General features: G+C 38.2%; 8 protein-coding genes, 1 long non-coding RNA gene, 1 other non-coding gene and 3 pseudogenes across 25 annotated transcripts in view; 7 read left to right on the forward strand and 6 right to left on the reverse strand.

The window, feature by feature from the left end:
• Nucleotides 1-65118: 65118 nt before the first annotated feature.
• Nucleotides 65119-66579, reverse strand: LOC131423924 (uncharacterized). Its single transcript, XM_058576855.1, has 2 exons — nucleotides 66422-66579; nucleotides 65119-66346 (listed from the first exon to the last, which is right to left on the reverse strand). The coding sequence occupies exon 2, from the start codon at nucleotides 66061-66063 to the stop codon at nucleotides 65119-65121; it is 945 nt and encodes a 314-aa protein (XP_058432838.1). The 5' UTR covers nucleotides 66064-66346; nucleotides 66422-66579.
• Nucleotides 66580-304162: 237583 nt separating this feature from the next.
• CUNH7orf25 (chromosome unknown C7orf25 homolog) lies at nucleotides 304163-306936 on the reverse strand. Of its 3 annotated transcripts, none has more exons than XM_046437812.2 (2): nucleotides 306762-306936; nucleotides 304163-305827 (listed from the first exon to the last, which is right to left on the reverse strand). In XM_046437812.2, the coding sequence occupies exon 2, from the start codon at nucleotides 305804-305806 to the stop codon at nucleotides 304538-304540; it is 1269 nt and encodes a 422-aa protein (XP_046293768.1). In that variant the 5' UTR covers nucleotides 305807-305827; nucleotides 306762-306936; the 3' UTR covers nucleotides 304163-304537. The 3 variants fall into 3 exon arrangements, with proteins under 3 accessions (XP_046293768.1, XP_046293769.1, XP_046293770.1); XM_046437813.2 differs by having other exon boundaries at nucleotides 306838-306914; XM_046437814.2 differs by having other exon boundaries at nucleotides 306852-306905.
• A 4177-nt stretch (nucleotides 306937-311113) lies between these two features.
• Nucleotides 311114-322827, reverse strand: Psma2 (proteasome 20S subunit alpha 2). The gene is made up of 8 exons (XM_046437816.2): nucleotides 322702-322827; nucleotides 318801-318877; nucleotides 317882-318014; nucleotides 315772-315894; nucleotides 314662-314743; nucleotides 313118-313191; nucleotides 311883-311940; nucleotides 311114-311800 (listed from the first exon to the last, which is right to left on the reverse strand). Exons 1-8 carry the CDS (start codon nucleotides 322773-322775, stop codon nucleotides 311684-311686), a joined length of 738 nt encoding a protein of 245 aa, XP_046293772.1. The 5' UTR covers nucleotides 322776-322827; the 3' UTR covers nucleotides 311114-311683.
• Nucleotides 322828-322944: 117 nt separating this feature from the next.
• On the forward strand, nucleotides 322945-326531 carry Mrpl32 (mitochondrial ribosomal protein L32). Its single transcript, XM_046437817.2, has 3 exons — nucleotides 322945-323109; nucleotides 325176-325348; nucleotides 325985-326531. The coding sequence occupies exons 1-3, from the start codon at nucleotides 322974-322976 to the stop codon at nucleotides 326237-326239; spliced, it is 564 nt and encodes a 187-aa protein (XP_046293773.1). The 5' UTR covers nucleotides 322945-322973; the 3' UTR covers nucleotides 326240-326531.
• Nucleotides 326532-371696: 45165 nt separating this feature from the next.
• LOC124088315 (sperm motility kinase 4A-like) lies at nucleotides 371697-373223 on the reverse strand. The gene has a single exon (XM_046437846.1). It carries the CDS (start codon nucleotides 373221-373223, stop codon nucleotides 371697-371699), a length of 1527 nt encoding a protein of 508 aa, XP_046293802.1.
• A 106825-nt stretch (nucleotides 373224-480048) lies between these two features.
• On the forward strand, nucleotides 480049-897643 carry Hecw1 (HECT, C2 and WW domain containing E3 ubiquitin protein ligase 1). Of its 7 annotated transcripts, none has more exons than XM_058576839.1 (29): nucleotides 480049-480330; nucleotides 592110-592167; nucleotides 659742-660066; nucleotides 671545-671652; nucleotides 699503-699597; nucleotides 732542-732617; nucleotides 735588-735757; nucleotides 763311-763453; nucleotides 767624-767724; nucleotides 769338-770702; nucleotides 774716-774817; nucleotides 780069-780219; nucleotides 787835-787974; nucleotides 790140-790261; nucleotides 792513-792698; nucleotides 811389-811523; nucleotides 824012-824117; nucleotides 825034-825130; nucleotides 830840-830923; nucleotides 831309-831418; nucleotides 837764-837884; nucleotides 838740-838853; nucleotides 839896-840048; nucleotides 877422-877520; nucleotides 878106-878235; nucleotides 882047-882193; nucleotides 883341-883455; nucleotides 885927-886125; nucleotides 893415-897643. In XM_058576839.1, exons 2-29 carry the CDS (start codon nucleotides 592141-592143, stop codon nucleotides 893524-893526), a joined length of 4833 nt encoding a protein of 1610 aa, XP_058432822.1. In that variant the 5' UTR covers nucleotides 480049-480330; nucleotides 592110-592140; the 3' UTR covers nucleotides 893527-897643. The 7 variants fall into 7 exon arrangements, with proteins under 7 accessions (XP_058432822.1, XP_058432820.1, XP_058432819.1 ...); XM_058576838.1 differs by lacking the exon at nucleotides 480049-480330 and adding an exon at nucleotides 481621-481759; XM_058576837.1 differs by lacking the exon at nucleotides 592110-592167.
• Nucleotides 744351-755594, forward strand: LOC124088298 (E3 ubiquitin-protein ligase Mdm2-like; annotated as a pseudogene).
• Nucleotides 833719-835667, reverse strand: LOC124088299 (prostaglandin E synthase 3-like; annotated as a pseudogene).
• A 17705-nt stretch (nucleotides 897644-915348) lies between the features above and the next one.
• On the forward strand, nucleotides 915349-963102 carry Stk17a (serine/threonine kinase 17a). 7 transcript variants are annotated; one of them, XR_009226086.1, is made up of 10 exons: nucleotides 915349-915705; nucleotides 929901-930113; nucleotides 935000-935144; nucleotides 943382-943508; nucleotides 944341-944389; nucleotides 944616-944795; nucleotides 945670-946192; nucleotides 947977-948112; nucleotides 949023-949124; nucleotides 962762-963102. XR_009226086.1 is itself a non-coding variant. In XM_046437860.2 (7 exons), exons 1-7 carry the CDS (start codon nucleotides 915503-915505, stop codon nucleotides 945992-945994), a joined length of 1242 nt encoding a protein of 413 aa, XP_046293816.1. In that variant the 5' UTR covers nucleotides 915349-915502; the 3' UTR covers nucleotides 945995-946353. The 7 variants fall into 7 exon arrangements, 1 of the variants encoding a protein (XP_046293816.1); XR_009226085.1 differs by having other exon boundaries at nucleotides 947977-949124; XR_009226087.1 differs by lacking the exon at nucleotides 949023-949124.
• Nucleotides 961333-973303, reverse strand: LOC124088320 (uncharacterized). The gene is made up of 3 exons (XR_006850331.2): nucleotides 973207-973303; nucleotides 972915-972967; nucleotides 961333-962811 (listed from the first exon to the last, which is right to left on the reverse strand). It is a non-coding gene; the product is annotated as an uncharacterized LOC124088320 (long non-coding RNA).
• Nucleotides 973304-1006596: 33293 nt separating this feature from the next.
• On the forward strand, nucleotides 1006597-1007275 carry LOC124088316 (protein mono-ADP-ribosyltransferase PARP11-like; annotated as a pseudogene).
• Nucleotides 1007276-1019222: 11947 nt separating this feature from the next.
• Nucleotides 1019223-1019297, forward strand: LOC124088356 (small nucleolar RNA SNORD28). Its single transcript, XR_006850340.1, has one exon. It is a non-coding gene; the product is annotated as a small nucleolar RNA SNORD28 (small nucleolar RNA).
• Nucleotides 1019298-1068673: 49376 nt separating this feature from the next.
• Blvra (biliverdin reductase A) overlaps nucleotides 1068674-1094513 on the forward strand; it is a 53077-nt gene continuing 27237 nt past the window's right edge. The window contains exons 1-5 of one of the 2 annotated variants that reach the window (XM_046437831.2): nucleotides 1068674-1068772; nucleotides 1075528-1075560; nucleotides 1085750-1085871; nucleotides 1089168-1089287; nucleotides 1090934-1091031. In XM_046437831.2, coding sequence (XP_046293787.1) covers nucleotides 1075549-1075560; nucleotides 1085750-1085871; nucleotides 1089168-1089287; nucleotides 1090934-1091031 — 352 coding nt within the window. In that variant the 5' untranslated portion in view covers nucleotides 1068674-1068772; nucleotides 1075528-1075548. Of the gene's footprint in view, nucleotides 1068773-1071789; nucleotides 1071900-1075527; nucleotides 1075561-1085749; nucleotides 1085872-1089167; nucleotides 1089288-1090933; nucleotides 1091032-1094513 lie in introns of those variants that run through there. The other variant, XM_046437832.2, reaches the window with a different exon arrangement.

Genomic DNA, 1094513 nt, shown 5'->3' on the forward strand with positions numbered 1-1094513 from the left:
TAACAAGTTATGTGAACTCAGCATGTTAGGAAGGGGTCCAAACTGATTTGACACTAGAAGAAGTTGGATGTAACCTAACTTTTGCTGTAAAGATATTAATGACCAACATAGAATATGGTAAAGATTATAAGATGTTCCCTAAGTAGAAGACACCTTACCAAGTAAGGTTATCTTGCTTCCCATTTCTCTGTCTTTAATTTCATTTTCTTGTCTTATGACATTAGCTAGCAACTCAGTAAGATGTTAAAAAGAAATAGTAGGAGAGGAGACCCTTGGTTATTCCTGATCTTAGTGGGAAAGTTTCAAGTTTATTATCATTAAGAATGTGGTAGGGGTGATATGGCAGCCAGTGCCCAGGTGGCAGGAGCAGCCTGCCAGTTGGAAAAATTTGCTAACACTGGGCTAGAAGTCACCCAAGCCCAAGGGTGGAAAGTGGAGAGAAGGAGCCCAGGCCCCCCGGGGGTGACTGGGCCACTGGTGGCTAGTCACTGGCACAAGCCCAGGCCAGGCCTCTGCATTTCTAGGCAGAAAGCAACAGTTGCTATGAGCCCCACCCTGCGTGGAATTCTGAGTGTTTGGGTCATAATTGACCCCCCAGCATTCCAGGAGTTTCAGAGCACAGGTGGATAGAGACGGAGGTGGTTTTCAGAGGTGGACAGAGTAGGAGGTGGTTTTCAGAGGTGGATAGAGACAGAGGTGGTTTTCAGAGGTTGATACAGACAGAGGTGTTTTTCAGAGGTGGATAGAGACAGAGGTGGTTTTCAGAGTGGGTCTGATGGCTCACTGAAATTGGGGAGATGTCATCCTGGTTTAGAGGCCTAGGCTCCAGCTTGGGCCAATCCTTGGGTCAGGTGGGGGACAGCTTGGCTTCCCTCACCAGCCATAAGTCCAAGGTCCCCAAGGATGAGGTTCTCGATGATTTCGAGGATGTAGAAGCAGGTTTACCTAGTTATTGGAGAAAGAACATTGAAGATACCAAATGGATGATCAGATATGACAATGAAAGACTTAAAAACTATTGTGCTGACCTGGAAGAAAGGTATGCAGCATCCTAGCTAAGGATCCAACATCAGTCTGCCAATTACTGAAATGAACTGGCACAGAAAGAAGTCGAAATCAGGCAACTGAAAGCAAGACAGTATGACCTAGCGGATGAGTTGTTTCAACTGAAGTCAGCTGCCCAACCACTGCATTCAGGAGCTGGTAGTGTACCATCAACCACTGCCCCGTCTTCATTCAGTCATGACATCAGTCATGGTTCAGCTTTTCCCGGTGATGACATGGACTTCAGTGACATCATTTCAGCACAACAAGAAATCAACAGACTGTCAATTGAAGTTTCAAGACTCGAATTCGAAGTTGGCCATCAGAGCACTATTGCTCAGGCACAGGCAACACATAATTCAGATCAAAGTGAAATCTGCCAACTACAAAATACTATTAAGCTGCTTGAACAAATCCGAAATCAAGACCTTGATAATCATCAAGGTGAAATTGCAGTTTTGCAGAATGTACATCAACAGAAACTGGCAGAGATGAGTCGCCGGTATCGAGAGGAACTAAATGCCTCTGAAGAAAGAATTAAAAAACTTGAAAATCAGTTACAGCAAGGTGACTCGGGAGTAACAGTGACTGATGAGTCTGAAATCTGTGACTTGCAAAACACGATTCAGGTTCTACAAACTGAAAAACTAGAGTCCGCCAGGAAGATCGAAGAACTTGAGGATCAACTAAAAGACATAAACAAACAATTATCTTTGGCACAAAATGACACAGAGGTCTTGAAGAGAGAAAAAGAGCAGCTCAGTGTGGAAAAGCAACAAATAATGGAACAGTGTGAAACCTTGAAGCTGGAATGGAGTCAATCGCAGCCTTCTGTGATGGAGCAGAAAGAGGAGGAAATTGGGAATGTGCAGAAAACCAGTGAACAAATAAAAGCCCAGTTGAAGGAAGACACACACAACACTCCAGCAGACAATTCTGATAGTTTCCAAATAACAAAAGTTAAAAGTCTTCGTATAGAAAACGGAAGTGAAAAACAGGACCTGTGTAACCATGAAACTGTACAAGCAGGGAAAGGAAACCAACAACAGGAACTTGAAATTCAACTTGTAAATGAAAAGAGTAGATTTTTAACCAACCAGATTGATCAGCTGTCTGAAGATGAAGTTGGTCAACTCACTCAAGCTATCCCACAACAAGCTCTTCAGGCTAAAACTTATTCAGGAAAACTTGATATGATTCCACCCCAGCTCTTGGCTGCGTCATCACATACCTCCCAGTCAGCAGAGGTCCAAGAGTTGAGACAGTCACTGCATGAAAAAGAGGCCACCATTAGGATGCTTCCAGGAAAATAACCACAGGTTGTCTGATGCAATTGCTGCTGCCACAGACAGAGAAAACAAAGGACATGAAGAAATGGATTCCGAAATTAAACAGCTCAAGGAAGAACAAGATGTGTTAAAAACTTTACTGAAGGAGAAAGACCTCTTCATCCAAGTCCAAAGTGATCAGTTTCTTTCTTCCAATGAAAAGCTCACTGACAAAGTGAATGAAAACGAGTTGTTGAGGCAAGCAATAACCAACCTAAAAGAGAGGATATTAATTTTAGAAATGGTCATTTCTCAACTCAAAGGGGAAAATGAAAAATGGCAGAAACATCCCAAGAAAAGGAAATGGAGTATCAAGCATTACAAGAGACCAACTTGAAGTTCTCTGTGGTCCTGCTAGAACAAGAGTACGAGTGCCAGTCCATGAAGGAGCAAGCTCTTGCCTTTGAGCAGCTGTTACTAGAAAAAGAAGATGGCAAGGCTGGGGACTTAAGTCAGCTTTTAAGAGCACTTGAATCCATGCAGGAGAAGACCATCCTATTTCAGCAGGGGAAAGACCAAGTCACCTTGTCTCTAAAGCACCAACAGATGGCCAAACGGACCTTAGAGCAAGAGGTTCAACACTTACGTGACAAAGAATTACACTTGAAGCAGGAGGTACAAAGCCTGAGGAGCCATCTTCTAGAATCAGAAGATTCTTACAGCCGGGAGATTGGGGCTGCGGAGAAGAGAGAGAGGAACCTGAGAGAGAAAGTCACACTATTGGAGGAAAAGCTGCTCTCCTCTTCTAATGCAAGTCATCAAGCCAGTGTGCAGGTAGAGTCCCTGCAGAAACAGGTGTGTTTCCTCTCCCAAGAGAGGGATGAGAACGCACTCCAGCTTTCGCTCTACCTGGAACAAGGAAAGCAGTATGCCCTGTCACTCACTAACCTGCAAAAGGTTCTAGAGCGTTCCCAACAAGAAGAAAAATCTATGCATTCCGCTGAATTACAAAAGGAAAGACAACATACATCGGAATGGAAGGAAAAGGCAGAAAATCTAGAAAGACATTGTTATTACAGGAATGCTTGGAGAAAGCCAACCATGTGTTGGATTCAGCAACCAGACCTACACAACAGTTACATCAAAAGGAAAAACAGATTGAACAAAGTGAGCTCCCAGGAGAAATATTGGACGATGCCCAAAAGGAATGGATGAACTCAGAAAATGGCACCGAAGGAAAAGTGGACAAAGCCCTAATGAGAAACCTGTTCATTGGGCATTTCCAGACACCGAAAAATCAGTGTCCCAAAGTGTTAACGTTAATGGGAAGCATCCTGGTCATTCAAAAGGAGGAAATGGAGCAGTTGTTGAGTGGAGATGATGGTGGTGTTACTAAGTGGATGACAGGATGGCTTGCAGGAGGATCCCAATGTGTCCCCAACACACCTGTGACACCAAATGAGCAACCTGGGCTGAAGAGTTCTTTTTCAGAACTTTTTGTCCAATTTCTGGAAACAGAATCTCATTCATCCATTCCATCACCAAAACTTTCTGCTCATGCCCTGAAGTGTCTAGACTCCAGAGGAAGGAGAAAGGAACGTGCAAAAATACCAAGAAGTGTGACAGACGCAGCAGAATTCAGAGCTGGTAAAAGAGAGGCTGTGGATGCATTCTTGGCACCGCATTCTGCAGCTGTGCCACTGATTAGCCTAGATGGACTTGGACCTGGTGGACCTGGGAATCTCCTTTTGAATTCCATCGCAGACATCATGCCCACCATTGCACCATTGCCAGTGTCGCCAAACAATAGCGCCAGGGTTGTACTAAAGGACCTTTGAAAGCAATTCAAAGTGATTCTCAAGCCAGAGATGAGTTAGCACTTTCAAGAAGAAATAAACATTCTGTTCTTTTTATAAAGTGGCTTTTTCAAAAACAAGCGGTGTATTTGTAGAGACAAAGTAAAAAGTTGATACATAGAAATTTCAGGTATTTTGTCTCCCCCTCCCCATTTTTCGTGTGTATTTGTTTGCTGTAGCACTGTTTTTTTTTTTTGTTTCGTTTTTTAAAATTTTTTATTGTTCGTTGTTCAAAACATTACATAGTTCTTGATCTATCATATTTCACACTTTGATTCAAGTGGGTTATGAACTCCCATTTTTACCCCATATACAGATTGCAGAATCACATCAGTTACACAACCATTGATTTACATATTGCCATACTTGTGTCTGTTGTGTTCTGCTGCCTTTCCTATCCTCTACTATCCCCCCTCCCCTCCCCTCCCCTCCCCTCTTCTCTCTCTGCCCCCTCTACTGTCATTCATTTGTCCCCCTTGTATTATTTTTCCCTTTCCCCTCACTTCCTCTTGTATGTACTTTTGTATAACCCTGAGGGTCTCCTTCCATTTCCATGCAATTTCCCTTCTCTCTCCCTTTCCCTCCCACCTCTCATCCCTGTTTAAAGTTAATCTTCTTCTCATGCTCATCGTCCCTACTCTGTTCTTAGTTACTCTCCTTATATCAAAGAAGACATTTGGCATTTGTTTTTTAGGGATTGGCTAGCTTCACTTAGCATAATCTGCTCTAATGCCATCCATTTCCCTGCAAATTCTATGATTTTGTCATTTTTTAATGCAGAGTAATACTCCATTGTGTATAAATGCCACATTTTTTTAATCCATTCGTCTATTGAAGGGCATCTGGGTTGGTTCCACAGTCTTGCAATTGTGAATTGTGCTGCTATGAACATCGATGTAGCAGTGTCCCTGTAGCATGCTCTTTTTAGGTCTTTAGGGAATAGACCAAGAAGGGGAATAGCTGGGTCAAATGGTGGCTCCATTCCCAGCTTTCCAAGAAATCTCCATACTGCTTTCCAAATTGGCTGCACCAATTTGCAGTCCCACCAGCAATGTACAAGTGTAGCCTTTTCCCCACATCCTCGCCAGCACTTGTTGTTGTTTGACTTCCTAATGGCTGCCAATCTTACTGGAGTGAGATGGTATCTTAGGGTGGTTTTGATTTGCATTTCTCTGACTGCTAGAGATGGTGAGCATTTTTTCATGTACTTGTTGATTGATTGTATGTCCTCCTCTGAGAAGTGTCTGTTCATGTCCTTGGCCCACTTGTTGATTGGGTTGTTTGTTATTTTATTGTCTAATTTTTTGAGTTCTTTGTATACTCTGGATATTAGAGCTCTATCTGAAGTGTGAGGAGTAAAGATTTGTTCCCAGGATGTAGGCTCCCTATTTACCTCTCTTATTGTTTCTTTTGCTGAGAAAAAACTTTTTAGTTTGAGTAAGTCCCATTTGTTGATTCTAGTTATTAAATTTTGTGCTATGGGTGTCCTGTTGAGGAATTTGGAGCCCAACCCCACAGTATGTAGATCGTAGCCAACTTTTTCTTCTATCAGACGGCGTGTATCTGATTTGATATCAAGCTCCCTGATCCATTTTGAATTCACTTTTGTGCATGGCGAGAGAAAGGGATTCAGTTTCATTTTGTTGCATATGGATTTCCAGTTTTCCCAGCACCATTTGTTGAAGATGCTATCCTTCCTCCATTGCATGCTTTTAGCCCCTTTATCAAATATAAGATAGTTGTAGTTTTGTGGATTGGTTTCTGTGTTCTCTATTCTGTACCATTGGTCCACCTGCCTGTTTTGGTACCAGTACCATGCTGTTTTTGTTACTATTGCTCTGTAGTATAGTTTGAAGTCTGGTATCGCTATACCGCCTGATTCACACTTCTTGCTTAGCATTGTTTTTGCTATTCTGGGTCTTTTATTTTTCCATATGAATTTCATGATTGCTTTCTCTATTTCTACAAGAAATGCCGTTGGGATTTTGATTGGCATTGCATTAAACCTATAGAGAACTTTTGGTAATATCGCCATTTTGATGAGGTTAGTTCTGCCTATCCATGAACAGGGTATATTTTTCCATCTTGTAAGATCTTCTTCTATTTCTCTCTTTAGGGTTCTGTAGTTTTCATTGTATAAGTCTTTCACCTCTTTTGTTAGGTTGATTCCCAAGTATTTTATTTTTTTGAAGATATTGTGAATGGAGTGGTTGTCCTCATTTCCATTTCAGAGGATTTGTCGCTGATATACAGGAATGCCTTTGATTTATGCGTGTTGATTTTATATCCTGCCACTTTGCTGAATTCATTTATTAGCTCTAATAGTTTCTTTGTAGAGCCTTTTGGGTCTGCTAGGTATAGAATCATGTCATCTGCAAATAGTGATAATTTCAGTTCTTCTTTTCCTATTTTGATGCCTTTAATTTCTTTCGTCAGTCTAATTGCTCTGGCCAGTGTTTCGAGAACTATGTTGAACAGAAGTGGAGAGAGAGGGCATTCCTGTCTTGTTCCAGATTTTAGAGGGAATGTCTTCAATTTTTCTCCATTCAGAATGATGCTAGCCTGAGGCTTAGCATAGATTGCTTTTACAATATTGAGGTATGTTCCTGTTATCCCTAGTTTTTCTAGAGTTTTGAACATAAAGGGATGCTGTACTTTGTCGAATGCTTTTTCCGCATCTATTGAGATGATCATATGGTTCTTATTTTTAAGTCTATTGATGTGGTGAATAACATTTATTGATTTCCGTATATTGAACCAGCCTTGCATCGCAGGGATGAATCCTACCTGATCATGGTGCACAATTTTTTTGATATGTTTTTGTATCCGATTCGCCAAAATTTTATTGAGGATTTTTGCATCTAGGTTCATTAGAGATATTGGTCTGTAGTTTTCTTTCTTTGAAGTGTCTTTGTCTGGTTTAGGTATCAGGGTGACGTTGGCCTCATAGAATGAATTTGGAAGTTCTCCCTCTTTTTCTATTTCCTGAAGTAGCTTGAAAAGGATTAGTATTAGTTCCTCTTTAAAGGTTTTGTAAAACTCTGCTGTATACCCATCGGGTCCTGGGCTTTTCTTAGTTGGTAGGCTTTTGATGGTTTCTTCTATTTCCTCAATTGATATTGGTGTGTTTAGGTTGTCTATATCTTCCTGACTCAATCTGGGCAGATCATATGACTTAAGAAATTTATCGATGCCTTCACTATCTTGTAATTTATTGGAGTATAAGGATTCAAAATAATTTTTGATTATCTTCTGTATTTCTGAAGTGTCTGTTGTGATATTGCCTTTTTTCATCCCGTATGCTAGTAATTTGAGTTCTCTCTCTTCTTCTCTTTGCTAGCATGGCTAAGGGTCTGTCGATTTTGTTTATTTTTTCAAAGAACCAACTTTTCGTTTTGTCAATTTTTTCAATTGTTTCTTTTGTTTCGATTTCATTAATTTCAGCTCTGATTTTCATTATTTCTTGCCTTCTACTTCTTTTGCTGTTGTTTTGCTCTTCTTTTTCTAGGATTTTGAGATGAAGTATGAGATCATTTATTTGTTGGTTTTTTCTTTTTTTAAGGAATAAACTCCAAGCAATGAATTTTCCTCTTAGAACTGCTTTCAATGTGTCCCATAGATTCCGATATGTTGTGTCTGTGTTTTCATTTATCTCTAAGAATTTTTTAATTTCCTCCTTGATGTCTTCTATAACCCATTGATCATTCAGTAACCTATTGTTCATTCTCCAAGTAATGTATGCTTTTTCCTTCCTTCTTTTATCGTTGATTTTCAGTTTCATTCCATTATGATCAGATAAGATGCATGGTATTATCTCTACTCCTTTATATTGTCTAAGAGTTGCCCTGTGACATAATATGTGATCTATTTTTGAGAAGGATCCATGTGCTGCTGAGAAAAAAGTGTAACTGCTTGATGTTGGGTAGTATATTCTATATATGTCAATTAAGTCTAGGTTATTAATTGTGTTATTGAGTTCTATAGTTTCCTTATTCAACTTTTGTTTGGAAGATCTGTCCAGTGGCGAGAGAGGTGTGTTGCAGTCTCCCATGATTATTGTATGGTGGTCTATTAGACAATTGAACTTGAGAAGAGTTTGTTTGATGAACATAGCTGCACCATTGTTTGGGGCATATATATTTATGATTGTTTATGTCTTGTTGGTGTATGGTTCCCTTGAGCAGTATGTAGTGTCCCTCTTTATCCCTTTTGATTAACTTTGGCTTGAAATCTATTTTATTTGTTATGAGTATGGACACACCTGCTTGTTTCCGAAGTCCATATTAGTGATATGATTTTTCCCAACCTTTCACCTTCAGCCTATATATGTCTTTTCCTATCAAATGCGTCTCCTATAGGCAGCATATTTTTGGGTCTTGTTTTGTGATCCATTCTACTAGCCTGTGTCTCTTGATTGGTGAGTTTAAGCCATTAACATTTAGGGTTATTATTGAGATATGGGTTGTTCTTCCAGCCATATTTGTTTATTTATGTTACTAAACATGGTTTGTTTTCCTCTTTGATTATTTTTCCCCCCTTTACTGTCCTACCTCCCACTGTTGGTTTTCATTGTTATTTTCCATTTCCTCCTCCTGTAATGTTTTGCCAAGGATGTTTTGAAGAGATGTTTTTCTAGCTGCAAATTCTTTTAACTTTTGTTTATCGTGGAAGGTTTTAATTTCATCTTCCATCCTGAAGCTTAATTTCACTGGATACACAATTCTTGGTTGGAACCCATTTTCTTTCAGTGTTTGAAATATGTTATTCTAGGATCTTCTAGCTTTCAGAGTCTGTGTTGAAAGATCAGCTGTTATCCTGATTGGCTTACCCCTAAATGTGATCTGCTTCCTTTCTCTTGTAGCTTTTAAAATTCTCTCCTTATTCTGTATGTTGGGCATCTTCAGTATAATGTGTCTAGGTGTGGGTCTCTTATGATTTTGCACATTCGGCATCCTGTAGGCTTCTAGGATTTGGGGTTCTGTCTCATTCTTCAAGTCTGGGAAGTTTTCTAGTATTATTTCATTGAATAGATTGCTCATTCCTTTGGTTTGAAACTCTGTCCCTTCCTGTATCCCAATGACTCTTAAATTTGGTCTCTTGATGTTATCCCATATTTCTTGGATGTTCTGCTCATGGTTTCTTAACAGTCTTGCTGAGCTGTCTATGTTCTTTTCAAGTTGAAATACTTTATCTTCATTGTCTGATGTTCTATCTTCTAAGTGTTCTACTCTGCTGGTAGTATTCTCAATTGAGTTTTTAAGTTGGTTTATTGCTTCCTGCATTTCTAGGATTTCTGTTTGTTTTTTATAACCTCTATCTCCCTGTATAGTTGATCTTTTGCTTCTTGGATTTGTTTATGTAATTCATTGTTGAAGTGATCTTTCATTGTCTGATTTTGCTGTCTGATGTCTTCCTTGAGACTCCAGATCATCTGAAGCATGTATATCCTGAATTCTTTATCTGACATTCCATCTGCTGCAGCTATTACCTCTTCTAATGTTGAGTTGACCTGCATTGCTTGTGGTCCTTTCTTTCCTTGTCTCTTCATACTGTTTGCGTTTCTTTCTGCTTGGTGAAACTGTTGTGCTATTGAGTTTTCCCTCTATATATTTATATTGGTCTTGTATAGTTGCAAAGTCTCCCTCGCAGGCACGGGCGGCGTCTCTGCCCCTCCTCCAATTGGGGCAATGTGCCTACAATGCCGGCAGGCTGGCTGGGCCTGTTCTGCCGGTAGGTAGCAGGTCCACCTACCTTGCAGGCATGGGCGGCGGCTCTGTCCCTCTGCAGGCCGCTGGGCTTGTTCTGTCGGTGGTCGCAGTTCTGCGTACTTTGCAGGCGCAGGCAGCGGCACTGCCCCTCTGCAGGCCTCTGGGGCTGTTCTGCCGGTGGGTCGCAGGTCCGCCTACCTTGCAGGCGCGGGGGGGGGGCAGCTCTACCCTTCCACAGGCCACTGGGCCTGTTCTGTCTGTCGGTTGCAGGTCTGGCCTGTTCTGTTGGTGGTCACAGTTCCGTCTACCTTGCAGGCACGGGGGGAGGGGGCAGCTCTACCTCTCAGCAGGCCGCTGCGCCTGTTCTGCTGGTGGGTCGCAGGCCGGCCTACCTTGCAGGTGTGGCTGGCAGCTCTGCCCCTCCACGGGCCACTGGGCCTTTTCCGTTGGTGGTCACAGTTCCACCTACCTGGCAGGCGCGGGGGGTGGGGGGCAGCTCTGCCCCTCAGCAGGCCGCTGGGCCTGTTCTGTGGGTGGTCACAGTTACATCTACCTTTGTAGCACTCTTTTTAAATAAATTTATTTTCTTTGTTTACCGTAGTCCTCTTTTTCATATGATATTTTGTTCTGATGCTATCAGGTAATCAACAGCAATAATAACCATCGTTCCAACTCCTTTTTTAAGGATCATATTTGTTACATTTAATTGTATTAAGATAAAAATGATACATTTATATAACAGAACAGAAGAAAAGTCCAACCCATATGAAACCCATATGAAAAAGATACATACCTGAGAATTTAGGCTAGCTGAAAACAAAATATGATGTAGCAAAAATCTGTGAATTGTTTAGTTTATAAAAGAAAACACTGAATAACTACTAAAAGAAAATTACAGTGGGAGAGGCTGTGAATGCATTCTTGGCACCGCGTTCTGCGCCTGTGCCACTGATTAGCCTAGATGGACTTGGACCTGGTGGACCTGGGAATCTCCTTTTGAATCCCATCTCAGACTTCATGCCCACCTTTACACCATTGCCAGTGTCGCCAGACAATAGCGCCACGGTTGTACTAAAGGACCGTTGAAAGCAATTCAGAGTGATTCTCAAGCCAGAAATGAGTTAGCACTTTCAAGAAGAAATAAACACTCTGTTCTTTATATTTATAAAGTGGCCGTTTCAAAAAGAGGTCCTGTATTTGTAGGGACAAAGAAAAAAGTTGACACATAGAAGTACCAGGTATTTTGTCTCCCCCCCCATTTTTAGTGTGTGTGTGTTTGCTGTAGCACTGTTTTAAAATAAATTTTTCTTTGTTTACCGCAGTCCTCGTTTTCATGTGATATTTTGCTCTGATGCTATCAGGTAATCAACAGCAATAATAACTATAGCTCCAACCCCCCCCCCCCTTTTTTAGGATTATATTTGTTACATTTAATTGAATTAAGATAACAATGATACATTTATATAACAGGCAGAATAGAAGAAAAATCCAACCCATATGAAACCCATATGAAAAAGATACATACCTCAGAATTTGGGCTAGATGAAAAGAAAATATGATGTAGTAAAAAGTTGTAAATTCTTTAGTTTATAAAAGAAAACACTGTATAACTACTAAAAGAAAATTACAGTGGGAGGGCCTGAAGATGACATTTAGAGGATAAATTCTTTAAGATTCCTTTAATCCAAATACTATGACACCTATCCATTTTACTTCCTTCTATAAAAAGGTCACTTGATGTTCATTTCGTTTTCTAGATGTTAAATATGTCCAGAAGGAAGATGACTTTTGTCAGTCAGACCCAAAATATAATCATATGCCATCCTTTTTAATTTGTAAGAATATATCATTAAATATCTGGACTGTTCAAATACTTTGCTTGGCCCCTCAGGAATGCTTATAAACACATTTTTAAAAACATTTGATCAAGAAAAAAAGTGGGGTAGAGAAATAAAACATTATAAAGTTTTGAAAGATGAAAAAATGAACAAAGGGGTAGTTAAATCCTTTCTTATTTTGGTAAATGAATGTAAAAGATAAATCAAAAGTTTCTAGCTTAAGTCAGGTGATATCAGAGAAGTGAAAAAGCAGATGATGTAGCAAATGCTTCTCTGACACCTGTAATTTCTAAAACCATTAAGAACATTTTTATTAAAATTGGTTCAAATAAAATTTAATGTAAATTAAATTATTTAAAATAAATCATTATAATTTATTATGAATTAATTGCAATAATTTAATTTAATAATTTAATTATGAATTTAATTGATTTCATTAATTTAAATCACTTTATTGATTTTATTTATTAATTTAATAAAATTAATTATTTACATTCAAAATTTTATTGAATTTTTTAAAGATTAGTCTAAAAATTCATTGTACTAAATTTTAATAGAAATCTAATTATTTAATATTCATTATATATTTTAATATGAATTCTAATAAAATTAATTTAATTTTGATAAAATATTCTCAATGTTTTTCGAAATTGCAGGTGTCAGAGAACTATTTGCTATATAATCTACTTTTTTCTCTTCTTCAATTTCACGTAACTTGAGCTGGAAACTTTTGATTCATCTTTTATCTTAATTTACAAAAACAAAAAGTGAAGACACAATACCTAGTGGCTATATAGATTAGACAAGAAAGTGGGAAGACAGTAGAGTATAAAAAACAAACACACATATATATCAAAAAATAAAAAGAAAATGTTAAAATACCAGAAATTGGTGGGAGAATAGAGAAAGAAAAACAAAAAAAGAATAAAAAGAATGTACAACACAACTCAAATATACTATTCAGACATCCCAGTCCTCAAAATCCTAATTTGTGCAATATACTAGGCTTCACACATGTCGGGGATGTGAGGACAGGAGATAGGAGAGGGAGAAGGGAAAAAAAAGGAGAAAAAAAATCTTGAATGAAGACAAAGGGCTTGTTTTGCTTGGTGATTGGTATCTTTCCTGCTTCCCTTCTCATCTGATAGGTGGTGTCCTCTGTTGTTAGATGGTATCTCCACCCTCAGGATGGTGAGGGTATTTAGAGTGTCACTGTGCCAGGTTAGTGGCTGCTGGAGAAGGGGGAGTTAGAAACTGGGTATGTGGAAGATGGTGATGAAGGTGACCCAAGATGGAGGCTCCTGCTTTCAGCAGTGGGTGTCAGGTCGGGCCAGGGGAGCCAGGAGATGGTGTTGGAAGATGAGTTCACTGACCAACTCTGTGGCTTGCAGTGTCCGCTGACTTCAGAGCCTGTGTGAAGCTCCTGGTTGCAGGCAGGCTACTGCACATAGGGGACTGTGTCCACTGCTGCAGAGTCCCAACCAAGATGGTGGTGACTGGGGGAACCCCTCGTTGGTAAATAGGGTTCACATGGGGATGGGGACCACAGTTTCTACTCATGGGAAGCTGCCAGGTGTTCTCCATGGGAGCCGCATGTGTGCTTTCTGCTCAGGTGGGTGGCCGAAAGTTCTTTGAGGGTGCTGCTGCAGCTGCCTATGGTCTCACTTGGGTACCTGGTTGCCCTGCCTGGAAGAGTAGTTGTGACCTCGAGGTTTGGAGCCCTGAACAAGTGCAGAGGGAAGGAATAAGCTTGCAGAGAAGCAGTAGTCTCACTACTTGCATCCCAGGTCACAGGGCAATGCAGAATGCTGCCTCCCTCTGGTCCACCATCTTGGATCCAGAATTAGAAACCTTTGTCTAACAAGGTGAAAACTAAACTAGTCCAAAGATGTAAAGTGGTCTGACTCCAACTAGAACGAAATTTGATTGTCAATTCTGCCGTGATTAACTGTATATTTCTAATGTATTTAGGAGATAGGAAGTTTTGATTATGTGTTAATGGTTAAAACTATTTTTCAAAAAATTAACAGGTGACACTGATTCATACAGTCTCACCTCTCTTCTTAACTTATTTATATTGCCATTCTTGCATACATTGAAAAGGAAGTTCCCATAGCAGTTCCTATGAGAAATGTTCAACTGCATCCTGAGCTCTGCCCAGTTGGCATCATAGGTGCTCCTCTACTCAACCCCACCATACACAATTTAAACAGATCAATTTCAAGCAAGGAAATAGAGGATGGATCAGTAGCCTACCAACCAAGAAAAGTCCAGGACCAGATGGATGCACTGATGAGTTATATAAAATATATAACTAAGAACTCACACCAACACTTCTCAAATTATTTCATGAAATAGAAAAAGAGGGAACACTTCCAAACACATTCTATGAGGCCAATATCACCCGGATTCCAAAACCAGACAAAGACTCATCAAAGAAAGAAAACTTCAGACCAATAACTCTAATGAACATAGATGCAAAAATTCTCAATAAAATACTGGCAAATGGAACACAAAATCATATCAAAAAGATAGTGTCCATGATCAAATATGGTTCATCCCATATATGCAAGTTGGTTCAACATACAGAAATCAATAAATGTAATTCATCCGCAACAATAGGATCAAAGACAAAAATCCTATGATCATCGCAATAGATGCAGAGAAAGCATTTTACAAAATGCATCCCTTTATGTTCAAAATACTAGAAAAACTAGAGATATCAGGAACATACCTCAACATTGTAAAGGTTAGCTATGCTAAGCCCCACAGCAACATCTTTCTAAATGGAGAAAATTTGAAAGCATTCCTTCTGAAAACTGGGACAAGACAGGGATCCCCTCTTTTACCACTTCTATTTAACAGAGTTCTTGAAATTTTAGCTAGAGCAATTAGACAGATGAAAGAAATTAAAGGGATACACATAGGAAAAGAAGAACTCAAATTATCACTGTTTGCGCACAATATGATTCTGTACCTAGAAGACCCAAAACATTCCACCAGAAATCTTCTAGAACTAATAAATGAACTCAGCCAAGAAGCTGGATATCAAATCAACACCCATAAATCAAAGGCATTTCTGTATATCAGTGACAAATCCTCAGAAAGAGAAAAATGAGGAAAACCACCCCATTTACAACAGCCTCAAAAATAAAATAAAAAATCTTGGGAATCAACTTAATGAAATATGTGAAAGACTTCTACAATGAAAACTGCAGCATGCTAAAGAAAGAAACAAGACCTTAGAAGATGGAAAGAACTCCCAGGTTCTTGGATAGTCAAAATTAATGATGTCAAAATGACCATACTACCAAAAGCACTGTACTGGTTCAATGCATTCCAATCAAAATACCAATGGCATTCCTCACTGAAATAGAAAAAGCAATCATGAAATTCATCTGGGAAAAACAAGAGACCCAGAATAGTCAAAGCGATCCTTAACAAGAAGGGTGAAACTGGTGGCATCACTATACCAGACGTTAAACTATACTACAGAGCAATAGTCACAAAAACGGCATGGTATTGGCACCAAAATAGACCTGTAGACCAATGGTACAGCATAGAAGACACAGAGACTAACCCACATAATTACAGTTATATTTGACAAAGGCACCAAAAACGTACACTGGATAAAAGATAGCCTGTTCAGCAAATGGTCCTGGGAAAATTGCAAATCCATATGCAACAAAATGGAATTTAACCCCTATCTCTCAGCATGCACAAAACTCAACTCAAAGTCAATCAAGGACCTAGGAATTAAACCAGAGACACTGTGACTATTAGAAGCAAAAGTAGGCCCAAATCTCCATGATGTCAGATTAGGCCCACTTCTTTAATAAGACTCCTATAGCGCAAGAATTAATATCAAGAATCCATAAATGAGATGGATTCATACTAAAAAGCTTTTTGTCAGCAAAAGGAACAATCAGTGAGGTGAATATAGAACCTATAAATTAGAAATAAATTCTTCTCGCACGCATGTCTGATAGAGCACTAATCTGTATGATATATAAATCACTCAAAAACCTTAACACCAAAAACACAAATAACCCAATCAATAAATGGGCCAAGGACCTGAAGAGACACTTCTCAGAAGAAGATATACAATCAATCAACAAATATATGAAAAAATTTTCAACATCTAAACAATGAGAGAAATGCAGTCAGAATGGCAGCCATTAAGAATAGAAACAAAATTAAGCATTGCTGAGGATATAGGGAAAAAGGTACACTCACACACTGCTGGTGGGACTGCAAATTGGTAGAGCCAATATGGGGAACAGTATGGAGATTTCTTGGAAAATTGGGAACGGAACCACCGTTTGACCCAGCTAACCTACTCTCCTCAGTCCTTACCCAAAGGACTTCAAAAGAGCATATTACAGGGACACAGCCACATCAATATTTATAGCAGCACAATTCACAATAGCTAAACTGTGGAACCAACCTAGATGCCCTTTAGTAGATAAATGGATTTAAAAAATGTGGCATACATACCCAATGGAATATTACTCAGCAATAAATGAGAATAAAATCATGGCATTTGCAGGTAAATGGATGGAGTTAGAGAAGATAATGCTACGTGATTTTATCCAATACCAAAAATCAAATGCTAAATGTTTTCTCTGGCATAAGGAGGCTGATTCTTAGTGGAGTAGGGAGGGGGAATATGGGAGGAATAGACAAACTCTAGATAGGGCAGAGAGTGGGGGGGGGGGGAGGGGGAGGTCCTGGGGTTAGAAATGATGGTGAAATGCGATGGACATAGTTATGCAAAGTACATGTATGAAGACATGAATTAGTGTGAACAATTTTGTACACAACCAGAGATATGAAACATTGTGTTCTGTATGTGTAAGAAGAATTATAATGCATTTTGCTATCATCTATGAATAAAAAAATTAATGAAAAAAAGAACTAAGCAGACATTTCTCAAAAGAAGAAATACAAATGGCCAACAAATATATGAAAAAATGTTCCACATCACTAACAATCGTGGAAATTTGAATCAAAATACACTGAGATTTTGCATCTCACTCTAGTTTGAATGGCAATCATCAAGAATACTCATAATGCTGGGCATGATGGAGCATGCCTGTAATCCCAGAGACTCAGAGCCGGGGACAGGAGGATGACAAGTTGAAGGCCAGCCTCAGCAATTTAGCAAGGCTCTCAGTAATTTAGCAAGACACTGTATCAAAATAAAAAGGGCAGGGGATGTGACTCAGTGGTGAAATGTCCTGGGTTTAATTACCATTACAAAATAAAGAAGAAGGAGAAAGAAGAGGAGGAAGAGGAGGAGGAGGAGAAGAATGAGGAAGAGGAGGAGGAGGAGAAGGAGGAGGAGGAGGAGGAGGAGGAGGAGGAGAGAAAAGAAAAGAAAAAGTACTAATAATAAATGTTGGTGAGGATGTGGGGGAAAAGTTACACTTATATATTATGGTGGAACTGCAAATTAGTACAACCACTTTGGAAAGTGATGTGAAAATTTCTAAAAATAAATAAACTACCAATGAAAGTAGCATACAACCCAGGTGTCCCACTGCTTGGTATCTATCCAAAGAACTAAAATCTATGTACCATATACTATAACACTAAACTATAGTTATAGAGCCATATTAATATTTATACCAAAAAATATTTATGGCTGCACAGTTCACAATAGCATGTTTTGGAACTATCCCAGGTGTCTGTCAACAGGTGAATGAACAAAGATAATGTGGTTTGTATACACAATGAAGTTTTACTGAGTCATAAGGAAGAATGAAATTATGGCATTCCCTGGTGAATGGATAGACTGGAGAACATCATATTACGTGAAGTAAGACAGATTCAGAAAGTCAGGGTCAAATGTTTTCTCTTGTATATGGAAGCAGGAGCACAATAATAAAAAAAAAAGGGGAAGGGTATCATGGAAGTAGAAGAGCTATCAGTGCAGTAGAGGAGGAGTGGGGAGGAAGGAGGGATGGGAAGAGGGAGGCACTGCAAAATGAAATTGACCAAATTATGCTGTATACATATATGAATATAGCACAGTGAAGTTCACCTTTATGTGTGTCTGTAAAGCACCAGTTAAAAATAAATAAATAAATAGAAGGAAGATCAATAAAGTAGAGGAAAGGGAATAGGAGGAGGGATGAGAAGAGAGAAAGAGGAAATACAGACACTGAAATGGAGCAAATTATATCCCATGTGTATATAATTTTGTCAAAAAAAAAGTTTAAAGAAAAATTTTTAAAAATTTAAAAAATATATATGCAATAGACCTTCAGGGACAGATGGGAATTTGACAAGCTGCCACTGAAGATGGTACAGAGCATGACATTGTAGCAGTAGGCCATGGAAAAATATGGGACAAACTGGAATGGAGCTAAGTATAAAAAAAAAAAATTAGCTGGAACGTTCTTTGGGGAAATTAATTTCATAAGCAAAAACATAGTTCAAGTAAAAGAGAGAAATTCCTTTCCTCCCATAGAACTTGATAAGCACCCATTTTCAAAGAAAACTCAAAAATAAAATAAGGTAAAATAAAATGGATAGTAAAAACAATAGAATGAACTGGAAAAAAAAGAGGAAATTGCCCTGTTAAAGAAATAAAATAGGGTACAAAACAACAATATGAAAACATACTTTGTAAACTATAATAAGCAGACTACCATGGCTGAAATTTAATTATTAAAATAAGGTTTGAAATGTAAGGCTTAGTCGCAGAAGGGAAATATAAAAAATTAAAACTTTCAGATAAGTGATGCCATATTTCATTAAATCAAATGTGCCATAAATTTTAAGACATACTGTTATTTTACGTACCACTCAAAATGGAAAAGATGTGCTGATAGTTACACTATGGACCAATGCTGTTCTTTTTTTTTTGTAACAGCATTCTGGTGTATACAAAAAGAATACTATATACACAATAAATTAGTTAAAACATTCCTGGTTCTTCACATTGTGTCCAAATGTTCTGAATCATTCTTCAATTCAGAGTCATTGATGTCTACGCCTTTCTGATTAAATATCTCAGTACTATAGCAATAAACACAGCCTCACCAAATTGGGGGCACATATTGTTTGGTAAGAAAATATCACATCTTGTAGGGCTGGGGTTATGGCTCAGCAGTACAGTGCTCGCCTAGCACATGTGAGGCCCTGGGTTTGATTCTCAGAATCACATAAAAATAAAGAAAGAGAGAAAATATCACATCTTGTCATTCCACCATTGATGTACATCTGTTTCAAAGATAATCCAATATAAGAATGACTGATGTCTCTGTAAACAATACAAAGGATGGATTTTGAAGGTATATTCAAAACTTTAAGAAACACGCATGAAATAAGATACACTCTGTTCCAGAAAAGAATATAGAATTCATGTATGGGAGATATGATATTGACATTTTGATGAAGATCTCATATTTTAAAAATTAGCTCTCTAGTATATGATTTAAGCGCATCAGGTCACAACTCACACTATCAGAGCTCAGATCACAGTCTTTCCAGTTACCACACATTTCCTCCAAGGCAATCTATGCCATCTCTCTGGGTGTCAAAATAGTGCACTCCTCATTGGATTGTCTTGAAGATTATGCCACTGTCCATAAATGTGTTCCATAACTGTGAGGTATCATGAGAACTAAAAACAGTCACTCAGAAATCTGCTATGGATGTCATGAAATAACAGGGAATCAATTTACCCACCAATCCAGAATTTACTTACCTATCTGAAACTTTAGAAAATGGACCAAACTTTGAAGGAAATGTTTTCAAGACTTATCAAGGCAATAAACCACAGGGATCTCTAAGAAACAGCAGGAAACTCCGTGAGTCCTATGACTGCCTCCATTTTTCTGTCTGGTGCCAGTGGGAGAACCCCAGACAGAGGCTGCCAGTTTCCTGGAGTTGAGTTAAGGAAAACGGGTATCTGGGGAGGCCCAGGTGTCCAGATTTCACAGGACAAAGTACTGGAGAAGACAGAGCTGCATAGCCAGCCAACTCTGAAGATGTGCATGGGGCCCCTTGGGTCTTTATCTGAGCAAGGATCATCACAGGTCCGCAAGGAAACTCTCAGAAACCAGGGAGAGAACCATACCAAAGAATCCAAGGAAATAATTTTGGGGTTTGCACAGAGCCAGAAACTATCCCTGTCCCCATACATCAAACTGGAAAACCTCATGATTCCTGAGGTACAAATGCCTCCATTGTCATTTCCAAGATCATCTCCAAACCCAGTGCTGCCCAATCTGGCCTAGCAAGGCTTAGAAACAAGATTCAAAACTTTGGATCTTTTCTAATCAAATCCTTTGCCTGTTTTTTTTTTTTTTTCAGTTGGGTTTTGTTTTCTATTACTGAGTTTTAAGAGTCCTTCAGATATTCTTAATACAAGACATAATATGTGGTTTGCAAATATTTTTCTCCAGTGTGTGCTTTGTATTTGCATTCTTTAAACCATGTCTTTCAATGGGCAAAAGTTCTTATTGTGATAAATCCCAATTTATCAATACACATATATACAAATATTCATAGCAGCTTTATTTATTTATGTTTTTTATTGGTGCATGTCAATTATATAGAACTTTGGGTTTCAGTGTGGCATATTTGTGCATCCAGAAAAACACAACTTGATCAATTTCACTCCTCGCTATCCTCTCCTCCTGCCTCTCCATAATCTCCCTTTACCCTAATGATCTTCTCCTATTTTCATAGGGACCCCTTTTCTGTTTCTCCTTCTAGCTTCCACATATGAGAGAAAACATAACAATACACTGATGCTTTTCTAAGTCTGACTTATTTTGCTCAAAATTATGATCTCTAGTTCCATTCATATTCCTGAAAATACCATAATTTTGTTCTTTTTTAGGGCTGAATAAAACTCCACTGTGTCTATATACCACATTTTCTTTATCCATTCATCTGCTGATGGACAGCTAGACTGGTTCCATAACTTGGCTATGATGAACTGTGCCGTAATAAACATGGTTATGCATGTATCTCTAAGGTATGCTGACTTTAATACTTTTAGATAAATACCAAGGAGCTGTATAATCAAAGCTTTATTTGTAATAGTCAAAAACTAACAATAACACAAATGCCATCAACAGCTGAATGGATACATAAATTTTGGTATATCTATACAATGAAAGAGTACTCAGCAATAAAAAAACAAGTGAATTATTCATATATAACAATATAAATAAATCTCAAAATAATTATGTTTAGTGAAAGAAGCCAGACTTCTCAAAAGGAAAGTGTACATTCTGTGTGATTCCATTTATGTGTAACTCTAGAAAATAAAGGTCAACATACAGTCACATGAAGCAGATTAGTGGCCTGGGGAAGGGAGTGAGGAAAAGGTGGAGAAATTACAAATGGGCAAAAGGACACCTTTGGAGGTGGTGAAGAATTTCATTATCTTTATGGTATGGCTTATTTCACAGAAGTATATAGATAGATTCATCTATCTATCTATCTATCTATCATCTCGTTTTTCTCTCTCTCACCAAATTGTACACTATAATATGTGTGGTTCATTGTCAGTAAATTATACCTCAATAAAGTTCTAAAAATTGGTCATCTAAAGATAAAAGCCAAGTACCAAGAGGGATGAAAAAAAAAAAATCATGGTAACTGCAGATTTCTCCATGACCATATCCTTTATTTTATGTGCTTAGTGATTTTATGAAGGCAATTGACAGACTTTCTCAAATTTGTAAGTATATCAACAATACAGCATTTATGAAAGTTTCTTTTTAAAAAGTAAATAATTACAAATCTTTTCCAGCATGAGGAATGCCATTGCCACAGACTGTTCCAAGATGCTCTTGAGGACCTGGTGTGTCTGAGTATCTGAAGATGGTGACCCTATGGCAAGCACATTTGTGCTAAGAAAAAAAAGAGTTTGCTGGGTAAAGAGGAGTCCGAGGAATGTTTTGGAAGAAAGAACATATGCAAAGGAATTTATCCCTTAATGGGAAGCCAAAATTTGCTTTAGAGGAACCATACCTGGGAAGCTTGACTCAAATATTCAAGGACTCCGCTAAAGTCATACTAGGAAGTGGCAAAGTATAGTCAAAACCTAAACACCTACTGAATCCTTAAAAGAAGCTAATATAATTTAGCTGCATGAACTGAAAAAGAGTCCTATTACCACTGAGAAAATACAGAAGCTACATGTAGAAATGTCCAAATATCTCTTTGCTAAAAACATTCAATGGCTTACCAACTTCCTTCTGGATGAAATTCAAATAAATTTTCATGAAATGCAAAAACTTTGCCATCTGCTCATTGCTGATTTCAACACAGACTCATCAGCCTCTTTTTCATGCTACTTCCAGTCACATGGAACAATTTCTAATTTTCATATGCATTGCTGTCTTCTGCCTTGGCTAGCACTACTCTCTAGGTCTGGGACATTAATTACCCATCATGTCTAAGAGCCCAACAACCAGGCCAAGGTGAGAAGCATCCTCCTCTCTGGAATGCTCACTGGATGGGACAATCTGCACCAGGTTCCACCCACCCCTTGGCCAGCACAAGGATGAGCCCATCTGCAAACCCTAGAAGGAATGATGACAGGCAGATCTAAAAGTTAAGCACCTTAAAATGGCTGCATTTCATGGGCTCATGGACAACACCAAAATTCCCCGGGAGAGAAAGAACATTCTGGAAAGGTTAAAATCACACGCTAAGAAGTATTTTTCCAGAAGTGGTTGTTCAGCCTTTTTTTTTTTCTTCTACATGAAACATTAGGATTCCAACTTAGAGTAGTGATTAAAATAAAGCTTTATGAGTAAAAGTTTAATTTATAATTTCACATTTGTAACAGCCATCCATTAGAACAATGAGATTGCTTTAGTAACATCAGATTTTGGTAGCTAACACATGAGTGCATGTACTTTTTAATTCTAATTTTATTAAAAGTTTAATTTTTTTTTAAACCACTCAAACATTTGCAAACCCTGAAGCAGTCCTGCACTTGGCTTGAAAATTACTGCCTTAAGTCAGGAGGAGAAGGGCTTAGACTGGAATCAATGGGCATTCAGGGAATTCAATGGTGTTGCTTGATTTAAGCCCAGGTCTTTCCAGTTCTGAAACCCCGAGCTCTTTCCATTGCATCACTGCTCCCTGGGCTTTGCAGATTCGCCCGGAGGAGTTACAGACAGGCATTTGCAAAGTCCTGAGTCTCTAATTAACAGCCCAGAAAATGCACTGGAGAAGGTGGGGAGCAGAGGTCCTGACAACTCCACAGTCTGCAAACCACTCACTCTTCTGCGAGGTATGCCAGGCCCCTCTACTGTAACCTTCCAGGAAAAAGCATTTGGCGAGGCCACAATTAACAGGGCTTGGGCCGCTTAACAGTGATATCAAGGGGAGGTATTTGACTTCATCCAATTACTTTCAGGAACAGCCAATATCAAGTGCATTTGTGAGGTTCCTTCACCTCAATAGGAGATAGCTTCTAAATGAAGTGATTGTGCACAGGCTTAGGGGAAATCTGAGCCACCGCCAAACCACAGGAGGATAATAGGCATCTCGACACAGCGACCGGAGCTGTGTAAGGCTAAGACACACAGACGCTGCGGGCTTCAGACTGGCTAAAAAGGCAGGGAGGTTGTATGGTATATTAAATTCACTGAATTTTACAGCTAACATCTGGCCTCAAGGACAGCTGTGGTCAGGTTTAGTGAAAGACTTCAGTGAAAAATGGTGAAGTCAAAATATTTGAGCCTTGCCGTTTGCACTAAAGCAATTTGTTAATCAGTCCATCTGTATTGGGACTTAATATTTACTAGTTTCATTTTACTTGAGGCAAGAGTAAACTTCTCAGAGAGAGTTAAATATCATCCCTTGGACTCAAAGGGGGTCTTATTCATAAAGTGCTTCTTTCTGTTTGAGAAGCATATATATTTTATTGTTAAGAAATTAACAACATTTCTGTTAACCCGCTTGAATTTTACTCAGGTTGGTATCATTGGCACTTGATGATGAATAGGAGGAAGGTGTAAAATGATTGGCATGTAAGCCAGCCTCCCTACAGCTTTGAGATTTTGAATAAAAGGGTATTTAGCATAAATACCAACTCCTACAAAGTAAGCATGAAAACAAAACTGAGGGGTTTATGTTCAGGGCAGAAAAGTTGCAACTCAAAATCTGTTGAGTCCACTTTGCAATCTGTTTCTAATCTCTCAGAAAACACAACATGGATTTAATGTGACCCTGAAGAATATAAGGAAAACAGGGCTTGCCCTCTGATCCCCCATTTGAAGCTTGTTGAATTCACCCAGCCACATTTAAAATGAATCAAGATGGTTAACAGCTGCCTCCCTTTATTAGAAAAATTCTCCTTTTATTTATAAATAAATACTTTGTCCGGGAAAGATTGTGAATTCCATTAGTCCGGGCGGGGGGGGGGAGGGGGCGGGTTGTATTTCCTGAGCAACTTGAGCATTATGCCAGAAGCATAAGGTACATTCTAAATCTCTCTAGAATCCATCAGTGGACACAGAGAATGAAAAATAATTAGCTAATACATTGCAGGCGTCTGCCTAGCCCCATGTGCTGTTGATTCAGCCATAGTGCAGAAGCTTGGGACACAGGACTGTTCTGATGTGCACAAAACAGCATGGCCCAAAGAAGCTTGGACCCCTGAGCAGTATTGCCCAGGAAATGTTTACACAGATGGGCTTGCCTGGCCCTGCACCCTAACTGTGCCTATCTTTGAGAACACAATACAAGTTTAGAAGCTCCTCTTCATAATTATGGACTGAAACAACTCAGATCCTCAATAACTCCAAATAGACCCTAACCCCATTTTAAACCCATCTACACGCTAAATGACATACCCCCACCCAGGCACCATGATGGTCAACAATTACTGTAAGGATGGCCAGAAAGAATCATAAAATCAGCAATAAAAGGAGGTGCCCAAACTTCTGAAAATTCTCCAACTATCCCAGGAAAAAATCATGAATATCTCTCCCCCACTTCATTAGCCTGTCCTCTCCTCTTTTTCTTTCGCCTTATATCTATGATTTCTATACCCCTAATGAGTGGAAAAGCTGACTTATGAGCAAGTCCTGCTCGTTCACTCTCTGGTCCTTGGATGAATTTGTGCTGTTGTCACCCAACCTCAGTTTCACTTTTGGACTTCATGACACCCAATGGAAAAAGATATTCCTTTTATGTGTGCGGGGCATGAGGGGTGAGGGGCTTTCTCTAAGGAGAAAGGCCAACAAATTTTTGGTAGCAGAAGCATACCTCTACTAGCATTTCCTTCTTAAGAGATCACAGAAGAGGCCACAAAGACTGTTGCCTGCTTTAGAGCCTCCTTGGTATGGGTGCTCACTAATATGGGCGGAGGTGGGGGGGAATGGAGTGAACCTAGGTAGTTCCTTTAAGGGCTAAGGGTGTTAGAAAGCAGGACCTTGGGCAGAGGTTGGGCCTTCTGTCTCACACATGTATTCCACCTTCCTTCTTCAGCTCTCTTGAATGTGCAGGGTGTGGCTTTAGCACAGCTCTTCAGTGACCACAGTGATGTCACCACACGTCATTTAATGGGTAGGGTGGTCTGTGAATTCAGAAACACACTATTGCTATAAATGTAGGGGCCAGTAAAGTTCTTTTCCTTGGAAGGACTAGATCCTCTTACACTTAACCTCCCACTAGAAGAAGACAGATTAGATTTGAACAATGGGTTATTATGGCCTGATTTGCGATATGATACTCAATGCCTTTAGACTATTTCTCTGGTTCAAAACCAATAAGAATATTCACATTTGAATACTCTTTACAAGATGAATTCATTTACATCATACAGTTAGTGCCACCAAATAATTCCTATTGATGGTATCTCAATAGAATAATGAATAGGATTTTTTAAATATCAGGAGGATACATTTAATTGATTTTTAAATTAAGGTGGATATTTGGACTTGGTAAGATGAAGAATGTTGCTAACATCTAGTCTTCTCCAAATTCCTCAGAACTGTGTTCTGGCACTAAATACAAGGTACCTAAAACTGTCACCATCCTATTCCTTCCAAGACTTGATTGAATGAAAGATATTCTGTTGTTAATCTAGGTGCCCAGAACACCCATGGAAAATAACAAAAGGAAAGCTGAATGAAAAGTTGGTCTTTTTTTTTTTTTTAAGTCATTAAAACTATTGCTCAATTGTTGGGATATAAATTCCTGGTGGGCACAATGTGTTGTCTACTTTCTACACTGTTGTGTCCCCAGCATGTAGAACAGTAGTTGATATATTAAATATTCCACAAATGTTTGTTGAATGATTAACTTGGCAAATTGGCAAAAAGATAATAAATTCTTAGGCCAAAATCTAAAGGAAAGTGAAAACTTTGGGAAGCAAGCCTAGCCTTTCATCCAGTATTTTACCTTGAGATTGTTGGCAGAATCTCACAGAGCCTGTGGGGTGCAGAGGTCAGAAAATAAAGCACAGGCCTCTTCCAAGGAGGTATGCATCATGGGAGATGTCCCCCATAGAACTGGATCACCAAAAGCCTGTATCTGAAGTATCCGTGTGTACTAGATATAAACTCTCCCCACCCTCCTACCAGAAAAGAAAAAAAAGTGGGATGAGAGAGTGAAATTGTCTGTTTTTAAATCTTGGCAATGAGTAAAAGCCAGTGAAAGACCCTGAGAAATTATATTCATAGACTAGTTTGCATCTGGATTTGCTGTCCCAATTTCATAGCACATGGATAGCCAAAAATCTTTTTAAGTAGAATTTAGCTTAAACAACCCTAGATTGGTTGTTACCTGGCAGAGGAAAGTAATAATCAATTTCAAAAATACAAATCTGTCTGAGCCCTTTTACGATTTCTGCACACAAGAAAAGTCACATAGAAAAATTGGTAGCTCACATTTTAAAAATCACTAAATAGATGAAGAAACAAGACACACCAAATCAGAGACAGCAGAAAGCCAAATAATCTTTGAAAAGACTTTTGACATAAACAAAATGACTATGTGTACAAATGTTGAAATAAATACAAGTTATATATTTTCAGATGTAGGCATAAAATAAATATTGTAAAGAAAAATCAGGCACATTTGAACTTAAAAATAAAATAAAACTTATAAAAAGGAAACATACAATGATAAAAATTTAAATATTAATGGGTATGTTTGAAAACAGATCAGAAAAAAATGATAGATTAGGTTCAAGGGTTCATCCAGAATACAGAAGAAAAAAGAAAAATAAATATAAAAGGGAATTATGAAAGATATAATTTTATTTAATTAACATACATAAAGGAGGAAAAAGAACAGTCTCTTAAAGATACTGAAGGAAGCTAAGGAGAAGAGATGACTACCTTCAAAAAGAATCAGATTGAGAGGAAGTTTCTCAAAAGCCACAATGGACATCAGAAGACATGAAATGGAATTTTCATTCTACTGAGAATAAAACCAACCAAATTAACAAAATAACCCCCCCAAACTGTCTGACCTAGACTCTGTTTGTGTTAGCCAGCTTTCCATCACTGTGACAAAATATCTGACATAAACAACTTATGAATAGAAAAGGTTTATTTTATCTCATGATTTCAAAGGTTTCCTTCCATATTCATTGTTCCTCTTGCTTTGGGCCTATGGTAGTACATCAGGGTGGGAGCATCTGGCAGAGCTCACTCACCTCATGATGGTCAGGAAGTAAAAGAGACAGAAAGGGGCAAAGTTCCCAATATCCCCTCAAGGGCACACCTCCCGTGACCAACTTCCTCCCATTAGCCCCCACCTCCTTAGGGTTCCACCACTTTCCAATAGTGCCCCAGGCTGGCCACCAAGCCTGTAAGAGCTAGACCTTGGGGAACATTCAAGATCCAAACTACAACAATGCTCAAGGAAAGTATCATTCAAGAATAAGATTAAATACTTTTAGAGAATCAAAAACTGAAAGATTTGGGGGCTTACAGACATTAAAGGAAATTCTAAAGGATGATCTACAGACCCCAAGGAAAGTAATTTCCAGGTGGGCAATTCCAACACCAGGAGGAATAAAGAGGAAAGAAAGTGATACAAGTCTGGGTCATAGTTAATAACCATTGAGTGAGGAAATCCATAACTGTACTGAGATAGAGAGAGATAATAATACACACCACAACAATATCATTCAATTTGGGAGACAGGTGACTGAAGTTAAGGTGTTCTAAGATCCTTATGTTTTGGGGAAGATGATAGATATTAATGAAATTTAATTTTGATAAGTGTGTATGTTATAATTTCTTTGGTAAACATTAAAAGAAAAAAAAACTAATTTTACTACATCCAAACTTTAGAGGAAGAAAAAGATTTTTAAAAATATTCAGTTCCAAAGTCTCCAAAGAGGGGAAAAAAATAGGCCAATTACACAGAAGACAATTACAGATGAGGAAAACAATAATAGATACTGATATAATTTCGAAGATGGTACTTGAGAGGTTGAGGCAGGAGGAGTGCCAGTTTGAGGCCAGCCTATGCAATTTAATGAGACACGGCCTCAAAATAAAAAAAGGGCTGAGGGTGTAGCTCAGTGGTAGAATGCCCCTGAGTTCAATCTCCAATGCCACAAAAACAAAACAAAACCAAAAAAAAAAATTATAGTAATAGTATTCAGATATAGATGACAGATATAAATACATTATGCAAGTATAAACAAAAGTATAAATCCAAATTAGATATTACAGCAAGTGTAAATAGACTAAGTAACCTATGAATGTCTGGTGGAGCAAAAATAAAACAAAATAATTGGATTCTACAAGACATATTTATATAAGGCTGATCTCCAACAATGAGGACACTGAAGACTAAAAGTGAAAGCACAGAAAACATCTATCAGGAAATATTAATAACAACAGAAGCTACTGTAGTTGTGTTCATATACAAAATCGATTGTAAGGGGCAAAATTATTTCCTAGACATAATTTCCAATTATTAATGATTCAGTCCACCAGTGTGATATACCATTTCCAAATGTGTATGCACCCAATATCACGGCTCTGCTTGGGAAGCCACGGAGCTCCAGTGGCCTTGTCAGGAAGGATGAGGAGGCTTAGAAATGACAGACCTCAGAACTTTCCAGGAAATATTCACTCCCAGAAAGAAAAGACCTATTCTGCTTGAAACCCACTGCAAATAAGTTTTAGTGGACAAGGATATACTTCCTGGGTGAGGCTGAGAAAGAAAGTACATAGTGTGCTCCAAGGGTCTAGAGGTAAGAAAGAAAGAGTAAACGTTTGAGAGTGAGGGCAACATCCTGAAAGACAGGGCCTCTTGTTTTGTTGCTAGAGAATCCATATAAATGCAGGGCTCCTCACAGAAGACATCTTGGTTAGGAGAGAAAGTACACCTGACCAACCAGAGAGGGCGGACTTTCCTAGGAGCTCCTTCTCTGAAGCAACAGAAGACAATCCTGTGAAGTTGTCCAAGGAATGAACATCTTAACAACGCATCCAGGGAAAGGAGTTCCTCGTTCAAAGGGATGTTTTTCTTTGAAAGGAATAAAAATCATTTTGAAAGAAACTCAAATAAAAAGACAAAAAGCATTAAAACTCCCCTATGTTGGAATCACTAGCTATCCCTAAGAAAAAGAAGAAGAAGAAGAAGAAAAAAAGGTAGCAAGCAAAAATGCACAAAATAATACAGAATGGCAAACAAAACAAAATAAAAATAAAGGCGCATGATTGTTACCCACCTCTATGGAAAGAATTTTTAAGTAGATAAAATAACTTTCTAATACAATAGAATTTACTAAAATTGCAGATAAAACAAAACATGTTTTAAAACTTTAAAATAAAAGAGTTAAAGGTATAAAAAGGTCATTGTTCATAAAAGACAAGGCTTAGATGTTTTAGTTCTATCAAACCTATATAATCCAGATAATTCTGTGCTATTTACATTAAAATATAGAATAAGGGGCTAGGGTTGTGGCTCAGTGGTAGAGCGCTTGCCTAGCATATGTGAGGCATTGGGTTCAATCCCTGGCACCACATAGAAATAAATAAAATAAAGGTATTGTGTCCATCTACAAATAATATATATATATATGTATAAAGGAAATCTAATTAGTCAAAAATGTGAAGTAATCTCCCTTGTGAGTATCATAATTTATAAGTATAAAATTTCATATAAAATGTTCATAAAGAGAATACAATAGCCTGGTAAAAATATAATCCATTAACAAAGTAAGGCTTGTTCCAGGAATGGAACAATACAGGTAAATCTATAAATATGTTATAAGAAAAAATTCTATGCTGTCTTCACAAAGATATAAAGAGAATTCAACAAAACTCAAATCTCATTTTGATAAAAATGAAAATATACTTCCTCCATAGCGGTAGGTTATAATTAGCAATACATAATTTTGGTCAAGTAATTCTACTTCCAGTATATAGTCAATTTTCCATTGCTATAACAAAATTCCTGAGGCTTAGTATTTTATAAAGTAAAGAGGTTTGCTTAGCTCATAATTTTGTAGGCTGAAAGTTCAAGATCAAGTGCTACCACATCTGCTGAGACTCTTGTGAGGGACTCCTTATCTACATAACATAGAAGATGGCATCCTGACAGCAATGCATGTAGAAGGAAAGATCACAAAGTGAGACACAAAGTCAGAAAGAGATTCTTGGGCCAGACTTGTTCTTTTATAACAGCTCATTCTCATAAGAACTTGGTCTTATTCCACAGGGCTAACACCAATCCCTTCCAAGGGCAGCAACCCCAAGGACATAATAATTTCCTACTAGGCCCTACCTCTAAAGATTTCATGACTTCTCACATTGTTTGTCTCACAAGGGGACTAACCTTCCAGCACATGAGCCCTTGCGAGACAGACTCAAATGATATCTAAACTATAGCAACACCCTAGAGAAAGAAATTCTTGGTCATGTACCCCAAGAGATGGTGTTCAAGAATGCACACATATATATGTAGAAATATGTGTGTGTATCTATATATGTTTGTGCATATATATATATATATATATATATATATATATATACATATAATACCTAAACTATAATGTGAAATACAAATATACTGTATATTTATATATTCCATACATATAAATTTTACATATATCTATATCATATATAAACTACATATGTAAACACAGATGATATAGATAACTCCAAGACTTCAATTTTGTAACAAATATTTGAAAATAAATTCATCAGTGGCCAAAAGAATTGTGGTGTATCTATGTAATGAAATATTGTGAAGTAGTACAAATGAATACACCATGGCTTTATATATCAACATAGAAGAACCACATCATAGTAAGCAAAGTTATCAAGTCAGAGACACTACAACCACATAATTTCATTTGTATGAATTTCAGAAATCACTCCTCAGTATCTGGGGAGGATGGTTCCAGGACCCCCTGCAGAGACCAAAGTCTGCGGATGGTCAAGTCCCTGACATAAAATAGCAAAGTGATTGCATAAAACCTATGCACATATATATCCTGTATAATTTAAGTAATCGCTAGACTATTTATAATAACTAATGCAACACAAATGCTTCCTAAATAACTATTGTGCTGTATTATTTAGGGAATCAGAACAAGAAAAATGTTTGTATGCGTTCAGTGCAGTCACAATTTTCAAAGCAACAGTTTTGATGTACAGTTGGTAGAATATGTGGGTACCAAACCCATCAATACAAAGTTCCACCTGTAATAATTATTATGTGGACACCTTTGAAAGTCATAAAATCCTAAAGAAAATCACAGCAGTGATTAACACAAAAGTCAGAACAGTGACTACATTTGGCAGAGAGGGTGAGCTGAAGCACAGGGGAATAACTAAGAAAATAGCAAAAATATTTCTTTACCGGGATGGTGGGTATTCAAGTATTTGCTGCATTATTATTTTAGCAAAGTTTTAATTCCCAAAAATGCACAAAAAACATGCAGTTCAATGAAAGAAGCAAAAGATTTCCCATTACGCCAGCATCAAATTCCCCTACCTCCGAATCCCAAGCTATCCTAATGGAGACAAAAAGATAGCAAGCAAAACTATAAAAATATACCAAGACTGGCAAGTCAATGGCCCCCCTCTCAAAGGTAAACACTATTTTGACCTCTAACACCAAAACCAAGTTTTGTCTGTTTTTTTGAACTTTATAAATGGAGTTGCATAGAGCATGCTCTTTGGGTCTGCCTGGTTTTCCTCATTTTGTTTATGAAATTGATCCATATTGTCGCATACAGAAACAGTCTGTTCAGTTCTTTATTACTTTTGAATTGTCTATCTATACAATATCACACATTTTTTGTGCATAGACTATAAACTTCACAATAAAATAAATGTGTACAGAACTTTTAAAATTTGGACTCAGTAGTTAGGGAGTTCTTGTTACTGTTTGCATACCCATTGAAGTTGTAAACCCTAACAATCAAAATATCTTGGACACTAAATATCTCCCGAAGGGCTAGAAAGTAAAGAATTTTCTCAAACACTTCAGTCTCTCTGCCAAGTTTGGATCAGATGCAGGGACAATAAATATGGACTCTGTCACTAATTTCACCTACAGTATTAATATGACCAAAATTCAAACAGCAAAGCTAAGAGTTTTCTGCCAGGTTCTCCCAGTGGACCTGCTCCTAGCCAAGTGATGCCACAGGTTACTTATCTCAAGCAGCTGGCTCCTACCTGTCCACCTCTGCCCTGGCTACTCGTTTGCCTCTATCATGGCCCCTTTAATTTTTAAGTCCCACCCTCATACCACACTCCACCCAGATTTCTTCATGTACTCATTTTTTAATACTTATGGGGAAAAAAAGTCTAATAAAATAACTGACAGTGAGATATGAAATGGGGTGGGGGGGGCAGCTATTCCATATTTCCTGGAGCTATGCACATTTCACAAGGGAAATGGTAAGGGCAAAGTTATCAGAAAGCACCAGCCAAATAGGAGAACTTTGGAGAGGTGTCTTGACTGGGCCTTTTATATGACTTCAGGTGGGCCCGACCCTTATTTGCTTGCAGAGGCTCTATGCTCTGGAAAACTTTGTCTATTTTGAGTAAGGGGACTCTTCACAGCAGGAAGAAGGTTTTAGTCTTATTTGGTGGCCTGCAAACCAGAAACCACAATTCAAAGATGAAAGCTAATCTTTAAGGAGGAAAAAATCCTTCTAAGCTGCTGCCACTGCAAAAAGCAAGAAGTCAAACCCAAAGAGGCTGCTGTGGAAGAATGCCCAAGGGCTGCCCACGCTTCTGACTAGGCCAAGCAGTGCCTGGAAAATGCCTGCTTCTACAGTTGTGTCTGAGGGTGGAGATTTATTGGTCCGGTGGGAAACGGCCTTGGGACAGCTGCCTAAAGCCAGACCTGGGCCTGCTCTCAACTCCATCTGAAGCTGTGCCCCTAAAGATGTTTTTACTGCACCTTCTCTGGGGATTGGTATTCATCCTTCCAAGGGGAACCATACTTTCCAATTTGCCTCAGAGTGCTGGCTTGTTCCAGCTGTACCAATATCCTTTTTGGTTTAGCATTTGTCCTGGATTTTTCTTTTTTCAATAGTGGGCATTGAACCTAGTGATACTTTACCTCTAAGCAACTTCCCCACCCCTTTTTATTTATTGTTTTATTATTATTTTAAGACAGTGTCTCACACTAAGTTGCTTAGGGTCTTGCTAAGTTGTTGAGGCTGACCTCAAACTTGGACTCCTCCTGCCTTAGCCTCCTGAGTTACTGGGGTTACAGGCTTGCATCACTCTGCCTGGCATGGATAGGACTTTTCAGTTTCTAACAAAGTATAATTAAAGGTAGTTGCATTAAAGTATGTTGAGAAAGGTCAGATACACCTTGTGTACCTCCAGTTTTTACCATGGTCTCATCTAGGTTTGACAGGTAAGCGGAGTTTTCACTTTATTGCAGAAAGACAGCCAGCAATACTCCACCCTCTTTCCTCAAGTATCCCCAGGTGAAACACCTCTTTGGGGCATACAGATATTGGCTGACAAAAGAGTCTTCTTGGACACATGTGTCTAGAGACAGCTCATTTCTTTCAGACTCCAGTGATATGGTACAAGAAGCATTCTACAGTCTACAAGACACAAGAAGCCACAGGGCCACTAGTCAGATCTCATAGCTAGACAGTGGTTGAACTTCATTGTATTTAAGTCTTTTGTTGTTGTTGTTGTTCTGGAGATTGAACCCAAGAGTGTCTAATCACTGAGCCACATCCCCAGTCCTTTTTTGTACTTTTATGTAGAGGCAGGGTCTCTCTAAGTTGCTGAAGCTGGCCTTAGACTTGTGATCCTCCTGCCTCAGCCTCCTGAATTGCTGGGATTACAGGTGTGCATCACCACACCCAACAATTCTCCTATTCTTAAGCGTACTACCAACCACTCCTCATTTTCACTGAAAACTCTAACAAAAGACCCAGCCTCCCTCTCTACTCTTTGTTTCTTTTCTTCCCAGGGGAATTCCATGTCCATGAGGTCTGCTGCATCATAAAGTTCATAGCCAACAGTTACACTTGAGAGGCTGAAAGCTGGTGGGAAAATTCCACAACTCATTCCCTGGTTGCCTTATAATATGTCTTAACAAACCCTGGTCTTTGATTCACTCACTCTCCACTCACCTAAGCAATGATATAAAACACTCACCCTTTCCTTAAGGTCTCTGTCCTATGCCTCCTCTCCTCCTCTGCAAAGGTGACTTTGCATTTTGCATTATTTGGCACATATAGAGGGACTGACTAGGATTTTCTCAACCATAAGCCATCCCACGCTCTGCCCCCGTACACCTTGCTGTTCCCTCTGTTAACCATCAACCTATTCACCTGTGCTGTGGTCCTCCCTGCTTCTGTCGCTGAAGACCTGGCTCCATCACTTATGATTTAAACTTAAATCATATCCTGAATAGTACCCTTTCACCTTTGACCTCTCTCTCTCTCTTCTTTTGTCAGTTAAACATCCTAGAAAATTGGAATATATTTCCTCTCTGCCTCTATTGACATTTTAAGGAGAACATTTATATTTTTCTGTTACTGTTCTTGATCCTCTACATAATTGGATACATTCTGATATTCCACTTCTTGAAATTTTATACACACCTCATTTCTTATAATGACTACCTCCTGATTGACTTTCCACTAATCCTACTCACTTTTTTCCTTCTTCACTCGGATGTGATATACTTTCCTCAAATCAGAGCATTTCTTCTCCATCTCCTTCATGGGAAATTTAGTGCTGTGGTCTAGATTATGAATGTTTCCTCCAACTCATGTGTGAAAGGCTTGATCACCAAATTGTGATACTATAGGGAGGTGCTAGAACCTTTAGGAGGAAGACCAATGGAAGAAAGTTAAGTCATTTCCCTTGAAGGGAATATTGTGATCCCAGCCCTTTCCTGTCTCTCTCCTGTCCCTTTCTTAGCCACCATGATGTGAACAAGCCTCTTTTGCTATGCACCCCTTCCATAAATACTATGTCACCACAGGCCCAAAACTACCAATCAAACAACCATGAAATGAAATGTTTGAAATTGTGAACCAAAATAAACCTTTCCTCCTTAAAAGTTGATTATTTCTCTGGTGTTTTGTCACAGTGGTGAAAAGATGACTAATATAATTGGAATTCCCAGGATTCCCTCCTTGGCTCACTATGTTCCTTCTTTGGTGTCCCAAGAGAATGTCACCCACACTCATGGTTCATAAACTACCTTGGGACATTGTCTGGAACTTGACTTTTACCAGCACCTCAAATGCAAATACCTACTTGCCCTCCTAGAAATCCAATATGCTTCTTTTATTTATACCTAAGTTATATTCCATATAATCCCCAATTCGATCTCATGGTTCCACCGTGCAGTAGCCACTAAACTTAGGCCAGAAATCTGGAAATCCTTTAAGATTCTCCCCTCTCCTCACTGTTCAATATCCCAAAAAGAATCAAAGTTATCCACCTTTTATCCTAAATATTTAAAAGACTGTTCCCACCTCTTATATGTGATATTTTTTAGGCACTCACTTTTTAGCTTTTCTCTCTGCAACTCATCTGAACCTTTCTTCACTGCATTCTGCCATCAGGTTAACATGAATCCATCCCTCAACATTTTTCAAACAAACTCATCCTGGGCTCCCTGTTGCCTGTAGGGTAACTCCAGCCTCCCAAGATGGCAGATGCAGGTCTCCACAGCCAGGCCTCACCATGCCTTCTACTGCCTGCTGCCTCTCTGTGGAAGACTCCAGAGGAAACACACAGAAGCACTTTTTCTCTTCTCTGCTGACATGAAATTTGAACATGCATAAACCAGCAGCAAGGTGATGTAATCCCATCCAATTTTCACAGATAATATCCAGGGTGGAAATGTTTCCAAACCACAGCTGAAAGACACATGTGGTTTTATTCGGCATGAAATTCAGCAAGTAATTAATACTCAACTCTGTCATGCTCCTGGAAGCAGGGCTACTCTTGGAGCTTTGGGGAATGAGAGCAAGACCCTCATGCTGCTCTGTGCTGACTCCCTCTGTTTTAGCAGGGAAGGCCAAAGTCTTTCTTACAAACTCTGGGTCACCACACACCTGTGCTGGCTGCTTTTTGGGGTTCACAGAGATGTGTGGGAGATTCTGGGTGATTGCATAGAATCAAGATTATTTCAGGGATCATCTGGGCCTGGTTCTGGAGCTGACTGCTCTCCAATTAGGAGCTGGACATAGGTAAAGATATTTTAGAAGAAAATATAAAATTATACTAAAGGTTAATACCCTACTAACGGTATCAAAGACTAGAAAAGCACACTGTTAAGGTCAGCTGAAGCAAAATACAGGGGCAAACTACAGGCAGTATCAGTCTTCAGCAAAATGTACAGGAGAAAACCTCAGCTGGAAACCTCACCTCAAGGGCTTCTTTGTAAACAATTGCCATAACCAATGTGGAGTTTCCCTTTCCAGTCTATCCTTTCCTTTGCTCCCTCCCTTTCTGGATATATCTTAACATACCTGGACATTACGACCTACCTTTAACCAATCTCCACTTGATAATTGACATAAGTGGTTTTTGAAATTTTTGGCTTTTAATCATATTTTGATTTTTAATTATTTTGGGGATGTCTTCAAAAACAAGACAGTTATCACTCTCCCTGCCTGCATACAACTGAAATTTGTTTATAATTCATGGAATTCGTGGACCAGTCTTTTCCAACAAAGCATATCTACAGCTCTCCTAAGGTCTAATATACCTTCTAAATGATAGCCATTAACTATCTGAAATGTTCTTTCATACACTATGTTCTTTTTCTTCTCCACCTTCAACTTGACTTATATAAGCCTTTCCTTGGTTATTATGCCTCTCCCAAAACTGAATCTGTCCACTTTCCTTTTGGAGTGATGTCCTGAACTGCATGTGGGTCTGCATTTGGCTCTGTAGGTTTACATAACAAGATGGGTCACTGTATCCTTTCTATCAACATCTATCAACAGGAAGTGCAGTCCACTAGCTGAATGGTGTCCTTCCCAGCTTCATGGGCAGACACTCAATCCTAGCTAAAATTCTGAGGACATTCCTTGATATTTTGTTGCCCAATTGTATCTTTTTTTTATTAGTATATAATTATACATAATAGTGGTGCCAAATTGCATCTTTATAAAGCTTCATTGTCAGGTCTTTAGGCACCACACAGGTAGTCCCAGTCAACTGTAATCCAAGAAAGCAGACTAAGAAAGGCCAGGACCTGTAGTCCATTTCACATGGGAATGAGGGCAGCTGTTGTGCTGGAATCCGTTGGCAGAGGGAAGTCCAGAGTAGCTGCCAGCACATGCACCCTTCGCAGAGCATCCAGGGGCACAGATGCAGAAGCTGTGGTGTAATCTCAGCCAACCAATGGAACAAAGCAGTGGAAAGCACACTCATTCACTCATTCTTTCATTCAGTGAATGAGTTTTCCCTGTGTTCCTATTAGTTCCAGGATCTGTCCTAGATACTTGGAAACAATGATTATTAAAAAAAAAAAAAAAGGCACGGTCCCTCCCTCATGGAACTTCCCAATGGGTATCACAGACATAATGCTATGACCATTATACCATGGAGGTAAGTACGGTACAGAATTTTAGACATTGTTGGATAAAGAGCACACTTTTGGGGAAGTTGAGGATAGGGCTCAGGGAAGGCTCCCTCTGGCAGGGGCATCAGAGCTGATATGTACTAGGCAAGCAGATGTTAGTCAGGTGGTGGAGGTCTGTGTATGCTCAGAGTGCAGGGGTAGGCGATGTAGACAGAGTCAGAGGAGCAGTGGAGAGGCGCAGTGGAAGAGGCTAGGAGAAGGAATGTCAATAGATGTTACTAGAGGGCTAGAAGGCAAGGAGACCCAGAACGTGCAGGGCCCCTGAGGCCTTTCTAAGAACTTTACACTTCATAGAGAAGCCATTTTTAAAAATTATTAATTTATTTCTATTTTTGCTGTGTTGGGGATTAAACCTCCCTCATGCATGCTGGGCACACTAAAGAGTTTCGAGCAGGATGAGAGTCCCAGGCAGACAACAAACATGTGGTGCATGTTCAGTTTGAAGCAACCTCTACTCCCCTCCTCCCACCCCTGCAAACACATGCATACCCCACTACATCACCACTATCACCCATCACCACCACCATTGCAAGGCTGGGTGGGGGTGGGGAGGTGGGGTGCAGAGAACCATCAAGGTTCCGCCCTGTCCTGGGAGCCACTAGCAACGAGGGAGCATACAAAATTCAAGTATGAAGATGTGAATTTGGTGTCAACATGCCTTATATACAAACAGAGATTTGATAAATTGAGGTATAAATGTGTATTAAGAATTGCAATGCAAAAAAATTATGAATGAAATGCACTCCTCTATTATGATGTAAGAAATAATAAAAAATAAATTAATTAATTAAAAAAAAAAAACAAGAGCCTCTTGTTTCTTTTACACGTTTGTCCCTCCTCCTCCAGAATGTTGATCCATAGAGCTCTTTTACCTTCCCTGCACTTTGGTGATGCCCCATTGAATTGGATGTCATAAAGAGTACCAGGAAGGAAACAAATTCATTCCTCTTTTGCCAAATCTCATGCATGTATTTGCAGAGTCCAGCCCTCTTTAGAGTTTTGAATTCACCCAGAAAGTCTGAAACTGGAAGCCATTGCTGAACATCCGGGCTCCAGGGCACCGGCAGGACACCAGACACCTTGAAACCCGCGCACAGAGCAGCAGTTCAGCCTAGTTGGAGGCAGAGGGGAGGGGTCAGAGAGGCCAGGAGGGGTCGGGAGCAGTGAGGCTCAGCCTTCCTGATTATACACACATGGGAAATGACCGAATTGTTGAATAAACTGACGTGTCCCCCGGGAGCAGAAGGAACAGGTGGGGCTTGTCTTCAAAGAACTCTTCTTAAAAACAACAAGCTTTTCAGTGTCTGTAAAGGCTGTTGGGTTCTATGTGCAGCAACCAAGAGCCATTTACACTTCTATTTGAGATCCTGGGGATGAGATATGCAGCCTGCCTGTTTCACTTCTCTGGCCCAAAGCCTCACAGGGACGCAGCTGACAACCAAATTCCTTTCCTCCTGGAAATGACCCGCTTACCTTGGCACCCAGGTAATTATCAGGCTGCGCTCCTGATGCAATTTGTTCTGAGGACATTGTCTGCTCCTGTGTGTAAGGACACAATGGGTGTTGTGCCCCCACCCCCACGCTGGGTGAGAGCCCCCTTGTCTCTGCAGTACAATGGGGTGACCTTCTGCTGACCCTGCCCTTAGGGGCAAAATCCAGCCGGGGCAAATGCCTGATAATTCCCGGTAGTAATAGGACCCTTTCTAAATGCTTATCAAAGTGCCCGCTGCTGACCATAAGTAAGCTCTGGAAATTACTTTTGCTGAGAGATCCCCAGTGCCTGCCCCTGCACTGTTTCCAGGAGCTCTGAAACCACTGGGTGTTTTACTGAGCTAGCACTCTCTTGGTCATTCTCTCTCTCTCTCTCTCTCTCTCTCTCTCTCTCTCTCTCTCTCTCTCTCTCCAGCCAGCTTGAAAGTCCTGGATGACATTTGTTAAATGGGTTTCTGAGGTCTTGTGTGCTCTCTGTTCTGGAGCCAAGCTGTAAAATTCACCCTTTCATAGGGAAGGTTCCTGCCCTCTAATGTGTGGGTGAGTGTTTGAGGGCATCCGGGATTATCTTGGCCTGAAAGCCAGAGGAACACGTTCCTCCTGCTTTGGTTTTGAAAGCACTAATGTAATGATGTAGTCCCAGGACGGGAATAAAACCCTCAAGGTTGCTGTCCTTCCCTCAAAGTCATGGTTAAAAAGAACAGGAGCCAAACTTTGCATTGAATCCAGTAATCCCTTAGCATGGCAAACCACAAAACCCCTCACTCAGGCAGCCCACCTCCCTGTTGGAAGAATTTATTCTTGTCTCATAGATCAAGGCAATTTGCAAATTTTAGTAGGTTTGTTCTGTAAATGTTCTGGGAACCTTTATACTGAGAGAGTCAGGAAATAGATAGCTCTCATGTCTTTTTAAAAACCCCGATTAAAGAGAAGAAAAACATACTCTTAAAATTAGAAAGGGGTTAAGGTTCAGGTAGGCCAACCATCCCTGAGAGCTCATTTCTCCTGAGTTATCTTCTTATTTGGCAGAATTTGAGCCCCGGGGAAGAATACTCCTAGTGATTCACTAAGCATTGGCCCTGTTTCAAGGAGCAGCTCATCATATATCCCAAACCCAGTGTCCTGTGACCCTCCTTGTACATTCTCCAGTCTTCAACCATCCCTCTGAGATGTGACCCATGGAGGAATATTTAAAGTCACTGAAACTCATTGTAGTCCTAAGCCTTCTCTCCCTCCTGTGCTTGTGAAGCTGATTCTTTAGATCTAATGCCAGCATCTCATTTTAAATCTATAATAATCATATTTTTATTTTGATTCCAATCCTTCGTTCTAGATTGAGGTCAATAAGTAGCAGCTGATGGGCTGAATCTGGCCCGCCACCTGTTTTGTTTTGACTATCATCTAAGAAATCTTTTTTACATTTTTAAGTGAATGAAAAAAAATCAGAAGAAAAAAATCAATGATTCATGAAAATTATAGGAAAATACTTATATAAGATCTTCAACTTTACCTCTTGTCCTATAAAGTATAAACTACTTACAGGGTGAATATATGGGAAAATTTGACCAAACTTTAGTCCTGATTTAATTCTGTTGTTGAATATTGCATAATAATTCATTTTTGCAAGGACTCCAATCTAATAATGATGACATATTCTATCTTTTGTAAAATCTCAAAGTGCACACAGAGAAAGACAGGATTAAGATAACAGGAGTCCTGCTATGTACCACTAGAGACATCACCCAGATAATATCAATCTAAAATCAGTATAGGGAAACCCCTCTGCTTTAGTTGTTTACAAATGTGCCTGTATTTTAGGGATATCAAGAGAATAGTGTTAATGATCTTGTTTACATCCAGATATACCAAATATCTGGTTATACCAGATATACCAAATATAATTCTGAGTGAAGAGTTATTTCAAATAAGACTCTGAGAGTTGACTGACATAAATTCTTAGATACTGATCTCCTTTTCTAAAAATACACAAGATATGGCACAGAGTTTTTCAGGGACTTGATGGTATGGTCTGAGCTTGAAAAACCCATCTGTCATGGAGAGGGTATTTCTTCCTGCTAAAATAGATAAACTGAATTCCTGCAAAGTTTGTTTCATTCTTAGAACTGTTCCATAATCTGGCTTTGGGACTTGATCACTCAAGATTCTGTCTTCTCCTAAGGCTTCAGAGAGGGAAAAGGAAGGTAGGGAAGATACACCTGCCTCATAACCTTTTATCACCTTTACTTACCTGTCATTGGTGTGAAACTGCACATGACTCTTGTACCAAAAAGGAACCCCATGCCAGCCTCTTCCCAGCCATATTCAAAACTACAGAAAGAAAATTCCAGGCACTAAAGGGCAGCTGGCCCTCTCTAACAAGATATTTCCTTTTGGAAGTTGTAGCCGTATATACAAATATCTAATGAGGCACCTTACCCCCGCCACACACACACACACACACACACACACACACACACACACACTATTTTTCCTTGAGCAATGGCAAGGCCTGTGTACTGAGGCCAGGATATACAACCTTATTATTATTAATTTTTTTAGAATTTTCTATGTTGTCCAGGCTGGCCTTGAACTCTTGAACTCCTGGGCAAAAGCAGTCTTCTTTCCTCAGCCTCCCAAGTAGCTAGGGTTACAGGTGAGCAGCATACGCAACTGGAATTACTTCATTTACTAAATGATTCTATTTCTACTTTAAAAAATTGGTTCTACCCATTTAAGTCTTAAGATCATTCTCTTTAACTGAAATCTACTTAGCAAAGACATATGGTTTCAAGTGAGTGACACCCAACTTAAATAACTTGTTTTAGTTATACAAAAACAGGGGGTACTAGGGCTACCATATAAATAAAAGACCAAAGCAACCATAACCTTGGGGGTTGAAATGGGGGATTTAATAGATCTCCTTCTTCCTCTGTCTCTTTCATCCTTACTTGTCTGTTTGACTTCATTCTTTCTTGTTGCAGACAAATACCAGCAACCCCATAGGCCAGCCTCGTGGCCAAAATGCTTCTCACTTAACTTCAGATCGAGAGATGGTGGATAAGACTACTGATTGACTTGTCTAGAAACACCTACTGGCTCTTTTTACAGAGAGCCATCACTATGTCTACAGGTATGGGAGTAAGTGAATGGGGAATGTACAGCCTTCACAGGCATCAGCCACCAGCCTGACTCTGGGTGGCAGAAGGCTAGGGTAATGACAATGCTTATTGGACAAACAATGACAATCCCATTCTACTCAGAGACAATGGAAGTCAATCAGAAAATGGGGATTCCTTTATCTACTGTTTACATGCATCTATATATGACACATGTTATTCATATCCATATCTATATACTAGCTACACATAGTCTATCTAGACCTAAAACTTTCTTGCTTTTTTTGTTTTTAATTATTGTTTGTCTTTAACATATACATATACACATGCACTCACACACCTGCACACTCTCTCACACACAGACACTTAGAACATGTTTACCAATAACCTAAAGTGAAACATATTTCATGGTATAATTGAGACATGAACAGAATGCTCTGTAAGTTTGGAGTTAAGACAGCTCCTATGTGACACTTGGATTACAACTTGAAGGATGTATAGGATTTCAACTGGCAGCAATGGGGAGACGGGGAGATGTGGGGGTTGCTCATTCTAGGCAAACTGTAGGTTCTGAGAAAATTCTGAGTGGTGATCTTTATTAGAGAGGGTGTCAGGGGGAAAGGCAATGTGGAAGAGTTCCAAGGAGGGTTTTGGGAACAAGGAGTAGCTGGGTCTGGCTGGGGCCAATGAAGGCCAGAGTATCAGGCTACATAAATTCTGGTATGTCTGTGTGAGAAACAGTCTCATTTCCTTATCGTCTCTCATTGTAGATTCTGTTTCCCTCATTAAATTCCAAGCTCCTTGAATCCCCGGGGAAAGAAACTCCTTTATAGAAAGTCCAGCTTTCTATCAGCTGCGTGCTGATGTTTTGTTAAGTCTTCATAAATCATGTGAGCCCTTTCATAAATCACGTAGTGCTGCCTTCCTTCTGCAGCTGCACTCCACAGATACTTCAGGGTATGCTTCCATTTGTTCCAGGCAGAACTAAGTATCAAGACCTGGATAGTCCCAGACCCCTTCTTTTTAGAGATGGCACCTTTTCCTGTCCCCTTCATTTGCCCAAAGGCCTCTGGCTGTCTTCACTCCCCCTTCCCTTTCCCACCCACTACACCTATGAAAACAGGAAAGACTCTGTTATCAGTCACTTTAGGCTTGATGATGGATTGATTAATTGCACTTTAACTGAAATCCAGTCACACAGGTAGAACCTGTGCTTTCAACCTTTCATTTGCATTTTAATCCTTTTATCTTCTAACATGGAGTGAAAGACTATTTCCTATGCTAAATGAAATTCCAGACTTTAACTAGTTTACAGGGACATTTTAGATGGTGGTGGTAAAGGAGGAGAAAGAAAATGAGGGAGAAATTAAGAATAAGAAAAGGAAAGGAGGCAAGTTATAAAGCAGGAGAAAACACAGAAGAGGTAAAAGAGGCATAATGAAAATTGACTAAAATAAAAAAAAGGTTTGAAACTTTTTTTTGACAAATGATGTAGAATGCATAGAAGAATGGATACTAGATTTAGAAAAATATATAGTTTTTCCCTTCACAACTAGACAAGGTGGGATATGTGATTTTTAAAATATCTTTTTAATTTTTTAATTTTTAATTGATTTTTAAAAAATAAATGACAGAGGAATGCATTACAATTCTTATTACACATATATAATACAATTTTCTATATCTCTCTTTGTATATAAAGTATGTTGACACCCAATTCATGTCTTCATACATGTACTTTGAATAATGATGTCCATCACATTCCACCATCCTTGCTAACCCCTGCCCCCTCCCCTCCCCATCCATCCCTCTGTCCTATCTAGAGTTCGTCTATTCCTCCCATACTCCCCCTCCCTACCCCTCAAACTAAAAAGTTTCTTCTCAGCAAAAAAAAAAAAAAAAATTTGTGAGGTGAATAGAGAGCCTATACCTTAGGAGCAAATTTTTACCCCTCACACATCAGATAGAGCACTAATCTCTAGGGTATATGAAGAACTCAAAAAACTAAGCACCATAAAAAACCAAATAACCCAATCAATAAATGTAATTTTTAATATATATATACACTCTGAGGCTAAGATCTAGTTACCTACTTAGTAAATAAGTAGAGACATAATAAATATATGCATATTGAGGCGCTTTATGTATATTTGGCAAACATTGCCAAACTACATTCCAGGCCTGCAGTCTGTCAATAAAGTAATTTTTTTTTTAAATCCCCAAACCTCAATGGTTTACTCAATGGTTTAAACACCTGGCTTTTCCATCATCTGGCTGTGCCACTCTATCCCACTGGTTGATCATTCTATCTCATTTCTTCTGCTGCTAACTAAGTAACTGTAGATGATGGCAAATTTCAACCCACATTTTATGGAACCCTAGATGTTTCTGGAATTGCCCCAGAAGCCATCATGCAGAAGGCAAGAACTAAGCCCAGTTTTAAAATTGGTAAACCCTCCACCTGCTTCCTGCAATGTTATGTCAAGGAAAAAAGCCTTCCTTTTACCCCTACCAGTTTCATATCTCTAGGTCAATTTTTATTTGATGAAGAGAAATGTTTAAAGATCACTCCACTTCAGGTAGATTTTCAGATTAAACTCAAAATATTTTTAACACTTTGATTTACGGTTTTTAGTACATTTTTTCCCTAGCAGTAGTAGTAATTCATTTTAGCAGCTTGTCGACTTTTCATAATTAATATCCTTAAAATTCAAAATAATATAATTTCAAAGCATTTGCCAGATGCCTTCACATAATAGTCATTAGACTGAACATATAGAATTAGACATGATCTGAAAATTACTATCAGTCTATTTTGCAGTGATTTCCAAAATACTTGCAAAATCCTTCAACTATATTCAAAGTATTTGACAAATACTAAGATTAATTTATGAAAACATCTCTTTTTTCCCTAATTAGAAAAAAGAGCTACATTTCGTGTATTCATGGGGTGTATTCATGGAAGCACTTTTCAATTAGTGATATCTCTACCATATTATAATTGAAAAATATAAAATCTCATATTAATGGAGAACACAAATAAATACTCAGTTAGTTGATAAATACAGCGTACTCCTTACCTGTCAGGGATACATTCCAAGACCCCCCCAGTGGCTATCTAAAACATCCAGTCATTCAAACTGCATATGAAAGAACTATCAAGGCTTGCCATCGGAGAAAATGCCCGTTTATTAAGGAACAGCTCTGCATATTTGTAGAGCCGGGGGTGGTTTGACAGTTATGACAGTTTAGTGGTTGAATGGTTTGACAGTTGGCTGGGGTGCTTTCTGATTGGTGGGTAAGGACATGTGAGCCAGCAGGGCTCACCATTGGATGGCAGGATCATGTGAGCCAGCAGGGCTCACCATTGGACAGCTCTTCTTGGGGGATGAGGAAGTTAGTCTTTGGAGCCAGGGCGACTCCCAACCGTGTGTGTGTGTGTGTGTGTGTGTGTGTGTATATATATATATAAGGTTTTTTTCCTTATACACATAAACCTATAATAAAGTTGAATTTATAAACTAGGAACAGCAGGAGTTTAGCAATTAATAATTAGGACAATTATAGCAATACACTATTATAAAAATATGTGAAAGTGGCCTCTCTTTCAAAATATACAAATACTGTGCTCTCACCTTGTGATGACGTGAGATGATTCAATGCCTATTTGATAAGATGAAGTAAAGTAAGTGACATAGGCATTGTGGATACCTTGACAGTCAATCTGGTCACTAAGATGGCTACTAAGTGACTAACAGGAGAGTAGTGTATAGAGTATGGTTACATTGGATGAAAGGATGATTCATATCCTGATCAGAATGGAGCAGGACAGCCTAAGATGTCATTATGCTACTCAGAATGATTGCAATTGAAAACTTATGAATTGTTACTTCCAGAATTCTTCACTTAATATTTTCAGATGGGAGTTGACCTTGTGTCGCGACCCCCTCGCCAGCAAGGAAGACACGACACAGGATTCTTCTTTCAGCGGTTTATTCAGGCCTTAATTCTAGTCTTCTCTCAAGCGCGCTCGCTTCCGTGCACCCACACACAGCCTAATAAAGCTTACTCAAGTCCAATCCAAAGCTGCCACGTGGGGTTTTCTCATAGGGTATTGAGGGACAGCGCGCCAACTCTTCCTAATAAGGAGTTGTTTACCAAGATCCACAACGGAGACCGGCGCCATCTTCTAATGGCGGCAACGGTCTACAAACATGGCTCACCACAACCTTGTGCAATTGAAACTATGAAAAGCAAAATTAAAGATAAGGGACTATTTATCTACTGCAGTGGGTTATCAGGTTTATGAAAACATAGGGATCAAAGTTACACCTATGTTCAACCACTAGCTTGATGATAACCATACTCAGTTCATGTATTTTACCTAAAATAATGTCTAGTGACAAAGAGGAAGTGGGAAGAGATGGAACAATTTGTATCACATCAACTTGCATCAATTACAAGTGATTTTAGAATTCATTGATACCTCGGGCCAAGAAGGAATAATTAAAGGCCAACTTCTAAGTAATTCATGTAAATGTACAATTATACATTTGGTCACATTTAATGTAGTTTATCAAATATTTCTGGTACATGGAAGGATTGTATTTCTGGCTTCCTTGTGACTCTTTCTGGCCAACATCTCACGTGAGTTGATTCAGGGCAGAGCATTTAATTGCTAATACAAGACCTTTCAGAGTTCTCTCTTCACCTGACTCTCAGGAAAATCTAGATGGTTACTATTTCCCCAAATCTGATGATTAGAGACCCCAAGGTGACTATCATGGAGGTGCAGTTGTGTAGCCTGAATAAAAAATAAGCCACTGTGATTTTAGCCCTAAGATTTGAGGATTAATTACACAGCTTTCGCAAATAGAATATGTAAAAGGGAAATTTGTTTCAACCAGCTCGTAAGTGGCCTTCTTCTTCTAGGAAAATTGCAAGAGACTAGACCATAGGGTAGGGTTTAGGGGATAACTGCAGCACACCCCTTCTGAAAAAGCAAAACCCTATACTTATTCCTCAAACTTTCATGGAATATTTAAATACTTCTCTGGGAGATTAAAGAAGCTATATTAATTGGAAGCATATGACTTTTATTCTTCCATCTTGAAGTTTTTACATGGCAAGTGTCATATTTATATGAAAACAAGACTCACTGAGGTTAAAATTAAAAATAATGCCCATAATGTTTTCCATTTGAAAAGACCTTTGATTTTTTTTCCATAAAGCTTTATTTTTTCAACTCTTATATTTTTTACTTTGAAAGAAATGCTAAAGAAATAAAAAATTTGGCAGAGCATGTCATTTCTCACAATTCTTGTCACTATCTTCAAATTTGTTGATGACACAACATATGCTTTTTTTTCATGTAATTTTGATGGCTTTTAATATGCTCAATTCATGGAGCTGGGCTAATGGCTGATGGAAGTGGTCAGATCACTTCTGAGAATGGTAGAGGAAAGTTTTTTTTTTCCCGTAATGAGTCACAAGGTCCACATGGCTTCTGAGTTCAATGGTTTCTGTTAGCCAGAGTTCCAGAGTTTATTCCCCCCACTCTTGTTTTTATAGCAATATTAATTACATTCCTATGAACTGAGGTTTGGATAAGTTCCTCCTTGATTTTTTAAAAACATATTAGCAATGAATCAGAATGAGTCCCCAAATAAGAAAAAAAAATTACACAAAATTCTGCATGATTCCATTCATATTAGACCATAAACTCATCCATTTTTTTACACTTTATACTTCTTTTCCATCATTTAGTCTTACTGGGAAAAAAATGACTAAAATATTCTCCTTTCTGTCCTTTATTTAACCAAGTAGTCACTGAAACTTTCCCTTGTTTGGTAAGATAAAATGAGTGAATGATTTATTTGGGGGTTAGTCCTTGGGAATTATTGAACATAAAGTTCATAGCCTTTTCTCTTCCTTGTAAATGCCAAGTACCAACTATATTTTATAGTCTCACTCAAAGAGTGAGTTAGCAAGGTATGTAATACAAACAACTACTTAATTAACTTCTATTATGATTCCATTTATCGTTTTGGAATTTAATACTTTAAACCACAGTGCTCCCAAATAGATTTGTTTTCAAGCTGAAGTGTATTGTCCATATTTAACTTTAGGGTTTTATAAGTTGATATTTTAACAATTGAGACTCACAAGGCTCCAAAATTGAAGGTTGAGGACAAGTACAGTGGCCTAATATAGTGTATTAATAGTAACTGGTGGTTGTTTTGTTTTGTTTTTTATCACTTGGTAAATTGATGGGGTTCTCTTTTTGTCTTTTTTTGGACCTGGGGGTTGAACCCAGGGCTTTGGGGATGGGAGGCAGACACTTTACCACTGGAGCTACATCCCAGTACCCTCACTTGGTAAATTCAAAAGGCCAACATCTTTCTTGGTGAGTGAGTGTAATACCCTGATATCACTTGGAAGAACTAGCTTGAAACAGTGACTTGTTCATTGGCAGCTGAGTCATTGAATAAGTCAAGGATAATTTTACTGTTATTGCTCTAAACATGTTTTTGACACTAGAACAGATGTTCTAATCTAGTTTAAAGAATAAAAAGAGAGAGAGAGAGATTGGTGACTTCAAAGTTTTAGTCCTCCACCAGGACAATATATGTGAATACATTAGCTTAGATTTCCATTTTGTAAGTTTCCCTTTGAAAACACATAGTTTGATTAAGGGTTTGTCAAATCACTGATTGGGTAACTAGAATAAAGAGCAACTGAAGAGCATTATAGGGCGTGAAGAGCCACAGTAAAGTTGCAGAAAGTCTTTTAAATGTGATGAAGCCTTTTGTGCACTGCCTTGTGCTCATCAGTATCACAGCCAACATGTCTGGATTTTGCCGTGCCGCTCAAGTACGGGGGGACATGGGGACTTAAAGCAGTAAGCAACTATAAGAATTTTTTCAAATGCACTAATTTTATGAATAAGAAAGGGTCTGGTGGGTTATCCAAAATAATATATGAGGCACAGTTGGGGAAATGTTGGAGTGGAGTTACCATGCCAGTATGCCAGATATGCTCCTGAGTATATCCCAAGTTATGTTGGGCAGTACACATACAAAACATGTTTGAGAAAAAATTGGCTGGATTTGAATTGCTAATGATTTAGTAATCAAGTGATCATCAAGCATCTATCAATATTAATGATGATGTTTATCCCTTTTTATTAAACATTTTGCATGTATGCTATGCTCTTAAATTTTGAGTTGACTATTATTATCCTCATTCAGTAAAAGAACAAACATTAACTAAATGTTGACAAACTGTGAAGCTGAGATTATAAACTGCATCTATCTGAATCCAAATGGTTGTTTGAAAATAGATGTTTGGATGAGTTAACTGTTGCTTGTTTCTTTTTTTTTAAAATATTCTCCTTATTTTAACATTCTTTGGGGTGGGGTTGAGTAAGCAAATCCTGGGAAAAGATAACCCAAGGATCAGGAAATGATGCTCTGCTGGTAGAAAACAAAAAACCTTATTGGGGAAAATGGAGACTAGGAAGAACCTCAAGTGAATCAAATGAAGTTCTTTTCCTTCATCCCTATTCACACCCCTTGGGAGGAGCTTGGATTCATTGACCAGGATCCACAATTAAAAAGGCAAACAGAGTGGAGCCTGAGCTAACCCCATTCATTCTCTGCGGATGATCAGTTGATGAAGCTCCTAGAGGACTGGACAGATGTGGCAGGAAGATACGTGAAGCTCTACCAACTTCTATTTGGTATAATTGCTCATGGAAAAGAATACAAAGTTGTTAGAGTCTGTAAACAAGTCTGGATGGCACCTGGCAAAATGCCAGAGGGAGTGGTTTGTGAAGTAATGCCAGCGAGCCATTAAGTGTGGAGATTCCTTATTGGTTGACTGCTGTATCTAGTTTATGTTAATTAAGACAAGCTGTGTGGAATGTACAAATACTTCTGTTGTCCTACAATAAACGGCTCCCTCTCCTGCTGTATCAATCTACACAAGTTTCTCGCCACCTGCTGCAGCCGGACTGCGGCAGATGGTGGCCCGTACAGGGAGCCCCGGGACACTCGGGGGTAAGTGACGGGAAAAAAAAGCTGCCCGTCCATAGATAGGACTGGAGCAAATCTGCTCGTCCCTAGACAGATAGGGCGAGAGGAAAAATGGCCATTTTAAGAAGATGGAGAAGATTGATACAGTATGTTTGTGTCTTGTTTTGTCTCAGTGTATTGTATTGTCTTTGTGATGAAAATATGGAAGGGGTGAGAAGTAAATTGATAAGGGAAAGAGGCACCCCAGTGGACACAATAATAGTTAGGGAATGTGTTGATGGAAGCCCAGGAACTCTAGTCAGAAAGAAAAAGAAAGTTCAGAAGAAGAAGAATTATCAGGAAAAAAGTTGCAGCAAAAGGCTACTACTAAATACTTTTTGTTACTGGAGGGTGCATGAATCAGCGCAGCTGCAGCTGCCACATGCGCTAGCCCGCCATGGCGCAGCAAGGACTTTTCAAGTGGTGGTAGCGGGCTCTTCCCCGCCCCCCACCCAGGGAGTGGAATGCCATTTCGAGAGCCCAAATCCAAACCTGACCCAGAGGCACAGTCTCGCAGGCTCTTGCTCCCTGTGCCCCGAAGCAGTTTGAGTCCGAGACACTCCCCAGGGCCATCTGGGGCTGCCCAGGACACTACAGCTGGCAGAAGACCGCCCTGTGTCCCTGAAGTTTGATCATTTCCAAGGCAAGTAACTACAATGGTTCTCCCACACCTGGAAGCTAATGAGTAATAAGCACTATTAAGGCTTATTTCAAATGTAAAAAAATAAACTTGAGATAATGTACTAAATTGTTCAGAAGGTTGTTTTCTTAGTGCCTGCTGGAATACTACAGGATTTTCTTTAGCCATCCGGAGTTCCTGCCTTCGTCCCAGTGTCAGTGAAGATGAAGGTGGAAGAATTTCCAGTGTTACTGAGAACCTGAGGAAACTTTGGCTGAGAAACGGACGAGACTTCGGATCAAGCTAGCTGCCTGCAAAACTTACCTGGACTGTGTTTTACCTGGACTGTGAATTAATCTATTGAGACACTGCTTTACCTGGACTGAGACAACAAACTGTAATCTACAACAAATTATAACTCGGTATCTTTGGTAATGGTGTCATTGCTGGTATAATTTTTCCAAGGGCTTCTTGCATGGAGCCATCAATTGGCTTGGTATTGTGGCATTTTGTATCCTCCCTTTCTGTTTGTAGCAGGTTATTTATGGTGTTTGTGTAAAAACCACTATAGTCTTTATTTAAATTAAACAAAAGGGGGAATTGTTAGAGTCTGTAAACAAGTCTGGATGGCGCCTGGCAAAATGCCAGAGGGAGTGGTTTGTGAAGTAATGCCAGGGAGCCATTAAGTGTGGAGATTCCTTATTGGTTGACTGCTGTATCTAGTTTATGTTAATTAAGATAAGCTGTGTGGAATGTACAAATACTTCTGTTGTCCTACAATAAATGGCGCCCTCTCCTGCTGTATCAATCTACACAAGTTGCTTGTCACCTGGTTATTTTGCTGCAGCCCGACTGCAGCACAAAGTCACCATATTAAACAGAATTCCACAATGACAAAGTGAGAAGGCTAGAACAAGGCTACACATGCCCTGAGCATTCCTAAAGGAGAGAGAATGGGTTTTCCTGGCCAAAGTTGCCCTGGAATTCTCTTGGTCTCTGGCTACATACATATATAAATATGTGTATACATAGAAAGAGTCCCTGACTTTTGTTAAATCCACTTAGGAGACAAGTGCAGGGGGACATAGTCATGACTTAACAATGGTGCAAAAGCATGCCCATACAAACATTCTTCTTTTTTTTTTTTTTTTGCTTCCAGTACAGTATTCAATAAATTACCTGAGCTAGTCAACACTTGATTATAAAATAGGCTTTAGGTTAGATGATTTTTCCCAGTGTAGGTTAATGTTTCTACGTGTTCTGAGCACAGTAAAGATATGCTGAAGTAAGCAGTGATGTTCAGTAGGTTAGATGTATTAAATGCATTTTCAATTTACTATACTTCCAATTTACAATAAAGTCTATACATATATCATTTTGAGTGTTTGCATTTGAATTTTCTAATTAAACTTTTTAGTATAATCTTTTGTTGAGTCCAGTCATGTAATTTAAATATTCTGTGAGTGCCTAAAGAAGGAAATATGCCATGTGGCAATATTCCATGGGACTGCTTGGAGAAATTCATGACATCCTGCCATGAGTAATGTTGCAGCTTATATGTGAAGCTCCCCGGGTGTGTACCTGTAAATGGAGGAAGCATGGAAGACATCGAGCCTAGTTGCTAGCCATCTTTTGGACTGAATTTTCCTTAAAGAACAATGGGTTTATTGATGTAGGAGAGAGGTTTTAGGTATTTTTAGACTAAAGTCCACACTACTTTTTCTCGGCAACAAATACCACTTCAGGATTATCACCTAGTATTCTCTTCCCTGCCTCTGCATCCCTGGGGCATAATAATTCTGTGCAACTCAGAGCAAGATAGAATCTTCTGGACAAGCACCACTGAACCATTCCTTGGGGGATGAGCTTTCCACTAGAGATCTAGTTACTTCTAGTGAGGTCCCTGTCTGAGTATGTTCACAGCTTCTGTGTGTCTAGTCCTCCATCACAGCAGACTAGCTGGCCCCCTGCATTCTTGGGAAAGAGCAGGAAGAGCAGAGTTAGCTGTGAACTGAATGGCTTTCCTCAGGAAAAACCTGACTTCTTCTCTTGATGTCCAAGGGGGATTATTTTTTTGTTTCTTTCCTTTAGATTTCCAACCTCCCTCTTTGGTCTCATTACTGCCAAATTGCACACACACATGCCCTTTTAAGCTAGACATTTTCTGGGCCCTCTGGCTATGTCTTGATTTCTCCTGGTTAGGGTCCCATGCCGGGCCTGGTGTTCACACAGTATTGCACGTGGGGAAATTGCCTAATAAATCATAGTGATCATAGGCTCCTTATATAAATGGAGTTTTTTTTCATATATCTTCTACTTGGTACAAAATGCATCAAGGACTGATTTTCTATGAGTAATTGTGCAATTTTATGCATTTGCAAGAACCCACGTCTTTAATAAATCAGACCTTTGGATTTCTGAGAGTGTTTTTTTTTTTTTTTTTTTTTTAATATCATGGATCTGAATATTTTGTAGGGTTTGTGGTCGTTTTTTTTTTTTTTTTTTTTAATATTCTGGCTGGTTTTCAGTTCACTTGGTGGTGTTGGCTGCCAACTTGTAATTTCTGCTAGAGTTGAATTTTCCATCCAGAGCAATTTTATAGCTCTCTTATGTTCACAGAGACCAGGACAGACACTTTGCCAATTTAACCAACTCCATTGATGGACTGAGAATCTAAAGCATGGGCCAGATAATGGATGTGATTCATATCTTACAAGAACACCCATTGATTTGCCCAGGATCCAATCATGGCCTCTTGTGAATAACATTCTCCAGCCTCTCATCAGGGTATGTTGTAATGTGCAAGGTGGTATCCCACATGACAACACAAATGTTATCCCTCATTCCTAGCACTTATTCTCTGGGTCAATAAAATCCTTTGGGAGTGATGCAGTATCCACACAGTTGTGAATACCTTTCTTTGTGATTATGTATGAAGTGAAAGTATGTTTAGGGTTCAGAGCTAATGCAGAATTATCTCTTATAGAACCAATAGACTGGTTTTATGAAGAAAAATTATGTTATAATAGTCTGTTGCATGGGAAGGCTAAAATGATTTTAGACTCCTTCATTGTGTTTCAAAAGAATGATCTCAGGAGAATGACAGATACCCCAGATGTCATTTAAGGATAGCTGACATAAGGCATTACTTGCCTAATGTCAGATTTCAAGGCAATGAACACTCAGCACTCAACTCATTGTATGTAATCTGGGTTGAGCTAAAATTAATGCTGATTATTATGCATGAGCACGTATTCTAAGTGAAGCTCAATTCCACGTAGGAAACAAATCCTTCAGAGAAGCTAGAGGAGGGGTATTAGCAATAGTTGAGCACTTGCTATATGACCCATGCCTTTCTTTTATTAAACTTAATTAAGTGTGGAAAGACCTGTGAATCCCATTTTCCAGATTAGCTATTCAAAACAGGAAAATGAAGTCACATACCCATGTTTCTCCAACCACTAATGGTATGTTCTCCCACTTCACAGTTATCTCCTTAAACTCATACTAAGTTTTGAGTCTTCAGCAAAATTTGGTAAATGCGATTCGGGAAGATGGCGGCGAGGGGAGTGCATTGCCCCCGTGTGCTGCGTCACTGTGTGGGAGTATGACAAGTCAGGACGGCTAAAGGCTATCTTGTTAGGAATTTCCAGCAATAGTGGGGTGCTCCGGAACCTGGAGGAAGGATTTCCATCGCACGAGGATCGGCTACGGGGACTCAAACGCGAGAGATTTGTCGCACGGAGGGTAACACTGCTTATTCAGCAAATCGCCCCGCGGCTAGAGTCTGCAGCGCGCGCTGGGAAACGAGGAGATAGCAATGCAGGGATACAGCGCTGCAGTTTCTGCCAGCCGTGCAAGCACCGTACTCAGGGCTGAATTCTGGGTTCGAGACGGGGGAAGGAAGCGGTCCATTTCGGTTCTCCACACCGGTCAGACCACAGAGGAGGCCAGCGGCCACCATGTTGGAAAGCTGACGTCACCATCCCTGTTTTTGACTGACTGCAGCTCATTCAGCCATAGAACAGGTAATTTCAGGCTGCCATTCGCCTGCGGCTTGCGGACAGATTGCTCGGGCTCAGTGCCTGGGTGCTTCTTAGAGCCTGCTCTTATCGGAGCGTGCACCGAGCGCAGGGCGGCCAAGTTCCGGCTCCCGGAACTGCCCTGGCCCAGGGCTGGGGAGCCCGCGGAGGCTGCTTCTTGGAGCCTGCTCTTATCAGAGCATACACCGTGCACGGAGCGGCCAAGTTCCGGCTCCTGGAACTGCCCTGGCCCAGGACTAGGAGCCCGCGGAAACTGCTTCTCAGTCCGGGTCCTGCTGAGGGCCGGTCAGGACTCACCCGTTGCTTTGGTTGCCCGGCAAGGGGAACGAAATGCTGCCATTCGCATAGGATACCAACATGGCAGAGATATGATGTCATCAGAAAGCGGCGGAGGAGAGAACTTCATCAATACCAGCGGCGACAGAAACAGTTGGTCTCCTGGTAGGGGGAGTGAGGCACAGACACCCGAGTCTCTCTCGATTTGTCGTCGAGCCAGAGGGGAGGAGATGGGCCGCCACCAGCGCCAGGAGCAGGCCCAGCGGCTCGCCGGCGTGGTGATCGCGTGACCCCAATTGGAGAGGGGGTGGAGCGGAGCCGCCACCCGCACCCGCAAGGTGGGCAGACCCTTGACAGACCGGCGGATCAGGCCCAGGAGCCTGCCGGCGTGGTACACACATCACCCCAATTGGAGTAGGGGCAGAGCAGAGTCGCCGCCCGTGCCAGGAACAGGCCCAGTGACCTGCCGGTGGGGTAGTCACGACACCCCAATTGGAGTAGGGGCAGAGCAGAGCCAGCACCCGTGCCCGAAAGGTGGGCAGACCTGCGACCGACCAGCGGGACAAGCCCAGTGGCCTGCCGGTACGACAGACACGTCACCCCATTTGGATTAGGGGCAGAGCAGAGACGCCGCCCGCACCTGCAGGGTAGGCAAACCTGCAACCGACTGGTGGATCAGGCCCGGTGGCCTGCAGGCGTGGTACACTCGTCACCCCAATTGGAGTAGGGGCAGAACAGAGCCGCCGCCAGCACCCAGAACAGGCCCAGTGACCTGCCGGCGTGGTAGTCACGACACCCCAATTGGAATAAGGAGAGAGCAGAGCCGCCGCCCGCGCCTGCAAGAAAGAAACGCAAGCAGTATGAAAAGACAAGGAAAGAAAGGACCACAAGCAATGCAGGTCAACGCAACTTTAGAAGAGGTAACAGCTGCAGCAGATGGAATGTCAGATAAAGAATTCAGGATATACATGCTTCAGATGATCTGGAGTATCAAGGAAGACATTAGACAGCAAAATCAGACAATGAAAGATCACTTCGACAATGAATTACGCAAACAAATCCAGGAAGCAAAGGATCAACTATACAGGGAGATAGAGGTTATAAAAAACAAACAAACAGAAATCCTAGAAATGCAGGAAGCAATAAAACCAACTTAAAAACTCAATGGAGAATACTACCAGCAGAGTAGAACACTTAGAAGATAGAACATCAGACAATGAAGACAAAGTATTTCAACTGGAAAGGAGCATAGACAGCTCAGCAAGACTGTTAAGAAACCATGAGCAGAACATCCAAGAACTATGGGATAACATTAAGAGACCAAACTTAAGAGTCATTGGGATACAGGAAGGTACAGAACTCCAAACCAAAGGAATGAGCAATCTATTCAATGAAATAATACGAGAAAACTTCCCAGACTTGAAGAATGAGACAGAATCCCAAATCCTAGAAGCCTACAGGACGCCGAATGTGCAAAATCATAAGAGATCCACACCTAGACACATTATAATGAAGATGCCCAACATACAGAATAAGGAGAGAATTTTAAAAGCTACAAGAGAAAGGAAGCAGATTACATTTAGGGGTAAGCCAATCAGGATAACAGCTGATCTTTCAACACAGACTCTGAAAGCTAGAAGATCCTGGAATAACATATTTCAAACACTGAAAGAAAATGGGTTCCAACCAAGAATTGTGTATCCAGTGAAATTAAGCTTCAGGATGGAAGATGAAATTAAAACCTTCCACGATAAACAAAAGTTTAAAGAATTTGCAGCTAGAAAAACATCTCTTCAAAACATCCTTGGCAAAACATTACAGGAAGAGGAAATGGAAAATAACAATGAAAACCAACAGTGGGAGGTAGGACAGTAAAGCGGTGGAAAATAATCAAAGAGGAAAACAAACCATGTTTAGTAACAGAAATAAACAAATATGGCTGGAAGAACAACCCATATCTCATAATAACCCTAAATGTTAATGGCTTAAACTCACCAATTAAGAGACACAGGCTAGTAGAATGGATCACAAAACAAGACCCAACAATATGCTGCCTACAGGAGACGCATTTGATAGGAAAAGACATACATAGGCTGAAGGTGAAAGGTTGGGAAAAATCATATCACTCATATGGACTTCGGAAACAAGCAGGAGTGTCCATACTCATATCAAATAAAATAGATTTCAAGCCAAAGTTAATCAAAAGAGGTAAAGAGGGACACTACATACTGCTTAAGGGAAACATACACCAACAAGACATAACAATCATTTATGCCCCAAACAATGGTGCAGCTATGTTCATCAAACAAACTCTTCTCAAGTTCAAGAGTCTAATAGACCACCATACAATAATCATGGGAGACTTCAACCCACCTCTCTTGCCACTAGACAGATCTTCCAAACAAAAGTTGAATAAGGAAACTATAGAACTCAATAACACAATTAATAACCTAGACTTAATTGACATATATAGAATATACCACCCAACATCAAGCAGTTACACTTTTTTCTCAGCAGCACATGGATCCTTCTCAAAAATAGATCATATATTATGTCACAGGGCAACTCTTAGACAATATAAAGGAGTAGAGATAATACCATGCATCTTATCTGATCATAATGGAATGAAACTGAAAATCAACGATAAAAGAAGGAAGGAAAAAGCATACATTACTTGGAGAATGAACAATAGGTTACTGAATGATCAATGGGTTATAGAAGACATCAAGGAGGAAATTAAAAAATTCTTAGAGATAAATGAAAACACAGACACAACATATCGGAATCTATGGGACACATTGAAAGCAGTTCTAAGAGGAAAATTCATTGCTTGGAGTTCATTCCTTAAAAAAAGAAAAAAACCAACAAATAAATGATCTCATACTTCATCTCAAAATCCTTGAAAAAGAAGAGCAAAACAACAGCAAAAGAAGTAGAAGGCAAGAAATAATGAAAATCAGAGCTGAAATTAATGAAATCGAAACAAAAGAAACAATTGAAAAAATTGACAAAACTAAAAGTTGGTTCTTTGAAAAAATAAACAAAATCGACAGACCCTTAGCCATGCTAGCAAAGAGAAGAAGAGAGAGAACTCAAATTACTAGCATACGGGATGAAAAAGGCAATATCACAACAGACACTTCAGAAATACAGAAGATAATCAAAAACTATTTTGAATCCTTATACTCCAATAAATTAGAAGATAGTGAAGGCATCGATAAATTTCTTAAGTCATATGATCTGCCCAGATTGAGTCAGGAGGATATAGACAACCTAAACACACCAATATCAATTGAGGAAATAGAAGAAACCATCAAAAGACTACCAACTAAGAAAAGCCCAGGACCGGATGGGTATACAGCAGAGTTTTACAAAACCTTTAAAGAAGAACTAATACCAATCCTTTTCAAGCTACTTCAGGAAATAGAAAAAGAGGGAGAACTTCCAAATTCATTCTATGAGGCCAACATCACCCTGATACCTAAACCAGACAAAGACACTTCAAAGAAAGAAAACTACAGACCAATATCTCTAATGAACCTAGATGCAAAAATCCTCAATAAAATTCTGGCGAATCGGATACAAAAACATATCAAAAAAATTGTGCACCATGATCAAGTAGGATTCATCCCTGGGATGCAAGGCTGGTTCAATATACGGAAATCAATAAATGTTATTCACCACATCAATAGACTTAAAAATAAGAACCATATGATCATCTCGATAGATGCGGAAAAAGCATTCGACAAAGTACAGCATCCCTTTATGTTCAAAACTCTAGAAAAACTAGGGATAACAGGAACATACCTCAATATTGTAAAAGCAATCTATGCTAAGCCTCAGGCTAGCATCATTCTGAATGGAGAAAAACTGAAGGCATTCCCTCTAAAATCTGGAACAAGACAGGGATGCCCTCTCTCTCCACTTCTGTTCAACATAGTTCTCGAAACACTGGCCAGAGCAATTAGACAGACGAAAGAAATTAAAGGCATAAAAATAGGAAAAGAAGAACTTAAATTATCACTATTTACAGGTGACATGATTCTATACCTAGCAGACCCAAAATGGTCTACAAAGAAACTATTAGAGCTAATAAATGAATTCAGCAAAGTGGCAGGATATACAATCAACACGCATAAATCAAAGGCATTCCTGTATATCAGCGACAAATCCTCTGAAATGGAAATGAGGACAACCACTCCATTCATAATATCTTCAAAAAAAAAATAAAATACTTGGGAATCAACCTAACAAAAGAGGTGAAAGTCTTATACAATGAAAACTACAGAACCCTAAAGAGAGAAATAGAAGAAGATCTTAGAAGATGGAAAAATATACCCTGTTCATGGATAGGCAGAACTAACATCATCAAAATGGCGATATTACCAAAAGTTCTCTATAGGTTTAATGCAATGCCAATCAAAATCCCAATGGCATTTCTTGTAGAAATAGAGAAAGCAATCATGAAATTCATATGGAAAAATAAAAGTCCCAGAATAGCAAAAACAATGCTAAGCAGGAAGTGTGAATCAGGCGGTATAGCGATACCAGACTTCAAACTATACTACAGAGCAATAGTAACAAAAACAGCATGGTACTGGTACCAAAACAGGCGGGTGGACCAATGGTACAGAATAGAGGACACAGAAACCAATCCACAAAACTACAACTATCTTATATTTGATAAAGGGGCTAAAAGCATGCAATGGAGGAAGGATAGCATCTTCAACAAATGGTGCTGGGAAAACTGGAAATCCATATGCAACAAAATGAAACTGAATCCCTTTCTCTCGCCATGCACAAAAGTTAATTCAAAATGGATCAAGGAGCTTGATATCAAATCAGAGACACGCCGTCTGATAGAAGAAAAAGTTGGCTACGATCTACATTCGGTGGGGTCGGGCTCCAAATTCCTCAATAGGACACCCATAGCACAAAAGTTGATAACTAGAATCAACAAATGGGACTTACTCAAACTAAAAAGTTTTTTCTCAGCAAAAGAAACAATAAGAGAGGTAAATAGGGAGCCTACACCCTGGGAACAAATCTTTACTCCTCACACTTCAGATAGAGCCCTAATATCCAGAGTATACAAAGAACTCAAAAAATTAGACAATAAGAGAACAAACAACCCAATCAACAAATGGGCCAAGGACCTGAACAGACACTTCTCAGAGGAGGACATACAGTCAATCAACAAGTACATGAAAAAATGCTCACCATCTCTAGCTGTCAGAGAAATGCAAATCAAAACCACCCTAAGATACCATCTCACTCCAGTAAGATTGGCAGCCATTATGAAGTCAGACAACAACAAGTGTTGGCGAGGTTGTGGGGAAAAGGGTACACTTTTACATTGCTGGTGGGACTGCAAATTGGTGCAGCCAATTTGGAAAGCAGTATGGAGATTTCTTGGAAAGCTGGGAATGGAGCCACCATTTGACCCAGCTATTCCCCTTCTTGGTCTATTCCCTAAAGACCTAAAAAGAGCATGCTACAGGGACACTGCTACATCGATGTTCATAGCAGCACAATTCACAATAGCAAGACTGTGGAACCAACCTAGATGCCCTTCAATAGACGAATGGATAAAAAAAATGTGGCATTTATACACAAGGGAGTATTACTCTGCATTAAAAAATGACAAAATCATAGAATTTGCAGGGAAATGGATGGCATTAGAGCAGATTATGCTAAGTGAAGCTAGCCAATCCCTAAAAAACAAATGCCAAATGTCTTCTTTGATATAAGGAGAGTAACTAAGAACAGAGTAGGGACGAAGAGCATGAGAAGAAGATTAACATTAAACAGGGATGAGAGGTGGGAGGGAAAGGGAGAGAGAAGGGAAATTGCATGGAAATGGAAGGAGACCCTCAGGGTTATACAGTAGAGGGGGTAGAGAGAGAGGAGGGGAGGGGAGGGGAGAGAGGGGAGGGGGGATGGTGGAGGATGGGAAAGGCAGCGGAGCACAACACACACTAGTATGGCAATATGTAAATCAATGGTTGTGTAACTGATGTGATTCTGCAATCTGTGTATGGGGTGAAGGTGGGAGTTCATAACCCACTTGAATCAAAGTGTGGAATATGATATGTCAAGAAATTTGTAATCTTTTGAACAACCAACATTAAAAAATTTTAAAAAAAATTTGGTAAATGCCATCTGAGATTATTATCACTCCCAACTTTCCTCTCCTCACCTCAGAGGGGATTGTTACTTAGATATGCTCCCTCATGAGAGTTTGTGCAGTGCCTAGAACCCAGCATTGCACTAGGGACTAAGGAATATATGCGTGGAATACAAGATCATGCCTGTCTTCTAAAAGCTTGTAATCTAGGTGAAAAGGCCTGGGTTAACATCATATAATAACTTAATAAAAAATAGTATTTATCACCCCCTCCATCCATTTATTCATTCATTCACAGCCATTGAAAGCCATTTTTTCTAAAGCATAATATATTTTTTGCATGAATTTTAAAAAGTATTATTGTGGTAATACATTCATAGCACGAAATTATCATTTTACCTATTTAGATAGACATTTTTTTGGTATCATATTCACGCTGTTAGGAAAACATCATATTATCATTCATCTCCAGAGATTTCTCATCTTCCTCACCTGACATATGCACATAGTTAACACTAACTCTCCAACCTCCCTCCAGCCCTGGCTACCACTACCTCTTTCTCTGTGAATCTGACTATTTTAGACATAAATGTAATCATGCAACATTTTTCCTTTCATAAAGTAAATATTATTATTTATATTTAAACTATTTAACATAATATAAAATGCATATATAGCCAACTAGTTACATTAGTGAAAGATGTATGCATCATCTCCATAGATATCCATCGCCCCACATTCAAGAGCAGCTATAATCTTCTCATTTAGTAAAGATTTGGAATACAATATGCCATTATTAACTATAAATCTCCTGTTTACATGAGATCTTTTTACTTTTTCATCTTCCATACATGCTTATTTGCATCTTTGACCTGTAGCACTCTATTTCCTCCTCCAACTCAACTCTCTTAACCAGGTTTATTCTCTATCTACACACAGAAATACACACATGCAATCGTGCAATCATGCAGTGTTTTCCTTCTGTGCTCTTTTTTACTTAGCACACTGTGCTCTAAGTCCATCATGTTGTGGCAAATGGCAAGACCTCTTGTTTCAGACTAAATTATAATGATTTCATTTACTCTGAGTATATGCCCAGAAGAGGGATTGTTGGGTCATATGGAAATTCTATTTTTAATTTCTTTGGAAACCCCACATTGTTTTCTGTAATGGCTGTTCCAATCTACATTCCCAGCCACAGTAAACAAGGGCTGTCTTCTCCACACCCTCTGAACCAATGCACCTCTCTTTTTGACAATAGCTATCTTGTCAGATGTGAGGTCTTGATTTGCATTTCCCTGATGATTAGTGATGTTGAGTACTTTATCATATATTTGTTGGCCATGTCTGTGACTTATTTGGAGAAATATCTAATTGGGTCTTTTGTCAATCTTTAAATCAGAATATGTTTGTTGTTGTTGTTGTTGAATTGAATCAGTTCTTTATAAATTTGAATACTAACTTCTTTTCAGATACATGGTTTGCAAATACATTTTCTCCCAATCTGTTTGTTACTTTTTCATTTTGGTAATTATTTCCTTTGCTATGCAGAAACTTTTTGGTTTGATATAATCCCATTTATTTATTTTTGCTTTTGTGACCTGAGCTTTTGGTATGCTACCCAAAAAAACATTGACAAGGCCAATATTAAGGAGATTCCAGGGAGTTTTATGGTTTTAGGTCTTAATGTTTACATCTTTTATGCATTTTGAATTGATTTTTATATATAATAAAATTTCATTCTTTTTATGTAGGAATACAGTTTCCCAAGAACTATTTATTAAAGAGACTCTCCTTTCCCTGTCGTGACCCCTTGCCCGCAAGGAAGACGCAACTCAGGAATCTTCTTTCAGCAGTTTATTCAGGCCCTTGATATTTTTTCTTCTCTCTCTCGGATGCCCCTCCCAGCCTTAATAAAGCATCCCAAGCCCCAATGCGAAGCTGCCACGTGGAGCTTTCTCATAGGGTGGTGAAAAACCATGTGCCAACTCTCCCAAATAAGGAGTTGTTTGTCACAGACCACAGCGGAGCCAGCGCCATCTTGTAATGGCGACCATAGTCTGCAGAAACGGCAGAAGCGGCTCACCACAGTTCCCCCTTTCTGTTTTCTTAAAACAATACAGGCGAGAGTAGAGGTCCTATCCCACTGTGCAGAAGTGGCTGCATAGTATGGCTCAGTCCTAAGGAGGGCCCTTCCCCAGATCTGAGGCCATATCAGCCGACGCCTTTTTTCGTGGGGCGGGGCGTGGACGCGTCTAACCCGCATGCAATAGGACATGCTCTCCTTGAGGTCCACGTCAAGGATCACTCAAGTGCAGTGCCTTGCCTCGCATCCTGTATCGTGACGATGGTGGACGAAGGGGGATAGCTGAGGCTGAACTGTGGCTGTTTATAATGACAAACAAGTTGACAGCACCCTGAAAGAAAGGCACGGACTTTAAGGCGATAGAAAAGCACTAGTGTGGAAACCCATCTGCGTGCAATGGCAGTAAGACCGGCAGAGTGCAAGGGCTTTCCAACACTAAGAGAATAACAAGGAAAGTCATGTCGATCCCAGTGCAATGTTATGATAACTTGGGGTGTAACGACCATGTCAAAGGTTTACTGTTTAAGATGCGCAAGCCAGACTTGAGGTGAGTTGCCATTTTTTAAAGCTGCAAGAGCTTGTATGATCATAGCCTTATCGTGAGCACTGCGGGCCTTAAGGCGACAGAGAAACCACAAACAGAGGAACATACCGAAGCAACACATTGTACCAAAAATGCCTACCCCCACCCACTCTTTGAAGAAGGAAAAAGCAGAAGATATCCAATCGGTGAACTGACCCAAAGTTACGGGATCGACACGGGTACTGTTCAAAACAGCAATCTGAGTTAGTTGAGACTGGATCAAGTTTTCTGTTTCCATGGACCAGGTTTCGGATAGATACTCCCCGATGATGCGGGAGGCATTTCTGGAATCATAAAATCTGACAGAGGTTATACATAAATGTGCACGTTGATCAATACAACCCAAATGTTCTAGGTCAGACAATTCTTCAACTTGAGCTTGAAGCAGATCTATCCTTTGATTAGCAGCTAGAATCCCAGATAAAATGTGTTGATTAATTTTACTTTGAGACTCAAGTATGGTGGATGTTTGTTGAATAACCTGATTAATAGTGGCAGCAGTTTGTACCTGGCTGGCCATGGCTACTCCAGCTATAACTGCTGCAGCAGCAGATACCGCCACAGCTGTCACTATGGCTGCCGTAATTCCAAAATCTCTGCGGACTCTAAGTAGCTCAACAATGGGGAATTTATCTGGGTCCGCAATGACTGGGATTGGGACAAAAGTTGGAATCTTCATAACCACTGCTACAGTCCAAGAACCATTCCAACACTCAGACAAATAACAGGTAATATTAGAACAATTAAGCATCCCCTGTAATGTAACATTAGCCAAAAGAAACAGGAACGGAGATTGGAGACGGACTGCTGCGGAGGGTAATGTAGCATTAGATAATTGTGAATTATTTGCAGAAATTTTAAGCCTCCTACCTCGCTCCGAGTCTTGGGTACTGCCAGAAACATTAAACAGCCAACTTTGGACTCCTAATATTTCCCTGGGGAAACACAAGCGCGGACTAGACTAGCCCAATCTGAGGGAGTCATGCAAAATCTAGTAAGTCCCTCCACCTGAGTGAGAGTGAAAGCGGCATCTATGCCATAAGTGCGGACAGATTCTGCCAAGGTTTTAATTATCTTAAAGTCTAAAGGCTCATGATATCTTCCCCTGTTATTGTCCTGAAATACAGGGTATGCAAGTCCCATATCTGTATTAACTGTCCTCCAAACTTGTGCATGAAAAGATCTCCCGGAACCTTGGCTCCCCCCCACATACGGAGGTGGGGCAATCGGCACCATATCTTCTTCTAGATATTCTACCTCCTCCTCCTCAGAGTTTTGTTGACCGATGTTAACTCCCTTCCCCTTCTTACAGTAGGCCTGCGTGCCCTGTGTCTCCTTTTTCTTCTTTTTCATTTTTATCTTATGTAGTTGTTGTAACAATATATCAAGGTCCTCAGAACTCTCTGAGTCGCTTGTGTTCTCAGGCGTTTTTAATTCGGTCAAGTCTGGGTAGAGCCTTCTCCTATTTTTATCTTCAGGCTCTTTTGCCTTCTCACTACTGTTACTTTTAATACTCTCTGCCACTTCACTACATGATCCTTCAGATTTTTCCTCATGCAGCTGCTCAAGAATAGCTTGACCCTCACTTACAGCTTCCTGGCATTTACCATCTGTTATACATCCTCTAACTAACTTCCAAAGTGGTATAATGCCACCCTGCAAGGTACCTTGTTCATGAGCGAAATCTAGATCTTTCTCTAATTTGTCCCAGCTGGGAACCATAAGACTCCCTGAAAAAGCAAACCAAGGAGCCGCTGTATCAGCTTCTCTTAAAAACATCTGCAAAGTACTCTGCTTTATCTTAAGTCCTTTTGAATGTAACAACCCATCTAGGGCCAACAAAATTGGGCTTGAAGAAGCAACGCCCATAATGTTTTTAGAGCTATAAAGAAAGTGAAAGTACAAAAGTCCCCGCTCTCTTCCTTTTACAGGGGAGCGTTCCGTTCTATGAATTCCCCGCTCTCTTCCTTTTACAGGGAAGCGTCCCTGTCGTCACAACAACAAAAGAAGCACAAAAAACAAAAGCGAAATGACACAACAAAAGAAACACAGAAAACAAAAGCGAAAGTACACAGTGCAGCTGCAATAAAATGTAATGCTCTCTCTTTCTTTACAGAGGAGCTGCCCCGCTTTGGTCGCGGATCCCACTTACCTGGGACTAACCCCGCTTTGATCGCGGATCCCACTTATTGGGACTAACCCCGCTTTGGTCGCGGATCCCACTTACCTGGGACTAACCGGTGCACCACCCCTGACTGCTGAAAGTTCTGGTTCCCGGGTTTCGGCACCACTTGTCGCGACCCCTTGCCCGCAAGGAAGACGCAACTCAGGAATCTTCTTTCAGCAGTTTATTCAGGCCCTTGATATTTTTTCTTCTCTCTCTCGGATGCCCCTCCCAGCCTTAATAAAGCATCCCAAGCCCCAATGCGAAGCTGCCACGTGGAGCTTTCTCATAGGGTGGTGAAAAACCATGTGCCAACTCTCCCAAATAAGGAGTTGTTTGTCACAGACCACAGCGGAGCCAGCGCCATCTTGTAATGGCGACCATAGTCTGCAGAAACGGCAGAAGCGGCTCACCACATTTCCCCATTATGTCTTCTTGGTATCCTTCTTAGGAATTAGTCGACAATATATTTTCGCATTTATTTCTGGGCTTTCTGTCCTGTGCCACAGGTCTGAGTCTGTTTTTATGATAGTGCAATACTGTTTTGATTACTACAGCTTTGTAAGACAATTTAATTCAAGAAATGGTATGCCTCCAACTTTGTTTTCCTTTCTCACAATTGTTTTGGCTACTTGGAATATTTATAGCTTTACACAAATTTTAGAATTACTATTTTTATTTCTGTGAAAGGTGTCAGTGGAGTTTGATAAAAAATTAAGATGTATCTGTATGTTTCCTTGTGTAGAATGGACATTTTAACAGTACTTCTAATATGTGAACATGGAGTATCTTTCCATTTATCTATGTCCTCTTCAATTTATTTCATCAATATTTTATAAACTTCAGTTTATATAGGTTTTTCATATCCTTGATATTTTATACTATCATATAGAATCATTTTATTTCTATTTTTGTAGGTCATTATTTGGTATAAAAATGTTATAGATTTTTGTATGTTAATTTTATCTCCTGCAACTTTCTTGAATTTATGGTACCTAACAGGTTTTTAGGTTGAGTCCTTGGGGTTTTCTGTGTTGATGACTGTGTCATCTGCAAATCAAGATAATTTTACTTCCTCCTTGCTGATTGAAATACTTCTTACTTATTTTCCTTTTCCAATTTCTCTTGATAGTGGTTCCAGGGCTATCTTGAATAGAAGTGGTAGGAGTATGCATCCCTGCCTTATACAAGGTCTTAGAAGAAAAGTTTTCAATTTCCTTCCTGTGGGGTTTTCATAAATGACCTTTATTATAATGAGGATCTTTCCTTCTATACTTAAACTCTTGAGAATATCAAGAAAGGGTATTGAATTTTGCCAAATGCTTTTTTTGAGTCAATTGAAATACTCATGTGGTTTTTGTTTTATGTCTGTTCATGTAATGAATCATATGGACAAATCTGCATATGTTAAAACAGTCTTGTACATAAGGGATGAATCCCACTTCATCGTGATATAATCTTTTTGATATGCTGTTGAATTTAATTTGCTAATATTTTATTGAGGTTGTTTGCACTGATGTTCATCTAAGATATTGGCCTGTAGTTTTCTTTTTCTCTGATGTCCTTGACTTATTTATTGTGGTGATGATGGTTTTGTTAAATGTGTTAGGAAGTAAGGTATTCCCTCTGGCTCTATTTTTTGGAAGAGTTAAAAAAGTATGGATATTAATTCTTTGAAAATTCAGTAGAATTCAGCTATAAAGCCATCTGGCTGTAAGCCTTTTTTGGTGGGAGGTTTTTAATTATTATTTCATTTTAACCATTTAAAAAAATCTTTAGTTGTAGATGGACACAATACCTTTATTTTATTTACTTATTTTTTATGTGGTGCTGAGAATCGAACCCAATGCCCCACTGTGGTAGGCAAGTGCTCTACCACTGAGCTACAACCCCAGCCCTCATTTTAATAATTTTTAATAATTAAATTAGATTAATTAAATTATTATTTAATTTTTAGTCATTTTTTTGTTATGACCTATTCAGAATTTTTTTTCAATTTTGGTAGGTTCTATTTTACTAGGAATTTATCTATTTGATTTAGGTTACCAAATTTATTCACATAATTATTCATAACAATCCTTTAAAATCATATTTATTTTTGAGGTGTCTGTTGTAATGTCTCTGTTGCATTTCTGATTTTATATAGAGTCTTCTCTCTTTTTTCTTAGTGTAGCTAAAGGTTTATTGATTTTACTTATTTTTTTAAAAAACACTCTTACTTTTATTGATTTTTTTAGGGTTTTTTTCTGTTCTCTATTTGATTTATTTCTGTTCTGATGTTTGTATTTCCATCCCTCTGCTAACTTTGTGTTTAGTTTGAGCTTTTTTTTTTCTAGTTCCTCAAGGCACAGTGTTTGCCTATTTATTTGGAAACTTTATTCTTTAATGTAGGCATTTATTGCTATAAACTTCCCACTTGCAATAACTTTTGCTGCATCCCATAAAGTTTGGATATTTTGTTCTTTCCATTGTCATTTTCTCTCAGAATATACTTTTATTTCTTCTTTGACCAATTAGTTGTTCAGGACCATGTTGTTTAACTTCCACATATTTTTTTAATTTTCCAAAATTCATTTTGTTATTGATTTCTGAATTCATACCCTTATAGTCAGAAATGACACTTGATATGATTTTGATCTTCATAAATTTACTAAGACTTGCTCTGTGGCCTAACATGTGGTCTATGCTAATGAATGTTCCATGTATACTAGAGAAGAAGGTGGTTTTTGTTGCTATTGAATGGAAAGTTCTGGACACACCTGTTAGGTACATTTTGTCTAAAGTTTAGTTCCAGTTTTTCCTTGTGGATTTTCTGTATGGTTGACCTGTCCATTGTTCAAAGAAGTATTGAAGTCCCTTAGTAATACTGTTTTATCTATTTTCCCCTTCGTATCCAATATTTTCATTACATAATTAGATGCTCCAGCATTAGGTGTATTGCAGGAACAAAACAGACATCAATGTTAGGGGGATAACTTGCAAAGTTCCATTTTTTTCCGTTCCATTTAGAACAGACCTGAGTAATATAGTGGTTGAGATTTCTGGAGGAAACATCCAAAGGATGTTATGTAGTTCCCCTTAAAATGTCAATAAAGTTGAGATACCAATAAATCATTATGAGACTTTCTTAATATCTGTAGCCGAGGGATGACTCCAGCAGAAATCACTGAAAGCTGCAGTGTGTCCTTCCCAATGTCTGATACAGTAGCCTCCATTTGGCTTTGATACCTTACATTTCCATATGGATTCTGTTGGACATTGATCATCATACAGTGATGATCACCCATTTTTCCCACTTTTTAAATCATAGCAAAAACTCAAAATAAATCCTGGCAAAAAGGAGAGGCAGCCAAATGAGTTAAAACTGATTTGAGCTAGTTGGATGGAAGGGGTCCACACCTTCCATCTGTCAAGGTACTTACATCCCGGTACAGATGTAAGGCAAGGGAGAACTGATGATTAACTAGAGAGAATATAAGTCCAATGCTGTTGAAAGTTTTGGCTAGATCCTGATTTTTTACGCTAATGCGGTGACTTATTAAAAAAAAAGGAATATTTGAGCTTTCATTTAAAATAAAAGTCATATAGGTACCACACATCTCTGAGCCAGGTCCTGAGACTCTCCAGGCTTAGGAGAAATTTAAGGCCATCATCTCAAGATTAAAGATCTGGAAGTTGATATTCCATAAAGGAGGAAGAATAGAAGGAAATACATCAATTTCCTTGACAAAGAGATTTCATAAACATTAAATGAAAAGCTAAATGAAATCATAGATCCTAACAGAAATGTCAGTTTAAAATCTAATTCTACAAAACTCAGTACAAAAGTTTAATTCCCTTTAAAGTATGGCTTTTTTCTTATCTTAGCTAGAATATTGTAAGATGAACCACAGCAAATATTGACCAGTTTTGATCTACAAAACACAATTTCATCTAGTTTGGTAAGATACATTTAAATATGCCCATTTAAACTATTTAGTTATTTCAAAAAGCACAAACAAAAACTAATAAAAACAAACTAAAACTGGGCCCAGGATCAGTGATATGGAACCCAAGTTCAAGCCTATTTTTCTCATACATACATTCTGCAGAATCAAAGGAAGTGTTTTATACATTTTCTAGCCCAGTTCCTTAATTTCTGTTTGAAAATCAAGCCCTAAAAAGGCTGATCCTTATGTAAGACCATATAGTTAAGTAATGTTAATGGATGTGAAATGAAACAAGGGGTTGTCTTCAGGAAACAAGGATTTTCCTTCACATTTGTCCAAAAGATGATCTTTATGAGACTATATATAGTCTGCCTATGCGAAAGTCTTATCAGCTATGTGCTTCTCACTGGAGCTTAGCAGAACCTCCTGAAATGTTAGAGAAAAGAAATGTTTGTTTCTCACCTGAAGTCCTACATGCTTGATAGTAAAAATAAGAGTGGGAATGAGGTGTTGATCCAATTATCTGAGGATGAAGAAGGTTATCATTCTTCTCTATGTTTTTAACCAGTGCCAGTCTTCATGGTCAAAGCCTTCTTGACATCACCATAGGACCACAATGTTGCACGTATTATGAAGGAGGGAGAAGTTTCTGTTACTGTTTATGGCATTAAATCTTCTACATAAAGAGAAGTTAAAACTTTTAGGAAGAGGCTTAAAGGGGCTCTATTGAATGCTTGGAGCCCAGTTAACAGATAACTTGGAGAAATAGCATTCATGTTAGATAACAGATTTAAAAGTAATGATGCCAGCTATCTTTGCTTGGGGAGTTTAAAGTACTTGGGTTTTTTTTTTACATTTTGATGAACTTAATACAGGATGATTCCTCAGAAATAAACAAGCATGCCAAGCATGGTGACACATGCCTGCAATCCCACTGACTCAGGAGGTTGAGATAGAAGGATCCCAAGTTTGAGGCTACCTTCCAGCAACTTATCAAGACCCTCAGCTACTTAAATGAGACCCTGTCTAAAAATTAAAAATAAATAAAAAGGAATGGGGCAGTAGCTCAGTGGTAAAGTGCCCCTGAATTCAATCCCCAGTAACAAAGGGGAAATGGAAGAAGGGAAGGAAGGAAGGAAGGAAGGAAGGAAGGAAGGAAGGAAGGAAGGTAAGGAGGGTCAGATATGACCTGGTTATCTATGGTTAAGGAGAGAGAAGAGGAAGGGAAAAGAGCCAGGTTTTCAAGTAGTTGTATCTAAAAGGCACAATGTCTCATCTGACCAAACAACAAAAAACAAAAAATGACTAGAGATTCACTCAAAAGATTCCTAAACTGGCAGTGGGAGCTGGAAAGAGATAACTGAGGTTGGAAGCAAAGTATTCCAGCAGCCACATCCTCATATTAACATTTTAAAAAGAGAAGCGCAATGTAAGAGTACACCAAACAGGACTCAGAATGCCAAGTATTCCAAGGAGGGCGGTGACTAACCATTGGCCGTTCTGCAAGACTGTAAAACTCGGCACATTCAAAACTGAACACCTAAGTCATAAATTGGGGGATATCCAAGGTGGTTTATATCTCTAAATGTCAGTTATATATTCTTCTTAAGACTTACTAATGTAGCCTAGAAACAGAAAGGATCAGGCACTTCATCTATTCCACCATGAAGGAAGTCTATTATTGCTAAGTACTGACTGCTCTCCACCTAGCTGGCATTTCCTAAATTCAATGATTTACAGAGAAATATTACTTGATCCTCAAAATTAAAGACCACATCATGGAACTTGGGTTTTGACTGTCATAATAAAAATATATTTGTACTGCATTTGATAATTCATATATACATGTGCACGTATATTAACTACACTTCATGAGTCTTCAAGAATCCTGTGAAGTGAATGTCACGGGCCATTTCTGTTTCACTGATACTAACTTCTTTTTCTTCATCTTTGTCTTCATGAGTTTCCATAGGTGAATCAACCTGTAGTGGCTACTCCAGTGGTTTTCCAAGTGTGGCCCCTGGACCAACAGAATCAGCATCACTCAGGTACTCAGGCAAATTCTCAGGGTCTACCCCAAACCTAGTAAACCAGAAACTCAGGGGTCAGGGGCAGGAATCTGTCTTTTAACAAGCCTTCCAAGCAATTGAGAAGCAGGATAAAGTCTGGTAGCCAACACACCATTCTCTACTCTGCTCTAATTCCTAGGCAAATCCTCACTGCTGTTCAGATACAGATTATATAGCTCAAGTCTCTATTTGAGGTAATTTAGAAAATGCATCTCACCAACTCCAGAATTTTGGTGCCTGTTTTAGACAGCTTTTTTGCTGCTCTGGCTAAAGGATCTGACTAGAACAACTATAGAGGAGGACAAGTTTATTTGAGGGCTCACGATTTTAGAGGACTTAGTCCATAGAAGGCTGGCTCCATTTCTTGAAGCTCAAGATGAGGCTGAATATCATGGTGGAGTGTGTGGCAGAGGGAAGCAGCTCACATCATGGTGATCAAGAAGCAGAGAGAGACAGCGACTCCACTCTCCAGATACAAATATATATATACCAAATCCACACCCTAATTCCCAGCTCCTGCAGCCATACCCTACCACTTCAGTTAAGACTCAGTTCATCCCTTTCAGGGAAGTAAATTATTGATTGGGTTTAGACTCTTACCCAATCATTTCTCCTCTGAATCTTCTTGCATTGTCTCACACATGACCTTTTGGGGGACACCTCATATCCAATTTATAACAGTACCCCAGAGCCAAGTTTTAGCTAAGCCAACCCCACTTGTTATTATTCTCTACTCAACTGGACTTAATGCAGAGCCTTTGAAAGACAAAATACACCCTTAAAACTGAATAAATGACTTTGTGGGAGAATATCCACTCATGAGAACTATAGGAGAAATAAAAACACATCTTTCCTTTCCACCTTAGGTTCATGACTGAAGACCTTACAAGAAAGATTAACAAGAGAAAAAAAAAGCATATAAATGTATTCAGTATAAGGTTTAATGTGAGCAGGTGCTTTTATGAAGAAATGCAGACCCCAAGAAACAGTAAACTTGTATATTTTTTTGTAGGTATGAGAAAGAATGGACAGTCGTGGACAAAAATGCAAAAATGATTGGACAAAGCAGGTATGAGCTAAAGATAATAGACTGGGGAAAACTTAGGAAAGCCTGTTCATTCTCATTTTTCTCTGCATCTCTGTGTCACTGGCTTCCTAGGTATAAGGGAAGGCCCTCTTGAATAACAATCTTATCTGCTTAGAGAAGGGAGACTTTCCTGCTTCTGCTGTTTTCTCAAATGCCACAGAGGTATATTTGGGGGTAATGTGTCCTAAACCTCATCACAACCAAATCTCATAGAAAAGGAAAGAGTTCCATAGAGGCAGAAACACAGGGAGTCATAGTTTTAAAGGAAGATTTGAGATGGGTCTTATTTCAGAATATAGAAAGGAGGCTAGTCCTTGGGCTTTAGAACACAAAACACTAGAGGATTTCTCACCTGTCTGCTTTTTGAGAGTACAGAGTTCAGATGAAGTTCAAGGTTGTCAGTTTCCATGTAGCCCACAGCTTGGACCTTCCCCTTCTCACACAAACGCCTTTATTGCCCATATCCTTGAGGCCTTCTTCTTCTGCCTTGACTCAATTCTCCTGAGTTCTGATGGTTACTTCATACGGTCCACCTGTCTTCTGATGATCATTGAGTCATAACTTACCTTAACACTCCAAGTCTCCCTCCTTGACACAAGAGCCATGTCCCTGAATCCCTAGCGCAGTGGCTGAGGCTGGTTGTCCATGCAAGTCTTTCAGACTTCCTACCTGAGGAGCAGATTCCAAGATTTCCCTTCCCCATGAGCTGCCCAAGCATCAAAATCTTTACCTCACACTCTCCTGCTGTCTACCCTTTCTGAAGCTGAGGCATGTGGACATTATCCCTGACTCATTCGGGGCACACCCACCATCTGCCTCCATGGACGGATCAGTTTTCCCAGACTCATTCAGTTTGAAGGTCCAGATATTCAGCAGGATCCTGGCTGCCTCCACCTCATTGACTAAACCATGATCTATCCGTAAAGTCTCATATCTGAATTATGAATCATAATAAATGGCTCAATATCCTAGAAGAAGAAAGGACCAGTTTTTCAACTGTATACCTCAAGCCAATAGATGACTTCAGGAAGTGCCTCATGGTTTGGGCTTTACTGTATATAATATATAGAAGAATGTTTGGCATCAAGTATGTGATCAATTAATGTTTATTGAAAAAAAGATGAAGGGAAAAAAAGAAAGGAGGAAGAAAGGAAGAAAAGGAGGAGGCATATGTATGCCCTTTCTGACAGAGTTATTGGTGAAATAAATGACGGATTATATGCAGAATGCTTTCAGCTCTTTGGAAATTCACTGCTTAGGTCTTAAGTTATTTTATCGCCATCATTGATAATCCAGATGGATCTACAGGGCCCTGATGCTTTTTTAGCGATGTCAAGTTCACAGCTGGTGCTGATTGTTATCTATTAAGAGATTTATACACCCAAAAGAAAAGGAAAAAGAAAAGCAACAAATCCAACAAGAAGGCAGCTAGCTGAGCGCGGGCAGGAAAAGGCTGTAGGAGAAAGGAAGAGTAACAGTGATCCAGGGACACTCCAAAGTCTCTTTGCAGGAGATCCAGGCCACTTCAGGAAGGGCTTCCGCAGCCAGCTGGTTTGTTAATCACGCAGTCCTGGGTGAGAGATAAGAGGGCGTGTTTGTTCCTCTCTTGGAGGCTGGGGCAGACCGGGACACTGGGGGGGGGGGGGGCAGTAGGAACCATCAGCAGCCCCCGAGGTCTGGGTCTTGAGATCCCCCACAACCTCAGAAGGAGCTCGCAGCTGGAACTTCCCCATGAGATTCCAGCCCCTCTGACTGCTCAACGAGGACTGCCCATCCAGAAGCCCTCCTGCCCATCAAACTTGAGACATTTTTTCCCTTATACCCTGGTATTGAGATTGAATGCATTGAACATCTTTCCATGTGCTGCTTTAAAAAACAAAAAATTGTTTGGTGCTAAGGATGGAACCATGCTGAGCACGCCCTCTACCACTGAGTTACACACCCCAGCCTGTCCAGTGCATTTTCAGAATCCTAATATTCCCTTTGGTGTTTTGTTTCCTTGTGTCACTAGCCGACTTATGAATGCAGTTATTCGTTTTCTTATTGTTGAGTTAGGACAGTGTTCTTTCTATATTCTGTATACAAAGCCCTTAGCAGATATCTGATTTGCACATGTTTTTATCCTAGAATGTAGCTAATGTTTTCATTCTCTTAGCAGTATCTTTAAAAACGATAGGGGGCTTTAATTTTAATGAGATCCAGTTTATCAATATTTTCTTTCATGAATACTATTTTGTTTTTTCATATTAAAGAATGCTAAAAGCCAGACAAAAAGTCACACGAATTTTTCCTCTTTTCTTCTAAAAGTTTATTAGTTTCATCTATAACTCCTTTGGAGTTAATTTTCTTTTTCAGAGTTAATTTTATTTTTCTATTTATTTTTTATTATTTTGGTACCAGGAATTGAACTTGGGAGTACTTAATCACTGAGCCACATCCCCAGCTTTTTTTATTTTTATTTTTTTCCTTTGAATTTTATTTAGAAACAGTGTCTCACTGAGTTGCTTAGGGCTTCACTAAATTGCTGAAGCTGACTTTGAACTCACCATCCTCCCGCCTCAGTCTCTGAGAAGCTGAGATCACAGTCATGTGAAGTTAATTTTTATATGAAGCACAAAGTTTAGGTTAATTTTTTTTTTTTTTGGCAAATGGATGTTCGAATAATCCAGCTTTGAACTACTTTTTGCACCTGTGTCAGAAATCAACCAGCCTTATGTGTGTGTGTGGATCTGTCTCTGGACTCTGTTCTGTTCCATTCATCTACCTGTCTTTTTTTTTTTTTCTAATATCAGAGCATTTTAATCATAGTACATCTTTAAATCTCATATGATTCCTCCCACTTTAAGTTCTTTTTCAAAATTGTTTTAGCTCTTTCAAGTGCCTTTAAATTCTAATATTAGTTTTTCTGTATTTACAAAAAAGTATTTTGCTGGGGTTTTGATTTGGAAAAAAATGTCTTTTTTTTTTTTACTTTACTGTCTTGCATCTTCCAATTTAGAAATATGATGTGTAATCTCAATATTAAGTTCCTTCTTAATTTATCTAGTTGGAGTTTTGTGTTTTCTGATTATTATTATTATTTACTCTATATATTTTGTTAGATTTAAGTATTTCATTTTATACCTATTATAAATCACACATATTTTTAAAAATTTTCCATTTGTACATTGCTAGTGTATAGAAACATGTATTTCTATCTATTTCAATATACTGATATTTTTGTGTTAAATTTGTATACTGCGACCTTGATTATCTTACTTACAATTTCTAGAAGTTTGTTTTTGATAATGACTTCTTAGAACTGTCTACATAAACATTAATGGGGTCTATGGATATGAATAATTTTATTTTTCTCTCTTTTTCAGTTATATTTATTTTATATATTTTCCCTTCTTTGCCTCATTACTCTGGCTAATTCTTCTAATACAAAGTTTTTCACAGAAATATATTTATTTTTGTGTGTATTATACATACTATATTGATTTTATTTTTGCATGTTATATATATGTATATATATATATATATATATATGTATATATATGCTATTTACATTGATAATTTGTTACTGCAAGATTCAAATGAGTATGTATGCTCCATTTATTGGTCCATTATAAATTATACATAATAGTGGGATTCTTGATGCCATATTTGCATGTGCATAACATAATTTAATTAGTATCATTATCCAGTCTTATATAATAGTAAGTAGGATTTTAAGGGTGGACATTCTTGCTTTATTCTCAGTCTCAGAGGTAAAACATTCAGTCTTTCATGATTAAGTATAATGTTAGTTATAGGCTTTTTACAAATGCCCTTTATTTCAGGAGAGTTTCTTCTGTTGCAGATTTTTTGAGAGTTGTTAACATGAATTAATGTTGTATTTTGTCAAATGCTTGTCATTCAATAAGATAGGTGGATTTTCTTCTTTAGACTGTCAACAGGGTGAATAGCATAGATTGGTTTTCAAAATACTGAATCAGTATTACATTCCCAGGATGAGCCCCACTTGATCAGGATGTGTTCTCCTTACCATATGCTAACATATTTTTTGAGGACATTTTTGTCTATGTCCATGAGAAATACTGATCTATGGCTATTTTGGGAACTGAATTATTTTAGTATCAGGGTAATTAATGCTGGCTTAGTAAAATTAGTTGAAAAGCAATCCTTCCTATTCTGTTTGCTGGAAGAAACTGGGTAAAATTCTGTAAATGATTAGTAAACTTGGCAAGTAAAAGTATTTGGGTTAGAGAATTACTTTTGGAGCGTTTGACATGAATTTGTTTTCTTTATAGTGATAAGACTATTCGAATTACCTATTTCATCATCTCATATGTGTTGTGATAAGTTTTTGAGAAATAAGACCTTTCATTGAAGTTACTGAATTTAAATGTATACAGTTGTTATTACCCTTTCTGATGAGCTGTAGAGAGAAGTGGAATTTAAGTTAAGGGTTGGAGTTGAGTAGGAAGTTCCTGAGTGAAGAAAGGAAGCAAGGAGCTTTCCTGGCAGATGACTCACAGTTGAAACTTTAAGACAGAAAGGAGCTTTCCTCTAGGAAAGAAGTGGGGGTGGGAGGAGCATGGAGTTGTGTTGGTGGAATATGCATACTATATTTGATTTTTTTTTGCATGTTTTATATATATACTATTTACATTGATAATTTTTTACTGCAAGATTCAAATGAGTGTCTGTGCCTCATTTATTGGTGCATTATAATTATACATAATAGTGAGACTCTGTAAGGCATGATCCCTGCCTGATACACACAAGCAGTGTGGTTTTCCACATGGCCATCATAATTGCTTTGGGGTCCCTTTTTGAGAGGAAACAGGCTCAGGAAAATATGTCCTAGTACTGACTTCTCAAGACTAAGCAGGAGGGTTTGGGAAGACTGAGAAGATCCATTAAGTGTTTCCTAGACAACTTCTCATGAATCTACAACCGCAAAGTCTCTGGTGAAGGGAGGGAAGGAGGGAGGAAGGAAGACACATCTGTAATCATTCTCTTTCCTCATGTCATTGGATTCTACTCTTGCGTATAAAATAAACTCCAGAATTTGAGAAGTTTTCTTGCAACTTTTCTGGTACAGTACCCTCAGTATTAAGGTGTGCGATGAAAAAATATGAGGTCCAGAGGAAATACAGGATGAGGCTAAGATAACTATGCAAATGTATAGCAACAGAAATAGGCCAAAGCCAGACTTTTCTCCTATTTTCCCTAAGAGAGCAGAAATGTGGACCTTGACCTCTTCTAGACCAGGCTGCTTTCCACTTCCCTAACTCAGCTCTCACTGGCTATGAAACAGGGAGCCCTCTGTTCTCATCATCATTCTGCATGCAGCCAAAAAAATCTGGTATTTCTTTAAAACCACTGCCCTCGTATAGATTTCCTTCAACTTTTTTGACTTCCTCAGAATCAAAAGGGAAGGACTACATTAGTCCTAGAATATTTGTGGGACTCACCACTTGTATTTGAATAAGGCCATATTTACCTGAGGAACTCTTTAAAGAGTACTGCTCTCACATTTTTATGCAAAATCTCCTCATTTTCCCCTCTATGAGTCTTTTCCTAGGCACACTGATAAAGGAAATTTTGGGTTACCTTTTTCATAAAATAAAACAGCATTAGGAAGCTCAGTTTTAGAGTCAACTTGACATATATAAATTAACTCACTCAAGTGCCAATTGGATAGTGGACATTATCAGCAGCAGGGATTTTGTGGTTTGGATCTCTCCTAATCCCAGTTTAGGAGTCCCCAAGAGACTTTTGGGCACTAGTTATGACTTTTCCATCCCTAGAAAAGAGAGGCATTTTCTTGACTTGCTGCAACTATATCTGGTGGGTAATAGAAGCATTCATAACCAGAGCTAAAAACAAAGTCCAGCACAGCTAGATATTTATTGGCTGACATTTAGCCTGGTGGAGGACTTACAGTATGTTTATTTTAACAGTCAGTCACAGTAAGGGTTAAGAAAGCAAAGGTGAGATTTTAGGAACACAAATGCCTATCTCCTGGTCAGTGCTTCTCACCCAATGTCCCAAGTATACTAGAAATTCATTCAGTTAGATACACCAATACTCAATTGTCGCTTTTCCATACATGCCTGACATTTGTGGTTTAACAAGCAAATATGTAAGAAGAAGAAATGATCCTCAATAAAAAGTTAACTACTAAGGACCAGGCAGATGTTTGAAAGTAGATCTTGCTCTGAAAACCTAGGCAAGAGGAAGAGGTTCATGACCTGGGAACTATGAAGCAAAAGGCAGAAAAGGTTGAGTGAATCCAGACTCTTGGCCAAAGAAAAAGCAAATGTGCCACCCCTAGGAGGAAAAGTCAGAAGACCTACTCAACCATTCTGTGGGACATTGCTCCCCTCTAACCCTGTCTCCTCTTCTACTCCAGAACTGCTAATCGAACATATGCCAAAGCATTGTGAAGTTTGATTTTGCTAACAGTTTCATTGGACAATGCCATCCAGGAGAACCATGTCAAAACCAAACTGGAGAGAATGTTCTAGCAAATGTGGAGATATCTGAGCCCTTCAGTAAACTGAACATAGAGACAAAGGAATTGAAGACAGACAACATGAGTGCCTACCAATATTTTAAAGACCACTAGGAGGAATTGGGCTTGCACAGCTCCAGAATGCAGAATTTTCTGAGGCTGTGTATTAGTTTCTCATTGTTGTAAACAAAATACATGACAAGAACAATTTAGAGGAGGAAAAGATTAATATGGGTTCACAGATCAAGAGCTGCAATCCATGGATGGTCAACTCCATTGCTTGGGCCTGAGGTGAGGCAGCACATACTGATGTTACAGCTCTCATAGCCTCATAATTTCATCTCTGAACATTCCTGCACTGGATACCATATTTCTCACATGTCAGCTTTTGGGGGACATTACATCTCTAAATCATTAGGGGCTGAATTTAAACAGCTATTTTGCCATTTACCCTCAGTAAAAACAGTTTCCAGGTCAAGAAAGTCTGAATTTGCCAACATTGATTTTCCAAGCAACCTGGGAGTAAGATATAAGCTAAGGTAGGTGATCACTTTATCAAGATGATTCATTTTTTCCTTTTCATTTGTTTATTTTTCCATTTATGAAAATAATATAGTATCATTGCTAATATAATCATTGTGATTATTAACTTAAAAATAGCTTTTCTTCATATTTGTGATCTTAAGGCCTCCTATAATATTAATTATTATTTCATTACACCAAGTTTCTACAGAACTTTCCAGGAAAATATAACTTCATCTCTAAGGGAAAATGAACTCAAACACAAGAAATTCCATTTCAGGGTAGTGTTGGAATGCTATGTTCAAGTAGATAAAGGAAACCTTAAATTTCTCCACTCTTATATTCACATTTTCAGACTTCAATTTCCTTTGGTTTTCCATACCAGAATTTCTTTTTCCCAGATGAAGACATGAATGGAAATAGTCAATAGTTTTATTTTTTTGCTTTCAGTAACAGTAAAAATTGTTTTTCAAATTAAACATTAGAATTAATAGTGTGCAAAAAAGGTGAAACTAGTTATAAATCTACCTTTCCTTTCTGTACCTTGACTTTTAACTACTAGAAGCTAAAGACAAAGAGATCAGAAAGCCAACCAGAACCCTATATTGTAATTCTCACTGTGAAGTTCTTATTTCCTCTCATAGTTTGAGTGTTTGAAATATGAGCTAACATTTAGCAGCTCAAAATTTTGCGCACAGTAGGGGAAGGAGAATTTCAAAAGCACTTCATCCTTGTCCTTGTTCCTGAAACTCAAAGTCCAGGCATATCCTAGTTACCTTCTCCCCTACAAGAGAAAAACAAATCAGCCCCAAAATTTAGCCCAGCAGATGGTTTCCAGAGGAAATATAAATGGTCCACCTGTGACATAAAGTTGGATATATTTGCAGAGTGACTCACGGTGATGACTTCTTTGTGGTTGTCAATGTGCAGTTTTCTCATCCTCCTCTAATTGCTGGGTGGACAGCCCAGCAGATGACGTAGCTTCCCTGTTCCTCAGCAAGACCACAGGGATCTGTCTCTGCTCTAACCCTTGAGCTCCTTTGTGGCAAGGTTCTGGCCTCATTTTACTTCTAGCCACAGTGTTTAGCCCACTTCCTTCCTGCAGCAGGCATTTGCGAATGATTGTTGAAAAGAATATGAATCCAAGGCAATGGAGGAGGAGGCTTGTCTCTTCAGTTGTCTTTCAGGACACACATAAGCAGGTTTATTTAGGATTAGTCTATTTGCAGAGTATCACTGGAAAAAAAAATCCATACTAAAGTGAATATTTCTACACTAAGTGACTTCACCTAGATTCATATTCATAGAACCTCAGATTTAAAGGAACTCTTAGAGGTCACCTGGCCATACAGATTCTCCATTTACATTTGTGCTTCTCCTACACAGGAGTGGTTTCCTGATTCTTCCAAAAGGGACATATCTTTTAGTCATCATCTTCCAAGAAACCTACCTTAACCAAATAAAATTTACATTCAAGTTTCCAACTCAATGCTAATTAATGGATGATTTTTAAAACAATTCTCTTTCCTTTCTTTCAAGGGTAAAACTGTGCAGGTAATGTAGCTATTAAGTATTATACATTGATCTTCAATTGCATTATTTTTAAAGGTAGAAAATATTTTGCTTAACCTCTTTTTAAATTAAATCATTTAAAGAAGCCCAAATCCATATAGTATGGCATTCTGTATATATGTACATATATGCATATGATGCTATATCAATAAGCAACATTACTGTGTGCCGTGACCCCCTTTTTTACAGAAAAGAAATATTTGGGACATAAATGAAAAGAGAGCACCCATGAACATGCACTGGCAAAGCCAGTTCAGGGGCTGAAGGAGAAAAAGAGCAAGCCAGAAGGAACAAAGAGGAGAAACAGAAACAGAAAGAAGCAAAGGTAAGGCAGCCAGCCAAAGAAGAGTCTGGGAGATGTACAAAGATAAAGAAATAGGGAGCCAGGAAGCAAAGGAAGATGAAGGGCAGAGGAGAGGAGAAACAACGTTAGAAAAGCTTAATATCAAGAGACTGCCTAGAACAAAGGTTAGACAAATGGGCTTTGGAGTCCAGTTGTTGAAACACCAGCTCTATTGTTAGTAACTCTGTGACCTTGGATAAGTTATTTTATCCATACCTTCTTTTCAGAACCACTGTAAATTGACAGAACATTGTGAGCATCAAATGAAAGTGTCTTTTCTTGTTATGTGGTAATCCATTCCCAAATCTGGCACCCTGGTAAATGCCAGTTATTTCATTCACAGTCAAAATAAAATCATTAACATTTAGCAACTATTTCTTATTGGTTATTCAAGCCCTGAATATAAAAGACTTTCTGCTATTACCATTTTTTTTTTTGAAATTCAGATAACTTGTCTGTTCAAAGTATAATTATGGTGACTAGATTTCTGGAATAGTTAGGACTTCAAATACCCTTTCCTACTATCACGATAAATAAACCATGTCAGACTATATGTTTCTACTTCCTCAAATATACAAAAGGTACCATTGTCTTTCAGTATGTATGAAGGATTGGTTCCAGGACTTCCAAAGATACCAAAATCTGTGGGTGCTCAAGTTTCTTATTTCAAATGGTGTAACATTTGCATATAGCCTATGCACATCCTCCCAGATACTTGAAATCGTCTCTAGATTATTTCTGATAACTCATAAAATGTAAATGCTATGTAAATAGTTGTTACACTATATTATTTATGGAAGAAAGACAAGGGGTGAAAATAGTCTATACACTCTTAGTACTGATGCAGTTTTTCCCTGAATATCTTTGATCCACAGTTGCTTAACTCCATGGATATGGAATGCTTAGATACAGAGGACCAATTATATATTATTGTTCCAGCATCCAGAGTAGAGAAATTGCCCAAGCAATGACCTCAGGAGGGCTTACTTATGTGGTTGTGAGTGGCAATGTGTACTTGAGAAAATCATCTAAACAAAACCTATCCTTGGGTGACTATCTCTCTACTGTGAGCTCCAGAACTCGGGATGAAATCAATTTAAGGAATTCTTATTTTTCATCTCTAGTCCCCACACTTCTGCCTCCTATTCCCTCCTATCCACTTAGTACACCTGGTTCTAGCATTTAATATCAACCTTTGAAATACCAATTTAGATGCATGATGCCCTGGAGTGAATTGCTCATTCATGTAATGGCTGTGTGAAAGTCCCTAAAAATCAAGATAGGTTTACAGTCTGGGCAAACTTGATGTTTGTCTTGGACAGTTCAGCCTTTCTGAATTCATTCACTCATAAAACATAGAGAACAAATATAATGGTCTGACCTTGTCAAATTTCTCCACTGCTGTGAGAAGTACATAATCTACACCTACTAGGGGAAAAAATGATGTTTTTATCTTTATTATTTTCAAAATTGTATCTTTGGTGGAACTGACTCAGGGTGAAGTAAAAAAAAAATAACAAATTAACTAAAATCCAAATACACAAAGCACAGAATAGTTGTAGTAATTAAAACAACTTCACTTCCCCTCAGAGCAATTCAACATAAAACTTCAGAGGAAGTTCACTCAGGCCTTCACATAGCAATGTTAGCTCCCCATTGTCTCCCAGCTTCAACAACATTCTCAGCAAATTGCAAAATGTGCCAAATAAATATTAGTTTTTCAAAATGGGTACTTAAGGATGGAATCAGACTCCATGTCACCCCTCATATGGTACAGGCAATTGACCAAAGACAGTATGATTTTATCCACTGCTGCCTCCCTGACTCCCCTTTACTTGTTAGGCTGCTTTGGAACTAAGGATCCCATGTAGAGATGGAGACCTTGGAAAGAAAAAGATCTGGGGCTAATGTGAAACATTGAAATGTTGAAAGAAATAGAAAGATTGGCTGCGGAGCATTGGGCTTGGGATAAAGATGTGGGAAAGAACAATTACAAACCAGGGCCTGTACCTGGTTTTCTGTGGCATGATTCTTCAACTGTACTTTCTTAATTGCAATGTACTGTAAATGCACTGTGTATTCGTGTATACGTATGTGCATATAGTGTACAAATATGTTATACATGTATATGCACACACACACACACACATACAAACACACACATTACAAATATACCCAGCTAAAATATTATAATGTGAAAATTCACTAAAGGCCTCTGTCTTTCTCTTTGGTCTCTAATATCATTCTCCCCCCGTGCACAGATGACACTATGACTGGGTGTTCAGATACGTCCCCACATATATGGTATAGAGAGCATTGTTTTGTATGTTTGTGTATTTATTGAAACTACTGTGTAGAATTCCATGAGCACTTTTAAAAATTCAAGTCCAGCTTCTATTGTTTACTCATGATTGTACAAAATAATCATTTCTGCCATCAAATGTTTAGGCATTTTTGGATATGAAATGGTTTAATGTGGAGGTAAGAAAACAAAAGAAAAGCATATCAACTATCAGCAATTCAAAGCTCCCTGAGGCCAGGAAGGGGGCTACTTTACAAGTTTATATTGTATTTTCTGTACCTGGGGCTATCACATGGCATGTAATTGTTGTTTGATGATTATTGTCAGGTGAACAGAGAAACAGTGAAGACAGGAAGAGAGAACCCATGCTGTTACCACTACTTGGTGTGTCCTTGCCACTGTCTCCTCTAGTGGTAAAGTTCCAGTTCTTTCATTCCACATCATATTACAGCAAGGAATGATTTCAGTTGAAGAAGTCTGCAGTGCATTTGGGGGTTATAACCAGAGCAGCAATGCCTATTACAATTCTCTAAATGCTAATAAAATGTATGCAGGCAGGGCCTCAATCAATAACCCTGGAGTTGAAGAGAAAAGAAGGAATTGTTGGCCAAGAAGCTAAATTATCTTGTTTCAATGATTTGATTTCCTCAAAATACAAGGTCACATATGGCCAATTTAATTCTTTCTATTCCTAAAGAAGTCCAGATCAAAACAACCAAATTGAACCCAAATTTCACAACTTTTCCCTGGAGGCCTGACTCAAGCTCAGAGACATCAATGACCGATGATTTTCCTGACAAGCTCCAGTCTCGGCATAACGGGGTCCCTCAGTTACTTTTAAGACCTTTTCATTTGTGATATAACAGCTCTGTTGTTGGCAGCATTCAATGACATCACAGTCATAAAACTCAGCAACAGCAAGTAGATTGTTTTGGTGTTGAAGTGGGAATTTTGCCGGAGCCAGCCCTGTGTGTCATTCTGTGTTCTTTGTTCAGGCTCAATGTTCAGGCTGAGTGGGCCCTACCCAGCTATGGGCTCTCACTAACATGCAGGGCTGCTCATTTCTCATTGCTACTTCAGGCTTAAAAAAAAAAAAAGAAAGAAAGAAAGAAAAGAAAAACACAGTTTGTCTCAACATTTTGCCTGCAGCATTCGCCTTTAGGGTCAATAACTCAGGAGGTCACATCTGTATCTTTGATGAGTGTCTGAGGAGTGAGAGCATGAAACTTCGGTACCCAAAATGTGTCCCTTTAGATAGCCAGGACATTTCTAGCTTCGTTAGATAACTTTAAAGTCTAAATATTCCAAGAAAAGTTCCATTAGCTCTGTAGGAGAATGGAGCAAATAAACGTGATGGTATCACACAGCCCCGTTCCTTCTCTAGGAACTGCCCATGTCCCCACCCCACCAACCCCAACCCAACCTTGGGCCAAGGGCACGTGGCCCATGCCCCTCAGGTACTCGACAATTTAGGCCACAAACCAGCATGGCAGGTCCGGCAAGAATCTAGCTGAGGCACATTCATGGACCTCAGCCATGTCCCAACTGAGCTTGAGGAAGAAAAGAAAATTGTTCATCACACTTCATTAGCCTTCAATGTTATTAAAAATAATCAAGAGAAGAAATAAATGTCACATAACTGAGCCATTGTAGAGAGAGAATGTCACTATAAAGGTCTGCAGAATCTAAACTAAAATACCAGTCTCCCTAGGTAAGAAGCAGACATGAAAATGGCTTTAGCAGGAGGTAAATGTATAAAGTCACAGCCTTGGGAAGTAGCAGCACCACTCCATTCTACAGGAAGGACAAGCTTTACAGACAGATGCTTTGTGCCTCTCCTGGCCATAAGACAAATGCTGGCATTTTCTAGAAGTGCAAAACAACATCCAAACAGGATCTAGGAATTTTATTGTCTCAGAGAAATGGAAAGTGTTCCTTGAGGGCCCCTGGACGGAGAGCCATTTCTATCCCTGAACTTGCTTTTTCAGATATTAGCAGAGCAGTGGAGGAGTTCAATTTCCCTGTCTTCAGGGAAGGATTTCCTCCTTATTAAATAGTTAGGACTCCTGAGTGCTATCCTCAAAACCTGCTGTTCATTCTCCACTGAATTCAGGTCAGTCATTCTCCATTTCCTCAATTAAAGTGAGCCAAGAACTTTTCTTCTCTTTTCTCACAGAGGTACTGGGACTTTTAATTGTTCTTCCAAGTGTCCCTGAAGCCCCCGTAGAGCCACCCCCACAAGCATGTGTCTACAGTGCTGCCGGGCTGCATGGACCAAAGCAGACTGTGGCAGACAGAAGGGCCCTAGGGCTTCCTTCCAGAACATCCCAGGGTGAATTGATCTCACCAGCCTTCTTGAAAAGTCTTAATGACAACCTCTCTGCACTAGTTCCACAGGAACAATCCTCCTACTCCCTCTGACTAGCACTTAATTACTACCTGTGCCTCTGCTCCGAGTCCCTGAGAGAAAGACTTATATTCAGGCTTGTTCAGCAAGCATTTCTCCGAGGAGGTCTGCAGAACACTCATTCTGAGGAATATTAATGGGTGTTGCCTGCCACACACACACCCTTCAGGAGCCTACACATATACATGTGCACGTACACACACACACACACACACACACCATGGATCTATACACATAGTATATAGTACATATGCACACATGCACACCATATGCACATACATCCATACAGCAGTTATACACTCTGTATACAGAAAATACATATGTATACACATACACATATACCCTACAGTGCCTACACACACACACACACACACACACACACCATATACCTGTATACAATGCATATAGTACATATGCCCATATGCACACTATATGCACATACACCCTGTAGCTATATACACTGTATATTATACACACACACACACACACACACACACACACACACACCATGCATGCCACATACATAATGGTCAAAAAAGTAGAGAAAAAGCAAGCAGAAAAGATTATTCTTCATGAGCTCTCAGTCTTTAATATACCCATAATATCCATTATAAATTTTTTAAAGTAGAATTTTAGTATGCAATATTTCCTGACCTATGTGAACACAGGGCTCTTTCTTTATGGTGAGCTTCTACAGTGGATGGGTATGCTTTGGAATACTGTCTGCTAAATAGTCTATCAGAACAATTGGAAAAAAAGTGCTTACACATCTAAAACTATAATCATCATGTCAATTATTTTTAATAATACTAAGTTTTTCTCCCAAGAGCATTGATGTTAGGTGAGGGATTGGCACACTATGGCCTATCAGCCAAATCTGGGTCTCAAGAACATTAAAGAGCTGTGAAAACATATCAAGCAAACAAAAAGTATATGTGACAGAGACCATATGTGGTCCACAAAACCCTTTATAGAAAAAGATTGTATAGCTATTAGCCACATGTGTTTAAATTTAAATTAATTGAAAATTAAGAAAATTTAAAAATTTAGCTCCTTGGTCACATTAGCCATATTATGACTGAACTCAGCTACATGTGGCTAATAGCTACCATATTGGCAAATGCAGATACAGATACTCCCAACACTGCAGAATTTTGCTAGTCTAGATAAAACTTTCCATTGATGTCAGGGTAGCACTGTTGTGGCAGTTTTGTGTTGCTACATTTAAGAACATTGATTAAAGTGGTGTAGACAATATTAGCCTTTCAAAAAAGAGTCCTGACTGGTTTCTGATGGATTTCCAGCTGAGGCATCTGCTTCTGAAGCTCTCACTTGTACATTGGGCCACTGTGGCACTCAGAAACTAAATGTATGGCTGACCTTACTTGTCATCTGACAAGCACAGAAGCCTGTGGCAAGCTGTAGCAGACAGGAAGAGTCTTGTTGGCGACTGCCTTCACAGTGTCCTTTCTGTCTCCTTCAAGTTTCCGCCAGCACCTCTGTCATTTAGTATCTCAAGTTTTTCTTCCATCTGCCTTCTCTGCCTAAATGCAATTTCCTTCACTTTTTTTATTTAGAAAAATTTTATTCCTAACTATCTTTCTTAGCTTTGGGTCTATATTTACGTATTTAAAAACTCATAAATATATTGTGTCAAACAATGTGAGAACTAATAAGTTACCATTTAGCAATGTAGAAGAATTAGAAAAAAAAACTGAAATTTTCTTTCTGTTTTCCCACCAATATCTGTAACTGAAGGGAATAATATCAAAAGCTACATATCTACATAGACCATATGTGGTCCACAAAATTTTTTATGGAAAGTTTGCAAAGATATTAGTCATATGTGTTATATAAATGTCAATTAATTGAAAACTATGACAAATTCAGTTCCTTGGTCAGTCATATTTTAATTTATCAGAACTAACATGACAAATAGCTACCCCACCCACCTCTGTTTGTAGTTTCCTTCATCGATGGGGTAGATGCAGAGATGGAGACTTTTAATTTAAATTGCATTTCCTCTTTGCTTCACTAGATCATAAGTAAAAACAAGAAAAGCATTAGAAGAATGAAGGAGATCAGCATCATCAAGTGTTTCAGAGATAAAGGATGAAGATTATACCAGACCATTTTATGGAGGTTTTGAGAATTTCTTTAATAAGTTATTTTTGCATAAGGGTAGTAGTTGAGAAATAAGTAGGAGTGCATTTAAATCACAATTTTAAGGCATTTAAGGATGAAATAAAAGAAAAGGACAGAATGTTTAAATAAATGTTATAGTTTTAAAATAGAACCAATTACAGTACGTAGACCCCAATGGAGAAACCAGGTATCAGAGGGAGAAAAACAGTATCATGGAAAGTCAAAAAAATTTTCAGGGGCTAGGATGCAACTCAGCGGCAAAGTCTTTGCCTCACATTCGCAGAGTCCTGGGTTAGATCTCCAGTTCCAAAAAAATAAAAGACAAAAAAACAGCTTTCAGGATGAGCAGGTACACAGTCAGAATCTATACCAGCTCTATGATGTGATAAACACTAGTCAGGGCATTAAAATAAAATATCACCCCAGAATCAAGAAACACCTGGCAAGCTGGGTGCAGTGGCACATGCCTGTAATCCCAGTTGCTCGGAAAGCTGAGGCAGGAGGACCTCGAGTTCAAAGCCAGCCTCAGTAAAAGCGAGGCGCTTTGCAACTCAGTGACACCCTGTCTCTAAATAAAATACAAAATAGGGCTAGGGATGTGACTCAGTGGTCGAGTGCCCCTGATTTCAATCCCCAATGTCCCCCTCCGAAAAAAGAAACACCTGACAGTTCTGCAGAAGCAAATACAAAATTATTTTATAAGGTTATAGCTATAACTCAGGGTCCATAGGCCATAAATCCTGCAGGTAACAGAGCAAAATTAAACAAATATAAAACACAGACTGACAGAATAAAATACAAATAAAATCACATGAGGGAGAAAATTACAAGAATGACTTAGTAAACATAATAAAAGGGAGACTTGCTGCTCTACAAATTAGACACTATGAAAATCTTTTCACTATTAATGATAGGTCTTCTTTAAATGAATCATATAAAAGATATTAGATGCAGCCATATGTGGTGGCTCATGCCTGTAATTCCAGTGACTTGGGAGGCTGAGACAGGAGGATATGCAAGTTCAAGGCCACCCTCAACAACTTAGTAAGGCCCTAAGCAACTTAGTGACACTCTGTCTCAAAAATTTTAAAAAGTGGGGATGGGATGTGGTTCTGTGATAAAGTGCCCCTGGGTTAAATCCCCAGTATCAAAGGGTAAAAAAAACGTATAAGAAATAAACCATAAGAAATAATAAAGGATCGCTAAAACTATAATATATATATGTATACACACACACACACACACACACACACACATATATATATATATATATATATATTTCACTAAAGAGATTAAATAAATTAGACACAACTCAGAACAAAGAATTTGAAAACAGAAGATAAATTTGAAAAATATACAAAAATGAAAAAAATGACAAATATATGAAAAATAAAATGAGAAGATTATGGAAAATATAAAAAAGAGGTTAGAAAACATGCAAATGACTTCTGCTTCCAGCCAAAATGAATAAATAGGAACCATATTTATTTTACCATCTGAAACAATTTTTTTTTAAAGACAAAAATGTAGGGAATACAGAGTACATGAAACAACAGATTTTGCACTTGGCGTCAGGCAATGAAGAACAGTGAGTCCTTGAAGAAAACAAATTGCATGAGCTCTGCCTTTGGTTCAACTGAAGACCTTGAGGGAATTCCCAAGACAGGGAGGAGAGCATAGGTAGAAACCAGTGGGAGCCTCATCAGGTGGGGAAAGAGGCAGCTGGAATACCCAGGGCAGAGTACTGAGAAAAGAGAAGTTCAGGTATGAAGACACAAATTGGTGTGAATATACTGCGTATACAACCAGAGATATGAAAAATTGTGCTCTATATGTGTAATAAGAATTGTGATGTATTCTGTCACATACAAATAATTGTGACGTATGCTGTCATATATAAATAAAAAATTATTATACAATAAACAAATAAAAGAGAGCGGGGCACGGAGAGAGTTCTGGAGTTGTGCAAAGGGAATCCTTCAAGTGTTCATTTAAAGGCTGATCACCTCAGGCATTTAAAGAAAATACCCACGAATGGGAAAAGAACCTAAAAGAAACAGAGGTAATAGTGCCCTGACCAGGAATGATGCTTATTCTAGCCAGTCTGAATAATAACTTCATCATGATGATATATCGAGTGGAACACCTAAGGGATCTTGTAGCACCAGTGAGACAAGAGTATATCTGGATGAAGACTACCTAACAAATCTTCAAAGCAATACCCAGAAGAATAAAACAGTTTGCCTGTGAGTCGTTTCCCAGAGGAGGAGAAAAATTTTTAAAACTCCAGAAGATTGTAGGAATACAAAGATAACCTGAACTCAACAAGATAAAATTCACAACTAGAATTTAATTTAAAAAGTTTTCAGATATGCAAAAGAATAGGAAGATATAATATTTATTTATTATAACAAAATGATATCCACAAAATGTTTTTTTTATTACTTCTATTTTTAACATACTTTGTGCACTTCTAAACATCTAGAAAGACTAGATGTTTCAAATAAGGACTTAAGTTTGTCCTCTATGTACATAGTACTGCTGAAAAACTATACTCCTGTAATGTTACCATCAGATATAATGAATATTATATCTGAAAGTGTCTTCTAAGTAGGATCATTCTGATATAGAATCCTTCATTTCTTCTACTTCTTTCTCCTATTTTACATGTGATAGAGGCACATGTGTCACTCGGATGTGATGTTACAATTTCACTTCCAAAAGTCCTTTTCAGAAGACTGCTTTTCTATGAATTTTAACACAAATTCATGAAAGTGAATTTCTATGAATGTGTTACAAAACACATACAAAATGTGTTAGTTTACTAACTCTAGTTTTGTCATCCACTGACAACCTCTCTTAACATCTAGAAACTAGATATTATAAAATTAGGACTCCTTCATCCAGTATATACACAACATATACAGTACAGCAAAATTAAATGAAATGCACATTACAGAGCAATGGGTAAGCTGAAATATTCTAGCACACTCTAACAAATACCTTTTATAACTTCTTCCCTCCCACCTCCCTCAACCCAATGAACAGATACAGAGAGTATTCTGCTCAGAGATGGTTTAATAATTCCAAACACAGTCTTTCCCATCAGTTTTTAAAAGTTGTTTACTAAAAGTTTTGTTTTACTTTGTCTACTTTTAAGTTTACTAAGCCACTTTTAAATATCTAGAAGGACTAGATATTCTACATAAGAACCTGTCCACTATGCACACAGCACTGGTAAATAAAATTGCTCATGTAGCAATGGTTATAAGCTGAAGTATGGAAGACACACTATTTAATAAGGAGATAAATTGATCAATTGAAACAGAACTGATGCAGGTATTAGAAGAGAAGGACATTAACTGTGATCATATACTCAGAGTTACATGGTAGACATAAAAGATAGAAAAAAACTGAATCTATTTATAGAGATGAAAGCAACAGTAAAATGAAAAATTCATGGATAAGATTCATGGCAACTAGACCCTGCAGGGAAAACAAATCAGCAAACTTAAAGATATGGCAATAAAACTATTCAAGTTTAAATAGAGTGAGAAAGACAGTTTAAAAAATAAACAGAAATTGAATGAGCAGGGGAAGTGGAAAATTTTCAAACATGTAATTTGATTTCTGGTAAGAGAAGAGGAAAATGTGGGGAAAGAAAAACACTTGGCTAAAAAGTTTTTAAACTGTTGAAAACTATACACCCACAGATCCTAGAATCATAACAAACCCCAAGCTCAATCCAAAGAGGGAAAAAAAACTCACCAAGACACAGCATACTTAAATTGGTCAAAAAGGAATGATAAAGGAGCAAGAGAAAAAAGGTATTCAAGGGACAAAGAATGGTGACAGCTGATTCCTTAGCAGAAAAATGCAAGCAAGTACATAGTAAAGCTACATCTTTAAAGTACTGAAAGAAATAAGCTGTCAGCTGAGAATTCTAGCCTTCAAAAAATGAAGGTTAAATAAATAAGGTATTGGAAAAATTAACTACCAGCAGACTGAAAGTTAGCAAATAGAAATCTGGATATATAGAGTTGGTAAAAATGGTAACCAAATGCCAAAAAATAGGAATTTTCTTATTTTGATCTCTTTAAGATGTGACTGAATATTCAATAAAATAATAGCAATTGAATGAGGGTTTTATAATTTATGGAAAAAATAAAATATTGGACAATAATTGCAAACAGTTTGGGAAGAATGAAATTAACATACACTTCTATTAGAGTCTTACATATGAAGGGCATGATATCATGTGGAGGGAGACTTTGATACCTTAACATTACATACTATAAATTCAAAGCAACCATTAAAGTAACAAAGCAAGAATTTCTACCTCATGATTCAACAAAGAAGATAAAATAAAATTATTAAAAAATACTCAGTTCATTAAAAGCAAGGTATAAATGGAAGAAAATGTAGTAAAGAAACCATGGGAATAGGAAAGACAGTAGAATGAATCAGACATAACTTTCCAACATCATGTATTTATATAGTGAAACTCCACATCATGTACATCCACAAGAATGGGATCCTAATTAGAATAAATTATATTCCATGAATGTGTAATATGTCAAAATACACTCTACTGTCATGATGTATATAAAAAGAACAAATAAAAAATGAAAAAAAAAGAAAAAGAAACCATGGGACAAATAGAAAAAAAATACCAAGATGATAGCTTTTTGGAGATTTCATAGTATTTGCTGCATAGATGACTATGTCCACTACAAATAAAAGTTGTCTAATTTTTTGCTTTTTATTCTGAATGAGGTTTTTGATCAGACTTATAGCATTTTAAAAGACCTAAATGGACCTTTCATAATCAGAGACATTTGGGGTTCAGAAAAGTCAATATTGTTAAGATGTCAATAGATAAGGAAAAGTGTAGAACTTAGAATATCAAAAACACTTCTGAAGAAGAAAGTTGGAATAATAACATGCCTTAAGACTTATAAAATTACACTAACAAAGTCATTGTGGTGTATCAATATCAAAAAAATAGATCAATGGAACAAATAGTTTAAAAATAGAACCACACAGGGATGAACCACACAGTTTTTACAAAGGTGAGAACAAAATTTAGGTGCTTAAACAATTGGATGTCTGATTACCCCCCCAACCACCAAAAAAAGACAACTTCAATTAATTCTTCACAACAAATAAAAAGTTAAAACATCTCAAAGTGATCATTTTTACCTAAATACAAACTTAAAACTATAAAACCAGTAAAAGAAAGCACTGTAGAAAACATTTGTGACCTTAAGTTAGAGAAAAAAATTTTAGATAAGACACCAAGAACATGACTTTTAAAGGAAAAAATTGGTAAATTTTACATTATTAAAGTTTAAAACTTTTGTTTTCAAAAGGCAATTAAGACATTAAGAGTGCAAGTCACATACTGCACAAAGCATTCATTGCATATCTGATAGAGGACTTGTATCCAAAATACATAATGACCTCTTTAAAAATCAACAATAAGAAAACAACCCATTTCTTACATGTGCATAAGAGCAGATGCTTCAACAAAGAAAGCGTATGTACAGCAAATGAACACATAAAAAGATGCTCAGCATCATTCATCATAATGGAAATTCAAATGAATATCTCAACAGTTAAACATACATCTACTCTATGATCCAGCTATTCTCCCCCTAGTATTTACCAAAGAGAAATAAAAGCACATGTACATACAAAGACATGTATACACTTTTTATAGTAGCTTCTTTAATAAAACACAAAAATACTAGAAACAATATAAATATGCATCAATAGGTAAATGAATAACCTATGGTATATCCATACAACGGGATACTAGTCAAATAAACAGGAATCAACTATCGATATATGTTACAATGTGAATGAATATCAAAATAATTATGCTAAATAAAAGAAAATAGAACAAAAGGTACATGCTACATGATTCTATTTATATAAAACTTTTTAAAATGCAAACTAATCTAAAGTGACAGAAAGTTGTTCAGTGGTTATAAAGACAAAAAAGGAAGAAGTAAAATCATGAGGAAATTGGGACATATTAATTATGTTAGTTGTGGGTATGACAAAACTTATCAAAGTGATTATTGTTATTTTCATTGTAGCTATAATAATAATAAATTATAATAATAATTGCATGCCTATTAACCTCAGTAAAGCTTCCTTTATTAAAAAAAGGGAAAAGAAAGAAACAGCATAGAAGCAGGTCTGTCCTATGTTAAATATGAATTTTAGAAAGAATAAGTGGAATGGGTAAAAGGCACTATTTGCAGACAAAATGGAGAAATATTTTCCAGAATTGGGCAAAAATAAAATCTTCAAATTTAGAATGCATGTTTAGTTCCAAGTAGAGTAATAGTAGCAAAAATAATCATGAAGGCATAAGTAAAACAGCAGAAAATCAATGCTGAAGATGAAATCTTTAAAAAATTAAGGCAAGGTTGACAAATAGATGTACTTCTAAATTTGAATGTTACCATCTGCAACTATCAAACCCAGGGGACAGTGCTATAATTATCTCCATGATTCCAGAAACAGTCCTGAAGATAGTGTGGCGGACATGAAAGCTTTGAAGGAGCAGAGTGATACGATCAGATTTACGGCTTTGAAAGATCACTCCCATAAAGCCCAGAACAGGAAGACTTAAGCTTTTGCAGTAATTTAAGAAAAAATAAAAAATAAATAAATAAAAATAAGAGATTGTACCAATAGAGTGTGGGAATGGAAAAACTAATGGAAATTAAAAGGATTTGATAATTTAATGTTTTAGTGAAATAAAGAGAGGAATCAAAGATGGCTCCTGAGTTTCTGGCATAGGCAGCTGGACAATACAGAAGGAACTGATTTAAGAGGGGAGTAAATGATGACTTCACTGTCCTTACAGAGAAAATTTGCCTTAGATTATCCTGTTGGAACTGTCCAAATAAATCTGTTTTATTTTGAATATGTGTCAGTCTGGAGAAAAAGGCTTGGAAGCTGTCCATCATCCTCAGAGTTGGACAGTGGATTCATCCACCATGCGTGTGCAGGGTGGGAAGGGAATTCATCATACAACAGTGTCATCAAAGGAAGTTTTACTTTTTATATTTATATTGAAAATACTTATTCAAAAAAACAAGTAAATATTAGCTTAAATCCAATTGCCTACAAATAATAGTCTATTAACACATACCATTATATACATAATAAAATGAAATTACATGTAATAAAATTGTATGTATTATATATAATTTAGAAGAAGGATAGGATACACAGATAGTTAACTTATTAAAAATGGCATATTATATATATATATATATATATATATATATATATATATATATATATATATATATAAAACATTACTCTAAAAGCATTTAATCACATTTCATTTTAATCAAATTTTACAAAAGATAAAAACACCAAAAAGAGGCTAAAGGGATCACTGAACTTAAAATAAATATTTCTTCAACCTCAATAAATGTTATCATAGAAAAGAATCCTGAAAGATCTTTTATTATAACTAAGGAATAATTTTTGATGCATGCATTTACAATACAGGAAATCCCAACAGCTCCTTATTAACCTCCAAACTAATCTCCAAATGTTTGGTGTGTATACAAGTCCTTCCCTAGTCTTCTCCCCAACTGTCCCATCCAAACTCATGTCCCACCCCCAGGCCCATACACTTTACTCAGCCAGCAACTCACCAGAAGCATACTGCAATCCATGCAGGCATTCAGGTCCACCAGGACAGTGCTCCTGCATCCACTCAGAACACAGAGTTTCCCTGCACACGTCTGGGTCTTCAAACATACTGTGTCTCCACCTCCAAGGGTCCTGCCACTTGGATTAATCAAGTTAACAAACATTTATTGGTGGTTAAATTTTCTTTGATTCTTGGTAGTTACAATGGCTGCCTACAAAGAGAAAGGCTTTAGAGGCTTGTAAAAATCAGCCTGCAACCCCAGCCTGAAGAAAGGCTGGCTCAGAACACTTTCACTCTGTCTTAACTTCAAGGGAGGAAAATTAAATTCACTGTTTGTAAAAGCGAAGGGTTGACATCCTGGAAGTCTTGGTTCATAAGCTTTTCCCTGGTGAAGATGGATGGCATCTCCCATCTACCACACCCTCACCACAGTGTTTATCTATCCTGGCCAGGACCACAAGTGATCTAGTATCTACCTTCTTCAAAGAACATGGCTATTTGGTAATATAAGAGTAATCTGACACCTTGGTCATTGAATGCTAATCTATCTACTCATTTTCATTAAATAGCTCAATTTGATTCCTCACTGAAGATTCTGTTGATACAGAAATTCATGGGTTCAAATCTCTGCTCCACAATTGACTCCCTGGGTGACCCTGGGCAACTTGCTTAACTCCACTTTATTTTCATTTCATCATCTGAAAAATGGGAATATTTATAATACCTGCCACTCAACTTTTTAGGGAATATTAAATGATCTAATCTAAGCAAAATACTTGGACAAATAGAAAACTGCTTATCATATATTAAGTACTCAATAAATATTTTAACATCAGTAATAAGAACACTGTAAAAATGGTTGGTGGTCAATGACTAACCTAAATTATAAGAGAATAAAAAAGGAGGCAGGAAGAAATAGAAGAGGAAGAATTATCTAAAGAAGGAATAAGAGGAGAAACTATAATTCATATGGGATAGAATAGGAGCAGCTGCCATCAAGGCAAGAGTTGTGAGTGACACAGGGTTTGCATTGGGGCAGAAGGCAGGTGGAGGGCTATATGAACCTCAAGAGAGTCCGGAGCTTACCCAAAGAAAGGCTTGTGTCAGATTCTGCTGTATGCTGTTTTGAACCAGCAGAGCAAGATTATCAGAATCAAGGAAAATGTAAATATTGGCCTTTCAATATTACATTTATTTGTTACAAATAGGTCCTTGATTCATTGACTGATTTCTCATCATGCAATTCCAAAAGAGTTTTCTACAAATTGCATGTGTAGACATGTTATTCTAGCTCCTCATTAAGTCTTGAGCATGACTGCATTATTCTACTCATAAGATGTATGGAAGCATAATTCTACATGCTGCACACATAGGTCTAAGTGAGTGCCAATAGCTCTAACATTATACCATCAATAACCACAGACTAGTTTCAGAGTCTCCATTAACTTCTTACTAAGTTAAAGTCCTATTTTGATCTCAGATGCTTTTGTTGTTTGACAGTTGGAAAAGTTTTCTATAAACTAAACTGCAGCCCTGTGATCTAATTTTCTAATCAACAATATAGTGTTCTGCTCTTATAATAAGGAACTAGCCAAGGATCACTGGACAGAAGATCTCAAGATCTCACGCACGAGAGTACAGAGTAGGAGCAAATAAAATCAACTTGGATAAAACAGACTATGCAGGGAAATGAAGTCTTAAAAATGTATTGTTATTTTCAGAGGAATTCTTATGGCATTAGGAAAAAATCATAAAAAATTGGAACAAGCTCTTGGAAAATAAAATAATGTTAGCAAAAAAGAAAGATTCAACACATGAGTTCCAAGATAAGCAGAGGAAGTCTCCCAGGAAATAGAACAAAAGGACAACATGGAAAACAATCAGTAAAACAATAAAAAGAAAAAACAAAATTTCAGAGATAATTCAGATTTTTTCCAGAATTAAAGAATGTAATTTTCCAATTGAAAATTATCATTTGGTGCCCAACAAAATGGATGAAACAGAATAAGCAATAGATCACATTATGAAATTTCTCAACACTGAGGACTAAGAAGAGTTCCAAAGAATGCATTTGTTAAAAATAAAGTTGAAACCTAACAGATAATGAATCCTTCAAAATTTCAAAAGAAAATTACTTATAACAGAATTATATAGGTATCAATCTACAATTCTATGTTATGGTATATCTTAATCCATTTCTGTTGCTATAACAAAATGCTGGAGACCAGGTAATTTATAAAGAATAGAAGCTTGTTTGACTCATAGTTGTGAAGAGTGGAAGTCCAGCACACTTTCCCAAACTGATACTAAAAATGACGAAAAAACGGAAGAAATTAGACCAAGGAAGAGTTTCCAATTCACAAAAGATGAAAAGAAAATTTCCAAGATGATGATGACAGTAGATTCTAAAATTTTCACAAGAGTAATAGATCTAAAGAGCAATTAGCATATCCTGGATGAAGTCAGAGGTCTCCAAGAAAATGAAAATGATATGACAATGTATGAGAAATATTTACAGGTACCTTAGTTTAAAAAGGGAGAGTTTGTGCTGAGAGCCATAGCCGAGTTGGAATGACGCATGGCATTTTTGCCAGAACGGGATGGCTCTCAGCAAGTTGGGATATATGTTAATGATATATTAGATTAAACAATTGGGAAATAAAGAACATTGTTGACTTCAGGAAAAATACTTATTTGTAAAATAATATAGAAAAGTCATGGCTTACTACATGATTACATGTAAAAGGATTGAAAAGTTTCATATAAAACAAAAATTTTCAGATAGGACTATTAGATATCATAAGAATTGATACAAATGAAAAAATTATTACTAGAAATTGTATCACATAATATCTCAAATATATAAATAAAATTATCTGTTTTAAATATATTTATATATCTCAAATATATAAATAAAATTATTTGAAAAATGAAAAGAGAAACTGATAAATACATCATCATTGTGGAAAAACATTAACATCTGTTGATAAGCCAAACTGATCCTCCAATAGTAAAAACATAGGAAATTTGAACAATAAAATGTACACACTTGAATTAGATAAATAAATAGGTAAAGGTTTAGAAAACCAGATATCTGGAAAAAAAAACACATTTTCTATATACAAAATGCACAGTCTATATATTCTATGCCCATTATTATTAAAATGTATATCTAACCTCTTAAGAAAATGCATTTATATGGAAATTGTAAGCCATCTAAGTAATACACATTTAAAGTAGAAATCATATTAGAAAATACAGACTAAAACATTTTCAAACTTAAAAAGAGTAAAGCTAACGGGGTGCAACGGCTTATGCCTGTACTTCCAGGGACTCAGAAGGCTGAGGCAAGAAGATTGAGTGTTCAAAGCCAGCCTCAGCAACTTAGTGAGGCCCCAAGCAACTTAGAGAGATCCTGTCTCTAAAAGAAAAAAAAAAAGGACGAGGGAAGAGATGTGTGTGGGTCAGTGGTTAAGAATCCCTGGTACCAAGAGAAAAAAAAAAAAAGATAAAGCTAAAATATTCCTTAGAAGACATTTGTAGTCTTAAATGTTTAATTAGAAATATAAGAGAAATAAAATTAATGAGCCAAGCATCCAGCTAAAGATGATGCAAAAAGAATCACAAAATAAACTCCTAACGTAGAGAATAAATACCATATTATGTACCAATGAAACATGAAATAAAGATAAGTTAGTGATGAACAAATCTTAAAGTTGGTAATTTGAAAAAAACACGAGACAAAGTTCAAATGAGATGACCAAATGAAGGACAAAGGGGAAGCATAAATGAGCATTAGTGAAGAAAATGCTTTAAAATATCCACCTTAACCAATATATTTTAAAACTTAGAAATGGACACATTTTTGCAAAGTATAACTTATGGAAATTAATGCAGAGGAATGGAGTGCCAGAATAATCTCACAACAGTAAGAATTTGAATCAAGAGGTTAAAATCAACCCAGAAAGGAAACAGCAAGCCCAGAATATTTCATTGGAAAATTCCACCAAAAATGACAAATCATTGGAATGTTATACAAAGTCTTCCAGAGAGTATAAATAGAGGAACACTAGGATTACTGTGACAAAATAACCAGAGAAAAACAGTATGCACAAGGAAATTAGAGGCCAACATCACTCTTAAGTAATATATGCAAAAATCCTAAACAAAATTTGACACTGCAAATCCATTAGTGCTAAAAAGATAATAATATGACATGGCTAAATTGAGCTTATCCAAGAAATGTAAGAATGATTTAAAGTTGGGTAATCTGCAGATGTTGAAAATGGTGGGCCAGTTCCTCAGACTAAACTTCCTGCTAAGAAGAATTAAAAATGCTGGGTAAAAAATCTTTTTTTTTTCCTCCCAATCTCTTGAAATAGTGCAAAGAAGTTAATAAGTAAACATCTAGAAAAGTGGGACAGTATAAGGGTTCTTGAAAGACTGAGATGATTATTATATTATCAATACCACATATAGAAGTGTCGTGGGCAGATCAATTGAGACAGGACTCAATTAACAGTGTTTAACTAATGGCTTGATCTCACAGAAAAAACTAATGAAATAAGATCCTTTCACCCTACACCAAACTGGAAAATTAATTCCAGATAAATTAAAGACTTTAAAAACACTTGGGGTTTTTTCCTTATTTTAATGCTTCTTTTTAGTTATACATGAAAATAGAGTTCATTTTGATACAATCATGGAACATATTATCTAATTAGGACACCAGTCCTGAGAATGCACACATTGGTGGGATTCACCATGGTATAGTCATGTATGTACGTAGGAAAACTATGTCCTATGTACATATATGAAATAAATAAAGATACAGATATTTGGTTGAGATTCTCTACAATGTTTACAATTTAGATATATTTATGGGGAAAAAAAGAGAAAAAGAAGTATATAACTTTAGAAGAGAATATTGCCTCCAGGTAAGAAAAGATTCAGTAAACAAGATACAAAAAACAAAAATCAAAAGAGAATAAATTTTACTATTTATATATTATAAATGTCTGTTTATGAAAGAATTATCAGTAAATGAAAAGACAAGTCACAAATTGGGCAAAGATATTTTCAATGCTTAAAACCAAAAATAATCATTATCTACTATCTACAAAGAACTTGTAAGTCAATAAGAAAAATACAACCTACTATGAAAATAGGCAAAAAAATATAACTAAACATTTTGTAGAAAAAGAAGAGTGACAACAAATTAATAAATGATACAATGACAAATTTTATTAGTAATGAGCCAAGGAACATTCAAATCATGAAATATAATTTTATATCTTGCCAAAATGACAAATTTCTTTTTTTTTTTTTTGACAAATTTCTTAAAGCTGGAAAACATTTTGCAATGAGAAGCATGCAGAAAAATGGGTATTCATACTCTGTTGTTGATAGTGTAAATTGGATCAAACATTTTGGAAAATAATTTGGCATTTTCTCTTAAATGTGAAGATATGCAAAATGAATGGCTCAGCAAGTTTCTATTATTTATGTCTCAAACTCTTGCAAGTCAGCCAATATAACGTGCAAAATGTCCACAGTACCATTATTTGTTATAACAAAAACTGGGAACACCAAGTATTCATTGGTATGGCCATACCATGGAATAGCTTACAGAGTGAAATTAAACTACTATAACACATCTGCATGGACGAATCTGAAAAATGAAAAGTTGAGAAAACAAAACAGTTGCCAAAGAACACAGGAAGAATTGTTTCATTTATATAAAAGTCAAAAATAAATGAAGCAGAATGGAACAATGTCATTATTTGGAAAATCATTCTTATGAGAGAAAGTCACACCAAAAGTAAATGAATCATCAAAATAAACGTCCTACAAGTGAGACTAAGCTAGGAAGTGATTGGAATCACAATGAGAGGCACAGAATGACATTGGACACTGTTGGTATTGCTCTTGTATGTACTTAAGCTTGGTTGTTTGTTTCATTAATTCAGTTGATAAAAAAAATAAAAACCTCATTCTAATTAAAAGCATTTTCAAAATTCTTTCTGCAACCTGTGGGATTTATTCTGCTTGGCCCCTCTCTGTTTTCTTATTTGCTATCTAATATTTATCACTTCCCAAACACAGTGACCTTGCATTAGTTCCTCTAATGCTTCAAATATTTCCCCGATTTTCTGCTATTGCTTCTCCGAAGAAGATACCTTAGTAATAATGACTAAGAAAAAAGGTGTCCCTGGAAATGTAAAAAGACCCCTTGGAGCAAGGTCATGTTCGGGCAGAGGAAACACTGCCCGTTAATGGTTGATCTTCACGTTCCATCCAATTTAAGGAGTTTGAGAGCCATGACAAGTTATGGGCATTCGGTCAAGTGCAAACCAGAGCAAAGTGACCAGTGGAGTCTCATACCCTGTTGCTAGGAGATCACTGTGAGCCTGAGAACAACAAGGCTTGATACAAAAAAGCAAATTCCAACAGGTCAAGGAAATCCGACACTTGGCCCCTCTGCATATTTGTTTCCTGATTAGCTCCAAAGCTCAAGGTGCAGATTTTACCCAAAGTCATGAGGGTGGCTGAACTTCTGCTGCGAGGATGTTGATCCAGGCTGCACAGAAGCCAGAATCATGACTAGGCCAGGATCTGCCTGGAAGAAGCATTACAAGAATTAGAATGGAAAAGTTAAAAAAAAAAAAAAAAAAACTGTGAACAGTGTTAGCTCTTGGGGAACTTAACTATATATATGGCCATGAGTAAGTGAGAACAGGAATTTATAAGAGAGTTTAGTATGCACCCCAAGCCACTCCATCCTAAATGCTTTCCATGACACTAATTAGTCATCCAAATAAAAACTTAAAATAGTGTTTGGCTGCATTCCCCCCCCCCCAATGAGATGACTTAATCATAGGTATGAAGCAGCTTTGCAGAGGTCAGGAAGTAGCAGGACTAGAATGTGAACAGAGTCATCCCTGGACTCCAGCAAGCTGTCTCCCATGATCTCTGAACTTCAATCTCCACAGCCATGAAAACAAACAAACACTCAAACAATCCCCAAGAAACGATGGCAGGATCAAAACAAAAGACACCTTCCTTGTCTTTCATATTTACAGTCCTAGAGATGACAGTGCTGGGATTGACTCTGTATTCCTCAGCCTTTTCCACATGATAGGAAGACTCCTGTAGACATTCACCCTATCCCGATCTTGCAGATTTTCTTTTGGACCTTCAGACTGTTGCTGCTTACAGGAATGTGAGGTATAATGACTTCTTCCAAAATTGGAGTGGAATCCATAACAGTTGTGTGACTCCTTCAACCATTTAGAAGGCCTTATCTTGGTGGTGTCTAATGTTGAATGAAGTTTGGGTGCTTTGTGCTGAAATAAGCAACGAGAAGATGTTGAGGCCAGATGTATTCCTTTTCTGCTGCAGTGTGACATATTACCACAAAATTAGCAACTTAACAGACATTTATCTTACAGTTTCTATGAGTCAAGATTCTGGAGATAGCTTAGCTGGGTTTTCTGCTTGTGTGATCATACAAGGCTGTAATCAAGGGATTGCCTGGGCTCTGTTTTCATCTGGAGGGACAGAATCTGCTTCCAAATTCACTCATGCAGTTGGCAGAATCATTCCCTTGTAGTTCTGAACTGAAGGTCCTGGCTTCTTGCTGCCTCTTAGTCGAGTGTCACCCTCAGATCCTCTAGGCTTAGTACCACTCAGACCTTCCTACCATGGCCTATTACTCTATCAGGGCTGCAATAGCAGTCTCCAGACTTTCCTTTCTCTTTCCTTCTATTGAATGAGCACCTGTTTTTGCCCAACACCAGGTTATGATATGCAGTCCTTCCTCACAAGAGCTGATGTGGAAGACTTCATGCATAAAGACCTAAACTTTAAATGCCAAGTTAATAATGGATATGTTTTGGAATTAGGTAGTGGGTGAGGTTGCACAACTTTTTGAACCTAATAAAAAAATAAATGGAGTAAAGTTGAATATTATACTTTAAAAGGATGAATTTTATGGTATGTCAGTTTTATTAAACAATAACAAAATGCTGACTATTCATTAGATGTACATGCAAATTAAAATATTCATATATGTAGGAGTTTAAGAAATGGACCATTCTGAAGAAACTCCTAAAGAATGTGCCTTGGGGGAACAAAGGATTCAAAAAAAAAAAGGAAAACATAAAATCTGGGGAACCATGAAGATAGAAGACAGGTTGCAAGACAAGAGCTGTGTAGCAGGCTCTGCTACAAGAATGCAATTACCAAGGCTGCCAAAATTCCCCAAAAGGATGGTTTGAACACAAGAGAGACACTCAGCCATAAATTTGTAGCAGCAGCACAATATGGCATTTCTCCCATCGTAGAACTAGCCAGGACCAACCCCACTTAGCTTTGGAGATCAGACAAGATCAGGCATGTTTAGGGTAGCATAGTTATAGACCACATATGGTACTTAATGCTCAGATCTTTCCTGGCAGAGAAAATACTACTGAAAAGGACTGACTTATTTAGAAAACTTCAGAAAGCTAAGTTGGGAAATAAAACACAGAAATTTGGCCTTCTGCCTATAGCTTTGAATCACTTGGAGATTCTAGTAAAAAGATCCAAAACTTGACTCAGTTATTAACATGGTAGTTTGGTAAATTAGTTTTTATAACTCTCCTTTTAACTTCAGAAAATAAGGCATATTTGATTTTCAAACAGAGTAAAAGAGATGCTGCCTATAATTTATGATAAAGAAATAATTGTTTAAATGTTATTGTAGCCAGGTGTGGTGGCACACACCTGCAATCCCAATGACTCAAGAGGTTGAGGTAGTAGTATAGCAAATTCAAGGCCAGCCTGGGCTACTTATTAAGACCTTATCTCAAAGTAAAGCACAAAAATGGCTGGGAATGTAGCTCAGTGGTAGACCATTCCTGAGTTCAACTCAGAGAACCACAAAAAGAAAAAAAAAGGAAGTTATTATAGGTTCCTAGAATAACAAATAATTACAGAGTTATAATTGAAACCATTACATAGTTATTTGGGTTGAAGAAGGGGATATCAAGTGAGCTTCATGCCTGCACTATAGCAGGAAATAAATGATAATGTCTACAAGTGATAAATGAAAACCACTATTTTTTGAAACAAATATTGTAGTTAAGTGAAAGCAACTAAAAACAAATTTGTAAAACAGAATCAGTTATATAACAAAGCAAATATACATAATGCCACACTTAACCAGGTACTTAAAAATGGGTCAGATGGTTAAATCTTATGTGTGTTTTACAATTGAATTTTTTTAAAAAAATGTAATTGGTTAGTGATGGCTAGAGTTCAGGGCTGCTGTGTTTTATTGAAAACCCTTCCATATTATGTAGGTTTATTAGCCATGTGCATACAAAATTTTTATAAATATAAAACAAGTTTTTTTTACCTGATACAATGCAGTCATGTATTACTTAACAACAGCTATATTGTGAGCAATGTTTTGTTAGGCCACGCTGTCATCCTGTGAACATCACAGACTGTACTTATTCTAAGTGTACCACCACTTGACATGGGCTCTTGATACAATCAAGAGATCAGGTAAACATGAGACAAATGAGGCTGCTGCCTGCCTGAATAGCAAGATATACTATTGCACAGTAAGCTTTGTAAATATATTAACATAAGTAACGCACTCTAAAATAAAGATTAAAATATAGTAAATGCATAAACCAGTGACATAGCAGTTTAATAACAAGTATTATATATTGAGCATAATTGTAGGTACTATTCTATTACATGACTGGCAGCACAGTAGGTTTGTATAACAATAGGAATTTTCCAGCTCCATTAAGATCTTAGGGGACCACCATCATCTATGTGGTCCTTCATAGAAACATCACTATGTGGTGCGTGATTGTACTTTCAGCTGCAAGTAAGAGAATTCCCAGCTAAAAGTGGTATGAAAATTTTATGATCACATATAAAGAACAGTCTGAAAGCAGAGCTGCTTTAGGCTTGGATTGGCAGGCAGGCCCCCTATGCTGTCTTGGTGAAAGTGTCTGGCCATTTATTCATTGTGCTCACCTGCCACCATTCTCAGTTCACTGCTTCCCTGCTTCAAATTTGCTCTTCTTTGCTCTGCTTCCTATGCTGCCTTTGGACTTGGTAAGCATTTCTTCTTTGCTAGTGGGCACAATGTGAAGTCTTTTCAATAGAGGGGACTTGAGGACACTGCAGGAGCAAAGAGATTCTTTTCCACATTCTGGTGAGCTCTTCCTGCTTGCTCTGACAGCGCACGGTGGTTGGCAGGGTATGAGGCACCGAGTGGTGCCTACTCCACTCCAAAGAATGCATTCCCAGTGACTTCTGCCAATGGCCCAGCCAGCCTCCCGATGGATGTCAGGTGCTACAACCGGCTCATGTTCAATATGCTTCAGAGGTATCCCAGAGAGCAGCTTTCCAGTGAGTTCCCCTTGCACCAGCTTCTTAACAAGTTTCAGCATTGCCCTTATAGCAACTTCCCTGCATTTCTTAGGAGGTCCTGAGGGTGCTTTCAGTCTAGCCAACATCCCAATGGTCAGTTTCCTTTTTGCCAGCCCTGTCCTGGGGTGCCTCAGCCAACTTCTTTACTGTTCAGAGGGCCTCAGTCATGCCCTGCAATGAGCTTTGAATCTCAGTCTTGGGGTATAGGGTTTTCTTGTGGATTTGTTCTTTCCTTCTGTACTCTATGTCGGCTCTATAAGCCTGGCTATACCATAATCTATGTTCTGTATGCTTTAGAGTTTTCATTTCCCCTTTGTAGTGACTCCCTGTTAGTTAATAATCCTTTATATGAAACTTTCTCAAATTGCTGTCTCTTGGCTGGCCCCTAAATGATGGATGAATAATCTTAATATGTGGACAATGTCTTTCCTTAAAATTATAAGATGACTGCTATGTGACAAACACTACATATGGACAAAATAATTTCTGGAGAAGGACATAGAGGGACATTTTTTCTTGTGTCTGAGAAGATATATCCCTGTGCTTCATTACCCAGGACTGAGTCACATATTTGTGACTAGTAAAAGGAAAGCTATAAAACCATGCTCCTGACCCTTCAAGGTGGGGAGTTGCTATTGATAGGCAGCAACAGTGTCCGTAACAAGCTTGCAGTAAAATTTCAGTCAAGAGATAACAATGATAGTGTGTGATCAAGCACTAATGAGAAGTACAAATATCTCAAACTTGAAGGATGGGTCATGATTAGGGGAGGGATCCAGGATTTGAACTGAAATGCAAAGATAAGTAGCATTTAATAAGTAAAGAATAGGAGGCATGATATTTTACATAGAATACTTTGTATTAGTCAGTTCTGGATGCTACAAAAATATCATAAATGGTGTGGCTTTATAAACTATAGAAATTTATTCCTTACAGTTCTATAGGTTGATAAAGTCACAATCAAGGTGCCAGCAGATTCAGTGTCTGATGAGGACCTGCTTCCTGGTTCATAGATGGCTATCTGGTTTTCTTCTCACCAAATCTTCACAGAGCAGAAGGGACAGAGGAGCTCCTAGGCCTCTAAGCCCATGATATAATCACCTCCTAGTGCCTCACTTCCTCATATCATCACCTTGGGGGCTAGAATTTCAACATACAAATTTGGGGGACGACACAAATGTAAAAACCATAGCACAAGTCAGAGTAAAATGAGGACAAAGAGAATCCAAAGTTTTGTCCTGCAGAAAACCAGAGAAGTCAGTTTTGAAGAGGTAGTTATGAATAAAATGGATGACCAAGTCTCTGGAGGTAAGAATACTATTTAGATACTCTTTCCCATATATGTATTAATATATGCTACTTTAGAGCACACTCCTATGGAATAGTAAATAATCACTAAATGTCTGTTAAATGAAAATATAAATTATGCTTGAGTTATTTGTTTTCTTGAAAATCTTCTTTATATGAATTCCTAAAGAAAAAACGATTAATTATTTATTCCTGTATCACAAATGCCATACATCTTGCTAGGATACAATAGATCTATGAAGTGCTTATCTAGTTAATTTATTAAAATAATAAAACTTTTAGGTATTTGTGTGAGTGTGTGTGTGTGTGTGTGTAAAAAAAAACTATTGTAGTCTAAACTCAATGAAGTAAAAACAAGAAACTGTTTTATTTTGTTCCTCCAGTGCCTTAATGTGCTGTACCAGCCCTCCCTTCCTTCAACACCTTGGCCAGATTCCACAGCTGCTCTCAGGCAATGAGAAAGGGATGCAGAAGATATTAGCTTGTGTTACTCCACTCTTCCTGCTGATGTAGCTCTCCAGCCAACACAGCCTGGCCTGGGGCTCTAATTTTCATGGGGTGCACGTGCAGCTTCTCAAGTGGCCCTGTGCAGACTGAGATAGATGCTATTCTATCTAACTCTCCTCTGTGACCTTCCCAAACCCCTGACCCCAAGAGTACACTCCAGAAAGACTCTCAGGGCTGGAGTTGGCTCCAAAGCTAACAATTTCCACAGGGGGCTTCTTTAAGACATCTTGAATCTGGTCCTGTTCTTCAAGCTCCCTGCACCTTGAGAAACTTGAGCATCCTTACCACATTGCTGACCTTTGTCTTCATCCAGCAAAGGTAGCAGCTTAATCCAGTCACATCATATAAGAAGTGTCCATCATGTTCATAAACAGTGCATCCTCTTAGAGATACATAAAGTAATCCAGAGGACTCTCCTATAAAATTTCCCTCTGCTAGGCTGGCAGCTGTGAGGCAGGCCTGCAGACACCAGAGCAGAGCAAACATCTTACTGTGGATAGGAATTCAGGTTTCCTTTCTTTCAGGGATCCCCAATTTTTCATACATGATTTTCCTAGCACCCTTATGATTTGGCTTGAGAGCAGAAAAAAAAAATCTGAGCACTCCACTTGGCCTACAGTGCAGAGCTGAATCTACACAAACCTCCCCAATGTATTCCACTCCGTCAAATGTCTAGCTTGCTCCTCCTATGAATACATGGGATTTGGGAGACAGGCTTATAGCCCCATTTTGACCACTCTTAATAATCCCTGGAGGAGATACTTAACCCTGGTCCTCTACTTGGGACCTTTGACAAAAGTGTTAGATGACAGAAAAAGTACAAGTGACATCTTATCACATATAATGCATGTATGTCTCCCCGCACATATACCCTGACTCATTTTTAAAAGGTGTGTGAAGATGCAAAAATGCAACAGAACACAGGTAAGATGCAGGAAAAAAAATCCCTCAGATACTACAAAGATATGGCAAATCTTTTGAAGATTTTTGAGCACAGGAGTGACATGATGAAATATGTATTTTAGAAACATTAAACTGAGTGTGGGATCAAGAATGGATGAGAATATGAACAATCTGGAGACAGGCAGACCCAGTAAGGTCTGCCACAGGAATCTAAGTACAGAGTAGGGTAGTCACAAGTATGCAGGTGGCGTGGTGGCAGGAGGCCATATGGGACAGGCAAGGGGCATTTCTAAGAACTAGAAATGCTTACAGGATATAGAAGGGCTTTGCTCTCCTGTTGAACTAAGCACTTGTGTTCAAAAGCACATACTTAAGAGCCACTCCTCTCTTCCAATGACAGGTCTCCAATCTTATTGCCTGGGCAATTGACTCCAAAATGGTGCTCCACAGAGTCAGTAGAAATGAACACCTGAGAATCACTGGGGAAATTAAATGAGAGCTGCCCAAAATCTAAGTGTTTACTGTGTACTTTTTTTAAAAAAAAGAGGGAGAAAGAGAGAGAAAGAACAAATGAATCAGCACTAACAGAATCCCATCCCAACCCTACCCGAATGGCATTCCTTGCCCGATAGCCAAAACTATATTAAATTTTGGAAAAGAGCACAGCTGTGCCAGCTTCCTCAATAAATCATCCATTCAGTTTCTCAGAGCTGAACAAACACCTTGTTGCTTCTGCCATGAGAGATGCTCACTCTCTCTCCTGTTCCTGAGTCACCCTGGACCACCTCCAAATTTGGATTCAGAGGCAGTTAGAAGATACTCAAATCAAGCATTGCACCAGGCTGACATATTTCTGGGGAGTCCAAGCTGGGCTTTCCAACTGCCCTTCATCACACTCTGGAGAGTTCTCTGTGGTTCCCAGTCTGGCTGCTTTCAAATGGTACCAGGCAAATCCTCTGGAACTTTTTGCAGCTTTTCTCTACAGCTGTGGAGACAGCTCCTTGGGTGAAATCCAGCCTGCTGAATCATTCATTTCCTGTTCTTGATCTCAGAAATTTCTGTTTGATGTTGCCTTCTCAAAAAGCCATGCTTTCTGGAGGAAACAATATTTTACATAATGCTGCTTTATGGGCTTAAGCACCAAAAACAGATCTTTTTTGATGAAATTTTACCATCATAGTCATTTTCCTAGGAAAAATTCTGGGTGCTGAGAATAACTCTACAAGGTGCCTCCCATGACGTCAGGCTGTTGATGTCGCAGGCAGGATTCCCGTTTCTGTTTACACCATGGAGTTGAAGACATTGCTCAACTTGTCAGTAACACAAGTCAGGAGGCACTGCCATTTGTAAAAATGTCAGCTGTGTTTGCAAGTACAACCCAAGAATCGGCTGTGTGGGTGTTTCCAAGTCTTCCATCTTGTGACCACCCTTTTCTTTAATGTGGAAATACAAGTGAATTTATTCCTCATCCCACATTTAGCTGACTCCCTGCATTTCTCAGGAATCTCGGGGACTTTCCGTTTCTCATAGTTACTCCCTCTCATCACATCCTTCTTCAGTTTAATTATCTTTTTTCTCAGGTTCTCGCCTCTAGGGTCCTCTGCCTCTCCACTCCTCATCAAAACAAATGTGCATTCATGGATGAGGCTCCCCCATGATTTTTCTAAGGCATCACCCACAGGAGATGGTACTGTAACCAAAATTTACCAAAGGATCCTAAGAAAAGGAGCTCAGTGCTTCTGGAAATCTCCTGGCCACTTCTTGGAAGAAGCATCTCCATGACTGATCCCTGCCTGCTCCCACTCTCCATGCAGCTAGCTCTACTTCCTGTTCATGCAGAAGTTCTAGCTCCCTTTTTCCCTCTTAAGTTACCTTGAAATCTTTTAAATTCTCCTTACTGTATTGGAAAGACCAATTTAATTTTCTTGATCTTACTCTTCCTTCTGTCTGGGATCTGTTTCTCACCAAAATTTTAACACCCATCAATCACACTGCCAGCCAAAGTTTTTTCACAACTTCCATCAACTACATGAGTTTTTAAATCTTTATATTAGAAAAGTTAGCATAGTTGGATATTGTAGTGCATGTAATCTCATTAGAAATTAGAAACAGAACACAGAAGGAGCCCATTTCAATTTGTATTAGTCTCATATTTATTTAAAAATTTCTATCAAATTGACTTGGAAAAAAAATTTATACTCAACAATGATTAAACCAAAAAATTTTTGGTTCCTTGTTGGAGTTCAAAGGATCCTTTATCTGTGGACACATGTATAGGCAGTGGTGCTTTTTCAGACAAAAGAGGAGTGCCTGATGAAAACCAACCCATTCCCCTTCTTTGAGGAAGAGGAGACTGCAAAATTGTCCCCACATTCCTGACACATTAGTGAAAGGCACACATACTGCAATACAGCACATGCTTTGTTAAAATATGTACACTATACAGACACTGCAAAATTAGCAGTGATGGGATCTTTCTGTGGAGTTTCCTAATATACAAGAGTGTTAATAAAATTGTACAAAAATATAAAATCGTTTTATATGTATGGAGTGTTCTCTAAAAGAGTAAGCCCAAAATGCTTATGCCATACTGCAGTATAGTTTTAACCAGTTTAAGACAAAAATGAGAAAAGTAATGATAATATCTAGTTTTCAAAGACATCCTGGTGAAACTTCCAACTCCTGTGGTAGAGACTGTAGTGTGGTGTAAGATGAATGTCTCTCTCTCCATTTTCAGTATTCTAATGTTGTTTTAAATGAAATGCTTATTATTTTAGATAGTGGTTGTGTGTGTTAAAGAAATTGTACTAAAGCAAAGTACATCCTTAATTAAAAAAATAAAATTCACCAACATCTGGGAACAAGTTTTCTGAAAACATATTTAAGGGATTACAAAAAGAAACAAAATGAAACATGAACATAAACTTCTCAGTGCCCCAGAACTTCAAGTACAATCACATAGAGATTTTTGAAAATCAGAAACCAGAAGAGCTATAGAAGAAGTTGATGGACAGAACCTCTTTCTCAAGAAAGAAAAACAAAAAACTCAATTCATCATCCTTTCTGGTCTCTACCCACCCTCTCACTCCATACTGCCAACACCAGAAGAGACTATGAAACATTTTAGGTGCCTAGAGAAAAGAAGATGTTGCGATACAAGCAGATTTTAACACTTCTTAGGGAGGGGGAGGCTATACTAATTGCAGATCAGATTCCCTGTAGGCTACGCAGTAGGTGAGATCAATTTCTGTGGAATTTAGAATGCCCTCATATAGTCCCTACTCAGCTGCCTGTTTCATGGATGTGATTTTTGAGAGTGGATTGGCTCCTGAGACAAGTAATTTTTCTAACAAATTCTTTCCCTTTCTTTTAATTTACCTGACATTTAAGGACACACACATTTTATAACAGGCAAATCCAAAATACACATAAAATTAAAAGTTAGGTAAGTGCTTTCTCAGTTTTTGGTCTTATGTCTTCAAGATGAACAAAGGTAATAGTGAATTTCAGCTTTGAAGAGATATCGAAGCTGGGCGCGGTGGCACATGTCTGTAATCCCAGCGGCTTGAGAGGCTGAGGTTGGGGGATGGTGAGTTCAAAGCCAGCCTCAGCAAAAGTGAAGCACTAAGCAATTCAGTGAGACCCTGTCTCTAAATAAAATGCAAAATAGGGCTGGGAATGTGGCTCAGTGGTTTAGTGCCCCTGAGTTCAATCCCTGGTACCCCCCCCCCCAAAAAAAAGAGATATTGGAGATTTCATTACAGATGATAAACTGTGACACTTACATGTCACATAATACACCAGGGTGTCCAGATCACCACATGAGCACTCTTTGCCTACAGGGCTCCTTCAAGCAAAACACTTATTTAACAAGTTTGTATCTTTCCAAAACATAGATTTATATACTCTTGTGCTTTTATGACCATAGTAACAGGCAAGTGTTTATGTTCAGAAATGTCCCACCTTATAGAGCTAGGAAATAAAAAAAGTAATAAATGATATCTTTCTATCATGTCTTTATTTCTAATTGCTGATTTTCAATTTTCTTTTTCTTCCTTCATTCAAACCATTGTTCCTCTCCATGCTCCCACCTCTACCAACAGGCACATCACATTCACATTTCATGAGCCCAACCCATGACTAGTTTTATGTACCTGTAGATAATGATTATAACAGCATTCAAAGGAAAACAGCATTTTTTTAAAAGTGCAAATATCTCATTTTCCATCCTTCTTCATTTTGGGAGTGGGTAGCTCAAAGACCTGCACCTGGTCAGATCAGGTTCCAGGATTTTGACACAATCTACTTGAAAGTACTGTGCTTAGAATGAAAGCATGAACTCTTAAAAAAAAAGTGTCCTGAAGAAAAACACGGAGAGAACAGTGACAAAGTGTCTGGAAGTGTGCCAATGATGCAAACTGATAATGATGCAAACTGATGAAGAAGAGGATAAAGAATTCACAAGATGCAAGCTAAGGGGGCTGGGGTGACACTGGAGGGATTCTGGAGCTGTTTGGGGCATTTGTCCCTGCAGACATTGCATCCATCCAACTTGCCAGATCCATTAACGAGTCCAAGGCAAAGTGAACATCGAACAGTATAATGTGGCCAAATGCCAATAGGAAGGAGAAGAAGGGGTAGGAGGAGGAGATTTGATCATTAGCAGAGGTGTCAAAGAAGTCTGTCCTTAAACAGCAGAGGACCTGTCACTTTATGGACTTATGCAGGCAAAGGGATTGATGTAGTTGCACCCAAATTTGAAAATGGAAGAGCAATGGGTGGTGAAGTCACTCACATCCCTTCCCTTTCAATCTCTTGATGCAATAAGAGGCTAGGTCACCTGCATAGCGTTGGTGAAAGTTGGGTGGGGGAGAGAGGAGCATTGTAGTCTTTTTTTTTTAATGAGTCATTTTACATAACCCATTTGCTTCTCAGTTTGTAGCAAAAAAAAAATGATTTTTACCTTTAGTCTATTGTAAATCTAAAATAATTTATTTTTATTTAATTGTAAAGTCTTATTGCCACAGATTATTTGCTAGAACAGAAGATACTTCATACTGAATTGTGATCTCAGCTGCCATTGTGGACCATCAATGAGCCATGACAGTCATCTGTACAGCTGTGGGAGGTTCTTCAATGAAGCTCAGATAGAGGTATAGAGATGTAGTATTTTTTTATTGATCTAAAGTTGGGAATTTTCAGGGCAGAGTTTCTAGAGAGATGAGGGTCTGGTGGCAGAGTACAGGGCTCTAGTTTAAAGTGGAAGAAAGATGGGGCTGGAAGTGCTGTGTGTTTGAGGGATGGTTGCAATACAATGAATGTGAGATGGAAATGTGGAAGCTGTTTTGGAGGTACAGTGAATCCAGGAGTGACTATAGTCTTGGTGGGTGGGAGGCTGTAAGAACAGTGCTTAGCATGAACTAGCTTCCTGAACATTGAAATCTCCCAGATAATAGAGGAGACTGAGTTAAAGAAGATTAAGCTGGGTACCAACATCTTCGAAGGATGTACAGGGGAGCAGAGGGGAGTTAATGAAATCAAATATGAGCTCTAAAGGAAAAGAGCTTTTTTATTTAAAATAAGAAAAAAGCAAAAGGGATACAATTATGGTAACAGGGAGCTGAAGTAGGATGGAGAAAGTTGGATGGAGAAAGCGTTTTGTGACCAATATAAGCTCAGAGGAAATATAGCCTATGGAACACAAGCTCTGTTCTCAACCAGCCCACTGACGGACACAGTGAGGCAAAGTTCCTTGACAATGAAAATGAGGGCTTAAACAAATGGGGTTAGGATTTCTTACAACAAACCAACCCACCCCTAAAATGAAGTCTCTTAGCAGCAAATCAGTTGCATATGCATGTGGCTTCTTTCCATATAAACTGTTGGTTTCTGAAGATTTCATTTGATTTATTCAGCAACCATCTATTCATTCAATTTCTGGGTTTTTAGTACCTTTTCTGTGACAAGCATTGCATTAGGGGCTCGAAAATGTGTTAAACAAAAATAGAGGGGACACCTGCCCCCATGGCTCTTCCAGTCTTGTGGGAGTAATGTGCTGAACCAAAGGGTCACCCTGAAATGAACAATTACCCTGTAGTGAAGGCAACAAAAGAGAGGTGCAGGTGCACAGAAAACTTATGGTGTGGGGCCTGACCTTCCAAGGGGAGCCAGGACCATCTGCTCCAGGACATGGGTATTTGAGCTGAGATCTGAGAAACTCCTGGGAGCTAATCCCAGAGAGCAGAGGGGGATCACAGCAGCCCAGAAAAGGTTGTAGCATGGGCAGTGGCCCTGAGTGGGGGTAGTGTGAGCACGTGGCTAATGGAAAAAAGAGGACAGATCTCTGTGGCCCCATGGGGATGGGGGTGGGGGCACAGTTCCAGCTGTGGCGGAAGTGCCCTGAGACCACAGCACCCTGGAGGCCAAATAAAAAATTCTGCACATTTTCCTGAGAGAATGGGGAGTGATTGAAAGGTTGGAAACAAGGGAATGACAAAATTAGATTTGCTTTGAAAAGATCATTTCAACTACTCTGTGGAGAATGGATTGGGGGGAGAGGGGCGGAGAAGGTAAGATTAGATATGGAAGATTAGATACGTTCCGGAAAAGATCGAATGATAGGAGTCACAGAAGGAACTGAGAACAGCACATGGAGTGTACTGAACACTCAACAAATGTTAGCAATCAGAACTATTTAGATTTCAAAAGAAGGGGAACCCCAGGATGGTGAGATAACTTGAGATCATTTAAGTTACATATTCATTATTTCTTTATTTGTGTGTTTTACCTATTTTCCATTAGGTTTTAAAGTCATCCTATAGAAGTCTCTCTAGTCAAAGCTTAGGATTTTTGTTGTTGTTGTTTTATTTTAATAATGGAGCTGAAGCAAAGGAAGGTACAACATGAAAATGTGTTTAATTCACCACTTGCTTCTCCTCTGATCTTTTTGAAACTTAAATTTGGTCCATCATCCCCTGGTCTTGCTCCTAAATGGATGCATGTCCCCCTGTCCACCTCCTTCAGATCCCTAAGCTCCTGCCTGTGTTTCAGGATTCCACAGCCTTCTTTACCTCCGCCCCCCTCCGCTTCTCCCCATGAAGCCTTCTTTAATGCTGATGAGTTTCATTTCAATTACTATCCCTTTCATCTCAAACACCAGTGAGGCAGAAGCAATGTATAAAGTCAAATTGTTTCTTTGAAAACCAGAATTTATTGTGTCCCAGTGTCACTTTTATTAATTGTTTAGCGTTTAATGGTATCCAGACCTACAGATTCTTGTATAAACATTTAACTTTTGTTTTTCATCAAAGGGAAACCTCTCTTACATTCTATATACGGTGATATGCCTTCTGTTATAGACTAGTTATACAACGTAGATTTATTTACACCAGGGTACCTAGGAATTTGACCCTTGAATAACATCACTAAGGAAAAAATATATTCAGATCAGAACAGAGCTGAACTAACCATACAGGTAAATGGGAGTCTTAAATTCTTCACTGGGAAGATTTCCACATGCCTGTCCCTTTTACCCAGTCTCAACTTTCCTTGGCCATAACAGACTCTTAGGAAGAAAGGATCCTCTGTACAGATTCTGAGTCAAGACCCCTTGGAAAGAGGCACAGAAAATTAACCTTTAGATAACAGGAGGACGAGAAAAGAAAGATGCCTTTTGCTTTAGTTTTGTCCTATACTACTTAAAGGAAAAGTCAGGGGGCGATATCAAAGGAATCCTAACTTCTATGTTGAGAATATTTTAGCAACATACAACACCCTGGGGAAAAAGAAGTGCTTTTGGAGGCATAATTTCTCCCCAGGGTAGGCAGAGTCCTTGCAATCATTGTCCCCAAGGGGATCTTGTACCTTGTAGTTTGAGAATAAATTGAGAACAAGCATAGTAGTTAGGATGGATGCCAAAACTCACACCAGTTTCCCCTGACTTTTTAGGAGGATCATGTGGATTTCTTGCACATGTAATACCCTGATCAATTGCTTGCCTGTGTGTATCTCTACAGAGAAATGTTTAGTTTTTCATTATGGATGTAGCATTGTCCATTGAGCTCTGATCTCAAAATTGGACTATGAACAAAATAGCAATGCTGCTTGAACTTATCTATACAAACTTCATAAAAGCCATTTCACTAAGTGAGCTGGAGTCATACTCTATACCTGATGTGTTGCACATGGCAAGCAGCATGATTTATATCCTGGTAAGCAGTCTGCCATAGGCAGGCACTTCAATGCTGTGCCGATTATTTAGATGTATTCAGAATCTCGCCCTTTCTTGCCAATGGATAGGAAGCTTGCTCCAAGAGCTCTATGTATGTGTCAAGATATTCTTTCCCTCAGAGAGATGCCAAAACCAGATTTATCCTGTTCCCCCAAGGTTAAAGAAACGAAGGAGATGTCCTTTGCTTTTCTCCACTTCTTACTCCCAGAAAAATAATTCATCTACATCCACACAGTGACAGCTCTTGGCATGAACAAAGGTGTCCCAAGAAAAGCCAATAGGCATCCATGTAATTGTTCATGATTGTATCTTTTGTCTATTTAGCATATTTGCAGGTATTGAGCTTTCAACACTAGTCTCACCCAAAGTAAGACACAGCAAAACAAAAGTTGTAAATATTCTGTTGTTTTTTAATCTTACTTTATAGCAGAACTTGCAAAACAACAACAAAGTCCACCAGGAGAAGAAATCTAAGATCAGAGATTTCCAAAGAAAGTTACAAATCAGCTTTCCAATTGGGTTTCTCTCATTTTCCTTCTTGACTCTAAGGTGATTTGTATATAAAAACCTATCTTCAATAACATAAGCAAAATAAGCAGAGCCTTTTGTTGGGGTGGTTTGGGTGTGTATTATGACTTGTCTTTTCTTTTGCTATATATGTAGCAAATGGTTCTATGCTGACACTGATTTCAGCACACAACCAAGCATGCCAAGACTATAAGTAAAGAGAAGCAGGAAGGAGAGAGTGAGCAATGTATGGAAGCTATTCCAGTGCAAATAATCGTTCTGGAATTTTTATATTTTCTTCTCTCTTGTTTTATTTCTTTAAAAAGAAAATCATTTCGAGATCAGTAATGATCTCATTATGTACCAGCATCTCATTAGATAACTCTCAAAGTGAGTTGTCCTATTTAATCTATGATATTTTTAGGCACAATAGACATCATTTGCATTTATATACAGAGAAAGAAGAGATATGGGTACTAATATCTTAAACAGATCCATTAGGCTGAAGCAATTTGGAACATATCAAGCTCATATTATTTCTACATTAGACAATAAATAGACATTGAAACAAAAACATCATCTACAACACCAAAGAACAGGAAAGACTTAAGCATACACTTACCAAAACAGGTACAAGATGTGTAAACTGAAATATACAAAAAATAAGACTGAAAGAAACTCAAGAAGATCTAAATACATGGTAATTCATATTGTGTTCATGTATCTGGAGAGTTAATAATGTTAAGGTCAATTCTTCCCAAATTTATCCATAGCATAATCCTAATCAAAATTACAGTATATTATTTGTAGAAATTAAATTAACTTTATAATTTATATGCAAATGCAAATGATCTGGAATAGCCAAGACAATTTAGGGGAAAAAAAAGGAAAAAGAAGTACAAAGTTGAAGGAATTACTCTGATTTCAAGACTTACTACAAAATAAGTAAAAAAAAAATAGACATTCTAAAATTCTAGATTTTTATGATCTGAATGTTTGTGTCCCCACAAACATATGTTAAGATCTAATTTACAATATGATGGAATTTAGAAGTGGGGTGTCTTTTGGAATTGATAGGTCATAAAAAAGAGCTCTCACGAGTAGGCTAAGTACCTTCTAAAAGAGGACTTTCTTCCCTCCACCATGCAAAGACACAGCAAAGAGGTGCCATGTATAAACCAGGAAATGGTGCTTACCAGACATCAAATCTGCTGGCCCTTGATCTTGAACTTCCCAGTCTCCAGAACTCTGAGAAATAAATGTCTATTGTTTTTTAGCCACTTAGTCTATGGTATTTTAACAGCCCAGACTAAGACATGATTGATGGAAAAAATCAAGAAACCACAAGTTAATGCACGTGGACATGTTCAACTGATCTTTACAAAGGCACTGAGTTATTTCATTGGAGAAATGATAGGTTTTTTTATTAAGTGATGTGGCAACAAGTAAATAGCCAGATTTTTAAAAAGAATTTCAATCCTTATTTCATGCCATAACAAAATTTAATTCTAAATGGATTATAAACCCCAATACAAAAGCTAATGTATAAAACTGCTTGCAAAGAATACAGGACAAAATCATTATCTTGGCATGATCAAGTATTTCTTATGTAGGACAACAAAAACAAACTATTAAGGATAAAATATACTTCCTGAAAATTGAAAACTTTTGCTCTTTGAACATACTGCTAAGAAAACTCAGATAAAATCCAGAATATATTTCCAAAAACTTCTAACAAATAAGACAAATTACTTCGTAAAAAGTGAGGAAAATATTTGAGCAGACACCACACAAAGAAGATCTTCAAATGACTAATCAGCATATGATGAGATGCTGAGCATCAGTAGTCACAAGGAGAGATCACACCATGCTCTATGGAATGGCCAAATAAAAAGACTCAGCACTGAGCACTGGAGAAAATGTGGAGCAACTGGAACTTTTACATATCACCAGTCAGAATGTAAAATGGTGCAGCTAATCGAAAAACAGGTTACTGTTAAACACAAACTTTACTATACAACCAGCAATTCTATGTCTAATTATTTACCTAAGAGAAATCGAAATATTAGTTTATGCAAAGATTTGTACAATAGTAAGAAACTGGGAGTAACACCATGTCCATCAACTTGTGAACAGATAGTGACTCATCCACCTATGGAATATAGAAAGTCTCTGACTTATGATGGTTCCACTTAATATTCCTCAACATAACTGTGGTATGAAAGCAATATACATTCAGGAGAAACCATACTTTAACTTTTGAAATCCTATCTTTTCCTGGGCTTGTGCTACTCAATGGATAGTCTCTAACCATACTAGGCAGAGGTAGCAAACCACAGCTGCCAGTCAGCCAGGCAATCAAGAGGGCAAAAGACCAATACTCTGTAGTGAAATGGGTTGTTGGTGTGTCTTGGATATTGATTTGTAACTCATCAGATGTCCAAAACACCCAACTGTGTCTCTTGAATCCATATAACTATTCTGTTTTTCACTTTCAGTACACTATTTAATAAATTGTGTGAGATATTCAACACTTTATTATAAAATAGGCTTTGTGTTAGATGATTTTGCTAATGTAATGTTCTGAGCATATTTTAGGTAGGCCAGACAAGGTTATAATGCTCAGTAGGTGAGGTATATTAAATACATTTTCAACATATGATGTTTTCAATTTGCAATGGATTTTTGAGGACATAGCACTTTTGTACGTCTAGAAGAATAGGTACTAGCTAAGAATAAAAAGGAATGAACTACTGATATACAACAACATAGAGCATGCTGAATGACAGAAAGTAGTTATATACTACATAATACAAAAGGGCACATAATATATAATTCCATTGATAAGAAACTCTAGGCAAGACAAAATAATCTGTAGTGATAGAAACAGATCAGCAGTTGTCTAGGCTGGGAATTAGGAGGACTGATTGAGAAGGGGCACAGGGGAACTTTGGGGACAAACTGAAATGTTCTATGTGTTGTTCATGATGGTTGTTACACATATGTATAATTTTGTCAAAGTCCTTGGAAAGTACACATAAAACAGTTTGGGTGTGTTTTTGGTTTATTTTTGTCTTGGTTTGGCTTTTGCTTGTTTTTGTGGACAGGCTGCAGAATAAGTATTTTCCTGTCCATCATGGTGTGGGGTACTGCCACCATTCTCTACTAGAGGATGCCTGGGGCATCCCCCAGCTTGCTGGGGCTAGGAAAGTGAGCTTGCAGGTTCACCAGCCTCCCCACAACTAAGAAGAGAGAGGTCAGGTTCCTTATCCAGTTGCAGTCAAGGAGGCCAGTGCTGGAGGGGAGATTGTGTCCTGCCGAGACCAGCTGGTGTTAATTCTCTACTCCATTTTCAACTCTGCGCCTCACAATGCTAGGGAGCTGCACCAGAACTGTACTGAGAGTCAGTTATATTTGGATGAACATCTATTGTTTTATTGTTTCCAATTCCTAGTTTTCAGTCTCCAAGTCACCCTGAGGAGCTTTATATTCCATCCCCTGGCAGGGTCAGCCTGGCTGCCCTCAATTTGTCTGCAGAAAATGCCTGTTCTCATCAGGGGTGGCTGCTGTCTGCTGCAGAAATAGAAGGAACCCCTGTCCTCCCAGCCTTGTTCCCCCAGCCTCCTGTGGGTGAGAGGAAGTCCTGGGGCTCACCAGCTCCCATATCCCTCATCTTGAAGGCACCAAACTCCAAGTCCAGAGAGGAATCTGCTTTTCAATCTGAGGAATGTCACTAGACAGAGGCAATTATGGCCACTGCAACTGGAATTAGGGAATGTGGGACTGTTTTCTGATCTTTTGTGCTGCCTTTCCCATGCCCTCCCCTTTACAATAGGGTGTGATCACCCTCTAGGGGTCAGACTCCTCTTCGCATCCACACAAACATTCAGAAATCTTTGGGCCAAGGGCAATATGAAGATGTAGAAGATGCTAACTAGCCGCTCTGTTGTCTCACAGAGGGCCATGTGGGAGGGGCAGAGCAATGTGGTGGAGAGTGGCTAGAAATATTTTTTCTGATCAAAAAGAGGCAACATAGTGATGCAGGAGTAAGCCAGGATCCCCTTCCTTTCCCCAGTCTGTCCTCATCATCCAGTGTCACTTTCAATGCACCTTGGGAAATGGGCTTTGTCACCCCCACCCCCACCCCCTGTAGCCATGTGCCCTACCCCTCTCAGCCTCTAGGTTTGAGGGCCTCCACCCTACCATTCTTGTCCACTCTTTGTTCCTGAGAAAGCTCAATTCTAGAGAAATGGATTGTAAAGTTTAGCGGTAGCTAAAAGGGGTATCAAAGAAGAAATAATTCTAAGTTCGATTTTCAGCATCCCTGTCTGGAAAGCCCGTGGACCATTTAGATCCTTGGGGAGCTCCTTATTGGCCCATCCATCCTTCCCGTCCCCCAGGCTTTTTTCCCTGCCGGAGCTTCTCCCCCATTCTACAGTGCCTCAGTCCTAACATTCACTTTCCTATCTAAGCTACCCCAAGGTCCTTACCTTTTTTCTTAATTAGCTTAAAGATATTTTCCTTATTAAAAGGTAATTTTGCCAGGTGGAGTACGCCTGTAATTTCAGCAGCTCAGGAGGCTGAGTCAAGGGGATCACAAATTCAAAGCCAGCCTCACCAACTTAGGCCTAGGTAACATAGAGAGACCCTGTCCTAAAATAAAAAAATAAAAAAGACTGTGGATGTGGCTCAGTGGGTAAGGCCCTCTGGGTATTAGATCCCTGGTACCAAATAAACAAACAAACAAAGAAAAGTAATTTTGCCTACTTTATAAGAAAGTACATTCTAAGTACTTCCAGATGTTGGCAATTCTCCCCACATCCTGCCCTTTGTGTGCGTGTGTGTGTGTGTGTGTGTGTGTGTGTGTGTAAGGAAAGGGAAGGAATATGTAGGTGTATTGTAGGTAGCACTAGATGCACGTATTTGTAAATGTGTATGTTTAGATTAGTGTAAATGTTATGGGTGTGCATCTGTGTGTAAGTATGTGTATACATATTTTGCTATACATGTATATGTGTGTTGGATGTGTATGTGTGTAGTGCATGTTATGTGTATGTATTTATGTGTACATTCTAGTCATTCAAACATTCTTTATTTTTGCTTTGGAAAGGAAGAAAAATAATTCTTTTTGTTGTTGTTATTTGATGCTGGGAATTGAACCCAGGGCCTTGCACATGCTAAGCACATGCTCTACCACTGAGTGAAATCTCCAGCCCTAGGAAGGAAAATAATTCTAATTAAATGAGTCTCAATAACTATTTTTAAAATTATTCAACTTTTTCAGTAACAAAAACAATTCTTGTTCAATGTGTACACAATCTTTGCGTTGGCAAGGAACTTTGCAATTTTGCTTATTCCTACTTACCACAACCCTTGAAAAAAAAAATATTTCCCAGTAAGTGTTTTATTTTTCCCCAATTTCCCCCTTTTAATCAGAGACATAAAGGCCTTCTGTGAGCATCTCTGAAGGCAGCTAGAAACATGGTTCTCAGAGATATGGATGATCTGATGGCTTCTTGGGACACCCTCCCTCAACCACCGTCCTGTGCTCTGTGGACAGATGGATCCATTCCCCACTGACAGAGGCTCAGAGGGTCTGCCCTCTTGGTAGCTTTGCAGCCTCCTCACTCCACTCTCTTGTACTCAGGAAGCAGCCGCAGTAGCTCCATGTCTTTGTTCCCTCCAGAAGCCAATTAACCCTTTGGGTGAGAAATGAATTTTCTGACCTAGCTGCAGTTTTTTATTTCCTAGTCTCCCCTTCAACACCAGACGTAGGAAGCAGGAAGGCTTAGCATCAATGTGGAAAATATGACTCAAACTCAACACTTGCTCATTCCAGACGGCAACATGTTACCTGAATGTTAAGCAAACTGTAACAGGAAACCTGGTTTTCATTACAAGAGAGGAGTCTGTGTGTAGCTAAAAAGAATCTGACCAGAAAGGAATCAGTCAGTAATTCTACAGGCTCAAGAACCAAATGATTCCATAGCAGAGAAGAGATATGAATCAGAGAGAGAACTAAGCCTTGGCAGTAATGTTTGAGAACTCTTCCATAGTTCTGAAGTCTCAGAACATTTATTATCTTCCTATGTCGGCGCTCTTTCCTGGTGCCTGCACTCTTTGCCCCATTTGCTCCCCCCACACACCTGGAAAGCAGGTGTGTTTGATCCTGGGCCCTTTCTTAACTCCCTTTTTAGTCTCTTCCTCTTTCTCAGCCTCTCCTCCCAAGAAACCATGATGCCCCAATGGACTCCAGCAAGCTATATATTTTTCCACTACCTGGCTCTATATCTGGGATGCAATCATTATCAAGTATTTGCGAGATGCTAGAATGAATGATTCTCCTTTCTTGTCTGATTCTCAAGGAGCTACTTGACTGCCTGTAACCACTTAGCTCATTTCTTATGAGGAGTAACCCCCATAAACAAATCTTCAGATCTTCATCAGAAAATTCTGGCTTAGCATTACCGAAACCAAGGATATCAGAGAGACAATGCCTCACTCAAAAGAGAAATTTTTCATCATGACAGCAAGAACCCAGTGACTCAAGTATCACCAAGTTGCCAGAAGTAAAAGTGTATCAGGATCATTCTTTCCTATTCCTCATTAGGAATAGTCCTGATGTGTCCTATAGCACACACCCCACTTTAAATATTAATAAATAACACATACTTTGAAAAAAATTCTGAAAGAAACACATAACCCAACGGGACACTTGACTTTTTTCTCTAAATGATGAGCTGGGTGGATTTATTTTATTTTTATGTCTGACTCCATCCTGACTTCCATTCTCCCAGGGATCTTTTGTTTATCTACAATGGTTTGGAGTCGGTCTGCCCTTTCTCCCCTTTGTGCTACCTGGAATCTCCCTGAGACTCCAAATTAGGCTCTCAGCTTTCTTCCCACTCCACAGAGATGCACTGGGGAGGAGGCTGACCAGGGATGGCACTCATTCAATATTGATGAGCCCGTTTGGCTCCAGGCCACAGGTTATGTTCATTCTTCAGATACCAATGTGTAGCGTTGAAGGAGTCATATCCAGGTACTTCAGACTCCAGATATGATTTGGAGGAATCTTGTAAAGCTGTTTTTAATTGAGCTCCCAGTTTTGATCATGACTCTGCCCAACTTAGAATGTCCTTGTTTCTTTGTCCCGGGACTAACTTCTATTCATCCTCCACTCTCCAGTTGATCCCCTGGATTAGGATCCTCATGGTGACCTGCTCCAGTGTCTGGTAAATTCCTTTTTATACCTCAACTATAACAAATTTCTTAGATCCTGTGTTCACCATGACATTATATGGCCACAGGGATCCCACTCTGCCTCAGGCTTTGGTAAAATATTTGCAAAGATCTATTGAATTAGTGACAGAATTCACCCAATCACCACACCCGGAGTTAAAGATGGATGTTTGAAACATAGAGATTCCATTAAACTTGAATAGAAAAACTGTAGCTTGGAGAAATGACCAAAGAAGAGGGAAAAGATCATGTTGCAATACCCCCAAGGAATAGTATAAATATGGTACGAACATAATCTATGAAAACACATCGTGTGGTTCAAGATCCATTCTTGCCTAATACCAGCTACATGATTCTAGAAACATCATGTATGTTCTTTATGCTGCATTTTCTTCAGTTATAAAATGGGGACAAGATTGCTACCAGACTAATAGGGCCATGAATAAAATAGAGCTATTGTGAAGAATGTATGGAGTCACACATGCATAATTAAGAAATATTATATTGCTATCAATACTCAAAAGCAGGGCCACTACCTTAATCAAGGACACTGCTTTGACAATGGGGCCACATTCCTATCCTTGCCACAGTGGGCCACTGACCTGACCCCTCCCGTCATCATTCATAGGCTGGGAGCAAGACCAATCCCTATGGGTCACCATATTATGAAGTGTCATGAGGTGACATCATACTTGGCCATGAATACAAAGAGAAAAAAAAAATCAGTAATGGGTAAACACAAACCAGAACTGGACTCACTGGTTTTCTTTGCCAGGCTTCTCCACAGTGAAGACACCTGTGACAAACCGTAGAGGTGGGCAGCAAATTCCTGAGAACAGCAGACTTCAGACTTGCTACCCAGACCCAGTCTAATGCTGCAAGCAGCATCAGGATGTTCCCTAGGATAATTTAGGGCCCCAAAGTTCTGCCTCTGTCAGCTGAATAGAAAAGAAAGTTCTAGGACAGAATGAGCTGTCTTGAACCTAAGCAGCCATTGGCTTTTGGCACTGGAGCTGGAAACAGAAGTTGGCTCTAAGTCAAAGCTATAAAAGGGGTTGTGTGTGGAATAATGTGTAGCTAAGCAGCTGCTGACATTGCAGAGTTCTACATAAAAATCTCCAGGTCAGTTTCAGACATTACAACTAGGAGATCTCTTTATAGCATTCACTGGCAATTTCAGTCAGGTTTCCTGAGGGAATAGAAAGTGCCAGGGTGAAACAGCTAAGTGTTCCAAGACTCCAAGTCCTCCTGCCCTTCCTTCCATATTTCATCAAGTAGAGGAGTGTGAGTGTGACAGAGCACACAGAGAGAAGCAGAAGAAAGACATCCCCAAGGTGGCTTAGTTAGGGGAGAGGACTGAAGGTTGGAAAGAAGACAATGGAATGGGATGCAATGGTAACTGTCATGGTGGGAAGCTAACGAATTATTTGGACGAAGTATTTGTTATTTTAAAACATTAGAAGAAGCATAGTAATAGTCCAGCTCAACTGTCTGATCTAAAGAGGTGGAGCTATAATGAACCTGAGAAATCTTTTTCAAATGACAGTTTCAACCTCTCCCATTATGAATCTTCTGAATGCTGCTAGTTACGACTGCATCTGCTGTCTTCCTGCCTGAGATCTTATGAGGAGTAAGAATGACTAAAGGGCATGGAAGGAAGAGGAGGCGAAGGGAGGAGGAGGTGGAGGAGGAACTAAGGCCCAAGATAATCTTTAAATTGTATAATCAGGTTCCAGAAATTTGACTTCATCTGAGTTAAGAGGTTTTCTAAAAAATAAATCTTATAATCAAAGAATGTTAGAGTTGGAAGAGACCTTTAAAAAGATCCTTAGAACCTTATCTATTAAAGGGTATAGATAAGGCCACATTTATCCTGGAATAAGGGACTTGATAAGGATGTTTTGGAAAATAAATTTCAGTTGGATAGTAATTCATACACCTGACAAGATACACAGCATGTTTGAACAAGGGATGGAAAGGCATTAGGTTGCAGAAAGATGGAATCATTTTTTAAAAGAAATTCTGAAAGCCATGCAGGAATGAGTATACAGAATGCTCAGAGTGGTTCTTCATCACTAGAAGAAAATTAACATTTATGGAAGACCTACTACATGTCATGTGTTGTCATACATTCTATCTTCTTTCATCCCTGTTATGAAGGACACCTGACCAGACTGTACAGAGGGAGAGGGAGAGAGAGAGAGAGAACTTTCTGGAATAAGCAGGCATGTGCTGACTCTTGAATGAGGAGCAGTGGTCAGCCATGTGGCAGGGAGAAGAAAGGGGATGCGCTCCTGAGGGCAGGCCAGGAGCAAGAGCAAAGATTTCCAAAACAAGACAGGGGGGCGCTTCAGAAGCTTCCAGATAGAGGAATTGAAAGAAAGAAGCAGGAGCTAGATTGCAAAGAGTCATATAGGCCAGGCACAGCTGTGTGACCTTTGTCTTGGAGGACCTGAGGAACCGCTGAAATAGTTTGAGAAGGAAGAATGAGAATAGAAATGGCCACTTTTGTCTTTAGAAAAATTATTCTTGCTCTAGTTTAGATGGCTATAATATGGGAGGCAGGGAGATTAGAGAAGAGCTTTTCAGGAAAGAAATGATAAAAGAAGTAAAGAATTTATTTTCCCCCTTTCAATCTGTCTAGAACATTTCCAAAGTGTGGGTGAAGTTAGGTTCTGTGAGAATAGGAAAGAGGTTAAAGAAGGTGAATGTTAAAAAATAAACAGCATACATGAGAAGTTGGAGAAAGATTACAGGGTTTGTAGAAGAAAAAAAAATAAGAATTTCTAAAAGAGATTTAGACTTTAAGTTGGGCCTCCTAGGAACAATCTCTACTTCATTGTACAGTTGCTGCTCCCAAGAGGCATAAACAAAGAATCACAGGACAATGTTCTGAAGGGTCAATATTTTATTTTCTCTTTTACCCCAGCCAATTCTTATCTACAGGACTATTGTATAGACAGTTATCTGAGCTTTTTTTAGTAGTTAGAAAATTTTCTCAGAAAAGTGGAGACAGATTTAGTTCCCCAGGACTCATACTGGATGACCCAGAAACTCAACTGTGATATGATAATATACTAGGTATTTAATCAACACTTTGGTACAGAACAGGAAACTGAGACTTAGAGAGGATAAGTAACATGACTGAGGTCATATACATCGGGATTCAAACCCACAAAAAATTTCATTTTGAAGCCTGTTCTCTTTAACTACTATACCACAAGAGAGCCTGTTGATAAAACTCCTGTGATAATCTAGATTCTTTAGACAAATATTTCAAAAGCATTTGTAAGAAGACACAATAAATGTTGAAGGACCAGGTCTATGGTGTTTTTTTTACCACATAGATGGTTCTAATGTGTGTTTCCTGCATAATTATAATTATTGAGAGATAAACAATAGATCCACAATAACAATGAAAATAGCATTTCTCTATTTTTTTTTTAGCTCCTTACACTCTACTATTGAAAGAGTTTGGATGTCAAATGGACCCAAAGGGTTGGTTTGCAGTTGATGGTGCTGTTGGGAAGCAGTGGAGGCTTTGTAAGCTTAGTTGGAGGAAGGATACTAGGAATGTGCCGTTGAAGGATATAATGGGACCCTGGCCCCATCTCGTCTCTCTCTTTTTCTTCCCAGCCACCATGAGGTGAGCAGCACTGATCTAGCATGTGTTCCCTGTCATGATCCTTGGCCTCGCCATGAACACAAAGCAATGGGGCAGAATGACCAGACTGAAATTCTGAGCGAAAGTAAATCTTTGCTCCTTAAAAGTTGCTTATCTCATAGGTATTTTGTCACAAAGACACGAAGCTGACCAACACAGCTTTGGATTTTCAGCCACTTAATAAAGCAGCACCTTCAGTTTTAATTGCAATCTTCTCTTCCTACTTGGCAGAACTTACATAAGTGATAAGTACCACATGAGTCTCAGGTGTGTCTCCCCTCTAACACTGAAAACTTGTCCTTGGACCAGCTTAAGGGCATGTAGTCTTTCCTGTGAATCTTGTTTTCTTGATGGTTCTCTATTTCAGTGCCAACAGAACCATGGCAGGTCCAGTCTCTCCAGAGCTGCCTCAATTGTGTGACACTCAATTGTGTGACCTCTGTGGTATAGGTTAACATGCATTTACAGGCAAGAATCAAAAGAGTCAACTGCTATATGTCCTTGGTTGGTTTTAGTAGACCTATTGATAATCTCTAAATAGATCCAACTTTAGGAATATTAGCGATGATAATAATATTTTTTTCTTTGAAAGTAGGTTTGATTATCATAAAATAGCAAGCATAATTTTCCCACATGACTCAAACTGACGCAAAGAGAAATTTCAGAGAAGTCGAGGAATGCATGTGGTCACTGGAATGTGAGAATAACCATTCAAGTCAATTTCCCTGATAGGCTACATATATCTAGATGTTCAGTTTTAATATTAGTCTCTTTATCATTTGTCAGAGCTCAGGCATCACTCTACTTGAAATGTATGGCAGGATGAGGGAACTAAATTTGATGAGTTTAATCAAGTCCCAACGACTCTTCATATTCACACCAGCTGTTGGCATATGCTGAGTTTTACATTATCTCCTTCTCCTGGGAGTCGTTCATTAATAGGGGTAAAGAATCATTTTAAACATTTTTTGGCAATTTTACATTTCAATGGGCAACTGCTAAACACTAAAGCATTATGTTTGCAGTTGGCCTATGCCAAACTATGCCAAAGTGTATGTTTTTTTTTCCCAGTAAAATTCTACTTTAAGCCTACTTTTGTCCTAATCCATGGAAGAAGAAAACTAAAGCAAAGAAAGAAAAAATTGGATCATTGCCACATCTCTCTGCAACTATGGGCTGGATATAAAATAATTTTAAAAATGCAATAAAAGTCTGTAATTGAAGCATATAGGTTAGTGAAAATGTGCTCATTTTGCCAAGAAGCTGCACGCAAAGGAAAAATGTATTTCTAGGCACCAATTCATTGATTGCTACAAGACCTCTGTTTATTTCATTCATTACAGAGCCTGTTTTTTATTTGTAGCTTTCTGGCAAAATAGTTGGTAGCATCTGCAAAGACCAGGCAAAAGTCTTAAGACTGATCCTTTGCTCCCCACATTTATATCTGCAATCAGTGAGGGGGAGAAAGTGGATGAAGCAGTGAAATATAGACCTGCCAAGTGATTGCAAAAATTAGGAAACTCTTCTTGAAAGAAAGTAGTGGGTGATATATGGATGTTCCAGCCCTTAACGTGTTGGATGTACCCCAGGAGTTATATATCTCTGTTGTCAGCAGCCACAAGGAAGTAGATAAGGGGAGAGATTCCAGTCTCTCAGCTTTCTGAGTATCATTTCCATGTACAAATATCTGTGTCAGAAGTTCTGTAGGGAGAAAAAGCACATGGACGGGAAGAGAGGACAGGGCAACTGGGTCCTAGTAGATAAGGTTGTCACCTTTTTAAGATTGACCTCCACCATTCAGGAAGCCCAGGAAACAAGGGGACGCTATGCATTCCAGTAGAGAGAGCCTGATTGGGTATTTTCAGCATCCAGAAATACCAGCCTCTGGTATTTCCATAAACAAGAAAGGCTGTGGTGACAGGGGTAAGCAGCTGCAGCCCATACTGCCTGTGCCACACAGCACCCAGGACCTGCAGACCGAGGCCTGGCAGAGTTGGTGGTAAAGGCAGCCAGGGATGTCTAACGAGATAGAGGAAGTGGCTGACACCTTACACTGAGAACCTCACATTAATACATTTTTAAAAAAACCCTCTATGCTTAATTTATGATAAAGTGGTAATGGTATGGCCATGGTTTTCTTTGGCTAGTGCTACTTAAAAAAAGCATCTGTTTTTAGCTTCTTTGTGTTTTTCCAGATTTTCTAAGATGACTGTCATTTTCTTAGTCTCTATACAGTTCATGTTTAGATTGCATTTATTAATCAGTACTCTCAAAATTGTGCCATGTTTCTGTGTGCTGAGGTTTGGTTAAGCCTTAGTTATAAATAAAGAATTTACTCAGAGTCAGAAAAGAAATGAATAAAATCAAGTTTGTGAGTTGAAACTCGAGGGACATCTAAACAAATTAACATAATCATTGCATTGAAGATAATTTAACACCACCTGGGAAAGATCAGTTTCTGAAAGGGAAAAGCTGGGAGCCAGGTTAATAAAGCAGGAGGGGAGCTCTTTCTGGCCAGGAAAAACATAATGGTGGGTTCAAGTGCACTATGAAGTGTCACATTTTAAAATTTCTTTCTTGGCATCTATAGTTAGCAAAATTATGTCTTTCTCTGCTCCTAACACAGTGGTAGTGATGTGGCTCTACCATTTAGGAAATCTCCAGAAATCAAATGCTTCGTCTCTACTTCTCAAGGAAGCCTAAAGTCATTGAAAGTAGCAGACAAAATTATGTAAGTGTCATCACAGTTTATTTAGAGTTACAATTTTTATCGTATGCCTATGGTGCACCAGGCATGGTGCTAGAGGATCTAAAGTCATGTGGACATGGCAGGACTTTGGACTTCTATCACTAAGTTTTGGAGTAATTTAAAAGTCTCCAGCTTGGAGGAACTCCAAAGATTAACCCTGGTGAAACTCCAAAGTTAAATTAAGCAATAATTGATAAGAATTGGAGACCCATTTCTGCCTTGGAGCACACAACTCACTCAACCTGGAATGCTCTTCCCCACTATTTCTCTATCCCACTCCTGGCCTGGGTAACACTGATTTCCCCTTCCCTGCTACTTTTGAGTAGCACCATCCTGCACAGAATAAGGGCTGGGCAGTCCAATCTGTGGATCCATAGGAAATGAAAATCCTCAGAGGATTCTTGGCTTCCAAACCTACATACCTAGCTGCCAGGTCCCATTCTTCCACCTTCTGTCTATGTGACTTTATTAGTCAGCATTTTCCAGAGAAAATGGGACCTCCCCACCCCAACCCTACCCGACCACTTTCCTCCTTATCTACACATCTAAAGAGTTTTTTATTTGGAATTGGCTCATGCAATTATGAAGTTTGAGAAGTCCCACAATCTATAGTTGTCAAGGAGAAAACCTACAGAGCTGATGGTCCAACTTTAAAGGCAGAAGAAAATAGAAAGAGATAATTTTCCTTTCCTTGGTCTTTTTCTTCTATTCAGGCCCCTTACATATTAGACAAGGCCCACATACATTAGGAAAGGTGATCTGCTTTACTCAGCTTACTGATTCAAATATTAATCTCATCCGAAGATACTTTGATAGACACAATCAGAATCATGTTTAACCAACTATCTGGGCACCTTGTAGCCTAGACAAGTTGACACATTTTTATGTAATTTTGGGTAAATTATTTAATCTTAGAGCACCTCAACTATGTCTTTTGTGGAATTGGAGCTAATTCCTCACTGGACTATTAGGTTTAAACTATAAAAAAAATCTTTGGCACACTGTCCATTCAGTGGGAAGGGTTCAATAAACAGCAGACATCAATCATACCTATGAGATTTATCATAATCCAGTATTCTGTAAGTGTCAAGTTCTACAATAGTAGTACTTTACTCATGTTATCTCACCTAATCCTTACATCAATTCTATGAACTATTTTTCACCCTTATTTTATGGTTGAGTAAACTGAGTCATACCTTGTCCCCTACCCACTCAGACATTAGACCATAGAGCTAATAATATTTAAACCAGATGTTTTGACTTGAATGAGCTCTTAGCTCTCATAATATACTGGATTTCCTCAAGCTATAGGCCACACAAAATACATAAAAGTTAATTAGCCCACTATTATTACTTAATTTCTAGCATTACAATGGCATTATTCTCTACTATTTTATTATAAACACAAAATATTTCAGCTATGTTATGCATTAAGTAGTTTTTATGAGGTAGCCTGGAAACCTAACTGCCATTTATAATACTATTTCTAAAATGTGGTCTGAATTTTTAAACAACCAAATGAAAAATGAGTTGTGAATGGTAGTGTTTCCAAGTTGGGGACTGTCTGATGAAATTAGTAATTTGGGGTAATGTCAGTTCTGAAACAAAGAAGATATTTTTTTCAAACATTTTTGAAGACATTTATGTGAAAAGCTATGCCAAGTTCTCTCCTAATAATCCACATCATTAAAAAGGCCAGCCTCAAGAAACAAAGTCAAAAGTATTCACCTTCACTACTCACCCAAGTCAGGAGACAACTCTAATTGTAGGAAATTAAGGGGAAAACAACTAAGTAGAAAAAAAACAAAACACAGATTTGCAAATGCTGTGCTTAGAAATGTAAAGTAGTTTTAACCACCACCTGCTCCACACACACATATTCACAGGCACCCTTCTTTGGGAATTCTCCTCTTCTTTGCAAAGGCTCTGCTGTAGTTTGGATCTTGAATGACCCCCAAAGACCCATGTATTAAAAGCTTGATCCCCAAGGTGGAGCTAATGTGAGATGATGGAGCCTCTAAGAGGTGGGGCCTAATGAGAGGTCTTTAGATCATTGGAGTCAAGTCTTCAACAGGAATTGTGGGACCTTGGCTCCTTCCTTCTTCTCTTTTTTGCTTTCTGGCCATGGGATGAACATTTTTGCTCCACCATGTACTCCCACTATGATGGGCTACTTTGTCATGGGCACGAAGCCACAAGGTCAATAGGTCATGGACTGAAACCTCCAAAACCAAGAACCAAAATAAATCTTTTCCCCTTATAAATTAATTATCTCAGTCATTTGTTATAGTGACATAAAGCTGACTAACAGGCTCCCACTTGCCCTGCCTCCTCAGAGCAACAGCACATGCACTCAGACTCTGGAAACAGAAGGGCCTCAATTTGGCTCCGAGCTGGTGATTTACTAGCTACGCAAACTTGACCTTCTAAAATTTAACATCTCTAAGTCTCATATTTCTTCACCTGTGAAATAAATCTAAAGCAGCTATTTGTGGAATTTCACTGGGATTAAATTATGCATTTTATTTATAATTTCTGGTAACAAGTACATGTTCGGTATATGCCCATTATTAATAATTTTCTTCTATTTTTCATGATAATTTCTGAGCAAGTTAAAGATAGAGATAACAGTGATTTTTGTAAAAGCCCTCAGCATAAAAAGATAAAGAAGAGGTGGATGAAAGCAAGGAGACTGGGAAATTCCCATATATTTGCTAACAAAAGTATCGAACAAAACACCACCAAAATTCCCATCAGTGAGTCTTTCTAAGTTCAAGTTTCATTTTACATCTCAGCTCTGAGGATATGCTGATAGGAAACAGAATTACCCTGTGTCTACCTGGATTTCAGAAAGCGTGTTCTTAGCTGCAGCAAGTAGTGGGATCTTCTATGAGCAAAGGATCCCCAGGCCCAGTTGGGGAGCCAGACAGTTCAGCAGTGCCACTCCCATCTCTCCCCTTCCTACTCTGTGTCAACCTTGAAGAAAACCTATCAGTGCTGAAAAGTATCCTAAACTCACCTTCTGACAAATTAATTCAATCCTATTAGGTAATAATGTCTTTACTCCAAGGAGAAAATGCTTCCAAATTATACCAGTATTTAAGAATACGACATTAAAAAACACAGAGTATTAACACAACTGTAGTGTCCATAAATTAGGAAAGAGTCATACCCTTATGCAAATAAAATTCTGGCCTATAAGAGGCTCCAATCTGTTCAGGAATCCTTTTGGCCCCTGGGTTTTGCATATCCTCAGTATGCACAATTATATGATTTGACAAAATAGAAATAAAAGTAATGGAGATCTTTTAGTGACCAATTAATCATTCTGCCTACTGCAAACAAAGATGTAGCCTATAGTAATTCAAAGTCAACAAAACTTTTTGTTGTACTTTGTTCATTCAGTATATGTTTAGGTCATATTTATACACTTTCTTTAATTCTCATGAATGATATCATGTTCTTGGAGATAATTTTTAAAAATAAATAATATGGTGTAATAAAAAATTTCAGGTCTATAATTTTATGTTCATTTTTTAACCTACTATATCTCCGGTATTTGGCTTGGAATATCTCCCTTTGAAAAACATGTTATATCACATTTCTATAACATGACTGTGCTAATAATATTGAAAAACTTTGAAACGAAGCTTATTAGTCTCAGGCTAAATAACAAAATGGTCCCCATTTCTTGAGCGACAGTCAGAATTCCACCTCAAGTTCTTTGACACCAAGAATCATAGTATTGTCAGAATATTTCTAACGTGTAGACATGGAAAAAAGTATGAGATCAGCTTTCCAAGCTGTTGTTTATGAGACAATAATCTTAGTAAGTCTAAAATTTACTGAGGATTATTATATTACTCATAATTACTTTCAAGTTGATTGAGGAACAAAACAGGATGTCTGGAAAGAGACTCTTGGTACAGTGAATGACACCCAGCTCAGGGGACAACCTAGGGTTCTTTCCTCAATAGAAATATTTCTGCACAAATTGAAATCATTCCCCCTTCAAAAGAAAATAATACTAAAGCTACTTTAGTATATGGGTATGATGACTTCAAATCAGTACCATTGGTTCCTTATTTGAGGATCATTAAGACTCCAGTAAGCAATTTTTTGACATAAACATCTTAACAAGGAAGGATAGGTATTTTATTCAGCTTTTTCATTGCTGTTACCAAAAGACATGTCAAAAATAATTTTAAGGAGGAAAAGTTTATTTGGGGGCTCACAGTTTCATTAGTCTTAGTCCATAGACAGCTGACTCCATTCTTTGGGGCCTGAGAAAAGGCAGGACATCATGGTGGAAGGGTTTGGTGGAGGAAAGTAGCGGGGAATATGGCACCAGGAAACAGAGAGAGACTCCTCTCACCAAGGACAAAATATATATACCAAAGGCATGCCCAATGTCCCACCTCCTCCAGCCATACACTACCTGCCTACAGTTACCACCCAATTAATCCCTATCAGGGAATTAATGCACTGATTAGGTTAGGACACTCAGAACCCAATAATTTCACCTCTAGTCTTTCTTGCATTTTCTCATGTGTGAAATTTTGGGTGATACCTCATACCTAACAGTAGGCTTGTGCCAAATAGGTCAGTTTTAGTGACTGCCTCAGTCCCTTCTAAAAAACGTCCAAGCCACTGTCTGTATTACATAAAGAGCCCCAGATTGTCCTGTGAGCTGGGTACCATCCATTGTACCATAATGCTCTGACTTCCCCCAACATCCTACCTCCATGGCCCATCTCCATTGCTCAACAGCAAAGTGACCTTCCAACTGTGAGATGGCTTGACAAAACTTGCACAAGTGACATTGCCTTTTTAGGGACTTTGAAAATGAGATTCAGTTATTCATTTTTAGTATGAGTTGAAGATAAATTAATAAGGAGAAGGAAAGTAGTTGGGACCACCAAATAAGTTCAAGTTCTAAGCAAACTCAAGAGTTCATTGGTGGAAACTTCAAGGCAACAACAGCAATAACAATAATAAAAAGTAATAATGTATAGTGTTTTTACAATGCCAGCCTCTATTTTAATGTCTTTATTAACACATGTAATCTTAGCAATAGGCCCATGGAGAAGGAGAGTAACCCAGAAATTTCTCAACGATGAGGTAGGTGACTCATGGAGTCAATGTGGCAGCAATCCACAGAAAGCAATAGGAAAGTAAAGGGTTAACCTGGGCCCTCCAGCCTCCTGGCCTCCACAAGGAGCATCTAGATCCCTTCTGTGCATTTCCTGGCTCTAATACATCTTCCCCTGAGATTTCATCTCTCCTAGTATCACCTGTATCCCCATAGAATCCCACTACTTGAGGTAGTATAACTAGGTTTCTGTTCCATGCAGCTCAAAATTTTGAATGGACATAAAGCCCATGTTCAGCTGTGTTGAGCACAGTCAGGAAAAAAACCAAACAAACAAATAGAAAAATAGATCCACAGACCTCTGCTCTGGGGTCAGCAAGGCAAGAGAACACTTCTGAGGTCCCCAGAAGGAGGATGAAAGAGTTTTCAATCTGAATCACCCTTTGGACTAAATGAAGACACCGATGTGCAGTCTATGCACATGAGCATGTTAGCCTTTTGCATTAAAACTAACTCTGTTGTCTGGAACAATGCTCAGTACTTAATACTTCAGTGAATGTTGGAAGAATGTTATCGGATGAGTGACGGGGTTCTTGCATATGTACACAAAAAATGTGTAATTTTTTAGAATCATCTGCTCATGATACCAAGAATGCTGTCAACATACATGCTGTTTACAGATATTCAAGAAATAACAACAAGCAAAACAAAAAGATTATAAGCTGGGATGCTGCCTAAGTCCTCCAGCTTTCTCCTGCCTTCTATCTTTTAGGGCAAAATCTTTCCTCATGATGGTCTTGAAAAGTTTGCTTGGATCATTTGTTACCCTTTACTGTCCTACTTGTTTTTTAGATTCAGCTTGTCAATTTTGATGGGATCTTTAGATTTTAAATAAAATTATAGAGAGTTGCATGGATATGTCTTTTACTAATGTCATTTCAGGCTTGGTCTTATTTTTTTCTACTTTATTTTCTCTTAACCTTAATTTAAATATGTTCTAAATATTTCTCATTATACATTTTATTATAAACTACTATAAATTCTTTTTGGAACTAGGCAGGGCATATTGAACAAAATAGGTAAATAAAGGCTTCTCTATGTTTCTTTTGGGTAGTCAAACAATCATAGAGACATAATATTTTGGAAGATTTAGGATCTTCTACATCTCAGAATATCAATCCTATAGTGTAATAAAATAAATACACTATATCCTCCAGATATCAGTTTTAAAAGTGTGCAGAAAGGTAGACTAAAACCACACTGATCCCAAAAGAGGAAAAGATTTGTTTGTGTTGAAATGAGGAAGTAATAAACCAAGTCACCAATATTTCCCTGTATACTCGAATATTGAAAATGTAGAGGCATTTTGATTTCTCATTAACTAAATATGTGTTATTGTCAGTACACCCTCATATGGAGCACAGACATGGAGTTCTGCAGCCCACTGGTAGAATTATTTCACTTCCTCTGTCTTCGTCACTCTAACTTCAAGCTAAATTTTATATAACAGGTACCGTATGAACATGGTTCAAAATAGTATCTCTTTCCTTTAAATTAAATGGGCCTCACCTCCCCCACAGTACTGATAGTGGTCATTACCTCTAAGAGTGGTACTCAGAACTGAGATAATGCTACACTGTCTAGTGATTTCCAAGCATCTTTCACCTCATTTTCACTGTGCCTCTCAGAAATGTAAGTGTAGGTCCCATTTTATAGATGGTGAAGTTTAGGTATCAAAAATCAAAAGACTTATTTCACTTCCCCCATTAGGGCCTTATGGAGTTCAAAGGAAGTACAGATTTGGCAGTCATCTGGTAAAATGTAATCTGTGTAGACAGCCTCACCAGGTAATACACCCTGTAATACACACCCGAAGGACTCAGGATGATGCAGGAGGGCTGTTGGTGGATTAAATTTCCCACATGATTGGGAAGTTTTGCTTTATTTGTGTGCCTTGTATGTAGCTGAGACAAGTATATAGTGGCTTAGGGACCACTGCACTTCTGGGTCCAGGCTTCCACCTGTAAGATATTCATTTCCCAGTCTTTCCCAAAGATAATGTTGGAGAATACAGGTTTAAGATATGTTGATAGATAATATACCTAAATGAATGCTTTGGTCAAGTGTGTTTGAAAACATTAAGTCATGACAAGTTTGTCTATTGCAGAATTTATAAGGGACCTTATTTTGCCATTGTCAATCTCCAAAAAGATACAGAAGAGGCGCTGGGGTTGTGGTTCAGTGGTAGAGTGCTTGCCTAGAAATTGCCTGTGAGGCACTGGGCTCCATTCTCAGCACCGCATAAAATAAATGAATAAAATAAAGGTCCATCAACATCTGAAAAAAGGTTAATCCAAGATTAAAAAGAAAGATAGAGAATATACCGTATCCTCAAATTTTTTGGATAATAGCATTCTTTTTATTATACAACAGAAGTCACAGATTCAGTTTAATTGAAAACTATGGGTACCACCACTCAGTGAATTTTAAAAAAATATGTAATTTGAGATTCATTTTTTCCTAAATGATACAGGACTGCTACCAATGGCTTGCTTAAATGGTATAATATTTAAACAAACACTATGTACATTTTACTTGATATTGAACTACCCAGGTTAGAAATAGCAGGTCCTTTCCACCTGATTGGGCATATGTGAGAATATTGGAACTTTCTCAAATCTCAGTCATCCCAGTACAGAAGGCCAGGATGGAGAGAATCAGCCGGTCACTCATAAGATAATGAGAAATTTAAATCGGTGTGCCAAAAAGAATGTTAAAATCTTCTCACCTCCCAGACCCCTTCAGGACACCTCCCAGCTCCTTGTTTTTATCAGCTTAAGGGTACTGGCAAAGCACAGACTCCCTCATGCCCTCATAGCTGACCCTGTCAGACTTTCCTTCATGAGCAGGTACTCTGCCCAGGGTAGGGATGGGAGCAAGATGGCAGCATACCCAACTAGTCATCCTGTTCAACCACAGCTGCCTCTTATGGGAACCTAAATTGATAGATACCCAAGAAGGACCATCCTGCCCCAGGACCATCGAATCCTCCATAATAAAACTTCAGCTGTACTGGGAAATAGAATATGTGATAATATTTTAGGCCAACAATCTTCATTCCAGTTAGTCATTCACTATTTTCCACCTGATAGAATTATTTCTGGGAATCCCTAGAAAGTTCCAAGCCAAAATCACCATCTCAGAGACTTCAAAATGGCCGAGAGTGCAAAGGCTGTTGTGCCTAGGGGAGTATCTGAGTTTGAATAGAGACTCCTGGAGTAGTTAGCTGAACATTTCTTCAGCCATGTGGGTAGTGCTGTGAAATTAGCAGAAGCTTGCAAACAAACAAGATGCAAATTCTACCATCTACCTCTCACTAGCCATGCAGACTTTGACAAGTTACTTCAAGTCCCTGTGACTTAGTTATCTTAAACGTGAATAATTCTCTTATATTGGGTTGTTGAACATATTAAGTGAGGTGGCATATTAAAGCATCTATAGTGGCTGGCTCCAAGTTGGGGCGCAGTCAGTTACATCTGGGTAAAAAGTTCAGTACCTCTTTATCCTTAATAAATATTTTCTGACTATATTCCTTTAATTAAAAAAATAGTTTTGGTAGTCCATCAGAACTTCAACTAAGTGAGGAAAAGTGAAGATTATATAAAGCATAAAAAATCATCAAAAAAAGCTTAAAAATCACAAAATTGTTAGCCTCAACCTAAAGTCAAAGCAGGGTTGCTTTTTAACAAAGATGTAAGTGAACCTATTGAATCTTATTTTCTCTCTTTGCCTCACATGAGAGATGCCGGGGAACAGCAAAAGGCTTCAAAGTCATATGAAAAAGGAAGGAAGCAGATGCTCACAGGGAACAGACTGGCCCTAGATAAAAGTAAGACAGCAGTCCTCTAAAAACATTGGGTTTATCAATCAGAGCATCATTCATTGTCAAGCTATAGGTAGGTATACACACTCCAGTGATAGATGTCATCAAATTCCATACAGATTGAAGATGGGCAGGCCTGTTGGAAACCTGACTGGTGCCAAAGGTTGGCCCTGAGTGGTGGAGTTTGCAGGAAATAAGCTTCTGGGTAGGCCCTTTTAGCTCCTATCTCGCTGTGACTGATGTCCTTGCTGGACAGGTCAGAGCATAATTCTTTTGAGCAATTTGTAGTCTTCTAGGAACTGGATGGCTGAGTGGAAATTATGGTGTTCAGAGGTGCTATGATATATCTGTCATCATCTGAAAAAGGAGCTGCTTACATGGAGACCGTATTAGTTGCCCATTGCTGCTGAAAAAAAATTACCACAAACTTAGTGATTTAAAGCAGTACAAACATTATCATACAGTTCTGGAGACCAGAAGTCCAGAATGAGTCTTATGGGCCTAAAATCAATATGATGGCAGGGCTGGTTATTTCTGGAGGCTCTCGGGAGAATCTATTTCATGTCTCTTCCAGTTTGGGGTGGCTGTGGCATGCCTTGTCTTGTGATCACATCATTCCAATCTCTGCTTCCATGTTCTCATTACCTTCTCCTCTTGTTTGTTCAAAATTCTCTTTGCCTCTATCTTATAAAGATGCTGGTGGTTATAGATGCTCTTTTTTTTTTTAGGTGTAGATGGACACAACACAATGCCTTTATTTATTTTTTATTTTTTTGTGGTCCTGAGGATTGAACCTGGGTCCCGCAAAGTTCATTTTTTTGTTTGGCCATATAAAAAAAAGTTCACTGGCTCAAGGATTAGGATAGAGATATTTGAGGACCATTCTTCAGCCTACTACAGAGATAGAGAATGGATTTCTTTTTTTTTTTTTTTGTATTTTTTTAATTGGTTGTTCAAAACATTACATAGCTCTTGACATATCATATTTCATACTTTAGATTCAAGTGGGTTATGAACTCCCATTTTTACCCCATATAAAGATTGCAGAATCACATCGGTTACACTGTGTACCATCTTCAAAGACAGAGACTTGTCCAGCATAATGCCACTGTTGATAATATATCAATGGACCTGTCATTGAACTCCATGTGGCACTTGAAAGTGGACTATTGGGTCCAGAAATGGACATCTATGGCTGATGTTTTTCTGAAATCAGAAAAAGAATTGTGGGTCTAAGTGGCCATGGTTGTAGATCAAGGGGTTTGATTGTCTATGTACTCAGATCTCTGTAGTAACCAGAAAAGTTAAATCTGATGCAAATATCTGACCAGTGTTGAGATGAATCAAGTCTTCTCTTGGGGTCAGCTTCTCAAAACAGTGCATTGAGATGGTACCCTAGGACATTTTCAGGAGTCGGAATACATGTTTAAATTTTGGGGAGTCCAGAGCCATTGTTGAATTATGGATTAGTATTCATTCATTCATTCAATAGATATTTATTGATCACCTACTGTGTTTTAGGCCTTGGGATAGATCAGTTTACAAACAGACCTCTACCCTTCCATGGTTCATGAGGAAATCAGAATTGGCAGTTGCCATTTCTGAAGTAGGATTCATAGCACTTCCATGGACCATTTCAAGAAACTTGGAATGTGCAAGTATTAAAGCAGAGACACAGCCCTTGCATGCATACTTCCCCTTCTGGGAAATAGAACTGTCTGTTCTGGACATCCAGTGCTCTGTGTCCTCTGCCACTGGATGGATCTCAGCCCTGAGCTGTTGTGAGTAAACCCTTGTCTGTCCCAATCCCTAAATTATTGCTATCTGCTGCTTCACAGTCTCAGAAGGCTGAAAAAGCTTCTCAAATCAGAGGGTTTATTAGTGTTCTGGGTTTCCATCTGGTGTTCTGACTCATCATGAATTTTCTGATCAATGTCTTGGGATGCTAAATGATTGATAATATCAAAATCAAACTATTTGGAAGATATGGCCAACCACACCTGGCAATAGCTGAACTTCAGGTATCACTAATAGGATCATAATGTCACAATATACTACACCATTTAAGGCAGTACCTCTAAGCCATCAAGAGAGGATAACTCCCACATATCAAATAATCTGTCCTCCTAATAAAACCATGAGTTCTTTTCCAAACAGCCTAATGAAAGTCTACATTCCAAGGGTAAGAATGGAAGGTCTTCCGTATATGGCCATGCAATACATGCCCAATCTAGCTCTCAGGGATGCCTTTTGCATCATATTATAAAAAGCATTCTTCAAAAGTATATAGCACACAACTAAACATGGAATGTCTGAAAGACAGAGCTCTAAAACACACTTCTTGACTGAGGCACAGACTATGGCCACTGGGATGTCAGAGGCTCTTGTGAAACCTTCCAGGGGCTAGAACTTGGCCCATGGTTTCTCTGGAATGTATTATGATGATGTGGACCGACAGGTAGACATCTGTTAGTGGTAAGCTGAGGCCTATGTGTGATAGGTATGGGGTACAGAACCCGCCTGGGTGCCCCTCCATGGACACAGGGGTTTTCTGGTGGTAGGGTATCTAAGTTCTCTCTAGAAAATAAAAAGGATCCAATTTCTGGAGTTTTGGAGGGATCCTTGTACTGGAAAAATAAGCACAGGCAAGAATAAAGTGATGAGACAAGGTCCAAAGTGTCAAAGTAGAGACTCAAATATGACCAAAGTATCAAAATTGGGACCATGAGACCAAGAATCTTAAAGTCAAGAAGTTGAAAACAAGAACCATGAGATGTGCTGTTATATCCCCTAGCTTTCTAACTGGAACCCTCATTAAAAATATCAGACTTGGGGCTGGGGTTGTGGCTCAGTGGTAGAATACTTTCCTAGCATGAGTGAGTCCCTGAATTTGATCCTCAGCACCCCATAATTAATTGATTAAAGGTTAAATTTAAATATATATATCTTGGTCACCAGCTCCACTTTCTAGATGGAAAAACAAGTTGAAGTACCAAAAGACTTGCCAAATAATGGCAGAAACAGATCATGTCATGGGCTCCTGAAGACTCCCTATGGATGACTCCTTTCTCTTATGTTCATGAAACAGAGGAGTCTTATGCTTCCTGGAGAAATGGACTTTGCAGCCCTAAAAGCAGCATCTTTAGACAGAACAGATTGTGTCCATCAAGTCCCTTGACTCTTTTTCAAACTATGGGATCTTTCATTTCTCTCAGTAACTGGCTGACAGGCCATCCAAGCCTCTGGTGAATATCGGATTAATCTAAAGATATTTTAGTCTACATCCCAAATAGTTTTTTTTTCCCTGAAGATTTTTATCACTCTTAGGTAAGCCTGAAAGTTTGCTAAGCTTGCAAAGTTCTTTTACTTTTCCAAAAGTGAGCAGGCAATTGAACAACAGGTATCTATTTCACTTCAGACCTTTATGCATGTGATGGAGTCATACAAGGCTTCCAGTCTGGGGTCACTCATGGGAAATATAGATAGCAAGTGGGACAAAAGGCAAGATACAGCTCATAGATGTTCCTGGGAAAAATGAGGGACAAGAGGAAATGCAGACTCATAATGCTTTTAAGTAGCATGGTGCATTTTATGATCCTGAATTTCATGGGCTTATTAACACAATATCTAAGATGAGTGATGACTGCCCTCAAGCTGTGATGAGAACACCAAGGAGAACAAACTGGCTTTTATTTGCACAAACATTCCTCAGATGGAGAAATGATGTGGGTGTTTGGACTACAAAGTTCTTAGCACATTGGTTGCTGGCAATGACTTCAAGAGGTAGTTCTGACTATGTTTTTCCATGTTTCCATTCAACATTTTAGTTTCTGGGCTTTGAGAATCCCTAGCCCTTAATCAAACCTAATGGCTTTCTGGGCTTATAAGTCTCCCTATGGATACCTTCTCAGTTAGGCAGAAAGATGATGTTTTAGTGACTGAGAAAGACTGGGCATAAGAAACATGGCAGCTGTCTATATGAGAGTCACCACTCAGAGAGGGTGCTTCAGAAGGCACCTGTGAGAGACACAATGACTTTTCAGATATTAACCTCAAAGTCAGGATCTGCACTCCTCTGATTTTGTCAAATCCCTGCCACACAACTTGCTCTCCATTCTTATAAGGGCCCTCTAGTTTTGAGGCTGATCCTTCTCTGGCTCCACCTCTGCTGGGTCCCATTAAATATCAACTACCCCTATTGTATGATCATCAAGACATGAAACCTAATCTTCCTTTCCAGTGTGTGCTGTGATATCATGCCAAGGGCACCAATGGTCAGGATGATAGCCATCTGAAACCTGATCCTCATTTCTACTGGCTTCAGTTACCTACTCCAGGGACCCCACCATCACCCAGAATAACTCTGCCTCTGAAAACATGAACTCCAATATCCAGTTCTCTGACCCAAACCCTCCTACTTCTTGACACCTCACATAATCAGCAGCCTCCTGGTCACACTTTCTTAGCTGTTCGGTCCATACCCCTGGGTTAATCCCCTAAATTCTCACCAGTTCCTCAGTACCTTTGCTTCCTTGCACTTCCACTACACCCAACCAGCTGAAACGTTGCCCTAGATCTTTCCATAATCTACTCTTTTTTTTTCCGCACTGAACTACTGAGCAGATCAAAACATGCCTTCCATCTTCCACTGAATGCTGAGGTCCATCACAGGTTCTTGGACTTGGCCTTGTCTATTCACTTTTCTTCTGCCCTTCTCTTCAGTCCTCACTACTTCTCTCATCCATCTCTCAAAACATCAGCTCTCATCTCATTTTCCCAGGATAATTAGGGTTACTAGGAAATGATGGCCCTGCATGTCTTTCTCTCACATATAAACCCATATGCCAAGCTTGATTTACTTCAAAATATGGGTATCTCTTTTCTTCCTCCTCCTTAATTATTTTCCTTTCTTTTCTTGTTCTTAGTCCCATTTAATCCCACTTTGTGAAGAATCTTGACATGATTTCTCTCTCTCTCTCTCTCTCTCTCTCTCTCTCTCTCTCTCTTTCTCCATACCCTACAATTATCTCCCCTCTAGCACAAAATCAAAACTGAAATGAATTTTTACATCTTTTCACTTGAGAAATATTTACTGGGAGCTTGCTGATTATGGATAACAGGCATAAAAAATTACAGGCAAACCAAGCAAATGTGTTCCACACCTTCATGGAACTTAGGGTTCAATGGAGAGAGACAATATGTAAAGCATACAAAATAAGTATATCACCAGAAATATTTAAAAACTATCAAAGATAAGCACAATCTTCTATGAAAGAGTACAGTAAAGAATACCTCTTGGGGCTGGGGTTAGGTAAGTTTTTCTGGGGAGTGCATGTTTGGGTGGACAAGAACCACTCACTGGGTAGTCACTGACTACTAGTGGCACATTTGTTAATCTTAACCTCTACCTTTCCCCACTCTGAGCAACCTACACATAGTCTGCTTCTGCCTCTGTGGCTTTCTTGTTCTCTTCAATCTACTTCTATTTCTGCTCTGATTTCAGATCTGTTCCTACCAGGGTCTTCACTGGCTTCCTGGTTTAGATTTCAAAGGATACTTCCCTGTCAGAGTTAAAATAGAAATTCATTAATAGTGTCCAAAACAAGAACCTTGTCCATATTATCTTCCACAACTCATTGCTGGGGCATATGGACATAACACCTCTTATCTCATGGAACTGAAATATTTAGACCAAAGTTTTATTTAGACTGAGTTTTTAGACCAAAAGAGAATAATATGTCAAACATTGAATACCTAATTTAGGAATATCAATGGAATAAATTAATATCTAGAAAAATACAAATCACTAAAGTTGACTCAAAAGGAAATAAAAACATGGAATAAAGAACGACTTTGTGGTTTTGCATAAGATATTTTTTTAAAACAAATGTCGAGAGATATATACTTCCTGTGCTATAGGTGACAGGTGACAGAGCCTACATCAGTGCTGTCTAATAGTGTAACCACCAGCTCCATGTGGTTATTGAGGAGTTGAAATGTGGCTTGACTGAATTGAGATGTTCTATACATGGAAATCTATACGTATTCAAAAGATTTAGGACGAAAAACAGGTAAAATATCTCATTAATAATTTTATATTGATTACATGTTAAAATGGCAGCCTTTTTATTTGAGGGGTTCAAATTTACTATGAAAGTTAATTTTGCCTGTTTATTCTCACCCCCCAGCCCCCTAGTACCCAAGATTGAACCCAGGGAAACTTAACCATTAGCCACATCCCCAGCCCTTTTATTTATTTATTTTTAAATTTTGAGACAGGATCTTCGTAAGTTGCTTAGGACCTCACTAAGTTCTAAGGATGGCCTAGAACTTGTGATCCTCTTGCCTCAGACTCCTGAGCTGCTGGGATTATAGGTATGCACTACCGCATCAGGCTCTTCTTACCTTTTAATGTGGCTTAGTAAAGAACTTCAAATTATACATGTGTCTTGCATCACATTTTTATTAGACAGAGCTGATCTAGGGAAAGAGGGATAAAAGACAAACCCCTTGGATACAAACAAAAGTAAGAGCAATATCAGAAACGATATGAGTGACAAAATGAACTTTTACTGCAATTTTACTATGTACCAGAACTATGCTAACTGTGTGACATAAATCATCCCATTTCTGGTCTCAGAACAACCCCATGTGACAGATATCCCCCACATTTTTCAACAGCATTACTGTGACCTCACCCAGGTCACACAGCCAATGAATGGCAGGTTTGCTGGAGACTGAAGCATGTGCTGTCATCCACCTGGACATCCTCCTCACCTCCAGAGGCTAGAAAAAGTTAACATGGCTCTCTTTAAAACATGAGATTTATTTCTTAACTGCTTCGGCTGCTCAACTTCCAGTTTGCTCGTGTTCTGGGGTCAGTTTCTGGTCATGATAAAGGAAGAGGCTGGGTACCGCATCGCCAACTGGACTATTAGGACTGTAACCCATGACAGATGTCTGGCAGGCTGAAGAGGATGCAGAAAGGCCCCCAGGGCCAGGCAGACCACAGTCAGCCGCTGGTGGTTTGACCATTTGGATTCTATTTGCATTCCCTCTGTGTTCCTCCACAGGAACAGGCTCTTTCAAATGGGCTTAGCTCTCCAAATCCACTCAAAATGTCACAAAATTAAATGAATGGTTTCTTAGACACCACAGGGAGTAGAAACCCAATAGCAAAACACTAATGGTTTCCTTTGCAGGAAGCCCCTTTGAGGATAAAAGAATTCATCTAAGAGTCAGATCCCTTCCTGGCCTGAGCGTCCATCCGTCTACCACATGACAAGCAGTGTGGAAGTCAATAGCACCCTCGCCCCACTCCACCTGTGATCCTGGAGAACAAGAGGAAGAAAATCCTGATCCTGTGATTTCAATTACAGGGAGGTGAAAAATTATTTGATATCTGAGCTTGCTAAAGGCGCCCACTCCTTCTTCTCCAAAGATCATTCCTGCTACACTGAACAAAAGAGAGAAAGAAGTTGAGATGCATATGGAGGGGAAGGGAGACTGGGGAAGAAAGCCATCACAGCAGGCGGAAAGGTGATGACAATGCACACAAAAGGAAGAACTTCTTAAGATTCTTTCTAAGAAATGGAATTTGCACACGGCGCTGGCTCCTTTATTAGGACATCTCTCACCTTGCTCTGTATCTCTCACACCAAGATTTAGATTCAGAGTTTAGAATCTGTGTTGATGGCACAGATTCAGTTTCTCCAAAGACGATGCCACTTCAGCCTCTGGGTCTGCAAAGTGAGAGAGCAAACGCTGTAGCAGCCCGGCCAGCGTCCCTGCTCAGCCTCTGGCAGGTTTCCAACTTTGTTTTTCTGGGAACAAAAATTCTGACAGAGCTTTTGCTTTTTCAACTAAATAAAGACACAGGGCTATATTAATTGTAGCCATTGCTGATAGAACTTCTCACTAGGAAAAAGCATGTATGATGATGACCTTGGAGTTCCACAGATCAGCATTTAGACCTGCCTTGACTTCTGAGTAAACCATGTTGGGCAAATTATCTAAACTCCCTGAGCCACAGTTTCCTCATCTGAAAAGCAAAGGTAAATGAAATTTACCCAGTAAGGTTGTATGAGGCCAAAAGAAAATACTGATCTCACCTTAGTACTCTGTCTCTAGAAATCAGTTCCCCTCTATGTAAAGAAAGGATCATCATAATTTTTTTCAAAGGGAGAAAAACCCCTGTTCTATACCAGCTCAAATTGTATTATGCAATAATGGTGAAGTCAATTTGCCTCCATGTCCTGCTACTGGTTTATGAGCACTTTAGCTTTGTCTTCAAGCTCTCAGTAGATTCCATAAAAGGTTGCATTACTGCCCAGTGATCAAGGAAGATAATCTCAGGTTAAACAGTGGCTGAGAAAAATCATTTTATTTTCACATTTTTGCTGTCCAACTTAGTTATCTTAAACAATGCAGTGTAAATTTGTGTAGCTATAATATAAATATTACATAATTTGAAGTGATAATATTTAATATAAGAGGGACAGAAGTCATTAGCTATATAAAAATTCTGCCATGTTTATTTTAAAAATTCAGTCATGCTACCTTAGAGTTGCACATTATAAATGTGAACACTTCAAGCAAATGTGCCAAAAAGCCAGAATTAATAATCCACATCCACATTTCCTTAAGCATCCTTAAGCTATCCTCTGTATAGCAAAGAAGTTGTCTAATTAACATTTATCACTCTACTAATTGATTGATTGATTAATTAAAAAGCAACAAGTCTTCCTCTTGAGGCCACAAGAGACTGAAGTAAAGGCTGTCCAGTTCTTAGTTTTTGGAGACCACACCCTTGGACTTAAGACCATGAGCACCATCTTTATCTAACAGTCCTGCCAGAAGAGGTACATTAGAAACAGGGGGCTGGAAACTGTCTGCCACAGTCTGAAACTCTTGGAAGTTCAGCCTCATCTCCCTGCCTTTCTTGTCCACCAATGTGTCAAGAAACTTCCATACAGTTCAAACCCCCACTAACGGCATGTAGACTAAGAAACAATAAATCCTGGCTGTAACCTTTCATACCGGACCATGGTAGTTAGTAAAAAATCTTGTTGGAGGTACAGATACATCAAGAAGGTTCCATAAGGAGCTATGATGACTGGGGAGTCCAAGCAGGTTAGGGTATCAGAAATATGGTTTTGGTTGAGGAGCACCCCTAGTGGTATGTTGAAGGAGCTACCTGTCTTAGAAAACTAATCTCAGTTGAATCAGTTGAACGAAGAGTAGGTGTGGGCTTCATAAACTGGCTAACATAGTACACACACACACACACACACACACACACACCATGGGGTATATACATAGAAAGCCAGTGGCAGGCCCATTTCTCAGTGCCTAACCTTCCCCAGCCACTGATCTGAGAGTGCCTGAAGTGAGTGACAGGATGGGTATAGGTAGTGTGAAAGGGAGAGCTCAGAGTGGAAGACCCTGCGCATGTCCCTTCTCTATATCCCCACCTGAGCACACCAACCTGAATTCCAATTGCTGCCATCTGCCCATGAGTTCCTGTAGCTGCCAGTGCCCTATTGGGCCCCGCAAGAAGTAGGCCAAAAATGCCAGAGTTCAACCTCCCCTCACTCAGCAGCTCCCCAGCAATGGTGTGACTCTCCCCGTCCAATGCAGTCATTCTGAGTCACATGATTTACACTAGCTCCCACACTTCCTGTATAGGATTAAGCACTAGTGTTTCTTGGAGTCAAATAAACTACTTATATTCAAGTCATTAATGCAGGTCTACTTGTAGCTCAAGGCTGAGTATGCCTTGGTAGTTGATAAAAGTTGCAAAGGGTAGCTACATGGAACATGGACATGAAGAGGTGAAGGTCTTGGTTCTGGAGACAGAGCCTCCAAGATGCCCATTTAAGAATGATCAGAGCCTGCCAGTGATAAGTACACAAGGAAGAGTGCCCAGCCTTCGTTCCCTCTTCCAATGGGCAGCAGGCCTGAGGACATAACCCAATTACCTTGTGGAAGATGGCAGGCCAGGAAAGTCCTCCCAAAGTTCACATAGGTCTTAGGTCTTACATGCTCAGTTTTATACTGCTTCTGGTTTCTTACCAAGATAAGGAGAACCTCATGGAAACCTATATTTCTGGCAGAGATGTACAAAGAAAGATCATAATCAGCAGAGCTGCCATAAGAAATGTTCTGGCCATGGCTGACTCCAAATTGGCAGAGTGGTGAGATGCCAACAGACCAAGGCAGTCATACAGCTGGAAAAAGACAGTGAGATCCAAATCAAGTTGCACAGAGAGAACAGAGCACAGCCTCACATGCAGCAGCAGGTCCATGGATCTTAGACAGGTGGTTTGGGTGAGAGTGGGTGGTCAGCTTTCTGGTTTCCAGGGAGCTATCACCAGCCTGGCACCAAGAGAACTTCCTGTGAGGGCAGGAGACCAGAGGCCTCTGGAGTTGGTAGAACAACCAAGGGCAAAACCCTTCCCGAAGTTAGAAGTAACTCTAAGCTCCAGAGGTGACCTAAAATGAAATGAACTCTCCAGGGGATATTTTTCATGTCCAGTTGTCACTTTTTGGTGCTTAACTTATATGATTTTTCAACAGGTCTAATTGTTTCACTCACTTCTTTAAAACACTGATTACTTTTGTAATTCTTCTTTTTTGCCTCTCCAGACAAGACTTCATCAATCTCCATGTTGTTATTTTGTCTTGGGGAGGCGAGCAAGGGAACTATATGTTACCCAACTTCTTAAATGTATCAGACTTTTCTTTATGAGGAAAATCTGTGATTAACATACTTGATAATTTTTTACAGGTTTATAGGTTTCCAAACTAAAAACTAAAGCCATAGTATATTCTGATTAACTAATTTATATACTTCTTTTTTTCATGAAGTCATAAATTAAGTAATTCCTCCAGACATTCTTATATATCAACACCCACCACCACCACCATTGAGCAGCTCCTGCCCGGTTACTGGGTCCAAGATTTGGTTGCCTGAGCTGGCCAGATCTGGTAATCAGCTCCCCAGGAAGAAGAACTTTATGTGGTACATTATTTTTTTTTCCTAATACAAATTATTTCCTCCCAAAGAAAATTCCATTTTGTTACTTTGCTTATACAGAATTAGAACTTTCATACCTATTAGAGGAAAAACACAAAATGGATGCAGACGTTAATACCCACTTCTGAAAAAGAGCAACTGTGACAGAGAATTTTCTGGAATGGTTGGCAAGTGCTGAGCAATGCAAGAGAGGAGGGGTGCAAAAGGCAGGAACGGCACCAGCCGACCCGGCTTTGGATGAGTCTCCAGATCATGCAGAGGGAAAGAGTTTCAAAGAGCAGGCCAATCCGTTGATGTCCCCTGGAGATCTTTTATCATTTTTTCTATCTCATTGGCTCTCACAACCAATGAATACTTCTTTCTGAACTTAGGACGCTGGGTATCCATCTGTCTTCCAGCGTGAAGGTTTAAACTGGAGTTGTGTCTGTTGAAAACTCACACTGACAAGCCTTAATTCATTTCTTTAAGTCCAACTGAAAGAGAAGTTCTCTATTACCTCAAAGATATTAAGTCCCTGGTTTATTTCAGTGTGACTTCGACAGATGTATGACAGGTCAGTGCCCATGACTGAGAGATGTGTCAGAAGCCCCTTTATCCTCATTCATTTCATCATTTTAGAACCCAAATCAGGAGTGTGTAAGGCTGTGTCTGATTTCTTTTTCCATTACTCAAAATGAACCCGAGGAGTATTTTTAGGGGAATGTTGGGGGATGTGATACAAGCTTATCTCCTGAGACAGTGATTTTGTTCCCTGACTGCTTCTGACTTGGAGGGAAATGTGTGACATTCCAACACTGCATGGAGATGATCCACAAGCTGACAAAGCAGGCAAGCCTGAGCAGCACAGGGCCTTGGAGTTCTATTTTTTTCATTTGCTCAAACTCTGGAAAATAAATAAATTGGCACCCTAATTTTAAAATTACTACATTTCTAAAATAGAGGTAAATTACATAATTATGGAATAGGCAGCATGATGTTCCCATTGCCTAACTGGTTAAAGAAGGAAGCAAGCTCTCTTCTCAAATTATTTAGAGAAAAAAATTTCTATGGCATCTACAACCTCTAGTGAAACTTAGAATAACATTCTGATTTTTCATCCAAAACCATTTGAAAGCTCTTTTCCATTTCCCAATAGCTTATGGCAGACCAATTAGAACAGAAATTCTGTGTACACAGCCACTTTAAAACGTGACTTTATAGCCAATATTGACAGCTTTTACCTGGATCAAGGTGGTATATAATTCTACTTTCTATGCAAAATGTGTAAATTAAAAGCCATATATTTTCTGGTGTTTACATCTGTACATATGTGGCAGACACCTTGGTGATGATATAAGTATTAACTCTGTGCCTTCAATCCTCTATAAAATCCCTTAAGAATTTGTTGACTCTCCTCTCATCTTTGAAAGTTATAGAGGTACTGGCTGAAAAATGGGATTAATATTCCTTTATTACCATATTCAAAAGGTGACTCCAGGGTTTTGATGCAGATGACATCACCACCAACAAAACCCTCCAAAGATATTGTAGCAATTTAAAAACAAGGTTTACAAAAACAAAAACTAAACTATTGACCATCTCTTGATAGTGGGAATTTCTTAAGAATAAATACGATAGAACTAATCTTGATGTGCATTTAGAAATAAAGCTAAGAAAAGGAAGACAGAGAGTGACCTTATCACCTTTGAAAAACTAGAAAAAGGTCAATGGTGTCATCAACATTAGGAAAATAAAATTGAAAATATTCCAGTCATGATTACGTGGACCGAAACTACAGAATTCAAGAGGAAAAAGAGTACTATGAATCTCTCAAAAAATGTAACTCCAAACAGCAATTATCAGTAATCTAGGTAAGAAAAAAAATATGGAAAAAAATGTATTAACTACATCAGGAAATCTCTCCTAAGCTCAGATGTTTAGACAATATGTTGTAAAGATGGGTTGATGTCATAGAAAATATCCAAACACCCATCGAATGTTCTTTGAGGTCTGGAACTGAGATTCTATGATTTTGCTATTATATACTTTCCTAATTGTAGTTTCTAGTTGAAACAATGCCTGCTGTTTCAAAGACACTCTTGTCTTAAATGGTAATCCTGACCAAATTCCCAAGTCTTGCAGCTTGTCCCCAAGCTACTCACAGACTCCTCATTCAATCCACACTGGATAAAAACTCAGCTCACATAAAATCAACAACTTGGAAACCATGCTGACTTGTCAGCCATCCAAGCTCAGGTTAAAATTTTGAGCTTTAAAAAATAGAGAAATGGAAAATGTTTCCACAATTCTTCCATGATGGGAAAATAAGGCAGAGTAATGACTCTGGCATGACCTCTGTGGCAGGAAACTCCACTCACGGGTAGTTCCACATGTTTTATTTACTATGATGAATATCACCAGGACCTTTTGGCACATTCCATGACTACAGATTTCCAATGGCTACCTTTTATAGAAAACAAACCTTTAAAAAAATATATCAGATTGATCCTCAGCTCCCAATTCCTCTCTATTCTCCTACATTGGTGATGAGACTAGGATCCTGTATAAGATTTGAGAGATCCTTTTGCCAGAACATCAAGTAGTTTGGAGCTTCTGCTTAGACATTTTCCCTTTGCTTTGTCGTCAGAGCATGGCCTTCAAGGTTGATAAGAAAAAGGCATGAGAAGCTAAATTCAAGAGAAAATGCTTCTTCCTATATCATAGAACTGAGCAGGCCTGTGTTTTTCACTCCATTTCCCTTGAACCCATCACCCCAAATTCTCCTTGAGTTGAGGGACAGAAGGCCAAGGTAGGGGTACTACAGCTTTAGAAGAGAGAAGAACCAGCCTTCTCATTATAATAGTCCTATAAATGGGGAAATAGGGAATCAATTTAAAGAAGGAATGTGGTCCAAAAAACCCATCAAAACATGATTATCAAAAGAGGCTTCTGGAGGTCTACAAATTCACTCTCAGATGTCTGGAAATTTTTTACAAGAATTGTTTGCTTAAAATATTGTATACATGCACAATGGAATATTACTTAGCTTTAAAGAAGAATGAAATTATGGCATTTGCAGGTAAGTGAATGAAACTAGAGAGTACCATGCTAAGCAAAATAAGCCAATCCCAAAAACACAAAGGCCAAATGTTTTCTCTCATCTATGGATGCTAAATCACAATGGGGGTGGTTAAGGAAGAATAGAGTTACTTTGGATTAGGTAGAGGGGAGTGATGAGAGAGGAAGGTTATGGGGATAGGAAGGATAGTAGAATAAATCTGACATTATTACCCTAGTACATAAATGACCTCATGACCAGTATGATTCTACATCATGTACAATCAGAAGAATGAGAAGTTATACTCCATTTAATGTATGATGTGTCAAAGTGCATTCTGCGGTCATGTATAACTAATTAGAACAAATAAAAAAAAGAGTTGTTTGCTTAATTTTATTTCTATTCCAACTATGAAACAAACTAATATAAACATATTTTAGATTTTCTTGCTAACAATTTTGTGATTAATATTTCAGCCTCTACATTTCTGCTTTCAGCACAAAGTTATCACTTAAGTGGTGTCATTTCATAGGTTATGCAGTTGTTCTCAAACCATATTTTACCAAACCTCCCATGACCAAGGCAGGGCCCAACCTTTCCAGCATGAGAAACACCATAAAAAAGCAGGTTCCTTAGTCCAATTCTATTTATAATCTCACTATTCCTGCTCTACAAAATGTACTCCCTCTACCTTGTGACCTTATTGTGACCTTGGAACCCAGGTTGTCCTTGACTAAGATGATAGGCCCTAATTCTTGATAAAGTTGGGCAGAAATGAGAGTGAGATGGGGAGAGGAATAAAGGAAGTCAGGTTCCTGCTACAGTTTAGAATGTCTAACCACATTGCTTCATGGGTTAGACATATTGTTTAATTCAAGATGTCAACATATAAACCAACATTATTTGAGAGTTTATTTATACTGCTCCATTTGAATCTAATGGCACCTGAAACTGCTTTCTCAGTATTAGGCTTTCTTTTTCTTTCTTTTTATTTGGTTCTATTTGGTTATACCCAACATTAGGATTCATTTTGACATAATTATAAAAGTGTGGAATGGAATTTGTTCTAATTTAGTCCCCAGTACTTCCTTTTTCCTTCCCTACTCCTTCCCTCTGTTCTCTTCTCTTTATTCTACTGATCTTTTCAGCTATTATATTATACTTTTTTAAAATTGGTATCTTTTCTACAACACATAAACTAAATATGTTTTTTTCCTGTCCATCTTACTGAAAGTGAAAAAACAAAAACAATACATCATTTTATTAACTGACTAGTAGTGATCAGCAGGGTAAAGGAAGTTTAAGCTTTGTTTCTAAAGTCCCTTTAGTATTCTGCAAATTAAAAATGCAACTGCTGACATCACTATATTATATGTAATGACACAATGAATTTGCTACATCATCAACATATTCACATCAAAATATATACCGAAGAATTGCAAAGGAAAACAAAATTAATCTATTAGTTTATCAACTATAAGAAAATGACTACGATGTGAAACCGAAGTCTTCCTCGTACAAAAATGCAAACATGTGAAAGTTTCATATTAATGATACTCCAATTGTGGGACCAATGGCATCTGCAACACCTGGGAACTACTTAATAATGCAAATTCTTAGAGCCCACCCGAGACCTCCTGAATGGAAATGGAGCAAGCTTCCCAAGTTAATATTCTACATGGATGACAACTGATGCTCACCAGCATCTGGATAGAATTTGCATATATAGATATAGACATAGATTCATAATGCCAGTGGACATTAAGTCACATAGTCATAACTAAAAAAAAAAAAATGTTGAAACAAGGGGTCTAACTATGTTGCTCAGGTTGTGCTAGAACTTTGTTTTCCAGTGTCAGCCTCCTGAGTAGCTTGGATTACAGGTGTGCACCACATGCCTGGCTTAGCTCAAAATTTTAACTCAATGCATCAAGCAATCTGGAGAGGTTCTTAATCCTTCTTTGCTATTCCCTCTGTGCTCCCTATTTGCCTTTAGTAGAGCATTTTACAATGGCTTTTCTCTCCCAGTTTGGTTTGTCATAGAAGTGAAGTAGAGTGCTAAATTGGAACAATGTCTGTATTTCTTAAGAGTGCTTGGCAGTCAATGAAATTAACCAAATTATGTTACACACATCTACAAATATATCACAATGAATCCCACTATTCTATATAATTATAATGTATGCATTTTTTAAATGAAAACTGAGACAAGAACATAAAAAAATAAAGTAACAAGAAGGGTACTTGACACATGGTTAGATTGTTGGTGAATATTGCTTCTGTGAATCAAAATCTCTCTCTGTAAATGGAGAAATGGCAGGCCTACTACATGATAAGCCATTTGGGGAAAGGTAAATCTGGGCAATGTTGATTCTAAATGAAACTTGTAAGTCATCATCTTCTAAATGCTATTGGACTCTGAACTTCAAAATAAACAAGTGGGAAATCTCAAAAATGAGTCTACCTCTCTAAACTGTTCACTTCAGGCTGCATAAACATTGTCAAAAGCATCTTTAGTTTTCTTTCCCAATACCATTGATTGTATCAAAATGGCTAATAAATCAAGTTGGAGTTCAGACAATCCTGTTCAGGTGAACTGCTGGTCAGCCAAGTCTCCAGATCCAACCAGCTAGAGAAATAAAAGCTGAAAATAATTTGAATAGTACATTGTACTTCAGATGGGCCTTTGTCATCAAGGCCTTTCTTTCACACTGTTGTTACTTTTTCTTTTTTTTTTTTTTTAATAAATAAATCCCTCCATTATGTGATTTTTTTTTTAAAGAGAGGGAGAGAGAATTTTAATATTTTTATTTTTTTTTTAGTTTTCGGCAGACACAACATCTTTGTTTGTATGTGGTGCTGAGGATCGAACCCGGGCCGCATGCATACCAGGCGAGCGCGCTACCGCTTGAGCCACATCCCCAGCCCTGTTGTTACTTTTTCTAAAAACATAAAATTGTTCATGTTCTATGATATTACTGCTGGTATTTCACTTTAACTATAAATCTTCCATGAAATGGGCAATGCTCCCAGAATTCACAGATCTGTTGACTTTGGACAATCAACTAGAAATTTGAAATGTCTTTTTTTGCACTATATTGTAAATGTTAGGAACTGTAATGGATTTCTTTTATGGCATGAATGTAATTTGGAATTTTAAAAAATTTATGATTAATCCTAATGAATATGTGGGGGAGATTGGTAACTAAGGAAATATTATACCAAGTCTTCCTGTTTCTTCATCTTTAGAATGCTTTCTTCAAATTAATCAAAATCATAAATACATGCAACTTAAAGTCAATAATAATTCATTTTAACACTGAAATAAGTAGTAGCCAAGAAAATATTAAGCCAATAAAAATTAAATAAAATCACATTTCTTCATCAAGTCAATAAAATGTCTATAGTCTTGACATATAATTAATAATCAGGTGTTATTTTCAAATAGAAGGTAGGTCATTGTAACAAATGTTTTTGTTATCTTTATCAAAGATTAAAGTTTTTCCAGGTGTGGTGGTGTATGCCTATACTCCCAGCAGTTATAGGGAGGCTGAGGCAGGAGGATCCACCAGTCTAAGGCCAGCCTCAGCAACTTATTGAGGCCCTAAGCAACTTAGTGAGAACTGTATTAAAAAGCAAAAGTTATCTTAGAGTAGTTTTGATGTGCATTTCTCTAATTGCTAGAGATGATGAACATATTTTCATTTATTTGTTGATTGATTGAATATCTGTGGGAGGCCCTCACGTCATGTGACCATCTTTTTCACTCTCCTGATCAGTTGAGGCACTGTCGGTCACTCCCCGTGATCTGGCCATTTTTAAGTAGCTGAAGACAGTACCCCCAATCTTGAGAGTAGTAAAAATGCAACAAATGTGTGCTCATGTGAAGGTGTGCCTTCCTGCAGCCCCACACTCACCTTTTCCTTTGTGATATTACCCCTTTGCCCTGTTTGGGATAGAATGTTCCATGGAAATGCCCTTTGTGTGTCCCCTTCTCTTACTCTGCCCTTGGGTGTGACCTTCATGGACGTCAGTCAACCTGCTGACAGCAGACATTGTGAAGCTAGACTCAGCCCCTTGAAACATGACTCCTTGCCTCATTTGAGTGGCTTCTCCTCAATAAAAGGGGTCAGCATGTGTAGATTCTCTCTCTCTCTTTTTGCAGACCCTTAAGGTCAGAGGAGCATTCACAGCACCCCCAAAGAAAAAGGTATCTCTGTCTCTTGTGTGGTTATTTTGCACAGCCCAGTTCCCCTGGAGTAACCCTGAGTGTTTTAGTTGTGAGCAAAGCGACAAATATCCTCTTCTGAGAAGTGTCTGTTCATGTACTTGGCCCATCTACTGACTGGGTTATCTGAGTTTTTTGGTGTTTAGCTTTTTTAGTTCTTTATATGCCCTAGAGATTACTGCTCTATCTATTGTGGGAGTGGTAAAAATTTGCTCCCAAGATGTAGGCTCTCGATTCACCTCACAGATTGTTTCTTTTGCTTTTTATTTGAGTCCATCATATTTATTGATACTTGGCTTTAATTCTTGTGCTATAGGAGTCTTATTAAGGAGGTTGGGGCATACTCACACATGATGAAGATTAGGGCCTACTTTTTCTTCTATTGCATGCAGAGTCTCTGGTTTAATTCCTAGGTCCTTGATCCATTTTCTGATGAGTATAGTACATGGTGAGAGGCAGGGGTTTAGTTTCATTTTGTTGCATGTAGACTTCTAGTTATCCCAGCACCATTGTTGAATATTACTCAGCAATAAAAGAGAATAATACCATGGCATTTGCAGGTAAATGGATGCAGTTGGAGAGATAATGATGAGTGAAGTTAGCCAATCCAAAAAAAACCAAAAAACAAAAAACAAATGCCAATAGTTCTCTGATATTAGGAAACTGACCCATAATGGGACAGGGAGGGGGAGCATGGGGGGAATACAGGGGAGCAGAGTGGTGACAGGTGAAGGGAGGGGTCAGGGGGGTAAGAATGATGGTGTAACATGATAGACATCCTTATCAAAAGTACATCTATGAAGACATGAATTGGTATGACCATATGTTATATATAAACAGAGATATAAAAAATTGTGCTCCATATATTTAATAAGAATTGTAATGCATTCCACTGTCATGTATTTTAAAAAAATAAATCAATAATAAAAATCATCATATTTGGTGTTGGGGAATAAACCAAGGAATGCATACCTAGTAGGCAAGTGCTCTAACACTGATATACTCACAACCCATTAAAAAAAAAAGTTTGAGGTTGGGGGTGGGGCTCTGTTGTATAGTGCTCACCTAGTATAAAAGCACTGCGTTCAATCTTCAGCAATGAATAAAAAAATAAATACAGGTATTGTGTCCATCTAAAACTATATATATATATATATATATATATATATATATATATATATATGAATATATTTATATATACATGAATATATATATATATATATATATATATATATATATATATATATATATATATATGTCAGTTTTGACACATACATATCAAGTTATGGAAGCTCAACATGTTAGGAAGGGGTCAAAACTGATTTGACACTTGAAGAAGTTGAATGTAAATTTCCTTTTGCTGTAAAGATATTAATTACCAACCCAGAATAAGTTAAAAATTATAAGATGGTCCCTAAGTAGAAGACACCTTAAGCATGTTTATCTTTCTTCCCATTCCTCTATGTCTTTAATTTCATTTTCTTGACTTAGGACATTAGCTAGGAACTCAGCAAGATGTTAAAAAGAATAGTAGGAGAGGGTACCCTTGATTGTTCCTGTTCTTAATGGGAAAGTTTCAAGTTTATTATCATTAAGAATGAGGTAGGGGTGATATGGCAGCCAGTGTAAAGGCGGCAGGGGCAGCCCGCCAGCTGGGGAAAGTTGATAACACTGGGCTAGAAGTCACCCAAGTCCGAGGGTGGAAAGTGGAGAGAAGGAGCCCAAGCACCACAGGCATAACTGGGCCACTGGTGGCAAGTCCCTGGTGCAAGCCCAGGCCAGGCCTCTGCATTTCTAGGCAGATAGCAATGGTTGGCAAGAGCCCCACAGCCCTTCCCTTCGTGGAATTCTGAGAGCTTGGGTCATAATTGACCCCCCAGCATTCCAGGAGTTTCAGAGCAGAGGTGGATAGAGATGGAGGTGGTTTTCAGAGGTGGATAGAGACAGAGGTGGTTTTTCAGAGGTGGATAGAGACAGAGGTGGTTTTTCAGAGGTGGATAGAGACAGAGGTGGTTTTCAGAGGTGGATACAGACAGAGGTGGTTTTCAGAGTGGGTCTGATGGCTCACTGAAATAGGGGAGATGTCATCCTGGTTTAGAGGCCCAGGCTCCAGCTTGGGCCACTCCTTGGGTCAGGTGGGGGACAGCTTGGCTTCCCTCACCAGCCATAAATCCAAGGTCTCCGATGACGAGGTTCTTGATGAATTCGAGGACGTAGAAGCAGATTTACCTAGTTATTGGAGAAAGAACATTGAAGATACCAAATGGATGATCAGATATGACAATGAAAGACTTAAAAACTATTGTGCTGACCTGGAAGAAAGGTATGCAGCATCTGAGCTACGCATCCAACATCAATCTGCAAATTACCGAAATGAAGTGGCACAGAGAGAAGTCGAAATCAGGCAACTGAAAGCAAGACAGTTTGTACTAGAGGATGAGTTGTTGCAACTGAAGTCAGCTGCCCAACCACTGCATTCAGGAGCTGGTGGTGTACCATCAACCACTGCCCCGTCTTCATTCGGTCATGACATCAGTCAGGGTTCAGCTTTTCCCGGTGATGACATGGACTTCAGTGACATCATTTCAGCACAACAAGAAATCAACAGACTGTCAATTAAAGTTTTGAGACTTGAATCCGAAGTCGACCGTTGGAGCGCTATTGCTCAGGCACAGCAAACACATAATTCAGATCAAAGTGAAATCTGCCAACTACAAAATACTATTAAGCTACTTGAACAAAACCAAAATCAAGACCTTGATAATCACCAAGGTGAAATTGCAGTTTTGCAGAATGTACATCAACAGAAACTGGCAGAGATGAGTCACCGGTATCGAAGGGAACTAAATGACTCTGAAGAAAGAATTAAAAAACTTGAAAATCAGTTACAGCAAGGTGACTCAGGAATAACAGTAACTGATGAGTCTAAAATCTGTGACTTGCAAAACACTATTCAGGTTCTACAAAATGAAAAACAAGAGTCTGCCAGGAAGATTGAAGAACTTCAGGATCAACTAAAAGACATAAATGAACAATTATCTTTGGCACAAAATGACACAGAGGTCTTGAAGAGAGAAAAAGAGCAGCTCAGTGTGGAAAAGCAACAAATAATGGAACAGTGTGAAACCTTGAAGCTGGAATGGAGTCAATTGCAGCCTTCTGTGATGGAGCAGAAACAGGAGGAAATTGGGAATGTTCAGAAAACCAGTGAACAAATAAAAGCCCAGTTGCAGGAAGACACACACAACACTCCAGCAGACAATTCTGATAGTTTCCAAATAACAAAAGTTAAAAGTCTTCGTATAGAAAACGGAAGTGAAAAACACGACCTGTGTAACCATGAAACTGTAAAAGGAGAGAAAGGAATCCAACAACAGGAACTTGAAATTCAACTTGTAAATGAAAAGACTAGGATTTTAACCAATCAGATTGATCAGCTGTCTGAAGATGAAGTTGGTCAACTCACTCAAACTATCCCGCAAAAAGCTCTTCAGGCTAAAACTTATTCAGGAAAACTTGATATGATTCCACCCCAGCTCTTGGCTGCGTCATCACGTACCTCCCAGTCAGCAGAGGTCCAAGAGCTGAGACAGTCACTGCATGAAAAAGAGGTCACCATTAGGATGCTCCAGGAAAATAACCACAGGTTGTCTGATGCAATTGCTGCTTCCACAGCCAGAGAAAACAAAGGACATGAAGAAATGGATTCCGAAATTAAACAGCTCAAGGAAGAACAAGATGTGTTAAAAACTTTACTGGAGGAAAAAGACCTCTTCATCCAAGTCCAAAGTGATCAGTTTCTTTCTTCCAATGAAAAGCTCACTGACAAAGTGAATGAAAACGAGTTGTTGAGGCAAGCAATAACCAACCTAAAAGAGAGGATATTAATTTTAGAAATGGTCATTTCTCAACTCAAAGGGGAAAATGAAAAAATGACGGAAACATCCCAAGAAAAGGAAATGGAGTATCAAGCATTACAAGAGACCAACTTGAAGTTCTCTGTGGTCCTGCTAGAACAAGAGTACAAGTGCCAGTCCATGAAGGAGCAAGCTCTTGCCTTTAAGCAGCTGTTACTAGAAAAAGAAGATGGCAAGGCTGGGGACTTCAGTCAGCTTTTAAGAGCACTTGAATCCATGCAGGAGAAGACCATCCTATTTCAGCAGGAGAGAGACCAAGTCACCTTGTCTCTAAAGCACCAACAGATGGCCAAACGGACCTTAGAGCAAGAGGTTCAACACTTATGTGACAAAGAATTACACTTGAAGCAGGAGGTACAAAGCCTGAGGAGCCATCTTCTAGAATCAGAAGATTCTTACAGCCGGGAGATTGGGGCTGCGGAGAAGAGAGAGAGGAACCTGAGAGAGAAAGTCACACTATTGGAGGAAAAGCTGCTCTCCTCTTCTAATGCAAGTCATCAAGCCAGTGTGCAGGTAGAGTCCCTGCAGAAACAGGTGCGTTTCCTCTCCCAAGAGAGGGATGAGAACGCACTGCAGCTTTCGCTCTACCAGGAACAAGGAAAGCAGTATGCCATGTCACTCACTAACCTGCAAAAGGTTCTAGAGCATTCCCAACAAGAAGAAAAGGCTATGTATTCCGCTGAATTACAAAAGGAAAGACAACATACATCGGAATGGAAGGAAAAGGCAGAAAATCTAGAAAGAGAGGCATTGTTATTACAGGAACGCTTGGAGAAAGCCAACCGTGTGTTGGATTCAGCAACCAGACCTACACAACAGTTACATCAAAAGGAAAAACAGATTGAACAAAGTGAGCTCCCAGGAGAAATATTGGACGATGCCCAAAAGGAATGGATGAACTCAGAAAATGGCACCGAAGGAAAAGTGGACAAAGCCCTAATGAGAAACCTGTTCATCGGGCATTTCCAGACACTGAAAAATCAGCGTCCCAAAGTGTTAAGGTTAATGGGAAGCATCCTGGGCATTCAAAAGGAGGAAATGGATCAGTTGTTGAGTGGAGATGATGGTGGTGTTACTAAGTGGATGACGGGATGGCTTGCAGGAGGATCCCAATGTGTCCCCAACACACCTGTGACACCAAATGAGCAACCTGGGCTGAAGAGTTCTTTTTCAGAACTTTTTGTCCAATTTCTGGAAACCGAATCTCATTCATGCATTCCATCACCAAAACTTTCTGCTCGTGCCATGAAGTCTCTAGACTCCAGAGGAAGGAGAAAGGAACGTGCAAAAATACCAAGAAGTGTGACAGACGCAGCAGAATTCAGAGCTGGTAAAAGAGAGGCTGTGAATGCATTCTTGGCACCGCGTTCTGCAGCTGTGCCACTGATTAGCCTAGATGGACTTGGACCTGGTGGACCTGGGAATCTCCTTTTGAATCCCATCGCAGACTTCATGCCCACGTTTACACCATTGCCAGTGTTGCCGAACAATAGTGCCAGGGTTGTACTAAAGGACCTTTGAAAGAAATTCAAAGTGATTCTCAAGCCAGAAATGAGTTAGCACTTTCAAGAAGAAATAAACATTTTGTTCTTTTTATAAAGTGGCTTTTTCAAAAAGAAGCGGTGTATTTGTAGAGACAAAGAAAAAAGTTGATACATAGAAGTTTCAGGTATTTTGTCTCCCCCTCCCCATTTTTCGTGTGTGTTTGTTTGCTGTAGCACTGTTTTAAAATAAATTTTCTTTGTTTACCGTAGTCCTCTTTTTCATATGATATTTTGTTCTGATGCTATCAGGTAATCAACAGCAATAATAACCATCGTTCCAACTCCTTTTTTAAGGATCATATTTGTTACATTTAATTGTATTAAGATAAAAATGATACATTTATATGACAGAACAGAAGAAAAGTCCAACCCATATGAAACCCATATGAAAAAGATACATACCTGAGAATTTAGGCTAGCTGAAAACAAAATATGATGTAGCAAAAATTTGTGAATTGTTTAGTTTATAAAAGAAAACACTGAATAACTACTAAAAGAAAATTACAGTGGGAGGGCCTGAACATGAAGTTTAGTGGATAAATTCTAAGATTCTTTTAATGCAAATACTATGACACCTATCCATTTTACTTCATTCTATAAAAAAGTCACTTGACTTTAACATTTCGTTTTCTAGATGTTATATTTGTCCAGAAGGAAGATGACTTTTGTCAGTCAGACCCAAAGTATAATCACATGCCATCCTTTTTAACTTGTAAGAATGTATCATTAAATATCTGGACTGTTTACATACTTTGCTCTGGGCCCTTCAGTAATGCTTATAAACAAAGAGATTTTTAAAAACATTTGATCAAGAAAAAAAATGGGGTAGAGAAATAAGACAATACAAAATTTTGAAAGATGAAAAAGTTAACAAAGGAGTAATTTATTTATTTATTTATTTATTTATTTATTTTAAATTTTAAAATTTGATTTTTATTTTTATTTTTTTTTTATTTTATTTTTTTTATTGTTGGTTGTTCAAAACATTACATAGTTCTTGATATATCATCTTTCACACTTTGCTTCAAGTGAGTTATGAACTCCCATTTTTAGCCCATATACAGATTGCAGAATCACATCAATTACACATCCATTGATTTACATATTGCCATACTTGTGACTGTCATGTTCTGCTACCTTTCCTATCCTCTACTATCCCCCCTCCCCTCCCCTCCCCACCCTTCTTCTCTCTCTACCCCCCCTATTGACCTTCATTTCTCCCCCTTGTATTATTTTTCCCTTTCCCCTCATTTCCTCTTGTATGTTCTTTTGTATAACCCTGAGGGTCTCCTTCCATTTCCATGCAATTTCCCTTTTCTCTCCCTTTCCCTCCCACCTCTCATCTCTGTTTAATGTTAATCTTCTTCTCATGCTCTTCGTCCCTACTCTGTTCTTAGTTACTCTCCTTATATCAAAGGAGACATTTGGCATTTGCTTTTTAGGGATTGGCTAGCTTCACTTAGCATAATCTGCTCTAGTGCCATCCATTTCCCTGCAAATTCTATGATTTTGTCATTTTTTAATGCAGAGTAATACTCCATTGTGTATAAATGCCACATTTTTTTGGGCTAAGGATGTGGCTCAAGCGGTAACGCGCTTGCCTGGCATGTGCGGGGCGCTAGGTTCGATCCTCAGCACCACATAAAAATAAAACAAAGGAGTAATTTAGTCCTTTCTTATTTTGGTAAGTTAAGGTAAAAAATAAATCAAAAATTTCTAGCTTAAGTCAGGTGATATCACAGAAGTGAGAAAGCAGATTATGTAGCAAATGCTTCTCTGACACCTGAAATTTCTAAAACCATTAAGAACATTTTTATTAAAATGGATTCAAATAAAATTCAATATAAATTAAATTATTTAAAGTAAATCATATTACAATTTTTATGAATTAATTTCACTAATTTATTTTATTAATTAATTTAATTATGAATTTAATTAATTTCATTAATTTAATTCATTTTATTAATTGATTTTATTTATTAATTTAATAAAACTAATGATTTATATTTGAAATTTTATTGAATTTAGCTTAACAATTAATTTCAATAAATTTAATAGAAATCAAATTATTTAATATTCATTATATAATTTAATATGAATTTTAGTAAAATTAATTTTGACAAAATGTTCTCAGTGGTTTTAGAACTTGCAAGTGTCAGAGAACTATTTGCTATATAATCCACTTTTTTCTATTCTTTGATTTCACATAACTTGAGCTGGAAATTTTTGATTCATTTTTATCTTAATTTACAAAAATAAGAAGTGAAGACAAAATACCTAGTGGCTATATAGAGCAGACAATAAAGTGGGAAGACAGTAGAGTATATAAAACAAACACATATATATCAAGAAAAATTTAAAAAAAATGTTAAAATAGCAGAAATTGGTGGGAGAAAAGAGAAAGAAAAAAGTTAAAAATAAAAAAAAGAATAAAAAGAATGTACAACACAACTCAAAATATACTATTCAGATATCCCAGTCCTCAAAATCTTAATTCATGCAATGTACTTGGCTTGACACATGTTGGGGATGTGAGGGCAGGAGACAGGAGAGGGAGAAGGGAAAAAAAAAATAGTGACCAACTCTGTGGCTTGCAGTGTCAGCTGACTTAGGAGCCTGTGTGAAGTTCCTGGTTGCAGGCAGGCTACTGCACATAGGGGACTGTGTCCACTGCTGCAGAGTCCCAAGATGGTGGTGATTGGCAGAACCCCACATTGGTAGATGGGGTTCACATGGGGATGGTGACCACAGTTTCCACTCATGGGAAGCTGCCAGGTGTTCTCCATGGGAGCGGCATGTGTGCTTTCTGCTTGGGTAGGTGGCCAAAAGTTCTTTGAGGGTGCTGCTGCAGCTGCCTATGGTCCCACTTGGGTACCTGGTTGCCCTGCCTGGGTGAGTAGTTGTGACCCTGAGGTTTGGAGCCCTGAACAAGTGCAGAGGGCAGGAATAAGCTTGCAGAGAAGCAGTAGTCTCACTACTTGCATCCCAGGTCACAGGGCAATGCAGAATGCTGCCTCCCTCTGGTCCACCATCTTGGATCCAGAATTAGAAACCTTTGTCTAACAAGGTGAAAACTAAACTAGTCCAAAGATGTAAAGAGGTCCGACTCCAACTAGAACAAAATTTGATTGTCAATTTTTCTATGATAAACTGTATATTTCTAATGTATTTAGGAGACAGGAAGTTTTGATTATGTGTTAGTGGATAAAACTTGTTTTCCAAAAACTTAACAGGTGACACTGATTCACACAGTGTCACCTCTCTTCTTAACTAACTTATTTATATTGCCATTCTTCCCTACATTGAAGAGGAAGTTCCTACAGCAGTTCATATGAGAAATGTTAGGCTGCCTCCTGAGCTCTGACCTGTTGGCATGATAGATACTCCTGTACTTAACCTCAACATACACCAATTTAAAAAGATCAATTTCAAGCAAGGAAATAAAGGATGTCATCTGTAGCCTACCAATCCCCCAAAAGCCCAGAATCAGATGGATGCACAGCTGAGTCCTACAAGCTCTGTAAGTCAGAACTCACACCAATACTTCTCAAACTATTTCATGAAATAGAAAAATAGGGAACACTTCCAAACACATTCTATGAGGCCAATATCACCCTGATTCCAAAACCAGACAAAGAAACATCAAAGAAAGAAAACTTCAGACCAATATCTCTAATGAATATAGATGCAAACATTCTCAATAAAATTCTGGAAAATGGAATACAAAAATATATCAAAAAGATAGTGTACCATGATCAAGTAGGTTTCATCCCAGGGATGTAAGTTTGGTTCAACATACGGAAATCAATAAATGTAATTCATCACATCAATTGAATCAAAGACAACAATCCTATGATCATCTCAATAGATGCAGAGAAAGCATTTGACAAAATGCACCCCTTTATGTTCAAAATGCTAGAATAACTAGAGATATCAGGAACATACCTCAACATTGTACAGGTTATCTATGCTAAGCCCCAGGCCAACATCTTTCTAAATGGAGAAAAATTGAAAGCATTCCTTCTGAAAAATGGGACAAGACAGGATACCCTCTTTCACTACTTCTATTTAACTTAGTTCTTATAATTTTAGCCAGAGCAAGCAGACAGATGAAGAAATTAAAGGGATACACATAGGAGAAAAAGAACTCAAATTATCACTATTTGCAGATGCTATGATTCTATCCCTAGAAGACCCAAAACATTCCACCAGAAATAATCTAGAACTAATAAATGAACTCAGCAAAGTAGCTGGATATAAAATGAACACCCACAAATCAAAAGCATTTCTGTATATCAGTGACAAATCCTCAGAAAGAGAAACTAGTAAAACACCCCATTTACAATAGCCTCAAAAAAATAAAATATTTCGGAATCAACTTAATGAGAGAGGTGAAAGGCTTCTACAATGAAAACTACAGCACACTAAAAAAAGAAAGAAGACCTAAGAAGATGGAAAGAACTCCCATGTTCTTGGATAGGCACAATTAATATTATCAAAATGACCATACTACCAATAGCACTGTACATTTTCAATGCATTCCAATCAAAATCCCAATAGTATTCCTCATAGAAATAGAAAAAGCAATCATGAAATTCATCTGGAAAAATAAGTGACCCAGAATAACCAAAGCAATTCTTAGCAAGAAGGGGGAAGCTGGTGGCATCACTATTCCAGACCTTAAACTACACACTACAGAGAAATAGTAACAAAAACAGCATGGTATTGGCACCAAAATAGACCTGTAGACCAATGGTACAGCATAGAAGACACAGAAACTAACCCACATAATTACAATTATCTTATATTTGACAAAGGCATCAAAAACGTACATTTTATAAAAGAGCCTATTCATCAAATGGACCTGGGAAAACTGGAAATCCATATGCAACAAAATGAAATTTAACCCCTGTCTCTCACCATGCACAATACTCAAGGGCCTAGGAAGTAAACCAGAGACACTGCAACTATTAGAAGAAAAAGTAGGCCCAAATATCCATAATGTCAGATTAGGCCTCAACTTCTTAGTAAGACTCCTATAGCACAAGAATTAATATCAAGAATCCATAAATGGGATGGATTCAAACTAAAAAGATTCTTCTCAGCAAAATAAACAATCAGTGAGGTAAATATAGAACCTATTAATTAGAACCTATAAATTCTTCCCACACGCATGTCAGATAAAGCACTAATCTGTAGGATACATAAATCACTCAAAAACCTTAACACCAAAAACACAGATAACCCAATCAATAAATGGGCCAAGGACCTGAAGAGACACTTCTCAGAAGAAGATATACAGTCAATCAACAAATATATAAAAAAATATTCAACATCTAAAGCAATGAGAGAGATGCAAATCAAAACTACTCTAAGATTTCATCTCACTTCTGTAGAATGTCAGCTATTAAGAATACAAACAACAATAAGTGTTGGTGAGGATATGGGGAAAAGGCACACTCATACATTGCTGGTGGGACTGCAAATTTGTGCAGCCAATTTGGAAAGCAGTATGGAGATTTATTGGAAAACTTGGATTGGAACCACCATTTGACCCAGCTATCCCAGTCCTCAACCTATTCCCAAAGGTCTTAAAAACAGCTTACTGCAGGGACATAGCCACATCAATGTTTATAGCTGCACAACTCACAATAGCTAAACTGGGCAACCAAACTAAATACCCTTCAGTATATGAATGTATTTAAAAAATGTGGCATATATACACAATGGAATATTACTCAGCAATAAAAGAGAATAAAATCATTGCATTTGCAGGTAAATGGATGCAGTTGGATAAGATAATGCTAAGTGAAGTTAGCCAATCCCAGAAAAACAAATGATGAATGTTTTCTCTGATATAAGATGACTGACTCATAGTGGGGTAGGAAGTGGAAGCATAGGAGGAATAGATGAATTCTAGATAGGGCAGAACAGTGGGAGGGGAAGGGAGGAGGCAGAGGGTTAGCAATGATGGAGGAATGTGATGGACATCATTATCCAAAGCACATGTATGAAGACATGAATTGATGTGAACGTACTTCATATAGAAACAGAGATATGAAAAATTGTGTTTTATATGTGTAATAAGATTTGTGATGCACTCCGTTGTCATGTATTTAAAAAATAAAAGTAATTAATAAAAAGGAGGTGTGCGGTGCTGGGGATGTGGCTCAGTGGTAAAGACCCCATGGGTTAATTTCCCAGTGCAAAAAAAAAAAAAAAAAGGCTGAAGTTTTAAGCTCATACAATACTTGCAGTATTCTATGGACATTCTTTAAGTAATCAAGAAACTCATGAACTGTTGTGATACTGTAGAAAATTATCCAACATCTTCACATCCCAACAGGATTGAAAAGGAGAAGCTTTCATTTGTATAGTACGTACTCTATACCAGATAACTTCACATACCCTATTTCATTAACTAAATCCTCATATAACTTTAGAAGAGAGCTCTCACCAGTTTCATTTGAACTGATATTCAAAAAGAGTCCAAGATGACATTGGTGACCTATGGTCACTCTATTCCATGGGTGAAATCCAAATCCTAATATATTTGACAGTAAATGTCTCTTTAACTCATGAAAATCCTACAACTCATGTACAGTTTTTATCTTAACTTTAGGTTTGAAAAAGCAAGGCACACAGGACCTAATATGGAACCACCAGGAAATGACAGCCAGAATTTGAACTCAGACTGCTTGTAGAGTTCATGGCATCAACCATGATATCATCCTACCTGGGCAGGCCATCAAGATAGTGCACTAAGCACAGCGACAGCCTTCAGTTTATCCTACAGTCCATTAAAATGACTGTGCTCATGATAAGTCTTTAATTGTTTGGCTATGGTAACTATTATTTTGATAAAATCTTAGAAATAAATAGTAGTATATATAACTGAAAGTCAGGCAGCACCAAAAGAAGAAAATCAGAAATTATTGAAAGCTTTGGTCTCTGGAGAGTCAGACGTGTGTGTAGCAGCACAGAAAGGTGAAATTTACACTTTAATTTATATCGTGTGAACTTTTTTAATGTATGCATTTTTAATCTCTAAATTGTTTTATTTGGAGAAAAATTTAAAGAAAAACAAACAAGAAAATGGGATGAAAGAAGATATAAACATAAATGAAATTCTGAAAAACATAATATTATACAGTGGTCCAAAAGAAGGGAATAATTTATTATCCTGCTATGAAAATGTATTTAGGAAATGCTTTGTTAAAAATAATCATGGTGAAAAAAAATCATATATATATATATATATATATATATATATATATATATTCTTTATGGCTGAATTTGGCTTCTTTTGATTAACATAATAGCCTCAAATGGGAGAGGGTTAATTTAATTATTTCATACAAAATTGTATATATTGGTATATTCTTAGAAAAATATGGGAAAATATGTATACGGAGCCCAAATGTCCTATGAGACATAGAACTGGAGCTGGGGATAACCACAGACAAGAGTTACACTTACCACTTATTAGATCATAGAGACGGGACTAGTGGGAACATGAGAATGGAAGAAGTCTACAAACTGAGTCCTCTGTGCTGACCCCCACATGCCTTCTTTTTTTTTCCTTTTTCCACATTTTTATTAGTGCATTATAGTTTCACATAAGGTTGGGATTTGCTCTTCCATATTCATCCATACGTACAATATGTCAATATAATGTGACCAGTGTCACTCTCCAGCACTTCCCATGTCTCTCCCCTCCTCCCATCCCCCTGATCACTTTCCTCTATTGATCTTTTAATTTTCATAAAATTCCTTTCTCCCCTATTCTTTTCCCTTTTTCTATCTTCCACAAATGAGAGAGAACATATAACTCTTGACCTTCTGAATTTGGCTTACTTTGATTAACATAATGGCCTCAAATTCCATCCATTTTCCTGAAAATGACGTAACTACATTTTTCTTTATGGCTGAATAAAACACAATTACGTATATGGACCACATTTTCTTTATCCATTCATCCATTGATAGACACATAGTATGGCTCCATAGTTTGGTTATTGTGAATTGTGCTGCTATAAACGTGGGTATGCATGTATCATGATAGTATGATGACTTTAATTCTTTGGGATAAATACTGAAAAATGGTATAGTTGGATCACATGGTGGTTCCATGCCTAGTTTTTTGAGTAACTCCATATTGATTTCCACAGTGGTCGTACTAATTTACAATCCCACCAACAGTGTAACAGTGTTCCTTTTTTCTTCACACTCTCTCCAGCATTTATGATTGTTTATATTCTTGATGACTGCCCTTCTGACTGGTGTGAGATGAAATCTCAGAGTCTTATCCATTTGATTTGTGTTTCCCCAGTTGCTAATGATGTTGAAGATCTTTACATATATTTGTTGGCCATTTGCATTTCTTTTTTTAAGTATCTGTTTAATTCATTTTTCCATTTATTGATTTTATTATTTGATTTTTTTGGTGAGAAGTTTTTTGAGTTCTTTATGTATTGTAGGTATTAATCCTCTGTCAGAAGAAGAGCTAGCAAAGATTTTCTCCCATTCTGTGGGTTCTCTCTTCACATTCCTAATTGTTTCCTTTGCTTTTCAGAAGCTTTGTAATTTGATGCTGTCCCATTTATTAACTCTTGGCATTGTTTCCTGAGCTTTAGGGGTTCAATTGAGAAAGTCATTGCCTGTGACTAAAAGTTGGAGTGTTAACCCTACATTTTTTTCTAGGAGTTGCATAGTTTCTGGTCTAATTCCAAGGTCTTTAATCCATTTTGAGTCGATTTTTTATGTATGTGTGTGTGCAGTGAGAGAGATAAGGGCCTAGTTTCATTTTTCTACATATGGATAACCAGTTTTCCCAGCACTAATTGTTTAAAATCACTATTTGTCTTTTCTTCGTTGTATGTTTTTAAAAAAGCAATTTACCTGCAGCCCTGCTTGGCTTAGGATATATTTTACATTTCTCTGCAAACAACTTGTTATATGCAGGAGAAATCCAGGCCCAAAATGCCATAAGAAAACACAAATTTCCCTGAAAAGGGGAACTTTTGTGACCCTTACAGAGACCAGATCCCAGAACTCAGGAAGATAAGGATAATCTCTCCTAACCATAAAATCTGTAAGAACATGTTCCAATTAGAACTGATCAGCAGAGCCAGAGTGATCTAAAGTTGTCATGGCAGGAGGGACTTGAAAGTCTGATGCCATCCTATCAGTCAAGCTAAGAGGTGACATAGGTGAGACACTCTGGAAACTTTCCTTGGGTCCCCAATAAAACCAGAGGGAAGGAGGGGTGTTACCCTTCTCCTCTCTTGAAAGGACCCATTTTCTCCTTTGAGAGTGACCCCTTTTCTCTTTTCCTATCCCTCCTAATAAATTCACGCCTGCTGCTCTAAGTGAAGAGGTGCCTCTGCAGCTGCCTCTGCTTACTGGCAGGTCCGAGCCCTATAACACCTACTATTTATCTATCCATACTCTCTACTTGTACACTGTTTTTTACAATATGTTTAATTTATGCATAATTTTAAAAAAAACTTAGAGGTGAATAAAGACATTGTCAGTTAGGGCCCCCAGGAAGCAGACACTGAGTAAGGTTTGTTGGAGGACAAGTCAGTGCAAGAGAAAAAAGGAGGAGGGAGTGAAATTGGACAAGGGAAGTGCTGAGGCAATAATGTGAATGAAAACCTTATCATCCTGAAATAATGTGAACACTCTAAACTGCTACCATTCACTTGATGCAGGAAAATAGCATTTCACATCTGCATTATAGATCCTTTATATAATGGGATTTGGACAGTGGTTGCTTCCCAAATGTGATGCAGTGACTGAATTATTCCCTTGGGGGTACAAGAAAAGAAAGAAAGAAAGAAAGCATTCCCCGAGGAAACAACCTTTGGTCATTCAACAAATATTTATTGGGTCCTTACTATTTGCCAGGAAATATTCTAAGAACTGAGGATAAAGCAATGAATAAAACAGATGAGAAATTCTACCCTCATACCAAAAGCACCAGAAAAAATTGAATGAAGTTGAACTTCATTATAATGAAAAAACGTGTACTCTGTGAAAGACACTGTTTAGAAAATAAAAAAAGAACAAGCCATAGACTAGAAGAAAATCTTTGCAAAACACATATGGTTTTTAAAAGACCAGCATCCAAAATGCACAAAGAATTCTTAAAACATAATAATGAGAAAACAAACAACCCAGTCTATAAAATGGATCATAGACTGCTGGGAGCCATTAGCCAAGTAGGTATGACAATTTCCTTGCCAGCGTACCCCATGTTGCAGTGACATTGAATGTAGGTGACCTTGCTCAAGGACCAAGGCGGATTAGGGCGTTCCCAGTTTAGGTTCCAGGTTTAAGGTTTAAGATTATTCCTGCTGGGAATAGGGCGTATCCTGCTGCCTGAGTTCCCCTTGAGTTCTCACGGGATTCAGACAGTATATTTTTTGGAGATAGAAGCCCAGTGGAGGTGGATTTGGGCAGAGAACGTGGATTTCCCCAGAACGTGATTGTAGACAGCTGGTGTGAGTTCGGGAATAAAGAGTTGCTGTTTGAATCTACAAGCTGTGTGGTGGCTCGTGATTGTGTGCCCAGCCAGACTGCGGCATTTGTGCCCAGCCAGACTGCGGCAATAGACCTTAACAGAAACCTTACCAAAGAAGATCCACAGATGGCAAATGAGCACCTGAAAGATGCTCAATAGCACATGCCATTAGGGAATTGTAAATTAAAACATAATGAGAGACCATTTCATATTACAATGGATAAAATCCAGAGTACTAACAACATTAAATAATGGTGAGAATGTGAAGCAACAGGAATTCTCATTTATTGCTGATTAAAATGCAAAATGGTCACCTACTTTGGAATATAGTTTGGCAGTTTCTTACAAACCTTATCATACTCTTACCATTCAACCCAGAAATCATTCACTTTATTATTTCCTCAAATAAATTTGAAAATATATGTCTACACAAAAACCTGCATATAAATATTTATAGCAGCATTATTCAAATTTGTGAAAGTTTAGAGCAACATAGATGCCCTTCAGTAGGTGAATGGATAAGTAAACTGTGGTATAGCCAGACAAGCGAATATTATTCAGTGCTAAAATGAAATGATCCAAGTCACAAAAAGACATGAAAGAAACTTAAATAAATATTGCTAATTTTTTTTTTTTGTGTGTGTGTGTTGTATTTATTTGTTTTTGAAAGCCAATTTGAAAATGGTGTATGACTTCAACTATCCAACATGCTACAAAAAGCAAAACTATGGAAACAGTAAAAGATCAACATTTAGCAGTTCAGTTGGGAGGAGGAGGGACAGAGGAAAGGATGAATCAATGGGGCAATAGAGATTTTCAGGACAGTGGAACTACTCCCTCTGATATTGTAATGGTTGATATGTATCATTATACATTTGTGAAAACCCATGGAATGTACAATACACAAAAACCAACTCTAAACTTTAGGAAAGAATATTGTATAAATATTGGCTTATCCATTGTAACAAAGGTACCACATGATGTTAAAATAGGAGAAGATGTTGGGAGGAGTTGAGATAGCACATACTTGCTTCTCAATCTTTGTTTAGAACCTAAAACTACTTTAGAAAATAAATCTACTAATTTAAAAGATCATACTTGCATGCAGGTTCATAATCCAGTATACTAGTCAGGGTTCTGCCGAGGAAGAGAGCCAACAGAATATGTTATAAGAGGGTGTTTACTAGATTAGCTTATATAACCAGAGGCTGAATTGTCTCACAGTAGCCATCTTCAGACTGGAGAGGAAGAGAAACCAGTAACTGCTCAATCCAAGAAACTGGAAGACTAAGCACAAGAGGGACCAAATGCAGCTCCAGTCTGAGCCTGAGGGCCTGGAAGGCCTCTGGAGTCACTGGTACAAATCCACACTCAAATGCTGAAGGAAGGATCTAGGTTTTGATGTCCATCTGTGATGGCAGCAGCAGGAAAATGCTCCTGCTCAAGAAGAGTCAAGCACACATGCTTTCCTGAGCCTTTCCCCTTTCTTCCACTTTTTGTTCCCTCTGGGGTCCCCAGCCTATTGGATGGTGCTACCCAAATTCAGAGCAGGTTATTCCATTCAGTTTGCTGACCTGTGGTGCCAATTGTTTCCAGAAACACCCTCACAGACTTACTCAGATGGGTGCTTTACTAGTTATCTCTCAATCAAGTTGACAACCAAGATTAACCATCATATCCAGTGAGGGGAGGCAGACAGCATTCAGGGAATCGGTGGGAAAACAAAACAATGTAAATGAAGGATTCACTGTGGTAGGATGTGATGAGTGCTTTGAGGGAAAATAAAACATGGAAGAAATAAAGTGTGCGCCCATGGGAAAGGGGCTGTTATGGTTTGAATGTAAGGTGTCCCCTAAAAGCTCACGTGTGAGACAAGGCAAGAAGGTTTGGAGGAGAACTGATTGGGTTAAAGCCTGAACCTAATCAGTGAATTCATTAATCCCTGATGGGACTGAGTGGTAACAGGAGGCAGGTGAGGTGTGGTTGGAGGGAGTGGTTTATTGGAGGCGTGGCTATGGGGTATATATTTTGTATCTGGAGAATGGAGTCTCTTTCTCTCTGCTTTCTGATCATGATATGAGCTGCTTCCCTCTGCCACACTCTTCCATCATGATGTTCTGCCTCACTTCAAGCCCCAAGAAATGGAGTAAGCTTTCTATGGACTAAGACCTCTGAAACAGTGAGTCCTCAAATAAGCTTTTCCTCCTTTAAAATTGTTCTGGTCAGATCTTTTAGTCACAGCAATGAAAAAGTTGACTAAAACAGGAGCATTGTGTAGTGTGAAATGGGGAGATGGAGGAAGGGCTCACGCAGAGGACATCTGTGAAACACATGAAAGTGGGAGAGTGTGCACTAGAGAAAGTTAAGTCAGAGAAGGAGAAAGGGAAGTGGGAGTCAGGGCTTTCCAAGCTTGGAATACCCTCAAAATAGGATTTTGAATAGTCAGAATATTTCAGAGTGAAGGAGCAGCATATTTTGACAGGACCATGTAGAGAACAGACAGAAGGTGGTGGTGAAGCAGGGTTCCCGGCTAGGAGGCTTTACAGTGATTCAGGCAAGAGGTGATTATGGCTTGAACTAGGTTAAGGTGATGGGGGTACTCATAGTCCACATGTATGAAGATCCCTCAGGATTGCAGCACAGATGAGTCCCAAAGGAGATAGGAAGAATCCCAGGGAGGGCAGAGGAGCCGCCCCAGTAGACCCAAACTCTCTCCTAAGGGTCACCTATCCCATGCAGCCAAGAGATCCTGGGTCATGAAAGGAACTCAGTCTGTGAATCAGACAGACCTGTCCTGGATGCTGCTTCCTTTGCTAACCAGCTCTATTGTCTTGATTAATTTCCTCTCAAATTTATTTTTTCTTTTCATATCAAAAACCTGTAATGATATATCTGCCTCATAGTAATATTGTGAGGATGAAATAAATGATATACAGAATATACTCCAACAAAGGTAACTTTTCTCCGACAGGAAGATTCCTATTGCCAGCACCAACGCCTGCCCCCAGGCATGAGCTACAGCCCAGAGAGGTTATGGAGAGAAGGCCTTTCTTCAAGGTTGTCAAGGTTGATCCAGTCACCAACACTGTAGAAGGTTCACATGACACTAGCAGGGGATAATCTAGCCCTCGGCATGCTGTCAATGTAGTTCTTGAGAGCCTCTTCTGCCAAGAGTGATTTCTGCTTAGTATTCACATGGAATACAAATGTCCTCATACTTTGTCCCCATTTCAAAATGTGCATCCACAGGGCTGGGGATGTGGCTGAAGGGATAGCATGCTTACCTAGCATGCGTGAGGCACTGGGTTCGATTCTCAGCACCACGTAAAAATATAATAAAGATATTGTGTCCACCTAAAAAAAACTAAAAAATAAATATTAAAAAAAAATGTGCATCCACATGCCTCTTCAAAACATTAACCACTCAGATACATACTGCCGCAGTCCGGCTGCAGCAAAATAACCGGGGGGTGACGAACAACTTGTGTACATTGATACAGCAGGAGTGGAAGCCGTTTATTGTAGGACAACAGAGGTATTTATACATTCCACACAGCTTATCTTAATTAACATAAACTAGATACAGCAGTCAACCAATAAGGAATCTCCACACTTAATGGCTCCCTGGCATTACTTCACAAACCACTCCCCCTGGCAAAATGCCAGGCGCCATCTTGACTTGTTTACAGACTCTAACACGTACGTCTATGGCCATCTAACCATCCAGGCAAAAAAAACAACAGAACATGTTGCTCAAACTTCTGCCCCCTGAAGACATTTCCTTTCCACGATATCTTTTGGGATATTTATTCATACTTAGTACTATTATACTGTAACTATCCTACTACTAGATGATGCCCAACGTACTGTGAGGAACCATCTATAATACAGGGCACACTTTTTCTTTCTGGGCCAACTGGTCAATGGAGTTGAAGCAGTGAAACAGGGCAGAGGCCCTTTTATCATGGCTTTTTCCCGCTTCCAGGTGTGAGCTCTGTCCTCAGGTTTCCTGTTAACATACAGAGCTGCAGCAGTTTACTTTTCTTTCTTTTTCCATAATTTTACTTAACTTCTCTTTCTTTTCTCGTATATTTCACTCGTGCATTATAGCTGTACATAATGGTGGTATTTCTGTTACGTATTTGTACATGCACAGGATACAACAGTAGAATTTGGCCAATATAATTCCCCAGTATTTCCCCTTTCCCTCCCCTTGATCCCTTTACTGATCTCTCTCTGATTTTCATGAGACCTCTCCCAACTTTCTTTTCCTTTTTTTTTTGTTCCTTTTTGCTCTCTAGTTTCCACGTATGAGAGAAACGTGCCAGCCATGACCTTTTGAGTTTGGCTTATTATATTTCACTAAATATAAAAAGATCTCTTCTTATTGGGGGCAGGGGGGATTGAGCTCAGGGGCACTTGACCACTGAGCCACATCCCCAGTCCTATTTAGTATTTTATTTAGAAACAGGGTCTCCCTGAGTTGCTTAGTACCTCAGTTTTGTTGAGGGTGGCTTTGAACTCACAATCCTCCTGCCTCAGCCTCCCAAGCCACTGGGATTACAAGTGTGCACCACCATGCTCAGCCAGAACATCTCTTCTTACAACCAACAGTCACACTTGCTGGCCTTTGTTCTATTTGGTTCTAATCCATTCACTTTCCCACTCTTGAAACACTTCACTTTGACCATGAGAAAGTCAATCGCTGCTTGCTATCTCAGTTATATAAGAATCTCTGCTAACTGGAGTCATTGTGATGAAATTACACTATATGGGTAAGGACTGTGCAGATTCAAACAGGAGAACTAATTGGCAGAGAAAATCCTACCACAAATGGTGGTTACAGAACAACCAAAGAAATGGTGCCTTCTGGAAAGGGGAAGAGTTAAGGGAGCAATAGAGGAATAACAAACAAAAATCCACCACTGCCATCAATATTATTTCCAATAGACAAAAAGAGAAAAGAGGGGGTCATAGAAGGAACCAAAAGATCAGGGGAAAGAGAAAAAGGAGAAAAGAATTGTGAAGATCAAAAGAGACACTTCTAATCTACATTTAACCACTCAAAAGCAAAGGAAATGAAGTAGATAATGGAATGAGAAATGAAGAACTACAACCTTGTATTTTCAATTCTTCCCCCAAAATGAAGATGATATGAATATGTTTATGCAAACTTAAGAGAGGGCTCAAAAATATTTTAAGAATGCTAGCTTTATAAACACTTAGAAACACTGGAATGCTATTTATTCTCCACTCCTCTATGAAACATTCCAGGTATGTTTCCTGTTTCTTTACTACAATTATTAGTACTATGTTGGCTTGAAGATTTGATTTTATTCAATATCTATCTGGTTAGTTACATCCCAGCAAGTCCTGGGATCAAGTAATTTCTTGACCTCAAGTGTTATCTCTCTAAGCCAATTATTCTTGATAGGGCAACTTAATTAGTAAATGCTTTTATTCCTTCAAATAAAACAAAACATTCTTATTGAATATTTTCTTACTTCCAGACACTATACCAAAAAGTAAGAAGTACATAAGAAACACTGAATCTATAAATCCTGACTAGAGAAAAAAAAGACGCATAAAGAAGAGGTAGCAGTACTCTATAGTAACTTGAAAAGTTATTTCCAAGAAACAACCCCTTATGCAAGGATTTGAATGCAAGTAATTTATTTTGGATGTAATTCCAAAAAAATAGAGGCTGGAATTAGCTTTCCATCACTAACAGATTATCACAACATACAATTTTGTTTTAGTCTATTCATGCTACTATTACAAATATTTGAGACCAGATAATTTATGAACAGAAAATTATTTCTCACAATTCTGAGCCCTGGAAATCCAAATTCAAAGTTTCAATAGTTTCTGGTCAGGGTTGGGTTATTTGCTTCCAAGATTTTGTCTTCAGTACAACAACCTCACATCCTCATATGACAGAAGGGATGCAAGACCAAAAGGGGCACTTAATAGGTCCCTCTAGCCATGTTATGAGGCCACTTATTCATTCATGAAGTCTCCTTTCTTATAACTTAATTAAACCCTAAAGTTTCCACCTCTTAACACTATTTCATTGATGATTACATTTTCATCACATGAATTTTGGGGGACATTCAAACAGAGCACCTCTATTATTTTATAGTTCTCTGTGTCAGAAGCCCAACACAGATATCACTGAGCTAAAATGAAGACACTGGCACCTCTTGCCTTTTCCAGCTTTTAGAGGCCACCTGCATCCCTTGGCTTATGGCACTCTTTCTCCATCTTCAAAGCCACCAACACTGTATTTCTCTGAGCTCCTGCTAGTACATCTGTCTCTTACTGCAACAGGAAAATGTTCTCAGCTTTGAAAGAACCATGTTATTAGATTAATCCCCATTTAGATAATCTAGGATAATTTCCACATCTCAAGTTCTTTAGCTTTAATCACATCTTTTACTATGTAGGGTGCCATATTCACAAGTCCTTGGAATTAAAGTGTAGACATTGTTGGGACAGCCATTATTCTGCCTAACACAGGAGTATGGAAGTGAGACAAAAGAGAGAGAGAGAGAGAGAGAGAAAAGGAAGCCCAAAGATTGTGCATAAATAAAATGGTCACTTATCATAACCACCACCTGGGACTTAATCCCCTGGAGACTCTGGAAGACAATGCACAATTCACCCCAGAGTTGTCCCATTTTAAAGGATAACCTATCAGTCCATTATTGGTTGAGGGATCCTCCTGGAGTTTTCTCCTGAAAGCCCTTAGGCTAAGCCTCACAGGTACTTCCAGGAAGAGATTGGCCACACAGCACCTGGGAACAGTGAGTGGTGAAGAATTGTGGGCCAGGTGTCAGCAGCACCTTCTCTTCACAGGAACAATTTCCTGGTAAATTCTCAGAGTCAATGTAAAGCAACAGATGTGTCCTGTATATCTCTCCATCTCTTTCAATTAGAATGGTTTAGTGTAATGATAAAACCTGGGTTCATGTCCTTTATCTGTCACACAGCATTGAATTGTTGGTTCAAAAACTTGTCAGAGCCTACATTTTCAATCTGAGAAGTTGAACCAAGTCCTAGAATCCCTTCCAGTTCAGACATGCTACGTGCTTTGAGTTTTCAGGGCACTTACCCTGGTGGTGGCTAAGACAGACGTATAGATAATGTACACAACACACTGTAATTTTTTTTAAAAAATGTAAGTCTTTTCGTCTCTTTAAGGTTGATGAAACATTTTTCCAAAAATATCTGCTTTCCAAAATATCTGCTGCTTCCATGTTTACTGAATTTGAAGAACACATAAGGATATTTCACAAAAGAAATCCACAATAGAGAGAAACAGCAAATGTGCACTTTTTTCCAAACTTAATTTTAAAAGTCAATGCAAAGTTCATACAAAGAAATAGCAGGAAACAAATAATAATTATTTAATAGGAGATTATAATTATATTGAATGCTGTCTGTAATTGTCTTGGGATGCTAACTAGGGAAAACCAACAACTGACTAAATCAGACCTTAGTAATCACAGGGAAGTTAGAAAATTGACCAAGTATGCCAGATTGTAAATATTTTTGACCTTGAGAATGATCTTGTGACCTTGGGTAAACTCATAAGTCAATGCAAAATTCCCTGGCAATCTTCAAGCCAGATTTGAAGACATTCACAGACACAATAATTTGAATTTGCAAATTATTGTGGTTCTACATAAAAAGTTACCATAGGAAATCAGAACTTTTTTGAAACACCATGACAAGAAATAAATAACATGGGTATAAGACAGAATCAGAAGTATCTTGTGAAGTTACTAGGCTTTGCTTTCAGTGTATGTGTTGCTAAACAATCAAATTCCATCTATCATTCATATGCATTTTCTCTTTGTATTCCCATGTTCCTTTCTATTATTTGTATTATGCCTCTATAATTATTCACCTGGACATAGAACACAACACCATGTTTCTTTTACTCTGCTAATTATGTCTTTTTTGTTTATAGAAGATATTGTAGGATTTAGGAATATTCTCAGTTTGTACAGGTGACAGTTTAGTGTTTGCCTCTAACAAATTAAGTAGATATTTTGCATTCAACGATTTGTCTTTTTCTGTAGTTTTTACCTTTATGGGCAGTCTCAATCCAATGTTGAACAAGTGTTATGAAAAGAATATATTATATATATATTCTAGTGGTTATATATATATATATATATATATATATATATATATATATATATATATTCTAGATATATATTCTAGTGGTTTGTTTTAAAATTTGATGGCACTGAAGTTAATGTGAACAAACATAGTATGTTAGTTTTAATAATTCTGAACTAAGGACATTGTTTTTCAAGTATCACATCTTCATATTTTTGAGTAAGACTTTGGATTCTTCCTATATTGTTTTTATGCATTAAAATTAGACAGTTATTAATTTTTTTAAAGAGAGAGAGAATTTTTTAATATATATATATATATATATTTTTTTTAGTTTTCGGCGGACATAACATCTTTATTTGTATATGGTGCTGAGGATCGAACCCAGCGCTGCACGCATGCCAGGCGAGCGCGCTACCGCTTGAGCCACATCCCCAGCCCTAGACAGTTATTAATTTAAAATAATTTTAAATTATTCAATAGTTGCTTAAAATAACCGAAAGTGAAAATCAATTTGTTGCTGGAGTTGAACACATCCAAACTATTTATAGTTGGTTCTATTCTGTTCAACCTTTCAAAATAATAAATTTGAATTAGAAATTGAAAATAATAAAATTGGATATGTTTATCCTTCTGAATAAATAGCACTTGATAATTTATTAAGATCCTAATAATGCTTTTAGGTAGGAGATAATTTATTAAGATCCTAATAATGCTTTAGATAAGGCAAGACTGATACTCAGAGAAGCTAAGTCACTTGCCCAGGGCTATTCAATTAGCATTCCGAGTTCTAGTTCTGGCCCTATTCCCATCCCATCCTTATGAGGGGAAGGACTATGTTCTGCTGGCAGCACTAGCCCTACTGGACATGGTGAATTGGGCAGAATAGTTTTGTGTCTCCTTTTCCCATTGACTTGTGAGTGTCCAAAAACTCTCACACTAATTTCTCTACAAAACCTATGCTCAAGGAGGGTTTAAAATCAGTTAACATCAGTATGCAGTCTAGTGTTTTCTATAAGAATTTTGTTTAATAGAGTTCTGGAGCTTATGCTGTAGAGTCAACTTTTCAGGGAGCCTTCAGTTTAAAAGCTTGGAGAGAGTGTCAGGGTTTTATGAAAGGAGTTGGAAGATGGGGAAATGAAGAATACAGCTTTACACACTACTTCTGGAAGCCTTTGGTGATTATACCAGGTTTTTCTCTTCCTTTATTTTAAGTCTTCTTTAATCATGCTACCCTCAGTATCCCTTATAATTTAAAACGATTTCTTTGAGGAGTTTTGTTGTGAAATGGAAAATTGAGGCTTTATTCCAACATGGTTTCTCAAAACTTGTTCTCTTAGAAACCAAGTGGTTTGTGTGGTTTATATTTTCATCACTGGCTGAAGCATATTTTCCAATGGAGAGAGCCACACATGCCCACTGGGGCCCTGCTGGCTTTGGCAGCCTGTGAAAGCATTTTTTTTTTCTTTTTGGTGACTTTGGTCATCTAACACTTAGTTAACCTCACAGACATAACATAATTATTCACAGAACTGTGCCTATAGATATTTTTTAAAGTAATCATGAAGTTGAAAAATTGCAGTGTTTTTTTTATTGTTTCTTTGATTGTTATTGAAATAGTTTTGATTTGGCTCCTAAAAGTTTCCATTCTGCTTATTTCCACACTTGCACAGATAGAAAAATAACAACAAAAATGCCAAAGGTAAAATTTAAAGTGTCAGAGAACATCTCATGGGGCAGAGATAGGGTAAATTCTCTTTTATGACTACTTATTACAGGAAGAAAAAAATATTAAAAGCAAAGAGACTTTGATATGCTTATATGAATGAGGGAGGGAGACAATGGTCACCATCAGAGGAAGGAGAATAGAAGAAGAAAAGACAAAATAATGACTCTCTAATCAGAAACATAGAATTAAGACTGGACACAGCCACCAGCAAGCTGCCCAACTCCAGACAAGTCATTTAACTCCTGTGAGTCTCTATTTTCTCAGCTGTAAAATAAGGGGTTGGACAACAGTGTTGTGAGAAACCGTCCAATTTGCTATGATTCCATGAAATCCAGTCTACCAGCCACAGGGAGCAGGAAAAACAGTAAGAAACTCCTGAAATTTCCACCCTAGAGTCTTGGCAAGAAGCCAGCCCTCAGCTGCATCTCTGTGGATGGATGAATTCAATGGCTGGACCATTGACTTTTTAATCTATTAGGGTCCAGAGAGGAAAAGTAGTAGAAGTTTTCCAATAATATACACACTTCTGTGGGAATTTTAAAACTAACAATTATTAGACATCTTTCTCAAGCTAATCAATAAACATCATTACTTAAGGTTAATCGATTTATTTTGAATTGCTGCATGTGATATGGGCATTAAGTAAATTTTAGACTTCATTCCCAGAAATGAGTCAGAAAGAAAAAATATCCAATTACACTTTCCTTCACTTTAGTTGAGTATATGTTACTGCTTGTACCACAATTCACAAACCAAACCCAGTGGGGCTCATAGTATGAAACCAATCCACTTTAGGATTTGACTTCATTGAGTACAAGTGTTCACGGGTGTCTGTAATAAGACTAGTTTCTCCAAGGCCCTAGCAGAAAAAGATAGCCAAGAATCCCAGCAAGGAAGAAAAACTAATAAATTCACAAATTACAGTTCCACAGATAGTCTAATATTTGTACTAAACCCAAGGTCTTGCTTAGAGTTGTTGGCATAAAAAACTGCTGCTGCAAACTGCTTACCATTTATTCTTATTTGTTTCAGAGTTAAATTAATTTATGAAAATTCAGTCACATTTTTATTTACTGATTGTCACTAAAGTCCTTACCCAAGCAAAGTAGTCTTTATCTGCTACAATAGAATCATTAAGATAATCACAATTTATTTTTTAGCTTCTTGTTACTACAACAAAATACCTGAGACAACTAACTTCATAAAGAGAAAAGGTTTATTTAGTTCAGTTTGGTTGTCCAAAGTTCACATACTGTAGAGTAGGCAGACATCATGAGAGCTGTCCTTTGACTTCATCACCTCATAGCATATGGAAAATGCCAGTAGTGGAAATAAATGTATGTTGGGAGCAAGCAAGTGTACATGTCAATCCAGAAGCAAATAGAAAGACAGGAAGAGAAAGGGGACTATAATACCCTAGTGGAGGCACATGTTATCATAGGTTAAAAGCCCTCAAATACATTCCTAATATGATAGAATGGTTTTTAATTATGAACAGGTAAACTAGAAGCTCAGAGGTAGCATGAAGAAATCTTTGAGAACACCAGTTCTTAGTAGGCAAGAGGTTACTTGTTCTGAGCTAGAAGGCTACTTAAACAAAATGTATATGGGTACTGTCCAGGGGAAGCAGTAGATTGATAGTCCAAGCAGTTTCTTCAGTCTAGTACCAAGAAATAAAAATATACTGTACTTTTTAGGAATAAATGATAGCAATTTTGGATTTAGGGACTAGAGATAGGATTAGATTAGGGATAGCATTAGAAAGAGCTAAGAACAAATCTCACATGGGGATTTATAGCTAGGGGTAAATGGATTATTTTAATGATAAAGTGTGAAATATCAAAGTAGTCATGGGCTTCAGCCACGGAGCCAGCTATGCTTAAACAAAAAATGAGTTTGTGGGTTTAAGGCCAACCCCATGCCAGAGTCTCTACACTTTAGTTAATATAGATGATGGGTTTTGTTTTAAAAATATATGGGGAAAAAGTTTATATATATATATGAAGAAAAGGCTTATCATGGGCACCAGGGAGATAGGTGGGAAATAGAAGGATTGATTGTTAACAGTGACATAATACCTTTATTACTATGGACCATTTTGGACCATTTTGATTTTCAAGAACAACATGAGCACATTCAAACTGAGCAAATGAGAAATAACTGGTTATGGTTCTGAAGAGAAGCCAAGTTACATTGCACTTGAATGAAGGGCTAAAATCAAGAAAATTCAATTGTCGGTGTTAAAAATGAGCTCGGACACCAAAAGTTGCTGAGGCCCAGCCCAGGTCTATATCTGCTTCCTCTCTTGCTCTCTCCTTTGTAACTGCATGTTACACTACTGAAACATACAACTTTCAGCCAGATTCTACTCTATGTCTATGACCTACTGCCCTCAGCAGGACCAGGTAACCCTAGCCATGAGGCAATGGCCCAACTCCTGCAATTCTCTCGGATGGCTGAGAGCTCTAACCTCTGCTCTGCTAACTCCCAGCAGTCTTTCCAGGTCACACTCAATGTTTTCAGCTCTTTATCTGGACAATTGCTAAATATATATGCTACAAGACCATTTGCAACTTTTGACTAGGATTTCGTGGCAAAAAACTGATTTTGCAATATAACTCTCCTTCATAAAGGGATTTCATATGTGGTAAAGACTTGAAAAACTTCACTTTACCTGCAACCCTTCACTATCGTTATCTTTCTCCTAAGCAATTTTATTGCACTTAATTTTGTAAATGTTATTTCAGCTGCTGCAGTCAAAAGTAATTAGATATATATGAGATTTCTGCCTTTATCGTCCAGCTGCCACCAACAATTATGTCAGTTACTTGTGCTTATGATGTCATGGTTTGTTGCTGCGGTAACAAATATTCAGTCACAAGTACCTTATTACCATTTCATTAGAGCGATGACATATTTATGATATTGCAGAACAGAATGTCACTCCTATAGATAATGTGCTCCTATGTCACACACAAATACCCTATTTCCTGCAGCTATATTTTCCCCTGGGCTTTGCATCATTTGCTACATATATTGCACACTGTTTGCTTGTTTCATATGGAGGAAAATTAAAAGGAAGCTTGTTTAAAAGAAATAAGGTAGTAAAAAGATATTAAAGTAGATCTTAAGAGCGAAAAACATAAGAAATTCAAAATATTGTTTAACTACTACAAAAATTAAGCTGTTGAAAGCTTCATGAATAGCAAGTTTTTCAAAAATACTAACTTTAAAAATGAGAATCAATGAAATTATCTGAAATTACCTTTTCCTGTGTTAGAGCATTATTAATTACACATTCATAAAGTCACTTGAAGTTTTGGCACTCTCATGACGTAAAACAAGCATAAATTTCTATTCATTAAGATGTGAAGACTGATAAACAATATCAGGTCACACATTTCAGATGTTCAATGAATATGGCTCTTTATTCTTGCCACCACCATCCCCCTGCCTTTTCATGAATCCTATTCAGAAGTAAAGCATTTATTCAGTTCAGGGAGATTCTCTCTGGAGGGGAAATAATTTTATCAGTAAGACTCCCTGGTGATCAGGCTGACTTGGAACTGCTGTTAATCAGCCTTTTTGACATGGGAGCTTGAATAGCATTTCCCATGATGCTTTGTGATTCCACCTCAACACTTTCCTTTTGAACTCACCATGACTCATAAGTGCCTTTTTCTCCCTTTGTGTGTCTGAAGTTATTCACTATTAACTTTAATTGGAAAGGTGCCTTTTGTTCCCCTAGTGTAGTCATACACTAACCACTGAACTCCTCAGGCTGAAATTTCAGGGGTAGTAAAAACTTAACTTTTTTAAATGCCTAAGGGGGATAAATAATGACAACTCTGATAAGTTTATAGTAGTAGTTGATAGGAAGTTAACTGAAAAGCAGGGATGAGAAAATTATATAAATTTGACTTTTTAAGATGTTTTGGTTCAGCCCTGTCAGCAAAAACAGAATGAGTATTGCATTTGAATTTCTGGAAGATTTTGGAATTATCAAAAGGCTTTGCTTTGGAGCCTTGTTGCACAAAGTTCTGGGAGATGGACAGAGCCACTCTGGGCTTTTTATGCTCTTTGGAGTTCCTAGTAGCTCATTTAGGCAGACTGATACCAGTGCCCTGGAGAGCAAGCATCAGTCACCAAAATTGGGACATAACACAACATCATCATGAGCAGAGATACCTTTGTCTAACATTCAAAATCTAGTGGGAGTCCCGGGTGGATGGATGCTGCTTCATAGGGATTAGAAAGCCTAACAGTAGATGACAGAAAAGCAAAGGAAATGGTGGCTTCCATGGGGTGGTTGAGAAGTTGTGTTTATGGGTACATCAAAGATATTTTCAAAACTATAAGGAGTGAATTGGGAAAAGTGTTAACAAGAGGCATGTTAAATCCTACAACGTTTAACAGCAGATGGAGGCAAGATCCACAGCAATACCCTACTCTATGTGTCATTTATGACCACCTACTTGACTATAGAGTCTGGTGGGATCTAGAAAAGTACTGATCACTATATTGCAGGCAAACAGTTTGAGTAGCACACAAATCACCATGAATCAAAAGAATTCTTCGTGTGTTTCAATTTGCTGTCATCGTTGTCCTTGCAATCACATGTTTCATTATAAAGTGAACAAATCAGTCATATTGACATTTTCAACTTGAAGAAAGAAAATATTTACTTTCATTTTTGTCAAAAGTACTTCTTGTCTTATTTCAGGAACTGGATAATGTTATAACATACAAAGAAGGATCAAGTCACTCTCAGGCAAAAGGGAAGATTGTTCATCCAAAGAAGAGAATAAAATAGATCCATCAAATTTTAGAAAAACTAATTTTTTGGCTAAAAAAGATGATAGATACTCTCATTGATGGTATCAGTCTGTTTATCTCTTTTTTGTAAAAGCCCTTTTTAAAATTTGTTCAAATTAGTTATACATGACTATAGAATGTATTGTGACACATCATACATAAATGGAGTATAACTTCTCATTCTTTTGGTTATACATGATGCAGGTTCACACTAGTTATGTAGTCATATATGCACATAGGTTAATAATGTCAGATTCATTCTACTATTCTTCCTACTCCCATGCCCACTCCCCTTTCTTCACTCCCCCCCAACTAATCTAAAGTACCTCTATTCTTCCCTAGCCCCCCACCATATTGTGAATCGGCATCCACATAACAGAGAAAACATTCACCCTTTGGTTTTTTGAGACTGGCTTATCTCACTTAGCATGATATCCTGCAGCTTCACTCATTTACCTATAAATGCCATTAAAAGCCCTTTCTGAGAGACTGGAACATCTAGATTCTAGCTTCGGTTTTACCAGGTCTTGTAAACTTTAGGTAAGTCACTTAATTTCTCTAAAATTGAGTTTCTCTATATTTATACTTATCTTAATAACATTCATTTCACCTTCTCCTGAGATGTATCAATAGGGATGATTTATGGGACAATGCTTGGTAAGTATAAAGCTTATAGCAGAGATAAGACAGTGTAGCTACAATTTCTAGTTCCATCTGGTTTCAAGCTAGACATGGCTTCCAATAACTTTTTGTTGCTGCACCTTTGATATGGTCTTCAGAGGAATGATTGCTCATTCAAGGCATATGTGATGAGGCAATCTAGGAGTTTACAGACTTTAAATAGGCTTGGTTTAATATGTGACCACATCAACAAATAATGTACCAGCAACTCCACCCTTTGTGCAGAATCCCTTATTGTGGCATAAATAAGAAGTTAAGATGAAGAAAAGGGTAATTACCGCCTAATTAATTTTATCTGTGTTGCTCTCTTTAGAACTCTTGCTCCTTTTCATCCCCTTCCTTTTTCTTCCTTGCAAGAACTGTCTCCCTAATTTTCATTCTGAATTTCTTTCTTAAGGTCTCTAAGGAAGCCTCGTATAAGTGAAAGAAGGTATAGTTAAAGGCCAGAGTGACCTAGGCTCAAACTCTGGCTCTACCATTTATTATTAGCTATGTGACCAAAAGGAAATTGGTCACCCTTTTTTTAACCTTGATTTCTTCTCTACAAAGCAGTGATAACGATGTCTGCCATATGGAATCAGATATTATAGGCTATGTTTCATCAATATTTAATGAATGTCCATTATAGCCTAGGCCCAACTCAAAATATTTGGGAATGTGATAACAAATGGCAGACATGGTAGTTGCTCAATAAAGGCATTTATTACTCCATGTCTTATCTTATTTCTTAAAAAGACTGTCGACCCAAGGCTACCTTGGACTGCCAGTTTCCTCAGAACTAATGAAGGCTCCCTAAAGCCGAGCATCATAACACCACAAAACCGTGGAAATCAGAAAGGAGGTAAATAAAATTACTTACTCCTCTGGCATACAATATGATGAATACTATAATTTGATTTTAATTAAAACGGAGAAATGAACATACCAGACCACATCAGATAGCTTCTGCTTAGAGAGGCAGGCAGGGCTGGCTGGGTTAAAAAGAGGAGGAGGAGATAAAGGTGTGTCAGTGCAGACTGTAAATACAGTCATCCCCAAGAGCCCACCTTGAATGAAGCAATACTAAAAACAGATCTGGTCACTGGTAAAAGAGAGTCACGTATGCTACAGACCTTATAAAGGTGGGGGTTGAAAGTACGAAGAGCCAGAGACATTGCTGGAAAATCACAAGTTCTAGAAGACAAAAGAGCTTAGAAAGGGGTGGCAGCCCTTAGGAGCATGATTGTGAAAGACAAGAAGGACGTCATATCTAGAAAAGAAAAATTCAAGTAAAAATAAGGAAATCCTCCAATGTCCCCTCACCCACCCAAAATACATTTTCTGTGAAAGAAATATTCATTTCACTGTACTGACAGACGTTCAGACTAAGGAACGACATTAGTCATGTTTCCCACAGAAACTAAAGGAAGATAATGCACACACGTACACATACACACATATGTGATCATCTCACACACACATGATCATTACACACACAGACACACAATAAAATTTATTTTAAGGTATTGGCTCATGAGATTATGATGGCTGCCCCCTAATCTTCTATCTGCAAGCTGGAGACCCAGGGAAGTCTGTAATAGTTGACAGGTAGAAAGCCAGTGGTGTAGATCCCAGTCTGAAGGCTTAAGAACCAGAAGCACCAATAGAAAAGATCAATGTCCCAGCTCAAACAGTAAGCAGACAGCAAATCCCTCCTTCCTCCATTTTTTTGTTCTATTCAAGCCCCTGATAGATTGGATGATACCCATCCACTTTCGGGCAGTCTGTCTGTTTTATTCAGTTTACCAATTCCAAAGTTATTCTCTTCTGGAAACCTTTCACAGGTCCACCCAGAAATAATGTTCAACCAGTTATCTGGGCCCCTGATGGACCAAACAATTTGGAACATAAAGTTAATCATAAAAATCTAGCAAACCACCCATCACTTTTCCCCTACCTACTAAAAACACATAATCAATGCTAAATTGGGAAGATATAGGAAATTTAACACAGCGTTCCAATGTAAGTTAAATGTTATTATATTATAATATTTGTTTGATGACTTGTTTAATGAAGGAGTAAAGGTACTCCTTTGAAATCAAATATTCAAAACTCAGTGAAGGAATGAATAGAAAGCACAGAGATGTGAAACGGTTAATCAAACTCAGGAAAGGAACAGAATGAAAAATGAAATGAAGAAAAGCAATTCAGAAACGAAGACCATTTAGAAAGTACCCAAAGGAATAGAGAGGTGGATGAAAACCATTGAAGAGGAGAATAGCCAAAGCACATAAAGAGATCAAAGGGATATGAGAAAAAAAATGCATAGATAATCCAACATGTATTTTATTTGAGCACACTTAAGACTGCAATCCAAGACAACTGTCTAAAAATTTAAGATATTTGAATCTATGTATTGAAAATGGTTACAATATACATTGCTGTCAACACAAAACATTTCAGCAAAACTTTTAAGACTTTAAAAAGAAAGGAAAAAATCTTCAGGCAGAAAAGGCCATGCCATTTAAAATGGAAGGAAAATCAGGCTAGGCTCAGACTTCTTGATAGTAACATGCATGCGAGACACACTGTGGCAACATTTTTTAAAAATTCTATGTAAGAAAACATATGCTCAGTGATCTGATATCTACTCAAGCTTCCCTTCAGCTATCAAGATTGTAAAAAACACACTTAAACCTGCAAGAACTCAGAAAATGCTGTATTCCTGGACTCCTTCTGACAGATCTATGAAGAATGAGTTTTTCAACCAAGTGATGATTACAGAAGCTGGCAAAAAAAAAAAAATCTAAAGATGAGAACAGATTATATTTCATAGTTCTGAGATTAAAACAAAGATAAAGGAAAAGAGTGGAAAATTTTTATGTAAATGTTAGATTTTGACAAAGTAAAAATCATTCAACTGAAAAATGGGAGAAGTAGGAAATCAGAACAGGAGAAGTTCATTGACTGCAGTAAATAATAAGTGAGAATCAAAGAACTTAAAGGGAGTTTTCCTAAATGCCTCTGGATGACCCCACATGCCAAGATAAGACTATCTTTGGATAAGTAATTAACATTTATCACTACTGTGCAATATTTTATTGTTTTATTCTAATATCAAGTAATATTAGTTTTTTTCACTTTTCCATTTGCGTTTCATTTTATAATTTTTTAAAATTCCTCCACTGCCTAAAACTGAGCCCCTTTTAAGGCTATGCAGATTATGTGCTATTCATTTTACCCAGGAGTTTAACTGATCTGACTCTGGTATCTTATCCTGGCATGTCGCAGACTCCACCTTCATTCTAATCAGACTCAAAAGTAGACCACCCTTTTCTAAATTTGGAGACTCACCTACTCTAAGATAGAAAGGGAGAAATCAAAATAAAGGAGTTCTTTGAATGATTCTTTTGCAAAGTTCTATAAAATCCCCTGGAGCTCTACTCAGAAAGCTTACAAGTGCAAGGAAGGAGATCATGTTGGAGAGGGGTGGGGGAGGCGATGCAAATGAGCAGCCACAAAAATTACACCATCCAAATAATGTGGGACAGGGAGCCCAAGTGTGGCAGAAATTAAATGGCAGCATCTAAGGGGGGGACTATAATGCACCAATAAAAAAGGTGGACACAAAAATAAATAAATAAATAAATAGTAGCTTCTGGAAGGCAAAGAAATAGTTGTGTTCCTCGGTAACCTACAATCCCCACAACTTTAGTAGTCAGACTGTCTTTGAACAACAATGGAGAATATTATCCAGAGAGATGATTATGCACAGAAAGAGTTTAGATAACAGCAAATACAAATGTTTTTAAACAGCCTGTTTCTTTCAAGTGTTTTCCCATCCTGTTACTCCCAACGCCATTTATGTAATCATTTCACTCTTCTCCACTGAATTCTGCTGAAGAAACTGAAAATTCTTCAACAAGAAAAGGAAGATTTTTTTTCTCATGGAGAAATCATATGACCTTATGACAAACCAAGATGCTAACATATCTAGAAGACATTTTGCCCCATTTTCTTATACCACGGGTTAGATTAACTCGCAAGCCAAGAATGAGACTGAGATAACCCCTGATCCTTGTCCATTTTGAGAATCACAGAAAGACTAACTTAATTCCAGTCAAAAATTGGTCTCTTTTGCCAGTATGGCTAATAAATATTACCAGGTGATTTTTTTATCTCTATTATAACTGATGATTGATGATGACTATTTATATAAACTTAGTGGCATCAAACCAGATATCCCCTTGAGTTTATAAGATTGCACCTCTAAGAACATGCTTGTTATATCAGCCAGTGCTAATGGAGTAAGTACATAATGGCACTCTAATCTTATATGTGAGTAAGCAATGTTAGAGCTCAAAAGGGAATTCTCCATACTCAAAGCCATACTCAAAGAACCCAGATAGACATATCAGGTTTGTCTTGAACTTTAGGGGTTAAGCAAATAATGAGGACTAGGGAGAGTGTCCATGGTTACACATGGAAATGAGGAAGACAGAAAGCTCATCTAGAAATAACTAGGACTCAGAAAACTCCACCACAAACATGCAGCTGGGCCACATAAGAAATGAAACAGAGTTCAGAACTAAAAATAAGACAAAACAAAACAACACAACCTTAATATCCAACTATCATCTACCCCCCACCCAATCACCTGGGTTAGAATTTATCTTATGCAAGTTATCTTAGCAATAGGACAATTTGATATCAAAGACTCCTTGGGGAAGATCTTCTCATTAATACTTCCAGCTTTTGGCATATAAAAATGACAATACAACAATAGCTATAATTTTTTAATTATCATTATTGCCTGTGAATCAGTTAATATATTAAGTATTAGCTCTCTTTTATGGAAAATGAAACTGAGACATACATCTAGTAAAATAACTACCTTCGTGATTTGATCCTGAAGCTCATTCTACAATGCTATACCATTTGGAGATGTGACTTTTCCTTGGACCAACTGGCACTCAGCAGTGCCCACCTGAGCTATGGGATTATCTGAAACCCTATACTTAAAGATTCATCCACTTGTACAGGTGACTATAAGGAAGGCAAAACCAGAACCAAACCCTACAGTTTGCCTTTATTTCTTGGGGTAACCAAGATTTTTGATCAGAGGATACTGTTACCTTCCTTCCTGCCAGATCTGAAGCCCAATATGCAACTTGTTCTCAATATTGATCCTACACTGACTTCCTGCAACTTCCACATTTAGAAAAAGTTCTACCTCAAAAAGTCTAAGCTCTTTAGATCAATGTTAAATTATATAACCTTAGATAATTATAAAATATCTTTATTCTTTTGGCTTCAACATTTCTTGTTTTGGACACAATCAGAAAGTAGAACACCAGATTATTGGTATCAAAGTCTGTTTCTCCATGTTAGTCTTAAACAACTGAACCAGGTATATGGCTATATTATACATGCATATATACTTTCTTATCATTAGTTTGTGTTCTAATCTAGCCTGAAGCAGCCTACAGATTTAAACTATATTAGTAAGGATAACGTTAAGCTACACAGATTATACTACATTGCAACAAAGTCCTTGAAACCCTAGCAATTAGACAAAAGAAAGAAATTAAATTAAAGGGATACAAATAGGAAACGAAGAGCTCAAATTATCCTTATTTGCCAATGACATGATTCTATATTTAGAAGACCCCAAAACTCCACAGAAACTTCTCAAATCTATAAATGAATTCAACAAAGTAGAAGGATATAAAATTTACACCAAGAAATCGGTTGTGTTCCTATACACTTATGGCAAATCAACTTAAAGAGAAATCAGGAAAACTATCCCATTCACAATAGCCTCAAAAAATAAAATATTTGGGAATCAATCTAACAAAAAAGGTGAAATACCTCCACAATGAAAACTACAGAACACTAAAGAAAGAAATCAAAGAGGACCTTAGAAGATGGAAAGACCTAACATATTCTTAGATTGGTAGAATTAATATTGTCAAAATCATCATACTACCAAAAACACTACATAGATTTAATGCAATTCCTGTTAAAATTACAATGACATTCTTCATAGAAATAGAAGAAGCAGTGATGAAATTCATTTGGAAAATTAAGAGGCCCAGGATTGCCAAAGCACTTCTTAGCAAGAAAAATGATACAGGAGACATCAAAATACAAGAACTTAAATTATACTACAGAGCTATAATAGCAAAAATAGCATGGTATTGGCACAAAAACAGACATGAAAACTAATGGAACAGAATAGAAGACACAGAGTCATACTAACATAAATACAGTTATCTCATACTAGACAAAAATGTCATAAACATACATTGGAGTTAAGATAGCCTCTTCAACAGATGGTGCTGGAGAAACTGGAATCCAAATACAGTAGCAGGAAATTGAACTTCTATCTCTCATACTGTACAAAACTCAACTCAAAATTGAACAAGGCACTAGGCATTAGACCATAGATGCTGCGCCTACTAGAAGAAAAAATAGACCCAACTCTCCACCCAGTCAGCTTAGGAAAGAACTTCCTCAATAAGACTCCTAAAGCTCAAGAAGTAATACCAAGAATCAACAAATGGGATAGTATCAAACAAAAACCTTTTTTACCACAAAGGAAACAATTAAGAATATGAACAGAGAGCCTACAAGATGGAAGAAAATTTTTACCACCAGTGCCTCAGACAGAGCATTAATCTCCAGGATATAAAAAAGAACTCAAAACAACACTAAAAATAAAGAAATAAATAAAAAATTTAAAAAGCAATCAATAAATGGTATGAATGATCAGCAAATATATATTTTAAAAAATGTTCAACATCTCTAGCAATTAGAGAAATGCAAAAGAAAACTACACTGAGAATCCATCTCATCCCAGTCAGAATGGCAATTATCAAGAATACAAGTAACAGTAAATATTGGGCAAGGATGTGGCAAAAAAGTTTCACTTATATGTTACTGGTGGGGCTGCAAATTGGTGCAACCACTCTGGAAAGTATTATGTAGATTCCTCAGAAAACTTGGAATGGAACCACCATTTGACCCATTTATCCCACTCCTCAGTTTATACCCAAAGGATTTAAAATAGCATACTGCAGTGACTCAGCCACTTCAATGTTTATAGCAGCTCAATTCACAATAGCCAAACTATGGAACCAATCTAGGTGCTCTACAACAGATGAATGGATAAAATTTGGTATATATACACAATGGAATATGACTCAGCTATAATTTGAAGATGTTTAAAGCAAGAATATGAGGTTCAAACTTATCAATATATGAAGAGACTTGATACAATCCATTAGATACCAGTGTTGGTGATATTTGCTAAATAAACATTTCAGAGACTTCTCTTGGCTTTTACATCTGTACAAATTTTCTTCTATGTGTAGACCCACACCAACCAAAGAAATGGGGCATGCTAAGGAAGTGAGCATTCTCCCACTCACACAGGCTACCCATGAGTGAGCCCTGGACACCCTCTCTAGCAACACACTCACTCGCCTACCACTCTAGTAAATGAGCCTCCTCTTTATTAGGAAGAAATTCTGAGAAACAGACCACAGGGTGTAGAGACCATTTCTCTCTTCTTTCCCAAGAGGCTGGGATGCTAGTGTCTGGACACAAGCTGAGCATTGCAGTCATTGTTTCAAATAAAAAGCCCCTTTGATCTGTTTTAAAAACATAAACAAAAGGGCCTTTACCCAATCTGAATTTGACATGTGTCCTTTGATTCTGTAAATAATCAAATTTGAACATACTGTGTCTTATAACCACAACTGCAAGGCATGGAATGAGACAAGTTTTTGTTATAAGACAATTTGCTTTTATTAAGCAATATTTTCCAACAGTACATTCATGTTTCTGAGATTCTTAGCATGTTTCTTCATCAGTATAAGTACTAATTATTTCTTTTTCTTACCCATCCCCATAATTCTCAACAATAAAGAGAAATCTATTTAAAAGAGCTTATTTACCACAAAGAGATGGAGAGAAGAAAAAAAAGTGTTTTCAAAGAAACCCAAACCAAAGCTATTTAGATCTGTTTAATCTGCGTCTTCTGGATGGCTTGATTTTTCAGGGTAGTGTAATTAGTTAAAACACTTCACCATGGAGTCCAGAGGTTAGCATTGCCTGGATATCATCAAGTATGTGAAACACTAGGCCCAGAAAATGAGAAGACGCTAGAGGAAGCAGGAAAACATTTGCTTTCAACCTTTTCAGTTTGGGAAACACAAACCAGCTAGCCTACTTTCTTGGGTCTTTTTGGCCTCTGGACTTCTAAACCCCAGGGCCCAAGAGAGGTTATAACCTTGAGCCCAAGCTTCCCAGAGCACCAAAGTCATTTCAGAACTTACAGGGTGAAATGTATTTAAAGCCCTTTCCCAAAGGGAGTTGCAAAAGTTGGAGGTTGTTTCACTGTCAGGGTCAATTTGTATTCGAAAGAGTGCAGGATGGGGTCTTTGCCCATGGGACTGCCTAGGAAAAACAGAATTGACCTATTTTTAAGGAGAATAAATTCCAGAACTCTGTCTTTGTGACCCACTCCCCACCCATATCTGTTCTCAGTTCTTACAGTGGAGAGAGAATTTTCTGCAAATCACTCTGCTAATAACAGTTGTCACCCTGACAAAGAACTGCCAGTATCCCTGGATCCCTAGCCCATGCCGTTAAACTTAAACGGGCAGAGACTGTCACTGCACTCCAACACCAAGAGTTGAATTCTCAAATGTCATTATGCACAGGGCTTGGGTGGACTAACATTGAATGTTAGCTCCTATTATTCCTATTCTCATAATATTAACTTTTAAACTGTTTTTTTTTAATTTTCCTATCATTATTATTACTACAGAATAATCACATGACATAATTAGATGAGAACATTGCAGCTTTTTTGTTTGTATGTTTCCAGAAGATCTGAAAAGGCTTTTCTATAAAGGCTGCCTAGAAAGTCCAGAAAAGAGAGAACTAAGACTTTACACATATACCCACTTAAACAACCAGATCACAATTACAGAAAATATTATTCTAAACAACGTAAGAAGTGGCCACAGATCAGAGAAACAAATGAGAACTATATTGACCTGCTACAAATTTATTCATGCAGATTTTATAAAGAAGTAGATGTCTCAATTCTAAACACCATTCTTTTTTAATAAAGAACTCATCTTAATACCTTCAGTATGTGTTTCTATTTCATATTCCAAACAAGATAGCGGGTAAGAATACTTCCCAAAGACCTACACAAATAAAAGTTATATGAAAAACATTTACCAAAATTTGAAACTGAAGGATTTACCTCATCTTGAAATGCAGATATCACTATGAGAAATTGTCATTTATTTTCCTTAGAATGAATGAGTTCATTGGATAATTTTCTAAGAGAATCCTTGAAGAAGCAAAAAGCAAGAGAGCATTTCCTGGGTACTAGAAAAATCCCACAGGGGAGAGTATGAAATATAAACTAGAGTGACCTGGAACAAACTTGGCCTCTCTCTCTGTGGTTTTGCCTAAGGTTGGTTTGAATCATAGGGAAAAATCAAAATCTCCACTGTTTCTTTTTTCTCAACTAAATTATCCTGTCAGTTCATAAATACAGCAGGGATGTGAATATCCAGCTTCTGGCTCAAACACTAGTTGACCCTAGGTTAAGGGCTGCATGAGATTCTTAGCAAAATAATTTCTTACCTAATTAGCTGGCACACATGAACTAATTAGGGCCTTACCCCCTGCCAGTAGGAAATTTGAGAAGTTTGGTCTAAACATGGAAAATCTGATTTCACTTGCAAGAGTTGAGACACCTGCAATGAATGAGGGGAAGAGAGGGATTTATTCAACTCAGAAGAGAAGGCTAGTGTGCCCTGCTTCCATTACATCACTCATTAAGAGGGCTGTGCTACGGACTTCGTGAGTCACGTCCACTGCATGATGGAATGGAAGAAGTGATCAGTGAATTAATTGGTGCACGTGTGATTGGCTATAGTTCTAAATGTTTATGGAGTGTTTAGAAACATCAGGGTAGAAGCAAATGATTGCAGTCACATGAATAAACCATAGAACAGCTGAAGTGTTTAGCAGACCTGCTGTCTTAGATCAAGAACTTTTGGGTGTGGACAGGCTCTGAGCTTTTCAGGTGCAAGAATTATGGACAGGACATCAAGCTACTTAATATAGGCACTAGAGTTCAGATATTTGTTCATAAAAAATCCAGGTCTAACTGGGCACAATGGCACAGGCCTGTAATCCCAGCAGCTGGGGAGATTGAGGCAGGAGGATCGCAAGTTCAAAGACAATCTCAGCAACTTAGCAAGGCCCTAAGCAACTTAGTTAGAGATATGGCTCAGTACTTAAGCTCCCCCTGGGTTAAATTCACACTACCCCCCCCCAAAAAAATCTGGCCTGCCTTCAAACTTTGCCAGTTTCTACCGATGTAAACTTGGGCAAGTTAACTTATTTAATGTCAATTTATCTGGTTCCCCTGAGGCTCCATTGAGACAATCAATGACAACATGTCCATTTTTTTGGACATGTTGTAAAAAAATATATATATCCAAATGTAAAACATTTGGATATTCAAATGTAAAATATTTGGTCACAAAATATTGTCTATTTTCCTATTGGTTTGTTGGTATTTATATCTATGACTTTACAAGAGATACAGATGCATTATTATTTTATTTTTAAAAATGCTGCTTTTACCTATATTTCAAACAATATAGATAACTTCTAAAAGAAAGTGACAAATTACCCAAATTCCCATCATACAGAAATATTCTGTGTTAAAATTTAGTAAACATCTTTCTAGATCTCTCCCAAGGATGGATGCATGGCCATATCATGTGCTATTATGAGTAGAGGACAGTTAATTTAACATTCTCAAATTTAACAAATAAGAGAAAGTAAAATGATACTAAAGAAACTGCTGAACCTTAGATAAGTTTTTGAAAATTAAACTATACATTTAAAAGAATTATATGGATATTCACCTAATGCCAAAAAGTTAAGAAATTAAAAACTCCTATATCACATTCTCCTAACCTTCATTGCTTTTGCAATAATCATTTCCTTGCTTTAGTTTGATTACAACATCTTATAAAAATATTTGTTTAGGTTTACCTGATTCACATATACATACAAGGAATCACACAGTTTTCATTAGTTTGTATCTGGCTTCTTTTGCTCAGTATTACATATCTAATATTCATCTATGATTATAGAAATAGGTTTAGTACGATCATTTTTGTTGTTGGATATCATTCTACTTTATGAAAATATGCCAATTTACTTATCCATTCTTCTGTTGATGTTCATTTGGATTTCCAATTTTTGGTTGACATATTCATGCTTTCCCAGACATTTTGGTGCATATGTGCAAGACTGCCTGGGATCTATACTGTAGGGTTGAATTGCTGGGTTGTTGCTGTATATACATTCTACTTTTCTAGGTGATATCAACTTATTTTCCAAAATGGTTACAACAATTCTTACTCCTGCTTGCAATGGACAAGAAGATCCATCATTTCCTTCATCTTTCAAATTTGTTATTACCAATATGGGTATAATTGTGTTTCTCTCTATGGTGTTAATTTGTACTTGCCTTACTACTAATGACATTGAGGTTCATGTCATATCCTTATTGGTTATACATTTCCTCTTTTTTTAAGAGCTTATTCAAATATAAAATATTTGGTCACAAAATATTGTCTATTTTTCTATTGGTTTGTTGGTATTTATATCTATGGCTTTACAAGAGATACAGATAGATGATAGATGTCTAGATATATATTTTACATGTTAATTTTGCCAGTTATTATCATTTTTTTTGTACTGTGGATTGAATCCAGGGGCTCTTAACAAGTTCTTACTTAGTTGCTTAGGGCCTTGCTTAGTTGTTAAGGCTGGCCTTAAACTTGGGATCCTCCTGAGTCACTGAGATTAGTCTATTTTTCTATACTTGGTGATTCTAGAGGCATGTATTAGTTAGCTACTACTGTGTAAAAAATTACCCCCAAACTAAGCAGCTTAAAACAACAGGCAGGCATTTTCTCCCAGTCTATGGACCAAGAATCTAGACATGACTAGGTATCCCCTGATTCACAGCTTCTTACAAAGCTGCAATCAATGTATCAGCTCAGGGTCTGTAGACTCATCTTAAGGCTCAAACTGGGAAAGAATCACTTCAAAACTCACTCAGTGGTGTTTGACCATGGATCCTCACTGGATGGAATGCACGCTCTATTACCTGACACGGCTTGTTCCCATGACAGCTTCTTTCATCATAGCATGAAAGCCAAGAATACAATAGAGTATACCTGCAAGATGAAAATCTTAAACACAGAAATGATATCTTATGAATTTTTTCTGTATTCTAGCAAGTCTAATAACCTAAACACAGAAATGATCTAAATTTTTCCATACTCTAGCAAGTCTCTAGGTCAAGGTCACATACAGAAGAGGGGATAATACAAGGGTATGAATACCAGGAAACCAGGATGATTGAGATCCTGGGAATTCACCCTTCTCCATTGTCAGTGAGATCCTGTTAAAGTCCATCAATATGGAGCCCTAGAGGTCTCAGGAAGGCATGAGGATGAAGAACAATATTGTGTCTTTATCCTTCCCTCTGTTCCTATTACTATCATTGTAGCAATTGCCCTTAATCTTAGAAGCAGTAGTATATCCAGTAGCAGTTGTTTACAGTCTCCACATTATTTTACACTCCCAGAACCAGTTTCATCATACCTCCTCAGAGCTCCCAACACCAATTGTGTCTTCTCAATGAGGCTTGAGGGAGCCCCTTCTCTGAGCACCAGCCAGAGGACCTCCCTCAGAGGTCAGAGTTCCAGCTCCACCATGTTCTTTGGTCAGCTCCTAGCTTCTGATAATTTTCTTTCTCCCCTGAGATCTCCACCCCTGCCATAAGTGTGGTAGCTGCTTCTTGAAGTGATGACCTCTATCTTGATACCCCTTTTTTCACTATTCTGACCTCCCATCCTAGATTAACCAATTCCCTACATTGATTCAAGGTTTCTGACTGGTACACTGATATCTTGCCCCAGTTTCAGGGATTTGAAATAGACTTAAAAGTACTCTTTCCTTCAAAGACTTAGTGGGAAAGTAATACAAAAGCACAAATGCCTATAATACAGGCAGGGATTGATTGGTGCCATATAAAACTACAAATAAATGTATTTAGGAGTTTAGAGTGCTCCTGGCTAGGAGAATCAGAGACTCTTCATAGAGGAGGATTTTAGCTAGATCTCAAAGGGTAATTAGTTCTTTAAACGAAGAGCATTCTTAGAGGAGGAAGCAGTAAGAAAAAAAGCACAGGAGAAACCGTTACAGGATATAAGGTTAGAATGTAAAGTATACAGGGAAAAGCAGTTTGGTCTCTACACCATTGATTTCTTATAGAAATGTGCTGTGAGTCAAAAATGAAAGTAGTTTCAAAATATCTAGTAGCCGAATTTAAAACAAAACTTGAGGGAAGAAATAGATAATGTGAATTATAATTTCTTACTCAATTCAATGTATCCAAAATATCATTTCAATAAATAATCAACTAATGAAATATTTTTGCATTCTTTTTCTTACACTATGTTATCAAAGGCTGGTGTGTTTTTTACACTTACAGCACATCTCAGTTTAGACATGATACATTTCAAGTGCTCAGTAACCACAAGTGCCCCATGGCTGCTATCTTGGACTACATAGCTATAGGCAATAGGGAACCATAGAAGATTTCTGAGCAATATACAAATATAATCAAAGGAGGACTTTGGAAATTTTAATATGAAAAAAAAATTGTTTATTTAGTGGACAGGTATTTATTGAGCACCTGATATCTAACAATAACAGTAAGAGAGTTTGTATTTACTGCATGAAAAACAGCTTGAAAAATCAACAAAGACCTTTGAAGTATATTTTTAGCCAGAGAAATCATATGCTCTAGTCTAACAATGTGTCTTCAGTTATTTTTTTAAACATTAGTTGAATTTTATAAATGCAGTGAGAAGCTTATAACATTTCTCAAAATAATTAAATATAAAATTGGGGGTTTTCTAAAAACTATTCTCCTTAGAAAATCCAAGGATATAAAGCTCCATTTTGTATTTATGCTTCCTGAATATTTTAGGATCTGCCCTATCCTCCTACTAATCCTCTCCCCTAGAGACCTTTAATATGGGTAATTACTGACATTCCTACTAAAATGATAAAAATACAGGAAATGTCATTTTAATGATTGTGGGTTTCAGCCTTTCCAAGTTATAAGATTTAAATGAAAATTATTTACAAGTGGAGTGTGCTCTCCCCTAGGAATTCTTTTGGTTCACCTGGATTTATGGGCTTTGTCTGTTTTCCATTCCATTCTATAAATGTTAAAGCTAGCTATTAAGATAGGAAACACATATTGGTAATGTATGGAGTGGGAGAACCATGCTGTTTCCATAACCAACAAGGCTAATAGTACTGATTTTATTTTGATCTTGGGGAATCAGGCAGGAGAATCTGTCTCATCTTTTAATACTTACTTTAAATATTTATTTATTTTCTCCTACAGAAGGAATAGTTCCATGATTTTTATCAAGTCCCTTTTGTCCTCAGGACAAATATAAACAATCTTCAAACTGTTATAAAAACTAATAGCACTGCTCCCTATTTTCAGTCTGTTTTAGTGGATTCAGTAAGCGTGTTTCTTCCTTGTTTAGGATCAGGTCACATTGGGTCCTAATGAAACAATGGAATCTGGAATACGACTTCACTAACACAGGCTAAGTTATTCTGGACCTGGTCATGGTTGACAATACCATAGAAGAGGGAGCTGAGGAAGAGGGAATTGAAAATAATCTCTAAATTCCAGAGTGTTTATATATGAGAGATATCAGTTATTATCAGATCTCTCTTTTTAAGCACATTGTCATCCTTTTGGTTGGTAAGTTATGTGTATATAAGGAATGAGTAAGACTTCAGGAAGGAAATCTATCTGGGAGGGAAACATTACTGATAAGGGCTTGAAGTAATACCTATGAAAGAAGAAAGGAGCCAGACTGAAGAGAGTTACCCTGGGTGCAAATTCAGCAATTGGTATGATGTAACAGAGAACTTGACTTCAGAATGCCTTCTCTCTAGGTTTTCTGACTGTCACAGCTTGTGCCTGATCGTACCATTCTTCAAGAAAGAATGACAGGGCTGGGGCTGGGGCTCAATGGTAGAGTATTTGCCTCACCCATAAATGAGGCACTGGGTTCGATCCTCAGTACCACATAAAATAAATAAGTAAAATGAAGGTATTGTGTCCATCTACAACTAAAAATATTTTAAAAGAAAAAAATGAAGGAAGGAAGGAAGGAAGGAAGAATGAAACATAGAGCAGAAGTGACTTTGGAGTCTGGGGGTGGAAAAAGGATAGTCTATAGACATGATGGATTCAATGTTGCATAAATTACAAAGCTCATGGGACCCACAAGAGCATATTTTCACAGTCAACTCAGGAGACAAATCTGGGCAGGAAATATCTATTTTGGAATCAAGGTAATTAAAGGATAAAAGTGGATAAGTACCCCTGGGAGGTAAGTGTGGAGAGAAAGGAAAATGGAACAAGGAGCACTGGGGAAACCAATAGTTAAGGGATAGGAAAAGAAAAAAAAATAGCTTACAAAGGATTCTGAGCCTGTTGATGCCCACCCTTTTCCCCCTGCCTCTGTCCACATCTAACTTGTTCATTAGCAGTTATGCTGGAGAGTTCCTGATGACAGTGGAAAGTAGTGTAGAGATACTGAGTGAGATAAGGATGGAAAATATTTCTCTCACTGTAGCAGCTGGAAGATGACTTTGATGGGAAGATTTTCAGTAAAATGGTGGGAACAGAAGATAAATTCTAGGCACTATTAACTGGTTCTAAGTTGAAAAAGAGGAGGTAGTAATAAAGGAAGGAGAAATGGTGGGAGAAGTTGCATTAACTTGTTTAATACAGTCTAGATAGAATGTGGCCAAGAAGAAAAAGGGAGTAGAAATGGCCCCAGTAGAGGAACATGGGCAATTAATAATAAAAAAGACCCTTTAAGTAAGAGCAAAAAGAAGGAATCCAACAAAAAGAACATCTATCCTGGATGTGTCTTGCCCACAAAAACTAGAACAAATGATAAATGTACAATGGTAAACTTGATGGTGAGTAGGTGTTAGGGGTAAACATGAATCAGTTTCTAGGAAAGCTTGTGGTAAAGATAAGAAGGACTCTAAGGAATGTGATAATGAAGGAAATGGAGAGGGAAAGCAGGCCACTTCCCTTATCTCCAGTCTTTAGGTGAGACTCAAAACAGAGTGAGGGTGGTTGTAAATTAAAAGATGTACTCATAAAATACCCAAAGAACTCCACCTGTACAGTGGGCACACAGCCTATCCTACATATATTCCCCCTTCTTTGGGCATGGTACAGCTCTTCATTGTATCCCAGCCTGCCACCATAGAGGAACACATGAGTAACCAAATGTCCAAAACCTCTCTGTTGAGTGCTCCAAGTTCTTCCTTTAGAATTGGTAAACAGTATGCAGGGGCTGGGGAGTTGGCAGCCCTGGGGCTGAACAGTAGGAAATCAAGTTCCTAAGTTGGCTTGTATTTCCCCTGCAAAGAAGGACACTAGTTACCAGTGGATTTCTATAGCAGAGATGAATGTGAAGGGGGTTTTGGACAGTGATTAGGTTTGAAAAAGCAGTGTGGGAACTTAAAGCTGCACAATATACAGTTGTTCAGAAAGACACTGGGGAAGTACTGAGATCCCTGCAGGATGGAAGGATGTGGTTTTGTCCTGGTCTCAATCCTGTAGGTCAGGTTCAGCAATGGTAAGAGGGAAGCCTTGAATCCTGAAGGATATATTTATTTAACTTTGAGATAAGTGTATATGGTTGTATTAGAGTCTTCAGCGAAATAAAACCAATAGCATGTGGAGGGATGGAGAGAATGAGGGAGGAAGACAGAGAAAGAGAGAGACAGAGACAGAAGACTCATGTTGTATGTTAAGGAATCAGCTTGTACAATTGTGAGGGCTGACACATGCAAATTCTATAGGGCAGGCCATCAGACCAGAAACACAGAAAAGAGTTGATGTTGCAGCAGAAGTCCAAAGGCATTCTCTGAAGGCAGAATTTCTTCTCCCCACAGGTACCTCTGTCTTTTTTCTTCTGTGGCCTTTAACTGATTGGATGAGGCCCACCCACATTATGAAAGATCAGCTGCTCTACTGGAAGCCCACTCATTTAAGTTTTAATCTTATCTTTAAAAAATGCCTTCACAGCAATATTTAGATTAGTATTTAACCAAATGTCTAGGCACTAGAGCCTAGACAAGTTGACACATAAAATTAGCTGTCACAATGATAATAGTAGGAAAGTGATTTATATTACAGATAAAAGCCTCTACTGCTCGTAAGAGAAGTGCAGAAGGAGAAGCCTAACACCCTGAGTTAAGACAAAGGCTTCAAGCAGAGTCTCTCAAAGAGTTGTCTGAGGGACAAGTGCCAAAATCATGCAGCATGTATATAAAATGCATATGTCTAGGCAATGCCCGCAACTAGACAACAGAATCCAAGGAGAAGGTTTTCGGAGTCTGCATTTTTGCTCAATCCTAGGGTGATTATTATGTTACTTAAAATTTGAGAACCACAGGATTAAGGGGAATTGCTGATGAAATTGCCGAGAAGGTGTTGGGGCAAGTAAAAGAGTAAGAAAAAAAATTTAAATGAGATACTGTGTCTGAACTGTTGGATATTAATATTAAAAACTTATGTGCTATCTTGGTGCAAGATGATACCATGGTTATGGATGGCTGAAATGAAAGCCAAGGTCAATATGGCCTCTTCATTCAAGGAACTCCGATGCTAGGTTGCTTGCCTACATCATTCACTGACCATCACAGTCACCCTGGTTAAGGGCAAGGATGGGGTTGGGTGGTGTATGACCAACTCATTAGTAAAGAGAGAAAAAGAACCAAATAAGATACATTAAAATGACAAAGCAGAAGATGAGGTGTAAGGTTTAGAAAACCATTTCTCTCCTGTCCTACTACATTAGGTGTGGAAAAGAGAGTCCTCTTGTGAAGTAGCAGGAGAAGAAATGTCCTTGTTGATTATACTGAGGACAAGAGTTTGCATTCTATGAAGAGTCATTAGACAGCAGAGGGATTGGTTTTCTCTTGGAGCAGAGTTGACAGAGGGCACCATGGAAAGTTTGGAGCAAAGAGGATCTGAAGCATGAAAGGAGATTAAATGACCTGTGATGCTTTGATGCCAGTATTTGGATCTGAAAGATTAGCTGGAGTCCGAGTTCCAAATGCAACTCAGTACTAAGAAAAGTCAGTGCCCCTAAGGCCTTGGGTTGTCTTGTGAAAGGATGGTTATAGCTGACTGGCCTTTGTGATAGGTTCCAACTAGAAGTTATTTTTACCCATGGGAAAATCCTGTCCCAGATGTGTAAGTAGAGATATTTGTTAATTCCCCAGGACTTCACGGAGATGACATCAAAATAGTTCTAGAAAGAAGAATAAAAAGAGAATTTCAGGTGTATGAACAGCAGGAACAAAAGGAAGGAGAGGAAGAACGGAGCATGCTGGGACTGTATGCTTGACATTAAATCACTGTTGGGATGAGGTCCTGCCATGCTTTGCCTTCATGAAACCCTCATTTTTCTTTGAAATCACCAAAGTCCAGCATGGGTTAGGCAAGTTCCTCAGAGCTGTCTGTGTGCACAGAGCTGCTCGGGGCTGTCCTTAGTGTCCTAGAAAGCAGAGGATAAAAGGGCGACCCCTTCCTTCGCTGGTTTCACCTCCCAAAACTGATGGGCCCAGAGAGGCTGAGTGGGATTCACCGGAGGCCCTGCTGCCTGCAGGGGACACGGCTACATCCCCAGCAGTGATTCCTAATGGCTTTACCAAATGTCTTGGCTTTTTCTCAAAGCATGAGAACACCAGTGTGAGCTAATTCAAACCTGGCTGAAGGGAATGATGTGGTGAAGAGCTTAGGAAAGTTTTCTCTTTCCATCTACCCCAGAGGCAGCAAGGCCGGCATCATCAACTATGAATAAGGAGGGATTCACTTGGGAATTATTGTTATTTACATTTATTTCAACCAAAACTAAGGAGGAAAACTTCACATCATTTCCATGTTGAGTACAAAAGACTTGCATACAAATAGTGTTTAAGGAATTTTAATATATTCCTCCTAGTTTCTTGAATAATAAATTGATTTTCTTGTAAGAGAAAATATAAGGCACTGAGTTTTAGTTCATTACATATCATCCTTCAACCAGGTTCACTAGGGACCTACGAAAACATTTTTAGAAGTTTTCCTGTAGAGTGAAACTTGTATTATAGACACTTACACAATTTGCCTAAGTAACTCAAGACTCTGTGTGTGTGTCTGTATCTGTGTGTGTTAACAATTAGAGAAAAATACATCTGAACAATTGTTACCATATAATCTAATGATGAATTTCTTTCTGGGGACCTAAATCAGATAACTAATGAAACAGGAATGTCACAATGCATTTGTGGCCCCTGGCTGGATTTCTGCTCTTAATGAGGACCGATTATGCTGACAATAGTGATTTATGTATCATTAGAGGTTTGTTAAACCAGATCATATGTAGGAAAGCAAGGTAATAAATAAAGAATGTGTGATTAAATGGAAGCAAAGTCAAGTAAAGATTTGAGACAACTATCTACGTAATTCTTTCCTTAAAGACTCCTTTTTGGTGAAAAGGGAATTTGTGAAATCATGTACACTAATCAGATTATTCCAAATAAAATTGCTCAGGCACTTCTAAGTGCTCCTTAGTAAAAACCCAACCTCACGAATATAAAAGTAGCACCATATTTTGATTTAAAAGGAGAATATGTGGACAAAGAAGCAGAGCTGTGCATTACTGTTAGCCAGGGGCCATGCGTATGGCCTTGTTTGCTCCCATCTATAAAAAGGGAAAGATGATACCCACTTGGTGTCCATGCTGAGTTAGTGTTCTTATGAAATAAATGCAAACATTTTTGAATTCTTAAGCACTCTGCAAATGTAAGGGATTGTTATTATTCAATTGTTCTTTGGAGTTGCATTTTTGTCTTAACATTACCAGAAAGGGGTGCTACATATGAATTGAAAGCTAAAATTGCAGCTCTCCTAAGTATGCAAGTTGTTCTCTGCTTGGCTACTTTTTGCCACTTCTCCAGCTAAATGGAGAAGAATAGACTCCAATGCAGGAGGTGGAGGCAAATTATTAAGCTCCTTTTCCAACTTCATCAAGATTCTTGGCTTTCTTCTTCATACCAATAGCTTGAATTATTAGGTAGCAGACATGCTGTCAAAAGACTGGATAATTATCTGTCATTTTCCATGTCTGAAGGCAGCCTTCCACCTCTGCAGCTAGATGGATAATCTGTGCTTGCATTCCGAAATTTATTATATTTGGATTTTATGTGGGTGTGCATGATCCCTTGAGGGAGAAACCTCAAGCAACCTTTCTTTTCCTTGCCACCTCCATCCCAACCCACACCTCTCATGCACACAGACACACACACATGCACACACTTATGCACACATACATACACAGCCCCACATTTACCACACACACAGCCTCACATATACATGTATACACATACACTCCACAGTAGGGCTCTGACCCAAAGACTTTTTAATATGTGTTTTAATATTTTAACTATACACATGTTTGTTATATTCTCATTTTCACATCATTGCCCAGTCCAATCAACATTTGGTCATCTGCAGTCAAGTGGAAAAAACAAAACCCCACATGCTGCTGGACTTTTCACCTAAACTACAATCACACTTTGCAAAAGTTTACTTTATTGCATAGACAATATGATGGGTAATAGCTTTTGAGCTGAAAACGTCCTTTAAAAACCCATTCACTAAAGGTAAAATTCCAAATGTCGATTCAGTTGCAAATATGGTTTTTGTTGCTCATCTGCATATAGAAAGGGCTCTTCAATAATTGATCTCTCTCTCTAGCCCAATTCTCTTTCAGACCATGAGCATGTATTTTTAAGTCATCATGGATGGTTAAAAGAAAAAATGAGTACCCTCATTCGTTCTTAAATTCTATCAAACAATAATAATCATACAGTCAAGAAAAATAATCATGTATTTACATAGACTGAATAATTTATTTCTCAGTGGATTTTATTGAATGGTCATAGTATGGTAGACCCTGGGAAAATACAGATGAAAGTCAGAGAACATCTACTGTCAGAGAAGCAAACAAGCAGACGGTGACCATGATGAGTGCTAAGATGCCACAGAGCATAGAAGATTCCTGCTTCAGGGAGAGATAAAGGGATTGTCAAAGGAAACCTTCAAGGAAGAAAAAGAAATTTTCTTGCAGATATGAGAACTGCACTTCTTGCATGAAGACAAGAACATGGGAATTTGAAGGTGTGTGGGGGGAGAATTCCAAATTACTTGAGTTTGGGTTCCAGCATCAGGAGATAGACAGGGTCTGGGTCACAGGGGCAGTGCATGCTTGGAGCTTCACCCTTTGGGTCAGTGATTCTCAAAGGTGGTTCTCATACCAGCAGCAGCTGCATCACTGAAGTCTCATTAGTAATGTAAACTCTAGTTTGTAAGCCACCATAGGCTTACAAAATCAGAAACTCTAGGCAGGGTCCAGCAATCTGTGTTTCACCAACCTCTCCAGGTAATTCTGCTACAATAAATTTGAGGACCACTAAGTTCTCAACCCTGGCTACATATTACAGCCACCCATAAAGAGTTTTTTAAAAAAAATTCACGTTCCTAATTTCACCTTCAACCAATTAGTAAATAAGTAAGTGAGGCTGGAAGAGAGTTTACTTATGGGTGTCCAGCCTGTGCAGTTGCATTGGGTCCAGGCTTGGCAGGATCCCACATTTGAGTATTGGATTAATGTTCTGCTATCATAATTTTGAAGTTCCTAATAATTTTTGAACAAGGAACCCACATTTTCATTTTGTACTGGTCTTCATAAATTATGTAACTAGTACTGGGCTAGCTAGGCCTTCAGATTATTTTCAAGGTTTCCCAGGTGATTCTAATGGTGGTCAGTGAGGGGAATTGCCCGCTGAAGGAATGTGGTAGAAAAGAAAGCAATTCAACTTCAACAAGGGATTTAACAAAATCTCAAGATGGCCTCAGAGTCAAGATGGACAAATGTTGAGTGGATCAAGTTACAACTATGCTTAGAATAAAAACTTTAGGCAAATTAAATATAGCAGAACTTCACTGAGCTACGACCAATTCTCTAAGAGGGCAGCCATTGAAACCAGAAGTTCAGAGAACTCCACTCCCCAATATGGACAGGCAGCACACATGAAGAGAAAACAGAAGTGAGGTACAGATGGCTTGACTGACTGCAGTTTGGCATTTACCTCATTTGAACATGGTCTGATCAGTGGGTTGCATGTGATTGACTGAAGCTTGACTGCTGAGATGGGCTGAGTTCATTACGTAAGGATTGATGCATGGAGGCATCCTCAGGCCAAATTGTGTTCAATCAGCAATTATATTTATTAAAAACTGATAAAAAAATTAAAATTGGCTGAAAAAGAGCAGTAACAACCCAAGGGAGACCTCCTAGCCAACTTCAATCTCTTTTCTGTTTGACAGAAATGTTCATTGTGATTTGGATAAAGATATTAAAATAATGACACTATCTAACACTTCAGTAGACAGAACTGAAATATAACCAGCATCAGTTTGCCAGCTCACAAAAGCAGGTCATGTGCATCTCATACCCATGGGAATTAGGATGCAAAATCAGTCATGATAAGAGTGTCTACATCACAGAAGTTAACAAACATTTCACAGAGCTAGTTAACCATTTATGAGCATACTGCTTACTATCACCACTATTTATTGATCGAGTACTTGATTCACATCATATTATTAAATGTGTTGCATTTTGTAGAGAAGAAAACCAAAGGTAATAAAGGCTGAGCAGCCTTCCTGCAGTCTATAAGAGATCAAATATCAATATAAATACTGTCTGTCTCCAAACTTTTGATCTTTCCACAGTATCCTATCAGTGAAGAAATTAAGATATGAGATGCTTTTAACAGACTTGAACATAGTCCAAATTCAACAAGATAAACACAAAAAGGCTCTGGATTTGAAAAGTTAAAAAATAGATGCTCAACACAGAATGGGAAAGTTGGCTTAAATATATACAGACTTATAAAAGAAAATTAGGGGTATTAATTGAGAATATCCTCTGAATTGATCAACAGCATGATGTCCATCTCTTATGTGGCCTCAAATATGGCTGATTCACTAACAAGTTCATCAGGTTCTAGGGACTATTACAGCACCCAGCCACCAACGTGGTTTATTTCTGGGTAATCACCTCTCCTTACCCCTTTACTCTTGGCCAGCATGTCCTTGTTCTGCGTCCTCCTTGACATGCATCCCTTTGGCTTTTAGTCTCTTTTAAGTAAATATACAGTCAGTTCAAAGCTTAGACTCATATCAAGCATGATTTCCATACAATAGTATACACAAGGACAAGACTCCACTCCCTTGCTGCTTGGAGGACGTTTGGAAGGGGAAAGTATCCCTTGGACACCCACTAGTGCTCACCAAGGCCTCCCTGATTCTCCATGTCTTCTTTAACTGATGCCCACTTGGTCTGGTCTATGGGTCCTTCCATGATCTTCAGGAATGCAGTTCCCTGGCTCTATCTCCTCACTCTGGCCCTTCTAGTCCATAGTTCTGTGTGCACCTACATGCTCCTCCTGCCCAAGCAGGACACACTAAACTTCTGCATCTCTAACATTCTACACTCTGGCTGTGGGTAACAAGAAAATTGTCACATCATTAGTCATTAGGGAAATGAAAATTAAAATCTCAGTGTGATACCACTGCACATCTATTAGAATAGCTAAAATTAAAAAGACACCATACTAAGTGTTGGTGGGTATGTAAATTAACCGAAACTCTTTTACACTGCTGGTGGTAATGTAAAATAATCACTCCTAAATATGACCCTGCCTTTCCTCTACTAGGTACTTAAAGAAGAGAAATGAAAACAAAGAATCCATACAAAGAATTGAACAGAAAAGTGATATCTCCTCAAAATTGCCCGAGGCCCAAATATCAGATGTGACATCCAGAGAAGGACAGCAGTTTGGAATCATTTTTAATGGGATCCATTTCAAAGGGACTCCTGTCACAAGGTGAGATGACAAAAGAGAATCCAGGTGGAAGATCACAGGAATATAGTCAGAAGGTCCCAGCAGGAGACCCTCTAAAGACCAGGAAACTGCTCCTAAAGAAAACCATGTTTTCAGCAGTAGCCAGGAGACAAATGCATGAGGAGCATTCACCTTCACTCTGCAGATGGCAGCTGCTTGCCCACAACCACCTGGCAGAAAAGAAAATTAAACTCGAAATCAAGTTCAGGGATTTGCAAATACACACAAATCTGAGAATTCTAATTATCAGAGGAAATCCCAAGGACCTTCTATTACTTGGGAGATGATAGAGAAGTCATGGATCCTGCCCTGACGAGGAAAAACCTTGGCATTCAGAAATTAACACACCCTTTGATTATGTCCTCAGAATAGCACTTGTTTAATGAAATTTCTATCTTAAAAATGCCTTCGAATATAGAAAATGCTTGAATAAATTCTGGTGCATCCGTGTGAGGGACTAGAAAGAAGGAAATTAAGTAAGATCTTTAACTCATTTTGAAAACTGTGGAGTAGTATAAAAAATAATCTTGCACTATATGAAAAATAAAGGACTCAACACTATGATCCAACACTCGAAATTTTCTAATTGTATATATCAATCAACCTCTGATGTTTTTCTTTGGATAGTGGGATTTCTGATTACATTTAATTCCTTCACCACACTTTTCCTCAATCTGAACCTTTTCTACAGCTCACCTTGCCAATGTTTCTGAGGAGTGATGTAAGAGCTTGGTTTGGGTTAATGAAAGTTACCTGGAGTCCACCAGCCCCACCCCTTAAGGAAGGTGTTTAAAGGGGTTCACGAACATACTGCCTGCTTGGCTACAGAGCATCAGTGAAGCCGTGTGAGATCACCAGCAACCACATGGCCTCCTAGGTTGTGGGGTCAACAGGAAAGAGTGGGATTTGGAAAATTCATGTCGTTCAGCACTAGGGTCAAAGAAGCAAGAAATATTTTGGAAGCATCTTCTATGTTTATCTAAAGTGCAAGGGTCAGCAATTTTCCCGGGAGGCCTGAGGATAGGAATTCCTGAGAGGAATAGACTTGGAACACTTAGTAAGTGAGGCACAGTGAAACATCTTTCCCTGTGGAAAAAATACACAATTTTTCTGGGAAATCTGTAAGACCATGGTAATTTTATTTTATTTTTAAAATATTTGTATTATTAGTGCTTTATGTCACACATAGCATTGGGTGCATTTTGACATAATCATACATGTTTGGAATATAATTTTCTCCACTTCAGTCCCCAGTACTAATTCTAAAATCCATCAACATATGCTTCATAGTTCTTGCAGAAAGCGAGATTAAAAGAAAAATGAGTGAAAAAATAATAATGTATTTATATTTAGATAACATTTCACAAGTTTAAGAAATATTTTTCACTATGCAATCCTCAAAGCAGTTAGAGCTGGGAAAACTGGGATTCAGAGAAGGTAAGTGACTTGTCCAAGGCACCCAGCTAGCGAGGAAGGACAGCGTTAGCCTGGTTTGCTAAGAAATACAAGATTTTTGAAGCAACAAATATGTTTTAAGATCTAAGGAAGTATTACCAAAAGGTAACCGTTCTTTCCATTATATTAATCTCCAATGTAGAGAAGAACTTTGGCTTAAAAAATAAAATTATTTCCCCCATAGATTACCATTCCCTAGATCACCACATTTAGAGATATAAGATTGTCATATAAAATACTCAACACTTCATTAAATTGGAATTTGAGATTCACAATGGATAATTTTTAGAATGCATGTCCCATGTAGTATTTGAAATCCTATATTTTCATATAAAAAAAATCTGGTAATTGCACCTAGACACTGAATTTCAGCCAGGTAGTTTAATGGGGTATTAAACTTGGTTAGCATTCAAATTATTTCTATCGCTGCTTTTGTCACCTCATTTAGAGGCAAGATTTTAATCCCTGTGTTGTAGCCCGCTACCATATTTCCTATTGGAGTCTCTCCCAGAAGAGCCCAGTTTTCTCCAGCAAGCTTTTTTGGATATTGTGCCAGATGACCTTCAAAACCTCTTGACTGGGACAATCCATAGACAGTAAAAAAATGTTAAAAATAAATTTAAAACCACACATTAACAAAGTGCTGCATAGAAACAGTCAGAGCAAGACAGCCAGAATGAGAAAAATCAATAAAAAAAATAATTGCCTTCTGGTTGTTATTGATGGAGTCTCCAAACTGGTTTCAAGGTTTTCACCCAATGTTTTTTCTTCCCTGAGCCTGAAAGGGACTTTAATATTCTCTAGTGGCTTCTGATCATCTCAGTAAAATGAACACTCTTCATCAACACCCTCCGACACGGTATGTGATAGGTTCCTGCCCCATCCTCTGACCATTTAACCAGTTCCCTAACCCTTGGCCTTTACACCTTCTGTGTCTTCCACAGGCTCCTCTTTGCCTGGGCTCCTTCTCTCACTCCTGCAGGGTCACGTGTTCAAAGGCTACCAATCAGAGAAGCTCTCCCCTGCTGTCACCATGTTGTTGTATTCTTCTCCTCCAATTACTGTATTTTATTCATCTCTCTTGTCACCACTTGCCATAGAGCTTACTGATGTCATCATCTGCTGATCCTCTTTAGAGAGTGAGAAGGAACACCCCTTAGTTTATTCCTGGCTGTGTGGATGCCCAGTGCCTGGAGCCTGGTACTTGGCAGGCTCTTTCTAAATTTTTGGTGAAAGGGATGACTCCCCATGAGAGAACCCAAGTGAGGAGAGCGTGATGGGGGAGACAGTCTGGCAGGTATTCACAGGACTCAGAGGAAGCAGGTTCTGAGGGTGGGGGGCTGTTGATCCTCCTCGGCCCCCTCCTGTAGTGTGAGTCCTGCCTCTAGCACAGAGTTGACAGTGTTCTCCTGACTGGGACAGTCCCCCTTGATGACTGCCTCCCAGGATGTCTGCCTGCACTCCTGCCCCCTGTGCCCACACCATGAGTGACTCCACCCCAACTCTCCTGCTGCCTATGAAATGCATAAAAAGCCTTCCCCAACTTCCCAGAGCCAGAGACAAAGGACACTTTGAGTGATGGTCTTAATCCCTCTCCTTTCTCGCTTTTCCTGCCCAAGTCCCTTTGTGCCCCCACCTCTTTCCTTCTTATTTTTGGAAGGGAGGGGGTACCAGGGATTGAACTCAAGGGCACTCAAACACTGATCCACATCCCCAGCCCCATTTTGGTATTTTATTTACAGACAGGGTCTCACTGAGTTGCTTAGTGCCTCACTTTTGCTGAGGCTGGCTTTGAACTCGCGATCCTCCTGCCTCAGCCTCCAGAGCCACTGGGATTACAGGCCTGCGCCACAGTGCGTGGTACCTCCTTCTTTCTTTATTAATCAGTCCTCTGCCTTTTACTCTTCTCTGTGATATGCACTGTATTATGGCCTCAGAGAAAACCCTCCCACGGGCTCTGCTCCCTTCACCTACCCTCCTCCCTTCTTCACAGATTCACCCTCAGCCTCCTCACCCTGGACTGTGCTTCAGTCCCCTGAGTTAGGGCTTTTGTTCCTGCCACTGCATGGAAAACTCTCCCCCTAAGGTCACCAAAGAGTTCCTCTCAAGCAAACTCTTGGGATCTGAGCTTTCAGACATAGTCTATTGGGCTCCCTCCTGGAGAAATACTCTGCTCCTGTGGCTTCTGTGTCACATTCTTTCCTTGTTCCTCTCCTATCCACAGTATTATTCATCCTTGACCTTCTATAAATATTCTTCTCCTTACCTGGGTTGCCATTTACAGCCACACAAGTTGTATAGTATGCAACTTCAGGAGTTGCCCTCCATCTGGACTGTGAAATGACCAGTTCTTGGAAATGTGCACTGTTCAACCTGTACAGGGCAGCTCTGAATTCACTCTACATGAAAACCTTCTCCACTATTCCATTCTATGCACTGAACTACTCCTCATGCTCACCAGGCAAATTCATCTGATTCAATAATTTTAAATACTACATATATGATGATAACTCCCCAAAACAAATATTCAGTTCATGCTTCTGTTCTTGTGTAACTGACATGTCATCTTATTGGCCTTCTGGATATTTCTCTCTGGATATCCCACAGGTACCTCAAGTTCAACATTTCCAAATTAGCTCAGTGTCCTTATCACCCATCACACCAGATGATCTCCCAGATACATACATCTTCTGACCCCAGTCAGAAATCCAAGAGTCAACTTTTTTAATGTTCTCTGTCCCTCACTCACCAAATCTGATTTATCACCAGGACCTGCCAAATAACTCTATCTCCACTTCTTCTCCTCCCACCCATCTTCCCGAAATGCCCTCTTCATCCCATGTAAGCTGTTGCAGAAGATTCCAAGTTCATCTCTCCATCTGCAATTCATCTTCCATGTCAGACCCAAAATTGTCTTAATAAAACACAAATCTGATCTTGTTAGTCTCTTGCTTTATATTCCTTATCATCTTGGAAAGTATATCTCATCTTTGACAAGCAGTGCTCTCTCTCTGATGTGGCCTCTGGTTTCATATAATGCAAAACTCTGGTTTCATATCACCTATACATCCTGTACCAGTTGTGCCAGGCATTGCTGCCACAGAGCAAACCAAGCTTCTGACACAGTTCTGTGCTTTTTTCACATGCCAGTCTTATGATTGAACAGGTCTCCAAGGCCACCTGGAACATGGTCAAAATCAAATCCTTTGTCAGTGCACCATTCAATGCAGACCAGGTTAGCCCCTCCCTTCTCTCTGCCACCCTGGAAATATGTATACAACTCTATACTCATCTTTATCCCACCGCATTGCAAATTCTTTTTTGTTTACATGATGGTCTAAGTGTGTGATTGCTTTAGGGCCAAGATCATGTCTTTTTCAAACTCACATCCTCTGTGCCTGGCCTAGTGCCTGACATAGAATATGCACTCTATAAATACATGCTGATGAGTGATGAAAGTTAAATGAGTCACCATCTAAATAAGACAAGAAATGGAACACATTTTATATGTTTGGAATTAGTGATTCGAAGTTTCCCCCCAGGGAACGTCTAATTCACATGCATGGAAAGGAGAGGATCTTTCACCAAATCTCTTCCAACATTTTCCCTTTTGCCCATATTTCAGCTTGTGTGAACAAAGAACAAACCAACTGCAGCCAGCAAATGTCTCTTATAATACTTCTAGGTCTTAAGCATGTGATGATGGGGAGCCCAGGTATGAAAGCAAGCTGCCAGCCTGGGGTTAATGAGTGGGCACATGGAAGTAAGTACAAGATACAGGTGAGTTAGAACCACTCAAGGTAATTACATGGCACTTAAGGGAGGGAGTCGAGGTTCATGGAGGACAGAAGCTATAACTCAGAAACACAGTCAAAGAGTTCTGCTTATGGGTCAACCAGAGGTCCAAGAAAATATTGCTGAGGCTACCCTGGTGGAGCAACTGCCCTCCAAAATCAAAGATAGAGGTCAGGCCAAGTCTCCTGAATTTTTTTTTATTCTAATAAAATGATAAGGGAAAGGAGGAGGAGGAACTAACATTTACACACTACTCACCACATGACATACACTGCTCTAAGTTGTCTTACGTGTGTTTGCACTCATTAGCATCATGGCACCCCTATGAGTTATTTCACAAAATTATACAGATTAGGGAAACTGAGGCCCAATGGAATGGAGTAGCCTTTCCAAGGTTACACAGTTCAAAATTGTGGAAACCAGAATTTCAAGGAAGGAATTCGGGAATTAGGCTCTCTCAATACTACGCTGCTTAATAGAAGTGAAATTTCTTGGTCAAATTGTGTCATATTTTTAACAATCTTTGAATATGTTGCCTAATATCCTGTATACAAATGTGTTTTTTTTTTCCAGAACCTATGTGCGAAGCTAAACATTTCCTTGCCAACCATGAACATTATCATCAGTTTTACTTTTGCCAATTAAATTTTTTTTTAAAAAAGTGGTCTCTAATTCTCAACATTCAATTATTAGTGGAATAATCAATTTTAATTTTTTTATTTTTATTTGTATTGTTTGTGGATTTCTTAGTAATATTTATTTTTTTCTACTAGCATCTACTTTTTACTATGATTTTAAAGCAACTATGCCTTTTAAGTTTACTATTTGATTGAATGTTATAAATCATTATACAACTAGGTTTCTTAATTATGTTTATAGTGGTTTTATAAAACATAACTTATTGCTTCATGATCAAATAAGCTTCTAACTATGAAACTCTGTTATTTTATACTCTTCTCCATTACTGTTAGTTACTTCATTACTATTCCTCATTGTAAGACATTACTGTATTTTTATCATGAAATATGTTGTATATGTAGAAAATCACAGGCTGTAATTCTGCATGCATGCAATCTCTTTAGCTTTTTACAATTACAACACTTAGTTGCGTGCATTTTCAGATCATTTTAAAAATATCATATTTAACTTTTCTCATTGTTTTCCTCTTCAGCCTAAAAATTAAAGCATTTTAGCATTTACAGTTAAGTCTATGATTCCTTATGAGTTAATTTTTGTGTATAGCATAAAATAAGGGTCCAGATTATTTTTTTCCAAACAGATATCCAATTTTCCAAGCAAAATTTATTGAAAAGAAGTTATTTTCCCCATGAAAATCCATTTGGCACCTGTATGGAAAAATCAATTAAACACATAAGTCTGGGTCAAGTTCTTAACTCTCTGTTATGTTACATGGATCATTATATCTAGCTTTATACCCTACCACTCTAACTTAATTACTATAGTTTTATAGCAGATCTTGAAATCAGGTAGTGTACATTCTTCAACCTTATTTCTCTTTTTTTTTAAAAAAAATTGTTTTGGTTATTCCATGTCTTCTGCTTATCTATATAAGATTTAAATCAACATTATTCATTGACAAATTGTTGCTCATATTCTGAGAGTCACTGTATATATAGATTAAATGGGTGGAATTGATATCAGCAATATTGAGTCTTCAAATTGATCATTCATCAATTACTTTTGGTATATTTTGAACATCATTTTAAAAATGTACTCCTAACTTAATGCTTTGTAAGTGGTATGTTCTATCTCATTTCTGGTTTATTGCTAGTATATAGAAATGTTTATTGTGTTTTATATATTGATCTTATAAATCCTGCAACTTGATTAAATTCATTAGTTCTACTAGGTTTCTTCTTTCTTACTTACTTTTAGATTTCTCAAGTTCATGTTATCTGCAAATAATAACATTTTTCTTTTCCTTTTCTAGTCTCTATGCCTTTTATTTAAATACTTTTTCTTGTTTTACTGCACTGGCTAGGATCTCCAGTATAGCATAAGTATTCAGGATAGGTATACAGTATATAGTATACAGTATACATGAAAGTTATACAGTACAGGATAGGTAGAAGTGATGAATCAGAAATACTTAATTTATTTTTGATCTTAAGTAAAAAACATTGAACTTTGAATTTTGTCACTGAACTTCATTACTGAATTTAATGTTTGCAGTAGTTTCTTTGAAAATTGTCATTATTGGTTGAGAAATTTTAATTCTGCAACCCCTCATTCATAGTAATCTTTTTTAAATTGTGAATGAATATTGAATTTTTCAAATGTTTTTCTGTGGTTTTTTGAAATGATTTTATGTTTCCTTCTCCTTGAAGCTATTAGTATGATGAATTGGATTAATTAACTTTCACTTATTAAAGTCATCTTGCTTTTCTAGGATGAAATCTCTTCCTCTATGGTAATGTTTAACCTTCATATAAATACTGTTAGGTTTGATTTGCTAATTTTTTAGAAGATCTTTGTGCATATTTTCATGAGGAATACTGGTCTGTAGTTCTCTCTATTCAGAGGTAGATTTCAGTTACTGGTATTACCAGGTTATCAGTGTTTTCTAGGGAAGATATATACTATGCCCATGACACCTCTACAGCCTGAATTCTTAGTGACACTCAGGCCCAAGGCTGAATCAATTCTCAGAGTATTGTCTTTCTCCAATGTCCTTTTTTATTTCTGTAATACTGAGGAACTTTCTGGACTAGAATTGTTGTTCTACTTCCAACATGAGTAAACACTCAATATTATGGCACATTCAGAGAACAGCATTCTCCTAAAAAATCTGAAAAATCTATTTCAACTGATTATATTGAATAGTACATAATTTTGCTTCAAGGATGCAGGAAGCCCTTGAGTTGAGTTTGCCTAAGCAAATTACAAGCAACAGTTTAGAAATACCAAAAACCTGAACGTTCTAAAAATTTAGCTGAGCAATATTAGCACCAAAACAGACATGAAGACCAATGGAACAGAACAAAAAAACTCAGAGATAAATTCACATAAATACAGTTATCTCATACTAGACAAAGAAACTATAAATATATATTGGAGAAAAGACAGCCTCTTCAAAAATGGTGCTGGTAAAACTGGAAATCCATATGCAGCAGAAAAAAATTGAACCCCTATCTCTCACCTATCTCATTAGACCAGAGACACTGAGCCTGCTAGAAGAAAATGTAGGCCCAACTCTCTATCATGTCAACCTAGAATCAACTTCCTCAATAAGACTCCTAAAGCACAAGAAGTACAATCAATAATCAATAAAGGGATGGTATCAAACTAAAAAGCTTCTTTACAGCAAAGGGAACAATCAAGAACCTAAAGAGAGATCCTACAAAATTAGAGAAAATATTTGCCACCTGCACTTAAGTTAGAGCAGTTATCTCAAGAATATATAAAGAATTAAAAAAAAAAAACTTAACACCAAAAAAAAAAAAACACTAAATAACCCAATCAATAAATAGGCAAAGGAACTGAACAGGCACTTCAGAGAAGAAGAAATATGAATGGTCAAAAAATATATGAAAAAATGTTCAACAATCTAGCAATTAGAGAAATGTAAATTAAAACTACACTGAGATTTCATCTCACTTCAGTCAGAATGGCAATTATCAAGAATACAAACAACAAAAAATGTTGGCAAGGATGTGGGGAGAAAAGTACATTCATACATTGCTAGTGGGACTGCAAACTGGTGCAACCACTCTGGAAAGCAGTATGGAGATTCTTCATAAAACTTGGAATGGAACCACCATTTGACCCAATTATCCCACTTCTCAGTATATACCAAAGGATTCAAAATCAGCATACTATAGTGATGCTAGTCACATAAATCTTTATAGCAGATGAGTTCACAATAGCTAAGCTATGAGGTGCCCTTCAACAAATGAATGGATTAAGAAAATGTGGCATAAATATACAATGGAACATAACTCACCATAAAAAAGAATGAAATTATGAAATTTGCTGATAAATGGAACTGGAGACCATCATGCTAAGTGAAATAAGCCAATCCCCAAAAAAACCTTAAGGCCAAATGTTCTCTATGATATGTGATTGCTGACATACAATAAGGTGGAAAAGGAAAAAATTGAAGTGCACTGAACTAGACAAAGGGGAATGAAGGGAAAGGAGGGAGATGGGAATAGGAAAGACAGTAGAATAAATTGGACATAACTTCCCTCAGTCCATTTGTGAATACACTACCAGTGAAACTCTACATCATGTACAACCAAAAGAATGGGATCCTAATTAGAATAAGTTATGCTCCATGTATAAATAATATGTCAAAATACACTCTAATTTCATGTATACTTAAAAATAACAAATAAAAATAAATAAATAAATAAAATTTACCCAAGCAAGTATACATTGGAATATAACCATTAGGTAATTGTAATATTTATTGCTATTTCCTAAACTTTTCTGGGCCTAATTCTTCTCTTGGGTAAAATTTAAGACAAGTTCCATGAATCTTGGAGTAATTTTCCATCATAAAAAGTTTTGTTTCAGTAAGGAAAATGTCTAGTTCTGTGTAATAGAAGTGTCTTTATTCTAGAGGGTTAAATCTTCAATCCCTCCACACACTGGAGATGAAGTCCTGGAGTCTAGAAAGTCAGTGTTGGAATACTCCTTCTTTTTATTTATTTTCTATTTCTATATATTCTTGCCCTAACTCTCTAGCTTTGGAGTGCAGGAAAGGAGTAGCAGAAAATTTTTACAGTCCCTACTTCATTTCATGCTCTCTGATCTTTGCAAGTCTCTCTTGGGGTATTTCCATCGTCTGGGAGATGCCACCTCCTTTGTCTCCACAAGTCTTTAATCTACAATTTCTATGGTGAAAGTAATACATTCTCCCTACTTGATCATTTATATCTCCTTTCTTATCCATTGGGAAGCTAGCTAAAAGGGAAATTTCTTCATGTTAAGATTTCCTCTCTCTAGTTGCTCCTCATGAAAATAAGAGGAAAGCCCCACACTGACTCTCCATGTCAAATTCCCATCATTAGGAAACATTTATTGAGTCTGAGACCATTCAAACACTTTCACTGTCAACTTCCCTAAGAAACCACTGTTTCACAAGTGAGAGACAACATTTGCCATTTGACTTTCTGTGTCTGGCTTATTTTTCAGTTAGCATGTTATTCTCCAGTTCTATCCATTTGCCAGTAAGTGGCATAATTTCATTCTTCTTTATGGCTGAGCTCTATTGTGTATTCTTTAGGTGCTGATGGACACCTAGGCTGGTACTATAACTTGTCTATTGTGGATTGTGCACTATAATATTAAATATAATATAAATATTTGTATGCATGTATGATTATAGCATGCTCTGAAAGTCAAGGGTTCAATCTTTTCTCTCATTTGAAGAAGGTAAGGAGAAAAAAGAAAAAAGAAATTTTAAAAAAACTCATGAAAATAGAATGGAGACTAATAGAGTAGAGGAAAGGTATTATGAGGAAAGGAGGAAAAAAGGAACTGGGGAATGAAATCTACCAAATTATGTTATGTTCATGTACAAATATACCACAATGAATACAGTTTTTATATATAATTGTAATGAACTAATTAAAATAATAAAAAATAGAAGGGAATTCAAAAGAGTAGAATAAGGCAATGGGAAGGTGAGGAGGGGAGGGAAAGGGAAAGTACAGGGAAATGAGATTGACCAAATTATGTTATGTGCATGCATAAATATGGCATAATGAATCTCATTATTATGTATAATTAAAATGCACCAATAAAAATTAAAAGTAAACCACTGCTCTTTCACTCTTCCATTAAACTGATTTTGGACTCATATCTCAACATGTACATTTTTAGCAGACTTTTAGCAACAATCCACTATATTCCTTAAACTGTAATGAACACTTTTGGCACTCTGTACCAGTTTCTGTTGCAGGCTCACTGCCTTGATTTGAGAAGGTGCAGGTGGTGGGGGATAATCCAAGACTAATATTTCTTTCCAAATTACCACCATAATCTCTTATTTTTAGTTGTTTTCTGCCCTTGGTGTAGGTTAGAGATATGAGACACAAAATCTAATTCTGATTGCTTATCTAGTAAATCCCCCATCAGTGGTAGATGGTAGACCTGGAGATGTGGCAGTCATATCCCCCTTTTAAAAAGATTGTATTGCCCCAATTGCTAAGAGTGCTTTTAGTGCATAGTCTTCTACTAGCAGTCCCTCTAAGAATTAAATCAGGCATAGAACTCTGTCTCAACCAAGATCACACCCTTCCAGGAGCAGTCATTAAAGTGATTCATTAAAGCAGAAGTATCAAGGATATGTCATTCTGTACAATATGGAACAACTTGAACAGATCATTGTAGGCCCAGAGTTACCCCATGGAGTTGGCTGAGACTGTGGACCTAGACCACAGCTCAGCTTCTTACTCTGCCCAATTCGCCTTCATCATTCTACCTTTCAGAGATTTGATGCCAACAGCACTACTTAATAAACATTTTAAACACTAGCCTCTAGTTCAGAGTCCATGTCCAAAAAATAAAAAGAGAGAGAAAGAGGAAGAAAACTGTGGCTGTAGTGTCACACATCAATGAGAAAATGTGGCATTTATTGATCTTGTTAACCCAGCCAAAATGTCTACATTTAATCTTAAAACACCATTTAAAGCAAAAAGAACAAATACTGATTTTAATTAATTTCCTAAAGGTGAGAAGGAATATGGATGGATATAAGAAAAATACTTTAATCTTGATATAATTTTTGTATGAAATGTTAAACACCATATTTTGGAGATTTTAAAGCTTAAAAAGTTAAATTTGTCTGAATTGCTCCTTCCTTTTTCTTTTGTGCTATACACATATAACAATCTGTTGCAATTATCTTAAGTACCAGACTGTGGTTTATCAAAGACAAGGACTATCTCTTATTCATATTTGTACTCTCAGCACCTAGATATAAAAAAGCATCATGAATCAAAATTAGAAATACTTAGAAACTAAGATGGAACTCAAGAAATAAAAAAGCATCCCAGATGAAGACTGAACTAGGAAGATCAAGAACAAGCAAACATACAAATCATTTTTTAAGAAAAGCAGAAGTTAGAGGAGAAAAAAATCCAAAGTAAATATTAAAAGAGAAAAAAAGGATTTGTTAATGACAAACATTGAAGATAGGCAAAGAAGAGTCACCATATATAGATAATGAGTCCCTGAAGATGAAAAATAAATCAAGGGGAAAAATAAATACCAAAAAGTATAAATCAAGAAAATTCTCCCAAATTTTCCCCTGTGAGAACTCTATCAAGGATAAGTCTCAGAAAAAAACAAATGACTAAAGAAACATGAACATAAGGATTAATGGTAAACTGGAAATATGTGGTTACTTATAGTACTAATTCTAAATTTGTCTTTGATGTACACTCACTGAGAAGAAACATATTTCTAGCTCTATCCACCAAAGAAACATAGATATAACAACCAACCAAGAAACAGAGATTCTCCCTAACAATCAAACTTTGTATTTTAAAACCACTAAAATAAACCAGAACTTCTGAGCCAATTCAAGGTTTGGAGTAGAAAATGTGCAATATGAATCTTAAACATCTTGTAATAGTAGGCAGTGAGGTCATGTCAAAAGGACTCAGGCCAACTCAAACAGCCTCCTCTGGACAGAACATGGAACAATTTGGGCTTGGAAATGGATAACAATTGTGATTGAGGGAAACACTACACATTTAAATCCATGAGTTTATAATCATATTGAAATAGTTTAATTAATTTTCTTAGAAAATAGATAATAAAGTCATTATTTTGCAAAATGGCAAATAAAGGGGGGGAAATCAAGCATTTATCCTTTTTTAGAATTTTACAAGAATTGTAATAGAGTAACCAAATAGTACATGAGATATAGCACCTCGTTACAGAAATATTCTAACTATTGAATAAAAACTGGTCATAAAATTGGAATAGAACTATTTTTTAATGTCCAGTGAGTTAATAGATTTAGGTATTTAGCACCAAAAGATACTAACATCACAAAAAGAAAGACAGCTACATATTGAATTTCTCTTGATATGATTCCAATAGGATCAAACATGAATATGATCAAGTCTCTGAATTCAACCATCAATTTATAAAAAATGGAGACTAAAGGAACCTTGTAACCTGCATCAAGAGAATGCAATCAACAAAATTTAGACTGTAACTCTTCCATCAAATATGCCAGCTTATTCAAAAGATCTATTGCAAGGAAAATAAAGGATAGACCAATAACTTACACATTAAAAGAAACTCTTAAGCTATCTGTTTTTAATGTGGTAATTTTGAGATGCACATAAGGATGATAAAACTATAAACAAAAGTAAAGATGTGATTAATATAAAGTCAAGATAACAGTTACTTCTTGGAAGAGGGAGATTGTGGTTTCCAGGCACACACAAGGGGACTTCTGAAATGACTAACAGGTTTTTACCGAGTAGTTATAAGACTGTTTCCTTTATTACTTATTAAGCTATAGATTTGTTTTATGTAGTTTTATATGTCTTTAGTCTACAATAAAAAGTTTTTATAAAATGTAACTGAAAGAAAATTTTTCAGAGAATTAAGGAAGTTGTTATAGGTATTGGAGTTTCAATCCTTTGTATTTTGATATTTAAGAATCCACAGGATAATTTCAATACAATTCCTATCAGAATCTCAGATGAGTTCTTTGTTGAAATTGAAAAGCTGCTGTAAAAATTCATATGAACTTGCAAAGGATCTAGTATGGCCAAAATAATCTTGTAAAAGAACAGAATAGGAAGACTCACATATCCTCATTTCAAAATTTGCTGCAAAACCATGATAATCAAAACAGTGTGCTGTTGACACAAGGATAGACAGGTATATCATTAGAATAACAGATGAAGTGCAGAAATCATGTATCCATGGTTAAGTGATTTTAAATAAGGATGCCAAACTATTCAATGGGAGAAGAATAGTCTTTTTCAATAAATAGTGCTAAGGCAAGTAGATAGTCAAAAAAACAGTGAATATGTATACAAAAATTAACTCAAGCCAGACTCGGTGGTGCATGCCTGTAATCCCAGCAGCTCAGAAGGCTGAGGCAGGAAGATCAAAAGTTCAAAGCCAGCCTCAGCAAAGGCAAGGCACTAAGCAACTCAGTCAACTTCAAGTCCCTGTCTCTCTACATAAAATACAAAATAGTTCTGAGGATGTGGCTCAGTGGTCAAGTGCCCCTGAAAAACATTAAAAAAAAAATTAACTCAAAATGGAAGAAAGACATGAGTTCCAGAGCCAAATGTAAAATTCATCAAAGAAAATATAAGGATAAATCTTCAGGGCCTTGGATTTACAAAATATTCTTAGATATTATACTGAAAGCATGATAATGAAAGTAAAAAATACATAATTTAGACTTTGTAAAATTAAAAAAAAACTTTGTGCGCCAATGAAGACCATTAAAAAGTGAAAAATACAACACAAATAATGGAATAAAATCACCTGCAAATAATGTTTCTGATAAGAGAATGACACTCAAAATATACAAAGAATTCTTACAATTCAATAATAAAAAGAAATAACCTAATTTTTTAAATGGATAAAAGATATGAATAGATATTTTTCCAAAGAAAATACACAAATGGCCAATAAATACATGAGGTATTTCACATCATTAATCATTAGAGAAATCCAAACCAAAGCACAATGAGATATTGCCTCAATCTATTAGTATGACTAGAAGAAAATACAAGATAATAACAAGTATTAGGAAGTATATGGGGGAAATGGAATCCTTATACCCTGATGGTAGGAATGTAAAATGGTGTAGCTGTTTTGGAAAATAGTCTGGAAAATCCTCAAGCAATTAGATATAGAGTTACATTTGACTCAGAAATTCCACACCTAAGATATACCCAAAAGAAATGAAAATATATGTCCACCCAAAAATTTATATATAAATGTTTATTATAGTATTATTCATAATATCCAAAGGTGGAAGCAATCCAAATGTTCATCCACTGACCTAAGGATAAATAGAATGTAGTATATCTATGCCAGAGAAGATTATTCAGCCATTAAAAGGAAAGAAGTACAGTTGTCCCTTGGCATCCATGAGGAATTGGTTCCAGGACTCCCACCCTATGATAATAAAATCTGTAAATCTTCAAGTCCCTTTATATAAAGGCATAGTATTTGCATAGAATCTGTGCAAGTATATTCTTTATATATTTTAAATCAACTCTAGATTACTTATAATACCTATAATAGATTACTTATAATACCTATCATAATGTAAATGCTATGTAATGTAAATAGTCATTACACTGTATGTATATATATATATACCTATATACATTAATGTAATGTATATATATATACCTATATACATTAATAGGTATTATAAGTATATATACCTATTATTATATATATTTATATAGGTATATAGGTATATATATGTATTATTATATATACCTATATAGGTATATATACCTATTATATAGGTATTTATATAAGTATTATAATACCTATATATACCTATATAATAGGCATATATATATATATATACACCTATTTAATATACCTATATTAAATAGGTATATATATATACCTATTTAATAGGTATATATAATTATACCTATGTATAATAGGTGTATAGGTATATAGGAATACATAATTATACGTATTATTATATATAGGTATATACCTATATAGGTATACATAATAATAGGTATATATACTTACAATACCTATTACAATGTAAATGCTATGTAAATAGTCATTACACTGTATGTTTAGGAAATAAAGACAAGTTAAAATTCTGTATGTGTGAAGCACAGATGCAATTTTTTTTTTCTTTTGAGACTGAGTCTCACTATGTTGCCTTGATGAGTCTGGAACTCCAGGCCTCAAGTGATCATTCCTCCTCAGCTTTCTAAGTAAATGAGTACTAGACTACAGACACATGTCACTGTGCTCAGCTAGATGCAATCATTATTTTTCCAAATATTTTCCACTCACAGTGGGTGGAATTTGTTGATACAGAACCACAAATATTGAAAGACCAATGGTACTAATACAGTCTTTACCATGAATGAATCCTGAAAAATATTAAGTGAAAGAAGTTATCCACAGAAGACCACATATATATTACTTCATATGAAATGTGCATAGAGAAATCTACAGAGGCAGAAGCAGTACAGTTGTTTCCTAGAGCCAGAGGAGATAGGAAGTAGAAGGGTGGTGACAAAAAGGAATGGGGTTTCTTTCAGAGGTGATGAAAATGTTCTAAAATCGATAATGGTGATGGTAGCACAGACCTGTGAATATATTAAAAGCCATTCAACTGTGCCCTTTATGTGGTTGGACTGCCATTTCTTTTTAAAAAGAAGCCATCAGAATAGGTAGACACTGTTCCCAAGCAATGAATATTTATTGGAACAAATAGCCAAAAATGTCACAGATATATTCGAGGAACATCATGATAAATATTTCAAACTGACATAATTAATATTCTTAGAAAACTTTGAGACTATATTCATTTATGAATCAAGTACAGTATTTTGTGAAGCAGAAACAACTTAAGGGAAGAGGTGGAAGGTGAACTAAAGTAAGTCAACCAAAATCACAGAAATAGAAAGAGGAGAGTAGAACAAATGACATAAAGGAGAAAGGCTACAGGTCCAGTCTCCTCCTGGTAGATTCAGAAGGAGCATTAAGAAAAGGGAAGAAAGAGAACTATAAAATAACAATGAAGATAATTTTCCAGAACTAAAGATCTTCAGAGAGTAAAACCTCAACAAATGTTCATGACAATGAATAAATAAACCTCCTTATCTAGAAGTATGGAATGAAATTTCAGAATACTAAATAAAAGTAAAAGGCCTATGAATTCCCATAAGTTAAAAATACATAAAAAGCCTCAAGCACAAGGGGACAAACACCATGCTTCTCAGTAACTGGATGTTCTAAGATGAAGGCATAATACCTTTCCCAATCATGACCAATCATTCTCAGCCTTCACATCCAATCATATAGCCGTTACGAAATTTGTCAAGTCTGAGCTGTCCAGCACCCAATTTCTTTCCTAGTAGAAGATAAATGTGCTTATGAATGTTTACCTCTCTCTCATTAGACATAATCTTACTGGAAGGAAATTCCTGGCTCCTATCTCCCACATCCCACTCACCATTGCTCAAGCTGAGAATATAATTCTTCCATTTTCTACCATTTGATATATGCCACAGTATGGGCCCATGGTCTAATTCAAGAAAAATGACTCTTCTCTGGTGAACTATGAAATTCAAACAAACTCTTGGAACTGCTCTTCACCTTGATTTCGGGAACTGGAGAGCACTGATGTCAGTAGCAACCTCTGTAAGATATTCCTTCAAAGGAGACTGTGGCCATGTTTCCTGATGCCTGTTCTTTGTTCCTCCTATTTCTAATCTAGTCTCTTGGATGTATACCAACTCCTGAGAGCCCAATATTGTTCATATGAAATGTGCGTAGTTATTCTTTTTCTCTTAAGAGAAAGCTTCTCTTGCTTGCAAAAAAAAAAAAAAAGGATTCTTAAGTGATATCAAGGTCTCAATAAGTTCCTCTTCTTATGAATTGAATGCAAGATGCATACAGAGAAAACCAAAAAGAAAAAGGAAAAAAAAAGAGATAAATCTTCAAAAAAAGAATATGTTTAACCTATAATATAAATCTCATGGGAAATAATAGCTGAGATTGGAAAGGGGGAAACTGTAAAATTCAGAACTTAGAAAAATTCTGAAATAGGTAAAGGAAATTAAGGATGGACAAAGAGGACATACTTAAGATTTAAACCTCAGAAGGAGGAATGTTCTTCTTTGAAGGATGCAGTGATTATAATACTTAATCCACAAAGGATGAAACTTAACCCTAGTATATTACTAGATTCAGAGTAAAGAACATTTTATGTAGTCATAATGATGAGAAAATATTTTATCGATTTTAAATCTTAATATCAACCTACAGAGAAATCACATAGCTCCAATCATGTTAACAAAATGATATTATTAATCTTTTCAATGAAAAAGAAATGTATTGCTGAGAGAGACAAGGAAGTGAAAAGGAGTAAGGAGACAGAAGATTGGCTACGTTCGGGATACTTTTTATGGAATCATTAATGTGTTCCTCTTAAAAAATAGGATTCAAAATGATTGTACATTTTATGGAACAAAAAAATGCAGGTTTAAGCTTTTTAAAATTGCATAGTTTATAAATAGAGTTCAGAGCAGTGACATGAAATACATTGAAAGGATTTTTGTTCCAGGAAGATGAAGTCAAGGTAAAGTTTCCAGTTTTTCCAGCTAAGTTCAACTAAAAACTCTTGGCATTATGTATCAGACAAACATAGAAGAATGAAATGTTAAGGGAAGAAAACAGACTGACGAAGCTCATGGGACTGGAGGGAAGAAAGGGTGGTAACATCTCTAGGTTTTCTTGTTGCTCTATATATTTCAATGTTAGAGAAGTAAAGGCCAGGAACCCAAGAGTGCCAACTGGAGCAGACAAAAGTCTCTGTCAATCTAGCAACAAAAATAACTTTTAGACAATTGCCATTCTACTCCAACCAAACACCACAGGAAATCTTAGGCCCCAGCCCATCATATTAGCAGAAGCAGAGTGGGGATTGTTATCCATTCTTATATGTTTGTAACAAGTGTGCTACAACTCCTGCCATGTTGGCATCAGGGAAGGACAATGAGCCAATACTTCCATTCTGTCAACTGCCTATAGTCCCTATCCCCACCCCAGTCATATTCTCAGTGGAGACCATTAGGGAGCCTAGATTTTCCCCACCTGGAAATAATGAAGTACTTTTTTCACCCATAAATATTAAGGTGCCAGAGAACCTAGTGGAGAGTCAGATCTTTTACCATCACTCAGAAAAAAAAAGGGGGGGGGTGACAATAGTGCTACAGTGTTGATGGAAGATAGGTGAAAGCCAAAACTCTTGCCCCTGGTCAGCTGTCAAAAAAAGAAAAGCATCTCCTTCTAGAGTACCAGGGAAATACAAGAGGAGAACTGGAGTTCTACCTACACCTGGAAATAAAAGGTTACACCAGAGCCACTTTTTCTCTGACGAATTGAAAAGATTCTTCCTTACCTCTTCTCTGCCTCTGGTGGTTGTTGACAATCTTTGACATCACTCCAGTCTTTACTTTCTCTACTCTCATTGTCATGTGGTATTTTTTCCATGTTTCTTCAACTTACCTTTCTTCTATGTGTGTCTATGAGTCCAAATTTCTTCCTTCTTACAGAGAAACTAGTCATCAGATTAGGGCCAATCCTCATTGTAACTTGATTACATCTGTAATGACCCTATTTCTAAATAAGGTCACTTTTTAAGGTTCTGGATGGGCATGAAGTATTGGGGGACCCACTATTCCCCCCAGTATATCCAGGTAAAACAGAATGTTTAAATAAAATCCTGAGTCTCATAACATATTATATTAATTTCCATGTTTCAATTAAAAACCATCTTTGCACCAAGAATGAAGAATTTCTCTAATTAAATGACAAAAGACATTCAATAGACATCAACACAAAGTAACATAAATTTTAGAATTATGTGACACACATTTTAAGTAGCCATGACAAAAATGTCTTAATAAGCAATTAGAAATAGGAAACTTCACAAATAAATAGAAAGTTTCATAAATGACATAGAACATATGAAGAAGAACCAGATGAAAATGTTAGATATGAAAAGTAGGATAACTGAAATAAAAGCTCTATAAATGGGATCAACAACAGAATAAGGGAAAAAAGGAGAGACTCAATTAACTGGAATATAGAGAAATAAAAATTATCTAATCTGAATGATTAAAAAGTGAACTATAAAAAAGAGTCTCAAGAATTTTGAGGAACATTAAAGTTTAGTATTAATGTATCAAAGTTAAAAAGGATAGGAGAAAAAAAGGTGGAGGCTAAAAAGTATTAGTAAAATTAATTGCTGAAAACTTCTATAATTTGGCAAGACAAACCCACAAAAGTTGAGAGAAACTCAAACCGGATTAAAAAATAGAAAAGAAAATTCCACCTCTGAAAACTAAAGACAAAGACAAAAAAAAATCTTAAAAGAAGTTCAGAAAACAAACGACATCTTACCTATAGGAGAAAAAAAAAATCAATGAACTGACAGCAAATTTTACATCAGACATCCTGCAGAGCAGAAGAAAATGGTGTGATATTTTCCACTTGCTTAAAGAACAGAACTATCAACCCAGAATCCTGTATTTACCAAAGATAACCTTTAGAAATGGTATGTTGGGGGGGGGGGGGTGTCAAAATGTTCTACATTGAATGGAAACTAAGAATTTATCACCAGCAGATCTACTCTTTAAAAAAATGGTGGCAGGGATGAAATAATAAAATAAAGAATGTAGGAATGGATTCAGCTTGACCTGACAGAAGCCATCTTGTGTTATAGCCATCAGGGTCTTGTGTACCCCTGCTCTGTTTTCCTGCATGATTTCCCAATATACTATAAACAAAACCATTAGAGTGATATTTGCAGCTTTACAACTGTATCCTGGTATCATCAGTGCCAGGAATGTGCCTGCTGTCTTTGAGATAAGCCAGGTCCATTCCAGCTTGATGAAATCACTTTTGTCCTGATCACTATATGAACCCCTTTCCTCTGATCCAAACTGTGAAAATCTGTTGGTCTTTCTTCTGCCCTTGACCATGCTTCTGCAACATAATTCCCCCAATAAATTATATTCTGCATAATACTGGATCTATCTGCCTCTTTCTTCAGACTTACAGCACCTTACAAGCTAGTTCTTATGAAGCCAGATTCAAAGATAGGTAGTTAGTGTAGTTAGGTAAATCAGGTCTAATATCGAGTAAAATAAAGAAAATGGAGGCCATTATAGAGAATGGAGTCCAGGAAAGCAGAGCAGCACTTGGGGAAATTGAATTTAATGTCCCCAAGGCCCAGAACCCATCCTAAGGAACTGTTAATGAAACAGCTCCCAGCAAACAAGGAAGTGCTAATCCAAAACCGCCCCAGGCCCTTCCTGCCCAAATTACTCCTTCATCCCACCTATCTCCCACTTTTTGAGCATTCCCACCTGCATTCTATCACTGAAAGGTAAAGGGAAACAAAGAATAGGAGTGTGGGAAAGCTGAAAGAAGACCTTAGCTATAAAAAAGGGAAGACCTACCCCTTCCATGAAGTCTGCCTTTTGGGTCCCCTTCTTCCTCCAGGGATAAGTCTTTTCTGCTGTCCTTTAATAAAGCCTTCCACTTTCCACTCTAAACTTGCCTCGGCATGCTTCTCTGGTGTTATACTTCAGCATTCGGGGAAGCAAGGACTCCTCACCGGTAAACAGTGGTAACACCCATACTCTAGAACCAGGTTTTTCTAGGACAAATGGGCTTTGGAACATCAGGAAGAAAGAAAACATTAAGCAAAACTATAGAGAAATAATATATGCTTTTCTTCTCAGTTTTCTAATTTATGAATGACAGTTGAAACAAAGCCATAACACTGTTCAATACAGTTTAGGCAGTTATAAACAGGGAAAATAAGGGGATGTAAAGTAAGAGTTCTATACCTTAATTAAACTAATAAAATGAGGTTAGGAGTATATTGTTAGATAATGTAATATGTATAATCCTAAATAAATTACATAATGCGTTACCTAAAACACCAAAACTGGCATAGAAAGAAATGCACTCAAAAATGCTACAGATAAATCACAATAAAATTCTAAAAAAAAAAAAAAAAAAAAAGCCTGTAGGAAGCCAGGAAAAAGAAAACAGAGGGGGTAAAGACAGACAATGAAAAATTAAATTACATACTTAAATCTAATATATTGGTAGTTATATAAAAAGTAAATGGTTTAAACACACAAATTAAAAGACAGAGATTATAAGAGTGAGTTTAAAAACATGACACCCTGCCATACACGGTCTATAAGAAATTCTGTTCAGCCATCAGTAAAACATGTAGGTCAGGGTATGAGACAAGAGAAAAGAAAAAGAAGGTACTGTGGAATGAGAGTGTTCAAATTATGTTATGTACATGTATGGATATGGCATAATGTGACAATACAAATAAAAGAAATTCCCTTCAAATATAAACATTTAGGCACACTGAAATTATAATAATGTAAAAAGATCATACACATACTAATCCTAAGTAAACAGGATAAAGTAGACTGCACAACAACAACAAAAAAAATTTACCAGAAACAAGAGGGACATTACACAATGATAAGAATAAATACAACAATAAGACATAATAACTCGGGGGGAAGGAAGATGGCGGCGAGGGGAGTGCATTACCCCCGTGTGCTGCTTCACTGTGTGGGAGTATGACAAGTCAGGACGGCTAAAGGATATCTTGTTAGGAATTTCCAGCAATAGTGGGGTGCGCCGGAACCTGGAGGAAGGATTTCCATCGCACGAGGATCGGCTACGGGGACTCAAACGCGAGAGGTTTGTCGCACGGAGGGTAAAACTGCTTATTCAGCAAATCGCCCCGCGGCTAGAGTCTGCAACGCGCGCTGGGATAGAGACGCAGGGTTACAGTGCTGCAGTTTCTGCCAGCCGCGCAAGCACCGCACTCGGCTGAATTCTGGGTTCGAGACGGGGGAAGGAAGCGGTCCATCTCGGTTCTCCACACCGGTCAGACCACAGAGGAGGCCAGCAGCCACCATGTTGGTAAACTGACGTCACCATACCTGTTTTTGACTGACCGCAGCTCATTCAGCCATAGAACAGGTAATTTCAGGCTGCAATTCGCCTGCGGCTTGCAGACAGATTGCTAGGGTTCAGCGCCTGGGTGCTTCTTAAAATCTGATCTTATCGGAGTGAACACCGAGCGCGGGGCGGCCGAGTTCCGGCTCCCGGAACCGTCCCGGAACCGCCCTGGCTCAGGGCTGCGGAGCCTGCGGAGGCTGCTTCTTGGACCCTGCTACTATCAGAGCAAACACCAAGCACTAAGAAGCCGAATTCCGGCTCCCGGAACTGAGCCCGCAGGGACTGCTTCTTGGAGCTTACACTTATAGGAGCTTACACCGAGCACGGAGCGGCCGAGTTCCGGCTCCCGGAACTTCCCTGGACCGGGGCTAGGAGCCCGCGGAAACTGCGTCTCGGTCCGGGTCCTGCTGAGGGCCGGTCAGGACTCACCCGTTGCTTGGGTTGCCCGGCAAGGGGAACGAAATGCTGCCATTCGCATAGGATACCAACATGGCAGAGATCTGATGTCAGCAGAAAGCGGTGGAGGAGAGATCTTCATCAATACCAGCGGTGACATAAGCAGTTGGTCTCCTGGTAAGGGGGGTGAGGCTCAGTCACCCGAGTCTCCTCAATTTGTCCTCGAGCCAGAGGGAAGGAGCCGGGCCGCCGCCAGCCCCCGGAGCAGGCCCAGCGGCTCCCCAGCGTGGTGACCGCGTGACCCCAATTGGAGAGGGGGCGGAGCGGAGCCGCCACCCACACCCGCCAGGTGGGCAGACCCACGACCCAGTAGTACATGGGCGTGGTAGGAGGGGCAGGGCAGAGCCGCCGTTCGCGCTTGCAAGGTAAACAGACCTGTGACAGCCTGGCGGGTCAGGCCCAGTGGCCTGCCAGTGTGGTACACACGTCACCCCAACTCGAGTAGGGGCAGAGCAGATCCTTATCCCACGCCCGGATCAGGCCCTGCCGGTGTGGTGGTCACGTGACCCCAATTGGAGTGGGGGCGGAGCGGAACCGCCACCCGTGCCCGCAGGGTGAGCAGACCAGTGATCAACCTGCAGATCAGGCCCAGGGGTCCGCAGGCGTGGTAGGAGGGGCAGGGCAGATCCGCCGCCCGCGCCTTCAAGGTAGGCAGACCTACAACAGACCTGCGGATCAGGCCCAGGAGCCTGCCGGCGTGGTACAAACACCACCCTAATTGGAGTAGTGACAGAGCAGAGTCGCCTCCCTTGCCAGGAACAGGCCCAGCGTCCTGCAGGCGGGGTAGTCACGACACCCCAATTGGAGTAGGGGCAGAGCAGAGCCTCCACCCGTGCCCGAAAGGTGGGCAGATCTGCGACCGACCAGCGGGACAGGCCCAGTGGCCTGCTGGTACGACAGACACGTCACCCCATTTGGAGTAGGGGCAGAGTAGAGCTGCCGCCCACGCCTGCAGGGTAGGCAAACCTGCAACCGACCGGCGGATCAGGCCCGGTGGCCTGCCGGCGTGGTACACTCGTCACCCCAATTGGAGTAGGGGCAGAACAGAGCCGCCACCAGCTCCCAGAACAGGCCCAGTGACCTGCTGGCGTGGTAGCCACGACACCCCAATTGGAATAAGGAGAGAGCAGAGCCGCCGCCCACACCTGCAGGAAAGATACGCAAGCAGTATGAAAAGACAAGGAAAGAAAGGACCACAAGCAATGCAGGTCAACGCAACTTTAGAAGAGGTAACAGCTGCAGCAGATGGAATGTCAGATAAAGAATTCAGGATATACATGCTTCAGATGATCTGGAGTATCAAGGAAGACATTAAACAGCAAAATCAGACAATGAAAGATCACTTCGACAACGAATTACGCAAACAAATCCAGGAAGCAAAGGATCAACTATACAGGGAGATAGAGGTTATAAAAAACAAGCAATCAGAAATCCTAGAAATGCAGGAAGCAATAAACCAACTTAAAAACTCAATGGAGAATACTACCAACAGAGTAGAACACTTAGAAGATAGAACATCAGACAATGAAGACAAAGTATTTCAACTGGAAAAGAACATAGACAGCTCAGCAAGACTGTTAAGAAACCATGAGCAGAACATCCAAGAACTATGGGATAACATTAAGAGACCAAACTTAAGAGTCATTGGGATACAGGAAGGTACAGAGCTCCAAACCAAAGGAATGAGCAGTCTATTCAATGAAATAATACAAGAAAACTTCCCAGACTTGAAGAATGAGACAGAATCCCAAATCCTAGAAGCCTACAGGACGCCGAATGTGCAAAATCATAAGAGATCCACACCTAGACACATTATAATGAAGATGCCCAACATACAGAATAAGGAGAGAATTTTAAAAGCTACAAGAGAAAGGAAGCAGATTACATTTAGGGGTAAGCCAATCAGGATAACAGCTGATCTTTCAACACAGACTCTGAAAGCTAGAAGATCCTGGAATAACATATTTCAAACACTGAAAGAAAATGGGTTCCAACCAAGAATTGTGTATCCAGCGAAATTAAGCTTCAGGATGGAGAATGAAATTAAAACCTTCCACGATAAACAAAAGTTTAAAGAATTCGCAGCTAGAAAACCATCTCTTCAAAACATCCTCGCCAAAGCATTACAGGAAGAGGAAATGGAAAATAACAATGAAAACCAACAGTGGGAGGTAGGACAGTAAAGGGGGGGTGGGGAAATAATCAAAGAGGAAAACAAACAATGTTTAGTAACAGAAATAAACAAATATGGCTGGAAGAACAACCCATATCTCAATAATAACCCTAAATGTTAATGGCTTAAACTCACCAATTAAGAGACACAGGCTAGTAGAATGGATCACAAAACAAGACCCAACAATATGCTACCTACAGGAGACGCATTTGATAGGAAAAGACATACATAGGCTGAAGGTGAAAGGTTGGGAAAAATCATATCACTCATATGGACTTCGGAAACAAGCAGGCGTGTCCATACTCATATCAAATAAAATAGATTTCAAGCCAAAGTTAATCAAAAGAGATAAAGAGGGACACTAAATACTGCTTAAGGGAACCATACACCAACAAGACATAACAATCATAAATATTTATGCCCCAAACAATGGTGCAGCTATGTTCGTCAAACTCTTCTCAAGTTCAAGAGTCTAATAGACCACCACACCATAATCATGGGAGACTTCAACACACCTCTCTCGCCACTGGACAGATCTTCCAAACAAAAGTTGAATAAGGAAACTATAGAACTCAATAACACTATTAATAACCTAGACCTAATTGACATATATAGAGTATACCACCCAACATCAAGCAGTTACACTTTTTTCTCAGCAGCACATGGATCCTTCTCAAAAATAGATCATATATTATGTCACAGGGCAACTCTTAGACAATATAAAGGAGTAGAGATAATACCATGCATCTTATCTGATCATAATGGAATGAAACTGAAAATCAACGATAAAAGAAGGAAGGAAAAAGCATACATCAATTGGAGAATGAACAATAGGTTACTGAATGATCAATGGGTTATAGAAGACATCAAGGAGGAAATTAAAAAATTCTTAGAGATAAATGAAAACACAGACACAACATATCGGAATCTATGGGACACATTGAAAGCAGTTCTAAGAGGAAAATTCATTGCTTGGAGTTCATTCCTTAAAAAAAGAAAAAACCAACAAATAAATGATCTCATACTTCATCTCAAAATCCTTGAAAAAGAAGAGCAAAACAACAGCAAAAGAAGTAGAAGGCAAGAAATAATTAAAATCAGAGCTGAAATTAATGAAATCGAAACAAAAGAAACAATTGAAAAAATTGACAAAACTAAAAGTTGGTTCTTTGAAAAAATAAACAAATCGACAGACGCTTAGCGATGCTAGTGAAGAGAAGAAGAGAGAGAACTCAAATTACTAGCATACGGGATGAAAAAGGCAATATCACAACAGACAATGCAGAAATACAGAAGATAATCAAAAACTATTTTGAATCCTTATACTCCAATAAATTAGAAGATAGTGAAGGCATAAATAAATTTCTTAAGTCATATGATCTGCCAAGATTGAGTCAGGAGGATATAGAAAACCTAAACAGACCAATATCAATTGAGGAAATAGAAGAAACCATAAAAAGACTACCAACTAAGAAAAGCCCAGGTCCGGATGGGTATACAGCAGAATTTCACAAAACCTTTAAAGAAGAACTAATACCAATACTTTTCAAGCTACTTCAGGAAATAGAAAAGGAGGGAGAACTTCCAAATTCATTCTATGAGGCCAACATCACCCTGATACCTAAACCAGACAAAGACACTTCAAAGAAAGAAAACTACAGACGAATATCTCTAATGAACCTAGATGCAAAAATCCTCAATAAAATTCTGGCGAATCGGATACAAAAACATATCAAAAAAATTGTACACCATGATCAAGTAGGATTCATCCCTGGGATGCAAGGATGGTTCAATATACGGAAATCAATAAATGTTATTCACCACATCAATAGACTTAAAAATAAGAACCATATGATCATCTCGATAGATGCGGAAAAAGCATTCGACAAAGTACAGCATCCCTTTATGTTCAAAACTCTAGAAAAACTAGGGATAACAGGAACATACCTCAATATTGTAAAAGCAATCTATGCTAAGCGTCAGGCTAGCATCATTCTGAATGGAGAAAAATTGAAGGCATTCCCTCTAAAATCTGGAACAAGACAGGGATGCCCTCTCTCTCCACTTCTCTTCAACATAGTTCTCGAAACACTGGCCAGAGCAATTAGACAGACGAAAGAAATTAAAGGCATAAAAATAGGAAAAGAAGAAATTAAATTATCACTATTTGCAGATGATATGATTCTATATCTAGCAGACCCAAAAGGCTCTACAAAGAAACTATTAGAGCTAATAAATGAATTCAGCAAAGTGGCAGGATTTAAAATCAACACGCATAAATCAAAGGCATTCCTGTATATCAGCGACAAATCCTCTGAAATGGAAATGAGGACAACCACTCCATTCAAAATATCTTCAAAAAAAATAAAATACTTGGGAATCAACCTAATAAAAGAGGTGAAAGACTTATACAATGAAAACTACAGAACCCTAAAGAGAGAAATAGAAGAAGATCTTAGAAGATGGAAAAATATACCCTGTTCATGGATAGGCAGAACTAACATCATCAAAATGGCGATATTACCAAAAGTTCTCTATAGGTTTAATGCAATGCCAATCAAAATCCCAATGGCATTTCTTGTAGAAATAGAGAAAGCAATCATGAAATTCATATGGAAAAATAAAAGACCCAGAATAGCAAAAACAATGCTAAGCAAGAAGTGTGAATCAGGCGGTATAGCGATACCAGACTTCAAACTATACTACAGAGCAATAGTAACAAAAACAGCATGGTACTGGTACCAAAACAGGCGGGTGGACCAATGGTACAGAATAGAGGACACAGAAACCAATCCACAAAACTACAACTATCTTATATTTGATAAAGGGGCTAAAAGCATGCAATGGAGGAAGGATAGCATCTTCAACAAATGGTGCTGGGAAAACTGGAAATCCATATGCAACAAAATGAAACTGAATCCCTTTCTCTCGCCATGCACAAAAGTGAATTCAAAATGGATCAAGGAGCTTGATATCAAATCAGAGACGCGCCATCTGATAGAAGAAAAAGTTGGCTACGATCTACAGTCGGTGGGGTCGGGCTCCAAATTCCTCAATAGGACACCCATAGCACAAAAGTTAATAACTAGAATCAACAAATGGGACTTACTCAAACTAAAAAGTTTTTTCTCAGCAAAAGAAACAATAAGAGAGGTAAATAGGGAGCCTACATCCTGGGAACAAATCTTTACTCCTCACACTTCAGATAGAGCCCTAATATCCAGAGTATACAAAGAACTCAAAAAATTAGACAATAAGAGAACAAACAACCCAATCAACAAATGGGCCAAGGACCTGAACAGACACTTCTCAGAGGAGGACATACAGTCAATCAACAAGTACATGAAAAAATGCTCAACATCTCTAGCTGTCAGAGAAATGCAAATCAAAACCACCCTAAGATACCATCTCACTCCAGTAAGATTGGCAGCCATTAGGAAGTCAAACAACAACAAGTGCTGGCGAGGATGTGGGGAAAAGGGTACACTTGTACATTGCTGGTGGGACTGCAGATTGGTGCAGCCAATTTGGAAAGCAGTATGGAGATTTCTTGGAAAGCTGGGAATGGAGCCACCATTTGACCCAGCTATTCCCCTTCTTGGTCTATTCCCTAAAGACCTAAAAAGAGCATGCTACAGGGACACTGCTACATCGATGTTCATAGCAGCACAGTTCACAATAGCAAGACTGTGGAACCAACCTAGATGCCCTTCAATAGACGAATGGATAAAAAAAATGTGGCATTTATACACAATGGAGTATTACTCTGCATTAAAAAATGACAAAATCATAGAATTTACAGGGAAATGGATGGCATTAGAGCAGATTATGCTAAGTGAAGCTAGCCAATCCCTAAAAAACAAATGCCAAATGTCTTCTTTGATATAAGGAAAGTAACTAAGAACAGAGTAGGGACGAAGAACAGGAGAAGAAGATTAACATTTAACAGGGATGAGAGGTGGGAGGGAAAGGGAGAGAGAAGGGAAATTGCACGGTAATGGAAGGAGACCCTCAGGGTTATACAGTGGAGGGGGTAGAGAGAGAGGAGGGGAGGGGAGGGGAGAGGTGGGGAGGGGGGAGGGTGGATGATGGGAAAGGCAGCGGAGCACAACAGACACTAGTATGGCAATTTGTAAATCAATGGATGTGTAACTGATGTGAATCTGCAATCTGTGTATGGGGTGAAGGTGGGAGTTCATAACCCACTTGAATCAAAGTGTGGAATATGATATGTCAAGAAATTTGTAATGTTTTGAACAACCCACAATATAAAATTAAAAAAAAAAAAGACATAATAACTCTTAATTATATATACACCAAATAGCAGAACAACGATATACATGAAACAAACCTGAAAGAACTGAAGGGAGAAATAGATAAATAAATAAATAAATAAATAAAATAGATAAAACTGAAAGGAGAAATAGAGAAATAGTTTTTAAAAATTCAATACTTTTTATCAAAAATTGGTAGAAAATTAAAGAAAAATTAAAAAGGATACAGAATAACTTGACACCATCATCTATTTAATTGACATTTATAAACACTCTACTCCAAAACAGCAGAATACACATTCAAGTGCCCGGGGATTATGCACCAAGATCAACCGTATTCTAGGCCATGCACATACCTCAACAAATTAAAAAGAACTAAGATAATGGAGAATATGTTTTTAACACAGTGCAACCTAACAGAAGGATTACAAGGGATTTGTATAATCTACTTTTCCATATGTGAGCACCATAGAAATCACCACTCCATCATAACAGCAAACAAAAAACTAAACAAACTGAAAAATCAACAATTCTTAGATTCATAAGAGATGTGAAATAACAAAGCAAGACGCTACCTCCAACAATAGAGACAGACAGGCAAGTACAGAGAATTGCAACTTACTGGAGCTGAAATTCATGAGTAGAAACCTCAGCAAAAAACAGAGCCAGGGAAGATAAGAGTGAATTATAACTGACAAATGTATGGAGGCTCAGCATGGACACATTTAAACACAAAAAACTCTAGGGGCATTCCGTCATGGAGAGACCCCCATAGTTTCGTAAACTTTACTTGCTGGAACTCTGCCACGTTCCAGAAATGAATACTACAGGAAAACTTTTGTGCTTCCACAAGGGAAGGGGAAAGAAACTCTTTTTAAATATTCTAGAGCATTCTGTTCTCAACAAGGTCTGCTCTCAGAAGAAACTATTTAGCCAGGGTCTAAGTTGCTGGGGTTTGAATAGAGCCTGTCTTGAGAGGAAGTGAAAAAAAAAACTCAAATTCAGCTTTTCTAGCTTTCATCATAGAAGAAAGAAAGTGCCCCATTCCAGCTCTCTTTAGTTTTCCACATGAGAAAAGAGAAATATTCAACTCTATCCATCCATCTTGTCTCACCTAAGGAGGGGAGAAGGGGACTAAGAAGCACTTATGAAGTTCAGGGTCCAAAGGCACATGTTGGCTACAAGACCAAGACCTAATCATAGGACTATGAAATGCTTCCCCTGTCCCCACATCTTAGCATCATATTAACTAAAGACCTATTTACAAACAGATATTCCTTTATCATCTTGTTAGGCATCATGTCTGGCTATCAAGAGAAAATTGTAGGCATAGAAAAAGGCAAAACACACAGTTTGAATAGACAGAACCAGACTCGGACATGGAAGAAATGTTGAATTTATCAGACCAGAAGTTAAAAACGGCTATGCAAGGGCTCTTAATATGCTAAGCACTCTAGTGGATAAAGCAGGCAGTCTGCAAGAACAGATGGGCAATGTAAACAGAGAAATGGAAATTCTCACAAAGAACCAAAAGGCAATGCTAGACATCAAAACCACTGTAACAAAAATGAAGATTGCATTTTGTAGGCTTTCTAGTAGACTGGAAACAGCTGAGGAAAGAATCTCTGAACTTGAGGATATCTCAGTAAGAACCTCCAAAACTGAAAAGAGGAAAACTTTGGAAAAAAGAAAACAGAATAGAGTATCTGGGAATTGTAAGACAACTATGAAAAGCATAACATATCCATAGTGAGGATTCCATAAGGAGAAAGGAACAGGAGAAATATTTGGAACAATAATGACTGAGAATTTCCCAAAAGTTAATGTCATACACCAAACCTCATATTCTGGAAGCTCAGAGAGCACCAAGCAGAATAAATGCCCACTACACCTAGGCATATCATTTTCAAACTTCAGAAAATCAAAGACAGACATCCTGAGAGAAGCTAAAAGGGGTAGGGAATCTTGTATAAGAACATAAGAAATATCCATCTTCTCAAAAACAACTCAAGCAGAAAGTGGGATGAAATACTTTAAATGATAGGAGAAAAAAAATTAACTTCAAATTCCAGACCCTGTGAAATCACTTTCAAAAATGAGGGAAAAATAGACATTTCCTGACAAAAATTGAGGTGATTTGTTGCCAGTAAGCCTGTCTCACAAGAAATACTAAAAGAAGTTCTTCATAGAGATGGAAAATTATTGAGTTCATAAAGTCATATCTACATATGGAAGGAAGAAAATCAGAGAAGGAATAAGTGAAGGTGAAATAATAACTTGCTTTTTATATTGTTTTTAATTATTTTTATTTATTCTAATTAATTATGCATAATAGTAGAATGAATTTTGATACATCATACACACACACACATACATATATATATATATATATATATATATATATATATATCTTCTCATTCTTCTGGTTGTACATGATACAGAATTACATTGGTCGTGTAATCATATATGCACATAGTAGTGTCCAATTCATTCTACTGTCTTTCCTATTCCAAATCCCCCTGGCTTCCCCTCATTCCACTTTATCTAATTCAAAGTACTTCTATTCATCCCTTGATCTAACAGGAAAAACTCTTGTTCAAAATCATAATAAAGTAATGATATATTCACACACACACATATATTCATACATGCACATACACATGAGACCAGTCTTCTCCATCTGTGAGTTCTACATCCAGAGATTCAATCAATAGCAGACTGAAATTATTCAGGGAAAAAAAAATTTGTGTCTGTACTAAAGACGTTCAGACTTTTTCTTGTCATTATTCCCTAAACAATATAGTATAACAACTATTTATATAGCACTTATATCGCATTAGGTAAGATAAATAATGTGGTATGGTTTCATGAATTGGGAGCATGTGCATAGGTTATATGCAAATACTACACCATTTTATGTACAATTGTTCAGAATCCATGGATTTTTTATCCACAGGGGATTCTGGAACAAATTTCCACCAATACTGAAGGACAACTTTTTATGTTTATGCATAAGGGACATGAATGACAGCAATAACACAAAAGACAGGAGGTAGTAATTAATATTATTTTGCTATTAAAGTTACTTTTGCCACCTGTGATGTGGCATATTGTTATTTGAAAGTAGACTTGCATTAGTTGTATATGTATATTTCAAACTCTAAGGCAGCCACCAAAAAATGTAAAAAAGAGAAGCAGAACTGAAATGCTAAGAAGGGAGAAAAATAATCATACAAAATGCTCAATTAAAACTACAAAAGGCAGAAAAGAATACAATACAAAAATAGGAACAAAGAATGAAGGCAACAAATAGGAAATAGTAATAAATATAATAGATATCAATCCAACTATATAAAAATCACTTTGAACTTCAATAGTTGGAATTAGCCAATTAAAAGAGAGAAATTGTCAGAGTGAATCTAAAATAAGACCCAAATATATATTATCTATAATAAATCCACTTTATATATAAAGACATGTATAGATTAGAGTAAATAAAGATATACCAAGTTAACACTAACCAAAAGAAAGCAAGAATAATGCTATTAAGTTCTGACAGGGAGGACTTCAGAACAAGGAAATTATCAGGGATAGAGATATTACATAATGATAAAGGAATCATTTCTCAGGAACACATAACAGTGCGCAATGTTTATGTGACTAAAAACAACAAAGCATGAAAACGCTGGAGCAAAAACTGACAGCTGCAAGGAGAAATAAATGAATCCACTATTCTAGTTGGAGAATTGAACTTATGCCTATCAGAAATGGACAGACCCAGAGGCAGTGTAATTCAAGGGACATGATTCATGCAAATCTTCCATTTGTATAACAGCTTTCCCTATGGGTTGGCGTTATGGTTCAGTTGTAGAGCGCTTGCATAGCATGCGTAAGGCACTGGGTTTGATCCCCAGCACCACATAAAGATAAACAAATAAAGATATTGTGTCCATCTACAACTAAAAAAAAAAATAAGAAAGAAAGAAAATGCCAAGTCCAGATGCATTTATAGTCAAGTTCTAACAAACATTTAAGGAAGAAAGTATGCCAAGTCTCTACAATCTCTTTCAAAAGAGAGAAGCAGAGGTAAAACTTTTTAACCCATTCTGTGATGCCAGCATTACCTTAACACCAAAGTCAGATAAAGGCATTTCAAGAAAATAAAACTAAAATCAATGCTTCCCATGAGTATTAATGAAAAATTTCTCAATAAAGCAAACAAAATCCAACAATGTATTAAAAGATTTATACATCACACACAAGCAGGACCTATCCCAGGTATGTAAGATTAATTCAACATTTAAAAACTCATCACACTGACAAGTTTAAGGAGAAAAATTAGATGATCCTATCAATAAATGTAACTATACTTATTTAGTGACAAATTCAATTTTTACTGTGAAACTTTCTCTAGAGGCAAAAGCATTCATTATATAAAATAAAAAGGTCAATGCAAAAGGAAGATATAACAATTATAATATTAGTGCCCAGAAACACCTAAAGCAAATATTGTCAGATCTGAAGACAGAAATTAACAGCAGTACAACAGCATATACATAACTTTTCATCCAAAAGCAAAAGAATGCACATTCTTCTCAAGCACACATGAAACACTCTCCAGGACAGATCACATATTACACCACCAAAAATATCTTAGCAAATTTTTAAAAATTGAACTAATTTCAATTATCTTTTCTGACCACAATAAACAGCAAGAAAATTGAAAATTTCATAGACACATGAAAACTAAACAACACTCCCTTGAACAACCCGAATCAAGGAAGTCAAAAGGGAAGTTTAAAAGTATATAGAAACAAACTGAAAATAAACCAGAATATACCAAAATCTATGGGATACACTAAAGGCAGTTCTACAAGACAATTTTATACCAATAAATGTCTACATTAAAAAAGATAAGCAGCTTGGGAGGCTGAGACAAGAGGATGGCAAGTTCAAAGCCAGCCTCAGCAAAAGCGAGGAGCTAAGCAACTCAGTGAGACCCTGTCTCTAAATAAAATACAAAATAGGGCTCGGGATGTGGCTCAGTGATTGAATGCCCCTGAGTTCAATCCCTGGTACCACCACCACCAACACCCCTGAAAAAAAAAAAAAGATGAAAGATCTCAAATAAGCAACCTCACTCTACATTCTTGAAATAACAAAAGAACAGAAATGGAGATTAGGAAGTGGTTGCCAGGGTTAAGGAAGACCCAAGGTGAGAAGGAAGTAGTGTGACTACCTGAGGGACCCTCCTAATGATGGAAATATTTTCTTCTATTCTGTTGACACAATGACTATCAATGTCAATAGGCTGGGTATGATATAGGACTACACCTTTGCAAAATGCTATCACTGGGGGACACTGAATAAAGAATGCATGAAATATCTCTGCATTATTTCTTGCATATAAAGCTATAGTTACATCAAAATAAAAATTTTAAAGAAAGAAAAATATATGATGAAAAACAAAAATATAGGTTTGAGGAAGCTAAAAAATCCCATCTATCACCCAGGTAACTGAGCAGTAATATATATACTAAAAGTCAATAAGATAAGAAATATCAGTATAAACTCATGCTATCAATATCTTTATTAGAATAAAATCATTATTCAGATATATGATCACTTAATAATGTTCAAAAGTATCTGTCTTTGAAGAAAAGACCTTAAGATAGAGGAAGGTGGGGAGGAAGGCAGGTACCTTTATCAAAATCTCCTCTCTTCAGTTCTATTAACAATCTATGTACATCCCCTTAATTAATTATTTAAATTATGCTAGTTCTGGACTTCCTCTGAAGCATACCATTATTATGCATGCGAATGTCTTGATGTTACCACTGATCTTTATCATCAAATAGCTGAATTCAAGGAGGGCCTTAGAGTACATTTTCTCTTGCCCACTCCTTATCATGGAACAGCTGTTTTGCCCGATCAAACAGAGACACCAAGGGAAAAGTTCAGATTCCTTTCTTCATCACATATCGTTAACTTCTGTTCAACTCACTTGCGATTTTTATTCCCCTGAGTGTTCACAGGAGTGCACCTTACTCCTTGCCTCTACCCCATTTGTTCCTTATGAGTAAGAATAAAACCCACATTCATTGTTAGTTCAAGCTTTAATCTCTTCTTCCTTTTCCAGTAGAGATCTCTCATGAAAAGTCTAAGAGATCTCATTCTGAACATTTTAGAACACAACTTAAAATCAACATATCAGTTTATAAATCAAATTATACTATGGCTTCTTCATGATAGCCCTCTTTCTAATACCCAAACATTTACTTACTACAATTGAGCTTTAAAGCCAAAGGAGACAGTTTATAAGACCTTGATGAGATGCCAGATCTAAGGTGTAGTTACAGTTCTGGAGGAGGGAAAGAGGGCGGGAGCTACCCTGAATCCCACCATCAATGGGATTTTTAACCTATCAAGAAAAGAAATTAAACTGAAAATTATAAATGCAGAAAGAAAAAAAACAGAAGGATTGTGGGGTTGTATTCATGGGTGTTATTCTAGAACAGGTAAAGTTGTTGTGCCAAAAGTTTTACAGTTCAAGTGAAAAAGAATTGCACTGAGGCCTCAGAGTTTTTCTCTGGAATAATGCAGAGAACAGTTCCTAAGACTCTGTATGACAGTGTCCTTAAAATGTTTTTCACCCCAACCCAAAGCTTAATAAGTAATCCTCTGAAAATAAAGTCAGTCCCTTGGGTACATTCATTTCAGGAAGGAAATAAGGACTCTATGGGGAAAGCTGTTATACAAATGGGAGATTTGCATGAATAATGTCCCTTGAATTACACTGCCTCTGGCTCAAATGATGAGTACGTAGCCTGCACCATGAGGACCCTACAAAACCTACACCTGTCCAGACATTGCATCTCTAGGGCTATGATAGATAGTTCTACTTTTTGTGTCCCATTAAAACACATGTGCTGGAATGATTTCCTCATTTTGGGGAGATTGGGACATTAACCTCAAGATGATGCATTGTGTGGGCTGGGTTAGTCCAATTTAATTCATTATCAAATGTGTGACTTTTGGATCCACCGCACAACCATCTCTTTATAACTCATTCGGTTACGGTTGGAGGTTCTACATCGAGTTTGGTCCAACTTCAGCTCATTTGATTTTTCATCATTCAAAGATCACATCTGTGCGTTTGAAATCCCCCGCCAAATGCCACTACAGGCTCTGGTTCCTGCTGGATGTAGTGCTCCTCCTAATCAGAGCTGATGCCTTAATGGTGAGAAATCAGGCATCACGTAGTCAACAAATCTATTCTTTGGCATCTCTTTTAGCTTTTATTAAGATTAATGTGAATAAGGGTGATGGGAAGCCTAATAAACACAGAGGACAGGGAAGGCTGGTGTTGGATGATAGCCAGGCCTGCTTGGCCCATAATAGGCCATTAATTGCTTGTTTATTGATGACACTGTGTTTGTCACAGCAGCTCAACTTGCCAAAAAGATAGCATTATGAGTCTAGTCTTGTAAAAAAGAAGAAAAATTCAAGAAGTAATACACAAAGTAAAGATACTTTCTTCAAAATATTTGCAAATTGAATGTACTGTTTTTCTCAATCTTGCAAATAAACATTTTAAACTCTCTGGTATGAACTTAGCCTACAAGTTAAATGTCTGTATGTGGAAACATTCGTGTGAGTATGTGCTTTAATATATACATGCATTTGTAAAATCTAAATTTTTCCTTTGATCATTTTCTGTTCTGGTCATATTTTTCACCCATTTCTTCCTCCCACAGATCTCCATGTAAGAGGAATGCCCATTGACTTAAGGGGGAAATTTTAGAGCATTAAATTTAATTACCATTGATGATTAAGATATCCATAGACACGTTCTTGCTCATCCAGCTTTAAGAAATCAGAGATATTCAAATTTGGGAACTATTAAAAAGAAGATAAATTTCTACTTATAAAGAAATGTTCTCTTCCATAGTAAATATTTAGAACTTAATGTTCATGAATTTGTTATTTATTTGATAGTTTCTAACTTATTGGAAGAATTCTGTGCAAAACATATAGGGATATTTTGATATATCATTTGTTTAATACAATGACACAGACATATTCTCAACAGGAATGTATTTTATTTCCTCCTAAAGGAACAAAGAAAAGAGGGAGAGTGAACTAGTCTTTGCTCCAGACCCAAAGGCATGGACTATAGAGGTATACTTTAAAAATATATGTGGGCTCTTTCTTTCTTTGTTTCTTTCTTTTTTTTGATACACATTTGGTTTTAATTTGCTTGAAATAGTTTTTTAGCCCAATAAAAAAGAAAGAACCTACATTTTTATATAAGGAAGTTTAATGGCTGTGGTTGGAGGGTTTTCCATTTTTATTCAGTTATTTTAAGGGCATTATCAGAGTAACATTCAACACTCCATTAGAATGATGGCAGCAACATTGACTTGATTCACAATTTTTTATTATTTATTGTCTAAAATACCAAATGCCAACACTCACGGTTGGCCTCATGGTCTACAGATACACACAAAAAAAATCATTTTCTAGAAGCAATAGTTCTTCCATAGTATTATGTGCCCAAGTTGCCATCACTCCTCAAACAAACCCACATAAAGAAAAACTGAATGGTTAGCATTGTTTCCATGCATAAATCCACCTTGAACTTTAACCAGGTGGATGGCTACTGGCTTAAGGATTTAAATTTTAGGGCATCTTTCATATGGAACAATTCAATCTGCATTCTTGAGTAAGGGCACTCCAAAGATTAAGCAGAATTCCGTACAGATGAACATTAACAAGTTCACAATTTTCAGGTTAAATCAGGCCTCAGGAGTTCCCAAACTAGATCTAAATACTTATACTAGATGGTTAGTTCTCTAAAATATCAACTAACAAACACACTAGAAATATTGCTAAATTCATGGGTTCCAAATATAACTTAAAACCTAACATTCAGTATCCCTCTGATCTGGGTATTTAAAGGCTCGCCTTATCTATACTCAATCGGACATCTATTCTTACAGATGTTTCTTTATTTGGAACATAAAAATTGATGTTTGATAGAAAGCAGATATCTCAAAAATTAACTAGAGTCATCTAACAACAAAGAGATCATGTTCTGTAAACCAAATGTGCATCTTTCTTATTTGGGGAAATAGGAATTACAGGAAATGAGTTCCTTTCCTCCCAGCCTCTTCAGGAGGGCTGAGCAGGAAAGGAGAGAGAGATTTTAACCATGTGGAGAAAAACTTTCCTACCTTCATCAAACAGTGGCTGCCTGTGAGTACTTTCCATATGATCATGGAACCTTCCCATTGCCTCTTCACAGTAAGAGAGTTACTATTTCCATCTTAGAGAAATAAATTGAAGCTTACAGAGACTAAGTGACTTGTCCCAGGCAGAGGGTTCTGCTAGAAGATGATGATAAATTGTTATTGCTATGGGTGGTTTGATTTTTCCCTGATATGCCTGGGGGAGGGGGATTAAGGAAGAGGACCATTCACCTTTTCAATAGATGGTTCCTCATTCCCTCTATGACCATCTTTTTTTTTTCCTTCCTTTCTTTCTTCCCCGCCCCCTAACTCACCCCCCCCACCCCCCCCACCCCACCCCACCCCCGCCCACCAACTTCTGACTCTATGATGTAACAAAAGAATAAACTGTCGATTGAGCTGAGGGAGAGCGGGAGCTGGAGCTGGGGGAAGTAAACAAAAAAGAATTCAATGTGGCTGATTTGGGAGTCATAGGGATTCCTTCATCTGACAAGCAGTCTTGAAACAACATCAGTGGTCCCTAATAAACTGACACACTCCAGACCTTCTCTATTCTTTTATGTTTCCTTCTAGCATTTTCAGATAAATGATAGTTCAGGGTTTCTGATGTTGTCATCTGTAAGTCTCCTGCATAGCCCTCTGAAATGTCAAGATTTGTTAGGAGTAATCCTATCAATGGCAAAGCCCACTGGGTTATGTGCCTTTGTTTTTATTTCCTGTGTGTTTGTCTTCCCTATTGAGTGTGATCACACCTCTTCTTCTCTACTGAAAGATAACAAGCTCAATGAAGGGACAGATTGCTGACCTATGTTCACAGATGAATCCCCAGAACTGTGCCTAGCACACAGGAGACATGCAATAGCTATTTGTTGTATTAAAGAATAGATAAATTAATAAACACTGATTATCAGCTTAAATAAAATAGGAACCCAACTGTCATGTTCTATAAGGGAAATCAATTGAAATAGGCTATAGAAAACTACATGTAGGAAACTCCAGGGGTTTATTTCTCATTTATTGGCACATGACCCTTTTGATTCAACAGGAGAATCTGCTCATTTTAGTCACCTAGAGAACCAGACTGAGGAGCAGTCTCCATCCCTGGAATTAATGCTGTCACCTAGCATACATCACATTACACTCACAGATCACTAACTAGAACTGGTGACATGGTCCTCTTCCAACCCATAGGGCCAGAAAATGCCCTCCCGACCACCTGCAAGGCAGAGAACTGGGAATATTAAGTGAATTCTATATATGGCACCAATGAAAATAATAAAACAGTAACTCTGAAATAGCAAAGTGCAGGGTGAAGATGCAGAACTATAGATCCATGGAAATGCAGGGAGGTGAACACATAAGGTCAAACTAGCAGTCAAACTAGCTGCATTCAGCCCAGCATTCCTTGCACTGTGTTGCAAAGGCAATATTTGCCTTGTGGCTCTACAGCCGCACTGTGTAGCACAGTAAGTGACACATGAGAAAAACTCAAGAAGTATTTGCTGAATGAAGGATCGAATAAGCTATGAATTCTCCAGATGGAATAGAAATAGAATAAGGTTGGTCATTGCCACTTCTCTATGAAGTGGTATTGTTTCATAGAAAGATGTGAGGTTCATGCATGAACCACAAAAAAACAGTTCATTTTTTTTATGTCCCTTAAGTTAAAAAATGTGGTTCCTCAGAGTCACATAAATAAGGCAGAAGAAACCCAATATATTGAACAACAATAGGCTGAGATACTATATCCTGGGATTTCTGCCACATGAAAACCTGACCCCCACCCTGGAATGGTTCCTACCTTCTCAGATGGGGGCCTGGATCAAGTGCACCCCTACTCACATCTCCTTCTAGCTTCGAGATGCTTTTGTTCTCTGATCCTAGGTTAGCTTTAGCTCTGAGTTGTATTATATTGCTGAGGTCATTGTTTACTCTACTACATGGTTGTAGCAGCCTCCTTTTATCAATGAAGGAACAAAGAATAGGAAAGTTCATGGAGAGTCCAGTCAGGAAACAGAGTTAGAAAGTTAACCTGAAATCAACAGGTAGGAAATCAGGCACCAAGACACACATCTATAATCCCAGTGACTCAGGAGACCAAAGCAGAAGGATGTCAAGTTCAAGACCAGCCTCAGCAGTTTAGCAATACCCTATCTCAAAATAAAAAGGCCTGGGATGTAGCTCAATAGTAAGGCACCCCTGAGTTCAATTTCCACATCCACAAGGAAGGAAGGGCAGACCATAAACATGGAGGAAAGGTATGTGTTTCTCCCTCCGTGGCATACTAATTCACGCAAGGTTCTCATGAGCAACATTGCAAACGTACCTTAGACATGGAATTACACATGTCCATCTTATGTGCAGAGTTGGACTGCCTGGAAATTTCTTCTAAAGATTAAAAGGAAAGAATATGAATCTGTGCCTCAAGTTTGAAGGCAGTTCCAATTTGGACAGAAAGCTCCCTCTGCTGGCTCCAGAGCTCCCTTGGTTTAGCATTAATCAGCCTACATTTCCACCTGACAGCTCCCAGGTTAAGGGTAAGGATCATGGCACATATATGCTCAATTAGCAATACCTGGAATGATAAGTGATGGTTCAGAAGGGAGAGCCAAAGGACAAAGGAGCACGTGGCCTTTGGCCAGGGAAGGAAATGTTACTGACGTACTTGAGCCAGTTTCTCCAAAAAAGGTCTAAAAAGACATGAGATACAGCATTTGCACAGAGTTAATATTCAAATTATCTCTTCCATCCTTTAACACATTCTAATGGAGGCATTTTGAACATATATTATGTTCTCAAATAGTTTTCTTAGGAACTTATAGTAAATAGAAATCCAAACTAAGGTTCAACTCAGGAATCCGTCAGCTTTACAGACATTGTTTATTTGGAAAGAATTCCCTCTCCATGGTGGAGATAATGATCCTGGCTCAGAACTCCAGCAATGTCTGAGGATTTGGAGGAAAACAATCTGTTTTATGACTGAACAGGAGGTTTCCATAACCTGAATGGCTGTTCCAGCAGAGGTCAGACACATCACACACAGTGTCACACACACCGCAAGAACACACCACACACAGTCACACATAGGCACCTATAGCACACAGTCATGCGCAAACAAACCACACACAATATTCAAACCCAGAGACACACATGCACAGAAGTCACAAACCACACAGCCACAAATGCACTTATACACACATACGATGCACACACCACCCACAATCTCACACATGCATCCACACCATACACACATGCACACACACTGTGCACATGGTTGTATACACTGTATACATAAACTACACCATAGTCACACACATGTACCACATGTGCATTTTACATGTATGCATACTCCATACACACATCACACACATGCACACTCACCATTCATGCAACATATGCACATACATGCATTCACACATCACATATCATACATATTCATATTCATCCTTACTACTCACACACACAGTCACACATGTTTGCACACACATGAACACACCAAACATACAAAATCAAACACCTTTTTTATTTTCCAAAGACTTAAAATTAAGCAAGTTCAAATTTAAAAAAAAGAACTTAGGGGGCTGGGATCCAGCTCAGTGGTAGTGGTCTTGTTTAGCATGTGCAAGGCCCAGCTGCAAAAAAAAAAAAAAAAAAAAGGTTTAATAATTGCTCTATATCCCATCCATGCCCAAAGATTTTTGAATTATGCCTTCTGACAGATTTGACATTCCTGAACAACTCACTTCTTAAGAGGTCACTGTAACCTCTGAAACAGCTTATGCAGGGAGGAGGGTGCCAGAAATCACTTGGCCTAGTGAGGCCAGTTTTACAAGTAGGTGGAGAAGGTGAACAACAATTTGGTTATAATTTGCAGAATTTGGACAAGTGTTTCTAACCTCCAAATAGCTCTCCTACTTTCTCCCTAATGCCTGAATTGCAAAATTTAAACTCTATTTTTTAACTAAAGCCATGTAGCCCTTTGAAGTATATTTTATATGTAAAGTTATAGACACATTCATACCTAGAAAATGAAATCTCAAAGATTGGATTACTAAGAATCATCCAAAGAGTTTACTAAAAACAAGAGCCTGGTTTCAATGACCAGAATTAGCTGAGGCTGATGGATCTAATTTTATTTTTTGTTCTGAGCATTGAACCCAGAAGCACTTTACCACTGAACGAAATCCCTAGCCCTTTTTATTTTGTTTATTTTGAGATAGACTGTTGCTAAATATCTTAGGGTGTTTCTAAGTTGTTAAAGCTGTCCTCAAACTTGTGATCCTCCTGCCTCAGCCTCCTGAGTTGCTGGGCTTCTAGGTATGTGGCACCACACCCAGCTGGGATCTGAAATGTTTAAGCACCTTGGGTGGTTTGGATATAGGCAATCTGTGGATCATAGTTCAGGAAACAAAGACTTTTAATAGTCAAATTAATCAAAGAAGAGAATAGAATAGTGGTTGTCCGGGTCTGAGCAGTGGGGGAAATGTTAGCCAAGGGGTATGAAGTTTTAGTCGTGCAAGATGAAAAAATTCACAACATGATGACTACAGTTAATACTGTATGGCATACTTGAAATTTGCTCAAAAGGATAGATTTTCAGTGTTCTCAACACACATACACACACACACACACACACACAGAGTAATATGTGAGGTGACTGATTTTCAAATTCACTTGATTTTAGTGAACATTTCACAAGTTATACACCTTAAATATAGACAATTTTTGTCAATTATACCCCAGTAGATGTGGAAAATAAATAAAAATTAAAAAAAAAAAAAACGATGGCTTAAACCAAGAAACTATTGAGCTTCTCTCATAAGAACAGGTTTTCCTGGAAGGTAGGTGATCAAAGGAAGGAATAGGCCCTAAAGCTGTTGGGCACACAATCTAAAAACTAGTTGAAGAAAGGATGACAACACCAAGTGGGAGATGATTTCTAGGAAAAAGAAAAAAAAAATCTTGAAATTGCTGAGAGACTGCGGTCACCTTAATTACAGTCTTGCTATGTAAAGGACCCAGATTTTTGTCAATCATGAGTGGTGGCTGTGTCAGGAGTTCCCATGACTGAGTCCCTCACAATCCTATGAGGAAGGTATGAATCCCTCCATTTTACAGGTAGAAAATTAAGATTTGGTATCTTAATCAAGACTATGGTGCTTTGCTCTGAGGAAAAGTCTATGTCACTCACTGTCCTAATGAGAGCTGCTCAAATGGCCATAAATGAAGTTACAATTTTCTATTGTTTTTACACAGGGGCTAAATCTGAATAATACACCCCAGAATAATGCCCTCTGAGTGCCAGGACATTTTTCCAATGCTACCTTTAATCTCTTCTCTTTAGAGATGCAATTCTGAAGGTCAAAAGGGGCCAGAGACATGCAGCAGATTACTTACCTGATGTGTAACCTGCCCCTACCTCTAATTACGGCAGGACCAAAAGCTAGTCCAGATTCTAGGGAAAAAAAAAAAAACAACAGAAACATACATGCAAATAAACATGAACTTTTACAATTTCAATAAGGGAATAGGTATGTAATATATATTATGTAATATATATAATATATATATATAATATGTATATATATATATATATATAATTCAATAACTACATCAAGGTTTATAACTGAAGAAATACTCCTATGTCAATATTTTAATTATATTATATAGTTGTCCATTGAATATATTTGTTTATTTCTCTAATAAACAACATCTACTTCAACAGTTAGAAGTTTCCAGAATCCAACAAATAGATATGAATCCATTATAATAAAATAGCAATTACATTCTAATCCGAAAGGGTAAGTCTCATTCTGAATTTTTCATGAGCACTGTATTGATTTAGCCCTGTCCTCAAGATTGAAGTTTTCAAAGTTGAAGGCCTTCCTTTGCATAAGTCAATTAGGAAATGTGCTGAAAAGCATTTAAGACAAGCACTGGAGTCTGTTGTGAAAAACATTGACTTCATAATTGCTATTAAGCTGTTTTGATCTTTGAGTGGGAAATTCATCCATATGTTTCCAAAGAAAAAGCAGAGAATGAAGTGAAAGTGTTGAAACTCATTATTGATCAATATTCCATTTCATTGTTTTTCTCTCTTATTGGAAAATTTGGACTTCTATAGAAAAGGCATGGGTTGTTGTCTCCATCCCTTAGTAAATTAATCAGCCTTCCTGTTTTTGTCCGGAGAGCCTTTTGCTATTTCTTCAAAATTTTGCAGGTGTGGGTGGGTGGGGGCAGACTTTTGTTTTTAATGTCTTCAAGGAGAGTGCCTAAACACAGAAAAGCTGACCCAGAGGTTTACTTTAATATTTAAAAGGCTGTATTCTATTTATAAAAGTTGAAATTTAGAGATGGGGAAGGCTATGGATGTAGCTCAGTGGTAGAATGCTTGTCTACCATGTGTGAGGACATAGGTTCAATTCCCAGTATCACAAGGAGAAAACTGCAAAACACTTAGTTCTTCCTTAATTTTTTGTTTAATCTGTACATCTTACACTAATATGCAAGTCTAAAGAGTTTTGACAAACACTTTAAAAAGGACTGTGTTTTATGTTTAATTCCATTTACAAACTTAATTTTTAAACTTCCAATAGGTAAAATGGCATTTATAAGTGTCAGATAATTGACCTCCTTCTAAATAATACAATTGTTTGATTAAAATAACCTTTTCCTGAATATGTAAATATTATGCTATGTATTTAATAAATTAAACTTACAAATAAAAATTTGAACTTTCTTAGATGATCTAATATTGTTTACAACCTTAGGGTAATTTCCATTTAGAAATGATGAATTGTTCTCTCTGCTTCCCAATTGCCATGACCTGAGCTGCTTTCCTCCCCTATACCCTGCTGCCAATGTGTTCTGCCTCCCCCCAGGCCCAGATCAGTGAAGTCAACCATCTGTGAACTGAGACCTCGGAAACCATATTGATGATGTTAGGAAGTTCAAACCAAATTACCAGGAAGCTACTCTTAATTGGTTGAGATTTTATAACGTGCCAGATAGAAAAAATAAAACAAGTTTGTTTTTAATAAAGAATTCAAAAACAAGGCTTTTGCTCTTGAAGTTATTAAAATCTGCTCATAAATGTTAGAAAGCACTGCTTTTGAAGAGTGTGAGAGAGGGGCCATAAACTATACAAATATGCAGGTAGGAAATAGCCTTCTCCATTGCACTCAGGAGGAAGCAAGATCATTAGTTGAATCGGTCTTAACATCGTCACCAAATAAAGAAAGTCACATAGAAGAGCAAATATGGCACTTCCTTGGCAAGTGATTAGAACATTTGAAGTTCCGCCATCAAGATTTCAACTTCTAAGGGCCACAAGACTCCTTTTCTCTTAGTGCTAGAGATGGCAGGTCTATGAACATTTGCTGACTTTCTGTTGAATTGTCATTGTTTTCAATTTTTTTGAGATATGCAAAGTATAAAAAAACTGCTATTTTTGAAAAAATAAAATGACAAATTTAATCAATTACTCAGTCACACATTTGAGACAAGTATGACTGTTTTTCTAATAGGCCAAATCTCAGATGTCCTGAAACTATTACCATTATGTTTTAATTCCATCATCTAAATCTTTTGGGGGTTAAAAGATACCAACTCAGATACAATTACATCATCCTCAAAAATTTAGGAGATACCTTCTTAACAGCTAGAATTATAAGGCAGGATGATAACTGAATTCTAGCCAATGACACTAATAGGCCACCATGAGCCTTCATAGCTAACGAAGAGGCTGGTATTGCATAGCACCTATGACTCTTAAAAGCAAGCTATACCTAATTGAATTCTTCTCAGAAAATCTGCTACCTCTGTTGTGCTGTTAACATCACCTACTAGATCTTTCCTTTTCTTTCCTTCATATAATATTTAAATCTCTTTTCACAAGCTGTTAACAATCTCAAACTTGACTTTTTTTTTTTTACACTTGCCCTGTCTCCTGGGACCACATCATCCTTATAAATAATAAGATAATGTCTAATTGAATACTAGTTATAGCACAGATATAATAAAAAAGACTTTGTAAGCAGATTTCCATGGATAGGAATTCCAGCCCTACCATTTCCTTAGATGGGAAAGATTCTTAACCATCTCAGGGTCTCAGTTTTCTCATTTGTAAAAACTATTAGAGTATTTTGGGATTTGTTGTGAGGTTCAAATAAGCTAACATAAATAAAGCCCTTAAAATGGTCCCTGGCGCTTATCATAGATCAGCAATGATCCTTGATCTTGCACAAGGTCACAATTTTGAGGAACATTCTCTTGAGAGGGTGTGTGCTCGTTATGTAATCAACAATCAGCCATAAGATGGGCCTGGTGAAAGTTGTTTAGCTTAGGCCTTTCATATTTGTCTATTAATTTATTTTTTGCAGAGAAGAAAAATATGATCACTTTAAAGCTTTTTAGGAGAACTGCCCATAGTTTATAAACAGCCTTAATGGGCTTTTTGCTTAGCCAAAGACAGTTTCTCTAGGCTTAGTTGCTACTGGCAAGTCTGAGGCTTGGGAGAAGGGCAGGCCCTTGGACTGGCTCCCTCAGCATTCATTCCAGGCTCCTCTGTTGGACCCTCCCACTTACCCTCCCCTACTGTGGAGGTTAAGAAGCTTATTCCTGGACTCTTTTGTGACTCGGATTCAGAAGGTAATTGGGTTCCACACAGAAGATGCCCCCATACACGCTTTGGAAAGAGTCAGTGAAGGTCAAAAAGTCAGTAGCCCTTCTGGGGCTTCTCCTCTTTCTCTTACAATCTCAGACTGAGGGGCATCAGAGGTTTCTGCAGTGACTGAAGCAGATATTCCAATGCCTGTCAAGTTTAGGGGGTGGGAAAAGTAGCTTTCTTCCTTTCTCAACTCAAATGTTTCTTCTGTTTGTTCCCCAGGCCAGGCACAGTCCAGAGCTCAGTTCTCAACCCACAGCAATTCCTAGGACATTTATCAATATCTGAAGACATTTCATTTGTCACAAATGGGCCTCAAGAGATGCATGTTTACCTCATGGTGAAGGAGGGGAATCTGGTAGTGTCTACTGTGAAGAGGTCAAGGATGTTGCTAAACACCCTTCAAGACCCAGGACAGCCTACACAGCAAAGAAGTATCCGGGCCAAAATGTCAATAATGTCAAGGTTGAGAAACCCCAGAACGACACAAGGAGCTCAATATCTGCTCACAAACCAGCTCTTTGAATCTGGGAGGGTGCCTGTATTTAATTCCATGAGATGGCAAAAAAATAAAATAAAGTAAAAGAGTGGGACTTGGGAGAGAGTATAAGAACCTGAGAACTTCCAGGGATGAACTTGGTTAGTACATTGATAACCTAGTAGGTCAGTTATGTTCATGTGAGTGAGTGATTCTAATTTTTGAATACGATTCTCTGTACAGGAAGAGTGGTTCTAATTTGTTCTAAAAAGAAATTGGAGGGAATTCTGATTTTCTTATGCATTTGTTGAAAGAGTCTCTGGATGCTAACTACCCAAAGACCGTTCTGAAACCAACACCATTGGCACCATTTGAAATGTTGGTAGAAATGAAGACACTGCAGCCCCACCCCAGAACTTTTTAACCAGAATCCACATTGTTAAGAAGACTAGCATAGCAAGAGACTATTATGCACATAGAAAATGCACTGCATGGGCAATATCTGCAGGTGTGTATGAGCTGAAGAGAGAACTTTTAATTGGCAAGTGTCTGTATGCTGAATTACATGGTTTCATCCTGTTAGCTCCCTGACTAGTTAAATGTAAAATTTCAAAATCAGCCACATAGCTGTGCAACTTCAGATCCACTTTGTTTTTCTATCTGATTGCCACTTAAACACCAGTGGGCTGGAACACATCAATTATTTCTTTCTCCCTCTATTAAGTATTTAATGATCCACAAACAAGCTCCCAAGAAGATGCTTCTTAAAGAGACCCTGTGGTCCTGTTGTAATGTGAATCATTTCACCCCTTATTGTTGCACTTTGTAAGAAAGATGCTTAGATGCCAACATTAGTTGTAAGAATATGAAAGGGTGTTCTGTTAGAGAAACGACATGTAAATCTCCTCCACAGAGATATTCTTGGCACACTACCAACGCACACATGCAGACAACCACTCCTTGCCTACCTGCCTAAAGGGATTCTGTGGATGGCACTTCTTGACAGCCCTAATTTAGTTCATTCCCAGATCATACAGAGAGTGTGATCCACACCACTAAATTTCCTCTACAGGAATTCAGCCACGACATCTACCAAGAGAGAATAAGATCAGACCAGAAACATATGGGTGGGTCACAAACTCTGTTTCACAGAGCTCTTAGTGTCCCACAAAGCAGCCTCATAGGTTGAGGAAGTTGAGAAGTTGGGGGCCTCCATGACCACTTCAACAAGAGCAAAAATTGTATTTGTTTCTGTTTTAGATATTGGGGTAGGCAGAATTTTATTTGCACAATGCAAACTTACTGTTTATAAGGAAAAAAAATGAAGGACACCGTAACAGATGAATGCTAAGATCTAGTCAAGATCCATTATTATTATATAACCTAAAGTAATCAAACACAAAATGATGAATCAAACTTAAGAACTAATTGCTAATCATGAAAAATACTTACTCTTATCAGTAATCAAATTCAATTATATTTTTCCATTATGTTATTATGAAAAGAACTTTTAAAAGCACCCATAGCTCACATATGAGGCCAGCTGTGGGCTATTGGCTGCTGATTATCAAAGTTAAGATTCTGTTCTATGGAGTCTTGAAGAGATCTCATTCTTTTGATCACTGCATCCTTAGGAGTGGCTCCCAGGTTTTTGAAAGATGCTTTTGAATTGCAAGCGATGCATGTTTACAGTTATAAGATATTTTTGGTAGGTGCCCAGCAGAAGATTTTAACCTATCCAACAGGGCTTGGTTTCAATAAGAACAAACATGGCACGATTTTTATTTACAATGGTAAATCAAAGAGCCCTGGACATGGGCTTTCTAGCTTAATGCTTTTAAAATGTACTCTTGGTCTAAATTCATAAACTGAATGATTATTATGTTTGCCACTAACTAGTTGGGAGATTAGGGATAGGAAGATACTTGCCTTAACAAGTTTATCTAAGGATAGAACTTGTTCAACCTTAATAAAGAGTTAACACCAGACCAGCTAATAGCTCACCCATTCCATTGCCCAGACTTCTTTCTCACATCGGTTTTACACTGGCATAATATTTGGTTCAATTAGGGGTAGACTAGCTAATTTATAACTAGGATTAAAATCTCCAATTTATTATTTTGGAATATAAAATAATAACCTATACTAACTATTCATATATTTACTGTTTTGGGTACTATGCTGGGATTTTAGCAGGTGAAATTCATTAAGCTAGAAAAGCTCATGTAGATCAAGACCCATTTAAAAACACCTGAGGCAGGTGTTAGTAATTCTAATTTACAAATTAGAAGACTGGGGCTCAAAGAGCTTAAATAATCTGGCTGTGGCACACAGCTAGTAAATATCCAGTTATGAACATGATATAGGTTTTTTCCATTGTATTGCTCTTGTCTTTCCATTATGTCAAGCAACCAACCACTGTCAAGTTGGATTCCAAGTGGTGCCCAACGTCCTGGACAGAGCTGGTCAACTGTACTGTCTCAGCAGCATCACTGGGCTGTCAAAGAGGCACAAGGATAGTCTACTGCACAAGGCAGAATGCTGCTCGATTTTGAGGCAACCAGCCAGTTTTACATATTGAGTAAAAAGACAAAATTGAACCTATGCTGACCTCACAGGGATGCTTTAAGCCTTTTCTATTTGGTCAAATTGCCTCACATTTGGTGTGATAGTGTTATGAGTATCTTACATTTTAGAAGCACATAATGAAGTACAGTCAGTCCATGAGTTCTATATCTGGGGACTCAACCAAATGTGGATTGAAAATATTAGAGAAAATATTTCGTTTATATTGAACATGTACAGACATTTTTCTTGTGATGACTCCTAAAAAATATAGCATAACAATTATTTACACATTTACATTGTGTTAGGTATTATAATGAATCAAGAGAGAAGTTAAAATACACTACGGGAGGATGTTGTATATTATACGCAAATACTATGCCCATAAGGGATCCAAGCATCCAGATTTTAGTACCTGGAGGGGGTCCTGGAATCAATCCCCCACAGATCCCAAGGAATGTCTGGGATTTGGTTCAAAATAACACTGAAGAGGGTATAATTAAAACAAGATTGCCTAGATATTAGTAGTTACAATTGTGTATGGTATGTATGAATAAGTAATACTATATCCGTTCACCATATTTTCATGGCATAGAACAGTATATTATGGTATAGTTATAATGTATACTACATACATTTGACATTTTAAATAATTTTAAAAAATTGAAGAGCTTAAGAATCTTATAAAATAACACCTTTTGCATTCCAAACTTGAGGACAAATTACATTTATCAACACTGTAAGAATATATGCAGTCTAGGACTTATTTGCAAATTTAATTCTTTCTTAGGCTGCAAATCCGATGTTATATACAAGTCATTTTTGCAAGAATATCCTCTTATTTTAAACTGATACTGATTTTTACTGATAAAGACCACCTCAGAAGACCAGATTTGGTGGTACTGTCAGAAAGGGGCAGTCCTTTGACTAAAACATGATCCTGGTTGTGCCATTGATACATACTAGGAGAGAGGTCACTTGACTATACAGAAAAGGCTTAAAGCACCCCCATGTGGTCAGTGTGTGTTAAAACAAGCTGTCTCTTTATTCAATATGCAAAAGTGCCTGATTGTCTCCTTATCCCTTCAAATCCAAATGCCATCTGCAGAGATTTTTTTATCTCTTTGTATTCACTTTGCCAGGTGCGATGCCCTCTTAAATGTTAATCCAAACCTACATCCTAATGGTAAAGATAAGTAAATTTTCCAAGTAATTATTTCCTTATAGAAGAGAAGAACCACTAAAAAATCTTCAATATATTTCTAAAATGCTTGCATAGTTTATATATGGGTATAGTCCAGTGGGTTAACTATTCCAAGTAACAGAGCAGAGTTTACAAAGATATACACAGACCTAGTGACATACAACAAGCCCACTAGAGGTGATGAGGTGGAAGTGAGGGAAATGCAGGTGAGGGTGGAGCAAAAAAAAAAGAAAATAAATTATTTAAAATAAAACAAGAAAAAGAGGCTTAGAATGTATCTTGGTGGCATAACATTTACTAGCATGAGCAAGACCCTGGTTTTTACTTCCAGCATTGCAAAAAGATTAAAAAAAGGGGGGTGGGGGTGCTGGCATAGACCAATAGAAGAATAGATCAATGAATGCAGGAATATGATTAACACAAACTTCTGTGTTTTATCTACCAAGGAAAAGAAGAGAGCCATGTGAGAAACAAAAGTAAAATACTGGACCCCTAGTATCTGACCTCCATGCAAAAGGACTTTTTTTTCACTGATCTTGTTTGTCCAGCAAAAAGTAGAAGAGTGTCACCCCATATATTGTTGAGGTATCCAGTGGCAATCTCTGAAAAGCATCAGGAACATTGTAGAATTGTCACATCAGTTCCCTTTTCTCTTCCTGAGATAAGTCTGCCACCTTACACTCCTGGTTCCTGGGTCCCCAGCTGGCCAATCTCTCCAGCATGAGCCAGGCTGAGCTCCTTGAGGTGCTGTCGAAGGCAAGGGTGTGGGTAGAATTCAGTACACACAAATGACAGCTTTGGCCACTGAGATGGAGTGACCTCTACAAGATATTCCTTGGCCCCAAGGTCTTTGGATGACACTTTAGAGAAGAATATAATACTGGTGCCTTCTTGGGGGCATGGAATTCGGTATCTGAGGTGCTCTTTCAAAGCAGAAGTGTAGGTGTGAAGCAAGGAAATATACAGGCTTGGCCAACACTCCAGATAATTTTGATGCACAATACAGTTTGGAAACCAATGTTATAGGGTAGGAATAAGAGAAACAAACTAGAATCACAAAATATTTGTATTTTTATGCAATATTTGAAAATATTAATTTTATAGCTAATTATAAGAAATATGTCAAAAAATAAAATATTACATAAAAGCCACACTTTACTCTGCACTTCTCAGAACTAGAGAATAATCATTATCATGTGGGGCCAGAGCATTGGTTTGTGAGTCACCACCTGACCCCTGTACCCAGTTCTGTCTCTATCCTCATAAAAGATAAATTTTCATCATTGTTTTTTTTTTCACTCTGTGAAATAAAGGAATATACTCATCAGTGATAGTACTCCTTATTGTCAATACTCAGGATTGGAAATTAGATTCTCCCATCCCCTGATCTGAGATTAAACAAGTAGAATCCATACATACCTACTAGAATGTGCTATCTGCCTTTCAAAAAGTATGATACCTCTTAAGAAGAATCGGGAGAAACGAAGCTAAAAATAAGAAACAAAGCAGAACAGACGATATTCTCTAGTTGATCACAAGAAACTAAAGAACTAGAGGAATGAAAAGAAATGTTAGAAAGTCAGCTTAGACTTTCAGGATGGTCACTGATTTTTTGTGCTTCTCAGAAGACTGGCATGGCCATTATAAGCACCCAGTGAACCCATGTGCTCGTGATTGTAGGCAACTTCTGAGGACATTTGGAATTCCTGGGTGTTTTGGCCTTCTTGATATTGCATTGTTGTTTGGGATCCAGTTTGTGAGATTCCCACAAAAGTTCCTGTGGTAAAATCTAGGCCTCTAACGTCACAATGTTGAAAGGTAGTGGGACCTTTAAAGATTGGGGTCTAGGAGAAGGTGAGTAGGTTATGGGAACAACACTACTAGAAAGAATTAAAATCATTTCACAGGATTGGATGAGCTATCATGAGAGTGGGTTGTTATAAAGTAAGTCCACCCATGTGCTTGGGCCTTTCTGCACACATCTATCTTCCTTTTTACTTCTCTAACATGTTGTGATACACTCAGGAAGCAGATCTCCTGCTGTTTGCACTTCCCAGTCACCAGAATCGTGAGCCCTCTTTTCTTCATATATTATCCACCATCAAGTATTTCATTATAGCAATACAAAATCAACTAACGAGAACATTCTGGCAGGCATGGTAGTACTAGTCTCTGGTAAAGATTAATATATGAGCATCTCCATTTGTATTGTTTACTTATGAATTTTGTTCATGGTGAGTCTGCCCATGCTCTGGCTGATGACATGGCTGAAACTGAAATTAAAGACTTATGGAGTTGGGGGCTTTGGCATCTTTCCTGTTGACCAAGTTGCCTCTTCTATTTGAATCAACCCATCTTTGTGCAGTCTCTCAGGCCTTCTCAAGGTCTTACTATTTCAATATATTATTTACCCACTTCAGTTTTCCAGCCAAGAACAAAATTTGGTTGCCTCAGAATTGAGACTCCAGGACTGGGGTTATGGCTCAGTAGAAGAGTGCTTGCCTAGCATGTGTGAGGCCCTGGATTTGATCCTCAGCACCACATAAAAATAAATAAAGATACTGTGTGTATATACATCTAAAAATAAAGAAAGAAAGAATTGAGACTCCATAAAGGTGCCAGAGCTTTTTATTTTTCTTCCTCCTCCTCCTCCTCTTCCTCCCTCCCTCCTCTACCCACTCCTCTGCTGCTCTCCTCCTCCTCCTCCTCCTCCTCCTCCTCCTCCTCCTCCTCCTCCTCCTCCTTCTTCTTCTTCTTCTTCTTCTTCTTCTTCTTCCTCCTCCTCCAAGAAATAAATCAAATTATTTAGAAAGATTTACATGGAACAATTTCTTCACACTTTATATCATATCATAGAAGAATCTTTGGTATAACATTAAACATATTCTAGGCACTTAATAAAGAATTACTGGTTTAAAAAAATGCCATTAAGAAAAAGAAAAGATATCAAACAATATGATTTCACACTTTAAAGAACTATAAAATGATGAACAAAACTAAGTCCACAGTCAGCAGAAAGAAGGAAATTAAAAAGATAAAAGATACAAGAAATAGAAACTAGAAAAACAATAGGAAAAATGGATTTAAAGATTGTGTTTTTTTAAAGAAATCAAAAAAGTTGACAAATCTTTAGTTAAACTAAGAAAGGAGGACTCAATTTTTTAAAAATCAGAAATAAAGGGGAGATACTATAACTGATAACTTAGAAATACAGAAGATCCTATGAGATGACTGAACACACCAACAAACTAGATAGCTTAGAAAAAAATGGAACAATTAATAGAAATGTACAACCTACCAAGATTGAGTCATAAGGAAATAGGAAATCTAAACAAACCAATATCAAGGAAATTTAATCAAAATTAAAAACCTCCAAACAAAGGAAAGTTCAAGATCAGACATTCTACATTCACCTGTAAAAATTCTTTTCAGGTGAATTTTTCTAAACATTTGAAATATTCATTCCAATTCATTTCAAACTCTGCCAAAAAATATTGTAGAGAAAGAAACACCTCCAAATTCATATGATAAGTCAGCCTTATCAAATGAAAGACAGATAGGGACACTATAAGAAAGAAATCTATAGACCAATATCCCTGATGAACATAAAAGCAAAAACCTTCAACAAAATACTAGCAAAGGGAATTTAACATCACATTAAAATGCTCAAACAGCATGATCAAGTGGGATTTATCCCTGGGATGGTTCAATATATGCAAGTCAGCAAATGTGATATACCACATTAACAGAATGAGTAGTAAAAGTCATGTGATCATTTCAATTATACAAGAACAGAATTTGACAAAATTCAGCATTCATTCATGATTAAAATTCTCACTAAATGAGATACAAACAAATATTCTTCAACACAATAAAGGTCATTTATGACAAATCTCAGCTAAAATCATACAGTCTTGAAAAACTGAAAGTTTAGCATAGATGAAGGTGCTAATTTTTACCTCCCCTATTCAACATAGTACCAGAAGTCTTGGACAGAGCAATTTGGCAAGGAAAATAAATGAAAAGCATCCAAGTTAGAAGGGAAGAAATTAAGTTCTCTGCTTGCAGATGGCAATATCTTGTATAGAGAAAACTTCAAATAGTCTACCAAAAACCTGTTAGAATTAATAAATGAGTTCAGTACAATTGCAAGATACAAAATCAACAAACAGGGCTGGGGATGTGGCTCAAGCGGTAGCCCGCTCACCTGGCATGCTTGCGGCCCGGGTTCGATCCTCAGCACCACATACAAACAAAGATGTTGTGTCCGCCGAAAACTAAAAAATAAATATATAAAAAAAAAATTCTCTCTCTCTCTGTCTGTCTCTCACTCTCTCTTTTAAAAAAAAATCAACAAACAAAATGCAGTTGCATTTTGATACACTAACAACCAACTATCCAAATGAAATTAAGGAAAAGGACCATTCGAATGTTTTCTCTGATATGAGATAGCTGATCTAAAATGGGGGGGGGGGTAAGGAGAAAGAAAGAGAGAAAGAAAAAAAAAAACAAGAGAGATTTCATCAAAATAAAGGAAAGATCAGTAGACAAAGGGGAAGGAGGGGGAAGAGGAAGGATAGGAAAAGGGAAGAGCAGTGGAATGAACCTGATCCAACTTTCCTACATGAACATACCACAGTGAAGCTCAACAGCAAGTAGATCTATAAGACACATTAAAAAAAAAAAACTATAAATAAACTGCAGAAAGATCAATAGAGTAGAGGGAGGAGAAGAGGGGCAGGGATCAGAGGAAGGGAGAGGTGCTAGGGACTGGATTAGAGCAAATGATATTCCATGATTTTATAATTATGTCAAAATGTATCCTAATGTTATATTTAACTAACAAGAATTAATAAGAGAGAGAGAGAAAGAGAGAGAGAGAGAGAGAGAGAGAGAGAGAGAGAGAGAGAAAAGGACCCATTTGAAAGAACAAAGTACCTAGAAATACATTTAACAGGAGATAAAAGATAGTTACCCTGAAAACATATGACATTGATGAAAAAATTTGAAGGACAAAGCTTAATAATGTTAAAACATTCATGCTACCTGAAGCAATTTAATAATTACATATAGTTCCCATCCAAATTCCAGTGTAATTTTTTTTACAGAAAAAGAAAAAAATTATAAAATTCCTTTGGAGCCACAAAGGATCCCAAATAGCCTAACTAATTTGGAGAAAGAAGAACAAAGCTGGAGTCATCACATTCTCTAATTTCAAAGCACATTACAAAGCTATAGTAATTAAAAGAGTATGGTGCTGGCATAAAACCAGATAGGCCAATGAAATAGAATGGAAAGTCCAGAATAAACCCACACACAATTGATAACTAATCTTTGGAAAGAGTAAAGTGTCGCAGTCTGGCTGGGCACAATCAGGAGCCACTTGTCAAAAGAAACTAACTTTATTTTTAGAACCACACACGACAAACAAAATAGCCTCTCAGGAAAAACCCTCAGAGCCTCAACTGCCACCACCGGCTTTCCCCAAGCCTCTCTCTCCCACACAAGCTTCACTCCCCCTCCCACAATCCTCCTGCTCTTGAGGCCGATTGGCTGGGTCACGTGGGCGGAGCCAAAAAAGTCCCCCAATGAGCAGCTCCGTGGTCTGAAAGGGCAGGGAAACAGTCCAATGAGCATCACCGCAGAGGAGCCAATCAGCTAGATGTTGCTGGGGCCGAGGAGCCAATCAGCTAGATGTTGCTGGGGCCGCTGTGAGCCAATCATCAGCCAGCAGCTGGAAGTTTGCTGGCAGCTGGAAGTTTGCTGGGGCCCCTTTGGCTGTGGCTCTCAACATCTCCCCCTCTCTGTTTAAACAACAAGCATGTGGCTTAGGGACCGTGCCTGTTAGGCAGTCCAATTCAACATATGGTCCTTACCCGTCATCGGATGAACTGACCTCTAGGCGTCAGCCTCCTGTCTTAGGTTGGTACCACTGCAATTGGATCATACCCGTCACTGACTACCGGTCCAGCATACAGCCATACTTGTGGATAGGCCTTTGCACCTGTGGGGGGGTGAGGTTCTTTGCCTCACCTCTGTTGGCCCCCAAATTTTAGACCATCACTAGTAGAGGAGGATGCAAAATGCCATGACATTAAGCCAATTGAGGGCTCCTAAATTGTACCACCGGTGACACCATCAGCAAAAATACTCCAGCACTACCACAATTCGCTGTACCAACAGATAGTTCACAATGCATACAGGTGAGCTCACAATGTGTCCAGGCAAGTTCTGCAAGCAGTTGAGTGATGGCTATTGTAGAAGCTGTAGATTGGTTTTATCTTTCACTTCACCAGCACTGGGATGAAGATAGGAATTCTGGCAATAATGGCTAAAGAAAAAATTATGTAACATTCCAGAAGGCACTAAAAGAAAACAATTTTCTTAACAATTTACATTATCTTTAAGAGAATTATTAAATATAATGAAAAGGAAAGGTAAAAGTAAACAAACAGATCTGTTAACCTTCTTTTTTGTTTACATATTAAAACAATCCTCAACAGTTGTTTACCCAATTTAAATTAAACCATATAAATCACGTTAAAAAAAAATATTTGGATCCATTTTATCATGAGCGCTCATCATATATGATATATGGACATACGTACATTCAAATATATAACACAAAACACAAGTGTGCACACATAATATAATACATACAACACATAACATTATAGTAAAGGCCTTATAACTTTTTACAGGTGAAATCTCCATTGCAATGCTTAAAAACTCTATAGTCAAAAAATAGAACTGATCAGCAAAACATTAACCTAGGTCTGTATGAGCTCAAAAAACAAAATAGAACTTCATGATATGGCAAAGGGCAATAATAAAATAGATATTGAAAAAAGCATCCTGGTTCTGTTGCAGATGTAAGAATAGCCAAAATGGAGTTTTGGATATCAGTTGTTATGGATTTGAGCCAAATCATCTTCTTTTTGGTCTGTAGAAATCGCTTTAGTTAATCTTTCTGGAATCCAAATCGGCTGCTGTTCTCCCTGTGGAAACACATAAACAGACCCCCGACTCCAGACAATCACTGGGTCAGGACCTTGGTTAATCTCTCTGGAATCCAAATCGGCTGCTGTTCTCCCTGTGGAAACACACAAACAGACCCCCGACTCCAGACAATTACTGGGTCAGGACCTTTCCATTGTCCTGTTAGAATATCCTTCCAAAGTACCTTGGGCTTATGTACATTTTTTGGACACATATGCCTTTCCACAGCACTAAGTCCTGATGAATCCAAATTTAAAAAGTTTAGAGTAAAAAGAGTTATTTTAAGTTTATCTTTGGGGAATATATACCCCTTCCCAATTCCTTCTTTTTGCTTTAATAAGTACATTTTAATAGTTTGATGAGCTCTTTCAACTATGCCTTGTCCCTGTGGATTGTATGGGATTCCTGTTATATGAGTAATGCCAAATGTTGAGCAAAATTGTTTAAAAGAGGTAGAAGTATAACCAGGGGCATTATCTGTTTTTAACTGTTTTGGAACACCCACAGTGGCAAAATTTTGTAAGCAATGAGCTATAACATCTTTAGTTTTTTCTCCGGCATGAAGGGAGCCCATCAAAAATCCAGAAGAAGTATCAACTGTAACATGCAAATATTTTAATTTTCCAAATTCTGGCAAGTGTGTGACGTCCATCTGCCAAATATGGTTAGGTATCAATCCTCTAGGATTGACTCCAAGATTAACTTGTGGTAAAAAGGTCACACAATTTTGACATTGTTTTATTATTTGTCTAGCTTGTTCCTTAGTTATTTTAAAACACTTTTGTAAAGTATTAGCATTGACATGGAACTTTTTATGAAAATTTATAGCTTCTTCTAGTGTAGAGAAAATATGTATGTCATGTGTAGTTTTATCTGCTAAATCATTGCCCAAACTAAGGGCTCCAGGCAATCCTGTATGTGCCCTGATATGTCCTATAAAGAATGGATCTTTTCTGTCCCAGATTAGACTTTGTATAGTGGAAAGCAAAGAGAAAACAGTAGAAGAAGGGGAAATCCTACCAGCATCTTCAAGAGATACTATAGCATTAACTACATACTGACTATCAGAAAATAAATTAAATACAGAATCTTTAAACATCACAAAAGCTTGTAAAACTGCATTAAGCTCTACCTTTTGAGCTGATTGTTTGGGTACTAAAAATGTAAAAGTTTGATCAGGGGTAACTACTGCTGCTGTACCATTATTTGACCCATCAGTGAATATATTTGGAGCATTCATGATAGGTGTTTTTCTTGTCATTTTTGGAAAAATTACAGGATGCAATGACCAAAAAGACAATAAAGGATTAGATGGTAAGTGGTTATCAAATGAAACATTAGATTTGCACATGATTATTGCCCAAGTATTTAACTCATTAGCTAACTCATCAATTTGATTCATAGTATATGGAGTAATAATTTTATTGGGAGAAATTCCAAACACTCCCTTTGCTGCTTTTATTCCTTTGAGTATTAATTGTCCTACAGCCTCAGGATACCTAGTAAGAATAGTGTTAGGAGAATAAGATAAATGTATCCATAATAATGGACCTTCTTGCCAAAATACTCCTGTAGGAATATTTTTTGTTGGTAGTACAATAAATAATAAAGGCAAACTTATATCAATTCTATCCAAATGCATATTTTCCATATATGTTTCAATGATTTTTAATGCCTTTCTTGCTTCAGGCGTTAACATTCGGGGTGAATTTGGATCTGATGGACCTTTTAGGATATCAAATAAAGGTCCCAACTCTCCTGTTGGTATACCTAAATAAGGCCTTATCCAATTTATGTCTCCTAATAACTTTTGAAAGTCATTAAGTGATTTGAGTTGATCTACTCGTATTTGAATTTTTGGTGGACGGACCATGGTTGAGGATAATAGAACTCCTAAATAATTAATTGGAAAATTTAATTGTACTTTATCTATTGCTATCTCTAGATTATAATTTTTTAATAAGTTTGTAAGTGTGGCATAACATTCTAGCAATGTGTTTTTATCTTTGTGTGCTAATAATACATCATCCATATAGTGAAATATTTGTAGTTCAGGATTTTGATTTCTAAGTGGCTGGATTACTTTGTTAACATAAATTTGACACATAGTTGGGCTGTTAGCCATCCCTTGAGGGAGTACTTTCCATTCATATCTCTGATCAGGACCTTCATGATTCAGTGCAGGGATAGTAAATGCAAAACGTGGACTATCCTCAGGATGAATTGGAATTGAAAAAAAACAATCTTTAATATCTATAACTAAAACATACCAGGTTTTTGGCAAAGCAGACAACTGAGGAATCCCTGATTGAGCAGGTCCCATAATAACCATCTCATTATTAATGGCTCTTAAATCTTGCAATAATCTCCATTTACCAGATTTCTTTTTGATGACAAAAATGGGAGTATTATGGGGAGATACAGAAGGTTGTATATGTCCTTCTGCTAATTGTTGTTTGACCAGGTCATGGGCTGCTTGTATCTTTTCTTTAGTCAGGGGCCACTGAGGAACCCATACTGGTCTTTCTGATTTCCAAGTAATTTTTATTGTCTCAGTGGCCCTTTCTGAAAATCCAACCCATGTCTATCTGTTCCTTGATCTATTTGTATTGGTGCTGCTATACCTTGTTCTTGTTTTTCTAATCTTTTTCCTTTCCTAAAACCTTGTCTAGTCATAATAGTGGGTGCATTTTGGTTGATGTTATTTGTTAATGTCAAACCTAATTGATCTAGGACATCTCGTCCCCATAAATTTACGGGAAGATGATCCAATACATATGGCTGTATAGTTCCTTCACATCCTTCAGGATCCTTCCAATCTAATACCATTGCACTTCCATGGGGATTAGTCGCCACTCCTAGGCCTCGAAGCATTTGAGTGGCTTGTTGTAATGGCCAATGTTTTGGCCATTCTTGACGAGAGATGATGCTAAGGTCTGCACCTGTATCCAGTAGCCCATTAAATTCATGTCCTTGAATATTTAGTTTTAGCATGGGGCGAGAATCTAAATTTAGAGAAAGCATAGCCCAATCTACACCTGTGGAGCCTAATCCCTTGGAACCTCTTTCTACAGTACGACTGGAAAATTTATCATGTAGGCTGGGTATTATTAGTAACTGTGCTATTCTATCTCCTGGTGAAATTACTGATATACCCTTTGGAGAACTGGCTATAATTTTTATTTCACCTTCATAATCGGGATCAATTACCCCAGGACTTATCATAAGTCCTTTTAGAGTAGAAGAGCTGCGTCCCAATAATAAGCCTACTGTTCCTTTGGGAAGAGGTCCTTTCACCCCTGTGGGAATGATTTGAACTCCCATCTCTGGAGTTAGTACTGCTCTGGCGGAGGCGCAGATGTCCAACCCTGCGCTCCCTCTGGTTTGTCTGATGAGGGATCTGATGGACAATGTGTCCTGGGCACTACCCTGATGGGGTTGCTGGGTTCCTCCAGTGCTCCGTATATTTGTGGTTTGGGGCCCCGGAGCATTGGGCCCCCCTGTCCATTTTTTGGCAATGGAGCCCGATGCCTTTCTCCACGATATCGTGGATAAACACCTGGTCCTTGTTCGTTTTTTGATAATGGAGTACCCTCTATGGTGGTTTGAGAACGGCATTCATTAGCCCAATGTCTCCCTCTACGGCATCGTGGGCAAATACCTGGTATTCTACTCCTTTGATACCTAGTTTTGTTAAACCCTCCTCCAATGGGGCAATTCCTTTTAAAATGTCCTGTTTGTTCACAATTGTAGCATGTTCTTGGCCTGGCATCTAAAGCCTGTTTTACTGCAGCTGCCACAATTTGCCCTTGTTCATTAATGTCTCTGGCATCTAAAGCCTGTTTTACTGCAGCTGCCACGACTTGCTCTTGTTCATTAATGTCTCTACATAATTTAATATATGTGTTTAAATCTTCATGTTTCCATGGTCTAATGATATCTCTGCACCAACGATTCGCTTGCTCATAAGCCAGGTGTTTTAGTAATGGCATTGCTTGTTCTGTATTCCCAAAAACTCTGGTAGCTGTTTGAATAAGCCTATCTACAAATTCAGCATAAGGTTCATTAGCTCCTTGTATTACCTTAGATAATTGACCTTGTAAACCTCCATGTCCTTGTAAAGTCTTCCATGCCTTAATTGCATCTGCAGCAATTTGTGCGTATACGCCAGGATCATATGCAATTTGTTGCTGCTGATCCTCATAAGGTCCCTTTCCTAACAACATATCTAGATTTCTCTGAGGATAACCAGCTGCTGCATTTCGCCTAGCCGTCTCCTTGCAAAATTCCTCATTGGCAACCTTCCATAACAGGTATTGTCCTCCATTTAGCACAGCTTTACACATATTAGCCCAATCTGCTGGCGTCATGTTCAAGTTGTTAATGGATTCGACCATGCTTACAGTGAAGGGTGCTTGAGGACCATAGGTTGTTACAGCCTCTTTTAGCTGCTTCACTGTTTTGAAATTTAAAACTTGGTAAAATCGCTGCCCTCCTGCCTCAAATACAGGGCATGTTAATATTTGAGACCTTGTCTCAGGATCCCAACTATCAACTGCGGGGGTTGGGGGCCTCCCAGCATATGGAGGTGGCGCTGTTGGTTGGACACTTACGCCCTCTGGTGATAGAAAGGTGTTAGTAGCAGTCTCCTGTAGAGGTGGTGCTGTTGGTTGGACACTTACACCCTCTGGTGATAGAAAGGTGTTAGTAGCAGTCTCCTGTTGTAACTTTCCCCCTGATGGCTTTTTCTGTTTTACACTTTCTTTCTCTGTCTGACTAACTTGAGAGACCTTCTCTTTTACTTGAATCTTTTCCTCTGTCTGACTAACTTGAGAGACCTTCTCTTTTACTTGAATCATTATGTCTTCTCCTTCCTCTACCATTGTCTGAACTGAAGGCTTTGGACTAAGCAAACAAGATACGAATGTCCACAATGGCAATGTGCCAACTGGCAGAGTCCCTGGGCTTTTCTTTTCTATTCTTTTTAAATCTTCACCATGATGGTTCCATTGTGATATATTTAACAACTCCTCCTTAAAAAGCCATGGGCTACATTTTTGTATTGTATCAACGTATGCCCTGATTGTTCTTGATTTTACTGAGATGCCTCCTTCCTCTAACAATTTACTTAACACTCTTTCAGTTTGTTTTTTACTAATTTCTGATCCCATATTTCTACTATAATACAACCCAACAAGATGACGCCAAACAAAACCGAGACAGAATGAAATAAAAAGGGAACAACAAAAAGTCATTATAGCCTTTCTATCCTCCTGACATGTGCATCCGTCCTTTCTCCCTATCTGTTCCTCAGACGTAAATAGTTTTTCCTCAGATGTGAGCGGTTTTTCTTCCGTCTCACTCATCTCCAGGGACAGGCAACTTAAAACAAAAGTGAAGCAAAATAAAAGAGGAATCTTAAAATGGCTACCCATCCTCTCACCCTGCCCTCAGGGGCGAGCAGTTTCACTTACCCTCAGTCGCTCCCCGTGCGAGCCACCAAATGTCGCAGTCTGGCTGGGCACAATCAGGAGCCACTTGTCAAAAGAAACTAACTTTATTTTTAGAACCACACACGACAAACAAAATAGCCTCTCAGGAAAAACCCTCAGAGCCTCAACTGCCACCACTGGCTTTCCCCAAGCCTCTCTCTCCCACACAAGCTTCACTCCCCCTCCCACAATCCTCCTGCTCTTGAGGCCGATTGGCTGGGTCACGTGGGCGGAGCCAAAAAAGTCCCCCAATGAGCAGCTCCGTGGTCTGAAAGGGCAGGGAAACAGTCCAATGAGCATCACCGCAGAGGAGCCAATCAGCTAGATGTTGCTGGGGCCGAGGAGCCAATCAGCTAGATGTTGCTGGGGCCGCTGTGAGCCAATCATCAGCCAGCAGCTGGAAGTTTGCTGGCAGCTGGAAGTTTGCTGGGGCCCCTTTGGCTGTGGCTCTCAACAGTAAAGAATATACAATGAGGAAAGAAAAGTCTCTTCGGTAATAGTAATAGGGAAATTAGAAAACCACATGTCAAAGAATGAAATCCCTTATCTCACACCATATATAAGAATCAATTCAAAATGGATTAAAGACCTAAATGTAAGACCTGAAACCACAGAACTTCTAGAAAGGGAAATTCTCATCTGGGCAGTAATTTATTTATATATATATATATATATATATATATTTAACACTAAAAGCACAGGGAACAATAGGCAAACAGGACTGTTTCAAACCAAGATCTGTGTGATCATACATATGTAAAATGTATAAATAGGAAGTTACATATATTAAATGTTAAAGTATATATAAATGTAATTGTACAAGTCGTAGAATAAAATAGATTAGAAGAAAGTACTAAAATGTTTACAATGAGAATAGAATTAAAGTTCTTTCTATATTTCTATGTTTTCCAACTTTCTTGTTACAACACACATTACTTGTACTTTTATAATTGGAAAAATAAACATAATGACATATTTTAATATATTAATACCTGCTAACTATGAAATCCTGGATAACACAAGTAAAATAATGACACTTTTAGAATGTGCCAAATTTGGTTTTTCAAAGAGATTATGTTACAATACTTTCAAATACAATAGCAATTTGGAAATTGTTAGAGTAGTAGAAACCTATAATTAAGAGCAAAAAAAAAAAATCTTTCCACGGGTTATCTGTGATAGGAAAAAATATCAGCTAATTTTCAGAAAAATAAATGCTTGTCTAGACACATATCTCAAAGAATAGAAAGTATCACCTGGGAAGTCTTCCATCTGTGGTGAATTTCTTGAGTAAAAGACACATGCACAGTTGTGTTACTTCTGAAGGAAATGCAGCTAAAATTTCCCTGTAACAAATGTTCCCATCAGAGGTATATTTGTTGCAATGAAAGAGGCAGTGAGCCAAACAGGGAAGTCTGGTCTCTAGCCCAGCACCACGAATAAGGACCCTGTCACCTGGGGATTGGCACTTCCCCATGCAGAGACAGGTCTTCTTCACTGAACATGGAACAGGACAGGACAGATTCCCTCACCTCACCAAAACAAGGGTCCCATGAGATCATTCCTATTAAAGGACATCATTTGAATGAGTCACCCCTGTGGTGTTGTGGGATTCTCTAACCCTTTCACTGAAAAAAATCAATCATTTCTAGGGAGACACACAAGGCCCTGGGCAGCAAAGCTCACCAAGTTTTTGAAAGATGCTCCACAGTCAGAAAGAACCATAGAGACTAACAACATCAACTGAGAGGAGAGACTTTCCTGGATGCAAAGGGGCAATAGGAGAGAGAGAAAATGCCCTTGAAGGAGCATTTGCTCAACTTCTTTCCCAAAGCAATGGAGACCTACCTGCAGGAATAAAGTAACAGCACTTCACAGAATGCTGAAGAAGAACAATGGTGTTTCAGACAACTGAGAACAGTAGTTTGGAAGAGGTTCTTTAAGGGGTCTGCTCAGAACTCCTGGCCCCAGTTCTTCCTCCCTTCTGTGTCTTGAGATACTCCCAGGGCCGGTGGGATGTGATAAAGAGTCTCTGGCTCATCTGTAAGAGAAGACCTGAAGCTTCTGTGTTCCATTCCTCCAATGCCTTACAAAAATATTATGATAAAAAAGCTCCAGTAGGGAGCGCCGGGGTGTACTGTCTGTGTATTTTCCCAGGTGCAGGCTAGGATTGGAGGAAAGAGATATGCAAACTCTTTCAACAGAGCATACCAGTTTGGTCATAGCTGAGACATCTGCCACCAAGGGCTGAAAAGGCTGCTGTTAAGTCCGTGGAGCAAGACAACCTCTGAGCATCTGAGGAATCAGATGCACATGAGGGACTGTACATATAGTCTTTCAAAGGAAAAATAAAGTGCTTGTAAACCAAACTCCCTCACTTCCATTTCCTGATTATCTAATTCAGATGGCTGACCGATGAGCCATCTCCCAATGCTGTCTTCATGCTCTTCTGACTTTCCTTTTGTTTATTTAAAGGTGTCTTGGATAATCCCTGTAAGGAAGGTGTTCCTTTGACAGAACCCACGTAATCAGTAACAATCTCACAGGCAAAGTGACAGAAAGATTGGACCAAATAGAGAATACGGGAGTGTTCAAAAACTTGAAGGAGGAAAACAAAAGTTGAAATAGAATGATTCTTTTCCCAATTTACAATTCTCATGGATTTCTTTATGTGTATGTGACAAAGAACTCGGGAATTTTAGCATCTTGTCTAACAAAGTGAAAGATATTTAATGATCACACAAATGTTACCAGGCAACACTAATATTACCTGGGGGGTGGGGGGAAGTTTAGGCTACAGGATTGCTGCCTGCTTCAGAAACATCCAGAATCAAATTGGCAGAAAAACAGTGTTGAGAGCCATAGCTGAAGCGGCCCCAGCAAACTTCCAGCTGCCAGCAAACTTCCAGCTGCCAGCTGATGACTGGCTCACAGCGGCCCCAGCAACTTCTAGCTGCCAGCTGATTGGCTCCTCTGTGGTGATGCTCATTGGGCTGTTTCCCTGCCCTTTCAGACCATGGAGCTGCTCATTGGGGGACTTTTCTTGGCTCCACCCACATGACCCAGCCAATCGGCCTCAAGAGCAGGAGGAGTGGGGGAGGTGGAGAGGCTTATGGGAAAGCCGGTGGGGCAATTGGGCTCTGAAAGTTTTTCCTGAGGAGCTGTTTTGTTTGGCATGTGTGGTTCTAAAAATAAAGTTCGTTTCTTTTGACAAGTGGCTCCTGAATTGTGCCCAGCCAGACTGCAGCGAAACAGGTTCTATTCAAAGCCAACTTTGAAGGAAGGTAGAAGAAACATCATCTCAAAAGTTCAGTCTTTGAAATCTCTGAAGCTGAGCAAAGCTTTTAAAGGAGAAGCTGCAGGAAGTGAGACAAAAGGCAGGAAATGTACATATCTAGATTTAGTTAGCCTAAGCTACACAGACCTGGAGAGACAAAATTTCCATTCTCAAGTTCCTTAGGCCATGGGGTGGACAGCCCTTTAGCTACTTTTCTTGGCATAAGGAAATTCTTTTTAATTAAGGATTTGGGCCCCAAATTCCATCTGTGTCAATATTATAAATTTTTATGTAAACTATATCACTACTTTCAGACTTGACTACAATATTTCTAAATCCTGAATGGTATTCTAAAATTTCAAGGCAAAAAAATGTAACAGAACTTTCAGAAATGCATGTCCAATGGCTCTAAGGATGATGGTAGGGATTTATTTTGGGGATAAACTTTTGCTTTATTTTTATGTACTCTGTTTTAGAGATTAAGGGTGGATATTTGTGTCTTCAGTTAGCACCACATCATAGTGCATTCCTTTACAAACTATTCTATTTTCATAATGCAAAAATATGCTTCAAAAAGAAAATAGTACATTCGTACAAAAAATAATAATAACCAAGATTTTTTTCATGTGAAGAAGTTGCCTGTTTGCCCTGGAATACCTGCAGACAGGATTTTGGAATCAACATAATTAATCCAAGATATAAGCATTTTAATTGAGGGCAAAAAATAAGAACATTTATAAACATATCTAGAGTATTTTCCTCTTTTATAAAGTAGCATACATACTAAAGATATCTGGAGGAATTCATAGCCAAATGGTTGACAAAGAATCTCTCTTGAGATTCTTTGAGGGACATTTTATGGTGTTATTATATGTATTTCTGAGAAGCTTTCATCTTTAAGCTTTTAAAATTAGAAAAAAATAACAGGATAAAGATTATTAAATTGACTATTACTTTGAGGCACCTATACTCTGGATATTGGAAAGGAACTGAGTTTAATAGTCACATCTCAAAATATAGAGATTTGCCTGCACAGAAACTAGTGGTAGATGCCTCTCAATAGCCATTTATGCTAGGAAAGGTCCTGCCTGAAGGTAAAGGACATGGAAGCTCAGGGTGAGGTTAGTATGTGGAGGGCTCTCTACCCAGTATCTTTGCTCCAGCCTGGCCTTGAACAAACCTTTACCTGGGGTGACATGGAGACAGCACCTATGGGCGGTGGTCAAGGGGAGCTGACCTAGGAAAGGGACTTCATTAATAAAACTCAGTAAACTGGGAAAGTTTGCAGACAACCCAACTTGCCTTACTAAGAGAATCAGTCTCTGCTCCCTATTCAATTCGTGAATCTCCCCTGCAACACCAGTTCCCGAGGATCAGCATGAAGAGGAACAGCACTTGGAGAAAAGAAAAGGTGAAGTACAAGGAACAAGAAAAGGGTTGGGTGAAAGCGATATGGAGAAGGGTGGAAGACAGGAGGTATAGATGGGCTTGGAGAATCAAAGAAGAGAGGGTCCAGGCAAGAGACAGAAAGAATTGGGAACAGTAATAGAGGTATTCAAATGCTTCCTGGGTTGACAAACTGAATATCCCCCTAATGTCCTCTCTTGATTTTTGCCCATTGGCTTGTGCTTGTTTAAATGCAGCTCACCTTGAGCCTGGTCATTGGGCCACTGGGTTACATATGCTTCAGGATCTAACAGGACCCAGGAAGGGACTTCTGGCTTCATCTGAGAGAGGAGAATGCAGGGGTCACACAGAATACTAAGGAGAACCCCCCAATTGCTATCTGAGAATCACTGGGAATGGTCAAGAGAGGACACATGACCTTGGAATGGGGCTGAGGCAAGAGAAATCATTAACTAAAATGCCAGAAGAAGTACTCGATTTCTGGAAGACGTGACAGTGGAAGTCTGGAAGAAATGCCATGATACATGGTAAGAAGATCACCCCTCTGCTGTAGCCAAACCATGACCGAACTTAATGCTCAGGAATGAATAGAATCTATTAGCATCTCCCATCTGATTTTCTTCCTTTGGGGTTGCAAGCTTGTCCTGCAGTCAAATATTTTCTTTGACATTTATGTTCTGTATTCTAAAACCCATGAAAGAAGAGTATGATCTACTCCCTCAGTTTAACACACCTTGTGCAAAACAGAAAGAGAAAGGGACACAGCAAAGAATACACAAAGCAGCTTATTAAGCTGAAATAAATTTATTTTCTGGTCCAAATCACATATTCCCCATTTCTTTTTCTTTTATAGATCAAGATCACAAGAATCTTCAACAGAAGAAATGCCACAAGGGCTAGAATCCTACAGATGGTGGTATTAATAATGAAGCAAACCAGACTGATGACAAAGACATCAAGTCTGAAAATGACACAGAATATAAATATTGGGAGATGACTCCTCCCCCCTTGAAATTCTTTGCAGATATTTTTCATCTTCTTTTCATCATTCAGGGTAAAATAGGGAAAATGGGATCGGGACTCACAGTTCAAAACACTCTGCTCGTAACATTGTATGATTCCTGCTTTTATCAGACATATCTTTAATAAATTGGCGGATATTAAATTCACAAAATATTTAATGAGAGCTTATTTTATTTATATAACCAAGTTGATCCCCCCCAAAAAGGCTTTAATATGGTATATAAGGAAAGAGGGTAAAGGATAAATAGAAGCAAGAACATTAGTATAAGAACTGAATTAATCTTTAAGAAGCAACACAAGCTTCCTCTGGGTGATGTCTAGTGCCCGTGGCAGAGGAGGAATGGTATCACCTTCACTACCTCTCCCTGTCGATAGGGTTCAGGTATAGCTGGACAGAGGCAAAACTCAGAATTAGCTGAACAAGTGGCAAACAGTAAATGCATAGATGAATAGTCTTGAGTATGGGGACCAAGATTTATTTGTTCATTTAAATTGTCTTTGAGTTATTTACCATCTGCACTAAAGCTTCTCCCACATACAATATACAGCCCACAGAAGTCCCATCTTTCTCCCTACATGGCACCCCTCTCCTACTTTCAAATATACATGGAAGAGAGAGACTCCAAATCAGTGTGCTCAGTGGAGACTGAAAACGCCCTCATAACAAGTTGTTAGGACACTCTTGTCTGGGAGATGTTTGGTCATGAAGTGCCATCCTGGAGACTCACAGCATTATCTACTTACCACACCTGAAGTACTGCCAGAATTATCACCAGGAAAGAGGAGAAAATTGTTCTTAGAATTCAAGCAAAAACACCAGAAAGAAGTGAGATTCTTAAAATAAAAAGTAGTTGAGAAGAAAAATGATAGAGATGGGGGGGAGAATATGCACATGTGTAACACATACATAACATAAATGTAAAATTATTCAAAAATAAATAATTAGAAGAACATTAAAAAGCAATTGTTTTTAAGAGGGGTAAATGTGGTAACTACAAGAACTGAAAGCTACTGACCTTTATTTTTGTGCCAGATTCTGCTTTAAATACTTTACAGTATCTTATTTCACTTTATTCCTCATAAAAGCTTTATAAAACAGATATTATTCTTATTTTACAGACAAGAACACTAAGCTTGGTGAGATTCAGTCACCCAGATAGTAACAAAACTAAAAATCAAATACAGGTTGGAAAATGGGTATGAAAATATGATTAGATGGGAGAAATTAATTCTGATGTTCTAGATCACAGTAGAGTAGCTATAGTCTACAACAACTTGTGGCATGTTTCAAAATAATTTGATAGGACTGAAGGTTTCCAGTACATAGAAATGATAAATGTTTGAGGAGACAGAAATGCTAATTACTCTGATTTGATCATCACATATAGTATATACATATTGAATTATCACACTGCACCACATAACTTTGTACAAACGTGTCAATTTCCAAAAAATGAAAAATAAAAGTAAAAATTAAAAAAAAAAAAAAAATCAACCTACCTAACTCCAAAGGTCAGAATCTGATTTTTGCGTATGCCGCCTCCTGGTGGAAGTGGTTGGTAATTTACAAACCTGAATTTTGACTGTTCATTTCTATACAGCAGTCTTCACCTACAAGGTAGGATTGAATGCGCAAAGATGGTCTCCATGGTGCATTTTACTTCCAGCATTCTTAAGTGTACCAGAGCTATGCCTGCATATCAAATTAATTCTTAAGTATCTTGACCTAATGTATCGCCCAAGTCCGCAGCAGGAGATGAAATCGAGATCACTCTCATTGGTTTGGCTGGGGACAAAAAGATCACACTGACACCGAAGTACTTTTTTCACTAAGTGGGGGTCAGGGATGGCTCTGCGATCTCAGGGGTCCTCTTTCAGGCTGGAAGGCAAGAGAGAAAGTGCACCTGGAACCCCTCTATTTATTAGGGGAAAGATATTTGATAGAATATTCCACCCCCAAAAAAAGCAGGGGATAAAATTTCAGAAGGGGGGTTGCCCTATCCCATTGGGTAATGCTCAAGCCCAGAGCTGAAGCACTGGTAAGGCCCACTGGCTTCACACAGCCTGGGGAGTGAGATGCCAATTCAACACCCCCATTACTGAAGGCTGAGGTGGGGTGCTTTGCTCTTATGCAGGGCAACCCCCCCACACTTATGACTAAATTGAGAGCAAATTACTTATTCTGATTAATTCATGTATCTCCCATCCTAGTCGTGAAGAGTATAACTATTGGGAGACATAAAGCTCCACAAGGACCAGAATCAAGGCAACTCCGGTCACCTTTGTTTCCTGGCAGCAAGAATAATGTCTTTCTCACTAGACATACTCACAAATGACTAGTGTATGGCAAGGGATTAGCATAAAATCAGTAAACTATGTTTATGCTTCCCTCTTTTGGAAAAATAAAATAATCAGAAACAAGGGGGCTTCAGAGCTAGAACCAAAGTTACAGGTTATTTATTCAATATACAACTGTTGTGTAAGTGATTAAATTGGGCCCATGCTAACCACTATTACTCTATTAGTCTTTTTGTTGTTCTTATCATTGTCTTCATCTTCTACAGTACTTCTCCTGGCCGAAAATTCTCCCTTTTTCATCCACTGTGAAATATTCCAGAAGCAGCAGCCTTCCAAACACTTCACCTTTTTCTTCTGAGCTACAGATTTAGAAACAACAGTCCTCTGCCCACCACTGCCCATCTTTTTCTTTCCACTTTTCTCTCAATCAAGAACTCAAACCAATCAATCAATATAAAATGACTCAATCAAGAATTCTACCTGTAATCCTTAAGTCATGGGCAATTATTTGCCTTAGCGGAGATATTTTAGAAGAGAGCTACTTATAATTCTTTTAATTCAAAGAAAGAATATTTTATGGATAAGTGTAAGTGCCTATGTCTAGGTCATTTATGTGTGTTGTGCTCACTGGTACAAACAGTTGTCATTCAAAAAAATGACAATTGAAATTGATTTTAATATATATTTGTAGTCTAGGCATCTGTGACTACATATTCTAAGATGAGAAAAAAATATCAAATGAAATATTCTGCATTAGAAGTGTTTATATCTTGGACTGATTCTACTGCCTAAACCAGAAGACTTTCGCTGATGTGTGAATTGCACTCTCCTTAGAACCAAAGAATCAGTCAAAGCATTAGAAATTCTTTTCAAAAACAATGATATGAGAATATAAAATCTCTAAAAACTGAGTGGAATTAAGCAAAGAATAAAATAGGAACATAACACAGGTAAGCCTGGTGGAAATGCTTTTTATGGAACTTTGACAGTCTTTCAGAATACAAACCTTCAATATCTGTGAGAAGAACTCATTTATATTGGTTAGTCTTTAAAATTATGTTGATATACAACTGAAATGATATTTTATAATATATAAATCCAAAAGAGAATTCTGTTCACTAAGCAATAATGAAAATAACAAAAAATACTCTTCTTATTTTAGAAAATATTTCATAGGTTCTGACTTCATATTATACCCCAAAGTGAATTTTATGATATGTAAACATGTTTGTGTGTGTATGTGTACGTGTACATCAAACATGTGTACAAGCGAAATAAAATTAAATAAACACTAGAAAAAAAGTGTAGATGAATCTTTGAAAAGTAAATTTGGGTGGTAAAGACCTTCTAGGAATGACATAAAATCCAGAAGCCATAATGAAAATAATTCTAACATATTTTATTACATAAAATTGTGTAAGTTCTATGTAATAACAAACAAAGTTGAAATACCAAAGACAATCAGGGGGAAAATCTGCAATGTATATAACAGGAAGATGTTTACATCCTTATGAAGGATTAAAGATTGCTGAAGCTGGGTGTGGTGATGCATGCCTGTAATCCCAGAAGCTCGGCAGGCTGAGGCAGGAGGATAGCAAGTTTAAAGTCAGCCTCAGCAATTAATGAGGCCCTAAGCAACTTAGTGAGACCCTGTCTCAAAATAAAAAATAAAAAGAGCTGGGGATGTGGGCTCACGGATGTAGTCCCCTAGGTTTAATCCCCAGTACAAAAAAAAAAAAATCATTGTAAAATCTGTGACACTCTCCCATTACCTGATGGGCCCTAAGTCCCCCCCCCCCCGCCCCTGTATAATCTGGGTTTACCTGAGGCTGCTTTAACCATGAAAATATGGCAGCTCTTGTGCTGGTTTGGGGGCTCAGTTGGATCTTAAGAGACAAGGCTTTTACTTTCTGTTTCTAGGAGTACTATCTCTGGGAGGCCTGAGCTACCATGTACGAGTTCCAATTATCCTGCTGGAAAGTCCACAGGAAGATTCCTGAGCCACATGTGCTCAGCTAAGCATAGCCTTCCAGTGATCTCTGCCATGGTGGTAGCCATGTGAGTGGAGCCATCTTGGAACCTCCAAACCACACCAGCTTCCAGCTAAGTACCATATAGTGGCCCCAATCAATGCCACTTGGAGTAGAAGCAACATACAGACACACCCTATTTGAATTCCTAACCTACAAAATCATGAGATATAATAAAATGGTGGTTATTGTAAGATACTATATTTTGGGATTGTTTATTATGTAACAATAGATAACGGGAATAATCCCTAATTTATATAAACTGATTTTAAATATCAATAGGAAAAAGTAAAACATCTTAGATAAGAGGAAAAAAATAGCAAAAGGAAATTGTCTTAGTTTTTTCTAATCCCTATAATAAAATACCTTAATCTGTGTAGCTTATAAACAACAGAAATTTATTCTCACAGTTCTGAAGCTGTGAAGTCCAAAATCAAAGCACTGTCACTTGTGAGATCTGGTAAGGATCTGCTTTCTGTAATAGAAGGGATCATGAAGCTCTCTGGGATTTCTTTTTCTATTGCCTTCTTTCTTTCTTTTGTGAATTTCAATTATATAGAATAATGAATTTCATTGTGGTATATTGTACATGTGAATAACATAGTTGATCCCCCCTTTTTTGTGTGTGTGTGTATATATATGTGTATATGTGTGTGTGTACATCAAACATGTGTACATAGAAATAAAACTAAATAAACACTAGAAAAAAATTGTTTTTTGTTTTTTGTTTTTTTAGTTTTCTAGTTTTTTATTCCCTTCCCCCTCCCCGACATCCTTCCTCTTCTGTAATGGTGTTCCTTCTTTCATGTGAGTACTAGATGTGTTCTTGAGCTCCACCCACATGAAGTAAAGCAGTATGTTTTCTTTACTCAGTCTATTCTTTCAAATGTAATCTTGTCCAGAAACACCTTTTCAGATACAACCCAAAATAAAGTTGAACCAAATATCTGGGTACTCCGTCGAATTGACACACAAAACTAACCATCACAGATGAAAATATGGAAAATTTCAATATAAATCTATGTGTGTCTATGTATCCATTCATAGGCATATAAATTACTGATAGGATATTTACCACATCCTAGGCTCACATAACAAGTTTCAACAAATTTCAAATTGATTTAGCTCATACACTATATGTTCTTATACAACTATGGAATTAAATGAGTACTAAATAACCAACAGATAAATACAAAAGCAATATACTTCAAATTACCTAATTACCTGTGAATTGAGCTGGGTATAGTGGTACACACCTGTAATCCCAGCACCTGGGGAGACCAAGGCAAGAGGATCTCAATTTTAAGACTACTTTCAGCAATTTAGTGAGGCCTTCAGCAATTTAGTGAGACACTGACTCAAAATAAAAAGTGCTGGGAATTAAGTTCGGCAGTAAAGTGCCCCTGGGTTCACTCTCAGGTACAACAAAAACAAAATTATCTATGAATCAAGGAAACAAATCACAAAGGAAAGTAGAAAATACTTGAGCCAAAACATGAAGAAGAAAACACAATAAGCCAAACTTATACAGTTTTGAAGAATATCAATAACTTTAAATGCATGTATAAGACAAGAAAAAAATTTATAATCACAGATCTAAGCCTCTAATTCAGAAAAACAAATTGAACCCAAATATAAAAGACAAAAATAACAGAAATAAATGGAATATAATAAAGATAGTCAGCAAAGTCAAAATTGCTTCCTTACAATTGATAAACACCTAGCTAAACTAGTATGTGAAATGGAAAAGGGAGAAAAAAATATAAATTATCAGTATAAGGCATAAAAAAGGAGAAGTCACACAGATTTCAGAGGTATGAAAAACTTCATGTTTGTGTCAAAAATTTAGATCACATGGAGGAAAAAAACCTTGAACTCTCAACAGACCATAATTGGCACCAAATGAAATAGAAAATGTGAATGATATTGAATCTGTGATAAGAATTGATTTAAAAAAAATACAAAAACCTTCCCATGAAGAAAACTTTAGGCCACGTGGCTTCATTAGTGAATTCTTCCTAACATGTAAGAAAAAACTAAAACTTAATGAGGGTGACAATGTAAAGTCGGATTAAATATATTCCAGCTCATTTTATGTGGCCATTGGAATGTTGAATTCCAGGGTTGGGAGTGTAGAACAGGAGACTTTGGGTTCAATTCCTAGTGTTCTCTCCCACTCCTCTCCAAAAAACAAAAAAAAAATACTGATTTCCAAACCTAGAATTACATTACTAATCGGGAAAACCATAGGTCAATATATTTCATGAACACACACAACTTAAGTATATCAGATGTAGGTAAGTATAGAAAGGGTAATACATCCTGACCAAGGGGAATTTATTCCAGCAATAAAAGGTAGGTTTAATATTTGAAAGTCAACATAATTAATCATATTAACAAAATAAATGGTAAAAACCAAATTGTAAAATTCAAATAAACTTTCAAATTATTAATAATGATAAATGAATTTATCAAGAACACTATACAATAATCAACTGTGTTTTCACATGACAGCAACAAACACGTAGAAAATAAAATTTTAAATTAGCATTTACCGGAACATCAAAACATAAAACACCTATAAATATATCTAATGAGATGTATAGGACTTCTATACTGAATACTGCAAAACATTAATGAGAAATTTTTGGAAATACTTTAGTAAATAGCATGTATACTCTTCATTGGAAAACTCAGTGTTTATTAAGATGCCAATTCTCTCAAAGTTGATCTATAGATCCAATATAATCCAAATAAAAATACCATTGCTTTTTGGCAGGGGAGAGGGGTGGAAAGCTGAGTCTAAGAATTATATGAAAGTTTTGACCAAGGTATTAGACGAGATGAAACGTGTATTAAGGATGACCAAAAAAAGCACACTTTATAATAGAGGATGCAATTCACAATGAGATTTTTATATTACACATTTTTATACATCAAGTTAATAAACAGCAGCTTTCACAAAACAAACTACTGAATTTTCAAGGAAAATTTACTAAACCTTTCTTAATCTAAGAGACATTCAATGGAAAAAAAAATAAGAGAAGATAGAAGACATCGACAACATAATCAAAAGGATAAACCTTTATGGAACCATGAAGAGTTCACAAAAACAACTTTAAAAGAAAAATGGAAATGGCCCTAAAACCAATGAAAAGATTCTAAAGCTCATTCCTAAAAGGGAAATGCATATAAATATGTAAACCAACCAACCAACAGTGCAATGACAACATTGCACCATGGGCTGTGGGAAGGCATTTCCTGTCAGTCATTACTGCTGAGAAGGCAGACTGTGACCCAATCACCAACTATGTTTAAAGTATCCATGGCAGCTCAGTCTGTGAAAGCAAAGTATTAGACACAACCCAATCACACATTTGGGCGGGAGTAGTTGGCTCAACTGTGGCAACTCCACACTATGGTGTACTGCACCCCTTCCATAAGCATGAAAGAACCCCTTCGTGTGAGTGATCTCTCTTTTTTTGGTACCAGGGATTGAACCCAGCAGCACTTTACCACTGAGCCACATCCCTAGTCCTTTTATATATTTTATCTAGAGACAGGGTCTGTTAGTTGCATAGGGTCTCACTAACTTGTTTAGGCTAGCTTTGAACTCTGGATCCTCCTGCCTCAGACTCCTGAGCCACTGGGGTTTTAGGCGTGCACCACTACAACCAGCGAATGATCTCTTATTTATTTACTTACTTACTTACTTACTTATTTATTTGCAGTGTCAGGCATTTAACCAGGGTCTAATGCATGCTAGGTGAGTGCTCTACCACTCACCTAGATCCTATATTTTTAAATTAAAAAAGAAAAGAAAACTGCAAACATTTTAGATGTTATCATGAAGAAAAGAAATGGAAAAGACTATTTGTTCATATATTCTTAATTGAAAATAAAAAGGAAGAAAGGAAAGGGAGGAAGAAAGAGAGGAAAGAAAGGAGGAAAGGCAGGAAATTATGTGGAAAGAGAAAGAAACAATACATTGGTGATGATAATTTTTATATAGGTTTTACTTTTGAACCACATATATTTTGTATATTTATTAAGAAATAAAATTAAATAAAAAAGTAAACTCTAAAATTGAAACAAGTAAAACCTATATATCCAATTAGTAACAGCCCCACGGGGGAAGATAAAACATATTAATATGACTTTAAAGCAGTGTTTTAGCCATATATCCTTGGTGGGCTATAAGGACAAAAAGAACTAAACAGAAATATCCACATTTATTTAGTGACTTAATTATAAGCAGATATAATCATACTTTTGAAACTTTTCACATATATCACAGAATAAAACAAATTAAGTAATTACGTGAAGAGAGATTTGCAGTGTAAGAGACACAATATTTAAACTTAATAATATTAACTTGAATTGAAGATATAAAACACTTCTTCCCTCCATCTTTACTTTTTTTTTTTTTTTTGGTGGTGGTGGTGCTGGAACCAAACCCAGAGTCTCACAGTTTAGGCAAGTGCTCTATTACTGAACTACATCCCCAGCTCCCAACATTTCTATTTCCATGCATCCCAAGGACTCAGGAACAATGACAACTGAGTAGCACAAGTTCCTGGAACCCTGGGACTTTTATTCTACAGCGCCATTGGTTAATAAAGTCTCCTTGAAAATAGCGGGTTCTAGGTCTCTGGCAGGAAACTACTGGTAATTCTGAGATATCTTGTTCTAGCAGAAAGCAAGAAAACAAAAACAATGGGATTATGTCAAAGGGACAAAATGATCTTGAAGGGGTCTATATTAACCAAGGTTTGGGTAGTTAAAACATCAAAAGAATAATAAATAAAAAGCAAGATGAGAGATCCTGCAGTGATATAAATGCTCTGTGTCTTGACATAATCCATGGTGATATTCTTGTGATACTGAACGATAGTTTTTAAAATGTTACCACTGGGGAAACTGGGTAAAGGATATCTGGCTCTTTCTGTATTACTTATTTTAACTACATGGGAATCCACAATATTTATCGTGAAATAAGAACTTTAAAAAAAATAAGTGTATTGTTTAGGGCAGAGTAAATACATAACAACTCATGAGTCCAGTGTGGTACTCATAAAATAGAATTTCTCTGCTTAACAAGTTAATTTGATGTTATTGGAGATAACTGTCACACCAAATTCTTATAGAGAAAAAATTAAGGATGCATACTGCCATTGTAGAAGGGCAATCAAATAGCTCTAGTTCTAAGGGAAAGCTCTTACTTATGTAAGAATGATGACTAATAATCAGAAAGAAAATGATAGAACTGGGGAAATTGCCGCAGTCTGGCTGGGCACAAAATCACGAGCCACCACACAGCTTGTAGATTCAAACAGCAACTCTTTATTCCTGAACTCACACCAGCCATCTACAATCACGTTCTGGGGAAATCCACGTTCTCTGCCCGAATCCACCCCCACTGGGCTTCTGTCTCCCAAAAAATACTGTCTGAATCCCGTGAGAACTCAAGGGGAACTCAGGCAGCAGGATACGCCCTATTCCCAGCAGGAATAACCTTAAACCTGGAACGCGCTGGCAAGGAAATTGTCATACCTACTTGGCTAATGGCTCCCAGCATCTCCCCCCTTCTGATTAATTAAACAACAAGCAATGTGGCTTAAGGACCGTGCCTGGTAGGTTGTCCAATTCAACATATGGTTCTTACCCGTCATCGGAAAACTGACCTTTAGGCGTCAGCCTCCTGTCTTAGGTTGATACCGCTGCAATTGGATCATACCTGTCACTGACTACCGGTCCAGCATATAGCCATTGGCCCCCAAATTTTAGACCATCACTAGCAGAAGGGAGGAGGATACAGAAATGCCACGACACCAAGCCAATTGATGGCTCCTTGGGAAAAATTGCATCATTGGTGACACCATCAGCAAAGATATGCCAGCACTACCACAATTAACATGGGGTGCGCTGGCAAGGAAATAAAAATTGCATCACTGGTTAATCACTGTCGCAGATGTAAGAATGGCCAAGCTGGAGTTCTGGATATTAGCTGTTATGGATTTGAGTCAAATCATCTTCTTTTCCATCTGTAGAAACTGTTTTAGTTAATCTCTCTGGAATCCAAATCGGCAGCTGTTCTCCCTGTGGAAACACACAAACAAAACCCCCGACTCCAGACAATCACTGGGTCAGGACCTTTCCATTGTCCTGTTAGAATATCTTTCCAAAGTACTTAAGACTTATGTACATTTTTTGGATACCTATACCTTTCCGCAGCACTAAGTCCTTATGAATCCAAATTTAAAAAGTTTAGAGTAAAAAGGGTTATTTTAAGTTTATCTTTGGGGGATATATACCCCTTTCCAATTCCCTCTTTTTGCTTTAATAAGTACATGTCTGTATCTAATAGTTGTCTTAGCCTTTTGCATTTTCTATCTGAAACACCTTACTTGACATTTTCAACCATTTTTTATCTTATTTCTATCTTCTAGTTTTTTTTTTTTTCCTAAGGTTTGTACATTCACCCTTAGTTGCTTTTTTTTCCTCTTAGTTTTCTTGTTTCCTATTTTGTGGGTTTAAAATTATTGTCTTCCTACATCTTTTCTATCTTTCTACATCCTCTTTATCTTTTTTCTTTTTAACTTTCTATACTTCTGTCTTTAAAGTTTTCCAGTTCAAATTTTTAATCTTCTTTATCTAAATATCTTTTATCCTATTATCTTCCCATTTTTTTTTTTAAGTAATGCCTTTACGATTAACTAGGCTTCGAATGACGAAATCTTTCCTCTGTCATGAAGGCATTTTAACCACCTTCAATTTAACCTTTTAAAGCCTTTTGCAACTTACTTAGACATTTTACAACTTTTTACTTTACCACACAAAGATTATCTCATCTAGAAACATTTCTTTTTCCTTTAACCTTTTATATTAAAACATATTTCCACATCTTGAATCTTTTTATATCTCTTTTTTAACCGTTAACCCTTTTTATAAATTCACATTTTGAAACAACTCTTATAAAATTTCTGATTTAGACAAATTACTCCACTTTAATAAGATGAAAGACTTTCATGTTTTTTATGATACTATAATACTATAATTGAAACCCAACTGAAAGTTTTTCTACTCTTTGTATATAAATTACACATGATAGAATCTTAACACTTAGTAACCTTGTTTTAGCAAAGACACAGACACAAAGCAATATTAAACATTTTTCCATTTACCAATTTATGAAAACACACATAATGTTTAAATATATTACCTTATGGAACTTAATAAGTAAAGAGTACTTGATTTCATATTTAGTGGTTGATATTTTAACACTTTAGCTTTGTAAATTAATCAGATGTCTGTAAAAACCAAGATCTTAGACAAATGTAGTAAACAGAACTAGCCATCTTTTTCTTGAAGAAAAATCCTTCTACAGGATACCATGATGGTCTCATTGATATACTTAATAACTCGTCTTTAAAAAGCCATGGGCTACATTTTTGTATTGTATCAACATATGTCCTAATTGTTCTTGGTCTCACTGGGGTGCCTCTTTCCTCTAACAATTTCTCTTCCTCGGAGGCGAACAACTTCAAACCTTGAGTCAACCATTTTCCCCAGTTTGCCTGAGAAAGTTCTAAGGATAGGCAGCTTGAAACAAAAACAAAATAAATCAAAACAATAACACATTGTTTTTTGAATTGGTCACCCATTCTTTCGCTCTTCCTCAGGGGTGAGCAATTTCACTTACCTCCAAGCTTTAGACGTCCCAGTAGGCCGCCAAATGCCGCAGTCTGGCTGGGCACAAAATCACGAGCCACCACACAGCTTGTAGATTCAAACAGCAACTCTTTATTCCTGAACTCACACCAGCCATCTACAATCACGTTCTGGGGAAATCCACGTTCTCTGCCCAAATCCACCTCCACTGGGCTTCTGTCTCCCCCAAAATACTGTCTGAATCCCGTGAGAACTCAAGGGGAACTCAGGCAGCAGGATACGCCCTATTCCCAGCAGGAATAACCTTAAACCTGGAACGCCCTAAACCGGGAACGCCCTAAACCCAGATCCGCCCTGGTCCTTGAGCAACATGCAATGTCACTGCAAAATGTCCTATTTCCACGAGTCCTTCCACTAAGCAACATGGGGTACGCTGGCAAGGAAATTGTCATACCTACTTGGCTAATGGCTCCCAGCAGGAAATCACCATTTTGTCACTGCTGTGGAATAATTGATTTGGGATATAATCACCAATGCATGCTGAAATCAATAAGTAAAAGTGTTACGGGTTTGGGGCCCTCTAGGAAACTGAGGCAGCAGGGACCCTGATTCTTGCAATCAAGTCAGAAAAATTTCAGACATGTTTCCCGAATAACAGGCATGACTTTATTAGGAGTAGGAAAAGGAAAGGGAACTCTCTCACATGGGAGAGATTAGGGCCTCTCCTGCCCTCCAGTTTTATTGGAGGTCCCAGAGAAGTTTCCAGAAAGCCCTGTCTAGGTCCACCTCTTGACTTTTGGCTGACAGCAGACATCAGACTTTCAAGTCCCAGCTGCCATGACCACTCTAGGTCACTTTGGCCCATGCTGACCAGTTCTAATTAGAACCTGTTCTTACAAACTTTATTGTTAAGGGGAATTATCTTTATCTCCATGAGTTCCAGAATCTGCTCTATGAAAAGATCACAAAAGTGCTCCCCTATCCCCAAGGTAACTTGTGTTCTTATCACCAGCATTTTAGCATTTGCAACCTGAAGTTCTCTTGCCAATAACAGGTAGTTTACTGAGGAATGTGACATATCCTATCCACTTAAGCCAAGTAGGGCTGCAGGTAAGTTGCTTCTTAGAAAAAAAAGCATGTGGAGATCAGTAGAGTGTGTCCATTTTATAGAATATTCCTTTAACCTCATTTTCCTATCACTCATATCTGTCTGTTCCCTATCAAAACGATCATGGAGACTGATATTGATTGACACTGGTCCCAAAGTATTAGTTCATAGTCAACTCAGTAGTCACAAGGGGCAAATCATAACTGTATAATGGACAGCTCTTGCTTTTACTACCTTATTCAAGTCAGTATTTAACAGTGGGAAAGGCAGAGACTACTTGCTCACTGGTATAATGAAAATGAGGAACACAGAATCACCTATATTCTTGCCCCAAATAACTAACTGGAATTGAACTCAGCCTTTAGAATCTCATCTGCAGCTTTCAGGGAACACAATTTATCATTACAGAACAATCGGGCAAGTCAAGAACATAGGACATTCTCTAAAACAACTATTCTGATGTCTTCAAAAAGACATGAAAAAATGCTTCAGATTTAAATAGATAAGAAACAATAAACTCAGACGCAATGCCTGGCGCTTGATTGCATCCTGGTTACACAAATCTTCTGACATTTGAGCACAGATGAGAGGATATAAAAGGATGTGCAGAATTATGACTAATTTTGTTAGATGTGCTAATATGAAATCATGGCTTTGTAGAAAAAATGTTCTTTTTAGAGCTGAACACTGAGGGATGTATAAGTCAATGGTCATAATGTCTACAACATACTTGAGAATAATTTTACTTTCAAAAACCCTAGATAAAACAAATAAGACAAAATAACATTTTTTTAAAACGTAGGTGATAGGTACTCGGGTGCTTATATTCTATTCTGTTTTCTGTGTGTTTGAAAAATGTATTCATTGCCTCTCTTCTATTATGCTTTGTCCCTCTTTTTGGAACAAATACCCTTAAATATTAGTTAGAAACGTCTTCAACTACATGCAACCAAAAAGCTAAGCACAGTGGCTTATATAAATTGGGGAAGTATGTGTCTGTACTAAAGATGCTCTTGGCCTTTCTCTCATTACCATAACATGTTAGTGCACACGGTCATGAACCAAGGTCAAATCAGGCCTCAGTGAAGTAGTTGGCAGTATCAACGGATTTCTCCTTGTGTCTGTGTGGCAAGGAACCTGGCTATCCCTAGCTAAATGCACGACTGGGAAAACAAAGTGTCAGGGTTTGTGCCTTGATGGCACAGGCAGGCACAGGATGTCAGTCCTTACCGTATGCCAGGACCTTTGTTGACCCTCTTATTTTAACTCTGTCTTAGTCTCTCTCTTACATTTTCCATCGCTACTGAATTCCTAGAAATTTACTAAGATCTATTTCCATTTCAATTTATTTTTCAGCTTTGTCTAATCTACTTTTTTAAAAAATACTTTTTAAAAATTTTGCGGTGCTGAGGATTGAACCCAATGCCTCATATCTGCCTAATTCAGGAGTTCAGTATTGGGAAACACTAACTGCAGAAATGAACTACAGCCTCCAATTAAACAGCATGCAATAATGCTTTGTTGCAAGTGGTATTAGCTTTCATCTATCACTTTGAATACTTTTTGTTTTTTCCAGAATGTAGATAGGGACCACGTCAAAGACCTATACTCTTTATATTTGGCTATTATACAGATTTTATGAATTTGTTACATATTTTCTCTGTATTGCCTACATACATATCTTGCTTTTATGTTCCTGAAAAACTAAGGCTTCTTTTTGGTAATGTTGTGTGTACATTCTTACATTGAAATCTCTGTTAATGGTAGCCTTCCTCTCTTGCTTTTACTTCTCACTGTAAACTCATCCAATCAAAGCTTTCTCATTCTATTGTCATTTGTGAAGCATGGGTTCAGACTAACTCTATGAATGTTTCTGTCAGGTGTCTGAGGGATAGTACTTGCCTGGGTCCAATTTTTATAAAAATTTCATACCCCTAGGTCTTTCCCATGATGTTTTAATACCTGAACTCCGTTGCAGAACACAGGACAGACTTTGGTTTCTCTCAGACTTTATTTTCCCACTCAGAACCACTAGAATCAAACTTCTTTGTGCTATCACATGATAGTTTACAAGATCCTCTACTGTGGGGGCTGCAGACCATGACAGGTTCTGGTTTCATAGAGGGGCCTCAGGGTTACCTCTTTACTTCAAGCAGGCCTTTTGCCTCTGATTCTACTCCATCATGAAGGCTAATCCCCAACTAGTAGGATTAGCCCACTATTAAAGTTGGAGACTCCATTCTGCCCTATTTCCTCCTGGGAACAAAATTCCTATAGGGTGAGGTATTCTCTGCCTGGAATCCATTATATCTGCAATATATATTATCTAGATGTTGTGTGTACATTCTTACATTGAAATTTTATTCCACCTTCCATTTCATGCTATATTGTCAGGTTTTGGTATCAGTATTATGCTCATATTCTGTAAAATGAGTTTGAAAACATTTCCAATACAGTGATGCCCTGAGACAACCAGCCTATTATTAACCTAAATTAAGGTCTGCCTCACAGGTTCCAGTTCTCAAACAGAAGCAGGCCAACATTCTCATCTTGAGAAGGGGGAGGCAGAATAAACAGAACACCACATCTGATCATGCTAAATATTTTAACTCCATTTATGGTGTGTGCTCCATATTTTTAAGAGCAAGAGGATTATCTAATATTTAAAAGTAAGAAAAATCGTATGTAATGAACTTTTTGGAGGAAAATGCTTTACTAGTTTAACATTTTTTCAATCATTATTGCTTATTTTTCTATTTCAATTCTAATTCACATTTCCTATAAAAATCGTGCTCCAATGAGATCTTCAAATTTATCAAAATAGTGTAGACAGACTATTTCCCTACAATTAACTTATTCAAATTGGTTTTATGTCCGTCTTTATTTTGTAACTCTTTCATTTTATACTGGTTTTTATGCATCCTTGTGAATACTTTTTATTTTTTCCTTCATGGACTACATTTATTCTCCATTCTTACCCCCTCATTTGGAATTTACTCAGCTTGGTTTAATTTATACAACAGTTACCTTCTTGTTTAATACCCAAAAGTATGTCATTCTACTTTTTTAATGGAAAAATTTTAAAGTTATTGTTGACTTCTTTCTAAAATATTAACATGATTACTTTCCTCTACACTTCCAATTCCCAGTCATTATAATTACAGTTCATATGTCTTCACTCTTCACAATTTTTTTGACATTTGCTTTGTTTTACAACTACATAATTCCTTTAATTGACAAAAAACTAGTATTTAACTGGACATGCTCTTTATAATGTCCCTCTTTTTAATTCCATATTTTTTACCTTTATGAATTGATCCTTTTGGTCAGCTGGAGTAGGCCTCTGGGGTACAGTATAGGTCTTGGGGTACAGTATAGGTCAAGCATGTGCAGTTTCTAAAGACACTATTTCTTGCATCCCAAGATCCAGTGCCCATTACTTAATGTCCATATCTATTAATTACATTATTATATACCACTGAGCTACAGCCCTGTCTAATCTATGTTTTAAAAATATATTTTAGAAACTATATTATTATTATTATTATTATTATTATTATTATTAGAAACTGTAATAACTGAAAGCCTAGAAAAAGGTCAAGTCTTGGACAGGGCCACAGCTATGGCCACTACTGAAAAGTTTTTCCAGGGAGTGCTGTGGCTGTCTAGTTGGCAAAGATTCCAGGTTCTTAGGAATTGATTCATACTGACAGGATGAGATCTACTTTTTTGAAATCGAGTCTTTTATATGTCTAGCCCTTCCTATTGTGGCTGACACAGAACACTCAATAAATGCTTATTAAATGACATTAATAACACCTACATCATTTCTTCCTTGAACAAATTCAACATATACCAGTGATATTACATTCCATCCTTCCCACTCTGGCTATAATTCTTTTTTTTTTTTTTTTGTAGTACCAGGGATTGAACCCAGAAGCACTTAACAACTAAGCCACATTCCCAGCCCTTTGTATTTTGAGACAAGTTCTCACTAAGTTGCTCAGAACACTGCTAAGTTGCTGAGGCTGCCTTTGAACTTGCAATTCTCCTGCCTCACCCTCCTGAGTTACTAGTTACAGGCATATACCTTGTCTGGCCTGGCCATAATTATTAGTCTCATTCTTCCACAAATCCCTTTACAGGTTTTTGTTGTTTTCTTAAGAGATCTGATTTTATCACAAACCACTCTTTTTAAAAAATTACCAATAGCTCCCTAATGTCATTCTTTAGAAAATTTAAAGCTTTTCTTAGCTTCATTTCATTTTACAAACTGTCCAGTTGAGCCTAGTCCCTGAATAGTCCCTCACATTCATACTTCCATTATTTTCCAATCCTATTCCTTGTACTTTTGAGCACTTTCTTGTTTACATACTTCATAAAATCTCACACCTGAAATCCTCAAGTCACTTCCTCTCTGACTCCACAGCATGAATTATCCCCCTACTCTGTATTTTAAACATAATTTAACACATTAATCACATTTCAGTTGTTTGCCTCCTTTCAGACTAAGAATTCCTTAGAACAGGATAATTATTCATATTTGCATACCAAACAATAATGTACCAAGCACTTTAGCATTTAATGTGCTCAAAAAGTCTAAATTCAATTTCTAACAGTAGACACTATACTAAATTGGAAGCCCAATCAGTTTTTCCCTAGGAAATATGTTGACTTAGAAATAAATCTATCCCCAGAGAACTGCCCAATCTACTTAATTCTGTATTCATTTCAGTGTCCTTGTACCCCAGTAACGGAATTCCATCTCAGCACTACTGCTAGAAACTGAGTTTCTCTTCCCACAAAATAGGGAAGTTTGCACAGTATTAAGAGTTCAGGCTGGGTCTATACAAAATTAAGTTCTAACACTGGCTAGTTAATATTTAATTAATATTTAGTTAATATTTAACCTTCAAGTCTCAAAAAATGTGATATATCTACTTTGCTAATTTGTTTTGCTTTATTGCAAACTGATAAAGTACTGAGTACAATATGATCATGAGTAGTTTTAATTACAACTTGTGTCATGGAACTGGCCTTGTCTCTCTTCTGTCATTATTTTGTGAGTTAATGCAGTTGTGACTTGCCACTTGCAAACAGGACAGGAAAAGCAGTATTCATAATTCAAATACATACAGTATGGGGCTCTTTGTAATTAAAAGTAAAATCTAAATCTTAAAAATTATTTTATGCATTTTACAAATTTATTCAAATTAAATATTTTACCTTAATTGTTCTAAGTTTATTTTTATCATAGTTAAATCTGCTGGCATTCTTTTTAGAAAGATGTGTCTATAGATAATGGCACTTGTATGATCAGACTTCACTTTATTTCCATTGCTTCTCTGCTATGTACTCTTTGTAAACATACCCTCCAAGCTGTGCCTGACACATATCAAATAATTTTCCTTCTATAAATAATGGTCACTAACTTGAATCTGAAATTAATTATAAACCATTAGGTCCCAGTCTCAACCCACATCAACCGATAAACCAATACAATGAAAACCAAACATCAGAGTTTTCTCCAGATATTTAACGAATGCAAGATGCAGTGTGGCCATATTCCATGAAATGTGATTACCAGTAGGGAAGCTGCAGCCCTACTGAATTAAACAAAAGTATTACGAGACAGCTAAAAGCTTTATATAGGTGGATCTGTCTTAATTACTATAATGTAGACAGTTTGATAAATAAGGTTGTTTCTTGTGCTTTTTCTACTTTAGGCAATAATATACTTTAAATACAGATGAGACACACAAAAATTTTTTACTGGTTTGAGTTCTAAGTATTCTTTTTACTACAGACCTCCCTCCACTGCAATCTAGATGAGAAGACCCAGCCTTTGGTATAAATAACTTATTTCAATGACAATATTTAAAGGATACCATTATTGATCACTGTCAACATTTGTGTAGTTGTTTGGTAAGGGGGTGGCCAGAGCCTCTTTACTTTCAGTAAGTGCTCTAGGCTGATGGATAAACACACTAAACTTAACACCTTGGTTGTTTGCAGCTCTAACAAAACCACTGTTGGCAGTCATTGTGATGGCTTTTAGGGTGTCCCCTGTCCCAAAAATTGTTAATGAACGGCTATTAATTTTTGAACTGGCCACTAGTCTCAAGGCACGCTCAGAAGGCTGGTCTGGCACCACATTAATTCGCTTAATTAGCATAGTAGCCCTCTCTCTCTCCCCAGGTCCTCCTAAAGTATCTAGAATAGACTGAAAATCCTTGACAGCAGATTCACAAGCAAACAATTCCTTGTCCTTCATAAACGCCTCCAGCTGAGGTAGAACCTGCTCTTTCCTCTCTTGCTCTGCTTGTTCTGTGAGCACTTTTTCTTTGAAGATAAAGCGGCAGCCTCCATAGCTGAGGGCGGATACATATGTGATTAAAGTAGTAATGTCCAGATTTACTCTTTTACACACATCGACCTTAATCTCTGTTGGAAATGCAACACTTGCTAGTATATTTTCCCGGTCTACTCTGGTCACCTGCAAAAGTTCTGGGCCCTCGTCATCCGATTCACTCTCACTTAGCTGGAGCTCCTCAGGGTGATCTAACAGAGAGTTGACTGCTACTATGTCTCCTCTCACAGATATGCCCATTTCTTTCAGCTTCTCTGCCATGGGGCTGGAGACACTGTTGTAAAATGCAAAGATGATGTGAGGGTTGCTATACTGCACTGGCTGCTGATGACTGGCCTGGAGGAAGTCTTCGGCCTGTTCAATGATGCTTTTGTCCCCATACTGGCCCCTGCCCAGCCAGATATTGTGCAGTGCTTCAGCCTTTCGGCCAATGGCTTTCACCCAAGTATGACCACCATTTGCAACTACATCCACTACAAGGGTCTGCTTTTCTCCCAAGGTATCTGTGTAACCAAAGACATGGAGAACACTAACAACTTCTTCCAGGTTTTCTGCTGATTCCACAATGGCTCTCAGATGTGTTAGATTTGTGCTTTGCAAATGGGATTCTTTAATAGCTACTTTCCCAGCTTCTACTTTCTGTAAGAATTTTAATTCTGCTTTCAATTTGCTGCACAGCTTTGCACCACCTTCTATACCACCTTTTCTTGATCTAGAAAGTGATTCTGCTCTCTTAATCAGTTCCTTGGCTATGGCGATTCGTTCACAGAGCATGGAGTGTGCAGACATGCTGACAGCATTCTTCCTTTCCTATGAAAAGACAACAAACAAGGCAAATTTGAATAGTCCCCCAAAATTATAAGGATTAAAAACTTCAATCTAGCAAAGCTTTTGGAGACTGAGTCTATGAACCTGGGCTTCTGTATGTGTGTTTTGGAGTGAGTTCTTTGATAGTAACTAAGGAAAGCTATAGTTCCGAACTCTTCCTTATCTGGGTGTTGGATTCTCATACACTTTAGACTTTCATTTCCTCAGAACGTCATGGAGTTCGCAGCATATCCAACGTTAGGATTAAATGCAGGAGTCTATGTACTGTATAACATCTCCTTATCTCTTATCACCAGACTTATTGTTCTGTTGCTGAGAAATTTTCATACATGATTCAAAACGCCCAGATAAAATACTTAAAATAAAAAATCCATACAGACTACCTGGCTAACCAACTGTTCAAAGCAAGTGTTTCACTCCTAAACTGGCCAATTAGCCTCTCTCATTTTTTCCTCCTTCAGGAGTTTGTGTACTTTAACCAGCTACCTCTGAAGTCCCCCTGGGACACAGGGTACTTACGTCAAGGAATCAAGACTGCCCCACGTCTGCATTTGTTGTCAAAGCAGAATACTTTGAAAGACCTAGAGCGACCACCAATTTGCCTCCCACTCCTCAGTAAGGAAAAGCCCAAAGACAACCGAACTCCAAGAACCCGCCGGCGGCCAGGTGGGCCAAGGTCCGCAGGGCCTTCCGGGTGGGCTTTGGCCCCTGGGCCCAGCGAGTCCATCTACGCAGATAGGTCCCGCCGGGCACGGTCCAGGCTCAAACAGGCCCCTGCAAGCGCCAGGGCTTAGAGGCCAGGTATGGTGGACGCATCGTGCCCCTCTCCCAGGACGGCCCAGCCCAGCCCCCGATGGCCTCAGAAGCCGAGTCCCGTTCCCTTCCTCCCGTCCCTCCTCCCTCCCGGGCTCCTCACCAGCAGCGCCCAGGACTGCGAGCGCGAGCAGGCGGGAGCGGGCAAGCGGAGACCGGGACCCGCAGGGAAAGCTCACCCTGCAGCCCCCACCTCACTCAACGCCGAGGCCGCTCCGCCTGCGAGAGCTTCGCTGCCTCCCGCGCCTCACGCGTCACGTGGTTCCGGGCCGGGTGATGCCGAAGCCAGGATTCCCAGGCGGCAGCGCGGCCTCTCGAGCGTGGCCGACGCTAGCGCGGCAGCCATGTTTATTGAGGGCTCTGGCTTCTACCCTTAGCCCTAAGGGAAGAGGCGCCCCGACGCACTCATCAGGCCCCCAGAGGACAGCACGGAGGTGGTAATTCATTCCACTGAGTGCGTGGCACTCATCCCACTGGGATCTCAAGTGTTTTTCTGGCTCGTTTTAATAGAGAAAAACACCAGAGAGGCTTATCAAAAGACACATATCACACCATCCTGAGCTCGCCCCAGAAAGTATTATAGACATACTGGAGGGCAAATGACTGGGCGGCTTCTGAGAGGCTGGGATATTTAGACAAGTATTCAAAATCACTCAGATTATATTCGACAAAGTAAAACTAAATATTAAAGATTTCCAGTCATAACTAATCCCATGTACCCTGTTTCTTCTCCAAGCTCAATTTAACCCTTTAGGCCCCAAGTTTTCCACTGTGAGCATAATAGTCAAATATTATTTCAAAGTTATCATAAGTCATGAATTTGTTATTCAATTTTTTACAGATGTTCCACATCTGGGACGATAGGGGAAAAATGGGTTAAATGACGAAAGTAAAAGGGAATAAACCCACAAAGACAGAGAGGGAATGGCTGCAGACAAGAAATACCAATAACACATTTTTAGAAGATAGAAGCAATATGTTCTAAATATTTTACACGTATTATTTATTCAGTCATCTTACCCTAGAGATAGTTGTAGTTTTTAGATAAGTGAGCCACAAGAGGTTACCTAAATCCAGGAAGCCTCTCTGCAGATGGAGGAGGCTGCCTGCAGACCCTAATGGGCAAGTGCTTCACAAAGAACCCCAGTAGGGCTTTGGAACTTTAGGTGCCCAAAAGGTAGAGAGGAGCTGAGACTGAATTAAAAATGGAAGTGTGCTTAACTTTGCATAAGTCCTCTCTTCCAACCAGTGAGGCCCAGCCATTCCTCATTCTTCCCAGGCAGAAAGCTAGAGATGCTGAAGATAGGTTTCAGACTTAAGGCCCAACAAAAGATTGTAACAGGTGCCATTAGAAATGAAGACTGAAAGTTTTCTTACTGAATGGTGCCATTGGCTCCTTTTCTGTTCCCTCAGGAATACTGGCAACCCTTTCATAGTTACTCCACCTTTCCCTCAAAACCCTATGTCTCTGGAGAAATTAAGCAAAGCAAAGACCCAAGAAAAATCAATGAACATCTCCCAGAAGATAGATTCAGTCTTCAAACACAGCACTTTAAAAAATTGTTTTGTTTGGAATTTGAAGGAAAAAGAAAGCAGACAAAAGGGCTTTAAAAATATTTTATAATTAGCATCTTCAAATAAAAGATATTTGCTTTGAAATGAGAATAGTTATTTTTTTAAGAAGGGGAGATAGCAGAGCATAAGAAATTATTCCTCAAATGTAAAATGAATATCCCAAATTTGAAAAACACCAAAAGTGGAGGAAAAAATCTAGAAAGCAGAAAAGGAGAAACGAAAAACAGGGCAAAAAGTGAGTCCAGTATTCAAAAATGTTTTTAGAACTAAAGTGGCAACAAAGAAAAGTTTTAAAAGTTTCTTTTAAGTGATTTTCTTGGTTTTTGTTTTGTTTTTACAGTGATAGGGTCTGTTAAAATACTTAATACAGTGAATGTTAAAAAAAAAAAAAAACACTAAGGCAAATAAACCATTGTGAAATTTCAGAACACTGTAGATAAAAGAAAGAATCCTAAGAGCTGCAGAGGGAAAATGTTATAAACAAACCATCTGGCATCACGTATACAAAAACAGTAGGATTCCATCAGCAACACTGGAATTCAGAAGGGAGGACTGCTTTCAAAATGTGGAGATAATTTATTTCTAACCTAGAATCTTTAAACCCAGCCAAGTGAGAGAGAATGGTTTCAAACAAGCAACTAGCTGGCATTGGTTCCTGAGGACTGACATCTCCAAGAGAGGAGCTTCTGGGAAGTGTGTGGGAGAGAATATTACAAATTACCTTTCATCTGACCATGAGGAAAACAGTATTCAGAGGGTTTTCTAAGTTCTGCTGGGGATATACAGCAAAAACTAGATGGCTGCACAGATATCAAAGTAAACAAAGAAAAAAAATGCAGTATCCCCTTCAGAGAATTTATTTAGAAAATATAATCACAGTATACTTATATAGTCCTAAAAAGAAAAGTCTTTTCTGTTGAGTCAGGGAGTAGGGAACTGGAGGGGAACTTTTGTACAGAGGTCTATATTCTTATCTGAACTGACAGTAGTTAAATATTGGGAACCATATAAGGCTATATCATCCATTTTTTTTTGAAACAGGGAGGCAAGTACCTACAAAAGTCCTGGCTTTCAGGGGATGAAACTTGAGGTGCATGGCCTCTGATGAAGTGGGTTACCTAACTTTTTAAAAATATTCACATGCTCCGGAAATTATCACTTGGTAGCCAGATGTTACTTGTTCTATAAGCAATATAGGTGGAAGGAAGAGAACCCCTGTGAGGCAACATGACATTAGTATAAGACCATTAGACTGGTTTTCAGGAAATCAGGATCCTAATCCAAGGGACCTATTAACTATTTCATGTTCTTGGGCAATTCAGTGAATATCAGTTTGCTCTTCTTTACAATTAGGGTCTGAGAGAGCTTTCCTACAAGGTAAGGGGGCACTTGATAAAGAGATGAAGGTAACAGGCTAAACAAATAGCTCAATGATAGAGAGACTGCTTAGCATATATGAAGCCTTTGCAAAGAGGTGAGCTTAAGTACTGAAAGCGGGGAGTTTTATACTATGAAAATAATTGAGTAATAGATGAAAATTCCTTTGATGTTTCCTAAATACCTGATTCCCAATGTATTGGCATTCAATAATTATAAAGACTATAATAGTTTTTTCTTACTCCCCTTTCCTTTTCAACCCCTTCATACTACCATTTACATGAATTTTGAACATTTCAATGTTTCTCTGCTAATCACTGTTTTGCAAATTTAAATTCGTGGTTCAGTAGGAACTGGGAAAGAGGAAAGGACAGGGCAGAGTGGAGACAAACGTTTTTAAGATAGAATTGAACCAAGAGGAGGGAGGGGTTAAGAACATTTAGGAGTATTATAATGCTTAAATAGACTAAAAGAAGCTAGAATCCACAGGCTAGGCATGATTCAAAGATTTGGGAATGTTTAGGGATGTAATGGGTTGCTACATTAAAGAATTGAGCTTCCCAAGAATTGGGACAAAAAGGATCAGCTTAATTTTAAGGCCACTGAAAAAGAATAAATGCTGAACAAAGAGACTGGAGTTATGGGCAGCTTCAGTTGAAAGTGGGCTTTGAAGTGAATGGGGACAGGAGGCAGAAAATTGCCCCTCGATCGAATATAATTCAGTTAAATTTTCCTCCTTTATTCTATAGAATGCACTGTTAGCACCCAATAAGAATCTACATGCATTTTCCTTGTCTTAAATTCAGTACCATCTCTTCCCTTCTTTCATTTGTAGAACTTTGGCATTCCTCTAGTTTTTTAATACTGGACATTACAGAGGGTCTAAGCAAATTAAAAAGCACTGTATTTAACCATTAACAATGCCAGGCCTTTCACTTGCATTATCAAATTAAGTCCTTTAACGAGTGCCTGAGATAATTAACTTGTACAAGTCACTTAGCCTATAAGTGGATAAGCTGAGACCTATTTCAAGGTCCATTCTTTTCTACTACTACACATTCACTTTCTAGTGTGCTGGAGACACAATATACCAACAGCCCATAAGAAGAGATTATCAGATGAAGCTTCATTACAAACATCTTAAAACAGGAGATCAATGTGTCATCTACTATCTCTTAAAACATTTCCACTACTCATAATATATGGAGTTAAGGTGATGGCAAATAGTAGAACTGAGACTCCTGTCAAAATTGCTCCAAGGCAAGGCTAAAGCTAAACTTTTCCCCTAAACTTAGCTAAATCTTACTCAAAATCTTTTGAACTACATTTATTTGCCTATTATCTCTTCAAGTTAGTAAGACTAACAATGTTCATAAACTCTTTGCTGTGAATAAGGCAGACAACATTTTTCCTATCCAAAAGTAAAAAACAAAACACAAGCCTAATACCACCTAGGGTTCCTTCTAAATATGCTTACCTACTTGTGATAGAGAAACCAACAGGAACCAGCAAATTGTCGTTTATTTACTTGACATATCTTCCACAGGAGACCTATCTGACCCCTCTTCATAGCTCCAATACATTCACACAGGGCACTCAAGAACCTCACTGATACACACTTACTGGTGCCTAACACCTATGCTTCATATCTTGTCTCATGAGTCCATGAAAGTCTGCATATTCTCCCAGCTCTAAAAGCAGTGTTTCCCAAAATTAGCACTTTACTTTAAGAAATAGGCAGCATCCTGGGGTAAATGGGGCAACAAGATTTGACTTAACCAAAAGTACACCAAAATTGAAGAGTGATTTCATTATTCTGCTTTGCAATGTAGTTTCTAGAAATCAGCTATGATAAAAAGCAGGAAATAGCTGTGTTAAAATTTTACTAACTCCTAAAAAGCTGCAAGTTGAATTTAACAGTTTATTATGATTTATAAGTGTCATTTTTAAAAACAGCAGTCCATTAAACCATGTAGAAATAAGTATGCAAAAAGTCTGCAAAACAAAACATTCTTTAAACATGTTTAAGCAGATAGATTATCTGAAATTCTGGATTGTTCAGTCACTTCATCATTACGCTATGGCAGCCAAGTAATCCTTAACTTCAGTTGGAGTAAGCCGCCTAAATCCAGCTTCATTGCAGATTCCAACTTCAATGTTATCTTCTGTCATTTGCCCTTCAAAACTTTCCTATTGAGAAGAAGGTGAAATAATCAGTTTTCCAATTAATTATAAAATCCTCATAAATCCAGTTAGCAGATAGTAGACTAACCTTTAGGGTTAAGATGGCTGTATGAATGGCATCTTCCAGTTCCAAATCTTCATTATATCTAAAGAAAATTAAAAAAAAAAATGACTTTATGGCACTATTTATATTCTTCATATCAATTCAAATACAATGACAACAACAGCATAAGTTTTTTTTTTTTTATATACTTTTTTAGTTGTCAATGGACCTTTATTTTATTTATTGATATGTGGTACTAAGGATGGAACCCAATGCCTCACATATGCTAGGAAAGCACTCTACCACTGAGCCACAACCCCAGCCCCAAGATTTTTTTTAAAAAATCTAACACTCTTAAAAATACTAAATAATGCATTAATTCCTCTAATAACTTCATTGATAGCTGTCCCCAAATAAGAAATTTATCATCATTTGGTGCTCAATTCCCAAACATTGGAAAAAGTATAATCCTAAAAGTTTTAGGAAATTTCTTAAGTATAAATACTTTAATAAAACTTAATTACAAAATAAAGCAGAAAAATCAGACCTTTGCTAAAATTTTGTTTGTTTTTATAAACTATAACATGTTATGACATGTGAAATGTTTGGACTCAATAAGTAAAAGTTTAAGCAAAGTGCTTTAAGACTCCAAGATTAAGTTTACCATTTAAGTGAAAGTCTAATGTCTTTAATAACCCTAATATTAATATGTTAAATATGTACTAAAAAGGGTCATCTGTTCAAGTCAATTACAAAAGCTTTCTGTTCCAAAGGTCAAACATTTTTGAGGACTATAACAATGCTGAGTCTGGAATACTACTGGGAATAAGTGAAAGCAATTTGTGGTGCTCTGCAATGAGAGCAGACTTTTATACAGTGTTCCACTCCTCATCAAGAACACAAATCTACTCAACAGCAGGTGTTTGGTTATCACAATTTCTTGATTTCACAATGTTTCTGTCATCATAATACACACCTGCTATTAAATCATTTAAACATTTTTCTCCTCCTTAGCACAATTTTTTTTAATAACAGGGAAAATGAAGTAAAAAATTATTTAAGAGAAAAACATGAATGTGAAAAAGATGTCCTTAAGAAATTAATATACCACTTATTCTGAAAGCTAGGAAGATAGGATGTTGAGAAGTTTTCTGTTTCTTCTGTCTGTAACTAGGTTCAAATACAGAGTAGTACCACAAATTTATTTAGGTCCATGATAATAAAGTGTGCTGAAAACTATAAACTCAATTCGCTGCTGAATCCAGTTATTGTGAGCCTACCTTTTCTCAAGGAATGTTTTCCCATTTACATAGTTCTTTCCCATGGCTGTGGCCTTCCAGGCAAAGTAAGCTCCCTAATCATAAAGGGAAAAGAGACACATTTTTAAAAATTAATACAACTGTATTATTTTAACATTTGCTTTTAAACTCTATAACTGGTCTCAATTTCTAAGGTCATAGAATACTTATTGGAATGGAATGAAAATGTCACAAATAGATTATCTTTTAAAAAGGTCAGAGGGATAGATGATAAAGAGGCATGAAACAACTTGGAAGTTAAGGAAAAAGTTGGTATCTTGTCTGTGGTGATAATTTCCTCTGAAATGTATATATATCAAAACTCAACAAACTAATGATGAGAATTGTTGATGATGCAGTGTACTATACATAAATTCTATTAAAAAAAAAGTCAAAGAAAACTGGGGTTAACAAGTAATTAAGAGTAACAGTTTAGCTTACTGGATTGAAGGGACTTAAAATCTATCACATAACTCTGGAAATTGGTGATCAACTCATCACCCATTAGTGAATAAATTAAAGAGGTAGCTTTTCATTAAAAAAAAATTCAAAGGTTTTGATATTTTGTAATTTGAAGTGAAATGAAAGCAGCAGCAATATCATAAATAGCATGACAACATCTGTTGAAAAACATATGCACATAGTAAAAAATACCAAGAAAGATATATCAAACATATTAAAACAATTTAAACAATTGCCTTTTAGATAACAGAGCAAGAAAAATGCATACAGTTCCAGAGATGGGAGCTTCTGCTACCCACTGGAAAGTGAAGTAAAAGAAATTGTCATTTATCTTCAGAAGCCCAGGGATGAGGTAAAAACAATGCCAAAATTCCCCCAATACTTCCTTTTCTGATTTAAGTAACCATCATATATATATATATATTTTTTTTTTGCCTTTTAAGTTTATAAATAAGGTTAGCATTGAGTGAACCTGTAATTACCTACCATTAACAATGAAAATTTAGTCCCTAATCTTAAACTTTTTCTTATGACAAATGGAATGATATGGAATGGTACTTAGGAATGCTTTCTATTCTAGATACCAGTCTTCTGTTTTAGAGCAGACAACTTGCCCAAAATATTGGTTACATTCACTTTGCAAAACACTGAATTAAATTAATATTTTTGCTGGTAAGAGTGACACTCAAAAATCAGTTCCAAGATTAACCTGCTAGCAAAGATAATATTTCTCCAGATTCATATGTTTAATTGCAACATTTTCCTAAGTAACAGAATTCTATAGATTTAATGAGGTTTGATAACAACTATTTCAACAAGTTACTCAAGTATGCAATGTTAATGAACAGACAGAAAAAGAGGGAAAAGTTATAACTGGTAGCTTCCTTGGCAAAAGGCCAGGTTACCAGAATTTTAAATGTGCAAACTAATACACACCTTGTACTTTCTAAACTCCAAATAAAAAAGAGAAAATATTGCTAAATTTCAAAATCTTCATGGCTTCTTTTATTAGATATTAAAAGAGTACTTTAACAAATCCCTCAAATACATCTAATGATACTTACTGATGGATCTGACTGAAATAAATATGGTCGTCCCTCATTCCATCCACAAATAAGTAAAGAAACTCCAAATGGACGAACACCACTGCAGAAAGCAAATGAAAATTATTTGGTATGTTCATGGTGTTAAAAATCACCCTCAAGTGAAAATTTATCAATACTCTCAAGAAAAGCAAATTATCAAATAAACTGAATTAGACTTAGAAGTTCCTTAGAAAATATTTAAAGTCTTTGCAAATGAATCAATTCAAAATAATTCTCTTTATGGAAGTGAGAAGCAATAATTAAATTTAAGTTTGGATTAATGGAGTGACACCTTACCCTAGTTTGGGTAGGGTTTATTTCCAAGTTCATGTATAGAAGTTTGATTCCCAATGTAATGGAATGAGAGGTGGTGGATCTTTAAGAGGTGGAACCTAGTAGAAGGAAATTAGGTCATGGGGCGCCATCCTCAGAAAGGATTAATGCCTATTGGTTAGGTATTACAGGAATAGACTAGTTCCCACAAGAGTGGATAGTTACAATTCAGCAAGTTTAGCTCCTTCACATAGTCTTGCTTCCTCTCTCAACACATGACCTATCTTGCAAGGGCTCCCTCTGGCAGTGTAATGCTACATGCCAGAAGAACATCTTCAGAAGCTGATGCCAACAGCATGTTACTGAACCTCCAGAACTATGAACTAAATAAACTTCTTTTTTCCATTGAGTTTACATTTCAACAACTACCTATATACTCTCATTCACACCCAAACCTAAAAACATCGGGATTAAAATGAATAAAATGTATCCAACAGCTATTACTTTCATTACCATTAATAATTGTTTATCACCGGGAAGACAAATGTAGAAATACTAATCATTGCCCATAAATGTTTTAATTAGTAACCAGCCAAAGGTCTTTGGGTATCTAAAAGCTACTTTCTACTGTTGCGTTCACATTTTTCCTTAAGAAATCATTTTCAGTACAGTTAAGATCAGAAATAATCTTAGTGATTTCCTCCATTTTTAGGCAAATACAGGGAGAGCAAATCTCTATTTATATATCTCTCCTCTTTTAAAATGACTTTTTTCCTTGTAATTCATAACTCATTTTGAATAATAAAATCAACTTACCCTGACTGGGTGTATTCTTGCATCACAGAAGCTACTCTCTGTACCAGCTGAGCTGTGGGAATAGGTTCTTGGTAAACAAGATAATACTGCTGAGCAAGTTTTCGAGCTCTATGCACAAGCACTCTACAAAGAAGGAAGAAATAAGATTTAATTAAAATTAGGATGCTCTACTACTCAAAAAGACCCATTACCCTTCTCTAGGCATATACCTACAACACAGGTTTAATATGTATCTCTTTTTGTATGTATAGGGGGGCACTGGGGATTGAACCCAGGAGTGCTGTACCACTCATCCCTAGCCCCTTTTATTTTTATTTTGAAACAAGGTCTCACCTAGTTGCTGAAGCTGACCTCAAATTTGCAAACATTCTGTCTCAAGCTTCCCAAGTAGCTAGGATTATAGGTATGCTTTAATAATAGCTACCAGCTCAGAGCCGGTCTTACTTTTAAATCAGATTCCAGTTAATTTAGGAAAAAATATCAAAGCATCATAGAGGAGCCAAGCAATAGGAGACAGTCTTCAAGAATGGCCCCCTATCCTGAGAGCAGCCACCCTGTCTTTTTAGATTTCACCCCAGCCAACACACACATATGCATACATGAACATACACACACACACAATTTGGGTGAACATAGAGACACACAATTTAGAGCATTTTTTTCTTACTCTGCACCAGTCTTTTCTGCAGACTGCCTAAATCTCCCTGTCTACACTTTCAAGTAACCTTCAGAGATTAAGAAACAGTAAGAAACTATTTTAACTCAAACTATTTTAACTTAAAATATAAAAAATGTCAAGATACTAAGAATATGACATAATAATCAAATATATTAAGATAAATAGTATATTATCAAAATAATAGTACCTGCTCGTATACTACTGATCTGAAATATGTACATTACCTGTACGTATTTGTATGATGCTCATGCTCATTTAAGTTTATTCTATTGGTGGTGGCACACTGCAGTCTCCCTTCTATACAATGGTATCAAGATCCACTATAGTGAAAGCTGATTACATTTCAGTGATCTTGCTGTTTTTCCTGACTCCTTAAAGTAAAATTTTGGCTCTATTTATCTTATTCTACAAAATCATGAATAAAAAGCTTTCTATTTGTTGGTAACCTGATATAATAGCAATACTCTCTTTTCCCATGAAATACAAAGGGAATGTGTCTTTGAGCTTCTGGATCCCAGAAGGCTGTCATACTGAACAACTTTCAGTGGCCTTTAAGAATTCTGTCCCTTTGACAAGAACCATAAATATAATGAAGTTTTATGATGATGCTTTCTTTTGCCATCTGATACTTTTTAAAATATGGTTTACTATAACATATACTGTTTTAATCATTTTTAAATTGCATTAGGGAGAGGGGTAGAGCAGTGAAAGAGCACTTGCCAAAACATGTGAGGCTCCAAGTTTATCCCTAGCACCCAAAACAAAATAAACCAAAAAAAAAAAAAAAAAAAAAAAGCTACAAAGTCATTTAATTCCCCTGCTGGTGAAAGTGCTTGCAATACTTATGGTTCTAGTTCTTTTGATATATATACAAATTTAAAAAGTGCATTAGGGCCAGGCGCAATGGCACAAGCCTGTAATCCCAGCAGCTCAGGAGACTGAGATAGGAGGATTGTAGAGTTCGAACCCAGCCTCAGCAAAAAAGCAAGGTGCTAAGCAACTCAGTGAGACCCTGTCTTTAAATAAAATACAATATAGGGCTGAGGAGATGGCTCAGTGGTTGCATGACTTCAATTCTGGTATGAATAAAATAAATAAATAGTGCATTAGGGAACACTGAAGCCCTTTATGTCTAGTCCTTGGAGGACAGATGAAGGATAGGGATCAGAAGGAATCAAGGTATCCACTACACAGAGACAGAGGACTAAGTACTATGTCTATCTCCTCTTTTAAAATGGAAGGAAACTGAGTTAATCTCCTTAAAGTAATGTATATAGACAAACTAAATTAAGCTATTAATGAGGCTGAAGTTGCTAAACAAAACACAAAGAGTTGAAAGATTAAAGGAACATCCATTGACTTTTTTCCTCAATGTATAGTTTACAATCAATTCATGAGATGGTAGAGAGAACTATAAATAATATAAAGTACCTGTAATCTGGACCCATTCCACTATAGACCAAACCTATATGTTTGGTAATTGGTTCCACTTTGTGTACACTTCTTTCATCATACAGAATGGATTTCTGTTTCTTCTCAGTTGCTAATACCACACCATTTGCAGCTTTAAAAAAATAAATAAATAAATAAAGACCTATATATTTAATCATTTTAAACCTCTATTTCAATCATTTTCTAATTATTGGTGGATTAAACCCAAACTACTTTGTTATTTCCTCTAATTTATGAAACCTCTTCTTCTAGATTCCTGTTTTAAATTCTGTACTAAAGTCACCTAAAAAATGGTAAATCAATTTTTCCCTCACTGGTCATTTAAAATGCACTTGGAGGGAGGGGGAGTCCCCCAAACTAAAGGCACTACACAACACAATTTCTCTTAAAGTACCATAGGATATCTGAGAATTTACATGTTTTAAAATACACCATATTTTGGATAACTTTGTCCCTGTTCTTATAACATCAAGACTTCTTCTTTAAGAGTACTAAGATATGAAACAATCACATTATCTTTAAATTATGTTTTATAATGAACTTAGGAAATCCTAAGTTATATGACAAAAACTGCAAGAGAGCAGCAACACAATCAGTGGAAAAACAAAACAATACTCGATTTTCTGAATGGGAACAACGTTTCCCATTTTCTGAATGGGAAAGACTACATGTAGGTTATCACAACTAATAGGTAAAGGTTCTACATTTACTTTAAAAAGAAATTTTAATCACCTCATTAGTCTTTATTACTATTTTCTTTAAACTTCAAAGTATTCTAAGTTAACAAAAAGAATTTAAAAATTATACTGTCACAGCTATTTACTTATAAACTGATTACTAAACCTTCCATCAGGAAAGCTATTAACAAGCACCTAAAGTGAATAAAGCACTTAATTACCTTTAATTCCCACTGAAGGGGCTCCTCCAGCTACAGCAGCCAAAGCATATTCAATCTGGACAAGTTTACCAGATGGGCTTAAAAGGAAACACAGGTATTTGCTAAGTTCATATTATTTTCAAATGTTTTTTGTAGAAACATCTTGAGTGCAGATGTACAACTCAAATCCCATTAATCAAAACCTAAGCAACGGTTGGCCTTTGATTATCTATATGAAGCTGTTTAGTAATTTTCAAGATGATTTTGAAGATACTCATGGTGAATACAAATTCTACTTCCTTTGGTTGGTTCGTATTTGTACTTGGAATAACAGCATTACTATTGTCTCTTTTCACCACTTACCATCCTTGTGATTTTAGACAAGTTACTTAAGCTTTTTGTTTTCCCACCTGTAAAATGGAGGTTAATAGTACATAGCAGTTCTCTTTTTAAAGTGTTATTGCAATGATTAAACGAAATAATGCCTATAAAAGTTTCTGGCATGAATTAGCAATAAGCAAATTCTGAATGTTAACATAATCAAGAAAATGTATGTGTCTGTTAAAAACCAAAGAGCATGTATTTTCTATGGTTTCTTTTCTTTTCTTCTTCTTCTTCTTTTTTTTTTTAAAGAAAATAGACAGGGCTTAACATGCAAGACCTAGATAAGTATCATTCACAATGAAGTATTCTCCATATAATATAAAACTAATTCTAAGAGCCATTAGATGGTTACATTTAACAGCTCCAGTTTCATGAGTTTGGCAGGCAAATAACTAGTCCCAAACTGGCCTTTTAGGTAATACTTTATTTCAGACTAGTTGCTGAGTTACAATCAGCATCACAAACCAACCTCCTCATTTTATAGAAAAACAAGAAACAAAATCCTGAATAAAGTAATTGGTTCTGTGTCACTATTGGGTCCATATCTTTTACTATTGAAAAATATGAAGATGATCTTAAGCCCCAGAAGGCCATCTGTTTTAACTTCATACAATTAAAGGTATTGTCACTCAAATCTCAACTTTCACCATCCCACCCTGCTCCAGACACACAGGCTGCTCTTTAGATGTCAAAACTCCTCTGACAAGCTAATTCCTACACATGACTCCCATTTCTCTATTGCCTAATAAACTCCTTTCTGGTCATCCTACAGTCCTTAGTAGATATGCTATGCCCTCAAAGGATGCCACCCTGTCAGACTAATTTGAATCCCATATAATCATGCCTAAGGTGTGCTATACTTTCTCTTTGGCTAAAGTTCATCATATATGAATTATTTTTATAATATGTGTCTTCCTCAACAAAGTGTAAGCTCTGGTTATGTTTTTTAGGAAATAACCTAGTACTGGGAATCCAGAGTCATTTGACTGATAAAGTGGCAGCTTACAGACTAAATAAAATTAGCTGACTTGAGAGGAAAATATTAATAAGCAATTAAATTATAACATTTGGGTAAACTTTTTGACACTTAATGATCACTAATCATAACTTTCAGGGTTCATCTAGCTTTCAAGTATTGTTTTAATACCTCTAGGGAATATTTCAAGACTCATGCAAACTTAATTATCTTTTCTCTGCTCCCAGAGCCACCTATAAATACCTTTATCATTTCAACTTTCTGTGAAAGCTCAATAACCTGCAAGCTTGCTGAGCAACTGAACATGTTTTATAGTCAATAATACCCTCACCTCAGTGTAAAGTACCAGCACCTCTACTTGGAACAACCAAAGTAACCTTTTTACTTTACTTATACTCCCAGACAGAATTATCTCTGTAGCATGTTATCCACAACTAAATCCTATAAAAACTTCTTGGTTCCCTTAAAATAAAATGAAAACTACTCACTCTGGCCTGCAGACCCTGAATGGTTAGCCTTCAGCTATATTACCTCCTTGCTCATTATATTCCACCTTCTATCAACTATTCTCTTTACTCCTAAATTTTCAAACAGCTGGCTCCTTTTCATTTTCCAGAATAAAAAAAATCATTGAAAAATGGATCTTTCCTGATCACTTAAACTAATGCCTCTTCTCTTGTCCTTTTTAAATAAAATTCCTGGGTAACAGAAAAACATTTTTTTTTTTTTTTTCAGAATTCATTAACAGAGCCAAGTTGCTCAATTATTGTCAATATCTTCAGCTAAATGTAAGGTACAAAAACACCTTCTTCATCCCATAATCTCTAGTCAGTTCCACCAGTTTTAATTCTAATCATAACATTCTAAAAATGTTTTTTTTTTAATTACAACAGTTGGGCTGGGGATGTGGCTCAAGCTGTAAAGCACTTTCCAGGCATGCGCAGGGCGCTGGGTTCAATCCTCAGCACTACATAAAAATAAAGATGCTGTGTCCACAGAAAAATGAAAAATAAATATTAAAAAATTCTCTTTAAAAAAAAAAAAAAAAAAAATTCAGGTCCTACCAGGGCAGTGGAGCATACCTGAAATCCCAGTGGCTCCAGAGGCTGAGGCAGAAGGATAGCAACAAAGCCAGCCTCAGCAAAGGGGAAGAGCTAAGCAACAAAGTGAGATCCTGTCTCTAAATAAATGGCAAAACAGGGCTGGGGATGTGGCTTGGGGGGGAGGGGTTGAGTGCCCCTGAATTCAATTCCCAATACAAAAAAAAAAAAAAAAATTCAGTCCCTGATGAAATATGGTTGTTTTGTGCCTCAGCTCCACCAAAATTATCCTTAGAGATAAAGAATCTTGTGTGTTATATTCACATAAGTGAACAGTGGTTACCTCGCACATTTTAGTCTCTGTCAAGGTATATAACAAAACCCTTTAATTAAACTAATTTCATTCAAAGTTTGCCAAAACACTATTGCACCTTGACATACTGAAAACTGCCAAGAGGAAGGCATTTTTTTTTTAATTTTAGTAAGACAACATGCAATAAAAAGTGTATGTCCACTTAATTACTCAATAATGACCTTGGACAAGTTAATTTGTCCAAGTGTGGATAGCTCTTCAGTAACATGGTGAGATAACATTCATTTCAGGTGGTAGGTAACGCAGTGGAGGATTAAGTTGCACCAACACAGAAAGAATTCAACAAGTTAGATCCTCTGTGCCTTCAGTAGTCAGACAGGACAACTAAATGGGACATTACTGATCCTTAAGAAAATGGTCAAACTAGAATCCTTCCCTGGTCATTTTTAAAAATTCTTCAGTGATGGTTTTCTTACATTGGGTACGATGTTTCACCTCAACTGTATTTTGAGAATATTACTTTAATTCCCTGTTTTATAACAGAAAAACCAAACTCTTTACGCATTCCTCCGTACAAAACCAAAAAGACCAAAACATATATCGTAGCCTAGTTATTTTGGGGCCCACAACAACCTAACTGTTTTATAGAAACATCAGCGCTTTCATTTTTCAGTCCTTACGCTTCTAATTGGGACACGGAAGAAACCGAAAGCATAAGTTTCAAGACACTAGGGCCAAACTGTAACCAAGACTCCGGCCTAATGGTAAAGCCGAGATTCTTTAAAAAAAAAAAAAATGCAACCCCACATTTTTGGTGGAGATTCCGAGTTTCAGGCACTCCTGCATGGGGCCTACTTTGGTCAAGAAGGAAATTCTGAATTCTGAACGGGTCACCAGGAGCAAGCTAACTCCTCCTTTTCTTGTATTCAAGGCGAAAGTGAATTCCTGCCTAGCAGCTTCCCGGTTCCGCAACCTCCAGTTGTTCCCAGGTCCCCCAAATGGGCTCCTAAGGCCTGCCGGAACCATGACTTTCGAGGCTTTCCCGTTCCCCAGCCGGCCCGGCAAATGACTTTGCAAAGCTGTATTTCCAACTCCACTTCCCATTGGACCCTCCGGAAATTCTAAGGCACAGGCCACTACAAATAAAGTGGGGTCGGGTAGTCTCCTGCAACCTTTGCTACATGCAGGACCCTGGGGTCCATTCAGTACCTGAATGTAGTCAGCGAAAAGCTGTAACCGCGCTCCGCCATCTTTACCCGGAGAACCAAAGCACACTCGCGCATATGCGCACGGCGGTCGATTTCTTTCCATTTCCCCGCCCTCTTCCTTTCCTTCTCTTTCTCTGATTGGAGCAGAGTCAGAGCCACCTCAGGGGCATTCTGGGAGTTGTAGTTCTATAAGGTAGATTTGCCCGACTCTGGGTCTTTGCGCACATTCATAGGGGCAGGATCCAGCAGCCCAGTGAGTTCCGTTTTCCGGCAATGAAGATGGCGTCTGGCATGCTCCTGGTTGTGGTGCCTCCGTGGCCCGCTGCACGGGGGCTGCTCCGAAACTGCTGGGAGCTTCTGCAGCGAAAACTTCAAAAGAGCTGGCCAGGGTATCCAGCTCCTCCGTGGGGTAGGTAAAGAAAGGCTCCGTAGGAAGTGGATCAATGAGGAGACCCCGGCTGCTTGGTAGACACAGTTCCTGGTTTTTGTCCTTGGCCTTTCTCATTCCCGGAGGCGCATAGGGGGACTTGGTTCCTTACTTTAGTCTGGAAACCATAGCAGCTATTTGTGCGCATCGAGCAAATAAATAAAGTTTCTGTGCTTGTCCATTCGTATGTAGATTGTTACCCAAGTGCCTTAGCTTGTTAAGGATTAGCACAGCCGAATTTTTTTAAAATGCTGAAAGCAGATGTTTTCGAGTAATTTCTGAAGGAAGAAAGAACTGAGTTTCATTCCAATTTACAGAGGTGAAACGGGCGTTTTAAAAGGAGAATGGAGGCAAGTGAGTCGGAAGAGTAAGAGAAGTGAAATGGAGCGAGGGGTTGGTCATTGTAAGTGGGATTAGTAGAGTTCTGTTCGCACATAAGAGACTGAGAGACAGAAGCCTTCTTGATCATTGATTATATTCCAAAGGAATGGCCTTGGGTTCTTGAGAGAGACGCTTTGGAGGTGAAAGTGATATGTCTTTACAATTGTAATTCCTTTTTAGTAGATCCTGTAAGATAAGGAATTCAGGTGCCTATTCAGGTGTGTATTGGCTAGACCAAAAATAAAGTTTCCTGTCAGCGTGAAACTTTCTCAGGCTTAAACTTTAAGGAGAGCTGAGGTCATCCCAGGGACATGACCTTATGTTGCCAGAAGTGGTGCTAGAGTTCGGTTAAGTCTCATTTGTCCAGGAGTTTAGAGTTGTCCTGTGCGTATACTTACGCAGTTCTCAGTTGGCACTATGGCTGGCCACTGCGGATCCCAATTGTCTTTTCTTTCAGTTCCATTGTCCACAGGATGCAACTTGTTCTTCTCTGTGGTGTTTGAGCTCTGGCAGATTAATTCTGATTCCTTGTATTCGTTGAGGAACGAGTTTTAATTGAAAATATTTTGGATGTTAAAGCTGTTATTGCTTTGATATTTACTAAATATCCCCAAAGTGATAATACCTAGGCAATCTAAACAGATACAGACCAAGAAAATATGTACTACAATATACCAAACACTGGGCTAGGTACATTTTCACCAACCACTTCCTGGGATAAGCTTCTCGACAATCCCATAAATTTTCACCACTTTTCAACTGAAGAAATAGACTTAGAAAAATCTCAGCGTCCCACAGACAGTCCAGATTCTGCGTTATTAACCACTGGGCCATGCTTAGCGATACTTTTAGATCTATTGAAAAAGAATATCAGTTGTTAAATGTAGAGAGTTTTATGTACTTTTAAGAGTTCTTAAAAAACAAAAGTAGTATTGTAAGTCTCAAGAATAGCCAAGAAGGAGTAAAGGAATCTCTTTGATTTTTATAAGCAATTTAGAAAAACAAAAATGAGACATTGATAGTCACATAAATAAAAATATACAAAGAAATGGTGAGCTGTCTTTTCCATAGTGATCAGACAGGAGTCAAGATTAAATATTATTGAAGAACTTAGAGATTTGAGGAGCTTACCATGTGATTTGATAAATGAACTAATTTTAAGAGGCTAGTACACAGTTATCCCAGTGCAGGTCAGAAGTGCATTTAGTCAATTTTAATCAGATCTACGTGTACATCAATTAATTACTTAACTGCCCACCAAGTAAAATGTGGACATTTGAGTGATTTTGTTTCTTCTTTTTTTTTTTTTTTGAAGTTAGGCACCTGTCATTCTTTTATTCATGTTTACTACTAAATTCCTGAGTTCTATACTACATGAGATGAGAAACTCTTGATGTAATTTCTCTTAACTCACTTCAGCAGTTTTCATTAAAATAAATTTCTATTTGTGTTCTTTAAGTTATCCTTTCTTTATTAGCTTTAATTCTATATATTTTACTAGCTCAGGTTTCATGTTAAATTTCTATTGAACATTCTAAACTATCAATATGTCTACACATGTTTGTGTTGGTTAACATATCACAGTTGATTAGCAAGGATAGTGATATCTGTAAATAGTCTCTTAGGAGCTAGAAACTGATTTTGTATCTCCATGTTTTATTTTATAGGACCAGCATTAGCAGTCCAGGGTCCAGCCATATTTACAAATGATTCCAGTGGAAGTAAGGAGAATTCCAGCTTTTTGGATAACATCTTTTGGATGGCAGCTCCCAAAAACAGACGCAGCATTGAAGTGAACCGGTGTAGGAGAAGAAACCCTCACAAACTTATTAAAGTTAAGGTAATGTGTTGATTTTTTGTGGGTGTGCTTTTCCTCAAGTCTGTCCTTGAGTAGCTTCACAGTCTCAGATCTGCCTATCATTCATCCTAAGTGAAATACAATATTCTCATTATGTAAGTGTGCTGTCCTCTAGTCTAAATATTAAAGCAGTCAGGGAAGAAGTTCAGAGAATTTTACATTAAGGACTAATCAGTGCTCACATACAGAAATTCAAATCACTTAGTAATAAAGCAGAGGAAATTGGGTTATAATCTTGTCATCTTGTTTTCCACAAGATAACTGAAAGTGAATTTATCTTTCCTTAGTTTGTCTACGTAGGTCACCCCACTGTGTTGATGGACTCATTATGGGATATTTAGTATTTGAAGCTGGGGAATAGAGAACCTTTTTATATGAAGATGACTACTGTATTTAAGTAAAAATGTATCGGATGCAAAGTTTGTAAACCTGATATCCCCAAATTTTCTATTGATTCAAATTCAGTGTTGCTTGTTTTCAGTTTCCTTATTAAAGTGAGGTTGAACTAGATGGTATATGACTCATGTAGCCCAAACACTTCTCAGAAAGCTAAGATGTAAGTATCTCTAAAATATAAGTATTATATATGTTTTTGTTTATTATGTTTTTGTTTTAAAGAACAATATAGACATTTGTCCTGAATGTGGTCACCTGAAACAGAAGCATGTCCTTTGTGGCTATTGCTATGAGAAGGTGTGCAAAGAGGCTCGAGAAATCAGACAGCAGATAAGGAAGCAAGAAGGGGGGCCTTTTAAGGCTCCTACAGTGGAGACTGTTGTGCTGTACTCAGGAGAGACACCATCAGAAAATGATCAAGGCAAGAGGATCATTGAACGAGATAGGAAACGGCCATCCTGGTTCACACAGAATTGACTCCAGAGATATTAAAACGATAACTTCACAGTAAAACATTTATGCCGAAACAGAGGAAGAGTCTTGGTTTTTATGTTGTGCTTGTTATTAAATCATCAATAGAGTTTAAGTTATACTTCATAAGTAGTTGGCTTTATGTGAGTTAACTTAAAGAATATATCATGAGTAAACTCTTAAAATGTTTATGGAAAGGCTCAATGGATTAATATATCTGTTTCTATTATACTTTGGGGTTTTAAGTAAACATTAGATTTCCACACAAAAATAAAAAATTTACAATTAATAGCAAGAATTACCTGTTTTGCTTCTCATTTTATTTGCCAGTGGTTTTTCTTAGACAAGCATAAACACTAATACATGGAAATAGGGTGGTATTTGAACTCTGGGTATTATTTTTTAAAGTCATAGTTGTGTCAATAAGAAAGGTTTTGTTCTATTTTGTTTTGTTTAGATGATAGAAATAATTCCTTACATTTTACATTAAATCAGAGACATTCAAAATTCATTAGATGGCTCACAAAATTTGAATTCCATAGTTAGGGAAATGAATTTTTAGTAAAGAGATGAGCACATTTCTCATACATCAAAAGAATGTGTGAAGGATGTTGACTGCATTTTACTTCTAATATATCCTTTTATTGTGCACTTTATCATCTTTATCTCTTCATAGCAATAACTTTTTTAACTTCCTGAAATTCATTTTTTTATTTTTTTCTCCTTCTCCCACTCCTGTATCTGCCCTGTGTCTGCCCTGTGTCCCAGATTTGCTGTTTTATTTCCTGCTTTGTTTAAAATGAAAGTGAGACAGCTTATTGAAACACATGGTAATAAGAATTAAGGAAATTACAGGTAAGGGGAAAAAATCGGTAAACAGATAAAACAAAGCCCAGGGATGTATTTAAAACAAAATGAATGCCACAATAATCTGAACATTACTAGAATTAGGCAGTAAATTGACCCTGAAGTTTATTTATTTATTTGATATTGGCAATTGGAATCAAGAGGCATTTTACCACTGAGCTACATCCCCAGCCCTTTTTATTTTGAGACAGGGTCTCACTTAAGTTGCTTAGGGCCTCCCTAAATTGCTGAGGCTGGCCTTGAACTTCAGATCACTTGCCTCAACCTCCCCACCTGCTGTGATAAAAGGTATGTGCTACTGTGCCCAGCTGAACTTTATTTTCTTTGGAAAGGGAATATTGACTTAAATGGAACAGTCTCCATAAGGTACATTGCTATATTGGAACTGAAGCCTAAGGAACACTTCTGTGGAGCTTCATAGTAAAGATTGTCATGGGGTACTCCATGTTGCCAATTCTAGAGGTAAAAGGATAAATTTCATAGGATACACTATAACCCAGTGTTGAAGTACAGTTCTGAAAAAAGGAAATCTCTTAAGACTTCCAAAGTATTGAAAAGTCCTTGGTTCAATCTAAACAACAACAAAAAAATTTTGAGGATCTAGAAGAATTAGTTATATGCATATTACTAATGCGTAATTATCTGTAGGTAATTGCTTTTTACTTTGCTGAATCACAAAAGTATTACATGTCAAATTTAAGGCAAATGTCCTTGAGTACAGAATTATCTTTTAAGTTCAAGAAAGCCAATATCTACCTGAATATATTCCACTGCTGACTCAGTATTGCCAGTTAACTAGTTGACTCATACATTGCAAATTGTATTTCTAAATAACAGATTGTCTTTTGATGTGGACTGACTCTTCTCCCCAAATTCACATCATGTTCAGCACCCAGTGTGATGGTGTTAGCAAATATGGGCCTTTGGGGATGGGTGGAGCCCTCACAAATGGGATTAATGCCCTTGTTAGAAGGGGCACTAAGTTTCCCTATTATCCACCACATAAGCATATAAGAAAAAGGCCATCTGCAAACTAGGAAGCCATTCAGTCCTTATCAGAACTGAATCTGCCCCCAGAGTGTGAGAAATTGTTTTAGGCACCCAAACTGACTATGAAAGCTCTATTTTATGAAGATTATGTGGGCAGGGTCACCATTTTGTATCTCCAAATTAGGCAATAGATAGCAAAACCATATTTCTAGTTCATGTTGGACAACCATGTCATAAAAATGATTATGATTTTTTTTAGGAATGGATTGCCCCCTCAAAATTATAATGCATCTTATTGCTTCATACCTCCAGTTTTTACTCTCAGAAAAGAAGAGCATCATGAGTTATTCAGAAGAGTAGAACCAATAGAATATATATGAGGGGATTTATTATGGGCCTACATAATCAGGCTGCATGATCCTACAATGGCCTTCTGCAGCCTGGAGAGCTGGAGAAACAAGTAGCTAGGTACTCAGTCCAAGAAGCTGGAAGCCTCAGGACGAAAGGAACAAAGGATGCAGCCTTAGTCCAAGGATGACAGTCTGGATGGCTTTTGGAGAGTCACTGGTTTAAGTCCACTCAAAAGCTGAAGAATTTGGAGGTTGACGTCTACAGAATGAAAACAGCAAAAACAACACTCACTAGAATGAAGTGTGGGTATATATGTGAGCTTCTCCCTTTCACTTTTATTCCATCCAGGTGTCCAGCCTATTGGACAGTGCTGCCTCCATTCAGGGCAGGTCTTCACTCAGTTCTGTGACCCACATGCCAATCATCTCTGGAAAACACTCTCACAGACACTCAGAAGTGTGCTCTACCAATTTCCTAGGTGTTTCTCAGGTCAATTTACAACCAAGATTAACCATCACAGTAAGTTTTAATTAAGTCACTTATAACTGATTCATTCATGTGTTGAACATTAGAAATTAACACCCTTACTCCTACACCACTACATTAAGACATTTTACTGGACTATTCTGGAGAGACTTATCCTTGACCCTGATAATTCCAACTTTTCTCTTTTACTTCCAACCTGTGAGCAAATCTACTAATCCCACTGGTCCTACATTTAAAATATGCTTCGAATCTGACCACAAATTCCACCTGTACTGTTACCATCCCAATCAGAGCTTCCATTATCTTGTCTAGAATATTGAACTGACCCCTACTTGATCTCCCTGCTTCCACCTCAGTCTCCATGGTCTGTTCTCAACACAGCTGCCAGAATCTTTTCAGGACATATGTCTTCTTCTCTGTTCAAACACCTTTATTCAAAATCTTAAATGAGGACTTTTGCTTATGCAAAATTATCTTTTATAGTTGGACGTGGTGGTGCGCACCTGTAATCCCAGCATCTTGGGAGCCTGAGACAGGAGGATTGCAAATTCAAAGCCAGCCTCAGCAAAAGTGAGGTGCTAAGCAACTCAGTGAGACCCTGTCTCTAAATAAAATACAAAATAGGATTGGGGATGTGGCTCAGTGGTGGAGTGTCCCTGGGTTCAATCCCTGGTACCAAACAAACAAACAAAAAAAGAATTATGTTTCATGTTTTTGATAAACCAAAAATACTTTAGATGTACTATGAATTATCCCAATTTAAAGAAATTATTATATCTTTTAAAAATATGAATAATTTCATAGTCTGTGTGGACAGAAAACTGATCATAAGTTTGATGTGGCAAATTCAAGATTTCTTCTTTAAGGAAGTACAAAGAATAGGAGCCTTAAGACATTGGTGGTATGGAAATTGCTTTTGCCCTCTCCTCAGAGAACTATTTTCCATCTCTGCCTCACTATGCAGTTTTTATGTTTCAGGAGCAGGATTTGCCCCTCATTATTTTAAAATCCATTCTACGGAACTCTACTGTCTATGGTTGCATTTCTTTTCTTGGCATATACACAAAAATAGATACTCTGTCTTCCACTGCAACTCTTAAGGAGCACAGTATTATGTGATAACATTGTCATCTGTGCCTCCGTAACAGAATGGTGGTGTCTCTTCCAATTGATGTCCCTCACTGGTTTCAAGGCCATCTAGATCAGCAACACCTAAGGTAAATCAAGGGCATGTCCCCTGCACTCAGTGCATGCCCTTACCCACCCCTTTTAACCTTATTGAGAACATTCCCCGCAAAGCTCATGCCTTCGTGTTTTCTGCCTGTTTCTCTGTTGTCCCCACTGATTTGAACATCCATCTTCTCCACATTTGGGAAGTCACCAGTGAGGGTTAGGGATGCAATTTCGAGCAAGGATGGGAGGAAAACTAGAGGGCCAACAGGAATGCTAAGCAAGCTTGACCATTTAAGCTTTGAAAACATCAGGAACTGGCACAATTTAGCCAGGCATTACCATACAGTCTCACTAGGGGGCAGCAGGTGAATTGCACTGAGAGTCTTAAAATAATAAGGTGTCAGGTCTAGCAGTACTGTGGACATTGTCTGCTTGCACCAAAGCCATCAGCCTGTGGTTAGCAGACAGAATTACTGCGGGGTAGAAAAGTCTGCAATGCAGAGTGAAGGCTATCCTCACTTATAACCCTGTTTAGAGCTTTTCTTCCTTTGCCAGGGGATCAGTGTTGCTTTCTTTCAGGGTGCTCTCCCTGACCCTTTTTTCCGACACTATATTCTTGGGTACTACAGACTGCTTAATTATAAAATCCTTCACAAGAGCATTGTTCAGGATAAAAGCTCAGAATGCTACTGCTATGTAGCTACTTCTCCATTATTCCCCAATATTAACATTTCAGCATCTGAAAAGAAATACTGAGCTTCTCCCTAACATTATTCTGATTCAGTAATTCTCAACCAGAAGTAATTCCCTTCTCATCCCCAGGGAACAACTGACAAAGTTTAAAAACATTTTTGATTGTCATAACTTGAGAGGATGTCTAGTGCTACTGGATTCTAGAGGGTAAAAACCAGGGATGATGCTCAACAGTTTCCCCTACCAGACTCAATAAAGCAAATTCTATTTTGAATAAAAAATGTGACATGAAAAATATTTTAATGTTATAAAAGTCTCACCATGCCCTCTTGTCTTCTCCATACTTTAAAATCTCAGAGATAACTCTCTTGTCTGTGCCTCCAGATCTAATTTTCTTATAGATTTCTACACACACATGTCCAAGTAATACAAGATTCCATTTGAACATTACAAACATCTTTAACACATCATACTCTTAATAACGTTTCCAAGTTTTCCTTCTAAATTTGCTTCTCTGGTAACCTAAATTGGTTTTCTTATTATTTACTTTTTACTTATTAATTCAACAATTGTCTAATATTTTGATTCGACTATAGCACCTCCTCTGCTTAACTAATTGACATTTCAAGGTTAGCACATCAAAAATAGAACTGCTGAGGCTGGGCTTGTGGCTCAGAGGTAGCATGCTGCCTAGCATGCATAAAGCACTGGGTTCAATCCTCAGCACCACATTAAAAAATAAATAAATAAAGGTATTGTGCCCACCTACAACTAAAAAATAATTTAAAAAAATAGAACTGCTGATCACTCCTACCCATTATCCCCATTAGCCAAACCTGTACTTGACCCAAACTTTCCCACCTTGATAAAAGGCAAGTTGCTCCAGCAAACCCCTAATTTTTAAAAAATTTTATTTATTTATTTGGTACCAGAGACTAAACACAGGGGTGCTTTTAACCACAGAGCCACATCCCCAACCCTTTTTATTTATTTATTTATTATTTAAGACAAGGTCTCATTAAGTTCCTTAGGGCCTCTCTAAGTTGCTGAGGCTGATTTTGAACTTGTGGTCCTCCTGCCTCATTCTCCCAAGCCACTGGGATTACAGGTGTACACCACTATGCTTAATTAATTCTCAATTTCTCCATTTATTCTCATGTAATGTATAATTTATGAGCAACTCCTTTTGACTCTGCCCCCATAACAGGTCCTGACCCCCAAGAAGCATTTAGTTTGGAGTGATAGGAAGGGATGCTGCAAGGAGAATGTATTGAAGTGCGGCAAGAATGGATCTATAGAAACAGAATACAGGTCTCTAACAGTTATCTAGGTCAGTGATTATGTAGCACAGACAGGATATAGAGGATAGTGGCCAAGGATATAGAGAGAACTAGAGGAAAATGAGATATATTTTAGAAGTAGAATAGATAGGACTTAGTGATTACTTGGTTGTAGACATGCTACAGGGATAAAGCATGAATGATTTCCAGTTTCTAGTTTGAGTGACAAAGGGGATGTGATTAGAAAACCTGTTTAAGGTGAGCTAGGTATGGAGGAAATTCAAAATTCCCATCTTGGGGCTGGGGATGTGGCTCAGAGCCAGAGCGCACAGCTAGCATGCGCAAAGCCCTAGGTTCAATCCCCAGGGCCACAAAAAAGATTCCTATTTTCAACAGGCTGTATTTGAAATGCTTATTGAACATCCAAACTAAGATGGACAAGGAGGGCAATGTATGTGTGAGTGTATAAATTTGGAAACAGTCAGCAGATGGAGTGTATTTAAAGCCATGGAAAGCAATGAGATTATCCGGGCAAGTAGTCAAGGGAGAGAGAGAAGAAAACACTACATGGATCTCTGAAGAGGGGGAGTCAATCGAGGGGACATAAGACTGTGGTACTGAGAGGAGAGCTTTTCAGGAGGAGGTAATCACCATTCTGTCAGATGCTACTGGTAAGAGAAGTAAGATGAGGATAGAAAAGTGCCTGATGATTGTGGCAAATGGAATTCATTTGTGACATGACAAAAGCAATTTCATTTCAGTATTGGTGGCAGAAGCCAGATTGGAGTGGGCTGAAGAATAGATGTTTGCTGAGTTGGTGGAGGCAGCATTCCTAGAAAATTCTTTCCAGAAGTTTTCCTCTGCCAGAAGTAAAGAAATTAGGCAATGGTTTAAGAGGATAGGAAATTAAGTGTGTTTGTGTGTGTGTGTGTGTGTGTGTGTGTGTGTGTTACAAACTGAGAGTGCACATGCATTAATGCTGATGAAAATTATCCAGTAAAATAGGAGACCACTGATACAATGATGCAGAGAAAGAGAAACAGAGACAGTCCTCTTCAAAGTAGTGCCAAGAGGAGCCTGAGGCTTGCTTTTATTAGAAAGGGCAAGGGATCCTGGATTGTAACACCTGAAGGTTAAACCCCCTGGAAAATCTGGGCTGATGCCTTTGAAGCCGGAAGAAACCTGAGAAGCCTGAATCATTTCATCCTTTCCTGGAACACGCCTAGAGCACAGTCTCTGAATCTGCCCTCACCACAGCCCCATCTATAATTTTGCTTTTCCTTTTTCCTGCCATTAGATTCAGATGAAGCAAGTAATTCCATTCAGTCCAATATACTGATGATTTAATGGATGGTGTCATATGTCACATGTTGTTCCAAAAGCTTAATGGTTATTTTTGCTGATACTGTCTTTCAGAGTATGAAAGCTAGGAACATCAGAATGTATACTTTGAGTTAACACAGAATTTGGTTTATAGGTCATAAAAATTAGTAACCGATAAGACAAATTCCCAAAGTTTTTTTTTTAAATTACTATTTCCAGTAAATTTCTTCATTCAAAAACTAAGATATTCACTAATATCAACATAAATATTTAATATTTTAAATGTAACATTTGTTAATATCATATTTCTTATATTGAGGTCAAAATCATTTTCTTAAATAAGAAATTGAGAATGAGTTAAGCATAGTGGTGTACACCTATACACCTAACATTCATCAGGCATATTTTGTATGTCTTAAATAATTCTTAACATTGTGGGGATGATGTAAGACAGGAAACAGCTTTATTGGCTGCAGGGTCCGGAAGCACTGCTCCTAAAATTCTGTGGCCCATGAGTCTGAAAATTCATTGAACTTTATTCCGGGGTGGGGTACGGGCTTAGAGGTTTACATGGCAAATGCTTTTTGTCCCTTTTTTAAAAACTAGATAGGAGGTTTTGCAAGTTTTTTTTTTCTTTTCTGCAAACCTGGTATTTACAAAAAAAAAAAAGGAAGCTACACGCCACAGTACCCTCTGCAGACGTTTTTGCCGATATCCTGTGTAAAAAGCTTTCTGATAAGAGGAGGAACTTTTATGTTACAAATATGATGGAGGTTTCTGCTTAATTATGGTAAGGGTCTTCTGGGTGAGGGTCTCCAGTATGCTTCAGGGGTAGAAATAATCATGATCACTGTTTATTCAGTGTTTATAATATATCAGGCCCTCAGCTAAGAGTTGTATGTAGATGATTTATTACATTATTGTGTGACACATTATTGTAAAATTTTAGCTAACATTATTTTTTTCTTGTATCTTTTGGCCTTAATCTGATTCAGAGATCCTAAGAATTTTATTCATTTTCTTAAGAAGGGAAAAGCAGAGAGAGAGAGGGAGGGATGGAGGGGGACAAAAGCATTTCATTCAATATATATATCACTCACAAAACTTTTCACATTATTTATATTTACTTAAGGAATAAATATAAGCAGTAGCCTTTTATTTGATTCATAATGATCATGTCTACTTAAAAGTTATCAATGAAAATGATAATTAAATTACAAAGATAAAATTTGTTTTTGTATAAAAGTTAATTGAAGAATAAAAATCTGCCTGATAAAATATAGATCTTAAAATGTTTTGTTGGGAGAGAATGGAATTGGTAAAAAAAAGAATGGCTTCAAAAGAAACCACAGAGTGGCAGAAACTTTAATGAGTAATTCTGATAAAACAAACAAAATCAAACATTTATTCTAAAACAAATGGAAAATAATTCATTTCATGATTATCAAAAGTATTTAAGTAAAATAAAAATATTTAAGTAACTCACAATATTTTGACTCTACTCTAGAGTTGTGTTGTCAGATGTGGTGGCCACAAGACACATGTGGGTATTTAAATTTAAATAGGTAATTAATCAAAATAAAATAAACAATTGGCTTTCTCAATTACAGTTGACACATTTCAAGTCCTCAAGAGCCATGTAGGACTTGTGGTTACCACACTGAAAAAGGCAAATATTGAACATTCCCATTGTCTAAGAAAAGCCTATTAGATAGTGCTGGTCTGAAGAAAATTGATCAAGGAACTAAGTGGTCTTAATAGAATTCATTCTAAACACAACTCTATCAAGTGTCTTCAAAAAGTCCTTAGCAAATAAAAAAGAAAAGTCCTTAGTAACAAAGTATTGAGATAAAAACATCCTGAGAAACTTTCCTCTATTTTATACATCAGGTGATTTTGGTTAAAGGAACAACTGACTGACTTTATAATTCTCTAGGGTTATATGTGAAAATCCACCTCACTATGCCATCCCTAACATTAAGCACTTTGTACAGATGTGTTTCTCATTTGTGATTTTCTTCAAAAAGTATCAATTCTGTAATTATAAACTTACCCTTTTTTGTTTTTCCAATTCATTAACTTCAGACTTTTATCTTTAGTACTTGACAGATATCCATTAATTCAAAACATAATAAAGTTAGTCAAGTCCAAATATGGTTTTTTATCTGATGTCATAGACTGGGAACAGTGTTAAAGTTTGCCATGGCCATTTAGTCTCTAGGGTTTTCTCCTTGTATATTTTTAAATTTTTGTGGTATTGGGATTTAATCCAGGGAAGCTCTTTCATCAAGCCACATCCCCAGTCCTTTTTATTTTTTATTTTGAGTCGGTCTCATAAAATTGCTAAGGCTGGCCTTGAACTTACCTCAGTAGCACAAGTTGCCGGAATACAAGTGTATGTCACTATACCCGGCTCTCCTTATATTTTAAATATTTGATAATTCATTGTGATAATATGCTATTTTCACATGATAAAGGTCTTCTGGGTGAGGGTATCCATTGTGATAATATGCTATTTTCACATGAATGTCTCTGGGACTTTTGGAAAAAAATTTTCAAATACACAATAAAAGTCAAAAAAGAAAAAAAATATTATAACAAACCCTCATATGCCAATAATAAAAAATTAGCTATAGTTGTTTCACCTTTCCTTTTTTTTAATTTCCATTTTTTCTAAAGAATTTTAAAACAAATCCCAGATATTTTGTCATTTCACTTTTGCAAATATGGATATTTTAAATCATAATCATAATGATATTATCACACTTGATAAAACATAGAATTCCTTGTTATCCTTAAATAACAGTCCGAAGGAAAACTTCTCTGATTGTTTTGAGCACACCTTTTTTTATTTTTTTTTGTGGGCGGAGAGGTGGGGTGGGGGGGGTGTTAGCAGGTATTAAACTCAGGGGCATTCGCCACTGAGCCACATCCCCAGCCCTATTTTGCATTTTACTTAGAGACAGTATCTCATTAAATTGCTTAGTACCTTGCTTTTGCTGAAGCTGGCTTTGAACTTGCGATCCTTCTGCCTCAGCCTCCCAAGCCACTGGGATTACAGGCGTGACCACACCCGCACCAGGGTTTAAGCACATCTTTTTACAGTTGGTTTGTTGGAGTTAAGAAGCAAGAAAACCCAAACACTGCATTTAATCCTTAGTTCTCTTTTCTCTGTCTTCAATCTTGAGTGACCCCCCCACACACATACTCTGTCTCTTTTGAACAACTGAGTTTTCAGAGAAATTGGGTCACTTGATAAAATATTTATCAACATTTTATTGTTTTATTTTATTTTATTGTTTTCTCCTTTATGATGTCATTTAACTTATTTCTCTGTCTCCCTCCACGTAAACACGGAATTAGCCCCAAAGCTTAATTAGATACAGGTTCAAGTGTACTTGGCACAATTACTACATAGGTGATACTGTGTCTTTCTTTATACATTACAACATTTGACACATAATGTGTGGTGACCATGAAGATGCCTAGTCTGACCATTGGGTTCAAGGAGTGACATTCTTATCCTTCTAATCCTGATTGCCATTGTCAAATTTTCTGATAGTCTTTATCACAAGGTTTCATCTACTGGTGATCTTTGAAATCTTTGTTATTTCATTAGGAATTGTAAAATGATGAGTAACTAATTGTATCATTCCATCTATTTTTACTTGTTGGAATTATCCTGTAAAGGACACTTTTCCTTATCAACTTTGCTAGTTATCCTGAGATGGAGGTTATACAGGAAAAACAGGATAGAGAATTCCTTTTATTGATCAATTTTCAGAATACAGACTTGATGCCTTAGTTATCACTAGTGGTGACTGAATTTAAATCACTTTTGTGGTTTCATTATGAACACACAGGTTTTATATATATATATATATATATATATATATATATATATATATAATGTGTGCTTCAATCAATTTTTGACTCCTCTATCCTTTTTATTCAAGGTTTTGTCTTCAAAAATTTTAAATATAAAGAAAATTTTGAAAATTTGGAAGTTTCTATCATGAATATTTTAGTATACTTTGTCATATGTATTCCTCTTATATTGTCTGAATATTAAATGTCCCCCAAAGATCCATATGTGTAGTCCCCAGTCCAAGGTGCTATTGGGAGGGTAGTGGAACCTACATGAGACGGAGCCTAGTGGAAGAAAGTCGGGTCATTGGTGTCATGCCATTAGAGGGGATGTTGAGACCCTAGCCCCTTCTTCTCCCTTTGCTTCTCTGCCACCATGTGAGGAGCTTTGCTCCAATGCACACTCCATGCCGTGATGCTCTGTCTCACCACAGGGCCCACAACAAAGGAGCCAAACGATCATGGTCTGAAACCTCAGAATCCATGAACCAAAACAAACCTTTTCTCCTTTTAAATTGTTTATCTCAGGTGTTTTGTCACAGTGACAGAAATCTGACAAATACAACATGTATTAGTGTTACTAATACACCATGTATTAGTCAGATTAGTATCTATCCTTATACTGATCCATTAATCAAAAGGGATTCTTTTTCTGATAAATTTATAAGTAGGGTGCAAACACCAGGCTACTTCCCCTTAAATACTTCATTAACTGGATTACAGTATTTATCTATAGTTTTTACTCTGTCTTTTAGACATCACTTCATTAGTCTTTGAGCTTTCTTATCACAAGGTTTCATCTACTGGTGATCTTTGAAATCTTTGTTATTTCATTAGGAATTGTAAAATGATGAGTAACTAATTGTATCATTCCATCTAAGTCTGAGAGAGCTAACTCTCTCATAAACCTGTGAAAAGTTAACAGGCAGCTGGCTGGTCTAGGATGCCTTATTCATATGCAGGGTCAGGTTAGGTCATACAGGGCCTTGTATTCTAAAAGGCACCACACTTGATTAAATACTCTGCTATTGTTTTTTTGAAATTCTTATTATTTTAAAATAAGGAGCCCCACATTTTCACTTTGCACTGGCCCCACAATTTCTATAGCTGGTCCTGCTCACATAGCTGGCCTTTGGCACTCTGTTTCCCAGGGCACCAGAAGCAAACAGATCCTATTTTCCTCCCAGTAGTTTGTCTGGGCTCCTCCACACAGTAATGGTCACCGAGTTCCCAAATGCAGCAAGAGAATAATCTCCAAGGAACAAATGCTTTCAAGGCTCAGCTTACATCACATTTGCTGATTTCCTATCACCCAGAGCAAATTAGGTGGACAAGTCTAGAGTTCCGGAGAAAAGGCAACACTGAAAGTGTGAAAATGGAGAATTATTTTGATCATCATTGCAAACGGTCTATCAAAGGGTTGAACGATATTTAGAAATACTGATCTCCTTGATTCAGATGCTTATTGCTTCTAGTGCTTCCAGTTGTCATTGCCACCAAGTCTTTTAAGTTGTTGAAACTAAGAAATATGTTTTTTAAAATGACAACAATAATGAGTTTGCACTGTTACTTACACGGTTTTTACTTCTTTGATTCTGTACTTGTAGCTTTGTTGTATGCTGAAAAATTCAACATTAGCATAATTACTTATTTGTTTGATCTTACAACTTAGAAAAATTATTTCAAAATAATACCACTCTTACCAATGATGGTAAGATTACTGAATGAATTTAACATTTTTCCATCAATCCATTTACCATATATTTCAATAAAGATACCTCATCAAAATACTGGGTTCTATTGTCATTTGAAATAATTGTTCTTCATCTGGTTATGTCACTAATTTGAAATAAAATTGGATCATCTGGTTCCATTTCCTTTCAATCTGTAGGTAATGCTTTTTATGCTTCTTGATTTACTTTGATATTTAATTGAAAATTCAATGAAATAATTTAGTATTTGTATGCTGTTGTAAGAAATAATACAGAGATGCTGTGGACATGCTACTCAGTTCTCCCAATGGTAACACTTGAAAAGTTATAGTATATCATAACCATAATATCAACACTCGGACAATCCATAGATCTTATTCATAGTCCCCCAATTTTACTTGGGTAAAATTGTGTGGTGCATGTGTGCGTGCGTGTGTGTGCATGTGTGTGTGTGCGTGTGTATATTTAGTCCTAAACAATTTTATCATGTATGCCAATACCTTGGTCAAGATACTGAATAGTCTCACCTATTAGGGCCTCTCCCTTGATTTACTTTAATTTTTTGACTATGAAAAACAATGACATGATTCAAAAGTCAGAACTCTATATTGAGGCATAGTCAGACTAGTCTGGTTTCTATCCATGTCCTCTTCACATGATTTCCTCCATTTTGTTATAGATAATCTTTAAAAATAACTTTTGCTTTATTGTTTTTGAAAACATAAATAAATAAATATATATAGATATATACTTGTGCATATACATATTCCTCTTTTCCAAATGAATGAAAATATATATATATATAATATATACATATACATATATATATATATATATATATATATATATATATATATATATATATTCCTCTTTTTCCAAATAAGGAAGCAGAGGATCTGCACATACACATAAGGAAGCACATACATGAGGATCTCAGTGGCTTAAAAGGAAACAATGTCATGTCTCATCTCACAGTCTGTGTCACTTTGGGGCAGTACAGGCTCTACTGTGCCACTGCCTGTTTCTCGTGTTATGAGGCCAAGGGAGCAGTTATACCTTGTAGCAGTGAGTGGCAGAGCCCACCCTGACTTTCAACGGGACTCACTGGATCGTTATATTGATCACTGGATCAACATAATGCTGACATTGTATTGCCTAAAGAAAATATCGTAACCATGGATAACCTCAGGTGAACAGAGAAAGGTGATTTTTAGGATATGTTTAGGAAGAGAGAAAGCCAGAATGTTTGTGAACAGCCATAATAATAATCACAGTTCCCTCTTCTTGGCACTAATTATTTAGTTCAAGTTCTTTCCTACATCCTAAATACAGTCATCTCCTTTCAAGAATGCTGACCCATTTGTAGTATTAGAGGCTCTACATCAGATATATATCTCTACATTGAGTCCAGATTTGGCTTTCTTTATTTTATTTTTATTTAAAAATATTTGTTGATGTATAGTAGAACATTCACAGTGCACTAAAATATTTCGCTGAACCCCTTCCCAGCCACTATCCCCACCACAGAGATAGCTCCTATTCTAACTTATATCCCTATAGCAGCTCACCAGTTCTTGAACTTCATACAAATAGAATTGACATAGTATACACTCTTTTATGTTTGGCTCTTTTCACTCAACATTATGTCTGTGAGTTTCATTCGTGTTGTTTTGTGTAGTAAAATTTTATTTCCTTGTGTTGTTGAATATTATTCTATTGTATAAACAGCATAATTTAGTCATTCTGCTATTGAAGAACATTTGGCTTGTTTCTTATTGTAGGTTATTTTTAATTAAGCGGCTGTGAACATTTTTGTTCCTTTCTTTTGATGACTATACACACTCATTTCTCTTGGGTTTATATCTAGGAGTGAAATTGCTAGGTTGGTTACAGTCATATATTTTGCTTTCAATATATTCGTATTTATATTAGCTGCTAAACAGTTCTCTAAGGTGTTGGTATCTATTCACATTTAATACGCTTCCCTTGATTCAGAAACCTATTCAGCAACAAGACACATTTTCTATCTCTTAACACACACACAATACACAATGATGAGATGAAATAAGAATCACAGTGGACATTCCCATTGGAAAGTGGACTAATGGGAGGAATATAGCAGACTCCTTGGCATCTCTGAACCCCAATCTACCGGGCAGCTGTTGTGAGACTCCTCCACCCTGAGGGTTATTTCTTGACTGGGACTGCTCTGCTCTCTGGAAAGCTCTTCTCTTCCCCTTATTCTCTTTGATCAACTGTTACCAAATGTTCTACAACTTTATAACCCTTCTACCAGTTTCCACTCAATATTCGAGCCACCTGCTGCTGGGACTGAGCCCTCAACTTGTGGGATCAGTTGCTATCTCCAGGTAGATACTGTCACAATTGAATAAGAGCTTTTCCAGCCAGTGTCCACTGTAGAAGTGCTTGGTGTAGAAACAGCGCCCCCCCCCCCCCGCCCACACACACACACACACACAAAAACACGTCTGGTGTCAGATGTGTTGAGTTACTGAGGGTAGAAAACACTTTGGTTTCTTCATTTCCTATAGCAAAGAACTGAGCTCTTGCCATTGTCTGATGGGAAAGAATAATCTAAATGACAATTGCAGTATTGTGTCCTGGAAACAACTCCATAGCAGGGCATAGAGATCACACTATTTTGGCTAAAAGTCCAAAGAGAAGGCAGAGCTCTGTTGCACTGATGTCTCACAGTCATAAAACCCATGTCTTAATATTGAACATTGGACTGTTTGCATTCTTTCTGTACTGTTAATAATGTCACCATGAAAAACCTTGTGCATAAATCATTTTGCATTTTTGCTAGTGTATCTCTGTCTATTTTAACTTTTCTGTTAAAATATTTTTGGTTTTATTTAGTGTTTTTAGCCTAATCTATTTTTTCCTTTTTAATAGTTTTGACTCATTGACTCAGAGTTAGTCAAGTTTGATATATTTTGTTAAACTTCTATGTCTTTAATGTTTCTTGCTTTTTGTTTTTCTTTGCTGTATAATTTATTTTCTAGGTCAGATAGGCTGTTTCATTTATTTTCTCTTTTAAAGTAGTATAGTTGCCAGAAATCACGACTTACACCTATTGTTTAAAACCATCTGCTTTTCAGGGTATACAGTAAATAACTTAAATGTCAGGACAAAACCATAATGTTTGCTTATTCTTTAAATACAAATATACATTTAATTCTGTGATTCAACTTTATTCATCTCATTTGTAATTTATATATAGGTGCAGCTTATCATGGTAATATTCTCTTCTTTATATAATAATTTACCCCTGAAATTAATCATACCTACAATAGTCACATTTACAACTATTGAAGACTTTCCATAGCCTGTATCTACTCTTTCTGATTTTTCAATTCAGCTTTATCTATTCAGAGTGTATCTTATAGGGTTGTTGTTTTTCTTTCTTTTTTTTTTTTTTTTTTGGTTTGTTTCTTTGAGAGGAACAGGAAGATCACATTAAGTTACAGCTACACACTGGTTCCCACTCCCCTCTGACCCCTTGAAGTACTGTCTCCACAAGCTTCTGCCTTAGAGATTGGTGCCCTCCAGTGCTCTGTCTTTAACCCCCTTCCAGCCTCATTGTTTGGGCAATCTTTTGTTTAGCCAGGACTCCAGCTATTACCCACCTCTAAGGAGGACTTCAGTGCCCGTGTTAACCAGGCACACTCTTTCAAATACATTGTGTGTCTATTTGCCAAGGCTTTCCAGGTGTCCTGTCCAGAAATCTGAGGATAAGGCAAATCTAACATTTCATTCTTCCTTAAATCAGTTCTTGCTTTTGTTTTGCTTTCATTTATATCACCACCACCCTTTAGGTCATGCCAGCTGAAGTCCCTCAAATCCTTTAAAATCCCCTGAATCCTTCTTCATCATGTCTGATCAGTTCCTAAATCCTGTCAATTCACTCTGTGTTATCCAAAGCAAGTGCTTCCTTTCTGTTCCCACAACTGACTCCACATTGGATCTCTCTTTATCCAGCAGTAATCCATCAGTTGGGTTCCCTTTCCCCACATTTCTCTATCTAATGTTTGACATCTACAGTTCAGATTAAGACATTCATACCCAAATAATTGCCATTTTGGAACTCAAGGGCCATGACCTCATGCCCACCTGCATTTAAAACATGCATTTAAAAAGTCACCTCCTCTTCATCTATTGAAGGGCATCAAGGTTGGTTCCACAATTTGGCTACTGTGAATTGTGCTGCTATAAACATTGATGTGGCTGTGTCCCTGTAGTATGCTGTTTTAAGTCCTTTGGGTATAGACCCAGGAGTGGGATAGCTGGGTCAAATGGTGGTTCCATTCCCAATTTTTCCAAGAAATCTCCATACTGCTATCCATATTGGCTGCACCAATTTGCAGTCCCACCAGTAGTGTATGAGTGTACGTTTTTCCTCACATCCTCGCCAACACTTATTGTTCTTTGTCTTCATAATAGCTGCCATTCTGACTGGAGAGAGATGAAATCTTGGAGTAGTTTTGATTTGCATTTCTCTAATTTCTAGTGATTATGAACATTTTTTCATGTGTTTGTTGATTGATTGTACATCATCTTCTGAGAAGTGTCTCTTCAGGTCCTTGGCCCATTTACTGATTGGGTTGTTTTTTTTGGTGTCTAGCTTTTTGAGTTTTTTATATACGCTAGTGATTAGTGCTCTAAATGTGGCATCTATCCACAATGGAATATTACTCAGCAATAAAAGAGAATGAAATCATGGCATTTGCAGGGAAATGGATGGAGTTAGAGAAGGTAAAGCTAAGTGAAGTAAGCCAATCTCAAAAAAAACAAATGCCGAATGTTTTCTTTGATATAAGGATGCTGATTCATAGTGGGATAGGGAGAGGGAGCATGGGAGGAATAGACAAACTTTAGATAGGGCAGAGGGGTGGGAGGGGAAGGGAGGGGGCATGGGGTAATTAATGATGGTTGAATGTGATGATCATTATTATCCAAAGTACATGTATGAAGACACAAATTGGTGTGAATATACTATGTATACAATCAGAGATATGAAAAATTATGCTCTATATATGTAATAAGAATTGTAATTCCGCTGTTTTATATATATATATATATATATATATATATATATATATATATATATATATATATAAAATTACCTCCTCCATCAAGGCTTTCATGATGCCACTTAACCACGATGGTATTTACTATATACACACAATTGCATTATCAAAAAAATACAATTTTTAAATGTATCAGGGAAGGGAGAAAGATAAAGGAGGGAAAAGGAAGGTATTGGGGACTGAGATAGATCAAATTTTGCTGTGTGCATGTACGAATATAGCATGATGAAGCCCATTATGTATAGTTATAGTGCACTGATAAAAATTTTAAAATGCATTTTTATTTTGAATTGTTTGATTTCCAGAAAAGTTGGAAAGATTGTAGGGTTCTTATATATCCCTCACCCAGTCTCCTCTACTATTAACCACTTAATACAGTGCATTTATTACAACCAAGGCAATATTGATACATTATTAGTTAAATCTGTACCTTATTTGCATTTCCCTAGTTTTACTTAATGTTGTTTTTCTGTGCCAGGATCTGATTTAGAATACACAGTACATTTAGTTGTTATGTCTCCTTAGGTTCTGCAATGGTAATTTTATGACACCTGTGACACCCTGATTACATAATGACGTACCCCAATATTTGGTCAAACATTATTCTAGTATTTCTGTGAGGGTGCTTTTAGATGAGACTAGTATTTAAGTGGGAAAACTGATTAAAGCAGACTGCTTACCAAAATGGGTCAGTCTTCAGTTAAAAATTGAATAGCCCCAAAAGCTGACCCTTTCTCTGTCTGATGGCTTTTAAACTGAGACATCAACTCTACAGATTTCAGATATGCCAGACTTCATAATCATGTGAGCCCATTCCTTTTAATAAATCACTGATATTTACTCTCTCTCTCTCTCTCTCTCTCTCTCTCTCTCTTTCTCTCTCTCTCTCTGTTTGTGTGTGTATCTAGAGAACCCTCATACAGATTTCCCTAGATTGTGACAGTTTTTCAGACTATCCTTGTTTCTGATGAACTTTAAGGAATGATTCGTCCCTCGATCTTACTTTGTCAATGTTTTTCTCATCACTTGACTGGGTTATGTGTGTTTGTGCATTTCACATCATATTGAAGGTGCATGTTTCCAACATGTGCTATCATTAGTATTAGCCTGAGTCACCCAACTCTGGAAGTTTTTGCCCAATTTCTCCACTGTGAACTTACTTTATTCCCTGTCTTTTCACACTCTATTCTGGAAACAAGTCACTAAGCATACATATTCTCAAGGTGTGGAAAGTTAATCTCCATCTCCTTGAAGGGGAAGTACCTGCATAAATTACTTGGAATTTCTCATATGTGTGAAATTTGTCTCTTGTTACCATTTATTTATTTGTTTATTTATTCCAGCATTTATTTCTATCAGAATTGACTCTTGGATATTTGTTTTATATTTTGGATGATAATCCAATACTGTTATTTATTTTCTTCTCAATTTTTTTCTTTCTTTCTTTCTTTTAACCATGGGAGTTGGTTCAGTTTGGTTTCATTCTATTACTTTTTAAAAATTCTATGTTGCGTCTGTATCTTTTCCTTTTTAGTATGCTTGACTAAGCATCATTGTTTATCATTTATTCATTGTATTCATCTTTGTTCCTCTGTAATGTTAACTACCAAATCTTGCATTTATTCATTCATTCATTTATTCATCCATAAAATAAAAATTTCCTACCACAAGTCATACATTATAATGAGTACAGGCCCTTCAATAAAGAACAAGACACACTCTGTGTCTGGTCTCACAGAGATTATTACCTAGTGGAGAATTTAAAATACATGCCTAGAAATATTCATTGTTAGCAATTGCCACTAGCGCTATGAAAGGAAATGAACTGGATGTAATAAGAGAAAATGATGGAGGTTCTATTTTAGCTAAAGAGCTTCTCTAAAGATCTGGGATAAGCTGAGCTTTGAAGTACCAGTGAGAGTTAGGTGGGCCATATGCAAAAGAAGAAATTTTCAGGCACAGGGCAGCAATGAGTTTCCAAAGTTACAAGGAACTTGGAGTGCAATACTTAATAAATACTTCCAAACTGAACTATCCTAATGTCAGTTTTATTGTATATTGTATAAGCCACTAATTTTTTTTAAGCAATAAAGAATCTTGGTTAGGGTCTATACTGATAAGGATAATTAATAGTAGTCTCCGTTTTACAATCTAGCATGTGTCTTTGGAGAATCACTATAAAAGTTTTATTCTCATACACATGACAGGTCAGTGAGCTTAGTCTACTCGCTCTCCAGAGTGATTCTTTGGGGAGCCTGAATCCTTCTATCATGTGGGTTTAAATACTAGCATATTCATGTCCAGCATGGAGTGAGTTGAGAGAGGGTAGCATAGGAGCATCTCATGGGGGGATTTAAGGACCTGGAAGGTAGTTAAATTGCTTCTTTCCATTCTATTGGCTAGAGTGAGGAGAGTCACATGACTCATCAAGAGGGATGGAGCCAGGGAAATGTCATTTTTTTATATACTCGGAGAAAATGAGCAATGCACTGGTTAACACAGAAGCTTATCTCTGCTGAACATTTTACAGTATAACAATTTGTGGAACATCTTAAGAAACACAAGACTTTTGAAATGACTAAAGAGTCATATTTGTTTCAAATTATATTAGTCTCTCCATTAAGGATAAGAAAGAACAGTTTTCCTTTAACCCTGAACATTTCCTGTGCAACTTTCTCTGGCATTTGGAGCACCTCCAAGCCCCTCATTGTTTTTCACCAGCCAGGCTTCCTGCAGTGCTTGTTCACAGTTTTCTCAAGGTCGCAAGTCTTATAGGAACACAAGTTCAGCTATTGCTTTTAGAGGGCACAGTGAATCATCCCTGTTAGCAAATATAGAATGCCCTATGACCTTTGCAAATGGTCCCACAGTATCTGTTGCTGATCCAGAAACAGGAAGGCCTGAGAGTGTGAGTAATTTATTGCAAGCAACCATCACTTTTTATCCAAAGTCTCATGTTGAGACCTGCTAATTATGTCTGGGAAAGAGTAGTAGCTTTATTTATTCATTTATTTCATTATTATATTATTTTTATTATTTATCTTTTGCAGTGGTGGGGTTTGAACTCAGGGCCTTGTCCATGGTAGGCAAGTACTCTGTCACTGAACTACACACCAAGACCCAAAGAAGTGGCTTAAAGTTGGAAGACACAAGTTGGGCATCTGTTTCCTCCATCAGTTGAGTGACCTAAGGCAAGTTGTTGATGTTAAAAATTTATTGAGCACCTACTATGAGTCAAGTACACAAGCTTGGAGGTTGTATAAGTAAATTATATTCACTTAAGGAACTTACTGCACTTCAATATGGAGAATACTGTCCCATTTCCCCCATGCTTCTGCATTTCCTTATAATGGGAAAGGACTTCCATCCCCTCAACCTGGTAGCTACTACCAAATTCAACATCAGTATGCTTCTGCTGCTGCCTTCACCAGTCAAACTGATGCCTCACAAAGAACCTCTTTCTTTGCTATACTGACTGTCAAGGTTTCACATGAGTGATTTTAATTGGGGAAACTTGGTTATAAATCTCAAGTTTAGTTGTAAAGGAGGCCAAAATGGGAAGCAATGCAAATTTCCAAATTTTCCAGAATTGGAATGGTATTTAAAATATGCTGGATATCCGGAAAATATGGCACATAAAAAGATTTCCAAGTGGTACTGAATGACCGCATGACAGTAGAGACCATTCTTTTGTTCTGTCATGATTATAAGATCAAAAAGAGAAATGATTGGTTTCATCTTGGATTTAGAATGTTCAGGCATCATTCAGTTCTGGATGATAATCTAGTGTAGGAACTGAGGCACAGTGTAAGGAAGTTTGAAATGCCTTATCCAGCTCAGGAAAATCATGACATGAACAATTCACAAATATCTCAGATGTGGACATTCGGCAATAGCGCCACATCTACAGCTCAGAGTGGGGTCACACGAATGGAGGCTAATGAGTGGTGATTAGAATGACAAAGAGTTGAGACAAATGTTGTGGGTCTCAGATATTTATGGGCCTCAAAAACAAATACACTGATGTGTTCCAGTGATATAACAGGTATAACAGGCTTTGGCCAGAAGACCATAGTTCCTGTGCTCAAATCCTCAATGAATGATGGAGAGTGGCCAGGTGCTCTGCAGCAAGAAGACAGAATCAGGTGAGCAGCCCTTAAATGTGGAAGGGTGAAGCCTGAGGGAGAAAAGAAAGAAGCCATGTAGACCTAGACAAATGTGATGCTGCCCATGTATAGACATACAGAGAATGTTCCTTGAAGAAGATGAGGATGAATAAGGGAGCCTAGAAGATGATAGGGAAGTATAGCATGAAAGATTAAAATTAGGAAGAATCATGGGAATAATAGTAGACTCAAAGTTAGACAATAAGAGAGATTTACATGTGACCACTGGGGACCAAAGGTGATAGGGATTTTGAGCAGGTACAGGTGGAACCCTACATCTTCTTTCAGAGAATGTGATAAAGATTTTTTTTCTTCTGGGTAGATGGCATTTAAGGCTGTCGGTGGTAGTTGGGACTCAAACTTAGGGGCTTACTGTAAAACAAAGTGTGATATTGTCTAGGAGTGTGTCTGCCAAATCACACACTTCTATAGTCATGAGGCCACATTTACCACATCTGTAGTGCAGGGCACTAAGGTGGTTTTCACAGTTAGTGCCCTGCACTACAGATGGAGTACTCTCCCAGCTCTCTTTCTTCCTTTCTTGCAGCACAAACCTAGGGCAGCTTACATGTCTTTTATGAAACCAACAAGGTAACCCTTTGGTGCTCTTTTGGTGCTCTGGGTCCCACAGACCCACCTGATTCTACTGGTCACAACTACTGTACCTGTGAGTGCCCTTAGTGGCCTTACTTTGGTCCATGGACACCTGATCCTGGTTGTTCATTTGTCAAAATTCCTTTTGGTGAGGAATTAGTCTTTCTTGCACAACCATTACCTCTGGAGTCAACAAACTTTCTGTTGCCGTTATTAGGCTATAAAACAAAATAGACTTTGCTATAATTTTCTGTTCATTGGACTTACTGTGCTTATTTCAATCACCGTTTCCTTAATAACTAGACACAAGTCCCTCAGGGTCTGGCGAGGAGATACCTGAGCAGCAACCTGAGGCTCTGCACACAAACCTCTCTAGTACTTGGGGCAGAATTTTTTTTTTATGGCAAATACAAAGAGAAGTACAGCTTTCTCAGGAGAGGGAGCTCTTAGAGAAGTCTTGTCTAGACAGGTTTTATGGTATGGGGAGTCCATATCGAAGGGAAGACAGCAGCGGGCTGGTAATATCCCAGGGGCAGCACCCCATTAGAGAGTGAGGGTTACGTATTAGCCTCTCCAAAATGGGATATTCTTTCTAATGCAGAGATGCTTAGATCACTACTGATGGATGAACGATTGCTAAAACCACCAGGGCCAGGGGTAAAATCATGTATCTCTTTAGTCAGAGTACTGGAAAGTTCCCATATCTTCTCAAAATTATCTTATTTATTTATTTATGGTAATAAACCCTTTTCCCAACCCTAAACCCCTGACGACTACTGCTCATTTTCCGTCCTCACAGTTTTGCCTTGTCCAGAGTGCCATATAAATGGAGTATGTAGCCTTTGGAATCTAGGCTTCTTTCATTTTGAGTGTGCATTTAAGATTTATCCACACTGTTGAACATATCAGTAGTTCCTCCTTTTTGTTACTGAGTAATATTTCTTTGTATGAATATCCTACAGTTGTTTACACACTCTCTAGTTAAGGGGAATTGCAGTCATTTTGGTAAATAATCTCTCATGTGTTAACCAATTACTTTAATATAACAGTTTTGCATCCTTTCTTTGTACAAAAAAAAAAACCCTAAACAAATACATAAAGAGAAAAATACAACGACTCCTCCTAGAGTCTTCGCTCAGTTTCAGCAATTACCAAGAATTTTGGCTTATCTCACCCCTTTTGAGTTTCCTTGCTGAAGTAGTTAAAAGCAAATCTTTGACATGCATCATGAAGTATGTAAGGATTATTCAGTTTGCCCCTTCATAGTGGATGGCTGTTTATGGATGTTTTCCACATAGCCTCAATGCAGTGAGAAACTTCCTGAAAAGGGCCAGGTAGTAACTGCTTTTGACTCTGCATGCTCTGTGTTCTTTGCCAAAATGATTCAAGTTCTGCTGTAATAGAGAGAAAGCGGCCTTTGACAATGCATAAAGAAACAGGTACAGCTATATTCCTCTAAAACTTTATTTACTAAAATAGGCACCAGGCCATAGCTTGCTAATCCAGTCCATGATGAAATTTCCCAGATCACCTCAAAAATTTCTTTCTTATGGTTGCTTCTTTGTAGCTCAAATTGGGATCCAAACAAGATTTTGAATCCTATCTTTAAACAGCTTTGAAATTCCTAACATAAAAACTTAAGCACCCATATTTTCAAATATGTATTATTTCTGCTCTAGCCAAACATTCTTCTTGAAAATAAACTATTTTGTAAAATGAAAGAAAAAAAATATTCTCTTGGGAAAATAGAGAAAAAATACAATAAGCAAAAAAGTAAAACATAAATCCGTCATAATTCTACTACCCAGAAACAACCATGGTTAATATTTTGGTGCACATACTTCTAAATGTAGATTTCTTGATAAAAGGTTTACATATAAACATAAATACAGAGTAAAATTTCAATTAACAAGGGATCCAGCTGCATAAATTACACATCTATGTCATAACATAAACACGTATTCATATTAGTGAAGATGCCTTCACAATTTCTGCAGGCGATTCTGTGATAAATGTGCTCCATTATAAACTCACCACTTACTTACATTGTGCTCTTGATACCAGCTAGAGATATTTGGAATTCAAAGCCCTGAGTGCAGCTCTAAACTGATGCTAAAACTTATCTTACAGAGTTATGTCTCATGGCTACAAATAAAAACCTTTAAATACTGACTGTTATAGGAGCTGGGCACTCACACACATTGCTGGCAAAACAGTCATCATCAGCCATCAGGGGCTCACAGGGCTCCAACTGCCCTCTTTATCATCTTTTGCAGTTAGGTTTCTTCACATAGGCCTGGTTTCAATCAAACACAAAGCATTGCCTCGTGGTTCTCAGAGTTTCTAGTGCATGTCCTCAGCAGATGGCCCAAGGTTCTCTCAGCCAGTAAGAGGTTTAAACTGGAGTAGGTAGATTTTGCACTGCCCTAAATATTATAACACTTATTCTGATTCTCAGCCATCAATTGTGATTGTTTTATAATATGCCCAGAATTCTTTGATGTTCTCTCTCTCTCAAGAGGTGGAGCCCAATTCCTCCCTTCTTAGACTTAGAAATCTACTTCTAACAAATGGAATGTGGCATATGTAGCAGCAAGAGACCTAGAAAACTAGCCATAAAACACACTGTAACTTTCTCCTTCCTCTACTGAGTCATTCATTGGGGAGGGAACCAGATGCCTCATCATGAAGACACTCAGGTAGTTCCATTCAGAGTCTGTGAGGAACTGATGGCTCCTGCCAATAGCCATGTGGGTGAACCATTTTTGAAATAGGCACTCCAGGCCTAATCAAACCTATAGATGCCTGGCCACCATCTCAACCCCACTCAGGAAAGCCATAAAACCAGAACCTCACAGGTAACGTTTCCCAGATTCCTGACCTACTGACACCATGAGATAATAACATTTGTTGTTTTAACCTCCCAAATTCTGGTGTAATTTGTAACACAGCAATAAATAATGAAGACACCAATAAAGAAGTATTTTTCAAACCAAGTGCAATTGTGCATATCTGTAATCCCAGTGACTCAGGAGGCTCAGGCAGGAGGATTGCAAGTTCAAAGCCAGCCTCAGTAACTTAGTGAGGCCCTCAGCAACTTTGTGAGACCCTGTCTCAAAATAAAATAATAATAATTTTTTTTAAAAGGGCTGAGGATATGGCTCAGTGGTTGTACCTGAGTTCAATCCCAAGTATAAAAAAATGTATTTTTTCAGGGAACAACATAAACATAAAGAAAAAGAATAGGTCACTGATGAGACCGATTAGAGGCTAGGAAGAGAGGGACATGCAGAGGCAGCATTTCACTGGTAGAAGCTATCACGAGCACTACCATGGCTAACTTTTTTAAAATGTCTGAATCAGGGTTTCCTCTGCAACCTCTCAGTTCCTTAGACTGCATATTCTTCAGAACCCAAAGAGAAGCAGGTTCTTAGCCATTGTAGACTACAGATAATCTAGAAGATAACAATAGCTATCACTTATTACTGTTCTAAGTACATCCCTTTGAAGTAGGTTTCCCAAGTGGTGAAAATGAGAAAATTTAAGTCATTTTTCCAGATCACAGAGCTAATAGGGGTAGGTTCCAAGTTCAACGACCACATTCAACCACAGTTCTGTCAAGACTAGACTAAGAGAAGTGTGATGATGTACTAATTAGTGGTTTTGGGGAGGTGGGAACTCCACATTGGTATACCATGTCAGAAAGGAAACTCTTGGCTTTTTCTGCCTCTCTCTGATTGATGTCTCTTCCCTCTATTTCCTGCCTCAGTAAATAGCAATTTCATCCAACCAGCTATGCCTCCCCATTTCTTGGAGTTACCTTGTCTCCTCCCCCTCCTCCTCCTCCTCCTCCTCCTCCTCCTCCTCCTCCTCCTCCCTGTTCCTCTTCTCCTACCTCCCCCTCCTTCTTCCTATCCTTCTTCTTCCTCCCTCCTTCTCCTTTCTCCTCCTCCCCTCTTTCTTTCTCTCATTCTCCACATCTAATGTGTCACTGAAGCATGTTGGCTATGCCTTCAAAGTATAGCACAAATCTAATCTTGTCTCTCTCCCCTCCACTGTCATTCTGGTCCAATGATTAATGTATTGCCACCATTATTTTCCCCCCAGATTATCATAGTAACTCATGAGTGGATTCCTGGATTCTACTATTACCCCAACCATTCATTCTTCTCATAACATCTGGAATGACTTTTTAAAAATAAATCAGATTATGTCTCTTCTGCTCAAAATCTTCCAATGGAATAACAACTTTCTCAGAATGAAATGACGCTTTTATTTAGTTTTGGCTCATAAGGACTTGCATCCATCCATCTATTTGCTACTTACTCTCTACATACTTGATCTGTTGCTCCGTGGGCTCAGATTTCATACCCTTTTCGTTCCTCAAACAAGCTAACCCTCTCCATTCTCAGTCCCTTGACAGGTGTTTCTCCCTCTGCTTGGAAGGCTGTGGCATGTAGCTGTGGACCTTGTTCCTCCACTTTATCCACGTCTCTGCTCCTGCTCACCTTCTTATGGAGGCCTTCCCCGATGACTGTGACTTCAACTCCCTTTCCTGTCTTCACTAGCCCTTTCCCCAGCCTAGAACTCAGCCCTTATTTACTACAAATAGACTATTCATTGGTGTGCTATCCTTCCCCTCTGTTTTTTAGCCATAAAGGAAAGGTTTTGTCATTCATTGTTGTTCTCTGAACCTTTACTTGTGTATAGCACCTAGAAAGCACTCAATGAAACTGTTTGGAATGACTGAATGACTTCTTGAATGAATGCATGCCGTCATTCTGTACTGTGAACCATAATGAATGTGAAATGAAGCAAGAGAATGAAGTTGCACAATAGGTCAACTTAATAGCTACTCTTCTGATTGCCTGATTGATGTTGGAAAATGAAGCTTTCTGGGTAATAAATTAAAGCTACCAAAGGCCATTCATCACAATTCTTGTCATAATCAACTCAATAAATACAAGATGCACATTATACATCTAATTTAAAACAAGACATGTAATGACACAAATATATAGTACTTCCCCTTTATACTCAGGAAATATGTTTCAAGATCCCCAGTGGATGCCCAAAACCACAAATAGACTGAATTATGTACACACTACAATTTTCCTATACATATGTACCTATCATAAAATACAATTTGTAAATTAGACGTGGTAAGAGATATTAGCAATTTCATCATAGATTTTTTCTTTCTTTATTAAATCTAGAAGTTTCATCTTTTCTCTTAAAAAAACACTTTATAGGTTAGTGATGGAGCTCACTGTGCAGTGCTTGCCTAGCATGCTCAAGGCGCTGCATCCAATACTGAGTATCAAAGAAAGAAAGAAAGAAAGAAAGAAAGAAAGAAAGAAAGAAATTTATGATTTTTTTAGCATATGCAAACTGCCAGCATCCCTACTCTGTGGCTTGAGGCCATTTGTGAAGTAAAATCAGGGTTACTTGAACACAGCACTGCTTACTGCAACAGTCTATCTGAGTCTAACAGCAAATAGTATATATAGTGTGGATACACTGCAAAAATGGGTGATTCACCCAGTGTAGAGAACAACAGATGAGATATCATCATGCTATTCAGAGTGATGTGCTGCCAGCAGTCTGGCTGGGCACAATCAGGAGCCACTTGTCAAAAGAAACTAACTTTATTTTTAGAACCACACACGCCAAACAAAACAGCCTCTCAGGAAAAACCCTCAGAGCCTCAACTGCCACCACCGGCTTTTCACAAGCCTCTCTCTCCCACACAAGCTTCTCTCCACCTCCCACAATCCTCCTGCTCTTGAGGCCGATTGGCTGGGTCACGTGGGCGGAGCCAAAAAAGTCCCCCAATGAGCAGCTCCGTGGTCTGAAAGGGCAGGGAAACAGCCCAATGAGCATCACCGCAGAGGAGCCAATCAGCTAGATGTTGCTGGGGCCACTGTGAGCCAATCATCAGCCAGCAGCTGGAAGTTTGCTGGCAGCTGGAAGTTTGCTGGGGCCCCTTTGGCTGTGGCTCTCAACATCTCCCCCTCTCTGTTTAAACAACAAGCATGTGGCTTAGGGACCGTGCCTGTTAGGCAGTCCAATTCAACATATGGTCCTTACCCGTCATCGGATGAACTGACCTCTAGGCGTCAGCCTCCTGTCTTAGGTTGGTACCACTGCAATTGGATCATACCCGTCACTGACTACCGGTCCAGCATACAGCCATACTTGTGGATAGGCCTTTGCACCTGTGGGGGGGTGAGGTTCTTTGCCTCACCTCTGTTGGCCCCCAAATTTTAGACCATCACTAGTAGAGGAGGATGCAAAATGCCATGACATTAAGCCAATTGAGGGCTCCTTTGAAAAATTGTACCACCGGTGACATCATCAGCAAAAATACCCCAACACTACCACAAGTCGCTGCACCAACAGATAGTTCACAATGCATACAGGTGAGCTCACAATGTATGTGTCCAGGCAAGTTCTGCAAGCAGTTCAGTGATGGCTATTGTAGAAGCTGTAGATTGGTTTTATCTTTGACTTCACTAGCACTGGGATGAAGATAGGAATTCTGGCAATAATGGTTAAAGAAAAAATTATGTAACATTACAGAAGGCACTAAAAGAAAACAATTTTCTTAACAATTTACATTGTCTTCACCGGCACTGGGATGAAGATAGGAATTCTGGCAATAATGGCTAAAGAAAAAATTATGTAACATTACAGAAGGCACTAAAAGAAAACAATTTTCTTAACAATTTACATTATCTTTAAGAGAATTATTAAATATAATGAAAAGGAAAGGTGAAAGTAAACAAACAGATCTGTTAACCTTCTTTTTTTGTTTACATATTAAAACAATCCTCAACAGTTGTTTACCCAATTTAAATTAAACCATATAAATCACGTAAAAAAAAATATTTGGATCCATTTTATCATGAGCGCTCATCATATATGATATATGGACATACGTACATTCAAACATATAACTCAAAACACAAGTGTGCACACATAATATAATACATACAACACATAACATTATAGTAAAGGCCTTATAACTTTTTACAGGTGAAATCTCCATTGCAATGTTTAAAAACTCTATAGTCAAAAAATAGAACTGATCAGCAAAACATTAACCTAGGTCTGTATGAGCTCAAAAAACAAAATAGAACTTCATGATATGGCAAAGGGCAATAATAAAATAGATATTGAAAAAAGCATCCTGGTTCTGTTGCAGATGTAAGAATAGCCAAACTGGAGTTTTGGATATCAGTTGTTATGGATTTGAGCCAAATCATCTTCTTTTTGGTCTGTAGAAATCGCTTTAGTTAATCTTTCTGGAATCCAAATCGGCTGCTGTTCTCCCTGTGGAAACACATAAACAGACCCCCGACTCCAGACAATCACTGGGTCAGGATCTTGGTTAATCTCTCTGGAATCCAAATCGGCTGCTGTTCTCCCTGTGGAAACACACAAACAGACCCCCGACTCCAGACAATTACTGGGTCAGGACCTTTCCATTGTCCTGTTAGAATATCCTTCCAAAGTACCTTGGGCTTATGTACATTTTTTGGACACATATGCCTTTCCACAGCACTAAGTCCTGATGAATCCAAATTTAAAAAGTTTAGAGTAAAAAGGGTTATTTTAAGTTTATCTTTGGGGAATATATACCCCTTCCCAATTCCTTCTTTTTGCTTTAATAAGTACATTTTAATAGTTTGATGAGCTCTTTCAACTATGCCTTGTCCCTGTGGATTGTATGGGATTCCTGTTATATGAGTAATGCCAAATGTTGAGCAAAATTGTTTAAAAGAGGTAGAAGTATAACCAGGGGCATTATCTGTTTTTAACTGTTTTGGAACACCCACAGTGGCAAAATTTTGTAAGCAATGAGCTATAACATCTTTAGTTTTTTCTCCGGCATGAAGGGAGCCCATCAAAAATCCAGAAGAAGTATCAACTGTAACATGCAAATATTTTAATTTTCCAAATTCTGGCAAGTGTGTGACGTCCATCTGCCAAATATGGTTAGGTATCAGTCCTCTAGGATTGACTCCAAGATTAACTTGTGGTAAAAAGGTCACACAATTTTGACATTGTTTTATTATTTGTCTAGCTTGTTCCTTAGTTATTTTAAAATGCTTTTGTAAAGTATTAGCATTGACATGGAACTTTTTATGAAAATTTGTAGCTTCTTCTAGTGTAGAGAAAATATGTATGTCATGTGTAGTTTTATCTGCTAAATCATTGCCCAAACTAAGGGCTCCAGGCAATCCTGTATGTGCCCTGATATGTCCTATAAAGAATGGATCTTTTCTGTCCCAGATTAGACTTTGTATAGTGGAAAGCAAAGAGAAAACAGTAGAGGAAGGGGAAATCCTACCAGCATCTTCAAGGGACACTATAGCATTAAGTATATACTGACTATCGGAAAATAAATTAAATACAGAATCTTTAAACATCACAAAAGCTTGTAATACTGCATTAAGCTCTACCTTTTGAGCTGATTGTTTGGGTACTAAAAATGTAAAAGTTTGATCAGGGGTAACTACTGCTGCTGTACCATTATTTGACCCATCAGTGAATATATTTGGAGCATTCATGATAGGTGTTTTTCTTGTCATTTCTGGAAAAATTACAGGATGCAATGACCAAAAAGACAATAAAGGATTAGATGGTAAGTGGTTATCAAATGAAACATTAGATTTGCACATGATTATTGCCCAAGTATTTAACTCATTAGCTAACTCATCAATTGGATTCATAGTATATGGAGTAATAATTTTATTGGGAGAAATTCCAAACACTCCCTTTGCTGCTTTTATTCCTTTGAGTATTAATTGTCCTACAGCCTCAGGATACCTAGTAAGAATAGTGTTAGGAGAATAAGATAAATGTATCCATAATAATGGACCTTCTTGCCAAAATACTCCTGTAGGAATATTTTTTGTTGGTAGTACAATAAATAATAAAGGCAAACTTATATCAATTCTAGCCAAATGCATATTTTCCATATATGTTTCAATGATTTTTAATGCCTTTCTTGCTTCAGGCGTTAACATTCGGGGTGAATTTGGATCTGATGGACCTTTTAGGATATCAAATAAAGGTCCCAACTCTCCTGTTGGTATACCTAAATAAGGCCTTATCCAATTTATGTCTCCTAATAACTTTTGAAAGTCATTAAGTGATTTGAGTTGATCTACTCATATTTGAATTTTTGGTGGACGGACCATGGTTGAGGATAATAGAACTCCTAAATAATTAATTGGAAAATTTAATTGTACTTTATCTATTGCTATCTCTAGATTATAATTTTTTAATAAGTTTGTAAGTGTGGCATAACATTCTAGCAATGTGTTTTTATCTTTGTGTGCTAATAATACATCATCCATATAGTGAAATATTTGTAGTTCAGGATTTTGATTTCTAAGTGGCTGGATTCTTTGTTAACATAAATTTGACACATAGTTGGGCTGTTAGCCATCCCTTGAGGGAGTACTTTCCATTCATATCTCTGATCAGGACCTTCATGATTCAGTGCAGGGATAGTAAATGCAAAACCTGGACTATCCTCAGGATGAATTGGAATTGAAAAAAAACAATCTTTAATATCTATAACTAAAACATACCAGGTTTTTGGCAAAGCAGACAACTGAGGAATCCCTGATTGAGCAGGTCCCATAATAACCATCTCATTATTAATGGCTCTTAAATCTTGCAATAATCTCCATTTACCAGATTTCTTTTTGATGACAAAAATGGGAGTATTATGGGGAGATACAGAAGGTTGTATATGTCCTTCTGCTAATTGTTGTTTGACCAGGTCATGGGCTGCTTGTATCTTTTCTTTAGTCAGGGGCCACTGAGGAACCCATACTGGTCTTTCTGATTTCCAAGTAATTTTTTATTGTCTCAGTGGCCCTTTCTGAAAATCCAACCCATGTCTTTCTGTTCCTTGATCTATTTGTATTGGTGCTGCTATACCTTGTTCTTGTTTTTCTAATCTTTTTCCTTTCCTAAAACCTTGTCTAGTCATAATAGTGGGTGCATTTTGGTTGATGTTATTTGTTAATGTCAAACCTAATTGATCTAGGACATCTCGTCCCCATAAATTTACGGAAGATGATCCAATACATATGGCTGTATAGTTCCTTCACATCCTTCAGGATCCTTCCAATCTAATACCATTGCACTTCTATGGGGATTAGTTGCCACTCCTAGGCCTCGAAGCGTTTGAGTGGCTTGTTGTAATGGCCAATGTTTTGGCCATTCTTGACGAGAGATGATGCTAAGGTCTGCACCTGTATCCAGTAGTCCATTAAATTCATGTCCTTGAATATTTAGTTTTAGCATGGGGCGAGAATCTAAATTTAAAGAAAGCATAGCCCAATCTACACCTGTGGAGCCTAATCCCTTGGAACCTCTTTCTACAGTACGACTGGAAAATTTATCATGTAGGCTGGGTATTATTAGTAACTGTGCTATTCTATCTCCTGGTGAAATTACTGATATACCCTTTGGAGAACTGGCTATAATTTTTATTTCACCTTCATAATCGGGATCAATTACCCCAGGACTTATCATAAGTCCTTTTAGAGTAGAAGAGCTGCGTCCCAATAATAAGCCTACTGTTCCTTTGGGAAGAGGTCCTTTCACCCCTGTGGGAATGATTTGAACTCCCATCTCTGGAGTTAGTACTGCTCTGGCGGAGGCGCAGATGTCCAACCCTGCGCTCCCTCTGGTTTGTCTGATGAGGGATCTGATGGACAATGTGTCCTGGGCACTACCCTGATGGGGTTGCTGGGTTCCTCCAGTGCTCCGTATATTTGTGGTTTTGGGCCCCGGAGCATTGGGCCCCCCTGTCCATTTTTTGGCAATGGAGCCCGATGCCTTTCTCCACGATATCGTGGATAAACACCTGGTCCTTGTTCGTTTTTTGATAATGGAGTACCCTCTATGGTGGTTTGAGAACGGCATTCATTAGCCCAATGTCTCCCTCTACGGCATCGTGGGCAAATACCTGGTATTCTACTCCTTTGATACCTAGTTTTGTTAAACCCTCCTCCAATGGGGCAATTCCTTTTAAAATGTCCTGTTTGTTCACAATTGTAGCATGTTCTTGGCCTGGCATCTAAAGCCTGTTTTACTGCAGCTGCCACAATTTGCCCTTGTTCATTAATGTCTCTGGCATCTAAAGCCTGTTTTACTGCAGCTGCCACGACTTGCTCTTGTTCATTAATGTCTCTACATAATTTAATATATGTGTTTAAATCTTCATGTTTCCATGGTCTAATGATATCTCTGCACCAACGATTCGCTTGCTCATAAGCCAGGTGTTTTAGTAATGGCATTGCTTGTTCTGTATTCCCAAAAACTCTGGTAGCTGTTTGAATAAGCCTATCTACAAATTCAGCATAAGGTTCATTAGCTCCTTGTATTACCTTAGATAATTGACCTTGTAAACCTCCATGTCCTTGTAAAGTCTTCCATGCCTTAATTGCATCTGCAGCAATTTGTGCGTATACGCCAGGATCATATGCAATTTGTTGCTGCTGATCCTCATAAGGTCCCTTTCCTAACAACATATCTAGATTTCTCTGAGGATAACCAGCTGCTGCATTTCGCCTAGCCGTTTCCTTGCAAAATTCCTCATTGGCAACCTTCCATAACAGGTATTGTCCTCCATTTAGCACAGCTTTACACATATTAGCCCAATCTGCTGGCGTCATGTTCAAGTTGTTAATGGATTCGACCATGCTTACAGTGAAGGGTGCTTGAGGACCATAGGTTGTTACAGCCTCTTTTAGCTGCTTCACTGTTTTGAAATTTAAAACTTGGTAAAATCGCTGCCCTCCTGCCTCAAATACAGGGCATGTTAATATTTGAGATCTTGTCTCAGGATCCCAACTATCAACTGCGGGGGTTGGGGGCCTCCCAGCATATGGAGGTGGCGCTGTTGGTTGGACACTTACGCCCTCTGGTGATAGAAAGGTGTTAGTAGCAGTCTCCTGTAGAGGTGGTGCTGTTGGTTGGACACTTACACCCTCTGGTGATAGAAAGGTGTTAGTAGCAGTCTCCTGTTGTAACTTTCCCCCTGATGGCTTTTTCTGTTTTCCACTTTCTTTCTCTGTCTGACTAACTTGAGAGACCTTCTCTTTTACTTGAATCTTTTCCTCTGTCTGACTAACTTGAGAGACCTTCTCTTTTACTTGAATCATTATGTCTTCTCCTTCCTCTACCATTGTCTGAACTGAAGGCTTTGGACTAAGCAAACAAGATACGAATGTCCACAATGGCAATGTGCCAACTGGCAGAGTCCCTGGGCTTTTCTTTTCTATTCTTTTTAAATCTTCACCATGATGGTTCCATTGTGATATATTTAACAACTCCTCCTTAAAAAGCCATGGGCTACATTTTTGTATTGTATCAACGTATGCCCTGACTGCTCTTGATTTTACTGGGATGCCTCCTTCCTCTAACAATTTACTTAACACTCTTTCAGTTTGTTTTTTACTAATTTCTGATCCCATATTTCTACTATAATACAACCCAACAAGATGACGCCAAACAAAACCGAGACAGAATGAAATAAAAAGGGAACAACAAAAAGTCATTATAGCCTTTCTATCCTCCTGACATGGGCATCCGTCCTTTCTCCCTATCTGTTCCTCAGACATAAATAGTTTTTCCTCAGATGTGAGCGGTTTTTCTTCCGTCTCACTCATCTCCAGGGACAGGCAACTTAAAACAAAAGTGAAGCAAAATAAAAGAGGAATCTTAAAATGGCTACCCATCCTCTCGCCCTGCCCTCAGGGGCGAGCAGTTTCATTTACCCTCAGTCGCTCCCCGTGCGAGCCACCAAATGCCGCAGTCTGGCTGGGCACAATCAGGAGCCACTTGTCAAAAGAAACTAACTTTATTTTTAGAACCACACACGCCAAACAAAACAGCCTCTCAGGAAAAACCGTCAGAGTCTCAACTGCCACCACCGGCTTTTCACAAGCCTCTCTCTCCCACACAAGCTTCTCTCCACCTCCCACAATCCTCCTGCTCTTGAGGCCGATTGGCTGGGTCACGTGGGCGGAGCCAAAAAAGTCCCCCAATGAGCAGCTCCGTGGTCTGAAAGGGCAGGGAAACAGCCCAATGAGCATCACCGCAGAGGAGCCAATCAGCTAGATGTTGCTGGGGCCGCTGTGAGCCAATCATCAGCCAGCAGCTGGAAGTTTGCTGGCAGCTGGAAGTTTGCTGGGGCCCCTTTGGCTGTGGCTCTCAACAATGTGCAATTTAAAACTTATGACTTGCTTTTTCTTCTGCAGTTTTTCATTTATTTTTTCAGACTACATTGGAACATGGATAACTAAAACCACAGAAAGTAAAGCCTTGGATAAGAGAAACTACTGTTCTGTTTGTAGATCCTAGTGCAATACAGAAAAGTGCAGTACTAACTAAAGAGGAGGGGGTCATGCATTCTCTATGCTGGTAGATCTACACAATGTTACAAAGAATGAGGGAAATGAAATCAAAAGGGGGGAGAGAGAGAGAGAGAGAGAGAGAAAGTAAATGGAAAGGGCACTTTTGGTGCCATTTAAATCTATGCCTTATATTTTACCTTCTAATTGTGACCTTAGGTTAGAAATCAAGATAAAACAGATGATAAGTGCATTGCCTTAATCTTTGATACTGTAATAAAGTATCAAAAGAAAACCCCTCTGGAAAAAACTTATTACTTTTCATTTTGATTTCTGGCATCCTGCAACTTCAATGCAATTATTACTTGTCTAAGAGATTGCAAAGGAAGATGTAGCCTGGGGTCAGGTAATACCAATGGAAGCCTAGGAGAGGCCCAAAGAGTATCTTTTAGATAGAGGGTTGGAAGAGCTCTAAACAATGCTGGGAATCTTGTACTCACAACACAAATATCTGGGGCATACTCCTGGCTTTTAAAGGAAGCAACGAATATTGCTAATCACTTTGTATTTATGGGTTTTGATGGAGGGAGAAAAAAAAAATTAACCAAAGTTGGAGGGAACTAATTTCCAGTTTAGCAGATTCCTTGCTAATGTCTACCTCCTGAGGTGCTACTTCCCTAAGGGAAGACATTATAGATACTTGGTCTTTTATTAAAATGATGTAGATGTAAAACAAATTCACAGGGCATCCTCTATGATATATGACAGCAGACCTTAACTCCAGAGACCACCAGAGTGTGTCTCTTATAGTTATCTTTTATTTCCAATGAGAAATAAGAGGTAAATGTGTAATAGAGAAGACTTCTCAAACCCCTTCAAAATGGGAAATTTTAAATTTCTATGAAGTCAGAAAGTTACTCTTTGAAAGTAACTTAACCAAATAATTTCTATCTATGACTATTCTCCAGAGCTTCCAATGAAGAGTAAAAATCCACACCAGAGTTTTCCCTGCTTCCTTGGGTAAATGTCATACTACAGATCAAATAGGTTGATCCCAACTCTAGAAACAGGTCAAGGAGAAAATTAGGACCTGAATAATACACAAGCCAGATTGTTCACTTCTGAGTAACTAGGTATCAGCTGGAGCTCACGGGTCTCCTGTCTGTTTAAAGACCAACAGCAGAGAGAAATCCATAAACAAGAATCACTCTGATTCATCAGTAGCAGGCATTGAGAAGCAATATGGTGATGGTAGAAGGGACAGCTGAATTCATGTCCAGGCCCTTCACTTTTTTGTTAATTTAATAATCATGAGCATATGGATCTACTTCTTATCTGTCAAATGTGGAAAACAAAATAATGTACAAATGTACTTCAGCTGATGCCTTCTGTAAAGCAGGTACTCAGTAAAGGTCAAGTTTCTTATCTCCCTATGACCTTTATGAGATGCACAAAGAAAGATACCCTAAAATAAACAGCATGTATTCTCTTTACTGAAGAGTTGGTGAGATGAATACACCGCCATTAAATCATAAAGCACAATACTATTAGGTGCCATAAAGAAGATGTTAAAATGGAAGCTTAAAGGAGAAGACATTAGCTAGCGAAATCAGGGAACCATTGGGATAGTTAAAGGACAGTTAAAGGAAAGCACTGAGGGGGCAGGCCCCGGCAAGTTCCTAAAATATACAAGAAGGAGTCATGAGAAATGAGCCTGCCAAGTTAGGTTAAAAAAATCAGACCATGAAGGGAATGGAACATCATAAACAAGGATTTGGCTTGTTTCCCATATTTGAAAAGATATTTGTTGAAGTGACTGACCAGACAAAGTGATGTGATCAGAAAATTGCATTGGGTCACCCCTTCTCTATGCACATTATATTCCCTCCTTAAATGAAGGTCAGTCATAGACACCAACCCAAGTTTGAGGTCTTCATTAAGACAATTTTGATTGATTGTGACTTCATTATTCATTCAATTAACAAACACCTAATGAAGACCTCATATCTGCCAAGCACTTTGTAAATGGCACATGGAAATGGACTAATAGGTATGGTTACTGCCTCCAGAGGACTCAGATGTAAAAAATTATAAATGCAATAAAGTGCTAAAGTTATTATTATTTCTTTTAGAGATAAGGATAGGACATGGTGGCAAAAAAGAAAGAAAAGAAAAAAAGTAATACAATTAGTTTTACATGATGGACAGGCAATCAGGAAACCTTTATAGAAAAACCTATATCAGAGTCTTAATTGACAAATACAAGTGTATCAGATAGATCTTGAGGTGGAAGATAAGAGAAAGCAGGATTCCAGGAGAGGTGTAAGGGGATAGGTGTAGCTATGGGAAAGTGTGACTGGTGAGCACAAAGGGTATGCTGTTGGTAAGTGTTTCACCTTGTGTGAAGGAGTTTGAACTGTACCTTGTAAGATCAAAGATGAGGCATTGGATGATTATAATCATATTTCCAGTATCAGAAGTGTGGAGAATAATTTGAGATATTTAGGTTATAATGAAAGACCAGTTAACAGACTATTTGGTCTGATAGATGACAAAGGTTTGAATTAAAGTAGAAGCTTGTGGAAGGAGAAAGAAAGGAAGGGTACAAGAAATGTTATAGAAGTAGGATACACACATACACACACACACACACACACACACACGGTGATACATAGGACTACAGAAGAAGGATAAAAAGGGAATAAAAATAAACAACCTAAACAAAAGAAGGGCCTTGCATGGACCACTGATGTCAATGTGTCATGAAGGAGGAAAATGGTTTGTTTAATTCTCTGCATCTGAAATTCCAGAAACAGGGCCAAGTAGAGAAAAAGGAAGCAGAAGAGGAGGAGGGGGGGAAGAAGAAAAAGAAAGAGGGACTTGATTTTGCTTTTTAATGAATGTGGGAAATGAGGGTGTCATGACACTACCAGAAGCCCATTCCTCATTTGATTAAATCCTTCATTTTGATACCCATCTTAGGGTGGTATGAAGGCTCATTAGCTCTTCTCTGTACTACACATGGATGGAGAGTCGAAAAGGAAGCCTTTCAGTGCACAATAAGCACATGGACATTAAAGAAACATCAAGCAAAAGGTGGAAAATCAACTTTGGACCCATGGTTTCTTCTGGAAAACTGGAAGATTTTCATTAACATCATTTAAAGTCATAGAAACAATAAATTCTTTGTTTTTGTGCACCACTGCCCACGGGACTTTGCATCATGATCAACCATTCTGCTACTGACAGCCCACCTGAAAGCTGGCCCCTTCATTGGTTTGACAAGCACTATGTAAGGAAGCCATAGGATTCCTGTCAACATCATGGTTAGCGCTAAATCCTGAAGCTGGAAGGAGAGAGGAGTAAAGTTCCCTTTTTCCATCACTTACTCCCACCTGAGAACACCCAAGATGGGGCTTAGAGCAAATATCATTAAGTCTTCCTGGGGAATTTTTCTGCCTGATGGTTCAATCCTCTCCATTCCTAGTCCTTTAAAACAAGTAGATTAAATCAAGTAATAAATCTGTGGATCCATAAAAGGGAGCCTCAAGCACACTAAGGTTCCAGAAAGCAGAGCAGGGCCCACTGCCTGATTTTTCCTTTCACATTCTCTTGCCCTTCAAACCTAAACTCAAACTTCCGTTTCCATCTTTGATATCACTTCATCTCACCCCTCCAAGCATTTGCTCTCCAGTGTCCTTTATGGACTATGGATTATCCCACTGCTCTGAGTTGTCCCTTTCTATCAGGTGGAAGTTTCCTTTTCCAAGCCCCAACATAAAATAGCCAACCTCACTTTGTCTGCTTGGCTCAGCTATTGCACACCCTTCAGAGAGAGGAATCTGCTTCAATGGTTAGATACAGGAGATGAGAAATATTGGATAACAATTGGCAAATGCTTGTTTTCAGCGTTCAAATTATGATTTGCCTTTGTGTGGGTTGCTGTGGTAGATGTGGGCATAAGTCCTAAAGTGTAGTCATCATGTCAAGGATAGGAATGATTTCCATTCCCCAAACTAACACTTAAAGATGTGATTTGAAATGCCCATTGAGCCCTCCAGATTTAAAAAAAATGGGGGGGGGCATTCTAATTAGATTCTGATAGATCTGGGGTAATAGGTTCTTCCTTTGAGCAGGTGCAGAAAACGTCTTTTGGAGGAAGAAATCTCTTCATCACTCAAACTTGGAAAATGACGTTAGGTCAACCTTTCAACTATTTAAAAGAATTTTTTTAAGTGGAAAATTCTTCATTATGTTTGTTTCAGCACAATTAAAATTCTTTCTTTTTTTCAACTGTTTAAGTTTTGGAAAAAATAAAAAGAAGAGGGAGATTCTGTTCTCAAGATCTTTGGGGGGAAGATAGAGAAATAGCAAGTAACCTTGCTTTATTAAGAAATTGCAGAATAATATTGAATGTGATAGGGTAGCGGGGGAAACACTTCTTGGCTGAGACAGCAGTTAAATTATGAATTATATTGTAACAAAGAGCAAGAACATGTGAACTGTTGTACAAAGAGAGAGGGAGAAAAAGAGAGAAAATTAGGTAGTGATTAGCATTAAGTCTTTAAGGGGATCCTCCCCATCCAATATAAAAATAATTCAATTTTGTAAGTGAATCTGTATCTGAGCTTCAAATGTATATTGAATTACTGAATTAAGAGGTATGAAGAGATCAGTCTTGATACTGTTTCTTTTCTTTCCTACGTACCCCTGAATTTGAATTGATTCTAAACCCAGTCTTGAATCTCTATTTCGGTCACCACATCATCCCAACCTAGGGATCTAATCCACTATCGTGTTTTCAGCAACCCAATTTTTGCTAACCAATCTTTAGAACAATCACTCTCCTGAACTTCAGTTCAATTTTTTAAATTGCTCTTTGGATTGGGATGGCACACCAAATTCAATATTTACTACCGAGAATCTCCTACTGAAAGCACTCTGCTTCTTCCTGGATGCTGACATCTGCCTTGTTGCAGAACACCAGAATCTTGACTCCTAACGTTTTTGGTAAGGCAGCTAGTTTTAGTCTACTTAGGAGATCCTTTCATAAACCCACACATCTCTTGCTATGGCCATTTCTAGGCCATTTCCACTACTGGTGGCAGCAGGGAAAAGTTAAGGTCCAAATTCTGTGACTATTTCATGCCTGATTTTCAGTTCCCCATGTATATCTTATAGATTTCAACTTTCTAGTAGCTTTCTATTATATTCATTGATTTTCATGTCTGTTTTAGAAGCATAATTCTCATATATATATATATATATATATATATATATATATATATATATATATCTCCTTGGATACAAAAAGACAAGGGTGTTTGAGCATCTTTCTATGAGATAGTCCCAAATATAAATTTTTGGAAGGCCAAGTACTTTTCCCTAAGTGTCTTCTTTTGGGGGTTACTTTTAGTTTCTTAGGATATTTTTTTATTGAGAGACTGACTCCATCCTTTTATGGAATAATTAGTCATTAGGAGAAAAACAACTATTTAGAATTTTTCTAATTTCAAATATCATATATACTTTTCATTATTTTCCATTTATAATTTTTATTTTTTTTGTCCTGCCTGAGAACTGAACTAATGTAATATGAGAGTATATACTTACATGCTACAAGCTATGTGGTGGATAAGAGATCCCTAGCCAAATCCCTACTCCTTTTCCTTTTCTTATCTTTTTTTTTTTTTTTTTTTTGGTATCAGGGATTGAACCCAGATGCACTTTATCACGAGCCATATCCCGGCCTGTTTTATTATTATTATTTGTTATTTTGACACAGGAGTTTTCTAAGTTGCTTAGGACCTTTCTAAGTTGCTGAGGCTGGCTTTGAACTTGCGATCCTCCTGCCTCAGCCTCCTGAGCCACTAATATTATAGGTATATGCCACACTTGACTCCTTTCCCTTGTAAATGAAGTAATTTGTTTTCCCAGAGAGTGTTAACAGGAAAATTTTCTTTTTTTTAGTTAATAGCAGAGAACATGAAACACCACTTAAAAAGTAAATGTTGCTTTCCCTGTATCAAAATTAAAAGTTTGGTTTATTTGTTTCTTTGGAGGGGGGGTTGGCCTTAGAGCTATTTTGAACATGAAAGAAGAAATTCCTCATAAACTTTGCTTTTTATCAACCCACATTTCACAAGACTGGAGGTATTGAAAACAACACCATGAGAAGATGGTGAAATCAGATTTTGATCAGCTACACACTTTCACAACTTAACCAGGAATATCTATAAAATTAAATAGTAAAACACATAATTGGTATTCCTAACAATTCACTCACAAGGACAAATTTCTATCGATAAGAAACCTTCTCCCCAAAAAGAAAGTGAAATTGCTCCATAAATTATGAAGAGGCTGTTTCCATGTGCAGCTCTTTAATTGCATCTGACGGGACTGCTGCTCTGAAGCTCTCTTAATGCACTTGCTCCTGAATTAGTAATAGGTTTCCAACCTCAGTGCATTTGCCACTTGAGCCTCTTTCCCTTGGCTTTCAACCTTTTTTGGTATAGCGGGCTGAATCCAGAGATGTAACTAGCCTGGCTTGGCTTCCCTTTTCTTTATTTCTTTATTAAAAAAACATATAATCCCAAAATATAACATTAATTTATAATGATCTCGGTTGAAGCTTCTACATGCAGTGCTTCAGTATAAAGGAAACATTTCTATTCTCCCTCCAAATCTGACTCTGAATTTACTTGAATATCAACGAAACTGATAAAACACATTTCCTGAATCTCTTTATGACTGACTTCCTCCGGTACCTCAGAATGTTTTGCTCTTGAAAAACGTTCAAATGAAATTTGAGAGAGAAAATCTGATTCCTTTTATAATTTAGAGGGGGGTGGGGGGAGAACTGACTCAAAGCAAAGCAGGCTTTTTAGAGACGGAAAATCTGAAAATCGAATATGGTTATTAGGTTGTTCTCAGCTGTCCCTGGGATCAGCTACAAAAAGGGCCCCTTAATGCAAAACCATTTAGCTCTACACTCTATCATCTCTAGGGTAGAGGGAGGAAGGCTCACCACCCAGCAACCCTCTGGCCACCTGCTAACCCAGCCCCATTTTATCTGCTGAGTACTGAGGATGGCAGAAGGGAGCTGCCCAAGGCAGAGCAGGGAGGGCGCTGTAGAACTCTACCCAGAGAATCTTCAGATCCCACTTGATGATCACACTTACTAGGGGTGGCTGCTCATAAGAATCAGATGCAGAATGAAAACTTCTGGATGCTTTCACTCCACCCTCAAAGATTCTGACTCACGAGAGGAAATGTAGCTCAAGCCTCAGCACTACTTAGTTTCCTAGAGGATACAATGTCCAGCCAGGAGAGTATATCTCTAGGCTGAGGAGTCACCCACTATCACCTCTTCGTTTACTTCTACAAAACTAAGGGTTAATCTTCAAACTTGATAAATCCTCTGATGTTTCTAGGGGTTTCTGTTTCAATCCATGGTGTTATGGTTTAGATATGAGGTGTCTCCCAAAAGCTCATGTGTGACAAAATTTAAGAAAGTTTGGATAAAACAATTTTGTTATGAGAACCTTATTCCAATCAGTGAAACTAGGTAACTGTGGGCAGGTAGGGTGTGGCTTGAGGTGGTGGGTACCTAGGGGCATGCCTTTGGGATTTATATTTTGTCCTTGTTAATCAGAGCTTTATCTCTGCTTCCTGGTCATCAATTCCCTCAACCACACTCTCCACCATGATGTTCTGACTCACTTCAAGTTCTGGGAAAGAGAGCCAGCACTCAGTGGACTGAGAGCTCTAAAAATGTGAGCCCCCAAATAAACTTTCTTCCTCTAATGTTCTTGTCAAGTCTTTTAGTCACAGCAGTGAAAAAGTTGACTAAAACATAGGGCATAATTGAAACCAGTCTTGAAAATCAGTATCAAGATCCATTCTCCCAGTGTTGAACATTGAACAACACCCAGGCAAGAGCAAAAAAGAAAAAAAAATATTTACAGGATAGAAGAGGTGTCAGAGAGGGGGAGAGAGGGAGTCCTGAGGAGAGGAGGGGTTACATACCAGAGCTGGTGCCCAAAAGTGGGGGTGTCTTTCCCCTTTTATAGATTTCAGGTTTCCTTTCTTTTCACATCCCCCTCTTACTCTTACCTTGCTTTCATGATCAAAGGTGAGAAAGGAGCCTTTCAGGGGTACTTCTCCCTTTTTTCCATCTCTACCCAGAAAGGCAGGAAGGGAGCTGCCTAGGGAGGCATTCATTAACTACTCCTTGCTGGGAGGAAGAATTCCCTGGATGCAGGTGACCTTGGCAACAAGTAGGAGGAGGGGGAAGTACTCTGGAGGTATTAGCATTTTATTACCTTTTGAATCAGCACGGTCTTCCTGACTCACTCATCATCTACACTGTCTTTTTGCCCTGTTGTCAATCCCCCTCTAATTAAGAGAATTCTTGCTGCTGTAAAGGGATGTGGGCTATGATTGCTCTAGCTGATTCAGGCTGAAAGGAGGAGACTTGGGGCAAGGAGTTTGGGTTTCCCTTTTACAAGTGTTCTGGGTCAGTTGAGGGGATTGTGGTAACAGTCCCAGAGCTTCAGAGATGCCAGGGCTGCAAGATGCACAAAACCTCCTGTCCTAACATGAGGTTTTTTACTACTTTGTGTGCACTTGATTATACAAAAAAAAAAAAAAAGTTAACAGAACCCAAGGGGTAATCCACATGGGTGCAGTGCTTTCATGTAAGTAGCATCCCTGAGATTTCACACTTCTGTTCCCCAAATCCATGTGGTCACTGTCAGTGACCAGAAGGTGGGAAGGATGGCTGGCATGTGGTGAGACACCCAGCCACTGCTGTAGGCAGGCTTGCCCCTATGCACTGCCCAGCTCTTGCTTCCCTGTACATGGGATTATGGAGATGAAGCCATAGAACATTCTACAGTTTCCAATGCCTTGCCATGGGTGTCTTCAACAGCTGCAACCCACCTTCCCCACACACTTCAGGGAAGGTCTGAAGATCACAAAAAGGATTTTCTCTAGCCAAAATGACTAGCTCAAAGTGAATCTAGTCTACACAAGCTCAAGGGGAGCAAGTCCCCACCTACATTGGCTCAAGAAAAGTGAGTCTATCAACACTGGCTCAAGGTGAGCAAATATCCACACTGGTTGGAAGAGGGAGGCATAGTGGTCCATGCCTTGAGTGCTGGTCTCTGGTTTTGCCCTAAATCTTCCTTCTTAAAACACACACACACACACACACACACACACAATTGCTTTTTTTCAATCTTTGAAACATTTTTATTGAACAATTTGTGGAAAAAAAAATAAGAATAAATTTCTTATTTGGCAGTGACCAGAAACAGCAGGACAAAGAGCAGGACAGGGGGACGTAACCCAAGGCAAAGTCTCTATGAGTTATCTTCGCAGGTGGGGGCAGAGGAGACTCCTGGTGGACCCAGATGCGCTCCTGCCTGGAAACCTGTTGGCACACCTTGGTCTTCGGGCTGCTCATTGGTTCTGTTGGTCTTGGCTGGGGATTTCCACTGGAACCACTGTGCTCCTGAACAATGACTGACTGAAGCATGGGATGAAACACAGCTGTCGAAGGCAGGAGACAATACGCTTCCTCACCCTCCTCCAACCCCTGATGCAGTGGTGGGTTGGCTCTGTGGAGGTAGCTTGGGAGGAGGAGCTGTGGTCCTCTGTGATCTCCCTACTGAGGCTGGAGGGGTCGGTTGTGCTGGGTATAGGGTGGTGCTGGGAGGTTAGGCTGGGAGGGGGTGTGTCCACGTGGACAAAGCGGAGACGAATGCCAGGCACACTGGCACTGCCACCACCCTTCTGCAGAGACAGCTTGGCCTCCTCTGGCTGCTGCTGCTGCTCACAGGGCAAGCGAAGGGCAGGCTCACTGAAGCACTTCCTGGGGTCGACCCTAGGAGGATCTGCAGGGGCTGGGCGAGGCCCTACCACCCGACGCTGCACGGGCTTCTCCTGGCATGTGCAACCCACCCCCTGGGTTCTCTGGCACTTGAGCAGGAGGTAGGTAGCCATGGCATCATCGTATTTCTTATTTGACAGGGACACCCAGATGTTATAGGGGTCGTAACCCATGTCGAACATGGTTGTTATAATGGCAGGATCCGGGTGGGTGGGGAGGGCCTTGCAAGAAGGACTGGGTGAATCTTCCTTGCCCTGGCTCAGCCATGGGTGGCTCATTATCTGTTTTAGGCTGGGCCTCTGCCTGGGCTTCATCTTCAGAATCTCAAGGATGAGGCTCTGAGCTCCCTTGGAAACATGTGCAGGAATGCCATAGGCTCCCTCCATGATCAGCCTCCTCACCTCCCCAACACTGTTTGCTATAAATGGGCGGCTCCCTGTCAGCATGAAATAGAGAACCACCCCCAGGCTCCAGATGTCCGCCAGGGGGCCCTCGTATTCCTCCCTACGGACAACTTCTGGGGCAAAGTACTGGAGAGTGCCCCAGAACTTGCTCAGCTTCTGCCTGGCTGTGAATCTGGTGCTCAGGCCAAAGTCAATGAGTTTCACGGTACCACTGGCATCCAGCACGAAGTTCTCGGGCTTGAGGTCCAGGTGTGCGATGCCCTTCTCATGGCAGTACTGCACAGCACGCACCATCTGCCTGAAGAGTCTGCGGGCCTCCTCCTCAGGCATGCCACCAGGTTCCGAGATGAGGCTCCGAAGATGTCCCCCACCTGCATGCTCCATGATAATGTACATATATTTGAGGGTCTCAATGACCTGGAAGAGTCGGATCACGTTTGGGTGATCCAAGCCCGCCATTATATGGGGTTCAGACAGGAAGGGGAGGTTCCTGCCTACTTTTGCCACAACCTTCACCACAACCTCTGTCCCCGTGAGGCGATGGCGGGCAAGTTTCACCTTCCCGAAGCCCCCTTCCCCAATGTCCCGCAGAAGTTCATAATGGTCGGTGATGGCAGGCTCATAGGAGCCCCGCCCTGGTCTCTCTACACTGCTCTCACTACTCTCACTCCTGATCCTAAAACGGAACACCATCTTAGGATGCTAGCTTAAAAAAAAATAATAAACCAAAACAAATAACTAAAATAAAAAAGCCCCCAAAAGGAAAGCAAAGAAACAAAAGGAAAAAAAAATCAAATCAAAAAACCCAGAAGACCACAACCACCAACCACCAACCACCAGCCACCAACCACCACAAAACGCACTAACTATCTGGGAGTCCGACAGGTCACCACCAAGAGCTTCCTGTACATATGGACAAAAACCCAGTGGTGGCCACTCTCTTATATACCTGCTCTTTGAAATTCCCTCACAATGGCCATGCTGAACCAAGCCCACCCTTTTTACCTTATAAGGAAAAAGTCAAGCTGAACCAGGGCCGGCCCTTATCCCCTTATAAGGACAAAACACCACCCTGAACCAAGGGCCCTGCCCTCATCTCCTTATAAGGGAACAAGCCAAGCTGAACCAAGGGCCCCACCCTGATCTCATCATAAGGACACAAACCACACTGAACCAAGGGCCATGAGAAACATCAAAGTCCTGCACATGTCAAAACTTCTCTGGTATAAGCACGTCTCCTAGCCTATGAACTATCTTAAGTGAGAATAGGGGTGGATGTTATTTAATTTTAGATGCCCAGAGCCTAGTATAGAACTTAACCTCTTGGAGATTTCCCTTCATGTTGATTCATTGGGTTTTTGTTTTGGCCCACTGGGTGGACAAATAGACAGATGTGCAGATAAGGAGGTAGGTGGAGGGATGGATGGATAGATGGAAGGAAGGAAGCATGAATAGTTAGAAGTATGATTATGTGAGGATGACCTTAGGCCTGAGCCTAAACAACTCCATTTTTAAAACTCCATTTTGAAACCTGAAGTCTCCCCAGGCACATTCAACATATCCCTCCAGTATGTCCTCAAACAAGTTACTTTCCCTCACCCTGATAAAACAGAGTGAAGCCTCTGGCAGGCTGTCCTCCCCTGATAAGAAGAGAAAGGCAAAAATATCAGGGTGGAGACCACCAGACCAGATGTTTCTGACCCAAGGGTAAATGATATCATGAAGAAATCCGGTGGTAGCTGATAAGGACTGAAAGGGGGGTCAAAAGCCCTAAAATTCACTATAAATAGTAGAGCTGATGAACAGAGATTCAGCCAGCCGAAACAAGGATGCACTTGAGCTGGAGAGCCTGATGAGGACCTGGACTGACATCCCATCAGTTATCATTATTCTCATCCTCTGTAGGATCCTCACTGCTCTCAAACTCTACCACCTTGTCTGGATCTTGGTGAGAGCCGCAACTTCTCCCTAAGACCCTGACCCTCTCCTCAACCAGTTTTCCACTCCACACCAGGAAAAGCCTGCCTTGGTTCCGGACCTGTTCATTGTGATCTGAGTGAGTGTGCATCTGTTGGACTTAAAGCCTAAGGCTTAAGACTTATTTTTTTATTATTATGTAAATTATTTTTATTTATATATGACAGCAGAATGCATTACAATTCTTATTACATATATAGAGCACAATTTTTATATCTTTGGTTGTATACATAGTATATTCACACCAATTTGTGTCTTCATACATGTACTTTGGATAGTAATGATCATCACATTCTAACATCATTAATTACCCCATGCCCCCTCCCTCCCACTCCAACCCCTCTGCTCTATCTAGAGTTCATCTATTTCTCCCATGCTCCTGCTCCCTATCCCACTATGAATCAGCCTCCTTATATCAAAGAAAACATTCAGCATTTGGTTTTTTGGGATTGGCTAACTTCACTTAGCATTATCTTCTCTAACTCCATCCATTTACCATGATTTTATTCTCTTTTATTGCTGAGTAATATTCCATTGTGTATAAACCACATTTTTTAAATCTATTCATCTATTGAAGGGCATCTAGATTGGTTCTACAGTTTAGCTATTGTGAATTTTTCTGCTATAAACATTGATGTATTCCATGTGCTGTTTTTAAGTCCTTTGGGTATAGATCGATGAGAGGGATAGCTGGGTTGAATGGTGGTTCCATTCTAAGTTTTCCAAGAAATCTCCATACTACTTTCCATATTGGCTGCACCAATTTGCAGTCCCACCAGCAATGTATGAGTGTACGTTTTCCCCCACATCCTCATCAACACTGTAGTTGTTTGTGTTCATAATAGCTGCCATTCTGACTGGAATGAGATGAAATGATTTGCATTTCTCTAATTGCTAGTGATGTTGAACATTTTTTCATATATTTGTTGATTGATTGTACATCTTCTGAGAAGTGTCTCTTCAGGTCCTTGGCCCATTTATTATTTGGGTTATTTATTTATTTATTTATTTATTGGTGTTTAGCTGTTTGAGATCTTTTTATACCCTAGTGATTAGTGCTCTATCTGATGTGTGAGAGGTAAAGATTTGTTCCCAAGATGTAGGCTATCTATTCACCTCACAGATTGTTTCTTTTGCTGAGAAGAAACTTTTTAATTTGAATTCATCCCATTTATTGATTCTTGATTTTAATTCTTGTGCCAAGGAGTCTTATTTAGGAAGCTGGGGCCTAATCCCACATGATGGAGATTAGGGCCTACTTTTTCTTCTATTAGACGAAGGGTCTTTGGTTGTATTCCATTTTGAATAGAGTTTTGTGCATGGTGAGAGTTAGGGGTTTAATTTCATTTTGTTTCATATGGATTTCCAGTTTTCCCAGCACCATTTGTTGAAGAGACTATCTTTTCTCCAATGCATGCTTTTGGCACCTTTGTCTAATATAAGATAATTGTAGTTTTGTGGGTTAGTCTCTGTGTCCTCTATTCTGTACCATTGATCTATCAGTCTGTTTTGGTGCTGTTTTTATTACTGTTTTGTTACTGCTGTCTTTGTTACTGTTGCTCTGTAGTATAGTTTAAGGTCTGGTTTAGCGATGCCACCTGCTTCACTCTTCCTGCAAAGGATTGCTTTACATTTTCTGGGTCCTTATTTTTCCAGATAAATTTCATGATTGATTTTTCTATATCTATGAGGAAGGTCATTGGAATTTTGATCAGAATTGCATTAAATATGTAGAGTGCTTTTGGAAGTATGGTCATTTTGATAATATTAATTCTGCCTATCCAATAGCAAGGTAGATCGTTCCATCTTCTAGTCTTTCTTTGATTTCTTTCTTTAGGGTTCTGTATTTTTAATTGTATAGATCTTTCACCTCTTTCATTTATTCCTAAGTTTGTTTTTTTTTTTTTTTTGAGGCTATTGTAAATGGAATAGTTTTCCTCATTTCCCTTTCTGAGGATTTATTTCAGAAAGGCCTTTGATTTATGGGTGTTGATTTTATATCCTATAACTTTGCTGAATTCATTTACTAGTTCTAGGAGTTTTCTAGTGGAAATTTTAGGGTCTTCCAGGTATAGAATCATATCATCAGCAAATAGTGCCAATTTGAGTTCTTCTTTTCCTATGTGTATCCCTTTAATTTCTTTTTTTCTAATTGCTCTGGACAGTGTTTCAAGAACTGTGTTAAATAGAAGTGGTGAAAGTAGTCATCCCTGTCTTGTTCCAGTTTTTAGTGGGAATGCCTTCAATTTTTCTCCATTTAGAGTGATGCTGGCCTGGGGCTTAGCATAGATAGCCTTTATGATGTTGAGGTATGTTCCTGTTATCCATAGTTTTTCCAGTGTTTTGAACATAAAGGGGTGCTGTGTTTTGTCAAATGCTTTTTCTGCATCTATTGAGATGATCATATGATTATCTTTGAGTCTATTGATGTGATGAATTACATTTATTGATTTCCATATGTTAAAGCAACCTTACATTCCTGGGATAAATCCTACTTGATAATGGTGCACAATCTTTTAAATATGTTTTTGTATCTGATTTGCCAGAATTTTATTGAGAATTTTTGCATCTATGTTTATTAGAGATATTGGTCTGGATTTTCTTTCTTTGATGTGTCTTTGCCCGGTTTTGGAATCAGTGTGATATTGGCCTCATAAAATGAGTTTGGAAGTGCTGCCTCTTTTTCTATTTCCTGAAATAAATTGGAGAATATTGGTATTAGTTCTTCTTTAAAGGTCTTGTAGAACTTGGCTTTTCATGGTTGGTAGATTTTTATGGTATCTGCTATTTCGTCACTTGAAATTGATTTGTTTAAATTGTGTATATCATCCTGATTCAATTTGGGCAAATTATGTGAAGCTAGAAAATTTTCGATGCCTTCAATATTTTCTATTTTATTGGAGTACAGATTTTCAAAATAATTTCTAATTATCTTCTGTATTTCTGTAGTGTCTGTTGTGATATTTACTTTTTCATTACATATGCTAGTAATTTGAGTTTTCTCTCTCCTTCTCTTCATCAGCATGGCTAAGGGTCTGTCAATTTTATTTGTTTTTTCAAAGAACCAACTTTTTGTTCTGTAATTTTTTCAATTGTTTCTTTTGTTTCAGTTTCATTCATTTCCTGCCTTCTGTTGCTTTTGGTGTTTATTGTTCTTCTTTAGCTAAGGCTTTGAGATGTAGTGTTAAGTCATTTATTTGTTGACTTTTTCTTCTTTTAAGGAATGAACTCCATGCAATGAAATTTCCTCTTAGAACTGCTTTTATAGTGTCCCAGAGATTTTGATATGTTTTATGTGTGTTCTCATTCACCTCTAAAAACTTTTTAATCTCCTGTTTAATGTCTTCTGTAATCCATTGTTCATTCAGTAGCAATTATTTAGTCTCCAGGTGTTGGAGTGGCTTTTATTTCTTATTTTATTATTGATTCCTAATTTCAGTTTATTATGATCTGATAGAATACAGGGTAGTATCTCTACTTTTTTATATTTGCTAAGAGTTGCTTTGTGGCACAGTATATGGTCTATTTTAGAGAAAGATCCATCTGCTGTTGAGAAGAAAGTATATTCTCTCATTGAAGGATAGAATATTCTCTATATCTCAGTTAAGTCTAAGTTATTGATTATATTATTGAGTTCTATAGTTTCTTTGTTCAGATTTTGTTTGGAAGATTTACCTAGTGATGAAAGAGGTGTGTTGAAGTCACCCAAAATTATTCTGTTGTGGTCTATTTGACTCTTGAACTTGAGAAGAGTTTGTTTGATGAATGGAGATGCTCCATTGTTTGGGGCATATATATTTATATTTGTTAAGTCTTCTTGGTGTATGGCTCCCTTGAGTAGTATGTAGTGTCCTTATTTGTCCTTTTTGATTGACTTTAGTTTGAAGTCTACTTTATTTGATATAAGAATGGAAATGCCTGCTTGCTTCTGCAGTCCATGTTAGTGGTATGATTTTTCTCAACCCTTCACCTTCAGTCTATGAATGTCTTTTTCTATGAGATGAGTCTCTTGGAGGCAGCATATTGTTGAGTCTTTTTTAAATCCAATTTGCTAGTTGCCGCAGTCCGGCTGCAGCAAAATAACCGGGGGGTGACGAATAACTTGTGTATGTTGATACAGCAGGAGTAGGAGCCGTTTATTGCAGGACAGGAGCAGTATTTATACATTCCACAGAGCTTATCTAATTAGCATAAACTAGATACATCAGTCAACCAATCAGGAATCTCCACACTTAATGGCTTGCTTTTGTTACTTCTCAAACCACTCCCTCTGGCATTTTGCCAGGCACCATCCAGACTTGTTTACGAACTCTAACATTCCCCTGGCAAAATGCCAGGTGTTATTTTGACTTGTTTACAGACTCTAACATTACACTAGTCTTTTGATTGGTGAATTTAGGCCATCAATCAAAATGCACCCACTATTATGGCTAGACAAGGTTTTAGGAAAGGAAAAAGATTAGAAAAACAAGAACAAGGTATAGCAGCACCAATACAAATAGATCAAGGAACAGACAGACATGGGTTGGATTTTCAGAAAGGGCCACTGAGACAATAAAAATTACTTGGAAATCAGAAAGACCAGTATGGGTTCCTCAGTGGCCCCTGACTAAAGAAAAGATACAAGCAGCCCATGACCTGGTCAAACAACAGTTAGAGGAAGGACATATACAACCTTCTGTATCTCCCCATAATACTACCATTTTTGTCATCAAAAAGAAATCAGGTAAATGGAGATTATTGCAAGATTTAAGAGCCATTAATAATGAGATGGTTATTATGGGACCTGCTCAATCGGGGATTCCTCAATTGTCTACTTTGCCAAAAACCTGGTATGTTTTAGTTATAGATATTAAAGATTGTTTTTTTTTTTTCAATTCCAATTCATCCTGAGGATAGTCCACGTTTTGCATTTACTATCCCTGCACTGAATCATGAAGGTCTGATCAGAGATATGAATGGAAAGTACTCCCTCAAGGGATGGCTAACAGCCCAACTATGTGTCAAATTTATGTTAACAAAGTAATCCAGCCACTTAGAAATCAAAATCCTGAACTACAAATATTTCACTATATGGATGATGTATTGTTAGCACACAAAGATAAAAACACATTGCTAGAATGTTATGCCACTTACAAACTTATTAAAAAATTATAATCTAGAGATAGCAATAGATAAAGTACAATTAAATTTTCCAATTAATTATTTAGGAGTTCTATTACCTTCAACCATGGTCCATCCACCAAAAATTCAAATACGAGTAGATCGACTCAAATCATTTAATGACTTTCAAAAGTTATTAGGAGACATAAATTGGATAAGGCCTTATCTAGGTATACCAACAGGAGAGTTGGGACCTTTATTTGATATCCTAAAAGGTCCATCAGATCCAGATTCACCCCGAATGTTAACGCCTGAAGCAAGAAAAGCATTAAAAATCATTGAAACATATATGGAAAATATTCATTTGGATAGAATTGATATAAGTTTGCCTTTATTATTTATTGTACTACCAACAAAAAATAGTCCTACAGGAGTATTTTGGCAAGAAGGTCCATTATTATGAATACGTTTATCTTATTCTCCTAACACTATTCTTACTAGGTATCCTGAGGCTGTAGGACAATTAATACTCAAAGGAATAAAAGCAGCAAAGGGAGTGTTTGGAATTTCTCCCAATAAAATTATTACTCCATATACTATGAATCCAATTGATGAGTTAGCTAATGAGTTAAATACTTGGGCAATAATCATGTGCAAATCTAATGTTTCATTTGATAACCACTTACCATCTAATCCTTTATTGTCTTTTTGGTCATTGCATCCTGTAATTTTTCCAGAAATGACAAAAAAAAACACCTATCATGAATGCTCCAAATATATTCACTGATGGGTCAAATAATGGTACAGCAGCAGTAGTTACCCCTGATCAAACTTTTACATTTTTAGTACCCAAACAATCAGCTCAAAAGGTAGAGCTTAATGCAGTATTACAAGCTTTTGTGATGTTTAAAGATTCTGTATTTAATTTATTTTCCGATAGTCAGTATATACTTAATGCTATAGTATCCCTTGAAGATGCTGGTAGGATTTCCCCTTCCTCTACTGTTTTCTCTTTGCTTTCCACTATACAAAGTCTAATCTGGGACAGAAAAGATCCATTCTTTATAGGACATATCAGGGCACATACAGGATTGCCTGGAGCCCTTAGTTTGGGCAATGATTTAGCAGATAAAACTACACATGACATACATATTTTCTCTACACTAGAAGAAGCTACAAATTTTCATAAAAAGTTCCATGTCAATGCTAATACTTTACAAAAGCATTTTAAAATAACTAAGGAACAAGCTAGACAAATAATAAAACAATGTCAAAATTGTGTGACCTTTTTACCACAAGTTAATCTTGGAGTCAATCCTAGAGGACTGATACCTAACCATATTTGGCAGATGGACGTCACACACTTGCCAGAATTTGGAAAATTAAAATATTTGCATGTTACAGTTGATACTTCTTCTGGATTTTTGATGGGCTCCCTTCATGCCGGAGAAAAAAACTAAAGATATTATAGCTCATTGCTTACAAAATTTTGCCACTGTGGGCATTCCAAAACAGTTAAAAACAGATAATGCCCTTGATTATACTTCTACCTCTTTTAAGCAATTTTGCTCATCATTTGGCATTACTCATATAACAGGAATCCCATACAATCCACAGGGACAAGGCATAGTTGAAAGAGCTCATCAAACTATTAAAATGTACTTATTAAAGCAAAAAGAAGGAATTGGGAAGGGGTATATATTCCCCAAAGATAAACTTAAAATAACACTTTTTACTCTAAACTTTTAAAATTTGGATTCATCAGGGCTTAGTGCTGCGGAAAGGCATATGTGTCCAAAAAATGTACATAAGCCCAAGGTACTTTGGAAGGATATTCTAACAGAACAATGGAAAGGTCCTGACCCAGTAATTTTCTGGAGTCGGGGGTCTGTTTGTGTGTTTCCACAGGGAGAACAGCAGCCGATTTGGATTCCAGAGAGATTAACTAAGGTCCTGACCCCGTGATTGTCTGGAGTCGGGGGTCTGTTTATGTGTTTCCACAGGGAGAACAGCAGCCAATTTGGATTCCAGAAAGATTAACTAAAGCAATTTCTACAGACCAAAAAGAAGATGATTTGGCTCAAATCCATAACAGCTGATATCCAAAACTCCAGTTTGGCTATTCTTACATCTGCAACAGAACCAGGATGCTTTTTTCAATATCTATTTTATTATTACCCTTTTCCACATCATGAAGTTCTATTTTGTTTTTTGAGCTCATACAGACCTAGGTTAATGTTTTGCTGATCAGTTCTATTTTTTGTCTATAGAGTTTTTAAACATTGCAATGGAGATTTCACCTATAAAAAGTTATAAGACCTTTACTATTATGTTATGTGCTGTATGTATTATATTATGTGTGCACACTTGTGTTTTATGTTGTATGTTTTTATGTACATATGTCCATACATCATATATGATGAGCGCTCATGAAAAAATGGATCTAAATATTTTTTTTAATTCACGTGATTTAAATGGTTTAATTTAAATTGGGTAAACAGCTGTTGAGGATTGTTTTAATATGTGAACAAAAAAGGAGGTTAACAGATCTGTTTGTTTACTTTCACCTTTCCTTTTCATTATATTTAATAATTCTGTTCAAGATAATGTAAATTGTTCAGAAAATTGTTTTCTTTTAGTGCCTTCTGGAATGTTACATAATTTTTTCTTTAGCCATTATTGCCAGAATTCCTATCTTCATCCCAGTGCCGGTGAAGACAAAGATAAAACCAATCTACAGCTTCTGCAATAGCCATCACTGAACTGCTTGCAGAACTTGCCTGGACTATGTATCACTTGTATGCATTGTGAACTCACTTGTATGCATTGTGAACTATCTGTTGGTTCAGCGATTTGTGGTAGCGTTGGGGTATTTTTGCTGATGGTGTCATCGGTGGTACAATTTTTCCAAAAGGAGCTGTCAATTGGCTTGGTGTATCCTCCTCCCTTCTGCTTGTGATGGTTGTTCAGCTAAAATTTGGGGGCCAACAGAGGTGAGGCAAAGAACCTCACACCCCCCCCCCGCTGGTACAAAGACCTATCCACAGGTGTGGCTGTATACTAGACCGGTAGTCAATGACGGGTAAGATCCAATTGCAATGGTACCAACCTAAGACAGGAGGTTGACGCCTTGAGGTCAGCTCATCCAACAACGGGTAAGGACCATATGTAGTATTGGACAACCTAAGGCAGGAACAGTCCCTAAGCCACATGCTTGTTGTTTAAACAGAGAGGGGGAGATGTTGAGAGCCACAGCCGAAAGGGGCCCCAGCAAACTTCCAGCTGCCAGCAAACTTCCAGCTGCCAGCTGATGATTGGCTCACAGCAGCCCCAGAAAACTTCTAGCTGCCAACTGATTGGCTCCTCTGCGGTGATGCTCATTGGGCTGTTTCCCTGCCCTTTCAGACCACAGAGCTGCTCAATGGGGGACTTTTTTTGGCTCTGCCCAAGCGACCCAGCCAATCGGCCTCAAGAGCAGGAGGAGTGGGGGAGGGGCAGAGGCTTGTGGGAAGCCGGTGGTGGCAGTTGGGCTCTGAGGGTTTTTCCTGAGGAGCTGTGTGGTGTGGTGTGTGTGTTCTAAAAATAAAGTTCGTTTCTTTTGACAAGTGGCTCCTGAATTGTGCCCAGCCAGACTGCGGCACCTATTGACCATCTTGCTTCACTTAGAAGCATCAGAGATGTTTCCCTCTCTGATGACCTTCCTCTATGCAGCATGTGCACTGTTAACTTTCTGTTCTCTAGAATCTCCTTTATAACTTTATCACGAGGTCATGTGGCCCAGAATTGCAAAGCACTTAAAGAAGTTTCCTTGCTCCCTGGGTTTGAGCTGACATCAAGGGTCATGAACCAAATATTTGTCACTTTCTTCTTGGAGTTTTACTTCCTTAACTTTAGTCTCAAAGTTTTAGGTCTAAACATCTAGCAAGCCAGTTCCAATCTTAAAGTATGAGCACTCGGTTTCAACATTGATGTCTATAACTTTATAGTTATTTATCCCTTCCTTTTATTCAGGGTCAGTATTAGTACTAGAAGTCAGCCTTATATACTGTTTGTCCTATAGATGATGACTTATTATCTCAAATTATCTTTGATTGTTATATTAGAACTTGTACTTTTTGTAAGACACTAAAAGACCATTGTGATAAAATTTATAAGAAAATATAAGATAAAATTTTAACAAAAGTAAAAATATATTGAATTTGTATAATAGCTATGAACTAAGGGACATAATTTTTATAATCCCAAATCTTTACTTCAAACTTTGGTTTGAAGAACACCAGCTTGGTACAATGCTCTTCTACACCTTACATTTGAAGACTTGTATACCTGGAAGATATGAATACATCTAGTATACACAGAAGCCAGTAATAGCCAGTTACACTAATGTTCTTATATTAACCAAGTTGAGCTTTTAAGGAAAAATTCAGAATCTGTAGTGTAGAGTAATACTCTAAGAGTTGTTTAACTGTAACTGTTAGGGTTAAATTGTTAGAATGGTATAAACCCTAATTCCTTTAAGATTATAGTTTCTCTAAGGAATAAAACTTACCAGACACAAGAAATTATCTTCTGGATAAGAGCAGATTAATGTTTTAAGAACTTTTTTGTTACTTTAATATATAGATCATTAAACTTTGGTTTGTATTTTAGTATATTAATATTTGACCTTAGGAGAATCTTTGAATAACTTCAACTGATTGTACCAATTATATTCAAATTAGATACACACAAACTTTTTGAGATTGACCCTCCACAAATCTTCTGCAATTTACTTAGACATTCTACAACTTTTTACTTTATCATACAAAATACTTTCTCATCCAGAAACCTTTTTCTTCTACTTTCATACTAAAATATATTTCCATACTGTAATAGTTAATTTAAATTGTCAATTTGATTGGATTAAGAGATGCTGATGATTAAGAGGTTTACATGTACACGTGTTGATGAGGGCATGTCTAGGAATGACTGGCATGTGGGATAACCAACTAAAATGCATACCCTCCTAAGTGTGGGCAGCACTGTCCAATAGAATAATGGCTTGGGTGCAAGGAAGCAGCAGCAGATGCAAGCTTGATTCTTTTTGAATGGGTTCTTGATTGCTGCTGTGATCATCTGAGGATATTGAACTCTGCTTCTTCAGTCTTCCAAAGAGGACTCTGCCAGTGATTCTCCAGAAGCCTTTGGTCTCAAACTAGGGTAACACCATTGATCCCTTTTGTTCTGGGGATTCAGTCTCTTGGACTGCACAGCTACTGCTTCTTTCAGCTCTCCAGCCTGCGGATAGCCATTGTGGACTACCCAGCTTCTGGTCACATAAGCCAACCTGATAAATCCCAATTTTATAATTATACTTCCTGTTGATTCTGTTCCTCTAGGGAACCCTGACTAATGCACATACCTAGAATCTTCTTATATCTCTTTCCTAGCTGTTGTTCTTTTTTTCAAATTCACATTTTCAAATAAGCTTATAAAATTCCTGAATTTAGAAAAATTATTGAACTTTAATAAGATGAAATATTTAATGATCTTTATAGTACTTTAATTGAAACTCAACTGAAACCTTTTGTACCCTTTGTGTGAAGAATTATACCTGATAACATCTTAACTCTTAGTATCTTTGTTTTAGTGAGGACACAGAAACAAAGCGTTCTTAAACCTTTTTCCACTTACCAGTTTATGAAAACACATTTATTGTTTAAATATATTATCTTATAGAATTTACCAAGTCAATAGTACTTGATTTTATATTTAGCAGTTGATGTTTTGGCACTTTAACTTTGCTAATTATTCAGATGTCTCCTCTAACAAACACATTTATAATGTAATATCTAATTCACTCATTTTTAACTGTAAATCCAAGATATTAGACAACTTTAGACAACAGTATAAGCCATCTCTTCCTTGTAGAAGAAAAATTCTAGAGGCAATGGATATTACCTTCTAGACATTTTATACAAACCAACCCTTGGTTAATTGTGTGACCACCTAGACAAACTTATGAATTTGTCTTTACTCTCATCTGTTTACCTAATTTAAATTTAACCTTTGTTTTAAGTCACTTGAACTAAAATGTATTTGGATCCATTTCTCACTTAAATTTTAATTTATGCATGCTCATTTATCTTTATACTAATTTTGAAAGCTGGTACATAATATGGACACAAGCATGTATGTAGACAAAACAATACAATACACAGATGTGCACACATACATAAAACAGACAGTAAATAAAGATCTTGTAGCTTTTTGTAGGTAGATCTCCACAGGTAGGAGAAAACACTACAGATGTTTATTAAAGTCTCTATTAGATTTAACATTTTAGAAATTAAAATAGAGCATATTAGACTTGTGGGGGTTTTGTTCTTGTTGTTGCTCTTTGTTTTGGTGCTGGGGATTGAACCCAGGGCCTTGTGTATGCAAGGCAAGCAGTCTACTAACTGAGCTATATTCCCAGCCCCTAGATTTTTACATTATGACTTAAACATATGGCAGATCCGTATAGTTGTAAATGCTAGGTATAGAGTCTGAAAGCCATGGTGTACCCTGAAGTTAAAGGTTCAGGTAGCCACTTGTTCCCAATGGCTGTCAGATTTACTCCAACATCATCATGTCTATGTCCTTAGGATTTTGTGAAGGAGATTTTCCCAATGTTTAAAAGCTAACTCTTGAAAATTGGCTTCTGAACAAAGACAGAGTGTAAAAACCTCTAGAGTTAGGTAAAATAAGACTGAGGAGAAAAATACATTCATTTAGGTAGGCCAGATTAAATGGGAATTCATCATAAAATTATGAGCTCAAAAATACAGATTTTTTTTAAAAAAGGAGTTCTAAAATAATGACATTCTTGTAATTACTCTAGTAAGGAAGGTTGCAGAACATCTTTATCAGATCAGAGTTCACTTTTGGTTCAGATTAGAGTCAATTCAGATATTCAAAGTGTAAGGGTAAAAGAAATTGAAGTTAAAGCGTAAAAGTTAAAGGGTAAAAGACCGGGTGTTGTAAAGTTTCTAAGCTGCAAGGTCTGAGTTAAAATGTAAAGGAGGTATTGTTAGGTTTCTATGCTACCTGCAAAACCTGAAATTTCTGTAGCTGTTAAGACAATGCTTGGAACTGCCCAGTAAATATTTCCCCTGACTATTTGGTTGTTTAATAAGGGCTCTGTGTGGTCGCACGTAGGCATTGCAGGGCCTGGACCAATCAGTTTAAATGTAACCCCCTCCTTAGGAATGACCTATCACTCCAGCCTGACCTGTTCCTGCCAATGAATGAACTAATCATGTTTAGGAGTTGTTGTTCAATTTTCCCGCGCCTCATGATGATTTGTTCTGATGTATACAAAGCCCTCCGCCCTCCCCAAAAAGTGTACTTAAGCAGTGCTCAGCCCCTGCTCGGGGCTCTGGGCTGCTTTCCCTTCTTGAGTGGGCACGGAGCCCCAGCATGCTGGTTCAATAAATCCCCCTTCTGCCAATTGCATGAGTGGTCACTTGGTGGTCTCTTTCTCCGACGTTTCGCGGGACCCTTACAAAAGAATGTGAGAGTCCTGAAATCCTCAGGTTAAGATTCTCAAAGTAAAGAGGATTTGTTTATGATCATTCCATTTGCCCCCCCCCCCCCCGCCCGTTGTAGTGTTTAGGAAGGAACTTGTTTGTTAAGAAAGCAGGGTGGTAGAACACAAGACCAGATAAGATAACCAGCCATTTAGGTCCCACAATGGCTTGAATTTAAAAGTGTCACTTTTTTTTGCCCCCCCACCCCCCTTTTGATAAAAACTGATCCTCTGCAAGCCTTGTAAGTCTGGCAAACTTTGTAAGCATCTGCAGTTTACTTTTCAAATGTAAGCCTTGTAGAGATGGAAATCTGGAAGAAGCTAAATAAGGGAAGCTGCTGTTTTGAGTAAAACCTCATGCATAGGGCATTTTAACCATTTTTTTTTTATTTCCCCACTTGGTAGTCAGGCCAGGTTTGGATATAGAAAATTGAGATATAATCTCCCATCAATCCTTTTGAGGATGAGGCTCCCCTCTGAACAACAATAAGAATCAGATAAAAAGAGAACATAAAAAGAACAGAAAAACAAAAGAGAACAGAACCCACTGGTGCCTGCACTGAGGAATTGTCTCTGGCTGGGGAATGATTTTCTGATGCTAGAGTATAAGGAAAACAAAAAAGGAGGACACAGAGTCAAGGTGCAGAGGCAGGAAAGTGGCCCCTTGTCCAAGCAGCCAGGTTTATTTATACCAATAGGTTACATTAGGTCATTAGTACCATAACTACATTATTGTTTAGAGTATCAGTAGGGTTGATTATTTTGTAGTTACATTTTATAGTTACAATAAAGGATGTTAGGAGCTTTGTGCAGCTCTCAAGAAAGTCCATTGTATAAAGTTACTGTTATGTGGACAGATTTAGGTTCAGTGAAACATTGTAGTTTTCTAACAAGAGAGTCCCTATATTCCCAGGAGCTGTGTGTCTGAGATGAAGATCAAAGCTGATAAGACTCTTAACACAGACCTTCCTCATAAAGGACATTGCTACAGCACCCAGGCATCCTGTGTCTTTACAAAGAAGTTTCCCAGCAGCCAGGCATTCGGTGCCTTTGCACAGAAACTTCCTAGCCACCAAGAATGCCACAATCACAAAGTCTCTTTATCAGAGACCCCAATCCCAAACACAGAATGCCTACACTGGAGCCTCTGGAGATTCCTTTGGCCCACAGTGAGCATAGACTCTTTATTGCAGCCTTTACACCTAGAGTTCTTCTGCTGCCAAGCATGGTATTAATACAAACTCTCCCATAGAGAATCATGTCCATCAGAGGGAAATATAATTTTCATAATATTCTGAAGCTTACCCTGTTCTGTAAAAACCGAGGAAATAGTCTGAGGTTCCTATGTGCCAGCAGTTTCCACCCTTCCTTCCATGCACAACCTCTGGATTTAACTCCAGAGTTCTGCCGCACCAGTGTGATCATAACCCATGTGGGATTTCATGGGTGGCCATGAAAAAGATGCAACCTCTGGATTATGCACCCTTACCGTGTGATTTGTAATTCCTGAGAGAGCATGGGACCCCTTTTTGTAATGAACCTTGATCTGTCTGTGTTGAGCCTCTTTTAGTTAACAGACTATTTTGAGGGGAGGGGAATTGGGCCTCACTTGGAATGGAGGATCAGAGTTGAATGTAATTTACATTTTGGGCACTATTTGGGTTTTTAAACAAGGTCTGAGAAGTCTTTAGGCCCACACATAGGCACCGTGGGCCAAAGGAACCTCCAGAAGGCAGGAGGACATCTAGTTGTTGTTAAGCATTTAATGTCCTTTTACTAAGGAATCTAGGCCAAAGGTGAATTAAAAGGCTGTGAGTATAAGTCTCCCTTTTTGCAGTCATTGAAGCTCCTGGAGCACACAGGAGCACACAAACAATGGGAATCTTTACAGGTTTGTAAAGGCTTAATATGTGAATAAAGGGAACCCAGGCATTTTCTTAGGAACTTCTCCATGTAAAATGTCCCTCTCTCAATGGCTAGAGTCTGATCCATGAGGGGAGGGGCGAGCTCGGGAGGGGCAACCATGGGAGAGTGCGGGGTGGTTCATCTGGAGGTATATGTCACTGGGGTTTTCACTCAGCACCTTTTGATTAACCAGTTGTCACATGATACCCCATAAGGGTGGTCAGGAAAGAAACCTTTAAGATTCACCACGGAGTCCATGGTGAATCTTAAAGGTTTCTTTCCTGACCACCCTTATGGGGTATCATGTGACAACTGGTTAATCACAACAGACACTAGTATGGCAATATGTAAATCAATGGATGTGTAATTGATGTGATTCTGCAATCTGTATATGGGCTAAAAATGGGAGTTCATAACTCACTTGAAGCAAAGTGTGAAAGATGATATATCAAGAACTATGTAATGTTTTGAACAACCAACAATAAAAAAAAAAAAAAAAAAAAGATTCACCACGGAGTGGCCCTGGCCAGAATCTCATGGTTGTTCCAACCCGGTGTCATCTCCATGTATCCAAAGGCAGACCAGGATTAGAGACACTGTGTACTCATGCCAGACATGCTCTGAGTCTGGATAGGACAGTAAGAACAGCTTTGGCAGAACCCAACATGTCTGACCCACAGGACAGATGATTAGGAGCCACCGACGCCATGAATCCTGTCACTCGAGTCTCGTAGAATGGTGGATTGCCCTAATTGATTTTAATTAGGTGACCAGTGCCCATTTTTGTCCTCCAGAAAGATGCCCTTCAGAAAGGCGTGTGTGTGTGGAGGAGCTTCCCTCCTCAGTGACAGTTCCCACAGAGCCCCCATCTGAAACCAGTTTTCAAAATCAGGATCAGGTCCTGTTCCAGTGTTGAACATTGAATACCCAAGAAGACAAAGCATGAGCAAAAAGTTTTATTTAAATGATAGGACAGAGAAAATGAGAGAGAGAGAGAGAGAGAGAGAGAGAGAGAGAGAGAGAGAGAGAGAGAGAGAGAGAGAGAGAGACTCCTACGGAAAGCTGGTGCCCAAGGGAGTGGGGTGTCTTGCCCTTTTTATAGATTTCAAATTTCCTTTCTTCTCAAGTCCCCTCCTCCTCTTATCTTGCTTATATAGCCAAAGGCAGGAAAGAAGCCCTTCAGGGGTACTTCTCCCTATTTTCCATATCTGCCCAGAAAGGCAAGAAGGGAGGTGCCAAAGGGCCATTCATTAACAACTCCTTGCTGGGAGAAAGAATTCCCTGGATGCAGGTGACCTTGGCAACAAGTAGGAGGAGGGGGAAGTGCTCTGGAGGTATTATTTCCTTTAGAATCAGCCTCCATCTTCCTGACCCAACCATTCATCATCTATACTGACTATCCTTTTGCCTTGGTCTCATAATATTTAAGCAAAGTTGTGAACAAAACTAACTACCCAGGAATATGTGGGCTAGGGAGAGAATTCAGGCCAACTGAACCTGTAGGTTAAATTTGTCCGGAGGTTACTTCAATCTTGATTGCAAAGAAAGATGAAAAAGGAAAGTAATTTTTCAGGAACACTGGCTATTTTTTTAATTAAATATGTGTACCATGGGAAATGATTTGAAAAACTAAAGAAAGTCTGGAGCTCTGGGATCCTAAAATATTTCCCTTTGATTCTCAGCATAAGTTACCCAAAGGACATATTTATTTTGGACCTGCATTTCCAAATATGAATGATAGTTTGCCATGAATAGTTCATCCTACTGAGAGAACTCTATTTCCTTACCTTTATTTTGCTTTTTCTATTTCCCTATGCTAAAATGACATTCTTAGATCTTATCATGAGGACTCATAACACGATTAGAAAGTTAATAAGGACCAAAGTTGGAGTAATGTTTTGAAGCATCACTAGAAAAATACAATGTCCTCTCTCCAAAGCCCTCACTTTCTCCCTATTACCTCTAGAAGAAATCTTCACAGTGGCTTTCAATCTGTTTATGAAGTCACCCTTTTCACTCCCACTTCACTAAGTGCACATTTGTGCTCTGCAGTCACCTGCTCTGTTCCTCTACATATCAATCTTGAGGGCTCTGAACATGCACTTTTCCTCTTGGGTTTATTTCCTCTTGTGCCCATTTTTTTCAGAAATGAAAAATTACTAATAAAAATAATGCCCCCAAAGAGAGAAAAAGATTAATGGAAGTTTTTTAACAATATGGAAAATCCAGATTTGGGATTTTGTTCCAACTTTTAATTTGATGTACTCCTATGTATTTTATGTATCTTTGTAAGCTGCCTTGTATTTGCAAGATCTTTTCCAAATGTTGTATCAGCCAGCCATTATCAAAAGAGTACTATTTAATGAACCACCATAAAACTCAGTGTCATGTAACAACTGATGGCAGATCCACTCTGAAGTCTGCTGGGTTTGGCTAATCTAGCACTATGGCAAGCATTGGGTTCAAGCCTGCTTTTCTTATTTCTCATTCTTCTGGGAATAGTAGGCCACTTGGAGGTGTGTTCTTATCAGGATGAGTTGCAAGAGCAGCATGGCAAATCCAAGAATTTTAACACACTCTAAGGTTTTCCTTGTATCACATCTACTAATACCATATTGGCCAAAGTCAGCCACCTTTTCGGTATCCATGATACACTTCAATACAAATCCATTTGAAAGCTTTTGGTTTGTTGATTCCATTTATATTTACTTTCATTAAATTTTGCTGTTGCCTTTATTATTCAGTTTCTTCCACTTTGGCATATTTTGCTTTTTTTTCTAATTGATTGAAATAGATACTTATTACTTTTTAGCTAATATACTTCATTTTCATTTCAACTTAATTTTAATTTCTTATCATTTTTTTCTTTTCAATTTAGATGATTTACAGATGTTTTTCTTAAATTGAAAACATAATATGAACTATTTTTAAGTTTATTTCTTTCAATTCCTTGTGGTCAGATAAGATGCAACATGATTTTAATCTTGTCATTTGTAGATATTTGCTATTTCACTCAATATATAATCAATATTTGTAAGCGATCCATTTACTTTTGAAAATAATGCTCATTCTGCAATAATTGGATGCCATATTCTTTGTCTATCCTTCAGATCTAGTTTGCTGATTGTTATTCAAATATAAATCCTCACCTGTAATCCCATTGGCTCAGGAAGCTGAGGCAGGAGGTCTGAAAATGTAAAGCCAAAAAAAAAGCAAGGTGCTAAGCAACTCAGTGAGACCTAGTCTCTAAATAAAATATAAAATAAGGCTATGAATGTGGCTCAGTGGTTGAGTGCCCCTGAGTTCAGTCCCCAGTACCTAAATAAATAAATATAAATCCTTACTGAAATTTTACCTGTGTATAATTTATAACTCTCTATCCTTATATTTATCCAACTTTTCTTTTATATGACTATGTTACTAAAGGTATACATGTTTACAATTGTCAAATCTTCTGAGGGAATCTTTTATCACTATGTCTCTTTCTTCCTATCTAATATTTTTTTTTGCCTTAATACATCTGCCAACATTTGTTTTCTTTCTTCCTCTAGCCATCATAAGAATGTGAAGTGTTACCTAACTCTGGTTTTCATTTGCCTTCCCCTGATCGTTAGTGATGTTGAAAATATTTTCATGAGTTTATTGGCTATTTGTGTATCTTTGGCAAAAAGTCTACTCAGGTTCTTTCACATTAGAATTTTTGTTGTTGAGTTTTAGGAGTTCCTTATATATTCTGCATTATTACTTTCTTATTAGAACTGTAGTAGGCAAGCATCTTCTCCAATTTTGTCTTTATATCAATCACATGGACATTACCATTCTTTAGGAAATTTACACATAATCTTTCTGCTTCGGTATGCCCCCTCACACTTAGCTCCTACTATTTGTGTTTAATTTATTTAGAGAATACATTTCCTTTCTCATGCTCAGGTAGGAAAGGGGCAGTCATTTGGCTGTGTGTGGTGGAAGGAGATTTATGGATCCAGGTGCTACTTTTAAAAGCTCCAGACAGATCTTCCTGTACTTACCCCATACAGTCCCTGGGCCTTTCTGCTCTTCTGTGACACAATCTACCTGCTTATTGTGTCATTTTTTTATTCATTCATTCATTCATTCATTCATTTTGGCAAAGAAGATTGAACCCAGGGGAGTTTAACCACTGAGCCACACCTCAGCCCTTTTTAATATTTTACTTAGAGCCAAGGTCTTGCTAAGTTCCTTAGGGTCTTGCTAAGTTGCTGAGGCTGGCTTTGAATTCTTGATCCTCCTGCCTCAGCCTCCTGAGCCACTGGGATTGCAGGCATGCACCATCCCATGCCTGGCTGTGTCATGCATTTTTAAAAACTCTTTTACATTCTAATTTTCCTTCCAGAGTTTATATGCTTTTATATCAATGTCGCCACTTTGATGGGATTGCAAGAGGAAGTGGTAGTTATCATATGAGTTTAAGCCTCCAGGTGTAACCTCAAGTCCATTTAATTTTATTAACAATACAAAAAATATTGTGATAATTTTATATATATATATATATATATATATATATATATATATATATATATATAATTTCATGATCATTTAGAAGGTGATGAGATCTATCTAAAGCAGAAACACATGCTATCATGGCAAACCATAATGTTTACTCTTATGTTCTACCTTTTCTAATTAAACTGTGGTCATACTTACAGAAAATACATTAGTTTAATGCAGAAAAGTCTTAGGCCAAAAAAAAAAAGTTTAGTTAATTTATTTTTTTTTCTGATAAAGAAGGAAACTTATTCCAAAGTTCTTAAGTAATAATATACATCTCAGAAAGTTCTCTTTCAATTCACAAATTGCACATCTTTTCAGCATGTAAAAATTTAGTGTTCTAAATATCAATAATGGAAAGCCCATATCTACTTACTAAACTCAATATGCATCTAATTTTCAAATAGCCTCTATCTTACTTAATAACTATGGTGCAATCTCTGCCTCTCTCTTTAATGCACATTTCTTTTAGATGGTATATCATAAGGCAAAACAGTGACAAGCACTTTTATGGAATGAATGTGATTTGGAAGAAACCCCTGTAAATATTACTTGAAACCAAAGGACTAGAGGGTTGTCTGGATGCTTATCATCCATATAAACTCATTGTCAAAACTCTACCTTCCTGGTCTTAGATTACATGGGCTGGCCATTTAGTTGTTGTAATATTCATTTGGCATTTTTTATAATAGGAAAATAGCCTCTTATTCTATGCCTTTCAAGAAATAAAAGAAGAAAATATAGAGTGATGACTGATTGCATGGACTTCAGTACTTACCTGAATTTTGTTCAAATCTAGGGGACTACTATTTACATTATCTTGAAAATTATAGATCTCTAAGCATAGTTCTTTATTTAGAAAATGAGGGCAATCAGAACAATGTCTAATTCATGGAGTTTTTACAAATATTAGAAGTGGAAATGCAAGTAAAGGATTTAGCACATAATCAGAATGCAATAATGGCAAGGGCTATTACCACATAGTTGTTTCAAAGTTTCACTAGCAAAACCCCTTAGAAAGGTTAATGAAATGGAAACAATCAGACAGTGGTTATGAGAGAAAGATTTATTGAAGGGCTACTGGACATCAAGCATCACCCCCACTTACCTGGCAAAATTATTTTTACCCTACAATATCTTTAGAGCCATGTAGAGGGCCCCGCTTTCCACACAAGGAGTCATGTGGCGATGTAATTCCAGAATTCGAGTTTTGTCTGCTCCAAGGTCAATTTTTACCCTTCAAGTGTGCACATTGCCAAACCCAGGTGCTGAGATGACTGGAAGGTCGTCTGTGGACTTCTATTTCTGGTTAGTTAATGTTATGGTATTGTGTATAAGGTACAGAATTAATTCCTCCTCCTTTCTTTAATAATCCTTCAGGAGGGTTAACAATAATTGTTCTTCATTTCTCATGGGATATTAAAAATAATAATTATAAGTTATTTCAGAGGGCAAGTCCTTTGAATAAACAGAATGATCAAATTGTGGAACTGGAAGAGCCTTTAAAGATCCCCTGGGAGAACCTGCTTATTTAACAGAGGAGGAGACCCAGGCTTGGGAAGAAAATAGTTGTGTTCTGACAGTGAGTTACTGGGAGGGTGGTTTCCCTGAGAAGGAGGCTTGGGTTAAGGCAGTGTCCTTCTTCCTGGAAGGTAGAAGAAAGGACTGAGAGCAAAGGGTAAAGCTTTCTTGTGACTTTTTTACACAACCACTACTTTCATGCATCCTTCCCTCTCTGCCTGCAGTGGAAGGAGGGAAGTAGCTTGGTGTCCCCTCTAGAGTCACAGATACCTCATTAATATCAATCTTCCAATTCATTCTTGCAAACCTTCTTCAATCCCATATGTAACTAATCAAGTTAGTTTCTGATAACAAGTGGATTTATTATTAAAATTTTATTATATATAAAATGTACCTGATAGCTTTATTATTTTTATTGATTTTTCCCTCTCTCATATTTCCCCTGCCCAGCAGAGCCTAGGCAATTGGGGTTCCACAGCATCCTTGAGATTGCAAAAGAAACTTGTGCACGATCTGAAGTTTTAATGTGTTGTAGATACCTACTGAGATGTATGAGACAAAAAATGTTTTTGCTTTTGGACATCTATGCCTCTATTTTTAGTTGAAAAATAAAAATCAATAATCTACCTAATTCTTTCAACAGATGTCCATTTTCAGCTTACAGATTTGAAAAACCAGTCATTCAGCCTTACCTATGACCACAATGAAAAGGGAGTTTGATTTCTTTGGTCACTCGTGGATGAATAAGGGAATGGTAGTCCCCAATTCCCCCTCTCTAAGCAAGATATGCTGTGCACAGTGCACAGGGGAGGAATTAAGCTTCTCATTGTGCCCTTATTAGAAAGTGAACAGGTGCCAAACTGTGCCCACGTTAGCAGAACACAATAAAGCAAGTTGCTGGTTCAACCTTTTGTGCTGATTGCAGCAAAGTGAGGACCATTAAGATGGCTTCTATACTCAGACATGAGAACTACCAAGCTGTATTTGTTATATTTGGTCTTTTTAACTTTGCAAATCTGAATTTAATTTACTCGAACATAGCCCTATCATTAAACACCAGGGAAACACCTTTTAAAAATTCATCTCTCTTTAGAAGAATACTTTCAATCTAGATTGGTCTTTCTGGTGGAATTCACCGAATCATTACTGTCAACAATCAAGACATGTGACTGCCCCACATGGGAACCCCTTCCAGGGAGACATTAGAAAAATGAAGAAAGGAGTTTCATTGCTTCTGCCATTAGCCCCTTAATTTGATTGTGTTGATTGTTTTCCAAAAGCATAGAAAGAAAAGAACAAAATGGTTTGGTAGCGGGGTCCAAGACCCTGCAGATAGGAAAGTGCACCTTTTAGAGGCTGCATGAAATGTGGTAGCTGTCAAGATTAGGTTTTTTCTACCTCACAGGGGTGGCCTGCCTTCTGTTTCTTCCCACCATTTGTTAAAATTCTCTGGCAGTTAGAGGAGAAAGAAAAACTATCCTTTTTTAAAAAAAAAATCAGGCAAAAATTATTAGGGGATTAAAAAATGAACGTTGAAATTAAGAATTTTTATTTCGTGGTAATTAATGGGAAATATTCAAATTTCCCAAGATCCTTTTGTGAGTTTTCATAAGGGAAAATAGTTATTAACATGAAAGAAAGAGGAAGAAACTATCAGTTGGTGCTGTTGAGAGCAAGTGAATGTGTGTTTCATTATTTTATCCCTCAAATATATTGACTCTTAGTTTCCTAATGTAGTGACCCCACCCCCACCCACCCACCTGCAGGTCATTTTAAAGGGAAAGGTTGGACTCCTTCCTTTACCATATTTTCTTCTTGTCTTTCCAGTCTCCCACCATGGACTACCTGCCTTATTCTCTAATATTTTAAACATTTTCTCTGAAGTAAAATTTTGTGTATAGCTTTCAGGAATAAAAATATTAGAGTATGAGGAGATTCCAATGACCAATGAAACAATTCTGAGAAATAATTTACTCAGTTACTGCCTCTTAATTCCTCCAGTGACAACACCTTGAAAACCTTGATGCTCTCATCCTGTACAAAATGCAACTCAAAGGGGATCAAAGACCCAGGTATTAGATCAGAGACCCTGAACCGACTAGAAGAAAAAGTAGGCCCGACACTTCAACATGTCAGCTTAGGAATGGAATTCCTCAACAAGACTCCAAAAGCACAAGAAGTAAAATAGAGAATCAATCAATGGGATGGTATAAAACTAAAAAGCTGCTTCTCAGCAAATGAAACAATCAAGAACCTGAAGAGACAGCCTACAGAATGGGAGAAAATCTTCCCACCTGTACCTTAGATAGAGCATTAATCTCCAGGATATGTAAATAACTCAAAAAACTTAACACCCAAAAAACAAATAGGCCCAACCAATAAATGGGCAAAGGAACTGAGTAGACACTTCACAGAAGTATGATCAGTCAACAAATATATGAAAAAATGTTCAATATCTCTAGAAATTAGAGAAATGCAAATTAAAATTAGACTAAGACTTCATCTCACTGCAATGAGATGAATGGCAATTATCTAGACTACTAAAAAGTTGGCGAGAATGTGGGGAAAAAGTTACATTCACATATTGCTACTGGAACTGCAAATTGGTGCAAAGATGAAAAACTGGACTAGAAGAAAAAGTAGGCTCGACTGGAAAAGCAGTATGGAGATTCCTCAGAAAACTTGGAATGGAACCACCATTTGATCCAGTTATCCCACTCCTCAGCATATACCCAAAGGATTTAAATCACTATAGTGATACAGCCACATCAATGTTTCTAGCAGCTCAACTCACAACAGCTAAGTATGGATCCAACATAGGTGCCCTTCAACTGATTAATGGATTAAGAAAATGTGGCATATATACACAATGGAATATTATTCAGCTATAAAGAAGAATGAAACTATAGCATTTGCTGGTAAATGTAACTGGAGACTATCATGCTAAGTGAAAGAAGTCAATCCCCAAAAACTAAAGGCAAAATGATTTTTTCTGATATGTGGATACCAACACACACTGCAGGGAGGGAAAGAATAGAAGTACATTTGGATTTGACAAAGGGGAATGAAGGGAAGGGAGAGGTATGGAAATAGGAAAGATAGTAGAATGAGTCAGACATGACCTTCCTATATTCACATATGAATACACGACCAATATAACTCCACATCATGAACAACCAAAAGAATGAGAAGTTATACTCCATGTATGTATGTCAAAATATAATCTACTGTCATGTATAACTAAAAAGAACAAATAAAAATAATTTTTAAAACCCTTGATTCTCACCTAAGAGGTCTTAATCTAGCCCCATACTGAGGTAAATGCAACATAAGGATCATTGGATCCATCAAACAAGTGGCTTCACATCATCAGCCTGATGATTGGCCATGGGCTGATACTGAGACCCAGTGGTATGCACATCTGCTCTTTCTATCAGCCAGGTGTCTATTCCCACTTTGAAGAATTAACAAGACTATAATCTGCAACAAGTAAGACCAAACTTGTGGTTATGACTGCTTTGGGGGAAATCAAGGTCCTCCCTCAAAGGAGGACTGGGATGCTCCACTAAATAATTCACTGGAAAAACCCCACTTCATGTCTTCCAATCCATTAAAAACACTTTCTACCTACCCTGTTCATTCCCCACTTCCAAATCCAACTTAGCCCTAGTTCTATTATGTTACTGCCATAAGTTTCTTTATTGATGATATTTTGTTTTTCCTTGACTACCAAGAATAAATTTAACTTAATTAAGTTCTCCCTAAAAAAAACGGTGGAATCCCTAGCATTTTCATCTGACAAAAGCACCTCATATTCCCTTGGGAAAATTCCTCCATAATCTTATCCCCAGTGTTTTCATGTATTACTGACTTTGTTTCCAACTCTAGGGGTAAATATATGACTTGGGCCTAGGTAACTATTGCATCCCTCTTACAGTGAACTAGTTTTGGACATGCAAATCATGCTAGACAGAACCGTGAGTTGAGCTCTAGCACTACTGGTAAATAGACATTTTTCTTTCTATTGGAGATTTTAGGTCAATAAATTATAAATAAGGAGATTCCAAAGGCAGAAAGTGGTTCCTGGGGCTAACGCAAAAATCAGTAATTTAGTTATTACCCATTTAGTGTGGACAAAACCCTGTCTTTGATCCTATTATAGTGGCTGGGGCTCTTTCCCCCTCATTCCCTCTCTTAACCCACATTCCCTATAATATTGCTTCCAAATATTTGCTCTTTTTCTGCAATAAAATGATACACCCCCACCCTGTGTTGTGATCACCCACATCCTAAGTAAGGAGTATGTGTTCATCTGGACTTAGTCCAGCTGTGCTTTGTTCAAAGGGTCATGAATGTCCATGACATTAGCTCTATTTAACCAGAAGTTTTTCATCACAGGTGGTGATAGCCCAGAACCTCTCACATTCTTGCCCTTTTCCATGAGAAAAACTTGTCTCAGCTAGAACCTTCTCCTTCAACCTGGTGCCAGACAGATTAACAACTCATGTAAACTTAAGTGAAGAAATACGGTTGTTACTGTTATTGTTGCAACTTGCTCAGATTTCTTGGAATTGTCATTGCTGTAGAAACTGAACCTCCTTAGTTCCTTCTGGCTTGAATATTGCCTTGATTCAACAACTCAACTCTTAAACTTTTCAATGGCAAGTTTCTTGTTACCAGCTGCTTGTCTGAATCCCTTACTCCAAGAGGAATAGGGGCAAGAAGTTCCTAGGATGCAGAAATCAGAACTGAGGATCCTCCCCGAGACAGCATAAGTTCAAAGACTCTAGTGCTGGAAACCCCAGAATCAGTAGAAAAGATGTTTACAAAAGCTGGTGAAGAGGCAGAAAGAACAAGAGTGAAATCATTTTGATCAATCATGGAGCAGAGTTGAAACTACTAAGGATAGGAGAATCAAACCTGGCAGATCAAGGGAAAGAACAGCATGGGGAAAGTGAGTCCTGAATCATTTACTAAGCCCACAATAAAGGCTCTCTGTGGCATACCACCTACCTCTGTCCTTGTTGCTACATATTCCCTCCAAGTGCTGGACTGAATTTGAGGTCATTCTTGATGTGTACAAAGTTTTCCATCCCATATCCTTTCAATCCCCACTGGCTATTACAAATATGACCACAGTTCCATATTTTTTCCTCTACCCACTGCAGTATTTATTTTTCATATTGTTAGTGTGGGGTATTGGGAGAGGGTGTGGGGATTTCATTTGGGGCTCTTTGTGTAGGGGAGTGGCCTAGAGGAAGGTGAAGACATAAGGGTAGAATGAAGGTAGAATGGTGGAAATATGACACTTTTATGGTATCTCAGGGATTATATTTTCCCCAGCAGTACTGTCCCTGATTTCAGAAAGAGCAAGTTAAGTAAAATTGCCAAGAGAAAAACCAGTCAGGTCTTCAATTCAAAATGCCTCCCCTGTATCCTTTACTTGTTTGGAATGGCTTTTTTTGTTGTCCACTGGTGTCTCCGAGGGTATAATGTTGATGATCAGGGATGCTAAAAACAGTGAAAGTGTAGGCAGACCTATTATTAAGCCTGGCAGATGTGCAACAATAAAGGGGCTTCTTCAGAAAGACCCACCTCTTAGATCCACCTATGGGTGCAAAGTATTAAAGACAGAAGAATGAGGGTACATGCACTTTGAGACAAACTTCAAACAATGTTCTTCTAGACTAGAAAGTAAGCTGGGATTCAGATGCAAGATAGTCCAGGGAGGTGGAAAACTTCCCCACATGCACAGTGGCTGGGGCTAGCATGGATGGAGTTGAATGCAGCGAGGAGGTCAGATGGGAAGATAACATTGCTGATATTATTTTATTTTGGTTATTTACCTGCTATTAGAGTCTAAGCTCCTTGCATACTTTCCTAGTCATCTCTTTAGCCTCCTTAGCACCAACATTGTTCCTTATACTTCAATGCTCAATAATAATTGCTGAATAATAAAAAATAATAGCGGCCACAGTAGTTTAATTAAATGGATGGATGACATAGATCCACACAGAACTGTCAAGGTAAAAATAGCCTTAAGATCAGACTGATTTCATAAAGTAGATTTACTCATACAGTTTTTATTATTGTTAAAGATGGAACCAATTTTCATGAAAAAAATTGTTAGGTGATAGCCAACAAAATACATTTAATTGTTCATTCCAAGCATAGAGAAAGAAAATGCAGTGAGCAGAAAGACATTAAATAAGGAATATAGCTAATGGGTTTTACTACCATCCCCTGAAAGAGAAGTCATTTTCCAAAGCAGTTCACATTTTATCATTTTCAGCAGGGACTTGACACAAGGGAGCTGTGTCATCCTCTCACAAAAGCATTCAATCCACTGTCATCTAATAGCAGATTCTGTAATCCTATTGGCCTACCTTCTAATCTTATATGGCTATATAGTTAGATTGCAGAACTGGGGGGAAAAGAACTCATCATAGTTGACTAATTATCTAGGACTCCAGGGTAATTTTTTAAGAAGAGGGTGTTAATTCCCAAACACCCCTCAATAAGCCTCTGCTGATATTTTTCTTGCATCAAAGTAAAGAGTTCATGTTTCACTATGGGGTAGAGTTTCTGAAGACCTATTTTTTTCTCAAAAAAATGGCTTTGAAGAATTTAGGCTAAACACAGTCCCATTAATGGTGTATTGCACAAAGTAATTATGCACACAGAATCATTAAGTTTATAATGAAGTTTGAATATTTTTGGAATAAGGATGGTAGGTTTTCATTTTACTCTGTTTTTCCCCCTTTTATTTTGGTTTAGGTTGCTTCAGGCACTATTCTTACCATGCTAGAATTAAAGATACTCTTAGTGTGAATTTATTATTTTTTATTTTCAAAGGGTCAGTTAAAATTGGGTTAGTAAAGCAGGAATCATCCCATCTCTGTCCACCACACAAGTTTGGTTAAAACAAGACCAAAGTTAATAGTTAATATATAGAAATTCTGCTACTCAATCACCTTTGGTAACCAGGTATATGGAATTGTTTTGGTAGTACAGAACTTAAGAGGCCCTAATATATTCACATTATCTTATCAATTTTTAGCTAATGGATGATTGCATGAGAGCATAAATATTTTTGCCTCATTTAGGACAGCATTTTAATTAATCAATCACACTCAATAGATACTCATTGAAATTCCTTAAGAGATGCTGTAGGGGATCTAAATCATAAAAAAAAAAAAAATCCTGTCTTTGGAAACTCATAGTCTCCTGTTCTAACCAATAAAAAATAAATAAATACTCAGTCCTCTTCTGACTCCAGGTCAGGGCACTGGTCTTTTGAAGAATTTAACCAGAATAATGCTGGAAATGGGAAAGATGATAGGCTGGTATTAGGAGAATGGAGGAGATCAGCAGTTCAGTTCTCGAGATGTCTATTTTGAAGCGAGAGAGTGGGAACACAGCAATGGTTATACTTCAGAAGTAGCTAAAGACAGAAGATTGGAAACCACAAGTGTATCTGTGCTGCTCATGGACTCATCAGGATAGAGTGATCATAGAAAACAAGCAAGTGAACACGTTTCCTGATTAGCCAAGTCCAGAGACAGACAAATGCCCTAGAATACAGCCACAGTTCAGGGCTCTGATGAGGACACAGCAAAGAAGGGAACACACGTGGGTGGGGTTAGAAAAAAGAACAGTTGTTTCCAAGTTGAGCTCCCAATTTCCCTTGAGCTGTAAATAATCACAGAGTCCGACCACTGTCTCGAAATTTGCACAAACAGTGTTTGAGGCTTCAGAAGATCAAGGGCCAGGAAGGTATCCAATTAACGTTAATGATGAATGGTGAAACCCATGAAGGGTGGTGAAACTAAAGGACAAGCACCGTGGTTGCTAACCTTGTCATAAAAAGGTCTGCATTCCTTCCCAGACTTTGGCTGTCTCCGTGGAGCAGAGGGACTCATGCAGAACTAATGATCAGGGATTCCCTCACCAAAAGGGATATTTCTTTGCTAAGCTTTTGGCAATAAATAAATAAATTAATTAAAATTCCTGTGCCACTGGTCATGTGGGACACTACAGGACATAGAAGAGTTTAGCACAAATCCATTTCAATGGAAAAATATAAGATACATCAAAGAATCTATCTTTGCATGGTTATCTAGCATGTTTCTTTGAACTCTAATACTACCTTTTCTGAATATAGGGCAACATTTTATTATGGTATCTATAAGCTATTAATACTCTTTGTGGAATCAAAAATTATTTCTTTAAGTTCTTTCATAGCTCGTTTTTGAAGGAGTGTGCCCATTTTTCAGTCTTCTTGCCTACTTCTCTAGATCCAAACAAATTAGGTCAGTATCAGAGTAAATACTTTCTGGGGCACTGTGGTAGAATTTTGGTTGCATCAGACAAATTAAGTCACAACGACCTGCAGGAAACTGTATCAGAGGCTCATGAAAATGGAGGGAATGTGGCTAAACGCCTTCACTTTAAGTGCTTGCTGTAGTCTGGCAGGCCCTGCACTGCAAGCCTCTTCTGATTTCTATTTCTTTAATTATATTTGAAGTTGGTAGAAATTTCTGATTTCTATATGATACAGTTCTGTGCTTTACATTTGTAAGTGCCATACACTGTGTATCATACCTAAGTGCTTCAATTGCTTGTTCTTAGTCCTCACAAGTTTATTTCACTTTTCTTTTGTCCTAAAGTATGAAACACCAGGAGGAGTTTAATTATTAGAAAAGACCTTAATATAATTAGTCTGTGGTAAACTACAAGTTCACAATAGTATTTATCACTGTCAAAATAATAAGCAAAAATATTATCTTTAAAAATGCAACCCACAAATTAACATCCTCTGAAAGAGAATTCTTTAGACACTGTGTAAGTGCTCTAGGGTAGTTTTCCATGAGCTATACAACTGTTTCCAGGGCAAGTGAAGCTTCTTCAATCAAAAAAAAAAAGATGTGTTTTTCAGCTCCCTTGGCATTGTAATAAAATACCTGAAATAACTTAAAAAGAGGAAAGTTTTATTTCGTCTCATATTTTGGGAGGTTTCAGTTCATGGTCAGTTATTCTATTGCTTTTGGGCCTGTGGCAAGCCATAGCATCATGGTGGGAGTGTGTGTTAGAGAAAGCTGCTCATCTCATGAAGGCCAGAAAGTCAAAAGAGAGACAAGAAGCGACCAGGGGCCTAATATTCTCTTCTAGAGCTCAATGATCTAACTTCTTTTGTAAGACCTGCCTCTTACAAATTCTAACATCTCCCAATAGCACTGTAGGCTGGTGACCAAGTATTCAACAATTAGACATTTAGGGGACCCTTATCCAAACCTCAGCAAAGGAAAAAAAAAGAAAAAGAAAAGTACATACTGTGTACTAGATACTATAGTTGATGCTTCATGGATATAATTTTCATTTTATTCCATTTTGGGGAAGCCTTAATTATATTTGCAGTTGGCAGAAATTTCTATTTTCATCAGGGAAATAATAAAAGGAATTGAGGATAAACGGAAGGACAGGGTGGCATTGAAAAAGAAATTTTGAGCCAAGGTGCATTTGGCAGGCAGCATAGAATTGAAAAGTTTGAGAGGCACCATAGGTCAAAACATTAGCAGTCATCTCTCAGAACAAGGCTGTTTTATACGGAAGCACAATAGCAAATGTTGGTTGGCTGAATTATAATTAAGTCAGGGGAAACACAATTAAACCTGTATTAAAGAGGACAAGGAGAGTGAAAAATGAATGATGTAAACGGAAGACTGAGAAATTAAGAATATGGGCATGGCCAGCTGCTCTCCAAATGTCCACTTATATTTACCCACTGCCCCCACCCTCAGTTGAGAAAGAGAGTACCTTCCCCCAATCTTGCCATTGGTTGCATATCGTCAAACTTGAAATTATTTGCCAAACTCAAAATTAATCTAGGCTTTTAGAAGTTAGGACAATGGTTGCTTTGGGTGTAGAAAGTGATTTGACAGGAGTCCAAGAGAAAGTGGACTTCTAGGGAGTTCTGCTCCTGATCTGACTGCTGGTTCCACATGGGTGCTCAGTTTATGGAAATTCATCATGCTCTAGAGCTATGATATGCACACTCTTCTGTATATGTATTATATTTCAAATAAAAAAGTTTTAAAAAGTTTAGAAATATAAATAATCTTATTTATACTTTTAATTTGAGTTCTCCTGATTACTTCTGAGCCTGAGTGATATAGTTTGAATCTTAAATGTTCTGCAAAGGCCCATGTATTAAAGACTTGGTCCCAGCCTAAGGAAGCCTAGCAGAAGAAAGTTAGGTTGTTGGGAGTGTGCTCTGAGGGAATTAGGACCAGGGCCATTCTTCTCTTCACTCCTTGATTTCTGGTTACCAAGAGCAGCCTGTTCCACCATACCCTCCCTACTCAGGTGAAGTTCATAGTCCATAAGCACCACCTCAAACACAAGCTTCAAGCTCCCACTTGGCTTTGTTTTTCTCCTGCTCTCATTCTTGACCAAGCCACCCAAAATCCCATGTAAGCTAGGTGTCAAGCCTCAGCACAGGCCCAAAGGCAATGGGGTCAAATAATCATGGACTGAAACCATGAGCCCAAATAAACGTTTTCCCTTTCTAGCCAATCATCTTATCAGTCACAATAGCAGAAGGCTAACTAAAATGTTGAGCATCTTTTTTATTTTATTGGTCAACTGCATTGATGTTCCATGTATTGATTTTAAAAGACCTCAGGCCAGGTTGGCACACACGTAGTCCCAGCAGCATGGAAGGCTGAGGCAGGATGATCACGAGTTCAAAGCCAGCCTCAGAAACTTAGCAAAGTCCTGTGTCTAAATAAAATATATTTTAAAAGGGGGTGCGGTGGGGATGTGGCTCAGTGGTTAAATGCCCCTGTATTCAATTGCCAGTACCAAAAATAAATTAATACCTCAATCCATCATAATGAAACTATGATTTTCACAGTTAAATAAAAAAAAAAAAACAGCAAAACATATGTGTATTAGTCAGGGTTCTCGAGAGGAACAGAATCAACTGTAAGTATAATTATAAAAAGTGGATTTATTAGGTTGGCTCATGCGACCAGAAGCTGGATAGTCCATGATGGCCATCTGCAGGCTGGAGAGCTGAAAGAGACAGTCACTGCATAGTCCAAGAAGCTGGAGCCCCAGAACAAAAGAGATTAACAGTGCTACCCCAGTCCCAGACTAAAGGTTTCTGAGGAATCACTGGCAGAGTCTGCTTTGGAAGAGTGAAGAAGTGAGAGCCCCGTATCCTCAGAGGATTGCAGCAGCAATCAAGAACCCCTTGAAGAAGAATCAAGCTTGCATCTGCTTCTGTGCTTTCTTTTCTTTCAAATATTATTCCATCCATCCATTGGTCAGTGCTGCCCAAGTTTAGGAAGGGTGTCCATTTCAATTGGCTATCCCACATGCCAATCATTTCTAGACACACCCTCATTGACACACCCATAATCCTTGGCATTAACATCTGGTAATCCAAATCAGGTTGACAATTCAAATTAACCATTACAATACACATAGACATATTATATCATATATAAACAGAAAATAACTTTTACTTTGTCATAGGAAAAATTTCCCCTAAGTTATCTATAAAGGGGAAAAATACTCAGTCTTCAGACTTAACTTTTACAATATTAAATGGTATATAACAATAAAGCCACAAGAAGGCAACAGAAGGCAATCATTTCATGTTTGAAATGATTCTGAAATAAATTTCATGTTTCTTCTATAAAATTTATTAAAAGCATTTCCTGTTAATTGAGAAACTAATCAAAAGTTAAGAAAATTATGATATAAATGAATTTTAGGCTAACACTATCACTTAAATATAGAATTTAATACTAGTACATGTACATGTACCCAAAATCTTCCTTAAAGGTAAAACAGCTCTAGAAAAAATAAAGTGGAAAGAATAAAATAGAATATGGGAAACAAAATTAATGTGGGATAATTAAAAAGAGAAAACAAAACTAAGGTTACAACGTTAAGTTGTATATGCAATTTATATCAAAAAGCCTAGTCATATGGTATTAATAAAAGAAAATATGAAGGCTAAAGTTAAATAAATTAGCTTTAAAGATGGTCACCTTAATATCAAAAAGAATGAGTTTCTACCTTCTTCCTTCATCTTGGTTTGAAATAAATATTCAAATCTTTTTGAGACTGTTTTTTTTTTGTTGTTGTTTTTTGTTTTTTGGTTGTTGTTTTTTTGACAGAGCCAGGAGAAACAAAAACCTTCCACTTAATTAAGAACAAACAGGAAATGGAATGACTTGGGAAAATGCTATAGTTCAAAAGAGGAAGCAAGGTTCTGAGTATGTAATAGATTGAATACATTCATTTTACCCTTTTACAAAACCCTGCTAAAATCACATATAAAGGATATTTGTAAAGAACTACAAAAACAATTGAGAACAAAGGAAAAGATGATACAACATTTTTTCCTGGAAAATGGATGCAAGGAAACAGCTTAAGACAAGAAGGCCGTGGAAGGAGCTGAGGACCAGGACAGCTGGATGTGGTTTGTTCACTGTGAAGAGGTCCCAGGCTATGGGCTGAGCTGAAGCTGGAATCCTGACCACAATCCTCCAGCCAAGCAATGTACCCTGACATGGGGCTTTGTCTGCCCAGAAGGGGTACCTTTGCTATTTCACACAAAGCTGCCATGTCTCAGCAACTGTTGTCTTCTGAATACTCATAGAGCTTAGAGGGGGCTGTCCTGAGAGCCCAACCTGACATGCACCCAGAACCCTCAAAAGGCTTAAGCACCAACTGCACTGAATCTCTGGCTCTTGGAGTAAAGAAGGCTACTCAAGGAGGATTACATAGTAGTTTGGGAAGCACTGAACTTCTTCCCCATTCACTGGCCAACTGCCCTTGTTGCCCCTTCACCCGTTCTCCAAGATATTTGGAAATTTTTTCCCCTAGAGACTATAAAACAGGTTCTCTGGAATACAGACAATACAGAAGGCTGAATTCCAGGATACCTCCTTCTCCTCCTAGCCTCACACCTTCTCTTTGCTTTAAGAATATTGGCAATCAGACCTGAACTTTCTAGGCAAGACACTTCTCTGGGGAATGTGCTCAGAACTAAAGAACAGATGTGAGAGTATCTCAATGAACAGCCCCCAAAGCACCTTAAAATGAAGCTCAAAGACCATAAAAGCACCACCCCATGAGCACACGCATCGAGTTCCCTCTTGGCTTTGCTTTTCTCCCTGTCTCAATGCCATATATATGGAGGGCAGAGAAGGATAGAAGAGAGTTCCTAGTTAAGAGTGATATAAGAAAGAACTCTAAGGAGGTAATTTGAGATAAACTCTTGAATTAATTGAGAAAAAGATGCATACCAACTTCTGGGCCAAGAATTTTAGGCCAAGGGAAGAACAGAGCTTCTAAGATAAAACACTGTCACATTCATGAGCAACAGCTAGCTTGCTGGTGTAGTCACAGGTAGTAAACAAGAAGACAGTAGGGAGGCTGAGGTCAGTTTGGGATTAGTTATTGTATAGATTTGATCAGCTGTGACAAAGGGTTTGAAATTTTTAGTGTAATGTAAAGTCATCTGAGTTGGGTTTTAAGTTGGAAAGTGACATGGTATATGATTTGATTCAGATTCTAGAAGGATCTCTTGTCTGCTGAGTACAAAATGAACTTCAGAGTAGTCAGGAGTGGAAACACAATGACCAAATCTGGGAAGCTTTTGTGATAGTCCAGGTGGGAGATGATGTGGTTTGGACTGGAGTTCATAGTGCCTGAAGCAGTGAGCCACAGTTCTACTTAGGTTGACAATTTGATGAATGGAGGTGCCATTTCCTGAAGTGGAAAAACCTGTGGGAATAGCATGTTTCGAGACAAAAGATCAAACAGTTTCATTTTTGACAAAGTAACGTTATCAATCACAGATATCCAGTTGAAAGTATTGAATATACAATCATTTATAAGACTCCACAAGTCAGATCAAAGTTGGAGGTTGGAGCTAAAAGGTAAGACCTGTCAAAAAAAAGCCATGGAATTGTTTGAGAACATCTAGAAAAATCATTGTTGACTGAGAAAGAATAGATTGTATGACAGCCATGGGATACTCCAACATTCAGAGGTCAGCAAGATAAGAAGGACTCTGCATAACTCAAGGAAAAAGTAGTCAGTGAGGACAGAGGAAAACTAAGAGTGTGGTGTTCCTGAAGTCATTATTGTATCCACATATTTTTTTAAAAAAGCGATTGCCAAATTTCAAATGCTTATAATACATTTTCCCAAGAAGCCAGGTACAGTGGCTCATGCCTACCATCTCATGATTTAGGAGGTTAAGGCTGGAGAATCATGAGTTTGAAGTCAGCCTGGGCAATTTGAGACCCAGTCTCAAAAGATTTTTTTTTTTTAAATCTGGGGATGTAGCTCAGTGGTAGAGTACCCCTGGGTTTAATGCCCAGTACCACACACAAAAAATTGTACAATAAACATTAATATATTTTAAAGCATATAACTTTTTTAAAACATAAAGAGAAAAAGTAAAAGTCTTTATTATGCCCCAATCTTAATCTGTAGCATGAAGGTGATCTTTGTTAACAATTCATTGTACATCTATTTTTAGTCAGGTTATTCAAGTATGTGTGTGTGTGTGTGTGTTTGCACTTTTAATATAAAAAGGATCATTTGATCATATTGATATAAAATTTGCTTTTATATTTAAGAATGTGACATGGAGCTGTTCTTTCACCATGTCAGTGTGTAGAAATTCCTATTATTTTTCTTTAACTTATGCAGATTACCCTACAGTATGGAGGTACCATAATCCATTCAAGTTCATTCATGTTGAGAAGCATATATGGTTCATGTTTCCACAGTCACCAACAACGTGGAAGTGAAAATTTTTGCACACATTTTCTGTACACTTATTATTTTTTTAAATATACATGACAGTAGAATGTATTTTGACATATTATACATACATGGAGTACAACCTCCCATTCTTGTGTGTTCACTTATTCTTAAGGGAAGAGATCTACAAGTGGAATTACCAGATTCACAGTATGAATTTTTAAAACGTTGACAGATACTATCCTATTTCTTGACAACACTGAATATTATCAATTTTGTACACTGCCACTCTCTCTTGTGATAGATACATTTCCCCAATTACCTGTGAAGGTGATCATCTTTGTGATTTTAAACTATTAGTATTTCTTCTCTGAGGAACTGTCTATTCACTTTATTTAGAATTTTCTAAGGAATTGATTTTCCTTTTCTGAGATCTTATCTAACCCATGCTAATAATATGTCAGACAAATGTTTGACACGATTTTCTATGGTTCTTTTACAATTTTATATTTTAGTTTCAAAATTTTAAACTTCTTGGAATTAATTTTATATATGGTGTGAAGCCTAACTCTTGTCTTTTTCTTGTAAGTGGACTATGTGTTCTTCTAACACTTCAAATGGAATTTCAGTGTCTCTTTCTCTACTCAGGAGGCATTGCTGGGCCCTCCATATAGTTGCAGATGGCAAGAGAAGGGTCAAGAGAATCTTGACATGATTGGTTCCAATACAAGATATAATTAAAAGAATCTGTTTTGGGTTTCCTCCAGACACATCAGTGGTTTCAAACGGACTCCTTTTCTAGGGCACTTTTATGGTCATATTGGAAATTCACCTGCTGGGCACTTGTAGCTGCAACTCCCTTGGTTGTGTGGCAGTGCCCCAGTGCCTCAGGCCACTTTCATATCCACCTCATCTCTACATTCATCTAGGTCATCCAGTCACATGCAGCACTGCCCTTTAAAGAAGAAAAGTCTCACCTCAAATGCTTTATTAAACATGCCTATAATCGAATATATTATTTATAACTGCGAAACCAATTCACATAGGTGTACAAAGAATTTTTGCATGGTTTTAATGTGCTCTGAATTATCTGGAAATAAAATTTTCACATAATATTGCACTTTGTTGTGTTCAGTGCCTCCCCACAGTTGTTTCACATTCCAGAGGCTAACACCAATGACACTAAGATCCTTGACTCACTAGTGGCACATCCCCACGTCATTTTTTGTTTATAGCTGTCCCATTCTTGGTTATTCTCTGTACAAGCATCCAACTGCTTCATTATGTCTTTTTCTTTTTTTAGTTAGGTGCAAGAATTTAGACTTAAGCCCATGTTTTCCTTTGACATTTTGCTTCTTGTCAGGGCATTTCATTTTAAAATTTTTCATTATGTGTGTAGATGGGTTAGAGCAAGATGAATTCATTTCAGAGTATATTATATAAAAGACATGGCAAAATATTTGTTATGAAGGACCTGTTCTGGTAAGGGTGAGAATCACAGTTGTTCAGAATAAATTCTAAATTGCATAGTTCATTAGTTAAAGTCCTTTATTTTCAGGTGCATCTATATGATCATTCCCTTACATGCATCCTACCCATCAGGTACACAGAATAGCTTGTCATCCCCCAAACATCCCACCCTTGTAGATACCTCCAGGCTTTCACACTCACCCTGGCCAAGGCTGGGAGTGAGTGTCCTTCTCCCTTGTAAGCCGGGAAGACCCCGCATTGTCCTTCATTTCTCAACTCAATTTCTCTGCAGAGCTTCTGCATCTTGATCTTAACACCGTCCATATTGTGCTAAGCCTCTTAGAATTCTGTCTGGTGTCCTGAGATTTTTTATCCTGTGTCTGTATGGAAAATTGTAGAGGTATAGACAGTACTGATTACATTCAGTTGATTAAAACAATTCAAGAGCTAGTCATATTCTGTGGTGATATCAGTTCCCTGAGTGTAAATGAACACGTGGCATTGGGGGAAAGATGGCACATACGACAGGAGAATGAAGCATCACCCATTTTAAGAACTCTCTCCTTCATTCCTCAGTTCCCCTCTCTCACCCTTGGCCAGTTAAACTCTCATCAGAGAGCTAATGGTACCCAGAGAGTGTAGTAGGAAACGGAGTGCCCAGGGCAGGTAAATTGAGAACATGCACACCCACAGGACCCTGGCCAAAGCCTGAAAGGCTAGCTAGGAAGAAGATTTATGCTTCAGGCCCTTGCAGAATCTTGGTCATCTGGTACTGCCCTGAGTGTAGCAGTTACACAATTACAAATTAGAGGCATTAGAACATTAGAACAGATCTCACGAATCCCCAACTCTTGTGTTCTACCAGTGAGGTCATGGGTCTGGAGAAGGGAGGGGAACTTCCTAAGATCTATTCTCTGCCCAGACAACACCATGAATACGAGAGGATGCCAGGCTGCCTGGATTCTCCCTGCATTCCTAAGTCACTAACGTAGCTCAGGCATGACTATCATTGGACTTCTGTTTTCCAGACTGATGCCTGTTTTCACTTACATATACGGCTACTTTAATATGTGCATATTAATATGTAGAAATGGAGATAATGGAATAGATCTATGGTATTATAGAGGGAGTGTATATCCATAGAGAATTTTTGAAAAGATGCATGAGAAACTATAATTATCTCTGGGGACTGGGGACTGTTGGAGATGTGTTGGGAGGTTTGGCGCTGTTTTTTTTTTTCTTTTATTATTTTCCACTCTACATCTTTGTTTTTGCCATCCGAATTATTTTTATCATACATGTATAGTGATTTATGGTAAAAAAAAGAAATTAGCTGAAAAAAACCAAGCTAACTAATATAAATTGAATGCAAAGAAATGGCCTATTTAAAAGCATTTCTGATATTAATAACTGATTATACATTGGAATCTCCTTCCAAGACTTACACTCTCCCCTTTTGTGATATGCATCTCAAAATTTAGATTCCCTTCTCCAGCACTCCAGGTTGTCTTCACGCTCTGATGTCCAAAATTGTAGCACACTATTGCTTTCACTGAAAGACTTGTAAGCTTTTCTAACAATAAGTAAAGAACCACAATGCTGCTTCAATATGCAGGCTCATGACTTAAAGATGGCTGCAAGGATTTTTTTAATGTCAATTAATTTTTATCTTTTTTTCTCTCAAAACTAGTGCATGTTCATTATAGAAAATTAAGAAAATTCAGATAAGAAGCGTGCATGTTATAACTACAGAATTCTTTTCCAATTTGTGTGAAATATTTACCTCCCAAATCGTGCCATGGTTCAATTAATGTTTGCTTTTTTCTTTGAAGAGGAAAAAGAAAAGAATGTCTATGAGTGTCTCAGTATAATTGTGCAGTACTTGCATACAATTGGGATGCAATGCATAAACACCCATTTTAAAATTGCTGTACCCTATTCATTAAGTCACCGAATGATTTCTGAAAAGCAGCGTGAATGATCCATTGCTTTAATTAGACTACCGTAGGCTACTGAGAATGGTAAGCGGGAAAAAATACTATGCCTGTTAGTGGGAAATCTTGGAAGAAAATAAGACAGAGGAAGCTAAATGAAATCTCCTGGGAAGAGAAATTCTTACTATCATTTTCTTTTCCCAAGAGTATTCAGCTTTTAGGTTTGAAGAACTAGGATTACTCCATGGCAACTGACTGTCGCATTGGATTCATTTTGCTTCATTTGTTGATACCTAGTTTTGCATTTTTTTAAAGAAACATTTTCAGTGAACAAATGTAGACTCAAAACTTAGCATTGTGTACCATCAGCACAAAAATGGGAATTACTGAGTTACTTAGAGAATTGGCAAAGAATTATTCTATTATTGCAAAACTCCTTAATTATCTGAATTCAGAATTTCAGTTCCAAACTGGGGTCCCTGGGAAAAAGACGGGAGCAGAGGAATATTCTGAGAACAGAAGGGAAGAGCATAACCACAATCCTCTTAAATTATTGGAGGTCAGTGGAAAATAGATCATGAGCAGGTGTTCCCGGCTGTGGTGGCTCTCACCCAGCCTCCTGTGCTGACATCTGTTATTCTAGCAAGTCCTTTGGTGAATATGAATCAGACACCAGTTTTGTAGGCCTATGAGGGTGGGACACAGCTGCAAACTGTCACATAACTAAAAGACCAGGAGCTGTAAGGTTTCTAGATTCTGTCATGGAATCTAGGAATTCCAGGTTGATTATCTCTTGGTGGAGTGATTGGAAACCCATGTACAAAATGCGGGCAAGAAGGAAGGGGCACAATTAAGATGTTCCAGAGAAATAATCTGAAAAATGGGAGAAAGCTCAGTTTGGTAGGCAGAAGAAAGACACTTCTCAAAGTGCATTTTGGGCCAACTACATCAAATCCCTCATAAAAGGGAGTGGCTGAGGTGTACACTGAGGAGGAAGAGTCAAAAGGAGAATTTTAAGATGGTACTTGGAGCCAGCCCTTTCATCCCCACATGAATAAATGAATATACAATGATCTTTTAACATTTTTCTACTCACAATGTGACCTTAAGAGATGTGTAAAAGAATAGAGGGCTCCAGAATCAAGATTTCTGGGCCTGGGAAAGGCTCTTGTTTCATGAATGGGCTTAGGGACAGTACCAAGATTCCCAGCCAAAGAAAATGGAAACTAATTCTGTAATCAATTTTCTTTGCTGCTGGGACAATTTTAAAACTAACTACAATAAATAGAGGTACCATTTTTACTTCTTGAAGCTATTTAGAATCTTTTGGGGCTGGGAATATTGTTCAGTTGTAAAGCAATTGTCTAGCATTAGCAAGGCCCTGAGTTCCAACCAACCCCAGCACTGGGGGAAAAAGAGAGAGAGAGAGGAGAGAGAGAGAGAGAGAGAGAGAGAGAGAGAGAGAGAGAGAGAGAGAGAGAGAAGGAATTTGTATAATATTTAAGAGGCGATACTCAAGGATCATTTTTGGATTTCCTAGCTAAAAGTTTAAAACAAACAAAACCAAAAATCAACAAATGAACCAGACAAATTTTTAGATCACCTACAGTAGGAATTGTGGGTCAAAAAGCCACAGATATGTTACAGTGATGTTTCGTGAGAGGAGGGAAAGGAATGTTATAATAAAAGCGTCATAGTGAAATGGTCCTGGCCTGAGACCTCCAGGAGAAAATGAAAATTTTCTCCAGGAGAAAATTGACAGAAGATATTTCCAGAGAAGGAACATGCATTCAGGAAAAGCTCAAGAGCCCAGTTGTAGGAGGAACTGGAAAGAAGGCTGGAATAGGCTCCTCTGTGGGGTGCAGCTCAAGGGAAGAAAGAAAACCACATCACCTGAGAAGATGACTCAGTGATCTGTTTGCAGAAGGCCAACTTCAGCAGCTTAATGTCAGTTCCAAAGGAAGATATTTTATCCATGAAACAGAAGCTCAGATGCCACAGAGAAGTGAGCCTATGAAATCCACAGAATGGCCCCAGAGTGCCAGTGATGGGGATACTAAGGATCCAGAATCTGGAGAGCTCCTGAGTACATCTTAGCATCCTGGGGGGCTGAGATGATGCCAGTCTTAGGGGTGATACAAATTTGTGAGGCAGTTAAATTCACATAGCTTGCTCCCTGCTTTCTTCCCAACCTCCCTGCTTTCTTGAATGTGCTGGCAAAAAAGATTCAGATGGAATCTAAAATATCAATGAAAACCATAGTGGGGTTGAGGCTATGGAATAAGAATATTAAGAGTAAAGAAAGAGAGCAAATAGAGGTACAAACATATAATTGAAGAAATAATAGAAGAAATTCTTGGAATTTCAAATTGAAGAGGCTCTCAGTGTATCAAGGGTTCTGTTTTATTTACCTTGGAAATGAAAAGAGACTCACACATGAAATTATCTTAATGAATTTAAGTTTCAAAGATAAAAGAAAAATCCCAAAATACACAGACAGTAAAAAGCATTTCAACTTTAGGATTTGTCTCTAGTCTTCTCAACAATTTAATCATGCCAAAAGACAGTGGGGCAAGATCCACAGTTTTGAGGTGAAATGCTGGGCCCTAGGAATTCTAAACCAAGACAATGTTTATCATCATGACAATGGAAATGAGAAACATATTCTGAGACATACAAGTATTCGAACTGAATTACCCATGTCACATTAAAAACATCCAGGAAGAAGGTTAAAGAGGTTAAATAGTAGTGATGACAACAATCAAGATAAAGTTTTCCAGCACAATAATTGCTGTTTATGTGGTTATGACACATAATTAAAGTGTCAAAATGGTTTGAAAGAGAAATTACAGTGAAAATCTTACTTATAATACCCAGGTTTTGAGATCCCAGAGAATCCTAACACAATTTTGGAGGTAGAGAAAACAAATAAAAACTTAAAGCTGAATTCCTCATGTTATTTGAAGCCCTGAGGAATTGTGGGTATTGACAGGGAAATGAAAATTTTACCTGTTTTTAATAAAAGCTGTTCTGTGATAGAATATGAGCAGAATGTATATTTTCCAAAACAATAGATATAAAAAAATACAATACACTAAAATAAAATAATGGAAAAGGAAAGAACAAAACATGAAACATGGATCAACTAAGATAAATGCAAATTGGTCAAATTCCATCTTGCACAGGTAAGTTTTTTAATTGGGTCAGAAAAGCAAAACTGTTGTCAAAACACATGTAAAACAAATTGAAGCAAAAGTATTTTTTTAATATATGGAAAATGACACACTGAATGAGTACAAATAGAAAGCAGAAGAACAATATTAGTAATGCAAGACAGTTAGAATAATAGGAACAATCATTTAAACAACAGGGAGGTGTATTTTAGACACCACAATGAAGATATAATAGTTTGGAATAATTAAGGAACAAGTAAAGAACACCATCTAAAGACATGAAATCAATTCTCTTAAATGTTCCTAGGATGAGCAAAACTGAAAACACAGTGGGAGATTATCTGCTTTTAAGTGAAACAATTATATTATTTGGGGTTTTAAATTTTTAAAAATTTTGCATTAAGGTTCTCCAGAAAAACACATATACCCACACAAATACATATACATATATATATATATATATATATATATATATATATATATATTATTTAGACATTATAAGTATAGTATATGCATATTAATGTATTAATATCTATGAAATATAGATATTTTTATACATGAAGAAAATTGATTTTTTATAGAAATTGGCTTATATGATTATGGTGGCTAAGAAGTCCCACCATCTGCCATCTGCAAGCTAGAGAACCAGGAAAGCTGGTGGTGGAGCTCAGTACAAGTTCAAGGTTCTGAGAACTAGGAGCATCAATGTTTGGTGACAGAAGATGGATATGGCAGCTGAATCAGAAAGAGGAAATTCACATTTACCTTTTTGTGTATTCAGGCGCTCAATAGAGTGGTTGATGGTGAGTGCAATCTTCCTTACTCAGCCTACCAATCCAAATGCTAATCTCTTTTGGAAACACCCTTACAAACACACCCAGAAAAAAAAATGTTTTACCAGTTAACTGGGCATCCTTTAGCCCAGTCAAGTTGACATATAAAATTAATCATCATAATGTTTAATTCAAAATAGGAAATACTTCTGCATAGCAACTTTTATGCATATATGTTTTGCAAATTATTTTATTTAATGCTTAATCAAATATTATTCCTTCTTTAGTAATAACAATGTACAAAGTCAAGGATTTTCTTATAAGTATGGTTTTTACCATATCCCACTAATTTGGGGAGTAGTATCTTATCTAATATGTGCTTTGATTTTAATTTTCTTTTTCACTCAAGATTTTATTTACAAGTATCTACTTTTAAGTCTCCAGTAATTTGATTTTTAAAATTTAACCCTACTCTCTTCATACTCAAAGAATGTGATCTAAATAAGTTTTATAAACATTTAATGTAAATTGAAGAAATTCATTTGTAATACATGCCATTCTTTTTTTTTTCTTTTTTTTTTATTTTTAATTTTTTATTGTGGGTTGTTCAAAACATTACAAATTTCTTGACATATCATATTCCACACTTTGATTCAAGTGGGTTATGAACTCCCACCTTCACCCCATACACAGATTGCAGAATCACATCAGTTACACATCCATTGATTTACATATTGCCATACTAGTGTCTGTTGTGCTCCGCTGCCTTTCCCATCCTCCCCCCTCCCCCCTCCCCACCTCTCCCCTCCCCTCCCCTCCTCTCTCTCTACCCCCTCCACTGTATAACCCTGAGGGTCTCCTTCCATTACCATGCAATTTCCCTTCTCTCTCCCTTTCCCTCCCACCTCTCATCCCTGTTAAATGTTAATCTTCTTCTCCTGCTCTTTGTCCCTACTCTGATCTTAGTTACTCTCCTTATATCAAAGAATACATTTGGCATTTGTTTTTTAGGGATTGTCTAGCTTCACTTAGCATAATCTGCTCTAATGCCATCCATTTCCCTGTAAATTCTATGATTTTGTCATTTTTTAATGCAGAGTAATACTCCATTGTGTATAAATGCCACATTTTTTTTATCCATTCGTCTATTGAAGGGCATCTAAGTTGGTTCCACAGTCTTGCTATTGTGAACTGTGCTGCTATGAACATCGATGTAGCAGTGTCCCTGTAGAATGCTCTTTTTAGGTCTTTAGGGAATAGACCAAGAAGGGGAATAGCTGGGTCAAATGGTGGCTCCATTCCCAGCTTTCCAAGAAATCTCCATACTGCTTTCCAAATTGGCTGCACCAATTTGCAGTCCCACCAGCAATGAACAAGTGTACCCTTTTCCCCACATCCTCGCCAGCACTTGTTGTTGTTTGACTTCATAATGGCTGCCAATCTTACTGGAGTGAGATGGTATCTTAGGGTGGTTTTCATTTGCATTTCTCTGACAGCTAGAGATGGTGAGCATTTTTTCATGTACTTGTTGATTGACTGTATGTCCTCCTCTGAGAAGTGTCTGTTCAGGTCCTTGGCCCATTTGTTGATTGGGTTGTTTGTTCTCTTATTGTCTAATTTTTTGAGTTCTTTGTATACTCTGGATATTAGGGTTCTATCTGAAGTGTGAGGAGTAAAGATTTGTTCCCAGGGTGTAGGCTCCCTATTTACCTCTCTTATTGTTTCTTTTGCTGAGAAAAAACTTTTTAGTTTGAGTAAGTCCCATTTGTTGATTCTAGTTATTAAATTTTGTGCTATGGGTGTCCTATTGAGGAATTTGGAGCCTGACACCACCGACTGTAGATCGTAGCCAACTTTTTCTTCTATCAGATGGCGTGTCTCTGATTTGATATCAAGCTCCTTGATCCATTTTGAATTAACTTTTGTGCATGGCGAGAGAAAGGGATTCAGTTTCATTTTGTTGCATATGGATTTCCAGTTTTCCCAGCACCATTTGTTGAAGATGCTATCCTTCCTCCATTGCATGCTTTTAGCCCCTTTATCAAATATAAGATAGTTGTAGTTTTGTGGATTGGTTTCTGTGTCCTCTATTCTGTACCATTGGTCCACCCGCCTGTTTTGGTACCAGTACCATGCTGTTTTTGTTACTATTGCTCTGTAGTATAGTTTGAAGTCTGGTATCGCTATACCGCCTGATTCACACTTCCTGCTTATCATTGTTTTTGCTATTCTGGGTCTTTTATTTTTCCATATGAATTTCATGATTGCTTTCTCTATTTCTACAAGAAATGCCATTGGGATTTTGATTGGCATTGCATTAAACCTATAGAGAACTTTTGGTAATATCGCCATTTTGATGATGTTAGTTCTGCCTATCCATGAACAGGGTATATTTTTCCATCTTCTAAGATCTTCTTCTATTTCTCTCTTTAGGGTTCTGTAGTTTTCATTGTATAAGTCTTTCACCTCTTTTGTTAGGTTGATTCCCAAGTATTTTATTTTTTTTGAAGATATTTTGAATGGAGTGGTTGTCCTCACTTCCATTTCAGAGGATTTGTCGCTGATATACAGGAATGCCTTTGATTTATGCGTGTTGATTTTATATCCTGCCACTTTGCTGAATTCATTTATTAGCTCTAATAGTTTCTTTGTAGAGCCTTTTGGGTCTGCTAGGTATAGAATCATACCATCTGCAAATAGTGATAATTTAAGTTCTTCTTTTCCTATTTTTATGCCTTTAATTTCTTTCGTCTGTCTAATTGCTCTGGCCAGTGTTTCGAGAACTATGTTGAACAGAAGTGGAGAGAGAGGGCATCCCTGTCTTGTTCCAGATTTTAGAGGGAATGCCTTCAGTTTTTCTCCATTCAGAATGATGCTAGCCTGAGGCTTAGCATAGATTGCTTTTACAATATTGAGGTATGTTCCTGTTATCCCTAGTTTTTCTAGAGTTTTGAACATAAAGGGATGCTGTACTTTGTTGAATGCTTTTTCCACATCTATCGAGATGATCATATGGTTCTTATTTTTAAGTCTATTGATGTGGTGAATAACATTTATTGATTTCCGTATATTGAACCAGCCTTGCATCCCAGGGATGAATCCTACTTGATCATGGTGTACAATTTTTTTGATATGTTTTTGTATCCGATTTGCCAGAATTTTATTGAGGATTTTTGCATCTAGGTTCATTAGAGATATTGGTCTGTAGTTTTCTTTCTTTGAAGTGTCTTTGTCTGGTTTAGGTATCAGGGTGATGTTGGCCTCATAGAATGAATTTGGAAGTTCTCCCTCCTTTTCTATTTCCTGAAGTAGCTTGAAAAGTATTGGTATTAGTTCTTCTTTAAAGGTTTTGTAAAATTCTGCTGTATACCCATCCGGTCCTGGGCTTTTCTTAGTTGGTAGTCTTTTTATGGTTTCTTCTATTTCCTCAATTGATATTGGTCTGTTTAGGTTTTCTATATCCTCCTGACTCAATCTGGGCAGATCATATGACTTAAGAAATTTATCTATGCCTTCACTATCTTCTAATTTATTGGAGTATAAGGATTCAAAATAGTTTTTGATTATCTTCTGTATTTCTGAAGTGTCTGTTGTGATATTGCCTTTTTCATCCCGTATGCTAGTAGTTTGAGTTCTCTCTCTTCTTCTCTTCGCTAGCATCGCTAAGGGTCTGTTGATTTTGTTTATTTTTTCAAAGAACCAACTTTTAGTTTTGTCAATTTTTTCAATTGTTTCTTTTGTTTCGATTTCATTAATTTCAGCTCTGATTTTAATTATTTCTTGCCTTCTACTTCTTTTGCTGTTGTTTTGCTCTTCTTTTTCTAGGATTTTGAGATGAAGTATGAGATCATTTATTTGTTGGTTTTTTCTTTTTTTAAGGAATGAACTCCAAGCAATGAATTTTCCTCCTAGAACTGCTTTCAATGTGTCCCATAGATTCCGATATGTTGTGTCTGTGTTTTCATTTATCTCTAAGAATTTTTTAATTTCCTCCTTGATGTCTTCTATAACCCATTGATCATTCAGTAACCTATTGTTCATTCTCCAAGTGATGTATGCTTTTTCCTTCCTTCTTTTATCGTTGATTTTCAGTTTCATTCCATTATGATCAGATAAGATGCATGGTATTATCTCTACTCCTTTATATTGTCTAAGAGTTGCCCTGTGACATAATATATGATCTATTTTTGAGAAGGATCCATGTGCTGCTGAGAAAAAAGTGTAACTGCTTGATGTTGGGTGGTATACTCTATATATGTCAATTAGGTCTAGGTTATTAATAGTGTTATTGAGTTCTATAGTTTCCTTATTCAACTTTTGTTTGGAAGATCTGTCCAGTAGCGAGAGAGGTGTGTTGAAGTCTCCCATGATAATGGTATGGTGGTCTATTAGACTCTTGAACTTGAGAAGAGTTTGTTTGACGAACATAGCTGCACCATTGTTTGGGGCATAAATATTTATAATTGTTATGTCTTGTTGGTGTATGGTTCCCTTAAGCAGTATGTAGTGTCACTCTTTATCCCTTTTGATTAACTTTGGCTTGAAATCTATTTTATTTGATATGAGTATGGACACTCCTGCTTGTTTCCGAAGTCTTTATGAGTGATATGATTTTTCCCAACCTTTCACCTTCAGCCTATGTATGTCTTTTCCTATCAAATGCGTCTCCTGTAGGCAGCATATTGTTGGGTCTTGTTTTGTGATCCATTCTACTAGCCTGTGTCTCTTAATTGGTGAGTTTAAGCCATTAACATTTAGGGTTATTATTGAGATATGGGTTGTTCTTCCAGCCATATTTGTTTATTTCTGTTACTAAACATGGTTTGTTTTCCTCTTTGATTATTTTCCCCCGCTTTACTGTCCTACCTCCCACTGTTGGTTTTCATTGTTATTTTCCATTTCCTCTTCCTGTAATGCTTTGGCGAGGATGTTTTGAAGAGATGGTTTTCTAGCTGCGAATTCTTTAAACTTTTGTTTATCGTGGAAGGTTTTAATTTCATCTTCCATCCTGAAGCTTAATTTCGCTGGATACACAATTCTTGGTTGGAACCCATTTTCTTTCAGTGTTTGAAATATGTTATTCCAGGATCTTCTAGCTTTCAGAGTCTGTGTTGAAAGATCAGCTGTTATCCTGATTGGCTTACCCCTAAATGTAATCTGCTTCCTTTCTCTTGTAGCTTTTAAAATTCTCTCCTTATTCTGTATGTTGGGCATCTTCATTATAATGTGTCTAGGTGTGGATCTCTTATGATTTTGCACATTCGGCGTCCTGTAGGCTTCTAGGATTTGGGATTCTGTGTCATTCTTCAAGTCTGGGAAGTTTTCTCGTATTATTTCATTGAATAGACTGCTCATTCCTTTGGTTTGGAGCTCTGTACCTTCCTGTATCCCAATGACTCTTAAGTTTGGTCTCTTAATGTTATCCCATATTTCTTGGATGTTCTGCTCATGGTTTCTTAACAGTCTTGCTGAGCTGTCTATGGTCTTTTCCAGTTGAAATACTTTGTCTTCATTGTCTGATGTTCTATCTTCTAAGTGTTCTACTCTGCTGGTAGTATTCTCCATTGAGTTTTTAAGTTGGTTTATTGCTTCCTGCATTTCTAGGATTTCTGTTTGTTTGTTTTTTATAACCTCTATCTCCCTGTATAGTTGATCCTTTGCTTCCTGGATTTGTTTGCGTAATTCATTGTCGAAGTGATCTTTCATTGTCTGATTTTGCTGTTTAATGTCTTCCTTGATACTCCAGATCATCTGAAGCATGTATATCCTGAATTCTTTATCTGACATTCCATCTGCTGCAGCTGTTACCTCTTCTAAAGTTGCGTTGACCTGCATTGCTTGTGGACCTTTCTTTCCTTGTCTTTTCATACTGCTTGCGTATCTTTCCTGCAGGTGCGGGCGGCGGCTCTGCTCTCTCCTTATTCCAATTGGGGTGTCGTGGCTACCACGCCGGCAGGTCACTGGGCCTGTTCTAGGCGCTGGCGGCGGCTCTGTTCTGCCGCTACTCCAATTGGGGTGACAAGTGTACCACGCCGGCAAGCCACCGGGCCTGATCCGCCGGTCGGTTGCAGGTTTGCCTACCCTGCAGGAGCGGGCGGCGGCTCTACTCTGCCCCTACTCCAAATGGGGTGACGTGTCTGTCGTACCGGCAGGCCACTGGGCCTGTCCCGCTGGTCGGTCGCAGATCTGCCCACCTTTCGGGCACAGGTGGAGGCTCTGCTCTGCCCCTACTCCAATTGGGGTGTCGTGACTACCCCGCCTGCAGGACGCTGGGCCTGTTCCTGGCACGGGCGGCGACTCTGCTCTGTCCCTACTCCAATTAGGGTGGTGTGTGTACCACGCCGGCAGGCTCCTGGGCCTGATCCGCCGGTCTGTTGCAGGTCTGCCTACCTTGGAGGCGCGGGCGGCGGATCTGCCCTGCCCCTCCTACCACGCCTGCGGACCCCTGGGCCTGATCTGCAGGTTGGTCACAGGTCTGCTCACCCTGCGGGCACGGGTGGCGGTTCCGCTCCGCCCCCACTCCAATTGGGGTCACGTGACCACCACACCGGCAGGGCCTGATCCGGGCGTGGGAGAAGGATCTGCTCTGCCCCTACTCAAGTTGGGGTGACGTGTGTACCACACTGGCAGGCCACTGGGCCTGACCCGCCAGGCTGTCACAGGTCTGTTTACCTTGCAAGCGCGAACGGCGGCTCTGCCCTGCCCCTCCTACCACGCCCATGTACCACTGGGTCTCGGGTTTGCCCACCTTGCTGGTGCAGGTGGCGGCTCCACTCCGCCCCCTCTCCAATTGGGGTCACGCGGTCACCACGCTGGCGAGCCGCTGGGCCTGCTCCGGGCGCTGGCGGCGGCCCGGCTCCTCCCCTCTGGCTCGACGACAAATTGAGGAGACTCGGGTGTCTGTGCCTCACCCCCCCTACCAGGAGACCAACTGTTTATGTTGCCGCTGGTATTGATGGAGTTCTCTCCTCCGCCGCTTTCTGATGACATCAGATCTCTGCCAGGTTGGTATCCTATGCGAATGGCAGCATTTCGTTCCCCTTGCCGGGCAACCAAAGCAACGGGTGAGTCCTGACCGGCCCTCAGCAGGACCCGGACCGAGAAGCAGTTTCCGCGGGCTCCTAGCCCCGGGCCAGGGAAGTTCCGGGAGCCGGAACTCGGCCGCTCCGTGCTCGGTGTAAGCTCCTATAAGTGTAGGCTCCAAGAAGCAGTCCCCGCGGGCTCAGTTCCAGGAGCCGGAATTCGGCCGCTTAGTGCTTGGTGTATGCTCTGATAGTAGCAGGGTCCAAGAAGCAGCCTCCGCAGGCTCCGCAGCCCTGGGCCAGGGCGGTTCCGGGACGGTTCCGGGAGCCAGAACTCGGCCGCCCCGTGCTCGGTGTTCACTCCGATAAGATCAGGTTCTAAGAAGCACCCAGGCACTGAACCCTAGCAATCTGTCTGCAAGCCGCAGGCGAATTGCAGCCTGAAATTACCTGTTCTATGGCTGAATGAGCTGCCGTCAGTCGAAAACAGGTATGGTGATGTCAGCTTTCCAACATGGTGGCTGCTGGCCTCCTCTGTGGTCTGACCGGTGTGGAGAACCGAGATGGACCGCTTCCTTCCCCTGTCTCGAACCCAGAATTCAGCCCTGAGTACGGTGCTTGCACGGCTGGCAGAGACTGCAGCGCTGTATCCCTGCGTCGCTATCTCCTCATTTCCCAGCGCACGCTGCAGCCTCTAGCCGCGGGGCGATTTGCTGAATAAGAAGTGTTACCCTCCGTGCGACAAACCTCTCGCGTTTGAGTCCCCGTAGCCGATCCTCGTGCAATGGAAATCCTTCCTCCAGGTTCCGGAGCACCCCACTATTGCTGGAAATTCCTAACAAGATATCCTTTAGCCGTCCTGACTTGTCATACTCCCACACAGTGAAGCAGCACACGGGGGCAATGCACTCCCCTCACTGCCATCTTCCTGTGGCCACCGTGGCTCCTCTCTACATGCCATTCTTAATTTTCTAAAATGAGCATTATTGTCTTTGTTAAGAGAAAATATATTTAATATTTTTTTGCATAAACTTAACAACAAAAAATTAACAACCCTATTTAAAATGCACAAGTTACTTAAACAGGCATTCCTCCAAAGAAGATACATGAAGGCCAATAAGCCCATAAAAAGATGTTCAGCATCACTTGTCATTAGGGAAATGCAAATCAAAACCACAATGAGTTATAATTTCCCAGCCAGTCAGCCATTAGCATGACTAATGTGAATAAATAAATGAAGAAATTAATTAATTAATAACAAGTGTTGTTGAGAATGTGGAGACATTGGAACTCTTATGCATTGCTGGTGGGAATATAAAATTGTGCAGCCCTTTTGGTAAAGAATATAGTGGTTCTTCAAAAAATTAAAATAGAAGTACCAGATGATCCAGCAATTCCATTTTGGAGTATATACACAAAAGAACTGAAAGAAGTGACCCTGAATAGATATGTGTACACCATATTAATAAAACTATTATTCACAAGAGCCCAGAGGTAAAAGCAACCTGTGGATCCATCCAGGAAGGAATGGGTAAACAAAACATAGTATATATGTTTGGTAGAATATTATTCAACCTTGAAAAAGGAGGAAATTATCACATGTTGTAAAATGGGGGTTATGAGGACATTAGGCTAAGTAGAATAGTCCATTCATCAAGCATGATGGCACACACTTTGTAATCCCAGCAGATTGGGAGGCTGAGGCAGGAGGATCACAGGTTCAAGGCCAGCCTCAGCAACTTAGCAAGACAATAAGCAACCTCGTGAGACCTCGTTTCAAAATAAAAGTTAAAAAGGGCTGGGGATGTGGCTCAGTGGTTAACCACCCTTGGGTTCAATCCCTAGGATAAAAAAAAAAAGAATAAGACAATCATAAAAGAACTAATACTATACCATTCTACATATATGAGGTAACTACAGTTGTCAAATTTATAAAGAAAGTAGAATGATGGTTGCCAAGGGTTGGGGTGAGAGAGAAAAGACATTTGGTATTTAATAGGTAGAGGGTTTCAGTTTGAGATTATCTCCTGGGCAGCTACTAGAAGGGGCAGTATCTAGGAGGCCACATCCTGTGTGCAATGGCTTCACTCTGTCCAAAGCTGCTTATTCTATTAACTACATCACCTCCCCCCCGCCCCCGCCCCGCGCCTGCCTTCATTAGTTACATGTGCTAGAGATGAATGTCTATGGCCAGGGTCCACAGGGAAAGGAGGAGAGACGGGAGCACAAGTCAAATGCCCTGTGCCTGGGATCAGTCTGGAGTATCATCCATCATTTGCTTGCAGATGATGGGCACCTCTTTACCTTTTTCTCCATTTTCCTTGCCCATAGAAACTCTACAAGGGGAAGTGGTGAAGGCAAAAACTTACCACCGCCTCTCTTACTGCTTTCCAACTCACTCCCAGGTAGCCACACTGACTTCCTAGTAGTATCTTGAGCATTCCAGGGATATTTGCTAGCCAGATCTGCTCTTCCCCTCAATAGCTACTTGGTTCATACCCTCACTGCTCCCAAATGTTTCCCTCTTCTTAGCTTTTCAGGAAGGCCTATTCTGACTCTCTGTTTCATACTACAACCTGTCCAACTCCTATCCTGGCACTCCCTGAACACTGTTCTACTTTGTACTTTTTAAAGTGCATATCATTTTTAAACACACTATCAACTCTACCTGTTTTATGCCTCCCTCTATTAGAATACCAGCATTATAAAGACAGGACCTCATCTGTTTGGTTCACTGATGCATACAATTGCCCGAACCAGGCTTGGCACATGGGATGTGCTTACTAAATATTTGATGAATGAATAAGTGAGTGAGTGAGTGAACAGAATGCAGGCCAAATCATGCAGAGCTCACTGTTTCAATGAAAATGTCACCATGCTTTAAATAGAGAGCAGTGGTGGGAGATGTGAGTCCTTATGCAGTGTGTGGGAGTTGGGATTCATAGAGCTCCAAGGGCCTACACTAGTCAGCCATTCTCACTTCAAGCAGGCCATGGGAATAATGTACAGCCCCTTCTGCTCTGTACTAACTTGCAACAATTCATTAGCAGCCACTAACCAAATTATAATGGAGATTTTTTGGTTTTGATATATAATGGATTAAATGCCCATTTATTTATTGTAGATTCATAACATTACAACGCAGACTTTATCTTCAGATGAACTATTCAGCTTTACAAGTTGCTACATGACATCTCTTTAAAATAGGCATTCAAGGATTGCTTGCTTGTGGAATTTGGGTTAAATATGAGTTCTGTTTATCCTGAAATAAAAAAGTCTTGAAGTTATTAATATCACTTTGAACTTCAAACTTATCCAAACAGGCATTCTTTAAATTTTTATTCAAATTAAAGTATAGGAATGTATTAAATATAGAACTATAACCAAGTCTTTTCTTTTATTAAGTCCAACTTAGATAATTATGGTTTTACCAAAACATCATCAATTATCATATTACATTGGTATCATTAATATGATATTTTCATATTAGTACTTAATTTTAAAATGTATTTTAGTTTAAAGCCAAATTCATAAGGAATTTATACTTAGTTTCATGTTTGTCATAAAAACTGGGTTTTAACAAGATCTCCATTTTGTATCTATCAGGGTTTGGAACAAATTCCACAAGGAAAAACATAGGAATAGGTTTTACCAAAGAAAGGAAACAACAACATGGTTAGATTAATACAAGAGAGGGCCTAGGATCCTCTACAGTACCATTACCCTATGAAAGGAAAGACAGGGCCAGGGTAATTTGATGGACAGACACACAGTGGGGCTTGCAGGTCTTCCTCTTTACGGGGAGTATATGCAAATGCAGTCTTGTTAATGAGGTGATAATTCAATGGCAAGGTGTCAAAAAACAGGGTGTGGTTGCCAGGTATTTTCAGAGTGGTCTAGAAAGGAAGCCCAGACCCTACTGTCAGAAGGGAGTTGCTGGTCCAGAGAAGGGCAATCCTGTGGTCCCTACTTGCTCATCACCTACACTGCCCTGTATTCATGATGACAACTCTGCTCAGTGCATCACCATGTTTCTCATATTTTAAGTAACAATTTAAAAAATATATTTATGTTAATAATGGATGTCTTTTAATGGGTTCTATACAATATTCAAGTCTTTAAAGTGCTGCCGAATGTGTGATGGTCTCTAAAAATAACTTCATCCCCCACAGGATATTTTAGTATACTATTGGCAAATACTTTATGAAACGTGACCACTAAGTAACACCAAGTAAACCCATCACTGCGGGGAATGCATTTGGGGGATCTGGGATAGTATATCAGAGAAGTAAGACTCTAGCTACTTTTCACCTTTATGGTCATAGATTTTTGGGGACTTTGGGGTTTTCCAAAGATCAAACAAATACCAATCCAAGACCCTGTCAGATAGGAGTTGATCTACCTCCAGCTTCAAATTCAAATATAACATATCCTATGGTACAAACAGTAGAGAATCAATACTTTTCCCTTGTCACATGTCATTGACTTGAACTTAACTAAAGATCAGACTTTAATATGCCACCTGCTCACTAGACAGATAAGGACTGTGAAATAGATCAATGAAGCTGGTGTTCTGTGAATTGACCTTTATTTTTTAAAATAATTACTTTTAAAAAATTATGTCTATATATGTGGTAGATGAAAATCTGAAAGGATAATTTTATGTATTTGGTGTTCTGGTTCAACACATGAGGAGACTATTTCAGTTCCCCAAAGCCAGGAAAATTTTAAAGTTGAGAGGACGAATTGCAAGTCCCATTAGTTGAAGATGCCTCAGCCCTGGTGTTCCAAGAATTGGTGCAACTATTACATTTCCCAAGGAAACAATTATCTTCTCCACGGGGTATACTCCACTTCCTTGTTCATTATTTTGACACTGCCCATCAATGAAAATCTCATGAAATTAGCTAGAGTTCATTTGAAGTCAATATATCTTTCTCAGGAAGCTTTGTTGGAGACTGTATTTTATGATTACTTTGTACTTTGTAAGCAGAGGCTTTTTTATGAATATCTCTAAGGATTTCTTTTCACCACATCTTTACATTTAGTGTGCTTTAGAAAAACACACTACAAGTAACAGTGCAATCTAGCTGGCAGAGACTCTCTCAGAGAAGTCAATCTACCATATCCCCATCAGCCCTGTAAATGAGCATTGATCAAGGCTAGAACTTGCTTAATGGTAAAGCCCTTCAGCAGTTTATGAAGCATTATCTCCTATGATTTGGCTTTTTTCTTCCAACAACCCTGGAAAGAATTTATTGTACATTCTATTGGAAGAATGTGGTTAATGAAGACTTAGAAGTTGAAGCTGACCCAGGAAATGTTACAATTAAAATAGTCATCAATGTCTTCTAATCATGAATCCTGTGCCACTCCTACTGTGTCATGTGATCCAAGCATGAGATGGAAGGTAAAGCACACACTTTCTAACAACTTCTCTACACCCATAGGCCACAGACTGATGATGGCTCCTGTTAAAGTTTGAATCTTGAATGTCCTCTGAAGCCCCATGTATTGAAGTCTTGGTCACCAGCCTGTGGCACAATTGGGAGGTGGTGGTGTTATGGTGCGGGGGGCCTGCTGGGTTGAGCCAGGACAGCCACCCCTGTCCTCGGATGCCAGTCCTTATGACTTTGCCACAAAGAATTCCAGCAAAACACAGAGTAGTAAGTAGAAGTTTAATATCAAGAATGAAAGGAGAAGGTTACGTACAGTATAGGGATTGCATAGACCACCTTGAAGAGAGCATGGTGTGGTGCTCACAGAGTTGAAGTTTTAAGGAAACTAAGTCTTTTATTCTTGGCTTGATTCCCTATCTCCCCAAATTGTTTTATTACTCTTTGGATAACCCCCAGCCACTTTCTTTGTGAGGGCCTGGATATTGTAGTTGACAGGGTGGCTATGACATATTTGGTTACAAGAGATAATGATGGCACTTATCCGAAAACCATAGTGTCCCTTGAGGGATTATAGTTAGCCATCACTGCAGGTTTTGATGGTACCAAAGCTCACTTTTCTTATATTTATCTATTTTAGTTAGAGTCATAGGACTTTAAGTAATAATTCTCTCAAGAGATTATAGTTCTCTGCAGCTGGGAGAATGTTAGGCATTCCAGATCTTATTTCCAAATACTTGTCTCTTCAGATAAGATTCCCCACAGTTTCATTTGTATGGCTCCTGGATTCTTCTTGGTGTATAGGTATAATGTTTGACTTTCATTGTGGTTTTCCTCTACCCACCTGTTCATAGCTAACAGTGAAAACCACAGGAGGTGGGGTCTAGTGGAAGGAAGTTGGGTCATTAGGGGTATGCCCTTGAAAGGGATGTTTGGGACCTTGGTGCTCCTTTTCTGTCTTTCTTTGCTTCCTAGTTACCATGAGGTGAATAGGCCTCTTTTACCAAATGCCCCCACCATGATATATTGTGCCACCATAGGCCTGAAGCAACAGGACCAAGCAATTAGAGAATGAAACCTCTGAAACCATGAGCCAAAAGAATCCTTTTATTTAATTGATTTTCTCAGGAATTTTGTTATAGTAATATAAAACTGACCAGCAGCTATCAATGGTGAGAGACATACCTCTATGCAATAATGTCATAACCAAGATGAGTACCATTCTACTCCAAAAATATGTTGGAATGAAAAATTTTTTCATTATTTTGCCATTATTTTAAAATACCCTGAAGATTTATAGTGCTTGAAATTCTATTTTATAAAATCATTTTTTCATTATTAATTCACTATTGTACTATTTGACTTTCTACTGAAGGATTTCTGGTAGGGAAAAAAAGATTGATTTACAAAACTAAAAAATAAATCTCATGTAAATTAACATTTAATACTATCAATAAAGTTTCCCACATATGGTGACTTTGTGGCCTTTGGGATATAATCACCTTCTACCAGTAGGCAGAAGATTCAATGAGGAAAAAAAAAAGATTAAGGGAAGCAAAATGAATGGTTTTAAATCCAGTACCTCCCAACAGAGTCAGGACTATGGGCCAGTGAGTTGAGATACTAGCTGTGGATGAAAAGTTTGAGGAGGTGCTAAAAGACCCAATACTGATGAGAAATCGTATTCTAGTGCAATCTTTTGAAAAATCAAATGAATGCAAAAATTCATAATGAATCAAATAAAGAATGAAGGCAGAATCAGTATTATTGATTTTTCCTTTTGCTGTAAGACTCAATATGGCTGAATGCAGCCTTGCTACCTTTACTTACAATTTTGATAACTTGTTTATCATTGATTTTTTGTATTCATTATGAGTCTTCAAAATTTTGCATTAACATATTATTTACAAATTTTACTCCCTCAACTCTTAATAATCTCTGAAATCCAGAACTGGGGTGCAATTCTCATGGCCAAGCTTGGGGTCCACATGTGTCCAGTGAGAGGAAGGTGAAAGTACTGGGTGACTTAACAAGCTGGGTGAGCAGATTCAAGGTCAACTCATGTGTGCTGCAGCATCTCTTTCCCACAGCAACCTACAAGAAAGGAACTGTCATACCAAAACCACAGGAGAGTAAGCAAGTCCAGAAAGGTTTGTTAGTTTGTGTACAATCATATAATAAGTGTCAGAGGTGAGACCCCAATATAGTCTATTCTAGCTCAAAGACCCGTGCCCTTCCTCCATATGATACAGCCTTCAAAACTTCCATTTCAAAAGTACTTAGAACATAAACAAATATTTAAGCCTGTAAGGTCATTTGGGAATAGACAATTCTTGCAATCGAAGAGCAACAACAAAGAATCAAGCACTAAATTGGCAAAAGACCAATAAAACTCAGTGGCCTGAATTAGACTGATATCCTGAAGTAAAAGATACCAAAGAGCCTTAAAGATACCTTGAATTCACAGTGAGCCTGATTTCAACAATGGAAACAGACAATTTGATATCAATTCAAAGAATCCAACTTGAGTTGCTTAGAAGAATTAAAGGTACTGTTTGGAACATCACTGAAGCTTTCCTCCATAGTCTGTATTTTGCATGCTATTTTGTCGTGAAAGATTTTAAAGTTTGCTATTGTTTTGCAAACACATTTCATTGCCTTTAGGTTGGAATCTAATACCAAATATAAACTACAAATATACTTAAATTTTGAACTGAAGAATTAGGTATCTCAAGGATTGCACAGTAAGTTGTCTAAAATCTAATTCTACAAATAGAAAATCAACATTTTACTTATCATTTGGGCATAAATAAGATTCCATTTTTACGATCAACCAGGAAGATTAATTCATGTCTGTAATGTTTCAATAAAGAAGTGAACACAGTGGTAGGTGGCTATGAAAATGCATCTCCCAATATGACTGAGCAAAGGTCCAGTTGACGTGTTCTGAAATTCACTGCCATGTTTGAGTCAAAGCAACGTTTCCCTTGGCTGTTTCCAGCCAGCAACTAAGTGCCACAGGGATGCTGGGTTGATCTGTTTTAGGGAGACATGGGACTGCTCTGACAGCAAACAGTGCCTCAAGGACCCCCTGGAGTCTGGCTGAATAAGGATCTGAGATGTTTCCCCAACCAGTTTTTCCTCCCCTCTCTCCTTCACTCAGGCCAGAGCTCCTGTGCTTTCTGACAGCTCTCCCAACTTGTCCCAGCTGTCCCCAGCTCCCTCTCCATTTTCATATCCTAATGTCTGCTTCTCAAAGGATGTGGTGGACTAACATAGAGCTTAAACATGAGGAGAAACTGTAATTTTATTTCCTTACGTTTTGTGTCTGAAGTTTTAGAGATCAGTGCAATTCCTTTTACACAGTATGTATGTGACCAAATTTGTCAAAAGAACAAATGAATCAATGAATATTATAGTAAAAAATGTGTAAAATGTAGAACTTTTAATTGCTACTAAATTTTACATATTTCTGATCTTGTAGTGTTTTGTTCACAGAGGCTAAGCAATGTGTCTAATGGAATATTTGGCAGAAAAGCTTATGTATTTCTAATACTAACTAGAAGCCAAATAACATCTTAGGCATTAGATCTAACCACCTCTCACCACTTCAGTGAAGACAGATGGTGTATATTACTAAAAAAGAAGTAGCAAGTACTTTTGTAACCTTATCCTTCTGTCATTTGTAGTACTATCATGTCCTAAATATGTGGTCTGCAACCAAGCCTTCATTTTCCAGAACAGTATCAAAACATCACATCTATGTTGCCATGAATTCATGGCAAAAACCATGCTGCAGCCTTCACCCTCTTGGTAACAATCGTTTTATCCTTTCTAGCGATTCTAGAATACTCACCAAGAGCCAATCTTACTGTAGTTTAGCCTAAGCAGAAAATAAAAGTCCCTTGAGTGCTTACCTTATGGCTTTTAATAAAGTGCTTTCTCATTCTCATACAAGCTAGACAAAGTTAATTAGCTGGGATATGAGAAGCTGTTCCCTGTCTTCTTTCCCCTCCAAGCACTAATTAATATTAATGAGTAAAGGGCTAAAATTACTAAGCACTCCTATAATTGTACTAGTGGATCATTTCCATAGGATGATCCTGATATCCCGATAAATAGGACTAAATGTGTACTAGTATGAGAGATGCCAGAGTTTGCTATAGATTTCCCTGAAAACCCTGATAAGAGGCTATTTCCACCTTTAGGGATAGATTTAAGAGGATTATTGTCCAGCAACTGATTAATTTACAGTGATACGTTCATGTGCCCCCCCCTTTCCTTCCTTCTTATCATTGTTTTTTTATTTTTTAAACCCCTTTGTTTTTTTCCCCATTTGGCAGAGCAAAACAGTGAGATTTGAGAGACTGCTGTGTAAATTGTTTTAACTCTTTCAGATACAAAGCTTTCAGACTTTCATCCCAACCCTTCATGAGGCTAAGAAGATAAAAGAAGACGGCACATTTTGTTTTGTTTTGTTTTGTTTCCCTGAAGTGAAGCTCTTTAAGAAAGATGTCAAAAAATGTGATGAAACAGAATGCTGCTCTGGAAGCCGAGAGATGATGTCAAGATTTGCAGAAAGCAAGGCCCAGGCGCATTTGGCCAATCCTGCAAGCAGCTGAAAGTCATCTTCTGCTAATGACTCCAGCCCAGTTTGAGGGAAGAAGGTGTTTGCAGCAAGTTAATTAGGATGCTGAGTCTTGAGACAAAGGAAACCCATGGTCTCTAGAGAATTACATCACTAATTGTCTAACCACCTTAGCTCCCTACTTTGGTATCACAGGGACTAAAATCTGACCCAGAGGTTTCATATGGCTTAAACATTACTACTTTCCTGCCAAATATTTTTCAAAAGCATTTTGAGGAGGTACAGGATCTAAAAATGAGAAAAGATTTTAAGAAAATGAGGAGGTGTGGGGCATCTTTTAAAAGAAAATCTATTGGGTAAAGATAAAAATCACAATAATAATTTGTACTAAAATGTGTCCTTATAAAAGCTGCACTTGTATTTAGTAAGAAGCTTTATAAATAATAGAGAAGTCTCACATGTACATACTTGGGAGAGTTTTAAGTATTCTTGTCAGGAGGACAAATAGAAAAACTTTTATGAGTGACTGACAGAAATGGGGAAAAAATAAGTCTCAATTAGAATGCAAATAATTAAGGATGTGGCCAGAATGCATCCAAGTACCTTTTTTTTCTTTTTTCTTTTTATAAAGCAAGTCTCCACAATGTAAGTCTCCCTCACAATTGTCTTAAATTCTAGCCTCATTAGAAAAGACATATGTAGATGAGGAGACCCTAAATAGTGTGGAGACAGTTTGGGGAGGTTTTGAGGAATGGTCTTAGAGTTTTAAATAAAGCAATGTAGCGAGGCTTGGATAAGGCAGCCATTACTGCTGGGTATCCCACAGCCATGTTCACAGGCTTCTCTTGTTGGCTGCTATTGCATGGAGGAAGCCTGGTCTGCTCTCCTGGAGAGGTGGCATTAGCAAATTGCCATTGACAGCAATTTTGGGAGACTGTTACTTTGATAATCTCTTCTTGTTCTGTGTTACCTTCAGAAGGACTAAGACTAGGTGACCAGGGGAGGGAGTTAACATTTCATCTCATTTCATCTCTACCCTCTGAATTGCTGATTGGACAAAGCTAACCCATAGCTCACAAGTAAAGCCTGACCCCAACACCCTTGAAAGACAAGGAAGTAGGGAGAATAGGCTAATTGTTCAATCATTCCTCTATTGAAATATTGTTTTCTCTCTGCCCTGCTATACTAATTTGTAATAAAGCCTCTGAGTCACGGTTAAGCAAATAAGTGACCAGCAACAAAGGATAATTTCAGGGGCTCTAGATTTTTTTTTCCTCTGTCCTATTACCCTTCATTCCACATTTACAGACAAGGTTTAAAAACAAACAGACCAGGGGAATGGAGGAATGGAGGAACTGGGAAACACTGGGGAATGTTATTGGCCAAAGTACATTGTTACATTGTATGCATGCATGAATATGTAACAATGAATTCCACCAATATGTACAATTATAATGTACCAATTTAAAATTCTGGGGAAAAGCCAGGAAAATAAATTATATTTTTTGATATCACTAAAAGTATTTAACCTTAAAAATAAATACATAAATGACATCTTTTTTTTTAAAGCAATTGTTCCTGAGAGAGGGAGAATATTAAATGCATTTCAGCAAATGATATAAAACCTCTACTTTAAAAAACAAATAGATGAAAAAGCCCCTCTCATACCTCCATTCCTTTGTCCATGTGTTGAATTCCCTTCCTTCTTGTCAATCTTACTCTCAGTTTTGGACTCAATGAAATCGACACTCAGTGGATCCATTTATTTCACTGTTCAATCTATTACCCATTTGGCTTTGTCCTCAGTATTCCTATATCAGAAGTTACCAATCATGTCTCACCACCAAATCCAGCACCCTATATTCAGGTCACATTCAGCAGGAACTTGGCTACATTGGAGTTTTGGACAGCTTCTTATAAGTTATAAAATTCTGTATTCCCTTGGCTTCTGCAACACCACATTCCCCTGCTTCCTCTTTTGTCTTTGTGATAATATTTTTATATCAGAACCCCAACCCCAAGACTCAGGTTTTTAATAGAAGGAAAAAAATGAATCTAAATGGAGCATCCTCAGCCACTCTTTCATGACTGAAAGTAAAGAATGCAACGTGCACACGCGGCGTGCATGTGCTCCTATGGTGTGAATAGGAGCCTGTTGATCCCAGACCCACTATCCTATCTGTCCATTTCTAAAGTGAGGAAATCAGTGAGACTGGAAAGGAGTTGCTGTCTCTTAAGAAGGTCTATATATTGATGGTCCCTTAATTCCTACAAATCAGAACCATGATAGTTGAGTGTTGTATTATACCTCCAACACTCATCCTTCTTTCTTCACCCACTGCCCCTGTTAAAGCTGAAACAAAATTTTCAGAGCATCCAGTCCCTCCAGTAAAGTGGACTTCCAGCTCCTCATTAAGTCATATGCCTGACTCATGGTTAATCTGCCTATTTTGTAGGTTTTGTGGGAAAGAAATGCAATGGCCATATCCATGTTGATCTTTAAGCTCACCACGCAGACTGTTATGCCCTGAAGAATCCTGGAAGGTTATTTGCTTTGTTGGAATGGCCAGCATTTCATTGATACTTGTGGTTCTCTTGGGACTTAGTAAACAGCATACTTAGTCTATTCTGCAGAGAGAGTTCAATACTATGAGTCCTAAGCAGGGTTTCATTTCTTTCTTCCATTCTTAGATACAGTTAGTCATCTGAAACCCCCATTCACCTTGAGCTCATCTACAGATGGGCCATTTATAGATGCATTTATCATGCAGAAAAGTAATCCCAACCATCTTCTAATACAGACTTCTGGAAAGAGTGAAAATTCATTTCTAACTGCAAACATATACATGTTTGCCCAAGAACATAATTTATGAACATTTAGATCTTGTTCTTATGTCTATCATCAAAGGAATTTCTTAGCTTTTCTTGTGCATTTTGACTGCAGGTACCAGAGGTAGCAGGTAACAATAATCAGGGGACATCATCACGTATAGAAACTCCAAAAGAAGTCTATCTGGCTCAAATCCTACCTATACCACTCATTCACAGGGTGCCCTGTGAGTAAGTTATTTTATCTTTCTCGTCTTCTGTATGCTCATCTCAAAACTGAAAATAATAATATCTACTTCCCATATTTTTGTATTAAATAATTTAGTTAATCTAAAGTGCTTTGAACAGTGCTCATGACATAAGAGCCCATTTATTTTTATTATTATTATTGTTATTATTAGTAATAGTAGTAGTAGTGTTGTTGTTGGTAGTAGTACTACTACTATTCCAAAAATAGAAGTTTTCTGAAAAAAAGCATCCAACATGCTGGTTAGGACAAGGAAAAATCTGGCCAATAGTTTCCAAAACAAAATAAAACAAAAGCAAATTAAAACTCATATGAGGGAAGCTGAAGCAAGAAGTTTTTACTTACTAATAAACTAATTCTAGGTGAACTAGAAGGTTTGAATATTTCTATAAGCATTAAAAAACTTTCCCAATAAATCAAAAACAGGGAATTTTTCTGGACTCATTTTGATACTAATATCAAAAAATGGCATTTGAAGCAAGCAAAGTGCATAATCTGATATCATACATAAACATAAATGTAAATTTCTTAAACAACAATAGTAATCACAATCTAATAATGTGCAAAAATAGATAATGCAACATAGATAAGTGAGATAAACAAGCCCAAATATGCAAAGATGTATTAACATTAAAAACAACCTAGACATGTAATTTATTTCAAGAAGAAACTTTTAATAAGAGAATGTGATCATCTCAATATATTTTTTAAAAACATTTTATAAATCCAGACTTGTTTTGATAAAAATAGTCAAATGTGCATATAAATTTATTTTCATAGAATATTAAGTGATTTCCATAAAAATCTTTCAAGAGCTATCACTAGGGTGAAATAGTAGAAATCTTTCTTTAAAACCCAGGAATAAGGGCTGGGGATGTGGCTCAAGCGGTAGCGTGCTCGCCTGGAGTGCGTGCGGCCCGGGTTCGATCCTCAGCACCACATACAAACAAAGATGTTGTGTCCGCTGAAAACTAAAAATAAATATTAAAAAATCTCTCTCTCTCTCTCTCTCTCTCTCTCTCTTAAAAAAAAACAATTAAAAAACAATTCAGGAACAAAACAAAGCAATGTACTATGGCCACTTCTATTCCTCATTAGTTTGGAGGTCTTATCCAACAGGTAAGAAAGGAAAAAAGACAGTGTGTATTAGTTCAGGGGTTGGCTCAGTGGTAAGAATTTGCAAAGCCCTGGGTCCTATCCCTGGAAAGAAGAAACAAAATTGCCATTACTTGCATGTGATACGGTTATTTACATAGACGATCCACATACAAATTATCTACACATAAATTATAACATGGAAGTATAATTATCTTTCCATATCTGCAGAGGATTGGGTCCAGGACCTCAATGCCAAAATCCACCTCAAGTCCCTTCTATAAAATGGCAGAGCATTGGCATATGACCCGCACAACATCTCCCTTATATTTTACATTGTCTCTACATTACTTATGATACCTAGTACAATGCAAACACTGTGAAAATAATTTTTATATTGTTTAGGGAATAATGAAAAGGAAAATGTCTGTTTATATGTAATTTTCCCCTAATATTTTCAATTCTTATTTGGTTGAATGCATGGATGTGAAATCCATGGATAGAGAGGGCCAACTGTGTGGCAAGGTACCTGGATGTAAGACTTCATAGACCTAAGTCAATGGCATGTCTGTACACGAGCTGGAGGGAGCACTGTTTGGTTGGTGTTGGTGCCTCAGAAGCTTTGAAGAGGGGACCATAGAATAGAGAAAGGGGCACTATCTAGGTTATGATTATAAACCTAAAGGTACAATTTGGTTGATTCTGAAAGTGAAAAACCAAGCTGGAAACTGGACTCATTTCCCTGGAACCAAATGCTCTACCACAGTTAAGATCCATTATTAGAGTGATAGTGACAAGGACAGTAGGAGTGGAGATTGATGCTCTTGCCTTCCATTTTTCCTCTAGTCTGTCTCATTGCAGAAGCTAGAATGAAGCCATCTGGCAAAGGAGACATACAGCTTGCAGAGACTTAGCCCAGTATCACATGGCTGAGCACAGACGGGTGGGCTCCAAATGAGACACAAGAACTTAATAATCCAGCTTTTATGAATACAGATTATTTTAATTTATAGTATTTAAATATTTAACTATTAAAGGATCTTAAGAGGATTTAAACAAATGGAGAAATGTCCTATATTCTTGTATAAGATGTCACATTTCAAAAATCCATCTGTACATTCTACATAAATCAAATCAAATCCCAATAAATTTATTCTATGGAACCTGTCAAAATAAGATTTTGAAATTCATATAGAGGGGTCAAAGCTCAAGAAGAGTGAAATCATTCATGGAGAAAAATAATAATCAAATTATTAGTTTGGTAATGTTTCTAAGTATTTCAATTGTCAATTTTCAACAGTGAAATTCAGCCTTTTGAGTTGTTCTTAGTTTGGACAAATGTATATAGCTAAATAATTATCATCACAATCAGGATACAGAATACTTCTGTTACCCCCTATCTTGTGTCCATTTGCAGCCAATCCCTTCCCCCCTCCGAATCTCTGCGGTCTCTGATTGGACTTCTGTCTCTATAGTTTTGATTTTTCCAAAATTGTACTTTTAAAAACAAGTTTTCAAGGCAGAATTAAACATATTGAACAAAGCAACAAAATAAGAGCTCACAAACAGACCAGTGCATATAGGAAAACTTGATATATGACAGAGATGAAACTACCCATCAATGGGAGAAGAGTAGATTTCTAAATAAATGATGCAGAAATAATTGGTTTATCCACATGGAAAAAATACAATTGGATTTCTCTTTCATGCTATACACAAAATTTAATGGATTAGTGACAAATAGAAAAGGGACATAAAAGGCATATTTTTAAACTTTCGGAAGAAACTATGGCACTATCATCCTAACTTAATATAGGAAAATATTTCTTAAATAAACTTCCCCCCCAAAAAGAACATCAACACGAAAGATTAATAATTAAATTAGAGTTAAGATTTACTGTTCTTCAAAAGCTATCATAATGAAAATAAAAAGATAAGGAACAGTCTGGGCAAAGATACTTATAACATATACGATTGATAAAACATTAACCTCCATAAATATAAAAATATGATTTGATTATAAAAAGATAATGCAATGCGAATGGATAAAGCAAACACAGGTATTCTACACAAAAGAAAACAAAAGTGGCTGAGAGAGACAGAGAGATGGTAAATAGAGAGATAAGATGGCAGGAAGTAGGGGAGGAAAGGTACCTATGTAGTAGTTAGGGGAACACAAAGCAAGAACACAATTTGTTAAATGAATAAATTCATCAGCTCTCTAACATAGCAAGTGTTAGGATGTAAAAGAGTGGCAATGCATACCATTGATTTGAGTGTCAACTTGGCATTGCTTCTAAAAGTTGAACACTTGAGTGACTTGCAATCCAGCAATTCCATTCCCAGGTACATTTCCATGGATTGTGTTCAGAGCTGCATTTTGTGATGTTTCAAAACACTGATTAAAAAAAAAAAACTCTGATAGCCATTGACAAGAGAATGAGTAAATTTATTATCAAATATTCACATAAAATAGTATACAGTAGTGAAAATAATTATTTTGAATCTAACTGGAGAAAAATAGATAAATTTTAGAAATAATTATTTAGCTTAAAAAGTAAATAAATAAAAATCAAGTTATACAGGCCTATGTTAACAAATGTAACAAGTTGAGACTCACAAACAAGTAAAGGGGAACAACAAAACATTTGTAAATCTATGCATATGTGGAAAACTTTAAGGATTTTCAGGCCATGGCTATGTCTGGTGAAGGAAGCAGTAGAGGTTAATGGAAGCTCATGTAAGTTACTCCAATGACACTGAGGTCTTAGAAATCTGACTAATGGATTCACAGGTGTTCATTTTATTATTATGCTTAGTACTTAAGTAAATGCATAGACACTGTAACTACCACATGAATAAACCAAGCCAGAAAATGAAAAGCTTTATTTTTTAAAATGCCAAACTTTACAAAGTATTTACTAATTCTTATTTCTAATATATCTTGAAAAAAAGGTTAACCACTTGGAAATTTAAATTTCCATTGCACAAAAAACTAATTTCTTGTTTAAATAGTCAATAGTCATCTCTGAAACTGTCAGTGAGTAAGAGTGTGTAGAAGTGGTTTCTTTTTGAAATTGTATTGCAGTGTGCTCTAAGGTCTTTAGAGGACTACAAGAAGAAGGTACCTTCTTTTTGATAGAGTATTAAATTTTCTGTGTTAAAACTATGGAAAACAATCTTCCTTTATATTCTATTTTTGAAAATATTGATGCTTTGGGAACATAATTACCATTTTCCCTAGACTTTCCATTTCTTAAAATAAGATTTTTTTTTCAATAAAGATTTACCTGTTGGCCCAAATCTGTCAAAACCTAGTTAAATATTCTTTTTAAGTTCCTCAGATAAATGCCAGCATACACATTCATTTTAGTGTCATGATTACTCTATGGATCAATGAATAGAACAGATTAAGTGTGAAAGTGAAAACTGCATTATCTTTGAGGAATTTTTTAAAAGCATATTTCTACTTATTGGGCAAGAAAAGGAAAAATAATACCATGAATTAGCATAAAATGAAACATAGAATATAATTAACTCTGTTATTTATGTACTTTATTTAGACATGTTCCGCACATTTTTTTTTTCAGAATTTTTATTGAAGTCATCTGGCATCCCAGTTCTCTGCCTTATTTTCCTTTTGCCCACATTTCCTTACCTGGTTATTTTTAATGTAATTTTATCTTGTTCATTGATATTTGTGTGTATCTTCAAACCCTTTTTAAGAAGACATCAGGAACAAATAAATAAAATAACTGAGAGGCTACATTACATACCTATACATATACTGATACATACTTTTAAAATCAGAAACTAAAAGCAATCAAAGTACAAAGTCATTTTTAGGTAAGGACAGATGAGAGAGAATTTCTGGTGGGGTGGAGAAGAACAGAATGACAAGAGCACACAACCACCCCATGGAGCTCAAGGCTGACGAGTGTGTAAAATGATTGAAATACTGGTGTCCCTACATACATGAATCTGCAAAAATAATCATAGGTGATTATAAATGTATATTGTATATTTTATTTTTCTGTATGTTATGATTTGATAATTTAAAAAATACTATTTCTGACTGGAAAGAGACTGACTCTCCCAGGGCTAGTGAATTCCTATAAGTAACAAAGGGCTTGGCCAGAAGCATGCCTTTGTTGAAAGTTTATGAAACACTATGACAAAGTGTGTCTCTTCAACATGTTGAGTACTTTGAACTAAAGAAGAACCAAGGAAGGTATTCCCTTAAATTCCCTTCTCTGCCTAAAAATAGATCCTCCCAAGAGGAACTTGTCATGTACCCCCTTCCTAGGATTCTCATCAACTAGGCAAGAGTGGTTCACAGAAGAGACTGGAGGTGGACATGACACCCAGACAGACTTTGTTACAGGCTCATTCTTCTGAGGGCTGCTCTGAGATGAGATAACCTTTACTTCCCAAGAGACTTTTTATCTGCATAAAAAGATAGCTTTTGTGCACTGTATGTTTCCCCTTTTCACCCTTCCATAATTTGTAGACATATCCCCCAAGAAGCCTTAAGCCGAAACCCCTAGTCCTTATTGTAGCTCAGGATGTTATGAAAGCTTCAATCGTCTGGGCTTTTTCTGAGCCTCGTATTTTGTGGGACTCCCTTTTGTATGTATGTAATTAAAATGTTTTTTCTCCTGTTAACGTGTCCATTGTCAGTTTATTTCATAGATGCAATTATGGAACCTTCAGAGGACAGACAGGTTTCTTTCCCCTCTACTTTGAATATGCAAACAAGCCAGTCCAGAACTGTGTCAGTCAGCTTTTCATTGCTGTGTCTGAAAAAGACAACTTAAAGGCAGAAAAGTTTATTTTGGCTCACAATTTTAGAAGTTTCAGTCCATGGCTGACTGGCTCCATTGCTTTGGGCCTGAGGTGAGACAGAGGATCATGGTGGAAGGACGTGGTAGAGGAGAGAGCTCAGCTGGAACAGCTGGGAAGCAGATGAGGTGGAGAAGGGGCCAGGAATAAGATTCAGTCCCCAGGGGTACACCCTAGTGACCTAATTCCTCCAATTATGTCCCATCTGTCTACAGTTTTTACCAGCTTCCAATAGTCCATTCAGTTATTGATGGCTTAATTCACTGATGAGGTCAGAGCCCTCATGGATCCAGTTCCTTCCCCAAAGCTCCACCATTGGACAATGCATCGGAGACTAAGGCTCCAACACATGTCCTTTTGGGTGATATTCCAGATCCAAACCATAACAAGACCCTCCTCTGTCAGCTCACATGCCCCAAGGGCAATATTATCTACCCTGATCATTCTAGGGATGGATACCAAACAACCAAGAACGGTTCCTAGAGCTTAGAATCTGTTGAAATTATTCAGATTATCCAAACCTATACTATTTACCCTTTCCCACTTTTTCTTTCCTGTGTAAACCAAAATAAAGGTTCTGGACTCATCTGTCTTCTTGCTCCTGTCTCTGTCACATAACCAAAACCTAACACTTTCCCTTAACTGTGCAGGGCATGCTGTAGCCCCTGCTCTAGGACCTAGATTATAAAAACCAACCAAACAAAAATCTTTGTTTTTCTTGAGTCTTTCTTATGTTATTTCATTTTTAATTTTTTTTCCTTTTTATTTATTTTTTAAATGTTTTTTGGTTTCTTTTTTTTCAATTTTGACTTTTTAAATTTTTGCAACTGAACTTTTCATTTTTATTGGAGCATTATAATTATACATAACAGTGGGATTTGTTGTAATATATTCATATGTGCATACAATAAAACTGTAATTTTATCAATTTCATTCCCCAGTACTTCCCTTTCCCTTCCCTCCCTCCCTCTGATCCCCTTCTTCTATTCTATTGGTCTCCCTTCTATTTTTAAAAAATTTGTTCTAATTACTTATACATGAGAGTAGAATGCATTTTTGACACATTGCACACATGGAGCACAACTTCTTATTCCTCTGACTGTACATGGTGCAGAATCACACCAGTAGTGTAATCATACATGTACAGAAGGTAATAATGTCTTATTCTACTATCCTTCTCATCCACCACAGCCCCACTCCTCCCCTCACTCCCCTCTGCACAATCCAAAGTTCCTTCATTCTTTCTTACTCTACCCTCATACTATGGATCAACATCTGCTTATCAGAGAAAACATTTGGCCTTTGGATTTTTCTGATTTTCAGACACTGATGACCTTAAAATAACAGAGAACTTATAGCATACTGAAAGAAGAGAACCTGTGCACAATTGTGTGATCACTATGTGCTGGGACATATCAGTTAGCCCCTAGGTATATTACACATACAATCACTGATCTCCAAACAACCCTATAAGGTAAGTGTTATTGTCACTCTGTAACAGATAAGGAAATTGAAAACTAAAAAGGCAAAGTAATCTGTCTAAAGTTTAAAAGCAAGTTTAGCTTACAAATGTTGTACCATCATACAGGATGCAAGAAATATAATTTCTTATTTTCCAAATCAAAGGTAATTGCAGTGTTGACAGAAGATTTAGGCTTTGGCATTACTTGGACTCTGACCGGTCCAGGCTCATACAAAAATTCCAAGAGAACTATGGCATCTAAGATAGTTACAATATAGTTCCTGTGGTCTTTTATTCACACCAGTATCCAGAGATGAGCTAATACTCAAAACTTCATGATGTCTTGATGGTAGTATGTGATACTGAAAGGTAGTAGCCTGGCAACTTGGTATCCACAGAGTAGTCTCCCCAGGTCTCCACAAGCCTGTCCCTTCTGAGGCCTAAGCCACCTCCCCTCACCAGCTCCGAGATATTGCAAGAGATCCCTCAATTCCCTTGCCTTCTCCTCAATGATGCTCTTCCAATGTTCAGCACTATGAACCTGAAAATGATTCCTCAGACTCTACATACATTCAGAAATCACAGCCATCACCAAAACCACAATGTGCAAACAGTATAGCAATAGTGCAGGTTGTATGCAGGTGTATGCAGGTCCCACAAATGGAGACTATACTTAGGCAGTATTGCATGCTAGATACATATAGTTTTATGTAAAAAGTTATTCTATCATATCTTTGTCTATGGGTTTAAAGCTTAAAAGGCAGAGAGTGTTGGGGTGGAGTTAGACCTTAATTTAACTCCTCACTGGTGTTGCTCATTACTCAGGTTCTGTTGGACATCTTGGGGGAAGTGGGGAATCAACATATATCAATGTACATCAAGATTTCCAAAAGCACAGCTTTAGGGACCTGGTATTTCCCCATGGTGTGACATCGTGTTTGGCCTCTGTTTAGCCCTAGATATATACTTGCTAAATACATTCTGTAGGAAATAAAGTTTAATTGGTAGTAAATTCATAGAAACATGAAGTGATTATTCTGTTTCATTAGAATCTCTCATTGGGTAGATAGACTTGATATGGAAGATAATGGAAATGGAATACATTTCCAGAATGTATTTCAACACTTAGAGTCGGTCCTCATTATTTGCAGATTCCAAATTTTATCAATTTGATTAGTTGCTAACATATATAAACCTCAAGTCAATACATGGAGCACTTCAAGGTCATTCATGGACATGTGCAGAACAGTGATAATTTGAGTCACCAATGCAACACATTTCCCACTAAGGTCAAGCAAGAGAACCTTCTGCCTTGTTTAAATTCAGCATATGAGCTTTTGTAGAAGAGTCAGAATTCAAACCATAGAAAATAGTTTTAATTCAGTGTTCATGAACACTTCAAAAATTATAAAACTGTTGTGAATCACAGAAATAGATTGCATGGTCACTTAAATATTTCATCTGTTATTTTTATTTGAAAATCTGCCCACACCACTGAACAGTAAAAAGGATCTGAAAGCAAGTTAACACATACCAAGTCTAAAATCACTCTCTACTTGAGAATGAGTTAAAACCAGCACAGGCAAGAAACAGGGTGCTGAAAAAAAAAGGCACAAATCAGGGAGGTAGTATAAGACCAGAGAATCTTGGAGAACATATAATTGAAACTTTCACTTATTAAGACCAGGAGCATTTTTTGTTAAACTCTATCCCCAAATCAAGTTGAAAAACCTGATCATTGAAATAAATCCATAGGAAAAAAAAGTCTGATAAAATTTTAAACAGTGACAATGAGCTTGCTAACTTAAGAAAGTCATACAAAAGAATCCAGCAGCAGAAGAATGTCATGTTAAAGCACAAATAATGACAGAAAATGAAGAATAAAACTTGCTACCACAGAGTAAATGATATGAAAAACAAACCTGATTAAATTTCCAAAATACAGAAATCTCCTAGAACAAAAGGCAAAAATATAAAAGTTACAAAAACTGCAGAATCTGTAAATGCTGCAAAGAGAGGAGAGATTCAACCAAAGAATTATAGATTATTGTAAACAGAAAATGAAGACAAGTGAAACAAGCAATGAAAATTAAAAACATCATTTAAGAAAACTTCCCTTAGCTGACAAAACATCAGATTATACAGATTGAAAAGCTCCACAGTGTGCCAAGCAAAAAATCAACAAAAAAAGATTTATATTCGGCCCATCCTAACAAAAAAAATCTGAATCACAAAGAGAAAAACTCATAGGCAACAGAAGAACAAAGTGTTCAATTTGGGAAATCTTATGTTAAGATATGTATAGCAAACTGGAAAAAGGAAGCAGAATTAAGAATTCATAAAAAAGAAAGTTTTGATATAAAAGGCATAGAGAGGCTGGATGTGGTGGTGCCTACCTATAATTCCAGCAACTCAGGAGACTGAGACAGGAGGATCTTGAGTTCAAAGCCAGCCTCAGCAGCTTAGCAAGGCCCTAAGCAACTTAGCCAGACTCTGTCTCAAAATAAAACGTAAAAGGGGCTGGGCCTACTTTTTCTTCCATAAGGTATGAGGTCTATGGTTCAATTCCTAGGTCCTTGATCCACTTTGAGTTGAGTTTTGTGCATGGTGAGAGAGAGAGGTTTAATTTCATTTTGTTACATGTAGATTTCCAGTTTTCCCAGCACCATTTGTTGAAGAGGCTATCTTTTCTCCAATGTACGTTTTTGGTGCCTTTGTCTAATACAAGATAAATGTAGTTATGTGGGTTAGTCTCTAAGTCCTCTATTCTGGACCATTGGTCTTACAGGTCTAATTGCTGCCGATATCATGCTGTTTTTGTTACTATTGCTCTGTAGTATATTTTAACTACAGAATAGAGGCTACCAGCTTTACTCTTCCTTCTAAGGATTGCTTTTGCTATTATGGGTCTCTTATTTTTCAAGATGAATTTCATGATTGCTTTTTTGACTTCTATAAGGAATGTCATTGGAATTTTGATTGGGATTCCATTGAATCTGTATAGTGCTTTTGGTAGTATGGTAATTTTGACAATATTAATTCTATCTATCTAAGGACAAAATAGATCTTTCCATCTTCTAAGGTCTTCTTTAATTTCTTTCTTTAGCATGCTGTAGTTTTCATTGTAGAGGTCTTTCTCCTCTTTCATTGTTTATTCCCAACTTGTGCCTAATGGAAAAAAAGTAGGCCCAAGTCTCTATCATGCTGGATTAGGCCATAACTTTCTTAATAAGACTCCTATAGTGCAAGAATTAAAATCAAGAATCAATAAATGGGATAGATTCAAACTAAAAAGCTTCTTCTCAGCAAAATAAAAAATCAGTGAGGTGAATAGAGAGCCTACAGAATGGGAGCAAATCTTTTACCAGAAGCACATCATATAGAGCACTAATCTCTAGGATATATAAAGCACTCAAAAACTGTAACACCAAAAAACAAATAACCCAATCAATAAATGGGCCAAGGAACTGAACAGACACTTTTCAGAAGATGATATACATTCAGTCAACAAACATGAAAAAATGTTCAACATCTCTATCAATTAGAGAAATGCAAATCAAAACTACTCTAAGATTTCATCTCACTCCAGTCAGAATGGCAGCTATCAAGAATACATGTTCTGTAATCATAAGGGTTAGTGAGGATGTGGGAAAAAAGCAACTCATACATTGCTAGTGGGACTCCAAACTGGTGCAGCCAATCTGGAAAGCAGTATGGAGATTTCTTGGAAAACTTAGAATGGAACCACCATTTGACCCAGCTATTCCACTCCTTGGTTTACACCCCGAAGACTTAAAAACAGCATACTACAGGGACAGAGCCACATCAATGTTTATAGCAGCACAATTCACAATAGCTATATTGTGGAACCATCCCAAATGCTCTTCAGTATATGAATGCTTAGGGAAACTTTGGTATATATACACAATGGAACATTATTCAGCATTAAAAGAGAATAAAATCATGCCATTTGCAGGTAAATGGATGGATTTGGAGAATACAAAGCTAAGCGAAGTAAGCCAATCCCAGAAAATCAAAGGTCAAATGTTTTCTTTGATATGAGGATGCTGACTTCTAATGGCGACAAAGGGGGAGCATGGGAGGAATGGAGGAACTTTAGATAGGGAAAAGGGGAAGGAGGGGAAGGGAGGGGGCAAGGAGATAGGAATGATGGTGGAATGAGTTAGACATCATTACCCTAAGTACATGTATAAAGACACAAATGGTGTGAAAATACTTTGTGTACAATCAATAACTTGGAAAATTGTGCTCTATATGTGTAATATGAAATCAATTGAATTCTGCCACCAGGTAAAATATTTAAATATTTAATAATATTTAAATAAATAATCTAAGTATTAAATTATAATTTAATAAATAATTTAATTTTTCAAAAAAGGACTAGGGATATGGCTCAGTGGTTAACCTCTGGGTTCCATGCCCAGTACCAAAAAATAAAAAATAAAAAAAAAGGCCTAGACATAAAGAAAATGCCAACATAGCCCTGCATAACTGTGGCCACACTATACTTGGATGCCCAAACCAAAAATTATGTTTGAAAAAGAATGCATAAAAATATTGGTGTATTGGCAATAACCAGGTCTAAATTGAAACACACATATTATTTACAACCTCATATTTTAAGAATTATATTATGTAATAATATAGTTGTATTGACAAATCATTATGTTAACAAATAAAATACAAGGGAAGGAAGGAAATTTAAAGACTTCATTTTAAGTAAAACAAATAAAAGAATACAACTTTGTTCCTCGCTATGACATTAGAAAGACTTTGATTATAAAACACTTGAGATTTGAGAAGAACTATATCAGTATGAGTAATCAACTAGTTGCTATAGCAAAATCTTTATGACTGTACTAAACAGCAAAATTTAAGTGAAATGTAGAGCTTCTGGTTGGATGGTTTTCCTCAGGAATTTAGTTGTTTTCCAACATATGGTTCTACCATGTTAGGGACCCTGACTTCCAGCCATACAGAGGAAGAGAGAAGGTGCATGAGGAAGATTATGCTGGCTATTTCCTGACCTGTACTGCACATTTTACTGGGCAATCACAAGGCCATTTGGATACAAGGTGGAGAAGGGACAGTTGCTGGGAAATCTAGCTTAACTTTGAGCCAAGGAAGGAAAATAGAACTGAATATTGGTAAAGAATGATTGTCTGTGTCATAATAATTAATACATATTTACTTTCCAAAATATTAGAGAAGATAAAGCTGCAAAAAGTATGGTCTATATAGTCAAAGAGAGAATATAAAGAAAATGGTATGTTCTGTAATCATGCAAAAAAAAAAAAGCCTAATTTATCCTATTGGAGGTTATTAGGCATCAAAAGGGAACATCCTTGCAGAAAGCACGAGGTCTTCCTAAATCAAGCAGGCAGCCACGTTGCCAAGGGGCTTCAGATGCATGAGTTAGCACAGCTGATGCCATTGAGAGTCAATCCCAAATTGCCAACACATAGAATTGTGAACAAATAAATGGTTATCATATTAAGCCACAATTTAGGAGGAGGTTTAATGCTCAGCAATAGATAATTGATTCAAATAGTTATGTAAAATTTTGAGTTCAAAGCCAGTTTCTAAAGGATCTTCTGTTGTCAAGTACAATGGAATAACAGGGATCAGATTTACTTTCCTGCCCTACATATGTATGAAGCCCAACCAAATACATGGGACAAATATTTTTCAAATATCAGACAACAGGCAGCACAGGACAGCAATTCTGGAGAAAAGAAAAATAAGTAAGATGAGCCCAACAATTGTCCCAGCTTATTGCCAAGGGACAGTTTCCAGACTGCAACGAAGGGAAAAGAAATCCCCAAAGCCTGGAATTCTCCCTGAGTTGAGCAGAGAGGCTGAGAATTTGGTAGTCACAAAGGCTAGATGCACAGCGTGCATTAACAGAGTAGGGAACTGTTGAGAGAAAAGAAAGCTGCCCAGTGAGATCTGTGGACACCTGCAGCAGGTTCCCCTCAAATCTTTAGCTGTGTGTATGAGCCAACTCCCTGACACTACCAGAAGCATTGGAAGGAACAATCCTGGAACCTCACACAGGACCAAAAATAGTTTGTATTTTATCATCCAGTGTGAAGCAACGATGCTTCATATGTACAAGTAGGCAGAGGAGAGAATGAGCATGTTAAGGAGAGATGGGGGGGATTTAAAAAGACACTGAAGCTTCTGAAGGAGAAATCAATGTCTGAATTGAAAAATCCATATAATGGTATTGACAGAAAATTGGGCACGACAGAAGAAAATATTATTGAATTAAAACATATAGAGACCATATAAGAGAAATAAGATTATAAAAAATTATCAGTGACCTATGCTACCTCTTCAAGCTGCCTAATATGTATGTATTGAAGCCCCACAAAGGAGTGACAACTTATATTTAAAGAAATGATACTTTTATTTTTTTTCCAAATTCAATGAAACTATAAACTCACAGATTCAAACAACTCAATCACTCAAGCACAAGAAACGTGAAGAAAATGTCACCAAGGAACAGCATATAATCAAATTCCTCAGAAGCAGCAATAAAAAGAAAAATCTTGAAAGCACCCAGAAGAAAAAAGGATGTATAAAGGAAAAACATTAAGAGGGGAATGGAGTTCTTATTGGAAGCAATTCAAGTCATTACAAGCCAGAAGATAATGGAATGATATCTTTAAGGTACCAACAGTAAAAAACAACCTTGTCAAACTAGAATTTTATACCTATCAAATTTTTTTTTTTTCAAAAGCAGAGGTGAAATACATTTTCAGACATACAAAATCTGAAAGAACTCATCACCAGTAGACCAATACTACAAGGAATGAAGGAAACAGCTAGAGGATATAAAATCAGAAGAAATAAAACAAGAGATGAAAGAGCAAAGAGATCACTGGTTAACAATTCATGGGAATGGTTAAAACTCTACATTTAGACCGGAATGAGTTTTAGATTGTGTCTCCAAACAAATTCCAACTATTGTTTATGAGAGTTCATTATGATTTAAAAGATGTCAGTAGATTATTCCTACTACCCCTCAGCAAAGTGCCCCTATTCCTGTCTTTTAAGAGAATACTTAATGACTTTCTTCTAATAAATTGAATATGGCAGAATATTCTATAAGATAATGAGGAACACCTGAAACAAGATCATAAAAGGCACTGTGGCTTACTCCTTGCTCTTTCAGTAGAAGACAGAGGCAATGTTGTGAGGACATACCAGGAATCAACAGAGATCCTGCCAGCAACCAGCACTGCCTTGTCAAGCATGTAGAGGCGCCATCTTGGATCCTCCATCCCCAGTCCTGGCTTCACAAGATTCTGCAGCTGAAGGAGACATTTTAATTGTAATCTCATGAGAGACCCTGAGCCAGAATCACCAATTAAATCACTTAAATTCCCGACATACTAAAACTATAAAATAATAAGTGTTTATTGTTTACATCCCTACATTTTTTTAGAAACTCCATTAGGCAGCAATGATAACAAATAGTTAAAATATCAAACAAAATGATATGTTAAGCCTATCAGAATGTCTAATATCAAGGAGATGCAAACAAAAGTGTCCTTGGGAACATGATGTTATTATTAGTAGTCATAGACTTCAAGTTTTTAACTATGCACCTAAACTTCCTTTTGTATCTGAATCTGTAAAGATTTAACCACCACTAAGTGAGTAGATGTTATATTCATGATATAACTCATCATAAGCCAAGCTAGAAATATTTATATGGAGAAAAATATTGGTATTAAAATTTTCTCAGACCTAGAAAATTTGCAGACAAGATAAGAAGGGGCATGTGTATGGAGAAGGCCAGGCCAATGTGTACTACTTATTATTAATCAAGGTCCAATTGAATCATTTTTTAGTGAAAACTAAAATTCAAAATGAAGAGTTCACCAGCATGAACTCTGATGTGTCAAGTAATATTTTGAAAAAGCCTATAAAGCACAAGCTATTAGAATCACAAGAACTGAGAAAAATACAATATTAATGATAAACTTTTCCCAACAACAATTGGAAAGATCTAAAAATATATGAACTTGGATTTACTCACTGTTCCAACAATTTATTAAAGGAAACATTGCCTAGAGAATTGGCCATTGGAGAGGGCTGCCAAGTCCAAGGCCAGAACCCAGGGCTCCCAGAGGTTTCTCCTCCCTAAGGAGAGAGGCTACTTCACAGAGATAGCATTCTCAGCTCAAAGCTCCATGTCTTGGCCAAAGAGGTTTTGAAGTTCCCCCAGCTAAACACATCATGAGAGATTTGCTGCCTCAACCATTGTTCCATATAAATCTCTTTTTGGTTATTATTATTAATTGTTTTATTGTTTGTTTGTTTTTGTAGTATTGCCTTTGTTGTTGTTGTTGTTCAAACCTTCTGTTTGGATGAATTTGGCCATATCAGCCATCTCAGTCCATGTAGGAGATCTGGAAAATTAGAATATTTTCTATTCTCAATGATAAAAACCAACTGGTAAATCTAAGCTATAGGTACACAGATTATATTAGCCTTCTAGCATTGTTAATAGGTTTGAAATCTTTAAAAAATTTAAAAAGCTGGGGGGGAGGAAAACTGTATATTTTTTTAAGTTGTTTTAAAATTTTCTTTAGATCTTGATGGACCTTTATTTTATTCATTTATTTATATGTGGTGCTGAGAATCGAACCCAGTGCCTCACACATGCTAGGCAAGTGCTCTACCACTGAGCCACAACTCCAGTCCCCAGGAAAACTGTATATTTAAGAAATAATATTGATTCAAGATATGGTGTCAGTGAACAGGTGAGGGAAGGGTTGAAATGAGATTTATCTTCAATCAGTATTTGTTTAAGCTCTGTGTGGAAGAGTTCATTACATTTTCCTCTCCTAAAAATGTTAGAAGAGAAACTATTATAGACTGAGTATAATATGTTTTCAGTGAAAACAAAGATACAAAGAAACATATCTACCTAAATGTGTATGTGTGACTAAGGGCCAGGAGGCCCAGCCCACATCATGCTGTTAACACTGGTTATCTCAAGGGGATTGGTGAAGTGGTGGCAAGAAGATTAGCTTTGCCATTACACTTATATTTACAATACACTATTTGACTTACTCTACACCATCCATGAATTATTTTATAATTTCCAAAGCATAAAAAGACTTCTTAAAATGATGACATAAAGTGAAATGAATTTAAATGCCTTCAGGACTTAGGAAGAGAATATAGATGTGTGGCCAGGTCTGGGAGTTTGGAGCACTGTAGCAAATGAGAAACCAGTTCTGATCTAGTTAGTCAGTTCTTTTATTAGAGTCATAGAAGCTATAAAAGTAGTTGATAAAATTAAACATTCCTTTCTGATTTTAAGAATAAACAAATGAACTGGATTATAAATAAATCCACTCTGTCAAACCAAACACCTCCAGTTTGCAGTTCCTGGACTGATGTTTTCTTGATATACCATTTACAGCTAACTTAGTAAAACAACCATAATGAGCTGAAAGAGCTTCCCTTGTGTACCTCTACAGATAAACCATTTGTGATTCCTTCTACGTACATTCAGGACTCAGAAACCATTTTTTTTTTCCTGGAATCACATGGACTTTAACATACTTGCTTCAGTATGTTTTCTAAGACTTCCAAATAGATATAAACATAAATAGATCAATTAACATGGAAAAATGGGAATATTATCAAAAGAACTATTGTCTTAAAATGTAGTGGACCAGGCTGTGTCATTGGCCATTTGGAAGTATTCCTTTGAGAACAGCTGATGTTTCTGTTTATGTGAACTGCTCAAGGGCTTAGATAAAATTGGAAATCTTCCCAACACATCTTGGATAGCTCTGAAAATCCCAACATAGTTAACACAGAAAAGAAAACACTGGCCACTTTTTATCATAAATATAGGTAAGTATGAACAAGATGACATAGAACTAAAGGAAAAGAATATTGCCCTATGACCATGTAGAATTGTCTTTCTAAGTATGCAGCATTAGGTACTCAAATAGTATATTTTGTTTTACATTAATAGATTAAAGGACAAAATTCATTCAATAATTTCCATTAAAGTGGAAAAGTCCTTTTCTTTTTTTTGGTACTGGGGATTGAACTCAGGGGCACTCCACCACTCCACCACTTAGCCACACCCTCAATCCCATTTTATTTAGAGACAGGGTCTCACTGAGTTGCTTTGCTTAGTGCCTCGCTTTTGCTGAGGCTGGCTTTGAACTCATAATCCTCCTCTCTCAGCCACCTGAGCCACTGGGATTATAGGTGTAAGCCACCACACCCACCAATAAGTCCTCTTTTTGACTGTGTATGGCTAATTTTCCAGCATCAGAGCTCTCTTGATTTTTTTAAATTTTTAAATAATTTTTTTGTTTATACATGACAGTGGAATGCATTACAATTCTTATTACACATAGAGAGCACAACTTTTCATATCTCTGTATATATAGTATATTCATACCAATTCATGTCTTCATACGTGTACTTTGGATAAAAATGTCTATCACATTCCACCATCATTTCTAACCCCATGCCCTTTCCCTTCCCCCCCACCCTCTGCCCTATCTAGAGTTCATCTATTCCATGCTCCCGCTCCCTACCCCACTATGAATCAACCTCCTTATATCAAAGAAAATATTCGGCATTTGGTTTTTTGGGATTGGCTAACTTCACTTAGCTTTAAATTCTCCAGCTCCATCCATTTACCTGCAAATGCCATGATTTCATTCTCTTTTATTGCTGAGTAATATTCCATTTTATTTAAAAATAAAATATTTACCAGATTTTTAAAAATCTATTCATCTATTGAAGGGCATCTAGGTTGGTTCTACAGTTAAGCTATTGTGAATCATGCTGCTATAAACATTGATGTGTCCCTGTAGTATGCTGTTTTTAAGTCCTTTGGGTATAGACCAATGAGAGGGATAGCTGGGTTGACTGGTGGTTCCATTCTAAGTTTTCCAAGAAATCTCCATACTACTTTCCATATTGGCTGCACCAATTTGCAGTCCCACCAGCAATGTATGAGTGTACCTTTTCTCCCACATCCTCATCAACACTATAGTTGTTTGTGTTCATAATAACTGCCATTCTGACTGGAATGAGATGAAATCTTAGAGTGGTTTTGATTTGCATTTCTCTAATTGCTAGCAATGATGAACATTTTTCATTATTTGTTGATTGATTGTATATCATCTTCTGAGAATTGTCTGTTCAGACAATTCAGGTCCTCGGCCCATTTATTGATTGGGTATTTGTTTTTCAGGTGCTTAGCTTTTTGAGTTATCTATATTCACTAGAGATTAGTGCGGTATCTGATCTCTGAGGGGTAAAGATATGCTCTGAAGATGTAGGATCTCTATTCACTTCACAGATTGTTTCTTGATTGAAGATTGTTTCTTCTTCACAGATTGCTGAGAACAAACCTTATAGTTTGAGTCCATCCCATTTATTAACTTTTGATTTTAATTCTTGTGCCAAAGGAGTCTTATTAAGGAAATTGGGGCCTAATTCCATATGATGGAGATAAGGGCCTACTTTTTATTCTATTAGATGCTGGGTCTCTGATTTTATACCTAAGTCCTTGATCCATTTTCAGATGAGTTTTGTGCATGGTGAAAGATAGGGATTTAATTTAATTTTGTTACATATGGACTTCCAGTTTTCCCAGCACCATTTGTTGAAGAGGCTATCTTTTCTCCAATGCATGTTTTTAGCACCTTTGTCTAATATAAGATAACTGTAATTTTGTGGGTTAGTCTCTGTGCCCATTATTCTGTACCATTGGTCTACCAGTCTGTTTTGGTGCCAATACCATGCTGTTTTTGTTACTATTACTCTGTAGTATAATTTAAGTTCTGGTATAGTGATGCCACCTGCTTCACTCTTCCTGCTAAGAAATGCTTTAGCTATTCTGGGTCTCATATTTTTCCAGATGAATTTCATTATTGCTTTTTCTATGTTTGTGAGGAATGTCATTGGGATTTTGATTGGAATTGCATTAAGATTGTATAGTGCTTTTGATAGTATGGTCATTTTGATAATACTAATTCTGCCTATCCAGGATCAAGGTAGATCTTTCCATCTTCTAAGGTCTTCTTTGACTTCTTTCTTTAGGTTCTGTAATTTTCATTATAGAGATCTTTTGCCTCTTTCGTTAAATTAATTCCCAAGTACTTTTTTTTTTGAGGCTATTGAAAATGAGGTAGTTTTCCTTGTTTCCACTTCTGAGGATTTGTCACTGATATACAGAAAGGCCTTTGATTTATGGGTGTTGATTTTATACCCTGCTACTTTGCTGAATTCATTTACTAGTTTTACAAGTTTTCTGGTGGAACTTTTAGGGTCTTCTAGGTGTAGAATCATATCATCAGCAAATAGTGCCAATTTGAGTTCTTATTTTTCAATGTATATCTCTTTAATTTCTTTCATCTGTCTAATTGCTTTTGGCCAGTGTTTCAAGAACTGTTAAATAGAAGTAGTGAAAGAGGTCATCCTTGTCTTGTTCCAGTTTTTAGAAGGAATGCCTTCAATTTTTCTCCATTTAGAATGATGTTGGCCTGGGGCTTAGCATAGATAGCCTTTATGATGTTGAGATATGTTCCTGTTTTCCCTACTTTTTCTAGTGTTTTGAACATAAAGGGGTGCTGTATTTTATCAAATGCTTTTTCTGTGTCTATTGAGATGATCATATGATTCTTATCTTTAAGTCTATTGATGTAATGAATTACATTTATTGATTTCCATGTGTTGAACCAACCTTGCATCCCTGGGATGAATCCCATTTCATCATGGTGAATAACCTTTTTGATATGTTTTCATATTTAATTTGCCAGAATTTTATTGAGAATTTTTGCATCTATGTTCATTAGAGATATTGGTCTGAAGTTTTCTTTCTTTGATGTGTCTTTGCCTGGTTTTGGAATCAGGGTAATATTGGCCTCATAGAATGAGTTTGGAAGTGTTCCTTCTTTGTTTCCTGAAATACATTGAAGAGTATTGGTATTAGTTCTTCTTTAAAGGTCTTGTAGAACTCAGCTGTGTATCCATCCGGTCCTGGGCTTTTCTTGGTTTCTAGACTTTTGATGGCACCTGCTATCTTGTCAATTGAAATTGATTTGTTTAAATTGTGTATATCATCCTGATTCAATTTGGGCAAATTATATGACTCTAGAAATGTGTCAATGCCTTCAATATTTTCTACTTTATTGGAGTACAAGTTTTCAAAATTATTTCTAATTATCTTCTGTTTTTCTGTAGTGTCTGTTGTGATATTTCCTTTTTCATCACATATGTTAGTAATTTGAGTTTTCTCTCTCCTTCTCTTTGTCAGCATGGTAAAGGTCTGTCAATTTTATTTGTTTTTTCAAAGAACCAACTTTTTGTTCTGTCAATTTTTTCAATTGATTTTTTTTTTAATTTCATTGATTTCAAATCTGATTTTTTTTTTAATTTTTTTTATTGGTTGTTCAATACATTATAAAGCTCTTGACATAATGTATGTATTTCATACATTAGATTCAAGTTGGTTATGAACTCCCAATTTTACCCCAAATACAGATTGCAGAATCACATCGGTTACACATCCACATTTTTACATAATGCCCTATTAGTAACTGTTGTATTCTGCTACCTTTCCTATCCTCTACCATCCCCCCTCCCTCCCCTCCCATCTTCTCTCTCTACCCCATCCACTGTAATTCATATCTCTCCTTGTTTATTTTCCCATTCCCCTCACAACCTCTTATATGTAATTTTGTATAACAATGAGGGTCTCCCTCCATTACCATGCAATTTCCCTTTTCTCTCCCTTTCCATCCCACCTCATGTATCTGTTTAATGTTAATCTTTTCTTCCTGCTCTTCCTCCCTGCTCTGTTCTTAGTTGCTCTCATTATATCAAAGAAGACATTTGATATTTGTTTTTTAGGGATTGGCTAGCTTCACTAAGCATAATCTGCTCTAGTGCCATCCATTTCCCTGCAAATTCTATGATTTTGTCATTTTTTAGTGCTGCGTAATACTCCATGGTGTATAAATGCCACATTTTTTTTATCCATTCATCTATTGAAGGGCATCTGGGTTGGTTCCACAGTCTAGCAATTGTGAATTGTGCTGCTATGAACATCGTTGTAGCAGTATCCCTGTAGTACGCTCTTTTAAGGTCTTCAGGGAAAAGTCCAAGAAGGGCAATAGCTGGGTCAAATGGTGGTTCCATTCCCAGCTTTCCCAGGAATCTCCATACTGTTTTCCAGATTGGCCACACCAGTTTGCAGTCCCACCAGCAATGTACAAGAGTACCCTTTTCCCCACATCCTCTCCAGCACTTGTTGTTGTTTGACTTCATAATGGCTGCCAATCTTACTGGAGTGAGATGGTATCTTAGGGTGGTTTTGATTTGCATTTCTCTGACTGCTAGAGATGGTGAGCATTTTTTCATGTACTTGTTGATTGATTGTATGTCAAATCAGAGACTCTGCGTCTGATAGAAGAAAAAGTTGGCTCCGATCTGCATATTGTAGGGTCGGGCTCCAAATTCCTTAATAGGACACCCATAGCACAAAAGTTGATAACAAAAATCAACAAATGGGACTTACTTAAACTGAAAAGTTTTCTCTCAGCAAGAGAAACAATAAAAGAGGTAAATAGGGAGCCTACATCTTGGGAACAAATTTTTACTCCTCACACTTCAGATAGAGCCCTAATATCCAGAGTATACAAAGAACTCAAAAAATTAAACAATAAGAAAACAAATAACCCAATCAACAAATGGGCCAAAGACCTGAACAGACACTTCTCAGAGGAGGACATACAATCAAATCTGATTTTAATTATTTCCTGTCTTCTGCTGCTTTTGGTGCTGATTTGGTCTTCTTTTTCTAGGGTTTTGAGATGTAATGTTAAGTCATTTATTTGTTGACTTTTTCTTCTTTTAAGGGATGAACTCCATGCAATGAACTTTCCTCTTAGAACTGTTTTCATAGTATCCCAGAGATTTTGATGCGTTGTATGTGTGAAGTTCTCATTCACCTCTAAAAAATTTTTAATCTCCTCCTTGATGTCTTCTGCAACCCATTATTCATTCAGAAGCATATTATTTAGTCTCCAGGCATTGGAGTCGCTTTTATTTCTTATTTTATCATTGATTTCTAATTTCATTTCATTATGATCTGATGGAATGCAGGGTAGTATCTCTACTTTTTTATATTTGCTAAGAGTTGCTTTGTGGCACAGTATATGGTCTATTTTAGAGAAGGATCCATGTGCTGCTGAGAAGAAAGTGTATTCTCTTGTTGAAGAATGAAATATATGTCAGTAAAGTCTAAGTTATTGATAGTATGATTGAGTTTTATAGTTTCTTTGTTCAGCTTTTGTTTGGAAGATGTATCTAGTGATGAAAGAGGTGTGTTAAAGTCATCCAAAATTATTGTGTTGTGGTCTGTTTACTCTTGAACTTGAGAACATGGATGCCCTGTTGTTTGTGGCATATATATTTATAATTGTTAAGTCTTGTTGGTGTATGGTTCCCTTGAGCAGTATGTAGTGTCCTTCTTTGTCCTTTTTTACTTCAGTTTGAAGTCTATTTGATATGAGGATGGAAACCCCTGTTTGCTTCCTCAGTCCATGTGAATGGTATGATTTTTCTCCACCTTTCACCTTCAGTCTGTGGATATCTTTTCTTAATAGATGAGTCTCTTAGAAGCAGAATATTGTTGGTTCTTTTTTTTAATCCAATTTGCTAGTCTATGTCTTTTGATTGGTGAATTTAGGCCATTAACATTCAAAGTTATTATTGAGACATGATTTATTTTCCCAGCCATTTTTGTTTATTTTTGGTATTTAACATGATTTGGTTTCTCCTCTGATTAGATTTTTCTTTATGTAATCCCTCCCTCTGCTGATTGTCATCATTGTTTTTCATTTCATCTTCTTGGAATATTTTGCAGAGGTTGTTGTGTAATGCAGGCTTTCTAGTTGTAAATTATTTTAACTTTTGTTTATCATGGCAAGTTTTTATTTCATCATCAAATCTAAAGCTTAGTTTTTCTGGATATAAGATTCTTGGTTGGCACCCAGTTTCTTTCAGAGCTTGGTGTATGTTGTTCCATGATTTCCTGGCTTGAGGGTTTGGGTTGAAAAATCTGCTGAGGTATAAATTGGTCTCCCCCTATATGTGAGCTGATTCCTCTCTCTTGTGGCTTTTAAGATTCTATCCTTATTCTGTATGCTAGGCATTTTCATTATAATGTGACTTGGTGTAGATCTGTTGTACATTTGGTGTCCTGTAAGCCTCTTGTATTTGGTTTCCCAATTCGTTCTTCATGCTTGGGAAATTTTCTGATATTATCTCATTGTGCATTCCTTTGGTTTGAAATTCTGTGCCTTTCTCTATCCCAATAACTTTTAGATTTGGTCTTTTGATGCTATCCCATAATACTTGGATGTTCTGTTCATGGTTTCTTACTATCTTCACTGTGTGATCAACTTTATTTTCCAGATTGTATACTTTGTCTTCATTATCTGACGTTCTTTCTTCCAAGTGATCTAGTCTTTTGGTTATGCTTTCTATTAAGTTTTTTTATTTGATTTATTGTGTCCTTCATTTCAAGAATTTCTGACTGGTTTTTGTTCAGAGTCTCTCTCTCTCTCTCTCTCTCTCTCTCTCAGTAATCTTTTGCTAACTCTATTTGCTCTCTTATCTCTTTGCTGGAGTGATCAATTTTTGCCAATATTTGCTCATTTTGGTCATTCTTTAATTCACAGATCATTTTAATTATGAACCTTCTGATCTCCTTCTCTGGCATTTCATCAACTTTGCTGTCCATGGGATCTGTTACTGTAGTATCCTGGTTTGTTTGAGGCACTTTCCTCCCTTGTTTTTTCATGATGTCTATGTGTCTTCCTTTCTTGCAGTGTGGATCTGTGATATTACAGTTTCTACACTATATTTTTGTAGTGCCCATGCAGATTGTCTGTAGCTCATCTTAATGTTGGGCTTCCAGACCCTGCTGGTGTCCCTCAATGTATGCTACTGCACATAAAGGTGGTGGTGGCAATAGCTGAGGTAACTCGAGATAATAGTTAAGGTGCCCCAAGATGGAAGCAAAGTATTACAGAGATGGGGCTGAAAGGGTGGGCCTCACACTCCCTTGGGGATGCCTGTTCTGAGATGCCCCGTCTGCTGTCAATTATTTAGAGGCTACTATGTGGGATATGCTATGGTGATGACTTCAGTGTCCCAAGATGGAAGTGGGTTAGGCTTAGGCTGGGGGGGGGATGGCAAACTTGGACCTTCCCTTGACCTGGTCATGCAAAAGTCAATGTGGATGGATCTGGGCTGGGTCTGGGCTCCCACAGTAGTCTGCTAGTTGGAAGAGGTGGTCCTGTGCTGGAAGATGGGGTCCAGCAGGTGCTTGCAGGTGGAGGAGTGGACCCATGCCTATTATGAGCCTGGGTCCCACTCAGGCCAGTGTGGGTGGATCTGGGAGAGTCCTCTTCTTATGTCTAGAAAATTTTGCATCTTATAAGTATTAGGATGAGATAGAAAACAAAATAGTACCTATTTTTCCAGATTATCCTACATCCAGGGTATGAGCTCCTTCAAACACATTGGCACCAGAAATGAATCAAAATTAAATAGGTAAATAAAGAAGTGTGGATATGAAGTGGGAAGAGGTGGGAAGTAGGTGCAGGCTCTAGATGGCAGGGCAGCTGTGCCAGGGGAAGAATCCAGGGTCAACTGGTGTTCAGAAGGGATCTCATTGTGCAGGTTTCAAGGAATGATTTGTATGACATCAAGGCTGATGTCTCACCTTCCTGAGGAATTTGCAAGCGTGGTTCTCCATCTTCCCTGGGAATGATATGGAAATAACCTGTTTCTGGTTAATCAGCTGAAATCTTGTCTTTTACTGTAGTCAGAGAAGCTGTAGAAGTAATTTATAAAATTAAACATTCATTTCTGATTTTAAGAATAAACAAATGAAAGTAGACTTTTAGAAAACCAAAAAGAAAAAGTGCTTTGCTTAATTCAATAAATATCTACCACCTAAATTGTAACTTAGTATTGAAAGACTGAAAATATTTCTATTAAAATATAGACAAAAACCATGCCTGTTACTGCTACAGTTTTTCAATGTGTTCAAGGGGACCAGTACAATAAGAAAATGGAGAGAGAGGGAGAGAGAAAGAATTATCATTATATGCCAGTGATATAATTTTATTGGAAAGGCCAAGATATTTAGATTAGATAAAATAGATAGTTAAATATGGTAGCCCATTAAAAGGAAAATATTAAAAATCAGCATATTTTCGTATATATCAGCAGTAACCAGTTGGTGCTGAAGTGGAAAAATAATACCTAGAAATCATTTCTAGAAAATAATTTCTAGAAATAATGTTTAAAAATATTAAGATCAATAGTAAATCTATAAATATATGAATATAGAATGGAGAAATTATGTAGATAATTATTGATATTTACTTATTGAGGAATTATTGAACAAATGAAGAGATATACTATGTTCAAGGATATAAAACTTAGTAGTATAAATATGCCACTTCGTTCTAAACTGTTCCATATTCATAGTTCTCATGAGTGAAATGAGCTTTTTTTGAGAACCTGTCAAAGTTATTTTAAAGCTCCTACCATTGAACAGTACGTTCAAAAAGTATGCTGAAATTGAATGACTCAATACAATTCCAATCAAAATTCAAACTATTTGAGAGGAGACATTATTCCATAAACTAATTCCATAATATATGTGGAAATTGAAAGAACCATTAATAATCATGACAATGTGGAATAAATAAAGAGACCTACCACTACTCCTAGTAATATAGACCTATATTTGCATAAGAATTATAAACTGACAGTAATTAAGATAGTGTAAAAATGATTGAAGGATTAACCAGTGAACAGATTTTACAGAATAAGGAGCCCAAAAATAGACCCATACCTCTATGAGCATGTAGTTTATATCATATAGGACTCTGGAGAGAAGTGAAAAAAGGATATGTGTTTAATAAATGTTCCTTTGTCAGCTGGACATCCATTCAGAGGGAAGTAAAACTTGACCTTCACCTGTCTCATGCATAACTATCCACTTCTGATGGATAATATATTTAAACATGTGATTTCTATAGAAGACAAAAATAGAGAATATTTTCACTATAAAAAAATAGAAGATTGTAGCATGTTGAGTGGTGTTCCTCCAATTTTGTGTCATCTAGAAACTGTGCATATTACTACATGACTAACGGTGTGATTGAATTGAGTTCTTTGGATAGAATCTTAGGGATGGTCCCAGATCCAACAATAGATTGTCTATATATAAGACAGAAAAGGAAAGAAGCAGAGGTAGATGCATAGAGGAGACCATCATGTGAAAACAGAGGTACAGTTACTTAGGCCTTGTGGAGATGGAGTCAGAGGTTGGAGTGATGTGTCTACAAGCTGTGGAACACCAAGGAATCTCTAGAGCCATCAGAAACTAGGTGAGAGACATTGAACAGATGCCCTTTTAGAAGCTCCTTAAGGAACTTACTCTGCACACCTTGATTTTGAACCTCTGACCTCCAGAACTGTGAAAGAACAAATATCTATTGTTTTAAGTAAGCAGGTTTGTGAAAATTTGTTACAGCAGTCAAAGGAAGCTAATACAAAGATCAAAAAGCCATCACAAACTACACTAAGGCATATGTAATATGCATATACATAGTTTATTTTTCAAAATACATAAAATATCTCATAAACCAATATGGAAATGACATAAAACCAACAAAAGAAGTGGCCAAAAGAATTAAACACTCTTCACAAAAGATGATATCCAATGGCCAACAAACCTATGAAAATATCCTCAACTATATTAATTATAATCCAAAAGAAAATTAAAACTACAAAATATTCTACACATTTATAAAACTACAGGAGTTAGGTAAGCAGAAGAACTAAGATTAAAAGAACTGACAATACCAGATATTGATGAGGATATTGAACACTTGGAATTCTCATGCTTGTAGGAATGAAAATTGGTACAATCCCTTTGAAAATTGTTTGTCAATATCTACTCCAGGATGTAGCAATTCCTTTCATATATGCCGCGCGCGCGCGCACACACACACACACGGAACAGAATTTATCCATATGTACTAAAAACATGTATAAGAATGTTTTTGACAACAATTCAGCTCAAATCTGGGAATAAAATGTCCACCAATGGTACACTGGACAAATAAATTGTGGTATGTTCATACAATGAATGTTATATAACAAAAAAAATGTTAACACAATCATGTAGATGAATCTCACAAGCACAAATTTAGGTGAAAGATGGCCCATCACAAAAGAATGAATATTGAGTAGGTCCATTTACCTACAGCAGTCATCTTTGGGGAGCAACAAGAAGCCTCACAGAGGAAGGGCCTTCCAGGTGCTGGTAACTTCTCTTCCTTGAACTGGATAGTGTTTTGCTGAATATGTCCACTTCATGATAATTTGTTGAACTGAATCTTTATGATGTATGCACAGTCTCACTGTGTGTCATGCTTTAACAGAAAATGTTGATTAAAAACAATAAGGAAGTGCTGGGTGCCATGGCTCATGTCTGTTGTCCCAGCTACTTGGGAGACTGAGGCAGGAGGATCTCTTGTGTCCAGATATATGGGGCCAGTATTGGGCAGTATTGCAATACTCCATCTCCAGAAACAACAATAACAACAAAAACAAAATCCCCACAAAGAAAGAAGAAGGAGGAGGAAGAAGAGGAAAATGATTTACTAATAAATTAATTTATAAAATATGATTAAATTCCAGAAGAAAATATTAGGTTTAATACCATATAATAAAATAAATTACATGTAAAAAAATGGCAAATTTTAGTCTGTGAAAAAAATATAGGAGAACACATAAATTTTGAGTGAAAAGAAGAGGGCATGAAATTGAAGGTGATTTGACATTTGATTCTTCTTATACAATACTGATAAGCAAGAAGATTTCTAGATGTATATACAAAAATTTTAAATAACATTAAAACATTAATAGGAAACTGGGAAATTTTTATAATATGTAAGACAGTTTAAGAATTAATATACCAAATAACACATTATCTTCAAGAGAATGATCGTTTTGAAGAAGGATTTATTCTTAAGATATGCGGGTAAAAGACAATTCAGGGAATCCATTGGGAGGAGAATTTTATATAGAGTGAATTTCCTGACGCTGTTGGTGGTCTCTGTAATAAATAAGATAAATACTGTTCAAAATACATGAAATGAGACACATTAAATAGTAAAGCCATCACATTTTTGTTTTTTAACATTGTCAAAAATCTTAGCCACATCTTATTCAAAGTAAAAAGTAAACTTTGCTGTGTAAAGAAATTCCCTTTCCCATAGACCATCACGGTGATTGGAGAAGAATCAAGTCCCAGGCTGCTCTGGCCCTCTTCTAAGAATGCTCCTCCTGCAGGGTGGAGTCAAGTCTGATCAAGGAGATCTATCTACTTAGCGCCTATCTGGTTCCCGTTCAAAGCTCATTCCCTGCTTATAGGACCCTGTGAAGCCCTAGGGACCTCTTCCCAGCATCTTTCCTCCTGGGCTCATGGAAGGTATGAACCATCCTTCAGCAGGAAGAGAAGTCAAAGGTAGCTGATTAGTGGTCTGCACAGAGCTTGGATCTGTGTCCCACTTGAGTATTTGAGGGAGCCAGAGGTGGCAAGGGAGAAGCCTGAGAATGGAGCCAGGGTCAGCCCTCCAGATGCCCATCCCATTCTGGCTCAGACTATCCCAAGAATTTGAATTCCAAGTCCTTAGGAAAAGATATTTGTTCAGAAGGAGGAATAACCATATGTTATATGAAAGTTATCCTGATTTATAAATTTGAAGTGTTTATTTACATAGTTTTGGGGTCCCTATTTGAACCTTGCCCCGCCCTTTATATATTACAGGGAGAAGATTGCTACTGAACGCCCAGGTGGCAGAGTGAGCTTGGACTGAAGAACAGGTGCCTCTTCCATTGTCACAGAGAGAGTGAAGCAGTCCTGGGTGCGAGTCAGGAAATTAGGAGACACCGAAATGGAAGCTTTATCTGTGTGTGAAGAAAGGGTGTTGGTTAAGGAGTTTGAAGGGGGGTGAATGTTTGAGTTGTGTTAAGGGAGAGAGAAAGTAAATCCAGGGAGTTTTCTAACCTTCATTTTCCCTTAATGTGCTATAAATACTGCTCCATACTATACATAAATTTTCTACTTTTTATTTTCCCTTTTTACCTAATATTCCATTTAAAGTATGTACTGTATTGCATTTGACAAATCCACTAGTTTGGATTTGAGGATTGTTAATAATTTTTTTAATTATAAAAGCTAGTTTATTATCATCACCAGACATATCTAAACATCACTTAGGGACCTTTCTAGGACAAATTCTGTAAGAGCGATTTTTGATCTTAGGATGAGATTTTTAAAAGCATTGTTCGTTTGCTTTAATTTGAACCAACTCATCCTATTCTAGCCTGTAAGTTTACAAGCTCCATCACCAAAACTAAGTATTTTTCTTTTTCATTGATCAGAGTCTACTGTGCTAGACTCTAACTGCAAAGGTAATAAATTAAGTATACAATAGAGTTTGATATATTTTTAAAAAACAGGACTTGGGAGGGAAGTGCTATGGTAAGTGCTATTTCAATCTTGCTGCCTGGGGTGGGGTTTTCAAAATAGCCTCTGCACAGTCCTTTGTTAAAGTTCAGTGACATTATATACCTTACTTCATACTTTCTGGCAACTAGGAGACTCTTGGGTCTACTTTATGATAATTGAAATGAAAAAAAAGAGTGATCAAAAATCAAATTGTGCTAAATAGACACTGCTTTCATGCATTTATCAAATCCTCATAATAAACTTAAGATGATAATATTATTATTCTTCTCATTTCAAATGAGGGAAACTGAGAAAAGAAAAATGAAGCACATCCAACTATATGTGAGTCACTCCTGGTGGCAATAACTAGAAATAGAAGGAACCAGGCTGTAGGACTCCATAGGGCAATAAAGTATGGCAGAACTTGAGTCAAAATTTTCACCTTGGGATAAATAAACTTTGACTTCAGAAGAATGTTCCTGCATCTTTCTAAAAGGGTTGGCAGTGCATACTATGTGGTTGGCATCTCTGGAACCACAAGGGTACAATAGTGAGTTGAAAAATTTTAAAAGTGTAAGGAAAAAACAAATTTTGTTATTTATGTAAACATAAATAATAAAATAGCTGAAAACAAAGGTGACTTGCGTTGCTGGGCTAAAGGGTTTCTGGGAGAAAGTTTGGGAGTAGGAGTTAGGGGAAAGTTTAATTGCTCTCCATGAAAGCGAGAAGGAAAAGCTCTTCTGGTTTCCAAGGCAATCCTGGTGGGTGGAAGTAAGGAACAGAGGGAAGAGAAGGACCCGGGAGATGGAGCAAAGCTCCAGGGGCAGAATAATCAAAAGAATTCTAACAGTGGATTGTCAGACGTTAGGTCAGAGCATGTTTGCAATGTCAGCTTCCCTCCCTGCATCCTATCCCTGGACACCCAGAAATATCTCTGTGAGTAGTTTTTGTCTTCTTTTTCTTTTTTGGTATCTGAAGGAAGTATCTGTTTTATCCCCAAAGAAGTGATAAGTGACAGGTGAGTTTTCCAAGGGACTGCCCCAAACCACCCCAAGATAGGGCTGGTTGGGATTTCACAGAAGAATCACTAAACTCCAAGGTAATCAGTCCAAATAATTAAGAGAACTTATTTATAAAGGATTGTAGTTTTCTGGTATGGTCATACCTACCCAGGTATGTCCATAATTGGGGAGGGAAAAGTGATAGAGCTTACCTGAGGAATTAAAGAATTTGGCTTAGATCCAGAGCCAATTTCTACACCTTTAGCAACATGATTGATGTTTCAATGTTTTGAGCAACAACCTAAACAACTTTTTCATCTCCTGGGAATGTGCAAGGCCCTGGCTTGTGTTCAAATCTGCTGGGAAAACATGCAATAGTAAAGGTGCTCTGTGTTTCTCTCTCAGGACAAAGAAGAAATGCAGGGATAACTGGGGGACTCAACAGCATCACATCTGGGTCAACACAGTGCAGTCTGAAAATATGCAGAAGCTGTCCATGAGTGGAAGTGGCTATAAACACGAGAACTCCAGGAGTTTAAAGTGCACTCAAGCAGGCCTAGAACTTCCACAGGGTGTGTACTTCAAGAGTTTGGACCAATTGTGAAGATATCAAGAACGACAGTGTGGAAAGGTCCCAACTGACATCTAGTAGGAGTTAGGGGAGTTAGTGAAAAGCAATGAACTTTTAGTTGAAGAACTGGAACTAGAAAGGGATGCCTTTTTGAATGAATGCTTTTGGTGGTAAGTGCAAAACAAATTTATAGCCATATCTTTATAGATGCACAAAACTGACGTCCAGGCTGGGTTTTCTTAATTGCTTTGTAATCGTTTAACAAAGCCAATGACAGGCTCTGGTCAGCTAACTATTTACGTACACTATACTATGAAAGCCAAACATTTTCTATGGCATAGTTTTGGGAAATTCTTACATCTTTGAGCTGCAGGGTAGACTCTGCTGAAAATCAGGCCAAGGATCCTATTATAACATAGTGGCCGAGCTGTGAAGGAGACTGAATACCCAGATTTAACTGGTCACTACTGCCAAAGTGAGGTCCCCAGTAGGACTTGAATGGTGCCCAGTTAATGAATAAGATCTAGAAAGGGACAATTGGTTGAGTCCCCTGAAAGCCTCAGGGCAGCATAAATAGGTATTGCTCTCCTTTACCTAAAGGGAGTTTTTCTTGCCTGGAGAATTTGCAGAGGTTTTAGAGAGAGAAGAGTCTTACAAGATTAAGTCTATCTTCTGTAAAATTTGTCCTCATGTTCTGTCATCATGTACATTCTGATAAATTAGGCTCAGGTCTTAGTAAAAGGGCTGCTGGTGGTTGTCTGTCTTCTAGATAATAGGTCTCATCCTACAGAACTGTAGGATCTGGGTAATGTGTACCATTAAGACCTAAGATTTTGCAGGTAATATCTGGGAAGAAAGAACCAGTGAATACTCATCCTATAGAGGAAATGTGAGGGAATGCAAATATGTTTTGATCTAATAATATAGCATTTTATGTGAAGTATAAAATGTTTTACTTTAATGCTCTGGAGGTTGAATTTGTAATTTTGTATATAGTCCATATTTATAATGTTTCATGACTGATTCAATAAAACACATCTGTTCTATTTTAAAAACTTGATATGTCTACTGATTTCTTTCTTTCTTTCTTTAAACATGTATTTTTTAGTTGTAGGTGAACACAATACCTTTATTTTATTTTTATGTGGTGCTGAGGATCAAACCAGTGCCTCACATATGCTAGGCAAGTGTTTTTCCTCTGAGCCACAACCCCAGCCCCTGATTGAGTTTTTCAACGATATTGTTCTATTATGTACTTTAGGGTTCTCTATGTAAACTTATATTGACTGGATGGTATATACTGAATTCAACTAAAAAGGATAGGAAAAAATTTCTCTTAACATTCATTAACATTTTGCTACAAGGTTATTCTCTAAATATTGACTTTTAAAACTTCTTTATAAACAATTAATATCAATATTAAAGTATTCATTATGCATTTTGTTAGCATATTTAAGGTTTGAATTCTAACAATAGGGTTAAAATACTATTTTAAAGTATTATTTGCATATTCTGTCTGCTTTTCACTTTTAATCACTTTGTATTACTTTTAGTCTTTTAATATATGCTCATATAAAGTATATGTGTGACTTAAATTTGTTGTATTTGTTTTTAAACATACTGAAGATATTTTAATAAAGAAATTAAACTCATCTATTTTAAGTGGGGTAACTTATCTGGGTCAAATGTTCTGTTTGATCTCAATTCTGTCATTGCTTTATGCTTCCCTGTCTTTAAGAATATGGCCTGTGATTTGTGTGCTTCTGTCTGCTGGATTGGGTACCAGAAGTTTAAAATTCTATTAAGTGGTTGAAACTCTCAAATTCTACTAAAATTTATCAAAGAACACTAATCAACTATGTACCTGATTTTTTAAAAAATTAACAAAATCCAAAAGGGAAATATTGTGTTTTGTTGTCTCCTATCCAACCATAAATTTTCTTGTCCTTATTGGCCAGCCCAACTTATCATACACAATTGTTCATTTATCATGATTTTTGATGCATCTATTCTATTTCAATAAGAGAAATATATTTTTCTTTTTGCATTTGATTTGATATATTAGTAATCTTTTTGTTGCTATAACAAAATACCTGAGAAAATCAACTTGTAATAAGGAAATATTTGTTTTGGCTCATGGTTTCAGAAAGTTCAGTCCATAGTCATTCAGTCCTGTTGCCTTTGGACCTGTAGTGTGGCAGTACATCATGGTAGAGAGTATGCGACAGAGGATACTGCTCACCTCATTCCATTCAGGAGGCAAAGAGAGACAAAGAGCCTAGGGTCCCAATATCCCCTTCAAGGGCATACCCCAATGACCCAACTTCATTCCACTAGGCCCTATCTCTTAAAGGTTCCATTACCTCCCAATACCACCACAGGCTGAGGACCAAGCCTTTAACACATGGACATTTAGAGGATCTTTAATATCTAAACCATAACCCCCTACTTGCTAAAGTCTACATGAACACTACATATTTGATTGTACATATTTCTAGGTCCAGCTGTAGTCTTATAGTTCTTCATTATTATTTCTAGCTTGCTGTCTTGAATGTATTTCAGAGGAGTGATTTAGAAAGGTACATGAGTGGTATGCTTCTGTATTCCTACTTATCTTGAAATATGCTCTAGTGCTTTTACATGGGAATAACTCAATAGTATAGAGGATTTTTATTTGCAAAACACCTTGCCATAGCAAATGCCGTTTTGGTGTTTGATGTTTCAGAATAGAATCACAGTGCAGTCAATCTTTTGTTCCTTGGGTTTTACCTGTATTTTAGCCTGTTGCTTATATAATTTTTTTTCAGTTTTGGTAATAATTTAAAATTTATCTTTTTTTTGAGCACCAAGAATCTTCTAGATTTGTATATTTAAAGATTCTTTCATCTTGGGTAAGTTTGCTTCTACAAAGTCTTTTGTTTTTGTTTTGTTCCCTTTTTGGTTTAAGTCTCCCACCCCACCCCACCCCATCCCACACTCCTAACCCCCTGCCAAGGAAACCATAGAGTTTTAAGGTTGGGAATCCTTTATCTGCTGTATAAAATTTACATTTACCATTTTATCCAACTCATCACTGTTTTCTTTTAGAGTTTGATAGTTTCTCAGGGTTGTCCTTTATGCCAATAATTTATTTTCTATAGCGTCTTTTCCCCATTTCAGTGTCCTATTGGATTGATTTTCAATTTGTATTTGCATTTAGCATTTTCCTGCTTTTTTGTGTATTGTTGTCTCCTGTCCAACATCTTCTTTTTGCATTTCTGCCTTACTAATTTTTTCCCTTTATCTTTACTTGGTCAACTTCATTAACTTACCCAGAAAATAACTTCTAAATTTGAAAAATATTTTTCAGTAGAAAGTTATTTCATTTCTTTAATTTCTCAGAACAAAGTTCTCTTTCATGTAAGTGTCTTCCAGAGCTCCTGTTTTCATTTTTGGGTTGTTTGTTTTGTGAAATCTCATCTGATCAGAGTTATTCAGGTTCAGGGGCAATCAGGTGAGTGGAGCACTGCTAGCCTCCTCAGTGTGGACTTGTGTGAACTCCCACCTGTGCAAACTCCTGTACTTCTCAGTGCCTTATAGGCAAGGTGAGCCTCAAGATTGTGGTTGGGTGCATCATGCTTGGGCAGCTTAGGTCATTTAACTATGTTAGAGACTCAGTGTGCAGTGTTTTTGAACAGCATACGTCATTGCAGTCTGCACTCCTACTTCAGTATTCGCTACTCATCCTGGGCCCCACTTTAGTTCATAAAGCTTTCAGCTGGATGACTAAGCACTCCAGAGAGCAGCTCATCCCTGCCTGGTCCTTCTGTTCTCTGTCATGTCTGTTCTCTATGATATTGATCTGAGTGGATGCAGAGAAAAAACAAAAACAAACAAACAAAAAAAAACTAAAAACAAACAAAAACTGAACAGAGGAACATTTGCAAGATTTGTCTTTAGCTCAGAAGATAGATAGTATCCAGGGGAAGGATGACCTCTGGTATGTTTAGGTTAATGCCTCTGAGTCAGTCACAGATCTGGGACAAGGGAAGGGCTCAAAGTTTTGTCCTACTTATTTGAAGTCATATGATCTATGCTAGATTCTAGAGTTTGGAGCATGTGATATGTAGACAAAGAAGGCACTTCTCAGACATTTGTATCAGAAGTGTAATTGTTAGAAACCTGCCCAGATTTTAGCCAGTGTTCTTTTCTTGTCTCTCTTTATTTTTGGCATTACTGTCAATTTTTAGCCCCAATTCTCTGACCCTCTCTTTATCCATACCCTTTACACTATGAACTTGCAATTCCATCTATGGAGGAGTGGAGTTTCTTTCCGCATCCCTTGAATTGAGGCTAGTTCATCATGAGCTTTGACCAATAAAGTGAAAGTGGTGGTGTGACAATTCTGATACCAGAACTCCAAAGTCTTGTATATTTTTTGTTCTTTCTCTTTCTTTAAGAAACAAGTTTAAACTAGCTTGCTAAAGGATGAGTGGCCACATGGAATAGAGCCAAGTTGTCCCAGATGAAGTTGCCCAAGATCAGCCAGCTCTCAGGAAACCTGCCAACTGTTTACACAAATGAATCCATCGAAGCCCAGCCTAGATCTGCAACTTATAGTCAATTTATAGACTCATGAGGAAAAAAAAAAATACATGATTGTTATTTTTGTCAACTAAGTTTGGGGTGGTTTGTTATACAGCAACAACTAACTGATACATAACATTTAATCACAAGGCTGTTTAAAGATATTTGAAATATGTGACAAACTACATTTCAAATAAACAGTGAAGGACACATGCAAACCAGACCTGAACCATAACAGAGGGCAAGTAAAGTGAAAATGGTCTCAATTTAATTTGTGCTTAATTAATTCACAAGGATATTTAAGAGTTTTCAAACAATCATTGTGAATTTTAAATTATCCATCAAAATTTTTAGTATCCTTTGCCCACGTTACTTTTGTGCAAACTGGCTTTTTAAAAACTTCTTGGTGAAATCTCTCTGTATTTTCAAATCTAACTTTTCTCAAAATACTTAAAAATTTTGTTTGGTTGTGTTTCTTTTTTAAAAATTTTTTTTAGTTATATATGGACACAATATCTTTATTTTGTGTATTTATTTTCATGTGGTGCTGAGGATCGAACTCAGTGCCTCACATGTGTGAGGCAAGTGCTCTGACATTGAGCCACAACCCCAGCCCCTGTTTGGCTGTGTTTCAATGCCTAAATTATACCTTGATTAGATTTGTGAAGAATCCTTCTGTTGTGTAATAGATTGTTGATAAACATTCATAGTTCATAACTGTCTACCACTTTTCTTTGTCTTGTGTTCTTTCATCAGTATTTTGATGGGAAGGTGAGTGAGGGCAGCTTAGGTGGATGCCATCCTAATCTGACTCATCTTTTATCAATATATCATAATAATATAAAATTATTACAAATTTAAAGTCATACCATATATTTTGCTTTGCTCTATATTTAAATAGCAAGTATTGTTTCACTTACTGGCTTTAAAACTTTTCATGGTTCTCCATAATTTAGATGTAACTTTAAAAGCTGGAGCAGGGCATATCTAGCTCATCACCGTGTGTCTCAAACTTCTCCATCCAGGCTTATCTCTGAACTCACTCTCTTTGCTCCATTTAAATTGAACCTTTCACAATTTCCCAAGTACATTCTAATCCTTCAGTCTTTTGCTTTGCATGTATGGTATTCTTTATTTTCTTAGGATGTCTTTTGGCCATCAAGAAATTTCTGTTCCTGCCAGGTGGGTGGCACATGCCTGTGATCCCAGCAGCTCAGGAGGCTGAGGCAGGAGGATCGTGAGTCCAAAGACAGCCTCAGCAAAAGCGAGGCACAAAGCAACTCAATGAGACCCTGTCTCTAAATAAAATACAAAATAGGGCTGAGGATGTAGGTGGCTCGGTGGTTGAGTACCCCTGAGTTTAATCCCTGTTATCAAAAAAAAAAATTCTGTTCTTTTTTCAAAGCCCTATTAATGGCAGCTTCTCTAGCTTCCCTTCTGTTAACATGGTTGTTCCCGTCACATGGACAACACACCTCCAACTCTCAGTGTCTACACGATATTGTAATTACACTTAATTGATCACAAGATTATATGCTCTTTAAGAATAAGTGTTAATCACAGTGACACTGACTATCATAATTAGAAGCACAATAATAAATTATTTAATTAATAAACAAAATAGAAAATATGTTCAAGAAATGAAAGGATAGCAGTTAGATGAGGTTAGATAAACAAAAGGCATAGAGTTTAGAAAGCAAGAAGTAAAGATTCTCCATTCACAGGCAACATAATTTTGTATATTAAAATGAGTTAAGCAAAGCACAGGATACAAGATATAAACACACACATGTACTAATTTTTTTTTCTAGCCTAGCAATGAACAAGTCATTAATCTTATTTCTTCTTTCCCGTATTTTATGATGCTTTGACATGATGGGGCCCTTTTAGCTGTAGGGGGACACTGCCCCTCCTAGACCTAGGTAATTACTTAGAGATAACAAACAACTTGTCTATGAGCCCTGCCTTTATGTGCAAATCAAACCAGTCCCTAGTCAGACCTGCAGTCACCTCCTTTATCTAAGGCTCATGTACCAAGCCAATGTTTCTCCTGCCTAAGCCAAATGAGGTCCAAGCATGAACAACTGGAGAATATCCTATGGCCCAGAGCCACTGAAATGACTCAACTATCAAATCCTAAACTTGCTTAAATTTGCTTATCCTAACTTACCCATTTCTTCCCACAGAAAACAAAATAAAGACTCTGTGCCATGCTCTCCCCTGGTCCCTTTTGTATCCTGATGGGCCTGGCTGCCTCTCTGTGTTTCTAGGGATCTTTGAGTATGAAATTCTTCTTTGATGACAATCATTTTTGGGTCTATGTGCCTGTATGACTATACCAGATTAAAGCAAATTCCAAATGGGACACAGTGACCCACACATATAATGCCAACTGCTCATGAGACTGAGGCAGGAGGAACACAAGTTTGAGGTCAGCCTGGACAACTTAGCAAGACCCTGTCTCAAAATAAACAATAAAAAGAGCTGGGGATGAAGCTCCGTGATGGAGAACTACTGGGTTTAATCCCCAATACTGGGGAGGGGGAAATACAAGTACATTTTAATTTGAAATAAACTTCAAAGATTATATCAATGTATTTTATAATAGTCCCTTCAAAATGAAATTCTTAGGTGTGCATCTAACAAAATGTGCATAGAATCTATGCACTGAAAACTTCAACTACTCACAATGTAAAAGAAAATTTAAATAAATGCAGAGATAAACTAAGTATATTGGTTGGAAAATTTTAAGAAATTGAGAGATTGTTAAAATGTCAAGTTTTCCAAAATTGATCTATAGATTTAATATAATCTCAATCAAAATTCTAGTATAAGTGTTTGTAGATATTGACAAACATTCTAAAGTTTATATTAGGAAACTGCACATTAAAACCATACAAGAGATGAAAATAGCCAAGATTATTTTGAGAAAGAACAGATTTCAGGATGGTATAAATCTATACTATCAATACATTGTAGTATTGGCAAAAAAAGACACATAATTTAGTAGTTCAAATTAAAGAATTCAGAAACAAAACCCCACAAATATGGCCAAAAAGTTGAGAAAGCAATTTATTCATGAAAGGTTACTTTTGAATAATGGTGCTAGAATAAGTGGACATCCATATGCAAAAAATAAATAATAAAACAAATATAAAAAAAAACATGGCCCATACATCAGACCTAAAAAAATGATAATAATTCAAAATGGACCAAAGACTTAAGTGTAAAATGTGAAACTATAAAACTTATAAAACAAAACATAAGTAGAACTCTTCGTAATTTTTGTTAGTCAAAATGGTCCTTCAATAACAAAAGTGTGATCCCTAAAAGAAAAAGTTGATAATTTGAACTCCATCAAACTTAGAAACATTTGCTTGGTGAAAGAGATAACTGAAAGAATGAAGACAAGCCATAGACAGGGAGGAAATATTCAGAAATCACATATATGACAAATATTTTATATCTAGGACATACAAAGAACTCCTTCAAAATAATAATATGAAAGTAAAAAAAATCATTTAAAAATGAACAAAAGTTTTGAACAGAATCTTCACTAAAAATAATATAGATGGAAAACAAGCACAACAGTAGATCTATCATTAGTCATTAGGAAAATGCAAATTAAAACCATACTGAGCTACCACCACATACCTATGCAACTGTTTACACTTGAATCATACTGAAATTTTCTTGAAAATTTGTCTGTACCACAGACTTCTCTGCCTCTCTTCTCATCTTGCCACATTAATCTGAGTACTCTTCCTATGCTCCCTTTATCTGCCAACTCCTACTGACCCTTAAGTCTCAATTCAGGCACCAGGAAGTCTACTCTTAGACTCCCACCCTCATGCTCCCAACTTGGGTCTAGGTTGCAGACTGGGTACTGTGTGAAATCAGGTTCTCTGTCATTACAGGAAAGACTTTTTTCTCTATGTCACCTACTCATCTGACCAAAGTTGGACTCCCTGGCCTCTGAGTTGTTATTCTAAGCCTCTGGACCTAAGATATCTAAAGAATGGTCTTACAGATCCAGCTGTAATTGGTTCTGCAGGAAGAGACCATGGCAGACTTTATACCATGAGCACAACTTCAACGGCTCCATCATTTTCCTCCCTCAGTTAAAAGACTTTCACTTCTGACATTATGGTGAAGTTCTGCTCCTGAAGGTGAAGCCTCCAATCAGTTCAAGTCATAGTTTTCTCAGCAATGTAGGAGTCACTTGCAGACGGGGCTCTGCTCATTTTTCACTGCATATGGTCTGGGCATAACAGGAAGGCCAGCCCTTCATGGGTCCTGAATTACAGAAGGTGGACACACAGGTTACATCAGCATCAGGATAATACGGATATTCATATATGCTTCTTGTAATGCCTTCACCACCTATGGCATTACTTAAGATTAGTAGTATTGAGGGCATTGAAATTGTGACTTGTTGTATTCATAAAAGTTTTTTGAGTATATTAGAAGGTTTATACATATGACTACTAAATGGATGGCTTCAAAATTCAAGCAAAATCTTTCCCTTTTTTTTCCACAAAAACTCTTTAAGATTAGAGCAGTTGACATCAGTTACCTCCAGATCTGAGGTCTTCTCACAAATGAGACCTTAACAAAACTCCAGAACCATTTGTTATTTTCCTCTATGAAATACAATGATGTCTCCCAGACTGAACTGGAACTGTTAAGAGTGTGTGTATGATATATATATATATATATATTATATATAAAAATATATATATTTTTTTTTCCAATGTACCTGGCATGTAGAACGGGCTTTACAAGGAGTTATCTATGCAAAACGTTAAAAGGTGAAACTTTGTGTACTTCTAGTTTAATATCTTTTGTCTTCAGTAGGGAAAAAGAAAGAAAGAAAGAAAACTCTCCAGGGGAAAATAAAGCACACCTCAGGATTGTTACATCAATAACTTTTATGAGAGTTGTTGACTTGTCAAGTCATCTCCATGATAGATAGAATACAGAGAGAATCTCTCTGAGCCAAGTTGATGCTGCATCACTGAAAACAATGCAGTCAACAAATGTCCTGGCAATTAACTGAAGTGAAGAATGTTTCTTTATTGTGGTTTGGTGCCATTGTGCTAATTTAAAAACTATGGGTGCTAGTTTATGCAAGATTTTTTTTTCTTTCAAATGTCTGGTTGAAAATACAGTTGGTTGATGCTGCAACCTAACCAAGTCTATTCTCAGAGGAGTTTCTTCATAAAGAAATGGATATTAATTCGAGTGTAAAATCTCCTGAAGAAATGTGTGCCCAGCATTCTGTGTGGATCCTTAACTCAGGTTTGAAAAGTGATCAGCTTTGAGCTCATCGGACTGGAAGATTTAACTGTTGTCAGACAAAGGGAAGGGTCTGTCCACAAAGGACTGATCTTCTCCAATGAAATTCTGGAAAGGGACAGGACTCACTGCATGAAGGGGCACACACAGTTAGTGAGGCTGCCATCACCAAGTCCAAGGTCTCTGAGACTGGAAAGTTCCAGTTGTGAGAGTGACATCAAGGCCAAAAGGTAGGTGATGATAGAAGAAAGATTGAGAAGCCACCTATCAGGTGTGTGGGAGCTGGAAGGAGTCTTGGTTTGGAGAGGTCTGTGTTCAGGTCTTCAGTAAGGAGTCTTGGAGTCAGGGTCCACCCTTTGTTTATTCTAGAAAGAGTCTGGGTTTAGGATATGGGAAAGAAAATAACTTCTAAGGATGTGAAAAAAGGCTCACCTAGGTGATGCTGGGCAGGAGAATGGGAAAAAATAAGGAAGGACTTTGAATAATGCAATTAAAAATCACAGACTATGGGGATTATATGCTCAAAACCTCTGAATTTTATTTCAACATCGACAAGCCAAATAGTAACCGAATGCATGCAGATTTACATACACGAAGCAGACAGCAACCAACAATAACCAGCATTTCATTTATCTTTGCATCTGAATTGGTTGTATAAGGAGGGGCTTATACAGTTCTCATTGGGACACTGTGCAGTTGAATATGAAACCTGTTTTGAAAGCTAGATTTGCCAACAATAGATATTCTGGGGGTAATTTTCATCCTTTGCATTTGTAATGACAATGTTTATTTTGTGTACTTGCTGTGTAAATACAAGATGCTGTCCTGAAATGTGTCTATGAGTGTTCGTAACTGTATAAAGGTGGGTGAAGAAAGTGTGTAAAACAGAGGCCGAGAACACCTGTCACAGGGTACCTGTCTAAGGTGTCTGTACCGCATCTTTTCAGACCACACTGCACATACACAAAAGGGCTGATGAGCAGTAGTTGGTCCTGGATATGCCCAGTTCTCGAACTGGATATTGGAAGGATGGGGCTGGCAGTAACAAGAATCAATATATATTTACGGCGGGGGCGGGGAGGGGGGGTACGCGGAGGCTGCAGGGCGGGGCAGCGCTAATGAGAGCAAGCCCGGCTTGTGGTTGGTTCGAGAGTCTGGTACCCACAGAGGAACAGGCAGGGAGGGAGGGAGGATAAAGCGATGAAGTGTGCTGCGTTGCCGCGCATCAGGCGCTGTTGTTGGAACTGCAAGACCGTGCGCCTCTGACCGAGACGGCCCTCTCCTCTCGCACGCACTCACCGAGCCGCTCGCTTAGCTCCGCGGTGGCGGTGGCGGTGGCGGTGGCGGTGACAGCCGCTCGCTCCCGGCAGCCCGCAGCCAGAGCTCGGCGAGAGCTGGCGATCGTCCGCGTCCCCCAAAGCAGGTGCCTGGTGTTTGGCGCCTATGCAGGGCACGTGCGCCCCCCGGCTCTAACCTGCACCCTGACAGGAGCATGATCTGTGCCCAGTCCGGGACTGCCAAGGTAAGAGAGCGCCTTGCGGGGACTCTGCCTGCCGCCCCTGCACCCCCCCCCCCGCCCTTCTCTGGGCGTCTTCCTAGCAGCTCGCGAGGCCCCAGCAGCGCCCTCCCTCCCTGGGGCCGGGATCCACCCTCCTTCCCACCCTCTCGCTTCTCCCGCGAGGTTCAATTGTCAGCCTGGGGCGCGCAGCTGTCCGGGTACCGCTGGGATGCCCGGGTCGCTTGGGTATAGCAGGCGCACCCGGCCCTCCTGCGGGGCACGGAAAGAAACAAAGAAGCCCCCAAGCGGGTTCGCAGCGCCTCCCCCGCCCCTCGGCGCCCTCCCAGTGGCGAGGAGGTGTCAGGGGAGGGGGCGGAGAGACCTACGTAATCCCCCTTCCCAGCCCACACCCACCCCTTGTGAACCAAAGCCCAGGATTTGCGCTTCGCTTTCGAGTCGCTTTTGGACAATTGTGTCCCACGCAATGTCCGTGGTTAGCCCAGCGAGCGCCCACAGTCTCGGCATAAGCTCGTCTGTGCTTAGCTCAGGAGAAGCGTGGCCAGGTCCAGCCCTTGCTCCCCTGGGTGGTGGCAGGCGGGGAGGATGCGCGTTGTGGGTGCTGCTCCAGCGCCTCCTTGTCCCCACCGGCTGTGACTCTCAGCTGGGCCTGCCACCTGAGTTTGAGCGGGAGATGCCCGTCATGTCGCCTACCGTATTGCGACCTGCACACAAGCGGGGAGGGAGGTACCCGGAAAAACCACGTCTGGTCCTTTTTGGCTGGAGGTGCGCTTCCTACCCATACATTCCCCAGCCGTGACAATGCAGCAAAATTCGAAGGCTCCAACAAAGTGGCCCTTTCATTCCCCGCTCCAGGGCTTTCTGATTGCTCTGCTGTTTAGATGTCCCGGCCACTGGGCTGATTTTTGGAGTGTGGATGCGTGTTCTGTCTTGCACAGAGGCTGGGCACCATAACTTCTTCCCTGCCGAATTTCAGCGCGTGGGGGTAGCTGGCAGGGACACAGGCTGCAGAGATGCCTGACTTCCTGTGATTCCGGGCACAGCGCGCCTCATTCTGCATTGGGCTGACACCAGATAGCATGTGGGGATTTTCCTAGTTGCCGGATATTATTTGACGTTGCTGTAGTTTTGTGCTTACTTCTCTTGGGATCTGCAGTGGTGCAATTCTCCCCTTGTTGTTTTTCTTCTTTCTTTGAAAAGATAACAATGCTGTGTTCAGCAGAAATGGATACAGGAAGAGCAGCATAGTTCAAAAATTAAGGGAGGCATCTTCTCTCTTTTCCTGGAATTTAAACGCGATATAAGAGGGTAGATGCCCTACCTGAAAAAGCCAGCCTTTAAAGATCCCAGCAGTGTTGTGGTCCAAGGCGTCTCAAAGCAGGTGGCCAGATCCGCATTTCTCATCAGCGGACTCTCTCCGGCTGTGGCTATTACGGTAATTCATTCTAGATCGGGGATTCATTTTGAAAATGTGTGTTTTCCACTAAGAAGGGATTAGAGTCTGCCTACCCTAGTATGAATGTGTGTGCCTGTTTGGTAGAGGAATACATTGTGACAGGATTCCCTGTTGCCTGTTCCCTCTGTTTGCTACCCCCTCTGGAATGTAGCATAGGAAAATGAAGCACTATTTTAATTCCTATATCTAGAGGCAAATTGGGCTTTATAGTATGTCATTTACTAAACTATATTCCGACTAAATTCACACTAGGATCTCAAGTCTAATGTAGTTGGCTGCTTTGTAGGATGACAGTTCTCTTTTTGTGTGGGGTAGTTTTTCATGAAGGCAAATTGCCTAAGTTTGTTCAGAATGTGATATTATTGACTTGATAGGGAGGCCACATCCTGGGCTGGAACAGCCTATCAACGCATCAGTATAGAGAGACTGCAGCTGTTATTATTTGTTGACATAATGTCATTGGACTTGAGTCCTTTTAAACTTCTGGCTTTTAAAGATAGGTATGTTAAAAGATTAAGCTTTACCTCCTCTGCATCAGAGATGACTATTAATAAAGCAAATATTGAAAAGTCAGATGTGATCATGAGGAGACAAACCTCTGTCTCATTTGTTCTCTATAAAGTAAGTTGGACTATCTGATTCTCAGGTTCTTTCTAGTTGTAGCATTCTGTAAAAAATGATAGAAGGGTAAGAAAAGTTACCCAGTTCAGGAAAGGCAAATAACCATAGCCCAAACAATATAAGCAAACCTAGAATTTATTGTAGAAGGTGTGGTTTATTTTTCTACCTCAGAGTTTTAAAAATCCCTGTATCTACATTTTTCCTACAGATGAAATTAGCCAACAACTCAAACAGGTCATTCTTTGTCTACTATCACAATGATTTGGTGGGGGGCTGGGGAGCAAAGAATGTTGAATTAATTGGTTAACAGGTTTTTCTCATTTGTGGATTTAGTTATTCACTACAACCTTGTCTTGGATAATCAGGAATTAGCTTATTTCCAACGATTGATTTTTGTGTGTTTGTTTCTAATGAAAGACTTTAAATAGCCATTTCATCCTAGGCAGTAATTAGCAATAGCATCAGGCATACTTTTCTGATATAATTTGGTGTTGCTCATAAAACTTGCTAGCACTATTGCTTGTTATATATGAGTGAAGCGATAATTGTTCTAAACAGTCAAGCAAAGTGACTTCATGTGCTTATAGTAATTATTAAAATTAAGGAATGGTTGAGGTATTTGATCATTGATTCATGCTTAGCACACAAATTTCCACAGTTGTGCACTCATATTTTAAAAAGTTACAATTGAAATAACATCCTGGAATAACAGCCCCTGCCAGGTACAATTAACCACTTCCTTTCCTGTTTTTATATAGCCTATTCATTCATACAGCTAAGACTGATTACATCGCAGTTACCGGAGTTGTAAATGTGCCATAGCCTTCTTGTTTAAACATGGTCTGGGCTTTTTCAGGACAAGGATGTTGTTATATTCATCTCATCTTTTCAGCACCTAGTACTTTTCCTGGTACATGGTATGTTCTCAGAAATGTTTATTCCATGGATTTCAGGTCATAAAAATGCTTCCTAATTGTATAGGCAGGAGGTAGGTGGGAATCCTTTGCTTCGTGAGTCAGCTGGGGGAATCGAAGAGGTTATGTAAGATGCTTAAGGGAAATGGTGATCCAGGACTCAAATCCAGTTCTTCTATCAGACTGTCTCTGAGAGAGACTCCTCCCCTGCAGTAATTAAAATAAGCAAGCAAATAAACAATCAAAACCATATAGAGAGTAAGTTCAAATGTATGTTTGGGTAATGTATTTCCACTTGAATGATCTGGTTTGTCCATTTTGACAAAATTTATCTGAGCACTGCTCTGTTCTGTCTTACTTTTGAAAAGAAACTTGTTTGACCCAAGTACTCTTTCCTCATACCTGCACTGGAACAGAAGGACTGAGCACCCTGATGTCCACCTTCTCTCCAAGTCTTGATTCTACCACCCAGAACTTGCTCAGATGAGAGACAAATCTAGGGAAGGCCACTGGCTGACCCGTATGTGCTCAAATCACATTTAGCCACCATACATTGTGCTTCTGAAATTATCCAGCAGTTAGAACAGAGACAACCATCATTCCTGGGTCAGTCCAGCATTACTGTGAATCCAGACAGGCAGATTTCTTAAACAGATATGACTTACAGACAGTGACACTTCTGTTTCTTGCCCTAAAACCTGCTTCCTTTTTCACTCTAAAAAATAGGACAGGTTACTGTTATGGAACCAAGAAGTTCAATACCTACCTATCACTGTAAAGTAATCCTAGGCACATCTGATATTCGTGGACTTTCAGAATTTTTTTTTTTTTTAAAAAAAAACATGTACTGTTTTATGTGGTCTTTTCCCTTCAAGTCACTTTTCCTCTATGAGATTTAGTTTCTTCCTTAGAAGTAGAAAGTTGAACCAGGCAATTCCAAGGGTCACTTCTAACACCATGATTCTGTGATTATTTTTGCTGCTTTACTCCAGTGAGACAATTAGAGAGTGAAAACGTTAGTGGTAGTTTAAGTTTGCAATATATGTACTCTGTAATATACATGGAAATTCTTAAGGCCATGTGTGTACATCTGTGGGCTATCTAATGACCACTTTAAGCCTTCTATTAGCATTATTCTCTATAGGCATCTACAGTAATTCTTATTTGTAACACTAAGTTTACTCTATAAAAGAAAGAGGTTTTCAATATTTCATGTTTTCAATGAAGAGTGCACTGGTGGAAAAGTGTACAACTTCTAAAATGTGCAAAATGTTTAGAATTTTAGGTTTTGATAATTAAGATTTCAAGATCTATAGTAAAGCACCTTTCATTCTCACTATTGAGTGTTTCCTTGCTGCATAACCCTTGCAGCAAGTGTTCCCGTGATTCATCCAATTATGATCCTTTTCAGTTTCTCTTTGGTTTCCCGTTTGCCCTACCCTGCTTCTTTAGTTCCCTCCAATCTTCTGTAACATCCTCCACATTCATAAAACACTCCATGATTACACCCTCACCCACCCCCACCCTGCCCCACCCAGGGCAGGAGTCAGAGCCCTGAAAGTTGCAAACTTCCTATTTGTCTCAACCATGTCTACTTTCTGAGGTTTATTTGTTAGCGTTACTTTTCCAAATTAAGTATGAGCCAGACAGACCTTGTTTTCTGAGGACTGTGGAGGATATACATGTATTCTCACATACTTTCTGACCACCATATGAAACCTACATACCATGCATTTGTGTCTTAAAGCCTTGTAAATGCTTTCTTAAACAAAATAACTTATTGGTCATTTTATATATTCCATACCATTAAGTGTGGGTGTGGGGGTATTGGTAAGTAGCTGTTGTATTCTGAGATGTGAACACTATAGGAAACATGGTAAGTAGTCCATGTAGGATGGCTATAATGCCACTACTTATTGGCAAAATTTCACAAAGACAACTAGACTCTCTGATCATCTGGATTTCCATAGACATAGTGATTTTTTAAAATTATTATTTGCATCATTTGTTTAGAAACTGTATTTTTCCTGATTTATTGGCCGGAAGCTTGATGCACACAGAAGACTGAAAAATAAGGATGTATACAGACAAGCTCTTCTGTTACCAGGCATCCATCTAGTGCATGTGATATTTTGAGGAGTATTCAGAGAATGAAACTTAAGCCATTATTGGGGGTGTAGGGGAGAGCTGGAAAAGTTCGCCATCTGTGCCCATGATGACGGATGCTATCATGGAGACTTCATTCGGAGTCCCTTTTATATATTTAGTGAAGCAGATTTTTCATTTCACACTTTCTAGATATATTTGTATTGCACAGATGTCAGGGAAATATCATGTGTGTGAAAGAAAGGGGGAAAAAGGATCAAAATTCACATACATGGCCAGGGATTGTAATTCAATCACTTTGTCCTTAAATTGACACCTATTTAACCTGCATGAATGTCCGTGTTTTGACCTTTTTTTATTTTTTATTTTTTGATAGGGGGTTTCTATTTGAGAAACAGAAATCCCAATCTTACACTTCATTAAAAGTCAAAGATTCAGATTAAAGGGAGGAAAAAGAATGGACAGACTAAAATTAAACACATAAGACCTTGCTTTGGCTGACAGACCCCAGGGCTGATGGACTCCATGAGAACCCCCATCAGCATCTTCTTTCCTGTAATACACAGACCAACTAAACGACTACAGGACACAATCAATAGATGTTTATCCTTTAAAGGACTTCCTTTTTTCTTTACCTTTATCCATCAAAACTTAAAAACTAATTAAATTTATTTCCTTTATTTTGACCACAAGTTTTGTTTGTTTTTTTTTTTTTTAGAAATTAGCTTTTTGAAATTAAGGGAAAAAATTGTTTTGAGGGTTTTATGAGCATTATCTCCCTTCCTCTGCCTCCTCAGCATTGTCCTTATTGTCCCCTCTGTACATGTTAACGGGGCACAGGACCTGCATGTAAAAGGGATGATGTTAAGAAAATTATTGGCATACAAATGAACTGAAATGTATTACATTTTGCAAACTTGCTCCCTAGCTCCACATACCCCATGTAGATTTTCTGTTCCCTTTTATAGAATATGTCTTAAAAAAACATTGTCTCACTGGCTTTCTTTGCTCCCTCCATCTCAATCTCTAAAGACACATTTTATGGTGCAATATTTGGTTTATATAAATCATGCATTTAACATATATGTAAATTGTGAAATAAAATAAAAGAAGTACCCTCACTGTAGCCTGAGATGAGAATAATACCAGCTCACTTAAAGCTACATTTGCATTTCTGCCTCATTGCTCCTTTCTTGAGAGCACCATCAGGCTCTTAGACTCCTTGACAATCCCCCCACAACCCCCCCCCCACAGTCCCCACCCCTGTTCTCCTGGTGAGTGCCTGGAATACAAAGGATAATTCTCTACCCCAACCTTGCTAACATCAGTGGCCTTTCACTACATGGACCATTCTCTTTTCTGGAACCTCTGGCTTCTTCTAGGACACAGATTCCCCTGATTTCTCCTTCCTGGATCCTCTTTCTCAGCTTCTTTGAGAGGCACCTCAATTTTTATCCCCACTGACCTCTACTGGACTTTGACCTGTAAATGATGGGATTCCTTCAGGGACTGGCTCTTAGGCCTCTTCTATGTTCCTTCCCTTGGCTGAACAGGGTCTTCTCACTGAGGATCCCAGTTTTCTTCCTCAGTCCTGACTCATACCAGAGCTTCCATAAACAACAACTCAGCCTTTTCCCCCGAACGCCACGTAATCTTAAAACTAGCATGTGCAAATACAGTCCCCAATTTTCATTCTGCCCTTCCAGATGCTCAGGCCAAGGTCCTGAGCACCTTCCTGAGAACCTTATCACATAGAAAATCTGTCAACTGCCTCTCACCTGCTCCTTCCAGCATGACTTTGCCTGTTGTAATCCCCCTGATCGCCTGCATTCTTTACCCATCTGCAGTCTCCATAGAGCAACCCTCAACTGTAAATCATATCATTTATTCATCCATTCAACAAATACTAACTAAACATCTGTTGTGGGCCAGGCATGGATTTAGGTGCTATGGGGTGGCAGGAACACAACACAAAACAGTCACAAATCCTTGTCCTCCTGGAGCCTGCATTGTATCACTTCTTCATCCACAACCCTGCTATGGTTCCTTTCCATTCTGAACGAAGCCCAGATTGCCTACTTGGTCTACAGGGATCTGTGTAATTGAACTCCAGCTCCTGCCTTACCACTCTCCTCTGCTTTCTGGAGTCCAGTCCCCAGTGTCCTGGCTCTTCTTAGAATGTGCAGGTACACTCTCACTTGGGCTCTTCCCTTGATCTGGAAGGATTGTTCCCCAGCTTTCATCCCCCTGGCTTCTGCTATAAGCAATATCACCCCTTCAGAGAGACTTTTCCTGACCTGTCATTTACAACACTCTTTCACCTATCTACCTGCTTTCTTTTCCTTCATGCCAATTAGCACCACATGTTCAGTATATATTTTCTTACTTGTGTGCTTATTGCCCATCTCTCCTAACTTGTAAATTTTCTTAGAGCAGGAACCTGTTGATACACCCCATGCCTGGAGCACAGCAGATGCCTCTCTAGTTATTTGCTGAATGACTGACAGGTGTAACAGTGCTCTCCTTAACCAAAATTCAACCTTGTAATGTACTCTGTCTTATACAAAATAAAACCCATTAACATCTTCTGGAACAGGGTCTGGATGACATTTTTAGCTCTCTGGGTCCTCAGATACTATGTTTTCCTTTATATAAGCTACCACAAGGTGATGGTTCAGGGTCTTCCTTACTTCCTAGACATTTTGTAGATCCTGACTCTCTGTTATTGGCATTCTCTACCAAGTGAAGAGAGGGATTAACTCATCTATCTTGTCTTTGCCTTCGCAGCACCCAGGAAGCAGTAGTCAGTCTCAATTATTGTTGAATTGAATCTCTTACTTGTTATTCTTGCTGCTAGGACTTAATAAAAACTGCTCTTTGCCCTCAGGTTTCTGCTTCCTCTGGGCCCAATGACTTTGTCATGTTGAATGTAAGCATGTCATTCCTGTGTTTGAAATCCTGGGGAGTGGCCGACCTACACAATTAAAAGCCAACTCCCTAGGCTGGCGTTGGAGGCCTGTAGCATGTGGCCAGTCCACCCCGCTTGCCCCTTCTGTCTCCAGCAATGGCCATGTGGATTTTTTTTTAATGTGGGTCCTCCACATTTCTCTAAACATCTTTGAATTTTTATATAATTATATAATTTTTCCTTTTACTGTTTTCTAGTCTTAGGCTCTGCACCCCTCTATAAATTTATCCATTTTAAAAATGTACCTTAAATCTCACTGTCTAGAAGAAACCATCACTCAGTTTTCCAATAGGATATGATTTCTTCCCCCTCCACTCAACTCCCCAGTGACAGATATCATGAAACACTCGCCATTAACTCTCCTGACTTGCAGTCTCCCTGCTGAATGCTGCACACCTCAAGGTTAAGGCCCATGTGGCATTTACCTTAGTATTCCTGAAAATACTTGTTCTAGCATCTGCCACAGCAGGACTGCCTCTGAGTGTTAAATGAATGAGTGACCCAGGGGACAACTCAAGACCTTCCCAAGAGTTGAGAAAGTCTGCATTGTGTTGCTTCCAGAATGTTGTCTGCATGTATGCATCCAGAAAATGCATAACATAATGTCAGCTAGAAATTCAGAAGAGGTGAGGTTCACAAGAACAGGGCGTTTTCTCTGAGATCTCCTAAGTATCACGAACACTGCTCTGCACGCAATAACTACTTAAAGGATGTATGAAGTATATGGCTGGGATTGTAAATGTCCAAAACACTTGTTAAATAAATGAGCAAACCTCGGGACTGGAGACGATTTCCCAAGCCCACTCAGTGAAGAGATGGAATTGCATTTTTCTGTAGAATGAGTCTTGTCTTCTCCCTGCTTTCCAGCCCTGCCTTGAGTAGCATCAGACCTGAGTTAGGATTACCTGGTGACTTCTCCAAGGTGATGCTCTCCTATTTTGCAGTAGTTGAAAAACTTCCTTCTTTAGGCCAGGCCTGACTTTTACATCTTCTGAAAAGAAACAATGAGTAGACATTTCAGAATCTTTAAGGATTCAGACACCCAGAAATCAGAGACAGTAGTGTCATGTACCCACCCTGGTGACTCCTTCTTCTCATGTGGCGTATTCATTTTGTCTGTGCCTGAGAAGATTTGAGCCCCTTGGGTTTCAGAAGGCTGATGTTTAGGAGGTTTGCTTAAATCTGTGTTTATGTGGAAGGGTGAGGTTGTCAACAACGCCTGTTAGAACTTCCAAGGACAGAATCAATTGGTATTGAAGTCATCTGGATGTAACTTCAGCAGGGGATTTTATTGGCAATGTTTTCTTCTTATTTAATAACTTTCAATAGCAAGATAGCACAATATTTGATGGGGTCTCTTTCATAGGGATTTCACAAATATTTTTCATTGCAATAAAGTAAAATTTAACTTTCTTAGATACATATATTCTGTTCATGGTGTGACATTCTTGTGAAAAATAGTGAAATTCAAATTATTTTCATCTTTTCCTGGGAGAGAGGAAAAAATATCACTATGTATATACATATGTGTGTGTGTATATTCTGTATGTATGTGTGTATATGTTTTATATATAATATTAAGGTATATGTATAATATTAATGCTAATATTTTGTGTTTATGTATATAGATATATTAAAATATCATATATGAGGATTCAAGCTTCTAAAGAGAAATTTGACCAAAGCTCACAAACCAAAATAAGAATGCATTATATGTATGTACACACACGTGCATCTATTCACAAACACAATTTATCATATTACATATGATGTATAAACACATGCATATTTTTAAAAAATTCTGGTTAATTATTTTCAAGTAATTTCCCACTACTTATTCATTCTGAAAACATTTCATGAGCATCTATTATGTGATAAGCATTTAATGTTTTGTGGAAGAGGATTTCTTCCACCTAGATAAAAATCTGCTTGTAGTTAAATTGAAAATGTCCAAAGATAAAGCAAAATTAAATCTCTGCCAAAGAAAAACTTCGAATCTGAGAAGGCAAATTGAAAACATGTGGCCTTTAAGGGAGATTATTTTGCTTTCCACACCGTTTATGGAGCATCTATCTTGGACTGAGAACCATTGCATGAACAGTGAATATTCAGCCACGTTTCTAGTCTCCACAGAGCTGAATGAGATCCTCAAACTTCAATATTGCTTCCTGGGGAGCTACCTACAGTTTGATCATTAAACAGAACATTGATTTGTCAAGGGCTGAGAAATCATTGTGATGTTCTTTGAGTAAATGTAGTTCAAGACTGAACTTTCCTGTTATTGACCTTAGAAATCTTGGGCCAAGGTACCAGGTCCATTGCCTGAGAGCCTATGACTGTGGAAACATGCTCCCTCATGACTTGAAGCTCTACCACAAATTTTCTTTTTCTCAGTGATCCCGAGGATCTTCTGGAGCAGGGAAAGCTTTTTAATCTAAATATTCCCTAGGGACTTTGAACATCTGTGTGCAGGGAAATTCTGAAATTCAAACTTGCCTGAAAATTTCACCTTTCTATGGTTTCAGTCTGCTTAGGACCCACGGGCAAAGTGAAAGGTCTGGTTGGGTGCACAACATTAGCAGATAGACAAGACCAGGGATGGCTGAAGTTTCCAGACACTGGACACTGAACTCTAGCCTACTTGCCTGCCTGATGCTGTGGACTAGGGGTACGGCAGCCCTTCAAATGCGGTGGGCTTTGCACTGGGACTGGAGACAAGAAAGGCAGGCCCTCCTCTCCAGAACCACATATCCTACCTACTCTAGGCTAAATACCATTTTTCACCTTAATCCAGTATATTTTTAGTTTACTGGAGAGAGCATTGAATGAGCCATTTCAACTTAATGGAAAAAGTAAGGGGTTCTGGCAAGAGAAATAAAAACAAATTAAAACCCGAATCGTGTCTGTAGGTGTAGTAGTGTGGGTGGGTAGGAATTGAGAGAAAACCATTAATCTTAAGCTAGGAACTTTCATTCTGTGGTTCTGACCCCTCCCTTTATCAAGTGTTCATTTGTCTCTACTGAACAGTGCAATTGATGCAATTTTTATAGGAACATTAAACTTGGTGGTAGGAATTTTCTCTTAATTGTTAGAACTCTTGGCTTGGAAATTCAATTTTGGAGGATTAAGAGACTGAATGGTATTGTTTTTACATTTAGCTCTTCTTGGTATGGATTTATTTGCAAATGGTTTTTGAAGGATCCAGATATTTTATTGTCATACCTATTTTTTTTTTCAAAGTGCTATTAGCAGGTGGAACTCATGACTTCAGGCATTTTTCAGGCAATGAGCTCAGTGAGATTTGAAAATTAGCTAAACCATTTATAGATTCATAGAATGTTGGCTGCATAAGGAACCCAAGCCTCGTCCCATTTAACCCCCTCATTTTCCAAATGATGAAACACAGAGAATGCAGCTGTCTCCCAGGGTCACAGAACTTGCATATGTTAAACCTAGGATAGGAACCTGTCTCTGGACTGTGGCTGAACTCTCTGTAGCATTCTTTGCTATCTCAGTTTAGGGTAAGGCTAGAAACTAAATGTCCTCAGGGTCCCTGGCAGAGAGGTGTAACTGAGCAAGGCTTGAAGAATTTCAGTGCTGGTAATGGGAGAATGGGAAGCCTGAACTCATGTTGGCTGCTACTTAGATTAAAGCCAATTGTTGGCATTTGGGAATGTAATCCAGTGTCACTAGTGTTTCAGATTTTTTTTTTTCTTAAGGAAACCAAAAGACTGGATTTTTAGAAGAAAAGTTATGATTTCAAGATTTTTTCTTTTGCCCAGTTTGATGATTTTATGATACTTATTGAACCAAGCTAGACATAATTAGAAGCCTCCAATTTGTAACTTCTGCTCTAGAAAAATTGTGCTTTCAGGATGTCTTAGAGGCTGCTATAATAAAGTCCATTGGCTGGGTGGGTCATAGACAACAGAAATTTATTTCTTACAGTTCTGGAAACTGGAGTTCAAGGTTAGGAGTTCAGGTTCTCATGAGGGCTTTCCTTCAAGTTGTAGGCCTCAGGCTCTCCTAGTATCTTCACATGGTAGGAAGAGGGCTGGAGAACTCTCTGGGGTCTTTTATTTTATTTTATTTTTTCAATTTTTTGAAGTTGTCTCCTGGCCTTCTACCCTAAAATTATTCTAGTTTTTTGGACAGCATGCCTTTATTTTATTTTATTTTATTTTTATATGGTGCTAAGAATTGAATCCAGTGCCCCACACATGCCAGGCAAGCACTCTGCCGCTGAGCTACAGCCCCAGCCCTGGGGTCTCTTTTATATGAATGCAACTGCTACTCATGAGGTCTCCACTCTAATGACCTAATTCCCTCTTAAAGACCCCTCCCCCAAATACCATCACTCTGGGCATGATGAATTCAACATATGAATTTGGTGGGAGTCGGGGGCAGGGCACAAATATTCAGTCCATAATAGAGAATTTCTATGGAGAAACGGGAGCCATGATTATGGCTTCAAATAGCTAAAATCTGAAATGTGTCAGAGGGGTTCAGTATCAATTTATTCTGAGTCCAGAGCAAACACTAGTGGGTAGAAGATTTTGACTGGGTAATAAGAAATATTTTCTATTCCTCAGAGTTATTCAAGAAGTGTCATGCCTTGGCACACTCATGTGCCACTGAATGGAGGACAGTTGGCCTTCAGGGACGCTGCGGGAAACTGAGGGTGCTGATTCTTGCCAATCCTGGAGAGGTGAACTTATGCCCTCCCTGGTCCAACCTCCAGGACACCTTTTTTTTAACCTGGCTTTGCATCAACTTTCTTAAGGGAGTCTTTTTCTTGTACCTTGAGGCTTTGTCTCCCGGCTTTCTACCCTAAAATTATTCTAATTTTCCTTGTCCATAAAGCACTGATCAAGCCTTCTTCACCTTCTGTATTTCCAACCTGTCACTAGGAAAATTCCTCTCTTTTTTTGATTTTCATTATACCACTTTAGATTTTATTTTTAAAAGTAGCATGTATATATCACACTAGAGTTTGCTGGTCTTTTTTGTAAATAGAACACAATTACATGAGTCCATAGTGTCTGTGGCTGCTTTAAGTTACCCTGACAGAGCTGAGTTATAAAGATGGAAATCACAGACTTCAAAACCAGGAATGTTGATTACCTTTCCTTTAGGAAAAAGTTGACTGACTGACCCATGATTTATATGAAAATAATTATATTAAATACATAATTTCAAAACAAAACAATGTATAAAAGAGAAGATAACCACCTGTAATGCAATGGCCAAATAGAAGATGTATTATATATATATAAAATGATAATATATATTGAAATCACTGCATAAATACAATTTGTGTTCATTTGTAGCATTTTACTATGTTTCATATATAATATAAAAGTTTATATAATTCTTCTAAGTTCTTGTTGGAAATATTATTAATTCCATTTATTGATGAATCCAGTGTATGTAAATCATCGACAACACATTTTAATAATTCCACAGAAATGATTCTCCAAAGCAGAAGTGACAAATCAGAAGGTGCACTGAGGTTTCCTCAGATACACTGAAAAGTCCATTTTCAGGAAAGTCTTAGCAACATCTGTCAGATTCCAGCTATGTCTGAGAGTGCCAGGCTCCACCTTGCCATCAGGGGCTAATTTTTTTCTCTCCTTTGTCAAGGGAGGAGGGACCTCGGGTAGGCGTGGCCAGGAGGCACCCTCTGAGACCACTTCTGGCAAAATTGTTGTTTTCCTCCTAAGAAAGGACAGCCTCCCTGTCCCAAGCCTCTGCCCTTTGTCCTCTGTTTCTTCCTGCTGTCTTCTGACCCAGGACTGAATGCTTCAGGCCCAAGGTGGAGAGTAGACAGAAGGTGGCCTGGGGGGTGTTCAGTGGGGGAAATGCCCGATTTAGTGAAATCTCAGTTATCAGTGTTCCCTTAGGAAGGCAGATGCAGCCCTCGCTGCGGCAGTTTTCTCCACCTGCTGGTGAAAGAACCTCTGCTTCTTGGCTTCTGCAAATTCTCTCTACTGCTATCTCCAACCCCCACCCACTCGGGCAAGGTCCTGGTGTTTCTCTTACCAATTTTGATGTAGTTTGTATATCTTATGTCGCAGATATTAACTCTTGGTCATCTTTGATGTGGTCGAAGATTGGTCTTTTGATTTCACTTATGTTGCACTATTGATTGAGGTGCTCTTCAGATTTCCCTATCACAAGGAACAGTTTGTCTTCAAACTTGCCTAATCCCCACCAGACTTTCACTTTATTGTATTCCCATCCAGTGGCTCCTTCCCTGAATCTGTTATTACACTGGGGGTTGCCAAATGGGACTTTCCAATGATATGATTCCTTCCACGTTTATTAGCTGTCATTCTCTCCCCCCTCCCCCTCCCCCCATCCCTCCCTCCTCCTCTCCTCTGTCTGTCTCTCCCTACCCTTTTAGGGAGAGGGGAATCACTGCATTCTTACAGATATTGATTAACTCAGTGTGATACAATCAATTACAATCAATAGTCTTTTGATTCTCAAATTAACCCAATTTAGGCCAATGGGAACCTTTCATATTACCTCTAACACACTCGCACAAAATTGAGTGCTTACATATCTTTTTAATTTTCTACCCTGTTTTCCTCCTTCTGTCCACTCTCCTTCTGTTCCTCCCTTCCTTTCTTTTTCTTAGATTGGAGGTGAAAAGTGCTCACAACATTGACTCAAATGTTAAATGCAATATTAAATAATAGTGGTGAAAAGAAGTCTTCTATCTTCTCTTGTCTTTAATGAAACTAGGTTCAGTTTTTCCTCTATTAAATGATACAGACTATTTATTTTAGTTTTTAAGAAATAAGGAAATGTTGTTGTATTTCTGGGTTAGAACCATGTGCAACATTTGTAAACACTGAAGAGTATGAATGTGGAATTTGAGAGTCTTACTAAACCAGTGTGTATGTTTCAGGTGGAAGCTACCATCCTATATTCTGCCACATTACCCCCTTAATCCATCATCATTTTTCAATCCAATCCATCCACACTGCAGCTAAGAGAACTTTCTCCCAGGGATCTGCAAAATACTAATCAACACTACCAATCCCAGTGCTATGCTTTGGGGACAGTTGCAATCAGATATTTCTGACCTAACTCTCATTGAGATTTCAAGGCATTTCATCTGGGAAATTGCTTATTTTCTTGTTTTATGTGTCTAAAGCCAAATTTATGACCTCCCACAATAGTAATATTTTAATTCTCCTAACCCTTAAAACCCCATGGATAATCACCTAAACCTATATCCAAGTCAACCTGTTGGAATTACACACCCAGACTCAAGGAGCGTCACCTGAGTACTCTTGAGTTTGTCCCAGGATTCCACTTTCCACCCTAATTTTTGCTGCTCTTGTTCAGGATTCAATCACTCCAGGTCTGAATCTCCAAAGCAGCCTTTCTGCTCTCGTTCTTCATGTCTCTTCTCCCTCCCTCTCCACAGGCATTTGGATTCCAGGTTGATTTTCTTTTAAGCAGAAACTTAGTCCTGCTCCACTTAGCTGAGAAACTGCCATCTCATCCCCATGGCCTATGATATGAGATTCAGAGACGTTGATGGAACCTTCCTGGTCTTCCACAGGCATATTTCACACTCACCCATCATTCAGCATTTACTTCTCATCCCTCTCTAAAACGCACGCTGGGCTCACTAGTAGATAGAGCCCACACATTCCGCTCGTACTCATCCTCAGCACTTGGATTCTATTTATGATCTGTCTGCTTGCAACGCTATCCGTATTCTTTATCATCAATGTACATATTACCTTCTTCCAAAAATCAAGCTCAGATACACTTGCATAGTGTTCTGACACTTTTTTTTAAAGGCTCTCATCATTTTAAACCGAATAACAGACACACACATTTGGAAATTATTTCAAAGGATTTGTTTGCAACTTCTTTTACATCACTCTCATTTAAGTGTCTTGTGCTGTTCCTCTGAAGAGTGCAATAAAAAGACCTGCTTTTTTTTTTCTCTAACTATAAAACTCAGAATAATAACCCTCCAACTCTGAGAGGTAATGTAAGAAGATGTTGTTCCTTTCTGTAGTTGAAATTGCTGCTATTCAGGGTGGCATAACCCAGGAGCGCTGGGACTGTTGGAACGCTGGGTGAAGACCTGGTTTCATGCTTTATCCTTTCTTGGCATAAGAGGTGAATGGCTTAATTGGTGCTGATGAGTAAATATTGCCTTATTGAAAAAACATGAGTTTGGGGGTTTTGTTTTTGTTTCTGTTTATCTTTTTTCATTTGTTCCTTTCAGTTCCTAAAGCACAGATTGCTCCTGCACTCCCAGTGAACAAATCATGAAGCACTAGGTGGTTTTCTTCTGGGAAGCAGGAGTTAAGGGTCACTTTGGAGATCATTTATCATGTCCTCTCTTCTGCATTCCTTGTACCTGTGGTGCTATTAAGAAATGACTTAAGTTTTCTATCTAAATATGTAGAAATATAGCTTCATACTCAGTGCTTCCAGGATGCTGGGGCAGCCCCTCTTGGGTATATTTATCACCCCAGTGGAACCATCTTCTTCATCTATGTCTGCAATATTTGCTTTTAAATAAAGTACCAAGATCGGTGCCTTAGTAAAAGATTCCCTCTCTTAGACCAAGTATTCTAAAACCTCAAGCAATATTTTCAGGACTGAGTTTTCCAAAGTGTTTTTCATAAAACTGCTTTAGGATGAAAACAGAGCTTATTGAGGAAAGAAAGAAAATGGGATGAGATTTCCAGGGTCAGATAAGAAGGCTTGAACAAAGAGAAACAGGTTTGTTTGCTGCAGAAATTTTCAGGGTCTTTGACATGCCACTGTGCATGGTAGAAGTCCAGCAGGGACAGGATTCCACTGGAAGCTGGGCAGGTGCTGCTCAGGTGAGTGGCCCTCATGCAAAAAATTGCCTGCATGAAGGGTGAATTCCAAGTTGATCTTTTTTTTTTTTTTTTTTTTAAGCAGAAATTCAGGGCCCACCCCAGCATCTCTAGAAGCATTGAGTGTGAAGCTCTTTTTTTTCAAAGAAGATTCTTTGAGAACAGTGTTTCATGGGAAACATCACATCAAACCTCCACGTGGGTTGTTGCAAATTCTGTAATCAGGGTAAAATTGGAGTTTGCTAGATTTTGGCCACTGGAATGCCATAACTTTGGCTCAGAAGTGCTCAAAAGATCCCTTTCTAAGTATTGAGTGAGTCCTTTGTGCTGTGGGAGCCCATTTCTTACATAGAGACTCCCATTTTCCTATTTTATTAATGTCACCTTATCCCTTTTATAACATTTAGTATTTGAGCATTGTTTTAAGAAGGTATTTTCACATCATTGCCATTTTAATTGGTTTTCATTTTGCTTTCTTCTTTATTTTATTATGTTATCTTTTTCTTAATAAACACCACTACTTTCTTACCAACAGCTAACACATAGTATGCATACTTCATGTTTAACACATGATTGTATTTTCTTTTTTTAATTTTTTTATTCTAATTTGTTATATATGACAGAAGAATGCATTACAATTCATTCAAAAATTTCACACAATTTTATGTGGTTCTTCTTAGCTTTCTAATTTTTAAATTTACTTTCTTAATCAAAGTTTGTTTACATTTTCTATTAATTGCTTTATTTTGGTATTAATTTTTTTCTTTGGAAGAAGTATAGCATGGTGCCTAAGAGAGCCAGGTTTGGAGTCAGATTATGTGTTTTTGATGGCTCTTTCCCTGTTTCCTCCTGGGTGTCTTAGGCAGCTTTTTTAATCCTCTAAGACTCAGTTTCTGATCTGTAAAATGGACTTGGTGATGAGTTGTTGAGTCTTAAATGAGAAAATGCATGTAAAGCTCTTAGCCCAGCGCCTAGTTAAGAAGTGTCTAATAAGATATTTCTAATGTAAATTGTCATTTTAAGAGTTCTCTGAAGTCTCTTCTTATAAGGACACTAATCCTGGCAGGTCAAAGCTCCACCCATAGGATCTCATTTGCCCTTAATTACTTCCTTAAAGTCCCATGTTCTAATATAGAATTTCAACTTGTGAATTTTAAGAAGATACAAACATTACGGACATTTGGTCCATAATACCCCTTTTTCGGGATGGAGAAAGCTAAACAACCACATGACCCACCAGCCCTGGGAGGTGACACTCCTGATTGAAAGCTTGCACCCTCTGGTTCTTCCATTCTTTGTCTGAATCTACTGAATGATGTCATCAGGAGACTTTATTCAGGTGACTTACCAGGAAGCCCTAGTCACAGGGTCCTGGAATCTCACAGAAGCTGTCCATCCAGGAATTACCTGGACACAGCACCTTGACCCACTGATGTGTCAGACTGCTTAACTGCCAGCACCATCGCTCCTGGGGCTGAGCTTGCCTTCGGAGCAAGGGTTTCCTCAGAGGTGCAACGGTTTCCTCGGAGGTGTGCCATCCTTGGAATGTAGACAAGAGCATTGACGTTCCTCTTGAGTTTTAATATCATATTGAGTGAGAGATTTGGATTATGAAAACTAATTTCTCAGTTTGAAAGGAACTAAAGAAATAAAAATCTTTTATAACACTAAGAATACGTGGACCACTGGGATCATAGCAGCCCCAAAGAGACTATATTCAGACTCCCTAAATCATAACCCAGCATTTTTCCCTCCAGTCCTAACTTAGACGCTAACAATTTAGATGCAATTGACCTTGATGTTTTATTCTCCCTGATAACGTAACCTGAACATGATACGCTTGACTGAAGTCTGAATTTATTTATTATTTCCCTGTATGATAGAGGGGGAAAAAAAACCCTCTGAGGACCCGAAAACTAGTATTGACTGGAATTGAGATCTGACTAAAGAGTGGGATGACTACTTTTGTTTCTTTGGACACCTACATCCAAATCATTTGATGAATGCTAATTAAATATGTAGATTCTAAGCTCCCAGAAAAGGGCCCTGGAGTTTAGCCCTTGATATTTGTACAAGGCTGTGGGTATTGCCTAAGGTCTGCACTTTTAAACAAATTCCAGAGGTAATTATTATGCACCCTTCAGTTTTCCTCTAGGACAACTTTGTCACCCAAATACAGAATTTCTCCAAGAGAATCTAGCACACTTAATGATAGAGCCAGAGACCAACCTGGTGGACTTAGCTTCTTTTTGTGCTCAATGTCAACCACTGTTCCCATGAGCCTACCCTGCCTCACTTTGGTTCAGCTCACTCCCCTTACAAAGCCAATATACCCTCCTGGTGTCAACTCAGAGTGAAACCGGGTTCTCCATTCTTTCACATCCCTTTGCCTACTGACCTGACCTCTCTGAACATCCCATGTAACTTCCAACTTTTATTTTACGCCTGAAATTTGACAGCACAGTTTTTGAATGATTTACCATATTTAAACCTTGATTCTTTTAGGGCTCCAATTTCAGCGTTCACTTGTTAGCTTCCTGTACTTCATGCTCAGAAATAAGGTGTCCTGGCTTGTTTTTTACCCACCCTCATCTGTCAAGGATGTGAGCAGGATGAAGTACAATATGTATGATCAGCAAGGTCCTGAAGCTTAAGGCCCACTCAGGTGATGGATGCTACATAAGCTATACCTGAGCTTGGCCATGTGACTGTTCAGACTGGAGAGTGGAAGGCTGTCTTTAGATGCCAGCTCTTATTCCCTAACTTGAAGCTGTGTTGTGTTTTTCAAGTTTAACTCCAGCGCCCCTATTGTAGTTGCTGCTTCTACTGCCTGGCAAACTTGGGGGAAACTCTTCCCGGCTACCAGCTGTTTGTTCAGTCTGCAAAAAAGCACAAGGTCATTCCAGGTACACTCCCTGGGGAGGATGTTAATTGATTTATTTGATTGCTACTTTAGATTAGGTAAGGCATTGATTGGTTTATGAATTTTGGCAGCTAAGAAGTCTAGAGGGTCTGGTAGATTTTTGTATGTTTAGTTTCCTTTGGGGGATGCCCCCTTTTTTTCATACTCCAGAGCACCGCTTGTGATCTTCCTGGTCAAGATTTAACTCACTAAGTTCACATCAGCCCCTCAAATGCATCACCTACATGGTCTTCAGCCACTCTGGTGGGTTCCAGGATATGGAATTACATTTAATCATTAAGTTCGTTTTCTTAGGTTCCTATTGACTGTGACAGCTTCTCAGATTTTACTAGTTTTGATAGCCTTGACAATTTTGAGGAGTACTGGTCAGGTGTTCTTTGACCCTCCTTGGGAAGCAATTTTCTCACAATTACATAGGGGTTATATATTTTGAGGAGGAAAACTACAAAGGTAAAATGCTCTTTTCATCCCATTACATTATGGATATGATTTATCAGTGTTGATGTTGACTTTAATTGCTTAGCTGAGGTAGTGTTTGCTCAGTTTCTTCATTGTGAAGTTCCTCTTTCCATGCAATGCTCTTAGGAATAAAGCCAGTAGCTACAGCACCTTCTAAAGGAGTAGGGAATAGGCTCTGCCTCTTAAAGGGCAGACACCTTCATAATTTATTTGAAAGTCTTCTCTGTGGAAGCTTTGACTCTTCTCCCCCTTTTATTCATTTCTTCATCATTCTTTTATGTCAACTTGGACTTTTATTTATTTTTTACTTGGAGTTATAACCCAATAATACTTACTGTATTTTGTTACTCGACTTGTCCAGCTCTGGCCACTGGGAGCTCTTTCCATAGACTCCTGTGTTTTTTGACGTGTCCCATCACTGTGGGGTTTTTCGTTTGTTGAGCACTTCTACACTTTCTACCTCTACAAGATAATCCTGGCTTACCTTATATGTCCTGCTTCAGTCCTAGAATCAGCTACTTTCTCCAAGAAGCCTTTCTTTCTTTTATTGGAGAAATGAGACACCAAGATCTGGATGCTAGGATTTTTTAAACATTTTTTATTTTATTTTTTAATTTGTTCTACTTAGTTATACAAGACAGTAGAATGCATTTTGTTACACTTTACACAAATGGAGCACAACTTTTTATTTCTGTGGCTATACATGGTGTAGAGTCACACCAGTAGTGTAATAGTACATGTATATAGAGTAATAATGTCCATCTCATTCCACTGTCATTCCCATCCCCACACCCCCTCCCCTCCCCTCACTCTCCTCTGTACAATCCAAAGGTCCTTCATTCTTCCCTATCCCCCACCCATAGGATTTTTGATCTTCTGAATTTTGTGCAATTAATATTATGTAATAAAAATCAACAATCTTTTATTATCTTTTGCTTTTCCTTTACCCTTAAAGCACCTTCTCCTTCCTAAGGCCAGAATGATGGATTGGCATATGAATTTTGACATCGATAATCTGCACAAATGTCCTTTTAATTATTTCTTAGTTTTATTTTTTAACACTTGCATCTTTTACTATATGAGCTGTACATTTGGTGCATGGTATAGGTGTTTTAATTTTTTTCAAAATAAATTGCTAGTTCTCTCAACAGGGTTCATTTTACACTTTCAAAATAACTTTGCCTTGGCCTTGAGATATGGATTGATTGGATTATGGGTTAAGCTGTATGAACTCTGGCCCCTTAATACAGTTGTCAGAGTACGTGTCACTGGTAAAATCAGAATTGTTTACTCTTTCCTTATTTCTTTTATCTTAATGAACCGTTTCTGGAAGTGGCATTGTTTTCCTGCTGTAGCAGTCTAGAAAATATGTTTCTGCCCTTAATTGAAAAATCTATCTGTTCTAATTTATTGCCAAAGGAGGTAACTTCAAACCCTCTGTCATCCAAGTGTTATCCAGAGTGTGGTTGTCAGAACAGAGCATTTGAGACATTTTCTGAAAGATTTGTATCTTCTATGTTACCACCAGGATACAACAGAGCCAAACAAAGTAGAAGTTGACTTGGGTGTAGCCATTTGGGTTCTTTTGTAGAATGGCTGTTGCTAAATTTCATTGTCTTTTGCCCCTTCCTTGCAATGTGGGATGCTGTAGGAAGCAGTCACACTGAGATTACACTTGGGTTTATTATTGGGATCCTTTATGATGGAAGATGTGGTCTTTTCCCACACCCAGTATCTCCTTCATGCTGACCTTAGGAAGAATTTGTATTAGGATTGTGAACCCAAAGAAACTTCTTCAAGGTGGTTGGTGGGTTAGTTTTTACCATATGGTCACTGTGTGCCCTCTAACATAGTGTTTCCCTCTTTGGTTTGACTGATAGGAAGATCCATATCCAGCCAAATGTGCCTCTGACTGCTATTCTTTTCATTTGTGCTTTGTCTTAATTTCATTTCCCACTGAATGTTTTTGGGTTGAATTTAGAGTTTCTCCATATGATGATCAGCTTTATATCACTATAACAAATACCTGAGATAATCAACTTAGAGAAAAGGATTATTTTGGCTCTAATTTAAAAGGTTCAGTCCATGAGTTAATTGGCCCCAAGACTTTGGGCCTATGGTGGCACATCATGGAGTAAATGGAGGATCAAAACTGCTCACCTCATGGTAGCTAAGACACGCAGATGAGGAAGAGACTGGAATCCCACAGTTCCTTCAAGTTTGCATTAATAATGACCCCAAAACTCCCACTAGGCTTTAGCTCTTTAAACTCTCACCACACCTCAATAATTCCACGCTGCGCACCAAGCCTTTACCCCAAGGTAAACTAGATCCACACTAAAGCATTTCACCTCAACACTATGGACATTCTGAGCTAGATAATGCTTTCTTTTTTTTTTTTTAATTTTTATTGTTGGTTGTTCAAAACATTACATGTAGGGGGCTGCCCTGTGCTTTGTAGGATGTGGAATAGCAGTCCAGGCTTCTGTCCACTTGTAGCATCTCCTACCCTCAGTTTCAAGAATCAAAAATGTCTGCAGACATTTCCATATGTCCACTGGAAAGCAAAGTCACCTCTGGTTGATTATATGCATGTGTACCATCACTAATATATTTTGTTACAAGACATGTATATCTTTTTAAGTTAATAATAAATAATGCAATGAATAAGATTTATATAGCAAAAAAAGTCAGGAGGATACAGCATGTATATTTGAACCTAGAAATTAGAGCATTAATATATTGCCAAGGTGCCATTGTAACAGCTCTGACCCACTGCCAGTCTTCTCATCTAGTATTTCTGGAGAGGAACTTAGTCATAGATGATTTTAAAGAGAGAAGTTTTTGAAGACTTGAAACAGAAGATGGTTAATGGACATGACTTCTTTGGTATGCCCACTCCACATGCTTACAGCTGAGGAAGATAAACTGGACACACCAACTGACAGTGATAGGTGGGCATTGGTCAATCCCCATGTATATACACAGCTCATGGCCAGTGACTTCTGCTGTCCATTAATGTATGGTGTGTAATTCTGAACAGGTGGATATGTGGAAATGAAGACAGAGAACATGAGTAGGTCATAAAGATCTTCAAATTGGGACATAAGAGCTAAGTTATTTGGCACTATGGAGAGGAAAACATATTGATTCTAAAGACTATTTTCAGGCTGCATTATGTGTTAGTGTAAAACCCCTTGAGGAATTTGCCAGCCATGGGTAATGGAAATTTTTTACTTTGAAATTCTTTTGCAAAAGACTATTAAAGTTGTCTATCATCCAAGGAAACCTTTAGTAGGCTTTCAAAGCCAGAGGTAAAGAAACAGAGGATGATAATAGGTATTACCCATGCAATCATTTAATGTGCCTATTTTAGTTTTTATAATAGTAATATGGATTGAATTTAATCATGCAAGTGTGTGTGTGTATGTGCACATGCACACACACACACACTTGTATGGGTGTGTTTTAACAACACTCCAGGCTAAGAGACCTATCATCAGAGTAAATAATTGTGCATTGAGCTTTATAATATTTCAGCTTTTTGAGAAAGCAGCATAGAGTGCATTTTTGCCCTTTGCTTGAAGAAACATGATTTCACTTGGCTTTCAAGGCACATTCCTTTGCAACAGAAGCACAAGGTAGTTTTTCTTTTGTTATTGCAGAATAGCCAAAATGAAAGCATAGGAAAAGCACATAAGAAGCACTTTTCAAAGCAGTGCTCTAAAACTCATCCAACTTGATGACTTGGAGGTCCAGAAGATTCTTTTATCTGTGGACTTTTTTCTATCAAGGGTGGAAAAAATATTTTAAGGAAACAAGAAATTTCTTTAGTTTAAAATCAGATCAAATGTTTTTTGTTGCAAAAAAAAATGGATGGTGATCCACATCTCTACAAAGATTCTCTAGAGATGGTCCTTGATAGAGCTGTGTCAAGATGTATATATTTCAGGAGAGTATGAAGTGAGAAAGGATTAGCTGCTGACCGTGGAGTCCTGTTGAAATGGTGTTTTGGTTACCTGCATAATTGTGTTTATTTGCAGTCTTGCCTGCTACATAGCAAGCATTGGTTTGCTGAACTCCACATCCCTAAGCTGAGGATGTGCCAGGGGCCTAATAGGTACTTAATACTATTTGGGTCAATTTGTATGTAGGGTAGTGAACAATATTCGAACCTTATCCAAAGCATAACAATTGTATTCATAACAATTGTTTCCAATTTAATTCAGAGTTCCAAGTGAACTCTGAGATGGAGCTAAGTGTAGGGAATGCCCTTGAGTTCATCACCTGTGTTGGAAGAGGGCAGACATAGAACTGAGCAGAGGGAGAAGGGAAGCTGTCACAGAGACCTGACCAGATGACGGTCAGAAGACCTCATGGCACTGTGGAGCTGAAATAGTCCTCAGTGTTGTTCCCAGTCAGGCCCAAATGGCCAGGCCTCTATATCTCTCTCTTCAGATGTGGGTCACCTTTGAAAGAACATGACCTTGCGTGAGGCAGCTCCCCAACATTCCCGGAAGAGGAATCTACCTACAGATCCCAGTAATCTCAGACACAAGCTATTCCACCCTGTGTTTTCTACTAACTAGCACTTGTCTTTACTATGATCCTTAAAGTGAGTTAGCATTTCTCTCATTTACATATGCAGAAGCTGAGGTTCGAAGATGTTCAGTGATTTTTTTCAGGTAAATAGTGTTAACTATTTAAATTCAATTCTGAGTCTAAAGGGCTATATGCCTTGAATTTCTTTGGGAAATAGACCAACCAAGTAAGGGCATTAGAATGAATTGGAAGTCTGGAGACTGAGGTGTGCTCTGGTCGTGCCACTAACTTTAAGTATGACCTTAATTGGTCAAGTTCCTTAAAAATAAACATGGAACTAAAATGAGCTTTGATGCACAAAAGATTCTCTAGGATCTTGTCCAGATATAGATTCTGACTCAGAGAGTCTGGGGAGGGCCTGAGAGTCCTCATTTCTAACTGGCTGTCAGGTGGTGCCTCTGCGGCTGGCATCTGAAATTTCAACTCCAGCTCTGAACATCAGTGGTTTTCTAAAGGATAACTGTTCTCTACACCCGCCCAACTCCTTTCATCAAGGATAAAATATAAAATTAACACACAAATATATATATATATATATATATATATATATATATATATATATATATATACATATATATAAAATGTATAATTAAGGAGATAGTAAATCTCCATTAAAACACCACCCTGGTAATAATGTTGCAGGTAAGATTGGTGGATGGATGCTGAAGTTAGAAGATGAAAGTTTGAGGAGAAATACAATATTTACAAAGTATTAAAGTAGCTTCTCCTCCAAATGTTGATTAATTACAAAGAGAAAAATAATGAGTTGGGAGCAAAGGTCACCTTAATAAATTGACCAAAGTCAATGTCACCAGTAATGACATATTTGATATCATGCACCTCCTGATAATAAACACTGAAAGGGACACGCCACTTCTGTGTATCCTTGTCCAAAGCACACACAACCTCAATCTAACCATGAGATCATACTAGACAAATCCAAATTGAGGGATATTCCACAATATCATTGGCCAGAATTCTTTGAAAAATATGTCAAAGACATGGTAGACAAGGATAGGCTGAGGAAGTGTCATATTGAAGGGGACCAAGGAGTGATAACAAATAACAATAGGGGATCCTGCGTTGGATCCTGGAACAGAAATGAGACATTAGTGAAATGTGCAAACAAAGTCTATATAAATCGTGATATTATACTGGGATGTAATTTTGACAATTTTTTTTAGTTAGCTTTCTCTTACTGTAACCAAAAGTCCTGACAAGAACAATCAGGAGAGAAAATATTTCTTTTGGCTCACAGTTTCAGAGGTTCACTTCATAGCTCTGCACCCATGGGGAGGTAGAACCTCATGGTGGAAGAGTGTGGCAGAGGAAAGCTGTTTAGGACATGGCAGCCATGAAGGGGGAAGAGAGGAGGAGGAGGAGGAGGAGGAGGAGGAGGAGGAGGAGGAGGAGGAGGAGGAGGAGGGGGAGGAGAGAGCACCCTCCCAACTCCTTTCACCAAGGATAAAATATAAACCCCAAAGGCACATCCCCAATGACCTATTTCTTACACCTTACCTGGAGGTGACCACTGAGTAGGTCACAGCTCTCATAATCCTATCATTTTACCTCTGAATGTTCTTGCATTGTCTCACACATGAATTTTTAGGGGACAGCTCATATCTAAGCCATAACACAAATATATCATGGTGATGTAAGATCAGATGTTATCATAAAGGGACAGTTGGTAGAAGATAAAAGAAAGCTCTGTTCTGCTTTGTAACTTTTCTGTAAGTCTAAAATTATTTAAAAATCAAAAGTAAAATAGAAAAGTAAAAAATGGGATATTCTTCAAAGCTTTTTTCAGATATATTTTAAAATATAAATGTGTTCATCAATAGTTATTTAGACTTCATATATCCTGTGATTTGCAAATAATGATTTTGCTTTTCATTTTCTTTTTCTATTCATAACTATTCCCCCAGAATCTAAAACTCAAACAGTTCTTACCACTGTAATGGCCTTAGATATCCGTATAGTATTGCTGACTTTAGAGATTTCACACTTCAAAATAATAATGATAAACAACTCTTATTGCATTGACTGCAAATCAAGCACTGTTCTGAATGCTTTAAATGCCTTACCTCATTATTTTGCCCAATAACCAGGTTATTAGCATACTTTACAGATAAAGAAACATTTAGAGAAGTAAAATAGCTTCCTCAAGTTCACATAATAATTTGTAAAGTCTAAATTTGAACCAAGGATACCTAACTTCCTGACAGAGCTTTTAGTAATACTGTCTACAATGCAGCTTAATAATACTAACACTGGATTTCAGATAAATACCACCACCACCCCCTTTTTTTTTCTTTTTTAACATGGGATGATACCATCAATGAACCAACATTTTAAAGATAAGGTCATTATGACAAAGAAACTGTTCAGTGCTTTATGATCCTCCTCCCCAAACAGACAAAGCAGAAGAGCATTCAGAGAAGATGAGAATCCCTGGCTAATCCCTGCCAAATCTTCTCAGAGCAGCTGGGAATCGGAAGGGATGTGGACAGGAGAAGGACTGAGGGTGACGAGAGACTCCAGCATGTCCCCAGCACTCTTCATGCAGAACCACAGCTGCATCCTAGCCCCCAGGCTTCACTTGGCACGATAGCTTGCTAAGTAAAGTGGAGAGTGGACCATGGTTGGCTCCTACCTGGACAGGACTCAAGTTAACTCCTGGATCACACAACAAACCCAGGAAAAAAGAAAACAAATGACAAGAAAAATTGGTTCATGTGCCTTTTTCTCACCTTTTATTGGCACCTACAGCTCTCACTGAGATGGGCCCATGATCCCAAGACAGGCTAAAGGAGCAAGTGGAGTCAAAGGGCTGAAAGATCTCTGTCATTTGGACAGGATCCCTAGGCATCCAGCTACATCTTTTCACCTCCAGGTGACACCTCTGACGAATAATAACTTATATATCACATAGGATTATTTGGGAGTTTATGTGACTTAACATTTACAGTGTTTATTGCTGGGCCTAGGGCACGATTCTTATAAAAAATGAGTGATTTATACTTTCATTTTATAAATGTAGGCAGACAATGAAGAACCTTAACTGAAAACATTTGAAGAGAAACAGCAGGTCACATGGGTGTGGGAGTAGAGTGTTAGGGAAAATACATAAAATAGAATTTAAAATAGAAGAAATATTGACATACACCCCCAGTAGCAATCTCAGAGAGTTGAGAGGGCAATATTTTGCTAAAAATGTAGGCTGTTACAGAAAAGGAAATTAAAAATTTGATTGCTGAATGATCCCCATCAATATTGGCAGCAAATACCAATTAAACACTGTTAAACATTGAATGAAGGGTTTAGAAACTAACATGAGGGATTTTCACATAGAGGGAAAATATAAATAAATAGGAATTATAAAAGATAAGCGACTGAGAAGATAGAGTTAGTGTATCCAACATATGTCTAATCTTCTCATCCACTCTAATTGGAGCAGATGGAGAAGGGATAATATTTAAAGCTATGTAAAAGAAAATTTACTTGAGCTAAAGAAAGATTTGAAGTTGCTGGTGAAAAGATTTTCCCAAGTCTATGTAAGATATTGAAACACATACATAATATGTTTTGATTTTATGGGTTAAGAGGAAAATTCTATAAATCTTTAAAGACAAAATACAGAGGACATAAAGAGTGTGATCAAATACCTCACTTGTCACACTAACTGCCTGATGAGAAATGACCAAGGTTCTCCAGAATGGTGAACCTGTGTAGACAACAAAGCACTTGTACAGTCCCGGAAGAAATACACATTAAGACTTGCCATATGTAAGAAATAGTCCACCATCTTCTAGCAAAAAAAAAAAAAAATTTCAAGCAATTATACCTCTCATTAAAATCCATCAAAATGTAGAACCAACAACAAAGAAGACAGTACATACACTAGACATTTATAAGCATTAAAACCAGTCATCTCCCATATAACTCAAAATCTATTTTAGAAATACATGTTTTTGGAATTTTAACAATTTTGAACAAAAAAGTGCTAAAATAAGAGACATAAATTAACAACATTATACTAACAATCTGGAACTAAAGTTCCAACTGGTTTAAAAAATTTGTATGGTGGATGGAATAAGTTATTTAATTTTTGATAAATTGTATTACTCTTTGTTTTTTTTTTTGTTTTGTTATGTTTTTTTAGATTCCTTATATTGGTCAAGGTTCTTCAGAAAAACAGAACCAATAGAATATGAATATATACATACCCATATATACACATAAGAAGAGATTGGATTATACAATCAAAGGCTGAACAGTTCCACAAGGGCCCACTATAGACTTCAGAGCCAGGGAAACTGATAGCTTCTCAATCCAAATAGCTGGGAGCCTCATAACAAGAGGAAGGAATAATCACCCCAGCCTGAGACTGAAGGTCTGGAAGCTTCACTGGTGCAAGTTCTCATTCAAATCTGGATTCTTATATAAACAGCTGATGTGGCAGCAGTAAAAAAAAAAAAAAATACACCCCATTCAAGAGGAGTTAAACATGTGCACAGGAGCTTCTTCCTTTTTCCACTTTGTGTGTGGGGGGGATGGGGGGTGCCCAGGGTTGAACCCAGGAGTACTTAACCACTAGACCACTGAGCCACATCCCCAGCACTTTGTACTTTTTTATTTTGAGACAGGATCTCACTAAGTTGCTTAAGGCCTTGCTAAGTCACTGAGGCTGGCTTTGAACTTGCTATCCTCCCTCCTCCTGAGCTTTCTTCTGGGCCCACAGCCTATTAGGTGTGCTGCCCACAGTTGGGGTGGGTCTTCTCCTCTTTTCCACTCAGTTTGCTGCCTCAGTACCAATCATCTCAGAAAACACCCTACAGATACACCCAGAAGTGTGCCTAGTTTTCTGAGCATCTCTCAGTACAGTCAAGTTGACAACCAACACTAACCATCACACAGTTGTTCTTGATTCATGGACGAGCGCTCTCATATACAGACATAATATTACTTTTGTTGTTGTTCGTTTTCCTCTGCCCCTTGCTGCCTCTGTTTGTTCCAAGTTCTTCTTACCTGCCTGTTTAGTTATGTTAGTCTCTACATTTCCTTTAGATACTTTCTTTGAATACCTAGTGAGTCTTGGCTCTCTGGCCATACGTAAGAGTCAATTCAGTTTCCAACTGGTTGATCTCTCTTCATTGGAGAACCCTCCAATCCTGGTTGCTATAGGTGTTTCCCCTTCAGTAGGTCATTTTCTTCAGAAAAAAAAAAAAAAGCTTCTAGACTTTTTTTTTTCTGTGAATGTAAGCTTCACTGCCAGAGTTCTGGGAACTGGAGAGGGCTGGAGTCAGCATGACTCGATTCAGTAATGCACCTAACCCCTCCTGTTCTGGTGCCTCTTAGTCTGGAGCTTCTTGTAAAAAATTTCCTCTGAGAATAGACTTTCTATTTATTGCTGGGGTGAGGAAGAGGATATGAAAGCCAGCTTTCAATATGTATACCTTCTTCTATTTTGGTTCCTCTCCTCTCCAGTTCTGGAACTTTCTATGATTCTGTGATGTAAATTGGCATGTTCCCTGCCAACTTCCCCTGGGGGGGCTTGGGGGTAGTTGTTCATCTTTGCTTTTAAATAAAACAAAACAAACAAACAAAAGAAACTATCTGTGCAGTCCAACATTAACAAATGTAGGGATGTCCCTCATTTATTATCATTATCTCTTGGGTTTTCTTATCCTTGAGGATTTATGGTTTTTCAGATCTTCTATTGCCATCTCATCAACATTGGAAGAGGGAAGCAGAGATAAGTATATGTATTCATTCCCTATTTATACATATCAGTGATCTTGGAGTTAACATTTCCATGAAAAATGATCCTTCCTCCAAAAAAAAAAAAAAAGACCCATTGGGATTTTGGTTATCTTTACATTTTCTCATCTGGTAACATAGATGTCTCCATTCAGTTCAAGGTCTCTACAGCATCTTCAAAATTTCTTTGTATGTGGTGCATCTGATCAGGGAACAGGGGAAGTAGAAAGACTTTTAAGAGGCTTTGAAGAAAGACAAAGGCTCCCAACTTGCCTCTGATGATTTAATTAGTTATTCTGTTCTTTTTTTTCCTCAGGTCTAATACATCCCTTGTGGACCTATGAGTCTTAGAAAGAGTTTATTTGGGCTGGGCATGGTGGCACACACCAATAATCCCAGTGGCACGAGAGGCTGAGGTAGGAGGATCGTGAGTTCAAAGCCAGCCTCAGCAAAGGCAAGGAACTAAGCAACTCAGTGAGACCCTGTCTCTAAATAAAATACAAAATAAGGCCAGGGTTGTGGCTCAATGGTCAAGTGCCCCTGAGTTCAAACCCCGTTATCCCCCACCCCAAAAAGAGTTCATTTGAAGCATATAGAATTTGGATAACAATTATAGTTCTTACTATTTTATTAGTATAAGGTTACTCTAGGTACATGCTTGCCAGTCCATTTTCTGCTGTACAACAGATATTACAGACCCCGGTAATGTTCTTTTATTTACTTGTTTACTCTTGGTACTGGGGGTTGAACCTGGATGTGTTTTGCCCCGGAGGTACTATCCAGTCAATTTTATTGATTTACTCTTTTTGAGACAGGCCTTGCTTGCTGAGAGTCTTGCTAAGTTGCCCAAACTGGCCTCAAACTTGTGATCCTCCTGCCTCAGCCTCCCAAGTTACTGTGATTATAGTCCTGTGCCACCATGCATGACTGGGGTTAGTGATAAGAGAGAGAGAGAGAGAGAGAGAGAGAGAGAGAGAGAGAGAGAGAGAGAGAGAGAGAGAGGGAGGGAGGAAGGAAGGGCTCACAATTCTGGAGGCTGGAAAGTCCACAGTCACAGGGCAATGTCTGGTGAGGGTTTTCGTGCTTCATCCTAACATGGCAGATGGCATTGCACAGCAAGAAGGCATATAGTGGAGAGGGGGCAGGAGCAAGAGAGCAGGTACCTAAGAGAGCTTGCGAACCTCCTCCCACAATAACCAATCTGCTTCCTGGAAAACTGCCTTCATAACATTCCTAAAGGTGGACCCCCTGTGACCCCATCACCTCTTAAAGATTATACCTCCCAATTCCACCACAATGGCAATTAAATTTCAGCATGAGATTTTGTGGGAACTTTCAAACCATAAAGGTGCCTGTGTTTTGTTTTGTTTGTTGTTGAAGTAAATGGAAGGTTTACTTGCAATGTCTTATTTTTCTAGATAGCTTTTAGAAAATCAATTTTCCTCTGGAGATATATATGAATTTCTGATATGCTGCTCAATTTCCAAATCAAATCTAATAGTAAATTTAGCTAAAATCTGTATCTACCTACACATAAATTTCTTAAACTGTTTTCTAGGAAAAAAACCTCTAGGCCTTTCACTGATGATTCTTATTGTTAGAATTGACTTTTCAAGAATGGACATCAGCAGAAGCCAGACCATCTCATCTATGATGTCCCCCATGCAGAACATAATCCCCCTGAAAAGGACACGTACCCCTCTTGTCATCCTAACCAATAAGCAGCTTTCCCCCTCTCCCTTCCTATAAATTCTTCCACTACCAACTGACTGGGGAGACCAGTTTGAGCTTTGAGCTTATGGCTTCTTTGCCAGTCAGCATGCAATAAGCTTTTCCTTTTGGCAAAACTTAATGCCATAGTATTGGCTTCTGTGCACAGCAAAAGCAAGCCGTAGTATCTTTTAAGTCAATCATCATGTCTGCAGATAATGAATTATTATCTTCTTTATTTTCTTAAGTGTCCACAAATGATGTTTTGATATCCTCTTTGGCAAAATACTTGTTTAAGATAACGAAAGGCCTTGCCAGGTAGTTGTGTGTTTGTGCACATGTGTCTAAAATTTCACTAATAAATTTCTGATATTTTTGCATTGTGGTTCAGAGATGTGATTTTCCAACTATAAGGATATTGAGCATATTTCATTTATAAGGAAGATGTACTTCTGGTTTATTGGTTAAAAGTTTGATATGTAACTTTTATCCTTATGAATTAAATATCAAAACATGTCATTCACTCACTCATTCATTCATTTGCCTACTATTTTCTGTTGAAGACAGAATGAATTTCAGTAAAATCTTCCCAGTTTGGTTTCTACTCCTTCTCCTTTGTGTTTCCAAGTCAGTGGAAGCTCTTCTCATTCTTCCATGAGTTATTTTCTCACTGTAGTAGTTTTCACAAGCATTTCACGTTGTTCTTCTTTACATCTTAGACACATGTGTTAGAAGAGGTGAACAGTGAATGTCAGGAAGTGATGTATATATTTGAAATAATTTTTTTACCCATAGCATTTAAGAGAAATTTCCAAAAAAGGCCTAAATTTCAGTGTAGGAAGTAGGAATGTTTAAGCCATGCTGTGGTATCTTAATCAAGACTCAAAGGCCAGCTCAGAGAGTCATGGGGGAGGACTTTCACTACTCTTAAAGCTCTGACATCAACAGGCTCTAAGATGGATTTTTAAAGAGTTATCTTTCTTACATAGAAAAACAAGAGTAATATTTTGTGGAAATGTTAGGGGTTATCTGTTTGTCTCTTTTAAAAATTATATAACATTTGATATAAAGAGGGTCCCCAACTTTCAATGGCTTGACTTATCATTTTTCAACTTTATGATGGTACAAAATCATTCCCAAACAACCATTCTCTTTTTCACTTTCAGTAGTTAATAAATCACACAAGACTTTCAACACTTTATCATAAAATATCTCTGTGGTGTTAGATGCTTTTGCCCAACTATAGGCTAATGTAAATGTTCTCAGCCTTTTAAAAGTCAGATAGACTAAGTTAAGCCATGATATTGGTTTTGTGTTAGTCAGCTTTTTGTTACTGTAACAAAGTACCTGAAATAATCAACTTGAGAAGAGAAAAGGATTGTTTTGTATCACATTTTTGAGATTTTACTCCATAGTTAGTTGGGCTGTTACTTTTGGGCCTGTAGTAAGGAAATATATCACTGTGGAAATGTGTGACAGTGGAGGAAACTACTTACTCATGTCAACCAGGAAAGAAAGAGGGGAGGGGAAATAAAGGGGCCAGGGTCCCAGTATCCCCTTTAAGGGCATGCCCCCACTTCCTCTCACTAGCTGGCTAACTTGAAGCATCAAGTTCAAAAATAACAAACCTTAAATTTTTGATCTACCAAATGAGACAACAAATAGGAAGTTCCTATAAATTACAAAATTATGCATAAATGTAAATGTCCTTGTGGACATACTGCTATCAAATTCAATGACTTTTTAAGATATCCTCAAAGAAATAAAATTGTTAAACAATAAGCAGAGAATATACCAGGGGTACTAAGAGCTATGGCAACTGGAAGTGGGAGGAAAAAGGAAACTTTGGGGCCAAAAAAGGTTTAGAACTCTTCAAAGACATGTTTTGGATAAAACAGTGAACAGAGGAAAACAACCTGCAATGTAAGAAACTTCAGTTTATTAAATAAAATTATAATCCAGTGTTTGTGGACATTTGCATTTTACTTGAATAAATGAATCACAAATATATATATATATATATATATATATATATATATATATATATATAATTTAAATGGTTTGTCAAGTAAAATGTGAAGATCAAATTAAAACATGCTACCTGATAAATTTATTAAGTATGTGTTCCTGAAACCAGTGAGAAAGCATCATTTTCTCTCTATGATAATGTATATTGACTTCAACATAATAGAAGCTGACTAGCATTTTTCATGGAATATGATGGACACTTATTTTATGAAATTGACAAGGCAGAGACCCTTGTGCTCATAGTCTTGCTGTGCTCAGATGGGTCTTGCCAACCTCCTGTGCCCATCGCAGCCTCACAGGTGTAGCAGTTAGTGGATTTATGAATGAACATGATAGACATATGCTCAGAAAGGTCTTTTATTCATGGGTGAAGCCACTTGAACTGGCAATAAACTACATCTCCCTTGTTTCTTTCTTGTTCAAGAGTTTAAAACAATAAATCCAGAATGAATCCTCTGAAAGCCATGCAGGAAGAAAATTAGCAGCTGCAGTTAAATACTGAAGAACATTTAATTGGAGAAAATAGATTGTTCCAATCTAAACTCTGGATGAAAAAGATATATCAATCATGGAAAAGGCCTTTTAAAAAATATATTTTTTTATAAAATTAACAAAGAAACACCAGATGAAAATCTAATACATGAAAGACTACCATACAATGAAAAATTATTCCTCCTAACACTCTTTAGCATTTTGGTGCACACTAATCATCGTCATATTCCTCTTGTCCCTTGGGGACCTGGGACAAAGCCAGCCCTCAGTGGATGTTCACTGAACTGAGTGAACTGTGGGTGGATCTCAAGCCAGTCTTCCTTCTGTTAGATTTCATATTCATCCTTATCAACCAATGATTCTATCTTTTATCTAATATTTACAGAAAAAAAATGAAACTAAGAGGAGTAGAATTAATATGAATTTCAACATGCATAATGAAGTAAAATTAATAGATATGTCACCAGTAACATAACTTCAAAAATACATAAGGCTACCTATTTTTACATTAGGGTCAATTAGTTTTAAAAAATATAAACTGACACAGTAGACATTGCCAACCAGTATGCTTATTCATGAAGGCTAACTAACAACCTTATGATTATTACGTAAAAATTTTTGTGGCAGTCATCAAATATTTCTGGCTGGCCATCTTCCAGGTGCATGGTAGCATTTCTTTTCCCTGACCTTGAAATTAGGTTTAATTATATGATTTAAATTGGCCAACAGAATATGAAGGGAAGTGGGGCTGGGGTTGTGGCTCAGCAGTAGAGTGCTCGCCTAGCTCGCGCAAGGCCCTGGGTTTGATCCTCGGCACCACATAAAAAATAAATAAATAAATAAATAAACAAAGGTACTTGTACAACTAAAAAGAAATAAATATTTTTAAAAATCATATTAAAAAAAGAATATGAAGGGAAGTGATGTGTGTTATTTCTCCCTTGAGGTTTATAGGACTATTCACCCACCATATTCTGTTCCCACAACAAGGTGATCAGGAAAACATGTATCCAACTCAAGCTTCTATCAACATCTGTTCCTGATAAGCAGCCTTTACCAACTCAGATTAAATAAGTGGTATGATTAAGGGAAAATATTATTAAATTAGGCCAATGAGGTTTGAGGAGTTATTTGTTACAACAGTGTACTTTAGCCTATACTAACTGATACATTTACTCATAAAACTGGTCATTGTGCCAGGCATAGCGAAAACCAATACTACTACGATATGAATGATATGAATCTTTATTTCAAAGGAGTTTGCATTCAACAGGAAATGCAGAAGTACAAAAAAAGTACCACTCAGATTGTAAGTATAATAAATCAAACACAGGATAGATTAAAAGTTGTGAGAAGTATTACTTCAGGTATGATGTCTTGAATTAAAATCTTTAGTATAAAACTCCAGAGATTTCATACTTGAAAATGAATTCTCCTCAGTATCTTTTATTAAACACTCAAAAAATTTTATCAGCAGATTCATTCCTCTGGCTATATCATTTAAGACCATAGTAAAAAAAAATGTTTTCATATATGCTATATTAAATTTTTTTCTGAGTAGACTATTAAAATAGTAATTTTGAGTGTGACATTAAGTTATTAATATGAAATCCACCATTCTATTTTTAAAGTAATAAATTTCTGTGTGAAATTATTCACTGTATTAGGCTTTGCAGGATTTTATTTTATAAGCATAGAGTTGATATATCCTTTTCAAAATCACATTCATTCACATTCACAGAAATGGAAAGCCCAGATTTCAGCCTTAGACAATTCTGGTCTGAGTCCTTGTTCCCCACTGACAAGAAGTAAAATTGCAGTCTAGTAACTTCTATATTTTAGTTTTAATTTCCTTATCTGTGCAGTGGAAGTAATAAAGTGTCTATCTTTTAAGGTTCTTATAAACATTGACTAAGATAAGTCAGGAAATCCTTTGTGTAGAGTGTTTTATTTATAGCAGGCCCTCAGAAGCATTTTCTAAGCAATGCTAATTATTATTCATTACATTTTCTCTTCCTGTAGACACATTGTTTCCAAACATTTAAGATAAAAAATAATAAATGTTGACCAAAATGGGTGATTTGAATGCATAAACAATGAATATATGAAGATATTGGAAAACATGCTATTTTCTTAATGTTCTTTAAGATTCTCATGTTCATGATTTTGTTTAGCAAATGTCTTTAATTTTTCTGATGTGATTTTTGTAGAATGTTTAGAAAATACAGATAAGCAAAAAGAATCATGTAACAGGAACCTACCCATTGTTTCAAGATCTAGCTGCTAATATTCTGGAATCTCCTGCAAGCACTTTTTCATGCATATGTGTGGGTGTATTCAAAATATGTATAGTATATATTTTTAAATAAAAAGAGGATCATGCATCATTTATGCAAATTTGGTATTTCATAAACACCTTTCAGATGAATATTCTTCTACACAGTTCTTCTCAATGGTGATGTGCACTATCTACTTCCATTTGTCCCTCCAAAGCTATCCTCTCCCCCTTCATCCCACCCATGCCAGGCCATTGGTTCGGGCTGCATGGGTGAGCTCCTTGTCTTCCAGGTTTAGCCCACTGAGAGTACCAGCAGAAGTTCAGAGTGGGGAAGGAAAGTGAGACACAGGTGTTTATTCCATGGCTGCCTCCCTGTGGAGTCCTTGAGGCTTGCTGAGTAGCCCAGCTGAGCCCACAGCTCCATCTGGAGGCAATTCCCATCCAGATGCCTTACTCTGGGTTCCAGTTATCATTCCCGAGGGACAGTAATGCAGCCCCACTATTACTAGCCACAGGATCCTGAACTATTCATTGTAGTTTAATTATTTTAGTAAAGAATTCTTTTTAAGAATTTTTCAAACTATCCAATTTGAGTCCCATCTAGTTCTTCCTGGGACCCTGTTTTATACACTAATCAGAGGTTCTCAGACTGGAGTGAAGATCAGAATCACCCGGAAGGTTTGTTAAAACATAGATAGCTGGGCATCTCTCTCCAGAGTTTCTGATTCAGTAGGTCTGGGAAGGGCCAGAGAATTTGCATTCTAACAGTTCCCAGATGGTGCTGGAGCTGTCTTTACAAGGACCAGACTTTGAGAACCATTGCACTAAGCATTCATTCCACTGCCTGAATCTTGACAGTTTATATAACCGACCATCTCTCCTTCATACAAATAACTGTGACATTTATATCTTTTTAGCTAAATCTTTACATACAGACATAGTCATTTCCTTCAAAAAAAAATTCCTAAAAGTAGAACGGGTGTGTGTGAATCTTTAAAGTTTTTGATCTTTATTGCCAAATTGCCTGTCAGAAGTTTGTATGAATTTATAGTTCTACTTTATGTATATGAAAGTCAGGCTTTCTGTATATCTTTGCAAATACAGTATAGCATTTTATTGTTTATTAAGATCCTTGCCATTGACAAATGACTAAATCTAACTATGGTTCTCATTGAATTATTTTGGGAACTATTGTGATTAACTGTTTGGCTTGTACTTTGACTCTTCTGTACATAGTGATTGGCGGGTGGCTCCTTAGTAATTGTTGACCATTTCTCTAAGGGTCTGCTTGTCCTTTGCTTTGCAATTAGAGGGCCTTTATTTGTAAAGGACACCAACTTTTGCCTTTTATACTATATTCTGTTCTTCACTATGATTTGTTATTTGCCTTCGGGTTTTGTGTGGGATAATTTTTCACAAGAATTTTTTTTTCTCACTCTGTTGTCACATCTACTGGTCCTTCACTTTGGGATGTCAGTTTTTAATGTAATGCTTAGAAAATACAAAAGTTACCCTCACTCCCATCAGGGTGTAACCATTTCCTTTGATTTTCTGCTAGTGTTTTTATGATTTTCTTTTTACATTTTAGTGTTTATATTTCATTTTGAGGATATAGACATGCAGTAGCCTTCTATATCTAGAGACTCCACATCCAATGATTGGAAATGTTCTGAAAAAAAAGTTCATCTATACTGGTGTTTACAGACTTTTTCCCCTTATCATTATTCTCTAAACAGTACTACTTACATAGCATTCACATTATATCAGCTGTTATAAATAATCTAGAGATGATTTAAAGTATATGGGAGGATGTGCAGAAGTTATATGCAAATGCTATATCATTTTATAAAAGGAACTTGTGCATTGGAGGACTTTTAGTATCAGTGGGAGTCATGGAACTAATCCCCCCTTAAATATTGAGGGAATACTGAGGGAATTTCCTTCCATAGATATCCTAGAATCACTTGCTGAGTAATTCATCAGTTCTCATTGGTTTGGAAAAGCCACTTTTATCGAAGTTTTACATGAGTCAGGGTTTGTTTTGAGAAGTTTTCTTAGTTCCATTGATCTGTTAACCCCCTAAATCACAATGTTTATTATCATTACTTAAAATACTTTTATGGAGGTACCACAGATTGAACTCAGGGGCACTCAACCATTAAGCCACATCCCCAGCCCTATTCTGTATTTTATTTAGAGACAGGATTGCTTAGCATCTCGCTTTTTGAGGCTGGCTTTGAACTCACAATCCTCCTGCCTCAGCCTCTCAAGCCTCTGGGATTATAGGCATGGGCCACCATGCCCAGCTAAAATACTTTTTAAAAAAAATATTTAGTTGTTGATGGACCTTTATTTTTTTGTATGGTGCTGAGAATTGAACCCAATGCCTCATGCATATTAGGCATGCACGCTACCACTGAGCCACAACCCCAGCACCCCCTGCTAAAATACTTTTAATCCCCCTTAATTTTCTTTTTTATTTTCTAAAATTTCTTTGGCAATTACAGTGACTTACTACTTCCAAGTACAATGTTGTTTCATGTAACTTCCTCAGAAAAGCCAATTAAGTTGTGCTAAATTTTACCTCTAGGACAAGTTCTTTTCTGTGTGAGTTTTAGTGCTTGGACCATTCTGTCTCACAGTTCTGTCCCTTTTACCACTAATCTCATTTATCTGATTCAATTTATTTCCTTTATTTAGTTTGTATAACTTCTCTCCTCATTTCTGATAGTTTGTTTCTTTCTAAATTGTCATCTTTCTTGGAGGCTGTGGCCTCCATGTGTGTATGTCCTCAGGGCTCTGTGGGGTGGCACAGAGCTGACCACAGAGGACCTTGGAGCCTTTGAAAGTTGAGGGTCCAGATCAAGGGCATCTCTCACCAGACCTAAGGGTGTTGCTGTGTGTAGTGATTGATGTGGGGAATGAAGGGTGACAAAAAATTCTGAATTAGTATGGCTTTTTCCTAAGGGCCCTTTTTGGAAGTTGATGATTGGTTTCTATAATGTGTTTTTTTGAGATTAATGTGGATTTGTAAATGATATTGGTATAATTAGTTTTTTCAGTATTCTCTTTAATGCTACTTTATGAGTAATGTTTCAGATTAGCTTGAGAATGAGAGGAGCTGGTGGAGGCAAGCTAGGATAGACATGCTCGGGTGTATTGAGGTTCAGCAAGGGCAAGGTCAGGAGAAGTAGCCCATGCTGCTGCCTGGGCTTTTCTCTGCTTCACTCTTCCCTCATTCAGGTCCTATTTCAGTCAACCCCTTCGTGCCAGACTTTTTCAGCCTCTCCCTGTTTCCTGCTATATATTCTGTATCACTTGTCATCACCTGATGTACTCTGTATTTATCCTTTGGTTTTATTTATTGGCCATATTTTCCACAACTTATTTTATTTATTGTTTGTGTCCCCCAAAAGGGTAGAAGTTGCATGGAGCTTGGGTGTTTTGTTTATTTCCTTTTCTCAATATGCTCAGAAACTGTAACAGACTCTGGCACGTTTCAAGTAGTCTCAAAAAGGGTGGACTAAGTGAATGAAATCATGGATACCCTCCTTGCTGGAAATATCTCACATCCTCTTTAAACACATAAACTCATACACACACCCATCACCATGCTGAAATAGTGTCAGATTTCAGGACTCAGCTGATGGGTTCCTGCTTGGAGACAGCTATCCATGTCAATCCACTCCTCCACACTGGCTTCCACTCCTCAGCCATCCCATAGTAACTGTTATGATCAGTCATCTGCCTCACCCTCTAGACTGGGTCTGGTCCTCATTGCTGACTGGCTCCTGAATCTCTAGGTTCCAAGTTTAGTACAATGCTAGGCTCAGAGCACAGGCCTATCCGATGTCTATGAAATGAATGAATGCAAGAATTGTGTACTGTTCTTAAATCAGAACCTACAACTGATGGATCTCTAACATAAGGACATATATTTTCATTTGCTTCAAGAAAGATATTTCAAACAAATCTTTTAGGTAATGCAGGCTCATCAGGTAGTGAACTCCCATTCTTGGAAATATTCAAATGCAGGCTGATAATATCAGTGGATGTTTGGAAGCAATTACTGCTTCCAGTATCTTGGAGGGCAAACAAAATGTCTTCTTAGGTCCCTGTGTTACCAAGATTCATTGATTCTGTTATTCCTGGCTAATCAAGCTTATATTTAAAAATTTTCCTCTTTCTCTTTGTAAATATTCTATTTATTCATCTCTGTTAGAAGTATGTTTTTTGTAAGTACTATTTGTATGCATTTGTGATCTATGAATCAAGGATGCTGTATAATCTATTTTCTGTTCATTCCCTGGGAAATGCCAGTGTTCTTCCTCTGCTTGCTCCTTTCGCCACCCATTTGTCATTATTGAATATGCAAATGTGATGGCAGCATCTGTCACTTGCTCTGTGATCTCTTTTCTCATAACTGATGGAAAGAAAAAGAATGATCTCATGTTACTAAACACCATCAACAACTGGATGTCCATTTCAATGAACATGAAGATTTATCCATTAGTATGTTTACCACCTGACTATATAATGACTCTTTACTGCTTTACTTCTTTCATCTTGCTCTGTAAAGAATTAAAGAAATGCAAGGTATTTTTAAAAACTTGTCTATCGGTATATTAGTTTCCTAGGAATGTCATAACAAATTATCAGAATCTCGGTGGCTTAAGATGACAGAAATTTATTCTTTCAAAATTCTAGAGGCCCAGAATTACAAAAGATGAGACTTTGCTTGCTCCAAAGGCCCTGGGAAATAATCAGTTCTTTGTGTTTTCTAGCTTCAGATGGCTCCAGGCATTCCCTGGCTGGTGGCTACATCAATACACTCTCTGGACCCAAGGTCACATCGCCATCTCCTCTTCTCCCATTGTTTCTCCTCTGTGTGTCTCCCATAAAAAGGCTTGACATGGAATTTAGGGCTCACCTAGATAATTTGGAGTAACCTTCACATCTCAAGATCCTTGGCTTAATTATATGCATCTTTTTTTCCAAATAAGCTCACATTCAGTTTCCAGGGATTAAGACATGGATATGGGAAGCAATCATTCATCTCACTATAGAGAGTAAACCAAGAGATTTCATAGGGAAAAAAGAAAACTGAGAAAGATCTCACTTGGAGATCCTAGGAATGCCATTTTGATTTCAGATTACCTTAATAATATTCTAATAATAGCAGCTATGATTTATGGAATGCTTGTTGTATGTCAAATACAGTTCTAACTAACTTGGCAAGCATCATCTTAGCTAATTCAATGATTCTACAAAGAGGCTCCTGTTATTATTGTTGTTTAATAGAAGAAAAAATAAAATTAATCTCAGAGAAGTTAAAGAACTTGCCCGAAGTCACCTGAGCAGCAGGCAGAAAAGTCACTAATAACTATTGACTCTAAAGCCTGGACTGGTAAACATGACTATTAAGCTCCTTAGCAGCAACACCAGCATCTTCTGATAAAGACCAGGGTGTTGACCAGGAGCACACAACAGAAAGAAGCTGGAGAACAGTTCCAAAGTCACTCCGAGTTAAAAAAAAAAAAAAAAAAAAACTAGAAGAAAAAAACAAGACTAACCAGGTTTTCAGAATGATTTCCTCCACTGCAAACTATTGGAAGAAGAGAATGTGAACTCCATCAGATCTATTATAGTTTGAGGATAGCAAACTATTCCCACAAGAGACTGTGGTTGTGATTGTGTGCATGATTGTTGGCACAGGCATGTGTACACACATATACTCACCATAGGTATTGATAGAGTGCTTGTTTGCCAACTGTTGCCCTTGTTCTGTCTGGAGGGAGGTCCTATGAGAAATGGGATTGGAGGCAGGTTCTGCTTCTGACTAAATTCCTCAACCACCATGGCCCAGCTTCTTGACCTTCCGTTTGAAGGTCCAGACCAATTTCCAAACTATGGGCCACTTTCCAGGGAATTTACCATGGGTTACTCGGGGCCTGGACTTCTTTCCACCTGCCAGAATCCAGCAACAGTGTCCCAGTAATGCCACTGGGAAATAGGTCTTCTAGCTCTGATCCACTGAATTCCCCCAAATGGCTTCTGTTTGATTCTTACCTATCTTATTCATTCCCTTCATGCCTGCTACCATTGCCACCAGGAGCCACTGTATAGTGTGGCTAACGCTTAAGAAATAGATCATATTGCAGTCTCAACTGGATGTGGGGAAGGATTTGGATAAGCAGAGAGTCAAGGATATTGCAGGTGAAACAAATAGTTGAACACAACCTGGAGAAGAACCGTGGGTGGCGGGCTATTTTTGGGACCAGAAAAGACAGGAAGGCCCTGGTTGGCAGATTTTACACAAAAAGAAGCAGTGCAGGCAGTAAAGAGAGCAGTTGGAGGCCCAGGCTCAAGGAGAGATGGTGGGAATGAAAAAAAAAAAAAAGATATGTCAAAACAGGGGAACAGAAATGAAGGCTAAAGGACCAGGCTGGGGTTGAGGAAAGTAGAGAGAAGTCAGACTTCGCATCTCATCTGCCTGATTTGGAGACAGTAGGTGTTGAGAAAGCAAGAGGGGGAAAGGGTGTGGCCACTTCCACTCATTATTTAGCATTCATTTTTATGATTTATTTATGCTTTAATTCCTTTAAAAAATTGAACCAGCTAATTTTAAAAATATGTGAACAATAAAACACTGAAGTGCCTCTCAAAACATTGATGCACATTTCTGATTTGGACAAGTGGAACTGAAGGTGTAGATCTGGAGGCATCTGGAAATCAAGAAGGTGCTGAGTGTTCTCCAGATTGAGGCTGCCAGTGGAGCGGGCTGTGGAAAGGCCAGCCCTGTGTTCCTGCACTGCATGCCCCAAGAGCTGGCCAACAAGCATGGCCTTGCTGCCTCCTCCTTCCCCCGCCAGGGGCCAGCAGCCCTGGTGCAGGCTCTGGCAGGTGCACAGTCAAGGCTGAAGGGAACTGGGCTTGAGAACAGGCTCTTCCTTCCAGAATTAGAAAGGCGACACCGTCTAGCGGGGAGCCCCACTCACATGATGCATGACTCAGTGTTTGTCCTGCTCTCTGCAGGTCCTGACAACACCAACTCATCTGTCAGGGAATGTCTTTAAGAGTGAAGAGCCGTGGTTGCAGACAAAATGAATAAGTCTCTTCCTCCAGTGGAGGAATGTGCCTTTGTCTTTATTTGTGACGACTTGCTCACTCCAGAACCCTTGCACTTTTGGAGAAATCCCAGAATTTACTCTGGCCTGAAGTTCAGTTTCAATGGAGAGGGTTTCTCAGTCCCTAAATCATGAAAAGAAAAGGCATTTTAATTTTTTTCACTGGTATCTGTTTCAACAGTGCACTGATGAAATGTTTGTGATGTTTGGTGTATGTGTAAATTTCTTTCTTTTCTTATGTTTTCAAAGACTCATGTGTCCACAGTTGGAATTTTCAAACCATATTGGTAGCCACCAGCATGAAACTTCTAATTTCAGCATATTGTGCATGAACAATGTGTACATGTATGAAGGTGTATGTATGTGTGTATGTGTGTGTGCACATATATCATGAGGATAGAAAATTAGAAAATAATGTAAAGGTAAATAGACTTTTGAGGGGGTTATGTGTAATGACTAAAAACATGTTCTAACAACATCAAAAATTATTAGTAACAACTTAATACTTTTATATGCAAAGCTGTAAGATGCTTACTCTGTGAAATTTAGAATACTTTGAGAACATCAGAGTGTTTTATCTTTGCTCTTTGAACATTTAAAAAGGATACAGCTATCCTATATAGAGGGGTTTTTCCCCCACAGACAAGTATTATGAATTCATTCTATTTAATTTTTTTGGTAATGACTTTTCTATAAATCAATCATGTCAGCAGTTATGAAAACATGCTAGAAGCTTTCTATTCAGGCAAATAAAGTTAAGAGGCCATGTCTCCAGCAGAAATAACTTCCTTTCTATTTCTCATGTCAATCAATCATAACAGGGATATGAAACCATGCTGGGAGTCATTTACATGTGCTGAGATTCTGGATCCCGAGTCAGATTTAAAAGGGAGCTTTCCTTCTAACTCCTGGCCCATTCATTCAGTCTGTCATTCAATTATTCAACCAATGTATATGAGTACCCACACAGTTTAAGCTAGTTAGTATAGCCAGGTCACATTAATGAACAGGACATGAGAAAAAACCTTACAGACTGATGAGGGAGATTGACAAGGAATGAGATGGTTTTAATATGGGAAATGGTAAAGTAGGAGCCTACCCAGGATATAATAGGATCTGGTGTGTAGAAGCAGCTCCCAACCCAACTGCAGGGTGATGGTTGAGAGAAAGCTGACCTCCGAGCCACCTCTATTACTATTAATATATATTTTTTGAAAGATGAGTTCTACTTACATTAAAAATAAAAGCTTCCTGCTAGGGTTTGGATATGGTTTGTATGTATCCCCCCAAAGGCTCACATTTTGGAAGTTAAGTCCCCAATGTAGTGAAGTTGGGGATGATGGAACCTTTCAAAGTGAGCCTCGTGAAAGGCAGTCAGCTCATACTGGGCATCAACCTTAGAAGAGGCTAAGTAAGGTTGCTCTTCTGGGACCCAGATCTCATGTGATAGGTTTTGTGAAAAGCAACACTGTCCTCTTGCCTCCCTGCCCCCACCCTGTCTTCCTGTCTCACTGTGTGATCTCTTCCTTTCACACACACTCCCACCAAGATGCCACCCACTGTCATCATCAGAGCCAAGTCAAAGGTAGCACCATGCCCTTAAATCTCCAGAACTATAAACTAAATAAACCTCTTTTCTTTTCAAAGTGTCCAGCCTCAGGTTATTTTTTATAGTAACAAAATAAATACATTTCCCTTTACAAAACAGCTATATTTTTCTATTATATATTACACTTCGAAATAGTATACAAATATACTTATAACTTCAGGTTATATTTTGTAGATTATTAGAGATGATATCTTATGGGAAAGTATTTTAGGAATCTTCACCCATTAAAAGGCAATTAGAAATTAAGGTGAATGACTGGCAGTTGTTCTGTTCATGAGATGGGGAGGGTTCATTTGAAGTATTGATGTTAAAGATGTATGGAAGTTTTTAGCATAGGCCTAGAGCTGGGGCGAGGAAAAGCAACGCAGGTGCAGAGGTGCAGTCTGCACAGAGTGAGGACAGGTGTGCCCTGAGAGTGCTGTCAGCCAGGCCCCAGTGGCTTGCCCTTCATGCCAAAGGCCCTGCAGCCACAACATGATGCTAGGTAGGTAAGAGCTTGAGCAGAGTGGGTGGGGTATTTGGAAAAGATCCTTCCTGTGTTATTTTCTGATGGACTGGTGGATTCATTTCCCTGGCCTCTGTGACTAGTTGCTACTTGGTAGTCTAAAACAACAGGAATTTATTCTCACAAGGATCTGGAGGCCAGGAATCTCATGTGAAAGTATGGACAAGGTCATGCTCCCCACGCAGACTGTAAGATGAGAATCCTTAAATCTTTTTTTTTTTTTTAATTTGTTTTACTTAGTTACACATGACCCTACAATGATCTTGACATATCATACATTTGAATCAGGTGGGATATAATTTCTCATTTTTCTGAGTATACAGGTTGCAGAATCACATTGGTCATGCAGTCACATATATACACACAGCAATAATAATGTCTGTTTCATTCTAAGGCTAGGAGAATCCTTAAATCTTTATCCAGGTCCTGGGCTCTTGATTGACACTTCTTGGTTTGTGGTAGCACAATTCCACTTTCTGCCTCAATCTGTACATGGTCTTCTTTCTGTGGGTCTCTGGGTCCTCTCCTCTCTTTTTAGGAATACCAATTGTTGAACATAGAGCATACCCCTAAATCTGGGATGGTTACATCTTGAGATAGTATACAAATATATTTATAAAAATAAAGTAGTTAGAAATTGACAAAGAGAAGAGTACAGTTTGGGCAGTTCAAAGAAAGGAAGAGTAATTTTCGTCAGCATCTACAAAGGCCCTGTTTCCAAAGAAAATTGCATTCTGAGGTTCTGGATGGATATAAACCTGGGGGTATGCGATGTAACCCATTATAGAAGGGGAGAAGTTGAAAGAGGTTCAGAGGATGAAGTCTAGAAGGACCTGGGAGAACATCACAGAGGAGCCTACAAGAAAAGAGAGTGAGCATACTGGGTAGAGTGCTAAGGCAGGTTTCAGGCAATGTGAGTTCAGGGAACATGAGGGAAGAAGGGGTAAAAAGGATGAGGGATTGTGGAGTAAAACCCTTATCTTCATTAAACTTGTGTTTTGCTTATCTAGGAGTTTTCTGTCATTTAAGTTCAAGTTCAAATGCTAATCGCTCTCCTGTAATAGCTAACAAGGGTGTTGCTTAGATTATCTTAATTCCTTTTTTTCTTTCTTTTTAAAATTTACTTTGTTTAAAATTGGCACAATAATTGTACATATTTACAGGGACCAAGTGATGTTTTGATGCATGTATACATTGTGTAATTATAAAATCAAGGTGTTTAGTGTATCAATCAGTTCTTATATTTATCATTGCTTTGTGGTGAGAACATTCAAAATCCTGTCTTCTAACTATTTTAAAATATTCAATTTGATATTGTAAACTCTAGGCACCCTAATGTATAATAGAACAGCAGAATTATTTCTCGAACTGTAACTTTATATTCCCTGAGTAATATGTCCCTCTCCCCTTCACCATCCACTCCAGCCTCTGGTATCCACTCCCTTACCCTCTACTTCTGTAAGATCAGCTTACACATACAAGTGAGATCAAATAGTATTTGTTTTTCTGTGGCTGAATTATGTCACTTAACATAGTGCTCTCAAGGTTCCTCACCATTGTTGCAAATGACAGGATTTCATTCTTTTATATGGCTCAATCCTAATCCATTGTGTGTATATACCACCTTTTCCACACCCACTAATCTGTCAATCTTCAGAGACAGGCACTATTGTGACTGAACATGCATACATACCCTATTTTAAAATGTAATAGCTCAGGTTTAGACAGGGTAGGTGACTTACTATTCAATAAAGGTTGGATCCTGGATTGAGCCAGACAACCACACTCTAAAGCCAGCCTTGCTAAACACTGGCACATCATATGCCCCATCCCACCCCCACTAGAAAAACTACTCTTCCTTTCTATGAACCCCCATAGCATGTAGTCTTCTTTTTGTCAATTTCTAGCTACTTTATTTTTATAAATAGACTTGCATACATATCTTGAGAAGAGGGTTGGGACCTCCTTCACTTTTTCACAGTGCCACCAAAATCTTGCACCTTTCACTGTGCAGAAATCATGCTCAAGTGTTTGGTGAATAAAGGAATGTTGTCCTTAATTCATACCACAACTATGTTTCCAGCCTGTGCAAGAGGTAGACCAGGAAACACACAGCTATGGTGTACAGGGACAGAAGTGAACACACAGGGACCTTGGGGATGCATTTAAGATAGGTGCTTAGCTCAGGCTGGGACCTGGGTTGACTGCAGGGGTTCAGAGAAGGGCAGGTTTCTGGGTGTGAGGCCTAAACTGCACCTGAGAGAATGTGTCCAGGTGAACAGGGAACAGTTCAGGCAGACAGTGGGATCTCTTTGGAGCCTTGAACATGACTCAGCATAGCTGGAGAAAAGACAGGTGACCAGAGATGACCTTGGGCCACAGCAAAGCCATCAGAATCTTTTCTATTGTACTGAGAAGTTGATATTCATCCAGTAGAAACAACTAAAAGACTTTTAAAAGTTAGAGAATAAGGCTGGGTACAGTGGTGCATGCCTGTAATCCCAGTGGCTTGGGAGGCTGAGGCAGGAAGATTGCCAAGTTCAAAGCCAGCCTCAGCAAAAGTGAGGCCCTAAGCAACTCAGTAAGACCCTGTCTCAAAATAAAATACAAAATAGGATTGGGGATGTGGCTCAGTGGTGGAGTGCCTCTGAGTTCAATCCCTGGTACCTCCACTTCCTCAAAAAAAAAAAAAAGAGTTGGAGAATAAAAAAAATCCAACTCAGATTCTAGAGGTTTCCCTAGATGGCATCATGGAGGAGGTGGAGAAGTAGTGAGTGGAGAAGCAGCTGTGTATCTGAGAGGGAAAACGTGGGCCCTGGGAAGCCAGGGGTGACAGCCAGGAACAGAAGGGAGAGAAGTGATAACAATTAGAGGTGATATCAAAAGCACTTGAGTATGGCTGTGGGCAAGGGCTAGGGTAGAGTCAAAGATGACTTCCAAAATGTCTACCTCAGGAGAGCAACTTTTATAGTTTGGAATTGTGGTACAGATGTCTGCTGCATAGACAGATTTGGCATCCCAGCCTTTCTCTTCTGAACCCTCTGCATTGTAGGAACTGAAGCCTCTGTCCTGAAAGGATGGACGAATGGACTTCAGAGTTGGTAGGGAACATAGAAATCAGTTAGGAACACTTAACTAAGCAACAAAAGCAATACCTTTACGGAAAACATGCAGCAAATTTGACTCCCATATGTACTAAGAACTTCTGTTGGACAACGGGCAATGTATAAACAGAATACAAATGAGGAGAACTGGGGGAGCTACTTAACATGGAATTACTACGCATGTAATTGTCAAAATATTATGTGCTGATGAATAGAGACAAGGGGCAGATCTATAGATTATTACAAACAAGGAAAGATAGTGAATAGACAGTTGACAGAGGAAAAAATAGCCCATAAAAGCATGAAAAGATACTGAATTTCACCATGATTAACAATACGCTAGTTAAAACAATGAATTCTAATCCTACTCCCACCAGATTGGTGAAACAAAATGTTAAACCACGCAGGGAATTCATCTCTGTTCACTATAGAAATGTACACACCAAACTGATAATAAACCAAAATGATTACTGTGAGAGCTGAGGGGGTGGTTGCTAGGAGGAATTTACTTTTATCTATGACGATTAAATTGTTTTACCAGGAGAATGTGCTCATGCATTACTTGTCTGAGAATTAATATTATTTGTCTTTAATGTTAATAAAGAAAGAAATCTTATGCTCCTGTTTTACATTACTGGGTAATTACAAAGAGTTACGAACCGCTCATTGTCACTCTTGTAGCTGCGAAAGAGGACTTTAATTATCAATTCTGTCATTCCCCCCCCACCACGTTTTGATGATTAATGAGATGGGATCTGGAAGTAAAGGAAATACTAGTTTGGAGGTAAAATATGGAGCCTAGAGCAGCGTTTCTCAGGAGCAGCACTGTCACTGGGGGCTGCTCTGTGCACTGCTGGCTGCCTAGCCGCAATCCACCAGATGCCCGTGGCAATCCCCTCTCAGGTTGTAACAACCCAAAATGCCTCCAGACATTTCCAGTTTCCCTGGGAGATACACCCACCCCTTCATTGAAAACCACTGGTCTAGGGAAAGCTCAGACAGAAAAGGAAATTCAGCTTCCCAACTCTGCCAAATCCACTTCAATGAGGGCAAAAATAATGGGCTCAATTATTACATGCCAGTAATTCACTCTGGTCTAAAATAATCATTGTAATACTTTCCTGGACTAGATCACACATTGTTGCTTTTGATCTTTGTGATATACATGTGCCCTTCCTTATCATGATGCATACTCTCAATCCTAGGTAGGGGCAACTTCCTACCTGACAAGACTGCATTCATTTTTGACCCTGGAGGGTACCTCAAAGCCAGAGGAGAAGAGAGGGAAGGTGTTTTTGTTGTTCTTCTTCTTGTTATTTGTTTTCTTTTCCTTTTTTTTTCTTTCTTTCTTTTTTTTCTTTTTCTTTTTTTTTTTTTTTTTTGGTAACTATTGTCTTTATCATCAGAACTTCTGGGCAGAATTGGCTTCTTGAGTATGGCTGTGGGCAAGGGCTAGGGTAGAGTTAAAGATGTCTTTGCTTTCCAAGTACTCTGACACCTAACCTTATAAGGGTTAGGACATTTGGTACTTGGTTGTAACAGAAACCATAAGCTAGCTTAAGATAAAAGTCGGGGAGGAGTGTCGTCATGAGGCTACCACCTGTGAATTGTACCTGCCTGGAGAAAACCCAGTAGACGTCAGATTACTTGGAAAGCAAAGTGCCTGGGCTAGCAGGGCTGCATTTTCAAGGACCTTGTCAAACATTTATCATTCCTTAGTGAAGAGAACATTTAAAATCTTCTCTTTTAACTTTTTAATTTTTTAAAAGTATACAATATATTGTTGTCATCTGGTGCAATAGAACATCAGAACACAATGTATATATGTATCCAAATATCACATGGTACCCCATTAGCATATATAATTATGTGTCAATTTAAAATAAAAGGTCTTGTCAATGGTGTTAGAAAATGCACATAGTTTATCCAAAGCAGAAGGGAAGGTGTTAAAGCCACAGATCATTCAGGCCTGGAGGATGAGATGGGGAAGTAAGTGTAGGTTAAGAATGACCTATTAAGTGGACGCCAGCAGTCCATGAGAGGTGAAGGTGGCCCAGCTGTTCATGTGACAGTGGGGGCAGAACAAGTACACAGACCCCAGGAAATGAGACTGTCAGGCCAACTAAAAACAGGACTAGAGCAGCACATTGAAGTGCAGGTGTCCTTCTGTACACAGTGAGGAAAAGAAAAACATGCAAAAGGCTAGGCATCCAGGGGAAGAGCAGTGAAACCAGTGCCCTTGAACTGAGAGAAAGCCATACCATTGTTGCTTTTTTAGCTTCTCACAAAAGATCAACAGGGGCACAGTGCAGATGGCTGAAAAGGAGTGCACAAGCATGGAAAACCCATATTTTGTTTCTAATTCTTCCTTTTCTCAAATTTAATTATAAAATAAAATAAGTATGAGTTCACAAAAATAAAGTGCTTGACTTTCTTATATGGAATGAAGATTGCAACCGTACAACCAAGGAGTGGTTCCAAAACTATTTTGAATGATGGAAAGTGTCATTTCACTAAATGTTGAGCCACTCAAAGTCACTAACTAGTCAAACACCCACGTGCTTAGATGTTTAAGTTCTGGTGTGTTGTTTTTATGAAATCTCATTTTATCACAGTTGTAGTTCTCATCCCGTAAATCTGATATTTCTTTAGGCCTTGCTTAAAGTTTGAATGTTTCATACTTCCAGGAAGCCTACTGTGTGCTGCCCAGGCCACAGGCACAGGATCTTTCATGAGCTCCATGTGGGCAATCTAGTAGGAAAATACAATTTCATACAAGTAATACAGTAGGGGCTGGAGCTATAGCTCAGTAGTAAAGTGTGTGCTTAGCATGTGCAAAGCCCTGGGTTTGATCCCCAGCACCAAACTAACAATATGTAATAATCATTAATTCTTATTAAGGTATATTGACATACTATTTTAATATTAATCATAATTTAAAATTATTATTATTATATATAATAATACAATTATACAATTGGGCTGTGACAGATGTATGGGATACAATGGAAGGAAAAAGGAAGGGATTTTAGAAAGATCTAGAAATATCAGTAAGCCTGAAATTTTGAAGAATTGTCCACAAATGATAAAATATCAGACTTGAAAGTAGTTAATACAGAATCTTCCTTAAAGAATTGAGCATTCTTATTCCTCTGTTGTCAGCTGCATTGCAGAGAATCTTTTTCAGTAAGATGGCACTTGTAGATAAGAAAGGAAAATGCTTTGGGGGCATTTCATCTGACAGCTTTTGAGATTAGTTTAATGTTACTTGTGTGTGGTGAGCTTTAAGTTCTGATGAGTTGAATCTTCAAGCCGATGCGAGATTTTTACAGGTGCTAAGTGCTATTTATGTCCATTATAAGTAAAAAAACTACTCTACAACTCAATATTATCACCATTGGGCTTTAAAGGCCTCCAAATTTTTTTCTCATATATGCTTGAATTTGTCCATCTGACATATAGATAAGCTTTTACAGATGTACAGTTTTAAAGCTAAATTACATTATATTACTAATTAAACTATTACTACATGGAGCCAAATTTAACGTTACTTAATATTTAATATCATTTTTATAAACAGGCTTTAAGTTAGAAGAAAATAAGCAATCAAAAGAGGTACAAGATGATTAGGGTTCAGCCCTTTCTGCCCTATCTCCATTCCCCAGAACTCAGAATCCTCTTAATTGGCACAGATCCCTATAGGGAACAAATGCGACAATTAGAAGTCTGCCCTAATTATGAGAGGCTCACAGGAATACCCAGTGTTGGGAAATACTCTTATTTTCTGAACAGCATTGTAACCCAATCATTTCTTCCTCCAGTCCTCGGACACAGCATCATGAGGCTTTTGAGTGTAACAAAAGGGATGATTTTAATACAGATAAACAAATGAGCATCTAGAAGGACAAAACCAACTAGGCCATTTCACCTCTACTTGGGTCATTGAGTTTGCCCTTGTCAGATCCTTGACAGGGCCTTTCAGCATCCATTGATGATGCTCCCAGGCCTAGTCTCTCCAAAGCAGGGGTTTCGCACTGAAATCACAGAAGTCTCAGAGTTCAGAATCCCATCCCTCACCACGAGACGAGCTCTGATTCTCTATTTTATATATTCTGGTTCTATGTAGAATTTTGTCTGAGACTAGTGCTCTCAAAGGAGAAATAAAGACAGCAAACTCCAGCTTTCAGATGTAAGGGCCCACCAGAAGAACATTCCAGTTATACCTGGGACACCTGCGTATGGCTCTCTGGTCTGTGGCAATTTGGGCATTGAGAGGAGGCACCTTGTCTAGTGAAGAAAACAATAAATCTTGGGACTCAAGAAGTCTCACAGGACTCAATTCCCTGGGGAGGGGTGGAGCGGGCAGAGCAGAGCAAGCCTTAGGTTCTAGGATTACAGAAATACATTCTCCTCTAGTTTTCCCTGCATGAAGGAAAGACTAAAAGGGAGGTGGCAGAAAACTAAAGGGCTACTTGGCATGGCTGAGGAGGGCAGAAAGGTTTTGCTGACTGGTTTCTGGAAAAAAAATGTTGGTCAACTTAGGGCCAGTCAAATGAAAGTTTTCAAAATGTGTTGTTTGGGGAATAAGGGCGTGGCTCAGTGGCAGAGGGCAGGTAGAGTAGTATTACAAGGCCCTGGGTTGTTTCCCCACCCCCACCCTCCCAGCACCACATGTTGCTTCCAATAGACGTCCATCTCTAATCAAGTATTAGGATAACCTACTGATTAACACAGTTGTCTAGGTGGCCAATAACTCAGTGTGACCAACACCACCCATTATTTTAAATGGATCTTAATAGGTAGTACTGGGTAGATGTCATAAAGATCCTACTACATGGGGTAGGAGTTTGTCCCCTGTGCCTTACAAAACCCACTTTTCTGAAGCATCACTATTGCTGCAGGAATCCATGGAGATCCCTTCTGGATCAGCCTGCTTCCCTGGGTATTTTAGTCAGGTAGTTTTTGTTTGTTTGTTTGTTTTCCTACTGTGACTGAAAGACCCTACCAGAACAACTGTAAACGAGGAAAAGTTTATTTGGGGGCTCACTGTTTCAGAGGTCTCAATCCATAGAAAGCAGGCTCCATTCCTGGGGGCTTGAGGTGAGGCAGGACATCTTGGCCTAAGAGTGTAACAGAGGGAAGCAGCTCACATGTTGATCGGGAAGCAGAGGAGACTCCAGGAACAAAATATATACCCCAAAGCCACGCCTCCAATGAACCACTTCCTCCAGCCTCACCCCACCAGCCTCCAGTTACCACTCAGTTAATCCCACCAGGGATTAATTCACTGATTAGGTTTATGTTCTAACCCAATCATTTCTCCTCCAAATCTTCTTTCTTTGACTCACATGTGAGCTTTTGGGGGTCAACTCACATCCAAACCATAACACTGGGTCTTGCATAAAGGTCTCAGAGTCATTTTCCTTTCCCAGCCAACTCTCTAAATGTTGTTTCTTCCTTATTTTCTGCAACTATTGCACTTCTTGACCCAAACTTGTGTCTTCATTCTGCTTCCTACTGATGTGACTCAGAGATGATCCTAATTCCTTTTCTGCTTCCTTGGTTTTCTCCCAATGTCATCCAGGACCAAAAAACAACTCTCCAGCCCCATCTTGGACTAAGGTTTTTGCTTCTTGGGAGTTACAATGAGCTCAGAGGAACACACGTCCACCACCACATCACACCTTCCCAAGTCACTAGTTCTCTCATTCACACTTCATCTTGATAGTTTTTTGTTCATGAAAAAGACTTGTCCACTCACAACAACAAAAATACTTCCAGGAAATTTTATTTCCTTTTGACAGTATGCACAAAGATTTTAGTTCGACCAATTCAATGGCACACTGGAGAACATGATCATGTTTCTTCCCTCACTGTTTATGAGTAATAAGCAAAAAACAAGAACAACAAAAAGATTTAGAATAGCTGACATTTTGCCATCACCTCAAAGCAATTCAAATGGAATATACTTAATTACCTTGTGATCATCTCATTTTTGTTCTATTTAAAATTTTTATTATATAATATTCATTAAAAAGAGTAGATGATAGAGGTATCTGTAAGTGACAAGGTATATTAATAAAAGAAACCTGGGTCTGGGGTGTAGCTCAGTGATAGAATAGATACAGATTGGGTGTAAGGCCTCAGTTTGATCCCCAGCATCAAATCAATCAATAAATAAATAACTGAAACAAAACCCATCTCCCAACTTAAGAATTAGAATAGTTAAAGGCAAATTTGTGCCTCCCAATTCAACCCTGCTGGTTTTCCTGATATCATTTTTTCCATATTTTATTACAAATTTTTTCTACTTAGTCGAGGTAGAAGTTTTTTTTGTTTTGTTTTGGAGGAACTTTTTAGTGTACAATATGATGCTTTTATATATGCATACGTTATGGAATAGCTACCTTGAACTAGTTAACATATCCATTTCCTCACAAACATAATTTTCTTGTCAGAATTTTCCAAATCTACCCTGTTAGCAATTTTCAAGCTTTCAATATATTGTTATTAACTGTATTCACCATGTTGTACGATAGGTCACATCTGACCTGTTCTTTCATGTGAAAATTTTCAAACATGCAGAAAGCTCAGTGAATTTTATTATGAACATCATTTTTAAAGTAAAATCTGTCTTGTAGAATTTGTAAAGACTGATTTTCAGGAACGTCAATGCTAGTAGATTCTTATCCATGTAGGAAGTGACGAGTTTCCTTCACTATGCAGGTTGTGAATTTTCAGATGAAAGGTTCTTTGTAAACACTATAGATAACTGTCAAGAATGCAAGTGATTTCGAAGGCAAACAAAAGAAGTTTAATCTTTGCTGTCCATGGACCTGATATAAAACACTTCCGGGAAAGCATGAAGTTTTTATGTAACAAAGAAGTTATGAGGGCTCTGAGGTGACATTTAGCTCTCTTCCTTCCTGAGCCAATGCAGGTTTTCATGGCTGTTTTTTTTGATATTTGAAACATTTTTTTCTTCTTAGAGGCACACCCTATTTTAACACTATCTCAATTCTGCTGCCTCCTCAATATCTAATTATGCCTCAGGTTTTATTTTTCCCTTCCCACCAAAGCACATTTTCTCTTAATGTTCACAGTGGCTAATGGCCTGCTCACATTTAAGTAACCTTTTAGATAATTCTTCTCTGTGAGCCACATGGTATTTTCTCAGCATAATGTTTACCTATTTTGTAAGTGCTACTTGGGGAAGAAAAATGGATTACCTAATGAAGTAGATGACATTTGCAGATAAAGAATGGCAAATATGGGTGATTATTGGTAAATGATGGTGGACCTTTTGGACCCCTGAATTCAATTCTGAAGTCCATTACTATGTGTAATGTGCTTTGTGGGTGGACTTAAAAGAGGCCATGCTTGGGCTGGAGTTGTGGCTCAGAGTCAGAGTAGTTGCCTCGCACACGTGAGGCACTGGGTTCAATCCTCAGAACCACACAAAGATATGAATAAACAAAATAAAGATATTGTGTCCATCTGTAACTAAAAAAAGTATTTTAAGAAAAAAAGGCTATGCTTTTTCAGAAAACAGAAATACATAGGCTACAATGAAACTATGGTAAGGGGCCATAAAACACCCTAATGTTTGCTGTGTTTGGGGTCTAGTTTCATTAGGCACCTATAATGTTCTTGAATAAGGGTTTTTTCCTCTAGTCTGAGTTTCTAGATGTTTATCTAGAGACCACTTGCACTAGAAACATCAGTCAGTTCCTGTTCAGAAACTGATTCTTGGGCCCATCCTTCAATCTCCTGGATTACTACTTGGGATGCTTGGGTTCTAAAAGTATTTAAATTTTAACAAACATTCTGCCTATTCTTTTATATGCATTAAAGTTTCAACACTTCTCTAGAGTTTCAGCATTGGGAATTTCCTCAAATGGTAGGCAAACATTTTTTGTGATTCATGTATGAACATTTTTTTCCATGATGGTAACTATTACTCTAGAAAGCAAAACCTTGGAAGAATTAATACTTCTGTCTCACACATCTGAGATTCCAAGACTCAGATCTGAGGGAAATGGCACCCGAAGGGGCTTCATGGCCAGGAGAACTTTGCAAAACTAAGCCCCAGAGCTGTCTAAAAACCCCCCAGTGGTGGGGGCTTCTATGGTTATTCTACTATTTCATCATTATGAACATGTCATCCTTCATTCAAAAATTTCATGTGCTTCCCACCTCCCAATGACCAAAACCTTGACGTCTTAGTCTGATTCCAGGAGCATTCTGGGCTGGGTTGGTCTCTCATCAGGTTTTTAAGTATATTCCTCATGATCATCTTTCCTGTACTCCATCTTCTAGTCAAAATGATCACTTCTTAGTTTATCCTCCATGTGTTGTGGTTTAAGAAAAGGTTGTGGAGTCAGATAAACCCGAGCTCCTGACCCCTACCACTTATCAGCTGTATGTCTCTAGATAAGTGACAGAATCACTCTGAGTCCTACTTTCATTCTTAATACTGTAAAACTAAAAGCACCTGCTTCAGAGAAGTTCTGTGAGGATTAAATGAAATGGACATGAACATGGAGCTCAGTGGACTCTGAAACACAGTGAAGAGCTCACGGATGTTGAAAAGCCCCATTCCTCTTATCTCTCGGCCTTCTCCCCTTCTCTGTAAGTCCCAAACCTATCCCTCTCTTCCTTGCAATCTTCTCAGCTCTCCCTCTACTCCCCTGCAGGAGGTGCCCCATCTTCCTCTTCTGAATATTGATGATGTTTTAGTCTTACCTTTTTTTTTTCTTTTGTAAGTATTTAACAGCTCCCTACTTTATAAATCTTTCAGGCACCTGTTTTATCTCCCCTGCTCCCTTGGGCAGGATTCTTGTTTGATTATCCCCATGGATGCAGCTGAAAGGTTTCTTGCAAATAAATGGTGCTCAGCTGGAACTTCATTTTAAAACTATTCGTGGTAGCTCACGCCTGTAATCCCAGCATCTTGGAAGGCTGAGGCAGGAGGATCTCAAATCCAAAGCCAGCCTCAATAATTTAGTGAGGCCCTGTCCCAAAATAAAAAGTGATGGATGGAGATGTTGCTCAATGGTTAAGTGCCCTGGGTTCAATTTCTAATACCAAAAAAAAACAAAGAAAGAAAAGAAAAGAAAAAGAAAGAAAGAAAGAAATTCATGGTAAAGAGGAATGTAGTATAAAATGCCTTTAAAGTTGCTCAGGAATTTGCTGGATTAATAAACAAGGCACCATGAAACATGAAAGGAAGTATGAAATGATTGCCTCTCTGCAGCTTTCTGCTGTATATAACATTTGTTGAGCTAGTTGATATTTACACCCGTCACTGTGTGTCTCATTTAGTCTCCACAGTAACCCTTTGACTTGGTTTCTCTTGCTCTCTAAAGGGGAGAAAACAGAGGCTTAAGAGGTAAAGACATATGCTCAAGCTGCCACAGTTAGTGGTTGTTCAGCCAAGGGGAATTGATGCTTTGAACCACCTCCCCTCCTGTGCTGGGTGCCCCTGCCCTTGTCCATCTGACTTCCCCGGGCTTACCAAGTCCTTCCATTTTCCAGCCATTTAATTATGGATGGCTTGGTGAAATGGGGGACTCAATTGTAAGAGTAACATTTTCAGAATTCTTCCTGGCAATATTTTTCTTCTGGGGGATGGTAACCTGATTCAAACTTACAAAACCCTGAAAATAATGTTGTGAAGAGGATAAAGCCTTAGAGAATATCAACCAATTTCTTGGAAGTACCAAGTTCTTCACTAGTATCACCAAGGAAAAAAGCAAAGTATTTGCTCCAGAATTAGTCTTTTTTAAAATTTTTCCAGCAATGAGACATCATTAAAGTTGTTGATACCCAAAAAAAGACAGATTCTTGCTTTCCACAAGAAATTGTAAATGGAAAATAAGCCATACTAGGATGCTGGAGAGAGTGGCTGACAGCTGTGGCCGAAGGCTCCAGTTTGAACACAACTGTATTATTTATGCAGCAGCAAGGTGCATCTGAAACCTACCTCACTGAGAATAAAGGAGAAGGTCATAGAACATTCTTACTCCCAAGTCTAAGAACTGCAAGTGTGATAATGCCAGCCTTTATGTGAGGTAGACTGTGCTTCAACAGAAGTTTCTTGGGTTTAAGATCAAGAGTGCTAGAGGGGTGCAGTGATGCACACCTGTGATCCCAGCGGCCCAGGAGGCTGAGGCAGAAGGATCATGAGTTCAAAGCCAGCCTCAGCAAAAGTGAGGCTTGCTAGGCAACTCAGTGAGACCCTGTCTTCAAATAAAATACAAAACATAGGGCTGGGGATGTGGCTCAGTGGTTGAGTGCCCCTGAGTTCAATCCCCAGTATCCCCCACCTCAAAAAAAAATAAAAATAAAAATAAAGAGCTAGGTGTGCTATTGAATTGAAGATTTTATGTGGTTATCTTTACCCATTAAAAGGAAGACCAGCAGTTACTGGAGGAATTTTATATATGTTGTAATACTTTTGTGAGGGATCAAATATATGTGAATACAAAAATTAAACTTCCATTTCTCGAAACAAATAAATATAAAGAAGTATTTTTAAATATATCTACATTGCATGTTATCTGAAATAAACACTGCCATATTGACTAAGACTAACTTAATTTATACTTAGCAGAAGTTAAAAAAACATACAGACTTTCCCAATCAGGAGCCCATACTTCAGGGATGTATGAAAGAATCTGACCAAGAGTTCATTAGGCAGAGCTTGTCTGAGTTTTATTTATCACCATGTAAATCAGCCCTGCAAAGTACATTAATTAGCACAGGGATGCTAGAAATAATTACTCATAGATAAAATATTGAGAGGTGCATTTTGGCCAGTTTTGCAGACTTTTGTCCACCTTATCCCTCAACTTTAGAAGACGTATCGAGCAGCTTTAGATCTGACACTCTCCTGATGGCCTCCAATTGGTAAAGGAGTCTCCTAGCTGCGGTGACCAATTTTCCTAAACCTACTATCCAGAGTTATTAAGTTAGCATTAACTTTGGCAAAAGATGCTCCTTACAGTGCCTAAAAGAACAAAAGTTGGAGACATTATGTAACTGTGTTTGAGCCTGCAGGGCATGAATTTTTGGTTGGGGTCACTTTCACTACACTACTGCATGGTGGCTCCCAGGACCTCCTTGTGCAGGAGTCCATTTTCTAGTTCCCAGTCCTGTAATGGTTGGAGGTGACGTGAAGAACCTGATGATTCTGAATGCTCAGACTGATGCAGCTTCTTTGCACAAAGTATATTCTTCTTTTTTGTATATTTTCAATGACTTAAATGCAAGTTAAGCCATAAGGATTTATATAAAATGTCATGTAGAATCCACTAGTCTAAGCACGTGCCTTCCTAAGGTACCTCCTCTGCTATTTCAACAGTGCATGTATAAAACCCTCGTTGACTGTATACAGCTATAACATGAAACAGCAGCTCTCACTATAGCTTTATTTTAATGCAGGCTTTCACCTGATATATACTGACCATCTCCTAGTCCGTGGGAGCAGAGATGCATAAATTGGCCTTTTGTGCAGGTGCTCACCTGCCATTTGCACTTGACCTCACCACTTAAGTTATAAATGAGGTTACAGTAACATTAATCCTCTAAACCTTTCTTCTGTGCAAACAGCTCCTCTAGCATGCTCTGTGGATCTGGTGGGTAGGACAAAGCTGGAGAATAGATCCCTGGTTCTCCTGCCTTCTTCCAGCTTTTTTGATACTGTTCTCAAGTCAAGATGCTCCAAACATGCCTGCCTTTCCCTGATATAGACAACACGGCTCTTTATTAATGAAAGGAATTTACCTACTATACTCAGTCTTAGTGAGTATCCGTGGTGTAACACAGAGTGTGAAGTTGGGTGGGTTCTTTGTCTTGCGAATTCAAAGAGTTATATTCATGGACAGCAGCAGATGAAAGAAAAGTATAAGGATTTCTTAAAGCAAAGCTCGCATGGCTGACAGGGAACCTGAGAAGGTTGCCTCTGACTGGCTATGGTCCAGGGGTTTCTGTGAATCTATAGGTTTAAGGAATTCAGCCCTCAGCTCAATCCTGGTAAGGCATTCAGTGCCATAAGGTATTAAAGCAGCCTATAGGCCAATCAAAATATTCATCAGGCATTTTCCTTCTGGAGTTTAGGCCATGGATTCCAGGTCACATATGTCCTGAATTCCTGTGGACTGCAGGTCATAGAGGTCCAGATTTTAAAATAACCTTTTTGTAAGTTTCTCAGCAAAATCCTGCAACTGCTGTCTGTGGTCTACTACTGGGGAAGTTGCCTTGGGGTGCATTTTCCTATGTGCCTAGCTTATCTCTTCCTCCTGACCTCAGTGGTATGCTGGTAAATGTTTAAAACAGGGCCATTTTTCAGTGACTTCCTCAATAGGACTTTTATAGCTCAGGAAATAGTACCAAGAATCAATAAATGGGGTGACATCAAACTAAAAACCTTTTGCACAGCAAAGAAATAATTAACAGTGTGAAGAGAGACCCTACAGAATGGGAGAAAAATCTTTGGCAGTTATGCTTCCAACAGAGGATTAATGTCTAGAATAGAGAATTCAAAAATCTCAGCACCAAATATAATTAAATAAATAAAACACATTTAATAAATGAGCAAATAAACTAAACAAATGGTCAACAATTATATGGATAAAAGTTCAACATCTCTAGCCATGAGGGAAATGCAAATCAAAACCACACTGAGATTTTCTCACTCCAGTTAGCATTCAGTGCAGCCATCAAGAATACAAATAATAATAATAATAATAGTGATAGTGAGGAGGAACTGTTATACACTATTGTCAGGAATGCAAATTAGTACATCCACTATGGAAATCAGCATTGGGGTTCCTCAAAAGACTAGGAATGGAACCGCCATATAACCCAGATAATTCCACTCTTTGATATTTCCCCAAAAGAACTAAAGTTTGTGCACTATACTGATACATGCATACTGCTATTTATATAAGAGCAATTCACAATAGTTAAGGTATAAAACCAACCTAGTAGTCTATCAACAGATTAAAGGATAAATAAAAATTGGTATATATATATATATATATATACCCAATGGAGTTTTATTCAGCTATAAGAAGAAGATAATTATGCCATTTGCAAGAAAATGGATAAAACTGGAGAGTATCACATTAAAGAAATGAGTCAGGACTGGGAATATAGCTCAGTGTTAGAGTACTTGCCTCCCATGCATAATAAGGTCCTGGGTTCAATCCCTAGCACAAAGAATGGAAGGAAGGAAGGAAGGAAGGAAGATAGATGAGTCAGACACAAAAAGTCCAAGGTCATTTTTTTTTTCATAAGTGGAAACCAGAGAGAAAAAAGAAAAAAGACATCTTATGGAAAAAAAATAGACAAGTAGAGTAGAAGAAGGAAATCAGGTGAGGGAGGTGAGTAGGGCAAGGAAAGGGACTAAAGTATGATCGAAGTATGTTATGTACATGTATGAATATGCCATTCTTCTGTAGAGTTATTATGCACTGATAAAAAATCAATAGATGAGCTATATTAAAGAATTTGAATACTAACAAAGTATTTGATAATATTAAAGAATTATTTTTATTATGTTTAAAAAATGGTCCTTTTTGAAAAATGAAGGATACATATACATTTACTTTAAAAATTACTTATATAAAGGACAAGGAGTATATGGTTTGCAAATAATAATAAAAATATACAATTTATTTATTGTAAATTTCATAAACTCAGTTAATTTCATGATTTTTGCCAAATCTCTGCATCCACAGCCAACTTGTGGTAATAACTAACAAAGGAACATAATTCAGATTTAATGTTGTTTGATGCTTTTAGTTACCTTCTCCAGTAAGACAAAAGATAAAAACATACATTGGAGCTTTACTTATTGTTATATAATCTGAACAACTATTTTGCTGAATTGGGTAAAGTTTTGAATATTGGAAAATATTTCCTGAATATTTTGTGCTATTCACAATATAACAAGTATAAAAATAACAAATTTTTTTAGTTTAATCTGAGTTGTGAACATTTTCTCGGTCATTATTTAAAAAAAAACAAAAAAACATTTGTAGCATTTACCAATTCCCATAATGTAAGTATCCTCACCATAGTTGATTTTAAGCTACCAGCGTGATGACACTAAACATGGATTCGGGAAGGGAAGCAGACCTTTGTGTAGTGTTGATACTGTGGAATTGGTCTTCACCTAGGTTTCCAGAGATAAGCTCCTAAACCCCTCAGAATGTCTAGAATGATGAGTGGTTTTTGTATGCCAATGAGATGACTGGTGGCTGGGGACCCCTAAGTAGCTCTAGCAGTGGGGCTGGTCACCAGAAAGAACTTTAGAGGACTGGGACTTTTATCCCTATCCTGGGCTACAGGAAGGGAAGAGATATTGAAGGTTAAGTTGATCACCAGTGGTCAGTGATCTAACCATTTGTGGCTACTTAATGAAGCTTCCATAAAAATCCAAAAGGATTTGAGGCAGAGCGGGGCTTCCAGATATTGAACCACATGGAGATGCCTAGAAAGTGACATTCCTAGACAGGTCATAGAAACTTGGAGTTCCCACTTCCATACCTTGCACTGTGAATCTTTTCCCTTGAGCTGTTCATCTGTATCCTTTGAAATATCTCTTATGATAAATGAGAAAATCTAAGTGTTTCCCTAAATTCAGTTGACTGCTTTAGCAAATTAAGTGAATCTGAGGGAGGTAAGCCTAATTTATAGCCAGTTGGTCTGAAGGATTGGTGACAACCTACTACTTACAGCTGGCATCTCAAGTGGGGACAGTCCTATGGGACTGAGTCCTCAGTGCTGTCTTTGGGTGATAGAGTATATAAGAGTTAAAACTGAATTGAATCAGGGGACAGTGATTTCCACTAGCAAGTCTTTTAAGAAGTGTTCAGTAGAGGGAAATCACAACACACTTTATAGAGTTTAATTCCTACATTATAGAAAAATTCTGAGTGAATTGTTGTGTAAGGGAAGGAAAAAACACGTTGGCTGGCTCTCTTCTATATTTAATAGTTGTATTTCCATCTTATAGATTCAATACACATAGTATAACCTCAAAAGCACAGATCATTGTGAAAAGTAGTAAAAAACATCAAGTTGTTGTGCAATTTTAGAATTTATTGCTTTTTTAACTGAGATTTAATTTTATATATGTAATTAAATTTTTAATAGTAAATTCATGGTTTTATTTAACAACCAGCATGAAAAATTCCTGAAAATTTAACAGTCTTCTCTCACAAGCTAGTGTGAGCCAGCTACAGAAAGCTAAAATGAAATATGGGTCAGCCTGTATGTTGTCGAGTCCTTAGATGTCTTTGCAGCAGTAATGGACCAGCACTACTTGGTAGGTGTTGCATAAGGAATGGTTCCCAGGGTTCCCTTGCTCTAAGATCAAGAGTCAGATTATTCTCACAGAGCTTCTGGGGAATTTCATGCTTTGAGATCACCTCAATCTTAAATGGAGGGCCCCCTTAGAAAACACCTCTGACTTCTTCGTAACCTGTATATATGATTTATGTGTTATTCAGCTTTTCATTAGCATAACAAATACCTGAAATAATCAATGGAAAAGGAGAAAAGGTTTATTTTAGCTCACAGTTTCAGCCTACAATCAGTTGGCCTTGTTGCCTTTGGACCTGTGGAGAGGCAGAATATCATGGTGGGGAATGTGTGGTGGAATAAGCTGCTCACTTCATGGTGCCCAGGAAGCAAAGGCAGAACAAGAGAGAAAAGACCAGTGTCCCACAAGCCCCTTCAAGGGCGTGCTCCCAATGACCTAAAGCCTCCTATGAGGCCCAACCTCTTAATGGTTTCATTGCCTCCTAGTAGCACCATAGGCTGGAGACCAAGCCTTTAGCACATGGGCCTCTGGGGAACCTTCCAGATCTAAACTACAGCAATTTATCTGCTTTTCTATAAAAATAGGTCTAGCAGTTGTGTTCAGTATCTCTTTCTGTCTTATAAATTATCTAAAACTTAGTAGCTTGAAGTAACAAACATTTATTTTTCTCATGGTTCCTGAAGGGCAGTGTCTAAGAGTAGCTTTGCTCGAAGACTCTAGTTCAGGCCCTCATGAAGTTGAATCAGGATGTCAGCCAAGATGACAGCATCTAACAGCTCAGCTTGTTCTAAAGATCTGCCTCTAAGAGGACTGATCACATGGCTGTTCCCCTTGCTACTCAGACCTCAACTGCAACAGTGTTCCTGCCTTCCGTTTCTTAGTCTCTTATTTTTTTGTTTTGCACTTTTGTTTTTGTACTGGAGATTGAACCCAGGGGTGCTTTGCCTCTAGGCTACATCCCCCTCCCTAGCCATATATATATATATTTAAGACATGGTCTCTTTAAGTTGCTTAGGGCCTCACTAAGTTGCTGAGGCTGGCCTCAAACTTGCAATCTTCCTGTCTCAGCCTCCTGAGTTGCTGGGATGACAATCAAGCCATTTTTTGAATTTTCACATTTACTTAATATAGAGTTTAATTCCTACATTTTGTTTTATTTTACTCTGAGATTATCTTTATAGTGACAGGCAGTAACCCTGTATGTGCAAAGATCACGTTAGAAACAGCAGAAATTGAAAGACGTCTCCCTTTACCCTCTCTCTGCAGCTGCCCCCAGAATCTCTTCAATAAATTTAATATTTCCTGAAATATAGGTTGTCCCATCCCCGCCAAATTCCACCTAATTTAATCATGGAGAATTACATGTTAAAATTTTCGTAGGCTAATAAAGATTCTCTTTTTATAGAACACTCATTTGAACCATTGAAGATTTATTGTTTGCCATGGTTCACACCGTTTATCACCTAAATTCTGTAATGTAACCAAACTGCAGTGAACTATGCACTCAAGGTGATAATGCTGCCTGAGTCAGTATGAATTAGGTTCTGCTGCAATAAACCCCATAATCTTGGGGGTTTAAGATCTCAGAGTTGTTTCCTTGCCAGCTAATTAGCTGGCATTTCTGATGTCACTAGTGTTTGGGCTAAAGGGCAGAGTCTCATACTAAAAATTAATCTGGGAGTGGTGACACATGCCTATAATTCCAGCTACTCAGAGTTTGATTCTGAGTACCAAATAAATAAATAAAATAAAATTATCTGACTTTAAGTGACATGTTACTTCTGCTTACAACTCATTGGCCAGTTGAGCCTCCTGCCTGCTCTATTTTGGATATGGAATCTCTTGGGAAAGGTCTATGTGCTACAGGCCTGGTAGTCAACTTGATGCTGGTCAGAGGTTGTGGCTATTTAAGAGGTGTGACCTAATGTGAGCTCTTAGGTCACTGGAAGCGTGTTCTTGAAGGGGACTATTCGATGCTTGCCTCTTCTTTCTCTTTCCATTTCTGACTTCTATGAGGTGAGTAGCTTGCTCTGCCACATCCACCTACTCATGTACTTCCAAAAGCCATAGGGTCAATTGACTATGGTCTGAAATCTCCAAAACTATGAGCTAAAATAACCTTTTCTCTTTTTAAGTAGACTTCTCAGGTATTTTGATAGAGTAACAGAAAGTTGACTTACGCCTGATTTCAGGCCACAAGCAGGCCAAAAAGGAAAATCCTGCAAGTTTCTGAAAGGGGAAAAACTGGAGATATTTGGTTAATAGGGCAATGCCTACTTCAAATGTCCTCCTGCAATGTCAGTAGGGTTAAATACAATTCATAAGTAGTCATCAGTGAATTTTGATTACTGTCATAGGACTGGTTCTTTTAAACAGTCTACCCTAAGCTACTCATTGTATTCATAAATTCTATCTCATTCTGCTATAAGACATCTATAGTGATGCCCATCTGTGCACATCCTACCCTATACTAATCCTATGTTACATCCTACTCTACAGCTAATCATAGACTCATTTGCTCCTATTCTTATGAGGTGAATGCTTAGAGAGACAGTTGTGTGTTGTGCTAAACTAGTTACAGTTTTATATTATATTACCTAGTTAAATTGTATATAATACCATAAAACATAAAGGCAGAAAAAAAGGATGGATCTCTTTTGTTACTGAAACAGGTACTGAAATAGGCCAGATCAGTGCTGCTCAATTTTTTTTATTCTCATTTGTTATATTTGACAGCAGAATGCATTACAGTTCATATTACTCATATAGGGCACAATTTTTCATCTCTCTGGTTGTATACAAATATATTAACACCACTTGTGTCTGGAGGGGGTATGGACGTAGGAAAGACAGGGACATCATTACCCTAAGTACATGTATGAAGACACAAATAGTGCTGCTCAAATTTTGATGTGTACAGAGAACACACAGAAAGTTTGTTAGGGGTGAATTCAGTAGGTTTGGGTGGGGCCTGGATCCTGCATTTCTAATTAGCTTCCAGGTAATAGAGAAGCTTCTGGTCCATGTACAATGTAAATAACATTATCTAAGAGGTACAAAAGCCTACTGGAAAATCATTAAAATCTAAAGATATTGCTGCAGATTGCTTTATTAGTGCTGTTCTCAAAGAACTTCTTTTATTCTACTCTTAAAAGCTAGACCTAGATATCATGAAGTTGCATTCAAGAACTGACTTCTCTCATAAAAACAATGTGAACTTCAGTCATCAAAAATACTTTCAAGGGCTGGGCACAATGACCCACACCTATAATCCCAGTAGCTTGGGAGACTGAGGCAGGAGGATAGTGAGTTTAAAGCTATCCTCCACAAAAAAAAAGCAAGGTTCTAAAGCAATTCAGTAAGACCCTGTCTCTAAATAAAATACAAAATAGGGTTATAGGGCTGGGGATGTGGCGCCGTGGTCGAGTGCACCTGAGTCCAATCCCCTGTATCCCCACCCCCCCAAAAAAAAACTTTTAAAGGGTCAGGGACAGCAGCACACACCTGTAATCCTAGAGGCTTATGAGACTGAGACAGGAGGATCACAGTTCAAAGCAGCCTCAGAAATTTAGCAAGGCCCTAAACAACTAAGTGAGACCCTGTCTTAAAAAAAAAAATTTCAGAAGGATGTGACGCAGTGTTCAAGCACTGCTGGATTTAATCCCTGGTACCAAAAAAAAAAAAAAAAAAAAAAAAACCCTTTTAAATGAACATAAATCCCTTATTATGAAAAATAAGTGGAGATAAATGTAAAAGCATGTGATGTTACATTGTTTTTGAGAGATTCACTACTTTAAAAGCCTTTCCCATTAATTTACCAATCGTATTGGAGAAGAAGGATTCTACCATATTATATAAAATGCACCATCACCAATAGAAATCGGTAAGATTCTCTGGGCAATCAACCAAGCCATAAACAGATTCATTGCACAAGAAAATCAGTCAGGGGCATCTCACTGCCCAATTCCAGGAGTGCCTTTTACGTGGAATTCAGTAGCAGACTTGCAACGTATTTTGAACTTTGGGGGCTTTTTGTGTGTTGTTTTCTGATACAGGAAAGTTGATTAACTGTGGTGGGTATTCAGCAGAGTCCATCTGGACAGAGGAAGACCTGCTGAGTGGGTTCAAAGCACATAAATGCTCTTCAGTTCTGACATTCCCTTCACGTCCCTGTGGTCATGGCCAAGGATGTGTGTTTTATAGTCACAGTAGGAAAGGGGAAGAATGATGCATTTCTTCTTTGTACTACTAAATCCTGATAAGCTTGAGGGATTTTGAAAAGAATAATGACAATGAAATGCATTGGCATGGGGGAGCCATGAATCCAGAATTATTTCTCATAAAATATTCAGGTGCTCAGTGATGTGTTTACTGAATAATTCCAGCCTTCAACCTTTTAGATCCTGTTCAAGGACCAAAGAGCCCACTACTATAGGATGAACTGAGAAATGACCTCTCTTGCAGCCATCCCAGAGGGTCGGTCTTTAGGTTTCCAACAGATCCATCTGCAGATAAACTCTCTTCCCTCAATGTTTTACCCTGCGGGTTCCAAACTCCTCTCCTACCTTATTTAGGTCCTCTATGTTGAAAAATGATTATAATGCCTAAAATATTTCTTTTTTTCAATTTAGGTCTAGTCTTGATTTTGGGCTGCTATTGGTTCACTGTGTGGCTGTAAAAATCCCAGCCCATTTGGGGCTGAGAGGGTAGTTCTGTAGTAGAGCCTAGTATATATGAGGCCCTGGGTTTGATCCTCAGCACTGAAAAAAAAAAGAAAGAAAGAAAAAGAAAAAATCCTAACCTGTCTTAAGTACCATTCTGAGAAAAACAAGAACATTTCCTCTTTCTACGGGTTATATAGGGAAGAACCCTAGTGCAAGTACCTACTAAGCAAGCTATCTAAGAATTCATAAAACAGAAAGACTCACAGACCAAAGTAAGATGCTTGAATCCCACTGTATTGGTTTTCCATTGCTGTGACAAAATGCCTGAGATAACTTATAAGAAGGAAAGGTTTATTTTGACTCACAGTTTCAGAGGTTTCAGTCCATGATTGATTGGCTCTGTTGTTTGGGGGCTTCTAGTGAGGCAGGATACCAGGGAAGAGAGTACATGGTAGAGCAAGGTGCTCACTTCACTGCAACCAGGAAGTGAAGAGAGGAAGGGGCTGGGGTCTCAACATCCCCCCAGAAGTATGCCTCCGGTGACCTAACTTCCTTCCACTAAGGTCCCACCACCTAAAAGATCTACTGCCTCCCAATAGTGTGTCAGGCTAATGGTCAAGCCTGTAGCATGAGGGTCTTTAGGGGACATTTAAAATCTAAACCATAACACCTGCAGTTTACTAAATAAATTAAGATACAAATAATGGAAAGTGATGGAGTAGATTGACATACTTGTGTTAATCTTACGTTACAAGGAAGGCTCACACTACCTGACTTCCAGGCTAGTGAATTTCACACGTTCCGTCTGTCTGATGTGGCTGGCCATAGTTGGATCTGAGCAAGTGGGACCATAGACTGAAGGTGCCTGGGGCTGTTGACACACCCTTGTTTTACAGCTTCATGGCTAGCCTGTACCTATAGCTTTCCAGTTGGCTGCTAAATATCCATGGCGTCTAATTGCACTTCTTTGGAAAAATACATGTGGAGCCAGAATGGGTCATATTGGATATGACCAAGGGATAGACAATGCTAGGCGTGAGCAAGCTGTCAGCCTGTAGGTGGCAGGCTCATCTGTCCATCCCTTTCTAGCTTTAAATAATGCTTACATTTGTGCCATCATACATCCATTTTCTATTTTCAGTATCTCAAGTTTCTAATTTACTATTAGTATTTAGCGTATACTATGACTTCTGCTAGTGCCTTGCCAGCCATCTGGACTTAGCATGTACTATGAGTTTCTCCTGTGGCTCACAAACCACTTGCTAATTCACTATGCTTTACATTGCTTATGCATTACATCCACTTAACTTGCTTTCGTTGTCTTTAACAGAACTGAATATTCTCAAATAATTCAGCAAATTTACATGATGCAATAGCATAGACGAACCAATGAAAAACATAATGTTTCTACGTTTTTTGATGATTTAACCAATAATTGCTACTGCTTTAAAAAGTGGTGCATTATTGAAGGTCCTTTTAAGAATATTCTTCAATTAATTCTCCTAATTGTAATTTATAAATGCTCATTTTAGGGAATTGGAAAATACAGAAAAGTATAAAGGGGAAGAAGAAAAAAACATTATTTCTATCAGGCATGGTGGTGCACACCTATAATCCCAACAGCTCAGGAGGTTGAGGTAGGAGCATCGCAAATTCAAAGCCAGCCTCAGCAAAAGTGAGGCGATAAGCAACTCAGTGAGAACCTGTCTCTAAATAAAATACAAAATAGGGCTGGGGATGTGGCTCAGTGGCCAAATGCCCCTGAGTTTAATCCCTAGTATCCCCCCAAAAAAATTATTCCTAATGCCATCAACATTTTGTTATATTTTATTTTTAAAATCTTATTTTAGTAGACATCTTTCCCTGATTATTAAGATTGAATATTTCGATATACTAAACTTTTCCTTAAATATAATAACATGTGCTTCTTCCTGTCTTATTCTCAATAATGTTGTCACTCATAGTAAATATCCATTTAGTGGTACAAATGCCTTTTTTAGGATTTGTAATTCAACAAACCATGTCCCTCTTTGCCAATATACTGGCTGGTTTTGGTTTTCCATAATTTATTAAACACTGTATGGATCTATGCATATCACTTTTTTCTTTTTCATATTATTTACATAAGGTAATTTGGGATTGATGGTTGAAAGGAATCAAATTTTTAAGACTCTTGAGATATAGATTTCAAATTATTTTTCAATAGGGCTTATATAATACATATGCCCATGTAATAGTACCTAAAAATAGATACGTAGATTGGAAATACAGTCTAATTTCTGTACTTCGTGGGCATTTAATCATTTAATCTTAGTTTTAAAGGTAAATGCAGATCTAAAGTAAGATTTTCTCTGTCCTTATGACTCAGGGATACTCTCATTATTCTCCGATCAGATGTAGTACATAAATGTGTGAGGTAGCTTTTGGCCACTGTAACAAAATACCTGAGGGAAAAAAATCAACTTAATAAAGGAATAGTTTTATTTGGGGTAACAGTGTTAGAGGTTTCAGTCCATACTCACTTGGCCCTGTTCCTTTGGGTCTGTGACAGCACAGTATATCAAGTAGGAGTACATAACCAAGGAGACCTGTTTACCTCATGGTGACTGGGAAGTGGAAGATAAAGAGAGGAAGGGGCTGGTCCCAATAGCTCCTTTAAAGACATGGCCTCAATGCCCTAACTTTCTTACACTAGGCCCCACTTCCTGAAGGTTCCACCACCTCTCAATAGCACCACAGGCTTTGAGGGGATATTTAAGATCCAAAGCATAACAATTAAAAACTAATAACCCCAATGTGTGTGTGCTCCCGGGTCCCTCCTTGTTTCTACAAAATCTTTCTCAAATCAGAGAGAATAACTTTCTTTTCGTGGCTAGGGCATTGCAATTCCCCCCCGCCCCCGCCACACACACACACACCCCTGGACACACACACACACACACACCACCATTTGCTTATATTTCTTATGATGGGTAAACTGAATGAATACAGACTAATTCTACCACTGGAAGGGAGGAAGTATTCTCAACTTTTATCAACTTCCTTGAGCCAAAACAGTGGGCTGTGGCAATCAGCATTCAACACCCTGCCACCTTCTTGGAGAAAGATCCAATGAGGAAGTTTTCTCTGAAGGAGACATTTAAAAAGCAAGCAAACCTACTGTTTAATGAAAGGACATCTGTCACCAGAGTTTTGCAGTCATTGTGTTCTCTTGCTGCAACAGGTATAACTTATTTTCTGGATAGAGGGACTCCCAGATCCTAAGCGTAACTTAAGAACAAAAGACAAGGCACATTTTGCTAATTTCATTTATTTTCAAGAAGAAAGAATCATCAGTGGCAGCATGATGACTATTATTGGTGCCTCAGGCTTATCAAGGGGATATAGATTCTCTTCGAGTGTACCCAGACAACGTGGCTGTGCATTATGCTATGTCTCACCACATGCTGTGCCACTTCACACCACATTTCCTGAAGGAGCTGCCATCTCCCATTCACAGAGATAGGTGCCTCTTGGAGGCAGGGGCAGGGGGTGATGGCAGCTATCTCAAGAAGCTGGCACATGTCACTGAGCTGACCTGCTTGGGGACCTGAAGGTCCACAGGCTTTGGAGTTTGGGAAGAGTAGAGCCTCTTTCTCCCAGCTTTTTTTCCATTTCATGCATTATAGCTTCGGAGGCAAAACCTGTGAAGGCCATCACCTCTCTGTGGCCAACACTGTCAGTACCATAGTTGCTGGAAATCCCTCCTAATCACAAAGGGTTAACTCTTTTCCTTCTCCAACACGGTTAGGAGCTATTCTTTTGTGTTTGTTTCTTAATGTTGATGTTTCACAGAATTTTAATTTTTTGGTATTTTTTTAAAGTTTGCTATTTTGGAGGTATTTTAATTCTAAAACTACACAGGGCCTCTCTCTTTACCTGATTTTATCTTAACCTAAATGTATAATTTAGGCTATATTATGCATAATTTTTTTTCTAAGGTGAATATTTGATTTGCTACCTAGGGCCTGGATAGGAGTTATCACATTCAATTGTCTTGCTTTGCATGCAGTGAACTATACACTGAACACAAATACCCATTACTTCTGTGATGATGATCTAATCAGCATTTGCATCCAAGTAAAGTCATTTGGTTATGACTCTCAGTGGGCAATTCTAAGTGCATGGAATATCCTGCTTCATGGTATATCCTCAGAGTCAAGAGTGCCAGGGGTGCTCTCTCTGGCTGCCTCTGGGTTGGCACACACCTGGGCAGGAAATGTGGCAGGCTGGGGTGAGAAGCTCTACCAGTATGTTAGTGGTTCCTTTCCCAGTACACACTTTCTTTTTTACAAGAGTACAAAGTCATCAAGTTTAATGAATTCAAATTTTGGAATTAGATGGCATACTCATTTATTAAATTTAGCTGTTGCAGTTTAAAAACTCATGAAGAACTATTTATAGTATTTTTCCATGCATGTACATCAGAGAGTGGGAAAAATTAAACAACGTTTGAAAGAGTTTTACTTTTTCCTTCCACTTGAGTAGGTATTGTGTGTGTATGTGTGTGTGTTCCTTTCATGAAAGCATTGCTTGTGGAAAAGATCAATGGGTTATTTAGAAGACAGATTCACATCTCTCAAATTCATTTGTACCATCCAGTAAATTAAATTCTTAAAATAAAAGGAAAAAAAGATCTTTTAATTGAAACACAGAAGGCACCGCACCCCAGGTCTCAAGCACCATTCTCTAAAGTGATGTGATCAAAAGAAGAACTTTCTGAAAAATATTTATTCTGTATACACTCAAGAAAAATTAGGATTTCCCCCCACCCCCCAAAAAAAAGAAGAAAAAGAAATTCCTTTCAGAGAATGATCTTCAGGCCTTACAGCCTTACTGTGGTAGATAATCATTTAGTGTGGGAAGGAGCAGAAACAACCCCTCCAGTCTTTCTACTTAATGGCTTTCTGCAAATGAGGGGAAGGCTCTGTTTCCTCAGAACTCCTTCCCATGTCTGTGGAGAGGCAGTGATAAGCCCCCTACCAAGCAATGCCATCCCATTTGCCCAGCCACCCACCACAGCTCAGAGCACTGGCCGTGGAGAGGTCAGGAGGGGTCTCACACAGAGCAGTTGCTGCCCCTGCTCAACCTTCTCCAGCTCCTGGGGCCCTGAGCAAATCCTCCTTTTCTGAGCCGCTACATTTATATAATGTACTGCTGCATAGTGCAAAACAGGTGTGACATATTGTGAGATGATAATCAATAGGACTTAGTGACCACTGGGAAGTAATGGGGTAAGGACAACATAGCCTAAGCAGGCAGGGCAGGTGGGATACTCTCACCCTAGGAAACCTCTTCCAAGGCCAAGATGGGCTACTTAATTTGTGGGGCCCAGTGAAAAGGGACAATGTGAGGTACTGTCCCAGCCAAGAGAAAATCAACCTAGAAGAGAACAAGGATGTAATGCCTGTGCCTGCAGCTTGTTAGGATTGCAATCCAGGAGACACAAAATTCAACCAGCCTTGAAATCTGCTCTGAGGTTTTACAAGATGGTGGCTGTTTTTACAGCTTAAACCGCAGGGGGGTGGAGTGTCAATTGCATCCCCTATTTGTCAAGAGCTGTGCAGCAAAGGTCTCTTTCATAAGAAAGGGGTTGGGCGCAGTCTCAGGAAGCAAGGGGGATGGTTTCACAGACTGTTAGTAAAAGCTGGTGAATTTAGTTCAGTGAGTGACCTTTCAGCCCAGTTCACAAGGTCAGCATGTAAGGGGTGGGCATGTGCAGGCAGCTGAGGGCAAAAGTTCAGCTGTGGATGAGCCTGACAGCCCCTTTAACAAGGCCTCCTGGTTCCACGTGAAGTGCCCTGAACCACTTTGATTTTCTTCCCTGACAACATCTTGTGTGAAGACTATTAAGTATTTCACGACAGTGACAGCAGAGCATCAAACTCAGTGCCGGGTTCTGAGTGCAGGCTCTGGGTCACATGCTCACAAAGCCTCCCCGGAGCTTTTACTCCTTTCAGCTGCCACCAACCAGTTTCATCCAAGCAGTGACAGCCTAGGTCTTGTCTTTCCTCTTTCTACCCCTAGACCATCCCAATCCTCAACACACTCATGCTCTCTCTCACACACAGACACACACACTCACTGTCCTCTCAAGATCTCTTTGAGCTGGTGACCACTTTATTCTCCCCGAGAGGATAGATAAAATGGCAACTACACTTATTGAGCATTCTTGTCATTAGGCACCACCTAGATGTCTTCTCCCCTGAGGCTCTAACTATGCTTATATATTTATATTTGTTCAATAATTCTAGATTACTTTCCTTCCCAATTCCAAAGTCTTGAGTAGTTTCAGAGTCCTGACATAACATGGTCCAAACATTTCATCTTAACACTCAAGAGTTCTCCAGAAGTTCACTTTACGTTACCTCTGTCCACTGTCTTCTTTAGGCAAGCTAAGCTTCCGGTCATCAGGGAAGGACACCATGTCCTTCTGACTCCCAAAAGGTCCTATCATAATTATGGCTCACCTCCTGGCCTCCTCTTTCCCTTTGGCTCACCAATGTCTTTAGACCACACTCTAGAATCCTCTACTGCAGTGGTCTCCACACTTTCACAGGAGATCCCCTAAAAGAATCTCTTGAATTTTTTTTTTTAATTTCAAAAACTATCCTTGCACTTTTAACGTTTAGCATTTTATTACTGTGAAAATAAGAGCATTCCATCTTTATATTTATAAAAGTTATATTTATAAAAAAATTAAAGCTGTGGTATTTTCTTACTTAAAAAAACTCTTCATATGTTTAAGTTTCAAAGCATATCGTTCTTACTTAAGTATTGACATTTAACGATAAAATTCTTTATTTGTTTAAAAATAGCTACCCAATGGAATTAGATATCGCAAAATCTGATAGTCATCATCATCGCTTTGTAAAACATGCCAAGTTTTTCTTTGACAGTTGAACATTTGCATTATTCCTTCCCCCTGAAACTCATATTTCTATTTCACTGACCCCATTGAATGTCATCCTATTGTAGTGTATTTTTATGCCAGGAAATCTTATTGATCACTATGCCATATTCTTCTGCAACAAAAATACGTACATAAGTGGGAATCAAACTTTTAAAATTCTGTGCTAACAGAGCTTTTTCTATGTGTTAGAGATATCTGGGTTGGTTCATTGTTACACTTATAATTAGTGCACAATTGATTGTAACATAAATATATTATAATTTTTATCAGGAAAAATATTAAATTTTATTAGAAATAGATCTTTTACTTTTACTTTTTTTTTAAAGAGAGAGAGAGAGAGAGAGAGAGAATTTTTTAATATTTATTTTTTAGTTTTCGGTGGACACATCTTTGTTTGTATGTGGTGCTGAGGATTGAACCCGGGCCGCACGCATGCCAGGCGAGCACGTTACCACTTGAGCCACATCCCCAGCCCATACTTTTACTTTTCCAGTGTTCCTGTTTCCATGCATAAATGCTACTGCTAGAATGAAATCATTTTCAGCATCCATCTGAAAAAAAGTCATTTCTGACTTTTTCTTTCACTTCTATAAGTAAGTAGTGAGGACAATTTTCAGCTTTAATTGTTCATTCTTGGGGACATGGTTATAGTAATAATCTGTGACTAAGTACATGAAAATGAAAAATATCCATGTCACTCAATTTTTACAAACTTTTTCTGGAACTCTTGCCAAAATCACACACAAAAAAATATTTTTAAGGTTCTATCATCTTACAATTTGATTAGATTCTCCTTATTTATTTTTTGAAGTATTAGAAACCAGCTAACTTTCAAAAGAACTTGATTAGCCCAAATTAGAGTCATTTATTTCCCCAGTTTTTGGAATGTCTACCAAAAACAGATCCCCAGATGACTATTAATTATACCTGGGACTCTTTTCTTAGAGGTACCTTCCATAATTCAATCAATAGAGTTTAAAAAAAAGTAAGATCAAAATATTATTCAATGTTTTTGTCACGAACCTGAGAGAAAATCCTATCTTCTTATGTCTTAGATTCAAAAACTGTGTCTGAATACATGTTTCTGAGCTAGCCATTTCACTTCTGAATTCTCCCAAGATAATTACATAGATAAGACATGGAAGTTTGCTATGCTTTCTTGTCTGATGACATAAAGCTCTTCTGCCACCAATATTTTGGATAAGGCTCTTTGCTCTGCTCTTATAGGCATCTCCCTCATGGCCCATGTATTATTTGACATCAGTCAGGAGATAGAAGAGGCAAGGATTTAAACATGATTACCACTTTCGTCTTCCCATTCAATAAGTGTCTTGTTGTGGGACAGCAATATGGGCCAAAATGCTCATTTCTGACTGTGTTTCTATGCTTTTCCCTTAATGAAAAATAGTTATAAAACAGAACACAGGAAACCCTTTAAAGTATTGTGGTGGAAGGAAGCCACATAAAGGCACAATCACATTGGCCTTTGTTTTCCAGAAGGTTTTTATACCCTGAGTCAGGGTAAGACTCATGGTGGAAGGAGATCCTCCTGTTGTGTGTGTGTGTTTGCTTTGTTTTGCTTTTGTTTTAAATGTTAAGGACAGCAGCTGTGAAAGAAAAGATATATGCATATGCAGTTTGAAGACTAGGGACAGAAAGTAATGGTCTTACTGTGACTGGACTCAAGTCCATCACACACTGGTCCTTAGTGGTCCCTTTTATCAAATTCTCTTTGCCTGGTCTGCCTGAGTCCCTCCTACTAGCTGGGCATAAGTCAGAGGACAAACCAAATAGAACTGTCAGTCCCAATCACAGGGCTCCAGTGCAGAGAGGGGTTGACAATTAGAAATGTAGATTTCTAAATCTTTGTCCTGGAGGTGATAGGTGAGGTCATGCAAGTCCTCAAGTGGACAAACTGAGGGTGTATAGGAAGAGGCCCTCTGAGCATCCACAGACGTGATGTGTTAGACCAGGGAGGAAGGACACCTGGAAGCTGAGCTGAGAAGCCACAGTTTCTGTGATGCCCTTCTAAGGAGTTTCTACAAGCCTAAAGTGTCCTTAGGATAATTATTATAAGAAAAATAGTAATCAAACAGTCAGCATTAATTCATCTTTACATTTCCCATAGTATATATGTGACTCAAGTTATGCCAGTGGTTAAAGTTACTAATTTCTTCGCAAACACACTTTCCAAGTCTGTTTCCTGTACACAGTTAGCACAGAAATTCAGCAATTCCCCTAGACCCTAGGCTAGAGAATCTTAGAAAACTTATTTGTGAAGATGTGTGTCCAGAGAATGGTCTTACGAGGAAAGCAGTATCTATTAAATAAATAAAAAATATGCATAAAGATTTTGTTAAAATTAGAATATAAATGTCCAAATATATTGAAAGGACTAAAGTATGGTGCATATGAAGTAAGTATGACATATAACCCCCAGGGTAGAAGTAAAGTTCATCATATTTGAAAAAGCTTCAAATACATTTGAAATAAGGAGCCTTCTGTATAAAAGATAATTTGAGAATACTAAAAGTAATATTTGGCCAGCATTAAACTATTCATATTGCTCCAGATACTTTTAAAGTGCTTTCTCATTTGATTCTCATAGTGATTCTGTGAAATAAAAGAAGGAACTATCAGACCCCCATTTTACAGACAGGGAAACCAAGACACATGGAGGTGGAATAACTTGTCAAAGGATACCCAGCTAGTCAGTGCTGAAGCCAGAATTTAAGTCTGGTTCTAGAACTTGTACCATGCATACTGCTCTGGCAGGTTTAGGTCAAGATCTGTGCCCCACAAGATCATTTTCTCATTTTAAAAGTTTTGTGTGCATATTTTGAGGGTCTGGAGGCATTTAAAAACATTGCATTTATAATGATAATAATTACAGAACTAAAAGGAAAAACTTATTTTTCATATTCTTTTCCAGGCCCAGATATATACCTAATTATTATTATAAGACTACCATCAGTATTAATAAAAAGATTTTCTCCCTGCTTTTTCTACTTACCATAATCCAAATGTTTTTGTTATGTTACATTATCTTCATAATAATCGATTGTGATAGTTGTAAATGTTCCAATAGGTTGATGTTGAATGATTTGTTAGACCGTCTTCCCCAGATTTCCTTTTGTTGTGTGATATTGCAATTAACATGGCAGTGAACATCCCATATATTATTGCTTTTCCTTCTTCTGGTAATTTCTTAAGGATAAATCCTAGAGTAAGAGTGCTGAACAAAATATACGAGCAATTTTGTTTCTTGAAAAAATAAAGCCACATTACTTTTCAAGTGGGTGGTTGCGGTCATCAGTAATGTAATGTTCTATTCACTCTTTCATGATCACAAGTATTGTTATATTTTAATGTTAAAATATTTCTTCAATTGTACCTCCACTTTCTTAAGTTATGTGTATGTAATAGCTAACAATTCTACTATTACACAGTATCTTTTATTCATTATGTTTAGATGTATATTGCTGAAAAAGCACAAATTGAGTTATAAATGAATTATCTTTGCCTTGCCCAAAGGATTTATCTTGAAGTTGGAATAACAAATGAAATCCTTTGTTTCATAAGAATTCTGATTGTGGCTTTCTAGCTTGGGGTATGAATAATTCCCATAGTTCTTGACAGATAATGATTAGAAATTTTTTCCCCTTGCACAAAAATAAATATTTTTGCTTTCTTCAGCAGTAGGTATCAAAGCAGCCAGTTTGTTCCTCCATCATTGTATAAGTTTATTCTTATCATGAGGAATCTCAGAGGAGGCTTGGAACTGAAGACCATTTTGCACGACTCGTGTGTAGTTCATGGAAAAAAGAAAATAAATTGAAGACAGTGAAACCACTCCATTTTTAATTGGCAGTAGATTTTGTTTGAGAGATCCTAAGTCATTTTCTTTGTGGATTAGTTTGTCCACCACTCTGTGTTTTACAAGATGGCAGTTAAAGGAAGCAACTCATTATTGAGCAAATCAAGTAAAAGAATCTTATACTCATATACTCATTTATTTATTATACAAATATTTATTGAGCGCCTTCACTCTGATGGTGACTAATTATACAAGACAGACATGGTTCCACCCTCATGGAACTTTTGACTCAGTTGGGGACTATCAAAGCAAAGCAAAACTGAGAACACTTGTTAAGGGAAGTAGGACAAATTCTATCCAGTGCTACTTTAGTAGGTAAAAGACTCAGGGTAAGATGAGCTCACCTGCTCTGAAACAAGATGGGTGGTACCTAAAAAATAAGATAGTAAAAGAATGTAAGAGGTTTGCTGTATGTAATTAGGTCATCTAGTCGGATTTATTAGTTGATACTTAGCTGGGGGAGAAACAAACTTCTTTGTATATTTAGAACAGAGGTTTGCAAATTGGAGCAAGGTGTGTATCCACCGTTATTAGGTTCTTATCTTCCTGCAGAATCTGAAGATAGGAGAAAAAAAAACCGCAGTCTTTCTGAATGTTATACATATTGAAGAGGTGGCTCCCAGGTCTAGTGGTAGAAGATTTGAAAATTTGCATCTCAAAGTGGTAGGGAAAGTATTTATAATAACAAACTTGCTAAAGTAAATGCTCTTTTCATAGCTGTTGGTCCAGGAACTGGCTGGAACAAACAAATTCTTTTGGCAAGCTTGAGTTCTCTCAGGCAGGCATTTTAAGTAGGACAGAGTCAAGTCTATATCCTAGGAACACAGTCTTGAGCTGACAGAAACTGTGATAGTATTTCCTCAGTCTTTGAGTAATTGGGTAGACAAATTATGTTGCTCTTATCCATTTGGGGCAAAGGTTCTGATTCTGGGGGGATCTCAATGGGGTGGGTTTGGCCACCAATCCCAAAATGCCAATTGAGTGGTGGTGAAGGTAGGAAAGGAATTTTAATCAGTATGGTTATACTGAGAAGAACAGATAAAGGTCTAGTAACGTAGGCTGAGAAGAACTTGAAGGTTTTACAGAGAAGTAGAAGAAAGGCAAGAGTTAGTTAATTGGAGGGTTTGCATAGCCAGCAATGCAGATGATCTTAGTGCCACTCTAGGCACTACTCCTGGAGATCTGGAACAGGACATTGTAAAAGCTGGCAGTGACAATATATTGATTCTAATGTCCCTGTAAACCTTAAAAATACCTTGATTACTCTTACCTTGGTGCCTTCCACCTTGAAGGAGAAGGATTACCAGCTTTAGATGACCAATCACACCTGTGTTCAGAGTTGAGCAGGAATCCAACCCAGAGTTTAAGGTAATAAAGGAAACATACAAAATAAGATACAGTTTTATCCTGGTTTTAGTTATCCACTGGGCATCGGAAGGTCCAAGTGAAGAGTTGGTGCTTTTAGCAAAAGCAATGTCTAAGTCCCTGTAATACTGAAAGCTGCAGTTCTTTTATACTAAAGTCAAGACTTAGTCCAGAAAAGGGCTTGGAATCATTTAGTTTAGTCAAGGAGGCAGGTTTTTGTTTGTTTGTTTGTTTTGTTTTATTTTGTTTAATCAGGACACAGGCAATTAAAACAAGCCTCATCCTGTCAATGCTTGGAATTCTGTGCAGTTCACTGAACAGCCAAGGGGTACCATTTGTTTACGTCATTGTCTATGTGAATGACTATTCCTGACTTGTGCAGTTGCGCAGTTGGCACGGCCACATACAGAAGTTCTATGATCATATGTGCTCCAATGATAGAAGAATTTCCAGTTGGGGTTCTCCTCAGTTCCATCTTGGTCAGTGAACAAGATCCCTTCTGTCCTACCCTTGCCTAAGAGGTAAAGCACCCTTACTCTCATTGGGGAGGGGATGTTATAAATGCCCAGTACTTGAACTGGACTACCTGTGGTCCATAGTGAAAGGGATGAAGGTTTATACATAGCACACAGCTCAGCCCCAACTTCCTTCCATCCAGATCTCTGGTCCAAAAGGGAGAAGGTTTTTGCTTACTCTTCTCATGCAGGATGCCTTCACTCCTCCTGCACCATCTTTTCCGTAGAGACTATATAAGCAGACATTACCTGGAACCCAAGACTATGGTTCCTTTCAGTCTTTGTTTCCTTTAGCAGCAGATTCCAGAAGGAAAACCCATCTTTTGGAACCACAGAGCAAATTAAAGAATATGGGAAACACATGTACTAACATTTCTTGCTAAGACTCTGTCATGAGCACTTATAATGACGAGACTTTTTAAGAGTTCTGATGATTTAGCATAGGGATCTCTGGGAAGAGATAGCTCATCTACAATGGAGTCAAGGGAATCTTCCAGAAGACATTGTTATTTCCATAAATCAAGGGGTTAGGTAAGAGGAGAGGAAATGCAGAACGGAGTGCTGGGGAGTGGAGGGGGGAGGCCCACCATGCTTTTCTTGGGTCTTTCCTCTCCCTGTTCTGTTTCTTATTGAATCAACCACATTTTCTTTATAACTACCCCCTCTCCCCTTAGTCCCCCACTGAATTGGATACAATGTGTTCTATTTCAGTTCTTGTAATGGGTAACTAAATGTTTAAGAGGCATAGTTAACTTTGCAAACATGGAAGCTCATTAATCTCTGTATTTTTCTCTCCCAACACAAAGGCCTTGCAATACCCAGCTTCCTTCCTCCACCTCCCACATCTGGGACCACTTTTACTTCCTCCTTTTTGTGAACTTCCAAGTCTGGTCATTTATCATTACTTTTAGTCGGTTCATATTTAAATGAATAAAAATGTTGGCTGATTTCTTTGCTTCATATAGCTTCTTAAATCCAACTCTTTGTCTATTCAATATTCCTCGTGCTGAAATAATCTTCAAGACAGAGTGAGAAATCTCTGTCTTTGTTAAATCCAAATTAACCCTTACTCTTAAATTATACACTTGCTAAATATGTAATTCTAGGTTAGCTGTGATATTTTCCTTTGGCACTTTGAATATATTATTACATTGTCTTCTGAAGTGCTTAGCTGCTTTGTAGAAATGTACTTTTGTCTAATTGCCGTTACTTTTTAGATAATCCTTCTTTTCCTTTTGGTAATTTTTGAAGTAGTTGTCTTTTTATGTTCTGCAGGTTCACTATGCTGTATTTAGGTGTAGATTTATTTAACTAGCTCTGGTTGAAACTTCTCTTCTCCCTCTCCTCCTGGACCTCCTCCTCCTCCTTCTCCTTCTTCTTCTTTTTAATTTTCTTCCATATTATTCAAACTCATATTCTCCAGATCTTTACCTCTGAGTGCTACACTAAGTACTTTTCTCCTGTCTTTCTTCCACTAGATTAATTCTCTGACATCTACTCTTTCAACCCATCCATCAATTTTTATTTCATTGACCAGATATTTCATGTGTAAAATTCCTTTGCCTTTGCAAATTAACTTATTCTTTTTTCCACAGAGTCCTGTTATTGACTTACATTTTCTAGTTCTTTCTTTGTTTCTTTGAACACTTTAAGGAAATGTTCTTATTCTAAATATTCTCCCAGATTGCTTTTAGTTCTCAGGGTTCAGTCTCCCCTATACCCTTACCTTAAAAAAAAAAATTGACTCTCTCATAGTGGCTTTTCTTCACTGCAAGTCCCCTTTTCTGGGCCATCATTGTATTCCAAAGAAATAATTCACTTTTATTTCTGTTGGGATTCTTGGGATTTACTAGTTCAGAGCAAATTTTGATATAAATATTTTACTCAGTGGTCTTCACTCCCTAGGAGTACGAATTCTGGCTCTGTTTTTCTTGGAAGTTTGAGTCTAGGTCACATTTCACTTAGATAATTCCTATCACTCTCGACCTCTTTGGAGCCACTCTTTCTTTGGACAGGTGGCCAGCATTGTCTCTTTCCCTGTAAATTGACAAGTCAGGCTTCTAAGGCTTCTGGCTTCCAGCAGGGACCTGGAGTCTGGATCCATCCTCCTACAAGAACATTATCACAGTTCCAGAGGTGAATCCTATGTCCAGCTCTGAAATACCTGTACTTGCCTTTGGCTTCAACTTTAGCCAAGTTGCTCCAGTTTTTAGTTTATTTTTCTTTCTTTTTTTCTTGGCATCTCTTTGAATCTTAAACTTGGACATATGCATAGAGTATTATCTCGTATTTAGCACTTTTATGTATTTGAATCAGGTAGGGTGGCATTGAACATGGACAGCAGGAGGCATTTTATGTCAGCTCCGCTTGCCCCATTGTCTGAGGCCCCAGATGGTTTCATGAAGCCAGCGTAACGGTGACATCAAATTGACTGAGCCTGCCTAATTATCTTGCCTGTGATGCTGGGAGATGGATGACTTCAAGACAGCACTCAGCACATTGGCCCACTGAAGACCGATGCTTTCCTGTCACCGCTGCTGGCTCAGAAGCAGATGAGTCCCCACATGCAGGTGTCCTCACTCATGGCCTGGGGGCCTGTGACATTCTCCAGGCATGAGAGGCATCGCTCTGCTTCCTGAGCAGCTCATTTGGATTCTGGTTCTGTCTTTTTTAGGTAATGATGTTTTTCTTTCTCAGGGATGTCTCAGGGCTCCTGTCTTTTCTGTAGAGCACTAAGGGATCTTCCCTCTCCACCCACCCCCAACAGATTAAAATTAGCAAGAAGGTGACTCCTCACCCCTCTTCCTATTTTTGTCCTCTTTGAAAAACATTTGAGTTGATGGGTGAATTTGGAGCCAGGATACAACTGGATAAAACTTGAGAGAGATGTCAAGGAGGGAAGCCAGGAATATTAATGTCTTTCCACAGTCTGCTGAGAAGGGGAGAAGATAAATAGGTTATGTGAGGGGAAAAGATGTGGGAGAGGAGTGAACACTCTGCAATAAAAGTAGAGGTTGGAAGTCCCAGTAGAGGGATAATTAATGGAGTGGAGTGATGGAGAAGGGCCAGCCAATAGTTTTCTGCGCCAAGTTTTCTGATGTACATAGTCCTGCAATGTCTCCATTATATGGGATGCACTGACTATGTCTGAAGGAGAACCTTAAGGAACAGAACAATGGCTCTATACTTTGAGTTCTGCACCAAAAGAGTGTGCAGAGTTTAGAGAGATTTGAAACCAACTGCTTCTTAAGGTTTCACTTTATGGGACCAGCAGCCTCCTGATCTGCCTGGCATTGGTCACTTATAAGGTCTGTGTGTAGGGTCTTCTTCCACAAAAGATCCTTGCAGCCCGACACATTGTCTGGATTGGGAGCCCTTGGTAATCGATGAACCTTTTAACTGGAGGAGTTTCATAGAAGCTGATATGTCTTTTGTTACTGCTCCAAAAGAACTCGTGAAGATGGGTCATTGAAAATGTGGATTGTGATGGGATGAGAATAGGAAAACTTTCAGAAAAGGGTGCTTTGGGTGGTTCTGGGAGAATATTTTATATAGAGACAGTCAGGTCATCCAGGATATAAAATTTGATCATGCTATGGAAGGATAATGGAGGACTCAAGAAGGGTTCAGTAGAAGGTGGAGACAGGGAAGGTAGATTGGCTAAAATTCAGGATTAAAATTCCAGCCTTTACTCAAGCATTCCCATCTTAATCTGAAATGCCACCGTTTTCCTCTGTGACTAAATGGACTGATTCTGTAAAGATTTGTTGGTGATTGCTCTGTGCTAGGTACCATGGCAGGGGCTGGGGGTTCAGGGTTAGTTTAGATTACTCTGTCCCCCAGGCAACTAAAACTCTCATGGGACAGAGGTCCTCTCACTATGGAAAAACAAGACTTGTTTTTCTCCCTAGGGAAAAACAAGACTTTTTAGTGGGTATTCAAGCTTGGAAGTTGATGAAATGCTGTTCTCAAACCAACCTCTAGCTATTCTATTCTAAAATTTACCTGCTAGAATAAGCCTGTGTTTTTAATAACTTCACAAACAATAGGTATACTCTCATCTTCCTCAAACTTGAACCTGGAACATTACCCACAGGGTGTAATACTTCAAGGTTATCTAACAAAGAGAAACCTTTTTATTTTTTAAATAATAAATCAAGACATCATAAACCCTGGAAACTTCCCCTCTGTTCCTGTCTTATGGTGTTGAAGAGGGGATGTTCTGAATTCTGTGGCATAAGGACAGGTTTCATTTTAGGGACTTCACCTCTTCCATTCTCTGCCTGCTATGAAAGGGCTTCCTCAAGGAGACCTACTAGAGCAAAGCAGAGAGAGCATGAGTAAGAAATACTGATCTCTGGAAACTCCCTCCCCCATACATTAAAGAATTAGCAATTCTTTCTTTACCTTTACCTCTGTCCTCTGCTATCTCTTGGATGTGTACTGGTTTAAAGAATAGTTGTTCCAAAAAAACAAAGCCATATAGTTTTTTTTTTCTTTTTTTGCTACTGATTCTTATAAATGCAGTCATGATGTTTTCCAGAGCTATCAGCATTTACAAGGCTATTTAACAAAATGCGCAAATGAAACTTTTACCTGATTTCTCTTGGATTAGGAATGTGCTATTAAGGTAGTCAAAATCTAATTTATCAAAACAAATCATAAGGTCTTTTTAATAGCAGTCATCATATCATAAAACATTTAATATTTTCTTTCTACTATTAATACAAAGCAAAATAATATATTAGCTACTTGGCTGACTGTTTTTAGCAATATGTTGTTCTCACTTTTTAACATTTATTAAATTTTTGATGATTGTACCAAAGTTATTGGAGTCATTTCTGGTTTTATGCACAAGACTCATTTAATTGTCCCTTAAAACTAAATAATATGCACACAATTACAGAAGGAACACCAAGACTTTCATCATGTCTTATTCTCCTTAAGTAACTGGTAATTTTAGCTGCAAATTACACTATACCACATTAACTAAGAAGACTAATTTTTTATCTTGTTTATATAACTTACTTTAAAATGAATAAATATATTAGATCATCATTTTAATTTCACAGGAATATTTTTAGTAATTTAACTTACAAATTGCATCTTTTACTTTATTTCTAGCCATATTCATAATATTCTTTGAAATGTGCATTAACATTCTTATCTAGATTTAAAGCTGAGGTCAGACTTTTTCTAACAAAAGCATATGACTTGGCTAATTGGTTTGATAAAATGGCTCAGCTGGGCTGGGGTTATGGCTCAGTGGCAGAGCGCTTACCTAGCATGTGTAAGGCACTCGGTTCGATCCTCAGCACCACATATAAATAAATACATAAAGGTCCATCAACAACTAATAAAAATATTTTTTAAAATGGCTCTGCCATTTATTCTATATGGTACATACTTTCTATTGAAGAATGATTGAATTTGTAGTTCCAAGATTATGATAAAATATATTTAAAGCATGAGTTAATATAAAATCAGTTTATCATAATGTTGTACTGGTAAAAGTGAATGAAAACATCAATGCCAATTTCCCAACCTTTCACAAGATAGCAAAGTGCCCCTCAGTGAAAGTGTGATGGCTGATACTGTACACTGTGTACTTCCCAGAGACTGAAGCATTCTGGCACTGGGTAGCCAATCTTGTCCCACATCAAGTGTTTTCTGATTCCTCTTTTCAAAGTACAACTTAATTAATTAAATTGTGATAAATAATTTTAAATTATTTCATGATAAATGACATCTCCTTGGATTAACTATATACTACTGATAATATTGTTAACAGTAATGGTAACTGATTACCCAATGTGGAAGAATGGTTTCACATTTACAACCAGTGATCATATGAAAAAACTTAAAAGGTAAATTTATATCTATAGTTATATTTATACCCCAGAAAAATATGATATCATTAATAAACAAGTTATCATAAATATGTCTAGCATTAGGATGAAACTGTGTCGGGAAATGGAATGGGAATATGGATGCAATGAGAAAGACAGAAAGTGCAAATCATCTGTATGTTGTGGACATCGAATTAGTATGTATCTATCTTTTGCAGAAAATCAAGCTTTCATCAGGATTTGGGAATTTACTAAATTAGACCTCTGGGTAGCTTTTCTTTTAGTTCTTTAAAAGCTGCCTTTCCTACTAGGGGTTGTTATAATCTCCTTTTATATTACTAATGTTGCTTACTTGCATTTACCTCTAGCTTTTCTGTGTGTATGTATATATGCACATATATGCATTTCTTAATCTTTCTAGTTTTTAGGCTATATTTCCCTTCTTTTTCTAGTTTTTAAAAAAGCTTTACAAATATATTTTATTTGGTTTTAATTTTATATATTTATGTATGTATATATGTAAGATCAAAGGAAATAAAGCAAATAAATAAGATTATAATATGAAATTGGGATTATAATTATTGCTGATGGGGCAAATAGCTTTCAAAGAATAAAATAAAGTCATCTAAAGCACTGGAGTAATAAATATTAAAAAATAAATCACTTATTCTGTCAATAATACATTTAAATATGTTTAAATTTTTCTGAGTAATATATATGAAAACATGGAGTTTCCTATATATGTGTGGGTATGTGTGTGTATATATATATATATGTATACATACATATATCCTTGACAAAATATAATCCTTTAGTTCAGATTACAACCCCTCCCTCTCCCCCGCCCATATTTTCTTCTTCATTATTCAAAATTTGTGGTGGTGATCATTGTTAAAGTGTCCATAAACTCAAGATAGGCAATTTGAGGAGAGAATAATAGAAGCTTGGGCAATGTGTAGGAGACCACACAAGAGCCAGGGGGTGGGGAACTAGCCTTGCAGAAGGACAAGTGGTGAATCCAGAGCCCTATGGAGAGGACTGGTTCACAGCCCACAGTGAGGGGCCGGTGGGAAGAAAGAGTCTGACCTCAACTTCTGCCTCCCTCAAATCTTCTGTTGTGCTCAACCCTGGCTGAACCCAACTTTAAGACAGTGGGAGAGGAAGACCAATATTGCTCCAGCAAGTCAATCTCCTGGGATCCAGAACAGAAAGAGGTGGGTGTCTGGTGCAAGGTATCCTGAATATTTGGTGTGTTTATTCATTAGTCTTCCTGCTCTCTTTGGTTTGCTTTACTCCTATTTTCCTGATTTTAAAAAATCTAAGGATTTAATCTAAAGATACTTTATTTCCTTTTTCATTTTTAATAATGACAGCAGTTAAGCTATACAGTATTTAATTGTATGGGTACTGACCAGAGTGAACACTGCTCTTGGGACATCTGGAGAGCCCTTGCTGTGCCATCTCCATCCTGAAATGGAGCAGCTAATGCTCCTCTCTCTTCCCAAGAGAGAGGCTCAGAGTAGCTCTATTTACCCATCTACACAAAAGGATTTCCATGTTTAAACAGGCAGTGTAGTTGAACCAGAATGTTCTGGCTAGATGGAGATTCTATTTAATGGTACAGGTTCTCCTTTGGCATATAGTCCTGTTTGTATTCCTCTTATAGCATTCTCATTGTCATTAATTTCTAAATAGTCTATAATTGCAATTTGAAATTCCTTTCCAACAAAAACACTATTTTGATTCAGAGCTTTAAATTGATTAAAGTATTTTGAAGCTTTCAACTTGTATTATTAATATCTATCCTAGTTGCTTTGTGGTCAGAAAAATGTTATCTATACTCTTTATGCACTTTGTAATTTGTCACGGTTTCCTGGGTGGCCTTTGTATAATCAATTCTTATAAATGGTCCATAGATATTAGAAAGAAAAGTTTATTCTTTGATTATAATGACATTGAAAGGCATTTACTAAACTGACTTTATTTTACTCAAATCCTTGGTATGCTGTTAGCTTTTATCAACCTGACCTGGCAAATACTGAAAGATTTAGGTCAATCTCCTCTCCATGTCTGTGCTTCCCTCTATAACTTTCTTCTGGTCCTTTCTTGCTCTCCAAGGACAGATAAGGATGGTGTCTGGAGACTCAGGCAGAGGAGGGAGCAGATGAGTATGTTTCTTTACAGTATAGATGCTATCCAGTTTCTGTATGGACAGAGATACTGAGCCTCTGAGTTAAGGAGAAGACAGAATAGGAAGTCATATGGATCTGACTGTTATTTTGTGTACTCTTTTGTTTTATAATCCAGTGAAAGTTGAATCCAGTGAGATGAAGTGGGATTTGAAGGCCTTATGGATCCCTGTTATGTGTGCAGACTGTCCACCTTCGTCACCAGCACTGTTGAGTTTTTCCCCATTTGTTCCAGATCACAGAAGCCGACAATGTTGCCCTATGTGGTTTTAAAGATGTGCCAACCAATGGGCAAAAGTCTGTTTCCACTACCACATATCCTTCTTAGCAGATGCCAAAGAGAGCAATCTTCCAGCACCCTTGTCTAGATCTCAAGGAGAGTAAGGCTCCAAGTCCAGTCATAAGTGAATGAGAGTTTTAGTCATCTTTTTGTTACCATGACAAATACCTTGAATAATCAACTTGTCAAGAAAAAAAGATTTATGTGGCTCACAGTTTTAGACGTTTCAGTTCATGAACTGATTGATCTTATTGCTTTGGGCTTGTTGTGAACAATGGAGGAAGTGCATGGTGGTGCAAACCCACTCACCCCAGGAGTGGGAAGCAAAAGAGAAAGAGGAAGAGATCAGGGTCCCAAAATCCCCTGAGGGCATACCACAAGTGAACTAAAGACACACCACAAGACCCTGCCTCTTTCTTTTGTACCCTGTTCTAATCTCTGTGTTTATTTTATTTATTTTAATTAACTAATTAATTTTGTGTGGTACTAGGGATTGAACCCAAGAACAATATACCACTCATTAATGTATTATAATTGTATGTAATGATGGGGTTTGTTGTCATATATTCATACATACACATAGTATAACAATGTAAGTTGACCACTATCACTCTTCAGCACTTCTTCTCCTCCCTTCCCACCTTCCACCCTCAGATCCCTTTCCTTTACATATCTCCCTTAATTTTTAGGAGATTCACCCCTACCTTTGTTTCCCTTTTTCTTCTTTAGTTTCCACACATGAGAGAAAACAATAATCCTTGATCTTTTGAGTTTGACTTATTTTGCTTAATATGATAGTCTCTAATTCCATCCATTTCCCTGCAACTGATATAATTTCATTTTTCTTTATGGTTGAATAAACATATGAGTTTTATTTAGCCACAAAAAAAATGTGATATACATATCACACCTAGGCTAGTTTCAAAGTTTGGCTATTATGAACTGTGTTGCTATAAACATGGGTCTGCATGTATCACTATAGTATGATAATTTAAATTCTTCAGAATAAATATGAGGAGTGGTATAGTTGGGTCTAATGGTGGTTCCATGCCTATTCTTTTGAGAAACCTCTGTGCTGATTTGCATAGTGGTTATTTTAATTTACAGTACTACCAACAATGTAAAAGTGTTTCTTTTTCTTGACATCCTTTCCAGAATTTATTATTTATATTCTTGATGACTGCCATTCTGACTGGTGTAAGTTGAAATCTCAGCGTAGTTTTGATTTGTATTTCCCTAATTATTAATGATGTTGAACACTTTTTTGTATATTTGTTGGCCATTTATATTTCTTCTTTTGAGAAGTATCTGTTCAATTCATTTGCCCATTTTTTAATCGGGTTATTTGATATTTTGGTGTAAAGTTTTTTTGAGTTCTTCATATAGTCCAGATATTAATCTTCTGTCAGAAGAATAGCTAGCAAAGATTTTCTCCCATTCTGTGGGTTCTCTCTTTACATTCTAATTGTTTCCTTTGTTGTGCAGAAACTTTTTAATTTGATGCCAACCCATTTACAAATTCTTGGCCTTATTTCCTGAACTTTAGGGATCCTATTAAGAAAGTCACTCATTGCCTGTGTCTATATGCTGAAGTGTTGAGTTTATATTTTTTTCTAGGAGTTGCATAGTTTCGGGGTCTAAGGTCTTTGATCCATTTTGAGTTGATTTTTTTGTGCAAGGTGAAAAATAAGCGTCTAGTTTCTTTCTTTTTTTTTTTTTTTGTCAGGGAGGGGATACCAAGAATTGAACCCAGGGGCACTTAACCATGAGCCAACACTTTTTATTTTTATTTTTTTATTTTGAGACAGGGTCTCACTAAGTTGCTTAGGTTCTTGCTAAGTTGCTGAGGCTGGCATTGAACTTGTGATCCTCCTGCTAAGTGTGTGCCACATGCCCAGCAGGCTCTAGCTTCATTCTTCTACATGTGGATAACCAGTTTTCCCTACACCATTTGTTTAAAAGGCTATTTTTCTCCAATGTATGTTTTTGGCACCTTTGTTAAGGATCAGATGTGTATAAATGGTGGAGCAAAACCACTCACCTTGTGACCTGGAAGCAAAAGAGAAAATGAGGAAGAGACCAGGGTCCCAAAGACCCCTCTGAGGACACATCCCCAATGACTTAAAAACATCCCACAAGGCTCTACCTCTTAAAGTTTTCATCACCTCCTAATATCACCGAGCAAGAAATCAAGCCTTAAACACATGGGCATATGGGGGACACTTGAGATCCAAGACCTAACAGAGTCCTTTGTGGCATCATTCTGATCACACTTTCCTGTTCTTGTCCCACCTCTAGACCAGGCACACGTTTTAATAACAGCAGCATAGCACCAATTACCCTATCAACTTGGCCCTTTGTCTAATGAAAAGACATTAAAATATGCTACAAGGATTTTAGAGACTCACCTTTCTCATCTCTCCATATTTTGTTACAAGTTTTACTTATATTCTGATCCTGAACCCACTACAGAAATTATAATTGAGTTTCAGTTAGCTATAAAAATATACTTTTGGCTTCATTTAATGAAGTCTTTCCCTGAGAATGCAGATAAGAAATAAGAAACATGTTTCTCTCTACTTAAAATGCATGAGTTCTGTTTAATGGGGTAAATGTTGGATGATAGTTGAATGTCGATATCAAATTAATGAGAGCTATTGAAGCTTTTCTCCATTTGTAGATGAATCAGGTATCCTAGAAAGGAAGGTGTGTCTTACTCCCTCTAGAATTACTGGTTGCAAGGAAGAGAAACCTACTTGAGCCGATTTAAATTACAAAAAAAAAAAAAAAAAAAAGGAAGAAGTAGAAAAGGAGCAGTGTTGTGAAATCATACAACCAGACAGATTCACTCATAAAATTACAAGGATGTAGGCTTCTGTCTTCTCTTTCTGAATTGTCTTCCATTGTTTGTTCACATACTTGCATGGCCCTTGTCCTGAGATTTGGGTGACTTCACAGAAATAACAACCGCCCCTCACATCTTTTAGAAGCATTAGGAAAGAATTTCCTTTTGGTCATAATTGTCTCCACTTAGGTGCCATGTCATCATCCCTGGTGGTCAGCTTTGGCCTAAGACTACTGTCATCTAGTACAAACATGGCCACCAGTACCTGCTTCTTTGGAGGCTGTAGAGTGAAGAATTTCCCAGAAGAGGCAATTCTGAGCTAGTAGGATAGGAAGTGAAGCTTGTGTGGTACACAGTGGGGGCTGGGGATGGGGGACAGAGTACTTCCTCAGGAAGAGTTTTGTATTCCCCTTAGATGGAGACCTATATAAATGTCACATAAAGTCTGTGTGAAAAAGGATTGTGAAGCTTAAGAAACAGAATTTTGTGGGTGAAGACTGATAGTTTGTCTTGTATTTTTAACTTAAAAAAATCAATATCACAATGTTGGACCATTCAGTGTAAGGTATATTTAGATCATGAATTGAATTGTTCCCGAGCAGCAACTTGATCTGTAGAACAGAGAGGGGAATCAGGAGACCTCACTTCTTTCCCGTGAAGCAGCACTGTGTCACCTTGAAAATCCTGCTAATCTTTACTTCTCTGGCATTCAAGAGTGGTTTTTGAAAACAAGAGGACCAGTTGTATCACAGATCTAAAAGTGGATTTGGGATATATCACATTTTGAATAGATAGGCTCATCCTGGGAGCAGTGTTTTGGTGGAGATGGGAAAGAATAGGGTATGGTAGGGATTAAGGAATAAACCCAGCTGCTATGTGCCTGAGACGAGTACAACTCAGTGTCCCAGGCATGGCAAGCCTGGTGGTGGGCAGCATTTATGTTCAAGGACATTTTATTGGTAGGCTGTAGCTTTAGCTTTTTCACTGCTGTGACCAAAAGACCTGACAAGAACAATTAGAGAAGGAAATGTTTATTTGAGGCTCACAGTTTCAGAGGTCTCAGTCCATAAATGGCCAACACCAATTCTCTGGGTCTGAGGTAAGGCAGAATGTCATGGCAGAAGTATGTAGTGGAGGAAGGCAGCTGGGCACATGGCACCAGGAATCAGAGAAAGACTAAGCTCAGCCCACAAAACACATACCCCAAAGGCACACCCCAATGACCCACCTCCTCCAGCCACACCCTACCTGCCTACAGTCACCATTAGGCTAATCCCTATCAGGGATTAGTTTAAGGTTCTCATAACCCAATCATTCACCTCTAAACCTTCTTGCATTGTTTTACACATAAGCTTTTGGGGACACCTAATATCCAAATCATAACAAAGTTAAAAACAATGATTAACAGTAGCAAATATAGGCAAAAATATTGAAACATGGACACTGCACTGATAATGGGGAAATACCCTATTTCCTTCCTTGTGTCAATCATTATGGTGGTATCTGGCAAATGAAAAATGAGTTGATTTACTGTACCAGCAAACCATGCCTGTGCATATCCTCAGAACCTCTCATTCATGTGTATAATGGGTGTAGGTAAGAAAGTAACAGAGTTTATAATAGCAAAAGAAAAATTCATAACAAATTTGCTCATCTGTAGAAGAATAAATAAATCATGTTTGGAATACACTTCAATGAAATATTATAGAATATTAAATACTATAGTTTATCAAATATCATAGAATATTAAACTAGAAATCTAAAGCTGCATGCACCAATGTAGGTAAATATTCCAAATATAAAGTTTTATTCCTAGAGTGTTGAAGAACTTTATTTAGAATACTGTGAAATCATTCATGTACCAAAAACTTAGTTAGAAACTATGAACCTCAAAATGCCACTAAATTCCACAGTTATTATTTTATAAGACAAATAATTATCACATGTGTTATGTGAATTAAGGGAATGTTGGGTTTAAAATGAAAAAAAACTTTTGAATGAAAATTCAGAAGATATAATATGCTCCAGCATCAGGTCTCCCCTTTGTATTTCTGTAATCTTGCTTATATCACTTAAAACTCTCTGATACTTATGTTGTTTATTATTTGTTTTAAAATGAGGACAGGATACCTGTCCTGCTCCCTAACTATGTGATTGTGAGGATCAAAGTACACAACAGTTCCAAAAGGGCTTTGCAAGGTGTAAGTACACCTCAGGGCTCATTGCTATTAATTCACTATCCAAATGCTTTAAGTTTTTCATCTCATAGAAGTAATTTCAAAATATAATGTCACTCAATTGACAGGCCTGAAAGCACAATAAAATAATCCAACTTTTATATTCAGAGACCAAACCATTTAGGGCCTGGGTTATAGAAAGTCCTCTGTGAGCAGGTGCTATGATGAGATTCAACATGCAAGGGATTTACAGAGAAGAAACTCTATAAAGAGAAACAGGCAAGGGGCTAAAGGCTGGAAAGCAGTGCAAGTGACCCTCATGAAGGAAAGAAGAAGGAAGGAAGGTTGAAGGAAGCCCTTAGGCCACAGTGTGGCTCTAAAATGCTGCTTTTTAAATATAATATTATACCTCCCCAACGTGAGCCAACCTTGGCACCCTGCCATATCCAGTCATTGGGTTGGTTTTTTGGCTTTTATGTTTTTTTGTTTGTTTGGGGGTGCTTGGAATTGAACCCAGGATGACCTCATGCATGCTAACTAGGCCACCACTGAATTACCCTCCCACTCCCCAACCCATACCTAGTCACTGGTAAGAGCCACCTGTAGAGGAATATCCCATGTGTCATGGGTTCCAGGCACGATACTGGGGCCATCTCCAGCAGTTACTAACCTTAATTTTCATCTTCATGGTTGCCACCATGTCATGAAAACTACCTTTTATAATTTATATTTGATGACCATGGCTGTCATTAGTTTTAGCAAATTAACTTATTGTAGATAATATAACATGGAAATTCATGTCTATTTCACCATTAATGTTTCATTATTATCTGTCTTACTATTTAATAGCCTTATTCTGCTTTATGTCAAATATATTCCTGTCATTATCAGAAATCATATATAATAGACCATCATTTTAAGTGATTATTTAACATCAATCTTGAAGTTCTGGCTAGTGAAATGGGATATAAAGCAAAATCAATGGGATAGCTGTTGTAAAGTTGAGAACAAAAGGATGTTATCATTAAGGGTATGGTATACCTGTGAAAAGTAAGTAAAATAGAGAGTTACATGAATTAATAAGGTAGTCTACAAAGTTAACCATATCACATATAAAATTAAAACATCATTTAAAAAAGAATCTGATTCACAATGGTAGTGAAAACATAAAATATCCAAACTTTAACATTAAGTGCAGAAAGCATGTAAATAAAACGATGAAGCTTTACTAAGAAACAAAGAATTTAAATGAATCCACAGACATTCCACATTCTTTGATGAGAAAACTGAAATTGATAGTTGTAAGGTTTCATGTTAATTATAATCCATAATATAAAATTTATATTTATAAGTTAAATACCATCAATTTTTCCATCAATTGAGGTTTTTTTCATTTGTTGAAATTAATAAAATTATTTTAAAATATTCTGAAAGAAATGAATAGTACAAAAGAGGGACATTTTGAGAAGGCAAAAGAAGATATATAAAATTAGCACTATCGTGTGTGTTTGTGTTTGTGTGTGTGCATGTGTGAAGGTATATATTCATTTATATATTTTGAGATGGAGTCTCCCTACGTTGCACAGGCTGGCCTCCATTCCCTGGGGTCAAGCAATCCTCCTGTCTCAGTCTCCCAAGTAACTGGGACTATAGGCATGCACTACTACACCTGGCTTGACACTACCAGATTTTAAAGCAATAATGAAAAAAATGTAGTCCTGAATCCAGAAAAAAAAAAAACAATAGATACACAAAACTGCAAAATTAAGAGTACATTTTAGTACATTGAAATATTTGTTTGACACATGGTAAGTGGTAAGTAGGTATCAACAAGAAAGAGGTATGATTCACATGCACCCAAATAAATTACAAATGTATTACAAATTATTTTTTCAAAATAGTAGCATACTATACTACTAAAGCACAAAAATATTTCTCTATCAGAGGCAGAGAAGTGAGTAGGGCTTTCTAAGATTGACGTGTTAGAATCAGTGAAAGGAAAGTGACCACAACACTCGGAGCAACCAACAGATCTTTATTGCAGCAGTGCAACAAAGAGAAAGGAAAGAAAGAGAGAGAAAAGAGAAGAGATGAACAGGGAGAGAGCAAGAGCAAGAGAGAGACAGAGAACGCGCGTAAGAAAGATAAAGAGCAAGAGAGAGAGAGAGCAAGAGAGAAAGAGCAAGAGAGAGAGGGAGAGAGAGGGGGCCTGGCAGGAGGGAGTTTTTATAGCCCAAATCTAATGGGGCCTCTGGGTCTGCAAGCTGCCTTGTTGGCCCAAGGGGGGTTGAGTGCTCAGCCTTAAGCGGGACTTGACACAAACAGGTGATAAAGGACCAGATAGAGGGGGGTTTGAGTGCGTGGGCTATCTTGCAGTCAACATCTGTTCAGCCTGCCCTGCAGACAACACAGTTCAGCCTGCTCTGCACCCAACAATCAGAAAGAAGAGTTTTGATTGTATTAAACTGAAAATTTCCATTAATTGCCAAATATAGAAAATTAAAAGGCAAATACACTGGGGAATTATTTGCAACAAGTATGTTAGACAAAAGCTTGATATTTCAGTGTACACACAGCTTGTGTATTTAAGTTAAAAATAATTCCAAGCTCAAGTAGATAAGCACTCAAGGAAAACAGATGGGACAGTTCACAAAAGGGCAATACATGTGACTAAGAGAAGGTTGGAAAAGAGAGTCAAGAGATACAAAGAACGATAGAAACACTCAATGCTGCTGAGTTTGGATGAAAAGGATACATATGAATTGCTCCTTGGATATAAATTGGTAAGGACTTTTGATAAGGCAACTTGGCAATATGTATTCACATACAAAAGGCATGAAGTAATTTTTTGTATGTGCAAATATGTTTGCCCCATCATTATTAAATAACAGACATATAAATAACGTAAGTGCCCAAAATAAGAACAATGAATTATATTGTAAGTATATTTGTAAAATGCATCCATTAAAATATACTTAGCAAAAAAATATTGAAATTGAAAATGTCTGTATTTTTTTAAAATTGGAATACAGAATTGTATGCACAATCAGACACAAAAAAAAACAGGGAAAGATTACTTCAAGGAATCTATCAAATTGGTTAACTGTGGTAGATTTTGGATTATGAGTGTCTTTTTTCTACTTTCTGCTTTTTATAGCTTTCAGATTTTCATGGTAAGAATGAATTACTTTTATAATTAGAAAAAAAGTAAAAGCTATCCATGCTGTGTTGAACCAGATGTGAAATGACTTCAGTAACTTAAAGTCAAGAAAATTTAATTTTTATTCAATTTATTATAAATAAATAAGATGTGTTTCCAACATTGATTGTCCTCTACTGTCCCTACAATAAAGTTGCTGCAACCAACTGACACCAAGTAGAAGATGGCTCTTTGGAAAGATGCTTTACAACACAATAGCATTAGTGAGTCTCATTAAATCCATTGCCATGTAAAAATGTTACTCAAAAGATAGAATTTTATCACAATAGCAAGACTGTGGAACCAACCTAGATGCCCTTCAACAGATGAATGGATAAAAAAAATGTGGCATTTATACACAATGGAGTATTACTCTGCATTAAAAAATGACAAAATCATAGAATTTGCAGGGAAATGGATGGCATTAGAGCAGATTATGCTAAGTGAAGCTAGCCAATCCCTAAAAAACAAATGCCAAATGTCTTCTTTGATATAAGGAGAGTAACTAAGAACAGAGTAGGGACGAAGAGCATGAGAAGAAGATTAACATTTAACAGGGATGAGAGGTGGGAGGGAAAGGGAGAGAGAAGGGAAATTGCATGGAAATGGAAGGAGACCCTCAGGGTTATACAGTGGAGGGGGTAGAGAGAGAGGAGGGGAGGGGAGGGGAGAGGTGAGGAGGGGGGATGGTGGAGGATGGGAAAGGCAGTGGAGCACAACAGACACTAGTATGGCAATATGTAAATCAATGGATGTGTAACTGATGTGATTCTGCAATCTGTGTATGGGGTGAAGGTGGGAGTTCATAACCCACTTGAATCAAAGTGTGGAATATGATATGTCAAGAAATTTGTAATGTTTTGAACAACCAACAATAAAAAATTTAAAAAAAAAGATAGAATTTTAAATTCTGTTTAAAAACAAGGAGACTATGACCATCAAAATAATATCTGTTTCAGGCAAAAAAAAAAAAAAAAGGTTAATGGATGCTCAAGAAAGCAAGTGAAAACTTAACAAATAACAATATATTTTCATAATCCCCAAGGGTTTTTCCACAAGATACTTACTAATTAGAAAGGATCAAACAGTAACTATAGTGGAAAAACCTGGTAGATCCACCTTAGCCAAATACTTAAAGTTAACATCACCAGTGACCCCATGTGCCTCCTGAGATGGGACACAGCACAACTATGGTGGCATTCCCACTCAAAGTGCATGCCCTGAGTCTGATCACCAGAAAAACATCAGACAAACCCAAAGGGAGGAAGGAACATTGTACAAAGTAACTGCTCCGTCCTCTTAACAAAACCATCCATACCGTAAAATACCAAGAGACAACTGAATTGAATGTAGCATGTGGTCTTGGATCTTGGATTTTCCTTTGCCAAAAAGAGTATTATTGAGAAAATTTGCAAAAATCTCAGTAAGGTCTGTAGCCTCGATGATAGTGCTTTATTGATGTTAATCATTTCTTAATTTTTATGATTGTATTATAGTTGTGTAAGAGAATTTATTGTTTTTAAGAAATATGCACCAAAATATTGACGAATAAAAGGGCATTCTGTCTACAAATTACTCTTGAATGGTTCAAGAAAAAATTATACACATATATACATAAATATCTATAAATATATAAATTATCTAAGTCTTTCTCAGAGAGAGAGACAAAGAAAAAATAAAATATTCACATTTGGAGAATCTGTGTTAGAGAGTTCATTATAGTATCCTTGCAACTTTTCTGTAAGTCTAAAAGTAAGCAATTAAAAAAAAAATTAAAGCAGAAAGAAACCAGGTGGTTTCAGTGCATAAAGCATGAATGTGTCATAAGAGAGGCTCATCTCCTGAACTTGACACACATTTCTTGACCTCTTTCTCTTCCTGTAGGCAAGAGATGCCATATGTCTGATGCTGTTCCTATGATTTTTTTCATTTATGTTCCCACCTGAATCTGCCAAAAGCACTATGGAGTACATGTGATTGTAATCCTCCAATATAAGTAAGAAATTTGTGTTTGGAGAAGTTAAATAGATTGCTTAAAATTTCAGAGTCAGAAAGTAGCAAAATGAGATTTGAACTCCTGTTTCTCTACCTCCCTGTACTGTGCCTGTTCCATAGTGGGAATCATCTGTCTTTCCTATCACAGCCTTTGAACGTAACTTTTTTTTCTGAGTATTTATAAAACTAAAACCATCCCTGAGGTCCTTTCACAGGACATGGATTCACTGGATTGATTTGCACCAGGGTATGTTATCTCAATTGGTTCAATGTGCCACAATTAAAATCATGTTCTTCTGCCCTAACTATGTTATGTTCTTCTGCCTCAAACTATTGGATTTTAGTTAGAGAAAATAAAGTAGTGATATTTCATTAAGGGTATAATTTGAACTCCTTTAAATTCTGTGGCTTAATATGAGCAACCTTTAACATCCTCTTGGTTTCATTTTGTCATGATAAAAATGGCAAAAGGGATAAGATGATAACCTCCCATGGTAGGTCTGCCTCTTGCTCCCTTTCTAGCTTCTGTGATGTGAAACAGCTTTACTCTAAAATTTAAATGCCTCCAGGAGGACCCAGTTTAAATCCATTAATTTCCAACACCAAACTTGTGTTAGTGCTTTAATGGGGACTCACCATTTGCCAACTGAACAGGCCTGAGATAGTGGGTTCACGAAGATATTGCCCTTAGATGATGCTAGAGACTTATGCCCCTGGTTTCTGTGCTTTCAGATGAACACCTAGTGAAGACTGGAAAAAAAATTTTAATTTTTGTTATTCTAATTTGTTATATATTAGAGAAGAATACATTACAATTCATATTACACATTTAGGACACAATTTTTCATATCTCTGGTTTATACAAAGTATATTCACACCGTTCATGTCTTCATATATATACTTTGGATAATGATGTCCATGTGGGCCCTTGCCAGAAGCAAAGTTTTGCAGCTGCTGCATGGAATTCATCCTTCTTCTCCATCAGCAGGGAATCAAGTCCATGTAGGGAACATGGAGGAGGGCACACAAAATCCACTTAATGTGACAATTTCTGGAAGGGATTCAACCTGAGAGTTCACAGTAACCAAGGAAAACTGTGCAAAAAGAAAGAGCTTAGAATCTCAGTAAAAGAAGGAAGATCAGTAACTGCAAAAAGAAAACCTAGAGGACTTGGTTGATGGAGATAGTTTTAATAGGACATGGAAAAGAAGAAAATTGCCTCTGTGTGCTGCTTTGCAAGTCTATATCTGTGCCTGGACCTCTCCCCCATTCATTGAATATGAGGCCTCACCTTCAAACTAACTGGTTTAGGGAAACGTCAAGTGCAGCCTGGCATAAATGAATCAGGATATGGCACCTTGTCCTAAGCAGTGAGAGTTAATTCAGAAGAAGCTAGTTGCACAATGGTATTAGTTTGGTTTGCTGGTTCTGCTAACAAATAAACATCCAAACAATCTCAATGGCTTCCACAACAAAAGTCTTTTTCTTACTCACATCACATTTAGGTTGAGGGTCTGCTGCCGCTCTCCTGCTCTTCGTGGCTCAAATGTGGTGCATGTACATATCTCCAGCTGATAACAAGGCCCAGTCTAGAATTAGCACACACTTAAGCAAAAGGGATGGTGAAAACTTATAACACGTCTTAAAACTTTTTGCTCAGAAGTGAACATCACATTTAATTGGCTAAAGCATATGTCATATTACACAGCAGAATGTAAAGTCTGTGAGGTAGAGATATATTCTCTCTTCGCAAACAGAAGGGAGCCACAAGGCAATGGGCACCAATGTGTGGCTCTTAAGAAGCAGAGTGGCATGCTGGACAGGGCATCAGAGTGTGCTTCGTAATAGTGAATGGCACAGCATCACAGCAAACTTACCTTTTTATTAAGTTTTTACATCTACTTTTATTTATTTGTTCTAACAGAACACATGAGGTTTCTGGATCAGAGAACAGATTAATTACTGCAACAATTTTATCATCATTTCCTCATGCCCAATTCCCACAGGGTGAAGTGAAGAGAGCCAGATGTTCCCTGTGGTTTGTGCTACAGGAAAGAAACCCTGAAATTATGACTCTCAGAGCTCATATAGGAGCTGCTGGCACATCTGGCCCACCTCCCCTCTGGGATGCAAAATAATCTTCTCCGAGAAGAGGGGAAAAAAACCCCTAAAAGCTTTCATCCCTGTGGTTGGCAAACATCCCCAAAGAAGATAAGACTGTATATCCTTCCAGAAGTCTCTATCTTTAGGGTGGCTATCAATCATTCTTTAACCAGGGTACCTATGTTCAGAAATCCCTTGTGCCAAGAAACATGAACTGTTCATGGAGCAGCACTTCCTGACACTTGTGCTTTCTGTGTTATAATTGTTGTGTAGTTTTAGAGACCTATGTTTTCAGTTATGGAAATGAGTGTCCCCTGGCTCACAGTTCTTGGAAGGTTCGTATTCTTCTTTAGTTGGTATATTGAGACTAGATCCAAAACCTAACACTTGTTTCCCTCTCCCCAGCTGGTTGACATTATTTCCAAGAACCACCATTGTTGCCTTGAATATTACATCTGAAACTGTTTTCATGTACCTTCCATGTGGAAACAATAGAGTTACTAAAGAAACCACAATTTGGATGTTACAAATTTTCTTGCCTCATAAGCAAGCCCTCAATAATTTATTATTCAGTAGCACAATTTACTTAGTCCCCAGGACTTTTTAGACTTTACGATGGAAATTTCAGATAAGAGTTGACCACACACAATCACATGCATCTGGGTTAGAGCATACCTGCAGATTTTAATATCTTTAATAGATTCATTGTTCAAAGAATATTTGCTATTGTTTGTTTTTCAGTTTGTGGAACTTTTCCTCCTGACTGTAGAATCGGTAAAATACTATGCAATGGAAAGTGTGTCATTGGAAAAGATGGTTGTGAAAACCAGTCATGAGACCGGCCAATTAGTAGTAATAGATTCTACTGGATTCCTTTCCCTCTCCACAAAACAACTTCCATGAAACGAATGTTATGGAACAACTTTTTATATGATGCAAAATTATTCTGTTCTGGAACCTACAAATAGGGATTGGCATATTTGACTCCAGACGTGATTTCCAGGATAAAAGTATGATTTTTTTGTCCCTGAAGATCCAATAGGACCTCTGCCTGCTTGCACATTTCACTTGCCCTCGATAAATCCAGGTCTTCACCAACCAGCCTCCAACCTTCCATTTGCTCCCCTCTTCCTGTTTTCATTGGGCTCCCCAAGTCCCAAAAGTGCAACAGAACTGGAAGTTAGGTTTAGAGAAAGGATGGCCATAATAGAAGCTGTGATGCTCACAATAGAACCAAGAAAATTCAAAGAGAGATGTGGAAACAGATGATAATTTCTGGCATGGGAAAGATAAACTGTTTCATATCACCCAGAAATAAGCAGGTAGTCACCTGAGCAGCGAAGGAGCAGTTTCTCCTCAGTCTGTAGGAGTTGTACAGATATAAAGAATCATCCAACAAGCAAATGTTAGCTAGAGGCTTTACCAATCACGTGCAATACAGCCCTGCCAGTGGCACTGCTCTTCTAGCTGCATTTCTGACCAAATTCTCATGCCCACATTACTCCCACTCTGTCCACACCACCTTTGTGTCTGACCTGGATTCTTGCAAAATCCCACAACTTCCTTCCCTGCCTTCCCTTTGGTGTGTTCTCAAACCAGCATCCAGACCCTAGCTGTTCAATGCCAACCAGATCATGCCACTGCCTGCTCAGAGCTCTCTGGTGACTTCATACCTGGCTACATGTGAACACTAGAGTCTTCCCAACAAACTGGCTCCCCATTTCAGCTCCAGCTTTGTTTCTGGCTGTTCTCTCCACATCCTCTTCACTCTGGCCATTCTGGCCTCTTCACAGGAAGTCCAGGTGCTCTCTCACCTCAGACCTTTGTGCTTGCTCTTCCTGTTCCCAGAATGCTCTTTCCTTGAACATTCGTGTCCACTTCTTTTTCTTCATTCGGGTCTTCACTCACTCTCCTTATCTTTGATGCTCTTCCTGAAGACTCTGGGGAAATTTTCATCTCCTATCCACACCTGAACATTCATTTCTCATTTGTTGCTTCTTCTTAAACTTTTCCACTCTCTGACATGTGCATTTACTTATTAATTGTGTTTGCCATTGCTCCCTTCTCTCAAAGATGAGCTGAGCTCTGCAGCCAGGGAAGGTAGTCTGTGTTATTCACTAACATGTTGCCTCATCCATGTGCCTGGAATGGACCTGGTCTTCAACAAACATTTGTTGAATGTACAGATGAAATAAAAGCCCCTTCCATGTGAAGCCCTAGAATGAAATGCATGCCTAGCCGCTGTGATATTGTTGACTGGGATTAGGTGATACCCAATAAATTGGGCCAATCCCTTGCCTGATCAATGGTCCAGAACCAAGTTTTGGCTACACTACAGATACTTCTCACTTCAGGATTACATCCCAAATAAACCCATCCTAAGCTGAAAATATGTTTAAGTAGAAAATGCATTCGTTACACCTGACCTACCAAACATCACAACTTAGCCGCACAGTGTGCACTGTAGGATGTTGGTTGTCCACCCTTGTGACTGAGTGGCTGTCTGGGAGCCATGGCTCACTGCCCACCATCACCACAGTATCAGACTGTCCACCCCTAGTACAGAAAAAGATCAAAGTTGTAAATTTGAAGTACGGTTTCTACTGAATGTTTACTTTCCCACTATCTTGAAGCTGAAAATTGTTAGTCAAATCATTTTATGTCAGGATGTCTGTAGGTCCTTCCAGGCCTGGCCACAGCACATCTGCCATGAGAAGCCTTGGGCTATCCAGGGCCAGAAGAGTCCTCACCTGAAACTGGCAAAGCCACTTGCAAGGAAATACAGAATTTTGCCCCTGGGGACCCTGTAGGAATAGGTGGGATCATCCCCTGGGCTCCTTACCTGGGGTGCATTTTCCAGAGCCCTCCATGACTCAGAGGTATGGTTCCAGGTAAAGGGAATATGGCTCCCCCTAGAGAGGGTGCAGGTAAGACTCTGCCTCTGTGTCTGAACCCCAGTCCAGGAACCATGTTTAAAGACAATACCAGGGGATAAATATAAGACTGATAAAAAGATTCTGGAAGATAGGAGAAGGGAAAAGGGGATTATTATTTTTTTTTATATTTAAAGAATAAGAAAGGCATTGTTTTGACCCAAGCCCATGATAATTTCAGAAAACATTTTAAATTCTGTGGAAAGAAAAAGAAAATATGGGCTACATGTTTTTCACATCAGTGATACGATACCTCAATTTTCCCATCTCTAAGGTGTAGACAGAAATAGTAACGGCCTTGTGAGATTGTAACGGGTTAGCATATGTAAAGCACTTGGAATGTGCCAGCATGCGGGAGACTCCATAAATAATGGATATTAGTTTTCACCACTGTGTTTCCACTGCCTAAAGTGATGCCAGGCATGTGGGAGATTGTCAATAAACATTAGATGACTCTGAACCTGCTTTGCTAAATAATAACCTCTTGCTTCCCTAAGACTACAAGCAAACTCCATCCCTCAAAGATAACTGGTGACAGGTTTTGGAAGTAGAGGCAGAAGTGCAGTTCATCAGTCATCCCCCCCACCCCCACCACTTGAAGCATGAAAGGCCACTGGATAGGACCTTCTTGTTATCATACCCCTGATGGGAAAGGTAAATGAGATTCTGAAACCAGTAGAAACAAGCCCCCATTCGCTGAGGGCACAGTTAAGCCCATATGTTTTGCATAATTCTGCCTCATCATATTGCTTATTGTACAAGGAAAATGTTTTGATAGTCTGTCACAGAAATCTGTTTTTTAATGAAAACACCCTGGGATCAGCTATTATTCTTAGAAGACAGCTTTGTTGTGGAGTTATTCAAGTATGGAGCTCTATTATCAGTGTTTCCCCATCACAGATGTATTTTGGATGGAACATGAAGGTTACAGAAAAAAAGTAAACAGCCCTGGGCTGAGAGGCAATAAATCACAGCCTTGGGAGGCATGGAAGTAGTGCAGAGGGATTCTTACTCCTGGCTACAACACTGGCCCCAGGATGAAGGCCACCAGGGAGCTGCCTGACCAAGGCCTCTCCACCTTGGCTCAGTTTCACTCTTCATTCTGGCCTTGGTCCTCTGCTGCTCAGAATTGGAGTCTGAGGATTAAGATGCTGGGGAGGAGGAGGCTGCAGACACAGGTGGTCATATTTCTGTTGTCTGGTCATGGAGTTGGAACTGTCCCTCAAAGAACAAACTGAGCATCTTCAGAATCCGTCTTTCTTAGAGCCAGGATAGGTCCATCAAGTTGAGAAAAAAATATCAAATGGGCAGTTTAGGGAGCTTGGAAGCTTACAGTTAAGCCATCTTTGTTTTCCATCTGTGTGTCATTGTTTAGTCATAGACATGCTGAAGAAATAGATAAATAAATGAAAATTTTAAATATACAAATAAAATAAATATGTTTTAAAAGAATAACCCATAGCTATGCCTCTAAGTCAATTCCCTTTAAATAAAGCCTGGCCAATTTGTCCAAGCATTTTTTTTCTTTAAATTTAAGTGAGATAATGTACAAAATTGAAGGGGTCTGAGAATTTGGGAGGCATTATAAGTCATTATTGACAGAAAAAGATTCTATCCCAATAGCATCCTATTGGACCACGAAGAGACTATCAAAAAAATGAACTCAATGCCAATAATACCATAAAGTCATATGACAGTAAATTTGACATCTTTGAAAAAATTCAGATGGAATTAAGATGAGGGATTGAAAGAAAATAGATGGAGACAAAATCAAACCAGTCATATCCCAAGGAATGCCGGTGGGTTCCCAGTCACAAAGTTGAAAACAGAAAAAACAAGAACTTCTGATGAGAAACCACATTAGGTTTTTTCAACATGCTGTCTATACTGGCTGTCACATTATGAATACTAGCTGTGACACCAATACTTGGGAGAAGACCTAGTGAAACAGACTTGAAAATGTAAAGAGTTCTTGGAATCTCAACAACAAGAATACTTTTATGAAATAAGAAAATGTAATTTTCTCACCTCTGAGAAGAAAAATTTAATCCCTATTCAAAACACATGCAACTAAGCTTAATTTGTCCTTCCAAAGAGATCTCATAGTACATTTGGAATGACCCACATGTGGGAATGAACATACAGGTTATTCCTTCTTTCATGTACCAGGTTGGTCAGTCCATCAGCAAATATTTATCAGAGAGAGACCACCGGGCCAGGGTCTTTGCATCATAAAAAAAGGAAGTTACTATGATTCAGAAAAAGTTTCTTTAATATATTCCCTATCCATGAGTGATATTGATTTCTTCCTCAAAAGTCATCCACTTATCAGATGGAAGGTTGAACAGAAGGCCAGGGAATCTAATCAGTAAAATATATGTGTTGCATGATAAGTCACCATGTGGTCTGAAGGCTAATTTATGCTTTTTTGAAAAATATCTATTTTTTAGTTGTAGTTGGACACAATGACTTTATTTTATATATTTTTAAGTGGTGCTGAGGATCAAACCCAGCTCCCTGAACTTGCTAGATGAGCAATCTGCTGCTGAGCCACAACTCCAGCCCCTAATTTATGCTTTTTGTTATTTGTTTTCTAACTTTAGTTATTTGGGTATGCTCAGATCAATATGGCCCAGAGGAATATCTGCTTTATTCAATTTTTTAAAATCACACCTCTGCTCAGGTGACCTGGCAGTGGTGGTGGAGCACCAGGCCACAGTGGTGGTATTGCTGCCTGTCAACACTGACCACTAATGATTGAAAGGATGCTAGGAACTCCCAGGACTGAAGCAGGGATGCAGCAGCCAGAACCTACAGAGAAGCATCTTTGTGAAGGACTGAACCTTGAGAGGCTGCCCCTACTCTCCTGTCACTGCACTGCAAGGGTATTTAAAGCCATCCATTCCACTTGACTTTCCTGCTGCTCTGTACAGTGGCTCCGAAAGTGTTTCCCCCAGGGTCAGAGCTACTTAGTCTAGGAGAGAAACCAAATATAGTTGCATATAAATCACTTATGACTTCAAAAGAGCTGTCTACTCTTAATTTATTTACAAAGTAAAGCTTTGTTGATCCCTAATATTGTCACTTGTTGTTTCTTGGGGTTTCCGAATCTTTGCTGTCATTCACTGCAATCAGGCTGGCTCCCACGTGGCAGAAATGAAGAGCTGCACAAATCTGTGAAGCCTAAGGTGGGCTGAAGGCTGGGAGCACTCGAAGCACTCACCTGATCCCCATCTTGATCCCCATATGATTCTTAATTTACTTGGACTCTAGTTTATTCCTGCTAGAAGGTCCCACCTGGGTCCTACTTGGTGGGGTGGTGTGAGATTTCAGGATCTAGAGCTGGATTTTTTTTTTTTTTGAATTACTGTTTACTTTCTCCATTGTACCCTTATTTTTCTTTTCCAGGGTTGGGTTTTACAGCTAAACAATTATAAACTATGTAAAAAAAAAGCAAACTGTAAAGCAAAATACACCAGTATCCCCAGTATTAAGTGCTGAATAGATAAGATATAATTTGAATGGTCCTTTTTTTCTTCTTCTTCTTCCACTACTCTTCTAGTGTGTGGGTGTGTGTTGTTGGGGTGGGAGGCAGATAACTAAGCTCAAGACAAATTCACAAAAGGCTTCTTTTATATATTCTTTTTTTTTTAAGAGAGAGTGAGAGAGAGAGAATTTTAATATTTATTTTTTAGTTCTCGGCAGACACAGTATCTTTGTTTGAATGTGATGCTGAGGATCGAACCCGGGCCGCACGCATGCCAGGCGAGCGTGCTACCGCTTGAGCCACATCCCCAGCCCTTCTTTTATATATTCTAAAATCTGGACTATGACTTCCTCAAGATTAGATGGGTCATTTATTGTTCATCACATTCTCATGGACATAGTGAGCATGCCCTTGTACCAGGCTCTATGCTAAGTACTGAGGACGACAGCCCCAGACCCAGAAAATCCTGACTCTTTTGTGAGACAGACATTAAACAAATAGTTACATAAATAGTTCATTAAAATTAGTAACTATAGGCTACTATTCCGGGTTCTCTGTCATGGGATGGAGGCCCCAGCTGAGGCTAAGGACTAAAGATTATGGCAGAGGGAGGAGCTGCTCTCAGGTGGAGAGAGAAGCTAGTGCCTCTGGACACTGTAAGATTCCCAGAAAAGACATCATGATTGGGAAAGAGGGAAGCCACCATGAGCCTGGGGAGGAGATCCAGTTTTGCATATTTGTATAAAATAGTCTCAATTCTGCATTTGGAACTTTGGCATAAAGGAAGTAAGAAGCCATTAAAGCAAGGAAGTGCCACAACCAAGTTTTCTTTTTCTTTTTTTTTAATAAAGCATTTTGTCCATTGTAGAAAATGTATTTAGGGCAAAAATGGAGATGGAGGAACCAGTTAGAAATTATTGGAATTAAGTAGGAGACAGAGGCTTGGATCATGGTGGAGAAGGCAGAAATGGTCAGAAGCAGATGAATTCTAGGATGATTGAGAGGTAGTGGCAGGTGAACTCAGTGTTTGGTTGGACAAAAAAGATGGTATGGGGGAGAAAGAGGAGTTGAGGTGGCTTTCCTTGTTCCTGACAGAGAATTCTGAGTGGGCAGAGGAACCGTTACTACATCTTTTGGAGGAAAGGATCTGGTGTGAGTATAAAGATCCTGAGTTAGTTTGGGGTGGGTGTGAGATGTCCAGTCAGTGGGTGTTGGGTTTGGACTTCAGATGAGCACCCGAGCTGCCACAGATATTTGGGGGTTATCAGTGTCCAGATAGTAATGGAGGCCATGGCCGGAATATGGGTCTCTCGTGTGAATATTTGAAGATCTGGAGGCCCCCAACCTGGGAAAGGTGAGTGAAAAGGAGGCTTCAAATGGAGCAGGCCTGAGACCACCTAAGAAGCAGTTGCTATGATTGGGCAAGATGCTAGAGGAAGGAATGTTGTATAGTGTTCATTACTACCAAGATATCTGTAGAGCTCAGCATAGTATTGAGCACAGAACAGAGCTTTTACATAGGCACTGAATTCTCCCTCTCTCTTTCCGCTTCTGAAGTCTGCTCAGATCAGGAGTTGAGAACATAATCTGTGCACCCAGAATGCAAGCTTGCTACTTGTTTCTTACACAAACTCATTTGTCAGCAAGGCTTCAGGTTTCACAGGGGTTTTGGAATGCTGACATCATATACTGCTTTTTCTGGAATCAGGCCATATTGACTACTTTCATGGCAACTTTGTCTTCAGAAGAAGATGAAGTTATGACATGAGAATAAAGACTTATGACCCAAAATGACACATTGATGAAAAAGTCCCTTATAGATATCATCAGCCATATTCCTATGCCTGCCTGGCATATCTCTGTTCAAGTCCTTTATGCAATTTTGGGCATGGTTGCTAAAATGCCCATGGTGTGATCATGATGCCAAACTGATGGACTTTGGGGATAGCAGGGGCTCTACTGGACAATTCACGTGAGGGGATGGTATTCCCTCTTGAATCTTTCATGTCTGAGTAAGTGCCCGCGTGAATGAAGCTGCTGAGATAGGGTTAGTGATCTTTTGGCAGTTTAATTTGAGATTTGGTTCCTTTGTGGTAAGGGGGCCTCATGAGTGGACCTATCTGACGATGCTTTTATGTAGGCTTTGCAGAGGGTGTGGAACAGAATAGAACTTCCCTTCCCCCAAAGCCTCCCCCACACCCAATCCTTGTTCATTGAAAAGGAAAACAAACATTTTCTATGCCCATGATTCTTACTCCTAAAGTTAAAATTTAAAACCCAAAGCAAATTATTTATGGCATAGAATAATATTGTTTGCTATATTTTGTCAAAATGAGTATGATTCTTGGGTGACTTTTTCCTTTTATATTCCTGTGTTGCCCAAGCCAAGTGTCTTGGTGGGGGGTGGGGGGAGTAATGTTCTTTATGCGGGTAATGTCACTGATGTTCTTTGCTTGGGATACACGCTAAGTTAACCTCGTTGGACTCTTCCCCAGGAATTGATGCGCGTACACGTGGTGGGTCATTATGCTGCTGCACCTGTGTAGTGTGAAGGTCAGTGTGCTTTTCTGATTATAAGAAACCATCCATGTCATTCCATTATAAATCCACTCCACTCATAATGGAATGTGCCTCAGAACAGAGCCTATTGGGGTTGCCCAACCCAGAATTGCCTCAAGTGCAACCCAGACATTTGAAATCCATAACCCACCCCTCCTGCCACCTGCATCCCCCCAGATTTCAACTGTGCTATATTCTGAGATGATGTTCTTTGCATGTCAAGTCCCTCCTGTGTGATGTGAACGTATCATTGTCACAAGTGAATTTGTACCTAAAAATAATGCTTTATGATGATCCTTCCAAAATTACAGCTGAGAACTCCACTGGGGTATGGGTAATTACCTTACAGTTAATATGGACACGCAGAAATGCACCTCGAGACAAAAGCTGCAATTTATCCTCCTAATTCAGTGACAGTTCCTTCAGGAGGTTGCTGGATCAGTAGAATGGGCCCGTTGCCTCCTTTTTTTCTGGGTGTCTTTCCCTGAAAAATGCTTTCCCCCAGGTCCCCTCAAACTGTCCACCAAGTCCTCTCCTTCCTGTGTCTCAGTCTTACCTGTGGTGACAGCCCTGGTTTACAAGAGTCACAGCTCACATTTACCCAGCGCTGTGCATCACAGTTTGTGCTGCATGCTGTCCCTGGGAGCTGCTCTCCTGAGAGGTAGGTATGATGATTTTTCCCATTTGAGGTTTGAGGGAGTGGGCTGCCGAGGCTGGAGTTGCTGCTCCAAAGTTTCTCAATTGGTAAGTGAAGAGCAGGGATTCAACTGTGGCCCATGGGTCTGAACTGGAATCCCCATCCACTGGGCCCTCGTACTGCTCTGGTAGTATTCCCTCAGTCAATCCTTAAGTGAGGCTTTTGTTTAAAAATAAAGAAATAAAAGCCCACATTTGCTGGGTGTGGTGGAAATAGCCTCTAATCCCAGCAGCTCTGGAGGCTGAGACAGGAGGATCATGAGTTCAAAGCCAGCCTCAGCAAAAGCAAGGCACTAAGCAACTCAGTGAGACCCTGTCTCTAAATAAAATACAAAAGGAGGTGGGACAGGGGATGTGGCTCAGTGGTCAAGTGCCCTCAAGTTCAATCCCTGGTACATCCCCCCAACAAAAAAGTCCACATTTGCATAGCACTTTGCAAATTTACTAAACATATCCACATACATATTTAGCTAATCCTTGAAACAACACCGGGGGGCGGGGGGGGGGGGGCAGGAAACCCAGTGATGTTTAGCAGGGTCTTGATACTGGGCAGCTCAGGCCACACTCACACAGACCACTTCTCCTCTGCCACAGGGAACAGCTGTCAACTCACAAAGAGAGCAACTTTTTTCATCAGTAAGTTCTGACTAATGCACCTAGAGAGTGAGCATTGCATACGTCAGGTTCAAGAAGCATTAAATTAGTACCTAGACCTGTACTGCCAAATGTCCAGGGATAGGCTTAGCACAGTAACTTTAAATCCCTCTTAACCCCATTTGCTGTGCTCTCAGGAGCCACCTCCTCTGTGGCATTGTCACATGTCAGAGCTCAGCAGAGGATCTATTTTGATCAGCTCATTCAGCTCCTGCTTCACCATCTTCCCATTTGATTTTCCTAAAAGTCTCCCCCAGTGCATAGCACTTTAATCTCTTCACATTCCCCCTTGGAGTTCTACATTTTTTTCCTTTGGCTGTAAAGATCCAGCAAGAAACATTTGTTTTGAATACCAAGTAGCTCCTTCAGAGTGCCCCCCTTTTTACTTTCCAGGACTACTGTCTTAGGGAAGTTAGGGCTTCTCAGTCCTAGAGAATCTCACCATGTGCTTCTTCATGTGTAAATTTTGCCTTGAAATAAAACTCTTGGAACCCAAAAGCAAACTATTTGTACATAAAGGTTAACACAGGCAATTTTATTCAGCTCTCCAGAAAACAAAAATGATTGACATTGATGTGAGCTCTCTCCAAGTAACATGAGACAGAAGAACAATCTCAACTAATGCCCCCAAACTAAGTCCTTGTGAGGGCTTAATCTGTGAAACATGAACATAACCACAGCCCCTTAGAAACCTGAAAGATTAGGATATAGCCACCTAAATTCTAGTAGGAAAGTCAACACCCAACTCCTTGCCCCAAGCCCTACATGATAATAGAAATCTATGGCCCCATAATTTTTGTGTTTTAGCTTATATCATGAAAACTGACAATAAGCCCAGGTTTTCCTACACCTTCCTAATATATTTTCTAAGAAAATTCATCACACTCCATTGGTTTGCAACATTACTACTGGACTGATAAAAATACCTGGAAAAGATCTAGGGGTCATTCAATTGTTTGTTTAATGTATGCACACTTTTCAACCTCCTGAATGATCCTCAGCAGGATGGATGCTCATCTCTGAAAGATGTCTAAACAAGGAATAATTTCATGCTACCATCACTGGCTCTCAACCAGAGGTGCATGAGAAATAGAGCTTTGCATGCGGAGCCTGGGCATTCACACATTTAAAAGTCTCTAGGGCGATTCTCAAATGAATTCAGTTGAAAACTACTGCCTAAAAGTGATGGGAATGAAGCCTCCATGTGTCTGTGAATAAGGGAATGAAGAAGAAATTTGTGCTGTAGATTTTTTATGCCACAAAGAAAAGGATTTCGCTGCTCAAAGATGGTTTTCTGAAGCCTGTCAAAGGCCCTTTTCAGGAAAACAAAACAAAGTATTTGGGCTCATGCATCACAATGACTAGGATCTCTGTGTTGGGTCCTCTGGGAAATAGATGCTGGTTTTGCAAGAGAAAAGTAATGTCTGTGAAAGAGAAGGTGGGGAGGGAGGTTTGTGCACAGGGCTGCAGCCCCATGGGACCTCAGGAGCAAAGGCTGACTGTCCAGAAACACTGAGGTGGACCTGAAGGAATTGGCAGCTCTCAGCTGACAGCCCCCTAGGAGCTGGGCAATAAGTCTTTTCCTAAAGGGGGTCTGAGCAGCTCATCTCCATGTCTTCCCTACTCTCCAAAGACGAGAAAATCATTTTTTCTGGGATTTTCAGAATTTGGATAGAACAGCTGGGGTAGGAAGGTTAACACCAAGATTAGAATTTATTGCCTAAGTAGAGGAGTGAAGCGATAGGAATGGAAACGATAGGGAGAAAAAATGACTCATTTCATTTCTTTCTATGTTAGGGCATATGCTAGGTTGGAAAAAAAAAGGAGGGCATTAAGATTTGAGTGATGGGCTGGAGTTGTAGCTTAGTGATAGAGCTCTTGCCTAGCGAGGGTGAGACACTGGGTTCAAGCCTCAGCACCACATAAAAATAAATAAAATAAAGGTATTATGTCCACCTACAACTAAAAATATGTTTTAAAAAAAAATTGAGAGATGGTAAAAACTTCTCATGTACAAAGTGACATCCAGAGATATAATGCATCATCTAAGATCACTCAGAGGTGGTGTGGGGTTCAAGTGGAGCCCCAAGCTCCCACCACTTGACATTTGCTATGGTCACATGCTCCCTCTCCTGATGTGGGATGTTCCTTGCCAATTCATTCTCCTCGAACCCAAACCACACAATACAGGAAGTCTATGGCTGCATGATGTTTGTGTTCTTTTTAAAATCTTCCTAACTGAAGAGGATCCCATGATTTCCTCCATCTTCTCCCACCCTACCATGACCTCCATCTAGAAGGAATTAGTGGGCAGAAGTATGGATCCTTGGGCATCTGGAGGCCACAGCCACCTCCCTAAACATCTACTGTAACTTTGTCTTGCTTTTAAACTATAAAGTCATCCAAGCAAAAATTGACCAAGTCATCAGAAACCCTTACTTAGTCTAATCCCACAGTTTGTCATCCTGGACATCAATAGAAACTCAGCACCTTATTAGTTCTCCATACTTACTGATCTGGGACATCATCGGAAAATCTGACTTCTCTCCCTACCTCCTCCTGCTATTTCCCTCCTCCTCCTCCTAGTATTAAAGTTCCAGGCTCTGGACCACTGTATTGCAATAACTACTGAAGATAGGGATAAATGTCCCAGCATGGGAAGCCACAACTCTAGACCCCACTAAGGTAGGGATCACCATGCCCTCCCCTCTACTCTTCTCTATTCCCTGCCTAGAGCTCAGCTTTCCCAGATAGGGGAGATAAATAGTGTGGTCCAGCACTGCTGTGGGTGAGCTGAGTCATGCCCTTGGCAGGGTCAAGGAGCCACCCAAGGAGACCAGTAACCTTAGGTGAGTTTCTTTTGGGGGCTGCTTGCCCTCTGCCCATTGCTGTCCCCCCCCACACACACACACTCTTTACCTTCCCCAGAACTCAGATCATCTGGGGATCCTCTGCTTGATTCCCGGGGATAATTCTGCCACCAATATTTTCCCATCAGGAAGCAGCAATCTCAGCACAGAAATAAAACTGTCCTGCTGACTTGCTCACAGCCTGTCCCAGTAACAGTTCCAGAGCGTCATCCTGACGCAGCACCCCTGGAGGACCATGCCATGCAGGCTGCCAGCCTTTCTGTTAACCAGGCCCAGCAGGACCAGAGCTGCGAGCACAAATCAAGGCCATGGCCATTGAACAACTTCTGAACCCGCTCTTTAAGAAGGTGCTCTTGTTTTGAATATATAATCTGTCCTGTTCTTTCAAAGTAAGTGCTTTTATAAAGGGCCTGGACTGTCTTTTTAAACATACATACTTTTTCTCACTTAAAGGGAAATGTATTTCTGTGTGGAAACAGAGAAAGGTAGAGGAGGAGACTTTTGTGTGGAATTCAAAGCTTGCTTTAAACTGGGGCATGCACGTTGCATAGCTATCTTCTTCAGGCAGCATGTGGCAGAAAACATGTGTGTGTAGCTAAGTGTTTTAAGCTTTGTTTATTTTAAGTATTGTAGACCGAGTGATTTTGTTCAAGCAAAGGACTTTCAGCTTTATATGCAGTCACAGATGCCTCTTTTCTTGTATTGCTGGATTTAGAGCTCACATTTTTCTTTTTCAGCAAGTACTAAAAGTTCTCTTGCATTTGGGGTTGTTTTTCTTTCTTTTTTTTCCCCTTCGGGTTTTTTTTTTCATTTTGTTTTTGTTTTTCTCCTCATGCCCATTTGCATTGTGCAGAATTCTTAGAGAACACAGCATTGCTAGTGTTCTGCTGCAGTCTCAGTATAGCACTGGATGTCAGCAGATAAAGTCCCGAGTCTGTTTGCTCAGCTCTGCTTTCTTAATGCAGGTTCTTGCTTTACACGATTTCAGGCAGTAAGCCAATATTTTCATGATCACAGCTGAATATATATATATATATATATATATATATATCATGGATGGATATGTATATATTTTTCTTTTCCTCTTGCAGAATTTTTTTTAAGTACAAAGTCTTTAAAGTACAAAGTGAAGTAGATTTGGGAGTATTTTATTCTCCTTAAAATTTTTGAGTGGAGACTATCCTGGAACTCTGGCCCAAAGCTGCTTCTTAAACTACTAAGAATTAGATGTCTGACCCTGGAATCAGGGCCCTGTGACACTGCTCAGCCTGGTTTGCATATTTAGATGGAGGCATGGACTAATTTATTACCAACTCAGCAAATATTTATTGAGTATTTACTATGTGCCAAGCATGGTTGAAATGTTGGGGGCACAGCTTAGAACAAACGTGGTCTCTGTTTTCAGGGAGATTTCCTGCTAGTTGGGGGGAAGGGTGTCAGAGATGAAAAGCAGTGTAGAATGACTTTACAAACTGGGAAATGCTAAGAAGAAAGAGAAAGCATAGTTAAAAGCAAGTGGAGACAAGAGAATGCAGGGGTAGCCTGTATTTACCTGCTCTGCCTTGTAACCCCATCTCTGTGAACATGCATAAAAGCAAATCTCAGAGGTCACCAACTCCGTGCTCCCTATAGAGGGAATTTTATTTGATTCCCGGTGGGATTTTTTTTTCCAGATTTGATTTTGTTAATGACTTTACTGGAAAAAAAAAAAAAAAACAGACAATTATATGTAAAAATTCAGACTATTTTTCTTGGGAAAAAAAATCAAAAGCTCTTGCAACCCTAGGCTACATTCTGCTTGGCCACAGTTGGTGGGAGCTGAGTGAGGAGGGCCCTATTAGGTCAGAGGGACATATAATCTTTAAGTTGTCATAGTTCCTGCTTGAGGCACCTCCTGCTGGCCTCTAAGGGAACTCTTGTTTCAGCTTATTTTGATTCCATCTCCACAATCATTCATTTCATCTCCCAGGATAGTGATAATTCCAGTGCAGGGGGCCCTTCCTTATTAGAGAGGGCCTATAGATATTTTATCCTCTGGCTTCAATCATCTTATGGAGGTTTGACTTTCCTTGAACAGCAAGGACCTGTGAAGGTACCAAGTAATCACAGGCCAGGCTAAATTACAGAAGCCATCTGGTCTAAAATGAGCACTGTCCTTTTCCAGTCCCATAGTGCTTTCACATCTCATAGTTAGACCTGTGACTTCATGTGGATCCACAAAATCCGGTTTATTTTCCCTCATCACAGTCACAGGTCTGAAGAGCAAAGATGCTCTTGGAGATAGAGGTTTATTATGCTCCTGTCAAATTGAAACTCAAACCAATTCTCTGATCATTTCATAGTTTCTTCCTCAGACAATTCCACCTACAAAATCCTTCTCAGACACTCCCTTCCCTAAACAGAATTAATCAAAGAACAGGTTTTTTTGCTCCAACTACTGTTTATTTAAATTATATATGGATTTTTTAGGGTAAGTGCCATTACCTAACAGGTAGGGGTTTGACCACAGCAATCACCTGCCCAGTGTCATCTGAATCTGTGGATTCGTGCCTCACTCCACAAGAATGCCAGCATCTAGCACCATCCTCCTCCTGTCCCAGCTGTGTCAAACAATATTGACCCAGGATTCACTCCTGAAAATTTCCAAAGGTACATCACTGTCTTAATCATATCTTTACTAATCTTCTAATCCATGCTTAAGAGTACTTTTTGCTTAAACTAATCACCCTTCTCTACTCAAAAATAGACAAGAGATTCTTTTCTGTGTAATACCTTTTCTTTGTTGCATGTTTTTATTGCAGAAGTGTATTTGAGTATCCTCCACAGCTTTTTAATCAGTATCTCTGCTAGTGGGAGGCCTTTAAAACTTCATTCCCCATGGTTGGGCATATTCTTCTGAAGGTGGATTTTTTTTTTTTAAATAGTGGATCATGGTCTGTGTAGTTACCTATAGTCAATATTGACAGCTTAGCATCACATAGGATCTTGGAAACGTAGACTCTCCAGCCCATTCCAGAAGTGTTAAATCAGTGTCAGCATTTAAATAAGATTTCCAAGAAATGCATGTGGACATTGAAGTTGGAAAAGCATTGTCTTATACCACTGCCCAATCTGTGAACAGGCTTTCAGGTCTGCCTTTGGGTCTACCCCCTTCTACAGATCTCACAGCTTTTCAAGTAAAACTTCCTTCAACAATGTGTGGGTGTCCTTTGATCACTGGTAATGAGTTCCCATAGTCAAAATATACCCACGCATTTTGTAATCTTTATCATTAGTGGTTAGATTGTTCAGCTATAGGTAAATGCTACTGTGTCATTAGCAGTTGGCCAGGGTATAAAATATCTTTGGCAGCAAAGTTATTCATCATAAACACCTCAGTGGTCATTGGAGGGGAAAAACAATCTCACAGTGTAGTTTAACAGTAGATGTAGGATGTGGAAAAACCAATTAAAGTCAATAAAAGATAGTTATTGTTAAATTAAATAGACTGTGAATCACCAGTCAAATGAGACAGAAGAGTGGTTAAGAGTTGGCACAGAAGTCCAACAGCCAACCTGGGGTAGAGTTCATCTTTGCTTCTAACTGTGTGACCTTTGGGAAATTAATGAGCTCAGTCTTTCACAATGCTACCTGCCTAGAAAAATCATCTACAGATCTTGGAAATCAATTTTTAGCTGCTGGAATTTATGGATGGAAACCCTGATTCAGCAACTTTCTGTTGAGTCATTTACACTATATATATATATATAAAATACATATGTAATACATATATTATATGTATAAATTCCAGCAGCTAAAAATTAGTTATATATATATATATATAAAATATATAATGTAAATGCCTCAACAGAAAGTTACTGAACCAGGGTTTCCATCCATAAATTCCAGCAGTTAAAAATTAGTTTCCAAGATCTGTAGATGATTTTTCTAGGCAGGTAGCATTGTGAAAGACTGAGTTCATTAATTTCCCAAAGGTTATAGTTATATATATATATAATTTTGAAACACAGCTAAGTTTGAGAACCACTGACAATTTCATGAAGCTCTTAATTCCCCTTTTCTTGGATGAGGATGTTAATGATGCAGCCTCTTGAGTTTTTAAATTAAATGATGCCATGAAGGGGAAGATCCTGCCTCATGCCTGACACGACATTGCTGTATCATTATTGATGGCGATGATGATGTAGATGCTGATGACAACAGTGGAGGTGATGATGATGGTGGAGGTGATGATGCATGCTCCATTTATACACCAACTGGACAAGCTCAAATCTAAAAAAGGATTTTTTTTCTGAAATCTGAGCCTTACTTTATATATGAGTGTGCTTGGAAGCCCACCAACATAGATTGTCAGAATAAATCAGATTATTTTATTGTAGCTGCCAATAGCTTTGTACCAGGCATGAATCTGCCTTTTTAATAATTCTGTCTTATATTTGTTCAGTGCTTTCTATTTTTTAAGTGCTTTAGTAAACATCATCCACCTTCATAAAAAAATAATAAAATAAACATCATCTGCCTTGACATTCCCTCCAATCTTAAGAAATACTCAGAGCTGTCCCATGAACTTAACTTCATTTTTTTTGAGAGAGAGAGAATATTTTAATATTTATTTTTTAGTTTTCGGTGGACACAACATCTTTGTTTGTATGTGGTACTGAGGATTGAACCCGGGCTGCACACATGCCAGGCGAGCGCACTACCTCTTGAGCCACATCCCCAGCCCCAACTTAACTTCATTTTATAGATGAGGAAAGAGACTTGGAGATGTGAGGTGCTTCTCTAAGCATGTCACACTTAAAGAAGTGAAGTGCTTGGTTAAAACTGTCCACTGAATAACCTGGATTTGGGTTCAGATCTTTGGACTCTGATCTGGGCTGCCTGCTGCTTATTCTACCAAAAGCTCATATTAAGGGGAATTTTCCAGGTAGATATCCTTGATTTACTGCTAATGAATCTCCCCAGATTAAATTAACAATGGTCTGAGAAGCAACTTTGTTCCCTGAGTCTGGTTTCAATTTAGTCTTACCTCTTTTCAAATCTGAGGAAAGCAAACACAGAAGATCCTTTATTAATGGAGAATCAATGACCACTGAGGGCAAAATAACAAAGGTCTTCTTAAGTTAAAAAAAAAAAAGAAAAGAAAAAGAAGCATAATTTAAGTAATTGTTAGAATAAAATATGACATGGTCCACCAACCTTGTATAGTAGAACTTGCATCTGCAATTTTTCACAAATTCCCTTAGGTAATAAGTTTTATGGACTATTGCCAGGTGGCATGTTTCCACTTTCCCAACCCTCCTGGAAATATCTGACATAAGAGACAAAGACTCTTATGGAAAGTAATTCCAAAGGGTTTAGCAGAATGTACTAGAAAGTATACATAACCAACATTAAATCAATATATAATTTATTGACACCATACTCACAGAAATATCAACAAAACCCTTCTTACCTCCCCACCATTATTTTTCCTCAACAGAGGAGCCACTCTCTAGCTCCCCTGGAACATGATATGTGAAAGAATATGAGGAACCAAGAGTTTCCTCTCAGTTCTACCTCAGTTGAATTATCATCTCTTCTCTCCTCATTTCCAGCACTGATCTTATTGACTAAAGAGCTGACCACTCTCTACTTTTTGGAAAATCATGGAACTTTTTGTAACTCTTATCTATATAAACTTGTCTCCATAGGAAACTCACTGAGACACCTTTGGTGTCACTGAAAGAAGAGGTGTTTAATTACTTTCTCTAGAGGCCGCCATCTTGGCTCACTCCTCCTTATCATGTTTTCTATTGTTGACAAACAATCACTTGGTCATTCCTCACTGGGATGCACAATAGCCTCTCTAAACACTCAGTTCAGTAACTCACTTTTCATTTCTTTGTTGCATTGAAGTATGAACAAATACAATTACAAGTTTAGAAGAGGAAACATAACGTCCTGATTCATCAAAACAATAAATTAAAAACTAAAACCCCTTCTTTATATTATTTAGGACTGAGGGCATCTAAAACTCAACAGATGTACCAAATGTGATCCAAGGAATTAAACTGTATATGTTGATTCCTCATCTGGAATCCTATTTCCAAGCAAAGAAATTTTGAGATAAAAACAAATGTGGAGTCAAGTAATGTTTTCAGTTATTACATTACCTTATTTTGATAATTTTAGTTACCATTGCATAAAGCTAGATTTAGTCAACAAATATGTATTATTCCATATATATGACTCACCCATAAATATTTGTGGAGTGGATACTCACATTGTGTGAGTGTAGGGATAACTTGATAAGCCAAGTTAGCCTGTCTGTCCAGGATACCAGTCTAATGAAGGAGAAGAGTCACTCAAAATATAGCTAGAGAAGCACATGTGTAACTCGGAAACTGAAATGCAAGTTTTATTTTTAGGTAAGAAAGAAAGATTTATTTTCCCTATTATAAAAGTGATATCATCTGAGAAAATCTGACCTTATTATTTAATATAAGAATGTATAGAACATTAAACAAACTAATGTTTGTCATTTCTAAAACTGTCTGTCCTGTTCATTTTTTTGCCATAATCTCCTTCAATTAGATAGGTAAATTTTGACTTTTTTTCCTATGGCCAATTGCTCTTCAAGTGATAGCAAATTCCATAGTAGGCACTCCTAAATATTTTGAATGTCTTCAAGGAAAAGAATAAAGACTGATATTTGCTTTATCATTCAACCCTGAATAGTAAATGTAAAAAGTTACTATGTGAGTCAGAAATTTATAATAAGAAATCTTATTGGGCAGTCTGAAAAGGAAGAATTATAATTCAAGCCATGTAAAAACAGAAATAAAGACTAATGCCAAAGTAATTTCTCCTGATTAATAATATCATGTTGAAATACTAGAATAATTAATAAGTAGTACATTAGCCTAGTGCACACCAAGGGAGTAATCAGTTAAGTAAAAGCTATTTCAATTTTCAAAATGTTTTCAACATTTCTTAGAACAGAAACTTCTATGCCAGTGGCTTCCCTTTCCCAAGTCCAACCCCCACTAAAAAATAAAAGAAAAATTTATATAAATCATGTAATGATAATCATTTATTTTATTCAATTTATATGAATTAAGCCTTAATTTCAACATAAGGCTTAAACATTTTAGAATAATTAATACCAAAATCAGTAAACAAAGAGAAGAATTCCTGTTCTTGTCCCATTTTAGAATGAACAATTAGTGTTAAAATGATTATCATTAGATAGTCATTCATCATTTTCACCATTAATTCATTCTTGGAGGCTTACCCCATCACCATATTAAGGGCTGTGAGGCCACCCACATGAACAAGGAAAACACAGAGATTCACACAAATGCAGCATAGGTGTTAATATTCCAAGTTGAGATACTGAAAATTGTTCAGAAAAGGTTCTGTGGTCAAGTCAGTTTAAGAAACACTAGGCTGAACAAACCTGATCTCATTTCATTTTTTTTTTCAGTGAAGAACCCCTTTGAGTGTTTAATACGTAGCAAGAGGGAGATTTTAGTTAATTGCAGCATTTTCTGGGAATCACCAACTTAGGCAGTAGAACTGGATTTTTCCTTTAAGGTCAGAAGGATGATAATCAGAAAGACAATTAGGATCCATAGCAAGAGATGTAAAATTCAGATCAGATTCTGACACTGATGGTGAAGTTGTAGCAAATCAGTAGTTGAGAGAAGGTAGGCAATTCAGATGAGCCAGTCTTCTAGACCAAGAAAACTTGATGGGAATTAACTTTATTTGCATCATTAATTGTGATGATATTAATTATTAGTAATAAAAGCACTGTGTTAAGGGTCAATAAGTACCAGGAATTTTAGCACAGTGGATAAAGACCATAGGCTCTCACTTTAGATTTTTTTTAGATTTATTTACATATTTTACAAATGCTGACTTATAAAACCTGAGGCAAGTTACTTTCACCTCCTTAAACCTCAATTCATTCATATGGGAATATAAGTAGTAACAATGGTAGCAATGGTATACACAGGCAAGAATATTCTGAGGATTAGATGGGATAACATGGGTGAAGCACTTATTACATTCCTGGCACATAGCACATTTTCATTAAGTGCTCATCAATTATCAAGTATTCATTAATCCTCCTCATCTTATGAAGCAGATATTGTCTTCTCTGTTTTATAGATAACAAAACCAAAACTCATTTAATAAGATGCCAGGGTCACACACATAAACAGTAGTGGAGATAGAATTCAAACCCAGATTTGTTTAACTCCAAAACCCATGTTCTGTTTTTAAAGTACCACAATAAGGAAATTTAGGGATATATAGATAACAGATAATGAGATGAATTATATACTGCATTTACAGGTAGATCTTAATCAGAAATATATCAAAAGTGAACTTATCTAGAGTAGTTGAATGGGTGCTTATACAATGGAGAAAGACTTGGACTCTTTTTGATGTATTGGCACAGGAAAACTAGAAGCATTCCACTTGATCTAACAGGAGTTAAGTAACATTGAAAATGGCACATTTACTTGTTAATCTTTGTGTACTCAGAGTTATTGAAGACTTTAGCATAAGTGATTAGCAGAAATGCATATAGTTTTTTGTGTTGGTGTTAGCAGAAGCAATTTATGTGAGCTTGATAATGGTTAAATTGCTGAAAGTAAAGAATGCCTTCTGTAGGGTGAAAGCTAAGATAAGACTTCCCTACATCTGTCAATGGGAGGTGCAGTCCAGATAAAGACCAGCTCAGCTCTTAGTGAAAAATAAATGATCACTTCTTCACTTTAGCCTCCAGATATAAAAAAAAAGTTAGCACTCCACAGGAATGGGGACAATATATTTTAGTCTGCATTATCCTTCTGTAAACAATGTCTAATGTAAGCTTTTTTAAATTGTAAAGTGTTCAAGGAAGCAAGAAAATTGGAAAAGTCAATAAAAAATACTATCAATACAGGCAGCCCCCCAACATGAACCAGATATTGGAACTAGCAAAGAATTTTAAAACATCTATTAGAAACATGTTCAAGGTCTTTCAAAAAAAGATAACCAGAATGAATAAATAGATGAAGAATCTCAGCAGAGAAATTGAAACTATAAAAAGAAACAAATAGAAAGTCTAGTATAAAAATAAAGGATGTGGAATAAGGAATTGGATGAACTTAACAGCAGGACCAAATCTGAAAGAAAGGTTCACTGAACTTGAAGATTAGTTAATAAAAATTGCTCTAACTAAAGCACAGAGAAAATATTGGAAAAAAAACCTTACAGACCATAAGTGACATGTCAAGTGGTCTAAAATATGAGTTATTATAATCCCAGGATAAGAAGAGACAGAAGGTACCCAAAAATATATCTGAAAAAATAATAGCCAATTTTAAAGATATGATTGGAAAACATTAATCTCTAGATCCATGAATCTCAGTGAGTTTCAAATAGGAGAAATACAAATAAATTCATACATAGGTATATCACAAACAAACTTCTGAAAAGCCAAAAATAAAATATTATAAAAGCAGCCACAGAAAATAAAAGGACACATCACACATTGGGTGTGTTAGTCAGCTTTTTGTAACTGTAAGCAAAATAACTTATAAGAACAACTTAAAGTAGTGTTTTATGAAATAAATATAAGTGAAATCTAGAAAGAAAGAAAGAAAAAGAATGACTTAGAGAAGGAAAAGTTTATTTGGGGCTTATAATTTCAGAGGCTTAGTCCATGGTCAGCCAACTCCTTTGCTCTAGGCCTGAGTAAGGCAGATCATCATGGCAGAAGAGTGTGGTGGAAGAAACCTTAGCTCATGGCAATCAGGGAGCAAGGAGGGAGGAGCACCTCCCCTCACACAGTTACCACCCAGTAGTCCATTCAAATTGTTAATAAATTAAATGGATTAATTCACTGATGAGGTTACAGCTTTTGTAATTTAATCTTTTCATCTCTAAATAGTACTACATTTCCTAACACATGAGCTCTTTGAGGGACAATTTTTAGCTCCAAACAATAACACAGGGAACAATGGCCAAAAAAAAAAAAAGCCAACCTTTTATCAACACAATTAAAGTTGAAAGGCAATGAAAAGGCATATTATGAAATAATATACCATGCTCTGAAGACATGTAATAGTGAGTATGGCCCAGTCAAGGAAAGCCTCTATAAGAAAGTACCAGGTGATCTAAGATCTGAAGGGTAGATGTTAAGCAGGTACTTTGGAAGATGTTCCATGAATATGCAAAGCTCCTGTGGTAAAAGAAAACATGTTATAATGGAAAAATTGAAAGGCACCAATGTTGATGAAAGACAGGTTATCAAGAAAATCATAGGAGCCAGTTAGTATCGTAGGTCACAATGTGGTTTTTTGTTGTTGTTTTTATTCTAAGAATAATGGAATTTTTGAGAATTTTAAGCTGAAGAAATTAAACAGATTTGTGTGTTTATTGCCATTTATTTTTATTTTATTTATTTATTTTCCACATTTTTTATTGGTTCATTACAGTTGTACATTATTGTGGGATTTGTTACTACACAAGATTTGTATCTTTAAAAACTCTTAAAATACTAGTTATAGCAAAGAGAGATCAGAGTAGCTGAAGAGAGACCAGGAGGCTATAGGTTTGTTTCAGGTGAGAAATGATGGTGACTTGGACTACAATGGTATCAGTGAAGATGGAAAGAGTTGGACAGATTTGCTATTCGTCTAGTAGATACAAGTGATAAGGGGGCTTAATTTTTGATTGGCTATGGGAAATGAGAGTGACAAATATTAAGAATGACTTTCAGATTTTCATTTATCTGGGTGATTGAAAGGTGCCATTTACTGGTGAAGGGAACTTAACCAGCACTTATATCTAATCTATTATTTGCCAAATACTATTCTAAGAAAAATCATAAGCCCCTTTAACAAAAGTGAGAAACTGGTACTGTTTTTTTTTTCCAATTTTTACAGACAAGGAAATTGAGAAGTGAAGTAATTTACCCAAAGTCATAATCAGGAAATGTTGAGATAGGACTGGAAACCAGGCAGTCTGGTTCTAGGAGCTACACTGAGTTGCCTATGAAGAAATATAGTGACAGTGAGTTGCAGGAGACTAAGGTATTCAAGTGGCTATAGGTACTTGGAATAAGAAGGGATGTAGACGATGTAGATGTAAATAAAATTGCCTTTTTTTTCCTTTAAACAGAGCCTCAGATCTAGAGTACTAGCTCTGTTGCTATGCTCTGCAAAGCATCCCAATATATTCTTTGGATGAGGAAGAACTTTTTCCGTAAGGAGCGTTACATGAATGACTTTTTGTTGTCAGATTTATTCTCTTCCATATGCCTTTCCCAAAATGTTTGCTGTTCTCTTGTGGTTGTTGGAAGTTCTGCAACAAAATTTAAACTCTTGAAAGTTAAATGCATTTGACCTGGAGTAACCTGGATGCCCCTGGAAGGAATTTAGGACCAGGCAGGTCTAGACTCCTGAAACGTGGCAGGGATTCCACTGGAATTTTTACATGGCACCTTCTGTTGAACATGAGGAATAGTCACACCAGCAGGGAGATGAACCAGAAAATGTTTTGTTCTGGACCAGTGATATATTTCTTTAGCAAGTGGCTATTGACAGAATTAACATTCATATTTTAAGGGTTGCTTGAATTTTAGTTATACCCTTGCAACAGCAAGAGACCCTCACTAGAGAGTGCATTTGTATAACAAATGAGTAACTGGCAAATTTTTATTTTCCTTGTCTGGCCAAATTACTTCTGAGAAAATTGCAAACCCCAGAAACAGGTAAATACAAGAGAATCAGAAAGAAAACAAAAGCTAGCATTCATTGAATAATATCTATATGCAGATATTTTATATATTTTATCTGAGTTCACATGCACAGTGACTTGGAAAGTTTTGATGATATCATTATTTTGCATATGAAGAAAGTAACGCTGGGGGGGGGGGTGGTATTTCCCAGGACCCTTTAACTACTGAGATGAAGGCAAGATTCAGACCTCATTCTCTTGATTCCAAAAATTATGTTCCTTCTCCTATATTATAATGTCTTCAGATTAATCTGTGGTTACTTACTTAGCAGTTATCTTACAAGAACTAAGCTGTAAAATTAGTCTTACCCTCTAAAGAGTCCTCAAAACAGGAATGAGGTTGACATGCATTCTTAGGGAGAAACAAACTATTCCAAATTATAAACCATTCAGTTCAAAATGCCATTTCTTCCTTTGTTTCCTCTGAACAACTACTATAAAGAGAACAGAAATACTATATAAAGAAATGATACCAGCCCTGGACCATTATCCTTGTTCATTCATATTCCCACCTTCCCACTTCCCAGTCCCCAGCCACACAATCACTTTCAGACTCATGTGCCTTATACAACACATATGTGGTTCAATGTGAGTAAGGGGAAGTCACCTCCACTTGTCCATGAATAATTACATTAAGCTTGTTGAAAGAGAAGGTTACATATCTGTATGTAAAAACTGCATTAAGAGAATGGATCTTGAAATTACAAGAGTGGTTATATAGAATTTTGAATAATCTTTTATCATCTACATGTCCTGATATTACTGTGCAATAAAAAGAAAAGAATGCAATTAAATTTCCACATTCTAAAGAGGGGAAAATTGGTTATTTTCCTCAAAGAGGAAATATTAACTTTATTGAGGCATCTAAAAACTTCGAAGATAACTTGACCTCTTCTAAACATATAGATAAGGATTTTCATTAACTTAATAGTAAACATTAGAATGATAGATAATTATGAATATGTTTGACAGAGCACCACAGATCAAGCCATCTTTCTTAGTCCATTTTCTGTTGCTATTATGGAATCCTACAGACAGGTGTGTTGTAAAGAATAGAGGTGTATTTACCTCATGGTTATGGATCCTGGGAAGATCAAGAGCATGGAGCAGGCTTCTGGTGAGGGCCCACTTGCTGTATTGTAACATGGCAGAGGGCATTAAATAGCCAGACACAGCAAGTATGCTAGCTCAAGACTCTTCCTTCTCTTACACAGCCACAGATGTCATTGTGAGAGCCCTGCCCTCCTGACCCCATCTAATCCTGATTATCTCCCTAAATTCTACTTCCAAATACCATTAACATATGAATTTGGGATTAAGTTTCCAATAAATGAACTTTTTGGGAGATACATTCAAACCATAGCACTAATTGCTAAAATACTCTGAGCTCTGTTAATAATGATAATGATAATAATGAAACAATATGAAGAAATACTAAGTAACAAAGAAGAAGGGGGAAAGAGAGAGGAAGGTCCACAGAAAGAGGAAGGAAAGAGTTTCCAGGATTTGTTTTGCCCTTCTTAGCATTATTATTTTTTTTTAATTTAAAGCTCATATTTCTTTATTGTTTACTTTTCACTTTTCATTATTTACCATTCACACAAATCACAAAGAAATGAACAATGCATAAATCTCTACTTTAAAAGTTGTCAATTAACAAACAATAGTTGTAAACATTTATGGGATAAAATTTAGCATTTTGATATATATGTACATTATGGAGTGATTAAATGAAGATAAGGAACATATCCATCACCTTACATTCTTATTTTTTTGTGGTGAGACAATTTAGCAATTTTAAAATATACAACATATTATTATTAATCATCATCACTATGCTGTGCAATAGATCTCTAAAACATATTTCTCCTAACTGAAACCTTACCAACATCTTTCCATGCAATTAATTTTCCACATTCTAAAGAGGGGAAAATGGTAACCACCTTTCTATCTATGTCAATGATTTCCAGTTTTTTATACTCTATGTGCAAGTGAGATCTTGTAGGATCTGTCTTTCTATGCCTGGCTTATGGCATAATGTCCTCCAGGCTTATTCTTTCAAATGACAGAATTTTCTTAATTTTAAAGGCTGAATAATATTCCATTGTGTATATGTGGACCACATTTTCTGCATCCACAAATCTCCGAATTTTGCTCATATGCTTTTTAAATTATTTTTAAGTAGAGCATCTGTGTTCTGTAAGAAGTAATCACTATTGTCAAGAAATAAATATATCTACAGTCTGCTTTTCTTCCATAATATAAAAAAATAATTAACCTAAATGACTTGGTGCATTAAATTTGTTTTTCTGTTTCTTATGATTTACCATCAAATCTTGAGCTCATGGAACAAAAACATATTGTTTATTTAGTCAAGAAGTTGAGAACACAGTGGACAGAAAGTAGGTCAAAATATGCAAGGTTGTATTATGCTAACAAACAACCCCCAAATCTTAGCAGCTTAACCATGGATATGTGTTGCACTACCCTCTTAGCATCTGGGTCTATTCCTCAGCTCACTTGAACCCTGTTCCCCAGGGTGGATTATGAAAAATTCATTACACAGGTATTAATTGGATCATTTCCCGTTGATGATTGGGTCAATCTCTATGCATCTTCAATCCCCCAAGGAAAAGAGGTGGGCTGAAAGATCCAACCCTGTAGTCATATGACTGGTTCCTGTAGTGTCCAGCCCCCATCTTGAAATTATCTAGGTTAAAGACCCAGTGATCCTCAGCAAGGAGCAATTTCAGCCCCTCAGAGGCATTTGACATCTGAAAACATTTTGGCTGTCAGTTTGGGAGGCTGCCATTAGCATCTAGTGGGTGGAGGCCAGAGTTGCTGTTGCATACCCTATGGTGCCCAGGACAGTACCCACCACAGAGAATAATCTGGCCCAGAATATCAGAAATGATACATGTTTTTGATGATGAATCCCAAATATCTTTCTGTAGGGGGGCTGCTCACAGTCACAGCTATACGTCTGTCTGTCACCACACCTTTCCTCTTGACACCCACAGGCAGGCACTTCAAACTCAAAATGTGTCATCTCCTCCTGAAAGCCTGGCCCCCCCAACCCCGTATTCATTTAAAAAAATAAATAGCACCTCCACACCCAGTTCTGCTTACATCAGAACTCAGAGCTCCGTCCTTAACTCATTCTTTCCCTCCCCATTGAAACACTATTGTCAATAAAATTCTGACAATTTACCTTTTAAATCTCTCCTAAATCCGACTTCTGTCCCACTCTACTTGCTCCTCCATTCCTCTTGGCTTTCAGGCCCCCCCTCCTGTAACAAGCATATCAGTGACATTCTACATTTTACTTGCACTGAATGTAGTATAGCTGGAATGTGCCCTGCTTCTACAGGCCACAGAACCCTTGAATATTCTCTCTATCTGCAACTGTTTCAACTTGCCTGAGCTCCCTTTCCAGACATATACCTCACCAGCTGAGGTCCATGCAGGTCTCAGTGTGGATTTCATTTCCTCTGGGAAGCTTGCTGTGAAGTAAGCCACTGCTTTCCCATGGGCTTTCCCTAACATGGCAAAACACTGTTAGAGAATACCAACAAGATGCTCATGAAGCTCAAACTTGAAACAAATTTTAAGATTACTATAGTATTATAATTGAAGTGATATAGTATTAGTTCAGCAATACAATGAAAGATTAATGCAGATGTATAAGTAGAACAGCATTCATCCTAATATAAATTTTGTAATTAATAGTGATAGAATAAAAATATTTGAGTAAAGAATATATCATAGAATAGCCAGGCATGGTGACGCACGCCTATAATCCCAGCAGCTCAGGAGGCTGAGGCAGGAGGATCATGAGTTCAAAGCTAGCCTCAGCAACAGTGAGGTGCTGTCTCTAAATAAAATACAAAAAACAGGGCTGGGGGTATGGCTCAGTGGTTGAGTACCCCTGAGTTCAATCCCTGGTACCACACACACACACACACATATATATGTGTGTGTGTGTATGGTGTGTGTGTGTGTACATATATATATATTACAGAATAAATGGTATTGATACAATGTGTTAACTACTTTGAAAATAACTTAAGATATAATCCCTTTAGCCCTATCTCACTTCCTCATAGACTTGAGTAAAATATGAAACTATAAAACGTCAAGAGAAAGTATGGATGAATTTTATATTGATTTAGTGAAAAAAAAATTAAAGCATAAAAATAACTGAATGATAACAATGGAAAAGAAATCCAGATATTTGACAATATAATATATTGATCTTTTTGTAAGTTAAGAAAGCACCATAAACAAAATAAAAAGATAATCAAATACTGGGAAATTTAAAAATCTCTACAGGAAAGAGTAGATGCCTTAATATATGAAAAATTGTAAAATATGATTTTATGATACTAAGAAAAGCAGTAGAGTCTATTAAAAAATAGAAAAGGCATGAGCCATCTCTCCATTTATTATTCACTTGATACATTTTTATTGAGCACTACACTGTGCCAGCCATGTATGTGCTCGATGTGAATCACACAGGAGCATATGTCAAAGATTATTAAATCAAGGAGAAGGTATTTCCTTATACTATAAAACAAAACACAGATTAATGAAAACTGCTTTGTTACTTGCCTATCAAATTAAAAATTTTAAACTATAATACTCAAGGCTGTTGGAGTTGTGCTGAGAAAGCCACTCCGAAATAGCCCAGAGGGAAGTGTACATGAATCTCAAACATGTATTTTGGAAAGTGGCTTGGCACTAATCATCAACGGTATTACTGAGTATTTTACTCAGCTTTTTCGCTCTTGTGTGTGAACATTTCTTTTCCATGCTAGGGTTGAACCCAGGGCCTCATGCATGCCAGGCAAGCATTCTACCACTGACCCATATCCCAAGTCGTAGCTTTTATGCTGTTGTAACGAGAAGACGTGACAAGAACAAATAGAGGAGGAAAAGTTTATTTGAGGGCTCACAGTTTCCAACTCTTCTCCTTGGGCCTGAGTTATGTCAGAACATCATGGCAGAAGGGTGTGATGAAGGAAAGAGCTTAGGACATTACCACTAAGCAGAGAGAGACTAAGCTCAGCTCACAAATATACGCATTCCCCAGTGACCCACCTCCTCCAGCCACACCCTACCTGCCTATAGTCACAACTCAGTCACCTCTAAACTTTCTTGCATTATCTACACATGAGTTTTGGGGGGACACCTCATATTCACTGTAGCATTCTGAAACTGGAGTTTTAAGATGGAGCTTGATTCTCTGCTTCTGCTGGCAGGTAGGGTCTGCACAAGCTGCAGGCCTCTGCAGCGGAGAAGTGTTGCAGCTCTTACTGGTGGGCCAACTTCCCACTGTAGCAGCAGACCCTAGCAGCTCACTATCTAGCGAATTTGAAGAAGGTAATCCAGAGACCAGGATGAGTGAGTGTTAAGAGTAGGATTTATTCGTGAGTGCATAGAAACAGAACTCCTGCAGGGGACCAAAGAGTGTTTGCCCTCTGACTGTACTAGTCTAGGGGTTTGTATAGAGCTTGGATCAATACTATTAATCCCAAATTATGCTAATTAGAGTTTGCAAAAGTACCAATGCTATTGGTCCCAAATTATGCTAATGAGGGGTTGGTTGGCTCTGAATTCCATTCAGGTTTGTCTTATGTCCATTTTCTCCCTGCTTCTCAGGAAGCCAGAGGTTGAGGTCCATGAATTGCACATGCTCAGGGAGGGGATGGGTGATCTGAAGCTGCAGCGTTGCATGCAGTGAATGTCTGCATTGGGCCAGGCCAAACTGTGGTGGGATGATCTGCAGGTGCACCTTGGCTTGTCTGCAGAACTAGCCTGCAGCTCCTCAGGCCCATGCTCACTGCCTGCACTCCAGCCCACCCAGGCCATTGATCTGCAGGTCCCACTGCTTCACTCTGCTGTTCCACTGCTACTTTTCAGGACAGAGCAGTGAGCTGACTGCACAGCTTGGTTGCAAAGCCATGTCAATACCATCCCTGGCCCCCTCAAAGCTCATGCTCATCTCATAATGGAAAATATATTTCATCCATTTTAAAGAGTCCCCATAGTCTCAACAATTCCAAGATTGCCCCAAAGTTGAAGTTCAAAGTCTCCTTTGAGATTCAAGGGCTAATTTTCAGCATGAGCCCCTGTAAAACTCAAAAGAAAATTACATGCATCCATTTCTATCATGGCACAGAGTAAATGTTTCCATCCCACAAAGGACAAATAGGAATATATAAAGAAGGAATAGGGCCAAAGCAAAACTAAAATCCATCTGGGCAAACAAGTGCTGTAGCTCCACGTCTAGCATTTGGGGCACGTGGCTTTGTGATGTTTTCTCCAAAGGGCTTGTGTAGCTCCACTCCTATGGCTTTGCTGGTTATAGTCTACTTGGCCTCCCTCTTGTCTTATCTCTGCTCAATTCCTATAGCTTTCCTCAGCAAACATTCCACATTACTGGCATTTCTATATCTTGGAGGTCTCCACTGCAAATTATGCTTCCATGTCACATCTCCAAGTATCACCCTATCAGGGGCAGCCCACAGGGATCTAGCCACTGCGACACATTGCCTGGCCTCCCAGGCCTTCCTTTGAAATCTCAGTGGAAGTCTCCATGACCCCCTAACTACAGCACCCTGAATTCCTGCAGAACCAGCACCATGTGGTTGCTGCCAATATCTACCACCATCTCAAGGGGAGCAACCTGAGTGCCTGGTAGCTGTGTATTGAGAAAAAAAACTTCATAAGCTGCCCTGTGCAAGCAGGATGCCCCCATGGTCTCTTCTCAAGGCAATTTTTACTATTACACATCCTGAGGCTGAGATGGGTATGGTCATACCAATTCCCAAGATGTCCTCAAGCCATCTTTCTTATTGTCTCTAGGCAAAGTATGTATCAGTGACTCTTTAGGGGCTCTATTGTCTTTAACAACCACACCTTCCTTAGCCTTAGTTTTATTGGCCAAAATGGCCAGTAAACTGAAAGTTTACTGGACAAACTGCAAGTTTTTCAGATCTTTCTGCTCCTGAATATGACAATAAGCTTGGCTAAAAGCCACCAGCAATATCCATGCCACAGCCTGAATGCTATGCTGCCTAGAAGTTGTCTCCACCAGATTAAGAAGTCCAGGGCTGGGATTGTGGCTCAGTGGCCTCTAGAGTGCTTGCCTCACATGTGTGAGGCACTAAGTTCAATCCTCAGCAACACATAAAAATAAATAAATAAATAGCTAGATAAATAGATAAATAAATAAATAAAAGCATTTTTTTTAACAAGTCCATCACTTTTAATTCAGCCTCATAGAAAGTCTTAGGACATACACACAATGCAAACAACTTCTTAGCTAATAACACTAGTGGCCTCTAGTCCAATTTCCAATAGAGTCCTTCTTTTTCTCCAAAATCTCTTGAGTCCAGTCTTTAGTGTGCACAGTCCTATCGGAATTCTGGTTTTCTGAGCTCCCACCAGAATCACCCATCCACTTATAACAATGTAAAACTTTTCCCGTTTGCATCACTTAACTTTCCAAAATTCCAAAAAGCTCCAAAAGCTTCTAAACCACATGGTCAGGTTAGTCACAGCAATGACCCCCTTCTCAGTATCAATTTCTGTTTTAGTCAGACTTTTCACTGCTGTGACCAAAGACACGACAAGAACAACATAGTGGAGGAAGGTTTATTTGGGGGTTTATAGTTTCAGAGGTCTAAGTCCATAGACTTCCTACTGTTGGGGGCACTAGTATTGAATGGCCAACTCCATTCTTCAGGGCATGAGGTGAGCAGAACATTATGGTGGAAGAGTGTGATGGAGGAAAGCTCAGGACATTACCAGGAAGCAGAGAGAGACTACGCTCAGCTCACAAATATACCCCAAAGGCACACACTAAACTGTGTTACATTGTTTCACATATGAGCTTTTAGGGGACTCATATGTAAACCATAACACTGAGTTATCAGTACCCTCAGAGAATAAAGAACAAAATGCTCAGGAATCCATACTAGGAATAAGTTAAAGTGTTATATGTAAAATCATGTTTATAATGGTGAAAATATAGAAATATCTTACAGAATTCAACAAAAAAATTACTTAAAATACCATTTCAGGGCTGGGGATGTGGCTCAAGTGGTAGCGCGCTCCCCTGGCATGTGTGCAGCAAGGGGTTCGATCCTCAGCACCACATACAAAACGAAGATGTTGTGTCCGCCGAAAACTAAAAAAATAAATATTAAAATTCTATCTCTCTCTCTCTGTATCTCTCTCTCTCTTTAAAAAAATACCATTTCAGAGGGAAAACATTTAATAACACCACAATATGAAATAATGTACAGCCTCTATAAAATGAGTCTCCCAAGAATATTTAATAAATAAAATTGTTCACAATACAGTCTTATATAAGTAAAGCACAAAGATTAATGGTTGATGCAAAGTTGATTAATGGTTGATGCATTTTTTTGGCTGAAAAACACATATGTGTACACTGAAAATAGATTGGAAGGAACTCTGATATGTTAACAGTGCTTAGCTTGGGGTGATGGGTCTTGAGGTGAATTTATTTTTCTCTTGATGCTTTTTGTATTTTATAATATGTCTTTACTTGGCAAAAACCATTGTTTTTTAATCATAGAAACTGGGAATATGGAAGAAAGGGCATCTGGTTTTGGACAGAGAGGGAGTAGCACAGATACAGGAATCATCTGCCCAAATGTGGAACTATCTTACAACCTGGTCATGGATTCATCCACACAGTCCCCCTCCATTGCTTCCGCACCACATCATCTGTTCTTACACATGCACACCCACAAACCCCTACACACTCCTGCAACATATTCAGTCACTGTTCATTTACTAGATAGGTGGCTGTAGGTTTAATTCATTCAAATGCTTTACAGAGTTTTTGCCAATATGCTAATTGATCCACAGGCAATTTCCTCTGGTGGTTTGTGGTATTTTATGGTGTCAGCTCTTATTGAATTTTCTTACTAGATTTTTGTTGTTACAATTGTTTCATAAGTTGAGATCTATTATAGAGGCTGACATTCAATACTAGTGCTAGAAGAAGGCAGAGGCTGTGGGGAAGTCACAAGGCTTAAAAGAATTGACTGTGAAGAAGGCTTACTTGTCAAAGAGCCCATCTAGTTCCTGATGATGGAGGGATAGCAGAAAGTAGTGACTCTTACTTATTTTCTCGTCTGTGTAAGGGATGCCAGCAACCTTAGGAAATCACATTACATAAAAACCATGCAAGGGACAATTTGTTTTGGATCAATCTAACAAACCGACTTCCAGCCTACCTTGTTTTTTAGAGTCATCAAAAGGCCAGCGACATTGATTTCCACGTCAAGACTCATAAACTCCCCTCCTGTGAGGCTCCCTTGAGAATTCACCTTCTATCCCAATAAGTGACTAGAGACCTCCAGTGATACAGCTCCCAGTTTGTCATTGATTTAAAAAAAAAAAAGTGTCTCACACAGAGGTTTGTAGGACTTAAATAAAGATTAAATTTTTAAAAAAATTATAAGGTACTAGTCAAAATAAAATGTAGTTTTATTTTATAGTTTATGTGCAGAAATTCACATGATGATTACTTTTTTAAAACTATGGTAAGTATTCCTTCCCTCTCCTGTATTATGTGCAATTCCATCACATTTATGCTATTATAAATTATTACTAATTCTGATAAGATGTATGTGTTTCATTTCTTTGATGATACTGTTTATTTTTGCATGGCTAAATGCCTTAAGCTAAAGGCAGTCTTCCCTGTCCACTTGCATATTCTGTGTTTGAAAATAGAACTCAGACGGAAGCCGATTGATGTTGTATAGTATGCACAAATTTAGCTCAGCTTTGCTGTTTTCTGAGGAGCAGTTTCTCTATTCGGCACATGCTCCAACTTTTCTATTTTCTTAGTTTTGTTTTTCCAAAAGTGAAGTCAACCATCACACAGAATACCCTCTTTTGGTCATGAAGTAGAAAGAGCATTCAGCTGAATTGCAAACATCTCCTACCTACTTTGCCAGATTATATTTATACTTAGAAAGTCTTCCCTGGATTTTCTCAGTGTTGGTCAGAAGCTTCACTTGGGGGTTTCCTTTGGTTTTCAGGATATTAAGATCTCTTTCTCTTCCTGCTGCTTCTAGTCCGGTCCGGCTCTTCTATTTTCTCCATATAAAGTAAGAACAGATTTTATAATCCATGTGGAAGAGAAACCAGTCCATTAATTAATTAACATGTCATGATGAATAAAACTGCATCATCTTCCCATCCTCCTACTCAGGTGGTGAATGACCCTGCCTCATATTATGTTGAGACAATTGCAGCAATCAGAAAAGAGAATCCACAAATTCAAATAAACATATGCCACCATTCTTCTGCCTTTCTGCCTTTCATGACAGAGAGCTATCCATGCGCCTCTCTAAGCCCATTTGTGCACTAGGCCTTGCTCTCTGCCACCTGCTGGGGACATTTCTCCAGCATTCTCCTGCCCTTTGGTAGACCTTCCTTATAAGCCTAAATCAGCCATTTCTCCCATGCCCCACTGCTCTCTCCATCTACCACCCCATTTCTTTCTGCTTTATAAAAGAACTTCTTTCAAGAGACATCTGGATGGCCTCCAGTGCTTCCCTCTTGTTCTTTGCACGCCTTCTCTACAGCTGTTCTTGGCAGATGACCTCCACTTTGAAAAAGCCATTGGTCCATTTCAGCTCTCACCACACTTGGCATAGTTGACAGAACCTTCCATGAAACACAGCTCTCCCTGCTTCCAGAAAAACATTCTTTCCTGTTGACTTCCCTAATGTACTGACTGCTATTTCTCTAACTTCCCCAAACCTTTAACTATGGGCTGTCCCAAGAGCTCACTTGATCCTCTCCTTTTCATCTGTACCCTCTCCCTGATGGTCCTGTCCACTCTAATGATTTTAAATAACATCTAAAGGCTGGTGACTCTCAGTTTTATATGCCCATGTCAGACCTTTCCCCTGAACCCCAAAATTGAATTTTCAGCTCCTTCTTGAGATCTTCAGCTGGACATCCAATAAAGATCTCAAGCTCAAGTGTCCAAGCTGGCATGCTTATCTGCTTGCCAGCCTCCTCCACTCTCAATTAACTGCAATTCTTTCTTTCCTATTTCTAATACCAAACCCTATGGTGTCATCGTTGACTCATCCTTTCTCTGCACTTCATATCCAAACTCAAATTCTCAAAAAATAGATCCAGAATCCAATTGTTTCTCAAAATATCCAACAACTAACCAACTGGCCCTGGCCATCAGCACTCCCTGATGACTAGAGCAGCTTCCCACATGCTCTTCCTGGTTCCACACATCCAGCTTGTTAACACACCCACCAGCATGAGCCTTCTCACACTTATCCAGGAATAAGTACCTTCTCTGTTCAGAGGCTCTGATGCTCCCAAGGCTCATTCATTGTTCCACAAGGCCCTATGTGATCTGGTCCCCCCTTTGTTTCCCCATTCCTTTTGTCTTTCTCTCAACCCCTGCTCCAGCTACATGGACCTCCTTGCTGCTCCTCAGGCACACCACACACACCTGCTTGGGAACCTCTTGCTTGGTCTTCCTTCTGCTCCCAATACTGGTTCCATTGATGTCTTGGTTGTCACTTTCTCCCCTGGTATCACATACAATAAATCTTCCCTGACCACCTTATTAAAAATTGCACTACCCTTACTCCCTAAATCCCCTTCTTACTTGTTGTGGTTTGGATCTGGGATATCCCCCAAAGGTCCATGTGTTGAAGTCTTGGTCCCCAATATAACAATGTTCAGAGATGGGGTTTGGGGGAAGTGATTGACTCATGAGAGCTCTGACCTCATCAGAGGATTAATGCATCACTATTTGAATAGACTACTGGGAGTTGGTTAAAACTGTAGACAGTGGAGCATGGTTGGAGGAAGTAGGTCACTGAAGGGTATTTCATGTTCCTGGTCTCCTCTCTCCACCTCTCCACTTCTGGCTGCCATGAGCTGATAGCTTTCTCTTATCAAGCCCTTCCACCATGATATTCTGCCTCATCTCAGGTCCAAAGCAATGGAGTCAGCTGACCATGGACTGAGACTTCTGTAATTATGAGCCAAAATGAGTCTTTTCTAAGTTATTTTCCTTGTGTTTTCTTTTTTTTCATAGTGACAAAAAGGTTACTAACATACTGCCTCACTTTTCTCCAGAACCCTCATCCATTTCCAATAGAGTTTATAATTTGCTAAATTGTCTTATTTATGTTCTCTCCCACATTGGAATCTAAGCTCTGTAAAGTCAGATTTCCTATTTTTTGCTCTTGCATCTAGAATGCTCAGCAGAGTAAATGGCATAGAGTAGGCATGAATCAAAATATCCATTGCATGAATGAAGGAATCCAGTGGTTTTCAGTGATTAAGAATGAAAACTCAGGTGTAGATTTATAGTTTTTATTCCTTAGAATTGGCTCTAGGTTATATTTCCTACCTACTTATCTCAGATGTAACATGTAGAATGGGCCCAGGATGGAAATACATATTTGTGTCACATTTAAGGACATTTTATTTCCAACTCTAGGACTCTGTGATAATGACCTAAGTTTTATTTTCATGAATTCATTTGAACAAAAGCATACAAAGGATGGCCTTGAAGCAAAATACTCTCTATATATCATTTTTTAGGATGTGGGAGAGATTATCTCATAGTTTCAAGGAAGTGAAAAGAAACATTTTAAATAGAACATTATTTGTTCATAAACTAGAACCCATCAGACATGTCAGACACCCTCAAAGATTTCCTACTGCATGAGGGCAAGCTACACCTGCTACTAGTGGTCTGTAAGGCTCCAACTCTGTTCCTACCAGAGATGGAGATGTCCATTTCAGCTCTCACTTACCACACTTGGCATAGTTGACAGAACCTTCCATGAAACACAGCTCTCCCTGCTTCCAGAAAAACATTCTTTCCTGTTGACTTCCCTAATGTACTGACTGCTCTTTCTCTAACTTCCCCAAACCTTTAACTATGGGCTGCTCCAGGAGCTCACTTGATCCTCTCCTTTTCATCTGTACCCTCTACCTGATGGTCCTGTCCACTCTAATGATTTTAAATAACATCTAGTGACTGGTGGACTCCTCTTCTTTATTCCCTATGCTGCAGCCTCAATAATCTCATTTAGTTCCTTGAACAGTCAAAATTCCCATCTCCATATCTTTGTATACACTGTGTTTCTTCCCAGAAAAGTATACCCTCATCCACCCAGTTCATTCATAAGGTTCATAAGGTCTCAGTTGATGTGCTGCCTCAATAGAAGCTTCCTCTGCCACCTTCTCCAGAGAACATCCTGTCTTGATTCTCTTGTAATTCCTGATTTTTTCCCTTCAGGACTGATTATAGTCTGTAAATGTGTGTGTGTGTGTGTGTGTGTGTGTGTAAACCCAGAGGCTCCCTGACTATCACAATGGATGCTCATCCACTGCTTTCCTTGGACCAAAGGTCACACAGGCCACCAAGAGTTCCCTACACTGGGTTCTGAATAGCACATGCAGAATGCAGAAGGTAAGATGAGAATGGGATTGGGATACAAGGATAATAGCAAATGGTGATGTAAGTACTATGAATCTGTCCCACAGAATCCCATATGCTGATTCTGTCCCACATGCTGGGTCAGAGTAGAAATTCTCACCTCAAAGTAGAGAGTGTCTTCTCTAGGTGACACCAGTGGTGACAGATTCCTTCTTTACTTTGGGATCAATCCAGAGTCCCTGTAGAAATGACATGATAAAAGAGTGCAGAGACCCAGACAGAGTCCCAGCTCCACCACTGAGTGATCTTATAGACCCAGTTTTAGGGATGAACAGAATCCTGAGAATTTAGTCCAAACTCAAACCCAGTTTAGAAAAAGAAAATCCCAAAAGGATGGTTCCCATGTCACACAGTTAACTGCAGAATGATAACTAGAAGCTAAGTCACCTTAAGACCAGACCACTTTCATTGCCATCAAATTTTCATTTGAAGAATTAAGGCCCCTGGTAAGCAGAAATACAAGGGAACAAGTTTCACAAATTTAAACAAGTAGTACAATGGCACACTTAGGAGAAGGATGAATTACCATGATAAATCCAGCGAAATGAGAAAGCCAATGCCCCCCTCTCTGGCATCTGAAGTGGGTCATCATTTCATTCCATGAATTGAGGTCTCAATTCATTCCTTTTACAACTTTTATTGTCAGAAAGACAATGAACACACAAAGATGTCAAGACCTTGCTAAAATCTTGAAGAAGTAACTTCAGCCACCTTTTCCTCTAATGAGGAAAATAATATTCTTGGTCACTAGGCATCAACAGGCTTGAGAAACGGGGAGAAGGAAGTTAAGAGAAGTCCATTAGAGGGAGACTGGAAATCGAAGCCAACTGCTGAGGCTCTCTCCCATTGCCAATGCAGGATTCTCTTTTCTCCATTTTATTCAAGGCTCAGTTTGTCTCCTGAAAATTGGCATTTAAAATTATTGATGGTTTAGTATTCTGGCATCCCAGACTGAGAGAATGGTGAAAAGATGATTTCTAACTCTCCTTTTTTATGCTGGAAGATATTTGGCTGCTTCTTTGGTCTCTAGCCCAACCTTGACACCTATCTGCTAAGACATGTAGCAAGGAGTGAGACTGAGATCCTCTTTATAAGCCTTTAACCCGTCTGCTGCATCAATCTTGCACCTGAATAACTAGTATCATGGCATCACCATCTCAGGCTCAGCTATGACAGTGCCATCTCCTGCTCTCCACCTCCCATAACTCCTGTTCCCTATAGACAGAACCCTCTCCTGAGCTTGTTACTCAAGACTCTCCACAGCCTGCGTCCAACAATAGCTGACATTGACTGGACTCCTGCTGTGTGCCAAGATCTACACATACATCAGCCCCAATTTCCAAACAACCTTCACAGGGAAATATGATTATCCTCCATTTTCAGATGACAACCTGCTATTCAGAGATTGTACAATATCATAGCTATAATAAGTGGAGAGCTGGGATTTAAACCCAGATCTGACTGCAAACATAAGCTTTTTCAAGTTCACAGTCTCCTTTCCAACCTCACCTCTTCATTCTCTCTGTCCACTCTCCTTCAAAAGCATCCCAGCTAACCAGACTGATTGCTGAGCCTCTTCTGGCTCTGCCTCTAGGATTAGATTCTTGTCACATCCTGCATGTTCGGTGACTCAAAGTCCTGCTCTCTCCCCCACAACCTCTGTCTGTTCTTCAAGGCCCAATGTATAAGACACACCCTCCTTCATTCTCTCTGCTTCCAGCCTCTGTTAGTCAGCTTTATGTCACCGTAACTAAAATATCTGACCTAAACAACCAGAAGGAGGAAAGATCCTTTATGGCTCACAGTTAAGAGGTTAGAGTCTATGGTCCACCAATTCCATTTCTTTGGGTCTCAGATGAGGCAGGACATAATGGTGTCAGTGATGGAAGGGCAAGGCAGAGGAAAGCTGCTCAGCTTACAGAAGCCAGGAAGCAGAGAGAGAGACAGAGAGAACATACTCTTAGCTGAGTGCTTGGCTGCTCATGTCTTCTCCAAAGCGAAGGCTGCCTTGAGAGTCAGCAGTGGGACAATTACACTTCTTCCTGGCATGGGGCACTGCTGCCCTTGACTTAGGACATGGGGAGTAAAGGAGAGAAAGTGTGTCCAAAAGCCTGGGTAGGGTTAATGATAGGATCTCAAATTGCATTTGAGACAGGTGACTATAAAACCAAGCCCAATTCCATACCCTTTACACCTGTCTGTGGGCTTTCATAGTAACACGTCATCATGTAAGAAATTAGAGGACCATTTTTCCCAGATCTCAAATATTTCTTTTGTTTTCCTTAACATTTATTTTTTAGGTGACAAATAAAAAGCATATACATTTGTGGTGTATGAATGCTTTGAAATGTGTATCCATTATAAAGTGGTTAAATAGAGCTCATTAGCCTAGCCATTACCTCACAGATCATATATTTGTGGTGAGAACTTCTAAAATCTACTCTTAGCAAATTTCAAACATACGATATATTGTTATTAACTACAGTCACCATGTTATATATAGATATATATATGATATATATAGATATATCGATATATAGATATGATAATATATATATAGATATATAGATATATATATGATAATAGATCTCTTGAACTTATTCTTCCCATTTAATAGAAATTTGGAATACTCTGAGTGACATCTCCCCAAGGCCCTCCTCTGAAAACATTTTCATTCTATTCTTAATAAAATAATAACTTTATGAAGTATATTCATAAACTCTCTTTCATTTTCTTTCTACAATATACCTGAGAAGTCATAGTGTTTGCACTTTGATATTACTAATGAGGAATTTCAGAAGGTAAAAGTTCCACAGACTTGCCCACAATGGCAGATTTGGCAAGAATCAGAACCAGGACTTCCTCAGATCTTATAATTAAATTCTTGAAGTATTCTGATTTTACTTGCTTTGTGCTTCATTTGTGTGCTTTCTATATGGACTTTGTTCTTGCTTTAAGATTCTAATTTATATTTAAATTTATTAAATTAGTAACTTAGTATACCTTTGTTGTAAAATTATAAAATAGGCTGGCTTTTTGTGTATGTGTGTGTGTGTGTGTGTGTGTGTACTGGTGATGGAACCCAGGGACAACTTTACCAATCAGCCACATCCTCAGCCCTTTTAATTTTTTTTTTAATTTTGAGACAGGGTTTCACTAATTTGTTGAGGCTGACCTCAAACTTGAGATCTTCCTGCTTCAGCCTCCCAAGTTGATGGGATTACAGGTGTGTGCTACCATGCCCAGCCAGGGCAGCTTTTTTTTTTCTTAAAGCAGTTTTTACAGATAACTGAGACTTGCTGGGAGAATATTTATAGACCTAGTATAATCCTTCAAGCTTTCAGTATAAAATAACTCAAGACAAAGCAGGGTGTGGGGGAATGAAACAGGTTGCTGTGAGAGTTTCCTGGGACTATATGGGTAGACAGTCTGAGTCAGGGTCTTATTGGTGGAGCTTTAAAAACTCCAGTACTGAAGACAAGTCACACCACTGGCAAATTAAGTCAGAATTCCCAGAAGGTGAGACCCAGGCATTTGATTTGTTAAAGTACCTGCATTTGTTAAAGCTAATCCGATGTGTACCACAAGTTAATAACCACTGGACCTGGAAATCAGAAAAGAAGCTTGCAAAGGTTAACGAGGATGTCTGAAGTTCATGAGGCGTACTACTTGGACTCTAACTACTTATTAGGAGTACAATTGAGGGGCTGGGGATATAGCTCAGTTGGTAGAGTGCTTGCCTTGCATGTACATGGCTCTGGATTCAATCCCCAGCAACACACAAAACAAAAAGGAGAACAATCGAGAGTAAACTTTCCCAAAGTCATAAAAAAATGAAGAACAAGTGTAGTCAAAAGAAGGAAGGCAGGAAGGAAGAAAGAAAGGAAAGCAAAAGAAGGAAGGAAGAGGAAAAAATAACCAGAGAGCAACCTTTAATAATTTTTATCCCAGAAAACAAATGTTTAGACATGCAGAAACAGGTTTTACTGAAAGCACCAAGAATCCGAATCTGGGCAAAGGCAAGTGGTCTAAACACAGAAGCCAGCTAGGATCTAGTGGTCTGTGATCTGGATATCCACACTTAAGCTCTCCAAGTAAACAAGAGACCACAGAGCTAGACTGCATGTTTAGGAGGGAGAAGACAGTCCTAAAGACAAGCACATCATTGTCCTTGGTTGCATCAGAAGAAATCAGGACCCTGTGGGTCCTGGGACAGTGATTGGGAGGGCAGGCAGAGATAGAAAGAGAGAGGGGATGAGAAATCATCACAGTCCAAACAGACAAGTTTCCCTTGAAGAAGAAAGACTGTAACAGGCCTCAAAATCCAGCTCTTGGGAGCACAAAGCATAGAGCTTACCACAAAGACTAATGAATTCTGAAGCTTTGAGGGAGTCCTATAACACCTTTCCTTTCTTTTGAGGCTACATTGAGTCCTCAAGACTTCAGAGCCACAGCACAAGGAAGACGCTGCATTTTTGTTCCCTCTTTCTTTTTTCTTATTTTTCAATTGATCAGTGCTCAGTTTAAACCCTAAAAAAGTAAACTCCACATCAATTCTGTTATACAAGTATTTAAAGAAATATTCAGCAAAAGTACCAGGAAATAGTAAGCTCTCAAAAATGGTAGCTAGAATTTTTTCTTTGCTATTTCTATTGGCAAATGCACAACATTTCTGTTTACCACTTTTTAAATTTTTTCTTATTTCTCTTTTCCACTTTTAAAAAATTTTGTGTGTGTGTATATGTGTGCTTGCACATGTGTGCGTATTCAATAAAAGGTAAAACTGCCACCTCCTAAGAGTGCTCAGAAGAGACATCACCAACAGAGGCTTTCCTCAGAATCACTCCTTGTAACTTCTGGAAAGTCATAGTCCCCAGTCTACATGGACTTTCAAAGTCAGGGACAGAAATCAGGAAGTTCCGTGTGCAGGGTGAATGTCTGCCACAAGTATTGAAGCACCCTGTACTTCAGAGATGTTCATTTAAATGCTTAATTCATTAAGAATTAATGAATTGGGAGAGTCAATAGATTTGCTAAGGATTTGCAGGCCATGTTACCAATAATATTCACTTATTCATATATTCAAAATTTATCGACATGGAAACCTATCTCATAAAAAGAGATGACAGACAATGAACTGATGAGTTCAATGGTATTGAGTGCTATAAAAGAGAAATAAAGCAAGGGAAGGGAAAAGGGAGTGCACGTTGAAAAAAAATATGCCACTTTATGAAGAATGGCCAGGGTGAGCAGATGTGTGGGTAGATAGATGCTGGAGCAGAGGCCTGAAGAAAGAGAGGGAACCAGGTCTGTAGACATCTAGAGGAAGAGTCTTTCTGACAGAGGGAACTGTGGGTACAAAGGCCTGGGGTGTGATTATGATGGATGGGATGGAGGAATATCCAGGGAGTCAGGGTTGCTGGAGTCAAGGGAGGAGGATGCAAATGATGAAAGCTTAGACCAAGGACATGGGATCCAGAGGATACCCCCCCCCCAGAGAGCTGACAGCTGATGGAAAGGCCCGGATTGATGTCATGTGAGCAACAATTTATGGAGGGTTTAGCACAAGAGGATATTATCTAATTTGTGTTTTTTTGAAAGTTGATTTGGATACTGTGTGAAGAATAACATATATGATAAAAGTACAGAAACTCATTAGTCCAGAGGACAGATACTGGTGGCTTAGGGTAGGAAGACAGCAGTGAGACACTGAGAGGTTTGGTACACTTTGAAGCTGGCATTGCCTGGATTTAGGCATTGTTTTCATTTAAGTATTGGGTGACTTGATCTGAGGTGTGAGAGAAAGCCTTGAGGATACCTCCAGGTATTCAGTCTGAGTATCAAGAATGGAGTTACCATCTACTGAGAAAGGAAACACAAGATTTAGGTCTGGGTGACCAAAAACTTGTTTTTGAAGGTGTGCTTGAGATACATATTAGATGTGTGGCGTGATTAACAAAACAAAAAAAATCAGAGTGAAAGAAACAAATGAAAAACCACACCAGCACTAATCACAGGATTTTCTGGATGTTATAGGAGACATATTCTCCATGCATGCCTCTCTTTCCCTCTCTCCCTTCATATCTATCTATCTATCTCCATCTATCTATCTCCATATATATATAATACCTATATGCACACAGATATATAGGTCTATATATCTCTACCTATATATCTGATTATGTAACTATAGATCAGTATCTATATCTATCTATCTATATAGTTAGTATTTTAGTCAGCTTTTTCCCCACTGTGACCAAAACACCTGCCAAGAACAATTTCAGATGAGGAAATGTTTATTGGTGCTCATATTTTCAGAAGTATCAGTCCACAGATGGTTGACTTCATTGCTCTGGGCCTGATGTGAGGCAGAACATCATGGCAGAAGGATGTGGAAGAGGGAAGCAGAGAAAGAGTTCTCCTCACCAGGAACAAAATACAAATCCCCAAAGGCACACCCCCCCAGTGACTCATCTCTTCCAACCACTCCCCATCCACCTATAGTTACTACCCAATTAATCTGTATCAGTTGATTAATGCACCGATTAGGTTAAAGTTCTCGTAACCCAAATGCTTCACCTCTAAAGTTTCTTGCATTGTATTTTGGAGGACATTTCATATCTAAATTATAACATTCACCCTTCGTCCCCAAAAGTTCATGCCTATGTCATAATGAAAAATACATTTCATCCATTTTCAAGAGTTCCCATATCTTAACAGTTCTGACACTACTCAAAAGTTCAAGTCCAAATCCAAAGTCTCCTCTGAGACTCAATGCAAACTCTCAGCATGAGCCCCTATAAAAATCAAAAGGAAGTGACATGTATCTAATATATCATGGCACAGAGTAAATGTTTCCATTCCACAAAGGAGAAATAGGGGCATATTAAGAAGAGATATGACCAGAGCAAGACCAAAATCCAGCTGGGCAAATAATTTCTGTAGCTCCATGTCCAGCATCTGGGGCACATGGAATCATGATGTTCTCTCCAAGGAGCTTGTATAGCTCCATCTCCATAACCTTGCTGGTTGCAGCCCATCTGGCCTCTCTCCTAGCTTGTTTCTACTTGATTCCTGCAACTTTCCTTGGCAGACATTCCACGGTCATAGCATCTCTTAATTATCAAGGCCTCCACTGCAACTAGGCTTTTTTTTCCTCGCTTTTTCATGCATCACCCTTTCACAAGCAGTCCACAGTGATTTTGACCCTAATGCACTTTACCTGCCCTCCCAGGTCTTCCTTCAAAACCTCAGGGAAGCCTCCATGACCCCCCTCATTCCAGTATCCTGTTCCTTGCAAAACCAGTAGTGGCTGTAAATCTCATTTAACAACCACATCTTCATTAGACCCAGTTTTGCTCACACTTTTCTGGCCAAACTTCAAGCTTTTCAAATCTTTCTGACTCTGTTTTCTGCTCCTGTTTATCACAGTAAACTTGGCTAAAAGCTGCTAGAAATATCCATTCTACTGCCCAAATACTGTGCTGCCTTGAAAATTTCTCTGCCAGATTAATTAATCCAACATCTTTAAATTTAGGCTCATGGAAAGTCTCAAGGCATGGGAGAAAATGTAGACAACTTCTTTACCAGAATATAACTGAAAGACTTCTAGTCCAATTTTCAAGAGTAGTCCTCTGAAACCTCATGAACCCAGTCCTTACTGTCCATAATCCTATCAGCATTATGGTCTTCTGAACTCCTACCAGAATTATCCATTAAACTCTGCTTACAACATTCTCAAGATTTTTCAGGTTGCATTTCTAAATATCTCAAAAATCCTCCCACAAACTCCAAAAGATTTTAAGAGATTCTGAACCACATTGTCAGGTTAGTCACAGCAATGGCCTCACTTCTTGGTATCAATTTCTGTTTTAGTCAGCTTTTTCACTGCTGTGCCCAAAAGACTTAACAAGAACAATTTAAGATGAGGAAATTTTATTTGGCACTCGTAGTTTCAGAGGTGTCAATCCATAGATGGCGGATTCCATTGCTCTGGGCCTGATGTGAGGCAGAACATCATGGCGGAAGAATATGGAGGAGGAAGTCATCACAGGACATGGCAATTGGGAAGTATTTCCCATCACCAGGGACAAAATGTAAACCCCAAAGGCCTACCCCCAGGGACCCACCTCCTCCAGCCACTCCCACCTGCCTACAATTACCATTCTGTTAATATCAACGGATTAATGCACTGATTAGGTTAAAGCTCTCGTAGCCCAGTTATTTCACCTATAAAGTTTCTTGCATTATCTTACACATGAGGTTTGGGGGTACACCTTATATCTAACCATAACAGGTAGGTAGGTAGGTAGGTAGGTAGACAGATGATAGGGAGGTATATCTCAGTCTTCCACAGTTGAACATACAGTTACCACCAGGACTAATCTGTCTCAACAAGGAGGGGGAAAAGATTAGCTGGACCACTGCAGTTAAGACTGATGGTTAGCAGAGTCATGTGAGCTTTTCCAAATTAGATGCATTCAGACAGCACTGTCAGAATCTGGGAGCTGGGCAGGGGAATATAAGAGAATGTACTTAGCAAAAACAGTGCAAAGGAAATTCCAATAATGCTCCTCCCTCATTTTTCTGTGAACATTGCAATAAAACATTACAGATTATCAAACATGAATTGTGTGTGGAGAAAATGGTGTTTTTGCTGGTAAAGGGAAGTGTACAGACTAGAAGACTAGCTATCTCAAGACTGAGGTTTGATTCCCCACATCCATGCTTACCAGCTCTGTGACCTCTCAGCTAGTGTCTTCCTCTGCACCCTAGTCACTCCTTTGAATGGGAATATGATCTGTCTCCAAAGCCACAGGGAGAATTATATGACATGATGGCTAAGGAAGAAGCCTCTTAGAAGTTGGAAAATGCTGTACAGAAGGTTAGTGTTATTGATGTTTACCTACTCTCTTTATTCAGTCTTGTTTTTCTAAAATCCCAGTTTCATCCTGTTGTTTGCCAGCCCTCCTGACTAATGTACCATGGCTTGTTCTTACATGTTGGAGATAATTAATCTCAAAGACAAATTCTCTGCCTGACATTCATCACTCTCTAAACATGGCTGAGTTCCCTCCATAGCCTTATCATTGCATTCTAGTGAGGTTAATACCCAGCTATAGTACATATAGTCAAATGTGAGCTTCAAAATGAGAGGGTTTTTTTGTCTCTTTAATTCACCTATTAATTCCGTCATCTATACCAGTGCCTGGCTGGTGGCAGACATTTAATGTACATCTGTTTAGTGAAGGAAGAGCAGTCTTTCAGTACTTTCTAATGTTGTTCCTATGGGCAATGGCAACTTGGGTACCCTGTTTAGAACTGACACTTCCATGATATTCTCACTTGTCAGAATGGTAACTTGGTATTCAGGGGGTCATGAGCTAGAGTACAAGAGGAGGAACAAGGTTCTGGGGGTGGTTATTAAACAATTGTTGGGGGATCCAATATGGGAAGGGTCAATCTGGCTCACAATTGGTCCTTAGAAGGCTGATTATAAGGTCAAAATGTCCAGAGCTCAAATGACAGGCAGGAGGTAACAGTCCACCCAGTCAGAATATCCATGAAACTCAGCAATGAATACCCAATGTCCATGCCAGCAGAGGGACTCAGGGAAGCCGTGCTTTAAGATCCAGGCTGACCATGTGTTAGGTTTCTGTAACTATAAAAAAATACCAAAGATAGCTTATAAGGAGGCTGACAGCTTCAGAGGTTTCAGTCCATGTGGCTTGGCCCATTGCTTTCGGGTTTGTGGTAGCATGGTATAACATGGCAGGAAGTACATGGTGGGGCAAAGGTACTCACCTCCTGGTGCCTGAGAAGCAGAGAAATAGGAAGGGACTGGGAGGTTCCCCATATCCCCTTTAAGGGCATGTTCTTGATCACTTCCTTCCTTCCACTAGGTTCCACCTCCTAAAGTTTCCATCATCTGTCAATAGCACCAAGGTCAGGGGACCAAAACTGTAACATTGGGTCTTTGGAGAATATACAAGATCCACACTATAGCAATGGAGCTATAGATCTGACAGCTGGTGGTGGGACTAAGTTTTTAGTCTGAGGAGAATGGTGAGTAAAGACGGGTCTTTGTCTCAGAGGAGCAAGGATGAGGTTTTCATCAAGAGAAGACCATGTATAGAGAATATTCATAATAGCAACATGAACCATTGCCAAAAGCCTTCATGGGCCAGGTGCCTCTCCTCAACTGTCTTAATTATTTAAAACTGTGAGAAATAAATTTCTTCTCCACATTTCATGAGTTCTTAGCTGGAACTTCCTCTAACAAAAGACAGATTAAAAGAGAAAAACAAAGAAAAGTTTAATAATATTATACCTCTTCTATATATGGGAGAAATTCAGAGAAATGAGCAAATGTCTAGAGTAAATTTTAAAGAGGTACCTGTATGGCAGGCTTCAAAAGCATCTTCTCTGATTCAAAGGAAGGCCCAGGTAAGATAAGATAGCAAGAAAGAGTACCCAAAAAAAGAGGTAAGTTTTGTTATTTAGATTTAAGTCCGTGCTTTTTCCATTAACTGAGTCTATCTTCCAGAAAGGGAGGTATTCTTATAAGGGGAGATTTCTGTTAAAGATGTAAATTTTTCTCTTATAAAAGGGTAGTGTTTGGGTAACTTTCCTATATCTACAGATTCTCAATTAAACAGCTCAAAATAGTCTTTATGCTAAAGAGACATACTTTGGGGTGGTACTCTTTTGGACTGGTATATCCTGAGCCCCATCACAATGATTCAGGATGGTTATTCACCTGGTGAAATCGAGGCTGGAGAGGCTTTCATAAGAGCACATTGCTAGTAAGCTCTCCAACCAGTGCTTGAGCACAGGGGCTCGACGTCCAAACAGGAATTATATCCTCTGTAAGATGAGGTCCCAAAGAACCAACCACAAAACATGTATCCAAAGTGGAGTTATAGTTATAAGAATAACTGAAGGCTAGTTAATACCCAGGATCACTAAGTCAGAACAGAATAAAAGCCAATTGTATGCTACAGCACCAGAAATTCCCTCACGCTAAGTATAGGTGTGACCCGGAGCCTGAGAGGGAGCTCACGGTACAGTTGAGCAGCAAGTGGCAAGGTATGATGAAAAAGGAGGGATAGGGGGCACAGCTAGGGAGGTGGCTCTTGGTGATGTTCTTTGTCCATCTGGCACTTATCATCAGCACCCTGGGCTCTTCTCTGACATTATTATGTGCTTGAGGCAAAGTTTCCTAGGGGGTAGTGAGGGCTTTGTGCTCAGCACGGCTCCTATAATAGTACAAGGCAAAATCTGGATGTTCATATCAAATAACGCTTCATCACTCCTTTTATGCACTCTCCCTAAATCCAATTCTCAAACTTTGGCATCACATGCTTTAGGGTGCTCTCCAGATCTGAAGAGAGTCCTCTGATATGATGGTGGGGTTTTGCTTCTTTACATTAGAAGCAACTTTATTTTAGTGCATTATATAACCTTTAAGCCCATAGGGGGAAAGTCTAATGTACATTAAAGTGGAAACCTCTCAGTGCCACTGGCAAAGCTCACTGCAAGAGGCTGCTCGCTTCCTAATGGAAAAATGATGCTACATCTCCCCAGACCTCAGCTACTCTGGTACCTTCAAGGTGTCCATTTAACTCTCTTTAAAGACCACATATGCATCTCACAGGTGCCACCCCAGAAAACACCTTCAAGACAATGGCAACAGTCTACAACCAGCTATTCTCAAGGAGAGAGGGGAGAGGGTTGGATGGAAAGTGCTTCTAAGACAGCAGTTCCTTAGCAGAGAGAACAACTCAGCCTCTGAAAACCTCACAGAAGCCTTGAGGAAAATCAGCTGCCACTGTTGCTATAAAACCAGCTCTTCCCAGACCCCTGGGGAAAAAAAAAGACTTATGTAAGTTCAAGAAAAGTCAATTATTCACCTTGCTGGTAATTTGGCTCCTCAATCCCTATCTCAGTTCCAACTCCATGACAATAGTACCATTCTCAGAGGAAGTCAGGTCTTATTGAATCAGCTGAAGTTCACAGAGGTTAGTCATGGGCCAGGATCACACAGCAGGAGGAAGAGTGCTTAAGTTCAGGTCACTCTGTTTTTCAAAGGCTTTTTGCCCCTTACCCTAGCCTTCGTGTTCTGGGGAAAGATGTTTTGTTGTTCCGCCATTCTCAGTGCTGACAGCAGGTTTGAAGACTGAAAATCCCATTCGGTGGGACCTGGATGCTTCACTCACAGAGAAAGACTTTCCCTAAAATGAGGGAAAGACCAGAGGGCAGTGGGGAAGAGACCCTGCAAGGAGGGTGTTATGGTTTGCAAGGTAGGTGTCCCCAATAGCTCAAGTGTTAGACAATGGAAGAAGGTTTGGGAGAAATGATTGGGTTAGAGCCTTAACCTAATCCGTGAATTAATCCCTGATGGGATTAACTGAGTGGTGACTGGAGGCAGGTCGGGTGTGGCTGGAGAAAGTGGTTCATTGGGGGGTGTGGCTGTAGGGTATATATTTTGTATCTGGAGAGTGGAGTCTCTCTCTCTCTGCTTCCTGATCATCATGTGAGCTGCTTCCCTCTGACACACTCTTTAGCCATGATGTCCTGCTTCACCTTGAGCCCCGAAGAATAGAGCCGGCTGTCTATGGATTGAAACCTCTGAAACCATGAGCCCCCAAATAAACTTTTTCTCCTCTATAATTGTTCTGGTTGAGTCTGTTAGTCATAGCAGTGAGAAAGCTGGCTAAAACAGAGGGGGAATGTTGGTAAAGGAGGGGGCTGAGAGCAGCTAAAGAGGACATCTACATTACATATGTATTTTTCGGCCCCTTTAAAAACTTTCAAAGAAATTTTTGTCTATTAGATTATTTCTCAGTCTCATAGCTGTAACCAATAATTTCTATGTCACTTAGGTCAGGGAGAAACAAGTAATTGTAAACCTATTCGTACTTATTACCAGAAAAACAGAAAGAGATGCAATAAGCGTTTTTACAATTTCACTGGCATCTGTGGCATCTGCATTATGTTTTTAATTATTTTTGAGAACTCAAATCTATAGACAAATACTGTTTTTGACTTTAGTATTTTTACTATCCTTTTGTCACGCCAGCTTAATTAGTGTTGATTATAATGGAGAAAAAAATCAGAACCCTTAAATTTCCAAAATTAGAATCAGTGTGATAATTGTTATAAATATCCATGTATTAAAATATTTTGGTTATTGAAATAATTTTGTGATATATTTTAAAAACCTGATGAACATTCTTATTGTATAATAGTTGAGCATAAAAAGCAGTACACAAAAATACATTCTCAACTGTCTAACAAAATACATGAAAAAAAAAAGGGAAAGAAATATTTTCAAATAACCATCCTGGTAGTCTCCAAGTGGCATAGTTTGAGGGACTTGTTTCAGGGGTTGGGGATATTTGTATTTTTTTGTTTTTGTGCATATGTTTCAAACTTTCAGTATTATTTTACTCAAAAGTCTTAATTCCGGACTTCTTCCAGGTGTTGGGAATTTGTAGAGTTTGGTTCACCTTTTCCTAATAGCCATGGCAAGTCCTCCTAGTGATAAGAGCAGAGTGAGAGCCCTGGTTCACAGCAAGGCCCACACTTGTGCATTCTCAACTCAGAAGTTTGCAGGGTAGATGCTTCTGGGGCTGTCAGAGCTTCCTTGTCTTTCTTCTCTCATCCTTGGTCCCCAAAGACAATGGCTAATGCAGATTTATTCATGTGTTGAGGCTCAGAAGCAGATACCCCAAAGTAGGTGTTTTGACATGTTGAGCTGGAGAAACTGTCTTAGAGTTAAGACTTCTCTGACCTTCCCCTACCCTCTGTCTCTCTATCGTCTTTGATCCTCTTTCTCTCTCAAAGAACAAGGAAGGGCTTTCTGTGAAGTTCTTTCTCTGGCTAAGGGAAATTCCCTTCCCAGAAGGAACACAAATATTATAAAATCTCATTGACCAAGAAAGATTAACTACCAAAAAAAGAGACTGAAAGTCAAACCCTTACCTAGGACCCAGAGGAACTTTATCCCAGGCATTATCTATTCTTTGGGTTCATTTGTTTCCCCTAAAATTCATTTACTACCCCTCTAAAATCATCTAAAGATCTCCCAGTTCCTTCTCCCTTATGAACAGGGTATTTAAGCTTCAACTATCTGGCTCTTTGATTTTTCTTCTTTTGTGTGACTCCTGTGCACATATGCTGATTAATAAATTTTTATGCATTTTATCCTGTTAACCTATCTCTATTTTGTTTCATCAGACTCAATTACTAAACCTGTAAAAGAAAGTTTGAACTTCCCTACATGTCACTTTTGTTTGTCTCAGTTCAGGTTTATGGCCTCTGTGCACCATTTTAGATTGGAAAATGAGGTAAATATGAACTGATGGGGAAAAAAGTAAAGCTGATGAATCCATTAGAAATGAACTGTTTCACAGTTCTTCTTGGCATCTCTCAATAGGGCTAGCCATTCCTGGTCCTCTTTGCAGCTTCTATAGCTCTGCTTCTTGCTGGGATACCCCCGCCCCCAGTCCTATGCCTGCACAATCTGACCCATGCTTTCAATGCACTTAACGTGCACTTGTTGTTGAAATATTTCAAGGTGACCATACCTCCTCTTGGCAGCATTTTGTGACAACCACCAATTAGAGACAGTGATAGCCCATCTCTGCATGCTCACTTGCTGGTCAGAATGAGACTTAGCTGATGCTTGTTAAAAAATAGCTGTCCAGCCCCTATTCCAGTCTCCTGAATTAGAATTTCCCAGAAGGATATTTTTCCTCCTCAGTCATATTGATTTGAGAACAGAGAATGTATCCTTAACAGCTAGCCCAGAGCTTTGCAAAGAGGAGGTATCCAGTAGATATTTGCTTAACTGAATTGGATTATATATAATTAGAGAAAGGGCACATTTCAGTCCTTCAGCTGGAATCCCAGCCAAGATGCCACACTTATTTTGTTTGTTTATTTCTAACACTTTTTAATCAGCAGATGGATAGTTGTTAATCATAGAGATTGCTTTTTATCATCTTTTGGATACTTTTTGGCATCCTGCAATGCAGGGGCTACACAAAACATGTCTCCCTTGGATGAGGTATGGTCATTATTCTCTAGGGATAGTGCTCAGTGGGTACCAAGAAGAGAGATGGTTCAGACATGCTCAGAAGAAGCCATTCCCTGACATGGCTTGCCAGGATTTCCAATCACTAGCCACAGCAAAAGATCCATCATGCCTCCTCTCTCCCTATTGTTGTCATGAAAATTGCTACCCAGATTTTGATGAACATTCCAAGACTAAGAATTCTTTTCCTCTGTTATATGAGATAGTTGCATCGGTTTGGTTCTAAGGATCCTTCCTCAGCATATTTTACTACCACATTATAATTATAATTACACATACAGTGAAATCACTAGAAAACAATGTAGTGATTTTATAAAAAACCTAAATTGGGTATGACCTAAGGGTTTGGGCCATAATTCTGAAAGATACAATCCTGAATTCCATAATCTCAGATATTAAAATACCCAAAGATCAAAATTCCTAAATACTAAAATCCCTGAAGTCTAAAATCTTAGAAAATCAAAACCAGGAAAATATCATTCTGGAAAAAAAAATTTCAAAAATTATTTGAAAGGCATTTATTTACATTTACATGACTTGAGAAGCATATAAAAATTGACAAAACACATGATATGCCACTTTTTGCAATAAAATAGGGAATAATAACATATATTTTTTCAAGCATATATTCTCACATGTACCAACAACAGTTGCACTAGTGTAACAGTTATTAGCAGATGAAGCATATTCATAAAAGAGTGATTCTAAAAGCAAAATGTACAAATGCATATCACTATGGATAGTAATTATGCATACACAGCTTTATAACTGAAGTCTTATGAAATATCATGACAGACAACTGAAGTCTTTTGAAAAGATTGGTCAAAAACTAAGATAAGTCACCACTGCATATATATTCACTCAAAGAGCTAGGTTTGCCAGAAATTTTACCTTTCAGTAGATGCAGATGTACAAAAAGGACACATTTCATTTACTGGGGAAGTTTTAACATGTTTTTATATACGCATACTACTTATACAAAAAGTTAACGTGATAACGCACATGGAGTAAAAAATGAAAAAAAAAAAAACAGAACTCCCTAAAAAATCTTTACACAAGTTATACCTCCTGTATAAACTGTTCCAAGTCTGAAAACTTTGTATGAGGAGGGGAAATGGAAGCACTGTTGGAGTAAATCCTGGAGTCCTAAGGCAGGCAAACCTAAAGTTCTGATATCCAAGGCAGTAAAAGAAAATCATCCCAGCTCTAAGAGAGGCAAGTTGGTCTCCTACAAGTCTTTTCCCAGGTTCTGAGGTCCCAGCCAATTGGAAGTTACCCACCTGCAGTGGGGTGGACCTTTTCCACCTAATCCACTCGGAATCACATGCTAATCTCTAGAAACACCCTCAGAGACACAAAAAAATATGGTGCAATAAGTTTCTCAGTATTGGTTCCACCTAATATAATACAATTGTCCTCCATATAACCAAAAATGTGCTAATCCCATCCCCAGAATTCCTCTTTCTAACCCTCTTTCTTATATAGCCTTTCTTTCTTTTTTTCTTTTTTTATTTCAATGAACATCATGATTTCAGAGATTTTGGCTTTCATGATTTTAACACTCAGGATTTTAATAAGTAGAAATTGTGATTTTTAAGGATTTTAGACCAAGTATTTTGATCACTGGGGGCATGGCATTTGGGATTGTGTCTCTTGGGATAATGATTGTCATCAGGATTTAGACATTTATGTTTTGGGTGAGAGTGTATCAATCTCCACCAGGATGGTACACCTAGTTCTCTCTGTGACTTTGTTTTCTTCTAATAAGCTTACCTTGGCAATTGGATATGTAAAACTCCATAGAAATTCTTGCGCTGTTATTAATTTTTCACTGGAGCATGTCCTGACACTCCAGCAGATGACATAGTTTTTATTTCAGCTCAATTTCCAAAGCCTGGCATGTGCATTTGTTGATTGAGTGAATAAATACATGTACACTGACTGGGAAACATACCCTTAACAGTTTAAAGTCATGCTGACATGTGGTTCTAACTACCTTTGAGCAATATTAATAAAGCAGTAATATTATGCCAGCCTCCAACAGTGGATTATAATTGAGGTGCTGACACACACTTTGTCTTCTGATGACTGGTGAGGATGAGGCTCCTCCTTTGCAAAGAACAAAGTCAAGCTGTAATATGCGGGCTCTTAAGACTCATTAGCATTTACCTGTGGCTCTTGCTTCCTTAGAACTAACATTTCCTCTTCAACAGTCTTTAGAAACCCAAACTGCTTTCATTTTCTCATTTTCCTTTTAGTACCTCTATCTCTTGGGGCTTTGCAATAAAAAGCCTAATGAGCACTTTGAAGGGCAACCCAAGTACCTCATTGTGATGAGAAAGTGTCTATTGCTACCACTCCCCAAAAGGTGAGAACCCTGCCTGATACATCTCATGACTCCTTCTGCAATTAGTCTCTGGAAGTACAGGAGACTTTTATTTAGTCTGCTGTTTTCTGTATACAAGGTAAAATGGAAAATCAGAGATGTTATCTGAATAATTAACTCAAGCCTCAAATGAAAAAAAAAATTTCAAATATCCAGATCATTGAGACTTCTGAGTTTCTATTTGTCTGGATGCAGGCAGCCTGTCTTGTAACTAACTGAAATGGCAGTGAATATTCTTTTTTTTTTTTTTTTTTTTTTTAATTTTTTATTGTGGGTTGTTCAAAACATTACAAATTTCTTGACATATCATATTCCACACTTTGATTCTAGTGGGTTATGAACTCCCACCTTCACCCCATACACAGACTGCAGATTCACATCAGTTACACATCCATTGATTTACAAATTGCCATACTAGTGTCTGTTGTGCTCCCCTGCCTTTCCCATCATCCACCCTCCCCCCTCCCCACCTCTCCCCTCCCCTCCCCTCCTCTCTCTCTACCCCCTCCACTGTATAACCCTGAGGGTCTCCTTCCATTACCGTGCAATTTACCTTCTCTCTCCCTTTCCCTCCCACCTCTCATCCCTGTTAAATGTTAATCTTCTTCTCCTGTTCTTCGTCCCTACTCTGTTCTTAGTTACTTTCCTTATATCAAAGAAGACATTTGGCATTTGTTTTTTAGGGATTGGCTAGCTTCACTTAGCATAATCTGCTCTAATGCCATCCATTTCCCTGTAAATTCTATGATTTTGTCATTTTTTAATGCAGAGTAATACTCCATTGTGTATAAATGCCACATTTTTTTTATCCATTCGTCTATTGAAGGGCATCTAGGTTGGTTCCACAGTCTTGCTATTGTGAACTGTGCTGCTATGAACATCGATGTAGCAGTGTCCCTGTAGCATGCTCTTTTTAGGTCTTTAGGGAATAGACCAAGAAGGGGAATAGCTGGGTCAAATGGTGGCTCCATTCCCAGCTTTCCAAGAAATCTCCATACTGCTTTCCAAATTGGCTGCACCAATCTGCAGTCCCACCAGCAATGTACAAGTGTACCCTTTTCCCCACATCCTCGCCAGCACTTGTTGTTGTTTGACTTCCTAATGGCTGCCAATCTTACTGGAGTGAGATGGTATCTTAGGGTGGTTTTGATTTGCATTTCTCTGACAGCTAGAGATGTTGAGCATTTTTTCATGTACTTGTTGATTGACTGTATGTCCTCCTCTGTGAAGTGTCTGTTCAGGTCCTTGGCCCATTTGTTGATTGGGTTGTTTGTTCTCTTATTGTCTAATTTTTTGAGTTCTTTGTATACTCTGGATATTAAGGCTCTATCTGAAGTGTGAGGAGTAAAGATTTGTTCCCAGGATGTAGGCTCCCTATTTACCTCTCTTATTGTTTCTTTTGCTGAGAAAAAACTTCTTAGTTTGAGTAAGTCCCATTTGTTGATTCTAGTTATTAACTTTTGTGCTATGGGTGTCCTATTGAGGAATTTGGAGCCCGACCCCACCGACTGTAGATCGTAGCCAACTTTTTCTTCTATCAGACGGCGCGTCTCTGATTTGATATCAAGTTCCTTGATCCATTTTGAATTCACTTTTGTGCATGGCGAGAGAAAGGGATTCAGTTTCATTTTGTTGCATATGGATTTCCAGTTTTCCCAGCACCATTTGTTGAAGATGCTATCCTTCCTCCATTGCATGCTTTTAGCCCCTTTATCAAATATAAGATAGTTGTAGTTTTGTGGATTGGTTTCTGTGTCCTCTATTCTGTACCATTGGTCCACACGCCTGTTTTGGTACCAGTACCATGCTGTTTTTGTTACTATTGCTCTGTAGTATAGTTTGAAGTCTGGTATCGCTATACCGCCTGATTCACACTTCTTGCTTAGCATTGTTTTTGCTATTCTGGGTCTTTTATTTTTCCATATGAATTTCATGATTGCTTTCTCTATTTCTACAAGAAATGCCATTGGGATTTTGATTGGCATTGCATTAAACCTATAGAGAACTTTTGGTAATATCGCCATTTTGATGATGTTAGTTCTGCCTATCCATGAACAGGGTATATTTTTCCATCTTCTAAGATCTTCTTCTATTGCTCTCTTTAGGGTTCTGTAGTTTTCATTGTATAAGTCTTTCACCTCTTTTGTTAGGTTGATTCCCAAGTATTTTATTTTTTTTGAAGATATTTTGAATGGAGTGGTTGTCCTCATTTCCATTTCAGAGGATTTGTCGCTGATATACAGGAATGCCTTTGATTTATGCGTGTTGATTTTAAATCCTGCCACTTTGCTGAATTCATTTATTAGCTCTAATAGTTTCTTTGTAGAGCCTTTTGGGTCTGCTAGATATAGAATCATATCATCTGCAAATAGTGATAATTTAATTTCTTCTTTTCCTATTTTTATGCCTTTAATTTCTTTCGTCTGTCTAATTGCTCTGGCCAGTGTTTCGAGAACTATGTTGAAGAGAAGTGGAGAGAGAGGGCATCCCTGTCTTGTTCCAGATTTTAGAGGGAATGCCTTCAGTTTTTCTCCATTCAGAATAATGCTAGCCTGAGGCTTAGCATAGATTGCTTTTACAATATTGAGGTATGTTCCTGTTATCCCTAGTTTTTCTAGAGTTTTGAACATAAAGGGATGCTGTACTTTGTCAAATGCTTTTTCCGCATCTATCGAGATGATCATATGGTTCTTATTTTTAAGTCTATTGATGTGGTGAATAACATTTATTGATTTCCGTATATTGAACCAGCCTTGCATCCCAGTGATGAATCCTACTTGATCATGGTGTACAATTTTTTTGATATGTTTTTGTATCCGATTCGCCAGAATTTTATTGAGGATTTTTGCATCTAGGTTCATTAGAGATATTGGTCTGTAGTTTTCTTTCTTTGAAGTGTCTTTGTCTGGTTTAGGTATCAGGGTGATGTTGGCCTCATAGAATGAATTTGGAAGTTCTCCCTCCTTTTCTATTTCCTGAAGTAGCTTGAAAAGTATTGGTATTAGTTCTTCTTTAAAGGTTTTGTAAAATTCTGCTGTATACCCATCGGGACCTGGGCTTTTCTTAGTTGGTAGTCTTTTTATGGTTTCTTCTATCTCCTCAATTGATATTGGTCTGTTTAGGTTTTCTATATCCTCCTGACTCAATCTGGGCAGATCATATGACTTAAGAAATTTATCTATGCCTTCACTATCTTCTAATTTATTGGAGTATAAGGATTCAAAATAGTTTTTGATTATCTTCTGTATTTCTGAAGTGTCTGTTGTGATATTGCCTTTTTCATCCCGTATGCTAGTAATTTGAGTTCTCTCTCTTCTTCTCTTCACTAGCATCGCTAAGGGTCTGTCGATTTTGTTTATTTTTTCAAAGAACCAACTTTTAGTTTTGTCAATTTTTTCAATTGTTTCTTTTGTTTCGATTTCATTAATTTCAGCTCTGATTTTAATTATTTCTTGCCTTCTACTTCTTTTGCTGTTGTTTTGCTCTTCTTTTTCAAGGATTTTGAGATGAAGTATGAGATCATTTATTTGTTGGTTTTTTCTTTTTTTAAGGAATGAACTCCAAGCAATGAATTTTCCTCTTAGAACTGCTTTCAATGTGTCCCATAGATTCCGATATGTTGTGTCTGTGTTTTCATTTATCTCTAAGAATTTTTTAATTTCCTCCTTGATGTCTTCTATAACCCATTGATCATTCAGTAACCTATTGTTCATTCTCCAATTGATGTATGCTTTTTCCTTCCTTCTTTTATCGTTGATTTTCAGTTTCATTCCATTATGATCAGATAAGATGCATGGTAATATCTCTACTCCTTTATATTGTCTAAGAGTTGCCCTGTGACATAATATATGATCTATTTTTGAGAAGGATCCATGTGCTGCTGAGAAAAAAAGTGTAACTGCTTGATGTTGGGTGGTATACTCTATATATGTCAATTAGGTCTAGGTTATTAATAGTGTTATTGAGTTCTATAGTTTCCTTATTCAACTTTTGTTTGGAAGATCTGTCCAGTGGCGAGAGAGGTGTGTTGAAGTCTCCCATGATTATGGTGTGGTGGTCTATTAGACTCTTGAACTTGAGAAGAGTTTGTTTGAGAACATAGCTGCACCATTGTTTGGGGCATAAATATTTATGATTGTTATGTCTTGTTGGTGTATGGTTCCCTTAAGCAGTATGTAGTGTCCCTCTTTATCTCTTTTGATTAACTTTGGCTTGAAATCTATTTTATTTGATATGAGTATGGACACGCCTGCTTGTTTCCGAAGTCCATATGAGTGATATGATTTTTCCCAACCTTTCACCTTCAGCCTATGTATGTCTTTTCCTATCAAATGCGTCTCCTGTAGGCAGCATATTGTTGGGTCTTGTTTTGTGATCCATTCTACTAGCCTGTGTCTCTTAATTGGTGAGTTTAAGCCATTAACATTTAGGGTTATTATTGAGATATGGGTTGTTCTTGCAGCCATATTTGTTTATTTCTGTTACTAAACATTGTTTGTTTTCCTCTTTGATTGTTTCCCCCCCCCCTTACTGTCCTACCTCCCACTGTTGGTTTTCATTGTTATTTTCCATTTCCTCTTCCTGTAATACTTTGGCTAGGATGTTTTGAAGAGATGGTTTTCTAGCTGCGAATTCTTTAAACTTTTGTTTATCGTGGAAGGTTTTAATTTCATTCTCCATCCTGAAGCTTAATTTCGCTGGATACACAATTCTTGGTTGGAACCCATTATCTTTCAGTGTTTGAAATATGTTATTCCAGGATCTTCTAGCTTTCAGAGTCTGTGTTGAAAGATCAGCTGTTATCCTGATTGGCTTGCCCCTAAATGTAATCTGCTTCCTTTCTCTTGTAGCTTTTAAAATTCTCTCCTTATTCTGTATGTTGGGCATCTTCATTATAATGTGTCTAGGTGTGGATCTCTTATGATTTTGCACATTCGGCGTCCTGTAGGCTTCTAGGATTTGGGATTCTGTCTCATTCTTCAAGTCTGGGAAGTTTTCTTGTATTATTTCATTGAATAGACTGCTCATTCCTTTGGTTTGGAGCTCTGTACCTTCCTGTATCCCAATGACTCTTAAGTTTGGTCTCTTAATGTTATCCCATATTTCTTGGATGTTCTGTTCATGGTTTCTTAACAGTCTTGCTGAGCTGTCTATGTTCTTTTCCAGTTGAAATACTTTGTCTTCATTGTCTGATGTTCTATCTTCTAAGTGTTCTACTCTGTTGGTAGTATTCTCCATTGAGTTTTTAAGTTGGTTTATTGCTTCCTGCATTTCTAGGATTTCTGATTGCTTGTTTTTTATAACCTCTATCTCCCTGTATAGTTGATCCTTTGCTTCCTGGATTTGTTTGCGTAATTCGTTGTCGAAGTGATCTTTCATTGTCTGATTCTGCTGTTTAATGTCTTCCTTGATACTCCAGATCATCTGAAGCATGTATATCCTAAATTCTTTATCTGACATTCCATCTGCTGCAGCTGTTACCTCTTCTAAAGTTGCGTTGACCTGCATTGCTTGTGGTCCTTTCTTTCCTTGTCTTTTCATACTGCTTGCGTATCTTTCCTGCAGGTGCGGGCGGCGGCTCTGCTCTCTCCTTATTCCAATTGGGGTGTCGTGGCTACCACGCCTGCAGGTCACTGGGCCTGTTCTGGGAGCTGGTGGCGGCTCTGTTCTGCCCCTACTCCAATTGGGGTGACGTGTCTGTCGTACCAGCAGGCCACTGGGCCTGTCCCGCTGGTCGGTCGCAGATCTGCCCACCTTTCGGGCACGGGTGGAGGCTCTGCTTTGCCCCTACTCCAATTGGGGTGTCGTGACTACCCCGCCTGCAGGATGCTGGGTCTGTTCCTGGCAAGGGAGGAGACTCTGCTCTGTCACTACTCCAATTAGGGTGGTGTTTGTACCCCGCCGGCAGGCTCCTGGGCCTGATCCGCCGGTCTGTTGTAGGTCTGCCTACCTTGAAGGCGCGGGCGGCGGATCTGCCCTGCCCCTCCTACCATGCCTGCGGACCCCTGGGCCTGATCTGCAGGTTGATCACTGGTCTGCTCACCCTGCGGGCACGGGTGGCGGTTCCGCTCCACCCCCACTCCAATTGGGGTCACGTGACCACCACACCGGCAGGGCCTGATCCGGGCGTGGGATAAGGATCTGCTCTGCCCCTACTCGAGTTGGGGTGACGTGTGTACCACACTGGCAGGCCACTGGGCCTGACCCGCCAGGCTGTCACAGGTCTGTTTACCTTGCAAGCGCGAAGGGCGGCTCTGCCCTGCCCCTCCTACCACGCCCATGTACTACTGGGTCGTGGGTCTGCCCACCTGGCGGGTGTGGGTGGCGGCTCCTCTCCGCCCCCTCTCCAATTGGGGTCACGCGGTCACCACGCTGGCGAGCCGCTGGGCCTGCTCCGGGGGCTGGCGGCGGCCCGGCTCCTTCCCTCTGGCTCGAGGACAAATTGAGGAGACTCGGGTGACTGAGCCTCACCCCCCTTACCAGGAGACCAACTGCTTATGTCACCGCTGGTATTGATGAAGATCTCTCCTCCACCGCTTTCTGCTGACATCAGATCTCTGCCATGTTGGTATCCTATGCGAATGGCAGCATTTCGTTCCCCTTGCCAGGCAACCCAAGCAATGGGTGAGTCCTGACCTGCCCTCAGCAGGACCCGGACCGAGACACAGTTTCCGCGGGCTCCTAGCCCCGGTCCAGGGAAGTTCCGGGAGCCGGAACTCGGCCGCTCCGTGCTCGGTGTAAGCTCCTATAAGTGTAAGCTCCAAGAAGCAGTCCCCGCGGGCTCAGTTCCGGGAGCCGGAATTCGGCCGCTTAGTGCTTGGTGTATGCTCTGATAGTAGCAGGGTCCAAGAAGCAGCCTCCGCAGGCTCCGCAGCCCTGAGCCAGGGCGGTTCCGGGACGGTTCCGGGAGCCGGAACTCGGCCGCTCAGTGAATATTCTTGAATACATTACCATATCATCGAGACCTGCCATATCTAGGCATCAGCTTACAAGTAAAAAAAAAAATGTCTTAGTGAGATAATAATCGTCTATTTGCCTTCTGGTGATTGCCACAGAAAGTCAAGGAGATAGCACCAATTAAACTGTACGCTCATTGAATTTAATGAAAACCTATACCATGCAAGGATTTCCTTAGCTGAGAGTTGATAATAAGAAATACTGGAACTTACATATTCCCTGTGGCAGCTCCATCTTTTGTGTATGACAGACAAGCTCAAGTGGTAGTCGCAGGCATCCAAACAAGAGATGAATTACACAAACTTTCCCTCTTCTCTAGTCTGCAAAACTAAAAATATTGTCTAAAATCCCATAACAGACTATAGCTTTGACCCTGAGTTCAAAGTTTCTAAGGTGGCTCAATTGATTATTCCTCTTGTTAACTTTGAAAAAAAATCAAAAACAGTTTAGTGTGTATGAAAAATATCAGAAGAGACTTTCTCTTAGATATGCTAAAGAATTCCATCAATGCATAAGACATGCATAAGAGGTAGCAGCTCAGTGTTTCTTTTCCTTTAATGTTCTTTGGAACCAGGCAAAAATCAGGACTGAGTGGTTGGGAATATACAACCCACATTTATCCTAATCATAGTGAATTTATCCAATGCTATTAGAGCTGAATAACAAATCCCACTTTTTGTTTTCAAATCGAATTACTTCTTCCTTTTATTATTTCCATGAATAATTGATAATAAAGTAACATGGCACCCATCTAGGTCACCTGATTTTCTCGTTTTGACCATGGGGATATCTTGAGGCTATTGAAATTTTCCACAAAGAATTCTCCCACTGTTAGACACTTGCCTATTTATCTTTGGCTCACTTAAAAAGCAATTCTTTGTCTTTGCTTTATGTCATTTCTCCCTTCTGTTGATGTTAAGAGCCTGATGGAGATGCTAATGCATTGATTTTTCTCCTGATCCTTTCAACTCTCCCATTTTATCCCAAATTACTAAAGATAGGCCTACTTTTTAAAAGAAAAATTGCACCAGTTCTTTTTATTTCTTTCTTCTTCCAACAGAAATCTCTCAATTTAAACCATCTCTGCTGGCTCTCCTATTATAGCTTCGGTGCTGAGTTGGTACAGCTCTGTGTGGCTCAGAGGAGTAGCAGCTAGAATTGGAACTAAGTAACATGGGCTAGAAATATCTCAGGAGTGGGCACAGTGGAGAAAAGGAAGGAACTAGGGAGGGAATGTGTTACCTGTGACCCCTCCTCTAGGAAAGGAACTGGCTCTGTCACTCCTCAGGGAAGGGAGAGGGATGAGTATGAAACAGAAGGAGAGGGGAACGAGAAGCCCTTATATGGCTATTCGTGTTTTTCTCTTCATCATTGCTTTAACTTGCTTTCCAAAAATGGTCTCACATATTAACACTGAATGTGTATCAGAAATGTCTGTATATTTATCTGGGGCATTTTAATCACAAAGGACAATGCTGCTGGTGGTGGTAGTTCAGCCCCACTGTGTACTGATGACACACGTGAGAGCTCATGTTCCTCAATCCTGCCACACCTTTACTACTGTGGTCCAAGATGAGGCCATCCTCTGGCCTGACAGGTGATCTGAGAATGCAAGTGTAGATGTCCTGCCCTCCCATAGAAGGAAGTGAGAGCTATGCAATATCCACTTACCTGCCCAGTAACTTCCTCTGGAGCTTCAGCAGAAACTTCCACCAAGATGCTCCTAAAGGAAGATGTGCATCCACAATCAATTGTGAAGGCACAATGAAGGTGAAGCCACCACTAGATCTTTCCCTATCTTCAAAAGAAGCACCTCTCTCTTTATGGTGCAGCTTGGCTTGGCATGGTTCAGGTGAGCTCCAGACTTGATCCTGTTTCTGCTCCAGCCTCATTCTTCCCCACTGTTCCTGCCCCATGCACCCTCTTCTTGAGACAATCTGGTCTTCCTGTTCCCTCAATATGACACAGCAGTCTTTACAACGCTGCACCTTGGTGTGTTCCTTCTGCCTAAAATAAATCCTCTCTGCTTTTCCCCAAGCCTATTTCTTTCTCCATCACACAAAGTCTGTGAATATCTCTCCATTTTCTAAGTCCCTCTCAACTCATTTGTTATTCTGTATTGAAATGGTTTATTTGTGTATTATTCTCACCCAGTAGATAGTATCTACCCCAACACATCATCACTTAACATGGTATAGATCATGTGGCATGTGCTCACATGTTTTTAACCTCCATATTAATTTACTCTAGTACACTGTTGGCAACATTACTTTACTATAAAACCATGAAGAATGGACTTTGTACCACATTTCATGGCAAGATAAGATTTCAAATATAGTATTTCCCAGAAAGTCAGTCCAATTTAATCCATACTGTTTTGAGTTGAGTTTTGTAAATGAAGGATGTAAAAATTCTAAACTTTACTTTTCCTGATTAGTTCTGATGAGCAAAGTGTTCTGCAGCTCTACCCTTAAGTGATGCAAAATCCCTAAGTAATAATAAAATCAGACACAGTCCCACCTGGCTTGGAAGGTGCTGTGTGGTACCTACTCACTGACATATTATGGGTAAATGCAACAGCATGACAATCTAGAAAAACAGACTGCTTATGCTGCTATCTGTGGTGCTCTGTGATCATGCCTTTGGATTGTCCCTTTCATTCATAGTCTTTCAAGGACCCAGGCCAGACCTCGTTGCTTCCCTCTCCTTCTTTCATAGTGATACTTCACAATGGGGTTGGGAATGACAATGTGGGTCTAGACTTAGGGACCACCTGCTTGATGAAGCTCCTCTGTGCACGTGGCCCTTCAGGAGAGCAGTGGGATGTAATCCCCATCATATCAGGCTCCATGCTCCTTGCTGTTCTCCTCGTTGCCACACTGTGTTGTTTCTAGAATGGACATACTCCATCACTTCTCAGATTCAATATCTCCTTACTCTCCAATGCAAGAGATCCTATTCCTTGGTGTGGCATGGGAGACCCTCTTTCCATACGTCCAGCTGCACCTGACACTCTCTGGCAGGTGACATAGAGGAGCTCCGCTAAAAATGGGAGCCTGCATGCTTTTGGCATGCTTTTTGTAACACTGAGCCTTTACACCGGGAGTTCCTTCTGCTTTGATTGGATTGCCCTCTGCCCTTGTCCAGCAGTGACATTCCTCTTCCTTCTTCCAAGTTCAGCTTTAATGTTCCCCCACCTTGGAAGGTGTTTCTAGCATTTATTTCTCTTCCACAAGGGATCATGCTGACCACACCTATCACTGCCCTTGTTACTGTGTCATTATTGATTGCTTAAGTGCCTGCCCCCTGCACAAAACTATTGGAGGGCAAGAGCACTGTTTAATTCATCTCTGTATCCATGCTCAATTCTTAGCACTGCATCTAGTACACACTTAAAAATGCATAAACTATTGCTAAATGAGTGAGCTGAAGGGAGGAAAAAGAAAACTGAAAACAGGATTTATTAAAAATCCACCTGACTATACTGAGTTCAATCTCTCAGGAGAAATAAAAATTTTAGAGAGAATTTATACATCACCTTGAGCCTCCACAATAAATAATAACACATTTTCTAGTATTAACTTCAATATGTATGCAAACACAGAACCTCATCAGCAATCCTATTAAAGTGCAATTCTTAGATCTATCCATTGCCTGACCACATTGCTCATTAGCAAGCACATCTGAACACAACCATGAATAGCAGAAGGAAACACGCGTCGGCTCACATTCTCAAGAAACCTGATGCTGCCTCCCAGAGCAACAGCTCTGACAATAGGTGAGGCAGTTAATAAGCCCCAAGAAGGCTTAAGGTACAGTTGTGGCCCTGTCACTCATTTGCTGTGTGATCAGGACAGACAATTGCCCCTTCTCTGGAGCTTAGCTTCCTAAGGAATAAGAACAGGGCTGGACCAGGATTCTCCCACAACTCTCACTCTAGGATTATGATTCATGGTTGGTTTTTGGAGATAGAACTATGGCCAAACAGCTAGTAGTCCCCCAATTATGGGAAGAAACACAAGTCACCCTCTTTGACATAGCCCATTCTGGTGGGGCTCAAGAGTCACTGGGCACCTTACAAATGCCCTGTGTTGGATGTCCTGAGAGGATGATATGGCCTACTGGGAGCCAGTCTCTTTGCCTGTCTCTCACCAGGAGGCTCTTCTGTTGTCAACACTGTCCCTGGACTCAGACTTGGAGCTGCTCAAGTGTCACCATGGTTCTGGGAGATGAGAGCATACCCTTTTTCTTGCATGTGTCAATAGGCAAAGGAGCTTTTCCAATTTCCATCAGATCCGTGCCCTCCTGAGGAAGAAATGGTCCTGTCTAATATAGAGGAGGAAAAAACTTCCTCTTCACATCTGTACACATCCACTCATTCTGTCTCTGTCTCTTAGACACACACACACACACACACACACACACACACACACGAGTACCACTTTCCATATCGTTCCTTTCTGTGTAGATAAGAGGAGGTTCAAGGTAACAGAAAATTTCCCCTAAATAACATGGAGAGGGCCCCCTGCCTTTACCTTTCCTTTCCTGTATCCATTGCTCCCTACTCAGTGCTCTGCATGCAAACTGCCCAGATTTCAAAAACTTCACTGTTAAACACTTTTAAGCATCCGAATGATACAGAGTTGCACAAAAAAATTCCCAGACTTGACCAAAACAGCAAAAAATACATACAACATGCCTAGTGAGACCCAGTTGAGACTCCTGCTTGCTTCTCTCCCATATGAGTAAGAACAGCTCATGAGATACAAGGAGCAAAGACTTCCTCACTGCCACCATCAACAGGACAGAGAGAGGTTGGTCAACTGTCTTAAACCTATTGCTATATTTTTTTCATGGATGATAAGGCTTTATGTTTTCTTTATAAATATGTCTGACTATCATTTTAACAAGTCTCTTGCTTTAAGTCATGACTTCTGATGTGAATATTCTCTGGCTTTGATATTCTCTGAATTCCTTATTAAAATTTCCTTCACCTAATGTTCCCATGTAGCCAGTAATGTGTGGGATTTTATTTCTTTTTCAAAGAAAAGGAGCCCACACAATTTACTTTATGTAATTCTGTGATATTCTTCTACACAATGGCCAGACAAAAGAAAGCTTTTCAACAGATGGCTGAGAGGCTGGGGGCACAATTCAAGGACCAAGTTTCAGGAACAGACATCTGGGAGCTGAGGAGTTAGATGAAGATGGTGATATGTCAGTGATGTCACATTTTCTTCCTCAGAAGAATTCTAGCATCTGACAGGGTTCAAGGTCTCCTCACAGCCACCAAACCTAGTTCTGTCTACTACCTCACTCACATAGCAGTTTCCAAGCAGAGGAATAAATGTGTAGGTAGGATGCATGCTATGATTTGAATATGGTTTGTCCCCAGAGGTTCATGTGCTGGCAGCAAGGTCCTCAGAGGTACAGGGGTGGTAGAACTGTTAAGAAGTGGAGAAAGTAATGAGGTCATGGTGGTTCAATCCTCATGAGAAGATTAACTCTGGTTTTGCAGTGTAAGAATCTCAAGACAGCTGTTTGTTGTAACATGAAACCATTCCACAGGCTTACTGTCTTCTCTATACCCAACCACTCCCCTCTCCACTTCTCTGCCATCTCGTGAATCAGCCAAGGGGGCCATCACTGAGATGGCTTGAACCATGGTATTTTGACCAGCCACCAAAATTGTGAGCCAAACAAATCTCTCTCCTTATAAAGTACCCATTCTCAGATATTTTATTATAGCAATGCAAAATGAACAACTCAAATCTTAGGAAATGAGATGGAGAGGGGAACTCAAGGCAGTATTTCATCCCCAAAACTCCCTTCTTATTTGACAGGTAAAGGACAACTCCCAGAAAAGTGAGCTTCTTTCTTTTTTTGTTTTAACAAATTGTTTCCTTCACAATGGTGACTCAGAGGAAATGTGTGGGCAACATGATTTTTGTATTCTCTTGCAATTCTGCCTAGAAGGACAGGCCATCAGATTGGGTAGGAGGCTTCTCATTTTAGCCTGTCGAGATCAGCAGGCCTGAGACAGTGAGTGGAAATTTGGATAAACTGTCTTGGTCTATGTCTGAACCATGCAGCCAAAGCCATCTCCTCTTCTCCTGTACAGCCTCTGGGGGTTCTGCTGGGACTTCAGCTGGTCCTGCCATCTGGACACCTGATCCATACCAATGTAATTTAGGAAACAGGGGCTCAGGGATTCTGGGCATCAAGCCTTGTTCTTAACACTAAATAAGCTCTTAGCTATATGTCATGACTCTGAGACATGGGAGACACATGCACCCCAACTCACACATCACCCACACATACACTCATTCATTCATTCAACAAAATGTTCACATTTTTGCCAGGGAACTAGAAATGCAAACATAGAGGATCCAGGCAAGGACCCAGCTCTCTTGGTGTCTGCCCTCTAGGACACTGATAGGGAAAAAAAAAGTCAACAAGGAAGACAATTTTATACAGAACATGTTATTCAGGCTCTCCTTGTTCATCAAAGTCAGAGAGGAGGAAGATGTCATATGGAAGACAAGCCTTGAGTTGAGAGTAGGAGCTATGGGGATTAAGTATGAAATAAGACAAGTAGACATTGGAATTTGGCCAAAAGGCAATGCCGTGGCCCTCAACAAGGCAGCACAGCCGAACCCACTGGTTCAGCCCCAAATAAACTCGTACTATGACCTCAGATATTGTCAAAGACTTGTATGAGAATCTGCCACCATGTTTGTAATTTTTTTAAAGTCTCTTGAGAAGTCTCTTGAGATATTATTCAGCACATGCATGTTGTTCCCTACAGAAAGTCCAATGTGAAGTCTTTTATGAAAGACTTGAAAAGAGAAAAAAAAATTCCAGCATTCTGATCATAACAACTAAACTCCCTCTCTCTCTCTCTCTCTCTCTCTCTCTCTCTCTCTCTCTCTCTCTCTCTCTCTCTCTCTTTATCTTTTTGACTACCAAGAAGCTGAAAGAAGCATGTCTGTCCATGGTAGGAAATATAATTTCGAGAAAGAGTTTGAGAATGATAAAAGTGCCCACATACACAGGTTCCATAACTCCTTCTTCTGCTACAAGGTGTATGACCTTGAGAATTTTAATTAACTGTTCTGAGCTGATTTCCCTACCACTGCCAGACAATAGTGTTACTTAATAGGATTTTAATGAGACAATGTGCAATGTCCCCTGCCTAGAATAAATGCTCATGATCATTATTATCTTCTTTCTTATTGTTATTTCTTTACTTCTGTGGATTTTATATTTCCCTATTTTATTGTACATTTCTTTTGTTGTAAATGTTCTCAAGTTCTTTGAGAAGAGAGACAAATTCTGAATTTTTTTTTAGTTCCATTACCCCTATGATGACATAACCAGAGCTAAGAACACAGTAAAATAAAAGGCTCCAGGCATCTACTTGATCAAAATAAAATCTGCTCTTGGATTCAAAACTATTATGCTCTTTATTCCAAGTAAATAATGCCAGTTTTTATAACTGCATCTTATATTCTTTAGTAAAGTTTCCTTCAGGGCCTGTTTTTCTCTTATGATTATTATTTTTTTATTTCCTAATGTAAAGCAATTTTTAAGAATTATTTTCTCTGTTTTAGATATGTATTGGTTTGCTTTCTTTTTGTGTGAGATATGGACTCACAGCCTTATATTCCTAAACAGAAAGCTGGTAATGACTTTGTCAGACAGAAACTGACAGCACGAAACCTTTTGTCTGCCTACAATTCTTAAAAAAAAAAAAATCTACACATAATAACATGCTCTTGACCTACAAGTGATGATTTTCTGCTTTTAAAATCCTATCTTCTTGCAGAAGGTTTTGTTTTTGCTAATGTGCTCTACTGCACACAAATATCATAAACCACATTAAACACACAAAGCCTGTTCCAAGATTAAAAACAACAACAACAAACCAAACACATATCACTTAATTCAAAGCATTTCAACAATTACAATGTTTTATTTTAAGTTTGAGAGCAAAATATGTAAACAAAACATTATGAGACATGAGGTTAGGAATGACAAATTGGCTGAATATACCAAGATACTTGGCAGGTCATAGGAAAATATACCTGCTTGGCAGCCCCCATGTTGCCATGGGAACTCCACCCTGGCTGCATAGGACCCACACATTGCCATGGGAACACCCACCTTGGGCATCCATAGGACCAAGTGGAATGAGGCTGAGTGGCACCTCTTCTGGAAATCCCCGAGTGAAAGTAGATACAAGCCACTAGGTTCCTGGTTTGGGGGTGGGGGGGTGCCTTCGGCCATTCTCTCCCTTTCAGCCTGTTCTGCTTTATGAATGTACATCCACTTTCAATAAAGCTACCCTCTGGCTACTTCTCCTGTGTGTCTTGCTCAGTTCTTTGTTCCAGATGCCCTGAACCCAGACATGGACTGGACCCTCCTCTAGTAAGAGTTGGAGCCTCTGCTATAAATAGAAAAAACCCAACAGATGGAATTCTGCACCTTAAAAAGTAGGGCTCTTTGTGAAATTTGTTTAGATTGTTTTCATTGTATCCATTTTCTCAGGGTCAATTAAAATCTGTGCTTAACATAGCCCATAACTAGGGACCCTTAATTACAACCAATGATTGGAAAATTATATTGTTATAGGAACAATTGCTGATATCTTGTAATCCTTTTATCTGCATCATATTGCCTATCACCAAAAGTAAGTGATGATATGAGACACTTGAATTATTTTATGGGATGAAGAAAAACCTAGGAGCCCCATCAATTAGTGATACCCATCAATTCCTCTTCATACAGAGAATGGGGAGAGCCACCTTTCTCAGAGAGTAAAGAGGAAGGAGGTCTTCTGTCAGAGGAGGTCTGCCTTCAAGATTAGGAAGAATTGCAGGGTTGTAAAACACTGGTATCACTGTCTAGAAAGAGAGTGGTCTTTATCCAAGGCTATTTAAAAGCAGGAACAGATCTTCATCTTCATCTATCTCCCATGGTTCAGATGTGAAGGAAGAATGGTTAAACAGCCTTTTTCCAGCCCGATAAGTCTACAGTGTGTGCTGGGAACATTCATGAATGTCTGGGAAAACTGTGAGCACAAAAGAATTCATGTTTGGCCATGGATGCTATCCACCTGCTGTATTCAAAATGCAACTACTGAAATTTACTTAAATGTTCTCACCACAAAACAAAATAAGAAAAAATTTAAAAGATTGGGATGAAAGAGGTGTTAACTAACTTGATCATGAAAATCATTTCACAAAAGATATGTTTATCAAATCATTATGTCGTACACCTTAAAATCATAGTATTTTATTACCAATAAAGGTAGAAAATTAAAACAAAAAGAAGCACCTGTTGTGAGTCTTTAACAAAAACATCTATTTAGGACATAATTGATCCTAGTTTTATGTTGGCTTCCTTCCTACATAACTTTTTGACCCTATCTTCTCTCTCTCTCTCTCTCTCTCTCTCTCTCTCTCTCTCCCACTTCCTACTAAATTACCATGTTTTTATGTATTGTAAGTATCTTTACAAGCCACTTTCAGTATAAAAAAAGGATATAATTGAATAAAATAAAATCTCTTAAAGTTTGAAGGGCATTTTTAAACCAGTAGTTATGCCAATCACAGGGGATATAAGCAGGACAAAACTTGATAGGAATAAATAGAGACAGACCAACTAGCAGTAAGACAATAAGCAGCCTTTCAGGGAATGGGAGTGCTGTGGATCATGAAGCGGAAAGCCCTGTTCCTTGGGAATAAGACAGGATACAAGGGGAGGCTATAAAAGAGTTGGTTCTAGGGCATTGCCTTGAAGAAGTGCAAATTCTGCTTGCAAGTATGAATAAATGAATATTAAAAGCCAGGTTCTTATATCCGTGTGTTAATAAAACTGAAGTAGCAGCATATATTTTGCCAGGGTCAGTAAGAGAGCATGACCTTCCAGGAACAGCTTCATTTGAGGCTGCCTTTCTTATTCCAGGAAAAACACCATTATTCCAACCCAGTAATCACTGACAAACATCCCCTCCTTCACTAACGTTTCCCTCTACATCTTTGTTCTCACCATGTGGATAGCAATCATGTCTTTAACAAAAGAGAAACACTCTTCTCATCTTTTTGAAGCCCTGATTGAAATCATGTTGATAAAAATTCTTTCAGCCTCCTCAACACTAATGCAAAAATATCCTACTCAATCACAAACGTTACAGATAAAGGGATCGCGTCCTCTGGAAGTTGGTATAGAGAGCTCATTTACCATACACATCTATAATTTTAATTTTGTAAGGAAACCCCAGAGTGACATGAGCAGGAGTGACCTTTAGGGTCTGTACAGAATGAATTTAAGTGCGAGGACTCTGTGGTGATGTGAAGGGACATTTGGCCAGTGGATTAGGGTGGCTGACTTCCCACATCTTGTGTTTCAGTTGGACTTCCTTTCTAAAGTAATACCATTGCCGGAGTCCTAGGCCAGAGAGGGGGTGACTTCAGGGAATCCCAATCTATCAGGTTGTTATGGTTTAGGTATTAGGTGCCCCCCCAAAGGCTCATATGTGAGAAAATGCAAGAAAGTTTAGAGGTAAAATGATTGGATTATGAGAGTTTTAACCTGGTCAGTGCATTAATCCACTGATAGGGATTAACTGGGTGGGATCTGTAGGCAGGTTGGGTGTGGCTGGAGAAGGCGGGTCATTGGAGTTTACCTTTGGGACTTACATTTTGTTCTTGGTGAAAGGAAAAGTCTCTCTGCTTCTTAGTACCGCATCTTGAGCTGCTTTCCACCACCACACTCTTCTGCCATAATGTTCTGCCTTATCTCAGGCCCTGAGGAATGCAGTGGGCCATCTGTGGACTGAGACCTCTGAAACCATGAGCACCAAATAAACATTTCCTCCTCTAAAATTATTTTTGTCAGTTCTTTTCATTGCAGCAATGAAAAAGCTGACCAAAACACAAACTGACAAATATACAAACTAGCCCCAAATATCAAAATGAAAAAAGTAATAGTGAAATAGAAAAGGAATTTATTCAATATAGTTATATTGGGAAGACAATCAGTCTCAGTCTTGAGAGATACTGATAGGAGCACTAGATTTAAATAAAGGAAGAAATGGGGTAGAGGACAAGAGGTATGCATAATTAAGCAGTCTTGATCAAACTAAGATCCAGTTGAACATTATCTCAGGACTGGTTCTTTTAGGTCCTAAAGAAGTAGTTATTGCAATCTGGTTTCCATCATGAGCTGTGTGCTCCAGCTGAGGGGACAACCTGATCTCCCACCATGAGGTAATTGCTTCCATTAAGTGGAGACAAACTTGTCACAGGTTGATCTGCCTGTAAGACTCATTATTCTGGTCAGGTTTAGAGCAATGACTGGAGACATTTAGGTGTACCTCTGGGAGTGTAGGGCAGGATGTCATGAAAGTGTGCAGTTGAGAATCTGTTGGTTATGATATTCCTGAAAATCTTGAGAATACCTTAGTGCCTTCAGCCTTGAAAAAGGGATGAAAGAGGTTAGGTAAATTTAGGGCTTACACCCTTGTGTTACCAGTTTTTAGACAGATACTCCTTAAGTAACTAACACGTCCACATACAGATTTGTGTAGGAATCTGATCCAAAATTTAAGGTAATAAAGGAAACATACAAAATGAAGGCAGAGATGCCAAGATTTTTTCTTGCTTTTAGTTACCACTGGGCACCTGCATTTCCAAAAGCCAGTGCTTTTAGCAAAAGCAGTCTCTTAATCCTTTGTATAATACCAGTGGTACTGGTATATTTTTATTTATTAAATTCTTACTGTGCCAAGAACTTGATTTGCATGGATGTGTTAAATTCTGACAATGACCTTTTTATGGATGAAAGGCTGAAGTTCAGATAGATTTAGTCATCTACCCCATACCAGTGTGATCATGGTTTGATCTAACTCTTAATTATATATTTGACTATTTCATTTAATTCCAAGCAGTATTCAATCTCCAAAATACTACAAGATGTTATTGGTGCACTTAAATTATGTGCAAACTTGAGAAATTTTATGCTATAGCAGCAGCCTTTCTGTTTTGGAGATTTTATCGAGGCCCCTGGAGGATTGTCAATTTATTGAATCCTGTCCTGAACTATCCAGAATAGCCCTGAGATGGGTGGGTGGGTGGCTGGTTCATGCTTCCCTGGGCTTTGCCTGTGCTGATGACAGGAGAGCTAGTTGTAGTGACAAGACAAGCATTAAAAAAAATAGGGGATATGAACCTGATAGTGTGATGAGATATTTTCTGAGGCTGGTTTTTCTGCCTGTAGTAATTCTCTGGTTATCACCAGTAAAGCCAGAGGAATTCTTTACAAGAGACACAACTAATGAATAAAAAAGCCATCTAGTTGGTCATCTAGGACCAAGATTCATAATGCCACTACTGTGTTTAATCAGGTTCATGCGCTTTTCACAAGTTCCCTGGTCTTGGAAGATGGAAATAGTACAGGCCTGAATTACTGTTTAATATCTTTATATAATTTGAAGTATAATCTGGTTCTGGGGTCTTGTCCTCATGGTTGGGAAACAAAATGTCAATAACTTCCATTTGATTGATGTACATAATAAGTTCCAGTCCCTATAATCTAAATAGCATGATTCAATACTTCTTGGCTTTAATTTTCTCTTTTTGACAACAAAAATGTTATTATTTGTTGAATAGCATGTATTCTTATAGCCAGGAATCCCAAAAATGTACATTTAAAACTCAATTTTAGTATTCTTTGATGAAATCAGAATCACCCTTTCTTGTTTCAAAAATGAACCCCTTAAGTTCCATGTGATGCCCTTCCTTAGATCTTTTCTAAGTTACTGTGCTTTATCAGCTCAGCTCATTTTAAGTACTCAATGTTGCAAACATTAAAAAGAAACAAAAGTGCAGCCTTCATCAATCGCAATGTTTTCTACAATACCATTGCCTCCAAAGGAGACAGTCATCTGAGATTGAATTTTATTGAAAATTGTGATGTTCAAAGATGACTAGGATGTCTGAAATCCTTAATAGAAATGTCAGACAGCCTAGAAACATTCTGTAGAGTGAGAGAGTAGTAAATGGAGGGGAATGGCCACCTGGCCCAGCAGGGACCACCTCTAATTCTGGGCTATGTGTAGATTCTTGAATGCTGCAGGGATCACTGACACAATCAATAATGATAATCATCATTTACCCTCAAAAAGGACAAAATTGGATCCAATTGAATTGGTGTTAGAGAACTCAAGTAATGACACTGTGTTTGGGGACAGTCATATCCTCAAGGTCATGCTACATGCATTCCAATCTTTCTAGTATCAGTTGAACCAAAGGGAGCTGGGTGAAGCACAGACTCCAGCAGAGCCTGGAAATATAGGCACCTTAGTTCATTTGTATCTCTGTTCTTGTCCCTGTGTGAACCCAGAGTTGCAGGCTTTGTCATAAGGAAGATGCTATATGTTGTGTTTTAAATCTCCAGGAGGGCAGCACCCTCACAGTTCATTTCCGCACCCCCCCCACCCTTGTGCATCTTCAATTCCTGTGAAGACAATGACCTACTTGCTGGCCCATTCTGACCCTGCTCACTGTCTCTTTGTCCCCACAGAATCTGTACCAGAACAGGTTTTTAGGCCTGGCTGCCATGGCGTCTCCATCACGAAACTCACAGAGCCGACGCCGATGCAAGGAGCCACTCCGCTACAGCTACAACCCTGACCAGTTCCACAACATGGATATCAGGAATGGACCTCATGATGGTGTGACCATCCCCCGCTCCACCAGTGACACTGACCTGGTCACCTCAGACAGCCGTTCCACACTCATGGTTAGCAGCTCCTACTACTCCATAGGGCACTCACAGGATCTGGTGATCCACTGGGACATTAAGGAGGAAGTGGACGCTGGAGACTGGATTGGCATGTACCTCATTGGTGAGTAGATTATCACCTTCAGCCCAGCTTGAGGGAAACAATGACTTACCCAGGCCCACTGACAAGGTGCCACCGAAATAATGATCTTCTGTATGTGGTTTCAGTGTTCAACAGGATATTATTCATAATTTGCTTTTATATGTACTTTAATGTTTTTTAAAATCTACAATATCATTTAGACACACAACTGAGTTAAACATCAGAGTCTGCCACACTGGAGACCATCAGGGCATTGCCTTGTTTTTCTGCAGACTGTATGATAAGGCACTGTTGCCATCTCTATTCAATGAAAGAAAATCATGACATAGCTGGATGTGTCATGGTTAAAAACAAATATCATTGCCACTTGAAATTTCTCTTCAAGTTGTAAATAAATGAATATCAAAAGCCATGTGTTCATAAGACCATAGTAACACCATTACCCCACCAGTGCACACACATCTAAGTGCAGGTAATTGTACTTTTCTTCCTAACACAATCATTTCATCATGACCTTCAAAATTCCTACTGCTTTGTATTCAGAAGACATGCTGGGATTGTATACACAGTCATGGTGCTGCAGAAAGTTGACTTGATTTACCTTAGGTAAAGTTTTATACTCAAAATTGTCAATGTTCCAGAATTGAAAGTTCATGAAAAGATTTTTTTAATGTGAGTTTTCTCAAGTCTGTACAGACAAACTAAATTTTACAAATAAATTGGACATTGAAGCAACTACTTTATAAAAGTGTCACCAGTCTCATTAATTAGTTTTGAAATAAAATCTTGCAAATTTGAAATTACGAAAATAAATTACATGAAAAATGTATTTTCTTTATGAGAAAGAAAGCGGGTGTGGTAGAAATTGATATGATTATACACAAGCCAATGTGTAAATTTTTTTGAGGGGGGGACACAAGAATCAATAGATCCAACACCAGGTCAATAGAGGCCAGGCCTTCTGCATTCAGTTGGCATAGTACATCATTTACATACTCAGGTGCACAACTCCAGATATAACATCATCCAATAGCAAAGGAAGTAATGGATTGTTATGAGTAGCTTACAACCTGGGCCATTATTATGGTAAAATTAAGGGAATCTTATCTCTCAGGAAAATATATTTGGTCCTCTTAAAGTTTCTGCCATCAGCTTGGTTAGTGTATTTACAATAAACGTATTAATGTAAAGATGAAGAAACATAACTTTTGAAATTGTTACACAAATAGTAGTTAACTAGATAAATAGGACTTCCAAACAGTAAAAATATAATGTTTTTAAAAATTAGTTCTTAAATGAAAGCAGACAGATCATTCTAGGAAAGACATTGTAAACTCACAGCCCACCAAGCATATTTTGTTTAGTCTACATGGTTTTGTTTTAAATTTGATTAATTATTCACATTTAAAAATGTAGAAATTTCACCAGCTTTCTAGTGTCTTTCACAAACACCCCAATTTGGCAGACTCAGCTTGTAATATCATGGGGCTCTAATCAGCCTGGTTAAATATTGTTGCCCCCTTTAGACTGGCCTGCAAACTTTAATTTTGTCAAAGTTCCCCCTCCCACCCACCCTCATTTTAATTTGGAATGTCACTTGTTTAACAGCTGAAGCAATTAGGTTTTTGTGTGTGAGTATACACACACATACACACACACACGCAGAGTTTGAACCAACTATTTACAAAGGTACCTTCCTACAGCTGATGAGTATTGACACCATTCCTCAAGTTAGGGAACAACTGGAAAAGGATCATGTTTGGGGAGAAGGTAATGAGCTCAGTGTGGAATTTACTGTTTATGGAACAAATGAGTTTCCATCATCCACAGCGAATAAACGAATGGTTCTGCAGCTCAATCATAGATTCCTGTTACAGCTTTAGATTAGCCTGGGAGTAGATAAGCTACCTTGTGGATTGTTTGTGGAAAAAGCACTAGAAAGTCCCTGTCAGAGAAAGGGGGTAGGGAGAGGCAGAGAAGAAACTCTAAAAGAAGATGGAAGAGGGTGAAAAGGAAGGACCACTAGGAGCTCACACCACACAGGACACTCTTGTGCTGTGAGGATACTGCGAAAAGGAAAGGGCTGTCAGCCACATCAAGTATCACGAAACTCTGTGAATGAATAAGATCTGGTGTTAACATGACATTTTGACTGAGCCAAAAGTAACCACAACTCATCATCTTGGAATCTTACTCTGACAGTTTGTTATTCTCATAGTAGCTACACATACATAACTGTGAAGTTATTTAATGCAGAATGCCAACACTTTCAGTAGCAGAACACTTCAAAAATGATTTTCCCATCCAAATTATCTGTGAATCTTAAAAGTTTATAATTTGTAAGTCTTTAGCAATTTATCTTCCAGATTTGCGGTGCCTCGCCAAAGCTCAAGTCATGGGTACAGATCCAGAAATTTAGGGATGGTAATTTCATTTAATCTGTCATTTCCAAATGAGGAGCTGCCAATTGAATGGCTCCTATGGCCACACAGCTGCGTCCCTGGCAGCAGAACTTACACTAACAATGGGAGCATGTTGGCATTCTGGTGCAACATCAGGTATGGGCCATTCCACATCAGTGGGCCATCAAAATGTCCAAGTAAGGCCAAGTAATGCCTTCAGCATTTTGTGACCTCTAGTACTCTCCAAACAAACATAATTTTCTTCTGTCATAAGAGGGTAAAGATATCATGCTTAAATATGAAATAAATATACAATTAAAATTAGGAAAATATAATTGAATAGGTAAAGTAGGTATAATATGTTCATAATCTGCAAAAATACCTTTCTTATTAATCATACTTTTAATAAACACATTCATTATTATACCATGCTACCCTAATTCCATGCTATAGTTTTTTCATTAATTTAAAACATAATGAAAGTAGAATACATTTATGCATTCAAAATTCTACCTATCAAGAAATAATAAAAATTAAAATTTAAAATTCTTCAAAATTGCATCATTGAAGGTTGCTGATAGACTATGCCTGGGAATGTACACTCTCTTTCAAATCTTCTGGATTTCTCTACCTGTGTGATATTAGAGACTATAGTATTTTTCAAATTGATTCTTTGGAATTTTTTGAGGCTGCTTCTGTGACCTCTACTTTCTTGATGTATATTTGTGTGTGTGTACTCCTGTGTATGTATATGGCATTGTGTTAACTGAACCTTATGCATACTGAAACTGTGACCCCAGTTGGTACAGCTCCATAACAAATGAGGTTACAAGGGTAAGAGTTACCAAAGGACCTACAAAGGGTGTAACTCTGATGTACACAGATTTCAGTTAAAAGGAACCTGTACAAAGTAAGGATCACCTCTCTCCTTCTCAATCTCTCTCTTTCTTTCTCTCTCTGTGTGTATATAGATAGATAGATAGATAGATAGATAGATAGATAGATAGATAGATAGACAGATGTAGATAGATAGATGTAGATAGATAGATAGATAGATGTACACATTTATAATAATATTTATATATGGGTGTCTATGTTGTCTGATCTTGTTCTATTATTTTTTGGTGCTGGGGATGGAGCCCAGGGTCTTGCACAATTTTGTTTCCTTATTCTCTCATTTTTTAATGAAGTGTGTTAAAATCTAGCAAAAACTTTTAATCTTTGTCCTCTATATTAGTCTCTTTTCTATTACTAATAAAACAGTAACAGAGACTGGGTAAGTTATAAAGGAAAGAAGATTTCTTTTGGCTCATAGTTCTGGTCCAAGATCAAAGGGCCAAATCTGGTGGAGTCCTGAGGCAGCACAGGGCATCACATGGCAAGAGATAGGGAGTACTTGTGTGCACACAGACAGGTGTATGCTTGTATGTGTGAGTCAACTTTCTATTGCTGTAACAAAATACCTGAGATGACCAACTTTTAAAGAGAAGATTTATTGGGGCTCATGATTACAATCCTTTGTTTGACCCTATTGTTTTGGGGCCTATGGTGAGACAGCACACAATGATGGGGAGCATATAGTGGAACAAAACTGCTCCCTCATAGCCAGAAAGTGGAAATAAGAGAAGAGGAAGGGACTATGGGCCCGCTTTTCACTTGAAGGGCACACCCCCAGTGGCTGAATGATCGCCAACTAGGCTCCACCTCTTACAGTCCACAACCTTCCAGTAGTACCAAACTGGGGACTAAGCCTTCATTACATGGTCCATTGGGGGATATTCAAGATCCAAACTTTTGCAGTGTGTTTTCTCCAGTCTCTGTCTCTCTCTCTCTCTTCTTGTAAAAGCACCAGTATTTCATCATGGAAGTTCCCCCTCATGACCTTGACTAGCCCTAATCACCTCTAAAAGACCCTACCTCTAAAAACCATGCTCAGATTAAGTGTCTAGTTCTTAATATTTCACAATGCAGATTAAGCTCCAACATGAGTTCTGAAGGAGAAAAACCATGTTTAAACCATAGCATCTACTTTCACATCTATAAATTATATATTTTGTAGATGCTGATGCTGTTTCTTGGGTATACGAATGTTCATGATATTTAGACCTTTTTACTCTGATTTATTATAGCTTATTATTTCAACTCACTGGGCTCCCTTATAATACTCTTTGCCTTGAATTCTGTTTTCTAAATGCTGAGATTGCTAGTATCTCAGTTTTCTTCTACTTCATACTTGTTTTCTGTTTTTCCTTCCTATATTGTCAATCCTTCTCTGTCTTTAAGTGTGACTCTTTGTGTGTGTGTTTTTATTCTGATCTGTGAGTCTCAGATTTTTAATTGGTTAGGATAGTACATTTACACTTATTGTACTTACTATTATATTAGGACTTCTTTTTGCCCCCTTTCTTCATATTCTTTATTTAATGTAATTTCCTTTGGTTTCATGTACATGAGGATGTATTTCTTGCCTTTTATTGGAATGATCTGTTGATTTACAAGTTATGCCTCTCTTATTATTCTTACAGTGATTGCATTCAGTTATCAACCAGTGGTTCTCAGCTGAGGTGATTTTGCCCCTCAGGAAACACTTGGTAAAGTCTTAAGCCATTTAAGGTTGTTGGATTGTTGAAGGTGCTACTGACATCAACTGGGGGGGAGTCCAGGGATGCCACTAAATCTGGTATATAGCATAGAATAGTCTGATAATAACAAATAGTTATCTAGCCAAAGATAGCCACAGTACCCAGGTTGAGAAACTCTAAGTCAGGCTCATATTTGTTCCCCTAAAGGTATTTATCACTACCTTAGAAGTTTCTAGTCTCTGCTTAGGAATCCAAGTATATTAGCATATTCTGTGCTATAAGAAGGCACTGGAGGTGAGAAGAGTATTGGAATAAGTGCTAAGGGCCAAATCATGGTCTCCACCACAATGACGAATGTGGCTGTAGACATGACAATATCAAAGCAGTATTTTGTTATCCACTCTTCTATTACAGATTAGGATGTGGAAAGCATAGCTACTTTCAATTGATTTCTTAGCGATATCTCTTCTTGTAACAGACTAGTTTTTCTGCCGGTATGGTTCCATATTCCTTTGGTCTTCAAAACTTTCATTTTTCAGACATGGGGACTTTCCTTTATTGTCTATATTCCTTATCTTTTCCTGTACATTTTGTCTTCTGGTCTCGTGATTTTCTGAAAAGTTTTCTCAATTAGATTTAACTTCCTAGTCCATTTTCCCTAGAATTTGTACAGTACAGTGGAATAGGGGCAGTGATGGACACACAAGTAGAACTCATGGACCGTGTCTTCTACATTGGTCAGTACTCCATGGGGGGAATTCCATGGTTAAATAAAGATGGAAGTCTCTGCCCACCTTGCCCCACTTTTAGAGATTCACAATGTATAATAAAGGTTTGAGAAGCCTGGAGTAGAGTGACTCACTTTATTTTGTTTAATCCAGCATTCCCTGCATTTTCTTGAGCAAAACAACACTTTTATTTCTCACTAGATTGTTCCAGTTTGGGAAATCATACACAAGGAGTTATGAGAAATTACAAACACAGGAACTCAGCCCTTACCCATAAGAAACATTTATTGCTCAGGGCCTTAAAATATAAGAACAAAAGTTAAAATTGTCTTTCTAGCTAGGTACCTGCACATAGAGTCTTCTAGAATGTTCCTTCTCCTTCTTCTTCCTCCTCCTCCTTGTACTTCACCTCCTTCTCCTCCTTGTTTAATTTTTTTAGAATTCTTCTTCGTGGACACCAATTCTTCAAGAACTGAAGTTTCCCTTTACATCAGACACCCTATTAGGATATAGAAGAGCTGAAGCTGTATTTCTCAGTCAAGAGAGAAAATGAATATTTGTTTTAAAGAAACAATCTGTATATGGGGTAAAAATGGGAGTTCATAACCCACTTGAATCAAAGTGTGAAATATGATATATCAAGAAATTTGTAATGTTTTGAACAACCAACAATAAAAAATTTAAAAAAAAATAAAGAAAGAAACAATATAAAGGAAAAGCCTCATAAAAAGAGAAAGGGACAATGATTTGTAGGACCTGTGCTGCCATTTTAGATTCCCTTCCTAGTACATGATAACAGCACTTCTACATCATGGGCTTAGAAAGGTGAAAGGCAAGTAGATTGTCCCCATATCCCCTTACCATTTTAGTAAAGTCATAGTGGGAGAATCCTTGGAGATTTTTCCAAGATTTGATTATCAGGAGGCATGAGTTACTCTGAGAAACCAAAGCCATGTTGTGCTTCTTCTGATGGGCTTAAGAGACCTGGGGGATGGATCAAGTGTCCTTTATAATTGATTATGAGCTCACTTGCCCATTCTGCTCTTAATGGCAGCAGTGTTTTGTTGTCCACTCTTCTATTACAGATTAGGATGTGGAAAGCATAGCTACAGTTATCATTTTTAAGACACATCAAGAGAAAATATATTCCTCATTTCTTAGGTAAGCTTCATTAGAACTTTCTGGCTAAAATTTTAATAACCTACAAAGATCTTTCCCCTATTATAAACTAGATGCAGGAGGTAGGATGTTACATACCAGAATAAACATCATCCAGCAAATGTATTCTTATTTTGAGGGACTTAATACATCTTTTTTGTGTTCTGTACAAAGTGCACAATGACTAAATTTTAAATAGTACTGGTGTAAGCTATTATTAATGGCTTTGCTCATTAAGTATCATGGGGATTTGAAATAGGATGCCCTATTTTTAGCCTAGGCTCTAGATAGAAATAGTGCTTATTAGATGGCCGACACTATTCTGAGACTGCTGCCTATAATAGTTCATTTAATACAGCAAAAATGTTAAGGTGGGTGCTAAGATTATCTCCATTTTGTAGTGAAGAAGCTGAGACACAAAAATGAAATAAGATCATATAACAATGATAGATGTAACCTCCTGCCTCAAGGGTGGCTGTAAATATTGCTCCCACAAAGAGATTTCTGCCCTGATGAAGAACATAGGACAAAGAGCCTCCAGGTAGACACCCAGGAACCACATTCCTCATTGTGGTGGAGACCACGATTTGGCCCTTAGCACTTATTCCAGTTCTCTTCTCTCTTCCAATTCCTTCCTGTAGCACAGAATACGCTAATACACTTGGATTCCCTAAGCAGAGACTAGAAACTTTTCTAAGGTAATGATAAATACCTTTAGGGAAGAGGTTGACCTCTTTGCAGAGATGGCCTAATCAAGAATACAGATTGTTTTGTTTCATGTGTTAGTTTCATGTGTCATGCATTTGCCAGTGTTATTATTTGTGCCAGGAAAACAGATACTTATCAAGACAAAGTGTCAGTCCCTTAAAATGTGTTATGCATAAAAATTGTACAACAAAGTGTATCTTTTTCTCTTTAAAATGTGTTATTTGGCCATTTTATCAGTTTTTTTGCAATTCTTCCCACCTACCCCCCTTCCTTTTCTCATTTGTGCTTCTACGGATTCCTTGATACTTAACCCATTTTTATAGTTTCTATATTCCAATGAAATTACCTGTTTTCCTAAACAAATCACCAAATATATTAGAAACTCCTGGGAACAAAGATCATGTCTCATTCACCTGTGTATCACCAGGGTTTAGCAATACTGAGAATGGAAAAAAGTATGCAGTGCATATTATCTAATACATGAATGAACATTCTTCTTCTAAATGTTACTGTTTATGAAAACCTGACCATATCTACTAAGGTGAATATTCAGGTGATCAGAGTGGATAAATTTAGGAATATAGCACCTCTTGGAGAATTGCCATAATGAGGCAAATTTCTACCTGGGTGTGAAACTCATTATATCTGTACTGAAGACCCAGGGAGCTAGAAAAATATTATGCTTTTTTGCAGAAATGAGGCAATTACTGTAAAAGACATATTATGCAATCATCTTAGTAACCCAAACAGGGCTGTAAGCACACACTGTGAATATAAAGACAGGTAAATTTTGCAAACAAGTGATCCTCCAAAGGATACAAACAGTTCTTGCTGCTAATGAAGCAGAGATGGTGCTCCTCTGCCCAGTCACCTTTGCAAAAAAGGGGCAGCTCAAAATGTGCAATCAACATAGTAGATTACAGGTGCATTTGCTAGTTTCTGTCATTTACTCCTCCCTTGAAAGGCTGAAGTTTTTACTACCCACCCCTCACTTTGCAGATGAGGAACCTGAGGCTTTAGACATGACAATATTGGTAAATGGCACAAAAATCCTCAAGCTTTCCTTTTTGAACATTATCATTGCATATTTTCTCAGTCCAGCCAAATGCAGGGTATCCTAAAAGGAAAAAGGACAGCCATGACCTGTTTCTCTCTCTGCAGAGCCTTGACTCTGGTACTGTCTTCAGTCTCAGATTTGGACACTCAAAACATGGTTTTCCCAGAAATTCAGATCCAGCTAGCTCAGTTGATTACTTTCTAGTGAAGTGAAAACTACAAAAGCCCCATAGAATCAAGGTAAAATTCATATCCCTAGCTTCATGTGCACTGAGAATGTGGGGTCTGAAACCAAGGAGGTGACAGTCAACTTGGTCTTTTAGGACCTGTTCACTCCAAGAATGTGTCATTTCTCTCTGGGCAATGGGCTTTAAGACATCAGCAGGTTGCAATGTGATGAGAAAAGAAAGAGCAGTAGATGAAAACCCACAATCACTTATTAGGTGCTCCCAGTACCTCCAAGCAGTAAGTTCTTCCCTACCTCAGCCCTCCCCACACCCAGCTTTATTTTCCACCCATGCAGCTCTTCTCATCCTTCAGTGGTCTCTGACTACCCTGTTGGACTTCTTCCTTGTCACTTTGTCAAAGCACCCTGTTCTCTTTCTTCATATCTCTTATTGCAAGTTACAATACTACATTTATTTCTTTGCTTTTTGTTTAAAAGTGTCTTCTTAATTGTTTGTAAGCTTCAATTTATAACCATATTGGTTTTGCCCAATACCATGGCCCTGCACCTTCCTCAGAATCTGGTAGATAGCTGGATCTTAACTGTTGAATGAATAAACGAATGCTTGAGTTCAGGAAGGCATGGGAAAATAAGTTCATGGATGAGTCTCTATACCAGATGATTATGCTGCCCAGGTCAGAGAAGAGATGATATGGTCAATGAGAACTGGCACCGAGATACAAAGCATGATTAAACATTTTCTTTATGTCTTATCCTCAATCTCAAATGAGATTTAGCTGGTAGAATCTTTTTGAAGAAGACTTTCTTTTTTATATATTCTAATTTGTTATATATGACAGCAGAATGCATTTCAATTCATACTACACGTATAGAGAACAATTTTTCATATCTCTGGTTACACAACAGAGTCACACCATTCATGTCTTCATACATGTACTTAGAGTAATGATGCCCATCTCATTCCACCTCCTTTCCTATTCCCATGCCCCCACCCTTACCTCCCTCCCCTTTGCCCTATCTAGAGTTCATCTATTCCTCCTATGATCCCCACCCTCCAATCCCCATTATGAATCAGCATCCTTATATCAGAGAAACCATTTGGCATTTGGTTTTTTGGGATTTGGCTTACTTCATTTAGCATTATATTCTCCAACTCCATCCATTTACCTGAAAATGCCATGATTTTATTTTCTTTTAATGCTGAATAATATTCCGTTGTGTATATACCACAGTTTCTTTATCCATTCATCTACTGAAGGGCACCTAGGTTGTTTCCACAGTTTAGCTATTGTGAATTGTGCTGCTATAAACATTGATGTGGTTGCACCCCTATAGAATGCTGTTTTTAAGTCATTTGGGTATAGACCAAGGAGTGGGATAACTGGGTCATTTAACCTACCTAGTTTTCCAAAGAATCTCCATACTGCTTTCCATATTGGCTACACAAATTTGTAGTTCTACCAGCAATGTATGAGTGTGCCTTTCCCCCACATTCTCATCAATACTTATTATTGTTTGTATTCTTAATAGCTGCTATTCTGACTAGAGTGAGATGAACTCTTAGAATAATTTTGATTTGCATTTCTCTAATTGCCAGAGATGTTGAACATTTTTTCATAAATTTGTTGATTGACTGTATATCATGTTCTGAGAAAGGTCTGTCCAGTTCCTTAGCCCATTTATTGATTGGACTATTTGTTTGGGGGTTTTTGTTTGTTTGTTTGTCTATTTTGTTTTGTTTTGTTTTGGTGTTAAGATTTTTGAGTTCTTTATATATCCCAGAGATCAGTGCTCTATCTGATGTGTATGTGGTAAAAATTTGCTCCCTTTCTGTAGGCTCTCTTCACCTCACTGATTATTTCTGTTGCTGACAAGAAGCTTTTAGTTTGAATCCATGCCATTTATTGATTCTTGATTTTAATTCTTGTGCTATAGGAATCTTATTAAGGAAGTCAGGGCCTAATCTGACATGATGAAGATTTAGGCCTACTTTTTCTTCTATTAGGTACAGGGTCTCTAGTGTAATTCCTAGGTCCTTGATCCAATTTGAGTTGGGTTTTGTGCATGGTGAGAGATAGGGGTAATTTCATTTTGTTGCATATGGATTTCCAGTTTTCCCAGTACCATTTGTTGAAGAGGCTATCTTTTCTCCAATGTACATTTTTGGTGCTTTTGTCTAATATAAGATAACTGTAATTATGTGGGTTAGTCTCTGTGTTTTCTATTCTGTACCACTGGTCTATCACTCTGTTTTGGTGCCAATACCATGCTGTTTTTGTTACTATTGCTCTGTAGTATAGTGTGTAGTGATGCCACCTGCTTACTCTTGGAGGAAGACTTTCATATGTGTTTTCATACATATTCGAGCCATTCAAAGTGCAATGAACTGTGATTATTTCTCTATTTCCAGCAAAGTTGAAGAACCAGCTATGTGATCATTTCCAGGAATGTTGGGTGGGGGAAAGATTCCTGCACTAAAAAGAGGTTGGTCCTGATGGTGTCTTAGGATGCTTCTAGCTCTCTGATTCTATGATTCCAGGTGTTTTTTTCTGCTGTGAGCTGGGGATGACATTCACATCCTTTACCCTTTTTTTCTTTTTATTTTCCCCCTCTAAATAAGCTATTGACTGATTTGTGTCTCTTCTCTACTTTTTGTGTGTGTGTGTGTGTGAATATAGATGAAGTCTTGTCTGAAAACTTTCTGGACTATAAGAACCGTGGAGTCAATGGTTCTCATCGGGGCCAGATCATCTGGAAGATTGATGCCAGCTCTTACTTTGTAGAACGTGAGTACTTTTACCATTCTTGCTCAGCAGACATGGCCGATGCAAAATTCAACTGCTCTGTTCTTTGTCTTGTGGTCTCACTTCCACCTAGAAATTTGTCATGTAAAACAAAGAAGTAGATTAAATGAGATCCTTAAAAAGACTTTTCAGTAGTGAGTAATGAGTTCTAGAACAACTGGGTAACAGCCATACAAACCAACCCAGAGGGCCACTCTAATACCAAAGAAAACTGTTCTTCATATTCATCAGCCTCTAGACTCTGGACGCTTTGGCTCATATCCCCTGACTTTTACTTCAGGCTTCTCCAATTTTGATGTGTGGGAGACCATATCTTCTCAACATGTTTCCTGCCTAAGTTTTACCTTTTCCTGATCCAGTAATTCAAGGCTTCTTAACCATTGCACCACTATGCTGATAATATTCCACACTTTTTTCATAACCTTTGGCTCTTGCCACAACTCCACAGAATGGGGATCACATGTTAGTAATGCCAGACAAGTTCTTTGACTCCTAATCTACTGACATTTCTGGGTGTATAAACTTGGTGTTGTTTATACTAGCAAAATATTATGCTAAGCAAAATAAGCCAATCCCAAAAAAACAAAGGTCAGATGTCATCTCTGATATGTGCATCTGAACACACAACAAAAGAGGGGTATGGGAAGAATAGAAGTTCAGTGGATTAGACAAGGGGAATGAAGAGAAGGACAGAGGGACAGTAATAAGAAAGACAGTGGAATGAATCTGACTTAACGTTTCTATGTACATATGTGAATCTCCACATCATGCACAATCACAAGATTGGGATCCTAATTAGAATCAGATGTACTCCATGCTAAGTCAAAATATACTGTACTGTCATGTATAACTAAAAAGAACAAAAAAATAATGATGAGAATATAAAAAGGGTCCAAAATCTGTACTAAGAAGTTATAATAAAACCATCTCTTTAAAATAACCGAGTGAAAGCATATTCAAACTGGGTTAAGGAGCAATAACCTATTAAAAAACAAAACAAAACAAAAAGCAAATGGCTTAGAAAGGGCATATTCAAAATAACTGAACACTTTAGAAAAGTGACGTTTTTAAATGTTCTTGTGCAAACTTGAAAAGATTCTTGTCCTCAGTCCACCTGCTGAATTAGCAGTGTCTTGTTTGGGGAAAATGAATGAAAGGGTGGATATTTACATTTTGTATATATATCAAATGAGTGACCAATACATTAAGAAACTGTTATTCTATTCTAATAATAGAAGTTGTCAAGTTATAAAAATTGACAAATTTAATTTGTCAAAAGCAAAAATTTACCAAGACAAAGTTTAATTGAGCTTGAAAATGATTAGAATATTAACTCAGGGGCACACATATATATCAAGTAAATTAAAAAATTACAATGAATAAGGAGTCTAAGGAGTCTAAATGCATTAAAAATTATATATCACATACTGTATAAATTTATATTTTTATGTAAAATAATTTTCAAAAATGTATGCTTGAAAATGGGCCAAATTAACAAGTAGGGAGAATTAGATTTTAAAATGTTCTGAAATAGCTATCATTCATTAACACATCAAGACATCAAAGGTTCTCTTGCTGTAATAAAAATGCAGAATCCAGGCCATTTTCCAGAAAGTTACAGAAGTGTTTGTTATGATCCAAAAATAAGATTCTTTACAACCTCCTGATGGCAATAAACACATTAACCTAATTGATAAATTATACTATCTTAAAATTAAGAATGATTTTGCTAACATTGAACATTGTCCAGATTTTATATATTGAAGTATAAAAAAAGGTCACTGTTTCTACTTGGAGATTAAATTAAAATAATAAAACAAAATGATAGTTTCCTTTTATTTTTATTCTTTTTTTCTCTTTTATTATTTATTTTAATGAGAGTGGAAGTATATTGCATATGACCTGGAATCTGTAATGTTTTAATAGCATATTTCTTTGGGGGTTATGATTCAATTTAGAAGCAGGTAATTGCTATTGATTTATACAATTTTTTAAATGGTCTGACTAAATCAGATTTTGAAAGTACCACCAAATTAGAAGTATTCTAAAAACATATTTTCTGTACTCTCCAAGGAGTTACATACATGATAAAAGACAAAAGAATCATTTCCTATTCTCTGGCATGATTTTTCCTTAGAGGGCCCCTGGGATCTGTCTACAGTAATAATGATGTGATATGAGGTCTGGAGAGATGCAGCGTTTAACACGATAAAGGAAGGAACCGGTGAAATTTTAACTCTACCCATCCTGATAAAATCCTACAGTGGTGTTTTGTTATAGTAATTCAGTGTTGATTTTTTACTACATGAAGTTGGACACAGCAGGCCAGTCTCAAACTTTCAGAAGGAGTTACAATAGGCCATGTGACTGCATATTCCTATCAGAAGTCTGGATCTCAGTCCCAAATCTGCTGTGTATCCCCCTGCTCATCAAACTGTAGTAAGAAGAACCAAGCCGTGTGGCTAGAACAACTGCTCACTAACACCAGTCAGGGATGCTCCTTCCTCCACCCACTCTTGTGTTCTTATCACTGTTTAGGCACCCCCTTCTCACCTCTGTCCAGGTATAAACAAAAAACTGGAGTCAGGTGACTGCTGTGCCTTGTCTTCCTGTGCTGTCCCTGGTCAGTACCACCTGTCTACTGATCCTGTCTCAATTCTCAAATCAGTTGATAAGAAGCTGAGGGGCTTTCAGATTCAACTGCTTCCCCATCTCTACCCTTGCTTTCCAGAGTGGAAAAGTGATCTAGATTCATACCAGATTCTCTGTATTTGTCAGAAGAATATACCTCGAATACTTTTTTCAGCACATCATTTCCCAATCTTTTTCCATTACATTATCCGTCTTAGTCTATTCAGGCAACCGTAACAAAACATCTTAGAGAGGATAAGTTATCAATAATGGAAATCTATTCATGGAGGCTGGGAAGTTCAGATCAAGGTACTAGCAGATTCGGTATCTGGTGAGGACTAATTCTCTGCTTCAAAGATTACACCTTGCTGTGTCAAAGAAGGGGCCAAAGAGGATAGACAATTTCATCCCCCTTTTTTTTAAAGAGAGAGTGAGAGAGATAGTGAGAGAGAATTTTTTTTAATATTTATTTTTTAGTTTTCAGCGGGCACAACATCTTTGTTTGTATGTGGTGCTGAGGATCGAACCCGGGCCGCACGCATGCCAGGCGAGCGCGCTACCGCTTGAGCCACATCCCCAGCCCCTTCATCCCCTTTTATAAGGGATTAATTTCATTTGTCATCACCCCCCACCAAGGCCCCACCTCTTAATACTTTAATATTGTCAATTAAGTTTTAGTTTTGGAAATTTCGGGGAATACATTCAAAGGATAGCATCACTCCAAATTGAAACAAAAACAGAAAAAACAGTGGTCCCTGATTATACGTAACAGAAAATCTAAGCTATTGATCCTACTGTAAGTTTTCAATGACACCTCTCTGAACATAGCCAGGCAAGAGTTACACATGTGGGTCTGACAAAATTGGCCTCATCATCCTCAGCTTCAGCAGATGGCTTCCAAGTGAGAAGTGGTGTCTAAGGGACCACTGTGGCTCATGGTCCCTTAGACTCTAAGCTTCTGGTTTCTTTGTCTATAAAATGAAGATAATATACTTCCCCATGAGGTGATTCCATGAAAACCACCTGAGAAAGCATGGGTGATTCTCCAGGCATGCATCTGGGACAGAAAGCACTCAGTAAACACCAACTGGACTGCTGTCATTACAAGGCTTTGGACTAGGAATTGTGCGTGTTGCTCCAACACAGCTCAGGGCAGGAATGTACAGTCAGCTTTGATTTCTGCTCTGGAAATAGACATCTTGATGTCTCAGTGACAACTGTGATTTAAATGGCTATATGCTGAGAATTTTCTGTGAGGAAATCCTTTGCAGCCAAATTTGGAGACTCAAGGACATTGAAGGAAAAGCAGGGCTCCAGAAGAACTCGCTGACTTCCTTTCATTAACATTTCTGACACATAATTTCTCCTCCATGGAAAGGAAGAAAGACTAGCATTGCAGGAACCAGAGGCAGCCAGCTCCTCATGAGATACAGGGAATTTGTCAGACCACAATCCAGATGGTCAATGTGACATGTTTCTAGAACCTTTTATTTGAATTTAGGCAGGTGTTCACCAGGACTATTCTACCTTTTGAGTCAATATGACCAGGACTGTACTATGGGCTTCCATTTTCAATCATATTTTATTATTTTTAGCAAGAAGTCTCAATTTGTGGTGCAATAATCATTTGGTCCATAGACTCTAAGCCCTTCAGAAGGTTAAGTCTATTAAGCATTGACCTGTGCAACATAAAACTGTGACAAATATACTGTTTCAGAGGCTTTCTATTAGGAACACGCATGACTCCTTATAAATATTTGCAAGACAACAGCTATATGTGTGTGTGTGTGTATACATATATCTTTTTTTTCTTTTTTTATTTTTATTTTATTTTTTTTACTGGTTGTTCAAAACATTACAAAACTCTTGACATACCATATTTCATACATTAGATTCAAGTGGGTTATGAACTCCCATTTTTACCCCAAATACAGATTGCAGAATCACATCGGTTACACATCCACACTTTTACATAATGCCATATTAGTAACTGTTGTATTCTACTACCTTTCCTATCCTCTACTATCCCCCCTCTCCTCCCCTCCCATCTTCTCTCTCTACCCCATCTACTGTAATTCATTTCTCTCCTTGTTTTTTTTTTATTCCTTATAAATATTTGCAAGACAACAGCTATATGTGTGTGTGTATACATATATCTTATTTTTAATTATATAACTCTATGGAAACCATGCTAAAGTGAAATCATGGTTAAAGTTGCATTGCATAACAATCATAAAGGAATTCCAGTATTGCTTATATTCTTACTTGTGTTCCTTAAATTTTGAGAAAAGTATTCATGGTTCACAGTAATACTCTTAAATTTTCTTTTTGATCAGTGACCTTTCACCACATGATTTCCCTGGTGTCCTTCCCACCTAATCTTCTCCAGAAGTCTACCTCTGATCATAACTACACTCATGTTGTCTTTCTTCTCATTTCCTTCAAATTTTGCTTTAGAAAACATAAAAGAAATAATCTTGCTAGGGAAAAGCCTCCTGGGGTGATAGGGGAACGAATCTAAGCTATAAAATCCATAATCATTCACTCGTTAGCAGACCAGAGTGAAAAGGATAGAAATATTCATACACTAATAATTTTGTCCCTTTGATATTATTACATATCATGTGATATCATATTATACATTTTGTGTGCTAATGGAGTATACAAAGAATATAAAAGTAATTAAAATTAGAATTGCTTAGAGATAGCTTTTTGGACTAGGTCTTCACAAAAGAGAAAGATTAAAGGGCATGGCACTGATAGGCAGAGACCTAAGCAGAACTGGGCAGAGGAGACACTTCCAAACTGTGAAGGATGCAGGGAGCTGTGACCATCTGGCATTCAGCTGAGAATTATGTGAAAGATCAAGGTGCTTAGATTTAATGTGACATAGATTACCATTGTTACTTTGTTTTTGTTTTGCTTTTAGTTTTAGGATAATGTGATTAAAATGGTACTATTTGTACCATGTAACTTAAAGAAAATGTATCTGCCTTTACTAACCACAGTAATCACAGCTATAGTTTGCAGCATGTGACAGAAGGCAGGAAGAGAGCTGAGAAGGCCTCTGGTCACTAGCTGGTCATCCTTTGGCTTTGAACCTAGCCGGCCAGAGGCAAAACTAAGAGCACAGTGTTTCTAACTGATCAGGGGAAATGAGACAGTGGGGCTGTGACAATGGAGGTCAGAGGTCCAGGTGGGAAGACAGAATACAGGAATAAGGGGACATGGCAGGGTTATCCTGAAACCGTTCAATGTGAGAAGCCAAACTGTTTCAAGCAATCCCTTCTTATCATGTCAAGTACTCCAATACATCTGGGGAGCATTAAAGTCAACCTTCAGTCCATGGGAGTCTCAGTCTCTGAGATTAAATAACAAAGAGTGACTGACCATTATTACAGAAAGATATAACCAAATGATTCAATTTAGATTCACAACAATACAAAAGGTAATTCTGGCTTCTTATCAAAATATCTCAGATTCTCCCAACAAGACGAAAACTCTTAACACAAATAAGTGGTCAAGATCCTGTTCACCCATGCTTAGACTTTCCTAGATTAACCTTGAGTTGCCATGCCTCTTAATCTGATAGGGCTGGAAGCCTCCTAGGAACTGTAGGGAATCACAGTTTCAGATCAGGAAATGAGAGTTTCATTCCTGCTCACCAAGGCTCTTGAATTCCACCAGGGATATGTTAGCCAACTTTCTATCTCTGTAAAGAAAAATCTGAAGGTTGGTGTTGTGGCTCAATGGTACAGCGCTGGCCTAGCATGTGTGAGGCACTGGGTTCAATTCTCAGCACCGCATAGAAATAAATGAATAAAATAAAGGTCTATCAACCACCAAAAAATATATATATTAAAAAAAGAGAAATATCTGAGATAAGTAACTTATAAAAAGAAAAGTTGGCTAACAGTTTTGGAGGTTCTAGTCCATGATCCATTGGCCCCATTCCTTTGGGCCTGTGGTAAGGCAGCACACCATAACAGGATGGCAGTGGTGGGGAGCATGTGGTGGAGCAAAACTGTTTGCAACATGAGCCAGGAACCAAAAGGGAAGAAAGGAAGGGGCCAAGCCCCTCTTCAAGGTCATACTGTTAGTGACCTCAGGACCTCCCACAGGCACCTTCTCTTAAAGGGTTATGGAGACTCCTAATAATACCACCATGGGGACCAAGTCTTCAACACATCCTCCTGTGGAGGATATTCAAGAATCAAACTATAGCAAGGAGAGACAGGCACAACTTCTTTCTGTACTTGGCTCTGGTGCAAAGATTGATCACCATCCATGAATTTTGGGTGAATTTGACCAGTGGAAAGGAAGGACTAGCTTTGGGGGGCCAGGTAGCAATGGAAAGTACTGGAAAGGCACTGAGGTGGAGAGTAGTGATGTGGTGAGTCTGAGGTAGGTAAGAAAAAAAATACTTAAAAAAAAAAAAAGAAATAATCTCTTGAGCTGGGGTGGTAGCTCAGTGGTAGAGCACTTGCCTAGCATGTGTGAGGCACAGGTTTGATTCTCAGCACTGCATATACATAAATAAAGATCCATTGTCAACTAAAAAAATATTAAAAAGAAAGAAAGAAAGAATCTCTTTTCAGTAGTAGTTGTGAGCCTCCATCACAGCAAGAAGATTTGATCCAAAGTCAGGACAGGGAATGCAAGAGAACCAACTCTAACACCTTAAACTATGCAGCAATACAATACATGTTCTCTTAAATTATTCAGAAACAGCTACTTCATTGTGTAGGAATAATTATATAACTTTCCTGAGAATTGTATCTGTAATATATTGTAAGTAAATGTTACATGTGGTATATAAAATGTTACATGTGGTATATAAAAATCTATTAAAAATAATATAGAAGGCATCCAAGTTAGGAAAGAAAATAAAACCAAGTGCCATTTGTTTTCAATGAAGTTTCAAATCCAGTACCAAGGAACTGATGCCTTAACTTTTGAAGGAGATGGCATCCTTTATTTATTGTTGCAAAAACTTCTTTAATAAAAAGGATTTTTTAAAATTTTAAAAAAGAAAAGAAAAATTCTGGGGAAGGATCCTGTGGCCCAGAGGTTCTAGGCAGTGTAGATATGGGCCTACAGAGCACAGAAAGCTCATGAAATGTGCTCTATGAAGAAACATCCTGATTAACCTTGCATTCTAGACATTTTATCTTGGCAGCAATGTGGAAAGTGCACTGAAGTGTCCTAACCCTGTAAGCCTAAGACCAACAGGAACTATGGCATAAAAACAGGTGAGAAATAAGGAGCCCAGTAAATGAGAAAAAATGGAAGAGGATGAATTAGAAAGAGGCTTAGGTGGTATCTTAACATGGTTTGGTGAGGAGCTGGATATGTGTGTGAGGGAAGAGTAAAGTCGTAGAAGGAGCATTGGCCTGGTTATATAGCTCATGATCCTAGTCTAAAAAAGACATCTTAATTCAAATTAAGATGTCAAATTGAGGTTAAAGTGTCTCTGGGGAAGAATGCAGTAGTCAGGTAAATGGCCTTGGGTGCTCATGAGAAGGACCTGGCTTAGAAAGAGATGGGAAAGGAACAAGTGATGTTTGAACTGAAGTACTTTGTTTAGGGAGAGCATAAAGTAGTGTTTCTCAAAATGTGGCCTATTGAAAACTGCAGGGGATTCACACAAGTACTTATTGGATGTGCAGATTCTATAGGCAAGAGCCTGGGTTTAGCTATTTGTGGTTAGTAGCACCATGGAAGAACCTAGGAGGGACCTCACTGTGCTTTCAAATCCATGACCAGAGAATAACAGTCATTGTGTTAGTCAGCTTTCCATTACTAAAACAAATCCCTGAAACAGCATGATGGGTTGAGGCCCATGAAGAGTCAGAAAGGATCATGATCTAGAAAATGGCTGGGGAGTCAAGCCTTTTCCAGAAGCACTTAACCAACTAGGGAGGGGATGCCTGGAAATATGGGTGGAGCAGCTGGAAGGTGTAGGATAGAGATGAAGAGGTGGGAAGAAATGTGCTTCTGCTAACCACTCTACAGTGCCCTTTTCTTAACACGAAGGGAAATAATAAGAAATTGGAAAAACATAGGAGTGATTTTAATCTATGCAAACATGATAAACTTAGAACTCTCAAAAAAAAAAGAAAGAAAGAAATTCTCTCCATCCCTCTCAAAGCACTCTATACACAAAATAAATCTCCTTTACACAATGTTTAGCCAAGGTTGCTGAGGTCCTCCTTATCTCTGACCCATAGAAGGTTTCTACAATATAAGGAGAGAGAATTATGCCTGTTTTTATTTTTATAAGATGGGTACACATGATAGCTTCCTCTGAAGGCCTGTGGTAGGTGAGGGCAGCAAGAGGCCAAATTTGGTAGGCGTGTATGTGGGGCAGACAGAGGACACTGACCTACCTAAGATGCTGTGTCTGGACCTGCAGCCAGGTGGGTAAGGCAGTGTCTGAAGGGCATGGCAAGCTGATCACCACAGTGTCCAATTAGACAGACAGACGTAGCAGATGGGAACAAAGGTGGCTCCGGTCATTCCAGGAGGGTGACCCATGCTCATCCCTGGGAATCTGTACATAAGCCACAAGATCTGACCCTGAGCTATGGTGTAGGTTAAGGCTGTTATCCTGAGTAAAATGATAATAGTAATTCCAGCACCTAAACATCTCTGTTTTCCTGATATCTTAAGCATCACCCTAAGGACATTAAACATATTGCCCCATTTAATCTTTATAAAAATCCCAAATAGCTGATCTTTGTGGATGAGGGACCTGAGCTACAGGAAGTTAGTACAGCTGGTGCAGTAGTCACAGGTAACACACAGTTGGTAGGACAAGGGTTTGAACCTAGGCAGTTTTCCTTCAGAGCCTGTTTGTCATCCCCATTATGTCCCCATAAAACCAAGGTAGGCCAGTAAGGGCACCCACTGCTAGGATGGAGATTTGGTGCAAAACCCCAGTCTTATGGAGGGTCAGGGTGCTGCCTTATATACTGGAGATAACTTTGAAGTAGGAGTTATTCCTGGGGTTTTACCTCCCTAGTATGGTTGGAAAGGAAATTATTTGGATGTGAGATTGGGAAACCCATTCCTTACTGTGCTATCAAATCCATGACCAGAGAATACAGTCATTGTGTTAGTCAGCTTTCTGTTATTCAAACAAATCCCTGAGTTAATCAACTTATAAGTAGGAAAGATTTATTTTGGCTCACAGTTTGGGAGCTTTCTGCCCATGAAGGATTAGCCCCATTGCTTTGGGTCTGTGGTGGCATAGTGTGGTGGGAGTGTGGTGGGGAGGAAGCCTCATGGCCAGGTGTGAAAGAGACTATCCCCTTAAAGGGGCACATCCCCAGTGACCAGAAGACTTCCCACTAGGCCCCAGCTTTATTTTATCATTATTATTATTATTATTATTATTATTATTATTTAGTTGTAGATGGACAAAATACCTTTCTTTTATTTATTTATTTTTATGTGGTACAGAGGATCGACCCCAGTGCCTCATATGTGCCAGGAAAGCACTCTACCACTGAGCTACAATGCCAGCCTTTGGCCCCCAGCTCATAAAGCTTCTCTTACCTCCAATACTGCATCAAGCTTGGGTCAACACCTTTAACATATACGCCTTCGAGAGACATTTATCCAAACCATAGCAATGGTAAAGATATATTTAAAACCAACTGCTGGAAAGGAGATCTGGAAGAAAATTTGAGATATTTAATGCATAGCCTTCTTCCCAACCAGATTATTCCAAGAGCTCAGAATGCCCACCATAAAACGGTGAAGAGAAAGTCACATTAAAAGACAGGCTACCCAGGATTTTCATCACCTTCTCACACATAAATCCAGAATCTCTTTCACTTTGATGTAGTTGTTATGTATGAATTCTGTTTGCATATGCATTTATAAAACTACTTATTCCCTACAGAAAATTTGAGGAAAAGATCAAAGCAAAAACTCATCCATAATTTCAACACCTAGATACTATTTTAAAAGGGTTTTTTTTTATTAATAGCATCTATCCTTAGCGGGACTTAATAAATATTTATTCAATTAAAGAATTAATTAAGCTAGTGCTTGATATTTTGGTGTAGGAAGCATGATACTTAGACTCAAAGACAACAACCATTAAGTCTAAGTTCCCACAAATGGTTATTGAGACGAAAAAGTTGAATGTCACTGCTAGAAGAAGAAATATGGTGGAGAGAGGGGGCCAGGTAGTCTCTGGGTCAGACTTATGACAACAGAGTATGATGAGAAAAATGGAGTTAGTTGACTGCCCTAATTTCTTGTAATAAGAAGATGGCAGAGATAGCAGAGGATTCTGCTCTCTAGAAGATTTGGCCCAATCTACAAGGGGAAACCTGACCAACCAGTTTAGCAACTCCTCCTCCTTCTACTGGAGCCAGGAAGTAGATGTTGAAAGAACAGTGAAAAAGTGGGGAACTGGCATCCTTTATTCCACACCATTCCCTACTGACACTGGTCTCTTTTGGCCTGCTGAACTTCTCAGCCAGGTCAATGCTTGTGCACTTTGCAGATGTTCTTGGTGAGGACAGATATACCCAGAATATCAGTCCTAGCCACACACCACAGCTACCTTCCCAAGCACTTGTCACTGCTCCTGTGCTGTACTGGGGGACAATTCAGAGGTTATTCCCAGGATTTTTTTTTTTTTTTTATCAGCCAAGAAGGTCGCTAGTCAACTGCAAGACCATTTTCAAATTATACAGCTGCATTGTCCCCTCCAGCTTTGGACAACCAAGTAAGAGTTCAGAGCCTGAATAATGTAAAAATTAAAAAAAGAAAAAACTACCCCTAAAATCTTATTAATACAGACTTTACTGCCTGATTATCTCATTTTCCCCAAATTCCAAAGTTGATATGTATGTTAGTCAGTTTTCCATTATTATAACAAATGCCTGAGAAAATCAGCATATAAAGAGGGAAGGTTTTCTTTAGCTCACAGGTTTAGAGGTTTCAGTCCATGATCAGTCAGCCCCCATTGCTTTGGACTAAGGCAGCATATCACAGGGGAAGCACACTGTAGAAAGCTAAGGAGCACAGAGAGAGGAACAGTAAAAGGCTAGGGTCCCAGTATTCACTTTGAGGACACATCCCAGTGACCCAAAGACCTCCCATTAGGCCCCATCTCTTCAAAGTTCTTCCACCTCCCAACAGTGCCTCTCTGGGGACCAACCCTCCAATACCTAGACCTTGGGGGGCATTTGCCATCTGAAAGACAAAAGTATGGTACAAAGAATAGGGCAAAACCCATCACTACCATTCTCCAAAACACAAACAACCTCATCCATCCTAGTAGTTTGTAATCAAAGCCTATTTTCCTCTTTTCCAACAAAACCAGAGTTTGCAGAGCCTGGTCTGTATTTAGACCTACCCTGCTATTGCCAGCTGTGCTACCTGAGGGAAGCTTCAGACAAAAAGCAGAAATTAAAAAGGAGGAGAGCATGTTTGTTTCCATTTTATCAGAATGAGCACTGGTCCCTTCCAGGTTACTCAGGGACGACAAGCTTAACATTCAAACCAGGGAACTCATAAGTGAAAAATTGTGTCCTTATACCTCCCAAATCCTTGGGTGGAAATACAGTTACGGATACTGCACCCTCTACCAGAGAAGGGTATATGAAACACTCCTATTTTTATACAAAGTTCAGAAATTCAAACCTATAGACTCAGCCTTTTCTGAGTATTCCCCTCTTATATATCTCTAACCCCCAATCTCACTCTCCATTAGTGTGTAACCCCAAGAAAAGGGGCTTCTTCCAGAACATAAGTTTCTATCTCAAAACATGAATCTCTAGTGGAAATCAAACTTTAAATCCTGGCTAATATTTTGCCAATGGAAAAGAGAAGTATTAAAAGAATATGAAATATTGTTCACAGAGACAAGTAGATTATGTCAGTCCTTTATAAGCAATCAATAATAGAAGGAAAAGGAAAGAAGTATGAGAAAGTGGGAAAAATAGTAGTCAAAATAATCTATGATTAAGCCTCACCCTTTCTACTAGCTAGTCACAAATGGCTCCCAGATTGGAAATATAAATAAATTAATTAATTTATATATAAAAGTTTAGGCAATTCAGTATTTAAAATAAACAGTCATATCAGAACCAGTAAATAGAAGCCTTAGGTATGGGACATTGATGAAGTGGCCACAATGACCTTACAACCTCACTGCTGTGAATTGAATGTTTATGCCCCTCCCCCCACTGATTCAAATGATGAAACCTGTGTTAGTCAACTTTGTGTGAACAAAGTACCTGACAAGAGCAACTTAAAATAAGAAAAGTTTATTTGGGGTTACAGTTTCAAAGGTAACTGTCCAGGGTCTGCCAACTCCATTGCTCTGTGCCTGAGGCGAGGCCGAAGGGTGTTGGCAGAAGGGTGTTGTGGAAAAATCTCATGGCAGCCATGAAGCAGAGAGAGAGGAAGGTACCCAGGAGATGATAAACCCTTCTAGGGCATACTCTCAGTGACCTACTTCCTCCAGCCAGGTCTATCTCCCAGTAGTCTCTCCAGCTATCAATGCATTAATCCATCAAAAGGATTAATCCACTGATGAGGCCAAAATCTTCATAATCCAATCATTGCCTAAAAGCCCCACCTCTGAGCTTTGCTGCATTGTGGACCATGCTTTCAACACATGAGCTTTTAGGGGATATTCTAGGTTCAAACCAAAACAAAGCCCTCATCCCAAAAGTAATGGTATTTGGAGGTGAGTGGGAGATAATTAGGGATGGATTAAGATCAGGAGGGTGGGTCCTCATAATGGGATTAATGCTTCTATGAAAAGGGAAAGTAAAATATGACCCTTTTCTCTGTCCTGTGAGGACAAGAAGACAGCCACCTGCAAACCAGAAACAGAGCCTCACCTGAAACCATATATATCAGCACTTGATCTTACATTATTTCCCAGCCTCCAGAACTAGAAAATAAACATTTGTTGTTTAAGCCATCCAGTCTAGGATTTTCTATAGCAGACCAAACTGACTTAGACACCCACGAAGCAAATTCTTAAAAAAATCTGGACTCAAAAAAAAAAAAAAAAAGATCCAGCATTCTTCCTCGAGTTTTCTGAAGGGAAAACCTTTTTCTCCAACCCCAGCTCACTCCTATTCCATGGGATTTTCATCAGCTCAGTCCCTGTAGCTCCCTATCTCTGCACTGGATGACATTTGTGGGCAGCGCTCTAAGACCCAATGGGAGAATACAAAGAAGAAAGTGATCAACTGTGCTGCTGTCACTAGGGTGGGAGAAGAAGCCAAGGGATCCAAAACATGTCTAAAGGACCAGGAAAGGTACCCCAAGAAACACTTGTAGGAAATAAAATGTCTGCAGATCCAAATAGACAGGTGGGAAGATAGTGCAAATCTTACAGATAGTTCCAAACTGACAAGTGGGCAGCAAGCTAAGCAACACCAGCAATAGGGGAAGGATCTCACAAAGCCTGTGATTCCTGCTATCTACAGGAAGTAGAGGAGTAGGGACATAGTGAACATTGGGATATTTGTGTCTGCTTTAGGACTGTTCTCTAATGATCTCTTCTTACTGGAACTAAAGAACCCCTGCCAACACCTCCCACACAAGCAAGATCTTGTCACCTCTCCTACCTCTGCACTTCCACCCAGGACAGTTCTGGGTCATCTGATACACTCATCATCAAGCCTGACCAGAAAAAAAATATGTTTGGGGACACCAAGGTGAAATCTCCAAGTCAGCCAAGTGACCTGCACATGATGGACAGCATACCAGGAAAAGCATGTGCTGTTTCCCAAGGTGTACTGGATGGTTTGAGTACCTGATTCCTCACTTTTTATTCTCAAAGCCTGACACTGATCTGTGCTTCACAGCATCTGTGTCAACAGACTTTTCCTGGATGGCCTCTTCAGTACAGCCTAATAGTGAAGACACCTTCAGTTCAGAAATGCTTTTCCTAAGGGTCAACAATTCCAGCAGACTCCAAACCTACAAATATTTTTTCATGAAATTCCACACCAATGGAACCTGTGTTAGTCAGCTTTTCATTTTGCTGACCAAAATACCTGACAAGAACAACTTAGAAGAGAAAAAGTAAAGGTTCAGTCGGTGGTCAGCCAACTGCAGGTCTCTGGGCCCAAGGTGAGGCAGAGCATCATGGAAGAAAGGGGTGGTACAGGAGATCTGCTCACCTTATGGTAGCCAGAAAGGAGAAAGAGAGAGACAGAGACAGAGCCAGGAGAACAAGATATAAACCGCAAGGTCATACCCCTAGTGACCTACTTTTTCTAGCCCCACCTGCCTAACATTATGACTCAGTTAATCCACTCAAATTATTAATCCGTCAAATGAATTAATTTAATGATTAGGTTACAGGTCTCATAAACTAATCATTTCGCCTTTTAACATTCTTGCACATGAGCTTATTAGGGGACTACCTCATATTCAAACCATAACAGAACCCAATGTACTTTTTTAGAAAAGACTTGCTGCAAAGGCTGCATTTTCCATGCCAAGGTCCCCCCCACCCCCACATCCTGTTACTATATCCCAGTTCTGAATCAACTGCAACTGGGAAAACAGCTGCCAATTCAATATGCAGCATGCCAGATGGCCTGGCATTTTTATGCATGCTTTAACTTACCAATCCCTAATTACCAGGGAGCCAAAACTGGTGAGTGGGCTTTCCTGAGGCTGGAACAGCATACATGAATGTTTTTTTACCAGCAAGATTGTTTTCCCAAGAAACGATTTAGCCTCACCTGCAGCTGACCAAATTAGTCCTGACTGAGCATCAAACAGTAAAGTTTAATACTGTCTCCTAGAGTCCAAGGAAAAATTGATCGGGGGCAGAGGAGAGGCACCCTGAGATGAATTGGGGAATGGAGGGATAAAGAAGTCTCATTCACTGGAGGGGATTCCTGTTGCTCCTCTCCAGAGAAGCCCACCCCTGCATATTGTGCCTGTCTTGCATCCTGTTGGGCAGTTCAAGTAACTTACTCACAACGTTAAAGCATAGTTCTCCATAAACACCTTCAGGACACATTCCCACACACTTCTGCATGACCAGTGACCCTAACACTGTTAACACTTCAGCCTTGTTAAATAGGTCACAAGAATATTGGTGATCACAATTCAGAAATGACACCCTACTTTGAACTACCACCTGGAACCTCCAGGTGACATAACCAGATCACCCAACAGATTGCTGTAACCCCCTCAAGCTCCTGAATGGTCATGGACTTGAGCCCTGCCTTCTTCATGGGCCTATTTATCAGACTTTCTGAAGCAGCACTTTCATTCATGGTTCTCCCTTTGATACAGTTTTAGAAGGCAATACTCAAAGCCCTCTCCCTGGCAATAAGCCCTTCATTTGAAATGTCACACTGAGATTTCTTCTCTCCTACACACACACACACACACACACATACACACACCAAAAAGAAACAAAAAACAAAAACACTTCCCTAATGTATGTATACCTTTGTCCCAATTTTTTCTTGAACCTCTTTGGAGCACTAATGCAGAAAAAGTTGTTAGTTAATATCTAAGGAATGTATGTGCTTCCTAGAAAGACCCCTGGACCACCCTCCAGCAGGTCAAGACTGACTGAAGACATTCGTATTCAGCTTAGGATGTGGGGAAGGATCTCCATATGGCCCTTTTCCCTTCATGCCAATAGTGAGTGATTCTTTCTACTTTCTGGAGCCCTATAATATGATCGCTTGTCAGCCCTATAAAGCATTCTGGTTTATGTGTCTGACCTCAGTTCCATTAAACTCAGTCCTCTACCATCTGTCCATCCAAGACCTCTCCATCCACTTGGATTGACAAGCAGGGATCTACTCCAGTATTGCAGGGTTAGAGATTTTTGTGGCACTAGACTTCATGGTGGTATCATTGCCACTCCTTTTCCTGGCCTTGGGGAAATTTTTGAATCCCTACCTCCAAACTGAAAGCCCAGGGAAGGCTTAGAAGTGTCTCACCTGGCCAGGTCCAGGGTAGGGGATGGCAGTGTCATGGTTATGTGATATTCATTTTTCATTTCTTAATGTTACTTATGTCCTCTATATTCTCTCCAGGGATTTTTTATTAGTCTTTTCAAGGCCCAGCTCTTAGTTTTCTTGAAATTCTATATGTTTGTTGCTGTGTAATTCCTTTCTGCTCTTTTTGATTATTTTCTTCTTTCTGCCTTGCTTGGTTGTTCTTTTAATTTGTTGTTCTTTTTCTAATTTCTTCAGATTGCTGCTTAGCTCATTGGTTTTCACCATTCTTCTTCTCCAATGTATGCCATAAGACTATAAATTTTCCTCTAAGCAGTTTTTATTTTGCTTTATTTTGGTGAAAGTCATAGAAGCACAACACACACAGAAAAGTACACAAATTTAAATGCAGAGCTTATGAATTTTCAGAAAGGGAATTCTTCCATGTAAATAGCACCCAAATCAAGAAGCAAAACTTTACTCCAGTTTTAACCCTTTCTATTTCTCCTCATCCATCTCACACATCTGCACTCTGTCTGGGATCATTTTTCTTTGAAGAGGAAAGGGCTCCCTTTAGTGTTTGGTTGTTTGTTTTTAGTTCTTCTGTGCAGGCCTGCCAGAGATAAATCCTCTTGGTTTCTGTTTGTCTGGAAACATCACTACTTCACTTTTATTTTTGAAGAATGATTTCATGAACTATGTAGAATTAATTCTAGGTCAGCTGTTTCTTCTTCAGCCCTTAGGAATGTCATTTCTCTGTCTTCTGAAAAGTCAGTGGGAGTCTCTTTGTCATTCTTTTGAAAATAATGTGTTTTTCCCCCTCTGATGCTTTTAGGACTTTTCTGTCTTTGGATTTCAGAATTTTAACCACCGTGAGCTTAGAAGTGGCTTTGGTTTTTAACCTGATTGGTAATCTATTACCTCCTTTAACTGGTTCTCTGTAATTCCAGTTACATAGGTCATGATCCCTACGTCCCTTTTTCTCTCCTCTATATTTTCCATCCTTTCTCTCCTCTCACTTCTTTCAGTCTGGATATTTTCTGTTGACTCATCCTCCATGGACTAACTTTCTGCTCTATCTGATCTGCTACTAAACACGTATATTAAATTCTGAATTTCAGCTACTCCGTTTTTCATTTGATTCTTTTCTATTGGTTTTAATTCCTGGCAAAGTATATACTTATTTATCCATTTATGCATATATAAATCATAGTTTCTTCAAAGTCTTTGTCTGATGACTTTATCAAGATCCTGTTTCCATTTTTTCCACTTGTTTTTTAGTTTTTGCTTCTGTTTATCACTATACTTTCTACCAGATACCATACATTGGATGTAGAATATTATAGTTACTTTATGTGATGGCACCTTCCTCCAGAGAGAGAATATTAATCAGTTTTTCATAGCAAGATACCTGAGGCAGGCTAACTTTATAAAGGCTTATAGTTTGAGAGACTGAAAAGCCAAGATCATAAAGCCCCATTAGTGCAAGACAACACCATGGTGGGAGTGCATGTGGAAGTGAAAGACACATCTCAAAATAGAAAGGCAGAGAGAAACGAGAATCTGACAATCTGTTCCAAGGGTAGGCCTTTCATTGAACTAGAGAACCCTTCCTAAGCTCCACCTCTTCAAGATTTCACACTGTCTCCCAATATCACCATCCTGGGATCAAGCCTCCAACACATGAGCCTTTGTGGGACACACTCATGCCACATCCAAACCAGAGCAGAAGATTTCACATTTCTCCAGCTCAGCAATGGGGGAACTGATGGCCTTAGTCCAATAAGCAAGTGAGCCAAATGAAGAGTAGTCCAGTTTTAATAAGGCTTAGTCTCCCTCTGGCCTACCCTGTTCCTGTGGACTCCTCTCTAGGATTTTCATAGACAGCGAGAGTTTTTTACCACGGGCCCCTCCCTGGCAGATTTCAATATCAGCAGATGGGAAATTTTGCCTCTACTTGTTTGATATTTTCATGATTATATCTTTAATCTTTTACCCTCAAGGCACCAATACGTCTGAGGGAAATCTAGCTGAGAAAAGCTAGCATAAAACTCGGAAAATTCTGGTCTCACATGACAGCTACCAGGGAAAAGAGGTTTCAGGTTATCAGCTGTGGTTCACCTTCCCGAATATTTAGAACTGGTCACTCCCATTTCTTTCTTTCTTTTTTTTTTAATTTATTTATTTTTTTAAATTTTTTATTGTTGGCTGTTCAAAACATTACATAGTTCTTGATATATCATATTTCACAATTTGATTCAAGTGGGTTATGAGCTCCCATTTAAAGTACATACAAGAGGAAGTGAGGGGAAGGGGAAAAATAATATAAGGGGGACAAACGAATGTCAGTAGAGGGGGCAGAGAGAGAAGAGGGGAGGGGAGGGGAGGGGGGGGGAGGGGGGGGGGGATAGTAGAGGATAGGAAAGGCAGCAGAATACAACAGACACTAGTATGGCAATATGTAAATCAATGGATGTGTAACTGATGTGATTCTGCAATCACTCCCATTTCTTTAGAGTGCTTTTAAACATTTTGTATTGAAATTGGCTTATCTACTTAGCAGTTGAAACAGTAATATGCTACAACTACTCTATCCTAGCAGGAAGAGAAAGTCTCTAATTACCTTTTAACTCCACATGCAATGACCTCCAGATCAGAAATTCTGTCTGAGAAATGTAGAGGGGTTACAGTAATCAGCACTTGAATTGGAAACAAAATACAATCATTAGATTGTTTTTTGAGTTTGGAATTGGCCCTCTGGCACCTAAAATAAGTGTTTACTATAAATTAAAGTTCCAGTGTCATTTCACACAATAGTTTATTGTGAACAGTTTTACCATATTAAAATCATTAACATGGGATTTATTCTTCTATTCCAAATAGGAAATTAGTCAAATAATCCACAGTCCTTCATGCTAAAAAAAAAAGTCAATTATCACAATTACTTCAAAAAGAAGTTGTAATTAAGCATATTCATTCATTATCAGATAGCTCATAATGTAGCTATTAGAGAAACACAACTATCACATGCGTATTTTTGTGAGTTAGGTAAATGTGAAATACAAAGAGATGCAAAATCTCTGTTTATTCAAAATTTATGACATATTTTCAGTTATTTCCCAATGTAATTTAAAGTTAAATTAAGATGGCCAGCCCTTAACATAGCATTCTAAATCATATAAGTTTGGGAAGTGCAAATTTAAGTAAGATGATTTTTAAGCAAGTTTTGACAAATCAATATGATACCATAAGACTCAGATATTTTTTGTTTTGTTTTTGTTGTCGTTATTTTGGTACAAATTAAAATGGCTTTTAAAATTACATATTTTTTTCTTTTAAATGAGTCATTCAGTACAACCTGCTAAAATTAAATGTGTCATAAAAGATAACTCTGCTTATTTCTGGTGTGGCCCAAACCAGAGCCTGAGGCATGAGAAGCTTTAGAATTCTGCCTTATGATGATCCAACAAGCCATTTCAATTTTCAATTAAAATAAATTTTTCAATATTAAATATTTGCATTAATAGTGAAATCTTCAGTGTTAGATGTTGTGTGAGTCAATGTTCCATTACTGTAACAAATAACTTAAGATAATCATAAGAAGGAAAGATTTATTTTGGCTCACAGTGTCAGAAGTTTCAGTCCATGGATAGTTGGCCCCATTACTTTGAGACCTGGGGTGAGGCAGCACATCATAGTGGGGGCAGGTTTTTCTGCTGCCTGCTCATCTCATGGTGGTCAAAGGGAAATGAAAAAGAGGCCCAAGTCACAATATCCCCCTTGAGGGCACACCTCCAGTGGCCTACCTTTCTCCCACAAGATTCCACCACATCAAACTGGGGACCAGGCCTTTAACTCTGGCCTTTGGTGGACAGTTAAGTTCCAAACTATAGCAGAAACCTTATCAACAGACGCTAATGCATTTATTTGAAAGCCCTTCACTCTTCCTTTTATTTGGATCAAAAGTCACAGCTGTTCTCTAAGCTGCTTATTTCTTAAAAATCAATTTAATTCATATTTATTTTGTTAAAAATACAAATGAGTATAGTGCACACAGGAATAGACTGGAAAGTCTTAAGTTTTCATATCATTAATATTTTCTCAAAAGTGCTGCTCTTATTATTTCCTCTTACTGAAATCAAATATCCTTCAGGTTCAATTTCATTTATATCTTATTCTTTCCTTGCTTCTTCATCTTTTTGAGCATTTGAAATTATTATCCTTTCCATTACTCCTTCTAGATAACTATTGAGTATGCGTCTTTCACAGGGATTATAACTTCTTGAGATAAAATTGTTTTTCTTGGATTTTGAGGACATAGTTTATATTTGTCTCACGACTATTTTGCAAATGAAATATGATTAGAATTAAGAAGAATGTTACCCTGTAGATAATTTGGTTTGTCTGCATAAATAGGTGACTTCACAATGGAAGACATCTCTCCTCTGTGCTCATCGACATCTGTCTGGTGCTTCAATTCTTGGCACACTTTGGCTCATAAGATCTGGGTACTTGTGCCCTGCAGATATTGTAACATGTGCAGCTAAAAACTTGCCAGGAAGTTCAGATATTCTTGAGGCTGGCAACTTGTTGTGTTCAGGCAGCAATAGGAGACAATTGTGTTCTTCTTACAGATTATTTTTACTGGTTATAGAATTTCATGCTGACAGTTATCTTCTTTCAGCACTTTGAAGCTCTCAGTCCTTTGTCTTCCATGGTTATAAAGTCACCAGTCAGTTTAAAAGTCATCAATCAGTTTAATTGTTATTCCTTTGAAGGTTATCTAGCTTTTTTCTTCATTAACTGATGTTTTCCTTCTTCTTTTGCAAAGTTTTACTGTGATGTTGGGTTGCTTTGTTCTTTTGGATGCATAGAGATTTTTTAATCTATAGCTTGATGTCTTTCAGTACTTTTGCAGGATTTTTAGATTTGGTACCATGCCTCTCTCCATTCTCCATTCCTTTCAGTTTCCATTTATACATTTTAGATCACCTGCTCGTATTCTGTGTGTTTCCATTTTTTTTCTCAGCATGCTCTATTCTTGATTATTTTTTTTGACTTATGTTCCAGTTTCCTAAATTTTCTTCTCGTTTTTGTTTAGTCTTCTGTTAAACCAATCCATTAAGTTCACAATTTCAGAGTTTTTCAGAGTTTTTCAGGTTCTGAAGATGTTGATTCTTTTTTTAGACTTCATTCTGTGCTAATGTTTTCGGTCTTTTATTTTCTTGAATGTTGTAAGGGTGTATTCTGTAAAGCCTCCATCTGTAACTCAAATATCTGGAAGCCTCATGCATTTGCTTATATTGCCTGTTGTTGCTTTTAGTTTTGAGGTTGTTTGTTTGTTTTTACATTGCTTTTGTCTCTGCATGTGTTTGGTCAATTTTAATTGAGAATTACCCATTATAAATGAAAACTTGCATAAATAATTTGAAACTTACAATGATGTTATTTTCCTGAGATGATTTACATTTCTTTCTGACTTATGTCTAGCTTTTCAAAATAACTTCAATTGAATTCCAACACTTGAGATGATTTGGAGGGCTTGGACAAGTGTATTTGTCAACAGTTAATCTATTAAACTTCCATGGATCCAACTTGAATCATAAGGGATTGGCTAGAGACCTCCTTTAGCAGGCCCTGAAGTCAAGTTTTATGCCATTTACCCTTCAAGTCTGTCAAAAGTTCTTTTCAGCTTCCCAGTCTCTCAGAGGCTTTTTTGGGAATCAACACAGGAACCCCCGAGGGAAATAGCAACTGCAAATCCTGGGCTCATCTCTGAGTTTTATCTTCTGAATCTTGACCTCATTATTTTATTTACCACTGCCTTGCTAGGTTCCTGATATCTTCAGGCTATAGTTTCCAGATTTAGGGGAGGAAATACAGTATACTTAATTAAATTTGAATTTAAGGTAAACAACTAGTATCTTTTTGATATATTCCACGTAATACTTATGACATGCTTACACTAAAAGTTTATTTTCTGTTTATCTGAAAGTCAGTTTTAACTGTGTCCTATATTTTATCTGGCAACCCTCCTTCTAGCAGATTTGTTTTGCATTTTACAGCTTTACTAGATGTTCTCTGAATTACCTGGTGCACATTACTAGAAAGTGGAAGTTTACTTTTTCTAGCTTGTCAATCAACTGGAGTTACTAAAATTTTTTTTGAGCTTCAAATCATCATTTGAAGAGTTAACATAGTTGCTTAAATCCTAGCTCTGCCATAACCATATGTGTGACCTTGAATAAGTATCCTTACATTTTGGTTTTATTTTCCTTAGATGTAAAACAGGATTAACGGGTGACATTTCTTGAAGTCTGATTATTTGCCAAGCACTATGCTAAACACACACACACACAAAGGTTAATAATATTGCCATACTTTATAGGATTCTAGTGGGAATCAAATTATAAAATAATATAAATGGTTTTCTATGTGTTAAGTGCTAATTAATTAAGACCAATTTAATCATAACTTACAAACTTAATTGAATATTTTGCTTACTCCAGGTCTACCACCATCATTGCATACTATAGTTAAATGCGACAGCAGTTCTGCTAAATCCTCAAGAGCATATAAAAGGGGAAAAAAGCAATTTTCTTGTTTAAGTGACATAATAACAGAAGTAAGTCAACCTGTATTTTCCGAGTACATGCTCCAAAATAAAAATTAGTCACAAAAACATATGTTTATAGAGGTAGAAACTTTGGTTTTGCTCTACTTTGTGAAGAAGCTTATCACCCCTTGCTCAAACTTGATAATAACTCATGAATTAGGCAAAATAAATAAATAAATAAAAGTGAAAACCCAAAATATTATAAGAAGATCTATTTCAAAGCTACCATGAACCTATATAGGGTTAGTATGGCATCTTTTCTTCTGGAAAGTCTACAACTACACCTTTTAATGCATGGATCATGGGCTGGATACCTTCATGTAGGACATCTCTAAACAACTATCCAAGTCAGCCCTGTTGATCATCTAGAAGCTAACAAAGGTGTTAATGGCTTTATGAGTAGTACTTTACAAATAATTCCACTTGTTCTGCATAACAGCAGTATATGAAACAATATCTCTGACGTTCACCTAGCCTTGCCATTCTATATTAAGACTAAGGCTCAGAGAGCCATGGAACTCACACCAGCAATGAGAGCTGAGGCAAGAGTTGAACTCACACCCATTCCATCTCCCATCACTCCTCTTTCCTTGATCACTTTGCCTTCCTAACCTTCTGTAACTACTTATATAAGTACTCCAATAAACAATGAGACTATTGTAGCAGAGATGCCTTGTGCTCCGAAGATGTCTTGTGCTTTGAAAGGATTTTTAAAATTATTATTATTTTACCTAGAAAAGCAGAGAAAGACATGATCACAGTAGATTATCTTAAATAAGGTATCTGAAATAGTAACCAACAATCCTTTAGTATTTCTTGGTCTTTGGACCGTGATATTTTTTTTCAAAGAGCAGTAATTGTTACCCATCACAAATATTTTAATCTATATACTTGAACATTTCCCAGAGTCACATAATATTGTGTGTGTGTGTGTGTTCTCTTTTAAGAACCAGTATCCACCAGGACACTCTATCTTCTCTTGAGTTAATAAGGCAGAAAAGTCAATCAAATGAAACCAATAAAGTCAGGTATCACTTAATGGCTGGAATCTATTCTGAGAAATACATCATTAGGTGATTTTATCATGGAAAATCCATAGATTATACTTAATGTAAACTAAGATGGCTACAACATCACAAGGCTATATAGACTTATGGGATCACCATCACGTATACCACCATCCTTGATCTAAGCATCATTGTGTGTGCATGACTGTAGCTCTTGAATAATTTTTCAGTAGGTATTGATGGAAGACCCCTGCATTGCATAATACTATAAATATAAATCTCTTTTCTGAAAAAAACTGAAAGTCACGTTAAACATTTTAATGTAACTGTCACTAGAATAAGTACAAAGTAACATGGAATTCTGGGGGATGGAGTGACTTTTTTTAAAGCCATAAAATAAATAATTTGCATTTTGTATTGTTTTAACATTGATGTATGACTTCCCTTCATAAAAACACTACCAAATAAGAAGAAATTTTAATATCTCTTTCAAATTCCAATGGAAAATCATTTTAAACTACAACAGACATTTTACATTAAATCCAAAGGAACATTCATTAATAATCAAGTTGCTAAGTACTGGAACATACTATTAAATACATGTTTAAGGAAAAAGAAAAAGAAACTTTGCCAATGATTCTCAAAAGGAGAGTATTGCATTCTGAAGGTTGCCATGAATTCTTGACTCAAAATAAGAAGTAATCTGTTTACCTAGCAATTGGCTAAACTGTGGAAGCAACCTAGATGCCCTTCAATAGATAAATGGATAAAGAAACTGTGGTACACATACACAGTGGAATATTACTCAGCAATAGGATTTAACACATGATTGTACATAATTTCCCTGACTTTTCTTTTTTTTCCTCAAAGGCATTGAAACAATTTTCTGCTTTGAATGAGAAACTGTAGTATCTGTTCAGGATGCCTGTTACCTCAAAATTCCTTCCACCAACTGAATTCACATTAAAGCCATTTGGCCCCTCCATGCTGGTCTCCCAGGCATCTACAGACAGAGTAGCTCATACACTAAATAACACTGATTCATTGTGATTAGCTAGCTGTATGCTCCCAGCTTTAGTCACAGTCCCTCCATGATCCCTGACGTATAAGAAACCTGCCTCTTGTGCTGAGAGTGTATTGGAGCTGGCTGTGTAGACCTGACATGAGGACAAAGGGAGATGTCTTGGAAAATACGTACAGAAATAGGTTATTAGATTATCATCCAAGAGCTTGCAAAATAACTACAGGGAAAGAATGATGCAGGAAGGAAACTGAAAGTATTGACTTATCTATAGAATACATCCACCTAAAACAAGAGGGTTATGTTCCCAGGCATCATTTGGGCAGTGGAAAGTTTTAACAACTATAATTCAATGTATTAAAAAAAACTCAAATAGCTAGTTAAAATTTGATAGAAAAAAATATTTAATCTCACTAGTAATCAAAAAAAAAAAAGAAATGAAAATGATAATGAGATTCTATTTTAAGCTTATTTTTAATTGATAATGTTCAATGCTACCTACCAATAGTTGTCACGAGATGGTCAGAATCTGATGTTGCATATTCTGGTGGAAGCAGAAAGTGCTGTTGGAAAGCAATTTGGACACAAGAAGCAATTTGGAGAATACTTAAAATATTCATATTTTCTAACCCAAGAAAGAATATTACAATATTCATGTTTTCTACATCAAGGAATTTTCCTGTGTCAATTAGATTTAGGTTTAGCTACATGTAAGAGAAATCCCAAAACAACTATGGGAAACAACACAGATGTGATCAGGAAGAGAGGCTACAAAACATAGTGCTTAGTTGGAGATTATCATCCAAAATAAAATTGAGATTCTATTATTAAGGAGGAAAAGGAGAATGGATGTTAGGTAGGTAGCTAGCAATTGTTGTCCCATTATCTAAGGAGCAAATTTAAACTTAAAATATAGTTTGCATAAAGTCATTCCTTTTTAGGGAAAAGCCCAAATTTCCAAAAGTAGAGGAACACTTACAAATTGTAAATCTCTTCCACAGAACAAGAAATGTTATCAGCAAAGTTTTAAATAATGTTGAGCATAATTATTTAAGAAGAGCAAAATGCATCATAATTAAAGTTTATGCTCTCAAGGATGCAAACCCCATAGAATATTTTCATTTTATTTAGACTTTTCTTCATTAACCATATTTTCCATAATAAACATATCTTAAATCTATGCTCATAAAATTGTAGGTATTATTTTAAAACATTATAATTAAAGATGAATTCCCAGTTCAGAGAAATAGAATCTCAAATTGGAGATTTTTTTATATTGTTCCAAACAAAATTAATACAAAAGACCAAGCCATAGCCTGGTAAATTTTTCGAATTTTAAGAAAAATATCCTATACACAGTGAATTGGGTAAAGCAGGGCACCCTCAAATGAACTATATTCAGGTTGCCTGCAGATGTTTTCCTCTACATCACTGAATGCCAGAAGGCAATGGAGCTACATCATTGTTAATTCATCACATCATCTTCATCACTAACATTTACAGAGCACTCACTGGATTTTTATCTAAGCATTTTTATTTGCTTAATCATCATCTTATGAGATAAACTTTGTTGTTAGCTCTGTTTTCCACATGAGGAACATGAGGTTCTGAGAAGCTAAGTAATTTGCCCATTGTCTCACAGATTGTCAATAGTTCCACTGAAAGTCAAGACAGTGTGATTCCCTCAAAGCCATATTTTTTTCTGTTTACCTTCTATAGAACTTTGAAGGAAAACAAATTGTGATGTAAAGAAGTTATCACTGATATGCACAAGATTTTAAAAAACAGACCTCCCATCCATATGTTGTAGTTCAATAATGTTTTAGTCAGTTTTTCACTGCTGTGACTGAAGGATCTGACCAGCAGAACTGTAGAGGAGGAAAAATTCATTTGAAGGCCCACGGTTTCAAGGTCTTAGTCCAGGTCTTAGTCCATTCCTTAGGGGTGGAGGTGAGGCAGAACATCATGGCAGAAGAGTGTGGTAGAGTAAAGCAGCTCTCATGGTGATGATCATGAAGCAGAGAGACAGACTCCAGCTCCAGATACAAAATATATATGCCATAGCCACACCCCCAATGAACCACTTCCTCCAGCCACACCCCACCTGCTTCTAGTTACAACTCTGAATTCCATCAGGGATTAATTCACTGATTGGGTTAAGATTCTCACAATCCAATCATTCCTCTTTTGAATCTTCTTGCATTGTCTCACACATGAGCTTTGAGGGAATACCTCATATACAAACCATAACAAATAACTTCTCAAAATCTTCCTTAAAATGACCCAGCTCATCAAACTACCTAAAATCTTAGAAGTAAGGGTATAAAAGCAATAATTTTTAATGATAGGATGAATGCTGAGAAGTATAAATAATGGATTTAACTTGAAATAAAAAATGTTAAGAACAAAACAATTTTTCATGACACATTTTTAGAAAGAAGTCAGATTTGGCTATGTAGGCCATTATTGTCAGGTGTGGCCTGGCTGGCTGGTGGGGGAATTAGGCTGCAGTTCCCAGATGTATCTTCTCTGGCCACAAGTGTCTCCTCCTGGGTTACTTCCTACTTCTGAGTACCATTTTATTTTTGTCTTTCAGCTGAAACCAAGATCTGTTTCAAATACTACCATGGAGTGAGTGGAGCCCTGAGAGCTACCACCCCCAGTGTCACCGTCAAAAACTCAGCAGCTCCTGTAAGTCTTGGCTCTGCCTCTTTGTTCAGACCTAACCCTGTTGCTTCTTTCTTGTTTTTGTATGTGTGCACACACACACACTGAGATATATTGATAGCAAGAATAAGAATAGACAGACACATGTCAAAATAGGAAGAGGAATGTGGCTAAAGCCAATTTTGTTAAAGTTCATGCCACTTGTTTGATAGAAAAATGCCACACTTTGGTATTTTCCCTAGATAGTCAATGCTTGTATTCAAGATATACTTAATGGCAGTGAGTAAGTCTTTTCTTTGGAACACATTTTTTAAATTTCTTGGCTTTAAATATTTATATTTTCCCATGACTTAATTTCTTTTTAAGCTTGTAAATAAATGAATGAAATAGAATGTATTGGCTCAGATTCATCTTAGTCATGGAAGTATGAAATGAGAGACCGCAAAAAGACTAAAATCTCATCCTTTTCTTTATAGAAATGAGGACACATTGCCCAGTGAGACTTAAGTAGTATACCCCAAGTCTCACAGTTAGCCAGTTGCAGGTCCAAGAATTAAACCACATCTTCTGTTCCCTACTTTGTGGCTCTGCTCAGACCTATGGTAATATGTCATTTTTTTCCCTAAAATATAGTCTACATCTTTGTGGTGCTTCTGACTCAGATCTCAATACATCTGATTAGGACTGAAATATACCTGGAAATGGCATTTCTTTTCCTTTCAACATAAATTTAAAATGACCAACTGGAGAGTTTGAACAGAAAACAGTGAAGACTTTGTCTTGCAAGTGGAAGAAAAAAGAGTTTTTCCCCCTATTTTAAAAAGAAAATAGAGAAAGAATTTGAAATGAAACAGAATGATTCATAAAGGACATTGATCCTAAAAAAGTGCCATTTTGTCATTTCACAAATCAGTCTGGCAGTGTCCTGAAGTGTGCTAATTGAGGACTTGGTAATAGGCAGGAAGATAAGCAAACTTCAGACCTGAATCTTGGCTGACTCTATGCTGAGGGGTCCGGCAGGACTAGACCCTGGGCTAGGTTGACCATGAGAGAGAGAGAGACACACACTTCAGGAGAGACAGGGAGAAGGAAGGGCCGTGCATACTTAATGGTTACCACTTTTCCCTGTACTACCTTTGCAGATTGGAACATGATGTCCATCACTTTACTGAGTGGGACAGGAATTTAAGTGTGGAATCTAGAGAAGTATCCTCAAAGTTCCAGGCCTCTTCTTCTGTCCCATATGTACAAGCAACTCTCAAAAGGAGTACCTGGGAAAGCCAAGCAGGTCCTGATTCATTTTAGCCAACCTTTGGGTTGGAAGGCCAACTACCTAAAGGCAAAAAATAAATAATAAAATGAAACAAAATCAATCAAACCAGAGCCTGGGTGGACAGAACAGGAAGGTACTGAACACAATAGACAGAGAAGGAAGAAGATAGGAAGTGGAATAAAGCTAATTCAGGAAAAGTCTTCCTCATGCAGGTCTGGCCTTTGCCATTACATATCAAGTCACTTTGGGAGACAGTTCCTTGCCAGACACTCTGGTCCCTCAGCAGGGTGGGCCTTGCCTGTTGATGAGACTCGCCCCTGGGCTCAAGACTGGGACAGGAAAGGAGAGTTCCCCACCTTCCACCTTCGTCTGCTCACGCATGATATTATAGGAAAGTGTGGGCCAGCCTCAGAATTGAAATTGACCTTTAGTTTAAAGGCAGCTCCCTAGAGTATTTGGCTTCTCTGAACTCAACCTACTGAATACTCCAGATGTTTTCCTGTTTCTCAGACCAATGCAAAGTGTGACACACGTCATCACACTGACGTGCAATGTAAGCTTAAAATGAAGCAAGACACAACTACCCAGAAAACAGCCTTGAAATATAAAAGAGTTTTCCAAAGCTGGATAAAATATCAAAAGCAAATACTTTCTAGGAGCTGCCATCACCAGAAACAGGGATTTCCCTCTGAGAAGTGAAAACAAGTGCTTTGATCATATCATTTGACATAAAAGTTCAGGAGACGGCATCGATTCTTTCATCCTGACTTCATCTTTGTCACTCCATGTATGCTACTGTTGCTTGTACTTAACACTGAGACACTTCAAAATATTTTGTCATATTGCTTCTGTCATTACCATCTCTGTAATGATTTTCTCATATAAATCCATAGACACTTTGATGTTCATTGACACTCTAATATTTATCCCACTGGCAATTTCGTTTCTCATTTTAATCACCAAGCATGCAAGAGTCCTGTCCTAAAGCCCATGTGACATAAGGGTCAGTGAGAGTAATCCAGATTTCCAGCTGCCACAATGAAACTGAGCACATGGAGTTTCATGGCAGAAGGGAGCATGCGCTTTCCTGAAAAACTGTATTTCAATGTGCAAAGTTTCATAATAGCCAGACTACCGTTGCCTTTATTGTTTCATGGTATGGAATACTTTTCCTAGTAGTTTCTCTTACATCACTCTCATCGACTCCCAGCACATCTAAGGCAGATAAGAAGAAGATTTTGTTTAAGTCATTGCTTGGTTATTACAGTGATGGAACAAAACCAAACCTACCTTATACTTTGTAACCCGGTTCAGTTATTAGTATAATCTAGCCACCTTATGGGTTAAATAAGCCTTTGCAATCCTGTCTGGAGACTTATGCACAGTGTTTCTAAAGAGAAATGCTATTAAGTTTCACAAAGTCAGTTGACCAATAAAGTTTGAGTGTCCACTTTCAAATTGAGTATTGCTGCTGCTGCAAGAATCTCTTATTAAGAGTGGCTGTTCAGTGGCATCACATCATGCCCAAAAGGTCCTTGAGTTCATTTGTGATAATATACTAAACCTGTAATTCTTAGAAAAGGCAGAAAAAGATTTCAAATGGTCCTCTGGTATAACCAGTACTTTAATTCTCTGAGCATAGTAGGTTCTTGATATGAATTAGTTCTTTTTCTCATTTTCTCTTTATCCCTTATCTTTGTCTTCATCCTCATGGCAACTGTTGAGGTCCTTGTTATAAAAAGAGGTTGTCATTTACTCTTAGGGTTCTGGAGCTCTCATTTATTTGGTAGCCTTAATTGTAGATTAGAAACTATGATGGGTGGAAGTTGTGGAGATAAATGAAATGTAAGCCCTGTAATGGAGAACCTGGAGTTACTGTGTCATAAATTGTGATAGTACATGAAGTCCGCTGTACTGGAGCATGAAACCTCCTGTGCTGGCACATGGACAAAGGTGCCACAAGATGCCTGGGGCAGCTGTGCTGGCTTTTGAAGGAGAGGGTGTGTGGGCAAAGGTGGGCAGCCTGAATGGGACTTTGCCAGATCTGAAAGGGAAGCAAGACAAGGTTGGTGAAAGGAGCAACATGTGCAAAGACACGGGGACATGACATAGCACAGGCCTGCTGGAGAAGGAGATGTAAGTTGTGTTAGGTCTAAAGAACAGGTGACTAATTTTCTCCATATATATCTCTGTACTTCCTTTCTCATGTTTTGTATCTTGAGAGCATCTATTGTATGTTTCATATTTCCTGTAGAAAATCATTTTATAGGTAAGCTTCTCCTCTCAATATTATTACCTTTGCTATCTTTACCACGCTCCTTACAGCCTCTCTTAAGAAGCTCTAATATATTTTCCCTCTCTATTTATGTATAAAAAGAAGGAAACATATCCATACCTACAATTTGCCAAAGAAAGAGTTGGTTAAACTGTCCTCAGACCACCCCAGGGCCCATCATTGGTTCTATGTTCTGACAATACATTTTTACACCCACCTCTTCCCATTCCCTGGAACTTAGCGGGCATCATCTGCAAGGTCTTCTGGACTAGAATGAGAGCCCTTCCTCTGTCTGCTGGTTCCCTCCAGAGCTGGAGATTCAGGTATAACCTGCAGCTGTCCTTGATGCAATGCCATATAAATAAGACCTTTTAAAGTTCTTAGCACCTTGTGTCACATCCCTGCTTATAAGACTTTCCTTGAGGATCATCCACCTGACAGTGCAGCTGCATCCCCACCCATGCGGAGGCCTAGGGACCTAGCTTCTGGTTACAGTAAACAGGTAGCTGTTTGAGGCATAACTCTGGCAGGCTCAGGAGGCAGTGTCCAAACAGTGATGAGAAGACCACAAGAATGAGGGGCAGGCAGAAGACATTCTGTTCCTACCTTATATGGGGCCATTTATCCTGCAGTAGAGGGGACCTCTAGGTTTAGAGGCTGGACTATGTATACTCCAAGAATGCATCTCTTATATTGTCTTCAACATTAAATTTTGCAGAAATTCCATCAGGATTTTGGTTATGCTGGATTATTCTTATCCATACTTTAGATGACTATTGTCTATTTTTTTCAGTTTGTATCTCATGGCTCTTTCAATGAGAAATTGGAAGAGAACATATCTGAATCCTTTTGAAATATCTTTCCATAATCCTGCATTCGGGCAGTGGTCTTCCAGCCCACCAGTAAGAGGCTTAACCGGACCTCAGAATGGCAGAGTTTCCCAAGACACTATTTTTTAATTGTAGTTTTTCACTAGTTGTGCCATATAAAGAAGTGCCTCAGTAAAAGAGAGACTTTGGAAAAGTTTAGAGCCATATTCCTCAAATCAATTTAGCTATAATTCCAGCTCTCATGCTCTCACCACATTTTTGCCACTACAACCATGCTTTTAGAATTGGCCTCAGGTTCGGTCTTAAAGCTAGAAACCTGGTTTCATGAATTTTGGGGGAGGGGAAGGAGACAAGACTTTTATTTTTCTACTTGGATTTTTAACAGTAGTCATATGTGTGAGTCAGTTTTCCATTACTATGACTAAATACCTAAACAAACAACTTATAAAGAAGAAAGGTTTATTTTGGCTCACAGTTTTGGAGGTTTCAATCTATCATTAGTAGAGCCCATTACTTTTGGGCCTGTGATAAGGCAGTATACAATGGCTGAAGCATATGGTGGAGGAAGCCATTCATCTCATGCAGTTAGGAAGCAAAAAAGAGGGAAACAGAAAGGAATTGAAGTCCTAAAATTTCTTTCAATGACCTTACTTCCTTCTCATAGAACCAACCTCCTAAAGGTTCTACCACTCCCAATAGCACCACAGGTAGGAACCAAGCCTTTAATACATGGGCCTTTGGGGAAAATTCAAGATCCAAACTGTAGCATCATAGAAGTCTTTTATGAATTTATTGTTTTCCTGTTGCCTCCCTAATTTTTGCAGTATATCACCAATACTTATCTACCAGGCCCTAAAAAGAAATTTCATCAACATACCTATGATGGGACAAAATTTCAAGACTTAGACCCTAATACTTTGAAAATCAGTTTCTAAAATAAATAATCTTAATTTTGATAGCAAAGCAAGAAGCCTGAAGTAATTTCACAGTACAATATTTTAATTTTTCATTTCTTTCCATCACACATATTTCTACTAGTCTTTCCTTAGAGGACAATTTTAGAACGCATTTTGATTTGTAGATGTAAATCAAATGCTAGAAATAAAACATAATAAATGTAAACTTGAGTGTTTGAGCTAAAATTGCACAGATAATTTACATGCAAAGGATCAGTATTGCCCAGACATTTACTGGAGGGTTTCAGAATGATTTTTCTAAGGGAACACTTTACAAGAGTTTCTGCTATTGTAACTTTAAATTCCATCTCCATTCCACAAAGTCAAGGGTAGAATGGGAAAGCAGTTTCTAAGGATGATGGGGAGAAGTTGATGGTTATATGTCGATATAACATATACCTTCTGCCAGCTGAGAATCCACAGTCACTTTTTGTCTCACTCTGAATCTGGCAAGTTGTGATAATGTTCACTGCCTCTTGCCTCTAATCTTTTTTTCCCAGAACCAACTCCTACCTCCCATGCTCTCCCACCCTCAACCACCAATACATGGATAACTCTGATCCCTCAACCTTGAAAGACTTCTCAGAACTGAGTTATTCTGTGCATCTTTCTATAGCACATAGTTTCAATAATTCATTCATGCATTTATCAGTAAGCTCCTCTGGGCTAGCCACAAGGGATGTACACTGAATAAGACAAATCCCCATCCTCATGAAGCTGCTCTCTGGGATGAGGGAAGTGGGTAATGAGAGACAGACAAGAAAACAGGCAATAACAACACACTACCCTAAACATTCAGTAGGGGATGAATAGGCACTTTGGGAGGACCAGGGATAGGCAGGCCCAGAGTCTGATGGAGGGTTTTCCAGATGGAGGAAGTTGAAATATATGCACATCACAGCCATGACCAGAGTCTTTCTTGATTATACAGTAATTAAACCCAGCATATAAGGATATGTTATTCACATGTATATTTTCAGCAAAAGTCTCTAGATTTTGACAAGATTAAAGCAGGGAGACATTTGGACATTTACTTTTTGGTAAATGCATCTGATGGACTCATGCTAGAAGAAAAAGGGAAGGAAAATCTGAGTCTCATCAGGAATCCTCTCTGATGAGAACTTCCCCAGGCCTGTCCACAGTCTCTAACCTCCCTAGCAGTCATTTGGAAATTTGAATTTCATCCTGATCCAACTTGAAGGAATTTGTTCAGTTTCAGAGGAAGAGTTAACTCTGAAGAGACATTTGGGGCCTTCAGTCTGGAGATGTTATTTTCTGAAATGCTTTCTCCATCAGTCCTGGTTCAGCATCCATAGCATCAAAGTGGTTCACATTCCTTCTTTCTTAGGTCTAGAAAACAAAATGCCAATTAACATTCTGTGATCATCAAAAGTTCCAAACCTTCTCTTCCAGTTGCATTTTTCCAATGAAACCACACTAAAAAAAAAAAAATAGACATAAATCACTATTGGAAAGTAGAAATCCCTACTGGGTTTTAAATAACCATGATCTTAAATTGTTGGGATATCTATGAAGCCCTGATATTGTATGGATATGTATGTGCATGTTCCTAGGGAAGGTATCCAAGGCATTTATTAGACTCTGAGCAAAGCTCATAGTACCAAAAAGGTTATGGAACACTGTCATAGGAACACCAAATGTCGCTCTTTTCTGGCATAGTCAATTTGATAGGCTTTGCACCTGTCAAAAGACCTTATTAAAAGATAGACACCTTTGCCTCTATTGCGGAAAACACAGTAGGCTTTGGCAACACTATGAAAGCCATGAGTGTTGTTAATGAAAGGAAACAGGTAGTCAATACCTAGGTAAGAGACCCTGGGCTAGAAACCTTGAATACCTCAAGATGAATATATTCACCTGGTGAATCGCCGTGAATTTTGACATGAATATAGCCAATAAGTAAGATATAGAAGGATATGAAAATTAAATGGAGCCATTTTATTTTTATTTATTTTCATTTTATTTGTGGTAATATGGATTGAACCCAGGGGTGCTCTATCCCTGAGCTATATCCCCAATCTTTCTTGAGACAGGATCTTTCTGCGTTGCCCAGACTAGCTTTGAACCTTCAATCCTCCTGCCTCAGCCTCCTGAGTAGCTGAGATTACAAGTATGTACCACCATGCCAAACTAAAGACCTCTTAAACAAAAGGCATTTTTTTCTGCAGTGTAATCCACATTGACTTCTTATGGATTCGAGGCAAGGATCCGGCACAAAGTGTGTGTGTGTGTGTGTGTGTGTGTATGTATTTTCCCTAAAACAAAATGGATAAATTCGTAAGTTAGAGTCTTTTGAATGATTGACGTATAGATACATCTGTAACTTAAACTTCCTAGAGGAAAAATTTACAAAATAATTTCCTTAGACCCCTAACACTAAAAACAGAACTGCCAAAATTAGCATTAAAATAGAAATGTCATAGGCCATCTTATTGATAAATGTAAATATAAAATCATAAGTTAAATATCAGCAGAGAGATTGCAAAAGTGCATTAAAATAATTTGACTACATAAGTTTGTACCCAGATTGTAAAGTTGATTCAATATTCATAAAGCTGTTAATATAATTAAACTATATTAAGAGAAAACCATATCATTCTCTATAAACACAAAAAAGGCATCTGACAAGTACAAGTTCATGCTACAGTTAAATGTGAGTAACTTTCTTAACCTGACTTATATACTGATGTATATCTCAAGCCAAATACTAGTATCATTTTCTGAGGCGGCACTAGACACAGTTTCATTAATGTTAGGAATAAGACAAAGAATTCACTCTATCACTATTATTTGATATTGTTGGGAAAGTATAAGGCAGGCATTAGGTGAGAAAGAAATAAAAATTTGGTATTGGAAAGAAGATGACAAAATTAGCATCACTAATAAATAACCCAATTATAGTTTTATAAAACCCAGAATCATTGATTTAAACTATTAGAAACAGTAAATTTTCTCTGATATGTAAGAATAAATAGCTCTACTATAAACAAAAAAACCCAATTAGAAATCATAATGGAAAAAAGGTATCAACTTTAATATTAATCAAGGAAAATTAAAGAGCTTAATAAGAAATATACAGGATCAATATGATGATATCTTTAAAAGTATTGCAAGGACGAACCATGACCCTCTCTCAGAAGCTCAGTATTTAATTATATAAACTCTCCCCTAAATTAGTTTCCAAATTCAAGACAACTGCAGCTGAAATCTGGAGGTGAATAGTCCTTTCTAAGCAAAATACAAAGCCATAAAGGGAAAGAACCAATAAATTCCATTATATAACATAAGAACTTCTCAAGTGAAAAAATATCCTTGAAAATTAAAAGATCCAAGGGGAAAAAAAAAAACAAGACAGTAAACTGGTGATGAAAAAAACTCAGGCAAATGCAAACTTTCTTAATTTAACTAGAACTCATTCATCTCATTAAAGATAAAACATTTGAGAAATGGACAAAGAATCTAAAATCCATTTTTAGGGAAAAAAATGCAATGTCCAGTAAACAAATAACAACATATACTATCAAAAAAATAAGAATACAAGTGACAGACTAGGAGAAAATACTTGCAAATGACATTTCTAATAAAGGATTGTTGTCTTAAGTATACAAATAACTCTTAAAACTCAACATTAAGAACATAAATAACAAGCAAGGATGGTCATCATATACAAAATACATATATGAAGATGTGAATTTGGTGTCAACATGCCTTATATACAAACAAAGATATGATAAATTGTGGTATAAAGGTGTCTTAAGAATTGTAATGCAAAAAAAAAATTAGAGAGCTTATGTATAATGGCATAATTTGGCGTGAACATACTTTATATGCAGAATTATGAAAAATTGTGCTGTGAATGGATAATTATTAATGTAATGCATTCCACTATTGTCATGTATATAAGAAATAAATTAAAATTTAAAAAAAGAAAAGAAATAAAAAACCCAGTTTAAAAGTGTGCAACAATCTGAACAGATTCTTCACTGAAGAAGATACGCGGATGGCAAGTAAGCCTATGAAAAGATGTTCAATGTTATGTTATTAGGAAATAGACAATTAAAATGATGAGATTCCACTATACACCCATTCAAATAATCAAAATCCAAAATGCTGACAAAATGCTGGTGAGGAAGTTAAGCAATAGAGCGCTCACTCACTGCTGGTGGACAGACAGAATGGTACAACTACTTTTGAAAATAGTTAAAAAAAAAAAAAAACTAAACATATTCTGCTCAAGGGTCCAGCAATTATATCCCTTGGTAGTTACACAAAGGAGTCAAAAACCTATGTCCACACAAAAAGGTTATATACTGTACAAGGATATAAATAAGTGTATAGCCACTTATTTATAATTGCTAAAATTTGAAAGCAACAAGATGTCCTTCAACAGGGACATAAATGAATAATCTGTGGTTTATCCAGAAAATGGAATATTATTCAGCACTTAGATGAGCTCTCAAGCTATGATGCACAGTAAGTTAAGAAAAGCCAATCAGAAATGGCCATGTGTTTTAAAATTCCCATTAATATATCATTCTAGAAAAGGTACAACCATAGACAGAATAAAAAGTGGTTTCCAATGTTTAGGGGTGAAGCAGATAAATAGAATAAACACAGGAGATATTTAAGGCAGTGAAACAGTCCTGCATGATACCATAATAGTAGTTACATATCATTATATGTTTGTACAACACCAAGAATGAACACTAATATAAACTATGGACTTTAGATGATAATAATGTGTAGGTTCATCAGTTGTAACAAATGTACCACATATTGTTTATCGATTCACCCCATGAAGGACACATGCGTTGCTTGACATAAACATTTCTTAGAGGAGACTCTGTTCATAATTAGGGCTGTTGCATTTTTTACATTAAAGGTTATTATCATCACTCATTATCTATGAAGAATATTCTGTGATTCAAATGGAGAGAAATTTAAAGATTTCATAGAAGTTGACTCCTTCTGAAATTAATTCAATGCAGTAAACAAAAGGAAATTCTAAAAAATTACACGTGTTCTCAACATGATTCAAGAAAACACCTGTGTTTTAAACCTTATCAGAATGATTAATGGTAAGAAAGACAGTGAGGAGATAATGAGGCCCCTTTTGACTGTCATACCTGGATGACTTAAAGACCATAGGAACAGGAATTACTGACTTAGGAGATAAAGCTTTAAAAATTCACCCTAGTTTTAAAAACTTAAAAAAAAATCAGGCTCAACTAAAATAGGCATAGGAAATGCAGAGAGAATTCTTTTTAGAAACAGAGATCTGTCTATGGGCAATAGATGTTTCCAAAATAAAAAATATATAGAGAAAAAATAATAACCACTGAAATAAAAGATGAAAATATATATGTACATACATCTACAGTTCAGAATTAAAATTGAAAAATCCTTATATTTCAGAGATCTGGAATTTATATGAGACAATACAGCTATACATTCATGGCAGGGATTTTAGTAGACAGATGAATAAGAATAAACAATAATAATCTAGCTATAGCTAGCCTTTGAAACTACACAGTTGGGTTTTTTCCGGATGAATTTTCAAATCAACGACTCCTATAAATAAGCAGGAGAAACTATCAGGATACCTGAAAAACAGAAAAATCCAAGAAACTCAACATCCTCTCCACAGCACTAAGTGTGATGTGTAAGTAAGATAACTATTTAAAAGACAAAAATCTGGGGCTATGGATGTGGCACAGTGGTAGAGTGTTTGACAAGCGCCTGTGAGGCACTAGGTTCTATCCTCAGCACCACATAAAAAATAAATATATAAATAAATAAAGGTGTTATGTCCATCTACAACTAAAAAAATACTTTAAAAAAAGATAAATCTCAAGTTTGAGAAAATTGTGAATGACTAATAGAGAATAAGGACTAGTTAGCTAAAAAGAGATAAGGTAAAATAATTGCAAGGGTGCATTAGTTTCTACTATCTATATTTTGTATTGTTTATGGCATCGATCAAAATAGTTTTAATCAAAATTACTTTAAACAAAATAGTTTGAATCAAAAAAGCATTCTTAAAAACTCATCAAAATTTTTAAATGTATCCTATTATGTATAAGCTTCACTTATATTTTATGTCTAGGAGGATGAACTCCATACTGACTGTTTAGTGGGCTTGGGCTACAACAATAAAATACCACAAACTGCATAGCTTAAACAACAAACTTTTATTTTAACACAGTTCTGGAAGCTAGAAGTGCAAAATCTAGGTATCTACAGCTTGTTTTCTCTTGAGGCCTCTCTCCTTGGCTTGAAGGTGGCTGCCCTTTTGCGGTTTCCTCATTTGCCCTTACTTCTGTGTATGTGCATCTTTTGGTATCCCTTTCTCTTCTTATAATATGGGTAATAGCCACATTGGGTGAGGACCCTACCTATAAGACCTCATTTAACCTGAATTAACCCTTAAAGGCCAGATCTTCAAATACAGTCACATCGGGGGTTATAGCTTCAACATACAAATTTGGGAGGGACACAGTGCAGTCTATGACAAAACCTCCTGTTTCCTTGGGCTTATATAACAAAACCTATTACAACTGTCTTCTGCACAGTTTCTGTCCCAGGAAATGTCACACATGTACGCATATTTATGTAGCTATACACACACACACACATAAACACACACATTCTCTTTAGTTTTATTTACATGAGCTTGATCATTTTCACACAATTCAATAAACCAAATATAACCTCATCCATTATACTACTTAGTGATGGAACACTAGAAGTTTTTAAAATTAGAACCCAAATAAGCATATAAGATGTCTCCATTTTTAACTTTTAAAAGTACGTAAGTAGCTATATGCTCCTGGGAATACATATGGACAAAAACAAATATACCCATAATCCCACCACCTGAAAAAGGCCCAGGGACTTGCAGAAACAAAGGGCCTTTATTATCTCTGGCCCCAGAGTCAGCATTAAAATAATTTTAAGAAGACCTCCAAGAGAGGAGCCACCAAGCCATCTTCATCATGCATCTGGCACAGTGCCCCAAATATGGTCATCAAGTTAGCAAAAGCCCAGCAGAAAACATTCTGGGTTTTAAATTCTAAATAAACCCTCTATAAAAGTTCTTTTAATAAGCATATCACTAAAGGATAAAAAACATTTCAAATAAAAATACTAATTCTAGACTTGTAACTTTTAGCACCAGTGTTCAACACAGTGGTCCCTCTCTGGGTGGGGAGGGAGAAAATTGCTTCAGAGAAAATGTCTGGAAAGAACATAAATTCTTGCTTCCCAAGGCCTTGCAAAGCTGACATAAGTAAATTAAGCAGGGTGAATAAAAAAAAGAAACCAGCAGTATATGAAGCATTAGGTTAAAGATACCTGGGACTTGATTCCTCCAACCTGAGGAAATAATGATAATTACAACAACAATCACCTGTAGCCCACACACCAGCCAGAAGGGAAGACAGTTTGTCTCCCCACACCCAAGAGGACCCCTTCCCCATGCCAACTTTCAAACCTAATTAACAGTTCTAAAGATATTAAAGTCTGCTACTGGTGCTTTTTACCTTTCTTGCAATGAGGAAAGTGAAATTCAGGTTGATGAGCAAGTGGATTAATCTCTGACCGGTTAATTATATCTTTGCTTTAAAACATATAATAAGACTGACCCAAAGAACAAAGCCCTCATAAAGCACTTACTCAAAAGTTTGTCGTTCACTCTGCAAACCCACCACCTCACAATAATTAATCTTAGGTTCTGGTAAATCATTAGATCCCACTTCCTTCCTGAACTGGGCCATGAAGCTATCCCAGGATTTAAAGTTGGTGTAACTGAAACAGGACTGACACCAAGAATCTTCTCTGGTGTTATTTCATGAAAGAGTCCAAAAAATCAGAATTAAATCCTTGCATTTTAATGCATGAAGATAACTTTTTTTTTCTTCCTTTGGGGTTTATTCAATGTTACTTTAAACTAAGATGGCAGAAGCCTTTAAATTAGTGAAGTCCTGCGGCATGTGGCCAGAGTATAAAGGCCCCTTTCTGTGCTCAGCCAAAGGGAAGTCAGAATTACCAATCAGCCCTAGGATCAAAGGGAAGCCTGATCCTGGGGATTTTCTTATATCTCCCCCAGGGCTAGAGATAATTTCCCAGCCCACATTCCTGACTGCAACTATCTTTTATGATAGCCTGCTCTGTCAGAAGTTAAAGATTACTACATTTCAGAGGAATTTAGCAGAATCTTAGCACTGATGTTCAGTTTACAGATACAATGTATTTATATATTCAGTGTTATACCTTAATACATAGTCACCAAAAATAATCACTGTTATAATGTGTTATTTGAGCTTAACTGGAGTCTATTTAAATTTATTGGTCACATATAAAATATGTATATATGTGTATTACATTTTCATTTAAAAAAAAATATTCTTGCTCATTCAAAATTGTCAACATTGACCAAAGATTTGGAATCACTATTCTTTTTTATTTTTAAACCCTTCATTTCTAAAAATTTCCTAGTTCCTTAGATTTGCTTTGTGTTAAGGACTTAAAAGAGCCAATATGAGGTGATTTTCCTTCATGGTGTGCACAGTGACTATTGGGTGAGGAGAGAAGGGGACTTATGAGCAGTGGGTTCATTCAAGAGCAAGAGAATCTAACTTTTTGAAGAGCTGCTTATAACCTGGAAAATCACAGGGTTTTGGGGGGGATGGGGCTCTCTCAGGTAACCTGCCTTAGAATGATTCCACTTTGTTCCTTCAGATAACCCCAAATCAGAGTAGTTGAAACTCTTTATACTTTGAACAGAAAAAAAAAAGTAGACATCCTTTATTCTGATGTAGAACATGAGGATATCTATTGCTTATGGGGTGTGTGTGTGTGTGTATGTGTGTGTGTGTCTGCATGCGCACAAGCATCTTCACGTGCACAATGACCCTACTGGACTAATAGTAGGCAAAAGCAGAATGAAGTCATACATAACTGGACTCAAATCCCAGCTCTCCTCCTTTCTAGCTATTTATATTTGAAGGTAGTAAAGGCAACCTCTCAGGTTAACTGGATCCCTAATTTTGACAGTTATAATATAAGCAATTTTAGCCTTATCCTTCCATACACTTAGTTACCACTCCTAAATTCCTTTCTGGAATAATAAGTGGGGAAATGGAATAAAGAAAGTTATAAACCATTAGTCAGAACTTTTCTTACTTAGGTTGTGTAATTAAACTTTCCTCAGTCATTTAATATTTACAGCCAGATATTAAAGAATACACCATTGCCCCATATTTCCCAATAGTATCTAGGGCTACCAAAAACTATAACAGGATGCTATAGCTCATGACTATCAGGATTGTCTGTGTAGAGCTCATCCAAAAGTGGGAATCGAGGGTCTCAAGTTCTGTCCTATAAGTCTAATTCTGAGCACAAACAAAAGTTGGTCACCATTAGTATTAACCAGCTCTCCATTACTATAATAAATCCCAGAGATAATTAATTTATAAAGAGAAAAAGGTTATTTTTGCTCACAGTTTTGAAGGGTTCAGTCCATGATTGAGCAGATCTATTGCTTTCAGGTCCATGGTAGGAGGGCAGCATATCATGGTAGGAGCCTGTAGAACAACAAAACCATCTACCTCATGACAGCAACACAAAAAAAGAAAAGGATGAAGGGGCTGGGGTTCCAATAACCCTTCAAGAGCATGGCTGAAATACCTCCCACTAGGCTCTATTTCTCAAAGATTCTACTACCTCCCCATAGTGCCACAGACTGGAAACCAAATCTTTAACACATGGGTTTTGTGGGAGACATTTATCCAAATCATAGCACCACTGTTACTACCCAGAATTTCACAATAATACGGGGCTTAAAGAGAATTCTGCTGTGATTTTTTTTATAGCTACCAAATTCATATAAAATAGATGGACCATCATCCCCCACCTTTGTTTCTCACTTCCTAACACCCACCACCCTATCTCAGACAGTGACTCCCAAGGCTTTGATACACCAGTAACTGCATCACTTCCAGACTCTCAGTATCGAGTACATCCCTCTTGGATCATCATCTACCTTTGCACCTCACTTTTGCAACTACAGTCTTTTGATCTTAACTGCATGATCCTAATGTTTTCATCTTCTTCCTTAGCTAAGATTTTGTCATACATCACTGTAACCCATCATTTGCTTCTGTATACCTTTGTCACTCATCTGGTAAAAGTCAGCTTTCCATTCCTATAATAAAATAACGGAGAAAAACAATGTAGGGGAGGAAAGATTTTCAGAGGTTTCAGTCCATAGTCCCTTGGCCCCATTGCTATAGGTTGGTGGTGAGGCAAAATATCATGGCAGGGAATACCTGATAGAACAGAGCTGCTCACCTCATGACAGCCAGGAAACAGAAGAAGGGACCTGGAAGAAGATAAACTCTTCCAGTCATGCTCTCAGTGACCTACCTCTTCTATGGAGGTCCTACTTCCTGAAACTCCACCACCTCCCTATAATGCCACTGGACTGGAGACCAAGCCCTCAACACATGAGCCTTTGAGAGACATTCCTAATTCAAACCATAACACCTGGCAAAATTCAGTACTGGTTAAACCCAATTCTTTGTCTACTCTTTACTTGCTCCCAGGCAGCAGGAAAGTTCTCCTTTGATCTTAAGACCACAAATCTCAAGGGCCCTTTAGAACTCACTCCCAAAAGCGCTCACCTTTCCCACACTTAGAGTAGGCCACTTCGTACTTTCTTCATTTTCCTCAAACCTACAGCACGCTCTCCCCCCTGTCGCAGTTGATGACCTGCCTTTATTACTGAACAAATTGGGGCTATCAAAATATAACCAATTTGTGCTCCACCACCAAGTCCACTGGCCTGCTGCGTGTGAACTCACGTACTGTACCTCCTTTCCCATCTCAGGCCAGCCTCTCCATGTGAGGACAGGATCCTGTCCTACCTAAGAAAGTTCAATCCTGAAATAAACTCCTCTTTTCTTTTGCAGTGTCAGTTTCTAGTCTCCACTTGATCATTTCCACCACCACATAAAGATGTTGCAGAGAACTCTCTAGTGGCTTTTCTTCATTCACCAATCTTCCATAGCTTTCATATTTTGGGTGGTCTGCCCCCACCTACTATTACCTCCTTCTTTTCTACTCATTTCTGGCCTTCCTTGTCCTCTTTTTGATTCTTGAATACAAGCAGCCGGTTCTTCCTGCAGAGCTTTTGCACTTCCTGTTTCTCTGCTTGGAAACATTCCTCAAGAGATTTAAATTATTCACTTCCTTCCTCCATAGAGGTCTTTCTCTTAAATGTCACCTCCTCAAAAATGTCACCTACCCAAACTAAAGCATTCTCCACATATTTCCAGTCACTCTTTATTTTCATGCATGGTGCTTATGCTGTAATTTTTTGTGTTTGCTCCCCCTGGTAACGTCAGCCTCTGGGGTCAGGAATGTGTCTGTCTGTCCTATTCAAGGGGCTGTTTCTCAGCATCCACTAGAGCAGTACTTAGTACATGGCAGGTGTTCCATAAAACACCTGTATCCTTTGAGCACAGGTTCAAGCTCTGGTTCAGCCGCTTCACAGCCTGAAAGCCTTATGAGGTAAGTCATTTAATATTTTTACCTCAATTTCCAGGTGATTAAAAAAAATAGGACCTGCTTTATAGGACTCTTAAAAGTTTATCTGAAGATGAGATGAAATAATGTCTGCAATGACTTCAACTCCTTCCCACCACGTAGTAAACATGTAGTAAAAGTTATTTAGTATTAAAATTTATGGGAGCTGATTTCATAGCTTTTTCTCTGTGAGACTACTCAAGATTTCTGGTTGCAAAATAGATTTTAGACATCAGTATAATTTGGAGAAGCCAAATGCATAATTGGGCAATCTAGAGAAAGCTCCAAAAATGATGATTTACTGTCTCTAAGTAAGATCTTAATCCCTACATTCAAGATGTTTTCTTTAAAGGAATTCACTTACCCTAGAATTGTATCTGTGTGATAGAGTGATGGATGGATGGATGAATGGATGGATGAACAGACAGACAGAAAGATGGATGGATAAGGAGTAGTTCAAAATTATGGGTGAACTATAATTTTATACTATGAATATTTCTAAGAAAGTAACTTAATACAATTACTATCAATTACTTCTAGAGTGTAAGTAAGTCTTATTATTTAGAAACCCTATCTGAAAATCACAACTTAGACAACCAGAGTAGGAGTCGGCTCACGTCCAGCCTCTGAAAATATGAAAGGAGTGGGTATGAGGTTCTTGGATTACAATCAGCATTTAATGAAAAATCAAGAACTTTCTTGCCATAAGTGAAAGAGGGGGGAGTGTGCGTTCACTTGTCCTGTAGGCACAGGAGGCTCAACACTGACAACATGTAGAGGGACTGCACCAGCCACCGCGTGAGGTGACAATCCCAAGCCCGTTTTTGAATCTTTGTCAGTTTTTCCTAGTTTCTCTCAGGAGATGAGTATTTCTATGTCACATATCACAATGGCACGTCCTGTGCATGACACAGGACAAAAGACATTGCATTAACAAGAAAAACAATGTGTCTTTGCCTAAAATTTGAATATATTTTTACATATTTACATGGGAATACAACTTGGAAATTTTAAAGCAAGTCAGTGAGGGGGAAAGGTTTTTGTGCAAACAAAATTGTTTTATGGGAGGCATGTTTTCGGAAACATCTTTTCATTTAGTGAGGAGTAAACGTCATCACATTTTCCCCATTACACTTGAATGGATAAACCCCACACATCCTCTTTTGGATTATCCCTCAAAATTGCTCCTCCATTCATAGAGAAGGAGTGGGTGGCCAGAAAGAGCTCTGAGCACAATGTAGTTCTTTTCTTTTACCACTGTTTGACCCAGATGGAGCCACCACTGATACACATCCTATAATTTCATTTACTCAAAGGTGTTTCAGTAAATTAATTTAATAACTGCTTTTAAAGGTTGAACTAAAGCAGCATTTTTCCCCCTCCAGTCTCATAGACTTAGATGCAAAGAGCCAACTCTTGTCACTCCTACATCTTCAATCAGGCTTGGTGAAAATGTTCAAAACCCAGCTCTGGAAGGACAATAATTTTGAGGAATTTCATTATCAGTAAGAAAAAGATTCTAAATCCAAAAGGAATACAAAGAAAAGCATTCAGTCAAAGTGACTGCTCTCTGTTCCTCAAACCTTCTTCTAATTAGTCACCAAGTTATTCCTTTTATCACTGAATAGTACTGAGGTCTCCTTCCCTCTCCTACCATCTCCTGGAGCCTCATCATTATTCCCCCAGAGCTATCTCCAGATGACTCTCTCTGCCTGTCTCTTGCCTTCTATGTATTACTACCCTTTGATGTGCACTGGTGTTTTAGTTAGCTTTTTTGCCACTGTGACCAAAAACCCAACAAGAGATGGAGAAACGTTTATTTGGCATTCATGGTTTCAGAGGTCCATAGACAGCCAATTCCATAACTCTGGGCCCAAAGTGAGGCAGCATATCAGGGCAGAAGGGCATGATGGAGGGACAGCAGCTCAGGACATAGCAATCAAGAAGCAGAGAGACAGCTTCTCTTACCAGGGACAAAATATATACCCCAAAGGCCAGTGACCAAGTTCCTCCAGCCATACCCTCCTACTTATAGTTACCACCCAGTTAATTCCTATCAGTGTTTTAATACACTGATTAGGTTAAGGCTCTCATAACCCAATCATTTCACCTCTAAATTTCCTTGCATTGTCTCACATGTAAGCTTTTGGGGGACATCTTATATCTAAACCATAACAACTGCATTTATCTTGGAACTTTAGAACAGACAGATGCCAAGGTCCTGCCTTGGAGGGTCTGACTCACAGGGTCTGGGTGAGGCCTGTGGTAGCCCCTACACCACAGCAGAACAGTCCTTGAATATAAATCTAAGGATTTCACTCCCCTTCCCAAAGCATCTCAATTGTCCACAATGAGTATTACTTCTTAAAGTATACTTTATAATTTAAATAAAAACAATATTTACCAAGAAGCAAAAAACAAATCAAACCTTTAATGATTCCCTCTTGCCTATAGAGTAAAGTTCAAATTTCTCAACATACACTTTTTCGCAATAAAAATAAATAAAACAGAAACAAAACATAAATTAATTAATTTAAATGTCCTGATCATGGAGTTGGAGAATATTATCCTAAACAAAGTAAGCCAATCCCAGAAACCAAAAGCCGAATGTTCTTATAAGAGGAAGCTGAGCTATAATAGGGGTGGGGGGCACAGATGCATGGGGAGAACAGAGGAACTTTGATTGAGCAAAGGGGAAAGAGGGAAAGGGAGGGAGCATGGGGACAGGAAAGATGGTGGAATGACATGAACATCATTACCCTAGGTACAGGTATGACTGCACATGTAGTGCGACTCTACATTGTGTACAACCAGAGAAATGAAAAGTTGGGCTCCATTTGTGTACAATGAATCGAAATGCATTCTAATATCATGTATAACTAATTAGAACATATAAATAATAATTTTAAAAAATTAAATGTACCGATCATGGCAAAACAAGTTCCATTGCCTATCTTCTGCACAGGCTCCCCACACATTCTCACCATATACGCCAACCCAGGATTTGGCAGGAGAAGATGGATGTGTTTCCTCAACACCAAGCTGGGTTTCATTTCTCTGCCCTTTCTGCAGAGATTACCTTGGCCTGAACATCCTTCCTCCACTTTCTCACCTGGCTCCTTACTTCTCACCCAGAGATACCAGTTCAGGAATCCCATCCCTCTAGTAGCCTTCTATGCTCACTACCAACTTCTGCCAGCCCCACCCTGCCCTCTGTGATGTTTAACTGTAAGTGTCAACTAGACAGGGCTAAGGAATGTCCTGGTAGCTGGTAGAACACTATTTCTGGGTGTGTCTGTGACAGTGTTTCTGGAAAAGATTGCCATCGAAAGCTGTAGACTGAGTGAAGATGACCTCACCGATGCAGGTGAGCATCTGCCAATCTGTTGAGGAGTTGAATAGAACAAAAAGGAAGGGTGAGCCGGTTCTGTCTGTTTGAGCGGGGATATCCATCTTCTCCTGCCTTTGGAGACTAGCCTTCAGACAAGGACTTACACAATTGGCTTCCCTAGTTCTTGAGTCTTTGGGCTTGGATTGGAACCACACCATGGCCTTTGTGGGCCTCCAGATTTAAGACAGCAGATTGTGGGACTTCTCAGCCTCCATAATCACATAAGAAATTTCCTCTTAATGAGTCTGTCCCCCAGCTTCATTCCCCTTGGCCTATATATATCTAAGTAATCCTGTTTCTTTGAAGAACCTTTATTAATACACCCTTCCTCCTTCCAGCCCTTCCCCTTAAACTGAACTGAATACACACACACACACACACACTGCCAGCAGATCTCTGCAGCCTCCCAGGCAAACCCTGGCTAGACCTCAGACTAAATCATTTTGCAGCATCTGTTGCCCTGTCAGCTAACAGTCAGTTCCTTAAAGGAAGATGCTACATTCCCAGGGCCTCAGGAGAAATGACAGTGAGCAAGCTCCTTCTGAGATGCTCACAACCTCCCAGTGTCCCCATCTACCTGCTCTTCCCCCCCTCACACACTTTTGTGGCACTGTCCCCCAGCTTCACTCCCCTTGGCTTTTGAAGTTCATTGAAGCATGGTCTGACTTTAGTAAAAGTACCAATGCACAAGCCACTAAATTGTTGCAGTTATGAAAGGAACATGGGGACATAAAAAGATTGTCTCTTGAGAGAGGGATTAACCTTCAAGGAGACTAAAGGAATACGTTTTATACATATTTATGTTACATAAGTGACTCTACATACATGTTTTTAAAACATTGAGAAACACAGGACAAATTTCAGACAGCTACATTTTCAGATAAGGTGGTTAATATATTTTTCTTTACCATCAAAGCATCTTTCCAGATGTTTTAAACTTAAAGCAATGAATCCAATGTTTAATCATGACCTTCTATTTCTTGCTCTACAAAGTGTCTTAAAAGTCTAGAAAGACAGGAGAAATGGTGGGGGTGGTGGCGGGTGGGGGGGGGTGTTCCCTGCCTGCTCCAAAAGGATTTCAGATTGCTTACAGAATACATGAGTGCATACTTTTAGCCAACAAATAGTGAGACTCCAGGATCAGGTGCACTCCATGACCAGGGTAGGCACAGTAGAACAGGGGCTGCAGTTGAGAATTGAGCTCCATGTGTTCAGATAGCTTTTGCCAAAGGAGAAGCAAGGTCAATTACACAGTTCACAGTTCCAGGGGATGAAAACTGGCCAAAGTTACTGATGATAAGTGCAATCATTGTTGGTTCTCCAACCAGGAAGACATTTATCCCAAAGTAAAAGAATACATTGAAAAAGTGTTATGGAGAGAAAAGAAATAGATTGAAGAAGAAAGTGTTCATTTCCTATAGTTGCATAACAAATGATCACAAAGTTCCCTCACAGTTCTTCAGATCAGCAACCCAGCATAGTATGGCTACTTTTTCTGCTTGCTCAGTCTAGTGCATGGTAAATACCTGAAATAACACATCAGCCAGACTGAGATCTCATCTGGAAGTTCCTGGGAAAAGTTTGTTTCAAATTCATTTTTTGTTGGCAGAATTCAGCTCCTGCAGTTGTAGGACTGAGGGGCCTGTTTTCCTTGATGGCTCAGTCCAGGGCCACTCTCAGCAATAAGGGGCTGCCTACAATTCTTGATACATCGCCCTCTTCATCTTCAAGCCAGCAATAGTACATTCAGTCCTTCTCACTTTGAATCTCTGATTTCCTCTCTCTGTATCCACCCAGTCTCCCACATCTGGGCCCAAGATGGAAAGGGTAAAGGTTAGGTACACCTTTGTTTCCTTTGTTTGTTTTTAATACCAGGGATTGAAGCAGGGGCATTTCAATGAGCCACATCTCCAGCCCTTTTTATATTTTTTAATTTTGAAATAGGGTGTCTCTAAGTTGCTTAGGGCCTCACTAAGTTAGTGAGGCTGGCTTTGAACTTGAGTTCCTCCTGTCTCAGCCTCCTAAGCCATAGGCATGCACCACTGCACCTAGCTGTTTCCCTTTTATAAAGTTAGCTGTGACATACAAGGCAACCTAATCCCAGGAGAACTGGCATAGTCCTAGGTTTATGCAGGACATCTACACCACAGAGGCAGGAAATCTTGGGGCTCATCTAAGATTTCTGCCTTAGATGGCTCAGAGGGGTCACCCAGTCCTCCTAAGTTAGGAATTTGGGAATAAAGGAGAGATACTGAGTCTCAAAGGAAGTACCTACAAACCACTGAGATGCATAAAAGTGCCCATGAATAGTTGCAACTTCTAGGTCATCCAGCCTGTGCCCTTGACTCATGCCCTTGTCAGCAAAAGTAACATGAGAGCAATGCAGAAGCCCAGAAAAAGCTGGCCCAAAGTTGTATAACTCCACCCTGTCTCCACCTCGAGCCCAGCCACCTCTCCTATGAGCTGCCAAGTCCATTCATGTCCCAAAGTAATCAAGCAGATGCCCCTAACTTCCTCACGTTTCTCCTCTTTTTTTTTTTTTTGGTAGGGTTGGGGGACAAGTACTGGGAATTTAACCCAGAGACACTTTACCTCTGAGCTATATCCCCAGCCCTGTTTTATTTTAAGACAGAGTCTCACCAAGTTGCTAAATTTCTGAGGCTGGTCTCAACTTGCCACCCTCATGCCTCAGCCTCCTGAGTCACTGGAATTACAGGCATGAGCACTGCACCTGGCTCTCCATCATCTAATGAAACCCTTCTAGAAGTTCTGCATCACTTCCCCACACTTTTCAGCCTTGCTACCCTGAATCTCAAGCTGGGATCCCTCATACCAGGTCTGTAGGGTCAATGATCAACTCCCAAATGAGGATACTTGTCAGCTCTTACTGGGGCTGATAGGTGAGTGTGGATGCTAGCTACCCATAAGCCTCCTGCACTGTGCTTTTTAAAAAAATTTCTCTAAAGACAGGTTTTGTTGATAAATAAAATAGCATCTTGACATAGATTTCTTAAAAAGCTAGGAATAGAAAAACGTGGACAAGTCTACCAGAATATTAAATTAATTCAGATGAGGGTGGCATGCCAGACAGTACATTTGTCTTCCTGAAGTTTGTGTCTATAATAGAGCCTGGATGCACAGAAAAATTATCCAGCTATGTGAAAGGCAGAGATAGTTCCAGAACTGCCTTTGGTTCCTTCTTTTCTTCATAGCAACTTCTTGTATTTAAACCACCAGCCCTCATTCCCTCAGTCCCTCTCAATCCCTCCCCACAGCTACTTCCCCTCTCCCCACAACCAACCCCCAGCCAGACCCCTCTTCAGGCTGGCAGTGAGCACCTCAAGGTTGTGGATATCCAAGGCTCTTCCTGTCCTACCTTTTTCTAAGTCATGGAGGATAGAAGTCTTTCTCTATGGTCTTTATTCATCAAAACTACTATGGTGTTAGTGACTATCTGATTAAAGGACTCTGGGATTCCTCTCTTTTAAGGAGAAAATAGATACTTCATATAGAAAACTTTCACTCTTTCTTCTGCTTATATATTCACTCCACAATCAACTAGAATAACAGGTTGCTATAGTTTTTATCTTAAATGTTTCCCAAAGGCCTCTATGTTAACTGTTTGGTCCCCAGCTTGGCAATATTGGGAGGTGATAAATCTTTAAGAAATAGGGCCTAGTAGGAGATCTAGTTAGTAGGGATATGGCCTTAATGGAGATAATGGAACCTCAGCCCCTCCTTCTTCCTCTGTTCAACTTTCCCATCATGAGGTAAAGAGCTGTGCTTCATCATATGCTCCCCACCCTGACGTACCACCTCACCACAGGTACAAAAGCAATAGGGCCAACTGACCATGGACTGAAATCTCCAAACTATGAGCGAATATAACCTGTTCTCTTTATAAGTTGATGTGTCTGATATTTATTATAGCAACAGAAAGCTGATGAACTCACAGGGTCCTTTTTAGATGTTTTAAATATGTTTAGACATGGAGAAAATGTTTACAATAGCAAGATATTTAAGTAGGAAACTTTTTTTAAAGGATACAAATATACTATATAAATAACACAAAGGTTTAGACACAGATCAATGCTTTTTGTTGGTTTTAAGGGTATGGCCTATTTAGAACTCATCCGAGGTAGACCAAAATATCCAACAAAAGGAAATGAATTTCCCCTCCACTGTGAATTAAGGGTTCAATTTCTGGGCTCTGGCCCCTGTGTGTCTGGTACAATCAGCTAGGTGACCTCAAGCAATTTTTTTATTGGCCTGTTTATGCTTCCTGTTCCTCATCTACAAAGAAAAAAATCAACTACGAGACAATCTGCTTATGTACTTTTTTATTTTTTTTAATTTTCTATTTCACAAGCCCCTTATTAATACTGGATGGGTATTATTATTATTCATTTAAAAGATCAGAGACTAGATAACAATATAAATACACAACAATCGATGTTGATCTAATTTAGAGCATTTATTAGGTGCCAGGCTTTGTGCTAAGAGTTTATGCACATTATCTCGTTCAATTCTCAGGAGAACTCAGTGAGATGAGTTCTATTACGATCTCCATTTGATAGAAAAACAAAACAGCAGCAAAAATAAACTGAGCATTAGATCAATTGATTGTCCTGCCCTAAGCCACACAGTCTGAGGAGCTGGCAGAGAAATGGCAGCACTGGCCCCAGCTTGCCTGTCTCTCAACACCATATTGTACACCTGCCTATGCCCACTTCCACAGATTCCCCCCCCCCCCAGCATCTGTCTACTCCTGATCTGGGAAATTCAACATCCATGCCTAAATTTTCAATTTCTTTGTAAAGAACTAATATAAAATATTACTTGATTATTATGTTATATGCAATCTACTTTAGGTCAATGGCCAATATAAAATATTTCAATGAACTTCTATTGTAAGGATGGCAGATTCAAGAGCTTCCAGGGAGCCAGGCCAGTATCATCAAATCCAAGGTACCATGAATCGTAAGACCAATCATTGATTTTCTTACCACTAAGCTAGAAAAACCTTTGCAATTCAAATTGCAAGATCCACCAGTGGTCAGCCAGACTCTGATTTCAGGAGCCTTCAAATGTGAAACAATGGGTGTTTTAGAATTGATAAAACACAGTCACAGAGGCCTGGTAAGTTGTGGTGCTTCTCATGAAGACTGCTGTTTCTCAGCTTCAGCTGCTTGGTGCTGGAAAATCTGATTCTTTTTTAAGTTTGAGAAGTCTACATTTTAGTGAGGCTTTCCTGTTTAAAAACAAATACTACACTTGGAACTATTTTTTTTTTTTCAAAAAAATCAAATACTCCATGAGCCAAAGCAAAAGTGTCCGCGGAACATACAGCCTGCAGCCTTACCTGTGGCCAGTGGGGTCCTCTTAATTAATAAAGCCAGGTTAGAATGATTGACCCACAGAGAATGGGGGAAAACTGGGTAATAGTCATCCAGACAATAAAGTAAGATGAGGTGGACTAAGATGCAGTGATGGGGATGCAAAGAAGATTATTTGTCCCTTATGGATGGTGCAGTCCCAACCGTGACTGAGGGGTTTCCAGCAGAGTGGAAACAGTTTTGAGGGTTAGTTAGAGACAACTCTAAAATATCTGTTCTTCCATTACCCTTAAGTGCTTCTCGAAGCAGCAGCATCACCTGGGAACTTCTAAGAAACACCGACTCAGGGTTCCTCCCCAGACTTAAAAAGTCAGCCATTATGGGGTGGGACCTATGATCTGTGTTTTATGAAGTCCTTCAGGTGATTCTGGTTTAATTTGGAGACCCTCTACACTAGGGCAAATATAGTGATTTAACTATTTTTTAAGCAGACTGGGGATGTAGCTCAATGGTAGAGTACTTACCTAGCATCATAAGGTTTAATCCTCAGTGTGGGAAGGGAGATACCAAGAATCATTAGGAAACATCCAGTATTTGATTAATTTAGCTAGCATTCTCATTAGCACACTGCTTCTCACACATTCTCATATCTTTTCAGTCAGCCAAATGATGAGTATCTCAAACAGCACCCCTTTGCCCAAAGCAGATTTACCCTTGGTGCTAAAATCTTGCAATCCTGTGTGGCCAAAAGCAGTCAGAGTAAAGAAAATCATTCCTAACAAATTAACACATTATTTCCAACTTGCACCATAAAAACTGTAAGAGAAATACCTCATTTTTTCCCATCCATCTCTTTTTCCTAAGGAGCCCTGAATTTGGAAAGCCTGTACCTTACCTTCAGAGCAATAAAGAAAGCAGGAGCTGGGAAGACTCTGGGAGTCAGTTTAGGAATAGCAGCTTCAGAAATCAGAAGAGAGCAGGGAGAATAGGAACAAAAAAAGCAAAATATAAGCAAAGGAGAGAAGAGCTGTCAGCCTGGGTGTGACGAAATGGCCCCAAGGGGTTGGTTAATGGAGGAGGCTCCTGCAACTCTTGTACTATTTAAACCAGGTGAACCAGACATTGAGTCATCCCTGGTGAATTTTGGGAAGTCACTGAATTGTTCTGAGCTCTGCCTTCACATTTGTAAATGGGGAGATGGGGACAGAGGGTGAAAAATGCCTAATTCTCTACAATTAAAATAGTATGTATGGAAGAACTGGCTCTGTACTTGGCACATAATTAGTGCTTATCTTCTTGCTGCTTTGATGAGTCCTTGAAGTCTTTCAACTCAGGGAAGGAGATGCCTTGAATGCAGTTGATTTAGAGAGTTTTACGATTTTTTCTTTCTTTCTTTTTTTTTTTTTTTTTTTTTGGTCCCTAAATGTGACTTGATCCTTTAGTTGATAGGCCTCTCTATTGGATACCTTGAAATGAGCTGCTTTACTGCTTAACAGTCATTTTATGAGACTATAACAAGAGAAATTTATTTGAAGGCATTCTATAAACATTTGTATTGTATATTGTTCACAATTTGCTCATTTGAACATTTCAGAAATTTGGAACTATAAGCAGAACTAGGACACTGGATTGGTTTTTTTTGTTGTTGTTTTTTGTTTTGTTTTGTTTTTTTCTTTTTGGTCACAGAGCTATATTTACTTATTCCTTCTGAAACATTTATCATAATCATGAGAAGATATTAGTTGAAACCTTATCATCTGTAATCTTATATATCTGGAATGGAAAATGAAGTATTCCATCAAGTTAACATTTAATAACAATTTGTGAAAACAAATTCAACATTTTAAGTCTTAAATAGAAAATATTACAGGCAAGTAAAATTTTAATTTATAGATATATAAAATTGATGAGGGGTCTGGGGGTATAGCTCAATGGTAAAGCATTTGCCTACCATGCTTGGAGGCCCCGGATGATTGGTTTGAATTCATTTTAAACATATTTTAAATGGATGTGGACTAATTATACAGTTGTGTGGGGCAAAGTGTGATCTTTCAATATGTGTATATAATGTGTAATCATTAGATTGTGATAATTGGCATCTATTACCTTAGATACTTATCATCACTCGGTGATGGGAACATTCAAAATTCTCTCTAATAGCTATTTTGAAATATTAGTTGTTGACAAGCATAATTATTCTACTATGCTATAGAACATTAGAAGTTATTCCTGATATCCAGCTGCATCCCTGTTCCTAATGCCATCTTGTCTCCCTTTCTCCCCACACCCCTCCTCGACTCAGGCAATCACTAGTCCACTCTGCACTTCTATGAGGTCAAATTTAACTTCCACATTTAAATGAGAGCATGATATTTCTCTTTCTGTGTCTGACTTATTTCACAATGTCTTTTACTTCCATCCATGTTACCACAAATGACAGAATTTCATTCTTTTTATGACTAAATAATATAGCATTGAAGGACTTAAAGCTGTACTATCTCAAAATTTACCAAATTGGTATGTTGATTTTTTTTTCAAGCTGAAATCACTTGAGGGACAGTAACTTTGGAAAGGGCCATTTGACCTATCTTTCCCTGGCTGCAACAAGATTCTCTTGAAAGGGCTTTCCTTCACATACCAAGGCTGGAAAATAGCCTTGATCACTAAAAGCTGGTAATGGGGCTACAATAAACCTAAATAAGCAAACTTATTACCTTATCTTCCACCAGCTTCTGCATCCCCTCAGCCCCCTTTATCTTTTAGCTACATCCTTAGCATTGACTGCCCTAGCCAGAGTTCCATCTGCCCTGTCATCCTTCACAAATTTATTATTCTTTGTCTAAAAAGTATAAAAGTATACTTTACTCATTTCTTGAGACTTCACTCTTTTGTAAAGATGTATATATATGTGTGTAAATGTAATAAAACTTTTTTACTTTTCTCTTGTTAATCCGCTTTTTTTTATTGGATTCCTAGATATAGCCAAAGAGTCCACATAGGCACTAAGGAGGGTAGAGGAAATCTCTCTCACACCTACAGTGTATATATACTACATTTTCTTTATCCATTCATCCATCAGTCAGATTTTGTTTTTTAAAGGTGGTTTAGAGGCACTTCTGATTATTTAATAGATTTTTATCTTGAAGGCAAAATATGTTGAACTCATAAGGAATCTTTGATCAAAATGGAAAGATCAACTTTGATCTTATCTATTATCTTTGAACTTAATTCCCTGCTTTGGACTGCTGATATGAAACAGCTTGGATTTTTTTTATTCATAATGTAAATACTACTTTGCCCCTGATTTTTAGATTCCATTGAAGTCATGGAGACTTGTGCTTTTCATTTTTAGGTGAATCAGAATTATGTGGACCAGATAAATAGATAAAGGCTCAGTGAAGCCATGAACTTCAATTTCTGGCAACATTTTCAACTTGGTTTTCGATAACTAGAGCCTTGTAGGAGAAAGAATTCTGTAATCATTTGAGGATAATCATGGGTGTGTAAATGAAATTACCACATCAAAATCAACCATAACTTGGCCAGGGTCCTGTAGGAAGTGCCACATATATTACAAGGAGAGTCTCCAGCTTTGACCCCAAGGAGCAAACCCAGAACTCAACTATTCTGGGATGCAGTTCAGAGAGTTCTTTGAAATCTCCTCCTTTAGCTACAAAATGCATGCTCATTTTACATTTAACTTTATGTTTTTATGTCTATTTTTAAAAATAAAAAGCTTTACTTAAAATTTTGAGTAAAATTGATGCTTCAAGGCAGACACTCTTCCCCCTGGGCACATCCACCTACCTCTAGGAATGAAAGTGCCCATCTGAGAAGTCCTGGGAGGCTGGAAGGTGGAAGAAGTAGGCCATCATGCATATATGACTGAGTGATTAGACACAGTTGAGTATTTTTAGAAACAGCCTCATCTTTCATGCAGTGATACTGTGAAAAGAAAAGGTAGAATCTGAATAATGTGGTAGAGAGCAAAGGCTGAAGTAGCCTTGTCAACAGAGCTAAAAGTCTCCCTACTGTTGAAACAGAAGTCTCCCCTTCCACCTGCCACTAGAGTTGAAAGCCCTGATAGCAACTCTGCTTTCCTGAACTGCATTTTGATGTTTGTTCCAAAGCCATGCAAATTCATACTTAAAACTTTTACAAGACAGCATGAGAATGGGAGTAAGAGAGATGCATCTGATTTAACCCCAAAGGCCTTAATTCAACTCCAAGATCCTTGCCAGTTCCCTAGGGAATCATCTGCACACCACCAACAGGCTTGGTTAGGAATCTGCTAAGCCATTTGCCGAGTAGGCTTTGTTGTGGAAACATTTATGAGTGACTGCCAGAGCTGTGTCTGAGATGCAGGGGCAGCCTGACCCAGCTCCAAGTGACTGGAATAACAATCAGACCTTGGACACAAACCAAAGGGAATGTGTCAGACCTGAGCAGACAAGCAATATCCCTACATCCCTGATGTCCCCACCTCTCTACCTCAGGTCACTTCAGGGTGAAGCTATTTTGGCCGAGCCTTCATGTCACTCTCACAGTCAACAAACCATAGTAGAGTCTGTCTGAGTGCAGCAGATTTCTCAACCTCGAACGTGTCTCTGCAGCTCATCTCCAACAAGAAGTCGGAGTGTCCAGCCTTCCCAGGCCCGGGCAGACATTTTTACTTCCTGGAAAATAATTGTCACAGCTACTATTGTTTCCACTTTTATATCATCAGACTGGGGCTCAGGTGATGTTGTAAATAACATTAATGAAAAGCCAAGTTTTGATAGAATTTTAGGGAGTCTTAAATAATATGAGTTTCCCTTCTGAGCTTCTAAAAACTTTAGTACTTTTTTTCTGTTGATAGACACAATTTTTTTTAATTCTCCAACTTTTAACTGATACATAAAACAGCATGTTTATGGATTACCCTGTGATGTTTCAATACATGTGTACACTGTGTATAATGCTTAAATCAGGGTAAACACATCTATCTCCTTAGATATTTATCATTTATAGTGAGAACATGTAAAATCCTTTTTTCTAACTCTTTGAAATATACAATACATTATTATCATCTATACTCACTCTACTGGACAGGAGCACTCCAGAACTTCTTATTTCTATCTAACTGTAACTTAGTGCCCATTGATCAACCTTTCCCCACTACTTCCTCTCTCCTGCTTTAATGCAATAAAGATTAAAAAAAATAGCAACAACAACACCAAAAAACCCTCTTTGTGCATAGCCTGAATAGCCAGCAAAAGAATGCTTAAATAAAAAGAACAAAAATATGCATGCTTTTAAAAGGAAGGAATCAATATAGTGTCCTTTGTTATCATTGCACATTTTAGCAATAAGTTAATTTTAGCCTGGCATGATATAGGCAGTTTAATCCACACCTTTTAAAAATGTAAATTGAATCCATTCACTATAAACTTGTATTTTTACAAGGCTCTGTGAAAATGATGGTTTTTTGAAGTTTCCTCAAAGAACTTATATATTAAGAAGAAGACAGGTAAGTATGGCAATTTTTAAGCTAGCATTAGGAACCAAAGACTTCAACAATTCGTTCTGTCTTGGTTAGGCAAGTATAGCACTGTAAGGGAGTTCATCCTGCCTAGGTCACCTATTACCTTTGCCCAGGCAGAGTTGAAAAAGAAGAAAATTACATAACATTAAGGGATTTTGAAGCCCTGATTGTTCCCGGGAGGACTGGCCATTTAAAGAGTTAAGGATTGGCCTATCCTGAGAATGTAGTCTCATTTATTTGTTGGTCATTTCTCTGTGTCGGCCAATCAATGGGAAGAAGAAACACAAATTAGAAAGGAATGGTTAGTCAGCTTTGCATTTCTGTGACCAGAATACTTGGCAAGAACAACTTAGAGGAGGAAAGATTTATTTTGGCTCATGGTTTCAGAGGATTCTGTGGTCAGCCAGCTTCAAGCAGAAACATCATTGTGGAAGAGCATGGTGGCGGAAAGCTGCTCAGTTCATGGCAGCCTGGAAGGATAGTAGCCAAACTCATCAACCCCAGCTACGTCTTACTCTGTTTCTTTATTATCAAATGGGAGTCTAAAAGTCAGAAATCTGTTGAAGAGTTTGACAAGCTCCTATCTCGCTTGATGCCAAGCCCCACTGCATGTGCCACCCCCATTGGTTCTCTCTGCTGAGCAGCCCAGCATCACTGAGATGCACCTCACACCTGAGGCTAGCAAGATTTGCCTGCAGAGTGTAGCCAAGCTTACAGGTCTACCAGGGATGCCTATTTCAACAGGAAGAAGTAGTCTAAAAACCCCTTCTTATTCCCTTGAGCTGAAGCTGTGAGACCTAGCAATTTACAATCATTAATCTCAGGAGGTTTACAGGAACATTCAATCACACCATCAAGAACACTCAGAGAGGAGAGAAACAGAATAAACCCAAACAATCTACAAAGGGACTTTGAATAAGAGATTATTGGATTTTCCATTTTTTCCCCTTCTTCAGTACAGATTATCTTCTTAAAAATGGATACTGTGCAGATTTACTTGATACTCAGATTTTTAAAATTTGTTTTCTGTAAACAAAACATGTTCAAAGGTATCTAGGAAGAGTTAATTCTGCTTTGGAATTAATACTTAAAAATCCTTTCTGAGAAAAGTTTTCCTAGGAGAGAATGGAAACCAGGACTCAAGCAGTTTTGATTAACCAATCTATGTATATTAAACAATGTTTGCAAATACCTGCAAGACTGTAGATAATCCATGTAACAATTATGTTCTGAAATTTCCCAGGAAAGCAATTAATTAAATTAGAGAGACTTCAGAGTAACTTCTTAATGCCATGTTCCGGTTCCTCCCTAATGAACAGTTTCCTGGAAATCCCTAAATAATAATAATAAGTGGAGATACAGCAGTTTAACACTGCACTTTCCTAAATGAAAACACATTATAATTACAATAGTGAACATTTATTGACCTATCATTCTACGGCCTTAGGCCCTGCCTTAATAAATACTTTTTGCAAATTTGAATCCGAAAAGGCATTGTTTGCATAAATAGTTACAAAGGAACTATAATATCACAGTAATTATGTTTGTTGATTTCTCTGAAAAGTACCCCTCACTCCCATTCACAGATCCTCCCTTATCAGGGAAGATTAGGTTTCCAGCTTATTTTAATCAATGGTTGTCCAGTGAAATCACAATACTGCTCTCTTCCTTGTCTGTATTTGGAGAAATAACAGTGATTTAGCCTGTTTGTGTTGGATTGTGAGTCTCTGTTTCAATGCTTGTTTTTCTTGTCTCCCATTTCCCTTCTTCTTACAGATTTTTAAAAGCATTGGCTCTGATGAGACCGTCCAAGGGCAAGGAAGTCGGAGGCTGATCAGCTTTTCTCTCTCAGGTATGTGTTGTTCACCTAGAAGCCTTGTGAAAAGAATGAGAATGTCAATCAAGAGTAGGAGGCCCCTTCAATTCGACTCTAACCTACAAGTTACAAGTTACTCAACCTCTCTGTTTCTTGAATTCCCCATCTGTAAAGCTAACATAAAAAGTAATCTACTCAGTTCCCCTTGACCTAATGAAGATAATGGAGCATTCAGTAAGTAACAAATGTAAAAGCACTTTGAGGTGATGGGAATGGAAGATGCTCTTCTGCTTTTCCTCCAAGATCAAGTATCAATAATTGAGAGTTTACAAAGGGAAAATTGGGGAGAGCCAGGGGAGAAGCAGCGAACCCTTCCTTTGTCTAATAAAACTTCCAGTGGACCCCAGTTAATAAAACAGATAAAACCATTTCAAAAAGCACATTCATGGAAAAAGAAGTGGAATCCAAATAAATTCTTCTAATTTAGTTCATAGTATTTTAGCTAATAGTTGAGTAAGTTAATTGTTAGTTTTTGTGAATGGACTATGGTTCTATACTATCTTAACAGTGGGGAAAACTAGATAAAGGATGGGTAGGGCATCTGTGCATCTTCTTTGCGACTCTTCTATAAATCTGAAATCATTTCAAAATTAAAAGTTTAAAAGAAGTCCTGAGCAACTTTGTTTAAAATGATATGTGAGGCTCAAGACTTCACATACTCCATTCCAACTCAGTGGGCTCTAAGAGAACAAAATGCCATGAAGCCCAAGGACTCTGTGGAGCACAATTTGAAAACTACAACCTTAACTTGTCAAATCAACAAATGTTACAGACCATGAATGTCAGAGATCAGAGAATAGGATACTTTATGCTTGAGCCTCCTTGGGAGATGGACAGCAATCTGGGGCTTTTCAAATAAAAGTGAGCCCAGTAGAGCAAATGAGTGTCTAAAGATCCATTGACAATATTAGCATGTGTCTGTCCAGGTTGAAAAAAGTGAGGGAAAAAAAGAACTCAAAAATTTGGTTATTACTAGATTAAATCAAACAACTTGTGACTTGTCATTCTCATGTTCTTGTAAAATGGTTGAGAAACAACAATTATTAATGCCAATCTCCAAAAAAAAGTAGGAATAAGGAATCCTACACAATTGTGTACAAGAAACCAAGAGGAATTTTCCCTAACCAAAACTCCAGTGACATCCTATAGCCCAAGAGGCATGCCATGCAGGGCAGCAGAGCAGGAATAGGGAAGGGACAAAGTCTCAATTCCTTTATCCCCATTTTGCTTCTGACTTGCAGACCTGAGCTCACAGACCTTCCAGAGTAAATAAAACCCTTTCACTCCAACATGCTTCACAGACCTGATAAGATATCAATGGAGCTTATCTCCAATAGTCTCACAATATATTATTTTTCTTACACTTAATCCAAAACAGTTCCCAGCAATGAAATGTGACTGGTGACATAAAGTTGGTAGCTAAAGGAGAAAGCCTGAAATGGTAATGAAGCTCTAACACTCAGTAGGTATATATGCCTCTGTGTGTTTATTTCACTATGTTTGTTTAGGGAAAAAATGCTGCTGGAAGTATCAAAATGAATTCTATGATTCAGAGAAAGACAATATCGAAAGATCAGCTAACCTATAGCTAAGCAAAGTCTGTGAAGCATCAAAAAATTACTAGATGTACAAGTGTACCCTTTTCCCCACATCCTCGCCAGCACTTGTTGTTGTTTGACTTCATAATGGCTGCCAATCTTACTGGAGTGAGATGGTATCTTAGGGTGGTTTTGATTTGCATTTCTCTGACAGCTAGAGATGTTGAGCATTTTTTCATGTACTTGTTGATTGACTGTATGTCCTCCTCTGAGAAGTGTCTGTTCAGGTCCTTGGACTGCAGATTGGTGCAGCCAATTTGGAAAGCAGTATGGAGATTTCTTGGAAAGCTGGGAATGGAGCCACCATTTGACCCAGCTATTCCCCTTCTTGGTCTATTCCCTAAAGACCTAAAAAGAGCATGCTACAGGGACACTGCTACATCGATGTTCATAGCAGCACAGTTCACAATAGCAAGACTGTGGAACCAACCTAGATGCCCTTCAATAGACAAATGGATAAAAAAAATGTGGCATTTATACACAATGGAGTATTACTCTGCATTAAAAAATGACAAAATCATAGAATTTACAGGGAAATGGATGGCATTAGAGCAGATTATGCTAAGTGAAGCTAGCCAATCCCTAAAAAACAAATGCCAAATGTCTTCTTTGATATAAGGAGAGTAACTAAGATCAGAGTAGGGACGAAGAGCAGGAGAAGAAGATTAACATTTAACAGGGATGAGAGGTGGGAGGGAAAGGGAGAGAGAAGGGAAATTGCATGGTAATGGAAGGAGACCCTCAGGGTTATACAGTGGAGGGGGTAGAGAGAGAGGAGGGGAGGGGAGGGGAGAGGTGGGGAGGGGGGAGGGGGGAGGATGGGAAAGGCAGCGGAGCACAACAGACACTAGTATGGCAATATGTAAATCAATGGATGTGTAACTGATGTGATTCTGCAATCTGTGTATGGGGTGAAGGTGGGAGTTCATAACCCACTTGAATCAAAGTGTGGAATATGATATGTCAAGAAATTTGTAATGTTTTGAACAACCCACAATAAAAAATTAAAAATAAAAAAAAAATTACTAGATGCTGGTCATGTCTGAGTAGTTGGATTCATTTATTACAAGGACTTCTCACCAAAAAGCAATTTAGTATATACACTAGTAAATGCTCCAAATATATGGAATCAAATGTCCCATAACATATGCTAGTAAATTTTCCAAAAATAGAGGGATGTGTCTCCAGATAGACTCATCCATCCATGTTTGTAATCAGGTAAAAAATATTCCAAAATTTGAAAAGATTTTTCCACATTTTAGATGGACTTTTCTCTTTCTATAATGCCCGATATGCTATTTAACCTCATTAAAACATACTTCAATTAAAATATTGCTCTATTTTATAGATTTCCAGGCGATGGGATTGAAGAAAGGGATGTTTTTCAACCCAGACCCTTATCTGAAGATTTCTATTCAGCCTGGGAAGCACAGCATCTTCCCTGCCCTTCCTCACCATGGACAGGAGAGGAGATCCAAGATCATAGGCAACACAGTGAACCCCATCTGGCAGGCGGAGGTAAGTGCCAGAAGCCCTAAAAGGGGGTCTAAGGAACATAGCCAAGTGACTGACCCTAACCTTAAAGCTTATGTGATTTTCTCTTCTTTTATGGGGCCTTAGGTTCTGGGGGTATCCCCCTGGCTCTGAGACTTCTGGTCTTGGGAAGGAGCTGCATTCTCTGTAGATTGCTGCTCTTAGGGATCTAATCCAGGCTGTCCATTGACCTTGGATCTAATCAAGGCTGTACTTTTGACCTCTGCCTTATACTCTATCCACTGTCTTTCCTGGAGCCTCCCTGCTCCTTCATCCACACAGTTTGCTGAAGCCTGAGAGTTAGGCAGCCAAATGGGTTGTGACAGCCGCTCTCAGTAACCTCTGATTCAGAACCTGTGCCTGCAAGCAGGATACACTTTCTCTGTGCCCTTTGTGTGGGAGAAGGAAGAAAAGTGTACTCAGCTGAGACTCGCAGTTTCTCACAGCTCTTCCTATGCATGTGGTCTTCAAGCAAGAATGCCCAAAGGCGTATGTAGCACTCTAAACCAGTTGCACAGATCCTAAAATTATCAGGTTCCTGAGACCGGTAAATTAATGAGTCCTAGAGTATTCCTGATTGTGTTACATATCATATTGCTTGATTTAAACAGTTATGAAATCTAATCACTTATCCATCTTGGTGGTCTGAACAGTTCCAGGCAGATTGTTAAGAGTGGTGAACAGTTTGATTCATCTGATAAGGCGCTTCTCTACTTCTGAATGTGTCTCCTCTGCCTGCCAGGAGATATGGGATTCCTCAACAAAGTCACATGTCAGACTTGACTGTATAATGACTAAGTCCTCTCCTAGAGACATGCAGAGAGTTGTCACAACCCATTTGGCTGCCTAACTCTCAGGCTTCAGCTTGAAGTTACAACCAGCAAACTGTGTGGATGAAGGAGCAGGGAGGCTCCAGGAAAGACAGTGGATAGAGTATAAGGCAGAGGTCAAAAGTACAGTTTTTTGCCAGGCACAGTGGTACACGCCTGTAATTCTAGCGGCTCTGGAGGCTAACACAGGACAATTGCAAGTTCAAAGCCAGTGTCAGCATCTTAGCAAGGACCTAAGCAACTTAAGGAGGACCTAAACAACTTCACGAGACCCTGTCATAAAATAAAAAATAAAAAGGGTTGGGGATGTGGCTCAGTGGTTAAGTGCCTCTGGGTACCATCTCCAATACAAAAAAAAAAAAAGGTACAGCTTTTCAATCACACAGACCAAGGTTCAAATCCCAGCTTAGCCAGTTAAGTTTTGTAGATGTGAGAGACCTATGATCCTCTATTAGAGGCTTGGATTCTCCTCATCTGCCTGTGACTGATGGAGATGTGCTCCTGCTCATGGCACTTGTTTCAGACAAGATTACATCCTTTATTATTCAGAACAGACCCCCTCGGAGGTAGAACTTTCAAGCATCCTTGACAAGAAAATGTAATTAGAATTTGGGAGCGGACCTGTTTCATTGTCTCTTAAATTATACCACCTCCTTCCTCAGCTTAATGACCCCTCTCCTGGGCTTCACAGAAGAGCTCCATTAGAGCTCAGAAGTGGGCATAGGGGAAATAGAGCTGTACTTAAGCGTGCTACTAGCTTTAGTTATCAACAGATTCTAAAACAGTGTCCTCAGCATGAAATAATGAATCTTAAATCATTTTTTCCTTTAGTCCTGGTTATTCTCACCAATTACTTCTGGACTCTTCACTGCATTCCTAGGGATAATACAAGATGCTACAGGAATTAATGGCATATGAAAAAAACGAAACCTTGAGCAGTTTATTTAAGACACTTAGTCATGAAGGTGTTATAGTCAGTCTTAGATTACATTTGTAAAATCCACACCAACAGAATGTTTTTTGGCTAAAATAAGTCAACTAGAATCCACTTGAAATTCTAAAATTATTTCTGACTCTCTGGTTTTGTTCTGGCAGGATATTGACAATCACTCCCTTATTCTCAGCTTTGCATATACATTCTAGAAGAAAAACCTTTCCCAGCAGACACCTATTGCCTGCAGCATGACCACAGCAGGATGGAAAAACCTTAAGTTCCACTCTCCTGACTGTGGTAGGGAAGGCAGGGGAGAAGGTAGTCAGACACAGGTGTTGAATAAACCAGTCCAGAGTGTGGTGTTCTTCATCTTCACCCCCCACTGCCTTTCACCTCAGACCCTATGCCGAGGCCACTCTCTATGGCTGCTGTCCCAAATATCCCTCGTGCTTTCACACAGCCATATCTTTGGATGCTCTTTAACTCCTCTTGTGGTTTTCTAATCATACATCCTTAATTAACCCAACTACCAGCTTTCATGCAGCCCCAAGTCTCAGCCCACTTCCCATATGGGGCATTCTTTGACTCTCCCACCTCAGGTCTCAGGAGGACAGTGCTTCCTTGTTCAGTCCTTCCCATCACAATGGTCTTTCCCATCACAATGTCAGATTGTCTTGTGTCTTCCTCATAAGACTTTGAACTCCTCAGGAAAAGAGATTACATCTAATTCATCTTGGCATCTCTAGTTCCTGGAAACCTACTCATAATAGGTTGTTACCATGCCAAGAAATGTTCTGAAATAAAACCAGGTGGTTTGCCTTCAGAGCCTGATGTTGACCAGTTTTGTTTGTAGGTGATTGTGAATAAATCCTGGAAGAATGTCGATCACGTAAATCAGATACTCAAAGTGGTCACCACACACACATACACACACACACACACACACACACATGCACTTTCATTTAGGAAACATTGGTTGAATAGTATGTAGTAGAAATAGAAGCCACTACAAGGACACAAAGATGATTGATACAACCTGTCAGATTGTGGAAGAAGATATTATAATGAAGTAAATACCCTAATCAAAGAATGAGCAAAATGCTACAGGATACAAAGGGGAGATTGCCAAGGGCCTGAGATAGGATGTCACAGAGGATGTGCTGCTAGACTTGGTCTTGACAGAGGATGAGATGCTTTTCAGGGTGGAAAGGGGAGTTCTAGGCAGAAGGAACAGCATATAGAAGGGTACTGAGGCATCCCACAAACACCTAACGTACCATTTAAAACTGTGTGACTTGAGCTCATGGTGTGTACAGACAGGTGATAGCAGCTGGGCTGGGCTTACTGCAGTCACACACAGTCAGCATGGATCCACTATTCCTTACACATAAAAGCTAATGTTGGCTCCTGGGTCTTACACTGCAACTTAATGAATGAAACGATTCCCCGCTCCTACAGAATTACACAAGTCTTTAAATTTCTATGCAGGAGGGTAAGTGAGAACCAAACTGTCCCACTTTCTGTGTTTACTGACTAATCTACAAAGGATATTCAGTGAGAAATCATTGAAGTTGCAAAAATATCCCTTAATGTGCTGTTTGAATGCTAAATTTATTTCAACAGCTAATGTTGCATCAAACTCTTACACATGACTTTTTTGAATGTCTGTAACAAGTTTGAAACATTTATTTTTGCTGATTAAAACATGCTCAATCTTAGAAAATTTAAAGTTCCTATCAGAATTTTTAAATAAGAAGAGAAAACTAAGAGAAATACATATTAAGTGTAGATGCAAACTAAAATAAATTTAAAAAGAGACTTCCACATTGATGGATCTATCTCCTCTTCGTTATTATTACTGTAATTAGAAGCTATTTTCACCCAGGGAACACTCTTCTTGATTTTCAGGTCTGTTTACTTTCCTGGATGGATATAATGAGCACTTATAAGATTATAGTTATACAGAGAAGTTAAACAGAAACAGCAGCAAGTAAAGAGGCTAGGCTTCTATATTTGGAATACTCCTGTAGAGAGTATATTTAAACCTTCAAATAAAACAAGGAACTCCTAAACAAGAATTTTCAGAAATATCAAGTGAACTGAGTCAATATTAAACTATGGCCTGAGGCCATGGTGCTTATGAGCTTCCCCCTCACTCTCTTGGCCTCTGTCTTCAAGCCTCATGCATGTACTGTCAGCCCATGCCAATCTATCCACAGAATGAGATGAGACTGACAAGGCCTAGTTCATGGTGCTTATATTCTAATGTGAAAAAAAGACCCCCCCCCACAAAAAAAAATGAACAATAGAATTTCAGTGGTAGATAAGTAATCAGAAAGAAATAGCACACTGTTAAATGAGATTTACATGACTGAGAGAGGCTTCCTCAGATAGCAGTGGTCCCACGAGGCATTTCTGAATTGCTGTCTCCTGAACTGAGAAACCAGACTTGGAAAGAACTGGTTAATTCTGCTTTTTGGACAGAGGACACAGCTGGTGTGAAGGTCTGAGGGTTATGAGCTTGGCACGTTGAAACAAGCAGAAAGATCATCGTGGCTAGAAAACTAGGGCTGGCAGTGGGGAACAAAATGAAGTTGGAGAAGTGCAGGAAACAACCCACTGTAAGCCATGGAGAGGGCTTGGGATTTCATTCTAAGGGTAAAGAGAAGCCATTGCAGTGTTTTTAGTAGGGAAACATCATATTCTAATTAAAATTTTATAAAATCCTTCCCACTACTCTGTGTGAGGTGGATTATTAAAAAAAAAACAACAACAACAACATTGGAAGCAGTTGATTTATGCTTGTGGCTCTGAGGAAGCAGCACATGGCACATTAACTCAAAAGCAACCAGAAAAGCTGGCTAGAATGACCTTTAAAAAAAAAAAAAAAGCATTTGTGATGACATCAGACAACGCATCAAGTCCCAGAAGGAAAGGAGTTTCAAGCAAGCCCTCTGCCACTGTTCCCATTGAGAGGAATAAGAGGGTAGGCAGAAAGATGCTGACAAATGAAGAGGGTTTTTGCAGGCTCACAATGCTGAAGAGACAAAATTGGAAGTTCTAGATTCTCCAAGAGACAAGTACCCAGCAAGGCCCCAGGTTCTCAGCTGGACCCCTGGCTGACTATGGTGTAGGATCAGAGCAAATCTGTCATGGAAAACTTCAAGACAACTTACACAGCTTAGTCAGGCCCTGAATGATTAAAATTATCTGATCCCAGTGACAACAGAGATAGATCCATGCACAGCTCATTACTGGAGTGATCAGAGATAGATTTTAAATATGGTTTTATATATTTTTAATCATAAGTTAAACATAAAAAATTAAAAGATAATTTTAAAATGCCCAACTCCCTTGAAAATTAAGTTAAACAAAAATTCCTTTAAAAATCTATGGGTCTTGGAGGAACTTTGATTGGACAAAGGGGAGAGAGGGAACAGGGGGCGTGGAAAAATAGTGGAATGAGATGGACATCATTACCCTAGGTACATGTATGACTCCACATGTATTGCAACCCTACATCATGTACAACCAGAGAAATGAAAAGTTGTGCTCCATTTGTGTACAATGAATCAAAATGCATTCTGCTATCACGTATAACTAATTAGAACAAATTAAAAAAACCTATGAGTCAAAAAAGAAATCATGACAAAACTAGAAAATATTTTGAAGAAAATAATAATGAATATATTACATATCTAAATTTGTGGGTTGAAGCTAAATTAAAAAAGAAGAAAGACTTAAAATCAGTGACCTGAGTTTCCAGATGAATAAGCTATAGAATTAACAGAAAATCAAACAGAAAGAAAGGAGAGGGAAATCTATTGCAATAATAGTAAAGATAAATGCAGAAAAATCAATGAATTAGAAACATTCATAATAGTGAGAATTGACAAAGCTAAAAAATAATCTTACATATATCAAAAAGATAATAAGATAATATTATGAACATATTTATGCTAATAAATTTGAAAATCCCAATGAAATGGAAAGTCCCCAGAAAAACACATCATGCTAAACTGACACAAAAGTAGTAATGCTGAATAGTCCTGTGTTATAAAAGAAATTGAATATGTAATTTAAAAACTTTCCAAAAAGAAATCCCTAAGCCCAAATATTTTCACTGTTGAATTTTCTCAAACATTTAATGAGGAAATAAAAATAATCTTATGTAAATTCCTCCAGAGAAAGAAACTTGTTTTTGAAACCAACAAAACTTTGATACCAAAATCTGAAAACATCAAGGAAAGTAAATTGGAGTCCAAAAATCTTTCATGAAAATCAATGCAAATATTCTAAATAAAATATTAACATATTGAATTCAGCAACATAAAAAACTAATATTTCACCAAATTGTGTTTATTCTAAGAATGGAAGATTAACTGAAAAATTCAACCCATATAGCAGTCTCCAGTGTACCTGTCACTGGGTACTTGATAAACTACAGAAATGTATTGCTCAGAATTATGGAAGCTAGAATGTTTGGGATCAAACACTGGCTGTTTGCTGTCCAGTGAGAGCTATTCTCTCTGTTTCCAAGATGGTGCCTTGCTGCCCTGTTCTCAGATGGTGGAAGGCTGAAGGGCAAAAGATCTTGCATGCTGTCCAAAGTCTCTTTTATAAGGACAGTAATCCATTGCCATCATGACTTAATCACTGCCTAAAAGGCCCCACTTCTTGGTACCATTACCTTGGAGTTTATGTTCCAACTGTGAATTTTGGAGTAATGAATCTAACAAAAAAATGAGGAAGATCTACTGAGCACTATTACATTTGCTAAGAGAAATTTAAAACAGCATAAATAAAAAGATAAATGTTTAAGTCTTAGAAAACTCAATGTCATTAAGTTGTTGATTCTTCCCCAAATTGATCTGTGGATTCAGCAAAATACCAATCAATTTCCTAAGAGATTTTTGGGTTTGTTTTTGCTTTGTTTTGTAGTGCTGGGTGTTGAATCCAGGCTCTCATCATGCCAGGCAAGTGCTCTACCACTGATCTATGTGCCCTATCCCCTAGGAGGTATCTTTAATGTAACTTTAAAAGCTGCTTCTAAATTTATGTAGAAATACAAAAGGCAAAGAATGGGTAAGAAAAAAAAGCAGAAGAATTTACAACAAATAAATATAAAATTACAGGAATTAAAATGGTGTGTCATTGGCACAGAACAAATTGCTGATTAAGTAGAATCCAGAAATAAATGCACACACATCTCATCATTGTTTTATGACAATGAAGATATTATAATGTATTAAGAATGACCTGTTCAGCAGGGCACAGTGGCACACACCTGTAATCTCAGTGGCTCGGGAGACTGAGGCAGGAGGATCGCAAGTTCAACTCCAGTGTCAGTAAAATCAAGGCACTAAGCAACTCAGTGAGACCCTATCTCTAAATAAAATATAAGATAGGGCTGGGGATGTGGCTCAGTGGTTGAGTCCCCCTGAGTTCAAACCCTGATACCAAAAACAAACAAACAACAGCAAAAAAAAAAAAAAAACCTTGAAAAAAAAACTATTCTGAATCAATTATAAATCTAGATATGAAAGCATAAAAACAGAGCTTCTAATTAATAAGAAAACATATGGGTATGCCTTCATGACCTTAGGGAAACAAAAAAAAATTCTTAAATAGAACATAGAAAACATAGAAAGCATTAAGTAAAACATAAAATTTGATTAATTGGATGACAATAAAATTATGAACCTTTGTTCATCCAAACTCTACATTTAGAACAAACTCTAGAGTAGATGAAGATATTGAGATAAAAATAGAGGTCAAAGAACACACATATCACCCCCCAAAAAAAATCAAAGAGAAAAGGACAGAAACCAACAGAAAAATAGACCAAAGACTTGGCAGGCACCTCACAAAGGAGTATGTCCAAATGCCAATGACCATGTGAAAAGGGCTCAAGTGAACATTAAAAGTGCCTGGGAATACCCAAAGCATCCCCACCAAAATAGCTGAAAAGAAGAGTCACAATAACTAACACTGGTGAAGTGTTACGCACATGAGGCTCAGCTGACAGGAAGGAAGGAAGAAGAGAGGACATCGGTTGGGGGCAATTTCAGAAGCCAGGTGGGAGATCATGAACCTTGGATCAGGCTGGTAGCAGCAAATATGGAGACAAGTGCGTGTACATATAATTAGTTCCGGTACCTCCATTTTGGCTCCCAACTTATCTCCCTACAGTGCACTTAAAATAAGGCTCCAGCATATAAGAGGAACTTTGCACAGAGCGTGTAGCTCAAGGGCTGCCTCTAGTGCTTGTGCTGGCTGTGAGATGATAAAGTATTTCCCTGCAATTACCAAACCACTGCCCTGACAACCTGCAAGGTCAAATATAAGCGTAACTTCATAAGGGTAAGACTTGGCCCTAAACCTGTAGAGCATACTTCTAGAGGCCAAGCTGCTCATCAGAGTTATATACCAGTAGATTCCTTGCCAGAGTTATCACATTTAACCATCCCAACAACATCATGAGTAAATCAGGCAGGGAAATTGCCAAAATTTGATTTACAAAGCAGAACAAGCCGGTCAGGTTAGGCTGAAAGTCCCATCCCCTAGAGACAAATATAAGAACCTGGCCAAGGGTCTTGCTCTCCAGGATATTAGGAGAATTGCTAAATGATTGCTATAATCAACCAGGCCTAAAGAGTTTTAACCAAACAATGATTGATTTAAAGTAGATTGTTAACTTCAGTCCTGATGGGTTAGACATTGAGACATAATTTAATCATAAATTAGATTGCACTTTTGACCCTTGACAAAGTAAACATTGTTTATGTCTGTAACACTAATACACACAAAAATAATGCTTATGGAAGAAAAGCGTTCTCTGAAGTACACAGCTAGTATTGGCAGTAAGTGTGTAATAAACCCTAACCAATAGCACTATTTCTCTAAAATGGTAGTTTTTAAAAAATGGATTTAAGTTCCCCAACATAGATGTTTTATCAGCTTTTCCACCATTGCAACCAAAAGACCTGACAAGAACAATTTTAAGGAGAAAAAGTTTATTGGGAGGCTCACAGTCTCAGAAGTCTCAGTCCATAGACAGCTGGTTCCATTCCCTGGGGCTTGAAGTGAGGCAGAACATTATGGGGGAAGAGTGTGGTGGAGAAAAGCAGCTAGGACACAGCATTCGAAGCAGAGAGAGAGCTCCACTCTTTAGGGACAAACTGTACATCCCAAAGGCATGCCCCTAATGACTCACCTTCTCCATAGCTAAACCATAATAATAACCATACTTTAGTACAAAATCAGTTCTTTCATTGATAAAAACAGCTGCTGACTTCTTTTATAAAAAGCACCCATGAATAGAACACCAACATAACTAAGGGACATAAATTCATTTTACATGGAGTGGGAGACCCAAATTATGTGCCTCTTGTCCCACAGTGATTCCTGAGGTTCATGCACTGAACCCAGGGAACATAATTTGATGTTCACTAGCTAAATGATTTCTTGTACTTGCCTGTTAGCATCATTTTTCAACATCTAAGGAAGATAGAAGTAAAGAGTTTGAGAGCAGCAGTAAAACCCAGTGTCTAGTCAAAGAATCTATGACAACCATTCCTAATTTTTTGTGGAGGAATAGAGTGAACTAGGTGCACTCTATTGAACTTAACTCATTCATTCATAGGTCAGTGATAGGTGGCAGCCAGCTTATGTGGTTGAGAGGAGCAAGCCCTGCATATCTCTTCCCAACTCCACATTTACTGAAATCAGCCATGGTGGGAATATTGACACCGTAAAAATTGGCAAACACTACAAATCAGAGCTAGAACTGGGTGTCTAGTTTATCAATTGAAGTAAGTTCAATTAAAGCCCAGTATTAGAAGTGACATCCCTTAGGGATGATACCAAAAATCAAAGGTGGAACTAGAGTCAGGGGGGGAGCAGAACTATGTGGATTTCCAAGCATGAAGACAAAGAAAACCAGATACAAGTAGAGCCAAAGGAGGATCTAGGAACAAGGAAAGCAAGGAAGAATCAGGAATGGTGGTGCAGGTGGGAGGAAGAGAAGGCAACACCTTTCAGAAATGGTATGTTTCTGTCTTTAGCATAAAGAGCCAATGGGGACTAAATCACAGAAATAGCCAAATCCTGTGGATTCTCCTTCCTTACTCATTCAACAGAAATTCCATTTCAGCTGGGTTTAGCTCTGACTGCTTTTCCATCTTTTGGGGGGCCCTACTAGCAAGTCCTATCTCTGTCTCCATCGTATTTGTTTTGCAAGGGGAAATGACTATGTTACAGTGACAAATCTCAAGTCATGTCAGGCTTTACTCTATTTCACTTTTGCATATTTTTAATGCTATGTGTTACAAGCCTAGAAAAAAAAGTTAATAGAATATGAATAAGAACAAATAGAAATAGCAGTCCTTCCAAGGTTAAAACATTAAGAAAAATCAATAGTGCTCTTGTCATACCATAAATTACTTTTAAATTGCAATTTTGTAACAACTGAATTAGTATATTTAGGTTATTGAGTTCATGTATTACAAATTACCACTATAGTAATACCATGATTAATTAGCTAATCTCTCACATTTGGGGAAATTGGGTATTTTAAAAAATTTAATACACAGAGTGAGGGCATAAGAAGTTATTATTTATCCTATAAAAGTTTTGGCAAACTTAGAGGCGATTAATTGCACCCATCCTTGACTAGAATATTATTTTTAAAGAATGCATTAATAGGTATAACTTAGTGTATTTGTAAGTGAGAAATAACAGAAGTAATACCGTATAAGTAGTACAGTGATTTACAGAGTGATTAAAAGGGAATGTTATGCAGATAATGTGGAAGAGCAGATGGCAAATCCATAGTGATGGAGTTAACAATAAGCTTTCAAACCTAGCTAATATAACCAAGAGAATATGTGAGAAAGACAGTCGGGGCAACTGAAATCTCACTTACGCAGACCTTCTTAGAGTACTACCTGTTTCTGAATTTGAACCTCATGCTTGGCATCCCAAAATTCAGATTTTTCAGTACCAGGCATGATTAATTCTTACAAATTATGTTGTAATTAACTGAAACTAATTTATAAAGGTAATTAGAAGTACCAGAAGTTGGGAACAAAAAGACAAATATGTTATGATCTCACCATTAAGAAATCCTTAAGAAGTTTTTAAAAGTTTGATTTCATAGTGTAATTTGAGAAAAGAGGGTTACCAGATTGAACCTCTGAAACTATGAGCTAACATAAACTTTTCCTTCTTGTAGGGTCTTTTGATCACAACAACAACAACAAAAGAGCTGACTAAAAAAGATTATTGATAGATATCTGCTTAATTTTGCAGCCTCAATTCTATAGGGTAATACCATAATCAGTTTTAAGTTTTTTTCCAATAACTGCATTTAGTTAAGCTCAAAGGTCTCTGAATGATGTCTTAGACACATACCATCACCTTCTGGTCACTTTTAGTTATAAATAACCCAATCAAGTCTCATTTTATATTCAATGTAAATCTCTTTTCTGTCTGAAATTAGCTTTCCTCACTATGACCAAAGTGACCGACAAAAGCAATTTAAAGAAGGAAAAGTTTATTTTGGCTCTGAGTTTCAGAGGATTCATTCATGGCCAACTGAATCTAAGGCAGAAACATCATGGTAGAAGGGCATGATGGAGGAAAGCTGCTCAGGTCATGGCAGCCAGGAAACAGAGAAAGGGGCCAAGAAGATAAATCCTCTGGGGTATGTCCCAAGTGACCTATATTTCCAGCTAGGTCCTATCTCCCAGTAGTCCATTCAGTCATAAATGGATTAATTCACTGAAGAAGTCGGAGCCCTCCTGATCCAATCACTTCCCCAAAACCTCATTAGTGAACATTGTTATATTAGGGACACATAAGACTTTGGGGAACATTCCAGATCCAAACCATAACATCCCTACTATAGACCAGGATTATGATTTGAGACTCTTGGAGAGGCAAGAGGACATTCTCCATTTTTTTTTCTCCTTTGGGGTTGTGAAGGGAATGAGGGATCCACCTCACTTTTTCTCTGTAAGAATAATAACTGTTGCTGTTAACAACAGTTAATAACTAACTGTTATTGGGTCTGTTATTGGTTCTGTCCAATAACAGTTAGTTGAAAGAGAAAAAGTGAGTCAGAGATTTTCTCACTTAATAGGCTGCCTTATGGTACAGAGAACAGTAGGGTAGCTGGCCCTATTACTGATCTATCTGTTTAGATATGGGCCCTTTAGATATTGAGCACAATCAGGAAACAGAGAGAGCTCTACTCACAAGGGACAAAGCATAATCCCCAAAGTAACAACACCCCAACAACCTACTTCCTCTAGCCATACTTCCTACTAATTAAAAAAAAAATTTAAGTAAGATTAAGTAAAGTTTATACATAAAATAAATGTCAAACATCTTGCATACCCAATAGAAGAACTTAGGATAGATCAAGGGTCTCTTGATATCAGAAGAAGAATCAGAGAGATAGTACCCAGCCTGCAAGATATATTTTGGTATTTTTCATATGAACTCTGTTTTTGATTTGCAGCTGTTTTTTCCATTGTCTGTGTTAATGATAATTTATTTTCTTCTGGTATCTTTGTCCAGTTGATATTAAAGATATCTTAACATCAGAAAATTATTTGGGTAGCTGTCTGTTTTATAAACTTTTATTGGACAATTGATCTGTCCCAAGAAGTTTTAAGAAAATTTACATGTAAGGTAATCTGGGGATAAGGTATTTGATTATTAATTCAATATTTAATGAATCTCAATTTATTCAGGATTTTCCATCTCCTCTTGAATCTATTTAAAATATTTTATTTTTCAGAAAGTATGTATTTTCTATTTATTTTTAAATTTTTTATAATACTATACCCAAAACATATGCTATACTTCCAAATATATACCAACAACCATGCTTTTTATATTTATGATATATCTCTTTTTAATCTGATGCTTTGGTTTATGATTATAATATATAAAAAATAATTCTGAAAAAAGTCCCTGAAAGTCTGTGGATAGAAAACTCCCCACATTTTTGCATATTTGAAATATCTTGTGTGTTGGAAGGCTGATACAGGAGGATCTCAAGTTCAAAGCCAGCCACAGCAAAAGTGAGGTGCTAAGCAACTCAGTGAGACCCTGTCTCTAAATAAAATACAAAATAGAGCTGGAGATGTGGCTCAGTGGTCATGTGCCTCTGAGTTTAATCCCTGGTACACCCCACCCAAAGAAATAAAGAAAATATCTTTATTTTTAATTTACTCTTGAATGAGAGTGTAGTGGGCATAAACTGAACACACTGAAGTTTATAACTGACCACCAATATCAGTTTCCCACATTGTGATCTATATAACATTAGTCAACCACGATACCGACAAACACACACACTCACACACACACACACACACACACACACACACACACACGAGCAAAGGGGAGTGTCACCTGTCAAATATGGAAACACTGAATAATATCTCACAGATTCACTATGCATATTTGCATAATTAAAATCTTTAGTCACCTAATAGTAAAGAAATCTGATTCACCTTACTTTACTTAGCACTTATCAATGTTACAAAGAAACCAGCTTTGGAGATTCTATAATACACTGAATTAAACACTGTCAACAAACAACTGCATGTTTGTTCTAGAGGTATCTTCATTTGCTGTTTACCCTAATTTGGACTATTGTGTTAGGTTTCTATCACTACATAACAAATTACTGCAAATTTAGCACTGGCTGCCATTTATTATCTCACAGTGCTGTAGGTCAGAGTCTGAGTTCTCAGGATCTCAGGGCTGAAATCAAGGGATTGACCAACCAGTGTTTTCCTCCAGGGGCTTGTCCAGTGAAGGGATTGTTTCCGAGATCATTCACATTGCTGGCAGAATTGAGATTCTTTCTGGTTATTGGCCTGAGGCTGTTCTGTGGTCCTTGCCAGTTGGCCCTCTCAGTCATCAAAGTCAGCACAGGGTGGAAAAATCTCCCTTGCATAGACTTCCTCTCACACTCTCTCTAACTTCAGAAAGGGCTAGGTCTTTTCATAAAAGGGCTTATCTAATTAAGTCAGGCCCATCCAGATAATCTTCCTTCTGCTTGCTCAGTAACCTAATTATGGTGTGGCATTCAACACATTCACCCTTGCCTACACTCAACAAGAGGGGGTTATACCAGGTATGTACACTAGGGGCAGGAGTCTTGAGGGCTTTCTCCAAATTCTCTCACATTTATTATCCTGCAGTGCCAGCCTGTGTAGGTAGCCACACCCACACCCAAATGAAGAGCTTTTCTTTGCTTTATTTTAGAGCAGTCCATCACTATACTATAATCCTTAGCTATTTCTACTGAAATAATACCTGTTGTGTCCTGGGCACTGAGTGTACCGTGTAGAAAGCATAAAGGAGTAGATTTTAGCTCACCACAATCTTGGACTGTGTGCTACTCCTGCAGTAGCAATACTGATGTGGAACTACCTCAGCAAGGAGCCATTCCTTCATTTATCAACATGTTCAATATGCATGCAATTTTCTGTGCACAAAGAGCTTTACTAAATACAAATACCACATGTACATCTTCATGATCCCAGGAAAATCAGTATAAGGAGAACTATGCAGGGGATACTAAAGCAGTAAAAGAATAGCTGTTCCTGTCAGAAAGGGCTCCACAAAAGAAGTTTAATTTGAATGATTTTTTTGAAGGATGAATTGGGAGTTTAGAAGGGCAAAGAAGCTGAGAAAGAACAACATCTAGATAACTAGGAAGTTTGTGAAAATGTGTGAAAAAAATGAGGTCTTCAGAGAATCACTGAAATAAATAAAACCAAAAGGTAGGCAGGAACCAGACATATCATTAGGAAATACAGATTTTATTCTGTAGGTAATAAAAAATTAGAGGAAGCCATAACATCAGAGAACAGAATGATCAAATTTGTATTTCAGAGACAATTTTATCGGTGACTGTAAGAAAAAAGCTGAACACAGGGGACCAGTTAGGAAGATTCTGAGACAGTGGTGACCTAATCACAGCTTTTCATTTGCTTTTATTCACTAGGAGAAAAAGAAACATAAACTTTCCATGTATTACAATTTTGGCAGAGCAGTGTTCACCATGCAAAGTAGTAAGATTCTCTGAAGTTACAAGGTTCTTCTCTCAGCAGGATGGTTTCTGGCACTGTCTTCCCAGGAGAGAGTGAAACTACATCCTACTTAGAGGGACAGGTCTTCCCTTACATCCCGACTCCAATGGCACAGCTTCATATTATAAAACCATGTTATGTTGTTATTCAGAGAGACAAAAAATGCTCCTGATTCAATTACTAGTTGTACTAATGGAGTTGTCTGTCTATTATCCTTAACATTCAGCAGGACTATTTTTTGAGAGTCATCTTTAAATTCAATAAATAGTGCTACCTGAATTGAAAGTCAAATAGATTGTAAGGTTCTAAGGAAGGGTAGCTGCAATTTGCATGCTCCATTTGCTTCTTTCCTGCTCTATCTGCTCCTTGGAGAACACTTACACAGGAAGCTCCAAGCCCAGTCCTTTTAACTTTCATTAGTAGCAAATAATAGTGCTGGCTGAATGGTACCACACAGCCGCTCATGAACAGAAATGATGTTTTATTTTCACCTCTTATATCTGGCTTTGAGAGAGGCAAAATTAGATGCCACTCAAACTGCATTTCAAGACCTATGTCACATAACAATGTCAAGAGACACAAATTACAAGAATTTAAAGATCTTAATTGACTTTATTTTCAATTCTAGAATTGAGCAACATTTCATTCCATCAAATTGAATGTGTTCCAATGAGTCAAGCAAAAGAAGTTGGTTTTATAGACAGAGAAGGGCTGAAACGGACAGAAACAAAGAACAAAAAGCAAATGGGTCATTTAGAAGTTACATTCCATGTAAAGTGGGGACAGAGAGACAGAATACTAGAAAATTGACTAATTAACATTCAGTTACTTCAGGTTACTTTTTTTGTAAATATTTAAAGCAGAAGGAATTTGTCAAGCAAATTGAAACTGGCCTGTTTGGGAATTTTGACTGTTATCTCTTTCCTGATTTTTTTTTTTGAAAGGTCTGAAAACTTAGTTTCAGTTTGACTTCAAGGATGAGGTGACTCCACTTTTATTTTTAGCCCAGTCCATTGGGGCTCAGTGAAGGAGCTTAGTCTAAAACAATGGCCTCTTCTAATTTTTATCTAACAACTGGGACCACTTTTACTCCACACTATGAGGCATTTAATCTTGGCTTCTAATTAGTATTAGTGCCCTCAGCCTCAATCTACTCAACATTATCCAAACCAAATCAACTATTCTTATGATTTTTTAAAAAAATTCTTACCCTTTCCTAACTTTCAGAAGTTTATTCGTGGACATAAATGTATTGCTATACTTCTACTCTCTGAGACTAGAGTCATCCTTTCTCATACCCCTACCTAAGGGGCTAAAAGAATATTTTCCAAGTCATGGTTTTTTTTTGTTTTTTTTTTCCAAGTCATGTTTAACATTTGAAATTTGAAAATTTCCACAACCATCTTCTTGTTTTTGATTATGCTATCATCTTCACAATGATGTCCCTTTTGTCTTAGCTACATTGTTGGGTTCCATTCTTTACTCTGCAACAGCCAGAAAAGACCTTTCTACCTATGGCACTGTCTTCATTGTATTCCATCAAACATAGAATCAGATCAAATTAGGGAAAATTTTAAAGCACACTGTCATATAAAAGGTTCAGATTGCAATATGGGAGCTTCAATTGGCCACCAGTTCCCTTACTGCAGTTACAGCATCACTTATAAAGCAATAAAGAAGAAAATATTTTGACTTTTTTAATGATTACTGGTATGTATTTTTAATTTTGAGAGCAAACAGAGCTTTTTAAGCTGATTTGTCTAGAGACAATTGGTTTAATTTCTCTGAATCATGCTGACAAGGATATAAAGCTTTTCTTTTGTGTTTATGATCAGAGACAGCATTTCAGAGAACTCAGGAAGACCTAAGTTCTAGTTTTATGGTTATGAGCCATTGACCTTGGGGCATATCTAAACTGTGGCCTCTGTTTTTATTTTTCTTCAACAAAATTCAGGACCTACAGTTCTTCCAGATTATCAAGGTCTATATATATGACTGATAATTTCCTTTACCTCCCTGATCTCACTTACCTTCATTTCCATTCACCATCATCTGTCCATTTCAGTATTTATCCCTAGATCTCTCCCAAATGTCACAAACTTTCCAGTTCTTCCCCTACAATCTAAGCCCTGATTTCCATCACTCTGTTCCTTGCTTGCTTTGGGGCATTCATTCATTCAGTCTTCGCATCATTCTTTGCTATCAGTCCTCCAACATACCTCACCCTTAGGAATTCACACTTATAAATCTCTGACTTCTTCTTCTCCCACACAGCTTTCACTGACATTTATCCTTGTCCACAAATTTGCCACCCATTTCTCCTTGCCTACCAGGCTTTTTCCCCATTTCTCACTTGTCTTACCTGATCCACCTCCTCCAGGCCTGACCCGTCTATGAACCACCTTCTCAACACACACACACACACACAAACACACACACACACACACACACACACAGTGATGTCTCCAAAATACATATCTGACTATGTTATTTGCATGATTCAGATTCTTGAATTGTTCCCAGATGCCTTTGGTATTAGTTCACGCTCTGACCAGGAGGCTCTTCATGATCTGGAGTCTACATATCTATTCAGTTTCATCTCACAATTCGCCACTATGACCTAGACCTAGTAAACCTCCCATAGTTCCCATAGGGCCCCATGCACTGTATGTAAGCTTCTTCCCTTTTCCCATGGCACCCTTCTGCCTGGAATGTTTCCTCCACCCCTTTTTCACCCCACAGATGCTTACTCATCTGTTAAGGTTTGGAAAGTTAAGGTTCTAGAAAGTCATCCACCTGTTCATCAGACTCCTTCCCTCCACCAGTACCACCTCTCTTCTCTCTAACTAGGCCCTTCAGGTAGTTACTCTGCATTTATTTCACTAAATTCAATTTATGGAAATTCTGTAAGACCTACCTCAGATCCTTTTTAAAGCAAGATGGAATAAGATAGATCATTTTAGTCCCATATCTAGGAACAGCGGTCCTAATACCTCTCTGGGAAAACTGAAGTCTATGCAAATTAATATTTCTCAACAACAGTGATTTTTGTCCCCAGGAGGACATTAAGCAATGTCTGGAAACATTTTTGGTTGTCATATCTAGGGAGGTATTACTAACTTCCAGTGAGTAGAGATCCAGTCCCATCCATAGCCATTAATAAGAATGCAACACAGAGGGCTGGGATGTAGCTCAGTGGTAGATGACCACTTGCCTGGCATGTGACAGGCCCTAGTTTCAACCCCAGTACCACAAAAAGAAAAAAAAAAGAATGCAAAGCAACAAACTATTGTCTGCATGTACCAAATGCCCCTAATGCTCAGGCTATTTCTGGAAGGCAGTGCTCACTTCTGGACTTCAGTGAGTTCAGCTCCTGTTGCATATGTGTAGGTGTGTGTGTAACTAGAAGGAAATCAGAGCAAGAAACCAATCCCAAAAGGCAGTCCTGTTCCCTGTGACTGAGGTCCTGCCCCTTCTGATTTCAGGAGCCTCCTTCTTCCACAGACTTAGTGCTTTGGAGCTGCCAGGGGCCTGGTTCCAGTGAGTGGAATCATCATTGGCTTTCATTTACCCCATGAAGGGAACTGGGGACCCTCAAGGGGCCCCTTCCAACAGAAAAAAAAATCCCACATGATGAGGAACAGGGAAATGTGCATTACCAATGGGTGTGTCTCCTGATGGTCTGTAGTTTCCTCACAGATTCTGACCTCAGAACAAGAGACACGGATTAGACCAAAGCCATTGCCTTTGACGTTGTTAAAGTCAGTTGATACACAAAAAGACACACTTTGAAAGAGGTTATATATTGTCTTGACCAGTATATTACGAACACACAGTAACATGGGGAGAAACAAAAATATATATTGTTCAAATGATCTTATAAAAGACTCCTTTGCAATGCCAACTTTATCTGTGAGAGAACACAGGAAAATATGGTGATCTGCATCAACTTGGTAGCAGTCAATCAGCAAGAGCCATCAGATTCAGGCAGATCTGTGAAAACAAATACAATAGGGCCAATGTCACTCCTCAGCAAGTCCCCACTCCCTCCCTGCCTCCAACTCCTTAGTCCCCCTTGAAGCTGGGTGTGATCACAAATACCCTGTGCAAGAGCCAACAGAAATGAAACCATTTATATATTTGACTTCTTGAACATTTCCTCATCTAGAAAGAGAACAATTAGAAGAAGAATCAGATGAATTTACTGGAGAACAACAAAGGAAGTACTACAAATCTGATAGGATTCCCTTTCTTTTGATGAAGGTCTGGTTCTGTATGGAGAATGTTGTGAAAGAAGTAGTAACGGTGTATCAACAGAAACACCAACAAATCTGAATTTTGATTATGTTGTAAGTGAACATTCAGGTATTTGGTTGGATCAGAATTTACTTTCAGATCAATTCAGTGTAGAATTTGAAGTTTCACCTCTCAATTCAAAATATTTTATTGATGGACAGGAACTCTCAAGAAAGATGATGAGGTATACAACTCACCATGTTATGAGGCAGGAGGTTTGATGCAAATTGATTTGAAGAAGATCCTGAAACTTCTTTAGCTGACTACTGGAAATAAACTTTATGCAACCAAACAAATCCTTCCCTTCTACCATTCTGCACCAGATGTTGGGCTCTTCGTGAGAACTGGTTTCCTGAAGAGAAAAGGGACAGTAAAGGGGAAATCCCTGAGATAGCCCAATATAAGCAAAAGAAAACTCAAAACAAACAGAAGAGGGCTCTATCTTCTCGTCTAGGAAAACTAAAAAACAAAAAAACAAAACAAACAAAACAAAAAAAAAACCTATAGTGAGTAATTACAAAGAATCCTGTGTTCAGAGAAATAATGATAGGATCACATGTGCCTCCCAACCACAAGAAAGTGAAGGCTACTCTCAGCCCTCACTTCCTTCTTTTCCCCCCATTGTTTTTATTGGTGAATTATAGTTGTACATGATGATGGGATTTGTTGTTACATATTCGTACATGCACACAATATAACAATATAATATGACCAATGTCACTCCTCAGCAAGTCCCCACTCCCTCCCTGCCTCCAACCAACCCCTTAGTCCATTGATTTTCATGAGCTCTGCCCCCATCGTTTTTTTCCTTTTTCCTTTTCAGCTTTCACATATGAGAAAAAACATACAACCCTTGACCTTTCAAATTTATCTTATTTGAGTTAACATGATATTCTTTGGTTCCATCCATTTTCCTACAAATGACACAATCTTATTTTTCTTTATGGCTGAATAAAACTCCACTGTGTTTTTTATCTTAATCTCTATTCACATTCTCTTTATCCATCCATTCATTGATGGACACCTAGGCTGGTTGCATAGTTTGGCATTGTGAATTATGCTGCTATAAATGTGGTTATGTCTGTATCATTAATTCTTTAGGGTAAATACTGAGGAGTGGTATAGCTGGGTCATATGATGGTTCCATGCCTACTCTTTTGAGAAACCTCCATACTGATTTTTATAGTTGTTGCACTAATTTACAATCCCAACAACATGTAAAAGTGTTCCTTTTCCTCAACATCCTCTCGAGCATTTATTATTATTTATATTCTTGATGACTGCCATTCAGACTGGTCTGAGATGAAATCTCAGTGTGGTTTTGATTTGTATTTCTCCGATTGCTAATGATGTTGAACATTTTTCATATATTTGTTGGCTATTTGTATTTCTTCTTTTGAGAAATGTCTAATTCATTTGCCTATTTATTAATAAATAAAATTATTTTTGATGTCAAATATTTTGAGTTCTTCTGATATTCTAGGTATTAATTCTCTGTCAGAAGAGTAGGGAGCAAGAATTTTCTCCCATTCTGTAGTTCTCTCTTCATGTTCCTAATTGTTTCCTTTTCTATGCAGAAGCTTTTTAATTTGATGCAATCCCATTTATTAACTCTTGGCATCATTTTCTGAGATTTAGTGATCCTATTGAGAAAGTTGTTGCCTGTGCATTAAGTGGGAGCATTAACCCTACATTTTCTTCTAGGAGTTGTGTAGTTTCTGGTCTAATTCCTAGTCTTTGATCCATTTTAAGTTGATTTTTGTGCAGAGTGAGAGTTAAGGGTCTAGTTCCATTCTTTTGCATATGGATAACCAGTTTTTCCAGCACCATTTGTTTAAGAAAAAAAAAAAAACTGTCTTTCTCCAATGTATGTTTTTGTCACCTTTGTCAAGGGACAAATGACTATATCTGGTGAGTTTATTTCTGTGTCTCTCTTTCCATACCATTGGTCTATGTGTCTGTTTTTATGCCAATACCATGCAATTCTTGTTACTATAGCTCTGTAGTACAATTTGAAGTCAGATATTGTGATGCCACCAAAATTGCTTTTTTGGCTTAGAAATGCTTTGGCTATTCTACATCTTTTATTCTTCTAAATTCTTTTTTTTTCCTAGTTCTGTGAAGAATGTCATTGATATTCTGATGGAGATAGCACTGAAGCTGTATATAGGGTGACCCTTTTAACAGTATTAATTCACCCTATCTATCAACATAGGAGGTCTTTCCAACTTCTGAGTTCTTCCTCAATTTTTTTCTTCATTGTTCTATAGTTTTCAATCTAGAAGTCTTCCATCTCCTTGATCAGATCTATTCCTAGGTATTTTATTTTTCTTTGAGGTTACTATGAGTGGTTTGTTTTCTTAATTTCTTTCTCAGCAAATTCATTGTTGGTATATGAGAACGTTATTGATTTTGTATGTTGATTTTATAACCTGCTACTTTGCCAAATTTGTTTGTTAGTTCTAGCAGTCTTTTGGTAGAGTTTTTCGGACTTCTAAGTAAAAGATCTTATCATCTGCAAACAGTAATAATTCGACTTCTTCCTTTCCTATTTTCCTCCCTTTTATTTCCTTCTCTTGCCTAATTCCTTTGGATAGAATTCTAGCACTATATTAAATAGGAGAGGTAAGAGTGAGCATCCTTGTCCACATACCTACTTCTGCCCGGTATGTAACAGCCAATATAAATGATTGTATTAATTTATTTCAATTAGTTGATCTGTCCACAAAAATAGAAACATGGATAGATAGAGATAGAGCTATTATTATATAACTCTAAAAACTTGGAAAACATGTAATTTATTTTCTTTTGCATAATATTAAGGAAGACAATGTCTTAGTCCATATGTATTTCTTCTCTTTAACATAATTAATCTTGGGAAAGGGAATAATGAATATCTATTTTTATAAGAAAAAAATTGCTTTATATTTGGGTTTTAAAGTAATTTGAATTAGATATGTATACCTCATCATTTACCCCTATATCTCAGATCTTAGATAATTTTCCACTTCTTTTGAATGAAAAGTAGCTGACTTTTTAAAAATTTAAGCAGGACATTCACATGTAACTTGTTTGGTAAGTTTTGTGTAAAGAGAAAACATCTGTGTGAAAATTTCATTTTAAAATTTAGGTTCTCTTAAAATTTCCAATTCTTAGTTTCTATGCTTTTTCAGAGTATCTTAAAATACTCTTTCAATATTAAAAAATAAGTCAGCAGTTATATTGGTGATAAGTAAAAATATACTTATTCTCCAACCTTTTCATGTATTTAGGTAAGAGAAAGGTGGTAATGATAATGTCAATAGCTTACATTTACCCATAAGGAAAAGATCTTGAAGTCTCCTAATAAAATGTGGAATTGTTTTGGGAATCTAACCTGGTAAACCAGGCCCTTGTCAACATATGATTTTTAGAATTTAGTGGAATAATCTGTTATTTCCCCTAAATTGAAAACAATTCTAAGACATTTTGAAGTACCTTCTTGGAATTATAGATGATGTACAATGAGGACACAGGTATTTATGCAGTGACTATGCTATTACACAACATTCAATTCTATGCAAATGGAGTCTCATTCTTCATGCTATGGATACTAAAGTTGTGTTGATTGTCTAATTTGGGGGCTTAGTACACATATTTATCAATTTACAAACAACTTATTAAATGTTTTAAAAATAAACTATTAAACAGAGGTCTGAAAAATACTGTTACAGATATCAGATATTGGCTATTTAGGTCAAAGAAGAAGATTTGTATTTGCTCTAAGGAATATTTTCCTGATAATGATATTATTTGATATTAAAATGGGAAAACTGTGCTTCCCCCCCCCCCTGGTTACACAGCAAATTCACCTGGGAGGTTTTAAACACTAACCATGCTGGCTTCACCTTTAGGGTAGTCTAATTTAATTAGTCAAGAATGGGGTCCAGGAAGGTGTATTGTTGTGAAAGCTCCCCAAATGATTCTAATAAGAACCAAGACTGAGAAATGGTGGGCCAAAGCCAAAGTAAAAATCTAAACAACTTGTGCCCAAACAAAATAAATTTTGCTTTAACCAGAAGGATGCTTTACACCTTAAGAATACTGTATCTGTAGTTCCTACTCATAGTGGCCCCAACATTGGACCTCATATAGCCTTCTTTCTGTCATTGCTGCTCAGTTTTCAAAGGTCTGACAGTCACTAAAGTGGAACCAAGAGAGTTTAGAATCCAATGTTCTGATGGAGAGGTGATCTATGGAACTATGTTCTCTTACCCCGAAGTACCAAAAGTCCTTTATTTAGGGCAATTTTATGACTTATGAAGAGATAAGCCACTTATTCATTTATTCTTGCCCAAGCATGTGTTAGAGTTTCTCTAAGATGCTTCATGAGCAAGAGAGAATGAATATGGAGAATGGTCAGACTTCAGACCCTTAAATCTGTCCCAGATTTGCTCTTTCATTTCCATACCAGTTTCTTTCACAGGTACAAGGAGTTCATTAAGGTACAAGGAGTTCATTAAAGTACAAAGAGTTCATTAAGGTATAAGGATTTCATTAAGTTACAAGGAGATAAAATTCCCAAAACAGCAAAGGGCTTGGAGCTGCAATTCATCCTTCTTTAAAAAAAAATCCTTTGCAGATATAGTTCACAAATTTCTCTTTTGACCAATAAGCAGGCTATTCCCTGGATACAAAGATTAAGTGGGTTTAGTAGTGGGAAAACTAGCTTTTGTCTGGACATTGAACATTTGAAACAGGCCTATGGATTACTACAGACACCTGTATACAATCACTGATCATTAAGGGACAACTGAAATTAGTAAATTTGAAGGAAGTCCAACAATGGGAGTCAAAAAAGGAGGAGAAGGCAGAGGATGGAGTAGATAGAGTCTGTCTGAGAAGAAAGGAATGGAAAGGGAAATACCCACTTTATTTAACATGGGATAGCCTTATTTTCCCATTCTACAGGTGAGGATGCTGAGGTTTGAAGAGGCTGTGATTGATAGAGTCAGGAATTTTTATGTGCAGATCTAGGAATAAAAGCCAAGTGTATCTTACTCTGAAGGTTTTTCAGAGACTTGAAGTAAAAGCCAGATCAGCTGTTGCATCCAAGCAAAATTCATTCCCTCGCCTTAGGCTCAACTAGCTTGTCCTGAATAGACAGACTTTCACATTTTCAGGGCTGCTCTCTAGTTCTTAGCAGAGCCTGGCCTAGGTCTGAGGCATGTGAATTCCAATGACCATGCCCTGAAGATAAGGGCCTGGTGAGGAGAGATTGATGTTTGGGACAAAGAATGGACAAGGGAAGGGGGTTTAAGAAAGAAGTTGTGTGGAAAGAGGAAATAACCCAGGAGTTGCCATTGAGTTCTAGAATATATTGTGATAAGCTCACTTCAGTGTTCCATGCAGGATACCATAGGTGTATCTCATTTCAATAAAGGCTATTAAGTTTTTCATTAATAGATAATACAGAAAGCTCAGAAAATATAAAAAGGAGATGGGGGAAAATGTTCTTATTTGGTAAAACAACTGCTATTAAAATTTATTGTAACTATTTCCAGGCATTTTTCTATCAATCATATTATAAACATTATGGTAGTATGATCATGAATGATATATAACTATTTGTCCTGCTTTTGTCACATAACATTATAAAATAAGCATTTCCTATCTTATTAGCATTTAATATGTGTTAATTATATTGTAATTGTACATAATTATATAAAAATTATAATTTAAATTATGCTAACTAGAAAATGATAAACAGTTCTGTCAGATGCATATACTATAGTGTTTCTAATTTGGGGGAGGGTACCAGGGGTTGAACTTAGGGGCACTCGGCCACTGAGTTACATCCCCAGCCCTATTTTGTATTTTATTTGGAAACAGGGTCTCACTGAGTTGCTTAGCACCTCATTTTTTCTGAGGCTGGCTTTGAACTTGTGATCCTCCTGCCTCTCCCTCCTGAGCCACTGGGATTACAGTTGTGTGCCACCACATCCAGCTTGTTTCTTTTTGTCGAGCATTTAGTTCAGATGATCTATTATAATACACTCCACAATGGAGTAACTGGACTATAGAATTTTTGAGGACCTCAGACAGTTGGTGCAACTGAAATCCCACTTACGCAGAACTTCTTAGGGTAGTACCTGTTTCTAAACTTGAACCTCATGCTTGGCATCCCAAAATTCAATTTTTTCAGTACCAGGCATGATTAATTCTTATAAATTATGTTGTAATTAATTGAAGCTAATTTATAAAGGTAATTAGAAGTACCAGAAGTCAGGCACAAAAAAGACACATATGTTATGATCTCACCATTATGAAATCTTTAAAAGTTTTTAGTTATTAAGAATTTGATTTCATCATGTAATTTGAGAAAAGAGGGTTACCAGAGACTAAGGAGAATAAAGGAGGGAAAGATGGAGAAAGGTTGATAAATGGGTTCTAAATCGCAGTTAAATAGGAGAAATAAGCTCTGGTGTTCTGTTGTGCAGTAGAGTAACTACAGATAATGATAATGTGTATTTCAGAAAAGCTAGAAGAAAAGGTACTGTGTGTATTCACAATAGATGATAAATATATAAATATTTAGGCTAAATACTTAGCTCCTTATTTGAACATTATAAAATGTATACATTTAGTGAAACATCATTTGGTCTCCCATAAATATGTATAATGTTATGTATACATATAAAGATATAGATAAAGAAAGTAGAAGTACCACATGGAGAGTATGGAAGTCATTAGTACTATTTGCCAAACATTTCTGCTCTTTATAAACCTCCCAGATACACTGTAGAATTGTTCTTCCTGCTTCCTGAGGTTGAATGGGGCATGTGTCCAGTTCTGATGAGGAATTGTGTTTGGAAGTGAATGTTGATTTGCAAGAGGAAACTCTCTTGAGTTCTCTTCACCTCTCAGGGACTGGTAATGTTTGAGAGGGTGGCTGCTCCAACATCCCACAATGAACATGAGAACAGGAATCCAATGTTATCATTGTAAGTCACAAAGATTTGGAATTCGATTGTTACTACACCATGCCCCAGCCCATCCTGACTGTAACAGAGGAGATATTAACATTAGCATGCCCAACATATTTTATCTCTGTAAAGAGAAATCAACTGAAGTTAAAATATTTGCTATCAGGAATTAATCAGAATAAAAGAAACTAATTCTATTTTTCAACTGTTTCACAGCCTTTGATTAAGTGAACAGTAAGTTTTAAGGTGAATTATGACTTTCTCCTCCCAGATAAGATAGTCCAGGCTGGGCAATGTCAAAGTTCACCTTCTGAGTCTCCTTTCTGCACCTTTATTGATGATCAAGCCAACTTCTGATGGTCACAGTCTTTCTTTGATGTTTTCATTTTAAGCCACACCATATGCTAATTAACAAATGAACAATTTAGAATTGAATGAAATAAAATGGAAAAGACCAGCTTCCTCTCCTTCCTATTAGTGTGCTCCTAACAAGTTTGAAGTTCAGAGAATAACCTCCAGGCATTTTCTCTGTGGTTCTAAGTACAAATGGAATCCCACTCTTCATATTCCTCTGTGCTTTGCTTTTTTCATTTAGTCAGTGCATGGGGATCTACCTGTTTCTTTTTAATGACAGTGGAGTTCTCTGTTTCACATATTTATGATCCTTTATTTACCCAGCTTCCTAATGATACACAGTTTGGTAACTTTTTTATTGTTATTTCATTTTGGTTTTGCTTTTCCAGTCTTTTGCTATTGTTAGTAATGCTCCAATGAACAGCCTTATAAAATACATCTTTTTTGCATACTTGTGTGAATTCATGCAGAAGGAAAATCCCAGAATTTGAATTATGGGTCGAAGGGATTTGTAGTTTAAGAATACCAATAAATATCTGTAATTCCCTTCCCAAAGGTCAAATCAATTTACATCCCTGCCAACACAGAATGAAAGTTCTTATCTTTTCCTACTCTCAAGAATACGAGGTCTCATGAAACTTGTCAAAAAACCTCTGACATTTTACTCATGAAATATAATATGACTTTGTTGATTTAAAGCACATGTCCTTAATTATAGGTGGGTTTGTGCTTGTTCTTTCTTCAAATATGATAATGGCTTTGGTCAAGTAGGGTGAGATCTGGGTAGCATTCTTTCTCGTTCATTTGTGCTGATTGTATTTATTTGGATCTTAAAGAATAACCCCATTTTGAAGCCTTGAGGGAGCATCTCATTGTCACCCCTCATTTACTGAATAAGCAGAGCCCACAGCGTTTCTAAGACCTTGATATAAATATTGTAGCTGGGGCTTTTTACAATGACGTCCTCAAGGCAGATGGACTGGGAACTGGCCAGCCCTTGAACCTCTCAGTTAATTGATGCGACATATTCTTTCATTGCAGCAATTCAGTTTTGTGTCCTTGCCCACTGATGTGCTGGAAATTGAGGTGAAAGACAAGTTCGCCAAGAGCCGCCCCATCATCAAGCGCTTTTTGGGAAAGCTGTCGATGCCTGTTCAGAGACTCCTGGAGAGACACGCCATAGGGTAAACCTGTGACTGGGCTCTCATATCACTAGGCTTCAGCCAGTAGGCCATGCCCCACAATGCCTGTAAGCTGCAATAATAGAGCCTTACGGAGAGTTAAATTATATCAGTGTTATGTTTCCTTGGCCTCTCCCCTTAATTTTACTGCCTTAGCCACAACATTCAATTAAACAAATCCTTCCCTTTCCTTTATTTGTGTATGACTGGTTATATGTGCAAGACAATACAAAAGTCTAAGGTAATAACTAAAATAAACCATCAATGAAGCACTTTTCTATAAAGGTAGAAATGGAAGTTTGTTTTACTATAAAGAATATCATTTCACTTATTTAAGGATTTAATCATATGTGACATTTCCATAGCAAGGTGAAATGCAAAATTACTTGGATAGAGTTTCTCAAGAGATGCTAGTGTTTACAGAAAATGCTAGATAGATGAAATTTTGAAAGTATGCATTCTCAGCAATTATGTTTTTTGCAAAATCAAATTGTATATGAGAATGTCTCTGAGTTTTGGACCTTTTACTCTCGTGTCCACTCATGGTTCTTACTAAAGTGAACTATGGCCAAATAAACTTTGTATGTATAATATATATTTCCTTAGGTAACAGCAACTAAGTATAACTCTGGCTATAAACATATGCTTTCATACAATATAACCCTCAGAATAGTATCAAAGGATGAGAAAAATTTTGCAGAATAGTCACCTCTCTTAACTTAAAGTTCTTTTGATTTTCAGAAAGTCTTTGTCACCACTAATAATTACCAGAAGTATATTTAATTGGAACCTTCTAGCACAGTGCAGCTGTGTGCACATAGACATGCCACTGCCTCACAAACTGAAGGGATTTGACTTTACAGAGCCCGCCCAACAGTGTTTGCACTTCATGGTTGCGAGGATCATGCAAACAAAAAGTCTACGTAAAGAACCTAACACAGTCACTGGCACATAGTAGGAACTCAAAAGGGAATGGTATTCCTTGTGCTCTTCATTATTCCATTTAATCCTCAGAACACTTCTGTGACTTGGGCATTATCACTGTTCCTCCAATGTGAAGAAATGAGGCTTAGAACAGATAACTAATTACCTAAGCATATGGCTAGTGAGTGGCAGAGAGGCAGCCAGGGTCAAACACACACGTGCCTCTCTCCAAAGACCAAGTGTGCCCAGCCCCCAACAAAAGGCTCCTTGCAGGGTTCCTGGGATTGATTCAGTTTATCATTGGTCACACTTTTCATTTCTTTCCTTCTCTGGTCTACGTCTGCTCTCACCATGTTAGCACTGTGCCAGGGGCAGGCTGAAGGACAAACAGAAGAGCTGAGTAGGGGTCTTTCAACCAGAGCACTGAGCACATTGCTGTCTACCGTGTATTAGATATTCAGTTAGCACCTGTTGAACTGAACCCATCACTACAGGCGCAGAGGGAACCTATCTGCTCTTCCATGTTGAGTACTTTTCATAAGCCAGAGTGTGGTTCATTTCTTCTTGTCATGCCCCTCTCCCAGCTTCCTACAATGGAAAGGTACCAAGTGGTGAAAACAAGAAAAGGGTCTCCCCTGAACTGAGCAAAGTTAGTTCCATTTTCCTAGTGTCCTTATCAAATAGGGAAAAGGAGAAGCACAGATGCGTGTAACTGAGCTTAACCCCTCTCTAAAAGGAAGCAAGCCATGGAGGTGCTCTCTTCTCCCCAACTCTAATGGGATAACACACCATGCCCCTGGTGGCCAGGGAAAGCAGCTTTTCCTCCAAGACCTGCCACTTCCCACTGCCCCTTGAGGCCACCTCACCGTGCTGCCCATGCTGCCCATGCTGGAGATGTCCCAATGTAGGCAGGAACAGGGCATTGGAGTGATGGCCATGAAAGCAGTAGTCATTTGGCCTGGACCATGGCAGAACCCAGAGCACACACATGCAGAAGCAAATCCATCTCCCACCACAGCTCCCCTCTGCCCTCAGAAAATACTCTGCCCAAAAAGTCTCCTGAATCCATTGCTTTAGAAAATGCTTTCTCTACCTGAACTGCTGTATTTGAGCCTTTCCATTTTAGGCATGAGCATGCCACACACACACACACACACACACACACACTCATTTCCCACCCTCCCTCCTTTCCTTTACCTGCAACATGCTAGCCTTCAGCTGGCTCTTGACCGCTAATCTTGACCATCTTATCTTCATTTTAGAAGTGTCACCTTGAGCCATTTTTAGTCATGCCCCCCACACACACTGGATATAAGCTATTTTAAAACAGAGACTATCTAGTACCTTCTTTGTGTCAACTGCAGCACTTTGTACATGGCAGGGACTCAAAAAATATTTGTTGATTGAGTGTTTGAAAGTAAAAGGGAAAAAAAGCTTAGAAAATGAATGCAAAGCATAAAAAAATTTATTTCTGTGATTATCTTTAGGTCTCCTCTGATTTCAACTTGAGTTTTGGGTTGAAAATTTCTTTCTTATGGTCAAAGTCTACTTCATAATACTGACCAAGACTCTCTCTAAATAGACAAAATTTTGTAGCTTATCCTATTTTTCCTACATATAATGCTTTATTTAAATGGATTTCTGACACTAGACATTAAACCATAGCTAATTAAAGATAATATTAAGTTAGTGGATAATTGGAATATATGTTGTTTGTTTCATAATGTCAGTGTTTTTTAGAAGGAAACATTGAAACACTACCAGTCCATGATTTATCCTTTTATATGAATATCACAAATGAATAAACAGAATGAATATTGAATAACAATTGGTTTTGGAACATGTCTTTATTATCGTTGGGCACACTGCACTTGTTAATTCCTGGAATACTAAAAGCTAGTCATTATTCCTATTTCCACCAAGATGGAGGCAATTTACTCTGCTAAAGCAAAATTGTTAATGGAAATATAACAGCAAAGCTTCAGGTTGGTTCCCCTGAATAGCCTCCATTTTAGTAATTAAGAAATTGCTTTGAGTGGGTAGATAGGATGGGACCTGAGTCCAGGCTGGAGCCTCGAGTCTTTCTATGTAAGGGCCCTACAATTAGTGTAACTGGAAGTCACAAGATAGGGAACCCAGCTCTCAAGTCTTGTTCTGCTCCATCCAGTAGCATATGACTTACCATAGACTGTTCCATAACCATGATGACATCCTTTCTTATATATTACATATAACTCCAAGACATGCATGTTCTGGTACTATGCATTATTAAGGGTATATTGTAAAATGCTGAACAGGAAAAGCAAGCAAAGGACACCCATGTCTTTTTGTCTTTTCTCTCTCTCTCTCTCTCTCCCCCCCCCTCCCTCTCCCTCTCCCTCTCCCTCCTTCTCCCTCTCCCTCTCCTTCTCCCTCTCCCTCTCCTTCTCCCTCTTCCTCTCCTTTCTCTCCCCTCTACTCTAGAACACAAGTTGGAAAACTTTTCCTGCAAAGGGCCAAGTAGTAAATATTTTTAAGTTTTGCAGACCACCTAGTCTCTGTCTAAATTGCTTAACTCTTCCTCTTTAACATGAAAATAGCCACAGACAATATGTAAGCTAATAATCATGATTCTGTTCCAATAAAACTTTATTTATGGTTTTATTGGAACAGAAGTAGCACATGCCTGCCACTGTGACTCATCCCAGTGACTCAGGAGGCTGAGGCAGGAGGATTGCAAATTCAAACCCAGCCTCAGTAACTTAGCAAGGACCTAAGCAAAGTAGCCAGACCTGGTCTCAAAATAAAACATAAGAGGGCTGAGGATGTAGTCCAGTAGTTAAATATCCCTGGGTTCAATCCCTGGTATCAAAAGGGGGAAAAAGCCTTTTTTATGGACACTTAAATTTGAATTTCATATAATTTTCACATGCCACAAAATAGTAATTTTCTTTAGTTTTTTCCCCTAACCATTTAAAAATATTAAAAGTCACAGCCATACAAAAGCAGTAGGTAGACCAAATCATAGATTGTAATTTGCTAACTTCTGCTTCAGAATATTTGAGTAGAATTTCCTTGCAGTCGAGCATATGTGGGTTCCCAATTTTACTTTAGGATCTTCTCTGTATCTGGACGAATAGATCATCACCTCCTCTCATGAGGGCTTCTGTGGGCTTGCCATATCACTTGCTGGCACAGAAAGCACACCATATGGTCTAATTTAAGAAGAGAGTATTGACCAGCTCTGTGATGGTGCTTATTTCCTTCTAGGGATAGAGTGGTCAGCTACACACTTGGCCGCAGGCTTCCAACAGATCATGTGAGTGGACAGCTGCAATTCCGATTTGAGATCACTTCCTCCATCCACCCAGGTATTTTCAGCATGAACTTCATGTCTTGTCCTAGGCTAGTGTCCTAGTGTGGTTCCTTTCTCTAAAACACAATAACCATGGTTCTTTCCAGACATGTCCTAGGTTTTGTGGTTCTCTATCCTCTCCATTTGAGGCCCAGAACCCAGTGATCTCTTCTGGAAGCCAGGTTGCTGTCCCTTTGGTTGAGAGGCTCCTCTTCATTCTGGTGACCCAAAGGTAGAGGGTTACACAGTGAAATGGGGGTTAACAATGTGGCCAACATGAATATGGAGCCATTCCTTGTTATTTTACTGTCAGCACCCACATAGGACATGCTTAAGAGATGTTTAGAAATTGATATGAGTGAATGAATGAATAAAGGTAAAACATCTCTTTCTACCTAGTAACTATATATTGACTGGCCAGCAGCTGAAGTATGCTATATTATTGAAGAACTATGATTATATAACTGTCTTTCATAATATCACAGGGAAAATGAAAAATATAAACAAAAGAATTTAGAAACATCAAGTGTTTGATTTTTAAATTCCAAAATATATTTCTAAATAAGAATAGTTAGATGCCTCAGAATTTCACTTTTGCTCTTTCCTCATATCTCCCATACTATGTGTAAATTACACTAAGAAATTACTTAATCCACAATAATGAGTTGCTATTGAAGCTAATGAAGCCTGAATCTGGAGTATGTCACTATTCACTCACTAAATCAGGTTGCACTTTTCTTTTTTAATTTGTTTGAATTGCACTTTTCTATATGCCCAATATACAACTCAGATTATTAAAAAAACACCTTGACTGTTTTATCCTGTCAAATTCAGCCTTTTCGACTCTGAGAATAAAAATGACTCTTCCTTTACTGAAGCCATAAAGATAGCTTTACCTCAACAGAAAGATTGTTGTCTTTCAACTAGTGATCTGCACTAGTTCATTTGAAGTAGAAATATTCACATCTTTTAGGGACCCAATGGAGCAGCTGGGAAAGGTAGTTAAACATACAAAAACAGTAGGTAGACCAAATCATTGTAGTTGCTACTCTTGGAATGGCTGCTTGATATGGAGATCTTGTTTATTTTTCTATTGCAGTAAAAGTCAAATGATGTAATTGCTCCCATCTGTCATCCAGCCCTATTCTCTCTAGTTGCCTAAGAACTTAGCTTATCCATTCTGGCACCCCACAGGACCCATCCATAGGAAACATTAACAAACTAGTGCAGTTAACTTTGCCAGGGATCAACAAGGAACTACAAACACCACCACTATCCCCATTTCTAGAAATCACTCCAAATAGCAAACATTTTTGAGCACCTACTATGTGCCCAGAACTGGGGTAGTGTTGGGCATATTAATCAAAAATAAAATTAATTTGTTAATTAAATTCCTTGAAACAGAATTCTAAAATATATCCACAATTGCAAATTGTCATGAACATAATTAGAACTCATTCTTAACAGAATTTTTCAGCAGAGCTCTGGCCATTGAGAAACCCTCACCAACCCCTACATTCAATATCCTAATGTAGAAATCCCTTAGCATAAGACTTACATGTGTTGCAGGATATACTAACACCACAATGCTCTTTTCTGGAAAGAATGACATTTTTCTTCTTGCCACAGATGATGAGGAGATTTCCCTGAGTACTGAGCCTGAGTCAGCAGAAATTCAGGACAGCCTCATGAACAACTTGGTTGAAAGCAACTGTGCGGAGCCTCCAAATGATACTCCAGAGCCCTGTGAGAGCTTGAGGCCAGAGCCAACCAACGAGGGCACTGCAGTGGACAGTTCAGGACACCAGAGCCTGGAGCATGCCAGGCCAGTTGAGGAAGGGGCAGGTGCCACTGAGGCAGGAGATGATGGCAGGATCTCTGAGGGACCTGAAGGGGTTGGGGAGCCTCTGGCCCCGGGACAACAGGACCCCGAGCCTGCCCTGAGTGCAGAAGAACTAGCCGAGAGGCTCGACCTGGATGAACAGGTACCACCATCGCTACTTCTGGAAGATGGTGCGGCTTCAGCCAACAAGAATGAACCGGTGGAGGAGGAGGCAGCACCAGAGAGCCGGGCCAGGGGGGAGGAGGAAGAGAAAGGCCAGGGTGAAGAGGATGAGGAGGGGGATGTGCCTACCCTGGAGCACGGAGAGGGCAGACTGCAGATGCGAGCCTCAGTGAAGAGAAAAAGCAGACCATGCTCTTTGCCTGTGTCCGAGCTGGAGACGGTGATCGCGTCGGCCTGCGGGGACCCCGAGACCCCGCGGACACACTACATTCGCATCCATAACCTGCTCCACAGCATGCCATCGGCCCAGAGCGGGAGCGCGGCAGAGGAAGAGGACGGGGCGGAAGAGGAGTCAACCCTCAAGGATTCCTCCGAGAAGGATGGGTTCAGCGAGGTGGACACGGTAGCGGCGGATCCGCCGGCCCTGGAAGAGGATGGCGAAGAGTTCGAGGGTGCCACTCCGGGCATGGCACCCCCTGGCCACCTTGGGGGCCACTTCCGTAGTTTGACAAATGGCGCGGGTCCAGAAGGTGACACGCATCCCAGCACTGGGAGTGAGAGCGACTCCAGCCCCCGGCAAGGCGGGGACCACAGCTGCGAGGGCTGTGACGCGTCGTGCTGCAGCCCCTCCTGCTACAGCTCCTCGTGCTACAGCACGTCCTGCTACAGCAGCTCCTGCTACAGCGCCTCCTGCTACAGCCCCTCCTGCTACAACGGCAACAACCGGTTCGCCAGCCACACGCGCTTCTCCTCCGTGGACAGCGCCAAGATCTCCGAGAGCACCGTCTTCTCGTCGCAAGACGACGAGGAAGAGGAGAACAGCGCGTTCGAGTCGGTGCCTGACTCTGTACAGAGCCCGGAGCTGGACCCGGAGTCGACCAATGGTGCTGGGCCATGGCAGGACGAGCTGGCTGTCCCTAGTGGGAACGTGACAAGAACCGCTGAAGGTCTGGAGTCCCCCATGGCAGGTCCAAGCAATCGGAGAGAAGGTTAGACCTCAAACCTGATCAGAGTAAGAATAGGACCACCAGGGGCACAGGTCTCATCAACACGGTTTTTAAAAACAAGAGAGGAGGCACCAGTCCCAAATAGGGTTGCTGGGGCAATGTCTGTCTGTCTTGTATTTTACATGTGTGTATATGCATAGGTGTATGAGCATAAGTGCCTACGAATAGCTGACGGTCCACCATGTCTCAGATACACACCAAGAAATACAACTAGGTGAATGTGAGCGGGCACTTGTATGTGTGCTTCTGTTTTAACTAATCACCAGAACGGATTGGTGTAAGTTATCTTTCTAGTCTTGACATCAACACAAAGTGTCAAGACTAATAACAGGTGACAGTGAATAATGTCTAAAGTAAATGATGGCTTCCTAAAACACACTGCAGATTAGCAATAATGTTAATTTTAGTTGAAGAATACAGATTTTATCTCTGTTTTAGAATTTAACTAGTCCCGTGTATATGGATAACCTATATATGTTTGTCATTATTTCTGTCTGCTCAATTCTTGTCATAATTGTTGGTTTTGTTGGTTTTGTTGCTGTCATTGTTGGCTACTTTGGTTAATTGAAGGGAAAAATAATGTGAATGTGTAAATCACTTTGTCTCAAATAAGATTTTAATCCAGGAGTTGCCACTTTTAGTTTTAAAAATGTATTCTATGTTTTAACCAAAGACATTCCTTCTTACTCATGCCTGTGGCATCAAGTATTAATTTGCATTTCCTTACTCAGGACTGTGAACCATCTTCCAGTCAAGTGACAGTGGCATGGGGGTGGGGAGGAATTGAGAAGTCACATAATAATATGAAATAATTTAGTTATTTTAAAAGAGCCAAATATAGATTTTGTTATTTTGCTGTTCTGCTGTTTAAATTAGCCTGGTATTCACTCTAGATTGTAAGCTCATCGAGGGCCAGAAATGTCTTCTCTATGTTTAAATCCTCAGCATCTAAACAATGCCTGGTGCCTACAAATTTTTTGAAAAGGAACTAAAATGAGCATAAAAAATAATCTTAAGTATTCATCAGTGCCCAATTCTACATTTTAGAGAAGGAGATAGTGAGGAAACGTGCCACATATTGATAAGGAGAACAAGAAAATTGTTAGAGGGGGCAAAAAACACAGGGAGGCAAGAAAAGCCATAGGGCACACACCATATGGAAAGGTCCCCATGAGGAGAGAAAATGGGATGGAAATTTCCTTTAGGGGTCTATCCTCACTCTCCACTGGGCTTCACAGAGCTCAAAGAAAGGGCTTCAATAAAAAAAAATTATTGCTCCCATGACTTCTAAGACTGCTTGAAAACTATAGAAAGTACATTTGATTAGCAAGGTAGACTTAAGAGAACACATGCCCACATCAGTGAGTTGGTGGCAAATCAGGGAGGGACATCATTTTAGAATGCTGCTCAGTTCAATGTGAATCTAAAATGACACCTATACATACTAGTATTATTTACCTAACTTTTAGCTCTTTTTCCTCTATAAAAAAAATCTTTTCTTAAGGCTCAATTTAAAATAATTTTGAAAAGCTATCAGCAGATAAATAAAACAAGCAAGATAACATTGTGGACATGAGCTCAAGCCCTGGAGGTAGGCCTCCTGGATTTATATTCAGTCCTATCACTTCCTCACAAAGTGACCTATCTGCTCTCACTCTCTCTCTGTGCCTCATTTTCCTTGTATGTGAAACAGGTATACTTGTAGAATTCACCTCAAAGTTTATCGGAAGAATTAAATGAGGCGATACTATAAAGGGCTTTGCCTCTCATCAAGAAAGAGTTCTTCTGGGCAGATAAACAATGAGGCTAATTTTTAAAAGTCATATAATAAAATATCAAAACAATCCTTTGAACTTATATTTCTTGCAACCATGTGTTTTTAGGAAAATTCTCACATCATTAGGTGGAAATCACTTTGTTTTAAATAATAATTGGGGTGGGCAGCCCATCTTTTTTCTACAGTTTAGTCATTATTTACAAAGAAAAGAGAATTTTAAGAGACCTCATATATTGTCAACAGGGAAATAGGTTTCCTCCTCTGATGTTTGACCAAGTCTGAACACTCACTTTGTATTTGAGGCAGGGTGATTATGTTGTGCTGGGTCCTGGTACAGAACAGAACTGCTTGCTTCTTTTGTGTGCTCCATCTATCCAACCAGCTGACATGTGTCAGTCACATCATTGCATTTGCTTGGGGTTCACAAGCAGGTGGGGTCAGCTCCATTAACCTCAGGCAAGTGACAATATATTGTATTTCCACTAGCTTGGAGGAGTAATTAACCTGTTTGGTTGAATTAATTACAATTACAATGAGGTAAGTTTGTTGGGTTTTTTTTAAAAGGAATTAAATGAAAAATATAACAGCTGATGACATAACAACTGTACCATTGGGTTTTATTTTTTATTTCTGACACTAAACACATAAAAAAAACCAAACATGAGAGTAGTATCCACTTAAACACAGAACCCCTGTTTGAAACAATGAGCTGTGTGCTAGTATGAGAGGTACCTTCCTTGACTTCCTTTCGAATTTTCAAGGAACCAAAGGATTTGAGTAATATACTAGAGTTTGCAAGAGGAATAATGTTATATTTTTAACATTTAAAAGGGCCTTTTGTTCCTGAATATATCTTTATTTTTGTTTGCCAGTTACCTCTAAGAATAACACCAATTCCCTTCCTAATTAATTTATTTTTAAAAATTTTTTGATTGGCTCTGTAGAATTAGAGTGAGAAGAAATAATCGTCTCTCCACATATGGACATTCTGAGACATGTTCAACATTTGAGATCCCACAAAAATTTCTCTCAACCATCATTTTTCAGTTTCTCTCCCTTTGGATCCAACAGATCAATAGGACACTTGCTATGTGCATCAAATATGGAGGGCAGAGGAAGGAAAAGGTCTGAACTTTGTCCTCTGGTCAAAAGAGTGTGAGCATGCTGTGGAGGAAACCAGTGTAGAGTTTGATGGAGGCTGACTAGTGTCCTGATCAAGAGCAATCAGCTGATACCATGGACCTCCATCCACATGGCCACTCCACACACCTAAGGACATCCTAAAACAGGAACACCGTTCTTATACATTGTTCAGTTCATTATAAATGTGAAACTGACAACAGTATAAGCTTTGTCTATAATAATCTGAGGCATGCATTCTGTGGATGTGTTTATTTCTAAAATTTCTCTTTCTTCTTCTATCCCACTTCTGTGTTTCAAACTTTCCTGTTTCAGTCTTCCTGCTTTTTATCTATTTCCTTTTTCTCTTGTCTTTTCCTTTTTCCAGAGCACCATGACTTATCTGATTCCACCTCCAAATCATCTGGAAGAGTCATGAGTTCCCATAGAACCTTGGGCTTGCCACTTTATCCCCTATTTTCCCTACTACAGGAATTGACATTCTTGACCTATCAGCTACTTGACCCATCTTGGAAAGGCACCATCTCAGAGTCTCACCCCCCACCCCCAAAATCTTAAAAATAGCCTCTCAGCAGCCCTCTTATGAAACTGATCCATATGATAAGGTATAATTTTGCACAAGCCCACCAAGTTTTTAATGGTACTTTATAAATGCTATACTTCCCTTAAACAGGCCTGTTTCCTTTACTGGATTATCAGGCTCTGATAATTTTCTTTTGTGTTCTTTTCTGATGCCACCTTCCCATCAAGAAAATTCAACTGGTTACAAGTCAGATTCCAGTCCTATATATTGGTCTATAGATCATTAGTCATGAGGTGTTTGGACAATAAAAACTTCTTCTTCTTCTTCTTCTTCTTCTTCTTCTTCTTCTTCTTCTTCTTCTTCTTCTTCTTCTTCTTCTTCTTCTTCTTCTTCTTTTAATAATTCCCTTTATCACGAATGACTGTGAATGTATCAAACTGACAAAAAATAGATTGCCCACTCTATTTGTTGTTTCTTGTAATTTGTTTTACAGTCATTTTATGACATTACCAGAGCAATGAATGAATCTGAATGTCTTGACTATCTTGTCCATAGGTGAATGTCCTATACTCCATAATTCCCAGCCAGTAAGCCAGCTTCCTTCCTTGAGGCCTGAACATCATCACTACCCAACAATCGATGAGCCTCTTCCACCAAGTAAGCTCTAGTTTTTAAAATCTATGTCTTAACTCTTCCTATCAAGTTTGAACAGGTCAGTATGAATTTGTTTGTAAACATCAAAACTCTTCCCCAACTCCATACCTTACACTGTCATCAAAAAATAATATGGCACCTACTAAAAAACTGGTTGGGTTTTGGGGGATTTTTGTTGTTATTGTTGTTGTCTATTTATTTTTTTTTACTAGTTGTTTCAGCACATGATCTTGAAGACATAACCAAATGTTTTCAATGTCCCTCAGTTCCTGAAATGAAGAACATTTTTTTTACAAGATCTAACTAGTCTTTACAAATTGTTCATAACCCTTAAGTCCCAAATTTACTATTTTATATTTAAATTTTGCAGTTCCAAATAGAATAGTTTTACCAATGCCCATGGGATCTGTTATCCACAAGTATTTCTTTTTTTATTTGTTTTAATTAGTTACACATGACAGTACAATGACCTTGACATATCATACATTTGAATCACATGGGATCCAATATCTCATTTTTCTGAGTATACAAGTTGCAGAATCACATTGGTCATGCATTCACATATATACATACAGTAATAATAATGTCTGTTTCATCCATAAGTATTTGTATATAATAAAAAAGAAAAACTTCAAACTGTAGGGCCCATGAACTTGCATTTCTCATTCTATAACTTTCATCAATAGGTAATAGCTCCCAACTTCTTCTGTGGTTTTTAGGGGTTGCCAGATATAAAAATATCATCTTTAGGATAAATTTGAATATCATTTTATCCTAGTAACTGTAGTATGTAATTGATAAATATCTAACTAGTCATCTAAACTTAGGAAATTCACTTAATCTCTCTGATACTCAGGTTTTTATTTGTAAAATAAAGCTTTAATGTCCTCATCTGCTAAACACTAAGTTTGGACGAGGTAGTCTCTAGATATCATTTCAGCTCTAACCTTATAACACTCCATTTAATAAATTTATGAGAAGGAACTGACACCCCACACATTATAAATTCACTTATTTTTGTACATTCATGAATTCTAGAACCTATCTATTTTGGTTTAGGATTTTTTTTTCTCATGCAAAGATAACCTTTAAGATTTGATAGATTTTACAACTGCAAAATTTTTTCAGGATGCAAGATACCTAGTTTCTTTGTGTTCTTTTGCCTGTGCTTACATGAAGCAATTCCCATTTCAAAAGGAGACATACCTATTTCTTCATTCATCTGTTCTTGATAATGTGATGTATTTTGTACAAACACTACTTTCCCCCCATCAAATTGTATTTTATCAGTGAAAAAACAATGAACATCTTTGATATTTGCACTAACTTACAGAAGCACCATATTTGTTCTCCAAAGGTCAAATCAAACACTATCTCCTTTAACTTTTGATGCTTGATTTCTTCCTTTATTCAGGAACTGATTTATGAATAGTCCATAAATAAATAGGAAAAATTCAGCATTACTACAAATACTTCTATTTAGAAATTATCTGAAAAAAATATCTATAACATGCTCTCTTCAGGAGGGAAACTCCCCCCATAAAAGTAATCTACCAATGCATGGTGGATTAAACAGGCACCTGAAAACTATTCCATTGTAAAGTATTCCTTTGCAATGATAGAGCAATTAATAAGTAGTTGTATGTGCAGATATTATAAATAATTGGCTACGAATTAATTTTAAAAGTACTTAATGTAAGCCACTTTCAATAATTAAAACAAATTTTTCCAGATGAGTTTCAATTTTTTATCAATGTAACATTGGAAAATAATAGAAAATTTGTTAGTGAATCCTACCAACTAAATTTTCTTAGATAATTTCTAACAGTACATCAATTACTTCATTCCTGGTATTCATCCATTCAATAAATACTTGTAAATACTTCCTCTGTGCTAGGTACTATTTTAGGTACACAAACTGGACAAACATCTCCCCCCTCTGGCACATACAGTCTAGTTTGAGAGCTAGACAATAAACAAAAAAAATAATAAATAAGGAATTAGTGTAGCATTTTGATTGGTGGTGAATGCTAAGCAAAAAGCAAAAGTAGTGCAGAGTAAGGAACTTATGATATTTGATGGTGGCTGGTTTGCAATTTTAGATCAAGTGGTCATGGTAGACTTCATTGAGAAGACAACACAGAAGGAGATAAAGGATTTTTCCAGGTCAATGCTGGGAAGGAAGAGCTTTGCAGGCCAACATAGTACCCACTACCAAGCTGTAGATAGAGCCCCTGATGAGTTTGACTAACAGGTGACCTGTGCACCTGAGCAGGTTGAGGAAGAGAGAAAGCAGCAGACCCTGAGGTCAGGGTGACAGCAGGGCCAAGTCACATTGGGCTTCATAGAGCATATGAGGGCTTTGGCTTTTTTATCTGAACGAAGTGGGGACATTGCAGGGTTTTGAGTAAAAGAATAACATTGTCTGACTTAAGTTTTGAAAGGTTTTCCCTGGTTGCTACATAGGGAATAAATCATAAATAGGAAGGATAGAAGTATGAGAGGCAACTTGAGATTATTGCAGCGACCTAGATTAGAAATGATGGTGGCTTGGACCAGGGTGGGAGCAGTGGAGGTGGTGAGGAAGGTCAGATTCCACACATATATTTTGAAGATAGATTTAATGACAAACTGGATGTGGAAGTGAAAGAAAGATGGACTCAAAAATGACTTAAGAATTTTAGCCTCGAAGGATAGAGTTATGTACAACTGAGATGGAAAAGGAAGGCTACAGGCAGAACAGATTTGGGTACAAAAGTTCTGAAGCTTGGTTTTGATCATATTTGAGGTGTGATTTAGGTAGTGATGTCAAGAAGGCAATTGAATGTATAATTATGAGGTTCAAGAGAAAGGTCTGGACAATAAACATAGTATTTCAATTGTGGAAAAAAAATATTTAAATGCCAGATTTGACATGTTTTGTTAGCATAACTAAAGGTAATTCATGATCAAGCTAACATTGTTCTTCAACTTCATGGAAAACATATTCAGCAGGTCCTTCCATCACAAATGAACTGACCTCACCTGCACTAGTGTAACTTGCCACAGCATTGTCAAAGGAAAACCTTTACAATGAAATAATTTTCAGATGTCTATTTAAGCAAACTCATGACATTACAGTGCTGGGTTCTTTAGGTCATGCTGAAGCCTAAAGTTCCATAGGATTTTTTTTGTTATAAAATATGTGAAAGTAAATTCTTCACAAACCCACACAGAAAACACACTCATAACTTCTAACTACACTCAGCTAATTATTTTCTGAATATTTTTAATAACATATAACTAGCACTCTGAATTCCAGGTATTCAGTCTATTGACAAAAGAGCATGTCTTTCTGGCTTTCTATCCTTTTTCATGAGTGATTTGGAAATAGTGAGACGTGTAGTGAGAAAATACCATTATCACTGCTTCATTCTCTAGTCTTTTTGTTTTGCCTTAGAGAATTTGTAAGACTGAAGCTTTGTCTGTGGTGGTCCTTCCTTTACTATGGGCTCCTGGAGGGCAGGGACCTGTGTTATTCTGCTCTGTGTCCTAGGATCTGACATAGTTCCTGGTTTCTAATCACTGCTAAAAAGGAGTTTGCTCAGTTGAATTAAATAGTGCCATGAGTTTTAAAGATTAATGCTTATTCTTTGTTAGATGACAGATTGGATTCAAGAAAAAGAACTGTCCGGTTGCTTTTTAATATTAGGTTGGGAACCATTGAAATTTCAAAATGTTTGGATAGAGATTACATACTAAGTAACACAATTACGCATATACACAATTCCATCAACTAGTTAAAGAGCTAATGAATATTTACATCAGTTGACAGCTGGATTAACTAATCGCCAATTGTAGTTAACGCCTCTTAGAACATATTTTTACAATATAAATTTTCCCTTCAATTTGCCTTATAAGTCAAATTTGGTGTTTTCTGATATTTTGGTTTTCATTAGGCATCATTTGGCAATCCCCCAGGTTAGACACATGCAATAATATTTCCTAACAGATAGGACATGTACATATAAAGCCATAAATATACCAAATCTATTTTTCCATTTAAAAATTGAGAGTTGCTATGTCATTACCTGAATGATACGTTTTCAAGAATATTGTTAACATCTGACCTACTCCCAAAAGCTATGGGCTTTTCTCACTTAAGAGGCTAAATGGTTTCCCTCCCTTTGCAGTCATTTTTGCTTCTTTTTTCTTTAGCTAATACATTTTCAGCAAAATGTATCATGTTGCTGCTATTTCCACCATATTTTTATGTGTGGACTCAAAAAACTTCGCCCATTTCTGTGCATTGCTCCTGTACGTGGAGCTCAGACATGAATACATTAATTTCATCCCTTTCCCTTTTAAGGGATTTTCATGCACATCACCCCACCCCAACCCCTACATGCATTATGTAGGCTATCATGATGCTTCTGCCTTTTAATTTTGGGGTTTCCTCTGTTTTATTTGGGAAGCAAAAGAAATTTATCTTTATCTTGGACTCCCTCTACTGGTCAGGAAGGCTTTTTAGCAACAAGAGTAATTTTCCAAGTGCCTTGTTTGTCCATAGTTGTCATTGGTTTGGTTTTGGTAAAAATATGTTTGGTAACCATAGGTAGGTTGAATATACAATGTGAATTTACAACTTATCAAAAGGATGTTTTAAAACTCTAGTATCAAATCTTTCCATTCACCCTCTCAAGAGATATAGCAGTCAGTTAAACTTGTTAAGTATTAGAAGAGGCTATCTAAAGTTGCAGGTACAATATTTTAGAACTAAAGTTAAAACTAGTTTTAAAATAAAGGCCATTGCCACTTGTCACAGAAGCCAGTCCTCCTATGTTATATCTAGCAAGGAAAGGGTTCTCCAGCATCATAGTGTCAGCTGTCACTGGAGGTCATGTCTAATCTTCTTCAACTGTCACTTGGGTAACCACAAGATTTTTTAAGAAATAAATTAATTAAACAGGCTTTCTCTTTAGAAATCATTAGAATTTTAGCATAGGTCATATTCAGGGAACCACAATTACTATTTAAAATGGTCCATTTGTCTAAAATGGTCCAGCAGGGAACCTGAGTGTGTTAAGCTCTTTTCTAGAAGGCCTGATTCTGTGCCACTGCCCCATCAGTCATGGCAGGTGCTGTGGGCAGTGTCTGGCCTTCTACAACCAACCAATGGTGAGTTCTACCTCAGAAGACTGGGAAGTAGTTATCTCTTCAAGTGGGTCAGTAGTTTGTCCTTGATTTTTCTTTTTGCCTTTTTATTAAACACTAGACTGGGAAGCTCGAATTGACAGCCATGGGCGGGTCTTTTATGTGGACCATGTGAACCGTACAACCACCTGGCAGCGTCCAACAGCAGCAGCCACCCCAGACGGGATGCGGAGATCGGGGTCCATCCAGCAGATGGAGCAGCTCAACAGGCGGTTGGTGATCAGTATGCAATGAGCTCCTATAAACCTCAGTGAAAGCAGAATGGCAGCCAAATAAACTCCTCTAGCACTTTGCTCAGTATGAGGAGACTGGAAAGTGATTAAGTACCTTAAAGAACCCATTGTAACAGGTACTTGACAAGCTAGATTTAGAATTTGGTAGCAGAGACAAGTGACGCTCCAGTGTCCTTTAAAGATGGGAATTCCTTAAACTTCTTACAGACCCAGGCTGGAAAATAGGTTTTGTCATTGTTATTTGTTTTGTGTCTGTCTGTTTTGGTAATATTAGGAATTGAACCAGAGGGCTTTGTATATGCTAGGCAAGTGCTCTGTGGCACAACTCCAACCCTAAGACAGAAGTTCTTAACCAAGGGTGCCCTCTCTTCATGGTATTCACCAAGGATATTAGTATTTCATGAACCCTCCAGAAAGTGTATGCAAAATTATACACGAATGCACATTTTTCTGGCATACTGGTCCATATCCATCATAATATTCTTCCAAGATATTTGGCAGAACTCAAAACAGTTTAGAACATTCCAAGGATAGGTTCCATAAAAATACTAAAAACTGCCTGCAGGAAAAACTGTCCCATAAATCACTGTTGGCATTCCTACCCTGCTGTCATAATTGCTACATACCCACCCATAAATAATAATTCTTCAAATGCCTTCATCTTAGAAAAAGAAATGTTTAAAAAAAATGTTTTGAAGTCAGGCATGATGGTGTGCTCCTATATTCCTATAATCCCAGCTACTCTGGAGACTGAGGCAAGAGAAGTGTGAGTTTGAGGTCAGCCTGGGCAACATAGTGAGAACTTGTCTTTAAAAAATAAAAGAATTTTTGAGAATTATTTTGTTTAAAAACTAAATCCTCACTATTGATGTCATTTCGGTTTTGATGTGCAAATGAAACCCTAGACCATGTATTGCCATACCTCAGTGAGTACAGAGCATCCTCTCCAGCCTCTTCTTCTTTGAGGCCAGGCTGATGGCTTCAGGGTACTGTTAGTTGCCAGGGATGTAAGCTGCAGGCTAACTTCAGTTGTACATGGCATCCATATGCATTGTGTTTATGTGTAAGTATTAAGGTAAAGAGAAAATTGAGAATGACTGGAAAAAAATTTTAAAAGGTTGGAGGGTGGTATCTATTGACATCATATGACTTCAAAACTGTATCAGCCAGAGGGGGAATTAGACTATTTGGTGCCATTAAAAACACATGGGGGGCCCTGGGTTCAATCCTCAACACCACATAAAAATAAAAAAATAAAAATAGAGATATTGGGTCCATCTACAACTAAAAAAAAATATATTTAAAAAAAACACATGGAGGGGTTGGGGTTGTGGCTCAACCCCAGTGTTAGAGCGCTTGTGTAGCATGCGTGAGGCACTGGGTTCAATCCTCAGCACCACATAAAAATAAAAACATTGTGTCCATCCACAACTAAAAACATTTTAAAATACACACACAAACACACGGAGACCGGGCATGGTGGTACACACCTGTAATCCCAGGTTCAGAAGGCTAGAGAATTGTAAGTTCAAGGCCAGCTTCAGCAATTTAGCAAGGTATTAAGCAACTCAGCGATATTTTGTGTCTAAATAAAATAGAAAAAAAGGTTGGGGATGTGGCTCAGTGGTTGAGCACTCCTGGATTCAATCCCCAGTACAAAAAAAAAAAAGCCACATGGAGGCAAAAACTAATTGAACAACTTCTCACACTATCAGAATATTCTTTTATTGCTTGAACATTGGGAAGACATTTGCTTTCCATTTTTCCTCTTCAATAGCTGAGTGCTTAAATCATTAATGAAAAGATTTTCATTGGCAGCACATTTCTCCACAGTCATCCCCACAGAAACAAAGCATATTACAATAAATATCTTGTGATATGCTAGTTTTATTAGACACAAATGCGCCAAAAATCCATGAGATGGTCCTGTCATGGTGATTGCAACAAAACTGTTGTGACAAAATGCAGGGGACACAGAAGTTCATTCTATGCCATTTCATAAGCAAAAATTAACCTTTAGGCCTGTCTTGCCAGAACAGAGGAGCTAAGAGTGTTCAGCAAACTAAGAAGGTGTCATAGGCTGTTATCTACAAGAGGAACGGTTTGAACACTAGGCAATAATCAAATCAACAATACATCAAATGATTAAATAATACAGTGCATTCGAAGCAGAAGGAAATACCTTGACCTATGGCACAAAAATCCATGAAAGTTCATGTGTTCTGATTGTATGATATAAAAATTAGACCAGAACCATCTGGAACCCAGCCTCTTGAGAAGATCTGCGCCTTTCATGTGTCAACTCCCGTGCCCTCCGTGGAGATGATCACATAGGAAAGGCAGCCAGATTTTGTTGAATGGGGAGTTGCATTTGCAGTTCATCTGGGCAGATAGAGAAAAGGAATTTAGCAATTTGAGAAAGTGCTTATTTCTTGTGAAAAATCCTACTTAGGGAAGGTCAGATAACCTTCAGATAAGTATCCAAGCTTTTAAATACTTATCTTAACCTATGCTTTCAAGTATTTAAGGTTTTCTGTGAATTGGTGTGATAAGGGTAGCTGTGCAAAGTATACTATCAGTCTTTATCTATCTCACATATGATCACACTGAGGGGTCATTTTCTGATAACCTGAAGTCATTGGGAGAAATTTACAAGTTCACTGTCTCACCACAAAATAGAAACATTTCCAAGTTTTACAAGGAATTTCTCCTGACTCTGCACCCAAGGAAATGTACACCGAGTACAGAGTACCCAATGGCAATGTGACTGTGTTCAACCTTGGTCACTTTGTAACGACAGCACACTCTTCCAGGCCTTATGGTGTGACCACATGCTCCCTCTACAGGGGCCACACCTACCTCCAACCTGGGCCACATCTCATTCTACTGGCCTCACTCAAAAATCATGAGCCTTGTGACACCTCCACCCAGGACAGAGCTAGTGACTTCTTCCTCTGTAGCCTCTTGACTATGTGTGCCCCTGTTACCATTCTTACCTTCTTGTCTTGGTTTTCTTTGTAATCCTTCCGCCACCTAGTGAGGTGCTAAAAATTTAATATACCTCAGTACAAGATTATTTCCTGAGTTAATTCCTATGCCTTTGGAATATCCAGACTTAATTAACTCTATCTTCACACATAGGTATTGAGCAATCAGGAAATATAAGCATGAATTCTCATTTTAAATAAGCAACTAAAGTCTGATTTTTAAGTTAGTTGTATAAAATTATAATATTCCAGAGGGAGATAGAAATTTTAAATAGAAAAAAATCTACATTCCTATTACTTCATGGATTAGGCTTTTTTTTTAAAAAAAAAAAGTATCCATCTTTAATTATATACAATTCTTAAATGATTATAAGGTAACATGTAGTTAGTTTTATATTCATGATATAAATGAATATAAGCATTTCCTATTGCCACATAATATTCAGATTGACATTTAAATGCTCATATACTATCCCATCAAGTGGCTATAATTAAGTTAATTTAATTTCTTATGTTGTTGAGTATTTTGTTTATTGCTTTTATTACTATTTTTGACTTAGCCACCAAAGCCTGTTAAATGTTAAGACTATTTTTAAATATAGTATTCTTTTGAGGTTTTGTTCCCAAAAGAGCAAGTCTGGGAAGATGAACATGGTATTGGTATTTGTTATCAGTGCTTAACTATCTTCTATTGTGGTTTTATGAGTTCACTGTGCCAGTAATACCTTCACTTCCATTTCATCTTTTGGTTTGTTTTGCTGATTTAGAAGGTGCTCCTTTTATTTTGGAATCACTTATACTTTATTTCTTGGAGGATCCAATTTTTTCCAAAATCTTTTCTTTAAAAATTATATTCACTTCCATGTGACCTGTCTGTTTATGGATTTTAGGGGGTTTCTGTTTTGTTGGTTGTTTGGCTTAGCATTGTTTTGGAAAGGTTTTCCTTTGTCTTACTTGGTGTGTGTGTGTGTGTGTGTGTGTGTGTGTGTCCATTTATAAATTATATATTCCAGCTGACTTTCTTACCAATTTCCATTAGCCCTTCATATACTATAAATACTTAACCTTTTACTGCAAAACAAAACAAAAAAAGAGTGGAAGACACTGACAGATAATTCTTAATGAAGGAGAAGACAATGGGCTTTCTGACTCCCTTTCTCTTCTTTGGTGCCCTGATTCCCCCAAACTGCTCCTGAGCTTCAGCAAAGTTCAGGAGTGGATCTGGGACTTGAGGCTGTTGACTTAGTAAGGCATGAGATAACCAAGGTCCAATCGAAGACATGTGAAATAGATTGTGACATTGGTGGCATTTTCATCATCAGATAAGATCATATGTCCTCATGAAAATTCTCTGCTGTGGTCATTGTATTTGGGGAAGAAAAAGAGAGGCGACAACTTGACATTTGTCAAAGTCCCATCCCAGGTATTGATTGCTAAGTAACAGCCTACAATCTTCATTAGGATCATGATCATTGTTTCTCATGCCCTTGACTGGACCCAGAAAGGCAGTTCTCACTGGAGTATCTCTTGGCTGTGGTTAGGGTGGCTGGAGCTGGAGACTCTCATATTTGATTGATGCTAGCTGTTGGCTAGGAATGTCCACGAGGACACCTTCACAGAAATTTCCCAGGTAGCCTGGGCTTCCTGACAACATGGGTTCCATCACAAACTGTCACCTTATACTACATTAGACAAAGTAGTCACAAGATCTTCCCAGGCTCATGGGGGGGTGACAATATCAAATCTACCTCTTAGAGAGGTTCTGTGATAGCACATAGGACTAAAAAAAAAAAAAAACTGGTAACACATTTTGGGAAAATACAATCTGCTATAAAGCTTTTAGGGCATCATTCCATTAGAAGCTTCCTTAGTCTTCGAAAGGCCCTGTTCTCCCCTCAGTCAAGGTTTCAGACTTCAGAAGCTTCTCATTGGCCACTTTGCCCTCCTGCAGGGCTGTATTCTCTGAGGTGCAGGAGGAGGATTATAGAAGGCTATCCTTCTCCTTCTCCAAACCTCCCTGCCAGAGACATGTTGAGGTGTAAACAAACCCAAATATTTCTCTCTATAGTTAGGTCACTCTGTTCATTCCTCTGTCTTCCACATTTCGTTTTAAGAGGTCTTCTCAGAAAGTGTCTCTCAGTAACTGCTACAGGCAAAGGTATCTCCTGTCAGCTATCAGAGTAAGTAGTAGAATCTCTCTAGATAAAATAAAATGTTAAAAAAATCCCTTAGATCAGTGATTCCAAACCTAGATGTACATAATACTAATTGAAGAGCACCTTGGAATCTCAGGTTTCTATTTTGCTTCAGTTCTGTAATATTGACAGTCACCCAGATGAATCTCTTGCAAGTAGTCTAGTTACCACACTTAGGAAAGCTTCCTCTGTAAGCTCAAGGAAAGAATGAAGCACTGGCCTTCAGAAGCTTGTCACAATAGAGCCACATCTGTGCAATGTGGGTACCTCCTTTGTTTGATCTTGGATTGCACTTAGAGACCTGGTTATTCCTGGTTACCATACTATTCTCTTCTTCTTCCTCTTTGCCCGCCTCTCTCTACTCACTCCTCACTTTCCTAAGCACAAGACCCATATAAGCAACATCCCTTTGGATAGTGTGACTTGCATGACCTTAAGGACCTCCAAATCAGCATATCCAAATCCAACAAATATCTCCCCCAATCCGTCCATCCTTCTAACACTGACTTTCAGTGTTGCCACCTCCAGCTACCTGGTCACAATAGTCTCCTTCCTCCTCTTCAACCCCCATATCCAGTGAAGCCACAATCCTGTTGAAACTACCTACAAAATTATTAGAAATTCTGCTAAATATGTCTTGAAATGTCCCCTTCTTCCATCCCTGCCTTGAGGAGAAGTAAATATGGGTCCTGGTCATGTTACTTTAATTGACTGAGAGGCATTAAACAAAACAAAAGTAGTATGAGAAAGGAAGAAGGCTACTTGGGTTGAGGCATAGAGAGTGGAGCAGACACAAATAAATAACTGGGCATCTGCTTAAAAGATAACATGAAGCAGACACAGCAGGCTATCAAGGGCAGGGAGGTGTAGAAAATTTCTGAGTATTCTGCTGGAAGATAGAGCCTATCTTGAGATCCCTGAAGTATATGGGTGTTTCCCCTCACCTCAGCAACATGACCTACCATTCCTGCCTGAGGTGGCCTTTGGCATTTCCATCCCAGACTGTTGCAGTATCAGACTACTCTGCCTGACTTCAGGCTCCTCTCCTGCACCCATTCTCTACACCAGTGTTGGCTGATCATTCTAAGCGTACATCTGGCCCTATATCTCTTTTTCACTTTCTACTTAGGATCAAGAGCAATGGTTTTCAAAGCTAACCCATGGAACAGCAGCATCAGGACCGCCTGGGCACTAGGTGAAATGCAAATTCTTAGGCCCTACCCCAGATCTACCAAATCATAAACTCTGGGGATAAGGCCTAGAAACCTATGTTTTAACAAGTCCTACAAGGTATTCTGATGTTCCTCAGGTTAGGAGGCCTACGACCCAAACTGCTGCTGGGGCATCCTTCAGATGATCCCTGCCTTCCTCTCTGTTGGTCTCCTCTCACCAACAGGTGCCCATGCATCCTGATGCCACCCCTAAGTTTCCCAGAGCTCTCCCAGGGGACCCTGCTTTCACACATGTTGCTTTCCCTTCTGAAAATGTTTCTGCTCAATAAGCTCTTCCATAAGTTCATACTCCAGCTTTTACCTACCTTAGGATCTCCTTGTGTGTTCCCACATGTCTCTAACATGATCTGGACTGCCTTCACATTGCTAGAGTTGTGTTTTACATGCCATTCCCTGCTTTGCTGCATCTCAACTGTATGTTCCAACGACAGTCATATTCTAATCCTCTCTGATCTGAAAGCTCAGAACAGAACATGCACGTGGTGGGAGGGCTGATAAATATGTAGTACCTGAGAAAGTGACTGACTGGTCAGCCAACTGAGTCAATCCCCAACTTAGGAAGAAAAATGAGGCTTCAAATAAGCAGCAAGTATTTATTTGTCTGCCAGGATGCTTGTAAACTATAATATTATATTTTATAATATTTCTGTGACCTCTACCCAGTCATATCAAGTAGTTGTCAAATAGTAGTCCTTCACCATACCTCATGGGTTAGACATGGATCCTAGGGTAAAGAGAGCAATAGAATGGGCAAAAGACCAAGGTAAAGGAGAAAGAGGTTTGTGCAACAATTATTCCTTTTTGTAGGCCTATTAAAGTAATGTGGTGATAATTCCATACCTTAGTTGTAACATTTTAATTTATTTCCCATACCCTTATTTAAGACTTAGCCTGATTTTGTTTAATGTAGTACACAGGCTATTTTTCATGATTAGTTATTTTTGTTGTTGTTGATTATTGAAAGTCACCATATTTGAAATTCATCCTAGCTTTCAAAACAAAAACAAAATCAAATAATCTAGACATACTCCTCTTGCTGATTGTTTTGTCTGTCTTTTGGGAATTTCCTTTTCTGACTTTCAAGATAATTCTTTACAGATTCTTGTCTAATTCAGAGCATTGGCCTCCCACAAGGAGAAAAAAAAAAGTTAACTCCATCTTTCCATTTTCTAATGCAAAGGTATCAAAATATTCAGCGGACCATTGCAACAGAAAGATCTGAAGAGGATTCTGGCAGCCAAAGCTGTGAGCAAGTCCCAGCCGGAGGAGGTGGAGGTGGAGGGAGTGACTCAGAGGCTGAATCTCCCCAATCAAGCTTAGGTATTGGAAATGAGGGGTCCCCATATACTAGTGGGGGCATCCAACAGCTGTGTGACAGAAGTGTACAAGTCCTTCACCATACCTCATGGGTTAGACAGGGGTCATAGAGTTAAGAGAGCAACAGAATGGGCAAAAGACCAAGGTAGAAGAGAAAGAGGTATGGTGCAAACAGGGTAAAGCAGACAATGGAGCTTCCCCCCAGGAAACTTAAGAGATACAGATCCACAGTGAAGAGAACACCACCAACATGGCTGGTGAGATACGAAAGCACATGGATTCGGGGGATGGAGTTGAGTTTGCCACAATATTTGTGTACCAAGGTAGCTTTTATGATGGCTTAATCCTTTGTTGTTAAATAAATATATCTGTTGGTGTCCTAAGGGTTTTCCACATATAAATAAAACATGCTATAAAAATTCACACTCTATTTCAAATGAGCCATGTGACAACACTAGGAGCAATTACTTTGCATTTAGAAGAAAATTCAGTTCTCCCTGGAAAGAACTTGGGCAGAAAGAGGTTTTCCAGCAGGCTTCTGGTTATGTACACTGTGCAAGAGTATTTTTTTTTATTTACTACAGTATGCATTCAGTCGGGCCCAGTTTTCCTGATTTTTATTTCTTTGAATTGAGTTCTACTCAGACAAGGATATTCAAAAACCATGAGACTGGCTTCCACTTTTTATACCCACAACAATATAAGATTACCACAGTGGCATCTTAATAATTCACTTTCTCTTTGAAATGGGTTAAATGATGGCAATTTTCTTCACCAAAAGAAGGCTCAGAGAGAGTCTCACCAAGCAGACATTGTGATTCCCATCCTGCCAGCTCTCCACCATCAACAGCAACACGGATGTTGGACATTTTCATGTGATCTCCTAAATGCACATACAGTTTCAACAACAATTTTAATTGCTTCCATTCTATTCAATTTTCTAGACAAACTTACCAAACTGACTAGTGTGAGTTTTTCTGTTATTAATTTCATTGTTTGGCCTTCTGAGAGGGACACGGTACACTGATCCAGTAATTAGAAACATGAAGAAAAAAGAAAGAGGACATTGATTTCTGAGTTTGGCATTGGATCACTTGCATTTACTGTGTAACAAACCATCCACAGATTTAGTGGTTTACACTCACAACCACACATTCATCTAGCAGTTCTGTGGGTTGTCAATGTGAGCCAAGCTCAGCTGGGTGGGTCCTCAGGATGCTGCTGGGCTCACACGGATAAATGTCTTGGATCAAATGTTGTATTGGCTGTGGGCTGGCTGGTGTGAGATGACCTCAGATGGGTGATTTGTCTCTACTCCCCATCATTTATCTCTCAGCAGGCTAGTTCAAGTTGTTCTCTTAGTGGTAGCAGGGATATGAGACACACAGAACTTTCTGAAACTCTGACGTGTCACTTCTGCTACAATCTACTAAGTGAAGCAAGGTACAAGGCCGACACCAATTTAATAAGGATTATTGCTACAAAGTCCCATTGCAGAGGGGTATGGATACAAGGAGGGGGAAAATTGTGACCCTTTTTGCAGAATCTATCATAACTATGGTTATCAACTTGTAAAGAAAATAAGAAAAAAATCATCAGGATAAATGGGAGGAGATGTTAGAAGACTTGTGCCTACCTGAAATGATGGAGGAATGCTACTAGGAAATAATGATTCTTAACTGGCTTACAGAAAGTGATACAAGTTGAGCATCCCTAATCCCCAAATCCAAAATCTGATATGCTCCAAAAAATAAAACTTTTTGAGAACCAACATGATACCACAAATGGAAAATTCCACACCATGAAACAGATTCATGTACAAAATTATTAAAAATATTGTATAAAATTAACTTCAGGCTCAGTGTATACAGTGTGGATGAAACATAAAAGAATTTCATGTGTAGACGTGGGTCCCATCCCCAAGACATCTCATTAAGGATCTGCAAATATTCTGAATCTGGAAAAAAAAATTGAAAAACTCTGTTTCCAAGCATTTCTGTAAGGGATGCTTTACCGGTATGACACCTGGTCATGTTGCTATTCAAAACAAGTTCTGCTGTGCAGGTAGAGATCTGTGTGCTACTGCTGTGGGAAAAGAAAAAAAAAGAACCAGGTTTGAAACTACTTTTTTCTAAATGTATTCTGTCGATTTGCTTCACTTTTTCCAGATCTGAGGAGAGAAGGGTCACTTTCTCCCGTTAACTCACAAAAAATCACCTTGCTGCTGCAGTCCCCAGCCGTCAAGTTCATCACCAACCCAGAATTCTTCACTGTGCTGCATGCCAATTATGTGAGTGTTCCAAGAGCAGAGGAGGCCTGGCCTGGCTCCATCAAGACCCCAAACAAACTTTGTAAAGTCAATTGATAGATCCAAAAGGCTAGAATTTTGCACCATACAAGGAGAGGGGGAAAAAATCCAATATATTCTTTTCACTGTGAGTCTCCCAATAAGTAAAAAGCCTGGATTTGGAAATACTGTTGCTTCTTTAGTTTTTTGTTAGGCTCATGTCAGTAAAAGTACTTTGAAAACAAATACTCATTTTTATTATTGTTAAAACTTTAAAAGAACATGAAATGAATAGATCCCCTTCATTATGATCCATTTAATACAATCATTTTCACTGAAGAAATTTTAAAATAGATTTTTTTTCCTAGATGTAGAAAACATCCTTTTGATGCAGTTTTTCAAATATCAGGCTAATATTGAACTGGATGTGATTTTATTATGTACTTTTTTTCATTGCATTTTTAGAGGGTATTTTCAAAAGAACAATGACACAATATCGCTATATTTGTTAATTTCCCATTTAACAACACTGCAGATCAGGCACAGTTTAGGTGCTGGAATCACAAAGACAGATTAAGGTGACACATAAGAACTAGGTGTCTTTTCTAGGGGATGATGACATCCAAAGTAATCAGCTTAACAAAACAGGTCAGGGCCAAACTGAAAGAAGACAAAGTTCCCTGGGAGCTCAAAGAAGCAGAAGGAGACAGGTGCATTGAATCTGGAAGGTAGAAAGTGGGTAGGAAGAAGTCCAGGCAGAGGGACAATGTGTTCTCTATTAGTATGTTTGGGACAGCTATAAAGGTTCCAGAGTAGCCCAAGTGAGAGAGGCTACAGACAGGGACAGAGGGCTGGAGAATCATCAGCAGACTCCTGGTAAGCCATGCAAAGGATCCTGGATCTACTTCAGTGGGAAACAGGAACCCACAGTGCTCTTAGGCACTGGGGCTGCGTAACCACACTGTTGATGAAGCATTCTCTCTGGCAACAGAGCATAGGGAAAGACTGAGAGGCCAAGAGTAGAGGCCAATTCAACTGCTCAAGGGAGAGATGATGGAGGCCCAACCTAAGGAAGTGGCTGGGAGCATGGCAAGGAATAACTGCCTTCAGAGAGATTTCTCAGGGAATCAATTGACTTTGGGTCCCCTGTGGTTATGGGTGGGTAGAAGATGAGGAATTAAGAAAGACTGAGCCGGGTGTAGTGGCATACTCCTGTAATTCCAGCGGCTCGGGAGGCTGAGGCAAGAAGATTGCCAGTTTAAAGCCAGCCTCAGCAAAAGTGAGGTGCTAAGCAACCCTGTCTCAATAAAATACAAAATAGGGCTGGGGATGTAGCTCAGTGATTGAGTGCCACTGAGTTCAATCCCCAGTACCCCACCCCCCTGCCAAAGAGAAAAAAAAAGACTAGTTTTAAAACAGCAGTTTTCACTTTGGGTGCCTGAATTTAGATGATAATGATTCCATAAGGCAAGAGCCATAATTTGATGAGGTCATGTCAGTTCTGGCTTGGGAAAAGGGGGACCACTGGTTGGATACAGAGCAGATTCCCAGTGCTGCAGTGGAGAGTCACAAATGGAGAATAAGTATGGCAGATACTGATGCCCTGACAATCAATGCTAGGCAAAGTGGACCATGAAATCCACTGGGTCAACTTCCCTGGTTTCACAGAGTCTGTTCTTTTACTGTGCGCACACGCGCGCACACACACATACACACACACACACACACACACCAGCCCTATGTACCATAAAATTGTCATTTGGCGTATTTAGAAATTCCTAAAACATTCTTTGTTTCCTCTCATCCCCTGATCTCTACACACACAAGGTTTTACATAGGATTTGAAGGATTGAGACACTTCTGTAGTCCAGCCTGACATCCCCACAGATCCTAAATTACTACCCTGTGTTAGACAGATAAGAAGAAAGGCAGACCTGTGCAGTCAGAGAAGGGATGAAGGGATATGAGGGGATAGGAGTGAAGCCCAGAGAGGTAGAAGAAGGTGTGAGGGAGCTTTACATGACTGTCCAAGGCTGCCAAGAGTTGGGTAGAATTAGAATGATATATGTGTGTTAATAATCAATGCACGATTACTTCTTGGGCAAGATCTTTGCTTCTGAGGCCTCTATCTCAAGCTCACAATAAATTGCTGTGTAGCAATCACATTACGTCATGTTTAAATACTCAAAGTGTACTCAGTCTGTTTTTCCAAATTTCCCACTCTCGACTCCAATCCGCCCTGAACCTGTCTCAGAGTGCCTACCGAGTCTTCACCAGTAGCACCTGCTTAAAGCACATGATTCTGAAAGTCCGAAGAGATGCTCGCAATTTTGAACGCTACCAGCACAACCGGGACTTGGTGAATTTCATCAACATGTTCGCAGACACTCGGCTGGAACTGCCCCGAGGCTGGGAGATCAAAACAGACCAGCAGGGGAAGGTGAGTGTGATGAATGAGTGAGGCTTTCCTGGAATGCTCTGGTTCACCAAGAAAAGGACTGGTGAGAATGAGGAGGAGGGTTGTCGGGAAGAAGGTTTTTGTGCCTCAGAGTTACATTGGCCTTCAGGAGGAAAGGGGGTGATACCTGTCCACATCAGGGTTTCTCAAGCTCAGCACTATTTTGGAGGGTAGCTGGGCAGAGGCAACTTCCTGTGCATAATGAGATGTTAGCCAGCATCTCTAGCCTCTGCCCACTAGATACCAATGGAACACTTCCTAAGTGGTGACATTGTGGTGTGTCCCCTGGGCAGTGAAGATCATGCTTGGTTGAGAACTACTGTCTACATCTTTATAAATTTGTATTTGGGTAATGGAAAACCAGATTGTCTCCAGTGGCAGATTATTGGGTTCCCTTCTTAGACAGCTAACTCTCAGTAGATAGCATTACTGTTTAAATGGGGAATGACATTATTGCATTCCTTGTGATTTCCCTAATATATCTTCAATTCTTCTTAAAATCTCCTACCAAACAGGAATGGGGTGAACTGGGCCTGTGCCAGGTTTCTGGCCTGCATTTTGGTTCTATGTGATCTTAATCCAAATGGTCCTTCCCGGCAATGCTTTGGAAGTCTAGCTGAGTCTGCCAGAGTAAGAATATTTTCTCTTAATCATCTTGATGTATATATAGAACAGGCCAAGCAACTTACCAAAGACCTGTTCCTGCAAAAACTTTTATGAACTTCGCTAAATAAAATCCCTCCTTTGATGATCTCTGAGTGGGAAGCCGCACTGGACAGTTCCTTGCCTCCTTGTGTACCTACAAAGCCATAGTTCCCCAAAAGGAGCCTGTAGGTCATCTTTGTCCCCTTGGAGCCACAGATCCTGCTCCTACAAGCCCATAAGCATGCCTGAAAACCAGAACTCTCTACAGCATGTGGGCAAAGAATGTGCCACTAATGCAAGTCCCATCTTGTGCATTATGGGATGTTTAGCAGTATCTTTGGGCCAAATCTCTGGGCCTTTCCTAAGCCAAGGGTGAGTTGCAGGAGTGGTTAGGGATATGCCTTATATAGTAGTAAAGCCACCATAGTTAGAATGTACTGCCTGGGACCTTTTTAGTTAGTGGCTGTGGTCTCCACTGGGGAAAATGACAGGAATTTATATTATGACAGCTTGCAGATATGCCTTAGGGTGGGAAATAAAGCCTGAGCCAGAATAGAAAATAAAGGAGCATCTTATCAGAGCCATACACACCTAGTGCTCAGTAGTCTTCAGCAGCCACATTTACACATATTGCTTGACCAAGATGCCAAGAAAACACCACTATGAATCAGTGGACAAAAAGGCAGTGTTTATCATGCAAAAGCACACACTATGTAAACAACTTGCTCAGCCTCGGATTTCTATGGCTGCAGCTTTTGCACAGGGACAGGGAGGCCCCCAAATGCAATAAGGCTCTGGCTCTCCATCTTACACACAGCAGATGACACGGTCACCTCCAGGTCATCATACTGAGAGAGGGCACAGTGGCTGAGATACACACCAAAATTTTAGTCTGTTTGCATAATTTTAGCCTGAATGCATATTAAAGAGTTTCTGGCAAGAGAGTTTTCTCCTAAAATTCTGTTTTGTGAAATAAAATATCATATGCAGAAAAGAAAAAAAATCCGAATTTGAAATGAGAAGATTGTGTTTTACTTTCCATTTAATACAAACACTGTATGACTACACACACACACACACACACACGTTTTCACCAATTGTTTATTGATTTAAAACACACTCTAAGTGGCAGAAAGAATTTCCAAGGAATAACATGTACTGAATTGGAGTTTTAGTCCCATATTTGAAATGTACTATCACAGTTTATTTATGGCGGTCAGACAAGAGGATAGGGAGGAAAAATGGGTATAGTCCTGTGAAAGAGGACTGGTCCAACTCATCCCAAACAAATCACCCTAGGCAAGTCACTCCACTTTTATAAGCCTTTTTTTGTTTTGTTTTTTTGCTTTTCATAAATAGCAATAATAATGCCTCTTTGGCCTTCATGATTTTATAAACAGAGGCAAAGAATAAATAAATTAATGTGGGAATTCACCATGGCATGTGGGCAGTCCTTTGAATGCTGTAGCAAATGTCCACTGGGGGGGGGGACATAGGGGAAAGAGACCCCCTCATTGCCAAAGTCCATTAATGATGAGAATTGATTGAGAAAAACATTTTTGGAACACAGCCTACAAGCTCAACCCTCTAAGTTGGAAAGAATGTATTGTACAGGAGACTAAGAGTTAGGAACACAATTCAACAAAAAACGAAATGATATAGCTCACTGTAAAAAGAGCCATCTTCACCGCTGGCCAAACCAGGGTCCACAGTACCAAAATCACCTTCTTGTCCCTACCCTGACCAATCTGCTTCTTGCTTTATCTATATATTCAGAGATAACAACCTTCACTTTTATTATTATGCATCCTGGCGGGAAGCAGAAGGGCTGGGGAGAGCTGTTGGGAATGTTTGAATGTAGAGTCATCCCCCAAAGGGAGCTAGAAAGAGCTCCGGGCCGAGCCGAGCCGTGACACTTCAGAAGAACTGCAGCAAAGACAAAAATGCCAACTATCTCCTTTGTCATCAGGAGCAAGGAGGACACAGCCTCCTGCCCAAGTTCCATGGAGACTGCCTGTGGGCCTCACAGATGACCTCAGGTCTAAGCAGAAGGGGACAATTGCCCTCAAGGGAGGGTGTGGGGCTTTGGGCCCCATGGGGTACTGCCTTGTGGCAGACATGGGCCTGAGGTGGCCTCCACTATGAAATAAATAGATAACAGGACAAGAAGGAGCCTGTGAAGAGCTGCTTCCACCATGTGAAGGAAACAAAAAGCAGAAAACAAGATGAGAAGCAGCAGACCAAAGAAAGTGGCTAAAAAATAAACACTGTTGAATTTTAGGGAAAACCAAACTAACAGCTTGAGGGTAAAACAGAGCAGAAATGACGCTAAGGGAAAACAAGTCACTTAACAGAGCATGCGAACATGGAAACAGCACCCAAAGCAGAAGGAACCCCACCTTCCCATGTTCCTTAACCCATACACCCCACTAGATACTTTGCATTGTCCTCTTCATTGTTGATTTACTTTTTTTTCTTTTTTGGAGGGTAGGGGGAACCAGAGATTGAAATCTGGGACACCCAACCACTGAGTCACATCCCCAGCCCTATTTAGAGACAGGGTCTCACTGAGTTGCTTAGAGCCTCACTTTTGGTGAGGCTGGCATTGAACTTGTGATCCTCCTGCCTCAGCCTCCCAAGCCGCTGGGATTACAAGCGTGTGCCAACATGCCCAGCACTCACTGTCTATTTCTTCTGGCTTGATTTTAAGCTCCTCGAAGGCAAGAATCAGTTTTGCTCACTGATGAAACCCCAAGAACCTCTTACCTTAGTTTTGGATGAATGACTTACAGAGGTTCCTGAAGAAGAAATCAGAATATAATAAGTACAGCAACAGTAACTGAATAGTAAATATTAACATTGATTAAGTTTAATATGTAAATGTTAAATAAATATTTAAATAAAATTTCGAAAGACTACAATAAATTATTCAAGTGGGCAGATTAATTCATGGATTTACAGTAAAAATAGTTACATGTACTACATAAAGAGGTAAAATTACTATCTGTCAATAAAGTATTTTTCAAACAAAACAAATTAGTTAAAATAAATTCTCTATCTGTATATGCTCTGGAATGTCTTTAAATAGACGTTTCCTAAAAATCTTGTCAAAACATAGCCATCATAATATAAAAGTTACCTAGAAAAGAGTAAAACTCAGACAATTTCAAGTTTCCCATCCAAAAACTAAACTTTAGAAATCCACAGAGCAACAACTGCAAGATATTCCTAAGAAAAGGTTGCAGCCCAGTCATCCTATTATTTGGTCATTTATGTATGAAGACAACAAAAAACCAATCTCATGTATCAGAGCTGAACCTACTCTCTCACCTATCCTGATCAAATGCCAAAGCCATTCTCCAGACGGATCACTTACGAAGCAAAACAAGAAATAAAAAAAATGGGAAAATCATAATAGAAAAAGAACTCTTGGTGAGCATTCAAGTTAATCAAATACAGAAATGTAAATTATGGCTGTTACAAAGCTTTAAAATATACCAAAACCTGAGTAAAATATGGGAAAAGATGAATAATTAAATTGGAAGAGTGTATTCTAACTATCTGGAGCAACATTCCCAGACTGGAATAAAATGATGAGGAAGTGACAAGAGTGTGACAGTGAGAAAGGAAGGAAAGTTGTGCTAAACTCCAAGCAGGTACAAGGAGAGTCAAATTGGACAATTTACAAAACGAAGCCTAAATCCAGTTATTTGACAAACTTAACAGGCAACTATGTGTACCATGTAAAACAAGGTCTTTCTCTTCCAAATTCCTACAAAAGTTAAAATCAAACAAAATATAGTCTGTGTAGCAAAACACACACAAAAAAAGTGTCCACAAAGAAAATGTAAATAATAAAAATAAGATAACAAAAGTAAAGCCAAATATAGGACTTATTTTTTTTTCTTTAATTTTTATTGTTGGTTGTTCAAAACATTACATAGTTCTTGACAAATCATATTTCACACTTTGATTCAAGTGGGTTATGAACTCCCATTTTTACCCCGGATACAGATTACAGCATCACATCGGTTACACATCCACTGATTTACATATTGGTATACTAGTGTCTGTTGTATTCTGCTGCCTTTCCTATCCTCTACTATCCCCCATCCCCTCCCCTCCCATCTTCTCTCTCTACCCCATCTACTGTAATTCATTTCTCCCCCTTGTTTTTTTCCCCTTTCCCCTCACTTCCTCTTGTATGTAATTTTGTATAACCCTGAGGGTCTCCTTCCATTTCCATGCAATTTCCCTTCTCTTTCCTTTTCCCTCCCACCTCTCACCCCTGTTTAATGTTAATCTTCTTCTCATGCTCTTCCTCCCAACTCTGTTCTTAGTTACTCTCCTTATATCAAAGAAAACATTTGGCATTTGTTTTTTAGGGATTGGCTAGCTTCACTTAGCATAATCTGTTCTAATGCCATCCATTTCCCTGCAAATTCTATGATTTTGTCATTTTTTAATGCAGAGTAATACTCCATTGTGTATAACTGCCACATTTTTTTGATCCATTCGTCTATTGAAGGGCATCTAGGTTGGTTCCACAGTCTTGCTGTTGTGAATTGTGCTGCTATGAACATCGATGTAGCAGTGTCCCTGTAGCATGCTCTTTCTAGGTCTTTAGGGAATAGACCGAGAAGGGGAATAGCTGGGTCAAATGGTGGTTCCATTCCCAGCTTTCCAAGAAATCTCCATACTGCTTTCCAAATTGGCTGCACCAATTTGCAGTCCCACCAGCAATGTACAAGTGTACCCTTTTCCCCACATCCTCGCCAGCACTTGTTGTTGTTTGACTTCATAATGGCTGCCAATCTTACTGGAGTGAGATGGTATCTTAGGGTGGTTTTGATTTGCATTTCTCTGACTGCTAGAGATGGTGAGCATTTTTTCATGTACTTATTGATTGATTGTATGTCCTCCTCTGAGAAGTGTCTGTTCAGATCCTTGGCCCATTTGTTGATTGGGTTATTCGTTTTCTTATTGTTTAATTTTTTGAGTTCTTTGTATACTCTGGATATTAGGGCTGTATCTGAAGTGTGAGGAGTAAAGATTTGTTCCCAGGATGTAGGCTCCCTATTTACCTCTCTTATTGTTTCTTTTGCTGAGAAAAAACTTTTTAGTTTGAGTAAGTCCCATTTGTTTTTTGTTTTTTTTTAATTTTTTATTGTTGGTTGTTCAAAACATTACATAGTTCTTGACATATCATATTTCACACTTTGATTCAAGTGGGTTATGAACTCCCATTTTTACCCCATATACAGATTACAGAATCACATCAGTTACACATCCATTGTTGATTCTAGTTATTAACTCTTGTGCTATGGGTGTCCTATTGAGGAATTTGGAGCCCCACCCCACAGTATGTAGATCGTAGCCAAATTTTTCTTCTATCAGACGCCATGTCTCTGATTTGATATCAAGCTCCTTGATCCATTTTGAGTTAACTTTGGTGCATGGCGAGAGAAAGGGATTCAGTTTCATTTTGTTGCATATGGATTTCCAGTTTTCCCAGCACCATTTGTTGAAGATGCTATCCTTCCTCCATTTCATGCTTTTAGCCCCTTTATCAAATATAAGATAGTTGTAGTTTTGTGGATTGGTTTCTGTGTCCTCTATTCTGTACCATTGGTCCACCCGCCTGTTTTGGTACCAGTACCATGCTGTTTTTGTTACTATTGCTCTGTAGTATAGTTTGAGGTCTGGTATCGCTATACCGCCTGATTCACACTTCCTGCTTAGAGTTGTTTTTGCTATTCTGGGTCTTTTATTTTTCCATATGAATTTCATAATTGCTTTATCTATTTCTACAAGAAATGCCGTTGGGATTTTGATTGGCATTGCATTAAACCTATAGAGAACTTTTGGTACTATCGCCATTTTGATGATGTTAGTTCTGCCTATCCATGAACAGGGTATATTTTTCCATCTTCTAAGATCTTTTCTCTCTTTAGGGTTCTGTAGTTTTCATTGTATAAGTCTTTCGCCTCTTTTGTTGGTTGATTCCCAAGTATTTTATTTTTTTTTTGAGGATATTGTGAATGGAGTGGTTGTCCTCATTTCCATTTCAGAGGATTTGTCGCTGATATACAGGAATGCCTTTGATTTATGCGTGTTGATTTTATATCCTGCCACTTTGCTGAATTCATTTATTAGCTCTAATAGTTTCTTTATAGACCCTTTTGGGTCTGCTAGGTATAGAATCATGTCACCTGCAAATAGTGATAATTTAAGTTCTTCTTTTCCTATTTTTATGCCTTTAATTTCTTTCGTCTGTCTAATTGCTCTGGCCAGTGTTTCAAGAACTATGTTGAACAGAAGTGGTGAGAGAGGGCATCCCTGTCTTGTTCCAGATTTTAGAGGGAATGCCTTCAATTTTTCTCCATTCAGAATGATGCTAGCCTGAGGCTTAGCATAGATTGCTTTTACAATATTGAGGTATGTTCCTGTTATCCCTAGTTTTTCTAGAGTTTTGAACATAAAGGGATGCTGTACTTTGTCGAATGCTTTTTCCGCATCTATCGAGATGATCATATGGTTCTTATTTTTAAGTCTATTGATGTGGTGAATAACATTTATTGATTTCCGTATATTGAACCAGCCTTGCATCCCAGGGATGAATCCTACTTGATCATGGTGCACACTTTTTTTTATATGTTTTTGTATCCGATTTGCCAGAATTTTATTGAGGATTTTTGCATCTAGGTTCATTAGAGATATTGGTCTGTAGTTTTCTTTCTTTGAAGTGTCTTTGTCTGGTTTAGGAATCAGGGTGATGTTGGCCTCATAGAATGAATTTGGAAGTTCTCCCTCTTTTTCTATTTCCTGAAATAGCTTGAAAAGTATTGGTATTAGTTCCTCTTTAAAGGTTTTGTAAAACTCTGCTGTATACCCATCTGGTCCTGGGCTTTTCTTAGTTGGTAGTCTTTTTATGGTTTCTTCTATTTCCTCAATTGATATTGGTCTGTTTAGGTTGTCTATATCCTCCTGACTCAATCTGGGCAGATCATATGACTTAAGAAATTTATCGATGCCTTCACTATCTTCTATTTTATTGGAGTATAAGGATTCAAAATAATTTCTGATTATCTTCTGTATTTCTGAAGTGTCTGTTGTAATATTGCCTTTTTAATCCTGTATGCTAGTAATTTGAGTTCTCTCTCTTCTTCTCTTCGTTAGCATGGCTAAGGGTCTGTCGATTTTATTTATTTTTTCAAAGAAAACTTTTAGTTTTATCAATTTTTTCAATTGTTTCTTTTGTTTCGATTTCATTAATTTCAGCTCTGATTTTCATTATTTCTTGCCTTCTACTTCTTTTGCTGTTGTTTTGCTCTTCTTTTTCTAGGATTTTGAGATGAAGTATGAGATCATTTATTTGTTGGTTTTTTTCTTTTTTAAGGAATGAACTCCAAGCAATGAATTTTCCTCTTAGAACTGCTTTTAATGTGTCCCATAGATTCCGATATGTTGTGTCTGTGTTTTCATTTATCTCTAAGAATTTTTTAATTTCCTCCTTGATGTCTTCTATAACCCATTGATCATTCAGTAACCTATTGTTCATTCTCCAAGTGATGCATGATTTTTCCTTCCTTCTTTTATCATTGATTTTCAGTTTCATTCCATTATGATCAGAGAAGATGCATGGTATTATCGCTACTCCTTTATATTGTCTAAGAGTTGCCCTGTGACATAATATATGATCTATTTTTGAGAAGGATCCATGTGCTGCTGAGAAAAAAGTGTAACTGCTTGATGTTGGGTGGTATATTCTATGTATGTCGATTAAGTCTAGGTTATTAATTGTGTTATTCCGTTCTATAGTTTCCTTATTCAACTTTTGTTTGGAAGATCTGTCCAGTGGTGAGAGAGGTGTGTTGAAGTCTCCCATGATTATTGTATGGTGGTCTATTAGACTCTTGAACTTGAGAAGAGTTTGTTTGATGAACATAGCTGCACCATTGTTTGGGGCATATATATTTATGATTGTTATGTCTTGTTGGTGTATGGTTCCCTTGAGCAGTATGTAGTGTCCCTCTTTATCCCTTTTGATTAACTTTGGCTTGAAATCTATTTTATTTGATATGAGTATGGACACTCCTGCTTGTTTCCGAAGTCCATATGAGTGATATGATTTTTCCCAACCTTTCACCTTCAGTCTATGTATGTCTTTTCCTATCAAATGTGTCTCCTGTAGGCAGCATATTGTTGGGTCATGTTTTGTGATCCATTCTACTAGCCTGTGTCTCTTAATTGGTGAGTTTAAGCCATTAACATTTAGGGTTATTATTGAGATATGGGTTCTTCTTCCAGCCATATTTGTTTATTTATGTTACTAAACATGGTTTGTTTTCCTCTTTGATTATTTTCCCCCCTTTACTGTACTACCTTCCACTGTTGGTTTTCATTGTTATTTTCCATTTCCTCTTCCTGTAATGTTTTGCCGAGGATTTTTTGGAGAGATGGTTTTCCAGCTGCAAATTCTTTTAACTTTTGTTTATCGTGGAAGGTTTTAATTTCATCTTCCATCCTGAAGCTTAATTTCGCTGGATACACAATTCTTGGTTGGAACCCATTTTCTCTCAGTGTTTGAAATATGTTATTCCAGGATCTTCTAGCTTTCAGAGTCTGTGTTGAAAGATCAGCTGTTATCCTGATTGGTTTACCCCTAAATGTAATCTGCTTCCTTTCTCTTGTAGCTTTTAAAATTCTCTCCTTATTCTGTATGTTGGGCATCTTCATTATAATGTGTCTAGGTGTGGATCTCTTATGATTTTGCACATTCGGCGTCCTGTAGGCTTCTAGGATTTGGGATTCTGTCTCATTCTTCAAGTCTGGGAAATTTTCTCGTATTATTTCATTGAAGAGATTGCTCATTCCTTTGGTTTGGACCTCTATACCTTCCTGTATCCCAATGACTCTTAAGTTTGGTCTCTTTATGTTATCCCATATTTCTTGGATGTTCTGCTCATGATTTCTTAACAGTCTTGCTGAGCTGTCTATGTTCTTTTCAAGTTGAAATACTTTGTCTTCATTGTCTGATGTTCTATCTTCTAAGTGTTCTACTCTGCTGGTAGTATTCTCCATTGAGTTTTTAAGTTGGTTTATTGCCTCCTGCATTTCTAGGATTTCTGTTTGTTTGTTTTTTATAACCTCTATCTCCCTGTATAGTTGATCTTTTGCTTCTTGGATTTGTTTATGTAATTCATTGTTGAAGTGATCTTTCATTGTCTGATTTTGCTGTCTAATGTCTTCCTTGAGACTCCAGATCATCTGAAGCATGTATATCCTGAATTCTTTATCTGACATTCCATCTGCTGCAGATATTACCTCTTCTAACGTTGAGTTGACCTGCATTGCTTGTGGTCCTTTCTTTCCTTGTCTCTTCATACTGTTTGCGTTTCTTTCTGCTTGGTGAAATTGTTGTGTTATTGAATTTTCCCCCTATATATTTATATTGCTCTTGTATAGTTGCAAAGTCTCCCTTGCAGGCACGGGCAGTGGCTCTGCCCCTCCTCCAATTGGGGCAATGTGCCTACCACGCAGGCAGGCCGCTGGGCCTGTTCTGCCAGTCGGTAGCGGGTCCGCCTACCTTGCAGGCGCGTGGGGCAGCTCTGCCCCTCCGCGGGTTCCTGGGCCTGTTCTGCCGGTGGGTCGCAGGTCCGCCTACCTTGCCGGCGAGGTTGGCGGCTCTGCCCCTCCGTGAGCCGCTGGGCCTGTTCTGTTGGTGGTCACAGTTCCGCCTACCTTGCAAGCGCGGGGGGAGGGGGTGGCTCTGCCCCTCAGCAGGCCGCTGGGCCTGTTCTGCCGGTGGGTCACTGGTCCGCCTACCTTGCAGGCGCGTGGGGTGGCTCTCAAATATAGGACTTATGCTAATAGGTAGGTATAGGGTAAAATTCACATACCAAAAGGAAAATGCTTTCAGATTCAACTTATAAAAATGACATACCTAAGTAATGATTGAGGAAGTTTAAAAATAAAGGAATAAGTGTTAACATGAAGTGAAAACAATAACAGAAGAATAATTGGTGGTATATACATATGTTTTGTTTAGTATGAGATATGTGCATTTATGTAGATGTGTCTCTGTGTCTTCTATTCTGTACCACTGGTCTACATATCTGTTTTGGTGACAATATTATGCCATTTTTTGGTGTCAATACCATGCCATTTGGCTCTGTAGTACAATTTGAGGTATGGTATAGTGATACCTCCTGCTTCACTTTTCTTGCTAAGGATTACTTTGGCTATTCTGAGTCTCTATTTTTCCAAATGAATTTCATGATTGCTTTTTCTATTTCAATGAAGAATGTCATTGGGATTTTAATAGGAATTACATTAAATCTGTATAACGTTTTTGGTTACAATGGCCATTTTGACAATGTTAATTCTGCCTATCCAAGAATAAGGGAGATCTTTCCATCTTCTAAGGCCTTTTTCAATTTCTTTCTTTAGTATTCTATAGTTTTCTTTGTAGAGGTCTTTCACCTCTTTTATTATATTGATTCCTAAATTTTTTTTGAGGCTATTGTGAATGGGATAGTTTTCCTAATTTCTTTCTCTTTTCATTAGCAGGACTAAGGGTTTATCAATTTTATTCATTTTTTCAAAGAAAAAACTTTATGTTTTGTCAATTTTTTCAATTGTTTCTTTTGTTTCAATATCATGGATTTCAGCTGATTTTGATTATTTCCTGTCTTCTACTACTTTGGGTGTTGATTTGTTCTTTTTCTGTGGCTTTGAGATGTAATGATAGGTTATTTACTCATTGACTTTCTATTCTTTTAATGAATGAGCTCAATGCAATGAACTTTCCTCTTAGCACTGCCTTCATCGTATCCCAGAGATTTTGATATATTGTATTGGTGTTCTCATTTACCTCTAAGTATTTTTTTTATCTCTTCTCTGATTTCTTCTGCTATTCATTCATCATTCTATAGATATTGATTAGTCTTCAGGTGTTAGAGTAGCTTCTGCTTTTTATTCTATCATTGATTTCTAATTTCATTCCACTATGATCTGAATAGAATGCAGGGCATTTTCTCTATCTTTTTGTATTTGCTAAGAATTGCTTTGTGGCATAAGATATGGTCTATATATGGTCTAGATAAGGATCCTTGTGCTGCTGAGAAGAAAGTATTTTCACTCATTGATGGATGAGCAAATATTTAGTTCTATATTTATTTTTATAGTTTCTTTGTTTAGTTTTTATTTGAAAGATCTATCCAGTAGTGAAAGTGGTATGTTAAAATCACCCAGTATTATTGTGTTGTGGTCTATTTGATTCTTGAAATTGTTTGATGTATGTAGATGCTCCATTGTTTGGGGCATAAATATTTATAATTGTTATGTCTTGTTATACATCAACAAGACAGTATTAAATGTCCTTCTTTGTCCCTTCTGATTAACTTTGGCTTGAAGTTCACTTTATGTAAGGATAGAAACTTCTGCTTGTTTACATGATCCATGTGAGTGATATGTTTTTTTCCCATCCTTTCACCTTCAGTCTGTGGATGTCTTCACCTATGAGGTGAATCTCTTGGAGACAGATATTGTTGAGTCTTGTTGTTTTAGTCCAATTTGCTAGTCTATGTCTTTTGATTGTTGAGTTTAAACCATTAACATTCAAGGTTATTATTGAGATATTATTTGTATTCCATTCATTTTGGCTTACTTCTAGCTTTTAATTTGAATTTGTTTCTCCTTTGATTCACTATTCCTTTAGTGTTCTTTCTCCCTTTGCTGATTTTCACTTCTTTCTTTTTATTTCATCTTCATGGAATATTTTTTTGAGAATATTCTGTAGAGCAGGCTTTCTAATTATGAATTTTTTTAATGTTTGTTTATTAAGGAATATTTTTATTTCATTTTAAATCTGAAGCTTAATTTGTGTGTGTGTGTGTGTGTGTGTGTGTGTGTGTGTTGCTGGGGATCAAACCCAGGGCCTTACACATGCAAGACAAGCACTCTACCAACTGAGCCATATCCCCAGCCCTGAAGCTTAATTTTTATGGATATAGGATTTTGGGTTGTCATCCATTTTCTTTCAGTGCTTGGTGTATGTTATTCCAGGACCTCCTAGCTTTGAGAGTCTGGGTTGAGAAATCAGCTGAGATTCTAATTGGTTTACACTACCATATTATTATTAAATAAAGAGAAAAATAAAAAGAAATTTAAAAGATACATAGGAAAATGTGTTTGACATTTCTGTTTTAATGAAACATATCTTTTGTTAAATATAGGGCTTATGTGAATGAATAAACAAAACATGTTATATACATACAATGGAATACTATCAGCCTTCAAAAGGAGTGAAATTCTGACATGCACTACAACATGTATGAATCTTGAAAACACTATGTTAAGTGAAATAAGTCAAACACACAAGAATAACTATTATACAATTCCACTCATATCAGGTACCTAGAATAGACAAATTCATCAAGACAGAAAGTAAAAAACAGAGGTTACCATAGGGTTGGAGGAAAGAAGGAGAAATTATTGTTTAATGGATACATGTTTCAGTTTGGAAAGATAAAAAAAAAATTCTAGAAATGGATGTTGATGATGGTTGCAAAACTATGAGAATTTACATAATGCCACTGAACTGTATGTACACAATCTATACATTAAATATATAGAAATATAATCTCCACAATAAAACAATTTTTTAAAAAGAGCTTATAATTTCTTTTCAAGATCCTATGGAAAACTTATTTTTAAGAAATAACATTTTATACCTAAAATAAAATAAAAGGTGGCATTTCATAACAGTAAAGCTAAATTTTTAAAAACAAATTTAAACACAACCACAAAAATATAAAGTTGCCTACTGAGGATTCAAAACAATGCTCTAGACGACTATTGAGTTTAAGATAAAATAAAAACTTAAAAGTCATTGAGAGAAGTAGGGATTTTGCTCAGTGGTAAAGCACTTGCCTAGCATGTGCAAGGGCCCAAGTTCAAACCCCAGTACTTCAAAGAAAAAAAAGAATTTTTAGAAATCACTGACAATAAATATCAGCAATACTTAATAAAACATAAGATACAGAAAGGCTATATTCAAAGCTTTTGTTTTTACTAGCAAATAACATAAGATGTAAATTTCTAAATCAAGAACTTAAAGAAGTAACAAGAAAAGTAATTAAAGTGGAAAATTATTTCAAAAATTATTTGAAAATAATGAATTAAAATCTGGTATGAATTAGAAAATACTATAAGAAATAATGTTTGTAAAAGAAAAATCAATCTAAGAAAAATGTTAAATAAAACCAAGAAATGAAAAGTAAGATGTTACAGATTCAGGACAATTTTAAAGAATAAAATAAAAATAAATACATATATAAATGTTTGAGATCAATGTTAGAAAACCTGGAAGAAATGGATAACTTTTCAAAGATATAGTATGTAAATGATTTTTAAAAACAACTCTTGGGAAATGTAAAAAATTGAATAAATCTGTAGTGATGAAATAAGTAACAAACACATCAACAAGTTACTTCTCCAGTCTCAGATATCTTTATGATCTATTCCAGATATAGGAAAAAAGTGAAAGTTGTATGTTTCATCTCATGAAGCTATCATAATTTTGCTAATAAAACCAAACAAAAAGCAACAGCCATTGACACAACCTCAGGTACATCCCTGCCATGATCTTAAATTTAAAAAAAAAAAAAAGACTGAATGCAACAACTTGGGGAAATCTTAAGGAATGTTAAGGAATTGTGCTGGAGTGAAAAAAGCCAATCTCAGAGGATTACATATTATATGATTCCTTTTATATAATATTCTTGAAATGATAAAATCACAGAAATGAAGAACAGATTAGTAATTGGCTGGGTCAGGAGTGAGAAGGAGATGAATATAATTACAAAAGGAAAATGTGAAGGATCCGTGTATTAATGAAATTTCTGTATCTTGAATGTGGAAGTGGATACATGAATTTGCACAGGTGATAAAATTGAAAAGAACTAAATACACACAATTACACATAAAAGTAGGGAACTTGGGAATTTAAAAAAAAAAAACTATGGGCAAAACTCACTTTACTTCTAAAAAACACTTACTTAAAAATGAAATGTTTGGAATTGGTGATGTGCTCAGTGGTGAAATGAATGGTTAACACCCAAGGCCCTATATTTGATCCCTACCACTAAAAAAAGAAATGTTAAATTAGACATGTATTTAAAGAATGACCCACCACAATTAAATAGATTTTCTCCCAAAGATGTAAGGGACATTTACTATTAGTAAATCTGTGATCACTAGTATCTTTTTTTAAAAAGTATTTTTTAGTTATAGATGGACACAATACCTTTATTTTATTTATTCATTTATTTTTATGTGGTGCTGAGGCTTGAACTCTGTGCCCCACATGTGCTGACAAGCGCTCTACCACTGAGCCACAAGGCCAGCCCTGATCACTGGTATCTTAACCAATAGTTTATAAGCTATTAAAGAATTTCAATTGATAATTTTAAGAAATGTTAAAACAGTACTTAATAAAAATCAAATACATATTTATGTATTTTTTAATTAAGATTTTTTTAGTTATATATGGACACAATACATTTATTTTATTTATTTATCTTTATGTAGTGCTGAGGATGGAACCCAGTGCCTCACGTATGCCAGGCGAGCACTTTACCACTCAGCCACAATCCCAGTCCTCATATTTATATTTTAAAAATAAAAAAGCATTCAAATAAAAAGGCAATTCCAAAATATGAGATGTTCTCACCACTATTACAAGAAAAGAGTTAAAAATTTAAAAGTCCTTATGAAGGAGACAAAATTATCATTTGCAAATGAAAATCAAAGAGGATGTACTTAAAACATGGGATGTAGCAGTTTATGGGGCTTAGTAAAAAAGCCATCCCACTATGAATGTGTGTTAGCTTTGTATTACTGTGACAAAATACCTGAAATGATCAATTTATAAATAGGAAAGATTTATTTTGACTCACAGTTTCAGAAGTGTCACCCATGGTCACTTGACCCTGTTGCTTTGGGCCAGTGGCAGCACATCATGACATGAGTGCATGGAAGAGAAGGCCCATTGACCTCATGGTAACCAGAAAACAAGAAGACAGACCAGAAGAGACTGAGGTCTCAACATCCCCTTCAAGGTCATCTCCCTAATAATCTAACATTCTTCCACTAATCTCTACTTCCTAAAGGTTTACCACCACCCAACAGCACCATCAACTGGGAACCAAACCTTCAATACACAGGCCTCTGGGGAATATTTAAAAATGCAAAATTTAATAGAATGCGAATGTGTTTTCATGATCTAAAAAAGACTTTCTTAAAACAATAGACATCATCATATTTTGCAACTGGACCTTCATTGTTTTCCCGCTTCTTATTTAACATTGTTTTGGAAGTTCTCACCAACATTACAAAAAAGGAGATGAAAATTAAGAAGCCCTTGTAAAGGAGTCAGAATCATCATTATCTGCAAGTGAAAATCAAAGGGAATATACTTGAAAAGTAGCTTACTTGATAGTAGCACTTAATATTAAGCAAAGTTGACACAATGACTATATAAAAAAATGAGTTTTCACCAAAAACTTTTGGCTTTGGGAGATTCTAAACAAAATCTCAATTGAACTACTTTGGAACTTAATAAAAATTAATATAAGTTCATCTGGAAAAATTTAAATAATTAGACAGGAATACTTTTAAAATCTTGAAAAAGAGGAAGAGGAAGCTTACCCTACAGACATTGGTTGGAATAATGTGATGCCAGTGAAAAATTCACAGATCATTGGAACAGAAAAAAATATTCCTGAAACAGACAGTAGTATTAAAAAAAAAAACTTATATGTAGTAAAATAATAGGGAATAGATGATTTGGGGAAATGGGCTCTTTGAGAAAATTATAAAATTAAAATCTCACATAATACCAAATAAGTTTAAGAAAGATGAAAGATTTGATATTAACAATTAACTCAAATTTTTAAAAAGCAAGAATAATGCATTTAAACATTTACCTCTCCTCCAGAGAGCAATGACTTACATATTTTAATGCATGGGAATATAGAAATTTTTGTGTATTAGAAAACAAAGCAAATGTGAAAGCTAAGTGGAATTAAGCACACATTTAAATAAATAAGAAAACTTTAACATCCCATTACCAAGAGCAAAAAGGGAACAGACATATCAGTCAGACTTTCTCTAATGAAGATGACCAAAATATAGGTGTGAAACATTTTCTTCTATCAATTCCATGGTAAATTCTAATTCATGATTATTTACCATTTAACTTTCTTAAGAGTTCTTTCAAAATTACTCAGCAGTTGTGAGAATATTATAAAAACATGATAAATGTACTTATGGTAAGAGGATATATCTGTACTGCTATCACAAAGATAGTTTCTTAATATAGATCAATAACCTTAAATATTTTTCTAACTTTTAGCTCAATAATCAATTCAATTTTTTAGTAATTACACTAGAAAATTACCACATATTCATAAATATAAAGAAACCTCTTTAATTTATAAACTTCTATGTATTTATTTAAATAATAAAGTCTACTTTTAATAGTTATTAATTTAGCTTTTACTTGTATGTTTAAAATTTTATGTTATCTAAACATGTTGATATGTTTGGAGCTTTTTCAACTCACATTTTTTGTCTTTTTCAAATTCTTTACTTGTATTTTTGACATCATTAACATCACTTTTTTAAAAATCCCTCCAATAGTGATTTTATTAAGTTAGTTACTTTATAAAACGTTGCAGGGGTCATAATTGTTAACAGTTTTATCAAACTGGTTAACTGGTGCACTTTGCACCAGTGTTTTATATAACATTACATTTTTCCCCATATTTTTTATTGGTGCATTTAGTTGTACATAATGATGAGATTTGTTGTTACATATTCATAGATGCACACAATATAACAATATAATTTGGTCAATATTATTCCCAGTCTTTCTTAGGATAATGGTTTTTTGAAGCTTTCCAGTTAGACATGTAGCCTTCTCCAAATCTGTATGAGATGCTATCTTGGCAAATTTTATTGCAAGTTACAAATATTGATATATATATTAGAAGAGTTATTATTTACCTTTGTCCTGAGGTGGAGATTTTTTTTAATCTTCATAACAAAACAATTTCCTGGATAAGTTTTTATAGAACTCTTTAAAAGGCTATTTATAATGACAGCTAATACTTGATATTTATAACTTCATACTTGCCAGATGACTTTCTAAATTTGTGTAAAATTTCTTTGCCTACTTTTGTTAGGTGACATCCCAAAATATCTATAATTAGCATTGATTGAGGTCAGATAAGGTTCATCTGTCTTCACCAAACATTATATCTTGTTCAAAAGAGAGTAATTCAGAGATAGTCCTATAGAACAAAAGATATTTTTTAAAAAAAATTATAATAACTATCTCTTTTAAGAGAGGCAATTTTTAAAGAATAACTTTTACCATATATAGGAACATATATAGGTATCATATATACCACAAGGATTTAGGAACAAGAGTGTTGAAGCATTATTTTAAAACAGTTTTTTTAAAAAGTCAAATATCCATAAATTGAAGTTACTGAAATAAATTATTAATTGTTATACATCCATTGCACTTACTACCATAAACTCATTAAAATTTTGTGTTAGAAGGATATTTAATAATTTAGGGAAATGATCATGAAATAATAATTGAAAAAAAAAATTCTTATAACAAAATTGTGCCTTCAGTTGTGGAGAAAATATATAGAGATTTGCATATGTGCATGGGAAAGAATAGGGGGAAATCACCAAAATAATTCGGTGATTACTTTTAGGTTGTGACATTAGGGATGATTTGGGTTATCTTCATTCAGGTAATGAGCAAATGCATAATGCTCCTGTCCCATCTAGCTAGATGAGTTTGGAGTAGACTTTTTAAAAGGTGGTGGTGGGGGTGGGGGACAGAAATAAGCATGATTCCTGAGGCCTGTAACGTTTCCTTACCTTACCAACTCCAATTGACCTGCTCTCACAGTATGCTTTGCTTCACCTGTCTGTCTGCAGTCTTTTTTTGTGGACCACAACAGTCGAGCTACCACTTTCATTGACCCCCGAATCCCTCTTCAGAACGGTCGTCTTCCCAATCATCTGACTCATCGACAGCACCTCCAGAGGCTCCGAAGTTACAGCGCTGGAGAGGTAAGGATCCCCATATCACCAGCACCGCCCCAGTCCTACTGCACACCAGTCACAGTCTCTAATCTTCTAGTGAGGCCAGAACTATTTCTTAGTGACCAGGATCTATGGTTGTCTGCTCCATGGAAATGAAGTCATGTGTATACTATGCTCTAGAAAAATGAATGACCACTGTGGTGTACCCACTTATCTCTCTACATTTGTCTTCAGATTGCCTTCCTTCTGCCTTCCTATTTGTCCAAATCACCACTACTAAAAATTGATGTAGTTTAAAGGAAACTGAAAATGCAGTCCGGAGATCCCACACTTCTGCCTGGAGCTGCCCCTGCAGAGGCCTGCCAATCACCTGTGAATAGTGAGGAGACTATGGAATTGCTATGCAGTGTATGACTGGCTTTAAATGTCTACCTCCATACCTCCACTTAAGATCCTGGAGAAGACTTCAGGAAAATGTATACATTGACTAAAAATTGGGGGAAATTAGCCAGGCCCCAGGAATACTCTATTCCCATCCTACCATAGCTGTTCCCTGGTTTTATATCTTCTGTCACTAGCTATAGTTACCTTCAGCTGGACCATGAAGGGCTGTCATCTCTCTCACTTTCATTGCCTTTCTGACTTAGTCTCTATATCCCCTCTCCCTCCTTTTCCCCTGTTCTTAAGGCAAAAACTCAAAATACAGCTCTTTTGTACTTCCAATAAGTTCCTGATAGTATTATGAGCAAATCATTATTTTTTAATTCCCCCCAAATCTGGGCCCTCTTTCCACAGAAACCACCAGGATCTCAGAAGATAGGGGATCTGAGAACAATTTCCCATAAAATAGCTTGTAGAATTGGATTACAATGAAGTAGGGGAAAAGGGTGTAGGGAAGAAAGGAATATGTATTTCTTCCCCACAGAAAGTGTTTCCAGAGAGGGCCGGAGGAAAAACTGGGAAGATTGCAATCTGCCTGGCAGCCATTCCCTCCAGATAGCAAACCCAAGTCTCAAGGGAGGAAGGAGCCTGTCACTGATGTATGGAACTGATGATTTACTACTTTCTCAGGAGTATTCCTCTGTGTAGTCTGAGAGATGTAACTGTTTCCACACAAGGGCACTTATGACTTAATGCCAAAATGGGCGACAAAACGAATTTGTCTTTCATGGGTTCATCTTAGGTGCTATTGTTTTAAAATCCTGCTGAAGCATGTTATATCTTTCCTTCTGTATATACATGTGTGTGTGGCCATGCAGAGAGGAGTATTATACATCCCTGAGCATTGTGTGGGTACCAGGCCCCCCTCTAGGTGAAGATGTTATTATAGACTAGAGAAAGCAATGCCCCAATGTCCCAACTCATTATGCATAGTTCTCCTCCATGCTGGCACTTTTATAACACTTCAGAAAGAAACTGTGTTTTAGTCATCTTGTACTTCAGAAAGTACTTCTAGAAATTATACAAGAATAAATTCTAAATTCCACATCAATTCAAAATATGCTATTTTACTTTATTTTAAATGTCCAAGCTCCTTAATATCATTGAGGAAATTTCAGTATTAATATAACTATAAGTTATAAGGAAGCTACGCACCAGAGACATGTTTATTGCCAATAAAACAAAAACATCAATTACCTACTTTATAAAATTCATACACCTTTGAAGATATAGATCTCTTCCAATTATAAGAAATTCACCTGAAAATATAAATATTAAAAACTTTTCTAATAAAAAGAACAAGATTGAGACCAGGGGTACAACTTGCATACCTGTTAAATAGCCCAAATATAGTTTATTCAATATCAAAATTCACAGCAAAGTGCCATCTGTATCTGTCAAGAACTAGCTGAAAGATGATTAGGTTGTGAGAGTCTTAACCTAATCAGTGAATTAATCCCCTGATAGGGATTAACTGAGTGGAACTGAAGGTGTCTAGGGTGTGGCTGGAGGAAGTGAGCACTGGGGGAAGTGGCTCTGAGGTATATATTTTGTATCTGGAGATTAGAGTCTCTCTCTTTCTTTACTTCCTTATCATCATGTGAGTTGCTTCCCACCACCACACTCTTCTGCCTTGATGTTCTGCCTCATCTCAAGTCCCAAGGAATGAAGCTAACTGTTTATGGACTAAGGTCTCTGAAACTGTAATCCCTCAAATAAACTTTTCCTCCCCTAAAATTGTTCTGTTCAGATCTTTTAGTTACATCGGTGAAAAAGATGATTAAAACACAACCTCTCTCTGTTATTTTTTTTAGTTTCCTATGTGCCAGTTTGAAGCTACCTGAAGAAAGAGCAAGACAGAGGGTGGGATAAGGTTGAAAATTGGATGTACAGAGTCAGTACATCCAATTTTGGGAGTGGATACATTAGGAAGTACACAGATGGCTGATGCACATTAATGTTCTCTCATTGTCATGCATTAGTCTTTCAGCTTGCCTGTAATCCCAGTGGTTCAAGAGGCTGAGGCAGGAGGAGTACAAGTTCAAGGCCAGCCTCAGAAACTTAGCAAGGTTCTAAGCAACTTAGCAAGACCCAGTCTCAAAATAAAAAAGGGCTAGGGATGTGGCTCAGAGGGTAAATGCCCCTGGTAGAGGTTGGGAGAGGCTCTCCTAATAACTTCCAAATGGAATTGGACATAGATAAATACAAAGAGTATAAAGAGCTATGAATATCAGGTCTCATCTCCCCATCAGTAAAGAAATCACTGAAGGTTAACAAATTTTTCTTATTTTTACTATAATTAGCAATATCAATTAACATTAATAAGGAAGGATAAGCAGAACACATCATTTTCACTTCTTTTACTACTTTATCTTGGTTGGGTTAGAAAATCACTAGTCAGAAAATTTCTGGAAGTTATACACAGAAAAACTCAACAAAGATTGCTTAAAGAAAATTCAAGGGTCTGGAAGGAGGGAGAAACATTTAACTGTGAAACAGAAATCATCTTTAGTTATTCTTTGCCATGAGTTTCTTGGACATCAAAAGTCATTTCACTGGCTCAGCTGATATGGAGATGTCATTCAAGGTGCCTGCCTGTAGGGAAAATAATTTCTACATTACTTTCTAAAATTAGTAAATGCCCTCTTAATCCTTTATAATCTACACTTAATTATAAGTTTTCTTGGAAATTTATAAAATTCATACACCTTTGAATATAAACTTTCTTAATTATAAAAAATATGTACTGGATACAGAAAACTTTAAAGAACTTGGAAGAACATTTTAAAAATGAGCATAATTCCCCATCTGGAATCACTCCTTGGTGCACATAGAAGGAAAAGCTTTGATCATACTGTCTACGGTTCCGAATCCTACTGTACCTTTACAGTGTACCTTTTAGATAACTTCCATGTCATTAAAATTCTTCCATGAATTCTACTATGGTTCTACTATCATTTAACTCAAAATTTTGTACATTATGTTTGTTGTCACTTTTGACAGTATAGAAATACTGAACAACTCAAACGTAGATCTCTCTTTTGTTTTCTTAATTCTGAAAACTTTGTTAACAAACAAAAAAACTAAAGATGGTGCTCATTCATTATTTTGGCCTTTCCTCATTATTTTGGTTGATTTTTTTTTTAAATTTAGGTCTCCAGTGTTCTCAGAGAAGCATTAACTGATTGTTAACCCAATAAGTCTAAATTCTGTAATTTTTAATCATGACTTTTAAAAAATACCAATATACACTTGCAAATTGCAATGCTGAAGAGAAGCTTGTTTACTAGCCACTGAAAACTATTTTCTTAGGATATATCTTCTGTTTTGCCTGGGGAGTTCAATGTTTGCAGTTTTCACATTTACAACTATGATTAAAGCTGTCAACATCAAAAGAAAAAAAAATACTAAAAGTAAGCCCCAACTGCACCGAGTTTTCATTAGTCATAGAATAATCAATCATAATGTGTCTGGGGAAAGGCGGATCACCAGGGCACCTGGAGCCCTTCTCTCCTGCGCTGCTTCCTCCTCCTCCTCCTCTTCTTTCTTCTTCTCCTCTCTTTCTCGCTCTCTCTCTCTCTCTCTCTCTCTCTCTCTCACACACACACACACACACACACACACACACACATCTCAGAAACTCAGACCAAAAGGTTCAAATGCCAGGAAATTTCAAACATGTAATTTTAGTTTTAAGTGGAAAATCCAGGCTTTCATCATTTGCAAGAGTTAGAAAAGCAATGTTAGCATCAAGTTTCCAGTGAGATTCAAATCAGTCATTCAGGATGGATTGTTTGATACCACTTCAGGACTGTACAGATCCTAACACATTCTACCTCAATCTTAGAATCTCAGAATTTTCTTTTTTTTTTTTAAGAGAGAGAGAGAGAGAACTTTTTTAATATTTTATTTTTTAGTTTTTGGCAGACACAACATCTTTGCTTGTATGTGGTGCTGAGGATCGAACCCAGGCCGCACGCAATACAGGCGAGCGTGCTACTGCTTGAGCCACATCCCCAGCCTTCAGAATTTTCTTCATCCCTGCCTGAAACTGTCTTCCTCTCTGTCAATTCCATGGCCTCTGGTTGGAGAAGAATGTTTCTGTCTAATCATCTCATCTTCTGATTCTATTCTCTGAGTTTTGCAATACCAACCCTTGGCAGATGGTTCTATGGCTCAGGGAACCTACAAGTTCTATCTGCCCCCAGTGTTGTTTCTTCTAACTCTCTCATAGTTGGCTTGATGCATATTTGCCAGTTAGCCATCTGCCTTAGGGTAGCTGGATTTTATCTGGATTCTGAATTCTCCAATCTGGCTTAGTTTTGCCAGTTAGCAAGTAAACTCAGAAGTAGGTGCCATTTTTCCCATAAAATGAGAGCCTCAGCAATTCTGGAGGCTGAGGCAGGAGGATTATAAGTTTGTGTTTGAGATTAGCCTCAGCAACTTAATGAGACCTTGCCTAAAAACACAAATTAAAAAGATCTGTAGGGCCTAGCACAATGGTACATGCCTGAAATCCCAGCAGCTTGGGAGGCTGAGGCAGGAGGATCACAAGTTCAAAGACAGCCTCAGCAAAAACAAGGTGCTAAGCAGCTCAGTGAGACCCTGTCTGTAAATAAAATACAAAATAGGGCTGGAGATGTGGCTTAGTGCCCGAGTGCCCCTGAGTTCAATCCCTGGTACCAAAAAAAAAAAAAAAAAAAAACTGGGAGCATAGCTCAGTGGTAGAACACCCCTGAGTTAAACCCTCAGCACCAAAAAAATGAAGCCCTGCAACACACAAATTTCCTTTAAAGCCAGGAATAGAAGGAGCCCTCCCTGTTTCAAAGGCCATTTCATGGGCTGGGGATGTGGCTCAGTGGTGGAGTGTTTGCCTGGCATTCGTAAAACCTTAGGTTTGATCATTCACACACACACATACACACACACACACACACACACACACAATCCCAATTCTTTTTAGGGTGACCCACTAACAGTTATGCATCTTTACTTGGAGTTTAACAGCAAGGAGCTTCTGAGTTCTCAAAGCTTGATATCAGATTTAACTGTTTCCCCAATTTCTCTCTGTAGATCATCACTTAGGTAATATTCAGTTGAGTGGTCTTTGAGAACTCTGTCTTTACAGCATCAGAAATGTTTTAAACACATAAAGATGAACTCTTATAATTTCCTCCAGGGAAAAGAAACATATCATTTCAGTTCCAGAAAACATTTACAAAAAAAAATAAATGTGGAACTCTATACTGCATACTTTATTAATATCACTTTGTATTGTAACCATTTAATTGAAACTATAAAGTGCTGCTTCAGAAGTATCAGCTTCCAAGTCTCAGTTTCTGGCTACCCTAGCTGAACAGAGCTGAGTGCTAATGGCATCAAGGTGAGAAGTCCACCAAAGTGACTAGAATCTATTTCCTAGTCCCTCAATTAAGCCCTAGGCAATGAGAGAAAAGGATAAATCTGCATCCTTACCACTTCCAGAAGAGAAGAAAAGGCTGGTAGTTCAAATCTGCAGACAAAGGATGTTTTGTTGTTGTTGTTGTTGTTGTTTTGTCAGTGTGGATTGTGGAAGTAGGATCTAAAAAAAAAAAAACAGCGATTAGCATGTCTTTAATTATCCTACATTAAAATTGGCAATATCACACATGACCAGTCCTAAGTGACCATTTGGAATTGACCTGATCTTTGTAGACTAGGATCTCATCATCTCTCCTAAATTAACTGTGAATGAATTTTGTATTTTTTTCTTTTTCACATTTTTAATTGATGCTTTATAGTTGTGTATAATGATAGAATTGCTATAACATATTTGTACATGCACGCAATATATTGGCTAATATAACTTAGCCAATATCACTCCCCAGCACTTACCCCTCCTTCTGCACCTCCCACCTCCTGATTCCTTTCCCCTACTGATTTCCCTTTGTTTTCGTGAGATCCCCACCCTCCCTCCAACTTCCTTTTACTTTTCCCTCTCTAGCTTCCATATATGAGAGAAAAAACACAATACTTGACCTTCTGAGTATATCTTATTTTGCTTAACATAATGGTCTCTGGTTCCATCCATTTCCTTAAAATGACATAATTTCATTTTCAAGGCTGAATAAAACTTCATTGTGTATATATTCCACATTTTCTTTATCCATTCACCCATTGATGGACACCTAGGCTGGTTCCATAGTTTGGCTACTGTGAAATGTGCTGCTATAAACCTGGGCATGTATGTATCTTTAATTCTTTAGGATAAATACTGAGGAGTAATATAGCTGGGTCATATGGTGGTTTCATGCCTGGTCTTTTGAGAAACCTCCATATTGATTTCCATAGTGATTGTACTAATTTACAATCCCACCAACAACGTAAAAGTGTTCCTTTCTCTCCACATCCTCTCCAGCATTTAGTATGATTTGTATGCTTGATGACTGCCACTCTGACAGTGTAAAATGAAATCTCAGTGTAGTTTATTTTTTAAGTGTAGTTTTTATTAGCATTTCCCAAATTACTAATGATGTTGAATATTTTTTATATATTTGTTGGCCACTTATATTTCTTCTTTTGAGAAGATCTGTGTAATTCATTTGCCTATTTTTAATTGGGTTATTTTTTTTGGTGTAAGGTTTTTTATCTCTTTACATAGATATTAAATATCTAGATATTAAAGAGTAGAAAACAAAGATTTTTCTCCAATTTTATGGGTTCTATCTTCACATTTCTAATTGTTACCTTTTCTATGCAGAAGATTTTTAATTTGATGCTCTCTCATTTATTAACTCTTGGCATTATTTCCTGAGCTTTAGGGGTCCTTTGAGAAAGTCGTTGCCTGTGCCTATAAGCTGGAGTGTTGACTCTACATTTTCTTCTAGAAATTGCAAAACTTTTCTGGTCTAATTCCTACATCTTCGATCCATTTTGAGTTGATTTTTGTGCAGGGTGAGAGATAACAGTCTAGTTTTATTCTTCCACACATGGATAACCAGTTTTCCCAGCACCATCCCAGACTGGCTTTTCTCCAATGTAGGATTTTGGAAACTTTGTGAAGGATCAGATGACTATAGATGTGTGAGTTTGTCTCTGTTTTCTATTCTATACCATTGGTCTATATGTCTATTTTTATGCCAGTACCATGCAGTTTTTGCTATGGTAGCTCTGTAGTATAATTTGAAATCAGGTATTGTGATGCCTTCAGCATTGCTTTTTTGGCTTAAAATTGTTTTTTCCAAAAACAATTTCTGCATCTTTTGTTCTTCCAAATGAATTTTAGGACTGCTTTTTCTAGTTCTGTGAAGAATGTCATTGCTATATTTTTTATCATATTAGAGGTTATCTTTTTAATTTTATTATTAATTTGTTCTAATTAGTCATATATGACAGTAGAATGCATTTTGACATACTGATCATTGGTATTTTGATGGGGATTGTATTGAATCTGTATATTGCTCTTGGTTGAATCACCATTTTAACAATAGTAATTCAACCTATCCATGAATATGGGAGGTCTTTCCATCTACTTGTGTCTTTTTCAGTGTTCTCTAGTTTTCATTGTAAAGGTCTTTCACCTACTTGGTTAAATTTATTCCTAGGTTTGTTTGTTTATTGGCTGAGGCTATTGTGAATAGAATTGTTTCCCTGATTTCTTTCTCAGAAGATTCATTGTTGGTATATAGGAAAGCTATTGATTTTTTATGTTGATTTTAGAATCTGCTACTTAGCCAAGTTGGTTTATTAGCTCTAGAAGTTTTTTGGTGAAGTTTTTTTGAAACTTCTAGGTAAAAGATCTTATCAGCACTGATAATTAACTTCTTCCTTTCCTATTTTTATTCCTTTTTATTTACTTCTCTTTCTTAATTGCTATGGCTAGAATTTCTTGCACTATATTAAATAGGAGTGATGAGAGTGGGCATCTGTTATGGTTTGGAAGTGAAGTGTCCCCCAAAAGCTCACATGTGAGACAAGGCAAGAAAGTCTGGGGAAGAAATTATTTAGTTGTGAAAGTCTTAACAACTCAATTAGTGAATTAATCCCCCATGAGATTAACTGATTGGTAACTGTAGGAGGTGGGGGATTTGGAGGTTTGGCTTTGGGGTATATATTTATATTTGGAATTGATTTGTTCTTTTTCAAGGGCTTTGAAAAGCATCATTAGGTTGTTGGAATCTTTCTGATTTTGTCATGTAGGCACTCATAACTGTAAACTTTCCTCTTGGAACTGCCTCCATCGAGTCCCAGGGGTTTTGGTATGTTGTATCACTATTCTCATTTGAGTCTCAATTTCTTTATTTATTTCTCCCTTGATTTCTTCTATCATCCATTCATCATAATCTTCATGTGTTTATATAGTTCTGTAGGATTTTGTCATGTTGATTTCTAATTTCATTCCTTTATTATCTGATAAGATGCAAGGAATTATATCAGTTTTTATATATACGTGTTCTCTAGGATTTATATGGTTATACGTGTTCTCTAAGAGTTATATGGTTATTTTGGAGAATGTTCCATGAGTCACTGAGAAGTGTATTGAACTACTGCTAAATGAAATAGTCTATAGATTGTGATGTTCTCTCTCAAAAGCTTGTGTACCTCCACAATGGTTTATTTTGGTGCCCACATGGCCTCTTTCTTGGCTTTTCTGTGCTCATTTCCTGCAACTTTCCTCAGTAGACATTTCATAGCACTCGCATTTCTTAATCCTGGGGGGGTCTCCACTGCAGCTTCAGTTTCCTCCTCACATCTCCAAGTATCATCCTTTCAGAGGCAGCCCACAGGGACTCTGAAACTGCTGCACTTTGCCTGGCCTCCCAGGCCTTTCTTTGAGATCTTAGTGGAAACCTCCATGACTCCCTAACTACAGCATCCTACATTCCTACAGAACCAGCACTCCATAGTTGCTGCCAAGCCCTGTCACTATCTTGAGCAGTAGCCAAGTCTCTAAGCATCTGGATGACAGAGCATAGTAAAACAACTTCCTAGGACCCCCTGTGCAAGCAGAGTGCCCCACTGGTCTCTACTCAAAATAATTTTTCTTTTACACTGTTGAGGCTGAGATGGGTGTGTCTTACCAATTCTTGAGATACTCTCAAGTCATCTGTCCTATTGTTTTGGGTAAAGTAGTTAGTTCCTTTAGTGGTTATAAGTTTTTTAACAACCACACCTTCCATAGCACCAGTTTTACTCACAATTTTCTGGTCAAACAGCAATTAAATCTTTCTGCTTTGCTTTCTGCTCCTGATGATCATAGTAAACTTGGCTAAAAACTGCCTGCAATATTCATGACACTGCCTGAACACTTTACGCCTAGAAATTTCTTCTGCCAGATTAAGAAGTTCATCACCTTTAAACTCAGACTCATAGGCTCCTCAAAAGACTAGGCATGGAACCACCATATGACCTAGCTATACCACTTTCTCAGTATTTACCCTGAATAATAAAAGTCATCCAATTATAATGATACATGCATACTCATGTTTATAGCAGCACAATTCATAATAGCCAAACTATGGAACCACCCTAGATGTCCATCAGTGGATGAATAGATAAAGAAAATGTGGTATATATAAACAATGGAGTTTTACTCAGCCATTAAAAAATGAAATTATGTTATTTTAAGGAAAATAGATGGAAGTAGAGACCATCATGTTAAGCAAAATAAGTCAGTTAGAAGGTTAAGGGTTGCATGCTGTCTGTCACATGTGAAAGCTAGAGAGGAAAAAGGAAAACAAAGGTGGGGGTAGATCTCCTAAAACTCAAAGGGAGATCAGTAAAGGAAAGGGACCTAGGGGTGGGAGGCAGAAAGGGAGAAGGGGTGATATTGGGCCAATTATATTGTTACATTGTGCACATGTACAAATATGTAACAATAAATTCTGTACAACTATAAAGCACCAATAAAAAATGAAGAAAGCAAAAAACTTAATTCAGCCTCACAGAAAGTCTCAGGACATGGAGAAAAAGCAGATAACTTCTTAACCTGAACATAACATGAATGGCCTCTAGTCCAATTTCTTATAGTGTCCTTCTTTTCCTCTGAACCTCATGAGCCCAGTTTTTACTGTCCACATTCCCATCAAAATTCTAGTTTTCTGAGCTCCCACTGAAACTTCCCATAAAGGTCCACCTTCAATATTCTAAAGCTTTTCCAGTTTGCATTGTTTCCAATTTGCACAGTTTCCAAAATTCCTCCCACAAGTTCCAAAAAGCTCCAATAGCTTCTGAACCACAAGGTCATGTTAGTCACAGTAACAACCCCACTTCTTGGTACCAATTTCTATTTTAGTCAGCTTTTCGCTGCTGTAATCAAAAGACCTTACAAGAAAAATTAGAGGAAAAAACATTACTTTTGGAGCTCACATTTCAGAGGTCTAAGTTCACAGAGGGCCGAATCCATTCTCTGGGGTCCAAGATGAAACAGAACATTATGAAAGAAGAGTATGGCAAATGAAAGCAGATGGGAACATTGTACCCAGAAGCAGAGACTGATCAACAAGAGCAAAATATATACCACAAGGGCACGCCCCTAATGACCCACCTCCTCCAACCACACCTGACCTGCCTATGGGTACCACCCAGTTAATACCTATGAGGGGATTAATACGTTGATTAGGTTAAGGCTCTCATAACCCAATCATTTCACCTCTAAACTTTCTTTCATTATTTCACCCATGAGCTTTTGAGAGACACCTCATTTCTAAAACATAACAGATATATAAGGTGATGGTTATAAGGAAGGAAGAGAAAAGATAGAAAAAACAATTAAAGGAAGAGAGAGAAAAAATAAGAAAATTTGTTAGGGGGGAGAAAAAAAAGAAAGAAACAAACAAATAAAAATAAACAAACCAAAAACCTTTACCCTCAAAAGGCAAGGCAAGGAAAAATAATCACATTTTTTTAAATGCTAAAAATGAGGCGGGGGAAGAAACAAATATGTATACATATATATGCCCAAGAACCAATTAGTGCAGCAAGAACACATACACACAAACACAATGGAAAATAGATTCCTAACGAGAAATGAAGAATTGTCTCCATGGAGAGGTCAAAAGAGTTGACAAGAATAGATGGTGACTGCCTATGCCCAACTGTCCTTCTTTCCATTTCTTCTTGGGCTAATCTACTGAGGGAGAGAGAAAGAGAGCATAAGGACTGGGAGTTATTAACCTCTTCCTCTTTCAAGGTGCCAAATAGTGGCCTAAGACTGAAGCTGGTTGAAATAGCTCTCAGCTTCCTTTCTCACCTATATAAAGTAGGATAAAATGGGGGGTGGGGGGGTACTGTAGTGGAGTTTTGTCTACAAAGACCACCAGATCAATGCACTCCTGGGGTGGAGGGGAGTTTTAGCAGGTGGGGCTTAGGAATAATCAGGCCTCAGGGGCTTTGTTTGGTGGTGTCTGCTCTGGGGAGATTAGATCAGAATTTGTGAGGATACAAGATACTGTATGAAGTGAAGCCAGTACAGTGAATGAACGCACAGTAGGCGCTCAAGAAAGAATGCACTTTGAATATAGTCAACACTGTTTTAAAGACCAAGTCCTATATTGAAATGCAGTTCTCACCTTGAGAAAGAAGGGTTATGAATCAGTCTTGCTTATAATATGTATGTAGAATTTCTCTCTCTTTATCATACTTTTGATGAGAATGTTTCTTAGTCTATTCAGTATATTAATTTGATTAATATCCATGACAGTTGACACAATCACTTTCTTAAAAACATAATTCAGGCCTGGGGTTGTGGCTCAGTGGTAGAGTACTTTCCTAGCATGTGTAAGGCACAGGGTTCTACCCTCAGCACCACATAAAAAGAAATAAATAAAATAAAGGGATTGTGTCCCTCTACAACTAAAAAATATTTTTAAAAAATTTTAAAGGAAAGAAAAAACATAATATAGCATATTAACTACTCAGTCATTTTTAGAATCTTGCTTATTTTACCACCACCTGGAAGATTGTAACCTTATTATTATTTTTTTAACTTAGGTGATGTCAGTATCTTTTACCCCTTGTGTTGAAAAATTGGTATCAAAAGATCATCTGAAAATGATGACAGATTTTTCAATCTTACACTTTTATTTTAAAATTAGGCCTCAGAAGTCTCTAGAAACAGAGGAGCCTCCTTACTGGCTAGGCCAGGACACAGCCTAGTAGCTGCTATTCGAAGCCAACATCAACATGAATCATTGCCACTGGGTATGTATAATGCTTCTTTTAACCCCTGGCTACCCAATACTTAGCCCTTTTTGTTGTTGTTTTGCTGTTGCTGTTGTTGTTATCGTGAATCCTTCAATATCCAAGATTTTGTATTTTCTTTCTGCTCTTTTATGACACTCCTCCACCTTTCACTCCCATTATTCCCTCTGCCCCTTTTCACTTTATCCTTCTTTCTTCCCCTGCCTCTCTCTTCTCTACTCTCTTCCAGTCCCTCTCACCCCTTTTTTCTTTATTCCATTCAATTGTTTATCGACTCTGTCCAGAAAAACAAAGTTTAATTGAGGTGGTGGATTTTATTGTTGCTAGATGCAGCCTTTAATTTATAGCTCTCTTTCTGTGTATGAATGATGAGAGTTTGCAGTCTTCATTAGCAACCTCACTACCTCTTTCTAAAACGTGTGCCCCTTGTATCAAGGGAAATGAGATGAGAGAGTCTAGATACTGAGTATTTCCATCTTGGTTACTGGGAAATCAACACATGGCCATGGACTTAAAGATCAAGTACGCAGAAAAGGATCTCTTTGAACTCTTAAAGAGTCTTTTGCCATAATATCTGTGGCAAAAGGACCAAGAAAAGATAGAAGGAAGAGAGAACTCCTTTCATGGGAGAGCTGTTTTATTCTCCCACACCTGTTCAAGCAGAGATGAGTTAACACCCAGCCAAGAGCCTGACATATTATGGATGCTTAACTTAGATCTGGTTCACTTTGAGTTTGATCTTTAAAAAATAATAATAATGCTATTATGTCATACTTTTAAAATGAGCTTACTCTTATTTATGAGTACTTCAAATTCCTACATTAATCCTGGTATCAAGCAGGCATTTTCCTGTTATCAGAGAAATCATGCCTGGGCTACAGACTCAACCACAACTGTGATCTTTTGTCTGTTTCAGCATATAATGACAAGATCGTGGCATTTCTTCGCCAGCCAAACATTTTTGAAATGCTACAAGAGCGTCAGCCAAGCTTGGCAAGAAATCACACACTCAGGTAGGGCTCATCCCTCACCCCTAGAGCTCTAGGTCTTTCTAGATTTTCTTTTTCTTTTTCAGATGGGAAAACACTTCCATGGAGAGAGAGAGAGAGGAGAAGAAACTTCTATTGCATTTTATTCTTGCATTTAAATTGTAACCTGAATCCTCAAAATGAAAGGCCCAGTATTCTGGAAAGTAGCAGTAGCAGATAAAGTCATATTGTCAAGTTACTGAAGTGATTTCCATTGACTTGGAGACAAACACAGAAAGGAAACCAAATAGTTGTCATTGAAGACTACTTATGTGAGGCACCATATAAATCATTTTTAATTTTAAAATTTGTTTAGTAGTAAACAGAATTTTGAGTCACCATTTACAAAAGCCAACCAAGAAAAATAGTTGTCCTAACAACCTAGCATCCATTAGAGACATTTCTGAGCAAGTGTCTCTGAAATCAAATCACTTCATTTGGAAAGGACAGCCACCTGGACTAATAATAAAAAGAGAAAATATTCCCTGAACATAATCTTGCTTTCTCACCCAGAGACTCAAAATCTCTCTTCTTCAGTTCACTGTTTAACATTTCAAAAACCTGACATGCATGGGGGTTAAGGGTGTGGCCCTTTGGGGTTTGAAATCTTACTCCAGCTCAGGGTCCCTAATACAGACATATTATTCAATCCTCTTTCCCCAGTCTCATCACTGGGACGAGGTCACAATGTGGGCCTTGTTGGAAAGCTTCAGTGAGGATGCCCATAAAGAATTAGAGAAGGGAAGTGGAGTGGAAACTCAGTTCATGACTGCCTCTAATTCTTCCTTTCCCATTTGGTGGCCTCTTGAATCTGGCTGGTACCTATAATACTCTGCTTTGAGTTCCTCAGTGAATCACTAACACCTTGGAATACCCATTTGAATCCTTGCCAACTCCTCCAGATGGCTCACTCACTACTCTTTCCCCTCACTGCCCTCTCATTAACACCTCTTTTCCCTGCAGTTTTGCTCTATAAATCAGAACTCCCATTCTCTCTGCTGCCCCTGACCTCAACACCACTCCCCCGACCTTCACCTGTGAATATTAACCTCTGTGCATTCTCTCTTCCAGTCCTTTTCTCTTCTCCCTGCCAGGGCCCAAGTTTGAGTCCTCATCATTTCTCCTCTCGACTTCACAAGGGCCTCTCATAAGATATCCCCTACCACCCCATGACAACTAGAGTTACCTTCTGATAGCACAGATCAAATCATGTTCCCCCTGCCCTCCAAAAAAGCTCACAGAGCTCCCTGTGAATGAAATGAAGTCACGATTTCTAAGCACAGCATCCAGGGTCTTCAAAGTCTGGCCCTCACCTAATTCTCCCTCTGCACTAAGTTTTATCCTCCAAGGGTCTCCGCCTCCACCAAACAGGCCTCTGCCTTTGTCTTTCCTGAGTAGCCTTTCCATTAAGGGCATCTCATCCCCCTCCTTTTTTTTTTTTCTTTTTCTTTTATTGGTATCAGGGATTTCACTCAGGGTCCCATAACCACTGCCCTTTTTATTTTTTATTTTGAGACAGAGTCTCATTAAGTTGCTTAGGGCCTTGCTAAGTGCAGAGGCTGGCTATGCACCATTGCACCTGGCTACTTCAGCTCCTTTTTAAAGACTCAGATCAAATGTAAAATTTCAATGACCCAGGCAGACGTTAGTATTTTTCTTGTCTAGTTTTAATAGCTTTCTTTTTGCACCTCTGAGATACTTTTAGATCTCTTGGATTCTGTCATTTGCTTGTCTCCCTACACACTGTCAGTCCTTTGGAGAAGGGCTTTCAACTTCCTTATCTTTGTATCTGCTCCGTCCCTCAGAACCTGATCTTCTACTTAAAGATAGGAAACACTACTTTTTTTTTTTCCTTTTTTTCCTGTGCTGGGGATCAAACCTAGGTCCTCCCACATGTTCAGCTAGGGAGCAACCACTGAGCTACATCCCCAGTCCCTGTTCAACTCGTAAGAATGACCTGCCTTACTTGGTCACGTAGGGCCTTTCTGGGGGGCTGCTCTTTAACTCATAACAATTTTAGGGAATCCTCAAGGGATTCCAAGGGGTTTGTACTACCTGAAGTGATTCTGATACATGACTGCACTTGAACATTTTGTTGTTGTTGTTACTCGTTCTACCACTAAATCATGAGTTTACTGGGTACTTTTTAGAGGAATTTAAATTGACCAAAGGCACTAGAGTATCATTTTGATCTCTAGGTTTTAAAAAATATTAATCCCCTATGTAAAAGAGTGGAATATATTTCCAGAGAAAAGTGAACTGTTTTTAACCTTCCTATGTAATATCACGTTTTAACAAACTTCAAGAACCCTTAAAGGTTTTGAAGTGGTATGGAATTACACAATTTTAATTTTTCACAGCTGAGTGGACCTAAAATCAGGGCATGTTGGAATTGGAAGAACTTTGGAAATTACCTAGTATGGAAACTAATAGCCGTTTTAAGGTTATAGAATCCTTTGAGAATCTGATGAAAGCCATTTTCTATTCTCCCTCACATGTAAATGGAAATCTGTGCAGATAATTTCAAGAAATTAATGGACCCTAAGGAAATTGTGGACCCCAGTTTGAGAAAGCCAATATCTCATCAGAAACAGGAGTCCCACAGTGACTATGAGAGACCTAGAGGCCATGGCATTCAAAAGTTCGCAAAAACTTGCTCTTGGGGAAATCTAGCTCATGAGACCAAGGAAGCCAGCCACAGCTGCTTGACTGATAACAATTTTAGGGAATCCTCAAGGAATCCCAAGGGGAATCCTTCCTCCCTCTGAAAGCAATGTGAGATCCATAAATGTCCAAGAATTGAAAAGAAGACTTCCTCTCTCCAGAACCCCGAAGAAACTTTCTCTGGTCCTCAAATGGGGATCATGACCCCTGTTTTGCCATTTCTGGGGGAGCCAGGAATCTATGTCTTTGGTCCACAAAACCCGTTGCTGAGTTAGGGGGTAAAGAATGTGTTCTCAGAAAACTGTGCTCAGCAGACATAAGTGAATTTAAAAAGCTACACATGGAGGGGGAAATGGAGCCAGAAAACCCAGAGTTAATGACGTCTCTTATGTGTGAGGAGTGCCTAGCAGTCCTGATTTATTCATTCCTTCCTGCCACGAGTGCTTTTATTATGCAACTGTCCTGAATTGGGATTGTGCTAGGGTTTATATAAGCAGTAACAAGCAAACGAGACATATTCTCATAGAATCTACAGTCTACTCAGAGAGGCAGATGATGGATAAGATTTGGGTTGTTGGAGGTTTTTTATTTTTAAGCCAAATATATAAATAATGTGTTAAGTGCCGTGAAGGTCATGATCAGAATTCAGTGAGAGGGATAAAGTGCGGTTGCAGAGGAAGAGGACTTACAACCTAAACAGGGAGGACTTTTCCAAGTAAGTGGTACTTAAGCTGAAACCTGAAGGATGAGAAGGAGTTGTTCCTGAGCGGCAAGGTTGGGACACAGGGAGCGTGTACAAAGTCCCCATGGCAGGAAAAGCTTGGTGTCAGTGAGGAATGAAAGAAAGGCTTTTGGGCTCAGGGGTAGATGGGGTAGGGTGGAAAGACCATAGTGACTTTGGACAGGGAGATCTTGGTAATAACTGGAAGGAGATGGGATTTTTATTGGAAGTGCAATTTTACTGGAGAAGCAATTAAGGAGTTTCAGCAGGAAAGAAATATGATTGTATTTTTAATGACTAGTTGGGCTTCTCTATGGAGAATAGCTAAACTGGAGCAGGAAGCTATATCAGAGACAACATACACAAGACATGATGGTCATGTGGACCGTGGTAAACATAGATGGAGAGGAAGGAGCAGCGTGGGCAATATTATAGAAGCAATGATACTAGGAACTGATAACAGATTGAGCACAGTATGTCTTTGTAAGAAGCCAACAAGTTCCCCTTCCCTTTTTTTTCCGAGAGAGAGAGAGAGAGAGAGAGAGAAATTTTTAATATTTATTTTTCAGCTTTCTGTGGACACAACATCTTTATTTTATTTTTATGTGGTGCTGAGGATGGAACGCAGCGCCCCTCGCATGCCAGGCGAGCGCGCTACCGCTTGAGCCACATCCCCAGCCCTCCCCTTCCCTTCCCTTTTTAAAAAATCCCCACACCAAGTGTCAAGTCGATTATATTTCCATCTGAAAATATAAAAGTTATGGTAAAGATTTGGATTCTCAATTAATTTTCAATGAATTCTCAATTCTCAGATTCTCAATCTGACAGAGGGAAAAGTTCTACCTCCAGCTGTTTGAAAATAGATTTTTTTTAAAAAACCCATCCATTCCTGAGTTGCCACTGGGAAAAACTGAGTGAAGGGTTTATGAGATGCCTTTGTATTATTTCTTCCAATTGCACATGAACTTCAAATTATCTCAAAATAAAAATTGAAACACAAAGAAAAAAAGGTTAAATAATTTTTCTAAAAAAAAAAAATCAATCCTTAAATTTTCCCAGATTTCTGCTGTATCCTCTTTAAGAAAGGCAAAATAATCCACTCTTTTGAAGCACACACACACACACGCACACAAATGAATGATTCTTAGGCCTGGATCTGAATAATATCAGCGAAGCAAATTACAAGGTTAATTCGATCAAAATAAGTGTTACTTATCCATACACTTATTTGAAATAATCTGCAAGGTTGAAGTTGGAGATTGTGAAAAAAGGTTACAATAGATGAGCTGTAACTAAACAGATGAATTGATCCCTGGGTATTTTTTTAATTTATTCTAATTAGTTGTACATGACAGCAGAATGCATTTAGATTCATTGTACACAAATGGAGCACAACTTTCCACTGTACACAATGCAGAGTCACACCATTCGTGCAATCATACACATACATAGGATAATAATGTCCTTCTCATTCCACCATCTTTCCCGCCTCCATACCCCCTCCCCACCCCTCACTTCCCTCTGTCCAATCCAAAGTTCCTCCCTTCTTCCTTTGCCCCCCCCCCATTATGGATCAATATCCACTTATCAGAGAAAAAACTTGGTCTTTGGTTTTTTGGGATTGGCTTACTTCACTTGACATAATATTCTACAACTCTATCCATTTACCTGTAAATGCCATAATTTCACTCTTCTTTAAGGCTGACTAATATTCCATTGTGTATATATACCAAAGTTTCTTTATCCATTCATCTATTGTAGGGCATCTAGGTTGGTTCCACTGTTTAGCTATTGTAAATTGAGGTGCTAAAAACATTGATGTGGCTGCATCACTGTAGTATGCTGATTTTAAGTCCTTTGGGTATAGACAGAGGAGTGGATCACTGGGTATTGACTGACCAGGGAGACTCTCGTCGGGATCCTCTGTGCCCAGTGTGGCATTATAACTTTATCATTAACCACAAGATTTCCCAAGCAACTCTCCATTCCTTATCTTCCCATGGCTTCAAATTTACCATAAGTCCAGAGCAGTACTTCAGCAACACTTCCTGACCCAGCTCCACATTCATCTTTGCTCTCTGGGGTCCTGACTTGGCTGTATTCCTCAGATTCTGTGCCAGTGTGAGTCTGAGAAAAAGCCACCCCTTATAGAGCATCCTGTGAGCCTGCAAGATGAGTTCTGAGTACCACAAAATGCACTGGACATTAGGCCCCGGCTACTCAGTCACATTGCAAGATACAAAAAAAGGTTTATACCTTAGCTTAAGTATTGGTATATAATTCTCATTTTATTTTCCTCATTACTCTAGGGAGAAAATCCATTATATTCGGACCGAGGGTAATCATGGGCTTGAGAAGTTGTCCTGTGATGCAGATCTTGTTATTTTGCTGAGGTAAGGATCTGTACCTGAAAAAATTCTAGAAAAGCTGCACGGAGCAGTTCCACACCACAGCAGAAAAGGGCCAGAATGAAACACCTGTTCTTTATTCTAGAAGAGTCTAGTACCTGGGACTGAAGTAGTGTTCTCACACTGGTGATTGCTGTCCATCTTGTGATGGGGCACCAAGAACTACAAAGAGTTCTTGATGGAGACTTTATTATGGGATTAGTTAGGGCTTTAAAAAAGAAACACTGAGAATTTGCCAGCAAGGCGTGCCTATCTTTTATGTTACATATAAATCTAATTGCTTTTGTTGCTTGTTAAGAAATTTAACTGTTATTAGCCAATTCACTTTCTCAGGGAACAGAGAACTAACTTTTTTTTTTTTACTCTGCAGCCTCTTTGAAGAAGAGATTATGTCCTATGTACCCCTGCAGGCTGCCTTCCACCCCGGGTATAGCTTTTCTCCCCGCTGTTCACCCTGTTCCTCACCTCAGAACTCTCCAGGTAACTTGGGAATGACCTATGAGTAGTCCTGTGTGTTTCCACAAGCTGAAAAGAATTGATGGGCAACTGTATGCAAGTCTTTCCTCTTTCAGTCCTTCTTAATTGCCTGATCAAAAAATGCACTCTCTAGGCCAGGTGTATAATACCAGCAGCTTGGGAGCCCGAGGCAGGAGGATCTGGAGTTCAAAGCCAGTCTCAGCAACTTAGTGAGACTCTGTCTCTAAATAAAATATAAAAAAGAGCTGGGGATGTGACTCAGTGGTTAAATGTCCCTGGGTTCAATCCCTGGTACCACCAAAAAAAAAAAAAGCATTCCCTAAATTAGGTATTGAAAACTGCTGCCTGTTTTTATAATGCCCCCAATCAAGAATGGGGTTTATATTTTTAAATGCTTGAAAATTTTTTAAACACTCAGGACATATGAGTACAATAAGAAATTCAAATTTCAGTGCCCATAAATAAAGTTTTATTGAAACCTGGCCATGCCTGTAATTTATGTATTTTTTATGACAGCTTTCACACTACGGCAGCAGACATGAGTAACAGCAACAGAAGTCCTGTGGTTTGCAAAGCCTAAAATATTTACTATATGGCCACTTACAGAACAAGTTTGTTTTCCTGCTCTGAATCGATATTGCATTCCCAAGGCACTCTCCAAGAATTTCAAAGGGAAGGCCCTTTCTGAAACAGTCCACTTATGATTTAGAATTCTATTTGATACCAATTATGGTAACATATTTCCTGGGGACCATTGTTATGTCTCCACAAAGATTCCAAAGGATTTCCTTACACCATTGTATAATTGTTCCTCCTGTTTTCTTTGTGTATGAGAATGATATAAAAATCATTTGTGGGTTTTTTCTATTCCAAACGGGGGAATACATGTTTAGTGGGAAAAAAAGACATTTCCTGGAACCATCAAGACGACTGGCAGAGGTGAAATCCATACCTCCAAATCAGATCAGTTTTGGAGATTTCCCCATTTTAGTCAGCTGTGAACCAAATACCTGAGAAAAACAACTTAGAGATGGAAAAGTGTATTTGGGGCTCACAGTATCGGAGGTTTCAGTTAATAGACAGCTCCGTAGCTGTGGGCCCAAGGTGAGGCAGCACATCATGGGGGGAGACCGCAGCAAAGGGAAGCTGCTCAGCTCCTGGCAGTAAGGAAGCAGGGAGGCAGGACAGGGGGAGGGCCATAATGGAGATGGACCCTTCCAGGGCACAACCCAGTGACCCACCTCCACTGCCATACCTCTCCTGCCTCTAGTTACCACCCAGCCACTCAAACTAGGATGAGATGACTAGGTTACAGCTCACACAATTCAACCACTGTACCTCTGAACATCCCTACATTAACACGGGAGTTTTGTGCGGATACCTCATATCCAAATCGGAACACCCCCTTTGAATTTGATTTGCATTTTCACATTGTGGTAGCTTTCTAGAGTAACCCCAAATTTCCTTTATAACTTTATTTTTTTAAGTCTTCCAACAGTTTATTAGAAAGAATGTAGAGATTTTTTAAAAATCCCCACTGTCATGAATATAAATTGAGGTTTTTCAGCTGAATCAAAAAAAGAAATTTAAAAAAATCCAATAGTATATTAACATTTTTTTTTTCACTCATTTGTCATATTGACTGTCCAAATACAAATCTGGTCTAAATGTACAGACTCTCAAGCAACAGTGTACAGCTTTCTTCATCCTCCAAGCTAAGAGATGTAAAAGCTGAAGGGCCAAACAATACCAAATGTATAGGCTTCAAAAACCATCTAAGTTAAGGGAATTTCACTAGTTTTAGCTAAGATGCATGTGGAACACTGACAAATAATCACTCACGTACAATAATAGGCAGTAAATTTTTTTGAAAAATACACTTTAGTGGAACAATCCTATATATAGGGTACATCAGAAGAAAGGTAGGTTATCCGTTTAAGATGTCAGTCAATTTGTTTCAACCACTCTGAATCCATATTTTAAAACTTAAAATTTAATTAGACTTTCCCTAAGTGGACAGCTTCCTATCATATCAGTAATTGTGTTACGAAGTAAAGGGGACTTAGGTGAAATGTTTTTACTTATCACAACCGCTGTGTCAATTGCCTAGGATCTCAACAGCTTCATGGGAGTCTGGGAAATGTTCGTGCATAAGGATAGCACCTTAGCTGACTTAATTTGCCCTGTATAATGGTCTATTGTCAAGTCTTAGTGAAGCCTTTTAGAAAAGGAAATTAAAAAAACAGGTAGAAAAAAATGGGTGAAAGGCAGCAAATAACTGTCTTGAGAGCTATCAACTCAGGAATTTTCTCAATCATGAAATCTTATGGAGAAGTAATTTTCTTTCTCAAAATCCAGGCGATGACGATATTCCTCACTCCAGATCTGGCATTTTTTCATCATCACAGTCTTGTGAATCATCATCTGCTCCATCTACTTCTGGTAAATCTACATCCTCATCACCACCCACGCTGTTCACCCACATCTGTTTCTCAGAGAAAGGACCAAAATCACACAAGTCTTATCTGAATCATCTTTCGAGTCTTTCCAATTATTGAAGTCCACTCTCAGCCATTGATGAAGCTTTGCCCTGTCTTTTGCTAACCTAGGCCATGATGGGCCAGGCTCTCCTTTTAGTCAACAGCATAAAATTGGTCGGTTCCTTCTTTTATGCTTAGAATCATTTGGATCAATACAGTAAAAACGATCAATTTCATTTAAATATTTAAAATTATCACTTCCTCCAAGACAGCTGAAAGTAAAAAGTTTGGATTTTTCAAAATTTACATTAACATCTTTACTCTCTTCAACAAAAAATTTAATGAAAATATAGTCCCTTTGACGGTACCACCTTGCAAAAGCATACTGCTTTGTGAAAGGGGCAGGGGGACCTTCCGTTGGCTGCTGAAGAATCTGGTTCCTCCGGGATCAGGGCCTGGAATCTTCCCCTTTGGCAAGGGTGGCAATGGGCTAAATGCACTGGCAGAGAGAGCAGCTTCCTCCTCAGGAGAAGAGGAAAGTGTAGGGGAAGGAGAACAAGGACAGAGAATTTCCTTTTGTAACTTTAAAACCATAGGAACTTTCTACTCACAACCTCAGGAGTCAGGATCCAAATTTGATTTTTTAAGCCAGTGGGAAAATGCCAAAGAGAAAATTTAGCAATGGGTTCTATGTCTTGAAAGGAATGTCTCATTCAACATTACTCCTTAAGTCTCCAAAGCTGGAATGTCTTTTAGTATTACTCATCCAAGTTGTGCCATTCAGAATATCTCTTAAAGTAGTTTTGCCAACTGATAAAATCTATTTTGAAGACAGTGTCTCCTTGTTGTCACAGCCACCCAACAAGTGTACCATTGACACTGCTTATGAAATGACCAGGGCTTGCTCCCTCTGACATATAACATAACTGAAATCCTGTTGCCTGGGAGAAAGGAGAACCAGGAGCTTTGTTAGAGCCAACATGAGGACAGTCAAACATTTCCAGTGTGCACCTATTTGGGAGGAGCAGTCTTCCATTTGGGGGAGCCATCGGTCTGCATGATGACCTGTTGTTGTAGAAATATCTGCTGACATATCTACACTTTGGTCTAAAAAAAAAAAAAAAAAACCTTTGGCCACACAGCAGGATTTTAACATCATTATAGGAGAGAACTATCATATTGCAAAAAGAAAAGAGAGAGAGAATAAGGCATTGTTTGCTAAATGAAAATTATTTTGCTAAGTTTTTTTAAAGGTATCAACTTTGCCAATAAAGACATTACTGATGCCATGAATTTATGTAATCATTCAATTCTTTTTGTCAAAGTACTTAATTTTTTTATTCTCCAGCCTTGACCTTGTGGTCCCAGATTATGCAACCCAAATATTTTTGTGTTAAATTTTGCAATTTCCATTATCATAGCCCTTTTTGAAATTTACCAGAGTGCTGCAGAGATAGAGAACTCTTAGAAGTTTAGATCAAAGTATCTGGTGAAGCATAAATCTTTAGAAAAATGAGGAGTGATCACAGAGATAGTGGTAGTACCAACAGTAGTTAAAGTCATGCTATAAAATGTACTATAATCTGTTGAACAGAAATTATACTTGCACTTGTAGACTTGTGATCTGGTTCCCTCTATCCTGAAGCCTGGTCCTTCAACAAGGCTACTCCTTCAGTTTCAATATGGCAACTGTGGATTCCCTCACACCCCAGGTGTTTTGGGGTCTGGACTTCCTTGACTGCAGCAACCTGTTCCTCCTCCACCTCAATCATTTGTTCCCACAGTCATGTTTCTGACCTTGTTATCTCATAAATTGCCAATCTAAGCACCCTCTTCCTTCCAACATGCCTATTCTGCTTCTTGCCTATTACCATTCTTTGGATTCTCCACGATCACCAGTGCATGGGATTCTCTCCTTTCTATCCAGCATAGATTTTGTGGTTCATCGTTTCAGTAACATCCTTGCCAATGCCCTGAACTCCATTGGTCCTCTTCATCTTATCTGCATCCACTGGCAGAGCTCCACCTCTAGATTAGCCACCTTTCCCTCACTACTTAACATCCAATTCTTTGTCCCATAAAGACATCTCCAATCAGTCCACTCCTCAACATCTCCGCTGCACTGACACTAGCCCAGTTCAATGTGGGCTCTCTAAATCTACCCTGGTCCTCTCCACATTTTTCTCTCTACAGCAGGAAGATTGATGTTTTCATAACTCAAGTCACATCATACCAGCCCCGTGTAATGGCTTTCTGTTACAGTTAGCATAAAACAAAACTGCTTAACAAATGTACCTTACCTAATATGATGTGGCTCCTGCCCACCTCTCAAGCCTTGTTTATGCATCAGTTTGGCCCTCAAATCCTGTGCAACAAACCAAAGCACCACTTTCCATTCTGTCTCAGGACCTTTGCATCTGCTAATCTTCTTCCTGTACTGTTCTTCTCCCAGATTATTTCTTTTCTTTGTCAAAGAGAAACTTTCCTGACTCATTCAATCTAATTCAGGCCTACTTATTCTTTTTTCTTTTTTATTTATTGTAATTAGTTATATATGACAGCAGAATGCATTTCAACTCATTGTACACAAATGGAGTACAACTTCCCATTTCTGTGGCTGTACATGACGCAGAGTCACACCATTCGTGCAATCAAACATGCACATGAGGTAATAGCATCCGTCTCATTCCATCATGCTTCCCATTCCCAGACCTCCTCCCCTCCCCTCACTCCCCTCCAATCCAAAATTCCTCCATTCTTCTCTAGCCATCCCCCCACACACACACACACATTATGGATCAGAATCTACATATCAGAGAAAACATTTGGCCTTTGGCTTTGGGGGATTGGCTTATTTCACTTAGCATGATATTCTCCATCTCCATCCGTTTACCTGCAAATGCCATAATTTCATTCTTCTTTATGGCTGAGTCATATTCCACCATGTATATATACCACATTTTCTTTATCCATTCATCTGTTGAAGGGTGTCTAGGCCAATCTTAAGTTCTTCTCCAGGGAAATTTTCCTGGGCTTGGCCAGTATGTTCTGTGTTCTCAAAGAACTGTGTTCCTTTCCTTCATGGATAGCAGTCATCTCAAACTGTAATTACATACTCATTTCTGTGAGTTTACTGATATAAGTTTTCTCTAGATTATAAATTTAGTACCCTAAATATACCAAGTAACTAATACTTACTAAATGGGTGGACCATGATTTGGTCCATCTGTAAAACTTGGGATAAGAATGTTACTTTTTCCATTTCCCTTTTTATTAAAAGGTGAATAATGATAGTAAAGCATTTTCAAAGCTCTCTAATGATAAAAAAAAACTTGTCTATGTAGAATCAGTGAATTATCCTTGTTGTTGTTATAAAATTTGCCCTTGTGATGCAAGGTAACTAATATAAATTCCTAAATGCTCTGGGCCCTAGGGTAGAGGTTTTTTCCTAGCATCAATATCAATGTAGAAGCATGACAAACACACATGTTAAAGTCCTGTCCGTCATTCTAGTTTCAATCACTTCTTGCAATATTGCAACTTACAGGAAAATTTTATTCTAGCTCAATTTATGTTAATTGTTTCAGATGATCCACGTACCATGAAGCCAAGATAATGCTCACCAGGGTACTTTTAGAGAAAATTACCACTTGAAATAATTGAATAGACATAGGATATATTCCACAGCAGTCATTTTCCTCTTTTGTTTATCATGAAAGTAACTGAAGGACTGTAGGAAATGAAGGGAACTCCTTAGAAAAGAAGGCCGTGAGGACACAGGACTCTGGCGGGTCCCTCTCCACCATCGCTCTGCAGATTGCTCTTAGCTGAAGAGTCTCACCCACAGGCTGTGTGCTTCCCTCTGCAGGTTTACAGAGAGCCAGTGCAAGAGCCCCTTCACCATATCGGAGAGACTTTGAGGCCAAGCTCCGCAATTTCTATCGGAAACTAGAAGCCAAAGGATTTGGTCAGGGTCCAGGGAAAATTAAGTGAGTGCTTCAGTGCTTGGCACTGAATTTCAATGGCAGGTTTCTAACCCTTTATCTTTTATATCTTTGCATTTTTTTTTTTTTTTTTGAGATTGGATACCTTGGTGCCGTAGCAAGTATGGTGTGAATGAAGGAAGGAAGTGAGGAAGTTGGAAGGAAAGAAGAAAGGAGTTTAAGAAATTGGAGGGGAGGTAGGAAGGGAAGAGAAGAGAGAGAAGGAGAAGGAAAAGCAAAGGAGAGAGAAAAGGAACAGTAGATTTCAGACAAAGGCATATGTGATGTCAATAATCACAAAAAAAGAATCTTGACCTAATTTTAAAAAAATGTTATTTTCCTCTTACTTATTCCTGGGGGAAAATTTAACTCATTGGTCCAATTTGTGGACTCTTCATAACTTTGCAATTGAAGTCCAAGTAAAATGGTTATTTTTTCTTCCTTTTGGGTTTACTATTTTTATCTTAAAAAGCTGAGCCAAAAATTAAGAACCCAACTTAAGAGATCTCTTAATTTAAGAGGCATCCTTTTGAATTGCTTTTAAAAAAAGATCTTTTTCCCCTGGACTGGGGGTTGAGCCCAGGACTTCACACATGCTGGACAAGTGCCCTATCACTAAGTCACATCCCCAGTTCTAGAAAGAGTCTTAAAGTAGTTCAGTACGATGGCAGGTACCCAATAATAAGTGTTCATGTTTTCCTTGTCTACCTGTTTTGAGAAGTGAACTGATCTTGCCCTTTCCCCTCTCACTGGAGAGGTAGCTGTGAGTGAGACCATAAACCTGATCTTAACAACTCACAGGAAACATTGTCCCGCACCCCAGCTTCAGAGCCACCCCTCACAACCACCTCTTCTTCTCAGGCTCATTATTCGTCGGGACCACTTGTTGGAGGGAACCTTTAATCAAGTGATGGCCTATTCCCGGAAGGAGCTCCAGAGAAACAAGCTCTACGTCACCTTTGTTGGAGAAGAGGGGTGAGGAACCAGGAGTTTCATGCAGACACCTTGATATGGGCAGACCAGAGCCCCAGGCAGAGGGGGCTTTTTCTCAAGAAAGAGCAAGATGCTCTAAGCCTATGCTCTGAGGTCATTCAGATCAGGCACTGCCAGGAGGTCTTTCTTTTGATGTTGCCAAACTTTAGGTTTCATGTTCCTCAAAAACTAAGATTATTGACATGTCCTAGAGTCTGAGCTCACATCGTTGAAGTATAATAATCCATAAATACATTCCTAAGCCATTGGGTCTTTACTTTGTAGGTGGTGTACTCTTCTGAGTATCTAATCAAAAAACTCTTCCTTTTGGAGTACACAAATGCAACGACATACCAGACTTTTCATGTATTTTTGTGGAATTCACTTAAGTGTGGAGGGTAAGCCCACCTCAGAGGGAACATCCCACATCAGAATGCACTTGGAAGTTTTTCCTCATTCATCTACATACACACACACACACACACACACACACACACACACTGTGACATAAAATTCTTTCAGATCTCCCTTTTTTATAATAGGGAAGCTGTCTGTTTTATTCCTTAGGTATTAAATGATTGGAAACACAGATAAGGACCATTGCCATAAGAGTTAACTCATGAAGTAGGGCGCAGTAGTGCACGCCTGTAATCTCAGCAGCTTGGGAGGCTGATGCAGGAGGATTGCAAGTTCAAAGCCAGCCTCAGCAAAAGCAAGAAACTCAGCGAGACCCTGTTCCTAAATAAAATATAAAATAGGATGTGGGTCAGTGGTCAAGTGCCTCTGAGTTCAATCCCAATACCAAAAAAAAAAAAAACAGAGTTAACTCATGAACATCTGACTGAGAAGCACCCCCACACCAATTACTGCATCCTCATTAACTACCATAAATCAATTCTTCCACTGAGATCCACTATAAAGAATAGAGACTGGTCTCTGCTTTCTCCAGCCCTGTTCCAAAAGAACCTACTAGAATCTGGGTAAGAGACTGTCCCTCCCCTTTCAGACACAAAATGAGCTTCCTGGACCTGTTCTTCCTTTGCAGCCTGGACTACAGTGGTCCTTCTCGAGAGTTCTTCTTCCTTTTGTCTCAGGAGCTCTTCAACCCTTACTACGGACTCTTTGAGTACTCTGCAAATGATACTTACACGGTGCAGATCAGCCCCATGTCTGCGTTTGTAGAAAACCACCTTGAATGGTAAGGTCTATAATTTTCACTTTATTGTGTTTGAGCATTCTTATCTTTCTTAGTCAGAAGTCAGCAGCATTTCTCTGAGGTCACTGCATTCAGAGGCGTGGGCCAGATCTTATGAGGCGTGATGAGAGGGGTGGAGAGCAGAGCCCTAAATGCAAAAGTCTATAGTCTTTACCCAGATGACATGATAGATCACTGAGACACTGATAACATAGCAACTTCAAATTGATGCAAGATAGAATAATTGCCTACTGAGAATACACTAAATAAGAAGATACAGGTCATGAATGTTGAAAATTATACTAAAATCATAGGAGTCCCCAGTGGAGGCTTCTTGATGGTTTCATGGGTTTAAAATTCTTTGACCTTGGACCAATGGTTTTAGCATTGACTTCTGCAGTCTTACTATAAAAATAAGTCTGCTGGGTCAAATGATCTCTGAGCAGACTTATGAATTTAAAATCCAGGATCTCTTTGGTTGTTTCCTCTTGACTCATTTCATGACCAATTACTGACACATGTAAGAAGATAGGTATCAGGCAATCCTGTACAGCTTTGTGTAAAAGAGGCCTCAGATGCAGGTATTAGAAGAATCCAGAAAGCTGCATGGGACATCTGGGATGCATGCACTTTCCTGATATCTCACCACCATGCCTGTCTGAATTATCCCTGATTTCATGCCAAGATGATTTTATCAAGAGGGAAGTGAAAGACAGCTAATGTGGACTGGAGACAGCTAATGTGGATTCTTTGACATATCTTATTTATGCTGCTATTGAATGGAGTTATTATGGTATTATCTGAACTAGTGGCTTTTAGTTTTTTAATTGGTTCTTTTTAGTTACACATGACAGGAGAATCCATTTGGGCATAATTGTACAAACATGGAATATATTTTGTTCTAATTCAGACCCCAGCACTTCTCCTTCTCCTCCCCTTTCCTCACCCCCTGCTCCCTTCCCTCTATTGATCTTTCTGCCATTTACCCATAGTTATTTTTTTTAATTAATTTCTTTGGTATACACCATGGTGAGATTGCTGTGGTGATTCATATATGTACATAAGAAGGTTGTCAGATTCATTCCACTGCCTTTCCTTTTCACATCTCCCTTCCCTTCCCCTCATTCCCCTTTGTCTACTCCACAGAACTTCTAATCTTCCCCCCAACCCCTTGTTGTGGTTTAGCTTCCACATATCAGAGAAAATATTTGACCTTTGGTTTTGGGAGACTGGCTTATTTCACTAGGCATGATAGTCTCCAGATCCATCCATTTACCAGCGAATGTCATAAAGTCATTCTTTATGGCTGGCTTTAGAATCCAAGTCCCTATAGTTTTGTTACAGAGCATCAGTATAACCCACATAGAGCTTCCAGATGTTGGAACGTGCCTTCCTCTCTCACAACATACGCTCTGCTCTGAAGTTCTTGAATAAGGGTGGAGTGCGTTCACAGGACAAGTTTGGCACAAGATAAAACAAACTTGCCATTTGTCTCTTCCCATCTCTCCTTTTCCTTGCCAGTAATTAGATGATGAGGGCTGTGAGGCAGAAACACACAGGCACGGGGCAGGCAGAGCAGGCAAGCCCCAGGAAGGGATGCATGGGCCTGAGAATGGAATGCCAGCTCTCACTTTGTTCCTGTTCAGGAGGCTCCATTCTGACAGTCGAGAGCATCATAACCCATGACACACAAGAATATTATTGGGCTGAGGTTGTGGCTCAGTAGTAGAGTGTTTACCTAGCATGTGTCAGATCCGGGGTTCGATCTTCAACACCACATAAAAATAAAATATTGTGTCCACCTAAAACTAAAAATTAAATATTAAAAAAAGAATATATGCATTACATGTATCTACATGCATTATATGTAATATAACCCCTCAATTCTCTTACCAGTTGGTGAGCATAAAATTTAAGATAGTGTCTTAGAGGTCATGAATTCAAATTAGCAATCAAGAAAGAAATACTTTCACAAAATATCATGCCATTTGGGACCACATTAGGTGTTGTGGGGAATATCTTCACTAATTTAAAAATTATAAATAAAGCAAATGTATGCGTTTGGAGGGTATAAAGCTGAAATAAGATTTCTTCCCTCAAAACCAAGCAGTGGGAGGAACACATGAATAAACCAACAATTAAAGTTATAATAATCTTAAACGCTAAGTTATACCTGCATATATACATTTATGTGTTAGCCTGAGATACATATATGATGCATCTACAGATGCTCCTTAACTTAAAATGGGGTTATGTCGCAATAAATCCATCATAAATTGAACTTGTTGTAGGTCAAAAATTCATTTACTACATCTAACCTGTGCAGCATCGTTGCTTAGCAACACAACCTACTACAGGGGATTGCGTGTTTATCCTGTGAGCATGTGGCTGACTGGGAGCTATACTCGCTACTTCTGCCTAGCATGAGAGGAAGGTTCCTAGTTCATATCACCAGCTGGGGAAAAGATCCAAATTCAAAATCAAAGTACAATTTCCACTGAATACATATAAGTTTTGTACCATCATAAGGTTAAAAATTCATAAGTCAAACCATCTTAAGTTGGAGAACATCCCTATGCATTGGATTATAGTCAATCACAAGTGAAGATGGAGATAGAGATGGGAATCAAATAGTCTTATACCCTACAAAAACAGTAAACCTTGCCAGAGTGTAGAGAATAATTTTGAGGAGATAAGACTGGAAACTGTAGAGTAACTCTGAAACCATGGCTAAGCCAAGGGGTGATATAGAAGCTCAGAACTTAGGCAGAAGAGTGGTCAAAGAGACAGGGGACTGACTCGAGGGGCATCTCAGATGGAGAAGAGATTGAGCTCTGGTGTTCACTGACTGTTGAGATGAGGGAGAAAGAGGAATATGAACTAAGTTGAAGGTTTTTGGCTGCACAATTGGCTTAATGGATACTACTAACTATGATAAGAACTATATGAAGTAGAAGATATTTAGAGGAAAGATCAAGAATTCACTCTTTGACATGCAGAATTTATAGTTTCTGTGATAAATATGATATATCTCTCCTAACTAGAATGATGGTCCCAGCTATCAGGAGAACAGCTGGGCTGGGAATTGAGATTTGGGAGACACCAGGTGGGATTTGGCTCAGCTATGGGAAATGGGACGAGACCTTGGCCAACAGCAAGCAGAGCTGAGGCCCACAATGAATGTGGACAGCTCTGCTGTGTTGGGTGAGCAGAGCGAAGGAATACATAAGGGGATACTACAAGGAGGTGGCCAGAGAGCTCAGGGCCTGAGAGGATGTGATAGAAAATGAAGGGAGCCTGGAGGGGCAGGAGGTGGGCAGGAGGCAGCCAGTTGTGGTGAGGGGAGAAGACAGTCTGAAGAAATGGAGGCAGAAGAAGGGATGTGGACAACAGAACGGGGGCTTCAAGGGTCTGTGGCAAAGGATTGGGAGGTTGTCACTTAGGACATCCAGGGAATAAGAGTGTTTAAGAGGGCAGGTGATCAAGAATTTTGGATGGTGGCAGAAGGCAGCAAGGACAAGCAGCACAGCGAGATGAATGGGACTCAACATTCTGAAGGAACCGTGGAGTCAAGCATGTTTCAGTGTGGCCACAAAATAAGGCCGGATGCAAAGGCCTAATGGAAAAGCACAGAAAGCACACTGGACTTGTGTGACCTGCACATTTGATGAGACACCTACTTGAAAGCAACCTCAGTCACTTTCCATTGAGAAGGTGCCTTGCCAGCTACCCATTCCCCGACTCTCAACCTGGCTTTGAAGCCTTTCACTCATCTGTGCATTAAGAGGTTCTGAAATTATGTCCGTTATCCTTTATTGCATTGAGGAAGGAAATCGAGTGAGCCAGTGATGTTGTAAGAACTAGCCAAGTCCTCTGAATGGAAGACCCAGAAGTGCCTGCCTTCAAGGGCCAACTAACCTCTGTCTCCTTTCCTGGAGGACTTGGTCTCGCACATCAGCATTACTGACTTACATCCACTGACATTCTCACGTATGTTGAGGCTATTTGCGGGGTGTCCCACAAACAAGGTGGCTTTCTGAACCAACTAGCCATCTAAATCAAGCTCATGTCAATTGAGAGTTTCTTTCAGCCTGCACATTGGATGGTGACTTGCTATGAAGTGGTGAGAGGACCTCATTCAAGGCTCCCACTCTGAATGCATCAGTGGCTGGAGTCCTGAGCTGATGGAGGAGACTGGAATGCAGAGCAAGGCCATGCACCTCCCTGGGGAAGGCATCCAATTGCATCATGAACTTCCACATAGAACTGGGCTATTCTCTTATGGGAACCTCAGAATGGCCGAGAGGAAACAGGTTTTCTTTTCGCAGTCACAGCCACGGCTGAGTGGAATTGAGCCACTTGCACAGAGTTTTCTTTAGCTTTGAATAAGAATCTTATCAAAACCATGACTGAAGTTACTCCCTTTATTTGCCTACTAAAAGCCATTCTTGTGCTTATGCCCATTGGGTTAACAGAAAACTCATAGGTTTTGCATTTCCTGTTCCATGAGCTCTTTGTCCAGTATTTAAACAAACAAAGGACAGGTGACTAGGATAGCTGAGATCTAGATGAAGTTGTTCTGGGTCTTGCACAAGCTGACAGCAGCAAGCAAGTGCAGCAGCTTCTGCCTAAAGACCCGTTGCTGTCACTTTTGCACCCAGGATGTCCATGACACAGAGAAAACCAGAATCCTGAGTTCTCAAATCTGGTCACCCTTGACTTGCTGCCATTAGATGCCTCTTAACCTCCAGCAGAGCAGGTGTGACTGCTGCCTCCTTCCTTCCTCCCTCCACAGGAGTTCATCACAAGATTCACAAGGGACACAGGAAGATGGCAATCATCATAACCTGTATACCACTCCTTATAAAAACAGAGACACCAAAGATTATAGGGCTTATCAGGGCACCGTCCTCACTTTGCAAAGCTGGAGATTGTCTTTGACGCAGGACAAGTCAGGGCCGGATGCAGTCTGGGCAGAGGAGGGAAATGAATCTACACAATCTGCCCACCTTCTCATTATTCTGGGAAAAGAAACATGACCACAGACCAGAAATAAACATAGCAAAGATGGGTAAGCTTCAGAGGATTAAACATCACTCAGGAGTGAAACCTTACTCGGGTGTGGCTGGAGGAAGCATCTTGCACTAGTCTATTTTATCTGTTTGTGTTGTTCTGTTTCTTTTTCCTTCACTGAACTTCTGTGTCCCGTGCTCTTATTTGCTTTGTCTAACTCCCTTCCAAGAAATAAGATCTATGGGACCAAAAGACAGTTTTTTCTTAATTGACTCTAATATAATGCCTAGCATTCCAAACAACATTCAATGACGACTGGGCACATAAATAAGTATTGTTCCACAGGTTACAGCAGTCTCTCTTGTATTAGGTATATTAAAATAAAGAGTGTTCCTCCCTCCCTTGTGCAGTTAATTGCTCAAAATTCACACTTTTCATTATCATCTGTGGTTCTAAAGCCCTTGCAATGTCAGAGACAAGTATGTATTTTAGGGGCTTTGCATTCTTGGGACCCACTCTGCAGGGTGGCTTGTGCTGTTGTTATTGAGGGGAAACCTCCTCCACCTTCCACTACATGAGCTTCTGTAACAGTTGCCTTCAGACTGGGCACCAATGGAGAAGCTTCAGTCACTGCGTCCTTCCCCTGAAAGTTTCCCTGTGACTGAAGGGACTTGAAATTCTGTGGCTTCATAATTCTTATGTGTGGGCTTTGTATCCATTGGAATAGAGCCAGCTAAATCAAAAGCCCCAAACAATGGGACATAGCAGTTACACCTATTTTCCTTTCTTCCAGTCAAGTGTTCAGAGACACCAATATACAAAAATACAGTGAAAATTCTGGGTTACACACATTAAGTAAACTGAAAAAAAAATCCATTTTCCCCCTTTAGCCTAAAGGGACTTTCTGCAATTGCTGTTTCATTACCGACTTATATCACTGATGTTCCAAGCTGATAGGGATCCTGTCAAAGTTGGCAGTGGAAACACACAGGTCAACTAAGAGAGGAGACAAAGTAAGGAGAGCTCAATGGAAGCTAGAGCCTGACAGGGTCTTCCCACACGATCTGTGGTGCCAGTGGACGCTGCCCCAGCCAGGTCTGACCACTTCAGGAAGAAGCCAGGAAACAACACCCTTCATACTCTTCTCCCCTTCTCTGGTCCCATCAGCCAAATCCAGCCATAAACCAGGGAGCAAAGGATCTCCAGATATTGCAGTCCTCATGGTCCAGTCCCCAAGGTCACAAAGCAGAAAAAGGTGGGAAACTCATGGGGGGCAGAGGAGAGGAGAATTGAAATTAACCATGACAGCCCAGGCACTAGAAATCTCACGAAGTACTAAGCTATGTATCTATCATATATGTCTTTGAGGACAGGCATCTTGAACTATCCATTCTTTGATTATGATGCTGTCATTTGCATATTGATGAGGCACCCAAATGCCACTCTTTTTATTCTTTTATTCCTACCATGTGTTGATTTTATATCACTGTGTGTCATTCCATTTCTGTTTCTATAACTGAATACCACAGAGTGGGTAATGTATAGAGATTTGTTCAGCTTATGATTCTGGAAGCTGTGAAGTCCAAGAGCGTGGCATTGGCAACTGCTTGACTTCTGCTGAGGACCTTCTTGCTGCCTCATAACATGGCAGGGGCATCTCGTGATAAGACAAACCCATCAAACCAAAGAGAGCTCAGTTTTAAAACAAAGCCATTTCCAGGATAATCCACAAATCCATGCATGTATTACTTCATGAGGGCAGAGCCTTCAAGGCCCAATCACCTTCCCAAGGTCCCACCTTCACAAGCATGAACTTTTGAGGGATGCATTCCGACTATAGCTCTGGGAAAACGGAAGTTAGTAATAAAACTAAATAATAAAGCATCCATTAAGAACTTAATAAATATACCATGCACTCTTCTACACAGTTTTACGTAACAACACTAAAATCCAGATACTGAGTTATCCTACTTTACAGATGAGGAAAATGAGGCCCAAGAATAACCAAAGGCACAGAGACAGATAATCATAGGCCCAGGCATCCTGGCTTCATCAGCAGGCTCTAGTCCCTGTACAAAGGCAAAGTCAAGGATATAATTGGACAAATTACAATACAATATGGCAAATGCTATCCAAACATCTGTTATAGCAATTTGCAGTGTACTGTACTACCTTTTGGTGCAAGGACCTTTGGAAAATGAGTGAGAACAGTTGCCTGAGAACAGAAATGATATCCAGTAGAGGATGACCATTACTAGTAGGATGGAATTCAGGTTTTATCATGAAGATGACAGTGGTAGGAAGCCAAATGTGTTTTTTAAGTAGAGAAAGGTCCTGATCTGTATTTAAAATCAAAATGTCAAGTCTAGTTAAAAGTAGAAAATTAATTGGAATGGACAGTAGGGGTGTCATTTAAGGGACTACTGAAATAATTTTTGGAAGAGATAATAATAGATAATAATAAAGAACCAAAATAGTACAGAAGCAGTGGGAATGGAAAGATATTTTGAAAGGAGAATGAATTATAAACAGTGATAGATTATAAATGGTGGGAGATTGAGTATATGAAAAAATGGGAAGATTAAAATGATACTAATTCTGGGTGCAGTGGTGCACACCTGTAATCCCAGCGGCTCAGAAGGATGAGGCAGAAGAATCTGGAATTCAAAGCAAAAGTGAGGCACTAAGCAACTCAGTAAGACCCTGTCTCTAAATTAAATACAAAATAGGGCTAGGGATGTGCCTAAGTGGTCAAGTACCCCTGAGTTCAATCCCCAGTACCAAAAAAAAAAAAAAAAGATACTAGTAATCACCCAAAATTCTGCCAACATATTTATCAGTGCAAAGAAAACTTTTTTAAAAAATCAATGTACCATTTCTTCTTTTTATATCATTCATTCTTTTTTTTTTTTTTTTGGCAGTAATGGGGATTGATTGAACTCAGGGATTCTATATCCCCCAACCCTTTTTTTTTTCTTATTTTAAGACAGGGCCCCACTAAGTTTCTGAGGCTGGCCCTGAACATATGATTCTCCTGCATTAGCCTCCCAAGTGCCACTAAGCCCAGCATAGTACCTTCTATTTTAAGTGACACTTCTATATAACCTAAATTAGTCATATTATAGTGGCCACGGGCCCAGATGCTGTAAGATTTACTATGTCAACATCATTAATATTTGCTAAAACCTGTGCCATTGAAATTTTTTCACTTCCTACAAAATTACACATAAGAAAATATCAGGTAAAAATTCTTATCTATCTCATATATTCAAATGAAGCCATAAAAAACTATGCATGAAATATAAAATCTCCAGATTTATTTTTATATCAAATACAATTTATGAATGGTGCAAAGTGCCTTTATTTTCAAATTACTATGCTTAGTTAGGAAAGTTTCATATTTCAGTTCAAACATCCCTTTCTCTAACATCCTTCCCTGAACACTCAATTTAAATTAACCCGTATATTTATAACTTGCCAACTTAACATCCTACTTTATTATACTGACAGAATTTTTCACTATCTAAATAAAATATATTTTATATATTTCTATTATGTACTTATAATTCATTTTTAGTTTTTCTCCCCCTATAAGAAAAGTCTTATGGAATCAGTCTTGCTTGTACCTTTTCTAATCAGAAACTTGGCACTAGTAAATACATGCAGAAGAAAGGAAAGGAGTGAGAAGAAGGGAGGATGGATGATGGATGGATGGATGGATGCATAGGTGGTTGGACAGACACACAGACAGACAGGATACTCAATTAAAACTTCTTGGTTATGAGGGTTTCCATCTCATTTCAATTTTAGTTCAGAATGTTTGGAATTCAGAAAAGCAATGCTTATTGTTAAGTGTCATTTAGGTTCCTACCAATTGCTGTCTCTGAAATCACCACTGAAATTTCTGTTTCTCTGTCAGTCATTCCAAATGCCACTTTTTCCAGAAAAAAAAAATCTAAGATGTGTGGAAGTCTAAGCAATTAAAATAGTTAAATTTCTTCTATTTCTAGGAACTGTGCCAGAGTGTCATACATGCTCTGTTTGTTTTAGGTATTAACATGTATCATTTTAAGAAGTTACTGTGATATGACTCACTCTTGACATAATTGTCAGTGTGAGAATTATTTTCAGAAGCCAGGTTTCAGAACTGATGCTGACTGTTCTCTCAGTTTCTGAGCAGCCACCAGAAGGTTTCTGTGCTCATTTTGTGTTAGTGATAGTGACAAATCAAACCCTATCGGTGTCACAATCAGACATTTTCAGGCATCTCAAATCAAAATGTCTCAGAGGGGCCCTTTTACAATTGAAAAATAAGTACATAACCCCCTTCTGCCCTAGCCCTGACCTCTCCCCCTTTCCAAGCAGATACTACTTGGGTGGTAAAAATCTTCTGTTTTCAGGTCTTTAGCAAGAGGAGCTGGGAGGAGGAGGGAAGCTCCTTTGAGCATGTTTAGAGTTTGGCCAAGTGGGTATTAAGTGTAATTGTAGAGTTTTATGGAACTTAAAAAGTCCTGGATAACACACTTTAAATATGCCTTGCTATCTGCAGGGTCTTGAATTAGTAGAAAGAAACCACAATATTATGAGATCTGGTGGATGTCTCTTAGCCATTCAACTTTCAGGGCCCCCGACAGAAGAGCTCACTATGCATTTTTGATTTGAGTATAGTATCAGATAAACTCCTCCCAGCCCCACCTGATCGCAACAGTTCTGGGTTCTTTTCTACATCCTATTATAGCTTTTCTGGTCCCATCTGGCTGAATCTGAATAGCCTTCCTAGAAATTCCCTGATGAATCTGTGGGGCAAAAGTTAGGTGAGAAGCCAGCATGCAGTGTGCATGATCAGTGGTGACTGGGTCCCCCCTGCCCATTTCCTAGCCCAGTTTTTTTTTTTCAGAGTGTGTGGGAGACTTCCAATTGGCAAAGAATGAATTAATTTAGTTAATGATGCCAGTGCAATTGGCTATGCAACCAAAAGAAAATCATATTTCATTCTTCTCTAATGTAAACACACACAAAAAAAAATTTATTCCAAATAAATCTAAGTGATTTTATGCATATTCTAGAACATAAACATTATTGAGAACATAAAACAGACTCAAGAAACCTTGAGTGGTGGAGAACTTTTTAATCAAGATCAATACCCTAGAATCTACAAGAAAAGAAAGATATGTTTGAATATATTAAAATTAAAATACTTTTCATGGCTAAAACACCATGAACAAGTCAGAAGACAAGTTTTGGTTTGTCTTTTGTTGTTGTTGTTATTGTTATTGTTGTTGTTTTGTTTTGTTTTGTTTTTTTGGTTCGTACCTGTTTTATTATTAAGCTCTTTAATGTTCGACTGTAGTTATTGAAGGATTATAGTAAATTCAATTCTAAATGCTTCTTGTTCCCTTAAAAATTTAGTTCCCTAAAATCTGTTTTAGATGCAAAATTCCCACCCTTTCCTTGGTTTTGTTTCTTTTTTGTCACTTGTCATTTGTTTTCAAAAATGGGAAAGTACCTTAAAAATAATAGGCTGCTGTACTAGTTTAAGGTAATATTTTTATTATTTTGGTATATTTTCATATTTTATAGTTCATATTTGATTTTTTTTTGGGGGGGGGTACTCAGGATTAAACCACAGGCACTTAACCACTGAGCCATATCCTTAGTCCTTTAAAAAAAATATTTTGAGACAGGGTCTCGCTAAGTTGCTGAAGCTGGCTTTGAACTTGTGATCTTCCCGCTTCAGACTCCTAAGCCCCTGAGATTACAGGTTTGCACCACATACCTGCCTTTATTTAATATTCAAAAACAACAGAATGTGTGGTGGTGATCACTGGCTGGTGTTTAGAAGGTTTTGAAAAATAATCTTTGCAGCTCAGGAAAATCAGAGATTTAAAGTGTATAACACAGACTTTAGAGAGATCTTAACAACTTGAAAAAAACAGAGAGGAAATGACCCAAATGAGTCAACTTTCCATCACTGCAACAAAATACATAGTCAATCAACTTATGAGAAGGAAAATTTTATTTTGGTTTACATTTTCAATCATGATCATTTGGCCCTGTCATTTTGGACCTCTAATGGCACAGTATGCACGAGTACCTGGCAGGTTGTTCTGTTCATGGCAGCTGGGAAGCAAAAGAGAGAGAGGAAGAGGCCAGGGTACTAATATCCCCTTCAAGGGCACATCCCTAGTCACCTTTCTCCACTAGGCTCCACCTCCTAAAGCCTTCACCATCTCCCAGTAGCAACACAGGCTGGAAACCAAACCTTTAGCATATGGGCCTTTGGGAGACATTTAAAATCCAAACAATAGGACTGGGGAGATCGCTCAGTAGTAGAGGAATGCCTACGCGTGTATGAGGCCCTGGGTTCCATTCCTAGTACTGCCAAAAAAAAAAAAAAGGACAAATATAAATAATCAACAAACCCATAAAGAGAATTTTGATTTTCCCCATGGTCAGGGAAACACAGATTAAATGGTCTATCACTTTATATCTATCAAACTGGCAAAAATTAAAGTTGTATTACCTATTTTTAGAAGACACATAGATGTAAAGGATACTCTCATACATTTCTAGTAGACACTTGAATTTTCATAATCTTTTTGGTTCAACTCAATCCTCAATGTATACTGAAATTTTTAAAGTCCATGGACCCTTTGGCCCATGGCTCTATTCCATAGAAACAAAAGCACTACTATTGAGGACTTTCATAATACTAGATAATATTTATTGAGCCTTTATTATGGGCTAGAAATCTTTTCAAAGACTCTACACGAAGTACACATCTTATTATGACAACCTCCCACCCCACACCATTTTTAAAATAAGAAAACTGATTTCCATAGAGGTTTAAAACTTGTCTAAGGTCACTTCTAGTAAGTGGCAGAGCAAAGCATCAAATCCACATAGTCAGGCTGCAGAGCACATAAAAGCTGTGCCAGACTGCTTAGAAAACAAAGAAGGGTGTTCACTTCAGCATCATTTGTAAAGATGCAAACCTAAAAGAAGTGCATTTGTCCATCATCGGAAGAATGATTAAATTCAGTAGAGCAGACCCACACCGAACAGTCACATGAGACATAAATAGAATCTTATCAGATAAAGGAGAGGATTTCCTCAAGATAATGTTGAGATAAGAAAAAACAGAAAAGTATGAAAAATAATGGCTCCAAACCCATTTATGTATAGATGCAGATGCAAAGTATATTAGTATGTGATTCTGTGAGTCAGATGAAAAACAGGGAGGGTACACATTAGTTTATCAATATGGGTCACAGGGGATGGGGTGAGGTGAGAGGAGTCAACCAAGCCAGGAAAAGACAAAACCAATGATAACAAACAGTAATATTTTTGAATTAATATAAAAATTATATATGTATATAAAAAAAGAAGTAAATCCATAACCACTAAAATGCCATTTGGTACAAATGTTCTAGCTAAGTTATTAGAGGGAAGCAAAAGTCTTAGATATAAATTCATCCATGCACTATTGTATTCCTGAGGACTGGTACTGGTTCTACCAACTATTCTGCACATGAGTTTCTAACCTACTATGAATGCCACATGTAGTGGCACTAGTGTGCTCATCCTACCTCACTCTCTTCCTTATTCATCCCATTTTGCCATTCCTCCCTTCTGTCAGCTCAAAAGTCTTCAGTATTCCTCATTTCAGTCCAAATTCCCCAGATGCTCAGGAGAGTCCAAGTACAGAGATCGCCCAGCCTTAGACTCCACCTGCCTCTCCCATGCCAGATCCTCCTTTGTCTTTCCCTTACTTTCTTTAGGGCTTTCCTCTGCTCCTCATATGTGCTCAATTGTTTCTTCTGTTATTCTTCTCTCATTTACAAGGGCCCAAATTTCACCCACCCATAAAGCCGACTTTATATACTGTACAGTTCCTTCATGACTTCTTCCCTGAGTCTTCTCAAATTAATATTGTTTATCTTCTCTTGAGATCTTCTAGCAAAAGAGGTAACACATTCAGCTGGAACCTTATTTTCAGCAAAATTTGTATTCAACCCCAACATCTAGAACAGATGAAAGTGGACCTGGTCTCTCCAAGGAAGAGAGGCCAGATCGCTCAAATTCTTCTTCCTCCTCACCCTTTCTATACTTCTGTGCAAAACAGTTTGAAAAACTCTGCTACCATCTACTGTGTGTATCTCTCATTCCATCTCTCCTGGCTACTTCGCATTGTAAGAATTCAAGTTGACTTTGAAACTGGATCAGGACAGCAACTTATTATCTTCACCCTCCACAGCCAGCGTGGTTCCTGGCATAAAGGTGTCACCCTTCAGATCCTGAGGCAGGGTGCCACACAGCAAAACAGGTTTAAATCCCTGTTCCAATTCTCAATTGCTGTATGACCCTCGACAAGTTTCTTACTCTGAGTGTCAGTCTTTTCATCCATCAGAAGGAGATAATAGTGCCCACTGCAGTTTGAATAATATGTCTCCCAAAATGCATATATTGAAACTCAACAATGTGATAGTGTTAAGAGGTAGGACAGAGACCTCATGGATGGTATTAGGGCTTCTTACAAAAGAACTGAGAGATTTGGTTCACTCTCTTCTGCTCTTCTGACATGAGCGGATACAGCATTCATTCCCTTTTCTTTGCCCTTCTGTCCCTTTCATCATGTTGAGGACACAGCAAGAGGGCCTTCAGTATACACACAGCCTCTCAGTACCTTGGAGCTTGGACTTACCAACTTCAGGAACTATGAGAAATAAAATTCTACCGTATGTGATTCATCTCTTCTGTGGTTGTTCAGCTATAACAGCAAAAACATATTGTTTGTGGACAGGTTTATCAGTGTCACCATAGCAAAGTACCTCAGACTGGGTAGCTTAAGAAAAAAAGAAATGTTCTTTTTCAAAAGCTGAAAGTTGGAGATGAAGGTATTATCCAAGTTAGTTTCTTCTTCTAGTCCTCTCCTTGTTTGGCAGAAGGCCATGTTTCTCCCTGTGTCTTCACGTGGTCTTCCCTCTGCAGGTGTATACATATATGTATATGTCTTAATGCTCTCATCTTTTAAGGACACTAGTTATATTGGGTTACAGCCCACTCATATGACCCCCTATTTATTTAGTTACCTCTTTAAAGATCCTGTCTCCAAAAACAGTCACATTTTTAGGTACTAGGCATGAATTTAGCCTATGAATTTGGAGGGGATACAGTACCGTCCATAACAGCACCTATTCTGCATGGCTCATGCATGCAAGGATGCAGGACAAGAGGTTGGCATTCAGTAAGCATGTAACAAGTGGTAGATGTTATCATTCTTCCCTTAGGTGTATACATATACTTTTTAGGGACATCTGAAAGTGTTATAAAAAGGTAGGTTGGTTCTTTCAACCCAGGATTTTTCAATTCCGGCATTATTGTCTGTTGGAGCCAGATAACTCTTACTATAGTGGATTGTCCTGTACACTGAAGGATGTCTAGCAGCATCGGAAGCCCCTGCCCACCTGTAGTAGCACCACGACCAGTTGTGACAACCAAAAATGTTTCCAGACATTGCCAAATGTCTCCTAGGAGGCAAACCTCTCTGTTGGAAGCCATTGTTTTCACTTACCCATATAGAAAGAAGTCAGAAAAAGAAAAAGGCCCAGCTAAATTTTGCAAGATAAAGGATATTTCTGTGTATCTCTAGTTTCATTATTTATTTATTTATTCTAATTTGTTATACGTGACAGCAGAATGCATTTTAATTCATAGTACACACATACAGCACAATTTTTCATGTCTATGGTTGTACACAAAGTAGAGTCACACCATTCATGTTTTCACACATGTACTTAGGGTAAGGATGTCCATCTCACTCCACTGTCTTTCTAATCCCCATTTCCCTTCCCTTTCTCTCCCTCCCCTTCGTCCTATCTAAAATTCCTCCAATCCTCCCATATTCCTCCCATCCCCATTATGGATCAGCATCCACATATCAGAGAAAACATTCAGCATTTGGTGTTTTGGGGATTGGCTTATTTCACTTAGCATAATATTCTCTAGCTCCATCCATTTACCTGCAAATGCCATGATTTTATTCTCTAAGTTGGGCAATATTCCACTGTGTGTCGTGTGTGTGTGTGTGTGTGTGTGTGTGTATCACAATTTCTTTATCCATTCATCTACTGAAGGGCATCTAGGTTAGTTTCACAATTTAGCTATTGTGAATTGTGCTGCTATAAACATTGATGTGGCCATGTCACTGTAGTATATGCTGTTTTTAAGTCCTTTGGGTATAAACTGAGGAGTGGGATAGCTGGGTTAAATGGGGGTTCCATCCCAAGGTTTTCCAAAGAATCTCCATATTGCTTTCCATATTGTTTGCAACACTTTGCAATCCCACCAGCAATGTATATGTACCTTTTTCCCCACATCCTCACCAACACTTATTGTTTGTATTCTTAATAGCTGCCATTCTGACTGGAGTGAAATGAAATCTTAGCGTAGTTTTGATTTGCATTTCTCTAATTGCTAGAGATGTTGAACATTTTTTTCATATATTTGTTGATTGATTATATATCATTGTCTGAGAAGTGTCTGTTCAGTTCCTTGGCCCATTTATTGATTGGGTTATTTGTTTCTTTGGTGTTAAGATTTTTGAGTTCTTTATATATCCTAGAGATTATATATCCTGATGTGCGTGTGGTAAAAATTTGCTCCCGTTCTGTAGGTTTTCTATTCACCTCACTGATTGTTTCTTTTGCTGAGAAGAAACTTTTTAGTTTGCATCCATCCCATTTTTTGATTATTGATTTTATTTCTTGCACTATAGGAGTCTTATTAAGGAAGTCTGGACCTAATCCAACATGATGAAGATTTGGGCCTACTTTTTCTTCTATTAGGCTTAGGGTCTCAGGTTTAATTCCTAGGTACTTGATCCACTTTGAGTTGAGTTTTGTGCATGGTAAGAGAAAAGAGCTTAATTTCATTTTGCTGCATATGGATTTCCAGTTTTCCCAGCACCATTTGTTGAAGAGGCTGTCTTTTCTCCAATATATGTTTTTGGCGCCTTCGTCTAATATGAGATAATAGTATTTATGTGGGTTTGTCTCTGTGTCCTCTACTGTGTACCGTTGGTCTAGAAGTCTATTGGTGCCAAAGCCATGCTGTTTTTGTTACTATTGCTTTGTAGTATAGTTTAAGGTCTGGTATAGTGATGACATCTGTTTCACTCTTCTTGCTAAGGATTGCTTTGGCTATTCTGGGTCTCTTATTTTTCCAGATGAATTTCACGACTGCTTTTTCTATATCTATGAGGAATGTCATTGGGATTTTGATTGGAATTGCATTAAATTTGTATAGTGCTTTTGGTAGTATGTCATTTTGACAATATTAATTCTGCCTGTCCAAGAACAAGGGAGATCTTTCCATCTTCTAAGGTCTTCTTTAATTTCTTTCTTTAGCATTCTGTAATTTTCATTGTCTTTCACCTCTTTCGTTGATTTTTTTTTTTAGGCTTTGTAATTGAAATAGTTTTCTCAGTTTCTCTTTCAGAGAATTTATCACTGATGTACAGAAATGCCTTTGATTTATAGGTGTTGATTTTATATCCTGCTACTTTGCTGAATTCATTTATTACTTCTAGAAGTTTTCTGGTGGAATTTTTTGGCTATTCTAGGTATATAATCATATCGTCAGCAAATGGTGATTGTTTGAGTTCTTCTTTTCCTATGTGTATCCCTTTAATTTCTTTCTTCTGCCTAATTGCTCTGGCTAGAGTTTCAAAATCTCTGTTATTAAATAGAAGTGGTGAAAGTGGGCATCCCTGTCTTGTTCCAGGTTTTAGAAGGAATACTTTCAATTTTTCTCCATTTAGAATGATGTTGGCCTGGGGCTTAGCGTAGATATGAGATATGTTCCTGTTATCCCTGGTTTTTTTTAATGTTTTGAACATGAAGGGATGCAGTATTTTTTTGCATCTATGAGATTATCATATGATTCTTATCTCTAAGTCTATTGATGTAATGAATTGCATTTTTTGGTTTCCATATGTCAAACCAAACTTGCATCCCTGGGATGAACCCTACTTGATGGTTATACACGATCTTTCCGATATGTTTTTGTATTCGATTTGCCAGAATTTTATTGAGAATTTTTTTATCTATGCTCATTAGAGATATTAGTCTGAAGTTTTCTTTCTTTGATGTGTCTTTATCTGGTTTTGGAATCAGGGTGATATTGGTCTCATAGAATGAGTTTAGAAGTATTCCCTCTTTTTCTATTTCATGAAATAATTTGAGGAGTATTGGTATAAGTTCTTCTTTGAAGGTCTTATAGAACTCAACTGTGTATCCATCTAGTCCTAGGCTTTTCTTGGTTGATAGGCTTCTGATGGTATCCTCTATTTCATTGCTTGAAATTGATCTGTTTAACTTGTGTATATCCTCCTGATTCAGTTTGGGCATATCATATGCCTCTAGAAATTTTTCAATGCCTTCAATATTTTCTATTTTATTGGAGTACAAATTTTCAAAATAATTTCTAATTATCTTCTGTATTTCTATATTGTCCATTGTGATATTTCCTTTTTCATCACAGAAGTTAGTAATTTGAGTTTTCTCTCTCCTTCTCTTCATTAGTATGGCTAAAGGTTTATCAATTTTATTTGTTTTTTCAAAGAACAAACTTTTTGTTTTGTCAATTTTTTGAATTGTTTCTTTTGTTTCAATTTCATTGATTCCAACTCTGATTTTAATTATTTCCTGTCTTCTACTGCTTTTGGTGTTGATTTGTTCTTGTTTTTCTAGGACTTTTAGATGTAATATTAGGTCATTTATTTGTTGACTTTTTCTTCTTCTTGACATGAAAGAGAAATCTAAAGAAGTTGGTTGGTAGCAAGAGAAGAGAGAGAAAGTGATGTTGGGGAGCCAAGTAAGTGAGAAAACTAAATAGAGTACAAAAAAATAAACAAATATTAAGAAAATGTAAAAATAAGGGACAAAAGAATATACAACACCATTAAAATATACTTTTCAGACATACTAGTCCTCAGTAGCCTAATTCAAGAAAAGTACTTGGTTTCATAAATATTGGGGATGTGAGGGAGAAAGAAGAGAGAGAGAGAGAGAGAGAGAGAGAGAGAGAGAGAGAGAGAGAGAGAATGAATCTAGAAGGATTGTTTTTGTTGGAGATTGGTATCTTTCCTGCTTCCTTTCTCGTCCAATAGGTGGGTTGTCTGTTATTTGCTGATATCTTCACCCTCAGGATGGTGAAGGTTATTAGGGTGGAAGGGTTGGTCTTGGGGACAGAGCTCCTGGAGATATATAGCACTTGCCTGTCCCTGATGGGAGACTGCACCCCAAGGATCTCCTTTGGGGTTTGCTCATATGATGTGGGCACCTGCTCGTATCTCCTTATATTGCCTATAAACCTCACAATTCCTGGTCTCTAATTTAATCTCTAAACTGTATCTTACCCTCTCCCTTTCTATTTCCCAATCAGGACCTTTCTTTCCGGAGGTCTTATGAGCTGTGCTCTGGGGACTGTGCACCCATCTCAGAGAGCTATTTTGTATTAGGCAGTTCAAGGCCAGGTTTTGTGAGCTATGGGACTGGCCTTGTAGCCATAAGCACTGTGTCAGGTTAGTGGCTGCCAGGGAAAGAGAGGAGTTGGGGACTTTTGGTACCTTGATATTGCTTCTAAGCCTCAGCCAGTGTTCCATGCTGGGGTTTTCCCCAACTAAAGATGGTGATGAAGGTGTCCCAAGATGGAGGCAGCTACTTGAATCCTAGGTCCCAGAGCAACACAGAATGCAGCCTCCCTCTAGTCCGCCATCTTGGATGCCCCTAGTTTTCATTTTTTTAATGTAACTTTTGACTAAGTCATCACTAAGACCTGAATGTGTGTATCCCTCCAGAATTCATTAGAACTTAACCCCAAGACTGTTGGTATTAAGCACTGGGGCTTTTGGGGAAATAATTACTTTGGAAGCATTTCACCCTCATGAATAGGATTCATGTCCTTATAAAAGGTTAAAGGAAGCTTCTAGTCCCTTTTATTCTACTCCTTCTGCTATGCGAGGACACAACAAGAACAAGCCATCTTGGAAGCAGAGAGGAAGCCGTTATTTTAGACACTGAATTAGCTAGTGCCTTGATCTTAGACTTTCTAACATCCTAAAGTATGAGAAAGGAATTTCTATTATCTATAAATTACCCAGTTTGTAACATTATAGCAGCATGAATAGAATAAGGCATTCATATATTAGACATCTCTGGTTACCAGAAAAGAATAACCAAGCCTCTGAATGACCGGGCGAGATCCTCAGTGTAGTCAGTTCGTATTCTGATTTCCTTCTAGTCTATTCAGTAAAGAATTTCTCACTTGCTTTAATCATTTGCTTTCCCCTGGCTGTTGCCTCTGTCAACTGACAATAAAATCAAGATTACTGACTGAGAACAAAGAAAATGATATTTATTTGGGGATAATTGGGATTGAAATCCAGGGAAACATAGATTCAAGCAATCCTCAAGATGTGTTACAAGGTTTTACAAAATGGTGACATTATTTAAAGCTGAAAAGTGCAGGTGGGGAGTGGTTATAACATTTACTTGTCATCATTTACTTATCGGAAAGTGTGAATGGAACTAAGAATGGAACTAAGAGTTCTTTTTGTAGGAAAGGGATTTGGTGTCCTTTCAGTCTATAAGTAATTTAGGGGAAGCAGAGAGGCTTCACAAATGTTTAACAAAAGCTAGCGAACTGCCCTTTGGCCTAGGTCAAAGATCAACACCACATCAAGCAGGCAGCCCAGTTCAAAGGTTCTGCTGCAGACATGACTGGATGGGATTAACAATGGCCTCTCAATTTCATTTTAGGTGCCCCCAACCAATGCTACTCCATTTTTATTTTTTTCCTTGACACCTCCTGAACTCAGTCAGAATGCAAAGCTCAAACAGCGGATACACTCTTCAGAAAATCAGGATGTTAAAAGGATTTCCACAGAATTTCTGTGATGTTTCCATGAGGGTGGGGGCAAACTGTGACCCTGATGTGCTCATATCTGCCCAGAAGCAAGCCGCCTCACCCTGTGAGCTGGCCCGCAGCTGTGCAGGGACATTGGACACCACGCCTCAGTCCTCCCACAGACCAAGAGGGAACAATTACAGAGCAAACCACTGGCAGGAATGCCAGGGCCCACACTGAACTCACTATTAGCTGTGGAGATAGGAGACTAGCCTAGGGCCAAACTCTGAGCTCAGCCCACAAGAATGTGCACTGAGCAGAGGGAATGAAAACAATCCTGAGCGTGGTGTTGAAGCAAGGAGCAGGGAATGTGACTCCACAAGACCAAGAAGCTGCCAAGAATGAAAACTCCACTTCTTTAATGTTTATTTTAAAAAACTGTTCCATTGCAAGGACATTATCATTGTTGGCCTTTGCCCCTTGCTGTCTATAGTGTGTTCACTTTACAAAGGTAAATCTGCTTGTAATCTTTTATTCTAGCAAGAAATAGCCCTGAAAACTGCTCTTTCAGGAGCTCAGCTGTATGGGCAGCTCAAAGTATGCAAGGCTTTTGAGAAGACCATGTCAGGAGAGGGGGAAAGTCTGGTACTATAAGAAGGGCCAAAAGTTGATGAAACAAAGAGCTCAGGGGGAAGAAGATCTGTAGCCCCTTGGTGAGAGTGGTGAGATTAACTTGGGGGAAAAAGCAAGCTCCTTTTTTTTTTGACACTGAGGGAAATAAATGTAGATGACAGACTTAACTTATCAATGAATGAGGTGCAGAAAGCAAAGAATCAGAGGGAAGGGTGGTTGGTGGTACATGAAGGGGGTTAGATTAAAAGGAGCCTCCTCCTCTATTTAGTGGGTATAAGGAGATGAAGATGACTATGCTGCAGGTGAGTGGGATGAAGAAACCAAATAGAGCATCACAAACCCCCTACTTCTAGAGGAGACAGAAATCTGTGTGCTCCATCCCTCTCTCATTATCAGTGAGCAATGCAATAGGCAATGTCTGAGGCAAAAAAAAAAAATTACTTCTGACTTTCAGACTATTGTTTCCATCTTGGGGGGAAAAAAACGGATGAAGAACTTGGAGTCAGTGATTCTCAAACTTTAGTTAGGAACTGCAGAATATATCTAAATGCAGATTCTCTTTAGCCACTTCTGGAGTCTGTTTTATAGCACTTGTATCTAACAAGCACCCCCCAGGGATTCAGATGCCCATGGAAAAAGAGTCACCCCACTTTAAGAAATATGGCCTTAGATGCTGGTAGTTTCGAGAGTCCTTCAAAGAGTGTGAGAAGAAAGCTAGCTGTTGGTGCAATTTTCACACCTAGAAAGGAAATCCATCCCAGGCGGCAACAATAGATTTTCACTAGATTTTTGAATACATGAGAAATGAGAAAACATGAAAGGTGTAAAAATGAAGGCAATAACATTGGGTAAAGTGTGGAAATATACACTATGTGGGAATATCATGAAAGTTTCATGTACATAAATAATGAGTTTGAGGAAGGATAATTATTTTTAATTAATCAAAGTTATTAGGATAAGGAAAGAAGAGTATCTTTGAGATGGGTTTTTTAAAAATATAATAGAACTTAGCAATTATGAAATGCTTTTCATCTTCAAAGAACCTATTAACATTAAATTACTCTTCTTTTTAATTTTCCTGTGAACTAGGTAAGCAAATATTAACATTATTATCCCTTATTTGTAGATGGAAAGAGAGGATTGGAGAGGCTATAACATGCCCATGCAGACCTAAAATTAAAAGGATTTTTTTTAAGTTCCTAGTGTGAACTTTGTGGAAATCCCAGTTTTTAGCTACTTTTTCACCTGCAGCTGTACTATCTGCCTACTATATTAGAAAAGAAGTTCCCACCAAAATGTGTGTAAGCAACCTTTAGTGGAGGATGGAAGAAGTTTGTGTCCTGCAGAGATGGGGGATACCATTTATAAGTCTCCAAATTTCCCTGGTACATTGGGAAGTGAGGAAGGACTTCATAAGAATTCAAGTTAATTAACAGGCAGACAATTTAACCTTACTTAGTATCCTAACATATAAGATAGGGATTCGTATAATGCACCAAAAGAAAAAAAAAACTATAAGTTAAAAAAAAATACAGGTGCTATGGTTTGATTAGCTGACTCAAACTCTTTTTATGAATATAGTATTACTTGATTATATGAATGGAAATTTATGTTGCCTATCTTAAAATTTTGCTTTTCAGGCAAAGGAAAGCTCTCTAGTAGCAATATCATACTCAGGAATACATCAGAATGTGGGTTTAATATCATAGATGGGATATCCATAGGCTTGACTTTTTCTAAGTATAGAAATGATTTTCTAAGTATAGAAAATAATTAACACCTGTAATCCCAGCTAGTGGGGAGGCTGAGGCAGGAAGATTGCAAGTTTGAGGCCAGCTTGGACAACTTAATGAGACCTTGTCTCAAAATAAAAAGGGATAGGGATGTAGTTAAGGGGTATGAGCACTTGCCTAACATGAATGAGGCCCTAGGTTCCATCCCAAATACTAAAAAAAAAAAATTAACAAAGCTGAAATTATTGTTTAAGTCATTGAAAGATGTACTTTCCATGAAATTGCTCATTTTCTGATTGACAAATAGAATTAACAGCATCCACATCTTGCCTTCAAAAGACTTTTGTCTATTGAATAAGTTATATGGAAATATAAAAGTTTCATGAGAGTCATTTCAATGAGAGGAAATGGCTATTCAGAGAATACCTACCCAATTTCATGAGAGCAAGTGGGTCTTCAGAAGAGTAGGAAAGGTGAAGAGTCTGACAGCAACAAACACTAGAATGACTGGAGGGATAGAGCCAATATAGTCAACCTAGAATGGGTTCAAAAAAATACAAAGTTAAAAATGGCATTGGCAGAGGTGAACCCAGAACCAGAAGTTCAACCCCTAATGAAGTTAAGAATACAATCAAGGTATCCAAATGATCCCAGGATCTGAGAAGGGGGATGATTTATGGGAATATACAAATTTAATGATCAGGAATATCGTTGTGAAAAATAAATAGGAATACTCTAGACTTCTAAGTAGGTATGTGATAAAATCCAAGAGCTAGTTCCTCTGGCATAGGTTAAAAACAGATCAGACAGATGCCTTGGGATCATTAGGGGACAAGGGATGGGAAAGGCTACCCGTTTTCAGATGATGAATAGCAAACATAGGCTGTAAGATTAACTTTCCCTACTACCCAGACTTCTAGGGATTTTTTGTTATATACTAATATCAAAGAATATCAATGAATTCTGTTACCTAAAGAAAAATACAATGTAGATAAATCTTTAAAAACAACAAAGCTGTGAACTTAAAGAAGACTTTAAAATATTTTAAATAAGACTCTCATTTTATTTTGTTTGGCTCATGCATGTCATGTTTCCCCTCTATCAATGCAATTAATTCAGAACCAATTACTTAAATAGCTTCAAGTATTTCTGGTATCCTGATTTTATCAGTATATACACCTTTGTGTAGCATGGGAACTTGATGTTGTCAGCACCATTATTATTGTGCCAGTTGTGTAAGAATTACAGAATGCCATTTCATCTTAGACTTAGGTAGTGTTTAAATAATTCTAATGTTTTCCTGACAGGTAATGTCACTAGATTGTATGTTCTATGGGAGCTTGGGGCCTTATCTGTTGTTTTCTCTGAATATCTCAGCAACTACCAAAGTGCCTCTCATAGGGTAGTTACCTTAATATAATTTACAGATGTGAAGGAGGAAAGAATGAATGAACAAATGGAAATCCTAAAAGTTGTTGGGGCTACAGAAACATGATTTTTTAAGTGGACTTAGATGTAGTAAATCTGCACATTGATTAAGGAGTCACATGCAAGAAAGGGACACAACATTGAAAGGGTCAGGAAGGCACTGTGGGTTCTGCCAGGACCACAGTGATAATGGTCTGTGAAGCTCAGATAATTAAGACTTTCTAAACTTTCACCTTCCTCAGTTACCCAGATGGATAAGGATAGAGCAGATTTCAGAGCATTTTAGTTATGCAGGCAAGTGGCCTTATTTGTTCACATTGTTTATGTAATTAAGGAAATGGAACCAGAGGTCATGTCTCTTTCCAAAACTAGATAAATTCTATTGCATAAAATTAAATATATGAATTTAGTGGCACAACTTACAACTACACGAGAATATGCTTAGTGAGAAGTGTTCCAGACAAGTAGGGAGAAGAGACATTCTTTAATTGAGTGCTGTGTCACTATTAGCACATACTAGGTATGCCCAGTTCTGGAGGCCTGAAGTCCAAACCCAAGGCGTCCACAAGGCCAGCCATGTTCCTTCTGAAGGTTCTAAGCGAGAATCCTTCCTCATCTCTTTCAGCTTCTGGTGGTTCCAGGTGCTCCTTGGATTGTGACAACATCACTCCAATCTCTGCCTCTGTCTTCACATGACTCTCACATGTTTCTGTGTCTTCTCTCTCTTATAACAACACTTGTCATTGGATTTAGGGCCCACCCAGATTATCCAAGATTATTTTATCTTGGAATGCTTTACTTAATTATATCTTCAAAGACCCCTTCTCCAAAACAGGGTCATATTCCCAGTTTCCAGGGCTTAGGAGCTTTGGGGGGAGACAAACATTGACCCCTCTATAGATACTCATTCACACACTCTCCAGCCTAAAAACCTCCATTTTTTTTTAAAGATGGAAACAGTACCTTTATTTTATTATTTTTAAATGTTTTTTAAGTTATTGATAGACCTCTCTTTCTGTCTTTCTTTCTTTCTTTCTTTCTTTATTCATACGTGGTGCTGAGAATTGAACCCAGTGCCCCACACATGCCAGGCAAGTGCATTACTGCTGAGCCACAGCCCCAGCCCAAAACCTCCACTCTTAATAATGAGGTTTCACATTTTCCTCTGGACCTTTGGAGTGTCTATCCAAAGACTCCATCCCATTTTGACAAAGAAATCACAAGTCTCCCTCAAGACTCCCAGAAGTGAATAAGAAATCAGTAGCATTCCCCAAGGTAAACGGGGAAACAGGCAAAAAAAAAAAAAAAATTCTAAGTTTCAAACCAGAGTTCACAGGGAAAAACCCACCAAGAAGCCAACCTGAGAACTAATGATTGAGGCTCAAACAACAGTAAACTATCTAAAAAGTTAAACTGCTAAAAAGTTGAAATGAAACCTGGGTTATTTTGTCTACCAATTAACTGCTTTGATTGATCTTGTCCACCAAGTTGTCCAGTTGTTTGACTTAATTAATTAATATGCACATCATTTTAGTGATTTATAGACATAGTCTCAATCATGAGCATCCATGATATTGCAGAAGGAAATATTTAGACTCTCACAATAAAGAATAGTTGGAGATTAAAGCTAATGTAACAGCCCTCAGAAAAACCAATGAAAACATCTCTGAGCATTTAGTTTTTTTCTTTAGTTTATATAATTTATGTATTTTTCAATGCTAGGGTCTTAACCCAGGGGTGCTTTATCAATGTGCCACATCAATCTACACCAATCCCCTTTTTAGGGGATTTTTTTTTTGAGTCAGAGTCTAATTTACCAAGGGTGGCCTTGTGAGCCTCCTGCCTCAGCCTCCCAAAATCATTGGGATTACAGGCATGCATCACCATGCCCGGCTTACTTATATATTTCTATCTGTGCATTATATTTGTTCATAATGGGGGATTTATTGTTATATTCTCTCCGAGACTTTTTTTAAGGTGAATTCCCACAACATTTAGTTTTAGTTTTTTTTTGTGTTTTTTTTTTTAATCTTTATTTTAGTTTATGTGGTGCCGAGGATCGAACCCAGCGCCCCGCGCCTGCCAGGCACATTACCACTTGAGCCACATCCCCAGCCCTCTCTGAGACTTTTTAGAAATTATTTTCTGACCCAGGTCAAAGTTATAACATGCCTGAACACCATCAAAACACAGCAGAGATAAAAATGGAAGCCATATTCTATTCATGAGAATGTTTATTTGCTTAGACCTCTGTTTCTCAGCTTTCCACATTAACCTGAGCTAGTAATAATTTGTTAAATTATGATTGACACATTTGATATTAACCCAAGCTAACCAAGATAATAAGTCAAAACAATATCCACTATCCACACTTTGAAAGGATCAACTTTACCATAACTATCTTGCCAATTAAATTTTTAGAATGAAATTAACAAATTACTAAGTAAGTAATTTGCAATGTATAGAGTATATTAGAGTCTTCATTAAACTTCCAGAAGAAGCTTTCTCCAAAAAGACAAAACCCATCTTGACCCATTATGTTGAGGAAAAACAGCCCTGCTCTCACTGCCCCAACAAGGTAGATATTAATGGAGGGAAACTGTCAGCATCAGAGCTAGACATTCATTTCATTTGCTAATTAGCAATCAGAAGATAATCCTGTCGTCATCTTGTGTTGGCAGAGTCTCTTTTATGGCCAATGAAGAAAACTTCAAGTTTTCTCAGCTAATTTGCAAAACTGTTTCCACATGTAGGGAAGCCATGAAAACCAAATATAAATCATTCTTTGCATCTGAAACATCTAAACAACTTTTGCAAGGTACAGAGAAGAGGATTCTTTAAACATTCCCCAAAACATTGTCTAAATAAAGATGGATGTAAGAGAAGATGCTGAAGCTACCTAACCTCAGTGGCCTTGATCTTTATGCACTTCAGCCACCTGCTCCTGCACTCCCTCCTGATCTCATTATCACCCAGAACTGTGCCACATCAGGAACTAAAAACTCGAAAATCCCACTGTCAATCATTCTACAGCTGGTGTTCCCACCTCCTCCCCAACTGCAGCTGCAGCTGCTCACCAAGTTCATTCACACCTCAGACTCGCCTGGCATGGCACTTCCTTTCACTTCCTAACTCCTCCTTTCCCTGCACACACAGTTCCCTTCTCACCCCATGCTGCCTGCCATCTGATGGGCAACATGTTACTGTGGATCAATACCATAATTCTCTCTCCCTTATTCAATGTCAGAGCTATTTTCTGTATCTCTAGCACTGAAGACGAAATAATCTTGAGAGAGATGGAACAATTTTGACCTCTGCAGGATCTACAGCAAGGCTTACCAGTTCTCTTACTGGTATGTCTTCTATTTTACTGTCCTTAAAGCCCCTACCAACCAGTCTCTTCCATTTTGAGATGACTTCAGATACTACTGGAAGAGAAACATTAAGGTGACCACCCCAGTTTCTGGACCCCAATATAAATACTTACCCAACCTCAGCAACTTTCCTGGAGTCCTATTCTCCCATTCCACCTAGAGTCACCCGCTCAGGCTCTGGATCTACCTGTTACATCTCCTCTCTGGTCTGCTCCAGCAGGTATTCCTTCCTCACCCATCTTACACTTCACCTTCTGCCCCACTTCCAGATCCTTTTCCTTTCACATCTTCACCTGCTAAAATCTTTTTCAGCAAAAAGCAGAAGAGACCACCTAACTGACAAACCCAGTGAACTAGGACAGTTTTCTTTAATAGATATAACCTTCTACTTGAAACTCGACCTCCTTAGATACAGATCAGATATCATCCCCTCAGAAAGACTAGTGCATTTAGGAGAAATCATTCTCCCCTCACATCTTTTCTCCAAGATCCCAAATTTTTGGTCCAAGTTTAAAAGGACATTTGTTGGAATAGGCAGGTATCCTTAGAGAATAGGGAGTGATGAAAAACTGTTCAGAGAGCAGAGTGCAGCAGTCTTAGGGTTTATGACTTTCATTTCTTAGAGTGCCCAGATATCCTTCCTCGTGTTTTCAAGACAGATAAATCATGCCTGTGGGTCAGCTACAAAGGAGAATGTGATCATCTATTCAGATATCTTTCCCTACACTCTATGCTCTTGAGAGAAAATAGTTTGGGTTGTCACAACTGAGGAGTCCATGCTACCAATATCTCATAAGTGGAGGCAAAGGATGCTGTTAAGCAGCCTACAATGCATGGGACACCAAATGACAATAGTGCCAAGGTTGAGAAATCTGCTCTATTCTTTTGAGAACCTCAAAGGATCCCATAAAGGACTTTAGCCCCTGCCAGTCTTGGTTCTATTACTAGGCAAGTGGAGGCTTAACAAGATGCAGAAAGGATCAGGGTTGAAAAACATGACTGCTGCAAAAAGAATCTCTAGAATGTAGCTGACACACACTACCAGACTGTCAGTTTGCAGGAGGTAGGTAATGCAATCACCATGTCTAGGGAGCATCCAGACATAAGTGCAGTTATAACAGCCATTGGCCCAGCAAATGTTTTTGAGCACCTCGGATTTTTCCATACAGAACTGGTCTTGACAGATGTTTGAGCTCCAGAAGATGCCATCGTGTTTGAAAGAGGACTTCTAGGTCTGAAGACTGTGTGCAGGGTTTTGAGGAGACCTGGATGTCTTTCCAGGTGTTCCTGCATCTGCCTCAGCTGTTCAGCCCTTACCACAAGCAGCAAGAGTCAAGCACGCTATCACCAAATAGTCAGTCTCTTTATAGCACTCCAGTATACCATCTGATCCCCTTTCCAGGCAGGAAGGGCAGCAGAGGGAGCCATATTTGGACACTGGTGCAGGCAGTGTTGCTCATGCTGATCTGTTATACATCAAAAGATGCAGAAGCCAAAAATCAAACAGAGAGAAACTGGCAGTTTGACTTGTTGATGTAACAGGTCAAGATGAAGAGACTAAAAAGGTCATCAAAACCAGGAAATGCCTTGAGACATTTCTTAGGCTCCTGAGTTTAATGCCAGGAAATCAAACTGCCAGAAACACCACCAATGGAGCTCTTTAAGCCCTGGAATAGTGCCTGGGCACTGCAATGAGGGTTTTATTCCATTTTTATCACTTTTATATAAAAGGATTAACTAAAAGCCTATAAAAGTCTTTTGTCTCACTATTCAAAATGTCATTCCAAGGTATCATATTGTCTTTTTTTTTTTTTTTCATTTGGCAAACTATCCTGTTTCCCCTTCCATAAATCCTGGCCTGTGAATGAGAGATGCCTCTTCCAAACTTCCCAACTGCCTACTTTTTTCCCCATTATGACAACTGCTGTCATCCAAAGAATTGGTTGAAAAATATGCTGTAATTAATTATAATGTAATTCCCACTAAAGCATGTTCCCATGCACATTTTCACTGGTGAGATTGAAGAGCGAGAAAGGAAAGGAAGGAAAACCCCATTATTTTCAGCCACTCTGTGCGAAACATTAATCACATCTTTCCATACTTTGACTCATGCAATTTGGAATTTCTGTTCATCTTCTGATCAGAGATCTACTATAGATATTGGAAATTTAAGCAATTAACCTAGCCAAATAGGGTCTGTTATGGCTTGAATCTGAAATGTCTCCAAAGCAGCAATGTTCAGAGGTGGGGCTTTGGGGAAGTGATTGGATCATGAGGGCTCTGTCCTCATCAGTGGATTAGTCCACTGGTAGCTGATAGACTATGTGGAGGTGGTGGAAACTGTGTGCAGATAGGATATGATGGTAGGAAGTAGGTCACTGGAAATGTGCCCTGGAAGAGTATTCTGGTCCCTGGCCTCTTCCTCCCACTTCCTATCTCTTTCTCTGCCTCCCCCACCCTCACACCAGCTGTCGTGAGTTAAGTAGTTTTCCTCCACCCTAACTTCCACCATGACATTCTGCATCACCTTAGGCCCAAAGCAATAGAGTCAACCAACAGTGGACTGAAGCCATGAGCCCAGATAAATATCTCCTCCTCTAAGTTGCTCTTATCAGATATTTTGGTCATAGCAAAAAAAAAAAAAAAAAAAAAAAAAAAAAACCTGACTAACACAGGGTTCAAATGGTCAAATGGTACATGATATTTCAGATATTTTCGGATTTATATGGTTATTCTCTAATGGGATGAGACCAGATGTTAATTTTCAGTTTAATTCAATTCAACAAATCTTGATCAAGCCCTTACCTGACCAGGCACTATTGATTGTTGATACAGAAATGTTTGTAAACAGGGCAGAGGTTTGCAGTTCTGCAATAGCACGGAACTCTAGACTAGCCACATTTTCACCCTTAATCTGAGCTTTTATCCCTAAGGTTCTGAGCCAAGCATAAGAGACCAGGTGTACCAACCTGCAGATAGTGTCTATTAAACCCCCAGGTGGACTGACCTCCACTAGTCTTTTATTCAGAGTCTTTTGACATCTTGGCAATTGCCCTATACACTGGGTACCATTGTGATCCCTGTTTTGCAAATGAGTAAACTGAGACCCAGGGAAGCTAAACAGTTTACCAAACTCACACAGGTCAGATTCAAACCAAGGCAGACTGACATCAGACCTTGCAATGTCGTCCTTCATATCTCACTGCTTTTCTTGAGTTATTGGAAAACAAGCTAAGGAGTAGTTGAGACAACAAACAGTAATGCACTCAAGGGGCTGTTCAAGTCTTTGATGGGCCTTTAAACTGCTTGGGAAGTTGGCTAGAAATGTGTGAAACTCTATTACCTTTTGAATTCTTACTAAAATTACAAACCCCTGATGGAACTGTGATAAATCCTTGCCAATAATGCTGATTCCTTTCAGATCTCCTTCCATAATCGCCCTCCCCATCTTTATGAAAGGTCAGAGTGGCTGTAGCTGTTTCCTTCAGAGGCAGATCAAGTTCATCTCCCAGGCTTCTGATGAGATGTTCTCAAAGTTATCCAATGGTCCCAAAGTTAACTGGCTGCATATGGGCAAAGATCCAGGCCTTCTGTCTGTACAGATGAGCAGGTGGATACAGATAAAGACCCTTAGGTCTTTCTCAGAGGAGAAAGGGCTAAACCAAATGTAAAGCATTCATAAAATGAAATACTGTGCAGTTTATTGGAGGACAATGGAAACCTGTACTTGCAGGTGTGTGTGGGTGTCTGTGCTGTGCTCTGATGAGAACATGATGGCAATGTCATCAACATGAATATGCCGTGCTCTCACCAACTGAGGCTCAGGGTGAGGGTTTGCTCAGGGTTCTGTATGTTTCCTCAGGTGATAGAGTCCACTTATTTTTTTATTTGATACTTTCTATATCACTTAATGCTAAAAAAAATACTCAATTTTGTTATTTTTCTTTGGCAGGAAGGAAGGGGTTCATGGTATCAAAATAAGAACTTACAACATACCGAAACCAAGGATATGAAAATAACATATTGTACAAGGGATGTTCCCACAGACCACATGGTCAGTGGGTTAGGTTGAGAAATCTGTGACCTCTGTGTATTCTTCCTCTTAAGGAGAATAGACTGTGTCATCTTGCCAACTAGACCTATACTTGACTGACTCTCAATAGAATGTATTTTTCTACTTAATGTGCATTCATATTTTGCTATATTGCCTGTCTTTCTGCCATGTCTTAGGTACAAATGGGTTTCTGTGGAAACATATCTCTGAAAGGTAAATAAATGGAAAAGTGTTTTGTTTTAAGTCAGGAATATGTCTAATGGTGATGGTATGTCAGAATATCTTGGGACATTTCAAATTACATTCAAGACAGAGCCAGAAGGAGAGTCTCCCACCCCAACACATACACTGCCTAGAGAGGCTGCGCTTCTGTCCAATACTGGTGCCATATCCAACAGGTGACTGGAATGGGGAAAAGGTGTATACCCACCATCCATTGCTACAGAGGAGTCCCAGTGGGGTGATGTACCTTGTCTCCTCTCATCCTCAGCCACCTGCATATTGCATGCATTTGTATCTGTAATATACCTGGGGATCGAGGCCCCTCTTGTGAAAAGAGGTGGAATGGATCCCAACATTGGAATTCAGACACATGCGGGCATGTCTGATGGATGCATTTGTGATGAAAAAAAATTATGAAAGCAAATTATGGGGCTGGATATGTAGCTCAGTGTCACAACACTTGCCTAGCACACACAAGGGTTTGGTCTTCAGCCCTGGAGGGAAAAAAGGAAAGCAAATTATGAGAAGAGAATCTGGGGGCCCTTCAATACACTACAGCCCAAGAGAAGCAAAAGAATAGCAGAGTAAGGCTGAGTGGTTAAAAAAGCCTGAGGGTTAGGTGTGAATGAGTGGCAGTAGCTGCTCCCTAAGCCCACCATGACCTTGCCACCCTAGGGACTGAAAGATGGTGCAAATGCCAAAAGCAGGCCCAGTAAACTCAGTACCTTGTAACAGAGGAGTTAGTCACAAAGACAACATTACCACAGAGGAGCAAATGAAAAATAAGCACAGGGGCTGGAGTTGTGGCTTAGCGGCAAAGCACTCGCCTGGCACGTGTGGGGTCCTGGGTTCGATCCTCAGCACCACATTCAATAAATAAGGGTATTGTGTCCAACTACAACTAAAAATAAATATTTAAAAAATAAAATAAAATAATCACAGGCCACCCAGGCAGGATTGGGTGGGCAACCATGGAGCTTGAACATGTGGCACGGGGACCACCCAAGCAATGTGTGGGGACAACAGGACTGAGACAAAGAGTATTCAAGCATAACCTCAAGAATGGCACTCAAGAGCAGAGCTGGCCTGAGATATCAGAAGGGACTCTTTCTGGGACTAAGAGAGAAAGGAGAAACTGAGTCCTGCAAGTTCACACATGGTACCGCGGAAGTGGCTCCGGGACTGGATATTAAAGTAATGTACCTCCAGGGAAGGCAGAGAATTCTGCTACTTCCCTAGGGTCTCATTTTATTTAATCCTTTAGAACTCTTTTTTTTTTTTGTTCCAGGTAACCAGATCAAAACATAAATGTCTTTTGATTAAATTATCTGGATCATTTTTTTTTTAGCTCTCTTTGTTCTATGTATGTGGACACACTATCATAGATCCAGAGAGACAAAAGAAAAGCGTTTCTCTTCATCTTGTGCTTCCTATGCAATTGTAACCTGGGTTGACAACAATAATCAATTTTCTGGCAAGCAGTTTTTCAGCCTAGGTGAGATAAATAAAGAAGATAAATACAGAAGGTGCACAATTTCTAGAAGATGTTTCTTGCTTGTAGAATACAGCACAGCAATTTATCAAATGGTAAAGGCTTTACATTCCAATCTGTGCTTGTTAAGCTATTGTTTTGGATTTGAATTGTACAGTCACTACATTGTGCTTCAAACAGACACATCCCAGATCATAGTTCATCCTCCTGGAATATGTTACTGTATGTCCTGGGCTGGCTAAGAGCCATCCTGTCTGTGTTTATGTGAAGCCAGACCACATTAAGATAGCTTGCTTACATAGTTATGAAAAACTAGAACCTACTTATTGCACACATCAGCCTGTGAACCCAGTGTAATTTTGTCTTTAGAAATTCTATCTATGGGGCTAGGGTTGCAGCTCAGTGGTAGAGCACTTGCCTAGCATGTGTGAGGCACTGGGTTCCATTCTCAGCACTGCATATAAACAAATACATTAAATAAAGGTCCATCAACAACTAAAAAAAAAAGAAGAAGAAGAAGAAATTCTACCTATAGTCTTACCTCTTTCAAAGTAAATAAACAATTTTCTTCTGGTGGTCTACACTACAGTTCCCTATACAAGGAAAAACCCCATCTCCTGTACTCTATTTGCTCTCACCCCCTGGTTGAGAGCAAAAGCAACAGTGACACTAGCTGCAAAGTACTGAGCAAGACACCAGATTCATTTCCTTCCTCATCACTCAAGATTGAACCCAGTGGGCATCCAACATGAGTCAAAGCAATCAGTGAATTGTGCTGGAAATGTGGACCTCGGTCTAAAAGAGTCAAGTTGGTTTCTGTGGGAGCTTGAAATCAGAATATAAACAATGGGAGGCCTTGGCACTGAAAGAGAAGAAAGGAGCAGAGAGGAGCAAAGGGGAGAACCCAGATAAGGAGGGTAAAGTCCCTCATGTCCCTCCTGTTCCTGAGGCCCAATTACATTCTTGACATGGATTCCTCAGGACACCATCATAACCTTATAATGAAATCCATTTTTGGCTTAAACTAGTTGAGGTGACTTAAACAAAGATATTTCTAATCAGCACAGGTGTTGGTAGCCAACATAAAATAAGATAGCAATAATGGGCAAAGGTTAGAGAGTGAATGTTTTCAAAAGAGGAAACTGAGATTAGGCTGCCTTTGTACCAGGCAGCCTGGCCCCAGAGAGCAGAGTACTAACCTCCCCCACTTTTTGCTTCTCAAAATGGACACAGTGAAAAAAACCTGGTCTGGTGACAAATAGATTTGAGTCAGTTTCCTCCCTGTACCACTTGCCTGGGGCTAATTGATGATCCTTGGTTTCTTAATCTGTGAATGGAGATAGTCATAACTATAAAATAGAGCTGTGGCAAGAGTCAATGGCTAGATATTCTATAAAAGTTATTTTTAATCTCTAAGTTTTCATGAATAATTAACTGTTATGAGTAGAGCTGATAAAATATTGTAAAGGGTAGTGATAAACAGAATCCTTTTATATTTTTCCTACTAAATAGTTGTCCTTGGTATCCACAGGGGATTGTTCCAGGGAGTGCCCATGAATACTAAAATACACAGATGTCCAAGTGCCTTGCATAAAATGACACAGAATTTGCATATAACTTACATACATCTTCATGCATATTTTAAAACATTTCTAGGTTACTTATAATACCTAACTGGATGTAAATATTTATCCTACTGTATTGTTTAGGGATAAATTATTAGAAAAAAAAGGTATGTGTTCAATATAGATTAAATTTTTCCTTTCCTGAATATTTTTGGTATCCAGTTGATTGAATTCTTGGATAAGAGGATACTAAGAACTGTATAGTGCTGAGATAGATGCTATTTATTATATTAAGGGAAGAATTCTTCTGTTTCTGGGTTTATTACAAGAATTTTTTTCCTCCAGAAATTGGTGGTGGATATTATCAAGTAACTTTTCATCTTCTAACAAAAAAGAAAAAAAGCCATGTGATTTTTGTCTTCTGACCTTGTGATTAATTTTAATAATAGGGCTGGGGATGTGGCTCAAGTGGTAGCGTGCTCGCCTGGCATGCATGCGGCCCGGGGTTCGACCCTCAGCACCACATACAAACAAAGATGTTGTGTCTGCCAAAAACTAAAAAAAAATAAATAAATATTTAAAAACTTCTCTCTCTCTCTCTAAAAAAAATTAATAATAGAATTCCTAATATTAAATATCCCTTGTTTCCTAAAATTAAACATCTTTAATCATTTTGCATTGTTCTGGGAATGAATTGGTAGGTTCAATTCTATTGTGTTTTATTTAGAATTTTTGTATGTAAGAGTGCAATGTCTTTAGTTTCCTTTCTTGTTGTTATCTTTTTCAGATTATGAGTTACAGTTATAGTAGCTCATAGTGATGAAGAAGTTTTTCACCCTTTCCTGATTTCTGAAACTATTTAAATAACAGAAGGGTTTTTCCATCCCTTAAGCGTTTAGAAGAATGTGTATGTGTGTATACATATATATCCAGTCTTTTTAACATGTATATATATTTTTTTAATACATATCTACATATATATAAAAGACTGGCCATATATATACATATAAGACTGGATATATATATTTTTTCCCCACATCAATTTTGGATACAATTATTTTTCCTCAAAGTTTACTGGTTTACACTATTGTTATTGGTCTATTTATTTCTTTTTTAATAATCTTGAGTAATTTTTATTTTGCTAGAAAATTTCCTAGGCATAGTGGTGCACACCTGTAATCCCAGCTATTCTGGAACCTGAGGCAGAAGAATCACAAGTGTAAGGCCAGCCTGGGCAACTTAGCAAAACCATGTCTTAAAAATAAAAAGGGCTGGAGATGTAGCTCAGCAATACAGCATTTGTCTAGGATGTGCAAAGCCCTAGGTTCAGTCCTTGGTTCAAAAAAGAAAGAGAAGAAGGAAGAAAATAATTCATTGAGATATTCAATTTTTAACATTAAATTAAAATGGTTATCTCTTAATGTTTTTGTGGATTCCATATCTGTATATACTTCCTACCTGCCATGATTGCTATTTCTCTTTCCTGGGCCACTGGGGGCTACCTCAAAGTGAGAGGGTACTTGGCCAGGCTGTGTTGATGTTTGTTCTGATCCTGATTTGGATCAGTCATCTCCTCCTTAATGACCATGCCCCACCATCATGTTAGAAGCCCCATTTTCAATGCTTTAGAAACTGAGAAAGGTAGGTTAGCCATTATTGGCCTAAAAGTGAATGGTGTTTTTATACATAAAACTGTGTTTGCCATGTTGAACACAACTCAGTTATTGGGTGTCAGAAAAGAGAAGTGAGGGGTGAAACTCTGGTACACATTCTAAGTCTTTTTTTTTTCCTGTGAGCCTCATGTGGTTGCACAGTGTCCCCACAGTACCTTCAATGAGACTCTGTTTGGCTCTAATCTCTTCAGAGTCAATAATTTTGACATGTTATTTCATACAAAAAGAATAACTACTTCAGACATGCCAATTTGAAATGTTGTTGTTTATAATTATGCTTTTTCTATGGAATCAGAATATCTATTCATTTTAACTTTTTTACAACCTTTTGAGTCTAAAAATAGTCCCTCAAAGGCAGTGAAGATGAGTTAGTTAGAAATTCCAGCTGGGAAGATCTGAGAAATGGCACCAATAGGTCCACCATTAAATGAATACCTAGTTAGGTAGAAAAACAGAGAGCCCCTGGGTTATGCAAGTAGGTGCAGAGATGGGCATGACCTATATGGTAGGGAAGCACAGAGTATAGACCAAGCAGAAGGGAACCTGGTTTGGAAACAAGGCAAGAATGGGATCAAGCTCCAGGAAGCCTCAGCATTTTGCTAAACAGGCCACCAGATAGCTAATTGCCCCCCAAAAAGGATTTAAATCAGTAAGGCTCCTCACATCTGAAGGTGGCCAGGTCTGCATGAACAGTTCATCCCAGCAGACACTTTGTTCTTTCTTTGTGTGTGGCTGGCAATGCTAATTAGTGATGCTCCCTGGTGAATCTCATTGTGATTCCATGGAACTCTTCCCCACTGTCTGCCAGCATGACTGCCACTTGTGATTCATACCCAAGTCCTGCACCTTTCAGCATGGAGCTTCAGGTGATACTATAGAAAGCTTGAATAGGTAAGGACACACTGTCCAGAAAGCTTTCTGTCCTTGGGTTCTGTCTCCCTTGGGTTCCAGTGTGGGCACTTTTTCTCTGATTTCTCCTTTCCCCTTCCTGGGTGCTTTCCCCTTCCTGAGTCCTCATACTCCCAGATCTTTGAAGAGATTCTGGAGAAAATCTGAGAAGTAAGGGAGAGGAGGTTTCCTTTAGTATACATCAAGCACACAAGAATGTTTATGGTAAAGAAGAAGAATGGGTGCCTCCCTTATAACATCAACATCCAAATTCCTTAAGCAGCTTAATTTAAATATCATACAGAGACACGTTTTAAAAATACAAATAAACATATGTAACAGTGAAAATTCTCACTGACCCTTCCATTTCTCCACCTTCTCTGTGTTCCAGGTTCAGGTTTAGTGGTCGTATCCTAGGCCTGGCTTTGATCCATCAGTACCTTCTGGATGCTTTCTTCACAAGGCCATTCTATAAGGCACTCCTGAGGCTGTAAGTGTATTTATAGACTAGGGTTACACCCAGCCCTGTCTGCAGGACACAGTCTTTCTGTGCAGCAGCACCAGTCTTTCTGGTGCCTCTGGCCTTTTTGTCCCTGCTTTGCCCCAACCATTCCTGTTAGGTTTCTGGCAGTTTTCTGTTTTGGAGATTTACATATCACACATACCTTTTAATGCAACAAAAATGAGTTTGGAGATTTTACCTAAGCATAAGGGAAGACTCTGTTAGTCAAATATTATATCACAGATATGAATCAGCTTGTCTAAGAAATTTAATATTACAAACATTGCATTAAACTATTAAATAGAATTGATTTGTTTATAGCTTGGTTATTTTGAAATGAGAATCCACCAGTCAATAATTACTTCATGTTTATTAGTGTAAATATTTTATTAATTCCTTTTTTAAATTGTTGAGTGAACCAAAATCATTAAATAGGCTGGTTCAAAAGTATCAAATGTTAGACTGGGTTGGAGATGTTTCATCCAGAAGTGGCATAACCAGAGTTTGGAATAAGGTCTGTGCCCCCATTTGTTCAGTAATTCTGTCTGCCTTGCTCCCTTTGGATTCACTCAGGCCCTGTGATTTGAGTGACCTGGAATATTTGGATGAGGAGTTCCACCAGAGCTTGCAGTGGATGAAGGACAACAACATCACAGATATCCTCGACCTCACTTTCACTGTTAACGAAGAGGTTTTTGGACAGGTTTGTGGGATATGAGCTTGGAAAATGGATTTTTGTGTTTTATTATGGAAAATGCACATCACATAAAATTTATCATCTTTTTCAAAATTTTTTTAGTTGTAGATGGACACAATATCTTTATTTTATTTATTTATTTTGATGTGGTGCTAAGGATCAAACCCAGTGCCTCTACCACTGAGCTACAACCCCAGCCCTAAAATTTATTATCTTAACGATTTTTAAGTGTACACTTGAATAATCTTAAGTAAATTGTTAGGCATCTAATCAATCTCCAGAATTTTTTTCAACTTGCAAAACTGAAACACTACCCATTAAACTCTTCATTTCCCCCTTTCCCCAGCTCCTATAACTACTATTCAATTTTTGTTTCTATAAATTTGACCACTCCCGATACTTCAAGTAAGTGGAAACACAACACCACTCTTTTGTGACTTTTCATTTAGCATAATATCCTCAATATTCGTCCATGTGGTAATGTGTCAAAATTTTCTTCTTTTTAAAGGCTAAATAATATTTCATTTAAGTATGTGCCAACTTTGTTATCCATTCATCTGTTGATGATCACCTGAGTTTCTTCCATCCACCTCCTGGCAATTAAAAATAATGTATGTTTGAATTCCTGCTTTCAGTTCATTTGGATGAATACATACACCCAGAAATGAGATGATTACTAGATAGTATGGTAATGGGATTTTGTTTTTAAACTGCAGAAAAAGGAATTCTTTCGAATTATAATTCTTTGGTGACTACTTCCTTTAATAAATCTGCCCATGTCCTCTTCCTTCCTTTTCTTGTTATGACATGAATCTATTTAAGGCAGTTTTTGAAAATCCAATGTGATAATGAGTCAGAAAGCATTTGTGTAAAGTATATCATACACATGTAAGATCTTGTTGTTATCTGTGCAACTACAAAAATAATTCTTTCATTTCCATCCAGATAGTCCTCCAAAATATGTCTATCATAATACTATTTAACAAGAAAAAGCTCCCCATGTGTTTTCTACTAGTATTTTTTTATATAACATTAAATCTTTTGATCAAATGGATTACAATTTTATCAGAAGATAACCATAGCTTAGTAAGATTTAAGAATCAAGTTTTGAGAACATCGTTTTCGAGAGACCCCAAAAGCCCATTATATGGTAATTTATAATAGGATTGTTGTAAAATTTTAGTTAGAATACTTGATAAGTACCGTATGTGAATGTGGACAGTGTGCTGGTCAAGGAATGAGGATTACCCGCTCACTAATACAGATCACCCAGCACCCCATATCTCAGTCAAGGATTTTGGATAGGTCCTGGAAAATGTCAAAATTCTTTTATATTTCTTTTGTATAAACATACCTCTGACGAATGTTCCCACACATAATTGAGAAAAAACTACAACAAAAGTACATTTAAATATGTTTGAGAACAACAACAAGTGCTGGCGAGGATGTGGGGAAAAGGGTACACTTGTACATTGCTGGTGGGACTGCAAATTGGTGCAGCCAATTTGGAAAGCAGTATGGAGATTTCTTGGAAAGCTGGGAAGGGAGCCACCATTTGACCCAGCTATTCCCCTTCTTGGTCTATTCCCTAAAGACCTAAAAAGAGCATGCTACAGGGACACTGCTACATCGATGTTCATAGCAGCACAATTCACAATAGCTAGACTGTGGAACCAACCTAGATGCCCTTCAATGGATGAATGGATAAAAAAAATGTGGCATTTATACACAATGGAGTATTACTCTGCTTTAAAAAATGACAAAATCATAGAATTTACAGGGAAATGGATGGCATTAGAGCAGATTATGCTAAGTGAAGCTAGCCAATCCCTAAAAAACAAATGCCAAATGTCTTCTTTGATATAAGGAGAGTAACTAAGAACAGAGTAGGGTCGAAGAGCATGAGAAGAAGATTAACATTAAACAGGGATGAGAGGTGGGAGGGAAAGGGAGAGAGAAGGGAAAATGCATGGAAATGGAAGGAGACCCTCAGAGTTATACAAAAGTACATACAAGAGGAAGTGAGGGGAAGGGGAAAAATAATATAAGGGGGACAAACGAATGTCAGTAGAGGGAGCAGAGAGAGAAGAGGGGAGGGGAGGGGAGGGGAGGGGAGGGGGGATAGTAGAGGATAGGAAAGGCAGCAGAATACAACAGACACTAGTATGGCAATATGTAAATCAATGGATGTGTAACTGATGTGATTCTGCAATCTGTATATGGGGTAAAAATGGGAGCTCATAACCCACTTGAATCAAATTGTGAAATATGACATATCAAGAACTATGTAATGTTTTGAACAGCCAACAATAAAAAATTTAAAAAAAATTAAAAAAAAAATGTTTGAGAATATGCTACTCATTGAAGTGTCCTGCCACCAAATTAATTGTTCTATAGTACATTAAGAGGTAAAATATGCTGTTCCCCTTTACATGATTACTTTTAACCCATCCTTCACACATTCCCTATGGTAGAGGACAAATTAGTAAAATATACATAATTATTTACAAATTGTATTAAGACAACTGGATAACCATCTTAAAATTTTTCGAGTTAGATCCCTAACCTATCTCTTAACATTGAAATAAATTCCAATTAAATCAGAAACCTGAAAGAAGAAACAAGAGAGAATTTTTCTTTTTAATATTGCAGCAAGGAATACTGCTACAGATATAGCAGAAACTCTCAAAGTCATAAAAATTGTCCTGGTCAAATAAAATTATTTTTATAATTCTGCATGGCAAAATGCACCATAAATAAGGTGAAAGTGGCACATTAGTTAAAATACATGACCCAAAAGCTATTTCCTTCAATATTAGAAGAGAGCCCATACATAAAAAAGAAATGGTCAGCCAACAATTCAGTAGAAAAGTATCTGTACATGTGTAATACAATTTTTAAACCACTAGTTAAGTACAGTGACACATGATTTGTCTCGTAGCATTGAGCTGTGAGGTGAACTCTTAGGTGAATTTATGACTAAAGATCGCCTCCCAGGCTGGAGTCTAGCTCAGTGGGTGAGTGCTTGTCTCACATGCATGAGGCACTGGGTTTGATCCTCAGCACCACATAAAATAAATATATATATATAGTGTGTGTGTGTCCAGCTACAACTAAAAAAAATTTTAAAAAATAAAGATCGCCTCCTTCAAACGCCAACATGTTTTGATAATAATGTCTGATATGTTGCCTACCCTCTTACCCTTGAAAAGACAGTACACAGATCCTAGCTGCTGGATGCCTCATCGTACTAAGTGGCAGTGCCATTTTCTGTGCTTCTGTGTGTTACAGTTTCTCTTCTCAAGGTCAGGCTATCATTCTTCAGCCACCATTAGTCCCAGCTGTAAAAACTCTCTTCCCAATTCATTCTACTCCACTGTCACATGGACAAAACAAAACAAGCCTCTTGCCTTCTGCTATTTGTTTCTTGTCAATGTGAAGGGAAAATAAGGCAGCTGTTACTTTGCTCTAATTGGGATTTGGGAGCACTAAGGATCTGACTCTAATGTTAAGACATTCAGCTCCATCTTGAAGGACAACCTGGGGCGTTTTCCTTTTGCTTCCATTATGCCTCATGAGTTAGAGAAACATCTTTCTTTTTATGATACAAACATTATAGCTCTTCTGAGGTGCGTAAGCATCTGCTTTGAACAATCAAAGCCTTCTGCATGACTTCCACAAAAGGAAAAAGAACTGAAGAGGCACTAATGCTGAAATGTACAGAGGACTTTATATTCCGTGATCCTTCTAAAATCACAATGTCTCCCTGGGAGATCAGCTGAATTGACAAGCTTCTGATCTTCCTGTTTCCTACAAGGTAACAGAAAGGGAGTTGAAATCTGGAGGAGCCAACACCCAGGTGACGGAGAAGAACAAGAAGGAGTACATCGAGAGGATGGTCAAGTGGCGGGTAGAGCGTGGTGTGGTGCAGCAGACTGAGGCACTGGTGCGGGGCTTCTACGAGGTGAGGCCCCAGTCACAAACAAACAGGAATTAAAATGCGAAGTGAGAGAATCGGGGGATGTGGTCCACGCTTGCTAAATTGGAATGTTGTTATAATCACTTTGTGCCACAGAATCCGTGCTGAGGGGTAAATAGCAGTGACAGTTGCTAGACTTCCTGTGCTCGAAAAAAAATGATCTTACATTTTTCCAGCTTACAAATAACAAGCTATGAAGGTTTGCTTAAGTCTTGAAAGGTTTTCTTTGCCTGCCTGAGTGAAAAGAGCATCCACCACTTTTCCAACCACCACTAGTTTGGTTAAAGGAGGCACCATCACAGACTTTCGGTTGAGCCTGGCACACTGGGCATGAGATGTAAAGCCAGAGCAGGGGGCTCTAACAAACAGGTCCTTCCAGATCTTTATAAAAGGGAGGAAGGAAGTGGGGACTGTATCAAAATACAGGAATGAGTCATAATTTTATGTGAAAGGATAAGTATGTTTTAAGTGAAATGGTAATGATTTAAGTGATTTGGATTTTTTGCCTTTAAAATGCAATGCTACTTGGAAATTTAACTGTGGCTCCAGAAAGTTGAGTCAGTTTTGTTGTGACATCACTCTCATAGAGTGTCTGAAATGGTAAGAACTATGGGATCTCTTTTTTTTTTCCTGTCCCTAGTCCATGAAGGATTGTGTTCTAAATATTTAACTCAATGATTGTCTTAGTCCTTCCAAACTACTATAACAAAACACCATATACTGGATAGCTTATAAGCTACAGAAATCTATTTCTTGCAGTTTGGGAGGCTGCAAAGTCCAAGATCAAGGCACTAGAAACTTCAGCATCCTACAAGGGCTCACTTCCTTATTCACAGATGGCATCTTCTCACAAGGGCACTAACCCCATTCCTGAGGGCTCCACCCCATAACCTAATCACCTCCCAAAGCCCCCTATTCCTAATACCTTCAATTTGAAGGAGAAGATTCCAAATGATGAATGGAGAGGTAGGGCACCAGCATTCAGACCAAAGCGATGATTTTTAACTTAAAAAATGATTACATGTTGTTGCAGTCATGATCAGTTTCCCGCTTTAGCCCCTGGCAATAATAATCATGAGTTTGACCTTTCTATGGGTTTGGGCCTGTGTGCTGAAGTTAGTCTGTATTTCAGGTTGTAGACTCGAGGCTCGTCTCAGTGTTTGATGCTAGGGAGCTGGAGCTGGTGATAGCTGGCACCGCAGAGATCGACCTGAACGACTGGCGGAATAACACTGAGTATCGGGGAGGTGAGCTAGCAGCAATTGTGACAATACTGTCACAAATAAAATTCATCACTTCTTAAAAATTTTTGTTGGGCTAACATAAAACTGACCATTTTTAAATGAACAATTCAGCCAGGCACAGTGGCACACACCCGTAATCCCAGAGGCTCGGGAGGCTGAGTCAGGAGGATCGCAAGTTCAAAGCCAGCCTCAGCAACTTAATGAAGCCCTAGCAAATTAATTAGACCCTGTCTCAAAATAAAAAATAAAAAGGGCTGGGGATGTAGCTCAGTAGTTAAGTTCCCCCGAGTTTAATCCCTGGTACAAAATAAATAAATAAAATGAACAATTTGGTGTCATTTTGTACATTCACAAAGTTGTGCAACATGATCTATAGCTAGTTTTAAAATATTTTCATCACCCCAAAAAGAGACCCTATACCCACTAAGCAGTTTTCCACCCCCAAATCTCTCCTCTCCCCCACCCCTAGCAACCATCATTCTGCATTTCTGTTTCTATGGACTTACCTATTCTGGATGTGTCTTATAGATAGAATCATACAAAACACAGTCTTTTGTGTCTAGCTTCTTTGACTAGCATACTGTTTTGAGATTCATCATGTCATGGCATGTCTCAGTACCTCATACTGAGACATGCTCAGTATGGCTGAGTTAATATGTATGTAATTCTTCATTCTTGTTTTTGTTTGTGGTACTGGGGATGGAACCTAGGACCTTGCACTTGTCAGGCAAGCCATCTACCACTGAGCTACAGCCCCAGCCAATTCATCACTTTTTGAAGACTACAAACTTGGCCTGATCTCAGTACAGAGCAGGTGGTCGTCCAGCTTCCAACATGAACCTTCTTCCTTCAGGCGACCGCAATCCCTGGGCTAACCCCATATAAACGCTTATAGAGAACCCTCTATCCATGGGCAGCTCCCAAGTGTTTGCAAGCTCTCACTTCCTGTGGAATTGGATCCCTCTTCACCCCATTCCTGCTTTGCTTCAGTACAGTTTTGTGGTTTCTCTGAATCTAATTTCTAACCCCTCCTAACTATTCATCTTACACACTGCCAAGTTAGCCTTCCTGAAACATTGTTTACACCAGGCCACTTCCCTACCCACAAAACAAATTCCTTATCACCAAAGTTTTTCAAAGATGTTTTTTTTAAGCCTCAAAGCCCTCCCCTTATGTAATATATTCAAAGAAACCCCAATCAATATAACAGAGAGAAACCTAAGGGCATCAGTTCAGCCTCTGTTTCCCCACATACACTTGACAATGAAAGCCATCTGGGACCTAGTATGAAAACTACTGGCCCAAGGTGTCAAGTCAGAGTCTCTGCCCACCTGTTACGGCCTCTAATGCCCCCAGCAACTTCCCTTCCAATCTTCCTCTAATTACCCCCATGTTTCCTGCATGGTTTCCTCATTCTCTCTACTGTTTACTTCCCCTGCCAGAAATGACTTCCCCTTTTTCTCCCCTTACACAAACTCTTTGCATGATTAACTCCCACCCCACTTGCTTTAAGAAGCTCTGTTTTGTGGTTGTTGTTTGTTTGGTGGTACTGGGGATTAAACCCAGGATCACCGTATTACTGAGCTACAACCCCAGCCCTTTCGTTTTTATTTCTTATTTATTTATTTTTAAAATTTTGAGACTAAGTTTCCCAGACTGTCTTTAAATTTACAATCCTTCTATCTCAGCCTCCTGAGTAACTGGGATTAGAGCCATGCACCAAAACACCCAGCTGATTTCAGGCTGGAGAACTACTGCTACATAGGTACAGGGTTATCTTTGGGGGGGGCGGGCAATAATGGCTGTTTGGAGCCTGGAATATTCCTTTCACCAAGTTTGCTGTTTACCTTCAGTCTTTCTCAATTCCTAGACTCTCCTGTAGTATATGGTTGCCAAGATCTAAGACTTCAGAACAAAGAAAATACAATGAAATACTGTATTCATGGAGGATATGTGTTTACCAACCTTTTCTATTCCTTGTCCACAGTTACATAAGACAGGAACATTTTGGGTGGTGTCCCAATTTTTAAATAGAAAGCAAAATGCCTCTGAGGACATCTCTCAGAACATAAGGTCCTTTCATAAAATAGCTATTTTCTAAATTCGGTTTTGTTTTAAAGCTTGACCTAGTTACACAAATTACTTTAGACCCATCTTTCTTGGTTTGCATATATATATATATATATATATATATATATATATATATATGATGTTGATGGAGCTTTATTTTATTTGTTTATTTATATTTGGTGCTGAGAATCAAACCCAGTGCCTCGCACATGCTAGGCAAGCGCTCTGCCACTGAGCCACAACCCCAGCCCTTAGACCCATCTTTCTAAAGGTCATTATTAGAAAAATCAGCAGATTCAAAACCACTGTTCAGTTAACATACCCGATGTGTGTTTCATTCTCTCCCCTCTGCCCCCTTCCTCCTTTTCCCACAACCTCTATTTCCCTCCCTTTGCTCTGCTCAGGTTACCATGATGGGCATCTTGTCATCCGCTGGTTCTGGGCTGCAGTGGAGCGCTTCAACAATGAGCAGAGATTAAGATTACTTCAGTTTGTCACGGGAACATCAAGTGTGCCCTATGAAGGCTTTGCCGCCCTTCGTGGAAGCAATGGGCTTCGGCGTTTCTGCATAGAGAAATGGGGGAAAATTACTTCTCTTCCCAGGTACATAGCTCCTGTCAGCCTTCAGGAAACTTGCTGTAGAGGGCATAGTGTACTTTGCTATTTACGTCTGGGTAATCACCCTTTGAGATGGGATTCTTTTTTTTTCAATATGTTTTTTAGTTGTAGATGGACACAATACCTTTATTTTATTTATTTTGATGTGGTGCTGAGGATCGAACCCAGTGCCTCACACTTGCTAGATGAGTGCTCTACCACTGAGCCAAAACTGCAGCCTGGAGATGGGATTCTTGCTTGTCACCCAAAGTATGGTTTGAGTTACTACTGAAAGGTGTGGGTGAGGTATCTCTGAGACTTGGAATGAGACTATACTCTTAGCAAGGTTTTGATGATCAATGGTATGTTGAGCTCACTGTCTTGGCCCATGTGTAAGTCGCGGGAAGCTTTCCAACTTAATTTGAAGAGTAATGTCTAACATGCGGAAGGAGGAAAGCAGGGGAAAGATAGTGAAAGATGCTGGAGGAACCTCGCCAGCACCATGTCATTTTTCTACAGCATGTTACTTGATACTATGTAGAATAGTTATATATTCACATATGTTTCATATATTTCCTGCTGAGCTTAAAATATGTGAGTATGAGGTGATAGGTATCCCTGTGTCTTTATAGTGACTTCCATGTAATATACTATTGTGGGATAAATGCAGAAAAGGAGGAACTGGGGCTCCAGGCAATTTTACAGAATAAATTCTCTATGCCATGAGTTTCAATCCCAATACTTCCTGGATCCTTTCTATGCTACTTCAAGTAGTATAGTCCTGATCAATGAAATAAAGAACATTAAGGGATACTTCTACATAGGTATCACAGTCATAAATACTGCTTCAGCAAAACATTGATTCCCTGTTTTCTTCTTCTGGTATTTTCTAATTTTAAAGGAAGGTTTACAATTAATTCAGATATATTTCTACATGGTAATCACTGTTAGTCAACTTTCCATTACTGTAAAAAAAAAAATACCTAGGATAAATCAACTTGAAAAGAAAAGAGATTGATTGTGGCTCACAGTTTTGGAGGTTTCAGTTCATGACCAATTAACCATGTTGCTTTGGGCCTGTGGTGGCATGGAGGGAGCACATGGCAAGAGGAGACCCATTCATCTCATGGCTGGGTGAAAGAGAGAGAGAGAGAGAGAGAGAGAGAGAGAGAGGAAGAACAGGATAGACTAGAGTCCCCATATTTCCTTCATGGACATGCTTCCAATGACCTAACTTCCTCCAGTACGCTCTACACCTTCCTACCAGCTTCCAATCACATCACTCTGAGGACCAAGACTTTAACATATGGGCCTTTGGGGGACATCCCAGTTCCAAACCATAGCACCACACAAGTACCTTTCCCTATCATGGAAGGATTTACTGGACTCTAGTTCTCATCCAACTTTCCCAGACTTCCTGGTGTCCTGGGGACAATGCACCTGAGGTTGGTGAGCTTTGATGGGTATACCCAGATAGTTAACAACAGTTGAAATTTCTGGTGCAATTATCTCAAAGGATCTCATCAGCATGATTCCACCAAAGGCTGAACCTCCTGAATGAAGTCTCGCAAGAAAATAAGAACAAAAATATCAGAATTTCTACTCATGTAGTTTAATGATAGGTTTCGAGAATAAAGCCATTTTTTGAAACATTCTGCCTTTATTTTAGAGAAATGCAGTTTGAGTCATCACTCAGTGATTGCTTACCCCTATGTATAGTCTGAAGCTTGAGGAAGGAATGAGACACAACAGGGTACCTGCTTACACTCTAGGGGGAAACAACCTGATGGCAACAAATTACAACACAAGGTAGAATCAGAGAAATGCAAGGGGGTTAAAACAATTTGAGAATGTGAAACAGAGACTGAATCCTTATTAAGTTGCCCATAGAAGAGGCCCCAAAGAAACTGGCATTGAGGTAGACATTAGGAGGCAAGAATTATGGATAGAGGGAATTCTAGGCTGAGGGAGTAGCATGAGCAAGGCCTGGGGTAAGCATTGGCCATCACAGAAGATAAGATGAGATGTCCCAAGAGATATCACAGGTATGGAGTTGAGATTGTCTAGTGGGCCACCAACAAAAGACTCATCTGAGAAGTCTCTGCCTCATTCTTCAGAAAGTGAGTCATTGCTTTTGTCACCATTACACTCAAAGTTTTGAAAGCTTTGAAAGATGCATTAATACTGTTCACTCCACATAAAGGGCTCTTAAAAAGGGCATTGGGCTTTTGAACAGATTTGTCACATCTGGAACAACCCCTAAAACACTGATGATGTGTGAGCCCTGAAGAAGGTTTCTGGGGGGAAGTGGGAACTTTTTCCTGGTATAGGAGGACTCCCAAGAAGCAAATGCCCCTGAGAGGACGATGAAAATAAGCCACTGAATAGATCCCCTTGAACAGGCTGCTTTGTACAGTCTCTGAATATTCAAGAACTTTAAAAGTGTCACCTGTGTGTAGAGAGACAAACATAACCTCTGGCTTCCCAGAACCGGTTCAGGAAGTACTGGCCAGGCCACGTGGCAAGCAGCAGGAAGCCCTGAGGCCCACAGAACCCTCAAAGCAGACTCAAGGTGCCCCAAGGCTTCCCACAGGCTGTGAGCCTCAGCAGTGTTGGCCCACACCCAGGAGAGGGGGGCCTGGGGCTATTACTTCCTCAGATCTTTTCTCTACAGAAAGAAAAAGGCAGCTGGTTTCCCAGGTGAAAGTGCCAAAGAGTGTCATAGCAAAACCCCAGTGGTAATCCAGCCTAAATAAAACCTTTGCATCTGTCCAAGTCTTTGCCTTCTAAAAAGTGTATGAGGCTGAGGAAAAATGACTTCGAAGGTCGTCGTTTCTAGGAAGAAATTTAGTATTCTTTCCAGTGGAAAACCTTTGTATACCGCCATAGCTGAAGTCTACGTACGAGAGGTAAAATGGGCACTGGGGTTGAGGTCAGGGAACTCAGAGGCTGGGTGCCTAACGGGTCATCCATATGGACTTACCTGGTACAAAGTTTGGTGGAGAACTTGAAATGGAAAGGAAGATTTAAGATAAGTACCAGAGATTTTAGTGAATGCAATATCTAGAAACTCAGAGAGTCAGAAGGAGTAGAAGGTATATCTAGATCACTGACTATTTTAGACATAGCCTACAGAAAAATAATAATAATAATAATAATTCTCTACATCATAACTCAGTATGTGCATATGTGCTGGTTTGCATGTATGTATGTGTATATCTGAAATTTCCTTAAATCAAGATTTTATGCTTATTACCTGCAGTACATACTACTTTCTACTCCACCTATTTTAATAAAATAAAGTGTAAGAATCTGTAGTTTAAAAAAAAAACAGATCTAAATGGCATGAGTTTTAAAGACAGAAATTTTTTATCAAGGATTGCAAAGTAATAATCTGGAATTCACAGTGAGGAGTGAGGATGCTCATCTACATTACAGAATGTGGGACACTAGACGGTATCTCCTCATAAGGACTGGAGAAGGGACACTGGAACGTCTGGAAAGACTTTAAGGAACTTGGAGAGTTTTCTTGCTTTGATCAAGAGCTTCAGGAGGGGACATAGAAAATAGGTTAGAGCAGACATAGCCCCAGGCACAGAGGTGAGGTGACAAGGAAAGGAATTCACATTTGAGTCAGGAGCCAAGGATATCAGAGCCATGAGTCATGAGTGGATCAACGGACCTAAAAGTTGCAAAGAAAATTCTAATGTACTTTACTGTGGATGTAAACTGAACCCAGGCCCAGAACTTGTTGGTAGTAGTTAGCTTACTGTGCAGCAATGGTCCTCAAGATAGGGGTGAAGGTGATTTTGCACAGTCCATGGAACATTTGACCATGTCTGAAGACTTTGGGGGTTATGAGAATATCTTAAAATGCACAGGACAGCCTCCACTACAAAGAATTATCAAGTTCAAAATGCTAATAATGCCTAGGTGAGAAACCCTGCTCTGAGTTCTGCTAAGACTAGAAGAGAACTGACAAAGGAGTCCTGAGGAAGCCATCAAGGAGCCCAGGAGAGAAAATGGGAGCCATTGGGAAACCAAAGAGAAGCCAAGAGGAGAGAGGTGTTCAAGAGCAAGAGCTACCAAATGCTGGTGGGAGTAGAGTACAGACTTTCTGGGGATCAAGAAGTTATTGACAAAGTTGAAAAAGTGGGTTCAGCCGGACACGGTGGTGCGTGCCTGTAATCCCAGTGGCTTGGGAAACTGAGGCACAAGGATTGATTGCGAGTTCAAAGCCAGCCTCAGCAACGGTGAGGCGCTAAGCAACTCAGTGAGTCCCTGTCTCTAAATAAAATACAAAATAGGGATGGGGATGTGGCTCAATGGCCAAGTGCCCCTGGGTTCAATCCCGGGTATCCCCCACCAAAAAATGGGTTCAGCAGGGATGAGGACAATGCCCATTGTAATGAATGAGGCTATAGTTAGGCAGGGGAAGAAGATTAGCCTGAAGGAAAGACACCACTTTCACAACTGGCCTCACAACTGGCTAAGCAAGGAGCAGCAAGAACTAGTGACTGGACTGTCTGGAGTTTTGTTTGTTTTTGACCAGCGTTAAGGTCTCTACTGGATGGGACCAAGACTTTCTTTGACACTGCCCAAATTTATCCATTGAAATGTTAACATCGGAAACATTAGAGGAGACAAAGAGATCAACTATGCAGATGACACAAATTAGAAGACTAAGTGCAGCACAGTCCAAATCCAAAATCTTCCCAAAGTTTTGGAACCCTAGGTTGGCATCAACATAAATTTAAATGGAATTTAATATGGCATGATTATAAAGATCCTTGTGGAGTTTCAAAGCATGAATTATGAGATGAAGGTGACTCATTTGCAGTAGGTCATGGGTAAAACACCAGGATATTAAATCACCACAGTATGACACAGTTCCTAAAACCATTATGACAATCATAGTTACATTATTAAGAGAGTCTTATGTTTAAATAATGATTCACGGGAGATGAAAGGCATTTATGTGTGTTCTATCCTCAATTCTCCCCAAAACCCTCTACAGCCTATATTATTATCCCCATTGCACAAGTGAGAAGACTGAAGCTCAGAAAATTGAATTTTCCAAGGTCATAAAGCTGGTTAGTGGCTGACTGGGACCAGAATAGAGGTTTTTCCAAACCATTTCCCCACCCCCACCTAGCAGCACTTGGTCCAGTGCACAGGGACTTATGTAAGTGAGTGCTGGTGCTATTCGAACCACACTTGGAGGGTTGCCAGCACATGTGAATGCTGAATTGAATTGTGACTTGATTGCATCCATTCATTCTAGATGACAAACTAGAATTTATCTAAGGGAGCTAACCAAAGCTACTGATAAATACAATAACAATTAACTAGTAAAGAAACTATGGACATTCAGACTAAGTTTTGTTTGCCAGTGCTTTCTGCTTATTCCCCAGATTTATCTTAATCATGATTAATTTGATTCCAACTGATTTGTAAATATGAGATTTTTTTTTCTGTAGTATTGCTACAGAGAAAAAAAATTGGGAGGAGAATTGTCCCCAAGTGCCATTAAAATGACCAGAGGAAAACCAAGAAGATGTCTGCCTGTTCAAATCACACTCCTGGCTAATTCATCTAGTTTCAAAAGCACACTTGGGATTTTTCTGCCCCACTTGACTTGGTTAGCCCAGGGCATATTCTAGTTTCAATCTTTCTGAAGATAAATAAGAATGGTTGACCTCATTGTCCTACTTGGTTGCTGACTTCCCTTTCACTTTCAAATGCTCAAATACTCTCTTTTAGGAAAATATTTCAATAAGGAAGGAACCTAGGCCTGCGTGAATCTTAGGTGATAACCAATGAACACTGCTATTTTTGGTTTGTTCCCAGTTAAGTCCTTAAGGCCTAAGGTCAGATACTGCATTGTGCTGTGCCCATCTTCAGAGTTTGAGGAGCCTGTGGGGGAGCAGAGAAGGGGAATCAGGTGAAGGACAATTCCCCAAGGACAACAAGGGAGCTGTTACCAGAAGGACAGATGGATGCTAGGAAGACAAAATCAAACAACAAAACAACAACAGCAAAAATACCAGCATCCTTGCCAGACATGCAGGAAGATTCATCTTACCCTCTTCCTCTTCCCTCCTTCTTCATCCCCCATCCCACATAATCTCCTCATACCCTGAGTACTGCATTAGCCTGCACAATGATCTGATACTCTGATTTATATATTACAAAACAAAAGAATAAATAACAGACAATTGCCCAAAGGATCTTATAATTTTTAATGTCCCAAACAAAGTTCTAATGGAAGAAGTTTAATTTTGCTTATTTGTATGTATGTTTGTTTTATGGTTTTATTTTGTTTTATGTTATTTTGAGTACTATATTTCTCTGCTGGTTGGTGTCACAAAACAACAAGATCAACACACCACTCCTTCTAGGGAGAAAAAGATTTCAAATTAATCTTCGGGTGTGTTAGTCACCTTTCTCCCCACTTTGATACAAGACTCAAAATCAACAGAAGCTTCTACAGATAAGCAACTTCGAACAAGAAGCAGCTAGTCAGGTGATCTGAATCTCATATCAGATCACCTGACTAGGAGAAATCTTGTGTACTCCTCTCTACTCATTGCTAGAGACCCATATGGGTGTTTCCTGGCCCGTGTATTAGTAGAGTGGCAGGGAAGACATTCCTGTCTAGGGCAGATGCTGGCAAGCATAGGCCTGCAGGATGAAGCACATAACGAAGACAGCAGAATCTGGGACAGTGGTCTGAGGATGTCCCAGGCATTGAGAGAAGGCCATCTCACCAGTTCAGCTTTTCTTAGAAATGCACTTCAGCTTTAGGTGATGCATGTTCTACCAGGGCAGAGGAGTCAGACTTGTCCCCAGGGCACACCTGACTTGAATGAAGAATTGGATCTCAGATTCCAGAGCACTATGGACTCCTTCCAGTTGATACACATGATTTACAGAGGCCCCAAAATCAGGACTAGGCAAGAATACTTGGGAATATGATCCTTTAACAGAAATTCTATTTCTGCCTCTTTCACTGAAGTTCATATCTCAATTGCAAAATCAGAGTGATACCACAGAGTTGATATATGGTTTGCTTGTGTAGTCCTAGTATAGTGTAGTTCACTTACAAATACCAACCACTCATTTCTAGTTGTTCCATTCCCTTTACTGGTCTGTTTATATCTAGAAGGCTATGGTTTGTAGTTTGCAATGTTTTATGGTCCTGCTCACCTTTGATTCCATTTTGAAGTCATAGATATATCCAGAAACAGTTACATCATTGAAACACTCTCACCAATCTTTTCCCCTCCATTCAGGGCACACACCTGCTTCAACCGATTGGATCTTCCACCATATCCCTCATACTCTATGTTGTACGAAAAGCTTTTAACAGCAGTAGAAGAAACCAGCACCTTTGGACTTGAGTGAGAAAATGGCACCTCGCCTGACATTTTCCTGGCCAGTGACATCACCCAGTTCTGGGATGACCCCTTTTCCTTTTCCCTTGGTCAACTCTCCTTTGATTTTGGTATTCCATGATTTTTATTTTCAAACCAAATCAGGATTGACAAAAGCTGTGCATGAAGAACTGCCTTCTTCTAAGATCTAACCTTCAGGCTTATCTCCTCTGTTTTCAATGAACTGCTAGCCTGTATGCAATATTAAAAAACAGCTGTCTCAAGGTCTGTGTATATCTCCACATACCTCCATTATTAACAATGAAATACGAATGCAAGTTACGCTACACTTGACCAAATGGTAATAAATGTTTACTTCCATTTCTATCATTTAAGAGAAAATTTGAGCATTAAGCATTCCAAGCTTTTATACACCCATGTCTTCTAAGCAGAACCATCATTTTTTTTTATCATTTCTAACAACCAACTCCAAACCTAGAAGTTGATCAACTCTTTGTTTTCCTCCCATTCTGCTTTACTCTGTGCATATTATCCATTCAAAGGACAGCAGTGGCAAAACTGAAATTTTTATATATTCATGATTTACAGATGGCATCAGTCCCATCAGCTGGAACTAGCCTAGCCATATGGTGCATATACGACACTCCCAACAATTACCCACAGCAAGTAATACACGTCCTGCTGATGAGATGCAGTGCATCCCAAAGGTTGTGGGGATTGTGGGCTCAACTTGGGTTCAGAGAAGTCTAGAGGGGGAGCACTCTTGGTGAACACTTACCACATAAGAAGCACAAACCTGTGCCCATGTCTAAGAAGGATATTTTGATTAGTGTAGACCGAAGGAGGAGGCTCAACCCCATTGTGTTGTATAGAATGTGGGAAAGCAAACAGAAGAAAGAAAAAGACATATCACATTGAATTAAATATCTGAATTCTACACTGTTTTGTTCAGTCTAGCTACCATTCTCCTTCACAAAAAAAAAAAAATGTATAGATAATCTTGTGACTTTCATTAAAGCCAAGTTTACTTACTTGGCAAACTTTTTTTTTAACTTTGGTATTGATTTTTTCATACTTGTTTCTTCTCTTTTTTAAATTATGGTTATCAAGTTCCTTCACATCTGATTGTCCACAGGGACAATATGAAATAAGAAGCTGCAGAGAGTGATGGTGCTTGTTAGGGATCAAGGGCAATATGTACTTCTCCTTCATCCATAGCAATCCTCCAAAGGCACGTTGATTTGTGTCAAAATAAATATCCAGTTTCTTTTCGCCTTCAATAAAAAGATATCTCAGAAAACTTTGGTTTTCAGAAAAGCAGTTGCAGGCTCCAAAGACAGCCTCACCTCTTGATTACATTTGAGATAAACCCAATCATAATGGTCATTTGCTATTTTTGTAACCTTGTTATCCATGTTGTCTGAAATATGTCATAAATGAAAGTGTTTTTCTTCACTGGGAAAAGAAGAGCTAAAGAGACCCAACTATTTAAATGTCACATTGTTTTAAGTGTATTAAAACAGGGAGAAATGTAAGACAACATTGATTTCAGATCAAGCCTTGCCTTTTGGCTCCTTATACTGTGTCTGGGCAGTTCATTATTTGTGTTCCCTGCATTCTAAAATAAAACATTTTCTTAGTAGAAATTATTTACAATGTTCAGCATCCCTTCATGCTGTGTAACTATTGTCAATCAGTAGTATGTTATATGTGTTAAATTTACCCTTCCTTGTGGTCTAAAAAGAATACTTACCAAGATGAGATGGAATATGTAAGTTATATGATACAGAATTTGAAAGTAATGGATTCCATTGGAGCTGTTAATTTATTTATGAAATCAGAACATAAGAATTGCTGGATGCAGTTGCTCATGCCTGTAATCCCAGCAACTCAAGACTGAGGCAGTAGTAGGATCACAAGTCCAAAGTCAGCCTCCACAACTTAGTGAAGCCCTAAGCAACTTAGAAAGACCCTGTCAAAAAAAATGAAAAATAAAATAAAAATGGCTGGGGATATGCCTCAGTGGTTAAGCATGCCTGGGTTCAAGCCCTGGTACCAAAAAAAAAAAAACATAAGAATTACTCAAATCATTTTTACCATATGCTTAGTCTAATATTTTGAAAAGCAACTCTAATACAGAGGCATCTTTCATTTTCAAAATTTGGTGTTATACATATACAAATATTTATTAATTCAAGCATTCAACTGTTTTTTTAGTACTTATATTATTTGTTGGAAAGAAAGCTGAAAGGAAAAGATAAAGCCTACTCCTAGAGTTTTACATAAATATCTAATTAATCTATTCATTTGATTAATTAATATTTATTCTACCCTTATACAAAAGGAATAAGTTATCTTGGAAATTATATATAAATGGATAACATGGGTATAGATGGTTCCTCAATTAATATCCTTATCTACCACCTCTCCCACCAATGCCTTGGCTCTAGATGTATCCCACCTAGCATCACAGTGTTTCATAAATGTGCAAAATGCCATAAAGAGATACTGATGTCAATGTCACCTAAAAAGAATGTAAAGTTTGCTTAATGAGGCCCCAGCATTCCATTACAGCCTTGCTCTAAGGACATCACAGTGAAGATGAGCTCAGAAATCAGTCGTTGAAAGATCTTTTCTATCTCATACATGAAGCTGATTTGGAAATTATGTCTAGTTTCACCACAAATAGCTACAGAACTGAATTTTGCTATTAAATTTCACAAGATAGAGATGTGAACCACCTTGAATTATATAATTCAATGGGTGAGGAAAATCTATTTGTTACCATATATAATTTTTTTCTAGCTTGAAAGCATAAGTTTTCTCCATGGAAGCAAATTTCAGAATTAGTCACTTATAAGTCACAACTCCCCCCGCAAACAAGACTTTTTTAGATCTAGTTTTAGTAAAGGTGTAATATGTTTTATTGGGAGAGAAATAACAACAATAATTAAGAGAAAATTCATGTTACAATTTTGAAAATGCTTTTAAATGCTATAAGAGATTATAATAATAATTTCATGGATACCACAAATGTTTTCTTAAATGAATATTTTTTAATATTTTTTTTAGTTGTAGATGGACATGATGCCTTTATTTTATTTATTTGTGTGTGTGTGTGTGTGTGTGTGTGTGTGTGGTGCTGAGGATCAGACCCAGTCCCTCACATGTGCTAGACAAGCATTCTACCACTGAGCTATAATCCCAGCCCACAAATGTTTTATTCTCTAATACAAAGATGATTATCCCCGAAATAGAAGCTGACTCTGCAGGATCTGAGGGAGAAGTCTAGATGTACTGAATTCTTTGTGACTTCCTATGTATGTAAACTGTTAAAGTTGTGAAAACTGTTTTTACTACCATCGCTATTGTAGCACAAAAATTGCTGGGAGGTGGTAACAAAAGTAAGAAAGAGAGATGATTTTTTTTGGCAGGCTGCAAACATGAAAGATTTCAATCTTCTTCCTTTAAATGCGTGATCATAGGTCTTTGAACAGTGAGAATATTTGTGTGGCAAGCCAATGAGCTGAGTTTTCCAGGCAAGTTCTAATCCTGTATCAAGTGAATCACCAGTCCCTGGTCAAACCATGTGTCAATTTCTCAATTTCCACAAATGTTTTCCCAGTCAAGATGAAACACTTTCAGATGAAAGTAGTTAGAACTTTACATAACAAATGTGGTGCTTTATTATTATTATTATTATTATTATTATTATTATTATTATTATTATGTATTTCAGTGTTCATTATTAAAATTACTGCAATACTATATCATAAAAATCTGGGATGGATGTTCCAGCCATCACAAGGTCCAAAAGAGAAAGTGTTATTTTCCTGTTAGTGACATGTAGTCCCTTTGTTCTAGTAGAAAAAAGGTGCCTAGAGGTAGAATATAGAGTAAATATTGTTCCATTAGCCTACTTCCTGCAGCTTCCAATTTATCTAAGAAAATGTCTATTAACAATTTTGTTAAAAAGTCTTTGTTCTAGTCAATAGCAGGAGCAGTCCACATTACTGGGCTGATTTTGCTTATAACGACAAGAGAAATGTCACGTGATACTCAGGCCGCGCTTTCTCTTCCATCATACAACGTTCAAGGAATGTCAATAAACTCACTTTGGTATGGCACTGTGTATGCGCTTTATTGCAAAGGGAAGTCTAGGGGAACCCATAACAATTTGTATCCTGTCTGTATCCTGACTGGATGCAAGTAATAAAACAACACAGAAAGCTAACAGCTATTTTGATAAACAATCTTCAGGAAAAATAAAATCCCTTATCAAACATAGGATATGCTCACAAATCCATGAAATAAAGGAACAGCTTTTGTAACAGGTTCCTTGTGTGTGCCTATTAGAGCTATACTCAAACCACATGGGCTTCATTTGTGAGAGTTCTTTAGGCTGAACCAGGCCAACAGTTGCTTTGGTTCTGGTAAATTAGTTGCTTGGCTACCTTGTTGTGGGGGTAGAGATGTGGAATCAACACTCAGACTCCTAGAGCTGGTGAAAGAACTGGCTGGAGACCCACCTCAGGTCGTCTTCCAGTAGCTCAGTTTATTTTTGGAATGCAGACAATTGTTATAGGGGTAGAGTGGGACATGCTCATCAATCATACAAGATAGTCTCCATAAGCCTATCATCTTATGCCTAATGTAACCACACTATGAGGATGCTCTAAATATTGCTATCATCAGGAAGGGTCTTTGTCCCTAGGGGAGGGGGTTTCTAAGTTAGTAGTTCCATGCCTGAAGCTCCTAGCTATCAGTTTCCTAGCCTGGCAGCTTGGCAAAGCTAACCACAATTGCTAAGGATGTAGATTCACTAACGGCTCGCTAGAGCAGAGCATCCCATCCTGCAGGCATTCCTATCAGGCCTGAAAAAGTATAGATTCTTCAAGCCCTCCAAACTGCTCATAGCTTCTAGCTGCTAGCTGTAAACTGAAAGTTATTCCAACAAACAGTGGCTTCTATGATAACCTACCTGTTGAGATGCATCTAGGAAGACTTCATGCCTGACACCCGGTATGGTGCTGGGACAAAGGGGTTCCATGAGCAAACGTGTGCCCTATAGTACCTATCACAAATTCCCAGTATCGAAATGGTAACAACTTACCATTCAAAAGACCAACAATATGGTTCTCACTGGGTGGTCAGAACCTGACTTATTCTGTCAGGGGAATAATATTTTTTTATTAGAAAACAGTGTGAGCAGGATTGAGAAAGGAAAATCTGAGGGACTGATTATCTTGATATTACATTTTGACATGCATGCTCAGTTTGCTTTAAATTTTTTTTCTCTAACTGAAACTATTTTTTCTCTTCAGGTAGAAGAGAATGATTAGCCTAGACCATAATTTACCAAAAGGAGCAGGTTATATCATTTTGTTTTAATCCAATCATTATTCTGAAATCAAGATTAGATTTCAGAGTTCCTGATCTCTATGACTGATGCTCGCTAATTATATGCTGTGAAGGAAAAAGGCGACATATATTATTTTCAAAATGTAGTTTAAATATGTTTACAGAGGACAGCTCTCCAACAGGATAAATGGAGTGACGGAAGAGTAGACCTTTATTAGTGCTTAGGAGTTATCACATTTGTACCTGGGAATCAGTGGAGGTATTTTCCTGGCTTATCTTGGAAATGAGGAATTTGAGACAAGGAGATTTGACTTGATCGAGGCCACTGAGGCCTTTTGTGACAGGATGCTCTGTCACAAAATACCCTTTGGGGTTCTGGGCTTCTGGACCTGGCATCACCATTAGGAACTTGGCCAGAAAGGAGAGGTGGGAGAAGAGATGGAAGCCAAGAAAGTGCCATGTGGACACCAGGAATCCACAGCTGGTGTATAGTCACCAAAGAATGTGGACTGCTTGCTCTCAGAGAGCCCCTCTGGATGCCAGGATTGCAGTCACAAAGTAACTCAAAATCAATAGTTTAAACAAGTCTAGTAGTTTGTGATCAAGGCCATCAGAGGGTTAGTTCTCTTTTCATTCCTGTCTCCTAGGCACTGGTGATGGCCAGCTGACCATCTTTGGTGTTCTTTGGCTTGAAGATCTCTATCTTCATTGCCATATGAATGTGTGTGTGTATGAGTGTGTCCAAATCTCCCCTTTTTGTAAGAACACCAGTCATGGAGGATTAGGGCCCATTCTAATGACCTTTAACTTGATTAGCCCTATAAAGATTATAACTCCAGCCAAGTACAATGGCTAACACCTATAATCCCAGTGACTGCAGAGGCTGAAGGCAGGAGGATCACTAGTTCAAAGCCAGCCTCAGCAACTTAATGAGGCCCGGAGCAATTTAGTGAGACCCTGTCTGTAAATAAAACATAAAAAGGACTAGGGTTATGGCTTGGTGGTTAAGCATTGCTGGGTTCAATCCCTGATACAAAAAAAAAATTATGACTTCAAATAAGGTTACATTCAGAGGTACTAAACTAAGAGTTAGGACTCCAACTTATCTTCTTTGGGGGACATAATTCAATCCTCCTACCACCTTAAGAGCTTCCAAAAGGAATAGTTAATTAACACTTTACATGTATCACCCCATGAAATGGTTACTTTAAGATCCCCACCTTAGCCAGATGCAGTAGCACACATCTATAATCCCAATAGAACCATTCTGAGGCAGGAGGATTGCAAGTTCAAGGCCTGCCTTGGAAATTTAGTGAATTTAGGTCTGAGGATGTAGAGTACCAATGGGTTCAGTCCTCAGTACTGCAAATAAATAGATGAATAAAGCAAGAAATATTCCCCCCACTTTAAACTGGGAAAAAAATCATAAAGAAGTTAATTAACTTGCCCAGACTCACATAAATAGTCAATGCAATAGACAAGTACAAGTAGTGGTTCCAGGGCCTAGCACTCAATCACTACCACACACTATGCTCATTCAATTAACCATTTATTGAATTCTTGAAATTCTCTTGCCTCTACCTTCTGAGTAGCTTGAATTGCCACAACACCCTACTCCTAACACTTTTAAATGTAATAAAAATTGGTCATGACTTTTATCTTGTCCAGATTTTAAAGTTTCTTTATGGAAAGAATACCTTCTTTCAACCTTACTCTTTCAGTAGGAAAAATTAAATGGCTGTGGTAGATCACATAAAATGGATTAATTCTTCACCCCTCTCCCAATTTTAATTCTTTGAATTGTAATTCAGTAAGCTTTTGTATACTTTGAGTCTGTGGTATGTGCATACAAGTTAATGATAGATCTCCTTGGTGGCTTGTTTCTGTTACAAATATATAATGATCTTCTTTTGTTTGTTTGGTAGTAGGGATTGAACCCAGGGCACTTAACCACTGAGCCACATACCCAGCCCTTTCTATTTCTTATTTTGAGACAAAGTCTCGCTGAGTTGCTTAGGACCTCACTAAATTGCTGAGGCTGGCTTGGAACTAGTGATCCTCCTGCCTCAGCCTCCCAAGTCACTGGGATTACAGGCATGTGCCACTACAATGGCCTTTTTAAGCCCCAGTGATATCTAACATACTATTTCCTTGGTTATTGAGGGTTATTAAGGGTACACACCCCACCCATAAAACTTTACACTCAATAAACAAAGAATATACATTCTTTCTAAGCACATGAAACTTTTTTTTTAAATTACTACATTTAGGATACAGTGTCTCAATAAATGCCAAATTTAAAAAATCCCCCATTCTCTGAAACTGGAAGACAATAGGATAGAAATAATTTACCACAAAACAATAGCAAAAATTAGGAGTCCATAATTCATGGATACAACTAACTCATCCCTAAGAATTACATATTCAACTGTGCAATGTACATGTCTCTATTCAGGGGGCTAATAGACATACTGAACTTCAATCAACTAGAGTTTTGATCAGGAAAGGTAAGACAATTCTGAGCGATATGGAGTAAGAATTCATTCTAGGAATAAGCCTTACACCATTGCGGAAACTGGTGAATAAACATGGAAATTTTTGCCTCTGACGGTTGACCTGTTTCAGGAATAGAAGTGAAATATAAAGCTAGAAAAAACTAGGACAAATGAATCTCACAAGGATAAATTGAAACCCTTGAGAACAATCTAGAACCACTATTTCTCACTGCCTCGAATCTCAAAAATGTGGGTGACCTGCTAAAAAAGTTGGCTTTTCCTGAAGCTGCACACACACCTGACCCAGGACTCAGAGAAACTGCCCAGATTCTTATCTCAGACTTGTCTAATTTACCAGCAGTTTTTGTTGGCCTGACCTTGAAAATTTTTCCATTGCTTTTCACCAATTCTACTGTCACTTTCCTAATCCAAGCCACAATAATTTCTGACTTATTGTCACAGTCACCCATATGGCCTTCCTGCATCTAGTGTTGCCACCCTCAGTCTACCCTCCATGCTACAACCAGAGCAATCCTTACAGAAAGTGTTAAATCATGTCACTCTCCAGCCCCTCCAATTGTTTCCCATCAGCTCACAAATCCCTACCTGACCTGCACATGACTACTTCTCTTACCTCTTAGCTCTTTCTCCCAACCACATACATTTTCACATGACAGTCTGTACAATCATGACTTTCTCTGCTTGGATTGCTCTTTTCAGTATATCTATATGACTAATTATATGCTATGAAGGACTCTCCCTATGTGTCACCTTTCAGAGGGACTTTTCCTCTTCAATACATCCTCCAGTCCCTCCCTATTTTCTTTTTTGGTTTCATGATTTCTCATGTTACCTATCTCCAGTTGACCAGTTGATATCATATATATATATATATATACATACACACACACACACACACACACACATATATAACTGTTTGTTATATATCTCTTCCATAAGAATGTAAAATCCAGGAGACCACAGATATTGTTTGTTTTTATCATTACAAAAATGCCAAAGTCTAAAATAATTTCTGGCTAAGAGTAGATACTCACTGGATACTTCCTAAATAAATAAATGCATTAATTTTATACAGAGTATAAAAAAATAAATAAGTGAGAATGTAACTAACACACTTTATGAAGCTAGCATAACCATGATATCAAAACTGGAGAAGGTAGGCCTATGAAAAATATGGGTCAAATTCAATATATTTTAAAGTGATGTCAAGTTAAATTAATTTAATGCAATCCCAACCTAAGTTCAAGGAGGATTTTTGTAGAAATCAACAAGCTGATTCTAAAATTGATATAGAAATTCAAAGGGCCTAAAAAACGACTGAAAAATCTTGAAAAATAACAACATAACAACAAAGATGTAAGATTGAATGTATTTGACTTCAAGACTCCCTATGAGGCTAAAATAATCAAGACAGTGAAAAGAGATGCTAGAGATGGAGCTTGGTAGTAAAGCACTTGCCTAGCATGTGCAAGGTCCTAGGTTGGATCCCTAGCACCACAAAATTAAAAAAAAAAAAAAGACAGTGAAATGACAGATAAATAAGTGGAAATCTAGAACATCACTTTTCAATATAATTTTTCTGAGATGATGAAATGCTCTATATCTACAGTGTCTAATATGATATCTACTAATCACATATAGCTAATGAGCATTTGAAATGTGGCTATTTGATTTAATTTTAGTGAATTAAATCTAATTTAAATAGTTGCATATAGCTAGTAGCCACTATACTGAACAGTGCAGAAATAGTCCAGAAAGATACCTAAAAACATAGTGAAATGATTTCCACCAAAGTTGCCAAAAAAACTGGGTAAGTTTATTAAGAAAGAAAGAGAGAGGGAGAGAGAGAGAGAGAGAGAGAGAGAGAGAGAGAGGAGGGAGGGAGGGAGAAGAGCTTCTTAGTTCATTTTCAGTTGCTATAACTTACAAAGAATAAAGGTTTATTCAGCTATATAGTATTGGTGGCTGGGAGAATGAGACTAGTAAGGGCCTTCTTGATGGTTAGGACTTTCTGCAGTCCTGAACAGCACAGAGCATCACATGTTGAGAGGGGCACATGAAAGGGACAGAGCCAAACTGGCTTTTATATTCAACCCTTGCAATAACCTATTACCCCATTAGCTCACGAATTCATTAATCTATGGATGAGAGTTCTGCCCTCTTATAGGTCTCACCTGGTCCCATATCATAATACCTCACAATGGAGAATACAGCATGAGTTTGGGTGGGGACATACAAGCCATAGTGACAGCTATCTCATACCAAACACAAAAATTACCTTGAGATAGATGGTACACATGAACCTAAAAGCTGAACTGTAAACCACAGGATAACACAGGAGACTCTCTTATAATCATATGGTAAAGATTCCTTTGAAAGTACACAAGCAAATTTATGATGGTAGAAACCAGTACAGGAATGGATTTGAAAGGAACTGACCCCAAAGGAGAAGAAGGAGGCTTCCTGAGGTGATGGAATGTTCTATTTCCTTACAGGGTGTGGCTTCCATGGTTGTGTGCATTTTCAAAACTGAGACAGTGACTTAAAGTTATATCTCATTTTTTTTAAATTCTGTTATTGAAAACCTTAAACCAAGGGGGGAAATGAGCAAACAAATATTAATCAAAATAAATTCACTCAAGCAATGTATTCAAAAACAAAATATATCATGACTGTAGATTTTTTTTTAATATTTTATTGTTGGTTGTTCAAAACATTACATAGTTCTTGATATATCATATTTCACACTTTGATTCAAGTGGGTTATGAACTCCCATTTTTACCCCATATACAGATTGCAGAATCACATCAGTTACACATCCATTGATTTACATATTGCCATACTATGACTGTAGATTTTAACCCAGGAATATAAAGACAGTCACTACATGTTCAAATGAAAGACAAAAAAAATAGACATATTAGCTTAATACACACTAGGAGAAATAACATTTTATAATATTCAATACCTATTTGGGATTAATTTTTAAAATAATATCAATTGAAGAACAGTGTTTCCAAAACTTTAGTAAATTATCTCTCTCAAAAACTTACACAATGGAAGTTAGAAAATATTTTAAACCAAGTGCTAATGAAAATATAACATGTAAAAAAAATTTGTGGCACATAATGAAAGTCATTCATAGAAATAAACATGTAAATTAGAAAAAAAAGACTAAAAATTTACAATTTAAGCATCTTCTTCAAAAAGTAAGAAAATAAGCAGCAAGTTTAAAAGGTAGATGGAGTTCAACATAAAAACAAAAACAGAAATTAAATAGAAAATAAACATCCTAAAACAAAAGTTAGTATTTGAAAAGATTAATAAAATTTACAAGTGATTAAGAAAAATAATAAAGATAAAAGTAACCAATATCAAAAAACAAAAGATACAATAAAAGGCTATACAAGAGGCTTTATGCCAATAAATTTGATAATTAGGTAAAATGAACAAATTCCTAGAATCATTCAATTTCCAAAACTGAAATATTATGAAATAGAAAATCTATTTGTCTAATATTTATGAAAACAATTGAATTGATTATTAAATATCCACAAAGAAAATATCAGGTCTGGGTAGCTTTTTTAGGAAATGCTTTCAGAGAGTTTAAAAGCAGAAACACTTTCCAATTAGTTTTATGAGGACAACATAATCCTGAAAACCAAAACCTGGGGAAAAAAAAACATTAAAAGAGTTAACAGCCAGGTGCGGTGGTGCACACCTATAGTCTCAGCTACCCGGAGGTGAGACAGGAGGATCGCTTGACCACAGGAGTTCAACACCAGTCCCAGCAACACACTGAGACCCTGTCTCAAAACAAGACAAAAACATTCCAACTTTATTCATAAGCACAAATTCAAAAATTCCAAATGAAATATTAGTAAATCAAGCAAAAGTGATACACGAGCACAAGCGTACGCGCGCACATACATACACGTAAACAGAGCATCAAGGAATAAGTTGATGCCTAAAATGTTGGTTCTATATACTAAAAATCAATGGTTTGTGTCTGAAATGTCTCCCAAAGGCCCATGTGTCAAAGGCGTGGTCCCCAGCTGTGGTGCTAACAGGTGGTGGCGGAACCTTTGAGAGATGGAGATTAGTGAAAGGAAATTAGGTCACTGGGGGTGTTCACTTGAAAGGGATATTGGTACCTCAGCCCCTTCCCCTCTATTTTTGCTTCCAGGATGTCGTAAAGTGAATAGGCCTCCCCACCTCTCACTCTCACCATGACATACTACATCCCCAAGTGGATCAAAGCAACAGAGTCAAGCAACTGTGGACCTCTGAAACCATGAAACCATGAGCCAAAATACCTTCATCCTTTTTTCTTTTTTCTTTTTTCGGTGGTGGTGGCGATTGAACCCAGAACCTTGTGCACACTAGGCAAGTTCTCTTATCCCTGAACTACATACCCAGCCCCTGTTCAGCTTTTGTTTTTAATTTTTTTTTTTTAATTTTGAAACAGGGTCTCACTAAGTTACCCGGGCTGACCTCAAAGTTATGATCCTCCTCCCTCTGACTCCTGAGTAGCTGGGATCACAGGCGTGTGCCACCATGCCCATTTCTATCCTCCTTTTAAGTTGTTTATGAAGGTATTTTGTCACAGTGATGATGCAAAGCTGACTAACATGTTCACGGTAATAATATAACAGACAAGAATAATTTTGTGAGCATGATCATGTTAATAGAAACAATCATTTAGTAAAATTCAACATCTGTTTATAATTTTTTAAAAGAAACTTCCTTCATCTAATTAAAACAAAAGTATGTACAAGAAATGAACCACGGGGCTGGGATTGTGGCTCAGCGGTGGATTGTGGCTCAGCCTAGCATGGGCGGGACCCAGGTTTGATCCTCAGCACCACATAAAAATAAAGGTATTGTGTTGTGTCCATCTACACCTAAAAAATAAATATTAAAAAAAATTTTTAAAAAGAAATGAACCACAAATGTAAAACATAGCAATGAAATATTTAAATGCTTCTCTCTGAATTTGGGAAAAGGACAAGGATGCCTGCTATCACCACTTCTATTCAACTTTTTAATCAAGGTCTTAGCCAATGCAATAACAACCCAGAGCTTTTTAATACAACTTTATTAATTTCCATCTCTTTCTTCCACTAAAAATATTGATTCACACAAAAGATTCATTTATTTGTATTTCCTAAACTATACATGAAATACTTTCAGACCACCAATTCTAATTAAATACTGTTAAAAATTAAATTACTAAGAAAATTTCAAATTTCTTTTTCTATACTTTACCTTAAAATAAAAACCTCAGGATAGGCTCCATGGCATGCTCCCAGCAACCAGGAGACTGAGACAGGAGGATCAAGAGTTCAAGACTAGCCTCAGCAATTTAGTGAGGTCCTAAGCAACTTAGTAAGAACCTGTCTCAAAATATTTTTTTAAAGGGGCCTGGGGGGCTGAGGTTGTCCCTTAATGGTGGAGAGTTTCCTAGAACATGTGAGGCACAGGGTTTGATCATCAGCACCACATAAAAATAAATAAATAAAATAATGGCATTGTGTCCATCTATAACTAAAAATATTTTCAAAAAGAGGGGGAAGTTCTGGGGATGTGATTTAGTGGTAAAGTACCACTGAGTGAAATCTCCAGTACCAATAAAATAAAGTAAAATAAAATAAATAAAACCCTCTAGCTATGGACCATGTTCAAACTTTTACTTGAAATAATTATTTTTTCTGTGTATTTTGTCCTCTTCATATGCAGTTAGGTTACAGTTATATTGTTATATAGTTATATTGCCCTCTTCATATGCAGTTAGGACATTTGTTTCTGTTTGTATTTAATTATAACAGATCCCTTCCTCTCTTCTCCATGCTAGTTCTTTCTCTGACTTTTGAAAGCTTTTTTTCCCCCTTTCTTTTTTCTTTTTTAAGTGCTGAGGATTCAGCCCAGGGTCTTATAGGTGACAGGCAAATGTTCCACTATTGAGCTACACCCCCAGCCCTATTCTTATTGTCTTAATTTCCCTTTGTCTTACACAAAAGGTAGCACTCCATTCCATCCTGCATCTTGCTTGTTTTCTTGAACAGTATGTAACAAATTAAATTACCTTTTTAAACTGAATTTTCACTCTTATTCCCATTCCATCTTTTGCTTGAGTCAAAATAAATTTGAACTTTTCACCTTCTAAGATCTTTAAAGTTCTCAAACTGAAAGTCTACTCACACAGAACATAATATGCACCTTTATTGTCAAATGTGGGATTTACTGTGGGGTTTTGTTTTGCTTTATAATCTGGGATTATGGTTTGGATTATATTCAAGGTTTGTTTTCCTGTTTAATGAGCTGTATTCTATTGTTCAGGAAAATCTCTCATTTACAGCCTAACTCTCCAGGATCAGGAAAGATGGCTCCAGAGGTTTATTTAAGGGGGTACATCAAAGGAAGGGGTAAGGTTCAAGGGCGGAGTCTTGCTTCCTGATGTCTTGCAGTCAGCAGGTTAATTAGCATCTTAGCAGGTCATACCCATTTCAAGTGTGTGGACATGGCAGAGAGGAATAGAAATTCACAATATGTCAGGGCAGTTAATAAGAGGAAACGTCCACCGGTTATTCCCAGAAACCAGATGTTCCTGTCCACTAGGCTCGATGCCGGCTGTAGGTCTGTGTCTAGATTCAGTGTTTTGCCTGTGAATATCCAGTTGTTGTAGCACTATTTGTTGAAAACACTGTCTTTTCTTCATTGTATTGCTTTGCTTCTTTATCAAAGATCAATCACCTATATTTGTGGGGGTCTATTTCTGTACTCTTTTCTGTTCCATTGTTTTTTTAAAATATTTACTCTTAAGTTTTAGGTGAATACAATATCTTTATTTTATATTTATGTGGTGCTGAGGATCGAACCCAGTGCCTCATACATGCTAGGTGAGCGCTCTACCACTGAGCCACAACCCCAGTCCCTCCATTGTTTTCTGTTTTTTTTCATCAATACCACACTATCTTGATAACTGTAGCTCTATAGTAAGTTTTGAAGTGACAATCCTTCAAATTTATTCTCCTTCAAAATTGCATTGACTGTTCTGAGTCTTTTGCCTCTCCTTGTACACTTGAGAATTTGTTTGTTGATAGCTATGAAATAAATTGCTGGGATTTTGACAGGATTGTATTCAATCTACAGATTGACATGGTGTTATTCTGAAGCCCTCAAGAAAATACAAAAAGTATTAAAAACAATGCCTAGAACACATTAGAGATTTAATAAGTACCATTTGTTATTTCTGACTATTATTTCTTAAATAGGAAACAGAATTTAAGAATTAAAACATTCTTGTGTTAAAGCCAGTAAAATCCAGTGCAAGACCATTACTTATCCTGTCACCATAATCTTTGCAGAATATAAAAAGACTGACCTTTACTTTCCTCTCATTTCCCAAGGGAGATAATCAGAAACAATTTCCCAAGCATACCCATGAATCTTGTTTTCTAATCTGGTAGACAGACTTCAGAATCGTAAATTGTAAAAACCAACCCTGAAGTCCACTATATGGTTGATTTTTTTCCCTTTTATTTTGTAGAGTTCATGTGGGTATTTCCATAAGCATCTCTTTCTCAACTATTTAAAAAAGTTAGGAGAGAAATTCTATGCTGTTGGTACTTCATTAGAGATTTAGACTCTTTTCATGATGCCCTTGCCCTTTTATGCAAAGATTTGGCATAACAATAAATCAATACTTCAAACGTTAGTGACAATAAGATACCAATAATTGAATATTTTCATCCAATCCAAAGTCATCCACATTTTCTCTCTTTGCTCTTCTTTAACTATTTTCATTGTACAGCAAAAATTTCAGAAAATTTTATTCAATTCATGAAAATATTTCTTATACTTTTCACTTACATGATGGTTAATTTTGGTTGTCAACTTGACCAAATTGAGGAACACCTAGGAAATTAGTAAAGCACACTTCTGGAGGTGTCTGTGAGGATGTTTCCAGAGAAGATTGACATGTGTTTCAGTGAACCAAGAGTGGAAGACCCATTCCAAACTTGGGTGGCACTATCCAATAGGCTGGGGAGCTGGATGGAATGAAATATCAGGGAAGAAGGAGGAAGTCTGTCCACGGGCATGTGCAACCCTTCTTGAGCAGGTGTGTGTTTGTTTTTTTTTTTTTGCTGTGGACATCAGACTCCAGATACTTTAGCTGTTGAATGAAGACTTGCACCAGTGGCTCTCTAAGGGGCCTTCAGGCCTCTAACCTCAGATTGGGGTGCATCATTTGTACCCTTTGTTCCAAGGCTTCTGGCATCTTGGAGTAAGCAGCAACAAACTTCCCGAGCTCTCCAGACTGCAGCCAGCCATTGTGGGAGTATTCAGTCTCTATCATGTGAACCAATATTAAAAAAAAAAATCCCTCTTATATTTATGCTATTGGTTCTGCTTCTCTGGAGAACAGTGACTAATACAATATATTAAGATTTCTTTTAATCAGTAAGCATCTCACAATGTGGGAGGTTATGTGGGAGGTTTTAATTTGGGAACTGAGTCACACATTCATCAATCTTTTCAAAGCATGTAGGCTTATCATTTCCTTGGATCCCAGGACATTGACCAAGAGCTATGGTTTGACATGGCATAGCTGTTTGGCTTATTGTTCGCTCAGATCACTGTGACTTCAAATCCTGACACTCAGATGTGTCAGGGAATTTTTATTTCATTTCGGAACAACTCTCACCAGTTATTGTATATAGCTCTGATAAAAGAATTGTCATTCTTTCAAATGTCATCTTTGTTTAGAAAGGTTAAATGACAAGGGTAACAGAGAAGAGATGACCACAGTGAGCTGCTCCTTTCTAAGCTAAATGCTGAAAAACAGTCACTGAAAGATAAAAGTCCAGTCTTATATTTGACCTAAATGCTAACTTTGGCATGGGAATGTGAAGGAAAAAAATCAACTTTTTTTTTTCTCTGACAGCAGATGTTAAAAGAAATGATGTTGTTTAGTTGAACTGTTGACCTCAAAGTCATGCTTATCCTTGAAGGGCTGAGATCTGTACCTTGTACATAATTTCCCAGGAGAGTGCTCTGATGTTTTAAAACAACAGAGGTTTAGACATAAGGCAAGCTTCAACTTGAAATGATGTGGGGCAGAGAGGGTATGGCTTAAGCCCTGATTAGTAAATGGAGAAATAGCGAGTAGCTAGATTGGGTGTGAGTTGTGTTTCAAATAATCATACTCCATTCCTGGCTGTGTTTATATATAAATAAATACAGTATTTACGTGGGGGGAAAAAAGCTTTAAATTTTTTTGGTTCAATTATCCAAATATTTAAATTATTTAATTTTTTTGTTCAATTACAAAAGTAAAGTATAATCATTTAAGGACATTTGGAAAGTACAGAAAATTGCTCAACAAAAGTCAGGTCATGGGCTGTGGCTGTAGCTCAGTGGGAGAGCACTTACCTAGCCTGTGTGAGGCACTGGGTTCCATCCTCAGCACCACATAAAAATAAATAAATAAATAAAGGTATTGTGTTCATCTACAACTAAAAAAACAAAAAAGGTAACTTAAAGAGAATCACTGAGTGATATAAGTCCTTGTCATCTCTTTAAAGTGCACTTTTAAAATTATAATACAAAGTACAAATAATTTCAAATTGTTCTTTTTTATAGTTATCATTGCAGAACAAGTATTATATAGTCTAGTGTTCTTAAATACCTGTAAAAGTGTTGTATAATATTTTATCAGGTAAAATAAATCATAATTCATCTGACAATTACCTACCTAGGACACAGTTAAGAGTTGCATATTTAATCACATTTATACATCAATATTTATGAAGTGTCACTTATACACATTGAAGATACAGAAATAAGTGGCTCCTGTCGTATCTAACTGGGAAGAGTGGAACAAATATACTTAGAATGCAATTAGATAAACTCAAGTTGATAAGGAAGCAAGTGGGCCAGGTAAACTGCTAGAACCAGGTAGTGTCCTAAAGAAAGTGATATCTAATTTTTTGGAAAAGTGCAGGAAAATATAGATCAGAACAAAAGAAGGAAATAAAAAGCACTTGTGTTCTTATTCTTCCAGTATTTCCTTCCATTATCACTCAAATTAGACATTGAATCACCCTAAAAATCTTTGCAGATTTTACTGGCAAAAAATGATTAATTTATATTTCCTTATTGCTGGCATATTTCAGTATTTTATGTGGATTTATTATATTTGTCTTTTTAAAAATTGTTTTATATTTTCCTTGAATGATTTCTAATACAGTTTTGGCATACCTCTGATTATATGATCTTTATTTAGGATATAATTTTGTCTATAACGCAAAAGTAGATTTTGCAAATATTTTCCCAGTTTGTCTACTTTTTAATTTGATACATAACATTTTTTGATATGCAAGAATTTTGTATTGTTAGATAGTCAAATATGTCTCTTGGAGTTTTTTCCCACTGCTCTACCTTTTATAAATTACTGCTCTCAGAAATCAGCTAGTTGTTATTTCTTTTCAGATTTTAAGAATGTATTTTTATATTTAATAATTTTATAGGATTTGAGACCTGTTTTTTAGTTTCTTGTATATTTCAACTCTATTTCAAAACCACTTTGTTATGTTGGGCATTCTTATTTCATGATATATTTTAGTACCTATTAGTTCTCTCTTTTCAAACTTTCTTTTCCAAATTTTTCTACCTATTTTCATTTGAACATTCTTTGTGATAAACTTTGGGATAATTTTAACCAGAACTCTAATACAAAGGACTTAAAGTTGGCATACTACACTGACGCAGCCACTTCAACATTTACAGCAGTTCAATTCACAATAGGCAAGCTATGAAAACAAGGAAGGTGTCCTTCAACAAATGAATGGATAAAGAAAATGTGGTATATATACACAAAGGAATATTACTCAGCCATAAAAAGAATTAAATTGTAGTATTCTGCCAGTTAATGAATAAAACTGGAGAATATCATGCTAAGTGAAATAAGCCAGTTCCCCTTCCCCCCCAAAAAAGGCAGAATGTTCTCTCTGATATGTGGATGCTAACCCCACAAAAAGGGAGGGGAGGATTACAAGTTCACTGGACTAGACAACAGGGAATGAAGGGAAGAGAAAGGGAATGGAAAAGACAGTAGAGTGTGGCTGGGAGTGTGGCTCAGTGGTGGAGTGTTCGCCTAGCACACGTAAGACACTGGGTTTGATCCTCAGCAACACATTTTTAAAATAAAATAAAGGTATATGAATATATATATAAATATATATAAAAAACCATATATATATGTTATTTTTAAGTTCTACCTTAAAAAAAAGAGAAGACAGTAGAACAAATTGGACATATCTTTCCTATCCTTATATATGGATACTGACCAATGTAACTCCACATTGTATACAAACACAATAATGAGATTCTAATTGGAACAAGTTATACTATGTACATATAATATGTCAAAATACACTCTACTTTCATATATATCTAGGAAGAACAAATAAAATAAATAAATAAAATTATTAATTAGAAAAAAAAGAACTCCAAAAATTCTCTTGGGGGTTTATCAGAATTTTGCTAAGTTGGGGCTGGGGTTGTGGCTCAGTGGTAAAGTACTTGCCTAGCATGCGTGAGGCACTGAGTTCAATCCCCAGCACCACATAAAAATAAACAAAATAAACACATTCTGTCCACTTACAGCTAAAAAAATATATTTAAAAAAAGAATTTTGCTAAGTTTATTGACTGATTAGCAAAGAATTACAGAATCTATTTTTTTCATTCAAGAACATATCATGTATATCCATTTTTTGAAGTCTTCTCTTATGTCTCTTAGAATATTTATGTCTTTCAAAATGAAATGTAGGCTTTCTGCATTTTTTGTTAGGGTTGTTACTACATACTTCATTCAATTGAATTGTTTCATTCAATTGCAAATGGAGTAATCTCCCTATTCTCTTTCATGCCTCATATTGCTTTACATAAGAGTGCTGTTGATCTATTTTAAATTTAATTGTCTTTGTAAAATTTATTAATTTTCATCCTTTCCAGTTGACCCTTTGGATATTCTAGATGAGTACTTGAATTGCAGACATTTAACAATCTGTTCCTTCCTGACCATTTAAACTCTTCCTTTCCAATACTAATGCCACTTTAGTCTTATTACATTATTTAGGTTCTCTGCTGAACACTGAATAGAAGTGGTAAGAGCTGGTGTCTTTACTATGCCCAGATTCCAAGAGTAATTCTTCTGTAGGTTTTGAGAGAGATCTTACTAAGTTTGGGAAATATTTTTCTCTTTCTAGGTTGTTAATTTTTAAAATTAATCATGAATGGGCATCAAATAGTATACAATGTTGTTCCAATATTTTTATCATCATAGATGAGAAGCAAATTAATTAATTTTCAGCATTTGTGATTTTATAGGGCTTCTGACTGTGGTTGTTATATATCAAAATGATAGGTAACATTTTGTTTCTTGATTAATTCCACCAAAATTATAGAATAGATTTTATAGAATTTTAATCCTTTAAAATTGTTGAGATATGCTTTATGAGCCAGTATATGATCAATAAATATTCTCCTTACATCAAAAGAAAATGTATTCTGCAGTGTTGTGTATATATGTATGTGTGTATTTCAGTTATGTCAGTTTTCTTGATTGTATTGTTCAAAACTTGTATATCCTTCCTATTTTTGTCTTCTTGTTCTATCATTTACAGAGAGGGTAAGTTACCAGTACAAAAAAAAAAAAAACAAAACTAGGTTTGGAGTGTGGATTTGTATATTTCTTCTTTTAGTCCTGTATTTTGGGTTTGTATATTTCAGTGCTATACTTTTAAGATTATACAAATTTATAATTATTACAATGTTTGGGGGTTGATGCTTTCATCACAAAGAATTTTTATTTCTAATAATAATTCTTGCTTTAAAATTTACTTTGTCAGACTGGGGATGTGGCTCAGCTGTAGAGCACTCACCTAGCACGTGTGAGGCCCTGGGTTTGATCCTTAGTACCAAATAAAATAAAGGTATTGTGTCCAACTACAACTAAAAAATAAAATATTTTTTAAAAATTCACTTTGTCTTATATTTTTATAGCTATAGCAGCTTTCAATTAGGTACCATTCATATTACATAATTCTTTGCATTCTTTTTATTTCAACATTTATATTGCCTTTAAAGGTGTCTCTTAGAAGCAACATTATAGTTGAGATTATTTTTTAATGTTATGTACAAACTTTGACTTTTAATTGGGAGATACATAGATTCCATTTATATTTAATGTTATTGTAATTTTTAAAACTTTAAATTTGCCATCTGTTTATGTTAGTCAATTCCTTATCTGTTTATTTCTTGCTCCTTTGGATGAAATATTTTCATTATTTTATTTGACATCTTATTAGCTTGTTATTCATTTTTCTATTATTTTAACTCTTACTCTAGAGATTATAATTTTCATTCTTGATTATTAAAAGTAAATATTTTTCTCAATTCTCACACAATGCTAGAACATTTTAATTCCAATTACTCTTTTCTACTTTTTGTTCTATTATTGTGTATATTTTAGTTCTCTGATTTAAACCCCACATGACATTATTTTGTCCTTTCATATGTTTAATATTTATTCATATCTGGCCACGTATCAACCCTTTTTATTTTTCCTTATTCCTTTAGGTATCTCTATGATTTCATTTCTTGGATCTTTCTTTCCCTTAACCCAGAGTCAGCTTTGGAACTTCCAGATGCTCAACAGGTGCTCAACACAGCTGACACAGTCGGTCCTCCTAACCAAAGGGAGGCGCTGTGCATTGCCTTCGTGCCGCCCAGACAGCCGGTCAGGCTGCACCTTCTCTTTCTCGGCTGCAGAGGGCGCGCGTGAGGCATCGGGCGCTCAGGACCCCACGGGAGATCGTCGAGGGGCGGGGCCTGTGCGGTGGGCGAGGCCTGCGAGAGGGGCAGGGTCGGGTGCGGGGCGGAGCTGACCGGACCCTGCCGGCCGCAGTCCGAGCTCCTCATCGGCTAGAGCGTGTATCTTAAGACTCCACGGACCGCCACGAGGCAGCCGAAGGCGGGCCCGTTACCCGCCGGCTACCGGGAGCGAGCTGAGCGGCAGAAAAGGAAGAACGCCCGAGCACCATGATCCCTCTGGAGAAGCCGGGCAGCGGCGGCTCCTCCTTGGCTGCCACCTCAGGCTCGGGCCCGGCGAGTCGGAGTCAGAGCGCGCCGCGCCGGCTGCCGCCGCCCCAAACCCGCGGGCTGCTGACAGAGATCCGCGCTGCCGTGCGCACTGAGCCTTTCCAGGACGGCTACACCTTGAGCCCTGGCCGAGAGCTGGGCAGGTAAGGGCTGGAGGGGGGCCGGGGAGCGGGACGACCTCGGCCGGGCGCAGAGCCTCCAGGTACTCGCCGATAAGTACCGCGGCTGGAGGTGGCGTTAGGCACCGATAACGCGCTTGGTGACTTGGCACAAACTTAGGGGCTGGCGGCGACTAGGGCGGCAGAGTCGCTGCCCTCCGCAGAGCCGGTGTGAGCTCCGGGAGCGAGTGGTTTTGACTAGCAGCTGGCCATTGGAGCAAAGTACCAAAGAGCGAGGATTCGTTGCCTCTGGTTACCGCGAACCTTGACGCCTACCTCTGCTCACGCCTTTTCACCATCTGTAATAACTTAAATGGTAATTTAGCGAGATTAGTGTGTGAACCACACTGCAGATCTGAAATAAAAACTAGAGGCTTATGAAGTCAGCTTTGGTTTTGCCTTTAGACTTTTCCGGATTTCTCCACCGCTCTCTGTGGCCTTCATGAACTGCAGCATCAGTTGTGACAGCTTCCTTTGCACCGGTTGCTGTGTTAACTTCAGCCGCCTTCTGCTGCCTTCATCGTTTTCCTTTTCGTGGTTGGTTTTGTGCTTTTTTTTTTCTAAAATATTTCGGTAATTCAGATAAGTTTCATCTGTAGGGTCTTGGCCCTTTTATCACTCTTTCTACTTTTCTGTGAGCCGGCTCTTGCCTGCCCCGCTCTTTATGGGGGTTAGGAAGAGCTTAGATTTCTTTTTTCCTTTCCTTTTTTTTTTTTTAATTGTTAAAGCGAAGCCTGTTTGGATGCTTTACATTTTGTTTGTTTAAGAAGAGTGATATAGCGATTTCTATGGGGTTCTTGAGACTCTTCTTTTGAGAACAGTTTAGAGAAGTTGTTGGAGGTCAGACCTGAGTTCATATCCTTGCCCTTCCTCATGAGTTTGCCTTTGGGTGGATGACTTAAGACTCCTAGGCCTCACTTTTCTCATCAATAAACCGGAATAACGACAGTACTTACCTCATGGAGATGTTGTGAAGATACAGTGCCTGGAAAGTGCATACCACTGGACCTGGCACATAGCGTTCATGTTCACCTTTATTGCAAGCCTGTGAATGGTTGCAAAATACCTCCATGTTGTAATGGGAAAGGCCCTGACAGTTAGGATAGCCTTCAGCTGGGGTCTTGGAAAAGGAATTGGTCACAAATTATAAAAAAGGCACAGCTTTACAAATATTAAGATAACTTTTCAGAATATTTTTTCGCTGGGCGCGGGCCTTAACATCTTACATATTCCCAGTGTTAACAAAAGGAAAATACCTTTCAGGAACAAATTTTCTTTCACTGTGCTAGACACTAATTAACTGGTTCAGTGTACACTATAATTATGATACTAAGAGAACAGCTACTGGCTGAGCGAGGTATTTCTAATTTATTGAAATTCCATACAATCTGAAGTAACCTCAATAACATAAAAAAAAAAACTAAATTTTCCATTATTGACATGAGTTGTCTGCAAATGCTTAAGATGTCAAGCAATGTCTTGTACATTTAATAACAAATAATTTAATCTTAAAAACTGATGTGCACCCTATCAGGTGTCATGGAACTAATTCCTCCAGGAATGTTTCTTTCAATTTTTGTTTTAAGCCCTATTATAAAATCAGATTGCCTCCAAGGGTTTTTTATTTTAGGTTGTGATGACTTCTGCTTACTTTTGCTTATATAGGTGTGTATATTTCTTTTTTTCTTTTTCGTAGTTGTAGATGACCAGCATGCCTTTATTTTGTTTGTTTATATGTGGTGCTAAGGATCGAACCCAGTGCCGCACATTTGCTAGGCAAGCACTCTGCCACTGAGCTACAGCCCCAGCCCCTGTGTATTTCTTTATAAAAGGAATAAATCCTGAAGCAGCAGAAAAGTGCACTTGACATAAGAGCCTAAAACTGAAATACTTAGACATAGATACTTGACAGAAGATCTTAAAACTGAAAACTACAATTAATTTATTTTTTTCTTTTTGGTCCCCTTTTTCATCTTGAAGTTTAATGTAACAGTTAAGAATATGGGCTTTGGAGTCAGTCAGTCTGGGATGGAATCTTGGCTTTTTTATTAGTTACGTAGACTTGAGTATATTACCTAATCATTGATTGCCTCATAGAGTTGTTGAGAATTAAATAAAACACGTCTATAGCCTTAAGGCTGTGCTTAGCTTAGGGAAAACACTCAATGAATGTAATTCACTGTGTAACTCAATAAACGTTACTATTCTTAATGTAACCAACAAAAAAATAAGAAAACCTGCACAACTGCAAAATATGCCTGTGTCTGGCAAAAATAATGAACTCTTGCTACAAAGGGCATAGGAATTGTTTATAAGTCTCCGGAGGTAGAAGTTCTGCTTTGTGTTATAAGCAGTCCTTGTTTAAGGTTCATAAATTTTGTCAGTAGATTGTGGTTTTAATATGTTGAATGTGTTTATGCATGACCTTTTTCCTGACAGGATAGAAAACTTGTCTATTTTTCCAACTGTTAACTCTGGTTGCATTTCTGATATATAACTAATTGGTCTCATGCTGATATGTAACTTAAAATATCACGTTGGTTGTATTTTAATGATATAGAGGAAAAATAAAAAGTTTTATTCACTTCATACTATGGCCTTTCATTTAGTAAAATAGAAAGGGTTCAAAGAGTAAACTGTTCAAGAAAAATCAATTTCTTTTAAGTGTTGCTATTATTTTATAAGAGATATAGCGCTTTCAATACAATGACCTTTCAAAGAGAAGTTTTTAAAATGGTCAATATTGATTCCAGAGTATACAGGATGTGATATTGATCATTTTAAGAAATGTCACATTCTTCCATGTCTTAAGAGTTCATAGCAACATGAATGTGTAAATATATGATGTAAAACTTTTATTGCTTCAAGTTTGACTTGTTATTCCTATACCCATTTCTTTGAGTCGGGATTTGTGCCAATGTAAACCACATTAATGATTTCTTTACTGAGGCACAGGACATAAGACCTTGAGTTCTGAGGATTTTTTCATATTGATTTCCCTTGAGTTTATTGATAATATAGGAACAGAAAGTGGTTTTATAAATTTTATATTATACTAATTTCACATTGGATGATTTGCCTTGTATGTATTTTCATTACATAGTCCCCAATTTACCACTTTTAATATATTTATAAACCTTATATTAAAAAAAACATTTTCAACCAAAAGCACATCTTTTGTCCTTTATATTACACACTTGATTTGATTTTCCTGGGTGGGGGGATGAGTTACAAATGTAAGTTCCCTGCTGGACAGGTCCTTCATAAATGGATATGTTTTACAGTTTTATAATTGCTTTTACATGAATTTTCTCATTGGTTCTCACCACAGGCTTATTTGGAAAGCCTTATTTATTAGATGAGAAAACCAAGTCAGAGATGAGGTCTTCTGAAAGACCTCAGAGCCTCTTTGAATTCCCGACTTCGAAATCATTCCCATTGCACATAGATGTTTTTCAAAGAATAATCTATAGGGTTCAGGTTGTAGCTCAGTGGTAGAACGCTTGCCTAGCACACGTGAGGTATTGGGTTTGATCCTCAGCACCACATAAAAATAAATAAATAAAATGAAGGTATTATATCCATCTGCAACTAGAAAAAAAAATTAAAAAGAATGATCCATAGTCTATCTTGTAACTAAAGCAGTTTTCCTTAGATTTAACTAGAGGCTATATTAATGAGAGCCAAATAGGAATAAACCTTAACAGGTTTCAGTGTCAGAATCGTTCCCTCCTCACTGGGGCCTTACAGTAGATAGGCCTGTCCTATCTCATTCTCCTCAGAGCAGTTAAGAGTAATAGGACAAGAAAGGATTGTTATCAGAGAATAAGACAATGTTTAAGCTGAAAGTCAATTTAGGGATTAGTTTATTTCTAGACCTGTATGTCCTTTACTTAGATTGATGTCTGTAAGTAACAACTATAGGTTTAAACCTTTCAATTCCTTAAGCATGTGCCATAAATTTTAAGTTATAATTTGTTTAGATATAAAGACACTTGTTAAATAATATCCATGTAAAAGCTTCCTTGTTTTAGGACAAGAGTTATATAGGATTTCTTGGCAGCTAATCATTTATTTGAAGAATTATATTTATAAATAATTTGGGATAACTGATACTTCCAAACAGATAAAAGAAAATTGGCTATGTTTGTGCAACATCTGTAAATTAAGAATTATATTTTAATTTAAAATACATGAATTTAGGGGCTGGGATTGTGGCTCGGCAGTAGAGTGCTCACCTAGCAGGTGCGAGGCCCTGGGTTCGATCCTCAGCACCACATAAAAATAAAATAAAGATATTGTGTCCAACTACAACTAAAAAATAAATATTAAAAAAAAATTTAAAATACATGAATTTAAAACTTAATGAATTTCAGTCTCTTTGTAAAGCTATAAATAACAAAACTATATGAAATCTGATTATTGAACCAAATTGATTTACCTCTAAAGGTACATAAGAGCAAGGCATGGTGCGGCATACCTGTAATCCCAACAGTTTGAGAGACTAAGACAGGAGGATCACAAGTTCTAGGCCAGCCTTAGCAATTTAGTGAGGCCCTATGCAACTTAGGGAGACCCTGTCTCAAAATAAAAAGTGAAAAGAGATGGGAAATTAGCTCAGTGGTAAATTGCCCTTGGATTAAATCCTCAGTACCCCCCCAAAATTTTTTTAAATAAAGGTATATAAGAAGGGACTAGATTTATTCAGGGAATTTACACATGTAGAGTTCAAATTAAATCACCTCTATGTATTGCAGGTTGGGTATAGCTCAGTGGTAGAGCACTTGCCTAGCATGAGTGAGGCACTGGTTTACATCCCGAGTACTAGGGCCAGGGAGATGATCTAACACCTCCAAAAATTCTCAGTTTCTTGATTTTCTTTTTTTTTTGTACAAATTGTTTTCTTCAGTTATATCACAGATCATAAATTAACGCCCAAAACACTAAAAATAGCTACTGATTACTAAAAATGTGCTGAATGTTGTGTAGTTTATAAATCTCATAGTCCTTAGCCTTTACTGCTCTGTAAAGTAGGTGGTATCACCATCATTTTATAGATGAGGCATCCAAGGCTCAGGAAGATTGACTAAATTGACCAAGATTATGCAGTTTCTAACCAGAATTTAAAACCAAGTTTGACTTTCTTTTTTTTTTTTTTTTTTGGAATAGCGTGTCTCTCTGTGTTGCACAGGCTTGTCTCAAACTTGTGGGCTCAAGCCATGTTCTTGCCTCAGACTCCCAAGTAGCTGGGACTGCAGGCATGCACCACCACATCAGGCCCAAGATTGACTTTTAAAGCCCTTACCTTTTCTTAACATTCATATTTATATCTTAAGTTGAATGTATTCACTGATTTTTTTACACTTGGAGTCAAGAGATAACTTTATATTTTTGTAGTTTTCTTGGTCCTTTAAGAAGTAAGGAAAATAGAATCTATTTCTAGGTCTTTCTTGAATGGAACTTTTTTACATTTAAGATATCATCTCAATTAAATTAAGTACATGCAGTTATGGGCTGTATAAAAACATTGGATTGCCTGTATAACAATGGTCCCATAAAGTTATAATGGAGCTGAAAAATTTTTATTACCAGCAGCATTTGTGTTTTAAACTAAGTGTTATTTTAAAAGATTTCAAAAATTAAAAATCATTTAGAAGTTTATAAAGTAAAAAAGTTACAGTAAGCTTAGATTGATATATTTTTGAAGAATTTGTATATAAATTTAATTTAGTCTAAGTGTATAATACTTACAACATCTAAATTTTATCACTTATAAACTCTAGTGATATCCAGTCATTAACATTGACTCATCATTCTTGAGGTCCATTCTTGATAAATGCCCTGAACAGTGTACCCTTTAAAAAAAAATACTATACTTTAACTGTATCTTTTCAGTGTATAGTTATGTCTAAATATGCAAATGCTTACCATTGTGTTATAGTTGCCTGCTGACACATTTCTTAAAACATATCCTCTTAATCAAGTGATGCATAACTGAACTGTACTAATGTATATTAAGCACATAAAATAAGGCACTACCCTAGATTCTGAAAGTTATTCCTTAATGTAACAAATCAAGCACTGTCCTCTTTATAGGCACAATGTCAGATAAAGATCTTATGGAGGAAATTACATTTGTATGGAGTCATAAATAATGGATGGGATTTTGGGTGTGGTGATATGTTAGAATTGACGGTAAAACAAATATGGCACAGTGATAGGAAAGTTCAGTGCAGAGAGAATGGCAAATAGTCCAATGTATTAAATGTTATAAGGTTAAGTTGCCATAAAACTTTTTATTTATTTAACAAACTATTAAGAGTATGTCCATTTAGTGTGCTATCTGATGTATTTACATATCTGCCATGGGTGGGGTACAGTGGAGATGTAAAGGTAAATAATAAGTGAGATCCCTGATGCACAGTCTAGCTGGAGAGACAGTCATAGTACAGCAACTTATTTCAGATTGATATAAATGAAACAATAAAGTTATGAACAAAGTACTTTATTGTAATCTAAAATAAACAGGACTTGGACCTCACTTTATTTCGTTTCTTCTATGTACTGCTTAAATGAGCATTTACATTTTCTGGTCTTTGCCTGAACCTTATATATTCTATTATCTATACATCTTTATCTGTAACCCCCATTTGAACTTATATTTGGAATCCATCCAGTAATTAGGATGTTCTTTACCAGAAAGGCACCTCAGATTTCTGTCCAAAACCTAACACATTTTATCTTCCCCCAAAATAATTTGTTTCTGTTTTTACAATCTTTATTTCAGTTGATGGTACACATTTACACAGTGCTCATATTAAAAATCTAGAAGTCATTCTTGACTTCCACCTTTCCCTTCCTTCTATCCTCGTCTCTACCTGCAATTTAATCTGTCACTGAATGCTAATGAATCTTAACTGTGAACACCTTTTAAATGTATTCTGTCTTCTCAGTCTCCACTGCTGCTGCTCAAGTTCAGGCCCACTGCCTTGAATTATTTTATTGACTTCCCCGGTTGTAGTTATCACTTGGCAATCCATTCTTCTCAACATAATGAAAATGAATTTTAAGCAGTTATTTTAAGAATTTGAATAGATCCCCATTTTAAATCATAAGACCCATGCTCCTTAGTAAGTCATACCTGAAGATTTTCATGACACCTTCCTATATACTATGTTAGGCACTGGTCATGCCAAGAAAAATAAGACTTGATTCTTAGAGATCTTGGACTGGGGAATACAACTCAAATGTCACTTTCTCTTGTTATAGATATAAATATATCTTTCCTTTCCTTCCACTCTGAATTACATCAATCACTGAGTTGTTTACTCCAAATGTTTAATGAAAACCTGAATTCTCAGTCTTGTGCATAATAGTGAACTATAGATGTTCATGAAATGAATGAATAGTTCTGAAAATTATAACTGTGTAGATAGGAGTACATTTGGCTTTTAAGTCAATGGGGAAAGTAGATGTGCAGTAAACATTTTTTTACCCTTTGGATCTTATTGACCCTAAGTCTCTCTATATAACTATGACCCCAATGTTTGAGAAACATCATATTTAAAACATGTTTGTAGAGGCCTCAACACCTAAAGTTAAGGGTTGAAATTTAGCCACAATTTTTACCCATAGAGCCATGGTAGGGTATGCATATTAGAACCCTTTAGGGGTAGGTAATTTAGGGGAACTCTATGATGATGTAGTTCTGAGAATGTTTACTTGGAATCTGTATCTTGCATGTCTAATCTTATATTTCTTTGTACACTGTGGTTCTATGAAAAGAACAGCTTCCAGAAATCTCTTTATCTCCTCCTTCCTCTTCTTTGAGTGGTTTTAAGGTTCCTTCTCCTGTTAAACCAGTAATTTAGAGATGAAGGCAATACATGTGATCTGCTATCTGTGTCCCTTTCAGTGGTATGCAGTATCAGAACAATGGAAGAGTTTTCTTCAGCATGGGGTTGTGTTGGGGTTGGCCATCTATAGCCAATTGCCTTTGTATACCTCATGGACTAATAGTGATTTTTACATTTTTTTTTTCCCAAATAGAAAAGTAAACAATGTTTATTACCTGGGGACAATGTTGGGTTTAGAAGAAAAGGATGTTTAAGCTTTCTGAAATTTCTTTTTCACGTGGCTCAATTTTTCTAATTTTTTTGGACTTTATAGCCTGATATTCTTCTTTTTTACTTTTTTTATTGGTGCATTATAGTTGTACAAATTGATGGGATTTATTGTTACGTATTCATACATGCACACCATATAACAATATAATTTGACCAATATCAATTCCCAGCATTTCCCCCCACTCTCTCCTTGCCTATCACTCATCCTTTGCTCCCTTTCCTCTACTGATCTCCCTTTGGTTTTTAGAAGATCCACCCCTGCCTTTGTTTTCCTTTTTCCTCTCTTTCACATATGAGAGAAAACATAGGACCCTCTTCACCTTGGGAGTTTGACTTATTTCACTTAACATGATGGTCTCTAGTTCTATCCATTTTCCTGCAAGATTTTTACAATTTTTAATAATTAAAAAAATAAATTATATTTAATGCCATGAGCATCATATGAAATTCAAATTGTAGTGCCCATGATATTTTACTGGACCTGGCCACATCTATTCATTTACCTTTCATTAGTGATTGTTTTTTGCTCTATAATAGTGAACTTGTAGTTGCCATAGAAACCATCTTATCCAAAGAACCACAAATATTTGCTATTGTCTCTTTATAAGTTTACTGATCCCTGATACATATAGTACATGACATGATGGAGAGAAAAGAATAAACCTAAAACTGGGGAGAGAAGCACAAAAACAAAGGTGGTGTTGGAGTAGTCATTCGTGTGGACGGAGAGCAGTGAAACTGTATTCTGATACCTAAAGAAATGGGTGAGAACAGCTGGTCATGGTGGCACACACCTGTAAAACCAACAGTTTGGGAGGCTGAAGCAGGAGGATTGTGAGTTCAAAGCAGACTCAGCAACTTAGCAAGGCCCTAAGCAACTCAGCAAGGCCCTGTCTCTAAATAAAAAATACAAAACAAAAAGGGCTGAGGATGTGGCTTCTTGATTAAGCACCCCTGGTTTCAATCCCTAATACCAAAAAGGAAAAATAAATGGGTGAGAGCCTGATGAGGTGTCACAAGGATGTAATCCCAGCTACAGGTTGAGGCAGGAGGACCACAAATTAGAGGCCAGTCTGGGCAATTTAGCAAGACCCTGTGTCAAAGAGCTAAGAATGTAGCTCAGCATTAGATAGAGCACTTGCCTAGCCTGCTTGAGGCCCTGGGTTCCATCCCTCCTACTGTGAAAGGAGAGTGAAAAAAAGGGAGGAGTGGCTGCAGACAAAGAAGCCCTGAATTTAGCCATGACTGTTGCTATAACAGAGTTCCCAGAATTTTCAGGTTAGCAGTATGTGAATCCAATTTTCTATTGCTGAATTACTCATTTTTCCTTGTGGTCTTCAAAATATATTTTCAGGCTAATAATAAGTAATATTTTATTTGCTGCACAAAACTGAATTGCTTTGAATTTTAGGTATGGCAGTAATAAACATTTGTGCATTTGATGTAGGAGTACTTTGAGGGCCATTGACTAAGTCATTTCTAATTCACCAGGAACACAATTGCTGTTAATGATATTTTGAAGCTTCATTTCAGATCGTTTTTTGTGTGTGTTTGGTTTTTTGTTGTTGTTGTTGTTGTTTACAAATTCAGCTTTCTCTTCTTTTGCAACTACTGACCTGTAGGTATAGAAAAAAAAATTGTTTCAGTTCAAAGTGGCTTCATTTAAACTCTTATGTGACTGTTAACAATAAAGGAACTAGAATAGGCAAGTGAGACCGTTTATACAGTCTTGACAGTTGGTACTGGTTCCTGTAGGAAGTGAATAAGCCACACATGGGCACAGGGTGAGGAAATTCTCCAGCCTCAGACCTTGAGCCTTGCTCATGTAGAGGAGAACCAGGTAGTTTCAAGGCCCACCAATCTGCCTGTGGCCTTCAATGTCTCTTCAGCTCTTTATCTTCAGTCCTTGGTCCCACTATAGACAGGTTCTGAGTCCTTCCCACCTGGATCCCCTTTTAACAAAGACAACCAAGGCTAGATGCTTTGCCAAGCATCAGAGGGAAAAACAACACAACAAACTCTTCCAGAGAAAGTGAAAATAGAGAACACTTCCCAACTCAATATATGAGGCAAGTAAAACCTTTACACAAAAACTTTACAAGACAACAAAGAAACAAAAGGTCAAGTCTGTATTCCTACAAAAAATTAGAAATTATACTTAACAATGTGTGTAACAAACTATAAAAATACAAAACAATACTGAAGAATAGTACCTCATGATCAATAGTACCTCAGAAAAGCAATATTAATTTAGCCTTTAAAAAAAATCTACTTATGTAATTTACCACATTAACAGTATGTGTAAAAAAACTTATACGATCATCTCAGTGGCTACCTCAATGTTAGTGTATAAAATTAAACAAAATTAAACATCTATTCATGTGAAAAAAAAAAACTTTTAGCAAACTATTCATGTAAGGCAATTTACTTAATCTGATCTACAAATCAGTTGTACCAAATATCATATTTGATGGTGATATTTTGAAATCTTTCTCTTTGAGATTGGATACAGGTATGTGCTGTCACCAACCCACTAACACTGAGCTAGAGATTTCACCTCAACAGGAAAGCAAGAAAGAGAGAGGTAAAAGAACTAGACAGTCATTAGTTACTGATTACATAATGTCTGCATGGAAAATCCAAAGAAAGTCTATAATTAACTATTAAGATTAATATGTAGTCATTGGATACAGGATAGTATGAAAAAATCAACTGTACTTCCGAATAACAGTGATAAATGATTAGAAAATTAATGCTTACATAACATCATTTACAACTATTTTAAAAATATTAAACTTTTAAGAGTAAACCCAGTGAAATATATGCAAAAAACAAAAAAATTACCTAAATTACTCAGATATTCCATGTTCATGGACTTAGAAATCTCCATATTATAAAACATAAATTCTTCCCCAAAATAATCTAGAATCTATGCAGTTTCATTTTAAATCCCAACAAATATTTTTTGTGGAGATTGGCAAGATGATTCAAAAATTTATATGGAAATGAAAAAGGATAAAATAGCAAATATAATTTCAAAGGATAATAATGAAGATTATTTTTACTACTAGATATCAAGACACTAATTTAGACAGTATGATATGAGTAAAAGAATAAATGATCAGGCCGTGGCTCAGTGTTAGAGCGCTCACCTAGCATGTATGGGGCACTGGGTTTGATCCTCAGTACCACATAAAAATAAAATAATAAAATAAAGATATTGTGATCACCTATAACTAAAAAAATAAATATTAAGAAAAAAAAGAATAAATGATCAATAATACACATTCATGTTTAGTGAGAATACTGCCTGGGAAAACTATAGTAGAATTAGTTAAAACTGAACATATGTAGACTTTTCAACCCCACAGGTCCTCTTTCTCCTAGATAGATAATATCTGATGGACTATCATGTGGGAAAGAGTGGAGTCTATTCTGTACTGCTTGCTCTGTGGAGGACTCAGACTCCAGCCCTTCAGTTGAAGTCATGGTTAAGCTTGTTATGAAAACATTATTAAAATCATAATAGGTGGCAGTGGCAAGAGAGATTACCTCATAGTTTGAAAGAAGACATTGGCCCTTGGCATTAGGTAAAAACTGTATGATTTCCAAGTTGCTAAGGATTCAGTGGATATTTACAGGTGATTAGAATTTACCCTGTGGTGAGGACTATACTAAACAAGTGACATGCATTTTATATACATACAGTCCTCCATATCCATGGATTCAACCAACTGTGGACTGAAATGATTAAGGGAAAAAATGCATCTGTCAGGCGCAGTGGCACACACCTGTAATCTCAGTGGCTTTGAGAGGCTGTGGCAGGAGGATCACAAGTTCAAAGCTAGCCTCAGCAACTTAACAAGGCTCTAAGTAACTTAGCAATACCGTATCTCAAAATAAAAAATAAAAAGGTCTGGGAATGTGACTCAGTGGTTAAGCACCCTTAGGTTCAATTCCTGGTACCAAAAAAAAAAAAATCTGTACTGAACATGTATAGACATTTTTCCTAAAACTATAGTCACTATGTATTAGGTATTATTTGCAATGTAGAGATGATTCCAGTATCCAAGAGGATGTATATAGGTTGTATGCAAAAAAGTACACGATTTCTTTAAAATTTGTAAATTCTAATTAATTATACAAGATAGTAGAGTGCATTTTGACACATTATTAACAAATGGAACACAACTTCTCATTTCTCTGGCTATACATGGTGCAGTCACACCAGTGGTGTAATCATACATGTATATACAGCAATAATGTCTGTCATTCTACTGTCCTTCCCATCCCTGCAGCCCTCCCCTCACTCCCCTCTGCACAATCCAGAGTTCCTTCATTCTTCCCTATTCCCCCACCCCCCACTATGGATCACTGACAACTTATCAGAGAAAACATTCAGCCTTTGGTTTTTGGGGATTGGCTTATTTCACTTACCATGATATTCTCTGGTTCCATCCATTTACCTGCAAATGTCATAATTTTATTCTTTTTTAAGGCTGAGTAATATTCTATTGTGTATGTATACCACATTTTAAGGACACCATTTTATATAAGGCATCCTTAGTTTTGTTATCTGCAGAGGATCCTGGACCCAGTCTTGCATGGATATCAAGGAATGATTGTACTTTAATTATCATAACTCAAAAGCAGATTTTGCATCACTTGTACAGATAAGAAACAAGAGAGTTTAAGAGGGTAAATAAATTGCCTAAGATGTGTCAAATACCAGTTGTGGGATGCAAGTCCAGAGATTATAACCTTAATCAATATGCTATCCTTATTCCCCTGTTTGACCCGCTTATTAGTTTAAGGACAAACTGTAGAGCCATAATGTCTCTATAATGAGACTTTTCCTGCTGGTGCTATATTTAGAATTATATCATGATTGATATCATTTTGGAAGGTGATACTGTTCTTCACATTTAATTAGATAACGATGAAATTCATATTAAGGAATCTTGTGGCCAATTTCTATTAAAAAGTAAAGTGTATTTTTATTATTTATTTATTTATGGTTCGTAAATAAATAAATCAGGTATTGAACTGAGGGGCACTCAACCACTCAGCCACATCCCCAGCCCTATTTTGTATTTTATTCAAAGTCAGGGTCTTACTGAGTTGCATAGCACCTCACTTTTGTTGAGACTGGCTTTGAACTCAGATCCTCCGGCCTCAGCCTATGAGCCACTGGGATTACAGGCGTGCGCCAATGTGCCTGGCTTATATTTTTAAAGATTAAATCATTTATGCATAAATGTACAAAAATGGAGTTATTTTATGTGTAACTCTGCAAAAAATATTGACTTTAATATTTGATTATGATCTAAGCACATTTTGTGCTGCTATAACAGAATACGACAAAATGGATAGTTTATAAAGCACAGAAACATATTTGGCTCAGGATTTTGTTTTGTTTTGTTTTTATACTGTACTTGGAATTGAACCCAGCACCTTACACACACGGGTATATCCCCAGCCCTTTTTTGTTTTTATTTTGAGAAAGGGTTTTGCCAAGTTGCCCAGGTTGGCCTCAAACTTGTAAAAATGCTGTCTCAGCAGGAATTACAGTAGTGTTCCATAATTTCTGGCTTGGCTCAGAGTTCTGGAAACTGGGAATTCTAAGATTGAAGGTTCACATCTGGCAAGGGCCTTCTTGTTTCATTACATGGTGGAGAGGCAAGATCACTAACTCAAGAGAATGTAAAGGGTGCCACACTCACTCCTTTATCAGGAACCCATCCCAATGATAGTGTCATCAGTGTACTAATTACCTCTAAAGGCTCCATCTCTGAACTCTTTATTACAAGGGGTTAAATTTCCAACACATGAACCTAGGGGGACACATTCAAATCACAGTAGCTGATTTTTGCAGATTTATAAATTATATTTTATTTGATAAATCTAAATCAATATCCCAAGTGATATTGCTATTTCGTGATTGAATGAGCTAAATTTGAATATCCAATAATGGGAATTTAGAAATTTGTATTAATATATGCCATCTCTGGAAAGTTATTGGTTTTAACAATGAATGTTTGTATTTAATTCCAGGGGTAAGTTTGCAGTGGTGAGGAAATGTATAAAGAAAGATTCTGGAAAAGAATTTGCAGCCAAGTTCATGAGAAAAAGAAGAAAAGGCCAAGACTGTCGGATGGAAATTATTCATGAGATTGCTGTACTTGAACTAGCACAGGACAATCCTTGGGTCATTAATTTACACGAAGTTTATGAAACTCCATCAGAAATGATCTTGGTTCTGGAATAGTAAGTATTGTCTTCCTTCAGTTAAGTTTGTTTGATGGTCTGTACTTCCTTTATGGGATGCCACTTCTCTGTAATAATGTGCAGGGTCTGGTTCTCTGGAAAGGATTTTCCAGTTCATTTTTCAATGATGTTCTTCATAAATACCTTTACCATGCTTACTGTGTCACCTACTTCTCAGCTTTTGTGAGATCCCTGGCAATTTTGTCCCTAGATGGAGAAAATAAGGCCATTAGACACACATTCCCCTGAGCATCTCTTACTCCTCTTGAGTATCTCTGTTTTTACTGTCTCAGACTTTTTCCCATCTGTTTGAAGACAGATTCAATTACTCAATGCCAAGGCTAAAACCCCTGTCCATGTTCTTTAATTCTCATCCTTTCTTTTCTGGACGTGTGTTTTGATTTTTAATAAGTTACATAACTTCTTTCAGAGTTTCAGTCCCCCCTCCTTTGGTAGTTCTTTTCCCTCTGTTTTCTATTTTTTCATTGTCTTCTAAAATTCTCCCTCTTCCACTTAAACTATTGTGCTGGCTTTCTCTTTACTGTCATGCTTCTTAAAGAATAGTTTCAATTTATAATTTTCCTCACCTTCCCGTCAGTTACATTTATCTGTTCATATGCCAGTTCTCGTCCACTTTCATTCTAATGCTATCTGCTCTTCTAAAACTTTAATGAGGTCACCATTCCTGTTTGATAAAATCAATCTCATTTTAGTATTCCTTCTACTTCTTACTCTCTTTAAACATGTGACGTTATACATTTTTTCTTGAAATTAAACTCTTCTTGGTTCTCAACAGCTCCATTTTGTTTTGTTTTTAATTTTCTCCTCTCGGTTATACCCTAACCTATATAAATGTAAGAGTTTCCCAAAATTGCACTTTTAATTAACTTTTATATATATATATTAGTTGTAGATGACACAGTGCCTTTATTTTATTTATTTATTTTTATGTGGTGCTGAGGATCAAACTCTGTGCCTCACACATACTAGGCAAGTGCTCTAAAACTGAGACATAACCCCAGCCCCCAGTGTTGACTTTTGTCATACAATTATGTTCTGTATATTTACTCCAGATGGTAGTATTTTACATGGCTTCGGCTATTATTTATACGCTAATTATTTCCAAATCTTCCAATCTCAGCCTCACTTCTAAGCTTCAGCTGCATACTGAGTGTATATGTATCCAACCATGAATCATTGTTAATTCAGGGTCATTATTCTTGCATTGCTCTGTTAATGCCCATTTTTCTTTTATTCCCTATTTCTATTGGTATCCCCATTTATTTCATTGCTCATGCTAGAAATCTTGAAACTATCCTTCATTTATCTCCTTTAACCTCATGTGTAATGAATCTCTAAGTCTCCAGCATCCCTTCTACTACTGTTAGATAGATAATAGAAACATAAAGGTGCTGATATTATTCATTTGTTTAGAAGCTTTAGTGGCTTCTGTTGTTTCAGTGATTAGGTTTTTAGAAATAAAATTGGTATAATTTGGCCCCAAATTATTGTATTCTACTTTTAGTTTAAAGAGAAAGTTTTAGAAATATACTCTGAATACTGAGATACCAAAATTCTCAATCATATCAATAGATCGATGCCATGGAAACAGGCAGGTTATGATCACTGTATTTTTTATTCATTCCAATAGCACTGCTGTATGTACTAGATACTAATATGTGCTAATTATAATAACAGTGAAAATAATACAGCCCCCTTTCCTTCAGGTGCTAAAAATCTAGCAAAGGTGATAGAAATAAATGACACAGCAATATTGGTGTTTTACCAGAAATTCTTATTAGATGTCATGTGAACATAGAAGAAATATAGTAGCCACAGTGTATTAGGTACACATTTTATATGAGGCAAAACTTCCCAGGTGCGGTGTGGCACACCTGTAATCCCAGCGGCTCGGGAGGCTGAGGTAGAAGGATTTCGAGTTCAAAGCCAGCCTCAGCAGAAGCAAGGCACTAAGCTACTCAGTGAGACCTTGTCTCTAAATAAAATACAAAATAGGACTGGGGATGTGGCTCAATGGCCGAGTGCCCCTGAGTTTAATCCCAGGACCCCAAAAAAAAAAGAACATTTTATATGAGGCAAAACTCAAAAGAGAGCCGGGTGCACTGGTGCACACCTGTAATCCCAGTAGCCTGGGAGGCTGAGACAGGAGGATTTTGAGTTCATAGCCAGTCTCAGCAACGGTGAGGTACTAAGCAACTCAGACCCTGTCTCTAAATAAAATATGAAATAGGGCTTGGGATATGGCTCAGTGGTTGAGTGCCCCTGCGTTCCATCCCCACTACAAAAAAAAAAAAAAAAAAAAAAAAACTCAGAGAAATTATCAACCTGTAGTCATACAAGTAGCAGAGCCAGTTTGGTCCAGTACTGTGCATTACAAAGTCTTTGCTCTGCTCTTGGCCGTATGCCATGCTGCCTTACTCTCTGGGCAGTTAGGGAGAGTGCATCCTGGGGAAGGCAGCATTTAGTATGTATCAGCCATCATTGCCCTATCAGGATTTTTCAGATTATTTAGCTTTCATTCCATGCTCTGCTCTTAGTTCTCTCTCATCTTCATACCCTGCATTCTAGGCATATTCCACACCCATGGTTCCTACCCCTCACCAGGACTTTAAAGGTATAATTCCATCTTCTTTTTCCTTTTTTTATGACAAGAAGCTTGGGATATCCCTACCTTGTTTCACCTATGAATGTGCCCTTTTAGAGATGTTTTTTTCCTTTATCTTTGATTTTCAAGAATTTAAGCATCACATCCTTGTTTATTTGTGTTTATCCTGATTGGGGTTCATTGAGCTACTTGGGTATTTGTATTCTTTGATTCACATTGGATATTTCTACTGTTTTCTCCTAAAATTCACTGATTCTTCTGCAGGTCTAATCTATAAAGATGAGAGAATTTTTCATTTTAGTTGCTGTATTTTTTTTTTATCTCTAGAAATTCTATGTGTTGTTCTTTCTTTCATGTCCTCCATATCTTCTTTGTTATATCTATATTTTACTTTAAATCCTTGGACATCTTTATAATATCTTTGTAATACCTGTCCTTATCTACCACTTCCATCACCTTTGTCATTTCTAGGTCTGTTTTTATTGTATTATTGTATTGGTATGGGTTGTAATTTGTGGTAGTTTCAGATGTCTAGAAATTTGGGGTAGGATGTCATACATTTAGAATAGTAAGGGTATGGAGTAGATTTCATTCCATTAAAGAATGGTGAAGTTTGTTTTTGGCAGGCAGTTAATTTACGTGTGAGTCAGCTTAGTTAAGGCAGCTGTAAGGCTAATTTAGCCTTAATAGTACAGATGGCCCTCTTGGGAAGGCCTGTTGATGGTCCTGAGTGTTTAGGGTGATGTTTCTACTCCAAATGGACAAAATTCAGATTCTGACCTGGTCCTATGTGAACACTGGGAATTATTCAGTTTATAAATATTTTTCAGTTCTTGATTAACCTTGAAGGGTTAAATTCTGTGCATGTGTATGTAAGTAATTTGCCTAAAACTTCAAAATACTACAAAGCAGATTCTGGAGGTCTTTCTCTGTGTAGTCCCCTCCCTCCTGTTTGGTACTCTACCTGAAAATTCCAACTTCCTTGTCAAACTCACAGTCTATCTTCTCTATTTAACAAGGCTGCCATACTTTCCTTGGGTTCCTACCCCACCCTGTACCACTGTCCATAAATTGCCTCCAGGTAAGAAGCCAAGGAAATAAAAGGGCTCACCTTGCTTCCCTCCTTTCAAGGATCATGGTCCTACCATTATTTCAGTTAATGGGTAAAGAATATATTTACATAGGTAAAAAAGTTACATGATTTCATATTGTACTGAGAGGAGTGTAATTTCACTGATAACTAAGGCAGCTTTTAAAGCTTTTATAGGATTCTGCATCTGAAGTACATCCTTGAAGTTTTTCAGAAAACTATAGTTATATTAATATTGTGTTCAAGTGAACTACTTAAGTTCTTCAGAAATCAGAGAGAAGATCCTTTGCTAAAAAAGAATAAATAAGCCAGGCATGGTGGCACACAACTGTGATTCTAGCAACTGGGGAAGCTTAGGCAGGAGGATCACAAATTCAAGGCTAGCCTCTGTAACTTAGCAAGACCCTGTCTTAAAATAAAAAATAAAAAACAAAAAGTCTAAGGTTGTAGATAAACACCATACTGGAAAGAACTAATAAATTTCTCTTAGATTTATGTAATTTTGTAAATTTATTTGTTAATTTGTGTGTGTTTATGTAAATATTTATGTGAATTTAAATATATTCATGAAAATTGATCTCTAGTGAATATTATTGTGAATGGTAGTAATGAGCTGAGGACTCATGACAATAAACTGTGATTAGGAAAATTTTTTCAGACAAAATGTAATTGAAGTATAGTTCTGTGTGTTACTGGCAAATTGTGACTTGTATGTGCAAAAGGCTGTGTGGATGATACATTGCATTATGGTACATTTCCAGATGTTTGAGAGTGAGTTGACTCTGCTCATATTGTATTTTGCTTCAGGTCATCAAATCCATTTTACAAGTATATAGTATTGCCAGGTTGTGATTAATTTACTCTAAGGTTTTTGTTTATGGTTTTTTTGGTATTAGTGATTGAATTCAGGGGCACCACCAAGCCACATCCCCAGCTCTATTATTATTTTATTTTTTGTGTGTGTGTTATTTAAAGATAGGGTCTCACTGAGATGCTTAGCACCTCACTGTTGCTAAGGCTGGCTTTGAACTCATGCCTCTAGTCTCAGTCTCCCAAGCTGCTGGGATTACAGGCATGCACCACTACGCCCAGCTAATTTACTCTAACTTTGTTGTATATGTTTACCACATCCTTTCTTATGATTAATATTTTAATTTTATCTTTCTGTAGTGCTGCTGGAGGTGAAATCTTTAACCAATGTGTTGCAGACAGAGAAGAAGCTTTTAAAGAAAAAGATGTTCAAAGACTCATGAGACAGATTTTAGAAGGTGTCCACTTTTTACACACTCATGATGTAGTTCATCTAGATTTGAAGGTAAGGTCTGAATTATTTACAATTTGAGATTGATAAGAACTGGCATTCCAAATGTAAAGTATCTAGCAGGAATTTATTAAATATGTATCAAGACTGTGGGCTTTATTAGGTAACAAGGTACAGTCTCAAAAAACAGAACTTGGAATATTGCTGGAGTGGATAAAGATTTCCTGGTGGAAATAGAACTTGAGTTAGACTTTTAAAAAAAAAAAAAAAAGTTAGGATTTAGGTAATTAGAGAAGAATAGGAATTTCTGTTGTTATTAAGAGAGAGGACTTTTGAGTAGCAGTGTTTGAAAAGCAGTGTTCTGTAAAGTTAGGCAGGCAGGAGTAAATAAAATAAGTGGGGAGAATCCAAGAAAGTGGAGGCAAGTAGATCTCTCATCTAAAATTGTCAAAGAGCCAGGTGTGGTGACATCCCCCTATAATACCAGTGGCTCAGGAGGCTGAGGCAGGAGCATCACAAATTCAAGCCAGCCTTAGCAGCTTAGTGAGGTCCTGTCTCAAAGTAAAAAAAATTTAAAAGGGGCTGGGGTTGTGGCTCAGTGGTTAAGTACCCATGGGTTCAATCCCCTGTAGATGGAGGAGGAAAAAAAGAAAAAGAACAGTATATCCTGTGATCAAAATGCCACCTGAAACTGGGGTAAGCTAAAAAGGGAATTTTATTGGCAGTAAGTCTAGGAATAATTCTATCTTCAGTTACTACCATAGTCAGGGCTCAAAAAGTGTTACCAGTACTTGAGTTTTCTCTCGCATTCAGTTCACCTTTCTGAGAATGGCAATAAAATGGAATGACATAGATACTGCCTTTTGAGCCCCATCCAGAGGGGTTGGGATTAGGAAGGAGGAAGGCAGTCTAAGAAGACTGAAACCCCTAGACCCCTAAATGGCAACCTCATCTCTCTCCACATCATCTATTAATCCACCTTGATCTCTGCTATGGTCTCCCTTTTGGCAGAAGGTAGATGCTTTATTTAGTACAGTGGTTCTCCAACTCTCTTGTGCATCAGACTGGCTGGAAGAACCTGTTAAAACATATTGCCATCCACCAGTGCTAGAAATTCTGATGCAGGTCCAACCAGGTGATACTGATAGTTCAGGTCCAGGGGCCACTATAGCACACACTCCATAACTCCTTATATATACCTCATAGTGTGTAAATAACAGTGCATGAAGTAACACTCTGAGGGAAGAAATATAAGTATGTGTAATCTGCAGATTGACTTCTAAAACAACCTTGATAATGTATCATTTGAAATCAGGAGGAAGGATATTAGATATCCATTTACATACTGGTTTCCTACAGAAAAGCACCAAGGAAAGAAAACAGTTGGGAAGCTTCCTTATTATTTTATTGAAAGATGCCAACTTAAATTCATTTTTTAGTACTGTGGCAAACATGAGCAGTCACAGCACAATAGCCATATGATAGTAACTATGACCTTGTTTTGACAGCTAGTGTGGATATTTGTGTACCTATCTGTAGTGCCTGGATGTTAATGCTACAGATCCCCTAGTTAAAACCCTTTCTAGCATTAGAGGTGGAGCTAGGGTTTTGCTTTCCTCCTTTGGTGTCTCTTATGCGTAAGAACTTCAGAGATCCTTGCTACAGGAAATTCTCACCTCTGCTCCCTTCAGGAATACTGACCTGGAAGACATGACCTCTGCAGTCCCAGCTTCATAAGAAGTCTCAGTTAATATTAGCCATGAAGAAGAATTCCCAAAAGAAATGTTATATACTATAGATTTTTTTTCAGTTTGGCTTTATACTCTTAACTTTGTAAAATCATATGTTTTATTTTTATGGTGTTTTACCAACTTTATGATGTAAAAAGGTCTTCTAGGAACAGAATCCCAAATTAAATAGCATTGCACCTATAGGAAATGGTCTTTCAACTTATGACAGCTCAATCTGTGACCATTATTCAGGAACTAATTAAGTAGCAAGTCAGACAGGCTGCCAACACCATGTGTCATGGATCTTTGATGTCACTTGAAAGCAGTCAAGGTGAATATTAAGTTCTTGAATACCAGGTTCAACTGTGTATTTACACAAGGAAATTATATCCCTTTCTCCCCAATACCTTCAATATAAATCATATTCCTTTCTCCCTCATGCAGTTCAGTGTAGAAATCTTTGCCAAATTTAATAGAGGGCTTTATGATGGGCCTTTGATGTTGGGAACTAGACTATCTTTGTCTCCTACACCCAGAAGAACTAGAAGACAAGGTGGTCTGAAGCTATCAGCATTTCTTCCACCCTCACTTCACATGTGTGCAGTCAAACATGTCACTCAGTAAACTGCTGAAGGGAACATGTTTCTAAGTGAATGGCTGAGATGGAGTTGGTGTTGCAATGGAGCAGCAGTCAGGAGTGATTTCTGCCAAAAGGTCATTTCCGTTGAGTCTGGACAAAGAGTCTATTGTCCTATACCTTTAACATCTATCTGTCTGTCCAGTGAGAATTGGTACTTACAATGTTGACTCTGCATCTCTGGAAGAGCTTGAAAGACCAAGCTATTTAAAAAAAAAAGAAAAAGAAGAAAAAAAAATTCCCAGACTGCTTCAAAGCTAAATATATTTTCTTATGTTTTAATTATGTGGAAATTGATAATTCCAATATATTTTGTAACTTTGATTACAATTTAGTCTCCATTATAGTTAAAAATGAAATTTTCTGTTAGAAGAACCCTTTAAATGAGAAAAATGACATTATTTGGCTTCAGTACAAAATTATCAATTTTTCAAAACACTGATTCACTGAAGGTTTAGTCAAATACCTTAAAATCAGCTTGGGAATTTCTTTGAGAGATTTAGGAGTCTGTGAACGTGTAAGTTTGTAAGTCCATGAAAATGGAAAAGAAAAACTATGATTAAGGTAAAGCACAATTATTTAACATATAGAACATGTTGCAAGACTGACAAGTCTGAGAAGCAGTAACTCTAGCAAAGTCAGAACAACACTAACTACCATCCCAAAATAGTCTCAGTAATTTGGTGGATTACTCATTCAACACAGTGGCCTGCTTTTAGTAAATCTAGAGGACAGGGGAGGACTGGCCAAAAATAGCCCAAGAAATTCAGTTTTAAAATCTGGTGCTTTTTGTCTTTTACTAGTTTGGTCTTTTAGCAGTGTTGGTTATTAACTTTTCCACCTGTTGTGTGCATAGTTAAAAATGGACTAGATGCTGGGACTTTCCCATTTTGGATTTAAGTTTAAGCACTGATGGTTTAAGCATCAGTATACTGCTTGAAAGCAGGAGTAACATAAAAAATATGACACAAGATATGCCACATTTACTATGATTTGGATATGGTTTGTGTCATTTGGCCCAGAATGGCCTATGAAACCGTGTAATTCCCGTTTCCCTGGTTCCATTCTCATGCCCACCACTACTGCTGCTCCTTCCACTTTGTGCTTTTCTCCATCTATACAGGACTTCTTGAGATCCTGCTCCAGTAGCTTGTCCTTGCCTCAGGGCCTTTGTACTTGCTCCTCCCTCTGCCTTGATGTCCCCTACCGATTTAACCCTGAAGATTACTGCCATGACTGGTTCCTCTGACTCTCAAAAAGATAGCATGAGATGTGCACACTCCTAACATCCCCTTTCACCAATCACCCTACTTTTGAGGTCCCCATAGCACTTCAAACTACCTGAAATTATATGTTTGTATTTATTTGCCCTCATTAGAATGTAAGACTCCAGGCAAGGGCTATAGCTCAGTAGTAGAACACATGCTTAGCATGCTTGGGGTCCTAGGTTCAATCCCCAGGACTCCCTACCCTGCCACCAAAAAAAAAGTAAGGCTCCAAGAGGGGACTCGTGCCTTGTTTTCTGTTATTTTCCAAAGGCCTAGCTTAGAAAGCAGTCAATAAAAATTTGTTGAATAAATGATGAAGTCCTTTTTATCCTTCAGGGTCTGCTTACATACCTCATCTGTAATTTTCCGAGGTAGAATTAATCCCTTTTATATATTTATTTCCCAAGTACTTGGTATATTGCTGTCAGAGCCCAGCACACAGGAGATCCTGTGCATCATAGATCCTTCTTTTTCTCTTACAATTATGAACTCTTCGACAGTGGGGATTTCTTATTAGTAATATTTATACTACTAACATCCCTAAGACAAAATAGGCTATCTGCATTTTTTTTTATGTTTATGTTTCTCCTTTTCATTTACCCAGCAAATATCAGTGTATAGTAGGCGCTGACACAGTGATCAGTACTGCAGCTCCTGCCCTCATGAACCTGAACATTCTTCCCTTTCTTGGTTTCTGAATTCAGACTTTGATAAACCCATAAAAATTTTAATTATATAAAACAATAGGAGGGGTGATTGGGTAGATGAGTCTGGTTTTGATCATGCTGAATTTGAGATGCCTTTGAGATATCAGAGAAGAGAGATTAGGTAAGCAGTTGGTTAAGAAGTCTGAAAGAGATAAAAGTTTCTGAGTCATAAGCTGTAGGTGGTATTTAAGCTTTGGTTGCATTAGTCTTTGCAAGGTGAGAGTTTGGAGTGAGAAGAGAAAGGGATCTCAAGATCAAGCCATGAGAAATCCATCTTTCAGGGAACTAGATAATGGTAGATAACAGAAAACGCAGCCAGAGGTAGGAAGGAAACAGAAAAAGCATCCAGAAGTAGGAAGAAAACTAGGCACTGTTTTGTCATGGAATCCAAGAGGAAAAGAATATGTGAACAAGGAAGGAATGGGCCACAATGTGAAGTACTACTCAAAGTAGTCTTGAAGAAAGCCCTGGATTTTGTGACTTAGAATGAGAGAACAGAAGTCAAATGGAACAGTTGGATGTGAGTGGAAGAAGAAAAAGCGTGAACATTCATTTTGTACATCTAGAGAACCAGATTGATATGAAGGAGACAGAAAAATTAACATTTAAGGAAACAATGTTAAACAGAGACATGAGGTGGGGAGGGAAAGGGAGAGAAAAGGGAAATTGCATGGAAATGGAGGAGACCCTCATTGTTATACAAAATTACATATAAGAGGTTGTGAGGGGAATGGGAAAAAAAAAAACAAGGAGAGAAATGAATTACAGTAGATGGGGTAGAGAGAGAAGATGGGAGGGGAGGGGAGGGGGGATAGTAGAGGATAGGAAAGGTAGCAGAATACAACAGTTACTAATATGGCATTATGTAAAAATGTGGATGTGTAACCGATGTGATTCTGCAATCTGTATTTGGGGTAAAAATGAGAGTTCATAACCCACTTGAATCTAATGTATGAAATATGATATGTCAAGAGCTTTGTAATGTTTTGAACAACCAATAAAAAATAAATAAAAAATAAAAGGAAACAATGCAATGAGCTTGCCATGCATGAGAGGGGACAACCCTCGACTCCTGCCTGGAAGGAGGGAGAAGAAGGTAGAGAAGTGGGAGGGCTTTATGGATCCACTGTGCACAGAGTGATGAAAATGAATTTGTCAAAGAAGGAGAGGAAGTGCATGTGCAGAGGCATGAGGTGTGAGACCATGTGTCTTATTCAGGATTACAGCCAATCTGACTTGGAACATGGAGTGCCTTTGAGAAATGACAAGAGATTGATCCTGGAAAGGACTCAGGAGCCAGATCATAAACACTGATTGCTGAGCAAGTTTTATAGAATTTGTCAGTACCCGTGCTTCTCAGTTCACCTCCGGAAATGTCCTTATTGTCAAAAATCAGGAATTACAGACTTTCTGAAGTGAAAACAAAATTTTTTCAAAAATTTTTATATGACTTTATATTCTAGTCCATAATAAGTTTGCTCATCTTTTTATGTGAAATTATCTTAGTCAGTTTCCCTTGGGTAAAACATTGACCTTGACCACCACATACATCCTAACTTCCACCCTGTTTGAGAGTGTGGTGTCTGTTGGTGATAGTAGTGACCTATAGCATCATAACCAGACTTGCATTATGGGAAGAGTACAGCCTATTCTCTGTATGTAAGGGTTTCTTATTCATGGATATAGCCAACCATAGATTGAAAATATTTGGGGAAAAAATTGCATCTGCACTGAACATTTTGTGTAAGCTGGCTTTTTATCTCTATGACCAAAAGACCTGACAAGAAAACTTGGAGGAGGAAAAGTTTATTTGAGACACACAGTTTCTGAGGTCTCAGTCCATGGTCACCTGACTCCATTGCTCTGGGCCTGAAGTAAGGCAGAACATCATGGTGGAATGGTATGGCAGAGGAAATCTGCTCAGCTCATGATAGCCAGGAAGTAGAGCGAAACCAGGGATAAAATATAATCCCCAAGAACATGCCCCCAGCAACATACTTTTCTAGCCACACCCCACCTATCTACAGTTACTATCCATTCAAATTATTAATGGATTAATCCACTGAGGTTATAGCTCTCATATTCTAATGATTTCACCTCTGAACATTCTTGCATTGCCTAACGTGAGCTTTTCAGGGGACACCTAATATCCAAACCATAACACATATACAGATTTTTTTTTTCCTAGTCATTTTCTAAACAATACAATGTAACAAGTATATCTATGTAACATTTACATTGTGTTAGGCATTATAAGTCAAGTATATGGTAGAATATGCATTAGTTGTTTGTAAACACGAGATCCTTTCACACTAAGGTACTTAAGCATTTGCAGATTTCAGTGATTGCAGTATCCACAGAGGGTCCTAGAAACAATCCCCCACAGACTGAAGGACAACTGTACTGTATTGTATGATGGGGCGTGGGTTGAAGGTGGAGAAAACCACAGACAGGAGGCCATCTTAGTGATCTAGATGTGAAATAATGAGCACTAAAACTTTAAGCAATGGGTGCCGCAGTCTGGCTGGGCACAAAATCACGAGCCACTGAAGCAGGAACAAACTTTATTTTTTGAAACTGCCGCCAATGCCCCGTAAGCTCCCGGGAAGATTGAGGCACGCGGCATTCTCCCGGATCCCAAGAGGAAGTTCCTCCTCCGGAATTCCCTCCTACCGCACTTCCCCAACCAATGGGAACTCTCCAGGAGTCCTGTAGCAGGCTGAGGTGAACAGCAGGAGTCCAATATCCATATGAATGCAAATCTTAACATAATCATATCATCTCAATGGCTTGCTGGCATCACCTTTCAACCAAAAATGCCATGCATCATATTACTTGGCTGTGGCTCTTAGCAAATGGGGATATTGAGATTTAGGAAATAGAATTGGCACAACTTGTAGGTGACCTCATACAATGTGGAAAATGAAAGAGAACTTTAGAGTGATTTTTCCAGTGTTTTACTTGGGCATTGAAATTGGCAATACAGAAGAGAGAAATCTGTTTGTTGGGGCTGGGGGTTGCACTTCTGTTCCAAGATGTTTACTCAATAGAAGGCTTGTAAGGAATTGAGGATGTAACATTCAGCCACATGCTGAGATCTGATTTTAATTGGATCTGAGTCTTGAAAGAGCTTGGAGTGGAAGTTATCTGCATGTAAGTGGCCCCTGAAGCTTTGGGGACAGATGAAATGGCTCAAAAGTAGAATGCTGAGTTTTGGGACAAGATCTTGGAAAATATCAACATTTAAAAGGAGGGCAAGATGAAAAAGTTCTGAGAAAATAGTGAAGGATCTATGGAGGGACAAGAGATCCAACAGGGAGAAAACAAAAGGGAATTTCAGAAATAACCAGCAGTACCCAAAAGCAGCAGTCAATTTATGCAAATAGTGCCTGAAAGATGTGCACAGAATTTTGTGGGTCTTTGGTTATTAAAGTTATTGTGACCTCTTATGAGGGCAGATTTAGTAGAAGGCACAAAACAGATTTAGCTGGAATGAAAAGTGATAGCAAGGAGGCTGAAGGTTTAGCTCAGTGGTAGAACAATTACCTAGCATGAGCAAGGCTCTGGGTTCAATCCCCAGCACTACAAAAAAAGAAGAGTGCCAGCAAGTGCACTTGACCATGCTTTCAAGAAGCTGAGCTTTGAGGGAGTAGCAGGGAGAGTATGCTAACCAGGAAGACATTCAGGGTCATCAGGGATAGTTGTTATAAGTGGTTTTGGTTTGTATTTAACAAGCATATTTATATACTAAGGAAGAACCAGTAGAGGGAAGAGTACCAAGCTGCTGCCTTACATATAGGAAGTATGTTATTAAAGTATTTATTTCATAAATGACTTCTTACTGTTAAGTTCCTCAGTATTCAATTTTATAGGTAAAATTTGTGTTCTGTGGGCTACATGTTTTGTGTTATCATGGTTTTATTAATATTTGGGGGGATATATTTTTCAGCCTCAGAATATTCTGCTGACAAGTGACTCTCCATTGGGTGACGTTAAGATAGTTGATTTTGGCCTTTCAAGAATAATGAAGAACAGTGAAGAGCTACGAGAAATTATGGGTACTCCTGAATATGTGGGTAAGTATTTGAAAGAGTGAGATGGTTTTGTGTTTAACATCAGGCATCGCCTTCATCAGGGAACTCACATTCAAAGGGGGCCAGCCATCTGCTATATTAAAATTCCTCCATCAAAGATTCATTCCTGGACTGGGGATGTGACTCAGTGGTAGAGTGTCTGCTTAGCATGCATGAGGCCCTGAATTTGATCCCTAGGACCGCACACACACACACACACAAAAAAAAATTTAACTAATTCCTGTGGATTAAATTTAAAAATGGAACACTTTCAAAAGTAAAATACCAAATTGGTGATGTTTTTCCTATAAGACTAAAAAAGTTTGCTTTTCTTTTTTTTTTTTTTTTTTTTTTGGTGGCCTCGTGGATGCTTAAGCATATGTTCTATCCCTGAGCTATGAGAGGTGAAAGTGCTATGTACTGGATTGGAACAGAAGAGGTGTGGGTGCTCTGAGAGAGATTTCAAGGCTATTATTATAATAGACAATATGATGCCCAATTAGATGGTGTGAGAAGAGAAAGGTCTCAAAAATTGTCAGTATAAATTGCAGTATTTAGGCATTCAAATTCAAATTGCAGTATTTAGGCATTCATTTTAAATACTAGGACTCAACCACAAGGGTGGAAATATGAAAAGTTAACTACAAACATCTAGTTTAGACTTCATATTAATTCATACTAATTTGAATTATAGTGTTAATTTACTTTGTTTTAACCCAAACCTTGATGATAGTGCTTTATTAGTTTCTAAGGCTTACTTTAATTTTTTACCTCTATGAGCAAATTAGGCATTTTTTCCACAAAACTAAATATTTTCTTCTGTTTTTGATACTAGCTCCTGAAATCCTTAGTTATGATCCTATCAGCATGGCAACAGATATGTGGTAAGAGTTATTTATGAAAGAAAAATTGACAAAATTGGTTTCAAGAGGGGCTGGGGTTGTGGCTCAGTGGTAGAGCTCTCACCTAGCACAGGGTTCGATCCCTAATACCACATAAAAATAAATAAAGATTGTGTCCAACTACAACTAAAAAATAAATATTTTTTAAAAATTGGTTTCAAGAAATTAATATGATACCAAGTTTTCTTTTATTTTCTTTCTGATTTAGGAGCATTGGAGTGTTAACCTATGTCATGCTTACAGGAATATCACCTTTCTTAGGTGATAATAAACAGGAAACATTCTTGAACATCTCACAGATGAATTTAAGTTATTCTGAGGAAGAATTTGATGTTGTGTCTGAAACCGCTATTGACTTCATCAAGAGACTTTTAGTTAAGAAACCAGAGTAAGTATTAATATTCATCTTTATCTTCTTTTTTGGGTGGGAGGGAGGGAAGCTGAGAAATGAACCCATGGCCGTGGCACATGTTAATAAGCATGTCCTCTACCATCAAATTATACCCCTAGCCTGATTTTTGTCAATTTTTGAGTAGTCTTCTCTGAACAAAAGTATTCCAACAACTGAAATCCCAAAATGAAGACACAAAAATGTAGACATGAAGTTAAATTAACCAGACACTGTGGTGCAAGCCAGTAGCCATTTGGAAGGCTGAAGCAAGAGGATTGTAAATTTGTCTTGGCAATTTAGTGAGACAGTATCCCAAAATAAAAAATAAAAAGGACTGGGGATATAGCTCAGTGGTAACATGCCACTGGGTTCAGTCCCCCGATATCTAAGTAAATATTGCTGGGAATTTATCTCAGTGATAGTGTGTCTTTGAGTTTAATACCCAGTATTGTAAAACAAACAAACAGGAAAAAAGAAACTAGCCATCTAGTTTGGCCTAATATATGTGTTGAAAGGAAAACTGATAAAAATGAATAACATATTGACCTGTACTGCACACCTCATTATACTAAGATTTAAATATTAATTAGAAAAATTTTATTGCAGATGTGTCACTATTCATTAGTAGAAATTGACAGTGAAATGACAGCCAGTCCTTAGTAGATAGTTTCTGTCTGATCCTGGTCTCTCAAGAGAACTTTTTAGAGAAAATACTATTTTACTTAAAAATACTATTTTTCAACATTATGGACAATTGTACTCAAATTTTCAAAACTTCTGGTTTTATTCAGAATTCACAGTAAACCTTGTGCTCTGAATTTCAGTCGAAGTTTTTATGTTGTCCTAAGTATGAAAATTTGTCTTTATACAGAGATCGAGCCACTGCTGAAGAATGTCTAAAACACCCATGGTTGACACAGAGCAGTATTCAAGATTCTTCTTTTAGGACGAAAGAGTCATTAGAAGAAGCAAATGCCTTCCAACAAGGTGATTCTGTGCCTGAAATTAAAGCAGATACTGAGAAACCAGAAACCGAGGAATCGCTTGTGACAGAGGAGTTAATTGTAGTTGCTTCGTATACTTTAGGACAATGCAGACAGTCTGAAAAAGAGAAAATGGAGCAAAAGGCCATCTCCAAACGATTTAAATTTGAAGAACCTTTGCTACAAGAAATTCCAGGAGAATTTATTTACTGAGCAGTATTTCCCTTTAAAACTTTTAAGATTTCTACATTGAAAACATTATTATTATTTATGGACCTCTGGCCAAATGGTACATGTACTAGAAGTGGATATCACAGTATCACTGATATAAGCAAAAATAATTTTGTTAAACTTGTGGAGTTAGATCAATCAAGCCAGATTTGTAGAAGTTGCCAACCTGAAGGTTAACAGGTAAAGTTCTCTGTTTCAATGTTATTTTTAAGAAGGGAGATGTTTGCACCTTTTAATTCTACATCCTGTTTCTCTACAATGAGAATTTGTGTACAAAGATGTTTGTATTCACTTTTCTTTAAAAATCCAAGTAAAAGTGCCAAAATTACATCACTGATAAATCTCTTTTGCATTATTCATGTGTTTCTCTATTTGTATGTATATATGTTGATAACTTTACTAAAATAATTTTTTATTTTGCATAGAGGGACAAGATTTTAAATAGACATCTTCTAAATTGTTGAGACATAGAATACCATCATTATGGTATTGCAATGTCTTATTTTGTGTTTTATTACTTTATATTGACCTGATTTGGCTTCTCTCTGTTTTTGCCTAATGTTTATAACCCATCCGTGGCTTTTTTTTTTTTTTCCTCTTCAACATTACAATAAAAGAAGAGATTTTTTTTTTTACCTCTGAGATTATTCTGGTCTCCAAGATCTGGCTTGGTAAGCCAAGAATGTTAAACAAGTATCATCTCTTCAACCATTCCTTTTGTTGTCACACCATTCTCTTCTGTCCTCTCTCCCAGGCTGTGCCCCTACTACCTCCTTGCCCCTCTCCCATACTCATCACTTAATTTGGGGCACTCACAGGTATCAGTGTGATCTGATCAGCACTTTGATTTCTTTGATCAGTGACAAGATGATATTATATTGTTTTAATCCCAAAGTTAATGAAATCTTCTAGAAGAGAGAAAGGAGAGATACAAAGCATAGTCAGAATGGTCACTGAGCCTCTACGTCTGTTGAGTTTATCAGCCCTCAAACTATACCAGGAAACATAAAATGCCAAAATATTTATAATCCTTTGCTTTCATTCATTTAAAAAAAAAAAAAAAAAACTAACATTGGATATTTTGTCATTAGGGAGGTACCTTATCCCAAAGGACTTAACTTTAGGTCAGAATGTAGCTCAGCAGTGAGGCTCTGGGTTCAATCCTCAAGATCAAAAAGGGGGGGAAAAATCCATATGTGTGTGTATATATATATATATGAATACATACACAAGACACACAATAGAGTTTGAGACAGAAGGATCATGTAAGCCCAGAAGTTTGAGACCAGTCTGGGTAACAGAGCAAGACCCCACCTCAAAATAAGTAATAAAAATAATGAAAAATGGAAATATAAAAAAGTGTATACTGTATTACTTAAAGTAACTAAATATCCTCACACAAAAAAGTCTGAGTCCTTATTTATGTTTTCTTAGGCTGAGTGTTTTATATAAATTCTCATTAATACAGCTTGTCTGTCATCTGTATACTGTGTACACTGAAGCCACACCTGTGCTCCACACTAGGACTGACTCAGATGTTTCCCTTTGTAGTATGACTAGGGTGTCACACAAAGCTCTCTGCCTAGCACTTCTCAAATGTCAAAATCACAACACTGACAGTACCTAAGCTCCAGTTTTATAATAATAGTGTATTGTGCTAGACATTTATACACCATCTATAATCTCATCTAGCCCAGCTAGGCAAAACTGCCAGAGTACCTGGTATTGTTAGACACCATTGGAATGAAATTGATTGTGTAGTTCAAACAGTTGCTCTGTTTTGTCACTAAACTGGCTTAATTATATAGTTTCTTGGAAAGTAGCTTCTTTTCCCCCGCTCCAGTACAGGGGATTGAACTCAGGCTTTACCACTGAGCTACGCCCCCAGCCTTTCTTATTTTTTATTTTGAGAAAGGGTCTAAGTGTGCCAAGCTGGCTTTGAATTTGATATCCTTCTGCCTCAGCCTCCTGGGTCTCTGGGATTACAGGTGTGAACCACCATGCACAGCAGGAAACTAGCATCTCCAAACAAGCTCTAAAAGGGGAAAGAGGTAACTCTGCCATTCAGTGAAAACCCATGGTCACAAAGTTAAGACTCAGGTAAGTCTTGAAAGAAGTAAAACATAGTTTGAGGCAAATATATTTAAATATTTTTCATAGAAATAGGGGATATGTGACCCCCCCCCAAAAAAAAAATTGCTGTTGAGTGACACTTGTATGTACTTGATAGATTTCTCCAGTTGTGAAGCCAGAATCATTTGAACTTTTTCAAAACTGTTTGGTATTACATTCAGAGTGAATATATTTAATGTAATTACTCCATTTATTTTTAAAAATGTTTTTTCTTTTAGTTAGCCAGTTTGCATCCTTAGCTACTTTTGTTTTGGTACTGGGGATTGAACCCAGGGACAACTTAACCACTGAGCTACAGACTGGCCTAGATCTGCGATCCTCCCATCTCAGGCTCCAGAGCCACTGGCATTACTGGCCCTTAGCTATTTTTGTACCTTAAGTTTATGGTGCTTTTTTTAAAAGCCCTCAGAATATACTTATGAAGGTATATTGGTACTTTTTGGTTTACATGTTATAAAGAGAGCCTGAAGAGCCTTCACGTATTAGACCAAATAAAATCTTTCTCTTAATGACTTGCCAAGCAGCACTATATTCATCTAATGCTATTAATACTTATTTTTCAATGACCAAATTTATAAAGGACTAAACAGTACTGTTAGTTTATTGATACAGTTTATAAACCCAGTTTTAATTATAATTAACAACAGGATACTTCAGTGTGATGAGATCTTTATGAAAAATGTAAAATGTGTAACTTTTATTTAGAAAAAAAAAAATTGGGGGCAGGTACCAGGGATTTTTAGGGGGACTAGGGTTCATTTTAGGATTAATGCATATTTAATTTTTTTTAAGAGACTGCCCAACAGCTTTTTGGAGGGGAACTAAGGGGTACTTTACCATTGAGCCACATCCCTAACCCTATTTTGTATTTTATTAGAGACAGGGTCTGACTGAGTTGCTTAGCGCCTCACTAAATTCCTGAGGCTGGCTTTGAACTCATGATCCTCCTGCCTCCACCTCCTGAGCCCAGAGATTACAGGTATGCGCCACCGAACCCGGCCAGAAAATTATTCTTGTGTTTTGTCATCGTTTTCCCATGCAAAGTAGGAGAAAATGCTGTTCTGTAGTTGTTACAAGAGGGAAGACAGATGCTGATTGTGGATTCTCTTAAACTTTTTCAGCTGACCTCAGTTTGAAGGAAAATTTATTAGAGAGGAGGTTATAAAGATCACTTAGATTCTGTTAGACAAGAGGTGAATTACAGTTCTCAGTAGTGTGTGGGGTGTTATGTGGCTCAGTGCATAGAGGCCTCAGCTATTTAGAAGTAATATATATCCTTACTGAACACCAATATGGACAGTTTTATGTGGGGAAAAATGAGCCCGAGTATCAGCAAATACATTTTAAGTTCACATTTGAAGAAATTTGAATTAGACTGATAAAATTATATTTTTAATTATTTGACTTTCGCTTCTGCTTTTACTCAGCTTCTCTGTGAGATTCATTTGCATTGATGGTTGGTTCTTTTTTATTGCCGTGTAGTACTGTTTGAATACACCACTGTTTACGCATCTGTATTTCTATTCATGAACCCCTGAACTGTCTTAGTTTTGAGCTATTATGAATAAACTGCTATAAATGTTTTTGAACAGAGACTTTTATGAACATGCTTTTGTTACTTTCAGATTGAAAAACTAGGAATAGGATCACTAGGTCTTAGGATGAACGCATATTTAATTCTTTTTTGAGAGACCGCCCAACAGTTTTCTAAAAGGGTTGTACTATTTCCTGTTCCCACCAACACAATGTATGAGTGGCACAAAGAATTGCTGATGTTTGTTGTTATCCATCTTTTTCATCCCACCCACTCTCCTGGTTGGTTATGTGGTGTATCTCATGGTGGTTTAATTTGCATTTCCCTGATGACTAATGAGCATTTTTTTCATGTGCTTATAAATAATTCTTTTGTCCATTCCTCCCCACCTTTTTAATTGGTTAATGACTCCTTTATACATTCTGCATATAAGTTCTTTTTTTCAGTGCTAGGGATCAAACCCAGGGCCTTACAGTATAGGCAAGCACTCTACCACTGAGCTGCACCTCAGCATGCTACAAAGCTTATTCCCCCCCCCCCCAACCCCACTCTGTGGCTTGCTTATTTTCTTAACAGTCTCTTTCAGTGTGAAGGAGGCTTTAATGTTGTTGAAAAAAAGTTTATCAATTTTCAATTTAATGTTTTCTGTATAATCACCTTCCCCAAAGTTATGAAAATATTATTTTAGGAACTTTATTATTTTAGCTTTTTGGTTTAGAACCACGATCCACCTTGAATAGATTTTTTTTGACCCATAGGAAGGTAGGGGTCAAGTACCTTTGTGTATGAATGTTCATTTCCAGCATCATTTTTAAAGATAATCCTTTCCTCATTAAATAGTTTCAGTGTCTTTGACTAATTAAACCATTTGACCAAATATCTGTGAATTGACTTTTCTGTCCCATTAATTTGTTGTTCATCTTTTTGTCAAAACTTTTAAAATCTCAGGTAAAATAGGCTTTCTAATTCCTTTCTCAAGATTGTTTTGTTTATTTTAGATCCTTTGTTTTTTGATGCTTCATATTTTTCCTTCTTTTTTTTTTTTGTTTGATTGTAATATTCCAAATCTTTCAATGCCTATTTTTAGTTCTTTGAACTTAACCATTTTAAATTGTTTAGGTAGAAATTAGTTTTCTTTTGAAACTTTTGATGGAAACAGTGGGAATAAGTCAGCTGAATTGAAATTCATTTTTAGACTGGAAAGACTACCTGCCTGAAATTTTTTCAAATTTCATATGAAATAATGGAATCTCAGGGAATGTGTGATCTGCCCAAGATTTTACAGCTAGTAACTGGCAAAACAAAGGACAGAATTCTTGAAGGTTTCAAAACCTTGACTGCTAGTCAAGGGCTTTTGCCTCTATGAAGTCTTCCTTTGGCTCCATTTTAATGTCCATAACACAATATATGTTAAAATTTATTTTTATCTAATTTAACTTTGTTTTTTGTTTAATAAGTGGAGGATAAGTAAGTAACCTAAGATTAGGCTAGTGCAGCTGTGGCCCCTGTTGCCTCTTTGGTAAATGAGGTTTTATTGGAACACAGCCACGCCTCTTCATTTACATTTGTCTCTAGATACTTTCACATTAAAACTGCAGGATTGAGTAGTTGCTGACAGAGATCTTATGGCCCATGAAGCTTGAATGTTTTACCATATGGCCCTTTACAGAAAAAAGCTTGACAACACTCAGCCTTTTCTAATCTAAATATATTCGCAATAGGGGAGACATTTTCTATTTAAAACCAACATGGGCTAGGTAAAATGGTGTACACCTGTAATCCCAGAAATTTGGGATTATAAATTCAAGGTCAACCTGAGTAGCAAGACCCTGTCTCAAAAAAAGATCAGGGCTAAGGATGTGGTTTAGTGGTAAAATGCTCCTGGTTTCAATCCCCGGTACTGAGGAAAAATAAAATTAATGTAAACACAGTTCTTCGAGGTATAGCTTATTTTGCATGTCAGAATATTCTTATGACTTTGATTACATTCTTAAGTGAGAATTTTATTAGAAGCTATTTTTACCAAATATATTAACAGTAGTATTTCAGCTTTTCACATAAAAATATTCTTAGTTTCAATATATTGGGATGAATTCTGTGAAAATAAATATCTCTTTAGTTATCTGTATTATTAAAAATAACAAGTTTTCTGCTATATTGTGAGAGAAGTGTACCTAGAACATAAATCAATCTGGGCTCAGTAATCGAGAGACTTTGGAGGCTGGGAAGAGGCATGTTTAATCTTCAGAAAACTGGGAATTATTCAGGAAGGGGAGATTATTACCTCATCCCTACCTCTTTTAAAGCCACATTCTTGTCCTATCCTTGTCCTGTTTCAATTTTTAAATAATAACTGAGAGATAGATAGTACAGATGCATCTCACACAACTACCATACAATATCAAAACCAGGAAACACATTAGTGTAATGTGGGTGTATGGCATTTTATCACATGTAGCTTCCTGTACCCACCAACACAACCAAATTAGGGAACTATGTCATTGCTCTGAAGATCAGTCAATGTCAACATTTTGCCAGTTTGAGTGAAATGTAGAACTTATGTCCCTTGTCTGTCCCCCATTTATAACCTAATTGTATTAAATATATCCTCTATATGCAGTGAGATCCACGTCAAGCAATGTTAATACATTTTGCTCCCACCATCAAACAGTTTAAGAAGCTAGAGAAGGAAAATCTATTGTATTTATCATATTTTTGCTCTTTCCATGATGTTCCAAGATCTTTGAGGAGTTGGTGTTTTTGTTGTTTGATGCTAGGGATTAAACGGAGCCTCTCACATGCTAAGCTTGTGCTCTACCACTAGGCCACACCCCCAGCCAGATTGGGTCATTTCTTTTTTGTCTTTGGGTTCACTGTTATCCTCTCCTAAACTGTAGAACCATTTCATTTTATTCTTTTTCTTTCATTTGTTAAATTTCCATTTGTTTCAAGAATGTTCATAATTGCTCATCGAGACTTTTTTTTTTTAATGACTGTTCTAAAAACCTGTAATCTATGTGTCATTTTGGGATTGGCATTTGTTGTCTCTTCTTAACTCAAGTTGAGATTTGCCTTGTTCTTGGTATCAAAGTATGACTTTCCATCCTACTGGGCATTTGGGTTTTATGGTTTTGTGTTTTGTTTTTTGCCACTGTATGACTTTATTTTTGTTCAGTAAAAGTTATAGCTGTAGGTTGCCATTATCCTCTTAATGTGAATACTCCTTTGACCTCCTTTTATTCTAAACTATACAGTTAATAATGAAATGATCCCACTTTTCTTCTCCAGTCAATTAAAGTTGTTTTCAGTTTCCTTAATATTGGAGAACTGAAAAGCAAATGAGACCCACCCTTTTGCACTCTAGGATTTTGTTAATTCTGCTTCTGTTAAGTGCCAAATGTTAGCATTTCACCCTGTAATGTTCAGTTAGCATCCATGGAGGAAGTGTCTATGCCCAGCACAGGTGACATGAAGCCTAGGAGCAAAGGGACTAGTGGAATGGACACAGCAAGTGGCATCCAGCAATGCATATGGTATAATAAGAGCAATGGCAGATGCAGGCACAGGTGGCAGAGGGGCTTTCTTCCATGGGGGGGGGGGTGGTTGGGGAGGGGGGTGTTCAAAGATTCTGGATCTTATTAAACTCATTTTAGTAGATGTCCTCTAAGACCATGTCAGTGGACAAATGGAGCTATGATACCGCTTCACTGCTGCCTGACAGGAAAAGTTTGGGCTTTACTCAGCCTCTAGGCACAAAGTGTGCTTCCTTGCTGCTTCCCACTAGAGCACATTGACTCTGCTGGCAAGAGTCTGGGCTCCTCTCTGGGCCTTCTGGGATACCACTCCAGGAAGAGTCCAGGAGGCCCATTTCAGCCAGGTAAGGAAGGAAGTCTAGGCCTCCACTTGGCTTTGCTGATGTGTGTTGCTGGGGTCCTGGTTTCTTCCCATGGTGTTGGGTTACTATCTGAATATTCTTTCTAGGTTGCCCCTTCCCTGGTCCTTTGGCTAGAGAAAACTGGCTTTTGTTGTGGCTTTTATTGTCCTCTTTTTGGCATTCCTGAGCTGGTATTTCTCCAGCACCATTCTGGAAATAGGAGACAAACAAAACTCAGGGAACTCAATGCTGTATTATTATACCTTGGGTCCTGAGGTTCCTAGCCCATCAGCTTTTTCTCCATTTTCCAACATAATCTTGTGTTTATTTTTGAGGCACAAGGAAGAATTAGGAAGAAGTGTTCCCACTCCATCTTGTTCATCGTACTTTGTTTTGAACAGTGAATTTTTTGGAAATGAAGTCCTATAAAGAGGCTAACTTTGCACTTATACTTTTGTAAACATACCTTTTATATACCTTTATAAATACTATTTTTTGAGTTCAGTCAAACCACTAAGGATGTGTTTTGCAATCACTGGTTTGTGTTTCTCTCCAATTTAAAATTCAAGTCCTACATCTAAGCTGTCTTAGGGGTAGAATAATTCCATTTTTGAAACTGCTTGAGAACAACTGCTTTTAAAAAGCAAATTTCAATTTTAAACTAGGAAATACACCAGCTTTTCTTTTTTGTTTAGATGAAAAGTATTTACCTGCTGGCTATTGGAAACGTCTTATGAATATACCGGGTTTCTTGACAAGATCACAGTTTTCACATGTCAGATAGCCACTCCAAACTTTCTGCTGCTGGTATGCATTTACCAAGCCTTTTAGCACACTTCCAGAACATGAATTCTCAGTTGAGTTGCTTACCAGAAGGAAATGAGTCAAGCCCAGAAGGAGACCACTTGGAAAAGGCTAGCAAACTTTACAGCAGAGAGAAGTAGCTAGGAGACAGATATACAGAGTAGGAGGAAAATCCACCTGTAAGAAGAAAAGATGATATTTTGGTGAAGACAGTTGTTCACTTAGTGTGGTATTGGGGATCAAACTCAGGGCCTCATACCTGCTAGGCAAGGGCTCTTATTTTTATTTGAAACAGAGCCTAAGTTGCTCAGACTGACTTTGAACTTATGATCCTCCTGTTTCAGCCTCCCAAATAGCTGGGATTACAGGCATCCATACCTGGCTAGTTAAGGTCATTCCTAAGTATCATTTAAAATGTACTGTAATTCTCTTAGTCATTTTCTTTTAAAAGTATCTTTCCTGATTATGCTCTTATTTCTTATTCTCATTTTAATCATCCATCTGAAATTATAGGAGGAAAAAAAAGGCCTTGAGTTGATAATTATTATTTAAATCTTACTACTTTCTCAAGCATATTTTCTTGGTGTGTGTGGTGTGAAAGAGAGAGAGAAAGAGAGATGTTGGGGATCAAATCCAGGGTCTTGTATGTGCTAGGCAAACACTCTCACTGAGCTATAGCCCTACCTTTTCTTGAATTTTTAGGATAAATACCATATTAAAGTAAGTGCTTAAAGTAAATTCTTACCACAGTATCCTCCTGGATTTAAATAAAATTTTGGTCTATAAGAAAAATCTCAGGATAAGAAAGATGTTAGGATATTGGGAAAAGAGATGTTTTGCCTAATATGTCCTGATGCTTGTTAATTAAAATATAGGTCTATGTTGAGAATTCATGGAGGATCTTAAAGAGAGTTTTAGTAGCCTATTATTTGAGACTATCCCTAAATTAACACTGAAAAATTATCATTTTTTTAAAGAATGCTTTTATGGAAAGCTTCAGAAATTTACAAAGGTGAGAAAAGAGTAAAATAAACTCCCAATTGGCCAGCTTCAAACTTAAAATATTGCCTTCTAGATTCATGTGTGGAATACTTTAAGGCAAATTCCAAGCACTGAAAAGGAATTTACAGTGAAAAAAAAAATGTATGGTTCCCTCTGGGGGTGGAGCAGAAGCAGAGAACTGACTGGGAAGGAGCCTAAGGGAATTTTCTGGGCCAAGGGAAATGATCAATATCTTAATAGAGTATGGGTTACATGGGTGCAAGCATTTGTAAAAACACATGGAATTGTTTATACTCAAATTTGTGCATCTTGCTAGATGTAAATTTTACCTTTAAAAACATTTGAAACTTTGATCTCTAATAGTTTTTTGCTTTTACAGTTAGCAATTCTGGAACTCCCTTTTGTATATATGATACTTAAACAGACTAGGACATATACCTAGGATAATGAGAGCCAGGTTTCCCATTGTTAGAGAAGAGAGTTATCATTCGAATGTGGGAAGAAGAGGTCTCAAGTATGTGTATTTGTGAACCTATTAAGTATATTTGCTAACACAGGACAAATGAATGTAGCTGAAGGTTTCTTGGAGTTTGTGCTTATAGAATATATCCTACCAAGCATGTTGAGTCAATAGTTCCACAGTCACTTGAAATATTTCTTCTCTATATGGCTCATTTGTTTCAATTTTTCAAATACTTTAGAAATGTTCATTTTTAACTTATGTAAACACGGTCCCAATGTCAAGACCATAAGACAGTACATTTTCAGGAAGGTCTAGTTCAACATCCCTATTCCATACAACTCCCTCTGTTTTCTTCCCTAACTACTTTTGATTTTATACTTCCCTTTTTTCTTTTTGCAAGTAGAAGCCAACACACAACTCCTTTTTTTAAAAAAGAGAGAAAGTTTGCCTACTAATCACATTGCCCTTCACTTAAAAATATAGATTGATAGTCTCCAGATCCATCCATTCACTGACAAACTAAAAAGAACCAATTAAAATGTGTGTGTGTGTGTGCATGTGTGTGTACATGTATGTATTGAGCATCTCTGAGTCAAAAATCAAAAGCTTTTTGAGTGTTGATATATGTTCAAAAGTTGTATTTTGTAGCATTTTGGATTTCCAGATTAGAGATGCTCAGCCATTAAAGTCTAGACATTTATTCCAAAATCTGAAACATTTCTGATCCCAAGCATATTGGACAAGTAATCTAGAACCTATATGTCCCTAGCAGTATATTTCTAATCCCTTTTCAGAAGTATAGATTCCCCTCAATTATTTGGACGTAACAAAGTTTATTTGACCACTTCTTCACCACTGGATATTGTAAAAATAAATGTTCAGTGGTTTTTCCCCCCCAGATTTTTGCTATTACACATAATACTATATTGAATTATCTTGCACAAATGGAATTTTATATTTCGGCCTGCACATCTCTAGGAAGGAATCCTACATGTGAGATTGCTAGGTAGGTAGTGCACTTGGAAATACTTCTAGATACTGTCAAATTCCCTTCCACAGATTTACCATTTTTTTGTTACCACCAACAATTTTAGGATATCTGTTTTATCACAGTCTACCAAGAAAACAGGTTGTCAAATTTTAGATATTGCTGCCAAGTTCCAGAAGAAAACTGGTATCTCCTTTATGCAAAGTTGAGTATCTTCTTAGTATGCTGGAGTTGTGGTCATTTTTCTGTAAATTTATTCATGTCTTTTGCCCATTTTCCTTTTGGATTGCTATTTTTCTCAATTTTTGGAAGGTCTTTGCAAATTAGGAATATTTTATTTAAATTGATAATATTTCCCATAATTTATCTTTTTTTTTTTTTTTTGCTTTTGTTACTATCATACTTGCAGAAATTTTTTATTTAATCAAATTGATTAATTTTCCTTATTCTAAACATTGAATCATGGTCTGGAGTTTTTTTTCATTTCCAGATTACAAAAGAATTTATCCATACTTTCTTTTCTGCTAGTACTTATATGGTTTCATTTTAGATTTCCAGATTAGAGATGCTCAGCCATTAAAGTCTAGGTATATATTACAGTCTGGTCTCTTACAAAGCCACTGGCATTAAATTATAGGGTCCACCCTGATGACCTCATCTAATCCTAATCAATCTGCAAAACCACTAGGAGCAGCAGGGGTACAAACCTGTGTTCCTAGCTACTCTGGAGGTGGAGGTGCACATCAGCCATTAAGTCTAGGCATATAATCCATTTACATTTAGGTCTTTGATTCATTTGAAATTCTTTTAGAGTTTGCATAATGAATTCAAATCTGCCTCTGGCATAGAGATTTTTTTTTTTTTTTACCCCTGCAAGGTACTGGGGATTGAACCCAGGGGCACTTAACCACTCAGCTGTATCCCCAGCCCAGGGTCTTACTGAGTTGTCCAGACTGGCCTTGAACTTGGGATCCTCCTCCTTTAGCCTTCTAAGTAGCTGAGATTACAGATGTTCGCCATGGTGCCCAGCTCAGTATTTTGTTTTAATTTTGGTAAGATTGACTCTCTCTTTTTTTCTTTGCAGGGATTCTGTCTTCCTTTGTTTACTCATGTTTATAAAGTAAGTTCATAATTAGCTTGTCTAACTTGAAAAATTTAATATTTTTATTGATACCACATTAAATTTAACTTGGGGAGAACTGACATATACTTAAGATGAAAAATCTTACTATCTGAGAACATGATACATCTTTCCATTTGTACAGTTCTGCTTTTTTGCCTTTCAAGAGAATGTTTTTGCATTTTTATGCAAGTTTTTTATTTTTTTGGTTGAGACAGTTTCTAACTATGCTACCCAGACTGCTCTCAAACTCTTGAGCTCAAACAGTCCTCCCACCTCCACTTCTAGAGTAGCTAGGAACACAGGTTTGTACCCCTGTTGCTCCTGGCAGTTTTGCAGATTGATTAGGATTAGATGAGGTCATCAGGGTAGACCCCTATAATTTAATACATGTGGCTTTGTAAGAGATCAGACATACTCATAAGGAATTATCCATACATACTCATAAGGAATTATCATACTCATAAGGAATTATCCATTCTCCTCTGATTATTTTTAATATACTTAATTTTTATCAAATGTCTTTTAGTATCTAAAAAAAACCAGCAATTTCCCTTCTAAGCTCTATTACTCTGAAGAATTATATTAATGGATCTACTAATATTGAACTACCCTTGCATTCCTGGAATAAACAACACTTAGTCCCTGTTAACACCCAGGGTGGCCTAGATTGAGGTGTGGTAACAAATAGCCCCTAACCTTAGGAGCTTACAAGCATTTATTTCTTGTTCATGCTACATGTCATACAGTGGGTCAGCTGTTCCAGAACTCAAGGCCTTTGAGTAGCTGCCATCTGAAACATTACCTATTAAGGAAGAAGGAAAAGATGATATTATGAACCAAGGGTTCTCCCTTAACTTTTGCTTAGAAATCATGTCACTTCTACTCACAGAACAAATTACATGTCACACCTATAAGTTCAACAAGGCAGGGATGTATAATCCTCCACAGGAATGAGCAATGCAAAGAAGAAGAACCAGAATATTCTGTGAAAAACAATACAGTGTACCACTTATATGTCATTGGGCTTTAATATTTTATTTAGAATTCTTCCATCAACTTTCATAGGGGAAATCACTCTGTTTATATAGTTTCTCACTTGGTAAAAATAACTTGGACATAAAAGTAAGACTGCAAGGTAATTGACACATAGTAACTAATGTTAAGTATTTTGCCAGGCCCAGTGGCATGCCTGTAATCCCAGCAGCTCAGGAGGCTGAGGCAGGAGGACCAGCAAAAGCGAGACACTAAGCAACTCAGTGACACCCTGTCTGTAAATAAAATACAAAACAGGGCTGGGGAGGTAGTGCCCCTGACTTAAATCCCCAGTACACCCCCTCCAAAAAAAAAGTATCTTGATGGCTTATTGTTGAATAATAATAAAAGCCTTTTGATATTATACTACATCTAAATTAAAATATTTTCCTTTTAAAAAGAAAAAAAAAAAAAAAGTCCCTTTGGAAAATTTCTCCTGGAAAGAAGAGGGGAAAAAATGAAGGAATTTAGGAATGAAAAATACCTTCTCCTGAAAAGCGAAATTTCACTGACCTGCACCCAACATGTGTCTTAGGAGTATGTTTTTAATATTTGTCACTTGCCACTTTCCTACCCTGGCTGGTAAAATGTGAGTTTCTCCGCACACATTCCAGACAGTACTTTCTACTGAGCAACTGTGCTAAAGTTGGCCAAAGGACATGCCTGAACGGAGCAGCTTACTAAAGAGGCAAGAATCTTCCTGTGGGAGTAGCCTGGAGGTTTTCCTATCAGCCTCTGCCCCCTGAAATCCCCCACCCTACCAAGTCTATGAGCCTCCTGTGTAAACAGCAGCTTTTGCCTGGGCATCCAACAAGCAAACATTGCCTCACCTGTAAGGCAGGCGATTTGTTAATGTTTATTCATATTTTTCATATAGATAAACCAAACTGAAAACAAGTAGCCCAATGGCCTAAGGCCACTTCCAGAGCTGCTTGCTTCCTCAAAGTCCCCTGGAGCACTGCTGCTTGAGTATTTTCCTTACCTTTCCCATAGCAAAGGACACCATGCATCAAGTTCTGGCTGTTTCCCATATAAGTAATTTAGTTCAGCTTCATCTTTGGTATATAACTTTACCAAAATTGGGCATAATAAAACCCTGTCTTAAGGTATTATCAAGTCCCTGGGTTAGTGAATAGAGAATATTCACTAATATTCACCTAATATTTGGAGGCGAAAGCCAACTAATTCTAGAAAATGGAAACAAATGACAATGAAATTTGTGATAGTTATCTGAGTTCTACAGGTCCTGTTAGTACACATTCAGCACATTTCAGTCTCTGAAATCTTCATTAATAGTTAATATAATACTTACTCCAAAATCTCTGACAGACACAAACTACATTCAAATGTTAACACTGGCATTCACATTATGGCCAACCTACCTTCCCAGCCTTTTCTTTTACTTTATCTACAGCTAACCTAAACACTGGCCAAACTGGAAGTCTTTCTTCTGAGACATAGCTCCTGCCTGCCTCCGTGGGTGTTTTGTGTGTGTGTGTGTGTGTGTGTGTTTGTGGTTTTTTTAATATTTATTTTTTAGCTTTAGGTGGACACAATATCTTTATTTTTATGTGGTGCTGAGGATCGCATGCCAGGCAAGCATGCTACCACTTGAGCCACATCCCCAGCCCTCCTTGGGCGTTTTTGTTCTTGCTGTTTTTCCCAGCGGAAGGCACTCTCCATCATGTCTGCTTATCAAAACCTACAAGAGTTCAAGGCCAATTGGGACACTGTTCCACACATCTATAATTCTGACAGTTCTCGAAAGCTCTTTCTCCAGTCTGGGCTCTTTTTAATGGGATGTGCTAGGGGCACTTGTTCCAACTGGGCTCATGGCAAAAAGTCACCTTCTCCTCTAATGACAATATGCATTATCCAAGACATCATCCACGTAGTTAATGGGAGTCAAGACTGAGTCACAGTGATTACAGGATATACAGGAAGTATAACACACATCATTGCTATCCTTAAAGAACAGGAAAGACAATGTCTACTACAATGACCAAGTTTCAGCTTGTTCAGAATTACCCACAAAGATGCTATATACATAAATGGAAGTGAACTTGAAAAAATACCTGGTGGGGCGTGGTGGTGCACACAAGTAATTCCAGGTACTTTGGAGGCTGAGGCAGGAGGATTGAAAGTTTGAGCCAGCCTGAGCAACTCAGTGAAACACTGTCTCAAAATTTAAAATATTAAAAAGGCCAGGGTATAGCTTAGAGAGCACTTGCCTAGTATATGCAGGTCCCTGAGATCAATTCCCAGCACCAAAAAATTACCAAAAATAAAAGCCAAAGATGGTAACTCTCAAGTAGAAATAGTAGTTTTTCACTATTTCCTGTCATTTGGATTAAAAAGCCTCTTCATTGAGTCAAATTGTACACAAACAAAAACTGTCACTTGCTTTTACTTCAGGCCCACCCCATTTTACTATGCTTTGGCCGTAGCAATGAAACAAAAAACCCTAACATACACGGAAAGGAAGTAAAAGTTGTCAAAGAAGTGTCAGATCTGAAGCAATACATAATCTGACATATACACAATAGTATGTAATTGTTAAAGAATAAAGGGGCACCAAAATCTGTGTACAGTGAGCTATTATTTTAAAAGACTTTGGAGGTTGTAATACTTAGCAATGAACACACTTGCTCTCAGGGAAACAGAATGATTTTTCACTGTATAAACAAAGAACATTAAGTGTATTTTTAAGGCACAAACTCTAGAATAGAATGATTAAACATCTCATACTCTACTGGCATGTTTTTTTTTTTCCCTGACAAGTTTTTTCTCCAAAGAATATTAAGAATGCAAGAAAGATCTTATGAATATCCCTCACTGTAGACAATTACAATTATATTATGCCTCATAATACTAAGAAGGTTAAATGGGCCTTTTCAAAGCAAACATACCATAACTTCTGTTTTTGTAAATTCTGATTCTCAGAAGGAAAATCTTTTAAAGCTTCACAATATCGTTTCTTGTACAACTAATACTAGCTAAGAATACAATGCTCTAATATGTGGTTAAATGGCTTGGAAAGCAGAAGGTTAAGGACCTACTAGCTTTAAACTCACTTTTCCACAATAATTTTATACATATTTATGTACATACATAAGCTTTCAAACTTTTGGGATGTTTTGGTATTAAAGCAATTTTGCAAATCTTTAATCAGACACACAGTCGGGAACTGAAATAAAAACAAGAAGGAACAAAAAAAAAGCAAACACAAATTTCCAAAATGATTTTGAGAATGCCCACAAGCTACATAACTACTAACATGAATTCAGGGTAGAATGACCAAAACAAAAGTACCTGGTCTTTTCTCAGCAGTCTAATGCCAAAACTTTAAAAGCTTCTTTAATGCTAGTAAACCTTAGCCTTTTTATTGATGGAGCTAAAAATTAGGGGGAAGGGGTGGGGAGAGGAAAAGAAATGAGAACCAACAGAGATCAACATTTTATTATTAATACTCATTCCTTTTGTCTTATGCTTTGCTTTTATATAAATACAGACCACTTAAATAAATTACCTTATAAACTTATAATAAAAATATTTTGATTTAATTTAAAAACCACAATAGCATTTGTTTGTGGTCAAATTAGAATTATACCCACATTACCATATGCCCACACCTAGAGCCAAGAGAACTGGCTCACAGGAGTGTCTGCACGCAGATGGCTGTCATTCCTGGTGAGCACATGGTGGAGATGAGAGAGGCCAAACTTGAAGAATGCTGTCATTCTAATTACTTTTACTCCATTTTTTTACTATATCTTCTCTCTGACCACGAACACAGGAATCTTCTGCCCATCCTTGGGCTCCAAGACAACCTCCTGAAGTTGCCACCTAAAAAGCCAAAAGGATTGTCTCTTTAATCTACAAATCAGAAGCAAAATACGTGGTCCAAAAGTAATGGAGAAGTAGAGGATAGGAAAGGCAGCAGAACACAACAGACACTAGTATGGCAATATGTAAATCAATGGATGTGTAACTGATGTAATTCTGCAATCTGTATATGGGGTAAAAATGGGAGTTCATAACCCACTTGAATCAAAGTGTGAAATATGATATATCAAGAAATTTGTAATGTTTTGAACAACCAACAATAAAAAATTAAAAAAAAAAAAAGAATAATAATGTCTTGGGCTGGGATTGTGGCTCAGTGGTAGAGCACTTGCCTAGCACAGGCGAGGCCCTGGGTTCGATCCTCAGCACTACGTAAAAATAAATAAGTAAAACAGAGATATTGTGTCCAACTACAACTAAAAAAATAAAAGAACATGATTTTAAAAAGAAGAAGAATGTCAACATTTTTAAAACATAATTTTACATCAGTGCTGTGTTAACATCATGTTTTAACATTCTGCACTGGGCTCTCATTATTTAATCAAGGCAGGTTTATGGATCACTGACTGACAGGTGAATGGAAGGGGCATCAGGAAGGAGAGGGAGCAGCTTATTTCCCATTTCCTAATTCACATCAACCTTCAATTCCTGGCCTGGAATCCAGCCAGCTCCTCCACTAATCCCAGGCTCAGAGGTCAATGAGCCCAGGGTGAGGTAGGTGGGGGCTGCCTTAGGGCTGCCTGTTCCTTTTGTCCTCAGGAATTAAAATACATCCTGGCTAAACAGCAAACATCTCTGAGAGAGGCTTCCCGTGGGGGAAATGAGTGGATGTAGCTATTGGCAACCAGACAAGAAAAGCCAATTAACTGGGTGGAGGGCTTATGCTGAGAATGTGATGAATAATTTTGGATTAGGACTCCATGCCTTTATTCGCTTGTAATGACTGAGGCAGCAGAGTTAGAAGCTGGAATACAGCATCAAATTATTGTAGACTAAACCACTATAACTATCAAGTGTTTCAAATTCAGCAGCAGGAAGAGAGGACAATTCAGTAGATTGTATTGGATAAATTGTCTGGACTGAGCTAAAAGCCAAAGCACGGACTCGCTGCCCAGCCACGAAGCTTTCAGCTTCCAGCTTTGAAAACGAATTCTTATTACTGCCATCATTTAGCGACAAATGAATCAGGGTTGGTTTTTTTGTTGTGGTTTTTTTTTGTTTGTTTGTTTTTTGTTTTGTTTTCCATCAGGAGATTCTCTACTCCCCAACATCCTACCACTTTCCCATAACACCTTTGAAAGAGGGCAACTCTGGGTGATCTGGTGTAGAGATGGCCCTCTGACTTGGATCCAAAAACAGGAATTTTCAACAGTGGGTGTAAATTGTCAGAGAGGAGAAATGCAATTTGAGACATCGTTATCATCTCAAAACTATCAAAACAGGGCTTCCTAGAGCCAGGTCTATAAAATCCAATAATTAGCTGCAGAATCAAGTTGTTTTCTAACAGCCCATCTGGAGAATCCAACTGTTTTTCCAAATGTTCTGCCCTCTTTACATGTTTTGGTGAGGTCAATGGCAGACCTTTCATTTGGCAAAAAAAAAAAAAAAAAAAAAATGTTTTTATACATCAAAATAATAAGATGAATTCATAAACAAAAATACAGCTAAGTGAATAGGCTTGGGATAAACAAGTAGAGCAAAACGCTAAATGTGGACTACAAATAGCAGCTATTGGGTGTTCACAGTATAAGTTCTATCTTTTCTGAATGTTTGAAAATTTCTATACTAAAATAGGGAAGAAATAAGATAAAAAATGAAATCCACTGTTAAATAGAGAAACTATTACCAGCAAATTTTGGCCTGGACCATAAAGAACAGGCTTTAAGGAAAAAGAACTGTTGGACATCCACAGGGTCTGCATCTGGGAATTCAACCAACAGAGGATCAAAAATATTTTTAAAAATGCACAGACTTAAGCTGGAGATGTGGCTCAAGCTGTAACGTGCTCTCCTGGCATGTAGGGGGCGCTAGGTTTGATCCTCAGCACCACATAAAATAAAATAAAGATGTTGTGTTCACCGAAAACTAAAAAATAAATATTAAAAAAAATTCTCTCTCCCCCCCACCTCTAAAAAAAAAATGTACAGACTTGCAGGCTGGGATTATGGCTCAGTGGTAGAATGCTTGCCTAGCATTGGAGAGGCACTGGGTTCAATCCCCAGCACCACATAAAAATAAAAACAAATAAAATAAAGGTATTGTGTCCATCTACAACTACAAAAAAAAAATTTAAAAATGAACAGACTTGGGCTGGGGTATGACTCAGTGGTAGAGCACTTACCTAGCAAGTGTGAGGCACTGAGTTTGATCCTTACACCACATAAAAATAAATAAAGGTATTTTTTTAAATACACAGAGTTTTGTCATTATTTCCTAAACAATAAGTATGACATTTATTTACACACTGTTTACATTGTGCTAGTTATAGGTAATCTATTGACAATTTAAAGTAAATGAAAGGGTGTGCATAGTTTATATCCAAATACAGCTAATCCTTGAACAACAAATGTTTGTGCAGTGGAGGTCACTCATATTTGGGCTATTATTTTGGAGAGATCTTTGACAATTAAAACAACTTGTAGAAGCTAATAAACTCCGTAGCTTAGAAATATTTTTAAAAATTAAGAAAAACATGTCATGAGTGCATAAAATATATGTAAATAGTCTATTTTATAATTTACTACCATAAAATATACACAGCTATATTATAAAAAGTTAGAATCTATGGGCTAGGGATTTAGCTGAGTGGTAAAATGCTTACTAACATGCACATGGCCCTGGCTTGATCCCTAGCAGCACTCCCCACAAAAGTTAAAATTTATCAAAACTTATACAAACAGACCTGTACATGGTGCCATTTGCAGTTCAGAGAAATGTAAACAGTTGTAAAGACGTAGTATTAAATCAACTGCATAAAATTAACTATAGTACTAGACTACTGTAATAATTTTTGTGGCTACCGCCTCTTGCTGTTGCAGTGAGCTTCATGTTGCAAATATCCGCTTAAAATGCCCTATGATGCTAATCATCTCCATGTGAACGGTCTCTGTCCAGTAAATTGCATATTGCAGTAAAAAGTGATACCACAAGGTTTTGAGCATTTTCACCAAATATAATACATACAACATATAAAATATATGTTAAATTGACTAGGTTATTGATAAAGCTTCCAGGCAACAGCAATAAAGTTTTGGGGGGTGTCAAAAGTTATATGTGGATTTGTGACTGCATAGGGACCCTAACCTCTATGTTGTTTATTGGTCAACTATATCACACCATTTTATCTAATGAACTTTAACATCTGCAGATTTAGGTATTTTGGCAGGGTGTAGAGGGAAGTCATGGAGCCAATCCCCTGTGGATACTGAGGGATGACTTTACTTTTATCATAACACTGTAGTATGAGTTTCTTTTGTAGTTAAAACATTCCATTAAAGCTATTTCCATTAAAAACAATAAAAAACATTGCAATGGTACATGTCTGTAATCCTAACAATTTGGGAGGCTAAAGCAGGAGAATCATAAGTTTGAGGCCAGCCTGGGAAGGTTAGAGAGACCCTGTCTCAAAATAAAAAATGGGCTGTGGTGTACCTCAGTGGTAAAATGATAAAGTAAGCCTGGGTTCAATCCCCTGTACCACAAAAAACAACAATACAAATAGCTGGGGATGGTGGTGCTTGCCTGTAATCCCAGCTACTTGGAAGGTATACACAAGAGGATCACAAGTTCCAGAACAACATGCACAACTTTAGTGAGACCCTGTCTCAAATAAAAAAAGGGATGGGTATTTAGCTCAGTGGTACAGCGCTTGCCTAGCCCTGGGTAAAATCCTCAGCACCACAAAAAATAAATAAATAAATAAATAAAGTAGGTCAGATCATCTCATTCTTATCCTCAGAATACTTAACAGGTTTCTGCTGCCAAAATCAAGTGTGCACACCTTACTTGATGATGTTTCAGCTCTTCACATGCCTTCATAGCAAGGGGACACTGATACAACACACCAATGACATGCCTTCATATGCACACTGCTCCTTGTCTGACATTCTTTTTCCACTTTTCAAAACCTCCACAACAATCCCTAGGTCCTCTAACTGCTCCCACTCCGGCCCTGTATCTCAGCAGCAGTGTTTCTTTCATCCTGTCTTATTCTAGAACGTGAACCTGTGACTTCCCCAAGTGCCTTCCACATGTCTGCATGTCTGTATGTCTGCTTCTCCATGTAGGTTAAAATCATTCCTCCGATCAGAGCATGAACTCAAATGTATTTGTTAAACAGAAGAACAAATATATTTAATTTCAAGTGAGTTTTTACCAAGCTGAACTACACAAAAAAGTAAGATTTAGATCAAAAGAATGGATAAGCATTATGGAAGCAATGTAAATAAACTTTAAAGGTTAAAGAGCTGGTTACATCTGAATGAGGGCTAATATAGATATAGTTTAAATTCAAAACCAAAGTTGTGGCAAACCACTACTGATCATTCTCTACCTTCAGTCTATGATGGCACCGTTAGCACACCTGCTATATCCCTACCACATCACTTCTTCCAGAGAAGAAGAAAAAATGTAGAAAATAAATTAGTCCAAAATAAATCAAAAATATATTTTACATAAATATAATATTTAAAATAAAAACTTTTTTTAAGGTGCTAAGCCTAATGGCCATCTTACTTAGTGAACTTTGCCATGCCAGACCCTTAACTCCAACTTCCTTTATAAGCCTCTTTCCAGGTGACACAGTTCCCGCCTCTCCCTCTTCCTAACCCCGCCTCTCCCTCTTCCTAACCTGTTCATAGAGAGAGCCTATTACCCAGGCAACAGATTACACACAAAGTTGTGCTTGCTGGGGGGCTGGAGGTAGTGAACATGGAGGGGAGTGCTCAGAGAGCTTCCAGTACCTCAGGGTGACTGTGTAGCTGCTCCAACGGCATTTGATAAAATGAAGCCCTGGAAAAACCTTCTAGATAGGAAAGACAGATGTTATTTTTTTCTTTCTTAAACTTGGTCAGACAGAATATCTCTGTAGAAAGTTAAATAATACAACTGATAGAATGGAAACGGAAATGTGAAATTTGAAGATGGAAGAATAATTAGGGACCATATACTCTAAACTGTCCATTTTACATACTCAAAAGGCAATATTTACAGAGATGTGCAAGGTCATCTGAACCTTTCTATGCCTTGACTTCTTCTCTCCCTAACCTCATTCACTGCCTCATTTCCCTTCAATTAAGGGATTTGATCAGCTCTTCTTTAAGTTTCTTCTCAGTTCTCAAGTCCTATGATTCTGTAACTTGCTCAAAGTGACACAGTTCCGGAAAACAGGGTCCCAAATCTGTAATAGCTGGTTTCCAAATATTGCTGCTTCCACTAAAATGAGCTATAAAGTAGACCACAATATTCACAACAAAAACCTTGGGCCAAGATATGGCATGGAAATGCTCATTTGTCAAGTTTACAGACTTGAGCCAACATTTCAAGCAGAACTGCTCTAACACTCAGGAACCCTTCCTAGCCAGAAGGCTACTGGGAACCTTCAGAAGCATCTCCCTGAAGGGATAAAGTGCAAAGAAGGAAGAGAGCAATTGTAGGCTTCCTAAGTAGGGTGTTTGGTTTGGCAACAAGAAAGAACTTTCCTCCTATAAGTTCAACCACAGTAATGAAGGAGGCATGAGCATGGAGAGGCCAAAGATTATACCCCTGCTGCTGCTTCCCAGGAATGGAGCTTCAAGCATGACCAAGGCGCCAGCCATATTAGCAAAAGGAATAGCAGAGGCTTCATGCAGAAAACTAGTCTTTTTTTTAATATTTATTTTTTAGGTGTACTTGGACACAATACCTTTATTTTATTTATTTTTATATGGTGCTGAGGATCGAACCCAGGGCCTCGCACATGCTAGACGAGCGCTCTGCCGCTGAGCCACAACCCTGGCCCCAGACAGCTAGTCTTTACTGAGTGATTCCTATGGTGAGAAACTGTTCTCAACATTTCATATTTTCATAATCCTCTATATCTCTACTCACAGGTTCTACAACTCAATTACTTCTCACAACCATTTTATTCATACTGATATTGCTCTTCATTACACAGAGAATGTAACTAAGCCCAGGGAAGTTTCCCCTGTAAAGCTGCACAGCTAGTCAAGAGCTGGATCTGGGATTCAACCAGGGTAGCTAGGAGCCCAGACCTCACTACCCAGCTGGGCTCCATTAGCCAACTCCAGCTTCCTAAGGGGGAGAGACTGTCCCATCAGAAGGCTGAAACCTAACCAGAAAATGCACCCATTCCTGTTGAGTCCTGCCCCCATTCTTTAGGCAGAGGGGAGAGGAGGCCAAGTTATGTTACAGTCTGAATCATTCCTGGGCTCATCTCGGGCCACCTCCAGACTCAGGGACTTGACCAACTTTGCAGACAGGTAAAGAATGGGTGGAGAAGACACTGTGCCCTGTGTGCTTGTCTGCTGGTGACACACTCACGCCCTGTAAAGAAGTGAAAAGCTGCAGAGTCAGATTGAGAAGCCAAGCTGGGAGGAATAAAGCAGCATCAAAACAGTCAGTCCAGGACAAAAATGCTACTGCTTTGCCTCGAGTAGCATTGAAATGACCTTAAATGTCTTGGCTGCTGAGGATAATTGTGGCCTGTCTTTACAAATTCAAATTTGGGTGCAGTGAGGCTGGAAGCTGCATCTATCAGGATTTTGCCTCTGTTGGGATTTTGCCATCCTGTACTCTGTTTTATTTCCTGCTCCTGCCAGCATATCTTACTCAAGATCCCCTCCTCCACTCAGTCAACAGCAGAGAATGGCAGGGCCAGCAGCCTGGCCACACTGGAGAAGTAGCCACAGTTTTCCCCACCTGTGAACCATCTGGTCTTCCTCTTCTCTCTGTTCTTTCTTTATATAATCTCAGAAATCTTGATGGATGCCCTGTGTGTGCACTGAAGTGAAAGCCTATCTTACTTTGCAAGGCTTCTTATGCAAATGAATCCTAGTCCTTTTATTTGTACTGTGGCTCCTGGAAAAAGGAGGATTATAGGATAAGAAGCAAGCTTTAGCCAATGTAATGGTGGACTGGCTTCTAAAATTGTCCTCTCCTCCTTTCTCTAATCGGCCCGAAAGCATCTCAAGTATTTCCTTTGATAGAGGAGCAGGACCACCAGAACTAGGAAGCCATGCCTCAGGCAGCTCCCTGGATACTTATTTTGTATAAGGTAATAAAAAAGAGGACAGGTCCCTGCCCTCAACACACTGGTGTAAAGGAACATTTTTTCCCAGAGGCTTTGGGCATCCTGCTTCCTGGAGACTTAAAAACAAAAGATACAAATTTATTATAAGATTCTGTTCTGTGCCAAGAGCCTCTGCCTGGATTGGGCCCCACAGGAAAAGGGAGAGCTAAAAGGAGAAGCCAGCAAGGATGCAAGGTCACCCCCACACCCCCCTTGGCTTCCTTCCGAATGCCAGAGCCAGTTCTGGAGCCAAAGTTAAGTGCCCTCCCGAGGGTGCCCTCCCGAGGGTGGCCCTCATCCAGAACCCAGCCATGGGGGCGCCCTGCCATCCCCACCCAGCCAAGTACAGAGTGGGCATTCAGCCTCACCATGCTGACAGACAGAACCTGGCCTGTGTGCCAACCCCAGCACAGCCAGGAAGTACAACCACTTTGTCTCAGGCCCACTGGTAAACAGGAAGCTTATCCTTTTGTGGCACTAGCTGGTCTTGTAAGGCTTCAAATGGGCCAGAGCTGTCACTGGCTTCTTTCTTTCATTTTTTTTTTAAATGCCCCACCCCCCTGGATGAGGAAACTTTGGTTCTGACTTTTGGGCTGAGTACACAGATGGAGTGGTGCCAGCTTAGCAAATACAGACATAAGATCCACCCTGGCATTAACTCCCGTCCCCAGAAGGCCTGGGTGGGGCTGGGAACAGCACGTGGGCCTTGATGGAGCCAATTATCTTCCTTTTGGTAACCATGTAATCACTGATCACCCCAGCCTGAGCCTTGAGCCTTTTGGAAAGCTATAGGATACCTGGCATTAAAACAGAAGGAGGGCTGGGGTTGTGGCTCAGTTGTAGAGTGCTCGCCTAGCACGTGTGAGACCCTGGGTTCGATCCTCAGCACCACATAAAAATAAATAAGTAAAATAAAGGTATTGTGTCCAACTACAACTAAAAAATAAAAAATAAATAAAATTAAAAAACAGAATGAGACAATGACTATAGGGAACAGGACAGGACAATTCAAAAGCCTATAGGGTCAGACAGATCACATTCAGGAGATCAGATACTGCAAAACTGAGGCCCACCCAACCCATCCAAGAAGACAGCTTTTACCTGGCTCTACGTGACTGTGGCTACGTGGGCCAAGTCTCAATGAATCTTTACATTTTTCAAAAGGTGCCAGGAATCAGTTCTTTTATGTGAAACTGCCTGAATTCTAAATGTTGACAACCACCACCACCAACAACAACAACAACAAAGACCTAACAAAATACACTTGTGGGTCAAATCTTTCTGTGGGCTTTTGGTTTCCTTTGGCTGCCAGGGCACCCTTACCCTAGGTGAGATTTAGGGAAATCACTCTTTGTCTTGGCTGACATTTCTTCAAAAAGGAAGGTGATTTTAGATAGAGATGGAAATGCCAGCTTTAGATAAAGAAAACGATAACTCATAAGTATGTGTGCCTCCATAGGAAGATTTAATCTTAAAATTAATTGTTCTTCTTTAGGAAACAAAGTCTTTGATGTGACTTAAAGAGGTTAGAGGCACTGCAGCACAGGACTAGGTATAATGCTAGATCTGTGTCCATGCCCTCCACCCCCATTCTACTGGGGATTGAACCCAGGGGTACTCTACCACTGATCTATATCCTCAGACCCTTTTATTTTTTACTTTGAGAAAGGATCTTACTAAATTGCCCAGGTTGGCCTCAAACTTACAGTCCTGGTTCAGCCTCCTGAGTCACTGGGATTATAGGCATGCACCACTGCACCTGGCTCTGGCTAGATATGTAAAGCAGGCTGAACACATTTTCACAATTTCTTCCACCTTCCAGAATATGGAGAGTAATAACTGTCTACCTATCACTTCTGAAACCCTAAAGGTAAATGAATCCATAGACATCCTGTTGGAGAAATTCATCATGAGGATATTCTTTCTGAGAACTGATAATTAAACATGTCCTCGGATGGGGCTAGAATTGACTAGTTCTATAAAGAATCATAAATTGAACAAATTAGAGAGGATAAAGTTTTAGATCATCTTTGTATTATTTACTAGTATGCTGTTGTGTTCAACTAAGAAAAGGCTATTGAAACTCCAGACAGATATACATGCTGAACTTTGGCCGAGTGTTGTATAGTATGTAAGAATATTTACTGAAGTTGAGTATAAAGTCAATTACAGTAATGTCATCTGGGAAAGGCCATTTAGTTCTCATAATGAAAATGGTCAGAGCATCTCCAAAGAATGTATTAGTCAGACTTTGCTTAATCTGAAGAGAACTCAACTGGGTGGAGCCGCCGGATTGAGGTCCACCAAGCTTTCCACTGTGCCACAGTTTGTGAAAGCCAGCTAAGACACCAGGGAAAAATATATCTGAAACAAGGCAGAAAACCTCCACCCAACTCTCATGTGAAGTTACAGCCACAAGTGAACACTAAAGACAAGAAGAAACCCACAGCTATTCGATGAGTGACTTTTGTTTACAGTCTAACGAATAATGCCCTGGTGGGTTCTGATGGAGAACTTTGCCCCCAGAACATCCCATTACCTTTTCTTTTCTTTCTTTTTTCTTTTTTAATTTTTTTAGTTGTAAATGGACACAATATCTTTATTTTATTTATTTATTTTCATGTGGTGCTGAGGATCGAACCCAGGGCCTCCTACGTGCCAGGCGAGCACTCTACTACTGAGCCACAATCCCAGCCCGGACACAATGTCTTTTTATGTATTTATTTTTATGTGGTGCTGAGGATGGAACCCAGTGCCTCACACCTGTGAAGCTAGCATTGGACCACTGAGCTACAGCCCCAGCACACCCCATTACCTTTTGCTATTTTGTAGCACAGCTCTCTTGAAAATCCTCAAAGGAACACCGCCCTGCAATGAAAAAAGATTTTATATTAAAATCATGTTTTCAAACAAAATTCTCTATGGGTTCTAGCTTCATACAGTCAAGATTATTGGGGTTGGGGTGTAGCTCAGTAGTGTTTGCCGAGCATGAGAGAGGCCCTGGGCTCAATCCCCAGCACCACCAAAAAAAAAAAAAAAAAAGAGAGAGAGATTTATTACCAGCCCAGACTTAGAACAAGAAGTTAAATTTAAACCCTAAAACAAACCTTGCCTGTAAAGGGCCCTGGTTTGTCCCATTTCTCTTCTGCCAAATTAGGAAGAAAAGAACAAAGCCTGATGGTTTCCTGTCGGTGTACTTTGTACCTTTTATTACAGCAACCAGAAAAATCAGTGTGGGCGGCCGAGGGGTACACAGTGGCAGGTGCTTTGACCACAGCACAAATGTGGGGCCAAGCAGCAGGTGGTTGGTAGAACTGAAGAAACTAGAGGTTTGCAGTATTGGCTGCAAATTAAAAACTACCTTCTTTTAAGGAGCTGGGGGAGGGAGGCGCTCAGTGGTAAAACACTTGCCTAGCATGTGTGAAGCCTTGGGTTTGATCCCCAGCACCACAAAAAAAAAAAATCAGCTTTTTGGGGTTAAGATGAAACAATAGTAGAGTACAGTAAACCTATACATAGACTTTAACAATATTGATAGTAACAGAAAACACATTTCTTACTATGATATACCTAAACATTTTATACAAAATAATTTATTTGATTCTCACCACCACCCCATAAAGTGTAAATCATTATCACCCCCATCTTACATGAGTAAACTGAGGCATAGAATTTAAATAATAAACCTAAACACAAATAACTGAGACTTGAACTCAAGTAGTCTGGCTCCCGGGTCTCTGCTCTGAAACACCAAGGTACGTTAAGATGTCTGATTACAGAAGTATTAGAATATGGGAGAAAAGGTATTTATAATTTATCTTTGATATGAATTGTATTGCATTCTGCTGCCATTTATTTTTAAAAACTGTAATCGTATGTATAAAGCCAATTTAATGAGATGTTGGACAGAATGCTTTCACTAAAACAAAAAAAAAAGATGGTTACATTGAAAAAAAATTATCTAGATTTTTTTTTGTGTGTGTATGTGTGTGTGTGTGCATGGGATACGTGCTGGGGATCAAACCAAGGTCCTCATACATGTTAAAGAAGAACTCTACAACTGAGCTATGCCCTAAACCCCTCAAAATATTTATAGGAATATGCTTATTATTGATCATTTCAATTCAAAAATACTCCTTTCTCAGAGCTGCCAATCATGCAATCTCTTATGAGCCATTTTAACAGTAACACTGAAACTTCTGTATAGTGATACAGGAATTTCCAAAAATGAAAAAGGCTTCAGAACTTGCCAGCGAAACACAAGAAGCATGAGTAGGGTAGGAACTCACAGATAAAAATGAGAGCAGGAAACTGTATAACCTACCCTTACTGAGTATGTTCCATGATGATTCAAGGAGGGCCTGTGATAAGGGCTCAGAGATATAATTGCTTTTGTCTGGAGAATGTGTCCTTTAGGAATGGGATACATGGTACCTAACTGCCCCAAAGCCAACTAGGGTGTTTTTTTTTCATATTTTTTATTGGTGCCTTATATTTGTATATATTGGTGGGATTTGTTGTTACATACTCATACATGCAAACAATATAATATGGCCACTATCATTTCCCAAAGCCAACTGTTTTTCAACTTCTTGCCAATATAATGATGTCCAGAGGTATCAAGGAGCAAACAGGCAAGCAGACAAGCTCAATGTTTAGCTCTGCTGCCAGATATAGTGGCACACACCTGTAATTCTAGTGGCTGGGAAGGTGAGGCAGGAGGATTGAAAGTTCAAAGCTAGCCTCAACAACTTAGCAAGGCCTTGGGCAACTTAGTAGAACCCTGTGTCAGAAAAAAAAATAGCAGAATGGGGAAGTGGCTCAGTAGTTAAGCACCCCTAGATTCAATGCCTGGTATTAAAAAAAAAAAAAAAAAAAAATATATATATATATATATATATATATATATATATATATATAGAGAGAGAGAGAGAGAGAGAGAGAGAGAGAGAGAGAGAGAGAGAGAGAGTCAGAGCTGTAACACCAGCTCTTCATCCTCCATTAAAGACAGGTCTGCATCCAGAGGTTTCCCACTTGATTTTCTATGACTTGTTGGTCCCCCATCTTCTATTTTGCTGTTTTTCCTTTTCTTCAGTCCCTGCTTTTTCTTAATATCACTAACCTTGTTTTCCACACTGATGCTTCATAGCGTCTATATTCATCTGGATCTGCAAGTTTGCTCCAATCAAATCCACCATCATAATCATCATCACTCCCATCCAGAAAGGCTTCACCACCACCTTTGGCATTTATCTCTCTCTGGCTTATCTTCTAACTCCCCCCCCGCTTTTTTTCATCTTTTCTCCATTTTTCCATCATGATGTTTTGTCTTCATTTTCTTCCTGTATTCTTCTTTGTCAAATCTGTCCTCTTCCTGAAGCCTTTCTTTTGCTTTAACTAAGCTGATATCACCAGTGTCATCTTCTGCACCTGTGGCCAACTCACCTTCATCAGTAAACATAGTATTCTTCTTCATGTTAAAATTTCTCATCATTATTTTCTTCTTCTGTGAATTTTTTTCCTTTTTTTAGTTGTAGATGGACACACAATTCCTTTGTTCTATTTATTTATTTGTTTATTCATTTATATGTGGTACTTAGGATGAAACCCAGTGCCTCACACATGCTAGGCAAGCTCCTCTACCACTGGTTATAACCCCAGCCCAATTACTTTTTTTGTCGACACTGGATTTAGAAGATTCTTTCTTGATTTCAGAGTTTTTAGTCCAAGTTCACTGTAGTAAAGCATAACATCATGGCAGAGAGGGTATGGCAGAGCAAAACTGCTTAATTCTTGGTGGTTAGGAAGCAGAGTTCAAAATATATTACACCCCACCCCCACCCCGAACTGGAGGTGTTGAATCCACCCCTGGTGCTCTATCACAGAGCTACATTCTCAGTCTTTTTTATTTTTTATTTTGAGACAGGGTCTCACTAAATTGCCCAGCCTAGCCTTGAACTTGCAGTATTCCTGTCTTAGGCTCCTGAGTTTGTGGGATTACAGGCATGCACCACCATGCCCAACCTCAAAATATGAGTCACATTCCCATCCTTTGTGTGTGTGTGTGTGTGTGTGCGCGTGTGTTTTATTTAGAGACAGAATCTCACTAAGTTGCTTTGCACCTCGCCATTGCTGAAGCTGGTTTTGAACTCGTGATCCTCCTGTCTCAGCCTTCCCAGCCACTGGGATTACAGGCGTGTACCACTGCGCCTGACTTCAAAATATATTCTTAATGGCCAGTGTAAAAGGCCTTGACAGGCATGCCTTTTCTGTTATTTTTTCAGGCAAGAGTGTGGGAACATGTCTGTACCATTATTATTATTATTATTATTATTATTATTATTATTACTACTTAGCAAATGGATACTGAGGGCCTGGTCTGGTGAGGCAATAAGAATATACAATAATATCAAAAAACGAATGTTCTCCTTGATCCTAAGGGGCATAGAATCGAATATTTACAACACAGATAGGGCCATCAGGTACAACTAACAAGATGCCAGTCACACTGTAAACATCATAGATTTATCTTTATTAAGATGGTGGGTGTCTTTTTGTAATTCATATAAAGGTGCCTATGAGCTAGCAGCAGTCAGGTTCATGCAAGCAGACATGTGCACCACAAAAGGAAGTAACACCCAGGAAGTGGTTGATTTACTGGAGAGGATCAGCAAAGCTTTCACAGGGGAAGTTTGTCCTGAGCAGAGAAAGGCAAAGGGAGAGATAGACAGGCGGAAATGACAAAGGCAGAGCAGGCAGAAACAAGGGCTGAAGAAGTATGAGGAACAGGAGGGGAGCCACAGAATGGGTCTGGAAACAGTAGGTAGCAGGGAGTGTGGTTACTACTAAGACACTCTCCTCGAGCTGCTGCACTTAACTCTGCAGGTAAGAGGCTACGGAAAACTCTCTCTGGATCAGAGACATGCACAGACGAGGGGATAAGAGGCAAGGCAGCAGGACCAGCCAGGAGGTCTCAGTGACAGACAAAACCAAGAGCTAGGACCAGAGTCAAAACCATGATCAAAAGGATGATTTTTAAAAATATTTAGGATAGTTTTTATTTAATAACTTTTACAGTAGCTCATTCCCAAAAGGATAATGGAACTAACAGAGATGCATACTTTAGAAAAGAAGAAAATAATTGCATGAGGAAATAAAGATAAATGGAAAATAATTTTAAGAAAAGCTGGGGCAAATTTAATGCACTAACATAAGTACTATCAGGCATGAGACATTTCCTGAAGAGGGCTCATTTGTGACACTGAGAGTCTTATCTGCTAAGCAGAATGGGAGCCTAAGTAACTACAAAGAGTGTCGGAGTAAGGCAAACTAGAGGCTGAGGAGGAAGAGAAACAGTTCCTAACAATACATGAAGACTCATAAAAACCTCTCCCTCGAGTGCTCAGAAAGAGCAATTCTCTAAGCAGCTGGGGTGTTGAAAGCAACAATCCTGAGAACTAAAACCAAAAACGTTCCCAACTTTCTTTTTTTTTTTTTTCCATTGAATCATTTACTTATTTATTTAGCAAGCATTTCTTAATAGCAATCTTAGTCCAGGTTCTAATTTAGTTAAAATAATAACTACAATATAATATTTACTGTTGAAGATACCATATTCAATTAGTAAAAATGAACATACTAATAAATTAACGTGGTACACAGTGGCGAATTCTATGTTAGATCTGTGTAATAATATTTCTCATTATAAAATCCAGGAGTATTGGCTCTCTAGCATTAGAATAAACCAGGTATCTAGAAAATTAGATAAAGTTGCCCATCTTCTATTCATTCCCTCAGGGTGAATATGATTTTCAGAGGTATGCTAACCTGTGCTCTGTGAGGTTGATTTAGTAAACCTTTAAGTAAAATTGGAAAGAAAAAAGCAAAGAAAGATTTTTTAAAGTTGGAACCTATATTTATGAGATGAGTTAACATTTAGAATAAGAAAGCTGGACAATATGGTTTCAATTAAATGTAGATATTAATGCTTATCATATGTTGTTTTTGCAAATATTTGCTATATTATTACACGTTCCCAACTTTCAAAGGACTATTTTTTTTTAACAACATCCAATAGTGAAAGACACAATCATACTCCCAGGAAAAAAACATAAACCACATTTCACAAATGGCCCAAAGAGCAAGGAGCCTGTGTAAAGTTCTCAGTATGACCTCTGGATGGAGAGTTCCAGCGGCAATCATTGACTGGGCGCATAAGGAGTATTGGGGGGGTGGGGTGTGCAAGTATGGGCAGGAAGGGAGGCTCAGCCCTTGCTCCTTTTTAACCAGCTTCTGTTTATCTGCCCCAATAGCTATATCCTGAAGAGTAAATAGGCCCCTACTCACACATATATGCACAAAAATTAAGGCACTGTAGAGAAACAAAAATTGACTGTTTCTTTAAAAATGCTTAAATGACAAAATAAAATCATATATATTTGTGGCATGCAATGAGATGTTCTGATATATGTATACATTGTGGAATTGATTACCTCCAGGAATGCTCCATCTTAAAACTGTTTCTGATTAAGAATTGAAACCTAAACAGTGTGATATGAAATTTTCTGCAATAAATTCAATAGCCTACTAACTAGCCAAATAAGGACAGATTTCTTTGTTGTATGGTTAGACAAAAGGAAAGGACTCCATCCCTGTTAAAAATCAAGGAATCTCCTAGCCTCAGGAAGGTAGAACAAAATACAGACCAAGGTCTCCCAAAAAGTAATCCCAGCAGGATGGGATGGCCCACACCTTTAATCTCAGCTACTAAGGAGGTATGTTCAGGGTCAGTCTTGGCAACAGTCTCAAAATAAAATTTTTAAAAAGGGCTGGGGATGTAGCTCAATGCTCAGTGTCCCTGGGTTCAATCCCCAGTTGAACCCCCAAGCCTCAGAAAGAGAAAAAAGTAACCCCAGCTCTTTTCTAGTATATATCTGATTTCGGAGACAATGGTTATAATCTTTTCCCAAGAATTGAGCCCCTTTCCAAGGACAGTGTGTTAAACATGTGAACAGCTACTCAAGCTGGCACAAGATTGGAGGCTCTTCCTGCCAGCTTCCTCTTGAGCCCTGACTAGATGGAGGACATTTATAGGAAGGATCACTAGGAGGATGAACGGAGTCATAGGCAAAATGACTATGACAGAAAGAGAAGGTGGAGCAGACAGGTGGTGCAACTTCAATCTGGCTGTGCATCAGAATTCCCTAAGGATATATTCACCACCACTACCACCAAAGGAGAAAAAAAGAAAAAAAGAGTTCAGACTAATCCAAGGCCAATTACTATAGAATCCACAGGAGTGATATCAGGACATTGGTATTTTTTTTAACCTCCTGAGGTGATCCTAAACTGTAGTCAACCTTGGAAACTAGTGGTATAACAGGAACAAAGCACATAAGCAAGCCCCTGGCCTAAGTTTTGAAAGCTAGTCAGATAATTCCATAGCAGGTCCTGGAAAGTTAGAGAAGAGAAACAGGTTATTCCTCTACCCATGTCACAAACATACCCATCCCCTCCACATTTTGAAGGATATGGAGCCTATGACAATAAACAGAATAGATCCCTCTTTCCAGGGATTCTTGCACTGGATAAGAATCAGGCTATTCTAAGGAAGCTGATGATAGGAGATTTATCAGTCTCCAAGATAAAATTCCTAAATTTAATAAGTGGAAAGCTCAGGAGACCCTCCTATCACCCCAAACCCCAGCTGAGAATAAAGATACACCAAACTATGGATAGAAATCCTTGAATCTTTAAAATGCTTAAATAACAAAATAAAATCATATGCATTTGTGGCATGCAATATGATGTTTTGATATACGTATACATTGTGGAATGATTAAATCAAGCTAATTAGCATATTCATCACTTCACATACTTACAACCTTTTGTGGTGGAAACGTTTGAAATTTACCCTAAGCAATTCTGAAATATTCCTCCTTATTAACTACAGTCATACTGCTGTACAATGGATCTCAGAAACCTAGTCTTCCTGCGTCACTGAAACTGAAACTTTGTACTCTTTGACCACAACATCTTCTCATCTTTTGCCCCCAAATCCTTAATTTTTAGGAGGCATTTTCTTACATTGCAATATTTCTGAATTTGGGCTATATCTCATAAACTGAGCCTATTTACTAAAGTGAATCTTTCTCTAGATCATTACCCTCAAATTGTTAAAATCATGGTTTGGCTTCTTAGTACACTAGAAGCTGTGCTACAGACACCTAAAGTAGGAGCTGGGCCAGAAGCCTGTGGAGCATAGGCCATGTGACCTTCTCAACAGGTAACATTAACACCCCAGGGTTTGACTTTAAAGCTAGGCTATGCCAAAGCAGACTCTCCCCAGCTATGACCTATCTGCTTCACTTCTTTTCCTTCGGATAACATGTGACTAGCATGGATTGTCCCTCAATTGAGTGACTACTAAGGGCAGGTACCAGGAAGGATGTTTTATATGGATTAGTCCTATTTTTTATAATACTGATGAAAGGAAGATACTACTTTCAACTTATTTGAGCTAGAACTAAATGTTTCAAAAAAGGTTCTGAAATTTATTGATGGTCATGCAGCTACCCCATGCAAGTGGCTGACCCCAGAGGCCACAGTCTTTCCACTGAGCTACTAAACCCATGTTAAAGACCTTGGATTCCAGAACTATCAGCTTTTCATCCAGACAGTAAATGCTATCCAAAAGCCAGTCCTATCTGCAAAAGGCAAATCATGGCTCCTCTGGGAAATAGTTTTAATCAATACATTTCTAAATTATAATTTTTGAGGACAATGTGAAACAAAGAGATATAAAAATCTATTTAGAGACTACTAGGAGGAAAAAGAGAGATGGCTCTTCTCTTTGTGTTGAATGGACACTGCCCACTGCTACTATCACCCTGGGATTACATATCCTACCAGCCTTTTAAAATCAAACCATAGGGGGGTGCAGGATTTGTACTTAAGAAAATAGAGATTAGATTATTAAGGAAGTGAAAACTAAAATGAAAGTGAAAATTTAATAGGAAGCAAAACCATGAGATAAAAAATTAAAATTTAATGAAGAGTATAAATGGTAAAAATTTTTAAAAAGGCTAAATGTTTATAAAGAATGTAATGCCTTTTACTGCAGACAAGGGAAACAAGGCTAATCTCCAAAACCAAAAAGATAAAACCATGAAAGTAAACATGATAAAAGATTTTTTAAAAATTTAAAAATAAAAAGTTAAGCACATAAAAATCAAGCATAAAAATGTTAGTGCCAGCTTTCTAACCTAGTTTTGGTGCTGGAATCTTAGAATAATTTACATGCTTCCAGAGGAAAAGCTTCTAGTATCCTTTCATTCTTGGTTCAGGTTAATGATGAGGCAAGATCCCTGGAGAGGGAGGCTTCCCCCTTATTCTTAGTCAAGCAAAGCTGAGAATGCTACTAAAAGCCTGTCCAGTGAGTAACCTTTCTACCAAAAGTATCTGATAGTGAACCATGGAGACATTGATGCTGGGAAAGAAAGTTTCTGTGCCAACAGAAAGGATTAACTTTTGCTGGGTGTGGTGTCCCACACCTGTAATTCCAGCAGCTCAGGAGACTGAGGCAGGAGGATCACAAGTACAAAGCCATTCTCAGTCACTTAGTGGGGTCCTGAGTAATTTAGTGAGACCCTGTTTCAAAATAAAAAGGGCTAAATATGTGGCTCAGTAGTTAAGCACCCCTGCTTTCACACAAAAAAAGAAAAAAGAAACAACTTTTTTAAAAATTAATAAAATGTAAGATAAGGAAAGCTGACATCTAGTTTAAGAGATAACCAAGCTACCACTTCCTGATATGGCTTCACAAATTCCATTTAATACACCTATAAGGACATAACAAGAAAAGTCAGAAGGCAGTATCTCCTTTGAACAATATCCACTTGCAAAAATCTGGAAGAGATTTCCATTAACTACAGTATCAATGAAGAATGTTTCCAAAAATATTTCAAAAGAACTAAATGTTTCAAAAAAGGTTCTGAAATTTATTGATGGTCATGCACCTCTGGCCAACTGAACCCTTGCCTTTCAAGGGGGAAAGCATAGCTGATCAGGAAGTATGTGGGGAAGTGTTCAGCCCTTAACTTCTCTCCACCATCAGCTCAAAACTTCTGGGTTTGCAGTAATCAGGACACAGGCATGCCAGTCCAACACTGGGTGAGCCCTGCTTCCTGAAAAAGCCACTCTCTCTTCCCTGTCCAGAGCCCTTTTTCTCTACCCCTCAGAGACTACAATCCTGCATACTAAGTACAACCCTACAGTAAGCAGAGACAGGCCTTTTACTAACAACAATTCACTCTAAGAAACAAAATGGAGAAAAACATCAATTTGAACACTTACATGGCTGTAGAAAAATACTGCCTCTAAGAATCAGATGAAATGGGAATAAAAAGACACCGTACTATTAAGGAGAATGACTCAGATAAGGAGTGATTTCACAGAAACATGAAAAACAGAATTAGCATGTACAAAAGCTGAATTCATAATGAGGAAGTCACATTCAAGAAGTTTTCCCACAATGTAGAATGAAAAAACAAAAATATGAAATGCAGCATGAGAAAAATGACAAGTACAGATTTAGGAACTAAGATCTAACCAATAGATCTTTTTTTTTAGATTTATTTTTATTATTTATTTATTTATGTATGACAACAGAATGCATTACAATTCTTACTACACATATAGAACACAATTTTTCATATCTCTGATTGTATACAAAGTATGTTCACACCAATTTGTGTCTTCATACATGTACTTTGGATAATAATGATCATCACATTCCACCATCATTAATAACCCCATGCCCCTCCCTTCCCCTCCAACTCCTCTGCCCTATCTAGAGTTCATCTATTCCTCCCATGCTCCGGCTCCCTATCCCACTATGAATCAACCTCCTTATTCGGAGAAAACATTCGGCATTTGTTTTTTTGGGATTGGCTAACTTCACTTAACATTATCTTCTCTAACAGAACTTTTTAATTGCTATTAAAGAAATATATGAATGGAGGATAATAAAAAATAAAAATTATACTACAAAAAAACTAGACAGAGTAGAAAAAAGACAAATATGCAGACCGTGTTCCAGTTCCATTCACCAACACTTCCTGGTAAAAAATTTTACATTACCAGTTCTCCAAAAAGATATACCTGCAAGGGATTATATATTTGAATAGCCTTAAAACAATGGAATAATAACTATAAATTCCTGAGGAACAAAGGGTATGATCCAAGAACTCTATACCCAACTAAACGATGTGAAAACAAGAGGAAGATACTGAAAACTTAGCACAATTCAGATAATGTATAATCTGCACAACTTTCCTAAAAATATTGGTTGAAGACATATTACGACTAATCAAAAAATCCAAATTCCCTACAAATAAAGGTATATTATGATGACAGTATAAACTAAAACCAACTAAATTAATTAGACCTAAACAATTACTGCTTACAAAATAAATGAAAATATCTATTACTTGTGAGTGAGGTGGGGAGAAGGGGTACTAGGGATTAAACTCAGTGGTGCTCTACCATGGAGTTTCATCCTCAGCCATATTTATTTTTATTTTGAGACAGGGTCTCCCTAAGTTGCCCAGGCTAGCCTCAAGCTTACAATGTTCCTGCCTCATTCAGACTCCCAAATTGTTGGGATTACAGGTGTGCACCACCACAACCAGCTCTAGTAAAACTTAAAAAAAAAGGAAGATATACAGTAAATTTATAATACAGCTTAAAATTCTAGATATTAATAAAATACAAAAATCTAAGTTAAAAAAAGATATAAAATCATGTTGAAGGCATTATTTATTATAACTGAGGTAAAGATACCATTGTTTCCATTTTTTTGTCTTAATGTCAGTAGAGAAATTCACAGAATTAAAAGCCTGATGCAAAGTCACTAAAGGAAATAAATGCAAACAAGTCTAGGCCACAGAACAGTATCATACCAACTGAAATAATAAATGCAAAGGTTTAAACACTTAATATTGTGCTAGGCAAGCTCCAAAGGGCTTCAGTGAACCACACTTTCTGATATTATACACTCACAATGATTCTGGGCTGGCCCTATGACTCACTTCAACCAACAGCATGAGGCAGAATTAACCTTGTGGCAATTCCATGCCTCGGCCTTAAGGATGGCGGCCAATTTCCACTTTAGCATTCTTGGAAGCCCTGAGCTGCCATATAAGAAGTATGGTTGGTTATCCTGCTAGACAGACCACAGTAAGAGACCATGGAAGAGCTAAATTGGTGAGGAGTGACCTTCCAGTTGAGCCCAGTCATCCCTACCAAGGCAATAGCCATGTTAATGAGCATTCATGGACATCCTAATTTAGGTGAGCTACCAGAGAACTGTAGTACCAGCAAAATATCATGGAGCAAAAGAACCAAGACAACCTATACAATCTTTTTGTTGTTGTTGTTGTTGTTGTTTTGTACTGGAGATTGAACCCAGGGTCACCTTACCACTGAGTTATATCCCCAGCCCTTTCTAATTTTTGTTTTGAGGCAGAATCTACTAAATTGCTTAAAGCCTCACTGAGCTGCTGAGGTTGCCCTCAAACTTGTAATCATCTTTCCTCTGCCTCTCAGATCAGTGGTATTATAGGATTGTGCCACGTAATCCCACTAAATAAATCTATCATATCTAGAATCTTGAGATATGACAAAATGATTCTGGTTTTAGACCACTAAATTTTGAGATGATTGCTATGCAACAATAGAAAACATAACACCTTTTAAAAGTTCTTTTGAGTTAGGCATGGTGGCAAATGTCTGTAATTCCTGCTACTTGGGAGGATTGAGGATATAGGTCACTTGGTAGAGTGTTTACCTAGCATGCACAAGGCTCTAGGTTCAATCCCCAGCACCACCAAAACAAACAAAAAAATTATATATATTAAAAAAATTTTTTAAAGAACTTCTGAAAGAATTTTCTAAAGCCTATTTCAAATAATGTGGAGATTTTTTTTGTTGCTTAATTGCTCAAGCTGGCCTCAAACTTTCAATCCTCCTTAGCCTCCTGAGTCACTGTGATTACAGGTGCACACGACTGCACCGAGCAACCTGATATTATTTTCCACTACCTATGACAGAAAAACTTTCTGGTTACATATTAATTTTAATATTCATCCATTTTTTTTCCAATCAAGTACTATTTGTTACTCTGGAAAAGAAAGATGTCACTAATGACTTCTGAATTGGGTCTTAAAGTATGAGTGGGATTATATGTTACTTTTTTTCCGCTTTATTTATGTGTTTATTTTAATTAGGTACATATGACAGCAGAATGCATTTTGATTCATTGTATACAACTGCAGCACAACTTTTCACTTCTCTGGTTGTACATGATGTAGTGTCACAGCATATGTGCAGTCATACATGTACTAGGGTAATGATGTCATATGTTACTTTTAAGAGGATTAATTAAAATGGAAAGAAAGGCTAAAAAAAATAGAAGCTTTGGCATATTCAAACAAATGCAAAGTAAGGTAGAAGTGTTCAAAGGGTGGAACTGAAGGCAAAAGCATTTAATTGGAAAAATAAAAGTATATCACAATATGAACAATAATAGCATTACATAAACATAGACATATAGTAAAAAACTACTAAAGATACAAAAAAAATGGAGCTGGGTTGTAGCTCAGCAGTAGAGTGCATGCTTAGCATAAGCAAAGCCCTGGGTTCAATCTCAGCAATAAAGAAAAAGAGAAAACAAATCTAAAGGGAAACCAACATGTCACTTCCATCTTTAACAAATTCAGTTAATAAAAAGTAACCGAGAAATGTTTTACCTTGAAAAGTTTGTGTGTGTTGTATGTATGTATGAATACACATTTGTAGATATTGAGAACTTCCAGTGTCTAGCAGGTAGAATTCATCCCTTTGTGAGCTTTGTGAGATTGACCCAAACTTTCTCCTTTATCACTGTCCAGTCCTGTGACTATTTTCTCTAAAATAAATCTGTGCTACTCCTTGAGAGGGCAGACCAAGTGTAGAATAGCAATTATATGTCATAAACCAATTTCATCTGAACCACATGGAAATTCCTCTTACACTATTGTAAGTGGCCATTCTCCTTAATTTTGAAAATTAATATGGCAATTAAAGAAGAATGAAATTATGGCCTTTGCAGGTAAATGGATAGAGCTGGAGAATATCATGCTAAGTGACATAAGCCAAACCCAAAAAACCAAAGGCTGAATGTTTTCTCTGGTAAGCAGATACTAATCCATAATGGGGCTGGGGAGTGATGAAGAAACTTTGGATTGTGCAAAGGTGAGTGAAGGAGGGGAGAAGGTGTGGAGATGGGAAGGACAGTGGAATGAGATGGACATTATTACTTAACCTAGATATATGTATGTTTATACTACCAGTGTAACTCTGCATCACATTCAGCCAGAGGAAGAAGTTTGCTTCACTGTGTATAATGTGTCAAAATCATCCTACTCTCATGTGTAACTAATTAGAACAAATAAAAAAATTAATATGGCCAAAAAGTCTAAAATTGAGCTTTTAAATTAGAAGATGGAAGAACTCAAATTAGTTTAATATCATTTTCAATAAGAATAAAGCAAGCTAAAAATGTGAAACCTTGTTATCCATTCAATCAAAAAAATATTTGTCATTACATCCAAAAAGACAGGCACAATGCTGGACCCTAAAAATACAGCACTGAACAAAACAGGTTGTTTCGAGACCTTACACTATAAATGTGAGAGGACAAATAATAAAGTCATTTTATTTAGTGATAAATATTGTGGAAAAAATAGGGTGTTAAGACAATGATATAACAACTCCATAGACTGGAAAAAATATTTGCAAAAGACATATTTGATAAAGGACTATTATCCAAAACTACAAAGAACTCATAAAACTCAATAGTAAGATCTGGGTACAGTAGGACACAACTGTAATTCCAGTGACTTGGGCTGAGATGGGAGGATCCCAAGTTCAAGGCCAGCCTCAGCAACATGGTGAGGCCCTAAGCAACTTTAGCAAGACCCTGTCTCAAAATTAAAAAAAAAAAAAAAATTAAAGGGGAGGGAGGCTGAGATGCTCAATGCTTAAGTATCCCAGGTACAATCCCCAGTATCTACCCACCCTCCCAACAAAAAACCTCAACAATAAGGGAATAAAAAACTTGATTTAAAGTGAACTAAATAACTGAATAAGCATTTCACCAAAGAAGATATACAGATGGCAAATATGTGTATGAAAAGATAAGCAATGTTACATAACATTAGGAAATAGCAAATGTTAAAAAGATACCCTTTCAAACAACTACACACCTTTCAGAACAGCTAGAATCCAAAGCTTTACCAACATTAAAAGCTGGCTAGGATGTGCAACAACATGGACATTGCTAGTGGAAATACAAAATGGTACAGTGGCTTTAGAAAGCAGTCTCAAGGTTTCTTATAAAATGCCTTACCATATGATCTATTAGTTGCACTGCTTGGTATTTACCAAAATGAGTTGAAAATGTATAACCACACAAAAATCTGCACAAAGATGTTTACAGCAGCTTTATTCATACTTAGCAAAATTTGAAAGGGGAACAGAAATTTGAAAGGGGAACAGATAAACTGTGGTACTTCCAGACAATAGAATATTGTTCAGCTTTAAAAGAAATGAGATATGAGGGCTGAGGTTGTGGCTCAGTGGTGGAGTGCTCGCCTAGCATTCGCAAAGCACTGGGTTCAATCCTCAGCACCACATAAATGTAAAATAAATATACTGTGTCCACCTAAAACTAAAAAACAAATATTAAAAAAAAAAAGAAGAAATGAGGTCACATGTGGTGGTGCATGCCTGTAATCCTAGCAACTCAGGAGGCTGAGGAAGGAGGATTGTAAATGCAAGGCCAGTCTTAGCAATTTAGCAAGACTCTATCTCAAAATGAAAAAAAAAAAAAAAAAGACTGGGGATATAGCTTGGAGCTAAAGCACCCCTGGGTTCAATCCTTAGTACCAAAGAGGGAAAAAGAAAGAAAAAAATGAGCTATCAAGCCAAGAAAAGACGTGGAGGAACACTAAGTGCACATTACCATGTGAAAGAAGCCAACCTGAAAAGGCTACTTAGTGTGTAATTCCAACTGTATCACATTTTGGAAAAGGTAAAACTATAGACAGTAAAAAGATCAACTACATGTTTGAGGAGGAGGGATAAACAGGAAAATTACAGGATTTTAGTGCAGTGAAACTGTTCTTTCATGACATGACAGGTGGAAACATGTCTTTACACATTTGTCAAAACCCACAGAATATACAACTCAGACAATGAACCTTAATGTAAACTAGGGACTTGGTTTGATATGTCAATGTAGGTTCAATGTCTGTAACAAATATACCATTGTGGAACCTGATGTTGATAGTGGGGTAGGCTGGGTTAACTGGGGGAGACGATGTGTGTGAATTCTCTTTCTATAAACTTGAAACAACTTTTAAAGAATAATTATAATAATGAAAAATTTGGCATCAGAGTTTGGAAATGGAATTTGGGAGGTTTCCAGTTGATTCCACCATTTCCTTTTATTTTCCCTGACTCACATTTGTCTTTTACCTCTCTTGATAGACCTCTTCAGTAGCTTATTGAAATCTCTCTTCCTCTGTTCCATATTCTCCCTTACTCTATGCTGTGGGCTGAATTGTACCTTTCCAAATTCATGCACTTTTTAAGTTCTAACCTCAGTATTGCGGGCGGCCAGCACCCCGCCAGGGTAGTTTCCAGCTCAGAAGGTGATGAGCCACCTGAGCCAAAGAAAGTCTGAAATAATTAGTAAAGAAATAAGAGGCGGGCCAGGGTTGTGGCTTAGTGGTAGAGCGCTTGCCTAGCGTGCAAGAGGCACCAAGTTCGATCCCCAGAACCACATTAGAAAAATAAACAAAGTTTTATTTAAAAAAAGAAAGAAAGAAGAGACAGAGCCAGAAAATAGGTTTTAAGGGGAGCATCTGATAGGACCTTCAGTCCACATAGTAGCTGGAACTGAACAACTAGAAAATGGCTCCAGTCCTTTATTTAAGGAACAGTACATCAAAGGTAGGGATTAGGTTTCAGAGGATGGAGTCTTGCTTCATGGTGTCTAAAGGTCAACAGGTTGATTGGCATCTTGGCAAGTCACACACTACCTCTGAGAGGCTGTGTGGCTACGTGGCTCTAGCAAGTCACCCCATCTCCTGTGCAATGCGGAACCTGACAGAGCTAAGTAGGATATCACATGTATTAGGCTGTTTCAAACCATCAGGAATGCTACTGGGAGTTCCCAGGTACCAGACTTTCCTACCCAATGGCTTCCATGCCAATTAGGTTCACTCAGATTTCTTAAGTGGCTCCTGGCACCTCAGTTCCTTAGAATGCAATAATATTTGGAGAAAAAGTCTTTAAAAAGATAAATAAGTTAAAATGAGACTTTTTTTTTCTTTAAGGGTGAGTCCTAATTCAATATGACTGGTGTCCTTATAAGAAGAAAGGAGAATGCATGCACAAGGAAAAGATCATTTATAAGTAAAGAGATAAGGTATCATCTAAAAGCCAGAGAGCAAGACCTCAGAAGAAACCAAACCTCCAGAATTGTGAGAAAATAAATTTATTTTGTTAAATCCACCCAGGTTATGGTACCTAGCAAACTGAAAAACTCTACATCCCCCTTTTTACTTTCCTACACCAATTTCCACTTCAGTATGATCTTATCCAAAGGCCTGAATGAGTCTATTGTGATGATACCCAAATCTCTATTTCCATATGGGGGTGGGGGGGCATTCTGCATTTTAAACTAATTTTCTATTAAAAAATCTCTATTCCTTGGAAAGCTGGGAATGGAACCACCATTTGACCCAGCTATTCCCCTTCTCGGACTATACCCAAAAGACCTAAAAAGAGCATACTACAGGGACACAGCCACATCAATGTTTATAGCAGCACAATTCACAATAGCTAGACTGTGGAACCAACCTGGATGCCCTTCAATAGAAGAATGGATTTTAAAAATGTGGCATTTATACACAATGGAATATTACCCAGCACTAAAAAATAACAAAATCATGGCATTTGCAGAGAAATGGATGGCATTAGAGTAGATTATGCTAAGTGAAGTTAGCCAATCCCTAAAAAACAAATGCCAAATATCTTCTCTGATATAAGAGGGGTGACTCAAAATGAGATAGGGAGGAAGAGTATGAGAATAAGACTCCCACTAAATAGAGAAGAGAGGTGGGAGAGGAAAAGAGGGAGAAGGGGAGTTGCGTGGAAGATGGAAGGAGAACCTCATTGTTATACAGAATACATGTATGATGTTGTGAGGAGAAAAAGAAAAAAAAGTATATCACGTTAGATTGGATAGAGAGAAATGATGGGAGGGGAGGGGAGGAGTAGGGGGGATAGGAAGGGCAGCAGAATAGAATAGACATTATGATTACTGTATGTATATAGGTGACTCTATGACCAGTGTGATTCTGCAATCTGTACAATTAGAAAAATGAGAAATTATACCCCAATGATTCAAATGTATGAATTGCCAAGATCATTGTAATGTCATGTGTAGCTAATTAAAAAAAATAAAATTAAAAAAAAAGAAAGAAAGCGAAAAAAAAAAAATCTCTAAAGTCCCCAGGTAAGCTCCTTCTCCCTCCCTCTTCCAATCTCCCCCAGCTTGCCCCTTTCTGCATTCCCCACTGCAGTGAATAGAACCACCTCTGGTGCCTAAGTCAGACACCTGGAGTCATTATCCTAAAAAATAAAATTAGCTACTATATATTTACTAAACCCATAAGAGCTTTGCACACATCTCATCAAATCTTACAAAGTCACATAAAGCAGGAATTAATATCCCTATTTTATAGCTGAAGAAGCCAAAATTTGGATTAAGTAATTGCCTGGAATCACTCCTTTAAGAAGTTAAAGAGCTAGAATTTAAGTTCAGGTCAGTTTGACTTCAGAGCTTATGGCTCCTGACCTCAGTTATCCCTCAATCTAATCAACCCCCCTCAAACCCATTCAATCTACTTCCTAAAAATCTTTTGACTTCTTCCTCCTCCTCACACCCCAAATGCTCTTAATTTGTCTTCTCAGTAAGTTGGGTTTTGTGGGGTTTTTGTTTGTTTGTTTTTGGTGTGTGTCGGGGGGATGTTTGTGGGATTTTTGTTGTTGTTGTTGTTGTTTTGTTTTGTTACTAAGAACTGAACCCAGGGACACTTTTACCACTAAGCTAAACCCCAAGCCCTTTCACTTTTTGTTTTGAAACAAGGTCTCAGTAAGTTGTTCAGGGCCTAAGTTGCTGAGATTGCTTCAGACTCCCGAGTAGTACTTCAACAACTCTTAAAGGTACCTCTGGAGATTCCTGAGACTCTTTCAGGGAGATTGTAAGGTCAAACCTATTTTCACCAAAACAATCACTGTATATTCATGACCTTTTATTGACTGAACCATGTGATGTCTTTGCACTGCACTGACATTTGCACTGAAGTGCAAAAGCAATGGTGCCTTAATTCTAACTGTCCTTCCTGTTCCCTTCTCTGTCGCTTCCCTTCATTTCCTTTTGTCTAATAAATGCAATGGTCTTCTATTCCACCCCACTCCTTGTTTGGGTTAGTATCCACATATCAGAGAGAACAACCAGCCTTTGTTTTTTGGGGATTGGCTTATTTCACTTATCATGATATTCTCTAGTACCATCCATTTATTGGCAAATGCCATCATTTTTCATTCTCCTTTATGGCTCAGTGATATTTCATTATGTATATATACCACATTTTCTTTATCCATTCATCTGTTGAAGGACACCTAGGTTGTTTCCATAGCTTGGCTATTGTGAATTGAGCTGCTATAAACATTGATGTGGCTGTGTCACTGTAGTATGCTGATTTTAAGTCCTTTGGGTGTAGACCAAAGAGTGGGATAACTTGATCAAATGGGTTCCAATCCAAGTTTCCTAAGGAATCTCCATACTGCTTTCCATAGGGGTTGCACCAATTTGCAGTCCTACCAACAATGTATGAGAGTACCTTTCTCCCCACATCCTCACCAACATTTATGGTTACCTGTATTCTTGATAATTGCCATTCTGACAGGAGTGAAATGAAATTTCAGTGTAGTTTTAATTTGCATTTCTCTAATTGCTAGAGATGTTGAACATTTTTCATATATTTTTCAAAATATATTTGTTTATTTATTTTTATGTGGTGCTGAGGATCAAACCCAGTGCATCACACATGCAAGGCAAGTGCTCTACCACTGAGCTACAACCCCAGGCCTTCATATGTTTTTTGACCATTTGTATTTCTTCTTCTGTGAAATGTTTGTTCCGTTTCTTTGCCCATTTATTGATTTTTACAAAAAAAAAATGGCAGCATCAATTAAACTATGCATATACATATAATCATCTAGTAATTCCATTTAATATATGTTTAACAGAAAAGCATACATAAAGCTGGGTGTTGTGGCTCACACCTATAATCACAGCTACTCAGGAGGCTGAACAGGAGGATTGCTAGTTTGAGGCCAGTCTGGGAAACCTACTGAAACCCTTGTCCCCACCCCCGCCACCCCCTACACACCCCCGCCACCCCCTACACACCCCCAAAACAAAGAAGAAGCAAAGGTTGAGGATGTAGCTCAGCAGCATAGCACTTGCCTAAAATGACCAAAGCCCTGGTTCAATTGAAATAAATGGAAGGAAGGAAGGAAGGAAGGAAGGGAGGGAAAAGAAGGAAAGAAAGGGGAGGAGAGGGGAGTGCAGGGGAGAGAAGGGGAAGGGAGGGGAAGAAGGAAGGGCTGGAGGGAGGGAAGGGAAAAGAAAAGAAAGGAAAGGAAGAAAGGAGGGAGGGAGAGAAGGAAAAAAAGAAAGAATGAAAGGAAGGAAGGAAGGAAGGAAGGAAGGAAGGAAGGAAGACGGACACAAGCAAGCAAAGGAAGAAGCAAGGGGAAAGGCATGCATATATACCTCAAAAGGTATATCCATGAAGGTCCATGGCCATATTATTTAAAATAGTCCTCAAATCAAAATACCTATTAATAATAGAAAACAAAAAACAACTTTTGTGTATTTATACAATAAAATACAACAATGAAAATGAACTAGTGAGGATAACTCTTTGAAATACAATATTGGGGGCAAGAGAAGCCTGAACCCCAAATACTGCACACTGAACAGTTTCTCTGTGTATCAATATTTTTCTTATCCAAACATTTTTTTAATTGTGGCAAAATAAACACATCGACATAAACTTTGTTAACCATTCTAAGTGTACAGATAATTAGTATATTCATATTGCTGTGCAACATATCTTCAAAACCTTTTCAACTTGCAAAACTAAAACTCTATGCCCATTAAACAATTCTCCACTTCCTCCTCAACCCCATTCCTGGCAACCACGAGTCTGCATTCTGTTTCTATGAATTTGACTTCTTTAGATACCTCAAGAGAGTAGAATTACTTATTTTACTTAGCCCTCATAAAAAGACACATAATTATTTCACATAGCATAGTGTCTAACCTTAAGGTTCATTCACACTGTAGCATGTGATTGAATATCCTTCCTTTTTAAGACTAATTAAAATTCTATGCATAAATTTTTAAATAGGTAAAATTTATGGTGTTTTAAGTCAGGATAGTAGTTGCTTTGGGGAGTAACTACCATGAAGATAGTGCCTGGGCACAATATGAAAGAAACTTCTGGAATAGTATTGACTTATTTCTTAAGTCATGTGGTGATTACAAAAACATGTTCACTTTGTTATAACTTATCAAACAGTACAAAGATAATATGTGTACTTTTAAATATAACTCAACAAATTTCAAGAAAATCATATATTTGCAATGTATTTATATCAATATAAAACTCGACTACAATATCCCATATTTTAATTTTTAAGTGGTTGCTTGATGCTTCCACATTCCCAGAATCCAATACCTTGGATCTGAATATAGCAGCGTTTAATGGGTTTGTTTTTTTGTTTTGTTTTGTTTTTGTTTTTGTTTTTAAGATTAATTCAGTCCTTATTGCTTTTGTGGGGGGAAAGGAGATACAAGGGATGGAACCCAGGGCCTCATGAATGCTAGGCACCACCATGAGCGATACCCAGCCCTAATTCAGTTTTAGATTTAAGATTTGTATTCTATATTCCAGCAAAAAGAAAGTTAACTGATTAAAAATGATACTTCTGCTATAAAGAATTTAGTTCCCAGGAATGATCAAGTCCACAAGGAAATGTCTTAAAATTTGAGGCAATGAAGAAATTAGTCAATGAAAAGAGGATATGGACAAAGAGCAAGAGATTTTGCAGAAGGAAAGTCCTCCTAAGCCTCCCATAGTCACTGATATTATGAGTACTCTCAGGGAGCTAATATGTGATACCCCCTGAGGGTCAAGCATTCAGATACCCAATCTTAAAAACTAGATGGTCTAGCTTTAGAAGATGAAGCTTCATGATAGGAATCTGTATGTTTAACAAGCACCTCGGGATCCACCTATACCTTAACTAACTGGCTCTTAACCACCACACGTAAATCTCTCAGGGTGAAGTATTTTGTTCTTGAATTAAAGTGGACAAGCTTGTAAAACTATGCATATACATACAATCATCTAGCAATTCCATTTAATATATGTTTAACAGAAAAGCATACATAAAGCTGGGTGTTGTGGCTCTGAAACCATCAAGAGGATCAAAGAAGAGGAGAATTGGTACCATGAAGCATAACCTCTTGATGGTACCCTACATTCCTGCCTCCACATCAATATCACAGATGTGTTCAAGAGTCAATGCTCCTAAGAGCAAGAACCTCAGAAAGCACGCCTCTCTCATTCTCTCATGTTGAGTATCGAACCCAGTGCCTCACACATGTGAGGCAAGTGCTCTACCACTGAGCTACCCACCTCATGATCTACAGGGCCTCTTCTTAAATCTAATGAGGGATCATTTCTAGCTTTCCTATTACATTTTCTTAATTATAGCAGTTTCTCCCTCTTAAAACTAATCTGAGAAGAGTAATAAGAAGAGCAGTTGCTGTGAGAATCTCAAATGAGAGTTAAAGATAATTAAATTATATTGTCCAATAAAGAAACTCATATGCATGGCCCTGCAAATGTTCTGCAAACAGCTTGGGAAAATATCTGGAGGGTAAGATATTTAACAACTAAAGAATAACAATTATCAGTATCTTTAATTAAAGCTTGGTCCAAAGATTATTAAGCCAATAAATCAGTGATCTGTATTTAAATAAGTAAAGTGTATTTTGCTTAAAGCATACAATGTGAGAAAAAGTCCCACTTTTTTTTTTCTCTAAGTAATTTTATGGAGAATTACTGCATCTGAGTTTTCTTCATTGTGGATTTGCTACTTTGCAGAGTCTGATGTTTAGATGACAAGAGGAAAAAAACGATACCTTCCATTTGTGTTTCTGGTCTTAATTATAGTCAACCAAGGACTAGTATACAGTCTTTAAAAAATAACACAGATAGTTAAAGTTAGGGGGCAAATTTTTCTTCTGAGTTCTCACTTTCTTTCTTTCTTTCTTTTTAGTTGTAGATGGACACAATATTTTTATTTATTTATTTATCTTTATGTGGTGTTGAGTATCGAACCCAGTGCCTCACACATGTGAGGCAAGTGCTCTACCTCTGAGCTACAGCCCCAGCCCCTGTTTCTTTTAAAAGGATATATCACATGAAACAAACAGGTCTTACAAATATAAAACAGATTAATTCATTGTTAAGGCAAGAATATGTATAAGATCTTAGATTTAGGTTCATGACTTAGGATAGTTTTAAACCCCTCCTCCCTATTCTACCCTTAATAAAATCAGACTTGACACTAAATATTGTCCTAAATTTATGAACAGTTTCAAATGCCTGCTTCCATAACTGGCCATCAGCTGGGACCAGCTCTCCCTACAATATACCACAAAGCAGAACTGAGCTCCTGACAGTTTAAATCAACGGACATTTATCATTCTGCTAGCATTTTCTTCATGTTCTCAATCTTTGTTTTATTTTTACTTTCAAGAATTTCTATATTCATAAGTTTTCATGTGGCTTTTCCTTTTATGGAAGCATGTTAGAAATCTGTCAAATATGAGAACTGCTTATTTCGAAACATTCTTCTATGAGGTGACTGTGAAATTTATTGCATTTGGATACAAAATTACTCCATAATCCATTTTTATTAAGCACTCCTATCCATTGCCCTGCAACAGATATTTACATATTAATTACTTAAGTAAATCACTTCTATTTACTTTATTACCATTATTATCACTGTGAGCTACAGCATCAGTGGGATGGGGAAAAAACTGAGCCATTTCCCCAAATAGATTTTAGCTCCTAATCTACATCAGATATCTTTTTTTTTCAATATTTATTTTTTAGTTGTAGTTGGACCCAAGACATTTATTTTATTTACTTATTTTTATGTGGTGCTGAGGATCAAACTCAGGGCCTCACACATGCCAGGTGAGCACTCTATCTCTGAGCCACAACCCCAACCCTACATCAGATATCTTATGAGATCAAAAAATGTAGTAATTGATATCCTACTTTTATTGTGAGGGGAAAGGACTTATATCCTAGGGGAGGAGAAGGCAGATCTCAGCATCATTTGTTTTCTTGGATCCTTATGTTTATCTGTACTTCCAGGTCTTTTGCAATAAGCATGATAAATTATTAAAGGACAAAAACAGAAGTGAATAGAAGAATCAATGAGTTACAGTGCCTGATCCATACTATGTACTCAATAAATATCTGTCCAAATAATAAGAAAATGTAAATATCTTATTTCTTCAATATCATAAAATCACTAAATGGCTGTGCTTAGCCATTTTATCCAGAAACAGTGAACCAAAGACAAACACAGGGTTATTCTGAAGATACCACACAGTCCTTTGTAATATATTACATGGCTTGTTACATAAGTTATCTAATTCTTTCACAATTAGTTGGTATTTCAAAAAGATAATGCAGAAACACAGAAATGAGTTGAGTATCTACCCCATTCTTCATTTAGTCTATCTGGGCCTTTGTTGCCCCAGTTGGAAAATCCAAATGGTAGTATTTTAAAGAACAATGGAGATAAAACCATAAAAGCAATTTGCACTTGATAAAACACAGGAAATTTTTAAATTTTTCTTATGAACTTATGCTTTAGATACCTTGGCATAGTAAGTCATTAATGTTTGGTATCACCAGTGGTTATGAGAGTTTTTTAAAATAAGAGGGGGTTCAATAATGGCTTCCTAAACAGAATTTTAAATGTCTTCCTCCTTCCCCACCCAATAACAGTTCTACCACACTTCAGTGTCATAGAGTATAAATTTTCAACAGTTATCAGTAATTAAGATGATCTCTAACAAAACTCAAAACAGTTCTTAAAATTTACTTGGGTACTTTTGTCCTATTTCATGTATTAACTTGTCTTGGATTCAATATGATACAGTATTAGGCAAATGGTAAACATTTAATATACAAGGATTATTTCTTTCTTGCTTCAAAAGTGACGAGGGTTTAGCTGGGCGCTGTGGTGCATACCTGTGATCCCAGCAGCGTAGGAGGCTAAGACAGGAGGATCTTGAGTTCAAAGCCAGCCTCAGCAATTTAGCGAGGCTCTAAGCAACTCAGCAAGACCCTGTCTCTAAATAAAATACAAAATAGGGCTAGGATGTGGCTCAGTGGTCTAGTGCCCCTGAGTTCAATCCCTGGTATTTAAAAAAAAAAAAAAAGTGTTTTACAAAACTCAAGAGGAAGAGTTGGAAAAATCACCTTAGACATATAAAACTCCTGGTGATATTATTGTGAGCAGTGTGCTACTAAACCACTCCTTGTGCATTAAAAGAATTAACATAGCAATTTGCTTTGTACATAATTTCAGCCTGATGTAATTGTAATGTTGGAGGGTGTGATTTGTGACAAATGGGTCTGAGTCAAGGACAAGATTGCCTTGATGAATAGGCTTCACTGAGTTAGTTGCCAAAGAAGCAAATATGGAGGACTCACTATCAGGGCTTATCTTCAGGATTTCTAAGGGCAGACTTCCCAAGAACACCCTCATTCTAACCAAGTCTGTGCTCTACACAGCTGAACTATGGATGGGAATTAGGTATTTTCAAATCAGCTCTAAAACTGATAGAATTGCTTATTTGAAGGTAATTTTAAGGGCTAAAGGTCATCATCCAAGTTTATTCTCAACAGATAGGCTTTGTTTTTCTTAGAAACCCTCAACACTGGAATGGTCTTTCTTTCTTTCTTTTTTCTCCTTCATATGACAGATGACATTTATAATCACAAATATTCTGCAGATTTCAGAATAAAAAATGCATTCAGTTTAGCAATGTCTTTCTCCCCTGCTCAATGAAACAAGTTAAAACTATTACAATGTAAATCCATTTTAATTTGTACTGAGAAAGTAAATTAATTACAAACTTTAATCTATTTTTGGATGCAACAAGTTAACTGCTAAACATTTCAGAACCACTCATTCACTATTCTGAATTATAGGAGGATAATGGCACAGAGATAGATTATATCTTCAAAGGAAAAGTGCTTTTGGCACATAGTTCAAGAGAATTTACATGAAAAATCTTATCAAGGAATCCTATTTTGAAGTGCATCAAAGCTAGATGTTAATCACTGGCCCATTTGTACTATTTGAATAAAATTAATAATTCCCACATCCTTGATAGAAAATTGAATTTGTTTCTCAAACTGGTCACCTAATATAGTAAGATTTATAACCTAAGATGAAATTTAGACTACTGAATTATTTGGTTATATAAAAAATATGCTGATAAGTTATACTTTATTCTCATAAAAAAATATAAACAAACAGTACTTAAAAGCTAAGAATCCTGACTCAAAACTATTTCCCAGGCTGGGGATGTAGTTCAGTAGTTAAGCACCCCTGAGTTCAATCCCTACGAAAAAAGAAACAAACAAACAAAATAGCCTGTAATTGAAGCTACTTCCCTGCACATCTTATATGATTTAAGGCACTACTTTTGTTCTCATCAAGTTGAATTAAAACATTAATGAAATTCCTTATTACAATAATAGTGAACTAGGTTTTGGAGATCGCCTCTCTTACCAAAAACAACAATCTGTATACAGTATTTAAAATAGTTTTCAATAGTGTTGAAAAAATTATAAAATAGTAAGAAATTGCCAACTCAAAAATAAAGGAAAAATTCACCAAAGGAGGTGCTGGGCAACCTAACAACATACAAAAGAATAAAGTTGGGTCCTTATCTTACAACATGCACAAAAATTATGTGCATGTTAGATCAAAAACTGAAATGTAAGAGTTAAAACTATAAAAATATTTTTAAAAACATAAGAGGGGAAAGCTCCATGACATTGGATTCAGCAATAATTACTTGGATATAACACCAAGAACACAGGCAACAAATGAAAATAGATCAATTTGATTGCATCAAAATTAAAAACTTTTATATAAGAATATCATTGACATAGTAAAAAAGTAATCCATACAGAGCTGAGAGTTGCAGTTCAGTGTTAGATCACTTGCTATCATGAACGAAGGCCTAGGTTTGATTCCCAGCATGACAAAAATAAATAAATAAGTAAAGGCAACCCACAGAACTGGAGAAAATATTTGCAAATTACATATCTGATAGAGGATTAATATATGGAATATATCAAGAACTCCTAGAGTTAACAAAAAAAAAAGGAGGGGGGTAGACCTAAATAGACATTTCTCAAAAAAAAAAAGGGAAAGAACCTAAATAGACATTTCTCCAGAAAAAAGTTACTACTGCTGCATAACAAATTATAGCAATATGTAGTGGCTTGAAAAAGTGTTTTATAGTAATCATGAATTCTGTGGGTCAGGATTGTTAGAGAGAACACAAAGGAATATACAATGTCTCAGGCTACAAGTACTAAGACAACTCAACAACTAGGGATAACTTAATGGTTGCATTGCCTTTTCTGACCTAGCTCAGTTCTCATGCAGTACTTTTGCCACATTCCATTGTCCATAAGCTAGTCATGAGCCTGTGTAGGCTCAAGAGATAGAGATCCCTCCTCTCAGTGGAGGAGTATCAAGGTTACAGACTATAAGAAGCAGGGAATTGGAAGTGCTTTTCAAAAGTGGGACTTTTTTTTTTTTTTTTTTTTTTTTGGTTCTAGGAATTGAACCCAGGGGGTTTAACCACTGAGCAATATCCCTATCCCTTTTTAAAACAGTTGAGTAGGGCCTTGCTAATTTGCTGAGGCTGGCCTTGAACTTGCAAACCTCCTGACTCAACCTCTCCAATGGCTGGGATTATAAGTGTGCACTACCACACCCAGCTGAAAGTGGTTTTTTTTTTTTTTTTGTACCAGAGATTGAACTCAGGGGCACTCAACCACTGAGCTACACCCTAGCCCTATTTTTTGTATTTTATTTGGAGACAGAGTCTACAGTGAGTTATTTACAGCCTCGCTAAATTGCTGAGGCTGGCTTTGAATTTGCAATCCTCCTGTCTCAGCCTCCCAAGCCACTGGGATTACAGGCATGCATCACTGTGCCCAGCATTTTATTTTTGTTTTTGTTTTAAGATGTTCATTTATTTATATGCGGTGCTAAGAATTGAACCCAGTTACTCACACATGCTAGGCAAGCACTCTTCCACTGAGCCACAATCCCAGTCCCAAAGTAGCACTTTTTATAGTGCATAACAACCATGTTCTTAACTGGATCTGAAAGGTCTGAGGTAGTTTGCAATACCATTCAGAATCTGGAATGGGCAAAGGAACAAAACCTTTTTAGGCTATATTTCCTTTATTTACATTCATCTTCTGGAAACCATCAGGTAGGATTCTCCATTCTATAGATAATAGTAATAGTAATAATAATAATAATAATAACGTGTGTGGTAAATTCTCCATCATGGCTGCTGCCAATGGTGGCAAATTCCATCATAAACATCACAATGGATGGTTCTGGAAAAAAAGGAAAGGATGCTCACAGGGTATCATCCTATTCTCATGGACTTTCAGTAGTCTTCACCCCTCTTGGTTGCCTAATATTATAGACCCAACCCAAATCAGACCTTGGTTTTCTAAGGTCTTATTAAAATGTTCACAACACATGATTTACATAACTTACAAGTAAACCTACACATTTTTCACATTCAGATGGGAAAGCTGCAAGTCTAAGAACAAGTTTACAGAATTTGGGGAGAATATAACTGGGATGATGAATGTCGGGGTGCCATTCAGAACAAATATTAATTCTGTGTCATGTATACTTAATCAAACGTACTTCTAATTCTGCCAATTTCAGATGGTTTAGAGAAACTACAGTAGAACTAAGCTGGAAAAATCAGACTATGAAAAGCCTTTGCAATGTTAAACCTTTCAGAATCAGAGTCCTGAGAACAGAGACAAGTCAGAGGGATAGTCTCACTGGACTAAACACCTCAACCTATATTAGCTACCAAAAGATAATGATGTTTTAAAGTGGTACAATTATTACAGGGCCTTTGAACAAACACCTTCCCAAGAGAACACTGCTCTAAAAGCCTAAAAATTTGCCAGGGAATTTCCATTAAGTCTGGTTATCTTTTGTTAAAAATAATAAAGTCAGTACTGTATCTTTGACAAATATTTGGTTGATACAAAAAGAAAAATCAAGAATGCTTTCTCTTTGATTTATGTACTAGGTAAATGTATAAAACAGTTTTATATATTTACAGAGATGCATTTTTTATGCATTTGCAATTTATTTACAGAGAAATATTCTAGTAAAATTGGCATAAATGGTTAAATATTATTTGGAAATATTGGTGCAGTACTAATTTTAAGTACTTTATTTCAATAATTCAAGTCAAATTTTCATTTTGAATAAAATTTCAATGAACACAAACAACTTGGGCTGAAACAACCCAATAAACATTTAATGAATAATCTTCCCTGCTAACACATTGCCTAAATAAATTTTTCCAGAGGTACTATGATCTGACTAGTGAGTCAGGCTTTGTATCTTTCAATAAATTAGAGAAGGGGAAAAGGTGGGGAGGAGAAGGTGACAATTACATTTAATCCACACCAGGCTGCCATATGTCACTTTTTGTCCTTTGCTGGTTCATTGATTATTCATGAATTAACTACCTGAAAAGTGCTACATTTATCTTTACAGCCACAAAGCTATCAATTTGTTTCCAAGTATTCATAGCCTTTGCTTTCAATGAAACAGAATTTTGGAGCAAAAAGGCTCTGTTGTATATGACTCTGTCCTCTACTATAATACAAGTATAAAAAACTACATACAGTATGGTGAGTTTCCATGTTGACGCTAGCCTGTGTCTTACTGTTATTTTTTAAAGACTGTTATATCAAAGGAAAAGTGAAACAGTCTCAGCTTTTGGAACCTTTGGTTTCTCAGAATTTCCACAGAGGCCCCAAATCCTATTCCCTCCCATTTCTTGTTATCAATGGTCTTACTGTTTTCATTTCTTTTCTTCTTTTATACATGCTTGTTTCTGGAAGCCTCCTCTACTATTAACTTACCTCCTCAAAGCTACCGAGTTCTGACCATTGCTTCCCTAGGATGCATTACATCAGGTCTAGCTGGGAATCTGTCCTGGAGTTTCCTTTCCCACCCCCGGCCATCACTACGAAAGACGCCAATTTGTTTGCCAGCATCTATAGAAGACATATTTTTTTTAAAAGGCATAAAACAGTTTCATCATATCGACAAAGAAAGAAAATAAGCTTATCTAAACCATTTTAGAGTGATTCCTGGATGGTTTTGAGCTTAAAGCTACAACCACAAATTCATCAAATTCGTCCTGAGAGAAGAAAGTTTGGTGGGGAAAAATAAATTTGAAACATCCCTGCATTCTAAATATTCTTTGAATAGCTTGAAGAATTAAAAAAAAAAAGAAAGAAAAACAGTAAAATTTACATTCCAAAATTACTGACATTTCAAAGTTTTAAGAAAAAAGAAGTAAATTGAATTTAATTTTCCCTCAACAATAATTTTGTCATCCAAGTTCAAAACACATGATAAAATTCCTTTAGTGACTGAGGCTAAAGATCTACTCCAAAGAGAAAATAGCACTTCATTCCAACATATCATGTATATCTGTTTATTTTACTTCAATTTATCTTTTGAGGATACCAAAATCTAAAAATCTCCCTATAATTCAAGAATGTGGCTGAGACCTGTACCTCTATCAGCAAACAGGAAAATGAGGCAGAGACTTGATATTTCAAAACTCTACTATGATGTAAGACTAAGTCATCAAATTCCTAAAGTAATTACTGAATTAGGTCAATGTTCATACCTATGAACACAAAAGGTAATAATTCAAATACAGGCTTGAATATTTTTATGATTTTAAAAAACTTTTAATTGAAGAGGGTTTTCCATGTCGGTAGATAGTTGATTATCTACTTCCATAAGTCCCTAAGACTTTTTAAGATTATTTACTTCCATTAAGTCCCTAAAATGTTTGTTTCTTCTGTGTTCCATAACTTTTTCAAGTACATCATCACTTGTTCAGTCTTCTAGAATAAAAACCTCTTCTACCACATTGCCTTCGTTCATTAGGATTAGGTTCAACTGCACATACAACAAAAACAAAAAGATTAACAGACAAACCCAAGAGCCCACACAAACTAGAAATTGATTGTGTTCTCACAAAAATGAAGCCCAGATATAGTTAGGCCAGTTTTTAATAGCTCATAGTGAGGTTCTTTTCATTTTGATGACCTGCCATCTCAACGTGTGCCTTCCAATTTAAGACGGCTGCTTTAGCTCTTGCTAAAGGAAAGTTCAGTAAAGCAGGGCTCAAGCCTTTTAATAACACTTTCTAGAATTTAAACACAATGCTTCCACTTTCATTTTACTGGTCTGACATAGATGGCTGCTCTAGCTACAAAAGGAACCTGAAAATGTAATCTTTTTTTTTCTTTGAACAAAAATGTGCCCAGCTTAAAAAAAAATAGGATTCCATCATACAACAACAACAAAAAATAAATAAATAAAAGAAGAAGAAGAAGAAGAATGATGATGATGATGATGATGAAATTGGCATTGTCTCAATCTCCAGGTTATTTCCCTTTTACACCACACGCTTTAAGTCCTCTCAGTTCTTTATCACTATTTAGTCAAGTCAGCCCAGTCAGAAGGATTATAATTCATGTCATCATCACCTGAATGTGGACAATAGCATCCTAACTCATCACCTTGACCCAGATGTTAATTAAAGGTTTCATTGAGACATAGAAACTCCACAGTAATGCTCCTTTGCCCAAGTGTGGAAAGCAGCATCTCAGTGGGAGGCACCACGCCACAACATTCAAGCTCTTAAGTGCCCCCTAAAGGTTTCTGTGTTAAAGGGTTGATCCACAATGCAGCAGTGTTCAGAAGTGGAGCCTTTGGGAGATAATTGGATCATAGAGGCTTTGACCTCGGGAATGGATTAATCCATTTATGGATTCATAGCTTAATAGGTTGGGGAGAGGAGTTTTGTTATAAAAGCAAGTTCTCTCTTTGCTTCTCAGCTGCCATGAAGTAACCAGCTTTGCTCCACTATGTGCTCCCAACCGTGTGTTCTGCCTTGTCAGAGATCTAAAAGCAATAAAACTAGCCCACCATGGAATGAAATCTCTGAAAACATGAGCCAAAATAACCTTTTCTCCTCTTAAGTTGTTTTTCTCAAGTATTTTGTCACAGTGACAGAAAGGTTACTAACATAGTAACTTCTGAGGAGGCATATAAATGTTTGTTATTGATTTTCTATGGCTGCTTAACAATTGCCACAAATTCAGTGGCTTAAAACAAAATGTATTTGTTGGGATGGGGATGTAGCTCAGTTGGTAGAGAGCTTGCCTGGCATGCACAAGGCCTTGGGTTCAATCCCTAGAACCCCCTGCAAAAAAACAAAACAACAACAAAAAACACATGCATTTGTTATCTTAGAGTTCTGTTATTTAGAAGTCCAACGCTGATCTTGCTTTGAGATCAAAATGTCAACAGGATACATTCTTTTCTGGGGGCTCTATGGAAAACTACAGGGTTTTACCTTTTCCAGCTGTAGAGGCAGTCCACTTTCCTTAACTTCCTCTATCTTGAATGCTAGCAACAACAAACCTAGTACTTATGCAACACTCTTTCTGGTTCTTTCTCCCACTTTCCCCCCTCTGTTTTAGGAATCCTAGATTACACTGGGACCACTGGCTTTGAGAAACTAATGTGACTCCATTTTTGAGAAACCAGCCTCTATCTCAGAGCAAAGCCTGTCCAAGGAAGGGGTTGTGACCCTTGTCCTTGGAAAAACCCACAGAGCACTCCTAAGCACATACCTACCCTGCTGAGTTGTTTGTCTGTAAATAACAGGTGAGGTCTTAGGCGCCAGGTATCCTTGACTCAGTTAGGCTAGGTGAAGACCCATAGCAACCCCCTAGCAACCACCAATCAGCATGAGACAGGGAAAATATCTGGGATGCCAGATGACCCCCGAGTAGTTTATAGTGGTTGATAACATGTTGGGAAACCATGTAGTTCAGCACATACACCCTTTGTGGCCTAAACCAATCAGTTCAAACGAGTTCGCCTCTTGTACTAACCAATCACCCTTACCCAACTTGTTCCCGCCATTGAATGTGCTAATCAATGTTAAGAGTTGTTGTTTGATTTTCCCGCGGTATGGAATGATTTGCTGTGTGATGTTGTGAAGCATAGAGTGTCCCCCCAAAACCTATAAAATCTCACTGAACAAAGGACCGGGACTCACTCCCTGGGACCGCTGCGGCGGGAACGGTTGAGAGTCCAGGCTCGACCTTGCAATAAAGACTCTTGTGTGATTGCATCGGATTCGGCTCTGGAGGTCTATTGGAGTCCCATGAATCTGGCATAACATCTTGATCCTAGATTAGCTGATCAAAAGTCCCTTTTGCCAAGTACCCTAACATATTCAGAGGTTCCAGGGATTAGGATGCAAACATGTTTACCCAATCACAGGGTTCCTACCCTACAAATTTCTTCACTGGTTTGCATGGATAAAGCAGAGTTGGTTAGGAGAAAAATAGCACAAACTGGAGGAAATAAGGGTAACTACTGTTATCAAGACTATGCTTTGTAAATTTTCAAGAAGTGTAAACAAGGCTGCCATAGAGGCATCAACAGAAATATGAACTAGACTGGTTCAGAATAAAGTGGCTGGGCATCATTAGTACCAAACTATTAAAAAAAAATACAAGGAGGGGATGTGGCTTGAGTTAGATACCAGAGACTAAGGTTGAGTACCAGCTCAATGTACCAGATATTAGGTGATTCACTTAGGGGATTCTATCTTTCCTCATCAGTAAAATGAAAAGGTTGATATAAATCATCCTCAAGGCTAGCTTGTGACAGGGAAGAGGAGAAGAAAGGCCTGCGTAAACAGTGCCTGGCTCCTGGGGACCCCTAGGAAAAAACACAACACCCCAGCCCTGCAGAGTTAGCTCCTTCCCTCAGGATCTCTCTGGCTGGATTTTACCACTGCTATGTGGAAAGCAAATCCACAGCCAATCAACTTTAAAACATGAAGAAATAAAAACCAGGCAATAATCACAAAGCACTCCTTGGAGAGAGTTTCCAAACATGAGTGAAAAATCAAAACTAACAAGCCCCCTTCACTAAGCTCAGGAGATGTTTCACAAAGCAGACAAAGTCTTACCCAACACGACAAATAGTGAAATGCTTGACATGGGCACATCAGAAACCCAATAGGGCTGGTTTTACCTGGAAGAATGTGGGAAGTAGCATATGTTTCGGCCAGATACCAACATTCCATGTTCAGTTGGTAGTAAAGACATCAAAAAGAGCTTCAGAACAAATCCTTGTGGCCCCATTTCTTTTACTATTTCCAAAGTCAGCTACAAGATAGACTTTGCTGAAAGGAAGTAAATGAAACTCACCATTGGAAAACAGTGCTTAATAAAAAGGGCTCCTTTTTCTATCAGTACTTGCAGTTATATCTGTGAAAATAAGGCTATCCCTATGCCACCCGACTGGCAGAATGTGAATACTAAAGTACCAAATCAACTTATTTCTCTGCATACTCAAACACATGAATATAACGAAGTCGTCAGTCTCTTTGAGAAAACAATGGATTGTAAATGAATTAGAAGAATTCAGAGAATCCAAAATTTAGACCTATGGGAGTTCTTTTGCAGGATTTAAAGCTGTCCTTTTATTTATTTATTTATTTATTTTTGGTACAGGGATTGAACCCAGAGTCACATCCCCAGCCCTTTTTTATATTTTATTTAGAGACAGGGTCTCGCTGAGTTGCTTAGGACCTTGCTAAATTGCTGAGGCTGGCTTTGAACTCACAATCCTCCTGCCTTAGACTCCTGAGCCATTGGGGTTAAGCATGCACCACCACTCCCAGGAAAGCTGTGCATCTTGACAGAAATAGATACTACAAGTCTCAGGAACTGTTTAACTTTTCAAATTTATGTTGAATTAGAAATCTCTGGAAACATTTTCACTTTTTTAAAAATAATTGCACTATCTTGCCTATAATCATTTGCTTATTTTGATTTAAAGAACACTTTAAAACATATCTTCAAATTTCCTGCTTAGCTTAGAATTTATGCAGGTTTAAAATCTCAATTCAATACTAGATTTGGGTTAGAAATGACCTGTTAGGTTGTTCAATGTGCACTTAACCTAACGCCCATTACAGAAGACAAATAAATAAATAAATGATCCTCTAAAGTCCCTTCCAAGTCAAAATGCTATGAAGTCAACCCCAAAAAACAAAGGCTGAATGTTTTCTCTGATAAGCGATATAAATCCATAATGGGGGGATGGGGGAATGACCAAACTTTGGATTGTACAGAGGAGAGTCAGGAGAGAGGAGGGGGTGTGGGGAATGAGAAGGATGATGGAATGAGACAGACATTATTACCCTATATACATGTATGATTACACTACTAGTGTGACTCTGCACCATGTTCATCTAGAGGAAGGAGAAGTTGTGCTCCATTTGTATACAACCCATCAAAATGCATTCTACTGTCATATGTAACTAATTATAATTTTTTTTTAAAGCTAGGAAGTAATGTAACAGGAGAGAAAAGTGTAGAGGGAAGAGAGACCAGAAGTTTAGTCTTCTTAAATCTGAAACCAGGGCTTCATCTTCCCAAGGGAATGGAGAATAGAAGAATAGATGTTTCTATTTTGAAGTCAGATAAATGATACCTTGAAAACAGTAAGTACATGGAAAAATCACACTCTTCATAGCATCTGCATCACTTAACTTTTCAACTTAATCCATTTAAGTAAAAAGAAACAATAAGTCACATATTTTGATTCTAACAACATATAAAGTAACCTTATCCAGGAAAAGAAAGAAGGTTGCCCAGTCCTTGTTGTTGGAGAGAAAGGATTGGGAAAAGCGAAGGAACCAGTTCCTATGAAACAGAAAATATCACTCAAGATAATTTATGAACTATTTCTATCAAACAACAATATTGTCCATGAGATATGAATACTGATTGAAACATCATGTCACCAAGTTGTATACTTTAATTATACACAATTTTTATTTTTAAAAAAAGAAGGAAAAAAAAAGCAATGTAGATTGAGCAATTCTCCAGTATTCCATATAACCATATTCCTAGAAACAAAACCTAGATTGTTTTTCCTAGAAAAAAATTATTAACATCTTAAATGACTTTATCAGAGGAATATATTTGATATTAAAAGGCATAAAGAATCCCAGTCTACCTAAAAGTACAGGGAAACTCCATTCAATATTATAATTAAGAGGTTTCTTTTTTGGTCTCAATTAACATTTACATAAAAATTTGTAAAACTATTTTTGAGAATTCAAAAATAAATTTATCTGAGTAGTTTACTGAATAAAAGGAAGCTGCTACAGTGTTTTTTATAGACCAATATCGATAGATGAATATACAGATATCAAAATACAGAGAAAGAGAGAGGAATTCCCATTCTGAAAAGTGAATATTTAAAATACAATTATGTGGAGTCAACACTTTAAGGACATAATACCTGGATTAAGAAACAGAGTATTTACAGAAGGACCATGGAATCAAAGTATGGTGGTTTTGGTGACAATGAATTAAAAATTTGGAAACCTGAACCATACCCTCACAACCTCTAAAGTCCAGGTGTGTTCATCTGTACAATGATAATATTTCAATATTTGAGAGGATGATAACCAGTTATTTTAATATTTTTCACTGATAGCAACTATTAGGAAATAAGCATATACTGTCAAAGGAAAGATTTGGAATGAATGAAGAAATTATTTTATGTTAGAACGTATTATTAAATACTGAAACATGTCATCAAGAAAGCTTGCAAATTACTTTTCTATTCCTGTAATAGACTTTATTGTTAGAGTAGCAATACGTTCACAGCAAAACTGAACAGAAAGTACAGAGTTCTCATGAATTACCTTCCCTTACACACCCAGTCTCCCCTCCATTAACATCCTACACCAGAGTAGTACATTTATTTCAACTGATAAACCCACAATGACACATCATTATCACCCAGGGTCCACAGTTTACATCAGGGATCACTCAGTGTACCATATATCACTGCATCTGAACTATGCCACTTTTACAAGAGGCAGTACAGTTGAAGGAAACTGAAATGTGGTTGAACACACTGCATTCAAGAAACCTAATGTTTCTGACATATTTATTTATAGCATCCTAATGCTGTACTTATCTAAACTTTGAAGAATTTTAGAGAATATGGTACAATGTAACTACACTGAAAGCAATCAAACAGTATTTTCACCCTTTTCTAATGTTCTTTAATATTTGTAATGCTACTTTACATTATCTTTATTTTTCAACAGATTCTGAAGATACACCTAAAATAAACAGACCAGTATTTCCTGCTCCCAATAGCAATAAAAAGCTCATTATAATGTCTTATAAATTGTGTTTCCCAGCTTTCTTTAAGAAAAAGTAAAAAAATAAAGTTCATAGTGTTGAGTTTTTTATTTTGGGGGGGTTCTTTTTTTTAACAGCAGTTGTCAAAATACTGGAAATTGATAGTTGCCCAATGTACATTTATTCAATATATTTTAAATTTAAGAAAAATCATGGTAACCATTCCCTAAGCTCTGCCCTAACTCAAATCTGGCTGGTTGGTATTTTGCAATCCCTAACCCTAGACTCCACATCACAATCTCCAGGGTTTGGAACCAGGAAATGGGACGTGTACAAGTCCTCCAAGTAATTTTAATGTACAGTCATGTCTGGGAGCCACTCCCAGCTGAAACCTGGCCCTCTCCTTCTGACCTCTTTTTCTGTGGCTGTCTTCCCTTTTACAACTTTCTTCCCAATAGGCTAGAGACAGGATAGGTGTTCTTTCTTGTTGCCACTTTAAATTATCTCACCTGCCTCTCTAAAATTCCAGATGTGAGTTTCACATTATCAGACAGCACCGTCAATCCTCCTGTTGCAGTGGTCAACATGACATCCCCAACTTTAAACCTTAAAGACTTCAGCTCCTGGCAATGACACTCTCTGTAATACTGCTCTTGTCAAAACATATATTTTATTTTTACTATCTATCTAGATGACCTTTGACACATGCTTTCCTATAACCTATTACTCCACTTGGCTTCAGTTTTTCATTCCCACAGTCACACCATAGAGCTCATAATTGCCCTTAAGATGACTCTCTCCATAATCTCAGCTTCTAGAATCCCACTCTCTAGCCACTTCCCTATTTTTTTAATTCCCTCCACCTAATATCTTTATTCCAATATTTTAATATTCCCGGTCTACCATTGACTGACCCTACTACCTTTGCACTATCCTGCAACTAGTTTAGAATCCATGAATAATTTCAATTCTCCTATTTTAAATACACCCTCAATTATTTTGCCTCCTCTTCCTCCATCATCACCAGGCAAACTTCAATCCTAGATAAAACCTACTCTCTACGTAATCTACCCAGGTGAATTTGGCTAGAGAATAAAACAAACATAACTCTACTGGCTGACCTCACTGTATAATTATGATCTACTGACTCCAACTAGGCCCTTGGTGTGGACTTGTAACCACATACAGGTTCACTAGTCTCCTGGATGACTGGGTCACATCTTCTCCTCTTTTCCCATTTCCATAAATCCTCCCACCCCTCACACTCAGATGATCTCCCAATTCTCAGAGAAAATAAAGGCAATCAGAATCTCTCAGCTTACCTGCATTTGTGCCAAAGTACTCTTACTTCCCTCTGCCACTGTAGATGAAGGGTCTGTGCTTCTACTACAGTCAAACCCTTCACTGTGCACAAACCCATTACCTTTCTACTCAGCTTCCCTCCACAATTCTCCCCTCTTGTGTGTCATGAATTTCCTCTTCTCTATTACATCATTTATATTAGCATCAATCACATCATAATAGCTCCCATCATTTAAAAAACTCTTAATCCCACATCTTTCTCCAAAGGTCCCCTTTGGAAAAAGACTCCTAAAAATTATGTCAATTTTTTTTGTGTATGTGAGAGGGTTTACCAGGGAATGAACTCAGAGGCACTCAACCACTGAGCCACATCTCCAGCCCTTTTTTGTATTTTATTAGAGGCAGAGTCTCATTGAGTAGCTTGGCGCCTCCTCATGGTTGCTGAGGCTGGTTTTGAACTCACAACCCTCCTGCCTCAGTGTCCAGAACTGCTGGGATTACAAGCGTGCACCACCATGCCCAGCTTAAAAATGATGATGTCTATTTTTGCTGTCTCCAATTCTGGTTTTCCCACTCTCTCTTGAGGGTACATCGACCTAGCCTTAGCTCTTCACTACTCCACCAGAACCAGCTCCTGGGAAAGCCTTTAATGACATCCATATTGTTGAAACCAATGGTCAAGTCTCAATATTCATCTCACTACATTTATCAGAACATTTGACAAATTGCTGACTAGTCCTTTTTTGAAACAGTTTACGCACTAGGCTTTCTGGATACCATTCACTCTTGGTTCTCCTCTTTACTGAGGAATTTTTTTCAGTCTCTGATGTTGGTAAGCCTCATCCTCCCAACCTCTAAACACTGTAATAGCCCAGAGTTCACCTTGAACTTGTACCTCTCTATACTAATTCTTTCATCAGTCTCATAAGTGGCATTAAGCCACTCCCATATGTTGACATTAATACCTCTAATTCACACCTCTTTGTATTCCAGGCTCCTGTCATCACCTCCTCAACCTCAATGCTGAGCAAGCATTTGAAACTTCAGAATCAAACTGGCTTTTTCCCTCCACCCCAAGCCTGCTTCTGCGACAGATTACTGTAAATGAATGGCAACTCAAGTTATCCAGCTGCTGAGCCAAAAACCTACTTTTCCCTTTGCATTCCCAACAACATTTTTTGTTGGCTCTACTTTCAAAATGCATCCAGAAGCTGACCACTTTTCACTGCCTTCACTTTCTACAACCTTAGACTAAGTTACCGTCAGCTCTTGCCTGGATTATTACAGCCTTCTAACTATAACTAGTCTCCCCGCCTTCCTCCCGTAGACTCCCTTATAATCTCCCCTCAACATAGTAACTAGTATGATCCTTGTAAAACCTAAGTAAGATCATGCCATGTCCCTCTTCAAAACCCTCAATTTTCAGATGATGGTAACACTCAAGCTAAATAGCAAAGTCTTTACAATGGCCTTCAAGGCTCCCTATTAATACTCTCACTTTATCTCTTTCTTATCCCCTTACTCTATTCCAATCACACTGGACTCCTTGCAGTTCTATGAGCATGTCACACAGAAGGGTCTAGTCATTTGCTATTCCCTCTGCCTGGAATGCTCCTCCTCCAGTAAATCATATGGTACTTGCTCACTTCCCTCTCTATCCACAGTATTATTACCATATAAAATACTAGTCATTTTCTTGTTTATTGATTTCCTATTTCCCTTTCCTAGAATGGCAACATATGGAATTCTGCTTGTCACTTAGCAGTCCTCAATCCACCTGTTGAATGAATGAATGAATGATACCCACACTCATTAATTATTAGAAAAATGTAAATGAGACAATATGAGAAGTCATCATAGTATCTTCCCTTCTCCATGGGGAACATGTTCAAAGACCCCTAGTAGAAGCCCTAAAATACAGGTAGTACTAAACCCTGTATGTGCTGGGGTTTTTTTCTCCCTATATGTACCTACCTGTGTTAAAGTTTAATTTATAAGTTAAGGAAATAAGAAATTAACAACAATAACTAATAATAAAACAGAATAATTACAATATATGCTATAATGAGAGTTATTTAAAACTTAAAAGTAGTGTATTTCTAGAATTTTCTCTCTAATATTTTTTGGAACATAGGTGATCATGGGTAACTGAGACTGAGGAAAGTGAAAACACAGATAAAGGAGATCTACAGTATATATTAATCATATGCCAAGAATTTAAGTCTGCCAAAACCAAGAGGGACCAGAATGTGAAACAGGAAGTTTTACATACCACCCTTGAGAATATAAATTAATACAAACACTTTAGAGAACAACTTGGTAATGACTAGGAAAGCTGAAGATGCATACAACATTCACCCTGGCAATTGCATTTCTGTGAAAGTATCCTAGACTCTAGGGCTTACAAGAACTCTCTCACAAGTACAAACGGAGATCCCTGCAAGCATATTCACTACCAGTGGCTGGGGTAGTAGTTCAGTGGTAGAGTACTTGCCTAGCATGTGTAAGGCACTGGATTCTATCCTCAGCACCACATATAAATAAAATAAAGGTATTGTGTCCATCTACAACTAAGAATACTTTTTTAATATTTTCCAACTTCACTACCACACTGTTCATAAAAACACATCAACCAGAAACCTAGATTACCTATCATCATATAACCTAATTATAAAATACTACACAATAAATTACTACACAATAGTTAGAATGAATGACCAGTTTACAAATATCAACATGACTGTAGTCTAAAACCATAATGATAAACTAATTTTTGAAAAGTTATAGAATGATATGTATATTACGATATTTCATATTTATATATAATGTGCACATACATACATATATCCATATATTAAAATAATTGGAAACATGGAAAATAAAGCTATCTTGTATGTGGCTACATCCTTTCATAATTATATATATCAGAAGAGTGGTTACCCCTGAGCAGGAAGAAAGGGAGAAAAGGGTTCACAAAAGATTACACAATTGCTTCAGCTATATCCACTTTATTTCTTTAAAAAACAGCTGAGAAAATATCAGGATTGATAGAAGCAAATGATAGGTACATGGGTACTTATACTATTCTCTAAATTCTTCTGCATATTTAAAATATTCATAATTTTAATAAAGTATAAGTATATTCTATGGAAACTTGTTTGATTAAAATTTTATATTTTCCAAACTTCATAACTAAAATGGCCAGGTTCTTCTAATTTAAAAGTGGTGAAGCTGCCACAGCTTTTCTGAAAATTCTGGAATTCCACAGAGGGTTGGCTGTCCAAACACTCACTTTTCTTTCCACCTTAGTTTCCTTTCCAAGACCTCCAAGAGAGACATTTGTATTTAAATATTAATCATCTGTAAACATCATCATAACAAAATGCACTGCCCGAAGCAAGGTCTAAGAAATAGAAATGCAACTCAAAACAGACACAGAAGAACTCACATGAGCTTCTAAAATCACCAGTTGGTACTGACGACTAATTTAAAGGCAGACAGCTGCTCTTTCATTTAGAGACCTGGGTTTCTCAATCACAGCAAGAGAAGGATATCTCTGTGTTCTCAGACATTTTACCAAAACCAGAATGTGCTTATGTGAAGTCAAATCAGTAGAATACTCAAGATGGTTTACAAATTAGGTAATACATTAATAAATCATTATCTATAGCAAAAATGACTTTGGAAGGTAAAAGTTAGGGGATTGTATACAATATGAAAAGCAAATGTTTAGTCAATAAACAGATCAATCAGAAAGTTTAGATTAATTTCAGTGATTTCAATACAGCCAATTTGACCTCATAGACAAGATCATTTTTAAAATCTCAATGAGAACTAATAATACATGAGAACTAATAACTAATTTAAAGACCCAGAGGCATATATTGAACTAACTGGTATAAAGGACAAACTTCTTGATACCATGGTTTCCTTGTTATAACACACTATAGATATTGAATATTTGCCACATACCAATATTTACAAAGTACCTTTAAGAATCCAAGGACAATGACCAGACGCCATGGTGATCACCTGTAATCCCAGTTACTGGGAAGGCTGAAGCAAAAGGATCACAGGTTCAAGGCTAGCCTGGGCAATTTAGTGAGATTATGTCTCAAAATAAATAGGGCTGGGGATGTACTTCAGTACTAGAGTGCCCCTGGGTTCAATCCTCAGTACTGGGGGGGGGGGGGGGGGGGCGGAGATCATTAGTACAAAAGGGCAATGCAAAGCCTGTTGAACATAATCATAGTGAAGATTTCAAATTGTTGCATTAAGCAGCCATAAGCCAAAAAATGATGCCTGCCAACTAGCTCCACAACTCTATTATGCTTGTTATTTGAATAAACTGTTAGTGGCTGTGAGATGTGAATCATAAACAGCTTGCCACGTTTGCATATGATTTTGGATACTTGGTTTCCAAGGGCACTAATCTATACCAGAATGTGCTTTAAAAGGCCATCATCAGTTAGTACTGATTAAATAACTAATTTTCACAATTAGACACTGTTTGGAGGACACACCAAAGACATACTTTTCTACCACAAATGATCTGTCTGCATAAGGGTTGCTATATTCATTCTGAAAAGCATCTGCACAACTGAAAGTCACAAGCTCTCACCATTACCACCTTATATTAGCATAAACATTCTTGCAATTGTCCACAAGAAAGTTGGAATTCCCTAAGGCTTTATTTTAGCACTGAAGCAACATCTAGGTCTTGGGAAAACTCTGAACAGGGTGAGTTAGGAAAGCTACAATTATATCTTGACTGCCTTCATCAAATTACAGGAGTAGGAGGTAAAGACACTAATTGAGACACTCATAAAAGAATGCACTATTAAGGATGACACCTACTCTGATACATGAGGATCAAATACAGAAAAGTCACATGTACTCCTTACTTGGTAAATTTTCCAGAGCAGAGGAACAAGGAACGCATAGTTCATATCTCCTAGAGAGCAGATGTTCATGCATCTTTCTGACTGTAACCAATGCAGTTACTCTGATTTAATTAAAAGTTCTTATTCACTTTATTAATTAGAGTTAATTATATCTGTTTAAAGTGGACCGTGGAATTTGCAAATCCAACCTGTTATTTGTTTTTTTTTTTAAAGTGAAGACATTTTTCTCTAAGTACTAATTAGCATGGGTGTGTTTTATATTTGTTCCTAATACAGTTTCCAGTCTTGAAAGATTACATAGATTTCCACAGACACAACCACTGTTGCATGGCCACAAAAATGCAAATGTTAAATAATTGTGTTGGAGAATTTTGATTCAATATGTCCTATATAGAATTTTATTTTGAATGCTGCTAACATCCCAATGTCTAACTAGCATATTATAAATACTATCATTTCAGAATTATAGCTATCGTAGAGGTTATAGCCATAGGCATCTGAGAGAGAGAAACTAGGGAGGAGGTAGAGAATTCTTGGGCTTGATTAATTAGCCTTACTTTTCAAATATACAAATGGCAGGGCTTGGGACTATGTTAGGTATATTTTTGGTTTGTCCTTATGATTTTGCATCTAGTATATCTATATTAAGAATATATTTATATAAGCAAGTTTAATATAACGTTATAAGTACTTTAATTTCTACCTCTTTAATGTTTCTCACTAAAATATTAAGACATGAAGTTCAAGGACACTTATGGTAGTAAAACAAAAATCATAACTGTGCCAGCAAATCTGGAATGCTCTATGACTTTGATGGATCTTATCCAAATTAGGCTTTAAACATTGAGCACCATCTAGTGGCAAGTTAATTTTATGCTGGAGAAAAAATATGGATTATAATAAGTAATGTAAAACCTCAAATCAGTAATAACATTACAATATGAGTATAGATCAACACTTTTGACATTTATTGCATTGAGTAATGAGATATTGAGTATCCATTATTCTATGCTCTCCAAATTTATGTATGAAATTTTCCACAATAAAAGAAGGAAAAAAGAAGTCTCGGAAAAGCAGCCTGATTTGTCTTACAGAAAAATCTTCACACCCATATCCTAACTTATTCTAGCCTAAGGTTTCCAAAATAACTTCTGATAACATCACAAAAAGAATCTGGCCCAGTAGCTCTCATCAGCTTTATAAAAATGTAAAAATATCTCTATACATTGGAGGGGGAAAGACCTAAATTTACAGTTTAATGCTCAATGCTCACACAGAACTTGCAGCATTTTATTACAACAGTACCATTTAAAGGGGGAGGGGCTGTAAGAACCACGACTGACCTCTATAATGAAAGCTACAGAACACTAAAGAAAGAAATTGAAGACCTCAGAAAATGGAAAAATTTCCCATGTTCCTGGATAGGCAGAATTAATATTATCAAATTGGCCATACTGCCAAAAGTGTTACACAGATCCCAATGATGTTCTTCATAGAAACAGAAAAAGCAATCATAAAATTAAATTTGGAAAAATAAGAGGCCCAGAATAGCCAAAGCAATCTTTAGTGAGAAAAGTGATGCAGGAGGCATCACAATACCAGACTTTAAATTATACTACAGAGCGACAGTAACAAAAACGGACTGGTATTGGCACCAAAACAGAATTGAAGACCAATGGAACAGAATAGAATGCACAGACACATCCATATAAATACAGTTATCTCATCCTAGACAAAAGCACCAAAAACACACATTGGAGAAAAGATAGCCTCTTCAACAAATGGTGCTGGGGAAACTGAAAATCCATATGTAATAGAATGAAATTGAACTCTTCTCTCTCACTCTGCACAAAATTCAACTCTAAGTGGATCAAGGACCTAGGCATTAGACCAGAGACCCTGTGCTTACTAAAAGAAAAAGTAGACCCTGCTCTCTATCATGTCGGCTTAGGAACGAACTCCCTCAATAAGATTACTAAAGCATAAGAAGTAAAATCAAGAATCAATAAATGGAATTGCACCAAACTGAACAGCTTCTTCACAGCAAAGGAAACAATCAAGAGTGTGAACAGAGATCCTACAGAATGGGAAAAATCTTTACCAACTGTATCTCAGATAGAGCATTAATCTCAAGGTTATACAAAGAACTCAAAAAGCTTAACACCAGAAAAATAAATAACCCCATCAATAAATGGGCAAAGGAACTGAGCAAACACTTCACAGAAGAAGAAATATGAATGGTCAAAATATATATGAAAAAATGTTCAACACTCTAGCAATTAGAGAAATGCAAATTAAAACTACACTAAGATTTCATCTTACTCCAGTCAGAATGACAATTATATAATTTAGTCAATATCATCCCCCAGTTTAAAAAAATTAAAGAAACAATAAATGAATCATAAGATAGTCTCATTAGTCAACTTTTGAAAAATTATATTCTTTGTGGATTACACAATCAGTTGGATCATGTGAATTTTCAAGGGCAAGTCACTTTCTGTATGTGTCCCAGCTAGAACTTTTCCTACTAATCAATCAAATTCATAAGTGCAACATCCAAGACCAAAACAGATTAATGAGCAAAGAACACATGTATATGCTCATAAATTAGATGAAAGTGTAAAAAGAAAAATCTTGAATGGAATATCTACTGGGTAAAAACAGGGTAGGTTTTTTTTCTTCCTTTCTTTTTCTATTGAAGTGTTACACAAAGAAAAATGTACAAAACATAAATGTTCAGCTCAATAAATTGGAGCTGGGCACAGTGGTATGAGCCTTGTAGTTGCAGCTCTTGAAATGCTCAAGCAGGAGGATCACTGGAGCCCAGGAATACAAGATTAGCCTGGGGGTGCTGGGGTTGTGGCTCAGTGGTAGAGTGCTTGCCTAGCATGCATGAGGCACTGGGTTCGATCCTCAGCACCACATAAATGTAAAATAAAGATATTGTGTCCACCTAAAACTTAAGAGTAAATATTTAAAAAAAAAAAAGATTAGCCTGGGCAACACAGCAAGACCTCATCTCAAAATAATAATAATAAAATTTTCAAATGATTTGAATTGATGAGCTGATGCTCTGTAAGGTATAATAATTAATAGCATGTAAGAGTTCTGATGAAAAAATAACAATTATAATAAAATAAACTATAACAAAGCAAGCACCCATGTAACCAGAAGGGAGATCTAGAAGTAGAGCACAGCCAAGTACCCTAGCAGATTATTCCCTCTCTCCCCAATTAACTCCTCTTTCTCCTTATCAAGCATAAATATCATCTTGATTTTCAATATTTAAGTTTAATAGCATGTAAATTTGAAGCCTGTTCATGTGAGATTACATAGTATTCTTTGTGTTAGGGCTTATATTGTAAATGGACCTTTATTTTATTTATATGTGGTGCTGAGAATCGAACCCAGGGCCTCACACATGCTAGACAAGTGCTCTACTACTGAGCCACAACCCCAGCCCCCATGTTGGGGTTATTTTGTTCAAGATTATGTTTCTGAAATTCATCCAGGCTGTGTGTGAGCTAAGTTTGTTCATTTTCACTATAATATAGTAGTCCAAGGTAAAAACATAGCACAATTTACTTATTTACTATACTGTTGATGGAAATTCATCCATTTTCTCTGACTTGGAACTAATATAAATCACACTACTACAAGTTTTCCTACACCTATGACTCTGTTGCACACATGCATGCCATTTCTGAGGGGAGGAGGACAAGGTCACAGAGTAGGTATATATTCAGTTTCTATACTGCCATCCAATTTACCAAAGAGGTTCTGCTCATGTATACCATGTACACCCATACCAACCATGTAATGAAAATTCCCCTGCTCCATATTCCAGCAAACCCTCTGTACTATGTTAATCCTTCCAATTTTAGTACTCTGATGGATATTCAGTGGTTGTGTGGTTTTGATTTGTATTTCTCTAATGACTTACAGTCTTGAGCACCTGAAGTATCTGTTAACCATTTTTCTATTGCTTTGTTATTTTCCTTCTGATTCTTAGTCCTTCCTAAAATCCTGTATATAAACCTTTTGTCACAGTGTTGCAAATGCCACTCTTTGGCTTGCCTTTCATTTTCTTTAAGGTGATTTTTGATGAATAGAAGATCTCAATTTTAATAAATTCAAGTGAATTTATTTTTTTTCATGGCTAATGCTTTTTGTGTTTATATAAGAAAACTTTTCTTACTGCAAATTCATATAGATATTCTCCTGTGTGATCTCCCAAAATATTTATTGTTTTGCCTTTCACAGATAGATCCACAATTCCTCAGGAATTGAATTCGGGTGTGGTATAAGATAGAAGTTCTGATTTACTCTCTTATGTATGAATATACATGATGTTCCAGCACCATTTACTGAAATATCATATGCCTACTGTTCTGCATGCTGCCTATAGCATATATCAATTATCTGTAAAAGTATAGGACTGTATCTATACTCCTCATTCTGTTCTACTGATCTACTGAAAATGAATGTTGTATATCTTTGCACCAATACAATACTGTCTTTGTGTGGGCTCTCTCTCGTCCAGCGAGGAGGTCCATGGAACAGGGTAGAGGAGAGTGTGGCTGCGGAGTCACTAATCAAGACCTCTGGAGACCAAGCAGGAAGCAGGTCTGATTTTATTGCGCAGTTACTATATATATATATATATATATATACACACACACACACACACACACACACACACACACTCAGGCAGTAGCTAAGCAGATTACAGGCAGCCACCAATGCAATTTCTGCTAACTGCCCTTACTGCGACCAATCCACCAATCGAGGAGTGGGCCGTGGAGCAAGCACAAAGGACTGCAACACATGGCCTCATGCCCAGGGCTATGTCTACGGGGTAAGTGGCCTGCACTCATATGCCTAACACAAGGGGAATGGCCTGCCACTCAGACGCCTTTAACGTATGCCATGTATGCAGTACTCCATGCACTTGTCTCCACATGTCTTTATTAATCTAGCTTTATTTTAAAAATTTTGATATTTGACAAAACAAATTATTCTACATTACCCTTCAAGAGCGTCTTGGTTCTTCTTAGCATTTTGAATTTTCATATAAATTAATCTTATAATGATGGCAACAACCCTAACTAAATTGTCTAACCCATTTAAAAAACATTAACAATACAGGCCTAGCAAGAGTACATTACTTGCCTGAGGTCATAAGACCAGGGCTTGGATCTGAAGAGAGTCACTGTACAAGGTGCCTTTTTTTCACTACACATCTTCCCTGCTTAACTCATATCTGTGAAAAGGTTAGGACTAAAAACAAAAATAGAGAAAATAAAAACAGCAATGAAATATTATTTTAATACCCATTCAACTTATTATGAGTAATTCTTAAGATAATTAGTATTGCTGATTGTCTTAATCTACCTTATGCTAGCTATAACAGAATACTTGAAACCAGGTAATTTATAAAGAACAGTGGTTTATTTCTCACAGTATTGGAGGCCAGGAAGTATAAGATTGAGGGGCCCACATCTAGTAAAAGCTGCATCACCCCATGTCTAAAGGCGGAAGGGTAATAAAACATGAGAGAGAGAAGAGAGGATCAAACTTGCTTCTATAACAAACTCTCACCATAAAAAAATTCATTCTCCTGATGAGAGCAGAACCCTATCAACCTAATTGCCTCTTAAATGTCCCAACTCTCAGTACTGTTGGATTAAGTTTCAGTACATGAACTTAGGTAGACACGTTTAAAAAATAGCACCATTGATGGCAAATTTATCATGAATTAGTACTAAGTACCAGTAAAATTGAAAATTATTACAATCCTTTTTGAGTTCTAGAAATTAACAGTAACTACTAGTAAAGATACAAGAGAACTTAGTGTCCTAAAGGATTTAGTTACTGCCTGCTTAAAAATCCAAGTGTTATAAAATGTGGGTCATGTCTCCTTCTATACTGGAGCTATTAAGTTGATGAAATGGATAGGCTTTGAAAGGTGATGATACTTGCTAAATATCTGGGCTTGAGCAAAAGATGCTTATAAAAGGGAACTTTAACTACTAGGCAGTGTGGTAAGTGCTTAACATAATTTATCTAATTTTATCCTCACAATTTCAGCAGGTATTGCTGACCTAAGTTATGAATTTAAAAAGTAGGATTGGGAAAAACTAAGTCTCTTACCCAGGGTCAGAAAGTACTAGATATCAGATCTATTTTTTAAAATTTATTTTAATTAGTTATAGATGACAATATATTGCATTTATGCACTTTGATATATCATATATAGGTGGGATATAATTTCTCACTTTTCTGAGTGTACATATTATAAAATCACATTGGTCATGCAGTCACATAAATACATAAAGCAATAATGTCTGTTTTGTTCTACTTCTACATCCTTCCTCCCTCTCCTCCCTTCAGCTGAACTTTCTTGGAAAATAATAGAGGCCTGTAGTTTCTATAATAAGTCCCTTCCCAGTAGAGGATAGGGGCAATCAGGCATAACGAGGAAAGACTGAGTAATCGTTCCCTTTCCCAAATCAGTTATCAGGGCTCTAGTCCATGGATAGGATTTTGTTTTCCTGGTAGCCCCCTGAGTAGCAGTCTTTTTGTTGGATACCGGCCCCTCTGTTTCTGAAATGGGGGACCCAACATGGCGGCCGGCGAGGAAGCAGCACTTTCAGTATCTCCACATTAACGGGATCAGAAAGACCCATTAATACGCCTGGATTCTACCTGCTGAGGAACTTCTAGCAAAATTCCGCTGAAAGGAGACCTGCCGGGAATTAGTAAGTTTATTAGAGGTGACAGTTTGTCCCAGACGGGTGAATCTCGGCCACGTGGTGCAGAGATCCAGTCCCGCCGGCCGCCGCCTGCCCGGCTCTGCCCGGCTCTGCCCGGCTCTCCCCGGCGGCCCGGCGCAGCGAGAAGGGTCCACGCCTGGCCCGGCAAACGGCCCCCACCCTCCCGGCTCTGCGAATGGCCCCGCCCACACGGCGAACGGCCCCACCCTCACAGCAAACGGCCCCCGCCCGCCCGGCTCAGGAGGCGACCTGAAGGGACTCTAACCAAGCCTTTATGAAATAGCGAACTGGGAACTAAAACCACAGATTGAGTCAGACCAGAGAAAAGCCAGTCCCACCCCTCCCTTTGGACACTCCGGCAAGGAGCCAGGGGCCTGCCATAGCAGAGAGGGGAAGTCACCAAAGTTCTGCCAATGAGATTCCTTCCCAGCAAAATCTACTTTAGCAGGTGTGTGACTCCCACCCACATCAGATATAAACAACCGGGAAACTTCAAAAATCTCTCCGTGGGCATGACCGTAAGGGCCAAGGGACTCCCGAACCCCAACTCCCCCTACTGCCAGTGACGTGGGCATGACTGTAGGGGCGGAGGGAAGCAGAGAAGACTCCCCACCCCCAACTCCCCCAACCGCCAACGGAGAGGGCGTGACGGTAGGGGCGGAGGGAAACAGGGGACACTCCAGACCCCCAACTCCTCCTACCGCCAGCGGAGTGGTCATGATTGTAGGGGCTGAGGGAAGCAGAGGGGATCCTCGACCCCCAACTCCCATTACCACCAATGGCGACACCAAAGGTCTTAGCAGCCAGCTTCCGAGGGCGTGCCCACCAAAGGGGTCCGGAAAAATTAAACTATTGACTCCCAGACCACAGCTCCACAGCACTGGGGCTTAGATGAATGACAGAGAGAGTGCTCATTCATTAGGGAAATAGGGCACGCGGTGGGGCTGAAAGTCTAACCAGATCCTTGGGGAACCGCCTCCGGTGAGCAGGACCTGGCTGGCTGGCAGGAGGAAGGGGAGGAGGAGCCGTAGAAGTGAAATGGCTCTGGACCAACAGGATTGAGAGACTCCCAGGAGCCGCCTTACAGGGATTGCTGTTGACACATTGAGGGCAAAACTCAGATCAGAGGGCACAGCTCTGCCTACGGGAAGAGAAGAAAATGGACCTCTAAGACCTAATTTTATTTCTTATTTTATTTTATTTTATTTTTTCTCTCCCCTTTTCCCTCTTTCTTTCCCCTTTCAAATTATATTGTTCTTTCCATTCTCCTCTATGCTATCTATCTCCCTCTTCTTCTTTCTTTTCAAGAGCACCTTCCTTCCCCTTCCCCCCAACTTTCATCCCAAGCATTACGTCCTCCATTACGTGTAATTGTCTAAATGCAAATAGGTGAATGTTTCAAGGCCGCCTATAGGGCTCCTAAATACCTAGCTACTACCAACACCCTGATCCAATCGACGGTTAGTATCCCCCTTCAGTAGAGCAACCTTCTAAAGTAGCCAAGAAATACTAACCCTTATACCTTCATAGCACCTAACCTAAAGTCCTAAGAACAAACAACAAATCACTATATGCATACAGAATCCGGAAGCCCTTTATAAATTGAATGAATCAGCTCTAAAGTACAATAAAGCCCAACATCTCTAGGCATAATCTCCCACCACAAAGGAGAGACAACAGAGATATACAAAGCCAAAACAAATATATAGGAGAAAGCAGTTACAAAGCAGTCAAACAGAGCTGAAAAGTAACGTGAACAACATGAAAAAACAAGGGAAAAAAGGATTACAGATAATGCAGGACAACTTAAATCTACAGGAGGACCTAGAAGCATCAGAAACATGGACAGGGAAAGAAATCAAGGCATACCTAACTCTGATGGAACGGAATATTAGAGAAGACATGAGACAGCAAGTCCAAGCATTGAAAGTATATTTTGAAAACGAACTAAACAAACAAATTCAAACTGCAAAGAATGAGCTTTACCAGGAGATAGAGATCTTAAAAAAAAAAACCAAACAGTAATCCTAGAAATGCAAGAAACCATAAACCAGATTAAAAACTCAAACGAGAATATTACAAATAGACTAGATCAAATAGAAGTCAGAACATCAGATAATGAAGACAAAGTCTATCAACTTAAAAAGAATATAGTCAACACAGAAAAGATGCTTAAATCTCACGAGCAATCTATCCAAGAGATATGGGATCTCATCAAAAAACCAAATTTGAGAGTTATTGGGATAGAAGAAGGCACAGAGGTTCAAACCAAAGGAATGGACAACCTATTAAAGGAAATAATCCTAGAAAACTTCCCAGAGATGAAAGATGTAATGGATTGCCAAATCCTGGAAACCTACAGGACCCCAAACATCCAAAACTGTAGTAGACCAACTCCAAGACATATAATTATGAAGATAGCCAACATACAGAACAAGGAGCAAATATTAAAAGCTACGAGAGAAAAGAGGCAGATTACATTCAGGGGTAAACCAATTAGGTTAACGACTGATTTTTCATCACAGACTTTGAAAGCGAGAAGATCCTGGAACAATGTATTTCAAACGCTGAAAAATAATGGATTCCAACCAAGAATACTGTATCCAGCAAAATTAAGCTTCAGATTTGACAACAAAATTAAAATCTTTCACGATAAACAAAAGCTAAAAGAATTTGCAGCCAGAAAACCAGCACTGCAAAGCATTTTGGGCAAAATTCTACAAGAAGAGGAATGGAAAAATAGTGCCCAAAACTAACAGCGGGAGGTATCTCAGTAAAGGGGGAGGAAAATAACCAAAAAGTAAAAACTAGCCAAACTAAAATAAATAAATAAATAAACATGACTGGAAGTACAAATCATATTTCAATTGTAACCTTAAATGTTAATGGACTAAACTCACCAATCAAGAGACACAAGCTAGTAACCTGGATCAAAAAAACAATATGCTGCCTTCAGGAGACTCATATAATAGGAAAAGACATACACAGGCTGAAGGTAAAAGGTTGGGAAAAATCATACCACTCACATGGCCCTTGGAAGCAAGCAGGAGTGGCCATACTCATATCGAATAAAATCAACTTCAAACCTAAGTCAACCAAAAGGGATAAAGAAGGACACTATATCCTGTTAAAAGGAACCATCCACCAATAAGACATAACAATTATCAATTTGTATGCACCAAACAATGGTGCGGTAATGTTCATAAAACAAACTCTCCTCAAGTTCAAGAGTCAAATAGACCACAACACAATAATTATGGGTGACTTCAACACACCGCTCTCGCCATTAGACAGATCCTCCAGACAAAAGCTGAATAAAGAAACTATAGAACTCAATAACACAATCAATAACCTAGACTTAACTGACATATATAGAATATATCAACCATTACCAAGTGGATACAAGTTCTTCTCAGCAGCACATGGATCTTACTCAAAGATAGATCATATATTATGCCATAGGGCAACTCTTAGTAAATAAAAAGGTGTGGAGATAATATCATGCACCATATCTGATCATAATGGAATGAAACTGGAAATCAATGATAAAAGAAGGAAGGAAAAATCCTGCATCACATGGAAAATAAACAATATGTTACTGAATGATCAATGGGTTACAGAAGACATAAAGGAGGAAATCAAAAAATTCTTAGAGATAAACGACAATTCAGACACAACATACCGGAATCTATGGGACACAATGAAAGCAGTTTTAAGAGGGAAATTCATTTCCTGGAGTTCATTCCTCAAAAAAAGAAAAAACCAACAAATAAATGAACTCACACTACATCTCAAAACCCTAGAAAAGGAAGAGCAAAACAACAGCAAATATAGCAGAAGACAAGAAATAATTAAAATCAGAGCAGAAATCAACGAAATTGAAACAAAAAAAAAAACCATTGAAAAAATTGATAAAACTAAAAGTTGGTTCTTTGAAAAAATAAATAAGATTGACAGACCCTTAGCCATGCTAACAAAGAGAAGAAGAGCGAAAACTCAAATTACTAACATACGGGATGAAAAAGGTAATATCACAACAGACACTACAGAAATACAGAAGATAATTAGAAAGTATTTTGAAACCCTATATTCTAATAAAATAGAAGACAGTGAAGATATCGATAAATTTCTTAAGTCATATGATCTTCCCAGATTGAGTCAGGAAGACACACACAATTTAAACAGACCAATAACAAAGGAAGAAATAGAAGAAGCCATCAAAAGACTACCAACCAAGAAAAGCCCTGGACCGGATGGGTATACAGCAGAGTTTTACAAAACCTTCAAAGAAGAATTAATACCAATACTTTTCAAGCTATTTCAAGAAATAGAAAAAGAAGGAGCTCTTCCAAATTCATTCTATGAGGCCAACATCGCCCTGATCCCAAAATCAGACAAAGACACTTCAAAGAAAGAAAGCTACAGACCAATATCTCTAATGAACATAGATGCAAAAATTCTCAATAAAATCCTGGTGAATCGAATACAAAAGCATATCAAAAAAGTTGTGCACCATGATCAAGTAGGATTCATCCCTGGGATACAAGGTTGGTTCAATATACGGAAATCAATAAATGTTATTCACCACATCAATAGACTTAAAGATAAGAACCATATGATCATCTCGATAGATGCAGAAAAAGCATTCGACAAAGTACAGCATCCCTTTATGTTCAAAACACTAGAAAAACTAGGGATAACAGGAACTTACCTTAACATTGTAAAAGCTATATATGCTAAGCCTCAGGCTAGCATTATTCTAAATGGAGAAAAACTGAAGGCATTCCCGCTAAAATCTAGAACAAGACAGGGATGCCCTCTCTCACCACTTCTATTTAATTTAGTCCTTGAAATACTAGCCAGAGCAATTAGACAGACAAAAGAAATTAAAGGCATAAAAATAGGAAAAGAAGAACTTAAAATATCACTATTTGATCATAGCAGCACAATTCACAATAGCTAGACTCTGGAATCAACCTAGATGCCCTTCAATAGATGAATGGATAAAAAAATGTGGCATTTATACACAATGGAGTATTATGCAGCACTAAAAATGACAAAATCATAGAATTTGCATGGAAATGGATGGCACTAGAGCAGATTATGCTGAGTGAAGCTAGCCAATCCCTAAAAAACAAATACTATATGTCTTCTTTGATATAATGAGAGCAACTAAGAACAAAGCAGGGAGGAAGAGCAGGAAGAAAAGATTAACATTAAACAGAGACGAGTGGGGGGAGAGAAAGGGAGAGAGAAGGGAAACTGTATGGAAATGGAAGGAGACCCTCATTGTTACACAAAATTACATATAAGAGTTTGTGAGGGGAAAGGGGAAAAAAAGAAAACAAGGGAGAGAATTGAATAACAGCAGATGGGGTAGAGAGGGAAGATGAGAGGGAAGGGGAGGGGGGATAGTAGGGGATAGGAAAGGTAGCAGAATACAACAGTCACTAATATGGCATTATGTAAAAATGTGGATGTGTAACCGGTATGATTCGGCAACTTGTATTTGGGGTAAAAATGGGAGTTCATAATCCACTTGAATCAAATGTATGAAAGATGATATGTCATGAGCTTTGTAATGTTTTGAACAACCAATAAAAAAAAAACTGAAATGGCTGCTCCATTGTCCACCAGGAAATGGACAGGCTTGCCCCAACAACTGAAGTTACCCTTGGCTCCTGGGGGCTTATTTGGATGGAGCCAGGGGATTGTCAGTCATCAGCATTTTCCAAGTTGAGGACAGTGGGAGACCTCTATCTCTGGTTTAGGCACTCGTTTTTCCAGTGTCTGTTCTCCTTACATTATGCACATTGGTCCCTGGACAGTGGGGTCTTCAGGCCCTGTTTACCAGTTGGGTTCTTTGGCTTGAAAGGAACCCTATACTTGGTGGTCTGAGGTTCAGATATAGCAGCCACCATGAGTTTTGCCATTTTTTTAGCCTGTTTTTCCTCAGGAGTACCTCTGTTGTTGAAAACCTTCTAGGCAATCTCCACCAGTTCTGACAGCAGCTTCCCTTCAAATCCTGTCTCTGTAATTTCCTTTTAATATCTGGGGCTGACTGGGTGACAAAAGCTATATTAAGAGCCCTTCTGTTCTCTGGAGCCGCTGGGTCTATCACTGTATAAACACAATGTGCCTCAAGGAGTAGGAAAGTAGCCGGGGAATCATCAGGTCTTTGAACTGTGTCACTTATCTTTGACAAATGAGTATGTTTCTTGGCGGCTGTTCTTAACCCTCTCAGTAGAGTCTGGTAATACTGATTGAGTGCCCCCTTACCTGCATCAGAATTAGGGTCCCAATCAAAGTGGATTGAAGGGAAAACAAATTCTACCTGAACTGGATCATCAGAGGGTTGGCCATCAGTGCCAAGGACAGTTTTCCAGGCCTCCTTCCTGATCTGTTCATGTTCCTCTGAAGTGAAAAGGGTCTGGAGAAGTTGCTGACAGTCATCCCAGATTGGGTAACAGAAAACAGACTCCAAGAGGGAAATGAGACCTTGGAGTTTCTCAGAGAACAAGGGGTTCTGGTTCTTCCAGTTATAAAGATCACTAGTGGAAAAGGGAACACAGACCATAAAGGGGCTCCGCTCTGTGTCCCCTGGGGAGCCAGGAGCCTGTCGGAGAGGAAGGAGTGGAACTGGGGACATAGAGGAATCAGGAACAGGGATGGGGGGTAATAGCTGGAACCACTTCTGGTGTAGGGGGCACTCATAGGAGCAGATTGGTCAGTTTCAGGCAAGGGAGGAGAAACAGGAGCTGATGGTGGGGATGAAGCAGATGAGTAAGGAGAGAAAGGTCCTGATCTTCGGGAATCTCTGGCAGAAACTGTGGTTTCCTTGGGAGAGGGTTTTGTTAGTAATATACTCTTGGTTTTATTTTTGCTTTTATCTTGGAGACATGAATGTTACCATTTTGGATCATCCAAAAGAATATTAACCCAAACCTGAATATAAGACACCTGATCTGGATGGCCAAGCCGCCCCCAAATAACCTTTTGAACACAAGTTCAAAAGTCGGTGGTCCCCTCTGGAGGCCATTCCAATTCACAAAACATTTTAAGAGAACATGTATCACATGAGACTCCATAGTCAGCAGTTTTCTTCTGGAAGTGAGACAAAAAACATTCAAGGATGTGTACAAGACGAGCAGGAAGGGGCTGGGGATGTGGCTCAAGTGGTAGCGCGCTCTCCTGGCATGCGTGAGGCCCGGGTTTGATCCTCAGCACCACATACAAACAAAGATGTTGTGTCCACCAAAAACTATATCTGTCATTAAATAGTCATCATTTAAAAAAAAAAAAAAAAAAAAGACGAGCAGGAAGAGAACTGACTCTGACCCAAGATGAAACAAAGACTAACAATAAAACACACAACAGGTAAGGCACCACAGACACACTAACTGACAAAAAATCAGAAGTAAACTGGTGGGCTGGTAGGCAACATCTCACCACAGCCCTGGACTCAGGAAGTAATGCTGCGTTCAGCTTTCCCTGAGTCTCCCAACATGGATCCACTCAGATCAGACTTACCTTCCCCGGGAAGAATAAACTACTCTCAGGAAAGCAATTTTCAGGTTGGCAAGAGCCAATGGAGAGAACCTAGGGCTGAGGAACGTCTCTCAGAGGCTTTCCCCTAAGTTGTCTCCAGCTCACCATATCTCCTGGGTGTCACTGAGCGAACTTCTGGCTTTGAGGAAAAGTAGATCTTGTTGGGGCCTCCAAATATTATGGAGCGACCGCTCAGAAAATACTCTTTAAGTCTAAATTTAAAGCAAATTTGAGTCTTTATTATCTGGCCAGACTGTGCCTCACAGAATCCAAGTGACCCTATGGAAGAATATCCTCAAACTATCTGTGGCCAGAGTATTTAAGGAAGAAAACCAAAACCTATACAATCTGCAAGTCGCAAGCAAGCAGGATACAGGGGCTGAGAAAGCAGTTAGCAGAGCAAAAACAGACAACATCCAGGGTTCAAGAACATTCGCAGGGGGCACTTGCCTCATACATGTGAGGCACTGGGTTCGATCCACAGCACCATATAAAAAATAAATAAATAAAGATATCATGTCCATCTACAACTAAAAAATATTTTTTAAAAAAGAACATTCATGGGTCTACATCCTGGGTTCAATTATAGAAAAACCAAAAAAATTTTAATAGCTTATATGACAAGTTCAGAGAGGGGTTATAAAAATGGAGTCACTACGACTTATTGATTTAACATTTTCTATATCTATGTTAACCTATTAGTCTATATTTTTTTTAATTTTTATTGTTGGTTGTTCAAAACATTACATAGTTCTTGATATATCATATTTCACACTTTGATTCAAGTGGGTTATGAACTCCCATTTTTACCCCGTATACAGATTGCAGAATCACATCAGTTACACATCCATTGATTTACATATTGCCATACTAGTGTCTGTTGTATTCTGCTGCCTTTCCTATCCTCTACTATCCCCCCTCCCCTCCCCTCCCCTCCCCTCTTCTCTCTCTACCCCCTCTACTGTAATTCATTTCTCCCCCTTGTATTTTTTCCCTTTCCCCTCACTTCCTCTTGTATGTAATTTTGTATAACCCTGAGGGTCTCCTTCCATTTCCATGCAATTTCCCTTCTCTCTCCCTTTCCCTCCCACCTCTCACCCCTGTTTAATGTTAATCTTCTTCTCATGCTCTTCGTCCCTACTCTGTTCTTAGTTACTCTCCTTATATCAAAGAAGACATTTGGCATTTGTTTTTTAGGGATTGGCTAGCTTCACTTAGCATAATCTGTTCTAATGCCATCCATTTCCCTGTAAATTCTATGATTTTGTCATTTTTTAATGCAGAGTAATACTCCATTGTGTATAAATGCCACATTTTTTTTATCCATTCGTCTATTGAAGGGCATCTAGGTTGGTTCCACAGTCTTGCTATTGTGAATTGTGCTGCTATGAACATCGATGTAGCAGTGTCCCTGTAGCATGCTCTTTTTAGGTCTTTAGGGAATAGACCGAGAAGGGGAATAGCTGGGTCAAATGGTGGTTCCATTCCCAGCTTTCCAAGAAATCTCCATACTGCTTTCCAAATTGGCCACACCAATTTGCAGTCCAACCAGCAATGTACTAGTGTACCTTTTTCCCCACATCCTCGCCAGCACTTGTTGTTGTTTGACTTCATAATGGCTGCCAATCTTACTGGAGTGAGATGGTATCTTAGGGTGGTTTTGATTTGCATTTCTCTGACTGCTAGAGATGGTGAGCATTTTTTCATGTACTTGTTGATTGATTGTATGTCCTCCTCTGAGAAGTGTCTGTTCAGGTCCTTGGCCCATTTGTTGATTGGGTTATTTGTTCTCTTATTGTCTAATTTTTTGAGTTCTTTGTATACTCTGGATATTAGGGCTCTATCTGAAGTGTGAGGAGTAAAAATTTGTTCCCAGAATGTAGGCTCCCTATTTACCTCTCTTATTGTTTCTCTTGCTGAGAAAAAACTTTTTAGTTTGAGTAAGTCCCATTTGTTGATTCTAGTTATTAACTCTTGTGCTATGGGTGTCCTATTAAGGAATTTGGAGCCCGACCCCACAGTATGTAGATCGTAGCCAACTTTTTCTTCTATCAGACGCCGTGTCTCTGATTTGATATCAAGCTCCTTGATCCATTTTGAGTTAACTTTTGTGCATGGCGAGAGAAAGGGATTTAGTTTCATTTTGTTGCATATGGATTTCCAGTTTTCCCAGCACCATTTGTTGAAGATGCTATCCTTCCTCCATTGCATGCTTTTAGCCCCTTTATCAAATATAAGATAGTTGTAAATTTGTGGATTAGTCTCTGTGTCCTCTATTCTGTACCATTGGTCCACCCGCCTGTTTTGGTACCAGTACCATGCTGTTTTTGTTACTATTGCTCTGTAGTATAGTTTGAAATCTGGTATCGCTATGCCACCTGATTCACACTTCCTGCTTAGCGTTGTTTTTGCTATTCTGGGTCTTTTATTTTTCCATATGAATTTCATGATTGCTTTCTCTATTTCTACAAGAAATGCCGTTGGGATTTTGATTGGCATTGCATTAAACCTATAGAGAACTTTTGGTAATATCGCCATTTTGATGATGTTAGTTCTGCCTATCCATGAACAGGGTATATTTTTCCATCTTCTAAGATCTTCTTCTATTTCTCTCTTTAGGGTTCTGTAGTTTTCATTGTATAAGTCTTTCACCTCTTTTGTTAGGTTGATTCCCAAGTATTTTATTTTTTTTTTGAGGATATTGTGAATGGAGTGGTTGTCCTCATTTCCATTTCAGAGGATTTGTCGCTGATATACAGGAATGCCTTTGATTTATGCGTTTTGATTTTATATCCTGCCACTTTGCTGAATTCATTTATTAGCTCTAATAGTTTCTTTATAGACCCTTTTGGGTCTGCTAGGTATAGAATCATGTCACCTGCAAATAGTGATAATTTAAGTTCTTCTTTTCCTATTTTTATGCCTTTAATTTCTTTTGTCTGTCTAATTGCTCTGGCCAGTGTTTTGAGAACTATATTGAATAGAAGTGGTGATAGAGGGCATCCCTGTCTTGTTCTAGATTTTAGAGGGAATGCCTTCAATTTTTCTCCATTCAGAATGATGCTAGCCTGAGGCTTAGCATAGATTGTTTTTACAATATTGAGGTATGTTCCTGTTATCCCTAGTTTTTCTAGAGTTTTGAACATAAAGGGATGCTGTACTTTGTTGAATGCTTTTTCTGCATCTATCGAGATGATCATATGGTTCTTATTTTTAAGTCTATTGATGTGGTGAATAACATTTATTGATTTCCGTATATTGAACCAGCCTTGTATCCCAGGGATGAATCCTACTTGATCATGGTGTACAATTTTTTTGATATGTTTTTGTATCCGAGTTGCCAGAATTTTATTGAGGATTTTTGCATCTAGGTTCATTAGAGATATTGGTCTGTAGTTTTCTTTCTTTGAAGTGTCTTTGTCTGGTTTAGGAATCAGGGTGATGTTGGCCTCATAGAATGAATTTGGAAGTTCTCCCTCTTTTTCTATTTCCTGAAATAGCTTGAAAAGTATTGGTATTAGTTCCTCTTTAAAGGTTTTGTAAAACTCTGCTGTATACCCATCCGGTCCTGGGCTCTTCTTAGTTGGTAGTCTTTTGATGGTTTCTTCTATTTCCTCAATTGATATTGGTCTGTTTAGGTTGTCTATATCCTCCTGACTCAATCTGGGCAGATCATATGACTTAAGAAATTTATCTATGCCTTCACTATCTTCTAATTTATTGGAGTATAAGGATTCAAAATAATTTTTGATTATCTTCTGTATTTCTGAAGTGTCTGTTGTGATATTGCCTTTTTCATCCCGTATGCTAGTAATTTGAGTTCTCTCTCTTCTTTTCTTCACTAGCATGGCTAAGGGTCTGTCGATTTTGTTTATTTTTTCAAAGAACCAACTTTTAGTTTTGTCAATTTTTTCAATAGTTTCTTTTGTTTCAATTTCGTTGATTTCCACGCTGATTTTAATTATTTCTTGCCTTTGCTACATTTGCTAAATCAACTTCAAGACTAAGTTAATCAAAAGGGATAAGGAAGGACATTATATACTGTTAAAAGGAACCATTCACCAACAAGACATAACAATTATCAATATTTATGCACCAAATAAGGGTGCTTCGACGTTCATAAAACAAACTCTCCTCAAGTTCAAGAATCAAATAGACCACAACACAATAATTATGGGTGACTTCAACACACCTCTCTCACCATTAGACAGATCCTCCAAACAAAAGTTGAATAAAGAAACTATAGAACTTAATATCACAATCAATAACCGAGACTTAACTGACATATATAGAATATATCAACCATCATCAAGTGGATATACTTTCTTCTCAGTAGCACATGGATCCTTCTCAAAAATAGACCATATATTATGCCGTAGGGCAACCCTCAGTAAATATAAAGGGGTGGAGATAATACCATGCATTTTATCTGATCATAATGGAATGAAACTGGAAATCAATGAAAAAAGAAGGAAGGAAAAATCCTACATCACATGGAAAATGAACAATATGTTACTGAATGATCAATGGGTTACAGAAAACATAAAGGAGAAAATCAAAAAATTCTTAGGGATAAATGAAAATACAGACACAACATATCGAATCTACGGGACACAGTGAAAGCAGTTTTAAGAGGGAAATTCATCGCCTGGAGGTAATTCCTCAAAAAAAGAAAAAAGCCAACAAATAAATGAGCTCACACTTCATCTCAAAGCCCTAGAAAAGGAAGAGGAAAACATATCCCATTTTTCCAAGTTGGCAGGGGAAGATAGGGACTTTCCAAGTTACTTTCCATTTCTCAGAAATAGAAACTGACATTCTCATGTAAGATGGCATCTGGGGATAAAATGGATTCCCTATTGTTCACTTATTACAACATGGGGTGGCTGTCAACCACATTGGATACACAGGTGGTAACTTGGCATCTCTTGGCATTGCTCTAGGGATTCCCCTTATCTCTCTCCTATGTTGGATCTCCTGTTCCCTGTATCCCATGTCCTCCTCTGTTTTAGATTGGTGTTTCTCACCTTCCAATAGCTTTTAATAAAAAGGGGCAGGGGAAGTAAATGTTCTAAGACCTTGCGTGTCTGAGAATATCTTTATTCTAACTGGCCATAATTTGGTTACATAAAGAGTTGAAAATTATTTTCCTTCAAGATTTTGAAGATATTGGTCTACCATTTTCTCACTTCCACATTGTTGCAGAGAAATCCAGAGTCATTCTGATTCCTGGTAATTTATACATGATTTGATTTTTTTCACACTAGAATCATCTCTTTGTCCCTCCCAGTGTTCTGAAATTTCCTAATGGAGTGGCCTATTTATTAGGTTAGACACTCAGTGGACAAATTCAATTTGCTAACACCAACCTTCAATTATTATTATTTTCTTGAATTATTTTTTTTTTATTTCCCCCTATTTTCTCTATCTTTTGGAACACAATTTTACAACTACTGAAGATAACGAATTGTCAGCTAAATGTCATCTCTCTCTTCTATTTTCTACCATTTTATTCTACTTTCTGGGAGATTTCCTGATCATTATCTTACAATCCTCCAAAGCTTTCCATTCCTGCTACCAAATTTTAGTCTCTTTTTCCCCTGACCAGTCTTTTATGTAGCATGCTATCTTTATTTCATCTTCATCTCCTATCTCTCTGAATATATTAAAAATTGGTGTGTGAGGTTGTTAGTGGTTTTCTTCTCCCTGAAAAAGTCTCTTTTTCTGAGTTGTTTTGTTTTGTTTGTTTTAGTTCCCGTTTTCCATTTGTAATATTGGATGCTTTCTGATAATAACTGATAATCCTTGGGTATTTGCTTATGATTAAGAACAGGGCCTAGAAAACTTATAAAACTGAACTTATGGATGCAGCTAGGTGACTTGGAGCTTCAAGAAATTCCCTCTTAGTTCTTTTCTTTAGATCTACCCAGAAATCCAACAATAATATTTCAATCTACTAGCATTCTGTGAGCCTAGAGAAATTGTGGGAGAGAGGAGAGTGTTTGCAAGAGTGACTTTGGTCTCTGATTCAGTATGTGTATAATCACTTCCTCCTCTATTTTCAGTTTGATAATGAGTATGCTCTTTACAAATTCTGAGCAGATATTAATCTTAAGAATTTGGGAATAAAAAAACTGGACTCCCCCCGTATCACAAGCTATTCTGTATTCATAAGCCTTCACTTAAGGGGCTGGAGTTGTGGCTCAGTGGTACAGCACTTGCCTAGCATGCGGGAGGCACTGGGTTCAATCCTCAGCACCACATTAAAAAATAAACAAATAAAATAAAGGTACTGTGTCCATCTATAACTAAAACCATTTTTAAAAAAAAGACTTTGCTTAGGTATTTTAAAATAATGAGGGATAAAAATAATAAATAGAGAATAATTTTCCTGTGATAGAGTTACACTAAGAGTTTCAAGGATTTTATATTAAAAAATAAAGATGTAATAATAAACCCATGGTTTTGTAAACCAATACACTCATTATACTCTCAATATTATTTATTGAGAAAACAAGTAAAATGATCTCTATCTGGTATAAATATGGAATAACAGAATACATTAAAAATTAGTACAAAATAAATGCCAAATAAAAACCATAATAAAATAAATATAATAAATATAAAATAAAAATATACTATTATATTTAAAAGCTACCATCCTTAAAATGAAATTTTAAAACACACCAAGCATTGCTTGCCTTTTCTAATAAGATTGATATTCCATTAAAAACAAACATTCCAAATGTAGGAAAAAACTCATTCATTTTATGTTGACACTGATTAATAAGAGTGCCTCAAAAAAGCACCTTCAAGTTGATTGCTAGGAGTACTTGTTGCTTCCTATAAGCTTATTTATTTTCTTAACAATAAACAAATTTTTGTACTTACTTTGATTTTGGTTTTGCCCTTGAAATCGATATTGCTTTTACTAATTCAGATTTTAGATCAAGTTCTTATTTGGCATATTTCACGTTGGCATACTTCACAAAAACATATTTTTTCTCTTGCAATTCCTCTCTTATTTATAAAGAACTACAGTCTACAGTGAACATTCTAAACTCAGAAACACTAGCAAACATTGTTGGGTAGTATTCATGCACACATTTGGATCTCATAACTAAGGATAATAGTACTATACAGAATAAGATGCTATATTGCCAGGCTGGGGTTGTAGCTCAGTGGTAGTGTGCACACCGTGCATGTGGAAGGCACTGGGTTCAATCCTCAAGTACCACATAAAAATAAAATAAATGTATTATGTCCATATACAATTTAAAATTAAAAAAAGATGTTGTATTGCCAATTTTAGGATTTATTTTGCTTTGAAACTTGTTATTTCTTGGAACACCACTCACAAAATTTATATGAAGTATAACATACATATGAATTTTTCAATATTTATTTTATTTCTAAGAACAATTCACTATTAGCAGCAGATAGATCATAAAAACACATTTATAAAGAGCAACAAGCAAGACTGACTGATTAGATCATGATGTTAAAGATGAGGCAGCTCCCCCATGTGGTAGAAAAGACTAGAATACACAACATCTGAAGTCTCACTGATCACATTCTATGACTCACAGATTTATCCATAACACAAGAGTTATTTCTGCCACAAAGGTTAATTTAAGGAAAGCATTAACTGCAAATACTTAACACTCTTAGAAAGTAAATGCATTAAAGAATACTTTTATCCATAGAATGCTTTACTAATAACACTACAAGGATAAGACATATTTTGAAATAGGTTAAAAAAAAAACAGATCCCAGAGTTAAATTTCAGTTCTTAATTAACTTTCTTATTTTTCTGACATAAAAACTGATAAATTATTTTCCAGGTGACAGAAAGCCACACAATCTAGTGTTCTGAAACAGCACAACACTGCCACCTGTTGGAAGGCATCACTAGCAAAATGTCTTCACTCCTCTAAAAAAAAAATTAAAAGGACTATGTTTATTTTAGATAAACCCCTAGTAAAGAGGAAATACAGGAGTGAAACTTTTCTGTTTTCCACAATAAAAAGCACAAAATGATATTTACTTTTTAGTTTTGTTTACCTGGATGAGGGGAAGGTGTGAACATGAAGAGAAAGCACTAGGGAGTAACTATTTTGTGTCCTATTAACAGTGGTGGTTACACACAGATCTATACATGGGTTATAATTCATAATACCTTAAGCCAAAGGAAAGAGTTAATTTTATTATACGACAATTTTTAAAAAGACAGACACAGTTAAGACAATTAAAATGCTTAGTGCCAGTCAGAAACATTGGCATTTGCCTGTAATTCCAGCTGTTCAGGGGGCTGATGCAGGAAGATTGCAAGTTCCAGTCTGGGCAAATTAGCAATATACTGTCTGAAAATAAAATACACAAAAGCCTGGGGGTGTAGCTCAGTAGTACAGCACTTGCCAGCATATGCAAGGCATTGGGTTCAATCCCTAGTACCACCAAAAAAAAAAAAAAAAAAAAAAAAAAAAAAAAAACAGATAGACAGAAAGAAAGAAAGGAAGAGGGAATTTTTTAAAAGTAAGAACATAAAAGTATTCACATAAAATTCAACATTTTTGCCCCTTATATCTCAAAGACCAGAGGCCCAAACACAATTAGGAATGTGATACAGAATGTTCAAATATGTAAATATGAACATAGGAGGTCTTTTAAAGGCTACCAATGTATACTAGAACTCAAACACAGTTTATAGCACAGGAAGGTCTGATGACAGAAAACAATCCATAACCAAAAGCTAGGAATCAATGTCTACCTTTTATTCTGATAACCTCTAGGTCTTCTAAAGGCTTTTTCTACTGTGTTTTTGTCTCCTTCAAAAAGCTGGGACATAAACAGGCAAAACAGGAAGCTTAGCATCTATGTAATCTTGGTTATTCGCTGGGTGTGGAGGAAATCATATAAGAATCTATCTGATACCAGAGTTCCAAGAGATCCAGAGCATCCAAATACATCTGGGAATCTTGTCATTGCATTTCAGATGCCAAATGACATAAGGTGACAAGAGCCTACAGGATCACAGGAAAACAGGTAATAGTTCAGACCACAAAAAGACTCAAACTGAAAACAAGAGTCATATTAACACATTTATTCCTCCCATCTCTCTGATAATACACTTGCTATTTATAATATGATAGAGGTTGTAACAACAATGAGAGAATAGTAAACTGGAAGCTTATGAAAGATGTGTCAGTGGAGGGCTGGAAATGTGGCTCAGTGGCAGAGCGGATGTGTAGCAGTATGCATGAACCCTGGGTTTGATCCCCAGCACCCCAAAAAGAAAAACAAATGGACTAGCTGAAGCAGATTACAGCCTATTTTTCAAGGTAGAAAGATAAGGAGGAACCAATGTTTCAAGCAATGAACACTAATGGGTTAAATATAATATCTGTAACTCAAATGTCATACTAATCTGAGAACTGCTATAGCAGTTTCCAAAAATGCCTCTAACTTAAAAATAATACCCAAACTATTAACCAGAAGCCCTTTAAAGGAAAAACTAACACTCCTAACTATATAAAAATATAAACCATCAGTATAGTAAAAGATAGAAAACAAAGGCAATAGGTAAACATGCTGAAAATATCTGCTACATTAAATGACAATAATATCCCCACACAAAGAATTCCTAAAAATCAATAAGGAAAAGAAAATAAAGAATGGACAAATTATATGAACAGCAGATTCCCCCAACGATTTTTCACAACATTTTTTCCTGAGCTAGCCTTCCATATAGAAGTTCTTGGGAAACAGATCACTCTGAATTATCCTCACACACCTATAATGAGGTCTCTACGGAGTGTAAAAATTAACTTCATGTGCTTTTCAATTAAAGGAACCATCACATAATCTAAAAGACTGTCATATATATCTGATAAGCAATATGTATCTAGAATATACAAAACTCCTACAACTCAATAATAAAACAATTTTAAAATGGGTAAAGGATCTGCATGCACATTTTTCCAAAGAAGATACACAAATGGGCAATACACACATTAAAAAAAAAAAAAAACTTTAACATCCTTAACCATCTGGATAAGGATCACACACGGAGAATTAAAAAGACAGATAATGACAAGTGTTGACTAGGAGAAATCAGAACCCTAATACACTACTTATGGGAATGTAAAATGATGCAAGTGCTTTGGAAAAGTCTGGCAGTTCCTCAAAATGTTAAACATAAAGTCACCATATGACTAGCAATTTCACTCACAGGTTTATAACGAAGAGAAATGAAAGCATGATGTCCACACAAAAAAATTGTACATCAATGTTCACAGTAGCATTATTCATAATAGTCAAAAGGTGAAAACTATCCAAATGTCCACCAATTGACCAATGGATTAATAGTGCATATCCCTACAATAAAATATTATCCAACAATAAAAAGAAATGGGGTACGGACACATGGACAACCATAAATATTTAGTGAAAAAAGCCAATCAAAAATGATAATATATTGCATGATTTCCTGTATATGAATTATTCAGGAAAAGCAAATATATAATAGTAGACTGGTAGTTGCTTGGAATTTTAGCATGGGGAGCCAGACTGGGAAAATCAGGAGAGACTGCCAAATGGGTACAGAAGGTGATGACAATGTTATAAAATTGATTGTGGTGATGGCTGAACAACTTTGTGAGCACATTAAAAATCATTGTACATTCTGAATGGGTGAATTCTAAGGTATGTGAACTATGTCAATAAAGCTGTTATTGTTTTAAAGGACTGTAAACTGAATTCCACCCCCCACCCCATTTTATCCCCATTTCTTAAAACAGAACCTGGCAATATTAAGAATTAAATAGGTTCTGGATGAATTGGAGAATAAAAACAAAAATTTAGGTAAGCTACATAAAATTCTTGTCATATCCTGGGCTGGGGTTGTAGTTCAGTGGAAGAGCACTTGCCTAGCATGTGTGAGGCACTGGGTTAGATTCTTAAAACCACATAAAAATAAATAAATTAATCGGGGCTGGGGCTGGGGCTGAGGCTCAGCGGTAGAGCGCTTGCCTGGCACATGCGAGGTGCTGGGTTTGATCCTCAGCCCCACATAAAAATATATAAAATAGGGCTGGGTTGTGCTCAGCAGTCGAGAGCTCGCCTAGCATGTGTGAGGCCATGGGTTCGTTCCTCAGCACCACATAAATAAAATAAAGATATTATCCCCAACTACAACTAAAAAATAAATATTTAAATATATAAAAATAAAGATATTATGTCCAACTACATCTAAAATATACATATGTATTTTTAAAAATTCTGTCATATACAAAATGATCAACTTTACTGCAGGTTGGCATGCTGAAAGCATTATCTGTGCATGTGTCTTCCATAAAAGGAATTGAGAATGAAAACTTCAGCACAAGCAAGATCTTGAAGGGTCTTGTGGCCAAGTTAAGACATCTGTATCATACTGAACACACTGAGAAGGCCAGACAGATTCTGTGCACAGAAATAACAATCAGATCTGTGTTAAATGTGCAAAGTGTAAGCAGAGTTGCGACTTGTAGCCAAAGGTCTGCTACCTTAGAAGTAGAGCAATATCTCAGGTGAGAATGGTAAAGAGTTAAATCAGGTGAGGAAGAACGTTATCAAATAACCAGAATCTCTATATTTATTAAAAATTACACCCAGTATTCTACCCCACACACACTCTTGTTGGATGTCCTATTTCTCAAGGGTGATGGGGGCAGACATTTCACAACCACTGAACCAGAAAATTCTTTCCCACAGCCATCTGGAAAATCTCCTCGAGGTGTAATTTAGGACTACCAACAAAAGTGCCCAGTCTCTGAGAGAGGACCTCATATCTTTATGCATGTGCTGCTGTGGATGCTCAGCCAAAACTCCAGAACACGGCTAGGCTGGCTTCACGCCGTCACGTAACTCCTAAGTGGAAGGGACATCCATGGCATCCCAAGGCGCAGAGACAAGGCCAGAACGTCGCGAGCTGGCTGGGGTGCAAGTCGTCTGAGGTGACCTGAAGGAACTCCCCCTTCGCACCTGCCACCCCGCACCCAAAAGCGGCCGCCAGGACTGAGGGCGCAAATACAGCTGAGTGCCGGAAAGACCACAAACCCGACCGCCCGTAAAATCTAACCGGTCAGCAATAGAAGTACCATATCCCACAGAGCTTGAAAAGCCCTTCCACCTGTAGGCAGTCGGCCAAGAAAAACCCGCGCGCCCCAAGAGGAGCAGTCGAGACTTCCGGCGTCCCCGCCTCGCGGAACTAGAGCGTCGACCCGGCGGCTGCTGTTGAGCTCGCACCTGCGCCCTGGGTCTAAACATCAACACTGGGGGTCGGGGAAAGGGTTCATCCGCCTCCTGTCTGCGTGGGGAGGGTGGGGCGTTGTTTGTTTTGTTGTTTGTCTTTTGTTGTTTGTGTGTTTGTTTTTCCTGTATCTCGTTAGTCCCCAACATATATTTAATCCCGCCGCACTAGCCTAGGAAATCTAAGCCACCAGTTTATCTTGCTTGTGGCAAGGATCTGGCGCTGTATGAGATTAAGATTACAGTGCCTTATACCAAGCTTGATCCTTTCTTCCTTCTTCCTTTCTCTTTCTTCTGTAAAGACTGACTGAATAGAGTTGAAAGTCACAAAAGACCAGTACATAATGGCATATGTGTGTGTGTGTGTGTGTGTGTACCTATATATGTATGAAAACACAAATACAAAGACCATCACCCCTTTACATTTTAATAACCTCCTTATTTTTGTTTTACACATTTTGGCAGAATATTTTCTTCTCAAAGACATTTTGATCAGTATTTCTACATCATATTTTGATGCCATCTTACAGATGACTGATCAAGACAGTTACTAGTGTAATAAATGTCGTATAATAGTTTTCTTAGCATATTTTAGGTATGGTGGTAGATATATGTAGTATGCAAAATCTGACAATTGAACATTTTCTCCTTTTCAATAAAACTAACAATTTTCATTATAACTATCACGTCAAATGCCCAAAATTGCATATTTTCTGTCCTTCCCTAAACCTCCCTATGTCTTAAATAGCCTTTAAAATGTTATCACATAAATGTATTTCAGATCTATGAGCTTGAGATTTTCAAAATCCAAAATTACTTCCTTATTCAAAATGGCCATGAAAACAGCAATTATATATATATATATATATATATAGTATGAAAATAGCAAATCAGAATTTTATCTGTATAGCTTCTTTTATAAAAATGGAAATCCACAAAAAGAAAAAAGTCATTAATTTAGTTGGTCTGAAAAAGTACTCCAGCTCCTTAATTCCACTTTTGAAGAAGAAGGCAGAGGCAAATTTATGCTATTCAGAAAACTGAATAAATGGCTTTATTGGATGTATTCAAGAAGCTTCCACTTCAATAGGAGATGTAAGTGTTGTGGGAAGAATTATCATGTAATTCTATTTTCACATGAATATCTGTAAGACAAACTTCTGATCTGATTTTTTGGTGGGGGATAGTAAACCATTGCTTCTACCTCCAGCCCCACCTTCAGGGATGCCTGGAGAACCACTCTTTTTGCTCAACTATTGAAAAGAGTTTTGACAGTATGGCTTCACTTGTAGCCCCAGCTTTCATGTTTGGATTTTTTTTTCTGACCCAGCATGTAATAATATGTACCATTGGATGACACAGATCTGTTTGGTGTTTTAGCAGAGCTTCCTTGGTCTTTTGATGAGGCATCCATAGGCCTTCCAACTGCAGATGATGGCTGCTTTGCTAAAAGAGACTATAGCTTCATAAGAACACTTGCTGGGGGGAGAGGGGTGGGTACACACTTGTAGTTCCAGATACTCAGGAAGCCAGGGCTAGAAAATCACAAGTTCAAAGTTAACCTGGGAAATTAGATCCTGTCTCAAAATTAAAAACATTAAAGGGTCTGGGGATGTAGCTCAGTGATAGAGCACTTGCCTAGCATGCACAAAGCCCTGGGTTCAATCCCCAGTACTGAAAAGAAATTGCAAAGAAAGACAGCAGCCTTAGTCATCTTTTGCCATAATAACCTTCTCATGCATAAACTTTCTCTAACAGGTGGTATCTTCAAAATTATCTTCTATTTTTAATGTTTGAAATTTTTCATATTAATTTTCCTTATTTCTGTAAAGATTCAAAAGCAATTCAAGAATTTAACACATAAAACTAGAGTGTCCTTCAGAGAAATGGCATCCAAAGAAAATATGAGGCTTTTGTGATATAGATCTCCATCTAAGATCTATCTATTGCATCTTGTTTGAACATCTCTGTCTTCATTGTGCACATTTAAGTATAAATATTTCAATCCTCCTCCTTTATTTTACATCCCTATTCCCTGAATTTTTTTTCTTATTAAGCTTGGTTTTCCAGCTCCATCTTTACCCAGCAGCAGCACATTTTTTCTTCCCTGCTGGGAACTAAGCATGTGAGTGGGGAGAGACCTTGCTGAGGATGCAGAATCAAAGGTTCTGTTGGTCCTTGTCATCTCCTGCTGCGGCCCCAACATTGCCCAATGCTAGTTTGCTAGCTTGTTGGCAAGAGGAATCCCAGTATAAATTGAAGCTAATCCTGCCAAGAGGAACTAAAGGAATCAATTTGCTTCAGGCCTGCCATCTTGGTAAAGTATCACACAGCTCTAAACTTTGATATTCCACAGAAGAAATCAATTAATGAAAAGCTTATGAAGTTTTTATATGTCTATTTCATATAATTCATAAAAACCAGCTCCAGATCAACTAGCTTCTATTCTATACCAGAAAAAGAAACGTTGAACTGGGCACACCTGTAATCCCCCACTGGGTAGACTGAGGAAGGAGGATTGTAAGTTTGAGGCCAGCCTGGGCAATATAGTGAGATCCCACACGCCCCACCAAAAAAAAGAGAGAAAGAGAGGGAGAGAAACATGTTTTCTTTGTTGTAAGAAAAGCTAAAATAGCATTCCAGTAAGAGTGGCAGCCATTATGAAGACAAACAACAACAAGTGCTGGCGAGGATTCGAGGAAAAAGGTACACTCATACACTGCTGGTGGGACTGCAAATTGGTGCAACCAATTTTGAAAGCAGTATGGAGATTCCTTTGAAAACTGGGAATGGAACCACCATTTGACCCAGCTATTCCTCTTCTTGGACTATACCCAAAGGACCTAAAAACAGCATATTACAGGGACACAGACACATCAATGTTTATAGCAGCACAATTCACAATAGCTAAACTGTAGAACCAACCTAGATGTCCTTCAGTGGATGAATGGATAAAAAAAAAATGCGGCATTTATACACAATGGAATATTACTCAGCAATAAAAAAGAATAAGATCATGGCATTTGCAGGGAAATGGATGACATTAGAGAAGATTATGCTAAGTGAAGTTAGCCAATCCCCAAAAAACAAATGCCGAATGTCTTCTCTGATATAAGACGGGGTGACTAAAAATGGGGTTGGGAGGGAGAGCAAGGGAGGAAGATTACCTCTAGATAGGGAATAGGGGTGGGAGGGAAAGGGAGGGAGAAGGGGAATAGCATGGATGCTGAAAGGAGACCCTCATCATTATACAAAATACATGTATGAAGATGTAAATTTTGTGTCAATATACCTTATATATAATCAGAGATATGATAAATTATGATATAATGGTGATTAAGAATCATAAAGCAAAAATAAATACATAAATAAAAATATCAGTTCAATCCAAAAAAAGAAAAAAGAAAGAAAGGCTAAAATAGGCTTTTTGGACCACTGGCTTAAAAATTCAGAATTTATATTTCTAGCACTGGATTTTAATCTGCTTAAATTTTAATCTAAATGTTAAGTAAAACAAAGCAAAACTCTATGTGAATAATGTTGTTATATATGTACCAATATTATTGCTTAAAACTTCCATTTTTTTTTCAGATAGCCACTCTATTCCCAGCATCAGAAAATGATACAGATTTAAACCAGTCACCCAACAGAATGCCCTGGGGAATAGTTATTGATCAAAGAATGAGCAAATGATTGAATTGATTCATTGTAACTGAAGGAAAGGACTTCTGCTTTCTGTGTAGGAGAAAGTTTCTAGCACACTATCTTCTTGCCTTGGAAACATCTAGCCCACACTGTTACTGGTAACCATGTTACCCATGATGAGAGAATAAAGTCCATGCTAAGGACAAGTGAACCAAGTGATAGAGAGAGGTCCTTAGTGACATCACTCCAAATCTGGAGCTCAACTCTCTTTGAACTTCTTATGGGGATGACCAATAGGTTTGCCCATTTTCTTATAGAGATGTCATGAAGATTAAAAAGCTAAAATAGGCCAGGTGCTGTGACCCACACCTATAATCCCAGTGGCTCCAGAGGCTGGCAGTAGGATTTTAAGTTCAAAGCCATCCTCAGCAATTTAGTGAGACCCTAAGCAACTCAGTGAGACCCTGTCTCTAAAATAAAATAATTTGTATGGAATTAATAGCAGGGCTTTAATATCTATGAAGCAAAAACCAAATAGAAAGTAGAAAAATAAAAAATTATAGTGGACAATTTAAATTCATTGATTGACATAATGTACAGTTACGTTATCATAATTATATTGGAAATCAGTAACAGAGCTATCTGGGGAAATACCAAATATTTTTAAATTAATGCACTTTTAACTAAAACATGAGTTAATGAAGTAAGAAACTGAAATGTACTTTTTAAAATATTTATTTTTTAGTTATAGTTGGACATAATACCTTTATTTTATGTATTTATTTTTATGTGGTGCTGAGGATCAAACCCCTTCCTCATACATTCTGGTTAAGCTGTCCACCACTGAGCTACACCCCCAGCTCCAGAAAATGAAATGCATTTTGAACTCAGAATTAAAAGCATATATGAAAAGGTATAGTATGGCACATGCCTGTAATCCCAGCAACTTGGGAGGATGAGGCAGGAGGATCATGAGTTCAAAGCCAGCCTCAGCAAGTTATCAAGGCCCTAAGCAACTTAGTGAGATCCAGTCTCAAAATAAAAACTAAAAAGGGCCGGGGATATGGCTCAGTGGTTAAGCATGCATGGGTTCAATCCCCAGTAACAAAAAAAGGGGGGGTAATGGAATGCAGTTAAAAAGTAGTGCTCAGCAAGAAAAATTATAGATTTACAGGTTTCTACAACAAAAGAAGAAAAGTCTCAGTGAAATTATGTAAATTCCCACTCTGAGAAATTAGGCTGTAGCTCAATGGCAGAGCACTTGCCTAGCATATGTGAGGCACTGGGTTTGATCCTTAGCACCATATAAAAATAAAAAACATAAAAAATAAAGGCATTCTGTCCATCTACGACTACAAAAAAAAATTTAAAAAGGAAATTAGGGGGGAAGGAAATTAAATTGAGTAGAAAAGCTGGTTCTTTTAAATGATCAATAAAATTGATCTAACTAAGCTAATCAATGGAAAAGAGAGACAAAGAACACCAATTACCAATACCAGGAATGAAAGAAGAGAATTAAGTAGAGCTTCTACACACAATAGAAGAAAATTAAGGCATTCTGCTCCTGTTAACAGTGGAGTACTTCCTATTGCACTAGCCCTCCACGAGTTAAAAACTGCAAACTCTGGGCCAAGCACAAAAAATAACTACCTGAAGGTAGTCATTTCAGTAGTTACTGGGGAAAAAAATTTAAAAGGCAAATACTGGAGGTAAGTTGATGATTGAAAAAAGAAAGGGGCTCAGGGAGTTTTCCATTTTATGCAGTGTATCCTTCTCTTTTACTGTAGATAAACACTATGATTTCATAATCAAGGACTAGAGTATTCTTTAATTTTTCAGATGGGCTTATGAAGCAGAAGCCAGTATCAGCACATTTTGACATTCACCAACAAAAGCATGAAAAATCATCTTGGTATTACTGGTGAAAAACCTACATTTTAGATAAGACTATATAGAATAGCAATGTAGCTGGGTTTTTTGTTTGTTTGTTTTGTTTTGTTTTGAAATTTATATATATATTTATGACAGTGGGATGCATTACAATTCTTATTACACATATAAAGCACAATTTTTCATATCTTTGGTTGTATACCAAAAGGACTTAAAAACAGCATACTACAGGGATACACCCACATCAATGTTTATAGCAGCACAATTCACAATAGCTAAACTGTGGAACCAACCTAGATGCCCTTCAATAGAAAAAAAAATGTGGCATATATACACAATGGAATATTACTCAGCAATAAAAGAGAATAAAATCATGGCATTTGCAGGTAAATGGATGGAGTTAGAGAAGATAATGCTAAGTGAAATTAGCCAATCCCAGAAAACCAAATGCCAAATGTTTTCTTTGATAAAAGGAGGCTGATTCATAGTGGGATAGGAAGAGAGAGCATGGGAGGAATAGACGAACTCTAGATAGGGCAGACAGGTTGGAGGGGAAGGGGAGGGGGCATGGGGTTATTAATGATGGTGGAATGTAATGATCATTATTATCCAAAGTACAGGTATGAAGACACAAATTGGTGTGCATATACTGTGCATACAACCAGAGATATGAAAAATTGTGCTCTATATGTTTTTGTTTTTTGCTTGAGAGCAGGTTTGTTAACCTTAATCTTACTTGCTTGAAAAATCAGAAGACAGAGTTGGACAACTAGAGCATCTAGAGAGTAGAGGGAAATTTGTGAAAGGAAATCCCTAAAACCCTAAAAAGATAGAAGTCAGAGAGAAGGAAATTCTGTGTACAAGCTGCCCACATTTCTGGCTGACACCTGAGACACATGTGTCAAGCAGACTTTTAAACCATCTAAGACTTAAAAACTGAAGAGAGATATCAGTAGGTGAAAGTAACACAAAGAGAGATAAACAGATATATCATTATGGCTGGAGACTTCAACACTCCTTTTTCAATAAATAGTGAGAACACTTGATAAAAAAATATAGTAACAATGTAAAAGATCTAAGTTGCCTTATCAACCTCTTTGGGCTAATTGATATCTTGTAGACTACTGCTCTCAACTGTAGAATACGTGTTCTCTTCAACTGTACATAATTTGTTCACCAAGAAAGACTATATGCCAGACAATGAACACATCTCAATAAATTTTTCTATTTATTTATTTATTTATTGTACCAGGGATTGAACTCGGGAGCATTTAACCACTGAGCCACATCTTCAGACCTTTGTGCATTTTATTTAGAGACAGGGTTTCACTGAGTTGCTTAGGACCTTGCTATGTTGCTGAGGCTGGCTTTGAATTTGAGATGATCCTCCTGCCTCAGTCTCCTACACCGCTGGGATTACAAGTATGTGCCACCATGTCCCACTCAATAAACTTTAGAAGATTGAAATCATGCAGAGTATATTCTCTAACAATAATGGGTTTAAATTAAAAATAAATAAAATAAAATATTTGGAAAACCCAGGTAGGAGTTAATTATAGTTTCACATGCTTGTATTGCAAAAGAAGAAAGGTGTAGGGCTGGGGCTGTAGCTCAGTGGTAGAGCACTTGCCTAGCATGTGTGAGGCACTGAGTTTGATCCTTAGCACCACATAAAAATAAACAAATAAAATAAAGGCATTCTGTACATCTACAACTACAAAAAAAATTTAAAAAAAAAAAAAGAAGAAGAAGAAAGATGTAAATCATGTCCCATATTTCCACCTAAGGAAGTTAGGAAAGGGAAACCAAGAAAGACCAAAGAAAATACAAGGAAGAAAATAATAACAATTAAAGCAAAAATCAATGAAATAGTAAGCAAATTTATAAGGCCAAAGGTTGGATCTTTGAATCAACAAAATCCATGAACTGCTACCAAGACTGATCAAGAATTAAAGAAAACACACATTAACAATATTAGGAATGAAAGAGGAGTTAATCATCACAGATCCCGCAAACATTTAAAGATGAGATGACCTTGAAGCCAGATTTAAAATTAGGTAGTCAGTGTAGTTAGGTAAATTGGGTCTAATATTGAGTAAGATCTAAAATGGAGGCCATGCTGACAATGATTCTGGAAATGCAGGACCACTCATGGAATGTTAATGAAGTCCCAGAAAAGCCCCTAGGCCCAAAGTCCATCCCAAAGAAATGTTAATGAACAGCCCCAGCAGATTTGAAGATAGCCCATCCCAAAGAAGTGATAATGAAGTCCTTCCTGCCCAGATTACTTCTTTGGCCCACCTGTGTCCCACCCCTTGGGCCTTCCAACCTACATTCCATCACTGAAAGAACTATAAAAAGGGAAGACAACCCGCACTTCCACGGATTCCACCTCTTGGGTCCCCTTCTTCCTCCGGGAGAAGTCTTTTCTGCTGTCCTTTAATAAACTTCTAATTTCTACTCTGACCTTGCCTCGGTGTGCTTCTCTGGTGTTATTCTTCAACATCTGGGGAAGCAAGGACTCGTCACCGGCCAACAGCGGTAACATATTGGAGGTTCCACCAAGATTCTACACCTACACCAAGGTAAGCGCCTCTCCACGCACTCCATGTCTGTTTGAGGTGCATCTTTCTCTCTCTTTCTTTCTGGAGGGTAAGGTGGGCTACTTAAACGCAATTAGTGCAGCCGCCACTCTTCAAGACTCGGGTGAGAGGTTTCCCAGCCTAGGCAGCTCTCAATCACCTGTTCAATACAGAGCAGGCATGTTGGGTTCTGTCAAAGCCGCTTCCAACTTTTCTGTCTGGGCCCGGAGAGCAATTGGCGTGAGTACACAGTGTCCCAAATCCCGATCTGCCTTGGATGCGTGGAAGTGGAGGAAGGAGTTTGGAACAACTGCGGGCTACACTCAGACGTATTCCTAAGGTTCCTTTCTCTTGAGCCCCCTCCCGACAGCCCTCAGGGGTATCTAGGGTGATCAGTAGATGAATGGCACTGAGGGAAAGCCCCAGTTACATTTGCTTCCATATGGGCTATGCAACACTCCCAACCCCACATCCATTCCCTCCTGGATGCTCCCCTTCCTTCGCAGGTCAGAAATTTTAGCAATTCAGGTTGTAGGACTGAGAGAAAGGCATGGGATAATTAGTAAAATCTGCCCAGGTTCCCTAAGGTGCATAGGTAACTTTCACTAGTCTGTTTTACCACTCCAATGTTTAAAATGTGCTGTGTTCTCCTTAAGCTGCTAGAGAGGCATTTTTAGAATCAACTCCTCTGGTAATCTCTGTGATAGAAAGCACTACCTTACAACCAGTAGATATCCCTTAACACTTAGGCGGTTCCTTTAGTCTACAGAGCAAAGACAAAAAAGAGTGCATGTTTCTCTTTTGCAATGGGTTTTTAGTGGCCGGGAGGATAAGCAGTAATGCCCTTAAGTCTGAATCCTCCCAGGGTCTCTGGCACAGGGCAAACTGAGACCCTAGCACTTTGCTAAAGGGGACCAGAAACCCCTTGGCAAAGCAAGGTGAGAGACGGGTTTTCTGGACTGTTTAGGAAGCTCAAGCTTAGGGAGACGTCCCTAATGAGAACAGTTTTCTCCGGTGCGGGCACCTGAGTCCTGTTTTCTCACTCAGATGGGAGCTTCTCTCTCTCCAATACCCCAGGTGCACCTCTAGCCTGCGTATTGAAAAATTGGGATAGATTTGACCCTCAGACACTCAAGAAAAAGCGCCTCATTTTCTTGGTCTGGCCTCAATACAAACTCTCTGATGGAGAAACCTGGCCACCAGAGGGAAATATCAATTTTAATACAATTTTACAGCTTGATAAAATTTGCAAAAAGGAAGGGAAATGGTGTGAGGTGCCATATGTTCAGGTTTTTTTGCTCTAAGGGAAAATCCTAAATTATGCCAACAGTGTAAAGCAGACTTAGCTATGATATCTGCCATGAAGAGAGAAAATATTGGGAACTCACTGAGGAAAAAATCAGGAGGACACACAAAATCTCCATCTGCTGGCCTCTCTGCATCTGCCCCAACAGGCAAACCAAATATATTACCTCTCCAGGAGATGCCAGAAGGAGAATTTGGGCCGATCAAAGTACATACCCCCTTCCCCCTTCAAGACCTAAGGCAGATAAAAACTGACTCTACTGGAAAGTTAGGAGATATGCCAGATTGCCTGGGATTGGACCTAACCAAAGTAGCTAATCCTGTAAGTAAAAGGAGAGACTGAGGGACTCCCAGCAGCTGCTAAAGCCATTTCGCTTTGGGGAACTTCCTCATTCATGGGTTTTTGAAGCATTGCACAATCTTACAGTTAAAAGTTGGGTTTAGGTAATTGTTTAGTTTGTGATTTCAGATAGTTCATGCTAGAAAACTTAAATACTTAGGATGGAAAATTAAAGAACTCTACTTCCAAGTTGGCAAGTAACTCCCAATCATTTAGTTTTATTTTTTCATCAATTTTGAACTGGGTAGCCTGAGAAGATTTCACTATGTGTACCAGTGCATTAACTTGGGCAAGGATAGTAAATTATGATATGGTATCTGTTCCCCTCAGTGTGTAAGATTTAGGAAAGAAAAGTGTTGGATTGGGATGCTGGTCTGGCTTATTAAAATGACATTAAATAGGAACAGTCTTGAAAATTTTTAAAGCTTAATTTTGGATATACATGGTAGTGTGTGGTTCTCTTTTAAAATTTTTTCAGATGATTTAATGTAACTTAATACCTTAGGAATTCAGAACAAAGAAAGTGGCTTAATGATCCTAAAGAAATTTCTTCTGATGGTAGAGATCCTATTTTCAGTTTTGTGTGAGCAAGTTTTTCTAGTGTAGGAAGATATAGAGGTATAAAATTTTTCGAATTATATCTTAAACTTGTATCATAATTTTCAACATCCAAACCTGAAAATTGTGACTTATGGTTAAAATGCCTTAGGCATGAGGCTTCTCCTTGGAATTCCAGTTTTTCTTGCTCCTTCCAGACCTCAGGCAGGATTTAAATTGAAATGCAAATAGAAGAAGCCTGCTAGCTCAGTAGGAGACTGACCTGAGGCCCAAGGAAAAAAAGTAAAGGTGTCCTTTACCTGAACTCAAACTAGATTAAACCAAAAAGTAAATTGTGTGGCATTTACTAATTACTGGCCAGTCATTTTTCTAGGACTCTTGCTTTTTCTTAGATTCTGTATTTTTTTGAGCTCATGATTTTGATCCTACAGACAAGTTACTGTTTTTCTGATAAGTTCTATTTTTGATCAGCTGTGGAGTTTTTAAACATTGCAATGGAGATTTCACCTGAGAAAAGCTACAAGACCTTTACTATTGTGTTATGTGTTACACTTGTGTTATGTGTTGTATGTCTGTATGTGTGTATGTCCATATATCATGCAGTGATATGATAATTGGCAGATATATGAGGAGCGCTCATGAAAAATTAAAAAATGGATCCAAATATCTTTGATTCACGTAATACAAATGGTTCAATTTAAATTTGGTAAATAGATGAAAGTAAAGACATCTTTAAAATTAAGCTTATAGAACAACCAACAATAAAAATTTTTAAAAATAAATAAATAAATAAAATACAAAATAAAAAAAAGAAAATTAAACTAAGCTTATAAATTTTTCTAGGTGTTCAAAAAAAGACCCTAATAAAATGTTGATGTCTATAAAATAATCTGCCTAAATTCAGAAATTTACAAGTGTTGTTTCAAAATATTTACATTAACAGATGGAAAAGAGAAATTTAAAATGTTCTAGGTATGGATTTAATAAAAGAAAAATGTGTTTCTGGATAAGAGTCTATGTGATTAAGTTAATAAGAGGGTTTAAGTAAGTGATAAAGAAGGTCTGTGTAAGTTGGTTATATGTGTAAGTTTTTGAGCAAGTAATATTAAAGAAATTAAACAGCTGGTTAAACAAGTACTGTTGTTTTAGAGAATTGTGCTATGTAATTTCTTTAAAAGCTAAACTTGGTTGATATAAAAACATCAATGTAATTGTGGTGCTATTAATGTGTTCATATCTTCCAGGTATACAAGTCTGTAAGGTAGAAGTTTTAAAAGAGCATTATATCAAGCTGGTGTTCTAAAGTTGTATGGTAATTTTAGGCTTAAAAAAAATGTTGGAGATTTATTTATATCATTTGTGTTCTATAACTGGACTTGTTATCAATAAGATATGTAAAGTTCTATGTTACTTTTTATACTAAGATACAATTTAAATTATTTTTAAATTAATGAGAGCCTAATCTGCATAAAGGTTTTATTGCAAAACACAAAAGTACTTTGCTACTTTTCTACAAAAGGTCAAAAGCTTTCAGCCTTTCTTTGATTCATGTTTTAGGTGTGATATTATATTGTGTTAGCTAATATTCATGTAAACTTGAGCAACAATTTATGTAGGCTTTATAAAATGATGTCTAAAAAGCAAAGATCGGCTTCAGAACTATAGTACTTAAGATTTATGAAGAACCTCGCCTTACCTGAGATAAGGCTCTATGTCCCATCTCACTACATGTAAAAATGACTATGAAAGAAGTAGGCCAGATTTCAGTACATTTAAAGTTGTGTCCAAAAGTTGGTTTTTGTCACGATTACTAGGATCTCCAACAGGGGATTATAATGTATAACTCTACCAAAATCCAAGGTAGCTATTACATGAACTAAATATGTTTTTTCTCTTGTTAATTTTATTTTGTAGTTTTCTTATAAATGGTCTAAAGATTGCCTGTTAATGTTTTGCAGAGGTACTGCTTTAAGAACTCACAACCTGGGTTAATTTAAGATAATGAGTTGTCACCTACAGGATAGAGAGATAGACATTAAAGCCCAGTACTCTTAATATAAGGCTGTTGAAACTTATTTGCTGGATGTTTAAGATTAAGTTTTAAAATTAAAGTTAAATTAAAAGGGCCAAGAAAACCAATGTTTGGCTCTTGCCCTCTGAGTCAGTCTTGTTGGGAAAACATAACGGCAGCCGCACCCCAGAGAAAAACCCCAGCATGGCATCTAACAACCCTCCTTCTCCTCTTGGTTTCTTTCACTGGTGCGAAACATTCCCGCCGGCACCAATGTTCAAACCCTGCTGGTAGGAAGCCTTAGCCCCAATTAGAATTAACTTCCTGGGCCCTGGAACTGACATATGGAAGAGCTTGCCAATAAACGGGCGACCTGTTATCTACCTCAGCCCCTGCTACCTCTCTTAGACCTATATAGACACACAGCCTTTTGTAATAAAAAGAGACCTCTTTGGTAATCTGTGTCGTGTGGTGCAGCGTTTTCCAGTCTTACAAGTCTGAATCCAGGGAACAGGGGACTTCTCCAAAGAGCTTTGCAACTCTGGGCCACATAACCTCCCGATCAGGGAGATTAATGAGACCACTGGAGAACAGAAAGCCAATCAGTGCATTTGCTATGAAGAGGAGGGTCATCAAAGAAGGGAGATATCCCTGATGCTTCCAAGGGAAGCCACATGGTCAAGCAAGGCCAGGACCCATCCTAGCACAAATGGCACTAGCGGAACTGAGAAGCTGCTGTAAAGTTCCCCCATGATTCCCATGGAAACTCAGCTGACTGTTAACAATAGATAAAAACAAAAGTTAGTTTGACTTGCTTCATCTTAAACACTTAGCAAAGATGGTTAAAACCAAAACACAGCTATTCCTGGGCATTTTAAATAATAATAATAGTTAAATGTAACTTCCAAAAATAAGTAAACTGGAGGCTACAAAGGAGATTCTCAGACAGAAATGCCTGATAACTATTAAAAAGAACTGCCAGAATAGTTTTTAGTTTAAGGCCTTTATTTCTAACCTACACAGGTAGGCTTGGTGTTTACTAGTATGATTATCCAGCCCTAATACAGAATTAAAGGTCTCTCTATTAGACACAGAGGTCATACTAATAAAAGGATTTTGCAAGATCAGATGACATTAAATTATTAAAGTGTATCTTAAGGGGAAGGACATCTGTAACCCTAAAAGTTAAATGTTGTGTTTACATCCCTGACAATTCTGGCAATGTGACAAATATCCTTAAAGATTACATGCTCAGATAGAAGCCATGTCCTCAGCAACTTTGTCATGGAAACAATATCTTAGCTCCTGGTTCTCTGGTACTTCCTGGTGGAAAACAGTGTTAGTCTTTGTCTTTGACATCATACTCATTGGCATATTCCTGTGCTGTGGCATTTATTGCTGCATTAATCTTGTTCCAGTACTAATGAATTCTTGTTTCTCTTATAGACCATCCATCACTCAAATGGCCTTCCAGCCTATTACTTCTCAATCAAACTTCTATCATGGACCATTCGATAGACCCAATTTTTAAAGGGGGACTCCAAACTGCTTGCCCCACATCGTCCCTTTTCAGCCTGAAGAAGCCAGGCTTTCCTTACAGCAATAAGGAGTTCCCAAAATTAGAGGGGGGAATGAAGCCAGATTTAAAATTAGGCAGTCAGTGTAGTTAGGTAAATCGGGTCTAATATTGAATAAGATCTAAATGGAGGCCATGCTGACAATGATTCCTGGAAACGCAGGACAACTCATGGAATGTTAATGAAGTCCCAGAAAAGCCCCTAGGCCCAAAGTCCATCCCAAAGAAATGTTAATGAACAGCCCCAGCAGATTTGAAGATAGCCCATCCCAAAGAAGTGATAATGAAGTCCTTCCTGCCCAGATTACTTCTTTGGCCCACCTGTGTCCCACCCCTTGGGCCTTCCAACCTACATTCCATCACTGAAAGAACTATAAAAAGGGAAGACAACCCGCACTTCCACGGATTCCACCTCTTGGGTCCCCTTCTTCCTCGGGGAGAAGTCTTTTCTGCTGTCCTTTAATAAACTTCTAATTTCTACTCTGACCTTGCCTCGGTGTGCTTCTCTGGTGTTATTCTTCAACACTGGGGAAGCAAGGACTCATCACCGGCCAACAGCAGCAACAAACTTACTAAGATGTCCTGAGATGACACAATACGGGGGACTTATATGTCCCATGCTAATTAGTTGTTGGATTTTGGCCACTCCAAGAAAGGGACATGGCTATAGATTTCAAATGAAGCAATTCCTGAAGGGAGCTCCTGCACCAGTAATGAGCTCTTCGTTACAGGTTGTGAGCCACACAACCTTCCAAGTAGGAGAAGAAGAGAAACACGTTCGGTAATTTTCTGGTTAGACTGAAATTATATCAAGTAGGTCAATAAGAGAACAAGGAAACAATAAATTAGGTCAAGCTGCCTGGAAGATGTCTTAAAAAGACAGGTAGAATTTACATATTGGAAGGCAAGAGTATTTCCAGCAGAGGAAATGCTATGAGACAGAGCAGAGTTATGAAGATGAATACCTAATTTCTAAAGTTATACAAACTTTATGTAGATTTGCAAGTATGCAGTATTTAAAAAAAAATAGTTGTTGATAGACCTTTATTTTATTTACTCATTTATATGTGGTGCTGAGAATCAAACCCAGAGCCTCACATGTGCTCAGTAAGCATTCTACCGCTGAGCTACAACTCCAGCCCCAAGTATGTAATATTTTTAAAACTTTCTTTTTTTTTTTTACTTTGAAATAATTATAAGTTGGCAGGAAATTTGAAAAAAAAAATGTAAGAACTGGTCCTGTGAGTCCTTTGACCCATATTCTCCAATGGTAACATTTTTTAATAACTATACTAAAATAAGAAATTGACATTGGAAAAATCTATAGAACTTATTCAGATTTTACCATTTATAGCCACAGTCAATCCCTATCTTTCTATCTCCAGTCTACTCTGTAACCTCTGCAAACCATTAGTCTGTTCTCCATCTCTATAATTTCATGGCATGTATATTTTCTTCAGTTAAAATATTACTTGCATCACAGTCCATATTACATTATGAGGAAATTATTAGCATCATCACCTTAGACTTTTAAAATATCTCATAAATTCTTTCATGTTTTAGTTAAGATTCTTCAAAACACTACATACCTACTGTCTTTAAATTTTTATTCTCTAGTTCTTCTTCCCTATAACTCTAGAAGATGATTGTGTCAAATGCTTTACAAACCAACTATGACCACAGAGGTGTGAGTCGTTTTATCTCATTTTTATTGTTTTTTTTTGTTGTTGTTGTTACATTTTTTTTAACCCATCTCCCTTCCCTTCATTCCTCTTTGTCTAATCCACTGAACTTCTATTCTCCCCCACCCCCATTGTCTGTTAGTGAAGCCAGATTTACAGATAGGTAGTTAGTGTAGTTAGGTAAATTGGGTCTAATATCAAGTAAGATAAATAAAATGGAGGGCATTATAGAGAATGGAGTAGAAGAAACCAGAGCAGCACTTGGGGAAATTGAAATGTTAATGTCTCCAAGCCCCTGAACACATCCTAAGGAATTGTTAATGAAGCAGCTCCCAGCAAACAGCGAGATGCTAATCCAAAAGCCAGGCCCTTCCTGCCCAGATTACTCCTCCAGCCCACCTATCTCCCACCTTTTGGGCCTTCCCACCTGCATCCTATCACTGAAAGATAAAGGGAAACAAAAGATATGAATGTGGGAAAGCTGAAAGAAGACCTTAGCTATAAAAAAGGGAAGACTTTCTTCCTCCAGGGAGAAGTCTTTTCTGGTGTCATTTAATAAAGCCTTCTACTTTCCAGTCTAAATTTGCCTTGGTGACATATCAGAGAGAACATTTGGCCTTTCGTTTTTGGGGGGGATTGGCTTATTTCCCTTAGCATGATAGTCTCCAGATCCATTTACCAGCAAAAGTCATAAAGTCATTTTTGATGGCTGAGTAATATTCCTTTGTGTATAGATACACCATATTTTCTTTATTCATCCATCTAGTGAAGGACACCTAGGTTGGGTTCCATAGCTTAGCTTACTTTTTAACCTTTGCTTTAAAAGCTTACTGTCAGCATATCTTCACTGATTGTTTCCTCCTGCCCTAAGGCTCAAATATTCTCATTATTCTCTATTATTTTTGTAGACACTTTCTTTTCAAGCTTTCCCTCCTTTAAAAGTGTTATCCTCTCCCTCAACAACGTCTTTTGTGAGTATGTGAGCTTGTAACCCTTCTCAAATGAACATTGATTGAGAATCCACACCACACAAAGTTTCCAGCACAAAGGAGTCTTAGCGAGGGAGACATAAATCATACTAAGAGCTTGAATTCTACCACAGCCCATCAGTGGGTCCCCAAAGGTTGCCAAATATAAAAATAAGTCTGTACCACTTGATAAACAGTCAATGCTATAAGACCCTGTGTGTCCCACCTGGGAAAAAAGGGTGTTAAGTCTGAGACTTACCAGATATCCTCAAGACCCAGCAACCAAAGGCCTGGCAATACAGACAGCTTCTGTTATGACATTTTGAATATCTGCCACAGTCTGGCTGGGCACAAAATCATGAGCCACTCAAGCAGGAACAAAGTTTATTTTTTGAAACTGCCGCCAATGTCCGGTACCCCCCGGGGAAGATTTTTTCCACCCACGCAGCCTCCTCCCGGACCCGCAGAGAGCGCTCCTCCCCCGGAACTCCCTCCTACTGTACTTCCCCAACCAATGGGAACTCTCCAGGAGTCCCGTAGCCGGCCTAGGTGAACAGCAGGAATCCAATATCCATATGAATGCAAATCTTAACATAATCATATCATCTCAATGGCTAGCTGGCGTCACCTTTCGACCAAAAATGCCATGCATCATATACTTGACTCTTAGCAAATATCGCTCCTTCTTCTACCATTAAATACAACAAAAATGTGAGAAATGTTATCTTGGTGACTTTTAAAAGTGTTGTAGAAATTCAGAGAATGGAGTACTCATTGACAACATCAGATGGAATGGAACTCAGAGAGACAAGAGAGCATCTGGGAGAAGCTTACTGAATATATTAGTGTTTCCCAAACTTTCAATAAATAATAGTCATAATAAATACCATTTATCCAGTGCTTGCTCTGCCATAAGTTCTATAACAAATGCCTTTTACAAACAGACATTTCTATATTTATTTCTCCCAAACAGCAAGACACATAATTACAATTCCATTTTACAAATAAGCAGTGTTGGTCTTCAACTAATGCACACTGATACAGCTAAACCAGTTATTCAAAGCCTTTTATTTTGTTTGGTCACAATGTTTGTTCTGATCCATTAGCACCTGGGCTACACCAGTTGTTAAATTGTTTGAGCAGCTCCCTTACAGGTAAGAAAACTGAGACCAAATCACCTGCACAAAATCACATAATAAACACCAGAACTCAGATTTCAGTCCAAAACTGAGTAACACTGAAACTTATATATACTCAGAATCACTCTTTCAGCTACCTTTCAAGTATGAAAAGAGCTTTAAGGGAAAGTTTTATACTTTTACCCTTCTTCGTGTAACATCATGTTTTCTAATTCCCTGAAGCCCCCCACCCCCACCCCCAACAAAAAGAAGAAACAGGGCAACAAAGCCAAATAAACAAACAAAAAAACCCACAGACAACACCAATGATCTAGGTGAAAAATTATTCTTTCAAACTCTCAAAGATAGGAAGCAACCTCCAACAGCAACAAAACTCAACAGCTATGCAAGGAGGGGTGGAGAAAAGGCGAGGGTTTTCTGGTAGCCCTGAGAGCTGCATAACCCTCCAGTTACCACAGATCCTCTCAGAAATGCTCACAAGGCCCATGTGACAACAGCCACCGAGTTTGGAAAGAGCTTTGCAGACTCCGAGTCCTAATTAAGAGTAGAAGGACTGGAGCAGTCTAAGCCCTATGAACCCAATTTTTGTGACTAAAATTTTCATAGACGATAAAGCCCCACATTAAGGAGAAGCTGCTAATAGTAGAATCCTAACTGAGCAGGTCAGGAACAAAAGGGCAAAGGAAACCAGGAGCAATCCAAAGGGAAGGGGGAACATTTCATAAAAACATCAGAAGGGGGAGCACTAGAGCTATGCAGTGAGGCAAGCTGTCTTTGCCCTACCTCCTCCATTAGTACAGAAATATTTATCTCAGGAGTTGGAACATAGCTAGGTAGTACAGCGAGGGTTTAGCATGCACAAAGTCCTAAGGGTTTAGCATGCACAAAGCCCTAGGTTCCACCCCAGCAAAACACGTGCACTCATGCACACACATACACACACGCACACGCCTCATCTCACCTAAACAAGAGCAAAAAAACAGATCACACAGTTGAATCTCATACAAAGATACTGTGAGAAAAAAAGAGTCAGGAGCAGAGTAACATCACTAGAGAATGATAAGGCCCAAAGAAAGAGAAATAATAACTTTATATTTAAAAATAAACCCCCAAATGAAGTATCAGCCAAAAGCTTTCTAATTTTGAATAATAACAGTTCCGAATTGCTTTCCTCCGCTGTGTCCTTCTGTCATGATGTTCTGATTCATCTCAAGCCCAGAGCTATGGAGCTGGCTGACCATGTACTGAGCCTCTGAGATAATGAGGCAAAACAAGCCTTTCTTCCTCTATGCTGTTCTTGCCAGGTCTTTTGGTCACAGCAATGCAAAACTGACTAAAATAATAACCTACAGATAATGATAATGATGATGATGGTGATGGTGACGGTGATGATGATTATGATCCCCAAGGACTTCGCAAACTTCTCTTAGCACATCATAAGGCTCCAAACAATATCTCCATCCGCCACTGAGACCTTGAGTACTTTTGGATCTTTTGGGTCACATGGCCCAAGTGGCACAGCAGCTTGCAGAGCAGCCTGAGCCTATTGCAAACTAATATGGTTTGGCTACGATTTGTGCCCTCAAAGGGTGTATATGCCAGAACCTAGATTCCTAGTGCAGCAGTATTAAAGTGGAACTTTTAAGAGGTGGGGCCTAGTGGAAGGTAATAAGGTCATTAATCCATAAGTGGATTAATGCTCACAGGAGTAGGTTAGGCCTTATGGAACTGGATTACTTTCCAGAAGAATGGATTGTTGTAAGTGAGCCTGGATCCTTCCCCAAATTGGACTTCTGTATATGCTCCTACCATTGTGATGCTATCTATCCTGTGGCATTAACCAGAGCTGAGTTGAGGCCTGTACCTCGCTCTTGAATCTCCAGAAATATGAAAATCTCCTTTCTTTGTAAAGTACCCAGCTTCAGGTATTTTTTCATAGCAACACAAAACAAAGATAAGAGGACTCTTTAAAAAAAAATGGCTGACTCCAGATACGTGGTAGGAAACATGAAAAATGTACCTGGGATATCTTGTTGTATTTGAAAGCAAGGAAATATCAAAGACTAGCAGAGTCATGTTAATAGACACCAACATCAATATGACCTGGTTAAATTTGAACAACAAAAGAAATAATTAGTATGTTGAATCAAAATTCATTAAATATATGAAAATCTATGAGTTTATAGTGATACATAAAGAAAACAAATTTCATGATTCCTTTTGGTGGTTGTGAGAGCACTAATAAAGTTTTCTGAAAACAGATAAATAAGGAATAAATAAATAAGCATTTACCTGCCTTTTCTGAATATATTCTATTTCAGGGTAACCAAAGAGCTGATGAGGAAAAATTCACAGAATATAACTCCAACTAATAAACACAAAGAGAGTGACAGATTCAGAAATCATCTGGAGTAAGATATGTAGTTAGGCATATAGATTTGGAGCTTCAGAGAGCAATCTGGCCTGGAGGTGTATATTTGTAAGTCTTTAGAATATGATGCGTTATAGAGGCCATGGGAATTTGTGGGAACCCAGGAAGGGATGCAACTGGCCATATTATCAACATAAGCAACAGGCGAAGAAAGAATAACTAATGAGAGTTGATAAGCTGAATCAGTCAGAGACGTGTGAGGGGAAACATTCAAGAATGAAGTAGTGTTGCAGACGTCTGCAGGGTGACAATTTCATGAAAGCATGAGAGAGAAGGAAAACATCTTAGAGGAAGGGCTGCAGAGTCTGGCCAACATAATACATGCAGTAGAAAGGATAAGTGGAGTGAAGCATGAGAAACATGTTTATTGGCAACAGGGATCTTCAGTTGCGATGGAGGACAGAAATAGGAGCCAGACTTCTGTACATTAAGAAATATGTGTAAGTAAGAAGGAAGTTTGCTGGTAAAAATGGGAGAGTGGTCTGAAAGTTATCTGATTCCATAAGAATTTTTAGGATTCAACCCAGTCTATAACCAGAGACAAGTCTTTGAGGAGAGAGAGAAACAGAATGAAAGAGAAAGATTAAGATGTGTGTTCCAAAAAATTAAAAGATACTGGCTTATAGATTAAAAATAAAATTTATTAAGATATGGTTCCTGAAAAACAATTTCCCAAAATACAATGGCTTTAAAAAAAAAAAAAGAACTCTTTGTAGAAGTCCAGTTCAAGGTCCACTACCTCTCGTACCTTAACCATGTTAAGGACACAGGGATTTTTTTTTATATTGCTGCTTCACTAAGTCCTAGATTAGGAGTCATAAACTATGGCCTGCAGACCAAATTCAACTCACCACTGATTAGAAATAAAATTTTATTAAAACACAACCCAGCCCATTGGTTTACATGTTGTTCATGGTTGCATACCTTCTGCAATGGCAGAGTTGAGTAGTAATAACAGAGATAAATGAAAATATTTCCTATATAGCTGTTATGGAAGAAATGTGCCATTTCCTGTTCTAAAATGTTACTGTCTTCCATGTACTCAAATGAGCAAGTCAGTATATTCACTGGATTTGAATTTTAGTCAAAAAGGAGGGGAAAATGAGCAGTTTAGGCCACACTCTTGTCCTCTAAAGGACATCAGTTGACATACTCCCAGTTAGAACTTAAGCTCATGACCACACTTTGCTACATAGGAGGCTAGGTAATGTTGTTTATTCTGGGCAGTATGCGTCCAGCTAAAATGTGCCGGACCAAAAGCAAGAGAATGCACATTGGAGCTGATTCACAGTTTCTATCACTAATTCTACTCTGTTTAATGGCCAACTGTGGATTACTGAATGGATATCTACTCCAAACTCTCAGAGTAAAAGAAGTGAACAAAATTCAATTTTTCAATGCAAGTGATAGAAGATGGATAAATTACTCAGGTGTCTTAAATAAAAACTAAAATTTAAGTTTGGAAAGACAAAGATTAAGGATATGAGTTAAATGTATGAAGTCACGAAAGTCATGAAGTGAAGAAGTTAATATTTCGCCACAACATGATGTACTATTACTAAGGAGGCACTAGCCTGAATTGGGGTGATAGATGGGAATGATGGTCTGATATTGGCCCTAATGACTACTAAGCATATTCTAGGCAGTTGAAAAAGCAGAATTGGGCCTGAGGACATTTGCCACTTCCTGATCTGGCAGATTGGTTGGGTTAATAGCTGAATATTTGAAAGCAGAGGGAAGAGCAGAGTGGGGGGAATGCCAGGAACATCTGCACTGAGGAAGTCAGCATTCTCACAGGGGCCAGAAGGGAAGAGTGCAAGACATTGAAGGGAGGCAGCTAATGCTGATTTCTTACTGGGCCTCACCCTTAGAGCCAGTGTATGAATGTTTAGTGTTTTTAGTTGCCCCAAATCCATAGTTCCCTGCTCTTAATACTGTACCAGGTTCTCTCAGTAGAGCTCCCTCCTGCTACTCAGTCTACCTGCCTCATGTAGCACATTGGACCTATTCCTTCCAAAGCAAATCATTGCTTTCCATTGGGACAGTGATCAACCCCAAAGGGATAGTTATGTAGCTTAATTGGAGTCAAGGAGGTGCAATAAATTATTTTATGGGGCTCTGAGAATAAGGCAGGTTCTTCTTGCCACTGGTCTTTGATTTAAGAGGATATAAAACTATTTGCTTTTCCCATATTCCCAGAGATATTCTGTCAAAGGATTGCGACAAGAAGAAGTAGCTGATAGACCAAAAAAAAAAAAAAAAAAAAAAAGGAGGGGCTCTAGGACCTTACCTGGAGTAAATGTTACCCTTAGAATTTTGTTAGTCACAAGTCAATACATTCTCTTCTTGCATAAGCTTTTGTAGATTGAGTTTTCTCTCACTTTCAACAGAAAAAAAGATATAATACTAGTAGACCCTTTAAATACTTCATGTCATTTAATGTTACAACACTTGTGTGACAAGGGTATTATTACTATTTTGTACACATGAAGTAACTCAAATTTAAAATTTAGTATCTTTGTTATAAATGAGCAAATGATCTGCATAGACATTTGGATCGCAGTATATCTTTCTCAGGGACACTAATCATCCAGGAAATGCAAATCAAAATCATAATGAGATATCATCTTAGTCCAGTTAGAATGGCTGTCATCAAAAAGACAAACAATAACAAATGTTGGAGAAGAGATGGAGAAAGGAGAATTCTCATGCCCTCTTGGGAATGTACAACCATTATAAAAAACAGTATGGCTATTTCTCAGAAAATTAAAAATAGAATTGCCATATGATCCAGCAATCCCACTCATGGGTATATATCCAAAGAAAATTAAAACAGCATGATGATGAGACATTTGTACTTAAAAATTTAATGTAACACTATTCACAATAGTCAAGATATGGAATCAATATAGTGTTCATCAATGGATGAATTTGAGACTGTAACTATAGATTAGAGTTTCATATCATCTTCCTTGCAGGAACCACACCAAGATTCATCAAAGATTCATAGTTTTTACTTCTTTAATGGAGAGCTTTAAGATATTTTACTTTCTGAGTAATTTTGAGTGCAGAACCCTACATTTTTTTCTTCCAACAGGTCACAATTGCTTTCCCATATCCAATCCAAAAGCAAATTCTTCAATGACCCACTTCTATTGAGTCTTTCCAAAATATCTTACTTAATTTTCTCATAAACAACTTATTTTTGCATTAATTCATGGGTTCACACATTTACTCAAATTGGATGAGTACAATAAAAGGTATAAATGGCATTGGCATACATAAGACTATATTAGTTTTTATAGGACTGCCATAACAAATTGTCAGAAACTGGTGGTTTATAATGAGACAAATTCATTGTCTCATAGTTTTGGAGTCTTAAAGTCTGAAATCAAGGTGTCAGTAGGGTCATGCTATCTATTAAACCTGTAAGGGATGGCTTGTTCCATGCTTCTTCTTAGCTTCAGGTAATTTGCCTGACAATCTTTGGCATTCCTTGGCTTGCAAATGCATCCCTCCAGTTCTCTATCTTAACCTAGCCATCTTCTAGGTCTGTGTCCAAATTTCCCCTTTTCATTAAGAACACCAGTCATACTGGATTAGAACCCACACTAATAACTTCATTTTTAACTGGATTGCCTCTGTAAATTTTTTATCTCCAAAGAAGATCACATTCTGAAGAACTAAAGGTTAGGATCGCAGTATATCTTTCTCAGAGACAGAATTTAACCACCTACTACACTGACTCTTCCTCGCCCAGATGGTAGGGAAAAAGCAGGGGTGCCATATAAAAGTGGTGAATATTTATTATTGGTCAATATGTTTTGCAGAGGGAAAATAATATATGGGTCAATAAAAGGAGTCAATAATATCCTGTTTCACAAAGTGGGGAAAGAGCAAAGAGAATGACAGAAGTGGAGCTGGAGCCCTAGTATATTTCCCGTACAAGTGAGTTATTTTCTGCTACTGTGGACTAAGACAGCCTGTTACTATCCCTCTGTCCTACTGGGTTGGAGAAGGTTATACGATGTACAACGGGAATTTAAAAAAGGAATTGAAACTGAACATAAAACGTGCTAATACCTTCATAATAGGACATTTCAAGAAAGTTGGGAGTTCACATGAAAGTTTTGGAGTTCACATCCTTTAAACTGTCTTCAAGGATGTGTAGATGCTCTTTCACAGGCTTTCAGAAAACTCCTTTGGGTAATTCTCACTCAGCAAGTGATTTTTTTTTTTTTCTTTTCTTTTCTTGCCTAGTCAGCATGTCTTCTAGTAACAGAATTCAGTATTTCATTTTGTGGAACACTCCTTCCCCTTGTGGGTTTATTTAAAAATGATGGTACTTTCAGAATACAAATTTTGGCTTATGACCTAGGCCTTGCCAGTCAAACTATGACATGCTTCTTGTGGCAAGAAAAGGCATATCATGGCCCAAGAGGCCAGAGCAAGGGAGGGTAGATAGAAGAGATGGATCATAATCAGTAAGATAGATGATAGATAGATAGATAGATAGATAGATAGATAGATAAAGAAGGAAGGAATAGCAAGGAGGCCAAAGTGAATGGAGCAAAGGGAGTCATGCGAGAGGTAGCAGTAGGTGAGGTTGTAAGGGTAATGGAAGAGCAGCTCATGTTGGGCTTTGGTTCTTACTCTAAGTGGGAAACTGCCAGGAAAGTTTTGAGCAGAAAATGGATTTGATCTGACTTGATATTTTTTAAGATCACTTTCGACGAAACAGTAGGGAAACCATGGAGGACATTGCTGAAATGACCCAGGTGGGAGACGGTGGAAGCATATGTAAGATTTGGTCAGACTATGGGTATGTGAGGAAAGTCCAGCCAAGACAATTTCCTGGCCGCTAGAAGGCAACCATGAGTCAAGGATAACTGAAATGTTTTAGGCCTGAACAACTGGAAGTAGAGAATTGTCACTGAGAATGGGAAGAAATGAGAAAAGTAAGATTAGGGACACGGGTTTGGACATGGTAAGACTGAAATATACTCTCAAGGATGCAGATGAGCAAAGGAGTAGGGGTTCATGAGACAGGTCCAACCTGGGGATAAAAGCCAGGATACAAAGACTTGCCTTCTCTCTCTGCAACCAACAAAGCCTCACCTGGAGTTTAACAGAATAAAGGAAGAGAACTTTTTGTTGGGGAAAACACCAGTCCACTTTACCAGTCAGACTCCTGTCTTTGAGATCAAAGAGACTTCATTCCTTCATCTTACCTCCTCTCCGGTTTCTCCCTGGTCTCCCCCAGTCCCTTTAGGCTAGACCCCACACTCTGCCCAGTTGCTCTCTGCTTCTTCCCCTCCAGGTCCCTATTCTTAGGTCATTACCTGTTGGATAAAAGACAGGACGTTCCCTAGGAGAGTGTTCATTTCCTAGTCGCCCACAGACAGGGAATCGCTAGCCTCCAGGAATCTACACTTCTCACATTTACACAAAGGGCAAAAATAAGCCTGTTCCGTTGAGCCTGGGTCACTAACCCCAAAACAGTCCCAGCCGGCTCCATTGGTGGAATCGGGGTGGACAAAAAGGCTGTGAAGCCCTCCACACTAGGGTAAGACACACCGTTAGGGGTCAGGAGACCCTAATCTCTCGTCGCCCAAATTGGTGCAGGGAGCAGGCCAGGGCACGAATGTAGCTCAGCAGCTGAGCCAGCACAGCCAGAGGACCAGCCCGGCGGAGACGCCTCCCTTTACCTCCTCTCGGGGCGCTCCCGCCCCCCGGCGGGGCAGCCAATCGGAGCCGGGCAACCTTCCGCTCCGCAGACCTGGCAGCAGCGGCGGCGGCGGCGCCGGGAGGCTACGCGGAGGGCTCGAGCTCGGTGCTCACTGGCATCAGGTAAGGTGCGCACTGGAGGACAGCAGCCGGGCACGCGTGGGGGAACCAGGGTGCGTGACGGAGAACGCGGAACGACACGACTTTCCTAAAGCGTTCGGGCAGGCGCTTAAAGGGCCTTAAAGGCCAGAGGAGGCCCTGCACCAATCGCCGGCCTGGGCCACGGCTGCTGGAGCGGGATGCAGTGGCGCCGCCTACCTAGCCCTGCCCAAGGCCCGGCACGCGGGAGGACAAGAGTCTCCGCGGGCTTAGGAGGGGCTCTTTCAAATAAACAAGACACTTAAAAAAAATCTGTATTTCATTTTTAAATGTTATGGTTTCGGTTTTTAGGTAGATCTTAGGGGGGCCGGTGCAGTGTATGTGTTCCCCGCGGTCTAGGCGGCTGGGTTGAACGAGTGGTTCTACTGGAGGCCTCCAGCATGGGGACTTGGGATTCTACCCTGGGACTCTGAAATGTCAGGAGGGTGTCCCTCCCTGAAAGCGTCTTAGCCTTTCCTAGCCACACTTTCCTCTTTGGAAACTGTGAAGTGTGTTTCGTAGGCATTGTTGTGAGGGGTAAATGAATTAATATTCTTGCAAAATGCATTCTAGACATGTAGTGCTCAGGAATATTGCTAATGAGTTCATATCCTACTTTTAAAAATTTGAGGCATCCTTTATATACTGTTCTGGACCCTGATATTTTTTCACTTAACATTATGTCATATGAATTTTCCATCATACACTACTGTGAGATCTTGGGCATATTAAGCTAATCTCTTGGTGCCTCAGTTTACTTATCAGAAATATTATGGATAATCATAATGCTTGGCTGGATGGTTATGCAGAATAAATGACTTAGTAAACCTAAGTAACTTACAGCATGATTTTCATTGTGGTAAAGATTCAAAAAATATTAGCTCATCATTATCTATAAAGCAAGCAATACAGTCCTAAAGGAACTCCTCCTCATAACTACTGTAATTTCTGTGGCATTATTTCCAAGAATTTTTTGAAATTACTGAAATAGAGGGTATTGATATATTACTCATTTTTGTCCCAAAAGATTATATTGATAAATATACAAATCTTTTCCTTACATTATGCATTCCAGAAAAAAAAACACTGATGTGAAATGGTAGACAAAGTATCATAAGAAATGTTTTGCATGAAAGGTTCTCTAACTGTACTTGAACGTTTAGGAGTAATTGTCAATGTTTTTCTTGTTTTTCATACATGTTCTTTATTTATTTTCTTTTTTAAAAAATTCTTTTTACTCCCTTGCCCATGCAATTAGCATTTGCTTACTTGGCCACATGTCCCCCCCCCTCCCCCGTCTTATTCTCTGAGACAAGATCTCACTAAATTACCCAGGCTGGCCTTGAACTTTTCCATCCTCCTGCTTCAGTTTCCCAAATAGCTAGGATTACAGGTATGTACCACCATGACCAGCTGGGTCATGTCTAATAATCACTTTATTTTAATTGTATTTAGTTTTTCATCTATATTTATTATCACTCCTAATCTTTTTTTAATAAAATAAGGGTAAAATCTGATAAAATACTCAAATTGCAATGGTCTTCTGTCTAGAGGCAGCACTGCACCAGAACTGGGGGCTGATAGGGGACTTGTGCAGAAACTGTGGCAGCACTTTCATTCCTGATTCTCATTGGCATATCCAGGAGTCTGCTTACATGATCATATAGATCACTAATACCACGTGGGGCCATTTGTGTGTACCATAGTAGTATATTTAGGATTCTAAAAAAAAAAAAAAAAAAAAAAAGCTCATCTTTAGACATGTATTCTGGAATTTGAAAAAGACATTTTTCTGCAAAGAAAATGTCTTATTGTTCCTTCAAATTAGGTCTTAACAATAGTGTCTGTTTGAAAACTTTTCATTAATGCACAGTGTATAATTTTTCGTTTATGAAAAACCTGAAAACAAAAACAAAACAAAAAAAACCACGCACAAAAATCCTGAAGATTGTTTCTGTGACAGGGAACTACATTCCTGAAAACGTCTTCAAATTATGAGTTATTGGCTCTGCCTTATGGTGAAAATTGAGGGTGACCTCCCAGCAATAGGGTTATATATACATAGATATTTCAAAAGTATTAATACCCTGAATTATTTCACAAGTGAATAAAGGCAGTTTACAACAAAGTTGGTAACAGATAATTATAAATATAACCAGAAATTGGAAGCAGAGAAAAAATGTAAACACAGGAAATGAGTATATGGGGGAAAAACAGCAAAGTGTGCCAGTGCTATCCAATAGCACTTTCTGTGATGATAGAAATGCCTCGGCACCACATAAAAATAAATAAAATAAAGGTATCGTGTCCAACTACAACTAAAAAATAAATATTAAAAAAGAAATGTACTATATTTAATTAATTTACATTTAAATAGACATCTGTGTCTATCTGGTGGCTACCACACAGGACAGTGCAGGTCTAAATTGTTTTTTGTAATTACATCTCAAATTTGTCTCTGGAAAAGTAAACTTAGTATGTAATATGGTTCTTGTCATTTAGAAGTAGACTATGCTTAGCAACTTAATTCATTCATTTATTCATTACCTAAATATAAATGACATTGAAAGGAAGCAGAGCATTTCCTGATACTTAGCTGTATGATAATTTTCTGTGGACTTATATTATGAGGGTACCTTGATATATTGCCCTGCCAAACTCTATTCAATTAAGGAATTAGGGCTGCAAGAGATAGAGTCAGTGAATATGGCATCCTTTCTCTTTTCAGAATTTTGAGTAATTATACTAAACTTTATAGAAAATTTTAAAGTATATAGGTAAGCAATTAAGCAACTACATCATAGGGGCTGGGGTTGTGGCTCAATGGTAGAGCGCTTGCCTAGCAAATGTGAGGCGCTGGGTTCAATCCTTAGCACCACATACAATAAATAAATAAAATAAAGATATTGTGTCCATCTACAATTAAAAAAAAAAGAAAAGAAGCAGCATCATAAAAACTGTACCACTCAAAGACATAATTACTGCTAATATTTCATCTGTGTATTTCCAGTCTTTGTCCCATATTTTCCTTGATAGGTCTTGAAATATCCAGTTTCCTCCATGAAAGAGACCTTCATTTGGAATGTGAGAGTCACTCACCTTGAACTCTCAGGCAAGCACCTGGCATCCCCTAAGGTCGCCCTCTCCTTGATATTTCATTATAGCTCCTGCCAGTGGCCTGGCTTTGGGACAATGACTATAAGTGCTTGAGAGGGTCTTTCCAAGGGAAAGAGGAGAAATATTACAACTGTAGTCAGTTCTCCATGATAAGCCACCCATCCTTGACATTACTGACATTTGCAGCTGGATAACTCTTTGTTGGGTGTGTGTGTGTTGGGGGTGGGAAATGTTTAGTGGCTTCTAACTACTAGATGTCAGTAGCACACTTACACCCGCCACCCCTAGCCTGACAATCAGAAATGTCAGTGAGAACCACTGGGTCAAATGGAAAGCACTAAATTATTGCTGACCTGCTCTAAAGAGTTTCAAATTCTTATTTGTACATGTGAGAGAGTCTGAAATCAAAAGACAAATCAGAAATTAAGGAAGCTGTTTTGTCCTGGATGTACTATTAATTTGCTGTGAGATTTTGGTGGGCAAGTGTATCAGTTAGGATCCTAACAGGAAAAAGCACAAAATGAAAAGAACTTTTTAGAGGTCTCTTCTTCACAAAAAAATGGCAGGATTAGGGGAACCAACACATGATGATGAGGTACCCAGGGAAGAGGGTAGACCACCCTCAGTGGACCATGCTCCCTACTCTTGTCTGAAGGGACAGGGAGGACTGTGGTACTGAGCTGGGATGGGGTGGAGGAAACTGAAGCACTAGAAAAGAAGCTGCCTTCTCCAGGGCTGCAGTGGCCATGAGAGAATGCAGCCACTGCCAGAGCAGCCCCCTGTGGGGCCAGACAAGTGGGATACAAGTCTTTCTCTTTCTGCTCTCCACCCTCTGATTCTTCATTGGCCAAACCCAACTGGAAACTGAAGGATGGCAGACAGCCAGCTTTCTAGAGCATGGGACAGCACAGGGGCCAGCAGAACTATCATCTAGCCTTAACACCCCAGGGTCTTTGTGCCTCTGCAGAATGAAGGTTCTCAAACTCCACTTCTTCTCTCTCTGTTTTTAAATTGGTGTGTTATTGCCAGGTTTCTGTTCTCGCGACTAAAAGGCTCAGGGGTCACTCTAGTTAAACTGGGCTAACTGGGCTGCACGAAATAACCACACAAGAGACACAAATACCTTTTTCTTTGGGGTTGCTGTGACGGCTCCTCTGACCTTAAGGGTCCACAGAAAGAGAGAGAGAGCACGCGCTGACCCCTTTTATTGAGGAGAAGCTATTCAAATGAGGCAAGGGGTCAGGTTTCAGGGAGCTGAGTCTATGTTCATGATGTCCACTGTCAGCAGGTTGACTGACACCTGGGTAGGCCACACCCAAGGGCACAGTAAGAGGAGGGGACACACACAAGGCACTTCCATGGAAGATTCTATCCTAAACAGGGCAAGGGGTTATATTACAAAGGAACAGGTGAGCATAGCTTCACCCATGGGGCTGTAGCAAGACACACCCATTTCTGTGATTGAGCGCCTCAGCACCCAACTGGGGAGTGTAACTCAGTCACCCATTAGGTTGGCCTCCCACACGTTATAATTACACTAGCAGTGGGATTCATTTTGTCATATTTGTACATGATACAACATAATCTGATCAGTGTCATTCCCCCTTCCTCTATTTCTCTCCATTTCTCCCTCCCCTTGATCACTTATTCTGCTTTATTCTCTTTTTATTATTATTTTTATCTCTTTTTATTATTGTTATTATTATGTCAATTACTGCATTATAATTATATGTATATAGGCAGGATTCTTTGTGCTATATTCATATATGGACACAACATAATTTGGTAGATGTCCTTCCCCAGTACCCCCCCCCCCTTCTATCTTCCCTCTCTCTCTTTATCCCCTTCCTTTACTCTGAGTCTTCTCTGGCTCCCCTTCTTATGCAGATATACAGATAGTCATCCAGTACTGCTTAAGGCCTCTGGCTTTGTTTCATGAAGGAATGCCAGGTCATTCTGTTTGGGTTTTTTTTGTTGTTGTTGGGGGGGGGGGGGCTACTGCAGGATTTAAGGGTTTTTTGTTTTGTTTTTAAATATTTTTTTTAGTTGTAATTGGACACAATATCTTTATTTATTTTTATGTGGTGCTGAGGCATGAACCCAGTGTCTCACACGTGCGAGGTGGGTGCTCTACCACTGAGCTACAGCCCCAGCCCTTGTTATGTTTTTATTTGTTGTTTTTAATCATTACTATTTCATTTTGTGCTGTTTGGGGCACTAAAATATTTGTTGGGACCTGAGTAAATAGTTGGCTATTTCATATACCTTATACTTACTTGTACATAATGATTTTTTTTTCCTTATAGCTTAACTCTTTCCCTATTTTCTGTCTCAGAAACCTTATGAGAAAAACTCCATTTTGAAAGGGGCTTAAAGTTTTCACCTGAAACCTGAGAATTTACCACCCCTTAACCAAACTGCCTAGGAAACAAAATAGTGAAATAATATGAAATAAAATAATTTATATGATTAATATCAAGGACACAAATAATACATTATGAAATCTTGCTTGTTGTTTTGCTAAAGAGAAAAAATGTTTTTTCTCTAGAGATCTTTAAAAACATAATTATTAGGCTTTTAACATGTTAGAAACAAAAGAAGTGTGGAAAATTTGCATGTCTTTGACCCCCACTTGGGAGTTGTACTGGGTATGCTCAGTGTTCTAGCAGTTCATGTTTTCCTATGTACTGGGCCAGAAAGAACTAGTCTTTAAGCAGTAGGAGACCGAGGTTATGATCTGGACCCTCTGGAGGGTAAAATGCCTAAGGACATGTGTAGGACCCTGGTATGTCCTGATCTCAGCCCAGTTTTGAAACTGGTGCTGAGGATCGAACCCAAGGCCTCGCACGTGCTAGGTGAGCACTCTGCCATTGAGCTACAACCCCAGCCCGTCACATTATTTTTAAAGTATTTTTTTTAGTTGTTGATGGACTTTATTTATTTATTTGTTTGTTTGTTTACTTTTCTGTCATGCTGAGAATCAAACCCAGGGCTTTACACATACTAGGCAAGTGCTCTACCACTGAGCCACAACCTAGCCCAACATTTCCTCTTTTATTTCTTTTCTTTCTCTCTTCTATCTCCCTTTATTGTCCCTTTTCTTTCCTCATGCCTCTGATTCCTGCTCACCTGTTTGCTCCCTTGTTCCTTCTTAATGCTAAGGGTTCAGAGTAGCCTCCAAGCTGTTCTTTTAATGTAATATATTTAAGTCCCATGGAAACTCACTAGGACAGGAAAAAAGAACTACATTTTATTACCTTGCTTGTATTCATAAAAGAAAGCCAAATAAAAAGCTGTCTTCTCCAAGCACCAACTTTGGGAAATGCATGATTTTCGTGGAGGCATCATGTTTCCAGCTGTTCTTCCAGTATAGGAGAGGGACCTTGGTGTTTGGAAATGCCCTTCTGTAAGAAACATCGCTGATATGATGTCCCAGGGAAGTTGGCCACCACCAGCCCCAGTACAGAAGACACTTGACTGGATACCCTGTGGGTGGGCACAAGGTGGGGAAGATGGGACTGGTGGGACAGGAAGTATTGGAGGAGGAAGTGGGCTAGCAGGAAGGAGTATGGAGTTCGGGGTGATACCATTAGGGTCCTGAACCTATGCTTTTGTTTTCACAGCCACTGAAGGAAGAGACCAAGATGAATGCAGAGGTGAGTCCTTTACCAAGACCATTTTAAGAGATGCTTTTTATTACAATGTTCCTGATTTTTTCTCCGCAGGATATCCTTTCTCCTTACAGAGCTTTCAGAAACAAAAACTTGCAAACATTTCTCCTCCAGCCTACTGATGTGCACCTGGTTCTGGGTGATGTAGGAAGAACGAGGCCCCTCTGGAGTTCTTATCCATGTCCATCCACCTTCAGTTAGAGTTAAATTTTTCACTACATCTAATTCTGGAATAGTACTCAGGAGCTAGGGTGGCAGTGGAGTGGGGAGGGTGCTGCACTAACAGTCCTGCTTTATGTTATTCTGGGGACTCTTGACTTTGCTTACTAGGACCTGTCTTTGCATTGTCTTCTTAGTGCTCTCATTTCCTGTTCTTTGATCCAAGAAGGTGTCTGGCATCTTTACCCCTTTGTTTTATTCATCTACTCATTCCTGCTTATTCCTGCTTTCACTCCCTCCCTAGACTAGCCTGCGGTTCATCCCCACTATTTCACTGATGCCCCCCAACTCTTTTTCCCCCCTGTTCTGCTCATCTACTTTGGCAAGCCCAGAGATTGTCTCCATGGAGTGGTGATCTATTTCTCTGGGCAATTTGGTCTGGTTTTCATCTTTCCCCCTAAGCTCTGTACTCCTTACAGATCCCTCCCATTCTTAGCCTTTAGATCACTTTTTTACTTTACAGACAAAAATGTAAACATTCCATGTGACATCATCTCTCTTCATTCCTGCCTCTTCAAGTGTCTTGTTCTTTTTTTCTTTTAATATTTTTTAGTTCTCAATGGACCTCTATTTTTTTATTTATTTATATGCGTGCTGAGAATCAAACCCAGTGCCTCACACATTCGAGGCAAGCACTCTTCCACTAAGTTATAACCCCACTAAGTGTCTTGTTGTTTAGTCACAGTGGAAAAGATATTTATCAGTGAGAGAGGCTGTGAATACTGGACACCCCAGCCAATGTGGCTCTTTTCCTAGAAGTTCAGTTGAAGGTCAGGCTCTAGGGCCCATTGATCTAGTGGCTCATTATGAAGGATACAGGATCTTTTCAGCTTTCCCTCCAAGTGTTGTCTTCACGGGCGGGGGGGGGGGGCATTTCCCCTTGTGGTTATCGGATGGCTGCCAGCTGCAATTGGGGCTGCACACGTTCTCGTTCCCTTTCAGCAAAAGAGAGAAGTGGCTTCCTGCAGCTCTTTCAGAAAAGAGGGAACCACTTTTTTTTAAAAGTTGTTATCCCCACCAAATGCCTCCTTAGGTCTTGTTGGCCAGCATCAGGCCACATGTCCATTCTGGGAACAATCACTGTATCTGAGGACTAGGGATTTTACTGATTGGCTTAGATTGGACAGGTCCACCCTAGAGCAGCTTCACCTAGGCCAGAGGGTATAAGAAGAGTGAGTGAATGTTGAGTAGCCTCCATCAGCATCTACGACATTTCTGACAAAGGCACACCCTTCTCCATTACTCTGAGACTGCAGACCTTCCACTGCCTCCTAATCATCTCCTGTATCTTTTTGCATTGCTCACCTCTCCTCTACTAGGTCTTTCTCATCAGTAATTCAAAATGCTTTAGATTTTGCTGTCTTCAAAGCAAAACAAACATCTGTCACTCTGCTTTTCTCCCCTTTGAGACAGGCTTCTTGAACGAGATCGCCATAGGTAATGTCCCCATTTTCTCATCCTTGAGTCATTCTCATCTTATATTATAGTTTGGCTTCTTTTCCTACTGTTATACTGAATTAGGCTTGTCAGGGTCACTGATGATCTCTTTAAGTTGTATAAAAATTTACTTTTATAATAATTTAAGTACATATATCTAGTGCAGAACTCAAAAGTCAGAAGTAAGTCCTACCACTACCTTATCCTGACCAGCCCTCCTCTGGCTGGGGCTGACTTCTGTTGACCATACTCTTATGCCCCTGACCTTATCTGAAGGCTCCTATGGTTCTCCATGGGACTGACTCTGATTATCATGGTCTTTAAAGTTCTGAAGAAACAGCAAAAATTCTGCATTATTAAGCTCATATACCCTAGCCTAGTATTGGTTCTGTCACTCATCTCTTCTGTCCTAAATTACAACTTTTTCTTCTTTAATAGCTTTTTAAAACCTTTAAAACTTTTAAAGACATCCCTAGGCTTGGTCCTCCTCTAACTAAAGAGGAACTTCTTGCTTCCCTTTTATATACAATCCTTCCATAGTCTAACTTTGTTCTCACAGCACACTATGCCAAACTTGGCTTGATGGCTATAATGGTTAAAAAAAAAAAAGTCATGGGACTTGCTGATAACATTTTTCAGAACTGTCTGTTTTTTTCTGCCTCATCATCACTTCCTCACTTACTTACCCTCCTGTGGGTCTTTCTCTCTCCTGTCCCAGACACAAAGGACAGTCCTCCTCCCCTGTGCATGGCACATTGTCTTTACTAATCTGTGCGAGGCCCTCACTGCATTGTTTTTAATCCATCCCACTTTTCACCCTGCCAAAGACAGCTTTGTGTTTGTGTATGTTCATAAAAACATTTTTTTGTGTGTAAATACCTTATAAATTTACTATGGTAAAACTGACCTTTTTCGGGGTCACACTGGTCCATCAGTTAAAATTCATTCTTAAATTTGTATAACCATTACAGTCAGAGCACAGAAGCTCACTCCAGAGTTTCCTTTCTGTTGCCGCTTTGTGGTCACAACTCCCCCTCTTCGAAACCTGTGGCAACCATTGTGTGATATACCTTTAATTTATCATTGTATATTGTTACAATTTATATGTCATCCTCCTTTCTTATTTTCCCACTCCATATTGTATTCCGAGATACAATATTACACATCCATTTAAGCCTAACAGAAAGCTTTTGAGCAAAATATGTTATTACCTATGTTTTGTGATTGAGGAAAATGAGCATCATGTAAATTGGTCTAAGAAACAAGGTATTAAGAGGCAGGACAGGGATTAAGTCCTGATATGACTCTATGAATACCTTTATTCATGTCTAGATTCGGCTAATCCTGTCTATCCAGTTCTCATGTCATTTCTGCTGCATGAAAAATTTTCTTGAAGCCCGCTCTCTGGGAGGGACACCTCCATCTCATGAACTCCCATTGCCCTTTATCTTTTCTCAAATTTCTTTCTGTTCTCTTGACTTCAAATATACCTGTCTGCATGCCTGATTCATCTTAGTATTGTCATATATCATCATTGAATTTCAGTTGACTAAACAACAGGATGATTCAGAAGCTGTGGAGTAATCTTATAACACAGTCCAGAGGTTGGGTGGTCAGTGAAAATGTAGAGGAAGGAAATCATACAGCATAATTTCCAGGGAAGACTTGCTGTGTTTCAGAGGCTGGCTGGAGGGGGCAAGGACAGGAAGATCCTCAGCCCCAGTCCACCCTGTGAGCTCAGATTCCTGTCTATGGCAGGAATCACAAACATTTCAGTCTGGGTGCCTGATAGGATCATGGGACCTCTGGCCTTTGTACACAAGTTCAGAGGACAGGCAGTCAGAGGGGCTGGATGATGGGAGTTCATCAGAGCAGGGAGAGGCCAGGTCAGGATGAGACAGCCAGGAAGAGATGTTCATTTCTTCTGAGAACTGGAGCTGGTAGAGGAGGTTGGCCTACAGGTCAAGGTGTTGGAGTCTTTCATCATAGAGATGCTCAGGGGCTTTAAAAATGAGGGAGCCCTTACTCTGGGAATATGGAGGAAAGAAAAGGAGAGATGAATGAGGCTTGAGCTTTGGAAGATATGTGTACCTAGGGGGCAGGATGAAGAAGGAAAGTGGTGAAGTATAAAATGAAAACTCCAGTACTGTGAAACAGAACATGAAGAAGGAGTAAGTTTAAAAAAGGACCAATGTGTGTGAGTTCCAGGAGAGTGTGGCTGAGAAGCTCTTGAATGCAGCAGCAAGAAGGTTTTAGATGACCTGTGTGTGGATCATGTCCTGGTGAAACAGAGGTGTGGGAGTGAAACTCAGGTTTCGGTGGAGCCAGGAGGGATGAGAGGAGGCAACAGTTATAGCCCACAAGTGTGAGGAAGGTGATCTGGGTCCCTGGTCAGGGGCAGAGAGCCCCAGAGCTGGGACAGCAGAGGACATTGAGCACTGTTGAGGGAGCCTCAGGAAGACAGAGGGGAGTGAGCCAAAGGTGCTGCCAGCTGCAGAGAACATACCTTTGGTGTTTGCATTTATTTTAAGTGGTTGTTTATATTTTTGGTAAACAATATAATCACATACTTCAAAATTTTAGAGGATAAAAAAAGACTATGAGAAATCCTCATCCCGCCTACCCACTGCCCAGGTGCCCTGGGTCTTATGCTCCCAGTGAGAACGTGTCACCACTTGCAGTATTACTGGTTTCTTGACTATCCTTTAAGAGTGATTCTAAACATATACAACACACATTTTTTTTCCTTTAACTTCTCCCCTTTTTAAAAAACAACAAGTATAGTACAAAACTATTCTTCGCTTTTATACCTGGCAATAAATCTTGGTGGGCAGTTCTTGTTATTTTTTTTCAAAAACACTCTGTATGGTATTAAGTTCAAAATAGAGGATCTCTGTTTAGCATTACACATGGTAGAAAATCTAAACATGATTTTAACAGCTCCATGAACAGATGCTCTGAAGGGTTTATAATTCCTTAATAGTCCTTTCCTACCAGTTGCTTGCCGGAGCATTAACAGATGTGGGTCTTAGGTGAGCTTAAAGGCGTAAGTGACCATTGGCTGGAGTGATCCCATGATTACTGAGCCCAACCAGATGTTTATCTCCCAAATAAACATTATAAGAAGAGAGAGATAGTAGGGGAAGAACCTGAGTCTCTGCAGATTAAAGGCCACACAGATAGTTAAGGGTGGAACTGGATTAAAAAAATCAAGTCTTCCTAGCTGCTGCAGCATATCAAGCAAGCTCTTTATTCTTTGGTGTATTAGGCAGCTGAGAGGAATCCTTCTCCATGCTTAAAGAACTTTCATTTTCTTTTTTATAGCTGTGTAATATTTCATTTTACAGGTATACCATAACTTATGCAACCAGCCTCCTGTAATGACAGATAAGTTGTTGTGATCATTTGCTTGTTATAAGCAAGGCTGCAATAAGTTCTGTAGGCTACATTCTCACAGATGGACTTACCAGAGTGAACGGTATTTGCATTTTAGGCTGTGGTGAATTTTCCCAAGTTGGTCTCTATAAATTCGGTTGCTTGTTATCTCTCTGTGCTAGTTTTAGTTGCTATGACTAAATACCTGAAAAAAATCAAGTTAATTAAAGGAAAAGGTTTATTCTGGCTCACAGTTTTAGAAGTTTCAGTCCATGTTTGCTTGGCCTTATTGTTTGGGGCCTATGGCAGCATAGTACACCATTGCAGGAACATGTGGCAGAGGAAGCCTATTCACCTCATGGTAGCCAGGAATCAGAGAGACCCAAAGGGGCAGAGGGCCCAATAATCACTTCAAGGGTATTTCCCCAGGGCCCTAGCTTCCTTCAACTAGGTACCACCTTTTAAAAGTTCTTGCTAATAGCACCACAGGCTGGGCCACACCTTTAGCACATGGGCATTTGGATGATGTTTGAGATCCAAAGCGTAGCACTCTCCCTTCTGCAACCTGTGACTGTGCTTGTTTCCCCTCGCCCAACCAGATGCTTTTTCATCTTTGAAAACAATGGATGAAAAACTACTAGCTTTTTTTTTTTTTTTTCTTGTTTCAAATTGTCTTTCCCCTTCCCAGAATAGTGGTCTGGTACCGGCCTTCATGTCTCACACATTAAAATTTCTTCTACAGTGATTTTTTATTTTCTTCTAAACTTTTCACCTCAAAAATCTTTCTAAATTGGCAGAATGCACTCTCTGAATCCTAACTTTTCTGTGAATTCTATTTTCAGGTCTGGAAGTGCCGAACACCAGTCTCTCTGTCCAAGGATAAGGGAGCAAGTTCACTCTGTGAAAATGATTTGATCCTGAATTTATTTATTTTTTTTAGTCACTTTACTGACCCTTAGATGTGTCCCTATCTCAAAACTACCCCTGTTTCTTTATTTCTTAAAATACCACCTCCATAGTGGTGTTTTACAAGATGATTAAGACAGCAGAAGACAACTACAAATGGAATTTTAGACATTCTGCTCTCTGGAACTCCATTGCTCTCTCCTCTGTGGGGCATTTTTACTGGTTCCTTTCTCTGCAGACTTTAGCCTCCTCACAACTTGTGTGCATTTCCCCTCCTTACACTTGTCTCTCCTCCTCTTTGCCTCTGGTTTCTAGCCCCAAAGTTTTAGTGACTGCTACAGAGCTACACCTCCAGTCCTTCCCATGTCTTTGATTTGCAGTTTCCTTAGCTTTGAAGAGGCCTTACATAAGATGAAGAGGCTCTGGCAGTGATTTTCCTCAAAAATAAAGTTCTTTCCTTAAGAAGAACTCAACTGTTAAGAAATCAGTATTTTCCACATCTTGTTCCCATATCTTGTCTTGGAGAACAATATCTAAACCAAACCCAGAAGCAGTTCATAGTGCAATCTGGCACACTATACAAGCCAGGTTCTGTGCACAAGTTAGTTAATAAGATGAAGAAAGCAGTTTGGCTTATTCATAGATAATGGAACTGTTTATTAACCTTGTAGTTTTTTTGTTTTGTTTTGTTTTAGCTAGCAGAAACTCATTATCCTGGAATATAGTAATTCAGTAGTTAATCTTAGGAATGCCATAAATATTTAACCTATGAAGGGAATTGCTTGTCTCCTTTTCTTTGTTAAAAAGGAAATAAATGTTTAATCAGGGAAATGTATTTTGGCTGACATGTTTCTCAGAGACTGTCTTGCTGCTTTTTTGGTAATGAAACTGTCAAAAAACAACTAGACTGAACTCAAAAGGGATTCACTGGGTTAAATTGCCTATTGTCATTTGGGTATTATGGCAGAAGACAAGCCTGGACTTATGTTTCCCAGAGTCCCCTTTTATATGTGAAGTTGACCAGGTGAAAGCCTTCCTGGAAGACTTGGAAAACTGAAAACAGAGACACTATTACTCATAGACAGGATCAGTGCCAGTCAGTGTGTGAGCCAAAGCCAGCACTGTGGCTTAGTGTCCACTGGCCCTCAAGCTCAGGAATCATTCCCTCCCAAGCTATAGGCCCAGAGAGGCTACATGTGCCTTCCAGATATCTTTGCTTCTGGGTAGACTCTGGAGAATCACTTGGTTTGTTTCCATATGGCAGGAACATAGTGTTGGCTTCTCTAGCTTTAACATCCCAGGAAATGCAAAGGTTATGTAAGCCTTTAATCTTTAGCTTGGAATACATTCATGTACTGCATAATGGCATTCAGTTTCACCATGGGCTGCATATATGATGGTGCCTATGTCGTAGAGCCTAGGTGTGCGGTAGGCAATACCATCTAGGTGTGTGTAGGTGCACTCTGGTATTTGCACCACGATGAAATCACCCAACAGTGCGTTGCTCAGCAGATCTCTATTATTAGTGACACATGACTACATATAAAATCTTTTCTCTTTTCCAGATAAAACCCTGTCTGGTATCTTGTGGGGTTTATAACAAATGTCAAAGTTAATTATGTAATAACAATACAAAGTTCATGAAAGAGGAAATCCAAGAATACTATTGCAAGGTTCTTACATATGTTGTGTTGTAATATTACTTTAAGGAAGACTGTGATAAGTAAAGAGTAAAGTATATACAATAAAAAATCCTTTAAGTGGCCTCTTAAAAAATTACAGTTCTTTTTTTTGTAAGTAACCAAAAAATGAGATATAATAGAATCATAGGAAGTACTCTGATAATCTAAAAAAGGGCAGAAGAAGGGGGAGGAAGGAACAGATTGGCAATTTGACAAATTAGCAAGATTTGGATTGGATTTAGATTGAAACCCAACCATATCAATGATCCAAATTTAATTGTCAAAACACCTTAGCTAAAAGGTGGAGATTGTTATAGTGAATTAAAATGCAAGACCTGAATATATGCTATCTATAATAAACCCACTTTAGATGTAAAAACACATTTTAAAAGTAAAAGGATGGGGGAAATGTACCATGTTAATACTATTCAATGAACATTGGGAATGTTTGTTAATATCAGACAAAAAATTACCAGGATATAATAATATAAAAATTATCAAGAATAAAAATAGTCATTATAGAATGATAGAGTCAATTAATCAAGAGATATAGCAACCATCCTAAACAAATAAATATCTAATAATAGAGCTTCAAAATATGTGGGTCAAAACTGATAGAACTGAAAGAATAACTACACAGATCTACAAGACAATTATGTTCATAGGTTTTCTGCCCCTCAGTAATTGATAGAACAAGTAGAGAATCAGGAATATAGAAGACCTGAACAATGCAGTTAGCCAGCTTGATCCAACAGGCTTATAGAGCATTTGTTCTCCTCCAAACATTAGCAGAAAAAGTATGTTCTTTTCAAGTGTGCCCTAAACATTACCAAGTATGTTAGTTAAGCTTTCCATTACTATAACATACCCAGAATAAATAAATCAGCTCATAGAGTTAGTCAGCTCTCCATCACTGTGACACAGTACCTTAGAAAAACAAATTAAAGGAGGAAAGGTTTATTTTAGCTCATGGTTTCAGAGAGTTCAATCCATGTTCACTTGGCTCCATTGTTTCTGAGCCTGTGGCAAGGCAGAACATCCCAGTGGGGAGCATGTGGCAGAGCAAAGATCCTTACCTCATGGTGGCCAGGAAATCAGAAAGAAAAAAAGGGAAAGCAATGGGCCAGGGACAAGCTATACCCTTCAAAGGTATACCTTCAGTGACCTCCTTTCTCCAACCAGGCCCCACTTCCTAAAGTTTCCACCACTTCTCAATAACGCCACCAGCTGGGGACCGATTCTTCAACATATAAGTCTTTGGGGCACGTTCCAGATTCAAACTACAACAGAGAGAAAAGGGTTATTTGGGTTCGCAGTGTGGGAGCTTCAGTCCATGATCAGTTGGCCCTGTTGCCTCTGGGTCTGTGGCAAGGCCGCACACCACGGCAGGGAGCACAGGGCAGAGCAGAGCTCTTCACTTCCCAGCCAGGATGTGGAGAGAAAGGAAGAGACAAGAGTCTCTTAAGGGACCACCCCCAGCGAAGAGCTCCTGCTAGGCCCCGTCACTTACAGTTTTCAGCACCTCCCAATAGTGAAGACCAAACTGGGAACTAAGAGTTTAACACATGGCCCTTTGAGAGACATTCTAGAGCCACACTCCAGCACCAAGATAGACCATCTCCTGGATCCTAAAAAATATCTCAGTAAATTTAAAAGGATTCAGATCATTTAAAGAATGGTCTCTGGCCACAATGGAATTAAACGAAAAACAATAGGACAACATCTAGAAAAACTCCAGACGTTTGGAAGGACTCTTGAACTAAGACTAAAGCAGTAGGCATAGGAAGAGGAGAAGAATGAGTGGAGAGTGGTGACATGTGGATCTCAAAGGTGAGGAAAGGGGCCGGTCTGAGGTGACATCCATGTGTCCATGCTCAGACGTTCAAGAACTGGGTTCAAGGAATGTGTATTTTTATTAGAGATCGTTTTTAATCAGTTTGGATTATATTAACTTGCTCTATAATATTAAAAAGTGGACTTGACACTTTTCAATAATAAATTTACATACAGCTTCCAGCAGTATACCTAAGAGATCTTAAAGTACTACAGTAGAATTGGTTGGAACCCAGGGGACGATGAGGGGTTAAACCCTGTGGGATCTGAATCTGAGTTAGGTGACAGGTCACGTCTTGCCCTTTTGCCCCCATCTCCCAGCGTCTTACTAAGCATCTATAGCCTCTGAATGACTTCCAGATAATCAGGTTCTCATATTCAGGAGGACAGAGACTTAGTGACTTAAAGTGGAAAACTGCCTCCTCATTGAAGAGGTGGCAGTAAGAAGGCAGAGTCAAATGGAAGCCTTTCTGTTGGGTGTTCACAAAGTTTTCAACACATAGTTGAAGCCACCTCAGAAAAATGTTTTGGGTGGAGCTGACTTATCACTGAACCCACATTTCCAGGAGTGTCTTATCCCACCCTGAGAGTTGTGGCTTCTTAGGTTTTCGGGGTTGGCAGCTTTACTTGCTTGTCAGGACCCCGACTGGTCCTTTATTTTGTTGTTCTCTGATAGATGCCTGGAATGTCTTCAAACTCTACCTCGATCCCTTGTGTTTCAGCCCGAGAAGAAGTTTGGCGTGGTGGTGGTTGGTGTTGGCAGAGCCGGCTCTGTCAGGATAAGGGACTTGCGGAATCCACAGCCTTCCTCAGCGTTTCTGAACTTGATCGGTTTCGTGTCCAGGTGACTCACGCTTGCTTTGTGCCTCATAATTTGTAGAAAGCACAGTGAGAGATAAGGCCATAGCATGTGCTGCAGATTTCCCAGACTTGGGAAGGGAGAGCCAGCCCCCACCTCCAATCAAGAGAACCATGTCAGCTCCACAGGGTCTAGAGTTTGGGTGGGTAGGCAACCAAAGAGTGCTGGGTTTACAGTTGGGACATGCAGTAGGTGCCTCATGAGGACTGCAAAGACAGACAGAAAATATGAGCACAGGTCTCCATTACTGAAGGGGCACAGTGAACACATGGTAGGTTTGTCCAAAAAAGGCTTTAGGTGTATGCTAATTGATCATTACATCAGTCATCAGAGCACCCACTCTATGGTGGCCCTGAGCTTTTCTTACATTATTTTATTCTAAGTACAACCCCAGTTTACAGATAAGGAAACTGAGTCCCAGAAAGTCTGAGTAATTTGCCTGAGATCACAGCTAGAAAATCTTAAGAGCTAGATTTGAATGCAAGTCTGTTTGATTCCAAAGCCCATCTTCTAAACACTGTGTGTTCTTTTCCCATTGATAATTTGGAGGCCCACTTTTCTTAAGGATTCATTTATTTCCTATAACACAATGGAAAGCAAACTTAACATCTTATCACCTTTTGAGTGTGGGTCAGGGAAGTTTCTTCTCAAATCTTCCCCCTACACACATACTACTCAGCAAGATAATCCTGTGTAACATCATTTATCAACACAATTTTAAATTAGATCCAGGCACTGGGCTAAGCATGGAGACATGGCAACAATTTATGCAAATCTCTATTTCTAGTGCTTTAGAAGCATAAGTAATTATTGTGGTGGTCCATGCAGAGATTTTCTCATTTTAATTCATAGGACCATTTTCTTCCAGTCTGCCTGTCTTAAAACTATATTAAAATAGCTGCCATTCTGACTGGAGTGAGATGAAGTTTTAGAGTGGTTTTGATTTGCATTTCTCTAATTGCTAGCGATGATGAACATTTTTTCATATATTTGTTAATTGATTGTATATGATCTTCTGAGAAGTGTCTGTTCAGGTCCTTGGCCCATTTATTGATTGGATTATTTGTTTTTTGGTGCTTAGCTTTATATATATATATATATATATATATATATATATATATATATTGTTTTTTTTATTAGTTGTTGATGAAGTTTTAAATTTTATTTATTTATTGGTATGTGGTGCTAGAATCGAACCCATTTTCGTGCCTCGCACATGCTAGGCAAGCACTCTACCACTAAGCCACAATCCCAGCCCTGGTGCTTAGCTTTTTGAGTTCTTTATATACCCTAGAGATTAGTGCTCTATCTGATGTGTGAGGGGTAAAGATTTGCTCCCAAGATGTAGGCTCTCTATTCATCTCACGGATTGTTTCTTTTGCTGAGAAGAAACTTTTTAGTTTGAGTCCACCCCATTTATTGATTCTTGATTTTAATTATTGTGCCAAAGAAGTCTTATTAAGGAAGTTGGGGCCTAATCCCACATGATGGAGATTAGGGCCTCCTTTTTCTTTTATTAGACGCAGGGTCTCCGAGGATGTGGGGCAAAAGGATACACTCATACCCTGCCGGTGGGACTGCAAATTGGTGCAACCAATATGGAAAGCAGTATGGAGATTTCTTGGAAAATTGGGAATGGAACCACCATTTGCCTAGCTATCCCTTTCCTCGGTCTATACCCAAAGGACTTAAAAACAGCATACCACATCAATGTTTATAGCAGCACAATTCACAATAGCTAAACTGTGGAACCAATCTGGATGCCCTTCAGTAGATGAATGCATAAAAAAATGGCATATATACACAATGAAATATTACTCATCAATAAAAGAGAATAAAATCATGACATTTGCAGGTAAATGAATGGAGTTAGAGGAGATAATGCTAAGTGAAGTTAGCCAATCCCAAAAAACCAAATACCAAATGTTTTCTTTAATATAAGGAGGCTGATTTGTAATGGGGTAGGGAGAGGGAGCATGGGAGGAATAAAGGAATTCTAGATAGGGGAGAGGGGTTGGAGGGGAAGGGAGGGGGCATGGGGTTAGAAATGATGGTGGAATGTGATGATCATTATTATTCAAAGAACAGGTGTGAAGACACGAATTGGTGTGAATATACTTTGTATCCAACCAGACATATGAAAAATTGTGCTCTATATGTGTAATAAGAAATGTAATGCATTCCACTGTCATATATAAATTTTTTAAAAACTATACTAAGGATTTAGAGTGGGCTTTAAGACACAAGGGAGCCCTAGAAGTTCTGGAATCTGCTCTTAACCAAGCTTTTCCTCTCAGAGTCCAAGGGAGCTGCACACAGTGGGGAGATCAAAGTTATAGCACACTCTACTACACTCCTACCTGAAGCTGGGATTTGAACATGACACTTAGGCTCAAAACTGAAATGGAAATTCTCCTTTCCCCTTAATTCCTTATCCTTACCACTTGGTTGTTATGAGAGAGAGAGTGGAAACTCCTCAACTATCCAAGTCATGTAGGAAGATGGCTAGCTCACACTTGTGCTATACTGTACCCCTGCTGTTACCCATCACCTACTTACTGCTCCCCATCACCTACTTGCTAAGCTCTACTGCCTATCCAGAAAGCCTGTTCTGAAACCCTAAACTAGCAGTGTTCCTTGCCTTCCCTGGGTTTACCACCCCTCCTCCCTAGCGTATTTCTCATGTTAGTGGTGGTAGTGGTGGTGATGGTGGTGGTGAGTGTGTATGTGTGTTTGTTTTCTTCCCTCTACTAGAATTATTAGCTAATTGGAAGATGAGAATTTTGCTTTATTTTCCATGATCTCTCCTGCAGTGCCCAGCACACAGTAGACAAACAATAAATACTGATCAGATGGAGCAGTGTAGGTTGGATGACCCTGTGGGAGAAATCTAGCAGACTATCCCTTGGGAGTGGAATTTGCCTGAATTCCCTCTGTCTGCTGCAGTGGCTATTGGTTGGAGCTTCCTGATGGCTGCCCCATATTGCTCTGTGACAGCAACCTTTCAGGGATATCTCTCCTCCTTCAAACTTCAGAGAAGTAATTCAGACTTTTCCAGGTCTTGCACACTGTTACTGGTAGTATTGGCACTCTGTGCCAAGTCCCCTGACTTCAACCCTGAGGCTCCACAACGGAAATGGGAGGGATGGAGATTAGCTTCTTCTTTTCCAAAAGCCAGTCGCTGGGACTTTGTTGAGAAGAGGAAAGAAGGATGGCACTCATTTATTTCAAGCTGACATCCTGCCTACTTTTGAGTTCTATTTATGGTTGTTCTGAAATAGACGGGACCTTGGGAGCATTGATGAAGTGCAGCAGATATCTTTGGAAGATGCTCTTTCCAGCCAAGAAGTGGAGGTTGCCTACATCTGCAGCGAAAGCACCAGTCATGAGGACTACATCAGGTAGGGGTTTGGTTGTTATTGTTTGCTTGTTTGCAGTGCCGAGGCTTGAACCCAGAACCTCATATGTGCTAGCAAGTGCTCTACCACTGAGCCACACCCCAGCTTCAGGTAGGTTTTTTTTTTTTAATGCAGGTAGTCTTTGCTTTACATTAAAAATGTGAAAAAAATAAAGCCCTGCACATGAGTCTTAATAATCAATGGGGGAAATTATTCTGTGATCTTTAAAAATAATTGTGAAAATGTTAAAAAAAAATTCTTGTTTTCAGTTATAAATGTATAAGAAATGAAAAAATAGTAAAACTAATATTAACTTAGTACACGTAATTTGAAACATTAAGAATTCAAGTGTTTATTTCTTTGTGAAAAACCCCATTGAAAGTAGTTTGAACAGAGCTTGCCTCCTTATTACACAGGTTAGGATACAGAGCCAACGTCCTTGGCAAATTGTTATACTCCTTTCTAAGTTCAGATCAGCTTTCAACATATATTTATTTATTTATTTATTTATTTATTTATTTATTGGTACTGGGGATTGAACCCAGGGTTGCTTTATCACTGAGCTACAGCCCCAAGCCTTTTGGTTTTTTCCTAGTATTCTTTTTAGTTGTAGACACAGTACCTTTATTTTTTATTTATTTTTATGTGGTGCTGGGGATTGAACCCAGTGCCTCACATTTGCTAGGCAAGAGCTCTACAACTGAGGTACTACCCCAGCCCCCCAGGCCTTTTTATTTTAGTTTGAGACAGGGCCTCACTTGCTGAGGCTGGCCTTGAACTTGCAATCCTCCTGCCTCAACTTCCTAAATCACTAGGAGTACAAGCATGTGCCACAACACCCAGCCAACTTTCAACATTTTATCCTTTGCATTTTCAGTGTTGTGAAATATCTCCTAAGTTCCTTTACCATGAAATGTTTTTGCTATGAGACAAATGAGTAAGGAGATAGTAGTGTCATTGAACAAGGGAAATGCATTGTTTGTAGGGAAGGAGAGAAATAAAATGTGTGAATGCTTAGCCTAGAGCCTTTTAAGCATTTGGTGTGACCCAATGCAGAAGAAGGAATCCCAGAAAGAACTTGGCAGCCAACAGGAAAGTCCAGCTGAATTCCTGAGTAGATTCTTACACAGAACTCCAGCTGCTACTACTGTGCTGTTCCATGGGTTCCCTTAAAGTTCTCTGGCACCAGAGTTTATTTTCTTTAAAAAAGTGATCATATAACTTTGTGCTTGTAAATACTTATACCCTACTATCAAGATAATAATATCCAGCCAGGTGTGGTAGTATATACCTATAATCCCAGCTATACCATAGACTGAGGCAGAAGGATTCAAGTTCCAGGCCAGCCTGGATAACTTTGCAACTTAGTAAGACTTTGTCTCAAAATAAAACTTTTAAAAAGGGCTGGGGATGTACCTCAGTGGTAGAGTGCTTCCCTAGCATGTACAAGAATCTGGGTTGAATCTTCAGTACTAGAAAAAAAAATCCATAATATTCTTCCTCCATATTCTCTGACACTGACTCTTGGCCCCATCATGATATATTTACAGAGACTCTCTTGCATTTACAGCTTTCTGTTCTCTCTCATGCAGAGCATTTCAGTGAAGCTTATTTGAATGTTTTTTCCCTGTATTTCTCCTTTCCCAAAGGAAGTTCCTGAATGCTGGCAAGCATGTCCTTGTGGAATATCCCATGACGCTGTCTTTAGCAGCAGCTCAGGAATTGTGGGAGCTGGCCGAGCAGAAAGGTGATGTATGTGTTGTCTTGAATACAGACCCACTTAGTAAGAGCTTCTGCCTCCAGAATACCTGTGGTACCTGTGTTAGTCAGTATTCCATGGCTGTGACAAAATACCTTAAAAAATGAACTCAAGGAAGGAAAGGTTTACTGTGGCTCACAGTTTCAGAGGTTTCACTAGGCTCTATTGTTTCTGAGATTATTAAACAGCATCACAGTATTATTAAATCACAGAGACTATTAAACAGCATCTGCTCACCTTCTGGGATCTGGGAAGCAAAAAGAGCAAGTGAGGTGGGGCCGGGGATAAGACATATCTTTTCAGGGCACATCTCCAGTGATCCTCCTCCAGCAGGGCCTACCTCCTACAGTTTTTACCACCTCTCAATAGTCCAGTCATTCATTAACCCATCAATAGAGTGATCCATTGATGAGGTCACAGCCCTCATGATCCAGTCACTTCTCAAAAGCCCCATTTCTGAACATTGCTACATTGTACATCAAACCTTTGAAGGACACAGCCTTTGAAGGACATTTGAGATCCAAACCAAGATCGTTCCATCGTCAATCGTTACTCCTTTCAAATTTAATCAATCTCAGATATATATATATATATATATATATATTTTTTTTTTGATACTGAGGATTGAGCCCAAGGGTACTCTACCACCAATCCATATCCCTATATCCGTAACCTTTTTTTTTTTTTTTTGCATACCAGGAACACTTAATCACTGAGCCACATCCCCAGCCCTATTTTGTATTTTATTTAGAGACAGGGCCTCACTGAGTTGCTTGGGGCCTCATTGTTACTGAGGCTGGCTTTGAACTCTCGATCCTTCTGCCTCAGTCTCCAGAACTGTTGGGATTACAGGTATGCACCACGGCACATAGCCCTCACCCTTTCTTTTTTAGTATTGGGGATTGAACTTAGGGGTACTTGGCCACTAAGCTACATCCCCAGGCCTATTTTTATTTAGAGACAGGTTCTCATTGAGTTGCTTAGCACCTCGCTTTTGCTGAAGCTGGCTTTGAACTTGTGATCATTCTGCCTCAGCCTCTGAAGCTGCTGAGATTACAGACGTGTGCCACTGTGCTCGGCAGCCCTGACCCTTTTTATTTTTTTTATTTTGAGGAGCTCATTAAGTTGCTTAGGCCTTGCTAAATTGCTGAGGCTGGTCTTCAACTTGTGATCCTTTTGCCTCAGCCTCCCAACTTGCTGGGGTTACAGGTGTGCACCATCGTGCCCAGCTCAGATATATTTTCCAGGCCATATTGGTACTATGGGCTCCCAAGATCCTTCCTACTCCCATACAGAAGCAGTACTCGGAGGCCAGAGGGAAGGGTATTTGCAAACTTTTACTCTAATGACTAAAGATAAATTGTCTCCTACTGTGCTAGTATCATGACATTATTTTGGTCTTATGTATGTGATACTTACATTGTTAATGGAAAATATGCAAATATCTTATTTGCATACTTTAGTCTTTGTTGTTTCACAAAAGGAGCAACTATAATGTTACATGCCAGGAGCTTGGAAACTTTGAAGTATTTCATATGCTTAATTCTCCTAGAAACCCTTGGAGATAGGTGTTTTAATCTACTTTCTGTTGCTATAATAGAACACTTGAGACTAGATAATTTATAAAGAAGAGAACTTTGTTTTTACTCTATAGAGTGCTGGAGGCCAGAAGTCCAAGATCAGGTGTTTGCATCTGTTTGGCTTCTGGTGAGGCTCTCCTGCAGCTGCATACATGGGGGAAAGTAGAAAGACAAACTGGCATGTACAAAGAAAGAATGGGGCTTCTTCATTTAGCCAGTTCATTTCCCAAAAGAGCAAGAACACACATGAGAAAAGCATTCATCCATTCACAGAGGTGCAGATGCCTTGCTATAGGTCCCACCTCTCAACACTGCTACATTGGGACCCAAGCCTCAACATGAATTTGGTTAGGACAAACCATATTCAAACCTGTGTAGCAACAAGTATTTGCTTACCACCACTGTAGACAGATCATACTTTACTGAAATTTTTAAAAAATATTTTTATAGTTGTAGATGGACAGAATGCCTTTATTTTATTTGTTGATTTTTATGTGTTGCTAAGAAGTGCACCCAGTGCCTCATGCATGCTAGGCAAGCACTCTGCCACTGAGCTACAGCCCCAGCCCTATTGAAACTTTTGATTATTGTTTTCAAACACTGGGATATACTCCTCTAGGCCAGGGCCCATCTTCTACTTCTATAGCCCCAGCAGCTAAACACTGCCTAGAACTCAGTAGGCCTTTAGTAGATGTCTGTGGAATGAACAAACAGATGAATGAATACAGAGGTGAATGAAAGTAGGGGAAGCTTTATGGTCATCACATCTTGTGTGATTTCTTAGGATACAGATGTCTATAGAGAAAGTACAAGGTGCCACAATATGTCTCACAGGCTTCTTGCTAATTGCAAAGGGAAGAAAGTGTACTATTATTATAAGCAGCTTTATATTATCTAAAATGATAGCCAATATGAATTAATCTGACATCACCAGCCATCTGGTATTCTTGTAAAATGTTTATCTAGATATAATGACATTTAAATCAAACTTTTAGTTAACAGAAAATATAGGTTTAGAGGAACAAGTTAAACATTAAAAAAATATGAGCAAAGTAGAATGTGGAACAATAGTATGTTAGCATGGCAGAATACCTGAGGCAATCAACTTACAAGGCGGAAAGCTTTATTTTAGCTCACAGTTTCAGAGGTTTCAAGTCCATGGTCACTTGGCTGTATTGCTTTGGGTGTGTGGTGGTACATCATGGCAGGAATGCATGACAGAGGAAGCCAGGAAGCAAAGACAGTTGGGAAATGGAGAAGGTCTGTCTATCCCCTTTACACAATGACCTACCTTCCTTCCACTACCCCACCTCCATGATCCCATCACCTCTTAGTAGCACTATGGCTGCAATGCAGCCTTTAACACATAGGGCTTTGGCAGGCATTCCAGAGCCAAAGTATAGCCAACACTAGACAGTATAATAGGTTAAATTTTCTTCAAAAAAGATAATGCCTTGTATATAGTAGTGTTCTTCCAAAGACTACAGTATAGAAAGGAGGGGATAGGAGTATCTTTACACTAAAGAAGCCAGACAAACACTACCTCACCAGATGAGCAGGGTCAGTGTCAACATGAGTCATATGAATAGCATGTACGCTTGATGTGAAAGATGAAAATGGCCTTTCGCCTCTGTAGTCTTCCTCCCTAAAACACATAACCCAATCTAATCGTGAGAAAAATACCAGACAACTCTCAGTTGAGGGAAATTTTACAAAATATCTGATCAATCCTCTTCAGAACTGTCAAGGTCATTAAGAAACAAGGAAAGCCTGAGAAACCTGGCAGCCCGAGAAGAGTACCAGGAGTCATGACAACTAAATGTAATGTGGGATTCTGAAACAGAAGAGGCATGTTGGGTAAAAACTAAAAATCTGAATAAAGTTTGACCT

The sequence above is a fragment of the Marmota monax genome, unplaced genomic scaffold (assembly GCF_021218885.2).
Source record: "Marmota monax isolate L192 unplaced genomic scaffold, Marmota_monax_Labrador192_F-V1.1 WCK01_AAM20220418_F8-fsc00109, whole genome shotgun sequence".
NCBI lineage: Eukaryota > Metazoa > Chordata > Mammalia > Rodentia > Sciuridae > Marmota > Marmota monax.

Excerpts from the sequence above, each read along its gene's own strand:
- LOC131423924 (XM_058576855.1), bottom strand. The coding sequence starts at position 66,063 with ATGGGCGTTGCTTCTTCAAGCCCAATTTTGTTGGCCCTAGATGGGTTG.
- CUNH7orf25 (XM_046437812.2), bottom strand. The coding sequence starts at position 305,806 with ATGTCTGCACACTCCATGCTCTGTGAACGAATCGCCATAGCCAAGGAA.
- Psma2 (XM_046437816.2), bottom strand. The coding sequence starts at position 322,775 with ATGCGCGAGTGTGCTTTGGTTCTCCGGGTAAAGATGGCGGAGCGCGGT. Across the intron at positions 318,878-322,701 it reads TTTTCGCTGACTACATTCAG|CCCATCTGGTAAACTTGTCC; the intron begins GTACTGAATGGA and ends TTTCCTTTTAAG. Across the intron at positions 311,941-313,117 it reads AAAACATTCCTTGAGAAAAG|ATATAATGAAGATTTGGAAC; the intron begins GTAGGCTCACAA and ends AATTTTCTTTAG.
- Mrpl32 (XM_046437817.2), top strand. The coding sequence starts at position 322,974 with ATGAAGATGGCGTCTGGCATGCTCCTGGTTGTGGTGCCTCCGTGGCCC. Across the intron at positions 323,110-325,175 it reads GTATCCAGCTCCTCCGTGGG|GACCAGCATTAGCAGTCCAG; the intron begins GTAGGTAAAGAA and ends TTTATTTTATAG. Across the intron at positions 325,349-325,984 it reads ACAAACTTATTAAAGTTAAG|AACAATATAGACATTTGTCC; the intron begins GTAATGTGTTGA and ends TTTGTTTTAAAG.
- LOC124088315 (XM_046437846.1), bottom strand. The coding sequence starts at position 373,223 with ATGGTGTTCCGTTTTAGGATCAGGAGTGAGAGTAGTGAGAGCAGTGTA.
- Hecw1 (XM_046437911.2), top strand. The coding sequence starts at position 481,637 with ATGCCCTACCTGAAAAAGCCAGCCTTTAAAGATCCCAGCAGTGTTGTG. Across the intron at positions 481,760-659,741 it reads CTCCGGCTGTGGCTATTACG|AATCTGTACCAGAACAGGTT; the intron begins GTAATTCATTCT and ends TTGTCCCCACAG. Across the intron at positions 790,262-792,512 it reads CTGTGCTGCATGCCAATTAT|AGTGCCTACCGAGTCTTCAC; the intron begins GTGAGTGTTCCA and ends AACCTGTCTCAG.
- Stk17a (XM_046437860.2), top strand. The coding sequence starts at position 915,503 with ATGATCCCTCTGGAGAAGCCGGGCAGCGGCGGCTCCTCCTTGGCTGCC. Across the intron at positions 935,145-943,381 it reads TAGTTCATCTAGATTTGAAG|CCTCAGAATATTCTGCTGAC; the intron begins GTAAGGTCTGAA and ends TATATTTTTCAG. Across the intron at positions 943,509-944,340 it reads GGGTACTCCTGAATATGTGG|CTCCTGAAATCCTTAGTTAT; the intron begins GTAAGTATTTGA and ends TTTTGATACTAG.